Raw genomic sequence first — 1,006,682 nt, 5'->3', positions numbered from 1 at the left:
TAGCTATAGATCTATTAGTACTAACTTCTATTAAAAAAAAAGTATATAAGCTAATACCTTCTATATCTAAGATAAATAATAATATTAGTAATAGCTTAATTCTGCTACTATTACTATAAAATTATATTTTTACTTTTAGTAAGACTTAGAATATTCTAAAAAAAGCTATTTTAGACTAGAAGCTATAATGTTTTTATACTTAGAGAATACTCTAGCTAAAGCGTATTAAGCTAGCTAAGTTATAGAACTTTTATGCTAAAGTTACTATAAGTAATCTAACTACTCTTAAGAAGAATATAAAAGCGCTATTTATAACTTACTTAAAAAATACTTTCTTAACTAAAGGTTTTCTAAAATCTAAACCTTTATAGTTGTTCTTAAAGACTAACTAAGCGTAATATAATTACTAAAAGTAGAATTATAAGTTATACTTTTTTTATATACTATAAAGCTTTATAATAAAAATATAAAGAGTAGATTTTAGTACTATATATATCTTAGAGCTATTAAAAATGCTATAGTATACTTATTAGATATTAGAGAAGTACTAAAACTCTACCTAGACACTATTATAGGTAGACTTTAAGTATATTATATTAAACTTACTTAGTTCTTTATAAAAGTATAAGTAATATACTTATAATTACTTTAAGCGCACTATATAACGTAGTAATTAAAATTCTCTAAACTTTTTAAATTATATAAAGCTATTATAAAAGAAACTTAGATTAGACTAAATACTAGATATATAAGTACTAAAGTATACTATAGCCTTATAGAATAATATTAGAAAGAGCTTACTTTTACTTTTTATAACTAACGCTCTATACTTCTATAAGTAGAAAAATACACTAACTTTATTTTCTAATAAAAGTTTTATATTATAGAAAATAAGCTATAACTACTTAAAAAGAATAAGCCTTAACTTACCTAAGATTAATCTAATATTTAGAGTACTAGTAGACTTCTAAAAAACGCTAAGCGCGCTAGATTAGTTTAAAATAAATTAAAAAAAAGTAGTTTAAGTAATAATAATATATTAAAAAAGTAAATTATATACTATAGATATAGTAAAGTTAGTTATTATAAAAATAAATATTTAAAAGCTAATAAGTCTAATACTATAAGTAAGTTTACTAATAAGTCTAAGTTAGAAAAAAACTAGAGATAAAAGAATTAATCTTCTACTTTACTATTTATATCTTTCTAAATAAGAAAAATAAAAATATAGAAACGCTACGTAAGGCCTTATAGCCTACTCTATTTTAACTTTTAATAGTAAAGTTTACTCTTAAAATATCTAAGCCTAAAAAGGTAATAATTAATAGTAGTTTATAACTAAACCTTATTTCTACTATATTAGTAAAGAAGTAAGAATTAGTTATTAATTCTTTACCTAACTTTCTTATAAAAGAGGTTAATAGTAAAAAGCTTACTATTTATAAAATAACTAAAGTAGATATTACTATTACTAATTTATAGTACTACGTAAAGACGTAGCATATTCTATTTATAGTATCTAACTTAAATAAGTATACTATATATTTAGAATTACTATAGATTAATAACTATAACTCTAGATTAAACTACGCTTTATAGCGTATACTTTTTAAAAATAATAAAACTAAGAAAGTTAGCTCTTTTTAAAAAATTATAGTAGAAGATATCTAATTATTTAAAAAAAGTATATATAATTCTAGTATAAACGTATATATATATCTAGTAGATATAGTAGGTTAGAATAACCTATTCTTAGCTTAAATAAGTAATATACCTCTACTATATATAGAGTTTATTAATATTTACTCTAAGAAGAACTTTATAATTATTACTAAGTATAGTCTATAAAACCTAGCTCTACACCTAGAGCCTAGAACTAATCTACTATATATACTATTATATAATTTCTCTTAAACTAAGTTAGAGCTTTTTAAAAAGTACCTAAAAGAGTATATAGTATAAAAGTAAATAAAATACTTAAAGTTACTAGCTAGCGTACTTATTCTTTTTATTAAAAGAAAGAATAGCTCTATAAAGCTATATATTAACTATTATAGCTTAAATAAGATTATAATTAAAAATAAATACCTATTATCTCTAATTATAGAGTCTTTAGATTACTTAGCGTAAGCTAAGTACTATACTAAGCTAAATATATAAAAGACTTACTATAGAATTTATATCTAGAAAGAAAATAAGTAGAAAACTATATTTTATACTTAGTATAGTTATTTTAAGTATACTATAATATCTTTTAGCTTTATAAATATATCTACCTAGTTCTAAATATATATTAACTAGACTCTTATTAGTCTAATTAATATATTATATATTATCTACTTAGATAATATTCTTATCTTTTTAAATACTCTTAAAGAATATAAAGTATATATTAAGAAAGTCTTATAAAGACTACGTAAGGCTAAGCTTTACTTAAAGCTTAGTAAGTATAAGTAGTATATCTAATACACTAAGTACCTTAGTTATATTATTACACTTTATAGAATTAAGATTAACTAAAACTATATTAAAACTATCTAGAATTAGCCTAAACTACGCACTATTTATAATTTTTAGGTATTTATTAGCTTTATAAACTACTATTACTAATTTATTACTAAATTTTCTAAATTAGCTCTACTATTAACTATTTTAATCTAAAAAAGTCTAGGTATAGCTAAAAGTAGCTACGCTATATAAAGAGAGAAGAGCTAGTTTCTAGATATTAGTAAAGCTACTAGAAAAGCTTTTTATAAGCTTAAGATTTTTTTCTTAAAGAAACTAATCTTAGCTTACTTTAAAAGAAATTATAAGATAAAAGTTAAAGTTAATATATCTAGAGATATAATATTAGGTATTCTAAGCTAATATATTATAGAATTACCTAAGCTAGATAACTAGTACCTAGTTAACTTCTACTTACGTAAGCTTATTATAGTAAAGTATAATTATAATATATATAACTAAGAACTATTAGCTATTATTAAAAGTTTAAAATATTAGTAATATTACTTTAAGAGTATCTATTTTAAGATCTTTACTAATTATATAAACCTTAAGTAGTTTATAGAAACTAAAGCCTTTAACTATTATTAAGTTTAGTCTTACTTAGTACTTATATAATATAATTTTAACTTAATTTATTATTCTAGAAGTACTAATCTAGTAGATAGTCTATTATACTACTTTAATTATATAGCTAAGTTATAGAAGCTAGCCTAGAAGTATAATAAAGCCTTTATATAGCCTATAAAAGATATTATTCTTAATAAAAGTAAAAAGGCCTTTTTAGCTATAGCTACGCTAATAAAGTCTAGTTCTAGATTAGAACTACTAAATAAATTAAGTAAAGCGCTTAATAAGTTTAAGTAAGTTAATTAAACTAAACTAAAAAAGTAAAAGCCTATAGAAGATTAAAATACCTCTAATAAGACTAGCAACCTTTTCTTAGATAAATTAGACTTAGATATAGAATAAATAAACTTATTAAAACTTATTATAAGTTATAGTTACTACTAAGAGCTTACTAATATAGAAAGTAAGTTAAAGACACTTATAAAGTGCTATAATAACTTACTAGTAGAATATTTTAAAGTAAGATATATATTAGAAAAGCTCTAATATTAATATACCTAGAAGAGTATAAAAAAGAATATTACTAAGTATTACTATAATTACTTAGCTTACTATAAAATAACGCTAGCTTACTATAAACTATATAGTCTACTAGAACTTTTACTTTCTCTAGATTAACTTTAGAAAAAAGCTACTATAGATTTTATTATAGAGCTTTTCTTTAGTACTATATAAGGCTAAGTCTATAATATAATACTAGTTATTATATATAAACTTACTAAAATAGCCTATTATATTTTAGTAAGAGATAATTAAAATAGTTTAGATCTTACCTAAGTATAAATACGTAAGATTATCTACCTATATAGTATTCTAAAGTAGGTTATCTTAAATAAAGGCCTACTAATAAATATAAAGTATTAGAATACTTTTTAATACTATTTAAACTTTAGAAAAGTTCTTATATTTATATTCTACTTCTAGATAGATAGTTAAACTAAGTAGTAGAACTAAATACTAAAATAGTACTTTTAGTATTACTATATACTAAAATAGAATAACTAAACTTTATAAATATTTATTAAAGAGTTTATATATAATAATAGTATTTACGTAACTACTAGTATAACTTTTTTCTAAGCCTATTATAGTACTAATCTAAGAGAGGTAGACTAGCCTAGTATAGTCTAGAGTAAGAAAGAAAGCTTTATAGAGCTCTTTACTACTATAAAAGTACTTAGCTTATAAACTAAGTATAAGAAAAAAATTATTATAGCTAATATCTATTAGAAAGTATATACTAATAAAAAGAGAATACCTCTTCTATTTAAAGTAAAAGATTAAGTCTTAATCTTTAATTAGTATATATATTCTACTAAGCTAAAGAAGAAACTAAATTAGAAGTATATAGGCTCTAGGCGTATAATAGCCTAGATTAGCCTATCTACGTTTAAAATTAATATATCTAAATTAAAGATAGTTTATCTAGTTTTTTATATATTACTTCTAGAACTATATAAGCTAACTAGATAATTATTATATCTACTAATATAGAGTATTAATACTATATATAGATTTAGTAATAATATATATAATATTAACTAAATCTTAGATTAAAAGCGTAATAAGAATAATTAGTAGAAGTATCTTATTAAATAGTAAAGCTACTCTAATAAAAAAAACTCTTAGAAACTAGAACTAGAGATTAGTATAAAGACGCTACGTAAGTTTTAAAATAATAAAAGTATATAGCCTTAATATTAGTTTAAAAAAAAAAGCTTAAGTAGAGCTATAGATAGTTTTCTAAAATAAAAAGAAATAAGTTAAAATAATACTTAGAGAATAAAACTAAGTATACCTTTACTAGTTTTTTTCTAATTTAGATTTTTTAATATAGTGTTTAATAGTACTATAGCCTAATAGCTTATCTTAGCTATTTTTATAATAATTATATACTACTTATTATAAATTATTATAACCTAATCTATGTTATAAGGCTTTACTTCTACTAGTTTTTTATAGATCTTAGATTCTAAGATAAAATATTATATTTCTATAAGTTACTTAAAAGATATATTTTATAAGACTTTAGTAATTCTTACTAAGCTAAGTATATACTAAAAAATAAGCTATTAAAGCCTATTATAGGTTAAAATAATCTAAAATAAGCTAAGAGTTCTAAATATTATACTTAAAGACTACTTTTTTACTAGATTTACTACTAAATATTTAAACTAGTATCTAATACTCTAAAATTAAGCTATATACTACTAGAATAACCTAGAATAGCCTATTATAGAGTATTCTACCTATTCTTAGTATTATTATAGATTATATTAGCTACCTTAATCTTCTTAGTAAAAACGCTCTTTTAACTTTAGATAGTATTAACTCTACTATTCTTAAAAGTATAGATTTTAGTAGTTTTATCTAATATAATCTTCTTAAGTTAAACCTTTTTAGAGTTAATAACTATATACTATTATAGATTAGAATAGCCTATAATAGTCTAGTATAAGAAAAACTTATCTTCTTTAAACTATCTTCTATTATATTATTAAAAGTACGCTTTTACTTAGCTACGCAAACTTAATTAAAGGCTAAAACTAACTTTTTAGAGTAACTAGAAGTAGAGAGGTAAACTAAAGATATAGTAGACTAATAATAATAAGTTTTACTATTATAAAGAAAGAGCTTCTCTATATAAAGTTAATATTACTTATTATAAGTTAAAATAGTCTATAATAGTCTAGAATAGCTACTTACTTCTTAATAATCTTTTTAAAAGTTATAGCTATTTTTAGAAGTTTATTAGTAAAGCTCTAAATTTCTTAAGTAGTATAATTATAAATAGATTTAATCTACTAAGCTAGAGCTAGAACTTTAGTGCTATTAGTATTAGTAGAAAGTATAATTTAGTTACTTTAATTATTAACTTAATAAAGTAAGTTATAGTTATAAATAGTAATAGTACTTTAATTAATCTTCTATAGAAAATTACTAATAGTATAATTAAAGTAACTATTATCTAATTTAACTTAAGAAAACTATATAATAAGTTAGTATAGGTTATAATAGCTTATTATAAAGTATTATAACTTACTATATAGTAATTCTAGTTAAGAATTTAGTACCTAAGGTACTTAGACTAATAGTAGGTCTTACTATTTATAATATAAAACTAACTACTTAGAAGACTAATATACTTAGCGTATTTTAAGATTTTTTTCTTATCTAGTAAATAGATAAAGTAATAGCTAACTTTTCTAAAGTACTTAACACTACTAGTAAAGAAGAATATAATATAGTAGTAATAAGAGTTTATAGCCTACTTACTATATTTTATAAAGGTATTTAAAATATTAGTAAAGTCTATAGTAAGCTATTTTAGGCTATAATAGTTTTAGATAAGTTTTCTAGAGGCTAAATAAGATAGAGTTATTAAAAGTAAGCGCAAACGTAAGTAAAATAAATAGTATAATATAGATAGTTATCTACTAGTATTATATTAGCTTAGTTATGTTTTAGTAACTTATAATACTTTATAATAGCTTATAATAGGCTATTATAGGCTATTTAGACTACTAGTAGAAAATATTAAGATTAGAAGTACTTACCTAATTATTATTAGTTAGTATAAAAGTAATAGTTAAGAAATTTAAAAGATTTTAATATAATACTACTAAAACGCTAGCTACTAGCGTAGGTAGTAGTATTTACTATAATATTCTATTATTACTTATTTTAGTAGTAAGTAAAAAAATTACTAAGTAAAAGTAAAGGTAAGTCTAAAAAATAGCTTTCTTACTATATAGTATATTTTATATCTACTAATATATATTTTAGTTACTAGATAATAATAATTTATAAGATAGCTTATCTTAGTCTAGAATAACTTATTCTACTTAACTCTAGAGAATTAAAGCTAAAAAGAAAGATATTATTAAAAACCTATATTCTAAATAGTTAAATAATATTATATAACTTAACTTAGTATAAGTATAAGTAGATCTAAGAAATTATTACTTAGAAGGTAATAATTTATCTATTCTTACTAAATAATATACTATTACTCTACTATCTCTTACATCTTGTATTAATTAGTAGTTACTTATCTAATATATAAGTACTAAAGTAATTTATTTTAAAGCTTTATAGTTATAATATATATACTAGAATCTTAGTAAAAGTATACTTTTTTCTTTAAATACTTATATTACTTTATTAAATATACTAGTGCAGAAAATATAAGTATAACGTAGTTAAGTAATATAGTATATTATTATTATATAGGTATACTTTCTAAATACTTTATTTTATAGTATATAGTAGTATATATTCTTTTAAAAGTTCTAGAAATTAAAACTAAGCTATAAAGTTTAATACTCTTAAACTTTATATAAAAGTATAAAGGTAAGAAGCTAGAATTTAGCTTAAATTCTATAGAAAAAGAAAGTATATAAGTATCTACGCGCTCTATATACTTCTAGAAAGGTATTTAGAAATTTTATATATATTTTATTACTTTTTAAAAGCTTTATATAAAAGTATAAAGTAGTAAGAGCTATAACTATAAAGAAATAGCTATAAATATTTAAGAACTTAAACGTATTTAAAGCTATTTCTAAAATAAAGCTATAAGATAGAAATAAAGTAGTAAAGTAGTAAAGAAGTAAGGCGTAGTAGTTTATAACTCTAAATTCTATATATAATAATCTTAAATTTATTATATAATAGCTATTCTAATAAAGAGTTTTATAACTATAATTATACTAGACTTTTTAGTAGTTGTAGAAAAGCAAAAACCTCTACTCTTTTATCTTTCTCTCTTCTCTTATCTTCTATATTCTTAATATCTTCTATACCTTCTAAATCTTTCTTTATATTTAAATACTTATATAATAGTAATATCTAAAACTTTATAAATTTAATAAATAAGTAGCTTTTATTATATACTAAACACTATATTACTATATTATTTAATATAATTTATAAGTCTTTTTAGTAAGTATAAGTATAAAACTAATCTCTTACTAGTTATAATACTTTATTATCTTACTAAGAAGCTAGAGCTCTTAATCTAAGCTCTTTAGTCTAAGTTAGAATAATCTATCTATATATATCTACTTAACTTTTAAGAATACTAAGAATTTATATTAACTTAGGCGCCTACTACGTTAAATAGCTACTTAGCTAGCACTTTTATAATATATCTATATCTATACTTACTTACTATATATCTATTTTATTTATAACGTAATTACTCTATACTATATATATTTTATTATATTTTACGTATATATATACACTAATATAATAAATATAGCTTAACTTTAAGCTACTTTTATATAAATATAATTACTAGTAATATTATAATACTATTACTCTTAATATAGATAATTACTTTACTATATAAATATTAATACTAATATAATATCTAACTTATATATTATATAAGTTTTGTAAGTACGTATAAAATATATATATATAGCTTTAGCTTATTCTATACTTTTATTACTACTACTTAATTTTTATAAACTTTTTATTTCTTTTTTCTTTTTTTTTTAAACTTTTTATCTCTTTTATCTCTTCTTAGTACTATATAGTTTCTTAGATTCTTTAGTTTCTTAAGCTATATCTTTTAAAATATATTAGTACTTTTAATATAATATTAGCTATAAACTATTTTATATATATATATATACTTTATTTATTAAGATTTTTAATAAACTTATTAAATAACTTAATAATACTTTAATTTATTATTTTACGCAACTATCTTCTATAATTTATACTTATATTTCTTTACTTTTTTAAAGTTTTAGTATTTAGATTTATAAGATCTACTATCTATATAGATAAGTATTTTATTATAAACTCTATTAGAAACTATATATATATATATATATATACTTTAAATACTTACTAGCCTCTTAAAGTAGTATTATAGAAATTTTCTATATAGTATAGCTTAATAGTATTTATCTTACTTTATATAAAATATAATTAAATAATACTTTTTAAAAGTAAATAAAGTTTATTTAAAGTATATTTTCTACTACTATACTCTTATAACTATAATTTTATAACTATACTTTAAATAAGTATTTTTTTTCTTAGCTTTTTAGCTATAATAGTATATTATATAACTTAAATTAATCTAAATCTCTACTATATTTTAGCTACTTAACTTATACTTACTATTCTATTAATAACTTATAATTATACTTACTACCTCTTCTCTTAAGAAGATCTACTAGGTTACTTTATTATTACTATATTAATTACTTTTAATATAACTAAATTTCTATTATATAGATTTTTAAGATTTTATTTCTTTATTAAAAAAAAAACTATAGAAGAAACTATTTTAAAAGCTTCTCTTAAAACTATAGAATAAGATATAGTCTATATAATAAGAAATATAATCTAGATTTTAAACTTAAAATATATATATTTTAGAGCTATTAATATTTTAATTAATAATTCTACTAATATAGTTATATTTATTCTTATTATTTCTAATAGTTTATCTAGCTAAAGTAAAATTTTCTATTATTCTTTCTTTTATTTTTATCTTAAAGAAGCTTACTAAGAAGATATATAAGTTCTTTTTAGATACTATTAATATATTTATAAGAGCTAAGTAGAAAATAATCTAATTAGTAAGTAAGCTAAGATAAAGCTAATAATTATAATTACTATCTATATCTTAGACTTTATATATAAAGTAAAGTTAAAATTTAAGCTTTTAATCTCTTTATATTCTAAGTAAACTATACTTAAATAATATAGTACAATTTATAAAAATTACTTAGTATTTAAAAAAGAAAAAATTAACAATTTAGTATTTATAGCTTATCTCTTTTAACGTAATATAATTTCTTAAATAGAAATTTTAGTTATATCTTCTACTTACTTTAGATAAGACTTAATAGTAGTTATTATATAAATATTACTATCTTAAAATAGTAATAAGACTATAGATAATAGATATAAATATAAAAAGTTCTACTAGCTAATTTATATATCTAATATTATATCTTATCTTAGCTAGTAAAAGATATTTCTAGTTAGTTCTAGTTATAGTATAAACTAGAAGACTATTTAAGTAAGTATAAATTTAATTTTTATCTTAGATCTTTAGCTTTTTTATAAAGCTAAAATTAAAAATAACTATATTACTATAGTAATATCTACTAAAGTTCTATTAAAGGTATATAGTAACTATATAAGAGAGTAGCTTAAAGTCTTTAAGTATCTTTTAATATCTTTTATTATTTTTTTAAGACTATTTTACTATAAAAATAATATTAAATTATACTTAAGGTACTAATTAGCCTTCTCTAATATAGTTTTACCTAACTAAGATATTAACTTTAGCTACTTTGCGATTTACACTACTCTATGTCTACTTACTTATGCTTTAAGATCTTTCTATACTGTGTAGTAGAATAAGTACAAGCTGTTCACGACTGCTAAACTATCGCCTGAGTTGTTGCTACAACGCAGGTGCCTTGATTCTAACTCTCGTAGCTCTGTCTCTTTATCAAGCGGTTCGCTTAGCGTAGGCGACACTGTAAAATCATCCTCGACACGTTCCAGCCATGCCACAACTGAATCTGACATGGTAAAGCCCATAACAGACACCACGCTATCACGGCGATACAACGCCTCATCGTCTGCATCGTTGCCATCGTCTTCCATAGAACCACTAGTCTCTTCTTCTCCATCCTCACCCTCAGCGCTGTCTTTCTCGTCGTCTTCTTCGGTCGAAGCGACAGGTGGCACGAGCTCTTCCTCGACATCAACCTCAACAACATCCCAAACCCTACCATCATCTCTCGTCCACGCCTCAGTCCCATTCAACGGACTAAACGGCGTTTCGCCATATTCCTTCATGCAATCGATAGTAGCTAACTTCACCGACAGCTTCACGCCCGGTTCGCTATGTACGGGTGGCACGCTTGGTATCTCGCCGCTAGGCCATAGCTTTGGTAATGCTGCGGCGAAGGTCTGCCAGGCACGTTGTTTCCCATTTGCAGCCCACTTCTGTTTGTAGCGGGCGAGGGTTCCGGAAAGGCCGTCGCGGTAGATTTGGTGTTCGACCAGTGCGATGGTTTCGGTGATGGTTGTTGGATTCGAGAAAGGCGGAGATGGTGGAAGGTCAATCGATGACTTGCGGACGCGCACCAACTGCGTTCCAGCAGGCCGACTTCTTCTCGATCCTTCCCCTTTCTTCCCGTTCTCTTCCATGCCCATAGTGCCCTTCTCTTTCCACTGTTGAGCACTCCACTTCGGATTCACCACCGTAGGATCCCTCCACCCCCCCCTCCCTCGCCCAGAAGTAATAATGCGGTACATCGCACCCGGGAAACCTGACGAAGAACAAATTCTCCAGACTCTTCCTCCCCATCCCATCTCGAACCAGCTCACCATACTCCAGGTACGCAGGCACATAGCACATAGCCAACGGTCTGTACTGCGACGCCTCATACACCTCCGCCGTCATCTTCGCCTTATTCCTCTGCCGTTGCGCATGGCGTGCAGCGCGATCACTAGGATCGCCATTGCCTTTCCCTTTGACGCGCAGCAGCTTCCTGTTTTCGAGATACCACTTGTTGTATGTATCGGCTAGGATTTTCGTTTCGTTCCTGGAGCCGAGGTGGAAGTACATATGTCCATTGCAGCCCTGAATGAGCGTGCGTTGAGCCCAATCAGTCCCTCTTTCGATAATGGCTTTGCGGAGCGAGCCAAGAAGATGACCGTTACGCGCCCCGGATCGGACCAAGGGGTTGAGAATGGGAACGAAGTCTGGGGTGACGCTTGGTGGATACTTCGCTCCTGGCAACACGAGCTTTTGCTTGCTATACATCGTAGTGATCTTTAAAGGTGCATACGGTACAGGACAGGGCAGGGGCAGCGGACACCATCTTTTGTAATCCCAACCTCCAGGTTTGACGGACGGCATGGTTTGGTTTGGCCATTCAAAAAGGCGAAGTCTGCATCCAGGCTCGTAGATCTGGTTTACGGATGCAGCACTTGACTCTGAAGAGCTGCTGTCCCATGACTCCTCACTGAGCGCCTCTCCGAATCTCTCGCGATTATACTCGTCTCCTGCATTTTCACCGTCTTCAGTGTCGGGATCACTCACAGTGTCGTCACTGACGCTTTCGTCACGCTCTCTCCTCTCCTCTTTCTCTCTTCTTTTCTTTTGCTTAGCAATGAGCTGTGCCTTCTTCTCTGCAGCCTTTCTCTCCTCTTCCTTCTTCGCCTCCTCCAACTTCCTTTGCCGCGCAACACGTGCGTCCTGTTCAGCACGCTTTTTGTTCTCGTCGTCGTGCTTCAGGGCCCAAGCCATCTCAACCTTCTTCATATCCTTGCGGTAGATACTGCGCTCCTTTGCTGTTTCGACTAGCTCTTTGTAGTTCAAGTTGTCGTAGACGGAGTCAGTCTTGTTTTCATCGCGTACTTTGTGCGTACCGCCACGTCTGTGTGATGAGCCTTGGTGAGTCTCATACGGCTCTGCAGAGCCGTGGTACGGTCGTAGGTTACGCTTCTTGGCTTTGCCTTTTGGCATCGTGGTGGCGGTTGGGTAGTGTTCAGTGGAATGTTTCTAAATGGGTAAATGCTAGTATTCCAGAAAACGAGCATTGGTTACTAGAAGCGCATACAGCGTGAGATAAGTGCGGAAGTGATGCTCGAGACATTGCTACGAATACAACTTCAAGAGATCACGTGTATTGGCCGAAAAGTGTCTTTAACGAGTCACGGGTCAAAGACATGCGAAAGGTCTGCTTTGTGAACATGACTTGGCTTTGTCTCTGTAAGCATCACCAAGCGTGGTGTCGAGTCGTTCAAAAAGTGTCACAATGCGCTGCACAGCTCGATTATACATTCGAAACAATTCATTCGTAGGGTCTAGGGTGTCTCACTACGGTGCGTTAACTTACATGCAATACAATTGATGGGAAGATGCTTACAGTTCCGACTTCTCGCCATCCTGCTTCCGCTTCTCTGCCTTGAAGTCGAAAAAGCCCTCTAGCTCCATCCACTCTGCAGTGAAGGCCATGACCAGCTTCGTCCAGTCTTCGACTGTATCCATATCCAAGTGCTCTCCGTCGTCTTCAATCGTGTGCCATACATGCGGGAAGGGCGTAGGGATCATGTGTAAGATCTCAACGCCGCGCGCCATGAACGGAACGTGATCGTCCTGCACGAAGCCGCCCATGAACTGATCATTTCCTTTGTTCGCGTCGGGCAGGAAAGGACGCTCGTCGCGAGGCTTCTTGTTCTCGCGCTTTGCCATCTTCGACTCGTGGTTTGGGGACGACTTCATTAAGCCTAGCTTGCGCAGGCGTGCCTCGGCAGTCGCCATGTGCTTGTATGCCCAGTGGGTGGTCTTGAAGTATGAGGGGACCTTTGGACCCTTGGAGCCGAGGAGATCAAGTAGCAGGAATAGGTCGATCGAGTCGAGCGGGGTGCGGTATATCGATGATGCGACGTGGAAAGTCGACTCCCAGTCTTCAGCGAGGGCTCTGCTGTTCGTCAGTAACCGATCGCCAAGAAAGATGAGGTGAAGCATACCGCGCGCCGTAGAGACTGTCGCTGTCGGTCCAGCTCTTGAACGCCTCCTCGCCGTCCAGCAACAGTATCTGCACACCCTTGTGCTCCACGTCGAAGTCGTCGGGGTCGGCCGCCGTCCATTTCCTCGTCAGCGCCGCATCGATGCTGCGCGCTATATGCAGGATCATGGCGCAAGGGGCCGCGCTGTCGGTCGCCCCAATGAAGCCAGTCGGCGTGTACTTGCTGTCGTAGTGGGCCACGAGAGCCAATCTCGAGACATCCCCCTCGGAGCTACCCGGCGGATCGCGTGTCGCAATGATGTTCACGAAAGGGACCTCCTTGCCCTTGCTCACGGGCGTCGTCGACGTCGAGTTGTGCATTTCCAGCCTCCATTCTGGCAATTGCGACTTGAAGAAGTCTAGGAAATGTTGGCGCACGGCAACATTGCCTTCCGTCCCAGAGACTCTGGGAACCAAGATCGGCGCCAGCAAAGAGCCTTTCTTTATGTCGAAGTCATCGCCTGGTCCCGGCAGGTGCTTGAGTGTGTGGTCGCTGAGGCCCTGGTAGGCGTATCCGAGGGACAAGAAGGAAACGAGCGACAGCAGCGCGAATGCGAACAACATGCTCGCGACTGGTCACATGAAGAACTTCGACAAAGTTGAAACACTGCACAAGATAGCTCACGACCGAGAAAGGAGCATGACGGCGCCGGTCGTTGAGTGGGCCGCTTGCAGCTCGTCGAGGGAACCGTGGCATCTCTCCGCACATGAGCTTGACCCGCTTCGGCTAGAGTTGCCGCCGCAAGCCGATCATCGCACGTGACACCGTGACATTTCGACAAGCACCATTGCAGCCCATCCACGCCCCTACACGTCCGTACGGCTTCGTCGCTGAGTAAGCCTCCTGCTAAGTCAGACATCCCGCGGCCACACCTCGCGGTCGCGCAGCGAAGGGATCGAGCGCATCGAGGCCTGACGAAGCCCACACACGCGTGCAATTTTCTTCACGGCCGTTGGCTGCAGACAGCATGCAGCCACGGCTGCTCGCCTTTGCGGCCGCTTTTCGAAGCACAGCGCCCACACTTAGAGGCACACGATTCGTCGCTCAAGCTCGCCTCAATGGATTCATCTGCCGGAGTTGCCAACGAAAATTCACCACAATACGCAGAGATCCCACATTACCATTACAAAGGGGAAAGAAGCCTAAGTCGGCACCCGAACCAGTCGGAAAAGAGAATGAGAAGAGTATGTAACAGCTCTGTCGTAGTCGGACGACAAACAGGGAGCAACCATCGTTAACGAGAATGTCCAGTGTATGCGTCAAGACTGCTGATCTACGATGCGGGCGACGCCCGAACGACATGGATATCCTTCTGGAAAGCAATGGCTTTGTTGCAATTCGGCACAACTCTCGTCTTCGGTGTGCCTCCATTATGGAACAATGAGAATCAGCCTGATGAGAGAGTGAGGAAGATGCAGGCTATAACTGGTGAGTGGACTTTGTTAATGCCTGTTGAACTGTCATGACCCGAACCTCTTCATCTACACCACTTTTCTTACCAAATGCACCGAACCAATTCCCCTCTCTCGTCATATCGATGCGCTCTGGATCTGGCCTCATCATACGTGGGCATATATCTTCTACGTCCCTGATTTGTCCGACCCATCTTGCGCGGGTCCGAAACAGCACTCATCACGTGGTGGCGGCATTACATTTCCTCATCTACATCCTACCCCCTCACCCACACCCCCTTCCCAACACCCCAACACCCGAAACTCACACCCGACATCTAACACCCCCCAGTCGGCATCCTCGGCACCATCCCCACCCTAACCCTCGCCTACCTAACCGCCCCCTTCGTCCACCAAGTCTTCCTCCAAATCCCCACCACCGCCAAGTACGCCCGCCGCTCCCGGCCCGAACTCCTCCGTTTCGCCAGGAGCCTCCGTCAAAACACCGCCGCGACTGCAAACACAAAACTCGAATTTGTGACGCTGCGAATCTTCCCCTTCCGCAAACACACCACCGCTTTCCTGCACGAGCTCCGCGCTTTGCCGCCCAAAAAACTGCGTTTAGCGAACATCGAGTTACCGAAGAGCGAAGCGTGGGTTAAGAGGCAGAGGGAAAAGGGTATCTTCAAGCGCATGCTGGAAGTCATGAGTGAGCCGCGTTTCAAGTTCTACGTTAAAGAAGGGCGGTTGTACACGATGAAGACGGGTGTGCCGGGCGTGTGGGAAGAGGTCGCTATGAGAATCAAGGAGCAGACTGTTGAGGAAGCGGAGAGGGAGAGAGTAGAGCGGGAGAACGGGAAGCGGGGTGTTGGGGCGAGGAAGGAGGTGCCGAGGAAACCGGTGGTCACAACTGTTGCGAGGCGTGGTGGGGGTGAGGCCAAGGTCGCAAGGCAAACTACGAGGAGGAGAGATTTCATGTCAGAGTGAATATTAACCTTGAGGCTTGCGATCCAATATGTCAAGATAGAACGATTTGCTAAGCGAAAGAATATATACAAGTCGTCTGTTCTCGATAGCCCTCCACCCAACTAGTTTACTCGTTTCAACAGGTCTACAGAAGCATGAATCATGCCTGCTCGAGAACCTCGGGCTTCTCCTTCTCCATGCTGCTCTTGTGGAAGTCGGCGACGCCGTCATCATGCACGAGGCCAGAGCGCGCGAGGAGGTCGGTAAGTCCGACTTCGCGGTGAACCTCGGCCCAGCGCTCCTTCTCGCGCTCTGCGGTACCGGCGGAGCCAAAGAGGGTGTCCATTTCTTCCTGGGAGGGTCGTTAGCAAAAGCTTTGCATGCAAGAGGTGAAATGGGAACTTACGAGAGAAACACCCTTGGTCTCAGGGAAGAAGAAGAAGATGAACGCAGCGCCCATAGCGGTGAAGATACCGAAGAAGATGTAGGTGCCATAACGAAGATGCGTAAGCATATCCGGGGTAACCTGGCCGACTATGAAGTTGTTCATCCAGTTAGACGAAGCACCAAGCGCAATACCATACGGACGGTTGGACATGGGCCAAATCTCCGCAATGACGATCCAAGCACATGGACCCCATGAGTAGCCGAAGAAGATGACGAAGAGCCACACGAAGACACAGGCAGCCCAACCAGCACCCTGGTGGCTGGCCCAGCTGTCCTCGTAGCTGGCAGAGATACCGGCGATGATGAAGTGGCAGGCTGCCATGCCGATGGCACCGCTGACGAGTACGGGTTTACGACCCAGTTTGTCGACGTACATGACCGCAGGGACTGAGAACCCGTTAGCGCGAGGACGTCAAGTGGTTAGTTACGGTGAGAACTTACTTGTTGCGAGGAACATGACAATACCAACGACACCTGTGGCGAGGAGATTGATCGAGTTGCCCGATAGCCCAAGGTCTTGGAAGATGCTTGGAGCATAGTACAGGATGGCGTTGATACCCGTCTAAATGTTGATTCATCAGTCAGTTCATATGTTATATGAGGTTCGCAGGTAGCCACTTACCCATTGTTGGAAGAACATGGTGAGCGTGGAGATCAGGACACGCTTGAACATGCCCCTAGTAGTGAAGAGACTGCCAATAGCGACGAATTGCAGCTTGAAGACCGACAACGCGCTCATGTCCTGAAGATGGGGGAATCGCTCAGCCAGCGACTTCTTCTCGAACAGACTTTGTGCGCGGATCTCAGCGTACTCAAGCTCGATGAGTTCGTGCTCCTGGGGGAGGCTACGAAGATTGGCGAGTACACGGCGCGCCTCTGCCTCACGGCCGTGATGGACGAGCCAACGGGGAGAGAAAGGCATGAAGATCATACCAGCACCGAGAAGCACAGCGGGAGCCAGTTGCAGAGCGAGAGGAAGAAGCCAAGCAGCCTCCTTCTGTCCGTCTCTCCCGGTGCCACCGATGTAGTTGGTGCCGTAGTCGATCCAGAAACTGATCATGATACCCAGGGTAATGCTCAATTGCTGAAGACCCACAAGCGCACCTCGGACTTCGGGAGGTGCGATCTCGGCGTTGTACATGGGGACAATCATGGACAGGGCACCGACACCCATACCGGTAACGAAACGGCCACCGAGAATGGCATTGTGGCCTTGACCGGCGGAAGCAGTGCATTGAACGACGACACCGACCATGAAGACGGCGACGCTGACGAGAATGGCGTATTTACGAGAGAGGATCTCAGCGATGAATCCAGAGTACATTGTTCCGAACCAGGCACCGAGTTCGAGGATGGATACGAGCCAGCCCTGCTTGGAGGAGTTCCATTCAAGTGTTTCTTGATCCGCGATGTAGTCGCCCATGTCTGAGGATCTATAAGTAACCTGCGTGTAGCTGTAGTGATGGGATGTTACTCACGTTCCTTGAAGGAGGGCATGGTCAGAACACCGGAGAAGACACCCTGGTTGTAACCATACAACAGTCCACCCAGGCAGGCAAAGCATGCGATACCAAACACTCTGGCGTTTTTGACCAGGGCCATGGGTCCCGATGCACCTGCGAGCGCTTGACGGCGAGCCAGAGCGGCCACCTCAAAGTCACCGGCACCACCACCGACTGGAGCCATGATGACGATTCGAGTGCGTTCGTAAGTGAAAGATCGAAGTAAGGATCGTCAAAGAATGGGACGAAGCACGAAAGTGCAGGGTTAGTCAGTAAGCTCTTCGCGAAGCCCTTGACAGTTGAATCCCAAGATCAGGGAAGACATGGGGAATGCAGTCCTACATATGCATTTCCATTTCGCTCGGGCGGCCACCCAAGTCAGCATACCATTGTCTCGGGTAACGGGCCTACACGCTGAGTGGTTGATGTTGCGAAGCTTTCCCATGGCGGATAAAGAGACGGTTAAGCTCCATGGCACCAACGCTTATTTCGGGCTGCGGCAGCGATTCAAGCATTGGTGGCTGTCCTGGCATTGGCGCTCCATTGCTTGTAACGTCCCGCGAGGAAGCAGGCTAGAAGCCACTGACGGCCGGGCGCACTATTGACAAGAGTCGCGGAGGGTGGAGGCGACGCGGGGAGAACGCGTTTGGGCGCACAGATGCTGAGCAATCACGGCTGAATCGACGGTTTTGTGAGATCGTTACGTGTTGGAGCTGGCACGAGACCGACCGCCTTTTCAACCTGATGCCTCTATCTTGCGATGACCTGCTCAAGATGAATGCCATTCAGATCCGAATTTCTGGTAGAGTAACAAGCTTTGTTGTCAAGCTTGCATATCCAGAGGCATACCGAGCAGCCACCGCGCGTCGTATAAATTAACAGCGCGTATCTGCCGGTCCGCGGACGCCCATGCCGCCAGCCCCCGCCTCTTCGAGCTGGCAGCCCATGAGTGTGGAGACTCCACAGCGGGATGTTAGCGCATCGTTTGCATTTTGCCTAAATGCTCTTCCCTCGGCGTTCACATGGTGCGAAGGAGCACGGCGCTGCGGCGCTGCGGTAAGATCGGAGCCTTTGTCGCCAGGTCAGTCACGGGACGCGATCGATGAGTCGGTTCCGACTTTTATTTCCGTGACGATTGGATGAGCGAGATTTGGCCGTGGGGTAGAGCGGGCGTGTAGAGCTGACGGCGCGGAAATGGCCACATAGATTGTGGGTTGAAGCGTTCGGGCCCGTTGGCTGAGGATGCAGCCAATCACGATGAGGTCAGCAGCGACGTCATGCACTTGCCGACCTCCGATGCCATCGCCATCGTCGAGAGTGCACAGCTTCCCGTTCACATGCTCCAACGCCACCTCATCGCTAAGTTACATCCAGGATTATAACGACATTCTGGAACTGAGACACGCAAGACCGAGGACAGCACTGTCGTGCGATGCTGCAGATTGAGTGCAGCGGTACGCTAGCCCGAGTGCACGTCAGTGGCTCAGCAGTATGCATCCCAGCGCCTTCCTGCTTTCTCATACGCATCATCCTTTCCATCGCACAGGTTGGGGCTTTATGGTACGTTCAAGAGCCTTCGCCCCATCTTTCCGCGACTAAAGGCGAGGTTCTGTTGAGTAGCATATATAGTCACGTGCCAAATGTTGACCTGACATCGAAGAGTGACTCCGGGTCAGTGGGCTGGATGCTGGGGCTCCGTTGCCTTTGTTGCATTGTTGATATAGCCAGCCAATGAGCAGCTTCGAGGCTTCCAGGTTTGAAACAGTGCCCTCATCACCTGATATGCCGTAAAATACCCGTGGGGAACGCCAACAACGACCAACACTCACACCGAGCGACGCTGGTCCCAACGACTTCTTAAAGTACTTCGCGTTCCCCTTCAGCTTTGGCTAACTGATACTTCGAAGGTTCTACGTGTGCGATGACTTCACTCCGTATCTATTCCCCACCTCCAATTTACGTCTCCGTCCCGCATCTCCGTGCTGCGTTGCGCTTCCTGCGTCCTGCGTCTCCAATCTCCACCTCCGACCTGCGTCTACTTCGATAAAAGCGAACCATGAGCGTTGACTCATGCACCAGCGCCAACATCCGCTCAGAACGAGATTTGAAACACCTTTGCGAAGTCGAAGACATTGAGACGGGCGCATTCATACGATGCACCTTCGCGTACATCGATGATGACGAGAGAGCATGGTTCGGTCAGACAACGGAGATGAGAAAATACGATCTGACTGTTGAGGATCTGAATCGACTTTTGCAACAAGTCCCCGACGAAAAGATATATCCGCTGAAGACTACCAGTCTTTCCATAGTACCAGAAGAGACCCGGGTCAAGTCCTACATCAACATCAAGCCACCCAAGATATTGTGTCTGGATAACGAAGCGAAGACAAATCTTCTGTCTCAGCTGTTACTCGGAGAAGCAGAGGTCTTACAGTTCCTCGAACAGAATCCTCATCCGGACATAATCAGGTTCCATGGTTGCACTGTCAATCGCAGTCGTGTTACCGGTATTGCTCTGGATAAGTACAGTGTCATTTTGCAATACCGTCACGAGGATGTCCCACAGCCTCTCGATATAGAGGCTTGCATGTGCGGTATTCGTTCGGCTCTGAAACACCTTCATTCTCTTGGACTTGCGCACAACGATCTCAATCCCTCAAACATCGCTCTTGACACCAATGACAACCCAATTCTACTAGACTTTGGGTCTTGCAGAAGGTTCGGTGAAGTCCTTCTCACCGGAGGTACACCTGGCTGGATAGATGAGGATTATTCTACATTAGCTCAATGTCACGATGAACTTGCTGCAGAGAAGATAGAGACATGGCTTCTGAGTAAGGCACAAGAGCAAGTTTAGACGTATGAGGATTGGGGTGTACGTAAAACCTTCGTCGTCTGCAGACTGCTTCAACAAGCACCTTCGTTTTGTGTAAGACGTGATGTTAACCGCGCACCAGACACGTAGAGCAATGCGTAAGATCGCCCACTCATCCTTGGACCTTTGCCGTGTCCATATCCTGCCTCTGAATGTTGTCGAAATTTGCTTTATGGGCAGCCTGAGGTTTGTTGATTCCGTCGATCCAGATTGTTGTCAGACGTTGGGTAACGTCTGGAGATGCGATTCTTCTCTCTCTCTTCTAAGTAACTCCTTGCGTATGGGTAAGACAGGTGAAGGCATAGTGGATTTAAGCAGTGAGGCTGTGCTAACTCTGCAATACGTCATACTGCATATTGATCCCTGCCAACACGACCAATTGACTTGGGAGAAGCTGGAGGCGGCTGCAGCAATACGCACGGTGCTTGTTGGTACAAAGCTCCTTCCTCGAATCGCTGAACACACACCCCTACCCCTGGATTAGACGAAGTACATTGCCGCAGTTAGTGCGATCCAAAAGCCCTCTGCGTCTCGCACATCGCTCCCTGTCGCGACTCCCTCCTCTAGCACCGTTGAGCCCGAATGCTAGACAAGTTCGCCTCGACTTGCAGCGGGTAACCTTCACACTTCGACCCACACTCTATTTTATTTGTAAGTGCCGTGGTCTCTACTGCGTCCTATGTATCTTACCTTCTTTCGTAGCGTCTACTCTCTTACTCTTCAACCTTACTTGTGAAATGCTCACCACAAAACACCCGCTCTATCCGCATCTCTGGCATGCTAACCTTAACTGATATTGGGGCTTTAGCTTCGTTGTTTACCAAATCCGGGAGTTCAGTACGGTTAACCTGAAGAGCAACCTTGTTGAAAGGTTAATTGGGCAGCTTTAGCGAGCTTGAACAAGTGCCTTTCCAGGCTCTGCTTGCTCGATTTGCAAAGAGCTGAGACCTGTCTGTATCGGGTTGTATCGCCCCCAACGACGCCACAGGTCTGAGGTCGCGCCACTCTTGAAGTGTTGCGACTAAGCTCTAGCCTGACTCAGACAGCGCAACCTATTGGGACAGACAAGCCTACCGAAACAGCCTCGACGCAGAGTACAAAGGCAACTTCTACCGCACAGACCACCTCTCTGCAGTCGACCACAGACATGACCTCCACGACACAGAGCGCGAGTTCTACCGTTACTTCGAACCAGACATCGTCATCTAGTAGAGAGACGCCGACATCCGCAGCTGATCTCAAACGAGAGTACATGATTGCAACCAAACATGGCACGCCTTGGACAAGTTTCAAAACCTTCATTGACACCCTTGACGGAGGTGAGGGATTCTTAGCCAGATTCGACGCTATTGGCAGCTATATGTACGCCACCATGCTCAACAGTACGCAAGCAGCAGAGATAGCTGATACGCATGACTGGATTGAATGGATCGGTCTCAACACGGGCGGAGTGCCGGAAGAAGAGCTAGAGGAGTTCGCAGAGGAAAGACGAGATTCCAGTGTTGACGCTGTACAGTGGTATCATATCGCTAGCGAGCACCACACGCCTTGGGAGAAGTTTAAAGCGTTGATCGACACACTTGACGGGGTCGAGAACTCACTGGTTAGATGGGACTATATCGGAAGTTATATGTACGTTGCGAAAATGACAGCCACGCAAGCAAAAGAGGTTTCGGAAACCCACGACTTCATCAAGTGGATTGGTATCAACGACGGTGGGGTGCCAGAAGAAGAGCTAGAGAATTTTGCAGAGCAAAGACGAGCTGTCAGTGTAGCGCAGGCTGGACAAAGGTCGCTATCAGAAAAGCCAAAGCCGCCCAGAATACCTGCATCGACAATCGTGCATCCCGAAACCGCATCTGGAGATGACCACCATATTCCGCCGAATGACGTGGTTTCGTCGAGAACGACTGAACATCGTGGGAATCAACTACCAGCAAATATCGAACTTAGCAAGAGCTCTACTGCCACTTTGAATCGGACTTTGTCATCCAGTGGTGAGACACCGATCGCGACTGCAACAACCGAGCAAGAGTATGCGATACACAGCAAGAATGATACCCCTCCCGATGTGTTCAAGAGTTTTATCGACGAGCTCGACGGAGGAAAAGGACACCTATATATCTGGGAGGCTCTTGGTGGGCAGCTGTACATAACTTTGCTCAACGCTGCACAAGCGAAAGAGCTGCCCGAGAAACACGACTTCATCGAGTATGTCTTTCGAAACACGATTGCGGAGGCTTTTGAGGGTGACGAAGCATCTCAAGTGACGCAAGCTGTACAAGCCGGAAACGAGGCAAACCCAGTAAGTGGTCCCACCAATGTTATCTCGTTTGCTCATATGGTCAGGATGAACGCGCTGTCGCTCGTACAGTCGACACTGTGGCCACGCCGAACCTGCTGACATTGGGCGACTTCGACTTTGAGCAGCATAGAGACGAGAACTTCTGGATCGGAGAGCACGGAACGATGTAAAATGGCCATGTGTTGTTCATTGTCACTCTAGCTTCACTTTGATGGTTGCTTACCCACGAAATCGTTGATCAAAAATCAAAAGCGTCAAATTCTAGGGTATCGTGTCTCATCTAAACTAAGTGTTGTACAAGTGCGCAGTCTAATGCCTCCATCCAATCATTACGTTCATTTCCTGTTCTCAGCTACGCTCGCGTCATCACCGACCACGACGATTGCCGGCGCGGCGCCAGCCTCAGCCTCGCTCTCCTCACTCTTCTTCTTCCTGAAGGTGAACAAGGCCTTGATCTTGCTCATACCCGTGCAGCACCATCGGTACACGATGACGACAGGCTTGCCGACAACACGCGCGATGGCAGCGAACCACTCGTCGGGGAAGTACCTGATCAGCACTGCCCAAGGAATGCAGACGAAACCCACAACGATGCTGATAGCCCATTGTGTACCATCAATACCTCCGGGCTTGATCTGGAATGCGCGTCCACCGACAAAGACGATGAGAACCTGGAGGCCGATGATCATGACCACAATGCCAATGAAGAACCAGTTCCTGAATACACCCTCGAGAACATTCAGCTTGTTGTCCAGGCGCCTGTTGTTGAAGATGTTGAAGATTTGCATCCAGACGAAAGCGTTGAAGATGACGGTGTCGAGCTCGAGTTGCTTGTTGGGGTCGGATAGATCGTAGCCAAGGATGTCGCCGCCAGCGAAGTATAGCACGAAGATGACAGTGATCTTGTAGATGTTCTGGCCCATGATTTGCTTCCACATTGTTGTTGTGATGAGAGGACCTTTGCCCTGGGGTGGGCGGTCGAGGATCTTTTCGGTCGGTGGGTCGGTAGCGAGGGCGAGGGCGGCGAAGGTGTCCATGATGAGGTTGACCCAAAGAAGCTGTACGGCTCTGAGGGCTGGCTTCATCTCGTCATCGTAGACCGCGGTCACGAATGCGAGAACCACGGCGGTGATGTTGACAGTAATTTGGAACTACGCATGTTAGCTGGCTGGAATGAACTGGAAGATGGTGTATGGCTTACCTGGAGGAACTTCTGGACGGCGTCGTTAACAGCCCTACCCCACATCAACGCGGTGATGATGGAGGCAAAGTTGTCGTCCATGAGAATGATCGAAGAGGCCTCCTTGGCAACCTCAGTGCCAGAGACCATGGAGAAGCCGACGTTGGCTGCTTTCAGTGCTGGGGCATCGTTGGTACCGTCACCAGTCACAGCGACAATCTCGCCAAGGGTCTTGAGACGCTGAACGAGGATGCGCTTGTCTTCAGGCGATGAGCGGGCCAGCACCTGTAGTCGCGGCAGTACCTCATCGAGCTGCTCTTCAGTAAGGCGGCGGAAGTCTGGTCCCTCCATTACCAACCCGCCCTCGGTATAGATCAGGCACTCAGTCGCGATCGCTCGCGCAGTTTGCATGTTGTCACCGGTAACCATCCTGACCGTGACACCAGCCTTCTGTGCCTTGCGAACAGCCTCGGGCACACCAGGGCGAACGGGGTCCTGAATACCAACTAGCCCGAAGAATGTAAGATCGCGCAGCAGGGAGGCGAAGTCGACACTGCCACCCTCAGTGAGCGTAGCGTTGACCGGTGGCCATTGCTCGAAGTCGCGGTAGACTAGTCCGATAGTCCTGAGAGATCGGTTCGCGTATGAGTTGATCGCCTCGGTCAGTACTTGGCGGTGCTCTTGCGACAGCGGCTCTGTCTCCAGTGACTCGAAGTGCGCAAATGCAGAGGCAAAGCTGAGGAGGATCTCAGATGCACCCTTGACGACGAGGCGGTAGTGTCCGTTCGGGAGCTTCACAACGGCACCCATGCACTTCTTGGCCGAGTCGAAGGGGAACATGTGTACTACCTGCTCGCTGTCGCGGGTCTCTGACAGCGAGACGAGTCCGAGATGTTCCTTGGCGAGCTCAAGTAGCGCAGTCTCAGTCTTGGATCCGACGAAGACAGACTTGCCGTCCTCTTGGCCTTCGAAAGCTGTAGAGTTGATTGCGATGGATTGGATGAGAAGCTGCTTCGCAGCAGCCGAGACCTTAGATGCCCATGCCGAGATGGTTTGGTCCTTCTCCGAGGCGGTGTCCGCGTGAACGAAGCTGGTGGTGCCGAAAGTGCCGGCAACGACCGTCATTCGGTTGGTTGTCTGTGAGGTATTAGCATGTGTTCATGTCCAATCGAGAAAAAGTACTTACCAAAGTACCGGTCTTGTCTGAGCAAATGGCTGTAGCATTGCCCATAGTCTCACACGCGCGCAGGATCCTGACAAGGTTGTTCTCCTTCAGCATCTTGGTTGTCGCGAAAGCCAACGCCAACGTGACTGCTAGTGGAAGACCTTCTGGAACTGCTACCACGATAATGGTAACAGCAACGATAAGGATATCCATAAACGCTGAACCCTTCTGAGATGCAGATCGGGTATCACCAGATAGCCCACCAACAAAACGGAAGAGAAGGACAAAGAAGAGGAGACCAGCAGCCGCAGTTCCGAGGTAAGCGATAGCCATGGCAAGCTTAGCGAGCTTCGCCTGTAGTGGTGTCTCCTCGATCTCGACGCGGACAGACATCATGATACGGCCAAAGCTGCTGTTCTCTCCGACAGATGTCGCCATGAAGGTACCGACGCCCTCGAGAACCTTTGCACCGGAGATGACAAAGGGGTCAAGGCCCTTGGTAGACTGACCGGACTCAAGTGCCTTCATGACAGCGGCACCTGGTGTCTTGCGCATGGCATCTGATTCTCCCGTAGCAGAAGACTCGTCGCACTTGACGTCGGAGCCATCCACAAAGATTCCGTCGACTGGAATGACATCGCCAGGCTCCAGGTGAATGATGTCGCCGGCTAGGACGTCGTAGATGCTGATCATAGCGGTCTTTCCTGATCGTGTGACTTTGATGTCGCGTTGTTCCTTCTTCGCATTGAGCTTTGCGAATGCCGCTTCTTTCTGCCAGTCATTCACGGCGGTGACGAGTACAACGATGACGATGGCTACAACAATTGCGCAACCCTCGACCCAGTCCACAGGTGTAGGAGATCCCGGTGGATGTTCCGCACCAAAAGTTTCGTAGAGTCCGAGTGCGAGCGAGATGGCCGCTGCAACAGTAAGAACAATAAGTACAGTGTCATTGTAGGCGTTCCAGACAAGTCTCCATAGAGGGGTGACCTTCTTTGGTGGTAGTACGTTCCGTCCGTGTATGCGTATGCGATCCTCGAAGGGCTTTCCGTCACTTGGCGGCCGACTTGATTCTTTCTCCTTTGTAGGTGTTTGTGGATTTGTTGCTTCGTCGAAGGAAATGTGTCTCGCAACTGTCGATTCGTCGGCACTCAGACCGGAATGAATGCCTGATTGTAGTCCGGCTGCGATACCGTGGATGCCTCCCAATGCTTGATATACAGGAAGCGATTTGGGGTTCAACAGTTTGCTGAGCTGTGATGGTGTGAAGGCGAAGGGATTGTTGGTGTCGGCTTTAGCTTCAGCGCGCAACTCGTTTTGCAACGCTGCATCGTAGTCTCCTACTACCGTCGATGCACCACTTGTGGACGCATTGCTTGGTGATATTGGTGTCCGGAAGGGGTCTGATGTTTGTGATGTGACCGTGTCTGCCTGACTCAGAGCACGCTGTCGCGTGTTGATTTGGAGTGTCGGAGGGGCAAGTTTGCCGGACTCCATATTTGAAGTATGATAGTGTAAATGCAAATAGACCGCTAGAAAGATGCAGTTGATGATCGTAGTTCAAAGAAATAGAAACTATGTGATAACAGTATAAGAGCTGGATTGTAACAAGGCGGAGGACTGAAGCCTCTCAAGCTGCCATATACTCTTTCAAGGTTGAAGCGGGCTGTGTAAGTGTGGGCCACCCCCAAGACTGCCAGGCGCTTGGTGCGCGATATTGGTCTACCTGATGTGATACGTACTCCGCCAGAGCCTCGCTTGGCACCTAGTAGTCCCCTGAGGAACGATGATTCCGCGGCGTTTTTTTGCCTTCGCGGCCCAGGTGACATCTACACATCGAACACTTGGTAGAATGACCGAGAACTCAGCCTTCCTCCCACGTCGCATCGACGGTTGAGCTGTAGACTTGTCGCCAAGGAGGCGAGATTTGATGCTTTTGGCCACTAACGGCGTTCATAGCGAGATGAGCGGCTGTCAAGAAGTCCGGTGGTCTTGGAAGGGGGCAGTGCAAACCCCATCCGAGCGCAATGAAGCGCGGAGGCCCTCAGCGTCCGCTTCCATCGCATCGCTATGGACGACTGCACAAAGACTGTTGAAACATAAACAAGGTGAGAAGAAGGAACAAGCGAAAGTCTGAAGTCACGATTGAGTGTCGCTTCGATGTCCAACGTGCAGATCAGGGCGAGGCTAGCAGGGCTTAACCTGCGCCACGGTAGCGCCACTGAGGCTTTGCTCGTCGCTTAGCCATCTTTGGTTTAGCTTATTCGACTCTCAGCTGCTCCAGCCTACCTATATAACATCTCTGCCTGGGGCTGTCATCATGAGTTCAGGTATTCAGCCTTCTGCTCGTGTCGCTTCGAGGTAACAGGAACGTAGACGTATAGGACCTTGTCGATAGCCCTTGTAGAGACTCGCCACCCATGGGCACTTTGAACAAGACCCCCGAAGGCATGATCGATAAGGCCGATAGAACTCTGCATCGCACATCGCCGTCTGAATCTCTTGAACATGCTTTGGAAGGTCTCATCCGAGGGCATATGCCCGATACAAGTTCCATGTCTCCGTCGAGACATGCTTTGCCGCCTCAGGCTAACTTGACATGACGTCCAATCACAATTGACCAACTGCGCTCATCAGATTCTGCCTTGTCTTGGAAAGCGCCTGTTCGGTCTTATGTCGTGCGCATCTCGTCACACCCTCCGCTCAGTAATCTCAGCGGGGCAAGAATGACAGCGACGATGAGAAGCGTGTTCTGGGCGTGCGCATTAGGATGACAGTCATCGAAGCTAGAAGAGCATTATGGCTGAACCTGTGGCGCATTATCTTCGAACACGGGGCTGCCGAGGTTCGACTCATTGGGATCCGGCGACTGCTTTTCGCAAGGAAATTGTTAATCTAGATGGTCGGAGGCGAAGTAGAAAGGAGACGCAAGGATACACCCGAGGAGGTTGGGACATGTCATCAAAGGAGAGAGAGATGATGTCATATGTGGGCGCACAGACTATTCGCCGCTTGCGACCTGACAGCTGGAAGCTCGTCCTCGCGCATGCCTGATTTCAAGTTTGATTGCGGAAGCCTGGACGGCTATGCTTCGCACTGCGCCCATCTCGCCTTGTCAAGGCTGCAACTTGAACAAAAGACCTTCAGATTATACGACAAAGGGTTTTGGTTTTCGACCGCCCGGATCTCAAAGCACTGTCTCGACGGATGTCCATTTCACGCCTCCAGTAATCCCTTGTGAAGAATGAACTCGGGATCCACCGCAGGGGCCTTGATATACGGCATGTCTCTCGTCTGCTCGAGATGCACGCTGCCATATCGCAGTAGTCCTGCCAACGTACCAGGCGCAGCATCGATACCCTCATTCTCCGGAAGGTCCAGCAACGTGCCAATATGAATCGTTTCGCCCAGCCCTTTGCCATGTGTGATCTTCTGCATCACACTCTGCGTCAACATCCCCCACGTGGCCTTCTTCGCCTTCTCGTATACCGCGTCGGACTCGTCAGCATCCACGCTCATGGCCAAAAGCTTGAGAAAGTCTGCGCTAATATCGAAGCCAAGAGTGTTCTCAGCAGGAAAGTCTTCAGATAGCGCATGCCACAGCAAGACCTTCTCAGCCCAGTAGGTGACGCCATCGAAACCGCCGTTGGGTTCTTGCAGCCACGTCAAGCGTATCCAGGCGAGGCACTGCCCAATGTAACCGATGAGAGTCTGTTCGTCAACTTTCCACTCCCATTTAAATCCGGAGTCTTGAAGATCCTTGCTATTCATCTGCTTGATGAAGCTGATAAGAGGCGACTGCACCACGCCAGTAAAGTCGGTACGTCCCTTCCAGAGCTCCAGGAAGATCAGGTGCCTGTTTCACAGTCAGTCTGGTGAATCATGGCTGAGTGGGTATAACGCGCCAGTTCTTGATGAACTCGTCGCCTTTTCGGGAGGCAACGACATGATTCGCCATGAACTGCCCATACACCAGTGGCGCAGCGACTGTAAACGGGTTGTTGTCGTCCCCAAGCTGGTCCCAGCAGACTTTGTCGAGGTTGCGGAACACGATGCATCCGACGTCCATCCAGACGCCACCATACGTGTACAGTGCTGCGCCACGCAGGAAGTCGGCGCTATGAGGACCTACGTACGGCCCCGTCATCGTACCCTTCACGAAGGTCTCCGGGAGAAGGTCGGTCGATATCCAGGTTAACGCGTGATTTGGCGAGTCTGGTACCGTGTCGAGCACGCGAATCGTCCACTCAGGGCCGTGAAGTCGCACCCAGTTGATGATGTTGCGCTGTGTCCATGTTGGCATCTGCTGTACGCCGGCATGCCAGAACGTCCAAATGTTCTTCTCGGACGTCATGGGTGCATGCTTCGTCAAGGAATCCAGAATCTCGGCATCGGTACGGCTGTCTTTCGACTCCACATATTTCAGCTGTGACTGGTACTCTTCTGGGATCTGGTACGTGGATTCCGCCATGATGCACGTGGAAAGAGGGTCGATGATGCACGTGATGATGCAGTCACCTAGGTATCCAATGCAGCCAAAGGACACTGTATACTTTGTTACGCGACTAGTGGGAGCTAAGGCACGCTTTTATATGGCTCTGAGGGTAGCGATCGGTCAAATGAGCTGCACAGCTCATCCATGGGTTGTGATTCATTCACGGATTTAACCGCAAACACAGCATGATAGGAAGCAGGGTAAAGTGCTAACATGCATCTATCTCGCGCGCAACGTCGCTCCAAAGCATGACGAATCTGCCAATAGTTCCACAGAAGGGATTTTGGTCCGAGATAAGCGCCAAGAGTAATGTCGTGTAACGGGTTCGACGTTGGTTGTTCGCCATGATCGTCAGCTCGTCATACTGCTTCAGTGTATGACTGCGTTTCAGTGATCTTCACCCTGCAGCCTTCCTGGCCAGACAAGGGGTCATTGTCAGGGTACGTATGTACTATGGCCGTTGATCAGTCGTGATTGCTGGACATCAGCGGCTTCCTGACCTACATGCGACAAGGTACGAGCAAAGTCACACCACTTATGCGATTAATACTGCCAATCATGGGAGTCTACTCATGGTACCTACGATGATAATATACACACAACAGCTTTATCGTACACTCTAATCCTCCCTTTCCAACCTACTCCCTCAACTTCAAGTGATACGTCTCCAACTGCTCCTCCGTCATGCGATTCGGACTCTTGACCAATTGATCCTCCCCTCTCCCACTCTTCGGGAAGGCAATGACATCCCTCACGCTATCCCTGTTGCACATGACAGCCATCAACCGATCCCATCCCAGTGCGATACCCGCATGAGGCGGGCAGCCGCTCCTCAACACATCAAGCAGATGTCTGAAGTCCTCTACGCGTTCGGGCTTCATTTTGAGAATGTCCTTGAAGATAAACTCTTGCATCGCGGCGGAGTGGATACGGCGACTGCCGCCGCCGAGCTCAACGCCGTTGACCACAATGTCGTAGTGTGCTGCTACCGCAGATGAAGGCGAAGTGAGTAGCAAGTCGACGTCTTCGGGGGTCTTCGGTGCGGTGAACGGGTGGTGCGTTGATGAGAAGCCAGCTGAGCCACCTTGGCCCGGTTCGCTGTCGCTTGACGGGGTAAACAACGGGAAATCCGTGATCCAGACGAACTTGGTCATCTTAGGTGCTTCAATCAGTCCCTTTGCTATGGCTGCTTTGTGGAGAGCAAGACGCAGGTTTCCCAGCATGGTTGAGCCGCCCGAGAAGGGCGCATTGGGTCGTGCCTGGAGGACAAGAAGGTCGCCGTTTTCCACGGCCAGCGCTTCAGGGCCCTCCATCACGTATTGGTAGCCCAGTGGTCCGAGGCCTTGCATGGGCTGTGAAAGGTCACCGATGAAGATACCCGGTTGACCGTCAGGGTTGTCGAGGAAGACCTTTCCGTCCGGGCTGTCAAGGAAGTCGGCGACGAACTTGCGGGTTGTTTTAGGGTCATCAGATATCCGGATCTTGAGTGCATCAACGACTGGATCTTGTAAAGAAGTAATCTTGCCGATCAAGTCGGCTGTCAAGTGTTTCGTGATGGTGTGAATCTTCACTCATTAGCTTGAGAAGACAGCTAGGTAGCGTCAGCTACGCACCTTTGCCTTGAATCTTAGGTCTGGTTTATCAGATCCATATGCAGCCATTGCCTCCTGATAGGTCATTCGCGCAAACTTCTTCTCCTTCTTTATCCCAAGGACTTTATACCACAGATCTCTCAATAGAGCTTCTGTCTCGTGCATGACGTCTTCCTCGTTAGCGAAAGACATCTCCATATCAAGCTGTTCCAATTAGCGGGGTCTTCATTAGAGACACAGTAGTGCTGACCTGGGTGAATTCTGGCTGCCTGTCGGCCCTCAGGTCCTCATCTCGGAAACACCTAGCAAATTGGTAGTATTTGGTGATGCCCGACGCCATGAGTATCTGCTTGTATTGCTGTGGGCTTTGAGGCAGCGCGTATGCCAATCCTTTTTGCCGTGTCGGCACGAGAAACTCTCTTGCGCCTTCAGGAGTCGATTTGAACAGTATAGGCGTTTCGATCTCCTTCCAATTGTAATGGTTCAAGTGCAGTCTTGCTCTAGCCATGGCTTTCGACCGTTGGAAGAGATCGTCGCGCAATTTCGAGTCTGTGCGAAGCTGCAGATGCCTTTGGTCTGGGCCAAATACAGTGTCATCTTTTATGATGATATCATCCGATATGTTGTTCAATGGCTGGACGTGCTCCACAGCGATCTCCTGGGTACCGAGCAGGTTCATACCCGCGAATGTGTCGGTCTTGGCCCCTTTGCGCTCAACTAGCTTTCCTCGGACTATGACGGGAGTCCACTCTTTCAACAACCGCAGTGTCTTATGGGCGTCCGGTCCATCCGCTTCATTATCTAGAGGTTTAGAGACGAGTTGGACACATACTCCTTGGTTCTTGTGGCGAAGCATCGTGAAAGAGAGTTTGCTGCTAACATCTCGCCGTGCGCTGATATAACCGGAGACCTCAACTTCCGTGCCTGGAGGACTATGAGTGACTTTATTCCATTCATCATTTAGATCCTTCCATGAGGATGGTCGAACTACGACTTTGTGAGCAAATGCATTCGATACGTCGACGAAGTCATACTGGTGGCCTTGAAATCATCAAGAGTCTTTTGCAGATTTTCATCCTGATTGCGTGTCTGCGAAGTCGCGAAGCCTCGCGATGCATGCCCCCGACAAAGGCCTACACGACCCGGCGTGGTCCCGTGATGGGGTGTTCGACAAAACCGCGAAATCTCTGCGTAGGAGCTGCGCAAGCCGTTGTCCCGTTTCAGCACACCTCGTGAGGCACGTGCAAGACTCATAGTGTATTGAAGCGAGCGAGCGAGCTCTTGTAGGTACCAGCGCGATTATGGCATCTCCAACGAGCGCGCAGCCAAATCTCGAAAACACGCCAAGCCCCACCCGCCACTAGCCTCACAAAGGTTAGCGTCCGCCCAGACCAAGCTGCAGAAGCTTCAAAAGGTTTCCAGCGCCCACACCCAGTTCCTCTCGCTATCCCTCCAGTTTATAACACGTAAGTCACCCTGCTGTCGCGAATTTCCCTTGCGCCAATACTAACAAACCCGCCAGATGATGAAAGCCTAGCGTGTATCAGCTGAGCAGCTCTCCTCATCCGCCTTTGAACTCTTCCTTTCGGGGGCTCAAGTGGTTCATTGGTAGATTTGGATGTGGTTGCATGACTTCCGCGTCCGGCACACACACCTTGTTACATAACGGACGCTTTGACGGCATCTCTGATTCAATAAACTGGTCGGTGTCCCATACATACCGCGCACAGCGCACGCCACGCAACGACGACGGCCTCCGCGACGCAATGAACACCGCCTTCGCGATCGAGGCGCGCAACGGCGCAATCGCATACCCGGTGGAAAGGGCTGTGTATACTAAGGTGGATAGCAATACAATCAAGTTTTCCATGTTGCGCATGACATGTGAGTACCGGATACGTGATGTGGGAAGTGAGGATGAGCTCTTGAGGACCCGCGCTTAGCGCGAGGTACTCAACGACACCATCGCCGCAATTACTGCGAGTGGAGAAGTAGACCATCTTCTATCAACTCTCCTCAGTCGGCGAAAGAGTAACGCTTTGTCAATTACCCCTCCACCAATACTCCATGGGAAGAGGGGCGTAAAACACTTGCGACATACCCGTGCAGTTGTGAATCCGGTGGAAACCATCAGTAGAGGGGCCTTCAGCGTTGGCGTACCTTTAGACCGTGCAATGTCTGCTTCTTGACTGTTCGTAGGTCGATCGACCGCTCGTACCTGATCACTCCGTCCACCTTTACACGGCCTAGACCATGTGCGCATGCCTTCGGTCGAGCACACATCAAGGGCGTTTGAGTTCTATGTAGTGGCGTAGCGAAGCTTGTTGAGACTCATGTTTCGGATCCGAAAGGATGTGTTCCTTGGTCGGCGCAGTGCAAATGAGGTAATAGTCGAAAGCCGTCGATTATTAGTTTCGGATCCAAGTCACTCTTGTGGAGGTAATCCCTTCGCCATCACTTCGGATCCGGGCCAAAGCCAACTTGAAGATGTCTACGCAGTCCAAATCAGGCAGTTTATCAACAGCCATCGATCACCGCTTTCGGATCCGAATCACCCTCGCGGTGGCAATCCCTTGGCCATGACTTCGGATCCGAGACAACGCAAGCATATAAACGTTAGCCCAGTCCAAAGAAGGGAGTTTGTCTATAGCTGTCGATTGCTGCATTCGGATCCGAGCCAAACCAAGCTCAAAGATAGGCATCTACTCAATCTACATGGGGCGATCCGTCGAAAGCCGTCGATTGCTGGTCTCGGATCCGAGAACGATGGTTGCGGTACGACGAAGCCAAGGCTTACATTCGGCATGTGATTCGGATCCGAGCCAAAGCAAGCTCAGACGAAGACGTCTACGCAGTCCAAATGAGGCAGTTTGTCGAAAGCCGTTGAATTCGGCTTTCGGATCCGAGTCAAAGCAAGTCTAAGGGTAGGCGTCCACTCGGGCAATGTGTCGAATCGAAAGCCGTCGATGGTTGGTTTCGGATCCGAGCCAAAGCAAGCACCTTCGGATCCGGGCTAAAACAAGGTTAAATATAAACGTCTACGGAATCTAAATAAGGCAGTTTGTCAGTAACTGTCGAATGCTGCTTTCGGATCCGAGCCAAAGCAGGCTCCATATGAACGTCCGGATCCGAGCCAGAGCGGGCTCGGATATGAGCGTCCACTCGCAATGAGTGTAAGCCACTCACACTGATGAAAATTCACGGCTCGCTGCAATGCACACTCAGTAATGTCAAGTCTTGTGTCATTTTGTAAAGAAATAGAAGAGATCCCCTAGGTAGCGAACCATCACCATGCCCAGTCCCTTCTATCAAGCCCGCAACGCAGCGACACCAAGTTACAGCTTCTCACGTATGTGGACAGAAACACACTTGGAGTATGAAATGTGGTAGGAAACAGCATGGCCAATACAAGGCGCTACCGAATATACTCTTCGGCTGCTTGTCATCCTATGCGCTCGGCGAACGACGCGACCCTGAGCTCGAGCTAGTCGACGAGCCGGTCTATGACTCCGAGCTGCCCGACTCTGCACTCGGTCCATTGCGGTAGCTCGAGTCGGATGTCATCTCGTACGACGACGAGCCGCGGTTGTGGTGGGCGCGAGGCCGATCTTCGGGATGGTTGACCGTGTCGGATCGGTGGCCATCGAGCGTCTGCATATGTACCGGCAGCGGTGCCGCTGGCTTTTCAGTGTGGCCTGTGGAGGTAGAGAGGGTGCCGAAGGAAGGCATTGCCTGACGCTGGGTCATGGTGGGCTGTCTAGTGCCGGATCGCAGCTGCTTCGCAAAGTCATACTCGTCTGTTCCATCGGTCGCCTGCCGAGCTGCAGAGAAGTCAGTAGTGGATAACTATAGGATGCATGGGAGCATACCAGATGTGGCCTCGTAATGGGTAGAACTTCGACCAGCTCCATGCTCGTGGTAAACTTCGCGGCCATCGTGGTCTGCGCCGGGATTGGCAGTCTCGTATTCGAGCATCTTCATCAGACGGTAGAAGATGCATGCTAAAATAGCACCAAAGAGGGGTCCAACCCAGTAAATCCAGTGATGTCCAGGCCATACACCGGTCACGACAGCTGGTCCGAAGGAGCGAGCTGGGTTCAGTGAGCCTCCAGTGAAGTATACACCTGTGTTTGTTAGCATTGATGTATTGTAAACTTCGAAGTTGGTACAGACCGGCCAGCTCCGCGATGAAGAGAGCAAGGCCGATGCCGATTGGCGCAACGAACGTCGCCTTGTGCTTCTCTGCCGCCAACATAAAGATGGTCAACAGCAACATGAATGTCAAGAACATCTCAATGAAAAGGCCTCGTGTTACTGAAGTTTCCTTGCTGAGGGTCGTGTTCACGGACAGTGGTCCTGGGAAGAGACCAGATACGATTGCAGCGGCAGTGATGGCTCCAAGAAGTTGCGCAATGATTAGCAGTAGGGCCTTCATCCATCCGAGTGCTCCGATGATACCCATGGCGACCGTGACCTAAGCCTCATCAGCGTGTCAAATTTTGTCAAAGAGCTTGCGTGTACATACAGCAGGATTGAAGAGGCCGCCACTGATGCGAAAGAAGACCCAAACCGTAACTGCCAGCGAGAAGCCAAATGCCAACGAGATGTACAGCAGTGACCCAATGTCCATGGGCCTGGTACCGCGGAGATTGTTGGCCACCTGGGTAGCAGCGAAGGCGAAGAACAGAAAGAGGAAGGTGCCGACATATTCACCCGCGAAAGAGATGAAGAGATGGCGAGCTCTGTTCGGTAGCCACCCGAAACTAGCGAGGCGTGGCTCGCCCGGTCGATTGGGGTCCTCGGTGTATCTGGACTTCATGCCTGGCAGAACCATGACGCTTCCGAGGGGGCAGCTAGAGGTTACCAGTGTCAGTTGAGGACTGATGGATGCCACAAACGGGTTTCATACATGTGCGAGTGCGTAAAAGTAGGTCGTAGGTGATAGGCTCGTGAGCTGAGGTTGGTAGCCAAGCAGATGAGACTTAGGAATGATATGAGTAGGACAAGGGCTGCTGAGAGGTATGGAAGCTGGTAGTAGGGCTGGGTATAAGAGGAGTTGAGGGTATGAGAGGCGTGTAGGCTGGGAAGTCGAACGAGGCAAGATATGGGAGCAGCGTGACGACACGAAGGGCGAGGGGAGAGCACAGGCAGTCGTGAAGGTGATGTTGACGGAGTGCTTTCCGATCGAAACAGATCTCGTCGTAAAGCAGAAGCTGCGAGCAGACTCAGATGATTGACGAGGAAGGAGCGGCCCATGATCAGAGTCTAGGTGACCGCGACATCTCCAGCAATATTACCTGGGAGACATCAAAAATGCCATTTCTTCGGGCAGTCTCGCTCTGCACACTGTCCATCCATGTCTGCTTCACCTCCACTCTCGCCATTGCAGATGTGACGAGGAGAGCATGTCCGCCAAAGTCGGGTGGGTGACGGCCGTGTGTAACTTTGGGAAAGGGTGAGTGCATCTATTTGCGCAAAGCTTGAGCTTCTACCACGGAGCTTTGCCGTTTAAATCTTCTCCTCATGCCAATCTAGTCGATGAGTCCTTAGAGCTACAGGATGTTTGCAGACTGGTCGTTTCCTGTCGGCACGCTCTGGACGAAAGCGAGAGGAGGCGGTACGCGGACTCACACAAGGCGTCGCAAATCATCAGATACTGTATCTCGAAAGATAGATAGTGACCACGAACCATTACGACAAGGCGGACGTGGTGTTTGGTGTTTCCGACGGTTATAGCATGGTCGAGTGCGGGGAATGGCATGCTTGGCACTCATCGCGCGCACGCGCAGCTGGCCGTGGTGCCCGTGCCCCGATTGCACCAGGGTCTCGCATCACGACATCATCGGGCGCCCACCAGCCTTTCACTCTGGAGCACGCGCTTCCTTATCGCCTGCTTCCAACGCGTTTTCCGTGCTGTAATCGCTGCGCCAGCTCTTCCTGCACATGTGCGCCGTTCGTTGTCTCGCGCCACCCGAGTAGTGACGACCTTGACGTCCGTTTATTGCCGCATCATCCATCGCTTCCTGCCCTTCACTCGCCCGCGTGACCCTAGACAGGACCACATCCCGTCTGTCTCCTGATCTCAGTCGATGCCTCTACACTCCTAGCAATCCAGCACTACTTGCTGTTCTTCCCTTCTTCACCTCCTCCTGTCGCCGCCCGGCTGCTTCCGCAAGCATGCGCCCTCTCCGCCTACTGCTTTCGTTGTCTACGAGCCTGGTCGCCGTCACGCTCCTTCTATACATGGTCGTGGGAACATCGCAAAATGAAGAACAGGAACGCATCTCAGTTGCGTCGAGCCGAGGCAGTTTCAAAGCCATGTTCTCTTCACCATTTCCCAGCTCGTTGTTCCCGCCGTCCGCGATTATCAGTTTGACCGACGACAATTCGACCTTCTTCCTCGCCCGACCCGCTGCCTTCGGCCCCGCGCTACCCAAAGGAGGCTTGAGCGGCTCTCTATGGATCGGCAGCGGGTTTGGAGATGACTCCATGGGCGCCGGCGGCGAGCTGGGTTGCAGCGACGTTCCGGGCTGGGAAGATGGCAACGATGACCTCATGCGCGCTTCACGGCCATCGGGCCATTCCAAAGAAAAGGCAAAGGACACCACGCTGGACAGGAATATGCCTTCGAAAGAGGGAGTACCGGGCCTTAGCGAAGACAACACCAAGGACGCCGTTGCGGACGATGGAACGGACGATCACCTGCAACCAGGGCTTTCCAGCACGCACATACTGCCACGAAGCAAACACGCCGATATACAATCACTACAAGAGAGTGCTGAGATTGCTGGCAAGGTTGTACTCCTCAAGCGAGGGGGCTGTGGCTTCCTGGCCAAAGTTCAATGGGCACAATCGCGTGGGGGAGTCGCCGTTATCGTTGGTGACGACGTGCGTGGCGGCGCCCTCGTTCGTATGTACGCCAAAGGTGACACCTCTAATATCACGATTCCGTCCCTATTTACTTCGCACACAACCGCGCATCTCTTGTCTTCACTCTATCCAGGAGACGGCATGCTTTCGGACTCTGCGGCCTCTCATGCCAGCGTCAAGGACTCTGAAAGTCATGCGACTCTTTCAGAAGCGCCACAAGTTGTACAGACTTCGGCCCACGGGAAGCAGCACTCGCTGCCATCCAAAAAGAAGACTGCGGAGGGACAGCGCACTAGCTTTTGGCACTCCTTCCTCTCTGCATTCTTCGGTCATGGTTTAAGCAACAAGTCTCCCAAGGCTGGCAGCCGACGACTTCCTAGTAGCGGTGACCTGGAATGGGTCGAGGTCAGTGATTGGGAAGATGACCAAAACCCCATCAAGACAAAATCGGCGGTGCCTACGGCAATCCCCACCAAACTCGCTGACGGTTTCGTCATTGGCGAACACGACTGGCGCGATCCTGACCTTTTGCCACTCACTGCAACTACAAGCGCATTCACAAAAACGGCTAGCGCAACTCCAGTGAGTACCAAAGCAGGTAGCAATGCCTTGCCTGGCAGTGGTGAGTATACCCCAGCCAAGACAAAGACCGGTGTGAAGAGCCCTTGGAGCTGGTGGTCGGGCTCTAAACACAGCACTGCGTCTTCAGCGTCATCTAGTCGTGCGCGCACTAGGAGCATTACCTCGATCATCGATGTCCACTCCGCGTCTATCAAAACATCCTCGTCTGCGACTAGTGCTCACCAAGGCCTGTGGGTCACGCTTACGCCCACGAATGTTTCAAGTAGTCCTTTCTTCGACACTCTACTTGTACTCGTCGTCAGCCCATTGGTCACTCTGACAGTCGTGTACGCCCTTCTTCTTCTTAGATCTCGTATACGACGCCGCCGTTGGAGGGCACCCAAATCTGTTGTTGAGCGTTTGCCTGTCAGGACCTATCAGACAATAAGCGATTCTTCGTCCGCGGCAACATCTAGCGCTGCTTCACCTACTACTCCCTTACTTCAGCATTCTGCAACATGTTCTAGATCTCCCGAATCTCGATCGCGCTCGACTACTGTGTCAGAGACTCCCGCCACGTCGACATCGGTGCAGCATGCATCTCGTGACCGCGAAGAAGAAAAGCGAGAATCTGGGCTGGCGGCGTGGAGACGACGCTATGGAGGCCGTCAACGAGAATGCGTTGTTTGTTTGGAAGAGTACGTCGATGGTGTCAGTCAGGTCATGAGCTTACCGTGTGGCCATGAGTTCCACGCGGACTGCATGTAAGTTTTTCTTCCATCCTATCGACATAACCGATCTGACGTGAGTAGAACACCTTGGCTTGTCACGCGCCGGAGGACTTGCCCCATCTGCAAAGGCGATGTTGTACGTTCCTTGAGTCGAAGCTGGCACGATCGGCTACAGTCAGCATCACCAACGCGCTCGCCCCGACTATCTATCAGCGAAGAAGACGTACAGACCGAAGCTGCTGAGACTCGCAACATGTCACCTTCCGCGTCGCGACCTGTACCCATGTCCAGATCTGGGCCCGCCGATCCGTCTCCGCATGATGACGATGTTGAAGCCGGCTGGTCGGGGGACAATTCTCGGCGCACCTCTGGAGAGATCCCGCGAGGTTCCGAAGCGGGTCCTTCATTGCGTGAGCTAGCTTCGTCTGTTTCTACTGTAGTCTGGCGCGGCGTCGACGCGGTCCGAACGACGACCGGTCTCCAGCGACGGTCTCCGCCTGAAGACGTTGACAGAAATAGGTGATTTCGCTTTTAATGAGTTACGGTTTCATATGATGGTTCTTGGTTGCATTGAAGGCCTATACCCCTGGGAAGCACACCGGCGTTGCATCTGAGCTTGCATTGGTCATAGACATAATAACACGTCAGCGAGTGGCTCGCTTGAGAACGACTTGGCATAGCCTTAGACAACTTACGCACCCTACTCAATCGATAAGTCACTCCTTACAGTTGCTGAAGCTCCGCCTAGTGAAAGCTCAGTAGGGGTTGTATTGACTAGTCCTTCTTACACGAGAGCCTCAGCTTCGCATGTTTTTGCTGCACTGCGTAGTAGTACGACCAATGCGTGTGAAGATGAGCGTCGTCTGACGTAGTACGGAAATATAACCAGGCTCATGGCAAGAACGACGGCCTAGCGCCTTGGCGTCAGCGGCCCGCGTAAGTCATCCCTGAGCTCAAATCACCCGCGTTCTCTCGCATCCGTCCGTCACTTTTACCAGATTTGTTCACCCGCGGACCTCTCATCGTCGAGCTTCGAGGACAGCAGACCCGATTCGTCCTCCACCGCGACTTTCCTCACCATCAGCATAGCTTGGCCAATGGCCATGTGCTTCGCGGCCACACCACGTGAGATCACCCTGCGACAGGCAAGACGAATGGAAGGGCGTACGACGTCCCGGCTGAGAGATGGAACCCCGGGAACCCTCGACTGAATACCCGGCATGCATATACAGTACCTAATATACCCATACAGAGTTGTCGTATTTCAGCCGCAAAAGCCTCCGTTCAATCAATATGCCGTCCCACCCAACAGGAAGCAAATGAGAGCTGACTCCAATTGCAACGTGCGACGGTGCCTGGATCCGAAGGCGTCTTCTATCATGATCTGCACCCCGCAATCGATAACATTATTCATGCTACCCGGTTACGCGGAAAGTGAGTTAGTGCTAATTTTGGTCTCACGTCACGGTTTCGCGCTTGCTCCCTAGCATGAGCTTAAACATCCAAACATCATTGCGCAATTACCGGACTTTTGACCGAAATAAAACGTCGCCCCGTCTGACGACACTGTTGGTGTTGTCTTAGGTAGTGGCTGGAGGGTACTTCCTTATACGAAAAATGCAGCATCATCACATAGCGGAACGCGCATGCCTAGGACGAACCGCCAAGAGCTTGGATGGCAGCTGTGAACTCGTGTTCGCCAGAACACAAAGTTTGGTGGCTTCGGAAGGCGTCGTCTGGTCTCCTGAGGCCACTCTGCGACTCTGACATGTCTTATAGGCTTCCTTGGCGATGGGTGTAAGATGACTACGCTGGTAGGTGAGACCAAGTATGCTTTCAGGGCGTCCAACGTGCTTTCCGAATATATATCCGGTCCGATCTCTACCTTCTCAATGTTCAACCTCGAAGGCATCTTCCGGTACCACCGCATTCTTATTGCTTAGTGGTCTTCTTGTTGACAATGAAGCTTCTCTTCTTCCTTCTTCCTCTTTTCGGCAGCGCCCTTGGGCGTGCGCTGGAGTCGCCGCCAGACAGCTGTGTAGCGTCATGCCCACCACCTAACTGCCCCGGCGACAATGCATTGGTATACATCCTCTTGTTGTAACAGACGACGCCAATCACTGACGAGGGTTTTTACAGGAAGCTTGCGCGTGCCTCAACCAGCGAGAGTACGATTGTCAAGCGCGATGCCCCGAATACGAGCCCCGTATTCTAGTAAGCTAGGATCTCATCCAAGGACATCACAATGCTCATTACAGTTTTAGCACTGCCCTAGGTTGCCTGTCAGCACGCCAGAGCCCACACCCACCGAATGTGTATGCGAGGAAGTCTTCTGCATCCTGTCATTCCCTGAAGGTTGCTACTGCCAGAACGATGCGAAGAAGGCGTGCTTCGAGAAGTGCGGCGGCGAGGAGCCGACATACCAGGACTGCAGTATTCCAATTGACTCTGTCAAAGCTCGCGCCCCGGAGCCGGAGCCCGTCCCAGAGCCTGTACCTGCGCCATTCCCAGCACCTCAAGATGAGACCTGTGTCTGCGAAGATGTTATCTGCATTCTTTCTTTCCCTGAGGGCTGCTACTGTCGCAACGATGCGAAGAAAGCGTGTTTCGAGAAGTGCGGTGGTGAAGAGCCAACCTATGACGACTGCAGTGTCGACAGCGTGAACCCCCAGCCCGCACCAACACCAACGCCATTATTGCCAGAGCCTATTTGTGTATGCGAGGGATATGTATGCATTCAATCTTGGCCTGAGAGTTGTCTTTGCCGTAATGCCGCGGACAAGGCCTGCTTCGAGAAGTGTGGTGGGGAAGAGCCGACCTACCAGGACTGTGGCGTTGATCTCACACCTCGTGCCGCAGAGCCCGTACCGGAACCAGTACCAGAGCCACAAGATCAAGTCTGTATCTGGTGCCCGGAAGCCGATTGCACTCTAGCTTTCCCTGAGGGCTGCTACTGTCGCAACGACAACGCGAGAAAATGCTTCGAGGAATGCGGTGGTCCAGAGCCGATTTACGAGGACTGCAGTATCGATATCGCACCTCGTGCTCCAGAGCCCGTGCCGGAACCAGTACCCGAGGCACAGTCCGAGGATTGCACTTGTGAGCCCGTCTTCTGCCTTGGACCCGGGTCTTGTCGGTGCGCCTACGACGCAGCGGTAGCGTGTGCCCAGAAATGTGGTGGTCCCGCGCCGCCTGACTTCTGCCCTCCTCGCCCCGTCGAAGCTCGCGAAGCGAAGCCAGAGCCCGTGCCAGAAGCAAAGCCAGAGCCTGAGGCCGAGGTTTGCACTTGTGAGCCCGTCTTCTGCATTCAATCCTGGCCCGAATCTTGTTGGTGCGCCTACGATGCAGCGGCAGCATGTGCCGAGAAATGTGGTAACCCCGTGCCTGTCGACACCTGCCCTCCTCGCCCCATCGAGGCTCGCAAAGCAGAACCAGAGCCAGTCCCGGAACCCGTACCTGAGCCGCAAGAAGAGACATGCGAATGCGAGCCCGTAGTTTGCATCGCACAATGGCCCCAGTCTTGCTGGTGCTTCTACAATGCGGAAGTGAGGTGCGCCGCAAAGTGTGGCAAGCCCGCACCACCTCCCTCGACCTGCCCTCCAATCCCCGTCGAGGCTCGTGTAGCAGAGCCAGAGCCTGCTCCTGCGCCCATTCCTCCTCCCCCTCCTCCTCCAGAGTGCGAATGCCCTTTGGTCAACTGCATCTCGACACAGCCTGAGCTATGTGAATGCCTGAATGCTTCTGCACAGAGATGCTATGAGCTTTGTGGTGGAGAGAAGCCCGTACCCCAGGTAAGCCAACTTGTTACTGCAAAGTCTGAATCAATCTAACAATACAACAGATCTGTCTACCCGACGCCAGCACAACATTCTCAACCAGCATCATACCCCTTCCAACCCCCGTCAATCCTCGCCAAGCTACCCCCACCAACCAGATCTGTGGCGGTGGTCGCGCAAGTCCTCTTCAAGAATGTCCTGCAGGCCAGACCTGCATCACTGACCCTTTCACGCCTGGCTCTTGCGGTCCTGCTTGCGATATGCTGGGTATATGTGTCAGCGAGAAGCTGTGCGGTGGCTTTGCGGGCTTTGAGTGTGATATCCCAGGCCAGATCTGTGTTGATGATCCGAGGGACGACTGTGATCCGTTGAATGGCGGGTCCGACTGTGGTGGACTGTGTGCTTGGCCGCAGTGAGTTATTGAAATGGGTGGTTGGTGAGAAGGACTTTGGGGATGAAGAGCGTGTATGTCAGAGGTGGTAGATATGTTGTCATTCTTTACGACATTCCTTCATTGATATTAGCGACGAGTTGTTCCATTCTTTTACCAAAATTGCAATCGTTTGATCTCTCCAGACCTCTCCGCTAATCGTTCTCTGGGTTATTTTTCCCGTTCATCCCCGCTTTTAGTAGACCATGTATGCCGAACTGGAAACCCGCCTTACATCCCAAGACTCCTGTTCATCTTGTTTCCCGCCTTGACAAACATCGTCATTAACACCGCTACACTAGCAGCCCAAGTGCCACTGCGCAAATAACTCGTCTTGTTCTTCTCAACCTTGACATACAGGAAACTGTAGATGACGCGTAGACCGATATACGACGCTACCATAGTATTCATCGTTGCTGTTTAGTTTCGTCGTCAGCATGCATTTCCCATCCACTCAATAGTACACAAACGTCCATCCATGCCTCCCAAGCTCATCGATTACAAAGCCTCACCAACGACTCATTCATAGCATAAAAAAAGACTTACCAACATCCAACCCCACCGCATTCCCCGCCAACACCGCCCCAATGAAAAAAGGCGCATTCTCCATGCTGTTCTGATGGCAAGCTTCTGCGCGTTCGGCTTTCGTGTAGACGGCTTCTGGGGTGCATTTTCGGTAGTGTTCTAGTGTTGAGGCGCCGCGCGGGTTGTTGTTGTTGCGTTGGCCGTTTGTCGCGGCTTTGAAGAGACCTTGCTAGAGGCCAGATGGTCAGTGGAGATGCGGGATAGGGAAGGGGAAAGGAGCACGTACAGAGTACATATGTGGGTAGAGAGCCATGATCCAGTACACGGGGATGGCGTGGAGAGAGTAGTTCGCTGGCATGATTAGTGGGTTGTGTGAGGTTTCCCAATGACAAGTTTGTTTCCTGTGAAATCCAGTGGATTTCTCGTTCTTGATGCGCGGAAACAGTGAGTCTCTTATGCGTTCCAGATTCTCTTGATGTTTAGTCGTGTTGATAGGTTTGTTGAGTAGCCCGAGACGCGCATTGACGCGAGATGCTAGTACTACGATCAGTAATCACAGGAAAGCGCTGACATTCACTGACGTCCTCGCAAGACTAGCCACGATCAAGGTCGGATCGTCGCGATATATAGACGTCCTTTCGGCCGAAAACCTTGTTTCGTCGGATCGTTGATCCATTACACACAACTCGGCATGGAGAGATGGTTGCGAGTTCCGCGCCTATCGAATTCATGTTCAACAACTCTACACTTCTAGTACTGATACATCGACAACAAACACATGTACATCTTCTATCTACATTCAACCCCACAACGCCATCTACAACGCCATCTACAACACAATCTTATCCGCCATGCCCGCCCCACCCATCCACTCAATATAACTCTCAATACTCTTCTGCATCGCATCCGTCGCCTTCTCAATCAACCCCGTAATCGGTGTGAGGCCCGCCTGCTCCTTCATAACATCGATGAAATCATTATTAAACGCATCATTAATATTGACCTTCGCAACACCACACTCAATGCACTCTTTGAGCAGCTTCTCCTGAAACCACTCTTTACCCGCGCCGTGCAGCACGAGGGCAACGCGGTCCCCAACTTTGCTGTGTACGTTGCGCAGACGGGGGTAATCAAGTTGAGGGCCTTTAGGACCGTATTTGCCGTGTACGTTTCCGAAGGCGGGGGCGAGCCAGTTGATGCCTGTTGCGACGAATTCTTCTGCTTGTTCTGGGGTGGTGAGAATGGCTTCTAGACCCATTTCACTGAGGTCGCCGACACCGTCTTCGCCGCCATCGATACGGCCTGGTTCGGCTTCTGTAATAATACCGCGCTCATTGCAGTACTTGACCAACTCCGCCGTCTTTTCCAGGTTATCGTCAAAATGGCTCATGTCGACCATGATGCCGTCGAAGCCGTTCTTGAAGTTCGCTGCTTTCTTGACGATTTCTGGGGTTTGCGCGTGGTCCATGTGCAGGGCGACGGGGACGCTGGCGTTGTCGGCGGCTTCGCGGGCGGCGTGCAGGAGGATGCCGTCGGCGTAGTTGAGGGCCCAGGGGAAGAGTTGGATGATTAGTGGTGCGCGCTTTGCTTCTGCTGCGCGGACTGAGGCCAGGATGCCTTCAACGTTGTAGCAGCATGTTGCGCAGATGGCGTATTTGTTTGCGGCGGCGTGGGCGACGAGCTTGACGGCTTTGTTTTGGGAGAGGTCGGGGGCCATGGTGATGGTTGTGTAGATGTTTTCAAAGGTAGATTTGGTATGATGATTTCAAGTACAAGGTAGAAGAGGAAAGGAAGAGAAGCGTGATATGAGCGATGATGCAACTTCCCCTCGTCGTTCCGGTTGCATTTCCGACATTCCGATGTCTTCTCTTATGGTGGGGCTGTCGGCAACTGCTGGATAGCCTCAGCGGCGGAAACACCGACATTCGGGTCATCTGCCGGCTAATTGCAGCACTGGTCGTTGAAGATACGTACCCGCGGAATGCCTAGTCGGGCATTACTTGCCGCGGTCTTTGCGTTACCCCAGATTTACCCAATGGTTGTTACCTCAGAACTTCCACTCGATCCTCATCACCTAGATATCTATGGAATAGAAGGAGACATTCGAGATTTCGGAATCGTGAGAACAATCTACGCATGTTTGCCCAAAGTCGCGAAGTTCTAGCATCATAGAAGACCATATCGGGGACACTTCGGACAGAACCCCTCCTAGAGGATCGGGTACGAAACCGCATGACATTTTACGCACCGGCACTTCCATTAGAATTTACCTCGCTGACTATGAAGTTCGTCCAGCTGGCAGATCATGTTCTCGTCAGATGGGCATGTTTCCTCTCTACACTTGTTGGAGTTATTGTCTATCCTCCTTCACACCACGACTCCCTCGCACAGACTGCACGATGATGGAAAACCTTACTTGAAGTTTCACGCTTAATTTCCGTGATATCTGAGCTACTAATGTACAATCGTGATCATGAAAAGTCCAGCCCAAGCCAATTGATGGCCATGTACCCAAAAGGCTGTGATCCACAGAACCCTGAACTCCAGCTTCAGCCCTGAAATGGTCGTCGAAGCAAATGCAAAAGGACACTACTCAGTTGAGTGCCTAGATAGAAGAATATGGCATTCGCAATGGCCAGAAAGTGATAACCCTCAGGTGCACATCAGATAAACCACCCAAGCCCGAGACTATAGCATGTGCCTGGCTCTCTGAACCAACGCCGCCCATAATAAGATCCCATGGTATCGAGTCGCTTATAACGCCCAGAACGCCACACATGCTCATAAGGAAATACCCGAAGTTTTCATCATAACCGTACAAATGCCGCTGAAATCGTCGAAGAAAGGAAGTAGGTGGACTGTGTCTTTGCATGCCGCCAAGTGAAACGCAACGATAGCGCGCTGTGATGAACTACACAGACACGTTAGTGTCCCATCTGGTAAGTAGCACAAAAGCTATTCAGAGGTCCGCATGAGGTTCGGCGAGGTTCGACATCAGTCCTATAGTACACTATCAGTAGAAGAGCAAAGCAGATAGAATAGTTCAGCGAATGACGCCCCAACTATCCATGCTGCTAAGACCTCCAGTGCGCTCCTTCTTCTTGAACGCATTCCAGAAGCGAAGCGTCTCATCACCAGCACCAGTGACGATGACCTGACCATCCGGGCTCATGGCCAAGTAGAGTACGCGGTAGGTGTGGCCCGTTAACGAGACGACTTGCTGCATGCTGGGGTACTTCCAGACAATGATCTGGTTCTGACTGTAACCGTGCGTGGATACGATCTCGTTGCTGTTCTTTGACCATGCTAGGTTGCACACTTGGCTACCAGTATCAAGACTGTTGATGAGATTTGCTGGTGCCGTAGGCGATAGAGGGACGTTGGCAGTGGTTGCAGCTGACGCAGCCGCCGATGCGGAGGCGAGTGCTGAAGCTGACGGGCCGCTGGAGCTGACGAGGGTGTTCCAGAACTTGATAGTTCGGTCTGCTGTACCGCCGCCGCTAGCGAGAAGACCACGCTGATGTGGGCTCCAAGCAATGGCCTTGACAGCGGCTTGATGCTCACTCCACTTAAAGGTAGGCTCGGCGTTGAGCTTGTCCCAGACCATGAGCTTGTTGTCGTTGCCTCCGGATGCGAGTTGTTGATCTTCCTGGTTCCACTTGAGGCCGCAGACTTCTTGCTTATGGCCAACAAGCTTGCGCAACCATTGCTCTGGTTGGCGCACGTCTCGGTGGTAGATTGTACGGTCTCGCGAGCCTGAGGTGAGGATGTGTTCGTTCCATGCAAGGGCGCCGACCCTAGCTGTGTGACCTGTCATGGTGCGAAGACGGCGCTGAGTCTGCGCATCCCAGATCTGTACTTGGCCTCGATTGGTACCGACCGCAATGTGTGAGCCCTAATGGAGGTTAGCAGGAGCCTGAAATGTACAGAAATGGCGGAACCTACCCGCTGTATCCAGTTGACACTCGTGACTGAATCATCGCCAAGTTCACAGAGCTTGGTAACGCGACCGCTACTCGAGTTCCACATGTAAACACATGATCCAAGTCCTACTCCCAGTGTGTTTTGGCTGCCCCAGTCGACGAGATTGAGGTAGAAGTCGTCTGCAAGATCCGGTGCATCCAGAACCTTGTATGGTACCTTGGAGACGGCGCGGGCCTGACGTTGTGGACTAAGAAGCATGCGTTGACTGCTATACTTGATTGGTGATAGACTGTAGAGATCTGAACGAGCGTTGAGGTTGAGAATGCCATGTCGACTTGATGGCGTCCTTGACGGAGTTGGCTGGCCTGAGTAGGAGAACAGGTTCTTGTGCGGGGTTGATGGGGTTCCTGAAGGCGGCGGTAACGTGGCTGTGGTTCTAGCTGGAGGTGTGTGTGAGCGTCCTGCCCCTCGCATGTTGGCACTATCTGTCGGCGACAGACTCTGAGGGAAGGCTTGGGGCACTGAGCCCTCGAACATCTCTTGTCGGAGTACGGCGGAGTAGGTGCGGTTGGCTTCTTCGGCTATGGCGGGTTAGTGACTGTATAACAGAGGACTGGAAGTGCTTACTCTTCTGAAAGTGTAGCTCGTGATGCGGAGTGCGCCTTGCTTTGGACGGAGTTGCTGGTGAGGCTTCATCGTGGAGCAGGTTGAAGCTTGCCTGGAGGTCTTGACCTGCGCGATTTGGGATGAATCTGTGACGACGTCAGTACAGAGAGTCCAGTGCGACTAGACTGTTGCAATCTCACCTGTCACCATATATGCGCGGGCGCTTTCGGCTTGGGCTTGCTGTTGAAGTCCGCTCTCTAACTCGGCCAGCCTGTTCGATGTGTCCAAGGGCTTTCGTTAACGCCGCGGCATCTATTGGCTCTGAGCTCCGATCGAGCGGGTTGGAGGGAAAGATCTGGTTGCGCTTGTGCGAGGCGGTAGGTGGTGTCTTTGACTCGGGCGGCGATATCAGTGTCGGGGTTGCGACGCCCTCTTCGGTCTGCGCATGCGCCGCAGCGGTCTCCCCCGGGTCGTCTCGCGCCATCGAGGTGGATGCGCCTGGTTATGGGTTTGTTGTTGTGTAGATCGGTGCACTGTGCGAAGTGAAGTAACAGAGTCGTGGCGGGGTGAGGGTAATCGAAGATCGCGAGTGGCGGGTATACTGCAGCTGACAGGACAATGGTTGCCTGAAACGAAAGTGAAGGCGGGAACAATGAGGTGAGTCGCGCGGTGACGTGGAGTCGTGGTATTGTGATGATTGATAGCCCCTAAGTCGTTTGCCCTCCTCTTAACCAATGACAGGTCGTCGCGGCGCACAATAGTGCAGACAATAGGTATGCTTTTTTATTCAATTTGGCTGCGCATCGAATTACGGTAGACGTGGGTACTGTCGGCGTGGTGTTGGCGGTGGGCGCGCAACGGGCGGGGTGGGCGGCGGTGACCTTGTTGTGGTTGCGGGTCGGAGCTTGTATGCTAGACAGGCGCAGGGTGCTGGGGGAGCAACGAGAGACCCGGCGGGCGCTGTAAGGAGAGACAATAGTAATGGGCTAATTCTGGGCCAGCTAGGCTATGTAATGTGAAAGCGAAGATGGGGATGGAGATGTCGTCTGAACAGAGCAGCAGGCGAGGTGAGGGTGGCCGCTGCGATGCGCCAGGGCAAGAGCCGTCACGTCGTCGCTGCCATGTCCGCATGTTTTGATGTTCGTACCTTCCACCACGACGCGTTCCTTGGGGTCCTCTCATCCAATCAGCGTCGCGCAGGGCCGCCGAGTGGAGTCTAGCGCTAACCTCCGACGTGCCCTCCATCGCCTCTCAATCGATACCCCACACCGCCCGCGGCCAGCTTGTAGACGTCGTGTCCAATCCTTGATGCTGCCATCATCCAAGCTGCGCATTACACTACTGCACCTCGCACCGACAACACCCCTTGTTGTATCACATCCCAAGTTTATACTATCGCGTGTACGAACCATGGCGACCAAACCCTCCCTCAAAGCTGCCGAGGACTTCCTTTCTTTTGTCAATGCCTCGCCCACACGTACGTCGCGTGCTATCGTTACCTGAGTAGACACTGACTGTAGATAGCATTTCATGCCGTTAAGTCGGCAAAGGAAAGGTTAGAGAAGGCGGGCTTCAAGCAGATCAAGGTACGCAACTATGCAGTCTAAGTGTCAACAGTGGGGTATCATGATACCATTTATGTGTACCGTGGTAGAGGCAGATAGTAACAATACCCAGGAGCGCGACTCGTGGGCACCCACCCTGCATCCCGGAGGGAAATACTACCTCACCCGTAACACATCCTCCATCGTCGCATTCGCTATCGGCAACAAATGGAAGGCGGGCAATCCCATTGCCATGATCGGCGCCCACACCGACTCTCCCTGCCTGCGCATCAAGCCTGTATCCAAGCGAACGGGCGACGGCTTCATCCAAGTAGCCTGCGAGACATATGGTGGTGGACTATGGCATACCTGGTTTGACCGCGACCTCAGCATTGCAGGTCGCGCCATGGTGCGCACAAAGGACGGCAACATTGAGCAACGTCTGGTCAAGGTCGAGCGACCAATCCTGCGGATACCTACTTTGGCTATCCACCTGGATCGCCAGGAGAACTTCCAGTTCAACAAGGAGACCCAGTTGTTTCCCATTGCCGGTCTAGTCGCTGCAGAGCTAAACCGTCAAGGCAAGGGCGAAGAGTCCAAGGAGGAAAGCAACGATGCGGACACCGAAGGCCCCCTCGCTGCGCCGACTGCGAGACATCACCCATACATAATCGACATCATCGCCGAGGAGGCTGGTGCTGAGCCAAGTGACATCGTAGACTTCGAGATGGTCCTGTACGATACGCAGAAGTCGGTCATTGGCGGTCTGAACAACGAGCTGATCTTCTCTCCACGACTGGATAATCTTATGATGACGTATTGCAGCGTCGAGGGTCTTCTCAAGAGTCTGTCCAACTCGTCAGCACTGGAGAAGGATTCGACTATCCGATTGATCGCATGCTTCGATCACGAGGAGATTGGCTCCCAAACAGCACAGGGAGCGGACTCCAACCTGCTACCTGCTGTTATTCGCCGTCTCTCGGTATTGCCAGCGTCCGAGAGCAACTCCGATGCATCGTATGACAAGGTCGAGGCAGACACTGCTACCGCCTACGAGCAAACGCTCGCCACTTCCTTCTTGATCTCCGCCGATATGGCACACTCCGTACACCCCAACTACCCAGCCAAGTACGAGGCTCAGCACAGGCCTGAGATGAACAAGGGAACTGTCATCAAGATCAACGCCAACGCGCGTTACGCCACCAACTCACCAGGTATCGTTCTGCTCCAAGAAGCAGCCCGCCGTGCCAAAGCGGCTTCTTACAACCCGAAGTCAGGAAAGGAAGGTGTCCCGCTCCAGCTCTTCGTTGTTCGTAACGACTCGTCGTGTGGAAGCACCATCGGACCTATGCTGTCGGCGGCCATGGGCGCGCGTACTCTTGATCTGGGTAACCCTCAACTCAGCATGCACAGCATTCGTGAGACTGGTGGTGCGCATGATGTTGAGCACGCCGTAAACCTCTTCGACAGCTTCTTTGAGAACTTCGAGGAGCTTGAGAAGAAGATCATTGTGGACTGACTCGATCGATCGAAGCTATAATGAACATAGTGTCACAAGAAAACATAGCATGAATGAACGAATTGAAGCGTGAAATGCTGAGCAAATCAATGGGAGGTTGTGTGATGAGTACCTTGTGGACTTCGGAACCCGTCGGTATCGTTCCGCTGGATTTCAGGGTCCACGCCAAGCACCCCACCAGTGTCATCTTTCGTCCGTGTTTACTGATGCGGGAACCGTAACGAGACAATCGGCATTATGGCAAAACCTCAATTTCTGTCTGGCGACAAGAACGCCATAGACGAGTTCCTGGACAAGTTTGATGTATGCGCCTAGAATCTCCGGTTGCCAGACGCTTCACTGACGAGATGCTCAGGTCTTCCTCTTCGACTGCGATGGTATGCGCCAGCCTTGTTCATACAACCATGTCTCTTGCCTGCGATCGCTATAGTACCTGTGGCCATCTACTGATTGTGACGAAGGATAGGCGTCCTTTGGTCCGGCGATCACCTATACGAGAGGGTCCCAGAAACTCTCGAGATGCTGAGGAGTAAAGGTAGGCACACACCTGCTACGCGTTATTATTGCATTCCAACTGACTGAATCCAGGCAAACAACTCGTCTTTGTCACGAACAACAGCACCAAGTCGCGCGCAGACTACAAAAAGAAGTTCGAAAAACTGGGTATCCCCGCCCAGGTGGTATGTAAGCAGGAGCCCAGAGTATGAACACCGGCTGACACGATATCAGGAAGAAGTCTTCGGATCGTCCTACAGCGCCGCCGTATACATCGCTCGCATCCTCAAGCTCCCCGCGCCGAAGAACAAGGTGTTCGTACTAGGAGAGTCGGGCGTAGAACAGGAGCTCGAAGCTGAAGGTGTCCCATACATTGGTGGTACAGACCCTGCCTACCGGCGCGAGTTCCGGCAGCCAGAGGACTTCGAGGCTATTGCAAATGGCAGCCTGCTCGATCCAGATGTCGGCGTCGTGCTGAGTGGTCTGGACTTCCACTCCAACTACTTGAAGACGGCAATCGCGTTCCAGTACCTACAACGTGGCGCGGTATATCTCGCAACCAACATCGACAGCACGCTGCCGAACGCGCATTCTCTGTTCCCCGGTGCTGGCGCATCAGGTGCCGCGCTGGAGAGAGCTATCGGTAGGGCGCCATTGTCGCTGGGCAAGCCGAGTCAGGCCATGATGGACGCGATAGAAGGCAAGTTCAAGTTCGACCGAAGCAGAACATGCATGGTGGGCGACAGATTGAACACGGATATTCAATTCGGCATCGACGGAAAGCTGGGCGGGACTCTGGCTGTGCTTACCGGCGTTAGCAAGAAGGAGGACTTCCTGGCTGAGGGTGCGACGACTGTTCCGATGGCTTATGTGAACGCGCTGGGTGACCTCATGGGCTGAGCAATGATGTGATGAGAGCAGGGCTGCACCTAGAAGCAGGGTTGCAAGGGCATAGATAGGGTTCGGTATAGAATACAGGGAAACGATGCTGAGACTCGCATACCATTCTGAACCGCTGGGTCTGGGAACATGGCAAGTAATGGTGACCCAATCAGACACGCGGACAGCGCGTGCGCTACATGTGGCTAGCGTACTTTACGCGTGCACGCGAACGCGCCTGCCACTTTAACACCCCCATCAACTGTGGAGACGTGCAAGCCGCCGAACAACGCAAGAAAACCTCAACATCATGATCCGCCACGACTACTCCCGAGTTGACCCCAAGCGACGCGCGCAAATCGATCCTAAGAGGCAACAATTTAAGAAGGCAGAGTTCCAGCAGCAGAACTATGAACACCGACTCAACTTCTACACGCTGCCACCCACCGCAGAGATTACACTGGAAGAGTTTGAGACATGGGCAATCAACAGGCTGAAGGGTATGCACCTTTCATCACGGCTACCTGATCGTGCTAACCGTGTGCGCTGCAGTCCTTTCCGAACTCGAAGCCTGCAGTTTCCGCAACAAAGGCCCCGAAGAGACCGCCGAATACATGAAGAGCATACTGGAGAAATACCTACCGCTGCGATCGGACTCGTCACGAAGTCAGAAACTACAGGAAGAGCGGCGGAGAGACCACTATTCACACTTCATACTGCGCCTTGCGTTTTCGTCAACAGAGGACCTGCGACGGCGGTTCTCAAGGCTCGAGACCATGCTGTTTACGCTGCGGTTCAAGGATGATGATCTGCGAGAGCGGCAGCAATTCGTCAACAGCCTCAATCTCGATTGGACAGAGGTCAAGGAGGATGAGAAGCGGGAGCTGAGGGATGAGTTGCATGCGGCGAGTGGTATCAAGAAGACTGAGGACCAGGAGTGGTTCAAGGTTGATTGGGAGAGGGTACCTGAACTTGTTGCGCAAAGAAAGGTCCTACTGAAGAGGGGAATGGCATATGTTCCGCAACGAGAGCAGATGAGTCTGGTGGTTGCTGAGTTTACGAAGAAGCTGGACGAGGCACTAGAGGTATGGACTCCGCTACACACATATCTGAAGGTATCGCTAACAAACTCACAGCTAACAGCCCGCGCCCTCCCCCGCCTCGACGAAGACGACCGCCTCGCCCCCATCCTCGCCCACCTCTCCCAATCCTTCACAACCCCGGACGCCGCCTACTCCACTTCCGACGCCAACATCGACGGCCTCTCCACCATCACCGCAAACAGCATCGACACACTCTCCCAACACTTCCCCCTCTGCATGCGCAACCTGCACAACAGACTGCGCGACGACTCGCATCTCAAGCACTACGGGCGTCTGCAATACACCCTCTTCCTCAAAGGCATCGGCCTCAGCCTCGACGAATGCCTCGTCTTCTGGCGCCGCAGCTTCAAGCTCATCACCGACGAGAAATTCCAAAAAGAATACAAATACAACATCCGCCACGCCTACGGCGACGTGGGCGGGGACGCAAACCGTCGCGGCCGCGGCTACACGCCGTACTCCTGCCAGAAGCTCCTCACTGAGGCCCTGCCTGGGGCTGGTCAATCGCACGGCTGCCCCTACCGCACTTTCACGCCCGAAAACCTGCTCACCATGCTGCAGCGTGTTGGTGTTAATGATAGGGATGTGCTCAAGACGGTTAAAGAGGATGTGGGAAAACAGAGGTATCATGTTGCGTGTAATAGAGTGTTTGAGTGGAGTCACAAGAAGGAGATTAAGAAGGTTAAGGAGGAGGGGAGTAGGAGTAGTAATGATTTGGATACGATTGTGCATCCGAATACGTATTTTAAGAGGAGTTGGTTGTTGAAGCATTTGGGAGAGGGGAATGCGGGGGTGGTTGGTGGGGAGAAGATGGAGGAGTGATGGGTTGATTGGGTGTTTGTTAAGTTTAGGGTTGGTGATTATATGGTCATGATGGCATGGCATGGTTGCGGTTATGCTCTGCAGCATTTGTACTTGAATACCAGTCCATCTACTTTCCGCGACTTCTCATCTTGATTATTCGCGTTAGGCAGTAGCAGCTTCCCAACGCGTCATGGCATCTGTGCGTTTTTCGGCTACCCGGCTCCTTCGACACTCGCGCGGACTTCTGCCTGGAAACCGTCGACCTCTTCCATGGTACTTTGGATACAGCCTCTTACGTTTTCTTCTGCCATCACTTCCAGCATGAGTTGGGACGTAGCAAAGTCCATCGAGTTGCACAATCGCATTGTCGCCCATGCCCGCTCGCACCTTCCACCTGAACACCAACCCACCATCCAGCGCAATTGGTTCGCCGTACACTCACTAGATCCAGCTTCCCCAGGCTTCGAATTCGATCTTGACGAAGAACTTACAGAATTCCTATCTGGCATCGATCTCGTCGTACCCAACGAAGCCAGTAACCATCTAGCTTTCAACCCAGTCCTCGTTGGCATCGTGAACCCTCACGGTCGTTATGGTTTGCGAACCCAGTCATGGGAGGATTGGGATAATGACCACGCTGATCTCATCGTGCTGTACCAGAACACGGGGTATGATCCAGCTGGGTTAGTTTACAATCTCGAAACGCAGCAGGTTACCTACTTGGAAGACGCATTTACCTCACCCTATGAACCCGATGAGATGAAGCTTCCGTGGGCTGATCTTGATGAAGTTCTACAACTGTATTGGGACTGCGTCGAATCTGGGAAGTTTGTTATAGATGCGGAAAATCCTGGGTTTGGCGAACCTGATAATCTTGCGACGCAGGGGTGGAGAGTTGAGCTGTGTACGGAGAAAGAGATGGATCAGGTGTTGGATGTGTGGGGTAAATTGATTGATGTGATCGCGAAGAGGATGCCTGCATCTGACACGCGAGAGGAAAAGAAGGAGGATGAGGACCAGACGGAGCACGAAGGACCCCAGCGTAAGAAGAGGAGGAAGCACAAAGAACCCTTCATCTCTACCGAGGTCTTGAATAAGTACCCAGCGATTCCGCCATTCGTGCGCACCTTCCTCTCAAGAGCTAAAAGGCCTCCCTTCAAATCCATCGCACCGCAAATCGACGTACCTGATGAGGACTTCATCCATCGCGTAGGAGCGGAGATGCAAAACAGACACCCCGATGCTACTCTCGAAGAGCCGCAATACGGGATATCCGAGAGTTATCTGTTTCTACTTTTCCCGTGGCGCACATCAGGCATCGAGCTTATTTCCGAGCGCGACCAGGAGAATTGGAAGCCTCAACGTGGATCTAGCATTTTGGACAATCGCGGAGGACTATACATTCAGCCCGACGACTTCTACTCGTATTGTGGCACGTTACTGCTGCCATTTCCTCTCGGGGGTAACGGTCACGTCCTGCGAGGTGATGATACCAAAGTAAAAGCATATGAGTCGGGTCAGGATGTGTTGTATCATCGCGGCATAGGTAATCCCTTTGTACCTGGCTGGGGAACGCCGTTGACTGCCATACTGATCAACTGGTGGGAGCAAGTCGAAAATGACTCCTGGGGTGTTGATGAGAATGGAGTTGCTGGGGGAGATGAGCTGTGGCGGAAAGCGGATACCGAGGAGGGTGCCGAGGACTTCAAGATTTAGTGATGATGTTTCTGGAAGGACCCTGCGGTGACGCGAAGACGAGCGACTCACAGCTTCCGAAATCATATGTACCCATCCAATCAGGTCCTTTCGAAAAGAGAAGTATCGTCAACATAAGAGCTTCTGAAAGGTCCTACCTCGATTGTCGGGCATCGTCAGTTCCGCGATGACAAAGCTCGCGAGCAAGGAAGTTTGCGGAAACATGCACGATTATATGAGCCAAGACGGGACAGCGCAGTACCACGCGATGCGAGTTTGTCCACAGCAAACTCATAGCTGTTCGACTCATTAGAGGGCGATATGCCTAGCACCAGATGCCCAAGACACTACGAGTAGTCAAAGATGAGCGACAATGCTTCATCCACCTTCATTGGGGACAATACCCACGGGTCTACTCTGAACCAAGGGTCCATCATCACTGGGGACGGCTCACACGTCGGCAACATCAACCATTTTCACACGGCTACACCGGAGGATTCCGCGCGCAAATCATGTCTGAGAGACCTCCTGGCAGCTTTGGGGGACGATCCAGACGACTATCGGCAGATGCTCGAAGACCGCAAGGGACCGAAAACACTGGGCACTTGTGAGTGGGTTTCGGAAACCGACGCATACAAGAGCTGGATCGCCAAGTCTTCCAGCCTACTATGGATCTCCGGAGATGCCGGCAAGGGGAAGACTATGCTTTCTCTCCATCTCGTCAGCACACTGAAGGGCGACTCTTCAACTGCACATGTCGTTCACTTCTTCTGCAGTCGAGACCACAGAAGGAACAATGGTTCTTCTATCCTCCGCGGCCTTATCTATCAACTGCTCTCTCAACGTTCATCGCTGTTCGAGCATATTCTGGACGACTATGACAAGCACGGAGCTAGTCTATTCGATGACAGAAAGTTCCAAGCCCTTTGGGCCATCTTCGTTCGGATGATGCATGACCCAAACATCGCAGCCATTACATGCATTCTCGACGGCTTAGACGAATGCGACGAAGAGGGTCTCGAAGACTTCTGGGTGAAGATCAAAACCCTATATGAATCCGAACATCAACAGAACTCCGAACTCTCGTCTCACTCCTTGAAGCTTCTCGTCGTAAGCCGCAACCATCCTTACTCCATTCAGCAAGCAATGGATAAGTTCCCCAGACTGCGTCTTGAACCCGACAATGAACCACATGTCGGATCTGATATCTCCAAATTCGTCGACGATCGTACATCCAGTTTGCAATGCCCAACTGAAGCACGAGAGTACATCAAGAAAAGGCTATGCGATCGATCGGAAGGAACCTTCCTATGGGTCAGCTTCGCCATCAACGCTTTGAAGAAGGTGCGAGTTATCGATATGGAACGTACTGTCGAATCTTTCCCTCGTGGGCTCGATGCCATGTACCGTCGTATGTTGCTGGCAATCTCCGAGCACGAAAGAGACAAAGTTATGGAAATTCTCCGGTGGATCACGACCACATTTCGTCGACTGAGCCTCGTTGAGCTGGCTACCGCCGTCAACACCATCCCTGCGAGGGGCCAGACCCTGGAAGAGGCGGTCACTGATGAGGTCGCCTATGCGGGAGACCTGTTATTCATTGACACACAACGTGACACTGTCGCACTCGTGCATTCCTCGGCCCTAGACTTTCTCCATAACATTGCGCATGATGATATGGACATGGGTATCTTCCATTTCGAGCCTACCGTCATGCATGCCCATATCGCTCGGTTCCTCTTCGATCATACTAACATGGTATTCCAAACTATCAGTCCTGTTCAGAAATCCGTCTCTAGACTTGAAAAAGTTAATTTCTTCAAAAGCATTGGATCTACGTATCCACTGATGGTGTACGCCGGGGCCCATGCTTTGAGGCATCTGTTACTTATCAACAATCTTGGTAGCATTAGCGATTACCATCCGATACTGCATCCGGCTCATCAGTATCATACACCATGGTTACAATTACAATGCAGCCTATTTTGGAATCATATTCCCAACCACGGAGTTAAGTTGGAACACGTTGCTGCACTTCACGGCCTTGTAGAGGTTCTGGAACATACACAGGCTCAATTACATGACAACATCGATATTCGAGACGGCGTCGACAGGACTCCCTTATTCTACGCTACACTTGGAGGACACTTGCAAATGATAAGGTGGCTGCTGAGTAATGGAGCTGATCCCAATACTCAGGATGTGAATGGACATATACCTTTGCATACTGCTGTTCATCTTGTTCGTCCTGATGATGTCGAAATAATCGAAACTCTCTTACGTTATGGATCCAAAGTTCATTTGCAGTCGTCGAACCAGTACATGCACAGCATGTTCGATTGGGATGCTACGGACGACACTGATAATTGCCACATTCCCGAGGACATTGCTGAATGGAGCGGAACACCTGTCTACGTCGCTGCCTCATTCTGTGGGCCAAACGCACTGAAGATACTCCTTGGTCGCTTTCTACAAGGGGGTGGTTCCCTGGGTGGGAGTGACGCAAACGGCCGCACCTTTCTTCATGTCATTGCAACTCGCCAAGGTTCTGCTTGGCGAGCTTGTTGGCACTTTTTGCTAGATTGGCTGAAACCCCCTCATATCATTGATCTCAACACACTGGATAGCCGCGGTGAGGCCGCACTCCATGTTGCTGTACAAAATTGTAGTCCAGCAACTTGGATGCCTTTTCTGGACGACTTCAATGAGAATTTGAAGTCTATTAGGAGTTCTTGGTACCCTATCTTTGCACTCATCGAATCACTTGAGGCAACTGTCGACATCCGAACAATTACCGGAGCAACCCCACTACATCTTGCATGCCAAAAGGGATTTTTCGCTCTAGTCTACTGTCTTCTGCACAAAGGTGCCAATGCACGCTTGTATGATAAGCACGGTCAGAATGCATTGCATAGGCTTTGTAGCCGAAGGCAAAAACGCGATCAGAACAGACCTAGGATTTTGACTATACTCGTACGCAGCATGACTTTAGGGGATATCGAAGCTAGAAGAGCTGATGGCCAAACAGCTCGAGATCTAGCTGTCGAATCCGACGCGGAGTATCTAGAGAGAGAATGGCGTTTCGAGAACGGCCTGAACCTGAATCTTGACAAGCCTGCAGACCCAGTGTCGGGCTCAGACGCAGAGCCGGGCTCCGGAGAAGAGATTAATGACATAGAGTGGATGGATTATATGTATTGTCCGGCATTCGAAGAACTTCATACTCTGATCGATTGTAGCCTGGTCATCATCAAGGGCGAGGGTTCAAAGAAAGATTTGGAGTTTTTGCAGCGAATAGTGAGCAAGCACCCGCATTTACAGCATTGGCTAGATAAAAGACGCCAATATCAGGAGTCTAAGGCGACCAATCTGTGGCTGGTCGATCTTAGCAACCGCACATGACGAGCCTCGATTCGCATCAACCGCAATTAGGACATGCATGATGGGGTGTAGCATCGCCCTCTATTGTCCGGGTGTGGTTACGTGGTCGAGAGGGATACACGGGTGCTGTGCATGGGAAAGATGGAAGCGTGAGTGTTGGTTGCGAACAGGTCGTATTTCAATCTGGACTGCACTTCATCAACTAGATGATATTGAAATAACACCGAATCGAAGCTAAATATTGACCCTCATCCACCTTTACTTCGTGAAAATCTCAATGGGAAAAGCATCAGCAATCGCCTGGTACCCCGCAACACTCGGATGCAGCCCATCACCACTATCGTACCTCTTATCCAACTTCTCCGGATTCGTCTTATCCGCAACCATACTCGCGATATCAACCACATGATCATAGTTCCCGCTCTCCAGAATCCACTTATTCACCCTCTTCCTCGTCTTCTCCCTCTCAACACCCTCATACCCATTACCCGCGAAAGGCGCAATCGTACCGCCGATAGTCGTGTAGCCAGCTGTCTTCGCATCAGCAGCAATCTGCTTGAACGCGGCGATGAGGCGGTCGCCGACAGATGTCTGCGCAGCAGCCGTGTTGGCGTTACCACCGATGTCGTTGACACCTTCGAAGACCATGACCCATCTCACGCCGGGTTGCTCGATGGCGTCGCGCCTGTACCGGGTTAGGAGGGGTGGGCCGAGACCGCCGCTTAGAACGGTGTTGCCGCCGGCGGCCTGGTTGCAGACGGCGATGTTGGTATGGTTTGTGGATTGTAGACGGGCGAGTACGAGGTCGGGCCAGCTGCGGTGGTATTAGACGGGAAGTAGTTTTGCGGGGTTGAGTAGTGCTTACCGGTTGTTTTTGTTGTCGTCTGAACCTCTTCCGTCGGTGATGCTGTCACCGAGGACCATCAAAGAACGCGTGGTGGTTGGTACGTAGGCTTGTACTGCGCTGACGAAGTACCAGTGCACACTTTGTGTACCGGAGAAAGTCGTGGCATTGACTTTGTTGCCGCTCACGAACCAACTCGTCGTTCTGCTGCCGGGATGGCCAGTGATGCTGCTTCCACTCTGCCCTTGCTGGCTGTACAAGCTCACGGTGAGCATACTTTGAGGCTTCACTTCGAAAGCGATCTCATCGCTAGTAACGACTTGACCCTTGGGTACGGTGAAGCTGGACTTGCCACCAACAGTAATGGCTGCTAGGGGTGAGGTTTGCATACCACTGACGCCTGCTGCGCCACCTGCGGGAAGACCTACAGAGCCTGTAGTGATGGGAAGGTCTGAGCCGCCGAAGGTGTTGGAGATGGTGATCTTGATCTTCGGTGCGCCAACGGACATGTGGAGGGTTTGGCGGAGTGTCGCATCGCGCATGACGCTTCCGGAACTCTGTGATCAGGTTAGAATATCTGGGCTTCAGGTCTGAGTAGTGCAAAGATGGCATACAAAAGGCGCTGGCGGCATGTTGCTCGCTTCCACCAACTGCGGCATGCTCGTCCAGGTGTTAATCCAATGCTCGCCATCCTGTCTCTTCTCAACACTGTCAATCGCACGCCCATTCACGGTAGGCGAGATCAAAGAAAGCGTCGCAAATGCGACCGAAAGAAGTGATGTGTAAAACATCATGGCAAGAAATAAAGTTTTAACCGGCTGGGATGATGTTGTCGCAATGCGGCTGACAGCCGGTATTTGAACCGTTCATCTGGCACTTCGAATTAAGCATTTCGGTCGCATTGCGTACTGCAAATTAATTCCCAATCTCAGCAGAGGCGGCTGTTTTGTCAATGCGACGAGCGCAAATGATGTGGGGAGTCAGTCGTTCAGCGGGCGGACGTTTGGAAGTAATTAATCCGGCAGGGTATACGGTGGCCGTGCTATAGCCAGTGCCTTTTGTCCTTGGGAGAATAGCCGGAGGCTTGGTCGACATCGAGATTGGTCTGTGTAGTGCTCTCACAAACGACTGCCGAGGGCAAAGTGAGGTTGATGCTTGTGAGTGCATCGTCGCTCTTCTGAGAGTCGGGTGGTCATAAGCTGAGTGCACAGCATTGCAGCTCTATTGTGCAGACGAGAGATATGGCAATGGGCGTCATATACCCATGTTGATGAATTTACGGGCGCGCTCGCATCCAGCGTTGACGAAGGTGGCTCCAGAACGAAATGGTCGTTCATCGTGGAGGCACGAAAGTTGTGGGAGTAGCGACGCGCTCAGGTTCGTGTGTGAAGGAGAAGTCCGAGAGGACAAGTGGGTATGACGTCATGACTCTGCCCTTTCAACATGAGGCCTATCCAGAATTCATACACAGCACTACCGAGTGAAAGTGAGCTTGGGCGTGGCATCTAGTATCGCATTGGTCTTGGGCAGAGGGCAGCTCGATGTTTGTGGACAATCGTTGCACGTGACGCGACGGAGCTTCTCCGTGCACGGACCGCCGCGCTTTCAATCAGCTCCTCGCCTCGCGTCTTGTTTCATCTATCACGCCATCAGACGATGCCGAGGCGCAACCAACCCTTCATACTACAGATTATCATATCCGCACGTCCTTTCGAGTCGATATTGATCGAGTGACACACCGCGAACGCGTTGTGCGTACCGCAGGGCATGCCAGTCGGGATCATGATCGTGCAGCTGTTAACTGCACCACGACGCGTATGTACTTTCGGATCCATGGCTTTGTGATACTTCGATGAATGCGAACTAATTACATTTGCAGTATTTTATATGATTGTCTACGGCACCTGAGTGTTCATTGCGACCTCGACAATATCCGTCGCAATCCTGTCGTGTTCACAAACACCAGAGCGACTCGTATCCTCTTTGTTGTATCGCTCCACGGCCTTTAAAAACTTACGATGTAACTCTCCCAATCTCGGGAAGTGTGCATCGCTATCATGGGCCTGTCTCTTCTTCGCACAGCTGATGTTCATCAAGCGCACCAACTCTGCCCATGCGAGGAGTTTGAGGAAAGCGTCCTCATTTGAGAAAAAGCGGCTTCGCATAGCGGGGTTCCACCCTTGGAAGAGCTGGACAGCGGGACGCACAACGCCTCCAAACCAGTCAGGTTCTGCACGATTACCTTCCCATAGACGGAAGAGCTCTTCGGCGTGGACATCGACGTAGTCCTTGAGTAGACGAAGCTGTGTGACAGCAACGCCCTCCTCCGTACTACATATGATGCCCTTACTTCGCTGTGGGAACTCGAGGGTGACCTCCTCTCGTAATGGATTGACTTGCAAGTCAAAGATCTGTTCGATGTCATTGCCGATGCGCTCGGCTAGACTACGGTTGCACAAGTATACCTGGCATACTGGACACCTGCCGACTGTCTCATCAAGCGTACGCAGATTGTCCATGAGACATCGATCATGCATGGAGCAACCGCAGGGAGGTGCTATGACAGGATTCTTGTCTGCGTCATGGTAAGACTTGAAGCACAACTGGCAATTCCCAGTAGGTGTAGGGTCTTTCCAAGAATTCGGCACAGCACAACGCTCAAGGAAATCCACCTGATCAGGAAGTGAAGACGGGATGGTGTCGGAAGCCTTGTGGAAACGTGAGCTTAATCTTTCGGTGTCGGGTGCAGGAGTAGACGTACTAGGGGGTGCCTCTGTACACCGAACGCTGAAGCGTTTGGCCTTGGCCTCCAACTCCGACCTCGTATCCCAAGTTCGACCTTCAAGCTTCTTTAGCGTTGCAGTATGCCGTTGGTGTGCTGGCTTACCTGAAAGTTCGACAGGCGACCTGCGAGCGGGAAGCTCAATTGGCGATCTACGCGCAGGAAGTTCTGCCACTGGTCTATGAGTCGCTGACGCATCGAAGCCGAAAGAATTCGCCCTATCGCCGTCCACGTAGAAAGTCGACGGTAGTAGCTCTTCGCTGTCCTTCTCAATCACCCAGCGAGGTGGGTTACCCTGGTACCATTCGTCATAGGCAAACGGTGGCGACCTTTCGCTTTTAATGGTCCCAACACTGGACTGCCCGCTCACTACAGATAGGTTAGTGGATGTGGGAAGACTCGTCTTGTTCGTGTACAGACCAGTCACACCCAGCATATCCCTAGCCCTTGCTACACTTGCATCTGTCTGGATTCCGGGAAACATACCCATCGTGGCCTGGGCATCTGCATAGATGGAGGACGTATCGTGAACAGAATCGACTCGATGATGACGCGTGTGCGGCACTGCTGGTGAGGCTGAGCGCGTAGATGGGGGAGCCGAGCCTATGGGCGTGCTATCACGCGAAGAGGTACCGTGTTGAGATATTAATACCGATGGACGACCCTTCTGCCATACTTGAGGGGGCATCTCTGGCTCCCGTGCTGGAATCGAAGCACTGCGATGACGGCCTGGGATGATTGAAGATATACGCTCGGCAGTGTCACGTATTCTCGTCTCTAGCGAGGCTCGTGGCCTAGACTTCTCCCCAGCATGTCCGGACGAGCTTGGTCGCGAATGACGCACGGAACTGGATGTCATGGAACCGGATGTCATGGAACCGAATGTCATGGAACCGGATTCCACGGAACCGGATAACAAATCTACACTGGGTGTGTACGCCGGTGGCTCATCGCCATTCACGCCCTTCCACTGGTCTTTCGTAACAGTGTTCTTATCTTTGTTCATACAAAAGAACTCCGCACATTGCTCGACGATCTCAGGATGGCGCGGCGTCTGATAGCTATGCTTCCTTGGTTGTGAGCAGCGACATACGAAGTCTTTGTTCCGGCTGGTATAGTGAAAGTCTTCGACAAATACGCCTTCCATCGCCCATTTCGCTTCTCGGCTTGCGCGATACTTCCGGAAGTCAGCGAAGCTGCAGGATTCAAGGCCGTGGCGGTCCAGGTATAGCATTATGCTGGCGCTCAGATGCCTCGATTCGCATGCTACGGTGGACGTCTTCTCGCCATGTCGGCCCGCATCATGACAACGGCAGACGCGGGTGCGCTCACCGCCAACGTAATGTAAGATGCGTTCCTCGGATGATAAAGAGGATAGAGAGTGCCGGTGTAGATCGTCTGCGCGGCGGACCTCGACTGATCTTGTGCGCTTGCGGCGCACGTAGACGTAGTTACCTTTGTTGTGCGCGTAAGACTGCATCTTGTTATATGAGTAACAAGACTTCGTGGGTGGGCAGGTAGACGGCAGTCTCTACTGGTAAACGTGACCCAGCGGTCTGTATAAAAGTACTGGACTGACTATCTAGGTTCCAGGATCTGTGCATTCTTCCTAGAGTGAAGAGAACTACAACTAGGTTCGCCTTTCGTGACGTCGTGCACGCACCAGGTACAACGGCATCGTTCGTACTTGAGAACGTCATGAAGTTGATGGTAAGCACAGGCCTGCACAATGCGATTCACCACAAGGGCGTTTCAAGAGCGCTGTGAGAAAGATGTCGATACGATTAAGTCATACTTCAGCTACCACTTCACGATGCGAGAACATTGTTCTTCAGGCGAGCAATGACGGGCGACGTTGCATGCGCGTGGTGGCTTTCATTCTGTCATCTATGCGACACTGTCTTCGGCCACCAAGGCTGTCGCTGTGGCCTTACTAGACCTTGTGGTATCGACCCTTGACGTCGGCACTCTTGAGAGAGTTCCCTAGGATCCGGAAGTAGCCCCTACGACTCCGAGCCATCGTCCTCAAACAATTCATCCAATCTTGTATCATCTTGCTCGACATCTTCATCCGCATCCTCGAACAGATCATCCAAGCTAGAATCCTCCACGGGCTCCTGAACCGCCACCGGCACTGTCTCCTCAGCCTTCTTCTTCACAAACGCGGGGTTCTTGTCTGGCATCCCAGACGGTTCATCACCCTCCGAGATGATCCTCTGCTCCGGTGAAAGCTGGAAACCCTGAGCCTCAAGATGTTTGACCTCCCAATACTCATTGAAGCGTGGCCAATTAGGCCACTTCTTAATACCCTCAAGACGCTTACAGTACTTGAGTCTGCGCCCGTACTCCCTTAGCTTTTTTGCGACTTCCTCTTGAATTGCGGTCTCAGCGACGGCAGCCTGTTCTTCTGGAGAAAGCTCAGAATCACTTTCAGAGGCTGATGAGTAGTTCTGCTCGAGCGGATTTGGTGCCGCAATAGCTTCGGGCGCATCTTCCGCATCGATCGCATCGCGTGGTTGCTCGCGCCATTTTTTACTCCGTTCCTTTCTCGCTTCTTTTTTCGCATTGGTATCCGCCTTCTTTTCGTTCCGCAATCGCCCTTTCTCCACATTCCTCATGTTCTTGTCTTCCTTCTTATTGGATGACAGTTCCGTCTTCCATGTAATATGGCTCTTATACAAGTCGCCCTTCTGAACCAATTTTTCCACCTGTCGCTTCCACGCCGATTTATCCCGCGAGATTGAAGCTCTCTTTCTTTCCTTTGTGACTCCTTCTGTGCAGCAGGCCCCGGTCTCATATTGGTGGTTGCATTTGTACATTCCGGTGACTTCGTGCGGTGTGAAGTCCTCGATATCGCCAGGGTATGGAGGGACCGAGACTTTGTCCTGGGGATGTTTCACCTGGTCTGGTCTGATGGTCTCTACCGGTACTGACGAAATAACGGTAGGCGCAGAAGATATACAAGTCTGAGGCTTCGGTACCGGCTTTTGCCACGTATCTGGCTTCTGCTGTGCCAGCACTTGGCCAGGTGTGGATGGCTGAGACTTGACCGCCAGATCCTCAGCAGGCGTCACACATGCAGTGGCGCGATCGCGATAGTTCGTGTAGGCCACCCGCATTTCCCAATTGACTGGTGTCTCGACAGCCTGAAATGCCACGAGTTGGCTCCAACTTGCCCTGGTCTCGGTCGTGTTCTCCTTGAATTTGTTCGCCAACTCCACCTCTCCTTCCATCAAGCTCGTTTGGACGTTCACGATTCGATTCCAAATCTTGAGGTATTCTTCGCTAGCTTGCTCACACTGGCTCATCCGACGTCCTAGCTCTACCATATGGTGGTATGCGATATAACGTTCGAGTGGTGGCAGAGCTCGCAGACGCCACACGTCGCGCGGCACGAGCAATCCAATACGAGGACGGACAGCAGCCCCCACAGTGCCTTGATTCGCGGGGATAGCTGGTACCATCGTGACAGGCGTTCCTTGGAGATCTGGTTGCGCATCGATGAGCCACTGCTCTTGCTGAGTGCGCGGCCCTACTCGCGCGACCTGCACATTCACAGCGGGAACTTGGATACCGCGATGAAGTCTTTCTACACCCGTCTGGTGAGAAGCACACTGTGCGACTGCGCCTGGGCTGGCACTGTATCGGTGTGGTCCTTGTGTACCAGCGCTTGGCTGAATACACTGTTGCTGCAGTTGCTGGCGCGGGACATTTGCGGTCACTGTAGGTACCATGGGGCCAGTTATCCCATGACTACGCGTAGTCTGGGTTGTATGTAGTCTCGGCGCATACTCAGGCCGTGTCGTTGGTGCAGGCTGCTCGACCGCTGTAGGCCCCAGAGGGTGATTTGGCGCGGAGATACGCGCAGTCTGGGGTCCATGTAGCCCCCACGCATCGTTACGTTGTATCGCTGGACCAGGGTGTCGGTTCACGTGAGATCCATAGCTTTGGTATAGATTCCCAAACCCCATTTGTGGAGTTGTCAGAGGCCGTGACGGGGGGCTGGCACCATACTGCTGGTTGTTGCCGTGTATATACCCTAACGTGGGAGTATATAAACCGCCCTGGGAAGGCGTATATCCTGGGTTGGATCCCCGTGGGTTCAGTGGGACCGATGGGTAAGTATGCGGCGGGCTTAAGTAGGGAGGATGGACAAGAGGTGACGATTGTGGTCGCGGAATGTAAAGCGAGGGTGCTTGGGTGTAGCAATCGTGGACGTCGGTAGAATCTTCAGGCGGCGTCCAAAGTCCATGTTGACGTTGACGCTTCGCTGGCCCAAATGATTCTTCTTCATGCGCGCGCTTCGGTGGGCGCGGTAGCGTCGCAGGCGTGGATGGTAGCTGAGACATAGTAGTATACCTAGGTAACTACCAGCCGTAGGTATGGCGAGACGTTGTTGCTTGAAGACTTTTGGAAGCTCGCGAATTCGCGATCAAATTGTTGAGCGTGGCAGTGGATGGGTGGAGGTGGTTTCCAGAGGCTGCGGTATTGCTGGAATACCAGACCCAGCGCCAGGACCAGCTAGCACGTGATTCATTCCGTCACTATTGTTCTGAATTCGGAGCGATGCCGGCGAAACGCACTGACGGTCACTCGCAAGCGGCAAGTGCTGTGTTGCTTTCACTTTGACTTTGCTTATGCCACTATTTCGTGGGTGTGTGGTGGTCTATTGAGAAGCCTGTGTTCATTGGAATGCATGCTAGATCGATGATGAAGTAGGGGGTTTGGGTACTAACGTCTACATGGATAGGTTTCATGGTCGAAGAAGTTGTGTTGCTTGCCGCATACATCGACGCTTAGATTGAAGAAACTAAATTACATATTGGGACTTGAGGTATACATTATCCTCTGTACTACTCCACTGTGACTATAAAACTCTGTGTATGCAGCAAAGTGATACAGATCTTCCCTATTTGCGCGTTGACAAGTGGTGCAAGTAATCTATGGAGGTCTCCCACCAATCGTAATCGTCATCGTCCTCTAAATTGTCACTGTTGTAGAGTAGAGAACTTCGAGGCCGTATTTTCCATCGAAATCGAGGTGCACTTTCAGTCCGTCGGCACCATGTTGGTTAAGAATTGTTCCACGTTCAGAGTCGAAGAACATGTAGTTGCCTAGGATCTGGTTCACCTGAACTCCTGGTAACAGCTTCCTTGAATAGTCTTTTAGGGATTCATCCGGTCCTGCTTTAGGCCAGTAGTCGCCTTTAGCGGAGCTCATGCCACGGAAGGTCAAGGTCTTGAGATTTGGCCATGGTTCGGTGAAAGCTTGCTCCACCACCCGATGACGAAATCGGATATCAGGGGGGCATTTGACGTCTTCATCCGCTTTGATGTGCTCATCGACCTCGTCATGGCGGTCGACGAATATTTTCCGGTGTTCCAGCACGATCTCTACCGCGGTGAGACGAATAGATCGCAGCAGAGACGCCCATTGCTTCATTTGAGGGGCTTCGTAGTCAATATCATTGGGTCTCTTGCGGAATCCATTGAACCAAACAGGCTTACACAGTAGCAAATGAGTGAGCGAGGCGAATTCAGGCCATGCTGCATCATGCCATAGGCCACCTCGGGGACCAATGTAGACCGGACATATAGTCTCTCCGTACTTCGGTTGCCGCCGGTTTCCGGAGGAGGCCTAGAGCTGTGGGCGGCCCTCTCCGATCTTCGGAGTACTCGCCAATGACCTCAATCGTACGGAGATTAGGAAGTGACAGTATCATGTTCCAAATCTGGGGCGGACTCTCATGCGTTACCGTGAGGCAAAGGTGTCGTACGACCGGCTTGATCCTATCCCAAGCTTCAGATTTGCCATTGGACGCATACATCTCCCTGATGACAGCACGAAACTGCTCGTTTCTGGTATCGTATTCGGCATCCACCCCGTTGTAATCGCGGTAGCACCATGGATGTAGCAAGTCGTCGTCCAGGTAGGCTCTGGGAGGCTGCTTGTGGGAAAGAGTGAAGCAGTTATCGTGGGCGTCTTGGCGGTGGAGCTCGATGCTTGTCCAGAGCGCCGACTGCGCGAACCCGCGATACCGCTTCGAAGCGCGCGCCAGCTGAGTCAGATCGTGAGGTCGCAGGTAGCTCATGACGTCGATCGTCAGCTCGGCCGGCAGCTTGTCGATCATGGCCTCCGTTTTCGATGAAGACGCTACCATGGTGGCGGCTCAGTGTTGCAGGGCACTAGGTACAGATGTATGTGGCTGTGAGGGCATGAGAGGATGAAGATGGGCGTCACAGGCAACCGTGAGATGATAAGACGCTAGTGGAAGTGAGTGCGCATCAGAGGCAAGAGCGGAGGAGCGAAGCGCGTTATCACGTGCGCGACTCTGGAGTGAGATAGCACTGCAATACAAAATTTGGTTTGCCGCATACAATGTACTATATATCAACAACTGATCTATATTAAAGGCAATGTATACTCGAGGGGTAGACAAGTAGTCAACCACATCTCCATCACCATCCCGACCTATGCTCCGTAAATGCGGAGATCATCATAACCATTCCGCCAACCCCTAGCCTTTTTCTGCACGGCCTTCACCACCGAATGCGGCAACGGCGCCGTCCACCCCTTCTTCACCAGCAACTTCTTCTCCTCCTCGTAATACCCTTCTTTGCGCCACACCTCAAGTTTAACACCTAGCTTCTCAAGCTCATCTGCAGCGTACCGGAAGAAGGTGACATCCGTCGGATCCAATTCATACAAGCGAGGTGTATCTTCCCTCGGGTTATCCATCTCCATGATCACAACAAGAGCGAGGCGTTTGAGCGGAGAGAACATGGCGGCTAGAGAAGCGAGGCAGGTTTGGAGTTTTTCAGTTTCGCTCATCTCATCGCTTTCTTCAATGGTGTTGTGGAGAAGAGTGACGAGATGGTGGAGCTTGTCGATATCGACGCAGTCCAACGTCAGATCTTCCAGGCTCGCGGGGAAGACGGTGTGAGGATTGGAGAGACACTTCAAGTTGGTGGAGTTGGTGTCGCTTTTGGGGACGAGGAGGTCGAAGTCGATGTGTAACTGGCGGAGATTTGTGAGATCTTTGAACGTGTCGAAACGTGGGTGGCCTTCTTGTCGGTCGGACTTCTGATTTGACCACTGGAGTAGTTCTAGCAGTGGGGTGTGTTTCTCTAGGCTTCGTAGGAGTTCGGCTAGGTTGTCGCCACGCAAAGCGAGAGGCAGATTGCGTCTGCTGCGTCCGCAGTCATCGACTACGAGTTCTCGGAGGTTGGCCATTGCTGGGTTGCTGACCATGTTCTGGATTATAGCAGGAGTGATATTTCTGGTTGTCGTAAATCGAATTCGGCGGAGGACGGGTTGCGCAGGCATAGGGGATGGATAAGCGAACATGGATGAAGTCGCTCGTGCTTCGACGTCGAAATACCCGACGTTGTACTCTAATGTTCGTAGGGTTGACAATACCACGATGGAAGGCATCAGAGAAAGACCGGCGTTGTGGACGAGATGTTGAACGTTCTGAAAGGGGCCTTTGCCGTCACTCCAAGGTGCCCAAAGAAGGCGTAACACATGTGTAGGTGGTTCTTTGGAACCAAGTTCTAGATACTGGACCTTCTGCGCCATAAACAGAATGAGCGTGAAAATCTGATTGCTGGCTGTATAGTGATTCATGGGAGCCGTCAGAATATCACAATACAAGGTCAGTTTTGCTGAGAGGAATTCCGAGAACCCGCATCCTGGAGAGAGAACTTCATCCAGCACCTCTTGTATCGCGTGCGTGTAATTCCATACATCATATTGGAGCTTCTTCCTCGTCGGCGGCTTTATGTCGGCGTCGTGAGAGGACCAATGCTGGGCTGGTATGTAGCTCAAGCTCTTGATGTGAAGGGCGAGTTCCTTGCGGTCTAACAACGTGAAGAGCAGTCGCAGTGGTCTTTCAAGGTCAGATTCATACACTTCGATATTCGTATAGAGATATGGCTCAGCAATGCCTCGGTAGTATTTGTTCGTCTTGGAGAAAGCGCTGAGAGCTTTAGTGTCGCCGACGAGGCAGCTGGCGATTTGGCCATCAAGCTCCGTCGATAGCTTCTGGAGGGACATGTTGTATGCTGTTGAGCCGGCTTCGTTGAGGTGATGAAACGATAGTGATGTACGCAGGGCGGAGTTTAGGCTCGTGGTCGCTTGGGGTAGTTGATTGCTGTGACACTCGTAGCAGCGTCGAGACTGGCGGTTAATACCAGTTATCGGGAGGACTGGATCGATATTGACGGAAGAGCGGTGGTGTAGAGAAAATCCGGGGTCGTATATAGAACCAGAAGAAACGCAATCGAATACACCGCTCGGGCCCCCTCTCCCAATGCGAACACCGCCCGTAGTGTAAGGCCCATGAAATCCTTTCTATGGGCACGTAAGCTTTCCACTTTCACTCTCACCACCAAGTCAAATGCCGCACTCGCCCTCTCCAGCCAAGTCATGACGGTCGCCCACCGGTAGTGAAGGACCCATCTTTTCCCATCTGCGTGCATCAGGGTATTCACTTCCCCATGACCGAAATAATTAGCGACCGCTCACCGCACCCACATGTGATGTAATACGATTAAACATTGACCAGCCCGAGCACACCACCTATCTATGTATACATATGCTCCTTTCCTTTCCCTTTAACGCCACTTCATAACCTTCGTTGAACGGATGAAGAATGAAACGCTGATTCCGAAGAAATTGTTCAAATGCGAGAAAAATTGCGGTCTTTCATTACCTCAACGGCGAGCCCACCCTGTCCTCCACCGGCGTCTCACCCGTCGTAACGCGTATACTAGGCAAGCGCTCTAAATTCAGATTCAACGCCGGTAACTGTGGCGCTCTTGTATTAATCGGGCTCTCGTAATTCGGGGGGTCTTCATACGCAGGCGCGTCTTCCCCTGGTACCATCGCACCACCTCCACTCCCGCCAACTCCACTTCCACTCCCACTCCCACTATAACTCCTCTGCGGATTCAAACTCACAACCTCAAACCCCTCGGTATTTGGACTGGGACCAGGACTAGGCCCAGCAGTAGAATGTGAATTCGAGCGCGACGCATCCGCAAAGTCGTAATCGTCGGACCCGCGGGACTCAACGGATTGTGTGAGAGAAGTGACGGAGAGGCCGCGGGCGTGGGCGTCACGGCCGCGGGATTGACCGGAGAAGGAGGCGGCGGAGTCGAGGAGGGGTCTGTTGTCGCTTTCTGAGGAGTTGGCTCGGAGGCGTGTGCCGTCGTGGCGCGCGACGCCTAGATCGCCATACGCAACAGCGCTCACGCGTCTGTCTCTCGACCGGGTCCGGGCTTGGTGCTCTGCGATGAGCATTTGTGAAACGGAGAGGTCGGCGGCTTCTTCTGCGCGGCGCCGTATATCAGCCAGGGCCTGGACGTCGCCGCGAGCGCGGGCTTCTCGTCGGGCTTGACGCCGGGCTTCGCGGTCGGTGGCTTCGATGCGGCGGGCGAGCCGGATTTGGTAGAGGGATTCCATTTCTTCTTCCCGTTGGCGCTCTTCTTCGTCGATGGTTTCCGGGAGCTCGAGGACTGTGTCTACGCCGCCGCGTTCGCCTTCGCGGGCTAGGACGCGCTCGTTCTCTCGTGCGGCAGACGAGTAGGCGGGGAGTGTCATGACGCTGCGGACGGATGTGTTTCGGTCGACACCGGCACCGGTTGTGCTGTTTATTTGCCTCTCCGGATCTCCTGCTGCTGCTCCACTCATCTCACCACTCGCCCTGCTTGTGCTCCCCCGGTACTCGGTATCCTGCAGACTGGTCGAGTAGTCATTTCGGCGCGGGCGCTTGCGGAACGCTTTCCACGAGAATAACGAGGGGAGTTTGTCGGCGGAGGATTGTTGTGCTTTCTTTGCGGCGCGGTACGGGGCGCGGAACTTGAGGGTTGAGAAGTATGTGATTATGAGGATGGCGAAGATGGCGACGGCGATGATTCCGACCTGGGGAATGCAGGGTTAGCCAGTGCGTGGCAGAGTGTGGTAGAGCGATGGCGTAAACTTACTACGACAAAGGTCCTGCCCTGCTTGGAGACTTCTCTCCTCTCGAGGGCGCCGTCCCTTGCATGCCGCGCGGGTAACAACATGGCACCCAAACAACCATGCACGGGGCCCGTCCAGACGTCAAATGCGTCAACCAGAGCCTGTCACCGGAGTCTTGTTTTCACAATGAGATCACTTGTTTGGAGAAAGTGTGGATCGCCCAGGCTGCCAAAGGCCCGCCTTCTTGGTTCTGTTTGGCACTAGGGAGCTGTCGAACCGTTGTGTCGTGCGAAGGTCAAGGCAAAACGTTAAGAACAAGCGGCGGGAAGCGATGTCGTGGATGCGGTTAGGATATTGGGGGTTAATGGGTGTATAGTTTGGCGACTACGGAACGACCGAACAACAATGGGGGAGAGCCGCGAGTAATGGTCTGGCTAGGTCTGCGCCCGGAAGTTGGTCTTGGCAAGCTGGCTGAGTGTTGATGCGGTTGCCGGGATGATGGAGCTGTGACCAGGGGCTGTGGCACGACGAAAGAGGAAGATGGAAGGATTTCAGCAGGATGCAGGACACTGTAGCATGGAAGTCTTCTCGCATTTCAGTTCTTACACATTCAATCGCATCCTCAACAGTTATGCATTATGCAAGATGACAATCAGCCAGCGGCAGACGCCAAAAGCAAGCCTCATGTCATCTCCAAAACCTGCTGCTATTCTTAGGGCGCCATCTCCCAGATTCAAGGTCCCCACTAGCGCCGGCTCCTGATTGGCGCATCCTACTGCAGGATGATCGCATTCACATGTTTGATCTACAGCGCCGTGGCACAGAGCCACAGACAGACAAACGGCGGTCGCAATAACGGTCGTGAACAAAATTTCGAAAATGGTTATACAGTATATTTTTGAGTAAATGATTTTGAATGAAGTCGACGCTGGCTAATTCAACACCATGATAATAACAATAGATACAAGAACTGGCAAGACAGAGAGGTATGATAGACTAAAACTTCTTATCCAACTTTTTCAAGAAACTGCCAATCCCCTTCTCCACTTTATCTACCCGCTTTCCGATGTTGGAGTTGCGTTGTGGTGCGTTGGGGTTCTCGTGGTCTTGCACTGCGGCTTCGTTCTCCGTCGGCCGGTACAGCTGCTGATGCAGGTTTTGTCCCTGTGGTGGGGTTCCCGTGCTACCGTACTGGTATTGCACAAAGCCGGGAGAAGCCATTGGCTGGTATTGCTGGGGAGGGAATCCAGGTGATGGTAATGCAGAATGCGCGGGAGGAGATTGGGGGGCAGGAGGGAAGCCGGGCGAGGATGGGTAGTTGGCGTATTGGTGGACTGGTGCTGTGGATGTTCGCTTCATGGCTGGGGGTGGCGGGGTGCCGTTGTATTGGCCTGGTGGAGGGGCAGACGGAGGGGGTGCGAAGGATGGCGGACTTTGCGATGCACTTGGTGGGCCTGTGAAACCCTGGCCGGGCGCTGGTGGTCCTGGGAAGTATGCCCCTGATGTCGGTTGAGGCGCGAACGAAGCTTGTAGCGGGTTGCCATATTGCGCTGCATGCTGATCGTGAACTGCAGCAGATCCAAGTCCCGTACCATCGTTGGCGTCTGGTGGAGGTGGTGTCTTCTCGCGATGAGCAATTGGCTCGGGCGCGGCTGGAGCAGCCGGGTTGTATGCCATTGGAGCGTAGTTGGGCGGCTGCTCGCTGGGAGGAGGTGATGTAGGGGCAGGTGCTGTGGGAGGGCCGGGGAACGACTGTGTTGTGCTAACACTCGGAGTGCGGCTTGTGTGTGATATGGCTGCGCTCTCCAGCCTTGCGATGACTGGGCTCAGGGCATCGTTCTTGTGTTCCGAATGTGTTGGCGTGGCATTGGGGTTGCGCACAATCTGCATTTGGTGTGGTTGCAGCACTCTCCTGATAGAGTCGAGGAACAGGCTCGCGTCTTCCGGCGTCCAGAAGTACAAGTCTACCGTGTGCAGCCTGTACATGTATTTGCCCTGGTTCGAGGGATCGGGTGTGGGGAGATGCCATTGCGACGTGTCTTGGTGGGGGCTCGCGCTGCCATTGTGACTCCGGAATGCGTCGACGGTGAGGGTGAACAGACATGGGTGTTTGTACGTGTGCTCGATCTTGACTGTGTCCAGCTCTATACAGCATGTCAGCTCGTGTGTCATGGGGAAATGTGTCAGCACTCACGGCCTGAAAAGGCATCCTGGTTGGGAGTGCCCGCATGGTTCGCGACTTCTATGCGCCCACTCTGGCGCATAGGGTTGTGGTAGAGGTAGACATAGGAGCTCTTGTCGAAGCGGTGGTGCGGGGGAACCTGGGTAGGTGGGGAGATGTAGTAGTGGACGTCTGCGAAGCTATTCACAGTCAGTATGGGTTCAAGATGACCCAAGCTACCATCACTCACAGCGTCAAGAGAGATACCTCTCCCTGCTGCGGAGGCATGATGTTTAGTGTAAGATGGCAGTGTATCAGGCGTCCAAGATATCTCCAGGCCAAGATGTGGGTTATGAGGTCAGCTGTAGATAGTGAAGTAAGACGGAAGTTAGCACTCTCACATCAACACAAAGAGAACAAAGACATATATAGGGTCGCAAGGCTGTCATCTCAGCTCCCCACGGGTGCAGCCAACAGCTGCGCGCTCTTCTATTTGCGTCGTGCTCGAAGCGCCCGTTTTAGTGTCTTGTTTAGTAGGCGCCGGCCCAAGCTCTGCCGAATGGCCAGCGGGCAGCTCTGCTCCACCCGTGACTTGCGGACCTCCGAGCCAATCCAGAAATTTGCTGCATCGAGCATCGTCGAGCACGAGCATCCGCCGCCGACGACGCGCAATTGAGCCAGCACCCTGCATCGAGCCTCGCCGTCAACTCGAATTCATACACTGGACATACCGTCGCCCACACCCATCGCGCTCGCCCACCGCCGCAGCCCAGCGAGGGCAAATTCCCACGTCCACACCCGCCAACATGTCTCTCGTCAACCTCGCCCACGTCTGCTCGCACATGCAGAATGCGTCCAAAGCCCGCCTCGGACTGACATCAATACCCGTCTCCAAGATGCACGTCAACATCGCACTCGGCCTCCAGCGCGAAGGCTTCCTCTCCTCCGTGACCCTCGGCGGGCCCACACCACCCAAGCCCTTCCTGCTACAAACGCAGCAAGACCCCGAGCAACACGAGCAAATGGCCCAGAAGCTCGCAGAAGAGCCCTGGCTCGCCTACCCCGTCGACGCCCCCGCCGGCACAAGACAAAAGTCACCACTCGGCGCCGAACAAGTCCACGACATACACGTACCCCAGAACCCCGCGCGGAGACGGTTATGGCTCGGCCTGAAGTACTGGCAGAACGAGCCTGTCCTGAAGAATATGAAGCTGATATCCAAGCCCACACGGAGGATATGGCTGACGAGCGAGGATCTGGCTAAGATTACGCGGACAAGAGAGTCGAGCTATGTGAAGGGCTTGACGAGGCCGGGAGAGTGCATGTTTGTCACGACGGATCGGGGGATACTGGAGGCGAGGGAATGTGTGGAGCGGCAGTTGGGTGGCATGGCGCTGTGCAGGGTGTGGTAGAGAGACGGGGTGGTTATGGACTGTAAGACTGTATTGTACCAGGATCATGATGGGGTGGGATTGCATATATGAGGGCTTGCATGGAGTAACGCGCGACGCATCTGTAGAAATATCAAACCCAATTACCATGTATTTCGAGTGTGACGGACAGGAAGTGGTCGAATGCGTTAGTGCGCTGACACGAGGGTTGGACTGGAGGGGTGCAAGAACCAAGGCGATGCGAGTCAACGTCACCAATAGTGAACAACGAACATCCTGGCTCAAGAGACTTCGCAACATGGTCAGCCTGCTTGTCATCGCACATTGGGCAGCAAAATTGTTGTTGTGGACTAGATATTGTTGTTGGAAGTGTTTGTTGACATTTCATTTCGCTGTAGTTCAGAGCATGGATTCGCTCGCGACCAAAAGGCCAAAATGAAGCAATTATCTACAAAATTCGTGCTAATCTACATGACATCCCAGGATATATCCTCGTAACAAACTTCGTGACCACGTTGCTTGCATCCCAGCGTCCCAGTTACCAAAAATCAAAGGGGGAATATGTCCAAAGAAATTCGTAAAGATCTGACCATGGCCTTTTGCCAGATGTTCCCAAACCCCAACTCCAGTACCTGTGATAATCCTCATCATACATCTCTCGTATTCTTCTTAGACGTAGCTGCGGCGGCTCCGGCTGTGGCTCGCGCGGGGGCTGCGGGAGTGGTGGCCGTGACGCGATCGGTGGACTTCGCGCTTAACGACGACACGGTCGTTGCGGTGGTGGCGGTGCACAAGGAGGGCCAGGATGGATGTGATGAAGAAGAAGATGATGTTCCTGCGCAGACGTTAGCTTTGGGATGGCTTTCGATTTCGAAAAGTAGAACTTACATGATACCGAACGCCCACGAGGCCTTGAGCATGGCGCATTGGCGGTTGGTGTCGACGCCGAATCCAGTACCACTGACGGTGAAAAGACCCAAGTCGGTGCTGTAAGAACCACTTCGACGCCAGTTGGTGCAGTCAGCATCGGCAATGCCGCGCAGAGCGTAGACGGCTCCGATGAAGGCGCCCATGAAGAGAAGGTCGATAAAGGCAACGAATTTGGCCGAGTGCTTTGCGCGCGTGTAGAGGAAGAGGGTGCCTAGAGCCCATACTGCGCCGAGGACGGATACAATGAAGAGAACGAGGATGGACGTGGGTGTGAGCAGGTTGCGGCTGTTGTACCAATCGACGAACCACGCCAGCATACCCAGCGCAGGTATGAGGGTGATGATCTGGAAGATGCGCCAAAAGATGAAGGATAGTCCGGAGAACGACATGATGGCAGTTGACAGGTACCGCAGATGCTTCGTGGGAAGACGAGTTTGCTTTGGTCGGGGCTGTCAGCTGAACCACGGTTGGTTGATGCCGTGTAACGGAGCAGGTGCGATGCGACCAAGTGAGAGATGCAAGACGACGACAAGGCGCTGAGGAAATGCAGGGCAGCGCGCTTTTAAGATCCTGCAGCGTCAACAGACCAGGATGCGTCTTGCTTTGCGATCGGGTTGCAGAACGGTCACGGTGTTGCGGAGTGACGTATAGTCGACGGAAACCGGGATGTATACTTTAAAGTGGGATGTCTGCTCGGGTGGTGGGTATTGGTGAAGGCGGGGGAGGCTGGTACTGTGTGGCTGGATCGTGCCTTCCTCATTTCGAGCCAACCACAACACCAAAACACCGCATCCTACGACGACACCTCAAACACGCCATGCGCCGGCGGTAGAACACGCTTTCAAACTACGCCGGAGTACTAGAATGTGTTCGCATCCTGCCATGCTTTGATTTTCGCTGCTCGCTGCTCGATGCGCATTAGTTCCTTCGCGTGGAACCACAACAACACACGCCGCAGCTGAGAGTGGGCCTAGACAGCTGTCGGCGCCCAACCCGCTTCCCTCAGCCTAGACGGCACATGGGCGTCGACGTTATTCGTGGATGCTGGGCAGAACCGCCGAGCAAGCGGCCGTTGACAGCCAGCAATCACCTGAGATTCGACCCGACCAAACGTCTTTGCGCTCATCACCCAGCGCCGTGGGCCGAGCGCCCCAAACACAAGGGATACCTTGCGTGAATCCGGACGTTATGGAGCAGCACCGCGGACCACCTAGACGTTCAAATCTCACGCCGCTCGCCTGTGCCGCTCTTCCTTTGCATCCTCGCCTGCGCCTAAGGATTGTTTTTCATTTCCTGCTGCATGGTGATGGGATGTGCTGACCGCCCAGAAGCACAAGAATCAGCCGGACTTATCACAGACTGCCATTGTCTGCCATCCAAGCCATTACACTGGGGTCGCTATTGGCCTCTCCACACGCACGATGCACCTCGTCCGCAATAGGGACTGCCATTGTGCTGGGCTGTTCGCTTCGCGGATTAACCTGCAGCAACTCGGTAGGATGCGTTCCTTATCAGCAGCCAGACCGCTTTCGATCACTGCTTACTGCCCTGTGCTCCACATCCTGTACGGCGGGACGAGCGGACATGGGTTTTCGAGAATAGGTTCAATATATACAACTCCGTACCGCATAGCTGTCACCCTTTTTACCCCTCGCGTTTTTCTACGCGCGTGTGGAATTTCTTGCCAATTCGATTCCGTACATTTTGATGCCATTGCACACTCTTTCAGCCGTCATTTTCTAATCAAGTACGACCACATTCTCAGCCGGCGCATCTCGTTCTTTCCGTGTCTGGATTCACGCGGCAAAAATAGCATTCATCCGAATATACGAGGGAGCGAACCCCAGCATACTCCAAGCCAATTTCCACTGCCTCCCGACGTATCTCTTAATCTTTCGAAGCCCATTCCAGGAATTGATAGAACCTTGGGTGTATTAGAAATATCCAACGACATTGTCTGAACAAGTCATCCAGCCTGTCGCCGATCGAAGTTTTGCTATCGACTCCAAGAGGACATGTCAGCACGAGGCGCTCGTAGTCGCAAGGTACAACAGAAAGAAGTTGAGAAAAAGGAAAAGAAAATTGCTGTAAAAGGAAAGGTGCCAGAAGCCGCACAGGAAAGCCGAGATGGATTTGCTGAATGGCGTCCATCACCAAACCCCAGCAATCCGAGAAGTGGCATAACACGCTCCTTCACAGTATCCAGCAACAACAGCCATACGACATCTCGGAGTAGTTCTACGCACGATGGCGGAAATGGTAACAGGCCGCGACTAGCCACCCTTCCGTCTGACGTCTCCTCTGGATCCCGACCTCCGCCAACGAAGTCATCGAAGGCAGAGTCAGTCTCAGACACGTCTTCGAAAGGCAAAGAGAAGATAAAATATCAGGCAAAGGGCAAAGACACAAAGGCGCCTCGTGGTAGAGGTGGAGGAGTGCCGATCAAGAAGATCGTCGCGCCGTCACCTGGCCCTCCCGTCTTCAGATCTGAGTCGTCAGCGGGTTCCTACGCTCTTCCGCCTGACCAGAAAACATGGTTGAACTTCAAGATATGGACCGATGGAAGAGAAGAAATGCGCCCATACGCCGGGTTTAGCTATGACGAAGATATGCAACACGGCAGTGTACTCATATACTTCAAGGAGGAGGTAGACGAGGACCACCCAATCCCCTCAATTCGGGCAGATTTAGATGTCCTCCAAAACTCGGGATCCACTTGGCTGAGCAATGCCCTGCTGTATAGTCTCATCGATGATAACGACGTGGATGACTGGGCTCTCTCGGAGAGTGCAAGTTCACCATCTCAACCTTTCTCGCCGAATTTCCCACAGCCAGCACAACGACGAATGCTAGGGCCCACATCACCCGGTGGACGGTCTCCGCCGCCCTTCGACATCGATCAGTCACATACCAGCATAGATTCTCGGGCTACTTCTAGGGCTTATCATCCATCCGAGGCCTCTCATGGGCGCCAACCTAACTCACCGCCTCCTTTCCAGCAGGGCTTCCAACGCAATCCAACCCATGAGATATGGTTTACTGCGCCTGACAACGTGAAGACACCACAGGCGCAAAGACTGCACCATGTCGCTATACGAAATTTTCTGGCCATGTTGCATGGCAAGCCCATTGTTGGATCAGACGTGTACGATATGCTGAGTACGTTGCAACCTCAGATACACGTCATGTACGATCTCGACACGGACACACGATCTGGAATGACAGCCAGGGAACGCAGCGTGCAGATGATTGTGGAATATCTCGGCCGGTATGGAATTGACGACCTGCGCAACAACATCCGACGAGCTCTAGGGCTTCTGGCTTGGGCAGAACAGGATAGCGTCAAGTGGCGGCAGGGCTACCTGGAAAGCTTTGTTCACCTGGCTGGTGTCATGACGCAGGAAATTGAGGATCATCCAGATTTCAAGCGACTGTCAGTAGTCACAAGGCGGAACCTTGGATTGGCTGCCAAGACACTGCAGTTGCGCGTCATGGAAGCCGAGGAGAAGCTGTCCACATTTGATTTTGGTGATCTTTGGGAGGACAGATTGAAGACTGCGAACAGCCCAGTCTATCAAAGCTATCAATCGTTTCGCCAGTTCCTTATCGGGCATTTCACACGCATCTACGGTAACTGGCCGCCGACTCCTGACAAGACATGGCTTAATCGCAAGGTTGTAAACGCCATGCAAGAAGACTTTGGTTCGCTGTATGATTACTTCGTCGATAGGGAGGTGATATGGAATCCTCGAGAGGAGCGCGCCTCCCGTAAGTGGGAAATGGCCCATAGGAAGAACGACAGCTTCAGGGCAGACCTGCCAGAGCTGGGTATGACAGATATGCTGGTCACCTATGATGCGAAGAATGGGTATGCGCATATCCCGCATCCGTACCCGTTACTTCCAAGAGAAGTGCCAAAGACGAGTAAAGACAAGGAGAAGAAAAGTTTCTTTTCGTCGTTGAAGAAGGACAAACCCAAGGATGCTACGAAAGACGCGAAGGCACAGCTGCAGCTCTCCATCATCTTCAGCGATGCAACGAACATTGAGAAGCTAGATGTCAACTTCAACGGTAATTGATACACGACTGCCATATTGATGACACGTACTGACATTCGATAGGATCCACACTGATCGACAAGTTTGAACAGTTTGAGCTCACCACCGACCTGAAACACATGTCACCACGCGAAGCCCGTCTCGGACGCTGGGTCCTCCTCTACGGCATCCTTCAAGTCCTCTCAACCCTATCCGTCGACGTCCAGGGTCTCAGACACACCGACGGCGTCCGCTCCTTCCTCAACACCGATCTAAAGCGCATGCCCGAGTGGGTAAGCAACGGCCAGATCGAGCACCTAGAAGCCCGTCAACAACGATCCTGGTGCTGGCAGCGCGCCTGGGACCCCATGCCCGCGCAGTCCGCACCCGTAGAACTCGAAGCCACATCAACCCATGCCAACGAACGCACCAACCATCACAATCGCGAAGAAGTTCGCCACGCCGAGATATCCGCGCATAACTTCCCTAGTCCACCGCCTCAACATGCTCTTCCGCCTCCTCCTCCGACTGCGGTTTCGCATAATCTCGACGGCGCAACATTGATGCAGAACGACATCCGTCGTCTCGGCGAGAAAATCAACAACCTGTCTCTCTCGCACAATGCAGGCGTGCATTTCAGGCAAGAATTCGAACGGCGCCGCGAGAACGAAAAGGTTATCCAGGACGAATTCCATGACCGCAAACCGCGATTACAAGGCGAGACGTTCGGACCAAGAGCAGCTCGGGATCAAGTCAACAACAACCACATCACCAACATCAACAGGAACGACACCTACTCCCCACCCCGCCTAGACTCCCTCGCCCTCCCCCCTCTCCCAAACTCCCACGCCAACACCCGCCCCCGTTCCCGCGACCGCGACCGCACCCACCCCTCCCAACGAAGCACCTCCCGCCTAGACGCCACCTTCCTCCTCACAGACTCCGACTACTCAACCCCCAGCCACCACACCAACGACTTCATAGACCGGCAACAAGCGTCTCTCCTCCCACCGCCCTTATCCCTGCACGCCAACTCGCGTAGTCATACAGCTAGTTTGACAACAGACATAGGCCACTATCCGTTTGGTTCGGGGGAGAACGAGGGAGACGTGGAGGGGGAGATGCAGTGGCCGGTTCCGCCGGGGTATAATGAGAGTAATAGGGATAGACGGATGCATGGGGATGGGGGGATGGGGACGTGGAGGGAAGGGAGGGAGAGTACGGTGTTGGGGGATGGGTATCGGGTTTTGAATTTTGAAGACGAGGAGTATGGGGGCAGAGATGGTGGGAGGGGTGCGGGTGCGGGTGCGAATGCGGGTGTGAGGAGGGATGCGAGACGCGTGAGGGAGAGGGGGACGTGGGACACGTGAGATTGGGATTAGGTCGGAGTGGCGGAAAGGAAAATTTGGCATGCATTGGATTCGGAAATGTCTCGGCCTGGATATACCCTTGTTTTCGTTTGTCTTGTTTCTTTCATGGACTGGAGTATAGTATCAAAAGCAAAAGATTGCATGTAGGGAAAAGGCTCCATAATGATAGGGTACACTAGTCTTTTCGCATCGTGGATTAAACGTGGTGAAGGTGCATCCTTGTTGTATTCGTATAAGCTCTACTTACATCAGTCGAGCAGGTGGGCGATAGTGTACATATAGTTGTGAGTATTCGTCACAACTTCACCAGCACAAACTTCATCGTTAAACAGTCCATAAAACCACAAAAATAGAAAGCCGAGAAGCATATTCCCATAGAACAGGTCCGTTTAGGTAAAACTACCTACAACCAGCGCACACCAGAAACAAACACATCACTCTACTTCTCCATCAAACTCTCAACCCACCCCGGCACAGCCGGTCTCTTCTCCCAGCCCTCCTTCCAACTCTCCCTCCACCCCTCTTTACTAGCCGGCATAGCAAACACCGCCGTAACAAACCACACCGTCTCCCCCTTTTTCACATCCTTCTGCAGAACCGGCAACACCGTCCTACTCTCCTGCAGATTACTATTCGCATCAGCCAGAATAACACTTCCCTCGCGGTTCGTCTGGTAAACATCCGCGATACCCACAGCGCCCGTACGAGGCGAAGCCGCAAACGCGGACGTGGAGTCTGAAGCGCCGCCCTCGGGGATGGAGGTGTCTAGTGTACGCAGTGTGCCGTTCCATTCGGTGAGAAGACGGCCGTCTGATTCGCGAGCTCCGTACACAGCCCACGCACCCTCTGCGCTCTTGATATCGCGACCAGAAGTCACACGATGGACGCGGAGATGCCAGTTCGGCGTCTCTTCCGTCGGCGGCACAAGATACGACGTAATCTCCACATCACCCCAAGGCTTCATACTCGACACCAGCACGGGCACGCCATCGAAGTTCTCAATCGACGAGTCCCCGTTCAGCGCTCTTCGCATCTTCCACAGCTCGCCTCCGTCGTCGGAGAAGGCGAGTTGCGACTCTGGCACGAATTGCTCGAGTTCTTGGTAGCCGGTGGAGACGGAGTAGGCGAAGGCGGCGCTGTAGGCGAATTTTCCGTATTTTGCGTTGCTGTTCTTGATGGCGTAGTGGCAGGATTGGCCAGAGGAAAGCATGAAGCTGTGGCCGCCTGAGCGGCACACGATTTGACGGGGGTGAGGGAGGGGGCGTACGACACGCGTGTTGGCATATGGATGCGGTTCCTCTTTCGCGGACCAAAAGGGGTGGGATTCGGGTACTGCAAGACAAGCGAAAGCGAGCATGCACCAGTACGGGCTTTGAGGCGAATTGTAGTTCTCCGCGAGGTAGTAGTTGGGGTACGAGTAGCCTACCGTGAGCATGCCGTTGGATTGGAAAATGTCGTGTTGAGTTGTCCACCACCGGAGGTTGCGCATCCAGATTCCTTTTACTACGCCCCAGGAGAGGGGGGCGGGCAGCTCGAGGTCTGCGTATGCGATTGCGCCCCAGAATGCGACCATGGCCCAGCGGTATGTTAGTGAGCGGCCGAAGGTGATGGCGCGGCCTTCGGGGTCGAAGAAGTGGACGAAGTCTTGGGCGTACATGCGTGCGCGCTCTTTGTACTCTGCAGCTTGCTCTGGGTCGATGTCTGCGGCGAGTTTGGAATAGAGGAGTTGTAGGTATTGGATTGCAAAGGAGCCGGAGTAGTAGTCCATCTGACGGTACGTATCAGGTCCGTCGTTGGACCAACCGTCACCGCGGTAGTATGTGTTCAGCTGTTTGATGTCCTTCTCCAGCTGCTCTTTCGACCACTTCGCACCATTCCTCTCGAGTCCCAGGTTGGCGAAGACGCGGAACCAAAGCCTGACAGAACGTTAATATCACGTCTCATGACACACGACAAGGGGACGTGAAGGAATAAGAGGGCCATCATACCAATTCGTATCCGGCATCTTCTTATCATTCATACTCCCCAACCACGTCTCTACATTCTTCTTCTGCCTCTCCGTCAACGGATCCCAAAACTCTTTATTCGCAACCGCAAGCGTGAACCCAATCGGACACGCCTCCACCATCCTCTGATCCGTATCCTCCATATACCCCCAAAACTCCGGACTCTCAGGATCCGTCCCAGAAATGAGGCCTTGGACAAACTTGTCTGTTGCAGCATACTTGTTACCCCCAGCTAGCAGAGGCGCAAGACCCCATAATGGGCGAGCGAAGCCTTCGACCTGCGCACCTGTCTCATCGAAGCGTGTGCCTGTGCTACCTACTTTGATCAAAGCATTGTTGGGTGAGAAACCCGGAATGAGGGGATCCAGCAGTGAGCCCACAGCGGCAACGACATCGTCGCGCGACTTGAGCGGATTCGTGGAGAAAGGATGGAGGTTGAACGCCCGATTGGCGTTTGCCGTCTTCGCCGCCATGCTTCGTGTGACCTAACGGTATTTGCTTCTGCGAGTGGCTTGACAACAATACGTGACGATCACTGACTTGACGGTGGATATCGCAACGCCAACTTCCGTGTTCCGCTATCTCCGCTGCGCGGACGATTCTGTTCAGGCTTCCTTGGCGATGAGTTTGGCCTGGAAGAATCTTGATGTAAGATGCGGGTGGATGCGTATTGGTGGTGTTAAGCGCAGCCGATTAATGCCCAGGAGCCCAGAACCCCAAGACGGTAGAACAAGATGCAGGCAGCGGATTGGGCGTACTGAGGCGAAAGGCTTGACTCCAATTCGGTATTCGATTTCGCCGTCGTCGAGCACAATCACAGACACACAGTCTTTCCAATGTTTGACGCTGTTGCTCTCGTTCGTGGGGTTGTGTGAGTTTAAGTGACGGATGCAAAGTGTTGATGATGCGCAACCTCGGTGCAAGATCGTACCAACACAATCCCGAAGCCTCTCTCATCAGCCTGAACACAATACAAAGTAGACAAGTAGACCAGCACCCCACGACCAAATTCGACAGGCCACACACGTCCATAACCGTTCCACTCCACAAGTCATCCACAACGCCTCGTGCTCGACCCATCACGCGTCGGCGCGGCCGTGGGGCATCCCTCGCCCCGACCCCATCGCAGGTCTAATACGCGGATAAATAGCCACAACAACCGTAGCGCCTTCCTCAGCGGGGAGAAGACATATGTCGGATTACTCACCTTGCCCAACACGGAAAGGTCGCAGGGCCGTTGCTTCCCATTCCACGCCCCCGCAAGAAAACGGAAGGACAGCGGGGGGAGACCCCAGACCGTGATCGAACCTGGAGATATTACTCTTGGCAACCCTTTGATATGCAATCCAACTCGCAACGCCACCCAGCCGTCAATTGGACGGAAAAAGAGCAGGACTTGGCACTTCCAAGACGGCCTTTCATAGCTCCCACTAATCCCACCGCGTGCTTTCCGCCGAGCCAAGCCTATCTCACTACCAAGCATGCTTCGACAGAGTGCGGCGCTCGTCCTGCATGTGCCCCATTGGCCGGAGCCACAAAGGGACGTTCATCTGATGCTCTCGGTACCCTGTCTGTGTGGCTAGCGGCAGCAGCTCTCGCTGTGTGTGGAAAGAAAGAGCAGTGTGGAAACGTGGAGTCTGGGGTCTTGAGTCCGGGGTTGATGGAGGATCACGATAGCTTGCAGGCCAGCCATGGGGCAAAGACCGCGGTGACGGACCAGGCGAGTTACCCCGTCTTGAGCAAGGAGCTAGTGCTGCGAGGATAGCGCATGGGCCGCTGTACCGTCTGGCTGTTTATATATCATGGCCATGCACATCCCACTGGGGAGCTTTTTTAGACCAGCAATCTGCGGAGATCTTCACTCTTCTCTCGCTATTCTCTTCGAACGACACCTGGTGTGCTATACACCAGCGTCTGGTCTAGGGTCAAGCTTGTGGTTTGATCGTTCTGTCTGTCGGTATGTATTCGGTCCTTGTGTCCCACAACAGCTTCTCCTTGCGTCATGCATACTGATGAGAAGATAGATCTATTCTCCCACCGACACGGTAGCATCACCCGATCTACCCGACATCATGGCAGCTCCATCCACCGGCGCGAAGTTTATTCGCATGATCGTCAAGAACGACTCCATCAAATCCGACCCTCACGAGATCTACGGATGGCGCGCCTTCGCCATGGCGGGTTCCGCCTGTTTTGGTGGCATGTTGTTTGGTTTTGATATCGGAACCATTGGAGGTGTGCTCGAGTTGAAGGAGTTCCAGGAGTGAGTATCTCTACTTATTTTCTTATCATCTCACGACACTGACAATCCACGCAGCAAATACAACATCACCAACCTGGACAAAGTCGGCAAAGCCAACTTGAACGCCAACATCGCTTCCACCCTCCAAGCCGGATGTTTCGCCGGTTGCTTCATCGCCTCGTGGGTAGCCGACCGCTGGGGCCGCAAGACCGCCCTCCAAATCGCCGGTCTCGTCACCATCGTCGGCTGCATCATCCAAGCCGTAGCCATGGGCGCCCTCGCAGCCATGTACGTCGGCCGCTTCATCGCTGGACTAGGTGTAGGAGGCGCCTCCATGGTCGTTCCTCTGTACATTTCCGAAAACGCACCCCGTGGCATCCGCGGTGGACTCACCGGTCTCTACCAACTCTTCATCGCCACAGGAACCTGCCTCGCCTTCTGGGTCAACTACGGCTCCCTCATGCACCTCTCCGGTGGCGCTCAAGTCTACATCGTTCCTCTTGCTCTCCAGGCTCTCCCCGCCGTTCTCCTCGTCGGCTGCATGGCGCTGAACAAGGAATCCCCTCGTTTCCTCGCTAAGCAGGATAAGTGGGAGGAGGCTACCACAGTGCTTGCTCGCATGCGCAACCTACCGCACTCGCACGCCTACGTCCAGGACGAAATCAAGGATATCGCCGACCAGCTTGAACACGAGCGTATGCTCGTTGCGGGTGCAAGCGTCAAGGACCTTCTCAAAGAGATGTTTACTATCCCCGGTAACCGGAAGCGCGCCCTTATTTCCATCGGTCTCATGATTTGCCAGCAGATGACCGGAACAAACGCCATCAACTACTACGCGCCCCAGATCTTCGCCGCCCTCGGTCTCAAGGGCAATTCCGTCAAGCTCTTCGCCACAGGTATCTACGGCATCGTCAAGATGGTCGGCTGCTTCGCTTTCCTCATCTTCGCCGCTGATTCGCTCGGTCGCCGCCGTTCGCTCCTCTGGACATCGATTGCACAGGGAATGGCCATGTTCTACATTGGCATCTACATGCGCGTCGACCCGCCAATTATGGGCGAGCCAGTACCAGGAGCCGGATACTTCGCTCTCGTCTGCGTGTTCCTCTTCGCCCTGTTCTTCCAGTTCGGTTGGGGCCCCGTATGCTGGATCTACGTCTCTGAAATCCCCGCCGCTCGTCTCCGCTCCCTCAACGTTGCCATCGCCGCTGCTACTCAGGTACGTCCTAACTCTAACCCCAAACCTTCTCTCTCTCTGCGAATACACATACTAACAAACACCCACAGTGGCTCTTCAACTTCGTCGTCGCGCGCGCAACCCCCAACATGATGGCCACCATGGGCCAAGGCGGCTACGGCACCTTCTTCACCTACGGCGCCTTCTGCTTCTCCATGTTCATCTTCGTCTGGTTCCTCATTCCCGAGACCAAGGGCCTGTCGCTCGAGAAGATGGACGACCTCTTCGGTATTACCGAGTTGGTCAAGAACATGGAGGCGGACCGTGAGAACCACGCTGATGACATGGATGCTAAGAATGCGACTGTGGTCAGGGAGGAGAAGGTCGGTCATTAGATCGACGGGTCTCGGGATGATTGATGTTCGCTGGTTTATTTACTGTTTGGGGTTAGCTAGGCGGCTGGAGCTTAGTAGCCTAGACATGTTGTAATGAAGTCATGGGCTTCGTGCCGCTCTTTGCAGAGATTCTTGGGTTTTGTGACTTGGATATGGTGATGTCGAGAGTGTGTGAGATGCGAACGCTACTAACTGACTGTATGAGCAAAAAACATTCCATGATTCGTGATATATATACTATGCAGGTATTCAATGCCGAAGCAAACCCCGTACATTTCCCATCTCATCTCCATACCAACGCCGAACGCATTTTCGTATCGTTGTGCACATCCCCCACCCATCTCACCCCACCCATCTCACCCTCCCCTCCCCCCTCCTCTATCCCCCTCCCTCCCTCCACCTACTCCCTACCAATCTCCCCCTCATCCAAAATGCCCTTCTTAACCAGCTCCTCCGGGCTCGGCCTGGCCTGCAACCCCTTCTCGAGATTATCCGCGCGGATATGCATATCGAGTTCTTTCTGGTGTCCTTGCAGGGCAGGCGCGGCGTTGGAGGCAGGCAGGATGTTGCGCTCGATGAGGTCGGCGCGTTCGGGGCGGGCGTTGAGGCCTTTTTTGAGTTGGTCGGTTGCGCGTTGGCGCTCGAGTTCGAGGGCTTTGGCTTGGAGGGCACTAGGAAGGGGAGGGGGTGTTAGTGGGGGGTTTGGTGGGAAGTGGGAAGAGGGGGATGGGGTGGGAGAAGGGAGATAGGAGGAGGTGGGAGGGTGGAGGGGACGTACGGAGCGGTGGTGGTATCTAGTAGGATATGTCTGTTCTTCAGATCCTGCGGCTCAGGCCTATGCTGCAAATGTTTCTCCAAACTGTTCCGGCGGTCCAGAGAGCGAACGGGCGAGATGGGTGTCTCGTCGACGATGACCTCAGCCGCGCTTTCGTTCTTGATATCCTCAGTCGCCATGTTGGAAGTAATTCGTCAGTTCGCTCGTCGATATCGAGGTTGAGTGGGTAAGTAAGTCGAGCAAGTGGTAAGTAGTTCAAGCAGGTGTGGGTGTGATCAAAAGGGAACTTGTGAAGCTGCAGGTATGGGCTAGCTCCAGGTACTTGTATTTGAAGCAAAGCAAGCTGGTTTGTCGGGTGCCTGCCTGAGCTTCCAAGCTCCGTCCCCATCACGTTGCACCGCACCACCCCGACCGCGGCTTGGTTGCGGGGCAGCCGCACATCCCTGCATGAGCAAACCTTGGAAGCGCGTCAGGTGCCTGACGGGCGTCACCTACCTACGCCAGACGAGCGACAAACAAGACATCTTGTCTCCCCGAGGTTTTCATCTGACATCCTGCCATGGCAACAGCTGTCATCTATCCTTCCTTCGTACCCTTAATTGTGTTCGTGGGGTCATCCAGGTACACAGCCACTGCCTTGATTTCGCTTTCGCGTCAGCCGGAAGTCTCGTACCTGACCGCCAGAGAGTCCATGCACCCCAGCCGTCTGATGTCACGATGCGGCGAATGAGTCTTTTTACGTTTTTTCTCGTTCAAGGCGCCGAAAGGTGCAGCGTCGCAGTCGTGAGGCTGCAGTACAGATGGGGGGACCCATAGCTTGGGCAGCTACCTGCGGTCGGTCGATCATCTGGGGCGCAAGTGCATGAGTGGGTAATTACGGCGTTGGCCGGCTTTACTCAGCTAGTTAAACGACAAACACGCTAAGCTGAATCTACACGAGAACGGCCTGTACGACAACGTCAATGCTAACTATAGTTAAACTTCTGTCATCTGTTTGGAAGTATGGAGGAGTGTTTGGATGGGCAGAGCAGTCACAGATGGCTCTGGAGGAGAGGAATGGATGAGTATAGGCATATTCTTTGTATACAATATCCTACAAACCATACTAAACATCAACACCAAAGAGAGCTACAAGAAAAAGACCGACCATCATCTACCACCACCTCACAGCTACACTCATCTCAACCTAAGCCGACTGACAAGCCGTAACAGTCTCAGTCTTCGTCCCCGGAACCGTCGTAACAGCGGCGCACGCCTACACATATCACCACCACAGTCAGCTTACTAGATCCACCAATAGCCAGAATAGTATAAAGAGGTACGTACCGGTCCAAGACCACCAAGGTTAATCGTCTCAAGCGCACATCCGGCACAGTCGGTGAAAACAGTAGACGTCGTTGTTGTGGCGTTAAAGGTACAGGTTCCAACTTGGATATCAGGGAATGTGAAGACAGTCTTGGTGCAAGGTGTAGGCGATGGGGTAGGCGAGAGAGAAGGAGGTGGTGTCGTGAGAGGCGATGAGGATGCTGATTGCATCAGGAGAGTTGCGACAACGACGGAGAAGAGTGATGAGAACATGGTTGGTCTTGGTGATGCTGGAAGGTATCGATGTTGGGTGACTTCAACAATGAGCCAAGCACGCCAACTATATAGACATCTGAACAAGACATCTCACTAAGTGAGATGAGATGAGGTCAAAGGGTTAAAGGGCCAAATTACATCACTCGTATTGTTCATTGTACTGGTGCGGCAGCTTAGAAGAGCTCGGCGGTAAGCCGGCACGGATTCATATGGAAGAGAGTTCGAGATCAATATCATTATCGCATTAACTATGAAACGTCCATATTATGGGCGTCCAATCCCGTGACTATTGACAAGCCTCCAACTCCGGTAATGAGAAAGTTACATCATTGAGGAGAGATACTGCCTAAAGGACAGTCAGAAGCTGAACATGCCGCGTACGCTTTTTCCATCTTGGTCACTGGTTCCGGCCCTCTTAGTCAAGGTGAACCACGCTTGTCGAATCAATCTGTACTCGTGCTATGACACAGCTGACATGCTCACGAGAGTAAGACAATTGTGCTGATGAGGTACATTTAAGCACCGTCATCCTCACCAATGCGGATGGCACCTTCGCGGCTGAGACCGTTGGCCCAGAAGCCGTTAAGCTCAACATCGCTCTCGCGCATGTTGGCATGGGCAACCAAGAGCCAGGCACCGAAGACAGCCTTGGCGAGGACATCGAGGACAGCGTAGGCAATGATCTCAGTGTCGACGCTAGCCTTGCGAGCACCATCGGCAATACCCCAGACACTGGAACGGATTAGCATGAGATCGGGAGGCGTGGGAATTGATGAGACTTGCATGGGGTAGGCAGTCCAGAGGACAGCGGTGTAGGCAGCGATGGAGATGAAGAAACCGCGGAGCTTGTCACCCTTGGCGCGGGCGTTGGCACCACCGTTAAGACCAAGGTGCCAGAAGACGAAAAGGAAGGCAATGCACGAGATGGTGTACCAGCCCCACTTCTGAGCGGTATCCTCAGTACCGAAGGCAGCGAAGAGACCAGTGAGAACCATGATGATGTCGGCAACAACCATCATGATCATGTGTCCACCGGACATACCAGCAAGGAGACCGAGGTCGAGGAGCAGAAGAGGGGTGGTGATGGTCCAGTCGACGTAACGGGCCCAGTAGACCTGGCGGTAGACGACGTTGTAGGTGTCGGGGACGTGGTCGTGCTGCTCGCGCTCGACCTCCTTCTTGAGGGAGACACCAGCGCCGGAGGCCATGGCGAAGTAAGAGAGGGCAGCGGTGAGGGTGATGATGGTGGTGATGACATGGTAGAGGCGCTTGTTCTAGGGGGTGTTAGAATCTGCTGTCTGGAGTAGCTCCAGATGGTACTCACCAAAGGCACCTTCCAGGACATGACGGTGAAACCGGCAGAGGCGATCAGCATGAGAACAAAGACGACCCAGAGGGTCTTCATTCCAGCATCGCCGGCAACCTCGTAGGTGGGCTCAGGTCCGGGGGCGACGGTTGGGATGGGAGCAACCGAAGGCAGCGACGAGGCCGTCGCGGTGGGCAGCGGGAACATCTCCGAGGTCTTCTTCAAGACTTCCTCAATCATGATGGCGGTTTGGTGTTGTGATGGGACTCCGGGACCTGTACAGCAACAATTGGTGCTGAGGGATCTATGGGAGAGTTGACAATGAGAAGCAGGAAGAGGGTGAGACGAGGCGGAGTTATAAAGAGGAGAAGCTAGGCAGCTATGCGGTCACCTGTTGGAGCTGCGGCAGGAGCTATACGAAACAGGAATCGAGACGTCATAGCCCCTCACGGCATGCACTATTGATTGGTTCCCGCTACGGCCTGCGTGAGAAGCAAGGATGCGCCAACGCCAGCTCTGCGCCTGGAGCTTCAGAATAAGGGTCTCCGCCGGCTGCGCGAACATGTTGTAATCATGGCAGCGCTGTCAAGCTGGCTGTCAATTCACGCACTCTGCCCATGTGGTTGCGACATTGGGCGCTCTCGTGGGGTGGGGCGGGCTGGCAGGCGCGAGGTACTTTGGTACATCATCAGTGCTTCATCACGCCAAGCCGTCCAGGATGTTCCCCACAGCAACGCGCTGTGCACGCCCCCAGCAGCTCCCACTGCTCCCATTCTAGCCCTGGCAAACCGGTTTCAGTACCACCGATTGTATTAACTTTTCGATCTCCTCCTCCGTGCGCCGGCATGTGTCTCATGGATGGGTCCCACGATCGCCTCGATTCTATCGAGTTTGCTGACATCGCCATGCCCATCGAGCTGTACTCCGAGTATATGCGACGCGACCCCGCCCGCTGTACATTGGCGCGCGTTTTACATTCCGTCAGTCCACAGCCCCTCACGGTGGTGTGATGTGGACCAACCATCCAGAGCTACTCGACAGCCGAACGGCCCGAAGTGCATAGCTTTGCACTTTATAGCCAGCATCCCAGACGACTCTTCATTGTAGACGCGCATCGCTGTCCATCACCTCATGTGTTGAGACGATACCTAGGTACTTGTCACCGGATCACGCGGCAGTGCGGAGAAGGCGGAGTGCATACGCCTGTACACCCTCACATCAGCGCGGCCGGTCAAACCTAGATGCAGTTACTTGTTACAAGTGGTTCTGCGACTTGCGTAGATCGACAGCCTTGTACGTTGTATCTGGCAATGCGCCAAGTAGGTACATCGCGACAGCCTCATCAGCTGAACAGCAGATTTCCACCGCTTCACCAATATGTACAGATCTTCGCGCATGCCTGTCAGGCCTTGTCGGCTACCTGCTCGGTACTTGATGGCTTTGCAAGTGTCACCACCGCGTAGCCCGCCTCCTCTTTTTGGCTGTCGTCAAAGTAATCTTCTTTGTCAAGGTTCCGGCACGGCTCGGAAGTGTCCTTCAAGATCTTTCAGCAATTTCGAAGCGCCAGCTTGATCGTACCTTCTGATCTGGGCGCCTGCATCGTAAGGAACTGTCATTCGGAATTCGGAAGAGTCGGAATGATTGCGCCGTTGCACTCGAAGTTCAGCATCGAATGCGCGCAAGCCCGCGACCTCATTTTGCATTCTAGCCAGGAACGCGTCCAGTATTTTCCATCCGTGTCTGTAGTAGATGCACCGCATCCTGCAGTACCGCGCGACGCCGGTGAGCAGACACTCTCGTCTTTGAACCACTGCGTCTATTCCAGCCCGTCTCGTATTTGAACGAGGGCCCAGGTCGTGTAATACGGGCATCGCGCTGTCGCCTTCATGTCCCTCGGTCGAGGCATGCGGCAATGCGGCTTCAGAGATTGATGTAGACGTGGGCCTGTTGAGGTTTCGGCAGGTCCTAGCTCAAGTAAGTGGAATCGGGCCTAGGATTGCGGCTGACTGCTACTGAACGCACGTTCGCCGCATCGTAACAACCGCGGCGTCGCACATGCCACACCAACACCATGATTGAAAAAGTCCCACGTTCAGCGCGCTCTCGAAGGCACTTTACATACGCCTCCCCCCACGGGTGACAGCTATACTGGACCCCATAGGCTCTGCAAGCTATGCACCAGTGGAATATTCGCCCTTAGCGTGCCATCAGGGTACTCTGAGTAAGACCCTTCTGGTATATCGCCCGCCTTCACACGTCCAACCAGTTCCGTACTCCGTGAATCCTTCCTGAAGACCCATCAAAGCACCGTCAAGCATTTCCTTCTGTCCATCAAGGTGCTTGATTGCGTCCAAAGGATCCAATATATAGTGCTTGTTGTTACCCAAGACTGCACAAGACACGCCCAGCCGAACCAAGCTTCTCCCAAGGGTTGCTTCTCCACTGAACCATTACCAAACATCTGGGTCACTCGGGTCCACGCCAACCAGAGATCGACAATATTGAAGTACATCTTGTCTAAATTTGTATCAAGCGAATCTTCAATACTATCACTATTCTTCACTCAGTTGCCAGTGTTCTACCCAACAACATGGCTTCTACCGCCCTCGATATTGCACGCCTTGTGCTCCGTCAAGATGACGGCGCAGAGTCGCAACCTGAGGAGGTCATCACCTGCGGCGGCGACAACGAGTACGATGGCCGCATGGGCACCCGTATCTCGTCCATCTTTGTCATCCTGGTAGCATCCAGCTTCGGTATGTACAAGAAACCCCGCCGATCTTCGCATGCTAACATCGCACAGGTGCCATGTTCCCCGTCCTAGCAAGACGTTCCCGTAGCAAGCTGGTCCCCAACTGGGTCTTCTTCGCCGCCAAGTACTTCGGTTCAGGCGTCATCATCACAACGGCATTCATCCATCTCCTGGCCCCAGCAAACGAAGCTCTCGGTAACGAATGTCTGACTGGTGTCATCGCCAAGTACCCTTGGCCCGAGGGCATCGCCCTGATGACGCTCTTCCTCATGTTCTTCCTCGAGCTCATGACAATGCGTTACGCCAAGTTCGGCAGCGACCACGACCACAGCCACAGCCACGAACCCACTGGCATCTCCCCAGCCGCCCACGCTGACGACAAAGCCCACGACCTCGAGGGTAGCACCGGAGGCAGCAGCGGCAACCACAACATCCGCGGCGACGACCACCTTGGCCACCAACGCGACCATGAAGCCGAGCTGAAGTCCGACATGGCACCCCGGCCCCTCGTCCCAGACGGCTACGCCTCGCAACTAACCGCCGTCTTCATCCTCGAGTTCGGTGTCATCTTCCACTCCATCTTCATCGGCCTCACCCTTGCCGTAGCCGGCGAGGAATTCATCACCCTCTACATCGTCCTCGTCTTCCACCAAATGTTCGAAGGCCTCGGTCTGGGTACCCGTCTCGCTGAAGTCCCCTGGCCCGCGTCCAAGCGCTGGACCCCTTACTTCCTTGGTCTCGGCTACGGTATCTCGACCCCCATTGCCATTGCGATTGGTCTGGGCGTGCGCCAGTCTTTTGCGCCTGAGAGCAGGACTACGCTGTTGACGAATGGTGTTTTCGATTCCATCTCCGCTGGTATTCTGATTTACACGGGTCTTGTGGAGCTTATGGCGCATGAGTTTATGTTTAGCCCGTATATGCAGAAGGGACCTGTTAGTAGGACGCTTAAGGCGTTTGGGCTTATGGTTCTTGGTGCTGGTAAGTCTTTGCCTTTTCCTCGTACTACTGAATTTATACTAACGTAATGCCAGGTTTGATGGCTCTGCTCGGCTACTGGGCTTAGATCTTCGTCACTTCTCATATCTTGCACCTTCCAGGATTCTTACAGTTCTCTTTTCACTGCATCTTTCTTTGTTCGGATACCCGTAGATCAAGGCTGGCTAATGTGCTGACGTATTTCTCACCTCGATAGAGGGACGTATCATGGATTAATGGAATTTACTAGAGAGGTTCATACATAGACCGGGTTCTTACCATGCCTTAATGGAAGCACACATTTTTCATTCTTCACCCTTCCTTTTATTGACACTTGACTCATGTTGTTCTCATCCTGCGCACGCTGAGATAATCTATTTCGTGATTCACACGAGAGACGGTCATGTGATGAAGCAAAGTGTCGTACTCGCGTGGGTGCTAAACCTAAAGCTGAGCAACGTAGCTCGTTGAAACGACCTCATCCCGATAACCTTCAAGCGCATACACACTAAATCCCAACAAGGTTCTTCAAAAGTGTAAAGCGACGTATATTGGCTATGTAAAGATTTCTTATATAAAAACTCTCTCTCTCGCAACTGAGTAGTAGTAGTAGTTGTGGGGGGTATCATAAAAACCGAACTGACTTTGTGCACACAACACGCGTAGACACGAGCCCAAGTAAAGCAGCCAAATCTTGCTCCCAAGATTTTTGGCCGTAGATTCAAAAACATTATTGAAGTTGAACGAGAGTGGTATGTATATATAGCGGCCGTCATGGAAGTAGAATGAAAAACAAAGGAAACGGTCGTGGGGGGCGTCGAAATCGCATTCGACGCATTGTGCCGTTGTGCGCCGGTTTGGAAGTAAGGTGGAAAATGCAAAATGTCCTTTATGGTATAACGCCGTTGTGCCCTATGCATGCAAGATGAAGCGAGAAAAAAAGGTGGGTATGTGCAAAGTTGAGCAAAGCAAGAGAGAGATAAGTGTGAGCTGTGCGTGCGTGCGTGCGTGCGTATGTATGTGTGTGTGTGGTTATGAAGATGCTTCCAGGGCGTCAATGGACGCGTGGAGGTATCTGATTCGCTCTTCGAATGGGGAACCAAGGGGACTCAGGGTCTCGTGTTTCTTTAGGTCGGACTCGCGGGTTGTTGCGTAGGAGATCCATGTACCGGGTAGTTTGGGACGGAATTCTTTGACAGGACTTCTAGACTGATCTTGTCCGTCGTCCGTGGGTGATGCTGCACGAGAATGGTCGCTGTGATGATCCATGTGTTCGAGGCCTTCGAGGTCTATACCGCTGTCCCGGTCGATGATGCGATCGGATTGAGGGAAGAACGGCGAGTCCAGAGCGTCAATGGCATTGTGTATTGGACTCCAGGGGCTGAGAAGACCCCTGGATTCCTGTGGTTCGGCGGCATCGTTGTCGTCGTCTTCCGCAACGAGTACGCGACCACCGATCTTGACATCGCTGACGTGCACCTTGTACTCCAACGCCTTCTGGCCGTCTTTGATCAGCTGTTCTGTCCATCCGAGACACTTCTTAAGGCTCTGGTTCATCTTCTGGCTGTCGTTCAACATCTCGCGATGTTTGGAAAGGTCGAGCTGGAGGCGCTTCTCGTCGCGTGAGCGGTGTGCTTCGTCTCGCTCTAGCTGAGCGCTCGGGCTCAGAGCACCCTCATCGAATGAAGACTCGCTATCCTCTGGATCCTCCTCTTCCTCCTCAGGTGTTTCGTCCTCCTCTTCTGCTTCAGACATGTCCGACAGGTCCCCTATATTTCCAGAGCCAATGGCAGAAGTTTCAGGAGGCGAGCTAGCCATATCAGCAGAGAAGTGCCCAGCTCGGCTCATGCGACGGAAGCGTCTAAGCTCCGCCTTTTGCTTTCGGACCTCCTTCTCCAATGACCGGTTGATGGCGAGGAGCGAAGAGTTGCTGATTTCGAGGTCAAGCACTTTACGCTCCCTTCGTGCATTGGCAGCAAGTTCGTTCATCATCTCGAGTGCGCTCTTGCTATCACTGTTCCTCTTGCTGTCTCTCGTTGGACTTGCTGATACCGGAGAGCCAACAGGGGAGAATGCGGTGTAGCGACGAGCGGGCGTAGGTGCTGCATCATCGGGGAGGGAGGCACGATTCTCAGTCTGAAGTGGGCTTGGCTGCATGGCGGATGGTTCATTAGTCGGTGCCTTCTTCGCACTCGTCACAGAGTCAATGGACGACAGACTGGAGCTCTTGACATGCCCTCGCTTTATAGTGGAGGCGACGCTGGATCTTCGTCTGGGGCCATCAGACACATCTGGCGTGTTCGATCCAGTCAACATGGCGAGAGCGGAGTTTCCTGAACTGCCTCTACTGAGGGCTGGCCTGACCTGAGAGGCTCCCTTACGATATGAGAGATGTGCAAAGTCCTTTGTAGGCGAAGGCGGGCGAAGCGACCCCCCTTGTCCGCCTTCCAAGGGCGGAAGCAGATCTGGAGATGTAGGAGGCGGCGGAGTGAGAATCGGCTGGCGGTCTTTTCTCTCGGAAAGGGAGTCGGCGTGGAAGAATTTGCTTTCGGGCTGGGAGTCGGCATGGAAGAACTTGCTCTCGGGCTGGGATCTGCCCAGGGACGACAGCGGTGGCGATGGTACGGTGGGCTTCGCAGGGGGCTCGTCTTGTCTTCCGTCGGCGTAGAAGAATGCGGGCGCCTTCTTCGTGGGTGCCAGTACCGGTGCTGGTTGTTCGTGCGGACGTGCGTCGTTGGCGTGGAAGAACAGGGATGAAGCGTCTTTCCTGCCAGCGTCGGACGGAGCGGTGTTGTACATGGAGAGCGAGGGCCTCGGGGTCGGCGTGACATGGCTGCTGCTTGGTCCTGGTGTACTGCGCGGTCGCCCGCCTACCGCTGACGAACCGCTCCTTCCAACAGCGCTGTGCCCACTGAATCCGCCAGTCTGGTCCCTGGCGTGGTGGTCTACCGTGGAGCCTGGCCGCGAGCTGCTCGGGGTAACAGAGGGGGTGCCGCTGGGCGTCGACGAAGCGCTGTCTACGCCGACCCGTGACTTCCTCGTGGAGGAGCGAGGCGTGACATTGCTGCTCAGGAAGGGCTTGATGGGCGTCACCTCGTTGTGCGAGGGCGCCGGGGCCGCAACCTTGGGCGTGGTGCCATTGCTGGTGCGGGCGGTGCGGGTGCTCGAGGAGCTGACGGTGGAGGAGGCGGTGGGCGCAACGGCAAGTCTCGGGGTCAAGGGCGTCTTCGCGGCGGTTCGGGTGCTGGCGAGCGTCGGCTTCAGCGGCCGTGGGTTATTTCGGTCGGTTCGTTCGATGGGCATCCTCTGGTGAGTGCGGCTATAGTTGTGGTGTTATACTGCGGATGCGGAGGGAGATCATGGCCTTGCCGGGGGGCAATGGGCGCGGCTCGGGGGGTAATGGCGGTGTTGACGATGGTGTGTTGATGGACGCTAGTAGCGTGTCGGATGTCTGCAGGTCATACAGCACGGCGCTCTACGTGTATTGCCCCACTTCTACAATGCCAGCGGTGGAGGAGTGCAGATGGTTGGCGTCCAGTCCATGGTCGGGGGCCAGACAGGAGCAGGAGAAGGGTTCAGGTGGGGAGGCGTCTGTGTTGGTGCGAGATGAAGTAACTTTGGTGGCCCTGAGTGATCCTGGAGCCTTTCAAACGCCGCCAGCCCCAATCGGGCGTAGACGTGAAAGCGCGTCATGACCTCTCCAGGGCCTCATCTCGCGTTTTTATGGGGCCTCCTGTCGCCCTCTCACGAAATGACCCCCCACCTAACATGAGCGATGCAGGGTCCGCCCATTCACCACCATCATGCGCGCAGCCCCGTCGCGCACACGTGCCCCGGCATGCACCGAGTCACCGTAATCACGACGCGTCCGACCTGCCTCGAGTGGCCACCGCAACCACCATGACCACCGCCAAAGGAAATGACACCTCCCGAGATATACCAGAGCGGCCGCAGCCTGTCCGAACCACGTACACTGAGCACGACTCCCTGAAGTACCACCTCCTCGGCCCATCGCTCACCAAAGCTGGCCAAGACAGTGTAGACCAATCGAAGGTCTCTGAGGTCATCTACAACGCGTCCAAGGGCTCCAAGTTCTTCAACAATGAGGAGGTCAAGGACAAGAACCTCACAGAGAAGATCAACAAGATCCTGGAAAAGAGACGCCAGCTGGAGAAGATCGACTTGACATCCGACCAGCGCAGAGCCGACGACTACATCGCTGAGCTGGAGCTGAGCAGGGACCTGAGCCAGGTCATCGTACACCTCGACTGCGATGCTTTCTACGCGGCAGTCGAAGAGCTAGATCGCCCGGAACTGAAAGACGTTCCGTTCGCAGTCGGCAAGGGCGTGCTGACTACCTGCAACTACCATGCACGCAAGTTTGGGTGCCGCTCCGGTATGGCTGGGTTTGTCGCCATGAAGCTCTGCCCACAGCTCATCTGCGTTCCTATGAATTTTGCGAAATACATGGCCAAGGCAGAAGAGGTTCGCGAGGTACTGGCGCTATACGATCCTGACTACCAAAGTGCGAGTTGCGACGAGGCATACCTCAATCTGACAGAATACTGCCAGGAGCACCACATGACACCCGAGGAAGCTGTGAGCCAGCTGCGCGCAGACGTCTTTGCAAGAGCCAAGATCACCGTCTCCGCTGGCATCGCCGCCAATGCTAAACTCGCCAAGATTTGCTCAAATCAGAACAAGCCAAACGGGCAGTTCCTGCTTGCCAGCGACAGACAGACGATCATGGAGTTCATGAAGACCCTACCTACACGGAAGGTCAACGGTATCGGTCGCGTCTTCGAACGAGAGCTGGATGCCATAGGCGTCAAGACATGCGGAGACATATACGCACATCGAGCATATATGGCAAAGCTATTTGGGCAGAAAGCATTTCAATTCTTGATGCAGTGCTATCTAGGCCTAGGGCGTACCGTCATCAAGCCAGCGGAAGACCATGAACGCAAGAGCGTCGGCACTGAAACCACCTTCAGAGAGCTACAGGGCCGCGATGCCCTGCGCGACAAACTTCGGCATATCGCCGAGGAATTAGAAGGGGATCTCAAACGCACCGAGTACAAAGGAAGAACTCTCTGCATCAAGATCAAGCTTCACACCTACGAAGTACATACGCGACAGACGACGCCACCTTTTGCTATACACAAAGCAGACGACCTCTTCAAGTACAGTCTACCGATGCTAGAGAAGCTCATGAAGGAAATACCAAACATGAAACTACGCTTAATGGGTTTACGAGCTACGCACATCATCAGCACGAAGAAGCCTGGAATCGACTTCTTCGGCCGCGCAGCCAAGACATCTTCGACCACCACCACCACTAAGACTCCCGCCTCGAAAGACGAAGGCACATGGGAGACATGGCCTGAGGAAGAGTTCGAAGAAGCCGCACGACAAGAACGAAATAACGAAATGAACGAATTAGAGAAGCTGTCTCAGGAACAGGAGCAACAGCAAGGTGAACAGCCGCCAGCCGAACCACAGTGGCAATGTCCTATCTGCTCTATTCCACAGGCGCCAGATGATGCAAGCTTCAACGCGCATATAGACTTTTGCCTTTCGAAACAGACTATCAAGGAGGTTGTCAAGTCTACAACACCGCTGCCGCCCCCGCTGCCAGCTTTCGAGAAGCAGTCTAGTGTTTCCAAGACAGTATCCAAGAAGGGCAAGCGCGGAAGACCGAAGAATGAGGGGACATCATCTGAGCAGGAGGCTAGGGAGAAGAGACGAGCGTTCTTCACGCTTGGAAACGGATGATCTGGGATAACACATAGGTAATGCAGAAGTTATTCGACTACTCGTCATGCCGTCGTCGGCTGTTTGCGTTCGCAATGTGATCTAGAGATGAGATCTCCCTCGAATTCCAAAGCCGACTAACTAAACAGATACACTTGAGAAGGTAGATCCATAATCCACCACAACCCTTTCACTTTCCTCAGCACACGCAAGTCCAGATCCCGTCTGTCCAGAAGCTTCCTGGCCTTTGCATCATCAGTTTCCATGTCAGGTTCAGTTTCGGGTGAGTTATCCGCTGCTCTTTCCTTGCCCTTCCCTCCGGCTTCCGTTCCATCCGCAGCGTCAGAATCCATTACACCAGGAGCGTCGTCCTCCACCCCAGCACACATCCCTGCAGCACCGCCACCATCTTCCTTGACTTCAACAACCCAGCACGTACTCGTGCTCCTAAGCTTCGGCCTTGGCAACACCTCGCGTTCTGGATCATACGGCGTAGCCACCAGACACGGCCCATCCACATCAAAAGCCGCCAACAGCGTCCTCTCTCTCAACCTCTCCTTCCGATCCGACCAAAGATCTCTCCGCAGGATCTCCGGGTACGTAACCATAATGTGGCGTGTACCCCCCATTTTGCCATTCTTCGCAAGATCGCTCTCGATGGCTACGGTGAGGAACTGGCGGGCAAGTTGACGGCTTACAACGGACCGCATGGATGATGGGATTGCGGATAGTTGGTCGTTGTGTGCTTGGAGGTCTTCTTCGAAGGTGGTGCTGGTGTGTGAGTCTGGGGGTGAGGTAAGACGGGCTGGTCGTTTGGGTGGCGTGTAGGCTCCGCACCAGAGGCGGCCGTGCTGCATTATGTGGTCGATGAACCATAACTGCGCGAGACTCGCTTCGAGCGTCTCGTCGAGCTGTAAGGTGGCAAAAGGGCGGTTTGCAACATCCGGGTGGGCGAAGAGCGTGTCGTCGACTTCATCTGGGAGTTGGTGCTGTGAGTCTGGGACTTGATCCGTTCGGACGGAGTGCCATATGCTGTTGGCCAGTCCCTTCATTAATTCTCCTTCTTCCTCGGGTGCGGCCAGCGTGTACCTGATGTAGCGGAGAATGCTAAAGACAATCTGAGCGATGGTGTTACGCATTTCGGGGACTTGCTGGACGCGCTTCGCATCGAGTTTTCGCTTTACTTGTATACCAGCGTGATCGAGGTTTCCCCACACAGACGATTCATTTGGGATATGACCCCAACGGCGGAAATCCTGACGAGCCTGCGTGGCTACATTCGGTTGGTTGAAACGCTGGAGGAACGCCACTTGACGCGCACGAGCTTGTTCCACGGTCTCGTCTTTCTGGCGATCAAACAGTATGACCCAGCATTTGTAGGATTCCCATGTATCGGCCCACTCTGCTTGGATGGGTGTGAAGTCGATCTCGCGATCTACTGACCACAAATAGGAATGGAGAAGCATCCCTTCGGCAGTGAATCGACCTTGTCTGCTTGTTTGGAGTCGTATATTGATGTAGTCGCGAACTTCACAGTATTCGATCCGATGAGCCTCCAGGAAGATGTTCTGGAACAAGTTCGAGCTCGATACACTTCCAGCGTAGATATCTCCTTGGCTCTCGTGGCCCTCAGGTAGATATGCCTCTGGTACTAGCAAGGACAGGTCGCCATTGCTCAACGCCAATGCCAATATAGCTAGACGCAGTGAGTGGCAATTGGCGTTGACTTTCCTTGTGTCAGTCGGAAGTCGTAATCGCACATGTTCGCTATGATAGCAAGTCTATCAGCGTTGAAGTAACATTCGCGATGCTTCAGCAGTGTCAGAGCTCCCGCGGCGTTGATCGTAGGACGCTTTCCGTAGAACCCCTCGGTGTGAGCCTGTACGATCTGATTGATTGTGTTTGCTTTCTCAGTTCTTGGATGGAGGCGGTCTGCTACTTCAAGCACGGATCGAGCTCCCGGGTATACTTCTGGTCCAAGCCCAGATCGGGCAAGATAGTTTCCCATATGAACAAAGTCGCGTGTAAGCAGAGATCGCATCTGGTCTAGAATACGCCAGAATCCACGCAAGTGTATGCAGACAAGCTTTGACTCCCAGCTTCCACGATGATCGTCGAGTGAGTGGTAAGGACGGAGATCTTCTCCCTCCGCTCGCCCAAACCGAAAGCTGGATTGGAAAGTAATCCCTGGGCCGCGTCGGAAAGCCAGCATCAGTCCATTCCCAGCACAAATCGACTCTTGAACAACCCACGCACGGGTGTACCACCGGTCTTGACTGGTTCGGTGAAGGAAATCGAGGATCTGTTCGCAGAAGCGGCGATCTATTACGCTTCGCTTCCCTGTTCGGCCAGGATACAGTAAAGACTCGATGGCTGTAAGTTGCTCCTGCGATGTGATCTCGACGTCGAGTAGACCCGCCGTGACGACGGCTCTGTTATACACAATGTCCATCGACTGTATACCGAGCTCTTGCTCCTCCCAGTCTTCTTTGGAACTGGTTTCAGTCGGCTGAGGGAGACACTCTTGATCGATCCATATCATGCGAAAGCCGTATGAAGTGGCAAAGTCCACAGCACGATCTAGAACATCGTCGAGAGCGCGACTGGCGCGGACGCGTCCGTCGAGATCACGGACCGTGTAGGTTCTCGGGGTCGGGTTCTCTCCACGAGGAGGCCAGCAGTATGACACCGCTACATAATGTATGCATATGTCGCGCGAGCTGACGCCGTTCCCACTGAACCATTCCGGATGATCAACCACCGGATTGACCAGACGGAATTTTCTAGGCTTCCACCTGTGCGGAAACTCGGGATATGATGCGCAAACGCGGCATTTAGTTTGTGTGGATTTGTTGGCTTGTTCTGAGTGTTCAGCGACACTGCCTCCCTTTGCATTTGGAACCTCGCCACCTCCTTCTGGGTCTTGGGCTTTGTGATTTCCAAGACTCATATTTATAGCGTACTCCTCCTTTCCCTCTTCGTCGTCGCTGTCAAAATCGTCGAGTTTGACATCTGAGTCGTCATAAACCAAGAAGCGAATGCGCCTTGACGCCCAATGTCGAGCATCCGCTCGCTCGAAGGCATGTTCGGAAATTTTCGCCATGTCTCCGAAGAACCCTGGTCCTATAGATGTCGAAGTGTTCATAAGATCATTTTCCATGTTCGCTGTTCCGTTCTGACGATCAGATTTGCGGATGTCGATCTTCTTCTCTTGCTGTCAACCGTATTATTTGTCTGCTCGAGCGCCGTCTTGGACTGACATGCACGTGATCTGCTGCTGGTTCAGTAAGGTGCCTAAGATCGTACTGAGGAGCTCCTCATGTCCCGAGAATCTAGAGCATTAAATACCCTTACCGGTGAGAAGGCTACAGTTGCAAGGCTGGCCACGCCCCATTCATTCCAAGTAGCTTGCGCGTACGGTATCACCAACCATTCAGGAGTCTTTGGCTATATTGAAAATAAGCACCAACATTTGCGTGCACACAATCTGTCACCCATTGCGGCATGCTGTGCGATGTGCAATTGAGTCGTCTTACAAGAGGCTGTGTGATAAGGATAAGTGGAAAGCATGCGTAGAGACGGATTCTCTGCGTTCTTCCAGAAGTGTTGGCCGGTCGCACGCGTGTATGACATAATACTCGGCATGTCATGCGTGTGTTACAGCGATATGATGGAAGCTGTAATCAATAAAGTGTGTGTCGTAGTTCATCGTTCAAAATCCAGTTGTAATGTGAAGTTTCGTGTGCGTGATGCAAGCGGCATCAGTCATATCTCTGGTCTCTGCATTCCTGTAGCAGCCGATGTCGTGATTTTAGCCATTCCAGGCTTGAGGCTCTCGTGTCCAGTAAGAGTGCTCTAAAGCAATACGTTTAATGACTGCATCCATAAATAGCAGGTTGTTTGATGAAGAACAAAGCTCGTGGCTGAAGGCAGAAGTTGGATGGGCGTAGCGCAGAGGCAGGCGGCTACTCTCGCCCCACCAAACCCACTCACATCCCACCCGCGGACTCGTGCAACAATCATTCTCCACCCAAGCGCCGACGAAGATCCCCTGCCTTGCTGTTCTCGCGACTGGACCCTTTTATTTAATCATCACCCCCCTCGCTCACCACGACGGCGTCACCAGCCCCAGCCCCCGACAAGCCGCCAAAGCCGCCCTCGCCGCTGCGCATCGCCAGCCAGCTCACGACCGCCTCGGCCATCCTCTGGGACCCCAAGTTCACCTCGCGAGCGCCCCCGGGCAGCCTCCAGCCCGTCCACGCCGGCACGCTTGTCGCCCCGCACCGCACCGACTCGTCCATCAGCGTCCGCAACCTCGGCGACGGCTACACACAGCCCATCGTGCCTACCATGGACAACCGCCGTCACCCCAGCTCCTTCCAGCAGCTCGAGAAGCTCGGCGAGGGCACCTATGCCACGGTAGGCAGGAGCGCCATGTCGGCTATACTGTGTGCTAACGTGCCCAGGTCTTCAAAGGTAGAAACCGCCAGACGGGCGAGCTCGTAGCCCTCAAGGAGATCCACCTCGACTCGGAGGAAGGCACGCCCTCGACGGCTATCCGCGAGATTTCCCTCATGAAGGAACTACGCCACGAGAACATCGTCCTGCTGCACGACGTCATACATACCGAGAACAAGCTCATGCTCGTCTTTGAGTTCATGGACAAGGACCTCAAGCGATACATGGACTCGCGCGGCGACCGCGGTGCTCTGGACCCGGCCACCATCAAGTCCTTCATGTACCAGCTGCTCAAGGGAATCGCCTTCTGCCACGAAGCCCGCGTCCTCCACCGCGACCTGAAGCCCCAGAACCTCCTGATCAACAACCGTGGCCAGTTGAAGCTGGCCGATTTCGGTCTCGCTCGCGCCTTCGGCATCCCAGTCAACACCTTCTCCAACGAAGTCGTAACCCTGTGGTACCGCGCCCCCGATGTGCTGCTCGGCAGCCGGACCTACAACACCAGCATCGATATATGGTCAGCAGGCTGCATCATGGCTGAGATGTACACCGGGCGGCCGCTGTTCCCCGGAACCACCAACGAAGACCAAGTCCAGAAGATATTTAGGCTGATGGGCACACCGTCTGAACGATCATGGCCAGGCATCTCGCAGCTGCCAGAGTACAAGAACAACTTCCCCGTATACCACACCCAGGATCTGCGCCTTATATTGCCGCAAGTCGACCAGGTGGGGCTTAGTCTACTCAACTGCATGCTGCAGTTGCGGCCAGAGATGCGCATTAGTGCTGCGAACGCCCTTTCACATCCGTGGTTTAATGACCTGCCTCAACGGCAGCAGGAGATGCAGATGCAGGCCCAAGCACAGGCACACGCGCAGGCCCAACAAGCGCAGATGGGCGGCTACCAGGTGCCTCAAAACGCATACTAGACGTATGTCCCCGTTAATCAAGAAACGCAAATTCGAATGAATCTCATAACGGCGCAACTGGAGGCTGCCTATACTGCACGCGAGTATGACAAGTACGCGCCCGGGACGAGTCGAGATTCGTATTGCTATAATGGAATATAGTTTATCTGGAATGGGCAAACGTACATTCCCGGTTTCCCCGGTTCGACATGGCCCGGAGGGTCAGTTTAGTGTGAAGGCAAGCGCCTCAAAGTGGCGACGACGATTGGTGTGACCGGCGGATTACGACCGGCGGATTGTCAGTTGCCACCGCGCCCGTACGTGTCGATGGGGAGGCTTGGTGTGTGGAATGGGGAAACTTTTGTCATGGTTGGAATGGGGCCGCTTGATAAGGGTGACTCGTTCAGACGATTCATAGACATGCGGCATGTTCTTGAGATTGTTTTTTGGTTGGCATCTTTAGATGGCTGTGGAACGTATATTTATTCCATGAAGCCCTTTCTTATTGGGTAGCTACTCCCAAACAACGACGCATTATTACGAAGGTTTACACTGCTTTGACAAAGATACCATATATTCCTTTGTTCAATGTTTCCAGTGACGGGTACAACGCGTACGGACGTGCTTCTTCGTACGTACAGTTCATAATCGAGGTACTTCAATCTCTCTCTGACGAGTGGACGAGAGTATTATTTTGGCCATCGTCACCAAGGTATTCACCCCGGACCCTCAAGCCTGTCTACTACCTCGTACGTTAGTCCTGCCAGACTTAACCAGACCAGTATGTTAAGAACTGGCAATCAATACCCGCCAGAATCTATTTCCTCCCTCTCACGCCAGTTCCACGACTAGACCTGAGTGCATTTCAAGTCATATACACCAACAATGTTCGGGAAGGCAACTACTGGAGAGCAGCTTCTAGTGTGTTCACTGTCGGAGCGGCGTGATCTATCTTACCTTTCTCCTGTGATAGTCCTACCGTCTTTATTACCCGGCATAGAATAGTCACGATTTTCGTTTTGCTCGTGGACGTGCCGTGCCGGCTCTAGCATCCGTCTTCTTCTACGTCCGCGTGCAATCTCAGAACTACCTGCGTAGCATATACAATATCTCTAGCCGAACTTTGCGTTGCAGGAAACATCCCACACAAAGTTAAAAAGCCACGAAGTGCAGCTCGCGCTGTAACACCAAGCTATTCAACAGTCTTCCGCTGCTAGAACTACACCGTCTTCTCGCGCACGGATAAGAGAGAATGACAATGCTGATGCTACGGCAATATATAGTACGAAGACGCCCCTCCTAGCACAACCCCTAATATCTTACACTCTAATATATTATACTTGCGACTTCTCCTATCTACGAGAGTGTGCCGTCTCTCCGTCTAGATCTTCGATGCTAGGGAAGTCGTGAGTGACTTGTTTCGCTCTGCGTTGTCGTAATACTGTTGGGTGAAGTAGAAGTTTAATCCCTAACATTTTACTTCGAAAGGTAGAGGATAAAGCACTATCTTCTTATCTTTGCTCTTGAAGCAATACTGGCGGCTTGGAGAAGTTGGGGTGCGCGATAGCTACTAGATTGCGTGCGCTTGTATAGTGTCTTGAGTGTAGATAAGGTAGTAGGTTGACTGGTTAGGGGATGTGTGTTGAGAGGATTAGATTAGATTAGAGAAGAAGAAGAAGAATGTAGAGTAGAAAGAAGAGATTAAGAGAGCAGTGAAGAGCTTAGAGAGAAGCAGAGAAATTAAGAGCTCGTTGTAATAGCTGATGCAGTGAAGGAATAGGGATATTGGAATACATGGCGAGATTAGGGCAGATTGTGAGGGACGAGAGATGTGTTTACCGTGTTGGAACGTTAGAGGATAACGTGTATAGTAGGAGGGGGAGAATAGGTTGGGAGAAAAGGAGGGAGAAGAGTGGGAAGTCTTGCGGTGCTGCTGGATTTGGACAAGGTATTGTTTGCGCTTTTGATGAACGGATAGAGAGATTGGGGGCTGTATACTGCGATATTAGGCTCCGGCCTGCCGTACTATAGTTATTAGCACTCTTGCCTATCCTCTCTCTCTCTTGCGGACAGTGCAATATTGCATTTACTTCGCTATAACATCTCTCTAGACATTACGTAGTTTCTGCAAGAGAGCAACGCGCATTCTTTTGCTTAACTATCTCGGTCTCTCTATATCTTCCTTGCCCTACCCGAACATGCTTGATTGTAGCTAGGAACAGACTACCTAGGCAAGACATATTCTCGCTTTATAATCTTAACGAAAAGCTCTATATGTTACTAGGAAGATGCTCGCGCATCTGATTGCTTAAATATCTCTCTATGCCTTCTTACAGCACTTTGTTAGGCTACCTTGTACTAAAGCAGCTGCGCCTCGCTTCCTTGTATTGCTCTACATGCTGCGGACGCAGGAGTGTAACTAGAGTTATGCGCGACTCACTCTGAAACGCGGCAAGTTCTCCTTAGTTTGGTTTATGGCCGTGTGCAATCTTAGTCTCTTCCGAAGATACGAGGGCTGAGTCTCGCGACTTACGCCCTTGCTTTACTTCTGATTAAGCACTACGACTTTGCTGTCTATGCTACTTTGTGGCTTCTCCTCCGTCTTGTCTTCGCTATTAGGGCGTAGTTCTAGTTTGGTCTGGTCATTGAGATGGTTCTTTGGTATACAGTGTGATCGTGATAGCTTTGCTGTGATTCTCAGCCAGTCACTGAGAAGGGAGCGTAACGAAGACAGGAACTGCGAGCGTAGATGCGCAATTCCATCCTCACATTCTTTCTTTAGACACCAGCAGCAGCACATCATCGTTGTATACTCTGGTCGTTGAGAAGGAACTCTACCGAGAACCATGATACGTCTTAGCACTGGCACATTCGTGACAGCAATCGATTAGATAGGATGCGAAGGTAGTGCCAGTCTATTCAACATCAATTGGCCGTATCGACTCGTGAGAATGGGTCGTCTTTGAAAGGATGAGTAGTGTTTGAGAATTGACGATCTCAATCTTCATTCCATATTTACTTTCGAACAAAAGCTTGTACGGGTAGACGGATCTAGGCGAGATGTCAGAAAGATTAGGTTGGTACTTCGCTTACTTGTTTCAGATTTCGGGAGTGAATGCCGTGATTGTGGTGAAAGATACTTTGTGTGTTTGGGAGAAGTTGGAGAAGACGGGTACTCTTCCGTTCGGCCAACGCGGACTCCAAGTGATGCGTCCACCGCGCGAATAGAAATGAATGTCAACTTTTCTACGCAGGATACTTACCCCGTTCCAGTTACTAGTAATGAGACGGCTGTTATTCCCTTGACGAATAGACTTATGATGTGGTGGCGGGCGTGATTGCTGCATAGCTACCTTGGTAGTCTCGAAGCTCTATCGGTAACTGTGAGCATGCTCTCGCAGTCTTCTTGCGATCGCAGTCGTCTCGGGATAACTCGATTGTAGCGGTTGTAAGCGGTACATTGGGTGGTTGGGTATGTAACCTTGGAAGGGCGCCGATTTGCCGACAGAGTCTGAACTGGTACGTCTCCGTTTGCATCCACGGTACTGCTATGTGCTGTCCTAGTCATGTTACTTGTCAACAAATCTCTCCATCGCACAACAGGGCGTCTTGGGGATACCATGGTGCTTTTCTCGATTCATTGCACTAAGGGAAGACTCAGTTTTAGCAAAGCAAGTTGGTAGATGGACTCCGTACTGTGCGTACCTGACTGGCGATACAGTCGTCGAATAGTCGGTAACATCTGACGTTCAAACAAGATATGCAAAGGCCATGATGATCGTTCCATGTACAAACAATCCGTCTGACGATGTACGCTGAAGCTTACCTGAGATGTGCAGCCTGAGCTCAGGGCACTGACTCTTCCCGCGTTGTACCTCGTACGAACCTCACAGTGATGTGCCGGAGGTATTGCCGTATCTAGTTTTTGATCTGCCTTTCCACGATCCATGACTCAATCAGCATAGACGGATGGCCTTACATTGTTTCGACAAATCGGACGGGCAGTTGTGCCTTCTGTATTGGGGGATACCTAGGTAGAGTTCTTTCCACACCATGCATGAAGCTGCATGATGTCATCGCAGGAAACCGCTTCCTCTTGACCCAACATCCATCTCAATGAAGCCATATCGCATGTTCGAGACACCAAAACGCCATGTTCATGCTAACGAGTGACGTTGGCTTCAGTCCTCCGCGGAGCTCATGCCAAGCATCACGAATCTTACCAATGGCGCAGCCGCTAGCGGAGCATAGACATGGGAAGGTACATACATAGCATTGCCAACGCCCCGGATCTACAACAAGCCTCAACACCATCGCTTATTCACCCATTACCAAGACTGCATCTCACGAACTTTTGAGTTTCTTCGTGGGCAATCTTGCTGCCTTCCGAGCCATGACGTGTGGCGTACCTATGATACGACTGGTGGCAAACCTACTTCTGGAGGCGGGTCCAGCGTGTCTCATTCGCGGTCTCGACGCCGTTGAACCAATTTTGATCGCTGCCGGCAGCATCTCGGAACCTTGACTGTCTCGATCCGACGGTGGAGACCGCAAAAGGCCCTTTAGGAAAGAGGATATAAGCCATGAGGGAGTCGCTACTGTCCCCAGTACAGAAACTCAGAGTTTGCTATCTCGTGCGGAGAAGCACAATGGTCGACGACGCCTCGTGGCGAATGCGGCATCCCATGCAGCCCTCACTCGCTACGCTTACCAGGGGTATTTCCGCGAACCTTACCAACGCATCGCCAGCTGCGCCTCGCTGAAACTACCCATCGAATACGGATTCGGATTATGGCTACAGTCTACCTTACCTCCCGACCAGATGCATGACCTCTGTCGTACCTGTTGGGTGGCATGACGACGACTGCGGCGGCAAACACCGGCCCATACCGCCAATTAGGTGTACATGAAATCTCTCGAGTATGGAGCAACTGTCGGCGCCATTGCTCCGTTTCATGACCATCCCGTGGGACATGGCCAGTCAGTACCAGTTTTGATGTTCGGGAAGCGGTCAGTCCGGAGTTGAGGCCTTGTCGCCAGTTGGAGCAATGTTCAGATGCCTAACATCCCGTCATGGAGACCATTCAGCCTCACGGACGGAACCCCTCGTCCTTGCCCATGCCAGATTTTGCGTGCACAGTTCCCTTTATCATACCAGAGCCGCATCAGCACTTGGAAAATATATCGCAAAAACCCCGGGACATCCATTACGGAATACCTGCCCATAACAGCCCAACGGGGGAATCTCGGCTAGTTACAGTCACCCTAGTAAGGCACTAACGAAGCTCCCGTCGCTTTGCAAGAACCGCCCGTGCCAACGCTGCAGGATGCCCAGCGGTCAGGCTAGGATGTTTCTCCAAGCAAGGTCCAGCCCACCAGACCGCCTAAGCCCCATGGCTTGCGACCGTGTGGTAGGCGTTTGACCGGCGTCCGACGCGCTGCCCTGCAGACTCTTTCCCCAGCCGTGGAACCAGGGACGCAGGCCGCTTCTCCATGCTGGATCATTGGACTCGCAAACCATCACCCCCATGTCAACTCGCGCAGTGATGCTAACTAGTTGAGTCTAATATGCACTTTGGACGCTTGGGCTTTTCAATCGTCCAGGTTACCTAGGTGCGAATGAGCATTCATTCAAGCACAATGACACAAGGAACCTTCGATGATATCTCCCCGAGTGTAGGCGCAACATGTCTGTTGTACTAATAGGAACCAGCGGATCCGCTCGGCGACTGCATTCCTCATCAAGTAGATGACGAGACGTTCCCACACTAGCTTGTCCTCCAACATGGCTTCCACTCCTACCACCACTGCTCCGGTCAAGCGGGCTTGCGACAGGTACGTCGCCGTCGGTACACATTTCACATGCCACACCACTAACATCATCAACTTCTAGCTGTCACCGAAGAAAAGTAAAGTGCATTGGCGAAGGCACGGCCCCTTGCAAAAACTGCGTCTCTGCTGGCCTTGCATGCACATACAATGCCATCCCACAGAAGAAAGGACCTAAAGGCAGTCGTGCCAAAGTCCTGTCCGAACTTCGCGAAACACAACGCAATGCCCAACTTGCTGCCGGATTCCCAACTGACCTTGGCTTCGATGGCCGGTCACTATCCTCGACATTCGCTCGCACGCCGGGCCTCATGCCCCCCGCTCTCGTTGAGAGTTGCATAGAATACTTCTTCGCCCATGTCTACCCCTCAGAACCCGTCCTGCACCGCCAAAGAGCGCAAGAAGCCGCCGTTGGTATGGACCGCTCCACCGAGGCGTATTGCATGGTAGTCGCACTATGCGCATACGTCATGATCCAGGCCAACCACAAACCACCCGTCAACGTCCTACCACGACCAGAGATGGCCCACATGTCAAACGTCGGCATCGGCCATGTCCTGCTGGAAGAGTCTGTCCGTGTGCGACAAGGCTACGACCACCGTGAGAACCCCTCCCAGATGAGCGTGCTCACATCGTGGTTCTACTCTGGTTGCTACTTTGGACTTGCGCGCGAGAACACAGCATGGGCATACCTCCGGGAAGCCACCACACAAGCGCAACTGCTAGGCATGCACGACGAGGAAACTTACAAACACGACCCTCTGGATATATCGCGCAAGCGCGTCCTATACTGGCTCCTCTTTATCGCTGAGAGGTACGACTTCACACCCACGCGTCTTGCTAGACCCTTTGCTAATTGCCTGCAGGACTTATGCCCTACACAAACACCGCCCAATCACATTATACCCCACCATCCACCCTCCTTCGCTGGACGAGGTCCCCTCCGATCGGCCCATTGCCGTTGGCCTGGAACTTATGATCAACATGTTCAAGATTATCGACGACACATACATCAACCTCTGGAACCGAGTGCACAACACACATGCAAGCGCTGCATGGATTACGCAGATTCAAACCCAGCTCTCCGAGGCGGTACCAGCATACTTCGAGTGCACAGAGGTCCAGGAAGTCCAGATTCGCATAACTCAACAATGGTTACGATCGCAGACATGGCAGCTAAGTGTCTGCCAGGGTCTTGTGAGCAGCGTCTCCAACGACATCCCCCTCACATTCAAATACCCAATCGAAATCGCAAGGGACCTCCTCACAATCTCGCATCAATTCTCGCAACAAGCCATGGAGATGCACGGCGTCGGACTGGTGAGTATTTTCCCGTTAATTTTCCGCATCATCATCCCCCAATTTTTGGAGATTGTCACCGCTAGAGCCCCTCCATCTCCAGCTGCAACAATCCCTGTTGTATTCGATCGCGCTAGTGCCGCACTAGGCAACGTCTATCTCTGACGTCCATGCCCTGACTAGCCAAACTGGCAGCACTGTCCCTTCCACCTATACCCCTGCCACGTTTTACCCTATCTGTCACGCCAAACGTTAGCTAACAGCTCTGCAGATCGAGAAGCTATTCGACATTGCGTGTTGTCTAGCAGATGTCGTTGCATGCACCTCGTTTTCGCCTGACGCATTCGCTTTGGGCCCTCGCGACTATGTATCGCGATTCCTCACCCTCATTTCGACTCTCCGTGGAGGACAGACTCGATACCTCCCTCTATTGCTCACCAAGCTCTCTGAAGTCCTCCCGAACCTTCCGCTTCCCCGGTCTCTGAACCTCCCCCAGACGGTTCCCGCTTCGACGCTCGGCTTAAATTCTACTGGCTCGGGGACACTTCCCTCCAATGTCGCCGACGACTACTCGGCAAACCCGAACGCAACGTCGCCCTCGTATCCTAACAACGATCTGATTCGTCGACTGGCCGCGCAGACTGGAGCCCAACTCCCTTTCAATACGACCCAGCATTCCATGGTCAATGTACCTACTACGCACGTAGGCGACATGTCCCTGTACGACTCCTCCCACAGCGCAGCGCATTCCCACTCTTCTAGCTCAGCTCCTAGGAGCACTTCCACGACACCGGGCCCCTACGAGACTCCAATGGCACAACGGGGGTCGCAACTCGTAGGTCATCCGACCATGCAATTACCCACTTCGCACGGCCACATGCAGAGTCATCACATGGGCGTTAATGCCACAGCATACGACCCACGGTTTTCTATTCAGAGTTACCCTGTCGACCCTATGATGTACAAGCAATAGTTTTTTTCTTTGAAGAGTAGGAATATCAACAACGGCGCGGTGGAGTTTCTGGTCCCGACAATGGGCCAATTTTAGATTCGGTAGCATGGTATAGCTTTTGACCATTCAAGTAACGTTCAGCTTTTACAACGGCAACCGCCCTACAATCTTCGAGTGATCAAAGCTTCGAAAAGGAGCACGTGGAACACGGACGACGTTGAACCGCCATGTCACAAGATCCAAAAGCGTCATGTTGCCAGGGCTCAGCACACGAATACCGCGATTCCCGGTCATTAGCGATCTAATGAGCTACGAATGTCAATCCTCCGGTAGTTCTTCCGACGGGAAGGAGCTCATGGTGTCAGAAGCACACGTGCGGGAGGATGAGCTTGCATGCAGGACTAAGACCACCGTGGATATTTTAAGCGATTTGACATGTGTACCATGGGTTAATCGAAGCACCGGCTTGCCTCTTCAAGATGAAGTGTCAAGGGCTATCCATGTGCTGGATTACCGCAGCCATGGCCCGGACGCCCTTCTCGATCGCGAGGATTACGAAAGCGTAGCCAAGAGACGAGCACTGGCACTCGGAATCCTTGGAGGTGGACAATGATTGACTGCGGAACGAGGCGGTTAGGTCTGGGAAAGCCGGTTTTGACATGACATGGTGGCACACTATTGCGGCTGTGTAGCTTCGACGGGACCCGCAACCAGGGAAGGGTATGGCAATCCCGGCCTGTCGTTATTACAACACGAGTTCGGAATCTACCGACGCGTGCAGAATGAAGATCATGAAGCTCAAGGAGCAAGGTATGCGAACCCGGATAAATGGTTCACAAGGAAGAATAGGGTGAAGTGAGCCCTAGTCAGCCTAGCATCATGTACACGCGTTCAACTTGCTTGTAGTAAAGTCAATCGCTTATGCATAAAACAATTCCAAAATAGCGAAACATGATAGGTGTGGTGAAGCAACTTGGGCAGCCTTAGCTACACAAGACAAGTCGAATACGTTAAAACCTCGCGAAACACGTCGTCATGCCACATGCCATATCCCACGCGACTTTGCCATATGCAACAAGGTAGCGACTCATGTCCATTGGGCTGCAACAGGGCTTTCATTTTACCATCTGGGCACCAATCACACGATTCGCGTTGAGAGTGTCTCAAGCTTTATCTCTGGGGTCGGCCCGTCTAACGTCGGAGCGTTTGCTTAGGCACTTTTCGCAAAAGTTTCCTCCGAGTGCTGGCTGAGTGACAGCCGGCCGGGGACGGGGGTGGACCATGTCGCGGTTCTGGCGCTGGAGGCGTTGATGGGACCCTGGGGATCAGGGACGGGTCAGCCTCGTGGGAAGGAAGAAAAAGGCTTGGTCTTTTCGAGAAGAAAGTCGATTGCGCGTTCCTGTCTTGGTAACAAAGGCCATGTCCCTCCAACGGCGACGGAAAGGCTTGGCGCAACGTGATCAGATGGACCGTGAACCCATGGGAAGGGTACGGCTTAGTCTCATGGTGAGAAATGCATCGCCGTCTACGAATGCAATCGCCGTCTTAGAGTTCTGTTATCATCCGGTGGCCTTTGCCCGCCCTGGCGACGGAGGAACAGAGGGATTGCGCGATTAGTCGTACGTTGCTGTCGCGTACGACACGTTAGTATTGCGAGGTTTGGGGCATAGTTTGGTACAGCGCACGCACTGGGTCTGAGACTGGCGGTTTGAGCATTAGCATTGTTGAGATTTGCTGCAATTACAGCTGGCCCAATTGCCCAACGTGGTCTATGTACGACGTCGTGACGCTCGACCATGGGGGTCCATCGTTTGCAAAAAACTCTAATCCCCTACTCCTGTTGTAGCAAAGTGGCGACTATACCAACTCACTCCATGCTCCTCCCATGCACCGGTATCTTCCACCCTTCTTGCATTCCTTCGTCCATGCTTTCTTTCCGGTCGGACCGAATTCCACAGCGCTACGTTTCGCACTCCGCTGCCATCCCAGTGATGACCACGCCGAGTGATCAGGAACCGATCGCCGGGCTCTTCGAAATGGGGCACACTTCCCCTCCCTGGGCGCTTGGAGATGCAAAGGGTCTCGGCTTACGGGTTAGTCATGTGAGCATGGCAATCGTTCAGCGGACTTGCAGGTCGTCGCATCAACTATCGCGCTACTTCGCATGTGGTTGGTCCAGCTGACTAAGATGCATGCAGACTCTGATTGGCGGGTAAAGAGGCCGCTGACTCGTACTCGGCTGGCTTGTGCGGCACATGAAATCCCAGGCGGTGGTAGTTGTGCATCCCCGGATGCTCCCATTCGCGCCCTGGTTAGCTGCACAAATTATTATTGTTCAATATTGTACAGATATGGAATGGAACGCACGGCATGCAGCGGCAAGATGCGATGCGACATTTCTGCTGCGCAGCGACAACGGAACGGATACTCCTTTCGCAATCTACCCAGACATCATCTGATCCATAGCGACATCGGGACGGAGTCTAATTGCTTCACTTCACTCCCATTGGCGCGGAGTCTTCCTTGAACCGCTGATTCAGCGGAACTGCCCGGGCAGTGGGCAGAAAAAACCGCAGTATGTCCTTGCAACCACACTACGAGTTGCTTTTCCTGCACGCCATTGTGCGTCTTGCAGCGGCATACCTCAGCACGGCTTGAATTTCGGGACGTCGTGTGGCTGGCATGTGCATGCACCGTTACACCGGACGCGCGCGCCGTCGCTGCGCAAGGCTGCAAACGTCCAGCGTTGCACTTGAAAAAGGACTCGTGATCCTAGTCTTTGACGGTTCGCGGTATCAATCGTGACGACGCCTTTTGCTTTTGAGCCTTGCGTTGTCGAAGAACGCCTGGCCCAATCATATCCGGCATGGCCAACTCGATCCTCGCGTACTTCAAAAGCCGCGGCTGGGGATGCACATCGCGACGCGCGATCGCAAAGGCTGCAGTTGGGAAAGGGAATCGTATGCCGAGGCCAATAATTGCAGCCACAAACCAACCTTGCCGTCCAATCGCCTCGCCTATGTATGTAAAAAAAAAAAAAAGCAGAGATACATCGTAATCGTTCTTTGCGCTCGAATGCGAGTGGTGATCTACTGCAATCGGTGTGCCACAAGCGCAGCTCCGTTCCCTAGGATCCGGATGCGCGGATCGCCTTCTCCCGTTCAGGGTCCTATCGATACACGCCAGTAAAGCCTCTGGATCCTTCACCTTCCTGCGTGTTATGCGCTGAGCCGAATCTTGTCCAAGCGATGGAGGTGCGGAAACGTTATGTTGTTCTGATCGGTGTACTCCGAATAAGAATTATTCCTGCATCTGGATTATCACTTCTGCGTTGGTGGCTGCGAGTCACCATCCGAGTGATGTGGCTGATTACCGGGTCATGTAATCTACCCGTGGACGCTGCATATCCAGAGGCAAACGCGACTTCACTCCTACACATACTCTCGGGAATACACTGCCGTGTATGGATACTATCGGAATTGTTTTTGGCGACCCTATTCCCGTTGGGTATTCCTTTGACAATGGTAGCATACGAGCCCAGGACAGTTATTGAGCCAGCGGCAAGATCGCCCATCGAGTTCATGCACATATGGTAGCATTTGCTCTCTGGTATAGTAATTTTTTTTTCAAGACTCACATAGGATAGAGCAATAATCCGTTGAGTCCGAATTGTCGCAAGTTTACAACCATTCCAGAAAATTCGCAGAACGACGACACATTCTAGATTCCAATTTTCCAGCTTCAAGTCCGACTATGAATTCGCTATCAAATTCCGAAGCCAATCAAAGCAAACCCACGAGAGGCGTCGCATTTACATACCGATTAAATCACTTTACCGTTCAAGTTCGAAAGCCAAGCTGCCAACAGCTCTCTTATGCAAGTCGCTGTCGTCATAGCGGTCTCGCCTATTCCATGCATCTCAATATCTCACTTTAACCACCCCGGACCACCACCTACACCAGATGTTTATTTCCTTACCCGGCCCTGCATCACCATTACATATCCTCGGGCTCGATGCCGTCTCCCCGCTTACACACGTCCGCGGAGACTACATCTGCGTAGCTGCATACGGGACGAAGCTTGAACGTGGCAGAATCTAGCGTTATGCAAGTACGGTTGATGCAAGGTTCAAAGAGGATGAGGGTGGCAAGAGACATGAAAACGAAGTACCTTCGATGCCCCGCTGTCCTCCAGTACCTCGCCAACTCCGTTCAGCCTCATCTCACACCAAACAAGAACATAGCCACATACGTCTTACTCAGCAACTAACTCTTCAGCCTTCTGAGCGACTTCGGTAAACTCACTTTAGATGGACAGCTTTCCACCCATCTCCACTTGCCAAAGTCGCTTTTACCCGTTTTACCAGGACTGGCGAAGGCTGCGTTCCGACTTCCCTTTCTGATCATCAGACAATCCCGCATCGTTCTTTCTCTCTATAAAAATTGAAGCAAGGAACCCGCTCTAACCGCGCCCCGCGGAGAGCTTGATGGATTGGACATATGATGACCAAAGTACGTCACGGAGATCAGCGCCATTGGGCGTAGCATTTCTCCGTAGATGCGTAGTGATGACTTGCAGATATGTTGCGCGTCGCTTACCCACGCGAGGATATATAGCAATAACCACGACATCTCCTTCGGCATCTTCGGCATCTTCGGCAAAACCACTCTACACATCCCCCCTTCCCGTCCATCTCCACTTACCACATTCGCCCTCATCCGATGCACTAGGACCTGCAGTCACTACATCCTTTTTCCCCCTTTCCGTCGAAGATTCTACGTCAATTCCACCTGAATGCAGGAGACTTCCGCCAGCCGAGCCCCGGAAATAACTTTTAGACACTGGGTATAACGCCTCGCGGGCACGAACTGCTCAATGAGGCGTTTTTTTCTTCTTCTTTTGCCTGCTTGACCACGTCGCTGGTGAGCATGCGGGCCAAGAGCGAGCGCATGGCGCGTAGATAGGGCATAGACACGGGCGGACTCGGGACAGGGGGGGAGATTCCTTGTAGAGGCTTTCACACGCAGCGTGGCTTGTCGAGCGAGTACAGACGGGACGCCGTACGGAGATTGAGTAGGGCTGTGGTGATGACTTGCAGATGTGCTCCGCGGCGTCTCTTAGCAAGCGAAGGTAGATGTGTGTTGCCGATTTGTACTGTCGCGTGCGTTTTGGATACATGCCTGGTCTTTAATGAGCTCGGTGTGGGGGTTGGGAACTTTGCCGCGGAGCGCCCGTGAGCTGGGAATGTTGGGCTTGAGGAAAGGAAGTACGACAGTGTTTGGTGGATGGATTGGTAGAAATGTACATGCAGAAGATGTCTGTACGACGGTTTGCAGTATCTTGTTGTCGCTCTTAGCTATATGTATAGGGATTGAGACTACAAGAGAGTTTCCAATCTACTCCTTCACGCCACGGTCTCTACGTTCTTTTGACATCATACTATCTAGTGTGTTTACAAAAAAAAAAAAACTATTCGTGTTCTTAGAGCTTCTACAAGTCGTATAGTCTGCTGCTCGTAGAGCTTGAGACCTGTATTTTAAGTAAAGAATTTCCTCGAAAGGGAGATCCACGGTTCCAAAAGAAGGAAAAGGTCTTGAGCCTTTTTGCAATTGCTCTTAACATTTTCATTCCACTACATATCCACACTTGTATACACATCCACATACGTACGCCTAATTGACGCACTATCTACGATATCAATCCCCAAGTCTGGGTCAAAAGGCGCACTCTATCGTTGTTGATTGATAACCAGTCAGTGTGGTTCAGCCCAGCAGCGGAGAGCTGCACCCATTCTAATATTCGTAGTATACTGTTGCAAAAACGACAGACTCGATGAGTTTGGAAGAAGCCGGTCTAGTGTAAAAGACGAGATAAGTTGCCCATGGATTCATTGGACATTATCTTGTCGCTGTAACGCGCCTCTTTATCTCCTATACTATTGTGAGACGTAAAAGAGAAACATCAACGACTTCTCATAGCTTACCTCAGCCCACTTATCAACACCACAACCCCAGGAAGAGATCATTTGGTGACAACACCTACATCATGACCTTCATACCAAGACTCCCTCCACGACACCATACCATACCACAACAACTGCCACTCACCAAACTACAACATCACATTAAACGTCTTGACCTCACCCTGACGACAATAACCACAAAGATTGAAGCTTACACAACGCCGAAGCGCGTATCTATCCATTTATACAAAAGCCACACAAACTATGCTCAATCTATTTACTACCATTCATCATCCATTTCGTTTCCATTCTCGCAACGTAAACAAGGCATGACGCTGGAAATCTGCCAGAAGGCCAGATCGATGTCAAACACAACGGTAAACAGACTCAATAATGACAACCCACAAACGCCAGAGAAATGCAACTCGCTACTGACAACCATGCCTTCGACCCTTTTCTTTTCTACTCCAATACCACCTTCAAATACGCGGAGTCAGTCAATCACCATCACGAAAACTCAACGCGACTCCCCCCCAACCTCGCCTGTTTAGCCTGCGCCCTTTCCGCTCTCCGTCTCCTCCTATTGGAATCATAATTACTAAGATCCGTCTCAGTCCCATACACCGGACTACTCAGCACCGTATCCGCCGCCGCAGGAATCGGAGGCGGAGGAGGGAAATTCGCTTGATCAGGCGCTAGATGCTGCTGTTGGCCATTACCAAACATCGGAGGAGGACCAGGAGGCGGCGGAGGAATACTAGCTTCAGGCATGCGCAAGGTGCTCGAACTGGGCATGGGCATAGGAGGAGGAGGAGCACCACCACCAGACTGTTGAGCCATTTCCGCGGCTTGAGCAGCTTCCATGGCTTCGGTTCTGCGCCAGCGGTCGCCGCCGACGCCGCTCATGGAACTTACGCTGCCGGCGCGGTTTTTGCGTTGGCGTTCGCGGCGGCGGGCTTCGCGTTCTGCGGCGGCTTCTTCTTCGTTGAGGCGGCGGAGGGTTACGTGGCGGCCGTCGTTGTGCATCTTGACTTTGACGGATACGGGAGGCGAGGCTACGTCGTCTCTGCTGCCGCGGCGTTCTCGCTTGGTGGGTGAGCCGGCGGAAGTGACTGTAGCTGCCGCTGCTGCTCCAGCAGGTATTATTGGTGCGTCTCCCGTGCGGCGTCGGCTGTGGTGACGGCCTCCAGGTGAGTCGTAAGCTTCGGAACCGGAGTCTGATAGGACACTGTAGACACCTGCGCGAGGGGGGCGACTGGGGTTGGGCGTGACGGTAGAATCCATGGGTCGAGATGGGCGCTGCGCTACTGAGGGTGTGATGCCGGTCATGTCACTCTCAGACAGAATGGTGGACGGCGGTCTATGGCCTCTCCTTGGAGGTGCTCCATCACCCGTGTACTTCTTGCGGCGTTGGCTGTTCATGCGGGCGACCCGTTCCTCTTCCAGATCTTGTTGTCTCATCTCTTCCACGCGGTCGTCTTCCTTCTTCTTGCTGCGTTTGCTGAGAGAATGCTTCAGGAAACCGACGACTCCCATCGTAGCGACACCCTCCTTTAGTCCATACTGTCGATCCCTAGGCCTCATCTCGGTTTCTTCGCTGAGGCTTGTCCGGCTATCGAAAGAGTCAATGGAGGTAACACTTCCAGTTGGGCGGTGACCAGGTCGCATAGCACTTCCAGACAAAGCCGATGCTTGTGGGTTGTCTCGACGCCAGTCGTTTCGACGGTTTGCTGGAGATTCGGGTGCCCTTCCTTCTTCGAGCCTGGAGATATCGGTCTGAGTGACTTCGGACGGTCCCAATGGGCGGCTGTAACTGAAGTCGCTCCCTGTCTCGGTCGGAGGATGTTTTGGTTTGCGATTGAATAGTTTCTTGACGGCGAAAATACCACCAGCTGCAGCCCCAACTCCTAGGAGCTTGTCCTTCCAAGTGGAACCTTTGTTGCCATCGGCGCGGTATTTCTCATCACTCAAGTACGATTCGGTGAACTCAGAGTCGGCGACACGAGAGCGGGAATCACGGCGGGACCGAGAGTCGGGTCGGGAACTCAGAACTGTGCCACCGTGCCTGCTGCGGGTGCGGCTTCGAGATCTTCTTGACCCCAGCGCGGCTAATCCTGCACCAGCTGCTCCCGCTGCGGCGAGCTTTCCAGCGCCAGGGCCTCTGCTCGTGCGTCGACTTATCCTGGTACTGTATGAGCGGTCGGTGATGTAGGTGCTACGGTCATCAAAGTCCATCTCGGGCTGGGTCCTGTAGGAGAGGACGAAGTAGAGGATCACTAGGATAAAAGTCCACACTGCGAAGAGAATGAACAAGGCCAGTGGTGACCCGTATAGTGTCAGGCCAAGTGGGATCTGAGCAAGTCCAAGCAGTGCAATAGTGCGGCCTAGCCATTGATGAACCTATAGAGTTAGTCTTCGCCATACTCGCGTATGTTGTTCACTCACCATAAGCTTAAGAGGGATCTTGAATCGCTCCTTGCCCTTTTCAAGTTTATGAATGAGAGCACCTCCAAGGAACTGAACCATAACAAGAGTGTATAGCGCAACGCCGATGCCGTGGTGAGGGTTGGTCAGAGACCTCTCGAGGCCAACGGCTTGGAAGCTGCAGACGATGGCAGCAGTCGAAAGTAGGACTGCTGCTACCTGCAACCAGATGTGGACTCGCAGGGCGGTTCGAGGGTTGCGATGGTAGAAGCGAGCCATGAAGATAGCTGCGGGTATTACGAATAGGAAAGCAATGACTGCTAGTACGCCGTGGGCTATGATGAGAGCCTTGTAGCTGGCCATGCTGCGGAAGCGATTGCCCATACCTGAGTAGTCAGTCTCTGTCGTCTTTTTAACAACGAAAATTCTTACCATTCAATCGCATCGTCTCAAAATTGGGGGCTTGCAAGTTGGGCAGCAGAAAAGTGTTGCGCTGCGAGTCCCATGTGCCATCTCCCACATGCATCGTGGCCGAGTCGTAGACGCTCGACCCGGGGTCCGAGAGTTGGTTCGACATTATCGCAATAATGTTTCGTTTCGCGCTCAATGGCCAATTCCTTCAGAACAGTCGTAAAGTAGGTGCGTAAGTCGTTAAACACACCAGGCTGACGGACGAGGTAACGACAGAAAACCGGATTCTCGCTAACAACGCAGGCAAGCAACAATACGTGGAAACAGAGAGTCGTAACGTCGTGACAGGCGTAAGAATGGCGAAAGTAGGCCGGAACGAGGCGGTATAGTCGTGTAGTCGTGTAGAGCGTGTCCGGTTGGACAGCTCGCGGTGGTGGGGGAACGTCAGCTCCTGGCGCCGTGCAATGGACGTCGATGGGAAGAAGCGGTTTCCGTGACTGCAGGGAGCGAAAGACTTCTCTTGGGTGCTGCAGCTGCAGATGTCACGAAAGGATGGAATCGGTAGCCAGCTCAATTAGCTCGTCGAGGGCTCCACCAGCCGCATGTTTATGGGTGGAATGGCCTGGCAACGTAATCGATAGGTTGAAGGGCGGTGAGTGGCTGGGGCCGGCCAACCACAGCCCGCCGCACCCCTGCACCCAGCCGCCCAGATTCTGAGACGACTCGAATTTCTGGTTTCCGAGGCCGATTGATTAGCTCGGCACGCTGCTCTTGGGCGCGCATGCGCTGGCAGTGAGGCGAACCGTCACTAGGCCTTAGGGGACATGCTCAAGCACCGTGTTCGCAGGTGCAGTGCCACGAATTAGAACACGGATTAACACGAGTCGAATGCGCAGAGAAAAAGTCGTTTCAAGCAGTGGTATCTCGAGTCCAAACGCCGTAACAAGCCCAACACACGCTCACCGCAAGGACGTCATCCCTCAACATCCAACATGTCCCTTAGCGCCTTTTCAGACGCTCGGAGCCATCTGCCTCTCTCTTCTAGTTCATCTCCGATGCCACCGCCCTCTTCCTTCCGTCTCCGGGCCTCTCTAGCTGCCGCGACGGTTCCCTGTTTCTGAGTCTCCAGCGGCCTCAGCTCGCGCTCCAGCTTCTCCAAATCTCTGGTTCGGTTCGGGATGGTAGCCTGCAGACTTGCGATCTGCGCATTCAGGGCTGCGAGCTCCGCCTCCCGTTCGCTGAGCACTCGCTGAGTTTCTGGAAGTGGGAGAGACAGCTCAGGGTTCGTCGAGACTGGTGTTTGCTCGTGCTTCAGCTGCTCAATGGTCGCTTCCAGGCCTGCGATTTCAGCCGGAAGTGACTCGAGCTGTTGCGTGCGTAGTTGGAGACCCTCATAGCGCAGTGCGAGCTCCTTTCCCTTGTCTTCCAGCTGCTTCAGGATCTCGGCTACCTCCAACTTGCGCTCCTTGAGCTCTGCCTTGAGACCCAGTATCTCCTTTTCCTTCTCGTCGTTCTCGTGAGCGTCGACCAGGCGGGGTGGGTTCTCCGTTATGCTGCGCAGGAACTTCTCCTTGGTGACCTGCTCGACGTAGCTGAAGCGTAGCTTGCTGAAGAGTTCCTGCAACCGTGTCAGGCCTGTATCTCTCTCATGACATTCCGAAGACGCGTACTTTGTAATGTAACAGATCAGCCTCGAGGGCAGCTGGATGAGTGTCGCCGTTCTGCTCGCTGTCCTCCGACGCTGCCGAGTTGCGCTTCTTCGCGGCCTGTGGGAGATCCTTTGGCGACAGTGTTTCTGCAATAGCCAGGAGCTTGAGTGACTTTGACTGCTGCAACTGTTCCAACACTGCGGCTGGTGTTGGCGCTGCTGATTTCCGCTTGGGTCCCATTGTGTTTGTCGTGTATGAATTGGAGGATTGAATGTTTGTTTGGGATCGCGAATGCCCGCGTAGGGCTGAGTTCCCCGCGGCGACTACCGCATGCAGCTAGCACGGCCCGCCGCGTGGAATGATTTCACATGGCCGCCCGGGATCTCTCAAGGTCACACTTCTGCGACACTTCCTCTCCACCCCAACAACAGTCGCCCACCATGGCCAGGGACCTGAACGACGACGCGTACATTGCAGAGCTGCTGAAAGAAGATGCGAAGAATGCGACGAAGAAATACGAACTCGTTGGCATCGATGCCTTCAACCCGAGGTGCGTCATGAGCCTCCGTACACGCTGTGCAATCGCATGAGCGTTGAAAGTACATGAGCACTCCATTATGAGACTGCTCGTGCTAATGCACTGTAGAATGAAGTCTCGCGCACCTAGACCGAACAAGGGCTTCCTGCAACATCTCATCCGACAGACTGACAGCCACAACTCTGCGCTCCTTGCCAAAGAGGCCGCCGAGTCTCGCGCCCGACTCAGGATGATGGATTGGGAGAAACGACAGGCGGCAGGACAAGGGGATGCATGGGCGCCAGGCCGACGCGATGTCGAAAGCGCAGGCAACCAGGAACGGTTGGCGCCATCAGGAAGCGACGTCGACCGATGCGAAGCAGAGTCAAGCAGACGACAAGATCGCGGCAAGGATGAGGATAGGCGTAAGAGGAGGCGCGGTGAAACAGAGGCAGAAGGTTCGACGACCCCGATATCTCGCCGGCATCGAGACCGAAGCAGAGATGGACACCGGCACAAGAGGAGACACGATAGTGAAGACGAAGACCACTCCAAGCGGAAACGGAGACGATCAAAGTCGCCCCGAGACAGATCGCGTAAAGACAAATACACCAAAGAGCAAGAACGCTACAAGCCCCGGGGAAGAGACCACAAGGACCGCGAGCACGCAGGGCGCACATCGCACCGCCGAACATCTTCACGGTCACGATCACGATTACGCTCACCTCATTCTTCAAAGCACAGAACACACAGCCGACACCGAGACCGGACTCGCTCCCTCAGCCCAAAACGCAAATCCACCACCTCCAGACCACCCAAACCCAGCCGGCATACCACCAAACGCACGCCCTCCCCAGCATCTTCCTCCTCCGACCCCCTCGAAGCCATCGTCGGACCCCTCCCTCCCCCGCGCTCACCGCCCGTCCGCTCCAAAGGCCGCAACGCGTACAAACCGCAAAACGGCGGCATCGAATCGCGCTTCTCCTCCACGTACGATCCCACCACAGACGTGCGCCCGGCATCCGACGTAGAAGACGACTGGGGCGACGCCCTAGAAGCACTGCGTGACCGAGCGCGCTGGCAGCAACAAGGCGCTGATCGACTGAAACAAGCTGGGTTTACGGATGATCAGGTGAGGAAGTGGGAGAGGGGGGATGTGCAGGGGGAGGAGGATGTGGTGTGGAGGAAGAAGGGGGAGGGGAGGGAGTGGGATAGAGGGAAGGTTGTTGATGAGGAGGGGGATGTGGATGTTAGGGCGGACTTTGGGAGACTGAAATAAAGGACGTTCTGGATTGGATTCAGAGTTGCGTTCTTATGAGATAATCGGTATTCTGAGATGAGATACATTGTCTTGCACATTCCTGTTCCCTCTCCTACTCCAAGTATTACTACCGTCACACCTTCCTCCCCCTCCTCCTCCTCCTCCTCCTCCCCCACCCAATCCACTCGATCCACCCTACTCATTCTTCCCATCCTACTCACTCCCAATGCCTACCCACCAACCCCATCTTCCTCCCATCCACTCCCTCCTCATAACTCGCACTATCCGAACCCCTATCCGAATCCGTATCCGGAAAACTCAAATCACTCCGCAGAGTCTCGACATCCGCTTTATCGCCTACGACGGTCGTGTCGTCGTCGCCGAAGGAGTAGCGTGGGTTGCGGGGGGCGGGGCGTAGGGGAGGGGGACGTGAACTTTCGCCGTTATGGTCTCTGTTGTTGGTGGTGGTGTAGTTGGTGGTGTGGATGTTGGGGTTGGGGCCGTGTTGGGGTATTGGAATGGGGACTTTGGGAGGTGGCGGTGGTGGTGGTATAGGACGACCAGCGTACGAATCTGGATAACGGTGATGGATGCCCTGAGGTGAGCGAGGGAGAACGTCCAACTCAACAGGATATGGCGGGTATGCTAGTGTAGTGTTGTGCGACGTATCTGGCATGCGAGCCGGTGTATTGGCGAGTTCAACCACCCTCCTCCTCTCCCCTTCCTCCCTTTCTCTTTCTCTTTCCCCCCTACCCCCCTGCCCAAACCGTTCAATCTCCTCATTCGAGCTCGAAAACCCAGACCACAACCTCGGTATCGGGTGCCCCATCCCATCATTTCCATTCCGCCGCAGCACAGCATCCAGGGGGCTGCTGATGCTGAGGTGCTTTTCTGCTTGCTCCTCCGACGGCGTTCCGCTTGTACTGTCCAGGAAGTTGCCGCTGGGATTCTTGATAAGGAATATGGCTATGAAGACGAGGGCGAGAGAGCCGAGGAGGGCGCTGATGGCGAGGGATGCGGGTTCGATTTTGGGGGTGTGTGGGGAGGGGAGGAGGGCGGGAGGGGGTAACAGATAGAGAGTGGGGAGGGGGGTGGGTGGTGTGGAGGACATGGGGGAGATTGTGATACTACGAATATATTAGGGCGGTAGAAGGTTATGTATCAAAGCTGCCGAAATTATATGTACGGAAGAGGAAGTAGAAAATGTATGTATACCCCTCAGCGATAACTACTTGCAAACGCCGTGCCATGCACTTCACATAAACGTCCCCAGACATCCCCCTTCACAGCATCAACCACTTTTGACATCACGCTGACCAACCGCCGTAGCCTCGACATCCTCCTGCAACGTCCCTGTCTGCGTTTCTTCAGACGCCTTCCCACTACCTTTGCGCTTTCTCAATTCTGCCATGGAGATGGGTGGTTTCGCCTTCCTCACCTTCTGGTCAGACGAACTCATTTTGCGCATCTCGGATTCCAACTTCATCGCTAAACGCTGCAGTAGCCATTGGGGTTCGGACTGATTGCCCATGAGCGGACTCCTTATCCCCAGCCAACTCCAAGCACGCTTCTTCCCATCGTCCGCAGAGCCGATATCAGGAGCTTCGCCATCATCGTGCTTGTGTGGAGTGTTGGCTTTGGGCTGGCGGTGGTGCGAAGGATCGTTTTCGTCCTGGCCGATTAGACGCAGGTAGTACTGCCATTCGTGGTACTCGTATTGTTTTGACGATGAGCTTTCGACGTCTTTCATCAGTTTGCGGACTTCTTTTGCGAGGACGAAGTGGTAGAAGCGGATGTCGCGTTCGAGATAGTCGCCGTGTTCGCCGACCTCTTCCGTTTTGCCTAGCTCTTCTTCTTCTATGTATGCTGCCAGCCGGTCCTCAATGCGGTGTTCGGTAGGACTGGCGGAGCTTGTCTTTTCTTCTTCGCCTATCTTGCCGGATCTGATGCGCGTCCATCCCACTTTGAGCGCGGCGCTGAGCCCTTCCTCATCTGGTAGGACGGTGAGGGAGCCGAGCCAGATGGTGAAGTCTTTGAAGGCTTTGATGACTGTGTCGCCCATGTTGGAGATAAGAATGGTTAGTGTGGGGACGGCCAGTAGACTCCAGAAGACCATGAAGGCTTTTCCGGCATTGCTTTCGACGACGTAGTCTCCGTAACCAATCGTTAGGAGCGAGACGTAGGCGTAGTAGAGGGCGACGAAATAGCTGAATCCTTGCGGCTTTTCGGAGTACATGAATACTAGAGCGCCTAGGAACCATAGAAGCATCGCTGCTGTGGTTGATAGAGCTAACGCGGTGTATCGCCTCTTGCGCTCGGATAGTGTTTGCACGCGGCGCATGATGTGGAACTCTTGCTCTCGTCTCTGTGCTTCTGTCAAACCTTTCGAGGAGAACTCGACCTTTTCCCACAGTGAGATGCGTATCGTCTGCGTGTCGCCATCGATAGACTTGAGAACCTTTTGTCTTTTGACTTCCATAAAGCGAGCAGCCATCTTTTGCTTTCCATGCTCTAGAATAAGAGATCGAATAGAACCAATGACCAAACCAACTGTGACTAGGCCACCAATTGCATATGGAATGAGGAGTGAGCGACCAGTATGCGTTTTAGGCACAAACTCCCCGCCGAAACCTATTGTGAGAAGGGTAAAGTTGGCCCAGAACACGGCATCCAGGAACATCCAGCCTTCGACGTATGAGAATATCAGAGCGCCGATAAGCAGGTAGACCATAAAGGCGATTGTCTGCAGCATCAGCGTCCTCTGACTGGCCGTCAGCCGGAAGTCTCTAGCGTAATGTCCCTTCCACGCTCCGAAAGCAGTAAAAGCCATAAGCGAAGCAATGATGAAGTAGATACCCGCAGCGATGATAGCGTAGTAATACGCTTGGCTGAGAGCATGTTCTTCCATAGGCTGAATCCGGAACACAGATGACGAAGCGACCCCCACGAGCGCCATCAAAAGGAAACCAGCAAGATAGAAGCCGATGATAGTGATAGGTTGCGCAATCTCAAACGTCAGTCTCCTTGACATGTTGAGCAGCAAACTGATGTTGGCGCTCAAGGCGAAGACGAGCGAAACTGAATTGACCGCGATAAGCCATTTCGGATCCGTAATCTTCGAGCCGTGTCCCTCGTCGCTTCCCGGCGGGATGTATACTCTCCACTTTTCAACGAGGGCGCAGATGGAGAAGCCGTTGGCGATGGGGCCGAATGTTCCTGCTATGAGGGGACTCGCCGTGGAGGCAAACCACCATTGACTGGGTTTGTCAGCGTACGTAGAGAGACGTCGAAGTACTGAGCGACATAACTTGGATCGAGATATTCCCGCTCTTCCTGCTCAGCTTGTTCGTCCTCGTCGTGGACTGTGTCATTAACATCTTGCGCTGCTGCGCCTGCTGGCTCGTCGAGGCCGGGGTCGTTCATTGTCAGTCAATTGGTAGTGTGGTGAAGACTGCAGTAGACAACAACGAGTCTGGGTGCATGTTGTGTAAAGGAAGAAAATCAAATCTGGAGATCTGGAGATCTCCTGCAGGTATGTGCACGAGGGGCGTGCATGTGAGATAACCAAGATGCGCGGGTTGTCGCGTGGACAACGCCAGGGAAGTCAGGGAGTGATGACGTAGGTCTCGCTAACTTTAACAAGCCACCAATTTCGGGTGGCTTCAGGCACAACATCAGCGAAAACCAAACGTAGAATTGTTTACGATAGACGGTGGAATGCATTGGTATGATGTACTGTTAGAATACCAAGTCGGCCCGAAATTCATAGGGTAACGACTTTGTAGAAGCTTCGCCTAAACTACATGCGTGACAGCCTCGCGTTTAGCGGCTGACTCGGCTACATGTTTAGCTCTCTGGGCATTCGTATGTGTGTGATGCCCAACGTCGTTTTGTGGAACTATGCTGCAGATCTTATGCAGCAATTCACAAGCGTTAGATAATGAGCTCGCCTTCGAGCTTGACGTTGCTCGCCAGCCCATTGCACGCTACACAAGTAGAAGCTTACTGTGCCGACGGGACACATGTCAAAAGGAGATGCAGAAGGCATAGCCCCTAGGAATGTTGGAAGAATATATCAAAGGTACGGTGGATGTAGACTTGAGCAAGTGACAACACAGGGGACTGTATGCCTACATATCTATGCGGGCACTCTGACTTGGCCTAGCATATCAGAAGATCGAGGGGCGTGCTTTACAGCGATACTTCTTGCAGGCTTTACTAAGGACAGTCTGTCGAGCTTGAGGACATTTTAACTTCTCCGATTGCCCTAAGACTCGGGCAGCTAATGAACGGGCTGGCTATTTGCTGTATCTCCGCCTTGACATCTCAATTGTTTGTTCAAGTCCATGCTCGTTGGATGATCGACTGTCTCGAGAGACAACAGGTGAGCATGACTCGGCCTGCTGCTATCTTCCTTCGCGACCTCGTTGAAAAGCGGTTCCGTCTGAGGCGTGTCGCAAGCTGGGGACATCGATCGGTATCCGAGGACTGCCTTCGGAGAGGCGAACTGGCTCAATGAGCAAGAGGGATCTCGGAGGCGCCAGCGGCTAGCGGCGTCGCATGCACTGCTCCCAAGAGGTGGCAAAGTACAAGGTGATGGGGGTGAGTGCGGAGGTGCAAACAGATCGTCCGAGCATTCCCAGGCAAATCTGCCTGTTGCTTCGTGCTCCTAACACAATCACCGCACCACTCTCAACGCCACCTTTATAATAAGGACCCCAGCTACCGACACACAAGTACCCGTAAGTCTCTCGATGCCCTTCAACTGTCTCGCAGTCGCCTCGAGGTATCCGATCAGACCACGGTCGCGCCATCGCGAGCATACACAAGCATGACAGCGGGGTAGCAGTCTACCTATGTCTACAATGCTACCTGATTTAGGGAGAAGCTCAACGAAGACCTAATAGCATACTAATTCATAATAACAGATATATCTGCATCGCACGTCTCCGCCGCGGTAAGCTTTAACCCCCGCGACTGTTAAGTAACGCCAACGTAACATCAGATGGACAACTCGAGATCTTCCGCGCATCACGGCGCTATGTTTCTCGGTGGTAACCGTCTCGTCGACGGCAAGACCAAGCGCTTCGACCTAGGCGGCTTCGAGCCTACCAAGGTCACTCTCGCAAAGAGGGAGGAACGACAGAAGGCGGAACAAGAGAAGGCGGAGCGAAAGAAGGCAGCGGCGAAAGAGGCAGAGAAGGTGGCGGTAAAAAAGGCGGCCCCTACCGTCCCCAAGGTCAACGAGCGATACCCGCCGTTTGGTCTTGCAGAGGTGGAGAGGAAGAAGCCGGTTCCCGACGGCCCCAGGGGCGACGAGCAGTACATGCCGCTCCGTCCTGGAGAGTCGCTGTGGGATCCGAATATGGATCCACGTCGTTACAGCAACCTCTTGGGAGGCTGGGGCAAACCGCCTGCAAAATGGAAGCGCAACAAGTAAGCCCAATCCACATCGACTTGGAAGAAGTCAATGCTTTTTCATTGGTGGATAGGCAACATCCTCTTGGAACACGCATGAGATACAAAGCTGACAAACTTCTAGTTGAAAGAAACATACTATGGGGGGTTTCTAGGCCTAAGACTGTGACTCCCGGAACGTCTTGTATCCTTCATTATCTGAAAGGGTTGTTGATGACCACTTGGACTTCGCGGCTCACATTGCAGTGGCCGAATTCCGACATGACAGATGCGACAGGTGGCCTTGTGTATAGAGAGGGAGCGCGCGCCATCATGGCTGCGTGTCCATGATCGTTTCCGTCTCTTCAAGGGTATAGCTTCGATGTCGGGCTAAGGGCCTACGCCTGAGGGACGACTTTGGTGTGGGTTCCTCAACGAGAAGTTTCGGTCGCTCGTGAGGTGGCGTGTGTCCTAATGGCGAAGAGGTTTTTGTATCCCGCAGTACAATAATCTGATACTTCGTCGCTCTGGTCGCTGGAGCCTATGCAGCTACGTGATGTCACCGACACTTTAGAGTGCTCCTGGGTATCGTGTGCGTTCTCAGCGCTACATCTATGCGCCACAGCCCTGTTTGTCAGCCGAAGTCGCATGATCCTACGAAACTGTCTAGGTGTCTATGACCGACGAGAAGGCACCGTCGATGCATGTGGGTAAGCGTGTCTGAGCCAGCGCTGTGGCTGCTGTCGAAGCTGCTGTCGGTAGTGTCGAGATCGCGCAAATAGCAGCATAGTAGTGAGGGCATCATAGTGTTCTATCATGGCACACGCGGCCGATATGTGTTGCTGTCGTAGAGGCGGTCGTGCGGTCGCGGTCGCGGTCGTGAGAGCGATCGAGGGGCTCAGGAAGCTGCGGAGAAGTCTGTCAGTAGCGCCTTCCCCTGTGTACCGCAGAACGTATAGCCGACAATGACCATTCTGTCGTCGCGATCCCGGAAGTCATGGTCAAGAAGACGAGCATTGCGGCTGTGAGCGAAGTTGGAGTCGGCATGCATGGCGCGTCATCGCGTGTCTGGTTCAGTCGGCCCGCCATCCATGATTCAGGCACGGTACGCCAGCTCGGTTCAGGCATAGTGTCCTCCTTGGGTCACGTCTTAACGACGACTGCTGCAGACGTCTTCTGCATCTCTTTACATATTTACGACTTCTTGCGGCCGCAATTCCGTACTATCTTACACGTCACAGGTAACATACAGTACAGAGTCGTGCTATGTGCAGACAGGCCCGTCTGGGCTGTGTGTATTGCATCTACCTCACAAGGGGTTGGAAATGTAAGTTGGTCCTACACAACGACTTGTGAGATGAAGCGGAGTCTTGACAACACTGGCCTTGTTGCGAATCTGAATCATGCGATAATACCTAGGTAGGTTCAGTACGTGTGTACATGTAAGAAGATCTCCCATTGCAACGTTTCTATTCTTATCGACATCTCCCAATTCATTGTCAAGTCACTTCTCAGTCCTCATATTCGCAAAGCGCCCTGACTGTCACATATCCGAGAGGCAGAAAAGTACATCTTCGTTCAAAGTAAGAGGAAAGGAAGCCAATAGCTATTTGCTGCACTCCGCAACGATTGTTCCGTGCTCATCCTGTTGTGTGAGAAAGCGGCAACGAGCATGTCAGATGTGTACTGTTGTAAATCGATTTGCATGCCCAACAACACATCACTTTCAGTCTGATACAATTTCTCATGCGGGCCTCGCCATCTCCATAAATCTCACCATTCATCTCACCATGGGACTATCGCCTCGAGCGTCACTTCACCGCTGTACCTTCATACTAGATATAAGAGCTCGGGTTGTATATGGCCAGCTGCTTCTTCAATTTGAGTCGAGTCGTTCATGCTTGATCCGGGATGACAGTCCACTCGTCACTGCTGCCAGAAACTGCTGCGTCATCGTACAGTGCGTCGATGTCATCTCGATACCGCAGGACAGATACCGGCAGTCCCTTCACTATCTCCTTCACCTATCCTCACTCACCTCAATTGTGGAAGCTTCTCGTCTCTCGCTTATCGTCGTGGTCACCCAGGCACCAGTATCTCCTTGGGAAAGCGCGCTAAGGGACGCTACTGCGCACAGCTCCTACCCTTTCTGTCCATATAAACAACGCAAGCTTTTCTCCCCACCACCTCCAACTCCCATACCCCACATCCCCAACTCTCACCCACTCTGCAATTAGCAGTCTCGTTCAAGCAATAGCTACACTTTCTACACTTACTACCTTCTCCCCTCATCGTCATGTCTGACGCAGGAGCTCCCGAGGCGACTGCGACCGACGCCGGCGCTGCCCGCAAGGAGCAGCAGGCTCAAGATCTTGCGCGCGCCCAGGAAGCCGGATGGAACAACCCAGTTCCCTTCCAGTATGAGACAGTCGTTGGTGGCACTCCTGCCGAGGACGATACTCGCGACACTGCTGTCTGGCTCTCGGACGCTGCTATTTACCAGTGGGACGACGAGTTCGGCGATGTTGGAGAGCCCAACCCTGAGCTCGAGAAGATGCTCTTCACCGACCAGTATCTCCAGCGCGCCGGTGGTGCAATCAAGGCGCTCTCGTTCGACGTGACTCTCTCGGGTCCCACCAAGATCAGCCCCGTCCGCAACGTAAGTCACTGAAACTTGGGCCTGCAGGTCTTCGCGTGCTTCTTTGCTAACCTTTGTCAGTTCGAAGATGCCGGTCTCCACCCGATCATGCTTGACAACGTCAAGTTGTGCCAGTACAATGCCCCGACCCCGATTCAGTCCTACTGCATCCCTGCTATCTTAACTGGACACGACGTGGTCGCCGTTGCACAGACTGGTAAGTCGCCTCGTCTGTACTCACTCTACTTCCTACTAACACTATTCAGGTTCCGGCAAGACTGCTGCGTTTCTCCTCCCGATTCTGTCCAAGCTCATGGGCAAGGCCCGTCAACTCGCTGCGCCGCGCCCCAACCCGGTCCGCTACAACCCTCTCACCGACAAAGTCCGTGCGGAGCCTCTCGTCCTGGTCGTCTGCCCTACGCGTGAGCTTGCTTGTCAGGTAAGTTTCCATGATATGAAGTACATGCTGAACGTACACTGACCTGGTTTCGTGATAGATCTTTGACGAGGCGCGTCGTCGTAGGTACCCCGGTACGAAATTCATGTGAGACACATGCTGACTTCATACCCTCCGTTTAGTGTGCTACCGTACTATGCTGCGTCCTTGCGTCATCTACGGTGGCGCCCCCAGCAGGAATCAGCGGGAACAGCTCGAGATGGGCTGTGATATTCTCATCGCGACTCCGGGTCGCCTCATGGACTTCATGTCTAACATCAACCTGCTGTCCTTCAACCGCCTGAAGTAAGTCAAGCAATTTTGTAAGGTACTTTATAACTGACTAACACGAACAGGTTCACCGTAATTGACGAGGCCGACGAGCTTCTCTCCACTGGTTGGGAAGAGGCTATGGAGAAGTTGTTCGCTGGTTCAGGTATGTCGACACACTCTTCCCAATATGGACTTCCAAGAACTACTTGCTGGATCATCTTTTGTATCACATACTGACAACCGCTTAGACCAGAACGACGACGCCGACCACACGTATCTCATGTTCTCCGCCACGTTCCCCAAGTCAGCTCGTCGCCTGACTCGGGAATACATGGACGAGGATTGCGTCCGGATCAGTATGTTTCCACTTCCTCAATTTAACCAACAACCCACTCACAATATACAGAGGTCGGTAGGGTTGGCAGCACCCATCAAAACATCACCCAGCAGGTCATCTTCGCAGAGGAGAGTGCCAAGAGCCAGGCACTGTTTGACTTGATCTTCAGTGAAGGCCCTCAGCGGTACGTACAATCCCCTCTGACATCTACGACGAGCGCAAGATGCTAACTCTGTCACTGCAGTACCCTCGTCTTCACCAACTCCAAGGTGAAGTGCGACATGGTCGATGACTTCCTTTACAACAAGGGCATGCCTGTCACCTCGATCCACTCAGACCGCACACAGCGTGAGCGCGAAGATGCTCTTCGCTCATTCCGTACCGGCCGCTGCCCCATTCTCGTCGCTACCGGAGTCACTGCGCGTGGTCTGGACGTCGCCAACGTCAAGCATGTAATCAACTACGATCTTCCTTCCACTATGCATGACGGCATTACTGAGTATATCCACCGCATTGGCCGTACCGCGCGTATCGGTAATGAGGGCAAGGCGACGTCTTTCTTCAACGACCGCAATGAAGATATTGGCGAAGACCTCTGCAAGATTCTGTGCGAGAGCAAGCAGACAATTCCAGAGTTTCTCCAAGAGCACATGCCCGAGGATCCCAACACTATCGAGTGGCACGACGGCACTGACGATGAGTCTGATGACGATCTTGGTGGTGGCTTTGGCGGTGGTGACGCGGGAGGTTTCGACGCTGAGGCTACTGGCTTCGGTGGAGAGGCTGCCGCTGATACTGGATTCGGTGGCGATGACGGCGGATTCGGTGGAGGTGGAGGAGGCTTCTCTGCTGATGCCGATGCCGACGACAAGGCCGCTGCCTGGTAAGCTGCTTTGGTTCTCCACAGTCCTTCACCGTCTTCCAAAAGTGCTTAGCTAGCCTGCTTCATGCGGCTTGCTTTCGTCGCCTGCGCCTCCACGGCTTCAGGCTGAGTGCTTGCGCCAACGATTCACGCTTCACGACATGACGCGAAAACGACTTCTCCTTCGCGGTGGTCCAGGGCCTTGCATATAAGTTGCAGGGTGCAGTACCGCTGATATGTGGCATGATGTTCATGGTCAGCTAGTCTACATATATCAAATCTCAGAGTAAATCTGTAATTCATGTGCTTCCCAATGCTTTCGTGATGTGACGTTCGTTACTCTTGACATTTCCAGGTGTAGTAACAAGCGCGCTCACTTGAACGGGTCCTTTCGCATAGCCGTATGCCCCGGAGTTGTCAAAATCAGGACCAGAAGGCATCTACATTGGGCATGAACTGACACAAGACAGTGCTAATGGGAAGTGCCTAGGTGTGGTGGATGACCCCTGCGATGCTTCGCGCAATCAAGCTTTGGCCTAGCCGGGGCCGGCTTGAAACACCATCAACAATTTCGGCAACGCACGATCTCCCTGTAACGCATCGCAGCGCGGAAAACATCTGACGTCACACCCGACCATGGCTTCCGTGCCTTCCAGCTGGGCACACAGTCCGCGTCCCCCTTAGTCCTTTTGAACGCGCAACGCACATTGCTCACTCAGCATTCAATGCGTGACGCAGCCGCATACAACGAGTCCTCCGCGTCATGAACGCCGTCGCCCTGTCCACCTCCATGTCATAATCACGATGAGCAGCTATTTTCATTCGATTGCCTATTTTTTCCGCCTCCCCTTCCACATACAATGGCGGTAGGATATTCCGTAATGATTAATGCGCGAGGCCGACACTGACTGCATCCAGCACTGCGCTTGTCCAAATACCGCGATTCGTTCCTCTCTCCATCCTACACGTCACGTCGCCTAAGGGGCCGCATCCTTTCCTCATATCGCTGCCGAGTCGGAAGGACAACCTCATCTACTGCTACGTCTTTGTTCCGCCGAAACCGGTCGATCTTGAGGGCAATGGCGACCAGGAGAGGAAAGAGACTGGGGAATGGCGTGTGCCTGTGGTGCTGGATTTTCATGGTAGGGAAGCCGGAATGTTTCCGAGGACGCTCATGACTAACAAAACCAGGCGGAGGCTTCATAATGGGATCGCCCTTGGAGCAAGCCCCGTATGCGTCGATGATGTCGCGCGAGCTCGGAGCCGTAGTCATCAGCGTGTCCTATCGCATCGGACCCTTCCACCAATTCCCCGCCGCTATTCACGACGCGGAAGACGTGCTGTCCGCGATCCTAGACACGAGTGGAGTTTCGAAAGCCGGCAAGGTCCTTAGAGAGGAAATTCAGCGATACTACTCCATAGTACGGGATGGCGCACTGGAAAAGAAGAAGAAGGAACCTCTTGCAACACATCTCGAGCACGTCAAGACCATCACCCTCGACCCTACACGTCTCGCGATCTCAGGCTTTTCGGCAGGAGGAAATATTGCCTTGAACATGGCTATATCAGTACCGCCCTGTCCTGAGCTCGGCATGTCGACTACATTCGGTCCTCGCTCGCGCACGAATGAGCCTGCGCATGCAGACACCATGTCGCCCATCATGCCCGAAAACCGCCGAGCCACGATCCTAGACGATCCCTTCGAGTCGTGGCCCTCTCTCCTTCCTCCCCCTCAAGCACAGCCCCGCATGCTGCCGCTCCTCCTATTCTACCCTTCGCTCGACGCACGGCTACTCCCACACGAGCGTCCCATGAAGCCACTACCCAATGCGCTGCGACCAGACGACCACCACAAACAGAAGCCGAAAGCACCTGGCCTATTCTCCATCATGGGCCCGACCTACCTCCCGCGCAAACTACGACCGCACCCGCGAGCCAGCCCCGGCCTGAACGACCCAATGCACATCCAGAAGAACGCCGCCATCCTCCTCGTCCTACCCGAAAAAGACACCCTAGCCGTGCAAAGCGACGTCTGGGTCGACAAGATGAACAACAACGACTGGAACGGGCCTGTACGCTTCGGCGACGGGCGCTCAGGCGACTGGGACGGACGCCAAGGTGGACAAGCGGGATCGGACAATGTGCCCAGTAGCCAGAACGGAGGCATGGAAGTGTGGCACGCGCCTGGGTGCAGACATGGTTGGACGCAGTTCCCGGATACTTTTGTGCCTCAGCATGAGCGCAGTGAGAGGGACCTGGTGTTTGCACGGACGCTGGATTTTGTCAGGGATAATTGGAAGAAGGAGTTGCAGGTTGAGAAGCGGCAGCTGGGGAATCAGATTCAGGAGTTGAGGAGGCTGAGTATACCTGGTGAGGATGTGTGAGGGGGGTAGTGGATGGGTGTTGTCAGTATTCTCTAGGTGGTATTATTGACGTGCATGCAGCGTCAGTATAGAGAGTTGTACGTTTTGTAATAAAGTCATTAGTACAAAAGCGAGACCTTTGCACACAGACTGGTTCAGGTACGAGACAAGCGTCTATACATCTATATTTGACAGTGAGCATCTATTCCAATAAATACATACCGCACAACACACCAGACACTTCACGCTCCTACTTCCCACACAAGACAAGCACATAAACACAACCTCCCAAACCCAAACCCAGACCCCAGACACTCCCTATACGCCTACCGTACCCCGTAATCCTCACACCCTCACACCTTCACAACCAATCCCCAGAACCACCCCAGCTTCCCACATATATGCCCTTCAGTCTCCTGTATTCGGTCTTACTCCCACTCGATCAGCGGGTCGTGAAACAAGCAGATGACTAGGAGAAATGCCGAGGCGCTTGGCTGAAGTAAGGAGTGTCTTGGGGGGAAGGTTGTGTGTTGCTTAGGCGGCTTGGCTTGACAGCGCAAGTGGTGCGGGATGAACGGGACGGGGACGTTGTTGTGTGACGGTGGGTGATGGGTGAGATGGGATTGGTGCGGTAGAGAAGGGGGGGAAGGAGGGATAGAGTGTCTGGTGATGTGGAATGATAGTACGATGTGAACGGCCAGGTCTAGAGGTGTGCAGACATACTGTAGTGCTGTTGATATACTTCTTCACCCATTACGGATCAAAGGGTCTTGTTCGCAGCAAAGCAACATCCCAGTCTGTCACTGCTAGCTCTTCGCATGTCGCGACGAGTAACTCGGCTTCTAACGTTTTAGCCAGTTTGAAACCACACTGCACACTTCAGGCAAGTATGGCGCAAGCAAGCAACATTAGTACGCGCGCCGCTGCGGAGTCAAACTAGCAAATGAGGGGTAAGAGCAACCTTGAACGCTGAACGCCCGTCTCTCCACATTCCAACACGTGGTCGTGGTGGAGGAGAGCGTCGATGTATGTGTGTTTACGACGCTGCTGATATCACGCGCATGTGAGGATCGGTTGTTCGGGAATGAAGGGAGGAACTACGTCATATCGCGATGCAGAGACAAGGATTAGATGTAAGAGGACGGCAGACAGCTGTTCAGGCCTGACCGCAAGTAGCAAGCCGTGCCGGATACCGGGTAATACCCAAGCTGTCGTACTGTACACTGCGTAAGTTGTGTGGGGTACCTTTTCCTCCTACACAGCCGTAGCAGATACGTATGTATGGAGAAGTACGAAGCAACAGGACGCTGGTATTGATTGGCGCGAAAACCACGCGTGGGGGTTGTTAAGCAGGAGCGTCACGCGTCATGGGGTACGGGTGCCTTCCCCGCGAATACAATGTCGGCGATTGGGACAGGCTCGTTTGGAGCCGGCTGAGGCGCTTGCTGGCGAAATGTTATACTGCGTCTCAGCGAACGGAACCCCAGACGTGAGATGGACCCTCTTGCTGGGCACTGCACGACAAGTATCGTGCAGCTGCAGATTGGCGGCAGAGCACGGTGGTTTAAACCGGTATCCCGTTCTTGAGGCTTGAATGGAGTCAGATGATGGACTACTTTCTACAGGTAGACGCGTCCTTCTTGGACTAAGGTGAGGCGCGGGTGTAGGAGAAGCGGTCAAGTAGCGGTGTGGAGGTGGTAGCAAGAGATGAAGCTGCCATGTGGAGCTGAGAGAAGGGAGAAGGAGGTATGGAGACATGGCGAGGAATGAGGCATTTGAGGAAAATGGCATCAAGCCGCTGTGCTTGGGGTTGAGCAGAGGGCGTGCATGTGGTCGTGTTGATGCATGCGACGTCGGACAGATGGTACAAAAGAAGGTGTGAGGGCTGGCTAGCGGGGCGTTGTCGGCGGCGTCGCGTTGATCAGGGTCCTGCTTCCGAAGCTTGCGGAATTCAACATTGCATGGGCTGCGCTGCTCGATTGCGTCTTGCATCGGCTGTGCTGGAGGGATGAAACCTGCTTTGGCATACTCCTAGGTGCTGGAGTATTCTAGTCGCAGATGTCATCTCCGCACTGACAAGGGGAGGAAGTCAATAATCAACAACAAAGGCGATAACAAAGCAATACAACGGTCGCAACAAAGTTCATTGATTGTTGATGAGTGAGGGTGACTGCGCGCAGAGATTGCCGAATCTGACGGCCAGAGGGCTCGTGTCACGGAAGGGCAGGTGTGGCAGCGTGAGCAGGTGCATTGCTAGACCAGTGCACAATTGACAAAGGCCGGGCGTGGCATTGGCTGCGCGGGCGTGGGCGCGAATTAAAATGCCGGCTACCCACTGTTTGTGCTTTGCAGACCTTCTGGTGCCGAGCCGCCAGAGCGCATATCAAATTCCTCGCTCCCTCTCTCCTACGACCAGTCCCACCTGTGTTGCGCCACTACTGTTGCAGTCTGAAGTCGCCTGACAGCACAGCTTGGCCTTCGATCTGCACCCTCCCTAGCACCGCTCACTCGCGCACTTGTCAACGGGCCCTCTGCTAGCCTGCGGCCCGTCGCCACACGTCGCTGTCGCTGTGGGAACTCGACCTCATCCTCTCCAGGTACCCCTTCCCACTCGACACTGCCCGACGCTTGTCGCTTCTGACACGTCTTCGAGCCCGCTTCTAGTTCCACCCAAGGCTCCTCACACACTGCTCCACCATGTTTCTGTCCATATTATAACACTTCGCCTCACTGGGGCCCCACTCTCCCACACACCCATCCATACCGCCCAGCAGTAATCCGCCGAACCGCCTCTAATTGCATTGCACTCGACACGATCGACACAGCACGCCGCCTGCTCTAACGAGGGTCCAGGAACGCTGCCGCAGGTGCATTGCGCCAAAAAGAAATCGTGAAACGCCTCACCCGCTTGCATCACGACCACACAACTTCACTATTACGGCATCACTTCGAAATATTGTTCGCACTCAGCAATTGAATCTGATACACGACCTTGCACCGACCCCACGCACGTTCCTCGATCGATACACCACCGACTACAGAACACATGGCGAACGAGCAGGATTACTTTGCTAGACAGGGCGCGTTGCAAGTAAACACACAGCAGAACATGTCGAACACATGTCCGCCAGATATGACGGCAGAGGAGGAGGCGGTCGGCGACCTAGACGAACCCCCTGAACCTCGCGCGCAACGCCCTGCGCCCCTGGTGCTCCAGCATTCCTCCTCCACATCCTTCACTAAATCGAAACCCGTAATCGATCGCAAAGCATCGCTCCTCACCTCCGCGCTCAAGTCGGGCTCGAATGCGAGCTCGCCTGTTGAGGAACACTCGGATGCGAGCCCCGTCCGCGGCATGTCGTGCGTCTCGACATGGAGTAACAACAGTGGCACCGCAGATCTCACTAGCGATGGAGGCTTCACGAGCCCTGGCACACGGCCCTGCACGCCGAGCCCGCCACTTCCTTCGGCAGCGTTCCACAGCATGCTGCCCACGTTCAACAACAAGCCGTTGGAGCTACCCATCTCCGTGGTCTCACACGACGACGAGAACATCACCCCAGTACCCAAGACCGCGCCTGCTCAGAGCACCGAGCAGAGCATCGAGGCTGTTCTGGGAAGGAAGAGGCGCATCATGTTTGCGTGCGGGCCCAAGGAGGACAAGAAGCCAGCAGAGGTACCTGCAAAGCCAGCGCCTGTGCCTGCTCCACAGACCGAGGAACCTCCCAAGCGCGTCTGCACCATCAAGTTCGCGTGCCCGTCCAAGCCATCTACAGAAGCAGCGCCGAAACCCCGCCGCATGGCCAGCCCCGCACCGCCACCACGCCGGATACCCTCGTCTCCCAAGCCAACCACCAAAGTCCATCGCGACTCCGATTCTACAGTCCGCAACAACTCCCCCGTGAGCGTGCGTAAAGTCCGCCCGGTTGATCACACGCGGCGCTTGAGTTCCAACTCCGACCTTGCCCGCTGTGAAGCATACCGGTTCCACGAGTTTGCTAGCTCAGAAGAGGAGGTCGAAGAGTGGACTCAAGAAGTTACCTGCCATAGAAGCCGGCTTACGGTTCAGGATACGCTCAAGATTGAGAACAACCTGCGAAAGCTGGGCGAGGAGGTTGCAGAAGAGGAAGCCATCGATGAAGAGGACGAGGACGACGATGAGGACAACGTCGAAATGGATGACGACGATGACGATCTGCTAGACGAGGATGAAGACGCCGCGTACAGCGATGCGACTGATGAGGGTTTCCAGACTGATGATGAGAACGGATTTGCCGTCTCAGACGATGATAGCGATGCCGGGTCTGACTACGACTGGTGGGCGCCTGGAGCATCAACTGCAGCGACATCTGTAGAGCATCTGGAACAGCTTCGACTGAAGACTCACCGAACCGTCTCTGAATCATCGATTGGGTCTTTGGAGAGCCGCGAGGGTCTCAAGATCATGGACAAGCCTTCCAAGCGCAGAAAGTCATCGAAGCCGGTCAACATCCGCGTTCCCACCCCTGAGCTGCCAGACAGCACAGACTTTGTTTGCGGTACACTTGATGAGGACAGGCCGGCTGAAGCGGCGTACATGTCGACACTCGAACGTCGACGTGCGGCCAAGCACAAGCCTACTCCACAGGACATCGACCCTACGTTCCCGACATCGGATCCGGAGCTTCCTGACGATGATGAGGATGAGGTCTCTGAAGATGAGAAAGCTTCCGAGACTGATCATCTCATGATTCATGGCCGCATGGACCCCGTCAACATCGATGGACGAGGTCGCCGCAAAGAGGTTTCAAAGAAGCGTTCTCCTCTGCCATCACCGAAGCGCTTACGATCTCCTCCACCCGCAAAGCGCGCTGTGCACCGGTCTCCGCCACCACGCAAGCTGTTTGGAAACTCCCCCAAGCGTCACCATTCTCCTCCGCCTCCAATGCGCCTCAGGTCTCCACCACCTACACGTCGCGGCTCCGTCAACCCTGTGAACATGACCACGCGTCAACGCAGCGAGACATCCATCCGCTTCGCCGGCATTGCCGAGCGCCCTGCACCCACAGTCTCAGCCTCCGTCCCACGCACCCCCATCACCATGCGCAACCCATTCGACCTCGACGAGGACGAAGACGCCGACGGCTCCGACATGCCCATCCGCCGCGCCATCGACATCAAAGTCGGGCTCGAGAAGAAGAGGCAACGACGCAAGGAGAAGCTGTACCGCAAGCAACACCGCAAAGGTGCCAAAGAAAAGCGTCCTGCTCCCGGTCGCGGTGCAGAACGCATGCGCGAAATGGGACTCGCGGTACACGCTCACAAAGGCAAGACAAATGCCTTTCAACCGTTTGGTATCCGCAAAGATGCGGATGAGGAGGATATGCATGTTCTGTCGGCGTAGACGACAGACGTCTTGTACAGGTGAGGATCAGCGCCGCCGTATACATTCGGCATTTTTACATGTTCCCTGCAGTCTGTTGTAGGGCTTGTTGGTCGCTGATCCCACTTTTCTCGTTGGGTTGCTATGGAAGCACCCAGCGATTTCAACTTCTTAGGCTCTTGTTTCTCCCTTCTTTGCCTACTTACCTTCTTTTTCGAGCTTCTTTCACTACTTATGGGCTTCTCATGTACATAGCCTTTTTATCCATATTTTTGCCCAATCGTCTTCAGTGTGGCTTCTTCACGTTACATGGTTTTAGTGTCTCTTTTGTTGGTCTCGACTATTGCATCTAGGTGTTTCGCGTAGCATTGATGGCCTCCTCGTAGGGTACAACGGGTTGAGCGCCGGTTTTGGGGAGTTTGTGAATGCATTGTATGGGATTCGAGGATCCTGTGATTGACTACTGTTCCGTGGATGTGGGTGAAATCTTTATCTGCCACGTTCGACTGCATGTCCATCAAAATCATAAAGCCAACGTCCTCACATCTGCCATGACTCTCGTATGCTCCACCCATCACACACAACATGGTACGATGATGTAAGGGTACTCCACAACCGGCACTTGCGCAGATGCAGACATGCAACGGGTGACCCACTTACCCACGAGTGTGACAACCATGGAACTGGCTCACGACCCACAAACGCAGAAGAATTTAATGCCCGATGGATCAACACTTGCTTTGACGTCGGTTACATTTCAACTGCCGCGGGACGCTACCAACCAAGTATGTGTATATGCGCTATGAGAAGACGTACGCGTCCTACTGTACCTACTCGTATGGAGCTAAATGTAAATGCATGAGCTCGCAGTCCGGTATAATGATGATACCTACACTATTGCCATGGTCAATAGTCTCGACAATAGTTGAGACACGTTGAAGCAGGTGGCTTGAATGACATATCAAGGAAATGCAGGTGGGTCGCGTGCGCCACCTTACTGGATTGGGCTGGCAGGTGCTAGAGGCCGCGCGTGCTTCAACAGTTCCAAGGTAAGCGCGCGCAGGGTCGCATCTCACGACGGATGCAGTCACGCAATGCAGGATTGAGGTTGTACATGTAGGAGGGTAGTGGCACGGGGGGCCTGAAGTTGATAGACGAGGATCCTATGCTCGTATTCGCATCGTGCAGCGGGTGCAGCCGAATGCTTGATATGCGAGGGACAGCGCGTGGGGAAGGCGGGGCGTGTGTGGTTGAGGTCGTTTGTGCAGTATTGTATGCAGATGTAGTCTATACTCTTCTAGCTTTTGCACTCGAGGTTAGAGTATCTGCTTGCGAACAATCTGGAGACATAGTGTTGAGGTAACGACGAGGAGGCGTCGGTACCTTCTCGCCCCTGTCATACGTACTACTGTAATGTACTAAGCGTTGACCGATCTAAATATCCCGCCGCGCACTGCACTCCGCAACGCCCTCACCGTATCTCCCATTGGGGGCAACCCGTCTTGTCCATCACCATGCCAACTCCACCGTGAAGCGTCTATCGTCATTCCTCCCGCCGGCTGTCCCCATCGCCGCCCCTCTTCTTTTTTCACAACCGTCTTGGGAACCCTTCACCTCTGCCAGTCGCGTGCCGACCCTCGTTCCTCGTCGACGCCGTCATAGCGCTTCGCTTCCCTTTCACTTGTACATATTCATATTGGTAGTGTCGCCATCCATGTCGCCTCCAGCCACGCTCCGAAGCTCCCCAATTTCGATAATATAGACACGCGCGACCGATTTCGCTCGCGTGTCCACGCTACCCGCACCCCCAATCGTCGCTCCGGTTCACGTCGCCCGGATCCCGCTAGCACCCATGCTCATGAAGAAGATGTGGATAGTGGAGGAGCGGAAGGACAAGACTGTATACCGTCGCCGCTGTCCGACTGGCGGAGAAGTCCTCTCCTTCTTCTTCGTCTCGGCATGCGCCCTCCTCTTCCTCATCATCTGCACTATTCTCTACGGCACGCGCACACAGAACCCGTCCTTGCCCCCGCTGGTCAAGGAGTACATGCCCGCCGGCCGCTGCTTATGCGAGTTCAGTACGACTTTTTCCTGCGACACTTGTCTCGATTGCGCCGCAAACCAGGCTATTCTCACAACTAATGCGACTGAGTTGGAGGAACATGGACTGTGGACTTTTACGTATCCAAGGGATAAGAATAATTATGGGCTAGATGAGGCGCAGTGCGATAGCGCTTTTCCGGGGCAATATGAGGATATTGAGCGTGCGGTCAAGGTGCGGAGTCGCTGGGGTAAGGTGACGCAGGCGGATCTCAATAGCTTCGAGCTTACGAAGGGAATGGTCAGGGCTATGGTTTATGATAGAGAGGTTTGTTGAGTCCTGGACAATTGGAAAGTGCTGAGCGCATGCTAACATATACCAGCTCTACATCCTCGAGACTCACATGGTCGATAACGTCAACCGCCAAAAAGCCATTGCAACTCTCAGCGCCATGTACCGCGCCGTTCTCGCTGCCCCCTCAACCGCCGACATCCCAAACATCGAATTCGTCTTCTCCGTAGAGGACCTCCCTGCGCAACCCCACAAACCGATATGGTCCCTCACCCGCCGCGTCCAAGACCACAACCTCTGGTTAATACCCGACTTTGGCTTCTGGAGCTGGGACATGCCCGCGCTGGGAACACTAGACGAAGTCGCTCAAGAAGCAGTACAACGGGAAGCCGTCGAGTCGTGGGACCAAAAGATCGAGAAGCTAGTCTGGAGAGGCAAAATCACTTTCGCGCCTAAGCTGCGGAGAGCGCTCCTCGATGCAGCAAAAGGCAAGCCATGGAGCGACGTTGGTCAACTCAAATGGACGGATCCAAATTTCAAAGAGCAGTTTCTCGGGCCGGTGGATCAGTGTAATTACATGTTCATTGCGCACGCTGAAGGTATTATACCCCCAACCACTAACAGAGTTGTGCATACTAACAACCCCATTCAGGACGTTCCTACTCCGGCTCCCTCAAATACCGCCAACTCTGCCGCTCCGTAATCGTCTCGCACAAACTCCAATGGATACAACACCACCACTACCTCTTCCGCTCCAACGGCTCCAACCAGAATTTCGTCGAAGTCGAACGCGACTTTTCCGATCTAGCATCCGCTATGGAAGATCTGCTCGACCACCCTGAAAAGGCGAAGCGCATAGCAGATAACTCGGTGCAGGTATTCAGGGAAAGATATCTGACGCAAGCGGCGGAAGCGTGTTATTGGCGGAAGCTCATGAAGAGGTGGAGGGATGTGGTTGATTGGGAACCGGTGTTGTTTGCTGGGAGTGGGGAGGATGGGATGGCGAAAGAGAGGAATAGGGTGAGGAGGAGGGGTGTGCGGTATGAGACGTTCATGTAAGTTGCTTCGATCTCAAGTACAGAGTGAAGATTATGAGTACTAACAAAATCTGGCAGGCTTTACGAACCCAAAATCCAACTTTCGTACCCGGAATCGGCGCATTGAGCTTGATGTCTCGGACTCGCTCGCATACTTTACATGTATACCAACCGGTCGATCTTCGTCCGTCATTCAACAATCTTCTGGAGTATAGGCGGGAGAAAGCTTTTGAAAGCGTTTATACCCCATTTTGCGTGCATGTTTTTGGAGTTTTCGTTGTCTAGCAGATAAGGGGTTTCTAGAGGAGCGAAGTGAGATTAAAACCAGACCGATCAGGATACTATGTAGAGTCAAGTATAAAATGACTTTGGTTCTAAATGTACAATCTCTAAACCTATGAAACTTGCATGCATCGGTGTATTTTGTTTTGCGTCACTCTGCGACGTGACATGCATGGTTTGTGGCATTGCTGTATTCCCAACATAGCAGACTAGCCACGTGATGGTTGAAGTAGGTGCAAACACATGAAAGAAAAGGATGGATATATGTGAACATTTCGCTATTGCTACAAAATCTCGTAGACTCGTCTAACTTCCAAAGCAAATCCCAGACCACCCTCACGCCTTCCTGTCCCTGGCTATTGTCACGGCACTGGCTCTCCTTCTGCAAGTCCAATGTCTGACAATGCTGGTGCCTTCATACCAATCCGTTGTCAGGACACCAAGCGAGGGGTATGCACTGAACAGAGTGCGAAAGCGTATGTGTAGAAGCAGTGGTCTGCGCAGCCACGCGGGGTGCCGTGCGAGAGACATCGCGCCATGTGTGTCTCTGAGAAGACACGAAGCGGGGTGTCCATTGAAGGCAGTGTGAACTGGTTCATTTTCCAGGATATAGCAATAATAGGGTATCATGACTAGTAGTGGGTGGGTAGGTAGGAAGTAGGTCGTGCGAGCGTTTCTCTGTCGTGGTCCTTGTTTCCGGTAGGGGAGGGGGTGTGAGTGCCATGAGGCCGCCGCTTCGATGGGAATCCCGTAATGAACATGTTGACATAGTCTTGTAGTTCGACCAGATAGCCGATCATGTCGAATTTGCTCAAGAGTAGTCTGTAGGCATCCTCCTCGTCTCGGCCTTGACTTCTGCGGTCAGAGCCTTGACCTCAGCTGTCAGAGCGTCGAACTCGGCTCTTAGAGCCTTCTCGTCGCCCTCCAGCATGATAGCTCCAGTCCTCGAGAAGAACCTGTACCAGATATTAGCATGTAAGTCTCTTTCTCGGAAGCCGTCAGCAACCCACCTCATCCACGCCCACTCCCCCGCAACCCAAACCATCGTAGCCAACATAAACAGCCCCAGCACCGTCCCCACATAATGCACCTCCTGCTCGACGCCTCCCCTCCCCCTCCCACTCACCCCGTCAACCTCTTGTCCGAACCCACAGACAACCCTATTCTCACTTGTGACCCCGCTGCTCGGATCCAGAGGACTAACCTCCCCTCCCTCATGCATACTCTGCAGCAGGTCAAGCGGGAGCGGCTTTGGGATAGAGAGTAAGGTGTCCATGGTAGTTTGGCTGGCGAATTGGATGGGGAGCGCGTTGGTGATGGAGAGGGAGAAGGCGGCTTCCCAGTCTAGAGTGAGCAGCTCTTGGTAGGAACATGGGGTTGGGGTGCGGCTGGTGGAGAAGGTGAGGCAGCGGCATTGGAGGTCTTCTAGTTGGGGTGTAGGGTGAGGTTGTGTGGGGGCGGCAAGAGATGCGCTGGTGAGGGCCATGATGGTGAGGAGGAGGGGGGTTCGTCGGTTGGACGGCATGGTTGTTGTAGTCGTGTGTTTGGCAGGTTGGTTCGTTGTTGCGGTTGAAATCGCGGGCGTTGAATTTGGGCGAAACGAGGAAACCCAACGGACTCTAGATTCGCAGCGGCGGAGCGGAGAAACCTCACGATATAGAGTCAACCTGCTGCTTTGGGTTGGAGGTAATATGGTCCAAGAGCTATGCGCAGCAATCTAGACCCTCGTTAGCGCAGCCCTCACTCTCGTACATCTGCTCCTCTTGATTAAGCGAAACAGACAACACCCCCAATCCTCAACTCACCAATGAATAATATCTGCGTACCTTGAAGTAACAATCGTCGTGAGCCACATGTACAGTCGAGGGGGCGACAGAAGTGGCTTATGAACCCGTTCGAAACAAGCGTGGGTATGAGCGTTGGAACCAGGGCATGTATGCGCAAGCTTGCATTCACCCTCGCGTGGCGCTAAACCTCGGTAACTTAACTGGGGGGGCCCAGATGTGAGTGAATTCCACACACGAGAGCTCAGGACCCTTGCAGCGATCCTGACTTTCCCAGGCACATAATCAAGTCTCACACGACAGATATTCACGCTGCTGCATGAGCGGCCGCCCGGAAACGGTGGTCATCCTATACGCCGGCTCCGGCGAGCCAATAGTTCCGATAGTCACATTTCCAGCTTCAAGACCGTCGCCAGAAGGAACACCGGTACGGTGTCGTCGCACGCGCTATTGTTCCACACGTTTCGTGAAGGGAGGATAGTGCCGGTGATAATTGCCTAGCTCAGCCACACGTTTCCGTGCACGTTGCGAGGGATGTAGGCGGATTGGTCCCTGATCGACTGGTTTGCGGCTGGGATGGGGTTAGTGCGTAAGCTCTCCGTGTCTGTGCTTGTGGCTTGAGTCGACGCGCTGGCGTCAAAAAGGGCTGATGATGCGCGAAACAAATCTGGAAGGTTACGAGAGTGGTTTGGGGGGATCCTGGGGATCGTGCTGCAGTGTTAAAGCCGGGAATAGCTGGCTGAGTGTGCCGTGTCGTGAGATGTTGCCTGATGTCTTCCTCAGGGGAAATTGTTTGCTGCGTGCAACTGATGCCACGAAAGCAAAGTGGTGCAGGTATGCCCATGTATGCAAGCTAAGCAGCAAATCGCCTGATCAAAAAGTCCCATCTCCAAGCTGATAGGAGCAACGACTCCCCGATCGTCACCAGCCATGATACCAAGCTTTCCTAGACACCTGTCAAAACGATACCAAGCATTCTCAAAAAGCTTATCCCTCCACAAACCCTGACGCGCAAGCCACGATATTCCCGGCTCTCAGACCATGCAGCCCTTCAAAATCCCTCACACCCCTCCCTGTCCGGACGCAACGTGCCTCCCGAAAGCCTAATCAAGTTTCGAAACCGACCCTACCCTACCTATCACAGCCCCCGCAGCGTATATCGGACATTTAGACCTGCGTCCATAACACCGCGGACCGGCGTAGACTCCGAAAGTCCAGTTCGCGAATAATTACAATTCTGGGTGAGTGCGTTTGGGAACACGAGATGGTTAGCGGGGCAAGCGCCGACGTGGTGCTGGGTTAGTGGCTGAGGTGACGACGCAAAAAGAGGCGCAGGTTTGTGGTTCAATTTCTTGACCAAAGCCGGTGTGTTAGGCGTGCTGGAAAGGGCCGTTGGGTAACCAGATGGGGAGCTTGGTAATTCGTTGGGTTTGGGGTGAGATAGCGTGGATGATTAAGTACCACCGACCTTTTTCACATACGGTGCATACGACTTGAACATGGCAACGTGGAAAAGACTTGCAAGTCTACCGCAAAATGCCTCACACAGCATTTCACTAGTCTTTACGTCCACGGGCTGCCCTCCTCCCATACCACAAGCAGCATCATCACTACCACCCCTTCCCCCAACCTCTCATCCCATCACCTCATTCTCAAGACCCAACTACACCCCCTCCATCAAAACCCATCAAAACAAGACCAACCCCCGAACTCAGGCCCCAAACCCAGTCCCGCAATACCGTATACCGCGTATAATATATCCACCGCAGAAGGAGCGGATTCGGCGTTATTTCTCCAAAGTGATCAGCGCGAGGTTTCGTGCCAGTTGTGGCTTGTTTCCAAGCGAGGAGGGCGGATGAGCGTTAGTTAGGCTGTGCAACACAGCGCCGTTTCTGCCGGTGGGTTTGGAATATGGCGTTGGGTTCTATTGTGAGATAGGGGGACATGCCGCCCGCATACCTTGCCGCTCTCTCTCTCTCTTCGTTTCGAGCATTAGAAAGCTTTGGGAAGACGTAGAGGAGATGTTGGTAAGCTAACAGTAATGATGAATAACAGTTTACATAGACGTACATGCGATAATATCAGGTTTCCTTACTATCCCCCTCCGCCATGCACGGAATCTGCTTTCAACCCCTCCTCCTCAACAACATCGGCCTTCACATTCGCTTCTCTTTCTCCTCCTTCTACGCGCACACCATCGCCCTCTCTTGCGTCTTCTTCTTTATTTTTCTCTTCCTGTCCCTCCTCCAACTCTTCCACTCCCTCATCACCCTCCTCAACCCCCGCCAACCACCTCTCAACCTTGCACCTTCATTTCTCCTTATCCTCTCCATACCCCGTGATACCGCCCAACAGGCCACCCACACCCTTTCCCACACCACCCAGGGTACTGCCCACACCACCAATCACATCGCCCTTGCCCAGCTTACTAACACCGTCGCCGACGCCGCTGGTGATGCCGCCAACAGCGTTGTTAGCACCTTTGCCTACGTTGCCGACGACGCCGCCGACAGGGCCGCCGACAGTGTTGCCCAGGCCAGCGAGACCGTCGCCGACGGTGTTGCCGACGCCTTTGCCTACGCCTGTTACTGTGTTGCCTGTGGAGGGTGTTAGAAGGGCGTTCAGACATACATGACAAGCGCATATCGACGTAGCGAAGTAAGAGTAAGAGATAGGAAAAAAGGGGAACATACCAACACCACTGCTCGCCCCAGCAACAGTCCCCTTCGCATCACCCCTACCAATCGCCCCCGTCGTCTTACTAACCGTGCCCTGCAGCCCCTTGGTCGCAGACCCAACAGTGTAATACGCGTTATCCACCGCGCCCGTCGCCGTCTTACCCACATTATCAGTTACATGCTTGACCGGCTTGCCCACACCACCGGGCAATTTATCAAGTCCTTTGCCCGCATACCCCGTCACGCCACCAACCGTGTTATTCACACCCGTAGTCACAGAATCGGTAACGGTATTCAAACCACCCGTCGTCGTCCCAACAGTCTTATTCAGCGTGCCCGTAGCGGTGTTAACACTTTTACCCACGATACCCGGCTGTTTCTTCGCGGTAGCAATGGTAGACTGAGGAGTAGGTTGGCCTGGAGCGGGATGAGCTAGTATTACGTCAAGAGGGGTTGGGTAGGTACCGTCGATGTTTACTTTGGTGGGCGCTGTGCCGTCGGGGTTTACCTTGGTGGGTGTGCGCTTGACGGGGCTTGCTTTCGCTGCTGGGGTGGTCTTTGCAACGGGAGAAGACGCTGCTGCGGTGGTGGCTGTCTTCTTCACGGGCGCCTTGCTGACTGCGCTTGCGGGCTGCGATTGCGCGGCACCGGTTGTGGGGTTCTTGCGTATGGGCAGCGGCTTCGTGGTGCCGAGGGGGGTGCGTTGGCGGGCGGGCTTGGAGGCTTCGCTGACTGGTGTTTTGCCTGCTGTGACGGGCGTCTTCTTTACGAGTGTGGTGGTGGAGGCGGGCTTGCTTGCTGAAGCAGCGGTTACGGGCTTCTTTACTGGTGTTGAGGATGCTGCTGGGGTCGCTTTCACGGGCGTGGTCTTCACTGGCGTTGAAGCCGACGCGCCCGCTGCATTGAGCTTCCTCGGTACTCTCTTCGCTGGCGCAGCAGCTGATCCTGCGGTATCCGTAGCTGTCGCAACGGGCTTCTTCACAGGGGTAGCTTTGGTAGCTGACGTCGCTGTCTTTGCCGGAGTCGCAGAAGCCGGCTTCGTCGCGGTCGATCCAGCGACTTTGGAAATGTTTCCAACACTTGCTGAGCGCGCATTAGCCCCCGTCCTTTACATCATCTACCAACATACATTGCAGCGCAGCATTCTGCTGCTTGAGTTGGTCCACGGCCGACATATCGAAATAACAACAACGTAAGCTTCAGGAAGTTGGTGCTGGAACGTCAAAGTATCGTAATGACAGCGAAAAGGGAGGACAGAATCTGGTAGTCTATGGTCCTGTACCAAGAAACCGCGTTCTAGACATCTTGAACGCGGCTCCGTCATACGTCATGCATGCTCCTCATCCCTGCTGTTGTGGAGGTACGAAACGGCCCAGGCTTGTGGAGATTCCTGTTTTTCGGACACGGGACGATCGCCGTTGCATGGGTTGGACCCTGACGTTGTGAGATCCGTCGCAACACCAAACTGGCATCTGTCAAATCTGACATCTTCCAAAGAAAACGCAAAGTTAGTGAGAGATGACGGAAGAACGTGAGTAATCTTGGAAGGGTCGATGGCTAGCTGGTGTGGTGAACTATGCTCAGCCGCGTCGACCATCAAGGCCATGCATCAACACCCTAAAAGCAAAAGCAACAACAAAAGCACAGTCAAGACAAAGATTGTTTGAACAATTCATCATTCATGAAAACTACCCAGAGGCAAGTCTACGTAAGATACATTTCGGGATATCCATTACTCGTGATGCATAAAGTACCACCACTCTAAGACGCCATCGAAGATTAAGCTTCGTGTTACCATGCAAGTGAGGTGTAGAAAGTGAAAGAAAGCCATGACACATGAAAGGGATATCAGAGCGCCGACCAAACTTTTCAAAACCAGTCAAGACGGGCGATGCGCTTAGTCGACCTCCTCCATGGCGCTCTCGCCAGCCGCTGCGGGTGCCTCGGCGGCTTCGGTCTTCTCTTGCTCGGTCTCGACCTCTTCGTCGACGTTCAGGCCGAGGGAGACAAGCTTGTGGATGCGCTCAGCGTACTGGACGGGCTCGTCAATGGTGAAGCCAGAGACAAGGAGCGAGGTCTCGAAGAGAAGCAGGGTGATGGATTTGACGGTGCGGTCGTCCTCACCATCGGCCTCGACCTTGCGCTTCAGCTCCTTGATGATGGCGGACTTGGGCGAGATCTCGAAAGTCTTCTTGGAAGACATGTACGAGCTCATGGAGGTGTCACGGAGAGCCTGGGCCTTCATGATACGCTCCATGTTGGCTGACCAACCGAACTGGCCGGTACGGATAGCGCAAGGTGAGCCGACAAGCTTGTGGGAGACGACAACCTTCTCGACCTTGTCACCGAGGACAGTCTTGAGGCTCTTGGCGAGACCCTCAAACTCCTTCTCCTCGGCCTCACGCTCCTTCTTCTCCTCCTCGGACTCCTCAAGCTCGAAGTCCTTGGTGATGTCGACGAGCTTCTTGCCGTCGAACTCCTTGAGCTGAGTCATGGCGTACTCGTCAATGGGGTCAACAAGGAAGAGAACCTCGAAGCCCTTGTCCTTGAGGGTGTCGAGGAAGGGCGACTTCTGGACAGCCTTGAGCGACTCGCCAGTGATGTAGTACATCTGCTTCTGGTGCTCAGGCATGCGGGTGACGTAGTCGGTAAGCGAGGTCTGCTCCTCACCAGACTTGGTGGAGTTGAAGCGGAGCAGCTTGGCGAGGGAAGCGCGGTTCTGCGAGTCCTCGTGGATACCGAGCTTGATGTTCTTGCCGAAGGCAGAGTAGAACTTGTCGAACTGCTCACGGTCCTCGGCGATCTCGTTGAAGAGCTCGAGGGTCTTCTTGACGATGTTCTTGCGGATGACCTTCATGATCTTGTTCTGCTGAAGGGTCTCACGGGACAGATTGAGGGGAAGGTCCTCAGAGTCGACGACACCCTTGACGAAGCTGAGCCACTCGGGGATCAGGTCGGTGGCGTCGTCAGTGATGAAGACACGGCGGACGTAGAGCTTGATGTTGTTCTTGGTCTTCTTGGTCTCGAACAGGTCGAAGGGAGCGCGCTTGGGAACGAAGAGGATGGCGCGGAACTCGAGCTGACCCTCAACGGAGAAGTGCTTGACGGCAAGGTGGTCCTCCCAGTCGTTGGAGAGGGACTTGTAGAATGAGGCGTACTCCTCGGTGGTGATGTCCTGAGGGTTGCGAGTCCAGATGGGCTTCTGCTTGTTGAGCTCCTCCTCCTCGATCTTGGACTCCTTGACCTTCTTGGTCTTCTTCTCCTTCTTCTCCTCGTCGTCGTCGACCTCCTCGACCTTGGGCTTGTTGTCGTCGCCCTCGGTGGTCTCCTCGGCGGCGTCCTCATCCTCGACCTCCTTCTCGGTCTCCTTCAGGACGTGAAGGTAGATGGGGTATGAGATGAACTCGGAGTGCTTCTTGACGACCTCCTTGATCTTGGACTCGTTGAGGTAGTCCATCTGCTCATCCTTGAGGTGGAGGATGATCTTGGTGCCGCGGCCGATCTGCTCGCCCTCGGTGTCCTCGGTGATCTTGAAGGTGCCACCGGCGCTGGACTCCCAGACGTACTGCTCGTCGTCGTTGTTCTTGGAGACGACGGTGACGCGGTCGGCGACGAGGTATGCGGAGTAGAAACCAACACCGAATTGACCAATCATGGAGATGTCGGCACCGGCTGACAGCGCCTCCATGAACTGCTTTGTGCCTGAGCGGGCGATCGTACCCAGGTTGTTGATGAGGTCGGCCTTGGTCATACCGATACCGCTATCTTGGATGGTGAGGGTCTTGGCCTCCTTGTTGGGGATGATGTCGATGCGGAGATCCTTGCCGCTGTCGAGCTTGCTTGGGTCTGAGAGGGCTTCATATCGGATCTTGTCGAGGGCGTCGGAGGCGTTGGAGATGAGTTCTCGCAGGAAGATCTCCTTGTTTGAGTAGACGGTGTTGATGATGAGGCCGAGCAGCTGAGAGATCTCAGCCTGGAACTCGAAGGTCTCCCCAGACATGGTGGCGGTTGTGTGGGTGTTGAGCTGCGAGAAGAGTCAGCCGGGGCTCAATGGTACTAGGCTGAAGTGACAGGCGAGTGGGCGAGTGTGGGGAAGACGTACAGTTAGGCGGGGTAGTTCGGTTGCTGAGCTCTTCTAATGCGCGTGGGTAAGAGCAAGCAGAGCGACGTCGATGTCTGTGTAGTGGCAGTGGGAGAGAGCAATTCGATGAAGAAAAAGTAGTGGGAGGAGTCGAGTTTGGGGCTGATATAGTCTTTGGTGGAGCTCGAGAATCTTCTAGACAGAGCGGCAGAAACGCAGAGAAGGCCGCGGCTAAGCCAATCACGGTGGGGCGCGCCTTCCAATTGCGCCTCACCGCCAAACGCGCCTTCCCCGGCAACGCCTAGTAGCGAGGGGCAGAACAATCGCGACGTTGGCGATGCACTCACACGTTGCTTGTCCCGCCGGCGACACCGCGTAATTTACTTCTAGAAACCTCGCTTCTATAATTGTCACCGTCTCGATGGAGAGCACGAGCTTCCCCGGCGGCCGTCGCAGCTTCCCCTCACGAGCGCGCGCAGAAGCTTAGAGCAACAGCCTCGCCTGGACAGTCTCAAGCACCTGGGCAGCCTTGTCCAGCCTTGCGCATTGCTAAACTTGTATAGCTGCCTACATACTCGCTCCGCCACAGCAATCGCTACTGCTGCCTACTCGCAGTGCAGCAAACTACAGCTCGGTCTACAAATCATCGCTGGTGCTTTCGCCCGGCTTCCCAGCAAGCTCCGCGCGCTCACCTTCACCACCCGATACCGCCGCCTTTCACCACGCTCGGATAACAACGCTGGATGCGAGGTGTCGGCTGGATGAAGGTATGGTGTAGGAATAACCAGGAGCGCCAAACCTGGCTGGGATATAACCTCAAGAGTGGTATAATGTAAAGGTAGGTGTGGAGTCTATTGTCCTTTCGGAGCCCAAGACCCTCAAGTGCATCGGAGAACAAGATGGGAGGGGTTTCCCCCTAAATTACGAATACATACCGCCCATCAAAAAGGCTCCGTCTGCCAGAAATCCAGGTTCGTAGGCGCAACCTGACCCAAGAACGTCTCGTCGAACCCAAACCCATAAGAACCAATCAAATCATACATGTTATACTCATTCCCCGCCGTCACATCCACACCCTCATCATTGCGCGCCGTAGCCGCTTTGACAGGATCAAACACAGTCGTGGCAGCAGGCGAAGCAGCCGGAAAGCCTCCCTGGGTCACAGACCCCGACGGCGTACCCGCAACATCCAGCCGTTTCAACAGATCATTGATGCCCTCGACGATATGCGTAGTGATATGTTTCTCGTTCAGATTCTCCGCCACTTTCGCTAGGAAAGAAGATGAGCGCCGCGATAAGGATAGGACTTGGTTGATGTTGAAGTTGAGACCTAGGCCAACAGGTTCGGTTGCCCACTCTGGCGATTGCACTTGTGCCATGCCGCCCCAGGTCTTTGCCATTTTCAACAGAAACGTAGCGCAGAAAGCGACCATGGTGTGCGTGAAGATGGGTACTGCTGTCATGGCCTTGCGCAGATCAGGCTCCTCGAAGATTAGGGTGAGGGTGCTGGTTGCGGCGGTGATGGCGATATTGGCTGCTTCGCGGCGGTCGTAGGAGAGTGACTCGGATGTGGCGGCGCTGGGTGGAGGCAGAGCACGTAGCGCTAGGGAATTCAGTTGGAATCTGGCGAAGTGGTAGTATAATACCACGCCTTTCGATGGGTAGGATCCGATGGATGGACTGTCGGCGGATCGGGCTTGCCATGCGAGCCGCCACTGTTCGATGGCGAAGTTGAAGAGGCGGAGTTGTTGGAAGTCGGGTTCCGTAAGTGGTTGCTCTGGATCGCTGCCGTAGGCAATGTATGCTTCTGTCAGGATCTTGAACAAAGTGACTTGCGCCCCCAGTCTGATATCTCCTGGGGTCGTTTTGGGACTGTCGAGGAAATTCTCAATGTTCTTGATGGCAATGTCTTCATGGACGATAGATGGTCGTCCATATGCGATGCTGAACTGCTTGTCGCAGACATATAACGCGTACCATAGACGCACGTTATCGCGCTGGTCCTCGTGCCCTCGCATCAGCTTCTGGTACGACATATGCAGATTCATCTCCACGGCGTTCCTTACAGCCAGGCCGGCCAACTTCCAGCTCAGATTCGAGAGATAGAAAGCGGCAAGAGCCAGCGCGCGGATGTCATCCAGATTCTGAGGCCGAGCGAGAAAGGCACTGTAGACTAATGAAACGAAGATGTTGTAACATTTCTGCAATGCTTCGTCTCGACCAGGCGTGTGTAGTGCGGAGATGGTAAGTACAGCAGCAGTGAGAAGAGTGGACTGGCGACGGACTGCATCCAGAGAGTCATACGGGAAAAGTACACCAGCCCAGAGATAAAGCCGAATGTCCTGCATATATCGTCTGAACAGGTCCTCAGCTTCGGGCAAAGACACAATGCCTTGAGCTATGAAGTCCTCCTCCACGGAGTTGGAATTGGGCTTCCATCGCACGCTACTCCGAAGGTTCCGGATCCGGGTGAGGTCGTATAAACTCTTCATGGGCGCTGTCACCAAGCCAGACTCTTCTCCAGACTCGCGTTCGACAGAGGTATCTCTCGTCATATCCATGGGCGGCGGAACAACGAACGTTGCATGTCCACTCTCAGACATGACGTTTGTCGGGCTGATGGTCATGGTGCGTCCTGCTGAATGCGGCGGCGTATCTTGACTAACTGGACTATCCAAACCAGGTAGTTTGTTGTGCTGCAGCAGACGCTGCACCGCAGAGCGCAGCTGCGACAACTCGGCTGTCGCATTTGATTTCCAACTGAAGTACTTAGCGACGGTGAAGAGAGCACGTGTGATATGAACCTACGCCGCATCTTCATCCAAAAGCCGTTGATTCAAATTATAAGGAACGCATTCCGTTCCGCTGCGCAGACACTTTGCGCATTTCGCTTCATTGTCGACAGGCTCACATTTGATCTTGTGTCTTTTACACTCCGCACCTACAACAACACATTATAAGAAAAAGAGAAGCAATAATGAAGTGGGGCGCGGTCCATGGACTTACAAGCTCTAATCCTCGGCGTTCGTGGTGCAGGTCGGCGCCCGTCCTCATGCTCCGCATCTTCACTCGGACGCTTCAGTGGAGACATATCCAAGGGGCCATGGCCATCGGAGCTGCAAGAGATGGAAATAGTCGGAGATCTTTGCGATTTCACTTGCAGGCTTGGAACACCGTGCTTCCGTTGCTTTCGTGCTCGTGACGTGCTGAGATTATTTGGGAGGCTAGCCAGCCATCCTGAGCGGGATCTGGCGCTTTGCCGCATGCGGTGGCGGGGTGGGGTTGTCAGCTCGAGTCGAGCCGTGTGTGAACTGCGTGTGTTCCCCACCGGCTTGCCTTGTTGCTATTAACCTCCCTTTCTACCTGGTATAAAAGCCGATGGATAAATCCGGAAAATTTCAGGGGTACGGTGGCTAGTATATGTGGCAAGGCGCACGCTTGTAGAAAGCGACGAAGACGTTGGGGTGTCTCGAAGGATTTCACAGTTTGACTCAGCTTCACCTAGACGATACACGTATGGCGCATGAATACTCTTTTTGCCATTGCCTATCTACGGTAATCTCAAGGGTGAAGTTCGAAGAAGCTGGCAATGATGGTATCACCAGGCTCGTTAACAGAATCCTAACCCATGTTACCCCCACCAGAATCATCTTGGTCATCGTCGAAGAAGCCAACCATATGAGTCATACTATCAAGGTAATGCTGTGGCCCTTCCATTTGTAGCTGGAGGCGTACAGTCCTGTAAACCATAGAACCGTTGTGGCCGGGTTGATAAGGTTGGGAGTGATGAAAATCGGCATCGTCGGCTCCAGTTCTTACCGTTTGCCCAAACATGTCGTCAGAAATATGTGGACCGGCAGTGGAAGGAGCCTGCACACCTTCCCTCGCTTCAACCGATACAATGCTACGGTTCACAGCCGTGATCATTATATTCTCGGCGATGCTGTTGGCCAAATCTATATCTTCGCGCGTGATGTAACCTGCGGCCAGCCCTTCCGCAAGGTCGCGAGCATCCAGGTAGCAGTCGATCGTAACTTCGTTAGCAAGCTCCGATGTATGTCTCTGCACAGTCTCGATCGCACTTTCAAGCAGATTGCCCACGAGTGGACCGATTGTAACGACCTGATGCGGAGTGAGCATTGAGATGAATGCCTGGTTTCGTGCGGCGGTAATGAAATTTATGTCATCAGCTGAAAGAGGTCCTAGGTGAACGGTACCGTGTGCATGCGGGTCATGACCTGGGAATGTAGTATACGTAGGAAGGTTGACAGGCTCTTGGGGTACACGGACGTCGCCGTAGCAAAGTGTACGATCGATAGGGCAAGTGTTTAGATGAGGGTTGCCGGACTTCCACCACGATTCGATGCAAGTTCGGTGGAAGAAGTGTTTGTCGCCACAGACCTTTGTAACGACTGCTTCCATGTCAGCCTGGCTATCTGTATCGGATATGTGTTCATCTGCTGGATCATAGACAGGAGGCGCGTCCTCTAATGACTCCTGGCAGATAGCACACTTCTCGCCAGAGGGCGAATAGCGAGCTTCGAGAGCGGTGGAAAGCGTGAGAGTGTGTGGGTCGATCGTCATTGTTAGGCGTTGGGGCTGTGTGACGGGCTGCGCTGATCAGGAGAAGAAACAAGATATTGTTCACATGCAGCCGGGAAGGTCGTATTGTGAACGAAATAACATGAGCCGCGATCCGCCACATGGTATTCACCTACCGCCTCCTGTTATTGCACACTGTCTAGCCGGTCCTTAGTGGAGGTCATCTCGTCCGATCATCGAGCAGTTCGGATTGGGCGAATATGGAGGTGGTATAGATGTGACGCCTGACAATTATCGCTTCAATAGGTCAACTGATTGCTGTATGTAAAAGGCGCCGAGAAAAGAAGGTATATGCTCCTTCTCCGGTGCACCACAGTGTAAAAGGAGATGATGTGATTCAGTACGAGTTTGAGGACTGTGCCGCTTGCTCAGGTTCTGGAGGTGAAAGAAAAGGAGGCTGTTTGCTTCAAAATTTTCTAAGAAATAATATGTTGAAAGAAGGTGGTGTAAACCTAGCGCAGCTGACCATGAGCGAGACCTCGGGACAGCCTCTGGAAGCTATCGCGCTAGCGTGCTTAGTCATGGGCGCGTCTCTCGTTCGGCAGGCGTCATCCGGCACCAGCCCTCCTTCATCGAACGCAATCTGGGTGCAACTCATGAACATGCTCCTCCCTACCCAGCTCTGGTACTGTCACAATCTCCTCTAGTTCGCTATCGCCGTGTTTGGCTGGCAACTCGTGAAAGGTCACACCTGTCAGCTCCGGAGCTGGATCTAGCGCGTCGTGAGCTCCCTTCTCTTCTACCAGCACTGTGCTTTGCTTCCGCATTCGCCTAGGTTTCCATAGAAAGAACCATGCGCACAGGATACAGAGTACGATCGCTGCTACGCAGCCCACGACGATCCCAGCTATCGCACCACCAGAGATGCCCTGCCCGCGGGCTACCTCGGAATCACGGTCAGCAGCTGGGATAGTTACTATATCAGCTTCCCCATCATCCCATCTCGCCGCGCTGACGTTGAATATGCCATTCTCGAAGTCAACGCCGATATAAGCTTCTTGTAGGAACGCCCTACCAATGGCGTACTGGCTCTCGTTATCAGCTCTTCGAATCGGGAAATAGTTCGTCGCATTCGCAAAGATTGGATACCCTGCCTGCAGATCGAAAGCCGCATATGGGATTTGGATCAAAGTAGTGTTGCCACCCGTGACGGCGTTGGTACCAATAGTGAACGTCAAGGTGGGATTGAGTCCCCGAAGTCGATCCCTGGCCGAATCCGTGAGGACGTATCTGTCTGACCTCTCATGATACTCCAGACCGAATACGGACTCAAAACGATCGCAGACAGACTTCGGAAGCCATATCTCTAGGATGGACGAATCGATCGGAGCAAGGATTCGCTCATTGTCAACCAGCGAAAGTGTTCCGTTCAATGAGTCGGTCACTATGATATCCTGGAGTCCGACTGTAAGAGCTCTGGACACGTCGGTATTGATGTCAATCGTTAAGGGCTCTGATGAACGTGCAAGATCATAGCCTCCAAGAACGAGGCTGGCGGCTATCTTCGTCTTGCGATACGGGGCGCCAGCCTGATATCCATACGTCAGACTGGGTATATGACCATCATCTTTGAGAGCTGAGATCAAAGATGGCGAGCTTATTGTCTCCGAGAAGTTTAGTGGCACCGGTGACAGTCCCATCTGTCCGATCCAGAAGCCGGGCGAGGCATACGCGGTGACCGCCAGATGTTCCAATGTGAAGTTATACAGCGCAACACTATCAAACCCATGGAGGCCGTTCCCGGTGATTCCGTGGATCCTTCCCATTCCGAGTTCATAAAGACCGATGGCTTCCCAGGTCGACGACATGTTCGCTTGGAACCCAGGACTTGGACTTTGTTGGAACGGAGCTGCACCGCGAGAGCTGCCGCACGAGGCTGATCCGCCTTGCAGTCTGACACACTCGTCGGCAATCGGAAGCCAGATGTTCTGAGCCTGAGTCGCCGGTAGCACATTAAATGTTTGCGGTGGCGTTCCTACTTGAACCAGGAACCTATTATTGTCAGCTCAGGCCTGGATACATGTAAAACAAAATGCGAAAGACGTACGTTGACCAGCTTCCGTCGTTACCAAACCAGCCCCCTGACGCAGCGAGCGATAGTGCTTCCGCCATCTTTTCAAAGTCCCCAGGCTGTAAAGGATAATGGTATTTTGCAGGTGGCGGCGATTGAGGATAACAACAGAACTGCGATTCTCCGCATGCGTCGATGCGCCTATACTTGATTACTACCGGAGTTCTGCGGCTGGTCTCGCCCTTCTCCACAACCAGACATTCCATGATATGGTTGGTGGGCTATGTAAAACCTTACACCATGTAGCCTGCAGAGAAAATCAAAGTTTATCGTATTTCGCCGGATTAAGGCATTGGAGTACACTCTAGCCAACCACGACGGTCGTGCCCAGACCATGGTTGGGGGCCGGTCGCAAGGCTGAAAAATGTTGGCTGGTCGCCCACCGATCAGCTCACGCCATAGAAGATATCGTATCTAGCCGCCTCCCTTCGACCACTCGTCCTCGTTCTGTCTAAGGCGTTGCTTGTAGGTTGATACATACATCGACAATCCCCAAGATCTCGTATTTTTCAACATGTGGTGGTCCATCGCGAACACAGAGTTACGGTGCCGGATGAGAGTGGTTGCACTTGCTGTTTTGCTCTTTCCAGGTAGCTTTCTGGCTAGAATCACATGATATAGACTTATGAGATACAGGTCCTGGCGTCGCGGTAAACTTCGCTCGTTCTTTGACACCAACATCGGAATGTCCCGCGTTCATTACTAGTCTCACCTACGTGTCGACTGTCACCTCAACCCCGACCGAATTTGCTACCCCTTCCCCTCCCCCAAACGTAGTTACTGTAACCGCTTCCATAATTGTCCACATTACCCCTTTCAAAAACGGCACAACATCGACCAGAACCGAGGTAGTGGGAGTTACATCCGATCAGGCAGTGCCAATTACATCCGACGAGGAAACGAGACTTACATCTGGTTCAGCCCTTGAGAAAAGGGCGGCGAAGGCCGCTGCGACGACTTTCATGTAGGTTCATCATGCTTGGACTAGCAGCGTGCTTATCTTTCGCAGGACAAATCGTTATCTGAATAGCTCTATCGCGATGATGACAACTCGAACAGAGCCACGGACTGACTGCCCAAATACTACCCAGACGACAATATTCACCAGCGTCGTGACGATAGTGCTGCCGGGAGCACCGCAATCGAGTGCTGCACCTCCATTCACCGAGACCGTTATAACTGCTTCGACACTGTTTGATTATGGTCAACTTGATCCAGCCATCTTGGAGCCTACCATTTCAGAATCCAGGTAAGCAACAAGTTCATGTTAGTAATACTGCCAGCTGACCAGATCGAAGTACGTCTACAGTAGGATTGGCTCCCCGGCCCTCAATCATCAGAACTACAACCCCGGCAAATGTCCAGACCAGTACGACTGACCAACCAACTATTCCTGCGTTGCCTCAAAATACTCTTCCAGGCCGTCCGACAGCAACAAGTCCTGTGCCACCTCTGGTTGTACTTCCTTCGTTACCCATTGACCCTCCGGCTTCCACAGTAATCTCTCGTCCAGACGAAGTGCAGACTACAGTCTTACCTGGTGTTGGCCCCATCATAATTGACCCATCGCGCTCGGCTATCATGGTTGGCGGTGCTACGAGCATGGTCACTGCTGGACAACAAACCACCATCAACGACGTTGCAATCTCATTCGATACTTCCGCTTCGTTCGTTGTTATAGGCGGCACTACGACTTTTGCGCTCCCTCCACCGAGTTTGGCAACTCGATCAGATCCTGCGGTAGTCGGTGGAACGACAGTTGACATTGATCAAGTCGCCACACAACTTGACCCAGGAGAAGTGACTACCATCAACGACGTTGCGATTTCCCGAGACGCTTCAGCTTCTTTTCTTGTCATCGGCGGTACCCAAACCATTCCGCTACTGGAAGCTACTCAGACACCAGGTCCATCTACAGTAATCATAGATGGAACGACCGTCAATGTCAGCGAGCTTGCGTCGGAACTGGATCCAGGCGAGGTGACCATTATCGGCACCATGACCATCTCACGCGACTCTTCCGCTTTGGTTGCTGGTACAACAACGATAGCGATAGGTGCAGCAGCAAGCAGCGTGGTCCTTGGGGGCACAACGATCTTTCCGGGTGCTCTTCCTTCTGGGTTCTCCTTCATTCCGGCGACTGATGGCGGAGGCTTGCTACTGCCGAATGGTCAAACCTTGATGCCTGGTGCCATGACAACGGTTAATGGTATCGAGGTTTCACTTACTCCGGGAGAAACACCTGTCGTTGTGGTTGAGGGATCAATGTCCATCACCGCATCTGTTACCGCGGATGGCAACGATGGCAACTCTATCAACAGCGGTAGCGGAGGGCTCGGACAGCCGACGAGCACCACCACAGGTGTACTAGCGGATTTCACTGGTGGTGCGGTTGCGAGCGTACATGGTGTTTGGGACGCGCTGTGCACGTTGGCTATGACAAGCTTGTTTTTCGGCATCGTGCAAGGTCTGTTTTAATGTTGGACATTAATGTCTTGGTATGCACTCAAGCTGGAAATCTGGAACACGCACGCTTCTCCTAATGAATACACACTCATGGCGTGAGTACCGCACCTGTGGTTCGTACGTGTCTATGGAGGCTGGTGATGATGATGACGTAATTAAGGGGTCCAACTTCCCGTGTTCAGCTCGCAAGGTCTGCCTAATTGGTCCTGCCTCAGCCTCTCGCGAACGCAGGCGCATCCTTCGCAGGCGCAAAGCTTACCACTAATGTGACTTTAGCATCGTTGACGACTGGTATACACGAATGCACTCATGCGATGCCTCCACCAGGGCGTAAGCCGCTCTTCGACGATGAAGTACTTACTGATGCCGTACCTACCAGGGACGGCCAGAACTGTGCACACTGCTTTCTCAGCTTGATACCATGGCCACAAATTCTCCTTTAGAAGATGAACATCTTGTTCCGCCGACCGATGCGCAGCATGCAATGCTTCAACAAGCACAAGCAGCTGCTTCTGCCGTCCAGACTGAAACCGCAGGATCAACGGGACATGACGCTCCCTTGCAAACGACCGACCTCGTCACTCCAGATGCGACCGACGAAGAAGTTCCGCCTCCCCCATATGGCGACATCTATGGCGAGATCCGCAACGAAAAAGATGGCCTAGGTACCAGCGCAAGCGTCACCGAAGACGGCCGTGTCAACATCCGCATCAACCAGCTCAACCGACGTTTATCCCAAGTCTTTACACCAGCTTTACGTGAGCACGTTCAAAGCGTTCAAGACAGCAGCCCGCCTCCTCCTGCATACATCCCACCTTCATTAGGAGGTAAAGAAGGAGTTACACCTCCAGCCCTAAATGTGGTTATCCAGGTGGTCGGCTCGCGCGGAGACGTGCAACCTTTTGTTGCTCTCGGAAAAGTCTTGAAAGAAACCTATGGCCATCGTGTACGTCTGGCAACTCATCCTACTTTCAAGAAGTTTGTAGAAGAGAACGGCTTGGAGTTTTTCAGCATCGGTGGCGACCCTTCTCAGCTGATGGCTTTCATGGTCAAGAATCCTGGGTTGATGCCAGGTTTCCGCAGTCTGGCCAGCGGGGATGTCGGTCGCCGAAGAAGAGATGTCGCGGAATACATTCAAGGCTGCTGGCGATCGTGCTACGAAACAGGTGACGGCATTACCGACAATAACAGTTCAGATCGCTCCGCAAACGACGCCGATTCTTTCCCTTTCGTCGCGGATTGTATCATTGCCAACCCACCAAGCTTTGCGCATATTCATTGCGCAGAGAAGCTGGGAATACCCCTTCATATTATGTTCACCATGCCATATTCTCCTACCCAGGCCTTTCCCCACCCTCTGGCGAACATTCAATCTTCTAATGCTGATACTCAACTCACCAACTACATCAGTTACGCTATGATCGAAGCCCTCTCATGGCAAGGTTTGGGCGACATCATAAACCGCTTTCGAGCGAAATGTCTCGGTTTAGAGCCAGTAAGTATGATCTGGGCCCCAGGAATGCTCCAGCGCCTCAAAGTTCCTCACACATACTGCTGGTCTCCAGCTCTTATTCCGAAACCGAAGGACTGGGGCTCCCACATATCCATCTCTGGCTTCTACTTCTTGAATCTGGCCTCTAATTACACTCCTACGCCTGAGCTACAGAAATTCCTTGATGATGGACCACCGCCGGTGTACATTGGATTCGGAAGTATCGTTTTGGACGATCCGAACGCCATGACGGAACTCATCTTCGAGGCCACGAAAAGGATTGCAGGCGGAAGACGTGTGCTGCTTTCCAAAGGCTGGGGTGGCATGGGTGCGGACGAACTTCGCGTTCCTGAGAACGTCTTCATGTTAGGGAATGTGCCGCATGACTGGCTTTTCAAGCACGTCGAATGTGTCATTCATCATGGTGGCGCTGGGACTACAGCGACAGGCATCGCGGCAGGTAAGTTCTTCGCCTATAGAACTTAGATCGACCGAAAGCTAGCTAACTTATACCTCTACTCCAGGCCGACCTACGTTGGTGATACCCTTCTTCGGCGACCAACCTTTCTGGGGCGCAATGATCGCACGAGCTGGTGCTGGCCCCGATCCAATTCCCTACCGGCAACTCACATCGGACAAATTAGCGGATGCTATCAATTTCTGCTTAAAGCCCGAAAGTCTTGAACGTGCCAAAGACCTTGCAAGTAAGATCGCCACGGAGCGCGGCAGCGATATGGGCGCTCAGTCATTCCACCAGTATCTCGATCCCGACCGACTTCGTTGCACCCTTGCACCATCTCGAGTAGCCGTGTGGCGCATTAAACGCACTCAAATCAGACTTAGCGCTTTTGCCGCCTGCACATTGGCCAATGCCGGTCTTTTGGATTTCCATGACCTCAAGCTCTTTAGGGCACAGGAGTATGAGACCGATGAAGGCCCTCTGGAGCCTATATCTGGATTCGGTATGGGGATACTTAGGACGTTGGGCAGCATGAGTATGGGCATAGCTGAAATGCCTTCAGAGACGGCGAAGGCAGTTCAAGCTCCTTTTGGACCTAGCAGACAGCAGTCTGACATATCAGTACGGAACGCCGCAAAGAGGAGCGAGCCGTCGCTATTAGGAGAGAGCTCCACTTCATCAAGCTCACAACAACACCCCCATTCCAGTGCAATGGAGCGGAAACCGCTCGCCCGCTCTCAGACCACCCCCAACCTCCCCACTCCGACATCTCGGACTCCCAGCGTAGCATCCAGCTCTAGCAAAGACAATGACATGCTACGCCCCACTGGCCTACGCACAAGCAAAGGCTTCGGACGCATCGTAAAAGCCGGCGTCCAATCCCCCATGGAACTCTCCGTCGGCATAACAAAAGGCTTCCACAACGCGCCCAAGCTCTGGAACGACACCACCGTGCGCCCCCAAGAAAAAGTCTCCGACCTAAAATCCGGCATGGTAGCTATAGGCCGCGAATTCGGTTTCGGCTGGTACGACGGCGTCACCGGTCTCTTCACGCAGCCCTGGAAGGGTGCTCAGAAAGAAGGTGCTAGTGGTTTCTTCAAGGGCGTAGGAAAGGGGATTGGGGGGTTTATAGCTAAGCCGGGGGCGGCGCTGTTTGGGATACCGAGTCATATGATGAAAGGAGTGCATAAGGAGGTGCAGAAGAGGTTTGGGAGTAGTGTGCAGACGTATATTGTTACGAGTAGGACGGCGCAGGGGTATCAGGAGTGGGTGCAGAGTGGGGAGGAGGAGAAGGAGGATGTTGTTGAGAGGTGGGGGTTGATTCAGAAGTATCTAAAGAGGAAGGATGGGCTTGATGAGATGATGAAGGATGTTTTGGATGCACAGCGGAAGGGCAAGGCGGTTGATGAGTCTACCGCGGATTCAGTCCGGTCTGCGGATGCTTCGATCCAAGATCTTGAAAGTGGGACACTCACCTCGGAGTACAATTCGTGTACTACGGGTACCGAACCTGAAGTACCGCTCGGAGCGGCGGAGACCAGCGGGTCTATCCATCAGCCAGTACAAGATACGCCGCGCGCAGGCGCTGAAGCAGAATCCAGTGAGGAACTACTCCAGGCGATGGCGTCCAGCGAAGTCGAAGCGCAGCAACACTCAACAGAAGCCCTGGAATACGAAGAACAGCTGAAACAAGCCATGGCGCAAAGTCTCCAGGAACAGCGTCAGATGAACGAAGACAATGGACGGGAAGATCTCGATAGGGAGCGAGCAGGAACATCAGAGCAAATGGAAGCTACAACGAGTGATGGATCACCAGGCGCCCATCGACCCCCTTCATATGATCCTGGTCATGTCGCAGGCACAACGCAAGGTGAGTTCCAGGCGCAGCACCGAGGGGAGAAGACGATGGAAGAAAAGACGGAAGAAGAGATTGTGATGGAGTATGTCAAGAAGCAAAGTCTTTTGGAGGCGCATCATCAGAGTAAGAGCAAAGGGCGGGCTTCGACTGCGGAGAGTAGGGATAAGGAATATTAAATAGAATAAATTAAAGATTAATTAAAGACTAAAACATAAGTAAAGACGCCTCTATATACTCTAGAGGTAGCTAGTACTAGCTACTCTAAATATTATAAACTTTAATACTTTTTTTTAGACTTTAGCTTAATTACTTATACTATATAAGTTTATAGGCTTTAAGCTAGCTAGTTTTATTAAACTTCTCTAAACCTCTTAGAATAAAAAAGAAAAAGAGTACTATACTATTACTTAAATTTAAGCTTCTCTATACTAACTCTCTTATTTTTCTAGTCTAATAGCTATTTAAAATTACTAGAAAGTATTCTTAAGTAGTAGCTTAGTAAGCTTATTAGTAATCTACTTATTAGTAGATATATACTAAAAGTTTATACTACTTACTTCTTACGCCTTTCTAATAAAGTACTACTAAATATTAATATACTTAGTACGTATATAGTTATATAAGTTACTAGCTAGCGCTATTATACTTTAGTTATTAGCTAAAATAAGTATTACTAGTAGCTTATTCTTCTTTATAGCTTAAAGTTTAACTAGTAAGTACTTTAGCTAGATAGCTTTTTTAGTTACTTAGGTTTAGCTTATATATTTAGCTTTATAGAAGAAAAAGGCTATAATAAACTAGTATTTTAATAACTAGCTAATTACGCTACTACTAAAGTTAAAGATATAGCTAGATATTAAGCGTTTTATAGCTATATTACTACTTTAGTTAGTATTAGTATAGTTTAATAAGAACTTTAAGTTACTTTTATATACTAATACTTAGTTAAGTATATCTTAAAGGTATCTAAGTAAGTACTTAACTATAGCTATATAGTAAGAAGCTAAATTAGCTATATAGTAGCTAAGTAAGAAAACTATAAAAATAATATCTAGGTAAGTTTCTAGTATAAAGTATATAAAAGAACTAATAGCTTTAGTATATTACTTAGTATCTTCTTTAGTTACCTTAAAGCTTTCTAGTTCTAGTTCTAATTTACTAGTTATAAATACTAAATTTAGCTTATAGTTAGATAGACTAGCATCTACTAGAACTTTAGTAAGATAGCTTTTTTATAATAGGTAAAAAATCTAATTTAAATAGTTATAAATAATCTCTATACCTAAGTAGAAGTAGTACTTACTAAAGTTACTTATTTTAAAATACTTTAAAAAAGCTATCTTTAGTTCTAAAATCTTATTTAAGTCTAAGCTAGTAATAAAAAGATTATTTATATAAATAGTAATATAGAAGTACTTTTTAGTAAATATTTTTATATCTAAAGTAAGTAGTATAAAGCTTTAGTTCTTTAGAAAAGTAGTTAAAGTTTTATACTAAATTTTAGAGCTTTACTTTAAGCTATATAGTACTTTATATAGTTTATAAAGCTTACTCTTACTACTTTTTAAACTTTTTAGTAGCTTTATAAAAATTTTAGTATTAATATTATTATAGAAAAAAGTAGTCTTAATATTTATTTAGTAAATTTCTAAGTCTAGCGCTACTATAATAGTAAATATAGCTTTATAGCTTATAAACTTAACTATAGAAGTAAAGATTTCTTAGTAGTTTATACTTTTCTACTATTTAAAGCTTTTAATAATCTAGTAAGCTTTATACCTAAGAACTTTACTCTTTAGTTCTCTTTTAAGCTTAAATACCTATTTACTATCTAAGGTATACTAGTAAACTTTTAAAATAAGCTTTTATATACTATTAGCTTCTAGAGATTTAATTTTATTATTAATTACTATTAACTATAGTAACTATTATAGTATTTACTAGGCCTTTTTATAGATACGTAGTTTAGTAGCTTTAGTTACTAGAAAAGTAGTACTAAAGTAAATAAAAAGTAGGCTATAAACTCTACTAGATCTAGTAGCTAGATAGCTAGTAATACGTAAGTTAGAATAGTAATTTAGTATACTAGCTAGTACTACTTAGTCTAGTAAGTAGTTACTATCTAGGCTACTTAGAGGCGTCTTAATATTAGAAAAGTCTAAATTTTACTAAATTTTATTAGAGAGTAGCTTTACTATTACTATTAAATTTAGAGTAGTTTTAGGCCTTAGTTAGTCTAAAAGAGCTATTTTTATAGATACTTCTTTAGAAACTAAGCTATCTTCTAGTAGTAGTATATTTACTTTAAGTAGCTTAAAAAATAAATTACTAGTTATCTTTTTTTTTAGAGCGCGTAAAGTCTATTCTATTATAAAGAAGCTACGTCTATTTTAGTATACTTCTAGTTTATCTAGAAGTTTATAAAGTAAAATCTATTCTCTAGATAGATAAGATTATAAGTAGTAGTAACTACGCTATTATAGTATAGTATTCTATATATTAAAGTACTTTTATAGTCTAAAAGGTAGTAGTTAACTTTCTTATTCTTTTTAATTTTATTTCTTAGCTCTATTTTATAGCTAAGATAGTAGCTATTTAGTAGCTAGAGATAAGTAATATTAGATATTTTACTATACTAAGTTTAGTATAAAGTTATATTTAAATAAATATAAAGAGTTAAGGTTCTTAGATAAGTAATAAAGTCTAAAAAGTTAAGCTAGTATTTTATACTTAGACTACTATTAAGAAAAGATAGTAAGCGTAATTATAGTAGCTATAAATAGAATAAAAAGTGTAATTATAGTAAGTATAAGTTAAGTAGCTAGAACGTAGTAAGTATTCTAAATTAATTTAAGTTATATATTAGAGCGTAGTAGCTAAAGAGCTAAAGAGAGAAAAAAGACTAAGAAAGTAGTCTAGGTACAAGAGATTAGATATAAAAGATTAGATATAAGAAAGTAGTAGTAAAGAAGCGTATAGTGTATAAGAACTTTAAAGTAAGAAAGTATTCTATATCTAATATTCTCTAAATTTCTAAATATTTAAAAGTATTAAATAAACTATAAAAAAGTAATAAGATAATACCTTCTCTTATTCTAAAACTAGTTATAACTAGTAAGTAACTCTATAGTATATATATATATATATAGTAGCTAATTATATATATATAGATTTAGAAAGCTATCTAAAATAGATTATAAATAAAGTAGACTTTAAGTTTCTAAGTATAGAAATAGTTACGTATAAAAAGGTAGCTAAGGTTAATAAAAATAATAAGAAGTAAGTAACTAGCGCGTTAAAGCTAGATTTTAAGAAATAACTTAGTCTATTTAGATAGTTCTTTAAAAATATATAGAACTAAGTAGATATATAGTAAGTATAAATATATAGATATAGTAAGTATATATATAGCTACGCAGCGTAGACTAATAGTAAATAGATAAGCTAGAAGATATTAAGAACGCGTTTATAAAGTAGTAAAATAATCTACTAAAAGCGTTAATTAAGAAAGTTAGTAAAAGTAATATAAAAAGTTCTAACTTAGACTTTATAAAGAAGCTAAAGATATAGAATAGTCTAAAGAGGTATTTTCTTCTTACTTAAGTAGCGCTAAGATGCGTAGTATAATATATTAGTTAAGTCTTATATTAGTATAAGTATTTATATAGTAGAGTAGTAGGTAGTAATAGTAATAGTATTATAATATTACTAGTAATAGTATTTTTATAAAAGTAGCTAAATATAAAGCTATATTTAGTATATTAATATATATATATACGTATAATATAATATAATATATATAGTATAGAGTAATTATGTATTATATAGTACGTAAAGTAGTATATAAAGTAGATATATAGTAGGCGTATAGTAGATAGATATAGATATAAGTATATTATAAAGGTACTAGCTAAATAGCTACTTAAAGTAGTAGGCGTCTAAGGTACTACGTAGTTTTAGTAGACTTAAGAGCTATATTAAGTAAGCGTATATAGATAGATTATTCTAACTTAGACTAGAAAGTCTAGGTTAAGAGCTAGACTACTATTAATAAGAATAGTATAAAAGCGTTTCTCTAAAATCTAGTTAGTAACTTTTATAACTTTATTAGACTAATACTAGTTTATAGTAGTAAATTTAAGTAAAATACTCTTATCTATATAATAAACTACTATCTTATAGCTTATAAATTTACTTACTTTATTAAAATAAATATACTTATAGCGCTACTTAAAGTACTTCTAGTAGTTTAAAAACTACTTAAGTATATATAAAGCTTTACTATACTAGTAAAGAAGTATAGCTATAGTAAATTTAGTAGTATTATTAATAATAGTAAGCTAATACTACTTTCTTTATTTACTAGTAGAAAGTAGCTTAATAATATTTATATATATAAAGTTTAGAGAGTATTTACTTCTTTTAAAAGGCTTTTTATAAAAAGTCTAAATAAATTTAGCTTTAGTATAGATTTTATAGATATAAGTAGATAGTAAAAACCTTATATCTATAACTATAGCCTATACCTTTTCTAGGCTTATCTAGCTAAGATAGATATACTACTTATACTAAAGTAATAGTTAATTCTAATTTAGAGAGTAAGTAGTAAGTTTAGTAACTAGCTACTAAAGGTTAAATAGGTAAACTCTATTTTACTTCTTATAGTAAATTATTAAACCTATAGTAGTAGAAATAGATATATTTATATCTATAAAGATAAGCTTTATACTCTTATACTAGAGCTAAAAGATAGAAATAAAGTTATATACTATATCTAGGTAGTAGAAAGTATTACTAAGCTTTATACGCTAAAGTTAGCTATTAATATATAAGTTTAAAATTACTATACTAATCTAGAATAGCTTAGTTTAACTATCTCTAAAGCTAATTATTAGTAAGTCTATATATAAACGTAGTATTTCTAGTAGAAAAACCTTCTTAGAGTAAAAGATATAGTAACTATAGCTAGTATTAAGTATCTAGTAGTAGAAGAAGTAGATAGTATTTTAGCTAGCTAATAGCTCTAATATAGCTATAGTAATAAAGCTAAAACTAGCTTTTTTTTTAAATTCTAGAAGCTACTACTAGTACGCTAGACCTTCTATAGAGAAAAGAGGTATCTTATTTATATTAACTTTTAACTTCTTATACTTTAGATTCTACTTTTTTTTATTAGTTTTATAAAACTCTTTCTTTAAATAAAAGTACTTCTACTAGTACTTATTTATAGTATAGTATACTTTACTATAAACTATATAGAAAGTGCTAGGCTTAAAACTTTCTAACTATCTTACTACTAAACTAATCTCTCTTAGATAGTTAAAAGATTAAAGCTCTTATTTAAATCTTTTAGTAGTAGTAACTACTTAGTTAAAAGTAATAGTAGCCTTTATAGTACTACTATTTCTATTCTTTTTAGTAATAAAGCTATATATTTAGTAAAAAGTAGTAAGAAAAGTAGAGTATTTAAAGATAAAGCTACTAAGAAAGTAGTTAATAAAAAAGAGCTCTATAATAGCTACTAAGAAGTCTAGAGATTTAAGCTTTATCTTTATAGTATATAGTTACTTTATAAATACTAAGATTCTTCTCTTATAGTTAGCTAGCGTTAGTATATAGTAGGCTTAGTATAGATTTTAAAATACTATACTACTTATTAGATAGAAGTGTTTATATAAAGTAGCTATACTAGAGACTATAGTAGTTTTACCTACTAGTAGCTTCTTTATATTTACTTTATATCTAGTTTTTATATACTAAAGAGCCTTATCTTAGTTATTCTTCTAGATTTTCTAGTAAAGTATTTTTTTTTTATTAGTCTTATTTTTAATAGCTATAATACTATTATAGTTACTATTTTTTTCTAAGTAGCACCTATAGCCTAAAAAGCTAAGAAGCTTAGTAACTTATTTTTTTTAGTAAATCTAGTTATTTAAGCTATCTAGTATTAAAATTAGCTTAAAGTTAGCTATAATTTTATTTATAGCGCTACTTTACTAGTAAAGAGTTAGGTTCTAGCGCTAGTTTTTTTATTTTTATCTACTAAATTATAGCTTTCTTTATCTAATATTTAACTCTACTTTAAACTTATTATTAGTAAGTAGCTTAGATAAAGTTAAGACTATTATAGTATAGACGCTTTTCTTTAAAAATAAAAAAACTAAATATATATAGTAATATAGTAATAGCTTTAAGTCTAAAAAAGTTATAAAAGCTAGCTTTACTAAGTTAGCTTTTAGTAGCGCTTATACTAGTATAGCTCTTACTACTAAAATTTAAAAAAGTAGAAATATAAAAAAAGTTATTAGTATTAAGAGACTATAAATTAATATTAGCTATTAAGTAGATAAATAGCTAGGTATTAAAGTATCTTTAGCGTATTAGAGGCTATAGTAAATAAGATTAAAGTAAATATTATAATAGTTATAAGTTTATTATACTTATAAAGCCTAGTTATACTAGTAGTATTAGTAAAAAAGTAGTAGCTAGTAAGTAGTATATCTTTCTCTAGTAGCTAGTTATAAAATAAAAGAGCTAGAAGTATAAGCTACTTTTAAAATAGAGCGCTATACTACTTAGTCTTATAAGCTAGCTAGCTTTCTAAGATACTACTACTAGCTTCTATTATAAATTTTACTTAGCTACTTACTACTAGCTTTTTATAAAGCTACTAAGTTAAGCTACTAAAGCTAGTTTTCTTCTTTCTAGCGCCTAAAAATACTAGAAAGCTACTTCTTTTAGTACTTCTATATTCTAGCGCCTAGAAACACTAGAAAGCTACTTTTTATAGTACTTTTACACTCTAGCATCTAAAAATACTAAAATAGTATTTTTTAAAAGTTAAAAAGTCTAAAAGTAAGTTTAAAAGCTTAGTAGTAGTAGTAAAGTCTAGCGCTATTACTAGGTATTAGCCTTACTATATTAGCTTCTTAGGTAGCCTTATACTATCTATTTTACCTATAGTAGCTTACTACTACTCTAGTATATCTACTAAAAATAGCTTTAATACTATCTACTTAGATTTAGCTACTACTATTCTATAGTAGTTTTCTACTTACTAGTATTTTTTATAGTAGTTTTAGATTACACTATTTCTACTAACTTTTTAATTTTTATTCTACTAAGAATTTAAACTAAAACTACTATATAGTTTATAGTTTATATAGCTATAAGTATATCTATACTATTTTCTATATAAAAACTAGTATCTCTAAGATAATTACTACTACTTAAACTTTATACTATAAAAATTAAGCTAAATAATATTTCTATATATTATAGAGATAAAAAGCTATTACTATAGAAGTAGACTTACTAGTATACGTAGGTAAAAAGTATAAAGTCTAGTTTTAGAGTAATTTAGTTCTAGATCTAAAGAATTCTACTAAGTTTTAAAAAAATAGTATTACTAGCTAGCTAAAGATAAGCTTACTTTTAGAAGTTAGTTATAAAAATAGCGCTTTTAAAATAGTAAATAAGTAAGTATTAAGAAAAGTAATAAGCTAGTTATAGATAAGTTATTATTTTAGTAGCTATATTACTTAAGTTATTCTCTACCTAAGTAGCTCTTTAAGAAAAAAAGTAAATAAAGTATAGCTTAATAAGCTAATAAAGTTATACTAAGAAGTATAGTTACTAATAATTTAGCTTTAGATAGAGAAAGCTTACTTTACTACTTAGCTAGAATTACTACTAGAAGTCTTTTATTAACTAATTTTTATTAGCGTTTTTCTTAATATTAAGTAAAATAAGCGTAGAGTTAAAAGTTTCTCTCTTTTTTTCTAAATAATATAAAGTATTATAAAAGGTTTTAAACTTACTAGTATAAAAATCTAAAGCTACTCTATTAAAAAGATTTGCTTATAAGTTTTTTAAAAGAGTAAAAAAAGAGTAAATATAAGTATCTTTAAAGTAAATTTTAGTAGCGTAAGTTTAAGCTTATAACTTATTAAATAGAATAAATTAAAAATTAATTAAAGACTAAAATATAGGTAAAGACGCTCTTATATACTCTAGAGGTAGCTAGTACTAGCTGCTCTAAATATTATAAACTTTAACAAGGAAGAGTTGCAGAAGGCGCTGAGCTTAAGTATGCAGGCGCATGGGTGAGATGTGAAAGAACGTAAACAGGCTTATTTCCATATCACATCTCTCATAAGATATATACACATTGTTGATACATGGCTCTTCTCTTACATCCCATTCATACCGTTCGTTCCTCATGCCTTCGAAGTCTCAGCCGCCATCATCCTACTCGGCGCCTTAACAACAGCCGCCTCGTCTCCGGGACTACCACGGAACGTCCACGTCCCATCCGCCACCTGATCATCCGTAGCACTATCCAGCCTCTTGAGCTCTCTCCTCATATACCCCACAATCTGTGCCAGCTTCTCAAAGTCAACATCTTCCTTTGCGCCGAGCAGATTACGCCAGATAGCCGCCGCAAGCATAGCGTCGCCCTTCATCAGCCCCTCGTCGTACGACAGCAGCACCGCCCGCCACTGCGAGAACATATCCTTGAGGTGCTTCTGACGCAGCGAATTGGCGTTGAACTTGTGCCATATGACCAGTCTGTCCTCGGCGGCGTAGAAGGCTTGGTTGGTGAGGTGCTGGATCCAGACTGGTGCGTGCGACTGGGGGAACATGCGGAAGCGGACTTGTAGCATGTACATATGGATGAAGGTGATTTGGGCCCAATTCGAAAAGGTTGGCTTGAGTCCGAGGGCTGTGCAGAAATGTGTCAGCGAAAGGCCTGGGTATCCTCATTGTGAGTACTTACTGTCATACCACCACCCTTCGGCCTCGCCTAGGTGCACACCGTTCTCGTCGACGGGTATCTCGCCCCGCTTTAACAGCGCCTGGGGTATCTTGTATTCACCGGGCTTCGTGCATTCCTTGATGAGGTCCCGTGTTGCGCCATATGCGACGTACGTCTCGGTCATGAGTGGTGCCTTTTCGCGCAGCTTCTGGGCGAGGCCAGTCACGCCGGATGCAACAGCGGGATGCGGCTTCTTGATCGCTTCGGGCCTGACATCTGCTGACAGCGTTTGCGAGGCATGGTAGGCGGTGGGCGAGGTGGTGGAGATTGTTCGACGTGCTTGGCGCAGAGACGCTCGATTCGTTCGCTACGAGAGTCAATTATCCGCTTTGGGGAGGGGGTCGTGGCTGTGTACCTGGAGCAGCGAGGTAGAGGACCTCAATAGGGCCTTGGAGCAGGCTGTGCAGGTGTAGCTGGACGACATGGCTGGCCGTGTTGGTTGGGACGGGCGTGGGCTGCTCGAGGGTCAAAAAGTCGAGAAGTCGCGAGTCGCGCCCTCCATCGATGACGGCACGACCCCGGCGCCGCCAACACCACCAATGAGCATCACCACAAAGCGCCTCGTCATCGCGCAACACACCTGCAACACCACGGCGGGCCTGATAGACGGAGATTTGACGGCGATCTCGCGAGTATTGCTTGTCGAAGCATCGAGGCTGAGCCACCGGTGCTGATACGCGGGTCTTTAGGCCCATAGGGCGTCCAGGACAATCAAACCCGGGTTTGAATACCAAGATGGAACTTCGGCTCTAACTCGTGACACCCTAGGGCTTGGTATGGCAGGTCCCGAGGAACAGGGGCGGCACCGAAGCGACATCGCCGTCGATACTTGACCCCGTGGGCAGCCTTGTACAATGCCATTGTTTTCCATAACCGCAATTATTCTCATATCCTTATCATACATTCTTCCATCATCCATCAGCTGATCATGGTACTGGCAATTGCTGCGACCGGCAGCCGAACTAATCGCAGAGACAATCCCGTCTACATCGAAGTGCTCAATCCGCCACCGACCTACACAAGCGGGGACTGCGTGCAAGGCCAGCTAATCGTGGTGCCCACATCACAACCTAAACGCATAAGCATAAGTCTAAAAGGCTTCTCTGCCGTTGAAGATGCCCATGGAAGAAGCGTGCATCTTGAGTTCTATGGACTTTCGCAATTCCTCTACATACACGAAATTGCAGCCGATGACTTCCACCTCCGTGCCAACAACGTGAGGGATCCCGCCAGAGTCGAGCTGCCTTTCTCCTTTACATTCGGAAACCATGCTACGATACCGCCTCCCGCTGGTAAGAAATATCGCTGTACAAACTGCACGTGAGACATGTACTGACTTCGTAAACCTACGTTTAGGTAGAGTATGGCTTCACCCAGGAGACCAATGGAACCACCCCCGATTCCAGCATTCTCCAGGATTCCCTTTACCTCCCACACTCAACGGTCCCACACCCACAAGTCCACGGGTCGTATACCACCTAGAAGCGTACATGGAGTCCGATCTACCCGGCACACCACCAGTGCGAGTCCGACAAGAAATCACCTACATGCCACCAGCACCCCCCTACGACCGCTCCCTCCTGCAACCCGACCTAAACTTCGGCACCAAACTACCCAAACACTGCAGCGCAGCAAAGCTAATCCGGACACGCAAACTCCTCCCCAACTACGGCGAAAACTCCAGTAAACTCGGCCGCTTCAAAGACAAACTAGCCGACAAAGAACTCCTCTTCGGCATCGAATCCTTTGCAGAAATCCCTTACGCCCAATTCAACGTCTTCGCCACTCCACCCAGCATCCTAGTCATTGGATCCCCCCTCCCAGCCATCGTAACAGTGCAACACACCAAACGCTCAGAATCGCTGCCTTCCCCACCGGATCTCTTCATCCGGCGCCTAAAAGTCCAGTTAAACGCGAAGATCAACGTCTTCCTCCCCAACGAAGCGTTCTTCAAACACCCCAGCAGAGTAACCAACCACACCGACCGCCGCACCATCGTCCTCTGCGACCACAAATACGAAACAGGCGACGGCGAACCCCTCTACGACGGCCTCAACCTCCTCGACGTGGCGAATATTGATATCGCAAAGGATGGTACCATAGCACCCAGCTTCACTAGCTACGGCCTGAATCTAGAATACGAACTCCAGATCGAGATCACAGGGCGATGTGCGGATAGAGAATGGTCTGGTATTGCGTGTACGCAGCCTGTGCAGGTGGTTACGGAGTGGCAGGCTGCACCATCGATTGAAAGTGCGAATTTGTTGGAGGCTGGGCCGGGGCCGCTGGCGTATCATGAGCTGGATGCTGCGCCGAGGATGTATGAGATGGCTGTTCATACGGAGGAACCGCCGCCGTATCATGATGAGCCGCCGCCGTATAATAGGATGCTTGGTAGAACTGATGTGGGGGGTCCGGTGGGGGCTGTTTGAGCGGATTCATGTATTTGTTTTGCGTGTTCTGGGGTTTGATGGACTTGGAGTGGGGTAAGGCATGTGGGGAGGAAGTTTTGTTGATGGAGTTGTGTAAGATGGTGGAATGTTACGCCCAGATCTGTTTGAAGGATGGGAAACAAAGATATCAAGGAGGAATTGGTGACTTCGCTAGGGTTATTGCGCTGTAAGACGAGGGCTTCGGTATAACTTATAGGTCAACTGTACCGTCTTTTGTCCTAGATGCGGCAGAGAACAATTGCAGAGCATGAGTATGGCGGACATCCCTTCGAAGCCGTGGTTCGATTAAGCCGTGGTCACATTAAACATCTGTACTAGACGCTTTGCGCAACCCGTGCCACATACCCACCTCCACTCCGCCTCACCATTCTACTTCTCCCCCCTCGCCTTATTCCTCTCTCTCCTGCGTTCCCGCTCCACCTTCCTCGCCTGATTAAAACTAGGCGTAAGCCCCTTCTCATCAATCTTCGCCTTAACCAAACTCTTCTCATCCACCTCGTCCAACAGAAAGCGTCCCATATTGCCTTGCCTCCACTTCTGAATCATCCACAACGACGTCGCTTCCGTATCTATGACCCCGCCCTTGCCCAATCTACCAGTCTTCTTCGCGATCTCAGTAAGGAGCTCGATGATGTCGTTGGTAGGCGACGCGTATTCGGAGTATAGCGACGGCGATTGGAGGTTCAGGTGGTAGAGCAGGTAATCAGCGAGCATAACAGGCGCGATGATGGTATCCTTAACGGAGCCGCAGAGCGCTAGTTTCATCATAGCCTCTGCGTCGGGGACGTATGGGATGAAGACACCGGGTGTGTCGAGTAAATATACACCTCCGCCCACGCCTTGCAGCTTCTTCTTCGCCGCTGCCTCCGCTGCTTCCATGTCGTCTTCGCTCGGTATGATCTTCACGCCGCTGCTGCTCACTTTGCGCGTTACACCCGGTTGTGCGCCCGTGGCTGCGACTTTTCCTCGACCGATTCCTTGTGCGCGAAGGGCGTTGAGGAGCGTGGATTTACCCACGTTGGGCATGCCTACTACCATGACGCGGTGGCCGACTAGCTTCCACCTCTTCTGCGCGTGTTCACGCAGGATATCCAAGAGCTTGATCACGCTCTTCCGTCCGCTAATCTCGCCCTCGGCCTCTTTCCCGTTCCGCACAAACATCGTCGTAGTAGGGTGATGCCATTTCGCAATGACATCTTCGTTCCGGTTATCGCGCGATCCACCGCCCAAATCCCTCTTCGTGTACACAATGACTCGTTCTTTTCCTTCCAGTGCATCTTCGAATAGAGGGTTGCGCGAGGTGAGCGGGACACGGTAGTCGCGGCATTCGATTACTAGGTCGATGGAGGAGAGGAGGGATTTCATCTTCGCCAGGCCGGCTTTGTGGTGGCCCAGGAAGTAGGACCGGGGCAGCGATGGGATTTGCGGGAAGGCATGGCGGGGGATGAATGACATCGGTTACATTGGTGTTGTGGTGGAGGGGAAGATGTGGTGCAAGTGGAGGATGGAATTATTTTGAGAACGAGTCAGATGGTAGCTGCGCCTTGGCGAGCATGACTGGTGCAAATGTCGGCGTCTGGTCTCGCTATTGCCATTGGCATTGCTCGCCCACCGTCGCATCGCACCTCTGAATCCATCTATCTGCATCTGTCCTATCACCACATGGATTTCAACAGCGTCGCATCTACTACCGGTACCTCTTGCAGCTCCAGGTCGGCTCATTCATGTCTCAGAGCGAAGGATAGCAGGCCCGTACGATGGATATCCTAAAGCGCCACCCTTCCGAAGCACTGGAAAGTGCGCTCCTATGAAAAGCTTGCCGTCTGTAGGGTCAATTCGTTTCAGGTCTACCTCCTCTTGGATCCTTCGCGCGTACAATCGACACTGTAACCATGTGGCGTATGACCCCAGTTAGAAATATGCTGTCAGCATCGCTTCCCCGTCACGGGTATTCCGCGGAATACCCGCGAAATGCTTGGCACTCACCTGTAGACATACCTCATGCGACCAACCATCTTCCTCCCCAGTCTAGAGAATACGGTTCTTGATTTCTTGCCACTATTCTCTCATTGCGATTGTCTACCAAGATCTAGAGAACCATCATGCCAGCTTCGGGCGAGCGAGAGCGTTCCAATCGCAAAGGACAATACTCCTGTAACTTCTGTCGGTCGCGCAAGATTCGCTGCGATCGACCGCTGCCATGCACAAGTTGCAGGTCGCGGGGAAAGACGTGTCAATTTGATCCTACGCCAGCGGCACGCGAAGTTCAAGGCCCTCAGACACCAGTCTCGATCGGGGCTTCGCTCACACAGCAACAGCCATATGAGAGCATCCAGACACCTTTCTCTTCAACCGGAAAACCTGATATGCAGGATGAGATAGCTGCGCTAAAGACTCGTGTGCAGGAGCTAGAAGAACGTATCGCACAAGAAACTACCTTTCCTCTGCAGGCCGGCAATGACGACAGCGAAAGCGTTCGAACGACCTTCGTTTATGAAACCACTCGAGACGAAATCGAGACTAACCAACCTTCTGATATTCAAGAAACGAAAGACATGGTAGAGCACCTCGAAGGCGTCTCCATGAGTCAGAGCTCTTTCGAACTGTCTACCACAAACCATGCTACCTTCAAGATCGGTCAGATCCGCACAATACCGCCAAAACCGACTTACACAACGCAACTCGGTAGACTAACACCATGTATCTGGCTCCCACTAAAGGAAGAAGCCACCATACTCCTCGACATCTACATCACCAAGCTCAACTACATTCAACACGTAACGCACACCCCCTCGTTACCAGCCGTCCTCGACGAAATTTACCGTCGAATCGAAAGTGGTGAGCCTGTTCATCCCAGCAAAGTCGTTCTACTGCTAAGTATCATCGCTCATACAACGCATGTATGGAGTATGCCGGACGGACTGAACAGAGAACGTCCCCTATTCTTGTCCTCGACCCAAGCCCGCTCTCAGACATCCACTTGGATCAAGGCCACATATACTGTGCTTGATACTTTGCAAGAGGGGCCCTCACTGGCTCTGGAGGCTATACAAGGCATCATAATCTTGTCATACGTCTTATGCAACATAGAAGGTGTATCGCTACGATACCGCTCCTTGATATCAACTGGCTTGTTGCTATGTCGGGAAATGGGTCTTCACCGGATCGACCACGGATCCAATGCCGATGCGGCCCAGACGCTCAAAGCAGAGGTTGGCCGTCGTGTGTGGTGGTATCTAATCGCAACGGATTGGTACGTCTCTTCTCGAGAAATCGATGCATGAAAGCTACAAAGCAGACTGACCGCTCCACCCAGGCTCCTCGCAGCGCGCTACGGCGGACCCAGCGGCGGCATCTACCAAACCAACCCCCTCCACTTCCACGTAAACAAGCCCCTAAACATCAACGACATCGACCTCCTCGCCACCGGACCCCAACCCTCCCTCCCCCTCTCCCAACAAACAGACATGTCCTACTTCCTGCAGCGCATCCGGCTCGCAGAAATCTCCCGCACCCTCGTCGACCAACTCACCTCCGACCCTTTCCAACGCTCCGCCTACCTCATGGCCATGGACAACCAACTCGTACAACTAATACACGAAACACCCGCTTTCTTCCTGCTAGACTACTGCGACACTACATTCTTATCGGAAAAGCCAAACCACGTCTTCATCCAAGCCTACTTCCTCAACACGCTCATCCACACTCAGCGCTGTAAATTGCATCTTACTACGCTGACACGTCCGTCTGCGTCGATGGATACCCCAACAACGCCTTCGTCGCGCACTGCGTGTCTGTACTCCGCCCGGCAGCTTATATACCTCGAGACAAAATTACTGCAGTCGCGGCACCCGTTTGCGAGACGGCCGCAACGGCCTCCGGCGGGGCTGTATAGTATTTTTATTGCTACTATCGCTTTGCTTATGGATGCTTGTGTCAATAGGTCGGGTGAAGTACATGCTGAGCTGCAAGAAGATGGCGATTTAGCGAGAGGGTTGCGTATGATAGCTGATGCGAGGGATGATTCGCTTGCGGCGGCGAAGTTGTATGAGTCGCTCATGCAGATTGTGGCGCGGTATCGGGATGCTGGGGATATGGGAGAGAAGTATGGAAGCAGAGTGGGTGGCCAGAGTGCCGTGGAGTCTTTGCAAGATTTGCCCCCGGATGGATTGGGGGAGCAACAGCATTCTTTCCATGTGAATGATGCGATACAGTTGGATCTAGTGGACTGGGATGATTTGTTCTCGAGTGTTTCTTCCTCGCCGTTCTTTTAGTCTGGGGTGGTATGCCGTGGAAAAAGTCTGGCGGGAATATCACCAATGTGTTATATATGCATTCAAGAAATAATTCGAAGGCAACAGCAAAGAGCCAGAGCAATATTTCGCATGTACTACACCGTAAGCTACCAGTAGTTGAAACGCAAAATAAAGGTGGACGCACATCAGGTGGCGTTGAACATGGACAGGGAACAGATATCGCACGAGAAAGAAACAAGAGCAGTTTGGTGGCCTTGGGCCCAACAATCATACTTCAACTAACGAAACAACACTAAACAATACAAACAGAATCATGCTTTGACAACATCATCAACCAAGCGCAGTCCTCCTCCTTTACTCCGACAACTCAGAGACAACTCAGAGATCGCGCAGCTGCTGGCGCTTTGAGTAGAAGGTGGTGTAGGGCGTGGGCGCAGATCTTCCGACGACAGTGACCGTGTCGCAGGGTGGCTCGGGGGCGACGGTGACCGTATCGCAAGGTGGCTCGGGGTCGACGAAGACGGTTGTGGTTGTGATGGAAACAGGTGCGGGGGTGGTGGTGCAGGGTGGCTCAGGGTCGACGTAGACGGTTTTGATGGAGTAGGGTTCGGTGGTGCAAGGCGGCTCGGGGGCGGCGATTATGGTTGTGGTGACGTACGATGGTGCAGGAGGGAACTTATGAGTGACGGTGACCATGGCAGGAGCCGAGATGGTGGTGATAGTAACCACGGGTTGAGAGCCAATGACCGTGACGACGGACGGAGGAGCGACGGTGACGATAGACGGAGGAGCGACGGTGACGACAGCCGGAGGATAAACCGTGGAGGTGCTGAAGATCACAGAGACAGTAGAGTAAGGGAGTACGACAGTCTTCGTCTCTGGAGTGGCGTCGATGTACTGCACTTGCTGCTTCGGAGTGCACTTCTTCATGTCTTCCTTGGGTTTTTGGATTCGGACTTCTGACCCCTTCGATCCACGCTCCTCCCATTCAGCATCTGCGCACATCTCTGTGCCGGGATACCACGGGTGGGTGAATCTGACGGCCCTGTGGAATGAGCGGCGTTCTAGATCGGCTTCCTTCTGGCCGAGCGTAATGGTCTGCATTGGCTGAATTGGGTTGCCGCCGATGACCGTTGTAATCGCATGCCCAGCGGTTACTGTAACGACTGACACGCTGGTGATCGCTGCACCCTGGGTTACCGTGACATCTGGAGTATGTGTGACGGTGACGGTTTCGTTGGGATCAGGTGCCGGGCCCTCGCATGAGACGGGGTTGTTCGGTCCAGAGCGGCACTCGAACTTCCACAGATTGTCATGAGCCTTGGCGTAGCATTCGTAGCAAATGACCGCCTGAGACCAAGGGTGCTTCATCCATACACCAATCCGAGGGCCCTTCCACTTGCTCCTGCGGCGTGGCTCCAGAGCATGGGCCTCGGACTGAGGGTCGGAGCGACGCTCGCGCGGGTAGTGGCTGTCTTCGACATAGGCGGTTACGGTATGGGGCCGAGAGCTAGGAAGCACGGTTCCGTAATGCATCGGGGTGATAGTCTCTATGGAGGTCGGCATGATGAAGGGTCTTAGCGGGATGATCTCCGTGGGGTTCGGGATGATAGTCTCGGTGGAAGTGGGGACAGTCCTCTTCGTAGAGTACAAAGTCTTGGTGGAAGTCGTCAAGATAGTAGAGACGTAGTTGGTAAAGGAGCTGCCGGCGTGCATCCATGTCGTGAGATAGCCCACAATCCCAACCTCGGTGACCACGGTGGAAGTTGTGATCGGCTGCTGATAGACGGTAATGGTATTGTTCGGCTTCTGATAGACGGTAACGGTATTCTTCGCTTGCTCAATTACCGTAATGGTGGTTGTGGCCGGTTTTTCAATTACCGTAATGGTGGTTGAGGCCGGTTGTTCAACTACCGTAATGTAGGAAGTTGCGATCGGCTGCGGAGCCACGGTAACGATGTTGGGTGGTGCCACCACAACGGTAGTCGTCGTAACGTTCTCTGACTTCACGTCTCGACATCCAAACATCATGGAGAGAAACTGTTCGTCTGGTGACAAGCACTGATCGATGGCCCCGGGGAGTTCTTCGACAATTGATGGGTAGCCTGAGCAGCCGTGATGCTTGTATGTGGCGAGCCAGCACTCTTGCTGTCCGAGGTTGATCTGGTTGAGCCACTCCTGGTGCTTGTTCGTCGAAGGCCTCATGCTGTTGGCGCCGCTGACAATGTCGTGACACTTGTTGGGCTTGAGGTCCTCGTTGCCGCCGATAGTTGGTCCATTGCAGTCGTCGCTGGTGAAGAGGTACGTGCGTATTTCGCTCTTGATCTTGGCCTGGGCGAGGGGAGATAGGAGTGCGAGGACTGCACTCGCGACGACGAGGGTGGAGCGAGGCATGGTCGAGGAGCTCTGCTTTGCGTCAGTGAGGGTTCATACTGTGTTGGAGAAGAGAGGGAGGAGGAGGGTAAGAATACATACTGGCAGTGGAGTTCAACCGCAGCTCAGTTCGACGATGACGGCTCAGATCGGTAAGAAGGATCGACTATGTGCGTCAGCACTTGTTGATGAAGAGCAAGACGAGGCGACCTACTCAACCAGTAGGCAGGATAGGAGTTCGATTGAAGCTGTAGTCCAAAGGTATGATGTGACCCTGAGATGTGTCAGTATATGCTCTGAGCAGCATCAGATGGGAGAGGAAGTCGAGGGGGTTCGAGTGCTGGCATGGTGCAGACCAAGGGTCAGGACGAGAAGCGATAGAGAGACGTACCAACTGAGTAGAGAAACGGTACAAAAGAAGCAACTGTCCAACGGTACTGTTGCTGTTGAGTGGTTGGGTGAAGAAGAAACGGAGAGACGGGAGAGGAAGCGGGATTATAAGGGTCTCGGAGACGCGCTAAAGCCAGATCTCGGGCTTCGTCACCGACGTGCAGTTGAAGAAGGTAGCTTCCGTGGTTTGCGGAAGGAAGATGATCCATCTCGTGTGGTCGCTGCGCTTTGCGTGGTGGGATGACGAAGTCGTGGCGTTTGCGAACGGTTGAGCTGGGCAGGAAGTTAGTGAGGAAGGCAGTCGCGCCAAACGCTACAGCAAAACAGGCCACAATATTAGACTAATAGGGAAGGACTCTTTGGCCAGTGTAGCAGCGACAGGTTTGAAGAGCTCATCACACTCTAGGAATCTGCCCAGAAGTCTTTGTCTCCGAATTCCAGAGATAGGAAAATGAACAGGATCGATTGTCTCCCAGGTGAGATGAGATCGCGACGCAGGAAGGCATGAAAGTGGTGAGAGTGGCTGTTGGGAAGGTACGGTTTCCACGGCGATCATAGGAAGGAGCGAACCAAATACGCTTGACACGATCCCTAGAGATGGTAAGCGTGATTGAATCAGATGGGAAACGAGTATAGCGCAAAAGCGTACCTGAGACCTATGATGTTTACCATGTTGGAATCCATCGATACAGGTGAAGCCACATGCAAAGAATGAAGATGAAGCACTCTTCACAAACCGATAGCAATACTTCCCATTCTTTGTCTAACACCAACCATACCAACCCAACCCACACCCGCGTATCCAACGCCCAAACGCCTCACCCCTCCCTCAAACCCTCTCTCACCACTCCCCCCACTCATCATCCTTCTTCGCCCCTCCACCTCCACCCATCCCCCCACCAGCACCCCCCTTCTTCATAGCACTCGTCCCAATCCCACTCGGCTTCTTCCCTGCCATACCAGCACCACCCGCCCTAGCTTCCCCCGCACTCCCAAACTCATCCCAAAAGTCCTGTTTATCCTTCGCCGGCCCCGCTGGCGCCGCACCAAAGCTCTCCCAAAAGTCCTTGCGCTCAGGTTCGCGCTGACCCGACAACGGGGCCCGGGAAGAGGAAGAAGAAGAAGGGTGTGCAGAGTCGCCTCCTTCGACGAAGCGCGTGAACTGTGTGTTTGCGTTTGCGACGCCGGATTGGAGGGTTTGGCCGAGGGTGCCGGCTGTGGTGCGGGCTTGGGTTGCGAGGTCTGCTTCTGCGAGCTGGAGCATGATGTGTTAGTCGTTTGTTTGTAGTTTCTGGGGTTCTTGGGAGGAGGGTAGATGTACCTTTGCCATGCCAGGCTTCACCCAGCCTTCATACCCCGTCTTGCCTACTTTACTCACGCTTGCGCCTAGCCAGCCAAAGCCCTTGGTAAGCGCCGCGACAGGATCTTTCTGGAAGTCGTCCAGCGCAGGAGGCGCACCAGGCTCGTCATCCTTCTTCCAGGCATCTGGCTCGCTGCCGAAGCCGCCGTATTTTCCGCCTTGGTTCGGCGCAACGCCGTCTGGTCTGTTGGCGTTCTCTTGGCCCATCTTAGCGAAGTAGGCTTCGTTCTTCACTTTCTGACTAGACATGGCGTTGGTGCCGAGAGCGGGGGAGCCCGAGCGCTGGAAGCCTGCGTCGTTGCTTCGTGTCTTTCCTAGGGGTGTTTGGCTTCGGCTTCCGGCTGCGCTGGCGCGTCCGCTCAAGGGCGCGCCCATGCCGGCTGTAGATGCATTGTCTTTTTTGGGTAACCGCTTGGGTAGGTTTGCCTTGTCAAATTCCCTGTCCTCGACCTTGCAGCTGAGTCTCTCCTTCCACTCGTCGCCCGCTTCCGAGTCGTATCGCTCTGATATGGACGAGGCCTCGAATGTACGTCCGTCTTTCGTATTCGAAGGATGTGTGTTGAAGAAGTCTTGGAAGGGCTTGTTGCCGCCGGCAGCCATGCGCACGAGTTCCGAGCCCTTGAAGGCGTCCATGGTGATACTGCGGATGAAGGAGATGTGCACACCCAGACCGCGGTGCACACCCGAGCAGGAGAGGCACATGAAGATACCGAGCTTGGGCGAAGCCTAGGACAGTTCATCTTAGTAGGTGTAGGCGGTGATCGCGTGCGCAGGTGGAGGAAGGGCGGTTGCATACCCATTGCGGACTCGGCGCATTGCAGTCGACGCACTTGTTGTTGTCGTTGGTCTTTTGTATCTCGAGCAACTGCGTACGGAATTGATTAGCCTCTGTCGTATGCGCATGCTCGACTCATCACCTGTGCTGCCTTCACGCCGCAATTGACCCCTAACGTCCCCCTCCTTCAGCTGTAGAAGGCGCAACGTACCTTACTCCGCGTCTCCGGATCCACCTCCCACATTTTACTCATGATGGGCAACCGAGAAACTGTGCGATTGTAGTGGAATAGAAGGTGAGGTCTGGTCCCAGGCTGAGGGAACGTGGACGGGGTCGGTGTTGCGGTCGAGATTCAGGGTACGTGGGCCTAAGAACGCGTGGCGCGTGTGCAGTTGAGCCTCACAGGGATCTGCGTGATTTGGGTATCCACGCAGTCAAGTGCACCACGTCCGATACTGTCGCTTTTGTCGCGACATCGTTTCTACGTTTTTTCGTCTGCCTCAACGGACAAAATATCATGGATATGTTGAAAATAATGGCACCGTGAAATCGTGGAATAGGCTAATTCGGTAGTATTCTTGTAACACATGCTAAGCAGCATGTACGCAGAAAGAGAATCAGCAGTCTGTATAAAAGAAGCAAAAACAACGGTATTTTAGCAGTAGGGACGGGTGGGATAAGCCTGCATTCAACTGCACTTCCTGACCTCAAACAACTCCGCGTTGCCGACTACATACGTCCTCGCATGCTACCTAACATCCTACCTGCACCTACAAGAAAAAAAAGCGATATATCCTTCCAGTCCCCAGAACCCCACATCCCTCCCTCAACCTTCCAATCCACCGATCCATCAATCCATCATCGCCATCACATCAACCCACACCCCTCTTGGCGGCCCCCTCGCTGCAAGATGCTAATCTCATCCTCGATATCCTGCCTCGTCAAGGGGCGACCTCCGCTAGGTCGAGGACGCAAGGCTGGCGGCGCATCGTCATCATTGTCGTGATCGTTATCAGACTGTCCATCTGAAGTTGAATCCGTCATCGTCATCGTCATCCTCCTCCTCACTGTCATACTGATCTTCTGGGTTGAAATGAGGCATACCAGGCAACTTGAACATGCGCTCCTGAGCCATCATTGTTCTCATCTTTTCCTCGATTTCTTGTAGGGTCAGGTTGCTAGTGTTGAGTGGAGGTTCCAGGGCTGGCGGCGGATCGTTGTCGTTGTCCTTGTTCGAATCGTCTTCATCTTGCTCGACATCGCTATCGTTCGACCCTTCTTCTTCTTCCTCTTCATCATCACTATTCTCCTCATCCCCACCCTCCGGTCTATAACCAGGCATACCAGGTAAATTCAAGATCAGTCCCTGACCCATCATGATCCTCATCTCATTCTCGATATCCTGCATGGTAAGCGGGCGGCCGGGGCCAAATTGAGTGTTTGAGCCTTCTTCTCCATCATCTCCATCCTCTTCATTATCGTCGTTTGTTGGCTGCATACCAGGCATACCCGGCATTCGTCCCTGAGCCGCAAGAATGCCCATTTCCTCCATGATATCTTGCATGTTCAGCGGTCGGCCACCAGCACTGGGATTAGGAGTCTCGTCATTGTCATCTTCATCTTCCCACTCGTCCCCATTACTGTCTTCGTCATCCTCATCACCGTCTACCTCTTCCTCATCATCATCTCCCCCTTCCTCTTCCTCATCACTATCCCATACCTGGCCATTCAGCTCATCCCCCCTATACGGGTTCCCAAATCGTGCCACCCACGGGTTCTCCCCCTCACCCTCATCCTCACCCAGAAACTGCACCCAGACATAGTCTTCTTCAATCTTGCTCGAAGCACCCACGCGCGTTTTGGTATACCACCGTTCAGAATCGCCTATGGTATCATGTTCCGACACAATCTCTACCCCTACCTGCGCAAACGCAGACTGGAGGGCAGCGATGCGGGTCTGGCACGGGAAGGTACCTAGTTGCGGGTGCCAGCCAAAGAACGTAATGGTTCCGAGATTAGGGAGGAGAAGTTTTATAGCAGGGCCCAGTGTGAGCAAGACATCGAAGCAGGTTTCCGTCACGTCGTGATAACCCGTCTTGGTTGAGATGCGCAAGGTTTTGAGATGCTTGGGCAGGTTCCCGAGGTTTCGTTGTAGCGACTCGGCGAGGAATTCCTTGGTAACGGAACGACAATGAACTTTTTCGTAGAAGATGGACGTGGTCATTTGGAAAGTCTCCACGTTCTCCAAGCCGCGCAGTTGTTCAAGCGCGCCTGGGTTCATCACTAGACGGTCGTCGTCGATGGCCATGTTGTTGAGGGACGCACAGTGGTTTCCGATGGCTTCGAAGAGCGTTTGTACGTCTCTGTTGTGCTTCTTGATCGAACCCCCGCCGCCGCTGAACTCGTAGTCGAGTAATTTGAGGTTTTTGAGGCTTTTCAGCAAGCGGGCGAGATCGAATATGTCGGTGGTAGTATGAGAGATTTCCAAATGCTCCAGATTCGATCCTTCTTTTTCCAGTCGTGCCCAAACGAGGTTGATGGCTTCCAATTCGGCGTCCTCGTGTAGAGTGGGTGCCAGTAGATCGGACATGATCAGCGTTTTCATCTTCGGCAGCAGAAAAAGCGGAAGGAGGTTTACAACGTTCGCTCCGCCGTCGAGTATCACCTTCTGTAGGTTTGTGCCAATCTTACCGACCAGCGATTGCACGAACCACATGCTTTCAGATCCCCACCGCTTCGTGGAGATGCAAAGCTCCTTGACGTTCGGCGTAAACAACATGAACGTACTGAGATACAGATCGCGTTCTGTACGAAGACGCATCCAGTTATTCACCTCCACCAGTTTCCCGGTGAGGAAGGTACTATGTCGTGGCCAGGCTGCGGGGAAGGGAAATCCCACTTTCTCCTTGATTTGATCGAACTCGGCTTCTGTGATCAGACGGGGGAACTTGAAGGCACCTTCATCATGGATGGGACTGTTCCACTTGACGCGTTGAACGCATCGCTGGAGATTGGGATTCGATGCAAGCGCTCGGATGAACAACGACGCGTCCTGACGGTCAAGTACGTAACAGGAGTATATGATATCGTTGGCAATCGCATGCAGCTTTTTGTTTGTGTAACTGATGCTCCAGAGATCCTTGCGGTCGCGGAGCAACTCGACGATCTCGGCGAGGACTTCCGTTGGAAGTTTATCCATCCCGAGGTTTGAGAGGGCAATGGTGAGAAGTAGTGGGTTGATGAGATTGACTTTAAGTCGAACGTGTAAGATGCGACAGGTCGTGCTGAGTATCTCCTTTCTTAGCGCCTTGGCGGGACGCAATATGGCCAGGGTTGATGATTCGGATCGCCGTTGACAAATGAACAGCAGGAACGAAAGTCCCAAAACACAAATTGACAAGTAATTTCTAAATTCAAGTATCGAGTGGTGATGCAGCTACTCGCATTCACGTACGCGTAGCAGTCCCATCTCTTCCAACTAAACTAATCTACCAGCAAATCCCTATTGCGACTCCGCCATCCCCATACACCATGACGGTGTGACCCATTAGGTGTGGCAAGGTGTGTCCCTTTTCTGCCGAGTGCCGTGAGGCCTTTCTGATGTTGTTCTTCTCCCACACCCCCTAAATAAGTATATACATTGCCGCATAACAGAGATCCAGCGAAGAAGGAGAAATAGTGTACACAGATGCTGGCGCCCATTAATGATGTGATCGAACCGGACAGGAGTGTCTCGAGTAGACGTGTGGCGTGGAGGCCCCAAAGACAGTAATGAAACAAACTAGACGGCCGTGCGTCGGTGCTATGGATTACGCCTGGTTATTTTGGATATGATGTTGTAGGTTCGTCAGTCGTAGCGCGGTGGTGACATCCAACTTTTCTGATGGTAGGTGTGCTCTGTGAATGTACGGAGTTTCTACGGGTCGTGATGTAGTCGCACCCGTTATCGAGTCCGCAGATGGTAGTTCAAGCTCTTCCCCTAGTTGACGTTCGGATCCGGGTTTCGCACGTTCAATTGTCGTCCGTAGTCTCGGCTGTCGTCGATGCTTCCAAGACTTTCCCGGCTGGCGTTCGCGCCGTGGAAGGTCAAAACAGCGGTTGGGTTGAGTCGCGAGTCGACTAGGATGGGTTGACTTAATCGGCGACTCGACGGTGTAACGGGCGTGATCGATTCCTCGTCGTGGCGGCTCCGTTGCGAACCGAAGTTTGTGACAAGCTGGGTTGGTGACTTTTCGCTACGTCCTCCCAGCAGACCGGCTCTGCTCATGGTGCTCACATTGCGCGAGATCCCAGCGGAACCACCGTCATGTCCGCCGTTTTGCTCGTCTTGCTGCCTCTTCTTCCGCCAGAGGACGAACAGTACACCACCTACGATGGCTAACAGAGCGATGACACCACCAGCAACACCACCGGCAATGGCGCCCACGTTCGGGCCGCTGTCATGACTAGTTTCCTCTGAGGCAGCCGCGGTCGGAGTGAAGACGACTGTTCTGGTAACGACACGACCGCTTTCAGTTAGGACGGTTGGCGTTGTGACAGGTGCCATGGCTGAGGTCGGTTCATCGTCGGCTTCGGATTGAGTCGCAGATGGCTTTTCGGTCTGCTTGATGTGTTAGCTATGTGCTACAGACAGGATTGAGAGCAAATACAGTAGAAGAAGAAGTAGAAGACGGCGCCGTGGTGACCAGAGAGATGACAGTCTCCGGGTCAGGCGTCACAGTGACTGGTGGCGGAGCCGGAGCAGACTACCACGAAGTCAAACACCGGTCGCACAATATAGTACGCATAGAAATCAAGAAAGCCAAAAGAGATGAAAGACAAGAAAGACGCGCGCGAGAGAGGAGGGGGAATACTAACAGTCGGGGCTTCTGTAGGTTTATCTTTGGTCTTCGAAGGCTCAGCGGAGGACGTGGGTTCCGAGCCTCCGATGGTACCGGATACCTTGCCGTCCATTTGGATGTACATGAACAGGTTGTTGTCCTTGTCGCCGCACTTTTCGGCCGGGAAGCCAGGGCAGTCCTTCTGGCAGTCGCTGATGTCGGCCGTCTCCCCGGGGGCGTAGTTTGAACACCAGCAGTCGGTGTATTTTAGAACAGCAAAGGCATAGGTACCTTCCTCCTTGCAGTGGTTGGTGCAGTTGCCGTTGGATTGATATGGCCATGTGTCTAAGGATGTTAGTTGTGGAGCGTGGAAGACAGGGAAGACATGTCACTTACAGACGTCGTCATCGCTACCCGTGTTTAGACTGGAGCAATATGATTGCGTGAAGCCCTGTGCACTTGCGCGCTGGATGGACGATAGCAGAACAAAAAAGGCGAGGAAGCCCAGCAGCGTCGAGGCGAATCTATGCTCCATGGTGATGGATGTGTGAGGTTGTGGGTGGGGTGGTCGAGGTCGCTTGTATAGGCGCGGTCTTTGTGCGAAGGTCTTGACAATGCTGTTTGTCCCTCGGTAGTGAATGGGCGCTTGCGGCGATGGGGACTTGGAACAGCGATTGAACGCCTCCGACGTCGTGAACGGGCGATGAAGCTGGTGATGGAGGTTGGGAGGGCCTCGAGAGGATTCCAAGTGGGGTCGATGGGTGGAAGTGGTGTGAGGTGGTACGGGCCAGTCGCTGGCAGAAAAGCGCCGGCTCGGTGGGATAGGCTACTGGGGGTGGGCGCGAGGTGTTGCTGGTATGCTTCACACTATCGTCAGCATCGCTGCCCGTGATGGATTGTCGGACGGGTGTCGCCGGTAGCACTGCTGGGTGTGGAGAGGGAAGAGGTTGATGGCGATGCGGCTGTTGAGGATGGGAGCTGGTGGAGCTGCAGGACTTACCAGCGCTAAGTGAGGTCTGTGCTGGTGAATGGAGCACTTTCTGGCTAACTGATCTCTCCCGCTTTGGCCGTTAGTTCAAGAGTAGCCTCTTCCGCCTCTTCCGCACTGGCACTAGGTCTGACTCGAACCGCGGTACTCCCTGCACTGCCAACTCTGGGTTTTTGGTTGGCGCCCTGGGTGCTCCGCCGGCGTCGTGGGATGGCTGTGGGTGCTAAAACTCGACGAGGGAGTCGTGTGGTCAAACGTGAAGCACTCGGCCTATCTCGTGGGCATGACGTGCTCTACCTCGGACACCTCGCAGATCACGACTCTTTCGATCGCGATAACGCAGCGGACACGACACACAAGCCGTCGGTGATTCGCAAAGCCGTCTTGGTGCTGTCGCTGTGCTCCCGTGTCCAGTGCTACTAACGCGGACCCTTTCCCGGAACTGATATGTCTCGCGATAATCGATAAAGCGACCGTCCTGGGCAGTCCAACTACTTCTGATCTGGTACCAAACACCACACAAACGAATGTATAAGCGCACTTTCGATAACGAGTGTATGAAGTGAAAAGGGAGAGAATGTAATGGTTGGGTGCACAGCGCGGGACTTGCTGCATGTTTTGTCTTTTGATGCATGCTGATCCTCTGGCACGGGGCATACTAAACACCTCGGTGGCGTCGTATCGGACGCCTCCCTGTCGCTTACACCCAACCCAACCTGCAGCGACATCATCGCTACCTGCAGCCTGCAGTAAACAACATAAGCAGGTGTCCGCGCTATGTACCTGTTGTACCTGCAGCCCTGCTTACTGGCCGCTCTGCTATAGTCCAGGGTACAAGAAAGGTCATCCCCTCCGCGTACCTCCCACCCGCACCCTGAGTACAACCTGCAGAATTCATGCCTCTACCTGTGCGACCTTCCAAAACCAAGCTGAGGCTTGCCATCCCATGAAATGCGCAAGGCGCTTGGGCGCGCATGACAAAAAGCGCCGGCGCCCTCACGCCGTCGTCTAGCAACGGCGTTAAGCCTCATCGCTCCCTCACCACTCAAGCGGCGCGCGAAGAGCACGGCGACGCGCCCGCGAATCGAAACGTGTCAGTCAACGGCACCTCTACGACCCGACAACCAGTCTGCACGCCTGCATCTTCAATCAACATGAAGTCGCTTCCCCCTCGGAAGCTCACTCACCCTATCTCTCCTCATCTCTTTTACGAACCCTCCACTTCAGCCTAAACCCTCCGAGAATTGCCCAACACCACAGTAACCACACAAACACGCGCGCCGACCTTTAGCCAAACACAACGACGGCCCTACCCACCGCAGCGAAGATGCCGGCCAAGCACCCGCAAGCCACCGCTTGACCACGCGTCTTAGCCCACGCCAGTCCCAAAACACGCCAAACCTAAACGCTCAATTTCGCTAACCGGGCACCGCGCGCTCGCGTCTGTCTCCTGAAAAAGGGCTATGACGCATGCATGGCCAGCCACCACCAGCCCAGTCCAGAAGGAGCACCCCTGGGTATCGATAGTGCGATCGACAGGGGAGCAGGGTAAGCCGTTGCTGCGCATTTTGTATTAAAACTGGAGCGCAGGCCTGGCATGTGCGGCTCGTCAAGGGGCGCAGATGAAGATGTTCACTCGCTCCAAACCTGGTGCTGCAATCCATTTCGTCATTCCGCGGGGACAAAGTTGGTAACGAGTGGGTTTTATTCGTGGATGCCTTGATGTGCGGCTGGCATCACTGGGTAGGATCGATGTGCTGGCATGTTGATCCGTGGGGAAGTGTGAGATTTTCTCTGATGTGCTGACGACGAGATGAGTTCCCGCTCAGGGTCGATGATCTCACACTCAAAATACACCTAGTCGACGATCTGATGCTTGGATGTTGGGGCGCGATGCTTACTGAGAGATTGACTGCTATATTCGTCCGTCCGCCTTTACGCCCAAGGCTCGAGGCGGAGGTAAGTCCTTGGACAAGTCTCTCAACGTTTGGTGAGATTGCAGCACTGATACTTGATGATCTCTCTCGATGATACTTTTTGCTTTTGCTCAGCCACTACAGCCTTGATACAAGGTTCATTCCGTTTTGAGCTATCGAACCTGGTCCAAAAGTCGTTGAGATTCGATTTCGATTCCCGGTGCTATAGTCCTCCGAGGTATGGAGTGGGCCGCGCGCTATACAACAGCTGGGATACCTAGTGCTGCCCGAGCGTGCCTGCACACCTCAGTGTCAGCGTGGTCCAGCATCACAAGGACTGTGACCAGGTGTGGTATACATGTTTGTTTTCAGGAAAATGTTGAAAAGGCTGAAGCTCTAGGTAGGAATGCAACTGTTTGGTATCAGACGCTGACAGAGAGGCTTGCCTATGTACGTGATATCTTACATGCAACATAGATGTATACATTGTGCCACGTCCTCTCTGAATCATACTCAGCACTCCTCGGAACAGAAATATACATCATCTTCTATCATGCATATATTGCATCATACATTATGCTCAGACGCATACATACCCTTCTATTGCGTCAGTCTACGAACCCGCGGAAACCAAGTACATCCTCATCATCAGATACGCTGCTGTTGAGCGGGGCTCTCATCCAAGCTTCTGTTACTAGTCCGAGAGCTTGATTGTACATGAAATCGGTATAGATGGCTTCGTGGAATGACAGGCGCTGCGAATACATCTAGGGTCGCTTTACCAAGTTACTCACGGTGCGAATCTCGTCGTTGTAGACGTAAACAGTCGTACATGAACGAAAAGAATTGAGGGGACGTAATGCAATACATGGCCGGGTCACATAAGCTTGAACCGCAACTTAGTGTGAGATGTGCCAATCTCACTAATCCGTTATGACGAAGACGCTCGTTCGGGAAGGGTTGTTCGCGTTACCAGAAGACGCTCTGACGAATACATTGCCATCAGATGAAGGCGAATAAGACCAAAAGATTTATCGAAAACCGCCCCGGTAGTGTTAGAAAATACAACTTGTAAGATTAAGGTCACGCGTAGCACGCAAACTGGTCTTCAATTTCCACGTCTACCAGTCTCTACAACTCCTCTCTACAACTTACTCTTCTTCCCGCCCTTAACCCCCGTAACACTCTCCCCACTAAGCATGAAATCAGGATACTCGAACCCACCCGCAAAGCCCGCGGTATGCCACGCGCCACCATCCACAACAAGCGTCTCGCCATTAACAAAGTTACCCGCATCCGAGAACAGATAGATAGTCGCATCAGCAATCTCCTTGACAGCTCCGAAGCGACCAGACGGCACGGCCTTAGCAACCTTACTCTTAGCATCCGACTTGGACAGCCTCGCCATACCCTCAGTCTCAGCAATAGGTCCAGGAGCAATGATATTGGATGTGATACCCCGTGGACCTTGCTCAATAGCAACAGACATGGCCATGGCGTCTACACCTGCTTTCGCGACCGAGACGTGTGATTGCATCGGTGTGCCTGTGTAATGCAGTGTAGCGCTCACAAAGATGATACGCCCACCCGTCCCCTTAGCCGGCAGCGTCGTCCCATCCGTCCTATACCTCCCCGCCGATTCCTTAAGATACGGCAGCGTCGCTTTAACCGTATTATAACTCCCCAGCACATCGATATCGATAACGCTCTTCATCGCATTCGGACTGATCTGGTCGATGGTCGCGAGGAAATTGCCGGCTGCGCCTGCGATGACAAAGTCTAGGCTGCCGAGCTCGCGGGCGCACCGGTCGGCGGCTTCTTGCAAAAGTTCGGGTTTGCGCACGTCGATGGCGCCGATGCCGAGGACGCGGGCGCCGGGGCGCGCGGTTGCGATGTCTTTGGCCATGTTTTCGGTTTTTTCCACGTTGCGCCCGATTATGCAGGCGTTGGCGCCCAGGGCGACCATGGCGCGGACTTGGGCGGAGCAGATTGTACCGGCGCCGCCGGTGCAGAAGACGACTTTGTTGTCTGGGGTGGTTGTTAGCTTTGATGGAGAGGTTGGGCTGTTTGAGCTGGGGTTATAGGCCAACTCGGCCTATCCACGCCTACGTAAGACATACCAAAGATGCCATCCCTCCAGACATTGCTCATAAATTGGTACTTCTCCATAGGCATGGTGCGCGGTGTTTTCCAGGCGGGTTCTGTGCTATCGGGGTCTTTGGACTGGAAGCGTGCAGGACTGGCGGTGGTGAGTGAGCAGGTGATGACGTTGGGAGTTTCCGTCGAGTGGATGCACAAATATGGAGTGGAGTATAAGTAGCTGAGGTTGCTCACGTCGTGTGAAAGTTACGGCCGCAAGCCCCGGCTGATGCGTGCAGGATACGCGTTGGTGTTGTAAGCCGAGGTACGACTGGCAAGATTACTCTCTTGATGCTTGCGATCCGCCCTGGGCGATACATTGCGCGCATCGAATGCATTTTATAGGTTTGGAAGACTGTGGAGAGTATGTACGGTAAGGAGCGTCCTGACAGTGAATCAACATCTTTCTTTCTATAGGGCGTATGGCCTATGATTACTGATTGACATGTGCTCTTCTCCGCATTCTGGGAAGGGGAAGCTTGGGCCATTCAGATTTCTCCGAAAGATGACAGCCTGCTCCGGATGATGCCCGCAGCATCTCCGCAATCTTCCAAGCGCTGCATGCACGTCAACCTGCATTGCCAACAGATAACTCCACGACAAAGAACCCTCGCGATAGATAGAGCAATCCGTTCTCGCACAACCTCTCGGTACCATCACAATGGCCGCCCAAACAGTCTCAATATGTAAATTCGTCGGAACAATCACCCTGGGAATCGCAACTGTAAGTCACCACCCGCCACTTCCCTTCTCCAAGCTCCCCGCTTGAAAGCTATCAGAGCTCCAACCCACGCCTCCCTATACCAAACTCCCCCAGCACAAACCCCAGAAGACACTGTCCAGATAACTAACACCCCCATAGGGCGTCTCAGCAACCGTCTCGACCATCGCCCTCCCCTCCCTCCTCGCCCTCCCCACCGCCATAAACGCCCGCACCTCCCTAATCTACCTCACCACCAAATCCACAAACCTATCCTCCTACCTCCGCCACATAACAACCTTCACCCTCTTCTCCGCATACTGTCTCTCGCCCGCCCGCTTCCGCCACCCGTACCTACTTTACACATCTATCTTCTCGTTTGTGTCGGGACCCGGTGTCGACTATGCCGTTGGTCTGACCGAGGGCGGGAACGAGAAGAGGCAGGTTATGGAGTTGGAGGCGCAGGGCGATGAGGTGAATGGCGAGCAGGTGCGCTTGGCGGTGGAGCGGAAGCAGGTGGTTGAGTGGGTTAAGACGGGGTTGGCGGGTTGCGCGTTTGCGATGCAGGTTGTTGGGCTTTGGGGGGATGGCGCATAGATGGCGTTCGCTTCATGACGGCGAATGGAAGAGCGTAGGGGTTTGCGTGGAGGATCATGGTGGCTGTAGGAGATGGGTGGTGGATATACGATACTGGTGTTCTCTGAGTTTGGAGTAGGAGATGCGGATTGCTGTTGGCGTACTGTATGGTTTTGACTCTTCTTTCATCTTTCACGTGCTGGATACATACACATTTTTGTTAGCGACTATTATTATATCCCTCTCAATTCCTCTTAACAGACAAAGATCTGGGTGCACATTGGAAGAGCGTGAATGTCTAGAGCGTGTAAGAAACATCGAGCTAGAGCTATCGAGTGCAAGACCGGGTTGATCACGTAAACCATAGACTGGAGGCAAAGGTATGCTGGTATCTTGAATATGATTCATGTTGCTATGACTGAGTATGTAAGAAAGATGGCTCGATGATGAGAAACTTTTGCGCAGGATAGACCGAACCCAGAGAGTGAGTTCAAAGTCGCCTGCTGAATAGAACGAAAGAAGTAGCTAAACTCGTTGCTGCTGTCGCTGAGAGAAGAAATCGTGAACGCTGGAAGGAAAGCAAGAAGCACACGCTCTAACCAATGTTGTGCATACGCCTGTACAGCGATGGCGGCATGATTCCAATGTCAAAGGCTACCGCGCAGCATGGCTCCGACTTTTGTCAAACAGAACATCTGAAGTAGAGAAAGGATGATATGTAGCCACGACCATCCCGTTTTCGCGTAGACACATTGCCGAATTCGTGAGAACCTTGGTCGACGAGTAGGTGATCGAGGGTTGGTCCTGGAGGTACACGCCAGATCCTATGTTGTCGAGATAGCCTCAGGCAGGCTCTGTCTTGATCCTCTTCACCATAGCCTTTGAGTTATCAGGAGCCTTGCGCTTGGATTTGGATACCTGCTCGATGAAGTATCCGAGGTCGCGAATACCATCACCAGCGTCATCGAGGAACTCTGCATTGGCGGCCGCTTCATCGCCATCTTCAGAGCCTTTGGGGAGATGGCCAAGCAAAGCCTCAGCTTGCCTCTCAATATATGGGAGGTGCTTCTCAAGCTGCTCTCGGACTTGCTCGCCCAGAGGATTGATGGTATAGTCGACTGGAGCGTGCTCGCGGAGGTTCGTGCTATACTCATCGAACATGGCGTTCAAGCGCTCGAAGTGTTTGTTGATCAGAGCGCCCATCTTGTCATCGAGTTGAGTCCGGAACGTGGTGATGGCTCTGTCAACGAAATGGTTCTCGGCTTTGAGGAAGCGCGCTTCCAGCTGAGATTTCTTGAACTTCAAGACTGGCATGTGGTACCGCTTTTTTCCTTTGACAATGGATTTGATCTCAGGAGTGGCGGCGAAGACGTAGTCGTAGATTTCATCCGTGATAGTCGCAATCATGTTGTTCTCGCGTTCATCTTCCAGGGTGGCCCGGTGCAGTAGGCGCTTCTCCTCAGCGATCATCTCATCCATCATAGCCAGAATCTTACTCTTCATTCGATGTTGCATTGGAAGAAATTTGAGCTTGGCTTTCTCGACAGTGATGAGGTTTGCCGCGGAATCCTTCATCAAAGCCATTGTCTTGTTGAACAAGTCGTCCATGATAAGCGGTAACGCAGCTCTCAGTTTCTTCAAGTGCTCCGAATGTACAGCGTACCACTTGTAGAAGCCGGGCCTCAGTAAGGTAGCGAGCTCCAAATTCCAGTTCACTGTGTTCTCTAGACCCTTGGCCTTGGATGTCCCTTGCGGAACGTAACCCCTGTTCTTGAGAATGCGGTTCCAAGCGGCGTTCTTTAGGTCCAACCACTTCTTCAGTATACGTTTGTCCAGGGCCCCTTTGTAGACATTGATGTCTTTCTCGATCTTCGAAACGCTACTCTTTGAATAGCCAAGACAGTGCCAGTGTAGCATCTTGGCCAGATCACCCAAAAACCTGCGGCGGAGGTCGTCGAATTCGTCAGCAATCGTCACGAATCCAGCGTCTCGATCTGACTGCGTGACAACACGTTTCAACTTCTCGACGAAGGCGGGGACCGTTACTTTTCCGTGCAATATATAGGAGCGCAGGTTTTGAGGAGCTCCTAGGTTGTACAAGAACCTGCGGATCGCCGGTACTCCAGTATGCTCTGCGGAGAGTGCAGGTTGCTGGTCGTACTGAATCTTTCCAGACTTGATCCAGCTCATGTAGTTTGCTGTGGATGTATGGAAGATTTCCACGGTATCGTCGTGAGAGAGCTCTTGGAGGGTCGATCCGAGTATCCTGGAGATGGATTCTGCACGCTCTCTGATCATATACGCCTTCCTGTAGCGCTGAAGATACGACTTGTAGCGTGAAATCAACAATATCTTGGTGTCATCATCTTCTTCTTCCGCGGTGGTAGCGTCTTCGTCAGCCTGTTGCATATGAGTGTTGATTTCGTCATATACTGCTCCGGAACACTGTGCGAGTTGATCTTCCGAAAGTGACTTTGGAAGAAGTTAGTACGGTTCCAAGTGAAACTCAAGATACATACGTCAATTTTGGTTGCCACAACTTTCACGTTCGATGCACCATGGTTGAGCACACCAGCTCTTGCATTGCTTATCACCATTTCGTCGGTCCCGATGCGTACCGTGTCACCCAGGATGATCTCGACGTCGACAGTGTCTTTGACCTCATCGGCGTGTCGCGCTCGTGACATATTCGTATCACCAGACCCTAGAACTTGTTAGCTGTGATACGCTTCCATTGTCTCAATACTAACCTGGCAGATCGATAAACTCCAGATTCTGTTGAAGAAGAGGATGATTGAATCGAATGGTGACGCAATCGACAATAGGCCAAAGACAAACCTCGCCCTCGACGTTGGACAGAAAAGGTTTGATGACGTCCAAGAGTTCCTTGGGGGTGTTCTTGCTGAACATTGCAATCCCTTGGGAGTTCATGTCTTGATCTTGCATTGCTTCTTTGCATTTGAGCTGACATAAGCTTTTGAACTCTGGGGTATTGACGGGGCTTGAACTCCAAGCATCGAGGAACTCTTCTCTGGATCCAAAGATAGTATCGAAGAAGTCTTCTGCTGTTTTCTTGCGTTTTCGGTCGAGTTCATCCTGCTTGAAGGATCGAGTTCGCGGGCCATCTTCGTCTTCTGAGTCGTCCAGATCGTTATGATAGTCCATGTAAGAGCGAATATGTTCATCTACCATGGCTTCACGCTTCTCTGCATTGAGAAACTTGACTTCCGCAGAGAACTTGTCGCCCGGACCGTATGCGTATTTGACGATGGCGCTGGTACAAGCAAAGCCTTTTGCACCTGTCAGTGACAAACCGGTACAATCAAACAGAGCGTTGATCAGAAGGCTTTTTCCAGCTCCTTGGGCTCCAATGAGGGCGATCTTGATGGTGGATGCGCGTTCGACCTGGTCTAGCATCACTGCGGTCTTTACGACGTGCTCAAGTTCTCTGTCGAGTCCCGTCTTGCCCTTGGTGCATGAAGCGACTTTCTCTGAGATGTCTTTGAGTATGGCGTGGATCGTGTTTCGGTCCAGATCCCACCAATCATGTGGAGTTTTCGACTCAGCACTTGCATCGTACTTGAGGACAGTCTTGAAGAGATGGGCATGATCCTGGAACCCTCCAAAGTTGAGGAGCGGCTCCATTGCCATGCTTCGTAGCTGATACTGGACCTTTTGCTCTGGGCAAGGTATAGAAGAAGAGGGAAGTTGTTGCAAAGCAAGTGGATTGATGGAAGACTGGAGAAGAAAAGAAAAGGAAGGATGGTGTAGGAGTAACGGTTACCAGCAGAGCAGCAGATTAAATAGTAGGGCAGTGACGCTAAACCGCCGGCCGGCGAAGGTGAGGGGGACAAAAACCCGATTGCGTTGATAGTGAGTCTGGACGGTTGCTGATTATACTCCAAGGTGAGAGTCTGACGATGGACGGGCAGGGAATTCTGTGCCTTATCGGAGGCAAAGGAAGCGGTGGGATAAGCAGGTATTGTGCATTGAGGTAATTGACTGCAGATTGGACGAGGGTAAGTTTGGGAGATCGATATTCCAGATGCGGATGTCCAAAGTCCACCGCAACAGATTCTGGCGATCAAGATATATACCATTGATCTCCTCGGCCAGGCGGTCAGGTTCAGAAGTACATATTCCCAGCAAAGGCGTACAGATAGCGTATAGCAGATGTCCAAGCCCATATTGCTCTTCATGATCATCCAGACCTTGTGTCCCAAAGTAAGGACTTGGAAGGTTTTGCGGTACAATAGAGCATAATTTGTAGATGCGAACATTCTAAAGACCACGTAGGGTCCACTGAGTCTGCGGCTGGAGAACTAGAAGCGCGTGCCAGGCGCGTGCATCTCGCGACGCGTCCGACCGGGGGGTAAATGATACCTAACAGCGACGGGAAGATGCCAGAGATAATCGCTGCGGCGGTTGTGTGTTGGGCTCGGTAGCGGCATATGTTCGCACGATAGCATATTGCGAACAGGAGTGTAGGTTCAGCGTCGGGGAGGAGCGGAGTTCCAGCGTCCGCGCGAGATGCCTTAGCGCGATCATGTGATAGGCTAGTTCACTTGTGGAAACCACCCACGGGCCGCCTGCAGCAAACACTCTGGACACCCTCGTGCACTTCTGTACTATGACATTTCTTCGCCATCTGAAATCTTCGTACATCGCCAATATACGGTATCCTGGAGGTGTTCGTAGGTTTCCTGTCAGTACCCAGAATTTAGCGCGAACTATCCACCAGCGCGACGTCCACATCGGCCCCACACTTCATATTTCGCGAGCTTCAACACCCATGTATACTTCTGGGTAACGACGCGCACCGCATGACACTGTTAATTTTCGCGTTCGGTGCACGTCTTGGAGCATGCCAGATGCGGTCATAACGACTGTATACCACCTGGGCAGTGTCTGCACCAGCTGAAGCTTCGAAGAGTTCGTTCGATCATCGGTCTCGGTGTAAGCCGGATGCATTTATACTTCCATGCGCGTTCATTCCATGTCAGCTAAACTATCTCAAGCCTAGTCGACAGATCATCTTCTGAAACGCGACGCGACGCGCCTGTGATGTGGTTGGTATGTCTTCCCTCGTGCTTACCCTTCGAACACAACGCGTCCTCTGCAAAGATATTCGTCCATGCGCAAGCATGGCACATATGGTACCCAGTTCTTATTTCGCGAGCACTCTTGATTCAGAGGTTATCAGAGCCCGCGAACACTCTCACGCGGCACACGACAACATCATGAGCTCGCCTCCACGCTCACCTTCTTCAAGCCCAGGCTTGAACGACTACGCCGGCGATGTTATTCTTGGAAGCGGCCGATGCCTCAAATGTAACGCCCAGGGACATTGGGTCAAGGATTGTCCGTTGGCAACTTGCTTCCATTGTCGAAAGAAAGGTCACATCATGGATGACTGCCCTGACAAGGTCAATATACAGTGCTACGGCTGCAGCAAGTTTGGACATCTTCGCAAAGACTGCCTGAAAAACGAAGATGACGCCAGTGGCATCGCAGCGCAAGAAGAATTGCGTAAGACGCGTCAAACACTACAAGACACGCAGGAACAGCTGCGGCGCGCGCAGCAGGAGATTGGTCTGCTACACGAAGACTTGAAGGAAGCGAACGACAAACATGAACGTTGGCGCGCCTTCACACAGAGCACTACCGGGAATATCTGTGCAGCACCGAAAATGCAGTGTCTGCACAAAGGTAGCTTACTCATCGAGATCCTGAGTGTTGCCCTACGGTACTGACGAGAATGATTAGATCTACGATACACCCAACTACGTAGGGTTGACCCGAGTGCTGCGAAAGCACAACTGCAAAACTATGCGCAATACGTAGATAAACTCTTCGATCAAGATTCATACCACCTGTACCTCACTATCAACATGCTCGTATACGAAATCGACTATTTCAAGGTCAAGGAAAGCGATGGTGGCCTCATATGGCGATATGACGCAGCCCTCACTCTTGCGGCGCTGCTTGAAGGAGCCCTAGAAAAGTACGGGTATAGAGAAGCATGGGATCGGAACATTCTCGGGGCACTCAATGCCGCAGATGTACAGTTGAGTCGCATCATCATCAACATACATGACATTTTTGGGAACGAGTTCAATTTAAAATCAGCTCAGATCCAACTCGTAGACGGCGATTGTGAACTTGCAGCTGTTCACGGCTTCGATGAATACTACCCGAAGAGTAGAAGCTCATTGGAAAGGTTTATTGGGTTCTTCGGACATGTCTTTTAATGAGTGGGCCAAAGCTTTCGTCGAGAAAATGCGCGACGGTAATATCGCAACGCATTAGGTACATTTCCTTTGTATTACTAGTCTTGGAGAAACTGTTCATGTAAGCTTCCCTAGCATCTTAAATACCAGTAATTCTCAGCCACAGTGCGCTTGACTGTACCTCACACAGGGAAGAAAATGAACAGGACTGCAGCCTACAATAAGATGAAGACATGCAAAGCAGATAACCTAAAGTCAATGCAGGCTTTAGGATGTTCATTCTTTCTCTCGAATGGGATGACTTTACACCGATGTCTTGGTTCTAGAGCTATCCAGGCCTGGTCTCCGTCAAGGCTGAGTCGTCTCATCATCGCGCATTATCACAGCGATGAGAATGACTTAGGACACGGTGGAAGAAAGCCTCTACAGATTTCCTAAATACAGACGTAATTGAAGCGACCCTTTCCATACGCGCGGCACTGGATTGGTTGCTGTGGTGGGTCTGTTGGTGGCGGATTCATGGTACGTTCTTCGCTAATGGTTCCCAACATCGCCAAAAAGTTCTTGTCTGATAACTCAGCTCACTCATACTTTCTCCCTAATTTCATCGGCTGTTCTTGATCAGCCTAATTCTTCACGGCTCCTCCCTCAACGCCAAAGATCCACGCCAAAATTCGACATGCCTGCTCCTTGTTTCGACACCACTTGCACGAAACCAGCTCATCTTTGCTTGAGCTGTGGGGACCACGGCCATTATCGAGAGACATGCAAAAAGTTCCCACCCAAATGCCTCCACTGCGAACTACCAGGACATGTCATCGACGATTGCCCCCGGGCGGAAACTATTCTCTGCTTCAATTGTCAGAAGTGTGGGCATACGCAGAATAAATGCCCGAATCTACAAAAGAAGCGCAAGTCGGACACGATCGTGGAGTTCGTCAGCGCAGACATGTTGGCAGAGGCGAACAAGAGGACGAAGATTGCGCACAACAGTTGGCTGGCGAAGTATGGAGAGTTAGAGACGAAGTTTGGTATCTCGGAGGGAATAATTAAGGAATTGAGGAGTGAGAATGAAGACTTGAAGAGTGAGAAAGAAGACTGGAAAAGTGAGAAAAAATACTTGCAGGGGATGAACGATAGCTGGAGAGAGTATCTTCGCGAGGAACAAGCGTGGAATAAGACGCAAGCGACAAAAATTGATGATTTGGAGGGGGACAAGGCTGGACTATGGTTGAAGGCTGAGGATCAAAGAAAGGAGAATGAGAGCTTAAAGAAGCAGATGAGGGCGTTGAAATCGTCAGTCAGGAAACCGCTGTGGGAGATAGCATCTCTGCTCGATGCTTGATCGGTGAGTTTGTTCTTACCTGCTGTCAACACACAAAACTTACAGAGTCAACAGGTCCGGCATACAGTATCTTCAACACCCCCGTTCCACACCCAGACCAACCACGACTCCGCTATCCGAGTTTCAATACGCGGGTAGAAGCGGCAGCCGTTTCGGCTTATACAACAAGACGAAAACAAATCCCACGCATGAGACTTCGCGATGTAGGAGCCTTCCGCATAGCTTAGCAAACGTGCGACGATTCCAGTCGGAGAGGCTTCCACAAGCCCATCAAAATGGCAAAGAGCAAAGCGAAGAGACCCGGTGTGACGAAGAAAACCAGGACTCTCATGTTCACTAAATCGGTCCCGTATCACGAGCAATACCATTCTTACAAACCACCTTTTTAACCCATAAATTGTCCGACACGTCGTTTGATCTAAACGCATACCTAGATACTCGCGTAGAGAAAGCAGTAGAAGCAAGCAGAGAGACCATCAGTACTGACAAGCGCTACATATTGCACAGGTGAAGCCGACCCGCCACCACTCCACTCCACTCAGTCTCCTTCTCTTTCACTATCATTATATCTCATTCAATCCTAAGATTAGTCATCGAAAACATTCCAGGGGCATGTGGTCTAGACTCAAAAAGCGAGTATGGCAAGGCGCCCGTACGCGGTTGTACTGGCTTAAATGCGAGCGAGCTTGCAGGGAGACGCGGATTCGAGTTTCGCCATGTCCAACTCATTATCTTTCTTTTTGCCGCTCTTTCTGCTCTGGCAACAGTGCTGTTTGTATACTTGCTTAAGAAGATATGTTTCTGCCAAAGTAGTGGTGACGCAGAAGTCTACTTCACCTCAGCGTGCAATGGTGGAGTCGCTATCTTGGGACTAGGAGACGACAAGATCTTTTCGCGTTAGATGTTTCATGATTATAGCGTAGGTTGAAGTATACGTTACCTTCGTCAACACTTGTTCGATAGCATCTGATAGTGTGTATTTAGAAAAGGGCGGCCTAGCTTCGGTCATCCCCTAGTAACGTTCACTGTCTTCGTTCCAAGCCAACCCACCAGCCCAGCTTTTGTCCGCATCTCCGCCATCGATACCTTGACCCTTTGTTACTGCAACACCTTATCTCACTTCTCCAGCGCGCCCATATAAACGAAGGCCATTTTCTCAGTAACAGGTACCTTACGTGACCCAGCAATTTCCTTGCTAGACTCACTCCTTTCGTTCGCGTAGAGACTATGGAACAACTCAATCAGCCTGAGCTCCTCTCCATGGACCAATGCGAGTGAAACATTGTGTTTTATACGCCATGCGTGAGGCGCGAAGCAGTTCTGGCAGAGACGTGCGAGAGTCTTCATATTTATATACTGTGTGATATTGGTGTCACAGCCCTGAGTATCACAGATCCGGCGGTGGAGGGCGGTATGAAGGTCAGCGAGACTGAACGTGGCCTGTGAGTGAATTCCAATGGCCATTCTTAGGGTGCTTGGAGCGAGTGCGATGATCTACGATTACAGCGTTAGTCCGAAAGCTGTTACTCTGAGCATCTCTCACTTACCTCTTTCCACTCAAACATTTGAGATACCAAGTCCATTGCCATTCTGTTGACTCCTCTCCACGTCAATACAGTAGCAACATCCATGTGCAAGACAACTTGCTGTTGCAACTCTACCGGAAGCCGAGAAAGTAAACCTAGATTAGGTGCGGTGGTGTAGTCTGGTCCAATAGCGTGACGGGCATCGTCGAGGAGACAATGACGAGCAAGGAGATCGTGATGGATCACGCCGTGAATAGTGTTGGCATTACGTACATGAACACGTATGTTGTTGGCCGCCGACATGACAGTTTACTTGGCTGGAAATGATGGTTGTGGTGAGGTGTAGGCGTCCGGGTGTTAAGAACAACAAATGTAGAATACTGAGCGGACCTTTGACCAAAACTAGCGCAAGTGTAATGCGATTATCATGTGACAAAAGAAGTGGAACAGGCACTGTCGTGCGCTGGCGCTGGCTCAAGTAGACGGTTCATTGTAGTGATTATCGTTGATGCTTATGACGCTTGGAACACTGCAAGATCATTAGTCGCAAGAACCTATGTTGTGAATACGTATCCAATGAACAAGCAAAGATGTACACAGATGTCAGGACTGACACCTGCTGTGCCTGCTGTGGAGATTTCGAACAATCGAGTTGTATTCCCATAGCTTGTAAAATCCATGGATGCGTTAGAATCGCGGTTTACGTCGGATTAGAGCCAGCAATAAATGACCTGGAGCCTTCTGTGCCTGGATAAATCTTGTCACGGAGTGCATAACATCTAGGCAGCATCTTAATTCCTGCGCGTGGAATTGATGCAAAAAGAATGTCGATAAAAGGAAGATAGCACCTGGGCATGTATGCATGGTGCGCAGGGGAAAACGGGGCATGTGTAAGAAATTGGCAAAAAAGAAGAAATCAAGCTAGCTGCTCTCGGTTTCGATCCGAGGTCCTCCGGGTTATGAGCCCGGCGCGCTTCCGCTGCGCCAAGCAGCTTTTGTGGTTGATTGGTTGATGGAAGATTTGCAAACCCAATGCAATATGTTTACAGTCCAACAGCAGATGAGTCTGAGGTACAGAGCATTATAAGAGCAAGTCACAAAACTTTCGTGTGGGAATTCAAGCGAACTGTGGGACGTAGCGTGAAGATTCTGCTCTGACTCACAAAGAAGCGACTGGTTGTGGAGATCCCTTGCTAAACTTCGCAACACCCCAACACCCCAACTAAACCCTACCTAGGTACCAACAAAATCACAAAGCCCAACCCACCGGACGCCGCGCTAATCTACATAACCGAGCCTTACACCAAAAGCCTGACACAAAAATACACTCATAATCGCGATCGTGACCATAATCACACAACCTTCTCACCTCGAGAACGCCCCCTCAGCATCATCCCCCAGCCCCCTAAACGCAATCCTTCCATTACTCCTCAACACCTCACAAACCGTCTCAGCACTCAACTCATACCCACTCTTCCGCCAGCGCGCATTAAGCCAATCCGCCAACGCATCCGCACTACAGCTAAAGCGCCTCGTATCCCACTCATGCAGGATCAAATCAACAATAGGCTGATCAGGCAACGGTTCCGGATGCGGATCCTGCAGCGGCACCGAACTCAACGGCATGGGTAGTGCGCGGGGCGGAAAGATGTTTTCGTAGGCGGTCAGGAAGTGGAGGAGCGTGTGTTCGGTGTGGGGGCGCGAGGCGAGGGTTATGCCGAAGGGTTGGCCGTTTAGTTTTAGGGCGGAGAGAGGGCAGGCGGCGGTGGGGTAGCCGGCTGCGGCTGCGAGGGCGGAGAGGGGGGCGTCGCCGGGGGCGACGATGAGGTCGAGGGATAGGGTTGTGAAGAGGTAGTCGAGGCCTTCGGGTCCGCCGGCGGTTTGGAGGTGTTGGCGTGCCGCGTTTACTTCTTCGCGTTTGGTTGTGGATTGGAGGGCTGCCATTAGGTCGTTTTGGTCGGGGCAGGCTGGAGGGTGTTAGTAAGAGGAGGGAGTTTGGTGGGTTGGAGGGCACGTACTTGGTGGGAGGCAGAGTTCGGGGTGGTCGAGGTTGAAGTTGATGATTTCAGCCAACGAGTGCATCTTTGTGACTTTGAAGTCGCGGATGAACTCTGCTAGACAATCTTTGAACTCGGAGTCTGCGTCGTATCAGTATCAGGATACACCTGGCGCAATAGAGGAAGATACTAACAAACAACAGGCTCAAAGCAATTCTTGCCATCGATGGTCAAACTGGATTGGTTCGGCAACTCCACCGGATACACGACATCAACGCCCATCTCGATCATGCTCTGAACAATCATATCGTATTTCTGCGTCTGCAACATGTCAGCACTGCATAACCCCAACACAACACCAACCCCTGCACCAAAACGTGCGTTCTATACTTCCATATGTACGCAGAGGTAAGCACTAACTCACCATGAATCGCTCGGCGTCAGCATTGATCCGCCCGCTTTTACGCCACGCCTTCCAAATACTCGGCTCGCAGATACCGATGCGGAGCGTCCCGAAATCCGGCTTGATCTTGAATGATCTGTGTGGACTACTTGCGTGTTCTTCGCGGTTGGTGGGAACCATCATGGCGTCCATTAGCGCTACGAGGTCTTTTGCTGATTTGGCCTATGGTACCGTCAGTGCGTGGAGTACGAGCTGACACATGCGTGTATGCTTACCATGCCTCCGACGGCGTCGAATGTCTTGCTTAGGTTGAAGATGCCGTCCATTGGTATTTGTCCAGCTGTGGGTTTCAGAGCGTAGAGCGCGGCTCGGTTTGCGGGTGTGATTAACGATCCGATGGTGTCTGTTCCGATCGCAAGGGTGCTGAAACCTGAGGCTACTGCGACTGCGGATCCAGTTGATGATCCTCCCGGTGCGGAAAGCTCCCAGTGTAGCTTCCTTTTCGCGATGTGTCTTGAGACATACGGTGACTGACACTGTCCGCCGACTGCTGACCACCCAGGAGGCATAGAAGGGTTCTTGAGACCGCAGAATTCAGTCAGGTTCGATTTTCCGATGATGATCATGCCGCGTTTGACCAATCGTTCGACAATCGTTGCGCTTTTCTTGGGTATGCATCCTACGAAAGCGTACGATCCTGCACAGCAGTAAGTCACTGGCCTGGATCCAAGTTATCTATCCACATACCAACTGTGGTATCCATGCCTAGCTTCTCATCGGTCATGATGTTATCTTTCAACACTATCGGGATACCATGTAGTGGGCCTCTTATCTTGCCTCTTGCCCGCTCATCGTCCAGCTTCCTAGCCATCTTGATCACTTCATGCTTTGGCGCAACCGAGATCAATGCACGTAATTGTCTTCCTCTTCTGTTGTGCTGTTCAATTTCCTTCAAATACAACCGCACAATCTGCACACTCGTGAGGGCTTGTGCATTCATGAGTTCGGAAAGCTCAAAGGCCGAAATCGTAAGCGGATCAAAGTCTGGCAGCCATGCATCGTCGGCCGAAGATGTGAAGGATGCTTTGCGCGACGCATTACTGTTGTCGACAGACTCCCGTGGTTGTGCGTTTCCGATGTTTGGCGCAAGCGCCGTTTTCAGATATCTGAATACCTTCGGCATGGCTGTGTTGGGTTTGCGACCGTCGGCTGTGTCCAATGTGGGGTGCGGGCGCGTGGGGACGGAGATGCCGGGATGTGTGTCGATCCGGGGTGATGAAAGCGGAGCGTGAACGTTGTTTGGAGTGAGAATACGTGCGATCGCAAGACTGAACAAGCAGATCGTCAATGTAGGGAGATGGGACAGCCAAAAGCGTCTGCAGGGGACGTGGGCTCCGCTAGATTATGAGTGCTTGCCATGGCTGCGTCCGAGGCTCTAGACATCGCCAGTGGCTGCGGGTATGATCACTCCTTCGAGGCCTGACCGAACTGGACGTTCGCCTTCTGACATCCCGGTTCATGGCGTCCATAGACTGTGTGGAGTAATAGGGTTGGTGGTTCCAGGGAAGCCAATCGAGGACAAGTATTTCCGGTAATTCGTACTTTATGTTCTTCCTATTCGCAGATGCAAAAGCCCCGTAAGAACCACATGATGCGTGATCAGGTTGAAGTTGCACAACACTTTACCCGGAACGCAGGGCCGCACGGACCTGTTAGCGGTTGACGTCTCGCTTACGGTCAGATGGTGGCTGCTCACCCTGCTCCCATCCCGCCGGCTGGATATTGGCACTCTTGGGTTCTGCGGAGTCGTGGTCTATTCGGTGTTTTTACCTCAAGAGTGTACCTGCTGCCTGGTGTCGGATGAGCTGGCTGATCTTTACTACAACTACTTCACATGACCCTGCGGATTAATTCCAGTCGCTTCATCAATACCACCGAGGTTCATTGTTCATCATGAAGGATTTCCCTTCGTGATCTTCACCAAGGTCTGTCCCAGTGAAACTTAGCCGTTGCTCGAGATCTCTGCGCCCTGGTGGCACAGCGAATATACATCGTCATGAAACGATAAGAAGACTTGCCCTCCTAAACTTAAGCAACCATGGCGTCCTTCGTGTATACCGGACTGGGTAATGTTTGGGGAACCCGAACCCTTGTCTCGCTTCCAGACATAAGTTTGCCGTGTTATGCGGGGTACCGACTCCTACAGCTTTGGTGGTCTGATACGAGTTAAACATGGTTGCTGCAGTCACAACACGTGGAATATCAAAGCGCTACGACGAATCGCTCTTCGATCGAGGCTGACTGCTCGGCCAGGCCCGCAGCACGCAACGCAGGAGCAGCTGTCACTGTCACGACGAAGGACCGATCACAACGGCTGGCGCCGTGGCACAGTTCTCGAAGAGTGTTCAGGCGGCGCGGCTAGTCAAGCCTAGAATAGCGTCAGCGCTTCAACCTGCCGCCGTGCGTCCAGATGCTGAAGACGCAATATGCAGCCCCATACTTTGCAATATACGACGCCACGCTGTATAAATTACCTCCAGGTCAACTGATGCCACTGGGTAGTGTGTGCGTAGTTGCCACTTCCGCCAATCTGGACTGGGGATCCCTCACTGCCGTAGGTGGATGTCAGAAGCCGAGGCAGGTCCCGGTACTGCTTGCTGGGAATTAATCAAGAGTGAATGTAGTGCCAACCTGATGCGTATCTAGCGGATGCGGAGGAAGATGTCTAGTCACTGGACAGGTTGGGCATGCGAGAGCCTGACACGTAGAAAAGTTGATCGCGTTCATGGAGATGAAAGAATGATCGTTTACTACCGCTAATTCGACGCCAGCTTAAAGCATCTTCTGCGGAGAATGCGACCTCTGCTGTCGAGTCGCAGACGCGATAGTGGATACCATGCGAAACTGACAAGTGATTAGAGGTAGGCACGTGTAGACTGCCATACAAGGGTCGAGTGATGCTTGCACAGTACCCTTCGACTACCACAAACGAGCATGTCCCTAGAACGTCGTCGTAGCCAGTCTGCTTGCCGCATTCTTCGCATCAATGCGATCATCATCCTCTTCAATCCCCTTCTGGCTACCTGCCTTGCTAGTCGCACGTTTCCTCCCATTCACAGACTCTTCCTCATTCTCATCGGCCTCGGGTAAAGGCGCCACGATACTGCCGCTCATGCTACGATTGAGGCCGTCCCCTGGGCGCCGGGGTACACCGGACCATGCATCACCCTTGGGACCTTGTGAACTGGCCATGGGAGTACGGCGCTGAGTGGGATGTGCTTCACGACCCAGCCGGGAAAGGCCACCACTACCGTCGATAGCGCGGATGTCTGGTCGTACCGATTCTAGTGTCGCAAGTGTACGGCGCTCTGCTTCGATTTCTCGCACGACGTATTCGCGGATCGCTTGCCTCATATCTTGTGTGGTCCTGTTGAACCATTTGCGTTGCTCCTGTAGGAGGTTGGCTGTGACGCGCTGGGCTTTGGTCGTGAGGTATTGTTCGTGGCTTCTCGCTTCGTCTAGGGCTGCGATAGCTTCGTCGACCTTGTCCCGCTTGACGCTCGAGCTGGCCTTGAGCCTATCGGCCGCGGACAGCTTGGACTTTGTCGCGGATTGTGCTTGCAGGAGCTCGCGAAGGAGGATGTGTCGGTTTGTGAGGGTTTCTTTCGCAATAAAAGCGTCGCTGCTGTGGTATTGGAGAGGGTCGCCGAGAGTCGTAGCTTCGGCGGTTCCCTGTGCTGCGTGGAAGTCGCCCGTGGCCTGGATGACCTTCCCGAGCTTCTTGTATGCGTGTGAAAGACCGACGTGTGTTTCTTGGACATGCAGCGCTGCGAACTTGGCACCGAGGTCAGATTCTGCGACACCCAGATCTAGATTATGTTAGCCATGGACTGAAAGGTGTGCCTAGGAAGCGCCTACTTCTCCTGTGCTTCACGACCTTCTCTAGCTTCTGCTCCGCCTCCATTGTGCCCAGGTAGAAGGCCTTGACGACTGGCCGTGCCGCAGCAAGTTCCGGTGTGTCGTCTGGCGGCGGCGCAAACTGCTTGATCATCTTGCGGCGCACACCAGTCGCAGGTTGCTTCCTCCGCACCACAGGGCTGTATCCAAAGTCGCTCTCCACGAAGAAGACCATCTCTTCGTCGCGTATCAGAATGTCATTGCTGCATACAATGTTCAGCCACCGTTGCAGCGAAGTCTTCAGGCGTGCCTCGTCTTCGTCGGTGCCTGCGCCTGCCGAAGTAGTCGCTGGCGGTACTGCAGGCACAATAGCCTCGGGGCATGCTGAGATGAGATGCTCGCCGAGCTTGACAAACTCGGAGTGCAGGCGTCGGACATCGCGGAATTGGGTGGTTCGGAACTTGGGAAGGTTCGTCTGGAGACACGTCAGTAGGGGCTGGAAATGGGGGCCAAGCGTGCGCGGTATGAGCAGGAGTAGTGCAGCTATGCAGTCCGACTGAGATGCCGGAGAAGCACATGTCTACCTTGCACCACGCCTCAATGTCCGCTATGTCGCGCGCCTCTAGCCCGGTCGTGTCGATGTTGTGGAGACGTACGTAGACATCGAATCGCAGTATCGGGTCCTTCTTGCTATTCCGCTCGAGTCCCGTGACCTTGGCCTGGAGCTTGTAGTGTTGCTGTTGTCGCTGCGGCCTGTTCCCGTGATATCGCTGCGGCTGCTGCTGGCCCTGCTGCGCATTGGGTGACCGCGGCGCATCTTGGCCCGGCATCTGTGGTTGCTGCAGATGGTCGCCGTTCTCTGGCGCCGTGCCGGGCCGGCTTTGCGCATCTTGGTCGCCCATGTAGCCGTACTGCTCACCACCTTCGTGGTACGGGGAAGCCTGCGGAGGCAGCGGGGATGAGGGGATGTCGTTGGTCGGCGGCTGCCCAAACGACGTTCGGTTGGCCTGGGGCGACGATGCCCATGGGTCGCGGCCGCCGGGATGGTCCGGGTCGTGGGCGCTGTAGTCCATGGTGTGTGGTGGGGAATTGGAGCTCTGGACAGCTGCACCGAGCTGTCGAGTGATGCGATCATGTCGCTCGAATGCCCTGACCTGCCCTGGAATTAGCCGAGCTAGGCAAGGCGCGAACGTCGACATCCTTCACATCACGTGCGACTGCCAAACAGCCAGACGCTGTCAGTTCGCCCATCTATCGCACTGAGCAGTACTGGGCATGAGGGTCGGATGGGTTACGTCTACCCGTCGAGTCTTGCGGCACCATGTGAAGACTCCACGCCGCTTGCTGTCGACGCAACCACACCATGATCTGCTTTCCAAGGCCACCCGCAACATTGGCATCATCGCTCATATCGATGCGGTACGTGTCTTTTGTTGTTAGTCGAACTCGATCTAATAGTTAAGTAGGGGAAGACAACGACGACTGAGCGCATGCTCTACTACAGCGGGGTGACAAGGCGAATAGGAAGTACGTACCCGTTACGACACTTTAAATGTCATGCTTTGTTTTCATCTTCAATTGCTTTTAGTTGAGAGACATGCACTATCCCTTATCTGTCTCTATTTCGATTCCCTTTCTAAAGGTTTTGGAATGCTGACCAAGTGCTTCACCTGCGTCGACCACTCACTTGTTCAAGCCTTGCCTTTATCATTTCAATTTGATCATACACAAGAAGAGGCATGGCGTATGAAGTGTTGCTAACATCCCACAGATGTCGACGAAGGATCGACAGTAACCGACTTTCTCCCTGCTGAACGGGCACGCGGCATCACCATCCAGTCTGCAGCCATCACATTCCACTGGCCTCCCCTACCACCAACTACCCAGACTCCGCCCCCACCACCACAGCTACCAGCCTCATTCGACAATGTTCTAAGATCTTCAACATCCCACAACATCAATCTCATCGACACGCCCGGTCACGCAGACTTTACTTTCGAAGTGCTGCGCTCGCTTCGTGTACTAGATGGGGCAGTATGTATTCTCGATGGAGTTGCCGGTGTTGAAGCCCAGACGGAGAAAGTATGGACGCAAGCTGGACATTACCATATCCCTAGGATCATTTTTGTCAACAAGCTGGACCGTGTGGGCGCTGCGTTCTCACGAACCGTCAAAGAGATAGGCGTTAGATTGCACGGATGGCCAGCCGTCTGTCAAATTCCGTGGTGGAAGAATGGCAACGGCGATTTCGTTGGAGTTGGTGATGCTATCAACTTACGCGGTATGCTCTGGCAAGCCGGTGGCGATGGCAGAGATATTCAAGCTTTTGGGCTGCAAGATCTGGGTAAAACCGACGAGAAGTTTGCAGAAGAGATCAAAAAGGCCAGAATAGCCCTCGTTGAGATCTTGAGTGAGCATGACGACGTCATGGTTGAGCACTTCTTGGAACACGACGAAGACCACCTTGCTATCTCTGGACTCCAGATCATGCAATCATTACGCCGAGTAGCACTGCAGGCACCGCAGAAAGTCATCCCAGTCTTCGCCGGCGCCTCTTTCCGCAACATCGGTGTTCAGCCCCTCCTTGACTCGGTCGTTGATCTCCTCCCCTCACCACTCGAACGACCAGATCCTGAGATCAGCATCTCCAACCAGAGCAGCACACTATCAACCCTTCTAAGTGCAGCAGCGGCAGCACCGACGAAGGCCACCAAGCCATCCAAGAAACAGCAGCAAAACAACAGCGAACTAGCCATCGCAGAAGTCAAAAATCTCAGCGCCTGCGCCCTCGCCTTCAAAGTAGTCAACGACGCCAAACGCGGCGTCCTCGTCTACGTCCGCGTCTACTCCGGCTCCATCGACCGCGGCGCCACCCTCTACAACACCAACCTCTCCCTCGCGGAGCGCGCACCCCGCCTGCTCAAAATGTACGCCAACGACGCCGTAGAAGTCGACAGCATCTCCGCCGGCCAAATCGGCGTGATAACCGGTCTTAAGCACGCAAGAACCGGAGACACGTTGATCGTCTACCGCGGCCTCCAAATGAAAGGCACACCGCCCGGCGGTCTTCACACCCTCCAACTGCGCCCCATCGCCGTCCCTCCCCCCGTCTTCTTCACCAGCATCGAACCGAATAGTCTCAGCGAACAGAAACACGTCCAAGAAAGTCTGGCCATTCTCCTCCGCGAAGATCCCAGTCTGCACCTTTCCATCGACGAAGAATCCGGGCAGACTCATTTGGCCGGCATGGGCGATTTACATTTAGAAATCGCGCGAGACAGGTTACTCAACGATTTCAAAGCCAAAGCACGCATCGGAAAGATAGAAATCGGATACAGGGAGACTATCACCACGATGACGCCAACGGAACCATACACATATACACTGGATAAACTCGTTGCGGGAAAACAAACGAAAGCAGCCATAACCGCTTCTGTGGAAAGCGTAGAAGACAGCAACTCCATCCCGCTTACGCCAGTCCAGCACGAAGTCAACGAACAACACGCACGCGAAAACCAATTCGAAACCATATACCCCCTCCCCGACAACAACCACCTCCACATCCACCACCCCCCGCTCTCTTCCCTCGACTCTTCGGCTCATAAACAGCACATCCCCCCACACCTCTCCCTCCCCGGTATCCTGCACGCCCTTCAAGCCGGTACATCCGCGGCCCTCGCCCGGGGCCCCTTCAACGGGTTTCCCGTTGCAAACACACGCGTTACGCTCACGCTGGATGCGGGTGCGCATCTCTTCCCTGAAACAACGCCGACGGCGATATCGATGGCGGCGCGCGCTGCTGTATCGCATAGCCTGCGTACGGCAAGTGATGCCGCGCCAGCCACACTCATGGAACCAGTCATGAACGTAACAATCTTCGTCAATGAGGGGAGTATGGGCGCCGTAGTCCAAGATATTACCTCCTCGCGAGGCGGTCAAATCCTGTCACTCGACGGCTCGGAGTCTTCCTCCACTTCCTCCGACTCCGACTCCGACGACGCCCTCCCCCGCATCGACCCCCACCTCATCTACACGCCCCCTGACCCCTTTGCGTCGGGGACAGGTGATGTGGGCAGCGGCTTGAGCGATAGCCAAAGACAAATTGTAGCTAGGGTGCCGCTGAAGGAGATGGTGGGGTATTTGAATCAGTTGAGGGCGCTGACGGGGGGCAGGGGCACGTTTGTGATGAGTGTAGATGGGTTTGAGAAGATGGGAAGCCAGAGGCAGAGGGACGTTCTGGATGCTTTGAGGGAGTTTTAGAGATCTAGAGGGAGGAATGGAGGAACCGAGGGATGGAGAGGGGAGTGTATGAGTAGATGATGTAGTATAGAAAGTTGTGTATATGTATTCCAAACCATCTCAATGCAATATGCGCAATATGCTTTAAATCTATCCAGCATCACCACCGCCATATTTCCCCTGTACATGATAAGATATGCTCACGCCGTAAGCGCACTACTCAACCCCAGTATTCCCATTCCCGCAAACGCACTAACAAAGCACAAGCGCCTCGAATTCGTCAAATCCAGACTCTCCCCGAGCAGCTGCAAGCTCACCATCGCCATAATACCCGCAGTGACGGCAAACATGCAACCGTAAATCGTGTCCATGCCCTCATCAGCGCCGTGCTCTCGGCCCCTGCCTTGGATCTTGAACCACAGCGCTGCGACACCAGCACCGAGGGGCTGACTGACACCACCCAGGACCGCAGAGATGAGCATGGCTTTCCAGCGGGAGCCAATGGCGAGGTATAGGGGGAGGGCGAGAGCAAAGCCTTCGGTGATGTTGTGGATGAAGAGGGCGAGGAAGATGGAGAAGCCGAGGGTGGGGTTGGCGTGGTTGGTGGCGTAGGTAATGAAGCCTTCGGGGATTTTGTGCAGGGCGATTGCTGTGCTTGTTTGAAGGCCGAGGGAGAGGAAGGCGTTTGTTGGGACGTGGTGGTGGTGTTGTTGGGCCTCCTGGTCGTGTTCGTCGTGGCTGTGGCCATGATGGTGGTGGTGGTCAGTGTGCGATGAGGTAGTCGAGGATGAGCGGCTGTGCTTTTGGAGAGGTTGGATCTCGTGTGCTGCGTGGCCGTTGGTAGACGGTAAACTTGCAAAAGAGCTTTCCATGGTGGCTGGTCCGGACTTTGTAGGTACTAGAGGTGTTGTTTCGTTCACATCCTCCAACGCTGTTCGCCGATCATGCGGTCCCTGCGAAGTTTGGCTTCTGCTCATCCCAGATGGTCGTGTAACACTCAAACTGCCTAGAGACTTCCGTGACTGCAAGCGTGAAGGCCGGACTTCACACAGATCACCATAACATTGCCCGTTGTCAGTGTCGTCACATGCTTTCTCGGCACCGACAATTAGTTGCGAGACTTTGGATGACAGCGTCTTGTGAAGCGATGGCCTCTGAGGTAGGGCGGCTTTCGAGTTCACGCTACTTGTTCCGTACGAAGTATGCTCGTCATGTCCGTGGGCGTGCGGAAGACTGAGCGGCTGCTCTTGCATCGGTTGGTGAGAGTGCGATTCCTCTTCTTGAAACTTCCCCTGTTCTTCATCATCGTGTTTGCTTTCGCAGTCGACAACTGAGTGTGGAATGTACTGGTGCAGTATTCCAGAAAGGACTGAGATGCCAAGAGCACCAACAAGGAAGCACCCGATCAAAGTTAGTATCGCATTTCGCGGTGACATGCCTCCCTTTTTCAGATAGTTCTTCGCGGAAGGAAGCATGCTGTATAGTGATGAGAAGATCTTAAATCTAGGTCAGCAAGAGTCAAACGAAGCTCAGCAGCTCCACTCACCATAACACCAAAAGAAAGACTCAACCCCGTCGACAAGAACGCATTACTCTCTTCAATCTTAAAGTTCCTCTTGCCAGGAAAATATCGCACAATGAGGTCGACGCATATTATCGAAGCTAGCCATCTTTAGCATCTCCCCTGGATGAAGTACGCGGAATCCCGGTCGATGGGATCAACCGCGGGAATAAATCTCACCTCCAAATGTACATGCTGTTTACGCGTTAGCTCATGTGCTCCCCGTGAAATCCATGCAGCTTCCCGCGCAATCGTCAATCACATACCTATGCCGCTGACCGCAGTCATGATCCACCCACGCGTATCGTTATCGAGAACCATGGTGCCTGCCTGCAGGTACACACTTTGGGAAATGACGTCGTTATGCCAAGCTCCTTGTCGCTTTCACGGGTAGGGGATAGTACGCGGAAATGCAAAGGCGATCAGATTGTTCTAGAGAGCGGGCGGCAGGCGGATAAGAGATGATGAAGTTTGTATGTACAAGAGGGTCCTGGTCAGATGAGGCGTCTTCTTCGCACCGTGTTGGCCTCCTAGCGCGTCGAAGACAGTCAAGGAAAAATCGGGTTTAGCGGCTTGGCGATCGTGTGATACTCGCGCGTCGTCATTGGCTGGAGCGAACGAGGCCGGGGTGTCGCGTTTCGCCTCACGTTGGATGACAGCTACAAACGGACGTACAGAGGGAGTGCCAGTACTCGAGGTTACTATTCGAGGGTCTCAGAAGGACTTCCGAAGGACCAGAAGAGGGCCCTGGATATAGGAGGAAGAGTGCATGAGAGGCAGACACACTAGTGCCCAACAAGGAGGCGGTGTATGAGATCAGACACGTGAAGTATGACATCTGACTTTGTGTGGCTGACAATCATGAGGCTACTGTGACTGTGACTTTGAAATTACGACTAGATGAGAGAAGAGAACAAGCCTCCACCTTGTCGATGAACACGAATTAAAGTGTTAGACCCAAAGTACTCCTAAGCATCCTTGACCAGCCCGCGCTGTGCGGTCAAGGACGTTGCTCCCTATCCGAAGCATGTTGGTGACCGTAAAGGTAAAATTCTAGAAAGCTCGGTGAGCTGCCAACGCCGTGTTTCCCATCCATCCCGCTATGCATAACAAAGGAAAATTTTGAAGTACTAAATGAAGGCCGTGAGAAAGAAGTCGTCGTCGATGGTCGTGTCTCGAGCGATCAAGACTGGGGAGGCCTCGGAATTTGGATCTTGCTCCACGAACCAGGGCCGTGTTCGGGCTTCTCGTTGATAACAAGGAGATTAGGCGATGAGCAATAACCACCAGGCTCTGCTCTCCGCTCCTGCTCAATGTAGTGGCCTGCACGATCGGCCTCTGTCGCATTTTGTGCAAAAGCCGCAGCTGGGTGGTCGTAGATCCAGACTTTGTCCGTCACGAGCTGCCCGGGCTCCTCAGCGAAGCGGGCTTTCTTATCAGGGAAGCCGACGAAGTAGTTGAGGATGTCGTGAATCGGAGCGTAGAGGCGTTCCGGGCGACGAATGAAAGAGAGCCAGCTCAGCGTCTTCTCGTCGTACGCTACTCGAACGAATGGGTTCATGTATATCCTAGATTCCGCAGGTCGGCCTCTTCCAGACATGCGATACTGCAGATCCGCGTGGATCAAACAGCACTCGGAAGCCTCCCAGAAAGTTTCGTTGTCGTGGCGGAAGCGGAGCGGGAAGATGCTGTGGTTAGGCGTCCCATTCTGCGGGTTGGCGGGTTCGGGCTGGACTCCGGTCTCTGACTGGAACCATTTGGCATCAAAGGCCACCATGCCACCCCAGCAACTCCGTACCCGTACCGCATCTTTCCCTGCGAGCACATCACTTCTGCTAGTCCCTGTTCCTGCGCTGGTGAACCACGGGAAGAAGGGCAGCCCGGTGATCATGCCGTCGAAATCGCGCGTCGCGAAGCGGTCGTAGAACTTGAAGGGCATGATGTGGTCGACAGCGCATGCTGCAGCGTAGTCTGCCCGTCCGGTCGAGTCGATGTTGGTCGCAAAAAGAAGCTGCGCAGCTTCAACGGGGTCAAAGTTGACATCGTTCAGGTACAGGACCTTGTCGAATCTGACCCCAGGCTGGTCGATGGGCGCAAGGGCTCGGTTGCGCACCTCAGCAAGGAAGGCAATACGCTTGAGGCGTTTCTCGCCGTTGGGTAGCGTAATGTGGGGGAGGGAAGCGAGGTCGAGATCTTCGGATACAATAGTCGAGTTGCCTGGGGGTTGTTAGCGATCTTTGCACGGCGGCACGAGGCGAAGCGTCTCACATTTGACCTGGTCGCGGAACGAATCCAACGACTGCTTCGTCACCAAATCTGGATTGTCCTCATATATGCTCAGATGGACATTCTCGGGTCCCAGTAATTCCACCAGCTGCAGCACCTCTCTACCCCACGCGCCAGACGTTAAATCGCCCTTCTTTTCGGCGAGCGAGGCGGCGATGAAGACCTTCTCGTTGTAGGGGTTCGCGCGCCCAGTGTCGGTGGCTCGCTTGCGTAGCTCGTCGTAGTGCGGAGGCCTGACTGTGTAACTCGGGAAGAAGATGCCGGCAACTAGCACTAGGACGATCAAGAGGTACGGTACGGAGAATAACGTCCAGTACAGGATGCGTAGAATGGAGCGCTTTCGGCGGCGCGGGGTGACGTAGTGGGCGTATACGGCGCGATCCGAGAGCTTGTTGACTGCATTAAAGCGACTGCTCAGCCGGTTGAGCCAGGAGCGCCGTGGATTTGAAGCCTCTACATCTTGACCGACAACAGCTTCCTCGCCATCAACATCGAGGGATTCGCGCGGAACCAGCTCATACTCGTGTATGGGCCGGCGGGAGGGTTTAAGCATCGGAGAGTCTTGGGGGTCGAAAGGGGCCTAGTTAACTCAGGTCCGCGGGCGCCATCAAGCGATGATCGGGCGCAGGGCTGCAGTGGAGGCGTTTTATAGCGTTGACTACAACCACAGCGTGAGTGAGTGTTTGTATATCGGAATAGGAAGCGGCGGGAAGTAGTGAGTGACAGCAGTTGGCACAACGCAGCGAGGTTCCGCTTCTTGGGGACGCGCAATTCACACGGACTCGCGACTGTTTGGTTGGGGTCACCCATCGCACAGGGTCCAGCTCCCTGACGACAGCCCTGGAGTGGAGCTTGCCTTTTCCAGCCGCCAGCACCAACTCTAATCACGACTCAGGCCTGGATAGCCGTTTCGAGCGCCCGACCCTCGCTGATCGGACCAGAGGCTAACCCTCCGCGCTGCGAACTGCCCACATCACAGTCGCACCACGCCCCCAGAGCAGAGCATGTCGCGAACCCTCTCACTGGCAACCCTCCTCGGCCACCGAGACTGCTGCATCATCATCAACATCATCAACAAACCTTAGCCCGTCCTGGCGGCTGGGCCTTCTCTCGGTGATTAGTACCGTCATCAGAATCTGCACATGGGTGGCTTGGCCAGATGCTCGGCCTCTTGGTCTTCGGTCATTTGGACGTCGATGCCACAAGCGAAGATCCATCTCCCGGAATCGCGCGGAGCTTTCCGTCGTACGACGCTTGTAGCAGGCGCGTACCTGGCAGCGTATCGATATACGAACGCGTGTATACATTTGCACTGCCTTACACTACTCCACAGACCTCAAACAACTGGCGCATGCCGTTGCGCAGACGCATTATGCTTCACAATCCATACTACGGTGATTGCTAAAGCTTACACAGCATACTCGTCACATCGCTTGATGCCCGTGTCTTACGACGTACGTGATGATATCTGATCCAACTATTGGTCGTCCCCTCATGCAGAAGAGCATCTGCCACGCTAGCGATGCAGCAACCCTGGCTTTGATCCTCCACGCTCGCAACACTATCCCCAGTCCCATCCCACCACTACTCGCCTTTGTGCAGACTCGACACAGCTGACCTAGGCGAGCTGAGTGGACTTCGTAATTGCGAAATAGGAGACAGTGGCGCAGACCCAGTACTAGCCTTCGGACGACCAACACTGCCGGGAGCCGACGGTATCTTCGGCGCACTCAGCTGCCCCTCAGATGTTGGAGTACATGGTTCCTCAACTACCGGTACCGGCATGGGGGAGTAGCGGGGCACGTCTTGTGTTGTTGGCGAACGTTCTTGCCGTGGTTTCTGCTCGGACGGTCGATCGTTCCATCCGCCGAGTTTCGGTTCTTCGTCTCGGGCACTAGCAACGACCCGTTCCCTTTCTTTCCTCGGACAGTCGTTTAGCTTCGTATTGGTCTCTTTCGCTTCATGTCCTTCTTCTCGCGGCTCGTCCTGCCTTCGTCCCTGGTTCCTCGGGCTCGTCGTCCGCTGTCTCCACCGCTCGTACGTCCGAGACCGAGGTACGCTAGAGCCTATTACAATAATTGTCAGCATATACTCCGTGGAACAAACGAGACTTCAATCTACAAACGAGCAGCGGGATCAGGGTAGCATTACTCGGTGCGGGTCGCGTTCTGCTCGTGTGCAAACCCCATGGCCTCGCTCTATACCCGCTCATCGGCGTGAAAGGGGCGTACCTGGCTTGATTATCTAGTCCATCCGCTCCCGTTGTGTCGCGCATCCATTGCCGAGGATACGATCGAGGCGTATTCCACGCTCTCGTCGCCGAATATGGGTGCGGTGGGTACTCAAAGGGTAACGTATCTGCGAACCCAGGCGTTGCTCGCGGTATTGACTCTCTTGGGACTTCTTGCGTGGCGCCAGATGGGTCGCTAGAGCATGACGACGACGATGACGACGATGGAGGCGCTGCTTTCTTAGGTGCTGCTTCCTTGAGCGCTTCCAACACGATGGGTGGGTATTCATCGCAAATGTGGATGAAGTCGACTTTCTCGTGTCGACGTGCGCGTTTAGCCGGGGATTTTGGCTTCACTGGAGGAGTTCTGTGATAGTTGGTCTTCGGCACATCGGTACTCATCGTCTCTGCGTAGGGCTGTCGATGTGGATATCGATCTCGAGGCTGGTACTGAGGCGGATACTGAATGGGCTCAGGCATCGTTGCGGCAGTTTGCTGAAATGGCTGTTGCGGCGCGCTTGTCGGCATAGCAAAAGGTGGCATCTGAGCCGCCACTTGGTTCTGCCACGATACTGGCATCCGTTGCGTTATACCCGGATGGTGGCACACAAAATTAATGCCGGGGCATTCTTCTTGCCAATCACCCGGAGGATAATATGACTGTCCGTACGGTTGCTGTTGTTGTGGTCCGCCAATCTGCATCACTGGCCTAGCTCTCTCTCCATCTCTTTGTCCCGCCCAATTTCCTCCACCATTCCCATTCCCATACCCCACTCTCTGGCTCTCCACATCCCTCCCTTCATAATACTTCCTCGTCTGCGATCTCTCGCTCCTCCCTCTTTCCCTATCCCTCTTCGCAGACCTTGACTGGTGTTTCGACGGCTCTCGGTATCTCTCCGACTCCCGCTGCTCCACTTTCTCAACATAGATGACTGGGGGCTGTCGCGTTCTGTTCGGAAAGAAACAATGGAACCAATGCTCGAGTTCGTAGCAGCGCTGATGGATGTAGCAATGGACGTACCAGAGCCCGAGATAGACGAGTGCCGTGCCGAAGATACCGGCGAAGACGAGGGCGATTATGAGGTTAGTCGTTGCCATGGTTCGGGGCTACCTATCAGTTGCAAAGCGAAAAGCCAGCCAACACCTTCTCAACAGGGAAACAGCGCAGGTAAAGCAAAGCAAAGAAGAACTCAGACACGACTTTGCATTTTACCGTCATCCCAAATACAGTCGTACAGAACTAAGCTCTAGTACGTTTGTCATAGACCAACACCACTAACGACGAAGCAAACAATTCAGCATGCCGTGCAACAACCCCAGTTCTTGAACATACATATGCCAACGCAGTAGCCGCCACCGATGAGGATTGCCCTTGGCTCTGTAAGCTCGTGTTTTCCCATGGTTCATGTCCGGCAACGCTTATACAGGCGCCTAGCTGCAAATGAAGGATGGAGCCGTGAATGCTGGATGTTGGGGTGTGGTACATGCGAGAGGGACAAACTCGTGTGACGGGGCGTACGCGCTTGTGCGAGCATGGTATGTTGTACGGAGAAGGCGAGGGAGAGGGTTGGGCGCGTGGTTTGTGTTATGGTGGGTTGGAAGTTGTTGAGTGGAATGATGGCTGTGTTTGTGGTTAGTATACTTCTCGGTATCGACATCGTGATCGTTGACATACCTGATATCGTTCAGACCTTTCCTACCAGTTCCCCTTGACTTCGTTACCACCTCCAGCATCCCACGCTGCTCCGCCTCCGCTCGTGTCCCATCCTCCTCCTGCTGCTGCTCCTCCACCTGCTCCGGTGTCGTCCCAAGCGGGAGCATCTCCATTTCCACCGCTATTACTCTTCGCAGCTCCTCCGCTCTTCGCGCTGGCACTCTTGGCTTTACTTCCTCCAGCGTTACCATTTCTATTTCCATTCCCGTTTCCACCCTTACTTCCTCCACCTCCACTCTTGCTCTTCACCTTGTTGCTCTTCGCCTTACTCTCCCCACCTCCACCAGCACTCTCCCCTCCCCTGATCTCTCTACCCACACTCTTACCACTTCCCCCTCCTCCTCTTATCCCTGCCTCAACATCCCTCTGATACCCTAGTTCGTGAACTTCCAGATCGATAGCCCGCCGACAGCTCTTCATGAGGTAGTATCCAAACAAACAGCAGAAGAATGTGATGAGGACGAGGGTGAGGATTATGGCGTGGACGTAGTACATCGTGTAGAGGTGTGTGGGTGCGTGGGTGCGTTCGTAATTGCGAGTGTAGTGACAGCGTATGGATATGATGAGATATGAGAGCGCGATAATCAGACCGAGCGACCAGCGCGCCCAGATACCGCGTTGGTATCGGAGAGCTGAAGAGGGTTTTCGAAGGCGCTGGGCGTATCGCTGGTAGTTCTGGTGTGGATAATGTGTTTGGTGAGATCAAGGCAGCAGCAGGACGAGAGTCGCGTGGAAAAGCGCAGTTATGGTGGTGAGAGTATGATTGCGATATCGCGAGCTAGAGCACAAGTCGAATTCACCTTCACCTTCACTTTGCTGATGGCGATCGAAGAGCACATGGTCGCGTCTATACTATATTTTATCAAGCGTTCAGCGCGATGAGAGTGTCGAGGTAATGGTATTAATAGTTCATAGGCATTATATATGCTATTATATAATGATGTATGTTTTACAGTCACGACATTCACTCCGTAGCAGCAGTCCCCGCCTCGACAGGCTTGGGACCCCCTTGCCGATCTTCACTCGGTGTAGTGAGAGTAATACTGTCTTTTGCTTCTACCTCCTTCCCCCCGTCCTTCCCACCTTCCTCACCCTTCACCTCGTTTTGCACCGGCGTCTGCACCTTCGCAGCCGGCGTAGGTGTTGGCGGCGGCGGCGGCGGCGGCGCGACGACCTTCCTACTCGGACTACTCATCTCCCAAAACCGTCTCGGCACGTTCTTCGCCGGCGGCATACCCAGAAAGCCTTTGCCGCCCATACTCTCCAGTGGTTTAGCTCTGCCTCCCACATAACATCCCAAATCGCCGCTCCAGACGAAACCGCCTCCTACTACACCTCTCAATACGCCGAAAGCGCGGGCGTCGCGGTATGCGATACCCGTTTCCGGATCACGGTACCGGGCTATGGTGTTGGTGATAGGACAGAGCTTTTGGCCTGGTTTGAGGACAATCTCCGGCTCGGCTTTGGGCGCGGCGTTCTTCCGGGGTGGTTTTGGGGGCGCGATGAGGGTTTGTTGGATGTAGTTTGCGGCTTCGGCTGGGGTCCAGTTGAAGAGTGCTGTGTACAGCTGTACCAGAGCTGACTTGTCCTTTTCTTTGAGGAGCGAGGCTGCTGTTCTGGCTCGTGAGGAGGATGTTGGTGGAGCTTCGAGGTTGGGGAAGTTAGAGAGAATGAGGAGGTTGCGCAGGGCTCGACGTATGACTTTGCGTCGTGGTGGCTGAGGGGGTAAGGCGGGTTTTTGAAATTGTGCAAGGAGGGCTTGGGGGCCGATTGCTGAGTCGCCGTTTTGCTGGGGTAGAGAGGGATGGAGTTGGTTGAAGAGGGCTGTTTGTGCGTCTGAAGGTTGATGCTGTTGATTCTGGAAGGTAGAGGCTTCCGTAAAAGGGAAGGGAGGAAGTTCGTTGCCATGCATAGGCTGGGATTGCTGATCTTGGGCGTACTGGTCGATGCCATAAAGGAACGAGTCTTGGCTGGGTGGTGCGAACATTACAGTGCTTGGGTGTTGCATGCCGAACGAGCCCATGAACACATCGCCGCCTTGTGAAGCTGCTGCTGTCCATGGTTGTTGTGAGTTATCTTGTTGTGGGGGCATGGTTGCGGGTATTGACGGCATGTGTGTTGGGCTACTGAACTGATCCAGAGACGGAAAAGAAGGCTGTGCATTATCTGCGTGGTTATCTGGAGCTTGTACTGGAAGCTGTGTAGACTCTGACTGCGTCGACGTCTCCGCTGCCGTGACCTCCTTGTTGAGCTTTTCCTCGAGATGCTCCAGACTCGGTGCGTCCTTGCCTGTGTACTTGAGCTTATCATCGACCCAGATGCCCGGCCCGCTGTAGTACCGGTAAAAGGGCCCATCGATCTGTCGATTCTTCAGGGCGTCAATCTTGGCCTGCCTTTCTGCTGCCCGGGCTTCCTCTGCCTCTTCCCATCTGTGCAGGGTTTTCTTGTTGATGCGCTCATTCCGAGCAGCCTCAGCAAGCCTCTCAGCCTGGGTCAAAGGCTTCTCCTTGGACTTCATCTTCCGCGCCTCTGCAGCCTTCATCATAGCCAGGGTGTCGTCGCGCCTCCGGTCCTTCTCCTTCAGCTTGGCCAGCGTGGCATCTTTGTTTGCCACTGTCTGTTTGCGCATCGACATTCGAACCGGGCCATCCTCTTCGGTGGGTAGCCATGATGCCCTCTCGGACTTCTTCTTGGGTCGCGGCGGCGCAAGTGTGGGCGACTGTGTGCGGGGGACGTCAAGCTTGACCTTCTTGCGTGCTTGGGCGGCGACTCGTGCAGTGAAGGGATTCGTCGTGGCTTTGCGCTTCTTATTGCGCTCTTGTCGCTCGGCCTTGCGCAGCTCCTTCTCGCCCGCCTCGTCCTCGTCGGCATCGTCATCGCCCTCTTCTGAAGATGATGAATCCATGTTGTAGTCCTCCTGCTCATTGATATCGCCGCCTTGAAACTCCTCCTCGTTTGGCGCTTCCTCCCACTCCTCGCCCCATTCCTCCTCCTCGGCCGATTTGGCGAGCAGGATGGACATGCGATTGCCCGCATTGGATCGCTTGGCCCTGGACGTGACCATGAGCTCCGCAGGCGCTTCCTCCTCGCTCTCATCCTCGGATGCCTCCGACTCGTCATCGCGATGTGACGGCGGGGCATCCTCCATGGCTGCCTGGGGTGACTCTTCGGACATGGTGAATTAGAAGTCCGGCGGCAGGCGCGAAGTAGGCGGGGAAGGTGCAGGCGAGGGGACTGGAGCCTGAGGCAAAGCGAGTCGGACGGCAGCGATCAAGGTTTGGGCGAGGCTTTCCAGAAGGATTCCATGCGACAGCGACACGGATTATGCGCTCCAGGTGTGGGGTGAACGGTTGGCAGCATGGACTGCAGGGCGGCGGATTCGTCTGAAGTGCGGTATTATGCGGATTGTTTCAAGCGGCGTGATGGCAGCATGTCGTGAATTGCGCGGAGTGTGGAATCGAGAGCACGCGCCAGCATGACGCGACGGGCCATGGAAAGTCGCCAAGTCAGCAGAAAAGGCTTGGCGCGGCCCGTCTGCATCTGAAACGTAGTGCGCCTATGATAGAATCAGATAGATAAACGTCGTTCCAAGGTACCGCACCATCGGCTGTCAACGCCTCACTAAAGCTCTTTGGGTCTGCGTGGCCTGTCAGCCTGTCTACTTCAGGACGTGCAGCACAAGGCATATCCGCCGTGGTCTGACATATATGTTTTCCAGAAGGGTTGTTTCGACTGTGTGGATGCTGCGTCGATGCATTGCAGGGTCGTAGTCTGTTGTCTTGATTGCGTGCCACATTGTATGCTAGATGATAGCAGAGACTCAGTAATGGCGTACGCTTCGGGCTCAGAAAGTCTAATAGGCCGTTGGTATGCATGCAGGACCCCAACGCACCTCCATCCATGTTTAGCAGCAGCAGGCCAATCACATCTCATGGCCGGGCAGAGGCACACAGTGTCCACGTCAGATTCTGGAGTAACGGACTTTCTCGACGCGCCTCTGTGTTTCAGACGCTGGCGGGCATGCGCTGCTCTGTCCCGCGGCCACCCACTAAGGACACAATTGCAGGACGCAGCCCTGGAGCCACCCGGGCGCCCTTTGTGTGCCCCTGAATTGTACAAAAGCAAAGCACCGCAGCCGTGCCATCGCAACCTCACTCGCCGTTGCACTTAACAGCCCACCTACAACCGTAGCCGACCGCGCAGATCGTGCCGTAACCTGTAACGTGCTTGTTCTGGCAGCCCGCCCAATTGAGCTAGTTCCCTCGTGTTCCTGGTGGCTCCCCATTTCTATCAAGCGAACCTCACCATTCATTCCCTCGCAAGCATCGCTCCATCGCTCATCGCTCTCTTGCTCCCGCCGCGACAACTAGCTGTATCCGCCTCCGCACGAGCTCGCATGCGTAATCGGCCCTCGTCCGCTTAATCCTATTACTTCTGTTCTCCAGGCACTCCGGTGATCTGTCTATTCCGCCCGCCTGCTGCTGTACAGCACCCGTACCATAATCGACACCCGCCCAGTCTCCGTCACTCCTTCGCGGCCTCCCTCGCCGTCGAGCTGCACCACCTCCGGACTGGATCCAACCCGTGTCGTCGTCTTCACTGTACACCAGGCTGCGCTGTGCTGAGCCCGGTCTTGCTGGCAATAATCCCTCGCCTCACATTCCTTTGGCCGGCACCAACCCTCCTTCGATCCCTTACCCTGGCTTTGGTAACCGAGTCACGACGACTATTCTTCCCTATTAGACTACCACGGTCACCGCAGGGTCTGTAATCCATAATGGCTCCCACCACCAACCGCCCCGAACACCACATCAACCTCAACTACATCCCCCAGCTGCCCCAGCCGCCGCACTCGGGCTCCTCGACGGGCAACACCTCGCCCGTTGAGCCTCCCAACAGCGGCTCTCTGCGCTTCGCTGGCAATGCCCCGAACCCGCTCGGCAACGCGAGGCTCGGGAACGGGTCTCCGTCGCATGACTATGGCGGCCGCCTATTTTCCAAACGGTATGTCGCACCCTGAAACAAGTTCCGACTCGTGCTAACACCCTGACAGTGCACGCGAGATTCAGGCACAGGAGGGCTTAACTCCGCAAATGTGGGGACCTCCTACCAGCGGGAATTCCACGCCGCTGCGCGAGACCATCCCCGAGTCCCCCAACAGCGAGAACTTGAGCTTCCCCGACTTCAACAACGCCGTGCCAGACACCATGTCAGCAGCACCTGCTCCCAACCGCCGCGCCCGCGCTGGCACCCTGCCCTCGCGCTTCTCCCCCTCCGCTGCCCCTCCCGGCCTCATGTCCGGCAGCTCGCTGCTCCCCAAGAGCTCCCGGCCAACACCCTCGACGAGCCCCTTCAAGCCTGGGCCAGGCACACCAACCGACAACTCGAGCTTCAACGCGCTTGGGTCTACAAACGCTGCGGCCAAGTCTGCACTGCTCTCACGTCTGCGTGCTGGCTCAATGCCTCAGCGACCGGGTGGCTACCTCCCTCCCTCCAACTCGCCGTTCGGCAACTCCATCTTCTCGGGCGGCTGGTCAAACCAGCGTGACCGCAGCAGCACACTCCAGAGCATTGCTTCTGTGCCGTCAAACGGACAGGGCTCGCCAAGGTCTTCATTCTCCCGCGACTCGCTTGCCGACACCGATGTCAAGACCCTGGACTACCTTGGTCTGGTCGACACCCCGCAGCCTGCACGAGCTACCCTGGCTCCGTCCGACATCGAGCTCCTCCTCGAGAGCCAGAGGAACGCCAACAACCAGAACTCCGGCGGTGCAAACCGCTTCCGCTCCTACTCCGTCAATGCCAAGGAGAAGTACGCCGAAGAGGAGGAGGATCAATATGGCGCATACAGCGGCACCATCACTCCTGCCGAAGCCAACGCCCTTCTCATCCACGAGGCTGTTCGCCAACACAACCTCGAAGTTCAGGCCTTTGCGAACCTTGCCTCAAACGCGCGCCCACGTGCTCGCACCGCCGGCGTGCTAGATGCTCCTTCGCGGGGCATGATGCGGCCCTACTTGCCCGCCATGGGCCGGTTTGACAATGGCATGGGAACCGGTGACTTGACTGAGGATGCAGAGTACAATCTTACTGAGGCTGTCAAGAAGCTACACTTGCCTGGCTCCAACCTCGGCGACGATGGAACTCTGGAAGGACCCACTCGCTCGCTGTGGCTCGGCAACATTCCATCTTCGACCACTGTTTCGTCGCTCCAAGTCATCTTCGCCCAGTACGGTGGAATTGAGTCTACCCGTGTCCTCACACACAAGAACTGCGGTTTCGTCAACTACGAGAATCTTGAGAGTGCCGTCCAGGCTAAGTCAACTTTGAACGGAAAGGAGATCTTTCCTGGTGCTGGCCCCGTCCGCATCGGTTACGCCAAGATTCCAAGCGCAGCGGCCACCCCCGGCCACAATGGTCTGTTCCCTTCACCAAGCCCTGATCCACTGTCAAAGGCTCAGGCTGAGGGCACAGCTGGCTCTGCCGCCACTACCAAGGTGGCCAACATCCCCGCGAATGTGCCTTTGACCACCCCAGAGCTCAGCGACATCCGCACCGACATTATCCAGATTGTGAAGGAGTTGGGCGCCACGGACGACGAGCAGACGAGGATCACCACCAAGGTCGAGAAGGCTGTTCAGTTCAATAACTACGTCGACGAGATCCCATCTGTCGAAGAGCCAAGCCACACTCGTATTCACGACGCCCCCAGACTGCGAGAGATCCGCAAGCGCATCGACAACGGATCCTGCTCCAAGGAGGACATTGAGAACATCGCCATGGCCATGCTCCCAGAAATCGCTGAGCTGTCTTCTGACTATCTTGGAAACACTGTCGTGCAGAAGCTGTTCGAGTTCTGCGAGGAGCCTACCAAGGAAGCCATGCTTCGCGAGATCGCCCCGCATCTGGCCAAGATTGGTGTGCACAAGAACGGAACATGGGCTGCGCAGAAGATCATCGATGTGTCCAAGTCGGAGACTATGCAGAAGATGGTCGTGGATGCTGTCCAACCTTATGCTATGGCTCTCTTCCTCGACCAATTCGGTAACTATGTCATGCAAGGCTGCCTCAAGTATCAGAAGTTCAACGACTTCATCTTTGAGGTCATGCTGGGTAGACTCTGGGATCTCGCCCAAGGTCGATTCGGTGCCCGTGCCATGCGAGCTTGCTTGGAGAGCCACTATGCCACCAAGGACCAGCAGCGCATGGTAGCTGCTGCAATCGCTCTTCACAGCGTGCAGCTCGCAACCAACGCGAACGGTGCCTTGCTCCTGACCTGGTTCCTCGATACCTGCACCTTCCCAAGGAGGCGTACGGTCTTGGCTCCCCGCCTAGTTCCGCACATTGTCCACCTCTGCACACACAAGGTTGCATACCTCACCGTCCTGAAGATCATCAACCAGCGCAACGAGCCAGAAGCTCGTGACACTATCCTACAGGCACTCTTCTTCTCTCCCAACGACCAGGTACTGGAAAGCATCTTGGCCGACCAGAACTGCGGTGCCACCTTGATCTTCAAGGTACTCACCACTCCATTCTTCGATGAGCAGATCCGTGCGGATGTAGTAACAAACGTTCGCAACGTTCTTCTTCGCATCAAGGCGCAGCCCCAACAGGGCTACAAGCGACTCATGGATGAGGTAGGTCTTTCCACTCGTGGCGGACCTGGTCATCGTGAGCACTCCGCAACCCGCCCAGCGTCGAAGGACAGCATTGCGTCTGGACCGCCAAACCCTGGGCAATTCTATCAGGGAGCGGCAGCTGGCTTCGACCCTGTCGCACTCCAGCGCACAGCAAGCATGGACTCCAATGGCTTCGAGCAATACCCAATGGGTGGTGGACCCATGTACATGCCAAACATGCAGGCCATGAACAACCAGCAGCAGATGCAGTACCAGCAGCTCCTGGCCCGACAGGGTCAGTTCTACCCTCAGATGAACGGCTTCCAGGGCCCCGTTCCGGGCATGGATGCCTACCGCAACGCGTCGCCTGTTGCAGGCCCCGGCAGCTTCAACGGATCACCGATGATGCAGCCCGCCAATCTCGCCGGTCAGGGCATGCCCGGCATGTACCCTCCCTATGGCATGTACATGCCACCCCAGCACCAGCAGGCGGCTGGGGGCAACCAGCGACGTGGCAGAGTAAGCAGAAATGCGTCCCCTGCTAACAGCGTTCGCCGTTAACGTCTCTTCAGAGATAAAAATCGCCTCGCCCGAGGGTTTAGATTCTCATCTCCTCTTAGAATTTATTGTGTTGCCAGGAAAAGCAGCACTATCTTCCTGTATATGATTCGGATCTTCACCTACAACGCATCTGCTAGCGAGCATTTTTTTGCAAAGCGGCATACCACCATACTTGCCATGTCTTCTCCTTTGCTGTCTTCGGACTCTTACGATTTTCATATCTTTTCTTCGCTCAATCGGCACATGGCTATCTGTCGGCCGACGATCGTCCTGTCTCGTCACTCGCTTAGCCACCTTGCTTGGGTGTTTCGGGGCGTACTCTTTTGGACCTTGTATGTCGTTTCGAAATGAAGAGGAGCTTACCTTTGTGGGCTCTTGTCGATCGATCGGATGATCACTGTATCGATATGAATGCGCATATGAGAGTCTGGTTGGAATGATATATGCGACTGGTGACGCCGCAAAAGTACCGTTACAATGGCATGATGTTTTGGATTTGGGAATCTTTGCACACCGATCTTCCTGTCTTCGTGGACTGCATGGTGGATGGAGGTGCGGGACCGGGCTCGAGCCTGCGAGCTAGATAGAATCGAGGCCTCTTTTAGTCTACCATCGCATCGTCGTCTTTGTGTGTTATGACAGTCGATGTGTGTTGTCATGTACCACCTAAAAGTGAGTCAATCAACGGTATCGTGACTCTTGCTTGCGCACGTACAACGTTCTGAGCAAGGTACCTATATGACTATATCGCTGGCTCATGCTTTATCGTGACATCGTTACAGTCACCTGGTAGTATTTAATCGCATACACGCCTTAACCTTTTCTCTATATCTTCAGGACATTCTATCCCACTACTACAAGTCACTCACACTCCCAATGGATCCTCCCGAAAGCAACAAGAATCTGCCTGCTGCAGAAACGGTGAAGGTCTGGCGTCTAAAACATCACTGGGAAGGGGGAATAGCATTCGGCTATACAAACTGCAAGGAGATGAGAGAACTTCACCAAAAGCTATTCCCGAAGTTCTACGAAGACGAGAACAAACTCGAGGACGATGACGAGTGGGACCCCATGGAGGTTGAAGATAAACCTAAACCTATGTTCAAATGGAAACGTCGCGACGGGACGGCCCAGGATCTTAAAAAACATTTCCCTGAGTATAAGTGGCCTGATGGAGACTTGTGGGGGACTCTGAGGTGTGAGTTTAGTCAGGAAGAATTGCTTCGGATAGGTGTGCTAAACTTCTTTTCAGTGCTCAAGAAGGTGAGGGAAGTGTACCTTCTATCCAAAGAGGGAGCAGCAGGAGCAGCAGATGCAGTATCGAAAGTGAGGGAAAAAAGTGAGGGAAAGAGGGAGGAGAACGAGAAGCTGGAGGATGACGCTGAGAGTGGTTCTCTACATGAACCTGATCATCTCTACTATGGCATTACTCGCTCTCTGACTCAGACGTCGACTCAGCGCAGTGAATAAGAGTCACTGTACTTACTTAAGATCTTGTAGTATCGAAGGATACCTCAAATCACCCTCGAACCTTTGTATACAACTTCACTCCACTCTGATAGTCCAATAGAGAATCTAGTTATACCAACCATGGAAGAACTCCTCGTCATAACATATCCCGCAACGCTTCCCAAGGAAGGCAACATTCCTGATGAGAAGAAAATTAAGGGCCTCACAAATCTATCAGCCCTTGAGGATTGGGTCAAGAAAGTGATGAAGGACGCGGGTATACCAGGATGGGAAGTTGAAAATATTGGCATGACTACCGTCGGCGCGGCTATCAAAGAGTACAATATCGAGGACGGAGGGCCTCTCGAATTTGTCGCAATTCCAGAGGGTCCAGAATGGTGCTCGGACGGGAATGGGCGATGGGCTACGGCTGGACGTACGTTGAGTTATGCAAAACCACACAAAAACCGTAGACTAACATACTGTTTAGTTATGGCAAGACTAAGTGGTTGCAGGGTCTATAGCGTATACTACGGTATCAAAACGAAAAATTCCGCCACCAGCGTCAAGACCACTACAGGCTACACCAATATATTTCACATCGCTCACATGTTCGATCGGGGGTTGTCGTCACCGCCCTTTTTATTTGCGGCATGCAAACACTATATCGCCCAAAACGAGAAAGAGCTCCAAGAAGCCAAAGACAGTGATGGAGGGGGTGTGCCTCTCCACACGGATCTTGCGAACGGGGATAGCGGAGACGGTAAATGGATTACCACAGGCTGTAAGTCATTGTTGCGAAATCTCAGAAGCATGCCAGGCTAATCACAATCTAGTTCAAGATGCATACCTCCGGTTCCTGGCCGAAAAGAAGACTGGAGACGAGAAGGAGAAATTGAAAATGGAAGTCAAAGCCAGATCTGTCGGGTTGGGCCCCGGATGGCTATCCATCAGAAAGTGGCCACGAATATGGGGGTTTGGAGCGTGATCTCGAGCCTAGACATCTGCCAATGGAGCAACGTCTTCCAGCTCGTGCAAATAGTTGTGCGATGAAATAAAAATACCGAGATCTGTCCCATCAGCTTTACGAACTTGCTGAAGTTTCTGTGACTGTTCAACCCCTGACTCCCGATAGATTGTGTCGTTACATTGCAAGTAAGAGTCATGAAGAAGAGTGTGACATGCCTACTCATCAATGCAAAGTTACTCCCCGTTTAGATATCGTACATTATTGTTATAGTCACCATCGCACCTGGGCAGTCACCACGCTGAAATTTGTCTTGACTCACCTGCTGAATCATATCCATAGATAGTCACTACTATAGACTCATACCTCATGCTGTCATTGTCGCAGTCAGCGTGCGAGCGCTTATATCTTGATGTATCTGCGCTCACAATTCAACACACTCTTCACAACACCATTACTTCGACCAAATCTGTTCGTATACATCCATGGATACCTCGATACCTGACTCGGTTATCGACTTGACGATAGAGCCAGAGCTCTATCTTGTCGTCTTTCCCACGGAGCTTCCTCCAGAGGGAGAATGCGATGAAGAGAACATCGACATCGGCTTCACTAATTCTCCCGCTATAGGGGAACTCATGGAGAGATCGACCAGAGACCCCAACCTACCAAGATGGGAATTTGTGGACCTGAGTCACCTGAGCAAAATCGCCAAGGAGCTGATATTGATCAAGCATAATATCAAAAAAGAAGACTGCGTGAAGGTGAAGGGGTGGGATAAGAAAAACTACGGCTTATGGATCACTCCTGGACGTACGTACAATTCTGAAGTATCATGCAGGAGTGACTGGGCTGATGCAGTGTTTAGTACTCTCCGCACTGGAACTCGCCAAAGTATACACCATACAATACGAATGGAATTCCAGCGAAAAATGCTTTGCAAAGACCGGCCACACAAACAAGCACGCTATTGCGGGCAAGATCAAAGCTGCCGAGCGCCTGGGTTGGAGTTGGAAAATAAATGCGACGGTTATCCTAGTGAAGAACCAGGAAGATCTTAGGAAGCTGCGGCATGAGGATGGGGGGCCTAAGCTGTTTGCGCCATGGGAATACGAGGGTGAGGAAGTCATAGGTTGGATCACAAATGGCGGTAAGTTCTATTTGCAACGTTACAAAGAGTGGCATGAATCGATGCTAAGCATTGATACAGTAAATCGTTCACGCCTCGCATGTCTTGAGCATGAGAGAAAGCGGCGGGAGGCACTGGAATCTTCGCGTCATAATCCTCCAATGTTTCCGTTGCGATAAGTGAAGGTACAGCTCGAGCTCCAGATCTCTACCGATGGACTTGTGATTTCTGGTTTCTACTTCCGGCCGTACGAGTCCAAATGGCATTTTATCTGGCTCTTTCAACTATGTATATCATAGAAATATCTTATCATATGCTTTAACCTCAGGCTCAGATGTGATTCACTGCAGCTAACGGTCACAGCCCGATATATCACTCCTACTCATTCTTCGACTCACCATGTTGGTACGGCGGCTCAAGAGTCATTGGCATGTGCAAGACTTCGTTGTATTCAAGAGTAACCTATACCATCACCAAACCTCGACGCAACGCTTCACTGCACCACACTGCATCTATTAGGTTACCATCACCTAAAACGACGATGCCGCACATCTGTTCAATGTTCTTTCCCGAATATCTTTCCATAGCAGGCGTCATCCTTAGCAACGGAAGGAGTGAGGGCATCACGAACCACGCATTCCTGAAAACACTTGTTGACGAACTCGTCGAAAAATCGGGCTTCCAGGGATTGAAAGCCGAAGACCTACGTAAAGTCACGAGAAAAGCGATTAAAAGGAAGAAAGAGGAATACGAAGACGAAGGCCCAGTAGAGATCCTCGACGAAGAGTGGAAGGCTGATAATAATGGTCGGTGGGCTACTCCTGGATGTGTGTAAAGTGACGCAAACCCAGAATGCACCTAGTGTATTAACGTGTCTAGTGATGAAAGTACTTCGTAGCTGCAGATACTACGAAATAACGTATCGGTTCCAACCTCGCACTGGCATGCCAGACGTTTACAAGACGGGCTACACGAGTAGTTATTCCATCGTCAAAGGAATTGAGCGCATGTTGAAGTTGCCCGGGCGGCCGTATTCGCGATTCGACAAATGCGACGTAAAGCTAGTTGCTAGCAAGCAGGATTTCAAGAAATATCAAGACAGTGATGGTAGATGCGAGCGCCTCTTCAAAAAGGGGGTAGATGGGGAGATAATTGACGACGGATGGATCACGAAAGGCTGTAAGTTATTCTTGGGTTGGTGAAGATTGTGCCGCAGAAGTTGTGCTAAATAACAGTCTAGTGTTTGCCGTATGTAAAGTGGCTGCGGAACTGATTCGCAAAAGAAAGGAGAAGAAGAAAGCACGCAAGTTGAGGCTACATCAAGGCCATTTGGTCAAGTGACTCAGCGGCGGATAGGGGACATCAGTGCGGTGAGCTCGAGTGTGAACTTCTACTAGTATGTACATATCATCTCAGCTGTATCCTTAGCTATGCAGTAGAGAGTGACACTAGACTTAATTCTAATATCTTGTGAAGCTCATCAGCTCTTACCGTGACTCCTTACCATTCGACTCATTGATCATATCACGGCTGGTAGTCACAGCTCAGGCTATGATAGATATATCCATAGTCACAGAGCTACTCATTATTCTGGTGTTGAGAGTCATCATCACATCATCCATCTGCAGTCACCGCGGTGACATTGGTCTTTTGGAACCTAGGTATTTAAACTCCTTCGAAAGGTCTACTGAACTCTTCACAACACCCAATATTTCGCTACCTATCTAGACGAGCTTCTATTCACCCACGATGGCTAGACCTATCTACAAGATAACCTATACGATAGGTTATACGGAGTCCTTTTACCTCCAAGACCGCATCGAAGATCTGGCAAAAACCCCGATCTGCAAAGGATGGGAAGTAGAAGACATTAGCGACAATAAAAGAGAACGGAAGAAGCTAGACCAGAACCCACACGACTTAACTAGATATATCGATAAAGCGTGGGGCTTGACGAAGAAGCGATGGGCCACTCCCGGACGTGAGTATCATTCTGCGCATCAATACAAGGCTTAGTGACATAACAATTCATGCAGTAATGTCAAAACTTGACGGACTCTGGCTATTGATCGACATGCACAACGTCCATAAGATCACCTTTTGGGACATGAGTACCAAAACGTCAAAGGATGGCTACACAAACAGCGACGATCATATCAAAATGGCCAAACTCATCATTAAGAAGCTATCCCCGAAATCATGGACATGCGTTCCATGGCCCGTCAGAGACGAGGAGCATCTGAAGGAACTCCGAGAAGATATCGACGGCGGATATGAACGTCATATTCGAATAGATAGACGCTGGCCCGATGACAACGGCAAGACTGCGTGGCGAAAAAATCCGGATGACAGCAGTGATGATGACGAAGACTATGAAGGTGGGGACGACGGATGGTGTACGACAGAGCGTAAGTGTTATGCAAGTGTCAAGGGAATTAAAGAAGATACTAATAACGTCTATAGTACATCTTGCCTACAAACCGTTTGCGCTTGAAGCTATAAAGGCCTTCAATCCAGATGAGGACGAGGACGAGGATGGGAGGTCTCTGGTATATTAGTTGAAGTTATGAGAGGGTGGCAGAGCAAGGACTAGCTTATAGTGAAGTTGTTTCTAATGCTAGTCTTCTGCATGAACATCCCGGTTACCCATTAGTCTTTGCGCCTAGCCCCAGATTTACTCGTCGTGCGGCCACTACACCTGGGCATCTAGTCATGTGGCACGAAGAGTGGTAACGACATCTTTCTTCATTCTTATCGGAGACACAAGGACTCTGAGCCCTGATGGGAGACGTCCATGCCATTATTGCTGGAGGTGTGCGCGCTCGCGATATAGCCAACCTTGGAAGTCAGAGGCTTCCTAAGAAATGGTAACTGTGGCAAGAGCATTCATCTACTCAACATTTATGCGTAATGAGCAACCAGTCACTTCTTGACTCATTTGCTCTGAGCCACAAGGTGACACTGCGCAGAGTTATAAAGCCAGAAGCCTTGCAGTCTCTCCAATCGTTGTTCCCTCTTACATACCACACGCATATCTAGTACATCATCCTCTTTCTACGCCTCTTTCGAAGCAGCACTCTCACTCGCAGAAATGAGCAAAAAGTACACCGTACACTATCCCGACACAACAGACCCTGATAATAAGCTCGGGAAGTTCTCAATAGGCCATACGAACAATAAAGAAGTTGTCGACGAAATCCCGAATATCTGCGCAAAGCTAGGAGACCAACGCTGGCGTTATTGTACCAACCCCGATCCCAACGGTCCAAGTGAGGCGGACATCAAGGCTGACGGAGGCCTTATATACCATACCAATAAGGTCAAGGTAGACTACAAGAAGTATATAAGGAGGAGGAGGAAACTTGGGTTCCGCAAATACGGCCGCGGAATTCTTAACAACCACGAAGGAAACGACGACGAAGTATGGACCACAAACAACTGTGAGTTGCCCTTGCAGTGTTAAAGATCCGCTCGTTTTACTAATAGTCAACGCAGTATACGCTGCCTGGGTACACAGTATGGAAAGAGCCCACAAAATCCACATGAAAGAAGTGGAAGAAGAAGTAGCGCGAAAGGGTCATTATTGGAACAGAGGGATCAAGGTGCTCTATGAACCGAGCAGGCAGCTTGGTGAGGCAAGCGAAAGTCCAGCAAAGACAGAACTGCCTTAACTAAATCTTCTTTCTACATACCAGAACTTTGAATGACTGCATACGTTATTAATACATCTTCACACCCGACCATAAGGTTGACTCTTTGTGTAACCATCATGACTTCGTATGGAGTCATAACAACACGACTTCGAATGACTGACACCAACATGTATCTAACTTTGGAAGTATGTACTGTTTCTAACCACTGCCCGAATACAACACCCAAACTTCTACAATGACATACCTGACAAGCTATCTCCGACTAAATACTTTCTACGTTTATGAACCTTGACAGCACTTCCCCATCTTCCCATCAAAAGATGACAATCACCACCACCGCGATTTTCCAAGTCATACATCCCCTTGGCATAGACTTTACATCTTCCTCGGAAGTCGCCCATAGCATTGGCAAAGCAACAAAGTACAACTGGCTCATCACACGATACGAATATCCCGACAACGAAGAGGGCAAGACGTTCATCAAATATCTGACAGCGAATCGAGGCAACAATCTGAAAAAGGTCCTGAAGGACTGGCAAAGAAGATTGCTGCAATCAGAAGTGACAAGGGGCGCTGGAGTGCACTAGGGTAGAGAGTGGATGACCCGTAACTATACGTATATTCAGTAGGCTCGATGATGTACTTAGGTTGCTGATGGAAAGGATAGTGTATGTGATCTTCAAAGGGGCCAGGGAGAGTAAGGAGGGTAGCGATGAGTGTTTGAAGCATATGCTGGATGTGTTTATGGGCAAGCAAAAATAAAAGATGGAGGTGATTACACGTAGTGGGGCGAGACATCATGATATCGAATACCTTTTCAGAAAGCCTGAAGTCAGACTATAGCAAAAGACACTGTACTGGGAACAACAAAACTTCAATTTTGGCCGCCCCATATAGACGGAGCGTGGGTATCATGAACTTCCTGAACGCGCTGTAACTCCCTGACAAATACAATTACATCTTAAACGTTGAAAAACATTGCTGATAACAAATCCCGGAGGTCTTCATCGCGTGAAAACCCAACCACTCAGTGACCGTTAAGACCGTCGCTGAATTTCCGCTTTTTAGCCTCGCGCTCACCATCTTGAGGCGGGCGATATTGGTCCAGCTTGCCCTGCAAACGATACGTTTCGCGTTTAATGTTCTCCGCGTTGGCCAAAAGGTCCATCTCAGTAACCGGAGCTTCAATACTAGCCAGCACGCTCCTAACAGTGCTGATATGATTGGCATCCTTCTTATCGTCGCGCCAGCGCGGCGTACCGTCCGCCTCAGCCTTGTATTTCCACTGTCCACCTTCTGTGCGGTAACATTCTATGATACGGCCGTCGAGGCGTTGGTTCAGGGATTTGAGCGTCTCCCATTCGGATGGGGTGACGGAGAGGGTGGCGAAGACCTCGTAGTGGTTCTGGTTGTGCTGCACGAGCAGCTGTAGGGGGGTGGGCATGGCGTCGTAGTCGGGGATGAGGCCGTCTTCGCCGTCTTGCGGGTCTATGAGCGGGAAGTCGCCGAGGCGGAGCTTGAAGTCAATGGTGTTCTCGTGCGGTGGCTTCCACTTGAGGATGTGTCTATCGGTACCGAATTGGTAGGGTGTGGATACGCAGGTGAAGATCAGGCCGTCGTTGCCGTGTCGGAGGTTGGGGAGGATGCTGCTGAACATGTCCTCGAGCTTGTATGCAGGGTAGGTCTTCTTTCCTTTGAGAGCAAACGGCTTCAGGTCGTCTGGTGTAATGTTCTTGCCAAATGTCCTGGTCAAGCCGGCTTCGTACGGCTTGATGACCCATTCATGCAGCCGGCCCAACCGCTTGTCCAGTGTCCTTTGCGTCACATTTGTATTATCCACCGCCAAGCAATCGAAGACATAAAAGTTGAGACGTGGCGCAGGCTCGTTTGGATATTGGTCATGGACCAGCTCGCCGTCCAGAAGGGTTCCGAATAAGAATGGCTCGGCTTCGTTCAGGTGCTGGTAGTGACGTATGCGAAATGGAGGCTGGACGTTGTAGTAGTTGTTCTTCCTGTCGATCAGGAAAGTCACAGGCTCGAAAGCTCCGGTCGGTCCCTCTTGCCAGTGCAGGTAGAGCAGGCAGCGCAAGCCGTCCGTCTTCTCGCACATGTAGTATTCATTGCGTTGGAGCTCGGTGACGTGTTCGCGCGAAAAGGATACGGGTTGCGCGCCGGGAAAGCGCGGATTGTCGCGTTCGAGGAGTTCGGCGACAGATTGCTTGAGTGAATGCGCCTCGTCATTTGGGATCTGGAAGCCTGGAATCTGCGGCGGCGCGTGCGATGGTAGCGTGGCGGCCGGCATATTGGGAAGATACTGGAGGTATTCGAGGCTCCGTAAGAGTTGGGACGTCGAGCGCGATCAATTTCGTATGCGGGAGCGGCTGCAGGAGGGTTGGTTCTCGTCCGCAGTCGCAACAGTAGTTGTACAAGCGATGGATCGACCGGGCGAGCTTACGCGCTAGTGAAGGGTCTGCTTATGTAATCGCTGGCTACGGCTGCCTAGGCACGGCTGTGGCATGGCCCATCATGCTTCTGACCTCGCCTAAGATTCAGGGAAGCCTTGATGTATCCGCACTACAGTTCCCACCATGCCGATTGTCTTTTGTCGCATCAATTCCGTTAAACGTCATTCTACCAGCGTACCGACTGCCCGATATAATCTATTGCAACCATGGTACTACGACCACGCACAACGCCGCGCCTATAAGCCATTACCAAGCATATGACACCAACATAGAAACTGAAAACTCAGAGGCATAAATTCCTTTGCTCTTGCCGAGACTTCTCTCCCTGTTCAACAGAATCATCACCACAATTCTCACATCCAGTTACTGCCAGACTCCATACATACGATGAGCGACTTACCCACTGAGATATGGGCCATGGTTTTCGCATATTCCGACGATACCGAACACCTCTGGCTTGCCTGCCGTCATGTCTCCAGCAATCTGAAGGCTGCCGTCGAAATTTACATCAGCACCATCTTCCTCCCAAATTTCCTCACGGTATCCCTCGAATATCAGAGAAAAAACAAATCGACCATATCCTGCAGTCGCGGTCTTTTCAAAGGATACTCCCCAGACAAAACCCTTGCTTACTTCGATATGAGCCGTAACGACCGGCCATTCATTCAGTACATTGACACGCAGCGAATGTGTCTCTACGTCGACAAACTACAAAGGGGATGGACAAACAAGGGGTTTGAAGTGCTGGCGAAATTGAAAGGGCCAGATCACGACCGTGCGATCTTTGTCAGACTTTTGGATGGCGTCACTGCTAGCCCTGCGGATAGTAACGAGGGAGTTCTCACCTTTGGGCTCGACTTGGAAGATAGGATCTTGTCCTTTGACTGGCGAGAGGTCATGACCAAGAGCTTCATGGATAGTACTGATTGCGGGGGATATCTTATCGACCACCTGGCGTGGCGCGGTCGTGATAACAGGTTTCCCTGGTGGTGTTAGTGGTGGTTTTGGGCTGCTCTTTCGAAAATGAACTTGGGAATATCTGAGGGATGAAAAGGAAGAAACACATCAGATGTGTTGCTAAGGATAGGCTCTACCGCGATTGCACATATCGATCGGAGAGTATTTCAGAGTTGTATAAGAGGTTTTGTTGGCACTGAACACCAATCAAAGGGTATGTGGTCTAATGGTCAAGGCGCCCACTCTTTCGAGGGTGTCGTCGGGCTAATGAGCTCGACGGTTCATGGAGATACGGGTTCGAGTCTCGTCATATCCAGCTACGTTTTGCTACTTGAATCGTTCTTTGTCTGGTCTATTGGAGATGGACTTAGAGATGTCTCGCGAGGGACAACAAAGAACAGTCATGACGGATGCGACAAAGAAGCACTACGAGGACTGTACATCGCGATTCAGGACATCTTCACGGTATTTAATAGGTATTATCCGTGTTGAATGTTAGTCAAAGGGTACATGGTCTAATGGCAAAGGCGCCCACTCTTACGCAAGTGAGAGTGACGCTGGACCTAGCAGGTAACTGTTAGCATCCTAGCGGAGAGGAGATGCGGGTTCGAGTCTCGCTGTATCCACTTACATTTTGCTGCTTGTATTATTTTTGTTTTTATAGTTTTCTGACGACTAGAGACTGCTGTACTTTAGCTATCTTACCAAACAGAACAAAGGGTTACACAGACTACTTTAAGCTCCTGCAGCTATATGTGCTGGGGTGGGCTGAGTTTTATCAGGAGGTAGACGTTGGTGGACGCGACCATACCGAGCTCGCTTTTCACTAGAACGCCAGGCCTCATGTTTGGAAAGAGCGCCTTGGTATCCAAGCTTTCACTCGATTTAACGCCACTTTCTCGTAACATGGAAGGTCTGCGCTTTTTTCGAAAGGGCAGATTGCGTGTTCTAGTACAGGCTTTCAAGTTTTCGAAGAGCGACCCATGCATAACTCCACCGAAACCGCCATGTTGTTGCCAACCCTTTTTCTCTTTCTGGCATTCGTCACCGCTTGTCCACCGCCTCTTAACAACTTCAAATATGTAGCCAATGATACCCACACAACATCACAGATGATCTCAAGTCTACTCCTATCCAGAGACGAATCTTCTTCACTAAGTCGCAGATGGACTGAGATCGTAACTATGGTATGCTCATCCGTACGCTCCAACGCATGACGTCCAACTGACCGTTCAGCTAGACCGGACAACCTCGTACGGTGTGGCCCGACGGACTGGTCCGATACTGTTTCGAAGACGAGAGCGCCCGTAACAACTTCAAGAACGACATCGACGCAGCCTGGAAACTTTGGGTAGACAAGATTGGGGAACCTGGTTGCCCAAGCGGTCACATACTTCAGTTCAGGGAGTACAGAGTCAAGGAAGGCGTGTGGCCATACTGCTACAACAAACGCGAAAAGGATGATGACCCCTGGGTCTGGAACAAGCACGTCAAAGACGACATTGCCGTTATCGCGGAATCTAAAGACACCGAGACGCAGGCTTCTTCGGTCACAGGCTACATACCAAAAGACTGGAGCGACGAGCAAGGTCGGCACGGCATCCATCTCGGTCTCGCCTTCAAGCAAAAGTATCCACTCGATTACTGGATCACAACTGTGGCCCACGAACTAGGCCACCTATTCGGATTCTGGCACGAGCACCAGCGCGAAGACCGCAGCGACTACGTTCACTTCGACTGCTCCAAACTGCGGGGTTATGCGGCTGCGAAAGCGAAAGTTGATGCGGCGAAAGAACATACCATGGAACAAGTCTGCGCCGACTACCGTCTAGCTCTCCAATACGACTTCCCCGCTGTCCAAGACTACGACACCATTGACCATATCGCGCCTCTCCGCGAGGGAGGGATTGAGTTACCATTGTACATCAACAGTGACATAGAGTTTGACGATGAGTCTATCATGTTGTATACCTCTTCGGAGTTCGCCAACGATGGCGCGAATACAGACGACGTCCTACAAGTCCCATTAACCTTCTGGAAACACCGCGGTATAGGTTTCGATCCACCAAACCCAATCACAAAAGAAGACCTAGAAATCATCGACGTGCGATGGAAAGTCAGTGACGGAGATGCAGACGGCGTTCGTCATCTCTATCCCTACGTGGATTCGGACGAAGAAATGGAGAAGAGAAAGAGAGATCAGCCTGGCCGCCGTACCTGGATAGAGTGGACGTCTGAGGTTAATAGCATGGTATAACTGATCTGATACCAAGGTAGAAGTATTATGTATTACAAACATATGTAAACGGCGATACGTTCGTTCGGTCAACGAACAGCGCCGTATCCGTGAGATAGAGGAAGAGCAAGATCTTGAGTGGGGTATATAGCGAACCAAATGAATCCAACCGGCCCAGTACGTCGCCGCGCAAGATCGTCCAGTCCATCGTCGTGTGCCGTTAACGCCAGAGATCCAAGATCCAAGATCCAAAAAAGGCGCGTAGTCCTACATATCGTACATAATGTTACAGCGTATTACAACAAGCTTACGAGCCAGAGGGGGCTCGTAACTGGATCCAAAAAAGAACGCCTCGCTGGAAAGAATGGTCCCGGATCCCGTAGTAGTAGTGGTGGTGTTGTTACATATATTACAAATGACATGTTCTCGTAAAACACGTCTCAGTCGCGTCGGTCGGTGAGGTCAACGCGTGCAGCTCCTCTCTTCGTCGCACATCTAGAAGAAGCCCTTGCTCTTTCCAGATCCAAGTTTCGGACTCATCGGTCCAAAGAGCTTCATATCGGTATTCATCTTCTTAACAAACACCAGATATGCCTCTAGCGCCTCATCTTGCGTCTTGAACGTCTTATCCCGATTCATCCACATTTTCAGGTATTTGTCCGCACCAACATCTTTCAGCGCTGCGTACCAGCCGCCAGAAGAGCGCTGGCGCAGCGATATCGCTAGGTTCTTGCCTTTGAGACCCGTCACGTTTGACGCTTCGCGGAGGCAGGCGGCGCGTAAATCGCTGTATTCGTCGTCTTCGAGAGATGAGGATGAGGACGTTCGCTCCATCTTTGGTCGCGACGAGGAGGTGCGAGCATCGAGCTTAGGGCGCGAGGGTTCTTTAGGTTTGGGCGCAGGTTTCGATTCGGTCTTCTTGCGTGACGGGGTAGAAATCTTGGGTTCTGGGGCTTTCTTTGGTGGCGCGGCGGCTTTGGGTGTTGGGGGAGTTTTCGGTCGCGAACTTGACTTCTTCTCCGATTTGGACGACTTCTCGGCCTTTTCAGATTTCGACTTTTCTGACTTTTCGGCCTTTGAAGACTTCTCGGGCTTTGAGGCTGAAGGTGTGCTGGTTTTTGACGGCGCGGAGGGTTTCGATGCGGTAGCTGTCTTGGAGGACTTCGACTTCGATGGCGTTGGCGGTGTGGGCTTTTCTGGTGGCGATGTTCTCGCCTTGAACGAATCGAAAGGACTTGGCCATGCGCCTATGGCTTTGGGTGTTTCTTCGACCACTGGCGCATCTTTCTTTGACCTGGAGGCTTTCGCGGGCGTCTTTGGTTCTGGGGCCGCCTTAGTCGCAGCAGAAGCCTTGAGTGGCGCGCCTCTCCTTCCCGTCGCGACCGGAGGCGGAGGAGCAGCGTCAGGAACCGCAGCCTCTCCAAAAAGCTGCCGTGCTCTATCCTTCACACTGGGAAACATCGCGTGTCCGGATCTGGGGTGGTATAACTCGGGCCGACTATACTGCTGATAGAATACAAAGTGCTAAACGCGCGATTACGATTAAGAGGTACTACAAATACACAATGACAGCGCGCGTCAAGACTATGCGAAAGGGGAGAAGTAAACAAGATGCGTAAAGAGATGGAAACATTACTGGGGACCTCGGGATGGGGATACGGATTATTCTGGTGCCTAGTTGTGCAACCATGACACGCCCCCATGCCGCATCGGCCAGCATGCGAACAGGCGTTCACATCCAAATTCTGCGTAAATGAGCTAGCGGCCGCTTCTAGAACGCCTGAGAGCATCTCGGAATGCGGGTGGCAAGCGGGTCCCGCGGTTGTTGTTTTGAACGTTATCGATTGAGCATGCTGGACGCGACTCCTGCCATGCGCGCCCAACGTGACCTCAGCATTGTGTCTCGACTTGATCAGCTTGGAAGCCCGTCTGACAACTGAAAACAAAATCGTTTCATGGTGAAATGGTGTACATTGCGATGACCGTTAGGGGCAGTAACGTTACGAGCCACAGTGGCCCCTTTTCCGGAGAACCGGGCTGTGCGGGAAATTGGAACGGGGACGAAGGACGGCGCGGCAAACACCTTCCGGATGAGAACAATGGCCACAAACACCGCGCAAATGGTGTTGGAGGAAACAGTTGCATCGCTGTCTGACGTTCGTGATGGAGATGAGATGAGTTGCGATAAGGTGAGTTATCTTGGGCTGCATTGTGCATGCTGCACGTCAGTCAACGTGCAGCGAAACGGGTTCGGGATGTGGTATAGCGGGCTCCACCCCTTTAGCGCACCCTATTTTGAGCCACGTCTCTCATCTCATCCCAGATACCCCATATCTGTCCTTCGCTTACCCAGCCGTTCGCGCTCACTAGGGATGCCTTGACATCCTGCTGAACCAGTCACTTGGGTTCTCAAACTCTGGAATTCCTGTAGCACAATGATAGCTCCAAGGTTGTCTATTGTTTGTCTGTGATTATTCCAACGCTTCCATGACACCCGGATCACTCGCGGCTCCCCGTGAACCTTACCAGTCCCAACCATTCTGCTTTTCAGCCGTTACTATGGCGTCCCCTCAAGAATCCATCGGTATGGCTCTCCCCAGGTACTGGCCAACGACCCGATCAGCACCTCCAATAGACCGAAGCGAGAAAACCGTACGTAAAACACATAAAAAGGCTAGGCATATGGCCCAACAATTTCCTGTGTTTTGGCCCAAACCTTGTCCTGGGCGCCGCTCGCCCTCAATCTCGCCAGCGGCTTCTCATTCAGCGTCGTCTCACAAGTATGCCATATCAGGAACAAGCCTCCGTCTTTCTGTCCTACTGTGTTCTTCCCTTTCACAACACCTTCCCTCAACGGCACACCCTTCCCTCCAAAAGCTGCACTGGTAATCTGGTACAAATACCTCTCACCGGCCTCCTCTTCTCTATACGTCATTATCCTGATAACCGGATCCATGAACATCCAAGCCGCCCACGAGCCCCAAGACCCTTCCTTGAATCCGCGGAACAGATTTCCCGTCCGCACACTCCCTGGAGCCGCGTGTATGAAGACGATATTCTTGTTCTCTGGCATTGCCGCGAGGCGTTCGAGTGATAGCGTGGCCATGTTGATCATGTGTATCATTGTAGTCATGCCTCCGAAGGCGCCTGGCGCTTCGAGTAGTAAATCATCTGGTTTGAAGAACCAGTCAGTCTCCATTCCGCCCGCACGTACGCTTATTACGCGTGCGCGATCCGAAGCGCGGAGGAGGGGAAGGAGGTTTTGTGTGAAGCAGAATCGCGCGTAAAACTCTAGTACTTGGCTAATGTCTAGGCCTTCGGATGTAGCTGGGCATGTAAGTTTTTGATGAAGCGCAGTTTGACAGAATTAAGGTAGAAATGGACTTACTCTCTCGTCCGAAAAATGGTACGTATCCGGTTGTCAAGAAGAGCAGATCGATGCTGGTTTCGAGCTTCTTGATGTAGTCGCATATCCGCTTTACTTCAGACAGCAGCGTGACCTGGCCTTCTACCCATATGATACTCGCATTCGGGTTCGCCGTGTGCAGCTCTTCGATGAAAGGTTGGAACGCCGCCTTGCTCTCTTTTCTTCCGACGACGTAGGCTTTGAAGTTTGTTCCAAGTTTCGCTACCGCTCTCAGCGTGATCTTTCCTATTCCTGACGTCCCGCCGACAAACACCGCGATACGGGGTGCTGTCTTTTCGTCGATTTGCGCATTACTTTCCTTGATCTTGGTAAGGTGCACCATGTTGCCGTCTGCGATGGTTGTTTGTGAGGACCGTGGATCTGGATTGCGTGGGTAAATCTGGTGGATGCGCACTGTGCAAGGGTTGAGAGTACTTGAATACGCAGGCGCAGTTACCTGGCTGCGCCTCATGGACGAAATGCGCACGGCAACAACGACCGGATGTTTTCGAAAACCCCCGCGCAGCATTTTGTGGCAGTGACTGCATATGCGCCAAGTGTTTGTGATACCTTCCGAGGTCATTTGTGGTCGACAGCTTCTCAAAATCATTCGATTTCGCCGCCATCTGCTGCATTTCACAACATATCCAAATACGAGCGCTAGGTAACATGAAAGGACGTTACGTGAAATGCTAATCTGATTGTATAAAAATGCACGTTTCCTGTCATGCTCCTATACCTATAACGCCTGCAGACTCTTGTCCATCTAGATTCACGCCTGCGCGCTGACAGGCTTGATGCCCACCTCAGTCATCTTCGTCTTCTCCACTTCCTCCACCGGGCTATCCGCCCTCTCTACAACATCAGTCAGACCCATGTACTTCAAGCTCGCCGACCAACCGAGGTCATCGCCAAAGTAATTCTTCATGACCTCAACACCATACTTGATGCCGTTCTTCGGGTCGTATGTCAGACATTGCTTGCCAACTGCTAGACCAATGACTGCATCCCATGCTGGCAGCTCTGTTTGGGTGTACTGCTCGGTTGAAGGAGCAAGTTCTGAGTTTAGGATGGCGGAGTAGATGTTTTGTGCAGCGGCTTGACCCATGACTGTCGCGCTGCCGGCGCGCTTGATACCGGTCCAGGCGATTACATCGCCGACGCCGAAGTGCGATGATGCGTTTGGAATATTGTCCTTAAACATCAGAGATTGGTGGACCATGATCTCCTTGTCCTCGTTCAAGCACTCAGTAGGCAAGACGCCAGTGGTCGGTGTGCCCTTCTTTGTCGAGTCAATGACGAAGTCGGCCGTGATTGTGTCATTGTTTGCGAGTGTGACAGTGAACTGACCATTCGGTTGTTCCGTGATGGATGCGCGGCTACCCAAGACCAGCTTGACGCCTTCTTCTTCGAGCAGGATCTTTGCACGCTCCTTAACGTCTGCTGGTAGTGGCTCTGACGACAGTACTTCACTCCGTGAGTGCACGAGTGTGACATCGATCTCAGGGTAGTAGCTCTTGATCTCAGCAGCGAATTCGACACCGACAGCACCAGCGCCAATGACTACAACTTTTCTTCCTTCACACTGCGATGGGTCGCCACCAGTGATCTTCTCGATGAAAGCCTTTGAATCTCTCTGGTACTCTTCGAAGCTTCCGGATTTTGGCACAGCAGGGAACGGTCGCTTCAGGCCAGTCGCCATGACTAGGTAGTCGTATGATTGGTGTTGCGTCTTGCCATTGCGATCGCACCACTCTGCAACCTTGGCTTCAGGGTTGATGTTCTTCACACTTCCATGCTTGAAGTGCAGATTTGGGTGCTTCAGCTCATTTAGGTGGCTATATCTCTTCCACATATGGGTGGTGTACTTTGGTGTAACATGGGCGAGCGGTGCGCCAACCGAGTGGACTGCAAGACACAAGCATTAGCTAAACTTCCTCTAACGCAGGGTGACAAGGTGGGGCAGTGAAGATGCTGAGCCTCGGCTAGTGGGGTAGAATGACGCACAATAACCATCGCGCTCATCGATGACAGTAATTTCAACCCCTCTGTTACTCCGTGCACCCTTGAAGTCGGGACCTGGGTAGACACTCTGTCGGGCCTTCCCTTGTGAGAGTTCCAGGAGGTTGACGACAGTAGAGATGCCTCCATACGCGCAGCCGACAACGAGTACGCGGTTGGGATTTGATAGGCTGAGGTTGCCCAGTGTGTCCGTAACGCCTTGGAGCCTCATTGTGAATATTTGATCTGATAAAGGAGGGGTCGTGGGGGTGTAGGAGTGTTGGCAGGGCGGGATGGGAGGAAGATGATCTGATTAGATTAGAAGTGCAGGTGGCAGAACGCCCACTTCTATATGCCGCCAGCGCACCAAACATACACCACACCGACATCGGAAATCAGCTAACTATCGTCGCACCAGCAACTAAGCTATTCGCAAGTACACGAGCGATCCACCATCGTGGCGGATGTGGTGGTCGGTTTGCGATTGGTGGATGGCAGAGCATCTTATCAGATCCGAGCATTATCCGGTGCAAATTTTATCTGATGCCCCACTCTAACTGCATCTGCCCATCCTTCGTGTCTTGCCAAGGTGGGCAGTCAAGGACCTGACTACTCAACGGTATTCAATGACAGCCTGGTGTCGGTTACAGCTACCGGAAAGTCGCGTGTTTGACCGCTTCTCGACTATATCCCCACATAAGGCCTCCGCTGGTGGGCACATGTGGGCGGAGACCAAGGCCGCTGGTGACAGTCACGGTTCACAACGTTACAATGAGTTCGTATCAACGAAGAATGGAGTACGCGTTTGACCCAGATCAGAGCCTACTCTTGGCTCAGGTTGCCCAGGTGGTCATTGTATGCCACTATAGTATACGATCTGATTGCGATGGCTTTGCTGCATAAGGTCGTATTACGGATGCCCGCGGGCACGATCGTTCGCGGCACGTACCAATTAGATCAAGTTAAGCGGAGAAAAAGTCTATATTCAATCTTCGTCTTCATCGTCAGATCTATTAACATCAAACCCAAGTAGCTCATCGCCTTCTCCCTCTTCATCCTCACCCCTAACCTCTAAATCACGTATCTGTCATTCGCCCTTGAACCCATCTACAAGCACAACGGGACCCTTGTACTGCTTGCGTCCTCGAATAGCATAATCGATACCACTCAGAACAGCCACACCAACAAACATAACAACAGCCCAGTTGAAGTACGCCAAAGGTACAGGCGTAGACTCAGGCCAGAAGCACCAGAAGAAGGCGTGGGAAGAGTAGAGAACGCCGCCGATGTTGATGGGTACGCCCCATTTGCCGAGGGACCAGCGGCAGTTGGGGAGGAGTTCGGGGTGGCGGATGCGGCGGTAGAGGACGGCGCCGATGGAGAACATGTATGTTATCATGAGAGCTACGACGTTCAGGGAGATGACTGTAGTGCGTTAGCTGATATTGTACAAATGTGCGGATGGAAAGGAAGAAACATACTAGCGTTGAAAGCAGTATCCGAGCCGATGTTAATCAAACTCAGCGCAACGGTGATAAGACAAGTCACCGTCACAGCATTTTTCGGAATTTCCAACTTTGGATCGACATGGCCGATCCAGTTGCTGAAGGGAAGACCCTTGTCTCTAGCGAACGCCCAGGTCTGGCGCGAAGTCGATAAGTTGAAGGTCAATGTGCCGGCGAAGATGAGTACAGTGGGGATGGCGTTTAGGGCTACGACACCACCGGAGTTGACGGCTTGGGCAAATACCCACATATGCGGGTAGTCCTCAGCGAGTGCGGCGTCGACGTCAGTGATCATGAACATGTAGCTGATTAGGAAGACTATTCCGAGAGAGCCGTTCATGAGGTACGCGCCAATCATGGCGCGGGGGACGGTTTTGCCGGCATCTTTGATCTCCTCGGCCATGTGGGCTGCGGAGTCGGAGCCTGTGATCGGGAGTTAGCTTATGTTCCAACGACGAAGCTTGGTAGAGATATAGACTTACAGATACAGGCGTAGATGGCTGACACTTGACCCACCATAAGAGCCAAACCAGTTGAACTCCAGTTTCCGCCGTTCTTGAACTGGGTGAAAGTCACTTCAGCAGTAGCCCGTGGCGACAGAACCCAGAAGACGATGATGATGGCCAAGAAACCGAATACGTGAACGACCAACATGACGTTCTGGAAAATAGGCATAGCCTTTGAGCCCCAGATATTCAGGACCCAGACCAAGAAGGTCACGGCAATGACCATGAGCGTTCCGTGCCAGCTGGTGGGCTCGTATTCTGGGTACATGACGATGACGGAAGCTTGGATTAGGGTGCCGACGAGGAAAGGTCCGGAAGCTGTACCGGCTTGCCATGATAGTGTTGACATCCAGCCGATGAAGTAGCTGAATGGCTTCTGGACGCTTGGAGGCGAGAATTCGGAAACCCAGTGGTACTGGCCACCAGCGGTCGGTGCCATCGATGCCATCTCTGCTAGCGACAGCATAACAGTGCTGAAGCCGAACCATGTCCAGACGAAACTCCAGATAAGACCTGCTGGACCTCCATCGAGGAGGCCTTGGTATGTTGCACTACGACGCTGTCAGTTCCTATCCCCCATCCATCATATCGAGGTTACCTACGTCAAAAGCACTTCCCAGGTCCCCTGCAAGATAACGGTGAACGCCAACGCAGACAACGGCCGATAATTCCTTTTCAGCTCTTGCACCTTGCCCATGCGCTCCATATCCGCGCGATCAGCCCTCGTGAAACCCCTCAGAGACTGGTGATACTCCTGACTCTCATCCCCATCCAACGACCGCGACGCATTCGCGCGCGACTCCAACGTCGCCTGCTTATCCATACTGCCAAGCGGCTGAGCCTCGTAAGCAGCCATAACCAGATGCGCGCCTTAAGATATGCAGGAACGCAGCGCCTCAATAAAAATGAGACCCAAGAAACAGGAACAGCAAACGCAAACGAACAAGCGAAAACGGTGCGATGGTAAGTAAGAAGAAGGGATTGCCCACACGGACACACGAAATGGCGTGCACATGCATGCTGGCGAGATGGGCTCGTCCAGCCGCTGCGAAATGCCTTGTCTGCCGCTTCCACGAAGAAGTGGGGTGCACTAGACCCAAACCCCCTTCACATACCCGGCATCTCTTCTTCTTGAGCGGAGCCAGGGTCCAATGGTGCAGATACGCTCCGGTGCACATGTCAACCAACAAGATCGTCGCGGTACACAGTGCGTGGCCCTCCGACTTGCCATGAATGGTTTGACGTCCTGTCCGCCCAAATGCCACCATCCCTGCCGCTAGCGCGACACCACGCGGCCCGCTTCCTTATATGGGGGTTTGCTGCGGCTGGGCCGTAGGCTATCGCTGCAGGAGTCGTACATTGATTACATGTAGTTGCATCTGCCGCAGGCTTGTGTAGGAAAAGATAATCCGCCGAGATGACACGTTCGTGAGAGGTGGAATGGTCTCTCTAGGGGAAGCGGAAGAATTCGTTCTGGACCTTCTCCAGCCTTACGAGGTTGAAGGGAGCCAGGGTGAACATCAGATTAGCGAATGTTGATCATGGTATGATTCGTAATTCATGGTATGATTTGTAGCGTTCTGTAACCGTATCGCTGTTCGAACGGATATTACCTAGGAAATCTCAAATCAGTCATGCTGGTAGCCGAGCTCATCAAACCCGAGGGAACGGTAAACTTTCACAAGAATTTCTTGTCCCACCGTTCAGTAAACCGCTTTCTTCGCGCTAGCTACCTGAGTGTCATTTCAACGTATGGCAGCATGCGGCTGTCATTCCGCCGGGCGCCGAGCCTTGTTGGCGTCAGCCACTGTAGCACATACAAGGACGAAGAGACCCTTATGCGTTAGGAGTACTTGGTCATGGCTCGCTTAGCATCAGACGCCATCTTCAACAAGATCTCCCGTGAACCCGTGTACATGGGTCGGATTCGGTCCTGATCAATAAGCGATGAGCGTGAGGGAGGACGACGTGAAGGGAGTGACATGGGCGGTATAACGTCCGCGCGAGCTCTCATTGGGCTGGCTGTGTGCAAACCACAGGCGGTATAGGTACATGTCAGACGCAGGAGCAGCGGTACAGAACCCAAAGGGTCGCCCTCTGACAACTGCCGTGGAATCTGTCTGCCTGTCATCTTATGGCCGCCACTCTGTTGTACCTTTGTTCTTCAATTTTTCCCTTGATGCTCGATGGCTGGAGAGGTGATTCCTCCGCCGTATGTTATATCTGCGGATGACAAGCGCGGGCTCATTGTCGTGACCGGTGCAGCTGTCTTGGCCTTTGTCTGGTCATGTTTTCTGATACGGGTTTGGTTGCGCCTGCAATCGAGAGAGTGGCGATCTGATGGTAAGTGCCCTAGAGTCGGTCGGTACTCAGAGTTGAGACATTGTGCTGATGGCGTGTGTGCAGATTGGTGGCTCGCAATAGCGACATTGCTCGACACGGTACAATCAGGAATCATATTCCATCTCGTCAACCTAGGCCTAGGGGCCTCACAGGTCGGAGTACCGTTGTCGCAACTCCAGCAACTTGGTAATGTACGTAGTGTTTAGGTTTTGGCGATCCAGCGACCCTCTGGATCCGCGCGTGGGTGTCGGCTCCTTGCTTCCTTCTGGCGTTCGCGCAGGCCCGCAGGGCAGCCGCGACCGAGTGAACCGCCGAACATCTGGGGAAACCGCGTCTAACAAACAACAGGAAGGTTTCGCGTCGCAGATCATTTATATCTTTGTTATACTCGCCTCGAAACTATCGGTACTTTCTCTGTACCTACGGCTATCGCCAGGCGGATCTCATCGCATAGCATCATGGTCACTCGTGGCACTGTCCTGTCTATGGGCACTGGTATCCGTCATCCTGATTGCTATACCATGCAATCCTGCGCAAACATATATAGACGCGGGAAACTGTACGAACAGGGTAAGTCGACTATCCTAGGCGACTAGGCGCATTCTCTTCCTCGATGAAATACATCCACATACTAACGCACCACCACAGTGGCCAAAATGGCTCAGCATAGGCACCTTCGACATCCTAACTGAACTCCTAATGTTCCTCGCCGCAGTCCACCTCATCTATTCCCTGCAGATGCGCCTTCTCGCCAAACTCCTCGTAATCTTGGCCTTCAGCGCGCGCCTCCCCGTCATCGCAATCGCCGGCATACGCCTCTACTACCTGGACTTACGACTTCGCGGGTCAAACTTCACTTTCGACTATGTCATCGCTACGCAATGGCAGATGGGGTATGCGATCATGTCGAGTACGATAACGGGTATGGGTCCGTTCTTGAAGCCGTTTGATAAGGAGTACGTGAGTAGTACGTATAAGCAGTATGGAGAGGGACATAGTGGGAGTGGGAGTGGGGGGAGGTCGAGGATGGAAAGTGCGTTGACGACGCGTTCGAGTGGGATGTTACCGCCTTCGAGGAGACAGATGATGGGTCACCACCACCATCATCATGGCCATCATAGGCGGTCGGCGGATAACATCTCGGAATCGTATCTCATGGATACGTTGCCCAGTCGGCGGGCGAGCAAGCAGTCCCTTGGAGATCAAGACGGCTCCCATGGTCTTGAATTGATGCAATCCAGTAGTCCGACAAGAGCGTCGCCGCCGGGGCATACTCACGGGTTTATGACGGCGGATGAGCATTTTCGTCCTACGCATATGTATCGTGGGCATGAAGCGGAAGTTTGGGTTGGAGAGAGGAGTTTGAGCATTACAAGGGAGGAGTTGGATAAGGCTGCGGAGTCTGGGGGGAGTGGTTCCAAGTCTGGGACTAGGCTGGTTATTGGGAAAAAGAAAGAGTTCAAGATCGAGGTTGATCGTGCGAGCCGTCTTGTGTAGGCTCTGTGCTGCATTGTTTGGGTGGATGTTTTGCTTCAAAATGAGTTTAGAATACCCCTTTGTAGTTTGCGTTGGTTTGATGGAGAATTTGGACCAGAGAGGCGGAAGTATACAGATACGACATTATGACATAGAAAGCCTTGTGGATTGAAGAATCTTACTAGTAACATGTCCGAAATTCTTGAAGTGTTGAAGATTGCCTGTATGTGCTATGATAGTGAGAAAGAAGGACAAAAGCGCGCATCCCAGCTGCATTGACGGTCCTCCTGTTAGATCCCCAGACTTCAGCTATTGCCGGTTCCATCACGGTGAATTGATTCAACAGACTTCAATAAGAACACATTGTCAAAACTCCTGATTCCAATGGGGACCTATAATACAGCAAGCAAAACTAGCAGTCCCTGGCCATACGAGCTTTCCATCGTCCTGCCAAGTCAACGGTCAAGATGATATCCTGATACAATGCTTTTACGGTTCGTCCCATGCTTTCTATGCTTGTGCCCAACGATCGGGAATAGATGATAAGGAAATGAACACGGGTAATCGCAAATAGAGGTTGTGAGAAATGTTGTTGTCGCCGCAGTCAAGGGCCAACCTCAACGTAGGGGGAATCGGTCGAATATTGTAAAGGGTGCGTCTGGGAAGATATGTTTATGCGGAGAATCGGCGCATGACCTTGGCGATGACTGAGAGCTGTTAGATTGATACTGAACCAGGATGTTCCGGTGTACATACCGTGAAGAGCGACAACGCTGAAGATGAAGACAACGGACAAGGTCATGACCACGACGGGGTCGACCTTCAGACCGGGGGACTCATCGGTGTATAGCCCTGGAAAATGATGTTAGCCAAAGTCCCACAACTGCATCTCTGACAACCGCCGCAGCCCAAATCCGCTGCTATTATGGCTGAGTAGCTCATTCCACTACACGTCCTCCTCCTCTCGTTCTCTACCCATGTCGGGGTGCACTTACTCAGCATAGTGCTTGAGCTACCGCCAGCGCCGGCCGCCCTTGTGCTGCTTGGTCGCAGGTTCGCGGTCTTCTCGGCGCGGTCAGCCGCAGCTTTCCTGCGCATAACGGTCGCGGGGCCACCTGGGGGCTTTGGTGACGCAGGACGCGCGGTTGTTGAGCCGGTAGAGCCCGTGGCGGGGGAGGTAGCGCGTGCAGCAGACTATCGGCCATGTTAGCAATGATCTTGGTGTTCTGAGGTTTGGCTTGTGCGTGAGGGTATTGTCGCGGGGCTTCTTGGATGGATCGAGAAACCCTGACGTCTGAACGGATAGCAGACAGCTCGAGGAGTGACAGCACGCGACACCAGTCCAATAGTCTCTGTGACATGTCCTCATGCTCTTGCTCTCCTGTCGCATGCTCCGGAACAACAGACAGGTGTCCTCGTGCGTCCAATGGCCGTCTCTAGCGCCACAGAAGGTGTTACTGACCATGATGTGTGTTTTTGACGGTGACCGGTGCGAGATGGACGGAGTGGTTGTGATGGAAGATGTTGTGGAAGCAGTTGGTGATAGTCGCTCGGCGGCTCTCAAAGGCCACGATTCTGGAGCTGGGGTTGCCGCGCCGCGCTAACCCTGACCTCGACTGCCTCGCTTAGAACGCCGCTAGCAAGGGTCACGTGTTAGCTCCTTCACCACAGCAGCGGTTTTCCCGAACAGGCAGGTACATAAACACATCGCTGGTATGAAGCTATTCACTGGAGACATCGCGCAAAGCATGTTCACCAAAAAGATGGTTCGTCCCAAGCCACTTTTCCCATTAGACCGTTTGATATACCAGGCCAGATAGCGTCCCAATATCATCAGCGTAGGACCTAGCCCACTTTCGATGATGTAGATGCCCTCGACCAGATCCGAAAGCTAGCAACCGGTAATAGCAAGTCATCCTTAAGCAAACTCCCGCAAGCCCCGTAAACCGATGCCGACCCTTAACCTTGCCTAGCAAACACCCATGTAACCGCCCGTAAGAGGTATATTATCTTCAGCAGACCCAGAGATGTGGAACGTAGGCGAGCATGCTGCAAGTGCGCCGCCAAACCCACAGGAAATATTCGCCGACCACCAATTGACCGGCTCCACCCATGGTTGTATCTGAAAGACCGACACAGTATGCCCGAGACACCTGAAATGCAGTAACTCCGGAGGTGCATCCTATCTCCCTAATCAAAACTCCGTTTTCTAACCCCAAACAGACGCCTGGACTCCCTGGGTGGGGGTGTTGCTCCAGGGTCCGTTGTTCCAAATACCAACGCCCTTGTCAGTGACAGTAGAAGAAGGGTTCATAGAAGCAGATGTCGTCATGTTGTTCTGCTCGCTCGCGTTGTACGAGTTGTAGCCGAGAGGCGACGGCAGCGGTGAGTTTGCGCGCTTGCCCAGGGCGGCACCACCTGGCTGCTGCAGGTTCTGGTTCTGGGGACGAGTGCCAATGGGGGCGACACCAGAGCCGTTGGCCTTCTGACCGGGCACGGGAGGAGAGCCTCCGGGCGACGAGTTGGAAGTGCGGTTCGCCTGCTGCGCATCGAAGAGGTTGAACGCGGGGTTCTGAGTACCGGACGGCGAAGAGGTGCTGTTGGCACGAGCATCCTGAGCACCACCAGTAACGTCCTTGTCGCGGGGAGGCATCTGGACGGAGCCCTCGCCGGACTGGGCCTGCATGCCGAAGGGGTCAAAGGCGAGCGGAGAGGGGCCACGGCCGGCAGCAGAAGTCTGAACGCGGACATCCTGGCTCGAGGTGGGGTTGCTGTTGTACAGGGTGGAGGTCTCGCCATACAAAGCACGGTGCTGGCGAGCGATGAGTTCGCGGCGCTCATCTTCATTCATGGCATTGGGGCTCATGGAGCGGTCCGACTTGGAGCCTGAGCCTGAAACGTCTGTATTACCCTAGTCAACCAACTGTCCTGCCTATTGTTGCCCAGATTCCGAGTCCTTACTTCTGTGGTATTGCTGCTCCTGATGATAGTTGCGCAGCTCACGCTCACGCTGAGCCGCCATCCGTCGCTTCGCCTGTGCCATCTGGTCTGCGTCGTTGGGTCGGGGCGCATAGCCGCGCTGGTTCTGGTAGAAGCCCTGGACGTTGGTCGCCGAGTGGGAGCGGGAGCCGTCGTACTCGCTGACCGAGTGGTGGCGCTGGGGGCCGCCCATGCGCTGCTGCTCTGTGTCACATGTCAGTGGTGTGGAGGGGCATGCGTGGGCAGAAGTGTGTACCGAAGTCGGGGTATGGGCGGGGCGCGCCTCCCATCATGGGCATCGACTCGCGGCGGTTGGCGCCCATGGGGGTGGGAGGGAAGCCGGGGCCGAGGGGCTTGCCGCTCTTGCTGAGGTTCTCAATGGCGCGGTCGACCTCTGTGGTAACTGGTCAGCACTCGCCTCGCCAATGGTTGCGACGGGGCCTGTCACTGCCATGTCGGGTCGCATTGGCTCTGACAGACCCCACCGCCGGAACTACGTACCCTCAAACTGCGAAGCAAAGGCATTGGCGACCTCGCTGTTGACCGTGGAGCTTGTGCCTACATCCATGTGAATCGCTGCACCTGCGCCGTTGAATCCCATGTGGCCGGTACCTGAGCGCGAGGGCGGTTGGGGCTGCTCCCATGACTGCTGGCGGCCGGGAGCGGGTGTGTTCCACGACGCGTCGTTGTAGTAGGACATGGCGGGCAAGAGGCAGTCCGGTGGCTTCGTGGGAGTCGGGGTAGTTGCGCAACGCCAAAGGGCTCGTGGGCGGGACTAGTCTAGATATTCTGAGTACACTGGTCAGTACGGTTGTTCTGGTCCAGCAATGGCACGCAGCAATTGGCGACTGAGGTTCGGCAACAAGAGGTTCGGCGGTCGGCGGCAGCCCGTGTTGACGATATGGGGGCGGGAAATGAGGTCGAGGCGGGCAGCGGAAAATTTTGGTGGAGAGCGGAGATGTTTTGGACGACAGGGTCGTGCCGCGTACCGAAGAAAGTGAACCGTGAACTCACCTTCACCGCGAAAAAGGAGCGACAGCTGTTCACCGGGCAGGCAGCAAGTGAGGCACCAGGAAAAGCACAACTGAGAGCGGGTAGGGGTCAGGGAGGGACTTCGGGAGATATCGCGGGAATGTGAGGACATGGCGAAAGGGGATGCTGGATTCCTCGCGCTAAGCAGGCCGAGCAACGACCTATCCACTTAATTCATCTCCGCTTCGACGACACGGGCCTCACCAGCTGCATGCAATTAGTTCGACATGCCTTCCATCCCGTCCTGGTCCAACCGCGTACTTCGTATGACGGACGCCGCAGCCTCGCGTTGGTGGCTGCCGTTGTCCTGGAAGCCCAACTCTACGGCTCTTCAGCAGTCGGCGAAGTGGAAGAGCTGGCGGATGACGTCCGAGAGGGGCAGCTGCATGTCGTCGTCGAGGACTGCGGGATATGCAGTGCGAGCAGCGGGCGCGTTTAGCGAACCTGCAACCGTCGTTCGGGCTCTCACCACCCTATCTGTCGTCGGCTATTCGCAACAAAGCCCCGCGCGTCTCCTTTACACGTGGACCCTACCGGTCTGGCTTTGTCACGGCCCTGACATACACCGACTCAGGGTCTGCGTCCTCCCATAGACATCTACAGCTGCGTTGTAGCCGTCATCTGCGAACCTCGCGTTCGCAGTGCCCCGCCAGTGCGCCCGCGAGTGCAGCAATCCATGGCTGCCAGGCCGACGCATGCCACGCCGTGCTGCCAGCATGATCACTGCCCTCCACCATCACGCACCATGTGGAAGCGCTTGGGCTGTGATGCGGGGCAATCGGACGAGCAATGTGGGCTGCCTCCAATAAGCACCCACCAAAGACAGACAATCGTGAAAATATCGACTTGTGGCTTGCTTCTCCATCAGAGCACATGCACATCCACCAGAGAGATGATACTCCTACCATCGGTGTGGTTGTCGCCTGAGTCCGTTTGGCTCAGAGAAGACCAAGATGGCCAGCGTCGGTGCCGGCCTTGTTTCCAGATGAGGTTTAACAAAGTCAAGATAGCAACGCCATGCACGCCGAGCTTCGCATGCTGATATGCGACGTCAGTAGCCATCCACAATGTGGGGGGTCGGAATGCGCTGCCGAGTCTCCAGATACACAGGTCTTTATACAAAGCCCGGCGATGCTCGAAAACACCTCACTGTATGCGCAATAACAAAATGGCACGTGCGTGAACCGACCAACACAGACAAGGGTACAACCCATTCGGCTAGGCCTGCGCTCCCGCATACCCCAGCTTCTGTAGTTCGCCAACTTCGCCTACACTCCGCCGTTGCGCTATAGCCTCCAAAAGTAAGCCTTGCACACGTCATCCTGAGGAATGTATTCTCCTTTCGCCTATCCGCTCAGTCACCCTGTCCATTCCATTCCATCGTCATCACACATTTCGAGTCATCAGCATCCAACGCTCTTTCCCCTTTCATTTCTTGACATCACGCGCCTGCCACCGATCATGAGTCTAGGCATCACTCAAGCCATCAGCCACACCTCCGACATGACCACTCATCTTCCCTTGCAACATATACGCCCGATAAGCCCGTCACACATGATGAAGCGCAACGCCCACCTCACGCATGAATATGAGACACCGCCCTTGGAAAGGAGGCGAATTCATGGATCCCTTATTAGCAGCGAATTCACCCTTCGATGGACGGGCGCTGTTTGCCTTTACAGTCGGACGTGAAATGTCACAACGGTGGCTCTACAGTGTGAATGACTCCATCGATATGGCTACGAAAATGGGCCTCGCCTTGTGCGCGAGCGTACTGCATCGATCTCCTCCTACGACTGTTTCCAATCCTCAGATCACGAAGACCCACGAAGTATCAACAGGCACCTCTCCCGAACGTACAAGAAGACATGCCCGCGACACCAGCACAGCTCATCAACCTCCCGACTGAGCTTATCCTCGATATCGCAGACATTCTTCCGCATGATGCGAGAGTCGCCCTCGGGCTCACACAACGACGACTGAACAGCATAGTACGGCTTAATCTGCAACGATGGCAGGCTCCACGCCCAGGATGTGTACAGCGCGCCATTCAACGTCATCTAGCTCCACCGTCTTCGAAACCCACCCATCGATACTGTATCTTTTGTAGGGTTACATGCCCTATCGGTAGTTTTAAGTCATCGCTCAGTCCAGCCTGTCTGCCCATGACGAGAGTCAACGTACCGCACGACGTTGTCGAACTACCACCAAACGTCTGCTTCTGCCATGTTGCAAGGTTGACAAGGCATATCGAAACCGGGGGTGATACCGGACTTCCGGCAAAAAATGAATGGGTCAGTCGTAGGGTCAAGATATGCCTGCACTGTGGAGGGACTGGTCGGGATTCCAATTGCAATTTCGATTGCCAAACCTGTCTGACTGGGGAGGCAACGACGTACACTCGATATCATACGAAGTTCGCGAGGATTCCAACCTTCGTCTTCTGGAGAGAGGCTCCCAGACCAGGGGAGCAGGGAGTTGGTCAACTTTGGGTTCGGGAAACTCACAAGGATGCGATCGACACTGTGTCAGTCATCAACTTTCCCGTACTGCCGGAGTCAGTCCAGAAGATGAAGGACTAGGCTTGGCGTTGAGCTTCAATCGCAATCCAACCAGTCTTGAAAGCTACACTTCGTATGCGAGCTGGTCTCGCGGTTCGCGCCGGTTTTATTCATACTCTTTAATTCATAAGTCATTTAGAACCCCGTCTTCTCATCAAACATATAATCGTCCCTTCGCCCAAGGTCAGCCTTTTCCACATCCCCCTCACCACTCCTGTCGTCCGTCCCCAACTCCTGCCCCCAACTTCTCACACTGCACAGCGCCCACCACTGCGCACCCATCAGACTCAATCCCAGCCCCGCAATCGCAAACTTGACCACAATAAAAGTCATCGAGCATTTCTCCAACCACTCGTCGTCCCAACCGAACCCCGCATCGATATCGCGACACAACAACGACCCATCAACGGCATAGCTCGGAATGACCGGATTGAGTAACCGGAAGTCGAAGGGTAGAATCAGGTTTACGAGCGCGATGGTGACGAAGGAGAGGGTGATGGCGTGGACGATGGTGTAAGCTGACACTAGGCGCGGTGACAACTGGAAACAGGGCGTTAGCACATTCCCGCCTTGTCTTACTAATTGTCTTGCACATGTCTTGGATGTTGCTTTCCTCCGCACGAACCCGGACCCATCCAAGACCCGGCAGTCGCACGAATCGCGGGGATGAAGAAAGTGGCTTGCGTGCTTACCCGTATAGCGCCCACGAGGCCTAATATGCTTGCGCTGCCGGCGATGGCATTGTATGTGATGGAGAAGACGGCGCGGTTGGGATCTGAGCCCGGTAGGAGGAAGGAGAGGGCGAGGAGCGTGTGGGTGCAGAGTGTGAGGGAGGGGAGCACGACGGCTAGGAATCTGTGGGAGCGAAGTCAGTATTTGCTGCATGGCGCATGCTTCGCGCGTGAGCGAACATACCTCATCTGCTTTTGCTCGACCGATAGTGCCATGTTTCCCGTTCGGTCCAGGCCAGGGAAGTGAGGATGGGATTCAGGTATGACGATGTGGATGTAGACGTCGATGCGGATGCGCCTTCGCTCAAGACCCCAAGTAACAATGCGCTGCGCAGCGTTGCGTTTCGTTTCGTTCCGGCGTGATGCGCGTTAAACCTCCGTATAAAAAGCAGATTCAAATCAAATACGTCAGACAGACTCCGGGGGGTGGGTATCAAACAGCAGATCAGTACCGGCGCGTCGGAATTCAGGATCAGGAAGGAGGCAGAAGCAAAAGCGAAGGATCCGGCACAAAGCTTTCTTGTATGTATCTCGTAGTCTTGTCGCGGGGAACTAGCTAGCAGGTAGCTAGTAAGTAGTACAATCGTAATCGCAATAATCGCAAGCCGGTTGCCGGAAGAGTAGTCAAAGTCAAGAGGAGAAAACGTGGTGGTCGCGTGCAGTAGTTCAAGTAAAGTAAATAGCCAACGACCCTCGGAAGCTTGATGTCAGTTTTGCCTGAGTTGGCCGATAGAAAGAGCCCTCTGGATTGTTAATCGGTCCTGCGTTTCGGTGTTCCGATGTGACAGATTTAACTTTGTCGTGACCTGGTACATAGGGTAGGAGCTTTTTTTTCGGACTAGCTCCGGGATCCGCGGATGCAGGATGCAGGATGAGGTGCTGCCCTGCGATGTGCGGCGGACGACTCGGAGTGATGTCACGGGTTGAGGATCTTTCTGGTCTGGGTCGCTATAATGCGCACGCGCGTTTTAATTACTTCGTGAAACTGATGCGCACGCTGAGTAGCTTTCACGCAACCTTCTACTTCACGTCCACGCGCAGATTTCACCTCTGAAGTTCAGATACGCCATCAACAACACGCATCACGCAAACAGGTCTAGCCCTAGTCCCCCCAGCGCTTGCCATGTGTGGTGTATGTGCCAATGCCAATGCGGATCATGCGGCAAGCGGTTGTTCCAGTGGAGCACCTTCCGGAGCTTAGCGGAAACAAGAACCTCGAAGACCTAGAATCGCAAGCGCGTCATTCCGTGCCTCCAGGTCCAAACGTTATCTATGTTCTTTCTTGGATATGCCGCGCTTGTACGGCTGTCGGCAGGTGTCTTTTGCCTAGGTATGCGATGCCCCGCAACTGAGGGCGTAGTGCATATTTCATGGCTGATGGAGTTTTCAGGATGGGATTGTTGCATGCCCATTCTCGCATGCCCATCACACATCTCCCGAGTCTCATTCTCGATAGAAAGACCCGGATGCCGACGCTTCCTTATTCCGTGACCAATCACCCCCATCCCCATCTCTCACCCTGGTCGCTCAGACAGAAGATCTTGATAAATGTGAAAACTAACGATGCCCTATCCCATGCACATCCAGCACAGCAAAGCCCATCACGATTCCACGCGCCTGCAGGGCTGGTACAACAGAACGGGTTCTAGACGTGGCTTGTACCGTGGTTAGGTGCATGATGTGCTTGGCGCGATGATGCAGTAGGGGCTAGAGCGAGTGTGACAGCTATGACAACAACCTGGCGTGCGGTGTGGTGGTATCGGATAGTCCGGCGTGGTTAGGTGTGCTTTGGTTTTGCCTGAAAGACGGCGAGGAGGGGGTGTGACGGTGCATTGACGTGTGTGTTGGAAGGACTGAGACCACCCGTTCGGAGCTTTGGTCAAGGGTCGCGACTCGGTTTTCGTTCATTGTCCCTCCTCGTCACGATAATCGACAGTGTGGTCTGGACTGTGGACGAGTGTTTTGACAGTATATTCATTTTCGCCACCTGGCGTTGCTATCTGGCTATCGGTGCAGTGCAACGCGCCGTGCCGTTTATCTATTTATTCATATCGTCATCCTCGTTCATCCACCACTCTCTCCAAGCACCATCCATCTATGCGAAGACGTAGCAAGGGATACCGTACTGCAACACACCATTAGCACTCATCCTACACCACAAAGATACACATTTAAACTTACGTTGGTAGGAGCGTTGAACTTCAAGTTCTTGTCCAGGCCCGAAATCTCCGCAATCTCGTTGTCCTTGAGATCGAAGCTGGTAACATCCAAGTTCTGCTGCAGACGGTTCGCGGAGTTCGACTTGGGGATAACGCTAAGACCGCGTTGTGTCGACCAGCGGAGGAGGACCTGCGCGGGAGTCTTGCCATGCGCATCAGCAATCTTCTTGATGACGGGGTGGTCAAAGAGGAGGGGTGTGTCAGCCGCGATCTTCATGTCGCACTCGATGAAGCTCTGGGGGCCAAAAGAAGAGTATGCGGTGACCTTGATGTCGTGCTGCTTGGCGAGCTCGATGAGGTAGGGCTGGACGTAGTAGGGGTGGTGCTCGATCTGGAGGGTGGCGGGCTTGGTCTTGCAGTAGGTGAACATGTCGAGGAGGAGGGCGCCCGAGTAGTTGCTCACACCGATGCTCTTGGCCAGGCCCTTGTTCTTGAGCTCCTCAAAGGCTTCCCATGTGCTTTGTAGGCTGGCATTGCTGTGCTCGATCTTGCTCTCGCCGTCGACGAACCAGCCCGGTGGGTAGCGCACCTTGGGGTCGACGTACTTGAGCGCGACGGGGAAGTGGATGATGTACAGGTCGAAGTAGTCGACGCCCCAGTCGGCCAGTTGCTTCTTGCAGATGGGCTCCACTTGCTCGCGCTCGTGGAATGTTTGCCACAGCTTGCTGACGATGAAGAGGTCTTCGCGCTTTACGAGGCCGTCCTTGATGGCGCGGGCTACACCTTGACCGCACTCGACTTCGTTGCCGTAGTCTGTAGATTGGATTGTCAGCTGTGATCATGCGCGGCGCGGTTCCGAGGGAGGGCGCTAGCATTCCGACGCAATGTAACCTTGCAGAGGATGCAGAAGCCACCGGTAAATCGGAGGGAAAACCCCGTTTGCGATTGCCGATAGATCTCTGCTCTTTACGGTTTACGGGCCGATGGAGCGTTTCGTAGTGATTGAGATTGCTTCCCCAGACCTCCGCCAACTGCGGCTCTGGGGATGAGGAGAGGGGATGAACGTACCGCAGGCACCGTCGAACAATCTGTATCCAGCCTTGATGGCGTTGTAAACAGTGTCGGCGCAGGTAGCATTGTCGACCTTCCACAGTCCAAAGCCAACCTGGGGCATCTTGTTGCCATCGTTGAGCGTAACGTAGGGAGTGTTGACAGCCATGGTAGCGAAGAAGTTGCGATGCGCAAAGCTATTCTTTTGTAGTAACGTAGGAGGTGAACGTCCAAAGCAAGGTCTTGTCGAACGAGTAAAAGAGGAAGAAGCAAGAGGTATGCAAGTAGTAGCAACGGCAGAAGAACAGGCGGCACGCAGCGTATTAATACTGCTAGCACGGCAATTGAAGCGCCCAGCAATCATGTCCCTGGGGGTAGTATATACGTGTATTTTGCAGACGGAATAACAGATTTTGGCGCCAGGTACAACAGCCTGCCGTCTATATACGCCGTGTCAGAGGCTAGCACCACCATATGACCCTGCGTCTTCAACCGGACGACTGGGCTGCCATGGCCGTGTCTGCGCCTTTACCCTGATGGGTTATAGTTCCGCCTGCCTATTTATCCTTGTTGCGCCGCATGCCTGTGGCGGATGCTGAGCGTGTTGGTCGGCCTTGGTGTTTGGCGTCGCCTGCAAAATACTACTGCAATGTCACTTCCTTCCTTCCTCCTGTCCGGCAATTCTCAATACATGGGTAAATAGCGGCTCGTCTCAACAATGCTCAATCAGAAACTTCTGCGTCCTGAAACTGCATGCGAGCGCTGTAACGCTGGCAAAAGAGCGCAGCTGCAATCACGATCACCACAGTGACGATAGTGGGGTACCATGTGCCCCTCCCTACCCACAATTTGGCCTGCCACCACGCGGTCGACGGGTAAAGTAGCTATTAGTCTCGACAGCTCGAGGCACCGGATAATTAGTACGCGCCATGGTCGTGATTTACCGTTCGTCCATGGCATTGGATAAGCGATGAGCCGGCGTGGGATTTCTTTTTGTGCTGTTCGCATGCCGTGGTGGGGCGATGAAACGTTTGAGGCTCTTCGGACATGCGATATGACGGCGTGATTGTTGCAATAGCCGGGAGTGAAGCGGCATTACAGCACGTCAGCGACAAAACACAAACTGAATGGAGAATAAGTCATTAAGAAACTACGAGCAAAAGCTTCGTTGATTGACGCTAACATCAATAACACTATGCAGTACCCATATCAAAGACATCATGCCCATTGGGAGCGCAGTCGTACACGAATATCATTCCACCCATTCCCAAGCGCCAAGCCATCACCGATGAGTGAAGTTCATTCCCGCGATCATCCCCAGACCCCGGCTTACTTCCGCGAACTCGCCATCTCTCCGAACCGACCTCGTTGCTGTGTGGTGTCATAGGCTTGCAGCACCCTAGCTTGCGATTCGTCCGTTTGAGAGAACGCATAACCACGCTGTTTGCGCATGCGCTGCACTTGTCGGACTTTTCGGATTGCTTTTTGGAATTGCTCCATGCTATTAGAGAGTCAGTCAGCTGTTCCTAGCAAGGGTAAGGATAGGTAACATACCGTGGCCGATAATCCTGGATGTTGTACTTCTGAATTTCCTGGACGTGATGGTAGCTCTGCGGGAAGTACATCCTCTTGGCATACTTCCATGCAAAGTCTCGGATGAGACAGAGTGGCGGCAATACCAAGACCATTGCCCAGAACCGCGGGTCGGGGAATAAGCGCTCGATGACACCAACGTACTCGGTGGAGATGTTAACCTTGGGAGCTACAACGGCGTAGATGGGCATCAAGATGAACCATAGCAGCATGGAGCCTGGGATGGCTATTACTGTGTACTTCGTCCAGATGTTGGTAATGAGAGAGGCTTTGAGAAGAACAGTCGCAAGGTTGGCTGTGTAGGAGGCAGTTCCCCAGACCCAATGGCCTGCGTTTCGGCCATCCCATTGCGGCCAGTCCCACAGAATGAATGCTTGAGCGCCGAAGTAGAGGATTAGCGAGTGGTAGAAACCGTTTCCGACCCATGACCAGAAAGAGTGCATCCTAAAGAACACGCCAGACTGACTGAGTCGGTAGAGTTGCGGATACCTGTCCAAAAGCCTTGCGCTTACGAACTGATCGAAAATACCCAGGACGAAAGGCGGTGCGGCCGTGAAGAACACGTTGTACATGGTCAGTGTCCACGATTCATAGATAATCTGGCCGGAGAAACCGTTCTGGAAAGCGTACCAAAACTGCGTCATGAACATGGCAATGTTCTTGTAGAAGGAGTACAGGATGACCTTGCTAACACGCTGGTAGCTCCACGCTCCATGGACAAGAAGAAGCTTACGCAGGTAGCGGAACTGGCCAATCGCGATATCCGCGCTGCGAGCTGCCTGCAATCCCTCCATACCGCTGATACCAACACCAACGTGAGCAGCTTGGATCATGGAGACATCGTTCGCACCGTCGCCGATGGCTAAGAGGATAGCCTTGAGATGGCGTTTGACAAGCTTGACAACAAGGGCCTTCTGGAGAGGGGAGACACGGCAACAGATGACAGCCTTGCACCTGACAGCGAGATCCAGGAACTCCTTCTCAAGGTCGCGTTCAAGAGCGTAAGTGAGCGACTTGCCGTCGATGACTAGAGCGAGGACGTCCATTTCTGCACCGCCTTGGCTCTGGCTTGTGACTGCTTGGTACTTCTTGCGAATGTTGTCTCGTGTGTCTTCCTTGTTTTCCTCGTTGATGATGAGCAGACTCATGTCTTCACTAATCAGCTTGCAGCTCATGCCAATGTTGATAGCGGTTTCTTGACGATCTCCAGTGAGAACCCAGACCTTGATACCGGCTGATTGCAGAGTAGCGATAGTGTCTGGCACGCCCTCCTGCAGCTTGTCTTCGATAGCAGTCGCGCCAAGTAGAGTCATGTCACGCTCAATAAGCTCAGCGGCCTTGTCTAGCTCTTCGGCACGGTTTCCGCTGACTGTGGTTTGCGCAGTGTTGAAGATCGTCCACCATTCCTGGAACTCGTTCTCTGGAATTTCTCGCATAGCAAGACACAGCGTGCGCAGTCCCTCGGAAGCGTATTCCTCAAGATGCGTCAACGTCGTTTCCACATGGGGGTTGTCCTTGCTAAGTCTCTCCAGAATGACGGTGTCGGCACCCTTGGTATAACATACGATCTTGCCTTCGGGAGTGCGGAAGATAGTCGACATCCTCTTCCGGGTGGAGTTGAATTCGCAAACGGCCAAGAGCTCGTATTCCAGCTCGCGACCGTCGACTTCGATAATGACGGCGCGCGGCTTTCGTGCGATGAATTTGTAACCAAGAGTCACCGCACCTTCAACCAAAGCACCCTCATCAGGAGACGCAGCTTGGTATTTGATAGCCGCCTTTTCACCCTTTCGCTCGGGAATGACTGTGTGGCAAGTTGAAAGTAGAGTGAGGAACTGGTCAATGATATACTTGTTGTGGTGCGTTTTGCGATTTTGCTCGAGCTGCTTGAAGTCGTGAATACCAACCTCAACGCCGTCCTCGATCGTAGCACGTCTGTCCTCTGGAACCTCATCGGCATACTGAATACCAGCAATTGTGGACTGCTTGAACTCCATCACATTGCAGGTCAGAGTACCCGTCTTATCTGAAAAGATGTATTCAATCTGACCCAGTTCCTCGACCAGTGACGAAGTTCGACATTTCGCAGGTGTATCCGTTGGTTCGTAGTAAATGTCCAGGTCGGAATCGATCAGACTGCCAGTATAGTACTTGACGATCTCGATTGTCACGAAAAGTGAGATGGGTACCAGGTTGGAGTATAACACCCAATATGTCAGAAGGTCTCGGAAGAACTGCTTGGCGCCGTTGAAAGTCTCAAGCCTAAGGTACTCGAGGCTGTCTCTTTGCGTGGATTGGATAATGACGTCGCCTATTGAGCTGATAATACTTAGGATTATGAGAATGACGACAAGCATGAGAATCTGCTTGTTGACCATCCTCTCCACTGCAGTAGTCTTGATAGGTGTAGCGGTCGCATTCCTCATCAGCTTGGTTTCGTGTCCAGTGAAGACAACAACGCCGTGTATCCAAGGGGTGTTTCGCAATGTAGCTCCACGTAACAATAGCTGATCGGGTTGAAGTGGTAGTTCCTTCTCTCCGCCACCTGCTGCGATAGTCAAGGTTGCTTCATACGTGTATAGACTACTGTTCGGCTGTTCCGATCGAATACGGCCTCCCAGTCGCGCTAGCTCAGCAGGACTGACGTAGTCAGCTGTCTCCGGAATAGCTTGCTTGATCTTGAGATTCGTCTCTCCGTCCAAGTTGGCCGTTTCGATGTAGCACAGACCCTCCGGCTCGGAAGAAGCGAGGAGGACCAGATCAGTTGGGAAAGGTGATTCAGATTCGACGCGCACAATGTCGCCTACTGCCACGTTGACCCATTTTGTGTCCACGAATGAGGAGCCTTTGAGAACTTGCGCCTTCGAGTTGTTGAGGTCCGAATCGGACTGTTTTCGCCGGTAGTCCTCAATGTATTCCTTGACCGCCGAGACCAATAGAACTATGCCGAGCGGGACAATTGTAGTGAATCGCGACGTGGGTGAGATACCGGGGATCTGTTGTAGGATGGCAGTGAACAAGAAGAAGAGGTTGGCGTATTTGGAGAACTGCTCGTAGAGGAATTTCGGGAGGAAAGTGACGACGTTGTATTTCGAGGTGGAGATGTGGTTGTCGACGTATTTGTTCGCGGCGTTGGCAGGCGGGTTGTTCAGGTGGATGATTCGGGGCCCCAGTGTGGATGGGTCTGGCGCACCCCGACCGAAGCCGAACTTGAACGTCCCCAGTCCCTTCTTTGTCTTTGACGACTGGCCATCGTCGCGTGCGCTTGCGGTCGCGCTGGGCTGCCGTTGGTGTGCTGCGTTCTCAGTCAATGGAAGGTCCATCTCAGAGTACTCGTTCCCCTGCCCGAACATGTTCTTGACTCTCCCCGTCAGACCACCTCCGAGACTCAGGATACTATTCCTGTTGTGCGCCTTCTTGGATGCCCCGCGCTGTATACCTGGTGAAGCCTGATCATACGCCCCTCCTGCAGCGTAGTAGCCCTGTGTCGAGGCATCGTCGTCGTGTGGTATATCTGCGTCCGAGTACCGTTGGTAGTTGTTCAGATCCGACGTTTGCGAGTAGGCCCTGTTATTGTTTGCTCCCCCCAGATAGGGCGAGGTACCCGTTGGTGCGCCAGGCCCGCCCGGCAGGCCTGCCGTCGCCCTCCCACCCCCAACAAAGTCATCGTAGGACACCGAGGGCCGGCCCTGGGGCGCCGCGTCGGAGCTGTCTATGTCGTACCGGTGGAGGAGGTCATGGTCGTTTGCGGGCGGTGGTGCGCCCGAGTAATATGTGGGTTGGTGGTCGTCAAAGTCGATCAGGTTCTCGCTGTGAGACGGTCCCCCCGGCGGCCGGCTGGCCATAGCGGCCGAATGTTGTGCTGGGCGTCTGTCTCCGAAGAGCGCGGCTTCTCTACCACTTCATGTACGGATCGCCGGTGTGTCGTCTGCGCTGCAGTGTGTGGGCGCGTCGCGGAGGTATACGGAGTACGGAGGTCTTGCGGAGCTTCCTCGTAAGCCGCCCTGGTAATAGTAGGTCACACAGCTTGGCCGGCGTTTCGGAGTTGAGTTTGTACGGGTTGCGCGCAATGTGTCGTGATCGCGTGTCTATCGTGGAAAAGCGAACGTCAACCTTTCACCGGCGCTGGCAATGGTCGCGGATTTGTTTGCAAGGTTTCGCTGCTTGCCTGTCGTCGAAAGATGGAGGCACGGACCCAAGTGCTGAGGCAGTGCCTACCCCGATCCTGGACAATCTGCTGCAACCGCGCCCCTGGGGTCTCGATATATCGACGAATGATATCGGATTCCCTTGGCCGTATGTCTCAAATTGCACCACGCTGCACGCACGCGCGAATGCTGCAAACTACCCTACTTGCAGCGACATTACGCGGCGCCACGTTGTGGGGAGAGATTCGGTGGAGACCCTGACGTTGCGCCAAGTCTGCATGCTGATACTCTCAACAACGTTCTTTATTCCTTTTCCCGAGAACTTGTTCTAGAATGTACAAGTCCATCCATCAGTATGTCTGAAATCCGATGCGCAATACGGTTAAGCTCCTATTAGAGCCAAAATACCATTCGGCTGGCCGGACTGCGCCAAGTACCGATACGGCTTGTAAGGCGGGCACACTACAATTTCTCTCAGCCCGGTTCGTGCTGCGGCATGTTGAACTCATCGAACATGATCAGATCTAACCGACAGAACGCTTCTAGAATTTTGCTCATATATCAAAGTGCCGAGCTCATCAAACTGTGCATCTCCTTTGAAGTTGAGAGAGTACAATTTGCGGGTGCATTATTATGCTTCTTCCAACTATTTGATGTTATCTTCAACGGTTGAGACTATTCATTCGGATTGTCGGTAGAGTGAGGCTGTGGCTCGTAAACTCGCACCGAAGGCGCAGCCGATAAGCCCAAAATAGCATTGCGCATTCGTGGCCTGGGAATCGTTGCATATCCGTCCAAGGGCAGTGTAACGTGCTAATCATTGTAATCTCGTATAGTGATCGCAGTTTGAAGACCAGATAGTAAGTGATTCCGGTCAAGTGATCTCACTGTCGCAACCAGCCGTATTTCGAAAAGTGACTTATCTTGCAACCTTTTCCATGGTGATATGAATAAACCTATAGCCAATAGCCAGCAGGTTACGGTGGTGTTTTACCGAGCATGCAGATGGTTGGTGTTCCACTAATGAAATTTTCCAAGCGTCCCGCGGACATCCTCCCCGCCCCGCCCACCATACTTCCAGTCATGGCAAAGTTCATCCTGAAAAGCTGTGCAACCTTGCTCTTGAGCTCATGGTGGTATTGCTTGGATTATAACTGTTGTTTGAAGTCTGCTTTCCATCGAACAACATTACTAGCCCGGCTAGCTCAATCGGTAGAGCGTGAGACTCTTAGTCTTTCACGGTCTAACAGACACGATTACTCAGTACATCTCAAGGTTGTGGGTTCGACCCCCACGTCGGGCTTGTGCGTTCTAGCTTTTTGTTTCGCGTTCATTTGGCCGCTTCAGCTCTTTTTTTTGATGTTGAAGATGTTGGTTTATAGCATTTTCATCACCACAATCTTTTTACCCCACCACCACACCATACGAAGCTGTATCAAGGTACTAGAACAGTCGCAGCTCTGCTTCAAGATGTCGTCACATCTCTTGTATTTTTATCTGGTCTGTCCCGGGCTGAGACGTACAGTCCGTTACTCGCCCGTCGCGCTCCCGCTGCGCCAAGCAGCTTTTGAACACCCAAGCATAGTCGAAGATGCAGACATAGGTGGCTGCTGAAACCCTTGCGGATGAACATCCTCTCGCCATGTATGTACTCCTTCCAAGAAGGGAAAGGCGTCGACTTGCCCTAAGGACGTTTAACAAGAAAGGCGAGTTCAGACGACATCTAACATCCCTTCGCCAGCAAGCTTCAAGCATGGAAAGCGGGAAGGGAAGCACATTTATCGCCAGCCGATTTCGCAACATGGCATATATTGCTGATGTGAACGTGGATGTCACGCTCATCCATTGCCCTGCCCGGACTTTCTCGCGCAACCCATCTTCAATTGTCGCGGCCTTTACCCGATCTTGTGGCAGGCCACCCGCCTAAAGTATCTGAGTAGCTCTGGCATTCTTGGAAGAGCGCAAAGAAACTGTTGTGCGAAGAAATGGCCTTTCTAAACGCTGTGCGCAAAATCAAGACCTATGCTGTAGGTATTTGCTGCATTGAGACGCAAGACTGAACGGAGCCGGGAGGTGTTCGCTGACTTCTGCGCCTTTCGATGTTCTTGCGATCAGTGGTGTATATATCCACGGTGACTCTTGGTCATTTGTACAACCAATAAAAAGTCCATGTATGCTGCAAATGTATGATGTCTAGATACCTTACAGTGCCAATCAAAGACCCTATATAACTGTGATGCTTCTTATCTCTAAGTTCGAGATGAAGGTCCGCATTACCTCTTCAATATGAAAGACACCCACCATAAAACCGATGCGGCGGTATGTTGAGGGTCTATCCTCTACTGGTACTAGGACGATGCCACGAAAGTAATTATTAGTCCCCTGGACCGACGTTGTGTACATAGGCATGCAGAATGCTTGCTCCATGATATCGTCCATGGCGTCGTAGAACACCAGAAGACTCACCTCAATACCTTGGGATCTGTCGGGCACTGAGTCCGGGTCGTAGTGTTGGAAGTACGCTAGGCGGCGAACGTTGGGCTCGTCATCTCCATATCTTGCTGTATTGGTTTGTATGGCCATCCAAGGGCCTCTTAACTTGAGCTGTCCGCCAGTGACTTCGCCCGTATCCAAATCATTGATACAAAGCGTTACCGCCGTACAATCTGCATCGGCGACGTGCCATGTGAATTCACCTCCTTCTGGCGATCCATCCCAGTGTATCGATCCATCGAGTGACATTGGAGACCAAGAGGGAGCTCGGTAAACTTCTGGTCTTCTACCCAACCCTTTCAACAACCAGCACAGGCCAAAGCGAAGGTCTTCCGCCCACAAGCCAGCGACATATTTATGATGTGTATGAGGTCGGCGAATGTTCAACGCTGACCTCATATCGTCGGCCAAGCCAGATATAGCCACGAGCTTGTCGGATGCATGAGTGAGTTGGCAGTTATTATAGATGGATAGCGTAGCATACCACTCGAGGAATAGGTTCTTATAAGGATTTTCCGGGTCAGAAGAGGTTTCCTCGCCGATTAGAAATTTCCACAGTCTTTTCCTAGGAACACCACGATCCCGGTGACCGTAATACATAGACCATGGCATTGTCTCAGACGCGTGTTGTTCTTGACACTCCCAGAAGACTTGCTGCGACCCGAAGTGCAATACACGAGATGGCAAAAGACGTTCTTGAAGACACCAGCCACGCTTCGTCGTGATGTTACCAAGTCCGAAAGACGCTATCGCCGCTCCATCCTCACTTGTATGAAAAAAAGGCTCAGGCTTATCGCATGATGCGTATGCGATATTGACGAGGGTGGGCTGGACTTTAGCGGGGTCTCGTGAATAGAATAGACCTGAGTCATCGTGATCCCCCGCGACGGCCGAGATAGTAAGGTATGAGTTGCGGTAAACAGCTTGCATCGCAGCAGCTTCAGAACGCCAATCCTTTGGAGAATCCTGTATTATACAGAGCGCATCAATCCAAATGTATCGAATGCCTAGTCGTGCGGTGACGTGGATGGCATCGACATACGTCTTTGGAAGGGACCCGAGAGGCAGTCCATTGCGCATAGTATCGAATGTGGACTGCAAAAGACAAAGTTTTCCTGGTTTCCCTGCAGTACCCCAACGATAAGACAATGCAGTGTATTTTGAGTTGGAGTGTATCTCTTCTCGCAAGACCAGCCTACATCTGGTAGGGTTACCGCCATCTTCGAACTCAAGTATTCTCGTAGGCAGAAAGGCAGAGTCACCAGTCTGTGCGCATCGTGAATGTTTGGCGAGGCAATTTTTGTCCCATTCGTCGATCAGCTTCCGAGAGCGCTGGCCATCTGTGTTGTCGTCCAGCTCAAGGATCAAATCTGCTTGCTCCTGCATGCCTTCGAGGGGCAGCAGGAGTGACAATCCAGATTGCAATCCCCTCCACATAAGATTTATGAATATCTGTTCTTTAGAGGCAGATACACTGAAACTCGTGAGGAAGTCATCGTCGGTACGTGTAAGTTTATGCTCATAGGTTTTAAACTTAACGCAGATAAGGCAACGGTGTTCGATTGATTGTACCAGAGATTCACGTGTACGGTGATGCCCAAACACGTGTTTTTCGATGTCTAACAGCGTGCGACGAGATCTGTGTTCCCCTCGTTCTGTGGCTCGAAGGCGCGGTGTAAGAGTGGGGTCGTGCATCCCCTCCAAACATCGCTTGCAAACATCGCAAAGCATCCTGGAAACGGTTGTCGCGAGCGCGGGTTGAGTCCTGAAAGGGGGTATCGATGTAGGGCGTTCGAGGGACTTTCGTTGTGCTCCAGGCTCGCCGTGAAGTGGGTGCGAGCTTAAGAATCATGGGCACAACTTCGCCGGGAACGTAGATGCACGGCATAGTTAATGCGTTACAGGGTGATGGTGACGTGGCGGTACATGTAGGTGTGCGGCACAGTAAAGGTTCAAGAGAAGTGCGCAATAGTTTGGGGCACATGTGCGGGGTCGTAGATGCCTGCACCCTCAGCCCCTCCCATGCGACTTCCTTGTACGACCTGACCAGTCGTTTTAGCACGGATCTAGTACTGTTTTCTATCCGAATAGTACAGTTGCCCTAGGCCGAGATGTTTCCTCGTAGATACAGTCTGGGATCATATAATTTTTAGGTGCGCGAAACCTTTCCTCAATTATCACCATCATAAAAACGCATAGTCATCAAGCACGTAACAGTGTTAATTTGCAGATCAAACGTTTATTATCATGATATATACACATCATCAAAGATGAAAAGAGACCAACCCCTACTTGTTAAGCCTCTTAGCCCTCTCCGGGTCTCTCCACCAAGCACATTGCTCCATCCTAATAGCAGTACCCTCATCCTCCATCATCGAGCCACCCTCTGTTGGAGGGTTGATCACCAGCTGCCTACCGCCGGTACCCTCATACTGCTCCCACTTGGGACTGTATCCCAAGGCGTATGTGTTTGGGTCTCCACTGACAACGAAGCTGGCCCAGTAGGCACTGTACATGTCTGCAATCTCAGGGTACTGTGTGTTTGCCTGTCCGTTGAAATACGAGGAGTCACTTGCGTGCGGTACACCCAGGTATGTCGGCGCCCAATTTGGTGTGTTGAAGCGCGCTTTGTACACGGGAGCGGAGGTAGAGGCCATGACGGAGGCGGTGTCTTGAACTGGGCAGATGTAGGAGTAGTCGCCGTAAGCTGCGGATACGCGGGCAAATTGGTCTGAGACGTAACCTAGTGTGCCCTGCTGGGGCTTGACATCTGGGTACAAGGTCTCGAGATCGGCGAGATCTTCCGGTGTGAGGCCGGGTGTGAGGGTCTTCCAGAAGTTGAGGAACTCGGCGTTGGTACGGAGGTCTTGGGGCGCGAAGCCTGTGCCTTCGTCGGTCACGGATGAGATGAGCATCGGGATGTTGAAGAAAGTGCCGTCTTCGCCGGAAGTTGAACCGCGCTTCTCAAGGAGGGGACCGGGAGAGACGGGTTGCCATGGCCATGTGATGTTGTAGTTGTGAGCGTTATATAGCGAGGAAGACATGAACTGGATGTCATCGGCCTCTGCGGCGCGGAGACAGTCAAGAGCGGCTGAGCTGGGCGACTCTGGGCAGTTTAGGTAGTCCATGATGTCTGCGACTTGCTTTTGGTAGAGAGGGTAGTCGACACCTGGGAAGGCGCGAGCGGTTGGTGAACCTGAAGACAAGATGGCCTTGCTGAACAAAGGCTTTCCGGCATCCTCTGCGTAGTTGTGGAAAAGGTGGATACCGACCGAGTGGCCGCCAGCACTTTGACCGGCGAGCGTGATTTGGTCTTTGTCGCCTCCAAAGTCGCCGATGTACTTTTGCAAGAACTCCAATGACATCTTCTGATCGCGGATACCGAGGTTGAGAAGACCCTCATCTTGCATGAACTTGGCTGGCAAGCTGCCGAGCGCACCCAGTCGGTACTGAACGGTGACAACCATAACAGGCTCGGGGCTTTGCTCAACGAATAGCGGACCGTCGAAGCTGCGGTGAGAACCCGAGACGAACGAGCCACCGTGCAAAAAGACCATGGACGGGAGCTTCTGGTCCATAGGGATACCCGAGGGTCGGTATACGTTGATGGTAAGGCAAGCTTCCGACTGCCCGAGGGAGCCGTACATGTTCTGGAAGCAAGCCGGTCCAATTGATGTCGCATCCTTTGTACCATCGAATGGTTCGGGCCATGTTACTGGCATAAACCTTCCGTGACCAACAGGCTGCGTAGAGTACTCAACATTCATCCACGCATCCACTGGCCGACTCAAAGTCTCCGTCTTCTTCAGGTTCATAAGAAGCTGTGTGCCCTGGAAAGATCCATACTCCGGCAGGGTGACGAGAAGAGAACCGTCTGGTGTCTCATAACTCGGAGGATCCGGGCGTTGGGGTGTACCAGGCTGGTATGGCCTGGCCTGGCTGAAAGCGCCAAAGTACCAGAATAGCAAAGCAGTGCTACCGGAGAAAATCATGATGATGGCTAGCCTTCGCTTCCACCATCGTGGGGAGAAATGGGTTGCTTTCATAGTATTTTCCTGCTCCCGTACTTCTGCCGATGGCGGTGCAGGGAGTCGGTCCGCCATGGGTGCCGACTGGCGCTATCGGCAACGGATAGCGGAGAGACTGCGGGGATGCAGGCGATGTGACTATTGCTACGGATAATCTCGCATGCGCTTATTCGCGTTGGCGCTAGCTTGCGGTCGTGATGGGTACAACGTTGGTGTTGAAGGGTGAGAACGGCACGTGGCTGGCGAATAATGACGTTGCCGAGCCACGATAGGGCACTACCGAGTCAAGATATCGGTTGTGCAAGGGTGTCCGGAGCCATGTTGTGAACTTGCATCTTCACTTGCCTCCGAAGCTTACCCCCATAAAGATTACTTTCCCTCTCCAAGGCGCTTGAGTAAAGGTCCGTGGAGGCAATTTTCTCTCGTCGCCCGCTCACCGGACGCAGCTGGGCATCCATGATGATTACGTGCCTGTATTAGTACGGCACGGCTGCAGAACAGAGCTGCAGAACAGAACTGCATCGCGCAGGAAGATCGCACATAGACCCTATCCTCCCAGTCTGCTTTTGGGATGATCAGCTCATTTCTATTGGGAAAAAGCTTTTTGAGTTCACAGCGAAGCAATAGATTGTGGCGTCCGGAGGAGGAGAAAGCATCTGCACCCCGCAAGCTAACGCAGACTAATCACAGTGTTGGCGGCCTCGCGCGGCAAATGTTCTGGGTCCGAAAAGTAACTGGCGCCAAGGCTGCGCTTTGCATTGATATCTTCCTTGTTGAATCCAGAACAAAAGTTGGAGTACTTCTAGCGTCCCCCACCTCCAGTGTCAATGCACACAACCACACAATCTCCCATCTCTGCCTACTTTCCCTGCTCTGCGGCCTCCTTTTCCACGGCATCCGCCATGTCGGCCAACGTGTCGAACTTCCAGTTATATACAGGATCATCGCGGTTTCCCATGACCGCACCCGGCCTGTAAATCCATGAACTCTTGATTCCCATGTCCTTTGCTGGGTGGTGGTCGTGATATTGAGATTGCGCCGTTTGCAGCACCTCGTGCTTCTCGACTCCGAATTGCTCCTTCACTTTGGCCAGCATGTATTCGAAATTCCTTAGGTCGGGCTTGTAAGATCCGATGTCTTGGGCGGTGTAGACGGCGTCGAACTTGTATCCCTTGAGCCCGTTCGCATTTCCGATCTTGAATGAATCATGGTCGACGTTGGAAAGAACGACAAGCTTGAAGTACTTGGACAACCTCTCCAAAGCAGATGGTATATCAGCGAATCCAGGCCAGTGTCCGATACTCGCTCCAAATGCTTTGTTCTCTTGTTCACTGGGCTTCTCCAGACCAAGTTTCTCACACAACTCAGGAAGCACCATGGCGAGTACCTCTGAGTACTTGAGATGGCCGTGTTCGCTCTCAACTCTGGCCTCGATCTTGTGCATGACTTGCATAATGTGCTTGCGATCCATGTTCTCTTGACCAGACTTCTTAAGATGGGGCTGGAGGGCGGTCAAAGCGCCCGCCTCCCAGTCTATCAGGGTGCCATACACATCGAAAGAGAGGAGCTTGAAGTCGGTAAGCTTGGACATGATGGTGTTTGGTGTGTTGTGGAAAGATAAAATTGTGTTTGGGTTTGAGACACTTGAGACAACTGAGATTTGTAATGATGGTTTTGGAAGCGATGTTGGCGATTATATACCGCATCATGACTGTACAGTTGAAGTTGCCCAGAGCCTCTTGGAACCCCACTTGGTACTATGACGTTAGCGGGGCACCACAACACGCCCTTCAAACTACATGCTGGGGTTGCGACGATCAAGACTGTGATAGCAGCTTATAGGTCTTGATCTAGACGCTGCATACGCTTTGTAGTGGGATATGACCTTGCTTTGGGGTTGAATTTCGGGTTATGTAACGCGTCATACACATAGCTGGCGCGTGAGTCGCGTTTAGTTCGTCTCCCTTCCATGGAACTTGAGTATGCGGCATCGTTCATTAGACGCAAGTGTGATAAACTGTGGAGCGTATCTAACAAGCACCTGAGTCATAATCGGACATTATCCATCCAGAATCGGACCGCTATTTACCCTCGGTCTACGCAGTGTTGACAACTTCAGTTTTCATCTCGTATGGCAAGCTATCAATCTTCGACTCCAGGACTTCCTTGGTTAGCCTCCACAAGTTTCTCTGCAACTTCTCATCCCTGGCCTGCTTGGACGCTTCTTGGACCTTCTTATCAGGAACGATGTAGGAGTTCTGTTGGCAATTAGCTTGAGTTTCTGATGAAGAGGACTTCCAGAGTCGACTTACTTGAATCTGCTCCTTCGGAACATCGGGCGACGCTGCGGCAAACAAGGCTGGGCGACACCCCTCCGCTACTGGGTCTTTCATGAACGGTCGCACGGCTTTGACCCCAATCTTTCCAGCAGTGCCATAGGCCTCGATTGCTTGATCTTGCTGATCCGTTATCACGCCACCAGGGTGCGTCGCGTTGATCCACGGTAAGCCCGTGCTCTCTGTGACTTGACCGAACTCTCCAGCCTTGATACGGAGGTACAGCTCGCGAAGAAAGAGGATCTGCGCTAGCTTGGTGCGGTTATAGAGCTTCATTGCACCGATGTCTTGGTTGATCTCTTGGATGGACTCAAACTTCATGCTCGAGTCGGCTCCCCTGTGTAGGTCGGAAGATTGGTGTACAATGCGCGAGTCGGGTGTCTTCTGCAGTATAGGCAATAGCATGAGCGTGAGGTGGGCCTGCGAGAAGATGTTGACCTGCATGTGGCTATCCAGACCATCCCGAGTCTCGTTGTATACGCCAACGCCCAAACCCGCATTGCAGACCAAAGCATCAAGCCTGTCCAGCTCTTTTGCCAGCGACTTGGCTACTTCGTCGACTTGTTTGAAGTCTTCGAGATTGCACTTGCGCCATTCCACTTTGCTTATGTCACCCCATTCCTTGAGCGCTTCTTGAGCTTCGTCGGCGTGTTGCTCTTTGTTCGAAAGGAGGTAGATTTTCGCGGGGTTGTGCTGGAGGAGGTGCGCGACGATACCGTATCCGATTCCAGCGGAGCCGCCTGTTACGACATAGATCTGAAAGATGCATTAGAAACCTGCACATGTAGAGGGAGGGATAAGCTTACCTTTCCGCTGAGGTCGGGGATGTCTGTGTTGGGATCGAAGGCGCTGCCGATGGCTTTCTTGATGGTGTCCATGATGCTTCAGGTTCAGCTGGTTGCTCAATACCTTACTTGTTCTTCTTATTTGTATGGTAGACGGTTGTTCCAATCCAGGCGAGACCTAAGGATATATCACGTTGCCCCAGAACGCGTCGCGCATCGTGTCGTCATAATGAAATGGGGTAGGCTGCACCTCTCAGCCAGTAGCTACGGCGTGTGCATGTCGCGTCAGTAGACTCAAATATGAAATCAGTCGGTCGAGCCAAGAGTGATCAATGACCGCTCTTCACATGTGGCTGCGTGGACATGGAGGGCGAAGAAGTGTTGGTAAGAGACATCAGCCCTGGAGGGTTGAGACGCGCTCCGCGGTCGATACGGATCCTAGTGGCACTGACATAAAGTGCCACAAGGTCTTTCTCACATATTACACCAACATCAAGATAGCTGCTGCTCTGAACAGGATCAATGCGATATGCATTTATATTCGCCGAAATAGTTGAGGACGTAGTGGTGATGTTAATACTGAGAGAAGACTTTGTGTGAGGAGGCGGAGATGGCAGGCGCGTTGTGAGCCTGATGGCTGGCAGCCCCGCACAGCTACCCGCATCATCGCGCGTTTCTCCTCTTCCTTCGCTATACCCTCCAACCAGACTTGTCAATGCACCATCCTTCGCATACCGTCTATATGATGCGTATACACTCTCCAAGGAACTTTATCCAGTCTTTGTGGCAAATCCACCACAAGGCTGAAGCAGAAGAAGAGCACCTCGGATCCACCACTACATCTTTTCTTTCGCAACTGATTGCGCAAGACCATATTCGACGCTGAACTACGGCTTTGACCAGTCATCTTTCATGGCTTTTCTCAAGCTTAGTTGGAGCAGTATGTTGAATTGAAGCCAGCTAATTGCTAACACTACACAGTATCTTTGGCCCTAGCTCAAGCTTATTCGCAGCTTCCCAGCTATCCCAAGGGCCTTCTCGCCGCCGAGATTGGCGTAAAAGAGTGATGATGCGCTGAACCAAGATAGGGTCCTCGCAGAATGTCGCTGTAAAAAACAGCGAAGGAATCGTGTCGCTATCCAGCGTGAACATTGGCCGTCCCAACCACGATGCCTCCATACTATACAAATGCCCCGCCATGTCCAGGAGCTCATAGTTGAGCCTCGATAACTCTTCGTCGTTGTCTTCAGTCTCTGGAAGTAAAATTATTTCCAGTGCGCATCTGCGAAGCATGAGGACAAGTAGTTCGCGCTGAACTTCCTTCGGTAAACTCCGTGAGTCGGCCAAAGCTGAGACGAGGAGGTCGAACTTCTTCTTCCAACGCTCGAAAGATGCGGTGAGCTCTATCGTTTCGTTATCTAGACCACGATCTATCGTAGTCTCTTCATCTCCATCACAACCAGGATCGGTATTGAACAGCCTGATTTCTAGGTCCCATAAGGCCTCTTTGCATTCTGGGACGCTTGAAAATGGTGTACGCTCTTCGTCAATTTCGATCAATGGCGTGGCGTATGGTGTCATGTCGGAGATGACGTCTTCGTCGTCGACGAGCATGGCTGCGTCCACACCGAAGCGAAGTAACACGGTCCCGATCTCCTGCATCAGCTGTTTTGAGTCGTTTGAAGCGGCCGACAGGTTGCATGTTTCCAACAGACGTGCGCCGGCCCGCATGTGACGAATGCCCTCGTCAAAGCGACCGAGCAAGTTCTCCAAGCACACAAAGAGTAAACAGCAGGTCAGAATCGTGACCTCAGCATTAACGGTTGTTGACGTCTGAGAATCCTTGATGCTCACTAAGTCTCCAATGGCTTTGTTATAATGCTGTGTGGCGATGACTTCCAGACGGGCCATCGACTCGTTTGTATCATCCAGAAGAGGCGCTGAAAGCTTTTGGAGGTAGAGCTGATGGGCTGCACCGAGCGCAACCACTGCATGTCGTACCGCAGGCTCGTTATGGCTCATTGGAAGCACTCTTCGGGACCAGAAGTCTTTCGGAGTGGCGAGACGGACGAAATCGACGATGGTGATGGAGCAGAAATGGTAGAAGAAGAGCCGTTCGCGCGCGCTACCGAAAAGGCCAAAGCCAGATCCGACGTCTGGGGATATGCTACGCGTCTGACGACGAGCGACGGTACACTTGCTTGCTGCAGAGGCTTGGATGGCTTTCTCTCCAGTAGGTGATTGCTTCTTTTGAGGTGGCAGTGGCGCATACCCATCACACTTCACTTGGCCCTCTCTACATCGACGGCAGGTTGGTTTCTCTTCGTCACATTTCTTTCGGCGTATTCTGTAGATCAACACGCGGCATGTCAGTATGTTGAGCCTGATATGTTGGGCGATCGTGGATACCACGCTGTTTCCAAACACAGTTGCGGAACACAAAATCCTGGTATGAAGAAAGAGGTGGTGCACTGGGGAGATAACGCCCAAACACACTTACTTGCTGCGAAAGCACATTAGCAAAAGCTCCGTTGTGTCGACCACCCAAATTGTCGCGCGCAGAAAGGTCATCTTCGGTGTATAACACGGTGTTTCTTAAGGATCGCAGGTACAGAGGCGATAGAGTGGGAAGAGGGAACGAAAGAAGATGAGGCAGCTGCACTTCACCACGATTCTGGAGAACGTACCATGTATTACATCCTGTGCGAACTTTGGGAGAGAAGGTGCGCACTCGAGGGCCCTTTGTCAATACCGGCAGATCCATGATCATGTTATTGGCTGTGGCGTATGTCGGGTACTTCACCTTATAAATACGAGTTCACCCACAAACTCAAAATGGTTGAGGCGGTGCTATTTTTCAAAGAAGCCACAGTCGAAGTAAGGGCTGAGGACGCGCAATTGTTAGGAAGAAGAACAAGGAGATGGGAGTCCCGATCATGCGTTCTAGTTCATCTTATCGGCCCGACACGACGACCGTGATTGGCTCCAGCGTATAATCCGCCGGTCGGAAACGCCAATTTGACTGTCATCACCTCCGTCTCCACTGCGACAACACCTGGGCATCCACAACATCCACTGATCTCGTTAACAAGCTACTGGAGTCGACTCATTTCGGGTAACGTTGTGCAAGCTATACGCCGGCTGTATGATGCCTATCTACAGAGAACACAGCCTCCCGAGGTCTTGTCGACGGAACGCCCTTTTCGGAAACGTCATGGCAACAAGATTGGCATCGGCTGGTGACGTCCTCGCTATCGGGAAGCTGTATATAGAGGCAACGTTTAACTGAGTGGAAGATCATCTCGTTCTATATCTAAGATTCGCTCCAGAACGGCCATCCTATAAACACCCGGTGAAGCGTCGGGAACAGTTTACATCCATCGTTCCGAGCAAGCTTCAAGATGCGTTCTCAAGCGCTTCTTGCTCTCTCAGGCCTCTGTAAGTATCAGACCAAGCTTACCCATTACTCAATCGTTTTTCAGATGGACAAAAGCTAATTCAAATCAGGCCTTGCGTGTCCCGCCTTTGCCGGAGTCGTCTCGCGTGGATCAGACGCATCAATCGATCTAACACCAACCAATGCATCTACAACCAGCAAGGTCAAGGCCGATATCCGAGCTGATACCAATCGAGACGGCACGGTCGACATCACAGACGTGGAAGACTGCGAGGACTGCGACGGCAAGACCGAGTGGACTGCCGACTATGGCGCCATCTTTCTCCCCAACATTGGAGACACGAACAAGCGTTGCTCTAACGCCCTCCTCAATGGTCCTTCGGTCAGCAACGAGCGAATTGATGCTTGCAACGATGCTTCTGACAATGTCATGCGCTCCGAGCAATATCTCGCTCCGCTCCGCACAGTTCCACTGCCTGAGCTTCCCGATGACGCTCATGGTCGCATCTACATCAAAGATCCCGTGCAGCGCAAGTATGTCCGCATCTTCCACAAGGCGAGCGAAAACAGCACCTGGAGCTATGTCGACGGCAATTCCACTTTCAGCGCAGCCGCTCTGCGTGAGGGTCTTGTCCTCGGTGTTGACGGACGCGACACCCGTCGACCCAATGGCTGGGACGGCCGCGTTACTATTAGCTTCGATGTCGAGAGCTCGATAGGTGCCTCTTCTGATGATGTCATGCTTCGCGCTGCACCTGTCCTCACCCATACTCATCTCGACCCTGTGCAGCAGGTCATTGCTGTCAAAGGTAATGAGACCGGCAATCCATGGATCCTTCGCTTCACCGAAGCCCTTCAAACAGCCGTCAACGAGTCTGGCCTCGAAGAGGAACTTTACCTCTTCTCCGGAAGCGATGATATCTGGGCGCAGGACTTCATGGAGCCTGGCTTCGCTTCGATGCCCGGTCCCGACGGACCCATCACCCTGCGTATCATGATCCGTTCTCCCCAGGACGAGCGTGTTGCCGGCAGACAGCTCTTCGAATACTACCGCGACACTGGTATCGGCGCTGTTCAGCAGCTCGGTGGTGCCCGCGATGAGATTAACTCCGGTGGTAATATCGAGACTATTCCTCCCTACGAGTTTAATGGCACTGCTTGGCCTGCCGGTCGTCTGATTCTTGGCAACCATGGCGAGCAGAAACACTTCATGCTTCCCTTCTTCCAAGCTCAAGAGACACAAGATCCCCTTCTTCTCGATACAGACTGGCTGGTCATCGGCCACGTTGACGAATTTATCCAGTTCATCCCTGTCGATTCACCTCGTGGTTGGGCCGTTATGGTCACCGATCCCATGATGGGCGTCGAAATGCTCCAGCAGCTAAAGGACAGCGGACACGGCTCAGAGCACGCCTTTTCGCGCAAGAACGATAGCCAATCATTCGACAACTGCACTTCCGATTTCGCCTGTGCTGCTATTCCCGTTCCGCCAATCACTATCAATGAGTTGCTTGCCAATGAGAACCTCATGTCTGTGCAGAAGCGCTGCGCCGAGCGTATCGAGGGTAATCTACAGATCCTCAAGGAAGCAACAGGAGTTACTGACGACGAGATTATTCGCCTCCCTGAGATGTTCAACGGAAATCCTTTCGGCGACCTTTCCGCAATCCTTTCCGGTAATGCGACAAGTGGCTCGACATTTGGCGGAAACTCTTCCGATAACGCGACAAATGAGCTGAAGGTCGGTGCGCTCTTCCCCGGTGTTATCAACGGCATTGTCTTGACCGACTTTGACACATACATTGCCCCCAACCCCTGGGGCCCCGTTGTGGACGGAACGGATGTTCTTGCCGAGAAGCTCAAGTCGCTGTACGCCAGTGTGGGTATGGATGTCATCTACATCGACGACTGGAACACACATCACAACTTCGGCGGCGAGGTTCACTGCGGTACCAATACTGTACGCGATATGGATAACGAGTGGTACTCGTCATGGGCGTCGGATGATTGTGATGATGAAGGTGGAGATGACGATGACGATGACGATGACGATGACGAGGAAGGCGATGGCGAGAATTACTAGGCTTAACTATGTCGTGCAGATACCGGCCATGACCTATGTTGCATTCATCTGCTCGTAACCAAATCAGCAACTCCTTTCACCATCTTTGTCTACGTTTCTACTTAAAAACTATCTCGAAGGCTGCAACGACATCTCGTCTACCCAGAGAGATCCATTCGCACATGCACGTGTATCTAGGTAGCATTCGTCTTTGGGGTACTCGGATCAAAAACGCCGGTTGAGGAAGTAAATCCACACGGTGTGAGATATAGTGACTCTCGGTAGCTACAACGTTTCATTTCGTTCGTGTATCAAATTTCCGACAGGGAATAAAAAAGCTTCTGCTCTTTCGCACTGGTCGACCTTTCATTGCTACCAACGCAAAAAGCCCGGACCTGTGTGGCCTTTACGCGCCAGCTACTTAAATATGTACCCAGGGAGCTCCACTCTGGAAACGATTTAACTCTCGCAAATACCTCCACCAGGGTTAGATTCTACCCTGATGAACTCGAAGCTCTTGGCGCTCGGTGCTTTCTTTCTCGCCTTTGCCACCGCTAACGTCTTCGACTCGTCTTACTCCAATGTCTCCAGCGCTGCTATCGACGAAGACAGGATCGAAACCGCCGTATTAGTTGACACCGAGACGACAGAACCCGCCGATGACGTTCTATGGAATGCTGCCTTAACCAAAGGCCGGATGTTGATACTAGCCACGAGCTTGAACCTTCCAGAGGCTATTAAACTCTATTTACCAATGGAAACTCCCTGGGATGGAACCCTCAAACGCGAACTAGCACTTTGGGGCTACTCGGAACCTGACTACCCGGAAGTTGAAGACTCTGACGAAAACTGTGTCATGGGGCAAGAAAACCACGGCCTCCAAGATATGCTCAAAGAGCTACATGCAGATGATAGAGATTCACGTGATGGAGGGGACAACATCTGTCACACAATCCAACATCAAGACGGGCCTACCTTGGAGAAAGATGAGAACGGTGAAGTCCCAGAAGATCCTAGGGAACAATACTACAAAGTTGAGGGGCGCAGATACAGGGTACGTGAGCACGTAGAATATGATATGGCTAAAACTTGACGCAATGCAGCTGACATTGCTCTAGGTTACCGGCGCGGATTCCACCATTGGAATAAATCCAAAGGCTGGTATTATCTTCTTCCTGACCCTTGAGAGCCCCACGTACGCGGCGAGAACGCTATGGAACGTACCCTCCGTCAAGCCGGACGAGATGCCTAAACTCCAAAGAACCTCGGATCTTACCTGGGGTCTCTGGAATAGGCATAGCAAAGAAAGCCTGTCCAACATCAACTACTTCTTCACGGTGGCAGTTGTGAACCCGGAAACGCGCAAGATCATCAGTAGAGCCATGGGACAGAATGCTGTACCGAAGGCGCCAGGATACACCTTTAGAGCTGATAATGAGAACTTCATTGCTCTGCTGGGTATGTATACGATTGCAGCTTTCTTCGATATGTTCACCAGAAGCTCTCAAGTTCTCAACAGTCACTGGATATGCACTAACTACCAGTCTCTAGGATCGCCGAACCTTGTAATGGTGATGTTTTTCCTCCTCCAACACAAGACTCAGTTTGGCCACAATCGATGGGTCACTGAGATCCGTGTTTTCATACCGAATGGGGATTTGAATACGGTTTCGATGCTTGTAAAGGTTGAGCGAGCGCCCCCGACAGAACCTCCCGAGCCTATTGAAGATCCAGATTGCGCGGAGAAAAGGTCGTTGAAAAGTGCGGCAGTCTCACCGCTGGATATCAATAGTTGGAAGGGTGGCGAACGTGCAAATTCGACCTTCGAGGAGGTGAATCTGGTTAGAAGACATATCATATGGGCTTAGACTCGGTCACAAACGATGGATATAGGCTTTGCATGGTGAGTTCAGATTAGATGCTTTGGCTACTCCACTGAAGGAGCATCTCATACAGGAAAAGAACTAAACACCTATGTCCTGGAAGTCCACACTACCTCATGATTTTGTCTATTTATCTTGTACACTAATGTAGTCGGCAGAACACGTTTCCACATCTCAATTCTTGTACTTTCACAACATAGCCATTGCGCATTGTTGGCACACGAGCTCCTACTCTGGACAGTTAAGTGATTATCCACTTCCTGTTCACCCATCACACCACTTTCTCGATCGCGCGTCGCCAGACCAGGATGCCTACAGAATACGGCGACGAAACCGTCGCTGAGCTCGAATGGCTCCCGCCGAAACAAGAATATATTGCCAACCTACGCTCAGTCGCACCTCCAGCGGACGAGCCAACGTGTGCTATATGTCGTGGTGAGTGGGAGTATCCGGCCCAGGAAGTCGTTGAGCCAAGCCCTCACTGCTCTCGACATCCTCTTCACAAAGACTGTCTTCTCATAACCTTTGCAACGGAAGACGGAGAGGAGGTCAGCAATCTGTGTCCATTTTGCCGTCGTGAGCTCTTCGAGAAGATCCCACAGCCGCCTACGAAGCCCCCGAATAACCCGGCCAGTGTCTACCAGCAAACTACGCAACTCTATGACAGCATTGTGGCACTTCATATCCATATTGAATACAACGACGACAAGACCGAAGATCCACAGCTGCTGTATCCTTCTGGCCCGACTATCGAGGACGCCTTGCAGAAAGACGGTTTCTGGTCTGCTCTTCCGCGTTTCTTGGACGAATGGTACTACCGCAATGCATCTCAGATTATCGAGCAGTCAAAAAGCTATAAGAAACCACTGTCGATCGTAGATGCGGGTCGCGCAGTGTTTACTGAGCTTTTTGGTTATGCCGAACCACCGTCTCGCAAGATTACAGGTCTCACAGACGAAGGTCGCGCAGCTATCACTGCGCTCTTTGCGCACGAACCTGACAACTCAGAGCTGTGTATAAAGGCTACAGAGCTACTAGATCACCAACAAGGCGAAATTGTCATGCAATGTATCCGCGCCGCCCTCATGTACTACGACCAGTCTGCCTTCCCCCAACACGTCGAGGATTTGCAGGGCAAAACTCGTTGGCTCATTGCCTACCATGTCCTGACTTCTCTATTAACAGCACGCAGACGCCCCGATGAGGACGTGTGGTATCGAGGAACAAACATCCCCCGCTGGCTCCAGCTGGTCCGTTTCCGTAAGATGCTTTACCGAGGAATCAACCATTGGGCCTCACCGACCTTCTTCGCCAGCCAACGCCCACTCGAGATAAATTTCCCTTACGGTCACCTTATGGGTGTTACCGAGGGATTCGGTGAACATGACTTATTGGAAATACAGTATTTCCGGCCCACCGATGCAGAGCCGTATCAAACTCGTATTGGACCTATCGATCGTGGTCATAAGATGATCATAAAGGAGGACACCTCGGTATGTCCTTTAGATCCCAATCTCCCGAGTGGCACTATCTTTCAATTTCTGAAGGACGGAACCTTGACAGCTCGGGAACTCTGTCCTGCCTTCCTCCATGATATTTCCTGCAACCGTGAGGAAGGTTTTTTCGATCTCGTTCATGAGAATGGGAGTATGCTGAGGATCATACGTAGGTTCATGCCGTAGGGGCACTATGGGTGGCTAGGACTCGGATTGCACGTTGCTACATACATACTATTAATTGTTAACAACTAGATAGCTTCCGAGGCAATGTATACTTGCCTGGGTACTATCTTTAGCAACGTTTTGCACTATGGGCTTACTAGTTCCCATGCGTATCCGCGATCTCCTTCTGGCCCTTCCTCACCCACGCTTTAAACGGATCCTGCACATCAGGATTCCTCCTCAACTTCTCAATTTGATCTTCGCCCGACGGCACCAAAAGCCCTCTCTTGACCGCATCTCTCTCCTCAATCTCCTCGCACCACTTCTTTAGCTTCGGAAACTTGGTCATCTCAATTCCCGCCCATGGTGCCCACCGAACCCATGTAAAGGTCGTGATATCCGCAATACTGTACTTGCCGCGGCCTTTGCCTGCAAGATAGTCTCTATCCTGGAGTCGCGCTTCTAGTACCGAGTAGAGGCGCTTTGTCTCATTCTTGTATCTCTTTGTGCCATAGTCAATCTTCTCGGGCGCGTAGCGCACAAAATGGTTCGCTTGTCCTTGCATTGGGCCCACGCCGGCGTTCTGGAAGAAGAGCCACTGTATCATATCCATCCGCTCGTCGCTATCCTGGAAGCTGAAGTTGAAGTCTTTGTCATAGTGTTCGGCGAGATACAGGAAGATGGCTCCAGATTCAAAGACGGGGTATGAGTCGCGGCTGTGGTCTACAATCGCGGGTATGCGACCGTTGGGGTTGACTTTGAGAAATGAGGCGGACTTCTGCTCATCTTTGGATAGATCGATGGCGGTGGTCTTGTAGGGGATGCCGAGTTCTTCGAGGAAAATTGAGATCTTTTGGCCGTTGGGTGTGGCCGCTGTGAGGAGCTCGATGTTGGGGGTCGTCATTTTGTGTTTTTGCTTTCACTTTGCAGCGCCTCTCGTATGTGAGATTTCTTGAACAGGAGGCATCGATGCTGCAGTATCACTGCTTACATAGATGCGCTATACCCGCACTACCGATGGTCCCGTGGACTCGTATCATGATGACGTATGGTTGAAGTAGCTGAAGAGGACGTCATTAGGGTCTGCTGTTTGACTGCCAGGATTCCGAAGGTAATTGGATATTTCTATCAAAAGAATGCATTCGAAATGAAAGAGCAGTTGTTCAGCTTGCAATGTAGCAAAGATGTGGAGAGCTCTTCCCACTTCCAGGGCGCGTTGGCATCCGGGTTAGCGCGGCGCTAGTACACGCTCAGGGTGTCGCGTGCCTCCCGCAACCATCATCACCACGACGCACCACCAAACTGGATCTCTTGTGACACATGAACTCCTTCCTTCTCTTCTATGCTGCAGGTTCAAACAAAGAAGATAGCTCTCGATCGCCGATAATGTACCAGTACGCCGATGCATAGCCATGCCGTTCGTTTCGCGCGGTGGTCTGATTTTCTTTCGGCTTTAGTCCCATTTGGCCCAAAACAGCAACCATCATGCCACTTTTCAAGACAAAGTTCCAATTGGAGTGTAAGGTGGTATTGCATGTGACTTGATGCTGAGCGAATTTTGGGTCGTAAAGTGCAACTTGTACGCGCAGCTGGCGGTCTCCTTCCTTTTACCGCGTATTCCTCCCATTTCATACTCTTTGTTCTTTGCTCGACATTACTTCCGAGGCCTTCGCGATCGAGGAGTCCATCACCACCCGGGTCCACTGGCGCAGGAAGTGTACCACACAAATCAAACACCAAAGAACGTCTCCTCCTTACGATACCTATCCTGGGAATCTGCACCTCTACACATTAACAGACGCTCCTCTTTATTGAACCCTTCCATTAGAACAGTTCGACAAGCGCCGAGCTCAACCGGTTTCGCCATGATGATAACCCGCACCTTCTCGCTCACAAACTTCCTCATCGGATCTTCAGCGCTCTGCTTCCAAATCTTCGTGCTCTACCCATGGCATGAGAAGTTAGAAGAGGAGTTCGTGGAATTGAAGAAAGAGCACGCGAGGTTACTGGAGGAGACACACGAAAGGCACAGAGGAGAGTTGAGGGGGATCAGAGAACAATTGGAGTTGGCCAACGAGCGGAGGAAGACTGGGAAATTTTGGTAGAGTGGTAGGATCGGAGGAATTGATAGAAGGGAGAGTTTTGCTGAGGAAGGGGGAGGAGGAGCGGAAATGGAGAATGCAATGGGTTGTGGGATATCTAGACGGACGGGACATGTTACAAAGCTAAGCAAAAACATACGAACGATGTTGGAAGTAGCTGTACACAACACCTGTCCAAATCCCAACTCCATCCTGTTGTCGCTACTCGGAGGATGGCATCGGATTTGGATGGAAAACGGAGCAACGCGCGCCTAACGTGACTAGATATGCCCAATACTCTAGGATGGGGCACCACCATGCGAAACCCGTATGCGTATCTGAAAATAAACAGGCAGACGCAGCCAATAGTACATGTAGCGAACAACAAAGTTCACGAAAGCGAATGCATCTATCGAAAAACACCAACTCCGTTCCCTCCGCGAAAACCTTCCTTAGCCCATACAACAACTCAGAAAAGAAAAAAACTTCACACACAATAAACTACTCCATCACATCGATAACTCTACCCTTCCAATAGCACCAACGGCTTACCCTCCCTCCCTCCTGTCAAGTCTGTCAAACGCGGACCCAACTCCGCCACTCGGGGTCCATCCAATCCGTCCTAAACCCACCAAACCCACCAACCCAAAAACAGCCCTTCCGAGCGCCGATCTTAGGGGGGCAGCAAACCAGCGGACCAGCAAAACCCCTTACCCATCCTCCTTCTCCACAATGACGCCAGCAAGGCGCGGAAACAGTAATGCAGGTTATGGTGATCAGCACGGCGCCAAACAAACAAAGCGCGTGCAAAAGGGATCAACACGCATGCAGCGTGTGCCGAGCCGCGTGGGTTGACAACTGACGTTTGACGTGCCGCGTGCAGGTGATTAATGATTAATTGGCGGCAGGGCTGGCATGATGATGATGATGATGATTATGTGTGGTGCGGGACGGGTTGGCGTGGGATTGATTGCGAGACGCGCGTTTTGCGATTCAGACTGTACAATGAGGCGATTTTCACGTGCAGAGATACTGATACTGATAGGCAAAGGGGAGTTTCGTAGTCATTCGCATTTCAGTAGATAAATGTGAAAGGAGGCAGGCGCTAGGAGACGTAGAAAAGCCCGTGAAGAGTACAACATGCAGCATTGGAACGGGAAAATGGAATTAGTAGTAGGAAATGTAACGCCTTGGTATAGTAGTGTCGAAGAAAGCTCTCAATCCGAAGCCGTCATGTCTCGGAGAGTGATGAATGGTCCTCCTTAGCAGCAACTCGCAGCCTTTGTGTCCTGCTGCGGATCCGGCTGTCGCCCAGGCCTAGCAACACGCCGCCTGGCCCCTCGATTGTACCTGCGTGTGGCTCCCTCTCGCGCGAGAACAGATATCTCGCATGCTAAACCCCCCAAAATCCGTGCCCCATAAGGAATGTGACCGTGTTGCATGGCCGGCTGTGGCTGCGAGCAGCTGTCGAATCGCGGCTTCCCTGAACGAAAAAGATGAAAAGTGGTGTTTGCGACAATCCTCATGCTTTATGTCTGAATCTCCTTCTTCTCTGCACCCTTTGGCCGGAAGACGGCGTCTTGACCTGACATGCGACGTGCGAGTGCGCGGTCCAGCTTTGCTCCCAGCGCCAGCTTGCTCATGTCGTCTGTCTTGCGCTCGTTGAGGGCGTACCGTTGTTGGACCAGGCGCTTGTCTTCGAGGCGGTCAAATCCCGCGTTCCATGTCTTGATGTCGTGTGACTTGGGGTCGCCGGCTGTTGACGAGGCTTGCGACAGGTGCGAGGGCGCGATGGAGGGTGTGAGGGTGGGTGTGGCGCTGTAGGTGGACATGCGGGTGGATGCGCGGTTGGCGGCCGACTTCTTCTCGTTAGACTGTGACTGTGCTTGTTCCGACATGGTCGCCGAGGGGTGTGCGTGTTTGTGTTGGGGCGGGCGTGTTGGAGCGCAAAGGCAGGTGTTTGTGTGGTGAGTGTGAAGGGAGGGGAAGGCGCAAAGGAGTGAATGTCAAGCACGCAGTGCAGGTGCTCCTCGGCGAGCATCGACCACACGCAGGGGACGTCTGAAACGGGCAGTGGATACGGGAGAATGACTTACGTTGGCAAGCATGGGCCGCGAGGACTCAAGAGAGTTTGTCATGATGCGCGCCACGGCGAGTCCGGTGGTTAGTAGGTGGGCGGGGATAGCGTGCTGCTTGCTAGGTCGCCGGAAATTCAATCGTACGACGGCGATTGAAGGGTATAAGAGAGGGCGCACGCAAACAGAGCAGTCAGAGGCCGGTGTCCGTGCTGGGTCTGTAGAGAAAAGCGAGGAGATGGGTGTTGTAGTCGGTAGAAGTCCTGTGCTCAGCCTGCCTTACTCCTGCGCGTTTCAAAGGGCCCAGATCGGCAAGGGGCGTCGTGAGTAGCAAGATGCACGCGCAGGGGCACCACGGTTAGCGAGTCGCAACGGGCGGCGGTGATGTTTGGTAGGATTCTAAGACGTCAGCCTTGCAGACAAGCAGCGGCATGTGCGTGGTCAAGACGCGTAGCAGAAGGCCCGCCGCCGACGAACACGACGCGGTTATGTAGGCAGCGGCGGCTGTAAGCAAGGAAAGAGCGACCCCTCTACCACTACCACCACCGGCATCATGGCAACCACCAGACGGCTCTGAAACGGCCGCACGTAAGGATACTGCATCTAGGGATACTTGCATTTCGATAAAGTGCTGAGTGAGTTGCATGCAGTCAGCCTCCACTCAAGCCATTCACGCCGACCGCGACACCCGACCAATCCCCTTGACCACCGCCCACGCTTGCATCGCCTATGCCACGTTTTTCTGCGGGAACCCAGAACCCACGTTGGCCGCTACAGGGCCCCGTGTTGCTTAGGTTTAGCTTCGTCTCCACCGGTGCCCGCGCATTGCCGCTCCTGGTTTGGTCCTGCCATGAGCCATGCACTTGTTCCCTGACTGAAGAACTCCTTGCATTATCTATGAGACATCCATTCCTCGCGAAACGGGAGCAGTGAATATCGACAGTATCGCATCCCCAGTCATCCGTCAGCCCGAAGTCCTTGGGTTAATCAATGCAGCGTCGGCTTCTTTGAAGTGACTGCAGCTGATCCCTCGCACTAGTTAACCAGCTCGCCCAGGCGTTTGGGCACCAGAGGACGCTGCAGTCTGGCAATGAGCAGCTAAACGTCAAGGCACAGAGTGCCGCCCCCTTTCCATTCCAGTTAATCTCGACCACCGCATCTGGCATTTGGCGAGCGCATGTGAAGAAATGCACGTCAAAATGATCTTGCAGATGCGTCGCCGATAAGGTTTGCCCACCCACCAGTAGCCAAAGCGACCCCAAGCTTCAACCCCGTCCCCCATTGCCCACCAACCCATACGCCTTCCAACCACATCCTCACATGCGCAATCGCCTGCCCAACCCCACATGCTCCCCAAAGCGGCAGCACGACAGAACCTTTCATCCAACGTCCGAGCGCCTGCATGAAAATGCATGCTCACCACGTGGCCGCAACGTGGTTTCCGTGGACGCACGGCCCGCCGCTGTCTGACAATTGCGGGTTCCTGGCACATGGTATCGCGGTGGAGCCAGCGCGAAGGTCGGGCTGCATCGGAGCACCATCCTGGTGGTGAAACCGCTGAGCTATGCATATCACTGAACGGTGTCGCGCGCATGATCTAGTGCGTAAGCTGTGTCTATATCTGAGGCTCACGATGGAGGAGGCGAGCACTGCATGGTATGTATGTCTGGATGGGCTGGAATGTGGCGTTTGAGGGTCTGGATGAGAGAAAAAGCATGTACGATGGCTTGCGGGTTCGCTTGCCGAAAAGTCTAGACTGTGATGCGGGACAGTCTTCATCAACATCGTTTCTAGAGACAAAGACATCTCCGAGGACATGGCACACGTGACGAAAAGGCGCGACTCAGAAACGACTGAATTTGTGTAGATACGAAGTCCGAAGATGAAGTAGATCACAATTTGGTATCGCCGAAAGTACGAGCCTTGACTCGTGCTGCTCCTTACCGCTCATCTACATCGCCATACCGGGCATATGGTCAAGCCCTGATAAGGGTTGTCAGCACGAAAACGTCACAGCGTGACTGAAAGAACAACTTACAGCCATCGATATTCTCCTTGATAGCGCTCTTAACTTGGCATTGGTTCATGGCCTGAACATTCTGACTCTACAACTCCTTGTTAGCAGCCACAACATGCTTCATGAACCCACACTGCATCACATACCTTCAAAGGTCTTCCATTCTCGCAAGCTTGAAACATGCAGTTGTTGTCCATCGCCTTCTGTAGACTGTCGTCTTTCCAACCAAAGAGGTAATCCGCATGGGTACCATAGCCCTTGTTGTCGTTGTAAGAAAGGAAGAAGGGGTTGGAGCCATCCTTGGGCCACATGTTGCTGAACTGGGTAGTATCCCAGAGTGTCTCATAGGCAACCTGTGGCATGCGCACTGGATGTGAAGACGGACATGCGCCGGCAACCGCGAATGCTTCCTTGGCTGTGTTGTACATGTGATCCTGGTGGTTGGGCGAGTCGACGTTCTTGCCGTCCCAGCAACTGAGTGTTAATATCCATGTCAGTACCCTCTCACTTGAACTGTTCACGAGGCAGACACTTACGAGGGGAAGTGGTGCACAGTCATGATGCCACCTTTGCAGGCCTTGGGTGGGAAGTCTGGGCTCTCGGGGAAGCGGGTGTTCTTGTCTTGCAGACACACGAAGCGAAGACCTGGGTGTTTCTTCGCGTCTTCTACCGTGTTGGTTGTAGGCGAACCTACAGTCATTCGGAAGCCCTGAGTGGGTTAGTAGTGTGTTACATGTGCCGCAGTATGACTAACCTTGGGAAAAGCAGTAATCTTCTGGTTACCATTCCCGTTGAAGTCTTGCTGTGTGTAGTAGATGGCTGCGAAGAGGTAGACAACCAGTCAGTGTATGTCTCGCCTGCGTGTAGTAAGTTAGAACTCACTCATGCCACCGTTGATTCCGTTCGGCAAGGCGCTGTTCTGCATGATAGGCACTCGCTTGTACGAGCCGTTGGTGTGTTTGAAGAACATCGCGGCGGTCCAGTAATTGCTATATCTATCAGCCTCGGTTGAAAGACATGAACAGTCTGCCAAACCTGAAGTCCTCTGAGAACGTGCACGTTGTGCAGGTAGCCAAGGTAGATGGGTCTTCCTGCATAGTCGCATTGAATGCATTGCCACCAACAATTTGATGAACATGAGCTGAAGGAAGTTTACCTGGCTCAACGAGCGGGTCAAGCCGTTGGATGCTCAAGGTTGAGCATCCGAAGCGTAGTGCGGCCTGAGTAGGCACTGCGAGAGCGGCGATCTGGTACCACTTCATCGTCGTGTATCTTTGTATGGTTCTTGTAGGTGTGTTGTTGCTGGAAGATGCGTGAAGGACCGCCCACGATCTTAAGCTGGGGGATTGTCAATAGTTTCGACTCTCGGTATCTTGGTGTCAACCCTGCTCCATTGCATCGATGGTATCTGGTGTGGAAATGCTCTATCCGTTGATTAAAGACATCTGCATGCGACCAATAACGGCTATGACTTTGAGAAATCCCCGCGTTAATGTTCAAGACCTAGTCATAGTGCTATACCATTGCAATCAATTCCAGATTTCGGCACTTGTTTCCCGCGTAAACCTCCGAGAGGCACGGCACTTCACGTTTGGAACGGATAGGGAGATTGTCCTCATTCGCATTGTAGAGAGGTGAGATTCGCGCACAATGTCGTCAATGAGCGTACGTCTAGATAGACGGAGGAGGAAGACATGTGTAACAATACCGCGCGCACCGACAATCGCTCTCTTCGAGTGCCCTCAATAGCTACTCTAGCTTCCTGCTACGCAGATTCGCGCGTGACAAGTCATGAAGAGCTGGAGTCGCAGAGGTGCTATACGGCAGATTTCACCCCCGGATTAGTAGCCTTGGTACCTCAAATAGAGACTTCTCCCGCCGATCACCCGAGCATTGTAGGAGCTTCCATGGGATTATGAGCATCCAGTTTCTACGGTTCGTGGCACCCTGCCAAGATCGGTGTCATGTCAGCGAGACTGTAGAGGCCGTTGGATATCCATGCAAGGAACTGATTGGTAGTGGCTGCCATGGTACGGGTGTCGCGTATAGTGCTAACCCAGCGAGGATTGACGAGCAGTGCGGTAACGCCATTCTGAGAAGCTGTCAAAGGAGATGAGTGACAGGAGGAGCGAACCGGAAGAAGACGACGTCATGTGTGCCATGATCGCGGGTAGCGTCGGTGCGCTCGAAATCTGATTGTAGCCCAGATGGATGCATGCGCAGACCAAACCCCGAAAACAGTGCCTCCCTCAGACCAAAGTCATCAACAGAACCACGCCGCCATGCCCCAACTTCAAACCTCAGGCCATGTCCCCACATCTCGCGCTCCGCAGTCCAGAACACCGGGGCACGCTTGACGTAACCGGCGACGTTGAAAAGGGTGCAGGTGCGCGCGCTACCATGTTCCGAAAGCTTATTGTGTGCCTGACAAGGAGGGGTAAAATTGGGCGAACGACGTTCGCTACAATCCATGGCTTGGCGTGCACGACTGCCTATCACGGACAGCGCACGTCGCCTGGTATGGGATACACACCTTATCGCAGTTTTGGGAACGGGGTGACATGAGATGGAAGGGACGTGCGTGGGAGTGAGGTATTAGGGTCTGTCGTCACTCTTACGGTCTTTCCCGGTAGTCAGACAACTGGTGACTGGTGAAGGTGCCCTTTGATCAACCTGCATACATGCTGATCCGGCTGCTAGACACCCGTATACTTTGTGAAGGGAGAGCGTGGAGCGATGCAGCGCAACGCCATATACACAGCAGTCAAAAGAATGCGCTTTTCGACACAGACGAGACCCGACGATGATTCATGTGTCTCATCCCCAGAAGACAGTATTCACCTTGTCGCTACTACCACTTCCTTCCATGCAACTCAAACACCATTGCTCCAAATATGCGAAGATGATAGAATAACGTCAGAAACACTAGACACCACCTGAACTGTCTCATGAACCCAAGCAAACAAAGTCATGCCTTCATGCTTTATCACAAGATCTCCATCACGCTCATATATATCTCGTTCTTCTGACTATCATCATCAGTAAGGTATCACTCCCATCAGTTCCCGTCCGGTCTATAAGAAAAGGCCGCCAGCGCCCTCATCGAAACCCACTATCGCAACCCACTCTCCTCCGAGACAATGGCGACTTCATTCAAGCAACAAGTTTCCCATCAAAAGAAGCCAAAAGCATCTACCAATGCCAGCACGCGTAAGCTACGTAGCACGCTGAAGCCTGTATACGAACACAACCATTCCATACAGGAGCCATCCGGCAAGCCTGGAAGAAACGAAGATCCTCTTTCTCACCCCACCGCACCCAAGCAAGACCTTCACCCCACTCAGTCTCCCCGTAACGGCGTTCGCGGAGGCATACTTCCGTCCAACCTCAACCACATCAACCATCGCCGTCACGTCCACTTCGAAAAGACCGATAACGGCTATCCCCTCCGAAAAGGCTACAGCGCCGCAGACCCGCGCCGCAAATGGGGAAAGGCCAAGAAGCCCGCTGTCAAACCAGATGTTGTACGTCCATATAAGAAGACTGCCCCTTTGCGGCTGCAGAAGTGCTTTAGTAAGAGCTACGAATGCTGTCAATGCAACAATGGCACGGTGATCAAGCGAACGGCACACAATCCTGATCGGGCCTACCAATGTGAAGCTAGACGTGCGGTTGGACAATGTGGTCATAGATGGTGTCCGAAGTGTCCTGTTATTCGGGAGGAGTGGGTGGAGGATGTGCTTGAGAAGGGGGACAAGGGTGGGAAAAGGAGCCATGATCGGGTCCAAGTACGTGATGCCCGCAGCTACTGAGTGAAGTGCTCGGAGGAAGATGGTTATCAGATCATGTAAACGAAACTCCAAAGTAATGAACTTAGGTAACCGATAGTTTTCATAGAATACATACTCCACAACACCCAGTTCCACATCCAGACCTACCCCACCACCCCAGCAAAGTCCACAAGCTCAACAAGCACATTACACACGCCATCAGCCCAAACAGCAAACGCCTTCTCCCTCAGCACACTATACCAATCATCCGCATTGCGAATATCGCGCCATCCCTGCGGACCAATAGACTTGATAGCGTAACGGGGAAGACCCTTGGTTTCCGCATGACTGTCGACAGGAAAGACGGGGTGAGTGCCCACTGCCGAAGTGGGTGTGGGAAGGATAGCGGCGTTGTCATCTTCGGATGATTGAGGGAGACTGTTGGGTGGAAACGATGTTCCGTGGAGAGCATGCTCCGTTTGCAGTGCATTGGCGGCAGCAGCGAGCCCACGAAGATTGTCTGTGCCGGGTTCAACGTCTCGAAATCCGACAGCAGCGCTGAGTTCGGGGTATCTGTCCTTGGCGGCTTTGAGGAGGAGGATGACCTCTCTCATGAAGTCGTTGTAGTCGTACCATGCCAGGTGTGCTTGTGGCTCGGCTGTGATGCGCTTCTCGTCCAGCTTGATGCCAGGTCTGCCGCTCGATGAGGCAAGTACGAGGAAGATGTTGATGTGCGAGAGATTGGGTTGGGTAGGGCTGGTCGTGGGTAACTGTTTGATGGGTTAGCAGCGTCAATCATACTAAGAGCATGAAGGAATCGACCCTACCTTCAAACTCGGCTGTGTGGTTGCGTTGGACTCTACCGCTTCTCTGGAATCCGACTTTTCATCCCTGCCTTGGAAGGAAACCTGCGGCGTCACGGTTGTGAGTCGTGTCGATGAAGCTGTCTGCTGTGACGGCGTCGGATGTTGTTCCAAACTGTGATCGAAAAGCGGCTGTGGATGCTGCTCGACTCCACGTCCTGCATCATCATCGCCTTGCTGGAGCACAGCTTCGGCACTACCTTCTTTGTCTTTCTTCTTCGCGCCGCCCTTCCTAGTCTCGATCGCATACTGTCGCTGCCGCTCGTTCGTGACCATTCGTCGCATCAACGGAGTAACGAGGCTAATAATCTTGTTCCCGTCCCTTGGCCATGTCAGTCTTTCTCCAGCATCAGGACTCTTGTCTTCTCCTAGTGCGCGTGCAGCTTCAATCGCGTCCTTCTCGCCCGGCTTCTCCACATCTTCGCCAAAGAATTGCTCGCCAACGCCTTCGTTCAGGAAGTCCCGGACGCAGTTGAAGAGCCGCAACTTGACCATGTCGGTATCACCTTTACCACGGTTTCCAACGCAGCTCTGCCGCTCAGGATGTGATGTGTCGAGCATGTAGCCTTTTGCTAAAGCCTGTAGTTGAAGGAAGTTCTCTGGGCTTAGCTGGAGGGACATGAACAGCTTCGACATTGGCGGTCGTGTGTACTTGCGAGACGTTCTTTCGGAGGAGCGGCGGAAGAGAGCGGCGGCTGAGTGTACACCTGCAGCACGGGCATCGTTCAATAGAGACTCACTGGAAGGCGGTACAGTGTCGTCGACAGAGACCCCATGCATGTTATGGCCATGGTCCTGAAGCCGAGGATCGGTAGATCCGCCAGTTTTACGTCGCTTAGAGTTGACAAGCCTATCGGCATGATGCGATGCGTCCTCGGCCGGGGAGCTGGTACCTCTTCTTCTCTTGCCTCTATCCTGTAGTGGGATGGTCACCGTCCCAGTATCTCCAGTATCCATCGCATATGCCACCTGACCTGCAGCTGTCGCAGCCTCCAGCAACTCAACAAGGTTATGGTTCTCCTCCAGTGTGTGATCGTCTGACGCCTGACGGGCAGAGTGTTCGGCGTACAGGTGTGGGTTGAGATGATGTTGGGGCGGCGATGCGAGGGGAGCGGGACCAGACAAGTCATATTCATCGTCGTCGGACACGAATGGGGGCGGTGCACCGTTTGTACTGTTGGGCGTGGTGACGAACTGGCCGGGGCGCATCTGGTAGTATGGCGCGTCGACGTTTGCCCGCATCGTGGTTCGTATCCCCCGAGATCAGACGGGCCAGACGGTAGGAGCCAAACAGGGCTGGGAGGGATCGGTCGTATGAGCTGTCAATGCACAGATGGTAAGTCTTGGGGTCAAATGTTGAGATGGAGACAGCAACTGAATTCATGCAACTTGGACTGCGAGTGGAAAGCGACTCGATACGTCTACAGGGCGAGCGCGACACCGAATCTCTTTTGTATGCAAGCGCCCATGAGGTTTGGTTTGACACCGAAGCAGCGACATGTTTTGGTTTGAGCGCAAGAGAGCAGCATTTGCGGTTCGATGGAGAGGGCAAAGCATGGTTTGACCCGACAAGAGGAGAGGGTGGAGTGCAGTTTGATCCGTCTCGGCGACGTAAGCTGGCATCGAGGTGCGGAGATTAGGATCGTGGTTTGGTTTGACGCGAGATGGTAGGAATCAGATCAGCAGACACACCTGATTGCTGTCGTGTGAGAACGACAAGCGGGCGGGCCAGCGGGCCAAATCAACTCGGGATGGGGTTGAGTTTGCTTTGTTTGCACGATGACGCGCGCGCATGTGACTGAGCTCGGACGATTAGATAAGCCACCTTCTCAACGCGCCCATCTGAACATTGAGGAAAGAGGGCGACCTTAACTCTTCGCATAATGAAATGGTAACATTGAAGGACTTGAGTATGCTGTGAACGTAGTATATGATATTTGATCCACCTTCTTACAACAGTATCCCACCCCTAGATAGCATGCTAGAACGCCCTTCTAAGACCATAGAAATCAACGCCATACAGCACGACAAGATACGCCGGCTTAAAACCCAGGGTATCAAGAAGAATATCTAAAAACCATCCCCTTCATGCCACTCCCTCCCCAGCTCCTCAGCTCTCATCCTCGGATCCTGCCCCCTCACCTCAGCATCATGTTTCAAGCCGTCGACAATGGGTCTCAGCCGATCGATCTCCCGCCTATATTCCGCGTCCTTCCCTACCTCTGGTATTTCCAGATCTTGCAGCTTTGTCTGATCACCATCTCGAGCTGCTTCTTCTATCGCCTTTCGCATCTCTTCCCACTTCCTAAGATCCCCTTCCCGGTCTCCGAGTTCGTTCTTGAGCGCAATGAAGTTCGCGTATTGCTCTTCGCCGCCGAAACAAGAGCCGTACTGGTCGCAGAAACAGATGTGTTCCTTGGGGCAGACGACGTTCTGGCCAGTGAAGACGAATTGCCATACGTACTCCCAGATGCGTCCGCTGAGACGGTCTTCCAGACGTGTGTTGAATAGCCAGTCTCTGTACCAGACGTATTGCGCGTAGGGCTTTGCTTGTATGCGTTCTCGTGAGAGGGCGAATTGTGCGCAGCAAGGTTGTGCGAGAACGGTGGGTACTTCGTCGAGGGGGAAGAGCTCGCTCCACGACTTAGCTAGGAGGACCTCTTCCTGCTTCTGGGGGTCCAGCTCGGTTGCTGCCGGGTGCATCCAATCGGGACAGCCGGGATGCCAGCTGCACCTCATGTTCACGAAGCCTTCTCTCCAAACGCGGGCTCGGTTGAGTCGGCTTATAAGCAGATGCGCGTTGTTGCCGAGGATCTCGTCGTTGTGCCAGGACAACTGGTGCGCGTGCATGAAGATGGCGACATCGGGGAGGTTGTCGTAGTTGTCAATGATCCATGAGAGATATATCATGACCTCGTGGCCTTTGTTCTTGGGTGGATGTAGCGGTGCGGAGGGGTCGTCGGCTACGTAGACGGCTGTCTGCTGCTCCGGCATCTTGTCTAGGATCCAGTCAACACTCTCATGCTTCGTCTTGGCAATCACCAGTGTCGAGGTATAGTTGTGTTCTGCAGGCATTGATGAGCCTGGCTTGAATATGGGGGTCGGGTTCCAGTTCGCATAATCTGGGTCTTTGATCGCATCTTTCGAGGGCTCGACGTCGCCGGTACTCAGAGGTGGCCGCTCGTCACTGCCAATGTGGTCTCCTAGACCGACATGTTGTGGTAGACCCCGCCATGCCTGGCTGGAGTCTATGTCAGAATAGAAGAATGCGACTACGAATAGTGTGAGGATTAGCGCGAGGACTGGTATGACGTTTCGTCGGGTCATCCTGCGTGAGTTGAAAGCGAACGACTGGCAGGGGGCGAAAGGCGTGGATCGCCAAGGTCAGCGTGAGGTCCGGATGGTCTTATACTGTCGCATTGTTAGCCGGGCATACTTGGGATCGGACTTGTCAAGCTCACGGTGCTGGTGGAGTCGCCGCGCGGCAGCTGGGGTTGGTCGAAGGAAAGCTCCGCAGTGACGAACGTGGAACGACGAATGAATGACATAGGCCACCGGAGCGCGTATGAGCAAAGAGGCGTGGCATCGCGAAAAGACCAGATATACAAGACCATGGACTTTAACGCTACACCCAAGTCACAGCGCACAAGACACAGGCGTTGCACCTGTGGCCCGCTACGGACGCCGCAGCGATGGCGACGGATGACTTTGGGCTGAGGTTCGGTCGTGCTAGAAGCCAGAGACGGCCCGCTACCTGCTGCAGGCTGCATCCAACCCTGCATCGGCCTTTCAGTCGGGGCACCCCGCGGCTCCACGCCTGCCGTGGATCTCCAAGAACAGCTTAATTCTTTAGCCAGGCACAAGCGTCGAAGTGTATCTCACTTTGGCATTCTGCATGATCAAAGATGGACTTGGCATGATTGGCATTCTACATGGCTCTACGGAAACTGCAAATGTTGCAGGGGCTGAGGAGAATTAGCCGCGCATTAGGTTTGACGTTGGCTATCTGATTCATCAAGCGACTGTGGACGCCTCAAAGTCCTATAGTGGTGATAACATGTGTGCGACAGAGATGACTAAATCTCTTTGGTCGCGGGAGCATGAAGTGTGATGTTGCGGCGTAGCCGTTGCGCAACGTCTTGCACTGTGTGCTTATTGCAGCACACACATCTACAAGTTGGTGACGATGCCAACATTCCGCTCTACTGTCGCCAAGATCAAGTAAGTGTCGCGTTCACCAGTTTACCTTGTTTTGCAGTCGATGTTTGCATGACTCCGACTCAGCTTATGAGTGGCATGGTGAGGAAAGCACGAGTGACGAAAAAGGAAGTGACACAAACGAGATTGGAGGGCACGCACCTTCGAATGTACCCCCGGAGCATAGACTTGCACACACCGCCTCGTTTGCATGGAGCAATCGCGACGCGTCTGCAAGCTATCATCACGGGCTCTGGCGTCGACTTTGGACCTCAGGCAAGGTGCCCAACTATGCTGTTCGAGTTGCGCGACACCGACACGCAACTGGAATGCTGTGTGGATACATCTCAAGCATCCGTTACGTATCGGAGCGAGTTTACATTGCGAGATGCTGTGATGGTCGGGGGTCGAGCCGGGCAAGCCCATTAATGTTACTGGGTCGGGGCTGCGTTGACATGGATGCGGTCATGGTGGATGATAGGAAGAGTATTTAGACAGTGCTGGTCATGCGGAAGGTGGTGTGGACGGGTTACTGGACGTCCAGGTTGCATCGTGAGGCAGTAGATAGAAGTACAATTTGGTGTCGATCAAGATGACTGGTGCTCCCAAGGGCTATAGACGTTGCCCCGAAAGCATTTACCGAAGTGCTGAACCGTTTCTCCAAGGAAATACCGAGCCGACGAAGGGCTAAGACGATGTCGAGCTGCAAGACGCCAGATCATGGTTTGATCCCACCTTGCTACGATCCATATCGAAGAACTTTTGTCGACCACATTTCCTTTGTGTGCGTGTGAAAGCCGTATTAAACTGAACCCAGTGAAGTAGCCATGGGATTACAGGAATGAAGTGCTGAGAGAGGCGACAAACCGAGGAAGCCATACGAACCCTAACTTAGTACCGCTTGGGTTCTGCCTGTGTCAGCTGAGAGCTAGCGGTATGAGCGATCGTAATCACCCTCGTACGAGCGTCCTCCACCGCCGTACGCCTCGCGCGGAGGAGGGGCGTCGTAGGCGCCAGCAGCTGGGGGAGGGGGCCTGTCGTAGTAGCCACCTCCACCACCCCGGCGGTCATCGCGTCCGCCATCGCGTCCTCCATCGCGGCCACCGTCCCTGCCACCGTAGCTGCGGTCAGAAGCATAGCGGTCGACGCCACGAGGACCGTAGTCGTCGCGACGGCCGCCACCGTAGCCGCGATCGTCGTATCTTGAGCTGCGGGAACCGTAGTCGTCGCGTCGGCCGTAACCGCCGCGGCGGTCATCAGTGTAGCGATCGTTGTAGCGAGGGCCACCGCCCCGGCCGCCACGTCCACCGAACTCTGAAATGTAATTAGCACGACATGTACGCTGCAGACAGCGAGCAGACTTACCACGCTTGGGCGGTCCGTAGTACTTGCCCGGGGTGGGAGTACGAGGACGCGCACGGCGAGCCTTCTCAATGCTGAGTGTCCGGCCCTGGTGAACCTCTCCTTGTAGACCCTCCTTTGCTGCGTCAGCCTGCTCGGAGGTGACCATCTTGACGAAGCCAAAGCCGCGAGACTCCTTAGTGTGAGGATCGCGCATGATGTTACACTGCTCTACCTCGCCATACTTCTCGAAGAGACGGGTGACCTCCTCTTCGCTGAGAGTAGGATGGATGCCGGTGACGAAGAGGTTGGAGCCTGAGTTGCGGCTCTCATCGTCATCGTCCCTGCGCTCTGGCGGCGGGCCACTGGGCATTCGTTAGCGACAATTCCATCTAGATGAGCAAGCAAGCAGATACATACCGGCTGTCGCGGCCGCCAGGTGAGGCACTGCGGGCGCGCGCGCCATCGTCGCGACGGTCACCACGCGGAGACCTGCTGCGGTCGCGTTCATAGCCGCGAGGCTCGTCTGCAAACCAGTCAGTAAGGGCGCTGGCATCACACAGGGCGGGAGACAAACCATCGTAGCCGCGCTGTTCGTTTTCGTACTCCATGGTGATGATGTTGTGGTGGGTCGGGGGAGTTGGTAGTTGGTTGGTTGAGGAGAGGTGTTTGCTGAAGCTGCGAGTTTGGCCAGTTTTTTGGCAGGGCTGATCGACGGTAGCCGCGTCCCTGTTTAGTAAGCGTCGCGCTAAGACAGCTGCGCTGCAAGTGAGTGGAGTAAAAGTGGAAAAGGTGATGAGAGAGCGGAGGCCAGATGCTATTTGTAGCTAAATGCGATGTTCGCTCTGTCAAAGGACTGTCCTGACTGTCCTGACGGCAGCTGCGCAGGCTCGAGTGAGGCAACTGCTAGGGGCCGGAGCAGCGCCCTGGTCGCCCTGTCTAAGCCGTCAACGTCAACGTGCGTCAATATTACTAGTGCACCGCCGTTTCTTTAGGAGTGAGGCTCTGCGCTCCCGCAGAGGACCTTCACGAACGGAGTGAAACATTCGGTCAAGTGAGAATCGATGATGCGCATTACCACCAAGTATATTCATAATCAAGCCAATCGCAATGGGCGCTTCGTTGACCGAACCCCGCTAGACGCCATGCAGAGTCGACCAGCCTTCCTCCAATTACTCCTGCCAGAATGCTCTGCCGAAACAATACATCGAAGTGCGGTATCATGTGCCAACTCCGAATGTGAACGCCTTGCGCCAGTAGCACCTCATCTACCCATCAAGGTAGCTATGCTGCAAATGCCAATGATAATACAAGACATGGCTCAGGGAGCGCATGCCAAAGAAAAGGATAAAACAAACGTGAACCCAATCATCTACCATCCCCTCGATCTCTTCTGCCTCTTGCGTGCCACCGCTTTCTTGATTGCGGCGACATTCGACTCGGGCGTGTCTGTGGGCCGAACTGGATCAGAGTCGGCCAGGCCGTCGAGTTCGTCGTCGTCTAGCTCGCTAAGCTCCTCGCTCATGTCTCGGAGTACCTCACGACCGGTGTACCGTTCTTCGTATACGGTTGTGCCATGTACATCGAAGTGCTCAAAGTACCAGGGAACACCGCCATTGCCCAGAGGGTTGAGTAAGTTCTTCTCGGATCTTGGGGGCGTGAGAGGCTCGGGTCGGCCATTGGTCTCCACACGGGCTTCCACCACTGCGTTCTCGGGCTGGTTGCTGGACACGCGAAGAGCATCTTGGCCAAGTTGAATGGCGATGGCCGCCTCGTCTGCCGCCTCGTCATGTGCATGGTGTGTGTGATGTGCGTCTGCGGCGTTCTCGTCCGGTGTGGGCGCAAGCTGCATCTCCTCTGGTTTCTGAGTGAGCACAGCAGCTTCTTCGCCATCAACTGCAATTTCCTGAGCTTCCTCAACAGTTGTCGGGTCGCTTTCCGTCGTTTGTCGCACAGTCTCGTCGTGAGACAGGACGCTCGGCCTGCGTTGCAGCTTCTGGTTGAGGAGTGTCTCCAGGTCCGGTAGTTTTTCGTAAGGCCGACCAGCCAGCTCAGACTCCTTGCGGATCGCGTCTTCAAAGTAAGGTTGTAGGCTTTTCGTGATTCGCTTAACGACCTTCTTCAATTCCTTCTGCTCAGAGCTCAGACTGCTGTGCGCACTCCTGTTCAGCTGATCTTCAGCATCGCCAACGTTGGGGACAGCGGCAGATCCAAGCTCAGCACTCAAGACCGCGGCCACATCGTCGTTGAATGTCTGCACCGAAGTATAGTATTTCTCATCAAGCTTGGTCTGCAGCTTGTTGAATCCGTCGCTGAAGTAGCCTCTGCTATCAAGTCTAACGCGAAGTTAGTAGGGATTCAAGATCTAGAGGTGGATTGCTTACGTTTGTGCTCGGACCAGGATAGGCTGCAGTAGCTGAGGTATTGGGAAGTAGATGCAATCGACGATCTGCTGCAGTATCAAGACGTCCTTGAGCTTCTCAGCTTCTCGCTGTTTGACCATCTCGCAGAGGACACGTATCTGCTCCATGTCATCTTCGAGACGTTCTGCAAACTCAATGCGTCGTTGGAGTCGGGGTCTGCCAGCTGCTCCCATGCCTGCAAAGTTGCGGCGAGTGATCTCCATAGAAGAGAAAGCCTCCATTTGAAGCTGGAGACGCTTGAGAAGGGCCGCACCTCGTCGTGCCTCGCGCTTGAGCGTCCAGTACTTGCAGGCTTCTTGCACAAATTCCTTACGCTTTCGTACATTAAACTTGATCAGCGTGTTTTCAACGTTGTGGTAGACAGCCTGGGGCACAACCGGAGCTCCAGATGGCAGTCTCCAAGACTTGGTAGATTGTCCACGTTTTCGCTTGTTGGATCCAGGGGTGTCATCATCCGGTCCTTCGATGGAAGGCATCGCGTGCGAAGATCCAATAGAAAGCGCGTAGGCTTGGCTGTCCGGCCAGCGAATGTGACGCATGGTGTGACGGTAGAAGGCCTTCGCATCTGCGATTGCACTCTCCACATCAAATTCACGCTTCCAGTCGGACGGAGTGTGTCGATCGCAATAGGCCTTGAGCACAGTCGTATCTTGCGGGTTCGACGATTGCGAGGACTTCATGCGCAGGCATAGTCTAGCCCTCCGTGCACATGTGACGTGGAAAGCTTCGAAACAGGACTTGTGGCCGCATTGTATACAGGCCCCCATCTTCTGTTTGCAGATATAGCAAGACTATTAGGCGATTAGTGCGCTACTCGAACAATGAGGAATCTTGATCACTTACCAGTTTCCACCTAGTCTTGGGTACTTTCTCAACGTCTTGCACTGGCTCTTGAAATGTCGCATTGCCCAGTGATACCTCTGGTATCCACATGGCGCACAGCAGATGTGCCCACTTCATTGTGGTTGTCTGTTTGAATGCACCGTCTATATTCGGACAGAATATGCAACCCTGTGAGTGTCAGCATGCATTTGGTAAAGCAGCAAGGAACAGGTCATACCGGAAGCTCGCTGACAGGGGTGCCGCGCCCGACCAGTTGACACCGTCTGCACAGCCATTGTCCCTCTGGGATGAAAGGCACGCCATAACACTCCTGGTGGACGGCTAAGTCGCAACCATCGCAGAATACTATTGCATTTGTGTTCTCGCAGTCGCCGTCGTCGCAGATGGCGCACTTCGTATCTTGCTCTTCGCCTTGGCCAGCAGGCTCTCCGTTGACAGCAGCTGCACTGCTCGAGCGTGGGCGATGTGTCTGAGGTGGCTTCGGGTTGGGTTTGGGTATGCCTTTCACATGTCAGCCATTACGTTCGCTTCGTTTTCGCACCACAAAACTTACGCTTTTCCAGCGCGTGCCACTCCTTCTCGATCTGGGTGATGGTTACTTCGAATATCGCAGGCTTGATACCTTCGACACCCTCTTCTTTTCGCTGCACATTGAGTGCTTCCAGCCACCGGTCGTCTTGCTCATCCATGTCGTACTCGACGCGACCTACAGCAACTGCGCCTGCGGTACCTTCGGCCTCTGTCTGCAGAGTAAGATCCAGATCTTCTTCGATAGAGCCTTCTGGTAGTCTAATGAGGCTATTTTCCGATGGCCTTGTGAAGATCTCGCTCTCTTGGTATCCGATGTTCGCCATGGTCTTGTCGACATAGTTGACCTTGACGCCCTCGCTTTCTTCGTGTTCTTTGAACGGGTCGACTTGACGCACTGATGGCTTGGGCAGATTCAGCTTTTCCCTCGGATTCATAGTCGGAAGGGGGTTGACTCGTGGTCGAGGCGGCGATCCGAGCCCAGCTAGCATAGAGTCTCGGTTGCGAGGCGGTCGACCTGGGCGTCGCTTTGGTGTGACGAAGGCGCCTGAGCCGTTGACGGCTAAGCTTGCGTCCTCCTGCTCTTGCGCGACATCCTCTGCTTGTTGCGTCCGTAGGCCGTCAAGAACCGCGGAGAGACCGCTGTCGACGGCGTACTGGCCCGTCGATGAGCCATTGAGCGGAGTCCCCGGGGCGCTGTCTGCAGGGCTGATGCCATCTATCTGGTCTGCGCTGAAGACGGGGAACTCGGCGTCGATGTCCAGTTCCGGATGAAATTCGTCCCAGCTCCGCTCCTCGCGCGGCTTGTATCCATCGTTTTGAGCCACGGCGGCGGCGACTGCGGCGGCCGAACTGGAACGCGGTCCAGCTGGCGGCCTTTCGCGTCGGGGTCTGGTGTATGAGGGTGAAGGCGCTGATATGGGCAGGCCCTGCCGCTCGGCGTTGATGCGTCCTACACGGCCACGGGGACCAGTATACGCGTATCCTCCAGGTCCAGTTCCTCCTACGGGCGTCTCCAGCCCCTCGTCATCCACGTATCGTCCCCCGCCTCCTGGTCCGCCTGGAACGTACTTGCGCCGCTTGCTGGCTGGCGCTGAGTCAGATATGTGTCGCCGGGGCGGTCGTGTGCTTCTCACGCGTGGTAGTGGTGTGTCAGGAACAGGCGCCATGTAGAAAGTGCGGATGTGTCCAGAGACCCGCAAGGGTGAGGTTGGGCGATCGCGAAATGACGCGCCGGCGCCGGTCCTGTCAGGTGCAAGCTACGGCAAGCGCGTATTCACCCGGCAAATCGAGTGCACCGTGTTCATCGATTCGGGAGCCTGCGGTGGGCGATGGGTGGAGGGGCGTTGGCTGCGAGACAGGCGCGATACCGTGATGCGCCTGCTTGGAGGTGCGAGCTGGGGTCGATCAATGCGGCTAGTGTGCCAAGAAACATGTGGGCTACCTAGGCAGTTCGTCGCAGCTCCCGTTCACTGCACCCTACCGCGTCGTTTTAAGGCCGATCCGTCACTACCAAGCTCGGCAATCCAGTCGTCTCTGCCGACGTTAGTGACTATCTCAACAGGTGTTTCCTGAGTTCGATTTGCCCTCACGTGCTACCGGAGTTCTTCCCATTTCACTCAGCCATCTAGAAGGTTTACTGAGCCGCCTTCTGCACAAGGAAATGTAAACCGATTCACACACATCACTAGATTAGGTTCGCATTCAACTTCAATTCATGAGTCGCGCAGCCGGGAACATCTGAGTTCCACACGACATCTTGTGTCGGGCCAGGGCTGCAGATCCCACTACCCCAGGTTTTCGACGTCACAAGCGAGCTGGTTCCTGCATGGACACAGTCATTGCGGCCTTGTTCGGCAACTTCATCACCTAGGTGTCAGCAGTGCTACCAATCCACCAAACCACCCTTGGCTACGATGTTAACAACAAGTTCCGAAGTATTCATTTGCCGATCTTTCCACGTCTACTCACAATGCGCATCGTACTACAATCGGAAAGGAGTACAAATCTTTTGCAACTGTCGTTCGGACGGGGTATATGGTTTTCTTCCACTGCAGCAAGCTCGATGCTCATCGCGCATCTCTCGCGTAGGGCTGCTTCCATATTGACCATGTAGGCGCGACGCTGTACAAACAGTATCCTCACTTCCACACCACCAGATAGACAGCGCCTGGATCAACTCCGACTGATCTGACTGTACTGCATTCAAGACACGGAATACATTGCGCAAGCCCTATGACATGGCTTGCCTACAAAGTAAGAAGACGCCCGAGGCGCTCGTGTCAGCATCATCGAAACTGAGATAAGGCACCAACATTGGAAGCCTCCCTTGTGGCACCACCCGATACTTGCAAATCATAACCATTTGGATCAATACAACACGGCTCATACAGTAGCAGGCTAAATTAAATGGCCCAACAGGCGTCATCCAAGAACAATAGTAAAGCCGGCACTGATTCGAGTCACGACCATCCCTTGCTCTAGGCCTCGGACCTAAGACCCAGTGTTTCCCAGCGCAACCCTTGCATCAGCATCGGAGAATTCATTATGGCAGACGAAAATTCCACATCCCCAAAGCCATTTCGGGTCATTGTTATTGGCGCCGGTATTGTCGGCTTGTCGCTCTCACACGCTCTACAACTAGCCAATATCGAACATGTCGTCCTCGAAAAGCACGACAAGATTGTTTCATTAAAAGGCGCAGCGCTGATTATCTGGCCCGCTGTCGCACGCATCTTCGACCAATTTGGTATTCTCGATAGAATCACCAAAACCACGTCGCCCGTCGATGCCTCTTACAAACGATGGCCAGATGGAAGTTTGATCTGCCGCGATGATACTATGCAGGCTGTGAGCAAACTGTATGTTTCCATACTCTCGAGATATGTGTTAAGTGGGTGCATCATGCGCTGACTTCACGAAAGCTTCAAAATACCGAGCATCCTGTTCGATCGTCAGACTTGTGTGTCGCATCTATACGAGGGACTACCGGACAAGTCCAAAATTCACACCAGCAGGCGCCTTGAACGTATCGAGCAAACTGACACGGGTGTTCGCGTCCACCTAGCCGATGGCTCTACCGAAGAAGGAGACATGGTCATCGGCGCAGACGGTGTGCACAGTCATGTTCGAAAGCTTATGTGGGATCACGCCGACAAGTTCGAACCAGGCAGCATCCCCGAAACCGACAAAGAGGTCATGTCGTTTGGAGAATACAGAGGTTTATTCGGCGTCAGCACTGTTCCAGACAATGCTCAACTCGGCACCTCCAATACAAATATGATACTTGGTCAGGACGTTACCATGCTTCTGTTCTCGCAGATGGGCAGGGCTATGTGGGGTATTACCTTCAAAGACGAATTTCAAAAGGCAGAGCAGAAAGGTAAAGCTACTGAAGCAGAGATTGAGGCGGTGGCTGAGAGATTCGCCGATCTTCCTATGACAAAAAGCATCACACTGGGCGATGTATGGAAGACAAACGAGCGACACGGTCTTCTCTATGTCGAAGAAGGCGTCCTGAGTAAATGGCATGCCGGGCGCATAGTTCTCGTAGGAGATTCAGCACACAAAGTACCCCTCCCGGACTCATCACCAGCAAAACGCGTCACTAACACAAGACCAGATGACAGCCGACCTCGGCATGGGCGCCAACATAGCCGTCGAGTCCGCCGTCCACCTCTGCAACATCCTGCACCGCGAATTCGCCTCCAACCCCACTCGTCGCATCTCCACCCCCGATCTCGCCGCCCTGTTCGCCGAATACCAAGCCGGTCGCCACGCACGAGCAAAGGAATACGTCGAAACCAGCGGCAAGCTCACGCGTATGAACAGCTATCAGTCACGCTTTAATTACTTCTTTGCTGGGTATTTGCACAAGTACATTGTGCCGTCTCAGAAAGCAGGACTCATCGAATCGTTGAGTGTGGCGCCTAAACTGGACTATGCACCGACGAGGACGATTGACGAGAGTGCAGAGGGCTGGCACTGGATGGAGAAGCAAGAGATGCAGAAAGCGAAGAAGGGTGGTTGGTTCAAGTACATGGTCTTGACATCGGTTGTGGGGGTGACTGCTGCGTATATGGCGCGTGCGGGGGTACCAGCTCTGCTGATGAAGTTGACTGTGTAAAACGTGTGCGAATTGAGTGTAATAGTTTTCTTTCCCTGTTGTCGGCTTCGCAAACACTGTCTTTCCAGTCCGCCGCGTATATAGCAAATCAGCCCTCATTAAGTCCTCCATGACAAACACAGTGGCTTCCCGTGTTCCGAGCAAGTGTGCTCGACGCATAATACGGCTTCAAACACTTCCAGCAAAAGTGGACATGGCATTTCGCACCTGTTATGTCGATCAGCTTTACCGTCACATTTAACGAAGATCCTACCTCTTCTCCTGGTACGGGAAATATATACGTACATTCCATATGATCACACCCCTTATTCTTCTCAATCGGCCTCTTACACCCCGGACACGCCTTTGTCGTCTTCTCCACCACCTTCCTACTCGCTTCCTCCTCTTCCTTCTTCAGCTTCCCGTTTGTTCTGTAGTCGTACTCTGTGCATGTCTCTCCTTTATGCCAGGCTACGTTGTGAACGACACAAGACGTCTTTTCGCAGGTGTTGCACCGGAATTTGGGGGTGTTGGGTAAGTGGACTTGGCCTGCTTTGCAGCCTTTGAGGGGGCACCAGTGGAAGCCCAGCCGGGCTTCTTGCTTGGCGCGGGAGGAGAGGGTGCTGTAGCTAAGGGTCATGTTAGTGTGTCGGTAGAAAGGGTGGGGATGTGCGGGGTGTGGAAAGGGAGTAGGGAAAGGGAATCGTACCGTTTAAAAATGTCTTTCGGTGCAAACTCTCTCATATCAGCCGATCGCAGTTGCGTTTTACATATAGGGCATGTTATGTCGTTCCACAGTTTTGCGCTGGACTCAGATGCAATCCATGTGCGAAGACACTTTCGGCATACGTCGACCTCGTGCTTGCAGTTATTGGTAGGCGGCCGGTCGGGGAAGTGGTGCAGCGAGAGCGTATTTGTGCATACTGTACAGTCTTTCTTTTCTTTCTTGGGTTGATGCGAATCGTTTTGGTGGTGATGGCTGTCTACTCGGTTGAGCGACTTGTGCCTTGTACTGTCGCTCTCGGCTCTTTTACTGTGGGGGTTGCTGGACTTTGGCTTGTGTGGAGCTTCTTTCTTGGTTCGATGCCTGTCGGATGTTGATGTATGCTCTTTTTTGGCTTTGCCTATGGGTATTACTCGGGTAGGATGTGATGCATGTGAAGAGGCCGACCTGCGGTCTCCGCGTCCAGGTCTGGCTGTCACGTTGTTGGAAGCTGCCTGGCCATACCGATGTCGTCCGGTTGAGTCTACGTCAGAAGAGGAACTATGGCCTCTGTCGTAACTCTTATTAGATCTTGACTGTCTCGACTTCAAGGCGACTACCTTTCCCCGCCGCTCATAAGCTGCTTGGATCGTTCGCTGACCGCTCCACGACTGGCCCATGGTTATATTTGACGTACGAAGAAGCCGTAAGAGACGGGATAAGGATGTTGAGAGAGTTTCAAAGTAATTCGATGCTGCTCGATAACCAGTATCGGTAGAACAAAGTGCTTGGGATGAGATTAGGAAGCCTTTGCGTGGCGGTGCATCCAGACCGGGTAAAGGTCTGCGGTCACGTCGTGGCGGGCGGTGCTCTGGCACCCATAAACAGCATAAATAAATAAGGACTCGAGAGCAGTTGCACAAGTGGGCAGATGCGTGTCGATGTGGGTGTCATTGTGCGCGGGGTCAGCCCACTGCAACCCTTGGAACCGGTCACCAAACCGGTGAGTAAGCTTGTCGGTAATTGGTTATCCACCCTGAAGGACTGGATACTTCCAAGAAGGCTGCAAAACAGTCTCTAATACACTCAGACATGTGCCATGATAGCCGATCAGCCTACTAAGTGACTTCGGAATGTAAAAGCGTTATCCTGTTCTAGTGCTGCGCCATGCTGTCGCGTTCAACGGTAGAACCAACCCAACTCATACCGATTGCCGTAACAGTCGAGTTCCCCAGCTTCTGAATTTGCCGGCTTCCTTAGGACCGTAATATTCCCAGGCCAGTACCCCTCTACATCGGGTTCAGCCTTGCCCATCTCCACTAAATTATTGTATGCGGCCTTCCTTTCTCGCCGAAACTTGCCAATCTCACCCACCACATCGATGAGCGGAATTGCATCATGAACATCTTTACTGGGGTCCACTGGTGAGACGGGATTGCTAGGTGCAAGCTCCAATCCGCTCATAGCTGCCAAGGGCAGACTGCGGCCTGGCTCACGACCAGGCTGTCCACACTCTTCATCGTCGAAGAAGGAGAAGTCATGCGTTGCTGCCTCCCAAAATGCTTCAGAGTCCGCATCTTCAGTAGTTGACTTTGTTGGATAAGCCCGCCAACTGGTAGAGATTTTCTTAGGCGCTGACTGTGGGGCCGCCATCTCAAGTACTACTCTCCGAAGGGCAAACTGGTTTCGTGCATACTCTTCTTCTGCTATGGCACGCCTACGTCCTGGCGGTAGCACATAAGTGTGCCTGGCCCGTTGCTTGGCGATTGAAGCCTCCTCGGCTGCATCCTTGATGAACTGTATAATCCGATGAACGATTTTCCTATCGCTGGTCATGGTCGGCACATCTGTTAGAACGAGAGTGTGAAGCTTCGGAAGCATCCCAGGATTTAGTCGAGGTTCACTTGCTTGGCGAAAGTCCAGTCGGACTTTTCTGTCCTCGATGTAGTAGAACGAATTGCCTCGTGACCTCGTCGTAGTCTTGGGGGTCGGTTGATCCAGTGCACTGCTGCCGTGGGTCGGCGTAGACGATGAAAGACGTTCTCCAGGATCCTGTCTGTTTGCAGCTGCGTGAGGCTGGTAGATCCCGTTTCCCAGTGGGCTAAGAGGGCTCAATGGCGAGTCTACAGGTATGACTTCCGGAGCGCAGGCAGGATCCCGGTTGATTTGTAGTGATTGTGGAGTAACGCATATTTTAGGAACGTTTTTGGCGTCTCGTCTTTCACCATCGGGAAATTCTGATTCTGGCCTGTCGTTTTCAGCGAGTTGAGGCGTTACAGGTGAGCCGGGAAGCTCAACCGGATATGATGAGTCCCCTGAAACCTCGTGTACAGCTAATGGGATGGAGTCGAGTTCGGGTGTCGGTGGCTCTACAGCTTCGAGCTCATGCGCATTTGGAGGTTTGTAGATAGCGAGGTCCCCAGTGAGTTCCGCGCGCGGCGAATTGGGCGTTTCCAAAGGGGCGTCTTCTGTTACCAACTCGTAGTTGATCCGCAAGTATCGCAGTCTAGATGAAGCATACTCTGCAAGTATTGGAGTAAGTTTTGATACGCTAGGTAGTTCCAAGTCATCATTCGGTGTTTCGAGCGTGAGGTTAGACGGGTGCGTCACTACAGCGGGTAGTATACCCACATCTAGGACTTGCAAGCGTCTTGATCGCAGCAAAGCCGATATACCTTCAACAGTTATTGCATTACTGGAGAGATACAAGTGCGAAACTCCGACATCGCTCGACTCCTCAATGCTTAGACTGCCGATGAAGCCGCCTGTAAGCTTTTTGCGAAGATGGCCAACGAGGTTTTCAGATTCAAAGGTCTCTGGTCCATCGGTTGGGTTGGCGTTCTCGACAGGCGCCAGTGGTCCACGAGAAGAATGCGTCACAACAACCCTCTCTTTCAAGCACAGTTCAAGAAGGAGTCGCACGCTAGTGTCGGTCAAAAGGTTGTTGCTGATATCAAGGCTTCTGACGCGGCTGCTGATTGCATGCGCAACTACTGAGAACTCCTCATCCCTGATGCCAATTCCGCGAAGATTCAGCACGCGCAGATTTCGGAGGTACTTGAAGGTGGAAAGAACCGCCTTGTCTCTCGCGGCTGCAGTCTTTGATAGATCCAGCGAGACAAGATCTGGAAAGTGCGGTAAAGCTTCTGCAAGGCCCATCGATGTAGCATTTGTACAGCTGGAAGCATCTAGTAGGCGTAGGCTGAACACCGGATATGCGTTGGGGCGAGTCAACCTCCATTGTAGGCTTGAGTGTCGCAGGCTCAGAAGACATGCGTGATCGAAGAAGGGCAGGCCGTCCACAATCAGGCACTGCAGACGAGGTAGGTGTTCCAAACAGTCTCGAAGCCATTCTGCGTGAGGTCCATCATACAGCTCTGCATGAGCCGGCGGGAATCGGAGAGTATGTGTGAGCTCTCTTACAGAAGCTCGCGCATAAGGTAATGTACGCTTGAACCGTGTGAGTGCCACTATTGGATATCAGTATGTATCACTGTCTCCGCGCCTTGATAACCCACCATATACAGTATCATTCTGGACCCCAAAGTGTGAAGCCGGGCTGCCCCATAGGTTCGGTGTGAAGGTCTGGTGCCATTGCCGGTTGACCAAAGCTGCTGAGCAAAGGTCTTGAGAGGGCAGATAGGGAGCGATGAGCACCCAAGGATCGCGTCGCATTACACTTTCGTAAGATGGAAGGAGATCGTCCATGGTTATGAGCGAGTGGAAAGAGCACTTGTTGTTATGGCAAGTTCCATTAGTCGCCACTTAAGGTTGTGGTGGAGACCGGAAGGAAAGGCGCATGCATCTCTGTGGATTGCGACGAAGGTGAGGTGTGCGTGCGCATCTTTCCGTCGATGCTGGCAGCTGGCAGGGCTGACTGGTGAGGCTGTGCAAGTGTTGCAGTTTGCCGGGTCACAGCTGCGATGATGCAACACCTGGCCTGACTAGCCCGATTCGGCTACCAAGGCTTACATGCATCTGGCGACAGCAGTCACGTCTAAATTTCGCCGTTTATTGAACAATGAATTGCTATGCGATAAATCTATCAAACACCATCTTGCCTCTCAAGAGGTGACATCCATAATCTCACTTGCGAACTTACTCCTTGCTCTAATTCTAGGTCCGTAGAACACCAGAATCCACGGCACAATGGTCAACAACGCGCCAATCCCGCCAAGCAGACTGCTCGCAGGACCATACCCAAGCTTATTATACATTTGGGTCGTGATGAGTGGGAATATGCCACCTAAGATGATATCAGTATGCATCCAGTCGTGATGAGATGGAGATGACTTACCAAGCATATTCCGGCAGAAAGACTGCGCCGCCAGTGCCGAACTCGCATAACGATGATACGTGTCTGCGAGGAAATTGAAGGTCGCCAGGTAGATACTGAAGATGCCAACGGTAGCGATACCGATCGCAATTGCGGGTACAACCCAATGTATGTCGGGGAAGCTCGTCCATCCGAACATGAAGAGGCCGATGGGCATGCAAGCGCTTTCTATGCAAGCGAAGTAAAGGCGACCTTCTGGTGTGCCGGTCAGCTTCCCGCTCTTCTTCGCAATCTTCTCTTGGTAGATGGATAATATGGTCGACAGGATGCTGGCTATACCCATCGATGCAAAGACTGCGTTGGCCTGTTGTAGCGAGAAGCCGTGATTGCTCTGAAACACTAGCGGAATTGCCGCCAATGTGAGGTAGAGTACGGCCCAGGAGAAGGCTACCCAGAGGGAGAACCAGAACACGACAGGTTCAGTGAAGAGGAGATGAAATGGACGGTAGAGGGAAACGCCTATCATCTTGCCAAGCGATGCTCGTTCTTCATCTGATCGCACCTTCCACCTCAAACGCAGCGACTCCATGGATCCTGGCTTTTCGGTGTTGTTGACATTAAAGCCGTAATATCCGGACTGCTCGCGTGCCTCATACCACTTGTTCAAAACTTTGGCTTTCCTGGACAGGAGAACCGAGCCGCGGGTCTCCTTGAATACGACACAGATCAGTACCACCACCGCACCGCATGAGATAGCCTGTACGTAGAAGATCCACCTCCAAGTCGTGTTCTGCGCGATGAAGCCACAAACTAGAGGGCCCCATGATGTACCAAAGAGTGCAGCACCTGAGAAGAGAGCCATGGGGGTGTTCCGATCCTCAGCATGGTAGATGTCTGAGACCACGCCACCAACCATAGTGGAGAAGGTAGATCCGCCCACGCCCAAGAAGAAGCGTGCGACGAGCATTCCAGCATATGATTGCGTGAGGCCAGAGCAGAGCTGGCAGATGACGAATAATATGCCTGAAGCGAGGAAGACTGGCCGGCGACCGTTGATCTCCGAAAACGGGGCAAGAACCATCGGCGCGATAGCGAATCCTGTGGTGAAGGTCGTGATGCCGACCAGCGCTGCAACACTGCTGACGCCCCATTCCTGCGTCATCTGCTCAACACCGGGGCTGTAAGCGCCAGCCGAGAACGCTGTGAGAGCGGTGATGATGCATGAGACACATATCGTGAATCTCTTTCTTGTCTCTGACCAGTCGAAAGGGTTTGTGTATTTGACGAGGTTCGGAGGTTCAGGTGGCGCTTCTTGGTCGGTTTGAGTCGGATATATCGTGGTCGCGTGTGGGAGTTCTGTGTCGAATGTGAGATAACGCCAAACGATTTCTGAGTCCTGCACGTTCTCTTGCGGTATGAACTCGCTACTGGTGCTTTGTTTTCCATAGTGGGAGTCTGTCTCTGGGTCGTTATCTGGTTCTGCTGTGGAATTTCGATCCCTCGGTTCCTCTGCGGAAGGCGTGCGCATATCCGGCAATATGCTTATTCCCGCTTGGCTTCTTGAATCTGCGCACTCTCCGAGCTCAGAGTCTCTCGGGAGGTTGATCTCCGGATTTGCACTCATGCTGCCATAAGGTCCTTCTCTTCTGTTGAAATGTCGAAGAGCTACACCGAGGATTTCGCAATGAACGCGTCAGAGTCTAAAAGCAAGCGTGAACCCGGTGACGCTGAAAAGCGCGACCTTCATAGCTTAAGCGGCGGTTAGGTCTGGTCCGCTAACCCACAGGCGTAGCCGATATGCATCCCAACGAACAACTGGACGGTGTGGGACGCCCGGTTCTCTCCCGACGGGATTCGTAGAAATCGTTTGCATTGGTCGGGAATAGGACTCCTTCTCCATCTTCCAGGCCCACATGCATGGGGGCGTCCCGCTTCGGGGTAAACTTGGGAATTTATCGTGTACACCGACATGCCAAGGCCGCCTCGAAATCTCTGGCTGCTGGAGCGCGTGCAGAATAGGGTAGATCCGGTGCGTCATGCGGGAAGGAGTCTGGCGCGCCTCAAGCAAAGGCATCTCGACTCGGACAAGCAAATGGCTCCCCGACATCATCGGCGGGAAGTATCGGCACCTGGGCAAAAGCAAGCAGCCTCATCGTCACTCAATCCTGTGATAACCAGCACAGATATGCATCGTGTCCTTGATGAGTCGCCGCAAGGGTTCCAGCTCGGAAGTTCGGCCCAAGTTCACTTTGGGGTTTCAGGCGAGAAGAAAGAGGACCCTGCCGAGGTTGCCGATGTGAAGCTGTCCTAGGAGGGAGTAGCGACGTTGGAGCGCGTATGTAACGTATGGAGGTGTAGTCAGGTGGCTACCTAGGTACTCGCTGTGTATGCTACAAGCGTGACCCCGCGACATTAGAGTTCGCGCGACGCGTGGGAACGGCGTGTGTGTTCAGGCGGGCAGTCACGAAATTCTTGCCGCCATGAAGCTACCCATCTCAGAAGAGTTTCGCGTAACCTCCGCACTGCCAGCTGCTGCTAATGTTTGTGAAAGCGCACTTGTTGGAAGAGCGCGACTTCCCCAATCGTTCGGTTGAGCGACACGGCCAAACATCCCGCCTCGATATCCATGGAGGCTGCTGTATCCCAATGTCGCAATTGCATACTGATCACCCAGTCTCACACGGCAAACGACAATGCGCGCAGTTGATGCACAAAGCTACCGAGAGATTGGATCAAGCAAACGCCATATCAGTCGTTGGAACGTCTGCAAACGCTCTGACATGGTTCGGAGCCTATTCGAAGTCTGATAAGTAGGGATATCGCTGAGAAATCACCAACAACAACATCATTGGCTTCTACCTGCTTCCAGTTGCGACGAATGCTCGGCAGGAGGGGCAACAATTGGCAAGCGATACCGCCGGAGATGTCGAGTCTGTGATTCGTCCACTGCCCAAACGACGTGGGCAAATTCAATGGCAGAAAAAGCTCTGGTGGAGTTCACGTGAGATACGTGACGATTGCGCAATATACGCTAGCTGGAAGTGTTGGTCGTTCAATGTTGTGTATGGCCTTACAAGAGGACAAAAAGGCATCATCGACCCCTCAACTTCTTCTCTCCCTCATAATACCGCTCCAACATCCCAAATTACAACTAGGAGATACCTCGATATCTACCACAGTCCCACTCAGACACTAAATCACACAACCAGGTACGTTGGCTGCTTGCGACCTACCCCGCCACCCCGCATGTTTGCGCAAATCGCTGGGACCTGAGCTAACATGGGCGCAAAAGACACAATGAGCGACCGACCAGAGCCTCTCCGTCTGGGCAGCAAGGCCCCCAACTTCAAGGCCGAGACGACCCAGGGCCCCATCGACTTCCACGAGTTCATCGGCGACAACTGGGTCATCCTGTTCTCGCATCCCGAGGACTACACCCCCGTATGCACAACTGAGCTCGGCGCTTTCGCAAAGCTCGAGCCTGAGTTCAGCCGTCGCGGTGCTAAGCTCATCGGTCTCTCTGCCAACACCGTCGACTCGCACGATGGCTGGATCAAGGACATTGACGAGATCTCCGGCAGCAAGCTCAAGTTCCCCATCATTGGCGACAAGGACCGCCAGATCGCGTTGGCATACGACATGTAGGTAGAGATTCGTTGCGACCTACGACTCGCGACATGGCTAACGACATGAACAGGATCGACCACCAGGACGCGACCAACGTCGACAGCAAGGGCATTGCCTTCACCATCCGCTCCGTCTTCATCATCGACCCCAAGAAGACCATCCGCCTCATCCTCTCATACCCCGCCAGCACCGGCCGCAACACAGCTGAGGTTCTCCGCGTTCTCGACAGCCTGCAGACCGGCGACAAGCACAAGATTACCACCCCAATTGTAAGTTTTGACTGTACGAAGTGCATGTGCGACATATACTGATTTCGTACCAGAACTGGATCCCTGGTGACGACGTTATTGTCCACCCAGCCGTCAAGACCGAGGATGCTAAGACTATGTTTCCCGATATCAGAATTGTGAAGCCTTACTTGCGCTTCACTCCTCTCCCGTATGCTGAAGCCCCAAGATCTACATGAGACATGCGCTGACTTGTACTAGTAAGGAGAAGACCACCGCTGCTTAGAGGGCCCGATACCGACGACGCGACACCACGAAACGAGATAGCCTTAGGGCTCATACCCGTCTTGTAGCGGTGGACGCTGGGCGAGATTGGATAATGAGAAGGCACAGTAGATAGGCCAGTCTACGATTAGATGCGAAAAATGAAATGGCATGATCACGACAGAAGTCTATTCATGTGCTCGTCCTTTTCAGGTCGCTTCTGGAGATTGTGGTGTCGTAGAGCGGTCTGCGCCGGACTATTAGTCCCTGTGGTAATGATACCGCATGAGCAACACTCGCATCTTGAAAGCGTGCCGCTGTTGTATGACATGCCGCGAGCTTACCTAGTTGGGTAGGCACGATGGACAAGCATCTGCGATGTCTACGAGGATACTGACTTAGGCTTCCTGTGATTTTAGACACCCAGATGATAGTTTCATGTATGCGCAGCTTGAAGAACGAGAGACTCGGAACACATGAACGGCAGTATTGATGATTCCACGTCGCGTTCAATTGGTGCTGCTGATTGCGGCCCCCAACGCGCCGCCACGTCCTTGGGCGTACGCCGCATGCCTGCTGATGAGCAGCCCACCTTCGTTTCTCTGCCTCGCATGTACAGTTTCATCGTATAACCAACAAGATGCCAGAGATTACGTTCGTGTTTGGTCCGCGCAATAGCTTTTTCTTCGACTGTCGCCAAACATGGAAGTTGTGAGTTGCGCATGCTGGTGAGGAAGGCGCGGCTAACATGGTGCAGCCACGAGATACCGCAGACGCTTCGCCAGTTGTTCAAGAGCTCCATGAGCAATCCATGGAGAGTCGCTAGCCCCTACTGTCTCGCGCTTGCGCCTCAGGGAGATTCTCCAGAGCCGATTTGGTATATCGGGTGTAAGACGTTAGATGGGGAGGACAAGCTCTGTAAGTAGCACCCCGGCCCAAATTCCGCGACCATGAAACGCATGGCGATGACGGCGCGGGCCAGCCCCATCGCACCTACCAAGCTAATCAGAACCAGTCCACTCACGGACCTACTTCGATCTCAACTATCCCGATCTCGCGCAGTGGCTAAAGTCGTTCCCGAATGCAGCCAGCTTGTGCTTCGTCACCTTCGGCCACAAGTTCAGCTACTTCGCGTGCGCACCCGGACAGGGCTCGATATGGGCTGCTATACCTTCAGGTCTAGAGGATAGAGTGAAGAAGTCGCTGGTAACGCCGACTTGTGTTGGCCTTGGGATGAAAGATGCCTGGTTCGTCCTGTTTGCGGATGGGCATCTGGCATGGAACTTCAACGGCTATTACACCGGATTGAACAAGATTTTGATGGAATCTGCGCCGGGTGCCGTCAGTGTGAGTCCAGGAAACTAGCCTTCATGATGACATGAGTACAGCGCTGATGCAACCCAGTATGTCGCCATATCGCCCTACAACAAACAGCACTACTTCATCGCCTTCACAGATCGCCGCGTCAACTACAATTTCCAGGGAGGCCCTTCGGAATGGACGCGACTTATGAATCAAGTCTTCGAGTTATGGGCCGCTGAAAGCAAACGATTGCAAACTGCAAACGCGCCACGTTGGCATCAGCCGCAGGTACAACCGTATGTGCATGCGCAACCATCGCCAGCGCAAACATATCTTCACCCGCAGTCGACGCATATCGTCAGTGCTTCTCGACTACCAATGGCCATGCCGGTGTCGCCAACCTCAGTGCCGAGTACGCCGGCGCCGATGTACGTCAGCCCTGTGCAACAGAACGCCGTGCCAAACATCGCGCCCGTGGAGAAGACGCCGGAGTATGGTGTTGTCGATGTACCAGTAGAGCTTCCTGGACAAGCAATGTTTTCCCCGGCATATACGATGGCGAGTGTACCAGAGAAAGAACCAGCGAAGAAGAGGAGAAGCTTCTTGTCCAAGCTGTTCTAGGCCAGCATCATGAACATTGCTGGACTCCGCCTCGCTTCTCACCATCTCCAGTATCTCATAATGCTGTATGATAGCGCTCAAGAGTCGCAGCTTACATGTGCCGGCATCCTCGTCGGTGCGACTACACATGCAGCTCCGTACTTACCTTCCTGATTGGCGCGCACAGCCGAACGTGCAGGTGCACCTCTGCCGATCACCACGGACATGCATATCCACCACAAGAGTGGGAGAGCCATCACGTCACGATGCAGGGTCCTTTCGGTGCTTCTTATAATACGCCCTATCATTGCTAGCTTTCAGAACACTGCCAGTTGCAATATACAAGTAGAGCTTCTCCCCGCTTTCGATTTCTTGCGCATTCATCCTGACGGGTAGTCACCAGCATCATGGCAGCTATTGCAAGAGCCTGGAAAGTGGGGGCGCTCACAACGTTCTTTCTGGCAACGATAGCGCATGCTACTGAACCCACGGTCACAGTGCTGAATGGAACATACGAAGGCGTACATCTCCCTTCGTTCAATCAAGACATCTTCTTAGGCATCCCATATGCGCAAGATACGGGAGGTCAGAATCGCTTTCGCATACCACAATCATTGAACACGACATGGAATGGCACGCGCCCTGCCAAATCGTACGGAGACAGCTGTCCGGATCCCTCGGCTGCCAACTTCAGCATGAGCGAAGACTGCTTGAGCATCAACATCGTTCGTCCAGCGGGTCTCTCACACAACGACTACGCAAAGCTGCCTGTTGCGCTATGGATCCATGGAGGAAGCTACCAAGTCGGCACCAGTGCGCTTGCGAACTACAACCTGACATACATTGTTCAAAGAAGCGTGGAAATCGGCCAGCCCATCATTGCAGCCAGCATCAACTACCGCAAAGGCGGATGGGGTATGTTATACTCGCGAGAGATCCAAGGTGCCGGCCAGACGAACCTTGCGCTTCGAGACATGCGCAAAGGACTTGCCTGGATTTCAGAGAACATTGAAGCATTTGGCGGCGACAAGGACAGCGTCACTATCTGGGGCGAGTCTGCTGGGAGCTTCGCAGTAGGCCAGCTACTCATGTCGTACGGCGGCCGAACAGACAACTTGTTCCACCGCAGCATCCAAGAGTCTGGGTCTGCAGCGACGGCATGGTACAACGGCACAGATTGGTACCAGCCCATCTACGACAACATCGTTGACAAAGCGAACTGCACAGATGAAGTCGACACGCTCGCCTGTTTGCGTACCCTACCATACGAAGCCATCTTCCCACTCCTCGCAGCCTCAAGCCAAGGCCCAGGCTGGTACCCCATCGTCGACGGCGACATCATCCCCGCCTACCCCACCGAGCTCCTCGCCTCAGGCCGTTTCGCACACATCCCGCATCTCTACGGCACCAACTCGGACGAAGGCACCGACAACGCACCAGCCGGCGGTGTCATCAACACCGACGAAGACCTATACGCCTTCCTCGCCAACAGCACAGGTTTCGACTTCCCCGACGCCGTCATCAAGCGCATCATGGAATTGTACCCCAACGACCCCACCATCGGTATCCCGCTCAACACCGGCGTCGAGCTCTTCGCCGAACAGGGCCTTCAGTATAAGCGCATCGCCGCCATCATGGGCGACGTCTTCTACCACGCGACCCGCCTGGCCGACGCCCGCGCTTACTCCAAGTACTCGCCTACGTACATATACCGGTTCAACACGCTCCCATGGCAAAACAGTAACACCGCCAGCGAAGGCGGCAATCCGCGCGCCTACAAGGGCGTCGCGCATTTCACTGAGGTGGCTTTTGTTTTTGCTAATCCTAACTTCTATGGCCCATGGGAGGAGTACAAGAAGCTGGCCGAGCAGGTGAGTGCGCAGTGGATTCGCTTTGTGGCGAAGGGTGATCCAAATGGTGAAGCTCTGCCCAGGTGGCCGCAGTATGACGAGGGTAAGAGTGGAAGGGGACTGGATCTTGTTCTTCAGGCGGAGGGGAGGGGGTATAATGGGAGTTATGTTGAGGAGGATGCTTGGAGGATTGAGGGGAGGGAGTTTCTTACTAAGTGGGCGAGAAGGAGACATGTTTAGAGTGGGGAGGTGGTGGGGAGAGAAGGTGTTGGGAAGATAGAGACTTGTTTGAGATGTGTAGTAGTGTGTACACTGCGAGCAGATACGTAGTTGCAAGGAGTCTAATCATTAAGTCTGTTTATTGCAAGTAACAAGTCTAAAAGAGAGGCAAGTGAAGTACGAGCTATATCAAGACATTAAGGCAGAGAAGAAGCAAGATGTTCGACCAAAGCAAGTCAAGAAAGAAGCCGAACATAGAAGGTAAGTAAGAACTCTGGTTAAGAAAGAAGCAGATGAAGCAAAGAAGAAGAAGAAGTCAAATGAAGTTAAAGAAGAAGTTGAGTGAGGTATATGATAGATTCATTGATGCTGAGGCGAAACCTTGAAGTATCCTTGAGAAGAAGTCCAACCCGATATCCAACCACTCCAACCAAAGTCCAACCAAGAAGCGACCACCAGATGAAGCCCATATCCACCAGCCATCAGCAAACCAATGTCCAAAACCTCAAAGCTAATCTAAAACCCAATGCAAACATCGACCACCGACTGCAGGCACTCTCACCTCAAGTCTCTCATACCTTTCGCATGCTGCATTTCTCGAATTGATCCAAACTCAAAAGAGCCGCCATCAAGAAGTGTGCAGGGGAATGATCTGGGCGAGCAAGCTCAAACTGGCGAAGAACTTCAAATCTCCAAGGTAGGCCCAGCTTAGTACCGAAGCACCATAGACTGTCTGTCCTCCAGCACCTTGATGTGAGAATGAAGTCTCCTCCAGATCATGTCCACCAGCCATGGGGCCTTGCCGAAGCAAGCCTTGTAGGCCCAAAGCGAGATCCCATCGAGATCTGTAATGTCCGTCTCTTACTGTCTTTGACCATTGTATCCTGCACTTCCCACCAGTATGTTTCCACCACCAAGTATCCAATCCATCCAAACAACTTGACTTTCGTGCGACCCGGGTTGGCGTGAACATGCGATGCTGGCCTGAAGAGGGCTTGAGGTGGATGCTGAAGAGCTCGATCGTGGCCTAGAGTGTAGGGCTTTGAGGAGGTTGGCGACGATGTTGAGCGAAGATTGGAGCGATCCGAAGCGAAGTGAATGTGGTAGAAGGCGACAGCAAGCTGAAAAAGGTTAGAAGACTGAATAAAGAAGAAGCCAGGAAGATACTTACCATGTTCAATGGCGAAGGAGGATGTTGGAAGAGTGACCATGGCTCATGGTGAAGGAAGGTTGATCATCGATGGATGTGATGTTGGACCAAGATTGGATAAAGTGTTGATGACCAAGTAAGGTGTGAAGATTGTTGAGCAGTGATGTTGATTGAGGAAGAGTGAAGCTCAGTAAGGTTGGAAGTAGTCGACATATATGAGTGAAGGTATGATGTCATGTGACAAAGTGGAAGTGATCCAAAGTAGTGATGAAGTATTGAGCCATGGTCGAAGTGAGTGAAGGAAGGATGTTTGTTGAAGAAATGAGTGACGAGAAGTTGGAATTCTTCGAGTTGGGGTAAAAGATTGTGGGGTTTGTGGTAAAAGAGTGTAGGTCGGAGGGGGGAAATGGGCTTTATATGTGGCTGCCAAGAGCCTGCGCACGGGCAGGCACTAGGAACCGGCGCTGTTGCTCCGGCCGGTGTTCTGCCGGCGACAGGAAGGTCGGAAACACCAGGTGAAGGCGGGTATAGAAGGGCTTCGTCGGCGGTGGAAGGCCGCGCGGGCGTTGCCAGGTGAGAGTGAGAAACCACCAAGTCAAAATATGCGAGGTGGAGTGGCCCGTGCGGCCTCATCAGATAGCGAGAACGCGAAATTTCAGCAGGTCAAGCAGAGACTGAGAGATGTGATGGGTTTGCTGACATTTATGAAGCCAGTGAGGGTGTGCTTGACGGGCAGTGCGATAGTACACAAGTATCGACTGACTGAGCGAACATGAAGATACGCGAGAACATCGAAGTTCGAGATTGAAAAGTGAGTATGCGCTGTTCTTGTAGCAAATCTTGAAGACAGCGTGCTCAGTGTGCAAGACGTGTCGATGCTGGCCTATTGATATAGCAATGGTGGAAGTACGTGGCGAGCTTTCGAGAGCCAAAGCTGTGGTATCCGCTTGGGTTATGCTTCTTAGATGCTTCTCGCTGTGTTATGTGAGCCATGAGCGCCTCGGAGCAAGCTCATCAAAGTTGTTGAAATTGCTTAGAAGGAGCTGAGCTTGCCGACCTCGATGGGCGAGTTTCTAATGACGACAGCAAGGCCAGACTGACGGCACGCGCCCGAGACGGCGAGTAAAACACTCTTTGAATGCGCAAGATCAATGCCGCTATACTCATGGCCCAGGAACTCCACTGAGTGCTTCCGCGACGCCGGTATTCACTTGCGGCGGACGAAATCAGTACGTATCCACGATCCGAGTCGAGAATGAGCAGCGACAAGATTGACCGCCGTAACCAGTCCCTAGAGGCGCAAGTACCAGTCTCTTTCGATGAGTCAAGTCCCATTCCAGCGCTGCATAGCTGCTACTCATTCGCGCCGACCAAGAGCATGTCGTCGAAGCTGTTTCGTGCAACATACGAACGCGACGGCTAGTTTCACCTTACATACGAAACAAGCAGCTGTAGTGATGCGGAATTGGTTCAGCAGACGGAGGCCGAGCATACGAGACGAGACACTGACCAGACGCAATCGGGCCTGCGCGGCAGGAAGACACCATATGTCACATCTGGGAAGACAAGCAAGCAATGAGGATAACGTGGGAACACGGATGCGAATTGAGACATATGTGATATTGGTAGCGGTAAAACATTGTGGGATGAACTGAACGCCATAGACAGTAAATGTGTTGACAGCGAGCATATAAGATTTTGTGGCCTGCGCTGTCCTTGTAGCAGAACCTGAGCGCCTGACTGGCACCGGCGGTCAGGTAGAAGCTGCTAGACAGAGCCTGTGTACTCCAGAGTGCCGCCCTAGAGTTGAAGGAGGCTTTGTGATGTGACACTCTGATGTGTTGGCATACTATCCCACGGCCTGAGGTACAGTTGCGCCTTCATCGCCGGGTGTGGGAACAAGGCGAGTGCGGGCACGAGGTATGCGGTCGCTGTAGGGAGGCGAAGGCGCGCTCATCTAAGAGCAGATCCAAGGGCATATAAAGGCACATCAAGGCGGCGTATCGTGTGGAGCAGAGCTTGCTCGACGGGAGCGGTGCGATTCATTTCGGCGACCCAGCTGAGGCGCCGGCTGTGTTCGCTGAATAAGTGGCGTCTGCGTTTGTTGAAATTGTTGCACTTCCGAGGCTTGCGGCATACGTTACGGTTGCGGTTTTTCATGTTGCTGTACCTGTGGAGCTTGCTGCATACGCTGCCATTGCTGCGCAAGCTGTCGCTGCCCGAGCTGAAGCGGCAATTTCTTGAACAATCGGAACATCCTCGGGTAGCTCGTATGCTTCAAGGGATCGTATGAGATATAATCGGAATGTCGACTTCAACCCGTATGCGTATGAATCCAAAAATCCCTCTCCTTCATCCTCCCCTCATCAATCCCATCCAAAACACCCCTCACCCACCTCGGCGGCCCCCTCATCCCCTCCTCTCTACCCATGTCCGTCCCCGTCAACGGACAAGTAACAAAGCCCCTCTCTTCCGCCAGTCTGCCCACCTCTTCAACGATCTTCAAACCCTCATTCCCAGTACCGGACGGAGCAGCATCTAGCCGATCACGACGTTCCTGCAGTTTGCGCTCTATGAAGGAGGACGCGGAGTCGAGGCCATGGGAGGCGAGGCGCTGGAAGGAGTGTATGAAGCGGTTTATGATGTCGATGAGGATGCGGTAGGCGAGTTCGGTTAGGATTGCTGTGCCGGTTTGTTGGGTGAAGAGGTGGGAGGAGATGAGGGAGCTGGAAAACGAGCGGGTTGTTAGGGAGGTGGACGGCCCTGGGCGGTAGAGTGTGAGGGATGATGAGACTGTCATGGTGATTTGTTGCTAGTAGGTATGGCTATGGAGGCAGTGCCGTTGCGAGTTCGTGAAGAAATGTATACTGGAGCTTGAGGCACAAGCAGCGGAACCTCTACATATGTACGCCTCATCTTCCTGTACGGCGTCCACGGCGTCCTACCTAATACTTCAACCCATTGCCTTACGCCGATAAACTCTGAAACTCCCTGCGCGATGCTGTCGCAAAGCTAACTACTCGGAGTTCCCTACCACCGACCGCGAGATGCAGATTACGGCAGCTGCCCGCCTCACCGGGGCCCGCGGACGCCGAGCTGCACCGCCGCTCCCTCATCACCGAGCTTCAACACGCGATACCCTTTTTCGCACGCCCAGGTGCGCTTACGTGAGATGCACTTCTTCACCGACGGCATCTCCCATTCCCATGTCTTTCTGCACGACGGGCAAATCTAACTCAACGAGCCAGGGTGGGTGTTCGAGAACGCCGGGCTCAGTTCCTTCCATCGCCGCGTTCACGCAGAGCGTCTGCTGTTTGTTCTCTCGGAACTTATGAGCGGGGCCTGGTGGCAGGCTTTTGTATCCCTTCCTATGCGCTGAGTTCGTTCCTACCCAGACTTTGGTTATCTTATCAGTGTCGACATCGCGGGCGCCATCTCGCTCCGCTTCCCCTCTGAAGTCCAGCACGTGTGCTTGGTAGAACCAGCGACGCGGCGTGTGGATGTGGCCGAAGCAATGCATTCGTGGTTGCGCCCTTGCGATGGCGCGGCGCAGGTGCTCGCAGCCTGCGCTTTCGTCGTCAGAGGTCGTGTCTAGGATGTATTTTGGGGGGCCGTGGGTCATGACGATGTCGACGTCGTTGGGGATGGTCGAGGTCGAGGTAGCGACGTTCTTCGCCCACGGCGGAGTGCCTGTGGAATTGAAACGGTCTTCGTTTGATGGGTACTGGAATGCTGATGCGCCGTAGAGGGGCGTGTATGGTGAGGCGTATATTTTGAATGTCGCGCCGCCTGCTAGCCTAAAGGTATGTGTGCCTTCTCTTAAGAAGGTGATGCCATTTATGCTTGCTTCGGAACTTGCCTCTGAGCTCACAAGCGCCTCTGCTCGTTCTGCATCGGCTTCAGTTCCGCCCTGGGAGAGCCAGTATGGTTTGTCAAGAGAGATGTCGTGGTTGCCAGCGATGACAAGCTTCAGCTTGGCTTCGACTTTGCCCAGCGTCTGGAGTGCCGCGGAAATACTGTCCGGTGTGCCATCTTCTGTCAAGTCGCCACAGTGCAGGAGTACATCGCATGGCGGGAGGTTTCCCGGTAGTTCAGCCCCATGCGTGTCTGATAGTATGAGGAAGCGGACGGGGGTCGAGAGAGTATGTGCGCCTTCAAGTCGAACACGTTTAGCAGGTCGCATGGATTTCATCGTAGAGTGCAGGAGTTTCAAGACGGTGAGATGTGTTAAGGAAGTGTCTAGAGGTGCTAGAGTATGAGCGTATGTGTAGATTCTTGCATTCTCTCATCCATGTAGACATCATGAAAATCTAATAAATTTGCATGTTTGCTGCGAACCAAGGTTGAGAAGTGAGCTAGCCAACGCTCACGATCGACACTGAGGCGACTCGTACAAGAGCAAAAATGAACAGGTCTGCAGACTACATCCAGACAAAAACGTGCAAAGTAGGTAAGCCAAAGTCATTGTAGGCTCCCGAGGTCTACGTTGTCCAGATTTTCCATAGGTCAATGTAGAGGCACGAAAGTATGCTTAGTCTTCACGGGCTTAACAAGGCTATCATCAAGACTGGCAAAATGTTCGATGAGTGCAGACAATGGCGTTTGATTATTGTCATCTACTAATACAAGTATCGAAGGTATCGTAAAGCAGCATGTAAGGAAAACATCGCCATTGACCGTTCAAGGGAGCGACCGCTCCATTATCAATTAACCCAAATGATCCACCACCACCGCTTGCGAACCTACAAGCTGGCCACAAGCGCCGGAAGCACACTCCTGCTAGTGTAAGCCCAGCTGCTGGAGCTATCATGCGCCCTCCACGCAGCACCAGTCCAGAAAGTGTTGCGCTTGCTCTGCAGAGCATACAAGTCCTTGTAGAAGCCGTTCTTAGTCGCCTCGCCTCCGACCATCATGTTGTAGGGGCTGTGGTTGCTGAAAGCGACGATTTCAGGCTCGGGACCGGTCATGTTGTTCATAGCGTGGAAGCGCTTGAGGTCCGCAAGGATGGCAGCCTGGGCCTCCTCGTCGCTGAGGTGCTGGCCGACCTTGGTGCCGTAGAAGACCTGGTTGAGTGTAGGGTTGACGGTGGGGAAGACGTTGTAGATGGCGGGCATGGGTGGCAGCGCGTATGGCTTGTCAAGTGCGAGGTTGTTGAGGGTGACGTTGGTAGGGGCGGCGTGCCTGATGATGGCGGTGTAGTAGCCGACGGATGTGAATTGGCTGAAGATCTTCATCTCATCGCCGCTGGGGTCGAAGGGGGTGAGGTTCTCGGGCGTGGGGGGGATGGCCATGAGGATCTTCTTGGCTTGGATGAGACGCTGGCCCTTGGGGGTATCGACGAGGACCTTGACTCCGCCATCGACCTTGCTCACGCGCGCGGTCTTTCGGACCCTGGAGGACAGGAGTACAGAGTTGGAGGCAAGGAGCTCGGCAGTGAGTGCCTCGAAGAGCATGCTGTTGTTCATCACCGAGCTGGTCTTGAAGCTCTGCATGGTCTTCAGGAGACCGAGAGACATGGTGCGGATCTGCTGGATGGCAGGAAGCTCAAGGATGTCACCAAAGGCGGAGGTGAGACCGAAGATGGTCTGTACTGCATCCGCGATATCGTACTTCTGGACGAACTGGCCGAACGGCATGTAGAGGTCCTCAGGAACGGGGTCGGGGAGGTAGAAGCCACCCTCAAGTTCAGGCCACTGTGCGATGACGGCGCCGTACTTCGCGAGAGCAACAGCCAAGGCGGTTTGGTTGGCAGGAGGGAGACCCTGCATCACCTGGCCAGTCCTGAAGTCAACCTGCTGGGTTGGGCCGGTAGGGAACGGGCTTGCTGGTCCCAGAGTGAGGTTGAAGCGTGCGAACCACTGGTGCACCAAAGGTTCGTCATGGTACAGCTTCACTCCCATGTCGATGGGGAATCCAGTCTCGAGGTCCATGTAGGTTTCGGTGTGGCCTCCAAGGCGGTGCGAACTCTCAACAACCACGACCCTCTTGCCCATGTCCTTGAGCTGAATGGCAGAGTAAGCACCCATACCTCCACCTCCGATGATGACAACATCAGTGTCAATAACCTGCTCCGGGTTGTAGTACCTAGCCTCCATCTTGGACGACCTGGGCGCTGCCATAGCGAAAGGAAGGGCGATCACCGCCGCGGCGGTGATTGAAACGAATGAACGCATGATTGAATTAGTCTTGCAAGATAATATGAAAGCTGAAAGAGCGACTGAGGTTGGTGATCGTCTGGCATACCAGACCTATTGTATTTATATTGCCACCAGCATGGCCGATGTATGTGCGGTGGCTCTTCCAGTTCGGTCCTACTGTGTGGATCGAGGTGTAATCAAAGTAGGACCGCGCATTCGGAAGAATCGACGACAAGCATCGCTACTAGCTTTGAATGGGGCGTCAAAAGTCCATTTACAAGGGGAGAGTCCAGGGTGTGTGCTGTAGCGCTGATGGGCGCTGTAGAGCTACTGCAATTTGAAGCACGACAAAGGAGTACTAGCATTTCGTATAGCCTACTAGTCGTCGGCTTGTCCCATAACCACGCGAGCTTGACGTTGAAGAAGAAGGAGGCGTTCAACGGCTACATGGCGTTACCCGTAAGGCGGTATGAGGTTCATGGTTTGTGGTGATAATCCTTAGTATCGATGCGCCAGCTTGGGCGTCCTGTCACGCCGTTGATCACCATGTGGTATTGGCTCAGGACCACTTCCCCGGATCGGAGTCGACACCATGATAAATTTCGCCGCTAGCTCACTGCTGGTGGAGATACTGTACTGATGTTAAGGCTGACGCTGACCACGCTCAAAGCGCCGCGTTCGGGGCGTTCGTCCGCGCTTAGGACGTGTTCATGGACCGTTGAGGCTCTCGGCACTACCTGGGTTCCCCTTGAAATTCTTGGAGCATCGACGATTGGTGGGGGAACAGAGAGAAGTACACTTCAGTCTTCGTGCAGCCATGCGGAAGTCGGCACCACTTTTACTCACGCCGTGTCTGTGAGAGAGTTCGTTCTCCATGTTTCGTACGCGATTGACGTTCTGCGAAGGCTCCTGACCCATGACGCATGAAGCCTCCGCAGAGATCCGATATAGAGCATTGATGAATTTCCTGGTTAGCACCCACCAATGATGATTTGCTGCAGGACATAGCTTGTTCTGATACGTAAGCGCAAAGCTTGATGTATACCGACCGATGGTCTCCTGAAAGTAGGACGCCCAAACCTCATTTTGGGACGCACCTAACGCGTGGCCAAGCCAAAGGTGGCAGTGAAAGTGGATTCGTGGTGTTGATGGGTCGTTGGAGGCTACGGCAAAAAAGAGGGTTAATAAGGTAGCCTCGCTGACGCGCACCTGGGCAGTTGCCAGCGATGGCACGTGCGTGAACAGATCACAAGTGTAATGCGCCGGTACATCACAGCGCGAAGATAAAGCCAAGCTACCGAGACGCCGTGTAAGATGACGATCGCTTCACGGTCGCTCTCTGTAGTCATCCGAGTGTGCCTAGATTCTGCTTTTCGTTTTCGAGGGTGTAAGACCTAACAAATGCCGGCACTAAGATGTCATTGCAGCGACCGCCTGAAGCAATTTCAACATGTAGATGAAAACATCAGAAACCAATGGGGAACTAGCAAGATGGCTTCAGATGAGAGATTGGTGGTATGATGCTGCCCAGATGGGTCGCAGATTGTGAACCAGGGATGATGGTAGCGGCAACGTGACGGCGCGTCTTTTTCGAGAACCTTGGAACCCCACCAAAATTAGAGCGCGCCTCTACACTCCCACAACTGCTGGATCCCATAACGCAGATGTTGACGCCACGACAGCCACAAGCCCGCTTCGATATTTACTGCAACGAAGATGTCGTTATTTGGTGGTAGCGCTCCGCCACCGCCCTCCTCCTACGAATCGACGACCTCATCGTCTTCATCGGCGCGCTCGTCGCCGTCAGTCGAGGAGATCCCGGACCCACGCAACGTGCAAGAAGCACAGACTCCCGCTATCCCGATTTCTTTAGACGTAAACGACGACCTGGATACCGATAGCGAGTCGGCACGCGACGGGTCTGAGGAAGAGGACAACGACGACGACGTACCGGCGCGCCCGAATCGCTTTGACGGACCGCCCCAAACATGGCAGAGCTACACAGAAGCGGATCGCCAGATAGCCGACTCCCTCGATCAGCTGCAAGAGACAGATCTCGCAGTACACCTGTATAACGCGCATGCGCTCAAGCGGCGGTTACGACGGGCCCCAGAAGACACGGCGAAGGTCAAGAACTGGCAGAGTAGGGACAACTGGCTCAAAACTGGAGAGGACCTTGAATACGTGGATGCGGCAGGATTTACGCAGACGGCGGTCGTGCCTCCCAAAGATTGGACGGCATGGCCAATCCCTCCAGACGAAGAGCCTCCGAACGACCATGTGGACGACTGGACTATTGGAAGTGCAAACACCGGAGATGCAGGAGATGAGCTGCGAGAAGAACTCCTAGCTGTTTTCTTGCGGCTGGCTAAAGAGAAGTGGAACTCACGCGAAACGCCCTCGTCTGACTCCGACGCTGGAGACCACATATCAGCTTCGCGAAGCAGATCTCGATCGCATAGCGCCAATGCTGCGAATTCGGGCAAAGCGCCCAGGCCTGAAGTCAGGACAGACGGTGATGACGACGGCAACGAAACCGAGCGCGATCATGCGACGGGGAAGAAACGCGGCAGGAAACCTCGGACAGAGAAGCTCATGGAGCCGGCTCTGTTAGCAGACGACGCAAGGGCACAGCGACTTCTCCAGCCGACAATACAGAACATGATGGGTAAGCTAGACGAGCTTGCCATGGCCATCCGCCGAACGCGCGTCAATCACTTTGGTCGTGGAGAGCCAGGCGATTCTTCCATGAGCGAATACACTTCAGGTGCCGAGTCGAGCGGTCCGAGATCAAGGTCTACATCAAGAGCCCGATCGAAGAGCGCGACAAGCCGCAGATCTAGCACCCGACCACCTTCGCGCGCAACGTCTAGAGAGGTCGATCGCACAGTACGACAAAAGACAAAAGCCGCCAGAAAGGCAACATATGGAAGAGAGCCCGCCAATGACGATGAAATCTCAAGCGGAGGATCTGACTGGGAAAAGTCCAACAAAATCCCTCACGAGAGGAAGCGTCGCAGGTCCTCCAGCACCATGGGAGATAGCGATAGTTCAGGAGACGAAGGCAAACTAAGAGAAGGGCTTTTGGATTGGAGTGAAGTGCTCGGTCTAGCAGCTGTACAAGGCTGGAACGAAGGAGCTATCGCACGCACTGCCCAGCGCTGCGCAACTCTATTCGGCGAGGGCATGTCTTTCATGCCCTTCCACGAAGCTCTCGCATCAAAAGCCGCCCCCGAACCCGTATCCTACACACCTTCGACCATACCCCCGCCGACCGTCCCCTCGATCTCACAGCCTCCGCCACCCAAACGACCCTTCTTCCAAATCGGCACACTGCGTTGCCCGCACGCAGATTGCTGGAGGCACGAGGAAGACGCTCCGTTCGCCTACCGCGTCGTCGAGCATTGCATGCGAGTTCATGGCTACGACCCTAGAACTAATGACTCGGACAATGAAGAGCGGACGGTTGGTGGTGTGCATATTGATGGTTTCTTGCGACCTATTACAGCGAAGCAGGGATGGTTGGGAAATGGGAGGGCGAAAGCTGGGAAGGTTAGTAAGAGGGCGAGGACGGGGCAGAGTAGTAGTCGGGGGGTTTCGGAGGCGGCGTTGAGTGCTGGGGAGGATTAAAATTGCTAGTTGTAGAGATATGTTCCCGCTGTGATAGCTCTGAAGGATACCTAGGTAGCTATGATGACAATGAACGTATCAATGTCACGATCGTTGGAGGACCAGGGCCTGGTAATCCCGAGATATCTTCTAGGTGACAGATGTGCAAAGCTTTAGTCATCGAGAAGATTGAACAGTTGATCATTTGCGAAGCTCGAACGCGAAGCCTAGAAGCAGTATTGCATATTCACCCCGCATGTTGCCAGACTGGTTGCGACGGGAGCTACACTAATGGGGGTTAGCGCGATGACCAGCCTCGCCGGGCGCGATTTGGCGCGTCGAACTCGGCTCGTGAGCGACCATTCGCTCTCATCGCGCTGCACCCCGCACCACAGCTACCTCCATCACACCCTTCGCTATTGGCTATCACTATCGCGAACATATCATCATTCTAGTCGCCTTCAGTTCTTTTGAGCCTCTTCAATGAGCCGTCCCTTACCGTGAGCCGGCGCAACGGCGCATACGATCATTCTTACCACCACGCCGCATACAATCCAGTCGCCTACTACGTCAAGTCCGGTATGTGGTTCCCCTCCTCCTCCTCCGTAGTGGTTCCATTATGAGCTTTGAGACTTACCTCTTGAACAGGTGGTCACGTACCGAACCGGTATCCGGATGATGCCCCTCTCGCTACCGTTCCTACGACACACCCACCGCAATCCTCACCATACACTCCCTTACGTTGCGCTCCTTCCTTCGACTTTCATCCTACATCATACAATACGAATAGTTCACCTCCGCCAATGGCAGACCAAGAGAACATCCCACCCATGGCTACGCCGCCAGGGACAAACGACAGGAAAAGAAAGCCAGACGGCTACCAATTCGACGCTTCCCCAAAGCGCCCACGACAGGATATATCTTCCGGGAGCCCCAGAACCCCGCTTGCGACGCAGAGCCAGTCTCGAAGCAATGCCGGCCGCCAGCACGGAACCCAGCACAACAACGTCGCATACCCAGCAACCCCAGAGGCAACCCCAGAGCAGACAAGAAAGACTCCGCAGACCGAAGAATTAGAACGATTTACATCGCTGCAAGATCTGCGCAAGGCCGGCCTGTACGTTCAGGAGCCCGATCCATCTGCACCAAACAGCAAATATCACGCAGTCGCGTTCGGGAAGTTCCCTGGCATTTACAGAAAATTCCAAGACGCTTTCCAGCAGAAAGGTAACGACATATATCAATACTTACGCGGAGACTTCTTCACAGCAGAAGAGGCATTGGCGTTCATGAATGCCAACAGATCCGCCATTGAAGAAGCGGAACGGCTCCGCGATCAGAGAAAACAAGAAAGGCTCAAGGAAGCAACAGCATTGTACGAGCGAGATGTTGCGCGCTTAGCACCGCGCCCAACACCCAACATCCTCGCAGACTACTACGTCCCCGGAACCAATATCAAACTGGAACCCGAACAAAAAGCTGTGGTGCAAAAGATCCAAGAGGGGAAAAATGTGTTCTACACTGGTCCTGCAGGGACTGGTAAATCAGCCATCCTCAAGACCTTTGTCCCAATGCTCAGAGAGCAAGGATGGAAGGTGCAAATTATAGCGCCAAGCAATCTCGCTGCGTACAACGTGGGTGGCCAAACAATTCACAATTTTGCAGCATGGAACATAAACAGCTCCGGGAAGAAGTTGGACGACCTAAAAAAAGCTGCTCGCGGGAAGAAACAATGGAAAAAACTCAACGACGTCGACGTGCTCGTCATCGATGAGATAAGCATGGTTCCGAACTCTGATCTCGAGCGATTGAGCGAGATTATGAAAGCTAGCAGATCTCCAAGACATAACTCCGATCTACCATTTGGTGGTGTTCAGGTCGTGGTTACCGGAGATGTGAGTCGCACCATAAAATACGTCACATCCACGCTAATCATCCCAGTTTTGTCAACTTGCACCCGTTGAACCTTTCAAGCATTGCATGGGATGTGGCACAAAGCTTAAATCCAAGGACGAAAAGGACCCGCTGGAGTGTGAAATTTCCTGTGAGACCAAGGGATGTGGCTACGGCCCCTGGCGAATGGCTGATAAGTGGGCTTTCTGCAGTGAAGTATGGCAGGTATGTTAGACGTCCCTTCTGTTCTTTACTCCTATTGTAGAAATGCACTAACGCAGACAGAATTGCAACTTCACACATATCAATCTTATCAAGATTCACCGACAAAGCGACAGGAAATTTCTTGCTATTCTTCAAAAGATACGCAGAGGTAATATTTTCTCATCCTCGAAATGCTGCTTCGACACTATTTTTATGCCTGGGGGCAGCAAACTGACGCGTATCAGATGGTCAAATTCTTGCGCCTCACGGACAGCTTCTACTCCATCATCCGAATGAGACAAAAGACGCTGTTCAACTACACTCGACACGTAAGAAAGTGAAAGAAGTTAACGATAAAGCTATCGAGGACATTACTGAACGGACAGCGCTTGAATACAAGTGCTTGGATCATTTTCAACAAAACGACCGTGATGACGAATCTTTGGTGGACTACAAAGAGGCAAGCACAAAGCATCCTGCCAACCTCGGCTGTTTAAAACGCTTGGTATGTTACTTCTGTTGTCTTTCCGGGTCTCACTAACAATCCCGACAGGATGGGTGCCGCTACGATCCATGTGTGCTTATCAAAGGAAGTATGCGTGTAATGTTGGTGGCCAATATTGACCCCGCGAAGGGTCTGGTGAACGGTTGTCAAGGCTCTGTTACCGGTTTTGAGTCATACGACCGCAGCAAGCTGCCATGCAAAGAAGGCCGTCATGGTTCTTATGTACAATCTCAGCTCGTATCCTTCGCCAAGAAGAATACGCCCAAACCATGGCCAATTGTCACATTCGACAATAAGGAAGTAAGGACGATCTACCCAGACTGCGCTGTCACCGAGGTCATAACCTATAAAGAGGGTGGGAAAGTCAAGATAACGAACCGCCTATCAAGGACGCAACTCCCACTTTTGGCAGGTTATGCCATCACAGTGCACAAGTCCCAAGGCATGACGTTAGATCGCGTTACTGTTAATCTCTCGAAGGCCTTTGAGGCAAGCCAGATCTACGTTGCTCGTAAGTTATACTACCTCTTTCGTTGCGGGACACAAGCTAACTCCCCGACCAGTCAGTAGAGCACGCTCGCTCAACGGGCTCAACGTTGTGGCGCTTCCGGAAAATACAACACTTCGTGCCGATCCAACAGTCCGAGAGTTCTTCGATACCTACCTGGACCCGACTTCGCCGCGTTATGCAGGGCAAAGACCGCAAGCGTCACAGGCGGCGCCTCAATCCTTGGAGATGGTCCAGTCTTCGCCGATGTCTTCGTCATCGCAGTTGCCCCAATCTTCGCCAACGCCGCAAGCGCCGCAAACCTCCGAGTCATCGACGTCGTTGATGGCACTACAGGACTACCTGGCGTTGGTAACTCCTCCTTTATCGCAAGAGCCCCCGGAGGCGGAAGCACCTCCTTCCTCCCAGTCATCGGAGTCATCGCAGGAGTGGTTGTAATCCTCAGCAGCAGCGTCACTTCAACATCACGTTACTCTGGTGCGTGTCGTTAACTCAATTCCCTTCTCTCAAAAGTCGTTCGCATGCCACCCAAAATTCCCCATACTCGGCATCGCAGACGCCGCAGTTATTGCAGTTGTCGCAAGCATCTACGGCGCTATAGTCATCTCAGATGTCGCAATTGTCGCAATCTCCGCTGGCACGAAAGTCATATCGGAGGTCGCAATCATGACAGCCCTGACGGGCGCAGTGGCTATATCGCGTCCTTTGATTCATTTGTATTTTCCGTTTGTGTACGTTTCATTGCAAATTTAAGGGACAGCTAGTTGCTTATAATGGCTTCTTTGGCGGCATGATCTCACTGTTTCTATACACCAATTGACCGCCGAAGTCAAAGATTGAGTAGTTGTCAACGTGATTCAATCAGTGGGTCGCGTTGACAACAACTCAACCATTGACCTTTGCGGTCAACCGGTAGATGGGAGCTGTTTATTATTGATTTGGATTTATATATCGAATACATAGATACCTTTGTCCACCCCAAAAGCTCATATACCAGTTTGCCTTCGGCGTTTGGAGACTACTTGTACGATACCAAAATAAGATATATACATCCAAACACCGGAACCTGTCTACGCGAGAGTAATCTCCCTGTAGCAATGACAAGACATCTTCAAAGACGCTTTCCTTCCATGCCCATTCCTCCATCCACATCCCCCACCCGATCCAAGCTCTCATTCTTCTTCGCACTTCCTTCCAACCCCGCCAAAATCGCCTTATCCTCTCCCGGTATCCGCATCTCAAACGTCTCCCTCACAACTGCATACTCATAGTACCCACACCTAGCAATCGGCTCCGTCTTCCTCACATCGATCTTGCCGTCCGTCAAAACGCGCTCATCGATGTGCACACCAACCACTTTTCCAATCACAACATCTGCCGAGCCCATCGGTGGACTACCGGGAAGGCGTAGGGTGGTGTAGTACTCGCACTCGAACTTTACTGGACTGCGCTTCACCATCGGTATCATCATCTCTGTCCTGCCTTCTTTGCCTTCCTTTCCCTCCGCATCCCCGCCATCTCCACTAATAACAACCCCACTAATCCTACTATCTTCCTTCTCCACGCCCGCCGTTTCGAACTCATCAACGCCGTACTCTTCCTGCACCGCACTCCTATTTACCTCTTCCCTCAGCTCATATGTCGCTAGATTCCAGACAAATTTCCCTGTAGCTTCGACGTTGCGGACTGTGTCTTTTTGGCTATTGCTGGGTGTTTGGTTGGCGCTGAACATGACGTAAGGTGGATCGAAGGTGAGATTGTTGAATTGAGAGTAGGGGGCTAGGTTTGCGGCGCCGGTGGGTGAGAGGGTGGATATCCAGCCTATGGGGCGGGGGAGGACGCATGCCTGGGTGGGAGTGTTAGGTGGATGAGATTTGTTTTTGGGCTTTATCAGATTTTCTTGATTGATTGAATAATAGGCTTACTTTGAATGGATCGTACGGCAGGCCATGATCTTCTTTCCCAGGTTGATAGAACATGGTGCGCTGTTTGATGATGGCAGTGGAGTAGCTGTGAGTGTGACAGGTTATTTTAGTGTCAGGGTTTTTGTAATGGTAAATAAATAAGAGGTAAACTGTGTCACTCAAGCATATCTAGATCCAGATAGCACGTTAAATCCTTGCCCGATGCCGAATCAGTCATGCTGGTCATTACCCGTCTGCCGCCAACGGGTAGACTGCGGGGAACCATCCTCACCTCCAGATCGGCAAACATAGGCGGGATGGACCCTGAGGCGCTTCACCCCCGCTACTGCCGACGCCATGACTTATCGCAGTATAGTATCCTTCAACAAAATTGCCACATTCAGATATGATCCGTACTACATCGACTGCGTGTACCTACCAAACTTTCCACAGTCGCCGCCGACACAACTCAACTTCCAACACACCAACGCACTAAACCTCAACACCACATCCCAAAATGCGAGCACCATACATCCTGATAACAGGCGCATCCTCCGGCCTCGGGCTCGCATTCATCGATCACTACATGCAGAAGTCGACCGAATGGGGACACTTCGTCATAGCTATAGACAACAAACCATTCCCAGTGGCACCTCAGGATTACCCTCGCGAATGTGGAAACCTCATCGTCTTCCACCAAGCCGACATAACCTCTCTTGAGGAAATTCAAGCATGGGTTCAAAAGCATTACAGCACCCCCATTGAACTCATCATCCACTGCGCCGGCGTCAGAGGTCTCGTTCCTGCGGTCGTCGCACGAGAAAAACAGAGTAGTAAAGTCGTCGCCGAAGCAGAGACACTGGAAAATATGGACCATACGACTATGATGCGGACGTTTGAAATAAATACCTGTGGCACGCTCAACGTTGTTAAAGCGTTCTTGCCACTCCTTCGATGCTTCGCCGCTGGAGTCTATGAAGACGCTAAAGTCACAAGGAAACCTAAAGTCCTCATCCTATCTTCCCGTATGGGTTCCATATCTGCCAACACAGCAGGTGGCGGGTACGCGTACCGCGCTAGTAAGGCGGCGTTGAACGCGGTAGTGAAGAGTCTCGCTATTGATATACCCGACGTGCAATTTTTGATGTTGCACCCGGGACGAGTGGAGACGGGGTTGGTGGAGTGGAAGGAGGAAGGGGCGATTTCGGTGCAGGAGAGTGTGAGGAACTGTATGAGGGTTTTGGACAAGACGGATAAGGAAGGGTGGGAGAGTGGGAGATTGGTTGATCGGTTTGGGGAGGTGATTCCTTGGTAAGAGGGCCGTGGAATGAGGCAAGGGAGGTGGAGGGGGGTGGAGGGGAATGCGAGAGAAGAGGTGAGGAAAGATGATATATTTTCGCACGTATATATCCGCGCCTATCTGGCATTGTATCTTGAAATGGAATCGCTGAACCTCTGATCTCCCGCCTTTGCTTATCTATCCGTACATTTTCTCCCGCCTCAGATATTCTTCTATAACGCCATAATATGCATGATTGAGATCGAACCACTCTTGTTCAACCAACGAGCTAAGAGATCAGCCGCGTGCTCGATTTGTGCTGATGGACACAACTCAAGACACAGCCGAAGCAGTGACGGTGGTGTAGTTAGTAACACCATCCATCGTTGTGCCTATAGGCTTCGTAGATGACGCCCGAGGAGTCTGTACGGTGGTGTAGTTGGTAATGCCTCCGATCCTTGTACCTGTAGGCTTGGCAGATGTAGATGTCGCTGACGGATCATAACCAATGTAGTTGTTGCCGCCAGTCCTTGTGCCCACGGGCTTGGTAGATGTCGCCGATGATGCTTCCAATGCTGGAGCCGCCTCGAAAGCCGTCAACAAGAGACGTTTGTTGTGGAAGGTGATGAGAGTCGTGGAGGATGCTGAAGGGTCATAGGGAGTCATGTTATTACCGCCAGTCAAAGTGGCAGGCAGTGTCATAACCTTCGTTGACGTAATGACCGTTGTTACGGTAACTACCGTGGGCGCTGCGCCGTAGAGAACCTCGAAAGTTGTTAGAGCTGTGGCGGATACCGAAGAACTGTACGGGACGTAGCCAGATCCGTGAGTCAACGTCGCTGGCAAAGTTATGATCTTCGTAGTGGTGATGATGGTAGTCGTGACAGCTGGAAGGGGAGATTGCTCTGCAGTCATCGCTGAGAGGCGCTCATCTTTGGATGAAGTCATGGACGTTCGGGGCAGAGAAGGTACGACGCTGTTGTCCTGGTAGCCAGCACCAGCGCCAGTTTGATAAACCCTCACCGAGTTGATGAGATAGTACACTTCGTTGAACTTGTCGGGGTTGGTCGCAACGAAGTGATTGCAAGATTCGTCGTGAGTCTCCGCTGCGCAGTGTGTGTAGCCAGACCAGGCATTGCCTCCAGCCATGGAGCCGCAAAAGGTAATGTTGACGATCTGTCCTATGTCAGTAGGCACTCCCATCCACGAGATTGAGTGCACTTACAATCTTCATCTTCTTGAACGTATTGCGAATATCGCAGCCATCCCCAACGAAGTTCATCACAGGCGTGCCCCATGTGTTGGGGTCAGGATTGGCGCTATCCCAACCCGATGGCTCGTGACCCCGAGGAAAGAACCATGCCTTGATGCCATCGTCCTCGACTTGGGCTGCCCAGACACCGCCTCGGTTATCGTTGAAGGCTTGGCCGAAGGAGCCCTCGGGACCATTGACGCCGCAGTCGCGATGTTCCATGCATTCGAGGTCTGGACGCGTCTCGCCTGATCCGCCATTGTCTCGCATCTTGCATGGCGTGTGACCGGTATGGAGGCTGAGCGAGTTCCGCGAATTCATGGAGATACCCTCGATGATGTCGAACTCGGAGTACCATTCCTCTTGATGACCTGTGTCGTGGAGAAGCCAGCTGCAAATGGTTAGCAGGTGTACATGTCTGATACGCCGCACAAACGATGATGAGCACAAGAGAGAGTGCTGGAGTAGGTACTGACTCGAAAGTCCGAGAAGATGAGGGGTAAGTAGGAAGTGAGACTCACAAAGCAGGCCACATGCCACATCCACTAGGTAGGTGCTCAAAGTCCGCAATGAAGAGTCCGTTGTCGAACGTCTGCACTCCTTCTAGTCGGACGCTCTTGCGGCCATAGCCTTCACCGGGCTCTTGCGGAGGGAGTACTTGAGTTGTATCGACTCCGAGATGAACCTTGCCGTCGTCGATGCGTGCAAGTCCAAGTGAAGTTGCTTCTTCCTTGGAGACGTAGAGAGCCATGCCTTGGGTGAACTGGTCCCAGCCGTTATAGAAACGGAAGGAGCCATCGTCGAAAAAGTTGCTCGCGTTGTATTCCGCCTTGAGCTCGTAGCCTGTGGTGAGGCAGAGCACTGAGGCAGCGACGAGGAGGGTGCGTAAGATAGCCATGATTGATACTTGACTGTAAAGCTAGGGAAATGATAAAAAGTGGAGGTAGGGAGTGATGAGGAAGCTTGACGCGGAGAGGTTTGAATCATATAGTGGGTGCCCGTGCCCATGCCGTCTCGCTTGTAGTGAGAGAAGGAGGTGGGAAGGAGCGACCGGCAACAACAGAGCGGTGAGCCAAGTGAGAGAAACCGTGCTGAAGCAGATAGCCTGTGTCTATTACATTGCAGCATGAAGCAGAAATAATACATGGTGCTTGAATGCTAAAGTAGCTCGCACTATGCAGCTCGCAGTCTGTGATGGGTATAAGTATACAGTAGGTGAGGAAAGACGGCATCGCGCCGTGGAGTCAAAGCCAGCATGTGGATGTCGCTCCTGAAATGACTGACTGGCTTCTACAGAGGCGTGTATGACTGTTAGATGTTACGGCATGGATGCTCGAGCTGAACAGCCAAGCACGCCACCAACTATAAGCCGTCTCTGAGTCAACACAGTGGTAGTAGCAAAGAAGCGCGCGCTCCATACAGATGCGCACTGAACGAAAAGTGTGACCCGAAGCCACTTGCGAAACGGCAGATCACACCAGCATCATGCTTCATCACCCACCGTCTTCTCTACGTCGCCCTCGCGAACATCAGTCAACGTGCCCTGGTCTTCCTCTCTTGACCGCGCGCCTGAGATCTTGCTAGCAGTCTCCAGTCCTCTTTCAACATCCTGCACTAGCCCATCCAACGCGTCGAAGATGTCGCCTTGCTGTTCCCTCGCCTCAGTCAGCCTGTCCTGACCAACTTCACCCTTGCCTTTGCCCTTGCTCTTCCTCGGTATGTCGATGCCTTGTATGCGCAGCATGTATCCTTGATCTGGTGAGTCCTCATCGAACGAGGGAGCTATCCGTACATCCGTATCGGTGATTTGCCACTCTGACGAGAGCGACTGCGCTTCTACGACTGTGCGCCCGTCTGTGCCGACATCGATTATGAGGTAATGCTCCTTGACACCCGGTATGGGCGGGGGCAGCGGTGACTCGACTGGTGAGTCTTGCTCGTCTCCTTCTTCGCTTCCTTGATTGCGTCGTCTCTCCCCTCCACCCGGCGCATCATGCGGGAGGTACTTTGTATCATCCAGCCCCAGGCCTCGCATCGATGCAGCAGTTATGATGGTCGGGTCGTCGTCGGCAAAGACATAGTGTGTATACGGGTGGTAGTGCTCACCCGACGTCGTGTCTTCGATCAGGGTGAAGAAGGGTCGAAAATTCGGCGGTGGTAGCAGCGGTTGCTCGTCACTAGGCTCGGGGTAGGGTATGTCGTCCTCATCCTCGTCTTCTGGCGCATCGCCAGGCTGATGTTGCTCGAGGAGCTCGTCGTCGGGAGGGTCTTCGGCACGCTCTATTGACTTTGATCGTGGAGAAATCGATGCGCGGCGATCTGAACGGTACTCTGTAGTGTTAGGGTTGCTAGACATGTTGTGGGAGTTGATGGAAGACTGGAGTTAACGGAGTTCGGGAGCTCTAGTAAGGTGCATGATCGATAAGGGACGTGGTCCATGCACACTACCTCATCAACCCCAAGGCAGCAAGTCAGGTACGGAATGCGGTGAAAGGCCCCTAGCTCAGAGGCTAAAGTATGTAATGCAGTCCTTAGGGTATCATCCAAATCCAAACGCCGATAGTAACATCTGTGTGCAAGCCAAGGTATTGAAGCGCCGCTTTCCCAGCATCCATCATATGCCTGCAGATCGAGGTGACGACAAGCTTCTCAACGAGTTCCGTATTCGATCGCGTGATCCGAAAGCTACAGCGGGCTTGTATCGGGTTCTTGGGTCGGTGCCGGGGTTTCGGTGGCTGTCGGCGCGTCTTGACTCTTCGACTTGAAAGCTGAATATACAAGTTAGCTGAAGATCTGGTAGGTCGCTTGCGTACATACGTTGTCGGCACATAGGACACTTCTCTAGAGAGCTCTCTTGCTTCAACCAGGAGAAGATGCAGTGCTGAGACGTGTTAGTCTTTGTCGCCCAGGGTGACTTCATGGGTATGGAGGCGTACCATGTGAAACGAGTGGTTGCACTCTCCCAGTACTATCTCACGTTAGTCTAGACCCAGCATCGTCATGGTCAGACATACATAGCGGACACTCATCGCCAGGAAACTTGCACTTGGAGCAAGTGCTATCGTAAGGGTTACGACAGATACCACAGACATCGTCGTCTGGCATATCCCAGCGCCAGGCAGCGACGGCGTTCCACTCGCGTATAGTGACTTTCATCGTGTCTTTCGTCGCTTGGAAGGTAGAATTCGAGGTTGGCGCGTAGATTGGATGGACAACAAGATCAACAGCACCAAAACATGCCGAGGCGGCAGTTTATCGGCGGTGAGGGGCGGCGATTGCGCGTTAATTCCGCAGGGGTCTGAGCTCAAGCTGGAGCTCCACGCTGCAGAGCGACTATCACGCATCACAAACACACAATCACGCAATTTCTGTTCTACAGACACGCCGTGCTATGGTGCATCTATCATGGCCGTCTGATAGAGGCTACGCCACCGATTGCTGTCATCAGTCAATACAGGGGGCAAGGAGATCAGACCCTCTTCAGGTTTGTTGCAGTTCCCCGCACTAACGCTGAAGCTCGATGCGGACCCTCTACGCTGCACGAGGATTGTAGATTAGGGAAGCTTCACCTCGCCGTCTAGCTCCACAAATCTCATTTCCTTCTTCCCTTCCTCGCCGACCAGAGACACTTTCTCCATTCACTGTAGCTATCATCAAATTCCAACATGTTCGTCTTACGCTTCCGCTGCTCTTTACGTCCGCTCTCTTCTATCCCCTCCATCCGCTTCCCCATAGCTGTAAGCAGCAGAAGGACAATGTCTTCTCAACCCGCTTTCTCCTCTTATCTCGTCACGCCATCTGAGCTCAACTCGGCATTGAAGCACAATGCCAGCAAACTTTCTACGGAACCCCGCATTGTCCCACTTTGCGCTTCTTGGTTCTTGCCCAACGACGGTCGCAATGGCTACGACACCTTTCTTGCACAGCGCATCCCGCGCGCACGCTTCTTCGATCTCGATGCTGTCAAAGACATCCATTCGCCGTACCCGCACATGTTACCCACTCCCGAAGACTTCGCAATCGCAATGAGACATCTTGGTATACGACGGGAAGATAGCGTCGTGGTCTACGATACAAAGGAATTGGGCATCTTTTCTGCGCCGAGAGTGGGCTGGACGTTGCAGGTCTTTGGTCATCCGAAGGTGCATGTGCTAAACAACTTCCGCAAGTGGGTTGAGGAGGGCTTTCCAACGGAGAGTGGAGAGCCAAAGGACGTTGAACCGACCGAATATCCGGTGCCGAAGTTAGAGGAGGAGAGAGTTGTCGCTTTCGAAGAGGTGAAGGATATCGCGAAAGAATTGGGCAAGGAAGGTGCAGACGAAGTGCAGATTCTGGATGCTCGTAGTCTTGGAAGATGGAAGGGCGTTGATCCAGAGCCCAGAGAAGGTATATTCGTCATTGCATGCGATCCATTACAGCCTGGCTAATCCAACCTATTAGGCCTCTCATCCGGACACATTCCCTACTCCACCTCCGTCCCCATCACGGACCTCCTCAACCCCGAAGACAAGACCCTTTTACCTGCCTCCGAACTCCAGGCCATCTTCAAGTCGAAGGGCGTCGATCCATCCAAGCCAATCATAAACAGCTGTGGTACTGGTGTTACGGCAGCGATCATTGACGCGGCATTGTCGGAAGCTGGTTTCCCCACGCAACAGAGACGGTTGTACGACGGCAGCTGGACAGAGTGGGCACAGCGCGTAAAGCCTGGCGAGGGTCTCATCCGGAAGACCGAGTAGACCGGTGCCTGGCAGGTGGTATTGTGGGTTTCCTTCCAAAGTTGATACCCCTTTTATGTTCGTGTTTGTAGTTTCTGTATTCGAATGTATGATGCATTTATTTCGTAGTGACCGCAAGGACCATGTCAGAAGTAAATGGTGTCGATTCATTAAGGGCTCTTTACTATACACGAGACGCAGTCTTTGTGAACGTATAAGATGCTATTTGCCTTTAGTACAGAGATGTCATCTGGACACCAGGAACAAACGAGGTATCTAGGAATACCTACATTCTTCCACCAAGATGCCACCCTATCCGCGTGGACAGTGCGGAAGGTAGCGAAAACTCGTGCCAAAGGAAATACATAAATGATAGTAATAATACAACAAAGAAAAGTCTGTTTGATTAGGACTGCCACCTTATACAAGGCGGAAACCGAACCCCCTAGAGCCTACGTCGAGATACAAACATGAAAAGTAGGGGCCCTAACGTCAACGTAGGCTCTAGGGTATTCAGCTTTTCCCTTGTATAAGGTGCTGCAACAACAGAGAAGCTTGTGAGCTCTGAAATGTCGAGTGCGGCGACTTCGGGTCGAGATACGTGTTCAAGAAGAAGCTGACCTGTGGCCTAGCACCCCTCAGCGCCACGACTTCCAGACTCTCGGTAACAAACAACGATGACGTATAGATGGTCACACCAGTACCGATATCTCCGATACCTAAGCAGGCCGGAAGCTCCGATAGAACCGCTGAACCTCCGGATTCGGCCCATCCTGCTCGTCCTCTGGAAGTGCGGTGACGGCGAGACGCTCGAGCGATCTCGCTCTGCTAACTATTTGTAACTATCAGCAACATTCTCCCGGATCTGAGCGGGTTGTAAGGAGTGACCTACGAGCGACATATACCTGTTCCTCTTCAAATGCCCTTGCCAAATTCACTTTGACACGATCAAGCGACATGCCCTATTAGACGTGTCAGAATGCACGCGCAAGTTTACAAACTGTTAGTAACATACCTGAGATTTGTGAATAGTCATAGCATAGCCGGCCATCAACGGGACCTGTGTGCGCGAGATGCGACTAGGTGGTTTGCCGACGCCATGTTCCGAGACCAGACAATCGGGGTATATGGTTCTGGTTTTGCCATTGTCGAACCTTACGATGGGCCATTCTGGATTACCATTTTCCTCGCAGAATCGTTCGATTTCGTCCTGAGCGTACCGCGCATGGGGACCGCTCAAGTCGACGTTCTTCTTGGGTAGCTTGTCGAAAGCGAACGGCTCGAAGCCAATTAGTTGGCCTTGTGATCCGTTGACGAGACCTTCCTCTGGGGAAATATTCTTGGTCAGTACGACGCGCATGTTTCTCTTGAGTGTCAGGGTTATCTCATAGCGATGAGATTCTTCGCCCTGTATAGACGTTAGCGTGTATCGGTCGGTAAGTTGATCCCACGTACAATAGGGCCTTGAGGCCGTCGCTTGAGATGGAGCAAGTATTTGTTGTTTCTATCGGCGTCTTTGAGAGACAGAAAATCTTTGCTTTCGTACACTCTGGGCCTACCCGGTAGCCTCGCAACCTCTCTTTCATTGACCTCCCTAACATGGTCGTTGTGGGTGGATAACTCCATAGCACCCTCCATTCCTGAACGGGCCACAAGTAAACGATTCTTGATCTCGCGTGGGGTCTCATCAATTCCGACTTCGTACTGTTAGTAATATTTCCAATACTTAAACAACATCCGTCGAGATGTCAGACTGATTTGGCAGGGACTTACGCTGTCGAATGGCTTGTAGAATTGACTGAAATTCTTCATCGCCTTGTCGATAGATTTTCGTCAGATGAAAGCATTCGAAATTACATTCCTGATCACGTAAGCGTCGTTTTCAAACTAACAGAACCGGAGATTGCTTACCCTCCATGCGTTGCTGAGGAAAGCCCACTTGTTGCGGTCGTAGAACATCGTTTCCTCGCAGTTGTTGTTTTTACACTCGTATGTGCTAGGCTTATAATTTCTGTCGGGGGTGAGCTGCTTTCCGCACCGGAAACAATTTTTGAAGGGTTTCACGGGTGGTAGTTGACAGAACTACGATGGTTAGGATGTGAGGTTGCTGAGTTTGGCGTGTCAACTTACATCTCCTGTGACGACCATCTGCACTCCACCGAAAGGTTTGTCATTCCCTCTAGCAACCTTCATCAAGTGATTGAGGCGCTCGAGGAAATTGCTCTCCGACATACTGATTTCATCGATGACGAGAACGTCAGTCTCTTGTATGTTGGCGATATCGGTCTGAAATTTATTGCTCCTGAGACCTATCCTGTTGGTGTTCACATGCCAGTTGGCGTAACTGTATGTCGTGATGCCTCCTACGTTGAGCGCAGCAAGGTTTGTGGGCGCAGTCACAAACACTCGCTTGCCCATCTTTTCCAGTCTCTTCTTAAAGGCTCGGAGTACGACGGACTTTCCACAGCCAGCAGAGCCCGTGTAAAAAACGTTGCGTCCTCGCATGATGCGTTGTACCACCCGTTCCTGCTCAAGACTCAACTCAACCTCAGGTTCAGCGATGTCTGTTTCTGACACGATATGCTCCTCATCAGAAGCGGGCTCTTCCGAAGCATCTTGAGAAACTCGTGAGCTTGAGCCTGAAGAAGATGCATGCTGATGCGGCAGTCCGTGAAGTCCAAGTGCTTGTTCGCGTTCTAGCAACCCTTGCATTAGTGCTTGTTGTTGCTGAGGGTTTAGTCCTCCTTGTGGTACTAGTACCATCATCTGTTGTATTAGTCTCAATCGGTGTTCTCGTGGTAGTTGCTGGAGCGAAAGCTGCTGCTGAGGAGCTTGCTGCTGCACATGAGGGATGTGCTGTTGTGGCGGATGAGCAACTTGTTGCTGCTGGTGAGCAATTAGTTGCTGCTGTTGAGGAATTGGTTGCTGCTGCTGAGGAACTTGTTGTTGCGGCTGAGACAGTGCAGGCTGCAGAGCCAACCAGGCGCGACCTTTTTCACGCTTGAGCGCATCGTCGACCTGAGTGCGCCTCGCGTGTAGCCATTGCCATGCTTGGGCAACAGAATTGACTTTCAGTTTGCCGTTGCCGCTGAAACCTTTGAGCACGTTCTTTTCGACATAGTTCCAATCAGTGTATATGCCGGGGACGTGACCCAGAATTGCGTACATCTTGGTGGTGCCGAGTACATCTTTGTCGACAAAGAGCCCCCATGCTTGGATTGGGCGACTCAGCCGAGGTCTCACCGCTTCTCGCTGCTCTAGTGCCGGATCGAGTCTCACATGGCGTCCACGCAGATAGGATAGAAGCTCGTTCGTTGGTATTCCCGTGTCTGTTCTCTGTTGGTTGTATCCGTTGTTTCGATATCCTCCCCCATGGTTTCCATGCCCTCCTTGATGTCCTCTATTTCTTCTGGCCATTGTCGCGGGTTCGAGGTTATGCGGCTACGAGCGATGGTATAGTCCAGGACGCTGGAGGAAGGAGCGAGGAGGAGGAGGCAGGAGCAGGTGTCGCAAAGACTCCTTGATTCGTATGATATCAGGAGCGATGATATAGTCGCAGTATGCGAAAGCTCTTTCGATGTGCGCGAATCTACCTGTGACGTATCAGCATCAGGAGTCCCAACATCTCACCCTCCGGAGCAAGCCGAGACGAGCAAAGCGGGCATTTCCAAGGTTGTACATACTTCGAGTAAAATATAAGGGTAACGATAAGAATATTCCGAGTGCGATGTACAGGCCGGCTGCAGATGGGTAGTACCAGCTAAGAAGATGCACCGTTCGTGGCACAGGCTCGCCGCGGAGCCGTGATCAGGGACGCGTCGCGTAGCTTTCCCGCTAGCACGGGTAGTGGGTCCGGCCTCGGAACGTGTGGGGATGGGTCGCTTTTCTTGTAGCCAGACTTCTCTGTCTTTTACGCTTAAGCCTAAGAGGTCTTTTTACAAGAGTACTTTAGTTATATATATTAGAAAAGAAGATATTTAGTAATAGTAGTTTACTAGGCTATTTATTTAAAGTAGTTATCTTTATATATACTTATAGTAGTAAAGAATAACTCTATAATAAATATATAATAAGTTATTATAATAAGTTTTATAATAGCTTATAAAGTAGAGATAGCTTATTTTATAAAACTAAATATAAAGCCTAACTAGCTTATATATAAAAGCTTCTCTACTATTACTTCTTTTACTTTTTTATTATAATTATAAGTATAATAATTTTCTTTAACTACTTTAACTACTATTTTCTTATTATTACTAATACTTAGGTAGCTTATTTTACTTTTTTAGTTCTTTCTCTACTTTTTAAATATAAGATTATTTATTATATAGCTTTATTTTTTAAGAAACTTTATAATTTATACTATTAAAAAAAAAAGTAAATAAAACGTATACTTAAGATAAAGATAGCTATCTTTCTATTTAAAAGACTTAATAATAGTATATATATTATAACTATTTAGCTATAGACTACTCTAGATCTCTCTAAACCTTTCTAGACTATACTAGCCTACGTAAGCGTAAGCTCTACTAGCGTAGAAATTTAAAGAAACCTCTTATAAGTAATAGCTCTACTTAGATTACTTAGTAAAGGTTTACGTTTATATAATTTTATATTAATCTATTTTACTTTTATAATATAAACCTCTACTTATAACTATTAGTAATACTATAAATATAGTTTTATTATAATTACGTAGTATAGTAGAAAACGTAGCTTTCTAAGTCTAGTCTAGGCTAGCTAATATACTATTAGCTCTAACTACTACTAAAGAAAAATTATAAGCTCTAATATCTACTATAGAAATACTACTAGTTAAAAAAAGAATATCTATTAATAAACTAATACTATTAACTCTTTAGTAAGAACTTAAATAGAAAGAATAGCTTTTATTAGAAGCTAAATAGTATATAAAGATTACTACTTTACGCGTCTAATATAAGGCTCTTAAGGCTATACTTACTAAAAGTAACTTTTAGACTCTACTACTACTTATACTAATACTAGCTCTAGCTACGCTTACTAAGAGTACTCTATACTAGACTAAATCTTTTAAGATTTTACTTTTAAAATCTAACTTTTTAACGCGTTTTAAAAGTAAAAATAGAGTATAACTTAATAGCTAGACTAAAGCTTATAAATACTTCTTTAAAAGTAACTCTACTTTAACTAACTTAACTATATAAGTTAACTTTATAATTAGATAGCTTAGAGACTACTAACTTAACTATTAGAAAAGAATAGCTAGAGCTATTATAGCTAACTTAGAAGCGCTAGTTCTAATTTAAGCTACTCTAAAGTTAGCTATACTAGAGTTTCTTAGCTTTCTTTTTAAATATAAGTAAATAGCTAAGAAAAAGATTAAGAATATAAGATAGTATTATTATATCTCTACTAAGCTTCTTAACTATCTTAAAATATAATAGAAAAAGCTTAACGCTTAAGCTACTCTTAATAATACTAATAAAAATTATATCTATAACTTCTACTCTACTCTTAATCTAAAGATACGTAAATAGCTAGATAATATTAAATAGAAGTAGTATAGCTTTATAGCACTAGAGGCTAAGGCTAATTAGTAGTATAGAGCTTTTAGATCTATACTTTAAGTTAGATAAACTTAGATAAGTATAGATAATACTAGAAGAGACTAGTTACTCTTTAAGTAGATATAGTATAACACTAACTAGTATAGCCTATCTAGCTAAGAGATAAAACTATATATACTACTTAAGAAGAAATCTATAACTACTCTAGTAGCCTAAATAAGTATAAAGAATATTAGTTAAGTTAAATACTATAACTACTACTATAAAAAGTACTATAAAAAGAAGTATTCTAACTCTACTAGTATCTAAAAGAGAAAAGTATACTTTTAGACTACTTAACTCTATAGTTTAAGAGACTTATTATATACTTTAAAAGTTTTATTACTACTATAAGTAGTAAGCGCAAGACTAGACTAGAAATAGTAAGCTTATTTCTAATTACTATAGAAGGTACTATTCTAGCTAAATCTAGGTCTATTTATATTTAGGCGCTTCTTAATAGTAGTGCTAAAACTAACTTTATTAGTTAAGCTATAGCTAGCAAAGCTAGATACGTACTATACTAAGATAGTATAACTTAGTTCTATAGTCTTAATAGCTAAAAACTAGCTATATTAGGCTAAGTAGATATAAAGTATACTATAACTAATAGCTATAATACTATCTAAAAAGAGTAGAAAGAGTTCTATCTAAAAAACTTTAAAGAATTTAATATAATTCTAAGTATACTATAGCTAGAGTAATAGTAACTTACTCTAAACTTTATTTTAAAATCTATAAAATTTATAAAGTAGACTAAATACTATAAGATTACTTTAGAGACCTCTAAATAATTTATAGCTATACTCTTTAATAAAGATAATAATAGCTTTTTACTAGTAGTAGGCTAGGCTAGCCTAGATAATAGTACTCTACTTTATTAGTACTATAGCTTCTAGATAAAAGTTTTTTCTAAAGAAGACGCTACTATTCTAGCTAAATATAAACTATATAAGATAGTAATTAATCTAAAGAAGAAGAAGAATCTACCTTATAAACTACTTTATAGTCTATTAGTAATAAAGATAGAGATACTATATAAATATATTAATAAGAACTTAGCTAGAAAATAGATTAGGTACTCTACCTTTAAGATAGAAGCGCTAATTCTATTTATAAAAAAGAAGAATAGCTCTCTCTAGTTATATATAGACTACTATAGCCTTAATATAATTACTATAAAAAACTATTATCTACTACTACTTATAGAAAAGTTTCTTAATTAACTTAGATCTATATTAATCTACACTAAACTAGACTTATAGAATACTTACTACTATATCTATATTAAGAAGAAAGATAAGTAGAAAATAGCTTTCTATACTAGATATAGCTATTTTAAATATACTATAATACTATTTAGTCTTACTAATACTTTTATAGTATTCTAGAATTATATTAACTTAATTCTATTAGACCTACTAGATATCTACTATATTATATACCTTAATAATATTCTTATCTACTCTTAGAATAAAAAGAAATACGTTAGCTAAGTCTAAAAAGTATTATCTAAACTTATCTAGTATAGGCTATATACTAAACTCTCTAAGTGTAACTTCTATACTTAAAAAGTAAACTACTTAGATTTTATAGTTACTCTATAGAGAGTAGAGATAGAGACTAACTATATTAATACTATTTAATCTTAGCTTATACTAGCCTTAGTTAAAGACGTTTAAATCTTTCTAAGCTTTACTAACTACTACTAGCGCTTTATAGAAAAGTTCTCTAAAATAGCTACTTTTTTTTACTAGATTATTTAAAAGCTATCTAAAGTAAGTAAGAGTAGCTACTAATAATAATAAAAAGAATTACGTCTAATTAAGCTAGAACTTAATACTATTAAAACTTTTAAGATTCTTAAAAAAAGATTTACTATAAGCTCTATTCTAGTTTATTTTAACTTTAGCCTACTTTATAAAGTAGAAACTAATACTTTAGACTTTATAATCTCTAGAATTCTAAACTAGTCTAGACTAGAATCTAATAGTAAGAATCTATAGTATCTAATTACGTACTATTTACGTAAGATAACTTCTACTAAGTGTAATTATAATATATATAATAAAGAACTTCTTATAGTAGTAAAGGCCTTTAAATACTAGAGATATTACTTTAAAAGTATAGCTTATAATATTACTTTTTATATAAACTACTATAACTTATAAAAGTTTATATCTACTAAGGTACTATTATATAAGTAGGCTAAATAGGTAAAATAGCTAGCTACTTTTTACTTTACTATAGTCTACTACTTTAGGTAGACTAACTCTACTAATAAACTATCTAGACGCCTAAATTATAAGTTAAATAAAAACGTAGTAAGTTTAGCTAGTAGTAATAAAAAGTTACTAGTAAAGCTTTAGTATAAGCTATAGTTAACTAATATAAATAGCTCTAAAGAGTGTATAGTTACTTTAGAAAAAGTAAGAGAACTTTAGATTAGAGTAGTTATAAGTATAACTAAAGCTATTACTCTAAGTTAACTAATATTACTTACTAACTAGACTAAACTACTATACTCTATACGTAATACTATTAGAGAAAGTATACTTAGTAATAAGCACGTAGATCTTACTAAAGAAGTACTATTAATATTAGATAATACTTAACTATAGTAAGTAAACTAATAGAGTATAAAATTAGATAATATACTTCTTTATAAAGAAAAACTTTATATTCTAGAAGTAGCCTATATTAAGGTTTTATAAGCTTACTATAATAACCTCTTAGTAAGTTACTTTAAGTTTATCTAAACTTTAGATTTTATATTAAAAGAATTCTAGTAGCTAAAGGTCTAATAAATAGTTAAAAACTACTATTAGTTTTATATAACCTACGTAAGAATAAAATCTACTAGATATACTAGATATAAAGAACTATAGTTACTACTTATACTAGCTAATATCTAGAAAAATATTACTATAAACTTTATTACTAAGTTACTTCTAAGTACTCTAGAAGAGTAAGAGTATAATAGTATACTTATAGTTATATACTACTTCTCTAAAATAGTATACTTTATACTATCTAGAGGTAACCTAAACGCGCTAGAACTAGCTAAAACTTTCTATTAGAAGATTATATACCTTTATAGTTTACTAAAGTTAGTAGTTACTAATAAAGAAGTGCTATTTATATTAGTATACTAGAGCACCTTTACTTAATACTTAAAGACTAGATAACTACTATTAATAGCCTTTTATCTCTAGACTAATAGCTAGATAAAGTGTATAAATTAGGTTCTAGAGTAATATTTTAGAGTTTATATAAACTATAAGTAAAATAACTAAGTAACTCTACTAGCTAATACTAAGTTTATATATAATAACTTTAAATATAACTTAACTAGTGTTACTCTATTTAAGCTAGTATATAGCTATATAATTCTATCTATACTAGAGTTAACTAGCCTAAATCTAACTAGACTATCTAAGCGCGCGCTCTAAGACTAGAAACTATATAAAAAAGTATATAAAATAGTATAATAGAACTTAGTAAGAGCTTAAAAGTACTAATAGAAAGTATATAATAAAAGCTATAAGTCTAAGAAGTTTAAGGTTAGTAATTAGATTATACTAGATATATATAATATCTATATAACTAGACCTAAAAAGAAACTAAACTATAAGTACTAGAGTCTACTTAAAGTAATAAAATAAATTAGTAAGTAAGTCTACTAACTAAACTTCTTAAAAGATAGTAGAATCTACCTAGTCTTTTATATTAGCTTACTAAAGAATACTTCTAATACTAGTCTAGTCTAGAAAAACTAAGATTTACTCTATTATATTACTTTATAAGTAGGTAATAATATATATAAAGTAGATAGAATACTTAAGAAGTAAAAAGTAGAAGATTCTTAAATATACTTAGTTAAATAGATAGGCTACCTAAACTCTAATAATTAATAGCTACTTTTAGAGAAGATCTTTCTTAGCGCTATAAGAATATTTAAGAAGTTCTAAGAATACTCTAACTAGAGATAATTATACTAAAGTAAGTTTAGAAAGAGCTAGATAGATTTAGATTAGCTTAGTCTAATATTCTAATAGAGTAGGCTAGAGAATATATTAGATTAAATAAATTAATAGATTTTCTAAGTATAATAGACTTTAAAATTACTTAAATCTTAATTATAAGTATAAAGAAATTAATAATTATATTTCTAGAGCTAAAGCTAATCTATACTAATCTAAACCTATCTAAACTAGATAGTAACTAATTACTATATAAAGAATAATAATAAGTAGATTAGAACTAAAAAAAACTCTAGAAAGCTAATCTAGACTAATCTATACTAAGATATCTTAGACGCTAAACTCTATAACTAGAAAACGCTAACTAGAATAAAACTATCTAAATTAACCTAAAGATAGCTCTAAATAGACTTAGGCTATACTAAGTTAATCTAAAGTAAAGTAAAGTAATTAGTTTAGAAGCTATCTCTAGTAGCTTTAAATAGCTTACTCTTAATTAAGAATAGTAAGTTAATAAGACTCTTAACCTTAGCCTCTAGAGCTAGAACTTTCTTTTTAAAAAAAATTATATTCTTTTTCTTCTAGACTAGATTAAATAGATCTAGATTAGAATAAAAAAAAGTATACTTACGCGCTTACTAGAAGTCTTAAAAGCTCTATTAGTGTTATTATAAGCTTTAGCCTTCTAAGTAACTCTAAGAATCTTAGTATTAAACTAGATATACTTACTAAAGTATAAAAGCGTATTTTTATTATTAATATATTAGATAGTATTTTTATCTAGATTAGTATAGATTAGTATAGATAACTCTAGATTACTTATATAGTAAAGGTAGTAGCTTAGATCTTAATATTTTACTTTAAAAATAACTTATCTATAGTAAAGGTATTTAAGATATTATAGACTAAAGCGTTTAAGAGTACCTAAAAGTATATTTTATAAATCTTTATCTATATTATAATAATACTAGAAATAGTATACTTAGGTAACTAAATTAGTCTAAATTAGTCTAAATTATACTAGAATAGTATTACTTACTTAAAAATAATCTTAACTAGATAAGTTATAGAAAATATAGTAAAAAAGAGTTAAAGCTTTCTTCTTACTAATAGTATAAAACGCTATTATAGTAGTTTTACTTTATAAGATCTAGGTTAGTATAAATTAGTATAGATAGCTCTAGAAAGAAGTACTAATCTATATCTTATAGTTCTTATTTAGTAGATAGTAGTAAAGTACTAGATTAGTCTACTAGTTATTTTTAATAGTAGTATATAAGATATTACTATAGCGTATATAACTATTTAGGTTATATTTAGTTTTAGTAGTTATATCTCTTAGTTACTAGGCTCTAAGCGCCTATATTATAACTATATTTATATAAATAGAACTAGATTAGAATTAAAGATAGCTAGTTATTACTAAAATACTCTAAGTAGTAAAAGATAGAAATAGATAGCGTAAGATTATACTAAATTATAGTTAATAGTATTAGTTAATAGGCTTCTACACTTATTAGTAAAAGAAAGAAAAAAGTAAAACTAGACTACGCTAGGCTAGCCTAGATCTACTCTAATCTAAAGTAGTCTAAACTAATTCTAATATATAAGAATTTTAGAAATACTTACTAAATAATAGATAGAAGTAAGAAGTCTAAGTAAGTAGCCTAAAAAGAGATTCTCTAATATTAATATATAAGCTATATTTTAGCCTAAGCTTAGCGCTTATATAATCTTCTAAATTTTTTTAATTTTCTATCTTATATAGAACGCACTTCTAGAAAAAAAAAAAACTTTATTATAACTACTTAGCTATAGACTACTCTAAATCTCTCTAAATCTTTCTAGACTATACTAGCCTATATAAGCGTAGTATAAGAGTTTTATAAAGATTAGATAATTAAAGTATATAGAGGTAATAAAGTTATTATAGTAAAGAGCTTTAGAAGAAGCTATTAGAGGTAAATATATATTATAGAGGTATTAGCCTAATATTAGGCTAATAGAGCTCTAGACTTAGAACTATTATATATCTCTCTCTAAAACTACTTAAAGTTCTATTCTAAGTAGACGTTAAGAAAGAGAAGTAAAGATAAAAGTACCTCTTAATAAGAATATCTAAAACTATTATAGATAGTAAGACTATTACTATTCTACTAAATAGAGAAGTATATCTACGTATAATCTCTTATATAAAGTATTATTAATTCTACTAACCTACTAGAGTACTATAGAGAATACTATTCTAGCTAAAGCTGCTAGGTAGTAAGTAGAGTAGTTAGCCTTATAACTAACTACCTTATAGCTACTAATAACTATAGAGGCTAAAGTTAGGTAGAAACGTGCGTTATAATTAACCTAGTAGGCTTTAATAGTATTATAGCTAGACAAGTCTTTAAATAACTAGCTAGTTTTTTCTAAGTATATAAAGTCTAATAGTTAGAGTAGAGTAATAGTAAGCTCTCTATTATTATTATAGTTATAGAATATAATATATAGTTCTAGATAGTTAGAATTATAATTATAGAAGTTCTATATAGAGTTCTTATAACTTTATAAGTTACTATATATCTACTAGAGCTTAGACTAGTTATTACCTACCTACTTAACCTTATACTATAATAGCCTACGCTATTCTATATAGAGGTTAACTATAGTATATTATATCTATAAGTTAAGAACCTAGAAGATAATATACTTAATAGCACTATTATTATTATATAAGTAGACCTTAGAAGAGACTATATTAGCTACTTAGAGTTGTTTAGATAGAGCGTTATCTTTATAGACTTATAGAAGCTATAAGTAGAAGGTAGAGAATATAGCTTTAAGCTATAGTAGTAAGTCTAGTTTATAAGCTATATTATTAATAACGTAAGTAATCTAATACAGCTCTATATTCTTATAATCTAATAATTTAATAGATTACTTAGTCTAAATATAACGTATATTTAATATAATCTAGTTACCTACTATAAAGTATAGCGCTAGATACCTATTTATATCTATAAACTTCTTTATTTTATTCTAAGTCTATAGTATCTATTCTTAAAGAAAGATATAGATTATATTAATATAGTAGGTAAAAGCGTTAGCGTTGCGCTATTATTAAGTAATAGTAAAGTAATTATAAAAAGGTTAAATTATATATATAGGCTCTAGCCTAGACTTTAGCTACTAACTCTTTATAGTAAGAAATAAAGATAAGCCTATTATAGTACTTATAGCTAAATTAGCTTTAAATTCTACTAATAGTAATAGCTACGCTTAGTCTATCTATAGATAGTTAATATATAACCTTAGATACTACTTAAGGTTAGCGTTTACGTTCTTAGTCTAACTATCTATCTTTAGGTAATAGGCTATTAATAGCTTTAGCTAGGTCTCTACCTATTTATATAAGTAGTTCTAGAAATAGAAGGTAAACTAGCGCCTATAGTTAGAAACTACTAACCTAGAATAGCTTTCTAGCTTTTAGATATACTTTATAAACTTATTAATAATAGTAGAAACCTCTAAGTTTTCTATAGTAATAAACTTCTTTATCTTAGATAGCCTATCTATAATAACTATAACGTAGTAATAGTTATAGCTATACTAGGTAGACTTAGATAGAGAAGTAATAAAGTTAATAGAGATATTCTTCTAGTACTAAGTTAGTATAGAGAGTAGATATAATAGCCTATACTTTATAGTATAATTAACTTTAGAGCGCTTATATATTATATAGTTATTTATAAACTATATAATTATATTAGTTATACTTTACTAATAGTACTACTAGCTAACTTATTAATATATAGTAGTATAGCTACTATATTCTCTAGAGAGGCTATTATATACGTAAGAGATAATATAAGTATAAAGCTTCTTACTAAAGAGAACTACTAAATATCTATTACTAATAAAAAGCTTTCTATTATTACTAGCTTCTAGGTCTATAAGCTCTATCTATATACTCTCTACTATAAAGTAGTATAAAATATAATATTTATTAGAATTAAGAGCTAGCTTAATATTATAGAGATAAGTATTACTTAGATAGAGCTCTACTATAATTTTCTCTAGTAGACACTTATCTACTTCTTTAATATTATTATATAGGTTGTAACTACTCTTAAGAGAAAAATAAGTAAAACTAATATAAAAGGTAGAGCTTAATAAGGTAAAGCTCTTATCTATCTTTTAGATAAGAGTAAGAATAGAGAATAGATTATAGAGGTTATTATCTAAGTAGAGACTAGCAAGTTGTATAGCTATATAGCTACTACTATTCTAATAGTAATCTTCTAAGAGAGTCTAACACTAATACTAAACGTAATTATTAGTAACTTTCTCTAGAAGGTTACTAGTACAGTAAGTAAGGCTATTAGGTTTAGTACTCTATTTTCTAAAGTAGTAGGTAATATTAAAGTTAAACTTCTCTAGAAACTTAGTCTACTAGACTTAATAGTAATTAAGAGTATACTTAGTATAGAAGTATTTAAAGCTATAATAGTCTATTAAGACGTTTATAGCTATAAGTATACTAGTAAGCTTAGAGTACTACTTCTTAAAGACTTATATAATAGTAAGAAGTTTTTTATTATATATTTTATAATTATATTTAGTTAGAGTTATCTTCTTAGAAAGATAAGTAACTAGACGTATAGTACTATTATACTAAACCTAGAAGAGTATAGCTATATAGACGTAGTTAGAAGTATTAGTCTTAAGAATATATTTAAGATCTAGGTTAAAGTGTACTAGAACTATATTACTATAAAACGCAACCTTTAAGGCTATAAATACTTATTTAGCTTCTAGAGTTATTTTAAACTATTTAGAGTTACTATAGATAAGATATATTAGTAGTTTAGTAATATCTAAGAACTTATATATAAAGTGTTAGTAGAAGTTTATAAAGCTTAGAAAAGCTTACACATTTTTAAAAGACTAGAGAAGTTTCTAGTTCTAGATAGCGCTAACTTTATTAGAGTCTATCTTAATTCTATTAGCTATAATAATAAGTCTAAGAAACTTTACCTCTATCTTTATAAACTTAGACTTAAGTATATCTATTAGTAGGCTAGCCTAGAACAGCTAGATAATAATACGTATAAGGTAATTCTTATACTACTACTATATCTTACTAAAGATAATTATATTATCTAGGTATACTATATAGAACTTATCTAGATACTTATATAAGACGTTATTAATATATATCTAGAAAGTTCTAGAGCTATTATACATTCTAAATAGTATAACTATATACTAGTATAGCTTATAGAGTATAATAAATATAAAAAAATACTTATATTTATTCTTAATTCTAATTTTATTAAACGTAGTAATAATATTAACTTTAGAAAAGAACTTAGCCTTAGAGAGTTTAGTTAGTATATTATAAATTAGAGGTAGAGTATTCTAGTTCTTAATAGTGTAGGCGTTTAGTCTCTAGTAATTAACGTATATATAGATACTACTACTAGGTTTTCTTATAACTAGTAAAGGCGCTGTCTAGGTAGAGATACTATATTTAATATATCTCTTCTTAACTATATTATTAATATATAGCTTTACTATCTATACTTTATTTTAAGATATAAGTTAAAGGCGCTATAAAGATAGTTATAGTAGCTAGTCTATATTATTAAGCTTAAGTATAATTTTATAATTTAAGTTATTATAGTAATTAGATATCTTATTAGCTTCTTTTAGGTTAAAGCTCTAGTATAAAGTATAAAGAATCTTAGAGAGGTAGTTAAGAATATTTTATTTAGATATATATAGCTATTCTATCTTATTATAAAACTTTTTATAATTTTTAAAAAGTACTTTAGCGCCTATAGCGTAGAGGTATTATATATTCTACTATTTCTTATTACTTATATTTACAAGGCAGCAAATCTTATTATAAAACGTAATACTAATATTCTAGTCTTAGTATACTATAGTAGCTATAACCTAACTTAATATATAAGTAATATTAATTAGAGAAGAAGCTTTTAAGTAGTAGGCTACCTTATAATAAGAATCTAGAAGCTAGAGAAGTAGATACTTCTAGTAGTAACTACTCTATATATAGCAGAGCTAATAGTTATAAATATACTAGAAAAGATAGTAGTTAGAGTAGAAGCTAAGAGTTATATCTTTCTAGTTAATATATAGCTTATAAGTCTAGAACTATAAAGTCTCTAGAATTATTTAAACTTTTAAAAGCTTAGTAATATAGATAAGAATATCTTCTAAGTAAGTACTAAAGGTTACTACTACCTAAGTTATATAAGTAACGCTAGTAATAGTAGATCTATCTACTAGCTTAAGAGTAGTAGACTAGTATAAAAGTATAAAGTTATATTTATACGCGTAAGTATAAGAGAAGTTAAGAAAGAAAAATATATAGCTAGTGTTATCTATAATTTCTATATATTATAAAGTATTATAATTAGAGATTATTTCTTTAAAGACTAATTACTAGCCTATAAGAGGCTAGTATATATTACTATATATAGTAGTAGCAGTAATAGTTAAGATAGTAATTCTAGACCTTATTAGGCTCTATTATTCTAAAGCCTTAACGTAATCTATAATTACTTTAAGTGTAGAGTCTAGCTTAAAGTTATTATTATTAATATTACTATCTTCTATAGAGAAATAGAAAAGCTTAGAAGAATTATTAATAAAGTAATTTAGATATAAGTTCTTTTTTTCTTTACTCTTCTTAACTAATAGAGTAGAAAGTAAAATTAATAGGCTAGCTAGTACTAGTATTAGATTCTTCTTATACTATAGAAGTTTCTAGAGATAACTATTACTAGAGATAGCTAGTTTTCTAAAAGATTAGAGAAGCTATTAATAGTGTTAACTTCTATAGTAGCACTAGAAGTCTTCTTAGAATAAACTAGCTTACTAACTAGAACTCTACTATTAGTAATAGCTTTATCTAGAGCGCCTTAAACCTTATTATAAGTATTAAATAAGATAGAGGCCTAACCTAAATAGTAACTATTCTTAGACTTATAGCTATAATTCTTCTTAAAGTAGTTATAGTAGTAATTTAAGTAGTATAAAACTTTAATCTAGATCTTAGTATAACTATAAGAGCTTAAGCTAGAACTACTAGTATTATTTCTACTATATCTACTACTAGTATTACTCTTATTATTATTACTACTACTCTAGCTACTACTATTTTAGCCTACGTTACTTATATTATAGTTAGAGGCGTTTATAAAAAGACGCTAGAGGTTAGACTACTTAAGAAGATAGAAAGTCTAGTAAAATTCTAGATAGGTAAGATTAGTTTTAAAAACTTTAAAAGTAGTTATATTTTTCTACTAAGAAGAAAGGTAGTTATATATAAACTAGATCTTAATATAGTTAGTCTAGTATAGAGTAGAGATGCTTATATTAAAGTAAGTAATATACTTACTTATAGATTTACTAGCCTTTATATATAACTTAGCACTCTTATACTACTATTAAGTAGTAACTATAGTATTTAGTAACTTATAAATAGTATTAAGAATAGCCTAAATCTTATTACTATAGATAAACTTAGCGCTAGAATTAATAAATCTAAGCTAAATATTACTAAAGGCCTAGTTTCTAGTCTTCTAATATAGATAGTTAAGCTTTTTAGTTTTTATAGTAAAGTTATATAGATACTTATTAAACTAATTAAGAATATCTATCTTCTAGATAATATAGTTAGTGTTACTAGTGTTAATATCTATAAAAATATTAGACTCTAGCTTCTTAGAATAGTAGTAGTAGAGTTCTAGATTAGTAATAATAGAACTATTAACTTTCTTACGCGTACCTATCTATATAGGTAAACTATCTATAGAGCTACTAATATAGAGTTCTCTATTATAGTTATTCTTATTATCTAAGTTAGAGTAGTCTAGAGAAAGAGCGCTAGCGTAGCTATAGTAAGTAGACTTATTCTTAGCCTAAGTAAGCTAGATCTCTAGGTTCTTTATAGTAGTGTTAGTAAGAGTAAGTATATTAAACTCTATATAATACTTAGACTTATAAGACTTCTTATTAAGTATTATACTCTTAAGGTTAGTAGAAACGCGCTAGAGGTTCTAGTTATTATAATATAGCGCACTACGCATATCTCTTAACTATTCTTATAGTTATATACTATAGTGTTTAGAGTTTACTAGTTACTAGTAGAGAAAAGTAATAAAAGTATTTATATTTTTAAGGTTACTCTTATACGCGTTAGCGCTATTCTAGAACTTATAGTTTTATTCTTATAAAGATTTTAAGAGCTTAGTATACTTAAAATAATATTTACTAAGAAAGTCTACGTAGCTATACTTATTATTAAGATTATACTTTATAGAGTATAGTTACTCTATAATATTAGTAATAAATATAATATAGGTGTTAGTGTTACTAACATCTTCTAGATTAGTAAGCTTAACTAGACCTTTCTTATAGATAGCCTAGCTATTAATATTAGTTTTCTAAATCTTAAAGGTAGTAAGATTATTATTATAAAAGATAATAAAAGACTTAGATAGCTATTACTTATAGTATAAGTAAGTAGAGAGGTTTAGCTTAGTAATAAAAGAGCTATTATAAGCGCCTAAGTAAAGCTTTAGACTTATCTAAGCGCCTTCTATATTAGAGTTAATATTAGTGTTAGTATTATTATTATTAATACGCGCTTAGTAAGAGAGATAGTAGTTAGCGCTTATTAAAGAATAGTAGAGGTTACTAAAGGCTACTAATTTCTTCTTATAGTAGATAATTATAGTAGTAGTCTTACTACTCTCTAAGTTATTAGAAGCTTTAATAACACGCTCTAGAATTTAGAAGCTATTACTATTACTATTATTATTACTATTACTATTACTAGCCTTACTATAGAATAGAAACTAGCTTAGTACGTGTTAATAAGGTACTTAAAGTAGGTTATTAGTGCCTAGTAACTACTAATAGACAATTTAGTAGTAGATAGGTATAGAGAATAGAATATTAGTTAATAGGCTAGATAACGCCTATATTAAGTTTAGCTAAGATAGTTATAATATAGAAGTAGTAGCGTAAGAGTATCTAATAGTGTAGAATAACTATATAGAGTCTTAGGTCTAGGTATTATAGCTACTATTACCTCTACTAATAGTAAAGCGCGCGTAGTTACTAGTAGTAGTAGTATTCTACTAATAGTAAGATATTATAGATAATAGAGTATATAGATTAGTTATCTAGAGAGCTAGAGTCTCTAGAGTATTATAGCGCTACGCGTAATTATAATTAGTATTCTTTTATATAAAGAAGCTAAAAAGTAAAGTATTTAAATATCTAGAAAGATTTATAATAGTTACTAGAGCTACTCTTATAAGTTACGCGCTAGTAAGTAGTATTTAGATTTAACTATAATAACGTATAAAAGTTTTATAGAGATTAGATAATTAAGATATATAAAGGTAATAAAGTTATTATAGTAGAGAGCTTTAGAAGAAGCTGTTAGAAGTAAATATATATTATAGAGGTGTTAGCCTAATATTAGACTAATAGAGCTCTAGGTCTAGAACTATTATATATAGGCTCTACTAGTGTAAAAACCTAGAGAAACCTCTTATAAGTAATAGCTCTATCTAGATTACTTAGTAGAGGTTTACGTTTATATAATTCTATATTAATCTATTCTACTTTTATAATATAATTTACTTAAATAATAGCGTAAAGTTACTAATATTTTTTTTAATCTTTAGTTTTTTTAAGTTTTATACTAATAAGCTTATAAAGCTTAAGGTACTACTTTAGAAGCTATTTTTAGTATAGCTATAGCTAATATATACTAAGTAGTACTTTTTTAAAATAGTAGAAGAAATTAAGTAGTAGCTAGTATTAGTAAATATAGTAATTAATTACTATAGTAAGTAATTCTAGTAGAAGTAGAAGTAGAGAGAAAGCGTTATAAGTTAATTTTATAGCTTTATAATATTTACTATTTACATAGGTAGCGTTATAGAAGGAAAAAATCTACTTCTAGACTAGCGCCTTAGCAAATAAAACTAGGATTACATTAATATTGTGGCTGGACTTATCTTATCATGATCCGATTGCGATTACTTTCGGGTACTGCACTTTGGCTAATTGGTATATCATAACGCTGATTCCTGAGAGAGGCAGAATTGGTACGTCTCCATTCCCATCCACGGGCGCGGGACGGAATGGTGTTAGCGACGTTTCCACAAGAAAAGCAAGTACTGGGCAGAGATTGCAACCCATCACCAGGACTAGAGAAACAAGAAGCAATGTAACATGATAAGTAAGTCGTAAAATAGCTCATGCGACGCACATTTCATAGCTCATACAACACTATCTCCACCACACATCCCCTCCTATCAGAACCCCCCTAGTAAACATACCTAAAGTTAGGGTTCTCCTTATCCGTCAAATCATCAAAGCCATGCGCATTGCTAATATCCTTTCCAAACTCCCTGTCCTTCTTCTTATTCCTGAGCGTGAGGTTGAACCTCAAAAACGCAATGACCACCAGCAGCGCGCTGTAGCACCCGAGATGAATAGCCAGGGACTTGAGATAGCGTGGGTCGCCATCGAAAAACACCTTGGGTCCAATCGCATTACCCGCGCACCACGCGAAGAAGTTCATGGTGATGCAGACGGATTTCTTGGTCTGCCCGCCGACGTTGCGGGTAAGCATGGACATGCCGAGACCCTGGGCGGCCCAGAAGGTGAAGACGATCCAGTAGGAGATGAGCAGACCGGCTTTGGTAGCGTTGTTTGTGTTTTTAACGGTCATGATGATGATTGTGCCGACGAAGGCGGGGATCATGAAGACGGCCATGGTAAGCAGGTTTTGCTTTGTTTTCTTGACCATCCAGGCGGAACCCATCAGTGTGGCGATGATGACGACACCGAGGACCATGGCGAGGAGCTGGACTTGCAGAGTGTCGAAACCGAGGTCTTTGATGATGATGTTGTAGAAGGCGCCGAGGCCTGACGTGGGTAAAGTGGTGAAGATCTGAATGCCCATGTAGCAGTAGGTTTGGGGGTCGAGGAGGGCTTCTTTGAATTGGTAGGCGCGGAACTTTTTGTTTTGGAGACCTGTTTGGTTGGAGCGTACACGCTCAACCATGAGCTTCTTGTCTTCCTCTGACCAGCATTTGGCGCGCATGGGGCTGTCGGGGAGGCGGAAGATGACCCATAATCCCCAGATGAAGGAGAAGCAACCGTATGTGATGAATATAGCTTGCCAGGATCGGATAGAAGCGTTACCGGGGTTCGCAGAGAAGCTAGGATGTCTGATGTTGGTGAAAGCGTATGCAAGGAGACCGCCGACAATTTGTTGCATGCCGTCTGTAGGTAAGGATTAGTTGGTGTTGCATGTCTTTGATCTTGTATAACTTACTCATCATGTACCAGTACGTAACGATCTGGGCCTGCTCCTCACGCTTGTACCAGAGAGAAGTCATGATGAGGAACGCGGGCTGGCAGACAGCCTCGAAGATACCAAGGAGTGTTCGGCAAACGACGAGCGCAGGGAAGCTGAAGCAGGCTGCATGGCAGGCAAGTACGGTACTCCATGCAAGAATGTTGAATCCGAGGTATTTGGCTACTGGTACTCGTTGGAGAATCCAGTTGGTTGGGTATTCGACGACCAGTACAGCGAGGTAGATACAGGTGGTGAGCCACCCAAACTGTCATGAGTCAGTGCATGATACTAGTGCCCACAGACTTTGCAACTCACAGTCTCTTTGGAAAGAAGTGCGGGAATATCCTCACGGATACCCATGATGGAGGTAGCGGACATTGTGCCCTTGTCCAGCGACTGCAGGAAGTACGTGATGACCATAATAGGCAGTACACGACGGTCGATCATCTTCTTTAACCGGGCGTTCTCCTCTTCCGAGATGAAAACCTCAGAAGCGTTTGCGTATTTGGCAACCTCCTTGTCGATACGGTTGTAGTCGGCATGGTCGCCCTTCTCGTCTCCTCCTTCGGAGAACACGCGCTCGACCTGGCTAATGTCCTGCTTATCGTCCGAATGGCGAACAGCCTCGGATGTGTGGTGCACGCCATCTGCACTGGCTCTGGTGGTAGCCATCTTGAAAAGAAACTTCCGAGAGCTTGACAGCGGAAGAAAGAATGAGGTTTGCAAAGAAGAAACCCCAGGACTCGCGAGTGAGCTGGCCAGGATGGAGGAGCGGTCGAGTTGATATTTCTACCCGATTTTAGATTGTTCCGTCCAAGCGTTCCCCGGCCTCAAGCTACCCCAGGCTGGCAGGCTACTCCGCAAATCCTGGGATCCAAGAACCTGCACGTTCAACGTCTAGCCGGGTATTGACCATTGGTGATCATCTCCTTGTTTCCGCACCCCAGTTCGAGGTAGGATTCTGGAAAGGCGTGCTGCAAGCGCGACCCTGTCGGCGCCAACGCTGCATCTTGAGTCGCTAGCCTCTGGGGTTCGCCAACCCCGCCACCATGCCGTCCATACAGATAGTGGAGTGCTTGGGAATGCGGAGTAGGATCAAGCAGTGTGGAGAGTGCCACCACTTGGCGGGGGTCCGTTTGTGGTAAAACATCGGCGTAGATGCTGCCGAAAGGCCACCCGCGTCACTCGTGAAGGCATGTGATGGGTCAAGCTCGCGCGAGTGTCATGCGAAGCTTCGTTGCTGGGCCCAAGGCGGCTGGTGGAAGATTTCGTCCGCCTGCAGCGAGTTGGCGGCGGCTGGCTTTCCCAGGATGAGTCGTGTCAGGCAGCCAAGCTCCTTCACGGCGGTCGCACTTCCCTCCACGGTGTCTTCCGGCCCTCCAAGAGGTAAGCGATTGGTGACCTTCACGCCGGTATTGTCAGTTTACTGATCAGCGAATCTCGGTGCAATGCAATGCGAGCGCGGCAGAAACCCTAGAGTGGGATGTCAGCAGCAGGCGTCCGTGGTCTCGGTGTTGATGTTTGACACGAGAAAAGAGCCGCGCCTTCCAGGAACCCATCTGCTGGAGCGACTCCACGTGTGCCCAGCGCCCAGTCGGGGTAGAGATGGACGAGTCGGTGCAACAGGACACGAAATCTGAGAGTGACATGCAGCATCGTTGCAATCTACGCGGTTGAGGACCCTGAGCGTTCCCCAGTTTTTGCTCCCCGCTCTGTTCCTGGGTTGAGCTCTACCGACGCGTGTGACCGACGGCCTGTATCTAATACCCACTTGCTAGACTACGCGTGTGACGATATCTGTTCTCTTTGCTGTCTCCTTCCAGTTCTTGACTTACGTTCCTCAATCCCTTGTTGCTGTAATCCTCATTCAATTGCGAGCACATCCCACCACACAATCGCTGCGAACGCGACGTAATCACGAAACGCGCCCACCATGTCCACACTCACAGTCCACGGCCTCACAAAAGGCCAAATAGACGAGAAGATCCTCCTCCTAACCCACAACCTGATCAACATCAACGACACAACCGGCGAGTTCCTGCTGAAACTCGACGATGGCCGCATCATCGACACCAAAGGCTGGGACGGCTGGGAGTGGACACACGGCATCGGTCTCTACGGCCTATGGCACTACTACACTCTGACAGGCAGCACAGCGACAATGGACATCATGCAAGGCTGGTTCACCAAGCAACTCAGCAAAGGCACAACGAAGAACATCAACACCATGAGCCCTTTCCTCACACTAGCATACCTATACGAAGAAACCGGAAACAAGACCTTCGTCCCTTGGCTAGATACATGGGCAGAATGGGTGATGCACGGTCTGCCCCGCACCAAATTCGGCGGCTTCCAACACGAGACATACAACTCGTTCAACAAAGACGAACTCTGGGACGATACCCTCATGATGAGCGCGCTGCCCCTCGCTAAGATTGGTCTGGTACTCAACCGACCGGAATACGTCGAGGAAGCAAAGCGCCAATTCATCCTGCATTGCCAGTACCTCTGCGACACATCCACAGGCCTCTTCTTCCACGGCTGGAAGTGGGAAGACAAGGGCGGCTTGGAAGTCGGACATAACTTTGCGCGCGCACGGTGGGCGCGTGGAAACTCGTGGTTGACGATTGCGATTCCGGATTTCATTGAACTGCTTGATCTCAAGGAGACGGATCCGCTACGCCAGTTCCTCATCGGTATCCTCGAGTCGCAATGCCAGGCGCTGCTTAAACTGCAGGGCAAGAACGGCATGTGGCGCACTCTTCTCGATATCCCCGTGTCGGAAGGTAGCTATGAGGAGGCGTCTGCTACGGCAGGCTTTGCGTATGGCATGCTCAAGGCGTGTCGGAAGAGGTATATTAGTGGGGATGTGTATCTGCAGAGCGCGGTTAAGGCTATCAAGGCTGTGATGGGCAAGATTAGTGCGGAGGGTGAGCTGACGGAGACGAGTTTTGGAACGGGTATGGGGCATGATTTGCAGCATTATAAGGATATCAAGATTACGAGTATGCCGTATGGGCAGGCTATGGCTATCATGGCATTGGGAGAGTTTATGAGGACGTTCATCTGAGGGATGATGTATAGATGGGAGTATTGAATGAGAAATGAAAAGAAGAATACAGTACTGTTACTTTAGCCAAAAACACAGTCATACGAGGTAGACAGAAGCACACACGCATTCCCACGGAATGATTACACAAATGGATTTGAACTTTCAATTGAAGACTAACAAGCCGTCTTGACGTATCCCGTACACATCTCAACGCTAATCCCAAACATAAAAGCGGTGATTTTCCTTCCATCCATACCCCTACACCCAAACGCCATAACGTGCAACAACCACTTTCCCCCATCTCACTCCTGATTCGCAACCTGTATCGGCATAACATTCCCCGAATCGACAATAATCTGCGTATCAAGCCTCTTCCCCGTATCCCCATATTCCAACCTCTTCCACGTCACAATGCGCGCCTGATTCGTATCGATCTCAAACACCCTTAACCTCCTGTGGAAGTGGTTGTAACCCCCGTAGCCACCAAAGCCACTACCACCTGCATAGCACATCCAGAGTTCTGGATCACCAGTCTCGGGTTCTTTGGAAAGGGCGCAGTAGTCGTTTACGTGGTCGTGGCCGCAGGAGACGGCTTTGATGTCGTATTCGACGAGGGCGTCTTTGAAGTGCGTGTTGAAAGCAGGTGCGGTGATGGGTTCGGTCCAGTTTCCCACGCGGTCGTTGTCTGGGTTGCCGTATTCAGGGAGGGGGATGTGGATGAAGGCCATGTTGAGGTGTTTGTGCGTGTAGTGGCTGTGTGCTTCTTTTAGGCCGCCGGCGGTGGCTTTGAACCAGTCGATTTGGTTGGGCTTGAGCCAGTCGTAGCCCCGGTAGTGGGTTTCGTCTGGCGAGTAGGCGTGTGTGTCGAGGAACCAGAGGGTTAGGGCGGAGTGCTTGCTGCTGTGGGCTTGGATCTCGACGAAGTAGTTTCCTACGCCGTCGATGGTGTTTGGACCGGGTTCGCTGACGGAGTAGGGGAGCGAGTCGTAGAGGTCCATTTGTGCGTGGCGGGAGAGGGTGCCTTCGTCGTCGTGGTTGCCGAAGATGGCTGCGTACGGTATCTTGCGCTCTGCGAGGGGTTCGACTATCTTGAACATGGCCTGTGAGATGGTTAGCTTTGTGTCATGTAAAGGATGGGAGGTGCCCTACGCTCTGCACATCGGGTGCTGTATCGCCGTTGACCTGATCGCCAGACAGAACTACAAAGTCTGGCTTTTCATCGTCTAGCACCCTCTCCACAAACTCTATAGTCCTGGGGTCGGCGTCACAGTGTCCGCCGTTGTGGCCTGGCGGCTCTGCGTCTCTGCAGTGGCCGAGACCAGTGCTGAGATGCAGGTCGGAGATCTGCATAATCTTGAATTTGCCGTCCTTTCTGATCTTGGGTACGGGCTTCTCGAGCTTGGCTGCTGGGCCTCTTCGTATGCTCAGGCGAGGATCTGTGCTTGCTTTGCCCGTCTCAAGATGCAGGGCTCCGTTCTTGACCAGCTCCCAGCCAGGGCGTGGCTCTACTGCATCGGCGCCGAAAAGTATATCAACGGCTGTCACTGCCTTCTTGTCGTCACTCGCGTGACGCTTCAGCGACCTCTTGATCCAGAGGCCAGCTGGGCGCGACTCCCACTTCTCCGACGCCTGGGCCTTCTCCCCCACAGAGGGATCAAGCTTGCCTGTGCGAACGTCGATGATAACTTTGTCCTCTGTCTTGAGCTCCTCCTCCCGCTTGCGCTTGATGTGGACGTATCCTTTGGTGACCCAGCCGGAGCCGAGGTACAGGTCCTTCTCTATACGATGCCACTTCTTCTGGTCCAGCATGCACTTGGAGAGGGGATTGATGGTCGAACATGTCTGTACGGTGATATCGGTGATAACGAGGCCATCGTGGTGCAGTGGCATGTGACTGTGGACGGATTGGGGGAGGACGCGGTAGCGGTTATCGAGGAAGAATATGGTTAGGGAGACGACGATGGTGAGGGCTATGAGCTGGATGCCCGTCCGTACCTGGGACTGTTAGTGCTGCCGGGAGAAGGGTTATGCTGTGCGTACTATGCGGCGCGTCATGGTGGAGGCTCCCGAAGGTGTGAGTAGTGGCGCATAGAGCCAGCGTCGGGTTTAGGATATGTGTCTTTCGCAGCAACGCGAGCTCATCTCCATGACATTGAATCGTTTGCTGAGGGTGTGAAGTCAAGCGTGTTGGGCGAGGCGCATGCGTTGGAAGTGTGCAGGTGCTCCATGTTGTTCTTGGCCGAACCCTGGAGTCTCGGATCGTCAATGGCGATGCAGGGATTAGAATCACCGCTGTGACGTTGTGCATTATGCAGTACAGTAGAGTAGATATACTGATATACTGATATACTGATATACGACGTAGCAGAGGCAGAAGCTACGTGAAAAGGACTCAGTTATCTATGTAAGATCTACTGCATTCCCACGCCTGCAGAGCATACTCGGTGCCCTCCTGCGGTCGCGGCTCGCTTGCTGCGGAGAAGGCGTCACCTCCGCATCTGACATCTTTCTTCTTACAAAGCCATGCGACCATCTTCTCTCCACCAGCTACGCCGTGCTGCACTCCGACCGCGTGCGCGACACTTCACCAGTAGCTCCTGCCTCCATCGCGCTTTCCAAGGCAAGACCTCCGCCTCCACCACTCCGACCCAGCTCACAGGCGCATAGAAGGCGATGTTGTGCTCTTGCGCGAGAGCAAAGAGACGCAAGATGGGCGCCTCGTGAAATTGCAGGCGTCCAAGACCATTGGCACACACCGAGGCGTCGTCAAGCATGCGGATGTTATTGGAAAGGAGCCACGGCAAATTGTCCGTTCCCACAAGGGCGACACCTTTCGCGTCTATGAGCCTACCTTGGCCGAATATGTCAGATTGACACCGCGCCTTGTTACTCCAGTGCGTATGCCATGCCACGACGAGACAGAAGACTCATGCTAACATAATACAGATCTACCCTTCAGATACCAACCTCATAGTGTCCCTACTCGACATCCACGTCGATACTCCGTCCGCTACCCCCAGCACCGAACCACCTCTTGAGATCCTCGAAGCCGGCACAGGCCATGGAGCGCTGACGCTGCATCTCTCTCGCGCTGTACATGCCGGCAACCCTCCAGTTCCAAGAACGCCGTCCTATGTCAATACCCAAGAAGAACCAGAAGACGCGGTATACCTCGGCGAGTCCATATCAGACCTACAGGAATCAGCACTGTCGTCATGGAAGCAGAACCGTCGCGCTATCATACATACTCTGGATATATCCAGCAAGCATTCAGTACATGCGAAGAAGATAGTCGAAGGGTTCCGACATGGCATGTACGCGGGCAACGTCGACTTCCACGTAGGAGACGTGTCTGAGTGGATCGCCAAACAGCGAGCTTCGAGAAAGACCGAGGAGCCATTCCTGACTCACGTGTTTCTGGATCTTCCCAATGCGACAAGCCACCTCGCCAATGTCGCTCCTGCGTTGCACGTCAATGGCATGCTCGCTGTCTTCAACCCAAGCATCACCCAGATCGCTGAATGTGTCGAAGCTATTCGGGAACATAAGATGCCCTACCTCCTTGACCAGGTCATTGAGCTAGGAGCAGGCACAATCCGCGAGTGGGATGTTCGCGCAGTCAGACCGAGAGCGCCCATGAAGAAGGCTCAGCCAGAGCAACCTTCCGAGCCTTCGAGCGATGAAAGCGCAGACTCGGAATCAGGCCAAGAAGGACGGGATAACGAGCTAAAAGAAGATCTGAGCAAACAGGAGGAGAAATGGGTCATGGTGTGCCGACCAAAAGCTGGCCAAATGGTTGTCGGAGGTGGCTTCCTGGGTTTATGGAGGCGTATGGAGAAGCCAGAGAAGAAGGAACCGGCGGAGAGGCCTGGCAATGAACCATTGACTGAGTAGCTATAAGAGGCCCAGAATCAACCCCGTCTCACCGTCTCCTGAGGCGGTCTGATGTTCGGTCTCTGCACATCCATCTCCTATCGCGCCCGCCCACCTACACTCTGACGTCAACACTGAACTTCCACCACGTTCCAGTGAAAGTGAAAGTGAAAACCAGCCCAATGCAAACGCGCAAACGCACTAACAAAAATCTCTACTCGCAGCCTAATATTACAACTCTTGCTCGCGCTCCTCCATCCTCGCAACACCTCACACAAGCCGAACCTCTTCTGCTGCCCTCTACTGTGATCCCCTGCCCACAATCCTAACACACTCCATCAGTACATGCCCAGCCGTCGTCGCACCCGCAGCGGCCTCACCCAAAACAAACTCAAGCAGTACATCAAGAAATCGCTACCCTACACCCGCAAACTCCGCTCCTCAGTACCAATGGAGTACGACCCCGATACCCAGCGCATCCGCGCCCGCCTCGACAACTACGCTTCTCCGCAGGAGATTGCCGAGGAAGCGTACCGTGTCTGCCGCAAGAATGCGGAGTTGAGGAAGGAGGTTTGTTGGCACTGTCTGGAACGGAATGGATGGGATATGTTTACTGACTACATGTCTTCGTTTGTAGTTGGAGAGCGTCAAGAAAAGTGTTGTAGTGCCTACACACTTCCCCGTTCCCGTCGTGACTACATCTACCACGCCATCGTCGTCCTCAAACACCACCATGGCCGACGCCGTCACCGCCACCGCCGGTACCGTCTCCGCCCCGCCCGACCCCACCGCCACCGCCGACGCCAAGGCCACGATCAAGGCCCTCAAGAACCGGGTGGCGGTCATGGAAGACGCCCTGAGCGAGATGAGACGGGAAGCACCCAAGATGCGGGAGTCCATGGCGTGGATGTGGGAGATCATCGGTGATGCCCGCGTTCACGTCCCGAGGGACTTGAGAGATATGTATCATGGCAGTATGACTGTTGATGCTGTGGATTGGATGGGGGGGAAGAAGGGGGGTGGCGGCCGGAAGGAGAAGGGATGGAAGGAGGGGGGTGGTGAGAAGAAGAGTGGTGGTGGTGGGGAGAAGAAGGGTGAGGGGGGCCTGAAGGCCGACAACGTCGTCGTGGGTCGTAAGCGCAAGGGCGCGAGTCCGCTTGCGGACTACAGTAAGAGGGCGAGGGTCGAGAGTGAGGATGAGGGGGAGCTGGACGGCTAAGTTGGGGGTTTGGGTGTGTGAGCGTCAGGCTCATATGTATGCCTGGGGACGACAAGGGCGTAGGACGGTGTGAGATATCACCATCACGATTGTATGTAGGCATCTCAGTGTCACCTAATGAACTTCACACAACACAAAACATCAACGTAGGCAACAAGTGATATCATGACAATTCTTTAATTTCTATAGGACATGCATCGCTAATTAATCAATAGCCATCCACCATAACACATGCACGAATGCGAAAATAAACCACTCAATTCAAGGATGATACAAGGAATATTATCGCAATCAGCTACATCTTTCGTCTCATCCAATTCTCATTCACAGACCCATTCTACGAAACGTGAACAAACTGTCCCATAGCGGGAACACCATCAACGACAACGTAGATGACGTAAGGACCGGCAGGGGCAACAGCCTTGTTAGGAGGCATGGTGACGGTCAAGCTCTGGGCGGTGGCGCCGGCCTTGAAGCCGGTGTTGTCGAGGAAGATCATGCGGTGACCCATGTGGACAGAGTGGGTAACGAATCCACCGTAGTAGAGCGAGATCTTGACGTTCTTAGCGTTAGCAGGAGCAGTGAACTTGATGTTGAACTGCTGCTGGACCTTGAGCTCCTTCTGGGAGATCTGGACAGCCGAAGGACGGGTGGGGTTGCCCTGGAGGTAGGGGGGAGTGTAGATCTCGTTGCGGAACTCGGTGACGAAGGGGTTCTTGGCGTCGGGCTTGAGGATGGGCTGCTCAACGGGGTTGGAGCCGGAGATCAGGAGAGTACCGTCGAGGAGGAGGAGAGCGACAGAGTGGTAGAGACGGGCGATGGTGGAAGCAGGGCCAGTGGTGAAGCGCTTGCCCTTGGGCTGGTTGGGGTCGTACAGAAGGACCTCGAGAGCAGGGTCCTGGGCGACACCGAAACCTTGAGCACCCTCTTGAGCACCGTTGACCCAGACGACGGTACCGTCGGGGAGGAGAGTTCCCTCAACCATACCACGGCCCTCGGGCATGGAGTCCATCTCCCACTCTGGGTCGGCATCGAGAGGCCTGATGCGGCCGCAGGATGGGTCAGCAGGGGCAGTGATGTCTTGGTAAGGGCCACCACCGCAGATGACGATGTCGGGGTTGTAGTCGTTGGCAGATGAGAGAGGGAGCATGACGGATCCACCGGTGTTGGGGTAGGTACGGTAGGAACCGGGGAGGTCGGGCAGCATGCGGACGACGCTTCCGGTCTCGACCTTGAAGATCTCGGCAGACTTGGAGACTTGGACGAACAGGTTACCGTCCTTCATCAGGTGCATGAAGGGGTACATGTAGTAGGGCTGGTTCTTGCTGAGAATCTCCATGTTCTTGCTCACTCCGCGAGGAGAACCGTCGGCGTTGAGCATCTCGTAGGTAGGGTTGTTGTTCTCGGGCTTTGAGGGGTCAAGACCGTTCTTGGATCCAGATGCGACAAAGATGGAGTCGTCGGGCATGATCTGGACGGAAGCGTACCAGCGGGGAGTGTCGAGCTGAGGACCGGGCTCGTTCCAGGCCTGTCCATCGAGAGAAGCATCAGAGGAAGAGCGCTTGAGGAGACGGATACCCCTGAAACCATCACCGACAGTGGGGTCAATGAAGTCGAGAGGAGCGTTACCACCGAGAGAAGCGAAGCGGCCGTCAGCAAGGAAGATACCACCGGAGCAGAAGGCGTTGGTCTTGTAGGCCAAGGGGGTGAGCTTGTCAGTGACGGGGTCCCACTCGGAAGAGTAGGCGTACTGGCCGTTGCCGAGCTTCAGTTCAGTGTAGTTCTCGACCTTGTCAAGGAAAACAACCTTGCCGTTGGGCATGAGACCAGCGTGCATAGCAGGGACACCGGAGCGGCCCTTGAGCTGAATGCTACCGGGCTTAGCGGCGCGAGGAGCAGGGCTGGCAGCAGGAGCAGGAACGGAGGGAGCGCGAAGGCAGGGACCGTTCTGGCAACCCTCACCGCAGTGAGAGGTGGTGTTACCACAGTAGCCGTACATGGAGCAGCAGCTACCTTGGGCCCAGTTGCCGCAGACAGTGTTACCGAACTTGGCACCGCAGCTGCCATCAGTAGTGGCGACGCCGGTGGGCTTGGAAGCGGGAGCAGTCGAGGGCTTACCAAGAACTGGCTCGCCGGATGTGGTGGTAGAGGGAGGACGGCTGCTGACAGGGGCTGGGTTGCCCTTGGCGGGTTGAGTAGCAGTGGCGCCCTTGCATCCGTTCTGGCATCCATTGGCAGCGAGACAGTGACCGTCGGTGGAACCGCAGTATCCGTAAGACGAGCAGCAGCCGCCGTAAGCACCGTTGGCATCGCATGTAGCGCCACCAAAGTCCTTTCCGCACCTGCCGTCGTCCCTGGGCTTAGCAGCACCTGAAGTGGTAGCCTTGCTAGGCTGGGGAGCGGGCGTGGAGGCACCGTTGTCACAGCCAGACAGGCAGCCCTGTGTGCAGTGAGCGGCGGTACTTCCACACCAGCCGTACTGCGAGCAACATGTGCCCTTGTAGACAGTGCTGTTGGGGTCGCAGAGGAGGTTGCCGTTCGCAGGGCCGCACTTTCCGTCCTGAGAGTACTTGGCAGCCTGTCTCTTGGCGGGAACAACGCGAAGAGATGAGCGCGATGAGCGCGAGACGAGCTTGGAGTACTCGCTCTTCAGGTCAGGTACGCAGCAGTCGGTTTCGTCGCAGTGCTGGCCAGTCAGGCAGAGGGTGTTGGGGTCTAGGTGGTCGCATGTGGGGTTGACCCAGAGGAAGTTGATGTTTGCGCTGGCCAGGCCGGCGAGGACGCCGAGGCCGAAGAGAGAAGCCTTCATTATGAGGGTTCACCTAGGCAGGGTGTTAGAAACGAGTGTGGTAGAAAGAGTGTGTAAGCCGACAGATGTGGCCGGGTAGTCATCCGCGATGTCGTTGTAGAATGAGGATAGCAGGGGTATAAGTAGGTAATGGATAGCATTGAAAGTCCAGGGGCGGCGGCACAACGGTTATGGAGTTGGTTTTTGGCGGGCGGGTAGGACGTCGTCGCATGGCGAGGTTGGTGTAGCGAAAAAGAAGGCTAACACCAGCATGCAGAACAACGTATTTTGGGAAGCGGCTGCGGAGCCCCGCGCGGTAGCGAAAACACAAGGAAAGTACGTACCTAGCGAAAACAAATTAAGTATTACTAGAGGTTTGCTGTATGGGGTCAAGGCAGCTGGAAACGAGTGACAGCGGCCGAGAGGTGGTAAAGAATGAAGTGCTGAAGGCAGGTACTTGAGATGCGCCTACAGCGATGGAGGTGAGGAGGATAGCAGCGGGCGCGCCCAGATTCAAGTACCTACGACGATGCCGCGTATACGAAGGACGTTCAGCCATGCTAGTCATCGCGTCGGCCTTTTGCGACTGGAAAAGGAAAATTCAGGCACACATTGGACGCATCGACCAATAACGGTATTGCTCAGGACAGCCCTAAGGGGCACGAGCGGCAATCTCCACCCTAGCGCAGCCAATGCCATCGCTGTGCGGTAAGATCATCGCGGGGATTGGCCTCGTCGAGCTTCTATTTCTGGGCGCAGGGATTGGTTCGCATTACACGACGAGAGGGGAGCACGGCAAGCGGCATGCGCTGGGCCTGATCCGATGATGTGGTGGGGATGGTGATGCTGAACGTCCACATGTGCCCTCGTAAAAGGTGGAACGCAACAGCGGCGCTATTGATAAGGCACGCAGAACTCAGGGCCTAACCCGCCAACGCAGGATCGTCCTGACAACGTTGTCGCGCTGTCACCAAGCAGACGGAAGAACTCAAGCCTTCGCTAACGCCAGATAAGCTTCAGGCGCTGGCCAGCTGGCGTCGAAGAGATTGCGCCCACGGCTCGCCTGGCAGCCATCTGGCCCGATGCGGTAACAAGCGACCCCACAGATTCGCCCGATCCGGCTAGTCTGACAGAACAACCTGCGTCAGGGGTAAGGTGCGACCAACACACTGGCAACACCAAGACACGCACCTGCGTGTTGCGTCAAAGGTCAAAGAAAACCCTGCGCCCAGCAGCGCTCAAGCAGTCAACAAACAAAAATCTCACGCTGCTGACGCCGCCCTCACAGACAACGCTTCCATGGTTTCCGGCGGGCCTTCTTAGACCCTGGCCGCTCCCGTATTCCCACACACACCGGCCATCCTTCTAGCCCACAAGGTGGGCCATCACTATCACCAGTGCCGCGTTCTCCGGACCCGACACGAAGCGACAAGCTTTGGTGACATCCGCGCGGTCGGTTACAAGCAACGACAGGCAACGATGATGCAAGACGATCAGTTCTATCTCTGGCCCGTCCGCGTATCGATTAATGAGCAGTTCGTAAGGAAATTACCTCGTGGCAGATCACGAGAGACGCTCACGCCACCGTGCCAATTCTATCGCATCCATCATGCTTCAGGCGTCGCGCCTTTTGCTGACTGCCAATGCCGGAACAACACCGACGTATTGAGATTTGACCGACCGCCTTAACTTTCACCAAGGCGTGCAGCCACCCCGCGCCAACCACCTCGTCCAGCACCGCCACTACCTCCATGCTCGTCGCCCACCCCTCTTTTCACAAATTCCCGATTGTGTGCCGACACCCGACTTGACTTCTGACATGTTTGCGCTCAGCGATTTCTTTTGTTCGTGATCTGTGACAACTCATCAAAACATACTGCAGGGCTAAGTCGGGCAGTTGTACCGATTTAGAACGTCTCAAACAGCTTCATGCTTCCTTGTCTTCACGCCTCGGGCTTTCATGGCACCGCGCCATTATTCCCGCAAGCCCTGTGGTGTTTGTCGGTAGTTCAGGTACCTTTCTACCCGCGGCAGAATCGGTCCAAGTAGTGAGAAGCCCGTCGTTGATGGGCCCCAAACTATTGAAAGGCTTGCTGCTAGTTTTGAGCTTGCATGAGCTTGCCAACACGACCGCAACTTTTGTCTCGTCGAAATTTCGGACCTCGTGGTTTCCGAATCGTATCGATTGTGGACTATGACGTCTTCTCATCTGGAAAGGAGTAACTATGTGCAGTACGTTGGGCCAAGTGACCGGATGCCGGCGTGGTAATTCAACCCAAAACCCAACGGTCAGCATCACATGGTCCTCGCATTCTCCTACTGCTAATGTCATGGTCATGACTAGGGGGTGCAGAACCGAAGACGATTTTGGTAACTGTTAATTGTTAGTCACATTCGGCCCGCCCGAGACCTCCAACGTTCACTCTACACGCTCGTGCGAAACTACACAATCTCAGTCGACTTACTCGCAACTTCCAACCCTCGCGTGTCGCCTGATGAGTTGACAACAGCATTGCATCACCTCCTTTCTCCCGCTGTCAACCTATCAAACCATATGGAGATTGAAGTGTGATCAAACTTTAACTTCGACATTTCGCACGCGGCCAAGAACGACATTTCAACCTCGAAACTCTACAGCGCTGATTTATCCGTCTTCGCACGCCAGGAGATGAAGAAAACGGAAACATGCAGCTGGCCCTTCCATCAACACTTGTAATTTGTCGTCGAAAGCACACCCTGCAGTGGGCTCAGTCAAGATTCCTAGAAGCCAAGGTCAAGGCGGTATATCCGAAACAACTGACATCTTCGCCCTGCTAACTGGCAGCTGACATGTGCACCGACAAGCTCAAAGCGATTGTAGGTGCGTCCGCCACTGTGCGACGAGTTGTTAGACGTGGCCAACGCCTATCGTGCCTCCACACCGCCACTTGTGATGCGAGAGCGCATACTACCATCTCGAAGTTGCGATATCGCAGCCTGTCCAGCTATCTACCGTCTTGCGCAAAACCATCATTTACCCCAGCGCCAACTTACAACTAACCATCCAAACACCGCGCACACTCTTAACCACATACACAGCACCCAGGTCTCAAACCTAGACAGTGCACGCACGCACAAACAACCCCAAACCTCAGAAGCCCAGACCGCCCACCCGCCCCCTTCGTGTAACGCTCGCCTACAACCGCTCAGCCCCGCAACACGTTACACAACGGAGCGTCTAATTCATTATGGTGACCTCACCGATGCTTTGCAGCACAAAGCGTAGCCACAACATCCGCATTTCACATACCACCAGCTTGATCAGATGTCCACGGCCTCGGTCGAGGCGGGCGATTGTGCGACGTTGATACATGGGTTTTACATTGCGCGGGAGGGTGGTAGGTGGTGTTAGGGAGTTGGTTGATGGGGTTTGATGATGATGATGGTGATGGTGATGGGTAGTGTGGATGAGGTTGTAGCAGAGCTATGATTATGTCTTGCACTGTCATACTCGCACTCAGTCGCATACCCTCGCAATCCACTCCACCGTCTGGTCCACCCCACCCACCTTCCACCATACGACCGGACTTCTAAACCCCCCACCCCACCTCAACACACCCGCCTCGTCAGTCGTACCCAGCCCACATCACCGCCTCCCACAGCATCCTCGCTTACCCCTACCACCCTACGCGGGCTTTTCGGCCAACGACCCTGTGAAGACTAGCGATGGGGTCACCGCTCGCCTACCCGCATTCTCACCTCTTACCGGGTGGAGTGCGCGGGAGCGCGCGGCTGGGTGTACGCGACTTCGGTAGCAGGGAGGGAGATAGGAAGGTAGGTATGTAGGTAAGTATGTGGATGCGGGTGCGGGAATGTGCAGGAGGGCGTTTAGCGGTGGAGGGTGTGTGTGTTGACTTCGAGTATGGGGTTGGAAATGTAGGAATGGGTTTGTTGGGATGAATGGGGTGGATGGGTTTGTGATGGTACTTCCTCACTGTTGTGGAGAAGTAGGAATGTATCGCTGGGTGAGATCGCGACAGCAACAACAATGCAAGTCACAACGAATGGACATGAACTTGTTCTGAATAATATATTATACGTTATGAGTTAAGATAGCTTAATCGCCTATATAGTCGTAAAACATGTATACCATAGAACCCAATACCTCAACACCAGTCCAACCTTTTTGCGTGGTATCATCCTTAAAAATATCGCCCATCATAAACACCTTGCTCAACCCAAAATGCAAGGAAAGCAGTAACCGCGTAATACAAACTTACCCATCAGTATCGCTCTTCCCACAGGTAATCGCCCTGATAAACCCACTCGGTTTCTTCTTCGCAAGCTTCTGTTCCGCGTCTCGCCGCCTTGCCCTCGCATTCTCAGCGGCTTCAATCCTAGCGCGCTCCAGCCCTTGATCTTCTTTACTAATGTTCATGCTCTTCTTTGCCTTCTTGGGTGTCTCTCTCAGACACAGACTGGGCCTCGTGGCGTCGTTGTCGCTCTCGGTGCTGTCCATACTGCCTTTGCCTTCCCTGGGCCCACTACCTCGACCCTTGGTTTTGCGCCGGCCCATCCAGCTCGCGAGACCCGCTCTATCCGCGTCATCGTTATCGCTGTCCCAGTCGTCCCAGGCGCTGGTTGTGTTTTCCAGTTTGGTTGTTAGTGTGGTTTGGATGGGGCAGAGGGTGCTGTATTCTGATAGAGCTACACTGTCGGTGCGCGCGTGGGGGTAGGCGGGCTTTGGCAGTATTGCCGCGTTTGCTAGACTGGAGCGTCGCGTGGAAGAGCGAGAATGGGTTGCCCATGGCGGTGGTGATGTAGGGGTTATGGGTGGTGAGTTCATTGTAGACCGGGGTAAAGGTGCTTGTTGCGCAATTTGTAAACGCAGGAATGGCTCGTTGGGGTCTGTGAGAGATGTCTTTCTTCTGTTTCGTATGGGGTCGTTGGAGAAAGCTTCCAGTTCGGGGGGTGGCTGTAGTGTGGACAGCCGGAATGAGGGGTCTGCAAGGTGCGCTGGTAGTGGACAGTACGACGTTCGTCGCGATGATGTTGTTGATGTTCGGATGTTGACATCTTCCCCATATGAGTTCTTGCGCAGTTTAATGAGGTCAGTAGAGGCGAAGTTCCGAGACGCTGGACTGATAGGCGGAGTGGTTTCGCCGCTGGTAGATGGCAAGATGATGGTTCTTGTACAGCTTTCGCAAACTCCAGAGACATAGGTGATGGGAAGTGTACAGGACTTGCAGGTAGCCAACGTAGTCGATACCGTTGTTGTATGGCCACGTCTTCTGAAGTCGAAGCTCGGTATTGTTGGTGAAACGTCGTTTGGTCTATGCCTCTTGTCCTTGATTGGAATCACTATGCGGTGGGGCTGTGGTGGCTGCATAGTCCTCTCTCTCGTTCTGGCCGTCTCCACAGCTTGCCTCTCGTACCTGTCCCACATCTCCGCAGTCGTCGCTGGATTTCCTGGTGGTGGTCGGGGATCCATGAAAGGTGATGGGTTTCTTGCTAGGGCTGGAGAGTTCTGGGGCGCGAGTCTGGCCACAGTCGATGTAGCCATATAGCGGCTATGTTTCAGTGTTGGAAATGGTGAGGAGTGATAGCGTGAGGAAAGGGAGGTGTTGGGCCTATGATGCGAAGAAACTTTGGTAAGAGTCTGGGTCCGTAGACGATATATACTGGTGCGAGTCCAGGGTACCGGGGCCAAGCGGTGAGACAGGGTGGTTATCAGGTTATAAGTCTAATCCAAACAAGTCACCATGCTTTGGCGGTGGCGGGGATACACTCCGATAGAGAGACTTTGGTGTAGGCTAGGATCAAGCGTCACGTTGCGCCGCATCCGCGGATTCGACAGCGCTGTACTCTATTGATCTTCGGTCGATGAACGTGCAGTAGCAGTAAGATCTCCGCGTCTCTTTGGCTGTTTAGCGGGAATGCGATATGTGCTTGGTCCAATAGGCGCCACGCCGTGCAACGCAAGGCGTCACCGTGGACCCGATGGGCAGGGTTCATGGGCGAAAAGCAAAGGTGCAAGGAAGCACTGTCTTGTCAGCATGCGATGGCGTCTGTCGAGAAACGCTCTAAAACGCTGCAAATATGCCTGCGCATGCGGTATGCTTTGCAGCGCGCGTTGATGGCTGTGCTGATCCTCTTGACGGACGCCATGGGGAATCGGAACAAATGCAGTATATCCACCCAATTCAGCTAGCAAAGAAGTCGTGTCACTCGGACTCATTTGTGCGGTCGTAGACATGGCCGTGGGGTATTGTATTGGATCTCGTTCTTGTCGTACGGCGTCATTGAAACGTAACTCCATGTTCATTCTGAGACCCTTCATTGTTCGAGGGAAGAAGAAAAGACCGCACATGATTCGTGTCGCAATCTGAAGAGGACGATATGACGAAGATACATTTACAGCTTCATGACGACTGGGCGCGCAATCCGAGACGTTGTGGCGTAAGGAAAAACGAGCTGTCGCGTCAGATAAAGCCATAGATGCGAACGTCAGCGTCATCAGAGAAGAAAACCTTTCATACTGAAATCGATCACTCGCGATATGATCCATCCAAACTGCCCCGCCGTGTCATGTTCTGCGATGTGTCCAACGTTGCATTCGGGAAGCATAGCTCGGCTTCCATCCGTATCGTCGAGCGTCTGAGCACTGGCCGCGCGACCACCAGCTTAGCAAGGTGATTTGATAACGTGAACGGTAGAAGCCGAGTCAATCCACCGTGGTGTGCTAGTCGGGAGACTTGGGTGGAGAGTTGAAGTTGTGGTTCCAAGGTCGAGTCCCCCGCGGCCTTCACGCTGGTAGGCTTGGCGCGACGATTAGCGAGACGGGACGGGATGGCGCCGCAACAACAAAGATGCACGGCTTCTTGAGCGTCACTAAAGTGATCGATAAGTCTCCGACATGACGCAAGCCTCCTCTCGTCGCGTGGTGGAGATGCCTTGGCTCAGACCTCGGGGAATCTCCATCCGCGGTAGGTAACATGGAGAATGTTTGACTCGTTCCAAGGTCGTCTCATGAGGGACAGGCGCAGCGACTGAGGGCGCTCACAGGTTGACAAAGCAAAGAGATGAACGCATGGCGACGCAATCTCACGAAGTCGTGATTACCACCGATCGTGTGTACGACAAGGACTGGCACGGCTGCCAAAGTTGGTTGTTGACACCATAATCGACATTCACATTACCATCGACTGATCCACGCAACGGGATCGTGGCAGTCGGCAGTCGAAGCACGAATATACACTACTGCCTTTCACTCCGGCATCTCCCATGGCACTTGAGCGTTTCTTTTGTAGAGAAGGGCCTTCAGAATCGAGTCTGGCCGTCGATCATGGTGGGCACGGGATCTCGACCGGCCCCGCATGTCCCGGGACTGCATGAACGTCCAGCATGTCAGCACCAGACAGACCCCATACCCATATTAGCCATCTCCATTCAGCCAACCAAACAAGCAAGCATGGAGACACGACCGCATGCGTATATCAACAAATCTGGCGCCTGCTGCGCGTGAGAACCTTGGAAAGTTTCCTGGTTGACTAGTCTGCACCTGTAATCTTCCCTTGCACGGAACTCCGTAAGCCCTACATAGCATGCGTCCGACCACATGTCAACAATGTTTACCTTCCGCTGGGTGCTCCCCATGTCGCCCATGAAAGACAAAACTAAAAGCGATAGCGACGCACCTGCTTGGTCCTGGTTCTGAGTGGCAGTTTCCTACCCGAAGTAAAGGATCCCAAGGTCGAGATTACTGCTGGTTCCAAGGCTCTTGACATCATGATGGGCTTCCATTTCACCAGCCTGAGGGCTTTGGATCGCACTGACGGTACGGTGGTGTTGCAACAAGGTACGGTGATGCTCGTCTTTGTCCGTTTGAACGCGGAGCTAATTCGGCGCTTGCAGCTGGGTATGGTGAAAGTGCACCAGTAGACATCGTCCTCTTCCCACAACCCTCGCCAACCGACCCGAACGACCCTCTCCGCTGGCCACGATGGAAGAAACATGTCGCATTCGCTTCGGTGTGCGCCTTTACTTTCCTGACAAACTATTCGATCGCAGGCTTAGCGCCAGCGTTCCATATTCTCTCGCTCGAGTTTGATAAGCCGATGGACGAGACTGCGCATCTACTTCTATACCCCGTCTTGGTCTTGGGCGTGTTCAATTTCTTCTGGGTACCAATGGCCAATCATTTCGGGAAACGCCCGGTTTTCGTGTTCGCCAGTGCCCTGCTGTGCGCATGCTGCGTCTGGGGCGCCATGGCGAATTCGTTCAAGAGCCTCTTGTGGAGTAACATTGTCGCCGCGTTCGCAGGGTCTTCTACAGAAGCTCTGGGTGCTGCAATAGTCAACGTGAGTAATCCTGTACTACTTGCTCATATCCAAACCCAATCCAAGGGCAATGGGCTGAGCGATCTTGACCGACGAGCTGACTAAGTTTTCTCAGGACCTGTTCTTCCTGCATGAACGAGGCAGCAAGATGGGTATCTATATGTGAGCACATGTCCTCTCCTCATGGGCTCTTTTCAGTACGCTGACCGTGCGCCAGGAACGCGATAGCAGGGGGTAATACGGTGGGACCATTGGTCTGCGGCTTCATCGCGACCAACCTCAGCTGGCGATGGCACAAGTGGATTGCTGCAATTCTGACCGCACTCAACTTCCTCACGATACTGCTCTTAGTCCCTGAGACTCGATACACCCGTGAGCATATCAAAGGCGCTGGTGTGGCCATCTGCCCTTCGAACGATAAGATTGTCATGGCAGACGAGAAACATCTCCGGCCAAAGTCGAGCAATCGTATTTTGCACCAGGAGGTAAAGAACACATGGAGGCAGGAGCTGAGCCTATGGAGTGGTGTCTCGGAGACGAGCTTGGTGAAGCTGTTTATACGGTATGTAATAGTCCAGCTGGGTGGGAACTTGATACTAACGTCTGGCAGACCGTGGCCGATGATTGTGTACCCCGCTGTTATATACGCGTTTCTCTGCTACTCCATATCCCTGGTCATCACTATCGCGGTCAACATTCTCAATCCGTTCGTGCTGCAAGCACCTCCGTACAACTGGAGCCCACAGATCAACGGCCTGATCAATATTCCAGGCCTCTTGGGCAATGTCATCGGGGCTTGGGCAGGAGGTAAGTCACAATTGAGCACCACGCGGCCAGGAAACGTGCTGACTGAATGCAGGTGACCTCGTGGACATGTGGTGTAGGTGGCGAACAAGGAAAATGCTCGGAATCTACGAGCCGGAAACCCGACTATACCTGGTGTGCATTCCGTTGGTGATCACAACAGCAGGCTGCCTTGTGTTCGGCTATGGTGTTCAAAACGCCTTGTCGTGGGTTTCGCTCTTTTTCGGATACGGCATGATCTCGATGGCGCTCACAGCCATGCCAACGATCACTATAGCGTATGTGAGCGACTGCGCATTCCCAGTCAACTCGGACGTACTGCTGCTTGTGAACGGGCTGAAGAACATCGTGGCATTTGGCTTCCTCTTCGGTGTAATCCCTTGGGCTGAAGAGGCGGGTTTTGTCCGAGCTTTCGGTACCCTGGCTGGGGTCTTCGCTGGCATAGTCGGCATCGGTGCTGTCTTGTTGGTTATTTGGGGCGCCAGCATACGCCACACTTCGGCACAGTGGAGGGTCATCCTAGAGTGAGCAATGCGGTAAAACCAATGTAATGTGTAGATTGAAAGCCTGATGAACACGTGTAAGATGCCGTGCGATCCAATGACCCGTATCGGAACACATGCCGTGGAAGGCAAAGTACAAACAACGCTTGCTCATCATGTCTGGGATTGCTATGCAGGGGTCTTGTCTATGAGCTTGGTGTGCATCTTCTCAATCTCGGGGATGATAAGAGATTCGATTTCCAGAGAAGGCTCGCCCTGCGGTACCCCTTTCTCTGTTGCAAGTGATTCGCTTGCTTGGACGTCGTTCTTGGTCAAGGGATCGGCCAACCCGACAAGTGATGGCATTCCTGACAAGCTCTTCGTTCTACGGCTGGTGGGTACGCGTATCCATTTTTCGTCATCGAAGACGGACACGAACACAACTTCCCATTTCCGAGTGGCTAGTAGATTCCCGATTACAAGATGGTGAGAGTATTTGTTCAGGGCGTATTTGGCTTTGGTAACCAGCAGGGCAGGGTCAGTCTCCAGCTTGAAGCTCACAATCATCGCATCGGGCGCCCAGCCATCAACGAGCTGCTTGAGGAACTTGGGTACGGGCTCGAGGTCGATGATCAGACTCTTTCCTTCAGTGCGCGCAGCCGGTGGCTTCACGTCGCCCCCACGGGCGCCATCTGGGCCCTGGTGGAACTCTTCGTTGGACTGTATCTTGTGTTCGACCATGCGGTCTTGGGGTACGAAGAAGTCAGACACGGCGGCGGCCAAGTAGAACATGGCTTTCGGTCCAAGTGGACGCATGAGTTGCGCAACCTCGCGCAGATTCCACAGGTACTCGGTGATGGTCACGTAGGACAGGATCAATAGCTTGTTCTCTCGCTTGACCTCCGTGTACTGGCGTAACACACGCAACATCTGGTCCTGGTGCTGTTCATCCACCACTACCTGTCCATTTTCCTCCTTCATGTAGTCCAGGAATGAGCGCGTGTTGTGCGAATAGTGTCGCGAGAAAGGCAACAGCGAAAACTGTCGGTGCAGGAAGATGACGGCATAGCCGTTTTGAAGGAAGTACTCGGCACTGGTGGCTCCCCGAGTACCGGCCGAGAAGTTGTCGATATAGCGGACTGTCTGCTGCTCTAGAGGCACTGTGGTGCCACCTGAAGTGACAAGCACGACGCGACGGCCCTCGTCGGCATGACGCGTGATGAATTCGCGCGCAAGGGTCGTGTTCGTTTTGAGATCTTTTGGTGGGGGCTCATTGGCAAAATAGTGGCTTTCAGCCTGTTGTGCGCTCGTATCCGTCATGGTGTCATGATGGGGGGTGTTCGGTCGTGTCGAAGGAGCTGAGCGAAGTACCGGCATGGCGGGGTAGCTCCGAGCTCACCTGGAGGGGCATGCTGAGTAAGACAGGCACCTAGATGGCGTCATAGGAAGCTTTCTGTTAGATGCTTCAATTAACATCATCGTAAATGTTTTCTTGCTCTGCATTGTTTTTCAGATGCTTTCAGCCGCCGTCCCATGGTACTGAGATGACCTGGAGGCAGACTAGAGACGACGAGTCAACCGCACCTTCCGCATTTCATACGACTCATACGCAAGGAGACGCTCTCGAATAAGAGGTATCGCAACTGCGAGGACTTATGTCATTGAATCTGAGGAAAGCGCCCGTTCCCTTAACGAAGCGTCCTGCAGCTGTTTAGTGCTCGCAATTCACCCAGCTCAATACGTACCTGGGTGCAAGCTCATAACAATTACACTGTTCCCGAGTGTCCGTCACTTTCGCACAGCAGATTCAAATCTATGACGAACATAGATCGCGATGACTTGTACGTTCCCCAAAACCTGCCCAGGCAGTGACCGATACGAGATGAGAAGCCTCGGTTCAAGATTCCTGAAAGTGACCAGAATTCGTTTCGAGGCGGAACATATAAAAGAGCATCCGGATGCAACTCCGAAAAGGTGGACTCATTTCACCTAGTAACCTAGCTAGAACTAGATATTTCGGCTACAGAACATGCGAGATTTTGAGTTCCCGTGCGACATTTACCATCTCCCGGAGTATACTCCTGCCATACGCTACTGTCGTTCGTCGACACCTTAATCTGGGGCAAATGCTCGGGCAAATGTTCATCACTTTGACCATAACAGCCGTGGGGGCTGGAAGAGCATTGTAGGTGATCCAAGGGTGTGTTGATCCGGTTAATCTCGTGCATTCTAGTGGCGTGCATGCACGCCCAGGAGTATTACAGTCAATGTATCCATCCACCAGAACCCAAGTCGCATCATTGAAACGACATATCTGTAACGTCTTGATGAATGCAACGAGTCAGACCTTGTTCTTCCAAAGGCCAGATAGGGATGGGTTGCTTCAGGTACAGCCGGACCGAGTTCAGCATGCGTCACTTACGAAGTCTTCAAACTTCAGTCTAGACAGGTCAGCTCAGGAGCTAGTGTACAGGGCGTTTAAGCGCTCCGGAGCCGAAGTGATGACATTGCATATTCACGCTGAAGCAAGTGATTGAAGGTACCAGCGCAATGGTCAGTTTAAACTTAATGACTGCGACCCTGAAAAATGGACACTGATGACCAGAGCGTACACCGGCAAGGCAGTATCCTTCCTTTCTAAAGTTAAACTCCTTGTGCGCGACGAAACAAGTGGAGTGTTGGCTGGATATGGATAAAGGTGATGTGACTAGAAACATGTGATGATATTAGCTTTGAGGCAAAATGAGCTGCGGTCCGTAAAGTACTGTAAGGGCACAGCCGCAACTGACGTGGCATATCGCCACAAGTAGTGAACAGTCCAGAACAGGTCGATCATTCAGTTCATGGTATGAAGCCTTGCTGCAAATGACTCAAACCTCATCAAACTGATAGGACAAACTGATTCGAAGAAGGGCATGGGCAGGGACTGGCTAAGATAGCTTCAGAGACAATTGCGATACGAGCTATGAAAGTATGAAGTGACACCATGGTGTCTTCAGGCTGAAGGAGACTGGTTTCTGTTGCAGAGCGGAGTCTGGTCCGTCAGAGCCATGCGCGACTCAATCTGATGGTCGTGATCGGTTACAGATGCTTGGTTAGATGACGGCATGCGCGAGGGACGAAAATCCTGGGTGCAGCTACTTGAGCAGAGGCTCAGAATGAATAGAGTGCGTCTTTGACTCAGACTGCGGTCTGGTCCCTCGGGCAGGTCATTGAGATGGTACTTTGGTATGCGGTATGATTGCGATAGCTTTGATGTGGATCCCTGGAGTGTCTGGTGCGTCGTTGAGGCGGTAGTAGTTCCTTGACGTTGGCCAGTCATCCGAGAAACTGTAGCGACTGGTAATGACTCTCTGTTGTTGGTGCCATCATCATGGAGATGGAGGCAGCAGGTGAAGTTGGTTGCAGAAGACGCGACGGAAATCGCGCTATCACGTGCGATCTGCCACTAGCGCATTTAGGTAAGCAAACAGCGCGTTTACGAAGTGAGAGCACCAACTTTCCGGTAACGACTTCCCACCGTCGCGCCTCCAACTCCCCATTACCGTTGTCGTCTTGCTTCACAAGTATCATAATATTCTGACGCGACCGCAAACATGTAAGAAATCAAAGTCCGCGACAGACCTGACAGGCGGAGCTAACACAGCGCAGGGAGGCGTTCAACGACATCTACCTCAACCTTTCGCGGAAGCCTGGCGCGACTCGATTCTCCGACTCCGGCTTTGGCTGGAAGCCCGCAAACGGCGAAACCTACACTTGCGACCAGTCACAGATCCAACAAGCGCAGTGGAGCCGAGCATCACGCGGATACGAAGTCAAGATTCTCTCGCGCAACGACGGCGTGATACAACTCGATGGCTTCAAGCAGGAGGATTTCGACCGCGTCTCCAAAGTCTTCAAGACTTGGTACGGCATCGGGCTGGACAACCGGGAGCATGCCCTGCGCGGCTGGAACTGGGGAAAGGCCGACTTTGGGAAGGCTGAACTCACCTTCAACGTAGCCAACCGCCCCGCCTTCGAAGTCCCCTACACCGAAGTGTCCAACACAAATTTGGCAGGCAAGAACGAAGTCGCCGTCGACTTCTCGTTGCCTGCCGATGGCGACGCTGGCGCAAACGGAAATCTGGGAGGCGCAAGGTTCAGAGGCAAGAAGTCGGCAGGCGCCCGCGACCAGCTTGTCGAGATGCGCTTCTACATACCCGGTACTGCGTCGAAGAAGGAGAAGACAGAGGATGGCGAAGACGCCTCCGGGGCCGAGGACGTTGAGGAGACCAACGCCGCCAACCTGTTCTACGAGACGCTGATGGAGAAGGCCGAGATTGGAGAGGTCGCCGGTGACACATTCGCCACTTTCTTGGACATTCTACATCTCACTCCCAGGTATGACGCTCGTATCTGCAGCCTCAGAAGAAATACTAACACAATGGCAGAGGTCGATTCGATATCGACATGTACGAGAGCTCCTTCCGGTTACGCGGTAAAACATACGACTACAAGATCCAGTTCGACTCGGTCAAGAAGTTTATGGTTTTGCCAAAACCCGACGACATGCACACTTTGATCACCGTCGGTCTCGATCCTCCACTTCGCCAGGGACAAACGCGGTACCCGTTCCTCGTGATGCAGTTCAAGCGCGACGAGGAAGTTAATCTCGACCTCAACATGAAGGGGGACCTCTTGGAGGACAAGTACAAGGACAAGCTTCAGTCGCACTACGAAGCCCCGATTGCTACAGTTGTGGCAGATATCTTCAGGGGACTCAGTGGGAAGCGCATCACCAGGCCGTCTCGCGACTTCATCAGCCACCACGAGCAGTCGGGTGTCAAGTGTTCCATCAAGGCCAACGAGGGTCATCTGTTCTGCCTCGATAAGGCCTTCATGTTCATCCCTAAGCCTGCGACATACATCAGCATGGACAACATTGCCTCTGTGACCATGTCGCGTGTTGGTGGAGCCATGGCCGCCAGCCGCACATTTGACATCACTTTCAGCATGAAGAACGGCATGGCTGAACATCAGTTTTCAAACATCAATCGGTGAGTTCACCCCCACAACCCGAAAAGCCGAGCTAACACCACGTAGTGAGGAGCAACAACCACTCGAGAACTTCTTCCGTGCAAAGGGCATCAAGACTAAGAACGAGATGGCGGACGACGTGAGTATCAATGTCGCTTTTGCTTGAGACGTGCTGACATAACGATATAGTCCGGAGCCATTCTGGCAGCTGCTCTCCAAGACGAGGACCTCGCGTCCAGTGACGATGGAGCTCCAGCGAACCGCGGTAGCGCCGACGAAGATGACGAAAGTGTCGACGAGGACTTCCAGGCCGATTCGGAGTCGGAGGTTGGCGAGGAATTTGACTCCGACCATCAGAGCAGCGGGTCCGACAGCGATGCTGAAATGGAAGATGCGGAGAGTGACGCCGGCGAGGCGGTACCAGAACGTCCCAAGAAGAAGCAGAAGGTGTCGCAATAGCGACAGCCCTTGCAATAACCGTAAGCGCGCACGGGTGGGCGGGTGGGCGGCGGTGAAGGCGGCCGCACCAGCATCCGATGCTTGCGTGCTCATCGAAGATTGGGAAATGCGATGATGAGAGAGGTTCATCGCGCTGCCGCTGTTAACGCTTCCAGCGCCTTATCGTCAAAGCTCGCTCAGGTCGTGGAGGTTATTCCGACATTTCCCATAGGTTATTATGCTTCTTGGCGGGGTTGTAGGAAGTGAAGTTCCGGCTGTGAAGACAGGGAAAACCGCCCCTAATGCGTTGGTAGTCCAGGTAGAAGGGCCGACCTGCATCCCTAGCCGAACGCGCAGCGACCAGGAGAAAAGTTTAAATTCAGTGGCAAGTTAGCGTCCATAATCCGGCTAGTCTTCCCCCAGCGCACGTCTGCAGCGTCTGCAAGTGGTGTATGCATAGCAACTCGGCCATGGCTCGGCTGACTGCGGCGCTTGACGCGACCTGGCGTGGGCGCGGCGGGCCCAGGTTAGTTCCTTACACTGAGGTCTGGCTTCTCACACACCAGCTAAATTGAGCAACGCGAGCGCGATTCAGATTACTGCACTAGCCCAGGAGCAAGCCTTTCGTCGATTTTCGTAACCTTGCTCATGGTGACGGTGGATCCGCAACTGGCGCGAACCCATGCTAGACCCCGCATCTAACCATCGAGTATCAAACGCTTTATCGCCCGCGACATACTGGTATAGATATAGGGCAGCTCTCTCCGACTCATGTGGATGCTTTTTCTTACCCACTTCCCTCGGCTCGAGGCTATGATATCTTAAGCTTTTCGCATCAAGACCCACACGATTGAACTACGTTGAAATGCGATCACGAACCGGATGGTATGTCGACCTGTCTTTCCACGTCGTCGCCCACTGACGCCTCCCGCAGTCTCACTTGCCGTCAGCGGAAGCTGAAGTGTGATGAGAAGAAGCCCGTGTGCGGACAATGCACCAAGGCCTCAAGAGAATGCATTCCATCCTCAGGCATCGTCTTTCGCCACCAACACAATGCCTCCATGAACGGCGAAGACTCAGGGGACGAGAACTCGCTGAAGGGCTTCTACGCCTACAAAAACACATTCGATGAGGACGCCATCTGGATGGATATCCCCAAGCATGGTAGGTCCTGTCTCACGTAACCCATGTAGCTTGGCTAACGCCTTACCCAGTCACCTTCATCAACACCACCAATCCGTACCTGGATCCCGGGACACCCGACTTTGACACAATGTCGACAGCTTCCATGGAGTCGCCTGGTCCATTCGAGGCTCGCTCTTTACCTTCATGGCGCACACACAGCAACTTCCATTCAGTTACCAGCACACCATCGAGCATGGGGCCCGAGATGCCTCCTACCAGCGTTCCTTTCTGTTATACCCCCGACCTTGAAAGCCTACCACCACTGATGCAGTCACCACCCGCATCTGTTGTAGGCACCCCACTCTCGCCTCCTCTATCATTATGCAACCGAAGAATACATCCCGTGATGGAGTTCCCAGCTTCCACAGCGTCGCCGCCCATAGATCCTCGCCTCAACTCACCGTACGACTCCGCCGACCACATGCACCGCTCAGTTTCGATATCAAGCTCACGGCGATCACCACCTCGCTCGGACGTCAGCATGTCCACTCAAGATGACCACGAAATCGCGTTCCTTCTCCGGTGGTTCTCAGAAGGCCCCGGTTATTGGATGGACCTATTCGATCTTGGCACTTACTTCGCGTCTTACGTCCCCGTACAGGCGCGTGACAACCCATTACTCAAGTACGCAGCTGTTGCCTGTGCGGCGAAGGCTCTTGCTCGTGTTCAGGGTCGTAAGCCTGTTATGGGAGGCAGTGTAACGCGTCAAGCTAGGATGGAGCAGTACCCCGAGGCACCACTGGTCGACTGGAAGCACAAGGCAGCGGTATACTATGATACTGCTGTATCACTACTGCTACACGCTCTCAAGATGGACGTCGCCTCCTCTCCCGACGAGTCAGAGTGCGAGCAAAGACATCAAAACTCCGCCTACGATGGGCCAGCACACAAGCGACGACGGACTTCCAGCAACACTTCATTCGTAGCGAACACCGACGAACTGCTGGCCGCATCTGCTATTCTTTGTGTCTATGAGTTCTTAGACACTTCCGTTTCGGATTGGGCGAAGCACCTGAATGGTGCAAAGTCCCTCCTTGTCCTTTCACAAGAGCATGTTATGCCATTACAACTACCAACACCCACATCATCGATGCCATCCGCAAACTTCAACTTCACATCAAAAGCTCGGCGAGCAACGTTCTGGAACATCGCCAGACAAGACATGCTCGCAGCCTTCATCAACAAGACAAACACAAGGCTAGACACCGATGACTTGACGCTGTGGAGAGAGGCTGGCCTCATGATCGACGAGCGAGGCTACATTATGCCTAGCAACACGACAGCAACCGGCTACCCCGACGAGGAGAAGGTGATGAGGGAAGACCTCATCTGCAACGCCCTGGTCTGGCTCATGGCCAAGCTAGTCAACTTCATGGCTGCGGGAGACGAAGTCTCAAACGAAGCCGGCATGAGTTGGGCTGGCGTTCCTCAGCGGACCCTTCTGGATTACTGGTTTAGTCTCCGCAAGCAGTTCCAGGTGTGGCACGACGGACTACCGGTGACTTTCAAACCTTCTGCCAGGGTGGCACCCGCCCAAACATCCGGACCGATGTTCAACAACGATAATGCCTCCATGTTTGCAGAGGTCTGGTACTCGATTCCCATGTGCGCCTCGACGATGCAGACATACCACATGTCGCAGATTCTCCTGTTCATGAACAAGCCACACGAGTCCACCCAGGGGCGCAGCACCGTCGTCGCACGCATGAACTCGTACCAGTCCGTTCTGGCCATGTGCCAGAAGCACAGCCGCGAAATTGTTGGCATTTCGCTCGCTCGGTCAGATGAAGCGGTCCGGATCCACTCTGTGCAGCCCCTGTTCACTGCTGGTCAGTGCCTCAGCGATGCTCGAGAGCGCCAAGTCGTATTACATCTCCTACGAGACATTGAGTCGGACATTGGTTGGGCGACCGACTACCGCGTGCGCCAGCTATTCGAGCAGTGGCAAGGCGAAGAATCAGAGGGCCTGGTACCATGAGCACTCCACTTGGAGGCATCCAACCAGCCACAAACTTTGTCCCCTGGGCCCTTAGCAAGCCCGCCGCCAGCCTGCTGTCAGCTTCAGCCATGAGTCTAGGTACCTCCCGACAGCTTAGTCTGGGATGCAGAGTACCTGCTACGAGGAGCCACTAGCGTGCGCCTGGCCCTTGTCCATGGTGCGGGAACTATCGGAAGACTAGAGCAACACGAACTGTCATTCCAAGCCGACACATGTTGCCAGGCCCCTTTGAGCGCAGCGCCGATGATCGGACGGTCTGCTGCAATGCGACCGCACGGGCTGCATGCTTCAGATTACTGAAGAGACGTGTAGAAAGAAGGTTAGATAGCTAGAAGAAATCAGGATTGCGGTATTAGCCCATTCCAATCTAGATAACACATATACAAAATCACCATAGAAGCTTATCAGGCTCTACACCAATTTACTTGCCCACGTATCTTGTCTGCACGTGTGACCTGCAAACTCGCTCAACCCTACCCTATAGCCACGATGCACCAAACAACATGACAACATGATTTCGAAGCTGAACCCTTTGACCGCTACCGCCTGTGCCGTTCTACCCGGGTAGCTTCATCCGTACCCCATACCCACTTTGCACGCCAGATTCTAGCTCCTCCACTCTCAACTCTACGCACGAAGTTTTCCTTCCAGAAGACAGACTTGTCGTTGTCTAGCAAATGCTGCTACACCGGTCGGTGTTTGACCACGAGCGCAAGTCTCATCTGAACCCCCACTTTTCCGCCTTCGCCGCCAGTGCGGATCCGGTTCGCGACCGGATGGCTACTTACGCGCGAGACACAATCGAGAGCCCTGCATATATTGGCCTGTACTTTCTTTGCAATCACGGCGGCCCAATTTGCTCGAGCATGGATTGGCGATGTATGACGCACGCCTGAATACATGCGTGCTATACCTTGGCAATGTCTGAGACACCCATGGTTGTTGTGCTCCAATTTGCTAGCCGGAGCCTTTGCCCGCGGTCCTATGTGGCGGTGCTTCGGCGCAACGAAGATCATTATATCACAGGTCACCTTATCCGTCACCTTGTTAGGCAATCCGTGATGCGGTTGCTGTCACAAGACACGTAATTGTGAGGTTGGTGGCAGGCGTCGCTGATCGCTTCGGACGCGTTCTCTGGTGATATTCTCTCGGCGAATAGAGAAACGTGGTTTAGAGTTTGGTCCCTAGAGGAAACGCCTGGGACGGGAACAGACGAGGTGCGTGCGTGCCTCGTAACGAGTCGGGGCTTTAGCATCAGGGTATCCCTGCTCGGTGTCTTGGCGGGGGGCTTTTGTGGAGGATGCTTGGTAGTCTGATGATGCACAATAACTCCACGCCTTGAATATGCACGCGTTTGCTGGCTGGCGAGCGGGAACTGCCTCCATGACATCACTCTCATGCACCTTGAATCCTTCGCTGTGTAAAGTATGGCCGACGAGCACTGTGGGCGTCCCACGGCGCGTTTACAGCGTGAAGATTATGCATCTTGTACACCGCAACGCTGTGACTACGCTAGCTGCTCGATGTTTGACCTGACCGGACGGTGGCTGCGTCTCCCAGGTCTCCTAATCTTAAAGCTGCAGCTACGGCACCTATGCACATGCAAGCAAGACACCGCTCCCACTATGCACGATGGCGTAGCCATGAAAACCATGGATAAGCGAAGGATAGGATACAAGGGCTTCTCGAAGATTTCCTGCTGCAGGTTAGTGAGGCTTAACGGCGCGTAGTGCACGCTACTGCAGGTTTTCATGCATTTCGTTAGTGCGCGGGCAGGCTGATGGTGTAGGGATCACCGGATTCCCCTTTTGGGGGCCAGCACCTGCGGCTCCGGGGTTTTGCCGTGAGTTGGGCGATGAAACGCAACACGCGTAAAGTAGGTGTGAGATTTGTGGTCTGATTATGACGTATGGATCTACTGCTTTGAGCTTTGAGATGATTGTTTGCGGACCTCTGTACAGCCGAAATAGCCATCGCATCCTAGTCCTGTGATATGTCTCGAATAATCTTGCGTAAACTTCGTTCCAAAGTGTGACAGAAGTTTCAATCCGCTAGTAATCTCTAGCTCGGCCAACGGAACAGTAGGTCAAGACGCTCGCGCAAGGTGTCTCAGTACCCTGTTAGGCCGTATGTGGAAGAATGCACGAGATAGTTTGATGCATGGCAACGTGCATACCTCGTGGTTGGGCTCGAGCTAAGACATTGTCCAAGCAATTGATAGTTGCACTTGCTCCAGAGTACTCACTATGCTTGCTGCCGATCCATCGCCGATACCAGCTTTTGCAATCCCCCACGGCATCTCGATGGCCCATGCAGGCATTTGCCGATAGTCGAATTCAAAATGCAGTCTGGAAACCGAATGGCCTTTGAGAACTAGACACGAGGCTGTGTACGCAGATCAAAGTATGCTGTTGAGCGCCTCGGTTCATGTCGCATCTTGCCTCAGCTCTCGCTTTCACCGACTGCCGCAACGCTGGGCGCTGTCGACAGCGTGCGATACGACGGCCACGGTAGCCGGTCTGAGCTTTACCAGCCACCCCTCCACATCCCGCTTGCCCTGGTGGTGTTGAGAAACACGTTGTCGCGCTAATGGCTACCTGCTTCCGATTTAGCCGACTGCCAATATCCATTACACCTTCGCGGGCAGGCTGAGGTCGTTTCGTATCAACCGCAAGCTGTTATCGCCGACCTTGTTGGCAGAGAGAGCGGCCAACCTCGGTCTGAGTCTGCGACTGGGGTGGCGATGTCATCGCAAATCGGTGATTTGATGAGGGGTGTTGATCTTGGGGTCGCGGTAAGTAAATTGGCGGGTCCCTGAATCCCAGTTAGCTGGTTGGAAAGATCTATCCGACGGAACGATGGAACCGGAGGACCGTGCGTGCGTCAGCCAAAAATGTTTTGTCCTGTTGACATGTGCTTGGAACCGGGCCGGGGTAGGGGAGTGGGTGGAATGTCGCGGGCTCATAGTGTTTTCGCCGTTGTCGCGGAATCAACCGTGGGCATGCATGACATACTCTAGTAAGACCGAACCTTGAGGGGGGCAATCTTCACCCTCGAGGGAAAAACATCCCCTCCCCCGGTATCTGAGACGTGGGATGTGGGTGCAAAGGTAAATCGCGCCGCTTGATACCTGGAAAGTATTGACGAGACAGTCACACGATAACCCTGTCGACGTTGGTGAGATCCATCCATGGATGCGAGGGGTCCCATGACGTCACCGCAAGGAATCCCGCAGCTCCCCACGTGCAGCTTTCGTTTTGCAATCCTCGGGCTGCAGTGCAGGCAGTTCCTGTCGCCATGATGAAGACGTTGAGCTGGTATAACGGTATATGCCGGTCTCAGGCCGACACCGAAAATATTGCGAGGCGGCAGCGGTCGAGCGGCTGGACGCTGCCGAAGTTCGACGAGCTCGTTCGGCGAAATGGTGATTTTTAAGGTGATCGGAGCTTCGCACCCATGAAGCAAGAGAAGTTCTCAAAGGGTTGAGGTTGGATTTGAAGGCGTTGGGTAGTGTCGTGTCCAGTATGAGTTGCCACACTTCGAGAAGATCTAGGTAGGGCAAGAGCGAGGCGGGCAAGGCTGAGAAGACGTATGCGAACCCGAATCCGAAAATTGCTATACCGAAACTCAAGAGGAGGCTCTATTCTTACTCCTACACTCAAATCTGTCGAACATAATTTAGGTACTTCGCAGCAGCTTCTAGCCTCGTACTATCTCTGTCTTTAAGTCCTCTCGCCAAGACTAGGCCTTCAACGTCACTTCGACGTAGGAGTTATCTGACCCAAAAAAAAAAGCAAGCAAGAGTAGGATGCAGAAGGTTTCAGAGCTCAAGCCGCAAGGACATGCAACAATGCGCATTCCCACGTCCCACTCTCGCTATCAATCTCAAGTCCCCACAAGAACTTCTATCATTTTCGCAATCTCGTACATCAACCCAGTCGCAAAACGTACAACCTCACCTCACCACATCGTGATAGCCCGCCCATGTACTACCCAAAAAGGCTAGTTGCCGCCTGAAATACCAAGCATTGATCAACACCATACCTTAGATCTAAGCCAACACCGGGTATCGGCAATCTCGCAGCATACACAAAGAAAGAAAAGTCGTACGTTTCACGGCTACGCACACCGGCAGAGCTGGAACGGCCCTTCCGCCGCAATCAATCCTTCTTCTTTGGGCCATGTCATCGCTCCACTTGCGCATTGATCGGTGAGGAAAATTGTTGTCGCCACAATACGAAAAGGCATAGCGTTATCCCGTACGCTGGGAGAAGGAGAATTGTTTTCTGGATGAGGATTGGGTCAGGTAGAGGTGCAGCTGAGGCCATAAGTGGTGGGTCTTCCTCGAATACATCATGTTCCTGAATGCGACATTCGAGACGAATGCGACGTAATGGTCCCACGGGAAGGGCACAGGACTTACTTGATGTTTTCTAGCTCAGCGCTCTAGCTGCATTCGAGAAGGAATAGAAGATGCGTTAGAAGCTGCGTTAGAGGAGCCATTCGATGGAGCGGAGTCATGATGATGATGCTCCTCCCCCTCACCTGTTCCATGGAAGTACAAGTGACAGTACCAGTATCGCTCTCGTGTGGTAAACGCACAGACACACATGGCATTTAGAGGACACCATCAGAAGAATCGCATAGGCATCGGCGTCTACAGACCGACAATTATTATTGCTATCATACACAAGAGGTGCGGCGCTTGCGGCACGGCATGTACGCCGAACTGTGGACCGGCGGCAAGTGTCCGCCACGGACTCGCCGCTAATCACGCTGTAGTACCCACATAAGGGCCCTGCTCAAACGAGGCCACCTCTGCCATCCCTACTCTGTTATTCTACGGCCACGAGAGAGGCTGGATCCTTCTGTGGGACGCATCTTTAACCTAGAAATTGACTCGCAGCGTCTCCAGCTTCGTCGATCATGCCCCCTGTGAGGATCTACGCTTCTTCTGTGGGCATTCTGGCTGCAGGAGGGCGATCAGGGTCTTGCGGTATCGTGGCGCTAATAATGTCCACATTGGAGTGACCCTGCACTTGGAGCTTGTTATCAGCTGATGTAGACGTGTTCAGCTCCGTGACGAGGTCTTCACGCTCCGCGGATGGCTGTTGCAGAGATGTTCCTGTCGCGATAGCCTTCTCTGCAGCAATAGGCGTGTTTTGAGTTGACACTCCAGGGTCTTCGCGCACAGCATCCTCCTTTCGCACTGGAACTTTCTCAGAAATGGGGCGAGCATCTGAGAGAAGGTCTAGGTCTCGCGTACTTGCGATGCCGGTATCCTCAAGGTTACCTGAGGTCGGTCGCAGAATCCGAGACCCAGACGACGCCTCAGGTATCTCAATTTCCGGTGCATCATGATCTGTGCACAAGGCATTCTTCCTTGGCTCGAGTTGCGATTGGTCGTATCCAGATACGACTGTTGGTTGAGACTCCACACTACTGGTGTTTGGCTGAGCTGCAATACTCTGGCACATTGCCTCGCTAGTCACTTGCATATCCTTGTGGGGCTCCTCGTGGGGTGTGGCTGGCTCTCGTACTTGATCGGCGCCCAGTGCCGCTGTGGTTTCTGTTCTGGGAACAGCGTCATGTCTTCGCTCCAGACCGTCGTCTCCAGATGCGATGATCTCCACCCGACCTAGATCTCCGTCCGAGTGATGATCATTTCCATGTGTTGTTGTTGTGGTATTCGAGACGAGGGTAGAGTCACACGCAGTCTCTGGGACATCATCCACTGCACTGACAAGCGATGGTTGTTTCCCTTTTCGCAAGGTGCCCCGGCCCCGTCTACTTGTCGTGTCCCGAGCTTGCACTGATTCCGCGCTTGTTCCCTTAGCTCTTCGCGCAAGTCTTGCTGCACGAGCATCTTGAGGAGCATCGTCATCATGCCTCACCTCTACTTCTGCATCGGCCTCCGGTGTATCAGCTTTTGGTTTCCCTGCAGTTGCAAGTTTCCGCAGCTGCGCCCAAGTCTTTGCTTTTTCGCTCTGCTTTGCAAGCTCTTCCTCGCTCAGCTCAACCCATTTGACGCCAACTTTCTTCATACCGGTGAATTTCAGGAAGGTCAGACCCGATCCACTAGTGTCCATGTACTCGGAACCCTCAGGCGGCGCATTTCTCCCTCGCGCGTACGTTTCGCTCGGTCGGTGATACTGCTCACTGGTCCTGTAATTCTCATGGAACTCGACTGAATCGGAAAATTTGAGCCGCTTGCGTGATATCGAAGCTGATGAGCTGTGCGATCGTTTAGGCGATGGCCTGAGAGACAGCGATATGCCTTGCTGTCCATGTGGTGCTGTATCGGATGATTCTCCAGACCGCTGGGTAGTAGGCGAGTAAGATCTTCGACGCTTGGGACCAGCTATATCTTGTTTGTCGTCGTTGATAAAGTCCTCTCCTCCACGGTCCTTATCCTCGGGGGGTTCATCTTGCGCGTCTCTTGCTGGTCCGGGTGCTTCGACAGTCATCAACCAGTTGTCGAACTCCATATGAGCCCTCTTGTGGTTGTCTCGCGCGAATGATTTACTGATTGAGTCGCGCTTGTTTTCGAGTACAGCCCATTCAGTATCGGCTTCTCTAATCGCGTCATACAGAGAGTCAAATCGCTGACATGTGCTGCATCCTGCATGGGAGGCATCCGGCGAGGTCGTAGGTACAAGCCCAGTGGCTGATACCACAGCGAGAACTCTAGTGCATGATTTGCACTTTACAGAGTCGTATTTGGTGGCCATCCGGGTCGTGTTTAGTTGCGAAAATGTTGAGTCGCTGGAGTAAGCGCGTTCGATTGACAAAGCGTCGACGTGAAGTTCGCGAAGTTGATGAGTAATGAATGCGTGCACAGTTATATTTGACTCATATATGTGGGAGCCACTGATTGTAGTTGTAGTAGGGTGAGTAAACAGAGGGTGATGAAGACAAAGACGCGACTGTGGAGATGTCACGTCTGCAACGAGCGCGCGTCGCCCTTTGACGCTTCTGCAAACAAGTGTCGTATTATGTGAGCAACAATCACAAGAGTCGCATTAAAAGAAAAGCAGTAAGATTGAAGGTAAGACTTTGTTGTTCCGAGCAATCGCATCGTTGTTGCCTCGCTATCGATAATCCCTGTCGGCAGTCCCCTTTTCGCACGTCCACAAACAGCAGTAGCGATGCTACATCTTCACTTCACTCCACACCGCCGACCGCCATCCTTTAGATTTTGTCGCGCACATGCATCGTCTCAGCATCTCATGTTGTGCTTGACTTGCGACAGTCCGCAAAAGTCACATTGACGCGATGAAGCATGGGACAAGCTCCGCCATCTAACGGCGGCAATTACGTCATGGAAAACCTACGCAATTTCAGCACTACTCCACCGCAGCGCCCGATCGCAAACTCCACTCCATCATGGCCATTGTTCCCGAATCAAGTCCGGGGTGCAAGATTTCCCGCCTTTCGTTCGCAAATGTTCTTCCACCATCTCGCACCGAGCCTGAAGAGCCACCGATTGTTTGGTCGACAACGCGTTACGTTGAGCTACCAGCTTCAATTTGAAAGCCCTAGCATCCTCCAATTGGTCTAGAGGAGTTTCGTACCATATCTCTTTCTCTCTCGTTTTTGCATTTCGAAAACCATACCTGATCTTACGCTCAAGTGCGTTAACCCGAGCACTGTAATGGAGTAGCGCCTTTACGCACCCGGACATAGCGAACTTTGCACATTCGTGAAGAAGAGTGCTGCCACTATCGGAACCGTCTTGTATGACCCTTCTCTTTTTCTCAGGCTCTGACGAATCGAAAACGTATCTCCTGAGGAGATCCAGCATGATCGTGTCACTGTCATCACGGAACGAAGCGAAGAAGGCGAATACACTCTTTCCCGGAGAAACAGTGCGGGGTGTTCTATCCCTTTCATCGATATGAGCGCCTTGAGAGAGGAAATAGTCGAAGATCTCGGGGCCCATGCCTTGTGCTGCCGCAAGCAGAGGAGTGTTGCCCGTCAACGAGCAATGATGAACATCAGCGCCATAGGCAAAAAGAGTCCGGAGACACTGCAGCAGCTGGGGTTGCTCTGCATTCGCTCTATGTGACAGATGGAACAGTGCAGTGGTCTGCGACGCGTTTCCGGTGTGGACGCTAGCACCGCATTCTAGCAGAGCTTGCACCAGACTGTGGTCCGCTTCCAACACGGCCAGCATCAGCGGCGTGTAGCTGGACTTATCAAGGTCGGTAGATCTCTGTTCCTTTTGGAATGCAGATTCTGCGCTACTTGTCGACCTCTCGATATCTCCGCCCAAGCGTTTGATAGCCTCGATCAACGCTCGCAATGGCGTAACTTCATCCATTTCGCGAAATGTGCGTGCATCGAATTTCACTCTTCTGCTTGTCCGGAATACCTGGCTCGTGGCTAGTCTATGAAGGACAGAGAAACCCTCTTCATCAGCGGAGTTGATATCTACGCGGTCTTCCCGCTCCGCCATCAATTCCAAGAGGAACGGATTTCTGTGGACTGCGGCCAAATCCACAGGAGACATACCGAGACACCCAGACTCTGCAAGAGTGCACCCTTCGGCATCTGGACCCCCAACGGCATATAAATGGCGGATTCTGTCATCGTACATGTACGGATCGCTGCCGTTCCGGACGAGGGGATCGGCCCCCGCTTCAATCAGAGCTCTGATCGCGTCGTGACTTGAAGTAGCGACTGCCCAATGAAGTGGAGACCCGGCAGGTAACACGAAAGGATAATGTGGGAAAGGCGTCTCGATGTTTGGCGGAATCAAGGCGTTGATGTCGGCTCCCGCTCTCAGCATTCGTCGAACAGCAATCCCACACCTTTCGTCGTCGAGAGCAAAGATCCAGTGGAGACAAGTGATATCGGAAGCAGTACACTTTATGGAAGGATCCGCACCTCTATCAAGCAGCAGCTCGATATGCTGCCAGGAGCCGCGGGCGCATGCGACGAACAATGCAGTCTCTCCTCTTGATGACAGTATATTTACCAGCAAGCCCCGACGCTCATCGATATATCTCCCCAGATCCTTGCAACTTCCGAAAGCAGCCAGCTCATGCAATCTACTTTGTTCAGGCACTTCATCAGTCTCCAGCGGGACAGGTGCGTCAGGATGGTATGCCATATCCCAGTAGAGCATGTTGTAGCCGCCGCGACTCCGAAAAGAGTCTAGCATCTTGTCCAATCGCTTGGGGCTCATTTCACGCAAATCAGCTCTTGCGCATATGGAGCCAGTGTCCATCGCCATCTCTAGCCATTGGAGACCCTCCTCATGATTAAGGGATTCACCGAGTAGCTTGTAGAGTCTTGATGCAAGAGCACAAGCGACAACGCTGTGGTAGACTTGTTCCTCAGTAATGGCGCTTTGGTCAATCTGTTGATCGGTAACGCGTCGATATTTTCTCGCCGAACTTTCGAGAAACTTTCGGACGATGTGCTGGTCATCTGTATCTTTAGCAGAGGCTTGCAATGTATATTGCAGAGTTATGACCAGTGCATCTTCCGAAGCCATTGACTCCATTGTCTCTGGACTTTTCATGGATTTACGATGCAGACTGTTCAGCAGCGTTGCTGATCGGGGTCGAATCTCCCATTTGTAGCGTTTCAAGATGAAGTTATACAGAGCATGGGCATCGCTCTTCTCCGCTGATTTCTGACTACAGAATGTTAGCCCGTTCTCGTACTAAGAGCGTATTTCCTTACTGGCCATCATAGACTGGTTCAGTGGCAAAATCGAAGATTTGATCCACTCGACGCGACCTTTGAGACGTCTCCTCCTCAAGAAGGCCTTTCAATGCATCCTTGATCATCTCTGTCACTTGCGAAGTATATCCATGGCGGCATGTCTCTAGGTGCGATACTGCGAGCTCCTTCCTTGTCTTATCTGGATAATTCGGAGGGGCCTCACCGCAGAGAAAGAGCACACTCCAGACGAGCAGACCGTACGTGAAACAGTCGCCTAGAGCGGAGGATTTGGCTTCTGGCGGTTGCCACTCAGTCGTGCCACCAGCAGCTTGGATATCCTCCTCGGTGGAAAAGCCGAAATCTGCTAACTTCGCAACGCACCTCCACTCTTCGCGAAAGATCAAGACATTCGCAGGCTTCAAATCGCCGTGCACAATATTTTCTGCGTGGATAGCCTCTAGTCCGTTCGCGATGTCGCTACAAAACCGCATTTTCAAGAGGTCAGACGGAGCGTCATTACCTTTCTTCTTCAAAGCATTCGCTAGGTCCTCGTATGCGAGTTCAAGCACAAGAACAAAAGGGCGATCCCATTCCTCCCCAAACGCCCAGGACAACAGTCTGACAATGTTTGGATTGCGTCGCAAGCTCTTATGTGTCAAAGCCTTTATCTCATGACGGATATGGCCCAGGCTTTCCTGCACTTTTGGATCAGCCAGGTCGATGGGTGCATCAGGAGTTTGATCACTCTTCTTGATAATCGGCCGTTTGACAGCCACGATCGAGCCGTTGCAGATGTTCCGATCGAGAAAGGCTACTTCTTGTTGGTAGACATAAAATTGCCCTCCTTCGCCAATCTTCTTTGGCAGACCAATCAGCGACACAGGGCCGGCCAAAGTTTCGGGTAGCAACTCTTTCAGAAGATCTTCCAGTTCAGTGCGTATGGCCGATGGACCGAGTGACTGGAGGTTGGTATAGCTTGAGCCAACGCCTTCGTAGCTAGCCCCAAAGTATTCTCGTGAGGCGATGTGCGAGACGCAGGGTCGGTCATCGCTTGGGGTCCCCGGACCGGATCGGCTTCGGCTTGCATGGTCGGGTTCTCCACGCCCAATCGAGTCTTCATCTGCCTCCCGTCGCACCGACCCACTTCCACCAAGCAAGTGCCTCGATCGTTCCTCTACCATCTTCACCGGAATATTTGGGGTCTGTCTATGGGAGAATGGCGTACGAGACAGTGACTTTTGCCGTAGATGAGAGTGCTGGAATCAATTCGTCTCACCTAAGACGAAATATTGAGGGCTGCGCTTGCATTTCATCCGAACACTCATGCACTTGCCTTGCATGGCTTTGCAAGTGGCAAAAGAGGGGTAGAGCGCCTATCTTCAGCCTTGTGCGAACCGCCCTCTATGGTATGCGTTATTCGCTTACCTCTGCCTTCATAGGTCCCCGGCTTCGATGCAAGTGTTATCACTCTCCAATCAACAATACACACACGCTTGGGTGGCGCCTGCAGATAAGACCAGAGTCTTCATCCGCATGACTTTACCAAGCTTTCTCTTTAATGGCTCTGGCGATTTGCCTTGTCACCTGCCAACAGCGTTCAACATCGAAGCACGTTTCTCCGAGGCAGACACGTATTTGGCAGCCTGCTCTTGGGTCACAGTACAGTATTTGCGCAATACAAAAGACTAACATGATGTTTTTGAGCGCGAAGTAACCTACCATAGCACACAGCAATAGGTTCTTCATTCACATCGACCGGGAACAGCTCCGCCTCCTTTTCGCTTCCTGTGTGCTCTCGCTCAACCTAGCACTTATTGTCGCCCTTGGTAGACATACTGCTAATGGAACCGATGCAAACTTTCGCCAATGATGAGAAGACCAGGGATTACCTAGCGCAGCATGTTGAGAAGCCAGTGTCTCCAGTGCGGTATGCTGCAGTCAAAGCGCTGATTCTCTACTGGGAGAATTCGGATAAGCCGAGCGAATATCATGAAGAAGCGAGGAACGTCGAATGCTTCTTCAGAAAAATGAAGTACGAGACAGAGCTGTACCCCATCCCGGACATCGGCAGTCAGTTAGCAGTGAACGCATTTATCGCCAAGCATGCGCACCAGCTTTCACTCGCAAACGGTATAAGCAGTCTCGGTGCTCCCTGTCTGCTGATAGTTCACTATGGTGGCCATGGCGACAAGAATGACGACCGCCACTTCACCGGGCCTGGAGGACCTCAAAAGCGACGGGCTGTATGGCGAGCGTAAGTGATGTATTACCTCCAAGACTTTCAACATCTGACAATGCGTAGTCAACGCACAGGTGGGCCTCACGTCAGATGGTACGAGGTACAAAAGCTTTTCCGTGATATCCCGTTCGATGTTCTTCTTCTGTTTGACTGCTGTTATGCCGCGCAAACAGGAAGAAGTGCAGGCCAGGATACGCCCGGTGAGCCACCTGGTCGTGTGGAGTTACTTGCGGCTGCAGGTGATAGGGTCGAAACACCACAGCCGGGAGATGGCTCCTTTACCACGATCATGATCAAGACCATGGAAAAGCTTATCGAAAAAGACCACAAGATCGACATACTTGAGCTTCATACAAGACTTGTCCGTCGGGACGCGAAGTTATATACCACCCCCTTCCATGTACAGATCCGTGCTGGTCCTACAAATCGCAGTGTCATACTTGAGCAGCTCAAATCACCAGGGGAGTATCAAGATAGTGCAGTTGCTTGGAAGGCAGCTGTAAGGATCACAATCGGCATGCGGGAACCTTTGAACGACGCTGTAATGGATGAGATCGGTAGGTGGCTACACGCAGACGCACCAGGAGCATTTGTCGCGGGGCTCAAAGTGGAAAGTGTTTTACAACAAACTGCCAGCATCAGCAACTTCATCCAAGATTCGCTCCCGAACAGGTCTAGTGCTATCGCGCAATCGCTGGATGTCCCGATATTGCAACAGATCGGAGAGGCTTGGGGCGAGCTCCACCATCTTGTATCCCGCTACAAGTCACGACAAAGTGTGCCAGGCTTCGCAGAACAGAAAGAGCACATGGAAAAACTGGCGAATGACTTTGTCAAAAGATTGAACGCCGGCAATACAGAAGTCATTGAACTCTTAGAGAAGGCGATTATGATGTCTGGAGCGTCTTCAACCACCAGCCAGATTAACAAAACACTCGAAGACCCAGCATCGGAGTCACTTGGAATCTCAAGTCAATTGGTTCTCCGACGAATCATCTGTCGTCAGCAATCACCCAACCACAAGGCAAACGTCACTGCAACTAGGTCCACCGTATCTATGTATCCTGATCGACTGTTGGAGGAATATAAGATATACGACGAACACCGAAGTCCTCAAGAGATCAAGGATATGAGAGCACGCATAGGACATCTCGCAGAGGTCTTAGAATCCCAGAAGCCTCAGTCGTTTCGCTGTCTCCAACTATACGAGTGGAAGCACGAACAACACAAACGTCACTTCGTGTATCACTTTCGTATCCCTGACAATTGCAGTAATCAGTACAAAACTCTGTATGAAGTGATTACTAAACTGAGGCGCCATTCGCGACCTACACTCGAAGAACGGCTGACTATGGCCTCCTCCATCGCAAAAGCAGTCGAGCAATGGCACCGAGTCGATTGGGTACATCAGTCCATCTCGTCTCACAACATCATCTTCCTCCAATCTCTCTCGGGAGGCTCAGACGCAAGATTACAGTTCCACGCCCCTTTGCTGCATGGGTTCGATTTCGCGCGACCAAATGCGAAGCCTTCGATCGGACGCTACGTGGAAGATATTAAGCATGACATATATCGGCATCCGGATAGGCAAGGAGAGGTGCGAGATGGCCACAAGAAAGAGCATGATCTGTACTCTCTAGGTGTTGTGCTACTAGAGATTGGGCTCTGGCGATCTACCCAAGATCTAGTTGAGGATCGCGCCAAAACCCCACAGAAGCCGCCAAAGCCTCCAAAATTGAAAAGCGAAGCTGTCCAAGTTGCAAAAAAAGACATGGTGAAGTGGTTAGCAGACGCAGCTCAAGATAGCCTGGCTCATTACGTTGGCTCAGAGTACCGAGATGCAGTACAGACTTGTCTCACATCAGAATTCGGCGTGACGCAAGATGATGAAAGGAAAAGCAGGCTTCTTGATGCGATGAACAAGATGGTCTTACAGAAGCTTAAACGACAGCCAGTCGCGTAGACGATACGCGCACAAGAAGTAGAGCTACATGGTGCTTCTCTAATTGGCATGTTCCAGTTCATTCTCATCAAATTTCTTCCCGTTGTCAACCAAACTTCCATCTGACTTCTCGAGGGTATATCTCGGGCCAGCAAAAGTTTCAGAAACAGTGTATGGGCCACGAAGTGCCTGGTTGCTGGTTGCGTTGATCCGAACATCGTCACCCACTCTGAACTTGAAACCCTGGCAGTGAGTCAGTATGGGAACCACTCGCTCACCGAAGCATACGGTAATATGTGGCAATTACACCAGTATAATTTGAGATGCTTGGTCTTCCTTCACCTTCCTTCAACGGCCCATCATATCGGGATGGCTGTACCATTAGTGTGTCTCAGCAGAATGGCGGCACATCACTCACATCTTGGTTGCTGGCGTCAGCCATAGCGCAGACTTAAGCTGTATTCGGGAACAAGTTTTTGACTAAAGATGTAGTGTAGGCGTTCTCGAGTAGATAGTGGATACTAGGGCCTAGGCGATCTTGATATAGTCCGGTGTAATCGCCCTCGTCGCACGGCAGACAGATCCTTCGCCTCCCGATTTCAGCCTTCAGCGCCATAATGTGTCGTGTAAATACCCAATTGGACGCCTCCGATGCAGATAAGTAGTGAAATCCAGCCTCGTACGCAAGAGGAAGGACGGCAGGACGAGGATCGGCATACGCGAGGCCTGGCATGATGGCAGAGCACCCATTGGATATCCGGGTAGCCGACTATACGCGTGGATGCGCTTAGTATGACCACCGAATCCTACACAGCTGCAGTTGATCCTATTTGGAATCTGCTATTAGGATTGGTGGCCGGACAACAATGCGTGCCACCATCTTCAGTCGTTATGTCCATACTTCCTACCCACAAAGGGCAGTTTTCACGTGCGTTCCAAGTACACCATGCAATTTCAAGAGTTATAAAGAAAATGAATTCCAAAAGAAAACAACTAACAAGAGAACACAGTCGATGACTTCCGGAAAGGCTATCCCAGATTCACCGCGCTTCTCGACGTTGACCCAGCGTTCCAAAACTTTCGTCGCTTTACAAGAGCACGGCTACGCTTATTATTACTCAAGCAAGATGAGATTTCGATATTGGAAACTTCGCTTGACTCAATTGACGCGAATGAACCTCGACAGCTTTTCTTGGGCGTTGCAAGACGAGATGAGAATCCACACCGACTTGGTATTTTGAAGAAACTGCAAGTATCTTTATCTGAATATGGTAAGAAAAGACACACAAACAAGATGGTCCAGCACTACGCCGGACGAGGCACTAATTAGACTAACAACCGTACCCAGACGCAATGCTACGCGACTACCACCACGCCATGCGCCTCCCAACAGCCTCCCCCCGAGACATCACCAGCATCCAAAACTGGCTCCACGGCACCGGCAGCATTGCCAGCCCAGAAACCGACTTCCTCTCGCACCCGCACGACCTCGCCAACCTAACCGGCACTCTCGACAGCGCCGTCCTCACAATCGAAACCTTCATCGAACGCCTCGCCTTCTTCCTCTCATCGCCCATCCGAAAAATCAAACGCCTCCCCGAGTCCCTCAAGCCCGGTCGACACGACCTAACATCCGACCCGCACATCTTCTTCGCGGGCCCGCGGCTCCGCAGTTTCAGCCGCGCAGTCACGAGTTGGATAGCCGCATCGATTCTGCTCGCGCCGGTCGTGGTGTTGTTTTGTGTGCAGGATGCTGTGGGGCGGCTGGTTACGATTACGGTGGCTGTGTTGTTCTTTTTGAGTGCGTTGAGTACGTGGACGAAGGCGAGGACTATTGAGGTTGTTACTGCGGGGGCCAGTTATGCGGCTGTGCTGGTGGTGTTTACTTCGGCGAGTAATGCGCTGAGGCCTGAGTATAGTGCTAGGCTTGGGGATTGAGCTGATGGTATGAGAATTGAGGAGTTGAAGGATTTCGGGTTTTGTGTGGAAGAGTTGAGGTGGTGACGGGAAGTAGAATCACAGACAGATTAAAGACGTATAAGATGCGGTGATATCCTGTTTTGATGTAGCTATACTAATGTCCATCGCTATCTCGCCTCTCCCACATACATCCCTTCACCCAATCATCGCAATTATACTTCCAGAAAAACAATACAACGCTACCAACCCATGCAATCTTTCTCCTAACCGAAGCATGTGACGCCAAATCCCCTGATCGCAAGTCCTCTCACTCATCAACCTGTCCCCAGAATCCACCCTACGAATCCCTCCGTCTCCTCGACGGCGGACTACTACCATCCCTCTTGACTCTCGGTGCCGGACTTCCACTATCGTCTCTCTTCATCCTCGGCGGCGGGCTAGCAGTAACCTCCCTCGCCTTGCCATTAGCCTTCTCCCGCGGCGGCGGCGGGGAACTAGTATCCCTCCTGCGACTGCGACGCGGAGGTGGACTACCACTATCCGCCCTCGCTTTCCCTTTACCCTTCGATGGCGGGGCACTGCTCGAGCCACGTCTACGCCTGGGCGGCGGGGTGCTAGAATCACGACCACGACGGCGCGGTGGTGGGGAGGGCGAACGCGAAGGAGAGGTTGTGTACTTCCTGCGGCGCGGAGGTGGAGAGCGGGATAGCGAGCCGGATGGGCTGCGTCCTCGTCGTGCGGTCTTGGATTTCGGGGGCGGAGAACGGGATCGGGAGGATGAAGGGCTGCGGCCGCGTCTCCTGGGCGCGGGGGAGCGTGATCGGGAAAGGGAGGTTGAGTAGGAGCGCTTGCTCTTGAGTTTGCGTGGTGCCGGGGAGCGGGATCGAGAGCGGGATGCGGAGCTGTAGGAGTCGCTTCTGCCACGGCCTCCACGTTTGCGGGCTGGCGTAGGGCTGCGTGTGTACGAGCGTCCTCTAGAGTCGGATCTGGACCTGGATCTTGAGTCGCGCCTTCTGCGAACCGGGCTTCGGGAGCGTGAGTAGCTGCTCGAACTGTAGCTTGATCTTGACGAAACGCTGCGGTCGTCGTCGGAGTCGCTCTCTGGTTCGGGTAGCGGTTTCGGCTTGGGCGCAGCGTTCTTGAGCCAGTCGCGCATACCTTCAGTAAGCACACCCATACCGATTGCAGTGAAGTAGTTGATCGAGAAGCGGGTCTTGCTCTGGTCGTCGGCATCGGTGGGGAAGAGTCCAGTGAGGCTGTCTTGTAGCATGGGGTCCTTGAAGCGCTCCACAACCACCTTCTGCCCGAGAGAAGCTAGGAGCTCTTCGAACAAGATCTTGACGAAGATACGCGAACTAGAGGTGGTGTCTTCTTCCGTCATCTTGACCACCTGGAAGACGTGCCAGCCGATACCGTCGGATGCTAGCAGATGCGCGAAGAACTGTGCGATGATACGAAGGCGGTTCGTTTCGAAGCGGTGGATAGTCTCGTAGTAGTGCGCGAAGGCTTCCTCGAAAAGGTCGGTCCACATCCTGTTCAGCTTGCAGAAGCGCTCTCCAATCATGCCGTAGAACTTCTCGTATGTGCGCTCTTGGCTGGCGCACTCGACGATCATCGTGGTGAGTTCGTTCTCCAAGCCATGCGGCAGGTTGATGCGCATGAGTTTGTGTACGCACTCCTCAAATCCACCACTACTCTTGATGGTCAAGTAGATCGTTCTTCGCAGGTTAACGAGATCCGCGTTAGTCTGGTCCTTGACGTCCATGGCCTTCACTTCCTCGTCCTCTTCATCCTCAGATGACGCATCTGTGTATCCATCATCGTCGCTACCCTCCTCTTCACCTAGAATCTCCGCCTTGATCTTCGTGTACTCTGCCTCGTGCGCTTCGTAGTCAGGATCGACCTTGAAGAGGTTGAGACCATCCTCAACCTTCAGATCACCCTCAAGCGTGTGGTTGTGGGTGATCTGATCCTCCTCCTCTACCAGGTCCAAGTCCTCCCTGATGACCGGATTGTCCTTGTACTTTGTGCGTCGGACCTCGAAAAGAACCTCAATCATGTATTGTGTGCGCTTGTCGATGTCGGCTTCGTGGAGGATGTTGCGCATCTGGTCGAAGATGGCGTTCGCGATCGCAGGCTTCATCTCGTCGAGGAAAGCGCCGACCTCTTTCATGATACCGACTGCGATCTCAACAGAGTCATCGGAGGGCTTGTTGAGCAGGAGGAGCAGAATCTCGGCGATCAAGATCTCATGGACGACTTGCGTGTTGACAAGGTGCGAAAGGAACATGGTACTCGATAGCGCCACGGCCTTGTCGTTCCTCCTGAAACCCTTCCTGAACTGCACAATCAGGCGCCGAACCAGCAGATCGCCAACTTGAGGCAGCTTCGTGTTGACAATGGAGACCATAGCCGCGTAGATGGGCGTGAAAGGCAAACTGGCCGCTTGCGCCTTCATAATAGCTCTGCAGAACAGCCCACGTCCGCGCACCAAGTTCTCCGAAAACAGCTCTGGTACAATCATCTTGATATTCGCCGTATTCGTCTTGTTGATCAAACCCTGGATCGACTTCTTGAGCGCCTCCCAAGCCATGCGCTGGAACTCGGGGCTGCTCTTATCCGTAATCGACTTCTGCATCTCGCGCAGGCGCGCCGGCGGGATATACGCGCCTCCAGCACGTGTCTTGGAGTCGTCAACGGGCAGCTTACGGTTCGCGCTGAAGGCATTCTGGAAAAGCTTCAAGCGGGAGTCGTCATCGGGAAGGTCGTTGGTCGTAGGCTTCGGCGGCGGGCGACGGCCAATACCGCCATTGCGACGGTCGTCCTCCTCTTCATCCCTCCTGCTTCGCTTTGATGGCCCAGCACTCGGTCCATCGTATGGGGAGCGCTCGCGTTTGCGCGGAACCTCTTTGGCGTCGAGCTCGGGCTCCGGTGAGGGCAAACGGACGGCAGATGCGACCTCCATCGTCGCGCAGTGAGTCGTGTTGGAGGTGGAGGATGGCGAGTGTTGAGGTGGAGAGTGACGCGCTTCGCAAAAGTTTAGCTTACAGGCGGTTGGGCGATCGAAGGTTGCGGCGAACGGGCCGCGGTTTCGCCGACAGGGGTCTTGGCTTGGCGCGACTTTGGGGGGAAGGGCCAGCGAGGTGATTGTAACCACCATTACTCCAAGCTAATACATTCGTTCACTCTTTCGCCAATCTTCACAATGGTATGCTCTCACCCGTGTAGCATTCAAGGCTGTGCACTGACCAACCATCACAGGCCGATCGTCTCGTAGGCCTCAGCATGCTCGTCGCAGCGACTGCCATCTTCGTCTACTACACCGTCTGGACTCTGTTCATGGTATGCTTTTGTGTGATCACTTCGTTCTGGTACATATACTGACTCTATATAGCCCTTTGTAGACGACGACCACATCCTCCACTCCCTCTTCCTCCCACGCGTCTGGGCCATCCGCATCCCCGTCATCCTCCTCATCCTGGGCACTACGGTCGTCGGCAGCTTCCTCTCAGTGGTCATGATCAGGAGCAATCGGAAGAAGGCACTCAAGGCCAAGCAGAAGAAGGCCTCATAAACGCTTACGGCATTGGGTGCGAGTAATAATCTTCCACAAAAGGGGTCAGCTTGGAACGGCGCAAGAACATTTAGTTGCGTCGATATAATTGGATTGGTAGCTGGAGAGCCGAGAGGTATAATGAAGTCGTTCAGATGTTCAGTCTCCCCTACATGACATTGCAGTTCTCTTCTGTGATGACGACCGGTCCACCACCCTCTCCTTCCTCATCACCTCCACCACCAGCACCCTGCCCACGGGCAATATGCCGAGCCAATTGCGCGAAGACCGCCTGACTGATGAAGTAATCGTCTCTTCCGCCTTTCCGGTCCATATCGTTCTGACTTGTAATCTGATAAGCTTGGTGCATCCTTCGTCGACTGCTGAGTCCACCGGGGGCAACCTCATCGTCACTGTCGCTGGGGGCATCGACGGCAGGCTCACTTTCAGCCTCGGGTTCGGCAGCGCGGTTGCGACGGCGACGACCGAAGTTCAGACTGGAGAAAGCAGCCGGATCGGACGAATGCACTCCGACACCTTTTCGTGCGTTACGCTGAAGCTGCGCATCCGGAGAGAAGATTTTAATAGTGTGGTCGATACCGGAAACCGCCATTGTAGGTTCGTAGGGGTGACCTGAATGTGTTAGAGCCTGTATCATCTTGGTTGTATATTCATTTCTCCTTACCTTGGATGACGTTGACCACCTCTCCGTCTCCCTCCAGGATGTTTACAAGTTCCGCAGTCTTGCGATCCCAGATGAACACGTGGCCAGAATCGCTACCACTGACCACATACTCATCCTGCAGTCCGAAGTAGTTGACGTCTTTGACTGTCCTGGCGTTGCAATGCCCAGTATAGACACGTGTATGAGGTACACAAGGTACATCGCGCTCCACCTTCCATCGCCCGTAGCGACTGCGGCCAAAATCTGATCGCCATAACATGTTTCCAGATCTTGTACGTGATAAGCCTTCTTCGTCTTCGTCGTCAGTATCGTCCTCTTCTTCTCCATCATCCGATTCTATATCACCATCACTGTCTTCATCGTCATCATCGTCGTCCTCTTCTTCTTCATCCCCGTCTTCATCCTCATCATCGGCGCTCTCAATGGCCACAGAACCCGACTCGTTCGCATTAGCAGAGCTGGAGGCAACCTTTTCCTGATCGCCTCCCTCTCGTGCCGATGTGCTGATGAGTTCTGCATCACGAACCGGACCCTCGTCTATCGAGGGATCGATATCCTCCTGATTCTCTCTCAAGGCCTTCTCTTCAGCTCTGATCGTCTTGTCAGATATGCCTTGGCCGCCGTAAGCGCGGTCTACAAAAGCGAATTTGATATCCTTGGCGGCATTGCGCAAAACACCCCTCCCAACATAGTACACCCATCTCCGTTTCGCCGTAGCTCGGGTTTGTGTGGGCTCGCTAGAAGATACTGACTCTGATGTGGACTCATTCTCGCCGGTGAGATCAGCAAAGGGTATCGTGATTGCATGGCCGAACGCATCAACGGCCTCAAACTCAGAGTCGTACAAGACTCGCGTGCTATCTGTTTCATATTTGGAGGCATCGACATTGATGATTTTGGTGTCGTCTGCCAATTCGATCAGGTATGGGATCAGTCGTTCTTGAATGGCATCCATATCCGAACCATGGGGGATGGGAAAGCGAGTACTACCACTTCGGCTCGAAAATCCTTCCACGACTGCTCCAGGGCCACTGTCGATCCATAACAGTATGGCTTTCAGGAAGTCGTATCCAAACTGCTCGTGTTGTGGTGGATCGCGCTCCCGAGGCGCTGGTTGTATTGAAGCGAAATACTGGGCGATCAAGGCATCAGAGCTGGATCCAGTCAAGAGTTGTCCACCTAGGACCCGTGCTAATGTCCCGGCTGCTTGCACGAACCGACGAGACGCTGCCCTGCTATAGCGAAGCTTGTTTTGTACTGCAACGTCCACAGGATCTGGATCGATTGGGTAGCCCCACGTCCTATCGATGTCGTCCATGTCGGCCAAGATCGAGTTCGCTAGACCTACAATGGACGTGCATGCGAGGTGAATTCCAGACTCTCCAAGCTCACCTAGCTCGAAAATTCGTTTCGCTATCTTGACAGTTGTACTTGCGATGCGGTAGTGGTCTGATGCTCGTAGATCGTTCAATTCCTCCTGGGTCATGCGGTTCTCAGCAGGAGGATGAATGCGTATGTCTTCGCTCTGGCCATTTCCATATGTCACTCGCAGTGCCAGGTCTTCATCGGCACTTTCGGTACGTTGTCTCGATTCGGCTCTTTCGACGCCTTCTTGCGACAAGGTACTAGACTTCGGTCGCTTACGTTTCCTGTTCGTGTCCTTGACGCGATGGCCAGATGCACTATTCGAGGTCTTAATGGGCGTCACGTTCTCTCTAGCATCTGGCGCCCGTAAAATATCGAAACTGTAGATGTGATCCTGAGACCAGCTCACAACGAGTTCGTTCGGCTCGGCGTCACTGATTTTACATGCTGTGATGTGACCGCCATCATTTCTCTTCATGCGCTGCTTTCCGTTTGGCGCAAACTTCTTCACACATTGCGTCGCCTTTCCTAGTAGCTCATCGTCATTATCGTTCCAATTCTCTGGACTCGATAGCCTAGATCCACGCTCGATATTCAAATCGCGGCCAAGCATCCGGCGGTCATGCAAGAAGCAATGGAGATGTGCCCCACCTAGCGCAATGTAATGTGGCTGACTAGGCGAGCATGACACGGTATTGAGATCCAGTCCATAGCGAGCATACGAGATGAGTGGCGGCGGGACGCTGTCTGAGGCGTCTTCATCTCTCGCCCATGCAGGAAGCATGGTGTCTCGTGGAGGTGGATATGCCTTAGAGGGTTGCCGTACATCCCATTGCCGTACCTCGCCATCGTTCGAGCACGTAAGGAAATAGAAGGGGTTGTCTTCAGTGACGATCCGCTTCACCGTGTCGGCGTGGCAACGGAATGCTTTCGCGTTGGTATCCCCTTCTGTGAGCGTCAGTCTACGGCGTGCTCTGCCTGTACTGCCCGCATTGCCTGTAGACCGGAGGGCTGAGTGGCCTGAATGCTCGATATCGAATATCCGTACATCGTCCGTCGCGCTGACAATTGTGCGATCGTTGGAGTAGGGCATGAACTTCACGGAGAAGATATTGGACTGATGTCCTGTCTGGATTGAGGTGGTAAGATTGAACTGCGACGTCGACGATTCGGGGTGGTACGAGTGGATGTTGATACGATGATCGTCGGAGCCAGACGCGAGGAGGCGGCCAGATGTTGACCAGCTGGTGGAGTCAGACGGTGCCACAGATGTACAAGGAGGATAATGACATACCTGAGAGCATTGACGCATCCATTATGGCCTTCTAGTTCGTTCACGATATCGAGGTCGTCCACCCATTTGCGGTCGCCATATATTGACCGAATGTCTGAGTATTTCCTAGGCTGTTGTCCGACTTCGCGCTTAAATAGGCGATCGTATACAGTGTACTTCATCGTGACACGTTGTGTAGTTTGCTAGAGTTTGGATGGATCTTGAAAGCGCAGCTCGAGGAAGTCGCGAGAGGCAAGAGGTACCGGAGGCGATGCTTCCAGAAACAGCTGAGCAAGTGCGATGTGAGGCTGTGCGGGTAAAGTCAGTCAGGGGGCACAATACGCAAGTGAAATCGCTTGTGTATGGGCATCGCGACAAAGAGGTTGTGGCGCTGGTGTAAGTTGCGCGTTCGCGTGTATTCAATGGCCGCGAGGGAATGACGAAAGGTGACTCCACCCACGTTTTGGAGCTCCAAGCTTCACCCCCGCGGCCTCCCGCAGCCGATCCCCAACACCCGTCTTCCCCCATGCATCATTAAAAGGCTGGGCCAGCCTTTGACATTATCAACAGTCACGACATTACCTCTGATATCGCACTATCTATTCATCACGACGAAAGACCTTGGGATTGACGCGCATGCTTTCATTGTCTAGACGAAGCGTGTGGACTTCTAGCATCTTCTAGGCTTGCATTGTTGTCAGATTGGCATGGTTGATAGCGACAAAGTATGAACAGGAAGAACAATCGCGCGTACTCGCATGGCATACAACTACATCTAGTGGTATCTAAAAAAACGTACGAAGTGACATGAGAAACGTAAACATCCAACTACAACACAACACTCTTCAATCATTCAACCTAGAGAAGTAGAACAGCGCCGACAACACCAACAAGCATCATGAACCCAGCTCCAACACGGCTAGCAGCGCCCTCGAACTCCGCAGGCGGCATGTACTGGGAAGGAACGGTAGGCTTACCAGTACCAGTTGGCATAGGCGCGTACATACTGGTACCGTTCATGGCAGGGCCGGCGGGAACGTAAGGAGCACCTCCAGCAGTTGGGTAAGGAGCGGGAGTGTAGGTAGACATTGCGACCTTGGTGAGAGTCATGTACATGGTGCTGGTGGCCTCCTGCTCGACGGGCTTCTTGGGGTACTCGGGCATGGCAGGGTATTCTGCGGCCTTGGAGGCCTCGGGCATAGATGGGTACTCAGCGCCCTTCGAAGCTTCAGGGACGGATGGGTACTCAGCAGCCTTGGAAGCCTCAGGAGCGACAGGGTATGCGGACATCGATGCCTCAGGAGCGACGGGGTATGCGGGCATCGATGCTTCAGGAACAGCCGAGTACTCAGCAGCCTTGGAAGCCTCAGGAGCAACAGGGTATGCGGGCATAGACGCCTCAGGGACGGCATGGTATTCAGGCTTGCCTGAGGACATGGGCTCAGCCGGGTAGTCTGCAGGGTATGCGACGGAAGGAGCAGAGGATGGGTATGCGGGCACGTGGGTGGCGGTAGCGATGGGCTTGGTGATGGTTACGGTAATAGTGCTGGCAGTGTAGACGCTGGTGGTCCAGCCCTCAGGTACGTCGGTCGAGCCGGTGGGCTTTGCGCACTTGGTGCAGACGGTCGCAACGTAGGTGGTGGTGACGGTGGTCAAGCCAGTAGGGCAGACATCGACGTAGGTAGCTAGGAAATGTTAGTGATGATCTTTGTATTGTTGGGTCTGTTGCAAACTTACTTGTGACGACTGAGGTGGTGGAGCCGGCGGGAACCTTGGAAGACTCGGGGTACTCAGGCTTCTTGGTCACCGATGGGACGCTCACGTGGCCAGTGCTGGATGCAACAGAGCCCTTGGAGCTCTCAGCAGGGTATGTAGCAGAGACAGTGTTGGTGGGGTACATCGGCGATGCGGTGGAGTATACACCGGATGAGTAGACAACAGACGAGTGGACTTCGGATGGGTAAACGGCAGAGAATGACATGCTGTACTCCATGGAAGGCACGTATGGGGTAGAAGACGCAGCCTCGGGGGTGGACGCAGAGACTGAACCAGTAGGGTACATGTCGCTGGAGCTTGAGGCCGACGAGGACACTTCGCTGGAAGCAGAGGTCTCGCTCGGGGAAGGAACGTAGACGGAGCTGCTGGCGGTCTCGGAAGCAGAGATCGTGGCGACAGATGACGGCTCAATGAGGGTGCTGGAGACGGTCTCGATGGTGCTGGAAGTCTCGTATACCGAGCTGGCGCTGACAGTAGCAGTGATCTCGGGAACGGAAGAGGACTCAACCATGCTGCTGCTGACAGACTCGACGGAGCTGGAGGTCTCGTACACCGAGCTGGCGCTGATAGTAGCCGTGATCTCAGGGACGGAAGACGACTCAATCATGCTGCTGCTGACAGACTCAACGGAGCTGGCAGTGATAGTCTCAGTCGGGAGCGGAACGTAGACCGACTCGCTGCTGGAGGCAGACGCAGAGATGGTAGCGATGGACGAAGGCTCGATCATGGTACTGCTGACGGTAGCAACGGAGCTGGCGCTCTCACTAGCAGTGGGCATCTCGCTGTAGACTGAGCTGCTCTCGTGGACAGCAGAGGAGCTGGAGGCTACGGAAGACGATTCCGCCACGGATGAGCTAGAAGAAACGTGGACGGAGCTGCTGCTGGAAGCTGAGCTGGAGGTGGCGTAGGCAGACGAAGATGAAGCACTGCTGCTGGTGATCATGGTGCTGGAAGTAGGAGTGCTTGAGGAGACCATGCTGCTGGGAGTAGGAGTGCTGGAGGAGACCATGCTGCTGGAGACAGGGGTGCTGGAAGTCATGGCGCTGCTGGAGATGGGAGTAGAAGACGAGGCCATCGTAGACGAGACAGGGGTGCTGGAGGATGAAAGCTTAGTCGAAGTCGGGGTAGCGGTCGACGAAGACAGAGTGCTGGAAGACACGACGGGGTGGAAATCCTTCATGAAGGTACCCTCAAGAGACTTCTTCATCCAAGTACCGTACGACTGGCCATATGTCGGGTTCCTGACGGACACAGTCGCCTCCCAGAGCATGACACCACCAAAGCTGGGGTCGTTCTTGTAGAATCGAAGCAAGAAGTCTGCGTCAAGGGGCTCGAGGTAGTGGTCCTTATGGTTCTCGACGCCGTCAGGACCGGCAGGCAATCCAATGTAGAACTTGGCGTCGGGGTTCGCGGAGGCCTTGATCTCGTCGATCCACTTCTGGAAGGTGAAAGTGCTGGGCTGCTTCTTCTTCTTGTCATCAACCTCCTTGGCAGCAGAGCATTCCCAGGTGTTGTAGAATTGGGTGAAGATCATGTCGAATTTCAACTTCTTCATGATAGGGGAGATCCTAGCATCAGGGACGACACACTGAGGAGCAGCGGAGAGAAGCATGTTTGAATGCGTCTTGACGTAGTTGCCGAAGTGTTCGTAATTGGCGTAGATGTATTTCTCGTCACCTCCAGGCATGTTGTAGAATTGCGCTTCGAGGTCGAAGTCGAAGCCGTCTACGAACGCGTTACCAAACGGACGCGGCATGTCGGCAGCCTTCCACTCAGGGGTGACTTTGCCGTAGGCGCCGAGCAGGAACTCAGCAGTCCATTCTGCGACGTCTTTGTCCTTGAGGTAGTAGTCCGTAGGCCAGCCGCCTCCAAGGGAGAGCATGACCTTCTTACCCCTCCTGTGGCAAGCATTGATAGCCTCCTCTATGCCAGGGCAGGAATTGAACAAAGTGCTGTCCTCTTTCAGGACTGGATCGTAATATACAGTACTGCCACATGCGTTCGCATGGTTGCTTCCGGGGTATGCGCCGACCACTGTAGGGAACTTGGTGATGACTTTTTGTTCCAGAACTGTTAGCATTGCTTCCTAGTCGATAGATGAAAGATAGAATGACTTACAGCCGATGTTGACAATGTCAACGTTCGGGTCAGTGCAGACATCAATCAGTGGGATCTGATCATATCCCTGTCCCCAGTACATAGCAATGTTCGTCTTAGCGGCAGCGTCGTAAGTCGCAACAGCGCCAGAGACAAGGAGTCCAGCTGCAAAAGCAGCGCGAGTGAAGGTTGATGGAGACATGATTATAGTATTAACGATATAAATAACGATATGCGATTTGAATGATAGGACGGCCGGGGCCAGTAAAGATCGTGATGAGCGGACTCAACGAAAGGACGCAAGCAAAAATGCTGCAATTAGGATGTAGACTCGAAAGAGTGACTTGACGACGGACTGGAAAGCAGTGCGACTGACGATGAGAAAAGAAGACATGGGAGATTGCACTATATCTAGTCTTGGCCCACAGGGCTGAACCTGCATGAGCGAGAAGGGTCGGACGCTGACTGCGCCGTTTGGTGGCATGAGGCCATCGTGCAGATTCAGACGGCAGACATCCTGTAGCTGCAGGAACAGAACGATGGCTTCCGTAGTTCCATGCCATTGGTAGAGGTGCCTGGATCCTAACTGCTTCGGGTCTGAAGTGTCGTCGGGCGTCCAGCAGTACCTGCGTCTAGGCGAGCGCTAACCATCAACATGGCTTTTGGAAACGCTTCCATGTGATGCCTCACCCTAGCTTCGAGACCGGTGAATGGGCCGTGTCTAAGTATCGATAGCATCAATCTCGGTTAAACCGTCGAAAGTGCTCCTTCGACCGTCAGCAAAAGGAAGGAGAGTTGCTGATGCATAATGGAACGGCTCAGGACGGCATTCGGTCCAGCTTCCCGGCGGCGTCGTTGTTGCATGCCTATAGTATGGACAGACACACAAAGCCAACAACCTCTGCTCGGGTTGGCATTACCTCTTGCGCTGGTTTGGCAATCCCGGGTGAGTTGGAAGAAGAAGATCCTGGTGCCAAAGCGACCTCCTGAATCTGCAGTCGGTACCCGTGGACAGTGTAAACACCGGGTCTCTCGGTGGCTGCCTGCAGGAATCTTCTCATGGCTGCATGGTTGCAGTGGTTTCATCCCAATGGGGGTACCGGTCCGAACAAATTGGTGAGTTGGTGTTGGGATGGCGTCGGCTACGGCTCAAGCGATGCTTAAGTCAGGGGCACCGAGCGTTAACCATTCCCTTTTGAGACAGACCCTTTCAGCCCTGTCAGAACCGCATCCTTCAAATAAGGGTGTCTATCTTCAGCCGTCTTGGCTTGTGTGACAGTAGCGATCAATACAAAGACATGGTCTGCTCGAGCACCTACGCCTTGTTCATCTGGCTGCGCCCTTCGTATACATATCATCCGCCTGACCGTTCTTCTGCCGCATCAGTCAGCCAAGATTTACGGCGCAGTATTCTTGGTGGAGAGGTGTGTGGGTCTAGCCTGAGACTAAGTTTTCCTGCGGGAGGTTCGCGACAGTGGCTACCCATTGGCATCGCGAAAATGACACGCCCAAGGGCTAGCAAACGCGCTGACGCGGGACCAATGGTTTGACCACGGCGGGAGCTATTGAAAGCTGCATCGCAGAATCGGCCGTAAGGATAGCTTCTCGTGCTTCTTGAGTCATCTGCAGTGCCGATGTTCCGTCATCGTGAGCATGTCGCAGGATCTTGGAATGTAACCCCGGAGCGCGCGCGTGCCGCAGATTGCTGGGCGAAGGAGTTGGGAAGGGCGCGCATGTATATGGCGCTGGAGCCTTCTTTGAGAGCTCGCGACAAAACTCTTCACGCTCGCGCATGAAAGCCAGAAGGACATGACATATACGCAGTGGTGCGTGGTATGACGGGTCCGGGGTGTGCAACGTGAACGGGTTGCGCAGTCGGTGCGAGGTGATGTGCAGACCCACGGCGGGTGGGTGCCCAGTGCAAATCATGGGCTTGCGTTCGCCGATCCCCATCCAATACGACCGCGCGGCACTCTTCTTTGCAAGCTTAAGCAGACCTCACATCGCCTAGGAGAACGACAGTGGTAAGTGAAGTTGTACAGAATTCGTGTCTATCTATTTAGTCTAAGCATGGATTATAAAAGTCGTAAGTTTCCTAATGTCCCTCCAAAGCATGCCCGTTAATGTCGTCTCATTTCCAGTTGGCGTTGACGTAACGCAGCTCACAAGCCTCCATTCATTACCTCGCCCTCATCAAGCGACAGCAAAGCGACTCCGCTCTCGCAATGTCTTGCCGTACCTGTATAGCGCAAAGATGCCAAACGAACACAGCACCATGCATCCCGCCAGCAAACTCACACCACCATCAATCCCAATACCCTGGAACATGGGTCTGGCGAACAGGATCGCCGCAAACGCAAACGCGCTTCTGCTAAGACTATTGGCACTAAAGATGCTGGCTGCGTATGTCGGATAGATGTTGGGGATGTACAACAGAACGCTTTGCGCGATGAAGTAGATCCCAAAACAAGTAAGACTGAGACCGATGGTAGGCACCATCCAGTGGACTGAGGGTCTTGATGCCCATGCGAACATGAACAGCCCTACGGCGATGACGGGACTAGCTACCATGCCCGGCCATAGATGGTTTTCGAGCTCGCCGAATGTCCCGTTCATCAGGCGGGGGAAGACGCGGTACTTGAGGTACAGCACGTGTGCGGCGAAGGCGCCAAGGCAGGCTGGGAGGATACAGAGGAAGACGAGGCCCGTCGACTCGGCGTTGAAGCCGTAGTATACAGGATATACGAGGGGTAGGGACTATGGTGGATGCGTCAGTAAGTGTCCTTGTGGTTTGAGCAAGGTGAGTGCTTACCTCGAAGAATGAGTAGTAGATGCCGTAGCACAAGCCCATGTACACCGTCGTGAACAAGATGGCGGGGTCGAGGGCATTGATCTCCCAAGGCTTGACCAGCGCGTCGAAGAGCAAGCTGCTAACCTTCATGTTCTTTTGCTTTCGCTCGGAGGCCGACATTAGCTCCTGGTTGCCTGTATCCTCTCGCATGCGCTTCGCTTTGTAGTACAGGATGGTGGGTCCGGAGCTTTCCGGCAGTACCAACAATATGGCGAGGTACACTGGACCTGCGATGATGAGAAGCTCCCAGCTTGAGAAGCGCCAGCCCAAGTCCTTGACGGCATACGAAGATAGTGTAGGTCCAAGTGCGGGACCGAGTGTCGCGACCGCCGCCCAGAGCGCAACCGCAAATGGGAATTCCGCCATCGTCCAGATGTCACCGAGCGATGCGCCAGCCGTGGCGAGACAGGGTGAGGCCATGACTGCGCGTCGAAGTCAGTATGTGTCGTACAAGTGATCCAAAGAACGTCACTTACATCCCAAGAGAAATCGCAGTACCATCAGACCAGCGAAGTTGTCCACCAGTGCAGTCGGTATGCACAGGATGATGAAGAAAAAACCAGATACCGCATACGGAGGGTTCCTGCCAATGGCCGGTACTTCAGATAGCGGCGAGAAGAGCAGACATCCGATACCATAGCCCAGAACGTAGAGCGCAATGCCGAGTGAGGCGGCGACATGGCTGACGTCGAACTTGTCCATGACCGCTTGTTGTGAGGATGTGTATATCGAAGAGCCGACGTACACGGCAAAGGTGTAGACGCATAGTAGCACAGTCACAAGTATCTTGTGGGACTGAGGCCAGTTCTGAGGGTTGCTTGGGTCGCTTGGTCCATCCCAGTCGACGAGGGTGGTCTGGTGCTGCTTAAGCTCTGTGCCAACAGCATCTCCAGCTCCAGGGACGGCTTCCTTTGGGAAAGGGAGATCGTCAGTCGACGACGATGTAGATATTGGCTTTGCTTTTGTACGCGCATAGTCGAATTTTCGATGCTTGATGTAATGGGCTAAGGTTCCGATGAAGGAGTGCTTGAAAAGGTATGACATGTTGGCGATGCTATCGTAAGGTTGTTGTTGATTGGGGGGAGAAGCTAGACAGAACCAAGAGGTAAGTAGAGGTAGCAGTAGCGGCCCTGGACTGCCAGATGTGAGGAAGATAGGAAGGTTGCCGAGGAAGGCGGGCTTGCAAGATAAGTATTGAAACGTGGTGATGTTGCACAACACTGAGAGTCTGTGCTACAGGCTTATATCCTCCATCGTGGCTGCTATCTTAACTCCACGTCTTACACGCCCAGCATCTGGGTTTGTCAGACTCTCGCGCAACGTGAAGGTACAGCTCTTGGCGTGAAAAATAAACAACAGGATATGGACGTTGTGTCAGCGAGTTGAGCCATGGCGATAGCGTGCTCTTCGCATATGTCCCCGATAGCTCCTGAAACGGCAACAATCTACGAGGATGAGTCTCACTCTCGACCACGTACCGATGCGCCATTGCAGGCTACAGTGAGTACTAGGCCGATCTAGAGATTTCCAGCGCTGCAACTCGTCGGACACTTTTCTGACGTTAGTTCAACGAAAAGCCTCTGGTGTTAGCGGAGTCAGCGGACATAAAACGTGATCGGACGTCAGATCTGATGATTCATCGACCAATACCTGCGGCATGTGTAGGGTGTGTACATATAATGTTGTCGCTTGGACGGACGAATGTACGGAGAGGTCGGAGATGCGAATGCTCGAGACACCAGATTGGCGGGATAGGAAGCGAGGTAAGCATGTCCTACCCGAAGAAGTAATCACCGATCAGCCTCAAGTCTCCGGTCGGAGTCATCCTATCAAGATAGACACGAGAAAGCCATGCGTACTCGAACATGATGAGATTACTGATAGCAGACTTACCAAATTGTCAGTATATAAGGTATCGATAGTCCTCCGGTGGAAACGTTCGACAATATTCGTCCGAAACCACAAACTCTCCGGAATTTGTAAGTCGATACTGTGTGTGCGAAAAAGCAGGGTCGGAGCTGCTGACAAAGGAAGGCTGCATTATCAGATGTGGCTGCTCGCAGCTTCTGCTATTCGTCGAGCCAAATCTCTTGTTGATGGCGTAAGCAGTAAGCACTATGATGTCTTATCGCAAACGCATACATGCCTCAATTTCGCAAAAGAAAGTAGTCGATTTGGAAAAATCCATTGTCGAAGTCAGGAAAGGTCCAAGGCCAAGTCGTCTTGTCTGGCCTCCAGAGCTAATGTTGGGTGGGGCAGCCACGTGATGCGGGGACACTGACGTAAACGCGTCCGTCGCGTCTGGCCCCTGACGCCGTCGCTGTCACCCAGAAGTCACCCGGCACACTACCACAAGATGGCCCACCAGCTGCACTTATACGTCGTATCACCCTCGCGCAATCACTTCTACACGGGTTCTACGGAACGGAAGGGAAATTGATTGGACTAAAAAAAGAGTGCCGAGTGAAATCCACGGTTCACCATCGTGCCCCCTCGATGAAACGGCCATCTCGGCTTTACTACAATACGACCCAAGTGCCGTTCCTAGCAGCACACTAAGTTTGTACCAAGGGCCCGGACGTTTGCTTCGCCCAAACGTCTAGGTCAGGAGCTTCAATTGGAGGCGCGAACGACTTTCGTGGTATGTTGCACCTGCTCCATTCTTTCACTCGCGCGCCTTCACTACACCCTTTGTCCTCGTTGCTTCGTCGCGATATCCATAACCTTCCCTTCTCAATGGCACTGTAGTTACGCAAGAACCTAGTCTCCTAATGCGCTGTCATAGATTCTACTCCTTCCGCCGCCATCCGCTATACTCAGCATTCCGGATACTGGTCCTTTTCTTTCTCGTCTGGGACTCGCTGCACTGCCTCTCCTTGTCCAAGTACCAGACATCTGCGACGACCGGCCCGCCTCCACCTCGTAATACGAAGCGCATATACATAGCCTCACAGCATTGGAACGATGCGCGACTACTTCGGGAACATTGGAACAACGCGCTGGTAGCATTGGTACAAGAGCTGGGTGTCGAGAACGTGTTCGTATCGATATACGAGAGCGGCAGCTATGATTACACCAAGGGCGTACTGGAAGAACTCGATGCTGCGCTGGAACCCCTGCAGGTGAAGAGGTCGATACAACTCTCCGACAGATCGCACGCGGACGAGATCGCGCAGCAGCCGACGGACCACGGATGGATCAAGGCATCGGACGGGGAGACATATTTGAGGCGTATGCCCTTTCTGGCGACCATACGGAACCACGTCTTTGAGCCTTTGGAACGCCTGGCTGCGGAGGGCGAGCAATTCGACACTATACTGTTTCTGAACGACGTGGTGTTTACCCCGGAGGACGTACTGCGATTGCTGGACACCAATGGCGGACAGTACGCGGCAGCTTGCTCCATCGACTTCAAGAAGCCACCGCAATTCTACGACACATTTGCGCTCCGCGACTCGAGCGGCCACGAAGCGCTGATGCAGACCTGGCCCTACCTCAGATCGTACGCCTCGAGGCACGCAGCCGAGAAGCTGTTGCCAGTGCCCGTTGCGTCATGCTGGAATGGGATTGGTAAGTCCGCCACTGTCTTACCTCCTTAGAACTTACTGATCAATGCGCAGTCGCTATGCCCATCGAGCCCTTCCTCGCCAGCCCACCCTTACGCTTCCGCGGTATACCCGACTCCCTCGCAACATCACATGTCGAAGCGTCTGAGTGCTGCCTGATACACGCCGATAACCCTCTCTCCGCGAGTAAGGGTGTGTTCCTCAACCCCAATGTCAGAGTCGGCTACAACGGTACCTCGCATGATGACGTACACTCGCCGGAAGTCATACTGTCTCCATTTCAGATCTTCCGATCGTTATGGAGGAGTCGCATCTTGAGATGGACTACAACCAGTCTGTTCAAGGAGCAGGGCGTACGTATGAAGTTGGGAAAGTGGACTGCGGAAACAAAGAAGTCGGAGCCCGGCGGCTTTTGCCTTGTCAACGAGATGCAAGTCATTATTGAGACTGGGTGGAAACACATGTAGCTGTGAAACCAAGATGCCCATCGTATTCGATGCAAATCCTGCTAAGATTTAATGTGTTGGCTGTGGTGAATCTTTCGCACTATGTGACTTCGATCCGTAAGAAGTTTGTTTAGACGCATCTTTGACGTGCGTCAGGAAAGGAAGCAGAACCAAGACGCACGTCTCAATCCGAGTTGATTCAGAAGCTGTATTCCTGACAAACTAGTCGTGGCTCAAAGGAGAGGATGGGCTTATTGCCTACGCTGATGAGAGCCATCAGCGACATAGCATAAGTCTTCTTCGCATTGCTTCTTGGAGTCCGCGGGAGTAGGATTTCGTGAGACTAAACCAAAGCTCGCCATCCAAACGCAGCTTAATAAGCGTTGCATTGCTCTGCTAGTAGCTTGACTTACTCGTTCCAACGCGCGCTTTTAAGTGTTGTGCTGCGATCTACTGCGTGTCTCGTGCTCCAGAACCATAAAGAGGAGTTACTCGCGGGCACAAGAGCATGCTGCGTCGCACAAAGTCTAAGGCAGATGCTCGCTCTGTCTTCGTCGTGCTAGACAAGGCCGCTAAAGCTGCTTGGTCATGCCGAAAGCGCGGGTGCAGCGATTGATCGCAAAAACATGTTCGCTCAAGGCTGTGATAACACCCTGGCGACTTGTTGCTCTCTAGACTTCTTACCTATGCTAATACAAACGTTATCCGTACGTTGTAAGCATACAGCATCTTCACCTAAAAGAATCGCGAGCACTCTTGCGTAGCAGAACAGCGTGTGCTCGCTTAGCGGCAAAAAGAGAGATAGAGGCAAAAAGAAGACAGGAGCAGGAAGTTATGTACATAGCAGAGCAAAAAGGAAAAGCAAAAAACAAAAACTTCGGATCCATGCAGAGAGCTAACTGTGAAGCTGCCTGCATGGATCCTACATGTTTATTTCACCTCTTAGCCGAAGCCGAACCTCTTTGTTGCCGAACCTCTGTGTTAGTGATAGGAAAAACAGGACGTACCTTAGCCCACCATATTTATATACCGCCTGATGGGTGGCGGTCAGGATCGAACCTGGGTGTGAACCACGGAAAGAGGTGAGGTGCCTTTTCCATTACGCTATGCGTCTTCACCGCGGAGGTGGGATGATGGAATATAGTACATTCCAGGCCTTTATATCTTGATAGGACCTGAGTTTGGGTATATCTGGTGTAGAAGTTGGTGAGACTTTGTGGGATCTTAGCGAGAGAGTTGTGCGGCGATGACGACGACGAGGCGGCAGCGTTGCGGGGATTGTATGCACACAGGGTCCAGTTTGTTTGGCTTTTGGCCCTGGCAACGGCAACAGCAATGGGGCGTGTCAGTAGGCGTATGTCTCCCTTGACAGCATGCCCTTTCTGCTCCCATGCCTCGACGAGCATCCAAGGGCTCATGAGCACTTCAGGTCCCATGGAATAGGAGGCCTTCAGCTCTCTGAGTCTAACACTGCAGTTGAGATGAACTCCACTGATGCTGAGACTCATTGCAAAGGCTTAATGCAATGTCTGATGTCCATTGGCAGCACTTAGGGGTTGGCCACCTGGAATCATAAGCTTCCAAAGGGTCGTGCAACATTGCAGCAAGCTTGCAGCGCCTCAATGCTTGTTGTGAAGCGATCCTGAAATCTCATGATGATCCTCGCAGACCACAACAACCCTTTGCCTCGACCAACAACAGACCGCAAGCTGCAATTCCTCAATGTCGATGAAGAATCACTGCGGCGCTGCTGCGGAGCTCCTATTGAGGGACAAGGCTTTCACAATGCGAGGTACTTCGAGATCATGTTCTTGTCCTTTGCCGCCTCTGTGGCCATGGTGTTGAGCCTGGCGCTGGCTTTGGTCTCCTCCGCGGCCTCAACACCATCTCCAGACCACCACGATCACCGCAACCAGCACCACCAAACCGACAACCGCAGAGCTACTGACCACCGCAGATAAGCTCTTGTGATGCTGGAACAGGTCTCAACAGCCTTGCTCTCGCTGACTTCGAGACTGGCCAGGCCGCTGGAAGCGCTCCCTTAACAGCGGACCTCTTGCGACAGCAGTACCCTCGCACGACGGGCGCGTCTAGACAGCAACACCATCGAGCAGCCTTTGCGCAACATGGCCTCCTTCCTCGCGAGCCGCACGACCCCCTGGAGCCTTGCCATCGAAGCGGAGGTGTCTGCTCGACGACTTTGTCGCATACCCGAAGGCATCCCCGCAGCGCCCGACAACTGTCTATACCGGCGGCGACGACAGGGTCACGCAATGAAGTGGCTTGACGGAGACCTTCAGGCAATTCGCAGAGATGAACGTGTGGGTATGAGGCGGCCACCTTTACCTCCCCTCGCGGGCTGCGCCTGGGAACATCCTGAGAGCAACGAGCGGGCATCAAGCGATGCAGGAACAGCGAGCTTGGGAACCATCTTCTCTGCTTCTGCGGTAGTGCTTGGAGACTCAGACGATTTTCCTTCTCCTCATATCGCAGCGCCTCTCCGAGCAAGAAACACCCGAAACCCGAGTCGCCAGTAGCGCCCCACCATCATGTCTGCACGGACAACGAAGCAGCGCCTTGAACAATGAATCATCAAAGACCTTGCAATACAATGGAGTTTCGCCTTTCGCAGCTCATCGAAGGGAGCCAGACTACACGACAGACCCTCGACCGATCGGCTCTGACGAAGCGACATGGCTACAACGACCACAATGTTGAGTCTTAACATTGAGACATAAACCGGTTGAGGAATACAGAGCGCTGAGATGGTCTCGAGGACATCGCCCATGAACGACTGGGACGAGGGTAGACGGCCAAGCCAAGCTCCCGAGGATACAGGCCATCTATCTGCTCTGACCTGGACGGAATACACAAGCGACGGCGACGGCGACGGCGGATGCTAAGCATGACTGGCGACGGACCGAATGATTCCGAGTACAAGATACCCTCAGCCCGCGGCGACACATCTCCACTTCGAGCTTGGGCAGCGTCGCGCTGCCTGCCTATGAACATCACCCAGGCGTACAAGGTTGAGCAAACCTGAGTGGACTCGACACAACCGGCTTCGATAAGAGGCAACACGATGGAGACTTCGCTGAAGTTTGTCGATGATGTTTGCTCTATTCTCCGGAGATGCGTTACAGCCGAACTTGGCGCAATTCCATACTGGGCTTGAAAATGGAGGCCGCTGTCGGTTGGCCTGTCTTGGAACATTTCGCTGTCGACCCCAACATCCCGTTGACGTTGATGACCCGTATTCATCCATCTCTTGCTTGACATGATATCTCTGGCGACAGATGAAAAGACATTACTTCACAATCATCTAACATCTATGACGAAGATTGTCAACTCCTGTGTGTCTCGGGGACCATCTCCTTGCATGGACGCACTAGACCTCGCAAGTACCCTCGCTGGCGCTTGAGAGTGGGAAGACCGTTGTCATGCATGGCTGTGGACCTTCATGACCGGGAAGGCACACATGCTTTATTGGCCATCTCGTCGACGACGAGATCCAGACACCAACTGTCATCGTCGGAAGGTTAAAAGGCCTATCATCGAGACCAAGAACGCGAACGATCCTCTCAGCTGATTAGTAGACGGGGCGATCCGACATTCCTGGATACCGGCGCTGAGAGAAATTTGCAACCTTGGCGGACGTGCCATGCTGCTGTTGTACATGGCCGGTCCGATCCGATCGACCAGAAGCCCGACACAACGCCAGACGTTGTTGCTAGCCTGGGCAGTCAAGCAGGTGGATGCTTGTTCTTGCAATGCCCGGGGTTGAAGACATCCTCCTGGTGTTCTTGCTGCTAGCCTCCTACTCTGACCTTGGTTCATCAACATCAAAACCCTGGGTCTACCGTAGCCCTCCGGAGGTATCTTGTTTGTCGTTATTCGCGGCAGTGCCGTTCGCGTGCGCTCTTGGCTGGCGGTCACAGCATTCGACCTCCGTTGCGGTACCAAGTAGAACAAGGGGACCTGTCGTATTGGGTGAGTGTCGATGCTCGATCCACTCAGTCTTGACGGCGGGCGCAGATCATAGATCGTACCGCCAGCTTCCCACTAAGGTACTGCGAGCTTCAGGTGTATCCCGGACTCCTTGTGGTAGTAATGGATGCCGTCTTTGCAAGGGGGTGGGAGTTGTCGCGGCGCATGCGGCAGGCCTGGCTGAAGACGCGGTACGTACATCGTGCTGAAGTCGCAAGTAAAAGCCGACCAGCGCTGAGTTTGCCCGCCTTGCCACCGTGTCGTGGTAAAGGTCAACCGTGATCCCAAGTGAGGGGTGTACGTCGGAAGTGGTCTTTTCGCCGTGTCGTCGGTCGTCTGCCCTGAAGGCAGACGCTCCGCTCGAGGGGCTGCGATTTGCCCGACCGTCGAGATCGATATCAGCGTCGTCATCTGCTGTCGATGCGGTGAAAATCCAGTCGCAAGCTGGCGTTGCGATCGATAGGCGGGGTGTGTAAGCTGTTCTGCTCGTCGTGGTAGCGGGGAGGTAGAGATGACGACGGTATCGCGGCTGCATGTCAGACTCACGAGGGCATTCTGGTCGCAAGTAAAGGAAAGCTGCCATCATGGGCGGTCGCCGGAAACTAGCTCTCTTGACCTTGATCGCTCTGGTGGTGTCGCTGGTGGTGTCATGGCTGCGGAGATGCCTTCGGAGCTCTGTCCGCCGCCGCCATCGATGTCGCGGCTTCCTGCTGGTGCTGCAAATGGACTGGGCAGTCTCTTCGATGTCCAGGTCGGCTTTCCAGGCCTCCTCTGCCTTGTATGATCGTCGTGGCGTTGGTGTGGAGAGTGTAGAGTCCTGTGTCTGCGGCGGGCATCCGAACGAAGCTGCGGCGGCCCAAGCAGGGGCGGGAAATTGCTACCTCGAGCATCAAATCGACGATGTGGCTAAGGCGTGTCAGCAGAGTGTCGACTGCTTGTAGACGATGCTGTCGTTGCCGTGAAAGCGGTGGTGTGGATGTCGTTGGTGGGGGAGAAGCTGCGGCGGCGATGAGGGAAGCCACGAAGCTGTCGTTTAGCGGCGCCGCGAACATCGATGCGAATGAGCGAGCACTGCAAGACAGCAGAACACACTGGCTGCATGCATAGCAGACGGCCGACGCGTGTCTCGTGAGAGCGCGATGAGCAAGACGGCGGCGGACGAGCGAGGAGGGAGCAGAGTCGCCCTTGCTCACCCCCGAGAAGGCCGTACTATGAGCACACGCTTGATGCATCTATGGTCATCAGCGGCCGAACGTGGGCACTTCGCTGGCTTGCATGCTGCTGCTGCTGCTATGGGCGAAAGAACTGCTTGCGTGCAGTCTCCGCGTCGCCGCAACACGTGGCAGCCTTGAATCTCCTCAGGAGGCGCGTGTGCATCTTCGGCGCGAGCTGCAACACCGCGACGAGCGATCTCAAGCCTCAAACAGATGGATATTAATGCGATGATGATGGAAATGCCATCTCTAAGGCATGCGACGACGTCGAAAATGCACTGACGTAAACCTCGCCCTTCCCCGTTGAGGCATGGCTTCCGACATGATTCGCGCGCCATTTCGAACTTCATCCCATCTTTCTTCCTCCATCCTCGTGGAATTCTATCAGCAGCAGCGGCACGACAAACCACCTCAGGGACTCAGCATCTTTTCTGAATTGCATCCTCTGGTCACCATGATTTTGCTCGTAAGGAGATTGCCACGCACGGTCCGCACACATGGGATTTTGACCTCCAGCCCACCAAGCCCTTCACCACAACAATGCCCTGGATACATAAGTCTACTATTTTCCAGTTACTTCGCCTTCGGGCATCTGGCATTTTGTAACGATACAGAGAAGCTTAGCATGGCCCCTGCACTAAGGATGACACGCTCAAAGCAAAGAGTAGAAACCATTTTTTTGCAGTTTTTTTAGGCTCAAGAGTTCGATACCAGCGACCGACCGTTACGATCGCCCGGCGTATTGCAAATTTCTCTTTTTGACAAGGTGGCGACGCAGGTGTATAGGGAGCGGTGCACTGCCGACTCCGTTTTTTGCCAAAGTCTGGACGATTCTCCAAGCACCTGAGGCCAACCCATTGGCATCGTAGAGCGGGCCACTTCTCGCTGATCTGGTACAGCTTGGATTCTACGATATAATATCGGCAGTCTTGCGTCAGAGCATATAGCAGTCTCACGTGCTTTATGCATGTACAAGAGGCTCAGTCCTGTGAGACTCAGGAGCTGAGGAGCTGACATGTGTCTTCGCACCCGGAGCCGACAGTCACAGTACGCGTCGTAGGTACTTGGAGAGACTAAGAAGACACTGGATCTACAATGCTGCTGCTACGTATGCGGCAAGCTGTCCCAGTCCTGTCGTCATGTTGTTGTTGCTGCCCGAGGATATATATGACGTGGTGGTCCCAGCGCGCACAAGGCCTTTGTTTGTATGCAATTTCTCGCCTTTCCCCAACGATAGCTTTGACCGCACACTCACATCCCCGCGCTCCCCAAAAAATCCAGATTGTACAGATCTGCCACCACATCTTCTCATCTTTTCATACCACACACAGCGTCTATCAGCAAGTCGCAAGTCATACACAATGTCACAAGCATCCTCCCTCCTTCCGCCCTGGGCAAGCCGCGAGTACCGGTTCCCGTCAGAGGGCGAGCGCGATCACTTCGCTTCGCAGTATGGAGAGTTCATCATCAAGATGCTGAAGAGCGAAAACTGGGACGAGTTTGACAGCAGGGACGCGGTCGTCCGCATGGCTAAAGCGTACATCAAGGAGATGTATGAGGATCCATACTACGACGTTCCCGCCCCCAGGGTATACGACCCCGCGACCTTGACCGAAGCCCATTTCGTCTTCTGGGCACATACCTCGTCAGGGAGACAGGAGGTCGAGGAGTGGAGAGACCTCCGAGGAATCATCTACAAGGCCTTCGCAGCTCCCCGCTTCCTCCGCGAAATCCTCACCAGAGGTACTCGACTACACTCCGAGTGGTCGAGTGGAGGAGTCCGACTCACCGCCGCCCAGGATCTGGCGACAATAATGCTGCGATCTGAGACGGTCGTTTTCACGGAGGAGGACATTTCTGACTGCATATGGTGGGGCGGCCGATTCCATGAAAGACAGGACAAGATCGATGAATATGTCTTCAAAGTACAAGACAATTTCGACCAGGACTTCCCTGTCACCGGGATGGATTTCCGTGGCAAAACCCAATTCACCATGCGGCCCGGACAGGAGAACAAGATCTTCGCCCCATGGTACGATCTTGGCCAGATCGGATACCACGACATCCCTGACTGGCCCGCAAATTCGAACATCGCTTCGCGATTGATGACCGACCTGCCCGCCGAGCTCATGCTCATCGTTCTTGAAAACCTCTTCAAGTTCGATCAAGACATCCACATTGTCTTCGACCACGACGAAGACGAATACATCTTCATTGTGGAGCGGGAGCAACACCTGAAGGAGTTCCCGCAAGGGCTCCAGGGTGTAGAGATGCCAATGGGCAATTTCTGGAAGCTGCCATACTGTCACGAATTCTTCGCCTTTGGGGCGACTGGAGAGGCGAACCGCGCGATGATGATGGGCGTGTTCCACAGGAACAAGTTCATCGTACATGATGACTAGCCCTAGTCCATGGGGACCTTCAAAGGTCAAACCGAAGACGAGGGAGACGGTATAGGTATGCCGGGCGGATACGTGGGCTGGGGAGGTAGAGTGGTGTCGCTGTGGTGAGGATGGACGACCTCCTGGGGGCTGTATGATAGTTTGAAATTTGACTGTTTGTGTACGCTTGACGTATACCACACCACTACTTCTACATGATGTTGCTTACACGGGGACCCTCTGAGATACACCAGCCCAGTACTTGCACCTCTCCTCTAGCAGGGCGATGCCACCTTGTCGTAGTCCACTCGCAGTGACCAAGAATTGCTTTCCCTCTTCCACATCTGGCACGCCGGGTATGCTCGAATTCGTCACCTTGTGCGCATTTGGATCACCAGTCTGGATAAATGAACCCATGGCGCCAGCATATCCTTGGTAAGTCAGAGCATCTGTTTGCTGGATTGAACCGATCGTGTTCCACTAATGAAGTCAGTACGCTGCATCGATGTGAAAGAGACGGTATGCATGGACTTACGTATTGCACATCACTCGCATGCTTAGCAGGCGAGATAGTATACTCAACCAACCACCCCTTCTCCGCCTTCTTCGAAAGCCAATACGATGGGCATGCCAGAACGAGGTCGCGGTACAACAAGCCAGCGCGGATATAGGTCGAGTTCCAGCTAATTTCCTCCGCGGCGCCCACCGCAGGATACATCCTCTTTACCTCCTCTCGATCTTCCTCCGTGAAATCCGGCAGAAAACCCCTCAACCACCCATCAAAAGACGCCTCCGACGCGTTAAACCCATCACTCCCCGTCTTTTGATTCGCAAACCCCGGCGGAATAAAGTTCTCCCCCTCATGCAAATTATAACTCGCCAACACCATCTCCGCATTAAGCCTCCCCTTCTCCACCACACCACTCAACCCCTCCTCCAGAAACCCATCATCAATCACCGGCCCGTACGTAAAAGAAGCAGTAGTATACTGCTGACTCGTACTCAACCTCAACGCACTATCCCTCAACGCCTGCACATCCACCTCTTTCAAACACCTAATCTCATCTGCCACACCCGCACAGCCAACATGGCTCAGCGTCTGACTATACAGATCCTCCGCCCACGCGCTGTCGTACCGGTACGTCTTAGGCCAGAACGGACTACTCGCCAGGGCTTTCGTAAACAATCCCTTCCCCCGATTCCCCGTCGCAATCGTCTGCGCAACTACACTACCGCCGCCGGCCGACTGACCCCATATCGTGACGTTTCGTTTGTCGCCACCGAAATGGTGGATGTACTTTTGTATCCACTTCAACGCAGCCTGCTGGTCCAGTAACCCGGGGTTAAGATCGACATCAGGATGTTCAGCTATTTTGGACCCCGGCAGGAAGCCGAAGACGTTGGTGCGGTAGTTGGAGTATACGACTATGTAGTCGTTGCTGCTGGAGACGTTTAGCACGGGGTAGCCTGAAGGCGGGATGCTGAAGCTGGCGCTGCCGCGGATGAAGCCGCCGCCGTAGAAGGTTAGGAGGACGGGTCGGAGGTCCTGCTTTTTTGTCCAGGGGCGCGAGTAGAGGCCGAGGTAGAGACAGTCTTCTGAACCGTTTACGGTGCGCTGTGGGCACATGTCGAAGGCTTCGTCCGTGTCGTATGTGCCATTGGTGATGTGGAGCGGTGGTTGGGGTGCGCGGAATCGGTTTTCGCCTGCTGTTGATGCTGCGAAGGGGATTTTCCGGTAGTATGTGAGATTGTATTGGGAAGATGATGCGCCGCGGAAGGTACCGTAATCGAGATGGACGATGGGGTTAGATGCATTTTGATGGAGATACTGGGTTGGTGATGCAGAAACGGATGTACCGCCTGCCACGAAGGTGAGGATCAAACACGCCGCAGAGAGTAACATCGCAATTAATGTTTTTTAGCGAAACTCACGATCTTAAAAGTGCGGTCGTATGTACATATACAGAATTGGAGGTATTAGTCTAATGCCATATTAGCCCCTTCTCCGCAAATTACAGCAACTCATTCCCGGCGCCCGGATTGCGGGGACGGCTAAAACCAGGATAGTATGGAATGAACGTCAACAACAGTCGTCCATGAGTCGCGACGTTCGGTGCATTTTGCGCCGAGCCTTTGCTGGGGAAATGGACTAGGCTCAACTTTGGAGATGTTCCGTATGACGTCGATCATGAGTTTCTCCGGCTGACGTGACTAGAGCGGATGTGGCATGGCGGAAGTCGCGACATCTAAACAACATCATGTCCAAGAAGCCATGATTGAAGAGTATTGAAGAATGCATTGCCCAGGTGACGCTCAAGTCGTCTACTATCAACGCCGTCGTAACCCATAAAGCTAAGTCGTAACATCATAATGCCAACCATACAAGGCACGCTTCACGTCTACTTCCTCTCGCCCTTCCTTCCGGTCTTTTTCAACCTTGCAGCAAGATCCATCATACCGTCCGCCCAGACAGACATTTCCCTCTCATCCTTGATCTCGTTACCGCAGAAGTCGCGCAAGAAAGCGCCCATCTTCTCCTCGCCGTATTTCTCGCCGTAGACAACCTCCGCTCGCATATTGACCTCGGTCTCGATGCCCTCCTTGCCGAGAGTAACACCGACTTCAAATGTAGCCTTGACCTTTGTTTGAAGGGTTGGCAACAGCATGTTCGCGGAGATTGCCATGCGCTCGTCCGAGAGGATGAACTCTTCGGTGATGTAGCTATGCTCAAGCCAGCGAACACCCTCTGCGACTGCAACAGCGGTGGCCCAGCCATTCTTGACAAGGGAAAGAAGCGAGGAAATTCGGGTCTGCGATTGAGGGATCCCATGAAGATGCGCGCGGATGAGCTGGAGGAAGAAGCGCTTGCTTGTCGTCAACGCACGAGGATGTGGCGTTGCTGAATCACCGATGTAGGCCAGCGAGATGGATCCGTTGGGTGTGTTGGAGCCGGTGGCAAAGGCAGAAGGTACGAAGTAAAGTTCAAGGTCGTTCATGTGTGTCATGGTGATGCTGTTCGAGGAAGCGGACGTTATGCTCCATCCGTGGGCTTGTTCAAGGGCAGTGAGTTTGGCTAGTGTGCTGTCAGTGGGGTTGTTGTGCAAAGAATGAGCATTACATACCTCTCAGACTGCTGACCTCGCTTGTAGACCAGCCGCGGCACTCTTCTCGTACACGTTCCGCTGCTTTGATCTCTTGGATGCATTCGACTTTGCGGTCCTTAGCTGCCTCGATGCTTGTTTCCTTGTCGGCAAGCTCTTGTTGCAGCTGGGCAAGAAGCAGCTTCTTCTCTTCCAACTCGGCATCAGTAGCAGTAAGCTTCTCTCTCGTCTGCTCAAGCTCTTCCCGGTCACAGCTGTTGAGTTCATCGTGGCGCTGCTGTAGCTGCTTACACTCAGTGGACAGACGATCCTTAATCTCGACCAGAGGAGGCAACGTTTCGTCAAGAAGGCGCTCCTGTTTGATGAGTGTGGATTCGTCGTGGTTGAAACCGTCCATGGTGTGGAGGAGACCAGCTTTGAGATCGTGCAGCAGCGTGCTTCGCCATGTGTACCACTCTCCACGAGCCTCGAGGCGCGCGTTGGTCTTGAGGTTCTTGAACTGGTTGTCCATGACAGCGCGCTGGTCCGGGGGTGCAGTGAGGTACTCGCTGAAGAGCAGTGGGTTCTCTTCTAGTACGTTGGCCTCCATAGTACGGACAAAGTGACGACCATCTGAGATGTACTTCTTCATCTCGTGGCACGCATGCTGGTACAGTTCGTACTCAGGCAAGGTGCACGCTCCAGCCACAACGTAGCGATCTAGAGATTCCTCCTTCTCCTCTACTTCCACATCGTGGAAAGCGGAAGGAGCAGCAGTATGGCGTCGCTTGGTCGTACTAAGATCCATGAAGCGAATCTTGGTCATGTCGAGGAAGTCTTGTAACGAGATTCGCTCAACATCCGACATATCTTCTGCCACACCACCCTCGTCGTTATTCTCCTCCTCTGGCTCTTCACCAAAAGCGACGCGCTTCATTGGGCTCATGCTTTGCCTGAGGTTCCCCTTCTTGGGTGTCGGTGTCGGCTGCTTCGGCGTTGGCTGCTTTTGAGGAGTCTGTGACTTCTTCGGCGTCATCCCTTTCTTTACTGGGGACATTAATGTCTGTTTTCGCGGGGTAGATAACAGCTTGATGCTATTGCTCAGAAGTGCAGTGCTCTTGAGAGTAGGCTCCTGACGTGGTGCATTCAGAGGACTGAATTGCACTGCAGACAAGGACGAACGACGTCGGTCAAGTATTGTAGCTGCAATTGGGTCTTCAGGAATCATCATGGGTGTCCTCTGCGGCGTGGGGTTTGAAGGAGTCGCAACGGCTTCTTTCTCTTTGGTCGCACTCAGCGGAGTCCGGCGCACAAACGGCGAAGGTTCGACCTCCTCGATGTCCTTCTGCCTGACGATCTCTGGCGTACCAGGGTCAAGGGTCGGATATGCCACATCGCCGGTCGTACTGGGAGTGATGTCTTGCAGGACCTGAGGCGCTGATTCGGCCTCGGCCCCCAGAATGGAGCTCCTTCTTCGCCCAGGCGACTTCTTCGGAGACTTTCGCGGTGTCGGTGTCTTGGATGCTGAAGCGGGTGTGTCGTCTACGGGTGTTTGTGGTGTTGTTGTTGAGCTGCCGGCACGCCTAATACCAGGTCCAACGATTTTTGTGAACTCCATGGAAAGGTCTTCATCTTCGACCTCATCCTCCTCATCCTCCTGATCTTCCTGTACCTGTTGTTTGCCATTCTTAATGCTGCCCACAGCCAGCGTGAAGTCCATCGTCGCATCATCAACGACGCTTCCAACACTAGCACGTCGAGCTGTCTCCGGCTGTGGCGCTTTCTTAATCGCTCCAATTGCCATCGTGAGGTCCATGGTCGCGTCTTCTTCTCCGTGCTCTTCGGATTGTCGACGCTGTCGCAAACTTGTACGCCGGCTTGCAGTGCGCTTTGCAGGGCTACCTTGGTTTTCATCGAGCAATGAGACCCTCCTCTTAAGACTCTTCCTCCTGTTTGCTGGTTTGTAAGATGCCGCCATCGCCTGTATGCTTCCTAGTGGCATAGTAAGGTCCATGGTCATGTCATCGTCGTCGACGTCTGAGCTCGCTGCGTCTGAGCGTTGCTGTTGCTGCTGCTCCGGCTGCTTTTGTTGCGGTGGCGGAGGTACAATGCGGCCTACTGCACGTGTGATGTCCATACTCATGTCGTCGTCCTCGCCGGCTACAGTGCGTGCTGGGGAGAAAAGAGGGCTTGCATTCTCCTTGTCGTATTGTGCGACGAAGCTCTTCTTTGCCCAGGGCTTGAAGGATGCAGTGACTTCGTCTTGTGCAATCTCCATGCTCATGTCTCCGTCATCATCGTCGAAATCCAGCTTCTGAGTGCCTGCCAAGTTTGCAGCCTCGCGCAGCGCAGCATCCAGTCGAGCGCTACTCTGCGATGAGTCCTCAACATCGGGTGAAGCTCCTAGACTTTCTGTGGCATCGTCGATATCCATATCCTCAGAGTCGCTGCTCCCGTCATCGTTTCCACCAGGCGAAGCATTGTCTCCGCTAAGTGGACTTGAGGAGTAAACATCGTCGGGGTTGTTGAAGTTCATCGGCGGTATGCCCGAACTCCGGCGGTTCTTCTTTTGGTGTTGCGCGCGCTGGCTTTCAGGCGACGAACTGGGCTCTGGTTGAGGCTCTTCGGCTTGTTCTGGTGGTGTAGACGGTGGCTCGGCGGGGTCCGATGGAGGGGCAGGCGATGCCGGTGTGGATGCTTGTGAGACGTTCGAGGCTCTGCGTGTGGCCTCCGATGAGGCGGACGAGGTGGTCGCATCGCGCATGTACTCGACTACGTCCCATGTGTGTAGAGTGGCTTCCGGGGCGAAAGACACGCGTCGCCTTGCTAAACAACTATTAGTCAAGCCTGCAGGTCGATTTCACGCCCGAAACACGTACCCAGCGACTTACGGCGCGCTTCGCGCCGCTTCTTCTCATCTTCATCGTTCGAGGCTAGAATGGACTTGACGGCAGGGATAAACGCAGACTATTTGGTCAGCATTCACTCCTACAACCCCGTATACGAAGCATACCTTTCTGCGGTTTCCAAAACTCTCCTTCAGCGGAGGCGCTTCCAATTCCCCCAGACCCCCAGGGCCGATACTCTTGCTACGCGTCTTTTTCTTTGGTGATAATGCTGCTTTCTTCAAAGGTTGCGTCGACGCCTTGAACGATCCATTCGCGATTAGGCCGTCGGCGATATTCTCTTTGCCTGCTTGCGCCATGGTGGAGTCGCGATTTGGAGTGTGGTGGTGGTGTTCGGGATGACAGCACTCATGTAAACATGGAAGGCGCCAACCCAAACAATGGGGTATGAGGGCCCGTGCGCATTCGCCTGGTCTTGTGACAGCGCTCCCCGCGTCGTGCATTGCATCAAGAGCTGCACGTTCGCGGCCGTTTTTAGTCTATTGTCTATTGCGAGTCTACCTAAACGCCTCGCTCTTGTGTAGAAATCAACGCTCTCAAGACCTCTGAATATGTCCGCCTTTCAACGTTAGAACGGCACATCCATATCCTCAACACGCTCCTCTTCCTTCTTTCCCCCACCCTGCTGTTCGTGCAAAACTTCCTTGATGAACCCAATCAACGCATTAACACTAGCTTTCTGCGTGCTTGGAAGGAAGTGTCCCCCGGGGTGATACACAACGTACTTCTCCTCGCTGTGCTCGCAAGCCTGGACCAATGCCAGACTGCGCGCCTCTTCAACCACGACGTCTTGCGTACCCAAGAAATGCAGCATCGGTGTCTTGATCTTAGGCTCATAGAACGCGTGATAAGGGTTCTTTCCACGCGCTGCGAAGCCGCTATAGCTGACCGCAAACTTGAGCGGCGGATGTATTGTGCCCTCCATGTACCCGGTGTCCTCTTCGAAAGACTCTGGGAACCTCATACCGCCCTCAGGATACAGCTTCTCGAATGCGGCGCGACGGCCTGGCTCGAGCAAACTCGCGACCATAGCTGCCGCTGCTCCACCTTGTGAGAATCCCACGACACCGTCAAAAGGACCTTGTTCTTTCAACACGCTTGCGATGCGCTCCAACCCTTGCTCCATGCCTTCATATGTGTATGGTTCTCCTGTACCTTTCCTCCTCCACCACGCCCATGCATCGATTTCTTGCTCCTCTCCGTCCTTTGCATCTTTGCCCTCGCCATCTTTACTTGTGTTTCCCGCTAGGAACGATTCGTCGGCGGGGGTTAAACGTAGCGGCGCAGTAGGGTATACAAGTTCGATGCCTTTGGGGAAGGCTTTTTGTAATGTCTTGCGCAGTGCGCCGGTCTTGGCTTGGAATAGTGATCCTGATTGCGTGTAGCCATGGAGCATCAGCAGCTTTATCGGGCGATCTGGGGGCGGGGCGGCGGCCATGGTGCGCCAATGGGAGCGGACGCGGAAGTTGGCGAGTGTGTAAAGACGTGGGTCTGAGAGGGCGAGGAAGTGTTTGAAGCGCATGTACAGGATGCGCAAAGGAACTAGAGTGCAGACGTGTCAAGGTGGCTTGTAGAAGGCGTGATGCTGCGACACGAAGTTTTGGGTGTTGCTTCGGAATGATACCGATTCTCGGGATGCCGATTGCGTCATGGGCTAGCGGAAGACCACCTGGGCAACTACTCACGGCGCGAACACATTCTACGAGGTACGCAGGATAGACGCGGATATCAGTGTTTGACTCTTTTTACACGATGGATTCACGATAATTGTGAATGCGTTAGAGCCAGAGGCTACAGAGCCACGAGAGCAGTGAGGCGCGCTCTTTTTGTATAGACAGTGGTACTCCTCTATACACTCCTTTGTGCGTCTAACTGAATATCTACACATACGCCCTCAATCGAAATGACTCGGAGAGCGCGAAGATCTGGACACGCTGTCGACCCCACTATCCTCCCCCGCATTCATGTACTTCCGATACGGATTCGTGGATTTCGAAGTTCGTGAAGCCACCGACGGCGCTACTGACCTTCTTGATGCTTCAGATCGAGGAACAAGGAATTTGCTGACATCGCCAATATCGGACTGATCGGCATCGGAGCCTGCCGAACTGGGGCTCTTCTTGCCTCGCGTCTCTGCATCTGTGTCGTCGCAGACAGTGGAGTTCTCGCCCGAGTACACGGACGGCGCAGAGTGCGCTGATGACGCATACGTGGCTGGATAGGCACTCAAAGGTACCTCGGGGTCCTTGTCGAAATGCCATTGTAGCTGACGGTGGAGGCGCCGATAGTTGTTTTCTCTCATGAGGAACGATCGTTCAATGACTGTCTCGATGTCGTTCTGCGACGCATTAGTTTCGGGTGCACAGTCGCAAGCTGCATAGGTTCTTACATATGTCAATCTACCGTCGAGAATATATAAGCCCATATCGTTGGTCTGAAATTGGAAGCCAAGCTCGATCAGCGCATACTCTTCCACAAGGGCTTTCTGAATAGTGATCGATTCTTTGCCTGATGCTGTCTCAGATGCGCAAAACTGCGGTTCGTAGTCAGGGTCAAAGAAGTAGGTATGTATCGGTTGACTCCCTAGATAGTGAGTCTGACCTTTGCCTAGACAGTGTTAGTACATGGTTACCGAACTTTTGGGACACATCATTACCTGATATACGAGTGTAGGGTGTCCTCCATCCGGCTTGCCTCATGGTCAGCAGAAGCTCGCTTCCTAGATTAAGCGCCGAGGACTCCCAAAAGATGGTACTCCTAACAATCTGGTCATCCGTGTTGTCGTAATTATATTGTATGAGTTGACTGGTGTGAAACGGATCGTCTTCAGCGTCTTCAAACACAGATTCGATTCCAAACCCAGCCAGCGACTTTTGCAGCCTGTCCATCCTTTGAGAGCGTCTGTCGGCTTTGACAGGGAAGACGATCATCTGCTGAGACGGTGAGTTACTTTCCAATGTGCCTGTGCTTCCCAATGAAGTACGCGAAGCATGCATTGAGCTGATGGAACTGCGAAAGCTGTCACGACGAGAATTCCTTTGGGGGCGATCGCGATAGTTCGGCCTCATGTCCAGGCGCGCGAAACTTTCCAAGAATGGGGTGGAAGAAGATGCCGTAAGCGGAGCTCGTCTGCTTGTCGCATATTCTGTTACATCCACGCTGCGATTACCTTCCGCTATGCGAGTCCGTCTTATGGTCTGATCGTTATCTTGCTCTGAGCTCAATTGCTGCTCTTGTATTCCACGGAGTAGCTCTTCGTAGCGTTCCACTTGCAATTTGTGGACTTCATCGCTTCGTTGTCTTTCCGCTATGACCATGGCGTCAGCTCTTTTCCGTGCTTTTTTCTCGGCTTCCAGCTTCTCGGTGTTGAGGGCTGCTTGGGCTGCTTCCTTAGCCAACTGTGCCGCTGAGATCTCTCTCGCTGCCAGATCCTTCACTTGTTGAGCTTGTTCAGCTGCTCTTGCTTCCATAGCCTTCCTTTCCTCATCCCACATAACCTCCATGCGCTTTTGTTCTGCCCTTTGAAGTGCTACGAGACTTTCGAGCTGGTTCATCTTCTCCTCATCTTTCTCGTGGACGTCCTGCATTTGCTTCATGTACACCTCAGTTGTTGCATTTGCCCGTTCTCTTTCGCTTTGTACTTCGCGCTCCTGTAAGATCTTCGCCAGTCTTGAGAACGGAGGGTCTTCATACCCGACTGAGGGTTCTGGGTTGCGCTTCTCGAGTAATTTCTCCAGCCGAGCGAGAAGCCCGTCCCCTCCAGCCTCATCCGATGGCGGTGGAGGGGGTGGAGGAGGAGGAGGAGGAGGCCCCATCATGAAAGGCATAGGTGGAGCTTGAGCTTGAGCTGGAGACGGCGGAGGGGATTCAAAGACTGGCTGATGGCCTGGAGGGTGTTGTAGGTATGGATTAGATGCATGTGCTTGTCTCGGCGGCTCGGAAGGTAGTGGCACGTGTGATGTCTCCCGCAACCCCGGATAGTATCCATAATCGACAGGGGGCTGAGTATGACCAGGCCTGAAGGGATTCGAATACCCTGATCTGGGTTCCTTCTGAGGATCGTGAACGTTGACCCAGGCATGGTTTGGTGCACTGAAAGCTACATCCGTTTGATCACTTCGAATCGTGCGAACTCTCGATGAAGGCCGTCTGGATCCAGCCTCTGCGCGTGGCAGCTTCACGCCAGGTTTTCTTTCTTTAGATCCACGTCGACGTGGACGAGTGGTTGATGTTTTCCCAAATTTCACGTGTTGATCACCAGCCTTTCGCCTAGGCGACGGGGGATCGTTGTAGATTGGCGACGATCCGTATGCATAATAATCCTCTGTATTGCGGTCAGAGGTTCTTGCGCTCCTCGTACGGGCTTGTTGGGTGTTGCGGCGGAAGTTGTACGGAGGTGCATTAGCATCGAACGTGCTGTCTTCCTCAGCACTCTGGAATGCTTCGTCGTCGGACCCGACAGGCTCATTCTCCTGTTCCCACTCGTCCAAAGATACGTCATCATCCTTCTTTGCTTCCTCCACTTTTCTCAGGATGTCTTCCCTCCAGGTATCATCCTCAACTACACCCTCAACACCGTGTTGACGAGTTGAGCTGAGACTGATTTGATTGGGCGAAAGCGTAGTCCATGAGGAGAGTAGTCTGTTTACTACTAGATCGGGTTCTGTCTGTCTGCTCCACAAGATCATAGCCTTCTCATCTGGACTCGAAGGTCGTCTCTCAGGTAATGTGACCGGCTCAGAAGACGATGTGTGGCTACTTCTCGTGGCCGTCTCAACGCTTTCATCCACGACGGACGCTTGATGGAGTTGACGTTGTTGTGGGTATGGGGGTGGAGGACTTGTGTCGCCAGAGCTGAACACCATCTGAAAGAGCCAGGGCGCAGTGTCAGAAGAGGCGCTCTTCCATAGGTCTAATTCAGCCGAGGAGTGTGGTTCCGTGCCTGCCTCGAGCTTTTCATCTTCTTCTTGTGCACTCTCTACAACGTGCCTGCCCGCCTGAACAGCGCTTTCTACAATCCTACGGAACCGATTGAAACCTGGTCGGCCATGGCTTTGACCGTTTGAGTCGAAGTTGGCAGATCTGGTATTGTGAGTGACCGCAAAACTACGAAGACAACATCAATCATGCTTACGGCCGATTAGCCTCTTCCCTGGCGAGGCGGATGACACTTAGCTCCAGGACCAGTAGCGTCTTGATTCCCTCGATCTTCTTCAGAAGACCTTTCACTTTAATCTTGTTCGACAACCACTTGAGCCTTACGAGGCTTCGTCGTCGACTAATTAGTAATCGAATCTCCGCAGCGACCCCTTCGTATCTCGATATGATGGCGCGAGTATTTGCGAAGAATGCTGGCTTGCATAGATTCTGATGAGTACCAAGAATCTCTCCCAGAGTCTGCAGACTTCCTGCGAGTAGAGATATTTCATCCGCTAGTTTAATTGAGTATGTTATACGCTGATACTAGAGCAATCTGCCTACCGATATCCGCTATCTCTTTAGGTGCATTCTTAAGTGTCCCGACTACGCTGGAGAGAGCAAGCGAGAGCTGGGCCGCGCTTGCACCAATGGTGATCGCTGACGCGATGATGCTAATAGGATCCATTTGAACGTAGACGATGCGAACGACAGTTCAGCGGACGCGGGGAGCGATGCGCTGGCAATAGAAATCAGAGCACGTAGCCTTGTGGCTTACACAGCCTCTTTCATGTTCGTCTCCAGGTATTACATAGCCTCGCCGCTTTGCTGCAGGCTGACGACCATCCATTGGTTGTCGGGCCCATGCGGGTTACACGGAATTGTGTTGACGGTTTCGAGCTGAACTTGTGGGGGCCATGCTGCATCTGCAAGCCGGGGGCAGCAATGCGGCTAGGACGGGTACGAGCGATGTCATACGGGTCTGGATCGAACAGTTGGACGTGCATGGCAAAATGGTGTGAAGCTCCGATCCGATTCCAGGATTACTCGAGAGTTGACTTGGTTATAGGGCTCTATGCTGAACGTTGCCTACATGTTTGCGGCGTAATCACATCATGGAGCATCCGACCCATCGCGTATTGTAGCTGTTGTGCTATCCGGCATCGCCTCCAGCTCGAAAGAGCTCCATGCCAGTCTGTTGATGCCTGGTCGGATGATTGCAAAAAAGCGACTTAATTCTTTGTTCCGTCTTGCAGTATCCGGTGAGGAGCGCATATTAGTGCTGACTGAGTATTGTCGCTTATCAAGACGTGGTGAGGCTGAGAAGGAGACGGGACGAGTGTGGAGTAGAAATGCGGGATGTCTGAGTGGCTAGCGCGCCTCGGCTCTTGGCAGGTGCAATCCAAAAGTTATCGCTCTCATGACGACTGCCCGCTGGAGCTCAACCCCATGCCGCCATGAGCTTTCGACCAATACTGCCGCGGCCAATTGCAGCGCGGGATGCGAACACACTATGTCTGCGGTGTTGGCGCAGACTCGCAAAAGCGCCGCTGCAGTCCCGGAGACCAATTTCTTTCAATCCGTCGTATAGAGACGACGCCATAGTAGCCGGACGAGGCGGTACTGCTTTCGGCAAGGACTACTTCCGGGCGAACCCACTACTAAAGGACACATTCTGGAGGTCGGGGCCAGAGTTACAGAGCTCTATTCTGTCCATCAAATCGGCGAATACAGGTGGGCAGCAAGCGGCGAAGGAGGATGGCACAACGAGCACAGAAGAAGTGTTACCACATAGGCGGCGGAAGAAGGCAAAAGAGCAGGCAGTAGAGAACTCGGAGGCGGCATATCCAATACCACACGATGCGTCGTCCAAGCTGGCACACATATCGTCGAGCCTCCCGCAGCAGTCGCTCAAGCGCATGATGACTACATACCTCTCGCTATCGAAACCGCGCCTCTCCTTCCTCGTCGTCCTCAGTGCAACGGCCGCATACTCGCTGTACCCCGTACCAGGTCTGCTTGCCCCCGCAGCAACCGCCACTCCGTCCCTCTCGACCCTCACACTCTTCTTCCTCACATCCGGCACGGCGCTGTGCTCGGCATCCGCAAACGCCTTCAATATGATAATGGAGCCCGCACACGATGCTAAGATGAGTCGTACGCGCAATCGGCCTCTCGTTCGGAAGCTTATCAGCCCTCGAGGCGCCATCATCTTCGCCGTCGCGTGCGGGGTGCTTGGTACCGGCGCCCTCTACTACGGCGTCAACCCCACGACAGCGTTCCTTGGCGCCGCCAACATCGCCCTTTATGCGGCCGTGTACACACCCATGAAGCGCATGCACATACTGAACACCTGGGTTGGCGCCATCGTGGGAGGCATTCCGCCGCTCATGGGCTGGACGGCTGCAGCGAGTCAGTACGCCCATGACGGAACTTGGGAAGAACTGCTGTTTGGTGAGGGTTCGGCTGGAGGATGGCTGTGCGCTGCGTTGTTGTACGCCTGGCAGTTCCCCCACTTCAACGCGTTGAGCTGGGCCATCCGCGACGAGTACAAGAACGCGGGCTACCGCATGACAGCCTGGGTGAACCCTGGAATGAATGGACGTGTCGCACTGCGATACTCAATTCTGATGTTTCCTGTCTGCATCGGTCTGTCATACTGCGGCGTAACCGACTGGAGCTACGTAGCCACGAGTAGCGTCGTCAACGGCTGGATGGCACTCAAAGCCTGGCAGTTCTGGAAGGCCGAGGGACAGAAAGGAACTGCTAGAGGTCTATTCTGGGCTAGCATCTGGCACCTTCCCATTGTCATGGTACTCGCCATGGCCCAGAAGAAGGGACTTGGAGAACGTATTTACCGCAGCATTTTCGGCTATGCTGACATTGACGAAGAGGATCTGTACTACGAAGCCGGCGAGTTCGAGGCAGAGGAGCAGAAGCAATTGGCCTTCGTCGAGAGCAGACGAAACGCCTGAGATTGGCGTACCTGGGAGACCCACATTGCATGCTCGCTGTCAGGCAAGCACATTCACCGTTCCCGCTCACCCGTTGACGATCGCTCGATCAACAGGTACATGTTTCCATACCCACTGTACTATATGTCATTATCACGCATCTAGAAGGTCGCGATCGGATTTAACGAAAACAAGCTTCATGTCCATAGTGTTTCGCATCTTCGTCCCGGGTTTTCTCCAAGTCCTTCCATGCCGCCACGATACTGCAGTCCACACGCTCAATATATTCTAGCAGCCATTGTGTATCGCTTCGAGTAGTCGCCTCCATCCAACGTACGCTTGTGGTGCAACTAGAGACGCCATTCAATCTACCAGGATGGCAAAGCTGCCTGTCGCAATATCGGAACCGGGTCATGTGTTTCGACTACCGGACAGGGGGACGCTGCCTGCCGACCAATGACTACATGCTAGCGCCACTAACCTCATCTAAACATCCATATGTTTCTCATGAATTAATTGTACTGGGTCTCGCGTTTCAACACCTCGGTTCGGCAACGCCCCATCGCCTACCATCTCTTTTACCCGCCGGAACATTATCGACCTACTCGTGGGCAAGGCGGCGAAAAAATGAAGTACCACACGCCTGAGTCTGGGGCGCATAGTACTGCAATATAGAAGAACCTGGATGTGTGACGGCTCCACTACCAAGCCAGCAGAATGGTTGTATATATAGAGGGGGCTTTGGTACTTCGTATAGACAACAAGATACCCATCATCACATCTTCTTCACAGTAACCAACCATGAAGTGCTCCGTCCTCACCACCCTTCTCGCTGTCGCCAGCACAGCCAGCGCCCACTACACCTTCCCCGAACTCGTCGTCAAGGGCCAAAAGACCGGTCTGTGGCAATACGTCCGCAAGACCGCCAACTACCAATCCAACGGTACGCCTCCCCATTAATACCCATCACTTCCCATCCAAACACCCATCTAACACCCATCTAGGTCCCACAACAGACGTAACCGCCGACGCCATCCGCTGCTACGAGCTCGCCCCGGGTACAGGTTCAAAGACCTACACCGTCAACGCCGGCGACTCCGTCGGCTTCACAGCCGCATCCAGCATCTCGCACCCGGGCCCCCTCCAATTCTACCTCGCCAAGGTTCCCGAGGGAAAGACAGCTGCGACCTGGGATGGAAGCGGCGATGTGTGGTTCAAGATCTTCAGCCAGGGCGCTACCTTTTCTGGTGGGCAGATGAACTGGCCGAGCAACGGTATGTCTTCCCCTGTTCTCTACCTCGCACTCGTACAGAATAAAAAGCTGACGTGATCGTGTGAATAGGCAAACAGGAAGTCGACGTCACACTCCCCAAATCCCTTCCTTCGGGCGAATACCTCATGCGCGTTGAGCACATTGCTGTGCACTCTGCGTCCACCATCGGTGGTGCGCAGTTCTATATCTCGTGTGCGCAGTTGAAGGTTGAGAACGGTGGCAGCGGTACTCCGGGACCCAAGGTTGCTTTCCCGGGTGCGTACAAGGCGGACGACAAGGGCATCCAGCTCAACATTTACTACCCGGTTCCTACTAGCTACACTCCTCCCGGCCCTGCTGTGTGGAGTGGTTAGATGGACTAAGGGTGAGGGACAAATGGGGAGGATTTGGTTTCGTGTATATATTTCAGAATGAAACTTTCATGTCACATACTCTCAGCTTTGTTGAGGAACTTAGATCGCATGTAAGCGTTGTGAAATTGTTCTTGTTATATATTCTTGTACATTCTTTGGCCTCGTAAACCATCTCAATACTGGGCTTCAGTCCTATTTCGCGCTAGAGCCAGCGTGTGAGCTTCCGTGCTTCCTCCGACTCGAGCTCTTCTTCTCCTTCTCCTTCTTGTCCTTCTTTTCTTTCTCAGCCTTCTCGGGTTTCTCGGGCTTCGGGTCCTTTTCAGGCACCTCAGGTGCTACTTCCTGTTGCTCCCTGACTTCCTCGGGCTTACTACCCACCCTTCTTACGGCCCTGACAACGTCATCTGCTCGCTCGATTGCAACTTCGTGGCCTACACCGTCGAGTACCTTGACCCTGACATTTTCCTCACCCAGGACTGCTCTTGCATCCTCGGTGACTTCGTCGGCGATGATGACGGGGTCTGTTTCGCCGAGGATGAGCCAGACTTCCTTCAGTGGGCCAGCGCGGTTCTCGATGTTTTCGCGGATAACGGCCCAGCGCTCTTGTTGATTCTGGATGGGCGCGTGACGGATGGTCGATATGAAGGCTGGCACAAACCCCTTGTGGTTTTGTATCTGCCAATCCACGACGGAAGAGACGGTAGAGTGCGGGTTGCCGGGCAAGAGCATTTGGTTGCTGCTCAGATATGTCTTGTCTCCTTCGCTTGCAGTCGTGGTAGTCTCCGCATTCTCTACTGCTTCAGGGTCGCTCTCAACTACTTTGCGTCCTGTCCATAGTTTGCTTGCGACAAACTTGCGTACCATCCATTCCGGCATCCAGGAGCTGTTGTAGAGCATTTTGCTGGAAATGGAAATGCGGTTTTTGCGGATGAGCCCACTAGGAGCGACGAGGACGAGCCCGCGGACCAGCGAGGGGAAGTACGATGTGAAGTCTGCAGCGATGGCGCCTCCCAGAGAGTAGCCGACTATGGTGAAAACTGACCAGTGGATGGGCGAAGATTGTAGAGCGAGCAAGATCTGGCTGGTGAAGAGGCTGGAGTCATAGTTGGTTGTGTCCGGGTTAGGGCCATCAGAGTAGCCGCGACCAAAGAGGTCTGTTGATGTTGTTAGTATGATTATTTTGTAGCATAGCACGGACTGTCCACGATGCAGTTCGGTAATCGCATCTGCAGTGCACGTGGTTCACCGTTGGTAGGGCTGGCGGGCCCCTTGCCCAAACGGGCAAAGCAAGGAACCCCATGACACAGTCCTGCGCCCGGTTCAACGTGGGGCATGCAGATGTGGCGATCATAGAAGCTGCACAGAAAAACCATCTTCTCCATGTTCAGGAAGACGGTGTTTGGTTTCACGGCTTTGAAACAGCGAAGAGGAAAGTGATGGGGCAAAGACTAGCAGTGACAGCAAGGAGGACCCACCAAAAAGCATGACACGTCGGCCCCTGCCAACCAGTTTGTGTGCCAGGTCAGTCAAGGCAATGCTCGGAGTCGAAATGCCATGGATGAGCAAAACTTTTTCTCCATCCCTGGGGCCAAACTCATACACGCGGATAGTTCCCCATGGCGAATCGACATCGCGGGCTCCGGGCAGTGCAGCTGGATGGTATGGAAGTTCTGCAGCGTCCTCGGGAGACAGATCCGGTAGCAGGGAATCCCTGGGAGACGGAATCGGAGGCCGTCTGGCAGACTTTGAAGATGAAGTCAGAGCCCATAGAATGGATAGTCCGCCAACAGAGGCAGCGCCTATGATGGCATAGCGCTGGACCTTGGGAAGGCGCTCGAAGCGGGACAGCTGGGTGGCGGTGATGTTGGAGACCCTCTGGATGGCAACCTCGGCGGCTTTGGGCTGGGGCTTCTCGCTGGCGAATAAGGAAAACATGGCGATACAGGAATAGATGTAGAGAGTCGGACCCTGAGGCGGTGGAAGAATAAGCTGATCGCCATGGCGCTAAGCGATCGCCGCTTCCGCTGGATGCGCCACATGGAACAGGCCCATTGTTGCCATACCGTATTTCTTTTACAGCTCGGTTCGGATGCCATCGCCTGCCGTGCATGCGGCCGGCCTTACTAGAGACGCTGCCGCATGCATATCACACGAACCTTATCGCGACGTAACGTGAAATAATGCTCCGCGTACCAAGGCCGAGTTGAATTGGCGCTGATCTCGAGGCGGCTAGCCCTGCTGCTGTGGAGTGAGCCAAGTCTGGGAGCGCGTCAGCTCAATCCTCACAGCCACAAGCTGAGCACGGAGACGCTGCGTAGTCGGCCCTGCACTTCTACACATCCTCCCTGCCCACGGCGTTGCTGACCCGGGGACAAACCACTGCATTCTGACGAACCCCACTGTCTTTTATCTTCTCGCTGACCTTGCATTTACATTTCCCTTTCCTTCTCCTCTCCGCCCCTGCGCCATCCCCCAGGAGGGTCGCATGTCTGGTGCCGTCGTTTGCGGACCCCCGAGAACATTCACGCCTACATTTTCGCATATAGCAATACTACGATACTAGAGCAGTCGACTGCCATTGAGTCTGAGACAGCAACGAAGCATCCGCGATTGGCTGGGTCCTGTAGCGCATCATGGACGACTGGACGTCGAAACAGCTCCCTGAGCGCCTTCCCTTCTCCAAGAAGCGCCTTCCCAAGAAGGTCATCTTCTCGTGCGTACAGCTATGCATGCATAAGAGTAGTAGAAACTGACCAGCACAGATATATTGGCGACTACCTCATCATACTGCAAGCCCACCCTCGCCGCGTCACACGACCTCCTTCCCAGCTCGATCCGGCTAACAAAGCCATAGTGTTCTCATGATAACCTTCACCATTGTCGACAAGATCCCGCCCTTCCACCAGCACTTCGCCCTCGAAAACTACACCCTGCACTACCCGTTCGCCGAACATGAGCGCGTACCCGTCCCGTGGCTATGCGTCTACGTTATCCTCGCTCCCGCTGCGGTTATCGCACTCTACACGATGGTTATCGATGGGCTCTTCTCACACCAGACGACAATGCCCGCAGGCAGGGCTGGCATCAAGCGCCTATCAGGGAGATATCGATTCAAGGATCGGTTGTGGGAATTGAACTGTGGCATCCTTGGCCTTGGCCTGAGCATTGGCGCCGCCTTCACCATCACAGGAGCCTTGAAGAACGCCATCGGCAAGCCACGGCCGGATCTGATCAGCCGCTGCATCGTCGATGAAACCAAGCTCAACCTTGAAAAATACGCATTACAAACCATCGACATCTGCAAGCAGACTGACAATTACATTCTACAAGATGGCTTCAAGAGCTTCCCCTCCGGGCACAGCAGCGGTATGCGACATAATTGCACAGATAAAGCATCTACTAACGCCGTCCAGTCTCCTTCGCCGGTCTCTTCTACCTCTCCATCTACCTCGCCGGAAAGCTACACGTTCTCGATGCAAAGGGCGAGGTCTGGAGATCATTCCTCGTCATGGTTCCAGCCCTCGGCGCTGCTCTGATTACCGGAACCCGTATCATGGATGCTCGTCACCACCCATTCGACGTCCTTTCGGGAGCCCTACTTGGCATACTCGTATCATGGGGCTCCTACCGCCAGTACTTCCCTCCTGTCTCCGAGACATGGCGCAAGGGACGCGCATACCCAATTCGAGCCTGGGGTCAGGCATCGCGCGCACCACCGCAGCCCACGATAATGGTGGATGAGGATGTACAACCGCTGCAGCGCATGGCCAAGCCAGCGGACGAGGAACGCGGAGAAGCGTCTGGTTACTCGTCTACAACAGCCGTGCCTGAAGGCAGCGGCGACCACACAGGCAACGTCTTCCGCCAACAGATCCACAATTCGCAACGCAGACGCCAGGAATCAGGATCGCAGTATGGCGTTGATCGCAGCGATACAGCAGCATCAAGCAACTACCGAACCGGCACGATGGGGTCCACTATGACGTCGAAAGTGCACACGTACCAGAATCAATTGCCAGCTACGAATCCCTTCGCAGTAGATGTTGCGCGTCAACGTCAAATGGACACTTACGACTATTCGTCTTCAGAAGATGACGACAACTACGAGTTGCAAGCAAGGACTGGCGTGTACAACCCAGTATCTGGGAGGTTGACAGACACTGGATACCACCCGCCAGTGGGTCTCTCCCCAGTACCCACACCACCGCCTCCAGTCAATACCATCATACCAGACCAGCAGAGGACAATGTCACCTACGGGAGATTTGGCGGATAGGAGAGGCGCTCCACCAATGCCACCGCCACATGCTATAAGTACGGCACCTCAGCAGATTTGATAGGAATACGAAAAGCCTTGTTTAGCAGAACGCCCGGAGTTGTTTTTCTAGACATGCGATCAAGCATATGTTAGCATGTTAGTGTATTGAATATACGTGTAATCTTCACCCAAGCATGGTCGAGACGTTGCGCAAGTGAAGTCTGTATTACAACTACTAATTGAACAGCCCATATCCCCAAGAAAGAAGCAACAGAGAGATAAGCCTATCCCCTGCGTCTTGTGCTTGGACTCTTGCCCGCGGCATTCGCATACGACGGCGTAGCACCGCTCGAGACGGCACGCGCCATTTCCTTCCTGTCAGCCGCGATGGGTTTTTCCAATTTCTTCGACTCCGTCTTCTTGGACGCGGGCGCGTTCCAGTAGTATACGACCTGGCAGAAGAGGATAGCGTTGAGGGCGAAGCCAGCGATGAAGCCGTAGAGGATGAGCGGGTCGTCGACTTCTTGGAGAGTTGTGAAGATTCGAGACAGGGAACCGAGGAGGTAGTTGACAACCTGATAGCCATGTTAGTAAACCATCTCCTGTAATGCAGGAAAATGAGAACTTACAGCAAAAGCGCTCAACTGGCCCGTCCCACCCTCACTCCACACCGTCAGAATCTGAGGCACCTTGCTCGCAACGCCCAACACACCAGCCGTCGCCTGAAACAAGCTCAACTTCTCATTATCAACCCACTGGTCATTAAACAGCGCCGCGCCCGCCGCCGCCAACCCCCCAATCCATCCCGCAACGCCCACACCCCGTCCACTGTATTTCAACACCAAACTCGCAATAGCAATATTCTGCACGAGAATAAGCGCCGTCTCGCCATACGTGCTAAACGGAAATCCATGGCGGACGTTGTACGCAAGGCTGATAAGGTAGCTGCTTGATTCGAGGAGGTAGGACAGGAACGAGAGGCCGTCGGCGGACTGCGAGTTGAGCAGTTTGAGGAGCTGTGGGATCTTGACGATGGAGGAGGCGCCGATGATGCCGATGCCGAGGCCCTTGGAGATGGCGAGTTTGACGCATTCCGTGGCCGTGATGTCGACGTTGTAGATGAGGGTTTTGTAGCATTTTGGGCCGAGGAGCGAGATGCCGACGTCGGCGATGGGTTGGGGCAGGTTGTGCGTTATGGGTTGGATGGCGGATTTGAGGGCGTCCATGGTGGGTGGTGATGCGCTGGGTGGGCGACTTGGGCGGGTTGTTGGGTTGGGCTGAGAGGGGAGGACACTTTGCGGATACGAGGCGTGAGGGTCTGAACTTTTGGCCCGCACGCACGCTGACGCAAGGCTTGGCACGCGTAGGGGTTCGCGTGTTTACAAAGATCTGTGGGAGGGCGCATCGTGTCACGTCATTTTTTGTGTGCTAATTGCTACATCATACATTACTACTGCCATTACTGCCATTACAACCATTACAATGCTATCGCGCCCTAGCCACGACCGTCGAAATGCGAGAAGAATGCTATGGTATACTACAAAATGGTCCCGTCAAGTAAAAGGTGTCCGAAGACTCGCGAGATGGTAAAAGATCAAAGCGACGGTCCGGTCTGTACTTAAAACACGTACTGCAGATATGTAAGCGACGATTCAGTCAAGACGCGATATGTTGGACTTACCGGAATGAACAAATAAGGCACCTGCCTCTCATACTCCTTCCATGCCTCGCCGTACTTCTCCCGGCACTTCTCAATGTCTCTCAGCGCCCTGTGGATGATCATACCCGCAAAGAACACCGAGTAGAACCATGGGAACGGGCTGCTGAAGCCGGTAATAAGACCCCAGCTGATTGCGAAGAACAGATCGCACGTGTAGTGAATCTTACGCGCCTTGCCATACCAGCCGTCAGCCAGAATCTTGTTGCCGTGCGATGTCTGGATGGTCTTGGGGTTGGCGATGCGTCCGTACTTGAAGTAGGGGAAGGTAGTGCGCTCATCAACAACACCACGCTCCTCTTGACGGAACTGGTTCTTTTGCGAGTTGGTCGTGTCCCAGATGTAGTAGACGCCAAGGTAGGCGAGGGTGAGGAGGGCGGTGAACCAGGTTGGGAGTTGGTATTCAGAAGGGTGGTGGTTGGCGATGAACAGGGTGCAGTGGCAGTACGACAGAGGTACACCAGCCATGTTCCAGAAGATGAGCATGAAGCCGAGCTTCTCGTAGTACATGTCCCAGGTTGTGATGATGAGGTGCTCTCCCTTTGCGCAGGCGCCGGCGTACAGGTAGTGGGCGAAGAGCAGAAAGATGGCTTCGATGGACACGTAGCCATACTGTTCGTACTGCTTCAGGCAGGTACCGAGCGAAAGGAAGAAGAGGATGAACCACGGAATGCGGACCTCGAGGAACATCTTGAAGTCCAGAATGCCGAACAGTCTGGGGTTGAGCTCCGCACCAAGGAAGAAGTCGACAATGGGGTTGTCAGTCATCCGAAGGTCAGCGCCGCGGACACGAGCTGAGACGTATGCGATTGTCGAGCAGAGGAAGCCTGAAAGGATGGCTACGCTCATGATGTGGCCGAACTCGTCGATGAGAGTGTACAGCTTGAAGACACCAGTGAAGTGGAGCGTCAACATGATGACAATGCTGGAGTAGAAAGACCACATGGCCGAGCAGTAGTAGTCCAACTGCTTTCCACCCAGATGAGGCAGAGCCTTGCCCTTGCGGTAGACACCCGGCATGAGCATGTAGAAGGCCATCTGCATGAGTCCGAAGAACCAGTAGATCTGCCACGCTTTGTTGTTCGGGAACGCCTCGGTCTTGACCAGATACCACATGTGTCCAAAGAAGTCGCCGTAGCTCTGGCCCGCGGTCGGTGTAGGGAATTTGCCGTCGTAGAAGGTCGCTCCAATCCACATGTAGTACATGAGCGCTGGGAAGCAGATCATCATGCTGCTCATACCAATGGCGCCTCCGAACTCGTGCAGGCCGGACTTGTCTTTTGGCGAGAAGAACTTTTCCGCCTCCATCTTGTAGTCCAGCTCGACGATCTCCTTTTCGCTCTTTGGGCGCCCGTTTGCGTTCCCGTTGGTGTGTCCATTCGTGTAGCCGTTGGCGTGTCCGTTTCCGTTGGCATGGCCATTGCTCTTTTCCTCGACTTCGTGCTTCACATCGCTGTCGCCAGATCGGAGAGGCTTCAAGAAGTTCTCTGGCTCGGGCGTTGATTCGTATCCGTCGTCGACATCGGACGCAAGCGATTTGCGTTGCGACTTTCTGCGCCCGGGGGTCTCGACAAAGCCAGGACGGTCAGGCTTTCTGCGTTATGCATGTCAGCAACTAATGCACATGTCTGCACAGTATGCACGCGCGACCTGGCATTCACTCACTGGGGCGTCTTGCCGGCCTGCGACCGCGTCACTCGCATTGACATGGCTACTGTAGGTGCGGGTGTGGCGACGCGCTCTTTCAAGGGGTTCAGACTCGAAAAAGATGAAGCCGAATTTTTGGCAAAGATGACAAGATATGAAGTAGAAGAACTGCCGCTGAAAAAGGTACAAATGCCGTCACAGCACGATCATAAAGGCTATGTACACGGCGCGAATCACCAATGGCACAAAAAGCGGCGGTGAAGTCTTTGTGTTTGTTGACAAGTAGTATGAATTCGGGGAGTTGCTCAGGGCTAGGGGTAATTTGCGCCAATCGGAGCGCGCAGGGCCCGAGTCCGTGACATCAACATGGGACGCTACTGGTAAATACGGTTTATACGGATGTAATTTTGCAGTGGAGTGCCTGACGTCGCGACGTGAAGTCTGAGAGAGTGACATGACGTCGTAATCTTTGTAAGCACCCCGAATGCTAAATGATGCTACAAGTTCCCAGACCTAGCATGCGCTTCGCGAAAGTATAAAGTTCGCTACAATGAAATCCTCTGCCATCCACCGCTACACCAGTCTTGCTGTGTGGTACTTGCATGTCGTCGTGTGGGCCGAGTTGCCCACTCGCCTGACGTTGTTGTAGTTGCAAAGACAGATCCAGCAAAACTCAAAGCGGCATTTCGAGCCTATGAAAGTCAGCAAGCGGTCATTGACGTCTAAAGCAACGCGAAACGTACATGTCATGTGGTCGCAGCCATCGTTCTTCTCAATATTCCACGTACATCCGGGACCGGGACACTTCTTGGTCAGCTTCCCGATCGCTTGAAGACTTGCTTCTTCTTGTGCTCTCTGGTCTCGCTCCTTGCGACCAGAAGATCGATATTCAAACTCCTCACAAGTTTCGCCTTCATGCCATGTGTTCTCGTGGATGATACAGACTTTGTGTCCACATGCTACACATGTGAAGATATTGCCTTCGACACCGCTCATGTGGATCTGACCGGAGTCACACGCTCGACACCATCGGAAGTTGGCTGTGCCATTGTCAGCTTTTGAAACCTAAAAGTGTTGTTGCTACGACTCACGATCTTCGCTGAAAGCTGCTCGGGCGATGAACGTGTCGTATTGCTGGAAGATCTCCGGTTGCGCGTATAGCCGGATCTCATGGTATGACAGCACTGTCTCGCATTTGCTCCCTGGACATTTGGCTTCGCGCCAGCTACTGCTTTGAAGCTGCGCGGTTATCCATCCTGAGTAACAGTCCGCACACGTCTCCGGTCGATGATCACATTCAGCAAGAGAGGGTAGGTCGACAACATGAACGCTATCGCCACAGACGACGCAATCACGACTCCGCAGATGCGTCCTCTCATCCATGTAGGTGCTCGTCGCCTGTGGCGTATCGACCGGCCTTGCGTTGTATTGATGGAAAGGCGATACACCATCAATATCCATTGGCTCTCCATACAGCGCCACATAGTCTTGGATTCGCGCCCTTTCGGGAACAACAACTTTGGCCTCGTCGGGTTCGGGGTCTAGATCGATAGGATGCTCTCGTGTGCCGATGTTGGTAATGGCCCGCCGCAAACTGGCTAACCGTCCACTCTTTTGAGACGGTACCCGAGGAGACGCAGCTCGAGGTGCAGATGATTCAGACCCTTCCGCAATGCGCGAAGCAGTCGTTCGATAAGTCGCATCCTCTTCCCGTTGCAGATGCTCAGCCAACAGACGGTCTTGCTCTTCTTGAGCTGCGTAATCTTTATCTCCCCGCGGAGACCTCAGCCCGTGTGTACTTCTTGTAGCTTGGATTGGGTTCTGATTTTCGATTTGCGCAATACGAGCTGCAAGGTCAAACTCCGAACCCTCTGAGCTGTCCGAGCTATCGGGTGTTAGCATATCTTCAGAGCTACTGCTCGATAAATCAGGACTTTGACATCGATGGTCAGGCCTCATTCGCAGAAACCTCGCCTTTCGAGTTCGTCGTCGATTCAGCGACTGTCGTGATAACCCGCCTGACTGGAAGAAGTTTGTGTTTTCGAAATTGCCTCCAGGGCGGTCCGAGCCTGCAGTCGCATCAAGTTCACTGTAATCGTCGATCATTATGGGTTCGCTATGTGTCTGGCCCTGACGAGGGCGGTTCACACCCGGCTGTGTCGTTTGTGAACGCGGCTCCTCTCGAAAGCTCGGCAAGATGGGATTCGAGACCGCCATCCTGTTCCATGCTGCTTTGGCGGCTATGGTCTTGGTTGATGTAGAAGATTGGAGGGGAAGTGAGAAGTTTGTTGCACTACTAGACGTTGACAAGTCGGCAGGTGCGAGTGGCACATTCGGCAGTCGCAGCTTCCCCCACTGCTCGGTGAGTGCGTCTCTCACTGTCAACTGTGGAGGTTCCTTCCTATGTATCCGGGGCACGTCGCCTTGTTCATCCGACTGTAAAGGATCGTACGAAGATGGTTGCGCGGAGATTGGGTATACAAGATGTGGCTCGGGAAGCACAAGCGAAGCGATGCTGAGACTTCTTCCAGGCTGGACAACTTCGCTTTGTTGTGTTTGTGGACGAGTCTTGAGAAGCGATCGTGGGGCGGGCTGTGACGTAATCCGGCGCGTGCGCACGTGGTCAGCCATATGTGGTTCTCGCGCGCAAGACACTGGCAGTGCAACTTGAGGATGACTGGCATTAGGCGTGACGGAAGAAGACTCGGTTATCGACTGCTTGGGTCTCCCTTTCTTTGGCTTGAACTTGTGAGAAAGACGTTTCCCGAACGCGAGCTTCGATGGTCGATCCGGCAGGTAAGCCTGAGAGAGTCTGGATGATATGTTAGGACTTGATTGTAAACATGCAACATTTCGAGCAAGGTTGTATCGCACTTACTCTGCCATGGTTGTGGTTGCTGTGTCTACGCAGAGTCTAAAGCTGGCTCAGCCCTGCAGACGGTTACCTGGGTAGGCTGTGCGCGAAGCACATGTGTAACAGTCTCTTCCGGTCTCCGTATGGTTGAGAAACTGCAATGGGTTGAGGAGAATTCACGCAGGGTTGAAGGTGCAATATCTGAGATTGTCAAGGAGTGTGATGAAAGCTGAAACTCAAGGGCTATGTGCGAGAAAGCTCACGAGGCTGGGCTTCGTGTGGCTAGAGATATTTAGGGTCCAATGTGCAAGGCCCAAAGGACCGAAGATTCATTGGAAGGCTTGAATTCAATGATCTCTCCGGTGATAGTATGCAGCCACTCGCATCTGTACCACGCTTGCCGACCAATTATTAACTAGGGCGCTACCCAACCACTGGTCAACTCACCCAGAAGATAGACCACGATTGCTCAGCCTACTTGCATCCGAAAGCTCTTAAACCTTCCGGGCGGGCTTCACTGTGCCAACACATACTCCAAACCCGACACCAGTGCTTCCATCTCCAACAACACCTGTGTAGCGCACCTCGTCCCCATCATTGAGGTAGCGTAGCTCAGATCCATCGCTCAGTTTGCTTGGAGCCTTGCCGTTCTTAGTCAGTTCGAGCAAACATCCATGTTCATGTTCTTGTTCGCCCGACACTGTCCCGCTAGCTACCAGATCTCCTGTGCGGAGTCCACAGCCGCCGATAGTGTGGTGCGCTAACATATGCCTGAAGGTCCAGTACATCGTCTCGAAACCAACCTTGCAGGTCGTAGTCTGAGTACCGTTTCGGAGGATCTGACCTTCAAGCTGGATGTTGTAGTTGATGCTGTTGGGATCGTCCATGAAGGAGGCTACAGGCTCCATACGAGGCGGGGCCGAGACCTCATGGGGCTTCAATGCTTCTAGCGTAACGACCCAAGGGGTGATCGAAGTCATAAAGTTCTTTCCGTTGAAAGGCCCAAGCGGATTCATCTCTAAGCCTTGGATATCTCTCGCGCTCCAATCGTTCAGCAGAACCAGTCCGAAGATATGGTCATCCGCGTCCTTTGCGTTCAGATACGTTCCAGCTTGAACGGGTTTGCCGATGACTGCCGCGATTTCCATCTCGTAGTCCAAGCCCCGTGACGGGCCAAACATGATCTTCTTCTCCGGAACGGTGTAGTCCTCGATGAATTGACCCAGAGGTCTTGTAACGGATGCCCCTGAGACTGTGATTGAACTTGACCGGCCTGCGTAGCCCACGGGGTATTTCATGAAAGCAGGTGGGTAGGCACGAACTCCTTGCACCGCTTCTCCCGCATTCAGAACATGGTTTGCTGAAGCGCTGTAGTCTGTGAAGTCTCCGACACTGACTGGCATATAGAGCGTAACATCGCTGATGTTCTCTGAACAATTGGCGTGTGACTTGCTCTTATATGCTTCTTGTATCGCAGAGCGTACGTGACTCTGTATGTCTTTTCCCAGCGCGGCGAATGTGTTCAACGTGGATTCGCGGAAGATGGAGGATAGCGGTGCTGAGATGGCTTTGAGGGAGTCATGCTCCGCGAGCTCCGCGAGGAAGATGACCTCGTCACCGATGCGTGTGGCACACTGTGGTGCAGAGCGCTTTGACGAGCTTGCGATACCGTATGGGATGTTGTTTACACCGAAGTGCGAAGCGTAATTGTCTGCCATTGTGTCATGAGTCTTAGGTATTCTGGTGTCAAGATTTCGGTCGACTTGTTAGCAAAGAGCAATACACGATATCCAACTCGCAATACTCAGATTCCAGACTACAGTTACCAACATTGACCCGAACCTAAGCTCGCGAGACATTGTGTAGGTGGGGATTACCATCTCGGATACAGCTCCTCCACATCCCATCAACTCCTGTAAGCTAATATGTCCGGAGCTGAACACGGCAATGCTCGAGAGTGGAGACTGAACGTTCCATGGTTATCCGGCTGAAGTTGACGCAGCTATTGATCGCGTCCAGTCCAAACTTCGCGGGACAACCTTCAACCCTTCGGCCGTACGCATTCGGTCTAGTACGGAAGTGGGCAAGCGCGTCCGTCAATCGATAAGCAGGACACGCGTCATCTTCACTCTCGAACAGTGGCAGTACTTGTCGCTTGCTCACATCTCACTCCAACCCGAAGACCTTCGTACAACCCCATCCGACAACTCTATTCAAAACAATTGGGGAAGCTTGTGTACTATGCAGGACCCCGCACGGGATATACCGAGCCTAGGCCGGCAGATGGCGGATGCAGGGTCTCTGCCCTCCACATCGGGATCCTGTATATGAGTTCACTAGACGGGTTCAGCGCGACGCGTTTGAGATGTTTATGATCATCAGGTCTTGAATCTTCTTCCAAATCACACGAAGCGTCTGTATTCATACATTACAATCAGATAATCTTGACGCTCAGTTACCTCTTCATACCCCCAGATCACCTCCAAAAATGGCCTCCAAACCCCAAATCGCCAATGACCTTCCCAAGGTTAACCGCTTCATCACAACCCACGATCCCACCACCAAGAAAGCCATATTCTCCGATGCGGTTCCAGAAGAAGCCAAAGTCGACCACATTCCCAATGCCGACTTCCGGCTCGGATACGTTACCAAGGGATTTCCCGTCGATCTGAACAAAGACGCCGACCTAGCGGTCTACAAGCCTTACCTCGAGTCATCTCCAGGTCTGGTCGTTGGAGGAGGAACAGTGCTACGCTTTGTAGACGTAGCACCTGGTCATCTTTCCCCTATGCATCGTACAGTCTCTCTTGACTACGGTGTCGTGCTGGAAGGTGAGATGGAGTTGGTGCTGGATTCGGGAGAGACAAGGTTGATGAAGAGGGGAGATGTTGCGATTCAGAGGGGCACAATGCATGCTTGGAGAAACACCAGCACCACATCTTGGGGACGCATGATGTATGTTCTACAAGAATGTAAACCAGTAGAGGTCGGTGGTGAGGCCCTAAAGGAGGACTACGGAAACATGCAGGGTGTTCCAGCATCGTCGTAGACGCAGTATTACTTGTAGATATATGAAGCCTCGCATCATCGCGCATATACATCATCTTGCTCTGAGCCGTGCTGTGCCATATGTAGCTTCAACCAAATTTCTTGACATCGTGAGTGCGGCATACAACTGCCCTTGATGGCCGAAGTTGAAATGGCATTGTTAGTACAGGGAGCGAAAGCTCGGCTGACGCCGGCTGATCAATTGTCCCGAGGCAACAAAAAGTGAAAAGCTCGTACGAGTGCAGACCAGGTGTCAAATGTTGGGTCTGTAAGAAGGCGTGTTCCACCTGTTCGCGTGTCTGTACCTAGGTAATCGTGGAAGGTCAACTTAGGCAACGCGCCAAGTGGAAGGTGGCACCTCCACATTCCGAAATGTGCCCCTCGAACACTGCCGCCGCACCTTACCAGCGGCGCGTTGTCGGCACGAGCATCCACTACGCGTCGCAATATGATGTATATATCCAAATGCTGGATGAAGTATGTTTCTTTCTTTCCAAGTACCAAATACGCAAAATGTCTGACCAGCTAGAAATCAAAGATGCTTACTCGATTGACGAGTCGTCGTTTCCCTACCTGTACGAGCAGAATGTCGCAGTGCCGCTGAAGACATCCTCAAAAGGCATCATTCGATGCAACGTGTACCGGCCGAAGTCTACGAAGGAGGGCACGAAGCTTCCTGTGCTGGTGACGTACGGACCGTATGGAAAGGACATCCACTACAAGGAGTAAGTCGAAACGGAGGTTCTCAGTCGTGCAGCAGCTAACATCTCCAGCTTTCACGGAAAGTCGTTCGCCGAAGTCAACCCCGAACATCACTCTGATCACTCAGCATGGGAGACGCCAGACCCAGGTTTCTGGACGAAGCATGACTACATCATCGTGCGCGCCGACGAACGTGGCTTGGGCCAGTCTCCAGGCTTCTTGGACACCATGTCGCGCGGAACAAGCGAGGCTTTCTTCGATGTCGTCGAGTGGGCCGCTGAGCAGCCGTGGTCTTCTGGAAAGGTCGGCCTGCTCGGTATCAGCTACTATGCTGGATCCCAGTGGCGTGTGGCAGCGCGCAAGCCCAAGGGGCTGGCTGCGGTTATTCCCTGGGAGGGCATGAGCGATTACTACCGTGATCGATGCCGCCATGGAGGTATCTTGAGCAACAAGTTCATCGATTTCTGGTGGTAAGTATTTCTCGCAATTTGTTATACTTCAGATACTAACTTGACCTTTATCAGGAATCGTCAGGTCATCACCAACCAATATGGTCGCCCAGGCCGTGCCGAGCGCAATTGGGGACCGGACACCGTCGATGGTAACCTCTCGGAAGAAGTGCGCGCAAAGAACCGACAAGACCAGACGATCGATACCGCCGCATTCAAGTACCGCGACGAATCATACTATGCAAGCAAAGAGTACGACATGAGCGACATCGAAGTACCGCTGCTCTCGGTCGGCAACTGGGGCGGCATTCTGCTCCATCTCCGCGGAAACATCGAAGGCTACGCACATGCAGGTTCTGAGTTCAAGTACCTACGAATGATCACAGGAAGGCACGACTTGCCATTCTACTACAAGGAGGAAGTGGAGATACAACGAAGCTTCCTCGATGCTTTCCTCAAGGGCGATGACAGAGTTGGGTGGTCTGTCAAGGGCAAGCTTCCTCCTGTTGACATGGTCCTGCGCAAAGGCGACATTGGCTTCAACGACGCCGAGAAAGAAAAGGTGTATGAACGACGAACGGAGAACGAGTGGCCCATTGCACGAACCCGCTATTCGAAGTTCTACCTTACGCCATCCCAGACTTTGACGCAAGTCCAGCCCATCACCAACAGGCCACAGAAGCTGTCGTACGAGGCGCTTGGCACCCTCGACAACCCCAAGCTTCTCCAGTTCACCACTGCGCCATTCGAGGAGGAGACTGAGATTACCGGCCACATCGTCGCACATCTGAACGTCTCCCTCTCAGCGCACTCCAACGGTGTAACGCCATCCGACATCGACCTCTTCCTCACACTACGTTACATCTCGCCCGAGGGCAAAGAAGTCTACTACACCGGCACAGCAGGCGATCCCATTCCCCTCGCCAAGGGCTGGCTGCGCGTCAGCTTCCGCAAGACCAACCCAGACCACCCAAAGCACCGCGAATACCTCCCATGGAGAGATTACTTCAGCACCGACGTCCAGCCTGTCATACCCGGCGACGTATACGCCGTGGATGTGGAGGTTTGGCCAACCAACGTCATCGTTGAAAAGGGTGGCAAGATCGTGTTTGAGATCAGTAGCGGTGACACACAAGGAAGTGGTATCTTCCAACACAACCATCCTGAGGACAGGAGCGAGGAGAAGTTTGCGGGATGGAATCATTTGCATTTTAGCGAGAAGGCTGTGAACTATGTCACTCTGCCGGTTGTGCCACCTAAATAGATCAGTAGATATATTGTTGCAACGGAAGTTCAGATGTTGTTACATCAACTTGTCTTCACCGTTTTCGCAGAATCATGTGTTTGACGTAAGTCGCATAAGCACAAACATACGATGCGGAACACTAACGATGAAGAACAGCGTTGATCCAAGTCTTCAAGTATGGCAGGACGTGAGATCGCAAACTCGTTGGGAGTAACAATGTAGTGATAGTCATAATGCGACAAGAAGTGAATTGGATATATATAGTACTCAAACTCTCTACTCCCATCTTCCGACAGTAAACTGGCTGTTGCACATATTGACCAACTCCCAATCCTCAGCACCAAGCACACATTCGTCGCCATCCCTCTTGCTCCCATCGACAACCCCAGCCACGAAGCATGCGGCCATATAGTGATCGTCGGTGGCATGCGCATCCCTGAACATGGGATGTTTCATCAACCTTGTAATACCACGAGTCAGACTACCCTTCTTCGCATCCTTCCTACAGCAGCGAACAAAGACGTCTTCGACACTCTGGCGGAACTCCAGCATTGGGGCCTCTGGTGGGTAGGGCTGGGCAAAGTTGTCCGAGTACCTCAACATCTGTGCCCAGTGATTTCTGTATAGGTTGTGTACCGCGCCACCTGTCCCGATGATCAGGTAGCCCTCGTCGCGGAACTTGGCCAAGATGTTACCCACACGCGCGTGCAGATGTGGGTCGAATCGCGAGTTCATACTGATGATCGTTGTTGGAGGGCATTTCTCAGGAAACATCCGAATGAGAATCAAGTACGTGTCGTGGATCCAGTCAAAGGTCTCATTCGGTCGCGCATCGATGCCCTTTTCTCTCAGCGCTGCTATGCACTTCTTTCCGCTCTCGAGATCGGGGACGAGCTCGTAGTCTTTGTATTTGCGGGGGTGGACGTATGCGACGGGGGATTTGATGGGCTTGGGGTTCATGGCTACGTCGATGCGGTTTACGCCGCGGGCGTCCCAATGCGCGCCCATCATAATCACGCCTTTAAAACCGTGGGAGAGGGCTTCGTCGCCGCAGGCTTTCCAATAGGTGGCGGATTGGGATTCCTCGCCCAGCATCATTGTTGAGCCATGGGAGAAGAAGTGTACGGGTGGCGCCATTGCGGTGTGTTGTTTCAGCCGTAGACTGAGTTGGAAGGGATGACCAAGATAGTAGATGATCAGGTTAGATGTCCGTGTCGCGAGGTTGTGGCGGACTTGTCGCGATATTGATATCACACGGCCAAATTGGCAAACGTCGTGTCCAACACGCGGCTTCACTGGAAGCTTTACCCATTATGATCAGCGCTGTATAGGCAGTCCCAGATGCTTACGGCGGCAAAAGTCGTGATGTGGGGAGTGTTGGAGGAGAGGCCGAGCGTCTAGCCGAGGGGAAGAAGGCACGCCCGTGTCCTGTCGATCTCCGCATTCCTCTCCACCCACAACCTTATCTCCAGCTTCCCTCCACTTTCCTCTGTCCCTCCGTCCCGATGCCATCGTTCTTCGAAGCCACCCGATAGCACCTCAGCATGCAGACTGCCCCGACATCAGCAAATGTCCAGCTAGCCAGTGCAGAAGCCGAACCACCACGCCTATTCCAGTGTAGCACCTGCAAACGGTCCTTCACGAGAGCGGATCACCTTACGAGGCACGTGAGGGCGCGTAAGTGCTTTTAGAATTAGTGAACAATGTGGTCCGTCAGCCGTGTGCCTGACTACTCGCAATTGAAGCTAGTTGGCCGTCATAATGGCGTCAGACGCGTTCGCGTCGTTGACTCGCGCCGAAAGAACTGCTTTTTCGCGTCTTGAGCATCTTGTTCGCTTTTGATGTTCATCATGTCCCATTCACCATGCTAATCCAGCACTGACAGATACGAAATCTAAGCCTTACATCTGCCCCGTGTGTTCTAAAGGCTTTGCGCGAATGTGAGTGCTTTATTGCATGCAAAAAGTTATACTCCGCTGATACGTTACAGAGATCTACTCAAAAGACACGTAACAAATCACGACACAGAGCCTGCAAGCAAGCGACAAAAGCGCGAGATCGCTCGCGACACCAGAGTCGTTCAGGCCTGCGAAGCTTGCTCCCAAAGCCATCTCCGCTGCGAAGACGAGAAGCCATGCAGTCGATGCAAGAAGAAGAAGATACCCTGCCGGGTACCTGAAGTCCCGGTTACAGACGAAAACGACATACATGAGATTGATGCAGTTCATGCGGCGCAGGATCTGCTCGATTTGTCGAATGGCTTCGATTACCCCTCATCGCTGCCGGCTCACGGCGGCAGCGTCAATACATCTGCATCTACGACCTCAGAGACTCCAGAACCTTTTCACAACCACGCGACCCTAGTCGTTACCGACGCGAATACAATGCACCGACACTCCGTAGCTTCTAGCGATCTCGAGACAAGGACAGCAGGTATGGGCGACATGCAGCCACCACCGCCCAACAACGGCGGCGGCCTTGTCGCGATGAATCAAAACTACGAAGACCCGAGCGCATCTATGCCTTTCTTCGATAATTCGATTGCGCACTTTGACAACACGCCAGGGCACAATCCCTTCTTGCCAGACTATTTCCGCAGCATGCCCCCATTTGAAGCGTTCCTTTCTGGCCAGGCAACTCCACGGGGTATTATGGACCTCAGTTTCGATCTAGATGTTGGCTTGACCGACCTTGATCTCGGTCTTCTTGATCAATACAACTTCCAGGTCCCGTTCGCTGCTGATACACCATCTACGGACGCCCATGGCGCTGAGCAACCCGTACCCGAGACTGATACGGCTCCTGTAAGGGCGGAAGCATTCAAGCAGAGCATCTGGCGTTATCTCCCCCAACGGTCCAGGAACCCCACTGCGGAACAAGTCAACTTGGCTGTACCGGATACAGAAAAGGACGGTTATAGACGTTCCAACTTCACACACCGCCGCGTCGTGGCAGAGAAGTATGTTTAGCTCCGCGATTATGGCGTACAATAGATCTATACTGACGTTCTTTCTAGACTACCACGTGCCAGCCGCGACCGGTTGATGGCTTTGGTTCTCGACACCTGTAGCCGAGAGAACGTCAAACGTATTGCATCGGCATTTCCTAGTATGGAACTACTGGACGGTCTGATCCAGTATTTCCTCTCATCGCCATCGATAGACGCGCCAACGTGGTTTCACCTTCCTACTTTTTCACCCTCGAAGTTGAACCCGGAGTTGCTTGCTTCTGTCGTGTCTGCTGGAGCGGCCACTCTTCCTGACATATCTTTGCGAAAGCTGGGCTACGCTCTGCATGAGGCTTCCAGATTAGGGCAGTCCAAATCATTCGAAGAGGACAACACAGCTATCAGGGATCTTCAACACTTGCAGACGTTCCTGCTGCAACTCAAAGTTGGCATGTGGAGTGGCATCAGCCGGAAGATGGAGATTGCAGAGAGCTTTCTCCAGCCGCTAATGACGATGCTTCGCCGTGGTGGTCGCTTTCGTCGTTCGACTTGGAAAGAGATCAGTCCGTCTCCTGACGACCAGGGCTCTGTTTTGGAAGACAAATGGCTGAGTTGGGTTAACCAAGAGTCCTTTCTTCGCTTGGTTCATCGCGCCTTCGAATTCGATCGACAGTCGTCGATGGCATTGCTTAAGCCACCACTGCTTTCCTACGCGGAGATGCAATTACCCTTGCCGAGTCCAAACTCATTATGGCAGGCCAAATCCGCTGCGAACTGGAAAATGGCGTACCTGAATGACGCATCGGCAACTGCGAAGCGACCATCAGCGACCGAATGCCTGCTTGATCTGGAGCACCTCACTCAACACGACTATGCCAGTTCGACTTATCTGTACCTGATGTGGGGTCCAATATGGGAATATCGTCAGATGTGCGCCTTGACTTCTAGGTCACAGTCGCTGTCAACCAACAGCCTCATTCTGTCATCGCGCTACCAAGAGCTCACAAAGCAGCTTGAAGATTTCAGGCTCAGCACACCTCCCATGACTAAGAGCGTTGAGATAACACTGGAGATGTTGCTAGTTCATCTCAACGCACCTCTCGATGACATTCAGCTCTTCGCGGGTATCGAAGGGCAAGAAGAAGCACGCAGTGCGTACCCCGGCCTTCGAGACTGGGCAAAGACTCCCTCAGCGCGTCAAGCGCTATGGCACGCTGGTCAGATCTTGCGCGCCGCTGAGGTGCTACCAAAAGCTCTGCTCAGTAACTTCAACGCCATTGCGGTGTATCATGCGGGGCTCATACTATGGGTTTACGGCTTTCTCAGACGATCCGTAACAACAGAACAGATCGACACGGCTGTTGTGCTCAACGGGGACGACTCGTTGAGCGCCCGCAAGTTCATCACTCTAGATCGTGGTATTCCAGCGATCAAAAATTCCGGATCACAACATCCCACCCATTTGAGCGATGTTTGTGGAGTCATGGACGGCTTGACACAACTGCTTCGAGCGCATCATGACGCATCAGAACCTTCTCCCCCGCTGGTCGGCAACTTGGTGCAATTGCTGGAAGGCCTGCGATCTGCCATCAAATAAACGAGTCAGCATGTATGATGGTAATTTGGACTCGCGCATGTACGACTATATGTAGGATTTCATGAAGCGCCAGCGCATTGCTATACTTCATCAGCATTTGGTAATAGTCATATCTCATCTATGAGATGTTCGTTTTAATTCAACGCCCGAGAGCCAGCCCATGCGGATGGATGACTCCCGCTTCAAGCCTGTGAATAGCGACCAAGACCCTCAATTCTTGGTGCCGACCTCGAGCCCAGCGCTCTGGATGGTTCTGACGCACGTAAATGCCCAATGCTTGCTCATCACGCCAAGGCAATACTGTCACAGTACACATGCAGCAAAGCCGCGCACGTTCCCCACCCGTTCTCCACATGCCAATGCATCTCGCTGCATCCTTCCACCGCACAGCCGGAAAAGGTCAGATCCAAGGATTCCAAACTCGATCTCGCGCCGTCATGTTAGCTTCTCACTTGCACAATCCGCTGCAACTAGCTTTCTCCAGATGCAAACCCCGCAAATCTTGGCCGTATCCAGATGGTCTTGGTCGCCTCCACATTCCGAGTTACCCCAGACTGGGGATGCGACGGAGTCCAAGCGTCCAATGAGAGTGTTGTGAGGCGCTATGAAGCCTGTCTGATTTGTCGACGGCGAGATGCCAGGCGTAACACACCGACGTGCCTTGCAAAGGCGTGTTGTTCAACGGTTCGACCGTGCGGTCTATTTAGATTGGAGTACCATGGCCGCAAACACCACTGTTGTTGGATATCGTTGGCATCGCATAATCATCTCCGCTGACTTTGTGCTCGCCCTGAATCATCAGATTCTTACTAGTTCATCGCGATGACTTCTCTGAAGCAGGCGTTCAGCATCTCGAAAGAGGAGGTGAAGAATGCCCGACCGCCAGGAACCGCAACGCTCGTTGGTACGATGTCACCAACTCCCCTGAACGTCCTTCTTGCTAACGAAGCTACCATCAGAACATCTCGAATGGACAGCGTCGCAAACAAATCACGATGAAATCCGCCTCGTGCCTCAGCCATCCGCCGACCCAGCGGATCCTCTCAATCTGCCCATGTGGCGCAAGCTCGCAGTCCTGGCTGTCATGTCGATACATCCATTCGTGGTAAATTTCACGAGTGCGTCCATTTCGAGTGCATTGCCCATTTACGCGTCTACGGGCGTGTTTGGCTTCCCACCGAAGACGTTCTCGCAATTGACGTACTTCATCGCGTGCAACATTCTCATGCTGGGCGCGTCGAACTTGTGGTGGGTTCCGCTAGCGAACACCTTTGGTCGTCGCCCAGTCGTTCTGGGCAGCTTGTTGCTCCTGATTTTCTCGAGTATGTGGGCTGGTCTTGCGACTAGCTTCAACAGCCTGGTGGCTGCGAGGATCTTCATGGGTATTGGGGGTGGGCCGGCTGATGCTGTGAGCCCGGATGTTGTTGGTGAGATATTCTTTGTCCACCAGCGTGGACGTGCTTTGGTAAGTATTCCCAAATTCCTGGAGTAAACCGGCACTAACAGAACGTCCACAGGCGATATATACGGTCATGTTGTCCTTCGGCTCCCTCGTAGGCGCCGTCGCTGGTGGATACATTGTCGCCGACATGGGCCTTTCCTGGCTCCACTGGATGAACGTGCTCCTCTCAGCCATCACATTCGTCCTGTGCCTCTTCTTCCAAGCCGAAACCCTCTACGACCGCAAATCCACTACCATCACCTTCTCCGACGATCCCGACAAGCAGACCGTTGAGACCAAAGAGCGAGTCGTCGTCGCAGATGCCGCTTCCCCGTCTTCTTACCCATCCTACTCTTACGCTAAGTCTCTTCGACTCTGGTCCTACCGCCCCGGTCTCGTGCAAAACTTCCTCGCTCCATACAAGACCCTCAGATTGCCAGGTGTGTGGCTAGTATCAGGGTGGTATGCCGGACTTGTCGGTCTCATCGTCACCATGTCGAGTGTAGGACCTCAACTCGTTGCCGCGCCGCCTTATCTATGGGGAAAGAACGTCGGACTCATCAACATCGGCGGTATATTTGGCGCTCTTCTCGGATGCGTAAGTCCCTACAACCCTACCATCAGGATCAGCGTTTACTAATGCATATTTCTAGGTCTACACCTACCTCATCGCCGACTTCGCCACCAAGCGCCTCGCAAAGAAAGACCTCCACGGCTTCTCGGAACCTGAATCCCGTCTCGTCACCGCACTGCCCGCTCTCGCTCTCGCTACAATCGGCGCTCTGATCTTCGGTTTCGTAGCGCAGAACCCCTCGCCTACAGGCTGGGTCGGTCTCCAATTCGGTTTCGGACTCGTCGCTCTGGGTCTTATGCAAGCGCCATCCGTTGGTTTCAACTACCTGATTGAATCCTACGGGGTGCTTGCTGGAGACTGCTTCGTTGCTGTTACATGTGTGCGAGCTATCATTAGCTTCGCGTGGACCTTCTTTGTGGGCGAGTGGGTTACGCATCAGGGTGCTGCGGAGCCGTTTGGCATCTTCGGTATGCTGATGGGTGTGTTTGGGTTGTTGACGATTCCCATGTTGATCTGGGGGAAGCGGTTGAGGATCTGGACTGCTAAGTGGGTTCCCGAGGGTGCGGGCTTGTAGTGAGATATGCGGACCTGGGGTAATTATTGCTGAGTAGCTCCGTTAGTGCTCACTGTATTCCGTAGCGTACAATCTCGGATCAACGTCTTCATTGAGCGTATCTTCTCTGATTTTCCTCGTGGTGTCCAAGTGCACCGTAATTCTAGCTCTTTCTCCTAAGTCTGCCGCCCGTGTTCTTGACGACCAGCGAGCATCCCGCTGCCATCTTCATAATTAGCGCATCACGACAATCACGCAACACGATAACCTAGCTCTCTGTAAGAATGCGCAATACCATTCAATCTATATTACACCCCACCCTCAAACAAAAGCCCACCTCCTCAAGCCCGCCCGCACACCAAAGAAAAGCGCCGAGCCAATACATGTCAAAATAGGAATACCGTACACACCCAACCCAATGAAGATACCCTGCTCAAAGTAACCAATCGCGATTGACTCAGCGCGCTTCTTCTCTTTAATCTCCTGTGTCGCTTTGCTAAGCAGCTCTGCCGCGGCCTTCTTCGAGTCCTTGCCCGAAAGAACCTTTGACATTGTCGCTTGCGAGGCAGGTGCTGCGATATATGCGGGCGAGATACGAGTGAAGTGCTGGGCTGTGTACCGCTTCTCTACATCCACGGGCTGGAAAGACGGAGCCGCCGGGCCGAGGAGCAGACGGAAGGGAATGTTATTCGTGAACGACGCGTCGGCGTTGACGAACTGTGAGAGGTACTTGCCCGTAGACGGAGTGCCGAAGTGGTATGCAGCCAGCAGACTTTGTTGGGGATCTAGGTCGTCCTCGACGAGGCTGATGGCATGTTCCAGAGATGTGATTGCTGAGACGCAGAAGACGGGCTGTGGGGACTTGGATGGTAGGGAGGAGAGGTTGGAGAGCTCGACGACGGCGCCGTTGTCGCCTTGTGTTATGGTGTTTAGCTTCCATGACTTGTTTTCTGTGAGTGCTTGGAAGGTTTCTGCTACGCGTGAAGACTTCTTGTGCTCTCTTGCGTTGGTTGAGCCGTTTGACACGCCACTGGATCCAGCCAGGAAGGGAAGAGCGTGTCGAAGAACGTGCTCTAGGAACTCTTTCTTGATGAACTCGTTGACGAGAACGACGTCGGGGGCGTATGGTGATGTTCCTCCGAATGCGAAGCGTGCTGTTACTAACTGCTCGGCTGCTGATGCGAGATCTGCTGTGCGGTCCACAACTGCGACGATTTTGTTTCGTGGTGATACGAGTTGTGTGTATGTTGGCGAGCTGACTTTTGTCTCTTGGAATACTTGTAGACAGGCTGATAGTGAGTCTGAAGGAGGGTCGGAGGAGATGACAGCAAAGGTATCTGATTCGAGAGCTTCGGTAAGCAGCTTTCGGAGTAGCGAAGGAAGTGCGCGAAGGTTGTTTTCGAGCTGCAATATCGTTAGATGACGTTCCGGATTGAAGTCTGCAGCAAACTGACCTTCAGTGCTATGCAGCTGCCGGTTGCGAGACCAGCGCTCAAAGGTGCAATGACCGAGAAGAATGGCGTATGACTTCTTTGAGGCTCGATATACGCAACACCCCAAGGTTCTCTCTTATCACCAGCATCTTTGCCATTGGTGATTCTGTACTCGGCTTCCAGCTCTTTGGCCGCATCAATCGAGCCATAATGCTCCTTGACCACATCCAGGGCAAGCGCTACCTCGGTAATAGCCTCTTCATCAGACACATGAGTATCTTGCTTCAGAGCATCTGCAATTGCATTGCTGTTGTTGCGCAGCGCATCGTGCAGCGATTTGAGTTGTTTGAGACGGAAGAGAGCGTTGTGGCAGCGGGCAGTAAGCGCAGTCGCCTGGAGATTGGCCAGCGCAACTTCGGGGGTGATGGGCGACGACATTACGAATGGCAGGAACAGACTGAACAACAGCAAAGATTTTCCAGAAGAAATGCCCTCCAGACTGCGATATGTAATGTAAGCTCTAGGAGGTGTACGGATATTCTGACACGGCAGTCAGCCCATTTGCGCCGGCAATGCTGCCGACAGTACGCGGGCGCGATGAATCCCCCCACATTCCGACGATGGCGACCCCTGCGCCAGCTTCTCCGCGTGTCGCCAACTTTCGGACCGCGAGGGACGCGTACTTCCATCTCACGTCGCTCGGGGTAGTAATATCGTTGATTGATACCATAGACGTCGTCGCCATCTTTGTCCCACCAAGTCCACTACTGCTGTCAACATGTCTGTAACAACCACCGCCAACCCGATCCACTACAACCTCGAGGCCACCCTCGCAGACTACGATCTCCATCACAGCGGGGAACAGACTGAGGGACTCGACACAAGCCTTAATGCGCATCCAGCACCGAATACGTCGTCAACGCAATCGCAGCAGAATCCTAGTGACTGGCCGACGGAACATCGCCGTGTGCCTGCGTACCGCCCGATCAACCATGAACTCGACCAGAGCGAGCGGAGAGTCTATCTGAACGGCATTGAACAAGCATTTGTCGGAGTCATGTTCACAGGCGTGTTTTTGGAATCCGTGAGTATTTGAGCTTAACTAGGAAGGCATGCATGCTGATAATCACGCAGACAATGTCCAAAGCGTGGCGGAATACCGTGGGGCGATTCTGGAATGTTGGATACAAGATTGGTGGGGAGTGGTGAGGGACTTGGTGTACATAGACCAACATTTTTACGGCGCTCGCAATGCTCAATTCTTTTCTCCAACCATCATACTGCTGACAGTCTGTTGTGAAACGTCTCGCAGTACTCTATGATTTATTCCAGAGCATATCTCCCAACGCGCATGTCGATCTCGTTCAGGCGTCCCTCATGACATACATGCAGCGAACACCACATACGCGCATCCTCGGCTCAGTCAGCATACGCCACCAACAACCACCCACATCGCATTTAGCCTGCGAACTGCGACGGTTCACTCCGCAGATAGTAATCACCTTCGGACTCCGAGAGGCGCCTTCACAGTGCCCTGCATCAGTCTACATCCAACCCACCCATACTAACCCGCATATCCACCCACAGCGCCGGGAAGTGGAGGAGCCCATCCCCCATCTTGAACCGATCATCAAGGCAAACACGATTTGTGAACCGGCAGAAGTAGAAGGGATCTAGTTGGCAGAGCTATCTAGACAAATTTCATCTAGGGCTTGAGACATACTCTTTGCTCTCTTCTCATACTGTGCTGTTGCGAACCTCAAGCATCTTGCAACGCTTCTCTCGTACACACCCATCATGGACTTCACAAACGGTACCAACGGTACCAACGGTATCAACGGGCACACACCCCCATCCTCACAGCCCCTCAAGATAACAATATGCGGCGCTGGCATCGGCGGCCTCAGCGCAGCCATCTTCCTGCGTCAACGCGGACACACAGTAACCCTCCTCGAAGCCTCCCGTTTCGCCAACGAACTCGGTGCAGCCGTGCACCTCGCACCCAACGCCAACGGTCTCCTCCGCCGCATGGGCATGATCCCAGAAGCCCAAGGCGCGGTAGCATGTCGTCTGATGACGCAGATGCTGCCAAATGGCAAGGAACTCTTTACCGTGCCGCTCGAGCACGATGCAGCGCGGTGGCAGCATCCCTGGCAGCTTGGGCATCGCGTGAGTCTGCACAGTGAGCTGAAGAGGTTGGCAACGTGTGAGGAGGGGGAGGGGAAGCCGGCTGTTTTGAGATTGAGGGCGAAGGTCGTGGATGTTGATGCTAAGGCTGGTGTTGTTGTACTTGAAGATGGGGAGAAGATCCAGAGCGACGTTGTTGTTGGCGCAGATGGTGTGCACTCCAAGACACGCCCGCGTATCCCTGGTGCGGAGAACATCAAGACTTTTGGGAGTGGGAAGAGCGCGTTTCGTTTCCTGATTCCCAGGCAGCGGGCGTTGGATGATGAGACGACGCGCAAGTTTGCGGAGAAGGAGGGTCATCTCATTATGATCTTTGCGCGGGATCGTAGAGTGGTTGTGTACCCGACGTCCAACAACACGCTGTTGAACTTTGTTTGTATTCATCCGACATCTGAAAGTCAGATTGATCCGAAAGAACCCGGGAGCAGTGACTGGCAGAACCAGGGTAACTTGAACAAGATGTTGGATGTGTACAAGGACTTCGAGCCTGCAGTGCTCAAGTTGCTGGGTATGGCGGACGAGGATACGCTGAAGGTGTGGGAGTTGCTGGACATGGACCAACTGCCGACCTGGACAGATGAGAAGCTGGTGCTTATTGGCGACGCTGCACATCCATTCACACCTCGTAAGTCCAGTCCTCGCTTCATCATCGTAACGAGAATCAAGCTGACCACATCCCAGACCAAGGACAAGGCGCAGGCCAAGCCATCGAAGACGCCGCCTCCCTCGCCGTCATGCTCCCCTTAGGCACTCCCCTCGACTCCATCCCTGCACGCCTCAAGCTCTACGAAAAATGCAGATACGAACGCGCCTCTACCATCCAAGAGTACTCCCGCGTAGCAGGCAAAGATCTCGGCAGCGGCCCCCCAGTCGACCCCCATAAGTTCACAAACTACAACTTCGGCCATGACGAATGGGACTACTCCAGCCAAATGCTCCGCAAATGGGAGTGGGAGAACAAGAAAGGTCTATTCTGGCGGATGCCTACAGCCTTTGGTCCGATGCCAGGCCCGAGACAAGACTTCGCTGGGCGGCCGAGAAATGGGTCGAAGGCTACGTTCAAGACTGCTAGTATCAAGTTCAAGACGAGCCGGACTGTGTTGGAGAACCTGTTGCCGACGGAGAAGTTGAAGTTTGCGGCTGCCGATACAGCTTGCTATGCGAGTTTCGCGGTGACGCAGCTAGACAATCTCGAGTGGCTTGGTGGTAGAGGATACAGTCATTTCGGACTGTACATCCACGGCATCCAGCACACGAAAGCGGATGGCGAGACGGTGACGGGCACATACCTGCCCGTCCTCTTCGAGAACCTGGCTGATCCCATACTGAGTGGAAGGGAGGAGCTAGGCTTCCCCAAGCTCTTCGCCGAGCTCGATGTGAAGAGTGATGGCGGCAAGTGGGCGCTCGACGCAGGCTGGATGTCATCCAAGTTCTGCAGCATGTCGCTGTCTGGTCTGCAGGAACATTCCGCAACGAACGGTGAGGCGCCAAGACTCTCTCCTCCTCTTCCGAAAGACGAGGGCCTCTTATTGCACAAGTATGTACCGGCTACCGGTAACATGGGTAGCAAGGAGCGCGGGCAGGCGGATGTGGAATACACCGCTTTTCTGCCGGGTGAGGAGGATGCGAAGACGGTGGAGAAGAAGGTCGAGCGGACGTTGAAGGCGAGCTCGGCTGACATATCTTTTGATGCTTTGGATTGGAAGGCGCTGCCAACGCTGCATCACATTGTCGAGAGACTCAAGGAGGTGCCTGTGTACGAGGTCATCGAGGCGAAGGTAGTCGAAGGTACCGGAGTAAGCGACGTGAGCTCGATCCGGAAGCTAGCATGAGCTGAATCGTCTGTAGCTGTTATCAAATCTCATAGTTAGCATAATCCCACAAACTACAACTCCAAAAGCGTCTCCCCACCTGCAATACTGTAATGCCTTTCATTCTTCATCTATCAAAAGGCCCCCAACTCCTACAAATGAGACAAGCGCTTGTCCTGAAGCTATAGATATAAATGGGGTATTACCAGGTTCTCCATCTATCAGTTGCCGCCGCCAAAAACACCTTACTGCCATGCCATATCAATGCAACAAATACAACATAGGAAAAAGAAGTGGTGATCAATGCATCTCATCCGAAGAGTTTGGAAACATCGAGTCTGTGCTGGTTTGTTGAGTCGGCTTCTTGGGCGCTGCCTTCACTGGAGTGCAGTCGGACCACTCAGACTCTGCCGGCGGTTCCGGCACTGTGCTGGCGGAGGAAGGATGCCAAGAAGGGCGAATATATGCGTCCTCGTCCGGGACATCCGCGCCTGTACTGGGTCAGTCGTGAGCCCTGCAAAAGACTCGCTGAGGTAGAACAGCCCAGAGAGACACGCAGGGAAGATCTACGCACTCGCGACGCCCAGACCCTCGCAGAGTCTCTTCCTCCACTGTCCACAGACGTCCTCAAACCCATCCAGCACGTTCGCACAAGCCCGTTTCGCCTCCCTCTCTTTGAGCCGTCGGTCCCAGTCCCCATGCTCAATGTATTCCTGTCCCTCTTGCGTCTTTTCGTTGTCGCGTTTCCAGTCCTGCAATTGCTCTTTGCTGACTTTGAGCCTTCTGGCCGCATTTGCGGTTGTTTGCCGTGACATGTGCAGGGTATCGCTGACGTTTGAGAGGTGTTGGATGAGTTCGCGGCTCGAGTGGGTAAGGTGGGAGATGGCAACGAGCGGATCGGCGGAAGGGTGGGGTAGCAGCTCCAGTGTGGTCTGTATGATGGGGAGAAGTTCGTCGATGTCTTCCGGGTCGGGGAGGATGGCGAATGGGCCTGAGAAGGATACGGCGATGGACGTGAGGGTACGCGATTGGTGTGTCAGATGCGTTGTCAGAGCCTCGTGAGCAGTCTTTAGTCTGGGATTTGTTAGCGATGACTGGACATGCCTGCGAGTTGGTACATACCTCGTCGCTCCATTCTCCATAGCAATCTGGCTGCCAAGATCTCGGAGTTGTTGTGTCACCCTCTTCACCACCTCGTCCGATGCGCTCCCATTCTCCTCCATGCCTCTCCGTGCCAGACTCTCGATAGCCGCCATCCGCGCGTCGAGCGCGGGCGAGATGCCCTCATTTTCCAGGTCAGAGTCATCGCCGTAGTCGGAGCCATCGTACAGCGACCGTTGCCTTGTGTGCTTTTTCGTCTTAACGGCCGACCCTGGACTGAGGCGCGCCGGAGACGAGTCCTGCATGGCAACCCCACTATCCCGTACACCGTTGAGACTAGCTGCGCTGTCGACTCCATAAGAGCCGTCGTGCTCTACAGCCGTGCCGATGTTCTCGTCTTGTGCTTCGTCCAGTTCCTCGCCGTATTCGCCCTCCATGCCTTCGTCATCATCGTCGTACATCTCGCCGAGCTCGTCGGCCAGGTTGCCCAAGCCATTGCCGTCTCCTCCGCCGTCGAATTGGTGCGCGGGGCTGTGTTCGAAATCTTGCGATGAGCGCGGCGTTATGGGCGAGTAGCCAGAGTTGCGGCGGGTGAAGGACTGCCGTCTCGATGCGGTGTTGTGTGACATGTCTAGGCTGGAGGGGTGTCGGCGGTGCGAAGATGCAGGCCGCTGGGTGGGAGTGCTGGGAGGGGACGACATGGTGTTGTCGTGGTATTGCGATAGTCGCCGGTGTTCCGAACACGTCGAAGGCTCGTGAAGTCGCGGAAATGAACAAAGGCGGACCGCATTAGGAGTCCCCAGTCGGAGATCTACGCGGGAGTGAACCGTGATCCAGGGCGCGCAATGCGCGTCAGCCTCGCAGCACCTGCACGACGCGGCTCTGCCCTAACAAGCCACCAAAAGTCTATGTAATTGCGCTGGGATAGGAGGTCCTGTGGCGGGGTATCGGCGTGTTGACGGCCTCAGACCTTCAGCGATGGTGCGGCCTTGGCTGTGGCTGCGGAGATGCGCCTCAGGTACCAAGTGCTATGCGTGATGATAAGTGGCTTGTGCCGCTTAGCGATAGAGCGCGTGCAGTCAAGGCGTGCGAAATAACAACGATGGAGCCTCGGTTGCTGTCCAGCCGTCGAGCCTGGTGTTTGTTGACGCTTGCCGTGTGTTTGGAATTAGTGGCTTGCGCAAAGGCTTGTGGACCCTTCTTTGCACGAGTGAAAGGGGTATGGGTATCCTAGTAGCAGGTGACCTTGATACGATGACGCTCGTATCTCACTCATACACTAGTATTGCAGCAGATGTGTATCGGTTCAGTAACGACCGTGGATTCTTCATAGCTGATAGCGCGTTTTGACTCAGACACATGTCAGACAATACGACCTTTTACATCCGAACGCTCTCCAATGCTGTGTAACCCCAACCCCAAACACTTTCAAGATGGGTATCGCATACGATCATCCTTAGCTGGGCCGAAACACGCTCACAAACTCCAAGACGCCTGAACATGACCTTACTCATGCCGCTATAGGTACTGCCATATAGCACCCATGCAATTCAATGCCCACAGAACTCCTGTAATGCCCTCATAATGCCGCTGAAATGGATATCGGGTGTGTATGCGATTATTGCGCGGGTTTGATCTGCTCGAGACTGGCGATCTGCTTCTTCAGCTGTGTGAAGAAGTCCTGGCCGGTCGGCATGAGGTGTGTCATGGTGCCTGGTCTCGGTCAGTATGCCAGCCTCGGTGGTGGTTCGCTGACGCCTTACCTCCTTTGCCCCATGCGCCAGTGCTTCGGGTCGGAACAGAGTCGCCGGGGACCTTGTGGTATACGGAGGGCTGGTCTGGATGCATGTTAGTCCTCTGGACATGCGCGCGAGTGTTGGAGAGGTTCATACTAGCTGTGCTCTCGAGGTATTCTGCAATCGGTTAGCTTATGCCATATCATGTGCCAGCAATGCCGTAGACGTACTCTTCTTGAGGAAGTCCCTGACCTCGTTCGCATTGAACTCCTTCACAGGTACGTGCTGGTCGGACTGCGCTTGAGCTGGTGCAGCCGCGGGGCCTGATCCTTTCCCCTGTTTGGCTCCCCATACGTTCCCTGTGGGCGCTGGCATGGCCTGCTGCCGGCCTGCATTGTCTTTGGTGGGGGTGTTTGCGCCCGAGTTGGAGTTGCGGTTGGCTTGACCCTGCCGCCGCCAGCTGTACCAGTCGTCAGTATACATGAGCTCCCACAGCTTCGCGTGCGCATTCTCTCAGACGTACCGATTTTCTCCCGGGCCACTCATGTTCGGTATGGAGCAACGGTGGGATGTGAGGAGGGGTCGGGTCAAGATATAAAATGGTGGAAGCTCTCCAATCGCTCATGCAGCGCGCGAACTGCGTCTGTGCTGCAACGTCTAAACCAATGGGCGCCCAATGACATATTATAGCTGCGACCTCTTTCGGCCAGCTCACCAGTGCTAGCCGCTTTCAGGCCTATTTCAACACTATTCACAGCCATTATCCAACGAGTGGATGGCATTTTTTGGAGCTTTCTAATCCGCGCCGATGTGTTGTACATCACGTGTGCTGCCCTCCAATGGCAGGAGCCACCGGACGTGTCCAGCCTACGCTAGCTACAGGGTTCTCAAGGCCTCCATCCATGCATGAACCACGGCAACGGCTCCTAATGGACCAACATGTTCTTTGTTTCCCATCTTTGCTCACCGTCATTGTTCATGGCCCGTCTCGGGATCGATTCGGTCGGCTTGGGAAAGGAAGAGGCTGGCATGTTGTGTCATCACCTGGGCAGCCCGAACATACATCGCCGAACCTAGCCCGGTTCAGGTTTGCAGAGTCAACGTAGGAAGTGACGACCGTGATTTCCATTTTACGAGTTCAGGTGGAGATAGGAATGTTTGTTCCTATCCAGAACTCATCTCAATCGCGAGATGGCTGACACAGCATCCTAGAGTAACATCATGTCCAGGCCGGTATCGTAGCCAATTCTTCGAGCACCTTCACCTCGCGCCCTAGTCATGAGTGAGGTGAACAGGTAAGAGACTGGTTCACGATGAGAGACGAATTTCGCCCTTCAGGTGAGAGAGATCTAAATGACAGCGGAGCCTCTGCCTCTTCTACTTATGTCTGAGTCTTCCTCTCGTCTTCTCACTTATTGACAACATAGTCGCTACTTTTGCAATTCGAGACAGACTCATCAAAGTTTCTGACCTGTCTATCCCCAAACTTCCAACAATCAAGCTTCCGCCATTGCATTCACAGATACGAGAAAACTACGAAGATGAGAGCCTTCCCTGTCAAGTTTGTTGGACTAGCGCTCTACATATATGACCTACAGTCAGGCACATTGACTTTTCTTCACGAACGCCCCAACAGGAAGCCAAAGGTATATGTACTGAATGAGGAAGATTTCGAAGATGGCGTGGACGAAATCGATGACGAGACCGTCGCAATACTGGAATCAGGTCCCCCCGAGACAAGCGCCGTAGGACTGAGTCTACGACTATTCAAGAACGATGGAGCTCTCAGGATAACCTTCGAAGGCGAGCATGGCGGAGTCGTAGACTGGACATTCCAAGGCTTAGAAAGCTCCAGAATGGGTAGCATGACTGCATGTGCCTTCACGCAGACAATGCCTGAGGCATCGACAGGCTGCAGAGTCGTGGAAGGTGTGCCACCCGAAATGTCGATCGGCAGAATCCAGACAGTGAGCACCGACCCCATGCCGAAACGCATCGTTCAGCCTCCAGCGTCTGGTCTTAGCATCATATCGACAACGGAAACCCGCCCCGTCAAGCCTCCAATCAAGCCTACGATCACGCTCAAGCTTCCAAAGGAGAACCCCGATCTCTTCTCGCCAACTGTCAACAAGGAGATTGGCCTCAAACGCAAAGCGACAGAGGAAGTCGAGCAGCCGAAGCCACACAAACTCGCAAAGAGCTCACACAACTCTTCACCATGGCCATCTCATCTGTACATGACATGTTTCCGTACAAATCCTTTCTCCAAATGCGATGTCGGAACATTGCATATCGACTTGGTTGAAGGTACGGTGTGGTTCGAGGGCTGGCATGGCAGAGCAAATGCACGAACTTTCGAAAGAAAACAGGTAAATCTCAGTGACACTTTGAGTAAGTTTTGACTGATGAGGACTTCTGGGTCTTAGATCCACTTGAAATACATACAAAGCAATGTCTAACATCTCAACCCAGCCTGCGTCGGTTATTATAACTATACCAATCTTGCCGGAACAGACGGCTCTACTCACTCCCTTGACATTTTCAAGCCAAACACGAGAAACCAAAAAAGTTACTTGTTTACCGCAGACTGCACCGCACCCGGATGGCAGACATGGGGTTCAGACATGGAAACAAGGCCACCTCCCCGCGATGTTCTCACAGCCAAGGAGATAAGAGAGCTCAAAGAGGCCGGCAACATACGCAAAATACCATCGTCTCTCCCCATCGGGATAACAACAAACATCTCACCTACCGTCATCGTCGATGCGATCATCCACTGCATTGACCGCACGTCAAAACGTCAACCTGTGCATGACCCAGACACTGATCATAAGCTGTCAGAAGACATAGAGCGCTACATCAAACTTCGAAGAGACAGGTGTCTAACTTCAAAAGGGCGGGTTGACCTGGAGTTCACGGAAAATGAAATCGAGACGAGAGAGACCCGCAGGTGTTTTTACAGGACTGTGGCGGGTGAGGAAGAAGTGGACAATAAGGCCAAAAGCGGTGGTTTCACGTAGAACGGAGTGGAGGAAATGGATTTCGATCTTCAAAAGATCTGAGCGTGGCTGCTGGGCCACAGCGAGAATTAAGCTCGTTCAAAAGCGATTGCTTTGTTTGCTGCCGCGGACCTTGGGAGAGGTCGATTGATAGAGTCCGCAGTCCGACTACTATGAGTCTTTGGGAGTTGAGCACCTGGTCTACATTTGAATCGAGGTCACCAGTAGCTGAGTAATAAACTCTTCTTTCATGAACATGCATTGAGCTCGAGAATACTACCGTTCTAGCAGAAGAGGTAATATAACCTCAAAGTGGACACAAATCGTAGACATATATATACTGAATAACATGCGCTGCTCGTGCATAAATCAAATAATCATTGGTATACATAAAACCGCACTTGACTGCGCATAAAGCCAAAATCCCAACTCAAAACCAGAACCCAATTGTACTTGCCTCCCATGGATATATCTACGCCGGCGCAGCAGCCCCCTCGCCATTCTCACCGCTATTGCCATTTCCACCCGTAAGACTAGACATAAACTCCTGCCATCTAAACACCTCGGTCCTATTACCCAAACTCTTCCCTCCCTTAGCGAAAGCCCTCCGTCCACTAAACCCCTCAATAGCCATATCAATCTCCCTCTCCGTCAACTTCCTCTCCCCGGCCTCAGGCGCAGTATGCAACAAAGCATCCTTCAACTCTGCCAAATCAATCTGCCCATCGTCATTATCATCGAAGGCTTCGAACGCAGCGGTCAGTTCGTTCTGGTGGGAGAGGTTGCCCAGGAGGTCGGATAGCGTTGTCAGGTAGGTGGCTAGGTTGATGGATTGCGCGCCGTTGAAGTAGGTGGAGAGTTGGGAGGGGGTGGCTGAGAGACCGAGTTGGGAGAGCATGTCTGCGACGTCGGCGGAGTTGACGTGGCCGTCGTCGTCGCGGTCCATGACGCTGAAGGATTCGCGCATGCTGTGGAGGAGGGGTGGGGGCAGTTTGGAGAGGGCGTCTGAAGAGGCCATTCGTTGCATGGGTGCTGGTCGTGCTGTGCGCTCTGCTGGCTTGTAGGTCTCGACGGGTTTGTAGGTTTCGACTGGCTTGAAGGTTTCGACTGGTTTGTAGGTTTCAACTGGCTTGTAGGTTTCGACTGGCTTGAAGATTTCGACTGGCTTGAAGGTTTCGACTGGTTTGTAGGTTTCGACTGGCTTAAACGTCTCGACTGGCTTGTATGTCTCGGCCGGCTTAGGCTCCTCAATTGAAGTATGAATCTCGGTTGGCTTGAGGCTCTCAATTGGCTCGGTATTCTCGACAGGTGGTGACTTCTTCCTGCTAAACAGAGGCGGTGGTGCGTCGTCCCTCCCGGCAGCCTCAAACTTGGCTGCGATGGATGAAGTACTCAGAGGTCGCACCGTCATCTGCGAAGACGAGGAAACATTCCGCGTTGGCGAAACATTGCGTCCAGGTGAAAGATTTCGAGAAGGCGAATTGGGCGCTTCTGGGGTGCCCGTCGTCCCCCGTGTGTTCAGCCAGGATGGCGGGTTTTGCGATGGGTTGCCCCCGATGGACAGACGGTTGGGGGTTTGCGCAGGGGATGTCGGAGTCTCTTTGGGCTTTAGAGGCGAACTGTTCGGCGTCGATGGTCGCAAGGTAGACGGTGAGCTCTCCCTGATGGAGCCTGGTCTGCGGAAGGGCGACTGGCGCGGGCTGTTGAAGGAGAGGGGCGAGGGCTTGTAGGGCGTTGGTGTTGTAGACTGCATGTCTTTGTTAGTCGCATTCGTATAGTCCACAAGGGTCCAGCATACCATGGTGCGTATATTCGTTTTGGTGATGTCGCTGGTCGTCGCGTTGTTTGGTGTTGTCAATGGGATGGCCTAGCAACGAGCCTATCGATAAGCTGACATGGATAATTGGCGTAGGCATGCAGGGTTCGTTCACTCTCTGCGGGCAGCATAGCGGGTCACACGCATAGTCACAGCTCCGGATACTATGCGGTAGCCATTCACGCCTCCAGATCCACGGCCTGCTGGATCAATCCCCCATCACCGCCTGCTACAGCGCGTCATGTTGTTTCGGGACGGTTACATTAGGCTCCCCTAGCGCCGTCGATCTATAATGTAGCATCCGAGTCGCCAGGTGCCCGTACAGAAGAAGATGGAGACACTCATGGCTGAAGTAATCGCACAGCGGCCAAGCGGGCCCAATGCCGCTCAGCCTGTGTCCCTGCAGCGCCAGCCCTCCTTCTCCTCGTTCCCTCCCTCGCGATCGCCCTCTACCCGCAATGGCCACCATCCGAAAGCTCGCTCCCCGCAACCCCCCATGCTCCGCGAGGGCGACGAAGACGACTCGATCCAGTCCTCGCACGACGAGTCGTATCAGTCCTCCATGGCCGCCATTCCCAGAGGAACCGCCAAGTTGCGCTCGCAGTATCCCGCCGATGCAGTTGAGAACCATGTCGAGTACATCCTGGTCGCCTCGTTCGACATTGACCGCGGCTCCATCATGGAGCACCAGTACCCGGCGGCTATCAGTGGAGACGAGACTATGCTAGCAGAGCTCATGTTGCCCGATCAGGCCCACGTGCGCAGTCAAGACTGGACCATCTTCTTCCTGCACAAGGACACCACAGCCGAAGAGGAGGAGCGCGAAGCACGGAGAGAGCGCAGGAGGAGGAGACGGCGGCGGAAAGAGGGCCTGGAAGACGACGGCGACGACGATGCGACTGCCGGCACTGAAGAGCAAGACGACGAATACGATGACGGAGACGACGACACCGAAAGCGAAGGGGAGCCAGACCCTGACGGGCCCCCGTTGGTCTATGTCTTGAACCTGGTCAACACCAAGCAGGACAATACAGTGAAGAGGTAGGAATGACATACCCATGAACTTGGCAAGACTAACACTATGTAGAGGTGCCATCGTCAAAGCCATGGCTATATGCACGCGCCATCCCTTTCTGCACATATACAAGCCCCTGTTACTGCTGGCTCTCGAGGAATACTTCAGGGCACCTGTCCTGGAAACCCTCGAATCTCTATACAACGCCCTCAATGCCATGGACCTCTCACTCCTCCCGAGGCTCTCACCCCTGGAGAACTTCGTGCTTGGCGCCAGTGATGCCAAAGACATGTTTGTGGAGAAGTTTGAGCTCATGGTCCGGCAGCGGAAGAAGCTCGACGCTGCGAGAGACTCCGTCGAAACCTCTTCAGACCCTCAGTCGCGCAAGAAGACGTACACTGTCCCACGAGACACGCACGAGTTCGAGTCCAAGATCAACTACAACGGCATACCCGTTCCTGTCAAGATACCCACCGCTTTGAGTCCAGAGACTGTGGGCGACTTCTCCTTGATCAAGCTCATACAAACCTTCTCCGCGCCTCATGCGGCGCAACCGCAGCCCTTCGCTTTACACCCACATCTGACTACGAGCGGCGCATTCACTCACCCCATCATCGTCCTCGTCAACGCCCTCCTCACACAGAAGCGCATCATCTTCATCGGACATAATCGCCCCTCAGGCGAAGTCGCCGAAGCTGTACTGGCAGCATGTGCTCTGGCCTCTGGTGGCATTCTCCGTGGCTTCGTTCGCCATGCGTTCCCATACACCGATCTTACTAAAGTAGATGATCTGCTGAAGGTACCTGGCTTCATTGCTGGGGTCACCAACCCTGCATTCTCGTACAAGCCAGAGTGGTGGGATCTGCTTTGCGATCTACCGACTGGTCGCATGAAGATCAGCAATCGCATTGAAACGGCGTCACCCACAGAGGGGTCAATGTTCTTCCAGCAACAGGGCCTACCACTAAATGGGCCAGGTGCACCACCCGCCTTTGACGGCAAGGGTGGCGGCGTTGACCCAACCGGCGACACCCAATTTATGGACAGACTTCTCGAGAGCATCGCCAACCGTCACGGCGAGAATGCTATCCGAGCGAAGTGGCGTTCGTGGGTACTCAAGTTCACTCGCATCGCGGCCGCTTTCGAAGAGACGGTCTATGGCGCTTCGGCATTGTACATTGGCTCCCATGAGACCGACGTTGGCGCATATGGTGTCTCTGGCCATGGCTACGTCTGGCCAGACGAGAACCACAAGCTACGCGAGCTCGCTGCAAATGTACACCGTATCGAGGGCTGGCGCAACACAAGAAGTTACTACAGTTGCGTCCAAGATCTCGCGAGACATTGGAAAAAGAGACCAGTGCGCGGTCTTGATATTGGCCACCAGCACGACAAGCTGCGATGCTTGAAACTTACACACGATCAATCCGCGGGTATATATCTTGCACTTGCGCGGTGTGTGGAAGAAGCGGGCTCACCACCTAATGAGAGCGCGAATGCCTCTTCGAGTGATTTGTCGTCCATGGCCCAGTCACTTTCCATCGCAAATGACTCTGAGCGCAAGGCGAATTCGCAGCTTCAGTACGACACCATTCTGCAGCTGCTCTGTGTGATCCCAGATGCTGGTCTCTTCTATCTTAGTCTAGGCTTGTTTCATCCTCGACAGGATGTCAGGATGGCGGTCGTGAGATTACTAGAGAGGATCATGGACCACTCTGCTGGTCGGCACTACTGGGGTCAATTAGGACGTTTCGCCAAGCTGGCCTTCTTCAGAGTGAAGAGGGAAGAAGCGCAGAAGTAGTTACGGTACGATAAGGCGTTACTGGTGTTGGATGGAATTGCCGGTACAATACGTGTCATGGAGTTTGTAAATGCTGTAACGTAGATATCTGAATGAATGAAATGAAGTACACATGGAGTGCCTGTCTACCCTCATGCAAACTAGTCGCCATGCAGCAAAGTCACGTCTGTCCCCCAGACACGCTACGAACCGTTGGATGCGCGCGCATCCCTGCATCGCATCTCATCTCCGTCCGCCTAAATCATACTCGCCCAAAATTTCCCGCTTCACCCCTCGAATTGCGCCCGCCCTAGTCGCTGTGTCGCAACGCCCATTTCGCCCTCCCTACGACCTCAGACACGTTGCGCATGCTGTCTGCACGCCAATTGAACAGCGACAATGGCATCACCACCACCAAGCGAAGCCCCAGCGGTTAAGAAACGCGGACGCCCGAAGAAAGTCGTAGCCGAGGATGCGGGGGCAATACCAGCGGTCGAAGCGAGCAAGGCGGCCGTAAAGAAGGTGGCTGCGAAGCCTGCTGGAAAGGCGAAACCCGTGGAAGTCAAGAAAGAGAAGAAGACGGTTGTGAAAAGCGCAAAGACGCTTGCTCCTGCTGCTACTCCTGCCGCGGCGCCTCAGTCGCCAATTGCGCCCGAACAACCCACGCCCGTCACGCCCTTCACAAGCAAGATATTAGAGGAAGTACAAGCGAAAGGGACGTTGAAGAAGGCTCAGGCTGCGAAGGTCGTGGAGAAACAAGCGTCGAGTACGGACAAGAAGACAGCGGCGCCACAACCCCAGACCCAAGAACCGACATCGAAACCAGCAGTATCAGCATCCACGAAGCCTCCTCCTCCAAAACCGACTACAGCTCCCACCACTCCACGCCCAACAACAATCCCCCTCCCCTCACACCCCACAAAAGCGCCATCGCCCGTCTCCCCACCACCTCCTCCAAACCCATACCCACGCTTCTCCAAACCCACAACCTCCACCCGCCACATACCGCCAAACCCCTACCCAACCACCATTCGTCCCTCCAACCAACAAGCACCTCCATCTCCACCGCACCGCCAACACCCCACACGCCTCATCGAGCCCACACCAGACATCAGGCTACCACCCAAATATAAACCCGCGTCGCGCCGGGTAACAGCGATAATAGTGAGTTTGCCGATTGTGTTGGTGTTTGGATATGAGTTATTTGAGCGGTGGAGGGGGAAGGAGGTTAAGCAGGTTTTTAGGGAGACAGAGGGGTCAACGAATGAATGAATGATTTGAGATGGGTGGGTAATGAATGGGTGAGGGATGGAGGTAATGATGATGACGACGAGTAATGTTGGATTTGTATTGTGTATTTATATCATCATCTATATGGTCTGGTCTCTGCTACTTCTTATGTATATTCATAGAGATACGGTACACGGAAGGGGTATCACTACTCTTGTGTGCTGTTGCTGTTGCTATTCCAGTCTACTCTCTCGAATCGTGTGGCGACCTATCTTGGTTCGCCTTCCATGCTGGTTGAACAAAAGAAAAGGTGTGTGAAGATGGCAAAAGGATGAACAGAATGTGAAAGACTATGTATAAGAAGGGTAATCGCGAAAAAGATATCAAGCTCAGCGATCCACGCTACATGTAACTCTTCTTCCTTAGCAGCATGCCCCTAGTCCCTGACGGGTCAATTGGCAGGCCCGATGCACTGCCGCGACGGCTACCAGGTCTGCTGGCAGACGGAGAACGTGTTGTGTTGATGGGCTCTACATCCAGTATCGGTGGGCCTACACTGACATCGGGCGTAGCGGGCCCTGGAGGATGAAATAGGCGCTTGTATCGCAGTTCTGGTGAGCTTGGTACGTTTGGATTGGAGGAGGATCTTGCGGCCGAGGTCATGGTGAGATTGAACAGCGTGTTGGTACGACGACTGAGCGGACTTTGAGTTGGCTGTGGCATGGGCTGTAGCGTGGGCTGTGGGGTAGCTTGCATCGTGGCTTGAGGAGTTGAAGGCCAGAGGGTGGGACCGGTGAAGGTGGGTGATGTAGAAGGCGAGGGTGAAGAGAGCCTGTCTGTAGTGTCTGACTCGGGGTCGGCAAAGTAGTCGTGGTCAGACGTGTCGTTCGTGGACGACATGGGATCGAGTTGGATGGTCTCGGTCCACTGGCGCCTTGCATTGTTTGCGCTGTGAGCTTGCTTCGCGACGGAAAGCGGTTGTGAGGACGCTCTCAAGGCTGCGCGGGACAAGAGAGGACTGGTGGGTGCAGACTTCCGCAGCACAGGGCTGGGGGGCTCCGTCCTGAGCTCGAAGCGCGTCATCTTATGCGTCGATTTCGCTCGCTTTCTTTGAGCGAGATCATTATCCTGAGAGCTGGTCCGCCTGATATTGACGTCTTGCTGTGGTGTAAAGACGAGCCGTCCCTTGAGCTTTTGGATCGTGTCGTCCAACGCGAGCTCGATAGCGACATGATTTTGTATCCGCGAGAGCTTTGGCCATGTAGCTCGCTGTCCAGTCAGCATGCATCCGACCATGAACTCGGGCGTGGGGTTGCTCAAGACTCTAGGGAAGTCCGCGTAGTTGATTTTGGGGAAGATGTTGATGTCGCCTGAGTATCGCTGGCTGAGCACCGAACGTCCTTTTGTGACAAGGTTTGGGAGGAATCCAGTGTCCGCTAGCTGTTGGAGGCGGTGCATTACCTCACCCTTGCAAAGACTAGCTGAGAGACTCATCCAACCGGGACCAGTGACGGCGTCTTGCGCTTCCGCAGCGACAATCTCCTCCTCTTTCGCGAGAAAGGGAACAACGTGCGGGTTGACCTGCGAGACAATGAAGTGATTCACGTTGAACATCTCGGCCAACCGAGTCATCGGTAGGTCGTTGTCTACTGAGCCATCGATCCATGTCGCGTCAGGATTTGGATCCCAAGGTACTTCCAGGCCGGTCTTCGGGTCCTTGGCCAGCAGAGATGCCTTCTTGTAGACGAGCGGAACTGAGCAAGAAGTGCATCTACGTAGCGTTAGCATAGCCATAATGGTTCCTTGGTTTCGTGAACTTACACTGCAGACCAGATCATCACGTTCGGCGCTGTGATGTAATTCAAGAGCCTGGGCAATTCGTAGAGCGACGAAGTCGAAACAGGAATGTTCAAGATACGTCGAGTCCGGTTGTATGCTTCTTGAAAGGTCAAATCGCCGAGCAGATCACGCATAACTCTCATGAGATGTGCAATGTCAAAGAGAGCTCCGGACTTCATCAAGCGCATTGCTTTGTTGATCATGCTTTCTGGGTGATCCGGGCTTTCAAATACGTTCAAGTCTCCAAAGCAAAATTGGTGCATAACCTCCGGGATCTCTGCATCAGTCTTTGCGCATAGAACAGCGCTGACGATGCTTCCTGCAGAGGCTCCCGATATGATGCGTGGAAGAAGACGAGCGTCCCAAAGACCCTTGACGACGCCGATGTGGTTCATGCCAAAGGTCCCACCGCCTGAGAGTAACAATGCGCTCCTACCGAATGATTGGCGTGTTTGAAGCAATTGGTCGACTAGTCGCCGCGGCTCGATAGGACACTGATCTCCCTGTTTCTCTGAGACGTCCAGCAAAGCGGCCATAGTTTGCTGGGCCGACTCGATGTACCTCTCGATCAGACGCTTGGTTCCAATGTGCGAGTGCTTGTACAGACGCAGGTCGCCCATGTCGCCCAGTCCGCGTGTGAGGGTGGTCCTGATCAGGAACAGCATCCTCTTCACGTCGCAGCTCATGCGAGCATCGTCCAGCTCTTTCAGCCGGGCAGCAACCAGATCCACATTGTATTCCGGAGTGTCATCCTCTTCTTTCCAGGCTTCGTTTCCTTCTAAGATATCGAGCTCGGTCGCGGCGGCTTTCCATTGGTCGTATGTCTCGGCCTGCGTGGCGATCTCGTCAGCATGTGAAAGGGCACGACCAATCTGAGGAACCCACGTCTTTCATGTGCAGGTACAGGACCTGCCTACGATTTGCTTCCGCAGCATCCACGGCTAATTCAGGAACATGGTAGTCGCCTGCTGGATCGCCCAGAGTCCCCAACGGATTCCTGGCCAGCTGCACCAGGGGTCCGAGGAAGCCGCCATGGCTTTTGCTCTTCCTTATGGATTTCTGCCCATCTTGTCCTCCTCTTACGTGCAGTCGCGTACTGCCGCCTGTAAAGATGGTGTCAGACAGCAATGACATCGAGCGCCGGTACACGCCATGCGCGAATCCTACGAAGCCTGGCTTAGCCGGTGGTAGGAGGATCGGTAGATCGAGTGGTCGTGAAGGCAGCTTGCGGTGGTGTCGAAGTAGGAAAGTCGGTTTCCAGAGAGTCTGTCGCGGTCGAGGGGGTCTGTAGCCTAGTAATAGTGCTTTTCGAGAAGACGCGGTGTAGGGTGGCCGGAGATGGTCAACTGCGGGTGGTCATGCGCCTCGGTCGCGCAAGTCGCGGAAGGTGCGTCACAGGCTTGCCGCTTCAATACTTGTGCAATGTTGTCGCCGGACGACGAAACGAGCGCGAGAAGGGTCGGCATTGACGCCTTTGAAGTATTCGATGCGTGCAGCGCATGCTAGGGAGCGTGGGGACATGCGCATGGTACATCGTCATCGGCAAGGATCAACTAAACAAAGCCGGCGAGGGTGTCGCGTCGGCAGTAGTCATCAACCGACGCTGATACGACACGCATCTTCTACCTGTACCTGCAGGTCCAGTGTTGGCAGACTACTGCACATGCAGCCATGGATCATGTGTCTTATATGTAGCTGGTAGCAAAGGCCGAGAGTCCTCTGACCTGTTGCTGTGCTCAACTCCCAAAAGCCCTTAGTTGTGAACTGTGGGCACGCAGCATTAGTTTAGAAAGGCCGTGTAGCGCCGCGAATAGTTGCTCGTCCGAAATCGCGATCCCGCGCTGCAGACGGCAGATCTGGAGAGAGCTGCAGACGTGGGGCAGCCATCCCTACCTGTTTTGACCGCCATCTTCGATCTTGTGAGTCCACGAGGCTCTATGCATAAGACAATGCACCCTCAAAAAGAATATGGGTGTGACACAGTCAGTCGTGGCCATTCGCACAGGGACCGACCGGCTTACAGCTGGCGCCTCTTTCACATGTCAGACTTACACCCTACTGACTCATACAAAAAAGGAAAGAAGCAACGCAATTGTCCATGTAGATAATCGCCTGTGTTATGGGAATCTATTTCAAGCTACCAGATAGATACTGGCCTTGCCCATGAAATGGTGGCGTGTAGCTGACTCATAACGTCGTTGCCATACCGGGTATCATGCAACTGATAAACAAAAATGCCATACAGTCGCGCCGAAACTCCTTTCAAGCCCACATTTGCACACTCATGCTGTCAAGCATGCCTTACACTACTTCACGACTCTTGCAAGTCTCGGCTCCTCGCTTTGAGTACGCACTACACGGTACCACCCCTTAGGTTTTTCCTCCTGTGTGACTCCTAGATACACCTTGCTGACGTTGCTCAAGCGGGCGAGTGCATTTGACCCGGGTAGCTGGTCCGATAGTAAAAGCTCGGTGAAGGCATCGAGATGCTCGCGACGCAGGCGGTCCTCCATGAACAAGAAGTTGAACATGATGCTATACGAGTCGAAGGCGATTAGGTTGAGCCTGTAAGGCAGGGTCGCTGTTTCCTGGTACATCTGACGACAGACACCGTTGAGCATGGTAAACACCGTGGGCCTCTTAACCCAGGGCTGAGATATCGTCTTAAAGGGATTCTGAGTACCATCGTATACTGTGCACTGATACTTGAAGATGGGTGTAACCCGCTTTACCTTCTTGGGCTTTGTAGGATCAAAGGTAAGGTGATAGGTCTGGTAGCCGATGTTGATAGTCTTACCACCAAGTGTGTACGTGTAGATGAGGTTCCTCACGTTTTCGGGGAGCTGCAGGAGAGGCGAGTCGGTCTGGTTCATTTTGAATCTGATACAGTCAGTTCTGTGCATAAGGTGAGTGTCGTCTGAGACATACTTGCGGGCTTGGTCTGAACTTCTAGACAGACGTTCCCCCATTATAGTTCGCCGTGGTGCTGCAATCTCCTCAGCTTTGTATGTCTTCGGCTGATATGGTGCTTTCGGCTGCTCGTTTTTAATGACCCGCTCGAAGAGCCGTGATGTCTGGTTTGGCGCCGTGGGTGACGACTTGAGTATCGCCGGCTCGCTCCTGTGAGTGATTCCCTTGTACCGCGCGAAATTCTCATCTCTCCGTGCTTGCTGGTGGGCTTTCTTCTGGGCCTCCGCTGGTGGCGTTGGCAGAGAGCCGTTCCTCGCCCAGCCATTTTGTTCTCTCGACTTGTGCCTCGTTTTCATAAGGCCTTTGAAATTCTCACGGTCACCCTGGGCACTGCGCTGATGCGGCTTTGGGGCTTGGTGCTTCTTGTTTTCGAGAACCTTATCGAAGATGGAGCGCGGAGGGTTCATGTCGTCATCAGGAATGGAGACGGGACCGTTGAACCAGGATTTCTTTCCTCGTCGGCTTGAGGGTGGTGTCGGTAGCCGCAATCCATTTGGTTCGGTATTTGTTCTAGGACGCTTGTGACGGTCGTCGTTCTCATCTGCTGGATCGCGGTCGTGAGGTGCGCGACGTTTGTTTGGGCGCCGTGAATAAGTGACTTTTCCCGCCATTTTGCGGAAGAAGTTGATGACTTTTGAGAGAAGTGCGAAAATGGCGAGTTCGGATTGGGGAGAGCAAGTTTCCCTCGCCGCAACCGAAGAAAGTGCGAGGCTGCTCTATTGTGGCAGGTGCAGTTTGATCCACCTATTACCAATTAAGGTAGCGACTCGTTAAATGAAAGAATAACGAAGAAAGGAAAGTGAGTGAAGCTGGTCGTGGAGACCCAGTGTGCGTGCTTTCGCAGACTTGAGCAGCTTACCACGCGCAACAGCCGCTGCAGGTGGTTAAGCAAGCAAACCCAGGGCGTGAGTACGGTGCGTAGGAGTGATTGCGTTCCCTGAACCGTCGAACGATGCCTACGCGAAATCCCAAAGCCCAACGAACCTGTGTGCACGACGATCGGATGTAGAAATAGATCTCCGCTTGTCGCGGTCTCACGTGGGATAGTAGTAGTCATCAACGATGAATTTGGTTAGCGGCCGGTTCTTAGTGGCACCGTTTCTGAGGCAGCACAAACCTCGCCGGGCACATCATCAAGAGAAGAGCTACCCGCGTGTCTGGATGCCAACGTAGCCGTAGATAAAGACTCATGTTCTTCTTCGTTTGTTAGGTCGCGGGAGCAGATTTTGAGCATTGCGACGTATCTCGTCGTCTTCAATCTTACCCCAGCCATGGCCTCCGCTCGGGTCGACAAGAAGAAGGTCTTTTCATTACTCTATGATCGCAACACTCTAGTAACTCGCAAGAGGACCTCTTTAATTGGAAATACTCTGCAAAGTCAAGCATGCGAAGTCCCTCTCGAGGTGAGAGACGCCGTTGCCCCGTGACGTGGCTTTGCTCTTCCCAGTCCTGCCTCCTCTTCCATTCTCGAGTCTTCAGATCATCTTGTCATCTCGCTTTTCCGAGCATAGTCTTTTCACGTACAGCAATATCCAAAGTTTCCATCGCATAGCTACAATTCCATTCCAGTAAGCCCCTTAGTTGAGTTGAGTCTCGCTCCTACCTGGTGGTCTTTCGATACTAGCAAGTCGACGTCATTTCGTGGTCACCCAGCAAACATTTGAGCTGCTGGTGCTCCAGGCTGCTGCTTCCGCTTCGGGAAGGCGTGCTCACCTCGACTCCAACCCGCGGCAAGAGCTAGTCGGCTGCCTCGTCAACAACGTTGGCCGCACTTCTTCTTCCAACCTTGTCTCAACATCTGCGAACTCAGTATCTCCTAGCGCTCGCGCTCGCAAAGTGAGCATGCCTTTCCTCACGCCCAAGAATACAGGTGAGCTTTCTCGATGACGCTGCAGGTCAATCTGCTGCTATGTTGGTATGGAAACGCTGACCGATGTATAGTGAGCGCGGCCCCGGCCTTTGTATGGGATGCCTTCCCTGCACCGCCCCCGGAGGCTGAGACGTGTATGTATGCCCATACTTGAGCACACATAAGACATCGCTGACTTAGTGAATAGGGACACCAGATCCTGATTGCATCGCCAGGCCCGGAGATCTTCCAGATCCTCGGTTCAACCGTGACCCGGAACATGACCGTCGTAGCAAGTCCTTTCGAAAGGAAGCGAAGATGCTTGCTGCAGCACAACAACACAGCCAGCTGCCGGAGTCAACATCTACAAACGGTAAATCTCTAGGTCTTGGGATCGGTGCATGGCCTGCTCCAGCTCCACGCAGTACAGGTTACCCTCGTGACCTGGTGCGAGGCTCTGGCTCTCCCTCACCTCCGGCGGACCCTGTCGGCGAAAACGTTCAAATCTCTAGGCCCAAGCTAGCTGCAACGAAGCCAGTCGCACGCGTCGCAGGTCCTCCCAAGGGCACAATGGAGCTCATGTCTGCGCCATACCATCGCCGTCCAGAGACGCCAGTCGCATCAAAGGCTTCCACACGCTCAGTTTCACCCGTAAAGAGGCAACTCTCGGCATGGGAGCTCACGATGGAGAAGGCACTTGCCGAAGCTGCTCCAGCGGCCACTGCAAATGTCTCGACTCGACCTGAGACTAGTCGCAAGAAGTCCATGCCTCCGCACCTGAGAGGCAAGCCAGACGAGACTATCAAAGCAGCTCATCAGAAGTCCGTCACAGTCAGCCTGAACCCGAATGCCAAGGTATATGAGGCTCCGGCCGAACAAGAGGAGGTGGTTGAGAAGGAGGTAGGCGAATTCGAAGATAAGATCTTAGCATGGCAAGTGGTTATGGAAGATCCCGGTATACAGGATCCTAGAGATGTAAGTCTTAGAAAAACTATACTTCCAACATGTACTAATATGCTTTAGGGCTTGCGCATGCAGCAAGAGCTGCTGAACCGATACATCGTCAACAACCAGCTTCCTCCTCCTCTTCCTCCTCCTACTACTACCGCCGCCACCGCAACCACCGTCAGCAATCGTGTACACGTTGATCATGCCACCAAGATCAAAGTGTTGCTCATACGCGCCATGGAACACGAGATGGATCTTGAGAAGGTTGCACCCGAGCGAGAGCTCATGGTTATGCAGCGCGCTGAGCTTGACAGTTACTGTAACAAAGTCAGCTCTGCCCACAAGCACTGGTGGCAGGCTATGGGACCGGCATGAACTGTATCACATCCCGAGTATGCATCGAAACGGCGGCTTATGTGGTATGCATATACTTCCTTTCCTGGAAGACCCACGCTAATCGCAGACACACACAGGCTCTCACTTCACGAGCGGACATTCGCCCGCCACCATCCAAAGTTCGGTGCTAGTTTAGGAGTCGGAGTTCCGGGGGAGAATTATCTTGATCATTAGTATGCCCATCTTCTTGACTATCATGGTCAAAGTGGAAGGACTCTGCTACTCGATGGGGAGGACGCATTGGTGAACACCTCTGCACAGCAGAAGCGACGTCTGCGACTGGTGCATGCGCATATCTAAGCCATCAGTGGAAACAATACATGACACGAATATCATTGCGCGTCTAGACAACTCGTGCACTGTGAAGTCTCGTGGCAAATCCTTTGACACCACTCATTGTTGGTGGTTTGCTGATCACCGAACAATGAGCGTTTGTCTCCGAACAGAGAGACATGCGACTGACTGCTTGCTTGTGACGTTTCAAAGTCGCGTTTGTAGTGCGTATAGAAGTGACACAACTCTTCATTTCATGCTGGTAATAGCTGAGTATCAGCGCCGCTATGTCAACGCAACGCCAAGATTCGCAGCACGAAGCCACACGGGGCGCTGTCAGTACCAAAGTGGTAAATAGCGACTCCTCGATGAACCTAGAGATGGCCTACGACTATGCAAAGCACATGAACTCAAGCGAGAGGAGTGCGCCCATGCCAGACACAAAGACGCTCGGGATGGAACAGGACGGCAAGCCATTCATCACACTCACATCCTATAACTGCGACTCCACTTCTCGTTCCCCAGTCGAATCCCGGCCACTGGTGCATCTCTTCAAACCCATCAGCGAAGATGAGATACGCAACCATACGACCCACATAACTTCGACATCCTGTGCCGAGGAAGAGATGGTGGCACGTACGCAGTTGAGGGCAGAGTTGGACGCGCATTTCCATGTTCTACAGCGCGAGTTTGAGTGCAAAAGGGGAATTAGCTGGACACCGTTGCGGCCGTGGGGTGACGAAGAGTGGGAGTGGAGCGATGATGGCAGCAATGAGGGGGACAATGTGTTCGAGTGGTCCTGAGAATCACATGCGCGGCTGGAGAGGCGGAGCATCGTGAGGTGGTGATGAGGTATTGTTCATGTGACTTGCGCACTTGCTCGGGCCAATGGAGAGCGATGTAGATAGAGTGTGGGGAGCATACGCGAGAGGGTGTTGCTCACGTGCCTCTCAAAATGGCTGGAAATGGTAAACTGGTACGCTACTTTTGAGCGAGGGGTTTCGGCCCATGATGTGCCTGCATCATTGTAGTGGTTTTAGTGGTAATAGTTCCCCGCGTTGTTCCGAACCAGACTTTCATTCCTGGGGAGGGGTTGGTGTGCATGAACTTACGTCTGTCGAGCAGAGGGTGTTGCGAGGTGTTTTTGAATGCCGTTCCAGGCTAGCAGCGTCTCTGCTTGAGTCCATTTATGAGCGGAAATATGGTCGCATTGAATCGAAGAAAATGATGCTGGTAATCGCGAGCAAATGTGCGCGGACGCATTCGAGGACCATGGTAGTAGGGGGCGGGCCGTCTCGCGCTTCCGTCAACGGGGTCCACTACATCGAGGTGTATTGCATATGTGCTGACCTTTGTCAGTACAGAGCTGGGGCTCTCGTCCCAAGTTCCATCGCCGTGCATGCCAGCCATAAGATCTGTCGCCTCCCCGCACTCTCCATCTTTCAACCTTCACATTCCCAGACTTACCACCGACTGCACTCTGCCTTATCTAGAGTTCAGTGTCTTACAGGCCGTTCAACTTCCACGACTGAACTTACTGATAACATCCAAATCATGACGACCCAAGTTAGGAACGACAGCGACGCCAGTTCTGGTGGCTCTGGCCCTCGCAACAAGCAAGCTGCGGATGCGATTGAGATGGTCGCGACACACAGCCGTCAAGCTCAACCCAGCGGCCCCCTGGAGCTCAATGAAGTGAACGCATATGAGAAGACCGGGTATGCGTTCTCAAACAAGAAGAAATGGGCGATTTTGACTGTCGTTGGACTCTGCCAAACCAGCATGAGTAAGTGGTCTTGCCAACCGTCTAGTCATACGAGGCTAACAAACGACAGACTATAACGCAGCGGTCTACTCCAACGCAATTGGGCCGCTCAACGAGCACTACCATCTCGGCAGCAACCATTTTACCAACGCAAGAGCGGGTATGGCTTGGTTTTTGATCCTGTACGGTATTGGGTGCGAACTATGGGCACCCTGGTCCGAGGAGTACGGACGTTGGCCAGTCATGCAGATATCCCTCTTCACTGTCAACATCTGGCAGATCATGGCCGGTGCCAGTACGTCCTGGGGCCATGTGCTGGCTGCGCGTCTGCTCGGCGGTATCTGCTCTGCCGGCGGCTCCGTCACACTCGGAATGGTTGCGGACATGTTCGATCCCGAAGATCAGCAGCTCCCTATCCTCTGGGTCAGCTTGTGGAGCTGTCTAGGTTCAGGTATGTAAAGCTCATGTCGTAGATGTCTGAGGAATGGAATGCTAATTGTCTCCAGTAATTGGCGGCATCTGTGGAGGGCCCATCGAGCAATTCCTTCACTGGCGATGGAACTTCTGGATCCAGCTTATCCTAGGCGCCACTGTTCAGTTCGTTCACTTCTGCTTCGTGCCGGAGACCAGGTCGACAATCATGCTTAACAAGGTAGCCAAGAAGCAACGCAAGCAGAACCCAGATGCCAATGTCGTCGGTCCGACCGAGACGGAGAAGCTGAACTTAAAGAAATGCGGCAAGATCATGGGTCGGCCATACAAGATGCTGGTCTGTGAACCGATCGTTGGCTTCCTGTCGCTGCTCAGTGGATTCAGCGACGCCCTCATCTTCAGTTTCCTCGAGTCATACGGCTACGTATTCGGTAAGGACGGATGGGGCTTCACTCCTAGTCAGCTAGGGCTCGCCTTGTTCGCTCTTTTCATCGGCTACTGGCTAGCAGCAGTGCTTTACGTACCCGTCATCCGAAAACACAATCAGCAGCGCAGCAACGGGAAAGTGCTGAGTCCCGAAAGCCGACTATCAGCCCTCCGCTGGATCGTCTTGCTCCTGCCGATTGGCCTATTCGGGTCAGCGTTTGTAGTAGCCGGCCCACCCCTTCCCTGGATTGCGCCCCTCATCTTCGCGGTCCTGATCGGATGCGCAAATCTCGCCATCTACTTCGCCACGATCGACTACATGGTTGCCGCGTACGGAGGCACGTATTCCGCTTCAGCCACCGGTGGTAATGGCTTCGCTCGAGACGTCCTTGCCGGTATTTGCTCCTTCTACACCGGTCCGATGTACAAGAAGCTCGGTGTTACAAATTCGACTTGGGTCTTGTTCGCGATCTCCGCTCTCGTTTGCGCCCCGGTCTTCTTCATCTATAAATGGGGCCCTACTATGAGAGCTAAGAGTCTGTATGCTGAGCGAATCCAGCAGGAGAGAGAAAAGAACGCCGCTGCCAAACAAGCAATGCGGGAAGCTTCAGAGACTGTGTCTGAGGTGCAGGCATGAAATGGGATGGAAGAAGATGTTGTGTTGTCGTTATTTTTAGGTCGATCGCTCGTCTGCTGTTCGTTTTGTGATACCCAAGAGGGTCACAGTTTTGGGTTGCGCGAGTTGCTGGTAGAATACTGTAGATATCCTAATGGACATTTTACCTTCATCGCGTCACAAGTGAATGGCTACTCGTTCACTGTGAAGAACATGTATCTGGGGATCTTCCGGGCACCCAGAAAAGTTTCGGCATGGGAGAATGAGTATAATAGGTGGTTGCGGGTTGGGGATCCTTGGACAGGTTGATAATTGTAGTCATGAAGCTCTAAAGTCGCAGTTTGGTCCATGCAAAGACGCCAAGCTTAGTGCAATATCATGGTGACCTTAGAAGAGTGACTTTGTAGTTTGTTGTGACGCTGGTATTAGTGATGGGTGATGCCTGATCGCGATTGCTGGAATCGTGAAGAGGAAGCAGGAGCGCTAGCGTCTCACCTGACACCGCGACATCGCGCATGGACTCGGCGCACTTCAGCCTAGAGTCGTGAACACAGCCAACGCCACAAGAGAACATTGCGCGCGCAGTCTCACCGCGAGCACGACAATGCGCATCCCACCCGCCGTCCCTCTACACACCTTGTAGCCCTCTTGTACCGACGCCCCCGCAATGTGGTTTCTGGAGCACGAGAGCCTCTTCGGAGGCAAGCGCGTGTGGCTCCGCCCCGGATCACAGCAACTATTCGGTCGCACCAAATCAGACGATAAAGATGGCCCACAAGGAAAAAATTGGAAAATCGACAACAAGGCGGTCTCGCGCAAGCATGTTATGCTGAAGGTGTATGACGCAGCACCAGAAGACGGCACAAAGCTTCACAAGAGGTCACAGATTGAGGTGACGGATCTGAGTTGCAGGCAGGGAGTCACAATCGACGAGAAAACTACATTGAAGAGCCAGAAGGCCTCCGATGGGTCGATAGAATACAGCCGCGAGACCCTGAAAGGCACCGAACATACCATCAGATTGGCTGCCAGCTATGCGCCGTTCAAGATTGTCTGGCGCCCAGTCGTCTTTACGTATGCTTCAAAGGAGTCAAAAGAGAACAAAGCCCGCAGCGCGGAACTACACACCCTAGATATCAAGACTACTACCGATTTCGTATTCGACAAGACCACCCACGTCGTATCCGCAAAACGGAACCTTCCCAAAGTCCTCTCGGGTCTGACTTCAGCCAAACACATCGTCACTACAGAGTTCCTCGATAAAGTCCTCGTTGTGGCTGCTCCATCGGTCGATGAAGAAAACAATTACTTGCCTTCGAAGCTAGAAGAGGATTTCGATGCATGGTGGCCAGCGGAGAAGGAATACATACCTGGAATTGACAAAGAGCCGGTTCACCAGCCACATGAGATGTTGCTACCTGATCCCTCGCGGTCAGAAGTCTTCTCTGGGCTGACCTTTATATTTCTGAGCGAAAGCCAACACAGTAGCTTGCTGGATCCCGTCACTGGTGGAGGCGGCAAGGCATTACTATACAATCTACAACTTGGCGAGACAACGGTAGACGAGTATGTCGATTACGTCCACAACGTGGCAGGAAAGAAGCGACGCGGCAAACCTGGCGACAAGCTTCCTGTCATAACGGTGCGCTTGAACGTACTAGTCGAGGACGAATGGCTCAAGAGCTTTCGGATCGGCGTCGATCAGGCACTTGGGCAGCGCTCAATCGAACAGAAGGAGTTTCTCGACACGATTCTCACAGGGGACCGTGCCTCAATACAAAGCCCGCCCGCAGACGTGATTGCTACTGCACCACCAGAGGTCGCAAGCAGTCGCCGGTCTATGCGTCAACCAACACCAATGTCTGAATTTAGAGCACCGTCGCAGGCCCCCGAGGAGAACCAACCTCCTGCGGAAGAGCCCGCAAAGATCAATCCACGAAAGCGGATCCACCGGCCAAAGACGAGCCGCTTCACGGGCTTTGATGATGACGAGCCCATCCCGAAGAAGAAGCTGAAGGTTGAAAATCCTCCAGTGGAAGACGTACAGCAGTCTGTACAACCACGAGGAGTATCGATGACAGCTTCGCAAGCACGCAACGCATCAGGTACACCAAGTCAACCTTCTCCGCCATCAAACGCCCGAAAGACGATCGAGAAAGAAGAGCAGATGGATACCCTGTTCCCGACGGCCGCCAAGATGAGGGCACAAAGAGCGGCTACGCGTGCCCCATCTGCTTCTGTGGAGCCCGAAGAAGGGGGCCCGGTGAAGAGAGCGTCCACTATAGCAGCTGCCCGGGAGCGACTCAACTTGGCAAAAGACAAGTCCGAAAAGGAAATCAATATCCGCGAGCATACCCGTAAGCGCATCAAAGAAGAAGAGGAGCGTCGCAAGGCAGACGAGGAGAGCTTGCGAGAAGCGCTGGAAGGTATCGACATCACTGAGCTGAAGAACCTGGCCCAAATAGAAGAGATGGACGTTCTACCTCGGCAGAACAGAGGCCCTTCGCGCAATCAAAGTCAACCCAATAACGAGCGCTGGAACGCTGAGTGGAACGGCCGCAAGAACTTTAAGAAGTTCCGTCGCCGTGGTGCCGAACAAGGCGTCCAAGCCCACAAAGTCATCGTCACGCTTGAAGAAGCACCAGCCAAGAAGGGCTTCGGCCTCACTGACGCCTTCTTCCTCGAAGACACCGAGCCCTCTTTCCGTTCACGCGATAGCCGGCGCGGTCGCAACGCAGCAGCGGACGATTCGTCAGAGCCAGAAGTCGGTGGCTTCACTCGTCGAAAACGGACCACGCAGTCTCAGGCGCAGCAAGAAGTGATTAATGTGGAAGATAGCGGACCGGACGACGAGGAGGTTCCGGAACAACGAACGCAGAAGAGTAGTGGACGGACGCAGAGGGTTGTAGAGACACAGCTTGAGGGTACGCAGACGCAGAGGGGGAAGAAGAGAGGATCTGACGCTGCGAGTGGGCAGCCTGCTAGTAAGAAGGGGAGGTTTGGCAGAAGGGACGACGATAGCGATGATGAGGAGACTGGATTTAGGTTCAAAAGGAGGACATGAGAGTAGGGTCATCAGTCTGTTTTCTTGATTCACACATACGCATATGATACCCTGCATCCAGTGGGTAGCGATAGCCAAACAGGCCTGAATTTATCGATAGCGAAGAGAGGGCATGTTGGAATAATTTTGATTCGTAATCTCATAGACAATGGTTTCGCCCCAACGCCGTCTGCCTGCTAATCGAGAGGGAAACTCGACGCCGTGCTCTTCATCCAACTTCCATGCCATTCAGGTATCGCCAAGCTGTGCCCGACGCACCACGACTCATCTAGCCAGCCCCAGCTGCCAGAGCTTCTAGTCGCCCGCCTCGTGTAGCGTTTCATCTTCCGCACATCCGCAGATCACATATTCGCCGTGACTTCGTCGCTGATTGTGGGTATACAACGCATCTATCGCTTGCGCTCAAAGTAGGAACTGGAACCGAAGAAGGCGACGCTTTGGTCCATGACGGTCTCGCCGACCCAGAGGTAGCTCTCGAACCATTTCTGGGCGCTGGGGTTTTCGCCGAAAGTATCTGGCTTCACACTGGGTCTGGGTTTAGCTTTAGCTCCGATCTTGTAGTTTTGCGCGGCTCGAAACGGGGGGTTGTGGAGGGGTGGGTTGGGTGGCGCTTAGGAGGGATGGATGGGAACATACGTGAGGCCAGTTGAGCGGCGGACGCCGGCGAGGAAGGCGGATACTGGGGTGCTGTTAGCGATGAATATGGTCGTGCGAAAGTGAGGGTGCGTACTTAATACCGCATCGAAGGCGTAATGTGCGACTTTGCCGAGCTGTTACTTGTGTGAGTTACGGAGCATGCGACTCGGTGGTCCACAAACGCAGTAGTAGAGTAGTAGACATACGACCATGATGGGCGACGTGGGAGGAGGCGGATGAATGTGAGGCTACGTGAGGCTGCTTGGGGAGAGCGTGGCGACTGGGGTTCAGGAGGTTCGGTGGGTGTGGGTGTTGTTGTTGAGTGCAGGATGCGGGATGCGGTGTAGAGTGGAGGTGTGGCTGGTGCCCTTCCTTAGTCACTTGTCTGCATGTGATTGCGCTGGCACACGACCTCAGGGTTCCCTAGTGTAGAGGGTCTAAAAGCCGATGTGACAGGTGCATCAATTCAATCGAGCTCAGGTGCTACCCGTAGATGGGCATGCCCGTCGCGGGACTATCTCTATCGACTACCTATGCGACTGTCCGCGATGTCCTACAGGCTCAGATGCGCAGAACGGTCCCCACTAATATGGAACTGGACCGTATTGTCGCATCAATGGGACCTTCCCTTTGACCTCGGGCAAGCATGCGGAGCAGCTGCGGGTGATTTAGGAGCGGACCCTACGACAGGTGCGCCTGCTATATAACAAGGGCCTGCCGCGACGATGTCTTGCTCTTGACCCCATGAAACCTCCAAGACACGACCATCTCCGCGCGGGTAACCCACTGAAAAATCCATTACACGCCAGCAGCCGGCCGCGCACCAGCACAACCGCCCACTAGCCGGATACGCCCAGAGCGAAGGCGCCGAGATTTTTCAATCGCTTTGCAAATGCGCGTCGGATGGCTGGCTTATCTGGGCGGGATGTTCAAGGGCAATGAGGCGACAACGTGGGCGGAGTGGAAGAAGCAAATGGGCGTCACGACAGTCAACCATGGGACGTGTCCAGCAGGCAGTCGGCCCAGGGTTCGGCGCATAACGAAAGACTCTTATTCAACCAAACCGTCTCCAGACCATTTTCTGACTGCAATCTGTTTCCAATTCTCATATCCAAACCGCCGCAGGGTGCAGCAGCCCCACGTACTAAGCAGCATACTAGCGCGCTACTAACTGCCCCTCCAAAACACGCTCAACAGCCAACAAAACTTCTAGCCCGTCGCAGCACAAGATAAACCCGTCGACCGCCGTTTTCCAGAGAGCAGCTTGTTCTTCTCTCTTCCTCTCATCCCCCAGCCGTCGCGCATTCAATTGGAGTCCCTCATACAGACTCTCTAACCGGCCCCGCACTCCGCGACAGCGACTCAGTCTTCCCCCTTCACAGCCCTCTTCTGAACACTATCAGCAGAAATGGCAAACGCGTACGTATAGATTATTCTCCTACAACAGAACGCCAGCAGTTCTTCATAGAAACTCTAGAAGTCAAGCTCGTATCTTCACGCGTTACAAGTTGCTTCTACATAGAAGCATCCAACTCCAACACCCACTGACAGCAATACAGTCTAGACCACCTCAACTCCGGCAGGACCAGGATCGAGTGGCTCAGCCAGCTCAACACTGAGTACACACCTGCCAAGGAGTACCGAAGAACCTCCATCATCTGTACCATCGGTCCCAAGACAAACTCCGCCGAGAAGATCAACTCCCTCCGCAAAGTTGGTCTCAATGTCGTTCGCATGAACTTCTCCCACGGCTCCTACGAGTACCACCAGTCCGTCATCGACCATGCGCGCGAGGCGGAGAGGACACAGCCCGGCCGGCCTCTGGCCATTGCCCTTGACACCAAGGGCCCAGAGATCCGAACTGGTAACACTGTGGGCGATGCCGACATCCCCATCAAGGCTGGCTCCATCATAAACATCACCACCGACGACCAATATGCCACGGCATGCGACGATAAGAACATGTACGTCGACTACAAGAACATCACCAAGGTCATCGCACCTGGTCGCATAATCTACGTCGATGACGGTGTTCTCTCATTCGAGGTCCTCGAGATTACAGACGACCAGACACTCAAGTGCAAGTGTGTCAACAACGGCAAGATCTCGTCGAGGAAGGGTGTCAACCTGCCCAAGACCGACATTGATCTTCCCCCGCTATCCGAGAAGGACAAGGCCGATCTCAAGTTCGGTGTCAAGAACAAGGTCGACATGGTCTTCGCCTCGTTCATCCGCCGTGGCAGCGACATCACTGCCATCCGTGAGGTGCTCGGCGAGGAGGGCAAGGACATCCAGATCATTGCCAAGGTCGAGAACCAGCAAGGTGTGAACAACTTCGACGAGATCCTGAGGGAGACCGACGGTGTCATGGTCGCTCGTGGTGACCTTGGTATCGAGATCCCGCCCAGCCAGGTCTTCATCGCCCAGAAGATGATGATCACTAAGTGCAACATTGCCGGAAAGCCCGTCATCTGCGCAACCCAGATGCTCGAGTCCATGACCTACAACCCGCGCCCGACTCGCGCTGAAGTCAGCGATGTCGGTAACGCTGTTCTCGACGGTGCCGACTGTGTCATGTTGTCTGGAGAGACCGCCAAGGGTGACTACCCCGTCGAGGCCGTCACCATGATGCACGAGACCTGCCTGCTCGCCGAGGTTGCTATCCCATACGTCAACGCGTTCGATGAGCTGAGGAAGCTGGCACCCGTCCCATGCCCTACTACCGAGACCTGTGCCATGGCTGCCGTCAGTGCCAGTCTCGAGCAGAACGCTGGCGCCATCTTGGTCCTGACCACGAGGTGAGTCTCCTAGCATGTTGTACATTTGTGATTCTAACGTGCATTAGTGGTACCACCGCCCGCCTCGTCTCCAAGTACCGCCCCGTCTGCCCTATCATCATGGTTACCCGCAACGAGATGGCTGCTAGGGTAAGTTTTGCTTTTTCCAGTGTACAGGGATTCCCTTGGCTAACTTGAGTAGTATTCACACCTGTACCGCGGCGTTTACCCATTCTACTTCCCCGAGAAGAAGCCCGACTTCAAGACGGAGCCATGGCAGGAGGATGTTGACCGCCGTTTGAAGTGGGGAATCATGAACGCCATCAAGCTCGGTGTTCTCAGCAAGGGAGATCCAGTTATCTGCGTACAGGGCTGGAGGGGAGGAATGGGACACACCAACACACTCCGCATTGTCCCAGCGCAGGAAGACCTTGGCCTTGACCAAGACGCGTGAAGGTAGCGTCGGAGCGGACGTTTGGTTGTTTAGATAGAAGGTGTGGAGTGCGCTGCACAGGAGGCGCATATACATGACTCGTTTGCGCAAATGACGGTCTGGCGCATAGGGACACAAGATTTGGTGTAAACACTAGCGGATCAAGCAAACTCTTTAATGATTACCTCTTCGCACAAGTTCCAAGTGATGGTCGCATGCTAGATAGGCAGTACCTAGGTAGCTACCCAGGTACCTGAGGCGGCACAACGTTGGAACAAAGGAGCCCAGAGTGGAATCGTCCGTGCGCCCAGCAACACTAGGCATCTGTACACGATGGTGAGTCCGACGCACAACCCTACCACAACCCACGATGGACATATCTGCGCTAGTAAATCACGATGGGGAAGCATCGGTGCTACCGCGCCGTTCACTCTCCCACCCCCATTCCCTTCCCGCATCCTCCCCTGTCACTCCCGCCGCAAAGATACCGACGCCTAAACCCAGCCAGCAGCAGATGTCGCTGAAACGGAAGCGCCATGACCCCAAGCCCATATGGGCGTATCGCGAAGGCGAACAGCTTCCACCTGAGCTCAGGCAGCTGCAAGAGCAACAACGTCAACAGTCGCGTCCCCCTCCGCCTGCTGTAGTCCCCCAGGCACACTCACGCGCGCAACCTGCGCTTCCATCGCACCCTCCTCCGCCGCGACCTCAACCGTCTCCGAACGCCGAACGAAACGGACACGCGCACAGCGATGCCGGCGCGCCTCCTCCTCCAGCAGCCACTGCATCTGGACTCTCTCGCTTCGCGCGGCCAATGTTCCACGATGCGCAACTCTACGACGTCGTCGCGCACGAAGTATGCGAATTCATCTGGGCCACAGCCGTTAACAACGAGGCGGTACGGAACGCGATCGCAGATCCAAAGGTGCAACTGGAAGTCGAAGCGCGCTGGGGTCAGATCCTAGAAAAGCAGACTGACCAGCGACTGCGCGGGGTCTGGAACACAGAGTGCGTTATCAAGTCTGAAGCCTTGGATGTCAAGTTCGAAAGCACTATGACTGCTCTTCAACACAAGCGCATGAACCACGCCCTCAACGCGCAGGTCCAGCAGTCGAAGATACCCGGTGCTCCGCGCCCGCCGATCGATTACCGACATACCTACGAGACGGACATGTTCTACGAACTCGACCAGGAAGGCTTTTCCACGCTGAATCCTATAGTTCAGCGTCTCATCAGCGCATCCGGTACCCGGCAGAAGGTCCGCGTAACCCGCGACAAGAACACGGGCGACTTCGTGCGAGCCATGATAAAACATCGGATAGGGAACCTCGAGATCAGCTCTCCTAAGACAGAGTGGGACTATCGCATCGGTATCAACCTCGAAATCGACTTCCCAGGCCCGGTTGACAGCCTCAAGGCCGCGCTAGAGCCAGGAAAGACACTGGAGAGTATGCAGCGACAAAAAGACCGCATGTCATATTCATGGCTGGGCGCATACCAAATTGATCTCACGCAGGTCACACAAGGGACTAGCAAGAACCATGAGCTGGAGTTGGAGTTGGATTCTGATATTCTCATCGCTGAGGCAGACAAGGTGAGGCTCAAGCAGCCTACCGAGTTTGAGGACATAATCAGCGGAATGATGAACAATCTGCGGGTTGCGTCACGCATCATCACGCATTCCGCTTAGGAAAAAGGGGGGGAATCGAATACCTTGGAGCCTACATTGATGCTAGATGTTCAATCATGCTCATTTTTGTCCCAATGTAGGCGCCAGGCCTGTCAGTTTCTGCCTTGTATGAGGTGCTTTGTATTATTATTATTTGATCTTTGCGGCGTTAAATATGCAGAGGCACAACGAAGATGGGACCAGCAGCATTATACGGAGTTAGTCTTTAGAATTAAGATACCCAGTTTCACCTACCTCTCATAAAGTATCACTCTCGACACAAGCCTAGGATGTTCACAAACTCCTTGTTTTATGCTGATGTAGACTTTAGAGTACCTGTTAATTCAGATGAGTTGTTTCATCCCTGTTCGTACCATGCAGACTGTCATCCAAGTGCATGCTCAAAGTGACGTGGAAGTCCGGAGCTCATCGTAGGAGTGATGCGCCGGTAGCGTATTATGTCATGCTCAAAGTGGACCAGGGTCGCCGCTTCCGAAACTCACGAGCTACTGTTTAGACCATCACGTACACGATTCCCCGAACACCACAAGGGCGCCACGCCATCCCCATCAACCACCCACCCTCCATCTTCCCGTCCCTCTTTCACTGCGACCGTCACCATAGAGTCCGCCGCAGCACCGCCTCAGATTATCCTTTGACCTCAGGCAAGCCGCAGGCGCCACAGCGCAGCTCCATACGCTTCTACCCACTTCCGCAACAACAGCTCCCTCTCTCACCACCCACGCGGACGGCCGTCCCACTACACGAAGCCATACATTGCTCCCGCAAGACACAATACAATGGTTGGCCTCACGTCCGCCGCCGGTGTCGTCGGCTTCCTCTCGGAACCCGACCCGGCCCTGCGCTCGTTCGCCCTCCAGCGGCTGAACGAGGAGATCGACCTGCTGTGGCCCGAGGTCGCGGGGTCTGTCAGTCAAATGTAAGGAACTCAGCTGAGCTATTACGCGCGCTCATCGCCACATCGCCATATCGCCATCAAAACAGCTGCTAACATGGGTGCGTCATAGTGAGGCGCTCTACGAAGACGACTCGTTCCCCGAGCGAGAGCTGGCCGCTCTGGTAGCCGCCAAGGTGTACTACCAGCTGCAAGAGTACAATGAGAGCATGGTCTTCGCCCTGGGCGCAGGCAAGCTCTTCGACATCCACAAGGCAGCCGAGTTCGAGGAGACAATACTGGGTAAGACACTGCGGACAACCGAGCCTCACTTTCAGCTCATGTTTACCTTCATCACGAGCTGAAACAGCGGGCTCATCAGACTTCGAGCACAGTTTGCTGACTTGCTTTTTCCAGCCAAATGCTTAGACACGTACATCGCGCTGTCCGTCATGCACAACCCCCCGACACCGGTCAGCAAGGCGAGCCAGGCTCCTCCTCAACTGAGCACATCCTTCTCCGGAAACGCGGCAGGAGGTGCCAGCACTGCAGCCAGTCTTGCTTCGCCGATAACGCCCTTCTCCCAGTCCGCGTTACCCTCCAAGTCGCTTCTCTCCAGGGAAGACTCGTCGACATTCGACCCTACACTCCCCGGAGGAGGCAATGCCGGTGTACCAGGTGCCCACCCGACCCCGATGGTATTGCAGCGGAACGTGCAGAAGAACCTCCACAGCACTGTACGGCGGATATTCGAGAGCTGCTACGAGAGCGGCAACTACAAGCAGGTCGTTGGAATCGCCATCGAGGCGCGGAATCTCGATGTCCTGCGCGAGTCGATTGTTCGCGCAAGCCAGGACGGAAAGAAGCAGGGCAAGAAGCCCGCACAGCCCTCCGCACAGAGCGAGGACTTGATGGAATACGTTCTCGACATCTGCATGAACGTGGTACAAGAGCGAGGCCTGAGGAACGAGATCCTCCGCCTGATTCTGGATCTCCTCAACGACGACCAAATCCCGAACCCCGATTACTTCTCCATCGCCAAGTGTGTCGTGTACCTCAACCAGCACTCGCTGGCTTCGAAGCTCATCCGGCAGCTGATCGAGCGAGGAGACGACAAGTCTCGCGCAGTCGCATACCAGATCTCCTTCGACCTCTACGAGAACGGCACACAAGAGTTCCTCACAAAGATCATGGAAGAGCTGCCGGAAGCTGAGAAGGAAGACGCGCAGAATCCCTCGGATGCAGGCGAGTCGGACTCTCTGCTCGCAGATGTGGACACTAGCAACTCAAAGGGTGACCAGGCGAGTGAAGATCAGATCAAGGTTTACAACAATGTCCGCTACATTCTCCGCGGAACTAAGAGCATCGAACTGAACCTCGAGTTCCTGTACAGAAACAACCGTACAGACAAGGCTGTGCTCAACAAGGTCCGCGACAGCTTGGAGGCTAGGAACTCCATCTTCCACTCCAGTGTTACCTTCGCCAACGCCTTCATGAATGCTGGCACTACCAATGACACATTCTTCCGCGAGAACCTGGAATGGCTGGGAAAGGCAGTCAACTGGTCCAAGTTCTCTGCGACCGCTGCTCTGGGTGTCATCCACCGCGGCAACATCACACAAGGGCAGAAGCTTCTTGAGCCTTACCTGCCCAAGGACAGTGTCTCATCGGGCTCTCATTACGAGCAGGGTGGATCACTGTACGCTCTTGGTTTGATCTACGCGAACCACGGATCCAATGTTCTCGATCTCCTCCTGAAGCAGTTCCAGAACGCATCTGAAGAGGTCATCCAGCATGGTGGTGCGCTCGGTCTTGGTGTTGCTGGCATGGGCACTGGCTCCGAGGAGATCTTCGAGGCGTTCAAGAACGTTCTGTACACAGACTCCGCCATCAACGGTGAGGCTGTCGGTCTCTCCATGGGTCTTGTCATGCTCGGCACTGGCAACATCAAGGCACTCGAAGACATGATCCAGTACGCGCACGACACACAGCACGAGAAGATTGTTCGTGGTCTAGCCATGGGCATGGCACTCATCATGTACGGCCGACAAGAGGCTGCCGACGAGCTCATCAATGGTCTCCTCGACGACCCAGACCCAACCCTGCGATACGGAGGTATCATGACCATCGCTCTGGCGTACTGTGGCACAGGCAGTAACAAGGCTGTCCGAAGGTTACTTCACGTTGCCGTCAGTGACGTCAGCGACGATGTACGAAGAGTTGCAGTCATGAGCTTGGGTTTCATCCTCTTCAGGAAGCCAGGCAGTGTTCCCCGCATGGTTGAGCTTCTCGCAGAGTCATACAACCCACATGTGCGATACGGAGCCACCATGGCTCTGGGCATTGCTTGCGCGGGAACTGGTCTCCCAGAGGCCATAGATCTGTTGGAGCCAATGATGAAGGACTCAACTGACTTCGTCCGACAAGGTGCTTTGATTGCGCTGTCCATGATCATGGTACAGCAAAACGAGGCAATGAACCCCAAAGTAGCATCTATCCGAAAGCAGCTCGCCAAGGTGGTGAGCGATCGCCACGAGGATGCTATGGCCAAGTTCGGTGCTGCTCTTGCCCTGGGTATCATTGATGCCGGAGGTAGGAATTGCACAATCGGTCTGCAGACGCCGACCGGCAACCTGAACATGGCGGCCATCGTCGGTATGGCCGTCTTCACCCAGTACTGGTACTGGTTCCCTCTGACTCACTTCCTCTCGTTGAGCTTCACGTCTACCGCCGTCATTGGTCTAGACCAGGAGTTGGAGATCCCGTCGTTCAAGTTTCACAGCAACACTAGGCCAAGCATGTTCGATTACCCGCCAGACGCAGAGGTCAAGGCAGAAGAGGCGCCCGAGAAGATCAAGACCGCAGTCCTATCCACCACCGCTCAAGATAAGCGACGACGGATGGTAAAGGAGCGCCAAAAGCGGAGGGAAAGCATGGATGTGGACCACACTCCTACCACACCCAAGCCTGCGGACGACGACAAGATGGACGTAGACGAGGACCCTAAGAAGGAAGATGGCGAGAAGGCTGACGGTGCCCAAAATGTGGAGTCTTCAAAGAAGAAGGTTGAGAAGGAGAAGGTTGGCTACGAGCTGGAGAACATGTCGCGTGTACTGCCGCCCCAAGTGAAGTACATCAGCTTCCCAAGCGAACGATATGTACCAGTGAAGAAGGTTAGTCATTTGCTCACCACGCCGAAGATCCTTAAGCTAACCCGTCACCAGCCAACACTCGGTGTCATTCTTCTCACAGACACGAAGCCTTCAGAACCGAAGACGCTCCTAGAGCTCAAGGTAAAGAAGGCCGTGCCTGCCCCTGCCCCTGGCGCGTCGGGCTCTTCAGGAGATCAAGGACCAGAAGGCATATCAGTAACAACTGCTGCAGCGCCGGTCAGTGATAACATGGTGGATGAGGGCGAGGCCGAGGCTTCCACTCCGGGTGAGTTTATCTACGAGTCCGACACGAACCCGGACGACGACGAGTAAACGACGTCGTCGGACTTGAGCGTGAGCAGTGTGTTTCTGTACTATCAGCCTATTGGCGGTTGGACGTCGCAGTGGAGGAGGTAGCTTTTGCATTCATCATAGGTTATAGGGAGGCTTGTAGAGCCACCTTTCCCCGTCGCCTTTTAGACTAGGATGCATGTATAATAGCCAGAGGGTTTATCTTTGATATTAATGACTCCAGCGTGCGCAAGTGGTGATGTAATGACAGCGACATGTATTGGCTTCCAGAACCCTGAAGAAGGTATGGCGGATCACACGACACGAAGATCCCTGGTCTTTCAGGAACCGCTGGCATACTATGTCGGTAGTGGAGGTGGAGCTCAATATGTGTATATTAAGAGGCCGAGTAGTGGCGAGCGGGGCTGGCATGCAGAATCAAAGACTGCAGGAAAGGTAGCTTGCTGAATGACAACTGCTAGCTGTAAATACTCTCCTCGTGAGCGTAAATTACTTCTCGGTGCAATTGTCGCGAAGAAAAGCTGAAGACGGCTCAAGTGTTCTGGACAGCGGGTCGCACCTCCCCTGCGTTCCCCGGATTGTTCGGTCCGCTAGCTCGGTTTGCGGGTGGAGGGCGGCAGGGCCGTCTTCTAGACTTCATCTTTCGCAAACATCAACATTAGCAACAATTCTTGAACAATAGCATCAAAAATGTACCGCAGACTGCCAAACGTCGCTCTCGCCGCCGATACTGCAGCTCAGCCCAGGTCTCACAAGGGCGTGCGATGACGCCTGCATCTGCCCTGTGTCAGAACGCCAGGCAGTCGCGAAGCGAAGGGATTGCGGCATGGTACGAATGGGCGGCCTCGGTGGCTTCCTCGATTCTTCCATTGCTTCCGTGAGGTCTCACTCTCTGAAACGGAATACTTCCATTCGGTACAAGGGCTTTTCCACCAACATGCAGGATGCGCCTCCACCAACACCAACTGACACACAGTCAGAAAGCTGTCGCATAAGCTACATGTCCTTGAGCAGCATGTGAAATGGCCACTCACAACCCCAAGCCTTCTCATCTTACCCTTCAAGCCAGACTCCAATCATTGCTTCCTCCCCAGACTTAAGCGAATCCGCAGGTCTGCAAATACCCGGTCATCATGCGGGACCCCCCTGCACTGTGCCACATGCATGCGAGGCTGCGCTTTAAGGACGGGGATGTATAGCCCACGCTGTTCTTACTGGCGAGGCGAATCTGGATTTCTTGGTCGCGTGGATGGGGACGGAATATATTACTGTGCCTTGCGTCCGCGCTCGCAGCTCCGCGGTGTTTCTGTCTGTCGAATGCTGATGCGTGGGCCATGCTGTTCATTACCTTGGGCTTGAGGAAGACTTCATTGTTCAATTCATTTCAACAATAGTATTATTTTTCCCGTGGCGGGACTTTGTCGACATGGATTACCGCCACAAGAGGGATGTGCACACTTCGCATACGGAGCGCAGCAGCTCGACGCAAATTCGCCAGGTGCAGAACGTTGCTTTTGCCGATGCAACGGCTAAGGCTAACGTTCGGCCATGGACAAAGGCCATGTTCAAGGTATTATGACAAAAACGTTGTTCCAGGATGGTGTTAACGGTGTGATAGCTATATCTCTGCCTTTTCATCGCCACACTCAACTCGTGCATCAACGGATACGATGGATCGCTCATGGGGGCAATCAACAGTTACCCTCAGTATCGTTCTTATTTCAATTTTAATGAGACCGAGGGAACTCCTACTACTGGAATCGTCTATGCCATTTACACCATTGGGAATCTAGTCGGATCCTTCGTTGCTGGCCCTGCAACAGACTTCAGAGGAAGAAAATGGGGGATGTGTATTGGTACCTCAATCATCATAACCGGCGCCTGTATCCAAGCATCGTGCTCCAACCTAGCTGGTTTCATGGGCGGTCGCTTCGTCCTCGGTTTTGGCGTTGCTATTACTTCGACCGCTGGTCCCGCTTATGTGTCTGAGATGGCACACCCATCCTACCGCGGCATTTGCACAGGAATCTTCAATACTTTCTGGTACGTTGGTGGAATCCCAGGCACTTTTGTTCCGTATGGGACCAGCAAAATCGACGGATCACAGTCCTGGCGTTTTCCAATATGGCTTCAGATGATATTCGCTGGTATTGTGTTTGTGAGCTCGCCGTTCCTGCCAGAAACGCCTAGATGGCTCATCGCAAATGACCGTCATGAGGAAGCCCTGGATACTATGGCACGCTTTCATGGCGAGGGTAACCGCGATTCGCCTATCGTCAAGCTGGAGTATAAGGAGATGGTCGAAGATATCAGCGTTACTGGATCAGATAAGAGATGGTGGGATTACCGAGAACTCTTCAACTCACGAGAAGCTCGATACAGAACTATGTTAGTAGTGTGCATGGCGTTCTTTGGACAGTGGTCAGGTAATGGCCCTGTATCCTACGTAAGTTTTGACTGTACGGAGTGCATGTGAGACATAGACTGACTTCGTACCTCTACCTCTGCAGTACTACCCAACTATACTTCAGGGCGCTGGCATAGCCAACAATCGCACACGCCTTCTCTATAACGGAATGCAGAACGTTGTTTCATTCGCCGGCGCGGTGTTTGGCGCCGTCTACACCGACTCCTGGGGCCGTCGACCCCAACTCCTCGTGTCCACCGGCCTACTCGTTGGCATCCTCACTATTGTCTGCGCCCTAGTTGCCACCAATCTCAAAAAGGGACCAGATGGAAAGCCAATCTACGATGCAAATCATACACCGCAAATCGAGAGGATCGGACAGGCAAGAGCAGTGATCGCGTTCTTCTTTATCTTCGGGTTTGTCTACTCGACAGGTTACACGCCGTTGCAGCAGCTATATCCGGTCGAGTGTCTACGATATGAATCTAGGGCCAAAGGGATGGCGTTTTACAACTTCTGGGTGAACATTGCAAACTTCTACAACACCTTTGTTACTGGAATTGCGTTTTCAGGCGCAGGATGGAAGGTATGTCTGATCACCTGGTCAGCTCATAACCCTTGCTAACCTTTTCCTCGCAGTACTACTTCCTATTCATCTTCTGGGACATATTCGAATTCATCGTCATCTACTTCTTCTTCGTCGAAACACGTCGCCGCACCCTCGAGGAAATCAGCGACATCTTCAACGCAAAACAGCCAGTCAAACACTCCCTGAATAAGACCCGTATCATTGTCCATGGGAACGGAAGAGGTGTAACAGCGATGCTTGACAAAGAGGAGATGGTCATGGAGAGGGATTTTGGCAACGATATGGATGGCGCCGGGGCAAGAGTTATGGCGAGGAGGGAGAGGGATTCAGCCGGGAGCGAAGGCAGGCTTGTGAGTCATGAGTCTGTGAGAGACTCTTTGAGGGACAGGGTTATGGATCCGGGGAGGGGGAGTGGAGAGAGCGAGGGTATGTCCGGTCGGTATGAGATGAGTAGTTGGATGGATAATGGGGCGAAGTATACAACCAATTAGACGACCATCTTTTTAGATATGCTTTCTTCTAATGTACATGATTTTACAATCCACGGTAGTTTTTGAACATCTAAGTGCGCAATCGCGTGAATATAGTGAATGCACATATATACAGCCCCTAGAAGCAGTCAGTATGCTTCCTAACAAGGATGAATGTTCACTTACACAAGACACCACATACGGAAACCCCAATCCCGCACCTCCCCATTCGATAGCCTTAACCCAGAGCACAGTCATCAACGGCGCGCCAACCAAAGACCCAAGTGTCTTAGTCAACATGACGATACTGAAGTCCTGCGCATCAGAATGTTCCAGCGCGACAAGCGACAACTTGACCAGCGACATGGTGAACACCGGCAGAGCAGAACCCAGGGCGTATATAATGAGTGCTAGACACATCAGCTCACATAATCCATGTAAACGAGAATGCAAGAGAAAACGTACCAGCAAGCAACATCCAGAACCGACTCGCCACAGCTATACAAAGCACACCCAGCACCGACACCGCAATACTCACCCTCGCGCCCATCACATTTAATTTAACATCATCGCCCCTCACAGCTTTGACCGAAATCGACGTGCGGATAAGTCGGGGGACGATTACGACCAGCAACGTGAGGTTCACGAGTGCTTTGGCTGAGAGGAGGTATCCCGCCTGTGCAAATGTCCAGTTGTAGCGTTTGGAAATGTATTGAACGAGCAGCTTTGTGTCGGAACTTGCTAGTGCAGTGAAGAAGAAAGTCACCAAGAGGACTTGAAAGTTATATCTCCCAATTATTAGATCGCGTAGTCGATAGAGGGTCTGAGTGATGGTTTGGTAGATGGTGGGTGGGGGGTTGAAAGCGGTGCTGTAGCGGGTTGGGCTGGTATCTGTGTTCTCGAGTAAGGGCCCGGCTTCCTCTATTTCCTCCACGGGTCTGGACGTAGGGTTTCTGGTAGTGTGTCGAGGGTTTGTGGTGTTGGGAAGTAAGATGATTGTTGGTATTGCGCAGAGTAGGAGGGCGATGTTGAGCCAGAAGGGCAGCCAGAGGTTGTTGCTCATGGTAAAGGCTGCTAGGGTTGGGCCCATGAAGGAGACGATGTATGATGTCGAGCTGATGTAAGAGAAGTATGATGCTCTGTATGTACTTAGCGTGTTCTTCTATACGGACGGATATTTACTCACCGCTGAACATACTCGCTTGTCAAAGCCGAAGTAAGCGTGAAGATTGTTGACTGGAAGACACACTCGCCTCCTAGGACATTGAAGATGGGACCTGCGAGGATGGATTCGGTTGGTAGAAGATGTGGAAGGTGTCCTAGCATACTTTAGAGAGTGCATGTCGTAATGTTGAAAACAATATATCTTGACGAAGCATCGCGATGAAGATTGTTCATATTGGGACGATACATACCGACAACGATAGCCCATACACTACTTACAATCCGTGGGACAAGATTGCACCACAATACAGTCCTGACACCCCACTTCTCCGCGACAAAGCTGAACGGTATAGTCACAACGAAGTCTGACATACACAGTATTAGCATAAACGACTTCTCTCTCCATACCAAACTCATCTATCACATACCAAATACAACACTCATCGTCTCCATACTACCCTGCAACCACGCCAGCTTCCTCTGAACATCCTTGATTTTACACAACAGCTCCGGTATCGAGCCATCAGGTTGAATGACAGATACATCATGTTTTTGATAATGTTCTTGGCATAATCGCAACTCTATCACTCGATTGAGAGGTAACGTGTATAGAACAGAAGATAGCTGGACCAAGAGGAGAAGAAGTACTAAGGGCCATATTGCACGCTTGCGGGAGGGAGAAGGCATTGGAGACGGGCTGCGAGATGACGGCAAGGACGGGGTCGCAACGCTCGTAAGCAGTGGCGCGCTGCTGTCGATGTTAGACATCGGTTTAGGGCTCAGTCAAAGTCATTGTGTAACATGGCGGAACATTTGGCCAAGTGTGAGATTATGGTGTGCTATTGGTGTGGCTTCTAACGTGTGGTATCGCGATGTTGCGATAAGATAGGCTTCACGTGAGCAGCGATAGTGAACCTCAGAAGGACGTCCACAGCACAACATCATTGAACAAATTCCATCGTATCTTAGACTGAACTCAGGTCCACTGATTTCACGAACCTATGCTCTGTATGCTCGTAGCCGCGTGACTCTGTTTCTAAATGCACTGCCGGACTTTATCCCGTGAACCTGTAGGGCTACCCCAGCCACTACATGCCGCCAACGCATCGCAATCTGCAACACACCAAATCGCGTCCCGGTGAGCTGATCCGCCTCAACACTAAGCGTACCGCGTTGATCCCTTGTCGTTCAACGACCCGTCTGACATACAGCGCACCTTCCTTTGTCGCCCAAAGACTGTTATTTGCCTCTTCCTGCGGAGACGTGGCTGGCTGTGTCAAGGGGCCTTCCTTGCACGGGATTTGCTGTCGGGTACTCCGGACAACGCCACATCCACTGATTTCCTGACAATGCGTATGCCGAAACGGCGAGGCTGGGAGATAATCGTCGATTTCCTGTTTTCGAGTATGAGTAAGGATTTTCCCATGTGCCGTCTTTCTGTATGCATGATCATGCAGCGTCTGTGCTGGATTTGCTTTTCCCATGCTTAATTGTCATGTATCCACCTAGCGCGCAACCAGCTACAAGCAAAGTGAGGAGGAAAAGTAGCACCATAGCGCGAACTTTGTTCCTCATCCATCGACTTCGTAGTGTATTGCCGCTTTGCCTTCCATGGTTGTCCAGGGATATGTAGCCTCTCCGCCAAGGTATGCTGTCCAATATTTCGAAGGACTCGACGGACGCAGGGGACGGCGGCGCAGACGTGGGGTCAGACTCGGCATAACGCGGACAGAGCGTATTGTGTGCGAATGTAGTATCATCGTCGGTATAGGGTGAGAGCAGTTTGTAGCCTGCTTTAGACGAGTTTGCGGTAGTAATAGAGATCTGGGGCGGTTAGTAGCTGGAGGTGCTGATAGGCCCCTACAGGCGCCGTGTAATACTTACTAGAGGCATACTCGCCAGTGTCTGCAGTTGAGTAAAGGAGGGTCTGCGTGCTTCGATGAGCAGAGCAAGGCAATCTTAAGCAATTGAGATGGCATTGCTTGCTGTGAAACATGCGTGTACCCTGCGGCGTGGACTGTGTAGCATCCACTCGCCCAACATATATCACCAAGAATATCGCATGATGAAACACAGAAACAACGGGATGCCAGGGCGAAAGCGAGCATGGAAGACCAATTCCTCAATTTTGGGCGACCGTTTCTATACTATTGATGCTCTTCGTAGCTCTTCCAGCCCGGCTGTCCAGTAACATTCTGATGAGCTTGCAACAACACGCCCACATCACTTCAACACTTTTTCACCGTTCCACCGCATATGCAAAAGGAAAGTAGACAACCGTGAACAAATGAGGTGTCCGAAAAAAGTTTTGGATTGAGAAAGGAAGGGTATCTCGGCTCGCGTAAGCAAACAACAGTTGCGAGTGAGCCTGGTTGTGCTGGCTTGTGTATTTCCAATTTCAGCCTGTAGCCGCTTATCCTCCCCACATGCTGCAGAACAGATCAAACAACCCGTATTAGATGGACTTTATATCCAAGAAGAAAGGGTGCTCGACCTGATCTGGGCTCCACTAGCCACCGCAGGCTAATGCCGTGCGCATGGCAGCAGACGACCGGTAAATTTTGGTCGGACCTAACAAAAGAAATGCTCGAAACAGAAAAGTGACGTCTTTGATATCGCAATATAACAGTAACAAGACGCTTGTAAATGCTGGAAGAAATGACCTGCTATGACGCTCATACGAGTATTTTTGGTACAACGGAGCGCGATGGATGTGATCATGACAGTCCATGGCAGTTGAGTTTTTCGACAGCGGTAAGAATGGCCACTGCCTGGCGCGGTGATCTTTTAAACATGGAGGTATTGGTTGTGGAAGTATTGACCCTGATGCTGCATCGTGGACTGCTGTTCCGGAGTAGGTGTCGTGGGATACATTGATTGAGGCTGTGACTTGACAATGTGACCATACGCAAAGTGCTCACCCTCAGGCGTAATCGGTGGGGTGGGGCATCCGTTCTGCATGACAGAGCTGTATGGGTTCTTGTTGGGCGTCTGCGGGTAAGCGTTGACATTGGGCACGGGCTTGGGCTCCTCGATGGTGACGGTCGGGGGTGGCGTAGGAGGGGCAGCCTGGCGGCGCGCGATCTGCGCTTGTCTTTGCAGGAATTCCTCGACGGTGGCGGACACAGTGGACAGATGCATGGATGCATACTTGCGGGAAAGTACCGGGGATGGCTGATACAGGTGGTTGGACAGACCGATGACTGTTTGAGGGTCGTAAGCACCAGACCAGTCGGTGTTGCGTGCTTGGGGTCGGGACAGGACGCATCTCGCGAGGGCAAGGGCGGATCGGGCGAGGACGGATGGTCGGGTGGAGACGAACTCCTTGTGGAAGAGGGCAATCTCGGCGATGTAGAGAGCCATGTGCTCAACCTCGGCATCGTATGGGGCTTCCGAGAGGGCGATCTGGAGGAATGCGTCGACTGTGGTGTGGCCGATCATCCAGTTCAGGGTTTGCAGAACGTGCCATTCCATCTGAGTGAACATCTCGTCATCGTAGAGAGAGCAGCACATCGACTTCAACTCCCGCACGGTGGGTACGCGGTCCTTCTTGTCACCGTACTTGGCGGCAATTAGCAGAGCTGCGCAGCCGACGAGCTGGTAGTGACGCTTGTAGACAACGCGGCGGGAGCAGTAGCGGTCGAGGAGGTTGACAGCCAGGAAGAGGGTCTCGGGCAACAACTGGAAGGCAGCGTGGGCTTCAACCAAGAAGTCGAGGAGGTAAGGGCGCATGAACCACTGGATCTCGGTCTGGATGTCAATGGAGTTGACGTCTGGCAGGGTTTGTCCTTCCATGTGGATCATGTGTTGCATGATGTCTTCTTGGTATTCATCAGCGGTCATCCTTGATAGCTCTTCGGCGATGGCTCGTTGTTGCATCTTGGAGACAGCTCGGTGGCGTTCTCTTGCCTCAGCTCGTATGGCATAGATGCCATCGTCGTGTGACTCTACAAAGTAGGAGTCGCACTGGCCGTAGCGGGATTGTTGTTGTTGGTGGTACGCCATGTTGATGTGTTCGGTATGTATCGGGTAGTATCGTCAGGTCTCCGGGATAGACGTGGTCGGGTGTAAGGGGTTTAGTGAGTGGACAGCTTCGAATGATGAGCCGGATTAGAGAGTGGCAGCCTGAAAGGCAACGGTACAAAGAGTGTGATTAGCTGGTATGTAAAAGAAGGTCTGTAGTGGGCGATCTTCTAGTGCTGAAGGTCGAATGTGTTGGTACAGAGCTGGGGATTTCGTTAGCGGGAGTTCCGGTCCAGAACCCAGTGGATATCCATACCTTTGCAGAATTAATACAATTAGTGTAGTGAGCGAATGGAGTGTACAAAAACACGAGCGGAAAAGGTCGAAGAAGGCGCAGATTTCATCCAGAAGACTGATTGACGCGGTCTCGTATATCCCTTAGTAAAAAGGGACGTCGTAGGGCAGAGCACGAGCTAACGAGTCCGCCGGGCTAGAGGTATATCGTCGAGGGTACTGGCGACTGGGATCTAGGCTGATGTGTGAGCCTTGGGTCGAGAGATGGCGATGACGATGGTGAGTACGAACAGTGCAAGTCCTTTTCGGCGCTGAGGAAGTAGGTACAGCTGGTAGTAGACAATCTATAAGAAAGACATGTTAGCAATTGATCGGAACGAAAAGTTATGCCCTGAGTAGTGGGTCAGACCCATTTCGGTAAGGGTCCTGGTCGCTAGTCGAATTGAGGCCATAGCGAGGACGGGACGAGGCGGTGAACGACGGTGAAGAACTGTGGAGATCTGGCAGGATGGTGTATAGCGACGTCTGAGCTGTCACGATAACGAAGCCCAGCTGCCAAGGAGCATACGACTGTTATATCGGCCACTGCTGCACTCCATATCCACATCCATTGTTCATCCACACGAGTGAAAGAGCAGACGTCACAGGACATCGGGATCCGAGATTGCGCGATACTGGGGTGAAGCGTGGCAGTTCCGACGAGACGGGTTCTTTACGAGGTTGCTGAGGCAGTGTTCCGATGGTTGGGTTCGTGGCTGAACGCCCTTTGTCCGACACCCTTCTTCGCCCACACAAACGCCCGACCCTCAATTCAATGCCGCCCATGCATGTCGTCCTGGTCTTCCTCTCCAGTCCCTGCCCTCAATGTTTCTAATCTCATCCCAATGTTCTTCGATGGTTGTCTCCTTTGTCGAGTCCATAGGGCCGGAAAATCTTCGGGTGAGTACAGCCAGCTTCGGTAGAATACCCCGGATTCAAAGGAACAAGAAATGAGTGACCTACCGAGATGATGGCTCAATCGTCACACACGAGGCTGATGGTACAGGTATCGGGTGGATAGCTGTGTAGAGAGCGAAGGACTAGAGTACAGCGAGTTCGTGTTCTCAGCTATCTCTACGTCCAGCGAGAGACGAGGGAGGAGGTCGGCGGAGGAATGAGGGCGGAAGGTACAGGGAGTCTGGACTCTTCACGATCCTATTCGAGGAGAGACGGCGGTCGGGTTTAGGGGACCGAGAGCAGGAGATGGGGAGTTTTATGGAAAGATAGGAGCCGAAACACTCAGCACCACATCAGATCCAAAGTTTCTCCGTGCTCGACCGTGGTGAAAGAGAGATATGAGGAGAGGGAGAGAGGGAGAGAGGAGAGCACGATACAGACGGACGTAGCTTGGAGAAAACGACTGGGCGAGCAAAGCCCTAGGAGGTTGCCGCTAACCGCATCTGACACACGGCAACTCGCACAGCATGGGAACAGGGAACTTGATACGCCCACAGCGCCCAGCCAGCCGATGCGTATTCCGCCGCCGTCGTGCCCCATTGTGGATCAACCATGGCGTTTTTGCGTCTGGGAAGCTTCGGCCAGGAACACGCTCGTTGAACGCGTCCTAGTCCCGTGTCTTCCGCAACCATCACCACCACGCCCAGCCCCGGTGCGGTGCTGCTCCCGTCGCGGTCGCGCGCACCCGCTGCTGTGCCCGCCGTGCTGCACACGGCGCCTGACTGCAGCGTAGGACTGACTTGAGTGCACTCGCACCAATACTCGCTGCTGCACTTGCTTTTCTCAACGCGGCACCGACGCTCTGAGCAGCGCCGTGGCTGTAATCTTCGCCTGGCCCCGCTCGAATTAGAGCCCTGCCAGGGCGCCGGTGAGGCCACTCATGCAGCTATACAAGGTTGCAGGATAGCCTACGATCGCTGTCCAATGTCGCCCTCGCCTGCGCACAGGAAACAACTTGCTTTGCACACGGCCAAGACCTGCATAGGGCGTTGTGGCCGCCGCTCTCGCTGCTTGCATCCCAAACATGCCTGCGCCAGAGTCGTGGTTCCCCTGGCATGCTATAGGAAGCTGAGGTCATGTCATAATTAGCCCATTAGGACACGCTGAGGGCTCCTCCTTTGTTGGAGCGCATCAACGCTGCAGACGACGCCTGTCGGCACGCTGCATCCTTGTCACGCGTCGCACCGCCATCACCGCCCAAGGTCGCCTCAGTCGCGTCCTCGACATGCGCATCACGGCTCCACATGGCAAATCTCAGAAACTCAGGAGTAAATTCTGGAGACTCGTGAGCCTTGGCCGACACCGCACTCTGCTCACCATATTCTGCATGGCAGATTACGCGATAGGGGACCCTGGCACGACATATCCTGTGCGACACAGACCCCATACCGAAGCCGCCAGCCTGACCGTTGGACTCATCGTTTCGTAATGCCCTTGGTGTTTCGACGATAGTAGTTGCTAGTGCTCTGCCCGATGATCCACGTGTTTAGTAGCATCAGCTAGCAACGCGTGTCGGAGCCTAAGTTAGCTGCTGAGATTGCCAATTCTCCTAACTCGCTGTGCGCAGGTCCGTGGGTTTGGCAAGCCTCCACCGCATAGTTTCTAGAAATCAGCCATAGCCCGGACTTGACCTTCCCTTGCTGACGAGCGGGATTATGGCGGGTTTTGCTTATAGGATTCGTCCTCCTATTACAGGTGCGGTCCCTATTACGAGGTGCGGTCGTGCCGCATGCAAACGAGTCACTTCTTGCAGCGCTTCGATGTTGCAAAAGCGCGTTGACGCAAACATATGCGCAGACGCGTTCATGCATGTACGATCTTGAGTAAGGAAGGTGCGCCTCAGACTTAGCGAGCCTCAGCTCTGCGCGGCCGCATCACAGAGTAACAACCGTCCCCACGTCGTGCAAGCATATACGGCCGAACTCCACAACTGACGTGAGGATCGCGAGAACGGCGAGGTCTATCGACATGATGATGCCGCTGATGGTTCACCTGCCAAACACATCTAGCCTCGCCGTCCAACTGCAGCATCACAATCCACGGCCGTTTCGCAACTCCCTTCGCACGCGTGCTGTGATTCGGCTTCGGCTATTGACAGGCGGCTGGGCCCATCATCTCGCGACGACGGATCTTAGCGTGATCTTTCGCGTTCATCATCTGAGTAAAAAAGGAAGATCCTAACCCGGCAACTCCGCATTGGAGCCTGCTCTAACATAGTGCTTCACGTCGCTGCTGCAGCTAGTGGCCCAGCCGACATCCGCAACTGTACCATCGCCAGCCACCAATGCACCTCAGCACGTCCGGGTCCAGGCATTATGTCACAGTCGCGAAGAAACGCGTCTTAAAGTACCTGAGCTGTGCGCACGCGACAAACCCAAGCTATTTTCTGATCCTCCTCCGTGCACACCTGCCTCGGTCGGACGCTCTCACGGCGCTGGACAGCCTTCAAGTGGGCCGATCCTCACATCCAGCTCATTGTCAGCAAATTTGCTCCGACTTTTCTTTCAAGAAGCGGACCTGGTGAGGAGAAAGATTGTCGGTATGACAAAATGTCAAGCGCTTTCCGCAGCAACGCTGCGCCGAGGCCCGCAGAACTGTAACCCGGTGCTGCGTGCAACTCGTCATGGAGGCATGCTAATCTGGAGCTTCATCGCTTAAAGGCGTTACCCGGACACCGCATGCACTTGTCAAAAGATCTGTGCATGCTTGCACGACGGCGACGAGCAAACTTTTCAACGTCTCTGGATGTGGCTGCGGGACCACACTGCATGTTTCAATACTCAACATCCGCTCTTCTGCATCAAGCACCGTGAGCAGTAACGGATCCAGCGGTTGCAACCAGTCTTTTTGCCCGGCGTCACTGACTTGCGTTCCACGGACGATGAGGCCCGCCGCAATAACGACATACCCCGCCGGACGGTCCAAGCTCTCGCCTTGAAATTTCCAAGGTTCGACTTCTGCTTCATCGCGAGATCATCCCGATGTTTGCTTCTGAACGCGTCTTAGGTCTTGCAAAGCCCCTTGGGCGTTCACGCGTCACACGTTTAACGCGTACCGCGTGCGCGCCGCCTTCCACATTGTCATGGACCTTGAAACCCTGGGAAAGACTAGACCTGAAGGTCGTCTTGACTCAGCCCAGTACTTGGGTCTAGGCGGAGTTGCCATCTCAAGCCAGCCCCTGGAGATCCTTATGTTACTATTATTGCGCAACGGATCTGACCAAGTCAAGCCATGTATCAAAGCTTCGCCAATAACTCAACCAAAAAGAAAAGTCAACGTCGTTGCGGCGCAACAATGCAGCCTCCGCCCGTACGAAGGGATGCATTTTCCCGATGAGCGTTAACGTGCCAACGCTTCTGCAAACGGTTTTTCGTGACGTGAGCATGAAGACATTGAGTTTGGTCCACACATGGCCCGGCAAAGCTAGTTTTGACTCGCGCAATATTGCCGGAGCAATCTCCAACATACGACTTGTCAGAAGACTTGAGGCGGTTTTGGACCACCGGAACATTGGACCAACGTTTTGTCAGCAGGCCACCCGCAACACCCGCGTCTTGAACATGAATTTACAATAGTCCGGTCTTTCGCAAGGTTGCACCGCACCGTATAGACTTGAAAATACATCACGTCAAAAGTTGGACATCTGCTTTTTGTAGGTCCTTCACCCCGCGTAAACGAAAAAGCTCGACCTATGGCAGTTGCATCCAACACATCATGCCTGCCTTCAATGTATGGGCTGTGTCTGATTTTTAAAACACGTCTGCGAAGCGTACCGTGTAGGTAACTTAAGGCAGGTCTTACTGACTGGAGTTACCATACATAGAATGAGCTCCTTCACGGCATGGTGCTACGACAAGTGTTCGTGTTCACCAAAATTCTATCTCCCGCGTGTTGTCCACTCATTACTGCGTTGTAGTCGTCCACTCTGTCATAGCAGCGACGAAAGCTCGTAGCAACATGTGTTGTGCTCCGTCTCCAAGCGAAAGTGGCCTCTTGGCCTAGCAGCCCCTGGAGGTACAGGCAGCCTGGTTTGCGGTTGGCAACCGCACGCAAGGTAGCCAGACCTATATATCCCCCGGTGTCTTCATCAACCGCCTGATTGTATGAAATGCACTCTTGCAGGCAGGAGGATTCGGTTCTGGCGTTGGACAAGGGCGGATCGGAGCGTGTGGTACGAGGACGCCGAGCGTCGGACTCGGCAGGGTTGTAGGGACCTAATCGCGATCAATCATCTCTTAGTATGTATGTGAACGACCAAACACTTTCTGGGAGAGACGTTGAGGCAACTGAAGCCGTTCGAGTTGAAAGCATCGTGAGGCAGGTGCGGAGTTGATGCGGAGGTCGTCGGCGTTAAGGAGGAATGTTTCTCCGTGCTCTGGACCCACCGAAAAGTCAAAGTCGGCTCGCCAAGAGTTCGAGAGAAGTTCGCGACTGAGCTCTTCCGTCACAATGAGTGTAGTATCGTAATGCCAGCGCTCATCCATAGACGTACGCGCAGCTTCACACACCCCACGGCTTGATCAGGCCCCCGAAATTCACCATGGATATCCATCGATCTCGCTTCGTGCCCTACCCGCCATCTGCGATCAACGCGCTCGCATTCTCGCACCCGGAAGCCGAACATGGACAGCAGGATCCTGTTTCTCTGAGATTGGCGATTGGACGCGCAAACGGAAACATCGAGATATGGAACCCTGCAAGAGGCTCCTGGCTCCAAGAGAAGGTCTTCTATGGCGGCAAAGACAGGAGCGTTGAAGGACTGGCATGGACCCAAGAGCCAGATACGCGCGATGCGCATGGCAAGGTGGTGCCTGGTCGTCTGCGACTCTTCAGCATCGGGTACTCCAGCAGTGTCACAGAGTGGGATCTCACTACAGGTCTTCCGGCGCGCCACTCGGACGGTAACCACAGCGAGGTCTGGTGCTTTGCTGCACAGCCAAGGAAGAGCGCGGCCAAAGGCGCTTCGAACGAACAGAGCGGCTCGTGCCAGAAGCTTGTTGCAGGCTGCGCTGACGGCACGATTGTTCTTCTATCTACCGACGACAACGATCTCACCTTCGAGCGCTTCGTCTCCCGCGCTACGAATAAGAAGGCGCGTGCCCTGAGCATCACATACAAGGACCAGCATACAGTACTCGCTGGTTTCGCCGATAGCATGATCCGGGTCTTCGACACAAGGAGTGGAAATGTGATTCGGAACATCTCTCTGGGAAGTGGCCCCCATGGTGGGCCAAAGGAAATCCTAGTATGGAAGGTCAAATGTCTGTCAAATGGCGACTTCGTATCGGGAGACTCTACTGGAGACATCCGAATCTACAGCGGCAAGAACTACAGTCAAACGCAGAGGATATCCGGACACGAGGCGGACGTGCTCGATCTCGCCGTGACCCGCGACGGAACCAGCATCTTCAGTGCGGGCATGGATCGCCGCACCTGTTTCTACACAAGCAAGAAGGGTCAAGCTCAAGGACAGAGCGGAAAATGGCGAAAGGTGTCACACCAGAGGCACCACGAGCACGACATCAAAGCTATGACAACTTACGAGGGTAACAAGCTGAGCGTGGTAGTCACAGGAGGTACGAAAACTCGCTCATTCTGCTCAGCCCACGACTAACATACATACCAGGTATCGACACTCAGCCCATCGTCGTTCCAATCCGGACATTTGGCAAGGAGCTTAGTCGAGGTCTCCCAGCATTGCCTCCTACGCCCCCGTTAACGAGCGCCCCGGATGCAAGATTGCTAGTCAGCTGGTGGAGCACCGAAGTACGGATATGGCGCGTCAAGCCTCAAGACGATGGTACCGAGAAGCCCAAGGTGGTTGCACGCCTTGCTCTGCAGGGTGAGGAGAACATCATATCCGTGTCTATCTCCAGAGATGGTGGACTTCTCGCTGTGGCAACAGCTAGCACGGTAAAGCTGTTCCACCTATTGCAGCACGCAGGAGCCGTGCGTGTACGTAGGCTAGAGATGCCTTCTGTCTCTGGCGCAAAGACTCTCAAGTTGTCATCCAACGGCAAATGGCTCGCGGCGGTCATGGCGACCGACGAAATCCAGCTGGTCCGAATTGTGCGAACAGACGATCCGGCAGATGCACCCCGCGCGCTTGAGAAAGTACAGCCCCTCTACCGACTTGAGCGCGACATGTCTACACAGAGTCCTCTCAGTGGGCCCTCGGGAGCTTACGAACGATCCATTGCGCATGCCGACTTCTCCAAGGACGGTAATGTCTTCGCTGTTGTTGACCTGGCTGGTTATGTCGATACATGGGTCGTGGAAGGGAATGAAGATACGACTGCACCAGAGATCGACATCGACGACACTACACCTGCTGCCAACGACGATGATGACTCCGATGAAGAGGAAGAATCACGGGAACAAATAACCTACTTGGGTCAGCATTGGATACGGAACCCATCTGGTCATTTGCTTCCCCGACTCGATTCAACGCCTGTCTTGCTCTCCTTCCAGCCCAGCTCCGACGCTTCCAACAGACCAGAGCCTAATGGCAATCCCGCGGTACACCCAACAAGACACAACCCTCATCCTCACTCGCACGAGCTGCCTACCACGGACTACCGACTTCTCCTGGTCTCTGCCGAGCACCAGCTCTACCTCTTTGATGTCATGTCCGGCCGCCTATCAGACTGGTCAAGACGGAACCCACCTTCCAGCTATCCCCACGAGTACAAACAAGTCGACCTCCCCGCAAAGGGCTGCATCTGGGACGTGACAGAATCCCAACAACGGATATGGCTGTATGGCGAGAAATGGCTGTTCATGTTCGACCTGACCAAAGACTTTACAATCTCAGACACCGACCACGCAGGCAAGAAGCGGAAACGCGACGCTCTCAAAAACAACAGCGGTGCCGGTGACGCAGTTCCTCAGAAGGAAGCACCCGTCACCAAGATGCGCAAGTTCCAGAGCGACGATGCAGACAAGGCTGGAAGACAGAAGTGGATGGACGTCAATGCTATACGCCGCAAGGCCGATGCCGAAGATGACGACGATGTGGAGAATACCAGCCAACCCCTCACCATCCTACGGAGAGCAAACACACAAGAAGGGGCTGAGCAAACAAACGGCGAAACAGGGGAGGAGCTGATTAACGGCGGCGGAGAAGTCGGAGCTGTCGAGCAAAGTAAGCGGAACGAGCCTTGGTGGCATACATTCAAGTACCGTCCTATACTCGGCATTGTGCCCATCAGCGGTGACGATAGTTTCCACGCGCCCGAGGTGGTGCTTGTGGAACGACCGAGTTGGGATTTGGATCTCCCGCCGCGCTTTGTGGGTACGCATGAGCAGTAAGAGACGTATGTGTTGGGATGGTTGGTAGATTTACATGAGGGGTAGATGTATAAAGAGATACCTAATCTGATGCGATGAATTGGCCATGTTGTTCTTGACATTTACGCTTCTCTATGCTTGCTTAGTTGTGTTCTTGATCACGTTGATGCTCGATTCCTATGGATGGCAATGCAGTTATGCTAACATACAGAGGTTCACATTCAGTACATTGTATTGCTGGAAGATATAGAGCTCACAGGAAAGGCAGGCAGCGAGAGTACAGTTTGAGAAACGAACTTACTTTGCCACTACTCCTTGCAAAGGAAACATAACGTCGAAGATCGATCTAAGATTGATGAAAATGGTATTTATGCTGTCCATTCCAAGATACCAAAGCTACCCAAACCCCAAAGCCACATCGGGCCAAATCACGATAATGCTATAGTAAACGCCATGGGGTATACAAGTAACCCAGAAAGATTCCCACAAAATGGTCGTACATGTCGTCAAAGCCCCAGCGTCCTCACTCCTACAACATTCCCTCAACCTACTTATTCAAGGCTTCCCACCACTTAGACGCGCGATCTAAACGGCTCATAAGCGGTAGGCTGACCCGTAGGCGGCGTCTGCTTCTGGCTGCTAGGCCACTGCTGCATCTGGTGACCCTGCTGGCCAAACGCCGGCGACGCAACCCTCTCGTATGTGTATGGGGTCTTCTCAACAACCATCTTCTTGTGGCTGCTCTTTCCGCTGCAGCAGCATACGCTGATGAGCCAGAAGAAGCCGGAGCCGATGGAGAAGGCGACTGCGAGCCAGAGGACGGAGAGCATCTGGCTGCCCATGGAAGCCTTGATGTTGTAGGGATCGAGGACCGTCTTGAAGACGCCGGTTATAGTGCCGTAGATGGCTGTTGCGGTTCCGGCGGCGGCGATGGCGAAGAGGGTTTGTGCCTGGGGTTGTTAGTATGGAGATTATGTGGGGAGTTGGGGTTGGGGGAGACGTACGGTAGACACGACAGTAGTAACAAGGCTGCCCCATCTCGAGAAGATGGCAAAGAAACCAATGACAAACTCGACAGCCGTGAGCACAATCGTGATAACAAAAGCCCAGTTCATCCAGCCAGCAGCCTTCTTGTACGCGTTCATGCCGCTGTCGTATTTATCGCCGAGCACCTCTTGGATGTTGGTGCCGTTCATCCCCCAGATGGCGAGGGGATCGAAGTGAAACTGGAACTTGCGCGCAGAGCAGTATGTGATAGTCTCCTTGCCAGATTCCGCGTCCTTCTCGCCCTCGCAGTAGGAGAAGAGGCCGACCTGGTAGAAGTCCTTGAGTTCTTTGGCGTCCATCTTGCCTCGGAGGGCGTCGAGGAATTTCTCTGCGGCGTCGGGTGTGATGCCGTCTGGTATCTTGTCCAGAAAGTTCTCGGGGTTCTCGACTAGTTTACTTGTGTCTGCCTGTTGTGGGGTTAGTTGTGTGGGTTCGCAAGGCTGGGAGAAGACGTACCTTGAAGAAGTAGAGATCGCGCCCCAAGGCTGTTGCTGGGGCGTTGTTGCCAGACCATGGCGTTTGCCCCAGCATGACGATGATGAAGCATATTAAAGATGCGAGGGTAAGGCACATAGGCGTGAGGATACACGCGAAGCGCCCGACTTTGCCCATATTTGCGGTTGCGGTTGCGGTGGTTGTTGTTGTTGGCTTGGTGTTTAGTGGTAACCGAGTAAGGCTGACTGATGTCACCCAAGAAACAGAGTCAAGAGGCTGGCAGTAGCGATCGTGAATCCGCGGTTGTGGTAGAGTCACCCGTGGATGTGATTATGGTGAACAAGGCTAAACGTCAAACGACAGAACGATGGGTGCGGCAATCCAGTGGGCCGCCACAAGCTTTTGTACAAACTACCTCAAACGCGGAGCTGAAATGCGCAAGGCAAAGTGCCCAGGCGAAGGGGGCTGAGCGGGCGCACAGCTTGGGGTCATAGGGTCTGTGCGCGGCGGGGCCAACAGTGGCTGATCCTGGGTTAGTCTTCACCAGCCTCAGTGGGCTTGCGACTGAAGTGGGTTGTGATGGCCAAGAGTGCTGACACAACTTTGCTGCGGAGGATAGTGCGTGTGCTGTTGGCATTTGCAAAGCACTGCCGGCGAGAGTGCGTGTTGCCAGGCCTGAGTACGGTGCTATATCGGTGCCGAGGGCCATGAAGGTGTCTTCTGATCAGTTGAAGCTTGAACGGATAGCAATGTGCCTCAATCACTGCGGGATGCATAGCATAGCTGTAATTCTAAAGTTGCATTCTTGACTTATCCAACACTCCAAACATACACTCGATTATTAAGGACAAAACCTGATATAGTCGTTTCAGCCCACCCCGCTACCGTCAGCTCGGCCAAACGCTACCCGACAAGACAGCAGTCGGAAGAACGACGGCAGTACCTCGCACAATTACCAACCACCACTGCCTTGGGTCCATGCCTAAACTGACCGAAGTCGACAAAACTTTGCTGAGGCACAGCGACAGAGCCTCAACACTCCTCGTCACTGAACTTCGGGAATCACTTGGCGTAGGGCCTGACGGTCATCACACACTTGGATTCCATCGTTATTTTTAGATATTTTCTCTGCACAGCATCGCGCTCTAGCCTCTCTAGGAAAGAGCTGAAGAAACGAACGGCCCGCCTGTCACGATGCTGATCGTGCATGATTCGTGCCATCGCTCGTTCTCGCTGGAGTGAGATGTTCGAGAGAATGGTTGCCATGAGACATGACGTTTGCTTTCTTGCATCATGGTTTCTTCCTCCGTTTGACGTGTGTGGAAGGCATGTTTCAATGTCGAAGGGTGGACCCTGGAGATCACTTGCCATGTTCCTGACCCAGCCTGCGTACTCTTAACGCGCGTCCCCGCAAATCTTTCGCATACCGACTTTGATCAGCTTCCGCCCTAGTCGCGCACAATGTCACAATCACGCAAGCTGTTGAGATGAAGTGTTCATGTGGTTTGCAGAAACATGGCCAATCTGGCTCTGATTTTCTATCTTGCATCCACCGCCCTAAGGCTGCAGTAAGCTCTGCATCTTGGGCGGGACGCGCGTCGACCCCTCGTACACCGTACACATCAGCTCTCTACCACGGATCCCCACCGCGCCCGTGTACAGCACCTCCAATTCTCAAAACTGTGCAGTGCGACGAATACCTAAACGTGAAGCTCATACGTCGTGCGTACAAGTGCCAAAATGCTCGTAAACATACAGAAAAGACATAGGAAATATCGCAAGTCGTAATCCAAAATGGCAAAATGGTATAAACAGTGCCGCAAAACCCCGCGTGCACACGGAAAGATGAAGTGAAGAATGCAGTAAAGCAGTGAAATCGGTCGCCAAAGTGATGCGGGAACAATAGAAAAGCCTCTGCCGAGGTGGGTGCAGACATTAAAGGATATCGCATGTCTCTTGCGTGCTGCTCCTGGAACGCCGGCGCAAATGAATCGAAATGACCAAGAATCAAAGACTCGATGTTATACAAGCGGGAGTGTCGTCCGCGTAACGAATGTTGCGGGGGTATGTCGGAAGGGTATCTCGTCGTCTATCGGGCTCTACATGCTCGAGAGCTAGGTGCAGCGCACCCTGCTGAATCGGCTTACGTTGTAGGCATGGCGCGATGGAAAGATGCCGGGAGTGGTGAATGGAAGGTGGGGTGGCGGATGCGTTCAGCGCGGGTGCTGGTTTCGAGGGTCTTGCTGGTTCTGTTGACCCTGTCCACCCTCGCCGCGCGCTCGTATCCATTGGGCGTTGCCGCTCATGCGGCCCTCCAATGCCTTCTGGGCATCGGGGTCTAGGCGGCGGGTGACTTGAGCGTTGATGATGTCTTCTGGCTTGAGTTTGCTGACAGCGTGTGCAATGGATGAGATGACGCTCTGGCGGAGCTCCTTGGCTTCGCGGATGTCTTCACCCTGTAGGCGGAACTTGTCCTGCTTGGACATGTTGGCGCGTCGTGTTGCTCGGATCTCGTCCATGATGTGGAGGAGGACGGCCTCCGGTGCGCGGTTGCGCTCAGCAGCGTGTTTAGCGTCGCGGACGTAGCGACGGGTGACGTCCATGGCGCCATCGGCTGAGAAGGCGATGCAGTAGGAGAGCTTCTTGCCCCAGCCTGAAAAGATGATTAGCAGATGAAAGGTGTGGGTGTGGAAGAAGCAACGTACCATCAGTGTATAACCGGGGCTTGTCCCATGCCTCTTCGCAGGCGTCTACGTGTACCCATCGCTTGCGGTGCACAGAGTAGACTTCGGTCCAGACGTGGTCCTCTGCGTTCCAGACCCAGCGTACTCTTGAGCCGACAGCGCGGCAGAGCATGCTGAAGCAATTGGCCCACTCGCCACATCGGCCTTTGCGTGTTTGCAGCAAGACGAATGCGTCGTTGTATCGTGGGAAGCGCTCGTAGTTTTTGCAGGCCTCGTGGGAGCATTGGTAAGCCTCTACCTGGTTGGCGCCACGGGCTTGCTCGTCGGGTAGTGGTGGAGTGATGCCAACGGCAACGGTTGGTGAGTAGCATCGCGAGCACGGCGGGTTGTTGACCCACGAGAAGAAGGATCGCTTGAACCATCGGAGGAGTGCGCGGACAACGCAGTCTTGGTAGCCCCAGGCGGCCTTCTTGCCGGCGGACATGCTCTCGGCCTCGGCCTGCAATATTTGGCTCTCCTCTTCGGCCTCGTTGTAGATCTGCTCAAGTGGAATGACGCGAAGAGCCTCGTCGAGGAGTCCAGGGTTCTCCCATCGCACGGGCATGTTGGAGAGTGAGTGCAGCATGTTCTTGAAGCGGAGGGAGCGCGCATCGCGAGGCGCCTCAGGGACGAGGGGGATGTTCCTGATGGAAGCGTACGTCGGCGGGGCAGACTGCGACGGCGGCGGCTGTGGAGTGCCGAAGTCCCTCGGTGCGGGCGATGAGGAGCGCGATTGAGATGAGCGTGATGTGAGTTCGTTCATGCGCTTGGTGCTGAGGACCTGACGAAACTGCTCCGTCATGTCGGCGGCCAGCCGGTCCGTGTCGACGTGCTGGGGCTGGTGAGCGCGGTGGGCGCTGTTGTTGTATTCCATCGTGGGCGGGTGCGAGCTGCAGTCGCAGTGTCGTTGTGCGCGGTGATGGCGGGTCAGGAAGGTCGTGGGCGGGTGACGGGTGTCGTGGGTGTATAGCGTGGTCGAGCGGCTGCGGATTGGCAGTGCACAGCCCGATGATGCGGCGGCGCAGCAACGAGACAGCCACAGGCAGATATTCTGGGAATTCTGCGGTTCGTGGGCGCGAAGAGAGCTGGCAGTCTCTTTCTCTCGTGCAGGCGGCTCGACAGCGCTGGGTGACGGGTGTGGGCGTCGATAGGTGGTGGAGTCGTGGGTTGGACAGGTGCGGACGAGGGTAATTGATTGAGGGATGGGGCAAGACGACGACGACTCGCGCTTACCGCTTTGGGCCGTGTTGACGCGGCCCTGTCGCGGCTTCCTCATGTCTAGAACCACAACACCCACCACCCGCACGCAGGCCCTGCGACCACGCAACCACCGTCAGATCAGCGTAGCATTGCGCCCGCTGGCCTGTCCAGGGTATCCTCCGCCCTATCTAACGTTCCGTTGCGCATGCCGCGTATCTACAACACATATCTCTCTCTCCTCCATTGCTTCTCACGTGCATCCACTTGTTCCACGCAGGGGCAGACGCTTCGCTAAGCGTGGCAGCGACGCACTACAGTTGCGCAATCTTTGGTGAACCACTTTACCCTCTAGAATCGCCGCTCTTGGCATCAGCGTCGCAATCACCACCCGTCGACTGCTTCTCCAGCTCCGACGCTCTGGTGGCTCGCGCCAAGCAGGCCCTGCCCGGTCTCGAAGCTACTCAAGCTTTGCTGGTTGTATTGCTCGTCGAGCTTCAACTGCACTACACCAGCGTGCGATGAAGCTGCTCGCTGAATTTGCCCTCACGTCGCCATGACGCGCCTTTTCCACATTACGTTATCGCTTGCAGTGGGCTCCAGCGCTGCCTCAGGCCCGCCCGTGACAAGACCTGCGTTGGCGCGACACGTCTCCCATATACAATGGGTACGCATTCATCTCGCAAGCTTTCTCAACTGCACGCGAACGCGACGACTCCATCTTCAATCTCCCCTGTCCCTCGTTGCTTCCTCTTGGGGTTACCTTTGCGGCGCGCCCTAGTGGACTGGTGGGGACGTTGATCTTCGCTAGCCACGCGTCCGTCTACACGACGACTCCACCCGAACATTGACCACGACCGTTGGACATGAATTTCTGCACCAATTCGCGGAGAATTGCCAGCAGCGCCTCGACCACTTCTACTAGCATCGTGAACTTTTCCATCCTTTTTCAAAATCCCCGTGTCCTGATCACATGGTTCGCCTTCTACAGCCCCCTGTGAGGCGCATGCGCGGCACGGGGCTTCTCGGTGGCGTATCTTTCGGGATCGACTGCAAGTCATAACCCGATTACGACGTGTGCGACAGAGCATTTTGCCCCTAGTGTCTAGCATCACGTTGCAGAGGTGTTAGGCATTAGAATTGCACTAATTATTTGTTTACTTTTAAAGTATCTTTACTACTATTATAAACTAATTATTCTTTATTATAAAAAAGTATTTTTTACTTTTATAGCTCTAGTTTATAATTCTAGTAAAATCTTCTTTATAGTATTATTATACTTCTTTTAGCTAAAGTTACTTAGTACTTTTAGTTAAAAGTAAATTAAGAGAATTATTATACTAGTATTAAAAGCGCTAATTATAAAGTTATAAAAGTAAGTAAAAGCTTTATATTTCTACTTTATAAAAATATAAACTTTTACTAGTATAGTTACTATAAAATATATAAAGAGAGACTTAGCTCTAGCTTACTTATAAATTAAAGCTTCTATTTTATATTAGTATTTTTTTTAGTTAGGCTTACTAGTATTATAATAAGTAGTAATATACTTAAGTATCTTATTTTACTACTAGACTAAGTTCTAAAATAAAGTAGCTAATTTATATTTTTTATATATAAAGTTAGTCTAATTACTAGTAAGTATAAAAATTAGCTATATTTTAATAAAAATAATATTTAAAGTATTATAAAGAAATTTTAAGCGCTACTTACGTAAAAATTTATACTCTAAAAATAGGTAACTATAGTATTATAAGATTTATACTTATAGTACAGCTGCCTTTGCTACTATACTAAACACATCGAATTACAAGTTAAACAACCCAAATCAGACACCTAGTGGACAGAGCATTGCCTGCCTCATCATTGGATTCCGTACGTGCATAGGATCTTCCAGAACTAACTGTTCCACATCTTCGCAATCCTACTCATGCGCAGGGCTGAGCAGTTGCACTCTGCAGTCATACAGCGTTCGTCTTGGCTCGTGCACACACAAGAGAAGCCTACCAGAACTTCTCGTACTCATTTACACTGGCATGCAAGTGCAGTGCAGGTACTCAAGTCTACGCGGCTGGGTTCGGGGGAACCTGAGGCACCATTTAGTCATCCTGGACACCCACAATATCCGTATGTACTGTGGAAAGCTGATAACAACTCGACCCACAGCTGCTTTTTCGTTCGATGGCTTTCTAGCCACCTGTCACCGCTTGTTCCTCATCAACTCCGAGCTTGTCCGTTGATCCAACGTACGGAAGTTTCTTCATCCTCACCTCCACATCACGACATCTCTGTCTTTACCACAGCCTATCATGAGTAAGAAAAACGTCACAGCAACGAATGATCCACGATCTCCCTCGAGGATCTTCCGCTGGTATGCTCATCAACGTCAAACTGTCGATGAATGATGAGTCACTGGGTTGCGACGGTTGAAGAACAGCCGCAGCACGACCGGGGAAGGTGACGTGGACCGTGGTTTAGATACACACCCCACGTAGCACCGAGTACGTACCACGGAGATTGGTAAGGGCACGTGTACCGTGAGCATACGCCCTGCATGCGACGGTCGTGCGGAAGCCCGTACTGTACGCGTACGCGGTCAGGCGTCAATGGTGAGTTGAGACCGGTCAGGACGTACAAGTCTACTCGTGGATTGCCACACGTTGCATGCGGAGCCGCATCACGACTATGATCTCAGGACAAGCCATGAACTCAACAAAAGAGCGCAGACATGCAGGAAAGAGCGAAAATCGGCGTGAGACATGGCTCCTTGTCGCTGATCACGGACAGTGCAACGGGTGGGACCGAGTTTCAGCGTTGGATTACGCAAGCATGAAGCAGCCTTCATTTAGCCAAGAGGTATCTCAGTATCGACGTCGTAACACATCCCAATCCAATGGTACCCTTCCATATCCATTTCCAAGCGCCTTGAACACCAGCTATACCATCATCACAATCCCGCCTTGACAACCAACACACTAGCTCCCAGTCTGCCCTCCCAGACCTTCTCAGCAAGCACACCCAGTGTTGCTGCTGCACTCGAGCTACTCCTTATCTCGTCTGCTGTGTTCTCCCTCTCCAACATACTGTTCCTTGCTACGTTCCTACCCAGCACGATGAGATCACCAGCGTTCCTCGGCGACTGCCCGACCTCAATGCTCGCGCGGGCAATGACATCCTGAATAGGCGCAGTGGAAGCCATAGTCTCGAAGACGACACGGCTTGCCAGATCGACAGGCAGTGAAGCGCGGAGCGAAGCGAAGAAGGCTGCATCCTGCTCGCGGGATGTGGTTGTTGTTGTGACTACTTCCCCGGCCTTTCCTAGAACCGTTGACGAAACAGGTGAAGCTTGGCCGATAACGGATTCCGGAACGTCAAAGTACACGACGGTGACAGTGACTTGAGGGTTCTCGGCTAACTGAAGAACCAGACGTAGAGCAGTCCGGTCGTCGTTGCCACCAAAGAAGGGGAAGAAGACGTGGTGGCTTCGATCCGCGATGGGTGCTGTGACCGCCTTGTCCCTGGCGCTAGATAAACTAACACTGCTGTATGTCCTCGTAAGCTTCAGCCGCTGCTTCTGCTCTTTGTTCTTGCTGCCGCCAAAGTTCTTGTTGATCAGGACTGCCACGGGTATACTGGCTTGTTCGAGTGTGTCGTGCACAAACGTGTTGTACGTTGAAGCGGCGAGCTTGTTCTTCGTTCCTTTGTCTTCGATAATGGCTTGCTCCGACATACCGCCTGTCTCGCTCCAAGGCAGGACTAGGAAGTTGGAGTCAGATGCACGGGTAGCGAGGGTCTCGGCGAAAGACGATTCCGGCACGACGAGCACTTCGCCGCTGACGGCAAGGTTGTGGAGACGGCCAAATGTGCGGAACGTGTTCACGACTGGGTCGTAGGCTGTGTAGGATTCTAGCTCCGAGACCTGCATGACGGAGGAGCCACGGTCGGTGAGGTTGAGTAGTCGGAGACCGTAGGCTTCCACTGGTCGTGATGGCGCTGTCTCGACGAGTGACGTCTCGCCTGTCTCTTTGCTTGTGCTGATATCTTTGGATGGATGTGTCTTGGGCGCTGGTTTGTCCGCGTTTCCACCAAAGAGCGAGGTGAAGGCCAACAGGTTGGGCATGCTGTCCAGACGGAGGTAGATGGTCATCCGTTGGATCTTCTCAGCGGCCATCTTCTCGTAATTGATCCCATCGGCACCTTCGTCTGAGCCGTCGAGAGGCTTGCCAGTATCCCAGTCAATCTCACCGCGACGCCATGCCTCAACCTTCTTCTGATACCAGGGAGGGTAGAAGTACATGGTCAATGGAGACGATGCAAAGGTAGTAACGAGGGCCATGACGACGAAGATGGTGAAGGTTCGAGTGCTGAGGATCTTGGCATTCAGTCCGATGTTCTGTGATTGTTAGTGCTGGCCTGATGCCGTGAATGATGCTTACTTACCAAGACGATAAGCTCCACCAATCCCTTACAACTCATCAAAGAGCCCACAGCGAAGCATTCTCGCCACAGCATCTTGCTTCCGCGAGCTGCAAGTGTTGCACTCAGAAACTTGGAGAAGAACGCGACAGCGCAGACGCCGATGACGTACGCCCACACAATACCAGAGTCCAGGAGACCGATGTTGGTGTTCAGTCCCGAGAGAGTGAAGTAGAGCGGGAGGAAGAGTGCTCCAATCAGATCCTCAATCTTCTCAGCGACTTTGATAGCAAAACCACCCTCATGGGGACAGATGAGTCCCGCCATGAACGCTCCGAAAATGGGGTGAACGCCGATGATACCAGTGAAGAAGGCAGAGCCCAGAGCGATGAGCAGGGTCAGACTGATGATGCCTTGACTGGGACCATCTTGGAGTGCGCGAGATCGGCGTAAAACGTAAACGAAGACTGGCCGGACGGCGTACACGAGGAATATCATATATCCAGCGCAAGTGAGGAGGACCCACAGTGCTGAGAGACCTGAGCCAGCGTTGACGAGGGCTACGCAGAGAGCGAGGAGGATCCATCCTGTATAACGTTAGTCAAGATACTAGCGGACAAGCTGTGCGACTTACCAACAACGTCATTCCCAACACCCGCTGAAAGAACAATAACACCAACCGGCGTCATGAGCAGTTTCAATTCCGTCAAGATACGACAAAGCACCGGAAAAGCCTAGACGTCCAATTAGCACGAGAACGAACCCCCTCGAATCCGCAGAACTCACAGTGATAGCCATAGCCACACCAATAAACAGCATAAAAATCGCAAAATCAATCTGCACCGTTCCCGGCTCATCCTTGAACTCATTATACAACCCCACCGCAATCGCACAACCCAGTCCAAACGGCACCGCCATACTCGCGAGTCCAACATTCAGCGCAGGCCGCCAATTGCTGAGTAGGAACCGCAGATCGACTTCCAATCCGATGATGAAGAGGAATAGCGTCAGCCCGAGGTTGGCGACTAGGTTCAGGTTGGTCATGGACTCGGTTGGGAAGATGGAGGTTTGAAAGCCGGGAATGCGGCCCATGACGGAGGGGCCTAGGATGATGCCGCCGATGATTTCGGATATCACGCGTGGTTGGCGGATCTTGGAGAGGGGCCAGTTGAGGGCGCGGCAGAAGATGATGATTATGCCTGCCTGTTGCGTACATTGTCAGTATGCTTCTCTTTGAAGATTTTGGTAGATATCCAGGAACGACTCTAACTGGAGTCCTGGCTTGCGGATGTAGAACCAGTGATATAGACTGAGGTTGCTCAGATATTGAGATGGTGATAGTACTAGATCGGTGAAGCGTCTCACCAAGCTAGAACCTCAAAACCCGATGCTTGGGGTAGTAAAGACAACATACCTGAACAATAAACAGAATAATCGGATGATTCTTGTCAAAATGCACAGGATTGACACCCTCAAGAATACCCGCTTGCGGCGGAGCCTTGATAGGCTCCGTGGGCGCCGCACTCGCAGATGCCATAACAGAAGACATGTCGAACGAGCTCGAACCGGTAGGTCTGGTATGGTCGTAGTAGCAAGCAAGGCTGAGAGACAAACGCAGAACACACTCCCCCACAAAAGGTTCACTACCCCAGAGTACTTAAAACGTGTGAAAAAGAAACAGCGAATACCCCAGGCTAACATATACCGTCGTTGATATTCCAGCGAACGGCCCCAGCCCAAAGCCCCGAACCTTCTAGGTCGCAAGCGGCATGGAGCGTCAGCCCAGGGTCTAGGCGTGTCTTCGCACGGCGTCTTGGACCTTTGAACTTTCTGTCCGCTGCGGCGCGGGCTGCGGAAGCTAAGCTGCAAGTTCCTTGAAATGCCACTTGTGGAGTGAATAACGTGCGGCTGTGATTTGCGTTACCTTGCCCATGTGATGGTGAAAGTGCGTCCTCGTGCTGGACATCGCGAGCTACCCATGCTGCATCGACATTGGCATCAAGACTTGGAAGTGCGCGCATGCCTCTTCACCGCCCACGCCCGTGTGTCTACATTGGTGGTGAGGCAGGGTGGCAGGGTTTGTGGCGTTGGCTTGGGGTTCGCCAAGCGGCGTTGTCGTCAGCCTATCTGCTACAATGCGCGATCAGGCGATACCGTCGCGATCGAGCAGGGTGCATTGCAGGTTGCGATGTGATTATCTCTCAGGCAAAGATGTTGCGCCAAGGGGTGCAGCCGGTCCTTTGGTGGAGTGGAATGTGTTCAGATGACATGTGGTGAGGGAATTTAGGAGATGGGGGAGTTTCCCCGCTGGGCTGGGGTTGGTTCGTGGCACCTACCTGGCGGCGGAGCGGGCGGAAGTCACAGGGGACTTGTGTCACGATGACTTTATCGTGGTTTCCTGGCACATGAAGAGGAAGGTTCTACGAGGCGCGGAAGCATGGTGTTTATGTGGAGAGACATCTGGTGTTCGTTGATGTACCTGGGTAGTTTCATCGTACTGACACGATGCAGACACTTCTACAACTTCTGAGGCTTCACATCCACAGCAAACGATACTCCCGCATACAGTAACTTGAGCTCATTATCTACAAGTCCTAGCTCCACTATATACAAGTCCCTATCCTGGAGCATCTCCATCACCCTTGGCACATCTAGCACCCAATCCTCTTCCCACTAACAACAACATCATCATACCAAATCGTATTCGTATCGCCCCCATAACTCTCCCACCCAAAGTACGCGCCCGTAATCTTCGGCTTGACTGAACTCCTCGTCCACTGCCCCGCATTCGCATTCGTCGCGCCGTTGCCCACCGTCAGTCCCGGAATCGTCGCATTGTTCAGCCACGTCTCTACGCTGCCATCGGTGCCGAGATGGTACTCGAAGCACGTCCAGGCGTTCGTGGGTAGTGCCTTTGAAGATGCGATGCCCTGTGGGCTGAGGTCGGGGAGAGTGGCGTCGTCGGTTTCGCGGTTGTACATGAGGATTTTGGACTGGCCGCCTATGCGGAGGTGTTTCTTCGCGCCTTGCGCGGAGTCGGGCATGGTGATGAAGGTTACGTGGGAGTCGGTTAGGGGCTTGGATGCTTTGCTGTAGGTATGTTAGTTCATCTTTCTTCTCTTATCAGTCAAGTGGAGGCCTACAGGTACGTCCGCACGTAAACATCTCCAGCGGGAATCTTAGTCGTGCCAACGAAGATGTGGCCGCAAAAACCTCCTGCGCCGTCAACACGGATGCTGTTCTTGCCTGTGTGCGCCGTCGTGCTGTCTAGGGTGACCTTTCCGCCTTGCGAACAGTCTGGGGCGTAGGTTGGCCACGCGGTTTGGTCCCAGCCGTTCTCGAAGCCTTCGGTGACTTGGGAGAGGGCTGGTGCCGCGAGGGCTAGAGCGAAGAGTGCTGTTTGGCCGAACATGTTTGCTGTGGGTTTGGCAGAGTATGAGGTGCTGGTTTCCAAGACGGCGGCCAAGTGCTATTCCTTTATACTCTTCATTTCACAGCCCAAGCTTTTCCCTCCGTAGCTCAAGAGGTATAGTGCCATGCTTGTTACGTGCTTGTTTCCAAAATATATGAGTTCGCGATTTAGTGGACGCCAGAGTGGTTAAAGTGTCGGTAGATCGTGCGCCTTGCCCCAGGTAAATGTTCGGCTTTTGTGCCACTTAGATTACTTCGAAATTTAGCGTGGTACATGTTTATATTACAACGTCACCTGAGAGAAGGTTTCGCCGCCATTTCTCACAAAGATTGATTGTGGTATGCTAATTCATATTGCGTCGGACCGGTGCGTGGGGCGTTGAAGTTGAAGACCGTGGCAATGCAGACACCATTGCGCATCGCGCCGAAAAGGGAATGTTTGACTCTTTCATTCGATAGCTCGTAAGCTAGCCTCTAAAACAGTTGTATATAAGTAACCCGCAATGCAGTTTCGGCCAGCGCTACAGAAACAGCTTCAAGACGCTGAGAATAGAGGACGCCATGAGGCGCCTACAAAAGAGACCAATTTTCCTAACCAATGGAAGAGATGACAGGAGAGATGGGGTATGTATATCCACCGTGGGGGTATTACATATTGTACGGACCAGCCTTTGGGAAAAGACTAATAGAGAAGAGACGGTGGATGTAATGGTGAAATGCGAGACGCGGCTGTATAGCAATCTCTTAATGCTGGAGGAATAGACTCGGCTGGTGTGTTGATTACGCAACGGTGTTGGCAGCGGCCTTGTTGACTTGTGTGACAACCACAGCAATGACAACGACGACGATGATGATGAGCAGGAGGACGAGTAGGCACCACCACTTCTTGCGGTTGCGGCTGCGGGCCTTGACAATGGCACCGTCGATCTCCACGTTGGCGGCCTTGACGTTGTCGTGGATCTCCTCACCCTTTTGCTCGATGTTGGCGACAAGCGGCTCTTGCTCCTGGACGATCTGGTCGAGGTCTTGAAATAGCTGGGCAAGCTCGACCATTTGACGTTCTATGTTCTGAATGGCTTCGTGGCGCTCCTTGACGTTGCGCAGGGTGGATGAGGCTTGGCCGCGGCGGTCTGAGTTAAGGAGCTGAAGGGTGTTAGAATAATGATGTGATGGACGAATTGAAGCTACTTACAGCCTGCTGGAAGATGGGCGCATCGGGGTCTGACACTGCATCGCGGACCTCCTGTTCTGTAGCGTCTGGGCGCACAATGCGGTATTGGCGCTCGGCAGCAGCTTGTGAGTCCCTTCGGAAATCCGACTCGAGTTGTTGGTACTTGTTGATGGTCGCCTTGAGTCTTCGGTCGACCTTGCCGACTTGTGGGGCGTTTCTTGGGTGACCAGAGTCGGGCTTCGACTTGATGGCCTTGACGCGGCCAACGAGGCCACGGTAGCCGGTCATGATCTGCGAGCTGAGGTTGTTGATCTCGCCCGAGGGCATGTCTGGGCGCGCCAATGACTGCTTGAAGACACGGTCGAGGTTGCTGAGCTGGGCATCGAGGTCGTCGAGGGCGCGGTCGACTTCGCGGCATTCGTCGAGGATGGCATTGGGGTTCGCGCTGGCGCCGCCGCCGGGGTAGTTTTGCATCTCTACATCGCCTGCACCGTGTTAGAGATAGTCGTTGAGGTGTGGCGCATCGAAGACGTACCATAGCCGCCCTGGTTGTAGTTGTTGTAGCCAGCCGGGCTGGCGTCGCGTGCGTCGTAGGGGTTACCGCCATACGATCCTATCTGGCCGTAGCCCTTGTTTCCGTACTGTTCGTCCGCAGCAGCCATGGTCAGCGTGTGTAAATGTGTAGTGTAGTGGAGTGGATGGTGTTGTAGGAGGGCACAGTCAAGCGGGTACGCTGACAGAGAGGGAACTTACGCTCATTCTGAAACAGGCCCTGTGTGGTCTGAGTGGACGTGAAGACTCCTGAGACAGCCGACTGCAAACGCGGGAAGCGGCACTAGAGTAGCGGTGGGCTCGTGACTAGGCGAAGGGTGAATTGAGGTCAAACGCGCTTGAGCTCGAATCAATGTTGTCAATGCTGTACAAAGGCTGGCGACAGAAGATAAATGTGTTTCAGCTCTGCGATGTTTCCTGGGGCTGAGTGGCAGAGTGGACCGCACATGCAGGAGGCGCTGGGCTAGCTCCATGGGGCTGGTAAGCAGCGGCGCGTCGTTGACCCGCAGCGGCGAAGAACCTCACTCTAATTTTGGCACACGCACATGCTTCGGCGTCTAGAAGGCACCTGGGCACTCTTTGGGCTGCAAACTTGCTATTCGCTTGCACTACTTTCGCATCTACTCTTCACTTTCGCCTCATCTCGTAAAGAGTCTCCGAGCCGGCCACCAAGCGCTGACGCAGCTTCACGGTCATCGCAGGAAGGTCTGCGCTAGACTCAGCCTTGCAGACCGCATCTCAGCTTATGAACGCCTCCACTTCTTGGTTGGACTCCACGTCTCTGCAGCTTGGGAGCTCAAGTCTAGCCAACATGTACGCCCCACCGGATGAGATGCACACCGCACATACTAAGTGGCTGGCGCGCCTGCAGTCCCCCAGCGCGTCTTCTCATCACCCCCAGCCCACGACTTCTCCTGGTAGCCTAGTCGCTGCTTGACTTCATCTACCGTCGCCTTGTCTCCTGTGTTCTTGCCAATGTTGTCGCTAATCTTAACGGCGTAACGCCCCGCAGCCGAGGCGATCTTGATCACAATGTTGAGGGGCACAGACTTGTTGCCTGTTGTTTGCTCGACAAAATCATCTGTCATGGTCAGCCATGTCTTGCACCATGTCCACTGCGCACTTACTTGTCAGGAATGTTCCAACACCGAAAGTGGGCTGGAACCCTGCTGCTTCCGCTGCAGCCTTGTATTTGAAGCACAGCTCAAGGTTCAAAGAGTCGGAGAACACGATGGTCTTTTTATCCTTGATGCCTTCCTGGTCGTAGAAGTCGCGCATCATCTTGATGAACTCCAACGGGTCTCCAGAGTCCTGTCGCACACCTGCGAACACCTCGGCATAAGTCTGCCTCGATCCTAGATTTCCGTCGTATGGTGCTTGGATCGGCGGGTTGGTTGACGCCATTGTCTCCACGGCATCGTTGTTGGTGGTTTGGCCAGCTGACGCCAGCGTTGTGCCACCGCCTGGGATAGCCGTGGTAACGCGAGGAATCTGCTTCTTGAAGGCTCTCAGGAAGGTCGGTGTGCCGAAGGTATCCGTGAGTGCGATGCTCAAGACGCCTGCGCCAAACGTCGCTGTCCAGTATTCCAGGGCAATCTCGTTTGCGCTCTCGTAGTTGTTGGTAATGGCAGCCACACCCATGAACCACTCATGCGCGACGGTGCCCACAGGAACGAGGCCGTGCTTCATAGCGAAGTGGACATTGCTCGTCCCTGAGAGTTTGCCTTTCCATCCTGCCTTGGCGCCCTCGTCAGCCGCCCGGCGCAAGCCCTGCAGCACTAGATCCTGAGTATGGTAGTCGCGACGTCTCCGCGAGCCAAACTCCGAGAAGATGCATCCTCCTTCCAGCAGACTGCGCCCCTTCTGGTATGCCTTCTCGACTTGGCCCTCATGGCTCCAGTCTGTCTCGACGAACTTGAAGTATGCCTCGCTGACCAGCGCGAGTAACGGAATCTCATACAGGATGGTATCTAGCCAAAGGCCCTCGGTGTGGATGTGGAAATCGCCGCTGTCGCTGTCTGAACCAGTGTCGTTCGCGGGTTGGAAAGATAATTTGAGCTGTGTGGAGGGCTTGAGGCGGAACGTGGAGAGGAAGTGGAGGTATTGCGCGTTCAGGTAGGGGCAGGTATTCTTGAGGAAGTCGATTTCGGCGTCGGACACGGTTATATTCTCGAGTTCTGGGGGGTTAGCAGCTATCGTGTAGGGGAGAAATAGGACATACTATCTACTTGGGCTTGTAACCACTTGAAGGCTGCGCGATTCAGCTTCTTGTCGGGCGTGCGATTCGTGAAGCCGTAGGTGACTGAGACATCTGGGAAGAACTTGAGTATGCAACATTGCATAGTCAGCTTGTAGAGATCGGTGTCTAAGAGGGAGATGATGCCCTCAGGCAGGTTGGCAGGTTCCGCGGCCATGGTTGTGTGTGGGTGTATTGCGCGATTGTGTGATTCAGCCTCAGGGTTGCACTTGCGATCGCGATAGATGGAGGGGTGGTGGGGCAGGCGCGAGGTTATAAGGGCGCGTAGAGTGGGTCGCGCGTAACTGTGGTAGAGAATGAGACCTCGTGTGATTGTAAATTGGTGGAACAATTCTCAATGCTAAACATGTGCATTCACCAGACAGATTATGTTCCGAGCAGTGACGGCATGCGGCGCGTGAAGTCATCGAAGGCTAGCGCCGATTGCCGTCAGCCCTACCGTCAAGAAACCCCGGAGGCGCATGAAGCCTGGACTCGTTCCGCTCTTCACACGCCTCAGGGTCCAGCAACCGTCGCTCCTTACCTCGCATAGACCCAAGAGATGCTCGTTGCCGTCTCGATTCTGGCACTCTCGCTGTCCTTCCTGGTCTACCAGCGCCCGCCCTCGACATGGCTCGCCTTCATTACTCGCTTCACACGCTCTGGCGCGTCGTCGATACCTGAGAAGTCGCAGCATGGCGAGACAGACCACCGCACCCCCGCGGCGGAGCAGCGCATAGAGCAGACTCCAACAAAGCATGAGGATACCAGAGTGACTGCAAAAAGTCCATCTCCCGAATCCACACCAAAAGCTGCGCCGGCCTCTGAAAAAGATGCGCCTGCAGTACCTACCTTTACGCTCAACGAGCACGAGAGCTCCGACGAGGATGAAGAAGACAACCTCCCACCGCCCTCATTCCCAGCCATGAACTCCGCCCAGCGAGCCTCGAAGCCGCCCTCGCTATCCGCCATGCCCCCTCCGTCCACCATGCCTCCACCCAGCAAGCCCTCGCTCATGGCCCCGCCACCAAAACCCACAACCTCTCTCATGCCGCCACCCCGAGTCGCAGCTTCAAACCTGCGCGCCCTCCCCAACACATCCACCCAGTCAATGCGCGTACCCACAACCGGGCCACTTCCAAACCGCGGCCCGCTACCCAATCGCGGCCCACCGACCTCAAACGGCAGCCTGGGGCTCCCACCCACCGCAGGCGCCTCACTCAAGACACCAAATGCGCGAGGCAAGGTACTCCTGTCGCCCGGCCACTCGCCACTTGACTGGGCCTATCTGCAGAAGTCAGGCAAGAACTTGTCGGGCGTGGACTCGATGATACGCGTTACACCCGCTATGCTCAAGGAGAAGAACGGGCGCAAGGGGAAGCCCGCGTGGTCGAGCTATCAGGGTAAGGTATATAATATCTCGCCCTATCTGCCGTTTCATCCCGGTGGAGAGGGCGAGCTGAAGAGAGCGGCGGGCAAGGACGGGACGAAGCTGTTTATGGAAGTTCATCCTTGGGTGAATTGGGAGAATATGCTCGGCGAGTGTATGGTGGGTATTATGGTTAGTGAAGAGCAGGCGCCGAGTGACGCTGGCGGATTAGAGGACATGGATTGAGGATTGAGGTATGATACCCTATAGACCAATGCATTAGACGGCGTTCAAATCGAAGTTGTTACCACAGCATACAGAACACAATCACGCGATAGCAAGAAGTTGAGGGCGCTGCGAGACGGATACATGCCGAGATGTGTTTGCTAATGTCAACACGGAGAACATGCCAGCTGTATGCATCGAGTTGGGGAGGCAGCGTTCACAGGTGTAGTAAGCTTTGAGTATCTCCAGGGTATATTGTAAGATGTTGAATTGCAAGGAGTACCGAACATGTAGGTCTAATCTGACCCTCCACCCACGACTACCACAGGGAAACCAACAGCGCAACACGTGTTCATACATGGCCAACGCTGCCGGAAGTCCCATGACGCCAGCCCTGTCTCACTGAGTGACCGAGTCCTCGACATGCTGCGCGCCATCGATCTCTCGGAGCAAGGAAAACACAGCATCAGCCGTGCCATCTTTCTCCGGAGACCTCATCTCATAATCCCGAAGCAAAGCAAGGATGTAATCAACCATCGCCGCCCTCTTCTTGACGCTCTCGTCGCCGTACTTCTTTGATAAGAAGCCAAAGCGTCGGTCTGCGCCACCTTCGTCCGGACACTGCCCGGCCCTAGTTCCTGAGCAAAGCAACCACATCATCAGCTGTCGCTGCCTCCCCCTTGGCGCTCTCGATGCCATGCCTTTGGGTAAAGAAGCCAAAGCTCTGACCTTCAGCCTTCATATCCAGCCCTTCCACACTGTGCCTCTTATGTAAGAGGTTACAGCGCCAGCCTGCGTCATCCGCCCGCTCAAGCAAAGAAGACACCGAGCCTGCCCGGGCCATCTTCCTTGAGGGCATCCGCACCAGCCTCGATCTCCGGTGAGACAAGCCACAGAATACTGTGGTACCTCAACCTCAAGGCTCCCCAACCCACCCGAACGCTCAAGCAAAAGAGGACACAGATTCTGTGTAGCCCTCTACTTGAGATCGTCCATGCCATCCTCGATCTTCGGTGAGACAGCCATAGACTCTGTGGTGCCTCGATATCGAGGAACTGCTCCCTAGCGCCATTGTCCCATCTCTTGATAGTGTCGTTAGACTGACTTGCTTCGCCATTCACTCCGGATGTGCTTGTTTTTGGCTGGAGTGGACCGACATCAGTAGTGTCTCGCTGGTGCAGTCACCGGCATGGTCAACACCATGGCGCTGACCGACCTGGTCGAGTTTCTTTTGATGGTTTCGTCGGTCTTGCGTTGCATGGCGGCTATGAGCGTGGCATCCTAAGACAGATGTTAGTTCGTGTGTGACTGAGTGTTCTGGATACATACCTTTTTCCTTGCCGCTTCGAGGCTTTCTGTTAGGCTTTCAAGGAGTTTAGCCAGGCCATTTTGACCATTTTGGCCAATTTTGTGGTGGGTGGGTGTGGTGGAAGGTGGCAGTGTTGCGAGCGGAGGAAAATTTTCAGTAGGTGAGTGCGCAGTGGAGGAAGGAGCGATGAAAGAGCGTGCGTCATCGCACGTGCACCAGGCCGAACACGATAGTGACTGTGATCAGTGATTCTATACTATCTAGGATAGCTATATATATCTCTTCACTGCACCACATGATCTGCTTTCCGAGTGTGTCTCAAGGCGTGGTTAGCAGCTTCGACTGCATCCATACTAACACATCACCGCGAAGCTCGTATTCCGAATCACCTGGGAGGTACTCGCTACGCTGAAAATTTTCAAATGAATCTGTTGAGAGCATTGTATACCTCGGAGTACACTATGACATGAGTTACACTGCCAGGGATGACGAGCTTGCACTGCCCGATCCTGGACAAGTCTCAATATTGAATAGCGGCCCTAAAAGAGGAGTGAGAGATCTCTCTGATTCAGTTTGTGCAAATGCAAATCAACCCTTGTTCTCCAACCGCGTGACGATAACAGGAAGCAGTACTGCGCAACATGCCACCATATACGCGCTGACGCCAAACGCTCCTTGAACGTCATACTGAAACCGCGACCAAAGAACACCAAAAAGCAGACTCGCGACGAGGAACACCACGAGGACAATCAGCGCAAGCGTATCGCGGTCCAAGCCCTCATCGTAGTAAATACCCCATCCCTCAGCAGGCTGCCCGACCTGACCTCGCAGCTCACCACACGTACGCTTCGGGAGTTGGTCTAGAATCCAGGTGTCTTTCTCGTGGACATCTGTGGGACATCTGAATAAGCTTGCAAGATAGACTGGTGGTATTGGTGGGTATGTGGTTGGCGGGCCGGGGATACAGCGATACTCTGCTCCTGGTGAAGACTGAAGCAATTGATGCTGCGTAAGACGATGGTCCTGATGGGCTATCGCCGTACTCCCATTCGAAATTCACACCGTTTTCATCAGCGATTCCCCCGTCCAACCAGGTGTCAATGGCGTCGTGATTATGAATTGATGTGGTTGATGGGTCATCCAATCCTGCAGCATCCGTCATATCCGCATTTGTCGCGATGTCTCCCGATGCATCTACTTTTGTACAACTCTCAAACGCAGACATCGCCTCCTCAACCGTTTTAATCTGAAAGTATGGATTGCTTGGTGTCGGCAATCCCAGAGGCGGCTCACCAAGCGGGTGCGGTTGTTTGATAAGTTCAGGGTTCGACTCAGGAATTGCTAAATCATGTCCAATCTGTTCCTCCGCCGGTTGCGCATAGCAACTGCACTCACGCAGTACTCGACAGGATCACATCGCTCTCATTTGCCTGTGCAACTGCAAGCAAGTGCCTGCCATCAACGTAGTATTGTCTAAGATTCGCGATGTAAACCAAGAGCTAAGGTATCACTGACAAAGAAAGGAAACATCGTTATACAATATGCCATCCATACGCCACTCCCATGAACAAGTCTCATCCTATTGACGTCATGTACAAGCAAGTGCTTCCATTCGGGTCACAAGGGTAAGGATCCAGACAATCGTTGAAGCTCGACTTGCTACAATTGTAGCCGGGACAACCCGATACATGCGGTGCGCAACAGAAAGTCGTTGTTAGTGTAATCGACTCTTCAGTATCTTTTCTGGTGTGACAGAGATACGGGCTCGTGCCGCAGTCGGAATCTTTTTCACACTTCGCCTTAGGGGCCAAGAATGTGGGCGCTGGCGTGGTGTCGGCGCCGGCGGGTTGGGATTTAGGTTGAGTCTGGGATGTTTGTGTGGGTGTGGACGCCGTTGCGGACGGACTTAGACTGGCGGGAATAGTGTCGAGGGCATCGCTACTTTTGGATGTAATAGTAAGCATCGTCGTGCCTGGGGTGGTGTTTGATGGTGATGACGGGCCGTCTGGAGGCGGTTGAGAGCTCGGTGATGACTGAGCATGTTAAATCATTATAACTACCGTATATGGATCTGATACACTTACGTCTGAGCCCTTTGCATGATTCTCATTGTTTGCTCTGACCTGTGTAGGTATAACACTACCCAGAATGGCGCAGATCGCAACAACCGCAACAACCGCAACAACGATCATTGCAATAGCCACGGGATGTCTGAGATGATGCCTGCCGTAGTGGAAGCTCCTCTTTTGCTGAGTTATTTCGCTATGACTTTGCGAGCTTACGCTGGCATTTTGGCGTGATGATCTACTGAGATTCCGTTGGGTTGATGCTGAATTTCGACTGTCTTCCTGTGAACCTGTTCTCGTATTCCGCTCGTGAACATGGACCGTTACTCTTTGATTGGACTGAGGTGCTGTGTTCCCCATAGAAGTCAAGCCATCGTCATTGTTGTTGCGAAGATCAAACTGCGCATTATTCGCCATGATAGGGCTGCACCATCGGAGAAGTTAGGCGAGAAATGGGAGTACGTGGACGAGCGAAAGTGCATATACGGGGTGCGAGTATACCCAAAGTTCCAGCGTTAAACGACGCCCTGGAGCACATGGTCAGAGCCTCTTGCCCCCGGTACACTGTCAGGGGCCGTTTCTCCCTTGAAGGACGCTCCGTAAATAACACAACTTCTGCCCCCAGTGCATACACACCCTATCGATAGGATGAAACAATCGAAGACGGAGCACATCTCCCTTGCCTAAGCTCTAGCCTTACATCCCTACCTATGTAGAGAGTATAAATCACCTTGGAGGCCGCCCCGAAGTCGGCCTCGACCCTAACTGGGTTCAAGACAGGTAGGGCTCCGGGGTTTGCCTTCTTTGGATGCCTACTAATCTTCATTGACCGGAACTCAGCAAATCGCTACTCTTAAACAGTTGGAAGGCCTGGTCGGAGGCGAATAAGTCAAGGTACCTAGGTAGTAAACGACTCATAGGCATGCATCTCTTCGACGTCGACACTTCTTTCACCAAGGAGCTCTCTTTCACATGATTGGGGTATGCACCCATAGATGATTGCTCATACATCTCGGCCATTGAGATCACTGTAAGGCTGTGTTGCAAGGTGCACTCGTAGCTTGGCACCGCAAGGCTGAGTATCGGTTCGAGGGCCAAAAGATCATTCGTGACACCTCCAGGGCTCTTGCTCCATCAGATCCCTAATCTGCAGGTCCGCCAATCTTTGGCGGGACAATCGAAACTCGTTGGGGCGATGTTCTGTTCCGAGGAGGAAATGTGTTTGGCTGTTAACTTGAGCTGTGTAACCATGTGAAGTTGGTGGCGCTACCTAGGTACTCCTCATCGAGATACCCAGATAGCGTACAAGTGATCTTCTTCAAAGAATCAAATCTGCATAGTGAACTTGGGCTGTTATGCATGCGATCGCGTTATTGCCAGAATAGAACAGACGAATCTCGGCGTTCTTCTGTCAGCATGCTTTCACCGGTCCGTGGCTACGAATCTAGCCTTGTACACCCGAATATGGCTTCATTTAGTGGCTACGGCATGACAAACCGACACTATTCTGAAACCTCACAAGTGGTCGCACCTGTGCTCTTTCACCGGAAGAATATATGGTGACCGCATCCTGCACCTCTTGGAACAAAATGCACACTCTTGCAACAGCCTTCCTTTTAGCCGTTTGGACTTGTGCGACGTATCCGCCTTTGGGGCAGATATGGTCATGGAGATTGTTGGGTGCGCGGCAAGTGTAAGCCAGCTGCTAGTCTATATAGCCTTGTCATCCGGCCGCCTGGAGAAACTATGCGCTGAATTGAAAGACGGCTATGCAACTTACCGCGAAGAAGAGTCGAACATCAGTCTTTTACTGAGGATAATCCAGCGTCTCTCGCGCCAGACTATTGCGAACGAAGAATCTATCCTTCCTGTACTGATAGCAATCTCTGGACTCGCGTGCCAGGCGCTACACCTTCTGCGGCCCAACAAAGTCCTTGGTATCAATTGGACCCCAATCACGGCCCACGAGAAGATCAAGTCAGCATTCCAGTCACTGGACAAAAAGAGATCGTTGCTTCATCTATACATTTCTCAGACACACCACGACGCCCTCGTAGATCTTCGAGAGACAATCGAGATCTCCAATATGTCTTCTCCAAGTACTCCCGTACAAGAGAGCGCGAGTGGTTATGGGAAGCAAAATTCACGAAGTGCAAATACCGCAGGCGGTGAAAAGAAATCGTCTCCACCAGACGCATCGGGAGAGGAACAGATAAAGGGGTTCAAGGTAATTCACTCTTCGCCTCTTTGAAGTAGAGGCTTGCTGAAAACGATGCAGTTTGAGATGACGAACTCTACGAACCATGGTTTGCACTCGATGTTCAATCGCCAGACCGGGCTTCCTGACGCACGCGTCAAGTTCGATAATTTTACTCAGAGTGCAGGTGGCATGAGTATCATGGGAAATGAGACTCAACCCACCGATGCTACCTTTGTCGAGTACGCTCGTATCCACGGTCCAATCCAAACAACCGCCAAAACTGTCCCTCCGACAGCTTACACCAACACGCCAGCCCCAAGACCTGCGACCACCGATTTCGGTCAGATAGCACGCGTTCGGCCCAGCATCGATGACGAGTCACCACGCAGTTCGTCCGATGTCTCAAACTCTGGGACTGCTTCGCAATACCATCCAGGTCAACCGATGGGTTTACCGGACAGCCAGGCGCATTCCACGTACTACGATCATGGTGATAGACATGTGAACGACAGCGGATACATGAGCGCAGGGCAACAACAAATGCCATGGCTAGCACAAGAGCAACCTACTGAGCGAACCGAGGAAAGGTCACCCAGACCCACCGCAGAATCTGGAGAAAGGGTACAAAAGAAGGGTCGGGAGCTTCGGAAAGTGAGATCAAAAAGGAAGTGAAGCTCACAGGCTGAGCGAAGCCACAGCGAGTCGAAACAACAGAGTGGGAGATAAAGAGACAAAGGCATGGCGCAGGCTGTTGCGTGTGTTTCCTTCCGCGGATATTGGTGTATCTGTTACCACGTTGGCTTCGGAGTCCAGATCTTTTATCCAGCGTACGTGCGGCTCCATTGGGCAAATTTATCGCAACTCGACGACCGTATTTGATTCACAATCGCCAGTGGTCGCGTTTCTATGGGTACCTTTCGTTTCGTTCCTTTGCAGCCAACATTGCCATGCCACATTTTACTTTATATTAGTTACGGTCGTAGAGTGTGCGGCTCCATCGCGAAGTGGAGGTTCCATGTCGCTTCTTTTAACACATCTCTTCATAGTTAGCAACTACACTACTGGTTTGCGCGGAAAATACTTTACTTTTTCTCCGAAGTCAGTACCCCTTTCCAACGCCTTGCGCCTTCTACATCCACTCAAGCGAGCTTAGTGCAGAACCGTGACGCGTATCTAGACGCATCTAAACTATAGCGGAAACCTTCTAGAAGGAAGATAATCGATGTCAGATCTGCAAAACCCAGGTGCGTGCCCAGAGATTCGGATGCGCCGGATGCGCATGTCAGCGACACGAAGCTGTTGTCCATGCAAGGAAGAAACCGAACAGGTGTGAATAGGTCTTCTCCTACGCTGCAGCCCACGGCGGCGCGAAATAAGCATCTTAGAACAGCAAGAAGCATTCTTGACTTCTAGGCTCTCTGCTTTCGTATACGATGCCCTGTGCTTCACATGGTAGTAGGCACACTTCAAATTTTTCCGTGCTCTAGGCGCTGACGGCCTCTCTCACATGCGCGCTTGCCTCCCAAAACCAGTTCGTACTGGCCCAGCAGGGCGGTAGCTTCTGTCGCGGTCGGTAGAAAGTCGTGGGAAGCGGGCCGAAGGCGAAAAAGGACGCAGATGCCGAAAGTTTGACGTGCAGCGAGCCATCGTATTGTCATACAAGGCTGAAGCTCCTGGAGCAACTTTCCACGAACGGAAGGTCAGGAGCGATATTACGCATGATCGGGCGTAGGCTCTTGGCTGGCTGAGAAGGATCGCGACTGTGCTCGGCCAAGTCATTTTTCCCGGGGTAAAAGAAAGGCTAACGGGCCGTGCGCGCATACTCATCAAAAGAAGGCCCTCCTCAAAGCATGAAGAGAAGAGCTCATTGGAGTAGCTGTTGTTCATTAATCAAGATCTTGTATCTTGTGTTCCGAGTCGCGTGTCGCATGGTTCGAATGCGTTTCGATGCCTGTGCACACCAGGGCTTCCATACCTCTTTTTCTAGAAAGATACCACGTCCATCTCCCGTGGATGCGTCGAAGGGTACCACATTTGTCGTCAACCTGCGCACGCCATGGTTTTGGTGTGCAGCCGTGCGCAGAACCCGCCGGCAGTCCGGCTGCTTTGGGGATAGGCGGGCCAGGCGGGCCATTGACACTACGCTCGGATAGCCCGATGTTTGAAGCTTGCGTGAGATTGAACGTACAGTGTTCAGAGCGTATCATGTTAGTGAGATTCAGTGCTTCGCTTCGTGACGGAGGTTTTGCACCCAGAGGGAACCTGGTTAGGAGAACCTGGTGTTGATGATCTTGTCCTGGGGGATAATCCGGAGCTAGCGCCGATCAGATTGTAGTGACCTTCATCACGACCGCAGTTGCGCCGCGACATGAGACCTGGACTCGATGTGTACACGATGTCGTTGAGAAGAACACGGCTCATTGCTTGCGAGTGTGTAATCATCCGGTGTTTCCACAAGCTCCCGCTGTCTATCCACCAACCACGATCTGAAGTTTGACCTTCACATTAACCGAAGGAAGAGCTCCTCGTGGCCCAGCCGAAGCCACTGACCCTCTTCAGTGGTGCCGAGACTTTTCGACACTCAAAATACAGTAATGCCGGCCGTGCCGCAGGTCGGTCTTTGGGTCGGTGGTATGCATGATCGCACGCCTGTCAGATGACGCTCTGTTCCCCTCATCCCAGGTGGGAGGTTCAGCTGTTGTTGACTTTCGGATGAGTTGCTTTACAGACCACCGTGTTGCGCAGAAACCACGAAGCAAAAGACGACATAACGGCGGGCGCAAGATTGGAGCCACTGCCTTCTAGAGCATCCCCACGCGCCGGGAATATCTCCTGCTACGTTTCGCATATAACCCGCTGCAACGCTTGTGGGCTAGCAAGCACCTTCCCACGCTGCGGCTAGGACCATGTGGATGCCACGAGCGACGCTAGCGTTGATGGGTGGGGACCGGGGTCATCGCGTCTCTTCTCCCCAGCTTATAGTGGATCTGTAGATTACGATACTCCTTGTCGTGGGTTCATGGCATCTCTCAGCAAGCTGGGGCCCTAAAGCCGACTGTACATCATCGCCGCTTGCCCCCAGGGTAGTGCTTCTCTGTGCCTGCGCTGGTGCTCGGTCAAACGCCATATTTTTACTTTACTTCGCCTACGATATATTTTTGACTTTAGGTTCGACATGTTAGTTTTGGACAGCCGGAGGCCTCTTTCTTTTTAGGTGTACCCTATATACTCTTCGAAACGTTGCAGGATCAATCGTTCGTCAATCGCAATGACCATTCGGGAACCCCTGGACGTCGAATCGGCCTCGTTCGTACTACCGGCGCATATCCATCCGTGGTTACGCTCAGTTGTCGCTCTGGGATTCATCAGCTTCTTCGCATCGGTAGCACTGCTTTTCTTACTCACCTATAAACTGGTATCCTGGCAACTACGGTCGAAACGAAGCAACCAGTTCGTCATTCTGATATTCAACCTTCTCTGGGCGGACATTCAACAAGCACTTGCCTTCTTACTGAACGTCGAATGGCTACGACTGGGGTCCGTCGAAGTCACCAATCCAATATGTTTTGCGCAGGGTTGGCTGGTCTCCACAGGTGACTTGGGAAGTGGAGTTTGGTGCTTCGTTATCGGATTGCACACATTTGCTTCCGTCATCTTGGACTTCCGCCTGAAACCACGGAGTTTCTACATCTGCATATTTCTCCTATGGGCCTTCATCTTGGGGGTATCTTCAATTGGCCTTGGTATGCATGGGCAAAGCATCTACGTACGATCCGGAGTATGGTGTTGGATCCATCACGACCTAGAAGACTTGCGGTTATGGACCCACTACATTTGGATTTTTGCGTTGTAAGTTTCTGAATCCCACAAAACGTGTTACTACTCTAACACTTGTTGCAGTGAATTCGGAAACGTTCTGATATACGCCATTATCTATGCGATGCTGTCGATCCGGATCCGCTCCGGCTACTACACGACCGAAGAAGCCAAGCGCGTACGTTCCATCGCAAACCTCATGGTCGTATACCCGCTCGTCTACGTCGTATGCACTATTCCCCTAGCCTCCGCCCGAATGGCTTCCATGTCCGGCAACCCACCCTCGCTGGCTCGTCTTTGCTTATCAGGAGCAATGATCACATCAAACGGTTGGCTAGATGTACTTCTATACGCATGCACCCGACGCATCATGATATTCTCCGATGAGCCACCCTCTGACGACGACGTCATGGACACCTTCGCTGCATTCTGGATTGAGAAGCCCAAGCGCTTTGGAGGCGAATGCACAATCGAAGCGACGAACGCACATACGAGGAGAGGACGATCGAAGAGTAGGATAACGCTACCCTCAGGAAGTGAAAGCTCAGACGATCTCTGTGGGTTCGGTACAAAGGACATCAAGCTGGTCACTACGACAAAGGTCATAAGCGAGCCGGCACAACCGGAGGACTTTGAAGAGATGGACGCCGAGGCACGTATCACACGACCTCGTACACCAACAGGAAGATGGAGCGAGGAGACGACAGATACAGACAGAAGTCGTAATCTGAGTTTGAAGGAACAAGCAATACCTCACATCGCACCTTGAGGCTGCCTACTTGGATACAGAACAACAAACTATCATTGCGACATGCATCGGCGGTCTACATGTATAAGCGAAGAATGGCAAAGACTAGGGACTTGCACCTCCTATGGTCGTCCCAGAGTCAGCACAAGAGGCCCACTGGAGTCATTCTGCGCGAACGCAGAACGACGTCCATGTATCGTTGCCGAGGAAACACAGTAGACAAGTGACCACCGCTACTAGAAGTGCCGTCGCCATAACAGCGTGACACGTGCATGGAGCGAGGGCTCCACCCAAACACATAGACAATAGAGACGAACATTACGACCACTCATCTCTCAAACGATGCACTGTCACCACTCTCACATGTTCTCATATATCATGCAACCTGTTCCCCACAAACAAACACCATCCCATCTCCCCTAAAGACCCGTCCCCGTCCCATTCGCCAACGCAGCAGTCAACCTCTTCCCATAATCCAGCGTATACGCCGAATCCACAAACTCATCAAAATACTTAACCTTCGTGCCATCCTCTGTAAACGTCAAGATAAGCGCATACTCATTCCCATACGGTCCAATCGCAGTCGTCGCCGTACTACGCGCGTGAATAATGCAGGTATGTGCCTCGGGGTCGTGCGTTTCTTGTAGGACTCTAGCCTGTAGTTATCTTAGTCAGTTTTCTGGCTGTGGTGGTGTGTTGTTGGGATATGAGGATGTGTACCGTGAAGTTCTTGTACAAAGGCTGGATTCTTTTGAAGAATACGCGGTATTCGTCGTTGGTCATGGCGGTGCGGTTCAAGCTGGCGGGTAGGATGTTTTGCTTGCAGTCTGGGGTTCGGTAGCCGAGGATACGCTCGATGTCCCAGGCGTTGTAGGCGGCGATGACTTCTTTGGCTACGACCTTTTGTGCTGCGAGACTGTGTGGTTGTTAGGCTGATGTATCGCAGGAGTGGAGGGCGTAGAAAAGACTATGGTAGTTGATAACGGCGACTTACTTGGCTTGGGGGATGACCTCAGCGTTGACGAGACATTTGTTCAAATTCAGGCCTATCCATATGTCGCTGGTAGCCAGTGTTTCAGGGCTAGGAAAGGATGAGGCAGCAGCAAGTGTGAAGATAGCTGAGTTGAAAAAGGCTAAGGGCTTCATGATGGCTGTATGGATTGACTACGAGTTCGGTGTCACGGCGTGTTGAACACTTGCGTGGGTAGAAGCACATCATGCGTGTTGATGGGAGACTTTATATACTCTTGAGGGATCACTACTGATGCATGCCGCTAGAGTACCTCGAACGCCAACGCTAGGCTTGAGAACATTGGCTTCGTGCCATAGGTTTGGAATATCCGGCTCGCTGAGTACATCTCCCGTTTCTGCAGCCTCGAAATAGGAAACAATGGCATCGCCTAAGAAGGGTACCCTAATCCACTCACTACCTTGACAGATTCCATTGGTCTTCTACAGCTGGAAGCTCATGAGCTAGAAAAAGGATCACCATTGGGGAAGTTTGGGTCGACGTCATCGCTAGGCTGTGGATCGGCTGATCGCTTGCTATCGTCACGGTAGAGACGGAACACTTCCAGTCCCGGATCGTGGCTTAACTGTGTATCGGGCTCAATGTGGAACTTGATATCCAGTGCTGCATGAGGCTTGGTGGGCGAGCTTGCATACAGCTGAGGTCGAAGACTAAAGTAAGCGAAGCGAATGAAACATGTCGGAGTAGCGGCCGGGACAAAACATCGGGACTGGTGTTGCATCCATTTGTAGACCTAAGGTCTGGGTATTTCGGGGGCCTAAATGGCTCTACTTCTAGAGCTACTGGCGCCTGCTTGTTCTTCTTTGTCTCCTCCTCACGTGGATATGTATATCCCTTGCCGTAGTGCCACCTTGACCAACCAGATTTGGCTCCAGACTAACACCTCAGTCGCAAGCCAAGCTGTGAAATCGTGATGAGAGACTCGTTAAATGTAGAAACTACACAAGCGATGTCAGTCAAATCCGAGAATCGCTAGTGCCTTGGGCTAGATGTAATCGTCAGCACAGTGATCTGCACGACAAGCCAAGGCGGGTCGGAACTGCAAGATTCCCTTTTAAGCATATGAAGTCTGAGTGAAGTGGACACAGCAGGACGCCCATCTTCATGCTCACGAGTTCACATGCTTACCCATTCCATCCAAGCCTCAAGGAACTTCAATCTGCCCTGCCTCATATGCTCCAAAAACTCCTCGAAGCTGACCAGCCCGCTTCCTTTTCGTTCGTCAATCTCCTGCTCAACAGCCTCAAGACTCGCTAGCATTATGAGATGTAAGTTGGACTTCGGGTTCATAGCGAGCTGTCGAATGGAGCGCTGCAACGGCTTAAGTTGATTCGCCTCCGGATCATGTGGACTCGCGGAATGATTGATCGGGTTATGAGCGCAAAGAAATGTGTCCACGCCCTCAGAGTCTTGAGCGAAGAGATGGTAGAACTCTGGATTGTCGGTGTACCATCGCCAATTGATCGTGTAAGGATCGTCTTCTTTGTTTTGCTGTCTCGCCGAAGAGTCAGGCGGAGGAGCCCCAACAGAAGAGTCCATACCATCAAGTATCAGGGGCTCAATTTCGCCAACGGATCTTTGCCCCGGATAACGTTCCAGGCCATCGTGGCCTGCCGCGATGAAGAAACAACGATTCATAATATCTTCGCCCGAGGTTATCGAGGATGTGTCAGTGTCGGAAGTGACACTACTATTTGAAGAGCTGTCCGAGGTAGTCTGCAAAGTCGCTGCAGGTGGAAGATTGGACGAGTTCGGCCGGAATTGAGGCATGGTAGGATCCCTGTGAATACTAGGCAGACTCTCATTCACGAGTGGTGGTATCAGCCAGCCTTTGTTGTCTATACACTCCATGGTAGCATCGACAACCTCTGATCGAAGCCGTGACCTGATCAACAAAGTGTTCCACGTCGTCATGTTGTCAACATTTGTGGGCCTGGAAACCTTCACGGATTGGAGCACTTTCGCTTCCACACTGTCGTAAAGTTCTTCGACCACTCGGCATGCTTCTTCTTGAGTGCATGGCGTATCCTCGGTACCGTTGCGGAATAAGCTTTTGATAGGGCGTACATGGTTAAGGGCCCGGCAGAATTTGTCGATTATACACTTGGAGTATCGAAAGGCGCCGACGTGAACAATGGCTTCGACAGCAGCCTTACTCTCTGTGAAGTGGTGCATAGTCAGCTCGTCGATAGCGGCCGCTTTTGCGCGACGCTCGCTGCGCATCTCATGTGCGTCCATGGCCATATCTTCTTTCTCAAGGAAAAGCGGGTTAAGCAATTCGTTAAAAGCCTGCTGCGTAACCTGATACAGTACCTCTTTGCCAAGATCTTGTTCGGGCTCAGGTATCTCATAGCCACCCCAACGCTCGCCGACAGGCCTGGATGATGAGGCGTTAGAGCGTGTGTCCATCTCCACGTCGTCCTGGAAGCGGACCCTTGAAGATGACCGCGAGCTCCTGTTGCGGGCCAAGTCTCCATTTGTGTCTGCGGCTTCAGTCGTTCCGTTCACCCCATCGGCAGTCTCTGGCTCATCAGGGTCTGATTCCTCAAACCCTTCGGGCCGCGTTAAACCTTCTTCTTCGTCGATGTAGTATTGCCTGCGGGCCCATCTCCGAGTGACGATGTCCGCCTGTTGTTCCCCTGGCGTTTGCGGTGTATAGGTGGGTGCGACGTGAAGGGTACCTGCGGTCCCTATCATCTCAGCTCGGTCTGCCACATCGCTATTGTGCTCAAGCAGCGGTGGAGTCGTAATCGCGTCTTCTTCTTGTTTATGTCGTAGGCGGGGGTTGTTTGCGTTCGAGGCAGCCATATTACGGGGCGTAAAAGCAGAGCCAAGTGGCTGACTAGAGCGTATTGTGTCCAAAGCTGTTCGCACAGTCACTTCGTCCTGCAGCTCTGAGATGTAGTTTCGTGTAGCCTCCTTCTCGATGGCGTAGTATGCCCTGAATATGCGCAGTACGTCCTTGCGCGATATGTAGCCATCTTCATCGATGTCGTATCCGTTGAAGACTATTCTGGCCTTGACATTCACATCAGAGTCGTGCATGCCGTCCAGACCCTTGACCCACTCATCAAACCCGATGAGGCCATTCTTTTCCGTGTCATAGTATGCGAAGATGCGATCGTAGACGAGGTTCGGTGCGGCGACGAAGCCGTTGTAGCGAGGGATGAAAGCGTGGTTGAAGTCGCGTCGATCGATGGCCCATCCTACCCCAGTTGCATCACCCGCCCACTCGGAGCCTGCGAGACAAGTGAATTGGTCCCACAATGCCTCAATCTCCTCTGCTTCCATCTTGGTTTCGGCTACGAGGCGTCTCTTGAGGGCTGGGTCGATCGAGGGGCTCATCATGTGAGGCTTGCCGGGGTAGAGCGGTTCCTGTTTCTGGAGGCTCAGATATGGCGCAGGTACGCGGACCTTGTAGAAGATGTGGTTCTTGTAATGTGAGTTGGTTGCTTCGCAGTTGGAGCACAGATCGAAGTCCGGGCAGTTGGCGCAGTGCCACCTGGTTCCGCGGATGGGCTTCTCGTCACATCCATTACATGTGATTCCGCGATGTATGACGCCCTCCAGTCTTGCGCGATCCTCCGCAATATGGTATAACGTGCGCTGGAGGGTTTGGCCTTCGGGATCGATAGCGTCATCCGCGTCCTCGTCGCTTCCCAACGACAGGTCGGTAGCTGCGACGCTCTCGGCGTCATCGACACCAAGATAATCGCCAGGAGGGAATATCTGCGCATGCCTTGCCGCAGCGCGGGCTACTGCAGCACGATGCACTCCTGCGTTATGGGGGTTGCGATGTTGCAGCCAGATACGGATATCATCTGCCTGCGACGGGGACAGAGCGCGGTCTGGGTAGAGTACGACTAGTAAGCGGTCGAGGAACTCGTTGTAGAAGCTCTCGGTGAGACGCTCTATCATCTCATTGTCGGCGTGTGGCTGCGCGCGCAGGATCGTGTCGCGTAATTCGCTCGGCGTGCCCAGATTGCGAGGGTCAAGCGGTACTTGGTAACCGAGAAGGTCGTATAGGCCTAGAAATGGTATGTCTCGTTCGTTTAGAGGGAGCGGGGGTGCCGATGGCTGGTCGCGTGGGCGCCGTCTACGGACCGCATTGCTGCGCTGGAGGCCATCGCCTGCGCCGGGGCTCTGGACGTTGGTGACAATGAGATATGTCGCGTATGCAGCGGATACGCCGGCGAGGAACAATATGGCGTTCCTAGAGCGGGATAGGGTAGAGGGCGTAGACGCCGTCATGCTCGTAACGATGCTTGGTCTTGGACGGGCGGTAGCTGGTTATGCCGCGGTGTAAATATGATGGAACAGGCGTTGAGTAGCACATGGCAGGTGTTCCCCTACCAGTCGTGCTGTTGTCACCCGTTTGAAGTCTTCATGGCGCAGAAAGAACGACCAACCGCGCTCTAGCGACAGCGAACGTCCCTGGCCCTCCTGCCCACATTGCGACAATCGCGGCCACTCGGCTTACTCAGCATCATCCCACGGACTTCCGAAGCTGCGTATTGGACAGAACACCTTCACATATCCCCAAAGTAACAGCGCCTTGAACATCGTACTTTGTATTAGCAATTAACTATCTACTCTACCACGCAGCATGACCTCCATCCATCCTCAGATCTGCTCCAGTCATAAATGAACTAGCATCGCTCAACAGGAAGACAGCTGCACCACGGTATTCCTCCGGCTTCGACAGACGACCCAGCATGTTCTGCGTTGGCCATGTGTCTCTTCGCTCTGGGTACTTCTTGAAGAGCTCCTCCACCATTGCCGTCACGATGTATCCTGGCGAGATTGTGTTGACGCGAATGTTGTGCTCGCCCCATTCCGATGCGAGGTTGCGAGCGAGTTGTATTACACCAGCTTTGGACGCGTTGTATGCTGAGCAGATGAGACCCTGTTGACGTTGTTAGTGTGAGAAACGGTAAGGACTAGGGACCGCCATACCCTGTTTGCGACTGTGCCGGACATGCTGGCGATGAGCACGATACTTCCTCCAGTTCCAAACTTGATCATCTGCTTCGCGGCTGCTTGCGCAGTCATCATGACACCGGTGATGTTGACTTCGAACATGCGGTTCGCGTCTTCAGCTGTGTACTCCAGCGCAGTTGTTTCTTGCTGAATACCGGCAGCAGCGATCAACCCATCCAGTCTGCCTTCCTTGTTGGCGATTTCCTCAACAATCTCGTGGAGCTTCTTCACATCTCGAACATCTATTTGGCGGTATTCGAGCGAGGTTCCGTATTCTTTCTTTGCTTTCTCGGCGATTGGCGCAAAGTCTGCTGAGGGTTCTTCGAGTCTGTCAAGTGCGTACACTGCAGGCGCATATCAGTTCAGGATCTTCTGGTCACTCTGGACATGTGGAGATGCATACCTCGTGCGCCAGCTTGCAGCAACGCTTCTGCTTGTGTCAAACCAAGTCCTCGAGCAGCACCCGACACCAGCACCACCTTTCCCGCCAGGCTAAACTCTGGAAGTCCTTGGGTAGCAGGCATGGTTTGGATCATTGAATATCAGGGATATACGAAAAGAGACGAAACAGAACTGAAGATCAAAGTATGCGTAAACAACGTCGCTCGCGGAAGGGTATTTATACAGAAGAAGAAATGCGAGATCGGTTCGTCGATTCCACGCAAGCCGGGGCCATTGTGGACTTTTAAACCGGCTCCAGGCGGAACTCTGGTCACCGGACTCTCTTGGTATAGGTCTGGCCTCGGACTGTCTTCCTCCACGGCATGCATGGACGATTGTGGAAGACCGCGATGCTCTGTTTGCGGGGAAGCCTCCCGGCATCTTCTGTGGATTGCCTAATCGGGGATACCGAAAGGTCCCCGCGGGGGATTCCAAGTGAACTTTTTGGAGCGTCACCCATGTCGACCAGCGTGGCGTGGACCCTGAGCCAGTTGGGTGCTCGGCCTCGAGGCGAGAGTCTCCAGTTCGGGTTCGGGACATAAAGGTCCATGGTGCGCGTGAAGTTTGACACACGCGTATGAGTGCACAGTCCAAGTCAGTCAACGCGGTTTCGGATAGCACCAGTTCGCTGAGGTAGCTATCGAGATCACGATGTCTGTTACTATATGAGCTCGTTATCTCATGGCTTTGGCTGCAGACGCAATCATGAAATATCTGCACATAGACTCTGAGAAGGCTGTGATGTGATGGCTTCCTCTAATAGTCCGAGAGAGCCTGAAGGCCATGTCCAACACGCGGTCGAGCAAGAGACAAACTGATGGTGAAAGCAAAAGAAGCACCGCTACGTGCTCTCATTGCAAATTGTTTGCGTTCACTTACCGTCCTGGTCATCTGCACGCCGAAAGCAACGTGTTGACTCAACGTGCGACAGCCTCGCCAACTGCGCCCTCCCTGCCCTGCCTTCTGTGATGAACCGCCCTGGGCCTGATCGCTCAGCAACCGCCTTGTAGGCCGCCTAGGCACAATTGCGCGATCACAAGATTACACGATGCCTAAAATCCAGACACATGTTGCGCGAAGAAGGCACAGCTAAGCCCCCCGCACGGCACAGTTCTGTGTCGCGAAGCGCCGCCCAACAACCTTCACAGTGCAGTTGAAACGTCCAAAGTTGAGAACGGAAGTTGATAAGCGACTGTGGAGTAGAGCAACGCCGCGGGCGGAAATATCAAAGAGATGTGCGCTCTGCGTGAAGGTCGCCAAAACGCCAGCCACTGTGCGTTCGAAAGGATGCTGTCGCGGGCTTCAGATAAGCCGGTCGCAGCTGCCTCCCGCAGTGCACCCAGTGCATTGTTCCAACAACGCCTTTTGTCCACCAAAATACCCCATTGTGCCCGCCCATCTCGACAACAATGTCGCTGAAAGCCCCCGCTGCGCGCATGCCTACCTACAGCGCCTCGCTCGCACACGCGCTAGAAACTGCCCGGTGAGGCTGCCTCCAAGGCCCAACGCCGCGGGGCAGTGCATGCAACCACCCTCTCCGCAAAGCCAGCAACCAACGAAAGAACGCCCATGCTGAAACCCCGTTTAGACGCCTGAGGCAAGGCACGGCGCAAAAATGTCTCTTCTCAGATTTATTGAGGCGCGGTACCAAATGTAAGCGGAAACCTGGCAGATTGACAAGTCGTGTGAGGCTGCTTGCTGCGCCTTGAGGCCGAGATGGTGGTTTGTTGTTAGTTGTGTATGTGGAGAGAGGTGATTGACCAGGAGAGGGGAGTGGGAAAAGGGATATGTAGGGTGTGGGTTCGCGCTTTGGGATGTTTTGTTCATACCAAGGACTTTTACGCACGAGAGATTCGATTATACCTACTGTGTGTATACGGCCTGCATCTGGTACATCCCTTATACTATACACATCTACATACTATCGACACCCACACAAATAATGGCACCCCATCTCCTCCACTCATCAGTTCTCAAACCCTCCTCCCACCAAAAACGCTCAGAATACTGCGAAACCACCTACGACTCCTCCTGCAACACCCACCGCACTGTCCTTCTCATCATCATCATCTTCGTTGGCGCCTTCGTCGGCGTCGTCCTCAGCCTAGTCTACGTGCGTAGCCGGAGTCGAAGACACGACCAAGAACGTGCTTTGCGCATGAACGGCGGACCGGGAAGCGGGCTAAGGGTGTTGAGGAGCGAAGATGGGATAGCGACAGTGCGGTTACCGTCTGGAAGGGTGATTGGCGGGAAGGCGGAGAGCTGGGATGGGAGATGTTCATCTGAAGCGCCACCGCCTTATATGCCGAGGGTACCTGAGGCTGCTAGGGTGGGCCATTGAGAGATTTGGAGAAACACGAAAGGGGACGTTCGTTGTGTTTGAGAAAACGACTGAGAGGCACTCTTTCAATGTCGCGGCTTGCCCAGCGCATCGCGTTGCTACTACTCAAATTGAGCAGAGTACAGTACACACTCTGCTCCTCGAAAATATCGAAGTTCACAAGGAATCTTCGAACCCAACGATATCGGCTGTTGGGACACGAAGATCTTTCTTCCCAACTAGGACCTTTCCAGGTATACCAGTACCAGGACGACAGCTTAAAAACCATCAGGGCAGAAAGACTGGGACCCATTCTTTAACAGTCCTTCCAAATGGCTACGGCTACGCATATGATTTATGAAAAGCCAGCGCGCCATCGAGCCGAGGAGAAGTCTTTAAGAACGACGTAATGGGGAACTGAAATGACGTTGGAACGGAAGCATAGATACCATAGTACTTATCATATTGATTCATCTCTATCACGATCCTAAATCACCCATATCATCATGAAAATTTCCCATCGAAGAAGCAACTAACGCCAGTCTCTACCAACCCCCTCTCGCGATGTAGATGACCATTCTTGCTTCCCCCTCTTCTCTCATCATATTGATCAAGCGCCTTGTAGGCCAAGGCCAACCCCATCACCATTGCCTATGGAACCACCATCGTCCCTGCTTCTATCTCTCCCTCTCCCCATTTCCCTGATTCTGCGACCCTCCATCAGGCCCCGCAGACCTCGCTTTTGGAGCCCAACCACTGCGCTCATTTCACCATTCCAGGTTTCTCTGTCTTCAATGCCACTTCCATCCCCAAAACCGCTATCGGAGGCCGAGGCCGACGTGGATTCAGACGCCGCTGAACTGACCTCATCGTCGTGATTTCGATCTACGTCTGTGTTGACGCGGAGTGCGCGCAGACCAGCATCCAGACTTCGTTCGACGTCCGCGACTGTGCTGTTGTTGCTCGAAACTGAGTTGGAGAAGCCATTTGTGGTCCCGTTCGTGCCTGATACACCGCTGACGCCCTTGAAAGCAATACCAGAGCCACCGCCAGCCGCCATGGCCGCAGCATTGAAGATGGCCGCAGTATTCCTGTTATCCAATAGGACGTGAAGTCGTTCGATAATCGCTTCCAACAGGCCATCGATATGGTACGGTCGCGCTAATTGAAGGAGAGAGCAGAGAATCTGCGGTGAGCATAAGGCGGAGTTATGTGGTGGTAGTGATGAAGTGTATAAGAAATGTATAAGCGCTTGAAGTGTGAGATGAGTGTGAGGTAGGAATAATGTTCGAGGCCGTTGTGATGGTGAGTGTGATGAAGGTTCTGGTGGGCTTAATGAGGAGTAGGAGTTCGCTGATACAGCTGTAGCCTCTGATGGTGTTATAGTGTTGGCGGTAAGTGTTGTGGCTGTTGAGTAGTTCGTTCGGATAGAAGGTGTAATAGTAATGCTTGAGTTCCTCGAGGGATGCATTGTGGCAGTGGGCCGTAAAGTCGCCGCCTCAGCGTTTTCTTTCTCTGCGCTTTGAGCACTCTCGCGGAGTAATTGGTTGAAATATGGACCCCAGCGTCGAGCAATGATGTGGGAATTAACGGGTATGCGCTCGCCATGTAAAGCGAGGAAATCCATATCAGCAAGTTCCTTCATACCCAACGCCATTTGACCTAGCTCGGTCGCTGCGGGTAGCAGTGTGCGGCCACCAGCAAGCATATCAAGTCTATCATGCTGTGGCGGTGCGCTGACAGAGTTGAACCCTGACGCAGGCGTCACCTTGCGTGGGTTGTCATAGAGCCCGAATGCTTCTAGCTCAACAACGCACATGTTCGAGAAATTGATGCGCCGATGATTATAGTCTTCGACCAAGCTCCTCTTGCGGTTGCCAAGAATGACGAAACAATTCCGACGGTTCCAGAGCACACCTCTGTTCCAGCTTCCCTGGCTGAAAATGTTGCCGCCGGCTTCGATTCGTCCCCAGCTCAGCGTTCGCAAATCAAGAGCCCAAAGCGCATATTCTTGTTTCGACGATGTCAGAAATGTGCCGCTCACTACAAAGTGGTTGTTGATAACACCACCGTTCGGGAAGCGGAGACCTGGCGGCGAGAAGTTGCCGTGCATTGGCTTCTCGGAAAGCGTACCATCGGGGTGCCGCACTTGTAGTTCGAGCTTGACGTCCAGGAAATTGTAGTTTGAGTAAATGAGCATCGATGACTCGCCAGTCTTGTTCGGACTCCGTTCCTCCGGTGTTCTTGCTTCACTGCCCTGTCGTGTTCCTCCACCAATATCGTTCGGGTCAATGCTAGTGAGGGGCGCGACTACGCTTCGGTATGCGCCACAACTTCTGCCTAATGTGCTCGTTTCCGTCCACTTCAGACTCCGGAGGTTGAATACGCTGATTTGTTCAATGTAGTGATTGGCGCTGTCCTGACCACCCACAACAAGCATTTCCGCACCGCCCTCGCCATCCAACTGCACTCCCAGGGAACCTTGGTTTGGATTCGATGAAGGTGGATTGTGTCGTATGGCTGTCACCGCAGCTCCGGTCGAACTGAAAACGGCCGAGCTAGGAAGTATGGTCGCGCAGTGAGCATAGCGACCCTGTGGAGATTCGCTTGTAGAAACGTGCATCCAAGTTTTTGTCGGCGCATCATAGATGTGAACATCTGACATGACCACCACCTCGGGTTGTGCATCGGCGGGAGCACCTTGTATCACGGAAGTTGCTTGATTAGAAGACGAGCTTACAGGTGACATGCCTCCATAACAAACCAGCTTCGTGTCGCCAAGCGGACAAACACTGTGGAAATACCGAGGAGGCGGGATGTCACCTTTGGCGTCGACTTTTGTCCAGTGGCGCTTGACAAGGTCAAGCTCGTACAGGTCCGAGGTAAGCTGCGGTCTTGTTCTGGAAAGTCGACGGCCGCCGAAAACATACAGCTTGTCGCCTAATATTGTGGTGGTGGCGCCTACGAGCGGGTGCGGTTCCCTGCCTGTTGTGCGATGTACATTGCAGACTAAGCCCGACAACCCCGCGGTTGAACTCGTTGGTGTCGCAAGGCCTGCAAGCATGGCTGGTGACTGAGAGATACCAGGCGTCCGGGTCGACGATGTTCCATCTTGGCCGTCTTCATGATGCAAGCTGGTCTGGCTGTTGTTTCGACTCGATAGATAGGGTGCCGATGTCTGAGAGTTCAGGGTGTTGGTCCGGCTAGCCATCCTGGTCGGGATATGTAGAGAAGTAGGTGCGCGCTGAAATCCACCAAGATCGAAAATGGGATCGATAGAAGACGGTGAGACTCTTTGTAGAAGTATAGCCCAATCTGGTATCACAATCTCCACATGACGAGGCGAAACGCTGGATTCTCTGGAGGGTTTGTCGCTTGGCAATGGAGAGCCAGCGAGGCTAGGACTGCCACTCGATCGCGAAGGGCTATAATCAATATTCGTACAAGGACTCTCGGGTGTTACAATCTGATCATAGACAATGGGCACGTGCGACAAGGCCGGAGGACCACCGGATTCGGATGTGTTTTCCGATTGGATCCTGCGATATGCGCTGGAAGCAAAGCCCGTGGAGTCGACAGGTCTTCTCTTCTTCGACAAGACTTGCTTGATATGTAATCTTCTAGACTTTTTCCAAAACGAAGAGGTGTCACCCAATGGTTCGGTACTAGAACCGATGGATGGGTAAGAAAGGCCTAAAGGTAATGCCATGTTAGCGTTCGGTCTGCAAGGTCCGAGAAAGCAATACTGAAAGAGAAGGAATCGCCAGATTTTTGAAATATTCCCATGTTACCAGCAGGGCCGAGCTACCAGCAAATCTCACTGACCCAGATGGGAAAGCCATGTTTACACATGAGGGATGAGGATGTTGCTGCAGGTAGTGCGACTTGCTACGGTGGTACGAATGCGCCTCATAGTAGGACAAGGAAAAAAATCCAGCTTTTGCAGGCAGAGGATTCGGATACATGTTGATATTGGCTGCACGCAGCAGTGGCTGGAAGTTGTCGAGACGAAAGAGAGTGAGGGGTGCAAGCTTATAAAAGGAAGACAGGTCTTACTTGAGGGTGAGCGCCACACCTAGGAGGCCACACTTAGGAGCGGGGAAGATGAGACCCAGGGGAAGGGTAGACGTATGCAGAGAAGGAAGACAACGCGTCGTCTTGCTGAACTTCAGGGCCCGCGCGATACAGAGATGACAGCAAGCCTGAGCGAGGTTCTGTGGAGCGCTCTATCCCGGATGCGGCCTAGAGGCTTGGCGTAAATCGTCAGTCTCAGGTGCCTGCAGGTCGCTAGCAAGGGAACAATGTTGGGCGTCTCTAACGTCGAGCGCCGTCGGTGCAGCTGCAGCACTCGAAAACTGGAGGCGTTCCTGTGGGTGAAACGGGTAGCAGCCCTGAAGGAGAAACCAGGCGACGGCTGGGTGCGGGGCGGGATCCGAAATGAGAAGATGGGCTGAAACTCGAGACGAAAAGCCGTTGGGCACCTCTGGAGTTTCGAGACCACAGGCAGCAACGACAAATAGCATAGGTCAACGTGCGACCAGCAATTCTCGGAAAGCAAGGGCGCCGTAACCTTTTCCTTGACGAGGCTTGCAGACGTATCTCATCAACGTTCAAGCACGGTCGCCAAAACAAATTAGCGCAGGGAATGCCGGTCGACAAATCAAGAGTCGTATGCTCAATATTAGAGGCGCTGTTAGCTTAGCAGGCCCGTCTAGGTGTCTTCATATCGGATGATCGGTGAGGCTGAACCCAAGGAATAATTTGGAAAGCGTGAATGTAGTAGTCGAAGACGTTCTGGTAGTGCATCGGACTGTGCCGAAAAGAACGGGCTGGAATAGACGCAGTAGTAGTAGACTGTGCCGAAACGTTGCTTCTCGGCCTCTAGCACCGTCGTCATTGTTTTCCAATCGGAGGCTAGACACCCTCAGCGCGCTCTTGAGTCGACACAATTATAATGCTAGCTCGATATGCGTCGTATTTACGACGCCGTGTGTTCAGCAGAAGTCTTGCGGACTGAGGGAGTTGTAGATGTTCAAGAAGACGGCCAGTCCGCTACGTTGGTGCACTAGACCCTGGGATTCTACGCTCGATTCTACGATAGAGAACTCGAAAATTTGACAGGTTGTATAACTTCTCAGTGCGATGTTATTACGATACTACTCCATAAAAAAACGATCCTTCCCAGACGACAGCGACTCACGGCTGGAAGGAACGACATGTGCATAGCCGCACAATGACTCGAGTACATTGAGCAAGGAGTCTAGATGGAAAAGTAAACCTTGTTACTAGTCAAAACCACGTCATCGCAGGGTAACACGACACTAGAGCATTTTAGAGTTGGTGTTGGCTGCCGCCTACACAGCATCCAAACCGTGTATATGAAGATTATACAAGAACATGTATACTTCAACTGAGAGTACATGGTAGGAATTCGTAACATGTCTCGTTCGTAGGCTCATAATGCGACACAAATTACGGCATGCCCAGGCTTCGTCAACATGACAGTTAGAGTATTGGAAGTGATGAAAGTACGAAAAGATTAGCAGTGATGTCCATCGCTTCCCGCTATGTCATCGCCATGCCAAGTTACTGGAAGGTATCCGAACCATCATTCTCCTCCGAGCGATGAGTTACCCCATGTGCCTTGTCGTAGATGTCGCGAGCCTCAGCAACCAGCTGCTCCCTCTTGACCCAAGACGCCAAGTGACGCTGCCCTACCCATTTGACAAGATATTCTATACGACCATCACTGCCAGTCTTGTGTGCCTGTATCCGCTTGTACGGCCACTCCCAACTTGCCTCATCATCTGCTTTCATCGACCAGACGCCCCAGCCCTCCTTTATCTCTCCGTTCTCCTTCTCATAGTCCAGCGCCCATTGCCTGAAAAACGCTGCAATCCAGGGTTCTTCGTCGGGTGGGTAATCGTCAGGATCGTGTTCGCGGGGTGGGAATTGGGTATGCTCGAGTTTGGGTGCGCTGAGCTCTGAGCCATAGTGCTTGCGCGCATCTGCGATGTTGATGGCGAGCAAGAAAGGATCCAGCAGCTCAGCAAGGTCGATACCCGTATGAAACTGCCATTCGTATCGCTTCAGAGTGGTGCGAACGTGAGCGAAGAGTCGTTTCTCTGCTTGCTTTGGTAGTGTATAGGCGTCGTCGTCTTGAGCGAGCTGTCGAAGGGCATCCTTGATACTACCGAGCATCTCTATAGCACGTACTGTCACTACAAGTGACCCAGCAGCCGCATTTTCTCTCGTCCATGCTGCGCATAACTCGCACGCATCTGGTCGTAAGGGAAGGTGCGCATCGCACCAAGGTAGTGGGCACTTCGTACTCGAGGAGAGGTGCGTCTCAATACATTCTCGGCAGAAGATATGAGAACACCCAATTTTGACTGGTATCACCTTTTCGCGGCCGTCGGGGGTGCTGAGGTAGTCTTCGAGACAGATTGAACATTGCGCCTTCTCTGCGGACAGTTGCCTGGTGGCTCGGACAATGGTCATGGAGTGAGGACATGATGCCGCGCTCGACTTGCGCTTCGATGGAGGCAATTCCAAAACCTCTTTCTCGGACGATGGGGCCTTTCGCTTTCGTGGGCTTGTCCATACACCGGTGAAGTCCGTGCTGATGTTGTCAAAGTAAGGAAAGGGCATCCTGAGAAGCTGCAGTTGCAGTGTCAAAACCCAAGGGAATTAATGAGGTCAATTCAAACGATTGGGAACAAAGTGACAGCGTGGGGGAAGTGGTAGAAGAAGTGGCTCAAGACGTGGGAGTTGGAGCACGCGAGGCTACCGCTGTCTTTAAAGATGGGAAGGTGCGCCTCACCGCGACTCCCCCATTTGCACGGAAATGGCATGAGGGCAGCACTGGTGGTAAGAGACCGGAATGTAAGGTAAGAGGCAGTGGGGACCGGTTGGCAATTCGTTCGAATTATCAGCCAGGTGACTCATTGCGGCGCGGTATCTTGTGTTACAGGCACTTTCTTCTCTCTTACAACGGGTATCTCCTCCTCATACAGTTCTTCCACACGCGCACCAGGGAACGCTTTCCTCAGCTCTTGGCCCAGAAATCGAATGCCCCAGTCTTCCCCTTGTCGATGTCCTACGCAGGCTACTGACATGCCCAGCGCTTTGGCTGCTTCCATGCCACTGACTCTGGGTTGACCGGTCAGGTAAAGCAGGTGTCCGCCGTCTTCACCCTCCGTCATCCACCCGCGCTCCTGAGCCATTGCCAACACGCGATGCACCTCGTCCTCGTTGAACGCGTTCATGATCGCAATGATGCGTATCTCGTCCGAGGATCCTTCGTGCGCGAGCTCCGATGCTCCAAACTCATTCTGTACTTGGCTCAGAATTGCATCCAGAGATTTAGAGACCTGGCCGATGATTCCAATCTTTCTCTCTGGATCTCCTTTGTAGCCTTGCACGCAGAGGCAGTCTGCCGTCACCATGCCCAGGCGCTCCGCCAGCACCGTGTTCCATCCAACAGTGAGGACTTCGTCGAAAGATGTATGGCTCGAAAGTACAAGTGTTCCTTTGCGCACGCTGCGCCTGTCGAGTTGGAAAGGCCGGTGCAGAAAGCATAGTGTTCGCGGCGGCCGGGGGTATATTCTTGGGAGGAGCGTCGTTGCGCCAATGGTGCTCTCGTCTAGTGGATAGCCAATCAATGAGTATACCCCTGGTGTAGGGGTAACACTCAATACAATCTGCTCAACCACGGCGGTCTCAGGGTCGTATCGAGGGTTTCGCGGCGTGTGGTAGAGTCGCTGGACATCGTTTTCCTTCGGCGGTAGGAACGTCTCGACGAATCGCGTTACGGCTGCATGCGTGGGCTTTTTCGGTCGCGACATGTTAAAGAGGGAGGTCAGCAGTCTGTTCATTAGTAGTGATCAAGAAAGCCTTTCGAAAGCTTCGCGACTTTTGGCTTCAAGTACGTCATCATCGCTTCTAAACCGTGAAGCGGTGGGTGTGCAGGCCCCGCCATCGTTCCCATCGCGTTTACTGTCGCCATGAATAGGCCAGGAAGTAGGGACCATGTTTCGAAGGCAGTGTTTGTCGCGCGACGCGATGATGTACAGTGCAGAGGGGTATCGTGGCGGGCACCTGGAAAGCCCTGGAGCGCGTTGATCGGACGGGAAGACACTAGTCCCATTGCAGTCTAGTCTCAATGCAGCCACTCTATCTCCATCCGCATCTTCTTAATCTGGATTGACGACGATGCAGTCAGAGGAGAGGTTCAAACATCTAACTTATATCTTGGCGGAACCCTACATAGTGGAAGCCCTTCAAGTAGTGACGCTCCATGTCTGTAGTCAATGCTCTGACTAAACGCACTATTTCCCTCGGCTTCTCTGTCTTTCGCTCCAGAGTGCTCTTGACGTCGAGTCATACTCCATCGTCCATCCAACGTTCTCAAACCACATATCGATCTTACAACTTTGTCACTATGGGCGTTACTGCAGCCCTTACTCCCGCCATTGTTGGCGCTTTGCAATGTCAAAAGGATTCTTATCTCCAAACACTCGAGACGGAGGTGGTATCCTGCGAAGAATACGTGCCACCAAAGTCCTCACAACAGAATGGCAAGTCGAAAACGAAGAAGTCCACAGACCCCACCAAAGGTCTTGAGAACGGAGATGCAGCATCCGGCAAGACATGGCTTATCGAGCTTGCGGACTCGGTGTTGTTTCCGGAAGGCGGTGGCCAGCATACCGACTACGGCGTCCTCACAACACTGAAAGACGAAAAGAAGGAGGAAGTACCGATAAGGAGTATACAACGTCACGGTCTCCGCTGCATCCACTTTTCTCCCACACCTCTCGAGCCTGGAACACCAGTCCGTCAAACCGTCGATTTTGCCCGCCGCTGGGACCTCATGCAACAGCACACTGGCCAACATCTCCTCTCAGCCGTCATGGACTCCATGGACCTGCCTACTCTGGGCTGGAGCATGGGTCAGCCCGGAGAAATGAACTACGTAGAACTACCACGGAAACCATCGGAAGAAGAACTCCAAACTATTCAGAAGAATTGCAATGCCAAGATTAGGGAGAGCATGCCAATCACTGTGGAAACACCAGAAGGCAAGGGGAGCGATAGCCTACCTGAAGACTACGATAAAGAGAGGGGTGTTGTCCGCTTCATCAAGATTGGGGATATGGACTACAACGCTTGCTGTGGAACACATTTGCAGAACTCGTCGCACATCAATGTCATAATGCTACACCACATGCAGTCGGTACGAGGCACCAACTGCAGGCTCTTCTTCACGGCTGGAGATCGCGCGATCAAGATGGCTACGGAGTCTATCAACGGTCTTCGCTCCATCGCTGTGTCTTTGTCATCCGGGTCGGGGCCTGCGGAAGTTGCGGCAAAAGTACAGAGAATGAGCGAGATTATCTCTGAAGGGCAGAAGAAGGAGAAGAAATTACTAGCTGAGATAGCAGCGTTCGAGGGTGATCGCATAAAGAACTACCTACAAAGCCACGATACGGCCTTTATGCATCGCGCAACAGATGGTCTTGACTTCATCAACCTTGTGCTCTTCGAAGTCAAGGAAATTGTCAAAGAGCGAGAGGCTGTCGTAGTCTTGTCTTCAGGCGAGGTCAAGAGCTCTGGATCCATCGTCGTGTTTGGCAAACCTGACTTGGTTGAGAAGATGGCGGCGAAGGTGAAGGAGGTTGTCAGCACGGCGAAAGGAGGCGGCAAGGGAGAAAAGTGGCAGGGCAAGGTCACCGAGTGGCAGAAAGGCGAAGTTGAAGCGTTGAAGCAAGCTATTGATGCGCAGTAAAAGCTATGGGATATCTGATAGAAGGTAGATATATACAAGTAGAAGAGTTGGGTATAGACGAAAGTGGTATAAAGCGATTGTCCAAGATGCGTGATCTTTCAAAGCAAGAAGAGTGAAAAGAGAAGGTATTTACTTTGAACGAATGGGGTTGCCATCTAGGCGAAGCTGGAGGATGAGAAAAGAAGGCGGATACGTGAATATCTAGACGCTGTAGACCTTCACGGAGTTGATGAGCCAGTACGTCTAGTCACTGTTAGTATATTCTCTCCCAACAACACCAGAGGAGGAAGACTTACATCACCAAAGGCCTGGGGCTGGTTCGCCACATAAGCATTGCAACTGGGGTTAAGTTGGGAGCAAGAGTTCGAGCCCCAAACACCGCCCGCCCAGTCTCCACAGAAGGTAATGTCGAACACGATGTTCAAGTCCCTGAACTTGGCATTGTAATCACATCCTCCACCGAAGTTCGCGATCGGGGTACCCCAAGTTCCGGGATCGGGGTTTCCGCTCCGGATGTTTGCGGGGATGTCGCGGGTGGCAAAGTACCATACCTTGATTCCACCGTCTGTCCATAGTGTGGCGTATACACCACCGCCGTTGGCGTTGAACTGTGAGCCGTATGTGACGGGGTTGTTGGCGGAGATGCCGCAGCCGTTGAAGCCGCCGCCGGCACCGCAGTCCCCCCCTCCGCGGCTTCCTGTCTCACCTCCTGAGCCAATCCCAGGGTTACAGCCAGGTGAGGTATGAAGGGTGACTTGGTTGGTGGGGGCCTTGTGAACACCTTCGTAGATGTCGATCTCGCCTTGGTTAGGCCAGTTGGGGCCGACCATCCAACTGCAAGTACATCATTAGTCTTGTGCAGTGTGGAAGACGAAAACGTGACCAGGCAAGGAACTTACAAAGCGGGCCACGAGCCACATGCGCTACCGGGCACATGAGCAAAGTCTGCAATCACAAGTGCGCGGTTGTAAGCTGTTTTGCTCTGCACGCGTACACTCTTTCGACCAGGACCGTTGGGGTCAAGGTGCGTTGTAGAGTCTACACCCATGTAAACTTGGCCGTTTTGCGTCTTGAGCAAGCCAAGCTGTTGAGCCTGCTGCCCATTGACGTAGTCCACGAAGCCATCTAGATGGTTGTTAGCCGCAAGTGACTTGGATGAACAGCCAGTGTACATACGTGTAGGATCACCGATATCCTGAACGTCAAACTTGTTTACCCAGTTACTGGCATCGTACGTGTCGATCAGGTTGTATGCAGCCGAGGCATGGATATCGTCTGAAGAGTAGACATAGGATGAGCCGTTGGCCCAAAAGCCAGGTCCGGCTGGTAGTGCAGTGGCACCGCGCCACAGGATGGGGAGAGATAGGAGAAGAGATTTGAGAGACATGGTATCGTATGTGTGATCAAGATATATTGTCGTACAGATAGATATCAAAACCAGGATTCCGTGATATACTTATAGCCATGCGCATCTTCTTCGCGACCAAGATGAGCATGCTGCCATACCCCTTGCTCACCGTCAAAGATGCATCTAGGTCGGCTGCACTTAGCAGAGGGGGATCCTCGTTGGAGATTGCATGACCTACTGGGCCGCTGTATACACATACCATTGGGCGCGATGATCAGATTAGGGACAAAAGCCTCGCGATGTTGCAGCACTTGTAGGGACGAAGGTGCAAGGTTCGAGCGGTTCGCGGGTAATTCGCCTAGTTGAGCAGTTCGAAATTGACCCCAGAAAACGTGGACGTGCCGCATGATGGGAGTCTAGACACTTGTAGCCTCGTGGTAGAGGTAGTGGCGGTTAGACTCGCTGGTCGTTGGGCGGTTTCAGTAGTTTTGCTGGTAAACGGCTTCTGGGGCTCGTGAGTGGTGGAGACCTCGGGAGCCATCGCCAGTTCATCAAACTGGTCTTGTTCCCGCGAAGCGACAGCAAAACGGGGGAAAAGTAACATGGAGATGTGAAATGTGACAAACAGAAACGCGTGTGAAAAGGAGTCGGGTGCGGCCAAGGTCACTGTTTCCCTTCTCCAGACGTTCACGTGGCGCGTCGACATACCTTCCCGAGGTTCTTTCGGGAATAGCGCTTTCACCCCGCGACTGCCTGTTTTGCCCGACCACATCTGCATTCCAGAACTAGAAACATTCCAGAGAGTCTCGGGACAAGAAAAGGTCGACCTGTGGACGGTAAGGACGAGATTTAGATGAGTTTTTGGTGTGTCGTGGTACAGACCCCGCAAGGTTTATCCCCATGGACGAGGCATCTGATGTTGGAGGTCACACTGGCTTGCTCCCACGCCACACAAGTGCTTTCTATGGCGGGTTCATCGGTGTCTGAGTCTCGACCCCGGATTATCATCAGCATGCGGGGAGCTCGCGTGGTTCGAGGTAGCACTGCTTGGGTCGACTAAAAGTGCGAAGCGCCTGGTCCTCTGGTGTCCTGCGACAGTCCTTCACCGCTCAACGGATCTGTTGACTACCTGCTCGTGAGTCAAGAACGATCAAATAGTTTTGAAGAGAAAGCTAGGTGCGCTGTGTGAGCAGGAGAAGCTGCTGAGTCCAGAGGTTGGTTGCAGCCGCGAGTGCGGGAGCGGCTTTCCCGTAAGCATAGATGCCGTCGTCAGGATCTGCACGGAGAGTGGATTCATCGTCAAAGCTGGAGCCATATTGCTATGTGAACGTTCCTCTTATCATTCAGGAGTCAGGTGTACTGAGCTCGTTGCTATTGGCGAGTATACACGGCAATGTGTTGGGACACGGCATGTATTTACGCACGGCTCGATGGGACAAAGAAATGATATTACCCTCCCGCTGTTAGATACATAGCCGTGCTTTCTATTGCATCCAATAGGATGTCTACCGATGAAGGCATGGACTCCAGTCATATCTATTGAAGTAGCTGGCAGTTGGTATCACTGATGGCTGAGATAATTATCCGTCCGTCCTTGCGCAAGTGACCAGTCACCATAACTAATGCGCTATGTGTATGAGGGATCTAGGGAGTGAGTCTTGCATCATGGTTACCGAGTATGGCGAGGGCTACATGATGCATGGATTCTACAAGTATATACATGTCAATGTGCGCACGAGGTATGGAAGAAAAAGAAGATGAGTCAACCTTCGTGAAGCATGTACACGTCAAAAGCCCTTAGCAGGGCTTGCGATTGGAATTGGAATGCTTTGATCTCTGTATTAGTATACTACAGCAGCCATGCGCGGTGAAGATACTCTCAAAGATGCGCCAAATCTTGACTATATTCGTGACATATATGCTCTAGTGTTCTTCCTCATACTTGGGGAACGTGCTGATGTAGTAGTTTGAGCGCTCGATGCCTAGGTGTTGGATGACTCGTGAGGATGGTCCGATTTATGTATACTTAGAAAGTCCTGCGGGAAATATAACAACCGCATCTTCCATGAATACTTAATCAGCGTCCACTTACAGCGGCTTGGAGCTTCGTATAAACATCTTGTCCGCCCAATATTCGCGTGGTGTATAACGAAAATGTAACCCGATGAACACTCTCGCTGACATACACATTAGATCAAATATCTCATAGAGTTATCGAGCCAACTTGACTGCGGCTCAAGGTACTCACTATTGTCTAAACGGGAGACATCCATTAACAACTATATACCAAAATGAACATATCGACACAATAGATCAGTCAAGATTGCGATAGACTCGATCTTACTCGAAGTCCCGACTGTTTCACTGCCAAATATCTGTGCAGTGTACACTCACATAGGCGCTTACCGATGCCAGTCACACCGTTATCAGCGTGGTGGCAGTTCACCCTCTTGTATTTGCGGAGAGAATCCATCATGACAGTCATTGAGGGCGCTGTGATGGACTCATCAAACACCATGGCCCGCGACTTTCACTCATTACTCCTGGTGGTACAATGACTCTGTTAAACTATATGAACGAACTTCTGCGGGAGTTTACTTCTCACACAACAGCAGAACGCAACAAGTGAGAAACTGCAACCAGAACTACAGCCACAATACAAGCAATATGGCTTCATCCGGCCCGCCCACGTCTACGGATGCGAACCATACGAGCGACACGCCTTCTCCCAGTCCACCCACGTCTCCCGATCCGAGCGTTACGGAGAACATGCACAAACTTGCCAAAATCTTCGGGGCCATATCTGCAGGTTGGGCTGCATGGCTGTGGATGCTAGAAGATAACCCTGATTTTGGTTCGAATACATCGTGGTGGCGTCCCTACAGCCTATTCAACCTCCTGATACTGGGAGTCTGGTCCTTTTGGATAGTCTACTACACAATGAGAGACGAGGAGTCGAATCGAAAGAACACGCCTGGAGAAAAACCCAATGTGTTATGGAACCTCCTCCATATCGTACCGATGTTAATCCTCCATGTTACGATCAATAAGAGCATGTCGGTCAAAGACAAGGGTCTCCTCTGGTTCTCGGCCTTGATAGTCTTTCGATACTGGCGCGCTATCGTTACCCGATTCTTCTATACTCAATACAAGGCAGCCGACGTGCCGTACGATAACTTGAAGTTCAAGCCAAAACATTGTACAGTAATTGTACCTACAGTCGGCCCCGTGAACAACCCGGTCTTCGCATTGATGGTTGAAGGAATCCTTCGGAACAAGCCTGGGCGGCTTATTTTTGTTGCAAACAATGAACAAGCGAGAGATCTTGTCAAACAGGAGGTCGAAGCCGTAAAAGAAGCTTTCACAAAAGGAGACAGCGGCTACGAAAAGATATGGGATACCGTGGTGCCAATATTCAATTGGAAAGATAAAACAAAGATTGGGTACGAAAACATCGTTGAATCCAACAAGCGCAAGCAGACTGATACAGCTATCGGGATGGTGAATACAGATATCACTATCATGGTCGATGACACTGCTGTATGGCATCCAAAATTCTTGGAAGCGACTCTACCAGCTTTTAACGATCCAAAAGTTGGTCTCGTTGGAACACGCAAGCGGGTGCAATACATACGCCCTTCTCACACCGAAGACGCACACAAGGGAAAAAGTCGCATGCGGTTTTGGTTAAGCTGGTATCGCTCTGGCTTTTGGAACACCGTTGGTGCGCAGTATCTTGATCGCCATAGTTATGAGATCAGGGCATCAAATGCTGGTGATGGCGCCGTATTTGCCATTTCCGGTCGTACGCTCGCCATCTTGACCGCTATAACAAAGGATCCCAAGTTCAGGGCAGAGTTCGTGGAGGAATACGTCCTTACGTGGGTCTCCGAGTGGTTGAGCTACCTCAAAAGCTGGCACATATCACCCGCTGGCTACCTCCTCAAGATTTTCGAAGGAAAAGGTCTAACCAACAAAGGTATCGGGCCCCTCCTTGCGGACGATGACAACTTCATTACGCGGTGGGTCATCAACCGTGGATGGAACATCAAGGTCCAATCTTCGCCAGAGGCCACTATGATGACGAGGTTGGGCAGCGTGGAGATTTTCAAGTACGTGGATCAATGTGAGCGCTGGAGTCGCACAACTTTCCGTCAGAATCCCATCGCGCTCTTTTCGGATCGAACCATCTGGTGGAAATGGCCTATCGGGGTGTGGACAGTGTACTTCCCGTGGATGTACAACTTCGCGGTCTTCTGGGATGGTCTGGCCATCTTCAACTTTTGGCGATCCGGACTGTATCAGAACTCCTCGAATGGCAACGCGCGACTTGTCTGCCTGATCCTGGCTATATGGGCGACGAAGCTCATCAAGACTTGGCGATGGTTTCGAGAGCATCCTCTGGACTTCCTCCTGTTCTTTGTCATCCCGGCTTACCCTTTGTTCGGATACTACCATTCCTGGCTCAAGCTGTACACAGCGATTAGCTGCTGGAAGAATGATTGGTCCGGGAGGGATGTGAAGAAGGCAGAAAAAGATGCAGGCGCCATCCTACGCGAGAAATATAAAGACATCATCATAAGCGGAAGTAAGAAACAGACCGATGGGTCTGGATGACCTCTTGCAAAACACTCGACAGCATGAACCACTTCGCCACATTGACGGCTACCGGTGCAACCCAACCCTTGCGCTTCGTTATTCGTCAATCAACGCCAGTACGGAGGTCAGTGCGATGGAATAGTCGAGCCAGGGTATCTTCGACGGTCAGACAATATCTCTTTCGTTTCCAATGGGCGCTTGTTGTTTTCGATACCCGGGCTTTGATGCGAAGTAATTCAGCGTTGATATCCACGATTAGAATGTGTATGCATTACCACGATAGAAATTTGCAACTTGTTTTCGTTAATAAGACGCTCATACCTTGACTCCATGCTGTGAACCAATGTACTCCACCTCAGATAATGTCGAAGTTTGGTGGATGATCATTCTAGTGCCGCGCTGTTAAGTGATTGCCGGGGAAGATCACAGCTCCCCGACAGGGCCTGGTAGCCCAAATGCGACGCAATCATTATCGCAATGCGATAACATTTAAGAAGTATTGGAAAGAAAGATCGGCGCGCATTCTTCTGAATGTATCATGCGACTTGTTGTTTAGACGTGTTGCTGACACTCCGTGGTTGCCAACTTTATTCGGAAGCGAAGATTCCGTGTGGGCCCATCGAATATGTACGTCATAGCCAGTGAGGTCAGTAGGTACCTCAGTTCCCACAGCAGAAACGCGCACAAAACATAACTCGACTACCATACTATACGAGCAATGTCGGCAGAGTAGTCTCCGTAGCCTCGATGAAAACGGCGTTGGAGCACTAGGCGCAATTGCCTCATTCGTACCTTCCTCCACCAGGGCTGAAGGCGACCCGACGTGTTGGGACCCTTCGCTCCACATCAACTCTACTTCAACTACATCCATGGATCTCTTCTATGTTCTTTACATTACATAAATCCTCACTTGCTCCGCATAGAACAATAACACACTGGTCGATATGTTGTGCCCTGGGAGGGCGGCGACACGCACAGCGCATCCTTCGATCCCGCTGATCCTGTCGATCCAAAGCCACGCTCAGAGGACAACCGCTCTCGAAATAGTACCTTCGTGAGCGAGGGTCTATAGAGTGGTCGGCGAGCAGACACTCTGATATCGTATGCCGGATCACCAAGGAGGACGACATCGGTCCATGTGCAGGCACCCTGGACCCTCACAGCCAAGACTCTTCATCACCTTATGGGCTCGCGCGCGCATGTGGAGTGAATGTCGCTTGGTTTGCAACTCTCCTGCAGGACTGGGGTTGGCGAAGAATGGGGGCCAGAACGTGTCAGCGTACTAAAGGAGGACTCCAAGGTTGGCGCCAATCAAGTCCTTCGCCGGCTCGTCCTCCAGCGACGTACCGTGTCAAAGAAGGACAGATTAGCTCTGCTATCTCGTGGTCCCACAAGTGCCCCTCGCAGCGCAGAATTGCTTTTGCTCAGATGCCAGGTGGTCTGATCACTTTTGGTCAGGGTCTGCTCGGCCTTAGCCCTCTCAACCCCCTCAAACCCACTGCGACGGCGGAAACTCGCCAGCCTAGGGCGCCCATGTGCACCATGAGGCAGCCGCTTCAGCCTGCAGATACGGAGCGGCGCCAGGCAAGCAAAACCTTCTGGTACCGTAGCCGTGCTCGCTGGATAGCAGTCACAGTCAAGCCCAGCGACACGTTTAGCAGGCTCCGTTGCGCAAGCCAACGATAGGGCGCACTCAAGAACAACAAACTGTATTGTGGGCGCTTCCATTGAAGAATGAAAATACGCGGTCAGCTCTCTTCCATTCCCGACTATCTTGAGAAATCCGGCAGTTACCACTTCTCCGCACTGCGTGGACATCTCCAGTATCTGTCCCGACACTCAGAGGCCTGAGAGATTGGGATCCAGCCATGCGCATGCTGCAGCAGGGTTGCGATGATCATGAGGCTCTGCTCGTGGAAGGTAATCTATCAGCCGAAGCCACGGTCTGGACACACGCATGGGTGACGAGAAAAGCATGCGCGGGCAGCGACAGCAGAACTCCTCGTACGTTTACTCCGCATCCTTGTTCGCTTTCGGGCCGTCATGTGTGTCGCGTCCCAACACAGCATGGCACGGCTCACGGTGCGCGGGAAGGATGATCAACCATCTGGCCGGTGTTTTCACCCTCCTAATTGGGTTCGTGGCTTGCTTGCGGGGTTGCGCGTGCATAGGCGAGACCGACGCCAACGAATTACCTTTCACGCCTCGCTACTCCCTCACGGTGAGCCCGGCCGACGGCGGTCCATAATCAACATGGCACTTAAGCCCTGTAACGGGCCATGCCGCCCACACTCGAAGTCTTCTCCTCGGAACTATGCATTCGCAATGCGAGGTGTACGATCGTAACGAGCCCAAATTTGGCTCCCGAGCTCGCACGACTTGGTGTACGATGGCGCACAGCGCTATCAGTCAAGCATGATTACAGCCCGCTGAGTATTCAAGGCTTGTCATACGTTGTAGCATCGTTCGCATGGCATGGAACCCTAAGATCGTGATATCTTAACTAGGGTTCCGAACTATTGGTACTCAGTAGCAAGTAATCCTGTGCTGATCACCCGTCGCAGTGGCTTTGGGCGTTCCAAGTGCTGCCCATGGCCTGTTGCTGTTGTGGTCGCACGTTTGTGTGGCCTTCCAGAAGCGGGTATACCGCTTAGTGAATCTAGCACTGCACCCCATTACAGGCGGAGGGTCGCTTCAATCTTCATCGAATCAGGGTTTGATGCAAGCGAAGAAAGTAAGACTACAGAGTAAACGCCCGAGTCTACATCGCGTGGCTAGTCAACGACGCAAGAGAACGTCGCGCCATCGCCGTCTCGGCTCCGGATCTGAACGGTGTGTTGACTATTCTAAACCCACTTCAACCCGTCGTGCCATTTGGGGATAATCGTATGTTTAGAAGCTGATGGTAGCGGTGGAAAGCCTCTCTGCGCTTATCCTTCGACGGGAATCGCTTGTCAATATTCCGGAGGTCGCCAAAGCCTCTGCAGACCTGTCCGCACACCAATAGGACATGTGCCTTCGAACACCATCAACAGAAAATGAAACACGTCTTGCATACAGGCGGGTACAATCACGACCTGGTCAATAATTGTTCGGAGTTGAATGTGCAGCACACAACAAGAGGTCGACTAGGATCTTCGCGAAACAGGCCCTTTACGCTATAGCTTGTCTAGTGTCGGCCCTTCTCATCGCTGTGTCCCGCATGCCCATACCCAAGCACACAAGACAAGCAGGGTCAATGCCTTGCGCTGGAGGTTCTGGCCATCGCAATAATTTGTGGCGGTGCGACTTCCCATACTTTTTTGCGTTTTGAACACGCTGTTCGGATGTTGCAGTATGCGTTCTTGTTGACTCGAGACCACGGAATCTCAACAGTCAGTGTGGACGATGTCGTTTACCCGCCTGAGTACGGATCTGCGGCAGTGCGCAATTCCAACCCCGAAATATACTGTCTGGCTGGCTCATGCATGGCTCAACTGTGGTTCTGGAGCGGGCGCATAGCTAAATCGATTGCGTACTCTGAATTCGAACATCCCGCGAGGCTCGGATCATAATCCTGCCGCAAAACCCAAATAGGTTCTGGCCTTGCATTTTGCAACCACGATCGTTCGCTGTACTGACGTGCGTCAGCCACATACTACTTTGGGGATTCATGCCCTGTCAAAATACACGGCTCCACTACCGCGTTGAGAGCGTGGGTCGAGGACTGCTTGACAAGAGTAGCTTCTGCGACTAAAGTAGTCTCAACTGGTCAAGTGGCACGGATTCCAAGGCTGTTCACCCCGCACATGCTATCACTAGCTTTCCAAAGCCACCATGGGCGGCCTCCGGTGTACACCAGGTGGAAAGATTAGTGATGCGCCCATGGCGACATGATGTACTGGAGCGTGGAATATTGCTGATGGCGTCAGACGAGTACCGAGTCGATGTTAGACAGCGGTGTTACATTCCATGGTCGACGTGCATCAGGGTGTTGTCACGCAGTCAATGAACAGGTGCCAGTTGCACTGCGGCCGGTATACTTGGCAAAAGCCAGGCGGCACTGCTGATAGGAGGGCTCGTACCAGCGAGGGTGCGGTTGACGCCTTCCACAACCTTATCCATTTCGTCGGGCCAGGAGGGTCCAGGGGCCACGCGAACAAGATGTCACGCTGATTACCAGAGGCTGCATTAGTATGGTGCGGAACATGAGGTCCGTGTATGACAACTAGTCCTCGGGAGCCTCTGGTCAAAGACACACGGCGTGTGCACATGGCGTGCCGTGGCAGCGCAAGGTCCCAGAGCGAGATTGCTCTGACTTGGCTCCCCACACCCGGTCCAAGGCTACGAAACGGTTACGGTTGTAGGGCAAGTGTGTTTGCTCGCGACCAGACAACGCCCGCGCCCACCACTTCGAAACGCAACCAAGATTATTCAGAGGACCATGTCACGCCATGCCACAGTAGCCTTGCGATGTGCTCATGTAGGCGGTCACAATGTGCCATGACGCACCACGACTTCAAAGGCTGGTTAGTCACGAAGAGTGGGTGGGCATGCTGGAGTCAGTCCCGCAGTGACGATGTGACGATGAGAAACACGGTGAGGTCAGCGCGATACAGGGCCTGCTGGAGAGGCAGTGCAGCGACGAGCCCCACGAGGACTCGCTTAACGACCCGATTGAGGGCAATGGTCTAAGATTAGCAGCGCCCCACGTCCAATGAGACGTCATACTGCCTGCACAGCCGCATGCTAGCGCCACCAGCCACAGCGGTCCGGGCAAAGCGAGAGGATCGCGTAGCAGATGCGCTAAGGGCCACCAGGCGTGCGGAATGGCAGGACAGCTTCCCAGTCCTCCCATGGCTCCCCGACCGAAGCGGTGATCAAGCGTGCGTCTTCTCCAGGGTCTATCCCTAATGCGCTTGTCTTGCCCAGATGCAGCGTGAAGGCTCCCACGCGCTGCTCGCCTACTCGCTGACGGCCCTCTACCCCTCGTCACTTTCGGCATGGCTTGCTCTGTTGGTGCGTCGACTTGCGTGGACAGGGGTCGGGCACACCGCGACTCCCAAGGGGTTAGTGCTACCACTGGGAGGCCGGAGCGCGCGATCGAGGCGGGGACGTGAATTGACGGCGGCCGGTAACTTCTGCCTTCTTTTTATTTTTCCTAGCGTGGCCTGACCGTTTCCTAATCTACCACCTCATGCCAGAGGCCCAAGCGCATAGGGCAGTCAAGCCTCCAGGACAGGGGCCTGGCCTGCCGTCGTATAGCTTCGTGCACTGTTTCCCGCTGGGGGCCATTGCGGTCTTGTCTTGGGCCTTATGTATAAACCAACTTCGCCCCCCAAGGCATCGTCCTCCATCCAGGCCTATGATCAACGCAAACACTACTTCATCCAGATCCTTTCCGACGCCGTGGATTACCCTTCAGGATCACAGTCCTTCCGGCTTCTGACTTGTCCTTCGCTTCAGCCAGCCGCCTCCAGGACTACTCAACGGAGAGGGACTACGCGCTGTCACTCCCGTACCCACATGCAGTAAAAGATCAGCAGAGTTTCGACGCCCTTTGACTATTCGCCGACTCATACGACAACCTTAGGATTTGATCGGCACTTCCTCCGGGAAGGTAAGCTTTCCCCTGTCGGTCCCTTATAATTTGCGCTAGCCCTACCAACCAAACACCATCGATCCGATCGCACCTACTCAGTGCTTATGCTGACTCCATTTACGGATATAGGCATCGGCTGCAGTTCAATTCCTATCTGTTGCAACCTGCATTGCTCCACCTACTACATTCCTCATCATGGTTGACTACGCCCAATATACACCCAACATGGCTCACGACTTCGAGCTCTACTCCAATCCTCAAGAGCAGCATCTAGAGTTTCACCACAACCAACCTTATGTACCTGCCTCAACATATGCCATGGAGCACGCCTTCAGCGCTCCCTTTGACCCGATGGCTACTCTTGCAGACCTCCAACGGCCACAAGATCTACAATACCACTACGATGCCATCGCACAAGGTGTCAAGCCATATCAGTATCAAACCCCAGCAGGCTCTCCACATTCCACTTCGCATTCTTTCCACGAAATCCCCCCTGTTCTTTCGGCATCTTCCGAATCTGGCGCTTCAGTGTCGTCTTCTGCCATGGGCTCCCCATCACTTGTTCCGCAATTCAACGAGTCGTGGCACACACTGGGACTTGGTGCTTCTTCTGGCTATGACTACTCAGGGATGGTAGCGGCTGATAAGTCGTATGTGGGTAAGTCGACTGTTCCTTTACCGAAAACCTCGCCTGCTTCTTTCATTACATCTTCTCCGTCGCAAAACTCCATGCGGCATGTATTCAAGACGCCTATGACTCCAGCTTCAGCCAAATGGTCTTCCAGATCAGATGGGCGGGGGAATTCTCTTTTATCGGACACGGTCAACACACCCAGTGTTACATCAGTCAATTCTCCTTCAGTCACTTCAGTTCCGCAGTCTTTTCATTCTTTTCAGTCTTGTTGGTTGCCTTCCAATGCTACATGCAACAGAAACTAACGCAACTCAAGCAGATCCTAATCTCATTCAGCCCTTCCCATTCGCACCTCAAAGCCCATACCCTGAGATTAGGGCTACTCCATCTCCCTACTTCCCCATTGTCGAGCAGCCGCCTTCCCCAGCTCTCTCTCAACTCTCATCGCGCACCCAGAGTCCCGGTTCGGCACACATTAAAGGGGGTAGCGCTAGCCCATACCTACACACTCAACGATATCAGCCTTACCCTCAACCTGGCGGACAACGGCGAGGCTCCGTCGTCTCTGTCCAATCACAAAACTCAGGCACCAGCCGCAAGAGTGGAAGCAGCTATGACAAGGATGAGACCCGCGAAAAGGGCATGTGCCCACTGCCCGAGTGTGGACGCGTCTTCAAAGACCTGAAGGCGCACATGCTCACACATCGTGCTGAACGACCAGAGAAATGCCCTATCGCGACCTGCGAATACTACTCGAAGGGTTTCGCAAGGAAGTATGACAAGAATCGCCACACACTCACACACTACAAGGGTACCATGGTCTGCGGCTTCTGTCCAGGTAGCGGTTCAGCGGCTGAGAAGTCGTTCAACCGCGCTGATGTCTTCAAGAGGCATCTTACATCTGTTCACGGTGTCGAGCAGAACCCTCCCAACAGCCGCAAGAAGAGCCCATCTGGCCGCAAGGCTTTCGGTGGCTCGCAGCCCAGTGTTGCTGGTACTTGCTCCACTTGCTCGGTCACCTTTGCCAACGCGCAAGAGTTCTACGAGCACTTGGACGACTGTGTGCTCCGCGTCGTTCAGCAAACCGATCCCAGCGAGGCCATCAACCAACGCCTGCTCACTTCGGTTGCAGAGGACCCAGACGTCACCGAGACACTTGACCGCAATGGTCTGTCTAAGAGCATCGAGTACACTGTCCCCAGCTACGATGAAGACGAAGAGGATGACTTTGAGGAAGACGAGGTCGACAATGACGACCACGAAGATGCCACTTACGGCTCTCGTCGCGCTCGCTCCGGCAAGGGCGCAATGAAGTCCTCCAAACAACATTGACAATTAACACATCCCCGAGGTGTCGGCGCAACGCAGCACGTCGGGGGTGGCAACCACCTACCAACCCACCAATCCTCCTCTCGCGTCCAGAAGTCGGGCCCTCGCGCCGGCCTTACCTTCTCCAAAGGAGGAGTAGCCATCACCGGCTCTGGACGCAAGAAGCGCAAGAACTACCCCGTATCCTGGGGTTGCGCAACCGACAAGATGAAGATGAAGAAGCGCGTCTTGTGCGTATACGACGGCCAGAGAAGGCTGTGGAAAGACGACATGATGCTTGATCAAGAGTTTGAAGTGCGCATGAAGCTGCCTGACGGCAAGTCTTACGTCACAGATCTGGACGTTCAGACTTTCAACCGCGCAGATGCCCTGCATTCCGCGACGAGGGAGGAGAGAGGACCGTGGGTGCCCGACAACATCGTCGGCGGCATCAACGGTGTGAGCATGGAGACAGCACCACTAGAGTGGGCTCTCTGAGTACGAATAGTGATACGACATTTGCTTTTGCTGCGAGCGTTTTGAGCGATACGGATGGAATCTACAAAAGGTTGCGAGACAGCCCGTACACAGACACGGCATGATGAACGAACGAACACCCCAACGAACTTCTTTGCTGTACTACCAAGCTTGTAGTTTTTGTATTCTTGTACTTTTCTCGATCGATACCACTGGGGCTTTTGGAGTTTGCGCTTGCGAGCGAGATGTAATGGACGTGCTGGACGCGAAGACATGGTATCTGAATCTATTGACTATTACCATCATGATACTTGCACGCACATCATCTGTGACTGCTTCAAACACTTTATTACTTGACTACACGTAACTTCTACATATTCATCCCGTCGAAACCGACTACCCACACACCTGAAGCTCCGAGGAGGTCCAACTACCCCAGGGCGTGGAAGGAGCTGACATCGACCACGCCCCGGACCTGCGTCGTAGATCTCCCCAAAGTATGGTCTCTGGGAATTTCGGCTCTCGTACCCGTTACTCAAAGTAAGCTGCCACAACTTTCCGATAACCAGTTTATCCAGGGCAACAGGCAGGGCGTTACCCGTTGCGTTGGCCTGGATTCAGCCTCAGCCACAGCTGACCATGTGTGTGTGGATAAAATATGGGACGGACGGCTGGTCTTTTTTCGATACCGGAATATCGGGTCCGCCTAAGCGTGGAGAATGCATTGACGCAAAGGATTGTTTTTCTATGGGGGTATGTTTGGTTATTGCTGTGGCGTGGAGGGTCTGCGGGTGCGTGCTCGTGGGGGACGCTGACGCTTTGGTGATGCAGGAGGGCATTGAACTGGATTTGTTTTCGTAGCTAGAGAGGTTATGCGAAGACGAAAGTCTAGAGGTTTGCAGGCCTAGGCAGCGTAGCCATAAGCAAGTATCGAGTGCCTGCATGGCCGTGTTTCAACAACGTGTACATCCATGGCCTCGTCCTGGCTATTGTCGAGTCTAGATGCATATGCGGTGTTGCCTCCAGAAACAACGCTTGAGACGTCTGGACAACTCCGCGGCCAGATCATCGCGCCAGGCTTGCTTCACTCAATCCATGCTGCAGGTGGGAGAAGGGAAAGGCCACAAGCGCCCCCGTGACTGCGCGTCGTGATGGAGCCTTGGGAAGTAGGCGGAGCGGCGGGTGAAGGTCCGTGCTCAGTTCCCCGCGGTGGGAAGGCAGCAGCGACCTAGACAGCTTGTACCTCCATCGACTCCAAGCAGTACGCCGCAACCACGCCCTCTCTCCCTCTCACAACACTGCCACCATGGCTTCGAATATCGAGCAATCGCCTTTCTTCCAGGACCAGAGGTCAAAGGGCGAAATCGTGGTTAAGGGTATGACATAATCCATACAAACAATCCGCATGTTCGCTAACTCCGATAGACCCTCCCAAGTTTGACCTAGAATCATACATTGCCAACTACACCGGTACGTCTCTTACAATGTCTTTTCAGATATCTGTATACTAATTCGTCTTGTAGGGTACACACGAATCGACCGCCTGCACCACATCGGCGCGCACTCGCCATACCTCGCCGCCGACGCATACCGCCTTGCCATCGCCGAGGCAAAGAAGGGCAAGAATGTTGCTCTATACCAGAGTCTAGTAGAGGAATACAGTCGCATATCACCACAAGATGGTGCTTCCGTGGTCGACACGACATGGGTTGAGAGGCAGACGAGGATGGTGCGCGAGGAGCACGACCGGCTAGAGCATGAGTTGAAGTCATACAAGAACAACCTGATCAAGGAGAGCATACGAGTAAGTGGAGACATCGGGGAAATAGGTGCCAATACACTTACACTTTGCAGATGGGCAATGAAGACCTCGGTCACTTCTACTACGACACCGGCGACTTCAGCAGCGCACACAAGGCCTACATGAAGATGCGCGAACACTGCACCTCCCCTAAGCACCTCGCCGATATGACCCTCCGCCTCGTATACGTTAGCATCGCACAGAAGTCATGGACAACTGTACTAGCCAACCTGGCCAAGTCGGAAGCCACTCAGCTCAAGGGCGATGAGAAGGCTAAGCTGGAGCCCATCATCTCTGCTTGCAGCGGTTTATGTCACATGGCTACCGGCAACTACCGTGAAGCTGCGACAGCTTTCCTCGGCACCTCAGCGGCATATCTGACTGCAGAGCCAGCAGCGAACATTACATGGCAGAAGGAGGTCATCTCAGGCAATGACATCGCCGTATATGGCGGTCTCTGCGCGCTTGCCTACATGGACCGTACCGACCTACAAAACAAGGTGTTAGCAAACAGCGAATTCCGCAACTTCCTTGAGCTCGAACCCCACATCCGCCGCGCCATCAACCTCTTCTGCAACTCCAAGTACAGCGCCTGTCTCGAAGTGCTCGAAGGCTACCGCAACGACTACCTCCTCGACCTCTACCTCTCCAAGATGCTCAACACAATCTACAGCCGGATCAGGAGGAAGAGCATTGTCCAGTACTTCATACCCTTCAGCTGCGTCACGCTCGACGAGATGGCCTCCAAGTTCCCGCCAGCACAGGGCCGAACCATCGACGAGGACTTGGAGGAGATGATCAACCAGCGCCTTCTCAATGCGCGGATAGATCTTGTCGACCGCCTACTCATCTGCCCACCCACCGACCCCCGCCACGACGTACACGCCGACGCTCTCAAAATGGCCGAAGCATACGACCATACCTTGCGCCTCCGGTTGACGCGTCTCAACATGCAAGCAGCGGGTATGGAGATCTCGTCTCAGAAGATGAACGATAAGTCGTCTGGCATGGGCAGTGGCATCAGTGACACGTTCCGCGGTCTAGGTCAAAAGATTGGGTTCTAGTAGATAATGTATGACAAGACCATTTCGGCGCATGCTACTGAAGGAAGATGGCGCGGCGGCTAGCATTTGCAAGGCGTTTTGGGAGCGGCATGGCGTACATACACAGGCTCTGGGAGAAAGGCCATTAAGCGGCATTCTGGCGTTGGAATCATGATGTAGCGCAGTTTGAAAGCTGAATCAACACGTTTATCAAGACACGTAGTCACTGTTCTACTTCTTCTGTACGTGTTGTATGCAGTGGGTGATCATTCCTTCATTCATATTCGTATATCCTGGGTATCTGGTATGTGTATATATCCTTTCTCAACGCCAAACTTGCTAGATCATGATAAACTCGCTAAGGTAACTGCAATATTTGTCTCGTAAAATGATAATCAGCCACTTCTTTAATGACAATCAGGCTGCGTGGTGCTTATCTGTACACCCCTGGCCCTCTTGTCGCGGCCCATTGGTCCTGCTGCTGCTGCTGTTGATTCTGCTGTTGGTTTTGTTGTTGCTGCTGCTGCGGTGCCGCGTTTTGGTACCCATAGTATCCATTCGGCGCCCATGCAAAGTCGCCGCGCCCAAACCCGTTATTCGTATCGATGGCGGGTGCGGGGGGCTGTTGAGGCTGCGTCTGCGGTAGGTGTGCGTTTGTCTGTCCCGCTATGCTGTTCTGCGCCACCATAGGCTGTGTGGCCATAGTGTTGACTGGCAGCGTATTCTGTGGCATGGTTCGGTGGAGGGTTCCGTACGGAGAGTGGTTGGAGTGATTGGCGGTGAAGTAGTTCGGGTGTGTCTGGAGCTGCGTGGTCTGCATTTGCTGCGCGGCTGCTGCTTGGAACTGTTGTTGCGGCGTGAGAGATTGTTGCGGGGGCCCAATCTGCTGAGGCTGTGTCTGTTGAGGTTGTTGCGGCGCGTTCGGTAGGCGTTGTTGAGGCGATTGACTACCAATCTTGTAGGCTAGTTGCTGTTGCGGGCTTCGTATGCCATGCGGGAGGCCCTGGTTGAGTTGCTGTAGTTGTTGGCGGTGGTTCGGTATCGACTGTTGACGCTGCAGCTGCTGAGAAGCATGAGGCAAGGCCTGCGCTTGAGCGACATGTGGCCGATGGCGGGACTGTGGTGGAACCTGCATGTGCTGTGGCTGTTGCTGCATATGTACTTGTTGTGGTTGTGGTGTGGGCTGCGGATGCGGTTGCGGCGGTTGCTGCTGGGCTTTAGATTGCTGCGATCGAGGCCGCGGTCCCATCTGCGGCGTCTGAACAGGAGTAGTCGACGCTCGCTTCTCCGACTCAAACTCTCGTATCTTGGCCTTTGCTTCCTCAAGCTGTTTCTTCAGCATCTCAAGCTCGGACATGCCATTGTTCGCAGATTGACGTGCGGGTTCGGGGGTATCGGTGGGTGGGCGCTGGTCCTCGCCGTTGGCGGGCTCCGAGTAGAAGCACACCCGTTTCTTGTCGCTACAGGTCGAACAGGCAGGTCTTATGCCATCGCACTGCGTATGTCAGCTCTCGTTACTTGGACATGCCATGGGCGATGTCTTACCTTGGTCTTCTTTGCCTTGCAGACGTCGCAACTATTCCTTGGACGTTTCCGCTGGGGTGCTGCTATGGCTTGCGTTTCAACGTGTAGTGTAGGGCGTGGTCCGGGGTGGGGTCTTTGCGGAGGCGGACGCTGCGGCGGAGGCGGAGGCGGCGGAGGAGGTGGTGGAGTTTCGATGATTGTATGCTGTGACTCGGCTGGTGGCTGGATCAGCTCCAACAACGAACGCAGACTCTGTTGCCTCAAATCGCTCTCGATTGTGTTGAAGGGCCTCGGGGGCTCTGGTGGAGGGTCGGATCGCTTCTTCTTCAGCACCCTAGGTGTGTCCGGGTCTTCGCTGCTCAGCTGCCTCGAGCGGCTTGCGAGCCTAGCCAGCGCCTCTGGGTCGTTCTCCTCAAGATACTTGCGCCGCTTCGAGTCCTTTCGTGGCGGCGGAGCGCGCTCTTCGTAAGTCTTGTGTATGGGCACATGCTTGTAGAAGACGTCAAGCGTCTGCTTGGTGGCCGAGAACTTGATGGACAAGACGCCTTTGCAGTCGTAGACGGGCTTCGTGGCGCGCTTTCCCTGCTTGGTGCCCTTGCCGTTGGCAGCGCGGTCCTTGTTGAGCAGCGAGTCGTTGCAGTAGTAGGAGAAGCGGTAGCTGTCGTCCTCCCTGCTGATCCAGCAGTTGTGGAAGCTGTAGCGGTATCCGTCGATCCTCTGTATCATGTCCACGCAGCACTTGGCAACCGCTCGCTGCTTGCGCATCCTCACCTTGGAGTCCTCCGGCGTCGGCTGCAGCGCCTCTCTGACGCTCAATGCGACTTTCTGTTCCCCCGTCTTGGACGCGCCATTATTGGGTTCAATGGACTCGGCATAGCTGTGCCCCAGCGCGGCAGTGGGGTCCGCGAGGGAGTGGTACTGCGCGGGGAAATGCGCAGACTGGTAGCCGGGTGGTGCATGGTTGTATTGATGTGCCAGGTGGGGTGGTGGGTGTTGTTGTTGCAGCGGCGGCGGCTGAGTTGCCTGCTGAGGCTGCTGGGACGGCGTCTGCTTAGTCGCCAGCGGGACTGCGAAGGACGTGTCGATATCGAAGGCGAATTGAGCCTCGGTGTGCTCAGGCTCCTTGGGGGGACTCCTCAGGTATTCGCGCAACGACGTCTCGAATTGGTCGAGAGAGCGCACCGGGCCAAAGGACACGATCTTGGCCTGCGAGTCCTTTGGCTGCCGCCCTCTTTGGAGCTGCACCGGGGCCTGAGGCCACAGCGCCTGGTCGTTGGCATCGTGTGCACTCGTGGGTTGAGCATGGACGGCGGCCATGAGTGGAGCCACCCGGGGTAGTGAATAAGGAGCTTTTGAGATAGCCGTCTCCCGGTACCGTGCAAGCCTTGGCGAGAGCCCTAGACGCGATCATCAACACTTCATGGCGAGACTGACGGGTGCCGGAGACGTGCTAGAGGCGCGTAGGCATGGCGGGAAGTATCAGAGTTCAGATGGTAGTAGTCTAGCAGCTTCACCGCGTCTAGATACTCTACGACGCCATCAAAGCACGGGTGTAGGCATCGGAGCGTGCCTAGTCCGATGACGCATCATACAACCCGAACCTGCATGATTCTCTAGGTTGACATCGCGTCGCTTGCCATAGTGCAGATACCCTCCGTGAGAACGCGTCAGAGAACTACTCATGTTTGTTTCTTTTGTTCAACGTGTGGGTGATGATTTCAGGTATATGCACACCTGCGCCATGTGGCGCTGTTCATTCCAAATCACAATCAGGTAGCTATATTTTAATATTGGGAAATTTTTGTAATGCTTCCATCCTACTGACTTTGCAGTGCCTTCTATCCTGCTACGGTCCTCAGACATCGAAACTATGAGATCAATGCCCGCGAACCCTGAACCGCGCTTCAGACCCCAGCACTCGCCAGCGTATAGTGATACCCAGAGAACTCGGTATCCTGCGATTTCACCTTGCACTCCGGAGCATGCAGGCCGTAGAAAGCGTCGTTGAGTTTGAAGATCCTGCCACAGTGCCCACAGCGTACGGCAAGATTCCAGAAAGCCCTGCAGACCCCCAAGTGATCGTAGAAGTCCTTCTCTGTGTAGGATTGAAGGCAATGGTAGCAGCTTCTGTGCTGATCGTCGGGGTTCTCTACTGGACGAGCTATTCCGATGTGATCGAACTTTGAGTCGAAACATGGGAGCTCCATCTCAAAGACTTCGTCGTTGCTATAGACTATTTTCGTTGCGACCTTGTACCAGGAATCGTACCAGTGTTTTCTCCTTTTTCGGCGGGAGACGTGCAACTTCTCGGACGATAGGGATGCTCTTGTAGTCGGCATAACTGGTTGTTTGCCCTTGAACGCCTTGCCAGTGGCAGCGTCAGCACTGGACTTTAACTTACCGGCGAAAGAACGGCTAGACTCATCGTTGTTGTGCTGTCCTCTTGGCCAGGGCTGTGTTTTCATCGCTATCTGCTTTTGAAGCTGAGCGATTCTCTCGTGAGCGATACGGAGGGCTGCGTCGTCGTCGCGCTTCTGCTTTCGCATGGCCTCAATCTCTTCATCCTTCCGCTGTAGCTCCCGGACGAAAGCAGCTATCAGTGCTTGTTCGATGTTGCTTTCCGCCATTGTTGTTTGGGTACCTGGTGTAGGAAAGGCGAATATTGGGGTAATACTAGGCAAAGGATCGATATTAGGTAGAATTAGGGCAGGGGGCTGATATTTTTATGGTTTCAATTGGGTCCAGATCGCATATTTCCAGAACTTTGTAAAGCAAACCGCTTGTAGGTAGACTTTGTCGCGGAGCTGGAGAAGAGGGTAGTTCTTTCTAGTGTTTTGCCGAGGCCAGCGTGAGTCGAAAAAGTGCAATTACTGCGGGTTCAGAAAGCGCAAAGTTGACGCTGGCTTCTTGCACTGTCATAGATTGATTCAACAGGGGAGTGGTAGCTGCGACTCTTGCTATTACCGATAGTGTGGGAGGGGAGCTAGACTCGATTTTCTTGGATTTGGTAAGAAAGCTGATGAACATGGTTGACCAGATTGAAGACATACTAGGATGCGTCGTTTTCCGGTGGATCTTTCCAGTCGATAGACGCCAATCGAATGTAAGATGCTCTGCAGAACTCCATGACATAAGTCCAAAGGTAGCCGTAGCCAGCTCCCCACGTCGAGCATTTCGCTTCCAGGGATTGTGACGGAGTCGAGAGAAGTTACTATCAAGCCGGTGCTCGATACCCACAATTCCTCTCCACAGACTTCTCCATGCTTCTCCAAGACATAGATTTTAACGTGATAGAGTCTTCATCCTCCTCTTCCAACCCCCGCCCATCTACCAATCATCATCACTATCCTCCCCCGCAATATCACCTCCCTTGATCCTATCCACCACCCTCTTAACCCCCCTCTCCACACTCTCCCCCTCAATCGCACACCCCTCATGCCAAACAATCGCATCCATTACACCATCCATGAACCACATCAGCGTCGGCACAAAGCTCACATCTAGCATATTGCCGAGATCAGGCAGTGAATACATGTCGAAGCAGTAAATGTCGACTACATCGTACTGTTCGTAGGATGTTGACGGAAGTAGCTTTTGCAGGGCCGTGGCTACCTCGTTAGTGGTTTCGTCTTCGGGCCAGTAGGCTAGCAGGACGGTTTTTCCGGCTGTGGCTTTGATGCAGGCGGCGTATTCGGCTAGGTTGGTGATTTGGGAGAAATGCGCCATTGTGGGGGATGTGTTGGTTTTGTGGTGGGTGGTTGGTTGGGGGAAGGTTGTATGTAGATGGGGCTGAGCTAAGCTTTTGTGATGTCGCTGGTGTCGCCCCTCATCCACGCGGGGATCCACGCTCTACCATGTACACGCCATACGATGATCATTTGGTCGATCTCTGGCGCGACAGACCACGAAGCCGAATTGGGAAATCAATGGATCCTTCATTGAGTTGCCGTTGCCGCAGCTAGGCTGCGATCGCGATGTGTGAAGCCGTTTGACGCGTTCTCGAGGTCCCGTTCGCGACGAAGCGCGACTTCTCTGAAAAGCGCGCTGGAACAATAAGAAGAGACATCGCCAAAGGCATGTTCTCGTTGAGTATCAGCTGCGACGCTAGCGATCTACACAGGGTATGTTATATAGACCGCCGCGTCTATACGTACAGTCGCTGACAAGCTACAGCTAAGAGCATGGTCTATTCGCTTTCGCCGAAGCCTTCCTCGGTTGCCAACCCTCTAATGTCGACCATGTTCTGCGCGCGATAGTTTCGATATGAACGGCCATTCCATGGTTCCATGGAAAGTCCCAGACATCTCCCGTAGCGGCACAACTACCACGTCGAGCGCGCCGACGCATACGACCCGAAGACCGCCGTGGTATGACATATGTAACGAAGCTGCTTTCAGCCAGCATGCAAAGGGCCATTGTCAGGAAGACGAGGGACACGCAGCATATTTGGAACAAGACCAATGGTTCGCAGATCATGATGTCCTGGACCATGCGATGTCCAGCCTGGCCATCAAGGTAGTTGATGCGCGGTCATACAGCTGCAGCACCGTCCGTGATATGGTAGCACGCATGCATCTCGTGGGCGGTGGAAAGGCCTTCAAGCCAGAGGCCCGTGGAGATATGTTGAGTCAGAGAGTACGTTGAATCTGACAATCTAAACAGGAAGGGGACACGCGATGAACAATGAAGTAAATATGCAACACTATCTCAGTCTTTTCGCCAACAGCCCGTCCCTCCTCCCCGTGGTCTAGTTCACTCAGCACCAGGGACTCTCGTTCTCGTGACAGTGCTGGTCACAGTGCTCGTCCTGACAACCGCGCTGGAAACTGTCCTTGTGACTGTCGTACTAGCTGGGCCCCTGGTAATGAAGCACGAGCATGCAGAGGATATCTCGCCGCTGCCGAGGCCAAGCGAGATGTGGATGCCCCCTGGCAAACCAAGCGAGATGTCCAGTTGACGCTTACGTACTGGTAGCTCTGCGGGGCATGCGGCATCGTAGAATGTGTACGGGCTCATGGGATTGTAGTTGGTGTTGTCGATACTACGAATACAGTCAGCAAGAGGTTGGGACTACGCAAAGGAGCTGGACTTACGCAGTAACGTCGAAAAGCATGCAGTTGGCTTCACCGTAGCCAAAACTCAGGCACTTGCTATCGGCCTTGCAGAGCGCGCTACAGGCTTGGAACGTGTTCTTCGTACCGCTGGACTCGAAGTAGTAAGCTGGCGTGGTCTTGACGTATGCTACAATGCCGCAGCTTGGTGTGCCTGTGGGCGTGCTGTGGAGATGTTAGCTATTTACAGTGTGCGAGATTGTGGGCTATAGGGACGTACGGAGATGGGCTCGAGACAAGTGTCGAGGACACAATCGTGGAAGAAGGCTGTATGGGAGTGGGCGAAGAGGATGGCTTGGGCGTCGAAGACGAAGACGGTATTGGGGTTGATGACGATGTAGGCCTCGGCGTAGACGATGGGGTTGGCTTAGGGGTGGCGCTGGGCGTCGGTGTAGAAGTAGGTGTCGGCCGGACGGTTACCGTGGTCTTCCGGGTGGTAGTAGTGGTGGTGGTGTAGCCACTGGTTATGGTAGAAGTTGCGGTTCCTGAGCGGAGGATGTTGCTACAGAAGAGTGCCGCTTCAGACGTATGCCCATCGAACGCATCTAATCCACAATCTTCCACTAATGACGGTGTTAGAAAGATTCGTCGACGTGTGAAACAAGTCCATACCATCAGGATATCCGAACTGCCTCTTTATGCGACTAGATGCTTCTACACTTGCAATGAGCGCTACCGCCAAACCTATGGAAAACTTCATAATGTCGTTTCTGGCCTTGGCTAAAAGTTGACTTTGGGGGGATGGGTTGGTACCGGGATTGATGCTGAACGTCCATGTCTTATAGATAATATCTATGCCTGCGACCGCAACATTTCCACACTAACGAAGCGGCTGAGCTGAGTATTGCATCTCGCATTTCATTTGGATAGATGAACGACAGACCCCTTGCCTGCCTCGGTGTTCTGGCTCGGTCAAGATGGGCTAGAACGTGTACATTCCTGCTACCGCTATAAATGAACACGAGAACGTGACCGTCGCCCGCCGGCAGATGTTGATCGACTGATGTTTACCGAGCAGAAGTTTGCACTTCTTCCTGCAGCCAGGCAGGTGGCTTTCCCGATGTTACGGTCCGAGAATGAATTGGCCAATCAGCAACCTTCTCGAAATTGGAGGCGAAATATCGAAAAGTATGGGGAATTAGGCTTAAAGTAAAAGTGCGGACAGGGCTGCCGTAGTTGGATCCTTTATCCCTACGCATCCCGGCAAAATTGGACTGCGTTGAGCGAATATGTTAGTGCTGCTGCGCAAAAATAGCGACAATGTCCACTTGGTGCGGATTGTTGCGTTAGACTTCTTCGCTAAGATGCATACAGATCTGATCTGACTTCCTGACTCCACGCTATTTGCACGGCTTTGCACCAGAAGATGCGGGCCAGACACTTCGAATGACTGAACGTCTATGCCTGTTCAGGTACGGACCGAGACGGACGTACTGACTGCGTTACACGGGAAGGCACAGGAAACTTCGGTTTGAGTGTTCTCGTGAACAGTTCAGAAGGCAATGGAATATGCGAGGAAGAGACTGAACAGGTGCGCTGTAATCTACATCAAGACAACGACGAAAGCTAGTGACATCCTAAGACAATGTAGACTTTTAGGTCATGTATTGATAATCGGGGTCTAACATTTTCCTTGAACGGTATGCAGAGATGAAGCGCGCTATCCACGGCGTACGACGAACCACAGCCGCCTTGTACTGTCGTCCAGATGGAATTTCTGATGGTCCCTACCCAGCGGCTTGAGCTTGGCATCCACGGTGAAGTTGATACCGAGATCATCTCCTATCTCGTTCCACATCTTTTGAAAGCTCTCCACATTATGTCGATACATCGTGCCTGTAGGACCTTCCTTCTCGAGGGGCTCGGTGGCTCCGACCTGTCGACCGAGTATCATCGAGCCTGGTCGCGGGCACAGCAACGCGACCACGGCTTTGGAGACATGGACTTGTTTCTCGTATCCCCACAGATGGAAGAATGACCCTGCATACACCATATCCATTTGTCCTTGGATATTCGTGAGCGCTGACTGAGGGTCGAAGATATCCGCTGTCATGAATCTCGTCTTGAGCTTCTCTCGATCCCGAAACAACTCATAGCCCAGGTCGATGAAGTCCGGCTGTAGGTCGCAACCGTACAGATTTTCGGTCGGTGCTCCATCGTTCGCAAGCAAACGAATGGTCTGGCCAACGCAGCAAGCCATGTCTAGCAGCTTTTGACCTTTGCGTAGGCGTTCCACAATCTCTTTGCGCTCATCCGGGAGCTCGGAAAAACTGGGGTCGAGAAACCGAAACTGGCCAATGCAAGGATATGGATGGACCTTCCAGGCTTTCTCACGAAGTCGGACAACATGATCAAGTACGTCATCTGGTGGGATTACACTCCACGTTTCGAGAAGCCGCTGGGTCTCGGGAGGAACATGTTCGTGTGAAGGGTTTTGTTCGAACCAAGCAGGCATCGTGGCCTGGGGCTCTTTGATGTCGGCCATCCTGATATGTCCCGTGCCGGCTTTCGTGAGATGCGATAGTGATGTCGGCACCTGGGCAGGCACGGCTGGTTTGCTGTACTTCCGTACTAGCGCCACGCTAGTTGTTATTTCCGTGCCCGACCCGTGAACCGCTCTCCGCATGTACAACGTCGACGACCTTTGGAGAGACCAAAATAACTACCCAAATTACTCGCAATCATACCTTTCGTCTTTGATACCATTCAACAGGCGGCCATTCTTGACGATTCAGAAGTCGCGTACTGTCTGCAGTGGTGGAAGCCCTGGAGGCTACGAGATCCTTGGGAACGCTGAAGCATGTCGACTCAGCAGAACTTGTTCTTCAGAGCCGTTATGGAAACACTCCACGATTCCGTTGAAACCTTTCTGCATACAAACAACCTGGCCGGATAACGATCAAAGTTTGGCTTGCGACAGAACAATAACCTCCCAATGTCCCAATCTGGCCGGGTTTTCTCATTGATAAACCTCGGCGAAAGAGACCGCTGATAAAAGTGTCGACCAATTTCTCACACTAAGGGGGATTTTACATCTGACCTTTTTGTGCAACTGAACGGAAGACACGGGTTTGGCGTGTTGCTCATGAACGACGTACAGGAATGGAACTTCGCGACCACCATGCCAGATGCATGATATCTTGACCTTGCCAGCTTACTTATTTGTCAGGAACAACCGGCTTTCTGGGCATCATCAGTCAATACACATGTGGAGCTGTGCCTCAGGTAGCCCAATAGCATTCCGTCACGTGTAGCACAAAACGGCTAGCATGTTCATTGGAGTCGTATTTGCCAGAGGCATACCGCAGCCGAAATGACATGTCTACTGTTGTCGAAGGCGTCATATCCAGTGGGTCTGAAGACACTCCGCACGTAACGTCTCAGGCTACATCCGAGCTGTACGTACCCACCAGTTCTCTTGCTACGTCGCCAACAGCCATGCTCAAATCGATCACCGACCCGTCGATAGTGACAGCGTTTGGCTTCATGACGATCATGCCAACCTTTTCATGAGTTCAAGGTTCACGAACCCACATTTCCGACACGATTTATGACGATCACGTACATACCAAGCCAACAGAAAGAGCGTATACTGGGGCTATGGGTAGAACGGCTAACGTAAACGGTACTTCCCTTCCGACGTACTCTAATGACCTGGCAAGCTCGGCTCCCAATAAACCTCGTTATGTTGATGAATTGTGTGGGAGGGTAACGAAGCCTATATATAGTGCTGGACGAAAGACCGGTGAAGAATGCAGATCAGCCTCTATCTTTACCTTGAGCCCGCCATTCTCAACGTCGACGCAATGACCGAAAAGACCATAGACCCCCTTGGACGTCACGACACCGAAAGCAGTACGGATACCGAATCGTGTAAGCTACAGGTGCGCGAGGGTGGGCGTGCGGCATGGCTCACGGTTTTCGGCTCCATATTGGTGTACTACGCCTCCTTTGGAGTTATGAACAGCTTTGGTTTCTTCCAGAACTACTATAGCAGCGACTTTCTGAAAGAGACGCCACCATCGACTATCGCATTCATTGGGACGGTCCAAATGGCGCTAATGAACTTACTGGCTGCTCTTTCCGGTGCTCTTTGTGATCGATATGGTGTTACGGTTAGTACTCGTCCCCGTCGCTCCTTGAAGAAGACTGACGCTTCAGTCAGAACCTCTACCTTGGCTCAGGTGCTGGCACTGTGCTGGCCCTCATCATACTGTCTTTCATACACCCTGGACAGTTTTGGTTGGTTCTGATGACGCAAGGCTTGCTGATGGGCTTTACCATTGCTTTCGGTGTACAGCCAGCAGTCACGGTAGTTGGCCAGCACTTCAAAGAGCGACGTGCTTTGGCCATGGGTTTGGTCTCCACGGGATCGGCGCTGGGCGGTATCGGCTTTCCGCTGATGTTCGATCAACTACTGCCGAGATTGGGCTTCCCGAACTCGTTACGTCTGGCCGCTGTCAAGATAGCGTAAGTAATAGCCAGCGCGTCAGTTTTTCCTCAGCTAACTGTCTAGTGTTTGCTACTTGATCGCCTTGTATATATCTACAAGCAAGCCCAGTGGCAAACCGAATCGCAAAGGGCTAACTTCGCTTATCGACTTCAAGGGATTCGTCGATACACGCTATGCCGTACTATGCGTTGGAACGTGGTTTGCTATACTGGGCCTTTGGATCCCCGCGTACTATCTCAAGCCATACGCCAACACGGTATACCCTGGCAACAAAGTTAGCGACTACTTCTTGTGCATGCTGAACGGCTCCAGCATTATCGGCGCAACTTTGGGAGGCTTCATCGGAGATCGAATCGGCAGACTGAACCTACTCTGGCCCATTACCCTCATCTCTGGCTGCCTTTGTCTCTTCCTATGGCTACTTGGCAATTCCATGGCTACTCTCATTTTCTTCGTCTGCGTATACGGCTTCTTGACTAGCAATGTCACTGCTCTTCCGCCCTCGATAATCGGCCACATCACACCTGACGACAAGTTGGGAGCGCGCATTGGAGCTTTCTACAGCGTTATCGCTGTCGCGAGTCTTGTTGGTACGCCTATTGGGGGCGCACTCATCACGGATCACGACACAAAGGATGGCTATCGATGGTTGATCGTGTTTTCGGTAAGCTACTTTCTACCTATGAGCACATGACCCATGCAAGCACTAATCATCAACAGGGTGCCGCGCTCCTCATCGGATCAGCTTTCATGTTTTTCAGCCGGCTGTTACATGATAAGGCTCTGAGCACGAAGTGGTAGGCTCGTAGCTGCCTCGTTCTCAGTCATAGCTCGAATGAATGACCTCTCGGCACAACCTCTCACAGCGACACTTAGGCGGCCAAAACTCATCGTAGATGACATCGCGAACCTCTTTGACAGCCTCTTTCTTCTCAACGCCAGGAACAACACTTTCTCCCAGCTCTATTCCCCCCATTCCTTCCTTGTATAGCTCTTCCAGCTCTTCAGTAGTAATCCTTAAACTCTTCTTAGCGACGTCGCGTAGCTTCAAGAATCGAACCTGCTCTTCCTCGTCCATGAACCCGTGAAACTTGACGACCTTGTACGGGGCCAAAACCTCAGCCGCGCTCTCGTAGATGAGTCGGTGCAGGGTACGGGGACAATTGAATGGTTCGCCATAAAAGATGCTGACTGGCTGCTGTCGGAAATCGTCTTCCAGATATCCAGTAGCATCTGGTAGCTTGAATATCAACTCATTCAAGTGTGGAATTGTCTCGAACACTTCGTAATTGAGTTGACGTGGCTTTAGGTGCTGCGCGAAAGACCCTGCAGCCACCTTGAAGAAATATAGGCCGTCGATGAAGGAGAGGTGGAGGTATATCTTTCGGATGCCATGGTAGAAGGTTGCGTATCGGTTCAGGTGTGGGTAAAGCTTCGGAAAAGACTTGTACGTCTGCTCGAGCTCCCAGTTCTTGTCGTCGTTCGGAAGACTGTTCACTTCCGTCAATTGACGATGCTTGTCTAGTCTGCGAATGCTGCGCTTGAAGCTGAACAAGCTTTCGGCCACGATGCACAGGCCGCTGCTGAACTCCAAGTCGCTGCTTCCCGCGAAGCACAGGCGAAGACTGATCGCGCGAACTTGGTGTGACACGGTGAGTAGGGAAGCCCATTTGCCCAACTGGCCAACGATCTCAGGTGCGCCTTGCTTGACATGGCGGACGCGGCCTCTGGACTTCTTCTGAACGGGTAGTGGCGGAGAGCGATGCATGCAGAACATGATGATTCGCTCTTTGACCTCAGTGGGCAGTGAGGTCCAATTGAAGGTATCGCCGTTGGCATGCCACCACTGGTACATGATTTCGTCCGGCACTGGCCCATCAAGCGGAGGAAACTCAGCTTCGAAGAAACGCATAAGCGGTACGAACTTGTTCCTGGACCATACCTGCACCGCTCCCTTGATGATCTTTCCCTTTTCGCGTCCACGCTTTGCGGTCTTCGGGCGACAGACGGCGAAGATGGGGTCGGTGCCGAAGTTGTAGAAGCCCACGCAGAGTTGGAAGTCTCCATCGATATTGGCGAATCGATCTGGGTTTGAGGTGTGAGTCGCCTGGCATACGTCGATGGGGACGTTGAAGTGTGCGGGGGACTGGAGGCGGTACTTCCACGCAGCTTCGCGGATGTTCTCGATGAATGGATGTTGGAGGAGGGGAGGGTCTTGCCAAGCGCTGGGCGAGAAGGTGATGCTGAAACTCATTTTGATGTGAACACGAGGCATCAGCGATTGGTGGTTGAGTGGGTGGAGTGGAAGTTGGTCGCAATGTGAGACGTGAGGTAGAAGATTAAATGTAGAAGGCTGAAGGTAGAGGGTTGAAGGTAGTAGGTTAAAGGTAGAAGGTTGAAGGTTGGAGGTAGAAGGATGGCAGCTGCTCCGACTCTGAGATCTTATATCTACCAGAGGCTCGGCGGTGTGGGTACGGGCGGGTTGTTTGTGGGAATAAGCATTGAGGTTGATTCAAAAGTAAGAGAAGTTCATGGGAACAACGCTAGGCACCAGGCATCTACTCGCGCCGCACAATAGGTATGAAGTGAGAGGGAAAAGATTGCTATTGTCTCAATGAGCCAGTAAATATTAGTGGCATACGACCGACTGTTTCGAATATGTATTGTGCTGAGACGAGTGCAAATAGTTCAATAGGCGCATACGTTGCGTGGCTTTTACTTTTCTATTGTGTGTTGGTGTAAAGTAGCCACCTAGGTACACGATTGCGGACTACAATAGCATTCAGGGCTCTTGTCGCGTTCATCTCTCTTTAGTGCTAGCCGCTGTAATGAACATATTCAACCCAGATTCATCCTTCATCTGATTACATCTAATATTGCGATGAGGAAGTGCCAAATTGTATGAAATGTTACTGTCACTAGAGATCTATTAATAGCCTTCATTCTCTCTCGACAACTCCCCACGACAAATACTCTTACTATAGCCCTCACTGCGCATCCCCATCGTCATCAGACGACCACTCCTACGATATGCTCGCTCACTCAGCACGGACCAACCAGTCCTTAGGTTGTACCTCCATCCAAGGTTACACATCCAAAAGTGTCTTGCGACGGGAACGTGCATCGCGAACCCAACACCGCACTGCCAGCAGCCCTGCAAACGCAATTTCCTTTTCGTTTTTCTCGTTGAACCCAAGACTCGTATTTGCGGGAACGGGAATTTCGTTTGACGCTGACGGTTGCATCCCGGCTGTCGAGATCCCGTATGACCGATGCGCTCCGCGGTTGTGGCACGTTACTTCGAGTGTGAGTTTTGGGATCGGATTGGCTGTTACGAGAGGGTGGGGCTGCGGCGGATGGAGGAGGTTAGTGAGGAGAGGTGGAGTCTGGGTTTGAGATTGGGAAGTTGAGGAGTTTGGCTGTGGTGGATTGGTGAGTGAGCGGGAAAGCATGTGAGTAGGCTTGCTGAAAGGGTATGTTGTAGGCTGTGGAGAGGATTACGTCGAGAGGGTTTTGATGGACAGGAGCGGAAGCTTCCCATTCCTACGCTAACAATTGATGTTATGCTTCGTTGAGACTATCCTCTCACGGTTGTTCGGACTGGGTTCTTGTCAGCAGCCGCAATTGATGTATGCCTGTCTCACTCACATCATGTGCCCCATAAGCCGTATGAATGCAACCGCCATGCGTCATCCGTCGTTCAATTCCACAGCACCGGGGTATATACATCCTCTTCCCTCCCGTCCCGCACCACCCTTCGCGCGCGCTTCAACAATATAGCCCATCATCTCCCACGCCCTCACCAAACGTCCTCAGCCCCCACCTCCCACTCCTCCCCATCCTTCCTAACACACTCCCCCTTCTCATCTCTACTACAACTCTTCCGCATATCCAACGCATCCTCGCCATCATTATAATAATCCTTGACAACCCGATAAACACTATACCCCATCTTGCGATACAGTTCCTTCGCAATCTCATTGCTGCGTCTGACAAACAAATCCACAAACCACGCGTTGGCCGCGTCGGACGATTGTTCGAGTGCAGACGACAGCGCGGTTGCGTAGCCGAGGCGGCGCGCGGAGGGGGCGACGGTGAGCGCGGTGATGTGGCCGTGGTAGGGGAGGTAGTTGGGGTATTGGACGCCGGTTGTGGAGGGCTTATAGGGTTTTATCGGGGGGTCGAAGGGCGAGGATTCGAGTTTGCCTAGGACTTGGGGGGTGTTAGCATCCACATTGTGTCTGCAATATGAGGCATGAAATATAAGGGCTGAATTGTCGTACTATAGCCTTCAATCTCGCCGTCCATGCCTTCTATTATCTGGCATAGCTCGGGCCATTTTGTCAGGTACTCGAGGTAGAAACCGATGTTGTATGTTTCTGTGAGGTGGTCGAGGTTGCATTGAGATACTCGAAGGAGGTCGGTTGGGCGCATTGGCCGTACTGTCGCCATGGTGGGAGATGGGGTGTGTTTTGGCACGCAGCGACACGTCGGGGGTGGTGGTGGGGTTGTTGCTGATGCGACGTGTTGGAGGGATGATGCATGGCGGCACTCCCGCGGCGAAGACTCGCTTACACTCGCTGGCCTGCTCTTGCGCAAATGCGCTCTACCACTTGCCTATCAATTTGATCTTGTTTGTGATGTATTTTAAGAATTATGGACATATGAAAATGAACGCCGCTATCGATGCTATGCTTAAGTTACGTTTACAGAATGGGTATAGAGCAGATGAACAACAGCGCAGTACAGCCCGACCACCCGGTCTATATATCCTTCGTTTTCTTTTTATATGCGACCATCTCGTTTTCAGTCTCAACAATCTTCATGACGTATTTCTCTCAGTATATTCTTGTTGCGCCATCTCTTATCTCCATGCGAACCGGTGTTGCCGTTCCTAACGCTGCCTCTTCCTCTTCCTGAAAGGGAATCAGCAGTGCTAGATGCGGAAAGAATCAACACTAGCCTGTGCCCCGTTGACATAGTCTTTGACCGACGACGCGCCTGATCGGATTCCACGCTGATCATAAGTCATTGGGCTTTGCGCTCGCGTCGGAGTCGAGGGGTTGCGCAAATTGTCGTAATGACGGGATACGCCATTGCCGTTCGCATAAGGAGACGCTCCGCGTGAGGGGGTACGCTGGCTACTGGTATCGTTGCCATACTCATCGAATCGAGGAGTCTGGTAGGGTCGCCTTTCTCCCGTTAAGCTGTTGCCGCGGATGTCGTTGGGGATGGGCGGTGCTTGGCGGAATCTGCGATGCGGTGCAGAGTGCTCCTTCTCGTCAACGAGCACCACCATCCAGACGCCCACAGATCCATTCTGTCCGAGCAGAGGAGTGCAGTGTATCCACCTGGGTCGGCCCTCTTCGTAAGATTCTTCGAGGTCTGATACGGCGTGCGGCAGCCAGCGAATCTTCGCTGTGACACCACGCGACCCATCTGCAAGCGCGTCGCTAAGGGAGTCTCGGACCCGATTACTTCCGCCGATGCGATCGAGGAAACGCGACTGGAGAATGCCGGGGACACGGAGAGATGGGGATGTGAAGAGGATGCGCAGGGAAGGCGCCGGACGCACAACAAGGTACTAATTATGTCAGTTTCCTCACATCGTTAGATAGAAACGGCATCCACTTACGTGTTTGTATGGGCCAGACAGCCTGCCGTCTGCCTTGTTGATCGCTGGCTTCTCCGCCCTGTCAACGTCAAAGGTAGACTGGTCCTGGATCAGCAGTCTGGGTTTGTGCTGCATGCTCGCATCGTCCTGCTCCTCCAGATGTTCTCTATGCATGTTGCCGCCGTACTTGCGCACGGTGTCCAGCTCGGTGTTATTGAACATCTCACTGAGCGCCTGAAATTCATCTTTCTGAGGCTCCTTCTCTTTCTGGCCCTCCTCTTCATCGAGCATGCGCCGGAAAGCCTCAAGATCGGTGCTGTCCTTTACGAGACCAGAAATGTCGATTTGCGCGCCAATAAAGTATCGTAGAGTTCCGCGCGAATCAAGAAGAGGCGCAATCATCAAAAGGTTCATAAATGGCGATCCATCACGGCGACTGTGTTGAAGTCAACGAATGCTCACCAATGAAATCGCAAGAGTGACCTCGACACTTACTAGTTCAGGAACACCTCGCTATGGTCTTTGCCTTCGCGGGCCGCTGTGCCAAAGCGCTCAACGCTGGCCCGATTCGTCTTCGGGCCTTGGAGAAAGCGACAGTTGCGACCGATGGCATACCCAACGCCGTACTGAGTCGTGCGGTGAAATTCTAGTTTCACGTTAACCAACGGTCAGTTTCAAGGCGCAACGGTAAACTAACCTTCCGACGCAAAGATGATCGGGTTATCAGTCCTAGATGGGTCTGTCAGGCAGAAGACTTCGGCCAGACCCTCGCTAGCCTCACGAAGCATCGGAGGTAAATTTCCTGTTACGCGTTTCGCAATGCTCACGCTAACCACTTGAATGAAGACGTGGGTGATGAAAGCCGGAAGATCGTCACGGACCAGGACGTCAAAGGCCCGATTGGCCTTTTCCTCCAACACTGCGTTCATGGTCGTCCGCGCTGGAGTCTCGGTGAAGTCCAAGCCCTGAATGGGTTCCAGGGCTTCTGCGACGGCGTTGGCATAGCTGATGGCTCGTAGCGCTTTCAGTGCGTCGAGGTAGTAGATTAGAGTAGGAAGCGAGTTGGGCCGGGCGATGCTCAGGAATGACGTAAATCGGAGTAGCGATGCAGTATCGGCGAAGATGGCCTTCAGGTGGTCTCTGGAGAAGAGTTGCTCGGACCTGGTCTCGAGAGAATATTGTGATCGTGAGTTCTCGATAGGTCCGCAGACAAGATCGAATGACTGGGGGTCATCTTCCAGTAATGGCGATAGCCGGTCTCCGTCCTCGATGATATCTGCTTTTTGCTGGAGAGGACCCAGTTGTCGCGTTGCGAAAGACGGGGCGGTGGACTCATATGATATGACTGAGTCGGCTGAGCTTCGTATCGTGGTCGGCTGTTCGTTCATGGGGATTCGTGAGGACAGTATGTTTTGTGGCACGGCACTAGATGTGCGTGACATACTTCGGGTACGCGTCTGTTGCATGTCTGGTGTTACACGTCCGTTGTTAGGCGAAGATGGCTCTGCACTCAGTCGCCGTTGCAATGATATGCGCTTCTTGTTGGCCTGAGGGGTGCTGGAACTATTTGGGGATGAGTAAAAGGAACGAACGAACGAAGGGGGAGAAGAGGGGAGTACCTGGTGCGGGAAGGGATATGGATATCCTTTCTTGTAAAGTCTATCTGTGGAGCGGGAGCAGTCTCGTCATCCGAAAGCCAACTTTCTCTTCGTTCGGGATCAGCCGGTCTAGTGACGGGTGAAAGAGGGGCACTCCTTGCATTTGAATCAGAAGCATCTTGCATGGTTGCAAAGTCCAGGACCAGTGGTTCATTAAACGCACCGCCACTGCCGTTGGTGACATTGGGGTGGGCATCCGTATCGGGTGCCATGACGCTATCGACATACGCTGGGGCCAACTCGGTTGAGCTCCCCATTTTGGCTGAATTGATAGTGGTATTAGACGTCCTGGCAGGATCAGTAGGCCGTTTAGAAGAGAACACTCCGTGAGCTGATCGCATCTTGTTCTTAAACAGGGCCATTGTATTCGTGGAACGCTACCACGTTGCGGCCGTCAAAAAAGCAAATGGGACAAGTGGGAAAGTTTGATAACTGGGGGCGGCACAGCGTGTTGGGGAAGGGGAGCTGTAGATCGATGACGAAGAGAGAATTTCTGTAGGGTAAACATACCGGAGAAGCCAAAAACCGCTGACACGTTATAGGTCCCTTGTCGCTGGATAGTTAGGTACTAGTCGGTCGCCTGGCGTGCCTGGCTGGTGGTGCTACGACGTCGACTCGCCGGCGTCCCCTTTGGGCACAACAAAGATCGCTTTAGTCTGGTAGGCTAATGTTCCGGCCGCAAGGATGCCGATTGCGCCGATAGTGTGGGCTAATGCAAGGCACAATGAGATGTCGGCGATCGTGAGATTTGCCTCCCGCGGCAGATGATCGAAGGATTGAGGCTTGACGAGCTCGAATAGGGATGCTTCCTAAGACAGGGGTTCCGGGTGCTATCGATAGTATGCCGGCTATCGGCGCTGTAAGCTGAGATCTACGATGGAATACTTCACGATGCTGACAGGTCCAACAATTCGATGTTGTCGCAGTCGAAACAAAGCTGGGGGTTGGGCGTCGCATAACCAACCCCCCGCATCAGCCACGAGTACATTTTTGTGCACCTTGCGGCATACCTTACATCAACGCCTGATCCCTGTGCAAATCTGCAGACCGCCATGGCTAAAGAGAAACTGCAATCGTGATGTGTTCCTGTGTGTGGTCGGTCTTCGCATCCGACACGTCGAATTGTCATAATCCTGGACACGTCCGTTGGAGGAACACCAGGGTTTGGATCTAGCTGTCTGCAGCCGTGATCTGTGCAGACAAAGGTTTGCAGCCGCCCGTGCTTCGTATACAACAACCTCGGGGTAGATAACCAGCCTAAGGGATGCTCTTCCGACTGCCCTGGTCTCCCTCTTCAGCTGTCAGTTGTCAACTTGACGCGCCTCCCGCAAACTTTGCGCTAGAGAGGACGGGACTGAATCCCCGGCTTACGACTATCTCCTAGACGAGGCCTCTCTCCAAATGCTCATAGCCGAACATGGACTCCACTTGAGTGGTGTGGTGTCGCGTTCGGATTGTGGAGTTTTCTGACTCGACGTGGCAGATGCTTGCTGTGCATTACTCGCAGTTGCAGATCTCCGTTTAAGGAAGTCAGTCGCATTCAGTGGGTTTCTTGGAACAAGGGTGCGAAACTCCACTCCAGCAAAGGTTGCTCTGGTGTTGAACACCACGGCGATTCAGCGGCGTAATAACCTTCTCTGTTATCCGCTACTGCAACCGAGCCGACAACGTTACAGCATGACGTGTATGGCAGTGGACCCACGGTAGCCATGGGTGGCCTCGACTCGACGTGTCGATGCAGGGTGTTAATGCCCGAAGGAGTCGGTTGCTTTTGGGATATTGTCCGAACAGCTTTTTGTTCCTTTTTGCGGGCAGTGGAGACGTGGTGCGGTGTCCAGACGGCACGTGTCGTGGGGCGACGCTGTCGCATGCAATCTGAAATGTGGGCTGGAGCTGTGCAGACACCTTCGCGCGGGCAAGCGTCATGCGCTCATGGTCGACAGTACATGCTAATGTTCACTAGATTCGCAATGAACCTTGGAAGCCGATGGTTTCTCCTGCACCACGTGAGCAGCCAATCAACGGCCAACCCCGCCGAAATGCAGGCCAACGTAGAGTTGCGCCTAGATCCGAAATCTAGATGCCCGCGCGTTTAGCTTTGTCGCGAAGAGAATCGATGAATTCCCCTGAATCTTGGGAAACTTGGGAAACCTTCGACAGCTCGGGTATACGGGGTGACGGGCTACCAACATTCGGCTGTGTCCTAGTCAGGTGTTGCGATTCCGTCATCTTAGTTCAGATCCCTAGATAGATGTCGGTAGCAGCCGATAAACCTTAGATCAAACCTTCTGTCCTCAACCCCAGGCCGCCACGTGCATTGGTCACTCTGTCACTCTGCCATTCCTACCAATCGTGACATTGATTCCTCGTCTTGTCAGTCACAGCGTCATTGTACGTTTGCGGTAATATAAGAGAAGTTTCCCACACCTGGGCATCGTTGCGGCGTACCATCTACGCCTCTTTGCTACATGTCCGATCCCGATTAGCGATCTTCATTTGGATCAGCCACACGGTTCTAGCTTTGATTGTCATCTGTCACTGCCAGGCAACGTTCACAGCATAGCCCAATGTTCCTCGGTTTCTTGTTCCCATGCATCCCGGTGAAGTGTCCGTCAACTTCAATTGGCGAACAAACCACCACTTCGGTCCTGCTATAAAGACAATATATTGCAAGACCCGAATATATTGTTAGGTTTATGTCGTTGTACATAAAACAATCTTGAGACCAAATATTAACTGGCGGTAGATTTGTGACTCTTTGCACTGATCTCCCACTTCATTTGTCGATGATACGTGTGACAACTTCGCGGTCTCGTGAAACATTATCTCTCCAGGCGCGCGCACATCCTGAAGGTCAAATGAAGGTGGAGCAAGCTGCAAGCTGCAAGCTTTGAGTGAACAGTACGTCGGCGAAGGCAAGAACACGGATTCGGCGACTTTGCGGAGGGCCAAGGTGACTGTGGCGGGTTGAGGCACCGCTCGATAGCACAGGAGATTTGCAAAAGGTCTTTCCATGTGAATCACATCCTCCTCTTTCCTCGGGCACGTCAATAACTCTCTAGTTATGAAATCAAGATACATGCAAGATTTGATAACCTACCCCAATTACCTCTGAAGCATCGCCGTCCATGGAAGCTAAATGTTTAATGTTTTCCCTGAAACAAGATGCTCAGATCACTGCCCTGACGTGGTTCACTCGCTGGTTCCCCTGCCATGCCGTTCGATCGCAAGGGATACCCTGACACGCCTGGTTCCTAGTCTGACGGCCCCGTTTGCATCCGAGCAGCGTTCTATCGTGCTTGGCGGACATAGTACGTAAAATGGACATGATGGTTCCCTGTTGGCGCGACAGTTTCCCGTTATGGTGCTGGAAAAAGCGTCATCGTATTTGGATGTGATGACGTCCACAGCGACGGTCAATAGTTCCTGGAAATTTTGGTCCCAAGACCCCGTACTCGGGGTATGAGAGATTGAGATAGACATGGTGGCCTACTGGATACCGTACCCGAACCGAAACCATCGTGCCATTCAAGTGTCGGACATTTAACAGGCACGGTATCATCCGTGACTTTATGGAAACGAGAAAGATTGCTAATCTTGAACGTGGTGCACTCCTGGTGCTTCTTGCATTCTGTCAGGGTGAGTATGACCCAGTACGCCGAAGAAGAGGTGAGAGTGAAGTATAATTCTAGCAAGTCTATCTATCGTTGGATCTATAGTCATTCGTACAGGGTATCATATGATGGCTGAATATGGTACATTGATGTAGCAATGTGCGTGCTCATCGTATGAGACTCGTTTCTTCGGTTACTGAGGTATTATGCTATTCGTTCGCGTTGCGATCACAGGCGGTGTCGTTTCGTAGTCGGGCTCATGAGAGTAAAGGACTGGTGCCCAAGAGAATTCATAGTCATTCACCGTGGCGTCCGATGTGATCGCATCGTCTGTCTCGTAGGAAGCTGAATACGGGATCTTAAGCTCTGAAGCGCTTCGGTCGGTGACGAATTGTCTAGATTGTGACCGTCTGCGGCGCCCTCGTCATTTTGCACATCCGATAAGGCATCTTGTTCGAGTGGAACTTCAGTAGAATATCGTGTGTCGTCGTAGTCTTGCGCTTCGTCATCGTACTGGCGAGCTGGGCGTCTACGTGGAGAACGTGGAGGACGTGCTGAAGCCTCCGCCAGCTTCTGTTCGAGAAGCCATGCCTTGCGCTTGTATCTTAGAAGCTCTTCCTCCTGTTCGAGTGCCTTTCTCCTTGCTTCGATCTCTGCGGCTGTGGAATCCGACTCCGTGTAAGTGCGTGATTCGGTCGATTCGCGTGTTCGATGCGTGTTTGTGTAGTTGTCGTCGCGGGGCTGAGATCGAGGATGGCGTTCTCGACGGGGCGGAGAGTTCTGGATGCGCATCTTCTGTCGTAGGAGCTGCTGTTGTAGATTGATGAGCTCGCGCTCCCTTAAGGCCAAATGGGCTTCTCGAAGCTCTAGATCGCGGTCTCGAGGCGGTGTTCGAGGGAAAGGCTTGCGCCTGTCTGAGCTCGTAGATAGAGGTCGGTCTCTCAAAGACCTCACATCCAGCCCATCAAGCAGCTTTGCGGGTGCCTTTGGAGGCAAGCCGACGCTTTCGCGAAGCCTAGCGGCCTCGTGATTTCGCGCCCGCCTCTTTGCGGTCAATTGAGGCTTCAGCATCTCCGGCTTGTTGGACAAGCGCAGACCATTCCCCAGGCGGACGTTTGGCTGTAGAACGCCATCGACCAATGTACCGCGGAACGTCTCCAGAGCCTCACTGTTCCGTAATCTGTGTTGAAATTTCAATTGGGGGGCGTCGTTGAAGCGTGCGGATATCGGGCGACTTTCGGTGGGGTCGAGGGTCAGTTCGACGTTTTCGAAGGGCGGGTCGGCGACAGACACTCTCTGCCCATCTTGGGCGTTACGAGCTAGAATGCGGAATGTGTTCTCGCGTAACTGTCTTGTGTCCTTACTGGTGTGGTTGTTAGCACATACATCCAGACTGCAAGCCGTGGTACTCACTTGATAATGATGAAGCGCTTCATGTGCGGATTCTCTCGCCGTATCTCCTGCATCTTCGGCGTCGGCCCACTTATGAACTGCGCAGCTATCTTCATGCGCGCTTCGAAGGTATCGTGAGGGAACCACGCAAAGGGAAGTATGAAAACAGACCCATCCTCAAAGTATGCCCATCCAGTCGGGAACTTAGACTTGCTGCGGGCGTAGAGGCTGCCCAGATTTACAGAATTATACTGCGGCCTAGTCAACCCAAACGAAGGCACAGCGCCCGGGGGCGGGATGCTGTATAAACTCCCCAGGTTACCGTATGCGCGGCGAAAGGCCATAGTCCGCCGATGTGGGTGATATACCCCAAGCCCTACCTTGTGTTCTACACTATGTTTCGCGAGTGGCACGCACTGTCTCTGCGGCGGTAACGAGTCGTGATACGTGAGCGTGTGCAGGCGACACAGCCATGACCAGATCTAAGACTCCGCGGGCAAGGCTAAGGCTATCGGAGAGCGAGGAAGCGCATAATAGGCGATGGCGTACGCACGGAGGAATATGCGGCTAGACAGGACAATCAGCCTCGTGTATAAAGTGGCATGGTAGACACGTCAGCGACATACCTCGTGGTGGCTGCAACGGTGGTGTGGTGGCTGCGAAGGATTCACGATGCAGCACTCAAATTGCTGCGCACGAGCCGTTTGAGTCGGGTGTACCGTTCCGCCACCCCTTCGTTGATCGGCATGTATCTTAATTGCACCTCACATCCTATTCGGACCTCCTTCACTCCTCTCTTCTCTTTACAACTAATCGTGTCGAAGAATTCTTACGTTTCCTAGACTTCATGTTCAAAGTCATTTGTTCATACTATGTATGTACTACAAGATCGTCACTATAAACGCAGCATCGAACAGCCCATAATGCGGGTCTACGAAGAATAGTCCACCCTCCCACATCCATCTGATTAATTGTGACGGCGCCGTCAGACTGAAACGTTGCCGCCGCCTAGAATCCAACCCAACTACTGTGCAGTTGCTGCACATCTACGACAGCCTGCCGCCATCCAACGTCAACCCCGTCAACGCCAAATCATTTTACCGCTCCGAGTCTCCTCCAAGATCAACCTTGCGCAATCAGTAATGATCGGCATTATTCGTAGACGACCGCTGTCCCGACTCCCGACTCTCCGAGCGCTGTCGGGCGAAACAGTTGGCGCATCCGCAGAAAGAGCAATGCCAGAGAATGCAGATTGATCGAGTCCGTTTGTCAGACTCGCGTCTGGTGAACCACGACTCAACATGCCTACATGAGAATGCGGATCGGCGTTTCCTTCCATACGCCATCTAATATGCGCCCGCGTTCATGCAGCGTTCTGCTTTTCAACTATGCTATCTATCGCCATCGACCGAGTGGAAGGTGTAGTTGGCGTCGGTGGTGCCTTTACTTCCGCCTTGTTTGGAGTAATCTGCGCCTGCAGCTGTGGCTGTATCTGCGGCGGCATAGTCTGAGTCGGCGATAAGGATGTAGATGCTGCGTCCTCCTCGGTAGGTTCGTTGTCGTCTCCAAGTATCTCGTCCACTTCCCGCAGCCAGTTGGCTTTGAGGACCTCCATTGGGGGATCCAAGTCGCCAGGCTTCCCGCCGCGTCGAGCCTCCGCTGCAGTCATCTTCCTTTCACCGCGTTTGTGGGGGTGAAAGTGCATGCGTCGAAGGTGACTTGCGGCGTTGTAGCATTCGTTGTACTTCTTTCCGGTCTGGCACGCCTTACAGTTGGCCAGGAACGACTTGTCGGGCGAAGTGTCGATGGTCACCCAGACTTTACGTGCCTTTTTGTGGACACGGTTGGTATGACGTCGGAGCTCATGCTCACTGCGGAAGCCATCGGGATAGTCCCCGCAGAGCGGACACTTTAGTCGCAATACTCTGCGAGATGGAGGCTTCGAATTTGCTTCAAAGGTGGGCGAAGTAGCAGGCGTCGTCTGAATGGTAGGTGCTGTCACAATGGTCTCCCTTGGTGCTGGAGCGGGCTCTATTGGTTCGCTAGCCTTGGTATCCGTGACGGTAGGGGTAGTGGTCGCCGCATCTTCTTTCATCCTGGCTCTGGTTCTTGTAGGAGGCATCAACTTGAGGGCGCCAGATGAAGTCCAGGTAGGTTCCGACCAGGCTGAAATCCAGTAGTGCTGTGCAAGTCCGTCACACGGTCCGATACAGCTGAGTGTTGGGGAGGCTCGCTTGGTGGGGCGCGTCCTGTCGCTCTAACGGCAGCTAAAACCGACAGGTTCAGAGAATGGCAGGTGTAGTCCTGGGGTACTAGGGACGTGTGATGTGTTTCCAAGTCGATCTAGAAAGGGCGGGGGGCCAGGCAGCAAGATATCCCGATTTTCGCTGGGCCCAGTGGAGTGCGCACGAGGCTGGAATGGCGCAGTCAGCCTCGTTTCCCAAGGTGAGTGGACGAGCCTTGAGCTGCAAGCCACGCTACAAACGGCAAGCTGGCGAGCTGAGTGCCTATTGGGTCTCCTGCCTCAGGCTGAACGACGTGTGCTGAGGCCATGGCGAATCAGGTGACGCAGCCTGTTGAGCTGGGCCGGTTTCTGGGCCAGCTGGGCCAGATAATCAAAAGGAACGAAGGATTGCCGTCCAAACCCTGCTCGGATCATTCCGTCTCGCAACGAACTGCACGCCCAAGAAAGCGGAGGGTTGCGGGCTGGCTAGGGCGAGCGAGCATTGTGGTTCATGGCTTGGTCATGCTTTTCCTAATTCGATGTTCCGGCTCGCGACCGACTCTCGCAGCCCGGGAGCAACCTGGACATTGACAATTCACATCGCATCATCACCCGACATCACGACACCCTCTAGATGCTTCTGGCAAGGCAGCATCAGCATTCGCTGCACTTGTCTCTCGTTATTTCCTTGTTCAGCCTTGCTCCGGGCCTGTACCGGAAGACGCCTTTGGGCTGGCCCAAGCGGAGCCGAGGCTTTGGACGAATCAGCGAGCGTGGGAATTTGCTTGCTTTACGAAGAGTCGCCGATCCAAGGAGCCAATTGGTGTCTCAGCAAGCCTCGAGTCCAGCTGCAGAGGCATGGCTTGCACCTAGGAAGCACGACGTCTCCGTCATTCGCGATCGGCTGCAGCCTTCTTCAGCCTGGCCGGCGTTGATCTTGCGCTCTCCATCTTGCGAGTCTGTCGGGTGGGGCGCAATCAGACTGTACGAAGACACGGAGTTTGGCCCTGATCCTTCGCCTTGCTGAAGTCAGACTAGGCCACCTCTCCGATATGCGGTATATGGGCACTAGATGTAAGATCGGTCGACAGATGGCCCGAGGCTGACGTCCAGCGGCCACGAAACCTTATCCACCGATTAGCATCAAAAGACCCTACCGCGGGCGTGGTACCCCTCTTGCCCTATTCGAGCAGTGGTCGCAAAACACCATGCATCCTGTGTTGCATGAATACCACATTCGATCTGCCTGACTTGAGGCATACCATCGCGATGATGCAGCTCTGACACCGCTCCAATGCTACCCTGATAGGCTCCAGCGCGCAACATGTCAGCCTTCCCGCCCAGCGCTGAAGCACGCGCCCTGCGGAGGGAAAGGGTGTGAGTAACGCTTATCGATTCGTAAGCCTCCTAGCCTTCATAGGGCTGGGCCGACGTTTCATGTCTCGAGATGCTCGTCATTTTTGCGAAGTACAGGAAAAACCACGTTTGCGAATCGATGAGCCATACATGCCCTGCCGATGGCCTTGTTGAGGAGACTGCTTCCAAGTTCACAGGTTCAACCACACAGCTCGCATGTTTTACCCTTACACTCATCATGCGCAGACGTGCTAGCCCGTCAGCTTCGGCTCTGCCCCTCTGTCCGGGTCAACTATGCTTTTTCCTCAGCCTCACGCTGCAGATGCGAGTGCAATGCCTCTAATACGACGGATGCGGACTGTACTCATCTCGGTCCATCGTTTGGAAGCAGTGCAACCGACTGTCAGTTATTCGGAGCAGAGCTGAACATGTAGTCAACCTCTTGAGATGGTTTCAGCTTACTCGAGCAATACGCGAACATGCTCGCATTGGACTCCAACAATGTATGCAGACGTCCACCAAAAACATATCTACGGATACATGACCATAGTCTGCAAAGCTGGCAACTTGCTTCCTTTGGAGCAGGCTCGCCGTCGATCTGTAGCATATCTCGGGTACATGCCGTGGCCGAGCGGTAATAACTCAGGAGGAGAGCCTATTAGCAGATTATTATTTGTGCTCTCCGCACAGAGCAGTGTGGTGTTCGGGGAAGGTACCCGCTGCCTATCGGTTCGCTATGGGTGAAGAGGTCCACCTTGGAGCCTACATTGACGCTAGATATCCTAATTTGCTTGTTGTACCCTGGTGTAGGCTGCAGGTCCGCTCAGTTTCTTCTTTGTATGAGGTGGACGGCTATGTCTGATCTTCTTTGCACATGCGAACTACCCGACGAACACATTAGCCTACCCTAGATTCTGCCGCTGATACTAAGACGGGAAAGACAAGTCGCTACCACAGTGCCGGTATTGCTGGACGCCTGAAGTTGTTCCATGTGATCAAGTGGACTAGAACGTCTGGCAAGGCCAGTCTATGTATCATATGGCTTGCATGCTGAGGAACGTGTTATTGAAGACCACCTTGGCATTTGGTGTTCGTGGCTGGCTTTTCTGACCATCCCCGGTAGTACGAACATTAACATTCCATACTCGTCAAGCAGCTCAAAACGACAGCCCGCATACGAAGTTTGATGTGTCTTATGAGAAATTCGGATGGCCTGGTGAGTGTGAAGACAGAATGGCATGTGAAGGAGCTGTTGCACACGGCCCACTCTTGACGTTTGGATGAGAAACAGGGGTGCAGACGATCATGCTTCTCCTACCGAGGCCATCGTCCAGACAGCATCGAGCCGCCCACCCCACATATGATTTCATACGCTGCTACGTAGGCCCTACACGTGAGCATCTCGTCGCAACATCGCCTGGTCGCGATACCCCGGACACGGCCGCACCTCTGCTCGCGCAGCCGTCGGCATCCGCCATGCGCCCCCCTGGCCCTTCGAGGTGACATAGGCGCCATCACCAGCAATGTCAGCAAGCTCCAGCCATGGCCGGCCGTCGGGAGACTCGGACCGCTGGACGACTTCCTCGCACACATACATCGCCAGCAACTCGGGCGCCTACACCGACCACGGCGAAGGCAGCTCTTCCCCGCGGCGGAGCCAAGATTTCAGACCCAGCACAGGCGCAACCAACGACGCAGGGAGCTCAGCATCGGGCAGCCTGCTGGCTAGGGACTCGGTGCACGAGGAAGACTTTGCGCGCCGGAAGCAGCGCGTTCGCAGATCTGGCGGCTTCCTGCTAGATTCAAATTTCCCCAGCGGGCCACGGCAGCGACATGGCAACCACGAGGCTCACCGGGACGAGGCAAAGGGCAAGCGCACCTCGCGACACCATGGCACACACGAGAAGGATGCAGCCAGCTCGCCTCTGTCGCGAGAGGTACAGCGAGATGGCCCAGGCCCTGCCCCCGGCGCAGCATCCCGCATCAACTTCACCGACTCCCAGGACCGACACGACGAGCGCATACGCATTGGCAAGACTAGGGGGAGCGCATACAACATGCAGCCTCCAGCCCGTGATCGAGACCCCTCGCCCAACACCGCGCAGCCACGGCAGGCCATTGACCCGAACCAGCTGGTACACATGGCGCTGAACCTGAGCGAGAGTCGAAGGCGACACATCAGCAGTGGTCAGCTCCTGGCATCCCAGTCACGAGTCCCCTCTGCTTCTCAGCGAGAGGGCAGCTTCTCCAACTATGGCGCTGGCGGCAGTCTCAAGCAGTATCTCAACGAGCAACGGCGCACTTCACGCAACATATCCCCAATGGGCGGCCAGAGCTCTCCGACCCGCCACATGTCCAGCTCCATGCAGAGAAGCGCATCCATCGCATTTCCAGGCTCGCAGAACATCAACCCGTCCCCTGCCACGATTGCTCGAGTCGAGAAAGCGCGCGCGTACATCGAGCTTCGCATGGAGTATCTGCGGCTTCTGGAATTCCTACCGCCTCTGAAGCCCGATGCTAACAACCCAGGCAACTTTGTCTTTTCCTCAAGCAGCGTCCCAGGCAGTCCCCAGGCACAGCTCACTCGCGTGCCGTCTCACGCCGGCAAACAGCACGAACTCGGCCGACCGTACAACCCTCTCCAATACATACGAAACCGCCGGAGCAGGGCTCGGGAGCGAGTGACGCTCGACCACTCTTCGGAAGAATTCGACGACGTTGAGCAGGTACGCGAGTGGGTGGACCGCGTTGAGCAGCATGCGAAGCGAGCCGGCTACCGTCGAGACGATGCAGTACAGCTGCCCAAGATACACCACGATCACGAAGTCCCACCTGCCCCGAGCAAGCCTGCGAGACCTCACAAAGGCTGGATCTTCAGCCCACAAGAGTTGCTTGCGGACGCGCACTGGCTGGAACAAGGCGAAAACAAGCTGCTTGTGGAGAATCGCTACGGCCGGAAGGTATATCCGCCTCCCAAGGAGGTGCAGCCAAAAGACTTCCTATCACCGCGCGCAAGCAAAGACTACCCTGACAACCGGAGGAAGAGTTGGATTGATGGCCTGCCCAGCATCGCAGTCGATCACACGACAGGTGACGAGAGCGACAAAGGCAGCGAACGTGGGCGCAAGCGAAGGTTGCTTCCAGCGCTGCGAACTGATAGCCCCAGAGGCGGCAAGCATTCTAGACGGGGCTCACGGCTGCGCAGCCATGACGATAGCGATAGCTCAGAGTCAGAATCAGATACTCGCAAACGAAAGACTCGTATAGTCACCGACCCAGATCACAACACCGGTCCTTTGGCTTTGCTTCTTGAGCAACAAGCTCGAGAGTCACAACCCAAGTCAACCCCTGACTTCACACCAGATACGCCGAACAAATGGGGGCGAAATGAAGAGGTCACATCAGACAGCAGGCCATCTAGAGACTCGCTGGAAGTACCCCGCCCCACGAACGGCTTCGCATACATGAAGGAGCGGCGCAACTTCAAGATGCCACCTAAGGCTCGTACAGCTCTTTCTCTTTCCATTGACGATAATGAACCTCGTTCGTCTTTCGACGACCAAGACAGCTCAGCTCCAAACACTCCACACGCCAAACGTTTCCCGCATATTGGAGGCGATCTCTCATCACCTCCAAGTCGATCAAACTCACAGACGAGGAAAGCGAAACGGGGCAAGTTCAACAGCATTTTCCATTCGCATGACCATAGTGATGATCACAAACACGAATTCCGCCCAGAATCTGCTGGAACAGACAGGAAGGCCAGATCTCGGCAGACCAGCGAGGAAACTCCAGACGACAAAGAGGACAAACACATCGGAACAGCCATCCTAGCAGCTCCTGGTGCTGTGATGAATCTACTCGGTCACCGCAAGAATGATAGTGTCAGTAGCTTGCCTAGTCCGGATAAGCTACGTCGCAGGGACACCCAGGAACCACATTCAGCTGTCACAAGATTCTTCAAGGGCGTGAAGAATGAGGGCACCAAAGTCGGTGATATCATCTTCAGAAGAGACCGGGCCGACGACTCGGATGCGGACACCGTGTCTGATCGCAACTCTGTCGATTTCGACGATTATGGCACTGTCAAAGCCAAGCACAACAAACGGCCACCGATGAGTCGGACCGTCACGGCAGGGACAGATGGTAGTGTTACCAACAACGACCGCAACCATCTTGATCTACCTTCGTTTCGGCCAATTCACACAATCCCCGATGAGGAATCGGATTTTGAGCATCACATCTCACGTCAGGCGCGAGAGCAGAAGAACAGTCGCTCTCCTAGAATTGATCGGCTTTTACCACCACGTATGGACCTTGGTACTATATCCGGGAACTCTTCCGCAGGAGATCTTACTCTTACCCAGAGCCATAGTCAGGAGCGCATCAATGAAGTCCTCGCTCGGCCTGGCGGTGACATGGTGGGCCTCCCTCCCACTGGACTCCGAAACGCACAGGGCTCGCATAGGCAGCGCAGTGCCTCTCGGCCCGGGCTTAACGGGAGACATTGGAGCATTGCCGACGGCGATGATAATGCTGCTGATCGTAACAAAAACGCGAATGGCGTTACCCAAGCGGACATCGCTCGAGTGCGCGCTCTATTCCTCTGCTCAGGCGTCAAAGCAAGGGAAATCGACCGGCGCGCGCACAGTATAAGAGATCCGCCTCCCGACTTCCTGAGTCGCGCTGCCGCTACATCAAAAATGCGACTCTACCCCGTTCCGCGCAAGGAAGAGCACGTTCTTGCTGCACGCATGTTGGTCAAAGATCTGGAGTCATCCACAAAGGCACTACAGTCCTCACTTGAGTGTTTCCGCGATAAAGCCATTCAGCAACTCACCAACCAGATCTCGGCTTTGCAATCTACGGTGGACTCGGACCTCATGCCGCGTATCCTAGAAAGCGGGGACCAAGCTGTGCGCATCACAAGTGAGGTTTCTGGACAAGGCCCCCTGCAGGTCAAGCAGATCACAGACGAGATTGACCGCATGATTCGCACGCGCAAACGCAGGATGCGCTGGATCCGAGGATTTGGGTGGATGCTCGTTGAATGGGCTCTCGTCGCGCTCATGTGGTGTCTTTGGCTCATCGTTGTGCTCGTCGGATCTGTCAAGAGAGTATTTGGTGTGGGAATTGGAGTGATCAGGTGGCTGCTGTGGCTCTAGGTGTGCCCAGTAGTGTTCAGTTTATTTTCTTGCATACGACGGCGTTAGATATTTTATCGGGATCTTTCCTTTGTGGGCGTTTTGGATAGTGGGTAACAGGCTTGCATACTGCGATACCACGCGTTATAGACTGTTGTACGAATATTGGATGGGGCTTTCTTGGCTACGTAGGCATACATATAAAATTGTAATAATGTCGACTGGGTTCATCATGCGCGCATTAATTGTACTGGACGCCTTAATATATCTAGTGCATGATTGGACAGACCCGGGTCTGTAATGTTGGTTTGCTGTCTTAAAGTGAGTCGCACGTGACCTGCATGAATCCGCGCCACTGACGCGTCTACGTCATCGGCGTCCTTGCTTGACAGGCTTCACCCATCGCTCTCCGCAACACTAGTCAACACAGGCAGAAGCGCGCAAAGCCTCCGTCACAACCTCTTCCGCTTTGCCAATCTGCAATTTCTCGTCCTGCATCGGCTATGAGGCATTGCTAATCAGTTCTTGCCCCACAACAGACACCCGGCATGGATCTTCAGACGGTGTTCGTCGCCAAAGACCATGGCACCAGCCATGTCCAGTCGGTACGTACCTGCGTCCACACCCCGACTTTACTCAAAACGCGTGTACTAACATCCCCTGTCACGAAGTCTAGCGGCCCTTCTTCGTTCGCGTCACTCGCTGCAGCTTTCGTGCCCACGGCCGTGATTGCGACTTTGTACATGGTCGCGTTTGTCCTCATCTGGCGCCGCTTCCCCAAGATCTACTCACCACGGACGTTTATTGGCACCGTACCAGAGAAGGATCGCACGCCATGTTCGAAATCGCCGGGCTACTTCGAATGGGTCCACACCATGAGGACCGTTCCGGACAAGTTTATGCTATACCACCAGTCGCTTGATTCGTACTTGTTCCTGCGATTCATGAGGACTCTTATCTTCATCTGCGTCGGCGGTGCAGTCATTACCTGGCCTATCCTTCTGCCTGCCAATTATACCGGTGGCGGCAATTCCAAGGAACTTAATCGCGTTGGTATCGGCAATGTGAAGCACAAGGACCATCTCTATGCGCATGCCGTTGTGGCATGGATATTTTTCAGTTTTGTCATGTTCACTGTTGCGCGGGAACGCCTATGGCTCATCGGACTGCGACAAGCATGGAACTTATCGAAGCCGAACGCGAAGAGGTTGTCTTCACGCACCGTACTCTACCTCTCAGCACCTACTGCAGCTCTCGACGAAGGCAACATGCAGCGGTTCTTCGGCGACGATGCAGTCAGGATCTGGCCAGTCACCAAAGGCGAGAAGCTTGTGTCGCTCGTTTCAGAGAGGAACTCGAAAGTCGAGGAGCTAGAGGGCGCTGAGATGTCCCTGATCCTGAACGTCAACAAGGAAGTTGGAAAGAGCCATAATCGAAACATCAAGTATGAGCAGCTACCCAAGCAGATGAAGAAATCCCTACGACCTACACACAAATCCAAGACACCAGTGGTTGGCAAGGAAGTTGACAGCATCAGCTATTTCCGAGACCAGATTAAGGAGAAAGAGAATGACATCGAGAAGGCTCGCGAATCGAACGAGACAGCTGAGAGTCTTGGTGGAGCTGCGGCGGTCTTCGTTGAGTTTCGCACCCAGCCCGCGGCTCAGAGAGCCTACCAACAGATCGCATCGTCTGACATTCTGTCTCTCACCCCTCGCTTTGTCGGTACTACGCCCAATGAAGTTATCTGGGCCAACCTGAACCTAGCACCTGCGCGTCGGATATCTCAGAGTGGAGTTGCCATCACCCTAGTCGTCGCTGTCATCATACTTTGGTCCATTCCAGTTGGAGTAGTCGGTGCATTGTCGAATGTTGAATATCTCGCCGAGAATTTTAAATGGCTCGCGTTCCTCAACAAGCTTCCATCCGGACTTATGAGCCTACTTAGTGGTCTCCTACCTTCTCTGGCCTTGAGCGCGTTGGCTAGCTACGTACCTAAAATCTTTAGGTGTAAGTGTCCTCCTTTGACCTATATTGCTACCTTCGGGCTGACATGATGCAGACATCTTTACAAAATTCGGAGAGCCGACTAAGACTGTCATTGAGCTGAAGGTGCTCAAGTGGTACTTTGTCTTCCAAGTACTGCAGGTCTTCCTTGTCACCACACTCGCTTCAGGTGCTGCAGCGGTAGTATCGCAAATCGTCAAAGACCCAAGCCGAATACCACAGCAACTCGCGGAGCGTTTGCCGAGAGCATCAAACACCTATCTGGCGTACTTCATTGTCCAGGCTTTGACCAATGCCCCAAGTAACATACTGAACTACACCGACGTGCTGTCGTATGTTTTCTATGACAGATTCTTCGATAAGACCCCCCGTCAGAAGTACAACAGCTTCATCACAATGAGGGGCATGGCTTGGGGCAAGCTATTCCCGAAGTACGGCAACTTTGTCGTCATCGGTAAGTCATCTCAGATATCACAGACGACCTGTTACTGATCTATCGCAGCGATTGTTTACTCCTGTATCGCGCCTCTCGTTCTTGGCGTCGCTGCTATCGGTCTTGTAATCTTCTACTGGTGCTACCAGTACCAGCTGTTGTATACCGCGACACCGAAAATCGACACTAAAGGACATGCGTACACGCTTTCTCTGCAGCATCTTCTCACTGGTGTCTACATAGCCGAGCTGTGCCTTATCGGTCTCTTCAGTTTACGCGAAGCGACTGGTCCTCTAATCATGCTTGTCGTTCTACTTTTCGCCACCGCCATCTTCAACTATATCACGAACCGTTACTTCGCTCCACTCGAACGATACCTACCCGCGGATCTCGCGCTCGACTCTGAAGACGGTGAGCAGGCACCACTACTGTCTTCGGCAGAGGAAGGCGAATCTGAAGCTCTTCAGCACGCAGAGTCGAGGATTGATCGCGTGAGCGAACGGACGCGTGTGCCGTCCAAGGTCGTCTCGCCTGTTGCCCGGTTCCTACAGCCACACGTCTTCGGTAGCTACACTGCCTTGAAGGCTTGGCTACGTGACGGCGAATTTGACGAAGATGAGGAACCTCAATACAGCGAAGAGGACCTGAAGAAGGCCTATCTGAACCCTGCTTTCACGAGTAAGACGCCGGTTGTTTGGTTGGCAAAGGACAGTATTGGCGCGAGTAAGCATGAAATTAGTGAGAACGAGAAGACGGGACTGAACGCTACCGATCAGGGTGCGTGGATCACGGGCGATGGGAAGTTGAAGTGGAGTGTGGATAACTTCGAAGAGGTTCCTGTGTTCAAGAAGGCTATCAAGTGGTGAGGGCATGAGGGATGGGTGAGACTGGAGTTAGGGCAGTAAAGACGAATACAAGTGAAAAGTCAGGAAGAGAATCTCGTAAATTCACGAATACTGTTGTTGCATGTCGCTGCAGACCACATGAGTCGTGGCCGCGTACCAAACAGCCCCTACTCTTCCTCATCCTCCTCCCCCTCTCGCTGCTCCTCAAAAGTCTTCCTCCCCTCCTTCGCCAACGCCCCTTCATCCTCACCATCGTCCTCCACTCCAGCTAGAACAGCAGTCTTCACGTACGCCAACTTCTTCACCTCGCTCTCTTCGAACAACTTCATGATCTTCCCGTACACGGGGTTCTTCTTGGGGAAGAAAGATAGACAAGCTAGGTCCTGGGGCGTGAGACTGTACTTGTTCTTGCACTCTGTTTGATTGATGACGTCGGATGGCTCTTCGGTGAGGTTCGAGTCGGCAGCGGGGGTGTGTGCGGATATGTATGCTGACCACTTTTGCTTGGGTGTTTTTTCTTTGGTGGGTTTGGCGGGTTTAGCTGGTGCTTCCTTCTTCGATTTTTCTGGTTTGGCCGAGGTTTCCTTCTTCTCTTTTGCCGGCGTGGACTTATCGGTCTTCTTCACCTTCGTCCGTTTCGCTTCGTCCTCAGACTCAGGATCGTCTTTATGTCTGGAATCTCCTGTTAGTATATCTCCTCCATCAGACGACACACACATGTCAACTTACTCTGCTTGCCAAATCTCCTCCCCCTTCCTCAAAACCTCCCCATCACCTCTTCCCACCCCTTCCAGCATTCCCATCTTCCTGAAGGATAACTCTCTCACGTTCTCCTCGAGGAACAACTTCATCGTGCCACCATACAACGGGTTCTTCTTCTCGTACCGCAGCAGGGACGTCAGTTCCTCTTTCTTGAGCCCGTACTTCTTCAGCGCGTCGGTTTGCGTGATACTTTCTTCCTTGTCGGGTTCTTCTTCTAGCATCTCGCCTTCGACGGTGTGGGAGGCGAGCCAATCCTGCCAGTGTTGTTTGTAAAGGGCTTTGTCGGCTTTGACCTGTTTATCATGGGCTTCTTGTGCGAGGGTCTCGGGGTCTTTCTTTTGGCGCTTGGGTTTGGGGGCGGTTTCGTTCGTGGAAGCATTGTCGTCGTCGGATTCAGCGGGGCGCTTGGCGTTCATGGGGGCCTTCTTTCCGGATACGGTGGTCGCGTCCGGTACTGCTTTTGTCCTTCTTGTAGGTCCTTTGGGGGTAGCTGTAGTTGTCTTTCTAGGCTTTCGCTTCTTATCCTCGAAATCCGAGCCTTCGGATGCGGACGTGTATTTTACCGCTTTGGTAGCGCGGCTGGATTTGCGTGTTGACATTTCGGCTTTTGGTGTGGTGTTTGTTGTTTGGATATGCTGAACTCGAGAGAACTGTGATACCCGGATGGGAAGGCTGTTAACGAATCTCGTCAAGGGTGAATGCTGAAGCGAATTCTCCAGACAGAAGAGGGAGACGGGGTCGTGATTGTTTATAGGTCGGAGACTTCCGTAATCTCTCGCGTCTTACGACAAGAAAAGGACAAAGCAGGTTTCACGTTGCAGTGTTCCTGCCGGATCGGATTGGGCAAGTTCGCGTTGAAAGGAACGCTTGGACTTACGCAGGAGCGATTGTAAGATTAGACGCTACGTCATTGCGGCGATCGTGCTGCGAAAACCATGTTTTGGTTGCCGTGTTGCGATTGTGTATATAATATTAGTGCAAGAGGCCAATATAATAATTCAGGCGGTTGTTGTTGTCAAGTTTTCTTGTGGAAGTGGTTTCTTTCCTACGAGTGCGTACTGGCGTTCATCAGCCCTGCACGTGCTAACATGGGCACTGTTTGCATTGAGCCTAGTTTAGGCGCGCATTAAGCTGAGTCAACTGGCATACCTCAGGTTGCTACTGCCTGCTTCTCATCATGAGAATCGATTGTATTTCCTCAAAACTGCAATGAACTTCCCCATTCAGTCAACGCGCAGACTATCTATCCTTTCCACAACATCCATGCCATCCACACCTTTGATCAAATCTGCCGCCTTCTCTGCAACAGCATACACTAAGCTGACAATGTTTCCTTGTACATGAGTTGGGAAGATACTAGCATCCACCACCCTCAGTCCCTCTACGCCGTGAACTTTGAGCTCCCCATCTACAACACCACCTTTCTCCTTTGGTAGCATGGCACAAGTACCAACGGGATGATATTCCGTCACCGTACTGTTCTGCACAAAGGTCTTCGCTTCTTCGAGTGTTTTGGGCACTGGACCGGCGGTTTTAGACGTGATGAGATTGCCATCAGAGTCTCTGCGGAGGGTTGACGCAAAGGGCTCTACGTCTGTGAAGGTGATGCAGTGAAGGACCGCTCGAGCCATCATGTCGAGGTCAAGAGGATGGGAGAAGTACGCTGGGTCGATGGTAGGATGCGCAGTTGGATCCGAACTGTTGATATGCACACTACCGCGAGACAGAGAACGTGTACTGCATGCGCCAATGGTGCACCACATACCCTCTTCTACAGACGGAAACAGTCCGCTAGCCGACTCTGGGTTCTGCATCTGTGCGCCCGTAGGCAGCATTACGATTTGACAAACTGCTTCTTTAGGATCGAGGAGTTGGCGCCCATAGAGGGTGTCGCGACCTGCAGGGTCGGCATCGGGATGTCTACTGCGGAAGTCTTCAAGGAGAGATTGGATGTGCGACTCTGCGTTTGGAAAGTCGGGTTCGATCTTTGCAAGTGAGGCGAAGCCTGTCGTTGTAGGCGCTCCTGCAAATGGGCCGGCTTTGTGGGTAATGTATGCTTCTAGGGCTTGCTGCATGACAGCTGGGTTCTGGACGAGAGCTTCGGCGGTTGGGTATTCATCCTTCACACCCTGGAGAAGGTCAGTGTATGAAAGTAACCAAAGCAATATATACACTTACCAGTACGAGACCAGTAGCTGTATGATCGGACAAGTTCTCCCCGACGCCTGGGAGATCAACGAGGACGTCAATTCCAGCCTTTCCAAGTACAGTAGATGACCCGATACCGGAGAGTTCTAGGATTTGGGGGGAGTTGACAACCCCGCCGCAGACTATGACCTCTTTGCTCGCCTTCATCATGTGCGTAGTGCCATCAACTGTGAATTGAACACCGGTGGCCTTGACACTCTCAGCGGCCTTCTCAAGCTCGATTTTAGAGACCAGCGCATGAGTGATAAGAGTCATGTTTGACCTGTCCGCGTTGGGCTCGTAGTAATCTCTCGCAGCGTAGCTTCGTCTGTTGTGCTTGGGGTCGATAGTGTTGAGCTGATTGAAGCCGCCAATCGCCGAGCCGGTACGAGGATCCTTTGCGGGCGAGTATCCGGCGTTTACTACAGTCTTGGGCCACACATCCTGACCCCAAGTTACATCGGTTTCGGGGAAGGATATCTAGTTCGATCAGCAAGATCCATGAGTTGCCAATGACGACTGACATGAACAGGACCAGAGGTGCCGCGAAGTGATTTGTCGAGGTATTTGTCGTCCATGCCCTTTCCGAAGGTATCTGATGCTGGGTGATATGTTTCGAACTTTTTGTAGTAGGCCTTCATATCGTCAAAGGACCAGCCTTTGTTGCCGAGCTCTGCCCAGTTGTCCAAGTCTTGCTTGGAAGCCATGCTGAACATGTTGTAATTGATAGCTGAGCTCCCACCGAGGACTTTGCCTCGGGCCCAGCCGTGCACTCGACCGACTGTGCCCTCCTGCTAGATTGTTAGATGAAGCCAATTGCAGCACATCATGTGCTTACCTGAGGGACAGTTTTGTAATCCCAATCATATTGTGGTTTGCCCCACAGCTGAGTGAACATGTTTGGTGCATCGATCAAGAGGTCATTCAGTCCATTGCCGCCAGCTTCAAGGATAGCTACAGAAACGTCGGGGTCCTCTGTTAGACGAGCTGCAATGACCAAGCCCGCGGTGCCACCTCCAACAACGATGTAGTCTGCAAGTATCGAAGAGTTAGCAAAGAAATGTACTGATGAATATGTACGTACCATACGACTTGCTTGTCAATTCCTCGAGAGACATATTGGGTCAACAGTTGTAATATCTTGAATGATCCGAGAGTGCGAAAATTAGACCAGACTATATATGATGGCGTACTGCAGTGATAAAGTAGTGTTTCTCAAAGATCTGGAGTGCGAGGTCAAGGCTATCAGGTGGGCGGGGCTGCGCACTACTGTGCCTTGGACCTGCAGGGCTGGCTTTTGGGCTGCCACGAGGCTTGTTCGAGAACCATGTCCGCAGAACCCCCAGACCATAGCCCCATACAGTTGCAATAGGCGAGAGTACACCGATGGACCTCGTGCCAGCTCGCTCCAGGCATCCGGTCAGTACTCATTGGGCAAAGAGCAATACCAAACGGATGAACCGAGCAGTCCATTAGCTCTCGTGGTAGTTCTTCGAGGCGTCCGTGTGGGGATCTAGATTGGCGATGGGTTCACGCGGGGCAGTTCTTTGTCGGCCTACCCGTGAATGTAGCTGGGTAGGCATTCAGCATTCGGTAGCCGTGATCATAGATATTCCCGCACCACATCACACATGTTACTAAAACTGTTGCCGGCGAGTTGAGCGTGTTTCAGTTCCGCACTAAAGTTCACCTTCCTCGATAAGTCGTGATGTTACGAGAAGGCGACGAGCTGACGCAGCAGAATCCACTTGGTACGCGGCTGAACAGCCCTATGTCAGCCCTTACCTGTGGCCAAGATGGCTAGGCTACTTGCATGCGGGGTAGCTTTACGAGCTTTCGTCAGGCCCCGGGCCATGTCTCGGCCTCGTGATAGCAGCAGCGAAACGGTCCCGCAGGCAAGACGCCGCTCTTTTCATTCAAAATCTGCGCGGCGACCTCGACTAATGCAAAAAGATGTGCCGAAGGATGCTGATTTGGAGCTCTGTGTGTCGTCGACGGGTGCTGTGTCTAGAGCTACTTCGGATGGGACCTCGAGTAGGTCCAGACGGCCGTGGTAATTATCTAGACACCCGCAATCGACGGCTTTGGACAAGTTGCCCGATTCGGACCATGCCGCGGCTAGGTGCACAGACCCCCAGTCTGCGAATGCTCCACCAAAAAGTTTCTAGAGCTTGCAACTTTCGACTTGCGACAACGAACTTCCGCAATCACGCCCGGCCATGCTCACCGAACAATTCGTCGCCGCCATATCGGTATCGACTAAGCCAAACACGGGCGTCACCAAAGATGCGGGTATCTTCGTCCACGAGTTCCAGCCGCTCGTCGCCCAAAGACAGGCGCTCAAGAAGAGCGCGGCTGCGCCAAATGGCATAGCTGTGAGCGCCTCACATATCTTCGCTGCGCAGTCGGAGAAGGCGATTGTCCATGTCTACAGCAGAGAGAAGGGCAACCAGGAGGCCCTCGTGCCCTTCCCGGAGAGGATACACAGCATCGCACTCGCGGCGCAGGACAGCGTGCTCTTGCTGGGGACTGAGAGCGGGCGCATACTAGCCTGGGAGGTCAGTCATAACTTTGGAATGATACATGTAGTGTGCGACTTCTCTAATACACATCTCAGGTCTGCTCAGGCCGTCTTGTCTCCACATCCACGTCCCATCTCCAGCCAGTCACGAGTATCGTGGTCGACCCGTCGTCCAACTTCTTCCTGTCAGGCTCCTCGGATGCCATGATTCATGTATGGGCGCTTCCCACGATACTGTCATTCTCTCCCGACGCCTCGCGTTCGCCCATGCAGACCCTCTCTACCCACCGCGGCCCCATATCGTCCATCGCTTGCGGGCACAGCTCGAGCACTGCCAACATCGCCGTGTCAATATCAGGGGACAAGTCTGCTATAGTATGGGACTACCACAATGGCCAAGCTCTGCGCACATATCTGCTGCCTGAGACACCGACTGCAGTCACTCTCGACCCTGCAGACCGGGCATTCTATGTGGCTTACGCTGACGGCAGCTTACAAACCATCGACTTCTACGATGACGTCCAGAAGACTACCTCAATAGACGTCCTTCGAGATAGTGCCTCGTCTCACCGGCCAATTCAGCCGCCGCCGAAGAGCCGGTTCAATGCAGAGTCGCAGAAGCTCGGCGGAGCCCTCTGTCTGAGCCTTAGCTGGGACGGCACAGCAATAATATCGGGCCACGCCAGCGGCAAGATAGCACTCTGGGATACTGCAAAGTCCAACTATCTTTCCACCCCTGCCAATCTTCCTGGTCCTGTCTCAAACCTTCGATTCCTCCCGCCGACTGGCTTTCCCAACGCACCGGAACCGACTTTCAAGATCCAGGCTATTGTCAAGCCGAAACAAGATGCAGGGCTGACGAGCAGCGTAAATGGCCTGATTCCGCCAAACTATACCTTGAACCTGCAGCTGACGGGTCGGCTGCGCAGCCCCCACGTTTCTGCCACTGAGAAGAGATCTGCGGGAAGAAGCGCCTTCGAGGAAGCTCTTACGCACTCCAGTTTCCCTGCCAGTATGCTGGAGGAGAGCTTAGCCGAGCTGGACTCCTGGGCTGCCCAGCCCAAGGGCGCTTCAGCCTCGACAGCCGACTTCATGGCGCTGGACGAAGGTAGTGCGAGTACATCCGATTCCTCAGGCAAAGCTCAGCAGGCCGAAGTAAAGGAGTTGAAGAAGCAGCTTGCAAGTCTCCAACGCATCCAAAAAGTTACATTCTCCCAACTTTCAGAATTGCGCGACGAGAACGACTACTTCAAGGGCCAAGAAAAGAAGAGGGCTGAACGCACCAAAACACGAGCGAAGAGAAGAACGGGTGCTAACGGCGCAACTCGCAAGCAGACCAACGGGGATGTGGAGATGAACGACGGCACAGACGCCACTTCCGGGTCTGAATCGGATGATACCGATGCAGCTGACGAGTCCTGAGCACCGACGATAGCGGGGCTGCGTACAAGGCCACGATACCGACAAAGGTTCTTCGCGATAAGGCGGCTCCAGCGGCATAGAATGGGAGAGATGCTGCACATGCTTGCGCCCGCAGTCTTGGTATAACCGCAGCACTAGACTTCGATATGTAGTACGTTTACGCGACTAGTGTCCTGATCGCCTAGCATGTACATCACGACATGGCAAGAGTCCGAAACACCACGTCGGAAAACCGCGGCATTGATATCCTTCGCCTACGTTTCCCAGCCGGTGAACTCCGAGACTTCTCATGTCAGACCCCCAAGACGAATATTCGTATTCACGAACTTTCTACTGTATCGCGAAAACCACAAAGACGCCCGGGTCAAAGTTCTTGAACACATAGCCAAGCCCTCTTCAAGCCGTCATCACACAAAGCGGGGTAGCCCGTGCAGGTTTCCTCTTCGCAATTGTGCTACTATTGACGAACATGATTGTACTGCGCAAGCACGACGCCGTGTCTTCAATGTCACGCTTGGATCAACGTCAGCTGCACCGCGGGACGAAAAGCCAAGTTCAGAGGCTGCGGCCGGTTTTCGATCACGCAGCTCTTCAACCCGTCCTGCTGTGCTACTGCTCGGCTTACGCCGCAGGTTCATGCTTCATTCCACGGACCTCTCTCTGTTAATGAGCCGCCTTTGGATGAAAGGTGGAGGCAATGTAGTTGGCTGCTGTGAGACACGACCTCATCATCCGGCCGGCAATTGCAAAACTTTGCCTTTCGCTGTGCGTGAGCCGCAAGCTTCACTTTTCTCCCCAGGACGAAACAGAGCAAGAGTCAAGGCATGTCTCGAGCGGTGTGAGTATACTCGCATAATGTGCGACCTCGCGCGGGCCCTATACCAGCCGTCCCGCTATAGTGTGGAGCGTGGTTCCTGCTGCACACCTGACTCGCAGGGGCCAAAACCAAGCGACTATCGAACTACTACCCACCCTCCCACCGATCCTGCGAACAGCCGTTCCAAGATGCCGCCAACGCAATCCTGTTTGTTTCAACGAACACACACACACCTTTTGCCCCGGTGGTGGGGAAAGGCGTACAGAAAAGACGGTGAACGAATAGCGTTTCGTGCTGCCCATATGCTCGCTGCCCCTGTACCGTAAAATGCCGTACACAACACACGCACACACACAATAGAACAAGTTCAATATTACAAAAACCCCTGCCTCAACTACTCGCTTCATTCAGCGAACCGCGTATCTTGCATTGAACCCCCGCCACTCGCTTCCGAGATCGTAAACATGACTCTTTTCTGCAACCTTTTTGTTAGCTTCACTCACGCATCCTTCCTCAGACATCCGCACTCCCTAGGCAGATTTTCTCTCTGCCTTGCTTTCCCCATCTCCCCGAAAAAGCAAAACTGTACTTGTATGAGTAATCAACGTTACACACACACCACACACAAGCTCTTATACCAGGCTAGTCGCGTATGGGGCAACGCGCGTTGCGCAATCCCTGCGAGCACATGCATAATGGTTCGATCTTGCTGCGATGGGCGGACGGAGACGGGTGTTTAGACCGTATATAACATGCAAATAATCAGAGTATTGCAGAGTGCAGGGCAGGGCGTGATCGTCCGATGAATGTGGGAGGAGAAAAGGGAGTGGAGATTATTTTTTAACCGCCGATCTTATGCGTTGCCGAGGTGTGAGAGATGTAACGTGGGGGCTGGATCTGTTGGGAATAATGATTCGGTATATTGTCTTGGGAATGAGGAATGGTTTGAGATTGTTCGCCGACGACTGGGTCGAGGTTGCAAAGAGCCAGACTTTCGGGATACACTATAGTGTGATGAGGTTGCATAGGCTCGGATCTTTCTCCTGCTCTGCAATTGCTTCTGCGGCACGCAGGGTGGGCTTCCTTGTTCAGGGTCCATGTCATAGTGGAGTCACATATACATCACGTCGTCATCTTCAGTAAGTGGGATACCTGGGTTTATATTGGTTTGTTTTTTACGGTCCTCCTTGTCCATTGTAATGCCATCGGCGACAAGGCCGCCTGCAAAGTGATAGAGATACCTTATCCTCGGTCATGGCTACTGTGTGTAGCTTCTGGGACATGGATCCTTGCAGCCTGGGCATGCCATGTCCTGATCGGACGCAGGCCGAGGTACATCTTGAAGATGTAGGATTCTCAACGAAGGTATTCGTGGGGGCTAGCAACAATTCGTTCGGGCCAAGGGATTGAAGAGCAGACGCAGACGGGTCCTGTGCCGCACTAATGGGTTTTCCAGTGTAGTGGGGCGCGGCAATCATAGTCATGGAAAGACCGTGCATACCGAATAGTGTTTGTATTAAACTGAGAGAAGGTGTATGGTTAAGATATGTCGAAGGTGATGAGTGATCGCTAATAATGCCATGGGAGAAGGGAACAGACAGAAACCAATAAAGATGTTCAACTCTAAAGTCGATCACCCTGAGGCAGATAGTCTTTGGTATTCGTCACGGTCGTAGATCCTTGCGGGTTTGGCTTGTAAGGAAGAAAGAAGGTACAGTACTCCGCCCTCGCTTGATGGAAATAGGTCGTGGATGGATGCTAGATTGGAAGCATCTGCGGGTGGCCAAATAGCCCGAACTTAGGCACTGTGAGTACAGTCGCTTTTGCGTGTGTAGAGGTGATTGGGCGATATTCCGAAAGAGGTTAAATATGGTATCGGTCGTCATTCGTCGTAAGTGTGCTGAGGCCGTGGAAGTATGATGCAGGATGCCGAGAAAGTAGAGCAAGCTCGATAAACGCCACGCTAGTAGTCGCTAAGATATCGGGAAAGGGCCACCAGTGAAGCGCGGGGTCGAGTTCGGGCATAGAAAAGTGTTCAAGATGAGTGTGACTTGTGGCGGCCTTTGTTCCCTATGGAGTACTCGCCGTCCGGACACCATTGCTCGGGTTCAAAGTCGGGATTCATGAAATGCGCAGTGTTGAAGTGAGAACTCGTATATGTCAGTTAAGGTCAACAGGCATTATCGGGCCGATACTCACTTGCGAAAGATGGACGTTTGAAACGGCTGGACTTGCATCGAAGAGCCAAAACCTGGTTCCAACTCGTACATTGAAGGCCGGAAAGGGCCGCCTCTCTCAACACCCATGGGAGCTGCTCGGTCGATGCTCACGGGTGGCGGTGGGGGGTGTATGGGGAGTGTCACAGGAGGTTGGTCGAGATGTATGCTGTGATGACTCGGCGGGTTGTACTGGCTTGCGTTGCTAGAATGGAGTGGTGTAACAAAGTCCAAGTGGGAAGTGCTAACCGGCGTTACAGGCGTCGGTGTCGGGGCGTATGGCTGGACAGGCGTAACCTGAGGATGAGAAGTGGGACTGGGGCTGAAGTCGTACGAAAGTGAAGGCCATCGCTGGCCTAGACCGACACCAGAGGGGTACATTCCCGGGATCATGTTCATGACGTCGCCGACGTTGGTAGCGGTCGGTATGAATTCGTCAGTGTAGTTGGCTAGGGCAACATGAAGTGGTTGCTGTTGGGGAACAGGCTGGTGCTGGACTTGTGGTATGTCTCCAGCCTTGTATAGGATGTCGTAGTGGCCACTGGGGAGAATTAGTAGGCGAAAGATAGTGCCATGCACGGTGTGTACTTACGGCCTATAAAGCAGTCGTAACATGGGCGCACCGGGGATGGGGCGATGATGGGCGTCTGTCGGTTCTGAGTAGAAGCTGCGGTTGATCTCTTCGCCTGGTGAGCGGTCCAGATACCATACTTCGAGACCAAACCCAGCAGGCTTGATCAGCGCTTCGGCAAGGGCGGCAATGCCAACGTTGTCGGCTTCACACTGAGTGGGTTCGATGAAGTTGGAGCAGTATGTTTTGACGTCGCCGTTGTCTACAAAGTGCATAAAATCATCTGCGTGCGTCTGCACCCATGCACTGGCTAGGAGCTGGAGGGGGAGTTAGCAATTCGAATAATGAAAGATGTGGAATGCAAACCTTGACGTAGGTGATGATTGCCATAGACTCGCCCGGGTCGTTGAAAGTACGCAGGAGAATGCTATCGGCTTGGCCATTCATGGCGCGCAGCGATTCGGCAAGCCTGGTCATGAGCTCGAACGCCTCTTCGGCAAAGTCAATCCAGATATCGCGCGAGTAGCCGATATTTGAGAGCAAGTTGCCCAGCGAGTTGAGGCGGCCTTTTTCATGGTCCAGCTTGCTCACGTCGCCCACATGCAGCAGGGCCTCAAGATAGGTGAAGGCGATTGCTGTTCTTATTAGCACGGGCAAGCAGCACGAGGAAAGCGATGGGCACTCACCCCGCCATCCACAGTGGCCATCGCCACGGCAGGTGCGGAAGTAGGCATATTTGGCGGGCAACGCAGCGGTCTTGACCTGGAAGACGGGATCTGCGGTGGCATATTGCGTCGTGATGGCCGCGCTGCTTTGGCGTTCGCCCACCAGTGGGCCCTTGGGCGGTCAGCGCGCTTGGGCGAATATTGTCGCAGTACAACTCACAGTGGCTTCGGGCTCGTACTCGCTCGACAGCTTCTGCAGGTGGGCATAGTCGTCGTCGGAGGGATACGCGGCCATGTTGAGGTGGGGGTTGCGATGCTGGTGGCCTGGGTGATGGTGGCCAGTGTGATGATTATAGCTCCCGGGAGCAAGGACCGGCGCGCGGATAGCAAACGCTAGGCCGCCTTGGTAGTGGTTCTGAGCCGGAACTCCATAGTGGCCCTGGTGTAGGTGTGCATGCGGGTGATGCTGGCTGTGAGGGTGGTAGCCCGTCAACACCGACTGTCTGCTCATCTCGTCCTGCTATTATGCGTGTTTTGGCGAGTGTGTGCGATTGTGTGTAGATTGCCGGCACCGTCCGTTCCCCGCTGTGTGCGCTCCGTTGGCTCCCTGATGGCCGTGGGCGTGACTGGCCTCAGTGGCTAGTAATTGGATGGAAGGATTCCACGACAGATCCGGCAATGCGCAAACGATCTCAGCAACAATTCGCCGGCGAGCTGCTGGCGAGGGCAGCAGCGTCTTTAGTAGGTGCAGAGGCCGGCGGCGGAGGGCTGGAGGCTGTGGTCGTTGCTGTGATACTCACGGGCGTCCAGGGGCACACGCCAATATATGGGAGAGACAGGAGGGGATCTTCGCGCGTGCCAGTGCAATTGAAGCTGCCAGGCACCAAAACAGTCTGCAACACTCTGGTCCAGCCGCTCTGAAACGGCCAATTTCAGTTGCACCGGATACCTGCGAGGGGAGACATGGCAGGGCGCGAGGGTGTACAAGAGGAATGCCACTCCACATAATCAGCGCCAGGGAGCATCGCGCAAAAGCAAGTACTATGAGATGCTCGACAGAGGCCTGCTACATGCTCCAAGACGACCCGGCTAGGCTTGCCCACCAACACCGGGGTGTGATATCGATTTCCGCTCCCACTAGTCTTCATGGGTTAGCATCTGGAGATTGAAGTGCACTCTTGATGCTCCGTCACATCAAACATGGAATCGCCGAGCAAAGAGCCGCGGAAGAATCAGAGTCACGAGACAGCGGGCATGACGACATGGGACCTCTCGCCAGGCGTAGCAAGCCCTCGAGCAGCGCCGCCAACCGGAACAATTGCAAGCCCAGGGCTGGCGTTGCATGCGTCGACGAGCAGAGGCTGTATCACGTCGTCGAGTGCACTCAACACAGCAGCATCGAGGCACCCATGGCGTCGAGCAACATGCCAAGACGACCCTCTGGCGTATTGTTGCAGTGGCCGCCTGCATGGCATGATTCGCTCTGCCGCTCCGTGGCTGGTGGCGCTTCTGCGACAGAAAAAACAAGTGCCCGCACACCCGAGATAAACTCTTGTCAAGTTACCGATCCCACGCCGCGTGCGAGTCAGGGCAGACACGGCGTGGGCGCTCCCATTAGCTGAGAGGCTCGCTTGCAACCCCCTCTTCGTCTGTGCCCGCTTCCCCGGCGCGCAGTGCCATGGCTGGGAAACCCGCCTGTGATGCGTATGTGTACGAGTGCAGTGAAGCTTCAGATCACCATGCGTCACATCGATAGTCGATTCACGGCTCATAGGCATCGAGATGGCGAGGCGTTAGTTGGCGGCAGGCTACCGCCATGACCGCGCGATCGGGACCTTGGCTGGTGGCCGTGAGAAAACGAGGCCATGTTACATACAGACGACTTCGCACCGCTGCTGACCTGTGGGTAATTGCACTCGATTGCGTGACCGAACATGTCCGTTGCCCGCCTACTATGTTGAGTCGCGTACCGCTCATGTGCACGGGAACTCTTGCCCGGTGCTACCCGACGAACCAACCCACATCTCCCTCTTGAGCAACCTGACCGCATGTCTCAATTATTTCAGGTCAGAAACGCCTCGGTGACGGTACTGTGCAACTCCCACTCTCCGTGCCCTGCCCGGAAACCCAGTTACAGGTCGTCTTGTGGACCGCGCGCGACCGATGCTGCAAGTCATCCTTTGCTCACTACCCCCGGGAGGCGTCCTGGACCCTTGCCTTTGCCTCGACCAGACTTGCCCCCCATCGAGCTTGAGTTCCAGCCGCTCATGCCTTGGGGCCCGCCACCACCAGGCGTGAACTGCGAACCGCTCTCGTCCGACTTGAAACCTTCGCCCTCGTTCAGCACCGTCTGCCATAAGGCTCCGATGGCGCTGCTCCACTCCTTCATCGCTTGCACCCTGTCCATGTCTGTGCTACTCTCAATCTCCACCGTTCCGTTCTGCTGGTTGATCTTGCCGCGCAACCGCTTGTCAACGATCAAGAAGCCTACGATTTCCTGCACTTCGGCAAGTGAGATCTTGAGCTGCTTCGAGATAAAAGCCAGTGTGAAGCGGGTGTAGGGTGCGACAAGCTTGACGACCGCCTTGGTGCGCACATTACGCGTAACTTCGTCAATGTTCTCGGCGATGAACGGATCTTGCAGCAAATCCTGGTTGTTCTGCAGGATCTTCTCATAGCCGTGAATGTCCTCTAGCTGATAGGCGTTGACTAGATCCGTCATAGTGGAGATGCGCGGGTCATTCTGGTAGGGCTTGGTCTCCTGCGAATCAAACGGATTGATGTCTGAACCCGATAGCATGGTCGCGAGAACCAGGTACTTCAGGACCTGTATCCGTTGGAGCGATCCCGCCTCGTCGTAGTTCTTGAAACTCTCGAAGAAGTCACTCTGCGCGCCTTTCCAGTTCTCTGCGATTGGTTAGTACTGAGTCCATGTCTTCGGCAGATACTGCTTGCCTTCGCTCATGTGCATCTTGCCACCACATTCACGGATGATGCCCATAATCTTGGGATGCGGAACTGCGGACTTAACCTTGAGCGCTCGCTGGTATAGTGCCTGTCTTAATGTTAGAGATAATGCAGGTAAATCTCAATGCAGATGGGCCTTACCTTTAGCCGCTTGTTGTTCCTGGTCTCGGCATACATGAGAATTTCCAACGAGTAGACTTCCAATGAATATGTGCCTTTGCTCGGGTCATCTGTTCCATCCTCCCTCTGACAGGCCTTGTGTAACTCTCGGAGCTTCTCCGTAAGCTGACGGTAGTCTTTCCTATCCAACCATAGCCTCGCCAGCTTGATGTTTGTCTTTAGCCAGAGCCGCTCGTTGTTGGTGCTCTGGAAGATGTCGAGGGTGAGGGCGTAAAAGTTCTCCATGCAGCGATATGCGTCGGCGTCTTCTGCGGCCTTTTCTATAAAGTCGAGCATGTTGTTAATGGACTTCTCCGAGTAATTACGCGTGACGGCCGACTTGACGTATGTAAGAAGCTCCTTGTAGTGTTCGACAGCCTGTACATGTCAGCTAGAGGTCTTGCTCGGGTATGACCATGGCTACCTTGTCGTAGCGGGCAAGCTTGAACTCGAGCTTGATTGCCTGCTTCAGCCCTTTGAAGCCCCTATGCGTTCGTCAGCATACATTCATTCCCCCAAATCTGCATATTTCCTACCAGTCCGACTTCTCTTCTTCTAGCGCGGGCATCCCCAGGAATTCGTCTATGGCTGCCTCGGGGTCGTCGGCCTTTAGCTGCTTCGCATTGTAGTATTTGTTCTCGATGTCGACGTCGCCGCTCTGCTCGTCATCGTCGTCCTCGTACTCGAAGTCGTACCTACAGCTTGTTAGAGGGGAAATTGCCTGCATGTCATGGCGACTTACTCCTCCTCGCCGGAGTCTTGCATGAAGTCGTCATCGTCAGACATGGTTGTGGCGTGGGTGATGGTTTGGTTGAACCACACTCGTATTCTCAAGTTGGAGTGATACGCGTGCGTTTTGCTATTAATCCGGTGGATAGAGGTATTTGCGGTGTGGAGTTGTCTGGAGCTCTCGCGACTTGTTTGCCTACGTGAGGCGGCGGTAGGTGCCTGCGGAAGAGCCCCACTTTCGCGGGGCTAAGCTCCCAGACGCAGCCAGCTGCAGTATCCTTGCCATGCATCGCAACATTCACTCCATTCTCTCTGAAGGAATGTATCAGGCGGTCTTGAGGCTGCGCGTTCGCCATCCCTATCAACATTGCACAAGTACGTCATTACAATTTGTGCCTGCGATCAATTTGGTTCCTACAGCAATCGGCTCCAGCTCCAAGCCATTTCCCGGCTCCTCCATCTCATCTCCCGGCGCACTGACGCAATGATGAATCTAACACTCCGACATTTGAGTAAATCTCCGGTTGTGAACATGAACAGTTATGAGGCCTCAAAGTCGCACAGAATCTGGATGAGGCTGTGCAATATTCGAGCATAGTGGCGTGCAGTAGGCCTGGGACTGAGGCATTAGACAGCATATGCTAAGTTCGCGACCTTCTTTTTTCGGTCCGGCTTCCAGCTGTGGAGAAGGCTCAGACCCCGGGCATTCTTATCCCAGAATCCCAGATCCCTTCTCAACCACTCGCCGTCACTAGCAGATCCCTTAACTCGGTTCACGGTCCTGGCCGTCATGTTAGTCTCATCGATCAATTCTTCCTTGCTGCCTGTGCACCGAGGTTCTGTCGCTGGCACTTGCTCGCGGCCGTTTCCCCAGGAACACTAACAAGTTTGACAGCTCTCTAAGATGACTTTGGGCGAATAATTGTTTGGCTCAGCCGGCAAACCCATCGCCCCGCGTCCGTGGTGCTTGCTAAATGGATAGCGTCAAAGCCGTGGAGTGGTCGCGGAGGTGAGCAGTGCCAATCGACCTTTCGGGCTTAGTCTTAGCGACGTGTGGATCTTCAACTCCATCCATCCATCGCTTGCATCTCCAGCCCAGCATCTGGATCCCCCCCGGCTTCCCTCTTACCTCACACATCCTTATCATCATCCGCTACCAGTCTCCGGTGCGACTCTCGCTCTCGTCCTCACCACATCCGCTGCCACGACCGCGACCGTCGTCCTTTGTTGCACCAACGCGCGCGCGCCTCTCGTCCCTGAGCCGACGACACGACCCAATCGCCGACTCTCCTTCCGACCTTCACGATGCCCATGTGCGGTGGAACAAAGTCTGTGCAGCGCAAGCTGGTGCTTCTGTACGTCTGCTAAATGCGGGGATGCCTCTTTGTTTGGGCGACCGAGGCGTGATGCGACGGAATAAGCTAACGTACTTCCAGCGGTGACGGTGCATGCGGCAAGACCTCATTACTTAATGTCTTCACAAGAGGGTATGTAACATCGCTATCGTGCTATCTCCGCAGCTTGCTGACTTTGTGGTAGCTACTTTCCAACAGTATAGTGAGTATTGTACCTGGTATTGAGATACGAATCAGGCTAATGAAGCCCTCTCAGCGAGCCAACAGTATTCGGTAAGGGCGCGCCTCACACTATCTATTCGTGTCGCTAACAACTACTACAGAGAACTATGTACACGGTTTGTGCGCCTATCTGCAAGTTCTACAAACACGATTGACACGGTGCGACAGACATCTACATCGACAACACACACGTTGAGCTCAGCTTATGGGACACCGCCGGGCAAGAAGAATTTGATAGGCTACGATCATTGAGCTACGATGACACGCACGCGATCATGCTCTGCTTTTCGGTACGGTCATCCGACATTATTCTGTTCAACTCGCAACTCACACGGCACAGGTCGACTCACCAGACTCGCTCGAGAACGTAGAAACGAAATGGGTCGGTGAAATAGCAGAGAACTGCCCCGGCGTTAAGCTCGTTCTAGTGGCACTCAAGTGTGACCTGCGGAAGAAGGAGGACGACGACGCCGACGACCAGCAGCCCGAGAAGCCATGCATCGACTACAACGAGGGTCTGCGCGTAGCGGAGAAGATCAAGGCACTGCGGTACCTGGGTAAGCCAAACCACGTCTCGGAACCATGGCAGATATCTAACGGGTGTAGAATGTTCCGCTATGAAGAATAGAGGTGTGAACGAAGCGTTTACCGAAGCCGCCCGCGTCGCCTTGCAAGTCAAGACCAGCAAAGACAAGAGCGGCGGTTGCACAATCCTCTAGGCCAATACAACACTCCCGCCATTGATTCCGACCGCATCCCACCCTAAACTACTCGGCCAAATCGAACGCTACTTCATCTCTGGATAGACGCGCACCATCCCACACTTCTCGTGATCGCACCACCGCCTTCATATTCGCATCGTTAACATCCTTCGTATCTTCATCCATTGCTAGTTCTATGCTTCTCAGGAAAAGGTGGCAAACTGTTTGGTGCTGGTCCAAGTCCGGTTGGAAAGGACGCATACTCAGGACGGGAGTGCGCATTGGCGAGTAGTGCTCCCTGCATAGACCTTCCCCTTGATCCCTTTTATACGCTTCAACGCTTTTATACTTTTATTGTACATGTTTGCTCCAGTCCAGCTTCGGCGCTGACTTTCTTCACTTCTTTCTTTGGTTTGGCGGGGTCTACATGCGTTTGCGCCCCCGGTAGCGAGAGCTTCTCGAACAGATGAGCTGAGTTGACTGCACTTTCAGGGCGAGTTGGATGTCACTTTGGATAGAACACAATCAACAGCTCATGCTCTTCACATCATGCTATCGTGGAACCTAAGTGATGCTGTGCCCGTTGAAAGATGTACTCCTTTTATCGAATCTTAAGCTCCTAAGAAGCCATAACATCGCCCTCCTCCGCTGGAATTTCCGCCACCTTCTTAACCACCTTCGCCGGCTGTCCCATGACGACACAGAAATCCGGAACATCCTTTGTCACCACGCTCATAGCCCCTACTGTGACTCCCCTGCCAATCGTAACTCCAGGTAGGATAACCACATTCCCCCCAATCCAGCAGTCATCACCAATCACAACCGGTTTTCCATACTCGATATTGTCCCGTCGCGACTGCACCTCGATCTCATGCGTCGCCGCAAAAATCGACACATTAGGCCCGAACATGCACCGGTTCCCTATGGTAACAAGCGAGCAATCCAGAATAGTCAGGTTGAAGTTTGCGTAGAAACGTTTGCCTAGGGAAATGTTGCAGCCATAGTCGATGTTGAAAGGGGGCTCAATGAATATCTCATCGTCAGCCACATGGCCGATGATCTGTTTGAGCATCTTCAGGCGCTCTGCGGCGAGGATGTCAAAACCCTTGCTTTCATCGGTTGTGGCGGGGTCGGGGAACCATGTGTTGTATTTGTGGGCGAAGGCGCGGGCTTTGAAGCGGGCGGCGTTTAGGGACGGGGTGAAGGCGTTGTAGCTGGGGTTGTGTCAGTATCCTACGGTATGAAAACATTTGCCTGCAGTCTACATGAAGATAATGCTAGATAGAGGAACATGTAGCGTTGATGTAGGCTTCACGATATCTGGGTTTCCCCTTCAATAGTGTGCATGTTTACTTCTTAAAGAGAAGGCAGTGATGTAGTTTGAACTCATTGCAGACAGTAGAATGTGTATACATACAGCATACCAGAGATCATCTTCTCGTACTCCTCGTCCCAGGGCACATGGTTGAGCTTCTTCGCCTTCTCTATCTCCTGCGTGTTCTTCTGCTGCGCGGCCATGTTGAGATACAAATCGCCGGTGAACTGGATGGATTGTTTATTCTTTCACTCTTTGTTGTTTCCTCCTCGTACTTATATGCAGCCGCAGTCTATACGACGTACGACGAGCTTGGAAATGACGCTAAGTGGGGTAAAAGGGAAGTCACCCCAGATGCAATGGGGCAATACCTCGCACTTTAGCGCTCAGTCGAGTCAACTTCAGCTAGACCAAATGACCACACAGAGAGTCTACGATTGCTGCTCTCACATTCCCGGTCAAAAGCAGAGTGCTCCACAGATTCGGCGGCACGACTTCTGACCAGTCAGAGCTCTCCCGAACTTTTGCCTTGGGAAGCTCACTCGTGTCGTGTGCTTGGATGCATCATACCTGCGAATCGGTCCGATTGGGACATGTTCGTTTACTTCTAGTTTTGAAGATGCACTTTGCTGTGCAATCAGAGGTGAAGCAATGAGTGTGGTGTAGCGGCATGCAGTCCAGTTGCAATTGTTCACTTGATTTCGACGTTGTAAATCGAAAAGGTCCCGAACAAAAGGCTTGTCAGCAATTAGCTGCTTCGCTATACTTCAGGACGAGCAGCCAAGAGTACACGGGTGGCTTGAGTATGTGTCGCAGTTTGCAGCATACACAGTATTAATCTTAACAAGTGGATAGCCTCGATGGAAATGTATACATCTACTCTTATACACTCTTTGTATAAAGCATCACGAAATGTAGCCACCCCTAGTGGCGGTCTGCTCATGTTTAGTTCACGTGGGCATCTTGCCGCTCTGGAGCGAGCTTTCGTCATAGACTGGACAACACGCAGCACAACAACACAAACGTTCCGTATTGCAGTCAAAGAACAACAGCGTTAGGAAAAAGACTAAAATGTTGCAAAGCATTGTGAAACTATGTTGATCCGGGGAAGAGATCCTGTGGAATTCGCAGCACGGGCCGCCAAGATCCACTAGCGCAGCTCGCTTGGTGCACAATGGTCGATTTTGTCAACCAGCAACCCCCCCTTCTACTACGTGACTTTCGCGCCCGAATCATCGACAAGCCATCAACGACAATCAACCAAACCAAAAGACTCTCCATAAATCGTCAGAATGGTGAGTTCGAGTTCCCGAGGGTCTGGACGGCCGCGCGAGAGGATTCTGAGCAGGCACACGAGACGCCCGGAGTTTGCCACAGCATCTTCAATTCGCAACCTCTCGCCGCCTCGCCCTGCGCAAAATTTATCTCAATGAGGACTTTGGACTAACAGCATCCTAGGTTCTCGCAGTTGACCTCCTCAACCCCTCCCCGGCCGCGTACGCATACATTCCCGCCCTTTCGCCCCCGACTTGCGACTAACAAGCGTGTAGTGAGGCCCGCAAGCACAAGCTCAAGACCCTCGTGCCCGCTCCCCGCTCCTTCTTCATGGACGTCAAGTGCCCCGGATGCTTCACCATCACCACCGTCTTCTCGCACGCCAACACAGTCGTCGTCTGCCAGGGCTGCTCGCAGGTCCTGTAAGTTTGGGACAAATGGATATGGGTACAGGGCATGGGCTAACGCATTCACAGGTGCCAGCCAACTGGTGGCAAGGCGCGGTTGACCGAGGGCTGCTCTTTCCGAAGGAAGTAGACGATTCGTCGATGTGATGACAGCGGGGATTGATGGGTTACGATGACGACTATCATGGCTTAGGGGTGTAGATCTCATTGGCGCCGATCGACTCGACCGCAGGATAGAAGAGGGATCTTTCGACTCGAGTCAATGCAAAAGTCACAAAAACGGGAGTTCCGGATATCTCAGCGCTGATGGACCACCCTTTTCCTCGAATCTATTTCCTTTTGTTCGGCATGGTCTTTCAGCTTTCATGTACATGCATGTGGGAGGAGAGATAGCATTTCAGAGCCTTTGGATCAGTCGTCCGAGGTGAGGACCGGCTTGCAATCGAGGATACCTACGCATGCTAGCGGTCCTTTGTAAATCAAGCGTCAATTCCTCACACTCGTTTCGCACACAAAGAAGTGATCCAACATTGTCTTGTGAATAACATGCATACGCCGGTTTTATGTTTATGTGGTGTACACTGACTTGATCAAGTTCCGTCTACACCGAACACCAGGTTGTATACGGGTACTGTACCACCCGCGTGGAATGGAAACGGTCACAACCTACTAGTATCGCAAAGAGATGTGCTTCTTACCTAGAAAAGAAGGACATCATTCTTGGCAGAATGATTCTGCTCTCCAAGTGGGGAAGCATGGCCGAGACCCCTACCCAGTTCATAGCACCTTCCCTACAAGCAGCCACATGACGAGCAAAACGCCGACCTCCGCCAACTTCAAGATTCCTACATAATAGGCGTCGATACAGCCACCTTTATCTCAAAGACCAGGAGGCAACGCCGCTGCAGAACCGTTCGCCTAAAGTGCTTATTTCAATTAACGATTGGACACGAGTCGAGAACAAGCCACCCCACGTCATCGTCAATACTTCCACTCGCCCTCTCGTTCGCTCGCGCATCCGCGGCTCACGGTTCGACAGCCACTAAAATAGATCAGTGGACAATCACAAGATCAATAAACAAACATTTGCAAGCGCGTCGTTCAAAATGTCCACCTCATCCACAGCAGGCGCGGGAGCTCCAACCAACCCCCACCCCATCCCTCTGACGGAATCCGAAGTTTTGATCCGCGGTTTCCTCGCCGCCAACCCGGATCTTTGCGACGACAAATCGAACCCCATCGAGATAATGACGGATCGCTTTACGAACCAGGAATGGAAAACGCAGATTGATCAGACAGTTAAAAATGTCATCAAAGAGGTGGAAAGTGGAGAGAGGGCGAGGAAGGTTTACGAAGGCCCGCGGATGAGGAATGGAGATGAGGCGCTGAAGGAGTTGGCTAAGACGGTGGATCACACGGTACTCAAGTTGGACGCGACGACAAAGACGATCGATGGGCTTTGCGCTGAGGCCAGGACGGAGAACTTCAAGGTATGTGCTTCTGCAGTTGTGGTGGTGTTTCTTCGGGATGAGGCACAGTCGCACCCTTAGCTGGGACACGTGCTACATCTCACCGCTCCCGAGAAAAACCCAAGCTGACAAGATTCTCAGTCTGTCTGTGTTCGCCTGAACTATGTCCAACGCTGTGTTTCCAACCTCAAAGGCACCGATGTGCTCGTAGCCTGCGTTGTAGGCTTCCACGAAGGAACCCAAGACACGTACTACAAGCTGCGAGAAGCACGTGCCGCAGTAGCAGCAGGCGCGAGGGAACTTGATGTCGTCCTCAACTATTCCCTCCTCACCAAGCACAACCGACCGGCTTCTCCACCGTTAGAGCGTGCTCGTGACTCAGCCATCGACAGCATCACCGCTGCCAACACGGCCAAGAATGCTGGAAGCAGCAACGCCAGCGACTTTAGTGAGGAAGACGCGGACGATATCCCAGACTACAGCGCCATTTACAGAGAACTTGCTAGCATAAGAAGCCTCTGCCCTGCTCCCACAACACTCAAACTCATCCTCGAAACTTCGCAACTAAACTCCGCGCAAATCCTTGCTGCATCTCATCTTGCCGCTGCTGCTAGCTTCGACTTCATCAAGACATCCACTGGCTTCAACGGACCGGGCGCTAACCTGCCCAACGTGCAGCTCATGGTCGCCGCGGCAGAATACCTCGCATCGGCCAAAATAGGCAAGAAGAAGATGGAGGTCAAGGCGAGTGGTGGAGTCAGGGACTTGGACACGGCAGTCAAGATGCTGGAGGCTGGCGCGACGAGGCTGGGAACTAGTTCTGGGTTGTGGATTATGCAGGAGGCGAGGGCCAAGGTGGGCGAGGAGAGGGTTGCGGCTGGGCTGTCGTTGGAGGGGAAGAGACCTAGCCCGCAGACGCGGTTGTATACCGATGACTCCGAGTACTAGGATTATGCAGTAGGGAAGAGCATATCGAGACATTGTGATCGAAAGCTGGTGTTGTGAGAACGTATTGATACCTGTCGATTGCTTGAGTTGTAACGTGTGCATGTGGTAGGGCCAAGATACGGGAGGTATTAGGCTCATCAATAGTTTGATGCAAAATGCAGCGAGCTGATCAAACGTTATGCAGCTTGGGTTCGTCAACGACTTAGCCACAGGGCAGCCATCGTTGCAAGAGCGTCAGTCAGACCACCTCATACAAGAAAATAACTAAACAGGTCGGGAGCCTACATTAACGTCAGGCCACCTACTTTGCATGTTTTTATCTTGATGTAGGCTCCACGGTGTCCGGATTTTGCCATGAATGAGGTGAGACTGTCACCTCATACAAGAAAGAACTGAGTAGGCCTGCAGCCTACAATAGGACAACAACAAGCAAATGACAAGACGTAGCATCGATGTAGGCAGCAGGGTGTTGTTGGTTCCTACAAACCGTACGTGGGCAAGCATCATTTACGTGTTTACGGGCATTGTAAGTGAACTAAGACAGACGATGGCAGTTGAAAATTTTTGGGCAGTGTCTACGTGAAGTATATGTAGATCATCCACCAGCCGAGACCCACAAGGGATATAGTGCTTTCCAGGACAGGATGACTATCAAAGAGATTCATCCCATCGTGCCTAACGCCTGTCGTCCATGAATCATTCCTTTTGGCGTCAAGTCTACTCCTCGTCCTCCTCGCCGGCGTCCTCGTCACCACCCTTCTCGGCGGCCTTGGCCTTCTTCCTCCTGACACGGCCAGGGCGGCCGCCACCGAATGGCGAGGTCAGAGCGAAGTCGATGTGCTTCTGGGAGTCGAGGCGGACCATGAAGGAGGGGACGTTGACGATCTGCTTGCCGACACTGTGATACTGTTAGTCGCGCGCTTCTTGAGCGAATGCGGGCGGATGCATACCGGATGTGGCGCTGGCGGATCAGGACACGAGCGTGGTGGATGGACTTGGCGAGGCCGAGCTTGTAGACGCAGGTCTGGAGACGGCGCTCCAAGAAGTCCTCAATCTTGAGGGCCAAGACGTAATCGAGCTTCATGCGGGACTCGTCAAGGACACCGACACGCACGAGACGGCGGATGAGAGCGTTACCCTCGAAGAGACGCTTGGGGTCCTTCTCGTCAAGAGTAAGAAGCGAACTGCGAGATGTTAGCGAATTCGCATCTCGCAGACTGCGCATCAATTGCGCGCAGACGGGAACAATGAGCACTCACCGAGCGGCACGACGGATCTTGGACAGAGTCAACTGGACACGCCAGACCTCGCGCTTGTTGCGGAGACCATACTCGCCGACGAGCTTGAGCTCAGTATCCCTAACCCAACATTAACTTGTGTCCCAGACATAAGCGGAGCACGCTCTCGCTCAGTGGCCATGGGGTTGCACATACAGACGAGCGGACTCGAAAGGACGACGGGGGACGCTGTACGTCTTGGAGTAGGATCGGGGAGGCGCCATTGTGGTTGTCGATGGTTGAGTCTGCGATAGAGAACGACAAAAAGATGGTCAATATTCGGTGTTTGCGTAGCGAGAGCGCATGTGGGTCTTTGCCAAGAGCACCCGATTGGTCGAATGCGCGGACCACCGCACACTGCCTCGTTTCTGCCAAATTCAAGCACTCCGCCATCAACAACAGCTCAGCTACTAACCACCAGCCCAACTTCAAACACACAATGGGTCACGCAGCCGGTCTCCGCGCGGGTACGCGCTATGCGTAAGTTGGAATGATTGCGACTCTCCCCATGCGACCGAAGGACCAGACCGCAGTACCAGACCGCAGTCTGAACCAAAGGCGCACTCTATTCATTCATTCGGACGATTGCTGACGCTGCGACAGTTTCTCTCGCGATTTCAAAAAGAAGGGAATGATCCCGCTCTCGACCTACCTCAAGCAGTACAAGGTCGGTGATATCGTCGATGTCGTAGCCAACGGTACGAAACCCCAGGTCCACAGCGAAAGCGGTTGAAGCGGAGGACTTATGCAAAACAGGTGCCGTCCAGAAGGGTATGCCCTACAAGGTCTACCACGGCAAGACCGGTATCGTCTACAACGTCACCAAGTCCGCCGTCGGTGTCATCCTCCAGAAGCAAGTCGGCAACCGATACATGGAGAAGCGCATCAACGTCCGCATCGAGCACGTCCGCCACTCCCGCTCACGAGAGGACTTCCTCAAGCGCGTCAAGCTCAACTTCGCCAAGCAACAAAAGGCCAAGGAGACTGGCGAGCCCCAACAGATGAAGCGCCAGCCCGCACAGCCCCGCGCCGAGCACATTGTCAGCCTCAAGGAGCAGAAGCCGGAGAACATCACACCCGTACCTTACGAGACCTACATCTAGACGTGGACAGGTGGCTCCGGGTGGATTGGCTGGCAAAATGGGATACGGATGGTCAACGGCGTGGTTTCTCGGACTTCTCGATTATTCTCCTTCTGCACTTTCTTACGCATGGAAACCGGCGATGTCATGGTGCAGATACAGTGGTGTGCCAAAATGGCTTTGAGTGACCCCTCACGCCAATAAACATCATCCTCCAATCCCAGTACATGCAGTGTCTTGTGTTGAAGTGTGAAGTCCTCCCGCAACCATCGCCCAAGACGCTCCACCAACTTCTACTATTCGCAGTCTACAGTCAACATCAAACCAATCACGGAATGACTTGGGCGTGGACCTATGCGCTCGGTAGGGGGTAACGTCAATTACGAATAATGAACAAGTCTACGTTGCCTTAGCAGTTGTTTGAACGTTCGTTTTAGTAGGAATGTAGACTGCGGTACATCCGATCAGTTTCTTACCATGTTCCCAAAATCGTCGCCATGAAAGCTTACACCTGCAGCCAACGCCTGCCATTGCAATTCCTACCGAGTGCCAAAAGCGCGCCATGACATACTCTTCCAGTCCGGCCTTCTCTACATGCGACATCTCATCAAGCAGCATACTGTTCAGAGTTCCAGCGATTGCGATCGCCACCATGAACCACGCGTACTACCATACCTTAACCCTGTACGTCTAAACGATGAATGGTTCGTGTTATGTAAGATAAGCGATGAGTATGTTTTCTCACGCTCGCTTGATGCAACCCTTTGTTTTGTCGGCTGCAGTACCCGGACCACTGCAAACACGTCCAAGGCATACTCTGCTCCACCCCACCCCGATCAAGGATGAAACTGAAAATAGGTCTGTAGAATACGTTAGTGCTGAGACGAAAATAGCAAATTCTGAATGCAATACAGACCTTCGGGTCATTCACTGCTAGTACTAGCTGTAGGTAAATGTGCATTTTTTCCCTTCGATGGAGTGGCTCTCGAAAGCTTCTCTACGAAGCCGGCTCCAGCACCCTTCAAGTCGGCGTTCATTTCATGCAACATAGGAAGCACGCCCGTAATACGAATGATATGAGCTAAATGCAATCAATCTGGACCTCGGGACTGCTTAGCGTAACGCTGTCTTGGAATTCGGTGAGCACTCCGTCGTTCGTCGGGATTACACTAGGCGTAAGGTTTCGCGAGGAGCCTCGCACCGCACTCCGAGTGTCTACTAAGAACTTCGCAAGGTTACTACTTTCGATAACGTGAAACGTGGAACGGATGTTGGATTGACCGGTCACATTTTTACTCCGAATGTATGCGTATGTACTTTCGCGTGAACACTAGGTGGTAGAACATGGGGGACGATATGTATTGTTCTATACAGTACTGCGCTTTTATATGATGCTAATACACTAACACATCGTGGTGTGGTAGACTAGAATCGGACAGTGTACGTTTGAAATTGTAGTTGTTTTGTATTCGGGTATCTCAATGCTACCTCTTGGTAGACAGTGTAGTGCAACATAGCTTGGAAACAAAGGAAACAGGAAGTCGCGCCAGTCCAACGCCTACGCTTTTCGTGCTGAACAAACGATAGTGTACAAGTAGTATCGAGTCAAGGTAGGGACAACGGGGTCGGTGTGTAGTGCAGTTGTTTCTGCGAGCAACGGGCGTGGTCACTTGGAGGAGGACCAGGCCAAGGGTGAAAGTATACCCGTCTCATGACGGCCTTCGACTGTATTCATCATTCCAGTCTTTCGACCGTGGCCTTCCTGCTTCGAACTCTTTGTCGTCAGTAGTCTCCACCTGCACACTTGTTTCGGTGACAATACTGATGCCGTGCCCTGTGGGCGTGTTTTTGATTATCGAATCTTGTGATCCTGCTCGTGTTGGACTATCGTCCTCGTGTAGCGTGTCTTCGAGTCGTGACCGCGTTGTGTAACTGCGCCCGCGGCGGTGGTCCACTATTCGTGACAGCCTGTTGCTGCCACCTACTATGGTGACGGTGCGGGCAGTGGATGTGAGGGGTTCTTTGTTGCTCATGGAATGTAGGCCGTAATGATTGTCGTCGCCTGGTCGTGCTGCGTTCGTGAGGGTCGCAGTGACAGTTCTGTTGTAGTGCCCTGTGCTCAAGTCTCCGGAGACTAGAACCCGCCGTGTCAAGGTGTACAAGAGCGCATCGATCCAGCCGCACGATGTGAGAAGCGAGCCAGCCACGACGTAGAAGAGTTCTGGCATTTGATGACCGGTCATCGCTACCATGCGACCCACCGCTATGGGCAATGTGAGGAGGACGTATACGAAAGGGTACATGACCATGAACTTGGTCGCGCGCGTGAGCTTGCTAGTATCGTTCGCGATGATGCTCCGGATGCGACCGCGGAGGTGGAAGAAGACATGGGCGTAGATGATGATTGTTCCGAACTCTACGATGAAGATCCACAAGTAGTGTAGCCAAAGCCTTTCTTCTTGGTAGTTGTGGGAAACCCAGCACTACTGATAGTCAGTCCAAATAGTTCCTGGGTACACGGAAGTCGGAGAGGGATAGGCTTACCCATCCTGCAGCACGAGCGAAGTATCGCTCCTGGTAGAGCGCCGGTCCAAGCACCGTGAGAAACAATGCAAAGGCCCAAATCGAGAGGATTGACACCACAAACCAAAAGTATGGCATTTTGTATCCCTTGACCACGCCCAACCAGGTGTGTATCGCGATTGCGAGGACGAAGAAACCGCTCGCGACATCTCTGAACACGGGTATACAGAGTCAGTGTCTATATCACAGACATATCGGATGGGGATAATGCTTACCCAATTTGCAGGAACCAGGCCTGCAGGAAACATGCGCCAGTGGGTGCCGCGATCTTGTTTAGTCGGAGCCAATGGAAGGATATCGAGAAGGCGATTGATTGTTGCAGATCTGCGATTAAGAGGTTGTAGATGAGGATAACGTATTGGTTGTATCCGACATATTGTCTGTAGTGTCTCCGCCACGATATCATTCGTTGAGTGATGAATCCGAGCAAGGCCGTAACTGATAATAAACTCATCATGGCGAATATGCCAAGGGGAATGAGCCCCGCCTTGTACACGGGCTTGAGCGGATCCATGCTGTCCAAGGTTGGGTCGTACGGCTTGTTGATAGAACGGCCTTCCAGGGCAGAGGTTATAATGGCCATGTCGTAGGGCGCCATGGTTGCAACAGATCGTCGTATGCGAGTTGAAGCGGCCCGATAAGATGATCGGACGTAGTTCTGTTCTCAGCTCATCAAGAGACCATGGCCGGCAAGCAACAAATCGTCGAATCGCGCCTGCAACGAAGCAATTTCGGTCTCGTGCTCTGTAAGATCCAGTGACCGCCCCAAGATTTGTCGAGCACCAATAAGCAGGCTACTGTGTGACAGGACGTTGTCGAACGGTCAGATAGGTTAAGTAGGTCAGGTGGGATGTGGCTTGGCTTTGTTGTATGCACAAAGGAGGAGTCAACACTAAAGGTATTCTCCGCGAGAAAGATCCACAGCCTAGGGCATGTGCGAAGGATATAGGAAATAATGTCAATAGATGCCAACAACTAGTCTGGGTGGAGCAGTGTGCCCTGATATGGACCGAACACATGAAAGGAAGGAGATCGTCCAACTGACTTCTTTACCGGGCCAAACGGAAATGCAGGTGCCCCAGACGCGGCATGTTGGACGGCGTGGACGGGTCCTAGACGATCGCTAAGCTTCTCAGCACGCTACAGTTGCAGGGTTGATGAGAGTAAGTTTGACATGGGCCATTGCGTCCAGGGAGCTTCCGTCCCCTGTCAATCAGCGAGTGTATTGCCAGCCGAGCGGACGCCCAATATTGGCTTCAGGTGCCCCTCTGATACAGGGAGACGACTCGAGAGACATGTCGTACTCGGGCCCGCCGGGCGACTCCACTGCTTGAGCGTAGACAGGCTGGGTGCTCCTTGTCAGAGACGAGTAAGCTTCGCTGTGCAGATACCAAAATGTTGTCGCGTGTGAGTTTCAAGCGGCAAAGGACGGAAAAGAACAACAACAATGCGCCGCCACCACGTGGAGCACGCCCCTGTTCTGCCTCCGAATGGTCTTCAGGGTCAGCGATGCCTGCGAAGAGGCCGAATGCGACAAAGATTTGCAGTGCCACAAAGCGGTGCCATCCGCGGTCTCGCCGCGCTGATGCGTATTCACATAGTTTTGCGCAATTTGTTGCGTGAACGCCATGGTTGGTCTTTGATGAGGCGTTTGCCTCTGCCAACTGCGCCGCAGCTTGTGCGGTCCGGATTCCTTTTCGACGAGTCGTCCAACCTCCGCTGAGTCGAATGTGACATTGGCGTCTGCTTTTGCCGTGCTCAGTTGCGGGGGAGGGTCTGGCTGGGCAATTAGGCGACTGTGGAGGATGCGATGCCAGGCACACTACCACTAACCGTTTGCGGTCTAGGCGGCTCTTAGCCAGGGGGTTGATTGTTGGAGAATTGTTCACCCCTTGGCATTCGTTGCGCGGCCCGAACTGGCATATCTCTTCGCGCTGCCGGTGGGTTCATTTGACACACCGTTATTCAAAATGCGTTCGCTGAGCCCACGAGTCGCGCGGATGCTGACTGCCGCCTCTAGATTACCACCGGGCAGCAACTACCGTGGTTCGTACCATCACGGACGACGGGAGACATGAGAACTGCTTGCGCCATCCCGAATACCAGGCTTGCAGGCCGAGGCGGTCGAAGCGCTGAGTTGCGTCCGCATGCATACTCGTCCGCAATCAAAACTTGCAGTTCTGACGCGCCAGAATGTACCGCCCTGTTGGTCAGAAAAGCAAGCGTGCTGTTACGTGGACCGTCTTGACGCGTTCCAGAAGTTTCCGGCGTTATGCTGCGCCACGGAACGATCATCTATTGTTGGAGGACGATAGACAGGTTCATACATGTCCTACTCGATCGCCACGTGCAATTGTTTTGCGGTAGTGAAACAGCGTTCCTGCAGGAAGCTCGTACGCATGAGAACCGCTACCCGGGTGCAGAGTAGCTCCGTCATCATCGTATGAGTGGCGTATGTAGTCTACAGCTGATGCATTCTACTTCCACTACCAAGGCGTCTAAATGTTGAGGACGGCAGGGCTCCATAGTTGGACGGGTTCTCGGGATGCTATGCAGCGTGTCTGGGTACTTACAACAGGGTCTGCAAAGGTACTAACAGTGTCAATTCATAGTACCCCAGACTTGGCTTCTCCGTACCAAGGAAACGCATGACGGTAGAGAGCGTACTTGGACACACGACCGAGTTCCACTCTCTACCCGCGCTCGATGCAGCCCTGGAGATGGCCCGTAGGACCGGTACCATTTAATATAAGCAGCGTCGAGACCACCTGGGCGAGGAGCCTTGAGGTAGACGGGACGTACCAGCAGGACTTGAGTTTACCCCGCAAGCCGAACAACGGCGGGGCCGTCTACCTCTTTGGACCTAGTACATCGTGGAACGATGAGCGATACCTGGAAATCTGCAACACATCCCGTCTGGCACACCAATCGCGCCGACATAAAGGCTATATCAATGGCAATTATAGTTTGTGAAGCGACTCCGCGCCCGTCGCCGAACAGGACCGCGGCTTCGATACGCGAACGGAAGAGCTGACTGCGTTGAACTGTCAGCAAATCTTGAAACCTTGGAACCTTGGAAGGGATGCGAAGAGCCTTCACACGACAATTTGAATCCTCCGTTTGATCATAGGTGTGGCCTGGTAGAGATTGGTGAGCCGAAGAAGTTCCAGCCTCCAACAGGTAGCACAACATTAGCCGGTCAGCCAATCTTTCCTTGAAGGATCTCTCGTATCTGCAAGCCACCTTGAAGACAGCAAGATACAACGGCCATGGCTCAAGATCTGGCATGGCGCCAAGTGGCCTGCTTATAGCCGTGATGCACCCAGATATGAGGACAGTGTAAGAAACCGTGTCGCTTAGGCGTCGTTTACTAATCGTTAACATTTACACATACTGCCGAGCAGCAGACCCGGTTGTCTGAATCCCCTAAATCTGAAAGTGTTAGACGGACGTCTGCTACCTGTCCGGACTCGTAGGAAACGAACACAAGAGGTGCGCAAGCCAAGTCGTTTTAGCGATGATCTATTTGTTCTCCGTTACCCCAGATCCGGTCAACCGTCTGTGATCGATGGCGCTACTACTCACTACTCGATACCCGATGGTCACAAGCACCGTTTAGCTACTTTCATGCAACGACGGAGTAGCGAGAAGCTAGGTTAGCTTAGAGGCCTCGGCCTCAAGACCAAGGACCAAGCCAAGGTCTCTTTAGGCACGATCCTACTACTACATAGCGCCGTGGCAGTCCGGAGCTGAGCGTGAGATACAGGTTCCTTCTTCGTATCAGCTGCATCATCCCTCCATCACCACCGACTCGCTTGCCTGGACCTTGGCTCTTTCTTCTCGCTGGGAGCATGCTCGTGTAGTGACTTCCCTTGCATACAACTCCCACGTAAGCCAGTGTAGAGCAAAGAAGACGCGGCCAAGGTTTCAACAAGAGTCTGCTCACCACTAGTTGTTACAACTACGCCTTGTTGCTACTAAAGCTTTGGCGCTGTTTCCAGATAGCGGAGTGCACAGGAGCTCGCTACGGAGGTACGTCTGAGTGAGAGTGTTCCAACGTTGCTAAGCACCAATTGAACAAACCATAGATGCCCCACCAACAAACGGCGAGAACCTATCCCCCACACTGTTACATTCTGCGCAACAGCTATATCAAACGTCGAGTGATATAGTTGGACTAAGGTTCAGTCAGGGAGACGTAGTTCAACGGCGCACAGTCTGCACTGCTGTGGCGTGATTCCGCTGGGGTGGAAATAAATATCCGTCTACGCGAAGTCGATCATGACCTCAATACGTATATCCCTATCTCATCCACGACCGACTGGTCGGATGTTCAATACAACACTACCGACAGACTGGAACTGTGCAAGCATCGGTGTGAAGATGTTGACATGTCACTATAGCCAATACATGCTGTTGGCAGTAGGTATCGAGACTTGTCTTCCAGTCTGTCGCAGTCTGTGCTCGTACAATCTCTGTCTAGAGCTCAAAGTGGGTTCCTGATCACCAATCCAACACTGAGGGTCATTCTGGCGACTTACCAATAGCGCATGCACGCCGCTGCCTGGAGGTCGTTGCTGGGAGTGTCATCGCCTAGATTCCTGCGACGGTCGCCCGACGTCAACATGCGCTGTGCGAAATGAGCCAATGTTCTGCTTGACGATTCGCATAATATTGGCTTTTGTCCATATGCGGGTGTGGTTCACGCCGCATCTTGCACGGGTTGCTCGGAAGCCAATGTCTGTCGAGTTAGCGATGGGTTTTTGCAACAAGATTGTACCTAGAAGATGAAGGTGGTGATGGAGAAACTTTGCGCACTGCGAGAGTTACACAAGCTCATGGATAGAATCACAAGGGGTCTTGCGGCTCAACGGTCGCGCCTTCTCAAGAATAGGGCTGAAGGGGCCCAACGCTAGCCAGATGCGGTAGCGTGTTTTCGAGTTGTTTGGCCGCGGTCTTTGGGTGACGTGCGCGACGACACTGAACGACACCATACCTACCAGCGCACCCGTCTTCTTAATAATGTATAATCTACGAGCCTTTTGAGATTTTGCGCCTGAGACCCATTCCGCCAAGCCATCCAAAATGGCAACCAAAAACGAGACGACGCGCACGCGCATCGACCGAATCAAGGCAGACTTACGGTCGACTACGACATGCACAAACACCACGGTGACGGCGCTCCAGGACTTACTGTCCGGTAAAGAGGAGGATGCACCGCAAAAGGAGAACGTCCGAGTAAAGGTGCAGGCTACGGCACGGCGGAGAGGCGCGACAGCAACGGCTACAGCGACGGCGGATATCACCAAGCAGAAGAACTCGACGCTTGCGCCAAAGGAGAAATACGTACTAGCGACTGAAGTTGCCAATACGACGCTCCAGACACTCGCCGATGCGCTGAAGAACCCGCTGCCCGCAGTCGCTGCTCGCCCCCCTACCAAATCGAAGCCAACGACCGCCGAAGATGCGCGCAAGCCGGCTAGACCGCGACTCGGTCATACCACGAGCTCTTCCGTATCCCAGAAGCCCCTTCGAGAGCGATCCGTCTCTCAGCTCAATAACTCGCCCCAAAAACGTGCCCCGCGTCGGTCGTCGTCGTATTCGTCCTTCCTCGCACCAGGCCCAGACCCTGGTCTTCTCGCAACAGCAGAGTGCGCAAGGACGGCATTTGCATACTTGGGTACAACAGAGGCACAGAGAGTGCTGGGCAAGGACTCACAAGAATTGCAGTACGAGAATGGCGTGCTCGTGCTTATTAGCAAGCTTGTCGCACTGGGCCTAGACAACATGGCAGTCAAAGAGCTCAGAGGACTGAAGAAGAAGCTGGATAAATATCTTGGCCAGGATCCGGCAAAAGAGGAGCCTAAGTCTGGCCTACCGCAGCCGGGGACTGCAGAGAAGGAGAGCATTGCGTTGCTTCTCGACTTTGCGACGATCGACCCGAAGAGCCCTGCTGTGCCATTGGTAGCGAACTTCCAGATATACACATTGCGCATTATTGCGAAGCTCAAGAGGCCCCGGACTATCGAAGCCACATGGGAATATCTGAAAATGACCAACTCCTCGTCACCTATAAATCTGCTCTGGCACACTGCAAAGACATCGAACAGCCAAGCGAAGGCGGCGAGACAGTTGGAGTCCCTAGCGCAGACAATTCTCTCCCTATGCCCGAGTATATCGAGCGCAGAAGACTCTAACAATCTACAACCATCTGCGGAGACCGTACTTCTTCTACAACATCTGGCCTTCAGCACCCGGAAAAAGTGGTGGGGCCTGGCCAAGCATCAAGGCAACGTTGATCGGGAACTCTTAGAACCGTTTACAAAATGCTTGGTTGCTTTCGCTCGCAGATCAAAACTCACACCCAGCAAGAAGTTTAAACTCGCGAAAACCTTGTACATCGACCTGGAAGGGCTCCCGACTGATTCCACTACACCGGCCGCTGCGAACAAGACTCTTTCCTCTCTCGCTCAAGCTGCGGGCTTGTCTGATCAGGCCCTCCGGTGGCTAGGGTCGTTAAAAGAGGCTTCGAGCCTTGATGCATCCGCAGCAAAGCAAACGACGAGAGCGATACGGGTCGCTATCATTAATCTTGAAGCGTTTGTGAAAGGCGAAAAGAAGTCGGACCTGGAGGAAACCATCGCCACTGCACTTGATGTTCTGCAAGGAGGCTTAGGTGGATCTGTGTCCGATCTGGAAACCTTATTTGCGGAAGTGAATTCTCTGCGACGCGCTGCCACACGATTAATCATTGCAAGTACGTCGAAAACCACAGAAAGTTCTGAAAGAAATTCGATCGAACATCATGCGGTACCAATTATTGCAGCAAGCGTGCATTTCTTTGCCAGATTTCTCGGTACTGCATCGTCGAGTGAATCAGATACGAAATCGCAAAACCGACACTCCGAAAGAATTTGCCTGGCCTGGAAATGTGCGAAGAGTACTGTTGACTCTCTAATGGCATGTTGCAAGCAGACGATAAAGACGCAAGACCAATGGCAAGAGCTTGATACCATTCTTCAGGAATGCTCACATATCGTACGCCGATTTGATGAAGAGATCGAGCGTGGTACTCTTCCGGCAGAGGAGAACACTTCTCTCGTTGGCGCGTACCTGATCAAACTGTCAAATGCATACTGGTCCCTATATTCACAACTGCGAAGAGCGCGGTGCAATTCCGAAGCCCTTGTTGTAGCCATGCAGCGCTCGATTGATCTTTTGCAATCCCGGTCGCCATCCGAGCGAGAAAGCGGGCTTCTTTCAATGAAATTAGAGCACCTGGGCGAAGCATTGCAGGATCTGAACCACATCGATCGTTCTCGCATCGCCTTCCAAGAGTGTATGCGAAATCACCTTACCGTCGAGGCGTTGCAGCAACTTTCGAAGGAGACATCTACAGCATCCCTGCACAAGGTTTTCAGCACTGATGGATCTTTCGACGCTCTCGTCCGGGTGTTGAAAACGCTCCATCACTCATTCATTCGATTTGGACCCCAAGAACCAGATGAGCTAGCCTTCTACGATCAGGAAGATTTGGAACCTGGAACGAGAGGAGCCATCTTGGAGTTACAGCTTGGTCTCTATCTGCGAACGTTGTCCAAGAATCGACAGTGGGACTCCAACCTCAACAAATCGATATGTATCCTTGTCGAACGACTGCAACAGCTTTACATACCAGGAACCTTTCCGATCCGACATCTGAGGCTCTCTGTCACACTTCTTCAACTTTCTCAACAGGACCCGCAGATCTTGCCCCAGCACCTGACTACACTTGATGCCACAGACGACGACAGCGTGCGGACAGCAAGTAGTGAAGACGTAGGACTCAAGCACTATGAAGCCCATCTAAAAGCGCATCGTGATCTCAAGACCTTGATGCAGCAGGCTTCTCCTCCCACAGAAACCTTCAAGCAGTGCTTTGCGGCGTGGGAGTCTCTCGTCAGCTCTACGTCCTCATGGGAAGCACTCACAGATCGGGTCGACAATACGGAGACCTGGTTGCAAGACCTCCAAGCATGTCTTGAATTCCTCAACGCGAAAGGAGAGGAGTACGCTGCTCTACCACTCCTGCATTTTTTGGTCAAGGTTTTAGAGCTACGGAACGACTCTGATGCATCCGAGCTAATCACCACGCTGTGTGCCCTCGGTCTGCAGTTTCTCCACCTTGGTTACACCGGCAAGGCGGGTTTATCCTTGGCCAAGGCTGAGGCGTTGATCGAACGCCATGGTCCCTCTGTAGAGGTCAGATTGCAATGGCATATGGCGTATGCCGAGTACCTTGTGGGTATCGGAAATGCCACCAAATGGTATGTGGAGCAGTGTCTTATCTTGACGGAACTATACTAACACTGGACAGTCTGACTACTATGACGAACGCACAATCTTTTGCGCTCAACGATCGACAATTCATGGATCTCGCACAGTCAACGACAACCCTCTCCGGTAGATTACGGTTCAACAAGATCGTGGCGGCTGCGTCCTATGTTCAGTCGCTTCTCGCCTCAGCTACTGGCTCATACAAGGCAGCGGCTCAGCATGCAAGGCAGTGCGTCACAGTCAATCGTCGCATTTGGGCAGCCCTCGAATCACGGGCCAATGCGAAGAAAATGACAACCGTGGACAGCAAGGAACCTATTGCGCCTCTTGTCATGTCTGTAACGCATGATGCTCTCAACGGGCCTGACTTCTGGTCCTTGGTTCCCGCGTTATACCGAGCCCTGATGCAACAGTCCCAGATCTTCGCCCATCAAGGTCTGTTACACGAAGCTATCCATGTCGCTGAACAGGCTGAAAAGGTCGCTTTGGCTACAGGATCCGCAACTCTCATCACGGACAACGCTAGTTGGCGCGCTGACTGTTGGGCCCAGAGCGGTAGACCCGACAAGGCTGAGACAATTCTCAATGCTCTGAGCCCCGATACATCCCGCAAATGCTTGTCTACTGCAGGTTACCATTCAGCTGTAGCCAGGATGCATCACTGGAACGGTCAATACGAGCAAGAAATCCAGTCTTATGACCTCATGGAGAAGCTTCTCCAGGAGCTGAGCTCACCCTCGTACATCAAGACGTTGGAGACTTCGTCACCCTCGGTCGATGCGCTTGCTGATCAGGTCTCTTCTATGACTCTAGAGACTACAGAGAGTGTCACGGCGAAGCCAGCCACCAGAGGCCGTAAACCCGCTGCCAAAGCTGCACCAAAATCGGCTGCGAGAACAAACGCCGGTGCTCGGACCAAGGCCACAGGGGCAACTGTAAAGGCCGTCACAACGACTAAGCGTCAGATAGGGAAGGCCGTAGTAGCCGAAGCTTTCAGTATCGCCGAACAGTGTTCTGCGTTGTGCGCTTTTCAGGCGAGCATGAGAGACCGAGCTGTCCTTGCTAGCCTTCTTCACGATGATCTCGATAAAGCCCTCAGCATTCTTGATGAGGCAGAGCAGCTTCAGGCCGGGCTGAGCCAAGAGGTGTCGCACATGTGGGCTATCTTCAAAGCAAAGCTTGCACAAAGTGCGAAGCAGATTGCTGAAGACTTCACAGTGAACACTCTGCCAGAATCGACCATCGCTTTTCCTGCGTTTGGTCTCAAGGAACGAAGACTCTCGGACGCAGCCACCACCAAGAAGGCAACTGTGGGATCTTTAGCAACTACTAAGACTGGTCGAGCGAAGAAGCAAGCCAAGGTGGACTTTATGGATACGCTTCGCGAAGCACGTGCACGACTCGTTGAAGCACACAGCCTGTGTGCTACCAATGGATCTAATCACCTGTTCCGCCAAACCTCCATGGCGCTAGGCCATGTCACCGTTTTGATGTCCGCCGTTTCTGGGACCGAGCTACCGGGCTCCCTCCACCCATTATACGCAGCCTACATGAGTGGTATGTGAGACACGGCACATGGCAAACATTATACTGACAACACTCAGAGCTCCCTAAAGTCAACGCCTTGCGCCTCGTGCAAGAATCAACAGAGGCAGAGAAGCAACAACTGTCGCGCGATGACTGCCTGCGATGGCCAGCCGCTGATTCATCGCATTTCGCCTTCAGCTCAGTGTCTAGCTTTCAGAAGGAGTATGTTGATATCATTCCGGAAACTTGGTCTGCTGTATCTCTGGCACTTAGTGAGGCCCGCGATGAGCTATTCATCACCCGGTTTGAGCGTGGCTTGTCTCCTTTCGTATTGCGCCTACCGTTGGCTCGCCACGCTTCGCGCGAGATGGACGAGGAAGAGTTCTCGTTTGAGGACGGCAAGAGGGATTTCGATGAGATCATTGAGCTCAGTGATTTCAGTACGCGATCTGCCAAGGACATGGCCTCGAGGGAAGCAAGACACCAGTGGTGGGCCGAACGCGAAGCTCTGGACACCCAACTTCGTGAGCTTCTTATCAACATGGAAAATATCTGGCTGGGTGGCTTCAAGGGCATCTTCTCTCAGCATGAGCGTCAGCCAGCTCTCCTAGCTAAATTCCGAAAGGCTTTGGAAGACATACTCAACGAGCACCTGCCTTCCCGTAAGAAGAAGAGCACTCAAAAGCGGCCAGTCTTGGATACACGGGTACTGGAGTTGTTCATTGGGCTGGGCGACGCTACCAATGAGGATCTTGACTTGGACGAAGCGCTCATGGATCTCATATACTTCGTTGTGGACATCCTCCAGTTCAACGGCGAGCGCAATGCCTATGACGAGCTCGATTTCGATGCCATGGTCGTGGAGACGTATGAAGCACTACGCGCCTATCACAGCGCGTCCCACAAGCTTGACGCTGGTTCTCGTCACACGATACTCATCTTAGACAACAACTTGCATGCGTTCCCCTGGGAGTCGCTGCCTTGCCTGGAGCCGCTTTCAATCTCGCGACTACCTTCCCTTGCTGCCCTTCGCGAAAGAATACTTTCCGCACGGTCCTCCACAACTCAGCAGGACGCTGCTCCGGGACATTACATAGCCACAAGTACGGGAGGTACAAGCATGCTGAATCCATCCGGAGACTTGTCCCATACTTCGAAAACCATCAAACCGCATCTAGACGAGCTTGCAGGCCCCTGGAACCATATCGCCAACCGCGCACCGTCCGAGAAGGAATTCGAAGATGCACTGCGTGAGAAGGATTTGGTATTGTATTTCGGTCACGGCAGCGGTGCACAGTACGTCAAGTCAAAATCAGTGCGACGTCTCTATCCCGGCGAGCAAGATGAAGGGGACAGAAAACCTGGCTGTGCGACCACTCTTCTCTTCGGTTGTTCGTCTGTACATCTCACTGAAAACGGCATTTTCGAGCCTTCGGGTATGCTTGCGGCATATCTTACTGCGGGCGCACCAGCAGTACTTGGCATGCTGTGGGATGTCACTGACAAGGATTGCGATCGTTTTGCCGTCAAAGCGGGCGAACTATGGGGACTATGGCCTGAGGCACAGGAAGATACGCCACCATCCAAAACGCCCGCGAAAACGCCCGCGAAGAAGGCGAAGGGCAAGGGTCGAGTTGCGCAATTGGCCGAGGAAGTAGAGATTGCAAGAAGCGTAGACAGTGCAAAGAAGGGAAAGAAGTCTGCCAAATTGGTGGATGATCGTTCGAACACGGGTCGGGTGCCGCAGAAAGGCGTTGGCTTAGACGAGGCAGTGCGAGATGCGAGAAAGGCCTGCTACCTGAAGTACCTGAACGGGGCTGCTGCAGTTGTATACGGGATTCCAGTGTATCTAGACTAGCGCAGTGAGGTCGGGCAAGACCACGGCATAAATAATGAGCGCATGAGGGGATAGTTCTAATAAGCACGAAAGAAGATCCTTCCAGTTGGGTCGCGCTCAGTAAACCTTATTGTGACGCGCGTTAACTTTGGTACGGAAGCAACTCCGATGGCCTGGTCGGCGGCATGAGGGCCACGGTCTGCTGTCAGCGGGCGCGACGACGTGATCATACGATCTTCGCATCTCGGAACTCCACAATCTCGAGCGCGTCAATACGCCCGCTACACTTTCCGATCTTGCTCACGACGAAGTCGACGCCATGGCCGAACGCCCGGCCAAATCAGGGTCATCACGAAAGCGAGCCCTCGTGAGCTGCGACCGCTGCAAAATCCGACGGGCACGGTGCATACGCGAAAATGCCGAGGTGCCATGTGCGGACTGCAAGGCAAATGGCGTGGTGTGTGAATCGAAGCTTCCACGTAAACAGAGGGTCTATGGCAGTGTGGAGACCCTCAGCTTACGCTACAGAGCCCTTGAGTCGCTAGTCAAAGGCCTCTTTCCGGATGAGAATGTTCAGGACACAGAGACCCTGTTCAAGATCGCCACGACCAGGAACATTGCTATGCCCGCGAGCGACGACTTTACTCCCGCAGACATCTTCAGCAGTAGCAGTAGCGATAGACAGACTTCTTCGCTGGAACAGCAACAACAACAGCAACACTCATTGCAGCCATCGCCAGTTGTCCCATCTGCATACTTGGGCTCGCAGACTACCACGTATCCCCTGCACTCTGCTCGGCGCACTACTGCCTTGTCCACAAGCAAAGAACGCCTTCGTCAGCCTATAACGCAACAAGTATCTTCCCAGACTGACGAGATCATTCGTACGAATCGTGGTGCCTCACATTATTTCGGGCCGTCGAGTAGTTTCCGACTTGCATCGACTATCCGCACCCTCGCGTCCCGATGGAAGGCCGTATCAGGCGCCGACTTTCCTGGCCTCCGATCATTCACCTCAAACCCCTCGAGCCGATCGGGCTCAGCTCTCAAACGCAGCAGCACGAACCCGTCTGAAGATGAATTCGCTCCACCATCCTACAGTCAGCGTCCAGGTTCTAGCCATGGCAGCCGCAAGAGATCTAGGACAGAGTGGGAGGCATCAAACGATCCGTCGCAACATCATGATCACTCATCACGTCTAGATACTATTGGTGATCTGATACCCGCAAAGCATATCACCGACGCTCTAGTAGCAGTCTACTTCGATCACATACATGTGTACTTTCCCCTTTTCAATAGTACCACGTTTCAGATCCGGCTGGAGGCTACGTACTCACGGAAGACGCAGTTGTTCGAAGAGTGCAAGGATATGGGGTGGCTAGTTTCGTTGGCCTTGGTGTTGTCGTTTGGCTGCCAGAAATCAAAAGCAAATGATGTCGACCAAATGAATGTACTTCGCCACAAGTTTCTCGCCTTCGCCAAAACCTACTTTCGGACGCTTCTGACATCGACTCGTCTGGACAATGTCCAAGCGCTCGTTCTTCTCAACATGCATCACCATAATATCGGGCAGAAGAGCAGCTCGTGGTTACTGATAGGTCTTGCTGCACGTATGGTACGTTATTTGCTTTACAGGACACCCATGCTCTGCTAACACATATCAGGCCATTACCATGGGAATGCATCGAGACAGCACGAACGTCCAATTCGAACCCATCGAATGCAATACGCGCCGACAAGTCTGGTGGTCGCTCTACATATTCGAAAAGACACTGTGCGGCATATTGGGCCGCCCAACAGTGATTGACGACCGAGAGATGTCGATGAAAGTCCCAGACGCACCAATGCTAGAGCAAACGCGCATCAACGCAGCGTTCATGAATCTCTGTTCCGACCTAGTGTCCACATCGTACCGCATTCGACAACGTGCCTATTTCGACAAAACTTCTGCCGAGGAACGGTCCCCGACCATCGCTGTCGCCATGGCCCTACTTCGGGAGTGCGACAACTTCTTCGCAAAAATACCTCAGCACATGTCAATAGAAGACATGCCAGGGCACCCGGATCTGAAAGCAATGACATTATTGCTACACGTCTACTATTACTACACGCGTTGTGTCATCTCCCGAGACTTTCTCATACAAAAGGTAGAGAGCAACGTCTGCTTCCTGGAGAACAAGGCGCCCCCAATTTCAGAAGACTGGTCTACAACCCTAATCCTGGCGGAGGACTGTGTTGAATCAGTACACAAAAGCCTCCAATGCATCACCATCGGCATCGAGCTGGGTATATTCGAGATCATCGGTTACTCCTGGCTTGACTTCTTCTTCGTATTCCACGCCGTTCTGATCGTATGCGCAGATTTTCTTGCACGACCCAAGGGCCAAACCGATTCACCGAGAGACGTCGAACGTAAAGCGACAGTGCGCACTGTGCTCGACCAGGTCCGCGGGATGCAGAAGCTCGCACCTACGTACAAGACTCTTGGCCGGATTGCGCTGCAATTCGCCACAATAACGGGTGTTACTCAGGACAACGATTCGCCAACAGTACCGGATGTGCCACAGGAGGGGCCTCTGGACTTGACGGTAGACATGGCGGCCGAGGAAAGAACGGATAATGCCGACATACTCGATATAGGGAATGATTGGTATACAGACGCGACGGCTGATTTGGGATTAGACTTCTTCGATCTGAGTCAGGCGACACATCCAGGGTCATTCCCCATCATGGATCCTCCGTCGCGTTCTGAAAACACGGGCGATCAGACAGGCGACGTGGTGGACGATTGGACAGACAGGGCACTAAAGGGGATGCACACGCTGTAGACACGAGATCACGCGTTGGGAACCAGGGAAATTGCACCAAGATACCTATATTGCCGTCATGAATTAATTCGCAAATTTGGATGACATCATCATCTAGCGTGGTGTTGAAGCTTGGTGAGCGCTTGGCGATGCACGATCGACCGATAGCCGCAGCCAGTCAAGATCGGACCATGCCGCTTTGAGATTTCATGACGCATTTGTTCGAGGTTGATGTCGTGACAGCTGCAGACAAATACAGGCCCGCAGTAGCTTGCGCTCCTGCAGCGCGTCGCATAAGTGCTGAGCCTTTTTCTTCGATGCCACATTCAAACGACAGAACGCCTATTCTGCCCACCACGAATATGGCAGGCGGTAACAAGGATGGAAAGAAGAAGGTGCTGGTTGTGGGTGCTGGAGCGGCTGGTATGTTGAACGCGTGTATTGAGATGCATCGTTGTTGATTTGAGGCAGGAATGTCGTGTGCTCATCATCTTTCCGAACACCCTGCCAAATTCGATGTGACCCTCATCGACGCAGTAGATTACTGTGGTGGCCAGGCTTTTTCCATTGGAGTCGACAAAGAGCGCCATGGCGCCGAATGGCTGAACCAAGGTGTTCAAGGTGGAAGCTACATCTTCCACCACACCATGACAATGTTCGCGAGACAAGGTCACCACGCCGATCCGGTCAACCTCCAAGTTTCCTTCGGCAAAGACGACATCTTCTGGACCAATGTCTTCCCCACAGAGCTTCTTGCACGCCATCAGAAGGAAATTCGCAGGTTCCATACCATGATCAAGATTGTCCGTTGGTTTGAGATCTTCTTCGCATTGATCCCCATCAAGATTCTCTTCAAAATGTTCTGGTTTTCCGAAGAGTTCACCAACACTGTCGCCATGCCCATGATTGCACTTTTCCTGGGAACTGGAAATGAGACGCCAAATGTACCCAGCATCATCCTAGAACGACTCTGCACTAGTCCAACGTACGGCATGTGGTATCCGGTAGACAAACGAAGCATTGCTAGCAATTTGCCGCCAATGGTCGTTTTCCCCAAGTTCAGCGAATTCTACGAGCGTTGGAGGCAGGATCTGCTAAAGAGAGGTGTCAATGTTAGGCTGTCGACGGAGATTACTCGGGTTGTGAAGCGAGACAAAACTGGTGTTACCGTTAGGTTGATCAAGCGTACGCCCATGCCTGATTCGCACAATCCCAACAGTGTTCATGTACCCTACGACGACGAGCACAACGCCGATGCGGACGCGCAAGAAAAGGAAGAGCACTATGACGAAATCATTCTTTGCGTACTTGCCGACACCGCAAAGCGTATCCTGGAACCCACCGCCTCCTTCCGCGAGAAGAAAGTCCTCGGCTCCGCGAAATTCTCCGACGACATCACCGTCACCCACTGGGACAGCGACTACATGCACAAGCACTACGAGAACTTCTACGACCCAGAAAAGTCCGCCAAAGAGCTCTCCGGCGCCGACCAAACCGCCCGCAACCAATACGCCGAGAAGAACTTCAAGCCCATGTACTACATCAAGATGTACCCGCAAGACCGATCAAAACTAGAAATGTGCTTCGACTGCACAAACTACCAAAGTCAATTCCCACCGGACGTCCCCTTCGACAAGCACATTTTCCAGACTATCTACCTCAACAAGGCGCGCGACGGCCATCTATGGAGCATTGACGAGATCAACAAGGACAAGATCATACGCAAGGATTGGTGGCACCAGCTCTGCCATTCCTGGACCCATTACGTCTTCGTAGTACCATGGATGTGGCTACTCCAAGGACGAAATCACACTCGCTTCGCAGCAGCATGGACACTCATCAACGCCCACGAAGTCGCTGTCATGAGCGGTATCGCTGCCGCTGTTGATCTCGGTGCGCAGTACCCTGCTGATCTCGAGCGCGACAAGTTTGCTTTCTTGAGCTTTAGGTTGTATTATCTGTTGGCGTATGGAAAGTGGTATAGCCGTAAGGCAACGAAGACAACGAAGGAGGGGCCTGGGAAGGACTGGGCGAGTGGGCTTTATGGGAGTGTTTATAGGGGACCTGGCGTCAGTGAGATTGATCGGCTACAGTGGAGGGAGGAGAATGATATCAAGGGTGAGCCGGTTACGTATCAGTATCCTACTAATGCTGGGACGCGGTAAGCCTCGGAACAAGCTTTGTAACGGGAGCGGTAGAGAGCGAAGAGTGGGCCGTGACTGGTGTCCTGATGGCTGGTGTAGCTTTACCAATAACACATCTAATATTCAAAAGTGAACAACTACCACAAGCCTAGCTCTTTTCCATCTCAACCTTTTGTCAGCATGTTCACGAAAATCTCCCTTTGACCTCAATGCGCGGTCGATCACCCGACATTAATTCCGTCCCAAAACGTCAAGTAAGTCCTACAGCCATGATAGTTGTTATCAAGTGTTGAACTTATCGTGCAAACAAGGCGTAGGATCGCCATCGTATAGTCTTACGTCCAGTCCCGAGTTGTAACCCGCGTTAACTCCGTCAAACTCCGCCAAGACCCTGCATATCATGACCACTTATCTCCACAGCTCCACATGGAAGATGTGTAATGATGTCGTTGCCAGAAGTATAAGTAACCCAAACATCCAAACTATCCATGTACCCAGAATCGAGATCGCCACAACTGGAATACTTGACCATCTTACCAACCATGTCATCCAAAACCCCCCTCGACATCGTCTTCGGCTGCATGACCTTCGGCCGCGAAGGCGAAGAACAAGTCCGCACCTCGGATATAAACGACTGCGCAGCTATCCTCGATACCTTCCAATCTTACGGCCACAACGAGGTCGACACGAGTCGTTTCTATGGCGTACGCACACCCATTCCCTCTCGCCCTCCTCTCCCCACCGAACTAACAAACCCAGGACGGCACATCCGAAGAATACCTTGCCAAACTTTCCTGGCAGAAGCGCGGTCTAGTGATGGATACGAAGTTCTTCCCCAACGTCCATGGGCTTTTCGGCCGTACGCCTACTCACTCTAGGAAGGAGGATATGGGCAAGAGTTTGGAGGAGAGTCTCACTGCGCTTGGAGCCGAAGGCGTGGATTTGTGGTATCTGCATGCGCCGGATCGGAGTGTGCCGCTTGAGGAGACGGCGAGGGCGGTGCATGAGCTGTTTGAGGAGGGGAGTGGGAATGGCAAGGAGGGGAGGAAGTTTAAGAGGTGGGGTGTTAGTAATTTTATGGCTTGGGAGGGTATGTCGATGCCATCTATCCCCTCGTCATCTAACCTCCCCCCCATTGTAATATATCAGATATCATGCTAACAGCCAACCACAGTCGCAGCCATCTGCGAGATTTGCAAAGCAAACGGATACCAGTTACCGAGCGTATACCAAGGCGTATACAACGCACTCCACCGCAGCATCGAACACGAACTTCTCCCTTGCCTGCGCAAATACAACATGTCGTTCTACGCGTTCAATCCGTTGGCGGGCGGGTGGTTGACCTCACGGTATAAGCGCGAGACGCAGAATGAAGCTCTGGAGGCTGGGAGCCGGTTTGATGCGAACCGTAAGTTGATAACCTACCTTCATTCTCGGAGAGAGTCAAGTGGAGTTTGAAGCTAATGTGTATGATTTCTAGGTATGCAAGGCAAAATGTACCGCGCGCGCTACTGGAACGACGAGTTCTTTACTGCGCTTGAGGGCCTGCGGTCTGAATTACCTGAAGGGCAGACGGAGAGTGAGACGGCGCTTCGGTGGATGATGCATCATAGTCAGCTCAAGAAAGAGTTTGGGGATAAGGTTATCATTGGGGCGAGTAGCAAGGAGCAGTTGGAGATGAATCTCAGAGACTTTGAGAAGGGGCCGTTGGATGAGAAGGTTGTGAAGGCGCTGGATCAGGGGTGGGCGGTAACGAGGGGAGTGACTTGGAAGTACTTTCACTAGGTTGGAGGTCGAGGTCGAGGTTGAGGAGGTGAAATGCGGTGGAATATGGGGGACAGCTCGGTGAGTCAGCGTTTCGCAGGCGGGAACGTGTGCTGTGAAAGAAAGCTCAGCCACTTCCGGAACGGCAGACTTCAAGTAGTGACCAGCATCTCCGACCCCTCGAGTAGATAAAATAATGGAAAATCCTTCCTGTGGCAGATGTTCTCGGACCGCAACCCTATAACATCCACCCACACAAAGCAAGATACCAGCACACCAAACATGCCATCACCATCCCGCCTCCAAACCTCCATCGAGGACGCCACCACCAACACCATCAACGCCACTATTGCGAAGAGACAGACACGAGAAGCCGAAGCCGAGGCCAACACCGCGACACATGCCCAAGCACAAGCTGCGCGGAACGCTCAAGCACAAGCTGCGATAGCGGCTCAAGCTCACGCTTATGCCCAAGCTCAATCCCAACTCGCAGACCAAGCAGCAGAACAGGCCGTAGCTGCAACTGCAGTCGCCATAGCAGCAGCCCAGCGGGCGCGAGAAATCCGAGAAGAATTCCAGTACACCATGCGAACCATGCGGCGGCACGCACTCGGATTGACCAGTGATGTAGAGAGAGAGATACGGGGACGAGAAGAGACCTGGAATGCGTTCCAAGCTCTAGTTCGGCGACTTGAAGACCAGCGTGGACACCGCGGTGAGACAAGGGGTGAAGAGCAAGAGCCTCGTCCTTCGCCTCCACCCGCTGCGGAAGAGTACCACCATTGCGACTTTGACCATTGCAATGGTCTTTGTACGTATCTTAAAGAATAAAGGCGCGTGTGGGGATCGAGCTTTCGAGTAAGGACATGACGGCTGGCGAGACGAAATTGATGCCTGGTCCGTCAAGAAGGAGAAAAGCTCTGATATAATAGGACAAGATACGGTAATCCTATATATATAAGCAAATGGATACTGTGTCGTTAGTATGTATTTCGGTACAACGTTTGTACAGCAATGGCGTATATAGATATGCTGAGAAAGACCGAGTTGTGAGAATGATATAGAAACTTGAGCATTAAGAGTAAGCTATAATCGAGAATGACAAGACTTAGCGAAGGAAAGGGGGTATATCAACCAACCAACCAGTCTAGGCAATGCAACAAATCAAACGCGTGCGGATGCAGCCCTCAAACGCAAGTACGGAAAGCAAACTACTTGAAGCAAATCAAACGCCTACATCGTCTCATTCTGGAATCGTGTAGACAGTACGTAAAACAGGATTTGCGCAGGTACATGGTCGTCGTGAATCTGTTAATGAAAAGGCTTGTTAGCAAGCTACTTTCTCTCTCTTGTCTCTCCATCTACAGGCTTGACGCTTGTGCTGCCTTCGAGAGGAGGGATGTAACCTAATTGCTTCTCGTTGCCCCCTTCCATTGGCGTAAAGGGCGTGAAACCGCCTTCGGGCGACGCCTGCCACTTTGCCATGTCCTTCTTCAGTTGTTCCAGCTCCTTCTGGAAGCGGTTGCCGAAGACGTCGATGTAAAAGGTTGCGCCGTTGTAGACACTCCAGATGAAGACAACGGTGAGGAACAAACCACTCGGCCAGCGGTACCAGAACCAGATGGGGCAGGGTAGCATGGTGACGACAGCATAGCTGTATTGGATGAACATGAAGGCAGGCTCTTGCATGAAGTCGGGCAGCGAGAGGACTATCTTGCCGATCCAGGTTTTGGCGTACGACTTGCGCAACCATGTGAAGCTAGTAGGTCGACCGGCGGCAATCTTATCGCGGCGACGTACTGTGATGAGCAGGTGGTAGGCGACCTGCCAGACAGCATATGGACAAGTGGCCCAAACCATCATTTGCAGTAGGTTGTAGTGGTGAGGCGAGGTTGGGTCGGAGTGGCGGATGTCGTAGATGGCGGGATATTTCGCTTGCTGGTATTCCGGGGGCAGCAGGTGAACGAGGCAGTGCAGCGTGACGCAGGGCATAATGTGGATGAAGAGACTAGGCAGATTAGTAGGTGGTTAATGTTAGAGGCATGCGCTCCTTACCTGACGACCTTGTCCATGCTGTGGAAGACTAGCGAGTTACGCCACATGACAATAGCGACGGCATTGTTTCCCATGCAGAGGCAGTATGTCGCGATGAACAGGCGCTTAGACTGCGGGAAAACCCACACACTCAGAACCAGTAGTATGTTGACGAAGTAGCACAGATCGGCCAGGAAGTAGTGGTAGCCCTTCTTGTGGTAGGTCATGAAGCGGATGGGCATGAAGTAGAGCAGCTGAGCCGTGTACCAGTGTGGGAACAGGTCAGGGTGGCAGCCCACCAGGTATCCAGAGACGAAGATGTTCATGACGGCGGCGATGAAGGAGGCCTTTTCGCGCGCAGTGACGGTGAGCGACTCGTTCCAGCGGCGGTTCAGGCGGTCGACCGAATGGCGCATGCGTCTCTTGTATTTCTCGAGTTGCTCTGCTTCCGACGGCACTCTGCGCCGCCATTCTTCCACGACGCGGTCTTTTGTGATGCCCCGGTTCTTGGCCTGGTTCTTGATCTTCTCTGTCTGGGAGGCGATGGAACTCTGAATCTTCTCGATACGCTGCGACAGGGCGAGGTTCTCGACAAAGTCGAACATGGTGAGCTTTTCGACGGGCGGGAAGAAGGCGGCATCTTCGACGTCGGAGTCATCGTGGTAGGAGCTGTTGGAGAAAGAGGCAGAGCGTGAGAGACCAGGTGTGGACAGTGGTTGGTTTGCGGAGGATACAGGCTCATCCAGCAGCGTAGAGTCGCCTGGAGTCGGACGGGCCGAAAGCTCAGAGACTCCCAGCTGCGGTTCCGACCTGGATTTGGGGATACCGCCTATATCTGCATCTTCGGGGGTCGCCATGGTGGGCAGTTCCTCTTGGACGATTTCGAGGCTAGAGGGGGTTCGGCGGTGGAGGGTTCTCTTGAAGGGACGCGGGAGTGAACCTGCAGCCGTCATGCCTGTTAGCTGCTGTATATCGCTGCGAGTGCCCCCGGTCCATGTTTAGGGCAGAGGCGGTATATCATAGAAGAGAGCGTACCGTGGGAAGGGGCGGCTTAGATCAGATCTAGTCAGACCCTATGCTCTCATGACAAGACGAGTGATGTGCGGGGGTCGAGAATCGTGCTCCTCTCAGAACTTGGGGGCTTCTGGGGGAGAGGTCGTGGGTGAATGCAAGCTGGTGATTGGCAAGCTTCACAACGTCATCGCTGGCACCCGTGGCATGCGAGGTTGAAGAGGTCACGAGAGGAGGCGAAGTGGACAGAGGGCTCAGAAAGACGGCGCAGGTTCCCCGAGACTGCAGCGAATATAGGAAAATGTAGGTAGACAAGCAGGGCCGGTGTCGAGCTCCCCTGCGTGCGGCCACGCTTTCGTCACTGCGGGCCACCATGCACGTCGAGCCACTAGCGCGCTTTGGCCGTCAACGCGACTACGCGCGACAACACGACGATTATCACGGGCAGCCCACCCCGCGACTCCCAACCCGCCCAACACGACCCTCCCACTGCGCACTCACCAGTTTAGGTGTCGCGCAACCCCACCGCCATCATGGGAAAGCTCGTGCGGCTCGAGATCTACAGTAGGCCCCCCGACGCGCAATTGCTCGCATCCACAGACTAAACATGCGCAGACTTCAAGTCGTACCGCGGACGCCACACGCTCCTCTTTGGCGACTCGTACTTCACCTCCATCATCGGTCCCAATGGCTCGGGCAAGTCGAACAGCATGGACGCCATCTCCTTCGTCCTGGGAGTCCGGTCGTCCCATCTGCGCTCCGAGAAGTTGAAGGACATGGTCTACCGCGGCAGGATCATCCAGGAAGCGAGAATCAACGCCGATGGCACCGTAACCGAAGCCGACGGCGATGCGAATGGCGACGCGAATGGCCAGTCCAATGGCGACACACAGGACAATGGCGACTCGCAAACCAGCGCACAGCGCAACGATCCCCAGAACGCCTGGGTCAAGGCCGTCTTCGAGGACGACGCTGAGCAGACGCACGAGTGGCAGCGCGCCATCACCAGCTCCGGCTCTAGCGAGTACCGAATCAACAACCGCATCGTCACCCAGAAGCAGTACGGCGAAGCGCTGGAGGAGCACAGCATCTTGGTCAAAGCGCGGAATTTCCTCGTCTTCCAAGGAGACGTGGAGAAGCTGGCGACGACCGCGCCCGAGCAGCTGACACTACAGGTCGAGCGCATCTCTGGCAGTCTCGAGCAAAAGGCCGAATACGACCGCCTGAAGGAGGAGTCCGAAAACGCCACCGAAGACAACGCGAAACATCTGCACGAGCGTCGCGGCATCAATGGAGAGCTCAAGACGTATCAGGAGCAAAAGGCCGAGGCCGACGAATACGAGAAGAAGCTTGCCGAGCGCGACGAAGCTGTTGTCACAAAGAACCTATGGAAGCTCTACCTGGACCAGCAGATTATGGAGAAGGCGCGGAACAAGATCGCCAGCCACCAGGAAGAACTCAAGGAACACAAGCGCAGCGTCGAGAAGTACCACCAGCGGCACGAGGCGGAGAGGCAAGCCGAGGCCAAGATCAGGCGAGATCTGACCAAGACTGACCGCAACACCAAGGCCAAGGAGAAAGAGATTGAGGACGCCTCCAACGAGCTCGCGCCTATCGAAGAGAAGATCCGTCTTTCCAACGAGACCCGCCGAAAATACGAGAGCAGACTCGAGGAGCTCCGGAAGAAGCGCGACGCTGAGAAGAAAGCTGTCGAGAAGTGCCAGAAGGACCTCGATCTGGTCCAAAAGGCCGAGAAGAAGTGGGAGGATGACTTCAAGGCGGCTGCCCAGAACCAGGGCCGCGAGCTTTCCGAGCAGGACCTACAGGAATACGGCCGACTACGCAGCGACGTTACGAAGCGGACCCACGGAGACCAAATGCAGATAGACAAGCTCAAGCGCGAAGTCGAGACCGACCGGGACCATGTCAAGAACCTCCAGCAGAGCGTCGACAACCACGAGAAGGCTGTCGAGAGGCTGAATGCAGACATCAGCCAGCTCGAGGAGCGCCTGAAGGCTTCCAAGACGCAAGTCAAGGATCTGAAAAGCGCAAGAGCCGCCAAACAGCAGGAGCTTGACAGACTCCGCGCCGACAGAAAGCAGATCGAAATGCAATACTACGAGAAGAACCAGTTGCTGCAGGAAGTTCTGAAGCAACTCAGCATCGTCGAAGGCAGCCGTCGAGAGTCAAGGAAGCAACAGGAGGCTCGCAGAACTATCGATCGCTTGAAGACTCGCTTTGGATCTGAGAAAGTGCACGGCCGATACAAGGATCTCATCACCCCCAAGATGCAGAAATACCGCAAGGCTATTGGACGAGTGCTCGGACACCAGATGGATACTGTCATTGTCGACACCGAAACCACCGCCAAGTCATGCATCGAATACCTGAAGGCAGAACGCATTGGTGTCATGTCTTTCAACCCACTAGACTCCATCCAGATTCAGGCGGTAGACCCCCAACTGAAGGGTATGCACGAGGGCATGCGACTTGCTATCGACTGTATCAACTATGAGCCCAAGCACGAGCGCGCTATGACTGCGGCATGTGGCAACACCATGATCTGTAACACAGAGAAGCTCGCGAAAGAGCTCAGGTACACAAGACGCATCGAAGTCAAGGCAGTCACCCTGGACGGTCGTGTAATCGGCAAAGGCGGTACACAGACGGGTGGTGAGCTTGACCGTGACGACGATTCAAGCGAGCAACAATGGGATGAGCGGTCCTACCAGGCACTTCTGGACAAGAAGAACAGATATGAAGAAGAGCTCCGCGCGCTTCCCAAGCAAGATCGTCAGTACACCCAGGAACAGGCTCTCGAAGTCGAGTTGCTAGACCTACAGGAGCAAATTGCTCGAGCTGAAGAGGAAGCCCGGGCACTTGGTCGCAACATTGAGAGTGTCAAGAAGGAGCTAGCACATCACAAGAGCGAGTTGAAGGGCGTTCGGCCCAACTACGAGAAGCAAGCGCAACGCCTGCAGGACCGGGAAGAAGAACTCCAAACCTATCAAGACACCGTCAATCAGGTCAATGACCAGGTCTTCGCCGCGTTCTGCCAACGGCTCGGCTACGAGTCCATTCGCGACTACGAAGCTCAACAGGGTACTGTTCAGCAAGAAGCAGCAGAAAAGCGTCTCGAGTTCAGCAAACAGCGCAGCAGACTTCAATATCTGATGAAGCAGGTCGATTCGTCGGCCCGAGGTGTTGAGGAACGTCTCAAGCAAGCCGAGGAGGAGATTAAGCGCAAGACTGCTGACATTACTGAGCTCGAAGTCAAGCGAGAAGAGCTGCAAAGCGCCCGGGACGTACTCCAAGCAGAGTTGGAAACGCTGCAGGATCAACGACAGCGGTTGGAAGAGAAACTCGCTGAACGTGTTGCAGCTGTGAAGGAAGCACGACGCACTCTAGACCAGCGTAACGAAAAGGTCAAGAATGTGCTGAAGGAGGTCGACCAGGAGGATGCAAAGATCAAGTCGAGCGCGACAAACCGTTACAATGTGCTCAAGGAGTGCCGTGTCAACGAGATCAAGATTCCACTCACGGAAGACTCTAAACCGCTGACGTCCCTACCCATGACTGATATGCCGCGGCCCGACGCGGACGCAGACGCTATGGACATTGACGAGGACCCTGATTCGACCCAGATACAGGCCGCGGAGGTGGACGACTATGGCATCGAAGTCGACTTTGAACAGCTCGACGACGAGCTGAAGACGGAGGTTGTTGAGATACTTGAGAGTGTAAGTTCCAGAGTTAACGTCTATATGCTTTGTACTAATACCGCGCAGGAGGATGACCCAGATGAGCGCGTGCAATCTCAAGCTAGCAATCTGCTCAAGGCTGCTGAAGCTAAGTTGAATGATGTGATCACGAACCTCGAAACCGAAATCAACAAGGCTACACCCAACATGCGCGCTGCTGAACGTCTCGTTGCAACAGAAGCGCGTCTCAAAGCCGTCGACGAAGCATTCGCCGAGACGCGCAAGCGCGCCGCTGCTGCAAAGAAGGCTTTCGAAGAAGTCAAGACCAAGCGCTACGATCTCTTCATGAAGGCTTTCAACCATATTTCCGAGAACATTGGTGGTACTTACAAGGACCTGACCAAGTCGCCACAGTTCCCGCTTGGAGGACAGGCGTATCTCGATATGGAAGACAGCTCGGAGCCGTACCTCGCAGGTCTCAAATACCATGCCATGCCACCGCTCAAGCGTTTCCGCGACATGGAGCATCTATCTGGTGGTGAAAAGACGATTGCCGCGCTTGCTCTGCTGTTTGCCATTCACAGCTACCAACCTTCGCCGTTCTTCGTCCTCGATGAGGTCGATGCAGCACTAGACAACGTCAATGTCAGCAGAGTGGCTAAGTACGTGCGCGAGCATGCCAGTCCCGGTATGCAGTTTATCGTCATCTCTTTGAAGGCAGGCTTCTTCCAGGAGAGTGAGACGTTGGTGGGTGTCATGCGGGACCAAGGCAAGATGACGAGCAAATACTTGAGTCTAGATGTAAGTTGCTCCTTCCTCCAAATGACTATGCACTGTTCACTAATCTCACCACAGCTGCGGAAATACCAACCCGCTTAATCTGTCAGTACACTGCAATGATATCGCTGCGATTAATGATAGTCGTTATGAAATGTGCATTCCATACCTCATCCCCGGTTTATGCATGGTCCGGTCTGTGCGGAAGTATCATAGTTACTGTAGTCTATTCTGTACATTAGCGACTCGACGATTTCTGCAGCTGCATCCTCGTTATCTGTGAACGCGTTCGTGCCCAGGTGGTATCGCGACTTCCCGTGATCCATCCAACGACCTGCCTATCTGATCCAGCCCCACTACGCCCTACGGACATAACGCGGCTTATGAAAATTGTCCCAGCAACAACGCGCTGAAGCTTACCGATCATCGCCATGACAACTCTGAAGAGTCATACTTGCGCATCAAAGAGCTATAGCTAAAGCTCGCTTTCGCACCCCTCCATGTCTTGAGCAGTATCCAGCGTCTCGCCGTTGCATGCAAGCCATCCCGACCCCGCCGCAATGACGCCGAATCTCCCACGCGACGAGCATGTCCCTGCGCATGAAACCACCCCACTCCTACCAAACCCCACGAACGACGCGCAGACAAATGTCGTAGAAACTGGCATCGCTCCAGAAGGACTGCACGCAGAAGATGGAGGAGATGTAGAACGACAAGTCAGCCATGGCGACGCGTTTAAGCACCAGGGCCTGCCTGAAGTCAGGAAGAGGATGAAATATATATTTCCTGCTATTGCTATTGGTGTACGTAACCTTTCTTACCGTCCCTTCATACTTTGTTGTTGCCCAAAAGTTATCGAAACTAATGAGTGAACTGACAGGTTTTCCTCTCCTCCGCCGACCAAACCCTCGTAATAACCACCTACGGCACCATCGGCACAGATCTACACGCCCTGTCCTCTACCTCCTGGATTGCGACGGGGTATTTTCTTACACTTTCCGCCTTCCAGCCTCTCTACGGTAAACTCTCGGATATTTTCGGTAGGAAACAATGTCTGTTGTCTGCGTATTTGATCTTTGGGGTTGGCAGTGTGGGGTGTGGGCTTGCGAGGACCATCGGTGAGGTAAGTCGTACCTGTACGAAACGCACATGATATATACACTGACTTCGTATCCTCACTTTTGAAGTTGGTTGCTGCGAGGGCTTTTGCGGGGATCGGGGGTGGCGGCATGAGTGTGTGCACGAGTATTTTGTTGAGTGATATCGTGGGCTTGAGGGAGAGGGGGCAGTGGCAGTAAGTCTTTCCGTACGAAGTGCGTGTGACGCATACACTGACTTCACACACCCAAATTTAGGGGCTATGTCAACTTGGTCTACGCTTTTGGTGCTTCGGCTGGTGCGCCTCTTGGTGGGTTACTCGCGGATAGCGTTGGATGGCGATGGTAAGTCCTGTCTGTACGAAATGCATGTGAGACGTGTACTGACTTCGTACCTCTACCTCTGCAGGGCATTCCTGGCGCAAGGTCCGATGTGCGCTGCGGCCTTCATTGCTGTGTCATTGGTGCTTGATCTCCCAGAGCAAGACCACTCGCACTGGAAAGAGAAGATCAAGAGGATAGACTTCCTAGGCGCGGTCATCCTGATCTTCGCCGTCTTCGGTTTACTTGTCGGTCTCGATCGCGGCTCCAACGTATCCTGGGGTAACCCCATCACCATCGTCGGTCTCGCATCTACGCCGCTGTTCGTCGTCTTCGTGCTAGTCGAGAAGTACGTCGCAAGTCATCCCTTCGCCCCAGGCCGGATCATCCTCAACAAGACGCTTTTCGCATGCTATCTTTGCAACTTCTTCTCTTTCGGGGGATGGTTGGCTGCCTTGTTCTTCATACCGCTTTATTGGCAGGTCATGGGCGACTACAGCGCTTCCAAAGCTGGACTGTTCCTTGTCCCTTCCATCATCTTTGGTGTTAGCGGCTCGCTTTTCAGCGGCTTTTACATGAGGCGTACAGCGAAGTACTACTGGATCACCGTCATGGCGTATACGAACCTCACGATCGGGCTCTCATTCATCCTCCTATTCGCTGGCCTATTAACCGAGAGCTTACCCGCGATGGTGGTGGCTACATGCATATGCTCTTTTAGCAATGGCACAGGAGTAACGACGACACTCATCGGCCTCATCGCGAATGCCTCCCACACCGACCAAGCCGTTGCCACCGCTTGTTCCTACCTTTTCCGCTCTCTCGGGTCAGTCTTCGGTGTTTCCATGTGCGCTACGGCGTTTAATCAGACACTCCGCAAAGCTCTCCAGGAAAAGCTGCAGGGTGACGATGCGGCTGAGATTGCGGAGCGTGTCAGGGCTGGATTGGCTTACTACAGGGGTCTGGATCCGGCACTCAAGAGCATCGTCCGGGAGTGTTACGGAAGGGCGACTAGGGCCGCATTGTGTGTAGGCATTGTGCTTGTTGCAGGGAGCGCCATCTTTGCGTGGTTTATCAAAGAGAAGAGCCTCGAAGATAGCAAGAGCAGGAGTGTTGAGCCGGAGGAACCTGCAGAGTGAGGCAAGGTTCTGGGAGTCGGAGGCTTCCGAGAGCGTCACTGGGATGGCAACAATCTGTCTCTGCTCGTCTTCGGGGGAGCTAGACGATGCAACTAAACGCAAATCCATACCGTCCCTGGCAGATTTTGAGGTGGTAGAAGAGGCATGTGGTACATTCTCGGTGTCTTTGAAGGTGTCGGGATCTGGCTGTCCTAGACTCACCGCTCGTGCTGGGCAAGCATGACTATGTATCGCAGTAGTGTGTCCATTACACGACAGTGTCTTAGAAATCAACAGACGGATATTCGAGGCTGACATGCTGGTCGTGTAAATATGATAGCTTAGTCGCACTCCTTGGCTGTGCTCTCTGGTGTATTAGCTGACTGTATCTGTACTAGGTGAACGTTTTACCAACGCCGACAGCGGGTGACCCTTAATTGCATACTAGATCTTCCAGTCACAAACTTAATGCTGTATTCATTCTGCATGTAAATTCGTATGGATATTACGACTTCCGGTGTCTGACCCCGATGTTGTGAGGCCGGCAGCACGAGCATCCAGCGCTAGTACCGCGCTAAGCCGGCGATGATCAAGAGCCTGCCACGATCCCAACCCCTAGTCACACTGTTACTCTCGCACCCGATCACACGATGGCGCCCAAAACAGAGCCGCGATCCAAAAAGGACCGTTCTCATCCATACCTGAGCAGCATCGTCGCGGGAGGCGCATACATAGCTTGATCGCGTTTTGCGCTTTTGCTCGCGCCCGATGACGTGTTCCGACACCGCATTCTCCAAGCGCAACCAGTGCGTCCCAATGCACGCTCTCGAGCGACATGCACGATACAGTCACTTCAATAGTTTGCGACTCCCCAGACCGCTCCCACCCTACATCATGTTGCATGTAGGTAAAAATTCAGAAACGTCGAGACCGTGGGCAAAACCCACCCGTACAATGGACCCGTTTGAGTATGACACAAGGCGTTATACCCGCATTTGGGTCTTATCATCTCCACCGCGACCCAGAGAAGTAATACGACGCATCCACCCCGCGCACTGGCACTAAAGTCACACCCACTATTCCCATCGGCGTGGCGCTACGTTTGGAGAATGACGTCAAGCTCCATGCGGGCACGTTCCTGGCGCGGCCCGTAGCGGTGGATGTTCCAATCAAAGGTGCGCTCAGCACCAATGGCGCCCTGCCAGCTGTCCAAGCCATCATCAAGCATGAGGCGATTCATAACAAAGTAGGGCTTGAGTGGGGAAGCAATCCGTTGCGGAGCTTATTCAAAGGGGTCTGTGGGTTGGAGAGCGTGGGACGTTTTGTATAGGTAACAGAGGACCCCTATGTGGTGGTGCCTAGAACGTGACTTCTTAGGCTTCAGCTCTTAGTTTTAAACTACTTTAGTTTCGCTACGCTCAGCTCCCCTTTCGACTGCGAGTCAGGTTTGTTTCTGTCTTATACATATCAGGGAAGTACGGTGCGGCAGGAAGCAGGAACCGGAACGACAACAAGTAAAAAACAGCAAAGTCTGATCATGAGCGTCGCTGTCATAGTAAGCACACCTCCTATTCGGCCCGTATATATGCAAGCAAGGCATGTTGTTCGATGAATGGGCGTACTGACGACCGACCCCAGAACCCTCCCGATGATCCGGCGAATGTCGTGCAGTCGCTTGTGAACACACTCTTGGATGTCTTTGATGCCACGAGGGATCTCTACGGGACGCTCACGGCTAAAGAGCAAAGAGACTATGAACAAAATCTGCGCAGCAAAGGATACCCTGCTTCGAGGCGCATCGAGTATGTGAAGGATGACCGACTAGGTAGCGATGAGGCTATCGTGACGGACAAAGCTGTGGTCATGAGGCAGATGGATATCGGATGTGAAACTCTGGGGGCCGAGTTCGCCATGGGCGATGGTATGCATGCTATTCCTCTTCTGAACCCTATGAGACCCATCAGCTAACAAGTCACTACCAGTAACCGCGCATACAGCCCTCCAGTCACAGATCATTACCCTCCAAAGCGTGCTGGTCACCACATTCCTATACGGGCCCACATCAGGCGACACCATCGCCCATCAGCTAGCCAACATCAATGCGGCATCCAGAGTAGCAGCTGCGACGTCGGTCGAGATATTGGCTGCGTTGCAGGAACGTCAACAGGATGAGAGGCCGCTTACACCGAGGTCGATGCACTCTTTTACGGCACGTTCGAGCCCGTCGCATGCGCCATCACAAGCAATGACCCTCCATACATCGCATGCGCCTTCACATGTATCGTCACATCATACCTCGCGCCCGCCTTCGCATGCGCCATCCCACCATACTTCTCATGCGCCGTCACACGTGTCATCTCACCATACCTCCCATGCGCCATCGCATGTACCGTCACACGTGACATCCCGTACGCGATCTCGTGCGAAGTCTTTGACAGGATCCCAGGCACCGCCGTATGCGCCATCCCACATCATGTCCCAGGCACCTTCGCATGCGCCTTCGCACATGCAATCACATGCACCATCGCGCGCGTTGACACTGCCTCAGTCTGGTGCTAGTATGAGTTCAGCATCCACAGCTCTGATGAAGTATCCGGAACCACGATCCCGGAGTTCACACGTGCGAAGTAGCAGCCCTGTCAACACAACAGTGCTCGCATGGCGAGACAATGTCGAGCCAGAACAATCCGTCACCGACGCCACCTCCGTAACCGGAACTACCATGATCTCAAGTTCCAACAACCTATATTGCGTATACGCATACGACCTCCAACGGAACCCAACCCAACAACTTGCCACCAGCATAACATCAGACCGGGACCCCTACTGCCCACACTGCAGAGGCGAACTCCACCTCTCACCAGGAAAAGCATGGGAAATATCCAAATGGGCCGACGACACAGAACGAACCTTCCAAGTCCAGAACCGCTTCGTCGTCAAGTGTCATCGTGACGGTCCCGACGGCCAATATTGCTGCGTCATTTGCTCCAAGTACGCGGACTCTGATACCATCTGTGGCGACGTCAAGGCTCTTATCAAGCATCTCTCGGATGATCACGATACCCGGCAGCTCAAGCATGAGGAGGATATCGTGGAGGTGATCGAGCAGCCGGGTAGTCGGAGGGACAGCGGCATTGGATATTCTACTTCGGTGAGAAGTAAGGGGAGTCGGAGGAGCGCAAGTTTAGCGGAGGGGGGTCGGAGACGAAAGAGTTTGTCTGGGTATGACCGAGAGGCTGATTCATTCGATGGCAGATTCTCGAGGAGGTAGTCGCATGTTTTGCGAGTCGGTGTTCTTTCTGTTGGATTGATGGGCGGTGCGGCATTGCTCGGGTCTTTCTTTGTTCTCCTTGTGGTTCGCTTGGGCTTGTATCACCACCATCACCTCTTTTAGTACGAAAAATACGTTCCTCATTTCTTATCATCATCCTTCCTCTTGCGATTAGCTTAGCATACGCATTACCATTTTGTACAATTGCCTCATCCCACAACCTTCGTCGCAAACAACCAAGATACAACTATACAGTTCTAATTAGCCTACCACTCTTCAATATGTATCCCCTGTCCCCTCGCTCCCCATTACCCTATCCGTCACCCCGCCCCATCAGCCATCCACCCCTCGCGCACCAGTCAAACCCCCTCCCGCGTATATGCTCACGCAGTCCTTACCACAAACCCACCAGTCCATATTCCATGCATGAACACATGCAGCGCTACTCAAAACATACATGCCGACCACATCCAAAACGGACAATGCACGTTTCCCGCAATCCACGGTTTGCGACAAGACCTACTCGATGCGGCAACTTCAGGATAAGATACTGGTTGCAGTGGGACCGAGTTGACCCGAGGGTGAGGTTATGCACAGAAGCAGGCGTACGGCAGTATGCGCGCGCGTGTGTAATGTGTGGGTAATATCTTGATTGTGAGGTTTGGGGAGGGTTTACCATTGTCTGTTTTGGGACTAGGGTGGTTGGTGTTTTGGTGGGTGGCTGGGGCGGCCAGGGTTACATGGTGTTAGATTGTACTGTAAGACTCATGCTGGGTACGCGTTGTGCCTTGTACACATTCTGGTAATGCGCGACTTGGCCTTTGAGATGTTGGAGTAGATGGTGGAGGTATGGAGGGGGCCGATCGAATGGGTGACTTAGCAATGGTACCGAGATGGCCGATGCTCGGACTTGGAGATGCCCTGGTGCCGCCTGTCAACCATCCCCTCTATTGTCACCCCATCCTGGCTCTCGAACGTGTATACGGAAAACCAGAGTGTTTTGACACCGATCTCGGAGTATGAAATACTTAAACACGTTATTTCCGACTGTACACGCGTTATGTCCAACTAACTCCGCGACTAACACAGGCTGCAGGAACGAGTGTTCGTATAACAACGCTCTGATTCTCCGTTACTTGAGTTGCACACTACACCTCAATTGACGACTACTACTCACTAGAGCTTGAACACGATTACCACGATTACCCCAATTAGCAACAATGTCAGGACCATACCTTCACGGCTATCACGCATCCGTCCTCCGCTCCCACAGCTGGCGTACTGTCGAGAACTCGTGTCCTCACCTCCTTCCTTACCTCAACAACCCTTCACTCAAGATCCTCGACGTGGGCTGCGGTCCAGGAACCATCAGCGTCGACCTTGCTGCGCGCGTCCCACAAGGCTTCGTCTATGCCATCGATCCCTCCACCGAAGTCATCGAGAAGGCGCGAAAACACGCGGAGGAAAAGGGCATCACAAACATACGATTCGAGGCTGGGGATATACATGAATGGAACAAGCTCGATGGCGTAGAAGAGGCAGGCTTCGATATTGTACATGCGCATCAAGTGCTGCAGCATCTACAAGATCCGCTGGGTGCGATGAAGGAAATGAAGCGCTTAACCAAGCCAGGCGGCATCGTCGCAGTCCGAGAATGCAACTACAGTGCTATGGACTGGTATCCCGAGCACCCAGGGATGCAGAAGTGGAAGGAACTATATATCAAGATTGCGTTCGGGCTCAAGGCACATCCAAACATGGGCAGGTACGTGCATGCGATAGCCTTGCAAGCGGGTTTCCCAAGAAGCGACATCGAGGCTAGCGTATCAGCCTGGACATTCAGCACACCGGAAGAGCGACAGTGGTGGTGTGGACTCTGGGCCGATAGAACGGTGCAAAGCGACTACAAACAGCGAGCTCTGGACAGCGGATATGCGACGGAGCAGGATCTGGAAGAGATCGCAGCGACGTGGAGGGAAATGGAGAAGAAGGAGGATGGCTGGTTCGCTGTTATCAACGGACAGGTCATCTGCCATGTTAGGTAGGGTCTATAGGTAATGATCATGAGCACGCCTAGAGTTTCTCCTCGGCCTTTCCTCCCATCAAATGATAGAGACGCGAACTATACCTCGAGGTCCTCGGTCTTTCTCAACATACAGCGTACTCCACTTACTTGCCTCCTATCGGGTGGAGCCGTCTTCCTTGCCGCCCGTACTGTATGGCGAAACAGCTATCCCACGCGTCTCACTCACCTCCAATCGCGAGGTCCACCGCATTTACCGCGTGCCAGTCATCTGACGGCATGTGCACTAGCCGCCTCGGCTTGAGGTAGCTGCCTGGCCCTGCAGAAGCTCTGTATATCAACCCCACTTTACCCCTCCAACTTCTATCATCTATCAGCAATCTACTACTCCACAACATCGCAACACTACATTTTACGACAAGTATCAACGAGAGAAACAGCAAACAGACAATATGCAGTCCACGATCGAACTCGTCAACTTCCACAGCGACTGCCCAAAGTGCGGCTCTACTATTAGCGGCGATGCCAAGACCTGTGGATCTTGCGGCAGCGTAAGCTGGAGCGACCTTTCGTAGGCAGAGTATAGCTAATTTGCGCTACAGTCTTGCCCAGTTTAAGCCTCGAACGATGTCTTTGTATGGGACGGCGTAGTTGGGGGTTGAGTGCAGCGGATACCCTAAGGCTCTATGTGCACGGCGTTGATGCAGTTACGGAGCAAGAGTATGGCAGTTTGAACGGCAGTGGGCCCGTTTAGTGAGTGATTGAATTGAAACATGACATTACATTACATGGAATTCTCTTCGCTGCCAAAACTACTCGGAGTACATGCGTTGATCCTCGTCTTTACACACTCTTTCCTCTTCCTTACTCTTCCCTGAATAGGTCTCACCACCTCTCATCTAGCCCGCTCAGCTTCGCTTCAATGCGTCCTCTTGATACGCAAGTAAGTCAAAGCCAGTACTACGAATAGCACCACGACCGTCAAGAACATGAAGACCGAGTCTGCTTGACTTTGCTGGCACCGAGTGTTCAGCTTGCTAGACTTGCTGTCCCAGTTTGTATACCAACACGCGCCTCCTCCGTCGTTTTTTGTTGTGCATCCACCGTTCAAGATATCAATACCGCCGAGACCACCGTCAAATGGGTAATCGCCATTGCCATATCTATTGTGTGAACTCTCATCGGAACAATTCTTTCCCTGTAGTCGCATGGCTATAAGCTGTGTGTCTGGTTAGCGTGGACCAAGTACATTGCTGTGGCCAGATCAGGCATGATATATACTCGAACCGAAAGGACTCACCACGCCGCCTACAAGATTAGCAAGTAGGATGACAATGTCGATGACCACTTCGAAGTAGCCTCGTAGGAATTCTGTCCACGACAACAAGAAACCAATGAGTGAACCAGCAAGAGTGATACCACCGATGCCTGCCGCAAGGGGCAGAAGTTTCGGTACGTCGGACATCGAAGGTATGGCATGTTTGGGATTGTGGCCTTTGATGAGAGTTATCGATAGGCCTAGGACTATGATTCCAAAGAGAGCTTGGAGGCCTCGAAGAATGGATAAGGGTATCAGTGTCTTGGTGAACGCCATTGAATGAGGTTATCAGAGATGGAGTAGAAGAAGGTTGATGCTGGAGGTGTTGGGTGAGTCTGAAAGAAGACTGAAGCGAGAGGGATGTGTATATGGTACTATGAAGCGCCTGCACAGCCTTGCGGGTAGCTGCGACATGTTCTGCGACGACAATGTCGTACAGTCACACCACTTTGGAGTACATCACATGTTCGTACCTTTGGAGTAGAGCTTTCCGTGCTATATTATCCTGTGCAACAATGATCCTCCACCAGACCTTAAAAACGCCTTGGCAACTTAAGGCAGATGTGCCCTGTGTGGGATAGCTACCATGGGTATTGCGTTGTGTGATTCTACAGGCTCATATGAACCTCGTACTCTTTCAACAGTCCATCCACCTACTCTCCATCCCTTCTCTGTCCTTACATAGACCAGGACCCAAATGACAAAGATCACGGGTACGGTTGAGAGCGTAAAGGCAATATTACATTGGTAGAGAATGCAGCGATTCCTCACACCACTGTACCCGTAAAAAGAATCGAAAAAGCATTGAATAAATTCAGGATGCTCCATGTCCCACTGTGCGCAGACGACCGTATTCTCGTACGCACCCTCATCACTGCACGAATAGCCTTTCACTTCAGAAGCCATCATCTAACACCGCGGATTAGTGAGATGACTCCGCAGCATGGGTATAGGGATGAGTCTTAAACTTACAGCGCCTACAGCCATGTTCAGCGATAGAATTCCGGTATCAATGGTGTTTCTAATCCAGGGATGCAGGTAGTTACGGAGAATGGCGGTTGAGAGTCCAGCAACCAACGTCGATAAGCCCACTCCAGCTGAAGACCCTAAGATAGGTGGGAATGGGCCAGTCTCACGGCTAGCGATCAGAAATACAGTGATGATGGACACAGTAGCGCTGAAGAGAACTTGGATACCGCGCGCAATCAAGACAGGAAATGACGGGGAGACGCGCATCGTGGCTGATCAGTTGCCTGTAACTTGAGATGACAAATATGTGGATTATCAAAGAAGAATAAACTGAATGGTGGTTCATTCTGTTACTATATCAAACCATAGGGACGGTTGCTCACACGTTGGGGAAGACCAAATCCTTCGAGGCTCTTCCGAATGGTGTTACCTTCCACCCGCCTCGGCGTCAGCAAAGCTTGACAGCACAGTTGCACAAAAGCGGGTAATAAGTACGTGCAACTTCGTCTTTCATTACTTCGTGTTCATAAACGGTGTGTGTCGCACATAGGCCACGACTAAACTGCGTCGACTACCATAAGGATTGTACCTTGCTTAGTGAGGAACTAAGGAGAGCGTCGAAACGCTTGTTCGTGTGACAAAATGCACAGATGATGAAATTGCTTGTAGTAGGGTATCGTGATACGAGAAAGAGACCGTCGTAAAATCCTCCAGAGACATGCGCAACACTACGTTAAGTGTGGATAAGTTAGATCACCGCTATACTGCTTTGTGTTCGCTGTTAGAATTAGCGAGGTGGAACTGAATAAGTCGATTCAGAAACACTCACCATCGTGCTTCTCCAAATCTAGTAGCCCTTCTTCATGCGCAAGAAAGCCAACAAGGCAGTCACGGCGAGGACAATGACGGTGAGGAACATGAAGACGCAGTCGGCTTGCGTAGACTTGCACCTCGATTTCATGGTGTTGGGGTCGTTTTCCGCGTAATAGTACCAGCACTCGTCTTCGGCTCTGCAGCCGCCATTGAAGATGTCGTTGAGAATGAGCTTGGTCGCGTTCTTTATAGTTGTGTCGCCATCGCAATCCACACCAGAGATCTTGAGAGCGAGAACCTTGACCTTTGTCAGCTGAAATATCCAATTGCAAAATTCTGAGAGGTCCTTCAGAACTCGGGCTAGCACTTACGATGCCACCTGCCGCGTTGATGACAGCAACAACGCCGTCGACTATCAATCCGATCATACCATCCAAGAAGCTGAAGAACAGTCCTGCGACTCCAATCGCAGCTCCTAGGATCGTGACGCCACCGACGAAGGCTGAGAAGCCTAGACTAGCGGGGAGACCACCCCAGTGGTGGCCGCGAATGAGTGAGACCGATATTCCGAGTACCACAATACCGAAAAGAGCCTGGAAGCCGCGAACGACAAAGTTGAGGAGTGGGTTCGCGATTGCCATGGTGTTGATTCGTATGTGTAGAGAGCCGTGTGCGGATCGTGTGAATGATGGGTCGCTGCGACAGCAGTGGTGGTATCGGTTTCGTTTGTAAGAGGAAAGATTTTCCCGGCGCGTAGTGATTGGAGTGAGAGGTGAAGAGGAGAAAGAGAAGTCGCGACGGGTACTACCTCACTATTTACGTGTTTGCGCCCGTTTGCACACCCACGTCATTTGCTATTGGCCTTACCCTCGTCTGTGCCACCTTCACAGGGCAAGAGCAGTTTCAAGTCGTCGCGCGGCGTCCAAGGCAGACACATTGGGGGGCGCAGCCCTATGGCTTTCAGGGTCGTACCACATGTATGGGTCCGTTTGGGGGCCAGCCCTACTGTGGTAAAGGGATCTACGGATACGGGTGGTTGCCTGGGGTTGAATCGGAGAGTTTGCTGCATCCGGCCTGACTGATGTTGATGGGGTTAGACCGATATTGTGTATACCTCGCCGATACAATTCAAGGTTTTTACTGTGACTCACAGTCACAGTCGTGATTGAAGCGATGTGTCGTTGCCCTACCTAGGTACCTACTTGCACCCGCCTATAGCGACATCAAAGCGTGAAGCCTGTCAAGCTGGGGACCATACAAGCTCTACCCCAACCATATCTCGCGCCACCAGCCATAAGCTGACTATTGGGGAGCATTGCAATGTGTCGATGTCGGCGAATGCCAAAGGCTGTGGTTGTCAATGCATCAGGCGCCCAGAGATTGGGGGCCGTATTCCGAAGTTTTCACCGGTCAGTCCATTTGTAGTCTGTCTCAGAGAACATCGCGCAAGGCGACAGCTCACACGAGGCTAGGTGCATACATACATTCTCATTACCCGGACCTATAGACTCGGTGGTGCAGTGTCAGAGATATGCATGCGAGTGTGCTCGTCACAATGCCCTTTGTGGCTGTGCTCGGCTCGACCAATGAGAACGCGTCGCAAACTGGGAGTCTATTTTGGCCTCCAGCCTCCCGCTTCGCTGACCGTCATCTGCATCTCGAATTGTATCAACTCGCACCACTCATCTGCAGGTTTACATGACAGTCGTCTCGATCTAATGCTGGCATGAAAACCTGACCACGGCCTCGTCTACTCCCAGCGAAGACGGAGACAAGCTGGCTAGCAAAAGGGCAGACGTCGCATCAACTGCAGTAAGCTTATCGCCATCTCCTCTCAAATACATTCTGACATGCTATATCTAACCTGCATCTACGGTGTGAGAATATCTGCAGCGGCCAAGATCGCCTTTGCCGTCTTCCCGACAAACTCCCCTGCTAGAGTGAGATCACCCGCAGCAACGGCTTCCGTCACTCCAGGATATGTAACAGGCGCATAGCCAGTATCGGCACCAGGAGCAAAGACAAGATGTCGATAGAACTCTCTGCCCGGAAGCCCGCCCTGGCTGACGAACCCGCGCCCAAAATCGCGCGCCTTGTGGTTAAGCTGTCTGATCAGAAGCGAACTGTTTGAAATCACGGCCATGTCCCGAGCAGCATTGAACTGCTGTGCCGAATTCTCAAATGTCGTAACTGCACTCTCAAGCTCTCCAATCTTTACTGAGGTTGTCGCATTAGCTGCCCCGATGACGCCCTTCAAGTCCTCGAGCCACGCCTGCATCTCGACCCCGTAATTTGCCGGTTCAAGCGGTGCAACCTCTTCATCGACCATTCGATACAACATCAAGGTCAAGAACTGACCGATTGCCTTGTGCATCACGAACCCCGGATCCGCAAATTTAGTCATCCAGTGGTAGGAATCGAAGTTCGAATGCGTATGATAAATCGGGTCGAGTGGCGCTCGTGTGGTGCCCATATCAATAGCAGAGATGCCGACGCCATGAACGAAAGCCGTGTAGTCACTCTGTGCACCTAGAGTATCAATCTCGCCAGTCTTTTCCTCCCATTCGTCCCATAGGGTGCGGTTTGAGCCATGCGGCCAAATGACCTTTCGCGCTGTGGATGTGGTGAGGGCGTGGAGATCAGGAGTGGCACCGAAATCTGGGATGGTGCCTGCTATGCCAACGTCGATGTTCAGGTAGGATACTGCGGAGGATTTCAACCAGGGTAGGTATTCTTCAACCCATTCGGTGCTGTGACTTCTTTTAGCTGGAGTGCTCATCTTCGTTCCGACTTGATGGCTCACCTCCCGACCAGACCGTATTCCTCAGCATCCCAGCTGCATAGCACGATGGTTCGCTTTGGCTTCCAACCCGTCTTCACCAAAGCACCGATTGCTTTAGCCAACTCAATGAGAATCTCAGAGCCCGAATGCGGATCCGCTGTGCACGTTAGTCCTGTCCAAAGTCCCGGCTTGCGTTCCTGACTTGCCTGCTCCGCCGATCATCCAAGAATCATGATGATTCCCAACGATAACAACCTCATCCTCGTTCGTACCGTTGATAATACCAATCGCGTTATGGATCCAATTGATCTCACCCCTCATGATGTTGCTCATCGATAGCACAGCTTTTGACGGCCCCGAGCTGTACTCAACGCCATCGATTCCACCCACCCAATTCGGGCGATCTAGAGTCTTCGCATCAAAACCATGACCATTCAACGCTATCAACAACGGTTTCGCTTCAATCCACGAAATCGGTAAACTCGGGATTGTAGGCACAGTCTTCTTTTCCTTCCTCTCTACGCCCTCTTTAGATGGGTATCCAGGTGTTGTCGGATCTCCGGGATACGTGCTCAAATCCATGACACTACCTTTTTGAATGCTCGTTGGATTTCTTGCCGGTCCCTCCGGGTACGTGGCGTAATTCTTAGCTGTCATGTTTCTGTCGTCCCCGGGATCTGTGAAGATTACAGCACCGATCATACCAAAGGCTTGTGCGTTCTTCACTTTGAGGCCCCGAAAGGGGCCGCCGTATTTCGCCAGGGCGATTTTGCCTTGGAGCGTGATGTTTAGGGCAAGGAGACGTTTGAAGTCTTCTTGGGAAGCTCGGCCTGGTACATTCAGTATCTGATGTCGGAGATTTCTTGAGACGCGGAGCACATACCGACGTAGACGTACTCGGCCGATGCGTTACCTGAGCCGGAATACCCATGGAATGCAGGAATTCTGTCAGCATCACCCGTAGTTTCGTCTTCATCAAGCACTTCTTCTTCGAGAGTTGCGTGGTACATGCTACCGTTGCCATAGTCTAGTGACAAAGCTCGGTGAACTGGGTAGTCAAGGTAGACGTCTTTCTCTTTAGTCAGTTTTCGTGACTAATTCGATACTTTGAATAACTTACGGTAACTGTCTAGTCTAGTTTCAAAGCCATGTTCAGCCCATCGTTCAGCAGTCCATCTTGGAACCGTGTCACTTTCTCCTGCGAGGTTTCGCTTATGCGCTATCGTAAGTAGTTAGTAATCACCTTCGAAACGAGGGATTGGGAGTAGGTTGTTACAGTAGTAGCTTGACCATGACGCTATAGACGTCTTCTCGAAGGACGAGACCAGAATCTCTTCGTTTGGCGTCAATATTGGAGGGATTATGGGAGAAGTATCACGCCGTTGTAGGTGGCGATCATGGTGTCGGTAGTGATGCTCTTTGTCGCACGCAAGAACACTTCTGGAATAAAGCAAAGCCAAAATGAACAACATCGTGGTTAATCCCATGAGCCATACGGAGGTGTTGATGATGAAGGGTTACCCAGGTCGAGGAATGTACATATAGTGCCAAGTGGCGGCAAATGTACCGGTTTAGCCAACATCCAGGTTAGTTCTAGTTCAATCCCAGTAAATACACTTTACATCCTCATTCTATTTTGTGGGGTATTGAGGACATGTTCATCTTTATGGCAGTAGCGCTGATTGGCAAACAAAGTATGATGTAACGCTACACATGATCCTCTTGTCACATGTGCAGTATCATACGTCAGTGGTCTGAGGTTGGTGGAAAACAAGGGTAGGAGGTTCATGAGTATTCTTACGCAGAACGTGTTGCTAGCTATGTACAATTTATTTGAAGCTATAGAGAAGACCCTTCAACAAGACATCCCATCGCCCAGAGGTTCTACTAAGCGCTGACTTCGACAGCACTCACTTCAACACCAGAGTTCTTCGCCGCATCAACAGCGACAGGCTTTGCCTGAGGAAGACCGTAAACATCGGTCTCATCTTCCTGCATGCCACCCAAGAGCAAAGAACTCGGAGCAGCCGCCTGATCCGCAGGCGACGCAAGGAAAGCGAGGAACTTCTCGTCATGCCACTGACGCGAGGTGACGTAGCGACCCTCGCTGTCCTGGAACATAGTCTCATCCTCAGCACGGAGGAAGTATGCAACCGAGTAGCGATGCTCGGTGTAGTCGTATGGCACAACACGGTGGATGCATGACTGGAAAGTGTGACCGCTGGCGAAGCGAAGAGAGTCGCCCACGTTGATGATGGCTTGGCCCTTCTTGGGCTCCACGAAGCCAAACTCCTTGCTGCCCGGTGGACGGATCTGGAGGCCCCACTGCTCGGTGAAGAGCACTGTCAATGAGCTGATGTCGGTGTGCTTCTGGTGGCCGACGTTGCCGTCTTTGACGGGGTGCGAAGGGATGTAGTGCATCATAGACAACGTGCTTGTGGAAGGGCGGTGGTTGCGGTGCAGGTTCTCGAAGCGCGCACCACCCGTGAGGCCGAACGCTGTTGACAGAGCTGCCAAGATGGCCTTACCCATGATGTTGTTTCCCGAGATGGCGTTCTCGATGACCTTGAGATCGGAGCTGTTCTTGATGTTGCGGGGAATGTGGGGTGACTCGCGTTGGATCTCATCGCGAGAGATCTTGACCATCTCGTAGCCGTCTCGCTTGCCTTCCAGCGAACCGTTGCGTGAGCCAACAGGTTCGTATCTGAGAAATTTTAGTACTTGCATGGATATTGAGGTATGCTGGGCTTTGGAACTCACCCAAGGTGAGGAGCGATAAGTCCATACTCGTTCTTGATCTCAATAGGGGACTCGAAGAAGCGATGCATGACCTTCAACAACTCCTGGTGGTCATCGATGAATCGACGTCCATCGACATTGTTCAGGTCCAGGTAAAAGAACCCCTCTTTCTTGCAGCACTCAAGAAGCTTTTCGAGCTCAGCGGGCTCTTGCGAGAGGATCGCGGAGAAGTCGATAGTCTCCATAGGGTAGACTGGGACCTGCTTTCCGTTCCACTCGACCCTTCGGGGTACTTCGGTTACCGGAGCCATGTTGATGATTGATGTGATCGTGGTTGTCGTGAAGATGGCGTGCTCTCTGATTGTGTTGGGGCTGTGTTATACCGTGCTGTGTATTCATCAACGTTGTTTTCATGCTTTATAGCAACCTCTTACCCGTTCATCAGACACAAATCGGGATACACTCCCTGTTGACATGTTAATTGACCTTCATCTCGATGATACATGATCTGTTGCCTTCCAAGATCTAGAGATGATCATAGATTGGGTTGGGTTTCTCTCAGTCCCGGATTTCAAGTGTATTGTTTCGTACCCCGCATCTTGTGCAGCGATGAGGACCGCTGCGAGGTCGGCATATGGAACCAGTTGGAGTGCTACAGCAAGGGGAGCCTGTTGTGCTGCGGCTGAACACCTGATCGGCTTGTCGATACATAGGATTACTGAGACCTCCGCATACACGTGTCGCTTCAGTAAGTGTAGAGTATACACGTGGGGTCGCTGCACCCTGCACATCTGCCATCTATCCTTTGTATGGATAAACCCTAATATCAGAACACTTGACTAGATCCCTAGGGATGGCGTAGTGGGATCCTTTGCCTCTGTGAGACCACCAGTAAGGTCATGGGTTGTAATCTTGATGCGGTCACAGGTTGTATCGAACATATTGTCGGCAGCTGGGCAGCAACTGCCGTAGATGAAGCTGTTACTGGTGGGGCTTCCGCGGGGGTAAACACGCTGAACTCGAAGCTGGCGATATGCCTCGAATGACCTGAATTGACCTGTGCGTGCAGTTTAAGTGGTCGGTACAGTATGTGATGGCCCCTGGATGGAGTCGCGAATGAGCTTTCTAGCTGCCCCGACGCGTCGTGGTTTCGTGATGAGAGAGCTGGGAAGTCAGGATCGGTTGTATTTCTCCGCCACGTGCACGTCACGCGCCCGGGCGGCTCTGCATTTCTCCAATCGCCAACATTAACATCGACGAGCCAGAACGGCCACAAGACTCATGACGGAAGATGATGTATGGTATTGATACAGATAAGTTGATTTAGCGCTAAAGCAGTTTACAGCTTCATACCCAGCACCTTGTGCACTCGCAGCGCCTGCCTGATACTCAGATCAAGCATGATCTCCTCCGATCCACCAGGGATAGCGTAAGCCCTGACATCCCTGTATAGCCTCTCGACCTTCGCGCCTTGTCCACCACGACTGTAACTCAGGCCGCCGAAGATTTGACTTGCCTCCCTAGCACAGAACTCGAAGGTTGTGGTACTTTGCGCCTTCAAACTGGCAATAGCGCCACCAAGCTTCAGCATAGCCTCCATCTCGTCCATCTTCTGGCACTGGTAGATGAGGTTCTCCATCCAGTTGTAACTTGCCTCGATCTGGCGTGCCATGTGCGCGAGCTTGAGGCGAATGACGGGGTGGTCGATGAGACGCTTGCCGAAAGTTCTGCGCTTGTGTGCGTACTTGACGCTCTCCTCGTAGCAGACACGGGCGAAGCGTAGACATTGGATAATGATGCCGATGCGTTCGTGATTGAAGTTTGTCATGACGACCTTGAAGCCCTGGTTCTCTTTGCCAATGAGGTTCTCCACGGGGACCTTGACGTCCTCGAATGTGACGTAGGTAGTGCCGCTGCTCCATACACCTTGGCAGTCCATCTTGCGAGTGGAGACACCACCAGCGCTGCGCTCAATCAGGAGCACTGACACACCGTTCATGCCCTCTCCGCCAGTGCGGACAGCGGTTGTGAAGTAGTCGGACCAGATACCGTTGGTGATCCACTTCTTCTCGCCGTTTACGATGTAGTGTTTGCCGTCTTCGGAGAGCTTGGCTTCGCAGGTCAGGTTCGCGACGTCGCTACCGGCATCTGTTGCAGTCAGTAATTGGTCGAAACATGTTGCGGGCAGGATGAGGTATTTTACCTGGCTCAGTGATGGCGAGGCAGATCCTCTTCTTTCCGCTCAATAGGTCTGGTCCAATGCGCTGGACGAGCTCCTTCTTGCCGAACTTGAACAGAGGAGGTCCGCCAATTCCGTATCCTCCGATTAGGCCCCAGACGAGACCACCACTGCCTGTCCTTGACAGCTCATCGGTGATGATCATCTCGTGGAAGTGATCCCACTTCTCTGTCGGGACACATTGGACCCGCTTGTCTGTGTATTCTGTAGGGAAGTGCATGCCGAGCATACCGGCGAGGTATCCGCGCTCGCCCATTTCCTGGAAGATTTCGTCGGGCACCTTCTTCGCTTCGTCCCATTCGGTGACGTTGGGCATGAGTTTCTCCTCGACCCATTGGCGGACTTCATCGCGCAGGGCTACGTGGGTATCGTTGTAGTAGGGAGAGTGGTACTGGATCTGGTGTTAGCGATGCCAATGCGTGATGTGTAGACCGACATACTGTTTGGTACCATGACGGGTCTGCGTATGGGATGAGGTCGCCGTAGGCATCGAAAGGCTCGGACTCCTCAGCGGCAGCCTCGGTTGGCTGTGGCGCAATAACACCAGAGTTGGCCTCTGGCTTGACCACATCCTTCTTTGGCGCCTTCTTCTGCTCGGGCGCAGCTGTAGCCGGAGGAGCTGGAGGCGCGGCTTTGCTGTCTAGCGATCCGACTTGTAGCTGCTTCTGGTACTTCTTAAGGATGCTGTCATTGTGGTACTTCCAGAACTGCTTCGAGGCGTCCTTTCCGGCGACGCGTTGGAGGACTTGCGACTGTCAGCTTCGCGAATCATGTTTGTGCATTGAGGTTGGACATACTCTTCTTGCCTCCTGGGTGCTCCTCCTGGAAGTTCGTGAGATCATAGACATCCTCATCTACGATGATCCACAGATCGCTCGCTGTCTTGTGCGACGCGACATCAGCGGTTGAGAAGCGTTTCGACATGTTGCTAAGTGTCAACACGTAAGAGGGGTAGATGTGAGTAAGGAGAGCAGAGTGATGAGGTGTCGCTAATCACAGGACAGCCCTTACTGACTTATAAGAGGCTTAGCAAGTTTCGGGACGTCTTCACATGCCAGGAACTACTCCACGCCAAGGCAATCCGGGGAACCCGCCAGCTGCTGAAAGTCGGCCGCACATAGCGCGTTCTGGAGTGCAGTAAGCCGCTGTCTGATGATCTCGTGCGTTGGAATGCGAGCGCTGCAATTGGTTGTTGCCGTCACGGACCGGGTGACTTGCTGTTTGGAGCTTCACGTCATACGCGCAAATGCCGAGGTATGCCGCATTGGGACGCTCACGTGTCGACATGTCAGTCTTCACATGCCGAACGGAAGAGGCTGACATTCAGATGCTCAGCGAGCCGTCGCATGGATTACTCTGACGCCTAGTCAAACGCAGGGCATGCCCCAGGTCGACGAGCGAGGAGTCCCGACGAAGCTATGGCGCGTCCTTCCAACGCGTTTCGTGGGGTCTCCGCATCACGACCGCGTCATTCTTCGCCGGGCGCCTTCAAGAACTCGATGCGCATTCAAGTTCAGCCATGAAGACAACTTCTCACCCCCTATTCATGACTCAAGGCATTTATATTACACGATGTCTCGACAAGTCCAGGTAAAGAAGGGGTCTGAGATCCAAGCCCCAGATGGCCCCCAAACTGATGGCATGATTCGCATGCCCGCGATCGTAGACATGTCGGACCAGATCTGTGGAACTGGTAGGGTTGACATTGTCACTAACATTTCGACTACTGACGATGACAGTAATGATCGCAAAACCTCATACAGCTTCGGCGATCCACCACCACGGCGATGAGGGTACGTCCTGCATTGCACCCGTGTTCTCCTTCCTCCGCGCTCGAGCGATTTTGTAATATTGTACGAGTGGTACCTGACATCTTGGCAGACACCATCGTGTACGCCGCGAGGGGTCATGGCGCCCTAGTCAGCGGAACGAACGGCAGCAAAAGACAAGAGCTAGCACCAGGGGATTTTGCACTTATACCAGCGTATGCAGAGCATCAAGAGGTCAACGACAGCGATGAGGATGTTGTTTGGATCATCACACGGGGTGGCAGAAACCCTGTTGTTCAGAACCTCGAGGCTTGGTCAAAAGACTGAGATGTTTGCCAGCGCTGCCCTGTCAAGAACCCCTCTTCGGGCACGAACACACAGATCCGTTACCGTTGCGGGACCGAAGTATATGTCCTGATGCATCCTGTCATCCCGTATGTTGATTAGTCGCATTCGGCCCATCTATGTCGAATGATAACGATGAAATTGACCATCTGCCACTCGATATCACAGCAGAACGGGAACTTTGCATCATCTACAAGGCTTTCAAGCGTACAACTACGTCAGACATGCCTGTTTGTCTAAGCGGTGCTGCAGGTGTCGATAACACATTTGCGACTTGTCGCTCACATGTCGGGATCATGGGCTCTCATTGGTCAGCAGGCCCTCTCGTTACAGCGCCCCAACATTCATGGTACAGCATACATTGCCTGGTAGATGGCAAGATGCATACCTTATATTCGAGTTTTAGCCGCCCTCAGTCCTGTTCTTTCACTACTCTCATCGTCTCAGCCCCCTATATTGCTTGACCCGTCCGGACCGCTCGGCACCCACGGCACCCACGGCACGTGTTAGCCACAGTTGAGCCACACTAAAGACTGCGCCATACGTCCACGCAAAGGCAGTAATAATTCATTGGAATTCAGACTCCCTATGATACGCGTCGTAGAGCACTGATTTGGCGGTACCGAGAACGTTGGTCTGGTGGTGACCCATACTTAGCAATACACCGAGCGCCACACTCTCGCGTACTGTTTACTTCTACGTTTGAAGCACCACCTTTACCTTTTGTTTTGGCATATTCTACTTTGCGACTGCAGAGATGTCGTCTCCTACGAGGTCGTCTTTCTTCACAGGCATTTGTACTTTTTCCATATTATTCTCAACCATGTCTGTGCAGGCACAACTGGATTACAGCAAACATGTCAATGTCTTGTAAGTAGCAAGTTTCATGCTATCTGTACTGCACTCACAGCTATCAGTCAAGGAACCCAGGGCGGAGGAAATAGATTTCCTGGGGTCGTGGCCGCACCCTTCGCAATGGTCAAGCTTGGACCAGACGTTCAATTTATGAATACCGACGCGTATTCTGGGTACCTCCCCGAGGGCAACATTTTCGGCTTCAGTATGATGCACGAGTCTGGCACAGGAGGAGCGCCAAAGTACGGCGTCGTAAGTCAGATGCCAGTGGTCGGTGAGGTGCCGGACCCCCTTGCAGATCTGTCTCAACCACGAGCATCACCAGATCAAGGGAGTCTTGGTTACTACAAGAGTTCGCTGGCAAATGGGATCACAGTAGAACTAGGTGCGACCGAACATGCCGGGCTTTACACTTACTCTTTTCCAAACGGCACAGCGTCGTCTATTGTAGTCGATGTCTCGCACGTACTTCCCAGTTTCAGGGGCCTTGGGTGGGAGCAACACTACTCGGGTGGTAGCTTCAGTATCGAAGAAGATGGGCACTATGAAGGATCTGGTATCTATAACAACGGCTGGAACCTATCACCAGATTGGACGATCTATTTCTGCGGCAAGTTCAACAAGCAACCCTTACGAGCGAGGGCTTTCAGAGCGGAGTCCAATGTATCAGACGCCTCGGTATCAGGAAGTGCCCGTCTTGGCGGTGTCTTCACATTCATCTCACCGAAAGTAACATCCCGTGTCGGCATCTCCTTTCTCTCTACCTCTCAGGCTTGTTCAAACCTAGAAGAAATCTCCCCAGACACCTCACTCACCACCCTCGTCTCCGCCGCAAAGAACAGATGGAACACCGAAATCCTCAGCAAAATCCAAACCTCCTCCTTCGACGCCTCCGATCTCTCCCTCATCTACAGCAGCCTCTACGGCGCCTTCCTCATCCCCTCGAACCGAACCGGCGAGAACCCATCTTGGAACTCCACCGAACCCTACTACGACGACATCTTCACCTTCTGGGACACGCACCGCTGCCACACCTCCCTATTCCACATCCTGCAACCCACCGCCTACGAAGAGTTCCTCCGCTCTCTAATCGACATCTGGCGCCACGACGGCTTCCTACCCGACGCACGCTCTTCAAACTACAACGGCCGCGTACAAGGCGGTTCAAACGCCGACAACGTGCTCGCAGATGCCTACATCAAAGGTGTCCGGGGCGCCATAAACTGGGACGATGGTTTGGCCGCTATGCGCACCGATGCTGAAGTCGTTCCACCCAACAACTTCGACCCTCAAGCCCCTGATTCCTCGACTAAAGAAGGACGGGGCGCACTTCCAGATTGGCTCGAGTACGGATACATAACACCGCGTTTCACCCGCGCCGTATCGCGTGCCGTGGAATACTCAACCAACGACTACGCAGTCCACGTCGTCGCCGCCGGCCTGGGTAAAACATCCGAAGCAGAAACCTATCTAAACCGCTCCCGTAACTGGCGTAACCAGTGGAACCCGAATGCTTCCTCCTACAACCACACCGGTTTCCTCGTCCCGCGCCTCGCAAACGGCGATTTCGTACGACAAGACCCCGCCGACTGTGGCGGCTGCTACTGGCCCGACGCGTACTATGAAGACAATAGTTGGATCTACAGTATGAACGCTATTCACGACGTCGCTGAGTTGATAAAGAAAGTAGGCGGCGATGGGAGGTTTGTAGATCGGTTGAACAAGATCTTCGATTTGGGCTTCTTTGACGCCGGGAACGAACCTAGTTTTACTACGCCGTATCTTTATAATTTCGTCAAGGGCGAGCAATGGAGGAGTGTAGAGCGGAGCAGGGGTGTTTCGGACTTGTACAATGCGGGGGTAATGGGATTGCCAGGGAATTCTGATGCCGGAGCTATGGAGGCGAATTTGCTCGTAAGTCATCTTCTCAGTCTTATTTTGATGATTTCTGGAAACGATGGCTAACAGTGCGTGTAGTGGCAGATGATCGGTCTCTATCCGGTGACGGGTCAGACTACTTTTCTCATTCTCTCCCCATGGTTCTCGGAGCTTACGCTTGATCTTGGGAACGGGAAGAGACTTACTGTTACGACTGCTTTCAGTGATGGCGGCGATCGGAATACCGCGCCATATGTGCAGAGTCTGAAGGTCAATGGCGAGACTTGGGACAAGGCATGGGTGGCTTGGGAAGATGTCTTTGAGAACGGAGGCACTATGGAGTATGTGATGGGAAGTAGTCCCAGTCACTGGGCGACAGGAGATCTACCACCTAGTCCAGCTTCGGAATAGAACAATGATATCAGTCATGTTTACGTCAGCAGCATGTGTGTAATTGCTGGTTTCACTGACAAAGAAGCTTGATGTTGTAGTGTTGAGAATAATATTACTCAAAAGACGGTGGTGGGCCATCAGTATGCTATCAACACCCGTCACTGTCGCAACCAGAGCATACAGAGAAAATTTACATTTCGATCCAAGCAGTCGTAATCTGGTAGTCCATAAGTCTGCAATGCAGCATGCCACGGTACGCCGACGCCTGTCAATGCGCAAACAAATAAAGTGAAGTAAAGTAAAGAGATGAGAATATCGAAAAAGCTGCGTGGTGTCTTTGAAAAGAAGCAAGTAGCGTTGTGGCGTGGGACTGGTCGATAAGATCTAGGTGACCAAGACGGATTTCCAAACGACAGCCGGACACAAATGTTGCTACGGCGGCGGTGGCGTCTCCTCAGGATGCACGTAATCGAGATGATGTCCAGTGGAGAAATAACCAACGTGATCGGACATGATCCGAGGAAGAGTTGATTCCCACAAGGCCCGCTGTTCTTCGAGTTTCTCTTTTCGTCTCTCTGCATCCGCGGTCCCCGCGTCAGTCTGTAGTCTACGTTGCGAAAGCAGTGGTGCGCTACGGCTCGTAGGTAGCGTTGGGGAGTGGCTCCACTCGTTTGCCCACGTATTCGCTCTTTTGTGCCCATGTTTCCGTGGGATTGTTGTGGCAGCACCATCGTCTTGGCTGCCCAGCTGTTCTAGTCCAGGCCTCCTCCGTACGCGTCGCAGTCTCTGGGATAGACCTCGTCTCATCGATTCGCCCGTTGTCTCCACAGCATCCGAGGGCTCCTGGACATCTTCCTCGTATTGTATCGTTGCCGTCTTCGCGATGATCGGAGATCCAGGGGAGGGAATGTCTTGGACATCCTACACCAAAGTACAAGATTAGTAACTTTGAGGTGCGTAGTGTGCGGGCTACAAGCCAAAGTTAGTCCTGCTATGAATGCAATAGATAGCCCTGAATTAAACAAGAATTCAGTAAGCTCAGTTGCGATACGTACTGGTGAGTTAAGCATGCTTTGACGCTTGTTCCTGCTCTTCTTGATGTGGCTCTTGAGCGCGCTCGAATCGAGTGGTTTGAGAAGTTCGAAACTGCAAAGCAGTTCTCCCGAAACCGACATAACGGCGCCCCAGTTGTCGAATTCGCCGCAGTACTGGGTAGTGTTAGCATGAGTGTGACTATGGGGTATATGACATTGCTTACGTTTGGAGCTGAAAACACAGTAACCAACACTCGATCAGTGAAGAACTCGTAGCCATCCTCCACCACCATGTGTGCTCTGCAAACAAGGTCGAAGTCATGCCTTGCGAGGAACTCCATGATGACCTTCTTTCCAAAACAATAACTAACGCCTCTTTCGTTAGACTCCCAGTCGTTCTCCATATCCGCAGGATCGCTCCACAAGAGGTCGTTCAGCAAGCCATAGTCGGGTACATCGGTAGGTCGCGCGATTTGCCTAATATCATCCATATGCGACAAGCTTGGAGACAGCCCACCGTGAACACAGAAAATCTTCTGCGCAACAATAGCTGCAATCGGGAGTGTGTTGAATGTATCCACGAAAGCCTTCCAGACTTTGATATTGCATCTCCTCTTGCATTCATCGTAGAAGCCGTATACACGTGTAACGTTGGCGCATTCGTGGTTGCCGCGGAGGAGGAAGAAGTTCTCGGGGAACTTGAGCTTGTAGCAGAGCAAGAGTAGGATAGTTTCCAGGCTCTGTTTGCCGCGGTCTACGTAGTCGCCGAGGAATAGGTAGTTCGAATTGGGAGGAAATCCGCACATCTCGAACATGCGGATCAAATCGGTATATTGGCCATGGATGTCGCCAACAATCTTGACAGGGGGAGCGAGCTCGAGCAGTGCGGGCTGACTTAGGAAGACTTCGCGGGCAGCAGAGCAGATGGCGAAGATTTCAGCGTTCTTCAAGCTGACCGTCTTGGTGACTTTTCCAGCATAAGCTGCATCCAAGAGTCGCTGGATCATGTCGTCAAGGTCCATGGTCTTGAGCGCGGTGAGCTCCATGGGGGAGCCTGAACCATCGGTGGGCGCGGGGGGCTCTGGAAGCCTGGGGATGGGCTGGTCTTTCTTCTGTAGAATTGACTCTCCCGGCTGAGCAGAGGCCAAGGGCTGTGCTGCTCCCGTCGGCGGAACGTCCGAGACGTGGTCGACTTCGCCGGTTTTCTGTGCCTTGCTCACTCCTTCATGTCCCGTTCCGAGTGTTGCGCCGTGAACAGGTGAGGGCGGCGCTTGCGGTTCGTCTTGGTCTGATTCAGCCTTATCAGCGGCTTCCGGAGTTACTTCTGCGGGAGCGGTCGCTGAAGCCGAAGCGACCGAGCCCCGTCGCGAGCCTTTTGATTTGGTGGAAGCTACATCTGACTTGTCAGCTTTTCCGTTGGGGTCGTTGAGGGCGGCAATAGAGTTCCGTGGGCTGTCGGATTTGCCAGTGCCGGGGATCTTGTTGCGCAATGAGTTGCGAAGGGAGCGGGTAGAGTCTTTGGTGTCGGATCGCTCGAAAGAGCGGTAGTACTCGCGACCGAGAGGTACGCCGTCGGCACCGCCCTTCTCGCCCTTCTTGTCCTTGCCGCTCGACTGCTGGTTACCCATGATGGGGGTTGCGGACTAAGCGAGCGTGTGGAGAGGAGTATGGGGTGTGTGTATGTCTGGTGAGAGCAGTGGTGTCCTGTCTCACAGCCTGGGGAAGCGGCGGCGGCGGGTTGGGTTGGAAAGTGAAAGCACGAGCCGATGGTAGCCCTGGCGGCTTCCCAGGATGTCTCGGAGCGATGACGCCACGTGCAAACACGCTCTCAGGTGATGTGTGAGGAAGTAGGTAGGCAGCGCGCAGAGACGGTGTTAGGGCGGCCGGTAGAGGCGGGCGAGAAAAGCAAGGAAGCGTGCCTCCGTCGGCGCTGTCGTTATCTGCCTCGGAGACTGGCAGGCGAGGCTGGGCGAGGCGACGGGGGAGCGATCGTCTTCCAGCGTGCGCGCCAGATCGATGGTATGCGGGCTGTGAGCGGGTCGGGCAGGCTCACGGTGTGCGGGCAGTGCTGATGCGTCTGCGTGCGGGCGTCGTCGTGGCAGCGGTGATATCAACTTCTACGCGAGCAGAGCGGGGATTTAGTTGCGATGTCAGCCGCAAACCTTAGTTGGACCAGGGCATGGGCAGTGACGCTGGTGGGCGAGCTGGCGTCCTTCGGGCTCTGCGGACCGGTGAATAGCAGCGTTGGAAGCACACTAGCGCAATCAATGAGGGCAGACTAGCAGAAGCCCAGACAACCCCGGCGTTGAGGCTGTACACGACCTAGACAACAAGAACACGGAGATCACAGCGATGCGCGACTGCTGGAACGGCTATCGTGAGAGGGGCAAAGGCTGCGGAGAGAGAGAGCGCCGCAGACGGTAGCGAAGTTGGAGACGAAAGGCTGCCAAGCCAAGGACAAGCCGACAAGGATGACGACTGGGCACACAAAGCGAACCGCCGCCTCTGCTCGGTATATCCGACCACGTCCTGGACCGACACATCAGACATCACGGATGCCGGCATGGCCAGTTGACACGCACCACGGCTGACCGTCAGGCGCCCACGATCCATGGGTGTCACTTGCAAATCACGCATCACGTTTTAGAAAACCACTCCCACTGACCCCACGAACGGCATCACCGTGGGCCCACTGCCAGCAGTTCGCCCAAGCTATGGGAATAAACGAAGCTGCTACAGTTACAACGCTCCTCGGACCCCACCGCTCCGCCACTCACGTTCGAGAGCTTACGCAAGCATTCTTGTTCCGCCGTGCGGCGCAGATACACAGTTGCCCATGCGCCCAAGGCCACTGCAGAAATCCCGCTGTTGCGACATTTATTCTCCTGCTGCCCAAGGGGTAATTGAGCGCGTGCTGCACGACGTCACACGTGTCATTCAAGTAAAAGCCTCATCCATGATGCTTTACACCGACATTTGCATTCTGAATTGAACATGAAGTAGTCTTCTCCACCTTCTCATCACGTCAACTGTCCAAGCCGTGGCGCCAAGAGCGGATATCTTGGGTGCACATGTGACCAGACTGGTGTATGCAAGACGCCACATGCATCGCCGCAGTCTCCAGTATTATCAATATCACCTTGACATCGCATCCATGCGAGTCCGCTACAGCTTGTTTCCTAGGTTGACATGGATAGCCTATTTATATGTTAGCTCGACCTGCATGAGAGTTAGCGTAACGTACCTTCTTGTTGGTGTATGCCTCGAGACCAGCCTCGCCCAGCTCTCTGCCAATACCAGACTGTTTCACACCCCCGAATGGAATACGGATATCGGAATCGTTGCTCGAGTTGATCCAGACCATGCCCGCTTCAATACGTCTGGCAACGCGATGAGCCTTGGTGATGTTCTCGGTGAAGACGGCTGCACCGAGACCGTATGTTGTGTCATTGGCACGGTTGATCGCCTCCTCCTCCTCCTTGAACGAGCTGATGACGACGAAAGGACCAAAGACTTCCTCGCGGTAAATCTTCATGTTGTCTTTGACGTTAGTGAAGATGGTAGGTGAGACGAAGAAGCCCTTGCCGCCAGCATTCTTGTACGCTTCTCCACCTGCGATGAGAGTGGCGCCCTCCGACTTGCCAGACTCGATGTACGACAAGACGCGGTCGAACTGCGTCTTGGTGACCTGCGGCCCCTGGAATGTGTCGTCTTTGAAGGGATCGCCAACCACAGAGGTGGTCTTCACGTGCTCCTTGAACGCCTCGACAAACTTGTCGTAGATGCCTTCTTGCACTAAAATTCTTGATGTCGCCGTGCAAACTTGACCCTGGTTATACCTACATGGTGTAAGCTCAGTCAGGAGAACAATGTAGATACGACTTACATGATGCCAACGTGACTCCATTTGACTGCTTGATCAAGGTCTGCGTCGTCAAAGACTACTAGAGGTGATTTACCACCTGTCTCAAGGGTGATATTCTTCATGTTGACAGCTGCCATCTTCATGATCTCCTTTCCTGTGGCTGTAGATCCAGTAAATGCAATCTTGTCGACGTCGAGATGTTGTGCCAGAGCTGCACCAGCTTTCCTTCCCTCGCCGTTGATGAAGTTGATGACACCAGGAGGGAAGCCAGCCTCCTTGACCAAGTTTCCGAGGTACAGGATAGAGAGGGGTGTTTGTTCAGCTGCCTTCAAGACTACTGTGTTACCAGTGCAAAGAGCAGGTCCTAGCTTCCACGCCGCCATTGCAAGAGGGAAGTTCCATGGAATAATCTGACCACAGACACCAAGAGGCTCACGGACTGTGTAAGCTAGCTTGAGGGGCGAGGTATCAATGACGGTGCCGTGGATCTTGTTGGCATATCCTGCATAGTACTTGATAGTGCCAACAACCTCACCTAAGTCGTCGTTCAGCGAGACAGAGTAAGGCTTGCCATTGTCCCATGTCTCGATGGTGGCTAGTGTTTCCTTGTGCTCTTCAATCAACTGGGCGAACTTGTAGAGAAGGTCAGCTCGGGCATTGGTGTCCATGTCTCGCCAGTCTGGGTTCTTGAACGCTTTCCGCGCTGCTGCTACGGCATCGTCCACATCCTCGGGTCCAGCGGCATAGACGGAGACGATCTCGCTCTCATCACTGTACCATGTTAGTCATAGCTACCAACCAAGACAGCAAGCGTACCTCGGGTTGATGGAAGTGATAGTCTCGCCCGACTTGGACTTGACGAATTCATTGTTGATGAAGAGACCTCTCGGCTGCTGGTACTTGCGGCCATTCGGCGCAGTAAGCTCAACGAAGAGGTCAGACATGTTGGTTTGAGTACTGTAGTGTCTCCACAAGGGACGGTAACAACTTCTAGGAGCTCTGCGTATGGAAGTTTGAAAGGGAACAGATGGTTTGGAGCGAAGTGAAGCGCGAGTGAGGGCGGAGTAGAGACAGGACATCTCCCTGACCGGCGAGGAGACAGCTAGCTATCTATAGGCTGCAGACATGTAGGACGCTGATGACGACCCGCGGGACAGCCGTAGCTTCCCTTGATAGTGTGGACCCCGCCATCGATGCCCGTACCTAGCTTATCCGCATGCAACTGCCCCTTTCAGACACCCGTCGTCCCAGTATCGGCCTCTCTCATCAACTTTATCAACCACGGCTATAGATGCGACACGTCCCCGAGGTCCACGGGCTGAATAGACGCGTGCCGTCATGTGAGTAGGCGAGGCGGGCTGGGCAGTCGTCGCGCGACGCGTCGGCGTCCAGAGTCGGCAACAGCCCTGTCGCTACCCCACCACCATCACGAGAAACTCGCGCGCGCATCCAACGACTTTCTTATTCCCGATCCTGCGCAAACCAACACTACCCACCGACTACACACCGGCCGCAATCCAACGTTTGTCACACAATGTCGCGAGGCAGCACCACAAAGATACAAACCCACTTACTCAGACTGCCGCAGACTCTCGCCGCGCTCCCTCTCGCCCTCGCAGACCCCACCGTAGACATGGTGGAAGAAGCGACGCTGCCCGTTACCCCCGAAGCCGAACGCCCGGATGCCTCGATAGACGTTGCCCACTCGCTCGAATACTGGAATAACGTCTCGCCAGACGTCAATGGCATGCTGGGCGGGTTTCCCCAAACTTCGCGCATCGATTTGCAGGGTTCTTCAAATTTCCTCACAAAATTGCGCCGGGGCAAGGCGCAAGGTTCTAAGGAGCCGCTGCCACCTCTGGAGCGTGTGGCAGACTGTGGCGCGGGCATCGGACGTATAACGAAAGGCTTGCTGTTGGGCGTCAGTAAACAAGTGGATATAGTAGAGCCAGTGAAGAAGTTCACAGATGAGCTGGTACAAAGCCTGGGGAACGGCGAGTACGCCGGAGACGGAGATGCAAAGTCTGGCAAGGGCCAGGTAGGAGAAGTCATAAACCTGGGGCTGCAGGACTGGATACCGGAGCCTGGCGCATACGATGTGATCTGGAACCAGTGGTGTGTCGGACACTTGACGGACGCCCAATTCGTCGTCTACATGCGGAGGTGTGGCGAAGGCTTAAAGAAGGCAGAGGGCGATGCGACAAGCCGGAGCTGGATTGTAGTCAAGGAGAACATGTCTACGGATATCCACCACAAGGACATCTACGACGATGAAGACTCGAGCGTTACGCGGTCAGATAAGACGTTCAGGGCTCTGTTCCAGGAAGCCGGACTGAAGATTGTGGCGACGGAGCAACAAAGAGGGATGCCGAGGGAGTTGTTCCCGGTCAGGATGTATGCGCTCAGACCTGAGTAGGCGTATGGACAGTCCTTCTGTTAGTGGGCTAGGGTGTCAGGCGCAGGAATCATGATACCCCAGGCGTCTTTATTAGAATGAACGCTATTACCATGCTTACACTCATCTCAATCCTTGGTATCAAAACTGCTGTACCCCTCATCGTGCCTCTACACCTCTCCAATCTCCGCAAACTTATGCGCAAACCCAAGCGAAAGCACCGGCACCCCGTCCACAGGTTCATGTACCGGCAACTTCCCCACCGTAACCTTCTTCCTCACTACCTTCGGTTTCGCAGCGTCCTTCTCTTCCGTTTCCGGTCCCCCAGACGTATCCATGACATCTTCAAACTCCTCTTCCTCCTCCTCTTCTTCCTCCTCATCGCCTTCCTCCCCTTCTTCTTCGCCGTCATCCGCACCCTGCGCGCCAGGATCCGGGTAACTAGCCGGATACTTCTGCCTGAGATACTTGATATCGAAAACCTCTTGATGCGCATGTTTCCAGAGATCCACAATCTCATCCGCGGAAAGCACGTTTTTTACGCGGGTAGTAGGGATAGCCTCAGAGTCTAGTCGTTCCGATTCAGGTACAGCGTCTTCGTCGTCTTCCTCTTCTGTGGCAGTGGTGGTGGGGTCTGGCTTGCGTGGTGCGATACCCCATTCTTCGGGTACAAAACACCATTCTGACGCTTTGCGGATTCGTTCTTCGACCCAGCCTTCCTCCATGGGCTCGAGCCTCTTTCGCAGTAACGTGCCTGCCATTCCTGCTGCCATACCGCCTCCGGCATTCATCGGGAAAGAGGGGTTGGGAAATGGATGGAGAGCTTCAAATTTCGCTGTGTTGGTTGGTAGAGCTTGTATGCTGGTCATTCTCCGTCGCACGTCGCGCTCAACGAGGACTGCATTGCCTGCGGCGTCGACCATAGGATTGCCGGCGGCATCTTTGGACGGGATATGGTGTTTTTGGGTGACGAGCTTAGATTGGTGGCGGTAGCCTCCGTTTATGAGCAGATGGATGGAGTTGAGGTAGGATGTTACTGTCCTGGTTGTTTGCTGGATTTGGGGCCTAGCATCTCGTCAGCACGTGTCTCGCTGGGTACGGTGATGGTCCTAGTTCCGCACTTCAAGGCTGGCTTGAGAAAGACATTATACACGGAGATATCTTATTGCGCGTAGCAAAGAAGTGAGACGCGAAGAGTTCAAACCAGACGACGCGTACGCGAGACCAAGCTGTATAACAAACACACCCGCATCCCAACGTGAACTCACTATCAGCCGCTCACTTACCAATCTACAACCTCGCCTCGACTCATCTTGTACTGCATCTCAGCCTGCAACCGTTCCATACCCTTGATCATCGGCATCAATTGACTGCGCAGCTGGTCCAACAGCCTGATGTCCTCCCGATCGGGCGCACCCTGGAAGTTTTGATTCATTTTGACCTGTGGTTCCCAGCTCTTGACTTTGACTTCCAACTCTTTTACACTGAGGATTGACCTAGGTTCGTGCGAATGCAGAGTGCTTGGAAGGGAACGAAAGCTGATGTGAAGATGTGGAGGTGCTTGAGGATGGTTGGAGTGATTGGTTGATGAATGCGGCTTTAGCACGTGGCGCTTGTAGGATTTGGGATTAGTGTGCTTGGCGTGCAAGGAAGCTTGGGCAAAGGACGACCTGTTTGCGTTCCTTCATCGGAGCATGTGCATTGGTACACACGCGGCTTCGCATCGTCTAGCTGAGTGCGGAATAAACAACATTGCATTACCGGTAATGACAGGCAAGTTTCTGGGAGCAAATCTGAATACATGGCAAAAGAAGCACCTGCCGCCCCGATGATCCCCTCCGTCCCTTCTCCACTCAGCTTCCAACCACCGCATTCACTCATCAAACCTTCTCTCCAATCACTGCAATGATGCTAGCGAAGCCTCCGTCGGGTGTAGGCTTGATAGAAAGCTTTCCCGAGGCGGAGTCCCAATCGGCCCTGTGTGTAGTGTCACTCTTATCCTTCGATCCATGCGCATTGATGCCAATGGGGATGCCGAAGAGACGAATACTTCCGCCACCGGATGCAGCGCTTGAGACCTGCTTGTCAAACTCCTTGATCGTGTTGCCGGAGAACTGAACTTCGAAGGCGAGGTTCGAGACGATGACGAACTGTACGACGCGAGCCAGGCCCTTGACTTCCTCCGGGGCGCCGCTCTTGAGCTTGTAGGCATCTTTGCCTCGGATGTCCCTGTATCTGGTAAGTAGCTGTCTAAGTAATGTGCTGAAAGGAAACGGAGGCAATGGGATACACGCACCATGAACCAGAGTTAACGTTGATCGCTCGGAACTGGTCGTCCCAAGACATAGTGAGGGTAGTCTTGAGTTGGTCCTCGTGAGTGAACATGGAGCTCTCTTTATTGTCCACGCTGGCGTTGACACCCAGTGAGATCCAGGGAACGTAGTCAACTGACACGCCACCGCCTCCACTGGTATGCGTGAAGCTCTTCTCGTCCACCTTGCTGCCTTTGTTGACGTCGATAGTTGCTTCACCGCGCGGCTTGTTCTCCTTCTTCGCCATGCTCAACCAATCTGCCACTTGCCCGGCGTACTCTGGGGCGGAGTACAGTGGGACGTAGTAGTCATGTTTGGGTGGTGCCACGACGCCGTCCTTCTCAAGTTGCCTCACAATGGCGTCGGCATCCTGAGCTCCAAGCGTCGTAACGGGCATGTTGGAGCTGAATGGGCTGTCAGGTCCTGAAGGTCTTACTGATACGTTATTCAACTCACCCTGGGGACGGTGTAACACCGTATATAGCGTCTCGAATTCGCTGCTTGTCCTGGATGTACGAGTTTGCCATGTCACCGAAGACATCTCGAGTAGCAGAGTCGAAAGCAGATACGGAGCTGTTGTACTTCGACTCTAGCGAGTTGAGCTGCTTTTGCTCACGGCTCTTCCAGGTGAACCATGTGTCACCCGGAACCATGAACTCTGGTTTCTCCTTGAGTTTGTCCCACGCTGCTTGTGCCTTCTCTGTTGCGGCATCAAATGCTTCTTTCGCTGACGTCTGGTTGAGCATTGCTGTGGCCAAGTTCAGCTTGTTAGTAGAAGTGGGTGCTTCGCCCTAATTCCTCATGTGAGTCTTCGTCTCTTTAATGCAGGCGATCTTAGTACTTACAAGGTCAACATGTTCCATGTATGCCAGGAGCGCACGAGAGTATGACTTCGACTTGGTAGGGGCGTAGAACAAGTTGTCGGTGTACAGTTGACTGTCGCCGATCTCGTAGATACCCATGTTGGCGTACATCGGATCGATCAGACTCGCCGGTCCAGCGGGTGGTCCACGCTGAGCTCTGGTGCTGAAGAAGTAGGATGTATGCTCGCCGGTCTTGTCTCCAAGTTGAGATTTGATGGCATCGCAGTATGCAAGCCAAAAAGACTTGTTGGCCTGGTCTTGAGCCATGATTGATAGAAAGATTTAGAGACTTGGAAAAGTGGGTGTATAGTAAGATATAAGGTACAGTGATGATTTGCTTTCGGTAATTTTGCTGTTTTCTTGTGATTACAATGGAACTATATATGTGATTGACGTTTGAGAGTTGGCCAAAGTAGACTAGTACCATTTTGTGCATACATTTTCAGGTCGCTGTAACGATGGTCTGTTCTGTCTACCTCCGCAGATTACGCAAAGGAGTCAAGAGGCTGGCTGAAGACGCAGCTCCTGTCTGATCTGTTGGCGCCACAATTACGAGAAGTCGCAGAGTCACACCGCGTAAGTACAGCGAGTATAGGACGTCGCATCGAGAGGCGCCGTTTCGACAGGCTGAGTTTGATTGCGTCGGTGGTGTATAGCTTCATGCAACCGGCCAGATCAAGAGCCTAAACTTCGAACATGTGACATATGTCCGAGTTTGATTAGCAATGGTGTGGGAGAGCTGGGCTTGAGCGAAGTCAGAAGGACGCGCTCTCTAGAAAAAGTTGCCACAAGTGCATTGACTTGAATCTGCAAATACTGTCAGAACCGGAATTGGCATGCGGTCCCAGCATTTGCATAGAACTTGTCTATTGCAAACATCCACGAGTCGGGAAAGAAAACATTGCGACTGGCTGCAAGCACCGATGAGACTGTCCAGTGTTCGCGCAATTGGCCCCCTCTTTTCTCGTGATGTGGACTTACAGTCCGGTGCTGTGACCTAGGTATGCTTCACAGCTTCGCGATCCATAGTTCCAAGGTTGTGGCGCATTTTGTTTTGATGGAATATAGCTGAGATCAGGTCTGTAGTGCTTTACATCGGTCCGCCCGAATGATACCCGCTATTCATTCCAATTAGCTATAAACCACTGGAAGATGCAGATTGAGAGATGGCCAGGAACGGTGCGTAATCTAATCAGCTTGGTCTGGCAAGATGGCTGAGCTGGGTAATGCGTGTGTGCTGCACGATGTCACCTTCGCACAGGACGGATACGCATTAGGCGATTCCTCGGCGGGTAAGGCTGAGCAAGCCTGCCTTGCGGATCATCGTCCGGACTGCAGGTGCGGATGTGATGAGCGGAGTGCAGGAACTAGCTTCCCCACTAGTGCATTAGTATCTCGAGAACCCCTCCAGCTTGAGGCCTCCTGCAAAATACACTACTACACGAGAATGACCAACGCAGGCTGTTGATTTCGAATTATTGCCATTTCAGCTGCGCCACATACTGCAGACGAGCATCACCCTCACCCCTCATCTGGTCTAGAACGGCGGCCGCGCTGCTAATGCTTCTCCTGTCGTTCGTGTCACTCAGCTGGCGATGTCCTCTGAATTCGTTCCACGCAGCGCTTTGCACGACTATGCATCACAGGCCGTATTCAGGCTCAGCTCGAAATGTGACCTCGAGATGTAGTCATGACTTGCATTGACTTGCATGCTCTACATAGATACTGCGTCAATATTTTCCTTCCTATCCCTTACTGAATGACCAGCGAATAGCTCAGCTTCAAGGCATGGACACTCAAGCTTTCGAGTTCCAAGATAACTTCTCCTTCTCACTTGTTGACGGCTTACCACGAAAACCTAGCGTGCAACCGTCGCGCTTTTGGAAGGCACTATCATACACCTTCCTACCCATCCTGGCCGGAGGGACTGGCAGCCTCGAAGATGAGGGGCAGGCAATGTTTGTGGCTGCGCAAGGCCAGCCTGGTATCCCGGAAGGAAGGACGCTACCTCAAGAAGTGACGAACTACCAAATCTTCATCAAGTCAGATGTAGTACAAACCATCAATCGCCCGTCATACTCCGCGTCTAATGGGCGATCGTACTTTGAGCTTGTCTACAGGTAACGCTTCACGTTCGCCTTCCATCTGTGCCGAGACTCACATCACGCAGGTACCTCCGTTATGCTACAGCTGTACGTCAGACTCGTCACTAAAGGCCGATACAACACCAGGGACAGCTACTGAAATGACTCAGGGTGCCGAGACCCCGGATATACGTAACGCTCGAGAGGCGTTATTTGACGCAGAAGCGAAGAAGGAAGTGGCGTGGAGAGCCGCCCTGCGCGACTATACGCCCACGGGCGCAACGTCTTTCGTGGATGCATTGAGTCACAACAAAGCGTATCTGGATGCATGGGAGATCGAGCAACAGCGGTATGACGAGTACAAATCTCTGCAAACACCGGAAATGGAAGACATGCTGAAGCAGCTCGATATCATGAAGTCTGCAAACGACCGACTGTTATACAAGAAGAGGTCTGTACTTGCCCTTCAAGTGTTTTCTATAAAACTTGGCTAACTTTTCGTTAGTAACACCATGCCTTGTATTGTTCTGAGCCAAGATCAAGTCGCATTACCAAAGCCCCTACAAGTAGATACCAAGGATATCTTTTACCGTCCCCAGCATTCCCTTAGCGACTATGAACGACAGTACACGGCGTGGCTCAGTCAATCCAAAAAGTTACATGGGCCTCACGATGTTCATTTGGCGGAGGTGGATACTCTAACGTGGGCAGGGCTTGGTCATCCAGACCTCGACCAAGCAAAGCCACTCGACATAAGCTCCAGTACAATGGGCCTATACAAGATAATCGGCATACAGCTGTGGTTCATAGGTGGTTCCACAGCTCCCGTAGCTCTCGATGTGGAAAGAGGACTGTGGAACCAAAGCTTTCGTGATCTGGGTAAGCTGTCTGAGGATGCGCCATCGTACTTGCGAGAACCAATTTGTAAAACGACAAAATTGCTTCTAGCTTGGGGTCTGCGCATGGAAATAACGTTTCCAGCTTTCGTGTCTGAGGCAGATCGCAGAAGTTTCATTGCGTCTTTGAGGTATTCATTCCAACAGGACGAGCAGAACAAGGACATGTACTTCAGTCAGACTGGCGCGGATACGTATCCAATATTGTTGGCTTCGCTCTCTGATATAGTTTAGTATGCGAAGTAGGCAATTTGAATAGTTCTTCTTTGAAACAGTCCTCCACTCTTTCAGATGCTGTGAATCAATCATCCATTCTACCGAAAAACTTCACTATTCAGTCACAATCCAATCCAGCTGATTAGCGCGCCATTGGAGTCGCCACCCATGTCAATGACAAGCAAGACATGTGATAAACCTACTCGATCGCCTAAATATGTGCCTTGGTCTAGACAAATGTCCATGTCGCACCAGAGCGGCATCATCCGCACTGTCGGCTGTCGTCACCAACATTGGTCTAGCGATACCATTCTTGCAATACTGTGGCTACCTGATGCCCGCACACCCTCAGGTTAGCACGAGGGTTGATGTCTGATCGCCGTAGTTCGATCAACCAGGAATGATGGCTGGCTGATACCTACAGAGGTCCAGCTGAAGGCTTCCGATTTGAAATTATCGTTGATACGGCCTTTTGCTGTTGGTGTGGGAGACGACGAGTCGCTAATACGGCCATGAGGAGCTATGTATCCGCCCGCTGGTGTAGACAGCCATTTGATCAACTAATACTATTTAATCGTCCAAATTCCCCAACTAGAATCCAACTCATCATTCCGAACATCTGTCTCCTCTAGCACTCACGGCACCCCACCACCCAACCCAACAAAATGAACGTCATCCACCAAACCAGACTCGAACACTACCACCGAATGGACTCAACACAGTACTGGCTCGAAACCCCCTGCCCGCCAATCGGCATCAACCAAAACCTCCGCGTCCGCATCTACAATCTCAGCGTACCCAACGGTATCCGAACGATAACGTACAGATGGTTCTCGCCCGCCATGGGTGCCGGAAAATCTGGATTCGGCTTACCCCTCCAGTGGTCAGCAGATGGCAGGGAGGTCATGGGCAACTGGCAACATGGAGGGGCGGTGGGATTCAATGGTAGAGGACCTTGGGAAGGTTTTGGCATTCGTGTAACTGCGACTACGGAAACTGGCGATCTTACGGCTGATGTGCAGATATTGGGACCCGAACAAGCAGGATGATAGGATAGGGTTGGAAGATGTGTATCGTCCTCTGGTGGAGGCCTTGCATCTAAATTGATACGTTTTTAGGCAGCGTTGACAGCGTCAGTGAGATATGAGATGTGATGCTTGGATGAGGTTCATTCTTCGTATTGATCAGCGACCGTGATTTCGTATCTACATAGCGCTTCATATCATATCGACATCCCTGGGTATTATTTCCACCAAACCACCCTTCACTTTCAATCCCTCCCGAATGTTGTCCAATGCCTGCATGTACCAACCCAGTCGAAGAAGATATTACATAGATGTGTGCGTGTCGTTGTCGTAATGATGCGTCCAGGCTTGCGCCGTTCTTTGTAGTTGTTGTTGTTGTAATGCTAAGCCGCCATTTTGCTATGCAAGCTGAGTGAAAGAAGAACAGAACGAGGGTATAAGGGAAAGTCAAACGCTTGAACGCAGCAGAACGCCAGTGAAACCCATAAATACAAGAAACTCATTATGAGTAGTAGTGAAGGAAATAGCCACCAGGGCTGTGAGAGCACAGCTCGGAAGAATTGAAGATGATGTTCAGACGCTGACGGTTCGTCGGACGCCTACCTCAGGCTTCTTCGCGTAGCCGATGAGGAGTTTGAAGCTAGTGCCGCGCTTCTCGCACTCGTTGATGAGGCTTGGGTCGCGCCAGATACTGGTCTCAAGGAGGTTACCGGAAGTAGCGGCACCAGGTTGGCCGGCCTCAGGTAGAACGAGCGACTCGTAACAACGTGAGTACCACCATCGACCTACGCGCGCCACCATATCGGTGATGCCATTGTCGTTTGACTCGGAGGATGAGGTGGCGTTGAGCAAATCGGAGAAGGATACTTCAGGCTTGGGTCCTTTTGGTGCAGGCATGTTGTTTGTCTTGCTAGAGGAGCTGGCTGTGCTGCCCTTCCTCTTCGTGATGTTCTGCTTGACGTCATCGAGGTTGGGTAGCTTGCCGGCAACCGGAACGCCGACAACGCAGCGATTGCACTCGACAAAACCCTTACGCCCGATGCCAGCCATGACTTCGTCGCTGATGTTGCGAAGCGAAATGCTTTCATCTGCTACTTGCATCCTCATCTTGAGCCCACGGACAGCGCGACGAGCACGGTTGCCCATGTTGACTAGGTCCATGTCAAGAACTGAAAACTCAAGGTAACCTCCAGGTCTAAGGACGCGCTTGGCTTCAGACAGGATGAAGCGGTGTTCGGATGAGGGAAGTGCAGTGGGGAAGCGAAGTACGACGCAGGCGAAGAAGTGCATGGGAAATGGGAAGGCCTTGCCGAGAGAGGGGTGGTAGATGTGACGGTGGTTGCTGAGTGTTGACAATGGCTCAGAAGCGCCCTCGGTTGATGCAGTGGGTGATGGATCGGGGCCCATATCGTAGACAGTCGCTTCAGGGTATGTGAGTGCGCAGTAGTAAGACCAGTCTTTGCCAAGACCATCGATGACAAGTACGCGATCCTCGCTCGGGTCTTTCAATTCAAAGTGCACGGGGCTGAACAAGACGCGTCCGAACGAGAGCCACTTGCTTGTCATAAGAGCGCCAAAGCGAAGGTTTGCCATCGACAAGAGCCCGTCCGCCTGGCTTTCTGCAATGTCCATCATACGCGTGTCGCGGTAATGGGTTGTACTGGCACTGTCGCGATCTTTGCTGGACCTTGAAGCAATGGTGGCTTTGGACTGTCGAGCACTCTGCGACAACGAGGCTGGGAGACTGGAGCGAGTTGAACGCTTTGTAGCAGTCCCAGCCGACAGCTGAGGACTGGAAGGTAAGCTCAGTCTGCCAGTAACAGGGTCAATGACGCTAATCTTGCGCTCGCCGTAGTCAGAGATGAACTCCGAAAAAGAGATCGACGAAGTAGGTGACTGTGTGGAGTGCAAAACAGCAAGTAGACGAGAGCGACGAAGATGAAGTGAGGGGTTCGCAACTTCATCGTTGTCTGATCCTGAAATGTTGCGCGGTGCTTTGGGTCTCAAAGGCATTGGCTCGAGAGAAGGGTGACTGCGAAGGCTGTTGTTGTCTTCCTTCGTGCGAGAGGTGACAGGCGAGAGCACCTGATCGATCAGGTCGTCATACTCGTTCCAAAGTTCATCGTCTGAGAGCGGCGCGCTAGGACTCGGTACGACAGCGGTACCAGCAGCAGGTGCAAAGCTCCAGATACCTGAGCTACTTGAGTAGGATACCTCAGAGTCTTTACGAGGTGGGAACTTGAAGAACTCGCTGCGACGGTTGGCCTCATCTTCCATAGGGCTAATAGTGGCGATAGCCGATCCGTGGGTCAGGGCAGTCAGGCCGTGGAGAATGGGATATGGCTCCACCGGACCAGCAGTTGCGACAACAGATCCAATGGAATCGAAAGACGTTCGTGGAGGAGCTGCTGGACGAGGTTGGTTCGACACAAAAGGACGAGAGAATGAACGTGAAGACGGGCGAGGTGCCTGACGACGACTAGAGACGACCTGAGGGATACGACCAACTTGCGCCAAGCGACTTGGTCGAGGGGGTGGGCTCGTAGGCGGCGGACCAGGCGATGGAAGATTCTGAGGAAGAACAAATTCTTCTTGTGCAGGTGCATCGTGAACTGACTCTTGCTCGGGCTCGGGCATGTGAGAGGGAACTGCTACATCCAGCGGCGGCGCAGAGCCTTCGTCGCGCATCGGCGAAGGTTCATGAAACGGTGATGAAGGTCGAGAGAGGTCCGTAACAGGAGTCAGGTCACCCAGCGAGTAACGCTCAGAGTTGCGAGAAACCGATCGAACATTCGTGTCGATACTCAATTTGCTTTGTTGCTGTTCTGGCTGTTGCTGTTGTGGTTCAGAGCGCAGAAAGACCTTGGGCGAAGCCGAGCGGGGTGCTGCCAGGGTAGATGGCAACACTGGTTTAGGCGGGAGCAGCATGGACTGCATTCGCTCTTTCCTTCCTGGTTCGTCGTCGGAGAGGGCGCTCTCAGTCCCTTCATCGACCTCCTGCATCAACTGCTCAATGTCGTCCAATTCAAGCCCGGACTGGTCCATCAACGCGTAGTGTGCGACGGAGCGAGAAACAGTTGCTTGGTTGGAAGGGCTGGCGGTAGGAGCAGCTGGTGTTGGGGCGCGTGGTCCGGCATGGGCACGTTGAAAGAAGTTCCATCTTTTTGAAGGCTTCGGCGCCTCCTTCTCGGCCTTGCCTTTCTTGGACGACTTCAACCAAGAGCCCTCTTTGATATCAGCGGCTGTCTCGCTTATCGAGTTCTTGCGGATCTTCCCAGTGATCCGGCTGTTCGATCCTGACGGTGTGCTAGGGCACTGTGCGCTTTGTAGAGCTCGTGACGTCCGTTTCGAGGCCATGGAGGGTAGGAAGGATCTCTTGGTATCGTCATCACTCTCGGAAGGTCTTCGCAATCCCATAGTCATCTTCTTCATCGGGGATCCATTGCGTGAACTGTCCGGCATAGCAGAAGGCAGCAATGTTGGTCGGTTCTTCTCAAGGGCTGATTGAGATGTGTTGCTCACTGTCTTGTTCAGTTCCAATCCATGACCAACTGAGACGTCTAGACTGCTAGTAGAGTGCATTGGTTCGGGGCTTCGAGACAGCTCCGAGCTGGTGCCGGTACCTCTGATGACGACAGGAGCGAGGCGATTGAGGAAGAAGTCATCCATCTCGCCGCTGGTCGTGCTAGTCATGCTGCTCTTGCGAGTTGAGGGGGTTTTGTCCAGGCTCTCAGAAGTAGTCCCGGCGCTGGCGGATCGGCCAATGCTGTTTGTACTGACTGAGCTTCCACTTCGACCTCTCACTGCGTATCTTCCATAGCCTTCGTGACCGGTGCCTGCAGCTGGCCCTCTTCTGTGAAGCTTGCTCTCAGATTTCGCTGTTGGGGTAGGCTCAGTCTTGGTACGACGCGTGAAGAACCCAAATCTAGAGGTTTTACTTGGGCTTGGAGCGGGCGCTGGTGCTGGTGCTGGTCCGGTGCTGGTCCGTCGTGGCTTTCGATCTTGCTGAACGTCGGGTGTCGGTCCACGAACTGGGGCTCTGGTAACTGCTGGCAATGTTGAAGAAGGATTGGGCGAGGGATTTCGGGAAGAAGGTTTGGCTGGAATGCTAATTTTAGATCTTCCAGCAGTAAGTCCATTCCTAGATTCCGATGAAGCGGTTCTTTTGTGCTGAGATGGGAAGTTGAGCATATTGCTCTGGATGATTGGGGATGGGCCACGGAGCCCCGATAATTCTGGTGTACCATCTCTGCTGGGTCTTGACGGTCGCCTTGATGTTGACATTGACGCGGGCGACTGATCGGCGAGATGAGCGAACTCCGGGGGCGCCTGCATGCGAGGTCGTTCTTCTGCTCTTGGAATCACATCAGACGTCCGAGGACTCTGTGGCAGAGTAGCGAGACCGTTAGGTGACTGGACGTCCTTGTGTTTCGCGCCATCAGTAACAACGGTGGATGCTGCTGATGATGATGAGGTGGAAGACTCTCTGACGGTGGAGAGTGTGTGGGGATGACGAGTGCTGACTTCGTCCGGAGTCTTGTGTCGGGTGACTGGCGGTCTGCTCTGCAGAGGGCTCGCCTGCCGTGTTCGATTCGAGGCTCTCGATAGCGTTGTACCGGGAGAGTAAGACGACATCGACGTAGGAGTTGATGAGACACTGAAAGGTCCAGGGGAATCCGTGTAGCGAGACGAAGGCGTCGCTGAGAGTGCATACTGCGGTGTTGGGAGAGGAAGTATGTCTGTAGGGCCGATCTCATAGTCGTAGAGTGGGTTACTGTAGGAATCGACCTGAGCCTCTGAACGAGCGAAGATGTTGGATGATGGCGGTATCGAAATTCCCAGAACTGTCTCAGAGAAAGGATCCTTGTATCCTCCGGGAATTCCCTCCATTAATTGCCTATCATCTTGGGATGAAATTGAGCCGTCTCTTATCCGCGTAACCTGCCTGCCAGTTGCAGACCCAACACTTGTTTGTTTCCTTCTGAGCACATTCGAACGAGGACTCTCGATGGTTGAGGCAGAAGAGCCTGAGGCGAGCGAGGGTGTGCGTATGCTTGGAGGAACTTCAAGCTTTGGTAACCGGGAAGTCGATGTTTGCTGTGAGGGTTTCGAGTTTGCGATACTCGGGTGTTGAGGGAACATAGGCGTAGACCGGCTGGTCTTCCTTTGACGCGAGCTAAGTGCTTGTGCGGGACCTTGTTGACTCGTCGAGACTTTGGCGTTCACTTCTTCGTCCTTTGAAGGCCTCCTCTTTTGCAGTTTAGATTGGCCTGGGGTGGGTAGTTGTGAGGTGGTTGTGGTAGGGGTGACAGATCGTTGAGGCAACCGAGTAGTTGGCGCCCGGTCCTCTGTCCTCTTTGGGGGAGGGTAGTGTGACTTATAGGAAGCCATTTCGGGTAACCTTGTGTAGCCCGGGTAGATGTGCAACGGAACCCTGTGTACGCCGAGAGATTCATGAAAGCATGTGCTTATCCACCTATGAGACCCTTGAAATCGAAGGCTTTGACGTGGGGTAACCTGACAGTCGAAGGTTTGGGACCGTCAGCAGTTTCAGCTCGGGAAGCCGTGATGTACGAGCGGCTGATGGCGGGAAGGCTAGAGTAACGGGACGGAGGTGGCGATTCGGAAATATTACAAAGACGTGAGTTTGCAAGTCCATGAATATAAGTCATCCAGCCACAAGGTACATGCAGTCCTACGTCCCCGTGCAGAGTTACGGTGAGTTGTTGCGACTCTTTCTCGTGTGCCACATCTATCGGCGGGACCGAGATCGTAGGGTGTGGCGCAGCGGCAAAGCCCGAGATGGGGCTGTGCAGGGATTCGCAGTTGGGACCAGGAAAATCGACAACGATGCGTACAAGGAGCAACGAGACGACGAGTGATATTATACTCGTGCTTTCAACGGCAACTCGCGCGTCCCGTCTATTCCTCCCTCAGGGTCGACTGTCCAAGCGCGGGGCTTGCACCCTAAGTCGCCTCAGTGGGGCTTTCGCGGGTGAGCCGTGTCGAGAACGGAGGACCAGTCCAGATGCTCAAACGAGGTAGGCCTGGCTGATGCGATAGTGTAGTGTTTCTGGCAGGCTCAACGTCGCAATCTGTTGGTTAGGAGCGATTCGACGCTTGTTGCGGTTGCGGGGTGCGTAGGCTTGCATATGTATAACGTCGCGACGGACGCATCACGACGCGTAGACTTGATCGCAAAGAACCGGCGCCGGCGGCCTTGCGAAGTTGGGCTTGTCCGGCACGGAGACATGGTGGGCTATTACGGGCGCTTGCGCTTGGATAGGCGGGTGGAGGCCTCTGGCTTGATGAAAGAAGGCAGCCAGTTGAGTTGCTGGATGGCCATGGTGGGTGACGATTCGTAGACAGACCTTGTGCGGCGCCAGCCAAGCGGAATGCCCAATTGGCTGTCAGGTTACCCCTACTCGTCGTTTACCCACCAACTTGATGCCGTTTCAGATACTCAGCAACCCTTACCAGAAGCCTCGTGTTTGCTATCAATTTTTCACGCTCGTCTCGTGACAGGGCTGGCATCATGAGAAGCTGAGGCTGCAAGCTTAGCGAGAGGCCTATATGTGCGCCCGTCAAGTCGCGACGATACTCGTTTGCAAAACTGCGCTTCCAGCTGCAATAGTATGCCTCCAACTATCCTCAGCTGTTCCAAAGCACGCGATGATCAGCCATCGAATACTCTATCGCACTCGAAAAGGACCGATACAGGCACTCGGAGCTCGCATGCACCTGTCTTGAACAGGACAGAGCGCACATTCGTTGAGAAGCCTTTTACCGTCGAGGGTTGTCTGACTGTTCAATCAGGACCCGCAGGGCAACAGGCGGCTTGCCCATGCAGAAGAGTCATATGCTGCTCTGAGCGATTTTCGCGAATGCACGTCCAACGGTTCCTGCAACTCTTGTTGCTATTCTCGTGACCACTTTCATGCATTGGCGAAAAATCCTGCAGATGCGCTTCTGGGGTTGTGGCATTATGCCGTCCAGCCGGAAGGCCCGTTTCTGGCAAGCTGAGATGTGGCTAAGTGCATCAACTCGGCTCTTAGTTTGAGGCTGAGCAGCCGATCGCCCTCGCCACTTTGACAACGCATCAAAAGCCTCGTAGGTCGCGAGCCATCAAGATCATTACAACTTGACCTTTCTCTACGATGGCGAAAATATCCTCTTCTGCTAATCGCAACGGTCTCATCCACGATTCGGGGGCAGGGCCGCTTTCTGTCGGCCATGTCCCACTGCCCAGGTCGCGCTTAATCCCACTACACCTGGTGATCCCTGTTCTGCACGCTCATTCGCACGCCATCAATGTGAGAAATGTGAGAAAAACGGGTAGCCACCGCACTTGACGGTCATGTGACGACGCCTTACTGAATAGAGAAGAGTCTGGTGAAGGACGACTGCCAATGAGAGATGGAATCCGGCTTTGAACGCTGTCACTTGCAGCGGCTACAAGCAGGGGGTTCATAGGCCTCATCCGCGCAAACCACCTACCCATCCATGATTGCAACACGAAGCTTGACCGATGTGATTTTCCGATGATCCTAATCAGCATAGATGCTGGTATCCTGTTCACTTCACCTGAAGGGTGGTCGTAGTGTTGTTGGTGGACCCAAAGGAGTATTGCACACCTCAACACATACGTCAGCATCGTCGAGTCTAGAACATCTGGCCAAAACTCATTCAGTGCCAGACATAGTTTGACGTTACTAGTTTCTGATGTCGCAATGCCTGACTTCTAGGTCCGTTCTAGTCACTTAGCCTGCTGGTTGCGATCCAAACACCAGCTCTTGATAGCCGCCGACTGATGAAAGATATGACATATTTCGGTGACAATCTGCGTTTGTAAGGCAGTTACCACTGCGGGCCCATCAGCCATGGTGACCCCGTCCAGGTTCATGCTCTGGCCGCACCCGTTAGTTGAATCGAGCAGAGAAGGTAAGGGAGGGCGGCACGGCGCGGTCACTTCAACCTCTGCGAATCATCTGGCGTAGGTACTGTATAGCCCTGTGAGCTGTGGTGGAGCTCGGCCCGCTGCGGTACCAATCTTAAGCAAGTCGTTGCGAAGTGACCGTGCGAGGGTGATGATGATTGTCTAGTGCGAAACTTAAAGATACTGGACTGGGCTGGTCGTTGAGCCGTTCGGAGACACTTGTGAGACCAAAAGGAAGTCGGCGAGTGTGGCTCTTAGTATTAACGCCTCGCAACGCTGCTAGTCGCCGTTCATCGGGCGTGTATCCTTTTGAAGTGTGTTGTGCGAAGTGAGGAGGCCGATCACACGGGTGAGTCCACACAGTTCGTTCGTATGCCCTATATCATCCTCAGAAAAGGCTCCGATGCCGGCGTTGACTCATTGCGTATCTTGTGTGTCTCTTGATCACGGAAGGTCTCTTGGAGAGCTGGAAGTCCGGGATGTGACGGGAACTTCCTTGGTCGTAATGTGAGCGATCGTAGGCACTGAGACAACGGCCAAGGATATGTCCTGTAGTACCATTCTCTGGTATGCGCGTGATGCGTCTCATGGGCTTTTTTTGTTTCCTTAGATCTCTTTTCTTTTTTCTAGAGTACGCTTCGACACACCTCCGCTCATTTTGCAGTGTTCACAAGAGCTTCCGGCGGAGCCTTCTGAGGCGAGGAGGTTTGCTGTGTTACAAGCTTGCTGCAATTGCCTCCTGCACTCGCCATCTCTTCTGCTTCAAAGATCTGTAGCACACATGATAAGGGTGGCTGACATGTCCTGACACTTGGTTGGTCAATTTGAGAGCACGTCACGTGATCGCGCGCAAATCAACCAAACATCGCTGGAGGACGCGTCGATGCAACTACATCTCAACTGTCAACATGTCGAAACAGCAGAAGGTTACTCAATACCAGGAGCGCGTTTATACAGCCCTTCAGATGATCCCAGAGGGTCGCGTCACGACGTATGCAGCCATCTCAAAGGCTTTAAACAGCTCTCCTCGCGCGGTGGGTGGTGCGCTGCGCGTCAACCCGTTCTGTCCAGAGGTACCATGCCATCGGTGTATCGCCAGTACTGGTGTACGTTTTTCATTATCTGTGTGTGAGTTCCAGTACTGATTGAACAGTTCGTTGGCGGATACAAGGGTGACTGGGAGAAAGCACCCAGCGGCCAGAACCAGGATTCGAAGCTGCAGCTGCTGAATGAAGAAGGGGTCTCGTTCGATGCAGATGGATTCTTGGTCGATAAGACATTGCTGTGGGATGATTTTGACGTGGAAAAGTTGAAGTAATTGTCATGGAAGCGTGGAGAGTCGCGTTCGCGAGGCTGAGGAAAGTGGGGGCGGGGCGATCAATCAGAAAGTTTTGGTGCAGCCAACACGTCGGGAAGGAATGCACTGGTAGCAGGTGCTGTTATATCAAGGCTTGCGCACAACCTTGGAAGTCGTCTTCTGCGCACTTCACTACAATTGCTTAGCAATCGTCAGACGCAATTGCGCAAATTTGCCACTTGAACATCGGTTACCTGCGCATACCTGAGTTCACAACAACACCACTTTCTAGATTACCGCTGCATCAACTTTTTCACTACTACATCCGATCATCAGTATGCCACCGAAGAAATTCTTGAAGCCGAAGCCAAAGGGCAAGGTGAAGCCGCCAGAGCCGGAGACTGAGAACGACTTCCTTGAGGCTGCGGACGAATTCGAACAGGCGGCAGGCAAATGGCGCGCAGGAGACGCCGCGAAGGCTGTTCGCTTCTCTAACCGAGCGATAGATGCGTATAATGAGGGCCTAAAGCGTCATCCTCAATCATTCGATCTTGCCTACAACAAGTGAGTCGTCGCGGTGCCTGCTTGTTCACTCAATGCTAATGGTACTAGAGCGAACCTACAATACACCATCTCAGAAGATGAGCGCATCATCTCACATTTCGGAAACAGAACTGCGCTGTTAGAGGAGACGTTGATGTCGCATCGCTACGCAATCTCACTAAACCCCACAAATACCGACATTCTTTTCAACGCTGCGCAAGTACTTACCTCATTAGCAGAGGCCGGTTTGGAAGCCAGCTCGCCCGCAGCCGGAAAGCAAGACGCGAGACCATTGCTTGAGGAGGCGTTTGATATCCTCACCAAATGCTTAGAAAGCCAACAGCAAGAGTACTCTCAGATGCAGGCCGAAATTGCCAAGATCGAGGCCTCGGGAGAGTACAAGGAGGCTTGGGAGGGTGAACGTCAACAGCCAGCGGAGTCTCAGGAACAAGACATGGAGACTGAATCAGGGGCTTCTGAAACTCCAGGAGACTGGGCAACTGTTGAAGAGCCGCTGACACCAACAAGCATCTTGGAAACGTGCACAGCTCAGCTCAGCACCTTAACGACATTACTAGGACTATACAACCCCGCTACAGATCTATCAAGTATAGAGAAGAAAGCACAGGACGGGATAGATACAGCTACAAACAAGATCCCAACACTCATAGACCTCGTCGAAAAGTCGCCCGCTCCGAAAGCCGTCGATGAGCCCAAAGCAGGTCCTACACTCTCCATATCCGCGCCAGAAGAAGCAACCACAACACCCAAAGACGATGCAATACTCGCGGCTGCCAATTTCCAAGCTAGCGTGGCGGAAATGCAATACCGCAGTGGCAGAACAACATCGACAGAGTACGCAGGAACTGTAGAGCGGATATTCAGCAGTTTAGTACAAAGCGCGACGCAGAACGCGAGTCCCGATCTCGCAGCCATCAACGTACAGTCCGCATATGCGGATGCGCTCATGGATCTCGCTTCAGCACTAGCAGATGGCGCCCAATATACACCATCAGAACCCACATTCAGCACAGACGTCGATATCCAGTGGACAGCTCTTACGCAGACCCAAAATTTGCTCACCAAACTATCCGGCGCACCCTACACCACTATTCTATCGCCGTCGCGACTGGCCGATGTCTTCATAGCAAGGGGTGACACCGACCTGTTCCGCTTCCGCATCTCGCTCTTCGAGGGTGCGAAGCCAGCTTGGGCGAAGAGCGGACCGACTCTGGTCTCCAATGCTGGTGTCTTCTACAGAGGAGGCAGGAGCTATGCGGAGAAAGCTGGTGCGGTTGGAGTGCGCAGCACGGCGGATGCCAAAGCGGTTGTGGCTGAGATACTGAAGGCGGTGGCGAGTGGTTCGGAGATGACGAAGGATACTTGGAAGGGGAGGACTGCGGATGTACCGAGGGTTTTGGAGCAGATGGTTGAAGAGGGAATTATAGGACGAGAGAATGCTGAGGGATTGCTGACCTGGATGTAGGGAAGAGATATCAGCGTGAGACGCAGTAAGTATGGATGCGTCTTAACAAAATCGTATGCAGTTGAGACCTCTCAATCCCCAGTATGGCTTATCTGACCAGCTTGCACGGCACCGCTCATGTTCCTACGGTGTTTGCGTCTCTCAGGAACGCGGAGAGACTCTTCTTTAGGTGTTTGACTGTCACTAGAAGCGTTACCCGCTTCAGTCCTGTTACTTTGGTTTGATAGTTTCTCTGTACTGAAACTGTGCATATCGTACGTGACGCGAATCTCTGGCACTCGGCGCCTTCGCCGCTTCTCAGGCACACCCAACATTACACGTGTCGGAGTATGATCCACATCATTATGGATACCAGCGATCGTTTCCACTTGGTTTAGGTCCTCCTTGAGTTCGCGCTGAAACTTCGGTATGTCTGGTATGGTGCCTCGTACATTTACTTCAGGGAGTGTTGTGTCATGGCTTGTCGGAAGGCGATCGGAAACTTCGGCTTGGTTGCCTAGCCATTCAGTCGCAAACCAATCCGCACCGCTGTCAGCCGTAGAAGCCGTTTTATCGTGCTCGTGAATAGAATACTGATTTATCAAATCGTTCCCGCTGGGCCCATCGTGATTTTTCTTAAGTGCTGTCTCGGCGGCATCCACAATTTCTACGTTCGGAATATGGTTTTCGGATTCGTTCGAATCTGTAAACGTTGCAATCTGCGCTCGTGCCTTATCAGCAATCGTTTCTTCTATCTCTCGACGTCGCTTTTGTTCTCCCAACAGTTGCGCCTCAACCTTGTGACGAAGAAGCATTTCATTTTCAAGCTCTTTCCGACATTGCATGAAATCAACTTCTTGGTTTGCTTGCAACTGCGCAAAATGGCTATGCCATGCACGCCTCAGGCGACCCTGCTCTTCTTTCTCTCTTTCCAGCTCCCTTTGATGTGATAAATGTAACGCTTCCAATGCTTTGTCTCTTCGCGGCTCATATCCAGTTTTGTTTTTCTTAGCCTCACCCAGCCGTCTTTCGAGCTCTCCTATCCGCTTTGCAGCTCTTGCAGCATCTATTACCATGTCATGATAAAGATTTCGTGCAACCAATGTCCTCTTACAACAGTGGCCAAAGACAGATGGCGTTGATCCTTCATTTCGGTACGAATCGTAGGCTACGATGCCATGCAGAAGCTCGATAGCTTTTGGTCGGCGTTTGGGTCTCGTTGAAAGCATGCGGCTGATCGCGTATTCCAAATAGTCTTCTCTGCGGGTACAATCTTCACTGTCAGTTTCCAGCCACGTTGACTTATGCTTTGTGTTTGCATGGAAGGCAGGGTCGACTCCTCGATGTGTTCTTAAGAGCTGTAGCGAGCCTCTTCTATGCACGGAGAGGATTTCGAGGAGAACACAACCCAAAGAGAACATGTCTGCTGCTCGTCCACTTGGCTTCCATGCAGCTACTCTAACGGTTTGATCAGTACTTGCTGGATAAGATGCGCTGTCAATAAGCTTACTCTGGAGCAAAATAACGGGGGGTTCCGCGTTCATTGTCCGTCGCGCTCTGAGAAAGTAGTGTAAAGTCTGTTGAACTACCGAAGTCTGTCAACCACAATCGACCTGCCGAAAGAAGTATGTTAGATGGTTTCAGATCCTTGTGTCTAATCTGCTTCTCGTGCAAATAGGCGATTGCGGACACAAGGCAGCCGATCCTGCAATAAACAATGGACGCCCAGCTACCTCCGCCACTTTCTGGGAAATCATAATGGAGAGCCTCTAATCGAGTTTTCACGTCGGAGTCGAGAGAGCCACGTCGCGTCCCGGATGATCCACTCTCATCCGCAGCTACAACCTTGGACCAAGCCTCGACATCTTCGAAGAAGGTGTGTAAGTCGCATGTAGCCACTGGGTACAGGAGAATACCCAAATGCTTTCGCTGGACGTATGTTCCGATGAGCTGTACGATGTGCACGTGAGACAATCGCTTCAGTATTTCGACCTCTTTTCTTTCTCGCTCTCCAATGCGACGTCTGAAGAGTGTTCTCTTGTGAGCAATTTTGTAGCCTTGTATAGTCGTCTCATAGACGTCACTCATTGCTCCTCGACCAAGGAATCGACCTGATGTTTGGGTCAGGTTCACTGGTACAGTCGATACCCCAGGTGTTGACTTACCTTGCACGATAGGCAGAGTTTCTTCATCGCCAAAGTCGATATGTGAGCCCCTGTCTAATTCAGACCAATCCTTGATATCGATCTGATCTCCGTTGGAAGAGAGTGTGTCCTCAACAAGAGTTTCGTCCGCGTATGGAGAGGTCGAAGTATTGTCCCAGCCTTGCGCCTCTTGTGCTCCTTTGTGTACATCATCAACAGTACCCATGGCCACTGGAACGCCGAAAGATGCGACTACAGGATGATGTATGCGGTGAACTCGGAAAAGCTGGCGGTAGGTAATATCGATGTGTTGTAGTGATGGGGGAAGCAGGTGCAGGTTGCGGCTGAGCGGAGCTGCGCCTTCTCCAAGCCGCTGCGAAAAGAAGGCTGCACATGGAAAACACGGCAGCCAATCGCACTAAGTGTATACATACGGCCCCCGAATTTGAGGCTATGATTTCAGCGAACCTATACGAGGTTAGGACACAATACGAGATTAGGTCAGCAATCACGCATAAATTTGCCAGTGTCGCAACGGCCACAGTCTATATTTTCTATGGCAGATGACTGCGCATGCATGTTATAGTCTTCTTTACACCACCGCGCATCCTTAGATCTTACAGTGATATTCTGCCCCTCTTGTGTTCCCTCATAGCCGCGAGGTTTTGTATTTGAAGTAAGTGAACATACCCAAAGTCTGCTCAGCTTATCTTTGTCCAGCCAATCTCCGCTCCTGGACCTCAGACAAAGCCCGGCTACCGCTCAGGAAAGCAACAACTCCTACGACAGCAGCCGCTGGCAGAGTCTGGAAGAGGTTCCAGGTGGTGTAGTAGAGAAAGAAAATACCCTCCATCGCCAGGATAGAGCCATAAAACAGCCCGTGCGACACGGGTGCGTTGCCCAGAGCCTTGCTCAGGTGGCTGGTGTTCGCGCCCAGTGTAGCCCATACACCGAGAAGAATGGGCAGCGCAGCAGCAACAGCAGCCGCGAACACAATTGTTATGATCTTAGGTGGAGACTTAGCATCCTCTTTGAAGATGTGGTGGATCTCAGATTCGGCGGCGTAGCGGACGGGCGGCTCGGGGACGCTGAGAGGGACGCTGGGGTCGCGGGTGACGGCGAGATCGAACGCTTTGCTCTTGTATGGCGCGGAAGATCCGAATGATCCAATGACGATTGATGCGACGATTGGTTTCTCCGATGTCAGGAATTGGTGGGGTAGGTCCTTGTGAGACTGGATGTGTTAGCTGTGCTGGCAGCCATTGCAACGCTTCACCTACCAAATCGACCTTTCCCTTGCCGCTGTCCTTTACATTGAACACAAAAGACTCTTCCAAACCTGTTGTTGGTTCGGTCAGAGTAAGGAATGCCTGATGAGGTCGCTTCGCGGTGCTTCCATCGAGGGTTGTAAGGACAAGCTTCAATGTATCCGTTGCGCCCAACGATACAGATTTGCCCAGCGGTGTCAAAGGACTCAATCTAAATGCTCATTAGTCCTGCAATAATTGCACATAACGCAAGCTCAAGCTCACTTGTCCTTTGAACCTCCGCCAACACCAGCACCTTTGCTGGTGACAGTCACGGTGGCATCCTCAAAGCTCCATGAGGAAGCTGCGGAGACAATAGCCGCGCCCGAAAGTAAAAGGGAAGAAACGAAGCCTTGAAGAACCCTCATCGTTGCTGATTCGGAAAGAGTGAACGCGGAGCTGTCAATGTTGCGCCGACACAGACGTAAGCGTGTCCTTTGCCAAGACTTCGACCGGCATTTTCCGGCGCTAGTTGCCCATGCCTTCCCTCGTCAACTCAACTCACACGCGCGGAGAGCGACGTCACTTGATTCACAACTGATTATTATGCATCAATCTCGAGGTCATATTGAGATGTTGTCAATAAGCATACTCACAATGATGAAAATCGTTTGATCGTTGCGTCTCTCTGCAAGACTCACACATACAGACAGCCATACTAACGGACCTTTCTCCTGCGCAACAGCACCCTCCACCTGCGCTTGGTCTTTGGAACCTCATCCTCTGGGCCCTCTGGGCCTTCTGGATCCTCTGGACCCTCTGCATCCTCTGAATCATCCAGATCTGCTATCCACAGCACATTAAGTATCAATCTAACCCATTGTCTTTCATCCTTCGGAAACATCTCCATCCACTCCTCTTCAACAGCCACCAAACATGCCACATCCCCATCCTTATGCTTTCCGCGCGTTGCGTCACGATACATCTCCAGAAACCGAAACCCCCGCGACGAAACCAGCGTCCTAAAGATAGCGAATCCCAAATCCGGTACTCGAAGGTGGTAGTTATTAAACGCAAACGGGTCCACCATCGTGTTACCCCTCAGAACCTTATACGGATCATAAGATAGCTCACCCAACCCAACAACAGACTCTTTCCTCAAATCCTGAATCCTCTTCTCAATCACATCTGTCGTAACCGCATCCCCAATCCTATTCTTAAAATCAAGTTTCTGCTGCAGCTCATCCAATCCACGTGGCGGATACACAGCAGCGTACTCCGGCTCCCCATAGATATGGTACCGAGCAGTGCTATAGTCGCTTTGCCAACACCTAGCTATGGCTTCTGAGATATCGTGCCTGTCACTCTCGCTGACGTTGTCGGAATAGTATTCCGGTTGTTGCCACCATTCTGTTCGGCAGAGTGGGCATCGTCGCGAAGAGCCGGATGAAGTGTCGAGGCTCATTTGGTGGACACAGGCTGAGCCGAGGATGTGGTTGCAACCGGGGAGATTTATGATGGCGAGGGGCTTGTCGAGCATTTGGAGGGCGAGGTTCTCGCTGCCATAGGGGAGCTGGCAGATGGCGCATGTGTCTTGTTCTGAGAATAGGTTCGGTTGCTTGGTGGAGGTGTGGTTTGCGACGAATTGTGAGTAGGTTCGGGGTGTGGAGCACTTCGTGCAGCAGGGGTCGTTCTCTGCTGGAGTAGTGGACATGGCTATGTAGATATTCAGCAGTCTTGGGGAAGATACTGGAGGTCGTGGTAGAAGGCAGATGAATAGATTGACGAACACTTCAAGCGCGTTGAATGAAGAGCAATCTTGAATTCCATGCTTTGCACGATCTGCCTCGTCAGGTAGAGTGATGAACAATTCATGACTAGTGCCTGCCACGCTTGATCTTGTGGAAGTGAAGTGTTGAATGTGATTTCGAAGTGGTGAATAACATAATACTAACTCCTGAAATATTCGATGGGTATGTTTCATCGTTTTATGTTACAAAAGGTTTGCATCTGTGGCTAATACCACAGCCCCGTAGCGCGTGAAGCGCAGGTGTTCGTGTAGTGACAGACGGAATGCTTCCAAATTCCCAGGTCATGCTCGTACAATATGTGGTGTATATACAACGAAGGTGTGTCGTCCGAATCGTGACAAGAAGCGCAGTGCATCTCTTCACAGTCCCTTCTCTTGATCGAGGGTTTCCTCATGATGGTCAAGTTCTCCGTGGCTTTGTGGGTTTATTTTCCGACAGTCTGATCTTTCAATTCCTTTGTCTTCTCAGCGACCATGTCAGTCACACCCTTGGCCTCCTCTCCCACTCCCCTCGCCTTCTTAGCCATCCTGTCCTTCCAGGCCTTGTCTTCCTCGTCTCGCATCTCCAACTCCCTCAGCCACCTGTCTCTCTTGTCCATGCGCTCCTTCTGCGCAACTTGCTTCTCGTACTCCTTGCGCTTCACGCGGTCCTTTTGCCAGTACATATTTCCTGCGACCAGTACGGCGATTGTGAAGGCTTGGGCGTATAGACGTCGGCGGAAGTACATGTTGGTCGCCTTGTGGTCACCTTTCCGCATCGAGCGGGTTGCGCCGATAATGGCCCAGACGGTCAGACCGCAGCCGAGGGGCACGAGCGGCTCTTCGCGGAAGCGGCGCCATATCTTGTCGAGGGTGTTTTCATTGTAGAAGTCGCTGGATGACGTAGTTAGTAGGTGTATCTTATGTAATCCTCAAGATTGGCTAGAAGGATGTCTGAGTCTACATACGCATTCTCGTCGAAAGAAGAGGGCAGCGGCGCGCTGTTTGGTGGTCCGAAAGACATGGTGGGTGGTATGCAGATGCAAATGCGGAGGCGGCGGAGGTGTCGCGTGGGTAGAAGTGTACAATGACAGGGACGTTACATGAACCCGCAGATCTAAAAGACTGCGCTAGCTCTGAATGCGCAAATTGAAGCTATACAGAAGCCCTGGAAGCGCTATTACAGGTATGGAGTGGGTTGTGTATGGCTTCAAGATGCGGAGCAATCGATTATCTCACCACTTCGGCCATCGGCCCTTCCTGATGTTCCAGGCCCGATGCGCGCGAGTGGTGCCTACAACTGCATCACCAGAGCTGCGCGAACCACGACAGCCCGGGTCAAGCATCTCTATCCACTCCAAACCACCACGTCGCCTTCAATGAGAGACGCGGCGACAGGCAAACTCCCCTCGCTGCGCCATGAACGATGAGGCCGAGTCGTCTCGAGCTACTCAGCGCCATGACAACACGGCCGCATCCCACCTGGCCGATCTAGAGGATGCGCTGGCCCGCTTTGAAGAGGCGGAAGAGCGAGAGAAGCAGAAGCAGGTCAAGCAGCGGAAATTGGATGCGAAGAGGAAGCGCATACAGATGCTGGGCGAGCTGTTGCGGGAATTGGACATGATCGTCTACCTGGAACTCATTACACTCTACCACCTGGAGTACGCTTACCATTCACATGCTGCTACCTTGCGCTAATCGTTTCTGTAGCTGCTCGTTCTTCTGGCTCCTGTTCAAGGCACTTACACATGCCTTCCTGCTGACGCCTATCCCCGACACCGCGACCGTCACCCGCCCACCAGACGAACCGAGGCCCTTCCTCCCGCTGCTCCTGATATCGTTTGGAGTAAATTTCCTCTTACATCTTACATATCCCGCGCCATCGGCTGGCGAAGATACCAGAGGCTATCTGCACGGCGGCTTGATGATAGACTTCATCGGGCAGCAGGGCCCCACGAGCAAGTGGAAGCTTGGGGCGCTCGACATATGCATCCTGTTCCTGCAGCTTGTCATGGTCTCGGTACACGTCAAGAGGCGGGAGCTGAAGAAGAAACTGGCCAAACTGTCAGCTGGTGGGGGTGCGCCAAACACCACTACCACCCGAGCCACGTCAGACTCGGCACCGACAGCGACGGCAGCGGCGACGAATGACAACACGAACCGAGATCAGGATGCCGATGATGAGGAGCGAGGTGTGTTACACCGAACCGATACGCTGTCAGACTTTGGCATGGATCCCGAAAACGAAGAAGACGCCCTGCTACCATCATCCTCCGAATCTGGCCATGCCGACGCTATGGAGCTTCTCAGTTCGGGTCAGTGTGTCATTGGCGACTTCACCCTCATCGACACCCTCCTGCAAGAGAACCGAGATTACGCGGCTTACCGATTGACGCGCACCGAGAGCGGCAATAACGACATGCCGGAAACGCTACGGCGGCTCAATACCTTGCGAACTCGTTTCGGCGTGGGTGGCGGGTGAACGCAAGTAAGACGTTATCTTATCATCGCCTTGCTCCGATGCACGTGTTCCAACCAGCTCCGCGGTGACACTGCTGTGACATGCCATGCACGTTGTCCCAATGAATCATTGCATGCAGCACACAAAGCCACCGCGTACGCCTAACTCATGCACGTTCGGCTCGGGTGCCCCCACGCGTTCGTTTCCCGTTGTAAGACGGCTAGGAGGGCTTGTTGCAAGCATTGGTGGCGCCGTGCTTGGACTACCCCAGTAACATTATGCGACGTGCAGTTGTGTGATCGCTTAGTTGTGGCGGTACATCGAGCAGATCACCATGATCTTTGTATGCGTGAACGGGCCTGGGGCACTTCGGTTAAGGGGCACATGCGGTGGAAATACCACTGCATTACGATCCCACACCATGTGCGCATGATGCCAATGTCGCTTGAGATTCCCGACAATTACTCTATGCCGTTCCTCATACTATGGGCGCTCTATCGGAGAGCGTTATCTACCTGGTCTTAAGCGATTGAAGAGAAGCGGGTTATAGCAAGGCGGGATTGTTGGTCAGAGCTAGACTGTTCCCAGATGTTTGCCAAAAGGCACCCATAATACTGCAAAGATTGCCAATACAGTCAGCACTGGCACTGCAGCGTTCTGCCAGTCACCGGGAAACTTGATCAGCCAATAGATCCAGAAGCCGAATGCGGCAAGTAATGGCACGAGGTGATAGACTGCCATGAAAGCGAAGGAGATTGCGTGATCGGCCTCCAGTCCCCAGGCGACCGCGATGGCGTCGGATCGTATATCGAACTCGCTTTTCTTTTTCGGTATACAATTTAGTCGGTATGGGCGGCATGGTAGACTCACACAGTCATGCCATGGGTTGACCAATGGCCATTTGCAGTTCATGTCGCAGGCTTTGAGACAGACTGCAAATGTCTTGGGGGATATCATGGGAACTGTACCTGGTTTCGGGGCATATTCGTAGTCATTTTCGAACTTCGGGTAGTCGGGTAGGCCGTCGCCTTGAGACAGGACGCGCCCAGCATCGAACTTTTCCAGCTTGACAAATCTGCAGAATCGAAAGCGAAATGGTGATATGAGCCGTTTGATCCAGTTTCGATGCTTCTTGTACCGTATTTTGAGCTCGCGGAAAAAAGCGGGATCATTCAGTGCAGCTGTAATGTCGATTTGTTCGATTTCAAGAGACCATCGCGAGCCTTGCACACCGAAGAGGACGCGCGATGATGGAGTTGGGACAGCAGTTGATGGATCCGTAGTTGGCTGACCCGATACCTGCGGTGCGGAATTGCCAGTGTTCATTGCCGAAGGGCTGGTGCTGGTTCCACCTGCAACTGGTGGGCTGGTCACCGGTGTCGAAGTTGTAGAAGAGGTCATAGGAGTATAGCGTTGGCCAGCTTTCGATGAATTGGAAGGATTTGATGCTCTCCCGACAGCCGCCTTGATCCATGTCACTGGAAGACCCCACCGCCGCTGGCCGATCCGTGGTGTCGCGATATGATTGAGAGACTGTGGAGCGGTAGGACTCGTGGTCTTTCCAGGGCGCTCGATGTGACAACAAAAGCACTGCTTCGGATGATCCGGCAGCGAAGACATGGCGTATTGAATAATGTAGGATTCGTCCGAAGACAAGATCTCATATAGCTGGTCTCCGCCAAACTGTATGGTTTAGAAGCCTTACTCAAATTATCAAAAGAATAAGAAACGTACCTTCCACTGGAGACGGGATTCTTTATACGCAACATCAGGTACACGAGGATTTAAAGGCCACCAGTCCCATTCTACCATCGTGTAATCCTCCAAGAAAGCCTTGGTTCTATTGAAGAACGACGTATCATTCCTGAATGAGAAGTCTATGGCGCATCTTGGTATATGTGACAAGAGCTGCCGTAATGGACCGCGTAAGGCCAAGAGCGCGAGGTCGGTAGTCAGATCATAATAAGGCGCAATTTCTTCTCTGGGCAACCTGTCTAGGACGGCGATTTTATCGGCATTCGCCCTAAACTTTTTGTTCCATTTATATGATGAGATAGTGTCGACGTCCTCCAGATATTGAGTAATAGCTGAGGCAATAGGCTGCCATGTGGTCATTAGCTGTTCGTCAATGCTACCGCCTTTACTACGGTCCACTTCGCTATCGGGAGGCGCGTGAGCATTGCTGTGGTGGTGACGTAGCAACTTAGAGTACTCGATAATAAACCGATCTTTTCCCAGTTCAGCCAAGGCGTGTTGGTATATATCAATCATCCACCGGTCCCATTCGAGTATTGTAGAGTAGTTTGATATGATGGTAGACTCTGTCGGTCCTGCGTGGGCATCTGTTTGGAAGCTCGGCCTGAGCGGTATGTTGCTTCGGTTTGTCCCTTCCTCTGAGTCTATCTCGTTCTCCGGCTCACTTGATGACTCTTTTGGCTGTCTTTTCGACGATATAAGGTTCTTCATGTCCTCTTTGAGCAGCTTGAATGCTGTACTTGTCATCAAGACCTCACGCATGTTCGTGAGCGTCTCCAAGCTACTTTCACCCTCATGTGTCTCTCCTTGCTCGTCTTCATCGAACGAGGATTCACCAGCACTAATATATCCGGAGTCATCTCTTTTGTCTAATCGCGCTTTTGCTGATTGAGATCTCTCCAGTACCTCTTCCGAGATCTCCCACGCCATCCATACCACCAAACGCGCAGCAAAAAAGCCCGAACGATCTTGCGTCTCGTCTTTTAGTCTTCTGGCAAACTCGATTAGTAACCGCCTAAAGGCGTTCACGAATGTTTGGCGTCCAATAGCACCATGGATTACAGTCGTGTAGAGTGGGCGGAGAATCTCGTGGTCTCGGAATATGGATCGCAACTCCCAAGTTGCTGCATCTATCTTCTCAGCAGAAGATCCACTACCTTTTAATACACCATTCGCAGCAGAGGCGAGAGATGGGATGGGTAATGTAGATATCTGATCTGCTGGAAAATTCGAGGAATCCAACTCAACTTGATCTGCACTCGACTCCTCAGGAGCAGGATGACCTTCTTTGGGGACAGTATAGTAAGAAGGATCCATAGAAACGAAGGGCATGAGATAGTGGTGGCGTATACTGCGCTCGATCGCTTTGAGGAGACTACAGACTTCCACATATCCAGTGGGGATTTCTATGCGGACCAGCTCATTGTCCTCTTCAACGGTGCTGTAAGTTGATCCATCGGACTCTCGGTACAAGCATCTGTGAATAACAAAGTCAACCCAGCTACATTCAGTCTGTATTGCGATTGACTTACCTAGCTACGCTTTGAGCTAGAGTATGACCCACTTCACATAGCTGTTCATGAATGCGATGGACTTCAAATGAATTGTGACAGTACACACACTTCCGAGCATGCACCTCAAAATGGTAACATGCCCAGCTTTCCTCCGTGTTGAGTGGGCGTGACAAGCTGTCTTTGGGGTCTTCATTGAAATCGACGGCTACGTCGCGACGACCTGGACTGTTGCGGACAGTATCCTGCATAGCCATTCGTATAGAAGAGATGCGTCACCACTGCGTCCCCAACTCTACTCCAGATATCCATTTGTCGCGAGATCTCTCTTGACACAACAACAACATGCGACGCTCAGAATCGCTGACTTTGCTAGTGACTTCGGTTGTACAGAGATGTTGGTAAATTTGGGCAGATAGGAACAGAGACGTATCCACAATGTTCCTCTACGCTGTTCTGCTAAGCGCTAGGCCGCATCGTATTCATCCACCTCATGCACGCCATCTACTCAAATCACTGGCTTTTACTAGCAGAATAGTAATCTTGGTAAGGCACCGATCGCTATGGGAGAGCCTGGACGATAGGTGCGCATGCGAGCCATACACCATACCGCGCGCCTGACTCACCTGCATGCATCAGATCATCTCCGCATTCACCCAAATCAACCCCATAGCAAATGTAACGTCAACATGCGCCCATCTCCCCAGCATCGCACACCGATGACGGCAGCGCCGGGCGCCAGTTTGCCAAACGCCCCATACCGCCCGACGTCAGCCGTCCTACCAGTGGCGACGAAGAGTCGTGTGTCTCGCCAATCTCCGTTTTGGGGGCGAGATTGGGGCCTCCATTCGACGCTCAGCGTTGTGTGCTGTCCAATATCGAGGTTCCGTCTTACGGCAGATTTAAGCGGTCGTGCCGACATGCACAGCATGCGAGATCTTACGGGTAGCCAGTGCCGCTCTGCTGCAGAACCAGGTGTCTGCTGCAAGACTTACATTGCTTGCGCAAACGTGGCGTGAGTGCTCTCCCGCGCAGGGGGGAGGGGCTGCGTGTGATGGTACGCTGTATACGGAGTGGTCTACTACCTTCACGAGATGGATGGATCTCGCTCGTGGGATGGCCATGCGAAACCTGATTGCGAAAGCGGGAATAGTCAGACTCGACACGTCGGGAGGTACAGTTATCGTCCACCAATACTTGCTGTCGCCTATCGCGCCTTCTATCTCAAGCAACTACACGTGCGTTGTGTCACCCACCTATACCCAGGTACCCACCCACCTTCATTTCCACATGGCGAACATGGAAGGTAGGAATAACAAATCATATTATGGAGCAGCTTTTGGAGGACCCTGCATGGCCAGTTCGTATCGGAGGCCCTTTTGCAGTGATTCGCGCGAGCCGCGTTTTGCTCGCATTCCTTCGATTCTCAAAGTCGTCTCGGAACGGGCAAAGCACGATCGTACTTCGGCTGCCGCGACGCGAAGCTGCGTGGGATGAATAGCATAATGTGCAAGGTAGTGAAACAGAGAAGGATGGCTGAGTCTTCAGTCGTGGCCAAACTCTGCGTTTGCGTCCTCGATGACACGAAAGGTCGTCGAACGTTACTCTCTCATCTCATTCGCAACCGCACCACATGCTCGCGGATGACGCGCGCCCGGTCAACGGGCGGGTTATAACGGAAGCACGGATCGGAACGTCGAACGACGCACCGAAACCCAAATCCCTCTCATGGTTTATTCGCCTCGACATGCACCCACACGGCGCCAAGAATAGCATGCCACCACATGGTCCCACCTCTTGATGATGCGTGTGGGGAGCTCAACGATTGGCCGAAGCTTAACCTGCCTTGTGAGCGAATACTAAACTTTGGCTTGAATTTTTCTGATTGGCGGGATTGGCTTGCCTTGCGAGGGTGCGAGTAAGCAAGCGATTTGACATCTTATGATATGCAGCGCGTGGGCCGACTGAGTTGCATCCCCGTTCCTTGTTGTGTGTTGCATGCTCGCAAAAGGAGTTAGTATGCTCACGTGACTGATCCAAGAGCTCGCTTGCTTGTCACTCCTTTACAGGGCTTTGTCATTGCTGACATGCATGGGCCACGGCGTGTTGCACCGCGTGGCTTGCATGGTTGGGCTCTGAGTTCAGCGTCCTGGGGAAGGCGATGCACATTTCTGACAAGGATAATGCTGGTGTGATGCATACGTGACCCGACAGGACGGTTCGGCGTTTGGGCTAGCTGCAGCATGGAGGGTGGGTACGTGCGGGATTATAGAACTGGCGAGCGTGCCATAGGCGATGCGCGACATGCGATGCAAGATGCGATGCTGAACTCGTTGCGACTTTACTATACCTAAGCACTTGACCCGCTCCGCCGGCTCTCGCTGGGGTGAGACACCTGAGTGGACGCATTTAGTTATGTCTGACACGACTCGCTGCATATTGCATGCCGCCGCTTGAGGTTATTGGCAATTGCGCCAGACTCCATACGTACGTTGACAACCGATCCTGATGTAATAGGATTCATATCGGTTGCAAGCTGCCTTCAATATGTGCTACCGAGGACGGTTGGGGAACTCGTGTCGAAGCGCAAGTGCTCACGATCATGCATGTAATGGAGTGGGGTGTGCAAGTCTTGCCCCACAGTTCTGCAGATTCCTGGGCGTATTCTAGTTGCGAAGATCAATTTTGCGCAGCAGGATCGCCATGTCTTCTCGAGTCAAAGAACGTGTAAGGGGTTTATCGCGAACACATTCGGCAGGTGCGAAGAATTCAGTTTGAAAAGAGCGCCGTGCGATATTTGCTTTGTCGTCCTGCAACGTAAGGCGAAAAGACCATGTAACCCTCATATGCGCCAGATATACAAGGTCATCGAGTCAGTCGTACGATCCGGTGAGAATTCCGCTCATGGCCCGCTGTATGGAACAGCATCGTCGTGCAGTAAAGCAAATATTACATGCAGGCGGAGGAGCGCGATGTCATCGCGTGACAAGATGAATCGATAGAGGTGCACAAATAAGTCCGAGAGAAACGACTTTGGCGCTGTGCAGATCCAGTCCCATGGAGACAGCCCCTATGGCGATGTATCGACATGGCAGGAATATGCGGTGTGAACTATAGGTACACGTGTCGAGAGTCGGTCATCTGGATGTGTGTGGAGTCCCTCTAAACCGCGGATGTACTGTGCTCCCACATGAATGGACCCGTTATGCAGGTCAAAAAGATACCAGCTGCAAGGGATGCAAAATGGGGAAGTTGATCCGGAAAGTGAATCCCAGATGCCCCCATAGACTCTGCAACCAGCAAAATGAGGTTTCTTGTGCCGTGATGCTGGAGCAGGAAAACGAAGGCACGCATCGACAGTTGCAAGCGACCGAAACGTGCTGACAAAACCCGAGGCATCTACACTCGCGGTCGGCCCGAGTAGCGAGAAGTATTCGGGTAAGCACAGCAAAAGAAGATCATGAGCCGGAACCGCTGCAACATGCGCAGTCTTACAGCCTTGTCACCCGCCGCAGAGGTAAACGGTGAGCAAGTGTTGATCCTAGACACAGAAGCCGGCGTGATTGGGTGGATCTTTGTCCCCGGTCGCGGCATGTCATCAATCAAGACCCTTGTACGACGGCGGCTCTGCCTAGGTAGTTCTTCCAGATGCGTAGGATCACGGGTCAAGCGGCTGGCTCGTGGGTAGGCTAGGTTGCATCCTTGCAACGCATGCTGCAGCTTGGAGAGATTTTTAGTGCTGCTCTTTGCACGTCCACCCGCATCATCATTGCGAGTCAGCTTTACACCGGATGCTGGTAGATATAGCGTTCGCGGATGTGATGGCATCGAAAGTGGAGAGATGGCGGTGAAGGTGTTGCGTGCGCGCTTCGGGGGCCCGGCAAATCTGAGATTAGGCCCGATGACGAGGGTGGTGATCAAGAGCCATGTCGTGCATACAGCGGCACAGCAGCTAGCCCCTAAGTATGTCATCGTGATGATTGGCCCAGACGCCCAAGTGAAGAGTCCAATGAGTAGCGCTCTGGACAATTCGATTGCGACATCTTTCCTGTTGTTGTGTGGGTGATCCTGGTGTAGGGCTAGTAATCAGTCGCGGTGTTTGCGACAGCCAACTTGATGTTGCTGCTCGTATGTCCTTACATGCTATGCAAGCACCGCGGCACAACAAGATTTTACTGCCTGGACAGACACTGTCAGCAGCATCTCAGTCTCTAGTGTCGGGGAGAACGCCGTCGATATTGTATTTCTCCGGAGACTTCCCCATCGAGGCAATCTATGGCAGGCCGTCTTCTGTCAGCTTGGAGCGGCTTCTGGAAAACGATGAGAACCACAATTTGGCCGAAGGCGGTATATTCGTCCCTTGATCGCTGTGCGTAAAGAAAGGCGTGCACAAGAGCAGGATAGTTGATGGCTGGACCGTGCGGAAGTGATGTTAACATTCGGACCGTTTTGAGGAAGGTTCAGACTACTGCGAGTTGGGAAATAATATGGTGTGGTATAATAGACCATCGGAGAGGTCCCAGGCAACGTTGTCGATATCGATCCTATGCCCAGTCTACCCAGAGTCTGCGGCCTAGTGTTTAAGTTGACAGAAACACGGGCGTCTGTTGGAGTTTGGACCTAGTGACCAACAGTGACGGGCTGTCAATAGACCACCCAGATGACGAGAAAAGAAATTCTCCAAAAGGCGCTATAATGCCGTACATAAAGTTCCGGGCAAGCTCAAAATATAGCGCCGAAGAAGCCAACGGACCGCGCCGGAGGCGTCTCCGTTAGCTGACAAGCGAAACACGGAACTTAAACTTTGGCCAGCTCACATCTTCCTGCTTTCCAGTACAATGGTCATGTGGCTACCAACCTGTCTGACGGGATTTTGGGGACTCTGTCTAAACTGATTCGTAAAGGTGTTGCGAGCACGAGGCTCTAGTCACACACGTGTCTGTGCGCCTCGTGGTAGTCTTTGCGGTGAGTATGCAGCACCAACGTGTCGCGTCTGGTGACACTGTTAGGTGCACTACTATCGCCGGACGCTTGTCAACAAGGTGGAGCCTTTCATGAAACCGTGAGAATTACAATGACACACTCGGGAACACTCATCTGGAGAGCCGGAGACCGGAGAAGACCGCCGACCTACTACTATGGTAGTCTCGAACTCAACATCCGCCACTTCGGATCGCTTACCTAGAGTGAGTTTTAAACTTTCGACGGGTGTCTTCACCAAGGTGCGACACGAGTGACGCATTTGGTATGATGTGATGGCGCCCGTCCGAAGACCCTTTAGTGGTCAGCGACGTCTGTGAAATTGAGGCTGCACTCGGTATGGCGTCGGCCTCGTTCGCTAAGGCGACAGCCGAATAAGGACTTTTAGACTCTGCTAGGTGTCTATTAGAGTTTTAAGTAGTAATGTTTAGTATATATTCTATAGAAGCAAAAGCAGCAGAACTATAAGTATAAATTCTATAATACTATAGTTACTTATTTATAAAGGTAGAAATTTTGCGTAAGTACTTAACTTCTTTTTATTACTATAAAATCTCTACTATTATTATTATATTTACTATTTACTATAGTATTTACTACTTTAATAAGTCTTTAGATCTCTAATTTTGCTATAAGCTATAGAATAAGAATAGAGGTAGAGGATAGAGAGTATATATGCAAAAGTACAATTTTGTAAGCTAAGATTTTAGCATTTTGTTACTTTGCAATCTATAGCTTAGTTAGTTATAAGCTATTAAGAATATATAATTATATTATAATTTTCTTTACTATAGTATAGGTAGACGTTAGTGTTTGTAAGATAGTTACCTTACTACTCTAAATTTTAAAAGCTTTAACTACGCTAGAGGCAGTAGCGCTAAGAACCTAAGCCTTAGCCTACCTAAAGCCTGCACCTCTATAGGATTTTAACTCTTTTAGAAATACATCTTTTTGTGTACTAGCAATAGACCTTACTCTTTTTAGACTAGCTTGTGCTGTAGGATTGTTAGTTTACTAATAAAATAGTATTTACTACTTTTACTAATTCTAATTACTCTAGTACTAATAAGTTTAAAACTATTACTATATAAGTATTAAACTCTAGCCTATACTTTAGGTAATAAGTCTAACTTATATACGCTAAGATTATTAGCTTAGTAGACGTATACATTTAATATAGAGACTTAATTATTATAATTAGTATTTATATTAGCTTTATATTTATTTTAAGTAAATTATAGTTAATATACTTAAGTAATATTAGATTACTTATACTTAAGAAGATTACTACGCTTAAAGCTCTCTATATAGATACTATTATTATACTTAATAATAAAGTTATACTTTCTATACTTAATACTAAGTTATAGTTACTTATAAGCCTAAGAAATAGAGTTTATAACTACTAAACTTACTAAGTACTTAGACTATAAGCTTAAAGAGAAAGCTAACTAGTAGATAGGTAAAAGAATAAGAGTATAGAATATATAGAGAATTTAGTAGATTATGCTGTAGAGACTAGACAAATTAATTAGTATATCCTAATGCCTAATACCTCTGAAATAATACTAGACACCTTTTAGACTCTGGAGGTGAACGTCGGCATTGCCCAGTTCGTCATGCCGTATCCGAAACTCAATTTTGATTATCGCCTGATTTCGGGGAACATAACAGTCGAGTTGCATCGATTAGTCGGTCTATGATACGTTGGGCGTAAACGTCGCATTAGGGTTCAGACGTGCCGGCTGTCTCGCCTGCGAGATCCCGAAGAGAACGGCGATTAAATGAATGTTACCACGGCTAGTACCATTCGCGTGGAAGCAGCTCCTAAGCGGCGGTTGATCCCGGCTTGTGACGGAACAACACTCGAGGGACCGTCATGATGGCAGATGTTGTAAATTTGTACGGGTATTTTGCAGCAAAGAGATGTAGTTCGATTGTCCTTGGTATCTGTGAGCAGGCACTCACAGCCACCATGTCGTTTGCTGAAAGGCGCACATGAGGTAGTACTGTACAGGATGAAAGCGACAAATATCAATCTTGATTCGATGACAGCGATGAGAATTATCCGTGAGGACAAGAGATTCTATATGCAATTTGGTGAAGACCGATGATGGACAAAGAACGAAAAGAGCTAGGGTATAACGCAGATATGTGCTCGCAAAATTGCAGAAGCTGGAAACAACCACCCAAGCGATATACATGCATCGTTGACACATGGTTGAGAAAGAATGTAAATAGAAATAAAGTGGTCGACGTGCGAGCGCAAGCCGGTTGACAATGTTATAGGCTGATCAAAGCATCAAAGCATCCTCTTCAAGGTATGGCCAATTGTCTAGGCACGGTGCTCGTATCGACGAGCCTCAGGTGGGAAAGAGTCGCGGTAAGCAGCTTGTTTAGGCGCAGGATGGTGAGGACCTGTGGTTTGCGCCTGTTGGTGCTGTGGATACTGATGAGGCTGGGTAGTATGCTGTGCAGAGTGATTTACAGGTGCAAAGGTGGATGCAGGATAGCCATGTGAGTCGTGGCTGGAAGGTGCCTCGGCGTGGTGAGGACCAACAGCTGGATGGTAGCTACTGGTTCTCCTTCGAACGTTGCGCTCTTCCTCGCGAAGTTCCTCTTCGTAGTCGTCATACGAAGCCTCTGAGCCATGTCCAGTTGTAGAAGATGGTGCGCGTGACGGTGCTACCGAAACACGCCTCAGCCGAGGCGACGGCGGTCGGGTGATGTGGCGTTCTGGATGAGCTTGCATGGCAATCGATCTCCAGTAGTCCCTCTCAGAACGGTAATACTCAGCATCCTCGTTCGAGTCGCGGACGCTCTGTTCCAATCTCGATATGCTCATGGAAGCCTCGCGCTCTTTTTCCTTCCTTCTGGCACGGAAACGTGCTGATGCGCCAGCGTTACGCCTCCTCTTCTCATCGGCGCCTTTGGATGCGGTTTGTGTTTCCACTTGGATGTTGTGCAAAGACCCGTCCTGGCTCTGGATTGTCATGAGCTGAACACTGCTCTGGTTGGATGGGGCCATGGCTATCATGCTATTGCGTTCACTCTCCATGGACACAGACCCCTGACGGGAATCGTGCACTGGGGTGTGTCTACGCATCTGGCCGTATGGTCCCTGAGTGCTGTGATTTTCGTACTGGCTCGACGCAACAGAGGCTGGCTGGCTGTAAGGTGAGTACTGTGCAATTGGACTGGCACTACCGGATTGAGGGAAGTTGACGCTTGGTCGACGGATCTCAGTACGCATCATGTTCGGCGGGGGAGTAGGAGCCGTAGGAGGGAAATAATGAGGGCGGCCGCCGGCAGGAGGTGTAGGTAAAGCCGGCTGGATTGTCATTGATTCCGTGGGACGTGTACTTGCCGTTAGAAAAGGCGATTGCTGGGCATCGATGGTGCCTGTGGGTGGATTTAACCTGCCGAGGTTGTGATTCCTGATCGACTTCTCGGGATATGGAGGTCGGATCGACGGCCGTCCCGGGGGTTGGAATGGCCTAGCATGCTGTTGTCCTTCCTGTGTGGATTGAGTGGAGTCCACACTATTGGGTCGACTGATGGAGGGCAGACTTTGCGAGTTCTGTGTATCAACGGGTGATGGCGAGTCCATCTGAGAGTTGCTACGCTTCAGACTTCGTTGCTGTTCCACCAACTCGGCTTGGGGATTCAGAATAGAGTGGACTCCGAAAGGGTTCCCATATCTTCGATCCGAGGGCGTGGGTGGGGTCCTGGAAAGATGGCGAAGAGGTGGCAGGGAAACGGGAGGGTTTGCCGGAGCTTCTCGCGGGCTCCTATAGGGTGGCTGCATTGGAGGATAAGACTGGATGGGCGACATCTGTGGGGTTGTTCGCGCTGAACGGGTTTCTCCTGCCGGTGGGTTTGACATGGAATAGATATCGTCAGAGCCCCCTTGGCCGCCCTGACCCGACCATGGGCCGTCGGGCTTTGGATCGTTGTGGTACGGCGGAGTTAACGAGTTCTGAAAACGTCGTGGATAATGAGGGAGAGGGGCCCTGATAGCGGGGAGAGTCTGAGTAGCCAGGGTGACAACGTTGGTTGGGTCGCCTAGAAGACAACCCAAGATGCGTGGAGGTAATGTAGTGTCGAGGGAGGCGAAAAGGATGGTGGATCAGACAATGTGGTGGCAGTCCCAACGGTGTAGTGGCAGCACGAGGCGTGGATGGGTTTCCTAGTAGGGCAGTTGAGGCAGTGTGGGGCTGACGGCCATGCTATACTGGGAGTAAGCGACCAAGGCTGCAGGAACGAGGACTGGAGATCGGTAGCAAAGTGAAGCGATGAGGAAATGAAGCTGCGAGGCAACGTCGGGGGAACTGGTAAAGAGTCTGGGGGTCGAGATCTGTCACGCCCGCAATCGGCACAGGTCGCGCCAGGACCGGGTGTGATATAAGAATTTGCGGTGTAATAGTCGGAGGATGGCTGGCCGGGCAGCAAACCATCGAGGGTGCATTGTGCCCCTGTCGCGCCTGGTCCATGTTGCGCGAGGAAGGGCAGCAAGTACATCATGCCTTGTCGGCGGCTTTGACGACGCGCTAGGCGGTGCCTTGGGCTTGCTGGGATACGCTGGCAAGCTACTTGCGCACGTCTTGCGCGCTACTGCATGTTCGACAGTGAAGATACGCGGAAGCGGAATACACACTAAGCCCCCCACCGCAACAACGCGCAGCTGGCGGCCAAGTAACGACGTCGAGGTGGCCTGCTGGCCCAAACTGACACAAGCGCACTTTGGCGGCCGCGCCCTGCAGCCCCCAGCACTGACCTGCGGGAGACTGTCCGGAAAGACGTCCTGTCATCTCATCTGCAGCTTGCCGGCGGCCCTCCTGCACCTCCATGGCGAGCCGTGGCTGGCTCGCACGCATGTCCTCGACCGCTGCTAGGGCCGGTCAGGCCAGCGGTTGCGGTAGCAGCGTGTGCGTGATGCGCACGACCGTGTCTCATCATGTGCCCCAGGCTATCCTTCCCTTGCCGCTCGCTGTGCAATGAATTGTGCACCTCATTTTGCTTTGTTGAGCCGCCTTATTGGCTGCCCGTCGCGCATTTAAAATCCCCGACGCTTGCCTCAGCGCTGCATATGCCTCGCGCGCTACGCACTGCACAAAAGGCGAGCCACAGCGTTGCATCATTGTGGCCCAAGACATCGATAGGAGCACTGGGCGCCTCGTTGCTTCAGTGGGTTGCTTCTTGTCCAGTACACCTGCATTTCCGCGGCCAGCACCACTAACGTCTCGGGACGGTCAGCGGCGGCAACGCCTCGTCTCGCTGCGGATGACAGAAGAAATTAGCATGCCCACGCCATGCAGCCACCGAGGAGCGATCGCTTCCGCCTTGGAAAACGTGCGTGTCGATAACGTGCATGTGGACGTGTTGCAGTGGCCATGTGGGGGTAGCAGCAGCTTGATGAGACGGCATGATAGAGATCTCGGTCGGTTGATTTGTATGACGAGCCTCTGAAACTCGATCGAATCAGTAACAAGGGAGGCCCTCGCCCTGCCGTCGCGATAATACTAATCGATATCGCCAGGGTTTGGGTGACAGTTCCCCGCGCTGTCGTGGGGGTGATTAGCTTGTGGAGCTGCAGATGTGTCCCAGCACGAGACTTGTGATCGGACAGATCGTCAGTGATCAGTTTCCATACACAAGTCAGTCCTGTATTGCGCAATTTGCGGCATCCTCTGTGCGAGTACTTTTGTGCAACGTAGCGTGGAGTTTGCGCCAGGCGAAACAGATCAGTAGGTTGGGCTTCAATTGCGTACCCCTGTCACATTGCCAATCACGTCAGGTGTCGGCCTTTTGATCCTTTTGATCCCACATGCGCACGCCGGTTAGAACAAGGCTAGCTCAAGTTTCGTTGCGACTGGTAGCTGGCGTTAATCCATGTACATTTCCTGCTTCTCGAACCTTTTCCATGACAATTCATTCCCAGAGGACCGGTAACGGCGTACACGTTGCAGGACCTGAGACGATCTCAATGCCGCGCATGTCATTCCTTCTGGAGGCGCATCGAGATGGACTGGACACTTGCGAGCAGCTGAAAAGTATATGTACCCCGAGTACGAGCGCATCAAACTCTGTGAAAGCCGTGTGCGGTTGCCGGCATGTTTGGGCAGTCTTTGAAGATCTGGAGCTTCTAGTGAGCCCTCGTGCGCGCTGACTTTGAGAGACAGGAGCAGTAGCTGGAGTCAGGGCAGCCTGCCTCGGCGCAAGCTGGACGCCCTCGTGAGGGCCTTGCTCAGGGATTTCCACCAAAAGCGTCATAGCTTGCGACCAACAGCGTGGTCCACACGGCGCCACTGATGGATCTCAGCCATCGGTTGGTTGATCCTCTCCACCAGTTTCCGGCTCCAGACTGTCGGTTGCGCAGCCAAGGCGATAGTTCAGGGGAGACCGCACCAGATTGTGAGGTCACGTCACACCTTCTGAGCTAATCACGGTCTATGTACACCGCACAGCCGCGAGAAGCGTTGGTTCCTGTTCCAAAATGCCGGACGGTATCGCCAGATCAACTTAGAGGATTGATTCAGACGAGATGGAGTGGTTGACTGACTCGTAGTCTCGGTGCAGTTCACGAGTTGGTACATCGCGTGTCCGGTGAAGCTGGGTACTCTCTGTGCCCACTTTTCAGTTTCCCAACCCCACTCACTGCCACATACAATAGCGGCGGCACAACTGCCGCTGCCCTCCGCGGGCGTGTCGACATCAAATTGCCTTGGTTGACGTGTTGTGAAGCTCCAGCATAGGGAAGTGGCGGCACGCGCGTGCTCGTCGCAGCGATGGATGCATCGGCACTTGGCCAATCCTCCACGAAGCTTCGCTTGGGCAGGCGTCCAGTTGTGTCGAAGTGGAAGGGAGACCCTGATGGAGGCATCGAACGAGTGAACAGTCCGCGGATGCATTTTGACATAGAACGCACGGCCCAAGCTTCTGCACGGGCGTTTGGGCCTCTCCAATGCGCCTGCCCAGCTCTGCTCAGCAATCACAACAAGACGAACGACGTTGCTATCATGTTACAGATCCTCACAGTATACATAAACCTCCGCCACAGATGAAGGCGGCATGTATGCAACATAAGCGAGATCCGTCCTGCAACCAACTGAACGGGCCTGCGGCACTCTTTTGTTTGGCCTTGCTACACAGCTTTCCTGCGCTTGCAACGCTTCGCAACCCCTTGTTGACGCCATGATCCGTAATTTAAGTTGCCCCGAGACAACGTCAAAATGAACAAACAATACCGGACATCTGTGGCAGATTCGTGTCGAAGCATGCATTGCGGGACTCGCTTCAGACGTTCTTTGTTACACGAGCAAACACCCACAACCGAGAACACTTTCAGCCGCCTGCACGAGGCCCAGTATCGCCAGTTCATTACTCGTATCGGCTTATATTATCAGTTGTATATCCCGGAAGCGGGAGATGACGTTTCTTACCCTGCAACGCATAACATATGAGGCGGGGGCTAATGTATACAGGTACCAAACGGGTTGCTTGATGCTCGATCGGAAATCCCTTTGTCTCTGCAATCTCGAACGGCCCTCTGGCTCGGTCTACATCGCCGCCAACCACTACAGTGAGCAAAACAATAGATGCCACCTCGAGACCTTGCCTGGGCAAACATGGGTTGGTGACTCGCTAAACTATCTTCTGCGTCAGGCTCACCACCCTGCACACCAACCCGCGCCTCCTGATTGTCCTTCTGATCACGATGTCTCTTTTCTTGCGCAAGCGCATATTCTTCGGATGCCTTTGCCAGCCAGTGTGCGGACCGGCTCAGATCGAGACATGACAGCGTCGACTACCAAGGCGTAGATCGGTAGATACAGTACGGCATTCAGGTGACAAAATGATGACCTTATCGTTGTCGAAGCAAGTCGCGGAGTATCGATCGCACACCACAGCTCCCTTTCGAAGGACGCGATACCAACACAAACAACCGTTTGCTCGTCCCAATCTCCTTTTGACTCATTATACACTAAGGCTGATGCAACACTCTTGGTAGCAAAAGATTGCATGCAGGTCAACTACAGTACACAGTAACGTTGTGATAAGGCCTACTTGGAGTCGACTCATGCATGCAAGATACTTGATCGACATTAGCAGATCAGTACTCCGAACTGCCCTGCACCCTGAACAAACGCTAGATGCTGCATAAAAGTTCCGGATAGCCGTGGTCGGCCTGACCGTGATGGCCGGTGCTTACTAGTCTCACGACCCTGTTCACGACGAATCGGTCAGCGATGATCTTTCGGCCCTATTCAACAATATTCGCGTCTCCGAGAGTACGGTAACAGCTCCCCCAGATCGAGCTGCTTGTTCTGTCGACCGACATGAACATGGGGATCGAACTTTGTCCTTTCTTGACTTTCGCATCTCGTTAGGATTTTCTTATCGAGATCAATACGAGATGCTTCAATGAGATCACACGTCAACAATTCCCTACACGAGAAAGATTCAGTAACGAGGACTCAGACCCTGCTTCTGAATTTTCATCGCTTCACGTCTCATAAAAACCCCTACCGTTTGTTTAAGCCACCGCTTAATGACCCCAACCGCACCTGAGTCAGCGCTTGGGTGGGACACCGACGGCGATGGCAAGAACCTAGCAATGAGTTCTCAACATTCACCAGCATCCAAGTTAGGTACACCTCCGTACTGAGAGGCTACTGAGAGGACGCGAATCCGACCACTAACTAGGTATCTTCCGTATCTCTCTCATTCGGTGGGGCATAATCTATTTGTCATGTCCGATCTCATGCAAAGCAAACAACCTCCATCCCAACTCAAGACCTGCAGCTGATCTGGCACGAGATAATTCACGCATGTACGCCAAATGTAGGTGTAACACCCGAAAGTGATGATCAAGGAGGGGGATATAGCACCAACACAACGGCTTCCTATCCATTTCGGGGTGGATGGACAAATTGCACTGGATGACTTTCCTTGGTCGAACATCCCATGTGAAAGTTCCACAGATCACACAGGTCTTCACAATCAAGGGCAGTCTGTCACGTTGGATAGGAACTCGCCGATGCAGTTGCACACCAGAGCGGCACAGCATCCCTCGTTCACTCCTCCTCAACCCGTATCCACAAAATTCGTCATCAGGGTCCTCGGAACGAATTCCTTCTCGTCAAACCGTTACGACATCCTCCACTCCACTCCACTACACAGACTCCTCGATCCTCAATCCTCAATCCTTGGATCTCTACTAGCCTGTATACGTTTGTCTCGCGTCACGTCAAGCCACACGTATAAGCGGCAGGTATACACGCTACATAAGCGAGAAGCGCGCAGGATGGGCTTCGGCGAAGACAATGCACATCACCCCAAACTGCCATGTCCCATCGTGACGAAGATTGCACATCTACCATGCTTCGAGACTGGAATCGCTAGAAATCGCTCACCCTCCAGCAAGCGATTGGAGGAAAGTCCCACCTTGACCGAATACGCGAACTGTGCCGCAAATCCCTTGAGCAAGGAGACCTCTCCATCGAGAAATTCGCTACCCAAGAACCGGTCTGTCCATACACACACACACATACAATGGCCTTATACAAACAGGCCCCTTCCAAAGGGCTGATATGACGACCGGGGGTTAGCGTTATGCATAGACGCGCGCTTCCTATCAGCATCTCGCGATCCCCGCGCTTCCTCCCATCCTTCCATCCTTCGAATCCTTCCAAGCCCTGTTTTCATGGTCTTGGGGGGTACGTACGTTGCCGCGTCAAGCGACGTGCAGCTCCTATTCCTCCGGTGAGGTGTATGCAGGTAACGCTCATATGCACGCGATATGTGTGGCCGCCACAGGCCTATCCTTTCCTTCGATCGGCTGTGGGTGCCGGAACGTGTCGAAGCCATGCTTTCAAACGTCCCGCTGTGCGGATCTCTTCATCGGGATGTGAGGCTTGCTCCTCGCCTACCCTAGGCGGTGGGATGGTCGTGGTCAGGCTGGTTGCTTCCGATGAGGACGCGAGAGATGGTCACGGTCAAAGGAGCGTGGAGACTACTGCGCCGCAGACATACGTGTCGGGCTGAGGACTGGGTTGGGTACTTCCTTGTTGTGGTAAGGACAGCGCAATGTAAATGTCACCTGCGAGCTGTCACGTCTGCGTTGGGAAATTCGCGCCGCATGACTAGTTCAAAAGAGATATATGGCACTGTCTGCTATGTGCATCAGAGCAAGGTTCGAGGGTGGTGGTCTGGGGGTAAAGCTCCTAGATCCCTTAGACCCGGGAGTCGGAAGATCGCATTCGTCCCAGTTGGGCGAGAAGCTGACTGAAAGGGTGACTATGTTATGATAAAATGCGAGATAATGCCTATTCGGTGAGTGTAGTTAACAGCATCCTATACCACAGTGAGCTTAACCCAAACGGTCTCGTTGGGCTCCACTGCTGCTCTCAGCTTGCTTCACTGTCGCAGCTACAGCTACCATAGGATGGCGTTAAGGCCGCAGGTTTTCGGATCGTCTATTGTTCGTCGTTCTCTCTGTTTCCAAGGCGATGTTATGGTGGTATTGCAAGGGTAAGCGATAACGTCTTGATCTCCACCGGTCGTTAACTCCTTCTTCGCCCAGACTTAGCTTAGCGTACTGCGATCGAGTGACCTCAGTTGCATCTTGAATCCTTTCGTATCTGCATATCTTCTATATCATGCAGGTATCATCATATCGGTCATGTTGCATCAAGGAGTGATTACTGATCGGTGATCTCGTATGTAGGCGATTTCGATCATCTAGGGCTTGGGAGTAGGCCATATTCCAGATACTTCCGATGGCGATCTACATCTGCTATGTCGGGAAAGAAGCATCGCTTCGAGATGTGTTGCTCACGCCCATCCATCTATGTAGCACTTCCACACCATCCTACTCTGCAACAACCTTCCCGCTCTCCTTTCCGCCCTCAACAGCCGCTCCACCCTTGAACTTGAACCTTTTCAACCCCCGCACACCAACATTGATCTTGAAACAACTGCCTGCATGCTCATCAACCGGTCCTCCATTCTCTCCGCTTGTACCGCCAGAGCTAGTAATGAATAGCTCTTCGCCAACAAAGCAAGGGCACGTAGGTTGGCTGGTAGGCACCTTGATCTCCGCCACAACCTCACCTTGCGGCGAGATTCTCAGTACATGCCATCCGCCGTGAAGAGCAGTCCACATGTAGCCCTCCTCATCAAGGCAGTGACCATCCGGCACAGCACCCTTTCCGTAGCGCTCATCCTCTGGCATGGTGAAGTACGGACGCTTGTTGCTAATCTCGCCTGTCTTGGGGTCAAAGTCGAACTGCCAGATAGTTTTCGTAGGGCTGTCGGCAAAGTACATGGTATCGTCCTTCTTGTTCCACGTCGTCCCGTTGGGGATCACGATGTTGCTCATTGGGCGATCGAGACTGCCATCGGGGTTTAACCGGAACACGGCGCCGTCCTCGCGCCACTCAGACACCATGGGGTCAAACATGAAGCCGCACCAGAAGCGGCCTGCAGAGTCGACAGCGCCGTCATTGCCGCGGAAGTTTTCATGCTTGTTAGCTGAGATTTCATCCTCAGACCAGACTTTCTTGACCCATCGGTATTCGCCGGTTTGCTTGTTGGCGATGCCGTAGCCGTATTTGCCGCCGAAGATGAACTCGGTGTCGTTGCCTTCAATGTCTGCGGTAGCGCATACACATATGTCGTAGTCCTTGACAGTAGTCAGGCTGGAGGGGCCTTTGGCCACGTCCACGCGGAGTAGCTTCTTCTTTTCAATGTCCATGAAGCGAATTGTGTTTGTTTCCTCTTCCCAGAATGGGCCTTCGCCTAGGGAGTAGTATGTCTTGAGCCATGGCTGGGCAATTGTTAGTGAGTGAATTCCTCTTGAAAATGGGAATGAGTGTCGCGCCGCTCTTATGCGTCCCAGGAGCGACAGGCCAAACATAAAGGGTAGTGTTGCGATGCTCAAGACGCGGCTGTATGACCTCAGCGGGGCTGGGCCACCCAAGTACCCCTCCTACGCCACCTCGAGGAAGGCACCCCAAGCAAACCAAATCCACGTACCTCTGTAATCTTATACTTCTTGATTCCAGACATTGCTGCAAAAGTCTCTGGGGCCTGGTTTGATGTAGGAGTGTCGCTCTCTTCGGCCTTTTGTTGGCTGCTGGCTTGTTGATGTTGTAGTGTATTGTTGTTCTTTCCCGAAGCGCCCGTCACGGCGGCCCTCATCGAGGACCACAATTTGGATAGCGTCGCTCCCATTTTCCGTTATGACGTCCCGATGAGCCGCCAATGAGGCTAGGAAGACCGTTGCTCTTGCTCCACTGTTTTTTTAGACAGCTCCCGCGTTGAGTACACCTTCCGCTTCAGCGCGATGATGCAACGTATGTCAATGTCTGTGAGTAGTAGGGAGAATTGAAGAGTCGCAGAGTATTAACGCTATTAGACGTGGAGCAAGCAAGAAATGTTTCCATTAATCACGGAGCTGAGGAGTACATATGTTGGGTACTGCACTGCACTGCACTGACATCTTGCACCACCTCAAAGGGTCGCTGCCGTTCGTGCGGTTGCCCTGAGGCGCGCCCTGACCTCCGTTGCGCATTTCAGCAGGAGCATTGTCTGGCAGAAACGGGTACAGAAGCAGTATAGTGAGCGGTATTGCTCAGTGTTGATGAAATGTAGCGTTTGATGAGGCGATGATAACGGTATTTCGCCGGCTCATCGGTCCGCCACCGCCTACAGGAAGAAGCTCGTTTGACGATGCTGCGGGAGTGTTGTATCTTTGTTCCGGCTGAACTGGGCTAATCTCGACACGGCTGCCGTTGTCACGCGTCTTCTGGAACTTCATGTGGAAGATTTCGATTGATTACTGAGGGGCGTATCGCTTGTAGGTGATCTGGCCTGTTTGTCTACCTCCAGCGTTTTGCACATGTCTACGGAATTGGGGGGTTGGAGGTGCCACGCGGGAGGACCTGCGGTACCTATCTGCCTCCAACGAAAAGTCTGTCAGCATCAATCTAAAGTCGGCCTTTTCTCCGTTTCGCTCGACATCCTGACACCAACAAGCCCAGGTTCGATGAGCATCATGTTGTCAATGCATTGGCGAGTGTTCTTAACGAATACCAACATCGGAAGTCCTCTTGCGCTCGACCGAGATTGCAGGTAACGGTTGAGACGCATGTACATCTATCCGAAGCAGCAGTGGACTGATCATACATCCGTGCTGCTTCAGCATGACGTCGAGACACCATGAGGGAGATCGCAAGACTGTAGCATGTGCTGCGGACGTGGAACTCGTCATCTGCACATGATCAATGTGTACTCTGCTGTCTGCTATCCAATAAAAAAAAAGGGTCCCAATGACCAAACGCCATATATGCAAGTCGAATTCTATGCGCCTTCCACCTATCCCCTAGATAAAAAGAAAAGAAAAAGGTTCAAACGGCACTTTCCAAGCCTACAACTACCTCTTCTCCACGAGCAACAAATGCATAGCCGCATACGCCAGCACCACAAACGCACCGGCAAACACACCCAGCCCAATACAATCCTTCCACAGCGCCTGCGTGTTGAAACCAAACGAGCTGAGGATAGCGGAGCCAGGGACTTCAATGTCGAGGCCGTATTTGTGGTCGATGAGGGAGAGGTATTTGACTTCGTTGACGATGAGGCCTTCGAAGGCGTAGTGGAAGATTGAGAGCTGGGAAGCATATGTTAGCAAGAAACGACTTATAGGTAGAATGGGAAAATTGGGCTTACCGATTGCAGCCACTTGGCTATAGCAGGAATACTCTCTTTGTTGAGAAAGAAGCCAGAGAAGAGAAGACTGAATAGCATGACTAGCACGCCGATCAGGTTGGCGACGCCTGAGTTGCGGAATACAATTCCGATGAACAGGAAGATGGCTGCGGCTGCGAGGTTGAACAGGACGAGGAAGAGGGTGAACTTGAGGAAGTTGGGCCATGCGGGGATAAGGCCAGTCATGGGGTACACGATGATACCGAGGATGATGGGTGGAAGTAGGCGCAGGGGAATGATGTCGAAGATGACCTTGGCGGCGAAGTAGGCGGGTGGGGAATAGTAGCCCTTGGCACGCTCGCGGGTGAAGAGGAGTCTTTCGGGAGCGAAGACGGTGAGGATGGTCAAGCTGCTGAAGCCGAAGAGCGACAAGACGAACAAGAATAGACCGAGACGGTTCTGGAAACCCTTGATGTCGTCTGTGAGACCGTAAAAGAGGAAACCGAGGAAAACGGCAAGGACAATGGCGATGGCGTAGTGGGTAAGCATGAGCATAGGGTTGCGGTAAAGGTTGCGCCAGGTTCGTCGGGACAAGATTCTGAACTGGCCAAAGAGACCAACCTTCCTGAAGCCCTTGAGCTTTCCTGCGGCAACGAAACCATTTGGTTGTTGTACTCCGTTGGTGCCGTTGGCTTGGTTTGCGCTGGCTACCGAGCTAGCGATGTCGTCGCGGATTCTAGCTGCAATGTCGGAGGATGCGTAGGCGTTGATCAGGAGGTCAAGGTTGGTTCCAGTGGCGCCGTTGGCAGGAGGCGGGAGCTCATCAGGGTCTTCGAGTATTTGAGGGGGCACGCCACCTTGTTGACGAGTGAGCTTCATCCATTGGGCCTTGATAGCGCCTCGGCGATCGTAGGGAGCTTCGTCATCAGTCTTGGGGGACATCGCACCGTCGTTAACAGAAGCAGTGTTCTTCTTCCTCGTGAAAAGCTCGCGTTCTTGCTGCTGCTTGATAGATGTCCTCCTCTTGCTCTTGGGTCGCAGTATGCTGGAATTGCTGGGACTACCAGCAATGTCTCGTTCAAGCTCCGACGTGTTGATGCTAGGAATGGACTTGACCGCGATTGCACTGCTTGCGCTTGTAGTGAGTCCGTCGCGGTTGAGATCACGGTTGAAGAGTGAGCTGTCTTCGTCGATGGGCTTCCGTGCTGTGCTCGCGTGCATGGTAAGATCCACGATGTAATCGGCAATGTTGAAACCAGGTGGGCAGGTGTAACCGAGCTCGTCGAAGTAGTTCTGGCAGTTCTCGAATGGTCCAGAGTAGACAGCTCTGCCCTTCGCAAGCAGTATCAGTTGGTCGAAAAGAGCGACAATGTTGGAGCGTGGCTGGTGAATAGTGAAGACGACAGTTCGGTTATAGTTCTTGACCAGGTTGACAAGGCACTCGACCACGTTGAAAGCATTATAGGCGTCCAGGCCACTTGTGGGCTCGTCCAAGAAGAGGATGCTGGGCGAGGTAACAAGTTCGCAGGCAATACCGACACGACGCTTCTCACCACCGGAAATTCCACGACCGCTTTCCTCAGAGCCAATCTTCTGGTTGCGAATGTGGTAGATACCGAGTTGACGTTCAACGTCTTCTACCTTTTGCTCCTTGGAAATGCGACTCATCTCTTTGGGCAGGCGCAACAATGCAGAGTCGAGAATCGTCTCGTGAACAGTCAAGGTAGGCAAAAGGGTGTCTTCCTGGTCGACGAAACCAATCACGCTTCTGAACTCGTCGTCGCGGACCTTTTCGCCATTGATGTAGAAATCGCCGCTATCGGTTCCAATCTTCTTCTTGCGGGCCAGAATATCAAGGAAGGTAGTCTTTCCAGCACCTGAGGCACCCATGATGGCCAAGAGCTCTCCGGGGTGGACAGCACCAGAGATGCCAGACAGAATCTGCTTTCCTTTCAGGTTGTAGGCGACGTTCTCGAAGAGGAAGGAGGCTGGCTTGTGGTCGGCGAGCAACTTCGCATCCTCGTCCTCCTCATCGTCCGACAGGTGGATGGGACCGTATCGATGGCTCTCAGCGCGGTGGGTGATGTACCAGATGGCCAAGATAGCCGCCACGATGAACAGTGCGATTCCTGCAATGACGCCAGCGATCAATGGAGTGTTGATCTTCTTGATGGGTCTCTCGTAACCTGGCACTTCAGTCTGGTACAGACACTCGCCGGTGTCACATTGTAGGAAGATGCTTTCGTCGCCGAAGATGCTCGAGATCAGGTCGTTCATGGCAGGCTCTGAAAAGATGCTTCCACTGTCTTTGCTGTTGATAGCTGAGATGCCTCTGAATTCAGCAGGACCCTTGATGGACTCCTTCAAGAAGTCGCCAATGTCAACAGAGCCATCCTCTCCACAGAGCATCCTGTCAGGGACACATTCGCACTTGATGTTCTCGCACCGGTATTTCGTGATGTTGCGGTCGGATTCGGCGGTGAAATGGGAGGAGCACGTGTCGAGGGCGCAGTAGAAGGATTCCCTTTGGTCGACCCAGACTGCGATGGTTAGCTCTGAATGAAGGGTGGAGCGTATGGAGCTTACATTGAAAGTTGCATTCCTCTGACTCGGCATTGCAAGAGAAGGTCGCCTGCGGTTTCTTCTCCTTCAACGTGTCGAGGATCTTTCTGTTGGTAATGTCGCAGATCTGGAAGTTCTCCTTGACCAGCTGGCCGTCCTTGTAGCAGACGCCGCCCTCTCCATCCGGCATCATGGCGTTGCAGGCATCGTTGGTCTGGCAGACGTTGCAGTTGATGCCAGACCAGCCCTCTGAGCATTCGCACTCCTTTGCGCCTCCGCGTGGTGAGCGGTTCTTGCCATCGGGCAGGGCGCCGCAGAGGGGCTCTGAGCAGTCCTCGCCTCCAAATCCGGGTCCACAGTTACATCTCCCGTTCGCTTTGCTGCAGTCGGCAAACTGCTTGCACTTGAAGTCTTCCAGGTTGCAGTTGAAGCATGGCGGACAGCCATCGGGTCGGTCGCCGTAGATGGAGAAGAGATCCTGTGGCGAATCGGCGAGGGTGTAGTTGGCGAACGTCTTGTGGGCCGTCGCTGTCGATGCCAGGCCCAGCAAGGCGGCCAGCGACGTCGCCCAGGTCGGTTGGCGCATCGCGTCTTGTTTGCGGCGCGGGACGAGCTATGCGATACCTAGGTAGCTATCTAGATTGTCGTGTGTCTGCTTCTTTCGAGAGTAACGTGACGAGACGGAAGGTGACTGTCAAAGTCAAAGGAACGACAGGAGCTGGGCAGCTCGCGATGGTGACGAGGGACAACAGGTAGCAACGGGTGGCCAGATGATGGCAGTGCTGCTATCATCGGCCTGCGGCGACGCTGATTCGTGGAGGCTGGCCTGTCTCCAGCCAAGCACCATGGCGGACCGCTAGACCGAGGCACACGCCAACAGGTGATGCAGGCAACATGGTCTTCGTCATCATCGATATCTCGCACAGCATGCAGAAGAGCATTCATGGATATACATCACGCGACTAGCAGCCTCGTCTCTAGCAACGCGACGATCAACGTGATCGCGCGACATCAGCGGCGACGCGCTCTTGCCAGCCCAACCTAGCCGTCGGAGCGCTCTAGCAACTAGCTCGCCCGCTTCAGCGGAACCTCGAGAGGCTATCATGTGCGCCCTATGTCAATCCCCAGAGCCCTGAGACATCCAAACTATTTCAACTAATTTTTCTTTGCGGTTTTCCACTCGTCACAAAACATACTCTGCATTGCAAGCCACAATGGTCAAAATCGAAGAATTCGCCGTCGAGTCCGTACGTCCATTCCCCGCATCTCACACTCCACGTGGGGAAATGACTAACTTGCCCAGTGGATGGATGCGTACGAGACGAAATGCAAGTACAACATCGCCGAGACGTGTTGCGCCTCAATTTCCGTCGATCAGCTACGCGAGCTGTCGGAGAACAAACATCAGCCTGTTTTCGACACCTCGCGTGTCCTGAACTACGGGGCCATCAGAGGAAGTGACGACCTGCGCAACAACTTGGCAAGACTATATTCTGCCAAGGTCACAAACCCCCTCTCTCCTGATAATATCCTCATCACTCCTGGCGCCATCCAAGCAAACTACCTGACTGCATACTCCCTCGTCGGACCGGGAGACCATGTCATCTGCCACTACCCCACCTACCAGTCTCTCTACGAAGTGCCCAAGCAACTGGGCGCCGAAGTCGACCTATGGAAAGCAACGCCAGAGAACAAATGGGTACCAACCATCGACGACTTGAAGTCGCTCATCAAGCCCAACACCAAGCTCATCATCATCAACAACCCCAACAATCCCACCGGAGCCATTCTGGGCAAGACTTTCCTCCAAGAACTCATCGACATCGCGACCGAAAAGGACATCACCATCATGAGCGACGAAGTCTACCGCCCTCTATTCCACTCCATCATACCCATAGACAAAGAATTCCCACCTTCCCTCCTATCCATGGGCTACAAGAACGTCATCGTCACAGGTTCCATGTCAAAAGCCTATTCCCTCGCCGGTATTCGCATCGGCTGGATAGCATCTCGCAGCTTTGAAATCATTGAAAAGATCGCTTCAGCACGGCACTACACCACAATTTCCGTGTCCTACTTCGACGAAGCCATCGCCGCCTACGCTCTCCACTCATCCACAGTACACAGTCTACTAGCTCGCAACATCCAACTCGCGAGAACCAACCTGGCTCTTCTGGAGAAGTTCCAACTCAAGAACGAGGATGAGTGCGAGTGGGTGAAGCCTGTGGCTGGTACTACGGCTTTCGTCAAGTTCCACCGAGAAGGCAAGGCAGTGGATTCTGTGGACTTTTGCAAAAAGTTGCTAGAGGCTACGGGCGTTATGTTTGTGCCTGGTAGTACTTGTTTCGGCGAGGAGTTCAAGGGGTACGTCAGGATTGGGTTTGTTAATCAGACGGACGTTATTAAAGAGGGGTTGGATGCAGTGACGAAGTTCATACGGAAGAATCTTGATGAGGTGGAGTTGGCAGAGTAGAGTAGTGTATGGTCAGTAGGAAATGTTTACATCAAGTACATCAAGTTCTCAGTTCGCAGGTCGGTCCGAAACAGCCACAGCCACAACGCCACACTACCCGCAACATTGGGGGCGGCTAGTGGACTCAGCCCTGTGGACGCCTTACGCCCGTCTCACAGACAGTAAGATTTCACAGCCACGACCAGTGATAAACAACTTATACCCTACCGATACTATATAGATAGTAAGCGCTGTGATACCATAAAACCTGTTCTCCTCTCATCCCACCATAAACCCTCCCCACTGTCCCCATCACTCCATCTCCGCACTTCTCCACCTCAACCACATACATATCATTCCCACAATGACAGACCCATCCAAACTTCAAGTCCCAGAAATGTCCACCGAGAAGGAGAGCAACAATTCCACAGCCCCTCTCGTAAACGTAACAAGCGCATCCACAACCTCCACCTCAACATCCACCTCCACATCCACATCCAGCCCAAAACCCCCTACATCAACACCAGAACGTCCCTCCTCCTCACATTCCTGGCGTTCAAAACTGCATATCCATTCCGGGTCCCGCCGTTCCAAATCCGTTGAACCAGGTAAAGAGCGCTGGCGGGATGCGACGCTGCCTGAGAAGGAGCGATGGAAGGATTGGCAGAAGGCTAAGGATAAGGAGCAGTTGCAAGGGTATGTGATTACGACTGGTGAAATTCGTGGCATTTGCTAACATAGAGGATGGTAGGTCGGCAGTAGGTGCGTTCACGCAGTTTTACAAGGGGAAGGGGAGTACGGGGTATTGGTTGGATGTCGGGTTTTGAGCGTAACATGTTGAGGTTGGAACCAGGATCAATGCATGATTGGAAGATAAAGGCCATTTGTTTCCAGTATCATGGTACACGAATTGTGTGGACGACATGCCCAGGTGGCGTGGAAATGAAAGAGGACTGTGGCACGTAAGAGAGAAATACACACTGCGATTAGACTGTCTAAGAATTCATAAACTGATATCGCACTCACTCAAAATCTCGAGAATCATTTTGCTAAACATTCATCGCTCGCTGAATAGTTCCTGTTTGCCTCCTTGACAACGACCACCGAGAAACAACGGGAAGAATGGAGAAGGGGGTATCATAATATGCAGCGATGCTCAAGACATCTACAAGGGGTATAATGTGAAGGGAAGGAAGTGTGACAGCAGGAATACAGCTTGCCGTAGCCGAAAACCGAAAACGCGAGCTTGTTGGACGCTATATGTGATCGCGATGTGACAGGGTGTTGAACGCTGTCATGGCAGTCGAAGACTTTACCAATGTGTGTTGAATCGATGAGCTTCAGGTGCTGTGTATCATGGCTGATCACGGTGTGAGACCATGTCGAACACCTCTTCCTCATTGTACGGGCTCGATTGCGAAACCTTGGCCCAGCCTGTTTTGTCCTTGGTATGCGACATGGCAGGCGCGACAGGCCTATGCCTGGTTTCTGGATCTGGAAGGCATGGGGGTTGTGATACCGGGTATGACCTCTATCGACAAAGAGATACTCCAGAAGCGACTACCACCTTGCCGGCTCATCCGGACATGGCGATGAGAACATGAATGTGGTATGCTCAGGAAAGTCTTGGTTGCTTCGATGAAGTCGACGTCCACTAAAGTGGCGTGATTGATTCCTACTCGATCGAGGACGGCGCCGGTATGGGTAGCTATGACTGTTCTCGGCATCTTGTCGAGAAAGATGGGACCTCCAGAGTTGCCTACCCCTTCTTGTTAGCATTTCTCCAAAGCCTAGATGTATCTCAGGGTTGGCACTTACCGCTTACGGTCGATAGCTTATACTCTAAAAGCTTTTCGGTCGCCTGCTTAGCCTCGCCCGCCACTTCGTACATGCATCCAGCTGTCTGACAACGTGGACATGAACCGCGGACTTGCTTTTTGTTTTCGCCAGGATAGCCTACGACGAGCACTCTTGTCTCTACCGGTAATGATGGCACCTGGTATACAGCTGGCGTGACCTGCGTGAACTTGTTTTCGAGCTTGATTAGAGCCATGTCGTTTTGCGAAGCGAATTCAGAGCGTTTCCATTCTTGAAGCACTATGGCGATTCTTCCGAAACGCTGTTGAACACCAGTTCCTTCGAATGAGGAGCCTTGACGGTGGTATCCAATGTACGCCTTGATAGATACTGCTCGAGAGACATTGTTGTCTCCACCACGATCTCGAACGTTATGTGCCGCGGTGAGAACTAGGTCGAGTCCTATGAGGACTCCCGAGGCATCGAACTCGTGATCGTCCTCATCCAGAACCTCAAGCTTAACGACGGCTATTATAATTCATCAGCGGTGTTACCACTTTGGCAGCTGTAGTCACTTACATCGGTAATCTCCGTTTGCAGCTTTGTACCGGGCTTCGTCCACATGAAATCGAAGACTTTTCTTGACTAATGCCTCAGTCCATGGCCCATACGAGGTGAGCTTCCAAGCCTCCAACTCCTTCCGGACTGTGGGCCTACTGTTATTCTTGTTTGGTTTTGGGCCTCCACCACGTACGGAGGAGGAGCGGGACTTTCGCATGCTTAGGGAGCGAGGGCGGTCGCGTATGACGTCAGTTGTGGGCGGACGAAGGAACAGTAAAGAGGGGGAGAGTGTATGCAAGGCCTTATATGCCAGGCTAGAGGGGCTTTCCGCTGGTATTCGGTAGCATCGTTTGTTGTTGACAGCCCGGATGGTCAATGTAGCGTTGGGCAGTTGCGAGAGCGGACGAGTTGACGGTTCGACTACCCGCTCAATTTTTGTTCAGTACTCCATGGACCATGGAACAACGACCTACGTCAGTCGGCATTGTGGCTGTGGTTTTGCGCAGGGGGCTGGCCCCAGTCCTAGATCTCCCATTCGTTCAAGGTTGTATGCAGTCACGCTGCAGGCAGGTCAGCTGGCTAGTTCTGGACGCAAGAATCTCTCTCAGCCCTATCAGCAAATCCAGGCCATAGCACAGCCACAAGTGCCTGCGTAGACAATGTTGACGAATAGACAGACAGCAAGTCGGAGAAGATCTGGAGAGTGGCGAAAAGATACATCTAGTTACTCATCATCGTCCTGCGTCTTGTGACAAATTGAACGCAACTGCCGAGCGGGCAACAAATAGCATTCGATTCTGCGTTTCAATGCGCAAGCCGTACATTGGAATCGTGTCGACAGACTTGTCCTTTGTAACTAGTGCTGGACTGGTATCTTACAGTAGTCTACAGTTGCTTGCCGTTATATATACATATCGTGTACATGGTGTACTACCTCGATTCATGAAAGATCGTGTGGGGCTCCGTCGTATCAACAACGGACGCATAGCAGTATTTGTCGCCACCCGTGATGCTACTAGCGCTTCTGTGATCTCAGCGAGCTCGTAGTTGTAAACTAGGCATGGCTTTCTCAACGCTTTGGGGTATAAACCTGAAGCGTATGCGAGCGGCCTTATTCTTCAGGAATGATTCGGTCCACAGCTACATCTTGGTTAGATTCTACCTCAGGAGTGTAATCGCATTGACATACCTTTGCCGTTCTCGAGCAAGTACCCGGAGCAGTCAATCTTCCATTCATCACCCCTCACCTTGACCTTCGCAATGCCAAATCTCAGCACGGCGAACTTGAACTTCAAAAAGAAGTTGGTCCACTTCTGATGTACCCAGCGCGCCGACCCCTCCCATACACGCGCCGCAATGTTCATGTGCCCCAAGTCATCCCAGAGTTTCTGCCGCTTGAACCGTTCTGCCTCGAGCAGCTCAGCTACCATGGGCTCTGTCTTCTCACTTATTGTCGCTTTGCCCAAATCCGTGTATATGACGCGCTCTTTGAGCCACGGCACCGGCTTGACTACCAGGCGCAATTGCATGGGCCCGCCCTGCAGACTAGGAAGGATTTCCAGTGCGCGCATTCGGTTGCTGGGTGCGGTGCAGATATAGCAGCCGATGATGATGAAGCCCACTCCTACTACGACGTAGGTTGGTCGGACGAAGAAGGATAGTCCATTGTCTTTGATGTCGTCATTGAACTTGATCGAGAAGGCACCGACACCGATCCATAATGCTCCCGTTCCGTACACCTTGAGATAGTACCACTTGTTCTTGGGAGCTTGGTAGAGGAGGACTGGCTGGCGGGTTTGGACGACTTGGCGGAGGACGGGGTCGCTGCTCACGAATGAGCTGGGTTTTGGTGCGACTACATTGGTCTTGGGATATTGGTAGCGTCGGAACACGGAGGATGTGAAGGAACGGTTCTGCCATATCGTCCGTATCGTGGTGGGTGTGAAGAATAATTCTCGTGTTCCGAAGAGGGCGGCGCGGAGGGATGAGGGGAGGCGGAGGGTGTGTTGGCGCAGGAAGGCGTCGAAGCCCCGGGAGAAGGCGGGCATTGTGAGTGCAGTGGTATGGGGATTTCGATGCAGCGCTATACACCGAGCATACTCCAGCAAGTCAATGCGGCAGTATGTGGGCGTGGATACCTGGATGCCGTCGCGATATGTCGGAAAAAGTCCAACTGGAAGCGGCCCAAGCGCGTCCCGCTCGACACCTCCGAAGCTTGTTCCGCCCAACATTTCGGCCAGCAGATCAGCACCGTCGCCAAACACCCTCCTGCTCCCACTGCCATTGACTCCGTCCGTCAATTGACCTCCCCATGGCTTCGCTCGCTGCGGTATGTAGGGTCTCGGCGCGGGCTGCCTCGCAGCAGTTGCGCAACCAAGGTGCTCGGAGAGGACTGCACTCAAGTCAGGCTTCGCTCGCTGCGCAAAGCTTCAACATGCCTGCCCTTTCACCGACCATGACCGAGGGCAACATTGCGAGCTGGAAGATCAAGGAGGGAGACTCTTTCTCCGCCGGCGACGTGCTGCTCGAGATCGAGACGGACAAGGCGCAGATGGACGTCGAAGCGCAGGATGACGGTATCCTGGCCAAGATCACTGTACGTGGAAAGATATGTTGGCTTCATGCCATGGCTAACACGAACTCCAGGTCCAAGACGGTTCCAAAGCAGTCCAGGTCGGCACACGGATAGCCGTCACAGCAGAGCCCGGCGACGACCTGTCCACCCTCGAGATACCCGCAGAAGAGAGCCCCGCGCCCAAGAAAGAGGCCGAAGCGCCCAAGGAGTCCAAGAAAGAGCCTGCGTCGGTACCAAAGGAGGAGCGAACTTCTGCCCCGCCTGCCAAATCCGATGCCTCGAAGAAAGCCTCCAGCGGCAAGGCCTCCAAGCAAACCTACCCGCTATACCCCTCCGTACAACACTTGCTCGAAGTCAACGGTCTGCCAAAGGAGGAGGCTGATAAGATCCCCGCGACTGGTCCTGGCGGCAGGCTGCTCAAGGGAGACGTACTCGCCTACGTTGGACAAATCGAGAACTCCTACCCTTCGGAGCTGGCGAGTCGCTTCACCAAGCTGTCGCACCTCGACCTCTCCAACATCAAGCCCATGCCCAAGAAAGAAGCATCAAAGAAGCCAGCAGCCAAAGCACCAGCGGTTGTCGAAGACTTCCCTATCGAGGTAGCACTACCCGTCTCCCTCACCGCAGTAATGGAGTGCCAGAAGCGCGTCAAGGACTCAATAGGCGTCTTCCTTCCTCTATCCACATTCGTCGCGCGCGCCGCCGAGCTCGCCAACGAAGACCTCCCCCGATCCAAGGTCGCAAAGCCAACCGCCGACGAGCTATTCAACGCTGTTCTGGGCCTCGACAAGGTATCATCGAAGTACTCGCGGGGCAACTTCGTCCCAGAAGTCACCGCGCTGCCACCTACCACCATCCCCAGCAAGCGCGCCCCAGCACCAAAGTCGGACATCCTCGACATGCTAGCCGGCAAGAAGACCTCCGCTAAGCCTGTTTCGGGCGCAGCAGGTGTCGCGGGTCCCCTCAATGTATTCAGTGTGAGCGTGCCCAAGGGCGACGAGAAGCGCGGTCGTGTTTTCCTCGAGCGCGTAAAGACGGTGCTTGAGGCCGAGCCAGGGCGATTGGTCGTTTAGGTGAAGATCGTTGCGCGATTTGTATCATATTGCATCTCTACCTACCTGTTTGGAGGGTAGAGGTACCGGCAGGTAGCCATTCCCACTTCATACCAGAAAAACCTGGATATGTCCAGAGCCTACATCGACGCCATGTCACCTATCTTGTAGGTTTTCAAGTTGATGTGGGCTGCAGGCCTGTTCAGTTTTTTTCCCGGTTGACGTGTTCCCACTACACTTCCATGACGAATACCAACTTTTTAGACAAATGCTTCATCTATTTTCCCTCTCATAGACCTTCTCCGTCTCCGTCGTTATATCACCCTTGTGCGGTACTTCCCAGCCAGAAGCTACCCATGCCCACGTGTACACCCTCCACGTTTTCATTCTATCCCGCGATTCGCTGCGCACATGGTGTTCTTGACGATCTCATCTTTTGCCGGCCTGGTGCGGAGGGTTGGGAGGTAATGTGTCGGGGTAAAGTAAAATGCCGCAAAGCTACCGCGTCGCACCAATGCAAAATACCGCAGTTTACTTCGGCGGCTGCGCCTCGCTCTAGTCGTATACATATGAAAGAATGCCCAGGAAAAAACAACTCTGAATGCACTCTCGATCTTTTGTACTTGCACATTCGTTCCTTCTGTACCTAGGTATCTGATGCGAACAGTCATGCCCGAAGCGGTTAGTGCGATGGGTCCCATCAAAGCCCGAGCGCCAGAAGGGAATTCCGTCGGTTGTACTTGCAGCGGTAACGAGGACGTCGCACACTGCAGTTCTCAGAAGATGGGAACGTAGAATGTATGATGTGGTAATCTTTTTTATTATATCTAAGGATCGTAATGCACGTTGTCGTGGTCATGTCTAAGCATTCTATATGACTAACTTTTGTGCCAGACAGGTATCATGCTCGCGAAGAGCAAGAAAACCTCCTCGCATACTCCTAGCAGGGCCTCCTCAGCCTGCAATACTTCTCTTTATACAGTTCCTCCATAGGTAAGGCTCTAAGCCTTCTCCTGCATGTTTTCGCTACCAGCGACAGAAGAGTCGCGGCTGTAGTAGCGACCAAAGGTACGGTCCTCGATGTCCATATTCTTGTCGACCTTTCCATTGCCGTGCTTAGCCGCCATACGACGGAAGTAGACGCGCTTGCACCACTTCCAGAGCTCGATACCGGCAAAGAAGATACCAGTCTCGACGAAGACGATGCCCCACTCCCAGTCGATGGGCGCGTGCTTGAACACAACCGTGTTGAGAACAGGGATGTAGATGAGCGGGAAGAGAAGGACGAAGCCGATCATAATGGCCCAGAAGAGGAACTGGTTCCTCCATACATCGATCATCCACTGGGTGAAGTAGCGCTTGCTGCCGGGCTGCATGCGGAAGAAAGAGCGACGCATGTCAATCATCTCCCAGGCGAGGAAGAGAGCGAACCATGTCAAACAGGCGAATGTGCAGGCGCGGGCACGGAAAACCAACTCGCACTGCTCGGAATAGGTCTCGTTGCAGCCCTGGCCGAGCTCTCCGTCACCGAATCCAAAGACAACGAGCACGAAACTGGCCAAGCACAGAAGCGTGATCCAGAGACCATAGACGACCATGTCGACGAGGAACTCCATGGTGAAGATACCCGTCTTGAGGGACTGGGGCGGGCGGTTCAGGATATCAGGGACGGCGCGTTCGAAACCGAGACCCATGTCTGGCAATCCAGATGTGGCCATGATAATCCACACAACCTGGACGGGCGCGAGGGGGAAAACGGAGAGACCAGTCCTGTCTTTGAAGGCAAGACCAACGAGAAGTGTACCAGCCTGAGCGACGTTCTCAGCCAAGACGTGCAGCACGAACTTCTGGATGTTGTCGAAGATACGGCGACCTTCTTCAATGGCAGCGAGAATGGATGCGAAGTTGTCGTCTGTGAGGACGATGTCGGAGGCTTCCTTGGCGACGTCGGAACCGGCTTGACCCATGGCAATACCAACGTCGGCACGCTTCAGCGAGGGAGAATCGTTGACACCGTCACCGGTCATGGCGCAGAATCGGCCGCGGCGGTGGAGAGCTTCGATCATGCGAACCTTTGTGCTAGGCGCACAACGGGCTACTACCAATGGCAGGACAGGGAGCTCATCGACTTGATCATCAGTGAGTTCATCAAATTCGGAAGCAGTCATAACCAGCGACTTGGCGATATCGGCAGAAATCCTCTTGTAGCGGTCGGCCGATGGCAGGATATGGACTTCAATGGCAATAGCCTTTGCTGTCTGCATAAAGGGTCAGTATGTTTCAAATGCTCTTTGTAGTCAAGACTTACCTCAGGATGGTCACCAGTCAACATGTGGACCTCAATACCAGCCTCGTGGCATTGGCGGACAGCGACAGCGGATTCAGGACGGGGAGGGTCGTAAAGACCGATGAGACCACGGAAGACAAGGTCGGATTCGACAGAGGTACGAGCAACTTCAGCACCCTTCTCAACTTCGCCAGGGTACTTCTTGCTGGCCAAAGCCAAGACACGGAGACCGAGACTGGCCAGAGCTTGCATGTGGGAAAGAATCTCCTCGCGGAACTCGTCGGTGATGGGCTGGGATTGCTCCTTGCCGTCAGCGAGGTAGGTGGTACAGCTCTGGATAACGCGCTCGACGGCACCCTTGGTGAAAGCGTAGTTGCCAGAGCTGTGCTTCATGATAACTGACATGCGCTTGACGTCGGAGTCGAATGGAAGCTCAACGAGATCCTCCCAGGTAGCAGAGTCGCCCTTGACGAGATGGCTGCGGTTCATGCCGAACCGGGATGCGAAAACCTGAATAGCGATTTCGGTGGGGTCACCATGAGCCTCCCAGGCGCCTTCATTGTTCTGCTTGACAGCAGCCAAGTTGGCCAAAGACGCGACCTTGAGGAATTCACCGAAGCCTTCGATGTTGTGGCCTTCAAGCTTCTCAACACCGAGACGCTCACCGCAAGCCTCGCCTCCGGACTTGAGGTCCATCTGGCTAGGAGCAGCGGAACCGAAACGCACGTGACCAGCGGTAGGGTCCTGAGGAGCGGTGGAATCTTCGATGGTGTAGGTTCCAACACCCGGGATCCAAGCACCACGGGCAATCATTTTACCCTGCGTAAGCGTTCCGGTCTTGTCAGAGCAGATGTCGGTAACACCACCGAGAGCCTCGAGGGACTTCAGGTTTCGGACGATGACATTGCGCTTAACCATGGACTTGGTACCAGCGGCCATGGTAATCGTGAGCACAACGACCAAACTAGCGGGTATCATGGACAGGCCGGTGGCGACAGCGTAAATGATGACTTCCTGGCGAGAACTGAACTCGTTGGCTGCAAGGACGATGATGGCACACACGACGGCAATGAAGAAGAGCAACACGGCTAGCTTGGAAAGCTTCTTCTGGAGAGGCGTTCCGACGTTGAGACCCAAAAAGCGACCGATAGCGTCGGTAGTGGTGAGTGTGTAAGCCTCGAGGTAACGGTGGGGCTTCGCCTTTCCGTTCTCCTTTCGCTTGACAGGTCGGACCTTGGACTTGGTCTCGCGGAGCTGAGCAGCGATGGCACCAATTTCGGTGTAGGCACCGGTCGCGAAGACAATTCCCTTGGCTCGGCCCTTGGTGACCGAGGAAGAGCTGTAGGCAACGTTGAGACGATCTCCGGGACCAGTCTTCTCTTCGAAAGTGGCGTCCTCTTGCTTGCGAACAGGCAGAGACTCTCCGGTAAGCAGAGCTTCGTCGGTCTCGAAGTTGACGGCGTCAAAGACACGCATATCGGCAGGGATCGTGTCTCCAACCTTGACCTCAATGACATCTCCAGGAACAACATCGGCGGAAGGGATGGTAACTTGCTGGCCACCGCGGATGAGACGGGCAGTAGGCGAACTGAGAGAGCGTAGGGAATCCATGGTCTTCTCAGCGGACCATTCCTGGAAGAAACCGACGACGATGTTGAGACCAATAACGAAGGCGACAACACCACCTTCGATCCAGGACTTGATACCGAAACTGACAGCCATGGCCATGATGAGGACTAGCGTCATAGCGTTGGCGACCTGCGCGATGAGAATCTTGACTGGGGAGACGCTCTCAGCTTCTCCAAGTTCGTTGGCGCCATAGTCGTCGACACGACGCTTGGCTTCGGAGTCATCAAGACCATGCCATTCATCGGTCTTCAGCTCGGTCTTGACTTGCTCCAGCGTAAGGCTGTGAGCGGGGGCGGACATTGGCTTGTTGCATTGTCCACTGACGTGACCCTCAAGGGTCGTTTCTTTCTTCCCCATGATGGTGGGTGTTTAGGGAATCAAAAGAGTTGGTTGTTGGATGTTTGGTGTTCGGGTTGTAAAATTGGGTTGATATGATACGGATATCGGCAAGTCAAGACAGCAATCAGCGCTCTAGTCTTCTGCGTGTTCTGGCCCCGCGGACTATAGCCACGTGGACAAATTTGTTGGATTGGGTGTTGAGTTTGGTATGCATAGAGGACCTCAGGAGGGGGCGGGGGTCAGACTCCTCCAGATTTACGCCGTGATTGGCGACTTGTGGGGTTTGTGAGGGTGGGGTTGAGGTTGAAAGATGACGAGGAAAGGAGCTGGCAAGTTTGGAGCAAACGTCAAACGAGAACGAGGTGGTACCGACAACAGGTGGTGAGGAAGAGAAGGAAAGGTCTCAGGCGTCGTGAAGATATATGTTGAGTGGTGGGGATGTCGGTGAAGGAAGTCGGCTCTCTCATGCCAAGGGTTCGCCAGTCCCGCCAAGTACACCATGTCGCGATTCTGGAGGCGAATGCCGGGCTAGCGACCAAAAAACTTCTCCACCCTTGGCAGTGCAGACAGCCATTGAGTGCTCATCACGTTACTGGGGTAGATCGGGTATACGGCATTCCTGGCTTGGCCTTGGCCTTGGCAGGCATCAGGATCTTCTTGAACCTGCCTGTTCGACTCGTCACCTGCAGAACTTTCCGTTTCAACACCGCGGTGGAGCAGACGATAGGCGTTTCGCAGACTCAAGCCTTGCCTAAGCCTTGTCTTGACGCGCTGTGAATGGTCGTATGCGGAGCATCGTGCAGCCTGGCGGAGTCGAGATCCAGCGGAGATTCCCCGGTGCACGGACCTCGTGGTGAAGAAAAGTGTGGAGCGACCTGCCGGAGCCGCGTGTAGATGCACTGCGAACTGGGCGAAATACTGGGCGAGATGTCTGCATGGGCCCTGCACGTGGGCTTGGCCGTTGAGGTGATTGATAGCGCCGTGGCTCGAAAGAGTTCTACGCCGTGATGCCCGCGGCTCTAACATGACGTCGTCATGGCACGCCAGGGTCTGCCGCTTGTGTTCTCGAGCCCAGCCTTCTCACGGGCTTAGCTATTGCTTGCTGCTCCCCCAGCCTCTCCAACAAGGACACTGTGACACCTGTCTGTGTAGCATGGCGTCCTCAAACCCCGACGCTGCCCCGTTCTTGCAGTATCACGAGCCCGAAAGTAAGCGTTCCTTGTCACAATCGTTCAGCACCTGCATACCCCGAAACGTCGATCTAGACTAACGCGAGCTTAAGTCGTCGAAATTCTTATCCTGGTATCTTTCTTCACCTTCTTATGGTTGTCGGAGTACGTTTCGGCCAAGGTTATCCGTGCCGGCATCATTGGTCCGATTGCGGTTGGTATCATATATGGCGAGCCGTTGGCGAATATCCTCGAACATGATTGGGCTGGTACGCGTCCCTGCTGCAGAAGAGGCCCCCTGTGCGACATTTACTGACTCTGTGCCCCGGTATTTAGAGACGTTTCTATATCTTGGCTACATTGGCTTGATCTTGATTATCTTCGAGGGCGGTTTGAGCACTCGCCTTGACCTGCTCAAGGCCAACTTCACGCTGTCGATCTGTGGGGCTGCCACAGGCGTACTGTGTCCAATAGGTTTCAGCTACCTGTTGCTGTATCTTGGGTTCGGCTATGGCGCTGTCGAGACCTTCATCATCGGCGCTGCTCTGAGCACGACAAGCCTGGGCACCACCTTTGCCGTTATCTCAAGCGCCTCCAAGGATGTCGATCTCAGCCAAACCAAGGTCGGCGCGGTGCTTGTCAGCGCTGCAGTCATTGACGATGTGACAGGTCTTGTCATGTCAAGTGTCATCCACGACCTGGGTGATGTCGCGTCCGGTGGAAACGTCAACTTGGGATGGCTGATCGGCCGGCCTATTCTCGCATCTGCGGCCATGGCAATTCTTACCCCAGTTCTCACCAAATGGGTCTTTGCGCCTCTGTTTCGAAGATACGTTGAGAGGCATTTTCACAAGTTCGACCACTTGTCAAACATTATGCTGATGATCCTGGTATTATCAGCCTTTATCTCAGTCGCAGCCTTCGCAGGGACCTCCATCCTGTTTGGAGCTTTCCTCGCTGGCGCCTTCTTGACGTATCTCCCTTCTACACACCCGGAAGGTCCCTTCGTGGTTATGAGCCGCGAAGAAGGCGAGCGCTCCAAAGACAAGTCTCCGACCTTTGTGCATACCTTTGAGGTATACTGTTTGGACGCGCAGCAGTATGTACTTGGACCTCTTTTCTTTGCTAGCATAGGATTCGCGATTCCGTTTTTGGATCTTTGGACTGGAGAAGCCATCTGGAAAGGCGTCGTATACACCCTACTCATGCTGGTTGGTAAGGCGCTCGTTGGAGTTTGGATCCCTATCTGGGGTGCCGCAACGCATGATCCCAAGAAAGCACAAGAAGCACAAAACGAAGCATCCGCGGCCGAGAATGGAAATAACCTCGAGAAGGTCACTTCATCGCCTTACTCTCCCACCCGCAAAGCTGCGGTACAGTCGGCCGTCTCGCCCATGCTTTTGCTGGGCATGGCCATGGTCGCCCGTGGAGAAATCGGTCTACTAATCGTGGAAATCGGCTACAACAACACGCCGTATGTATCTGCGGAGGGCTTCATAACAGCCATATGGGCTATTTTGCTGAATACAATCATTGGGCCCGTATGTGTTGGCTTGGCCGTCAAGTACAGAGGTGCTAAGATCGGCAAAGGACCTTGGGGCTTGGTACCAGGCCCAAACCAGGCTATCGAAGATGAGATGAACAGGAGGAGAGAGTCGCGTATGAATGACCAAATGCAAGAGGAGGGAGAAGCGAGAATGGAGGCGCATCGTAATAGTCGCATGGATTGATTCACGAGTTGCACCGTAGATGAGGATTTGCAAGACAAGCAAAAGTAGATTCATCGCGTCGATGCATGTTTTATAATGTTTATGTAATATACCGTACAGTAATACTTGAATGATACCTTGCTACTGCGAGTTTACCAGACACATTTTCTCAGCCACGCAATCATGTGATATAGAAGATAGCCTATCAATACATCGCTGAAGATAGCGATTGCCGTGCGACAATGATCCCGTAAGCCTGCATATCCAGATTCAACGCGGAAGAAAGACCCCGCCCATCTCTAAACGGAATTCCACACCAACATGAAGTTCTAACTCAAGGTCTCCTCATCTGTTTCTATCCATCAAAAATACCCCAGCGCAACTTCCGTCTAACACAAAAATCTCGCACCTCAACCAATCAGCAAAAAATGCAAATACTCCTGCTGCGAATCCTTTACCTGGTCTTCATGTCCACCCAGTTCTACGCATTAGCCTTCCACTTCAAATCTCCGCCCTCTGGACTCGTGTATCCGTATTCCATCCACCTACTCGCGCTCGTCTCATGTATAGCGGGAACACTATCAGCAGTACCGCTCCTTTTTGCCGCAGCATCCCCAATCTCTACTCCAACTACCACAACAATCTTGGGGACAACAATGGCATCCACCTTCCTCCTCAGCAGCATACTGTTATTCACATGGATGGCGCTAACAACGCGGCCTGGTACATTCGCCGTAATCTACGGTCGCGTGACACCACAACACGTCGTTGACACAGGTCCGTATAACTACATCCGGCATCCGACGTATGTGGCTTATGCGTTGGGGTGGGTGGGCGCTGTGGTGTATGTTTTGGTCGCGTGGCTGCCGGACTACTTGTTGCATGGACATGATGTTAGTGGCGCGTGGATATCCATGCCGGTCAGGAGTGTGGGGCTAGTGGGAGCGGTTCTGGTGCTTTTGTGGTTGTATAGAATTGGAGCGGTGTTGGAGGAAGAGCAGTTTTTGGGGTATGAGGGGACTGTTGGTGGGGAGAAGACGGAGGAGGAGGTTAGAGGGGAATATTTGGCTTATGTGAGGAGGGTGAGGTGGAGGTGGATTCCAGGGTTTGTGTGATTGAGTCTAGAGAGGACGGGATGGGTGAGTGTTGTTGGGGTGAGAGATGTCGTCTTGTTGGCATGTCATGCGTTTCCTAACATCTTGGGCAGCCACGCAGCACGAATCTCCGGGACATCCCAATGGAACAAGTGACATGGTATATAAGAACATACTTGCGGGAAACAAAAATTAATGATTGAACTAGCGGATGCTGTACGTCGGCGTAAATTCGCCTGCACCTTTGCAATTTAATACACAAGACTGTGCTCTCAAAAGAGACAAAACAGAAGAAGTCACCCCATCATGGAGTCGATTAGAAGCTAGGGGCGTTGAGCGCCATGACGCACAGAAGACCGGAGACGAGACCGGCGGCGGGTAGGGTCATGACCTGAGACCGTTAGAGATCAAGAACCAAAGCATTCGGGATACAACTTACCCAACCCATGAAGATGAAAGCGAGTTGGCGCCAGTTGACGGCACCAAGATCGTAGTTCATCAAAGCCACACCAACTGCTGAACCAGTCAGACACTGAGTGGTCGATACTGGGAGACCAAGTCGAGAAGCCAGCAAGACGGTAACAGCAGCGCCGAGTTCGACAGAGAAACCGCGGGTAGGTGACATCTGAGTAATCTTATTACCAAGGGCACGAACGATGTGATATCCGTAGAACCTATTGTTCTGTTAGTAAATGTTTCACATGTTGTTTGTACAAGGTCTTTACTTACCAGAAACCAAGACCGAGTAGGAGACCGGCTACGACCAAGAACCAAACGGGAGTAGGCGAGCGAGTAGCTACCTCTCCAGCAAGGTATGTCTGATAGACAGCGGCCCAGGGTCCGACAGCATTGGCTACATCGTTGGAGCCGTGAGCGATGGACATCATCATAGCTGATACAACCTGGCAGTACGTCCACAGATGCTCGACACGAACGTCGTAACGGATAGCCTTGGAGTGGATGGCGCGCAGAAGATCGTTGTCGTGTGTGATAACGTCGCAGGTGACACCCCTGAGGAAACCGAACTTGGCGTATGCCCACCACTTCTGAGGGTTAACCCATGAGAGATGCTGGACAGGAACGATCCAGCGCTCGTAGGGCTCCGGCGTCTTCAGTTTGCGGGTGGGTGCAGTGGTGCTTTCTTCTACGCGTGTCTTTTCGGGGTCGCTGGGAAGGACGCCACCGTCCTTGGTCGAACCGGAGGGCGATCCTGCATCCACTTTCTTGATCTCATCGTCGCTGGCGGGACCCGAAACAGCATGCTTTGCGTTGGTGCCAGCATGGACTTCGCCGTAGGCATCCTCGTAGTAATCGGTGACGTATTCGTTGCCTTTGCCTGGCCAGAATAGAGTAGTACTCTCTTTGAGGAGTAGAGGGCCCAAGATGACATGCCAGATCCTGACGCGGGGGTCCTTCATGATGAGCTTGCGCTTGAAGAACGGGATAAAGAAGATGTAGCAGATTGCCAAGCATCCAAAGAACACTCCCAAGATGATACCAGCAGCTTTGCCAGCTCCAAATTCTTCGAGGGAGGGCGCAGTAGGCGCTTCCACGACAATAAACAGAGCCAAGATAGCTCCTGTCATGGCGAAGTAGAAGGGGATGAGGCGCATGGCGTGCTTGAAAGGGTCTTTGCGTTCGAGAACCGAGTACTTGACGGTGCCGAAGATGATCGCGGAAAAGGCACCAGCAATCAGAGGTGCGATGCCCCAAGAAGCAGCAACCTGTGACACCGAGCCAGACTCCCACGCCCATTTGACGGGGGCCTGACTAGCAAACCCGACTCCAATAAGAGCGCCTACCACAGTCTGCGTAGTTGAGACTGGCATTCCCCAATGCGTGGCTAGCATCAACCAGAAAGCACTACCAACCTCTGTTGCATTTTAGCTCAGCCTCTTCACTTGAATCAGGAAACTCACCAGCACATCCCATGGCCAACATGAGCGCACCCGGGTTGCCCTCGAAGCGGTCGATCGAGATAATGCCGTTCTTGATGGTTGAGGTCACACGTGCTCCAAGTGCAACAGCGCCAATGAACTCTGTGACCACAGCAAGAGGTCCAACCTGGACCATAGTCAGGGTACGGGCGGCGACCGAAGTGGCATACGCGTTGGCGACATCGTTGGCGCCGTTTCCGAAGGCGGAGAACACAAAGGCAATAGTAGTGATTGCAAGAATCCAATCATACTTGGCTGTGACTGGAGACGCCATCTTGAATATGCAGTTGCAGAGCTGTGTTTGACAGAACCCTGGTTCCTGGGACCATGGCTAGTCTTATATGATCAGAGTACATGTAGCACATGGCAGTGCAGGGCGTCGGCTTGATGCCGAGCTTGGGGTGACCAGCGTTGCCCAGAAGACAAGATATGGAAAGGTGGGCGCCGAGTGTCTGGCGACGGCTGGCATCGCACATATATGAATTTCAGCCACTGGGGCGCGGTGTTACCACCATGTTCTTGCTGATGGTGAGGCTCCGCCAAGTGCATGAGACGTGCCCAGAGATTCCGCTGTCTTGTCTCCGCCTTGGAGCGGCCGCAAGCAGCAAGAGTTTTCGGCCAATAGGCTTGTATAACTCAGACACGCATTGAAGCAGTTGGCTATCAAGACCGCGCGTGCTCCGAGATGGCTACGGGGCCTTGTCTTGAGATGGCAGCTGTGGGATCAATCAGCGTGTTGGGAGCGGCCGTGCTCTGGCACGGCGGAAGGCGCTACCAGAGCCATGGTCCAGAATACAGAGAGCAGTGGCATCGAATCGCTGGTAAGAAGCGACATTGCGATATATACTGGTGGTTGCTGGTTGCGGTTGCGAGCTTGGAGGGAAGGTGGAGTCAGTGGAATGGCCCTTGCGCTGTCGTCACAGCTGACGCAGCTGCATAGCTGTCTTTGCGGAGAATTCCACTGCGATGGCTCGGGCGGTTTGGAACATCTCTGCGACATGCTCACCTGTTCTGAAGACATGCGCGATACAGCAGTCGTCTTTCACTCATCTTTTGACTCTTCTGGGCTATGATTCCCGGGTGTCCGCGCATCAGACTAGTGATCCGAGAGCCGAATGGAGGCAGGCACGCAGACGGTGCGAAAGCGATGTCGCACAGCAGGAGAAAGCGTCTGGATAGCCATGGTAACACTTGCGCCTGATCTGCAGATAGATGACAGCCGCCCTGCGCCGGTGCTTCAGGTACCATAAGAACTGGTCTTAAGGTCGCGTGTGCCTGGGCGATGGTAACGCTAAAGCTTGACAGCGCACCGATCCGGGGTAAAGGGCCATAGCCAGCGACACAGAGCCTCATGGGGACCGGCAGCTGCAGCGATTCCGACGATGTCCATGCGCCGCGTTGATTAACTATTCCCGGAGAGCGGTTCATGGATCGGTGCGCAACGGTACGCGACTGAGGCTCATTTCTAGAGTGTTCCAAGGTTCTCTATATAGAATCTGACAGGGGCTGCAGTGATGAGGCGAGCTCGGGAAGCAGACAACACGGAAACAGCGGTAAGAGCCTCTGCGCAGAGTAAGCCACAGGGTGAATGGAAGCAAGCAGGTTTTCAGAATCAGGAGTCAATTCATTAAACTCAAGATTCCCTTAGACCGTGAGTAGCTGCGCTCGGGGTGTTTGTTCGCAGCCGTGCCTTCCCCACGCTTTCTCCGACCCCCGCCAATGGCTCGCAATTAAAAATTAGCTTACCTCCGAGCTCGCTGCCAGCCGCGAGCTGTCGTCGACGGCGTAGAGGCCGACTCACCCCATCCGCGTCGCTACACCCTTTCTCACTAACACCTGGCCCCAACCCGGTCAATTGCAACCACCGTTTGCTTCCCGGGCTGCTGTCATCCCCTCACTATGGCGACCGTCACGGAAGAAGTACGCGAGGTGCTGCTGGGCACCACCGACGAGCCCCAGCTGTCGCAGCTCACGCGCGCCGCCTTTATGAAGCACGCCCGGAAGGACGAGTCAGGCGACTACTACCTCGACCAGGACCAGTTCATCACAGCTGTCGCGCCCGAGGGCGAGGACTTCGTAAGCAGGGCTGTCTGCAAAGTGTCGAGTCAAGCAAGCTAATGACGTGCCCGCCTCCAGCACAAGATCAAGCGGTTCCAGTATGGCATCCTCTTCCAGGTCGCCGATCGCGACCAGAAGGGCAAGGTCAGCATGCACGACTGGTCCGTCTTCCAGAACCTGCTCGCCAAACCCGACGCCGAGTACGAGGTCGTCTTCCGCTTCTTCGACAAGCAGCGCACCGGCTACATCAACTTTGACGACTTCTACGAGACATGGAAGGCGCACAAGACCGAGGACAGCCTGCCCTTCGACTGGGAGGGCGGCTGGGCCTCGCTGTACATTGGTTCCAAGAAGCACAGGCACACGATGACCTACCCCCAGTTCGCCCAGCTGCTGCGAGGGCTGCAGGGCGAGCGGGTACGTCAGGGCTTCACCTTCTTTGACAAGAACAAGGACGGCTTCATCGAGCCAGAGCATTTCCAGCGCATAATACGCGAGACTGCGAGCCACAAGCTTTCCGACTACCTCCTCGAGAACCTACCCACCCTGTGCAACATCTCGGTTGGCAGCAAGATCTCCTACGCCAACGTGCGCGCCTTCCAGAACGTCATCCAGCAGATGGACATGATAGAGCTTATCATCCGCAATGCCACACAGAAGAGCTCCGACGGCAAGATCACCCGCACAGATTTCCTCAACGAGGCCGCCCGGATAAGTCGCTTCAACCTCTACACACCCATGGAGGCAGACATCCTCTTCCACTTCGCCGGTCTCGACGAGGCGTCTGGGCGACTTGGTCTGCGAGACTTTGCCCGCGTGCTCGACCCGTCCTGGCACAGGGCAGGATCGTTGGCCGCTCAGGGTATCTCCGAGTCTGGGCAAAAGGTCTTTGCGACCACAAAATCGATATGGCACGACATCCTAGAGTCGGTCCACCACTTCGCCCTCGGTTCGTTGGCTGGTGCGTTCGGTGCCTTCATGGTCTACCCCATCGATCTGGTCAAGACAAGAATGCAGAACCAGAGGAGCTCAGGCGTCGGGCACGTCCTGTACAAAAACTCGCTCGACTGCGCAAAGAAGGTCATCAAGAACGAGGGATTCAAGGGTCTCTACTCTGGAGTCCTGCCCCAGCTTGTTGGTGTTGCGCCCGAGAAGGCTATCAAGCTCACGGTCAACGATCTTGTTCGTGGCAAGATGACCGACAAGTCAACAGGCCAAATCAAGTTCCCCCACGAGATGTTGGCGGGTGGAACTGCGGGTGCTTGCCAAGTTGTGAGTTACTACCTACTTGCACTTCCTCTATTGGCAGCAAGTACTAACACACTATTATAGGTTTTCACAAACCCTCTCGAGATTGTCAAGATTCGGTTACAAATTCAGGGTGAACTGTCCAAGAACGTCGAGGGTGTTCCCAGGCGGTCTGCCATGTGGATCGTCCGCAACTTGGGTCTCGTCGGTCTCTACAAGGGAGCTAGCGCATGTCTCCTGCGTGACGGTATGTTCTGCTCTCTCACACCCTCCGGATATCGCTGACCGCCTGCACAGTCCCCTTTTCTGCCATCTACTTCCCCACCTACAGCCATCTGAAGAGAGACGTCTTCGGCGAGAGCCCGCAAAAGTCGCTCGGTGTCCTGCAAATGCTGAGCGCTGGTGCCATCGCGGGTATGCCTGCAGCGTACCTGACCACACCGTGCGACGTGATCAAGACTAGGTTACAAGTAGAGGCGCGCAAGGGCGAAGTTGCATACACTGGCCTGCGCCACGCAGCGTCGACCATCTGGAAGGAGGAAGGCTTCAAGGCCTTCTTCAAGGGTGGTCCCGCCCGTATCATGCGCTCGTCACCACAATTCGGTTTCACACTGGCTGGCTATGAGGTTCTACAGCGAGGTAAGTCTTGCACCGCAATGTGATGCGCCAATGGGCCACTGACATGTCCGCAGCTCTCCCGATGCCGGGCTCTAGCCACGATTCGGCAAGCTTGGAGCCATCCGTCGGCCTTGAAGAGGCGACGGCACCGCTGCCGTACCTGCGCAGCCGCAACGCGCTCAAGGTGATTCTCGATCTCGACGAGAACTTTGGTCGACCCAAGCTCCCCGCTGGCACCAGGTTTAGTGGAATCCCTGGATTTGGCAAGAAGCCGGAAGCGTGATGGCGGCATGCACGTGCTTAGCCGATGTGCGTTATTGCGGGCGAGGATAAAACGGGATTGGACGATTTATGGGTGGGATACCGTTTCTGGCGCCAACAACAGCTTTATCAGCCACGATTTGTTTTTGGGCGTTGATCTACCGAGGAGCATGTTTTTACTCGCCGGTTGCCAGTGACTGTGGGGGTGGGCGTGTCTGTCACATTTCTGTTGGAGCATTTCTCAGCGGCACAGTAGTAGACAAGAGCGCATGCAGCATAAGACTGTACGATAGGCGGTCGGTGGCATTTGACAGCGGGCGGAGAGGGGAAGAGGGATGCAGTGCATGCTGTCGCTGGACACGCATGCACATGTAGTCGATAGAACAGGAGGATTACCCATGGCAGTTAATCTAAGCGTCGAGGTCCATCCAAGTGCGGCCGGGCAAGCGAAGGTGAAGCCGCAGCAGGGCAACGCACGACGCCGCACGCACGTCGTGCCGCGAGTATCCCACTGACAAATGCCACGCAGCGGAAGAATTAGCAGAGACGTCGGGAGGCTATTGAGTTCGTGTTAGGGCAGCTGCAGGTTCGCAATAGGGCCGATGGAGGCTTCTCGTTCTTGGGCGTGCAAAGAGGCGGGGCTGGGCTCGGTCCCCGTGGAGTAGCTCTGGAGCCCTGGAGGCCTGTGGGGTCCCAGAGCAGCTAGCGGCCCTCGGTGCGGGGATGGCAAACTTCGGTGGGAGCCTCATAAAAACTGGATTGGATTAGAGCCTCGCGCGCTGTAGGTAAGCTGGGGCTGCGCCTCGCAGGAGCTTGGGGGGAGGGCGACGGCGACTGGCGCGACGGCAGCACAATGACTTTGGCTGGATCTATTGACTTGCACACACAACCCTCATCTTCGCTGCCCAATTCCTGCCACCCCGTGCTGTCTCCCGCACGCTGACCTAGCACCCCGACTTCCGCCTGTTCCAGCGTCCGCATCAAGGCCGTCCAGCCAACAAGCCCCCGCAAGTCAGCCTCCTCATCCGCCGCAGTCCCTCCAAGGCCAGCCGTCCATCCTCCTCCTCGATGCTGTAAGGGCAGACGAGGCTCGCACACTGCTACCCACCCCTATGCTATTCGTGACCGCACGCCCGTCCCATCTGCGCCTGCGCGAGTTGATGTTTGCGATCGGCAGGCCCCTTCGACACCGCCTTGAGGCTGAAAAAGAGCCGTCGCACTGGCACCCTCGGGTATGTTTTCCACCGCGCAGAGCCGCTTCACCGTTGGCGTCGCTACTTTGCATCATATCTCCACATATAATTCGCGATTCATGCTTCTGCTCGCTGCATTCCCACCCCGATGACCAACAACCCGTCTTTTCCACACTGTTACCCCTGCTCTGCCCCAGTCGCTCGACCCGAGCGCCTCTAGCCCAACTCGCATCCGACGGCACCGCAGCTTTTCTCATTTCTGTCACCATCCCACAGACACGCAGCCCCAGCACTTTCCGCCTCCATCGTTGCGAGAAGAATGCAGCCCATGGTCATGCTGACTCTCCTCCAGACAGCGATTCAAGACTGGTCTTGCTGTGCCACCCGCTCTCTTCACCGCCGCCTGGGCCTATCTCTGGGAGCCTTTGCTGAACGATCGTTGGGATAATCGCCAGTTCATTCCACCTAATTAACAACCATCTTCCTATACCGCGGGATCTGTTGTCCAGATGCAGGTGCTCGACGCCATCCAATCCGTGGAACCAGTGGAATACTACCAGGACGACGACCATTTCTCCAAATCACCACTCTTGGAAGCTCGTGTTGTAAAGGCAACACCATCTCCGACGCCGCAGCCACACGTGACACCAGTCATCCGTCACCTACCCAACCGACAGAGTGTCAGTCCTCCTCAATCTCGAAATCGGAAAAGGCCTAACAAACATAAGCCCCGAACTCGCCCCACCCAAGGGGACTGGGTGCTCATTCGTGAGATGGACCCAAACCGGCCAGACATTGCACAAAAAGCAAGCGAGCAGGCCTTGAACTCCGACTCTGATTCGCACTGCTCTGAGGATGACGACATGCCTGATGCCGACTCTCCAGGCACGGCAACGGCACCATCCGTCTCCAACAATGGCCAGCCAGTGCCACCAAATGCTCGTCCTGCCAACTCAGCACCTACTCTGCAGGAAGTGCTTAGCTCAGCACCTGATTCAAAAGCGACAGCTACCCACAGAGACTCAGTGATCGAAGACGAAACTACTAGGCCTTTCGGATTTGCAGCAGATAGGCGCACATCTCAAGCATCAGCAGTTCATGTAGCACCAAACGGCGTGCATCCCAGTTCAAATGGAATCGATCGAACACTGTCTATATCGTCCGCCTTGTCGAACGCATCGTTGTACCCACCAAGCCAGCCACCTCGAGGCTTGCCCAATGGCCATCCCCAAGGCAATGATCCAGCACCATCTCTCGGTCTAACAATTCCGCAAAGGGGAGGACTTCCGGCAGACACACTGCCTGCGTTGCAAGCCCCATCTCCTGCGCGTGATGGAGCAGCTACTTCGCCTAGCCAGCAGCTACCTTCGTTCCGTCACATCGATGATATCGCGAGATCAGCAACAAATGACCACGAAGCAACGAGAGCAAACAGTATCAGCTTCCCCCATCGACAATCGGTCTCCTCAGTAGGAGCGTCACCAACATCCATGGTTCGCCAACTGTCCATGAGTTCTCATTCTCCAGCCACGCCGTTCCCTTCGCTAAGTGCGTCATCGCCAATGAGTGCCCACGATTTACCACATCGTGTCGATCTGTTCCTCCGGACCTCAGGAGGAGGCGCATTCGGCACGGACGCTCGGAGACCTTCGCACGCCGCGTCAGACAACAGTCCCTACACAGCGACATTGCACTCTGCATCGACGAGCGACAGCTACCAAAGCTCGGAAGGTATCAGCCCTGGTACACAGCAAACGCCTATTGAGCAAAGACCTCGACATATGAGTCTAGATGGCGCGCTTGCGTCGAGGGTCCTGCCACCTCCACTTGGCTCTGGTCTACAGCAAAATGTGACTCAGCATATCGTTGGATCCTTCAAGTGCGATTATCCAGGCTGCACCGCTCTTCCTTTCCAGACGCAGTACCTTCTTAAGTGAGTCCAGACTTGAGTATCCCCAGTATCGTAGGGTCGGACATGCTGACCTCTTCAGTTCACACACCAACGTTCATTCCTCAAATCGCCCGCACTACTGCCCTGTCAAAGATTGCCCTCGAGGCGAGGGTGGCAAAGGCTTCAAACGAAAGAACGAGATGATACGGCACGGGCTTGTGCATCAGTCGCCTGGCTACGTATGCCCGTTTTGTCCGGATCGCGAACACAAGTATCCAAGACCGGATAACCTGCAGAGGTACGCACTCACGGTGGAAATTCTGAGCAGTGCAGAGCTAACAAATTTTGTAGACATGTACGCGTACACCACACTGATAAAGATAAAGACGATCCGCAACTTCGTGATGTTCTTGCTCAGCGACCTGAAGGCGGTAGTCGAGGGCGGAGGAGACGCGTGAGCGACTCTGGTCACTGAAACCACCCTTTTACTTCGACCTTCACCTCTTCGACTTCCACTCGATCTTCTTTGAGTCACGCCGCAACGCCATCTAATTCGTGTCTCGCCTCGGTAACTCCCTTCACATCTTCGTCTTTCCCTCTTCTTCTGGCGCTTAGCGATGCTTTGGCGTTAACGGGGCGGTGTGTTGTGGCAAGGTACGATTGGAGAGGCACGATTTGAAGGCGCAGGCAAACCCGCCTTTTAGGGCGAAGGAACGGATACGAATTCTTGTAATCCTATTGAGCATCTTACCTTTCTTCGGCTTTCTATCCTTCGCTCGATCTGTTCTACTTTTAGCGACTTTATCTTTGGCTTACTATAATCCTTAGTATAGTAATCTTTTCAACATGTGTCTTCCACTCTTGCTGGTTCTTCGTGCGTGTGCAGAGATTGTTGTAGAATATGTCGGATAACAGCAGTTCAGAAGAGATGAGAGAGGGTCCTGGTGCACGGATCGTCTAACGGGTGCGCTTATCGCCTTGAACGATTATCCCGATGGCAACGCGCATGCAGTATAGTAAACAACTTACGAACTTCAACAACTGAACATCACCAGTATCAACACTGGACGCAGCGCACCATGGGTGACCTTATCCAGGACCGGCCGATACCCTCAGCACTAGAGCATAAGACAGCTCTAATGCTTGATGCCTTACGTACTCTCATCCCAGTATTGTTAGGTAAATCAGAACACTCTTCGCGTCTCGATCGACCAGGAGATGGGACGAAATTGTTTGTAAAGGAGGAGTTGACGGAAGAGATGAGGGAGTTGCAAGAAGAGGCCGGTGAGGGATGGGGTTGGACCAGAGTTGGAGACAGGGATGTTGAGCGCAGAGTTGAACTGCATTCCGGGGGGAGCCAGGATGGGATTCAAAGGGTCGACATGCATGACGCAAGTTTCATGCCTTTCATCAAAGAAGAGTCTTCAGATTTGTTATGCAGGACCGACATTGACTTGGAGAACACGTCCGTCCGCATACCCACCACGAAACACCACCAAACTGGCGACAACAATTCCAACCAACAACCAAATCTTGCCACTCGTCCACCGACCCCTGATATCTGGCTTTTCAAACTATGCGGCCCGCGAGACAGAAGATATACTCGAAAAGAAAGAGCGACGATATTCAAGACACAGAAAAGAGTCGACGCTGCACTATCTGGTTTTGGGCCTTGCATCAACATTGCGAGGAGCCTTCGCGCAAGCGAGCTGAACTTGACATCAGAACAAGAGACTGCGATTGCAGTAGCACAGGAGAAGCTTACGGCAGTTATGCAGTGGAGAAGACAGAACTGGGGAGATCAGGTCTCGGCTGTGAAGATCAAGGCGGAAATGTCGCCTGTGAAGCGGCGGGCTAAGGCTCAAGCTCGTAATCAACGACTTCGAGGGCAACGGTCTCAGATACATGCGCCAACTCAACCCCGTCCGCCAACTCAGAATATACAGCATACAAGCCGATCGACGCCAACAACATCTCTGCCTCAGCAACACCCCACCGAGTTTATCTTCGTGCCTAGAGTCCTTGTGCATGAGAGTGGGATAAATCGCGGCCAGCCAAGAAAGATGCTTGGTCTCGAGAAAATAAGGCATAGAATCATGGAACAGGATCGTCTGTTCAGCGAGTATAGGCAGTGGTATCAGGGATTAAGCCCAGAGATGAAAGAACGCAGGGATGCTTGGCTCGCAAAGATCGTGGCTGCACAGAATGAATAGAGTGCGCCTTTGACTCAGACTGCGGTCTGGTCCTGGTGTCGAGACAATACGTATTCCGTTTAGATGGGACGAGATAAAACTGATTTCTATGTTCTGTACGTTGTGTAGGGCAGCGCGCTGAATACAAATCATTATCGTACCTGCGCGGAAAAATCTCTTGGATGTGGAAGTAATGTACAAGGGTCTTACACACTTCGAGCTGCATTTCCGTGGTACCGAATGCTTCAGGCCCGCACATAACACATCCACTTTCTGGCTGTCATGGTATGTATGCGTAAAAGACTGCCTTGAGTACATCTTCCCTCTGATGGGTGACTCACAGTGTGTGTGTGTGTGCGAAAACCTCGAAATCTGGTTCTATCTCATCCCATGGTACTGCCATGACCCATAAACGACGAGTCACTCGCGACTTCCAAAAGACACACGCAATGCCTCAATCCCCCAATAAATAGCGACGTTCCCTCTGATAAGTGCCACGTCGTTTCTCACACAACAAAACCCCACAAATCCGAACCACCCGCGCAACACTATGAGCCCGATCTCGGCAGGCAGGAAGCGTAAGGCCCACCCGGGAGTGGGCGAGGTTTGCAACTACATAGCCGCAGTAAACGATCAGCACACGCGGAAGAAGATCAGAAGAGACGACGATGGAGGCTCACCGCACATGGCCACCATCTCAACAGGCACGAGACGTACTCGCGAATTACCCCTGACCAACATCCGAGCATTTTGCGAGCCTCACAACCGCCATCTGGAAACCAGTGAGATTGATAGGCTGCGCGGCCTACAAAACGCAATAGACAAAGCCATGGTCGGTACCGGCGAACCTTTGAATATTACGACCAACGTACCCAAATCCATCTATCTCAGCGCGCAACAAAGGAGAACACTCAGAATAGCGCAAGAAGTGATGGACAGAGCAAATTTCAAGATGAGAAAGGAGGAACATGGAAAGAGGGCAATGGCTATCAAGAATAATGCTTCATCTCCTCAGCGTATCGACGCTCGTCCCTCACGGAATGATGCTGGCTGGAGTGTTCTCACACTGCCGGTCTTGCACGCTGCGGACACTCTGGAGACGGCGCTTTTCGCAAAAGCTATGTTAAGAGAGGTCAACAGGGTACTTGCAGAAAAAGAGGGTTTGAAGGTCAGGATTTCGCTTGCGTGGAGTGATCGTGAGACGTCGGGTTGGAAGTTGAGGGATGAGGAACATGGGATATGATGGCACATGGACACGGATGGGTTGCAAGTCTGTTGTGGGACGTCTTTTATTGCTGCAAGCACGGGATCAAGCCTGGAAGGAACCACCTGAGCAGTCCACTATTAACTCGAAGCATGCGTTGCACCGGCACCTCATACAAGGGAAAGACTGAACACCCTATAGCCTTCATGATTAAAACATGCAAAGCAGGTGGCCTGACGTTAACGTAGGCTCCAGGTGTTTAGTCTCTCCCTTGTATGAGGTGCCGGTGGGAGCCACTGTTACCGAATATCTCTCCGCCAATATACACAACCAGAGTTCCCTCGCGAAAAGACCCCTCGGGCTCGAACGCGAAAGACAGAGAAGGTGCTGATAGGGATTTGATGCAGCAAGGGGTGGGACCGAACGTGCCGTAACTGAAAACGGCATCGCGCATCTCCTCACCAGCACCCACGGCACCTGAGCAAGGTTGCAAGAAGTCCGAACGAACACACAACATACGACTAATGCCATCAATTTCAATCGCAATCGAAGCTGGACCTGATGATCGAGGAGCGTGGAGATAACCTTGGGCTCAGCTGAGAAAAAGAAACGACGAGGAGACGCTTGTAGTTTCCAGGGTTGCTCACAGCGATATCTCGCGATGAGCTGCGCGGGGTTTCAATGCGCCAACGCGGCTCAGCGTATGTATTGATAAGCCTGCGTCCGCAGAGCCCGAGAGGAGATCTCGTTCATACATTCATAAAGAAGAATTCTCGCTTTTAGATTTCATATCGAACATCTGTTCAATTGCTCATTTCCCAGCCACCTCGTGCCCCTCGTTCCTTCTCGTCCTGACTCGCTAGCGTGTCTACCACGTGAACCTCTCAACGCGTATCCCCAGGGACAGCGCGTCGCCTCAAACACTGGATGAGATAGAAGGATTTCAGTCGACAGGAACTTACTGTCGATAAGAAAATTTGGGTGACTTACGGCAATTTTTCAAACGCCCCACTTCAACAACCTACTTTACCAAAACGACATGAAGGACGGCAACATTCTACACTGGCTGCGGCGAGAGCAACCCACGCGAAGTCAAACGAAGGCGATGCCTACTTCCCCACAGACAGCTCCGAATGGCCACGTCTCGAAGCCAAAGGCGGAAAAGATCCCACTCGCTGCAAGAATCACTCGAAGTGCAACTGCCGCACAGAAAGTACCAATTGCTGCAAGAGTCACCCGAAGTACAACTACCGCGCAGAAAGTACCAATCGCTGCAAGAGTCACCCGAAGTGCACCTACCGCACAGAAGAAGGCAGGCGGAAATGCGGCGCCATGTGGTCGAGGAAAGGACAAGAAACCAAGGAGGAGGCGGACGAAAGCGCAACTAAAATACGAAAGACTTCAACGCGCGAGGAACGATGCTGGTGCTGCTGAAGCAGTAGAATGCACCTACCCAGAGGAGAACGCCAACACACTGCCATTACCAGTTGGGATGGATGCCTCAGGAGCGCGCCTTCCTGCGGAAGTAGCATCGGAAAGCAGCATCAACAACTCACCACCTGCTCTTTTCACCGCATCACCACTCACCTCAGTGTCTCGCCCACATCTACTCGAAACCAGACTTCAACAACAGTTCTTAGAAGAAGACAAGCAGCAGCAGACCAGAGAAGTAAGAATACCCAAGCAACGGACTACGATGACAAGCAAGAGAGCAGCCAAGAGGCAGCGCAAAGCCCGGAAGGCCCGCGAAGAAGCCCGTGAAGAAGCCCTCGTCTTCATCAAGAGCGAGTCTATCGATGGTTCCCAAGACGCGCCGCGCAACTTCGCCTACGACACTTCAACCGGATCCCCGTCATACCAGTACTCAAGCTCTCCCGCGCGTCAGCCATGGGCCGCGCCGAAGCGAAACAGCATCATCGACCTGATCAGACTATGCACCTACCCCGGCCAAACAATCCACCCAAACTCCGTCAACCGACTCTTCATCCTCCAGCGAGACATCGACGCCGCTATGGACGGCCAGGGTCGTCACGTATGGATTCTACGAAGGCTCCCACGCGACATCACCTTGACGGTGGAACGAAAGGAAGCCATCTGGCTGGCACAAGGGCAGATCAACCGGGTCGTGGATGAACGAGGACGCTCACGCAGACGGCTGAAGCTCGATCGATACGTGCCAGCCGATCGCTGGGTCACAATCGATCGCTATATTCCCGGCATGCCGTACCCTCTCCCTCTGCGCCGCCACGCCATGCCGCGCATGAGGGTATTTTCGAGATCATATGCGTAGCTGTACGGACGTCGTTTTGTTGCTTTCTTTCTGGGCGGGCTATGTAAGAGGGACAACAACGTGCCGCAATATAGCGGATACGCACAGGACATCACAGGTCGGGTCTGTATGCCTTTTCAGAGTGGCGCATGAGAATCAGGCGGACTCCACGTCTCTTCAAGTCTTCTCTTTCGTCATCGCAGGAGGTTTATTAATTGGCTTGCCATCTCGAGGAGGACAGGTGTTCTTCTTTCGTTCTACTTCGATACCGCCACATGGACATCTACCCCCAGCTTCAAAAGTCCACACTTTTCCCAATCTCAGCAAAGCAAGTAATTTAATCAATCTTTCGGACTTTGTGATTCGTTTCCATATTGTGAATCATCACCTAGCTTGAGGGCTTGGTGTCAGTGATGATGTGTATTCTCCAAATGCATAACCTCGTCGCAGTGTCTTGTACGCAGCAGTTAGAAACGCATTAGACTATGACAAATGTGAACCAGCCGCGTCTACCGTAATTCAACAGGCATTTATTTTACGCGTCGTGCATGTTGCAGTCATGGTTTCTCTCATTCGACGAATTGCTTTCATTTGGTCCTCGTTCGATGTGGGACAACCGTGAGTGGCTCAACGCTACAAGTCATCACGAACCATGGTACAACAAGGTCCTGCACATGGAGAGCTTGTGCAAACTCTATATATCTTCATACAGAACGTAATATCCGAAAAGAATATTGGGTTGCATCCTACCGCCAGGTGAGAGTACGCAGGTACATTCTGCACGTACCTTCAGGACGACTCAGTGAAAGAACCACTGACTACCCTATTACCTGACTCACATCGATCGCGCCTAACTGAACAACTTTACCGACGCACTTGCTTCCCCACTTCACATGTCGTACATCCGAAACAAACATATCATATCATTATGGCGCCGATCCCGATCGCCACCGCCAGCGCCCTTCACTCCGCCAATGCGATAACCCGCCCGCTTACCGACAGCAGAGCCAGCGCTTTAATACTTGGACCGGGACTTTACCCTCATTTTGTCAACTGGCAAGCCAACATCGACGACCCCGAACAACAGGCGCTCTACCCGACCTGGCAAGCATGGAAAAAGACCGTATACGCAGTTCAGCAAGAAAGCATCGGCGGTATACCCAGTCCGCCAGTCTTCAAAGCGTTTATGAACACACCGCGCGTTAAAGAGCATTTCCACGGTCGTGACGAAGACCTGTCCCACATCTTCACGGACGTCGACGACGAAGAGGCAGAGAGAGGACCATCGGACCTCCTCGTCGCGCGCGTCTGCAAACACACCATCCACCCCGGTAACCCATGCGTCGAAATCGGAATTTGTCCAGTCTGCATCATGAAACAATGTCTCGCTTCTCTCGAACGCATCGCGCATGTCTGGCGCATCGTCGGTGGACCTTATAGGCCAGGTCGAAACGAAGCGGGGGTGCATATTATTGACCCTGAAGAGTATGCGATATATCTTGCGGCGAAGGGGTTGTGGATTGTGGAGAAAAAGAGGTGGGCGAATTTGGTTGATACGTATGAGGATTTCGCGATGGGAGAGAGGGCGTGGGAGGAGGACTCTAGACGGAATGGTCTTGCGATTCCGGTGGCGGTGACGGAGGCGAGTAGTTGTATTGAAGCGCTGGAGCTGGCGGGGCAGAGTCCATTTCTTGGGGAGGGGTGGAGTGATGTCTTCGTCCCGACGAGGCATTTGAGAAAACGCGGCGAGGGGAAGAAACTACGAGACGACTCTGTTAGCAGCGATGCACTGCCGTGTTCTCTGCCTGAGACGCCTGGGACGGAGTCAGAAACGTTACGGTACTCCAAGGGGTCTTCCGATAGGACAGAGGAGGCAGACGACAGTACCGCAGACTACTACCTCAGAGATCATTCAGACTCGCCGCCTGCCGACCGCGCAGCCGCCCGAGCGGACTCTCCGACCGCCTCTCCCCGAAGTAAGACTTCCGCCAATTCGACCGTCTACACATCTTCTCCCCCACCGCCATCCTCTCCACCCCAAAGTCGGTCCTCTTCCTTTGTACCATCCACTCCCATGATCGGCGTATACTTCCCGGACGACCTCCCCTCTCCCTCCACTCGACGATCCTTGTGCTATAATCGCACTTCCAAGTCCTACGAGAAAGGCAAACACGCAAGTCCATACGGTAGTATCAAGGTCGATACGAGCTTCGCGAACAACTCCGCATACGACGAGTTTGGAGTCGCCGAAGAAGAAGAGCTGAAAATATTGACAGCGGCTCAAGATGAAACCCCTCAAACGGATGAAGACATGAACAAAGGTCGTTTCGCGGGTTTCACAGACGTGGATCTAGACTCGGAAGATGACGGGACGGAAAGTGAGTGGAGCGATACTACTGATGAAGGAGATGGAGAGGAAGATCTCATGATGGTTGTGGGTAGGAGCACCGTGGGTGGAAAGCGGCTGCCGGGTCAAACAGGGGAGGTAAATTTCCAACGACCGGTGTTTACGTTTAGTTGGCCAGGCCGGGGAGAAGTGGACGAAGAGGGCGATACGGTCTCTGATACAGTCTCTGATACTAGTTCAGATGAGTTTGATGACGATGAGGTGGAAGAAGCGATGCGGGATATGGATGAAGTGGATGTGGTATCGCTGGCCGAACCGGATTTCCAAGTAACACCTCGTCGCCGGAGTCATGACGAATTGGTTGAATGCGAGGAGGTGGATGAAGAGGATCGCGTTAAGAGATCGCGCCTGTAGGAGAGGCTCCTTTGACCGCTGCAATCGTTGGGTACCGGGAGACCGACTGGAAAGCTATTTGTACACACGTATGCGGAAGAGCGTCGTTAGAAGTACTATTCATTTTCGAAAGTTCAACTTTTGCTTGGTTGGAGTGTGCAAAGTGCCCAGCCCACGATGTTGCAGTCACACAACAAAGTACTAGTGTTATTGAGCTCTTTAAGAGTTGGCTTCAGGAGAGTCAGATATCCTACAGGCCTTGATCAGTCTTTAAGCCATGGCTTCAAACGAAAGTCCTCTAGGAAACAGGTTACGGAGTTTCCAATTGGGACGCAGATTCTAGAAGGTTACATCTGTAAGTCGTACATGGGGTTGATGAAGTTCAGTAAGCTGTCGTTGTCATTATAAATAGCTGTTAGACTTCATGATCGAAAAGAGTGTGGCATGTTTCGCGCAGGGGCCGATGCAGGTGTGATGTAAGAGACGCGCCTGCTCCTAGATGAGGCTCGTCGGCGGATGTTTGGACCTAGCGCAAGGCGGTGGCCAAAGCGCCCCAGCTCGGAGTGTGGATCTCTACATCACTGACGAGCCGCAACACGACCAAACAACGTCGCCGCCCCATCCCACGCCTTCCCCTCTCGCATCTGATACTAGTACTCGCTGTCTCTACTTTACCTTGGAGATAGCAAATACCCCGACACCTGACAGATAAACCCCACGACCCCGCCACCATGTCTCGCGGAGAAGTGCTCAAGGCCGACAAGGACTTTACCAAGGAGGTCGATGCGGCTATCCCAGAGGCGGAGAAGCTAGCTTCTGTATGTCTGATGGCTATCAAAGTTGAAGCGAAGCTAATGTAGTTGACCAGAGCAACCCGCAAGCTGGAATCGACAAGCTGCTCACGCTCGAGAAGCAGACTCGTCAGGCACGCCTCCACGTATCCCTTGCGCACAATCATATTCTGACTGTTTCCAGGCCTCAGATCTCGCCTCGACTTCCCGCGTCATAATCGCCATCGTCACAATAGCAAAGAATGCGAAGGACTGGAACTTGATGAACGAGCAGGTCCTGCTCCTCTCCAAGAAGCATGGACAGCTGAAGCAGGCCACCACCAAGATGGTGCAGACAGTCATGGGATTCCTGGATGAGACTCCAAACCTAGAGACAAAGCTGTCCGTCATCGAGACGCTGCGGACAGTCACAGAAGGCAAGGTAGGCGAACCCAACGAACAACATACAGGCTGTTGCTGACACGATGGTAGATCTTCGTCGAAGTCGAGCGTGCCCGAGTAACCCGCATCTTGTCCAACATCAAGAAGGAGCAGGGCGATATCGATTCAGCGACGGATATCCTTTGTGAGCTGCAAGTCGAGACCTTTGGTTCCATGACCCGTCGCGAGAAGACCGAATTCATCCTACAACAAGTGGCGCTATGCATACAAAAGGGCGACTGGACACAGGCCGGTATTCTGAGCAGGAAGATTAGCACACGGTACTTTGCGCGGAGACCGAAGAAGACCCCCGAGCAGCTGGAGAAGGACCAGAAGGAGCGGGAAGAAAAGGAGAAGAACCGGAGCGCCGACGACCCGCCCATTGAGCCTGAGGACGATGTAACGGACCTGAAGCTCAAGTACTACGAGCAGCAGATTACCCTGGCCAAGCACGACAACAAGTACCTGGACGTCTGCAAGCACTACCGACAAGTACTGGATACCGAGGCTGTGGAGGAGGACCCCAACAAGCTTCGAGCAGTATGTTCAGAGGCCTGGTCACATTTGCAGCTCTTACTAACATAACTGCAGATCCTCCAGCGCGTCATCTACTTCATCATACTCGCACCGTACGACAACGAACAGTCCGATCTCATCCACCGCATCCAACGCGACTCGCGCAACTCTCAGATCCCACAAGACGCACAATTAGTTAAGCTCTTCACTGTGCCTGAGTTGATGAGGTGGCCGATGGTTGCGAAGCAGTTCGGGCCTCACCTCACGGAGACTGATGTATTCGACGCGGAGAAGGACGACTCGGATGACCCCAAGGCATTCCAGAGGTGGCAGGATCTCCGCAAGCGTGTCATCGAGCACAACGTTCGCGTCGTGGCCAAGTACTACACACGTATTCAGATCCCACGCTTGACAGAGCTGCTAGATCTGACCGAGGATGAGACGGAGAAGAACATTAGCGAGCTGGTGTCTGCAAAGACCATCTACGCCAAGATTGACCGACCCGCCCGCATCGTCACTTTCTCGAAGCCCAGGGACGCAGACGATGTGCTGAACGAATGGAGTGGAAACATGAAGAGTTTGTTGGGTCTGCTCGAGCGCGTTGACCATCTCATCACCAAGGAGGAGATGATGGCGCGAATTCAACCCACAAAGGTGGACAAGAGCAAGGCGGCCAAGGGCAAGGCGAAATAGGATTCGCGAAGACCCTCAGGTATCGGCAATCGATGCACGAAGTTTGGGCAGCAATTGGTAGTCTAACAGCCTTGCAAGGTACAGCACTCACGATGATGATGGATGAGAAGTGGCACGATAGTCTATGAATGAGTGCGTATGCAAGATGACCACGAAGTTCAAGTGTTGACCGATGCGCTGCATCGGTTTACGCTTGACAAGTCGGACTGCTGGTCTGAGCGCATGAAGGAAGAATCAGATAACCTAGGCATCTGCTGTAGGATAGTAAAACAAATGAAAGCAACCGCTAGAACAAGAATTCGTCATGAAATATGTGCATCGTATAACACTCTCCTTCGAGCGCTTCTATTGTTACTGATGGACAGCATCTGCGCGTTGCATCATCTGCCAAGCCACTTAAGTGCCGACGCGGACTAGCGCAACGCGTCCGACGCGTCCCTTCCTTCCCCGGGATTTGGCAGCGACAGCCGTTGAGAGCACTAGACTCTCAATACCTCACTTTGTGCATCCCCATACCACCGCAATCATGGTTCGTGGCGTGGAAGGCAATGAGATGTCGACACCTCGCGCTTCACAGAAGAAGCAGCCCGCCTCCGCGTCGCAATCGGCCAAGGGCCAAAAGTCCATCCTAGGGTTCTTCCAGAAGAAGTCTACCAACTCACCAAGCCCCGCGCCGTCCGATGCCACACCAGTCAACAAGACGCCTACATCGAAATTGGCGAAGAAGGCCTTCGACAAGCCGCCTGCCGCCATCACTCCCGTACCAAGCAGCGACGCTCCCGATTACTCGAGTCCCATCAAACAGGAGCATGAATTGACAGTGGGGAGGAACAAGGAGAACATACTGGCCAAGCATACAGATGCCATTCCCAGTAGCCCAACACGCAAGGTACGCGAGACGTGCCATTGCGTACCCAACTGCATTTACTGACATTCTATTTCAGGCACGAAAGCCCGTCAACTACGCCGAGTCAGATGACGACGACGAAGATGTGCTGGGTCCAATTGCAAACAATGCGAGAGGTAGAGCTACGAAACGCCAGCGAGTCACCATCGAAGACGATTCAGATGACGAGTTCGGATTAGACGCGGCCACACAGAAGGCAATGCTCGAGGAAGACGACGACGATGTTGATGACTTCGTTGTCCCAGACGATTCCGATGAGGAAGTCGTCTCAAAGAAGCGCAAACGTTCAGCAGCACCCAAGGCTCGTACTAAAGCATCCCCAGCATCGTCACCACCTATGATCGAGGCGAAGGATGAAGAGGACGATGGCGACGTCGTAATGAATAGCACGTCCACCGCACAGCAATGGATCTACGATCCGGAAAACCCAATGGTGTTCAAGCCTCGCACAGCTGTACAAGCAACGAGAAAAGACCCCAGCAAGAAGATCAAAGAACGACCGAGCGCTTCTGAACCCGAGACGAGATACCCATGGCTCGCACACCAGATGGACGCTGATCGGCATCCAGTCGATCATCCCGACTACGACCCCCGCACACTTTTCATCCCCCCAGGTGCTTGGGATAAGTTTTCTGCTTTTGAGAAGCAGTATTGGGAGATTAAGAGCAAGTGGTGGGACACCGTCGTCTTCTTCAAGAAGGGCAAGTTCTACGAGCTCTATGAGAAGGATGCTTCTATAGGCCACCAACTCTTCGATCTCAAATTGACTGATCGGGTCAATATGAGGATGGTCGGTGTACCAGAGGCTTCCTTGGACATGTGGGCTACCCAGTTTGTAGCAGCAGGCCACAAGGCTGCTAGAGTTGACCAAATGGAGTCGGCTCTAGGCAAGGAGATGCGTGAGCGTGACGACAAGGGCAAGACGCCAAAGAAGGGTGGCAAGGAAAATAAAGTGATCCGAAGAGAGCTGGCTACAGTACTCACTTCGGGTACACTTGTGGATACCGGCATGCTTCAGAGCGAGATGTCGACATACTGCATGGCCATTAAGGAGATCGACCGCGACAACCTGCCAGCCTTTGGAATTGCCTTTGTCGATACTGCTACTGCACAGTTCCAGCTTTGCGAGTTCACTGACGATGTCGATATGACCAAGTTCGAAACCCTCATTGCGCAGATGAGGCCCGGTGAGCTACTCCTGGAGAAATCATGTGTGTCTGCGAAAGCTCTGCGGATACTCAAGAACAACACGCCACCCACAACTATCTGGAACTATTTGAAGCCCAACAAGGAGTTCTGGCCAGCAGACATCACCATCCGAGAGATTGAAGCGAACAACTACTTTGAGTCACCCACAGAAGACAACATTGAGGCATGGCCACCGGTCCTCCGTGAAGCCCGAGAGCAGGAGCTGATCATGTCGTCATTTGGTGCTCTTCTTCAATACCTGCGGACGCTGATGATCGAGCGCGATCTGGTCACACTCGGAAACTTTCAGTGGTACGACCCCATCCGGAAAGCCACAAGTCTGGTCCTCGACGGCCAGAGCTTGATCAACCTGGAGATTTTCGCCAACACGTTCGATGGATCAACCGAGGGTACTCTGTTCGCTATGCTGAACCGCTGCATCACCCCATTCGGCAAGCGATTACTGCGACAATGGGTGTGTCATCCTCTCGCAGATGCAGCCAAGATCAACGCTCGCCTAGATGCTGTTGATGCACTGAATGCCGATTCTACCATCATGGACAATTTCAGTGCGTCCCTTAGCAAGTTGCCAGATCTCGAGCGTCTCATTTCTCGTGTGCATGCGGGCCGATGCAGAGCGCAAGACTTCCTCAAGGTGCTGGAGGGTTTCGAGCAGATTGAGTATACCATTAGCCTGTTGAAGCAGTTCAGCGAGGGTGAAGGTATCATTGGTCAACTTATCTCCTCTATGCCTGACCTGGCTGCGTCTCTATCCAAATGGAGTTCAGCTTTCGATCGAGACATCGCACGGAAAGAAGGACTACTCATTCCTGAGCCTGGCATCGAAGAAGACTTTGATAACAGCCAGGAGGAGATCGACACCTGCAAAGCAAATCTCGATGTATTGTTGAAGAAGGCCCGCAAAGAGCTCGGCTCTAATGCTGTTCAATACAACGACATTGGCAAGGAAATTTACCAACTAGAGGTACCCAAGAAGGTCAAAGTTCCCAACAACTGGGATCAAATGTCCGCCACTGCCAAGGTTACTCGCTACTACACTCCCGAACTGAGGAAGCTGGTGCGAGCACTACAAGAAGCGCAGGAGACGCATGGTCAGATTACACGCGAAGTTGCCACTCGCTTCTGCCAACGCTTCGATGAGGATTACAAGGTCTGGCTCGCGGCAGTCAAGATCATCGCTCAACTGGATTGCCTGATCAGTCTCGCAAAGGCGTCTGCTTCACTCGGAGAGCCCAGCTGTCGTCCAGTGTTCGAGGAGGGTAACCGAACTGTCGTTGAGCTAGAAGAGCTTCGTCACCCATGCATGCTCAACACAGTCGACGACTTCATTCCCAACGACATCAGACTAGGCGGCGACTCTGCCAACATCAGTTTACTGACTGGTGCCAACGCAGCCGGTAAATCGACTATCCTTCGTATGACTTGCATAGCGGTCATCCTCGCACAGGTCGGTTGTTATCTGCCTTGCACATCCGCCAGACTCACACCTGTCGACCGCATCATGTCCCGTCTCGGCGCCAATGACAACATCTTCGCAGCTCAATCCACCTTCTTTGTCGAGCTGTCAGAAACACAGAAGATACTTTCGGAAGCGACTCCTCGATCTCTTGTTATTCTCGACGAGCTCGGTCGCGGTACATCCTCTTACGACGGTGTGGCCGTTGCGCAAGCCGTTCTGCACGACATCAGCACACGCGTGGGCTGCGTCGGGTTCTTCGCCACTCACTACCGTTCTCTAGCTAAGGAATTCGAGTTCCACCCTGAAGTCGTGAATAAGCGTATGCGGATTCACGTGGATGATGCTTCCAAGTCCATCACCTTCCTCTACAAGCTTGAGGAGGGTGTCGCCGAAGGTAGTTTCGGCATGCACTGCGCGGCCATGTGCGGTATCCCAAGCAAAGTCATCGAAAACGCAGAGAAGGCGGCTAGAGAGTGGGAGCACACGAGTAGGCTGGGAGAGAGGATGGAAGTCAACAAGGACGAGGGAGGTGTTTACGTGCCGCTGGGTCTACAGAGTGACGTTGCTTGGACTCTCAGGGAGGGCTTGGAGGGAATCGGTGATCGGGCGCTGGATGTGCTGCTCGAAGCTATCTCCGCGCTCTGAGTGTCTGATATGTGAGAAAAGCATGTAAGATAGATGTATCGAAGGCGCAACATGGGCGATCGGGAATGGGATGTATTCATATGGGAAAGAGGGATCGGATCTAGGTCAGGCTAGCGTTCTGCTGTAATCATATCCCGTAGTTAGCGTATCGCAAGCCAGTTCACACATTCAGACCACATCAAATACATCCAGCCAGGCGATGACAATGCCGCAAAACTTGGAAGACGTCCTAGTTTCGTGGCAGCCTGGAGGTATTCAGTATATCTCACGACGTCACGTTTTCCCGGCAGACCACGCGAATTACACCAGGCATATATGAAATTTGAAGAAATGACTACAATCACTACGATGTAGTCGTCAGCCCACCCCATGAAAACGCCATACAAGCCCATACTTTTTCCGCATTCCAGTCGAATACGCATTCCTCTCTCCCCGTCATCACCTTCCTATCCCCACCCCTCCATACCCCTCACCTCCTACTCATCCTCCTCCAACTGTACCGTACGGTACCCGTTAGACGCATTCCGACCAGATCCCTTAGCAGCACCACCACCACCAAAGGTCTCAATGCCATCGAGGAAACCGTAGCTCATGCTGGCATCGCGACTGGGAACATCTTCCTCAACGAGATCGAAGCCGTCGTCAAAGGCAGGTTCTTCCTTCTTGACTTTGGGACCGTTGAGGCCGAAGTCGTCGTCATCGTCGTCGTCATTAGCGGAGGCCTCGTTAGAGGACGTCGGATGGCGGGCAGCACGGCGCTTGGAAGCAGAGCCGGGAGCGGCGGCGGTGGCGCCACGCTTCTTGGGTGTGGAGGTGGCAGTGGCGGTTCTGGGGCGGCCGGAGCGTGACTTTGCCGCGGGACTGTCCTCGGAGATGCCGGCGGTCTTGTTCTTGAGCTTGCGCTTGATCTTGCCCATGGTGAAGCCCGCGCTGCCGGGGGTGTAGCCTGTTAGGGCGGCGAGCTTGTTCATGTCGACCTGGGTGGGTTAGTTGCTTGCGCTGAGTGGGGGCGGTGATGGGAAGGTATACCTTGGGCTCTTGCTCGAAGCACTGCCATGCCAGGGCGAGGACCTCGTTCTCACGGGGAGTCAGATCGTCTTTGGCCATGGTGGATGTTGGTTGTGTTGATGTGTTTGTAGTTGTTGAAGTCCGAATTGGAGTACCGATGAGAGAGTGGTGGTGGAGTGAAGAAGGGAGAGAAAGACGAGGTGACACGAGCCTTATATGCTGGGCCAGAGCAGCAAGATGGCGGCTTTAAACAGCGAGGAAATTACTTTTCTGTAGCTACTAGTAGTCGCGGTGAGAGTGACAAGAAAAGGTGAAGGAGAGCTAGAAAAGCAGCTTCACCTCGCTTTTAGTGGCCCAGTAGATTACTGCGTGGCAGCATATGGTGCAGGTGAGTTTGGATTGACGAGGAGACCACGTGGCTAGGCAGCCACATCTATGGGTATGAGGCATTTTGCCCGCCATGGACGTCGAGTCGTATCGTTGAGTTCCCGAAAAGCTTGGCGTTGTTGACGACGAGACCTCTCTGGTTATGCTATCGAAAGTCACGCTCGATCACCACAGGACATTGCGAATATCTTCCGGCCTATTCTCGAGTCGACTAAAGATGACAGGGCATATGCCAGCGTACGAAGAAGCTATATCCTACGTACTTCTTTACCCAGCAATTCGGGTCTCTCCACGTCCAGCTCATCCCTCAAGGCTGCGTATAGCGAATCTCCTAGAATAATGGATAATCCCAAACTCCAGACCAGCGTGATGGCATAGAAGAAGTTGGCGTTTCCCGAACCGGCGTAAATCCACAGATGATAGAAGGCAGGGCCCAAGAACGATGTGTATAAGATAGCAGATGAAGCCAAGAACGTGTAGCGCATGACTAGGGTACTGTTAGTATTATTGACAAAGAGTCTGAAAAAGGGGCACACTTACGAGGGAACAGATGACGGAACATGGGTACCAAAGAAAGGTAGAGTGCAGCGTCCGCTATGCTCGGGTATGGTGTGAAAATGGCGAATACGCCAGTCAAGCTGCAAGCAACAAATAATGGCTGCTTGTGAAGGCGGATGGTAAGCCCTGGCATATACGACGCCGCGTGTAGCCAGAACACACCGAGGAAGAACTCGCGGAAAGAGTCAAACATCTCGATGAAGAAGTACCACCAAAGTCCAACGTTCGGCGTGAGATCAGGTAATAGGAGACGCACACCGTATGTCGCAGAAAGAAAGTCCCATGAGCCCATCAAGAACGCAGAGCCAGTGAGCAGGATGGCTATTGCGCCTGCGATGCCAAGAGTATGGGTTATGATGAAGGATGCGACATCCGGCACAGTGTTCTTCTTCAAAGTCTTCGCATCGTAGAGAAGGACCATGAGCGGAGGGAAGAGAAGGATCGGGTGCATGGCAAAGTAGGATGCGAAAGCTGTGGCTAGTATGAAGGTGAAGCTGGCTCCTTGGGACGCCTTGGCCATGGCCGTAAGGATGAAGAGGTTCGTCAGGGCCGAGGTCGAGCGCGCGACGCAGGTTAGGACTGTGAAGGGATTGAAGAGGAAGCTGGAAGATGTCAGCATGTGTTGTATATAGAGGCGTAGTATTCCTACCCTGCTGCAATAGCCACACTACTCCATCTCAAGTCCTTCCGCGGGGAAGCGAACAGTCGCGTGACTGACGCGAACCCGCTCTCTGCCACTTGAGCCAAGGCATTCGCGCTTAATAAATCCACGATGGTATAGAAGATGTTGGTCGCCAGCGGGGCATGGGCCGGGTTGGGGAAGAGGGAGAAGAGCGGCAGCAGGAGGGGCGCCTGGTGGTATACGCCGCCGTCGTAGGGAGAGACATTGTGGGTGTAGAGGAAGACGCCCTCTTGCACTGGTGGGTGTCAGTAATGCTATACACAGACCATGCCAGGCACATACATCTCTTGAAGCTCGTCACTGGTGTTGACACCTCGACACGTCCGGCGAGGAGGTCTGGCAGGGCGGGAAAGACGGTGAAGAGGAGCAGGCGCACGGCAGCGGCGGCTGCAAAGAGCAGCATCTTGTGCTGCGTGTCAATGGCCATGGTCACTCTGAGCTATGCACTCATTGGCTCCATGGCGGTTCTCGACACCTCGGCGCTGGAGTTCTGGCAAGATGCATGTCGGTGGACCCTGGTCGCGCTAACGCCGGATCCATGTCGGCTAGTTGGCCGCATCTCTAACTTTTTTGCGCCCGCCAAAAGTTCGACCGTCTGCACCGACAGAATCGCGATTTGATCCTCTCTCTACAATGGCTGGTCGCTCAAAAAAGAAGGGTACGCATCGCCGTCAATTATCGAGAGAGTTTCCTTGCTAATCCGTTTACAGGCACCTCCGGTGCGGCCAAGAACTACATCACCCGCACGCGCGCCGTGAAGAAGCTTCAGATCTCGCTCCCCGACTTCAGACGACTATGCATCTTCAAGGGAATCTACCCCCGTGAGCCGCGCAACAAGAAGAAGGTCTCGAGGGGCTCTACCGCCGGCACCACCTTTTACTACACCAAGGACATCCAGTACCTGCTCCACGAGCCGCTGCTGGCCAAGTTCCGCGAGCACAAGGCTGTCGCAAAGAAGATCGGTCGCGCCCTCGGTCGCGGCGAATCTGGCGATGCATCGCGCCTCGAGAAGAACCTTATGCCCAAGGTCAAGCTCGACCACATCATCAAGGAGCGCTACCCTACCTTCGTCGACGCCCTGCGCGACCTCGACGATGCCCTCTCCATGCTGTTCCTCTTCGCCAACCTCCCCTCCAGCGACCACGTCCCCGCTAAGACCATCGCCCTTTGCCAGCGACTGACCCGCGAGTTCGAGCACTACGTAATCACCTCCCACGCCCTCCGCAAGTCCTTCCTCTCCATCAAGGGTATCTACTACCAGGCGACGATCCAGGGTCAAGACATCCTTTGGCTGGTACCGTACAGGTTCGTCCAGCGAACAGGCGGCGATATCGATTTCAGGATCATGGGCACTTTCGTCGAGTTCTACACGACCCTCCTCGGCTTCGTCAACTACCGCCTCTACACTTCGGTCGGCCTGGTATACCCCCCCAAGTTCAACGCAAAGAGCGACGAGCAGGGAGGTGAGCTTGCTGCATTCCAGCTTGAGGGCAAGGCCACCGCTACGAACGACGCAAACGGCCACGATGAGAATGGTGCGGTCAACCCCGAGGCACAGGCGATTGCGGACAGGCTTGCAGCTATGCCCGATGCTGAAGAAGAGGAGAGCACCACTGCCGTGGCCAAGGTTGTCACCGAGGACGACGAAGAGGAGGCCAACGACGAGATTGACAAGTTCGAGCCTACTGCGCCCGACGCCGATATCCTGCCCCAGCCTCAAGCAAGCAGCGCCGAGATCGCTTCCTTGTTTGCGCCCTTCACCTTCTATCTGGCGCGAGAGACACCCAGAGCATCGCTCGAGTTCATACTAAAGGCATTCGGCTGCAAGAGAGTGGGTTGGGACGGAACGCTAGGCGATGGCGCCTTCACAACCAACGAGTCGGACCCGAACATCACACATCAGATCGTCGATCGACCCGCGCTTTCCAACGGTGCTCCTGCACAGGAGGACGGTGCTGCTGCTCCCAAGGCCCAATGGCCATACTCGATGATGCCTGGACGCACCTACGTTCAGCCACAGTGGGTATGGGACAGCATAAACCAGGGCAAGCTGTTGCGACCAGATCACTACGCTCCCGGCGCAGATCTGCCGCCCCATCTCAGCCCTTGGGTCAAGCCAAAGAAGGGCGAATACGACCCCAACCTGCCTCTTGCGGCACAACAACCAGAGGGCGAGGCTGAGGCTTTTGAGGACGATGACGAGGAGGCCACTTTCGACGTTGATGGAGACGAAGAGATGGACGCCATCGTTGACCGTGAAGGCTCAGTGGAAGTTGGCGAGGGCATGGATGTCGCTGACGACTCTGAAGACGACAGTGATGATGACGAATCGGATGAAGCTGGCGCGGGTGGTGAGGAGTTCGACGGTTTTGACTCCGATGCCGAGTCGGACATCTCAGAAGGAGAGGCTGCCCGTCTTCAGCACCAGCGCGAACTGGAAGCTGAGGCCACTGGCAAGAAGCTCGAGGTCAAGAAGCCGACCAAGAAAGAGGAGAACGCTGTCATCCGCAAGAAGGCAGAGAAGAAGAAGCGCGCTGAAGAGGAGGAGCGCGAGAGGCAAAAGATGATGTTGTCTAACAAGAAGCGCAAGCTGCTCAAGCGTATCGAATACGGAGAGAACAAGCGTGAAAACGAGTCTGAGAACCTGCGCAGAAAGCGTGCGAAGGTTGAGAAGGCCAAGGCTGCTGCTGAGGCCCTGTAGGTTCGAGTATGTGTATATGATGCATCAAAAGCTTAGGCCGGCGTTCTTTGGGCAGGAGTTTGGCGCGCTTAACGAACCTCTATATGCTGCATGTAGTAAATCGATACCTTTTCTGGCTCTACATCATGGCCGTAGCTGTTGAACTCTCTCCCCAACGGATCTGCTGTGATCGGGCGCACGGACTGGGGCTGTCAGATGCGTGGCGCAGCCATCTCTGACCCAAACAACATGATGTACACTCGATGACTCAACCAGAGGATATATGAACCATGGCTGCACCCATATTGCACTTGGTCTCTAACGTTCAACTGCAAGCCCATACGATCAATACATGCCCAATCCAACAGCATGTAGCCACGCCCACTAGTCCGCGAATATTGACAATGGTAGACCAGGGCCGCGATCCAAACTCGACCATAGTTGACATCGCAACAACGACAATGCTCAACCTGGACAACATGACATGAAATAACTCTGCTTTCCTGCGCGTCAGGTTAACTTTCATCACCGTATGTCGACACCACAATAACCCCCTCTTTCGGCTCTTCCCACAAAGACGTCGCAAGAGCACGCAACACGCCGCAGATCAACTCGAACACAAAGAACCAAGCCGAAAAGATGAATCGATAACAAGACCCGCCGTCGTTCTCGATCTGCTCCACGGAAAAAACCCAGATCCACCATCGTCGCCGCTACCTAAAAGCGCAAAGTGCCGAGCCGCTGCCGAACAGCACCACCTTCCGGAAAAATTGTGCATGTCCAAATTTTCTCACTTTAGAACTTTCAGTGGCATAGAAGTTTGAGAAGGTATAGAGACTCTTTCAAGCAGTATGGAAGCGAGGCTGACACAGAAAGACCAACTGGGGTCACTGCTTTCACCTGGGGCAACAGGCTGCGCTGTCACGTGATCGCGCGTTCACTCCGGCAAGAAGCTTGGTTGCTATTGTGGTATCGAGACAATAGGCTCGGTTGTGGTCACCCAGCTGCTGCTTGGAGTTGGTATCGATCGTGATCTTAGGACTTCATCTGCTCCTACTACCCATAGGTTTATTTTCCTGTACTCGACACAGCGAGCTGAAGTCGGCAATACCTCTGATCGGACTTCACATTAAACCTCTGGATATCGACGTATTCTGCAACAGGCCACAAGATCCCCCATTCTACAACCGGCCATGGCAACGTCACCACCAACCCCCCTCTTCCCCTCCCTCCCCCCAGAGCTCCGCAACGAAATATACGCCTACCTCTCCCAACCAACCTCCACCTCCACGCGTACAAACAACCACCTCCCCCTCGGCCTCAAAACCTTCACCTGCAAACACACGACCACAACCCTCCTCCCCATCCACCACAGCACCCCCGGCCTCCTCTCCCTAGATCCCACCCTCATCCCCGAAAGCCGCGAATACGCCTCCTACCTCCTCTCCAACAGCCTAACCCTCCTCTTCTCCATCCACTTCCGCGGCCGCATAAACACCTTCGTCCCCTCAGATTGGGACAAGAAAATCCAAGCCCATTTACGCAAACTGGCTAAATCCTTTCCGTGGTTGGGGAAAGTGGCGAGGTATGAAGTGCAGATACTGTGGGAGCCGGTTGATGGGGCGCTGAAGAGTAAAGGGGGGAAGAGGTGTGCGGGGGATGTTTGTGCGGGGTTGGTGAGGGGGGTTACGGGGTTGATGGATGGGGAGGTGGGGAGGAAGAAGGGGTGGTTGGGGTTGGGTGTCAATCTTGATCATGGGTTTGCGGTTGAGAATGCTTTTTCGGACACGAAATTTGGGTTGAACAGGTTTCTGCAGGAAGAGTTGGGGTTTAGGACGGTGGTGAGGGAGGTTAGGAAGACGGGGATTCCGCACCACAGGGGGCCTGAGCCTCTTCATCCGGCTTTTCGTGCGGTGGAGAAGGTGGGCACGCCGGAGGAGAAGAGGTTGATTGTGTTGGGCGAGGGGAGCGTGGGGTGGTCTGACTTAACGAAGGGGCCGCTGGTTGTGAGGAGGACTACGGGCGTGGGGCTGAAGGGGTCTACAACGGAGTTGGGTAAAGACGAGATGGACTTCCCCATGTGTCATCTCATGGCGGAATATGTCAAGATGTAGTGAAGACTACGATGCAACATCAAAATTCCCACGAATGGCTATTGCTCATCCCACTAGCTACCAATAAGTTTGTTCTGGCTGGCGCAGTAACGATGGAAGTCGGTTGCCACATACATAACTACAGACTTTCCAATTTACACTATCTTGCCATCCAACACCCCGTTCCCAGCTCCGAGTACAATTTCTTCCTATGCTCCCCTACTCCGACACTCCCATCTACCTGGCCATCTAACCCACCTCTCTTCTTCCCCTCTCCTCCAACTCCCCTCTCCTCCAACTCCCCTCTCCTCCAACTCCCCTCTCCCCCAACTCCCCATCCACCACTATCCCATCCGCCATATCCTCTCTTTACGCCCAAGCTCCCACCAAACTCATCAGAAAGGCCCCAAGGAACACAAGCAAACAAGCATACACCCTGCGCTTGCCCTTGAGCACCTTCCAACTCTCGTCACTCAAGAAGTCTTCTGACATGAGTTCCACAAGCGAGGCGAAGACGAGGAAACCAGCCGAGATAGCGTTCATGATACCGACGACAAGGAGCCCGACTTCAGAGTCGGGCGAGTACAGAGTATGTGTCGCTATGCCAATCGCCATGCCGCCGGGTGTGCTGGGTATTGTGTTAGCGGGACGAAATAAATGTAGATGGAGGGAGGACTTACGTGCAACCATACGCGAGAGCCATAAGCCAAGGCTGTGCAGCGCGTGGCTTCCATTTGATGTCGGCGATACGTACACCAAGGGCAAGCCCTTCGAAGGTTTCTATCAAAGTCAGTATACAGGTACTGTCGGGTTAGAGAGGTGACCTACGATGAAATACGATAGCGATCAGTAGCACGGTGAAGTCGTTACCAACTGAAACAGCGAGCGACATTCCAATGAAGATGCTGTGGAACAAGATACCCATTTCCAGTAGAAACACCTGCATTATGGCTTTCTTGTGGATTTGCTCAGGCGTAAGGATGTGATCGTGCTCCCCGGTCTCTTGGTCCTCCTCGATAGCATACTCGTCGTTTGCTTCTTTGCTACGAGCGCCCGGGGTTTCCGCTTCAGAGCCGCCCACGGATTCAATGGCATCGAGTCGCTGGCCATCTTCACGGTACCGGGAGAGCGTTCTACTAATGCTCCCGACTCTTCCACGCAAGACGCCTAGATCGCGGACTCGCATGCTGGTATCCGAGTAGGTTCTCTGCATTGCTGGTTGCGGTGGAGCAGGCGCTTCGTTCTCAGTCTTTGGTTCTTCCTTGCGGCGAGACACAGCCTCCGCACCCTCGTTACCACCGCAGACATGTTGGGCTGGAGAGAAGACCATTTCGATTAGGGTGACGAAGAAAACGCTAGCTAGCATAATCGCGCCAGGCATAGCCTGATAATCGGTTGTCCAAAAGCTTGACAGACATGGGTCGTTCAGTGAGCCAAACGCGGTAGGAAGTAAATGGACGAAGGCAGTCGCGACTAAGACACCGGTGCCGAAATGCTTCGCGCCGAAGAGGAAGGCAGGTGGGATGCGCAGGCGCGGAAACTTGAGGACGAGCATTGGGAAGGCACATCCAGTGCCTGAAACGAAAAGAATGATGAAAAGGCCGGCGACATGTAGGCCCAGATCGTAGTTGGGCTGGGCTTTGCCATCTTCGCAGGTACTACGCCTGGGAAGACGCTGGATTGTCGGGTCTGGGAATTTGATGTTAGTGTTGACGCTTTGACGCCATTGGGGCTGTTCCATCTCACCTTTTGGCAAGAAAAACTTGGGCGTGGACAGATTTCCGGTAGCATAGGAGATCAGCATCGAAGTGCAGATTACTGATACCAGCCACTTTGTCCAGCTGAAGATAGTGGCGGTGAGGCCAGCTTGGTGCTCGCTCACGTGCGCGATTGTTCGGGTGCAAGGTCCTGCAAAAGAGTCAGCATCTCAGCCCCCATTGTTGAGTCATCGCGAAGCTATCACGAACCTTTTGGGGACCCTTTGACACCCTCGCCAGTGTGGCTTGGCTTTCTCTTCTCCATCTCTTGGCCATTGGTTTCATCGAGTTCACACCGCCGCAAACTTCGCGTGCCGCTGCGCAGTCGATCTGCTTCTCCCAATTCTCTTGCGTTCGCGATGCCGTTCAGATCCTCGCAAGTCGTCAGATCAGCAGCGAAACGTGGCGGATTCTGGTTCCATCCTGGGTTCCAAAGCACGTCGTCATCGGTTCTGGAAGGGCAGTTCATTTTGGGACCTCGGTTGCCAAGCTCTCCTTTCCGGTCGTGGAGACGATCAAAGGTGCGTTCGGTGGTAGTGACAGCGGTCTAGTCCAGTGGAGCGCGAACGACGAGTTAATATGTTCGAAGGATGACGTGGAGATCACTGGTGATGGAAATAGTCGGGAACATATGACAATCCCAAAGAACTAGCAGTGGTCACTATGGTCGGTTAGCGGCTCTTCCGTCTTGTCGTTGCCCAAACAGAAGCCAGCGCCGAGTGCCAAGACGACCAACCCCAGGCCCGCCACGCGACAACGGCCGAACGGGTGCTCCTTCTTTTGATGGGTCTTGTGTACATCAGCTGTCACTGTTTCAAACTTCATCTTTTGGAGATAATGTATAGCTATGTTTGTTCTCATCATGTTGTCAACAGCTGCGACCACTGCGACCGGATGTTCGGCTTGCGCTTCGACACGTAATGATGCGCGGCCGGTGGAGATCACGAAGAAGATCGGATCCGATGTTGCCCGAAGTAGAGCGATGAGTACCCAGCCGTGCAGCCGATGCCGAAGCGGTAAAGTCTGGGGTAGTCTGGGCCATGTAGTACTCTCAATGTTGACTACAATATGCAAAATTATCTTTTGTTTGGATGATACATGTTGGCGTTGCTTCTAACCTTGGAAGAGACAAGATCCATACTGTGATCTCTCGAAAGGGGAATTTTCTTCAGCGGGCAAGTGAGCACGCGACCTGCGATCAGCCTAAGCCACGCCAATTCAAAGTCTGAGTAGGTGGTCCAAGACGTGTAATGTATAACATATGCAATTCTTTGAACGATTTTTAACGCGTGTTGAAGCGTTTTCTCATCTCTCTGGTGTCTATGGGTATCTCTCTTCACTGCGCTGTGGTCGTTTCCAACACTTCCAGCGCACCGCCAACCAGGTGCAAGCTTCCAGTCACCAGCACCATGACTTCTGCATCAGCCCCGGCTTCCTTGGCATAGTCTTGCGCCACCTTTCGTGCGGTTACGACTGCCTCTTCGATTGTGCGCAGCACATGCACTTCTGCAGTGCTGTCTATCTCAGACCATGTGTTCGCGAGCGCCTTCTGAACTGCCAGCGTGTCTACGTCCTGCTGATTGGTATTTATCGAAACGAGGTCAGGCTTGTACCCCTCGCTGAATGTTTGGTTGGTCGTAAAGATGACATGAGTGAAAGGAGACTGTGATCCCGAAGTGATGCCGTTCTGTAGGACTGTATACAAGGCTTTGGCCAGCGCATTCGCGTCTCGTGTCTGTTGGTTGAAGATCAATATCCGAGGGACCTTGGATTGAGAGGTAGCAGTGGAAGTCGCCAGTGTTATCTGCTCTGCGAACCATTTGCCAGTGACCTCTATGCTTTCCATAGTGTGGGCTCCGTCGATATGCCATGCGACGTTGGTTTCGCGTCTGATCTCGCATCTACCAGCCCATCGCACTTGTTCCAGACCGCGAATGAACTCAGAGGGGAGCTCAATATGCGGAACAATGGTTGGGTCGGGTACAGAAGTGTGCCCAAGTGCTCGCAGATGCGCCGCTGCGGCAGCTATCGCCACGGACGCGTTGATCTTCTGGAAGGCTGCACCTAGCCCAAGCTTGATCTCGTTGTTCGCTAAAGCTGGATGCACATCAATAGTGTGTAGCTTCGCGCCCTTCGCGGCTGCCCGCTCTTCCAAGACTGTCATAGCTTCCTCCTTTTGGCGCACTGTAAATGCGGTACTGCCTTCCTTAAAGATCCCGGCTTTATGCCACGCTATTTCTGGAAGCGTAGAACCAAGCATCGCTGTATGGTCTATTCCGAGCGTTGTGACGGCTGTGACGGTGGGTTTCGTGAGGATGTTTGTACTGTCGAACTCGCCGCCAATTCCACATTCGATGACAGCCGAGTCCACACCCTCCTTCAGGTATGCGTGTAGCGCCATGAGCGTCAGATAGCGGAAGTATACTGGCTTTGTAGGGACCTCTGCTGGCGCATTCTCCGCCTTTGCCGCTGCTTCCAGCTTGTCCCACACCTCGAAGAAGTATTTCGCGAACTTCTCCTCTGATATCGGTTCATTATCGATCTGTATGCGTTCGCGTACGAATCGTAGATGTGGGGAGGTATAGAGACCGATTTTCGAGGGTGGGGTCTGCGCGTCGCCGGGGTTCGTGTATTGTGACAGGATAGACGAGATGAAAGCGCTTGTAGAGCCTTTGCCTTTGGTGCCGGCGATGTGTATGGGTTTCAGCCGGTCGAATGCTGAGGACTGAACGGTTCGTCAGTCGCGGTCTTCCGGTGGGATCATTGGGAGCCGCACACCTCATATCCAGCTTTGCGACACCATTCAATCATCTCCGGTATCGCTTGCTGGTTCATACCTCGACCAGACTTGCGAATCGCATCCACTATGGAGAAGTTGGACTGAAGCGTGTTCAGTGCCGCAACCGCAGCCTGTGATTATCAGCTCAACCCACATGCGCACTGCTGCTGACGTACCGCATAGTCGCGCTTCTCCATTTTGACAGCGCTGTGGTAAAGACGAACGATTGGTGAACCGCGCAAGAAGCACGTGCGTGTCCGGGCTATGAACATGAGGGCATCTCGAGTGATGCTTGAGAGGCTGTCTGACACTTTTGTTCGTGAGAATACCGCCGATAGCCGATGACGCATCAGCTCGGACCCTCGTTCTGAGATGCCTCAATGGGGCCTGCGATCCCCTGCATATCTCTCTGTACCTTCCTTCACTACTAATTCGTCAATGTTGTCTGCTCAAAGACTGGAATAGACGCCATAAGTTCTGACGCGTCACTTGCGCCAGATTACGACTTTGTCGTGCTGCATGCCGGGCAGTTCTTAACGCGTCAAAATGCCACTTGACGAGCAGTGAACGAAACTCAGTTTTCCAATTGTATGCTTTTGCTCAGAGTCGCCCGCTGCCTTGGTCTCTGGACTTCATCTGCCTTCTGATTCGCAACAGGTAAACACGGTGAAACGCGTCTTGGAAAGCGTGGTTGTACTGTTGACATTAAAGTACATGGTAGCGTGCATCAATTGACCTATTGTAAAATCAGGAAACGATCCTATTGTTCGTCTCAAAGTTACTTCCGAGCACGCTCCACTGGATGCGATGTGATTGTCCGGTTGAAACACAATACCAGGGTTCAGCAAGAGCGATCCGGGCGCCGGAAGTAGTCTAGCTCCGGTGGTCAAAGCTCTCTCACTCGATCCATCCGTGGATCCTCGCCGACAGCCAATCCATTGTTTCGACCACAGTCAGCGCCTTTTATCAAACACTGCGCTTCTTCTTTCTCCTCCTCTTTTCCCATTATCGCGCGGTACGGGAAAACTCATTGATTGACTTCACTACTCGCGTAGCGCATCCGAACACGTTCGCAGCTTCCCAGATTACGCGCCCCTGTCCGTGTCGCGTCGCCCTCACCAACGTCGCTCACCTCCCCTACCACAACCACACGCGCAGCCATGTCGGACTACTCTAAGATGAAGAACGACGAGCTGTCGGCGCTGCTCAAGGAGCGCAAGCTACCTCACACCGGCAAGAAGGCAGAGATGGTCGAGCGCCTGCAAAAAGACGACGAGAAGTCTGGCGACAAGCCTGCCGCTGGCGCTGAAGATGAGATTGACTGGGACGACGAAGCTGATGATGCCGTTGCTGCACCAGCTGCTACCACAGCGACAGAAGAGACCGTCATTCCTAACGCAGAGATTGTCGCAAACGCTGGAGGCGAAGGCCAGCCACCGAACCCGCAAGCCGTACCTAACCAAGTCGCCGACATCGACCCTGCGCAAACCGACGACCTGACCATCGATCCGCCCGCGGAAGGTGCCACTGAAGCCAGCACAGAGCCCAAGCCAGAAGAGAAGAAGGAGCCCACTCCTGATTACACACGGGGTCTTGCTGCCACCAACCTCGACGAAGAGATTGAGAAGCGCAAGAAGCGCGCGTTGAAGTTTGGCACCAAGTTCGAGGACGATGAGGGTCTCAAGAAGCTGGAGCGCGCTAAGAAGTTCGGAGAGGTCGGTCCTCCCAAGGGTCTCGATGAGGCTCTCCCAGAGCGCCGCGAGAAGCGCCAACGAGAGGCAGGTGGTGACGAAGCTGGTAGCAACAAGCGCCGTGAGGGGCGCCGCGATGGCGGACGAGACGGAGGTCGTACTGGAGCTCGTGGAGGACGGAGAGACAACCGCCCTCGTAGCAGGGACAACCGTCCACGCGAGAACACACGCGAGAACAGGACTGGCGGCGGTCCTGGCGGAAGCTGGATGAGCGAGAAGGATAGGGCCGCTGCCGAGGCCAGGAAAGCCAAGTTCGCAAAGCCAACGGCTTGAGCTTGGAGACATGACATCGATTGTTTTCTGGATTTAACTTCCGAGCGGCCGACGAGCGACCTCGAAGACGAACCTTCGATACGGCGCCTAGACTCGGACTCGGTGGAAGAGCTTGGACAGCACCGGCGCACTCCTTGTATAACATATTTTGCGGGCTACATTCTACCAATTTGCCGGACCATCTGCGATTGTCGCTTTTTCAGACACATCATGGATACATCAATTCAAAGCTCATTAATCTTCACCGCCGCCTCACCGTCTTCGCGATCCACTCTTTGCATATACAGCTCCTTGGACTTACATGGCGAGTCTTTAGCACATCTGTCTGCTGCCAGAATCATGAAGTCGGCCGCAAACCTTGTCTACATGGCACAGCTCCTGCCTTCCCGATAGCACAGCTGGCTCAGTGGTCGATGTCGCACGGAAGCCGAGAATTGGTTACCACATATGACGGGTGTTTGGGACAGCTTCGCCCACACACCTGATCGCAAATTTGTGTTCGCAGCACGCCAAACACTTGAACGCTCGCGTTTCGCGTTCGCTGACAGCCACCCACGCATCTGCGGTCCAAGGGCATCTAGACTCACTTGTCCAGTGAACATACATTGCCGTCCCAGAAGAACCGCATATATAGATCAAGTAATTATCAAGCGACCAAGCGTTACTACAAGCTTCGGTTACGAACACACCGACATTGTGGTCCTCTTTGTGATTCTAGTGCCGCTCAACGCCACGAAACCTGCTGCATATTCCCGACCTCGGCATGGGACTTTTATCCCCGCACACCAGCTAACACCGCCAAAGAGGGAAGGAAACGCTTAGCAAGCGTCACCGTTAAATGGCTCCCAGACACTAAGGGTGTTTGTGGGGATATTTAGACGGTCGGGGTCCCCGCGCGTAAATTCCGCGTTTCTGATCTGCATTTGTTGTTTCGCCTCCTCGACTTTCGTTGATGTGTTGCTTGGTTCTCTTGACATCAGAATCAACAATCGGACCGCAGCCTACTCTGACTACTTGTTCTGGAACTTTGGACGTGCTGCATGACTCGGAACACAGAGACCGGAATCGGACAAAGAGTCGGAACAATCGTATGATCGGCATATACCCATGGGAAGAAAATCGGTGACTAAATATTGTGCATCGGCATAGCTAGCGGAGCTTATAAAGGGTCGCCCCGTAGTGTTGAGAATCAAGAGGCTTGACGACACATCTCTTCACTCAATGTCGCAGTCAGATGTTGAAGAGAAACATGTCGTTAGAGACAAAGCAGTCTCGCAAGAAGACATGAGCCGCCCGTCGTCTTCGATCCACAATGACATCCATCAACAAGAGGAAACAGCAAGCAACCACGAGGTAGCAGGAGACAAAGAAGCGCAAATAGACGCAAGATCGACATTCACTGCCGAATCCGCTATTCCTCCACCTCCAGATGGCGGACTCCATGCCTGGCTGAAGGTGTTTGGAGGATTTATGATATACATCAACATCTGGTACGTTAACGCTTGCATCATCTCTACATCTCAGATGAGATGAGCTAACACTACTACTCACCTAGGGGCTTCACCCTAACCTACGGCGCCTTCCAAACCTACTACCGCACCACGCTCCTCACCTCCTCTACCCCCAGCGCTATATCCTGGATTGGCACCGTACAAGCCTGGCTGCTTATTGTCATCGGCACGCTATCCGGGCCCTTATTTGATCTCGGTTATTTCCGCAGCATGCTGCTCGTTGGCAATTTTCTAGTCGTGCTAGGCATCATGATGCTTAGTCTGAGTACGCAGTACTGGCAGGTGTTTCTCAGTCAGGGCGTGTGTATGGGCATGGGAGCTGGCTTGTTATACATACCTAGTTTGGCCATGGTGGGAGTGTGGTTTAGCAAGAAGAGAGCGTTGGCTATGGGTATTGTTATGAGTGGGATTGCTGTTGGTATGTCTTCCTCAGCATCATCTCTTTCCAAATGCAATGCAACACGACTAACAGCACGACCCCAGGAGGCGTAATCTACATAATCATGTTCGACCGCCTTACCAAGACCGCTGGTTTCCCCTGGGCTATCCGCGCTATAGGTTTCGTCGCTTTAGCCGCTGCTCTCCTTTCCATTCCCGCTCTGCTCTCTGGCTCCGCGTGGTTGAAGCATAAGCGAAAGCGTCGTGCGCTCTTCGATAAGTCAGCGCTCCATGACCGTCTCTTCCTCGTCTTCACTGCGTGCTCTTTCAGCACTTTCCTCGGCTACATTGTGCCTTACTTCTACATCCCGACGTATGCGCGCGAACGTCTTGGCAGCTCGGAGAGCACGGCGTTGTATATGCTTGTGTTGGCTATAGCGGGCAGTTTCTTCGGGAGACTGGTCAGTGGCGTCGCAGCGCATTGGGTCGGGGCTATCGTCACATGGGGACTTTGCGCGTTTGCGAGTGGGTTGTTGGCACTGGTTTGGATCAGTATAGAGACTGAGAAGAGCTTTATTGCTTTCAGCATACTGTGGGGTACGTTGCTACTATTACCTCATGTGTCACATTGGACTGACTATGAACTTAGGTTTCTTCTCGGCGGCTCTGGTAACCGTACCGTCTGCGGCCTTTGCAAACATCACACCCGATCTTTCGCGGTTGGGGACCAGGCTAGGCATGAGTTGGAGTGTGTCTAGTATTGCTACGCTTATCGGTGCGCCGATTGCCGGGGCTCTACTCAAGAAGACGGACGGGCGCACCAATTTCATTGGGGTGCAGGTTTGGAGTGGCGCTTGTTTGATGGTGGGGACGGGTTGGTTGGTGGTGCTTTGGGTTGTTACTGTGAAGTCGCAGAAGAAGGGTTGGAGAGTTTAGCACATGGAGGGGATGAGCCTATGATGTCTTTCGAAACTCAAAGAACCCATGTGAAGAAACTTTTTCGACATCTCTATGAGCATTTCATCAATACGGCTCGGTGGTCACCATCTCCGATCATTGTGAATGGGATGGAAGCTGATATCGTAGCTCTCTAGTTCGACTTTGAACCCTCAAATTCGGTAGAGTGTGCTAGTTTTGCTGCTTCGCTCGACAAGCCGTGACGGAAGGAACCGGTGGCTTGCTTCCCAGCTGCTGCACAGGCAGGTTTTGGTTTCGGTACCTAGGTACCATACCGATGACGGCCCGCAATCGGCCCTATATCCTGGCTCGTATCAACGACGGAGTGAACGTCAGCGATGTCGTTGTGTGATGGTTTGCTGATACTATCATGAAGGTGGGACGCTGATGTCTCCCGATCGCGCTTGCATCTCTAACAAGTCCTCACACTCAGTAGGGCTTACTAAAAGCAAAAAGCATATGCGAAAGTGAAGCGTTTAGATCGTCTCCCATTGGGGGCCTGCTTCCTGCCACAAGAGCCCCTCGATCGCGGCTCCACATTTACAGCCCCTGTATCTTAGCCTCTTGGGGTACGACAGCCGGTAGCAGAGCATGATGTTCTCATTCATCATCGCTTCGGATCTAGATGATGTCGCTTAGCCATCCTAACGCTCGTGTTCTGCCGTACACGAGACGCGTGGGTGGCGCGACGCCGTGAAACCCAAGATCCTGCATCACTCCTGCACCGCTACTACTCATTATCCATGTAGCGTGATATCACACCGCTATAGCGTCGGTGCGGAACGGGTCGCTGACCACGATCCCCGCGGCGCGTCGTGCGTTAGTCTTCGTTTCGAGATCTCTTGGGTTCTTCTTCCTCTATCCCAGCCGCTGAAATGAGCTAGCGAGTATCCTTGTATCGCGTGGGGTTGTTGACGTCTCATTACCCTTCTATAGCTGTGCAACGACCCTAGCAAGCGCGTCATCGTGGGTATCACACGAACATGACCTACATGAATGCATGTAATACATCAATAATCATACGACATTTCTCTGGGCAATATCGTTGACCTCACAGCTACCAGGCTGAGGGCGCATCGCCGAGATTTCTCGGCATCGACCATGCTCAAGGAGAAAGTTAAAATCGAAGGTAAAAGCGGCAGTGCTATACCTACTAGATCTTCATTAATTCTTCCAGAACCCCCATATCGCACGTTGGGCACCGAGGAAGTCCGCCCCGCCGTGGCTCGTAACGAAGACGATCTAACGTTCAGCCTGCTTTATGACAGATAAGATTAGGCGACCCGGAGACCCGGACACCTGGTCAACATTACTTGGACGTCAGCCTTCGATACACGAGATCACTGCGGGTGTTCACTCTAAGAAGAGTGGCTTCACATGTGATTTCCCTTACACAGATCTTCTAGAATTCAACCAATCCATATGGACAACGAGCCGATAAAACTTGTCTGGAGTAGGACGGCGTCATGTTGCTTATTTGCGGCTGGTATAGCCCTAGCCAACGCTCGAGCTTGGTCCAGTTTACGTTTGCGGGAATATGTACGACGGCATTAGGATCTGAAACCGAAAGATCTAGCGCCCCTGTAACCCTGCGCCGCGGGGCTCAAGGCTGTCTTGGTACACAGTACTTGAGGCGATACAACCGGTAATGGACATTGCTCCGCTGTCATCCTCACTTCGATGACCCGTTCCCTATAACAAGACCGAACAGTGGGACACTCCACAACAACGCCCTCGCGTGCAAAGCTGTTGTGACAGCATCATATCACTACGCCACACGGCTGCTCCTCGTGGCATGAAGAAGCGCGGATGACCTCCTAAGAGACTATTTGTGTCGCAAAACTGAAGTCATGTTCCATTTCATAGCTATCAATGCTACACTATATTAGAAATTGATTCGTCATATTGACTTCATCAACGTACTCTGTACGACCCGTTCACAACCATGGGTTCAGTTCGTCCAACCACCGTGGTATCAGTATCCATGCGCACGTGCAGCACCATACCCATGTGCTCGCGCCCATTCAGCGTGTTTGCCGCGTGTTGCGCCAACTCCTTCGAGGCAAACTTGGCGGTTGCCACGCCTTTGAACACGCCGGTGCGGCTATCTCTCATGAGTTGGATTTCGATGGCGTATCCGACGGTTTGCAACAGCAGCGCATTGAGATCGTCGGATGTGCATTTGTAGCTGAGGTTACGAACGAAGATGCCGCGCGCTTCAGTCAAGACTGCTCCACCCCGGACATTGACTGGCATTCCGTTCGTGCTAGTCGAGTATACAGGTGGTTGCGGCAACGCATAAGCTGGGTAAACTGGGGCATGGGTATATGCGACTTGCTGGGGGGAATATGTTTGCATCTGCGGGTACATTGCGTACGGGTACCTGGCCTGTGTTGTCATATATGGCCCAGATGCTGCTGTCGTGCTCGCGCGGGCGCCGCCAAGTTGGTTTACTCTTCCGATGTCGATGCCACAACGCCCAGTGGAATGGCCTCCTTCGGGTACTTCAGGGAACAATGTGGAGCAGTTGCAACGCATTAATCGGTAACCGTCACCCTTGCGACTCGTTTCCCACACATGCACCAGCATGCCCTTTGAACGGTAGTAGACTTCTGCGGATGGAGTTAGCGTCGTGTTACCCAAGTTTAGCGACTTCGGTACGCACTGTATACTGCATCGGCATCCTCCCTGTCCTTGAGACGACACCACCCCTGCATCTCCCCTCGTCGTTGACCTTGGCTGGAATATACATCAGCCCATCCCGGCTGCTCTTTGACCACCTTGCGAAGGTGGTCCTTGAATTCTTGCCAGCCAGTCAAATAGGGAGCATAACGTGTTGTCCCAGAGACGACAAGAAGAAAGTCTTCATCTCCGTACTTCTGAGAATCTGTGTAGGACATTGTTGAAATGTGGGTGTTGCGACTGTATCTGGAGATATCCACCTCCAAGGACACGTCAATATGTAATTGAACTAGAATATGATTGATCAGGGCTCATTCAATAGCAAATCGAAGATGGGAGTTGGGATGAGAACGATCGGGGAACTTGAGATTTAGATCGCGTAGGACGAGATCCGTTCTTCTGCTTTTAAACTACCATCAGCCATGATCTCCCGTTCCGGCATCGTAAGAGTAGGGGTCGGATATCCTTGTGATAGTCGGCGAACTACCTATAGGAAGCCTCCCCGTCCCGGTCTGCAGTCAGATCTGGAGCAAGAGATTGATCCTTGAAGCTCAAGCCATGGCGTTGATGCGGCGTTTTGTCTCGTTTCCACCAGATCTCAAGCTAGCGAGATCGCGGTCCTTAAGGTGCAAGGGTGCATGGCACCGCCATCCCGTTAACGGCGCTAGGTGCCGCGTAAAAGCCGCCACTGGCTTGCTGATAGCGTCATCAACTTCATCTTGGAACATGCAACCGTACCTATTGCATTTCCTGGTTGCGTCGCTACGAGGGTCGTGAGGCAGCTGCTGAGGGATCGGATCGACGTGGGGTGTCGCATACTGCCTTTGCCGATCAAAAAGAATTAATACCATACTTCATTCAGTAAATGAGACATGTTAAAGACCCAGTAATCCTGCCAGTCCTGCTGCTGTCGATTATGATCGGTCTTTGCATGCATTTAGTGATAGAGGCGTTGCGGCACGCCTCGGACGTTGCCGCAGCTATGGCTACTTGCATGCTAGATAGCCGTTGCTGGATGAAGTATAGTAAAGGAACGGGTAAGTGATATCAACTAGGATTAACGTCCTTTGAGGCCTAACTGTTACATCGTTTGGGGACAATAAAGCGCCAACTGTGGGTCAAATCTAGTCGAGTCAGCAACATCCTTCCCAACGAAGGGTTAGCACCAGGAACGAGCTGCACGTTGCCATTCTTACTCTAGAAAGCCATGAAGTACGTATGCATGCCCCTGAGTATGCTATATAGCCTCCATCGAGATGGCATTGCATATGGAAGGATCAAGACGAACTCCAGACGATAAGCTTTTGATCGAACCCCCCACTTATCAAGAACTCGGCCTTCCCTTTGTCGTCTGAACCAGGGGAACTAGGCCCTACCATCTGGCCCGCCCAGAGACATCGTAGCTTTGACCCAGGCTCGTGTGCCTCCAATGATGAGATCAACTTTCCACTCTTGGTTTCAATGCCACGAACCACACCATCATCAGAGCTCACGTACACACCAGAGCCATCAGGTCGCCAGACGAGACGCGGCGTGGAGTAAGCGGTTTGTGGCGCAAGAGTGGAGACATTGACTAATATAGCCGCTTCTTCTTTATCTGCAACGAGCAGCTCAGCCCGGGCTTGCGACGCTTGTGTGACGGGTCCATCCGAGTCTAGACTAGTACCTGTATCCGTCACTGAAGAACGAGTAGGAGGAAGCAGAAGCTTCGCGACCAATAGCTTCATATGCGGCGTGCTGGATGTCGCGATCGCCACAAGATGTGGATTTGTAGGGCAGATCTGGATATCGGATGGCGTGAATGCAACCCAGGCATTGGAATGCGGAGCAAGATTCTGCTTGCCGATCAGGGTGAACGTCGGTGACTCTGGGCTAGGTACAGCGTAGAAATGCAGAAAGGTCGAGTCTCTTCGAGCAACTACCAGGACTGGTGTTCCGTCTCCAGGTAAGGTGACGAATAAGGTCGACTCTGGAATGCTGGGTAACGACAAGGTTGCTATTGGGTCTCCTAGTCGCGGCTGGTCGACATTGGGATCAAGCTGGTATAGGACTACTTTGGCATCCCATCCCGCGCTGGCAACTAGCATGGAACCGCCTTCGGAAGACCAGGTGGAAATTTTGACAACATACTTGGAGTGATCTTTACGTTCTTCCAGTATGGCGTTGGCGGCTGCATCGAACAGCGTCAGCTTGCCAGACATCGAAGCTATCAGCAGTCGTCTGGAGTCTACCGGAACAATGTCTAGAGTTGGAGAACCCTGGAAGCTGGAAATCGTCTGGATGCAGTCAAGCGACGATGTGCTCGGATCCATCAGGTGTAATTGACGATCAGCCGTGGTGACGGCAATATACTGTTGTGTTGCTGTCGTTGATGGTAGTAACAGGTCGAGAACGGAAATGCTAAGTATGTTGGATCGACTCGGTAAAGACTCTACAACTTTCGGCTTAGCAGGCGCCTGAACGGTCCATGCTTGCTTTGCATCATCAACCCCAAGCTTCTCAAAGTTGAGGCTTAGGTCGAATGTCTTCTTCTCTTGCAAGATAGACTCGATAGTGATCGGGCTGTCAGCAGCTGAGCCCGTATCCGAAGGCAGGTCGGCTTCCTGAACGAAGCTGTTCAAGGTCTAGGTCAGTGTTAGCACCTTCACATCACCTGGGTAGTGATGACGTAACCTGAGTGTACCCATTCGCTCTCAGATACCGCGCGACAAGTTCTGCTGCAGACGGAAGCATATCGTCAGATTTCTTGCTCACCTACGGCTCGTTTCAAGTGATCGCGCTTGATGGCGAAGCTGATATGTCACACGTAGACATTGTGGCGTATGGTTGTGTGTTGATGAAGGTCGAGCTAGCCTTATCGATAGCGCAGCCGCTAATTCCGCCCCCACACGATCGTGCAGAGGTTTCCGAAGTCTCGACGGGCATCATACATACATCAAGAAAGCACTAATTGATTTGACAAGAAACATGGAGGCAAGTGCTAATGAACGAAATTCCACGACAAGTCTGACTTTCATAGAAAAATACTACCCTTCGTGAGAGACTAACAAAGGAAGTCGTGTCGGCTCAGCAGGCTACAGTCGAAGAGCCGTACAGTATATCAAGCCGTCTTCGGCTTTCAAAAGCGTACCAAGCACTTGGTTATCCAGATCTCGCTGCGGGTGATGCATACAAAGCCCTCATCCTAGTGGATGAAGTACTCGATGAAGGCGAATACCACGACGAAGCCTTGGAGGCAGCACGAACAGACGTTATCTCTGAACGTATGACAGAATTGGACATGAAGGATGAGGAGAAGAATTCGTCTTTAGTAGATGATGACATTTTGACATGGGCGCAAACGCGCTGGTCTAGGAGCGCGTACGTAAATTGTCCTATGTTGGATGAACTTTCGAGTGGGAAGCTAATCTTCACAGTCATGATATACTAATCAGCTGCTTATTGGACTGTGGTTGTCTACGCAGTGCATCTGACTATATATCCCGCGCAAGAAAAGCCTTTCCGGAAGATCCGGTCTTCAAGGACTACGAGAAGTCTTTGTGGAACCATTTGCGGACTTACTTCGAGCATCAAGGGGAGTCTGCTGAGAACGTCGATGTACAAGACTATCCAGACAAGGGCTTCGTCCGCCGCGAACAGTATCCTTGGAACCATCATGAGCCGGACCGCTTCTCTGCAGAGTGCCTCGACTTCCTTAATGAGGAGCTTGCGGATATAGCACCAAAACTGGAGGTCAGAGTCTCTGAGTTGCCTATTCTCAGTACTACTTCGACAACTGACGGAACGAACCCGGGAACAAACTATACGAAGCAACTGGGCTTATTTGCTAAAGACGAAATAACACCTGGCGAGACCATTTTGGAGGAAAAGTCTTTACTTACCGCTATATCAAGGCTTCATGAGTCGTATTGCGATGCTTGCGTTATACCACTTTCGAATGGAGACGATACAGTGATATCCTGCGAAGAATGTGAAGAAGTATTCTTCTGCAGCGAAGAGTGCCACGACCTAGCTCAAGACCAGTATCATCCAGCGCTATGTGGTGTCAGCGTCGACCAGGGCAAGGTACCCGCACGTGAGGCGGCAGACTATCTCTATACCCTTCTCCTTGTCCGCGCACTAGCGTTAGCGGAGACCCTGGATCTCCATCCTTTGGAGTTGAAGGAAGTGCGATACATTTGGGGTGACTATCATGGCAAAGATCTCGAGACCGTGTGGCAAGCGGATGCTTCGGGTCGCCTGAGCGATGCTTTTGCACACGTACCGCAAACGCTTCCCTTCTCGTTCAAGAGCAACATACTCATGCCGTTGCATGTTCTAGAAAAGATGGACATCAACATTTTCACCCAAAGTCACCGCTATGATACCTGGGTCTTCAACACTCTGTATGCGAAGTTCCGCGGAACAGCGTCTGCGCAGCAGGGGCTCGACGGAAGGCCTGAGATTAGCGCTGTTCATCCTATGTGGTGTCTCGCGAATCATAGCTGTGATCCTAATGTCGCCTGGGAATGGCGTGGGTCGATGCGCTTTTGGACCCGCGAAGAGTTGGTTGATTGGAAGGGTAGAGACCCGAACAAGGGGCCTGGTCTCAAGAGAGATGAAGAGGTGTTTGGCCACTACTGCGACGTACGTCTGCCGGTAAAGGATAGACGGGAATGGGCTTCTGGAGCACTTGGCGGAGATTGTATGTGCGCTAGATGCGTCTGGGAAGAGGCGGAAGAACGGAGGCACAGTGCTTCGCAATAAGAAGCCGCCATGCAGTGTCGAAACTGGTGGAGACCAGATATACTGTACGGTCGACATGTGAAACCGGCGGCTTCGCATTATAGTATATTTGCAGGCCGGCCAGGTGGGCTTTTGTCGCAAGTCAAACGCCAGACAAACGAGCGCAGGATCGATGCAGCACAGAGTTGTAAGTTGTGGAGATCTGGTACAACGCTCGTATACGAATATGGCAGCAACTCGAGATATCGGCAATCGCGCCATGCGGGACTCATCTGCCGGCCAATCCCAGTATTCGTGGGGGCCGCTGTTCTAAGCACACCCGGCAGGACACATGATGCAGCGGCAAGAATCAGGCCATAACCCAACGCCATGGTGACACCATCACATCTCCGTCATGGTGCATCTCGGGGGCCCTGCATCATGGCGCACTTCGTGGGAGAGCTCCACCGTTTACGAGTAACCATAGTCGCCATGCGCTTGTCTCGCCCCTTGGGTTTTGCGAGCCTATCACAATCGGGTTCATGTGCCTTCACGGCATGACGGCATTACGAGATATTCAGACAAGCGTCATACCTGGGCATTCAGCCGAAATGTTTGTGTTGCATTATTTCGGCACTCTTCCTTGTCTTCCATCACTCGGTTGCCTTCTTACACCACACGATCGGTGTGCTCCCTGTACTGGCCTCATTTTTCCAGCGTCTAGTTCCTACTTTTGGGTCATCCACACCAATATCTTACGCGGCTTTTAAGCCAAATCCCCAAGATGGCGCACCTTGCCATGCTGTCGGGTTTCCATCCTTGGCATACACCACGATGCGTGCGTCCTTCCACAACCTTCTGACATCGAGCAACTCAAGACACGCGCTACTGTGAAGCTGACACGAAGTCAAACCCACCTCCGTGGGTCTTGCTTTTACGGATAGATTCCCGCGGCCCGCTGGCGTCATCATCTGCCGCCGACCCCTGGCAATCGAGCTTCACTGGATGGGCGGAGCCGCATCACGTGGAACCTAGGGACTGTGATTACTTTGACGGTGTAGTGATTCCAAATAGCTCAGCTTACTGCAAGAATATGGCGCTACATGAAATCAGGCTTCCTTGGATAGGCAGGAGGGTCATGAATCCCTGTTACCGAGCCACTGAAGGATTTGCGGTTACGAGCATCCGTACAGATACTGTCTGCGACTACTACCACCGGTATCATAGCACCCACCATAATGATCGCTGTTAGTATCTCATGTTGCACCGCCTATGCATTGCTCTTAACAATGTGCGGCGGATGAATATAACCTTGACGTTCAACAGGGCTCTGGGTCGACATTGTGTCCTATATCGTAGGCAGTATTTGTGTTCATTGTACTAGGAACCGTTCCACATACTTAACTACAGTATGGCGACGGCAATAATGAAGATTTTGCCACGTCAGCGTCATGATCACCATCTAGAAGGCAATCATCGCTCGGCATGTCCAAGACAGCACTTTTCAGTGCCGAATGCTCAACGGCAGCGGTTAGCACACACAATGTGATGCTGTGCTCATAATCTCATTGATCAATTACTGTAACCAAGAGTTGATGGAAAATACACTGCGAAGGGGCTCTGCGTGAGATGTCGATTTTGGTGAGTGGGGCTGCTCTTACCTAGGTACCAAATACTGTATGTACTCTGCTAGTGATGACATTCAGATTCATGCTAAGGTGACGTGACTGATCAGCAATGTAAGATTCAGACGACAAGTCATTCAACGCATAGCTTGAAAACTTGAAGAGCCGTCACGTTGCGGTCACTTCTCTTGAAGTGTTGAGATGCCGCATATCTGAGCCCAAACATGATCAGCTCTCAACCCTAATACAAGAACAATAGAACAGCCACCCCCAAATATAACACGACCGGATAAAATGCCTGCTAATGCCCTTTGCAATGTGTATAAATTTTGCTGCAACTTAATCTCGTGGATGTGCAGGTCAAAATAGACCACGTAGAGACAAACGTGAGTGAACGCCGCAGAACAACCATCTCCGATCCGCGCACAAGAGATCTCTGAGTCCCATAGCACACCCAGACGCTCGAATTGCATCAAAGGCCCATGCCCCCCGTCAGACTCACATCTGCGTCCCAACACCCTCATTTGGCCTATCACACCCTTTCGCGGGAGCTCAGATCAGTTCCCACGATCCAGCCCCAATAATCGTGACAAGCGGAAAATGTCATGACCTTACTAGCGGGACGCGATAGGCGGTAGTATGCTTATACTGACAGGGTTCCATACACCCCCTACGCAGAATCCGGATGGCAAGGCAGTACGCAGTGCCCATCTCCGTCTCTCGCTCCCCGCCACAGCACTCAACAAATACACGTATGATATCACGTCATGTATCTAATGAATAGCTCTTTCTCTTTCCGGCACGATGCACTGCAGACCAGCGCCCCGCTCCATACTTCTTTCACACCCATCCGGTGGCGGAGCTGCAGCATCGAAGGCACGCTGCGATCGAGCGGAGGGCACCAGATCAACTTGCATTATCCAAGAAAGGGCGAAATATGTGGCTATTGGATGGAGATGATATGACCGAGTCCCAACGGTCCAGGTGCATCTGCACACCTCAATAGGCATTCTAGCAACGAGCCAGGTCTGATTTGCACTCGCTGAAGCGCCAGCCCATTAAGGGCTCACGGACCATTCATGCTTACTAGACCACGGAGCTCTACTGGGCGTTGAATAGTTGATGCACATCGTCGACTTGGTACAACGTGCATGCTGTACAAATTCGTGCCGCTACTCAGCACCCACACTTGCTTCTTCACTGAGACGCCGCCAGTCAATGAATTCGACAGGCGTCACCCCCAACGCTCTCTAGAAGTATTGATTACACACCCAACACTAGCTGATGCGCCATGCCTTACTACATTACCCATGAGGCTGTCTTCGCTTAGTCGACTGATGGGATTAAGGCACTCCGTTTTATACTATCAGCAGCCCGTGTCAGTCTGGAGTGTGGCATGCTATCCCCGACCAATCTACCCAACCCACAGCGAATGACCCAATTTCTTACTTCTAAGCTATGTGTACGGCATTCCCGATTGCAATGACGAAGCATCACATCATGACCCACATCATCAAGCCGGCGTATTGAAAACACACTCTACCATCACTGCAACAATGTCACCGATATCAAACTCGAGCACACATTCCTCGTAGAGTATGATTCTATTCCCTAGACTCGAGATGTCCCGTCAAGCTACAATGTAGAAGAGTGTCTATAAGGTATCACATCATACATGATATAAAGCTCATGGAGAGACATACGTGCAGCGAGCAACAGTGGCCAATCACTCCGAGTTGGTAATCCACTCCCACCAGCCGAGCTGAGGCAGCCCAGTCTCAATGCCGCACGCCCTAACGACAGCCACGACGACAGCACCCAACACGCTCATGCCGCCTAGCACCTTCACGAGAACGAAGCTCTGTCGCCTTAATTCGTCGCCGAAATTGCACAGGCCAAGCGGATCTCGCGAGTCCAGCCCAACAGCTTTGGCATAGCGTTGACTGACCTTAACAGTCTTCTTCTCGTCGCTGTTGCGTCTGACTACCGCCCATTCAGCTCTCGGTAACTCGCCAGGCGATGCGACGATCGTGCCCTTCGATACCTCTTCGCCGACGCGCTCGAGCAGCCATTTAGCCCTGTCGTTGCTCTGGAGTTCCTCGAATCGTTCTCTTTCGTTTCGTCGGCTGCGCTGCAGATCTGTTGCCCATCTTGCTATCCGTACTTCGTTGAGGCGCTGCTCGCCTTGCGCAGTGTTGTTGTATCTTGCCAGTGAAAAGTTGCCAAGGGGCTCGAGAGACTCGGAGTTGGCTAGGGAGGGAGAGGAGGCGAGGAGAGGGGATTGTAGGTTCGATGGGTAGAATGGTGATCCTGATCCGGGTACCAGGACACCTGATGGCGATGCAGCGGAGAATACTGAGGATGCTGCGGATGCTGATAAAGAGGTTAGCTTGCACAATGTGGCAGGGAGATGATCTTACAATTCAGGTGGGCTCCGTTCAGTCCGACTGAAGCCGTTGTCGGACTACGTGGTTGAGCTAGACTCTGTAGCATTACAGAGTCGCCTGGTAGCTTAATCCTGCGCCGCCATGCCAAGAACTTCTTCGCTGCTGAATACCGAAGCCACGCAATGGAGTCAGGATCGAATACCTGGTTGACTAGTGGAGCGAGTTCAGAGGGAAGAAGAGGCTGCACGTAGTCGGGCGACATGAGCAAGGACGCATCCATGTTATCGTGGTCGGGACCAGACGTCGAGGAGACGGCGTAAGGATAGGTTGGTGTAGTGAAGGGGTATTCAGCTGCCTCACTTGGCGCTCCTGATCCCGAAGTCCTAGCGACCGGAAGGCCCTGTACGGCGAGTAAGGCATCGTCCATAGCCTTTCCGAAGAAGAAGGGTCTAAGAGCAGTGGTTTGCAGCCGTGCGAGTATGGACGTCTTTAGGGCTACCACTTCTTGCGCCGAAAGTGTGTCTGATTTGGCAATTACAGGCACGACGTTGGTAAAGTGCGATAGCCTTTGCATGTACTCAACATCTTTCGTGATGTCTCGATCTGGGTGAAGTCAGTAAGAATGAAAGTACGAACGATGGTTTGGCTTACTTGGTGGGAGCAAGTATATGACGACGTCAACTAGGACGCCCCCACTACCACTGACGACCCCAAGCACATCATTGTCTTCTAGCGTTGTTACTGATGAGGTCTGGTATAACAGCGACTCGACATAGTCTATCACCATGCTTATATCCTTCTCCGCAGAGCCTTGTGAGTACCCAGGCGTGTCTACGAAACATATGTTTCTCTCCAAGACAGTATCCATACTGCTCTTTCTTCTTCGCAGAATGCCGCTCTCTTCGGTATCAGTCCACCAATGAGGGTAAGGCTTCGTGCTCGCATGTATCTCAGTCACCCGGGTTGTGACCGCATGCTCGGCTTTCTTTGTGCGGAATTTCGACTTCGTTGGGCGTGAAGGCGCGCTCGGCTGGGAGGGCGATAGAGGATCTACGTGTACGATGTCTTCGCAGGCCTGAACGATGGACCGAATGAGGGACGATTTGCCGACACCTTCGTAGTACTTGTCAGTATAGCGCTTTCTACCGAGATGATATCGCATGTTTCGACTACAACGCACCTGTCTCGCCCGCCACCATAACTCTCAGCTTTCCCATAGCCTTGCCTCTGGTTGTGAAAGGCCTCCTGGTTGGCATCTGCATCTCAGGCATGACCAGCTGTGGAAAGCTCGCCATGTCCGGCTGCACCTCTACCTGCTCTTCCTCCTCTCCACTCGAAACAACGGCCTGGCTCGCAGCATCATCCATGGCAAACTCCTCATCGGACAGCTTGAGCGACGTTATCGAAGCGGACCTCGGTGTACTCCCCATAGCGGACGTGGGGAGTGGGGAAGGAACGTCGACGCTGGCGGCGGGAAGTTTAAAGTGTGTAATCGAGTCATTTTTCGTGTAGTTTCTCCTCAGTTTCCGTACCGAAGTTATCCTGGATCTGTCTGGCGGTGTGGCTGAATCTGTCGAAGAGCTATGCGACTCGGATCTTGAACTCTTTGCCCCATGATGCTGCGTCTTACTAGCCTTTTCTGGATCTGTACCTTCTGGGCCGAAAGCAGCCTCCAAAGTATCGGCAAGACTCTGGACTCCGAATGTACTATCCTGCTGCTTTGCTGCAGCAGTCGCGCTGTGAGGAGGAACCATGGTGTGCTCCAAATCCCCGACGCGCTTCATGACGAAGGTAGTGGGGACATTGCTCGAAGGGGCGGTAGGATGATCGACGCTTGATTTACGAGATCGCGGCCGAACAGTAGCAGGCAGGGCGTCGCCGCCCGGTAGCGGTCGCATCTTTGCAGAGCTCCTGGGGCATATGTTGCAGAGTAGGTGAGTACAGCGGGTTGAAAGCGAGAGACTTGGTCAGCTTCAGTAGATACCGAGTGGTGATGTGATGCACGTCGCGCGACGGCCCCGCTTAGCCCCGCGCGATCTACTGCGACCTTAGCCTCGTGATAATGCGCCAGCGTTAATTAAGTGGAGTGTGAGGAAGAGCAGTAGCTGGATTATCAGGGTCTCAGGGTACGAGTCTTTCGTATGCACGAAACGCAGGCTGGCGCGGCTTGAAGCTTATGGGCTGTTGCTGATGCAGGTGATTGCGCGTCTTCGAATCAACGGTCAGCGCAGCACTAGGCACATCTTGCGTCGCACTAGACCTATCAGGTGACGTTATCAGCAATCACCAGACAACCTCACTCTAGTACATCTACACCGTGTTGGAGCGTATATCATTTATTGTATTCGTACCAGATCATCTCACGATTTGACTGCCCTTCCCCGTCCGATCCTGTTGTCGCCGAAGCTATGCTGTACACCCATTACACCAGATGCTATGACATCCCTAGCCCGTACCCAGGAACCCCCAGATAGCCTTCCCTAAACATTACTTGACGAAGAATGCGACCGCGAAGAAGGGAATATGTTCGAAAACGGCTGAACGGATATACACGGATACAGAAAGGAAACATGCAGAAACGAAACCACTCGCTATGCAAGGGCTCAGAGCCCTAAGACGAACGCGTACGCCCAGACTTTTCCTCGAAATGAAATGACTTTTATACAAGCGCTGAAAGGGGGTCGGTACAGTACATGGCTAAAGCCGTCAGTCGTGAGGCCATCGAGTCAAACCGACTCAACAAGAGATAGAAGAAGAATGGCAAAAGGAACGAGGGAGTAAGCAGCGCGTGAAGCCTCCTATGATTCCTGAGGAGCAGCACCGCCGCGACCGCCACGCATGGGTCCACCGCGTCCCCGAGGTTGGAAGTTGCCACGGGGTGCTTGACCACCCATACCGCCACGGCCGCCGCGAGGAGCACCGCCACGAGGGAATCCTCCTCCCCTGTTGAACTGGCCGGGGTTCTGGCGGCGTTCCTCGACCTTGATCTCAATGCCGTTGATCGTGTGGGGGTTGGCTGCGACGGCAGCTTGGAAGCCAGCGGGTGTCTTGAAGTCGACGAAAGCACAGTTCTGCAGGGTGTTAGTTGAGGTACCATGTGGTGAAGCACATTTACTTACCTTGCCACGGCTGATGTCAAGGTACTCGATCTCGCCGTACTTGGTCAGGGCAGTCTTCAGAGCAGCGTCGTCGACCTGGCTGTAGACGTTCTTGATGTAAGCGCGCTTCTGGTCAGGGTCGGCGGCGGGTCCTGCGTTCTGTGCGCGGGACTGCTCCTTCTTGTGTCCAGTGGCTGTTTGCCAGCCAGCAGCCTCGCCCTGGCTTGTCGCGGGGGATTGGTCACGAGCAGGTGCTGAGGTCTGGCTGGGTGCAGCAGCAGCGGCTTGAGCAGGAGCGGCGGCAGCGGCCTTGGGCTGCGAAGGAGCTTGCTGAGCGGCGGGGGCGTTGACGACGGGAGTAGCGACCTTGTGTGCAGAGGCGGCGAGGCTGGCCCAAGTTCGGGGAGCGGCAGGCTTGGGGGGACCAGAGGGCATGGCAACGGGGGCAGCCTTTTGGGCGGAGGCCGGGGCGGCAGCGGCAGGCTTCTCGGGCTCGGCGGTCTCCTCAGCGGCGGGGGTTGGCTCTGCGGCCTTCTCCTCGACAGCAGCAGGTGCCTCCTCAGCAGCGGGCTGCTCAATCTCCTCTGGAACCTGTTGAGCCGGGGCAGCAGGCGCGACCTCCTCGACAGACGGCTCCTCTTGCGCGGCCTGGTGTAGCTTGTTGTCCACCTTGTTCAGGTCCTCCTCGCTGGTCGCGATCTCGTCGCTCTGGTTGAGGTCGGCATTCTCGGGGACGGCAGCGGTGGGAGCGGGCTCCGTGACACCGTTGGGGGGCGCGGCCTGCTCTTGCTGGTCCTCGTCCTCCTCGGGCTCGTCGGCAAGGTAGCGGAAGATGTCGTTGAGGACGAAGTAGCCGTTGGTCTGCTCGGCGAGGACAAAGGTCTGCACGAAGCGCTTGTGGGGCTGGCCTTGGTTGGAGATCTCGCCGATGACTTGGATGACGATGTTGGCATCGGAGCCCTGCGAGTCGACGTTGGTAACGCGGACCTTGGTGTCCTTGAACTCAAGCTCCTTGATGCGCTCGTTGATGGCCTAGACACGAGTCAGCATGCATCGACTGCAATTGAGCGTGCTTCACGTACCTTCTGGCCTAGGCAGACGTTGACCTTGTCCTCCTCGACACCGGAAACATACTGGGAGCGCTTGTTGTAGAAAAGCTGCAAATTGGGTCAGTCGCGTGGTCACCAAGAAAAGCCTTCCCGCAGTTGCGACTTACGTAGAGTCGGTCCGGGCTCTTGCTCAGGGTGGTGTAGTACTGCTCGACAAAGTACCAGCCGACCTCGTCCTTGGGGATCTCTGAGGCGGCGGCTTGCTGTGCGGGCTGGCTGGGCGTGGGCTGCTGCGAGGGTGTGAAGTTGGAGGCGCCGGTGGAGTAGCTGTTCTCGTACTGCTGCGGCGCGTAGTTGCCGTTGACGGGGCCGGATGACTCGGTGGATGCCATTTTCAATGTGCGGGTGACGGCGAGGTTGTGCGGCGGGATGGAGGGCGAATTGCGTCGAGTTTGCGCGGAGTGTGGTGGGGGATGAGATACGCGAAGCAGAGGACAGGCGCCTAGATGCTAAGACAGCAAGTCGACGTTAGCATAGTAAAAAGCTATCCTCGGGCTAGTTGCGCGTACCGGGCCGTGTGCACTGAAATGGGATGGAATCCGGTGGAGATGCAGGAATAGGCGGGCGATGAGATGGCGATGCGCGGGTGTAGATGGCCGAATATATTATGCGAAGCTCCCTAGCAGATGATCGGGATGGATTCAGGGTAGTCGGGGCTTGGGCGTGGGTTGGTCGTTGTGCGCGTTCAAGCAAGAGTGCTAGTGAGGACCACACTGATTCGGAAGGCAAAATGCGAAGGAACCAAGTCTGTGCGTCGTTGCCCGATCAAGCGAACCTGTCCTGCACCTCCAGATTTCACCTCCATCGCTGCCTCGACCCAACGACTCTCGACAGACTTCACCACGAGAAGTGGCTTACTCGCTATCTTGCTATATTCACACTCGTCCATCAACAATTGCAGTCACTCGCAAGATATACGTCATCGATGCCCTGCGCATCTTGTCAGGGCGCCAACGCATGGAAGCGATTGCTGATTAGAGCGCAGAAGGATGATCCACACGTACCCATCGTGAGAATTCATGTTTGGGTGGCCGCATGCACATATAGGATGCATCTTCAGTATGATTGTCCCATGTCGGACGCGGGTCGGAGATGCCATCATCTCCGACATCTCCTACGCGTCTCCGCTGCGCGCGCAAGAGCGAGATCCTTTCAACACCGAATTCGCCAGCAAATCTCTTCGAAACACCGAATTGACCGTCGGGAATGTGGGTCACTAACCCCCTTCCCGCAGCTGCCTTCGCTGTTGTGGTAATGCGAATGTTGTGAGATATCTCGCCATTGGCTCGGCACGTCGGTCTGCGTCAAAGGCGAGGCCGAGCGCGAACAGGCGTGCAGGCCTACATGCAAACCTACCCCAATAATAGCTTGATATCGAATGTGCGGATCACACGGATTCCATGGTAAGGAGCGAAGCACCGTTACGCCTCTCAATGTCAACCTCAATGATTGACTACTTAATCATGGCCTAGCCCAGCTCTCATCTTACCAACTCCTTCACGCTCAACTTCCAACCCCTAGTGCTACCGTCTACTACCATGTCGCAGACTACAAGCTCAGTGGCATCTTTGCACGAGGAGAAGCCACGACTTCCCCAATCCGATGTCGAACAACCGCCAGCACCAGTCGATGAAAAGCAACCCGATACGACCGCACCTACAGCGGCTGTGAGCCCATTCCATCCCAGTCAATTCCCTGATGGTGGAAGAGACGCCTATCTTTGTCTCCTCGGAGGCTTCTGCTGTCTCTTCTGCTCATTCGGATGGCTAAACTGCGTCGGAGTGTTCCAAAGTTACTACCAGCGGAATCAACTCAGCGCGTACTCGCCGTCTACCGTCGCCTGGATCGCTTCGCTCGAGATCTTCGTCATGTTTGCGCCTGGACCTATCGTCGGTTTTCTGTACGACAACTACGGCCCCAAGTACATATTACTGTTCGGTACCTTGTTCCACGTGCTTGGTCTAATGATGACTAGCCTATGCACTGAGTACTGGCAATTTATCCTCGCCCAAGGAATCTGCAGCCCTCTAGGTCTGAACTGTATCTTCCAGGCAGGAACCAGCACCATCCCTACATGGTTCCTGAAGAAGAGAGGCCTGGCATACGGAGTCATGGCAGCTGGCAGTGGACTAGGCGGCATCATCTTTCCCATCATGGCAACGCACCTCATCCCCGAAATCGGTTATGGTTGGACAATGAGAACATTTGGCTTCCTCATCCTCGGCATGATGACTATCGCTTTCCTCACTGTCAAATCTCGCCTACCGCCACAGCCCAGAACCTTCGAGTTCAAGGTGTTTGTGGAGCCTTTTGGGGACATTCGCTTCGTCTTACTGACGATTGCGTCATTTTTGTTCTTCATGGGACTGTGTAAGTTACCGCCCTGTACGAGCTGCCGACAAGACGCGTACTAATACCAGAGTTAGTTATACCCATCAACTTCATCGAGGTTCAAGCGATGGCCGCTGGAATGTCGACTACCTTGGCTGGATATCTTCTAGCTATTCTCAACGCCGCTAGTATCTTCGGTCGCATCATTCCCGGTGCCCTCGCGGACAAGGTTGGCAAGTTCAATATGCAGTCACTCTGGTGCCTCGTAGCTGGCATTCTGGTCCTTGCCCTGGCTATCCCCGCATCAGGTAACGCGGCATTCATTACATTCGCCGGCCTCTACGGATTCGCTTCCGGTGCTTTCGTGTCACTGTTGCCTGCCCAGATCGCTTATATTTCCAAGGTCGAACAGATTGGGATCCGTGTTGGTGTTGTCTTCGCCTGCATCTCAATCGCGGGTTTGATCGGTAATCCAATTGCAGGAGCTATCGTCGTCCAAAACAATGGAAAGTACTGGGGGCTGAACGTCTTCTCTGGTGTCATGATGATGGCGGGAGCAGGCATGTATATACTGACGAGGATGTATATTGCAGGATGGAAGGTGCTTGCACTAGTTTAGTTGCATGCGTAGTCAGAATCAAGCTTTGCCCACACTACGGGATGACGGATGTGCTTCATTACGAATGCGTAGTTATCTTGAAGAATACTTTAAGTAAAAATATAGACGATCTTGGATATTGTTACGTGTAAAGATTCAACAGCTCGTAAGCAGCAATGTGCGATACGACTCTTTGTTATGCCCTCGTGCCTTTCGAAACTCACTTCGTGTTCCACGTGTATGCGTGAGAAATCCTTAACTCCGAACTGAGTCCGTGGGTTGAGTGCACAGACCGTCGATTCATGACAACACCCAGCAGTTGTCGCAGCTTCCTACACTCTGTCACTACGTATTATTAACCATGTCGACGCGTCCAATGTTCTGGGCAAACGTTGATCATCAGCCTACCCATACTGAAGCGTGGTCTGAGCGTCTAGTCTGAGGAAGCACGGGCTGTTCGTTGTACGAAGGTTTGTACGACTCGCACATGGCCTCGTACATCAGCTTTCATGACCTTCCGCCGTTGTACGCACTGCGCGCTACTCACTCTAATCTGTATTCGCTTAAAAACGCCCATCGACCTTGAGACTCATTCCTTCGTACCTAAGTAGTCGTACAAACAAGTGCCACCAAACAAGCAAAAGACGAAGCCAAGGGTGTTGTACGACTGCATAGGCCTATCGCATACAGATTACTGAGCAGCCTATCATGCCCAAGCAGCGCCAAACCTGTACGCGGTGCTCTCAGAGACGGCAGAAATGCGATCGAAAGGCACCTTGTACAAGATGCGTGCAGAACAATGAAGGTCATCTTTGCACGACCAAATGGGTGAACGGATACAACCCAAATGTTCATCGCAAATATCCCCGGAAGCTTTCGACAGCCGGTTCAAGCGACACATCTACATCTGGCCCGTCTCCCGATGCAAATGCTCAGGTCGCGCTACCCCCAATCCATCCACAAACGGCAGGGTCTCAATCGGGTCGGAACGAGCCGCATGAGGAAGCAGTCTGGCGAACCGGTTTACCCGACATGACGATTAGCGCTATATTGGAAGAGAAAGATGCAGAAGCCAATCAAAGCCGTTTCGACAAGAGCTTCTCTTACGCCCGGTCGAAACGATCGCCACGAGATGGACCGAATGGGTCGACATCTATTGCGAGCTGCTACTCGGCTGCAGCGAGGATAGTGGAGACACAGTACCTGCAGTCGATTCTGCCGCCGAGAGAAAAGTTAATGCTTATTGTGGAGTACTACGAACAGTACATGATGTACTGGCACGGCGGCATCTACCATGGGCCAAGCTTTCGAAAGAAGCTGCTTCAAGCGTATGGTCAGTCGTGTGAGCTTGCTCTGCAAGACCTTGACTGGACATGGGTAGCCCTCTTGTGTAAGTTTACCTCCATTTCGAATGATTCAGGCCTACCTTACTCGATATGCCATCAATGCGAAGGTTACGGTGACCAGACTCAATCTTCTCGGTCGATACTAAAGTTACTAATTCCAATCTTGTAGTCGCAATTCTTTCATCCAGTATCATCGGCTCTTCAGAAATAGCTTCGACGTCCTGGGGCTTCTCGGTTGACGACAAAGTTCAGCTGGCACGCGTATGGGGCGGAGCATCGATCTCATGCCTGAACCTTGGGAATTATACATCGCAATACAGTATTCACTCGGTACAGACTATTCATATCATGCACGCGTATGAACATCTAGCTGGCTCAAGTAATCAATGGATCGCTCTCCGTAGCGTGGGGGTAGTCATTGCGAAAGGGCTTGGTTTGCACAAGTAGGTGGCATGGATTCCTGAGATACGGACTCTACTAACTGATCAAGCAGACTTGGGCCCCATCCAGACGACGATAGGATAACTGAACTGGACGCAAGACAGAAAGAAGCATTTATCGAGCGTGAAATTGGCCGCAGGGTCTGGTATGGGACTGTATGTCAGGAGTGGTACGTCTACAGCGCGGTTCAGGCGATTCATGAACAATTAACTCATCTATTCTTTAGGCTGTGTTGTACTTCATCCGCCTCTTACACGTTGACACTCCAATGGCGGCATTTCACGAGCACAAGGCCACGCGAATTAGACGAAGAAACCATGACGCCCGTCGCCGACACAGAAATTCCAACAATCGTAGGTGTCGCCAAGTGGACCTTTGACTGCGCTGCGTTACTTCTCGACGTTCACAACGCTATGGTGGAACTCGAGGACAAAGACGACGCTATCAAATATGCCACAATCCTCAGATTTGATGGCGAAATGCGTACTTTGTGTACGGAGAAGCTGCCAAAATATCTTCTTCCTCGGGTACCGCACGATCCCAGTTGGCCACAATGGGTCGTTTGGGCGAAGCGGCTGCACCACGCATCGACGCATCATAAGATCATTATGAGTAAGTATTCACCATCATAGATTGTGCAAAGATCTATACTAATTCTGCCACGTATCATCAGTCCATCAAAACTTCTTGAGCAAGAGCTTCAAGGACGTCCGCTACACATACAGCCGGTGGGCTTGTATGAGCGCAGCGCAGAGTCTCATCAGCTTGTACACCACTCGAGATGCGCAAGAGCCGCAGTGGTGGGTTGAACAAGCTTTCATCATCACCGCAGGTATTTGCCTCATTCTGGAGCTCTTTCATCGTGCTGAAGCAGACGCGGAGGCACAAGAGTGCCATCTGCATGTCACGCGAGCCATCAGGTGCTTGCAACTGTTTCACACGTCAAGTGTTGCAGTGCACGGCGTGCGTCTGCTCATGTCGCTTATGGCAGAGTATGAGAAGCTCAGAGATGGATCAAGCCAAAGGTCCACACTATCAGTGGACACAGCAACCACCCAAACCTGTCCCTATATTCCCGGCAACACGGCAGGTATTCCCATGCCGGACACTGACCGTGCGACTCAACAGCTGCCTCTAGATTCTGAGGTTCAACCAACATTCGCCGATCCGACCACGTGGAATTTCGATATCGACAGTCTGGGCTTCGAAGATCTGATGGACTATCTGCCCTCAGAAGGCTTGTTGAACAATAATGTCCTCAATGCCAGCATGTTGTCTGGTACTGGATGGCCGATGTGGTAGCTCTTTCCCCATTCATTAACAATCGATCTCACCGATCGCGCTGGTTCCTTCTGTCACGACAAGCAAGTGGTCTGACACCGAGGTGGCTCCTCCCTTGTCGTATCTTTTCAGAGCTCTGTTTAGTCTCCCCGAGTAGCCAACCTGACAACTGTATGCTCACGCATGATCGATTGCGTAGACACCACCTGATAAGGCAAGCTTATGACAGCTCATTACAAACACGCGCTAACAGGTGCAGTCACTCAGCGACGGCAGTATGTCTCAGGACCCTGAACTCGACAAGATGCTTGTGCTCGACGCACTGAGCAGCGGCCTCAACATATCCATGACAGAGCTCCTCAGCATCCTCGGTCGACAAGCCCCGATCTCAAACCTTCTTCTCGGACCCGTCATCAGACCACAGCAAATCCCCATGACGGCGGCATCTCATCCCGAACCGAGCACGCTTCTACAACAGAAGGCGCCGGCGGCGACGGGGGGACAGCACCTGTTGAAGGAGTTCCACATTGTATACTGGACCGCTTTGGGTCTCGTCACCCTCATCGCTATAGCGGCTATCTGGACGAAAGCTCACATGGCGGCGCAAAAGGGTCGGAAGTCGTTCGAGGCCAAGAAACCTATGTCGGACGTTGAGAAATGGCACATGCGGCGTCAGAAGGCCCGCGATGAGGCGTCCATGGCGCTGGGGCAGGTGGATGATCAAGCTCCGGGTACGTGAATGCGTGGCTAAAAACAGAAACGCGGAAATGGTTTCGCGATGCGGGAGGGCTCCACTGGGAGCTTCTGCGCTTCTTATTTTGTATTTGTATTTGTTCGTGGAGGATGGCAACCGCGTATGGCAGATTTTAGCGTATCAAGCGAGGCAAGAGAATCGAGTGCATGTATAATACCGGATCACTGGATAATCCCCTCTAATCACAACTGCTCATTGTCTCACAATCTTCGTTTCTGTTGCTGCCGCTTCATCAGAGTCGCGCATCCAGTCAAACCTCGGCAACTCGTTGTACCCCACACCCGTAGACGCGTCGATCTCCCGGCATGCATATGGTGCATGTACTACTCTCGTTGTTTACTGCAATGCTTCAACTTGTAATGTGTAAGGATACGTCGCTAAATTGGAATTGACGTTCCATGTGTTGATCTGCAACGATGAAGGCCATCCACATCGACAGATTCGTCTCTGTAAGCCACCTATCTAAGTATCTACATCATCTTCCCTAACCATGACAATCTACAGAACGTGACAGACCTCAAACCTTCCACCATCACAAATCTATTCTCAAAATCGTCGCAAGATATTCACATCAAAATCACCCACGCAGCCGTAACACACGTCGACCTCCTCTACGCCCAAGGCCTGCACCAAAACAACCGCAGACACGTCCAACCGCCCTTCATCCTAGGCACAGAATACGCCGGCATAATAACCCATAGCCCCCCTTCCTCTTCCTTCCCGCCCGGCACCCGCGTCTTCGGCGGCGGCCTAGGCGCCTACGCAGAGCAAATATGCGTCTCTGAACCCTCCATCCGCCGCGTCCCCTCGCAATGGACGAACGCTGAAGCCTGCGCCGTTGGCGCGAGCGGTGCTGTAAGTTACGGTGCTTTGATCTCAGTTGCGCAACTCAAAGCCGGAGAAACTGTTCTCGTGCTCGGTGCGAGTGGCGGGTTGGGTGTCATGGCTGTGCAGATTGCCAAGGCGGTTGGGGCGAGGGTTATTGCTGTTGTGGGGAGTGAGGAAAAGGCTGAGGTTGTGAAGAGTGTTGGGGCGGATGAGGTTGTTTATTATGGACAGGAGGGGTGGGAAGCAAGGGTTCGGGCGTTGGGGAATGGTGGGGAGGGGGTCGATGTCGTGTATGATGGGATTGGGGCCGTGGAAAGTGGCATTAGGTGTTTGAGGTATCGGGGGAGGTTGGTCGTTGTTGGGTTTGCGGCAAGAGGGGGAAAGATGGAGAACCTGAAGGTTAATAAGATTCTACTCAAGGGAGTTGCGGTGTTTGGTTATGTAAGTATGCCTTTCCTGGTCGTCCTGCACTTGGGATTTGGCGTGTTCGTTTCGTGTGCTGACTCACGATAGCGGTTTGGAGAAGATGGGAGAAGAGATCCGCAACGGACTCAAGATGTGTGGGACGGGTTCATGAAGTTGGTTGAGGATGGTAAGATTCGGCCTGTCATATACAAGGAGGATTACTGGGGGTTGGAGGCGGTTAGTAGAGCGCTGGAGGATGTGAGGGAGCGGAAAGCTTGGGGAAGGGCTGTGATAAGGGTATGCGAAGTAGAAGAGGATAAGACGGAGCAGAAGGCAAGGTTATGATATTGAGATATAGATGTTGCTACTCAAGATGTCGACTTGACGCGATCCTCTGTGGGCAGTAGGTCGCGATCTCCTATTTGATGGTGTGTCTCGTGATGGGCGTGTAAAGCATGTAAATTTGCAGCTTTCATCCAGAGACCATCGTAATTATACTGAATCTGTATTGCTTTAGAGGTGAACTCCACGCGTTGGTCATGCTTCACCCTGGAGGCGTGGCGTCGAGGCCATCAAAGGCGCACGGACCCTCGCGGCGCGCCGGCTTAGCGCGGTTTCTTTGGATGGGCCTTGTTCGACGTTCCCATGTTTAAAACATAACCCGTCAACTTCGACGCTCGCCGTCTGCTCTTACTTTCCTCCTTTTCCCTCTCCGACTGCGCGCCGCCCGTCCAAAACTAATCAGCGGATAGCATCACCCTCACGTCCGCTTGATTGCCGCGGTCACACCCCCGAGCTTCGCGACAGCTCTTAACAAGGACACGCTCCTCTATCACCACACGCATCGATAATCATGGCGTCCTACGGCAGCGACCCCGAAGAGGAAGAAGAAGACTTCAACCCCGCGCCTGAAATCGACGAGGATGACGTCGCGCCAACGACCAAGGCCTCGCGCAGGCCCGTAGACGAGGACGAAGAGGACGAAGTCGATGCGCCAAACAGGACAGGCAATGACGACGAAGATGAAGAGGGCGGCGGCATAGATCTCGACGATGACGATGACGAGGAAGATGACGAAGAAGATGAGGACGACGAGGATGTTGTCGTGGGTCTCATCATTCATTCGCGCTGTCTAAATACTGACCATCCTAGGCCCGACCTGCCAAGCGAAGAAAGAAGGCCAAGCGCAACATGTTCATTGATGTTGAAGCCGAAGTCGACGAGGATGAGGAAGAGGAGGAGGAGGGCGACGACGAGGGTGTTGATGAAGTCCACCCCGATGATCTCCTTGAGCCCACGGGCGCCGATCTCGACGACCGCCACCACCGCGAACTTGACATGCGCCGCGAAGTCAATGCACAAAAGGACGTTGAGGAGCTCGCCAAGGAGTTCGACGAGAAGTACAGGCGGCGTGAGATGCAGAGCACTCGCCGCGGTGGAGCCGGTGCCGTTCCCCTGGCCCTGCCCACAGTTGACGATCCGTCCATCTGGGGTTGCAAGTGCCGTCCTGGAAAAGAGCGCGAGATCATAATGTCTATTCAGAAGCGTATCGACGAGAAGATGCGCACAGGTCAGCCAGTCCAGGTCTACTCGGCCTTTGAGCGAGGCCCTACTGGACCCCAGTCTGGTTTCCTCTACGTTGAGGCCGACTCGAAGCAGGCTGTGGTGGAGTTGATCGAGGGCATACAGAACGTCTTCATGGGCTCTGGTCAGTTCTCGATTCCTCCAAAAGAGCGTCCAGATCTGCTCCGTAAGAAGAAGCGTGCGCCGTTGGAGGTTGGCAAATTCGTGCGCATGCTGCGTCCCCCCACATACAAAGGCGATCTCGCAAAGGTCGTTGAGGTCTCGACTAACGGTCTTGACTGTGTCGTACAACTTGTGCCACGTCTAGACTACGGTCTGAACGAGGACATCAACTCCGCCGCCGACAACAAGCGCAAGCGCGGCTTCTTCGGTCGACAGGTCGAGCGTCCACCTGCGAAGCTTTTCAACGAAGCCGAAGCGAAGAAGCGACACATGAAGCATCTCAGCATGACAGGATCTGGCAACCAAAGGGCATACACATACAAGGGCGAGGATTACCAGAACGGCTTCCTGATCAAGGAAGTCAAGGTCAACTGGGTCAGCACTGAAAAGGTCAACCCCAAGATGGAGGAATTGCAGTTCTTCGCAATCCAAAACGCGGATGGTACCGAGACCATGGATCTTTTGGCTGTCCAGGCCGCGCAGAAGGCCGCAGACTCTGGCTCCGCCTTCGCTGCAGGAGACAACGTCGAGATTTACACCGGTGAACAGAAGGGTATCCGCGGTACAACTGTCACTGTCATAGGCGACATCCTGACACTCCGTGTCAGCGAAGGCGATCTTCGCGGAAGAAGAATCGACGCACCCGTCAAGACGCTACGTAAACTGTTCCGCGACGGTGATCACGTCAAGGTCATCGGTGGCAGCAAGTATGTCGACGAAGTTGGTCTAGTCACCAGAATCAAGGATGATAAGATCACCTTGCTTTGCGACTCCACTCAGCAGGAAATCACGGTCTTTAGTAAAGACCTGAAGCGCGCTGCTGATTCGGCAAACGTCGGTGCTGACTCCAACTTTGACCTCTACGACTTTGTACAGATTGAGTAAGTTATCTCCTTCCGATGACCTGACAACGGACTAACATTCTACAGTGCCTCAACCATCGGTTGCGTCGTTCGTGTCGATCGCGAAGTCCTACGAATTGTCGATCAACAAGGCGATGTCCGCACACTCCTCCATACACAGGTCTCGCAAATCGTGGGAAGGAACAAACATGCTGTAGCGACCGACCGCGACGGATCCGAAATCCGACACGAGGACGACGTCAAGGAGTATGGAGGCGAAGGCCGTCAAGGCAAGGTTCTATACATCCACAGAGGCACACTTTTCGTACGGAATCGCGAGCTCGTCGAGAACCAGGGCATATTCGTGGTTCGAAGCAACAACGTTGTTACCATGGCAGCAAAGAGTGGTCGCGCTCAAGCACAGGGCCCAGATCTTAGTGGCATCAACCCTGCCCTGAATGCAGGCCCGAACGGCAACGCGACTGCTATGCCTCCACCCCGTGCCACTTTTGGCCGTGACAAGCTCATTGGCAAAACGGTTGTCATCCGAAAGGGTGCCTACAAGGGCCTGTTGGGCATTGTCAAAGATACCATGAACGACGAAGCCCGTATCGAGTTACACACAAAGAACAAGCAAGTCTCCGTGAAGAAGGAGCTCCTGACTATCAAAGATCCCATCACTGGCGCCAGTGTCGAGATGGGAGGCAAGTTCCCAAACCGCTCACGTGGAGGCTTCTCTGGTGGTCAGACAAGCTACGGCGGTGCAGCTGGCGGACGTACACCTGGCTGGGGCAACTCTGGTGGTGGTGGCCGTACGCCTGGCTGGGGAGGCGGCGGTGGTGGTCGCACACCCGGTTGGGGAGGTGGTGCCGCTGCTGGAGGTCGAACGCCTGGTTGGGGTGGAGATGGCGGACGCACTGCGTATGGCGGAGGAGACGGATCACGGACTGCTTATGGAGGCGGCGATGGCTCCCGAACTGCATATGGCGGCGCAACTGCATACGGAGGCGCCACATCATATGGCGGAGCGACAGCCTACGGCGGCAATGATGGAAACCGTACCCAGTACGGTGGCTTCAACTCTGGCGGCCGCACACCTGGTTGGGGTGGATCATCCGGAAACACCGCTTCAAAGTCTGGTGGTCTCTCTGCTCCTACGCCTGGTGCTTACAACGCCCCAACACCTGGCGCTTACGCTGCTCCTACTCCAGGTGGCTACGGTGCTTACTCTGCGCCTACGCCTGGTGGCCCACCCATGGATGCTCCTACTCCTGGCAACTACGCTGCGCCTACACCTGGTGACACGTCGCGTGGTGGATATGGTATTGCGGCGCCCACACCTGGCGGTTGGGATGCTGCGACGCCGGCACCTAGTGGCGATCCCGGCTACGATTAGGAACGTAGACGGTAGTCTGCAGTGTAAGATAGGCAGCTGTAGTATGGGTTTGCGCGAGACTGCCCAGCGAGTGGGATCTGCGCATGGCAGAGCACAGTGGGATCTTTTGGATTTGTTCATTGCATTGCTGGAGTTGGCAAAACAGGATAGCTTAAAGTCAGATTACAATTTTAACATCTTCTTCCTTGCATGCGTCGATACCGTCTTCTTGACTTCTCGTGCAATGAAACGCGCGTCCAATAATCTAGACTAAAATGTTCACATCTTATTCAAGGAAGAGACCGAGCAAGTGCATGATAGTTTAGATCAGGGTTGAAATGACTTTTAGTAAGATCATGACGCAACACAACCTTCTAGATTGTTAAGTCTAGCTAAGTGTTCATTTTCCCCCGGGGTGACTCTGTTTCACTCTTGCTGCAGGGTTCATCGCGGCCGTCCGTCATTCAATCACTACACGCTGCATTGAACAAAGCAATATCAATAACATCTTTGATAATGCTTATACAAATATCGTTCGATCGATCAAAGAAAGGACACTTAGCAAATGCGCAGAAATCGCCGAGAGGGAAGAATTTGCAGCAGAAAATGTTACATTGCTGTAATGATGAGTCTTATCTAAATCATGATCTAGTAGACTAAGAAAAAGGAAAGCTGGTATCATCCCACCACTCTCTGTGTAAATGCGAAATAATCAAAGACGAAATGAAATCTGAGTTGTCCACAACTCGCTACAACACTACTCACTCCGCAACCATGCAACAAAATCTTCTAACAAGAAAGGAATATTACATTTAGTACTTGCGTACACGCCTCTGGATAGGAGTACCAACGGTGACCTGAGCAACGAATTAGTATATGTGATCTGACAAAAGCATGGTAGGGAGGGAAGAGCATACCTTAGCATCAAGAAGGCCCAGATCAGCATTGATCTCAACGTTGGAACGAGGCGTAGAGTTCTGAGCAGGAGGCATCGAAGTGTTACCAGCAGCAGCACCAATCTCCAAGATGTTCTCTCCACCAAGGGTGTTCTGGATGAAGCGGGAGTTGAACTTGACAATCTTCTTGATAGCGTTGAAGTCCTCAACAGAGACGGGAAGAGGGTCCTTGACAATGAGGAAAGTAACGCCCTCAGCGCAAGGAGGGGTGGTAAGCGAACCGCTGTACGTCTGGATATCAGAGGTCTTGAGCGTCTCAACAACGTCGGTGAAGTCGATGCCGGAAGAGATGATGGTCTTGGTGCCCGGTGTGGCGATGTCGGCGAGCGAGGAGGACAGCGATTGGATCATGGATGCGGAGTCGCCGGAGGAGATCTCGAACATGAGTGCGATGACGGCGAGTTGACTTTCGTCGTCGACACCCTGGTGCACCATGTGGATCTCCAAGGGGAAGTATTCGTCGTTGATGTGGTGCTCCGAGGGGGTGTGCATGTGGAATTGGACGAGGCGGAAGTTGGTGCCCGCGTAGCTGGTTGTGCCGTTGACGACGACTTCGATGGTCGTTCCGAGGTTCTCGAAGATTACTTCCGCGTCGGGGATGTCGAGGACGGGGCGGCCTGAGGCGGCGGTGATGGTGGCATCTGGTGAGGGTATTAGTAGAAGATCTTTGGGCAATTGAGAACTAGAGAGACATACCAATGTTGATTGGAGACTGGTTCATGCCAGACTTGCATGCTTCGTTCTCAGGAGCAAGCGAAGCCCAGTTGAAGGGTCCGTTCATGGGTCCATAACCAAAGGTGTTAACCTCAACGGTGTCTGCGCGCTTGAACTTGGAGAGGCCGTGAAGGCAGGTCGCGGACGCGGTCGACGCAAGGAGGAGTGCGGAGAAAAGCATGATGAGCGATGTACTGGACTGGACTGTAAAGAGTGAAGGGTGCTGTAAAAAGAACACTGAAGGAATGTGAAAGGCTGCTGCTGATGTTTCCAAAACACACTGCGGGACGGGTCGTTCTTAAGCAAAAAGACAAGATCGTGTATGCCTCAGTACAAGAGATTAAACAAGAGTACGCGCAAGATGCCTTGGTAACGGATGCTGATGTCGACCGTGCAACACGAACGAATGTGGAGTATAAGAGCAAGACAGGATCAACCTAGTCGTATTACAAGAAAGGCAAGAGAAGGACAAGACCCGAATAAGCCCGAACACCTGGAGGCTGAGCCAAAGAGAAAGTAGGTACAAGGAGGAGTTCGGCGGCAAAAACGGACCGTATTAGAACGAACGAGATGGAAGAACGGAAAAGGCGGCTAGAATGTCAACTAGAAGGCTTGAGATGCAGAGCTAAGCACAAGATATACCTACAATCCATGAGCAATGCTGTACAAAAACGCTCCTCGCTCAAACTCGTTCCGGCCGGTCGCATGTCTCTACCTTGCAACGAAAATCCTCCGCAAACTAGACGCGCAGGCCAAGAAGACCAAGTCATACGTCAAGAGACCTCCAGAACGCCGTTTCTTGGCCAGTGTATACAAGACATGCGAGGAAGGAGCGGGAAATTTCCATTACAGGTAGGTGCCAAGTCGAGTATGTGGTTAAGGAGTCGCCCAGAACGATATTGAGGGGCTAAACAGGGGTCAAGACTTGTGACATTTGCTTGGTATGCTGAGACGATGACAGCCGTCCTGCCTGTCGGAAGCGAGCAAGGTCCTTGTTGGACCCTATGCTGACGGGTAAGTTGGACGTGCTCTGAGATGACAGATAGCAAAGCCACGAGATCTGTGCCAAAAAGAAGGTTCATCGGTACAGTGCCGAATGATGCTGATGCACCGTTGTCCCAATTGCGCAAGAAACCCTGAAATAATTAGTCGACATAACCACCTACTCCAATCCTTCGTCCAAGAACTTTCTCCACATTCTCGCGCGCCAAGTCCAAGAATCGTGTGATTTCTCCAAAATAACCCCAAGCACTGCAAAGCAAGGCAGCCGAAAAGCCGTCGACCTGGCTTCGCCACATGATGGTACTGAGTAGCAAATTACCCCGAAGGAGCTGAAACGCTTGACAGAAAGCGCGCTTTCTGGACACGTCGCTTGGCGAAGCCCTCCAGGCATATTCGAGGCTCTGCTTTACGACGTGCGACAGGGATGCGCAGCCTGGTGTATTTTATCCATGGTTTCCAAGTGGCCGAACCAAGAGCGAAAGTCGTCGTCGATGCGATAGGTCGCACACCGCTGCTACTGTATCAGGTTGTGATCAAACCGATCAAGCGTTCGCCCACATGCTCCTTTGCACTCGCGAGATCAGTCCACTTGTGAAACTGTGGGGTCATCGTGAGTGCGTGGCTAACTCGAAATGAGGCAATGAAGAAAGGGAGGCGAGTCTCCAATGCGTTTCTCGTTGCGCCTCCAGGCCGAAAACCAACATCTAGAAGCTGTCGTGAGGCATATCTTGAGGGGCTTGGCAGGCAAGAATACATAGTACACGGCGTACGCGGACGCGGACGCCAAGCCGTGATGATGGCGCGTATGGAGGTGATATTGCTTGATGGTGAACAGAATTGCTCGCCCATGGCACCGGATACGGATACGGTAGGTAACCGGCCGCGGTAAGCCTGCGCGCCACGTGAGCCTGAGCAGTAGCCACAACCACCATCATCATTCCATCACAGTCATACCACTTCCCACACACCCCAACTAACCGTCTTACTTTCCCGACTACCAAGATCACCACCATGTACACGTGCAAGGAGCAAAGATCGCCGCCGTTCACCCCACTCGACAATCGGCCGTTGACCCAAACGACGCGGTCCGACTCGCAACCTTGAAATCTCCGCATTCCAAGCACGCAAGCCTCCCCCTTCCCTGCCCTTAGCTGTAACGGCGAGCCGCGCGGAAACCCAGTGACCAGCCAACCCTATAGCGCTGCTGCTTGCAACACCACGCCCAGCATCACCATGCCGATCTTGGCACTATATTGAGTCTCGTCGACGAGGTACTGTACAAAATGACCTGACTATCGGTCTTATCGTCGGAACGTCGCGCTTTGTCGACTTCTTTCTCACAAGAACCCTGCCAAGTGATTCCACGTGGTCCGTCGCATTCGGGCTTATGCTTGCGAGGCGCCTTCTCCTCTCATGCGACGGTCTTGGTCGGTCTTGTTGTCGCATAGGCAGCGTCGTGGTGTCTTGTATACTTGTGTGCCCAGCTTTGGGTGGGCGGAGGCGGAGTATTATGTCGTACACTCGCCAATGTTCCTGCTCATCCCGTGTCCCCCTCGGGCTGCCTTCCCGCTCTTGGCGTGTCGGCCTTACTACTGTCGTGTTGTGTTCCACGGCGTGGGCTTAGACGCTCTTTGTCTGGATCTTGTGCTGACGAAGCTCTTTGTTTGGATAGTTATTGCTTCTCACGTGTACCAATCACATACTCAGCATTACTGTAACCGGTGGCTTTCTCGTTTCTCGATTTCTCGGAGAGGTAAACTCACTAGGTCTCACATCGGTCTTGTTGTCCACGTGGGAGCGATGGTGACGAAGTGACCGGTGACATACCATCGGATCCAGATTCAGTGCTTACCCACCACAGGGTGAGTGGATCGGGATAGGACGCAATTGGAAGCATCATGGAAGCCAATCTCTGCATGTTTCTCGGAAGAATAGACTGACATCACACTGCATTATATCTTGCAGCCATTCATATAGTTACACAAACATTATGATTAGATCTAGTGTTTTGTCTATCCTACCGAATATCATCCAACATGTCTAAAGCGCTCATAACTCGTATCCTCTTCTTGAGGTCCACGATTGAAATATTCCACGCCACCGTCCCTTTCGTCCGCACTGACAAGCGGCTGGCGGCTAGTCGTACCGTGCAGTACGGCGTCAGCATCAAACGGCGTCGCCGGAATGTCGACATCGATGCCAACTTCTTCGAAGCCTTCCTCAGGTCGCGGCGTCTTCTGGTATCCCTTAGCGTATGTTGTCCCCTGTTCTAGCTCCTCCTTATCTCCTAGTCTTGTTCGACTTGACGCCCTCGACCCTGACGGTGAGTCCCGGCGTCCATACGGACCCATTTCGGTGAGCGTTGTGAACGTAGATGGTGTGCCAGGCCTTGACATGTCCTCGGGTCGGCCGTATAGCTCCCCGTCACCTCCAAATTGCTCACGGAACTCCGCACGCTTCTTGAAGTTCTCAAAGTCGAGCTCTGACTCGGTGACCACTTCCATGTGCGGCATCTCCGTTCCACCAGTCGCATGCTTGCCTGGCTGGTGAGTGTCCATTTCGGTCATGAAGTAGTCGCCGAATCGATCGTAGCCTGGTGTGGATGGCATGGCACGGTCGGTCGAACGGCGGTGAGGTGCATCGAAGATGTCACGATCAGTATTTGAACGGTGTCCGTATACCTCTTTCAGGAGGTGCTGAGACTTTGCGTGGACCATTGGCGTAAGCAGCTTCTTGTAGAGCGCAGGATGACCATAGCGGGACGAGACCTTGGTGCTCTTCTTGGATTTCGGGTGATCCACGGAATGAGAGCCTTCGACATCGGAATAGGGGAGCGTTGAGTAATACAGCAGTTTGTCGTCGAAAGCTCGCCTGCAGTACCACTTGAAGCCAAATAGTAAGAACGGCAATGGGATCATTGCGTAGAGCATGTTACCAGTCCTCACTTGAACATTGTCGAAATCGATCGACCCGACACCGTTTGCTCCAACAACCAACGCGATGACTGCGTTTGCGAAACAAACCGCGAAAAGCATGCGGTTGACCAGGAGCTTCCAGAATCTACCGCCCGATTCGGTCTTGGTGATGAAAACGTACTGAAGCAGATACTTTTTGAAGACGGAATCCATGGCAATATAAAAGGCTGTCACTGGGAAGATGATAGGCTGTAGTGTGCCCATACAGAGACCAACCGTCGATACGAAGAGGTAGTTGTTGTAATAGTCGGCATACGGGAATGGTTGCGGTGCACTGAGTTCGATGAGCTGCCGCGGAGTTGGTGAGAAGAAGGTACGCTGAATCCAGGACCAAGCGAATATCCAAGCTTGCGAGAGATCGATAGCAGCACCGAGGTTGCGTTGCATTTGCCAGGTAAGCCAGAACGTAGACACATTACACAAGCCAGTCATAACCTTGGTGAACAGATGACCGTCCTGGATGGCCTCCCACACGCCTTGATCCTGGGCAGCAATGACCGCAGCCACGAACCGCCAGGCCGAACCGAACACGGAGAAGACAAGGAGATTGTTGAATACGAAGAAGGAGTAGAGGCGGGCAGTGACATGGCGTTCTCTGGATGTCTTCGATACATCTCCAGAGTGCGTGAACAATCGTCGAAACTAGAATTGGGATATCATGTCAGCTTACAGGTCAAGTAAGGTTCGCGGGTATACTAACCACCACGGGTACTCCCATATACATTAGAGTTTGTACCAAAGGAGCCAAGATACCCTGCGCAATCGCCCAGCCAGTGGGATGAGCTTGGAGATTCGTCATGAACGCTGGCCAAACGAGTCCCAAGTGGGAGAAGTCTGACAGGAAAACCGAAGTCAAGATGTTGGGCACGACGAAGGCGATGGTGAACAAGACGACCCAAAGACCGTCCCAGAAGGCGCGTATCCTGCGAGTTCTCCGTGTCATCGGAAGATTCTGCCAGAGCAGGTCGTGGGGTTTGGGCGCAAGGTAAACATCGCAGCCGGCGGGGCCCTTCTTCTTCGTCGCGTACGCAACTGCATGCGCATCCTCGATATGTGCGTAGGATGCGAATCCATATGGCATAGGGTTTCGCATATCGACACCCTCCCGCACTTCCTTGATGGTCGTCTCCAGCCTGGAGATTCGGTCCGTAAGGTAATCGATCGCATCTAGTTTTCCTTTGCCATGGACTGCCTGATCGTCCTTCATAGCCTTGCATTTCGGGCGCTTGGCGGGTAGCTTATTCGGGTTACTTAGGTACTCAGCCAAATGCTTCTCGAGCAGGCGGACAGCATCATCATGCGCCTCAATTAGCTTGGGCAAATCCTTGACATTGCGTCCAATAACTGTCCGGGGTATACTATCGATAGGCTTTGCCTGTTCGACAAGCTCGACAAGCCCAGCGTCGGTCCGCGATGATTCGGGAACGTGTGTTAGCTGTCTGATGTCAGCTTGATCCATGGAATGTATTAGTGATACTCACCAGTAGCGTTCGCGAATGCAAACTGGACTTGTATTCCTGGGTGTTGAAATACGCGCGCCTAAGCTTCAGAATAGCCCTGTAGTTCCACCAAAGGAAGAAGCAAACAGTCCCCTGGATGATATACGCCACCACAACGTACGCCCAAAACTTCCTTCCAAAGATATACTGCGGAGTGAACTTCATCAGTGTCGGTATCTCCTTCCACTGCTTGTACAGCGGCGAACCCCCCACAACATTGACCGGTATCAGAATGCCACAACCAACAGCCGTCAACACGATGAAGATGTTCCGGAGCATTCGAAGGAATCGTAGAAACACGACCGCATCCAGACCGATGGTATCCACCAACTCCTGCTCCTTCACATCCCTAACCGCGGACAACCAACTTAATGGCTTCTTGTCCAAGGGCTTCGGTCGGTGTTTCTCATCGGCATGTTTCGCTCGTGGCGCGTAAACTCGCGAGTTGCGGGGTCGAAGGAAGCAGAACACCACGACCAGCAGACCGGAAATAACGAAGGAATAGACAATAGCGGCGTAAATCGAGTTCTCTTGGATCTACGCAACAGTCAGTATGCGTATGCGCGACGGTAAACATATGGTATGTCGTCGATCTGTACTTACTTCACCTTGGAACGGATCCGCAATCAAATCGAGAAACTTATCAGTCCCACTCTCGCCATTCTGTCGCCTCCAGACATCCATACTGGAACTTCCCTCCTCTTCAAACGAATGTACTCAGTAGAAGTCGCTGTAATGTTCGGTCCCAAGAAACCGTAAATGCAGCGAATGAGAAAAAAGGTGGCGTGGTGTGGTTGGACAAGAGAAAAGAAAAGTCACCCAGGGAATAATGTTCACATGAGAAAGCCTAATTAGATCCACGCAGCAAGGACCAGACCCTCCCAATAAACTCCGGACGCGTAACGATCCCCCAGATGCTCTTTGTTGGGAAGGCGCATCAGGGTGCTAGAACACTCTTTCTTCCGCTCGCCGCCGCCGAAACGACGTCATTCCCGCCGCTAACTTGTGGGCCTCAAACACTGTCTGTGGCCGTCAAAGAAACAGTCCGCGTCAGAAGCTTTGAGGCGTGCTGGCATCATCGTGCGAGCGTGCAATACGATCTGGGCTTCTGTCTAAAGCCGAAGCCTAAAAATAGTTGTTTCGTGGGGTCACGCTAGTTTGCGTGGTCGAGACCTGGGACCGAAAATCTTTGGTGCACTATTACTGCATGTATCTTGTAGGGGACTTGGCAGGGTCCCCCCAAAGTAGCATTAATTGAATGTGCGATAACGCCTATCGCATTGATGGGACCCAGATGATGATCAACTCGAGTGCTGTGGTGGACTTCTGATGTGACCAAGTGGGACGAGATGGGTGGAGAGAGCGGATCGTGTCGCTACGTCATCGTTCCAGACAAATCTATTCCAGCGCAAAGGCTACGCACCTGGGCAGCAGGCGCATGTGCACGGGAAGTCGCACTAGAAAGATGCTATAGAGGCAGTGCAAACATTTCTAGTGTATGGGGTCTACCTCCACAGGGACGTGAATGTAGTTGTGAGCGGATGCAAGACAGGGAGCATAGCTGTTGATCGCATTTCAAATGAGTAACACACCAATACGTGGACAGAACAGCATCGTATACGTTCAAAACCCGACCTAAGCTTGCTGCCCACTCAAGCCAACCCTACTCTTATCTCCATTCATCCATCCATCCACGCGCACGCTAACCATCGCCAAACATGCTACACATGTCATCCCAAGCAGTCTCCATCGCGAATGTCAGTAGACACGCGATTCGCGCTTCTACCAACCCCCCCATTTCCACCCTAGAAAGAAAGGAATCTATGGATATCACGAACACCGAAAGAAAAAGAAGGAGAGGGTATGCAAAGTTGCGGGAAAAAAATGCAGAGGTGATTTTTTACTCTCATGCCTTCTCCTTCTTCTTCTCCTTCTCTTTCTTGTCGTGATGGTGGTGGTGCTTATCGGCTTTGGCGTCCTTCTTAGCGGCGGCTTCGGCCATAAGTTGTTCAAAGGCCATGAAGTCGCCTTCTTCTTCGGGGTCGCGCTCAGCCTGTATCTAGTTAGCACACATTTGTTTGAGGTGACAAGAGTTGGACATACCTTCTGGAACATCTCTCCGATGATCATCAGAGCGTGTGCTCGCTCCACTCGCTTCTCCAGCTTAATCTTCTTATCATTAAGGACGGTATCGCACACGTCTCGCAGTACGCTCTGAATCTCGAACTTGCTTCCCCTCCAGGCTGCGGCGAGAATCTTGCCAGTAACTCTCTTCTCATATTCAGCCTTCTTCTCGTCTGTCCATGCCTCGCCACCTTGCTCCTCTAGCTTAGCCATCTCCTCCATGGTAAGCTGTGCGTCTATGGCAGCAGACATAGTGGACCAGGTGTCCTTGACGAGCGTTCCCTTGTCCTTGATGCGTGAGAAGAAGCCAGAAATCCCGAGGAACTTTTGCGACTTAAGGAACGAGGAAGCCTTCATGATGTACGTGGCACCAATGGCGTGAAGGATTTCAAGACCAAACGACTCCATCTTGAGATTCTCGATCTCAAGGTGAATCTTCTCCTTGAAGGCAGCGGTGACATCGGTCGCCTTGTCGGTTTCAGTCCACACTGAGATACGGTCAACGAGCTTCTTGGCGAGGTTCGACACACGTTCGTCGCGAATCTTTTTACGCTCCATCTCATATGCCGCGAGCTCTTCCCGCTGCTCCTTGGTAAGACCAGCCTTCTTTTTCTGCTTCTCCCGTAGCTCCTTCTCAGCATCGGTCATGCCTTGTGCCTCCATACGTGCGTCTTCCTCTGACTTGTCCATAATAGCTGCGCGGATTGGTATGCCTTGTGTTTTCGGCGTGCTCGTTCGGGATGGGGGCGATGCCGCCCTGGGTGCGGTAGACGACTCGGCGGTGCTCTCAGCGTATACTGGAGGTGCTTCGGCATACACGGGCGGTGCATCTGCTGGCTGTGCTGCTGCGCGCTCTGCTGCCGCTTCGGCTTCCTTGGCCTGAGCGGCAGTACTTGGTGCAGCGGTCTCTGTGGTGCCAGTGGCTGGGGTAGTACCAGCTGCGGCAGCTGCTGGGTTCTTCTCGGCTTCGACCTTCTCAGCTTCTGCTTGAGCGGCTGCTTCCTCTTCCATCTCGCGTTGAGAGATTTCCATAGTCTTGGTCAGGTCCTTCATCAACGAGATCTCACCGATCCTGCGCGTGTCAGCACGATCCAGTATGAGTATCGCTAGTACGAGCCATAGGATATCACCTACCAGTCCACGAAGGCCTCTCCGCCAAAGATCATGGTGAAGAACTCGGAAGGGTCCTCTGTTGTGTTGTCAGCGGCGTGTCCTACAACCGTTACTCCAAGTATTGTGCATACCAAATCCGCTACTAGGCATCGCGCCCTCCTTGCCATATTTATCGTATGCTGCGCGCAGCTGGTCGTCGCTGAGTATTTGGTACGCCTCGCCAATCTGTATCGCCGTGAGCCCCGCAGTCCTCTTTTAACAACGAGTAGGCTCGCCAAACACTCTAGTCTGGTGATAAACGTACTTCTTGGAACTTCGCGTGTGCTGTCTCGTCACCGGGGTTCTTGTCTACGCCAGAATCAGTCCGCGGGCCTTTGAGCAGAGTCGTTGCGCAATGTACCGGGGTGAAGTTTAATAGCGAGCTTGCGGTATGCCTTCTTGATTTCGAGTTCCGTCGCGGTGGGCGGCACGCCTAAGGCGTCGTAGTATGCAGTCTCAACGACCATGGTTACGAATGTGGGTTACGAATGTGAGTGACCTTGGGTGCGTGGTGGGAGAGATCAAGAGCACATGCGTTGGTTGGGCGCGCGTCGGCGGGCTACACTTGCCCGCCGTGAAAATGCTGCACCGCCACAGCCGACGTCACCACGCTAAGACCATGCGAGCGCCTTGACAGGCAGTCACCTATGCGTGAGCATTGATTCTGCATTCGTCCTGTAGTAGATAAGACATGATTATGCCTGCAAATAATTGCTTTTCGAATATATGTTCACTCTCATTCGTAGATATGCTAGATAAGAGAGCTAGTCTATACAAGCTCAAAACCCCACCCGTTCGAGGCAGACCCGCCATGGCCGTATGATTCATGTGGAGAACCCAGTGTCACCCTTCGCCGCCCATGCAGACGCCATGCTAGAAATCCAGTCCGTGTATCATGAACCGTTAAGTGAGATACTTTTAGACCAAACAGGGAATAAATCGAGAAAATGCAGCCCAGGGGTGGAGTGCGCCGTGTGTCCGAGGACGTCGGAGGATGTTGCCAGTAGCAAGTATCGTGTGGCAGACTTGGATGTGCGGTGGAACCTTTTAGACGCTGAACTTGGCCTTCGCACGAGTGCTGCCCGCGTTGGCAGCCTCGGTGTGGCCAGAGAACTCGACAACGTCGTTCTCCTTCAGCTGGAGGGCCTGCTTGAACCGCTTTCCGATCTTCAGCAGAATCTCCTTACCCTTCTCCTGAGTCCTGGCCTTGCCGGCATCACCGGGGATGGCGCGGCCGACGGTGCGTGTCCACAGACCGATACGGTAGAAGCCTCGCCTCACGTTGACGACGACACCCATGACCTCGTTGTCGTCCTCATCCTCGAGGTTCTCGCCGATGGCAGCGAGCATGACATGGAGCCAGAGCGCATCGATGTTGACCGACTTCTTCTCCCTGAACTGGAAGGCCCATTTGCCGCCGTGCTTGTTCTGCGGGTCTTCCCACTCGGGCTTGATGCCCTTCTTGAAGAGGTGGTAGTCGGACTTGAGCGCGAGGTCGGATGTGGGGGTGATGTTGTTCTGCCCAGTGTTAGTCTTGCGGGTTGCGCTTGCTCTGCAGCGCAACTTACGTAGATGCCCCAGAACTCCTCGACCGAATCAAACGAGATGACTTCCTTCAGCAGCTCGGCCCAGTTGTCGCCCTGCACCTGTTAGCATGAAACTAGCCATAGGCGAGGCGAGACATTGTCGTACCTTGCCGCTCGGGGGCTTGGTGAACCACAGCGTCCATGTGTTCATAAGCGGGTGCTTGACGTTGAAGTTCTCGGGGTCGTGGAAGACGGTGCGGATCTCGCCCTCGCCGCCGGAGTTGGTGGTGGAGGATTGTTCCTGGCCCTCGCCCGAGTTCTCAGTAGGCGAGATGGGGATCGTGTCCAGCGGCACCTGCTGGTTGGCGTGCGATGCTGATGCAACTTCGGCCATTGTGGAGGTTGTGTTTGGGGGTTTTAGGGAGAGTATGTGGTAATGGGGCGGTAAAGAGGCTCCAAAAACGATGGCAGCGGGTCGTGTGGTAATTTAAGGCGATTGGTGGTGGGCGGGATGAGGTGAAGGTGGGGCTGTCGCAATCGCACCGGGCGATTATACGGGACGTGTCGCGGGCTTTTGCTGCCTGTCTTGCGGCGGGTGAGGGAAAGGTCGAGTGTGCGGTGGCTGTTTGTGGCGGGCGTGTCTGTCGGGCAGAATATGCAGTGCAGTCGCAATTCGTGTGAACCCTTTAGGCTTGCTTGGCACGGACCTCGCGCTACACTCCCGGGGCAGTTTCAGAGATGACACAGTGAAGGCATAAAGAAGCAACAGGTTGATGTCATAGCAGAACTAACTTCAGCGCATGTGAACTAGCTGACCTTTTCAGTCATGCACATTGTACGAGAGGGAGACGAAATAAGAGTTGCCAAGAATTTCTTTTTCACTGTTCGGCTGCAAACAACAATCTGCAAGAAGAGATCTTGAGGGTTTCTAGTATCCAAAAGTGTTCGATTTTTTCATACGATGTCCACGTTACTGCTTTGAAACAAAGTTCACGATGAACTTTCTCTCAAGCAGCCTCGTCGCCGAGCAAACGCGTTTCAATATAAGCACATCTACGGCCCAACCTCAGCTATGGAAGAGCAGGGTTGGAATTTGACATCCGTGCTATGGTATTACCTTCACCGTCAGTCGAGCTCAAACATGTCGCGAAAAGTATACATTAGTAAGTTATATATGCCCAGTTTCCCTAAATGGCAATATTGGTCGCCCGTATGATACATAGAATCGCGGGAGACGCTCATAGTTCGCTCTTGTTCAGCGTCTCGTGGACTTCTGTAACCGCTTGAGGCGTCTTGTCGAGGCCCATGACTCCCATCAGCTTGCCGAACTCCATCTTGAATTGTTCGTAAGCGATATCGAAGCGAGCACCACAGAGCCAGGCGACGAAGAGCTAAAAGCTGTTAGCAAGGTCAAAGCAGCATAGTCGGGATACGTACCATGAAAAATGTGATGACCAGAACTGTACCAATGACAGCGGCGACAATGTAGACCAAATCCCAGTTGGCCTCGGAGTCCTCCTTCCGTTTCCGCTCCGCCTCCTCGATGGTGGCAGGTGCCTTCTTGTCCACTGGTGGCTGTTGCGACGGGAATATCGACTCGATGAATTGCTCAATCTGGGATTTGTTAGTATGAGTACATTCAGCTGGACCAGTCTTGACTTGCCCTTCCGAGGGTGATGCTGATCTTGAGGAAGTTGGGGTCGTGGGGGTTGTTCTTCCTCGCAATCTTGCGAGCATATCGCCTGAAGACCTCGCAGACAAGCTGCAGGTTCTGTGTCGACTCAACCATCAACTGACACGCCTCGCCCTTGGTGATCTTGACGTTCTTCTGGAAAAGAGCATAGTTCTGGAAGCAGGTCTCGAGCGTCGCGATGGCCATGGACTGTGGGATAGCGCAGAAGTTGAACACACTCTGCTCTCGGAGACCTGCCAGGTAGTACAAGCAGTCGTCTGCCCGAGTGAGTGCAGTCAGGATCATCTCTGAGCTACAGTTCAGGGCCTGCTGCTTGTTCTCGGGCTTGAAGAGATCCTCAAACTTATCCACGTGTTTCGACCAGATCTCCCTAGGCCAGAATCGTCGTCCGTCGTCCAGATCCTCCTTGATGTCACGAGTGATGTTGACCTGCTGGAGGAATTGACCCATGGACTCCATCAGTTCCGGTCTCTTGAGCAGCGCAGCGTTCGCGAGACCAGCCTCAACGAAGAGGCGCGTGCAACCCTCACCAACCAGACCTGCGACGTAATGGCAGTACAGTTCGTAGTCCTTGATGGTGTTGACGCCGGCGTTGAACTCGGCGTTGTTCGCGTAGTCTGCCATGCCGTTGCCCATTTTCTTGGTAATGTCCTTGATGATGTCCTGGTAGACGGGCTTGATCTTCTTGAACTCCTCAATCACCACGTTGAACTCAACCAGAAGCTGCCTGTCCTTCTCGTTGGGGCCGTTCTCTGTGTAGTTCCACCCATCCTTCTCCAGAATCTCGTCGAAGTTGCGGAGGATCGGCTCCTTCTTCTCCAGAGGGATTGTCATGTCATCCTCGATTGTGTCCAAACCGCGCAGGACCAGGTAGAATAGCGCGACGGGCACCAGAAGGTCGGGGTGCAGTTCGAGGATAACGGCGGCAAAACTTCGGCTTGTCTTGTTGAGGAAGTGGAAGCATCGTTTGAGGGATTCGCATTCTTTCGATTCGTCGCGCTCGTGTACTGCGTTGTGCCATACCTTCCTAGAAAGTTGTTAGTAATGCTCAGGTTTGCGCAGATCTCCGGAGGCGAGCAGAGAAGTCGCGATGCGTCGTATCTTACCATTGAATGATAGACCGTAGCTCATTGGGGTGGACGACGTAGTAGAGCATGCTCAGAGGGCTCGGCATGATGGGCGGAAGGAAAGGAGTCGTGGATTGGGGGGTAGAGGCGGATGGGTCGACACGTGTTGTGTTGTCGCAATAGGTGGACCAATTCGGCGACAGGAGAAAGAATCCAAGAAGGAGAAATTATCACACCTTTACCCGCGAGTTGAAGTGTGTTTTGGGCGCGCGATGTGTGAAGTATGGGAGCGTCTCCGCAAATTACAACAATTGGACCCTGTAGCGCACGGCCTTAGCAACCCGCTGTCTGCACCTTCCCCTCGGATCAGGGATGAGAAACACCGAAAACACCGAACGATGCATCTGGATTTCCGGCGTCGAACAGCCCTGTAGAATTGGTGAGATTGGTGGGGTCGATGATGGTATTCAGTCAACATTGCAGCTCTTTTTCCATTTTTGTTGCGCTGCACATCGAGCTGGTCTCCTTCTCTATGGCCAAGTGAACAAACATCCAGGTCGGCAGACACAATGGCTTTGTGGCAGAGGGTATTCTTGCTCAACAAACATTCTAGTCTAGACATTCTATAAGTCTACCCTGAAATATGAATCGTACAGCACCAGACGAAGATGGGCGGGTATTCTGATCAACTTTTGCCCTCATCAGTAGCTTTTCAACCTTGGATGTGGGCGAGATTCCTCTCTGTCCTCCGTGAGGTCGCTGAGCCCACATGCATCTGAATACACACACTCCTTGGAAGTTGCATAACCCTGGTGATACCAAGATTCCACGCCACTCAGGTATGACGATTGACCTCGATGGCAATACTGACGCTCAAGATGAAATGTCCAGCTCGCTCTGCTCTTACCCGGCTGAATGTCCCCGCCACATCTATCATCAATGCGATGCCTCCCCAACCCACTGAATACGAATAATGCTCCAAATGCCCGCATTATATATACCGAAATTTTAGACTTTCCATACAGCATTAGCGCAACCTGTCAGTCTCCAGCCCTGTAGTCGTTCGCATGCCCGCCCTGCGATGACGCCACACCCAAATTATCGATAAGCGACACCCTTCCTTCCTTCCGCCCCAGAAACGGCAAGAGCAACCCAACCCTCATACACACTCAAAATTATTATGACATCTACACAATCCGCCCCAGTCGCTTTGCCGCGCGTCGCGATTACTTATTGCACGCAATGTCGGTGGATGTTGCGGGCTGCCTATGTATCTTCTCCCGTGATATCCGCTAGCGAAACATTCACTAATGCGCGACCAGTTTGGGCAGGAACTTCTATCGACATTTGGGTTGCAGATTGGCGAGATCGCGTTGATTCCTGCGACGGGAGGTCTGTTTACTGTTGAGTTGGTATGTAGGAAATGAGGTCTGTCGTAATGACCACTGACTTGCCAAGACATATATGCCGCCAACGGAAGAAGGTCAGAATGTTGAAGCCAAGAAAGTGCTTCTTTGGGATAGGAAGACTGAGGGGGGATTTCCCGGTTCGTGATCTCAGCGCAAGCTTGTTAGTGGTAGAGAGTGGCTGACGTGTCGCAGAAACGAAAGTATTGAAGCAATTGGTGCGAGATCACATCGATCCATCACGAGACTTGGGACATTCCGACAAGCATGGAAAGAAGAAGGAGGACAAGGCAGAAGACACGAAGCAAGAGACAGAGGTGAATCAAGAGCAGGGTCAAGCGAGCGAGAGCGGACAGGTCAAGAGAAATCCAGATGGCACTATTTGTGAAGACTGTAAATGAGTTTGACGGGGTTTTCATTTGCTACATAGTAGACCGAAGTTCGCAAAACAGCCCATTTCACCGTACATGTTCCAGCTATATGCAGGAGTACCATGTAACGACAACGGATGCGAGCGCTCAGATCCACCCCTGTACCGTATTGGTGCGCATGTAAAGAAGCAAAAAGACAGTGTGCCCCTGTGCACTATCTTTGGAGTCGTGGCTTACAGTAGCAACACCAGGGTCCACTACCGTGGCTCGAGCTCGCATTGCTCATGCTTACTACAGACCACGCTTGTCGACCTTGTCGAGGCGCTTCATGAGGCGAATGTCCATACGGTGCATGTTCTTGCGCATGTGCTCCAGCTCGCTACGCAGTTTCTCGGTCTGGCGGTTAGCGTCCGCCATGATCTCTGGAACGCAGGAGTGGTCGTTTCTCATCGTGCAACCCATTCCTGGCTTCGGCGTTGACGAAAAGTATGTACCCTCCTCGTTGGGGACGCCCAGTGCTTCTACAAGATTGTCGATTCGGAGACCGTGAGATTCAGAGGCGAGTTCGAGCTCCTTGTAGTGCTGAGCTAGCTCGTCAATTTTGATGGAGTAGAGCTCGCCGGTGAGGTTGGTCACAGCTTGCGCACGCTGGACGAGTGAAAGGACCTGATAGTGCGTGCCGTTGAAGTCGGCTGGGAGTGCGAGACTAAAGCCATTGGCGCCGTACTTGTGTGCGGCTGCGAGGGCTATCACGGCACTTGTCGCTGCTCCGAGCACTACTTTGGCAATATTCCACCAGGAGCTCTCGCGTGAGGCGCTCAAGCGAGCCTCGCTCTCTGCGATCAGCATTTCGATGATGGGTATATCGCGGCTATGACTGGACTCGTCGGTATGCAGCTTGTTGCGGAGCAAATCGAGAGCCGCATACACGCTATATGTTGCCTTGGATCCATGCTTGAGAAGCTTCCTGAGCTCTTCCGTAATCTTAGCCTCGGCGTCAATTGATACGTTGGTCTCCTCGATGTAGTGGGTAAATTGTTCGTTCATCGCACCCATGCAGAATACAGCGGCCTTGCTGACAGTAAGTGACATCTCGGTAGCCCGACTCAGATATGTCTTGACGAAGCTAGCAGGAAGATGCACATCCTCGAACTTGGCCCCTGCTTCGTCGAGATTGGCAACCGCACGATCAATGCTGCGATAGCCTTCGAATCTGGCCCACTGGTGGATCGGCTTGCGGTCTTGGTTCTCGGTCTTGACGTATTCATGAAGCTGAAGCATGGCCGTTTCCACTCCACTCATAGAGCCGAGGATGCTATCCGCAACCAGACAGAGTTGCTGAGGCTAATACAGGGTTAGTCAGATACCACGCATGCAGAACAATGGATAGTTACTGTAACTAACGAATCAGAACCCTCCAGGCTCACCTCATTCAGGCCGATCCTCTCGTTGTGGGATGCGATCGCATCATCGATCGTAGCGCTTGTTTCTTGCTCCTTGTCAGACGCATCCTCCTTGCGACCAGCCCCATCGACTATGGATTCATCGCCTTCCACTTGCTCCTTGTCATCTGTCGGTTCTGTGTCGGGAAGGTGCAACGAGCTGTCGCTTGTGTCGTCCTTGTCGGCACTCCGCGCTATGCTCGCCTCGCTGCTAATGCTGCCGGTGCTACTCATGTTGGTGATAGTTCGAACGACTGGGAGAGAATCGCGAGAGTAGTTGAGCTGAGGCTGATGTAAAATAGTGATTGTCAAAGTCTGAATTATTGATACAGGTGATGTGTCGACTGCTTGGGGAGATTAGAGTCGTGGTGAGCGTGATTTGCGGTCTGCGATGATTGGACAAGCGCGCTCACTTTACTAGCGTGGTTTCCTGTTTGAGTTGTATGGAGGAAAGCGCAAGGCAACCAACCGCCCTGGAAAGGACGAGTGAGGGTGAAACCATTGTAAAGAGCAAACAAAATGTTGAAATGGAGATATTAAGAAAGACGTTGCACTTAAACGAAGTGATCGAAGAAAATTCAGAGAGGAGGCTGTCGAGATGGAAGCTGGCAGTGAGAAGTGTGAGCCCGCAGCTCCGAGTGTGACGCCTGACACAGCAACTGGGCAAGACGTTGAGGATAACAAGCTTTACTGACTCAGAGCAGCCTACTCGTTGTAAAGTGAGGCACCACTGATACCTCCATGGTGCTGCGAAAGTCGAAGAAGCTGCTTGTCACCACAACATCCAGGCCTAGAGATGAGTGAGACAGTCTAACGAAGTAAACGACCAAATATTGTTCACATTAAGATGATAGCTCCGGATTCCTGTCAACAAAGCGTTCAAAGATATAATGCGGTGTGCTTCATGAAGATTGCATCGTGTCCGCAGAAGCGGGATGCTCACTGATGGGGGAAAAGGACGCGCGGTTGCGATTGTACATATGCAGTCAAGGGTCACCTGCATACTCCATCAGGTCGCATGGTAATCGATTGTCTGGTCGTACACCCATAACTTAGAGCCGGGGAATTAGCTGGTGGCCGCGATAGCATATGCAATGCAAAGTGCTTATTTGTAATGCATGAGTCCTGCGTATCAAAGCAAACATATTCTCTAGCTACAGCAATGCTGCACAATGTAATCTGCTGGCCCAAGACTTGTGGACCTCGAGATAATGTCCGAGCAGATTCGTGTGGTAGTATGCCTTGGACAAGACTGTATGGCGGGAAGACTGTCTCGGGTGACCTGGGTGTTGTTGCCGCATGCCGTGCGCTCGGGACGTTTTGAAGGCGTCAAGCAATGCGTACGTGCAGTGGTCAGAGCCTTAGGACTAAATTCTCATACATGGCGGTGGCACGACCGTCAGCGTGATGGGCCAAGATGAGCAAGCCTCCAGCGCAGATGCTGCTGCCGTGCTCAAGATCCTATGCTTCATCATCAGCAGCATACGAGCTATGATTACAAAACCTGCGGTGTGAATACTGCATGTGTTTGCTGTGCTTGATAGAGTTTCCGTGACCAGAAAAGAAATGTGGTTAAGCGGGGACAGGCCAGCGGCCATCGTCACCGAGCCACTCGAGCATCTTCAAGACGATGTCAATAGAAATAACGCGGGACGTCGATGGGCAGGCGGCTGGTGCGATCGGAGGCCTATAGCAGCGGATTGAGTTGTGATGCGTGGACGAAGGATGCCAGCTGCAAGCGCAGTGAGGAGAGCCGAGCACCCTTGGGCGACGATCATGGCGTACGCCACGACTTCCCCACCCAACCTCTCGACGCGACGTGTCATTCGTCGCGCTTCGCATGATAGCATGAACGACTCTGCTGTACGCGTCGAACGCGATATCTGATCCCCGCGAAGTCCGACATTACGCATCCATGTTGACCGATCGCTCCGACGATGGAGTCGACGATAGGTGAGGTTTCCTTGCGTTGCCACAAGAACGCCACCCCTCAGTTGGCGAGATCGTCAAATTGCCCAGTACCGCCCGGCACCGTGCCATCCGAGGACTCTTCCCAGATCCCCAGAAACGTCTAATTCCCCGCATATGCTCTACTGTACTGAGGCTTGTGAGATCTGGGCTGAACACGTCTCAGCTCCGTGCATTGGCATTTCGAGGCTGAGCGCACTGAATGCAAATGCGTCGGTCTCGAACACAACTGATCACGACGACTGCAGTGACTACATGATCTGGATCGAAAGACAAATGCTTGACAGCTAGATATCTGGCGCTAGGAAAGCAGCCCGCGCAAGCCACGAGCGGTCGATCCCCCATTTGGGCAAGATCGCCCCATCAAGACGCTCAATCGGGCTCGCAAGACGCAGCCTCGCCAACCAAAAGACGCCATCATGAGCCGGACGGCGACGCGTCCCAGCCGTCACGATAGCTGAGGGCGCGACAAGGGTTTGTCGACATACAATAGTTGCTTTGTCCCACGCCCGGCTGCGACAGACTTCTGCTTAGTTTCGACTCCATCACGGCAGACTAGGCATCCCTGCCGCCGCTCGTTGAGCAACTCAATCTGTGGTACTACACATGCACACTCCTATTTAGATCAGCATGGCTTCGGAAGCGATCCCGTCTTGTCAGGCTAGCATTGGGGAAGAGCCTCATGGATATCTAATCCCCGCCCGCACATCGTCGCTTTCTCGTACCCTTTGTTTCGATGACCCTAGGACCTTGAATCAGGTAGTCTCCGCGGCATCGACAAGTGGATCTACACTACCTCACCATACCAGCCCACCTACAGCCGCACGTCATAGCTTCGCGGTTGGCGATCGCGTTGCCTCTACATTAGTAGAAGATAGCACTGGCAAAGGACCTCTCAAGGCTACCAAAACGCGACCAAGGTCCGCCAGCTGCCTTGTTACACCGTCAAAGCCGATGCATCCAACCAAAGTACAACGCTGGTCAGGCTTGACCCGTACTGTGAGCGATTGGGATCATGGACTACGCAGGGTATGTACGAAGCTTTCATGTGGAAGCTAAGCTAATAAGCCGGAAGGATCCAGAGTTGTGGTATGAGGAAGGGGACTGCCTCGTACATCTACACGCGAAAGGGGTTTCGCGTCGTGGCCCGTCCTTCTGCATTCCGTTCAGACTCCTACGACAGAAGAAGTGCGAGGCGATGCTCCAGCTATGTGATGCGCAGATCGCGTCTGCTCCGGGATCCGCTTTCCAGCACCTGAGGCGAATGCCCAGCTCCCTTACCAACGCCAATGGGGAACAAAGCATCGTCGAGCTCTTCATCCCGGTTCCAGAGGAATTATCACGAGAGAATTCATTCAGACGGCACATTGCGACTCGCAACTTCTTCGCCTTCCTTCTGGGTAAACCACTGGTGGGCGATCATATGGGCCAAGCATTCGTAGACGTCCAGGAACGTTTACACCACTTCCGTCCAAGTCATCCAAACAACCATCAAGACTTCCTGGACTACGCTGAGAACCAAGGGTACCGGGATCTGGTGGAGTGCACGGACTACGCTCTTGCAAGCCTCTATTACGCAGAGCATTTCAAACTCAGAGACATCTGGGTCGATGCATTTGCCCACTGCGTCGGTATGAGCGACAGCTTAGTTCTCAGTCCGGAATACGTTGTATGAAACCCGTCAACTGCTCCAGGCTGCTGTGCTAACATGTTGTAGCTGACTTCGAAGCTCACTAAAGCATTAATCACCCGCGCACATCTCGAAGTTGACGGCCATCTCGGGCGCGTATCGACCGCACTGAGCAGGTTTCTACAGGAAGACCTCTCGCCGACTCACCTAGGATTGACGGACGGTGCCAGGAGCCATCTCGATCGATTCCGCCGCTTCTTGCATACCTTCTACGTGGACAAGTTTGGCTATTGGCCACCACCACGGGGCGCCGCTTTCCCGAAAGCTCTGTACAAGTCCATGTACTATGACTTCCAGAACCTGTACGACTACCTCGTAGACACCGACTCGACTGCCGATATCTCCTCCCAAAGACCAGCTAGCGGTGGTATCTGTGTCTTGCAGAACATTGCAACGTTCGATCAACGACATGGCTTCAAGTCTCAGCCGCACCCGTTACCTCTCCTACCAACATACACTTCGCCACTGAAGAGAACAAATTCCCAGAAAACGAACTCTCAAAAGGCCTTGAGACAGCTGGTTCTGGCCTCGCAGTATAACAAGACGCATGTACAGGATACCATGCATGGTGCTCTAGCAGCGGCAACGAACGTTTTAGAGCCCAGTGCGATGGAGTCCAACATAGTGCAGGCATATATCCATTTTGAGAAGGCGCATGCTACCAGCCCCAGTCAACGCCAGGGCAAGGTATCAGCAACAGATGCGCGTAAAGTCAGGTGGCTCTTGATCTATGGCACTCTCCAGTATCTTGTGTCCGCTCTGAGAGCGCCAAAAGAAGTTCGCGATACTGAAAGCCCGGAGTACGCTTTGTGCTACGTTGCGGAGCCCACCTCGACTACCAATAGCGTTGCTACGACTCCTTTGGCGTCACCTTCAGCTAAGACGCCAGTGGCCATCGACGAAGGTCCTGATGACTCTCAAAGCAGTCTATATTCGATAGAGCCAGACTGCCAAAGGGAAGATTACTTTACGCCGCAAAACATGAGTCGACGTGGATCCATGGAGGTTGCGCCCCTTAGGATATCCCAACTACCTCGTTCGTCCTCTGTGCGTTCTCTAGCGCGACGGTCACTTTCTACTCGAGGCTCGCGGAGCAATAGTCTCACAATGAAAAATACACAGAAGCCTGCTGGTGTTCTTCAGGAAACTAACGACAGGTCGAAAGACTCTGTCCCATCCTCGCAGGATCACGCTCGCCAAACCTCTTCTGTTTATTCCGAGCATTCCACGGCAATCACTGCAGAGAGCGGCGCTGAACTGAATACCTCCTGGCTCCGATCACGAACACCCTCAGTCACGCGTAGCAGGCAGGGTTCTACAGCAAGCACGGCCGCACGTCCCCGAACACCCCTACTCAATTCTGTTCAGCTTGAGCGTGCCACATATCCACTCTACCTGGCGCGCACTGGCGAGCCTCCTAGCCGTTCAGACAGTACTAGCTCTACAGCAAGCTCCCTATGGAGCGAAGGCGCGAGTGTGGTCTCATCTAAGTCCAGCGCATCTGCGGATAGCCCTACTCGTAAGGTCAGCGCCGCAGAAGAGAGTGGGCTTCTGGGTGGACTTGTCTCTTTTGAGTCACCTGGCACTATGTCACTCACAGCACAAAGCCATATACATCCTCTGCTACGACAACAGTCTCCTAAAGCCGAGTTTGAGTTTGGTTTCGAGAAAGACAAGTCAGAAGTAACTCATGATGTCCATGAGCTCTCCCAAGTCGACTCGACCATTGGCATGGCTGTCTCCACTCCGCCGTCGCCCACCCGACCCCGTATGAACCTCTTTCCCGACACACGACCCACGTTCACTGCCGAAGAGGCACGCGCTCTCATTGCCGACAAGAGACCCAATCTTCCGTATCGAAACAGATCCAAATCTACTTCGTCGGTCTTGGATAATGCCACATCGCCGGCGGAAGATTCAAGGTTCTCCACACCCGCGAGCGCGACACCCACCGGGTACTGGGAGCAATACAAAGCTACTCTCACACAACAAAAAGCACGAACCAATCCTGGATCACCGACAGGCCCTACTTCGCCATCCATGGCCAAGATTCCGACCGCTTTCAAAGCGCCCTTCTCGCGACTCAGACCCCGCAACGAGGAAGACCGCGGCGTCAAGACAGAGCGCCGATTGTCAACTCTTTGGCGACATTAAACACAGCACAACTTTTACGCTCTTCTCATTTTATGTGCTTTACTTCCTTTGCTATTAGCGAGCTTCATGCATGGTGTTCCGGCGTTCAAAAAGGTCGCAACAAGCATGTTATATACCCTCTCATTTGTTTGGTGTACTTCTCTCATTCTAGCAAAACAGTAGTCATACCATAACCAAACGATGCAACGATCTTCTACATATACGCCTCTTCGCTCTTGCCACTTCCACATAGCGTCTTTGTCTCCATTCTCTGAACACGCAATCATCGTTATGAGACGGGCCGCGCTTGCACAATAGCAGAGTCGACCTAACCATTCTCCTTCATCCTGTTCCACAACATCGCTTATGCCTGCAATCAACTCGGAATTTGCCTGAATGATATGCGACTGGACACGACTTGCGCGGTGAAGTGTACCGCCTTCTGAGAGCAAGTATCCCGTACAACTGTCGAGGAAGGTCGCTAATACTTGCGAGGTTGGGATGGTTATCGTACACGAGATTGCGATCATCAGTCGTTGATTCGGTGCGACTTCTCGAAGCCTGCTCCCCACAGCACTGTCAGGTGATACACCAGTGCTCGCGTCGATAACCTCGATGAGCGTCCTTTCGACTGCGCAGTAGCTGTGCAAGTTGTTTGGTAGCGATAACAACCTACGGTGCTAGGTCGCGTCTCAGCAAAACGCAGTTTCCTATTGCCGAGACGCTTGTTCTGGCGTGTTCAGAGCGACTACGAACCGTTCATCGTTACCTTGACGGATGTGCTATCTTAAGAGCAGCCAGCACGAAAAAAAAAAAGCATTCCACGCGTGCGTTTCCACGTTCAGTGTGTTGTTTATAGACATTTGACATCGAACTTTCGAGTCTTACACAGCGTGCCCAATGACATCATGCCATTTTTAGATTAGGGGCCCGCAAACTTGTCGCACTATCGAAAGCCTCAACAAACATGCGCTCCACAAACGCCTCCTAACACGAAACACACCACACGAGGTTGAGGTCTTTTTCCCATCATGCATACCGTCGCTAGGTGCAACGCAGGTGCCACTATTTTTGGAATTGGGCTTGCGCACTCACCACGACGGTCATGCCGACCGGATTCGCATTTGCGAACGAAATCTGATGTAATGTGGCGCTCGATTGAACAGCGAAGCCCACGTTACGTCAACTGCCAGCCTCGTAGGCCACGCTGCTTGTAGCGTCAGCGGGTGTGGCGTGCGGCTCCGGCACCCTGCATACCAAAGTTGAGGCTCAGCTTCGCGGACCCAAAAATGTCACCGCTCGCAGGTGGTTCCTGCATCACTAATGCCAAGGTGAATTCCACGTCGATGTGCTGGCTCTACACAGGAGCAGTTGCGGTGAACGAATTCACGATCACAGACGTCTCAGTCAATGCAGAATTCACCTGGGCAACGTGCCGACATGCGAAAACGAGAACAATGCATCAAGCCGCAATATCCATCACAGCATGCGCAACTGCAGTATACGAGGTACCTGCCTTGTTGTTCGACGATCAATGCCACTTACATCACAGAAGTTGTTAGCGGTCAAGGGGTCCACACGTTAGGCTCGGAGATTTGTGCCTACGCCGGTGCACGCCCGTCCGGGGGGCAACATCATTGCCCGAATGCAACCCACCACGGTGAGAAATACGAGGAGGTATGACCGAATCCATGAGCATTGTTGGTTGTTGCTCGAGCGCTCGACTAAGTGACGTTGAGATGGTAATGAAGATCTTCGCAGAGATATAAGTACGGCTCCAGCCACCACATCTTGTATCCATCATCCAAGCAGTCAATTTCCAAACACCTCACCTATCAACACCACCAAAACTCTCAAATCAATCAAAATGCAGTTCTTCACCCTCGCCGCTCTCTTCGGTGCCGCCGCCATGGCCGCACCCGCTGCCCAGACTCCCGACTGCCCTAACCCGGCCCACTGCCAGGGTCCACCAGACGTCAACAGCTACGAGAACGTCAACTTCAAGGACTACACCATCCGCAAGAACAACGGCACCCTCCAGTCCGTCTCATTCAAGATTGACGGCCGCAACGCCACCGACCTTTCCTGCGTCGGCGGACCCTACCCTACTCTCCCCGCTCCTATTGTCAACTGCGGCGACAGCAAGTACCGTTTCGCCATGACCAAGGACATCAACGGCGACTACCCCATCACTCTCTACCACGAGCTTGGCACTGCGTACGTACATCAAGTGACACAGACTTTGGACGATAGACTAACATATGCGAACAGTGTCGGCTTTTGGGGTCAGGGCGTTGTTCCCACCTACTGCCACGCCGGTGGCAACGGTCCTAACGACTTCGTCTGCTCGCAGGTTGCCCAGTACACCTTGGTCATTGCTGCCTCTGGTTAAACATCGAATCAAACGATGACCGGGGTTTCCTTGTACATACATACACTTCACAAGTAATATAATACCAATCTGTACATTCATCAAACACTACGGACTTGACTGTGCAAAGCCGAATTTGCATTTTTGTGCGTGATGTCGTGGTCGTGGATAAGGCGAACAGCTACCGCATACGGAAAACTTAATCATGGGAACATTTCTATGATATTGTGTGAAGGAGAGGCACAGCTTGTATCATTTATTTTGTGAGTCTCACCGCCATCACGAGTGAGGGTGAAGACTACTGCAACCGTTACAAGCTGCATTCATTGATGAACTCTTTCACAGGCCCAGCAGGTTGTCAATGTCTTGCGACCAGCGCGCAAAAGGACATAACCACAGTGACCGACTTGATTGACGGGTCCACAGCTTCAAGCGTACAGCATGTCGAGCATGTATCGCAACTCGACACTTCATCAGCGGCTTCCCTCCTCAAAAGCCATCTCTGACGCTCCTACTATCCACATATCCCTTCTCTACAAACGAGAAACAATAATTGTACGAACACAAAATGAACAGCAGCAATTTTATCATCCTCCTAACGGCCACCTTTCCCGCCCTAGCCATATCTTCCTTCCTCTTCTCCTTAGCGACGTACTTCCGGGCTCCTGAAGCACATCCGGAGACTCAAGATCGAGTGGACATCCTCGAAGATCTTGAGGATGTTGTACCATCGCTCGTTGAAGAAGTCAGGGCTTTGAGAAGAATGGTTGATCGAGATAGGCAGAGAACGAGGAGGCTGGAAAACGAAGTAAGAGATATGGGAAGGCGACAGCAAGGATACGAAGAGCTAGCAGATGAGGCTGGCGATGAAGCCGAAATGGATGATGATGGAGACGGAGAAGTGCAGAAGCGCCAAGAGGGGGAAACACCTGTACGAAAGCCGTTCGATGTCGACGAGTTTCTGGAAGAGCAGCGGGCCAGAGAGCTGGCTTGCCGTATGATACAGAGGTCGATGATAAACAGGACTCGTTGCTCCAGTGGTCGTCCCACTGACGGTATTCTCGATGAGCCGCACCATATGTCAACCGTGCACGGCATACGGGGCGGAGAAGTCACTATACTGGACGATGAGGAAGCACTGGAAGCAGCTGCGGCCAGTGCTTTACCACCCAGCCCTGAAGAAGGTTCAACGTCATCGAGAGATGAACTGCGCATACTTACACAAGCTGTACGCGCCGGTGGAAACGTAGAGACTCGCGCTAGAATGCTAGTCGAAGAAGACATGCCTACGCTCCTGACAAATGACGACAGCCATACTCCCACAACGCATGGACATCTTCGAATACCTCGTCTTGATTCCACCAACTACGACATCTTTACCATCACATCCTCCCCCATACGTCGGAGATTGAATAATCTCTACCCCTCCCCACGCGGCCCCCGTCCCACAAGGATAGTCATTCGAAATGATCCTGGAGGCTTGTGGCGCCGGACTACCTTAACGAATGTTCTGACTGATATAACGCCACAACTAGGACTGAGAACCATGCGCACTATCATCGAGGAATATGAAAGATCGTTATTGGATAATGCTTCGAGGCGTGAAGCAACGACGAATGGACATGCCGCACCCCGTGACGGTTGGTATGAAACTGAGCCGACTCGTTTAACGACCAACATGCCCAGTGGGGAAAGGCACGCTCATCAGCCCAACGGCTACACTAACGGCTATACTCATATTCCCTCGACCAATGGCAACATTCAGTACCCTTCACTCCCAAACGGTCATGTAAACAACCATCTTCCTTCCAATGACAATCGTTTCTATGGCTACATCTACGAACCTACAAATGGCGGCTCTCATGAAGAGGACTACGCCGACGCACGAGAGATCATCCGGCCACTCCTCGTCGTTCTGTACGGCTTGAGACCTTCCATCGGCTCCAGGGTCATCAGGGATATCATAGTTAGATACACCATAGCGATGGGTCTGGGTTACACTGACCCGAACAATCACCGTCGTACGTTGTTGACTACGGCGGCTGTTCACCTTGAGGGTGTAAACGGGTTTGTCGATCACGAGGGCGTGGAAGATCTGAGTGAAGATGTGTGGATCCGTGAGCCTAACAGCGAATATCAGAATGGCGATAGTCGCGGAAGCGGAAGAAGCACCAACTACAACAGAAACGGGACTACAAACACCTTCCACATCAACGCCGGCATCGTAACGCCAAACAACACCAGTCCCAACGGCGCCCCACACACAAATGGCCGAACCCACACCTCCAACGCCTACACTCAAACTCCATCCCCAGAGCGAGTTACCGCAGATCCAGAAGACATCCGTCCGCGCCCGCGCCTCTCCACCCCTGAACTCAACGAAGCGATTGGAGACTGGGGCTCCGTATCATACACTCTCGACGGCCCTATTCTACGCCTCCGCGCGATCCGCGCCGAAGGTGGAATAGACCAGGAAATCCCTCTCCGTCCGCATCCAGATGCGAACGATGGTAGACATGTTGCGACAGGTGCTAGGACGAATGGGTACGCAACAGCGATACAGATTATTCCCCCAAGTGTTTATGTTGGAAATGGTACGAGAAGTTCATCGGAGTCTTCAACGCGCTCTTCTCGGAGCGCATCCTTAAGCGGAACCACACTCGTCAACTCCGCCGTCGGAAGTACAAACGGCGACACTATTCCCACTTCCAACCCGCCTACGAACGGTGAGCTATCAGAGAGCGTAGAGCTCCACCGTAACGGCGCTTACGAAACCCCTACTGCAACACTTAGGCGGCGTCGCGATGCGAGGGACATGAGGAGAGCCGCTAGGGAAAATTTGCTAGTGGAGAGGGGAATTGTGGAACAGGAAAGCACAGGAAATAGTGAAGAGAGTAGTGAAGATAGTATGGATGCGGAGATTGCGGAAGTGGAGGAGATGTGGCGGGAGATTCGTAGACAGAGGGGGACTATGGAGGAGGAGATGATGAGGCATGTTGCGGCGAGGGATCGTGCGGCGCAGGCGGGGCAGACGAATGGGGCGGGAACGAATGGGGTTGAGAGTGAAGGGGGTGATGAGGCTTCTGAGGGTTCTGGGTCTGAGACGAGGGAAAGGAGGCTTGATAGCGAGTAAGCGTCTGAACGACGAGCTGCACTATTGTACGCTCAACGTTTCGGAAGGTATAGTTAAAGTCGCATGCCCTTGCATTCTGTAGTATGCTACCAACTATTCTACACTCCAATAAATCCATACACAACCTATGACATCTCTAACAAAGCTCAGACATCGTATGACATTAGCACTTCGCCGAACATTCTTGATAAATCATGCTGGTGGCTATTCCTCGTACTTTCCCATACTCTTGTAATCGTAAAAGAACTGTAAAACCTGAGACAAGCTATCTGCTGATAATATTGATCGTGCGCCGAGAGGTTGCTGAGACGTTCTTAGCCGCTCCGTCGTCGATGTACCACAGGTCGACGTCGAGTGTAGAACTCGATGGTGGCCTAAAAGTCGATGTATGGAGTCAGTAAATGCTTCACAATAGTCTGTACACGGATATTACTAACAGTGCCTTGCTGAACGCCTTCCTGAAAAGCGGTCTCAACATCAGGGTCCAGATGAGCTTGCGACACGAGAGACACGGCAAACGCTTTGGCCATCATCATAGACATGCGAGGTGTATCGTTTGTGACGTGCTTCAGCTGGAACGAATCCACCAACGATGAGACTAGTCCTTGAATGTGCGCAAGGCTGACGCCGACACGGTGCATCTTGAAGGCCCGGCATACTACAGCCATAGCTCGTGCCGTGCGGATGTTGATGAAGGTGTTCCTGTCGCGCAAGAGTGAGGAGACGTATTGTGTCTTTCGACCTGATTGTATGTCCCGCAAGTTGAGGATATCGTCGCAAGCTTGGTTGTGGCGTGACAAAACAGTAAGGTCGGAAAGCGGGAAGTGTGACAGCACAGCTGCAGCTGGCACGGAAGCCCAAACCATGCGCTCTGGTACATATTAGTATAGCCGCAGTATAGGACTTTTCGGAAGCTCACCTGCGAGGCCCTTGTATCTTGCCCACGGAGCCTGGCCTTCCGCTTTCAACATCCGCATCACGTCAGCAGCTGGCAGTGTTTTGTGTGGTTCTGCGAGCAGTGGATGATCGAGTGCAACTAAAGAACACCACCGTAGTTAGCATGAGACCAAGACGTTACTTTATGTGGGACTTCAACGTACTGACGGCGATTCTGGGCTCAAACATTGTTGAGGCCTTGACCAGTGCCTGCAAGAGACTCGTAGATACTGAAACAAAGGCCGATGCGCCGCCGCTCATTGACAAATGGAGATTCGTCAAGAGCATGATAGCCTGTTGACCTTGTCCATCTGGAGAGAAAGGCGGCAGGAACTCGCCCCTCCAAATTGAGAAGACTTGGCTCACGAAGCCTGTCTCGTCGTCGAACATGGTCCGGCTGTTGGCATCCCAAACGCGAAATCCAATCGTATTCCTGCCGGGTGGAGTCCGGAGTGTTGGCTGTGTAGGTGTGATGGGCGGTGTATGATAACCGTCAACGTCTGACCATGTTTCCTCATTATCTTGCTCAGCTAATGTCATCCCGCCGAGCTGTAGATCCTGCAGTGGTAAATCTTCCCGAGCTGGCGTGAAAATGGCGCGTGCTCTCTCCTTCTCCCTCTTCAGCGCACGTCTAACCAAGGATTTGTAATGTTTCCTCGTCTTGGGAGACTTTGCAGTTCTCGCCAAGCCAGACTCAATTTTCACCTCGTGTGTGCGTCTTGATAATTCGATGCCAGAATCCAAGGCAGTGTCCTCGATAATTGCGTGGATCTCGTCGTACTTGTCTTCCGGGTCGTGGAATGGGACTTTCATCACACGATCGAACTCGGGGTATGCGCGGCCACCATACAAGATTAGATGGCTCTCGAATTGGTATCGAATGACATTGAGCCTGAGGTTGAGGCCGGTGATAGCATTGAAGACCTTCGGAATGGTTGCCACATATGTGTCTTCGTACCATCGATAGAGGATGGTCAATAGTTCTCGTTCGTCTTCATGCCAGTGGTGGGGAGGGTCTCGTTCAAGTCTTCGCAGTGCTGCCAGCGAAGTGAAGTCGCTAGGCTCAGAGACTTGTTGTACAATGTCATTGGTGTGGCGAAAGGCTGGCATACCGAAGTCCAGAGTCCTTCGTACTTGTGGCGTGGGTACGGTATTGCCAACGTTGAAGTGGTGATTCGTCCTTGCAGGACTGCAAAGCATAACAGGAAGATCTCTTTCTTCGTCCGACGGGCAAGGCGTCGATAATGGTAGTGTAGCTTGAGAATCGTACGAAGAACAACGCTGCTTGGATATATTCGAAGCGGAGGTACCGACCGTTGACGACACAACTGCAGTGATGTCTTCGCCAGGCTCGCTACTGATATATGGCTCGAAAACATCTTCGATCGAAGGAAGCACCGAGTATTGCTCGTTACCATCGTAGCTGCTTGTTAAGCACGCTGTGGAGTTGTCAGTGCCTGCTTCATAAAGAAAGAACAGAAAGATGTCTGGTAACCACTTACCTTGAATGTCGGCTTCGGTTACTTCATGTAATTGCTGCGGCATCTGCGACTGGTGCGGAGCTGGAGGTGTCGCTGCCACCGCCGGTTCCCACAACATCACGCGGGCATCTGCTGCTCTCCAAACGTGTTTCGTCATTGCGATGTAGTATGTATCCGCTGCTTCGGATGCAATGAATGGTAGATGAAACAGCGAAGGTCGTAGTCGGCTGAAATTGGAAGAGAGAGGATGTTATGCGGTTTGAAGAGTTTTCAACCCACCAGGTATCCAGTTCGAGGCGCGTCGGACTCAAGTCGCGTCTACGCGCCACAGAAGCTTGTCGCTGCGCGTCCGACGTGTCATGAGCGCGGTTTCGCGTGGTGAGGTGAAAGAGGCGGCTCCGTGCGGCGGTCCCCAGGACAGTGAGCCAGCGCGCCCGCATACATCAAGGTAATAGTCGAGCGTACTGAAGAAGTTGTTCTTGAGTGTTTCAGAGCTCATTTAGTATGGCGGAGTGGGCGGGTAGAGCTCAGGTCGATGTAGTAGCTGAGTATGGGGTTTGGTCGTTTTGCTTCATCGTTAGCAGTGAGGCTTGCCGGCATACTCTTTATTATATCCTCGCTTGTCAGTACAGCGTTAGAGATTGCATGCGAGAATCAGAACTCGGTGAGTGTAGTCTGTTCAGAATGTATAAGAGAAAGACGGGTGAGTATCGACGCCTGCTGGGTGGTGGGAGCCAGACCAGTGATAGAATCTACCTCCCAACCATGCCCCACTTTTGCTATTCGATGGCATCGCCGCAACAGCAGGTGATAGACAAGAAGCAGAAAGCGAAGATGCCTATAATGATTCAATCAATTGAAAAGCAGATTCCTCCCACGCTACGTTACATTCGTTACTGGCGTCGAAGAGCTGATAAAAAAAGGATAGAAAAGCAGAATGCAAAGCGCACAACTTTTGGTGCAACAGAAGACTTTGGACGTGAACCATCCCTCTCGAACAAGTGGTATGCGAAAGTGTCGTTCGCTGCGCCGGCGCTATGCTTTGACAGTCAAAGTACGGATTCAAGACAGATAGCCGAAAAGATTGGAGTTCCTGGTCCTGTTGCCGCATGATTCGTCCGACCATTCCAAAGAAGCGAATGCGGGAAATGGCCTAGTCGGGTCCAGAAAATACCTGCAACGATACGGCACAGTTTGCGTTCGCACGAACTGACGAAGATGGGGTGGACGTGACCAGGTGACGGGTTGTTGGGTTGTCGCATAAGCGCCCGTCAATGGTGCTGTGGCTGCTGCTCCACATGCATATGCGGTCCGTAGACCGCATACGGGATCCAAAACGTGATCGCGCCTGCATATAATGATTCCAGGGCTGCAACACGGTTCGATGGATAATTGCTTTTCTTCTTACGCCCGCCTCACGCAACGCAACCCAACAGATGTTGTTGCGGCTTTATTACGCATAGCTTCGCTTCCTTCTCTGGTGGTTTCTTCGGCCGCTCATTTGTGGCCATGCTGCTCGGTGCAGATCTTCCTTACGACCCACTTTTCCCAGAACTTGCGCTGCTGATTGGTGACCATGATTCCGTTGTCTTCTAAGACGTCGACGCCATCCATGTGTCCGTTGCAGTTGCACCATGTAATCGAGGCTGGGGTATCGGGCATAGGCGGGAAGGAAAGGGTGCCTAGAGAGGTCAGTATATGTCCCACATGCACTTCGTACAGCCAGAACTTACCACCCTGTTCAGGCTCGTCGGTCTCTGCGTCAGATTCTGTGTCAGCTATTGAACTGCCATCAGCGTCATTCCCGCTAGATGGATCTTCGTGTTCGTGTTCGTAATCGTAATCGCTTTCGTCGCTACTGTCGCTTCCAAGAGGATCGTCTTCTGGTACTTCGGCTCCCATAACGAACTGCTCGTCGAAGTGCCTAAAGATTGATGTACAAAGTCAGTAAAAGTCTCACAACCGTTTGTACACGGATATTACTTGCTTCTCATATCCAATCCGCCTAAGAGAAATCCAGTCAAGCCTTGTGAGCTCATCGCGTAGACAGGGAAGCACGTCTTTCCACATGCTTCCCTCTTTCAAGAGTACATCACGCAGACGCAAACCACGTAATGTATCTCTGTGTCGCCGGGCAATCCCCAGAATTTCATCTGCGTTGAGACGCCAGGCTTGGATCCCAAAAGCTGCAAAGACGGAGATATCAGGTTAGTGTATGTCTCATGATGCAGAGACGTAAAACGTACCCTGCAGCTTTTCCCACTTCACGTTGTGGAAAAGCTCTTCTAGCCGCAATGTGAGTGGTCGGTATGAAGGAAAGCCAATATGCACGGCTTCAATATTCTTAGCCGCAGTAAACAATGCCTTGGACAGGGAGGTGAGATGTCGCATCCGAACGTCTAGGTCCGTGCTGTCATCGAAATGTAGCTCTAGACAGGTCAGGCGTTCGGCAAGGATTCCCAGGGTTGATGGCGGATTGCTAGCGGCACCTAGTACGCTCTGCGGGCTTAGCATGGGGGATGAGAATCGCGAACATGGCGATTCGGACTCAAGGAGGGCCTGAAGACCGAGGTCGAAGTTAGTAAATGTCTCCTATCAATCCGTACACGGATATTACTTGCTTGACCGATTGTTTTCGCGCTATGCAAGCATGCCGGTGGCCATGTCGGTACTAGACCGTTCAACTCGTTGTGACCCCGCATGTACGTGATTAACACGGCATCATCCTGGTCCTGCAGGCGTAGGATCTGGATATGCTGGAGTGAAGTGAATCGCTGGAGCGCGAAATGCAGGATATGTGCATCTTTCCTGCTGTTCACAAGGCTGGTCTGCTCATTCACCTTTTTCTGGAATTTTTCGATATCGAAGCTGAAACTCTCGGGCCGTGTGTGGAGGAGCTCCTGTATGCGCTCTCGTCCTTGATCGTAGAAAAATGGCACCATGTAACTGAACTTCTTCACACGGCCGGCAATGTGAGGTTGGCCAGCTATCCTCTCTAATCTTTCGAGTCCCTTTCGTGAGAAGCGTGTCGTAACGCGCGAGAACTGATGGATGACACCCTGCAGAGGCTCAGTACATGTCTGACGTGCACTCCGTGCAGCTGGACTTACCAAATTGCTGAATCTTCTGCAAGTCAATCTACAAAGGCGAGGACACGAAGTCAGTGTGTGTCTCACATGCATTCCGTACGGCTATACCACTTACCTAAAGCTCGCAATCGTCTCGGCATCGTCGGGCTCTGGTGGGAGGGGCAGCTTGAAAGATTCCTGCGACAGGTATGCGCGGCGCTCCAGACTTATTGGTTTTTCTGGTTCGCTCGCAACATATTCGAGGATGATGCGAAGAAGCTCGTCGGCGAGATCGAGGATACCCATTTTAAGTGGTCACATTCATGACGACCGCTCCGAAGAAGCTCTGCTCAGGAAGCTTCCCAGCGCGATTTAGGAGCGCACCGCACAGCGGATATACTCTCAATGCAGGGCAGCAGCGTTCGGGCCGGATCGGGAGGAGGGAATGGCAGGTGGTAGTGAGCGTAGCGACAGCGGGACAGTCGAGTCAACTGACAACGTGGTGTTATCCGACAGCCGGCACCGATCTATGGGATAGCAAGCGAAGGACAGCCAGAGGGGCGTGGTCGGAGAAAGAAATGCATGACCTCTCTGCCAGCAGTCAGCTAAGCGTAGAGTTGCGAAGACGACCTGGGACTGGACACGCCGCCTGCAACTTGCAGCGTGCACCCCGGTACGCCCTCGCCCAAACCGCGATGCATTAAACTGCAACCGGCATAACGTCTCACATGATCACTAGCGTCTGCATTTACATAAGCAGGACGGTAAACATGCATGGCTCCTCCCGCGAAGAAGAGTCGAATGGCCGCCGTGGACTACTGCACAAATTCGCTAGGGCTGGCTGTTACGCCTGCGCTGATTCGAGGCCCGAAGGCCTGCTCCCCACAGCCCACTACACGAATTTCCATCCATGGATGGTCTCGATGCGTTGCCAACGAAGCATGCATCTGGAGGTCGGCTGATTGGCGTCACAAGCGCTTCAGATGCGTCATCCGGCCGATTCCACTGCCGTGTACTTGGGATGGCGCAAACGCCATTGAAGCGATGGGCATCTCATGACGACACGGAGCTTTAGGAGCCTCATAGTGGGCTGAAACGGGTGTCTGTATGTCTCGCAATGTGCGTACGCTGTTGCAGTGCGTCATCTGTCCTGCTCGGCAGGAGATGATAGCATGCAAGTTCCATTACAGCACACCAAGTACGGCGTGCAATATGTAAATAGTATACAAGCATCTGTGTAGGCGCAAGCGACCCGGATTCGGTCATGGCACAAATTCGGGACGGAGAGGACATGGCCGCAATCCCGCTCGTACATGCGCCGATGACGATGCATGCGTGGAACTGCCGGTCAGATCGACGTGTTGCTTCACAAGCCTATACTCGCCCTGGTAACGTCATGCGGACCTGCGCGGTCGTGTAGCTATGGCGCACGCAGCTGTCGTAGATCGTCGCACAGAAAATGACACTAGATGCCCTCCTGCCTCGTCGACTTGTCGACCTCTCGTGCCGACGAAAACTCTACTCACATATCGCCCGGGCCTGTTCCAACATGGCAAACACTCAAAGACGTGTCTCGCCATCAATCCGCCCGGCCACGCCTATCGGGTCACGCTTTCGCTCTGGATTGAACACGTTCGCTTCGTTTTCGGCGAATCTCAGTGCTGCTCAGCTTACTCTGGAAGGTTTCATCGATGCTGTCTTCTTCGCTGGCATCGAGAACAGCGACCTCAAAAACTTCAAGGGGGTCCCATCCCTGCTCGCTGCGCTTGTTGTTCACTGCAGCACCTCCGCTCCTTGTCTCGAGCGACAGCACCAAGGCAGAGATGTCTTTGTCAGTGATGGTTGGGCCGAAAGGATCCCAAATCTCAACATATTTGACAGTGAGCCCGAAGGGATAGCTGACGAGGACGGCATGTCCGTTCGGTCCGGGTTCTTGGATCTCCTCAACACGGATGCGCTCGTCATCTGGTGGCCCAAAGTAGAGGAGAGAGGAGAGAAAGTCGTGTGCTGATTGCTGACGCTCTTTCCAACTTTCGAGATGCTCTGCAAACTTCTTGTTCACTAGTAGAGCGTCGCCGGTGATTCCGACTGTAAGTATGCTGGGCTTCGCATCGGAAGTGGATGGCTGTCTCCTTCCGAGCATAAAGGCAAACATGGTAAGCAGTAGCTTGTGGCCAATATGGAGGTGATCGAAAGTCCCTCCGACGGCAACAGAGAGGTGGTTGATTGCTTTGTCTGTCTGATCGGCAGACGATACTGGTTCTGGGGCCTCTACACTGACGATACCACCTCGAACTTTGGACACGGGCATCTGGGCTTCCGATAGAGAGAGGAAGCTCTTCAGTACGCGCTCCCCTTCTTCGCTTTCGACCGAGTAGACGGTATCCCACGATCGCGAACTCCGGGCTAGCGTATGGATGTCTATTGCCGGCCCTTGGAGTTCCTGCTCTGGAGTGGAATCTGGTAGAGGCTTGGTTAGTTGGCCGTCCCTGGGATACGCGACTAGTACGACGCGAGCATCAACGCCCTCAGAGTCTTCCGTATCGATAGCTTCCCTGCTCGCAGTGATGCAGATGAGTTTGTAGAGATCGGCTACTAGCTGCTGGGTGGTTGCGTAGTGTAGGCCCCTGGGCTCATCAAGATGGCCGTACAGATGCGGGCATGGTAATGCAATTTCTAGAAGTAGGGATTCATTGGATTTGCGCGGAGACCTGGCCAGCCTTTTCAAGACGGTGAACAAGGGCGAGTTGTAGGCGGCCTTGAGTGCTGCATAGGAAGGTGGTGAGGGCGCAGGCGGCAGCAGCAGCAGCGCACGGCGGACTGGTTTGTGTGCTGGCGGCATGGTTGCGAGTGTCAATGAACCTGGGGTTGGAGACCGTGGTATTGAAGATCATGAATCATAGCCATGGTGGAAGCGAGCCTGTGTCACATGGAGAGTAACCCGAAGTAGACGTGAAGGGAGCGGAGGGGTGGTGGGGAACTTTTGCCGAGAAACAGCCGCGGGCGCCCAGCAAGTCGAGGCCAACCGCAGCGGAGCTCTCGACGATTGACTACGCGCCGCAACAGTCCCGAGTCTCTCTTTCCTCCGCCCGAGCCAGCGTACTCTGTAGAGCAATTGCAGGCGCCATGCCTTTCGGAAACCACCACCAGAATGCGCACAACGACCCGGCGCAGGGCATCTTTGCAGCGGCGTCGGCGCTGGGGAGTATGTGATAGTGGCCTTGGGCACCGCCGTGAACGTGGGCTGATGTGTATCTCGCAATTGTAGGCATAGGAGCGCCTGGAGGCAATCTGCGAGGGGCCACGCAGGGCACCACGCGCGCCGGCACCGACGCCTTCCTGCCCCAGAGCAGCGCGAACCAGCCGGCCCAGGGCGACGCCTACCTGCCCTCGACCGCACCGCCCCAGGCCACCTCGAGCTTCGACGCCCCGCGACGGCGCACCAACGAGGAGCTGCACATATCCTCTGGCGGCGGTCAGGTGCCCGCATCAGCGTCGGCGCAGCCCCAGCAGCAGCACCTGTACAGCTCGCCCGACAATTACCGCTCGGCGCCCAACATCAACATCGACCATGGAACCCCTCAGAACTCGCAGTATGGCTCCCCGGCAGTCCCCGGCGCCCTCCAGCCCGCGCAGCAGCCACAACAACAGCCGCCGGGGCCGCAGCAGCAACAGCGACCCGCGCCCGCCAACGCCTACACGGCGCCCGTCGTGCCTACCCAGACGCAGATAGCCAGCAACGCCCAGCAGTACACGCTGCCCACGCGCTCCAACACCATCAGCCAGCCCCAGCATTCCCCTCACTCGGCCCATTCCTACTCGCGCTCGAGCCCAGCTGGCCTGGGCCCCGACCAGAAATACGTCCCCTTCTCCAACACCCCCGAGCAGTCCAAGTACCAAGCCGGCACGCCCGCCCAGAAGTACTACCCCACGACTCCCTCGGGCGCCGCATCGCAGTCGCCCCTGGGCCTCGCCGACATCAGGCCGCGCGCAAACTCGACCATGGACCACGAGGGCATGGGACACGGCAACACCATGGTCACCGACGGCAACAAGGTGCCCTCCAACAGCAACTACCTCGCCCCCTGGAGCATCTACGCCTACGACTGGTGCAAATGGAACGTCCCGGGCGGCAACAGCGCCGGCAGGATGGCCGTCGGCAGCTATCTCGAGGACAACCACAACTTCATCCGCATTCTCGACACGCAAATAGCGCCCCAAGACACCTCCACCCCTGGCGCGACACCCTACGGCCTCGAGTACAACGCAATCGCCGAAGCCACATGTTCCTTCCCCGTCACGCGCATACTATGGGAGCCGCCGTCGTCGCAGAAGCAGTCGACCGACCTCCTCGCAACGTCTGGCGACCATCTGCGGCTGTGGTCGCTGCCCCAAGCCTCCGGAAACAATATGAGCAACACCATCACGCGCTCGTCCTCCGTAAACACGCGAGAGCCCCAGCTTCCTAAGCTCACGCCGCTCGCGCTCCTCTCCAACTCCAAGACCCCTGAACACACCGCGCCGCTGACCTCCCTCGACTGGAATACCATGTCGCCCAAGCTCATCATCACCTCGAGCATAGACACGACCTGCACCATCTGGGATATACCCTCGCTTACTGCCAAGACCCAATTGATTGCCCACGACAAGGAGGTCTTCGATGTACGCTTCTGCGCGGGAAGTGTCGATGTCTTTGTCAGTTGTGGAGCCGACGGCAGTGTCCGCATGTTCGATCTCCGCAGTTTAGAGCACAGCACCATCATCTACGAGCCCTCAGACAAGGGCGGCGACAAAGACAAGGGTCAGTTTCTGTATTCACTTCCGACGCCAATTGCTAACAAGATCCAGGCTCGCCAACAGGCCGCATGTCGCCCACCAAAGCCCAGCAGACCATGTCGTACGCGCCCCCGCTCCTCCGTCTCGCCGCATCACCCCACGACTCCCACCTCCTCGCTACCTTCGCCGCCGACTCAAACCTCATCCGCATCCTCGACGTGCGGCAGCCAGGCCAAGCCCTACTCGAACTGCGCGGCCACTCTGCGTCCGTCAACAGCATAGAGTGGAACCCATCGCGGAGAGGCATGCTCGCCTCTGGTGGAGACGACTCCCTCGTCCTCATCTGGGACCTGCTACACGCAAACAACGGCGCGACAATCAGCGGAGAACACGCTTCAACACAGCCTCCTGTCGTACAGCCCGCGACCACACATCCCGCCAACGGAGCCGCAGGCGCGCAGAATGTGCCCGTGGGCCAGAAGGGACCCTATGCCAGCTGGCGGTGCGACTACGAAGTCGGCAACATTAGCTGGGCACCTCAGAGCGCTCTGACAGGGCAAGGCGGCGAGTGGGTCGGTGTTGCTGGCGGACGAGGTGTTTGGGGCGTCAAGTTATGATGAGTCTCGATTCCGTGTTGATGACCTCAGTTCAGACTTCGTACGACCGCCATGTTTTGCCTTGGAATGCCAGCTGTACGAATGACGCATTGTTTCCGATTAGGGCAACGGGCGGGATTGACAAAAGTGTACAGCTCTTGTTCCTTTGCTCTCTGAGCACAATAGCTTGGTGGTGGGGGCGTTAGTGGTGGGTTTTGCATGCATATAAGATACCTGGAAGTGAAAGACTTGTCTTTTCTACATGACGACTTTGGATGCGATGGTGTTTTGCCTTTGACTCTTTCCCCTCCTCATTCTTTTCAAAGTCTATGCTTATCGTATGACGACCTCCACAACAACCTCATTACTCCATCCAGCCTTCGAATCAGTCTCCTTCCACGCCCGCACCGTATCAATCTCAAGCACGTTCTCGCATGCCTTGCTGACACTGACGCAATGTGCTGGAACAGGGCGGCCGAACAACACGGCGAAGAAGTCATTCTCGATAGAGCGCTTTGGCAGGTCCGAGACATATAGTGCTGTGACACGTCAGTAAATATCCAAAAACAGCACCAAGGGAAGCAACACGGGGAACACGAAAAAGAAAAGAACATACCAAACCTCCCCAAAACCTTACAACTCGTCCAAACCCTCAGTCTACCCGAACTGCGATCCACATACGCATCCGCACTAACAATCGCGGCTGCCCCCGTCATCTTCCCCACAACCCCCAAGTTCGCAACACAAACTTTGCGCGGTCCGGCTGCCTCACTGCCCTCCCCTCTCTGCAGTTCAAACTCCATCAACGGGAACGCAGACAGAATCTCCCAGCCACGAACCGGAAGTTCGATATGCACAAACGCGTCGTTGGTTGCTACGCTCGTTGGAGCGGTGACCTGGCCGTCTGTGTGCGAGCGGATGATGTAGGTACCTTTTTCTGCGCCGGGGAAGGCGTCGAGGGCGATGAGTTCGGAGATGGGTTTGGGGGTGCAGTTGAAGACGCCGAGGATGGAGACGCCGGTGTGTGCCATGCCGACGTAGGTGGTTACTTTGAGGAGGACGGTGTCGTCGTATGCGTTGTAGGCTTGTGTTGTTTTGCCTACGGTGTGGGGACGTAGGATAACGGTGTCGCCCCGCGGTGTCTTACCTGTCATCTGGTTGATGAGGTCGATGTCGTGCTGCCCGGGGACGTCGGTGATGTAGATGGGGCCGCCGGAGACGCAGCGCGCGGCGGCGTGGAAAGCCGCGTAGTCGTGGCTTGTTTGGAACATGTCCCAGTCGGGGAGTATGTTGAGGTACTGCGTTATGATGGAGTTGTGTGCATTGCAGAAGATATGCCAAGGGTGGCTGGCGGGTACCTCGGGGAAGAAGTCGTCTGAGTTGCGGAGTAGCATGCGTGGTTTGTTCGAGGGTAGTTGCGAGTGGAAGATTAGGGGCGGGGCTTGTGACATGCAGGATATGGCGCGCGCGGAGAAGGAACGTAGCTGTGCGATGGACCAGGCGTCTTGGTAGGATTTGATTAGTTTGCGGCGGTCGTCAGAGTCATGGAGCTCGTCGAGGAAGAACTGGGCGTCGGTCTTTACGGAGTCGATGCCGCAGGAGGAGAGGAACTCGTAGAAGTCTTTGTAGAAGCGGGAGACGTCTTCTTCTGCTACAACGGTGATCTTGCCACCAGATACGCCGTCTTTGAGTTGGACGAGGCTAGTTTTGTAGTCTTTTGCTATGCGGCCTTCGGGTGCGATGCCTCCCCAGTAGCCAAACATGGCATGCCATACCGCAATATGTCGGATGTGGCTGTACTTTTCTCGTATGTCGCTGACTGTGGCTTTGAGACCACGAGGGAAGCCTTTCTTGGTTGCCTCGAACTCTGTCATGGCGTTGTCAAATTGATCGCCGCCTTCGGTGTTGAGCGACTGCCAGTTGTCGTCGATGATCAAGTTGCTGATGTTAATTTCGTTCTTGCGTAGTGACTCCAGTGCCTCGAAGATTTTGTCTTCATTGAGCTTCTGGCCTAGGCCGTTCCAGGTGCAGTATGTCAAGCCATCATACCAGTTCTCCAGCCACTGCGGTTTGAAGTCGTCAATCAAGGCCTTCTCTTCTTCGCTGACCAGTCCTGCCGATACTTGGTATGCCATTACGAGTTTGCGAGCATAGTACATTGAGGCTGCTACTGCGTCGTCCAGCTTCATGCCCACTGCAGCAACGATACGCACAGTACCATCCTTTTCGCTATCGTTCCTGGCGTTCATGACGACTCTGCCGTCGCCGTCATGATTGAGAGTTGTCAATACTTCGTCCAACCCACTCACGGCGAGCAGTGCCAGATGAGTACCATCGTGACGCTCGAATGCGGCCAACATGGCATCTTTGTCAGGCTGGAAACGGTCTTTGCCCTGTCTCGGAGCAAGCCATGGAGCCCATAGTCGTACCTCAGCGAACCAGCGGGAGAGATTCGTCGGCTTACCAAGCTTCTCTCCTGATAGACCAGGCTGCTTGCCTGACGCTGCACTGATGGGGTAGGTGAGGTCCCACAGAACGGTGTTGGGCGTATCGCTTTGTTCTTTGGATATATTGAGGAATGGCGGTAGGCCCTCGAGATAGTAAGTCAAATCTTCTTTCAACGCATCTGGTGACTGATAGATGAGCCGGCCGTCTGAGGTCGAGAATTGCTCGTTGGCCCATTTCCACGGTTCGTTCTGGGTATGTTAGCGACAACTTTCGATTGATCGCTTTACATGGTCAATCCAGCCAGCCCATTGTAGAGCGAATGTTACTCACTTCTGAAGCTCTGAAAGTGATGGTGTACGATAGGGAAGACCCGTGCTTGGGTCGTCCGGCTAAGTCAATTGTATAGTACTGGCGTTGTACATTTGAGTGACTGGGCTTGACTACCGTCTGTTTGCGATTAGCTTCTGACGAGCCTAGGTGGCACGTTGGTTTGCTCACAACGCATGCCTCGTCGTTTGGCTTTAAGCTAGTGCTTTTCCATAGATCAGGAGTATCAAAGTTGTGCCACAAAGCGACCTCCCATGCCTTGTCCGGCCCGGCTGAGCTCTCGATGACTACAGTAAACCTTACCTGAGTGTGTGATTAGATGAGACTCAGGTCTGGAGACAGATTGAACACACAGATTCTCGATCGGAGGGAATGGTAGTCGTCTGGCCCAGCGGGGGATGGCAGCTGAGTGCGGCGTACATGGTATCGAATGCAGAAAGTCAGGACAAGCTATGTAGTTAAGTAGGATAATGATAGAAAGCACACAGAAAGACACGATGGACGGGACGGATGATGAGGAGGATATTGAGTTTGCATTGACCAACAACTAAGGTATTCAGCAGGACAATGATGCATATGCAGGCACTAAGAGGCCGAGGAGGTGCAGGTGACGTGTGCGGAGGTCGGGGTAGCTGCGAGGTGCACTAGGGCTCCAGCCAATCGGGGTCATTGAATTCCCATCTTGGCATTTAGGAACATTTTTGGCATGGGCCCAAGTTTTGATGCCGCTCAATGGGCAGCCATGTCAGCCTTACGACGTCTACCACGGCCCCGACCATTTGTATGTCGGCAATGCATACGACATCAACATGTGCTTGCCCGTGGTGAGCGACCGGCAGCGAGATGGGCCGACGAGGAGCCCGACCCAGTAATACGCCAGGCGCAATGGGAGGAACATGCGGGACAAGTGCGGGCGGGAATGCACCAGAGCATGTTGAGTGTACTTGAAGAGCGTGGATTTGTAAAGGATGTCGCCGGGTGAGCACATGACGAACGGCTTCATTCAATTATCGCTAATCATTACAGTGGACGCCAGACGCTCGACTGGCTGCTCACCGAAAAGCGCATCGGCGCATATGTCGGCGTAGACCCTACAGCCCCCTCCCTACATGTCGGCCACCTCCTTCCGCTTATGGCGCTGTACTGGATGTACCTCCATGGCTACTACACCGTCAGCTTGGTGAGCCACCCGCGACTCGATGCATACAACGCGAGTTAATCATGGCTAGTTAGGAGGAGGCACCGTCCAGATTGGCGACCCTTCTGGCAGAACAACGGCTCGGTCTCGGCAAGGCGAAGATGTGCAGTCTATGAATGTGGAGAGCATACAGCGCCAACTGGACAAGCTGTGGACGAACGTCAAATGCCTGGGCATCAAGTACCAGTACTCCCCCCTGATCAGCCGAAAGCAGGATATCCTCAACAATAGGAGATGGCTGTCCCAGTTGAGTGCAGTTGAGCTGATGAGGGATCTGGGGTCTGGTATGCGCCTGGGTGCCATGCTCAGTCGCGACTCGTAAGTCCTTCATATCTCGAGTGCAGAATGCTGCTCACACGTCCAGGGTCAAGCTACGAATGGAAAGCGGCGAGGGTATGGCTATATCCGAGTTTAGCTACCCCCTCTTCCAAGCCTACGACTGGTGGAGCATGTACCGGAACCAGGGCGTTCAACTACAAATAGGCGGATCTGACCAGTACGGAAATATCATCGCCGGCATGGGCGCCGTCAGTCATATGCGCAAGATACATCGCATGGACAACGGAGCAGAAGGCGACGAAGACCCAAGCGTAGCAACTTACGGTCTCACCACACCACTGCTTACAACAGCGTCTGGCGAGAAGTTTGGCAAGAGCGCGGGCAATGCAGTCTGGCTTGACCGCCAGATGATGAGCTCGTTCGATCTTTACCAAGTACACTTTCCGCAATCTTTTACGATGCTATCACTGACAAATTAATCAGTACTTCCTCCGCACCGCAGACGCCGACGTCGAACGCTACCTCAAACTCTTCACCTTCCTCCCCCTTGACGAGATCGGCCTCCTAATGAACCGCCAAAACCAAGACCCATCCAAGCGCAACGCCCAACACATACTCGCCCGCGAAATCGTCGAGCTAGCACACGGTGCCGCAGACGCGAAGAAAGCCGAAGCCGCACACAAGGACGCGTTCGGCCAGGGAGCCCATACTTTCTCGCTATTCTCGCTGAGGAACGCGATTGCCAGGGACGAGGGCGACACCAACGAGCCAAAGGAACACATGAAGGAAGAAAAAGAGCTGTTCGAATACAAGAAAGCCTACGCCGCCTCCTCCACCGCACAGCCAACAACTACCACTCTACCCGAACGACCTCGGCACGACAAGTCAGATGTCGTTACACTCCCCCTCTCCATGCTCCAAGCCGGATCCTTTCCGCACGTCCTTCACGCCGCCGGTCTCGCGAGTTCGAAATCCGAAGCGAGCCGCTTGATCGCGAAGAAGGGCGCGTACGTCATCGTACCCAACTCTGGTCCGCCTGACAATCCGACCGCGTTGAAGTGGGCGACTATCGAGCCGGGCAAGGATTTCAATCCTTATCACTATCTTGTGGATTGGGAGGCGCTGGTGCTGAGGGCGGGAAAGAGTAAGATTCAGATTTGCAGGATTATTAAGGATGAGGTGGGTGAGGAGAAGACGGAGGAGGGACAATGAATATACAAGTATATATCACGTTCGTTGCGGACGAGTTGCCTGTACGAATGCAATGTCATATGCTCCACTCTATACTATCGATCTATCCAAGTCTTCTGCTGTGTTGATGGGTATTCCATGTTGAGATATAGCAGTGATACCCAATAATCAGCCCCCTTCTGACTCTTCTATTCAATTCTTTTCAACTGATTGAATCGTCCTACCAGCGACCCTTCACGTCCCCAAACATCGACCGAACCTTCCCACTCCCCTCACCCCATGCCTTGCATGCTGGAATCTCGTTCCGACACCGATCTTGCACGGCGCAAGCGGACTACCTTGTACCTCTGCATCATCCACCTCCTTGCCCTTCCCCTTTTGTAGTCCGACACCGCCATTTTCGTTTTCATTCTCACTCCCGTTCATAGTATACCGCAACGCTCGTCGTTCTTTATTCGGCGACGTACGCGTGGAATGATAACGAGACGGGCCACGTTCGATACAGACGTTGGGGCTGAGAGGGCTAAGTTGAATACCGCCCTCTTCGAGGATCGAGCGGTTTACTGCGGGTTGGTGAGGGCGGATGGTGACAGTCGTTGGAGAAGGCGTTTGTGTCTGGGTTGGAGTGTGTGGCTGATTGCGAGGGCGCCGTGGAGGGAGAGCTTTGAAGAGGGGGGAGATGTGCAGGGTAGAGTCGGGTTCGAGAAATGGGTCTGGGATAGTGGTTGTGCTGATATGATGGGGTGTCTGGGTGTTATCCTTGCTGAAGACATCTTTCCCAGATGAAGAGCGCAGTAAATGGCTAGTAGACTGGTAGTCGAGTACATCTTCTATACCGCATGTCTCCTGTTCGTGTAGAGATGTGCTTGCAAGCCAGTCGTTGATACGATCCCTAGGCGGACCAGTAAGACTGGCAGTGCGGTTTCGAGAGCCTGCGATGAAGTATCCAGAATCGTCCGACCACGCCTCTGAACTCTGCTCAGATGTGTGAGGACTGTTCGCCTGCGTCGCGTGTGATACCATCCTGAACGACGTTCTCGACATGCACGGGGACTCTAGACGTTGTACCGGAGAGATTGCGAGAATAGCATGTTGCTCGTTCCTACCATGCTCCACTGGTGGCGAGGCCTTTCTTGAGATGTTTGGCAGCTGGGGATATGAGATGCCTTGCTCAGGGTGAGAAGACTGGTGATCACGGCCGGCATCTTCGAAGATCTGCCTCATCCGCGCGGCATGTCCAGCGCGGGCTGGTGACTGCACCAGTGTTGAGCCATTGTTCGCGCGCCGGACCCGAATATTGGCTAGTCGAGAAGGCGAGGGTGGAACTGCACCTGGTCTCGAGAGCGTGGATGCTGTCACTGTTTGAGCATGGCCATGGTTAGTGAAGACGTCGTCCGTGGACAACTGGCTGTATGCGCCGTGTGATGGCCCGAGGGTTATACCTCCGTCTGGAGAAGCCTCAGTATGCGGCAGTAAATGCCCAGAGCTCTGGTCGGGTGTCACGGGTTTGCGGAATGCGCGGCTGCATCCAATGGCGATGCCCTACAATGGAGTTCAGTAACTTGTAGTAGCAATTCAGTCCTGCACCCTCCACGAACTTGCTGAGAGGCCATGTTGATCGGCTGCGCGATTTCTCTATCGTCGTCCGTAGCCATCCGCGTCATCTCGGACATGCTGAGCTTAGCTGTTCGCGTGGGTACTCGACGTTGCACGAGCGATGACTCGAGGACGGGTTCAGTTGTCGTACATGACTTTGTGGCTGGGAGGTCAATAGGGAGGCTGCAGCAGTTGCACCAACGCTCCTACATACTGCAGCTATCCGTCGTGCCTGCCAGTTGAGCCCGAGCAGTTACTTCCCCGCCATGTTTTGGTAGCACAGGCGCATACCAAGATTGCAGATATAGTCTTCCCACGAACAAGTCGCACATGTGTGGAGTGTAAACATTTTTCCGCAGGATTCAGTAGATTCAATAGTGTGGACATGAGTCTGGTGGTATAAGATCCATATATGACGTGTGCGGTACACGGGGATGCCCAGGTGGGGATCTTCGCTGATCTGGTAGCGACGACCGCAGCTTCCGTATGCACAGAGCACTTGCTCGGGTCGAGTCGATAGAGGCGTTGTCGGATGTTTCTTTTTTTGCCCATAATTTCCGCCACGCTGACATCACGTGGCAGACTGAGCCGGTGCCTGCCCAACGGCCACATCCAAGGTTCTGCGCGAACTCTACCGGTGATTGCGCGAGATAGTGTCAGCCTTGGGATATTTCAGAGACCTCACGTCAAGGTTTTGGCGCGGTAGGACGAGACGCGGGACGGTGTAATCGACGCACCAAGGCCGCTGGATCTCGCTTGTCGATCGCTATCTATGGGACGCCTCGAATTGATTACTCCCAGCTGTCCACCTTCGATCCCGCCATCACGGTCACCGTGGTTCGGCATCTAATATCAATCCCGTCTTCCACAGCCATTCGCTGAGCCTCGCAAAATCAACTTCGATCGCGACCCTGCGTCCAATCTCGCTGGCTCGGCCCTTTCCCCGATCACTAGGATCCCTAGTGACAGCGTTGAGACGTTGTTGCGCACACCGTCAACGGCGCCCTCAGGCAGAATGGTTCGCACTCCTGCAGGCACCCTTTGTGAGCGTCGCAGTAGGCGTATTGCCTGGCCCCAAAAAAGCGTCATGCATGCAGGAACAGCACGCGAGTGCTAAACTGGGCTGTCTTGGCCGGAACGACACTCGAGACCGAGTCGCGGGCCCGCCTCGTCTACGCAAGGTGATGCTATGTAAAACACACCATGGCCGCAAGCATCTGAAGCATCCTACAACATTACCGGATCGCTCAAGTGCTGACAACCACGAATAACCACGAATAGCTCCTCAGGCGCGCCTCGAGAAAACCTTACCCTCATCACAGTGAATGCAGCGGACGTTTTCAAAACGGCGCACGCTCTCGCACCAGCGCACGTTGGGCGCATCTCTGGGTCCCTCTCCTCACCTCGTGCTGAGGCGGGAGCGTGTGCGTTGCCCGCGACTGTCGCACCATGCTGATTTCGATAGACGGTGACCAGTACGAGGCCCCTGAGTCGCCCGCGCATGTCGTGGCGTCTTCGCTTCCTGCACTACACCTTCTAGTCCGTGCTTCTAACTCTGAACCATGCCAACCTTGCGTGTTCCACAATCTGCCCTGCCTGCCACTCCAAAGTTTCTGTATTTGCGTGACATGTCGTCGCTGTCTCTCGTGCCTTTTGCCTATCCTCACTCTTTCCATTCCATCTCGGCCTGAAGCCATTCGCGAGCTCGAAGCTCTTGCGCCACCACCATTCTGTCGCATCCTAACTATTATACTTTCTTTTTACTACTTTCGACACCTCCGCGTAGCTTAGTCCCCGCATTTACCCTTTGTACATATTCCTTATACTTGGCCCAACGGCCTGTCACTCTATTCAACCGCCTTCATTCATCGCGTGCTATCGATAGCCGTTTTTCCGACAACGCTCGTCTGACTTGGCTGCGAACCTCTTACTGTAAGTACATGGATTTTCTATGAAACCCCATTGGGATCAGCGCCACGGTGCTGCAACAGAGAACGTTACACCTTCCCTTCTTCCTCGCCTCTGCGTCCGCTCTCGTCGTATTTGGCATGTTATTGCTGGGCTGCATAGGCTCATGGGCTATAGTGGCTCGGTTATACTCTGCATCACGGTGTACTCTCCGTCCGCAGAGCCCTTGCTGTCCTTATTGAGTCCCTATTGAGCACCACCGATCATGCAAAGGACTCGTTCTGATCTGTGAGAGTAGGTTAGTCGATATCTGATACGGTGTATCAGTCACCTCCTGGTTCCTGAATCTCTGAAACCTCAGGCAACTGGCTGTCGCTCACGCAAGGAATCGCTGCTTTCCGCGTGTACCGACACGTATCAAATCACCGCGTCTGTTCCTGGAGTCTACCCTACTCTCACCTCTTTGCCTGTAATTTGGAGAAGGTACCTGGACCAGCATTCGGGAGCTCGAGTACCCCGGGGCCTGCGTGTCATACATGTCCGCATTGGCCATCAGCTGTCTTGCAACAAGTGCGTATGCGTCAACAGTCGCACAACAGTACCCACATTCAACACTCTTACAACCCTACGTTGCCTGGAGCAGACTCGACGACTCTACCAGTCACGCGCACCGAGGGTGTGAACCTCGCGTCGCACAACAACCTTTTACAGCCAGACTTGTGTCGAGTGGCACATTTACCGTCAACATTTCGACATCTAATTCATGAGTTACGATCCAAGACTGGGCGCCGCAGCATACGGTGCAACAGGCGCAAGCAGCGATGGAGACGCAAAGAAGGGCTCGGTACGGGCGGCGAGAGAGCGGATGCAGGCTGCGCAAAAGAGGACCCAACTCCCAGACACGTCGAAGATCATTGGCCTTCCTCGGCGACCAAACCAGCTCGTCATGCAGAACTCTCAGGAACGTGTAGAACAGTCACAGCAACCGGCGCCTTCGGGAAGCAGAGGTGACATTGATTCGGGATCGCCATCACCACAATGGCCACTGCCAAACATTACCAGGGACAAAGCCGATCCGACACCTGTCTTACCACCTCGCTCTCCAGAAAGACTGAGACCACCGCCACAGTTTGCACGCCCTGTATCCGACGAGTTTCCTATACAGCAGCTCTCGCCCGATCTTCCCTCGCCGACCTCCCCAACATCGATATATCTACATCCGAATGCCGACACCTTCTCACCCAACTCATTCCGATCTTCGCGCCCAATCACTACCTCGTCGATAGCCTCAGACTCCTCAATAGGCTCCATACCCGACTTTCCTGTACCCCAACCGCCTATGCCAAGTATCCAACAAGCGCGACGCTTTCCAAGTCTCGGTCCACCGCCCTCTTCGCGGAGAGGGCCTTCGTCGTACTACACGCAGATGTCGTATGTGTCACCCATCGTCGAGGAGTCGGAGAACAACTCTTCAAGGATACAGTCACAACGCGGATCCTTTGCTTCTAGCAACGTATTCCCGACTAACAAGGATGACTTCTACCCCGATGACGATCTCTACTCGGATGACGGCGAGACCATAAACAGTCGCGATACCATCTCACCGACCCCGACCGACTCCGACGACCGAAGCGGCCTCGTACAGCAATCGCCCGCCCTTCTGCGACAGGCGAGCTTGGGCAGGAGGACTAAGCCATCGCTGATGACTATCAAGTCAGTGGACAGCTTTGGGAACAAGAAGGGCGGACCTGAAGGGAAGAAGCCTGATGGCTCTAGGCTTGGCGCGGGGGCCATGGGCATCGGAGCCGCAACACTCGCAGCGAGGGATGGCAGTCCGTCGGGTATTTCAAGACATCCTCTCAGCAGGTCCGTCTCTATGGATTCCATGGACACGATAGAGGACTTCAAGAGCAAGGCCGGAAACGTTGGGACTGCATCACCACTCCAGCAGGAATTGCGACACCCCGGAATGTCCGAGCGCGCTGGTATGCGACGGCCCGCGAGGCTCGACATGGACGCGGTCCGGGACGCTGAAGCGCGCGGCAGCTTGACGAGCCTGCCAGATCTCATTCGAAGAGCCACGCGACTGGCAGCGAACCTTGATCGCGGACGTACAGCAAGTCGACTTGGGTTGGACTTTTGGGAAACTGGTGCTCCCGACAGGAACCAAGTTCGTCAGTCTGGATTGTCTGAGATGCTCGCCGCTTTCCCACCACCAGGTCAAGAAACTCCCAACCGCTCTGGCCGGGGTACCCCGAACTTCCGCAACGGCAGCATGACGAAGTGGCCGTCAGGTGGTAACGGACGCAACGGTGCTACCGACTCTGGGTTCAGCAACGAAAAGCAGAAGCCGCGTCGTAGGTGCTGTGGTATGCCCTTGTGGACATTTATCACGCTCCTCATCGTCTTGCTTTTCGTCATCGCTGCCGCGGTCGTCATTCCCGTGTTCCTAGTCGTCCTACCAAACCAGAACAAGGGCGCCAATACCTCTGCCGCTCAAGAGACTCAAGGAAGTAACAACGGAGGCAACAACGGGGGTAACAACAACATGAACAATCCCAACGCACCTGCTGCACCACTTCCCACGTCTGGGCCGGGTCAAGGGAACGACCAATGTAGCGGTATCATTACCTGCCAGAACGGCGGTGTCGCCATACTCAACGGTGACCGATCATGCAACTGTGTATGCATCAACGGCTTCACAGGAAAGACATGTACGAACGACGATGCTACTGGTTGCACCACAACCAGCATCGAGGGCACTGCCAACAACGCCACGATGGGCTCCGGTATTCCTCGCCTGATCGAGGTGACCGCCCCCAAGTTCAACGTTCCTTTGGATGCCACCCGTGTCTTGTCGTTGTTCTCTCAGCTCTCGCTCAGTTGCGCAGCCGAGAACGCCCTGATTACCTTCAATGGCCTTGCTTCTCGTTCAATCCCTCAGCGTCTTCATTCGATGGACTCAAGGACCGCACTTTACCCGTCGCGTACGCTCCCAGTACTCCATCATCCTCATCCTGCGCAGGTCCCTGGTCATCTAGCCAAGCGCCAAACGGTCGGCCAGGTCGACGAAGCCGAGGCTCCCAATGAACAAGCCAAAGCCCAGACGGAGGAGCTCGTAACACAGCCCATCTCGAGCAACATCAATGCTCTCGACTTTGCCCGTGTAGCGGTGCTCCTGGCGCTTCAGGAAAGCAAAGACCTAGACGTGGCCGCGAGCGCGCAGGAGTCCATACAATCCCTACTCACAGACGACCGCAACGGGAACTCCAACAGCGGCAGCATCGACGTCGGCCCCTTTGAACTAGATCTCGTCAACTTCACAATCGAGTTCCAGAACGGCACCACGATACGCGGACCACAGAGTACCTCATCCTGAGCTTGAGCATCTACACTTAGACCCAAGATTTTGCTTTTAACCTGCATAGCGATACCCTTTTTTGTCTTTTCGCCATCACACCATACATCATCTCTCTTTCCCATTCCATTTCCAATCTTTTCGCAAACTCGATGTACGATATCAAAAGGGCGGGCGTGTGCCCTTGGACGGCACAGCGCAGGGCGTATCACTTTTTCCTTGGTTTACTACTCCTTCATACAATGTGTTCTCTTTATATACCCGTCCTGTGGACGCTTTGTCATGACCGATGGACTGGATCTAATGTATTTTTGTTACGGTTGGTGGGAAATACCCCGAGGTGGAGTTTGATGTCAACGGCAGTCGCGATTCAGTACCAGAAGAAGAGGATAGTGAGTAGCATAGCGCAGAGACTGCATCAGTCGGGTTGATGTAGTGGAAATGATATAGTTCGTCAAAATTACTTCGTCGTTCCGTATGTGCAGTGAGCGTTGTTGGGTTGCTGATAAGCACAGGTAAGGACCACGCATCTGAACAACATACTAACGGTAATCTAGGCCACTTTGTCTATCTGCTATCCGTACGCACGTCCTAGACACGTTTCTGGTGTTCCTCTCGCTATCTCGCGTCACTGATGTTCCCGCGTCCCCACGGTTCCTTCCATCCACCCTTCGCAACTTCCCCTTTCACTCCAACACACAAACCTCCCAACCACCAAACACCACGACGTCTGCCACAACACAAATCAATGAAACAAACATTCCGCCACCCCGCTTATGGTCCCCCACCTCCACGACCTCCAAAAAAAGGGTCCAAAACAACACTCGTCGCTGACCTAATCGCACTAAAGCCTCGCTGCCTGGAGTGCATAAAAGCTCACTACCCCCGCCGCCGCTGCGAATTGTTGTTTACGCACTGGCGACTGACGGTACATTCCATCTTGATAACTTCTCGATCACACCTGTTTCTTGCCACTCCCCCCAGCTTGCTTGCGCTTAGCTCGCAGTGCGACACCGTTCACACTGACACCTCAACCCACGATACTTCAGTCATTCTGATAGTGCGCGACAACAACCGCCAACATCATGTGGTGGGCTGACGCCTTACTGTACTTGGTGGGTATCGCCGTCTGGAATCGTGCGAAATGGCCGTTACCGGCGTCCGAAGTCGAGATGGTCGTTAAGACTTATCTCGTGCTTGAACAACCTCTACCTACCATCACTGTCACCTTCACTGAAACCGTCGGAGGTAAGTTTCGACTGCTCGGTGCTCACTTCGATATATACGATGACTGACCTCCCCTCTAGTTGTTGCTACCGCCATCACCCACGACATTCCTGCCATTCCGTCCACCTCCTCCACCCCTGTTCCTGAGTCCGACCGTTCTACTATCGACGACTACGCCTACCCCTCCCCTGACTACACTCGGGCTGAGTCTCGCACCCGAGCTCGTTCCGATGAGCTTCATCAAGATCGTACGACTGCAATGCACGTAATGTGGACGCCTCAGTATTCCACGTTCGATGTCATCGCAATCTTCGCCGCCGTCTTTTCCGCCGCCGTCATGGCCTCATGGATCGCTATCATCGTCAAAGGCAAGGATCACGTTATGCAATCATTGGGTCAGATCCCTGAATACATCGACGCTTCCTTTCGACACACTGGCTGCCGCATCGGATATGCTTGTCTGATCCTGGCTTGGGTATGCTTGATCACCGACTACTGCATCGGATGGTCAGAAGGATACGTAGTATGGCCGAAGATAATCAAAGTCCTTTTCTCGTATCCACTTCTCCTCATCGCCCACTTCCAACTGCCGCCCATCGGGCACATCCTCTTCCTGTGTGGACGGTTTGCAAAGACGGTTGCAACCGCCCCAGGACAATGGATTGCTAGACAAGCGAGACGTTGGTACGAAGCCCGGACAAGCACGCGTCGCATCGACAGAGTATTCGATCGACCTATCACCAGGATTACCATCGGAGAGTGCCTTTTCCCAGACCTTGCCGCCGCCAGACCAAGACAACCGGAGACCAAGTTCTCTGTGATAATCAAGGCCGCTTTGAGCGACATCTTCTTTCTCGGCTGGAATCTCATCGTTCTTGTGATCAAGCTCCGTATCCGATCTTGGATGCAGATTTGGTCACACTCTCGCGATGTCAGCTTGGTCACGATGGAAGGTCTTTTCGGCGGGAGCGACGATGCGTACTTTTGGGACATCTGGCTAGGATGCTACCAGACCGGCCTGAAGGGCCTTCGGGAAATGCTCTCCGTATCCAATGGGCTGATCAAGACGGCTCTCGGTGGGGTTTGGGTTGGCCTCAAGCTGGTCAAAGCGGTCTACAATCGTGCCCTGATCCGTCTCTTGGAGAGGAAAGTACCTGACAATTTGGCGCCCCGCGAGATCAAGTCTTACGAAGACAACGTCCACAACGCTTACTGCGAGGCGTCCACATACAACCACAGCCAGATCGCGCTCCTTTTGCTGCGACAGTGGAAATCCCTCGAAGACATAGCTCGTTTGGAAGCTCAAATCAAGTACATGGAGCAACACTACGACTCCATTAACAGCCGCGAGATTGGCGAGAAGTGTGTTGGCTACCGTGCAACAATCATCGAGCTCGTTCACGACAACAATTACTTCCGTCTTCTGCTCTGCGCCATCTTGAACGCTCTATACAACGAACTCCATGGTCGAAGGCCCAACGATCTCAACGCCAAACATCCTTACCAGCCCAGCCAGCTTGAGTTCCGCGTTAAACCCGACCCGCGCACTGGCTTCTACATGGGTTACAGGGAATACACGGTCCGGGCGGTTAACAAATGGGATCTTGGCCGCGAATACTTGAAGCAGGTTGAAAACTTCGGCATGAAGTACGAGAAGGAGCCCTTCCGTATGTCGATGATTCTTGCCTGGAAGGCCAACGGCCCTGGTAACGTTCCCGACAACTTCGATCCGTTCGTCAAGGATCACTGGGTCTTCTCCGGCGCCATACCTGGTCTCAACATCCCCGTCTACAAGTCTGAGCACAACCCGTTCAACATCCACGAGAAGCGCTTCCCGGTCTACGTCAATCCTGAGGGTCTTTTTGGACCCCAGATCGAGGACTTTGCCGCCAAGGGCCAGCTTGCGCAGTGGGGCGATCCCAAGGCCATGAAGCCCAAGGTTGCTCCTTTCGACGCCGCCGAGCTCCGCAAGTTTACTGCCAAGATGGATTTCGGTACTGCGCCGCTTCGCAAACACAAGATGGCTTCACTGCCCAAGATGCCCGCCTACTCGAGTGATCCGTGCCCGACTGGTGAGCCCAGGACGACGGACTTCCCGCTCTACAGGAGGGACTTTGCCTAGACACGGACAAAGTTCTGACCGAAGATACCAACGAACATGAGAGAAACGATGTCAACGCCACGAATCCTCATCACACACCAGCGCCACTCGAACACCCTGGTAAACACCTACTGAAACTCCCCTCCACCTCGCCTCACCGATCCACTTCAATACCACCACCGCCTATCCTCCCTCTACACAAGACTCAACACTGACAAGGTAGCGGCCCTGTGCCACCTATAGGGTGAGTAGCGCATTCGTGTGCCTCACCGGGTGCCCCACCGCGCCGCTACTAACAAACCCTTCCCGCCCTCTATGGAGTCAAGACATCGAAGCCCAAGCACACACTATGTGTTGTTTGGATTGCCCGACTGTCTTGTTACACCAGCTCCTCACCCTTATCCGATGCAGCAGGTATAGCCCTCTACGGTGCCTGAGTGACTGAACCGGGGTTTACCCCGGGAAGGTCCCGTTCTGAAGGATGGTGGGGTGGGTAGGGTTTGTTTGTGTTGACATGCATGTGCTGGACGGATGGATAAGCGACTGATGGTTGTGATGTGGATGCTGAGATGGTATGGACGCGGGTTAAGTGAGTGTAGAAGGGGTGGATGAGTGATGTAGTGTGAGATGAGGAGGACGTGGTGGCGATGTTGTGGATCTTGGACGCGATGGCATCTTGAGAGTGTTTTCTTTTGTACGATACCCCTTGCTACTGTTGCTTTTGGGCGCCTTTCAGGGCCGGCGTTTGGCGGGTGTTTTGGAGTCTGGCTAGGAAGATACCCACCTGTTTGTATCTTGTACTGAGATTCGCGTTACCACCGCCTAATCAATGAAGTCATCTTACGAGTATCCAAGTTGTTTGTGATGATCGATGACCAGTCTCCATGTTCGTGTGTATGTGTGAATGAAGTTGTGGTGCTGACGGCAGGGCAGGTGCAGCCGCGACTCGAGGTGCCCCTCCATGCCCCACCCAAAGCAGCTCTCAGTGCTCAATTACCTGTTCCTGAGCTGCCAGGCAAGACTACAACAGCCACACCTCCCCGCTAGCCCGCCGACACACCCTACACCCCTCCAACATGCCTCAGGAAGCCTCCAAGATCTCCGACCCCGACGCGACGTCGCAGGCAGCGGCCGAAGCTGTCGCCGAATCGAGCAAGCAGGCAGAAGCCGAATCCGCAGACGAGAGCGGCGACGACGCGACCGAGACGGTGGAAGGCGCAGAGGGCGCGTCGGAAAAGAAGAAGAAGAGCAGGAAGCGCAAGATCAAGGATGCCATCAGCGGCAAAGGCAAGGCTGGCGAGACCACCGACCTGAATGCGCCCGCAGGAAACGTCCTACCCAAGGAAGCGATGAACATGCTGCTCGCGAACAACCCCGGCCTGGCGAATGAACTGCAGGGCAAGGCGAACAACAAGGAAGAACTCGCGCAATTGATCAAGAAGCTCAACATCAACGAGATGCTGACGGGGCTGGCGCCACAGGGCAGCCAAAAGGACATGGCCAGCCACGCTTTCTGGAAGACACAGCCCGTACCCAGCTTCGAGGAGATGGCGAACAAGGAGAAGATCAAGGACGGCCCTATCAAGGAGATCAAGATTGACGAGGTGGACAAGAACCCCAGCCCAATGTACCCTGGCTTTGAGTGGGTGACAATGGACCTGGAGGACGAGAAGCAGCTGGAGGAGGTATACGAGCTGCTCACAAACCACTACGTTGAAGACAAGGATGCGACCTTCCGCTTCAAGTACTCGCCGTCATTCTTGAACTGGTAGGTCATTGGAGAGGGATTGGAGGCTTAGCTAACACAAGCAGGGCCCTGAAAGCGCCAGGCTGGAAGAAGGAATGGCATGTCGGTGTCCGCGCAACCGCCTCAGGCAAGCTCGTCGCATTCATCTCAGGCATCCCGATACAAATGCGCGTTCGCGAGAAGGTCCTCAACTGCTCCGAAGTCAACTTCCTCTGCGTCCACAAGAAGCTCCGCTCCAAGCGTTTAGCACCCGTCCTCATCAAAGAGATTACCCGCCGCTGCTACGTCGAAGGCACATTCCAGGCCGTATACACTGTCGGCTCCCTTCTCCCCACACCTGTCTCAACAGCCCGCTACTTCCACCGCGCCATCGACTGGGAGAAGCTTTACGATGTCGGCTTCTCTCCTCTCCCCCACGGTAGCACCAAACAACGCCAGATCATACGGTACAAACTCCCAGACACCACCTCTACGCCCGGACTTCGCGAGATGGAGGCCAAGGACGTTGACGCAGCTGTTGATCTCCTGAGGCGATACCTGGAGCGCATGGACATGGCACAAGTCTTCAACAAGACCGAATTCGAGCACTGGATGGCGCCGAAGGAGAAGCCTAAGGAGCAAGTCGTGTGGAGCTACGTTGTTGAGGACCCCAACACCCACAAGATCACCGACTACTTCTCCTTCTACAACCTTGAGAGCACTGTCATCGGCAACAAGAAGCACAACACCATCAAGGCGGCATACCTCTTCTACTACGGTTCAGAAGTCGCATTCGACAAGGAAGACAAGGATAAGACAAAGCTCAAGCAGCGACTAAACTTGCTGATGAAGGACGCGTTGATTTTGTCAAAGAAGGTGAGCACCCTACCCTCCAATACATATCTTTACTAACATAACCAGGCCGACTTTGACGTCTTCAACGCGCTTACCCTTCTCGATAACCCGCTGTTCCTGGAGGAGCAACGCTTCGGCGCTGGAGACGGCTCCCTGCATTACTACCTCTACAACTACCGCGCTGCGCCGATATCGGGTGGCATTGATTCGCGGAACCAGTCGAGCAAGGACCACATGGGCGGTATCGGGTTGGTCATGTTGTAGGCGTCTGAGCGTGCATCTGCAGCGGTGTTTGAATAGGTTTGCTGCTCGTGTTGGGAAGGAGCTAGGGTCATTGGCATGGCCGTCGGCTCATACCCTTGACATGAATGAGACAGCGATCTGGAAAGATCCAGATGTATCGACACTTACCTACCCACGCTTTTAGCATAATTGTTGATTCTGATATTCATGCCCATGTGACTGCGCGGACGTAGCGTGTTTCCGCAAGCACGCAGATACTCCCAGGAATGTGGTTAGGCAACGACGTCACATGCTCAGCCCCAACTCCGCGGCTGAGACCCGCGGCGCCTGTGTAACAACAGTGAGTTCCCATTGGGCAGGCGCGGCTGACCACCTATCCCCCAGGCAAGTAAAGGTGACTGCGTCTATCCGTAGTTAGCCTTGTTTCCGTTTCCGTCGCTGCCTCTCGCTCTTACTGACCTTCTTTCCACACCTCATCGCAACATCAGAAGTGCCAGCGTTATTCTTCCGTCACTGCGCCGCTCGCTACACGGCAGCTTGCACATGAGCAGCGTTTGCGGTTTGCGGCACGTGCTGGGGTGAGCGTGGTCCAGCCTCGCATTCCGCGTATTTGTGCGAGCATTGTTTTACCCAATCGTTATCAACACTCAACTTGCTTGCAGCATACAGTGTCTCGTTTCGAACGTATCTGACGACGGGAAATCCGTGACGACCTCCCGGCCTAGTTTCCAGCCCGCTGCTGTCACCCAAGGATCTACGGAATACCTCCAGGCTCTTTGCTTATTGTGAGAGTTTAATACGATGGCGGAAGGAGACCCGATCGACGCAGACAGGGACGACTCCGATGACGGGTCCGCCATGCATACAACGAGCCCTGTCAATCCTATGGAAGAAGCAGACAAGGACGATACAAGGATCGCAGACTACCAGCCCGAGACGCCGTCGAACTATGTTACCCTAGACACCTTCGCGAAACTCACAAATCACCTCAGGACACGCAGATGCCGCGTATGCAACGACCTGTTCTTTTCATCGGAACTGGATGTTCGGAACCTGTTTCAAGACTGGGCGGACGGTACAGTGGATCAGTTATCCTGCAATCTCAGATGCAGTAAATGCAACACGCGCTCATGCATCGCATGCGAGCCAGTCGCCTTCACAAAGTCATCCAAGGTCGGGTTTGCCTCACAAAACGTGTCATGGTGTTGTGTGGGTGGGCGGTTATTCCTGATATGGGCACTCCTCTGTGGATTCGATCGGCGCATCTGGGAGTCCAGAAATCTCGGGAACATATCCAAGCAAGTCAAGCCGGAGCCTAAATCAAAGGCCATGAAGATCCAGAAGTCTACCCGCGGCGGAGGGTTAAATACAGGTCCCTTGGGCGGTCACAGATTTTCGAGAGAATCCATGCCTAGTGGTAAGGGCTACGGCGGGCATACCTCGGGCTCCAGTGGACATGATCACGATATGTACGACGACGACACCTCTGAAGACGATGGCGAAGCCGGATATGATATCAACGGTTTGCCTTTCAATGTTGAAGCACTGGAAGACATGTATGGGAAAGCACCAACCCCGAACGGCTTTGAACACATTATGAACTCGATGAAGCCCATACCCAACAAACCCAAACCCAAGAATGCGATGGGCAGAAAAGATGACTTCATGTCAAAGGCGCGGATTACACAGAAAAAAGAAGACATGTTCAGCATAACTGTCCTGTATTGCTTGACCGATCTGCTTCCGTCTCTCGAGCGGGAGGCCTGCTTCGATTTCGATCCTCCCGGTGCCATCTTGGAAATGCTCAACAACAGCAAGATCCTCCCATACTGCGCAGAGCTTCTACGCAACGACTCGTTGGTCGATGTTACCAACCGCAAATACCTCTATCAGGCGCTGTTCTCCTTCCTGACTATGGTTGGCTCGCATTCCAGTACGAAGGCAGCGCTCTTTGGCCCTCGATATGCGCGACCTGAGACAATAGACTTGCTCACACTCTCTTTCAATGACGGGGTACCCGACGCAAAGGAGAGGGTGACCACTCTAGCCGAATGTCTACGAAACCTCACTACTCAGAGCTCACTGATGCTACAGAGCTTCAATACGAACCCGAAAGCTTTCGAGGATGACGAGGACCTGACGATGCTTTACGTATGCGACCACATTGCCATCTTTACCAAATTCATTCAAACGCATATGATCACAGCGACCGATAGCGTAGGCGGCAAGGCGACCGTCGTGGTACCTGATGGCCTCGGTTTGAGGGATGTAGACTCCACGCTGATGTCAGAAACTCATTACTATTGGAACACAGCGAAGGGCTTCATGGACTCCCAGCCGGGAAGGTTCAAGCGGTTGATCACAGAGATTACGACGCTGCAAACGGGCCTGCCACCGGGCATCTTCGTACGCTATTGCGAGGATAGGCCCGATATCCTCAAGTGTGTCATTGTCGGACCTGCTGATACACCGTATGAAAATGGCCTCTTCGAATTCGACATCTTCTGCGGCCAGATGTTTCCGAACCTCCCTCCGGAGGTCAACTTTAAGGGAACAGCGGGCGGTCGTCTAAACATCAACCCAAATCTTTACGCAGACGGTAAAGTTTGCTTATCTTTACTTGGTACATGGTCTGGAGAGCCATGGAATTCTGGGGAGTCGACATTGCTACAAGTATTGATCTCCATACAAGCAATGATACTGTGCGAGGAGCCATGGTACAACGAACCAGGAAGGGAAGCGGGCTATACTCGCAGCCCCAACGGGCCTTCAGCGATGTACAACAGAAAGATCCGTGACCATACCGTACGCACTGCCATTCTAGCTTGGCTCGATGAACCGCCACCACTTTGGAAAGACGTTGTCGATTTCCACTTCAAACAGCAAGGCAATACCATTCTCAGTACAGTGGAAGAGTGGGCCAAAGAGAGGATGGGTGAATCTAATAAATCGGCTACTGAGCGAATGATCGAAGAGGAACTGTACGCCTACGACGAGGCTCTTGCTGACACCATGACTGCTCGTCGCCCGGTTCCAGAAGCAAGCGATTTGGGCTCCATGCTACCACAGCTGCAAACTGCATTGAGAACATATGGCGCTACATTCATAGTCAAATACGTCGCTCCTCCTGCCCCAAAACGGAAGTCCCTAAAGGCAAGCCATTTCGAGTCCAAGTTTTCGCCTTACCCACCTGGACCGGGGGGTCCCACAACGAGCTCATCGGAAGCACCGACGGGGTCTTCTATGGCAAGTTCGTCAGAAGCACCAACGTGGGCTTCAGTGGCAAAATCCTCGCCAGCCCAGACAGACACTCAATCCATGTGGGACTATCTGGATGATTTCGGTGAAGCCATGGACAATCAAAATCTGCAGAATGCTCCACGCGGAGACTTCCACCGCGGCCGTGGCCAACATCGTGGAGGCTTCGGTAGGGGCCAGACAACTGCCGATAGAAACGGACCTGCCGTGGAGGGTTCTGCTGAAGCTCCTCGCTATGAACTTAGGTCGTCTACACGTGGTCGCGGCAGCAGCGATGAACCTAGTACTCGTGGTGGACAGAGCAGTTCCAGTACCGTTCACCCACCTTACAACAGCAACACCATGAACTTTATACGCGGAAGGGGTGGAGCTTCTCATAGCGTCCAAGGCTTCGGTCGAGGGGGATTTGGCCGTGGGGGTCGTGGTAGTGGCTTGGATGGTTCCGCTCCTGTGTTCCCTCCTCCACCTCCCGCCGGCCCTCTTCCGCCCGTTGGGTTCTACAATGTCGGCCGCGGTCGAGGTGGACCTCCTCCAAGTGATAACTTCACCATGGGAGATGCGCCGACATGGGTTCGCGGGGGTGGACGCGGTCGTGGTAGAGGAGGCGGACGGGGTGATCGTGGAGATCGCGGTGGACGCGGACGGGGTAGGGGATGAACAGGTGCTCTGTAGACTACATCAGTATCAGGACGAAAGTTAGCAAAACCTTATCGCAATGTGAGCGTCTAGCTTGTTCGCTTCTATCGTCCTCTGTAGGTGATTGTTCATTGTGTCTTTGAATGGTGTGATGGTTGCGAAAGGTCCTTGCTCAACGCGTTGCTCCATCGCGAAGCAGATATGCATCGAAAGAGGCAGTATGTCAGCGAAGGCATTCATCGTGTCCTGAACAAGTACTTCAAAGGTCCACTTCGAAACTGTGGACGAGATGAAATGATACGCGGTAGATGCACCGCGATGTAAAACAGAAAAAACAATCTACGCGTCGAAACCCAGAATCTCGGTGTTATCGGAGATAAATCACATTCCGTCATCGCCCATCGAGCCACAGCATCGCGACGCGACGACCTAGGAACTTCCCCGCTCATGCTACCTCGCGCCGAAACCGCCTAGCTACCGCGATCATGGGTCAAGGAGCATCCCACGATACCCCGCAACTGACGCTGGGTAAGTACACGCAGTCCACTACTTCCCATTCTACACCCGCCGCTACCCAGTCGCCGCCTAAACACTCCAACTAACGAAACCCCAGAGCAACTCTCCCAAACCATCGCCCAACGCTTCGCGTCAAAAAGTTTCTCACCGCTCGAACTCTACTGCTTCAACTCCGTCTTCCGCTCCCTCGCCGACACCGAATCCGGCGTACAATACTGGAGCGAAAGCACACTATGTCGTTTCCTCGAACTGCCGGATGCGCTGGGCGTGGGCTCTGTTGTCTTTCAGATGGCTAGCTACCTTGGCGCGTTCCCGCTTCCGAGTCAGGCCCCGGCTATACTTACGCAAGAGGCGTTGCTGAAGGTTGTTACGATATTGACGGAGAGGTATGGCGCTGTGCTTAAGAAGAGGGGAAAGGAGATTTGGTTGAGAGAGGTTTATAGGAGTTTGGCGATTTATGATAAGGGGATTCGGTCGAGTTTAGAGGATAAGGAGAAAGAGGAGGTTGAAAATAAAGATAAGAAGGTGGAGGGCGGGAGCAGTAATGTGGGGTGGGCGATTGATGCGCCGGATGAGGGGGAAGAAGGAGAAGACGAGGATGATGATGAGTTGGTGCTGGCTGCGTTGGACTCTATGGATGCGATCGACGCGTTTAAGCATGGGGAACAGACGAACGTTCATCATTCGATTATACCGACGGACAACTTCCTCAAGCTGGTGGAGCTGCTGCTGCTCATTGCGCCGATCGACGCCCAGCAAAGTCTCTCGTCACTGGCACCGGATCTCTCAGATAAGCGGGTCGAGAATTTACGGCAGGCGGCGCATGTCATACTGTCGTCTTTCAATGTCGAGAACCATCCGGGTGTCACGTATCGCACATTCAACACTGTCGTCTCAACAACGATGCCCTACTTGTTCAACGGCCTCAACCCACTGTTCGAGCACTTCCTCTTCGCGAAGGACTTCGATCTATCCAAAAAGAAGGCAGGCCCTGGCTCTCCCACTCAAGAGAGCAAACCTGTGATACCTCCGCCGAAAGCAGAACTGGAGCCAGTCTTACGAGAGCCGGGGGAAATTTTGAACTTGACTACACTCAGCCAACTCTCGTTCTTCATCAAGGGCAGCAATCTCTTCCGCAGACTACGTCCACTATACAGCGGCAACACCCACGGCTTCAGCATGGGCTCCTTTGAAAAGCAAGTCTTCAACTGGCGCGCGCCTACTATCCTCCTCGTAAAAGGCCGTCTCCTCCCCACAACGCCCTCCAGCACACGCGAACGCGCCTTACAAGACATGCTCCCACCCAAGCGCCACCCCTCCAGCATAACCTCCAGCGCGCCCAACCAAACCCTCATCTACGGCGCCTACATCTCGTCGCAGTGGAAACACACAGGCAAAACCTGTTTCGGCGACTCGTCAACCCAGCTCTTCCAACTCTCCCCCACCCACGACATCTTCCCCGCCTCCGCCTTCAGCAAAGACTACACCTACTTCTCCAAATCGCCCACCCACCCCGCCGGCCTCGGCCTCGGCACCCCCATCCCCACGCAAACCGCCTCCTCCACACAGTTCTCGCACTCGCCCTTCCGGCCGGGCCCCGTCTCCCTGCACCTCGATGACGCGCTCGAATTCGGCATCTTCACGCATCTGTCGGAGGGCGGGGGCTCGTTTCATCCGAGCAAGCTGCCTGGCAGGAAGAAGAAGGATTGGCAGGATCGCTTTGAGATTGAGTGTCTGGAGGTGTGGGGGTGTGGTGGGGATGAGGTTGCGGAACAGCAGAGGAGGGAGTGGGCGTGGCAGGAGAGGGAGGCGGAGGCGAGAAGGAGGGTTAATCTGGGGACGGGGGATGCGGAGATGGATAGGGAGTTGTTGAAGATGGCGGGGATTATTTCGGGGGATAGGAGTGGGGGGAGTATGGGATGAGGTGAGTTGCGTGTGGAAATGGAGATGTAGATGGGTGGTTGTAGGGCGAGGGTGGGTTACGATGTAATGATATACACGAGTATTATGGCTTCGAGGTTATCCTGCAAGTGCAGTCGAGTTCCATTTGTTGCAATAGCTGAGTGTCCTATCCCAATCTCGTAGTGCCGTGTTAAACGCCTGTGATGCCTTGTTATGCATACATATGATACAGCTCCTCCTCTTTCTCACATCATTCTCCACAAACTCGGCGATCACCCCCAAAGATGCTCTCTCGTGTCTTCGTGTGTCCGAAAGCTCTCTATCCTTGCCTGCACAATATTAGCACCCGCCAAACCCGTCTCCATCCCCATCTCCAAGCCAAACTCACCTCTGCTTGTGCTTCGGATTCTTCGAGCAAATAATATACACATATCGTCCCTTCTTCCTCCTCACACTCTTACACCCATCACACAGCTTCTTGACTGAACTCCGCACTTTCATGCCGCGCGTTTGTATCCTTCCTCCCATGCTCAGGTTGTTGAAACTGGAAACGAGGTCGCGGATGCCCGTGTTGGGCGCAGAGCGAAAGGCGGATAGTGTGGGGCGTACACAGGAACATGTTGGTGTGTGGATGTGTTGGGTGCGTGTGCGGAGCGTGCTGCGCAGGGTGCGGAAGGTGGACGGCCGCCGGATGGGCAGGGTGAGGGCGCGGGATAGCATTGTGTGGTCTTGGGGGTGGGTTCGGGCCAGACGCGGCGGGGAGGGTATGCGATGGCGGGAGGTGGGCGGCGTGTAACTATGGGGATAGGTTGATGATGACGGTAGTGGTGTTGCGGCGGAAAATCTATGCCAAGACGCTAGTGGGGTCGGGGAAGTCGCGCTGCGATGGACGTGTCTTCTAACTAAACTTCACAACCTTTCTAATTTTCGCGCTCGAGCCTGAGGGGTCTTTTCACGAGCCCCGACCTTTTTCAATGGTAGTCATCGCTTATGACGCATACTCGAATTGCATCTAGGTCTTATCACGCGTCGGAGAAGATGCACATCATACCCAGATTGAGCGCACTCAAAGCCTACCTCTCTATCTGCGGACCAGCTACCCACTGGATCGTTCGATGATCTTCACTCATACTGTGGATCTAGGATAGGTGATACTGATGTTTCTGTGGAAAGAACCAAACTGTCGTACAATATGGTCGCATTTCTCGGTCCAGGGTCAGTTAGCTTCGTCAGGTGATGTGCTGCTGCCTCCAGGTTTGGCAACATAAAAGTCTGCCATACTCCCTTCCCTCATCTCCATCAGATCTTACGAAGCTTCCAAAATCTTCTCCTTTTATTTCATACTAATATTATGACAACTATATCACCCGCCCCCAGGATCGTGGAACCGGTCGGTCAGCAGCAAAGCCCCCTCTGCCGCCTGCCTCGCGAGCTGCGCGATGAGATCTACGACTACTACGCCTACGATGAGGATGGCTTAGCATACGACTACCCTTCCAAGACGCTGAAGTATGCCAGTGGCGCAGAGCTCAACTTGCCGCTTACTTGCAAGATGGTAGCTAATGAGATGAAGGGCACCCATCTACGTCTGAATACCATCACATTCATTCCTTGCTGCTTGGAGAGAGACGAGGACGCCTTTCGTGGATTACGCTCGCTGTCAGCTCGATTTGAGCATCTACTACATTGTGCTCGGCGTACTAAGCTTATCATGCTGCGCCACGCCGTCGAGTGTGTCACAGACGACATGATCGCTCAAGTCATTGAAGCTTGTCCAGGTATGAGCGGTGTTTTCCGGGCAGTCATTCACTCCTTAACAGGGAACCCTCGGATATGGGATCTGAACCGGACCATCAAACTTCCTCGGGATGAATTTACGGCGTCTTTCTGTGAAGCCGTACAGCTATGCCTCAATCTCATCTCCAGCGACCCCAGATTTGAGGATCTCGTGTCTCAGGCATTTGAACCATCGGATCGTCACCCTCGCCACTACCCTCACTTTGGAAAGGACTCGCACCAGCAGATTCTGGATTGGCAGCCTGACCCCTGGCTCATCCCGACGGCAGAGGAACTATCCCGGATTGAGCAACTGTTGATACCACAAAGCCAAGAAGAAGGGGATTGGGCAAGGCAGCACTCCCACGTAAAGCTCTATTTTTCCGCCACTGCCATTTGTGCTGCAACCCTTGGGAGACTTCCGTCAAACGTCCGCAAGCATGTAAGATCTATCTTCCTACGCGAAAGTTGCAGAGCCGTTAGTAATCCTGACGCACATGCTGAGGGGTTGATACCTTTTTGCAAGGAAAATCTGCGACTGCGCATCCTGTACATGGCGGGATTGGCGACTAATCTCGCCCCATCTTTCTGGGAGCACTTTCGACCAGCGGAATATACTTATGTCAATGCATTGGCATCAAGGTACTTTTACTGTCGAATTCTCGTGGATTGGTTAACACGTACGGCTGACCTCCACCGGCGTGGTATGCCAAACGAATCGTTCACAGCCACACTTGACGTGCGTTCCCAAGAGGCTTTTCGTCTATGGAGATACGTCGAGAGAGCAGCAGCAGTAGCCCTGCATCTAGTAGAGAGGCTTGGTCCCCAACACGAACTCACCAGTGAGTTCATCGACAGCCACGGCAACCCATCCGACGTCCTGATGAAAACACTTGCTCGCACCTGGCGCCTACCTGTCCACTTGTCAGCAGTGTTTAACGATGTCATGAACGGGCGGTCCATAGTTCGACTCGATCTTCCATCTAACGAGCTCTTGGAACCATTTGCGCCAACCATACCGTTCTGCCAGTGGACCTGGACCGACTTTGTGTTGTCCTATCATGTTTTCAAGAACCAAGACTTTCCCGGTGACAAGGAACTATATATAAGGACCTTCTTGGGGGATTCCAGCGATAGCACATCATGATGTGTGTTGCTTTCGACGTACAGTTTCGGAATGCGTACTACTCGTCGAGTAGGTTGCTTGCTATGCAGCGATTTCATGTTCTCTCAGTATCCACTGCGTTGATTTGGCTATCATTAACATGATATGTAGTTACTTGCCAATCAACAATAAGCAAGCCGTAGCTAAGATGATCTGCTTCCAGCTGGCGTACCAAATTGAACATGGCGCATATAAGATAAGACTGTGCATTTGTGCATCTTTGCGATAGGCTTGCAGACAATTAGCCTGAGAAGTAAGGTATATGGTTGGAGCAGACTTTCTGTAAGAATTGCGATAGTACCTCAGGCCTCCAAATGTTCCAAATGTGTTCATGTAGGTGGGCTACGTCATCTCAACGCTGACATTGTCGGGCAACAGCTTTTCCCTGAAATTTCGCGTATCTGCAGTACCATGGTACATCGACGATAGTGAGGCTCCACATCTGCGGCCCCTCTGGAACTTCCATGGACAGTCCCAAGGTATCGGCGAGAGGTCACATGACGAAGGCTGCCTGCCGTAGCGTCTGAGCGCGAGCTCTATTTGAAGCCCCGCATCCCTCAGCACCTAGACTCGCTTTACCCAGAACTACACAACAACTACCTTAACAATTCAAGTCATCCTCATCAACATGATCGATCAACGTAAATCGCTACTGTTTCGACTACCAAGGGAGCTTCGCGACGAGATATACGCCTACTATGCGCATGAAGACGACGGACTTCTTTACGACTATACGTCTCGCAGCCTACGCTTCGTGAACGGAAGAGAGCTGGACTTAAGTGTTACATGCAAAGCGATCGCGGAGGAGATGCGTGGAGTGTCACTTCAGGTCAACACTGTAACGTTCGTGCCCGGTTGCGAAGAAACTCAAGGACTGATTCCACACCAAGCGCCCCCAAGAGCGTACCGGTTCGAACATTTGTTGTACGCTACCCGCTGGACCAAATTGGTCATGCTCCATTACGCTGCGGAATGCGTCACTGAGCATGATCTCGCCATGGTCGTGGAAGCGCACCCTGCGGTTAGTAACGTCTTTCGCTCTTGTTTCCGCGCCATTCGACGTGGTTTCGATTTGCACCTGATCTCGTGGCACTCTCAGATACCACGAGATGTCTTCTCAGCATCCTTCTGCGATGCAGTGCAACACACTCTGGATCTTACCGCGAATCATCCTAAATTCGAAGAACTCATCTCTCAAGCGTGCGAATTGTCGGAGTACTATCCCTGGTCTCAACCACCCTTCATCCAGGGAACGCATCGACAGGTCCTCGGGTGGCGACCGAATCCATGGCTTATTCCCACTCATGAAGAACTTTGCCCTATAGAAAACTTGTTAACTACATTCGAAGGTCCGACCAAAGAAGGCGCCAAAACGTATCAAGAAACGAACGCCTATTTCTCGGCAACCGCGATTTGTATTGCCACACTTGGTAGGCTTGCACCCGGCGCGCGCAAAGATCTGCGCTCCATAAATCTCCAAGAAGACTGCAGAAGCGTCGCAAACCCCGAGGTTCACGCCGAAGGCCTTATCAGCTACTGTATGGAGAATCGTAAGCTACAATTTCGCATGCAAGCAAGCTTCTCTACTATGCTTGCTCCGTCTTTTTGGACGAAGCCCGCTCAGCTGTTATCCCGTCCGGCTACCGGAACCTTAGCGCAGGTGCACGATTATATGCGCATTCTGGTCGATTGGCTGATACGCACAGCTGCGTTGACCAAACTCGGGATGCCGAAGAATTCGTTCGCTGTTGTTCTTGACGCTCAATCACAACACGCTGCCTATCTGTGGCAGTACATCTCCAAAGCTGCATCTGTAAGAGTTCACATGCCAGAAGAAATTTCGACAGAGGACGAACGCGATGGTGCCGATGATCTGGTTTTGCCCGCCATCTACTCAACGTTGTGGCGTCTGCCCGCAGGTCTCTCATCTGTGGTTGAAGACATCATTAACGATGTGTCTATTATTCAACTGGAGACTCCCGCTAGCGAGCCTTTGCAGCAAAGAGAGCCAGTCAAACCATATGCGACATGGTCATTCAGGGATTGGTATATAGCTTACAAGCCGATAAACGATGACGTTATGTTCCCTGGCGATGCGGATGCATACTTCCAAAGATATTTCAAGCGACTTACATAACGCACGGTACAAGGTTGGCTACTTGCTCTTTGTTTCAGACCGAGCGGAGTCACTGAGATGTCGTCACTCAACTTCCAATCAAGTCTTGTTGCGACAAGCAGGGGCAGATATTAGGTCATGTATTGGTTTGGAGAGTGCTGAGTGAGGATGTGCAAGGGGCATTCATATCATGACAAGGTATATCAGCTTGGGGCTACTACGTCGAGTTGCCAGTAGCCCGAGCAGATGATTACTTCTAATCGGCATGCCGGTACAAGTGGAGAGTAACATAGTTCTCGTTGTGCACAGTACTACAAATAGGTTTTCACGTTCTTTAGATCGTAAGCGTAGCTTAACTGAGTAACAACTGCCAGGTATTCTCAAGTCGTTTTCCTCAAAGTCGCGAGCTTCGCTCTCACACGCGCGTTGTGCTCAGCGTTCTGCGTATCCGGAAACCATTCCAACTCCACACCCTCTCTGAAGATCACACAGTGCGTACTTCCACTATAGTGAAACATGCCAATCTCATCACCCTTCTTGACGTGCTGGCCCTCCTTGACAGTGGTCTCGCACGTCGAGACCTCAGTCATTCCGATGCCCATGAAACACACCAAGCCCAGATGCTTTTTATCAGCCTCAAAGAAATTAATGGCACGTGTAGCCGTAGCGGTAAGATAGCCTTGACATGTCTTTTCGCCGCCCTCATCGATATCTCCCCCAACTGAGAGGTCACCAAGACCTTCGGACAATGGCTCGGAGAAATAGGTACCTTCAATGAGGTACGACTTCACGACCTTACCACGCACAGGCGCGTGCCAGCGGTGGTAGCTCAGCGCAGAAGAAGGCCTGGTAGATAGTGCCACCGATGAACTGTTTATGCATTGGGTCCACAGCGAGCATGTCCATAAGCGAACAAGGTTGACCCGTCATCCAGAAGCGGTTGCGTCTGGAAACGTTGCGTCTGGAAACGTTGCGTCCTACCTTTTAGGACTTTTATTCACAATTATTCCCTATGACGCTATTACATTACAACAGGCTTCGTCTCGGAGCAGTGTTGTTGTCCAGCTGAGAGCGGCGTTGTCTGGACCTTTCCTATTCGAGGCCATCTATTCACGCAGGCTCTTCCACAAGGATGCGTCGTGGGAGAGAAGCCCGACGAGTTCCGTTCAGTGAGGGGCCAGTCTTCTGTATGCGAGTTTATAGCGAGTATATGACCTATCCGGCTGCCAATTCCTTCACATACGACCACAGGACAATGAGAATTAGGCTTCCCGTCCGCTCAGCCATATACAAGCATTGTACCGGCGCATTAGTACTCGGGTGGGTGACCACCGGGGAATACGCGCTGTTGTATGTTTTTGCTCTTTTTGACATGATGATTTTTTTTTGAACCCATGCCGAACAGGGGAAGGCGCCGACGAGGAGGTGGAGACACCGAGGTAGTTGGCCTCCAGTTGGATTGGCTTATCGAGTACGGGCGCGAGTGGGTGATCAGAAACGCATGTTACAGGCGGACAGTAAGTTGTATTTTGCAGCTAAAGCTGTCTTGATAAAGAAACACACAAGGCTACCATGCCCTAGAACAGAGAAGAAATCGATCTTGCGAACTTGTCAGCAATGCTACTAGGCAGAGAAAGTGGTAGAAGTACCATTGATAGATCGTTGAGGTATCTTTGAACGCCGTAACCCAGTTTGTCTACATCGCGGCGCTTGAGGATGCTGCCGCGACGCCCAAACTCCATGCTTCTTCCCATGCTATCCCATGTACACTCTCCCATATGACCGAGATCCATGTATTCCTGTGGATTCTGCCATTCTCCGAACGCATGTGACGGCGCCCAGAGCAGCAACTAAAACCACCTCAATGATTCCTGAAATTCTTCTTCTGGTAGAACAGATCCGTCCTACTACTACCCAGATTTATAATCTTCGGACATCCATCCCGGTCCTTCTCCAGGCGCGTACACTCGAAGCAGTAGAAGGCGTCTGAGATACCTTCGCCACCGCATACAACGCACTTGTTCTGGTAGTTGCCGAAGGAGCATTCGTCGCAGATGCGGGCGAGGGTGGTCGGGCGCACGTAGGAATCGCATACGGGGCATTTGCCGTCGCACTTGTCGCAGAGGCGGCCGATGGAGATGCCGGACTGCTTGCGGCACATGACGAGATCGCTGCGACCGGTGTTAGTATGCGCGACTCTTTGAGGTGAGAGGGTACTTACGGATGATGGCGAGACATGGCGGAAGGTTGTGAGGGTGGTGACGAATATGGACGTGTTCAATATCGCAGGTTTAATAGAGCTTGGTGTCTCGTCGTAACGGGGGCGTTGGTATGGTGGTGGCGCGTGACAGTGAGACAGAAAGTCGGTCGTGAAAGTCAGCTTCGGTGGTCCGCTGCTAGCGTGAACTGAACCCATGCTCCGTGCACGAAGCTTCCATCGCGAGATCCCTGGGCCACCTACACCAATGACACCCACGCGTGCTTCTCTGATATTGCTAAGCACATATTAGAAACGTCCAGAAAACCCATACACGACGCGCGACACTGTCATGGACGGACCCATTGCATCGGCTGTAGTCCTTCCGGATGAACTATCACTGCCAGCCTCACCCCCGGTAAACGGCCACAAGAGACGACAAGAATCACAATCAGAAGACACCTCAAAGCGACCGCGACTCGAGAATGATACTGCCACCCAAGAAAGACGTGATTCTACCACCAGAGACACAAAAGACGATAAGCCCGCCCCTGTGCGACGCGAAAGAGGACGAGAGCGCAGGTTATTCGGCGCCGCCTTGGGTGCACTCTCACAGAACTCTGCTACTACAGGACAGAAACGTCGCGCCGAGATCGAGAAGCGACAGCTAGCTCAGCGCAAACAGGACGACCAGGAGAGCGAACAGAGGAAGGCAGAGCGTGCAGCCAGGCGCAAAGAGCAACGATGGAAGGAGCACAAGCTTCTCGAGAGAGATATGGTATGTCTTGACGGCTTACACCTGACGCTTTGGCTGGGTGCTTACAATTCATAGATGCGGGCACGTCACGCAAATCTACTCGCCATGGCGCACTTCCTCCAGACCAAGTCAGAGCCACACCTCGTACGTCGCCTTCCATCTGATCATCCTGGTCCACAGCTGATCGTTTTCACAGTACTACAAACCCTGGGAAACTAGTCCCGACGAAGAAGACCGCATACGTGACCAAATAGCCGAAGCCGAAGAAACCGTCAAACGCGAGATAGAAGAGTACGAGGCTCGCCAACAACCGGATAATCTGCGGAGACGGCGTGCATCCGAGGAAACAAAGGGTGATGCAGAGGGTGCAGAAACCGGTAAGAACCATGATGCACATGCACCTCAAGAGACAACCACCACCAATGGCGAGACTAATGGTAGCGCCATCTCCCCCAAGGACCTGGACATGAAGGACCACCAGCCCGATACCCCTGACACCAATGCAAAAGTCGAGCGCGCCACTGAGGACATACAGAATAGCCACGGTGCAACTCACGAGACCGTAGCTGACACAACCATGAAGGAAGATGACGACGAGAACGGAGAGGATGTTGTCGAAGAAGCCGCCGAGGACACCGTCATCTATTGAGGATCACCCGGAAGCCCATACCTTCTTGCCTTTACCCAGGACCGGCCCGATAGATCGCTGTTGGCGTGTCTCGATTGAAGTCGTTCGCAATATCGCCCTTGGTCCTGTCGCAACTTCTGCCAACCGGCCGCGTTGACTTACGGGGTCTGGTTCTCCCACCTTGGATATGCGACCGTAGCATCATCAAAGTTCTAGCTGCGATAGTCACAAAGCTTCGCAAATTAATCAAAATATGGTCAATCGTGTCACGGCTCCTGCCATGTCACAAGTGCTGCATTATCCGTCGATTATACGTCCAGGGTATAGCTCATGTATGCGCTCCGGGCAGCACTGTACTCCTTCCGAAAATCTGGGTCACGCATATCTTTCTGCATATACCATTCCGGCACGGACGCCGGCAAACAACAGCTTACAGTACTCGCTTGCGGGTGTTCTCGCCTCGTTCTGCATGCACAACGACTTACCTAGAACTCGGGTTGATAGATTGGACCCCACGGCGCGTGGGATTATCCTAAAACCGCCCATCTCCGAGCATACTATAGTAATATACATGCAACACTATCTTCAACACAAGGAACACTTGACTTTGCGCTTCGCGTGCAGATCCTACGCGTTGTGTAAACAACGACGAGAACCATGAGAGTGATGTCAGGGCTGAGATGATTACATACCCCACAATTGGGGTACCTCGGCATACCCGAATCTAGCAACCATCATCATGAATCTACAGCTTCGTCGTCAAAGACGACTCGCTTGCTCACCGCCATCGACACCCAAGGCTATCCTGACTATCGCTGCTATAACCCGAAACTACAACCACCCTCGTCGCAATATATTTCCTTTTACCCTTCGTCGCACAGACATCACGTCATGCCTGTCCAACCAATTGACCCTGTGTCAGACCCTCGTGTCGAGCACAAGACTGCGAAGCTAAATGGACAAACATACCATTACCTATATGCGGTACCAAAGTCTGGCGAGTATACGCATACCGTATTCCTGGTGAGTGGTGTTTGACGGCTGTTATGCGATGCCGGCAAATTCCGCACCTTCTTCTGTTGGAAAGGGTACTTTGGAGTGAAGCAACATGATCGTACTGACTTTTTTGGAAGATTCATGGTTGGCCCGATCTATCGATGGGATGGAGGTATCAGATTCCTCTCTTGGTCGACATGGGGATGCGGGTCGTTGCGCCGGATATGATGGGATACGGTGGCACGGTAAGGCGAATTCAGAGGTCTTGCGACTCGGGGGAATATACCGAAGCTGAGATGTTCAGGATGCTCCCAAAGTTCCGCCAAATTCTATCAAGCTGTATGGACTCAAGAGAGCATCAGATGATATTGCTGCGCTGGCTAAAGAAGTCAATGCGCCGCAGATCATTCTTGGTGGTCATGACTGGTATGTGTCTACTGTGCGGATGCACTGAGACGTTCATCCACTGATGCCTCGCTTAGGGGAGGTTTTGTCGTCTGGCGGGCTGCTCAATGGTAAGTCCCGGGCATCTTGACTACCACATACGGTACCAACTCACTACCCCCACAGGTACCCCAAGCTCATTACACATGTCTTCTCAATTTGCACACCATACACTGCTCCTTCCGACAAGTACTTCTCCACCGAAGATCTGGTCAAAGGTCCATTACCCCAATTCGCCTACCAGGTCCATCTCGCTTCGGGCGAAGTGGAAAAGAGCGTCAACGATGAGCAGTCAATCAGACAATTTCTGAGTGGCATGTATGGGGCCAAGGGACCAAACGGCGAGGTCACGTTCGTTCCCGAGAAGGGAATACTGGTCGAAAACTTGCCAAAGATCGGTGAGAGCAAGATTCTGAATGGAAAGGTACGTGATGATCTTTTATGCTGGAACGCGTGTCGAGTGCGGGATCGAAGGGAGACAAGAGTGGATGAATGCCGTGAGAGACCAATGTGTTACCTTTTGAGGGGATGCTATGGGGTGGTTGCGTCGCTCGACAGAGGCATTACCACTTCCGACATGTCATGCATGAGGCGGGAAAGGGTTCCAAAAGATCGACTCGGCTCGACATCAAGATCGTCCCGCGCGAAGAACATGTCGAGATCGATCCATTGCATCATCTTGTTTCAGAAAGACTGCTGAAGGATTTGCCAACAAGCGATGGTGTACTAACAGCGAATCAGTACCTAGACTACTACGTCAAGCAGTATCTCAACCACGGGATTCACCCCACATGTGAGTCCTCTCTCCCCAACCTACCACTCATCGACCATACATCTACCCATATCTACACACCACTTCAAGCTCAACCACTAATCCCTCAACCCAGTAAACTGGTATCGCCAACGCCGCACGAACTGGGAAGAAGACCAAGCGCTGCTCGACAAGAAGATAATCAATCAACCCGTCCTCTTCATCCAAGCCAAGCATGACGGCGTGCTAAAGCCCGCAATGGCAAAGAGCATGGATAATTTCATTCCTAAGCTTACGAAGGGAGAAGTGGAGGCTGCGCATTGGGCGTTGATCCAGAAGCCAGAGGAGACGAATGCTATTATCCGCCAATGGCTTGAGGCGGAGGGGTTGGTGGGGAAGAAGAAGCGGGAGAGTAGTTTGTAGGAAGGGGCTAAGAGAGACGGAATGTTGAAGGTCTTGGGATAATAATTGACCCGTCTCTTGAGCCAGTTCGTCTAGCTTGGAGTACTCAAAATCTCACCATGCTGCCCCGCGAGCGGTGTACGCATGTCTGATTACTTTGTCCTGCCCGTCGACCGAGAACGGCATATCATAGTTTACCGGGTACAAACTGACAGGCGATGGAGATTGCGGCTCTATCCGTGCTGGTGGCCTGACATGTGCCTCATGGCTTCCTTGTCCACGCAGCGATATCGCATTGCGCTAGACAAGCACGCGGAATCCTTTGCACTTCTCCGATGTGGAGTCAAAGCTGACCGTTGAGTCTTGACTATAGCTTGTCCAAGATAGCGGACCTTGATACAAATTTGACGGTTGCTAGAGACGGCACTTGATCGGTAAACGCATGTGTGCGTCAGCGTACAGATGCGTTGTCTCGTTGAGACACGTCTTGACGCCGATACTCATCATCGACTACAAAGGATGCCGTGGCGGCACGTTGTGTGGACACATGATCTGCATCTCTTGCCTGATACACAGGTACCTGCGGGCCATCAGCACACCACCGACTCAGCTCTTCCTCTTCATTTCACATAGTTCTGCTTCGCTTACGATCAACGGCAATTGTCAAGTACCTGTAGCTCAAAAGTGAAGCGTGAGATGTGTGGTGGTATCTCGGTATCTCCGGAGGTTCTAACCATAAAAGTACCGGCAAAAGTAGTAGTAGATACGCCGCCTTGGAATTTTGGCACCGGGTTGTTCCTCTGGACTCTCGTCCCGCCTTGACTCAGGTCTGCGGATTAGCGCTTCATGCCATTCTTCCACGCGAACTTCATGGGCAAGAAGATGCTTTGGTATCGGAGTGCTCGAGAATTCCCTGGTAAACTGTTTGAAGATTATGGCGGATGCAGGTCCCCTCCGTCCGTGCGCGATCCGGAGTCCTGGTACCCACTGCGTAATGTAACCAGTCAGGAAGCGGCGTTGTGCATTGTGGCAACCTCGTGGTCCGGAGTAGGTTGCGACATGCAATGCCTTTTTTGCGACAACATGTCGATACGGAGAGGGGCTTCCGCACACTCCGCAGCTTGTTTTGGGCGGGGTGGTGCGATAGGGGAAACGGTACCTCTACATCCGACAGACCGCCTGTCTGAGGAATACGTATCCTTAAGCCCGGGGTCATGGTGGTTGGATGCTGTGGCGTAGGCAGCTTTGAAGGAAGCGAGTAAGGTGAAATTGCTCACCGCCGCGGCACCGTCGTGCAAGCGCTTGAGATATATTCGACGTAGATCGCGAAAACGTGCTCAGGTTGACAAAGTGTTACAGGAAACTCTCAAACTGGGTATGATGGTCTTCGCTCACCGCCTACTGCTTTCAGAGGGCCATGCATGAGGGTCGTGGAGTCGGTCGCTTGGTGGAGCGACATCCCGGTGTTCTTTTACGTTCATGGACAGGGTCTATAGTAGCGTTGAATATACCTGGGGCGTTAAGGTAGACGCATGCGCAGTGCGAACGAGAAGTACCTTGCTTATCAGTAGGGCCATTATTCTATTGCATCTCGTAGCTCGTCGCGCCGGAGCTGGGAGCGCACTGGCTGGATAGGTACATTAGGAATATTCGTTAGTCGAGTCCTGGGCGCATCCTGGTGTGCAAAGAAGTTAATCTCAACACTGCTGGGCATGCTCGGATCCACCATGGTGCTCTGCCGTGCGACCTTTGATGGAACAGAGATCGAGTGGCCGTCGACATTTGTTTTGCCGTCCCGCTGCTGCAGTATGCTCGGCAGCGTGCCAGACGACGGTGGTTGTCGAATGGGAGAGCAGGTCGGGCGGTCGGAGAGATACGTAAACGCTTGTTGCGGGTCGGCTTAGTAACGACATCTCATCTTGCTCGTGGCCGCTTCCCTGTCAAGTGCTGGGCCTGCCATGTACCCGCGATCACCGTTGTTCCTCCGAATCCTTCACGACCGACACTCGACCTCATTTCTCGGTCGAGATGGTAGATCTGGGACGGCATTGCAGCGCGCTACCGGTGCTTCTTCGCCATTGTCATGCAGATGCTGGCACATGTCAATTTCCATGGCTTCTTGGTGGCCACACCTCGGTCAAAGGTGCAGCTGTTGACTATTAGCTATCCCTTGGGCCAGTCGTTCGTGCAGTTGGCGTTGAGGTCGCTCCGATAAGAGGCCCTTGTACTTTCTTGTCCCGGCACTTCGGTCGCGCGTAGGACGAATTTCGTCAATGGGCTGCTCGGTAGCCAAACCATGACCCATGCCCACCCTCCAACCGACATTCAGCCAACGGGTCTGCTACCACACACACCACAGTTGCCCCAGGAGGATCCCGCTAAGGGGCCGCACTACGGGACTGATTCCATGCTCCCCAGAGTAGTCCAGTCTGGAGGCGCACCGTTGGGCGTGAGCCGTTTGCACATGGGCAATATATCCGGGATTTTATATTGCAAAAGTGACTTCGGTAAGTCTTCTGGAAAATCAGCCAGATACGCTAGCCAGTCAGCGGTCGAATTTTCCCGTCGGTATGCAGGCCCTAAGAATCCAAGATTGATGATGCACCGGGGGCAGAGGACGACTTATGGTTTGAGCTTTGGCTTAGCGGTAACGACATGCTAACGCCGAGACAGGACAGCCTGCATATCAGGCTGATGTTTCGCGCGTCCTGCCCAGGGATCTGTGGTTCTGCAGGGCCACTACAACCGACAGGTTCGCTGCCGTAAATCCCAACACAACCTTTGGCAGCGGGCTCCACAGCCGTGCAGTGTGCCTTATCGCTGTTTCACAACGCCGGCGGGTTTCTGATAGACGGCCACTACACAAGACAAGACGTGTTCAAGATACACACTGCGTTATGACATTGCTCCTATATCGCATCTTGCGTGTGCACGTCCCGGAGCTATACGGTGTTGATCCGGCAAAACGAGTCTAACAATGCTTGAGTCCCCAGATACTAGCTCGCTGGGCGAATAACAAGAGCTCCCGGTCGTGTACCCACAAGAAGATCTAGCCTCATATATACACACAGAGTAACGGGATAAAGAAAAGACTACGCGAGGCCTACCGTACCAAGTAGCTCTGGTCGCGCATCCCTATCCATGCTCGTCCCGCCAGTTTGATACGCCTAGCAAATGACGTGGAACCTTTGAATCTTCCCTCATGCGATGCCATTATCTCGCCGATGCACCAACCTGAGGCAAGCCCAGCTTGTGCCAGGCCACCGTTGATCGAAATGGGCCTTCTCAACAACTATATCAGCCTCCACGCTCCCGTGGGGTGGGCTTCTGTTAGCTATCTCTTCCTCACTTCTTCCCGCTCTCCATTGCCACCATCCCCCATACTACCAAAATTTTCTCGTAATGGCTCCCTCAGCTCTCGCAGATATCTATCCAATCCCAACAAGGCACTACTCCAAGTCCTCGACTGTCGTAGCTTCGGTCTTACATGGGCCAAGGGATTTGCGGCTCGTATGCCTTCCAATTTCGTTACACATCCCACGTCTACCCACTACTCGTGGGGGTTTTGGTGTATATTGAGCATCTAAACGTGAAGCTAACGAATCCAATTAGGAAACTCGTACCATTACGGATCCCGCCGCCAATGAACTCCAGATCGCTATCAAGGCCACTGGACTGTGCGGAAGCGATTGTTCCTACTACAGCAAGTTCTGCAACGGTGACCTGCAGGCTTGCGAGCCGCTGTCACTAGGCCATGAGTCTGCTGGGGTTGTGGTGGCCATCGGCGAGAGTGTTACTGGCTACCAGATTGGCGATCGTGTTGCTCTGGAGGTAGGTGTGCCGTGCGACAACTGCAGGTCATGCCAACGGGGACGCTACAATCTCTGCCCGAAGATGAGGTTTCGGAGTAGCGCCAAATCTGTGCCTCACTTCCAGGGGACGCTTCAGGAACGCATCAACCATCCCGCGAAATGGTGCCACAAGTATGTCGTGCATGATCGACCCGAAGCCGAACTTAGCTGACAACTTAAATCAGACTACCTTCGCATGTTTCCATGGAATCGGCTGCACTTCTGGAGCCTCTTTCTGTTGCGATACATGCAACAAGAAGAGCCCAGATTGAGCAGGGTGACACGGCCATTGTTTTTGGCGCAGGCACAGTCGGCCTTCTGACAGCTGCGATGGCCAAGGTGTCTGGCGCCACAACCGTTGTCATCGCAGACATCGACTATGGGCGAATCAACTACGCCTTGGCGAACGGCTTCGCCCACAAGGGCTACATCGTGACCCCGCAGAAACATGACAACGAGACTGCTGAGAAGTTCGCCATAGCCAAGGAGTTGGCTGCCGATGTTATGCAGATTGCATCCCAGAACGAGCCAGACTTTGAAGGTGCTGATGTCACCTTTGACTGCACTGGAAAGGAAATCTGCATGCAAGCTGGACTATACGTAAGTCTCTTCCGGAAACAATCGCAAACCTAATTCTAATTTCTCGTAGGCGACAAGGCCTGGCGGCAAGCTCATCATGGTCGGAATGGGCACGCCAGTTCAGACACTACCCATGTCAGCATCTCACCTGAAAGAGGTCGACATCATTGGCATCTTTCGCTACGCCAACACCTACCCCACCGGTATCAAGATCTTGTCTGCCGGTGTACTTCCGAGCCTTGACAATATGATCACTCACAGGTTCCATGGGTTGACGTCGACAAAGGAAGCTTTCGAGCTCGCGGGCAAGACGGTCGACAAAGACGGCAAGCTTGTTCTCAAAGTCCTCGTCGAGATGTAAAGAAGCGAACGGCCCAGGAAACCACTAATATGTACATTGAATTGTGTGGCCTTCATAACGACATGATAGAAACAACATAGAGAGATCGTCCGAAAGGCGGCGACCGCGGTCAGGCGTTTTGAAAGTCTGGAGCAAGACTAAGATACCATTCGCTTTTGGGTTGGGTTGGGTTGGATTTGGAGTTATGGAGTGTATTTGTCGATTGACGCAAAGATCTGGAGGCTAGGCCCGACCATGAATGATAATGCCATAATCGTACTCCGATGATAAACGCTCGCTCCGGTTCGTGATCCTTGACTTTGAAGTCTGAGAAAGAGGAGTGTAGTGAAACCTGGATGATGACGGATCTTTCCCAAGGAAAGCGCGTCGCGCTGCAGTCGCGTTGACACTAGCTCTGAACGGGTAGCGCCTTGGCACAACCCCACGAATTGTGGCAGCTGCAGCCTAAGCAAGCTCCCCACCAAGACCATATCATTGCAATTGCCTTGCTGCTCGAACACCACTCCGACCTCCTACCACTATCTCGACCATCGTGAATCTCCCAGACGCGACACCGAATTACACTGCAGCAAATATGGCCGAATCATCAGGAAATCCACTCGTTTCGACCACCCGCGCCTCTGACGCAAGTCCAACAGTACAACTTCACCCGCTGGTACTCCTCACAATCACAGACTGCGTAACACGGCACACACTACGACAGCAGACAGGACCAGTAGTCGGAGCCATACTAGGCGCGCAAGATGGTCAGAATATCACGATGGAGGTTGCTTTTCAAGCAAAGCTCCTACCAAACCAAGACGGAGAGACAGTACTAGACGACGAGTGGTTCAGCAAGCGTATCGAAGACTGTAAGTTCTCGTCTATACCTCATATCTCCACATCTGAACGAAGCTAACCTGAGTGTAGTCAAGGACGTACACAAGGAGCCACAATTAGACATTGTAGGCTGGTTTACCCTCGGTCCCGCCTCCGGCCCAGAACCCCACATCCTTCCTATTCATTCGCGCATATCAGAAGTCTACACCGAGTCTCCGTTGCTCGTACTCTTCCACCCAGAAAATGCCTTCTCCAAAGAAACCGCTGCCGGAAAGCTGCCTCTCACCGTCTACGAGTCCTTGTCCGTCAACACAAGGAGCGATCCGAATGATAAGGCTATGGACATCGACGGCGCTGTACAAGCAAAGTCGACCAAGTTCAGAGAACTTGTATACTCGATTGAGACTGGCGAGGCGGAAATGATCTCTGTCGATTTCGTCGCGCGGGGTGGTGGCAACGCTACTGCAGTGGAAGGCACAGCAAACGTGGCCGGTGCAGCGCCGGAGCTCTCAAGAACCGATGAGGTTACTGGGAAGCGGAATACACGAGGAAAGCAAAAGGAAAAGGAGAAGGAGAAAGAGAAGGATGCGCCCATCGACGAGTCGGTCATCTTGAATGCAGACGACGAAGAAGGTAAGTTCAGCGGCCCAAAGCTTTACTTGGTACAGACATACTAACCTTTATCCAGTTCTCTCTTCGCTTACAGCCAAAATGAACGCCATTCGCATGCTCAGTCGACGAATCATGCTCCTGCGCGCATACATCGACTCGCTCCCAGCATCGTACCTTTCCGACCCGTCCCTACCAGTCAACGCCGCGCCAGACGCGCAACATCCCCTACCTCTAGATCACTCGATTCTCCGCAGTGTATCTGCCATGCTCGCCCGCCTGAATATCCTCGGTCCGCCAGACTCAGCCGCTTTCTCGCTCGAGTCCCAGCAAGAAGCATCTGATGTGCAGCTAGTCAACCTGCTATCATCCATTACAAACTCCGTCTCTCTAGCGAAGGATCTCGGCCGCAAGAGCTCCATCGTTGAACACGCCAAGACCCAGGGCAAGAACCGCATGGGCGGGTATGGCGGAGGTGGCAACTACGGCGGCGACGCCAACTTCTTCAATACTGTCATGAGCGGAGATTCTGGTGGCGACAGGTGGTGATCCCTATCGATCCACCAGCATGAATGAACGGGTACGTTAGAGTCTATATTAGTCTAGAAACGAAGACCCTGAGCTGACGTAGACTTCTAGGTTATTCACGTTGCTGATGGTGCTCTAGATCGGCAAGGCAACGGAGCGTATGCGCGATGACTGACGGCCGTCATCCCCATGCGCTGTTCGATCCAGACGATATTCCCGACGAATTCGACTGGGACTTTGTCAACCAATGGTATCATGCCGTGTTCGCGATTCTCAGCATGGGGCCAGCTTATCTGCTCTTGTTTATAGTCAGCCCGATCATGTTCCCACTAATTATACTGGGGCTATGTTACTGGACAGGGTGGGGGACGTATCGGATCGTACGCAGATTGGGTCTGGCGACATTGCACATGCTGGGGGCTGTTTTACACGCTTTACGTGATCTGATGCGTTTAGCTCAGCGATGAGATTTATGCATAGCGTTCGGCGCATGAGTGGGATTTGATAGACATGGCTATGGATGGCAGTGCGTATTGGACCTGCCGGTATATGAGTAATGAAGAAAGGTACATCCATTCACTCCAGTATCCAGAGCTTTGTGGCGCCTTGGTCAAGGGATATTTTGACACACTGAAGCCTACATTGACGCTAGAGGTTTCTGATCTGCTTGTTTTGTCCTGATATTGGCTGCAGACCTGTGCGATATGAGGTGCCAATAAGACATAGCCCATCTCGTGCTGATTGTTGCACGCCCTCAACTTCCCATGCATCTGCCTTTGACTTTTGCACCCTTATTGAAACCACCCGTTCCTTCTTCCTCCTGTTCTCACCATCTGGGGATCAGCAATAAATCTCCCCTCTAGTCCCTCAAATGCTCTCGCCTCAAATCTCGAAACAAGGAGCAAGTCACTGTAATACTTGTCTCTGTTAGCATCTTCTTGCAGTCGCTTCTTGAGGAACTTGCGTTGTTTGTTGTAAGCTGTACGTGTTGAGTTGGGACTTGGTGGTGTTATGGATCGATCAGGCGTTGATGGTGGAGAAACGAAGGTTGACGAATTCGGCCGTGGTGTATCAGAAGCGTCCGAAGGACCATCTACCCACATGTGAGGTGGCCTGGTCGGTATGCAAGGGGTCGAGGCGGTTGGCGTATCGTGAGAGATGTTGAGGCTGCGAAGGATCACGTTCAAATCGTCTATCTCGGAGTCTGATTGTCTTTGTGACTCAGTAGGCTCGTTCACGACTATCCAGAACGCGTCGATGATGATTTTCCTCTGCTCCTCTGCATGTCTTTGTTCCATACTGAGACCATCCATGCTAATTTTCGAAAGCTTGGAGGACGCCGAGGCTTCCGGCCCCCATGCGATGAGATCGTTGTCGCCGATCTGTGACGTAGTGTTCTCTTCTTGAGATTTAGCAACGACGCGAATTCCGCCCTTCTCGCTGTCGCTGTCGTTGGCGTGGTCGCTATTGTCCCAGCTCCAACCATTCTGATCGAAGTCTAGATCTCCGGCCGTGGGTTCCATCTCTTCTGGTGAAAAGTGGTTGAAGATCCAGCTTCCATCGTCGTCATCGAGTGGGTGCGAGTAGTCGGTACTGACAGGGTGGATTGGATCGGTGCTCGCAATGTAGTCGCCATCGTAGTCGTTCGCATCCATTTCCGTCCAGTCCTTGTTGTGCTTCTTCGGATCGACAACGTCTTCTGGTCGTACTTCTTGGGTCAGGGGTGAGCGCGCTGTCTGGTGATCCGTAATGCTTACCCGCGCCACGCTTTTCTTAAAAGCGTGTGAGGATATCTGCATGTTTCTTGCATCCCAGGAAGCCACGTAATACTGCTCATCAAGTTCTCGAACTAGAGTCGATATTTCATCGACACCAGCCATCCGCTTCTCAATCAGCTTAGCTAGATATGATCTCGCTCGCCCTAACTTAGATTCCCACTGGCTCTCCCATAGCTCATGCTCGCAGGGACTGCAGTCAGTCTGAACGTATACAGTAAGGAAGGATTCGGCAGTACAAGCAGCTCGTATGCTTGTCCTCGTCATCTTGTGCTTGGTACCCTTGCAGCGCGATCTTCGTAGACGTAGTAGATGCTGGCATTTGAAGGAAAAGTGAATGACGTTGCACATGGTAGGCGAGTATTGTGACTAAAGACGGAGCGCTGACTTCGTATACGAACGAGTTGAGTTGGAGATCGTGTGGATGTATCGTTTAGAATGTCATAATGATATGGGCGTTCTGGCGAGGAGAATAGAACTGGCACAGCTCGGTGTTAGCTTCCTTGCACGATCATGTTGGAGGCATAGCTCTCACAGAGTCAGTCGTGATATGTCGTTAATTCCAATGGGAACTGCACAGAGACGGTGTATGTGGTGCGCCGCCGATCCCGAAGCAAGTAGTTTGCAGTGGCCACTCGATTGTGGCAGTTGCCTTCGGTATCGAGAGTAGGTACCGTCGGAACTTCCACACGAAAACTTATGTACTCAATCACCAGTCGGTGTGCGTCTCCAGTCGTGTGCTGTTGCTATGAGGCTGGCGGTCAGTAGTATAGTGTTGCCATAGCTACCACTCAGACACCTCACCCTACGTGTGTCTCGAGTCGACGTGGAAAAGCAGGGGCCTCCAGGTAAAGGTGAGGGCGTTGCTGATATGCAGTCAGTCGCTGTCGCGAAGTGACGCCAGCTTCCATACCCATGTTGACGGCCAGTAGGATGTAGTGCGCACATCCATGGATGAGGCTGGAGACGGACGCTTGCTTGCTTGTTCAACGCGGGTAGGTGTCCAGATTGTAGTCATGGAAGGAACACCCAGTCTGACATGACACATCATTGCGCAGTCACGTGTATGGCGCCAACCGACAACTTGGCCTCTTTTCATGCCCAATATGGAGCGCGGACGTCATGCAATTCTGACACTGCAAGCATCGGCATGATGCACTGATTGTGAAAAACACCAGAAATCTCATTCTATTACCACAATCATATACCATTATGCAAGAAGAAAAGAAAATGCATCGTACTGATGACGGCGCAGCCGCATATACAACTCCCTAAGAAACCCCCGAGAAGAAATGAAAAGTGGCGTTGCGTCGTTGCACATTACGCGTGAGCGTCATTACATGTATACAGATATCCCAATCGAGCATATGACCCATCCAAAACGGAAGGTACGACCCTGACTGAGACCCAGACGGCGGAGAAGAGAGATTAGTAGCGTACCACGGGTGACGCGCTCGTGCTGCCGTCCTGCACCATAACACCTTCTCTGACACCCTCCTTCTCCATCTTGTGCATCCAGTCCTCTTTCTTGTCCTTCTTGTGCATCCAGCCGCTAAAGATCTTCTTCAGTTTGGACTTTTGCTCTTCCCGGCCTGGGGTCTTGGGCTCATTGGAGAGGGTCTTCCGGGCCGTGGTATCCAGACTCATCTTACGAGAGAAGGTAGACGCCTCAGCACTCTGGTTGCTGGCAGAGTTGCTATCTCCGCTTCGTTGGCGAGTGTGGTTGCTGGAGCCTACTTCGAGGCGCTGGTCTAGATTACTAGTAGAGGACCAGCCAGTCATCGTGTTTCCGGGGTGTGTTGGGCTACCTGGATTGGTCCTTGTGGGCTGTGGGATGGCCTTGGTCTCCTGTTTGCGAGACGACTTCCGGGCAGGGAACGAATCGTTGAATTGCATGGCCAACGTGTCAGATCCGCTCTTCCTGTGTTTCTTCGCGGCGGGAGAGCGTTCCTGGTGCTGTTCTTGCGAGCGCATCATGCTTGCAATGTGTGTTGCGGCGGTTGGCGATGTGGGAGATTTCATCGATACTGTTATTTCCTCCTGAGGAGATTCTTGGTGGTCCTTCCATGTGTCCAGGCCTGGTAGTGGGGGTAGCTCTCTGTTCAAGTTGAGGCCGTTGGACTCTGACTTCCTGGGCTGAGCTTCCTCCGGTTTTCCTTTCGAGGTTCCTGGTCTGCTGTTGCTTCTTGAACTCAAGCGGCGGGGTATACCCCAGCTACGCCATCCTGAATTCGAGCCACTGCGTGAGAGACCCTGGTCGTCGTTGTCGGCTGCTGGACGAAGAGACTCTTTGGACTGAGCGCGGCTCAGAGCCCGGCTGCGAGAGCCTGGGAAGATGTATTCTTTGACGCTTTCCTTCACACTGGCAGCACGACTGGGTGGTCGGACTGAAGTCGATGAGCGGCCACGGTGGCCCTCTGATGCTTCTTGCTGCCGCTTCTTCTCCAGCTCTCGACGCATCCATTCTGCGGCTTGTGCGTCTGCAACTGCTGCTGGGTTATCGGATTGGTGGGATAGTCGGTTCATGCTCCTGCTGTAGGGTAGAGATGCTGAGGTGGGCACTGACGACGACATCTTGGCGTTGGCGAGAGTAGATGTGACTGCTACGGGAAGGGTCACGTCTTCGTCCGAGTCATTGTGGAAGACGTTCGATCGCGGTACGTCCATAGAAGTCTTGCCGTATGACCTCAGCTTCTCCTCCCTCTCTGCGTCCCGTTCGTCAAGCCATCCGAAGTCAGCTCGCTTGCGACTGCTATTCGCGCGTGCAGGCATGTCTCCGTAGGTCCTTGCTCTAATCTCCTGGTCCGCCTTCGTGCGCGAGCGCGTCTTGGTGCTGGGTTTGCGCATCATGAATGACGTCGAAGTCGCTGCCAGCTCTGGAGGCGCGCCAGTGGGCATGCGGACAGCGACCTCAGTGGCCTGTGGTTTAGTCTCCTTCCGTCGGCCGAGGCCACCAAAGTCGAGCTTGGGATCGGTGTTCTCCATGCCATGGTCGGACGGCTTGAAGTTCTGCAGGATTTCGCGACATGCTAGGCGCAGTTCCAGATCGGTATGTTCGTCGAGGACGCGGCGGTTGATGTAGGGCGATTGGTCGCATATGCTGTCTTTGGAGGTATGTCTCTTGTGTGACGAAGAGGGAGTCGGGTCCGGCGCGGGCTTGTCAGAGAGGTCTGGCTTGGAGGCAATCTTCTACATTGGCGGTGAGTTACTGTTGGGATGCGACTGCAGACAAAGGACTGGGGATGGAACGTACGACTGGCGCCAGATTGAAGGAGAACTTGCGTTGCTTCATGATTGATTAGAGTATGCTATATTAGGCCGAAGGCAGTGATTCGAGTAGAGTGCGGCTGCAGAGCGTGTATATGTGCTGCAAGTGCGCGACGAGGAAATGGGTGCGCGCGCGGGAAGCCGGTAGAGTATGGTCGGCTAGGAATGGCTAGACAAAGCTACTGGCGACTACTGCAAGCATGGGGGACCTGGGAGGATATGACGGAAGAATCGTGGTGATGCGCCGTGGGTTGGCCTGCATCGAATAGTGCAGTGCAGCGGGGCCAGGAGGGAAGAACTCCCAGGAAGTACGGGACAGGACGATAGGTATACTGCGCGTCGTGGTGTGCGCCGGCCCGACCAGGAGGTGTTGGAGTTTCAGAGTGGCAGCTAGCATTAGACAGGACGCAGCCGACCACCAGCCTGGAGTCTCGATGCCTCGTAGAATGATAAAGCAGCCAATCAGCCGAGTGGGCGCCTGAAGCCTCGACAGCGGCCAAATCTGCCACTCGTCAATCAAACCCTCTGTCGCCCACCCGCACGCGCCTCCTGAAGACGCCCAACAGCCACAGCCCGCCATGACCTGCCCTCGCAGTCCCTCCAGCCAGCCCTGGACATCGGCGGAAGGAGCGATCGTGTGCCCCTTCCCAGCAGAACCAGACTATCGAAACTTAGCGGCGCTGCGGCCCCACGAATAGCAGCCAAGAAGGGCCGCGGACATGAGCTCGATCCGGCGACCGCATTCCAGATCTCCATACACACGACCGCACTCCATTAAACACGAAGATGCTCCTTTTGCGCCCTGGCCTGCACTCAGCACGCCAATCGCGCTGCGTCCTTTGCTGACATTTTCTTGGCCCAGCGAACGACGGTTGGACATGCGGGGCGAGTTTCACATCGTAAAACATTCGCCATTCATCCACCACTGCTGCCATGTCCGCCGCTGCAATACTGTCCAACCTTTAATAGCAGGGGAGAGAGAAGCTTCCGCCGGCGAGAAGAAACTTCTGTCTGCCGACCCTGGCTGGAAACTTCCGTGAGGATATCCTGGGAATAACCCGACGGGCTATTGTTGTGCTGCCGTAGCGCACTGGCTTCAGGACAGGCCTCTAAACGGTCGCTACATCCCTCCATTCCTTCTGCGTGAGCCCCCTCATCGTCATGGCATGCGTCATCCAAGCATTTCGTTTTGCGTTTCAGTGCTCCGTTATCATCCACGCTCAACCAAGCTCCAAGTTGCTCAGCCGTCTGGTTTATGTGCGGGTCCCCTCCATGAAGTGCGTCGGCTAAAACTACCAATACTCGCCGCCCAAGCTACCACAAGATTCGCTCAACTCTCACAAACCCTCGCGGCCTTGTCACTCGCTAGGCGCGAAGATCGCAGATCGCAGGTCCACCTGTTATTGTCGCTAGGGACGGCATTGTGCGACCATGGTGCGAGATCAAAATAAGTCAACACTTAACCACTGCATCGGGTGGGTACATGAGCCTTCAATACCCTAGGCCGGCACCATGCAACGGCCTCACTACCAGTGGGTAAGCACTGCGCGGACACGAATTTCTTCAGCAAGGCTCATTTGATGCCTGGTGCGAGACGTCTAAGCATGCGACTACTGCTGCACGCTTTTCATCACGCACACAATCACGATGCGCGTCAACATTGCCTCAGAGTCTTGGTGTAAAACTTTCAATTCGACGAAATTGCGCGGTGATCCCAGTGATGTTGAAAGTTATTACTGCTGAATGCATGCTTGCCTTGCTGGTATCCAAGCGATCGAGATTGTTCGAAACAAAGAGCCGCCGCGAAACTTTGGAAGTCCGGCACTGCGACGCCTCCAGAGCATGATTGACCGGCATACGTAGTCGCTGACCAAATTCATCTCGCGCAGCCCCTATGCCTTAGTGAGCGGCCCCTCCCGTTGACATCAATCGCACACATTACAACCTTGGAATCTTGTAAAAGGTTCACGGAGGTCCCGGCAACGCCTCAACTTGTAACACTCATCTCAACAGTGATCTCACTGTAGCAAGCTTTCGAGCTTGGACTGTTGGCTTTTGGCGATGGTTATAGCTTCCACGTCAACTGACGAAGTCAGAGTCACCAAAAGCTATGGCGTCAACAGCGCATACTCACACGACTGCAATGAATCAATAATGCATCGCACTGATGAATTGATATCCATGGGGTTTACACGCCATCGGAAATGAAAAGCTCTAATTTGCACACATCGGGAGCATCAAACTCGAAAACACCAAGAAACCCAACGAGTACGGGAGCCACCGTCGTTCAGTACTCTGTCCTCCTGTACCTTGCACTCAAGCATATTCTACACGACGATCCGCGGCATCTTCAATACAGCGAGAAAGTCAAGCAAACTCGATACTTGGCTGCAAGCACCGAACACAGTCGAACACCTTCCGCCAAATCAAGACAGGAGCGCGAAGCACAACCTCAGAACGGTACCAAAAGCGAAGACACTTCTGGCGCAGGATATGACCTTTCGAAAGATGGGCAAGCGACGGCGCTCGACAAGCCCTCCTGCCGACGACATACACAGAGACGGCGCATTCCCCAAGCTGATCAGGCTTGCCTAATCGAGACTAAGCCTAGAGACCCAAGACTACATCTCTCCAAGACAGAAATGAGCGAGGCATGGGCTCGAATGCGCCCAGTTTCTAGGTCACCAGAAAGCTCTGTTGGCCCACACTCAAGAGGGGACAAAGGGAAGCAACGAGAAAGGAACGTACGATGGGGCGTGGTGCAGACCCACCAATTCGAGTCGAACGATGAAGCACACGGCAGAGAGCTTTCCTCACGGGAGAGTCTTGTAGAAGGGGTGTCAGAGAGAGACATGCAGGCCAGACGGGATCATCGAGCGTCTGGCGCGGCAAAAGCAAACCGCGGTCGCAGGAACCTGCAGAGGGAAGAAACGGATAGAATGAGCGATTCATACACCAACTAGTTCTTATACCAAATCAAAGTTCTCTTTTTTTTTGTCCACACCACACTACATCTTTTAGACATAGTAGCGGTCCGTGTGATAGCAATGTTGTAAATTAGTTAAGGCGGCCTTAAGCCCTAGTTTGTGTCACACTTTGTAGAGATAAAATTTTATTCTATCTAATTACTAATAATACTACTAAACTTAATAATTTTAATAAGTTAGCTAGCCTAATAACGCTAAATCTATAATATATAGCTTATTTATTTATAATAGTAAAGCTATAATTACTATCTTTAATAGCTATTTATAATACTTTTAGGCTTATATAACTATTCTTTTAACTACTATAGTAGTAGTATTAAACTATATAGTAATTATATCTAGTCTTTTTACTTTATAATAGTCTTATAAAGATTAGATAATTAAGATATATAAAGGTAATAAAGTTATTGTAGTAGAGAGCTTTAGAAGAAGCTATTAGAGGTAAATATATATTATAGAGGTATTAGCCTAATATTAAGCTAATAGAGCTCTAGGCCTAGAACTATTATATGTTCTCTCTCTAAAGTGCCTAAAGTTCTATCTAGGCGTAAATAAGAAAGAAAGTAAATAGTAGTACCTCTTAATAAGAAGACTATAATACTTATAGGTAGTAAGACTATTACTACTCTACTATAATTATATATAATAATATATATCTCTTACGCCTACTAAAGTACTATAGAGAATGCTATTCTAGCTAAGGCTAATAAGTAGTAAGTAGAGTAGCTATAGGCTACCTTAGAGCTACTAATAGCTATAAAGGCTAAAGTTAGGTAGAGACGTATATTATAATCTACTTAATAGGCTTTAGAAGTAACGCAGCTAAGTAAGTCTATAAATAACTAGCTAGTTCTTTCTAAGTATATAAAGTCTAGTAGCTAGAGTAGAGTAATAGTAAGCTCTCTATTATTATTATAGTTATAGAATATAATATATAGTTCTAGATAGCTAAGATTATAGTTATAGAAGTTCTAAACTAACTTTTTATAACCTCTTAAGTTATAGTAGACCTACTATGCCTCTAACTAATTATTACTAGCTTATTTTACCTTATATTATAATAAACTATACTTACTAGTATAAGAGTTAACTATATTCTATTAGATACAAGAGTTAAGAACTTAGAAGATAATAAACTTAGTAATACTATTATTATTAAGGTAGACTTTAGGTAGTATAATATTGCTAGCGTAGAGCTAATCTAGTAAAGTGTTATCTTTATAGGCTTAAAGTAGCTATAAGTAGAAAGTAGAAAAGATAGCTTTAAGCTATAGAAGTAAGTCTAATTTATAAGCTATATTATTAATAATATATATAATCTAATAAGAGCCTATATTCTTATAGTTTAGTAACTTAACTAGCCTTTTAGTATAGATATAGCGCGTGTTTAATATAACTTAGTTACTAATACTAAACTAGAGCGTAGAGTACTAGTTTATATCTATAAACTTCTTTATCTTATCTTATATCTATAGAATTTACTATTATAAGAAAGTACGTGTTATATTAATTTAGAGAGTAAGAGTGTTAGCGTTACGCTACTATTGCATAATAGTAGAGTAATTATAGTAAGAGTAAATTGCGTATATAGACTCTAGCCTAGATCTTAGCTACTAGCTCTTTATAGTAAGAAATAGAGATAAGCCTATTATAGAGCTTATTACTAAATTAGCTTTAAACTCTACTAATAGTAGTAACTACGCCTAGTTATTCTATAAGTAATTAATATATAACTATAAGTATTACTTAAAATTAGCGTTTACGTTCTTAGTCTAACTATCTATCTCTAAGTAGTAGGTAGTAGATAACTTAGAATACGTATCTATCTACTTATATAACTAGTTCTAGAAATAGAAGGTAAACTAGCGCCTATAATTAGATATAATTAACTTAAGGTAGCTCTTCTTCTTCTAAATATACTCTATAAACTTGTTAATAACTATAAAGACTTCTAGGTTCTCTATAGTAATAAACTTCTTTATCTTAAATAGCTAGTTAATAATAACTATAACATATTAGTAAGTATATCTACACTAGGCTAACTTAGGTAGAGAGGTAATAAAGTTAATAGAGATATTGTTCTAGTACTATATTAGTATAGGTAACAGGTGTAGTAAGCTATACTTTATAGTATAGTTAACCTTAGAGTATTTATAGGTCTAATAACTATTTATAAAATAAGTAATAGTGTTAGTTATATCTTACTAGTAATACTACTAACTAACCTATTAATAAGTAGTAGTATATCTACTATAGCCTCTAGAGAGGCTATTATATATCTAGAATATAATCTAGGTCTAGAGCCTCTTGCTAAAGAGAACTATAAGACGCCTATTATCTATAAATAGCTTACTTTTATTAGAGACTTTAAGGTCTATAAGCTCTATCTATATACCTTTAGTAATAAAGTAATAAAGAATATAATATTTATTAGCTATAAGAGTAAACTTAATATTCTATAGGTAAGAGTTACTAACGTAAAGCTCTAAGATAATCTTCTCTAGTAGATAAGTATTAGCTCTCTTAATATTATTATATAAGTTATAACTACCTTTAAGTAAGAACCTAGTAAGTCTAATATATAGAGTAGTAGCTAATAGTAAAAAGCCTTTACCTATCTCTTATAGAAGAGTAAGAATAGAGAGTAGATTATATAGATTATTATCTATATATAAACCTACTAGTTATATAGTAGCGTAGCTACCTCTATACTAGTTATTAAATAATAGAGTTAGTTAAATACTAGATATATAATATTAGACTATAATTAGGTATATTATTCTAAAAAGACTAAAGACAAATTGCTACTAAGCTATAATAGTAATTCTAAGGTATTTATAGCTAATACTAAGTTAGCCTAGACTCTTTAGAGCTAGAACCTAATATTATTCTCTCTCTTAGAGTAGATTACTCTTAATCTATTTCTAAAATTATTCTATAGACTAGATAAGGTAAATATAGCTTATAATAGGCTACTTTAGCTTATAATAGCTTATTCTAAGCTAGCGTAGATATATTATATCTATAGAAAGATAGAAATCTATTATAAAAAGTAGTAGTTTTAGAAAATTACGTATAGATACGTGTATAAGGCTACTATCTACGCTAGTAGAGCTAGCGTAGACCTATATACTCTAGATATTTCTAGCTAGTTAGATTTTTCTTTTCTATTCTCTACTCTCTAATTACTCTATAATAGTAAGTATTAGCTTTTTTTACTTATTATTTCTAGAATTCTAAGAAGGTCTAAAGTAACCTATTATAGCTTATTTTAAAGTATAATAGAGTAGTTTAGCCTAAATTAGAGGTTTTTAGCGTAAATTATACTAAATTACTACTAACTAGCTTCTAGTACTCTAACTAAGACTATTAACGCGCACTTTATACTAATTTACTTTCTTTCTATCTATATCTACCTTTTATACTTTATATTACTCTATTTTAAGCTTTAATAGCTTCTTTTACTTTAACTTAACTATAGTTAGTAATAATTAGATTACTATAAGCTACTTCTATATACCTAGGCTTCTTAAAATTAGTTATATACTATATACTAGTTACCTATAGTTATAGAAGCTTAATAAGCTTTATATATTTAACTACTATAGCTATACTTTTCTAGTTCTTAAGACTAAGAAAGAGCGTGCTATCTTTACTAGTATAATTAGAAAGGTTACTAGTGTACTATCTAGAGATACTATTACCTAAACTATTCTATATAGCTAGTGTTAGGCTATAAATAAGTAGTGCTTTACTATAAGTACCTATTTTACTCTCTTCTAGCTACTATTACCCTCTATTAGCTTCTATAAGGCTAATATATAGTAAATAGCTCTAGAATAGGTAGTTTTAGTCTATTTTAGCCTATTTTAGGTCTTTTTACGCTAATACTAACTAATATAGCCTCTAGAGAATCTTATTAACTTAGAAACTATATATAAGATTATCTACTAATTATTAGTTAACTAGAAGCTTATTAGTAAGAGGCCTATTATTCTACGTTTTTAAGCTTCTAATAATACCTTAACGCCTACTCTACTAGCTATAGAAGACTTTAAGCGTAGTAACTTACGCTACCTAAAGATAGACTTAGTAGAAGAGTATAAGAGCGTTTATAATAATATTATTAAGTAAGTTTTAACCTATATTAGTCTATTTTAGCCTAATCTAGTGTCTTATAGACCTTTCTATTCTTTCTAGAGTTAGTAAGGCCTTTATAAAGCTTAAAAGAGCTAGATTAGCCTATAATAGTTTATTCTAGACTATTTTAACTAACTTTAGTAGTAACTACTTCTTTAATTAGAAGTACTTATAATTTTATTCTAGTGTACTCTATAGCTATACTACTACTAAGTCTAGCGCGTACTCTAATAATAAGACTAAAGCTAAGGCTATAGTTACTAGCTTTACTAATAGTACTCTCTACGTATCTAAAAAAAAAGCTAATAAAGTTACTAGTACGCTTAACGCTAAATTACTATTTAAGTAATTAGTAAGTTCTAAAATACTCTCTTCTAGGCTTTTACAGCTCTAATTAGCTCTTTATAGATTACTAGTAGCTACTTTACCTCTATTTACTTTTTTTTAGCTTTTTATAGTTTATTTTAGTCTATACTAACTTTTTTTATAGTATTCTACCTTAAAGTCTACTAAGTAAGCTATTATTTTTATAGTTAAAGATTTATAGAATACTATTTAAGAACTTTAAGTAAAGCTTACTTTCTAGCTAAAGAGTAATAAAGCTACTACTAAAAAGAGCTAGCTTAAGAAGTAGATTAAGAGTAAGAAAGATAAGATTAAGCGCCTTAGAGCTAGTATTCTCTAAGTTACTCTTAGATAACCTCTAATAGTCTCTTATAGCCTATTTTAGTCTATTCTAAAGTAATATAGGCTCTACTAGTATATTTAGATAGAGTTTAATAGAGTTTATATAGAATTAGTTTAGACTAAGTAGTACTAGCCTACTTTAGGCTATTATAGGCTATTATAGTATAGTTAGAAGCTTTTAAGTAATATCTAGATTAGAATTTCTCTATAAATATAAAAGTTCTTTATAGTAGTTAAGATTATTTATCTATATAAATTTATCTAAAGTATAATATCTTATTCTTTAAAACTAATTATAAGGTCTAAAGAACTAATAACTCTACGCTAGAAAGAGTTAGAGTAAAATAGCCTATACTAGGCTCTTTTAGACTATTAGAGGCTATTCTAGTTTAAAGTACTATTAAATACTCTAAAAAACTCTATATAGAGAAAAAAGGTAAAGATATACTCTAGTTTATACTAGAATAGCCTATTATAGCTTAACTTAACTTATTCTCTCTTTTTATAAAGCTATTTATAGTATTACTTCTTAGGCTAGGCCTTTAAAGATTTTCTACGCTATTATATTTTCTTTTTATTTTAGAACTTCTATAGCGTATTAGCTAAGATATTTAGGTCTAGTTCTTATAAGTTTTCTTTCTCTAAGTACCTAATCTATTTAATTAGGTATTTCTATTAGTTATTCTTATTATACTATCTTTTAATAATATATTCTACTTTATATATATTATTACTAAATTCTCTTAAAGTATCTTACTTAGGCGCTTTAGAGTATAGAATAGTATCTTTTAGATTAAAAGACTCTAAAAGTAATATATAGAATACTAGATAGATACTATTAAGTTCTAGAAGGTTAACCTAGAAGGCTAAGAAGCTAATCTAGTCTATAATCTTTCTAGGTCTAAGAAACTTCTAATCTAGCTTTTTCTTTAGATAAGTACTTCTAATATATTAGTTAGAGACTAGAACTTAGTCTTCTACCTTAAAAAGTATTAGCGCGCAGTACTTATTAGTATACTCTTTCTAGTAAGTATTTACTACCTTAATCTTTCTATAGTACTTTTACTATAGTTTAATTACTTATTTAGTAAGGCTAGCCTCTATAGAGCTTTCTCTCTTACTAAGAGCTAAATTAAGCTAATCTACTCTATAAGAGTACCTTCTATAGTAGGTCTAGAAGAGAGTAACTTTAGTAGTAGAGTAGATACTATTATTATACGTAAACTCTTTAATAGATATCTAGCGCGCTTAATTATTCTATTCTAGAGAGTAATAGTAGTAAAGATACTACTCTAAGATCTAGTTTTACCTTTTAGTCTAGCTATTAGTCTAAGAATAAAAAGTAGAAGTAAGAACTCTTCTAGTATTAAGGTAGTAAAAAAAAAAATTCTAATACTTAGAGTTTATTAAAGAGCCTTAATCTAAGATAATACGCTTTAGTACGCTATAAAGTTAGATAACTTTACGTATCTAGGCCTATACTAGGTTAGTACTATTCTAATTAGCCTATACTAGTATGTAATAGGCTATTTTAGTTAATCTATCTATAATAACTAGTATAGCGTTATACTTTATACTAGAAACTATACTAGATAGTAGTTCTATAATAAAGTCTATTATTATCTTCTTCTAAGAGTAGTTAGGTATTAGAAGAGGCTATAGTAGACTATAAGACCTATACTTTATAGAAGTAGACTTTCTATATATAAAGTAATTCTTATAGTATTACTTTATATCTTTATATATACTCTTCTAAAAGTAGCGCCTTTATAGCTTCTCTAAAGTATATCTTACTCTAAAGTAGCTTACTAGAGAGTTATTATAATATTCTTAGAAAGCTTATAACTTCTCTTTAGTAGTTACTAGCGTTCTTACTATATAATAGTGCGTTTTAGCTTTATCTAGGCTAGACTAGTTAGCTTTAGACTTAGACTTATCTAAAGTATCTAAGAAGGCGTAATTTATCTTATTACGCTTCTCTAGAGTCTAGAGCTTTAGTATAGTATATCTACTAGCCTAGTTAAAGCTCTCTAAACTCTTAGTAAGGTTTTATTATTTTTTAGTACGCTTAGTAGAGCGCGTCTATACTATAGCTACTAAAAGAGAGATTCTATTACTATTAGTTATAAGATCTCTTATAGGCTAGATAAAAGCTTTATTATACTTCTAGATAGGTTTCTAGGCTTCTACTATATAGTTAGAGTAGTAAAAAAGTCTATCTATAGAGTTAGTAAACTCTACCTTATAGTAGATATTAAAATTAAACCTAGATAGTATAATATAAAATCTAATCTATTAATAGTTAAGAGTCTTAGTCTTTATAAACTATTTTAAGTTCTAATAGTTAGTTTAGAGGTTAAAGTATATACTCTTTAGATATTAGCGCTAATACTCTAGGCTCTTAACTATTATAAGTAGCTTTTAGTTATATATATTATAATTATACTCTACTATAATAAGCTTACACAAAAAGAAGTTAACTAAATACTATTAGTACTCTCTAGCTCTATTTAGTATATATTAGCTTAATATACCTATAATTACGCTACCTAAGGTATCTATCTTAGCCTTAGTCTTTCTATCTTACTTAAAGTAAGTTAAGATAAAAATACTTAGAAAAGAGTCTTTTAGCTTCTAAAAGGCCTTTTTAGCTTTCTTATTAAGATTAAGAACCTAACTCTTCTCTCTCTACTAGGCGTAGCTACTCTTAGCTACTTCTAGCCTCTTTTAAGTTAGTTTAGTTAATAGTAGAGTAAGTTAAAAGAATCTAGTAATAAACTACCTATAGTAGTTTATAAAGCTAATAAATACTTAAATCTTACATACTATACGTAGTTTAGACTATTTCTAGATTATCTTAATTCTATTCTTATTAATTTATATTCTCTTAGAGAAAACTATATACCTAAGGTACTTAGTATACTAAGTATACTACTTATACTTTAGAAGCTTTAAAAATAGCTTTATATTACGCAATCTATATAAAACTTTCTTAATATAGCTTTTATACTTCTCTTTAGTATTAGAGAAAATAAAAATATTATCTAAGTATATAATATAGGTTATATTAATTAGTTCTATAAGAACTTAATAGATATAGGTCTAAAACTATATAAAAGCGTTTATAAAGCTAAAAAGTATTATAGTATACTTAAAACTACTATATCTTATATAGAAAGTAGTTTTCTACTTATTACTCTTCTTAATATATACTCTATAGTAGGCCTCTTTTATATTAAGTTTAGTATAGAATTTAGCGCTAGCTAATCTTTCTAAAGACTCTATAATAAGTAGTAAGAAGTACTAATTCTTAATAGTAATCTTATTAAGGCCTCTATAGTTAACGTATAAGCGTATACTACTATCTTTTTTCTTAGTAAAGAGTATAGGCGCCTCTACTAGAGACTTACTATACCTAATCTACTTTTACACTAAGTACTTATCTAAATACTTACGTAAGAGCTCTAACTCTATCTTAGAGAGATTATATAATAGCTAATAGAGCGCTATAGTTCTAGGTAGTAGATTAATAGCTAAGTATTATAACTACTTAGTTATAGACTACTCTAGATTTCTCTAGATCTTTCTAGACTACGCTAGCCTACGTAAGTATAAGCTCTACTAGCGTAGAAACCTAGAGAAATCTCTTATAAGTAATAGCTCTATCTAAATTACTTAGTAGAGGTTTACGTTTATATAATTCTATATTAACCTATTCTACTTTTATAATACAAATCTCTACTTATAATTATTAGTAATACTATAAATATAGTTTTGTTATAATTACGTAGTATAGTAGAAAATATAGCTTTCTAGGCTTAGTCTAGACTAGCTAATACTCTATTAGCTCTAACTACTACTAAAAAGAAATTATAAGCTCTAATACCTACTACAGAAATACTACTAGTTAAGAAGAGAATACCTATTAACAAACTAATACTATTAACTCTCTAGTAAGAACTTAAATAGAAAGAATAGCTTCTATTAAAAGCTAAATAGTATATAAAGATTACTACTCTATATATCTAACGCAAGGCTTTTAAAGCTATACTTACTAGTAGTAACTTTTAGACTCTATTACTATCTATACTAATACTAGCTTTAGCTACGCCTACTAAGAGTACTCTACACTAGACTAGACCTTTTAAAATTCTACTCTTAAAATCTAACTCTCTAACACATTTTAAAGGTAAGAATAGAGTATAACTTAATAGCTAGGCTAGAGCTTATAAATACTTCTTTAAGAGTAACTTTACTTTAACTAATCTAACTACGTAAGTTAACTTTGTAATTAGATAGCTTAGAGACTACTAACTAAACTATTAGAAAAGAATAGCTAGAGCTATTATAACTAACCTAGAAGCGCTAGTTCTAACCTAGACTACTCTAAAGTTAGCTATACTAGAGTTACTTAGCTTTTTCTTTAAATATAAGTAGATAGCTAGAAAGAAGATTAAAAACGCAAGATAGCGCTATTATACCTCTACTAAGCTCTTTAACTACCTTAAAATATAATAGAAAAAGCTTAATACCTAAGCTACTCTTAATAATACTAATAAGAATTATATCTATAACTTCTACTCTACTCTTAACCTAAAGATACATAAATAACTAGATAATATTAAGTAGAAGTAGTATAGCCTTATAGTACTAAAGGCTAAGACTAACTAGTAGTATAGAGCTCTAGAATCTATACTTTAGATTAGATAGGCCTAGATAAGTATAGATAACACTAGAAGAAACTAGTTACTCTTTAAGTAGATATAGTACAACGCTAACTAGCGTAGCCTACCTAGCTAAGAGGTAAGACTATATATACTACTTAAAAGAGAATCTATAACTACTCTAGTAGCCTAAATAAGTATAAAGAATATTAGTTAGATTAAATACTATAACTACTACTATAAAGAGTACTATAAGAGAAAGTATTCTAACTCTACTAGTATCTAGAAGAGAAAAGCGTACTCTTAGATTACCTAACTCTATAGTCTAAGAGACTTATTATATACTTTAAGAGTCTTATTACTACTATAAGTAGTAAGCGTAAGACTAGATTAGAGATAGTAAGCTTATCTCTAATTACTATAGAAGGCACTATTCTAGCTAAGTCTAGGCTTATCTATATCTAGGCGCTCTTTAATAGTAGCGCTAAGGCTAACTTTATTAGTTAAGCTATAGCTAGCAAAGCTAGATACGTACTATACTAAGATAGTATAACCTAGTTCTATAGTCTTAATAGCTAAGAGCTAGCTATATTAGACTAGGTAGATATAAAGTATACTATAACTAATAGCTATAATACTATCTAAGAAAGGTAGAAAGAGTTCTATCTAAAAAACCTTAAAGAATTTAATATAATTCTAGGTATACTATAGCTAGAGTAATAGTAACCTACTTTAAACTTTATCTTAAAATCTATAAGATTTGTAAAGTAGGCTAGATACTACAAGATTACTCTAGAGACCTCTAAATAATTTATAGCTATACTTCTTAATAAAAATAATAATAGCTTTCTACTAGTAGTAGGCTAGGTAGGCCTAGATAATAGTACTCTACTCTATTAGTACTATAGCTTCTAGGTAAGAGCCTTTTCTAAAGAAGACGCTACTATTCTAGCTAAATATAGGCTATACAAGATAGTAATTAACCTAGAGAAGAGAAAGAATCTACTTTATAAACTACTCTATAGCCTATTAGTAATAGAAGCTAAGATACTACGTAAATATATTAATAAGAATCTAGCTAGAGAATAGATTAGACGCTCTACCTCTAAGGTAGAGACGCTAATTTTATTTATAAAAAAGAAGAATAGCTCTTTCTAGTTATATATAGATTACTATAGCTTTAACACAATTACTATAAAGAACTACTACCTACTACTACTTATAGAAGAGTCTCTTAATTAACTTAAATCTATATTAATCTACACTAAACTAGATCTATAGAATACTTACTATTATATCTATATTAAAAAGAGAAATAAGTAGAAAATAGCCTTCTACACTAGGTACAGCTATTTTAAATATATAGTAATACTATTTAGCCTTACTAATACCTCTATAGTATTCTAGAATTATATTAACTTAATTTTATTAGATCTACTAGATATCTACTATATTATATACCTTAATAATATTCTTATCTACTTCTAGAATAAGAAGAAACATATTAGCTAGGTCTAAGAGGTGTTATCTAGACTTATCTAGTATAGACTATACGCTAAACTCTCTAAGTGTAACTTCTATACCTAGAGAGTAGACTACTTAAGTTTTATAGTTACTCTATAAGAAGTAGAGATAAAGACTAATTATATTAATACTATTTAATTCTAGCCTATACCTACCTTAGTTAAAGACGTCTAGATCTTTCTAAGCTTTACTAACTACTACTAGCGCTTTATAAAAGAGTTCTCTAGAATAGCTACTTTTCTCTACTAGATTACCTAAAGGCTACCTAAGGTAAGTAAGAGTAGCTACTAGTAATAATAAGAAGAATTATACCTAATTAAGCTAGAACTTAATACTATTAAAGCCTTTAAGATTCTTAAAGAAAGATTTACTATAGGCTCTATTCTAGTCTACTTTAACTCTAGCCTACTCTATAGAGTAGAAACTAACGCCTTAGGCTTTATAATCTCTAGAATTCTAAACTAGTCTAGACTAGAACCTAATAGTAAGAACCTATAGTACCTAATTACGTACTATTTATATAAGATAACCTTTACTAAGCGTAATTATAATACGCATAATAGAGAACTCTTTATAGTAGTAGAGGCCTTTAAATACTAAAGGTATTACTTTAAAAGTATAGCTTATAATATTACTTTTTATATAAACTACTATAACTTATAAGAGTTTATATCTACTAAGGTACTATTATATAGGTAGGCTAGATAGGTAGAATAGCTAGTAGCCTTCTACTTTACTATAGTCTACTACTTTAAGTAGACTAACTCTACTAATAGACTATCTAGACGCCTAGATTATAAGTTAAATAAGAATATAGTAGGTTTAGCTAGTAGTAATAAGAAGTTACTAGTAGAGCTTTAGTATAAGCTATAGTTAACTAATATAGATAGCTCTAAAAAGCGCGTAGTTACTCTAGAAGAGGTAAGAGAACTCTAGATTAGAGTAGTTATAAGTATAACTAGAGCTATTACTCTAGACTAACTAATATTACCTACTAACTAGACTAGGCTACTATACTCTATACGCAACGCTATTAGAAAAGGTATACTTAGTAATAAGTACGCAGACCTTACTAGAGAAGTACTATTAATACTAGATAATACTTAACTATATTAAGTAGACTAATAGAGTATAAAATTAGATAATATACTTCTTTATAAAAGAAGACTTTATATTCTAGAAGTAGCCTACATTAAAGTTTTATAAGCTTACTATAATAACTTCTTAGTAGGTTACTTTAGATTTACCTAAACTCTAGATCTTATATTAAGAGAATTCTAGTAGCTAGAGGTCTAATAAATAGTTAAGAACTACTATTAGTTCTATATAACCTACGTAAGAATAAAACCTACTAAGTATACTAGGTATAGTAAACTATAGTTACTATCTATACTAGCTAATATCTAGAAGAATATTATAATAGACTTTATTACTAAGTTGTCTCTAAGTACTCTAGAAGAGTAAGAGTATAATAGTATACTTATAGTTATATACTACTTCTCTAAAATAGTATACTTTATACTATCTAAAGGTAATCTAAACGCGCTAGAACTAGCTAAAACCTTCTATTAGAAGATTATACGCCTTTATAGTCTACTAAAGTTAGTAGTTACTAATAAAAAAGTGCTATTTACGTTAGCGTACTAAAGCACTTTTACTTAATACCTAGAGACTAGATAACTACTATTAATAGCCTTTTACCTCTAGACTAATAGCTAGATAGAGTATATAAATTAGGTCTTAGAGTAATATCTTAGAGCCTATATAAACTATAAGCAAGATAACTAAGTAGCTCTACTAGCTAACACTAAGTTTGCGTATAATAACTCTAAATATAACTTAACTAGTATTACTCTATTTAAGCTAGTATATAGCTATATAATCTTATCTATACTAGAGTTAACTAGCTTAGATCTAACTAGACTATCTAAGCGTACGCTCTAAGACTAGAAACTATATAAAAAAGTATATAAAATAGTATAATAGAACTTAGTAAGAGCCTAAGAGTACTAATAGAAGGTATATAATAAAAGCTATAAGTCTAAGAAGTTTAAGGTTAGTAATTAGGTTATACTAAATATATATAATATCTACACAACTAGGCCTAAAAAGAAACTAAACTATAAGTACTAGAGCCTACTTAAAGTAATAGAATAAATTAGTAAGTAAGTCTACTAACTAGACCTTCTAGAAGATAGTAGAATCTATCTAGTCTTCTATATTAGCCTACTAAAGAACACTTCTAATACTAGTCTAGTCTAGAGAGACTAAAATCTACTCTATTATATTACTCTATAAGTAGGTAATAATATATATAAGGTAGATAGAATACTTAAGAAGTAAAGAGTAAAAGACTCTTAGATATACTTAGTTAAGTAGATAAGCTACCTAGACTCTAATAATTAATAGCTACCTTTAGAGAAGATCTTTTTTAGCGCTATAAGAGTGTTTAAGAAGTTCTAAGAGTACTCTAACTAGAGATAATTACGCTAAAGTAGGCCTAGAAAGAGCTAGATAGGTCTAGATTAGCCTAGTCTAATATTCTAATAGAGTAGGCTAGAGAATATATTAGATTAAATAAATTAATAAATTTTCTAAGTATAATAGACTTTAAAATTACTTAAATCTTAATTATAAGTATAAAGAAATTAATAATTATATTTCTAGAGCTAAAGCTAATCTATACTAATCTAGACCTATCTAGATTAGATAGTAACTAATTACTATATAAAGAATAATAATAGGTAGATTAGAACTAAAAAGAACTCTAGAGAGCCTAACCTAGACTAATCTATACTAGAGTATTTTAGATACTAAACTCTATAACTAGAAAACGCTAACTAGAATAAGACTACTTAAATTAACTTAGAGATAGCTCTAAACAAACCTAGGCTACACTAAGTTAACCTAGAGTAGAGTAGAGTAATTAGCCTAGAAGCTATCTCTAGTAGCCTTAGATAGCTTACTCTTAATTAAAAATAGTAAGTTAATAAGACCTTTAACTTTAGCCTCTAGAGCTAGAACCTTCTCTTTAAAAGAATCTATATTCTTTTTCTTCTAGACTAAGTTAAATAGGTCTAGATTAGAATAAGAGAGAGTATACTTATGCGCTTACTAGAAGTCTTAGAAGCTCTATTAGTATTACTATAAGACTTAGCCTTCTAGACAACTCTAAAAACCTTAGTATTAAACTAGATATACTTACTAAAGTATAAAGGTATATTCTTATTATTAATATATTAGATAGTATTTCTATCTAGATTAGTATAGATTAGTATAGATAACTCTAGATTACTTATATAGTAAAAGTAGTAGCTTAAGCCTTAATATTCTACTTTAGAGATAACTTATCTATAGTAGAGATATTTAAGATATTATAGACTAAAGCGTTTAAAAGCGCCTAAGAGTATATTTTATAAATCTTTACCTATATTATAATAATACTAAAGATAGTGTACTTAGATAGCTAGATTAGTCTAGATTAGCCTAGATTATACTAGAATAGTATTACTTACTTAAAAATAATCTTAACTAGATAAGTTATAGAGAATATAGTAAAGAAAAGTTAGAGCTTTCTTCTTACTAATAGTATAAAACGCTATTATAGTAGTTCTACTCTATAAAGTCTAGATTAGTATAAATTAGTATAGATAGCCTTAGAAAGAAGTACTAACCTATATCTTATAGTTCTTGTCTAGTAGATAGTAGTAGAGCACTAGATTAGTTTACTAGTTATTCTTAATAGTAGTATATAAGATATTACTATAGCGTATATAACTATTTAAGTTATATCTAGCCTTAGTAGTTATATTTCTTAGTTACTAGGCTCTAAGCGCCTATATTACAACTAGATTAGTATAGATAGAACTAGATTAGAATTAAAGATAGCTAGTTATTACTAGAATACTCTAGATAGTAGAAGATAAAGATAGATAGTGTAAAATTACACTAGATTATAGTTAATAGTATTAGTTAATAAACTTCTACACTTATTAGTAAAAGAAAAGAAAAGGTAAAGCTAGACTACGCTAGGCTAGCCTAGATCTACTCTAATCTAGAGTAGTCTAGACTAATTCTAATATATAAAGATTTTAGAAATACTTACTAAATAATAAATAGAAGTAAGAAGTCTAGGTAGGTAGCCTAAAAAGAGATTCTCTAATATTAATATATAAGCTATATTTTAGCCTAGACTTAGCGCTTATATAATTTTCTAAATTTTTTTAATTCTCTATCTTATATAGAACGTACTTCTAGAGAAAAGAAAGACTTTATTATAACTACTTAGTTATAGACTACTCTAGATTCTTCTAAACCTTTCTAAACTACGCTAGTCTACGTAAGTATAAGCTCTACTAGCGTAGAAACCTAGAGAAACCTCTTATAAGTAATAGCTCTACTTAGATTACTTAGTAGAAGTTTACGTTTATATAATTCTATATTAATCTATTCTACTTTTACACTAAGTTTTATAGACTATAGTTAGTAAGAACTCTTAAGTTATCTTCTAACCTAAGGTGCGTAAACTTAGTATATTATAGAAGTAAACTACTCTCTTTAGCCTCTTCTAGGCTAGACTAGAGTATTAAGGTAATAAGATAGCTATATATATCTACTATAGAATTATGTATAGTCTTCTTAAACTTCTTAGCCTTTTCTAGCGTAATCTTTTTATAAATAGTTCTATTCTTAGACTTAGTGCTCTAAAAGAGCAGCCTCTATATAGAGTAGCTAATTTTTAGGTAATACGCGTCTATCTAGAGTAGACCTAAGTATACCTAATACTTATAGACTTCTATAATAATATATAGAATATTCTAGGTCTTTTATTTTTTATAAGAATCTACTACTTTTATAGTTACTATAGTAGTACTATAAATTTTTAATTTTTTACTATTTACTCTATCTACTAATAGCTTAGATAGAGAGTAAACTAGTAAGTCTTACTCTATAGTAAGTAACGCTAAAATAAGGTTTAACTAGAAACCTCTATCTACTAGAGCCTTAATAGGCTCTAATTAGCTAAGTAATACCTTTACTATTAGTAGCTTTACTAGCTTAGAGTAAAGCGTGTTATAAAGAAGTTCTAAGTTCTAGAATACTAGGTCTAGAGCAATATAGATAGCTAAGAAGAACTCTAGCTTCTCTATCTACTACCTTTTTCTAATCTTTAACTAGATAAGCTCTTAGAGTTTTTCTTAAACTTTAGATAGTTTTTTTAGAAGTATCTAGTCTTATTATACCTCTAATAAGTTATATTAAAGTCTTTTAGACTATTTTAGTCTAATTTAGCTAGTTATAAGTTAGATTTTACTAAACTAGCTTTCTTAGTTTTTTTTTAGGTCTAAGAAGGCTCTAAAAAAAAGTTCTAGGTATAATAGCTATAGAATTTATTCTTATAAGCTAGATACTTAGAAAGTATAGTAGTACGCTTTATTTTACTCTAATAGTAGTAAGCTAAGGTATTAAGCTTAGAGACTATATTATAGTCTTCTAGATCTTATAGTAAGAGTTCTTTCTAAATATTAGAAAGAAAAGTGCTTATAAAGTCTATATAGTGCTACTCTTTAGTATAGTTATCTAGTTTACTCTAAAGCGTATTAAGGTAGACTAAAAGAAAGTTAGAATTTTAATCTAGCTTCTATTTAGTCTATTTAAGTCTATTATAAGCTATAAAGTATTATAATAACTTAGAACTAAGCGTATTAAGTATAACTATCTTAAGTTTCTTCTAGGTAGGTATCTAAGACGCCTTAAGTCTTATATAGTTCTAGAAGTAGATATTCTAAGTAGAGTAAGTAGTTTTGTCTAAAAACTTTATAGTAAAGTCTACCTTCTAGGTACTTATAGAGAAGGTAGAGAGCGCTTCTTTAAAAATAGCTTTATAATTACGTACCTAGTAGTTATACTATAAATAGTTACGCGTAGTAAATATCTCTAGATTCTTAAAGTATAAAGCTTCTAAGTTTAACTAGAGCTTACCTCTTAAAGCTAAGATATAGTAGATAATATTTTCTTTAAAAGCTAAGTAGTTACTTATAAGTACTTTACGCTTTAATTCTCTAAAATAGGCTATATTTTAATAAGTGTACTCTAATTATTTCTACTTATATAACTTCTTAAGTTTATAGATTAAGGTAGCTTATTTATTTTTACTTTTAGTAGTAGTAGCCTATAAGAGCCTAGTTAGCTTTAAAATAGGCTCTAATAGTATATTACTATTTCTAATAATTAAGGCTAAGTTAGTAATACCTAAAGAGGCTTCTAATAAGTCTATAAGTTTCTTAGTAGGTAGTATTACTGCCTCTAGAGATATAGAAGCTAATTTTCTCTAGTTATTATTTATTACGCGCAATAATAGTATAGCTTACTTACTACTATATTATATTACGCTAGAGAGACCTACTTTAGAGCTTATTATATCTAAATAGTGTATATAAGAGTATTATAGAGTAGAGTAATTTAAATATTAAATAATAAAGTTAGTTAAATACTAGATATATAATATTAGACTATAATTAGGTATATTATTCTAAAAAGACTAAAGATAAATTACTACTAAGCTATAATAGTAATTCTAAGGTATTTATAGCTAATACTAAGTTAGCCTAAGCTCTTTAGAGCTAGAACCTAACACTAGTAGTAATTACTAAGAATAGTTTAGCACTAATACTAAACCTAGTTATCTATAACTTTATTAGGTAGATTACCTATATAATAAGTAAGGCTATTAGGTTTAGTGCTTTGTTTACCTAGCCTATACGTAATATTAAAGTTAAACTTCTCTAGAAACTCTACCTATTAAGCTTAGTAGTAGTTTAATATTTGTTTAGAATAGAAATACTTAAGTTCTTAATAGTTAGTAAGTACCTCTACTATAGTAGAGACTTTTATAAGCTTAGAACACTATTCTTTAAATACTCTAATAATAGCTAGAAGTTTTTTATTATATATTTTATAGTTATACTCTATTAGTATTATCTTCTTAGATAGGTAAGTAATAAAGTATATAGAGCTATTAGTCTATACTTAAGATAGAATAGCTATATAGATATAGTTAGAAGTATTTATTTCTAAGATATACTTTAAATTAAGATTAAAGTAAGCTAAGATAACGTTGCTATAAAAAGCTGCTTTTAACGTAGTAAAAGACCTTTTAGCTTCTAAGTTTATCTTAAACTACTTAGAGTTACTATAGATAAAGTTTATTAAGAGTTTAGTAATATTAGAGAACTTATAGATAAAGTATTAATAGAAGTTTATAAATCTAAAAAAAGCCTATACGTTCTTAAAGAACTAAAAGAGCTTCTACTTCTAGATAGTACTAACCTTCTCTAGGTCTATTATAATACTATTAGTAGTAATAATAAGTTCTAGAAACCTTACCTTAGTTTTTATAAATTTAGACTTAAGAATGTCTATAGGTAACCTAGTATCTACTAGCTATATAACTACTTGTATAAGGTAATTCTTATATTACTAGAGTATTTTACTAAAGATAATAATATTATCTAGGTATACTATATAGAACTTATTAAGATATTTATAGAGAATATTATTAATATATACTTAAAAGGTTCTAGAGCTATTATATATACTAAAGAGTATAATAGTATATTAATAAAGCTTATAGAGAGTAATAAAAGTAGAAAGGTACTTATACTTATCTTTTATCTAGATCTTATTAAACGCAGTAATAATATCTACTTTAGAGAAGTACTTAGATCTTAATAGCTTAGTAAGTATATTATAGATTAAAGAAGAAGCGTTATAGTTCTTTACTATATAGGCGTTAAGACTATAATAGTTAATATAGATATAGATACTACCTTCTAGCTTATATATAACTAATAGAGAAGTAGCCTATATAAACGTACTATACTTAATATATCTCTTCTTAACTATATTATTAATATATAGCTTAACTACTTAGACTTTATTTCTAAATATAGGCCTTAGGCGTTATAAGAATAGTTAAGGTAGTTAACCTAACTTATTAGGCTTAAGCTTAATCTTATAGTTAAGATTATTATAGTGCGTAGGTATTTTATTAGCTTTCTTTAGGTTAAAGCTATAGTAGAGAGAGTATAGTACCTTAGAAAGGTAATTAAGTATATTCTATTTTAATATATAGAGTCTCTCTATCTTATTATAGAACTTCTTATAGTCTTTAGAAAGTACCTTAGCGCTAGTAGCGCAAAGGCGCTATATATTCTTCTACTTACTATTACTTATCTTAGTAAGCTAGTAGATTTTATTATAGAATATAATACTAATATCTTAATTATAGTAGACTATAGTAGTAGCTACCTAGCTAGAGATATAGGCAATATTAATAGAAGAAGAGGCTTTTAGATAGTAGGCTACCTTATAACAAAAGTCTAAGACCTATAGAAGAGGTTATTTATAGTAGTAACTACTTTATATATAGTAAGAGTAGTAATTATAAATATACTAAGAAAGATAATAATCTAACTAGAAGGTTAGAGTTATATCTTTTTAGTTAATAGTAGGTTTATAGTTTTAGAACTATAGAGTACCTAAGATTATCTAAATACCTAAGAGTTTTATAATATATATAAAAATATTCTTAGTATATAAACTAAATATTACTACTACCTAGGCTATATAAGTAACACTAGTAATAGTAGAACTATTAGCTAACTTAAGAGTAGTAGTTTACTATAAGAGAATAAAATTATATTTATATATATAAGTATAAGAAGAGTTAAGAAAGAGAGAAGCGTAGCTAGTGTTATCTATAATTTTAATATATTATAGAGTAGTATAATTAGACAAGATTAAACTTTTAAAGACTAATTACTAACTTACAAAGAGCTAATATATATTACTACGTATAGTAGTAGTAGTAATAGTTAAGATAGTAATTCTAGACCTTGCTAGGCTCTATTACTCTAGAGCCTTAACGTAATTAGTAATTACTTAAAGAGTAGAGTCTAGTTTAGAGTTATTATTAATATTACTATCTTCTATAGAGAAATAGGCAGGTATAGAAGAATTATTAATAAGAATACTAGAATATAAATTCTTATCTTTATTACTATTCTTAACTAATAGAGTAGAAGTTAAAATTAAAGAGCTAGCTAGTACTAGAGCTTTCTTATACTATAGAGGTCTCTAAGAGTAACTATTGCTAGAGACTAGGCGTTTTCTAAAGAGTTAATAGCGTTAACACTAATAGTAGTACTAGAAGTCTACTTAGAACAAACTAGGTTACTAACTAGAATACTATTATTAGTAATAGCCTTTTCTAGAGTATTCTAAACCTCTTGTTCTAAGCTAAAAGAGGTAGAAGCTTATTCTAAGTAATAGCTATTCTTAGTCTTATAGCTATAGTTCTTCTTAAGATAGTTATAGTAGTAATTTAAGTAATATAAGACCTTAATCTAGATCTTAGAGTAACTCTAAGAGTCTAAGCTAGAGGTACTACTACTACTACTACTATTACTAATATTGCCTCTACTACTATATTCTCTACTAGTGTTCTTATTTTGTCTACCTTAGCTACTATCTTAGTTACTACTACTATAAGTAGTAGTAGAAGAGCGCTAAGAGTTAGACTATTTAAGAAGATAGAGAGTATAGTAGAAACCTAGATAGGTAAAATTAGACTTAATAATCTTAAGAGTAGTTATATTCTTCTACTAAATAAGAAGATAATTACGTATAAACTAAAGCTTAAGGTAATTAGGCTATTATAGTATAAATACGCTAATATTAAAGTAGGTAATAAATTTACTTATTAACTTATCTTACTTTATATAAAAGTTAGAGCTCTTATACTACTATTATATAGTAATAATAGTATCTAGAGAATAATATATAGTATTAAGAATAGTCTAGACTTTATTACTATATATAAAGCTACTATTATTATTAAAGAAACTATTCTAGATATTACTAAAGGCCTTATTCTTAGTCTTCTAACGTAAGTAGCTTAGCTTCTTAGTCTTAGTAGCAAAGTTATACTAATACTTATTAAACTAGTCTATAATGTCTATCTTCTACTTAGTATAGTTAAACTTACTAGTATTAACGCCTAAAAAGATATTAGACTTAGACTTCTTAGAGTAGTAATAATAAGAGCCTTAGTTATAGTTAGTAGTATTATAAAGCTATTTATAGTAGCTATAGCCTAGAGAACTATTAGTAGAGCTACCTATAGAACTACTATAGAGAGAATTATTATTATTACTAGTATTATTATCTAAATTAAAGTAGTCTAGTAGAGTTAGACCTACGTAGGCTTAAGACGTTGTCTTAGTCTTCTACGTAGCCTAAGCCTTATAGAGTTATAGTTTAAGGTCTTAGACCTAAGTGTTAGAGAAAGTAAGAGCTTAGTTAATAGAGGTAACTATATTAAATTTCTTATAGTACTTAGCCTTATATACTTTCTTATTAAGAATTATCTACTTAAGCTTATATATAACCTACTAGAAGTTCTAGTTATTATAGTAGAGAGTACTATATATATTTTATAACTATTCTTAGAGTTATATAACCTTAAGGTTAGTAGCTTCTTATTACTAGTAATAGATAGTAACGCTAGCAAGAGCGTTCTATAAGTTATCTTAGTACACTATAGTGTTATTCTAAGACTTATATAATTACTTTTATAGAAACTTTACTAGCTTAGTGTACTCTAGGTAACACTTACTAAGAAAGTTAGCGTAATAGCGCTTATTATTAATATCTTAAGTTATAGAGCGTAACTACTCTATAATATTACTAATAAATGTAATATATTTATTAGTATTACTAATATTTTCTAAGTTAGTAAGCTTTACTAGACTCTTTTTAAGAGTAGCGTAACTATTAATATTAGTCTTCTAGACTTTAAAGGCTATAAGATTATTATTATAGAGGAGAATAAAGAACTTAGAGAGCTATTACTTATAGTATAGTTACTAAGGTAGCTTAGGCTCTAAGGTAGGTAATAGGTTATAGAACTTAGAGTAATATAGGCTAGTCTAGGCGCCTTTAAGATTAGAGTCTTTATTAATATAAGCCTAGTAAGAAAGTTAATAAGCAGCGCTTATAGAAGAATAGTAGAAGTTATAGAAGCTATTATAGAAGTTATCTCTAAAGATAATAAACTTCTTCTTATAATAGATAATTATAGTAGTAGACTTACTAAACTCTAAGTTAGAGAGCTTAAGAGAACGCTCTTTAATAAACTATAAGCTATTAGTGTTTATATTAATATTACTATATAATACATAATAGCTAGGTATATATTAGATAGACTCTTAGAGTAAATTATTAGTATCTAGTAATCTAAGAAGTACGCTAGAACGCTACGTAGACGTAGAGAGAGAAGTATTAAGTACTTATAATAGTTATAATATAGAGGTAGTAGTATATAAGTATTCTATAGTGTAGAAGAACTATCTAGAGTTCTAAGTCTAGGTATTTCTATCTATAACGCTGCTACTACTACTACTACTACTACTATAAATAGAAACGCGCGCGTAGTTAAGAGTAGTAGTAGTATTCTACTAGTAATAAAGTATTAGAGCGTATAAGTTAGTTAATAGAGCTAAGACTTACTCTAGAGTATTATAGCGCTGCGCGCTATTATAATTAGTATTCTATATAATAAAAAAGTTACTAAAGGTAGAGAAACTAGAAAGTAGAGTATTAGAACGCTAGAAAAAGTCTATAATAGTTACTAGAGCTGCTCTCTTAAGTCGCGCTAGTAGGTAGTATTTAGTATTAACTATAATAACGTATAATAGTCTTACAAAGATTAGATAATTAAGATATATAGAGGTAATAAAGTTATTATAGTAAAGAGCTTTAGAAGAAGCTATTAGAGGTAAATATATATTATAGAGGCGTTAGCCTAATATTAAGCTAATAGAGCTCTAGGCCTAGAACTATTATACTTATTACTATATATAAGTAATAATATCTACTTTATCTATAAAACGCTCTTTTTTTTCTAAAAGTAATTTCTTATATTCTCTTTTATAGTATTTAGTCTTTCTCTTATTTTTACTATTACTTATAATACTTTAATATTTTATATTACTAGCGCTCTTTCTTATTTATTAAGTTAACTATTACTTTAATATACTTCTAAAATAATTATATAAAGTATAAGAGTATTAACTATAGTAGTAAATATCTCTACTTTATTATCTTTATTTTTATAAAACTTAATCTTTTTAATATTTTAAAGGTATATATTAGTAGCGTAAAAGTAGATTTAGATCTTACTAAAGTTTATAAAGTACTTAAAGACTTAATTTAAAAAATATAAAGTAAAGATATTAAAAATCTAAGCTAAAAAACTAATATAAATACTTAGAGTAAAGTTAAAGAGAGTAAATTTTAATAAAAAGAGTAACTATAGTTTTTATAGTATAGAGTTAAAGTTTTTAAACTTATACTAGAACTAGCTTTTACTCTTAAGAGTTTTTTAGCTAGCTATCTTATAGAGACTTTTAAGATACTAAGGTAGATATTTATAAGAAGTTCTAATATTATATAAGTATAAGAAGAATAGTAGTAGTAAGAGAATATATACTAACTTATATATAAGAATATATAGTATTTTTACTTTATAACTTATTCTAATAGTTCTTTAACTAATAAGCTATAGTTATATTACTATTTTATTTAAATTTTAAAAAAAATAATAGAGTAATTATATTACTTATATAGTAATTTTTTTAAAATAAGCTACTTACTAAGGTATTAGCTACTAAGCTAGAAAAGCTTAGTGCGCTTTTGCGTACACTTTTATAGAGTACGTATTATACTTTAATTATAACTTTTAAGATACTTAGTAGAAGGCTATTACTTATTTAAGCCTAATTTTTTAATTCTAAAATACTCTATTACGCTGTAAACACAAAACGTAAATTAGTTAAAGTAAACAATCTAAAAGTAATAGCCAACGCGACTCGCTAGGCTTGCATCTCTATTACTTAGCTTTGAACGTTAAATCAAATGAGTCGATCTGGTCGACTCGACAGTGGCGTGGCTGCTGTCCCAAAAGCGTTAGAGCTGCCGGCTAGCCCTTTCCCCACACTCAGTCGTACCATCCTTCCAAGGTTGTCAACCGCCACCCATCTCCGCCCTGCGTTACGCCCGTAATGCTCCCTTATGGGCTGAACGAGGCTTACAGAGGCATCAAGTTATACGGCCGTAATGGTCTCATGAATTCACACTCACCCCGAGCAGTGTGACGACTGCACGCATGGATCAGGCCGATGTTGTACTACCTCGGGACAGGACGCTCGGGTATGTAGTCACTGAGGGGGAGGGGACGCGAACTACTTCGGACCCGGTAGCTATCGACGCGATCATTCGCTGGATGGCAATGATGGTACTACACCATGCCATATGATCGTCGGCAAGAAGCCCCTGCGGCGGGTTCTTGGGGTCCACTCGTCCGTTCGCCCTTCTCAAGTGTTTCTACATCCAATCCGTTTCTGCCATTAAACACTCCCTTCTAGCACAGACTCTTGAAAGAAGTCACCTCCAGCAAGATGGGAGGATCGCAGCCATGGCCACAGGTTCCGGTCGGAAACAAAGACCACACTGATGCTTCAGTTGTTATAATCGGAGCGGGCATCTCTGGTAAGTACTTCAATGACGATCTAACTTCTATCATGCTAACATCATCGAGGAATGTGTATGGCGATTGACCTCATCAAGCGAAACCAATGTCACAACTTCATCATCGTGGAGAAGAGCTCTAGTGTCGGCGGCACGTGGCACGACAACAAGTATCCGGGGTGCTGCTGCGATGTCTGGAGTATGCTATACAGTTATTCCTTCGAACAAAATCCAGATTGGACGAGAGAGTATCCGGGACAAGAGGAGATACTTGTACGTCTTCCTCTCATATCTACCTCATATTACAAACACTAACGTTTGCTGCAGGATTATCTCCGCAACGTAGCCCGCAAGTACAACCTGTACAAGTACATTCGTTTCAACACATCCGTCGAAGCCGCAACATGGGACGACTCGAAGAACCGCTGGAAGGTCGACGTGAACGTGACTGGGGGCAAAGATGCAGAGTTCAACCCCGCTTACAGCATTGAATGCGACTTCCTGGTCTCAGCTGTCGGTCAGCTCAACCAGCCACAATACCCCGATATCGAGGGTTTGGAGAACTTCAAGGGCAAGATCATGCATTCAGCGCGCTGGGACTGGAGCCACAGGCTTGAGGGCAGGAGTGTGGGCATCATCGGCAACGGTACGCGCAATAGCATTTGTTTGGAGGAACGAACACTGACAAAAGCACAGGTGCCACGGCTGCTCAGATCATCCCAGAGATCTTACCACAAACCTCTTCGCTGACCATCTACCAACGATCCCCGAACTGGGTCATCCCGCGTCTCGACGGCCCCGTCAGCGCCCTCAAACGTGCCGTATTGCGCTATCTACCTCCCGTTCGCTGGCGCATACGCAGTTCCATGATGGATTTCCGGGAGTCCTTCCACGACGCCGTCACGGATAGCAAGAGCGAGTTCGCAGAAGTGATTCGAAGCAGTTGCATGGACATGATGAAGACACAAATCTCCGATCAGCCTTCACTGTGGGAGAAACTCACACCAAACTACAGCCCAGGCTGCAAACGGGTCATCATATCCGACGACTACTACCCAGCCGTAGCCAACCCGAAGACTACACTCGAGACCAACAAGATCCGTCGCATCACAGAAACCGGCATCGAACTCGAAGACGGCACACATCACGAGCACGACACCATCGTCCTCGCAACCGGCTTCCGTACAGTCGAATTCCTCCACCCCATCAAAGTCACCGGAGCCAATTCGCGCCCCTTGGCAGAAATCTGGTCTTCCGGTGCTACAGCCCTCTACGGCACCACTATTCCCTCTCTCCCTAACTTCGGTCTTTTCTACGGCCCCAACACAAACCTAGGTCACAACTCCATCATCCTGATGATCGAAGCACAGTCTCGCTACCTTAACACCCTCGTTTCCGCCGTTCTCGATGCGCGAAACCGCGGTCAGAGAATGGGCATCATGCCCAAAGAAGACAGGACACATGAGTGGAATGAAGGTATTCAGCAGATTTTGAAGAACAGCAGTTTCGCCGACCCGAACTGCATGAGTTGGTACAAGAATAAAGAGGGGAGGATTACGAACAACTGGTCTGGGACGGTCGTCGAGTACCAGGAGCAGCTTGCCAAGATCGACTGGGAGGATTTCGAGACGACAGCTACTATTGATGAGGGAGAGAAGGAGGCGAGTGCGACTGCTACTGGCGGTGTTAGTGCGAGTAAAGTAGTTTTTGGGACGGGGAAGCAGGAGACCAAGATTGGCAGGGTGCGTGAGGAGACGCTGGTGAGTAACACTACGTTGGTGCTCGGGACGTTGAGTGCGGTTGCTGCGGGTGCGGCGTGGGTCTATCGGGGTAAGCTGCCTAAAAGACTTGGGCTACGGACCTGAAAGCGCGATCCGAAATGTATTTGCTATGTACAAGTAATATCAGAGAACATGCGCGACACACGATTGCCTTATTGATCCAATCTTAACTCGTCATCACCTCAAAACCCCTGCCTCTCCCTCCACTTCCTCTCCCATCCCTCAAACCAAGGGCTCTCATCTAGAGTCTGGGGTTCCCAATCCTCACTTACCAATCCCTTTTCAACCTGCTCCCTATGCCACTCCGCCAACTTGGGCTTGACAACATGCTCAACATGCCACGTCCCCTTATACTCCATCAACTCCTTTTTCCCCTCATTAAGCACCTTGAGCAGTAACCCCGGAACACATTTCTCCTCTTTGAACTCCTCGATCGGAGTGAACAGCGCTTTGAAGTTGAACACGACGGCACCTGACAGTGGGAGTCTGCGCAACGTCTGCCAGTCTACGCGGAGGTTGATGCGAGATGTAGGAAGCTCAGAGGCGGGAAGTTGTTGCTTGCGAACGGCTTCGTGGGGGTCACCGGGGGGCATGTAGAGAGGTGTGTCGATTTCCAGGCCCCAGGAGCCGCGTTGGATGGGTTTGTCTGTCGGCTTTTTGGCGAAGTATCTGTGGTGTTGGGGTTAGCATGAGATAGTGGGGAGTGTTGAAGGGACGTACCTGTCCATGGAGAACTGCATCTTCTCCTTGTAGTCTGGAATGGGTTTGTGTATGTCGGCGAGTTCGAGACCGATCTTCGAGCCTACATTCCAACCTAGTGCACTGCATATGATGCCTGCTCGAAATACGTATAGTCCTGTCTTCTCGTTTCGTAGCATGATGGCGAAGTCTTCGGGGATGTTGTTCAGGAGAACGTGCAAGGGCGGCGTGGTGGTGAGATCGGTATCTGTCTTTAATATGCCATTGTGAAATGTCTTGTTGTTCGCCGATAAGTGGAAGCAATGTGGGTACCTGGCGCACACAAATTGCAATACCATCTCCATGAGTTCTTTGCTGGCAAGCTCCGAGCCTGGTAGAGCTTGAAGGACTGCTTCGCCGTGCTTTGTGAATAGATATTGGCGTTGCTTGATTCGCTCTTCATATGTGTTCTCGAGCTCAATCCACCAGTCAGGTTGCATCTTGGTGATTGCTAGTTATGATCAGTATGGGACTGTGTGCAGCTATCAATACTACTCACACATTGTTTGATGATAAGACCACCTAAACGGTCTATATGGCCGGGGTAGTGCCTTTTTGATGTCGAATTCTGGGTACGGGTCCGGTAGAGGTACGCCGCTGAGTGCAGCGTAGTCTGGGAAATCACCGAGGGCTCTGATCTCGTTTACAGAAAAGCCACATGGGAGGTATGTAGAGTCATCGGCATCCAGATATGATGCTTCCATCGGTAAGACATTCTTCTGCCAGTCCGGCGACACTTCTTCGACCTTTTCTGTCTTCGCGTCTCCAGCCAAGGCGCATCGTCGTGATGGTGGGAAAGTGCTGGCGTGATCAATCGGGGAAACCGACGCTGCCCTCTTTTCTGGAGAAAAAGACCTTGGAGGAGTCTTTGCGCCTGATACCCTTCGTCCGCCGCTACGAAGCCGTTGTAGGATGATGTTGCGCCTTCCCCGCTTGATCAGCAGGAAGACTGAACTGAGCAGAAAAGCTGCTCCCAACAGCAATGAAAGGTTGGTAGCCATATTCAATAACCGTGAGATGCTTGACAGGATAAAGATACACAATGAACAGCGATTGACCTGGCGCTCTTCCTTTTCTCAATGCAAGCAGTGTCGGTGGAGATGGATGACGATGAACGCTGAGTCAACGACTGCAGCGATAGCTTAGCTTCGGAAATGCTGTGGTATTTGACAAGAGCGAAGCTTCACCCGAGACATTCTACAATCGGAAATGAGGTCTGATTGTCTTATCGTTACGATGCGGGGCGGGATGACTGCTGCATAGATGTGCGAAGCGACCTGTAAGACTACCCTAAACAGGTAATGACCGCGCCACGATTGGACGCAAGCGAACAGCACGATGATGTCTCTCATCAGAAGTATGGGCTGTAACGCCTAGGTTGGGATGGCTGTACGCATATCACTACTATGATTGTGGTGGGGCCTATCACCGTAGATCGCCCGCTGTGTAACCCAACGACCCTAACCTTGTATAGTATTGGAACCCCAAGCATCTTGGCTCAGGGCGTAAGGGCAGACATGACTCTCGTCCAGTGGTTTATCGTCCGCCTTGTTGCCAGTTCAAGCGTTGCGTATGGCGCATCTCGGGGCGGCTCTAGAATTTCCCCGCTGTCGGTAATGCGGTCGCTATCGATACCCCGGACGCGCTGATACCGCTTGTGGTGAAGAAGTCCCATAGCTTGCCTTTCTCTCGGGTACGGCTGTCTTAGTGCTTTGATGGCGTGATGCTGCCATGCAATTCGATTCGATGGACTATCTTGGGGTTGACGTCGGATCAGTTCGGTGGGTAGCCATGCAATGCGCGTGACTTTCCTTCAGTCCATGGATTGGCTTCGACAAGAGCGGTCGAAGCCTCCGACCTTACTGTCATGATAATTTATAATTGACTCAATTCTTAGAGTCCGTGATGTATTACGCCGCCATGCACTCGTCGAGCTCTGAGGTCTCCACGCAAACATCAAGAGTTGGTATCGAGGACATGACGTGGAAGGATCGAAGATGGCATACATCCCGGACGAATGAGCAGCCGTTATAAAAGCCAGATACCCTGGCTACTAGATCTTAGCGTGGGTGAAAGTGTCCATGGGTGTGGGAAGGTTGTAGGTAACGACTGGAGATTTGGCATTCTGCGCTAGTTGCACGGGCCATGGGCCCCACGAGATAACAATCCCAAGCGTTATCGCCAGGTCTCACGTAGCGACACAGGCCCATTGTTCCTCCACGACCAAGCGCTCCGTTGGGTGCTGTAATTATCGCTGGTGGATGCGCGAACTCACAAAACGATGCTGCAGTTCTCGCTCTTCAAGTACTCTTCCATGGACGTGTACTTCACGTCGATGCCCAGGTCCCACGGAAACACGACATCAGGAATGCCACCTTCGAAGCCAAACTTGTCGAAATACTCGTACATGTCGGCAATTTCGGGACCGTATACGGGTCCCATCGCTTCTTCAATGGCTTCTCGGGGTATCTGCTTGAAGACGCATTTCACGTTGTTCACCTTCCCGAAGATGTCGCACCATTCACCAAGCGATATGAACGATCCAGCGCCGCTCAAAAGTGTTCCTGGTGGCAAATCAACGAGTGCTTTCGTGAAACGCCCTGGGTTTATCAGCAGGTGACTACGTCAAAGGCGAATGAGACTGACCAGTGTCTGCAACCGGATCGACCATGGGGATCTTCCTGTCTCCACTCATGGGTAGACTAAGAACAAAGGAGCCGTCTTCCTGCTTCTCTGGTCTCCAGTTACTTGCATAGGAGCCCAAGTGCAGCAAGCTCGTCTTGGCGGAAAGCTCCGGGTATGTCTCTTTCAGGTAATTCTCGGTTTCAGCCTTTGCATCGAAGTGCAAGTTCCACTTGATGGTACCGTTGCTCCATTTCCTAGCTTCAGAAAGCGTGGACAACACGAGACGGTCCAGAGTACCGGCATGAGCCGCTGCTGCATCGATGATAGCCTTGGCTTGAGCAACTTCTCGGTCATATGCCACTTCGTTTGCTGTACGTTTCTGTTCGGCAGCAAGCTTATGTGTCGCAGGATCATTCAGGTGACCCCAGAAGTCAGTGTTGCCGAAGATGACATTTGCACCCTTGAATCCATTCTTCAGCGACTCTAGGTCATCAAGGTTGCCTGCTACGACTTCAACACCTTGGGATGACAACTCTGTGGCGGACGGTTTGGAAGTGTCGCGAGTGATGCCGCGAACTTTCCACTCGGGCTCGTTCAGGAACGCGCGAGCAACTGACCCACCCTATGCTTAGTTATTGTCGTGTTCATCTGGAGTGGTTGTCGATATATTGGCGCATACCTGATTTCCGGTGACCCCAATAACGGCAATTAACTTAGTCATGACTCTACGAAGCTATTCCTGGGTCTATACTAATAAGAAGTAACTTCCATTGAAAGATATGAATGCAGAGCTTTATAGCCTCTCAGGCCGCCATATGAAGCGTGAGGTTCACAGTCCTTGACCGGAAGATGACGAACGAGTCGCTCCTGTTCCAGGCGTCCATTCGAATTACAGACAACAGGCTGTCAGATCGGTACAACAGCTCTGCTAAAATGTTACACACGATGCGAACCAAGAGTAGTAAGCCAATCGCATCTTCAAGCATGAAGGAGAAGCGTTGGTTATTGGTCCTGGCTTACGACGTCATTGTACATTTGGGCTGTATGTTGCCGCCGGGCGTACGAAACCCCGCACTCCTTCAAGGCCTCCATCAGCAATCAATACAAATCTGCAGAGGTAGGTAAAGAGAGGAACGGACAAAATAATTACTCCTATAGGAAGTCAGTCACTGGCCCCAGGGCGTGGACCTCGGGAGGTGCATGGCCCACGCTAAGACCTATTAGGAAAGTCTCGGCATCCTTCAAACATGTAGTCGAATGCAGGGTTTCTTCTCACTATCGAAAGATATAGCAGTGAAAAGACCATTTCGCTTGCTAACTTTTACTCGAATAATGTCCTACAGCCACCCAAGCTGAATAGCTCATATACGCCACTCCTTGCGACAGAGCGGGCACAGCATTTCCCGTTCCATATGAAGCATGAGCTCCAGTAAGCAAGACTTACCGTACACGTGGCCAAATGGACACGGAGCGTGTACCGGACTGTCTCTTTTCCCATCCTCATCCTCCTCATCAAAGTTGCACCAACAGTGAGGGCATCGCATATCCTCTTTTGCAATTGAATCGACGTCAATCACCGCAAGCGAGCGAACGAAGTCGCGTTTGGACTGCGCAAGCGTCGGTCGTACGTGCGCAAACCATATCGGCTCGGATAATACTGGTACACGTACAAAGACATGGCATAATGGATGTTTCGCCGGGTCATCCACATGATTCCAGATAAGACCAAGGCAGTCCATCATATACTGAACGATCCAGCGATTGCGAAAGGCGATTTGTAACTCGGGTAGCCTGAGAGAAGTATCCATCTCCATACAAACCATGAATGGAGAGGTAGACGAGTAGTCAAGTAGCATGGACGTGTGCGCTACGTACTGATAGGGTGTTATACCCGCATTGTGCATCTCATCCAGCATTTCTGCTAGTTTGTACATGCCTACACACCAGGCTTGCGGCAGCGCGAACCGATCAGGAATTGGTCTGCCGACGGTAGGATGCGCGCTAGGGATAACTGAACGGAGCTCTATGTCCGCTTCATTCAACGTCTCTAGGAATGACCAATGCGAGAAACTCAAGCCCTTGTAATTGAGGTTGGGTTCTTCGTCTTCGATGGGGGCGACGCGGGTGATGAAGCTGTCTTTTAACATCAATTCTGGAAGGTTGGCTTGACACCATCGTAGTGGACTGATGCCGACCCCGATCATCTCGTCGTACATGTCTTCGGCTGTAGTGCCAACCCAGGGTGGATGGTAGACGGCATCCTCTAAAAATGGACGTCCGGTGTTGTGGAACATAGATTTGGTACGCACGCCTTGGAGGTAGGCGAATACGAATTCGTCAACAGTGAAAGACAAGACGGGAGCTTCCACAGCAGCGAGAGGGCCAGGCTTGCTAGAGGGAGTACTAGTAGGAACTACCGACTCCTGTTGCGTAGTGAATGTGTTTCCCATGGTTCGGTTTAACTTGGTTGTGAACTAATTGCCGCGCGCAGTTGTGGTAGGGATAATCGTTCAGGAAAGCAATTACTTTGACACTATTCAACGTCAAGTAGGCCGCAGGCCAAGAGCACATTCACCGGTGAATATCACCGTAAGGGCTTCGCCCTTGAGCCACACAGTGCTCCAAAATCACCTTCTTCACTTCTGCCTTCCTCTGCGGGCTCTATATCTACCTTCAGAAACACCTCGACCAGGTGTTCACCACACTCACTCCCAACCGAAATATCAAGATGTCATCAACCTCACCACAACCATTTTCTTCCGCTAATGAGTCTGGTGCCGTTGTCTCGAGCACACAAGACGACCTCACCGGAGACATGCCTCCGACTACGACAGATGCTAGCCCAGCGCCAACGACATCCAACGAAGAAGAAGAGCCATCCCTAGAATCGCTAGAGAGCGAGCTTGACCAGAGCATGACACTCGCCCCATACGGCTCACCAGAGTCCACGTCAAACGGAGCTCATCCAGATGGACAAGGGCACGTCTTACCCGGCCTAGGCGGCGTGATAAACCAACCCCTTGCAGCGTTGTTCGGAAATGCACCATTCTTCGTCTACGGCTTCGCGAACGCCACGGGCGCGGATCTCCCGACTCTAGGTAATCTAAATACGCACCAAGCTCTCGTTGTCCCCGCGACGACTTCTTCCCACCCTTTGCCGACATTGCCGACTTTTTCCCACCCTTTCCCGACATTCACGACTTCTTTTGCGCAAGTTCCCCATCATCATCATCATCATCATCATCACCATCATCATCAACCAGTTCAACTTGCCTTATCCGACTTATTTGCCGACCACATGACCGAGGAGCAATGGGAACAAGAACAGATCCAAGACGCTTTGCACTGGGAAATGGCAAACTCTGAAGCAATGTTTGGACCTATTCGCCATCAAACTCGAACAACACGCGTGGAAGTCGCCACGGCTTTCGTCGAGACACTGGACGAAGTCGACATTACTAGTATCGAACCAGAGGATATGAAATGTCCGCTGTGCTGGCTTCCATTCGGCAGCACCACAGACGAGGAGGGTCCATCAATTGCTACTTACCTCGACGATGAAGAGCGAGAAATCACGGAACGCTTGCATGCGAGCTATAATCTGCCCTTCTGCGAGAACCGGCCGGATAACGACCCTGTTAGAACTCCATGTGGGCATTTCTTCGGACGGCAGTGCCTAATCGATAGCTTGGGGACGAATATGATCTGTCCCATGTGCAGATGTCGGGTTGATGGGAACGAGGGCGTGACCTCCCCCTACCACTCCGGCTTCGGCAATATATTTTCGTGGAACACATTATCGTAGTATACGAATGGTGTAAATTTTGTTTCCTAGTTGATTTGTATATACGCTCGAGATAGGTGATGCCATATTTCTAATGCGGCCGGCGCAGGGGATGTGCTTCAGTATTGCTACAGACTTGTTAGCGCCATCTTCAACATCACAAGGGCCATACTCACAATACATATTCGTCCAAGCTGACAAGGCTTGGCTCGCTGAAGATCAGATAGAAATACTTCAGAGTTTCCGCCATCCAAAAGCTTTCACATTCATCCAACTTGAGTGTCTCTTGCCCTTGTGGTATTGTGACGTCGGCGATGGCAGAATGAGCGAACTCTGCATGAGTGGCGTTGTTGATGGATTCGAACATGCGCCAGGCAGTGTCTTGGAGGGTGGTGTCGCCGGTGATACGATAGAGGACGAAGACTGACTCGATGGCTTCCGGGCTGTGACAATCGTTAGCTATGCATAGTGGCGTGATGTAGCACACATACCGTAACAGAAATCGCGGGTCACCAATCTTAGAGAAGCCCGGCTGCAGCCCTACCTCCTTGATGACGTCTTGAACGTCATAGTGCTCCGCGTGGATGTTGTTGGAGTAGGAGTACCTGACAGAGGCATGCCATTTCTCCACATCCCACGCGCAGTCTTCTTCTCCAAAGCACGGCATCATCCGGAATGTTTCCGGCATGATACCAGTAGGCATCGTATCATAAGCCCAGGTGCACCCGTCCACTAGCTTGCGAGCGACGTCTAGCTCGTCCGTCCGATTGAAGATCTTGGCGCCCAAAGCTACCATGCCACCCGTAAAGCAAGCGAGGTGCTGGCCGTTGGGTTCGAGCTTGACAGTGCCTGAGGTGCTGATTCGCGCATCGCCAGAGACGAGGATGTTGTCACCCTGGGGTATCCTGGGCCGGAAGAACAAATGCTCTTTCGCTGGCTCGATGGCGCGCTCGTATAGCTTCCGGTATTGGTCTGTCAGACCCCCGAGGAGCAAGTGCTGCTTCGGCAAGTATTCGTACAGCGAATCAGTCATTCCACCCATTGTGAAGGATCCGTCGACGTCGTATTCCTCCCGACCTGGACTGACCAGTATTGGAAATAGCCCTGGTATCTTCGTCCGGTTCTGATGCTTTTCGAGCACGTCGGTGATCCTCGCTATCGCGTCGTAGTACTTCGCATCGCCAGTAAGCTGCGACAGGCGGGTGAATTCGAGTGATAGCGATCCTATCTCGGCGCTAAGAGCTTGCGTATCAGCCTCTTGGTGGCCATTTAGAGCAGCACTGATTTCTGTTAGTCTGTGTGGGTCGGTAGCATGGAGCAATCATACTTCTCCCAGTCCCATCGGGTGATGGGCATCCTGTTCGGGGTGTCAAAGGCGGCGTAGAGCATATCCCCCAACTCGGTCGCCTTGTGTAGTAGTGCATGGTGCTTCGCCTTGCTTAGATCGTATGCGCTTAGAAGACCCCCCAGGTAGCGGATCGTAGTCTCGAAGACGTTCAAACGCGCGACACCTGCAGTGGTGAAGTCAATCTTCTTGATGGCATGCACGGCCTCCTCAAATTCTTCTTCTAACCCTAGAATGATCAAAGTATCCAGGGTGTCAACTAGAGTTGCTCCCCGCTGCCCGAAGCCGTTCTTGAAGCCTCCTGTTACCGGAGTGACTTCATCCTGTAGCCACGCGTGGGTCTTATATCCTCCCCAGCTGTGTAAGAATGCCTTCTTTACAGCGGCTTGTCTATGCAATCTCTCCGCCTTGGTGTGTTCCGTCTCAATGCCAAATTCATGTTGGATTCTCGGGATGGCGACCGGGGCGCCAGTGGGGAGAGGAGCTAGCGATGATACCGGGTTTCGCACCGGTATGCTCTTCCATTGTACGGCGTGATCGATTCGGGTCGACGAGGTGAACGTCGGCAGGGGGAGTCCGTTTCGGGCGCTGAGTTGGCGAAAGGCAAGGATGACAAAGGTAGCGAATACAAATAGCACAGCAATGCGTCGGATAATGGGGCTCATAATGTCTATTGAGGGTATCTCAAACTAAAATGGAAGAAACGCGACTGCTGCGCCGCGGAACACAGGGCCAGCATCCGAGGATGCAAAAGAGCAATTGAATGGGACAAGAATGTATTGAAAATACAGGAAACAAAAAAGACAGACGATATGCAATAGACACAGCGGAATGCGACCAGATGGGATGAAAGAAGGAGCCCCGTGGTGATGCACATGCTAAAGATAGGCTGAAGTGCCGATCCTCCGACCCTGAGCTAGCGGCTCTGTGCGTCGTCATCGTCAACCCATTACCACAACCCGTGGACCACTATCAACCCCGCAATGTCAAGGAGATATCTCTGGGAGCAACAATTGACTGCTTGTCTGCTAGCGCGACTGCCGCCGACGGCTTTCTTGTCTCACGTGCAGTAGGCAGCAGTCATGGATGCTTACCTAGGTACTCAGGAGACCACGCGCGATGTGAGACTGCGAGACAGCCAGCCATTTCATCGGTGTATCATACAACGGCGCTTCATTCACCGTGTGTAATATGAAGTCTGCGTATCGCCATGTCAGCAAGGTTCCGGGAATTTTGCGTCGTTGAAAGCTATATGGGCCACGAGCTTCGCACCTTCTGCTTTCATCATCTCATCACTGCGCGCTAAGTTACCTCAAGAACAACAAACCTTACATTGACAGGATGTTTACACTCTTCGGAGATCGCGCCCCTTCATCGCCCCCAGATCCGGCCAAACTCCAGCTCCGACCCAACGAATGCCAAGTGCACAGCCTTTCTGACGGGCGCTCTCTTGGCTTCGCAACCTATGGATCTACGAACTCGTCGCACCCTGTCATCTTCCTTTTTCATGGCCTGCCAGGCTGTCGTTTGGTCGGAAGAAGCTGGGACAAGCTCTGCAGGGACATCGGCGCGCGTCTCATCGCCATGGATCGTCCAGGCTGTGGAGATTCGACGCTCGCGGACCGCAGTCTCGTTGACTGGCCTGCAGATGTTGTGAGCCTCGCAGACCATCTCAACATTGAGCGCTTCAGCGTGCTCGGTGCTAGCGGAGGCGGACCATACGCGTTGGCCTGCGCACGCTTCATTCCCCAAAAACGACTTCGGGCGGCGACTGTAGTGTGCGGTATTGGACCCATCGAGGCACTTCTAGACACTGTGCCCTATCTATCATGGCGGCTCATGGGTATAACTCCATGGCTGCTACGACAAGGGGCCCTCCGTGTCTTCCTACCTCACATCCTCATTCGTCCCTACCTCACTAGGGACCCTTCCCGCCTCAAGCGTGTCCTCGAAGACCAAGCCAAGACTCCAGAAGAGAAAGAGCAATTTCGCGACAACAGCGGAGAGACCGATCTTGACGACGTTGTCGCATCATTACTTGAGGCCTTCAAGCAAGGCGCTGGCGGATGCATGCAGGATGGTGCTGCGCTTACGAGAGAATGGGGCTTTGATCTGAAGGACGTAGACAGCGAACGGGTCTTGCTAGTACATGGTGATCAAGATGCGCAGGCGCCGTTGAAGGTTGCGCAGTGGATCGATGAGAGATTGGGGCGCGGAAGACTGCGGACGCTCGAGGGCAAGACACATTTTACGATCTGGAAGGAGCATTCGGAGGAGATATTCCGACAAAGCGCTGAGGCGTAAGTATATCGGTGGATGAATGAGTGTTCGCAAGTTCCGCTGCAAGCGCTCTTCTCCAAGGCTTGGTACGGCTGGGCGTAATGCGCAGCCGGCTCATCTTCAAATTTCGCCCATGTCCGATTTCGTTACTCGGAGATGCGGGCTTCCAGTCGGCTTTGTCAGGACAATATTCAACATCTCCTTCACCGTTAACATAGCCATGTAAGTCTTCCCTCAACTAGAGCGATGTCAAGAATATATAAACACTCAAGCATCTGACCTCTTAGCTGCAACATACTGCATTACCCACTTACCACAGCAACCATCCAAAACCCTACACAACGACCATGTATCTATCCATCTTCACCCCTATGTTATTAGCAATAGCCTGGCTTGTTACTTTTGCATCATCCATGCCTTCCAAGGGTCTCTCGCCCGTATGGGAATCACTCGCCCCTATCCCTCTTTTCTCTCGTCAGGAACACTCCACAGTATTCCTCCCACCATCTACTATCGCAATTCTTGGCGGTATTATCCCATCCAATACATCCTTCCCACCCATAGACACTACTCCTCTGATGCAATTCTACTCAATCACGAACAACACCTGGACCACGAAAGCGAGCATGCCACGAGGTCTCAACCACGCCAACGCAGCCGTTGTGGACGGGAAGATTTACGTTCTAGGTGGCCTGGCAGAGACGGACAAGGAGACAACAAGGGTATGGGGCGCAGTACCAGACTCATGGATGTACGACCCTCTCACAGATGCATGGGAATCGATTCCAGGCCTACCCACCGGCGAAGAAAGAGGTAGTGCGGCCGTAGGCACTTACCAGTCCAAGATCTATCTCGCGGCCGGCATGTCGGAGCTTGAGCTCGTCGAACATGGCCGCCAGCGCAGTGTCTCTGTTGTTTCCATCTTCGATTCAAAGACCAGGACATGGCTTGCCGTTCCAGAAGCTGCCAAATATATACCGGCATCCAGAGACCACGTTGGAGCTGCAGTTGTGGGCTCAAAGATGTACGTCCTCGGTGGACGGGACAGCGGACAGGAAAATGTTCGCGACACGGTCTTCATCCTCGATCTTTGTGATCTGGAAGCTGGTTGGAAGACTAGCTCGGCGCGCATGCCTACGGCTAGGGGTGGTGTCGCGGCTGGTGTTATCGGGAAGGACATCTACGTCTTCGGCGGTGAGGGCAATACGCTATCGGAGACCGGAGTCTTTGATCAGGTCGAGGTTTATGATACCGTGCGGGATCGATGGGCGAAGGCTGGAAAGATGAAGCTTCCTAGGCATGGCACGTATGCTGTCGGCGTGGAAGGGAAGGTGTACATACCTGGAGGCGGTGTACGTCAAAGCGGCGCGCCAGTGTCTGCCTTCGACGTCTTCATTCCTTAGGGTGTATCCATGGCGCGATCCGGGGTCGACCTGGAACGAAGCGGTCAGAGTTGTGGTAAGATTTCTCGAGTCAACGTCAGCATCATTTTACTCGTTTGCAAGAGTTAGATTGGATATATGTAATCAGTCATTCGTTCGTAGCAATATTTTCCGCAACAAATCTGTCATACCGCAATGATGAGAAAAGAATGCTACGTTGGTTGCCCTTGCTGTTCCCTCGCCCGTGCTTGCAAGCCTCATTCTGCCGAGCCCTTTCGGCGCTCCAAGTATAGTGTTGAGATGACACTCTCGGTCTTCGGTGTTGAAGTTGTAATAGTAATCGGATAGCAACAAAGCCAAGGGTTGATGGAGGTGAGTAAGAGCTATGCCCTTAGTATCGCCGTCTGACATCCATGGACTGCCCACTAGTTCTGTTTCGGGCGGTGAGCGGTGAGATCTTCCAGATTCGGTAGATCTATGTCGGCCCGCATGACCATAGAGAATCAACATTTGGGCGCTGTACACTCGCCATTGCGATAGAGTTCGATGGACGCCTTTGGCTTTGCGATGGATGCATGCGCGACGAAGATCTTTGCGGAGGGTGGTAGCCTGAAGAAGCAGGAGACAGATGGCCATAACGAGCTAGCGGCAGCTGATGTGGCGCTAGGAGAGAAGCCTCGGAACATTTCACCACCACGAACATGATGCCCTTACCACTTGCAACTCCCACAACATCCGCAGGTCGTTCCATTCAGCTCCCGACGTCTTGTCGAACCTTTTGAGGCTGTTGGAGCGAGGAGATCAGTTCTGGAACTGCTCGATATTATAGCGCGCCACAAATCCAGCCCTTGGACCCGGCATGTTTCACTCTGCCCGTGCCGTAACGTGCGGACAGCCACACGTGTGGGCGGATCAGGTATGGATGTGGCGCGTGTCAACACTTAACTAATTTCGACCCGGTCGCTATCCGACAAAGTGCAGGCCCCTCCCTTGAGCCTCTACACGTGGAGCGCTTTCTCGTACGATCCACCACTCAGGCATCGCGGCAGACCTGCAAAACGTGAAACACCATCTGCACCCCTCACATTAGATTGCCTGGACATGCAGGCCTAGACACTTTTTGACCAATTCTCCGTACCGGCTTCTTCATGCACATACCGAGAATGTCGTTTCCACCATTCAGAACGCAGGTCAGCGCCGGACTGGCAATCTCACCTCTCCACGTCTAGTCCATGCCAAAGGTTTCGGGATGGTCCTCATTGGGAATCTTCAAGAGGTCTAAAAGTACCACCGGTAATATATAGGATGATGACCAGGCACTGTCTGTTTGTTTCATTCATCTATTGCTTCTTGTTTCCTCTTCCATTCGCTACCAATCGCCAGGATGCGTTACTCTATCGTCGCCTCGTTGCTCTCGGCTGCTACCGCCGTCTACGGCTATGCTGACCCCATGGCCTGTTCCGGTATCTGCAACAACGCTCACGACCCGGCCCTTATCCGTCGCGCCGATGGCACTTACTACCGTTTCTCTACGGGTGGTAAGATTGCTATTCACACCGCGCCTTCGATCACCGGTCCGTGGTCCTACAAGGGTGCCGCGATCCCCGCTGGTTCCAAGATCAACCTGGCTGGCAAGGACGATCTCTGGGTACGTTCTGTCATGTATGCGCTTACTCGAAGACGAGCTAACGAACTCAGGCTCCTGACGTGACCCTGGTCGGCGACACATACTACCTGTACTACACTGTATCGTCTTTCGGAGTCCAGAACTCCGCCATTGGTGTTGCTACTAGCAAGGACATGAACACCTGGACCGACCTTGGTGCCACTGGTATTCAGTCGAGCGCGGGAAAGAACTACAACGCCATTGATGGTGCGCTATACTGGGATGGATCCAAGTTCGTCATGTCCTTCGGCTCCTTCTGGAACGACCTCTTCGTCCAGAACATGGCCAACCCACCCGTCAAGACCAGCTCTTCCACTGTGACCAACATCGCCTTCAAGCCCGAGGGAGAGCACGCTCAAGAAGCTCCGTTCATTGCTCTGAACGGCAACTACCACTACCTATTCTTCTCCGTTGGCAAGTGCTGCGGCTTCGATGCCAACAGGCCTGCCGCGGGCCAGGAGTACAAGATCCAAGTCTGCAGGTCCACCAGCGCCACTGGTGGCTTCAAGGACAAGAACGGTGTCGACTGCACCAAGGGTGGCGGTACCACTGTCTTGGAGTCCCACGGCTTTGTCTACGGACCCGGTGGTCAGGGTGTCTACTACGATCCTAAGGAGGGCCCTGTACTATACTACCACTACGTCGACACCCGCATTGGTTACGGCGATGGCCAGAAGAAGTTCGGTATCAACAAGATCAACTGGTCCAGTGGATGGCCTGTTGTATAAGCACTTTTCGGGAGTGTGGGCACATGCCAGGCTCAGTGTCGGCTGCTTGCTCGTCCGTTTGGACACCTTCATGTCTATACCTTTTTCTCTCTACACCTTTACATATACCTATACTGTATATATTTGCACAATACATACATATGTGCCAACAATATCGCGCTACTTGAAACGTTGTGCAGTTGCTTTTTTGGTTCAGATTGCGAGACAGCAGCTCACTATGGGAGGTTTTGGCAACGCCGAGCCATTAGCACCCTTACTCGAATGCCTTTTCTGACAGCAAGATCAAGAAGTAGATGAATTTATTGGCGTTTGTTGGTATTGTGCTTGCACATTAGTCCGACTGCGTCGAAGGCATGAGGCTTGCGTCATCAACAGCCCAGCCACAGCCGAGCAGCCACAGCCACGCGTCCACAGCAACCTCCTAAAGCACCGCACGCACACTCGGCGTCATGCCGCAAGTTATCCACTGTTCTCTCCTCGCAAACCCTGTGTATTTTTAGATCCCACGATATACATATATCCTGTGCACCGAGGTTTATCTGCCCGGCCTCGGCAAAACCTGTCGCGATGCGCTCCATTACCACAACTCGGCATATTGCCAACCCGATCTGCAGGATCGACATACGCGTACGCATGGACTGAATTTCTCTTCAGTCATACCAAGAACTCGCACGCGCTTTCCGAAGAGCGCGTCGCGATGCCACTCGATCAACCCACGCATTTCAACCAACCCCAAATTTTCCACAGCTTCCGATACCGGCCGCTGGACCCCTCCGAGGGTGAGGATATTCGCCTCTTGTGTCTCTACCCCGGCGAATTTCACGATCCCATCCGATGCGATCTCGTCCACACGAACCTGGATGATGACATCGAATACGAGGCCCTTTCCTACACGTGGGCGTCCGAAGATGGAGACGCTAGCTTGTCACAAAGGATTCATTGCGCTTACATCGGAGAGGAACAACCGTCGATTTTGCCAGTAACACTAAGCTGCGCGTCTGCGTTGCGCAGGCTAAGATCTACCTCACAGGAAAGAATGCTATGGGTCGATGCACTCGCTATTGATCAAAGCAACATGCAAGAGCGAAACCAGCAGGTCTCGATCATGGCCAGGATATACTCAGGCGCTTCGCAAGTTTTGGTCTACCTAGGAGAAGAAGATCTAGGATTCGGTAATCGCAATCTATGGCTAGATACCGAGAGACGACAAGTTGCGCTGAAGAAACTGTTTGCCAAGAGATGGGCCTCGCGGGTATGGGTGATTCAAGAAGCAGCGCTGGCGCAAAAATTAGTGATGGTTACGGGCAACACATCATGTCCTATGGATACTAATCTGATGAGCCGTATCCGTGGAAGAGCCAAAATATCTGGGTTGCAGATACCCGGTCCACTAGCCTGGGACCCACTAGTCAGTGCGCCAACAAGAGACCTACTCACAATGCTGCATATGACGCGCAATTGTTCGTCGACTGATCCTAGGGACAAGATATACGGCGTTTTAGGCTTGGTCGGCGAGCGTTTGCAGAGTTTGGTGCAGATCGACTACTCCCAAAGCGTCGACGAAGTTATGACACGCGCGGCGGCCGCAATCATCATCTGCAGGGAAGACTTCGAAATATTAGCATATGCATCGCATAGAGCAAGACCCGCGCGGCATGACTTGCCGACTTGGGTACCAGACTGGACTGAGTGCACAGGCGAGATCACGATACGTCCTCAATTCCAAAGCCCGAAGATAGGACCCTGGAAATCGTTGGAGAAGTTGATGTGGAGCCGGCCTACAGCTGCTCAGACTCGCGAGATAGACTGGGGATCAGTGGTTGATATACCCGCCAGCTGGCCGGCCAGTATCCACTCAAGACCGTCTATTGAAGTTCGTGCACACTGCCTTGCAACCATAGACAGCACCACAGAGCAAGGGGACAACGATACTCAACGATGGCAAGACGCTCAGGATTTTGGGTTTGCCTTGAAAAATCTCATGGATAGTGACGCTGCACCGCGCAGTTTTGACATGCAGTCGTGGCCTACACGATATAGATGGCTCTTCGATCCCCACTTTACTCGCCTCAACCAACCCCAATCTCGAACAACAAGCGCCGGGGATCTCCACCGGATTGGATTACAACAATTCTGCGCTGAGCTTCAAACGCTCAGCAAAGACAAACGCATCTTTCGGGCTGGCTATCTCCCCGCAGTAACGAGCCATGACTTCGAGGTGGGCGATACCGTATGGGCGATTGATGGCTGCACAGTTCCGCTTATCCTCAGAGCTGAGCACAATGTAAGGCCCAGGATGGCTGGTCGCCGAAGCTTTGTCATCGTGGGTGACTGCCACCTGTTTGCTTTGTCGCATCTCGATTGTTGGACGACAGCGGGGACAGGACTTGATCAACGATGGGATTTTGATCCTTTTCGCCATATGGACGCGATGGGTACGCAGATGATCAATATATATTGATGCGTACGCTACTGAACTCGCCGTGAGGTTCAGCCTCAGCCTGGTGTGGACGCGACGCTCACCGATTGGTTGAGCACAGCCGGTGTGATGCATGCACTATGCCACCACCACAATTCAGGCTCAGCCTACTGCCTTTCGTCATCCACTACTGACACCTCAAAGACGATCTCTTGATCTCTTGATCTCTTGATCTTTCCATCTTTACACGTATACGCGCAACTATAGGACAACAACTGTTTTGCACCATGTCGGAAAAAGCATGCAACCACCCGGACATACGAGAATTTGACGGCCTAAGTTGCTGCCTCGCCTGTGGTGAAACTGTGTTCGATGACTCAGTGTTGGTGCCTACCGACCAAATCGCGGATGTCGTAGATCATTACCGCTATACCAGTTTGAACTACAATCGCGGCCTCGAGATACGACTGATCGAGCTTCTACCAAGCGAGGAAGCTGATCCCATTCGATGCGAGATCGTACATGTCAATCTGGAGGACCAACCGGACTACGATGCAGTCTCGTATACGTGGGCTACGGAAAGTGGGGACGCTAGTTTGTGCAAGACTATTCAGGTTTTGCGCGGCGGCTCCATGCTGATTACTGCGAATTGTGATGTTGCGCTTCGACAGCTCCGGCGACGTGGGCTTCGACGGCGAGTTTGGATTGACGCAATATGTAAGTAATAGAAACCTTTGAAACTGTTTTCGTGTCACTGGCTTATGGGATTAGGTATCGATCAAACCAAGATCGAAGAGAGGAACCACCAAGTCAACCTGATGGATCGCATATACTCCCTCGCCACTAGTGTGCGAATTTGCGTTCAGGATCCCATAGCTCGATCTAGTGGCACGGATTATAGCGCTGTGTTCCGAAGGTTCGGGCAAACCCAGGCTAGCGACACTGAGGTTTCTACCAAGTCTCACGGCCCTGCAGCTGTTCATTATCGCCCACCGTCATACGATGACGATTTGCTGATTTTGCAACTTCTTACGTGTAGGTACTTTAAAAGGATATGGGTGATTCAAGAAGTCGTATTGGCAAGAGCTGCGTATCTGGCTTTGAACGACGAAGAGCTTCTCTTAACGCGGAAGGTCTTGGAAGGCTTCATATCCATTTGCAGTCAGTTCAGGGAGCCACCACCAAGCGTACTCAGCTGGCGTGCAACTCAGGACACAACATTAAGCATCCTATCCTGTCTCTATGCCAGCATACATTGCGAAGCGACTGATCCACGAGATGGTATATATGCGATTTTGAGTTTGATGGAGCCTCGGTCTAGGTCACTAATATCAGTGAACTATGCATCGACAGTCGAGTCCGTCTATGCGAACGCCATCGCGGCCAACATCTCGACCCACCAAAATCTTGCCATCTTGTCGTATGTCGGCGTTGGCACCCCAGCTTCCCCCAAAGAGCATATATCTTCATCTCCCGTGACATCCGCGGGAGGGTGGCAAACGGCCATGTGCCTTGATATGACACGTCTACGACTCTTCGTACTTGACAATTCTGGAAGCAAGTCATACGATCCTGTTCCGCGCGCTGCCCGCAAGCCCTTTCCTCCTCAATTCGGAGCGCATTCGATAGGAAAATGGCGGCCAACTGTGGACATCGAAGTAGCTTCACCGGCCGAAGACTACTTCCAAAAAAACACCTCCAGCGGAAGTCATTCATGCCTTGTAGAACTGCCGCGGCCAACCCATACAGATTTTCTACCAAGGATTCGTACTCAAGCACATTACATCGATAGCGTCGATCAAACGGTGTTCTCGTCCCGATGGGGCAGGCGCCTGGGGGACTTTGCATACTGGGTCTTGAGTGAGCCTAGGTGCTTGAAACTCGTAGAATTCTCCTGGCTAGCAACCTTGCTAGGAGTGTCCCCAGAGACTTCCTCGGGTGTTTTGGATGAGGACCGTTACCTGTACCCGGGTCGTTGTGATCGCTCTCTTGAGGGATGGCTCCGCATGGCTGAGGAAGCAAACTTGAGCATATCGAGAACGGACTTGGTTGAAATATGGACCTTCTTCAACCGGATGTTCACACTTAAAGGTCTATTCTTCTCAAGTCATTTCAGCGTTGGATGTGTCCAGGCGAGTATACAGACTGGCGACGAGATATTTGCCGTCGATGGCGTGAACTCACCCCTCGTTCTCCGCAAAACAGCGGCAAACCAGTACAGGATAGTAACTGAGTGTTGGTTATTAGCTGCGCTTGAGCTCGATTGTTGGAACCCAGGGACCAAGAAAGGAAGATGGGGTAAAGACGTTGAAAGACCTACGGAAACCCAGACGCGCATGATCGAGATATACTAAGTCGTCTGTTGCGTCATGTTTCAGAATTGGATGTTCATGTACTCTACTTCTCGTGTACTGGAACAGTCAAGCACAGTACATACCGTAGACTCACGAAGCCATAGCTTCTGGAAATGACACGTAAACGACGCCATCAAGATGATTCTCATCACATGGACCGAGTTCTCGCATCCCCGGCGTTAGCCCACGTGCTTAGTGAGGACAATTCGACTAGCTCAGCGATTACGGCACTCATGATCTCACATTGAAGGCAGATATTGGCCAAACATCTTACGCTTTCGAAGTGTTCTTGCACTGCGATCCTTCCAAGAAACACCATGTGTGCAAGTCTTGGGCTGAACCCCTCAGGCACCACTCCCACGAAGACAAGCGGCCCATTACCAGCTCTGACGACGACAGCTGACAAACTGATTAATGCTCTGTTGTACAACCACTATCCCCATAATAGCAGAAATCCTACAAAGTCTCGTCTTCCGGCTACCAGGCCGTCGTGCCAATACCCAGCCATGCTGAACAACGTTCGAGCACACTTCGGAAGGAGCGAAACCCGTCACTGCCTTGACAGCGGGTTCCGTTACGCGGAAGGGGCTGGCCCGAGGATAAGCCCTGTAAAGACGTCACCACCCGCAAGGAAGCAAGGTACGACAACGGCAGTGCAGTTCAGCTGGAGGTATCCAAGGCCGATAGTTCATGCAAAACCATTTTGCTTTTCCGGGACAATTGAGCGCAGGGCTCTGCTTCGGTTCCGCTATCCTGGGTCCGGCGAGAGCGACGTCCAGAATCATTCCGAGGTCCAGAACGTCAGGCTTCATGGTGTTGAAGAATGGGGTCCGCTTAGGTTTGCTATTTCCTGCGCTATACAGTCTGACCAGATCACGTAGCGGAAAACGGTAGTGCATACACTAGATCGTGCGGGGATGCAACTAGGGGGATGTGTGGCGTAAATGTCTAAGAGGGGAAAGACAGGATAGGGAGTGGGCGACGGTCTCGCTGCCCGAGGAAGACGGGCGAGGCATGGAAACGAGAAGGGTCGGTACGCTATCGACCCGACCCTTCTTTAGTCTCGCCACGCCTGTGACGTTTGTTCTCACTGCAGAGCTACACAACTCACGCATTTTACGGCCGCGAAGCGATGACAAGTGCCTGAGTACCTGGGTACACGTCTCCTGACACCACCGAAACACCGCCAGCCGATGCGCAGATACATCCACAATTCGACCCGTCCATCACAGTTGGAGACTAAATGTCCGTACCAATAAAAGCAATCACAGAGCAGTGACCCACGGTTTTTGCCAAGAACTCCAGGTCTCGGCCATACCTACCCCGTGGAGTTGTTATGATCCAAGAGAACGTGGAGCCCAAAAAGCAGCATATCAAAACTTGGATATAGCCGAGCAGTGTAGTTAGAGGGGTAGATACAGCTCTAGATGAGCGTCTACACTCCCGGACCTTGGTGAACGATGCCACTAAGGGTGTCTTTGGCACTGTATCGTCAGTGGCTCAATACACGCGTTGTAAGCGCGATAACACACGAGCTTAGAGCTAGATACTGTTGATCCTACACTAGTCTCCCCAGCCTCATGTATCTTGGTACCTTTCACTAACTCCCTTTTGCTTTTGCCCGGAGCGTACGATCCCCTGTTGTTCCGCGAACCTGCAGCCACAGGCCAGGAAAGTAACAGTACCCACCCAGATTAGGCGTAGGATCAAGATCAAGCGCCGGAGGATATCCAGAAACAGCAAGCGCACGTGATTATAGCAACTGTCACGTCCGAATGTGATTGTTGCCACAGGAGGTCTTGGTAGAAGTGGCTTCGAGTGACAGCGGATTTGCCGCTATGTTTGCGCTGATCGTAGACAGACGTGGATTAGTTCCGTCTCTCATGCAGACTACTGGAGACAGTGAGCTCTTCACGTAGGGGAGTTTGGTATCACAACTCCAGACCGTCACCCTAAGGTTCGCTTCGAACTGTGGCGTACTCTCTTATCATCGAGGACACCATAATCATGCGATGGACAAAGTGACATCTTGGAACGAGGCTTGCGCTTGAGACTCACGATGACCTCAACCGCCATCAGTGCCAAGTTTCGTACGTTTTACCGAGGGGCTTCTTGCATCCAGACGAGCTGGAGTGAGTTCAGCTATGCTTGGTGTAGCCTGGGCAGAAATGATCTCGATCGGGGGAGGGACAAGCCATGAGAGTAGAAGATAGAGGGAGCGCTTCACCTGAGCACGCTGAAATGTCTATATAAGACCTACCACCCTTCACCCATAGCCATCATCATCATCAGAACAACTCACAGCATCACAACTACTAAGCACCTTTCTTCTCACCATCCCATCATCTTTTACAACCCAAACCTCCTCTTCATCCCAACACCAAGATGAAGCCTTCCACCATTCTCTCCGTCTTCACTGTGGTTGCCACTGTCTCAGCAGTGCCTACCATGGAACTTGAACCGAGAGCAGCTCCAACATGCCCTGCTGGAAGCTTCAAGCAGATCTGCCTGCCCGGCGGACTGTTCAACATCATCAACACGCTTCTCGGCAACATCCTCGGCACTGTTCAGATTTTCGGTACCCCTTGCGGCGGCACGATCAAGTGCTGCACTACTTCTTCTGGAATCGGCTCCAAGATCAAGGTCAGCGGACTCAAATGTGTCGCTCCTACCACACCAACCACACCAACCATTCCGCCCGTGGTGTCTGCACTTCCACCTGTCATTCCACCCGTGGTGTCTGCTATCCCGCCTGTGGTGTCTGCCATCCCCCCAGTCGTCTCTGGAGTGGTTTCCGCTATCCCACCAGTCGTCTCCGCTGTTGTCCCACCCGTGGTTTCCATCGTAGCACCTGTGGTCTCCGGTGTGGCTTCAGTCGTAGCGCCTGTGGTGTCAGTAGTAGCGCCTGTGGTTTCCGGCGTGGCATCTGTCGTTCTACCAGTGGCAACACCCATCCTTGAGCCAGTACTCTCCGCCGTGGTACCAGTCGCGACACCCATCCTCTCCGTCGTAGTACCAGTCGCGACACCCATCCTGAACCCAGTACTCTCTGTCGTAGTGCCAGCGGCAACACCCATCCTGAACCCAGTCGTCTCCGTCGCTGCACCAGTCGCAACCCCCATCCTTGGACCAGTACTTTCCATCGCTGCACCGGTAGTAACACCGATCGTTCAACTTCCGGGCATTGGACTCTAGTTTCGATTTTGGAA

At 51.6% G+C, this 1,006,682-nt stretch overlaps 299 protein-coding genes and 4 non-coding genes across 303 annotated transcripts; 136 read left to right on the top strand and 167 right to left on the bottom strand.

Annotated features, from left to right (window-relative positions):
* Positions 1 to 10,603: 10,603 nt before the first annotated feature.
* On the bottom strand, positions 10,604 to 12,655 carry J4E87_003276 (uncharacterized protein; the record flags this gene model as incomplete). Its single annotated transcript, XM_049374905.1, has 2 exons — positions 10,604 to 11,355; positions 11,459 to 12,655. Coding segments are annotated over 2 exons (1,949 nt in total), but the record flags the coding sequence as incomplete, so codon positions are not given.
* A 399-nt stretch (positions 12,656 to 13,054) lies between these two features.
* Positions 13,055 to 14,264, bottom strand: J4E87_003275 (uncharacterized protein; the record flags this gene model as incomplete). The annotated part of the gene is made up of 2 exons (XM_049374904.1): positions 13,055 to 13,613; positions 13,663 to 14,264. 2 exons carry the CDS (start codon positions 14,262 to 14,264, stop codon positions 13,055 to 13,057), a joined length of 1,161 nt encoding a protein of 386 aa, XP_049235895.1.
* A 759-nt stretch (positions 14,265 to 15,023) lies between these two features.
* Positions 15,024 to 16,079, top strand: J4E87_003274 (uncharacterized protein; the record flags this gene model as incomplete). The annotated part of the gene is made up of 2 exons (XM_049374903.1): positions 15,024 to 15,129; positions 15,445 to 16,079. The coding sequence occupies 2 exons, from the start codon at positions 15,024 to 15,026 to the stop codon at positions 16,077 to 16,079; spliced, it is 741 nt and encodes a 246-aa protein (XP_049235894.1).
* A 139-nt stretch (positions 16,080 to 16,218) lies between these two features.
* On the bottom strand, positions 16,219 to 18,191 carry J4E87_003273 (uncharacterized protein; the record flags this gene model as incomplete). Its single annotated transcript, XM_049374902.1, has 5 exons — positions 16,219 to 16,410; positions 16,465 to 16,892; positions 16,947 to 17,067; positions 17,128 to 17,930; positions 17,984 to 18,191. The coding sequence occupies 5 exons, from the start codon at positions 18,189 to 18,191 to the stop codon at positions 16,219 to 16,221; spliced, it is 1,752 nt and encodes a 583-aa protein (XP_049235893.1).
* A 5,334-nt stretch (positions 18,192 to 23,525) lies between these two features.
* J4E87_003272 (uncharacterized protein) lies at positions 23,526 to 27,032 on the bottom strand (the record flags this gene model as incomplete). Its single annotated transcript, XM_049374901.1, has 3 exons — positions 23,526 to 24,341; positions 24,392 to 25,507; positions 25,557 to 27,032. 3 exons carry the CDS (start codon positions 27,030 to 27,032, stop codon positions 23,526 to 23,528), a joined length of 3,408 nt encoding a protein of 1,135 aa, XP_049235892.1.
* Positions 27,033 to 28,751: 1,719 nt separating this feature from the next.
* Positions 28,752 to 30,006, bottom strand: J4E87_003271 (uncharacterized protein; the record flags this gene model as incomplete). Its single annotated transcript, XM_049374900.1, has 2 exons — positions 28,752 to 29,372; positions 29,437 to 30,006. The coding sequence occupies 2 exons, from the start codon at positions 30,004 to 30,006 to the stop codon at positions 28,752 to 28,754; spliced, it is 1,191 nt and encodes a 396-aa protein (XP_049235891.1).
* A 662-nt stretch (positions 30,007 to 30,668) lies between these two features.
* Positions 30,669 to 32,452, bottom strand: J4E87_003270 (uncharacterized protein; the record flags this gene model as incomplete). Its single annotated transcript, XM_049374899.1, has 4 exons — positions 30,669 to 31,595; positions 31,644 to 31,826; positions 31,873 to 32,423; positions 32,449 to 32,452. The coding sequence occupies 4 exons, from the start codon at positions 32,450 to 32,452 to the stop codon at positions 30,669 to 30,671; spliced, it is 1,665 nt and encodes a 554-aa protein (XP_049235890.1).
* Positions 32,453 to 35,123: 2,671 nt separating this feature from the next.
* J4E87_003269 (uncharacterized protein) lies at positions 35,124 to 36,084 on the bottom strand (the record flags this gene model as incomplete). Its single annotated transcript, XM_049374898.1, has 3 exons — positions 35,124 to 35,443; positions 35,492 to 35,746; positions 35,796 to 36,084. The coding sequence occupies 3 exons, from the start codon at positions 36,082 to 36,084 to the stop codon at positions 35,124 to 35,126; spliced, it is 864 nt and encodes a 287-aa protein (XP_049235889.1).
* A 1,781-nt stretch (positions 36,085 to 37,865) lies between these two features.
* J4E87_003268 (uncharacterized protein) lies at positions 37,866 to 39,150 on the top strand (the record flags this gene model as incomplete). The annotated part of the gene is made up of 4 exons (XM_049374897.1): positions 37,866 to 37,871; positions 37,899 to 38,532; positions 38,626 to 39,074; positions 39,130 to 39,150. The coding sequence occupies 4 exons, from the start codon at positions 37,866 to 37,868 to the stop codon at positions 39,148 to 39,150; spliced, it is 1,110 nt and encodes a 369-aa protein (XP_049235888.1).
* Positions 39,151 to 41,859: 2,709 nt separating this feature from the next.
* On the top strand, positions 41,860 to 43,279 carry J4E87_003267 (uncharacterized protein; the record flags this gene model as incomplete). The annotated part of the gene is made up of 3 exons (XM_049374896.1): positions 41,860 to 41,867; positions 42,060 to 43,062; positions 43,139 to 43,279. The coding sequence occupies 3 exons, from the start codon at positions 41,860 to 41,862 to the stop codon at positions 43,277 to 43,279; spliced, it is 1,152 nt and encodes a 383-aa protein (XP_049235887.1).
* Positions 43,280 to 45,344: 2,065 nt separating this feature from the next.
* Positions 45,345 to 46,232, bottom strand: J4E87_003266 (uncharacterized protein; the record flags this gene model as incomplete). The annotated part of the gene is made up of 1 exon (XM_049374895.1): positions 45,345 to 46,232. One exon carries the CDS (start codon positions 46,230 to 46,232, stop codon positions 45,345 to 45,347), a length of 888 nt encoding a protein of 295 aa, XP_049235886.1.
* A 1,326-nt stretch (positions 46,233 to 47,558) lies between these two features.
* J4E87_003265 (uncharacterized protein) lies at positions 47,559 to 49,529 on the bottom strand (the record flags this gene model as incomplete). Its single annotated transcript, XM_049374894.1, has 4 exons — positions 47,559 to 48,410; positions 48,461 to 49,020; positions 49,067 to 49,191; positions 49,246 to 49,529. The coding sequence occupies 4 exons, from the start codon at positions 49,527 to 49,529 to the stop codon at positions 47,559 to 47,561; spliced, it is 1,821 nt and encodes a 606-aa protein (XP_049235885.1).
* A 926-nt stretch (positions 49,530 to 50,455) lies between these two features.
* On the top strand, positions 50,456 to 52,108 carry J4E87_003264 (uncharacterized protein; the record flags this gene model as incomplete). The annotated part of the gene is made up of 3 exons (XM_049374893.1): positions 50,456 to 50,522; positions 50,570 to 50,631; positions 50,723 to 52,108. 3 exons carry the CDS (start codon positions 50,456 to 50,458, stop codon positions 52,106 to 52,108), a joined length of 1,515 nt encoding a protein of 504 aa, XP_049235884.1.
* Positions 52,109 to 52,455: 347 nt separating this feature from the next.
* J4E87_003263 (uncharacterized protein) lies at positions 52,456 to 53,503 on the top strand (the record flags this gene model as incomplete). The annotated part of the gene is made up of 4 exons (XM_049374892.1): positions 52,456 to 52,463; positions 52,570 to 52,643; positions 52,697 to 52,788; positions 52,838 to 53,503. 4 exons carry the CDS (start codon positions 52,456 to 52,458, stop codon positions 53,501 to 53,503), a joined length of 840 nt encoding a protein of 279 aa, XP_049235883.1.
* Positions 53,504 to 53,792: 289 nt separating this feature from the next.
* Positions 53,793 to 55,407, top strand: J4E87_003262 (uncharacterized protein; the record flags this gene model as incomplete). Its single annotated transcript, XM_049374891.1, has 3 exons — positions 53,793 to 53,982; positions 54,035 to 54,567; positions 54,619 to 55,407. The coding sequence occupies 3 exons, from the start codon at positions 53,793 to 53,795 to the stop codon at positions 55,405 to 55,407; spliced, it is 1,512 nt and encodes a 503-aa protein (XP_049235882.1).
* Positions 55,408 to 55,710: 303 nt separating this feature from the next.
* Positions 55,711 to 57,105, top strand: J4E87_003261 (uncharacterized protein; the record flags this gene model as incomplete). Its single annotated transcript, XM_049374890.1, has 2 exons — positions 55,711 to 55,714; positions 55,850 to 57,105. The coding sequence occupies 2 exons, from the start codon at positions 55,711 to 55,713 to the stop codon at positions 57,103 to 57,105; spliced, it is 1,260 nt and encodes a 419-aa protein (XP_049235881.1).
* Positions 57,106 to 57,352: 247 nt separating this feature from the next.
* On the top strand, positions 57,353 to 58,889 carry J4E87_003260 (uncharacterized protein; the record flags this gene model as incomplete). The annotated part of the gene is made up of 3 exons (XM_049374889.1): positions 57,353 to 57,358; positions 57,442 to 58,842; positions 58,884 to 58,889. 3 exons carry the CDS (start codon positions 57,353 to 57,355, stop codon positions 58,887 to 58,889), a joined length of 1,413 nt encoding a protein of 470 aa, XP_049235880.1.
* Positions 58,890 to 60,723: 1,834 nt separating this feature from the next.
* J4E87_003259 (uncharacterized protein) lies at positions 60,724 to 61,818 on the bottom strand (the record flags this gene model as incomplete). Its single annotated transcript, XM_049374888.1, has 2 exons — positions 60,724 to 61,279; positions 61,331 to 61,818. The coding sequence occupies 2 exons, from the start codon at positions 61,816 to 61,818 to the stop codon at positions 60,724 to 60,726; spliced, it is 1,044 nt and encodes a 347-aa protein (XP_049235879.1).
* A 1,386-nt stretch (positions 61,819 to 63,204) lies between these two features.
* Positions 63,205 to 64,581, bottom strand: J4E87_003258 (uncharacterized protein; the record flags this gene model as incomplete). Its single annotated transcript, XM_049374887.1, has 2 exons — positions 63,205 to 64,541; positions 64,578 to 64,581. The coding sequence occupies 2 exons, from the start codon at positions 64,579 to 64,581 to the stop codon at positions 63,205 to 63,207; spliced, it is 1,341 nt and encodes a 446-aa protein (XP_049235878.1).
* Positions 64,582 to 66,094: 1,513 nt separating this feature from the next.
* J4E87_003257 (uncharacterized protein) lies at positions 66,095 to 67,825 on the bottom strand (the record flags this gene model as incomplete). The annotated part of the gene is made up of 1 exon (XM_049374886.1): positions 66,095 to 67,825. The coding sequence occupies one exon, from the start codon at positions 67,823 to 67,825 to the stop codon at positions 66,095 to 66,097; it is 1,731 nt and encodes a 576-aa protein (XP_049235877.1).
* A 1,246-nt stretch (positions 67,826 to 69,071) lies between these two features.
* On the bottom strand, positions 69,072 to 70,251 carry J4E87_003256 (uncharacterized protein; the record flags this gene model as incomplete). Its single annotated transcript, XM_049374885.1, has 2 exons — positions 69,072 to 69,593; positions 69,700 to 70,251. 2 exons carry the CDS (start codon positions 70,249 to 70,251, stop codon positions 69,072 to 69,074), a joined length of 1,074 nt encoding a protein of 357 aa, XP_049235876.1.
* A 311-nt stretch (positions 70,252 to 70,562) lies between these two features.
* Positions 70,563 to 72,146, bottom strand: J4E87_003255 (uncharacterized protein; the record flags this gene model as incomplete). The annotated part of the gene is made up of 1 exon (XM_049374884.1): positions 70,563 to 72,146. The coding sequence occupies one exon, from the start codon at positions 72,144 to 72,146 to the stop codon at positions 70,563 to 70,565; it is 1,584 nt and encodes a 527-aa protein (XP_049235875.1).
* Positions 72,147 to 72,800: 654 nt separating this feature from the next.
* On the bottom strand, positions 72,801 to 74,158 carry J4E87_003254 (uncharacterized protein; the record flags this gene model as incomplete). The annotated part of the gene is made up of 3 exons (XM_049374883.1): positions 72,801 to 72,899; positions 73,053 to 74,015; positions 74,078 to 74,158. The coding sequence occupies 3 exons, from the start codon at positions 74,156 to 74,158 to the stop codon at positions 72,801 to 72,803; spliced, it is 1,143 nt and encodes a 380-aa protein (XP_049235874.1).
* Positions 74,159 to 75,050: 892 nt separating this feature from the next.
* Positions 75,051 to 76,503, bottom strand: J4E87_003253 (uncharacterized protein; the record flags this gene model as incomplete). The annotated part of the gene is made up of 3 exons (XM_049374882.1): positions 75,051 to 76,198; positions 76,249 to 76,415; positions 76,466 to 76,503. 3 exons carry the CDS (start codon positions 76,501 to 76,503, stop codon positions 75,051 to 75,053), a joined length of 1,353 nt encoding a protein of 450 aa, XP_049235873.1.
* A 518-nt stretch (positions 76,504 to 77,021) lies between these two features.
* J4E87_003252 (uncharacterized protein) lies at positions 77,022 to 77,627 on the top strand (the record flags this gene model as incomplete). Its single annotated transcript, XM_049374881.1, has 1 exon — positions 77,022 to 77,627. The coding sequence occupies one exon, from the start codon at positions 77,022 to 77,024 to the stop codon at positions 77,625 to 77,627; it is 606 nt and encodes a 201-aa protein (XP_049235872.1).
* A 648-nt stretch (positions 77,628 to 78,275) lies between these two features.
* Positions 78,276 to 78,925, bottom strand: J4E87_003251 (uncharacterized protein; the record flags this gene model as incomplete). The annotated part of the gene is made up of 2 exons (XM_049374880.1): positions 78,276 to 78,441; positions 78,495 to 78,925. 2 exons carry the CDS (start codon positions 78,923 to 78,925, stop codon positions 78,276 to 78,278), a joined length of 597 nt encoding a protein of 198 aa, XP_049235871.1.
* A 2,763-nt stretch (positions 78,926 to 81,688) lies between these two features.
* J4E87_003250 (uncharacterized protein) lies at positions 81,689 to 83,943 on the top strand (the record flags this gene model as incomplete). Its single annotated transcript, XM_049374879.1, has 3 exons — positions 81,689 to 81,695; positions 81,762 to 82,607; positions 82,658 to 83,943. The coding sequence occupies 3 exons, from the start codon at positions 81,689 to 81,691 to the stop codon at positions 83,941 to 83,943; spliced, it is 2,139 nt and encodes a 712-aa protein (XP_049235870.1).
* A 439-nt stretch (positions 83,944 to 84,382) lies between these two features.
* On the bottom strand, positions 84,383 to 86,422 carry J4E87_003249 (uncharacterized protein; the record flags this gene model as incomplete). The annotated part of the gene is made up of 2 exons (XM_049374878.1): positions 84,383 to 85,859; positions 85,932 to 86,422. 2 exons carry the CDS (start codon positions 86,420 to 86,422, stop codon positions 84,383 to 84,385), a joined length of 1,968 nt encoding a protein of 655 aa, XP_049235869.1.
* Positions 86,423 to 88,021: 1,599 nt separating this feature from the next.
* On the top strand, positions 88,022 to 89,760 carry J4E87_003248 (uncharacterized protein; the record flags this gene model as incomplete). The annotated part of the gene is made up of 3 exons (XM_049374877.1): positions 88,022 to 88,212; positions 88,267 to 89,407; positions 89,476 to 89,760. The coding sequence occupies 3 exons, from the start codon at positions 88,022 to 88,024 to the stop codon at positions 89,758 to 89,760; spliced, it is 1,617 nt and encodes a 538-aa protein (XP_049235868.1).
* A 2,871-nt stretch (positions 89,761 to 92,631) lies between these two features.
* J4E87_003247 (uncharacterized protein) lies at positions 92,632 to 93,662 on the bottom strand (the record flags this gene model as incomplete). Its single annotated transcript, XM_049374876.1, has 2 exons — positions 92,632 to 93,390; positions 93,441 to 93,662. The coding sequence occupies 2 exons, from the start codon at positions 93,660 to 93,662 to the stop codon at positions 92,632 to 92,634; spliced, it is 981 nt and encodes a 326-aa protein (XP_049235867.1).
* Positions 93,663 to 96,012: 2,350 nt separating this feature from the next.
* J4E87_003246 (uncharacterized protein) lies at positions 96,013 to 97,240 on the top strand (the record flags this gene model as incomplete). Its single annotated transcript, XM_049374875.1, has 3 exons — positions 96,013 to 96,178; positions 96,226 to 97,155; positions 97,209 to 97,240. The coding sequence occupies 3 exons, from the start codon at positions 96,013 to 96,015 to the stop codon at positions 97,238 to 97,240; spliced, it is 1,128 nt and encodes a 375-aa protein (XP_049235866.1).
* A 3,812-nt stretch (positions 97,241 to 101,052) lies between these two features.
* On the top strand, positions 101,053 to 102,927 carry J4E87_003245 (uncharacterized protein; the record flags this gene model as incomplete). The annotated part of the gene is made up of 1 exon (XM_049374874.1): positions 101,053 to 102,927. The coding sequence occupies one exon, from the start codon at positions 101,053 to 101,055 to the stop codon at positions 102,925 to 102,927; it is 1,875 nt and encodes a 624-aa protein (XP_049235865.1).
* Positions 102,928 to 106,706: 3,779 nt separating this feature from the next.
* Positions 106,707 to 108,293, top strand: PHO85 (negative regulator of the PHO system; the record flags this gene model as incomplete). Its single annotated transcript, XM_049374873.1, is given in 4 exon segments — positions 106,707 to 106,711; positions 106,731 to 106,750; positions 107,039 to 107,325; positions 107,373 to 108,293. The coding sequence occupies 4 exon segments, from the start codon at positions 106,707 to 106,709 to the stop codon at positions 108,291 to 108,293; spliced, it is 1,233 nt and encodes a 410-aa protein (XP_049235864.1).
* A 5,764-nt stretch (positions 108,294 to 114,057) lies between these two features.
* J4E87_003243 (uncharacterized protein) lies at positions 114,058 to 116,373 on the top strand (the record flags this gene model as incomplete). The annotated part of the gene is made up of 4 exons (XM_049374872.1): positions 114,058 to 114,107; positions 114,166 to 114,915; positions 114,968 to 115,421; positions 115,672 to 116,373. 4 exons carry the CDS (start codon positions 114,058 to 114,060, stop codon positions 116,371 to 116,373), a joined length of 1,956 nt encoding a protein of 651 aa, XP_049235863.1.
* Positions 116,374 to 122,821: 6,448 nt separating this feature from the next.
* On the bottom strand, positions 122,822 to 125,101 carry J4E87_003242 (uncharacterized protein; the record flags this gene model as incomplete). Its single annotated transcript, XM_049374871.1, has 2 exons — positions 122,822 to 124,714; positions 124,760 to 125,101. 2 exons carry the CDS (start codon positions 125,099 to 125,101, stop codon positions 122,822 to 122,824), a joined length of 2,235 nt encoding a protein of 744 aa, XP_049235862.1.
* Positions 125,102 to 126,122: 1,021 nt separating this feature from the next.
* Positions 126,123 to 127,038, bottom strand: J4E87_003241 (uncharacterized protein; the record flags this gene model as incomplete). Its single annotated transcript, XM_049374870.1, has 2 exons — positions 126,123 to 126,767; positions 126,820 to 127,038. The coding sequence occupies 2 exons, from the start codon at positions 127,036 to 127,038 to the stop codon at positions 126,123 to 126,125; spliced, it is 864 nt and encodes a 287-aa protein (XP_049235861.1).
* A 2,829-nt stretch (positions 127,039 to 129,867) lies between these two features.
* Positions 129,868 to 131,947, bottom strand: J4E87_003240 (uncharacterized protein; the record flags this gene model as incomplete). Its single annotated transcript, XM_049374869.1, has 2 exons — positions 129,868 to 131,833; positions 131,940 to 131,947. 2 exons carry the CDS (start codon positions 131,945 to 131,947, stop codon positions 129,868 to 129,870), a joined length of 1,974 nt encoding a protein of 657 aa, XP_049235860.1.
* Positions 131,948 to 133,581: 1,634 nt separating this feature from the next.
* On the top strand, positions 133,582 to 134,016 carry J4E87_003239 (uncharacterized protein; the record flags this gene model as incomplete). The annotated part of the gene is made up of 1 exon (XM_049374868.1): positions 133,582 to 134,016. The coding sequence occupies one exon, from the start codon at positions 133,582 to 133,584 to the stop codon at positions 134,014 to 134,016; it is 435 nt and encodes a 144-aa protein (XP_049235859.1).
* Positions 134,017 to 136,269: 2,253 nt separating this feature from the next.
* On the top strand, positions 136,270 to 138,544 carry J4E87_003238 (uncharacterized protein; the record flags this gene model as incomplete). Its single annotated transcript, XM_049374867.1, has 9 exons — positions 136,270 to 136,632; positions 136,693 to 136,828; positions 136,878 to 137,050; positions 137,109 to 137,130; positions 137,191 to 137,353; positions 137,404 to 137,483; positions 137,569 to 137,676; positions 137,727 to 137,841; positions 137,902 to 138,544. 9 exons carry the CDS (start codon positions 136,270 to 136,272, stop codon positions 138,542 to 138,544), a joined length of 1,803 nt encoding a protein of 600 aa, XP_049235858.1.
* Positions 138,545 to 139,724: 1,180 nt separating this feature from the next.
* On the top strand, positions 139,725 to 140,903 carry J4E87_003237 (uncharacterized protein; the record flags this gene model as incomplete). Its single annotated transcript, XM_049374866.1, has 1 exon — positions 139,725 to 140,903. The coding sequence occupies one exon, from the start codon at positions 139,725 to 139,727 to the stop codon at positions 140,901 to 140,903; it is 1,179 nt and encodes a 392-aa protein (XP_049235857.1).
* A 3,025-nt stretch (positions 140,904 to 143,928) lies between these two features.
* J4E87_003236 (uncharacterized protein) lies at positions 143,929 to 146,265 on the top strand (the record flags this gene model as incomplete). Its single annotated transcript, XM_049374865.1, has 1 exon — positions 143,929 to 146,265. One exon carries the CDS (start codon positions 143,929 to 143,931, stop codon positions 146,263 to 146,265), a length of 2,337 nt encoding a protein of 778 aa, XP_049235856.1.
* Positions 146,266 to 148,096: 1,831 nt separating this feature from the next.
* J4E87_003235 (uncharacterized protein) lies at positions 148,097 to 149,740 on the top strand (the record flags this gene model as incomplete). Its single annotated transcript, XM_049374864.1, has 5 exons — positions 148,097 to 148,322; positions 148,458 to 148,612; positions 148,668 to 149,175; positions 149,229 to 149,631; positions 149,692 to 149,740. 5 exons carry the CDS (start codon positions 148,097 to 148,099, stop codon positions 149,738 to 149,740), a joined length of 1,341 nt encoding a protein of 446 aa, XP_049235855.1.
* Positions 149,741 to 153,989: 4,249 nt separating this feature from the next.
* J4E87_003234 (uncharacterized protein) lies at positions 153,990 to 155,532 on the bottom strand (the record flags this gene model as incomplete). Its single annotated transcript, XM_049374863.1, has 4 exons — positions 153,990 to 154,276; positions 154,373 to 154,774; positions 154,823 to 155,440; positions 155,487 to 155,532. 4 exons carry the CDS (start codon positions 155,530 to 155,532, stop codon positions 153,990 to 153,992), a joined length of 1,353 nt encoding a protein of 450 aa, XP_049235854.1.
* A 722-nt stretch (positions 155,533 to 156,254) lies between these two features.
* Positions 156,255 to 158,357, bottom strand: HSP90 (heat shock protein 90; the record flags this gene model as incomplete). The annotated part of the gene is made up of 1 exon (XM_049374862.1): positions 156,255 to 158,357. The coding sequence occupies one exon, from the start codon at positions 158,355 to 158,357 to the stop codon at positions 156,255 to 156,257; it is 2,103 nt and encodes a 700-aa protein (XP_049235853.1).
* A 1,022-nt stretch (positions 158,358 to 159,379) lies between these two features.
* On the bottom strand, positions 159,380 to 161,065 carry J4E87_003232 (uncharacterized protein; the record flags this gene model as incomplete). Its single annotated transcript, XM_049374861.1, has 1 exon — positions 159,380 to 161,065. One exon carries the CDS (start codon positions 161,063 to 161,065, stop codon positions 159,380 to 159,382), a length of 1,686 nt encoding a protein of 561 aa, XP_049235852.1.
* A 994-nt stretch (positions 161,066 to 162,059) lies between these two features.
* Positions 162,060 to 163,022, bottom strand: J4E87_003231 (uncharacterized protein; the record flags this gene model as incomplete). The annotated part of the gene is made up of 1 exon (XM_049374860.1): positions 162,060 to 163,022. One exon carries the CDS (start codon positions 163,020 to 163,022, stop codon positions 162,060 to 162,062), a length of 963 nt encoding a protein of 320 aa, XP_049235851.1.
* Positions 163,023 to 163,609: 587 nt separating this feature from the next.
* On the bottom strand, positions 163,610 to 164,848 carry J4E87_003230 (uncharacterized protein; the record flags this gene model as incomplete). Its single annotated transcript, XM_049374859.1, has 1 exon — positions 163,610 to 164,848. One exon carries the CDS (start codon positions 164,846 to 164,848, stop codon positions 163,610 to 163,612), a length of 1,239 nt encoding a protein of 412 aa, XP_049235850.1.
* A 1,620-nt stretch (positions 164,849 to 166,468) lies between these two features.
* On the top strand, positions 166,469 to 171,563 carry J4E87_003229 (uncharacterized protein; the record flags this gene model as incomplete). Its single annotated transcript, XM_049374858.1, has 5 exons — positions 166,469 to 166,480; positions 166,636 to 167,578; positions 167,967 to 169,072; positions 169,106 to 169,529; positions 169,594 to 171,563. The coding sequence occupies 5 exons, from the start codon at positions 166,469 to 166,471 to the stop codon at positions 171,561 to 171,563; spliced, it is 4,455 nt and encodes a 1,484-aa protein (XP_049235849.1).
* Positions 171,564 to 179,606: 8,043 nt separating this feature from the next.
* On the bottom strand, positions 179,607 to 180,629 carry J4E87_003228 (uncharacterized protein; the record flags this gene model as incomplete). Its single annotated transcript, XM_049374857.1, has 4 exons — positions 179,607 to 180,112; positions 180,167 to 180,484; positions 180,561 to 180,604; positions 180,625 to 180,629. The coding sequence occupies 4 exons, from the start codon at positions 180,627 to 180,629 to the stop codon at positions 179,607 to 179,609; spliced, it is 873 nt and encodes a 290-aa protein (XP_049235848.1).
* A 504-nt stretch (positions 180,630 to 181,133) lies between these two features.
* Positions 181,134 to 182,456, top strand: J4E87_003227 (uncharacterized protein; the record flags this gene model as incomplete). Its single annotated transcript, XM_049374856.1, is given in 3 exon segments — positions 181,134 to 181,497; positions 181,622 to 182,404; positions 182,422 to 182,456. 3 exon segments carry the CDS (start codon positions 181,134 to 181,136, stop codon positions 182,454 to 182,456), a joined length of 1,182 nt encoding a protein of 393 aa, XP_049235847.1.
* Positions 182,457 to 183,027: 571 nt separating this feature from the next.
* Positions 183,028 to 184,113, bottom strand: J4E87_003226 (uncharacterized protein; the record flags this gene model as incomplete). Its single annotated transcript, XM_049374855.1, has 1 exon — positions 183,028 to 184,113. The coding sequence occupies one exon, from the start codon at positions 184,111 to 184,113 to the stop codon at positions 183,028 to 183,030; it is 1,086 nt and encodes a 361-aa protein (XP_049235846.1).
* Positions 184,114 to 184,760: 647 nt separating this feature from the next.
* J4E87_003225 (uncharacterized protein) lies at positions 184,761 to 186,553 on the top strand (the record flags this gene model as incomplete). The annotated part of the gene is made up of 3 exons (XM_049374854.1): positions 184,761 to 185,911; positions 185,975 to 186,372; positions 186,501 to 186,553. 3 exons carry the CDS (start codon positions 184,761 to 184,763, stop codon positions 186,551 to 186,553), a joined length of 1,602 nt encoding a protein of 533 aa, XP_049235845.1.
* A 739-nt stretch (positions 186,554 to 187,292) lies between these two features.
* Positions 187,293 to 192,056, bottom strand: J4E87_003224 (uncharacterized protein; the record flags this gene model as incomplete). Its single annotated transcript, XM_049374853.1, has 6 exons — positions 187,293 to 189,320; positions 189,836 to 189,950; positions 190,523 to 190,932; positions 190,999 to 191,763; positions 191,834 to 191,902; positions 192,048 to 192,056. The coding sequence occupies 6 exons, from the start codon at positions 192,054 to 192,056 to the stop codon at positions 187,293 to 187,295; spliced, it is 3,396 nt and encodes a 1,131-aa protein (XP_049235844.1).
* Positions 192,057 to 192,824: 768 nt separating this feature from the next.
* J4E87_003223 (uncharacterized protein) lies at positions 192,825 to 195,011 on the bottom strand (the record flags this gene model as incomplete). The annotated part of the gene is made up of 1 exon (XM_049374852.1): positions 192,825 to 195,011. The coding sequence occupies one exon, from the start codon at positions 195,009 to 195,011 to the stop codon at positions 192,825 to 192,827; it is 2,187 nt and encodes a 728-aa protein (XP_049235843.1).
* Positions 195,012 to 195,791: 780 nt separating this feature from the next.
* Positions 195,792 to 197,167, bottom strand: J4E87_003222 (uncharacterized protein; the record flags this gene model as incomplete). Its single annotated transcript, XM_049374851.1, has 3 exons — positions 195,792 to 196,412; positions 196,670 to 196,977; positions 197,029 to 197,167. 3 exons carry the CDS (start codon positions 197,165 to 197,167, stop codon positions 195,792 to 195,794), a joined length of 1,068 nt encoding a protein of 355 aa, XP_049235842.1.
* Positions 197,168 to 200,680: 3,513 nt separating this feature from the next.
* J4E87_003221 (uncharacterized protein) lies at positions 200,681 to 201,711 on the bottom strand (the record flags this gene model as incomplete). Its single annotated transcript, XM_049374850.1, has 2 exons — positions 200,681 to 201,564; positions 201,657 to 201,711. 2 exons carry the CDS (start codon positions 201,709 to 201,711, stop codon positions 200,681 to 200,683), a joined length of 939 nt encoding a protein of 312 aa, XP_049235841.1.
* Positions 201,712 to 202,336: 625 nt separating this feature from the next.
* Positions 202,337 to 202,972, top strand: J4E87_003220 (uncharacterized protein; the record flags this gene model as incomplete). The annotated part of the gene is made up of 2 exons (XM_049374849.1): positions 202,337 to 202,399; positions 202,538 to 202,972. The coding sequence occupies 2 exons, from the start codon at positions 202,337 to 202,339 to the stop codon at positions 202,970 to 202,972; spliced, it is 498 nt and encodes a 165-aa protein (XP_049235840.1).
* Positions 202,973 to 203,794: 822 nt separating this feature from the next.
* On the bottom strand, positions 203,795 to 206,602 carry J4E87_003219 (uncharacterized protein; the record flags this gene model as incomplete). Its single annotated transcript, XM_049374848.1, has 3 exons — positions 203,795 to 205,423; positions 205,471 to 205,655; positions 205,702 to 206,602. The coding sequence occupies 3 exons, from the start codon at positions 206,600 to 206,602 to the stop codon at positions 203,795 to 203,797; spliced, it is 2,715 nt and encodes a 904-aa protein (XP_049235839.1).
* Positions 206,603 to 208,641: 2,039 nt separating this feature from the next.
* Positions 208,642 to 209,202, top strand: J4E87_003218 (uncharacterized protein; the record flags this gene model as incomplete). The annotated part of the gene is made up of 2 exons (XM_049374847.1): positions 208,642 to 208,646; positions 208,743 to 209,202. The coding sequence occupies 2 exons, from the start codon at positions 208,642 to 208,644 to the stop codon at positions 209,200 to 209,202; spliced, it is 465 nt and encodes a 154-aa protein (XP_049235838.1).
* Positions 209,203 to 212,974: 3,772 nt separating this feature from the next.
* J4E87_003217 lies at positions 212,975 to 213,046 on the bottom strand. Its single transcript has one exon. It is a non-coding gene; the product is annotated as a tRNA-Met (tRNA).
* Positions 213,047 to 213,417: 371 nt separating this feature from the next.
* J4E87_003216 (uncharacterized protein) lies at positions 213,418 to 215,635 on the bottom strand (the record flags this gene model as incomplete). Its single annotated transcript, XM_049374846.1, has 6 exons — positions 213,418 to 214,019; positions 214,071 to 214,190; positions 214,244 to 214,370; positions 214,474 to 214,674; positions 214,728 to 215,149; positions 215,200 to 215,635. 6 exons carry the CDS (start codon positions 215,633 to 215,635, stop codon positions 213,418 to 213,420), a joined length of 1,908 nt encoding a protein of 635 aa, XP_049235837.1.
* A 1,817-nt stretch (positions 215,636 to 217,452) lies between these two features.
* On the bottom strand, positions 217,453 to 219,422 carry J4E87_003215 (uncharacterized protein; the record flags this gene model as incomplete). Its single annotated transcript, XM_049374845.1, has 3 exons — positions 217,453 to 218,321; positions 218,371 to 218,824; positions 219,006 to 219,422. 3 exons carry the CDS (start codon positions 219,420 to 219,422, stop codon positions 217,453 to 217,455), a joined length of 1,740 nt encoding a protein of 579 aa, XP_049235836.1.
* Positions 219,423 to 219,839: 417 nt separating this feature from the next.
* Positions 219,840 to 222,609, top strand: J4E87_003214 (uncharacterized protein; the record flags this gene model as incomplete). Its single annotated transcript, XM_049374844.1, has 2 exons — positions 219,840 to 219,876; positions 220,121 to 222,609. 2 exons carry the CDS (start codon positions 219,840 to 219,842, stop codon positions 222,607 to 222,609), a joined length of 2,526 nt encoding a protein of 841 aa, XP_049235835.1.
* Positions 222,610 to 222,738: 129 nt separating this feature from the next.
* On the bottom strand, positions 222,739 to 223,460 carry J4E87_003213 (uncharacterized protein; the record flags this gene model as incomplete). Its single annotated transcript, XM_049374843.1, has 2 exons — positions 222,739 to 222,768; positions 222,906 to 223,460. The coding sequence occupies 2 exons, from the start codon at positions 223,458 to 223,460 to the stop codon at positions 222,739 to 222,741; spliced, it is 585 nt and encodes a 194-aa protein (XP_049235834.1).
* A 1,872-nt stretch (positions 223,461 to 225,332) lies between these two features.
* Positions 225,333 to 226,988, bottom strand: J4E87_003212 (uncharacterized protein; the record flags this gene model as incomplete). The annotated part of the gene is made up of 2 exons (XM_049374842.1): positions 225,333 to 226,366; positions 226,418 to 226,988. The coding sequence occupies 2 exons, from the start codon at positions 226,986 to 226,988 to the stop codon at positions 225,333 to 225,335; spliced, it is 1,605 nt and encodes a 534-aa protein (XP_049235833.1).
* Positions 226,989 to 231,343: 4,355 nt separating this feature from the next.
* On the bottom strand, positions 231,344 to 233,554 carry J4E87_003211 (uncharacterized protein; the record flags this gene model as incomplete). The annotated part of the gene is made up of 1 exon (XM_049374841.1): positions 231,344 to 233,554. The coding sequence occupies one exon, from the start codon at positions 233,552 to 233,554 to the stop codon at positions 231,344 to 231,346; it is 2,211 nt and encodes a 736-aa protein (XP_049235832.1).
* A 1,602-nt stretch (positions 233,555 to 235,156) lies between these two features.
* J4E87_003210 (uncharacterized protein) lies at positions 235,157 to 238,562 on the top strand (the record flags this gene model as incomplete). The annotated part of the gene is made up of 2 exons (XM_049374840.1): positions 235,157 to 235,383; positions 235,433 to 238,562. The coding sequence occupies 2 exons, from the start codon at positions 235,157 to 235,159 to the stop codon at positions 238,560 to 238,562; spliced, it is 3,357 nt and encodes a 1,118-aa protein (XP_049235831.1).
* A 635-nt stretch (positions 238,563 to 239,197) lies between these two features.
* J4E87_003209 (uncharacterized protein) lies at positions 239,198 to 242,942 on the top strand (the record flags this gene model as incomplete). Its single annotated transcript, XM_049374839.1, has 9 exons — positions 239,198 to 239,203; positions 239,400 to 239,949; positions 240,142 to 240,447; positions 240,502 to 240,795; positions 240,848 to 240,938; positions 241,147 to 241,166; positions 241,609 to 241,791; positions 241,847 to 242,128; positions 242,695 to 242,942. 9 exons carry the CDS (start codon positions 239,198 to 239,200, stop codon positions 242,940 to 242,942), a joined length of 1,980 nt encoding a protein of 659 aa, XP_049235830.1.
* A 109-nt stretch (positions 242,943 to 243,051) lies between these two features.
* On the top strand, positions 243,052 to 243,448 carry J4E87_003208 (uncharacterized protein; the record flags this gene model as incomplete). Its single annotated transcript, XM_049374838.1, has 2 exons — positions 243,052 to 243,286; positions 243,348 to 243,448. 2 exons carry the CDS (start codon positions 243,052 to 243,054, stop codon positions 243,446 to 243,448), a joined length of 336 nt encoding a protein of 111 aa, XP_049235829.1.
* A 408-nt stretch (positions 243,449 to 243,856) lies between these two features.
* On the top strand, positions 243,857 to 244,665 carry J4E87_003207 (uncharacterized protein; the record flags this gene model as incomplete). The annotated part of the gene is made up of 3 exons (XM_049374837.1): positions 243,857 to 244,088; positions 244,144 to 244,515; positions 244,571 to 244,665. The coding sequence occupies 3 exons, from the start codon at positions 243,857 to 243,859 to the stop codon at positions 244,663 to 244,665; spliced, it is 699 nt and encodes a 232-aa protein (XP_049235828.1).
* Positions 244,666 to 245,876: 1,211 nt separating this feature from the next.
* J4E87_003206 (uncharacterized protein) lies at positions 245,877 to 246,347 on the top strand (the record flags this gene model as incomplete). The annotated part of the gene is made up of 2 exons (XM_049374836.1): positions 245,877 to 245,884; positions 246,164 to 246,347. 2 exons carry the CDS (start codon positions 245,877 to 245,879, stop codon positions 246,345 to 246,347), a joined length of 192 nt encoding a protein of 63 aa, XP_049235827.1.
* A 440-nt stretch (positions 246,348 to 246,787) lies between these two features.
* Positions 246,788 to 248,062, bottom strand: J4E87_003205 (uncharacterized protein; the record flags this gene model as incomplete). The annotated part of the gene is made up of 1 exon (XM_049374835.1): positions 246,788 to 248,062. One exon carries the CDS (start codon positions 248,060 to 248,062, stop codon positions 246,788 to 246,790), a length of 1,275 nt encoding a protein of 424 aa, XP_049235826.1.
* Positions 248,063 to 249,394: 1,332 nt separating this feature from the next.
* On the top strand, positions 249,395 to 249,498 carry J4E87_003204. The gene has a single exon. It is a non-coding gene; the product is annotated as a tRNA-Glu (tRNA).
* Positions 249,499 to 249,686: 188 nt separating this feature from the next.
* On the top strand, positions 249,687 to 249,808 carry J4E87_003203. Its single transcript has one exon. It is a non-coding gene; the product is annotated as a tRNA-Lys (tRNA).
* Positions 249,809 to 250,294: 486 nt separating this feature from the next.
* On the top strand, positions 250,295 to 251,439 carry J4E87_003202 (uncharacterized protein; the record flags this gene model as incomplete). Its single annotated transcript, XM_049374834.1, has 2 exons — positions 250,295 to 250,369; positions 250,423 to 251,439. The coding sequence occupies 2 exons, from the start codon at positions 250,295 to 250,297 to the stop codon at positions 251,437 to 251,439; spliced, it is 1,092 nt and encodes a 363-aa protein (XP_049235825.1).
* Positions 251,440 to 251,913: 474 nt separating this feature from the next.
* Positions 251,914 to 252,879, bottom strand: J4E87_003201 (uncharacterized protein; the record flags this gene model as incomplete). Its single annotated transcript, XM_049374833.1, has 1 exon — positions 251,914 to 252,879. One exon carries the CDS (start codon positions 252,877 to 252,879, stop codon positions 251,914 to 251,916), a length of 966 nt encoding a protein of 321 aa, XP_049235824.1.
* Positions 252,880 to 254,092: 1,213 nt separating this feature from the next.
* Positions 254,093 to 255,167, bottom strand: J4E87_003200 (uncharacterized protein; the record flags this gene model as incomplete). The annotated part of the gene is made up of 2 exons (XM_049374832.1): positions 254,093 to 254,745; positions 254,807 to 255,167. 2 exons carry the CDS (start codon positions 255,165 to 255,167, stop codon positions 254,093 to 254,095), a joined length of 1,014 nt encoding a protein of 337 aa, XP_049235823.1.
* Positions 255,168 to 255,596: 429 nt separating this feature from the next.
* Positions 255,597 to 257,057, bottom strand: J4E87_003199 (uncharacterized protein; the record flags this gene model as incomplete). The annotated part of the gene is made up of 2 exons (XM_049374831.1): positions 255,597 to 256,732; positions 256,832 to 257,057. The coding sequence occupies 2 exons, from the start codon at positions 257,055 to 257,057 to the stop codon at positions 255,597 to 255,599; spliced, it is 1,362 nt and encodes a 453-aa protein (XP_049235822.1).
* An 855-nt stretch (positions 257,058 to 257,912) lies between these two features.
* On the bottom strand, positions 257,913 to 259,692 carry J4E87_003198 (uncharacterized protein; the record flags this gene model as incomplete). The annotated part of the gene is made up of 4 exons (XM_049374830.1): positions 257,913 to 258,250; positions 258,307 to 258,753; positions 258,813 to 259,387; positions 259,439 to 259,692. 4 exons carry the CDS (start codon positions 259,690 to 259,692, stop codon positions 257,913 to 257,915), a joined length of 1,614 nt encoding a protein of 537 aa, XP_049235821.1.
* A 1,945-nt stretch (positions 259,693 to 261,637) lies between these two features.
* J4E87_003197 (uncharacterized protein) lies at positions 261,638 to 262,676 on the top strand (the record flags this gene model as incomplete). Its single annotated transcript, XM_049374829.1, has 2 exons — positions 261,638 to 261,680; positions 261,850 to 262,676. 2 exons carry the CDS (start codon positions 261,638 to 261,640, stop codon positions 262,674 to 262,676), a joined length of 870 nt encoding a protein of 289 aa, XP_049235820.1.
* A 651-nt stretch (positions 262,677 to 263,327) lies between these two features.
* SBH1 (Arf guanine nucleotide exchange factor sbh1) lies at positions 263,328 to 263,753 on the bottom strand (the record flags this gene model as incomplete). The annotated part of the gene is made up of 3 exons (XM_049374828.1): positions 263,328 to 263,362; positions 263,412 to 263,507; positions 263,651 to 263,753. 3 exons carry the CDS (start codon positions 263,751 to 263,753, stop codon positions 263,328 to 263,330), a joined length of 234 nt encoding a protein of 77 aa, XP_049235819.1.
* Positions 263,754 to 264,864: 1,111 nt separating this feature from the next.
* On the bottom strand, positions 264,865 to 266,334 carry J4E87_003195 (uncharacterized protein; the record flags this gene model as incomplete). Its single annotated transcript, XM_049374827.1, has 4 exons — positions 264,865 to 265,547; positions 265,617 to 265,838; positions 265,891 to 266,028; positions 266,136 to 266,334. The coding sequence occupies 4 exons, from the start codon at positions 266,332 to 266,334 to the stop codon at positions 264,865 to 264,867; spliced, it is 1,242 nt and encodes a 413-aa protein (XP_049235818.1).
* Positions 266,335 to 269,362: 3,028 nt separating this feature from the next.
* Positions 269,363 to 270,174, bottom strand: J4E87_003194 (uncharacterized protein; the record flags this gene model as incomplete). The annotated part of the gene is made up of 3 exons (XM_049374826.1): positions 269,363 to 269,767; positions 269,920 to 270,082; positions 270,143 to 270,174. The coding sequence occupies 3 exons, from the start codon at positions 270,172 to 270,174 to the stop codon at positions 269,363 to 269,365; spliced, it is 600 nt and encodes a 199-aa protein (XP_049235817.1).
* A 1,879-nt stretch (positions 270,175 to 272,053) lies between these two features.
* Positions 272,054 to 273,336, bottom strand: XYL1_1 (NAD(P)H-dependent D-xylose reductase (XR); the record flags this gene model as incomplete). The annotated part of the gene is made up of 3 exons (XM_049374825.1): positions 272,054 to 272,083; positions 272,140 to 272,930; positions 273,186 to 273,336. The coding sequence occupies 3 exons, from the start codon at positions 273,334 to 273,336 to the stop codon at positions 272,054 to 272,056; spliced, it is 972 nt and encodes a 323-aa protein (XP_049235816.1).
* Positions 273,337 to 274,496: 1,160 nt separating this feature from the next.
* On the bottom strand, positions 274,497 to 278,605 carry J4E87_003192 (uncharacterized protein; the record flags this gene model as incomplete). The annotated part of the gene is made up of 2 exons (XM_049374824.1): positions 274,497 to 274,668; positions 274,722 to 278,605. The coding sequence occupies 2 exons, from the start codon at positions 278,603 to 278,605 to the stop codon at positions 274,497 to 274,499; spliced, it is 4,056 nt and encodes a 1,351-aa protein (XP_049235815.1).
* Positions 278,606 to 280,102: 1,497 nt separating this feature from the next.
* On the top strand, positions 280,103 to 280,211 carry J4E87_003191. The gene has a single exon. It is a non-coding gene; the product is annotated as a tRNA-Lys (tRNA).
* A 3,478-nt stretch (positions 280,212 to 283,689) lies between these two features.
* On the bottom strand, positions 283,690 to 285,504 carry J4E87_003190 (uncharacterized protein; the record flags this gene model as incomplete). The annotated part of the gene is made up of 1 exon (XM_049374823.1): positions 283,690 to 285,504. The coding sequence occupies one exon, from the start codon at positions 285,502 to 285,504 to the stop codon at positions 283,690 to 283,692; it is 1,815 nt and encodes a 604-aa protein (XP_049235814.1).
* A 784-nt stretch (positions 285,505 to 286,288) lies between these two features.
* Positions 286,289 to 287,020, bottom strand: J4E87_003189 (uncharacterized protein; the record flags this gene model as incomplete). Its single annotated transcript, XM_049374822.1, has 1 exon — positions 286,289 to 287,020. The coding sequence occupies one exon, from the start codon at positions 287,018 to 287,020 to the stop codon at positions 286,289 to 286,291; it is 732 nt and encodes a 243-aa protein (XP_049235813.1).
* Positions 287,021 to 287,525: 505 nt separating this feature from the next.
* On the bottom strand, positions 287,526 to 288,643 carry J4E87_003188 (uncharacterized protein; the record flags this gene model as incomplete). The annotated part of the gene is made up of 3 exons (XM_049374821.1): positions 287,526 to 287,687; positions 287,742 to 288,521; positions 288,572 to 288,643. The coding sequence occupies 3 exons, from the start codon at positions 288,641 to 288,643 to the stop codon at positions 287,526 to 287,528; spliced, it is 1,014 nt and encodes a 337-aa protein (XP_049235812.1).
* An 867-nt stretch (positions 288,644 to 289,510) lies between these two features.
* On the bottom strand, positions 289,511 to 290,826 carry J4E87_003187 (uncharacterized protein; the record flags this gene model as incomplete). Its single annotated transcript, XM_049374820.1, has 2 exons — positions 289,511 to 290,754; positions 290,823 to 290,826. The coding sequence occupies 2 exons, from the start codon at positions 290,824 to 290,826 to the stop codon at positions 289,511 to 289,513; spliced, it is 1,248 nt and encodes a 415-aa protein (XP_049235811.1).
* Positions 290,827 to 291,951: 1,125 nt separating this feature from the next.
* J4E87_003186 (uncharacterized protein) lies at positions 291,952 to 294,030 on the top strand (the record flags this gene model as incomplete). The annotated part of the gene is made up of 2 exons (XM_049374819.1): positions 291,952 to 291,988; positions 292,058 to 294,030. The coding sequence occupies 2 exons, from the start codon at positions 291,952 to 291,954 to the stop codon at positions 294,028 to 294,030; spliced, it is 2,010 nt and encodes a 669-aa protein (XP_049235810.1).
* Positions 294,031 to 294,511: 481 nt separating this feature from the next.
* Positions 294,512 to 297,437, top strand: J4E87_003185 (uncharacterized protein; the record flags this gene model as incomplete). Its single annotated transcript, XM_049374818.1, is given in 5 exon segments — positions 294,512 to 295,063; positions 295,128 to 295,467; positions 295,561 to 295,770; positions 296,211 to 297,385; positions 297,399 to 297,437. 5 exon segments carry the CDS (start codon positions 294,512 to 294,514, stop codon positions 297,435 to 297,437), a joined length of 2,316 nt encoding a protein of 771 aa, XP_049235809.1.
* A 273-nt stretch (positions 297,438 to 297,710) lies between these two features.
* Positions 297,711 to 298,457, bottom strand: J4E87_003184 (uncharacterized protein; the record flags this gene model as incomplete). Its single annotated transcript, XM_049374817.1, has 1 exon — positions 297,711 to 298,457. One exon carries the CDS (start codon positions 298,455 to 298,457, stop codon positions 297,711 to 297,713), a length of 747 nt encoding a protein of 248 aa, XP_049235808.1.
* A 961-nt stretch (positions 298,458 to 299,418) lies between these two features.
* On the top strand, positions 299,419 to 299,658 carry J4E87_003183 (uncharacterized protein; the record flags this gene model as incomplete). The annotated part of the gene is made up of 1 exon (XM_049374816.1): positions 299,419 to 299,658. The coding sequence occupies one exon, from the start codon at positions 299,419 to 299,421 to the stop codon at positions 299,656 to 299,658; it is 240 nt and encodes a 79-aa protein (XP_049235807.1).
* A 1,505-nt stretch (positions 299,659 to 301,163) lies between these two features.
* Positions 301,164 to 301,772, bottom strand: J4E87_003182 (uncharacterized protein; the record flags this gene model as incomplete). The annotated part of the gene is made up of 2 exons (XM_049374815.1): positions 301,164 to 301,493; positions 301,731 to 301,772. The coding sequence occupies 2 exons, from the start codon at positions 301,770 to 301,772 to the stop codon at positions 301,164 to 301,166; spliced, it is 372 nt and encodes a 123-aa protein (XP_049235806.1).
* A 1,888-nt stretch (positions 301,773 to 303,660) lies between these two features.
* J4E87_003181 (uncharacterized protein) lies at positions 303,661 to 304,988 on the bottom strand (the record flags this gene model as incomplete). Its single annotated transcript, XM_049374814.1, has 7 exons — positions 303,661 to 303,692; positions 303,748 to 303,814; positions 303,873 to 304,200; positions 304,263 to 304,435; positions 304,481 to 304,545; positions 304,609 to 304,715; positions 304,762 to 304,988. 7 exons carry the CDS (start codon positions 304,986 to 304,988, stop codon positions 303,661 to 303,663), a joined length of 999 nt encoding a protein of 332 aa, XP_049235805.1.
* Positions 304,989 to 306,866: 1,878 nt separating this feature from the next.
* Positions 306,867 to 307,303, top strand: J4E87_003180 (uncharacterized protein; the record flags this gene model as incomplete). The annotated part of the gene is made up of 2 exons (XM_049374813.1): positions 306,867 to 307,250; positions 307,301 to 307,303. The coding sequence occupies 2 exons, from the start codon at positions 306,867 to 306,869 to the stop codon at positions 307,301 to 307,303; spliced, it is 387 nt and encodes a 128-aa protein (XP_049235804.1).
* A 357-nt stretch (positions 307,304 to 307,660) lies between these two features.
* J4E87_003179 (uncharacterized protein) lies at positions 307,661 to 309,601 on the bottom strand (the record flags this gene model as incomplete). Its single annotated transcript, XM_049374812.1, has 2 exons — positions 307,661 to 308,266; positions 308,324 to 309,601. The coding sequence occupies 2 exons, from the start codon at positions 309,599 to 309,601 to the stop codon at positions 307,661 to 307,663; spliced, it is 1,884 nt and encodes a 627-aa protein (XP_049235803.1).
* Positions 309,602 to 310,429: 828 nt separating this feature from the next.
* On the bottom strand, positions 310,430 to 311,686 carry J4E87_003178 (uncharacterized protein; the record flags this gene model as incomplete). The annotated part of the gene is made up of 1 exon (XM_049374811.1): positions 310,430 to 311,686. The coding sequence occupies one exon, from the start codon at positions 311,684 to 311,686 to the stop codon at positions 310,430 to 310,432; it is 1,257 nt and encodes a 418-aa protein (XP_049235802.1).
* A 1,798-nt stretch (positions 311,687 to 313,484) lies between these two features.
* On the bottom strand, positions 313,485 to 314,508 carry J4E87_003177 (uncharacterized protein; the record flags this gene model as incomplete). Its single annotated transcript, XM_049374810.1, has 4 exons — positions 313,485 to 313,870; positions 313,922 to 314,262; positions 314,318 to 314,423; positions 314,475 to 314,508. 4 exons carry the CDS (start codon positions 314,506 to 314,508, stop codon positions 313,485 to 313,487), a joined length of 867 nt encoding a protein of 288 aa, XP_049235801.1.
* A 761-nt stretch (positions 314,509 to 315,269) lies between these two features.
* Positions 315,270 to 318,860, bottom strand: J4E87_003176 (uncharacterized protein; the record flags this gene model as incomplete). The annotated part of the gene is made up of 5 exons (XM_049374809.1): positions 315,270 to 316,233; positions 316,282 to 317,111; positions 317,164 to 317,331; positions 317,381 to 317,664; positions 317,717 to 318,860. 5 exons carry the CDS (start codon positions 318,858 to 318,860, stop codon positions 315,270 to 315,272), a joined length of 3,390 nt encoding a protein of 1,129 aa, XP_049235800.1.
* Positions 318,861 to 320,238: 1,378 nt separating this feature from the next.
* On the top strand, positions 320,239 to 321,817 carry J4E87_003175 (uncharacterized protein; the record flags this gene model as incomplete). The annotated part of the gene is made up of 3 exons (XM_049374808.1): positions 320,239 to 320,552; positions 320,616 to 321,240; positions 321,314 to 321,817. 3 exons carry the CDS (start codon positions 320,239 to 320,241, stop codon positions 321,815 to 321,817), a joined length of 1,443 nt encoding a protein of 480 aa, XP_049235799.1.
* A 4,746-nt stretch (positions 321,818 to 326,563) lies between these two features.
* On the bottom strand, positions 326,564 to 328,399 carry J4E87_003174 (uncharacterized protein; the record flags this gene model as incomplete). The annotated part of the gene is made up of 2 exons (XM_049374807.1): positions 326,564 to 326,745; positions 326,797 to 328,399. The coding sequence occupies 2 exons, from the start codon at positions 328,397 to 328,399 to the stop codon at positions 326,564 to 326,566; spliced, it is 1,785 nt and encodes a 594-aa protein (XP_049235798.1).
* A 1,673-nt stretch (positions 328,400 to 330,072) lies between these two features.
* On the top strand, positions 330,073 to 330,915 carry J4E87_003173 (uncharacterized protein; the record flags this gene model as incomplete). The annotated part of the gene is made up of 4 exons (XM_049374806.1): positions 330,073 to 330,416; positions 330,473 to 330,671; positions 330,725 to 330,840; positions 330,891 to 330,915. 4 exons carry the CDS (start codon positions 330,073 to 330,075, stop codon positions 330,913 to 330,915), a joined length of 684 nt encoding a protein of 227 aa, XP_049235797.1.
* Positions 330,916 to 331,595: 680 nt separating this feature from the next.
* Positions 331,596 to 332,816, top strand: J4E87_003172 (uncharacterized protein; the record flags this gene model as incomplete). Its single annotated transcript, XM_049374805.1, has 4 exons — positions 331,596 to 331,604; positions 331,679 to 331,781; positions 331,909 to 332,240; positions 332,298 to 332,816. The coding sequence occupies 4 exons, from the start codon at positions 331,596 to 331,598 to the stop codon at positions 332,814 to 332,816; spliced, it is 963 nt and encodes a 320-aa protein (XP_049235796.1).
* A 386-nt stretch (positions 332,817 to 333,202) lies between these two features.
* On the top strand, positions 333,203 to 334,885 carry J4E87_003171 (uncharacterized protein; the record flags this gene model as incomplete). The annotated part of the gene is made up of 1 exon (XM_049374804.1): positions 333,203 to 334,885. One exon carries the CDS (start codon positions 333,203 to 333,205, stop codon positions 334,883 to 334,885), a length of 1,683 nt encoding a protein of 560 aa, XP_049235795.1.
* Positions 334,886 to 339,177: 4,292 nt separating this feature from the next.
* Positions 339,178 to 340,197, bottom strand: J4E87_003170 (uncharacterized protein; the record flags this gene model as incomplete). The annotated part of the gene is made up of 1 exon (XM_049374803.1): positions 339,178 to 340,197. One exon carries the CDS (start codon positions 340,195 to 340,197, stop codon positions 339,178 to 339,180), a length of 1,020 nt encoding a protein of 339 aa, XP_049235794.1.
* A 559-nt stretch (positions 340,198 to 340,756) lies between these two features.
* On the bottom strand, positions 340,757 to 342,187 carry J4E87_003169 (uncharacterized protein; the record flags this gene model as incomplete). Its single annotated transcript, XM_049374802.1, has 1 exon — positions 340,757 to 342,187. The coding sequence occupies one exon, from the start codon at positions 342,185 to 342,187 to the stop codon at positions 340,757 to 340,759; it is 1,431 nt and encodes a 476-aa protein (XP_049235793.1).
* Positions 342,188 to 343,867: 1,680 nt separating this feature from the next.
* Positions 343,868 to 345,781, top strand: J4E87_003168 (uncharacterized protein; the record flags this gene model as incomplete). Its single annotated transcript, XM_049374801.1, is given in 2 exon segments — positions 343,868 to 343,872; positions 343,888 to 345,781. The coding sequence occupies 2 exon segments, from the start codon at positions 343,868 to 343,870 to the stop codon at positions 345,779 to 345,781; spliced, it is 1,899 nt and encodes a 632-aa protein (XP_049235792.1).
* A 4,200-nt stretch (positions 345,782 to 349,981) lies between these two features.
* Positions 349,982 to 351,133, bottom strand: J4E87_003167 (uncharacterized protein; the record flags this gene model as incomplete). Its single annotated transcript, XM_049374800.1, has 3 exons — positions 349,982 to 350,716; positions 350,796 to 350,880; positions 351,129 to 351,133. The coding sequence occupies 3 exons, from the start codon at positions 351,131 to 351,133 to the stop codon at positions 349,982 to 349,984; spliced, it is 825 nt and encodes a 274-aa protein (XP_049235791.1).
* A 1,253-nt stretch (positions 351,134 to 352,386) lies between these two features.
* On the bottom strand, positions 352,387 to 354,203 carry J4E87_003166 (uncharacterized protein; the record flags this gene model as incomplete). The annotated part of the gene is made up of 3 exons (XM_049374799.1): positions 352,387 to 353,229; positions 353,279 to 353,696; positions 353,827 to 354,203. The coding sequence occupies 3 exons, from the start codon at positions 354,201 to 354,203 to the stop codon at positions 352,387 to 352,389; spliced, it is 1,638 nt and encodes a 545-aa protein (XP_049235790.1).
* A 585-nt stretch (positions 354,204 to 354,788) lies between these two features.
* J4E87_003165 (uncharacterized protein) lies at positions 354,789 to 355,661 on the bottom strand (the record flags this gene model as incomplete). Its single annotated transcript, XM_049374798.1, has 1 exon — positions 354,789 to 355,661. The coding sequence occupies one exon, from the start codon at positions 355,659 to 355,661 to the stop codon at positions 354,789 to 354,791; it is 873 nt and encodes a 290-aa protein (XP_049235789.1).
* Positions 355,662 to 355,990: 329 nt separating this feature from the next.
* J4E87_003164 (uncharacterized protein) lies at positions 355,991 to 356,461 on the bottom strand (the record flags this gene model as incomplete). Its single annotated transcript, XM_049374797.1, has 4 exons — positions 355,991 to 356,073; positions 356,123 to 356,186; positions 356,242 to 356,273; positions 356,320 to 356,461. The coding sequence occupies 4 exons, from the start codon at positions 356,459 to 356,461 to the stop codon at positions 355,991 to 355,993; spliced, it is 321 nt and encodes a 106-aa protein (XP_049235788.1).
* A 509-nt stretch (positions 356,462 to 356,970) lies between these two features.
* Positions 356,971 to 358,044, top strand: J4E87_003163 (uncharacterized protein; the record flags this gene model as incomplete). Its single annotated transcript, XM_049374796.1, has 2 exons — positions 356,971 to 357,691; positions 357,746 to 358,044. The coding sequence occupies 2 exons, from the start codon at positions 356,971 to 356,973 to the stop codon at positions 358,042 to 358,044; spliced, it is 1,020 nt and encodes a 339-aa protein (XP_049235787.1).
* Positions 358,045 to 377,960: 19,916 nt separating this feature from the next.
* J4E87_003162 (uncharacterized protein) lies at positions 377,961 to 379,673 on the bottom strand (the record flags this gene model as incomplete). Its single annotated transcript, XM_049374795.1, has 3 exons — positions 377,961 to 378,925; positions 378,978 to 379,266; positions 379,317 to 379,673. 3 exons carry the CDS (start codon positions 379,671 to 379,673, stop codon positions 377,961 to 377,963), a joined length of 1,611 nt encoding a protein of 536 aa, XP_049235786.1.
* Positions 379,674 to 380,934: 1,261 nt separating this feature from the next.
* On the top strand, positions 380,935 to 382,071 carry J4E87_003161 (uncharacterized protein; the record flags this gene model as incomplete). The annotated part of the gene is made up of 1 exon (XM_049374794.1): positions 380,935 to 382,071. The coding sequence occupies one exon, from the start codon at positions 380,935 to 380,937 to the stop codon at positions 382,069 to 382,071; it is 1,137 nt and encodes a 378-aa protein (XP_049235785.1).
* A 284-nt stretch (positions 382,072 to 382,355) lies between these two features.
* J4E87_003160 (uncharacterized protein) lies at positions 382,356 to 384,108 on the bottom strand (the record flags this gene model as incomplete). The annotated part of the gene is made up of 3 exons (XM_049374793.1): positions 382,356 to 383,153; positions 383,203 to 384,048; positions 384,094 to 384,108. The coding sequence occupies 3 exons, from the start codon at positions 384,106 to 384,108 to the stop codon at positions 382,356 to 382,358; spliced, it is 1,659 nt and encodes a 552-aa protein (XP_049235784.1).
* A 468-nt stretch (positions 384,109 to 384,576) lies between these two features.
* On the top strand, positions 384,577 to 385,947 carry J4E87_003159 (uncharacterized protein; the record flags this gene model as incomplete). The annotated part of the gene is made up of 3 exons (XM_049374792.1): positions 384,577 to 384,643; positions 384,721 to 384,947; positions 385,000 to 385,947. The coding sequence occupies 3 exons, from the start codon at positions 384,577 to 384,579 to the stop codon at positions 385,945 to 385,947; spliced, it is 1,242 nt and encodes a 413-aa protein (XP_049235783.1).
* Positions 385,948 to 386,271: 324 nt separating this feature from the next.
* On the top strand, positions 386,272 to 387,145 carry J4E87_003158 (uncharacterized protein; the record flags this gene model as incomplete). The annotated part of the gene is made up of 2 exons (XM_049374791.1): positions 386,272 to 386,496; positions 386,564 to 387,145. 2 exons carry the CDS (start codon positions 386,272 to 386,274, stop codon positions 387,143 to 387,145), a joined length of 807 nt encoding a protein of 268 aa, XP_049235782.1.
* Positions 387,146 to 387,482: 337 nt separating this feature from the next.
* On the bottom strand, positions 387,483 to 389,954 carry J4E87_003157 (uncharacterized protein; the record flags this gene model as incomplete). Its single annotated transcript, XM_049374790.1, has 1 exon — positions 387,483 to 389,954. One exon carries the CDS (start codon positions 389,952 to 389,954, stop codon positions 387,483 to 387,485), a length of 2,472 nt encoding a protein of 823 aa, XP_049235781.1.
* A 4,234-nt stretch (positions 389,955 to 394,188) lies between these two features.
* J4E87_003156 (uncharacterized protein) lies at positions 394,189 to 394,720 on the bottom strand (the record flags this gene model as incomplete). Its single annotated transcript, XM_049374789.1, has 2 exons — positions 394,189 to 394,549; positions 394,683 to 394,720. 2 exons carry the CDS (start codon positions 394,718 to 394,720, stop codon positions 394,189 to 394,191), a joined length of 399 nt encoding a protein of 132 aa, XP_049235780.1.
* Positions 394,721 to 398,399: 3,679 nt separating this feature from the next.
* On the top strand, positions 398,400 to 399,583 carry J4E87_003155 (uncharacterized protein; the record flags this gene model as incomplete). The annotated part of the gene is made up of 4 exons (XM_049374788.1): positions 398,400 to 398,403; positions 398,483 to 398,813; positions 398,862 to 399,058; positions 399,111 to 399,583. The coding sequence occupies 4 exons, from the start codon at positions 398,400 to 398,402 to the stop codon at positions 399,581 to 399,583; spliced, it is 1,005 nt and encodes a 334-aa protein (XP_049235779.1).
* A 143-nt stretch (positions 399,584 to 399,726) lies between these two features.
* J4E87_003154 (uncharacterized protein) lies at positions 399,727 to 400,857 on the bottom strand (the record flags this gene model as incomplete). Its single annotated transcript, XM_049374787.1, has 1 exon — positions 399,727 to 400,857. One exon carries the CDS (start codon positions 400,855 to 400,857, stop codon positions 399,727 to 399,729), a length of 1,131 nt encoding a protein of 376 aa, XP_049235778.1.
* Positions 400,858 to 402,754: 1,897 nt separating this feature from the next.
* On the top strand, positions 402,755 to 405,012 carry POB3 (FACT complex subunit; the record flags this gene model as incomplete). Its single annotated transcript, XM_049374786.1, has 5 exons — positions 402,755 to 402,765; positions 403,189 to 403,917; positions 403,968 to 404,573; positions 404,620 to 404,692; positions 404,743 to 405,012. 5 exons carry the CDS (start codon positions 402,755 to 402,757, stop codon positions 405,010 to 405,012), a joined length of 1,689 nt encoding a protein of 562 aa, XP_049235777.1.
* Positions 405,013 to 405,856: 844 nt separating this feature from the next.
* On the top strand, positions 405,857 to 408,154 carry AMTR1 (Transcription activator amtr1; the record flags this gene model as incomplete). Its single annotated transcript, XM_049374785.1, has 3 exons — positions 405,857 to 405,876; positions 405,926 to 406,155; positions 406,206 to 408,154. The coding sequence occupies 3 exons, from the start codon at positions 405,857 to 405,859 to the stop codon at positions 408,152 to 408,154; spliced, it is 2,199 nt and encodes a 732-aa protein (XP_049235776.1).
* Positions 408,155 to 413,118: 4,964 nt separating this feature from the next.
* On the bottom strand, positions 413,119 to 419,031 carry J4E87_003151 (uncharacterized protein; the record flags this gene model as incomplete). The annotated part of the gene is made up of 4 exons (XM_049374784.1): positions 413,119 to 414,751; positions 415,852 to 416,488; positions 417,065 to 417,822; positions 417,869 to 419,031. 4 exons carry the CDS (start codon positions 419,029 to 419,031, stop codon positions 413,119 to 413,121), a joined length of 4,191 nt encoding a protein of 1,396 aa, XP_049235775.1.
* A 660-nt stretch (positions 419,032 to 419,691) lies between these two features.
* On the top strand, positions 419,692 to 422,052 carry J4E87_003150 (uncharacterized protein; the record flags this gene model as incomplete). The annotated part of the gene is made up of 2 exons (XM_049374783.1): positions 419,692 to 420,104; positions 420,153 to 422,052. The coding sequence occupies 2 exons, from the start codon at positions 419,692 to 419,694 to the stop codon at positions 422,050 to 422,052; spliced, it is 2,313 nt and encodes a 770-aa protein (XP_049235774.1).
* A 1,356-nt stretch (positions 422,053 to 423,408) lies between these two features.
* J4E87_003149 (uncharacterized protein) lies at positions 423,409 to 423,969 on the top strand (the record flags this gene model as incomplete). The annotated part of the gene is made up of 1 exon (XM_049374782.1): positions 423,409 to 423,969. One exon carries the CDS (start codon positions 423,409 to 423,411, stop codon positions 423,967 to 423,969), a length of 561 nt encoding a protein of 186 aa, XP_049235773.1.
* A 602-nt stretch (positions 423,970 to 424,571) lies between these two features.
* CWC22 (pre-mRNA-splicing factor cwc22) lies at positions 424,572 to 426,916 on the bottom strand (the record flags this gene model as incomplete). Its single annotated transcript, XM_049374781.1, has 2 exons — positions 424,572 to 424,904; positions 425,027 to 426,916. The coding sequence occupies 2 exons, from the start codon at positions 426,914 to 426,916 to the stop codon at positions 424,572 to 424,574; spliced, it is 2,223 nt and encodes a 740-aa protein (XP_049235772.1).
* Positions 426,917 to 427,156: 240 nt separating this feature from the next.
* On the top strand, positions 427,157 to 427,525 carry J4E87_003147 (uncharacterized protein; the record flags this gene model as incomplete). The annotated part of the gene is made up of 3 exons (XM_049374780.1): positions 427,157 to 427,159; positions 427,213 to 427,293; positions 427,346 to 427,525. 3 exons carry the CDS (start codon positions 427,157 to 427,159, stop codon positions 427,523 to 427,525), a joined length of 264 nt encoding a protein of 87 aa, XP_049235771.1.
* Positions 427,526 to 427,673: 148 nt separating this feature from the next.
* J4E87_003146 (uncharacterized protein) lies at positions 427,674 to 431,009 on the bottom strand (the record flags this gene model as incomplete). The annotated part of the gene is made up of 3 exons (XM_049374779.1): positions 427,674 to 428,137; positions 428,190 to 430,798; positions 430,849 to 431,009. 3 exons carry the CDS (start codon positions 431,007 to 431,009, stop codon positions 427,674 to 427,676), a joined length of 3,234 nt encoding a protein of 1,077 aa, XP_049235770.1.
* A 676-nt stretch (positions 431,010 to 431,685) lies between these two features.
* J4E87_003145 (uncharacterized protein) lies at positions 431,686 to 434,902 on the bottom strand (the record flags this gene model as incomplete). Its single annotated transcript, XM_049374778.1, has 3 exons — positions 431,686 to 432,512; positions 432,565 to 434,673; positions 434,722 to 434,902. 3 exons carry the CDS (start codon positions 434,900 to 434,902, stop codon positions 431,686 to 431,688), a joined length of 3,117 nt encoding a protein of 1,038 aa, XP_049235769.1.
* Positions 434,903 to 436,893: 1,991 nt separating this feature from the next.
* J4E87_003144 (uncharacterized protein) lies at positions 436,894 to 438,595 on the bottom strand (the record flags this gene model as incomplete). The annotated part of the gene is made up of 3 exons (XM_049374777.1): positions 436,894 to 437,457; positions 437,513 to 437,973; positions 438,028 to 438,595. 3 exons carry the CDS (start codon positions 438,593 to 438,595, stop codon positions 436,894 to 436,896), a joined length of 1,593 nt encoding a protein of 530 aa, XP_049235768.1.
* A 1,727-nt stretch (positions 438,596 to 440,322) lies between these two features.
* J4E87_003143 (uncharacterized protein) lies at positions 440,323 to 441,584 on the top strand (the record flags this gene model as incomplete). The annotated part of the gene is made up of 2 exons (XM_049374776.1): positions 440,323 to 441,121; positions 441,172 to 441,584. The coding sequence occupies 2 exons, from the start codon at positions 440,323 to 440,325 to the stop codon at positions 441,582 to 441,584; spliced, it is 1,212 nt and encodes a 403-aa protein (XP_049235767.1).
* A 6,541-nt stretch (positions 441,585 to 448,125) lies between these two features.
* On the top strand, positions 448,126 to 449,166 carry J4E87_003142 (uncharacterized protein; the record flags this gene model as incomplete). Its single annotated transcript, XM_049374775.1, has 1 exon — positions 448,126 to 449,166. The coding sequence occupies one exon, from the start codon at positions 448,126 to 448,128 to the stop codon at positions 449,164 to 449,166; it is 1,041 nt and encodes a 346-aa protein (XP_049235766.1).
* A 204-nt stretch (positions 449,167 to 449,370) lies between these two features.
* Positions 449,371 to 451,048, bottom strand: J4E87_003141 (uncharacterized protein; the record flags this gene model as incomplete). The annotated part of the gene is made up of 2 exons (XM_049374774.1): positions 449,371 to 449,625; positions 449,681 to 451,048. 2 exons carry the CDS (start codon positions 451,046 to 451,048, stop codon positions 449,371 to 449,373), a joined length of 1,623 nt encoding a protein of 540 aa, XP_049235765.1.
* A 496-nt stretch (positions 451,049 to 451,544) lies between these two features.
* Positions 451,545 to 455,430, bottom strand: J4E87_003140 (uncharacterized protein; the record flags this gene model as incomplete). The annotated part of the gene is made up of 4 exons (XM_049374773.1): positions 451,545 to 452,218; positions 452,268 to 455,051; positions 455,105 to 455,192; positions 455,239 to 455,430. 4 exons carry the CDS (start codon positions 455,428 to 455,430, stop codon positions 451,545 to 451,547), a joined length of 3,738 nt encoding a protein of 1,245 aa, XP_049235764.1.
* A 269-nt stretch (positions 455,431 to 455,699) lies between these two features.
* J4E87_003139 (uncharacterized protein) lies at positions 455,700 to 460,736 on the bottom strand (the record flags this gene model as incomplete). The annotated part of the gene is made up of 6 exons (XM_049374772.1): positions 455,700 to 456,673; positions 457,079 to 457,469; positions 457,521 to 457,738; positions 457,788 to 460,213; positions 460,266 to 460,563; positions 460,613 to 460,736. The coding sequence occupies 6 exons, from the start codon at positions 460,734 to 460,736 to the stop codon at positions 455,700 to 455,702; spliced, it is 4,431 nt and encodes a 1,476-aa protein (XP_049235763.1).
* Positions 460,737 to 461,505: 769 nt separating this feature from the next.
* On the top strand, positions 461,506 to 463,023 carry PFT1 (Protoheme IX farnesyltransferase, mitochondrial; the record flags this gene model as incomplete). The annotated part of the gene is made up of 1 exon (XM_049374771.1): positions 461,506 to 463,023. The coding sequence occupies one exon, from the start codon at positions 461,506 to 461,508 to the stop codon at positions 463,021 to 463,023; it is 1,518 nt and encodes a 505-aa protein (XP_049235762.1).
* A 780-nt stretch (positions 463,024 to 463,803) lies between these two features.
* Positions 463,804 to 464,628, top strand: J4E87_003137 (uncharacterized protein; the record flags this gene model as incomplete). The annotated part of the gene is made up of 3 exons (XM_049374770.1): positions 463,804 to 463,945; positions 464,007 to 464,276; positions 464,345 to 464,628. The coding sequence occupies 3 exons, from the start codon at positions 463,804 to 463,806 to the stop codon at positions 464,626 to 464,628; spliced, it is 696 nt and encodes a 231-aa protein (XP_049235761.1).
* Positions 464,629 to 464,820: 192 nt separating this feature from the next.
* J4E87_003136 (uncharacterized protein) lies at positions 464,821 to 466,563 on the bottom strand (the record flags this gene model as incomplete). The annotated part of the gene is made up of 2 exons (XM_049374769.1): positions 464,821 to 465,782; positions 466,104 to 466,563. The coding sequence occupies 2 exons, from the start codon at positions 466,561 to 466,563 to the stop codon at positions 464,821 to 464,823; spliced, it is 1,422 nt and encodes a 473-aa protein (XP_049235760.1).
* Positions 466,564 to 467,261: 698 nt separating this feature from the next.
* On the top strand, positions 467,262 to 468,964 carry J4E87_003135 (uncharacterized protein; the record flags this gene model as incomplete). The annotated part of the gene is made up of 4 exons (XM_049374768.1): positions 467,262 to 467,341; positions 467,391 to 467,417; positions 467,483 to 467,994; positions 468,042 to 468,964. The coding sequence occupies 4 exons, from the start codon at positions 467,262 to 467,264 to the stop codon at positions 468,962 to 468,964; spliced, it is 1,542 nt and encodes a 513-aa protein (XP_049235759.1).
* A 205-nt stretch (positions 468,965 to 469,169) lies between these two features.
* Positions 469,170 to 470,111, bottom strand: J4E87_003134 (uncharacterized protein; the record flags this gene model as incomplete). Its single annotated transcript, XM_049374767.1, has 2 exons — positions 469,170 to 469,460; positions 469,515 to 470,111. The coding sequence occupies 2 exons, from the start codon at positions 470,109 to 470,111 to the stop codon at positions 469,170 to 469,172; spliced, it is 888 nt and encodes a 295-aa protein (XP_049235758.1).
* Positions 470,112 to 470,503: 392 nt separating this feature from the next.
* J4E87_003133 (uncharacterized protein) lies at positions 470,504 to 472,311 on the bottom strand (the record flags this gene model as incomplete). The annotated part of the gene is made up of 3 exons (XM_049374766.1): positions 470,504 to 470,515; positions 470,567 to 472,196; positions 472,268 to 472,311. The coding sequence occupies 3 exons, from the start codon at positions 472,309 to 472,311 to the stop codon at positions 470,504 to 470,506; spliced, it is 1,686 nt and encodes a 561-aa protein (XP_049235757.1).
* Positions 472,312 to 472,822: 511 nt separating this feature from the next.
* On the bottom strand, positions 472,823 to 475,135 carry J4E87_003132 (uncharacterized protein; the record flags this gene model as incomplete). Its single annotated transcript, XM_049374765.1, has 5 exons — positions 472,823 to 472,941; positions 472,993 to 473,289; positions 473,341 to 473,416; positions 473,570 to 474,134; positions 475,128 to 475,135. 5 exons carry the CDS (start codon positions 475,133 to 475,135, stop codon positions 472,823 to 472,825), a joined length of 1,065 nt encoding a protein of 354 aa, XP_049235756.1.
* Positions 475,136 to 475,597: 462 nt separating this feature from the next.
* On the bottom strand, positions 475,598 to 476,821 carry J4E87_003131 (uncharacterized protein; the record flags this gene model as incomplete). The annotated part of the gene is made up of 1 exon (XM_049374764.1): positions 475,598 to 476,821. The coding sequence occupies one exon, from the start codon at positions 476,819 to 476,821 to the stop codon at positions 475,598 to 475,600; it is 1,224 nt and encodes a 407-aa protein (XP_049235755.1).
* A 770-nt stretch (positions 476,822 to 477,591) lies between these two features.
* On the top strand, positions 477,592 to 478,152 carry J4E87_003130 (uncharacterized protein; the record flags this gene model as incomplete). The annotated part of the gene is made up of 1 exon (XM_049374763.1): positions 477,592 to 478,152. The coding sequence occupies one exon, from the start codon at positions 477,592 to 477,594 to the stop codon at positions 478,150 to 478,152; it is 561 nt and encodes a 186-aa protein (XP_049235754.1).
* Positions 478,153 to 478,664: 512 nt separating this feature from the next.
* Positions 478,665 to 480,566, top strand: J4E87_003129 (uncharacterized protein; the record flags this gene model as incomplete). The annotated part of the gene is made up of 3 exons (XM_049374762.1): positions 478,665 to 478,876; positions 478,925 to 479,323; positions 479,378 to 480,566. The coding sequence occupies 3 exons, from the start codon at positions 478,665 to 478,667 to the stop codon at positions 480,564 to 480,566; spliced, it is 1,800 nt and encodes a 599-aa protein (XP_049235753.1).
* A 258-nt stretch (positions 480,567 to 480,824) lies between these two features.
* J4E87_003128 (uncharacterized protein) lies at positions 480,825 to 481,685 on the bottom strand (the record flags this gene model as incomplete). Its single annotated transcript, XM_049374761.1, has 1 exon — positions 480,825 to 481,685. One exon carries the CDS (start codon positions 481,683 to 481,685, stop codon positions 480,825 to 480,827), a length of 861 nt encoding a protein of 286 aa, XP_049235752.1.
* Positions 481,686 to 482,309: 624 nt separating this feature from the next.
* On the top strand, positions 482,310 to 485,092 carry J4E87_003127 (uncharacterized protein; the record flags this gene model as incomplete). The annotated part of the gene is made up of 3 exons (XM_049374760.1): positions 482,310 to 482,314; positions 482,539 to 483,507; positions 483,619 to 485,092. 3 exons carry the CDS (start codon positions 482,310 to 482,312, stop codon positions 485,090 to 485,092), a joined length of 2,448 nt encoding a protein of 815 aa, XP_049235751.1.
* An 822-nt stretch (positions 485,093 to 485,914) lies between these two features.
* J4E87_003126 (uncharacterized protein) lies at positions 485,915 to 487,681 on the top strand (the record flags this gene model as incomplete). The annotated part of the gene is made up of 4 exons (XM_049374759.1): positions 485,915 to 485,996; positions 486,052 to 486,557; positions 486,610 to 487,131; positions 487,187 to 487,681. The coding sequence occupies 4 exons, from the start codon at positions 485,915 to 485,917 to the stop codon at positions 487,679 to 487,681; spliced, it is 1,605 nt and encodes a 534-aa protein (XP_049235750.1).
* Positions 487,682 to 487,981: 300 nt separating this feature from the next.
* Positions 487,982 to 489,531, bottom strand: J4E87_003125 (uncharacterized protein; the record flags this gene model as incomplete). Its single annotated transcript, XM_049374758.1, has 2 exons — positions 487,982 to 489,064; positions 489,115 to 489,531. 2 exons carry the CDS (start codon positions 489,529 to 489,531, stop codon positions 487,982 to 487,984), a joined length of 1,500 nt encoding a protein of 499 aa, XP_049235749.1.
* Positions 489,532 to 489,871: 340 nt separating this feature from the next.
* On the top strand, positions 489,872 to 493,112 carry J4E87_003124 (uncharacterized protein; the record flags this gene model as incomplete). The annotated part of the gene is made up of 3 exons (XM_049374757.1): positions 489,872 to 490,177; positions 490,957 to 491,905; positions 491,962 to 493,112. The coding sequence occupies 3 exons, from the start codon at positions 489,872 to 489,874 to the stop codon at positions 493,110 to 493,112; spliced, it is 2,406 nt and encodes an 801-aa protein (XP_049235748.1).
* A 545-nt stretch (positions 493,113 to 493,657) lies between these two features.
* Positions 493,658 to 494,893, bottom strand: J4E87_003123 (uncharacterized protein; the record flags this gene model as incomplete). The annotated part of the gene is made up of 2 exons (XM_049374756.1): positions 493,658 to 494,165; positions 494,214 to 494,893. 2 exons carry the CDS (start codon positions 494,891 to 494,893, stop codon positions 493,658 to 493,660), a joined length of 1,188 nt encoding a protein of 395 aa, XP_049235747.1.
* A 917-nt stretch (positions 494,894 to 495,810) lies between these two features.
* On the bottom strand, positions 495,811 to 496,474 carry J4E87_003122 (uncharacterized protein; the record flags this gene model as incomplete). Its single annotated transcript, XM_049374755.1, has 4 exons — positions 495,811 to 495,905; positions 495,956 to 496,105; positions 496,159 to 496,317; positions 496,471 to 496,474. 4 exons carry the CDS (start codon positions 496,472 to 496,474, stop codon positions 495,811 to 495,813), a joined length of 408 nt encoding a protein of 135 aa, XP_049235746.1.
* Positions 496,475 to 497,206: 732 nt separating this feature from the next.
* On the top strand, positions 497,207 to 498,948 carry J4E87_003121 (uncharacterized protein; the record flags this gene model as incomplete). Its single annotated transcript, XM_049374754.1, has 3 exons — positions 497,207 to 497,210; positions 497,381 to 498,235; positions 498,401 to 498,948. 3 exons carry the CDS (start codon positions 497,207 to 497,209, stop codon positions 498,946 to 498,948), a joined length of 1,407 nt encoding a protein of 468 aa, XP_049235745.1.
* Positions 498,949 to 499,399: 451 nt separating this feature from the next.
* J4E87_003120 (uncharacterized protein) lies at positions 499,400 to 500,728 on the bottom strand (the record flags this gene model as incomplete). Its single annotated transcript, XM_049374753.1, has 1 exon — positions 499,400 to 500,728. One exon carries the CDS (start codon positions 500,726 to 500,728, stop codon positions 499,400 to 499,402), a length of 1,329 nt encoding a protein of 442 aa, XP_049235744.1.
* A 346-nt stretch (positions 500,729 to 501,074) lies between these two features.
* On the top strand, positions 501,075 to 503,559 carry J4E87_003119 (uncharacterized protein; the record flags this gene model as incomplete). Its single annotated transcript, XM_049374752.1, has 2 exons — positions 501,075 to 501,784; positions 501,831 to 503,559. 2 exons carry the CDS (start codon positions 501,075 to 501,077, stop codon positions 503,557 to 503,559), a joined length of 2,439 nt encoding a protein of 812 aa, XP_049235743.1.
* Positions 503,560 to 503,937: 378 nt separating this feature from the next.
* On the top strand, positions 503,938 to 504,810 carry J4E87_003118 (uncharacterized protein; the record flags this gene model as incomplete). The annotated part of the gene is made up of 1 exon (XM_049374751.1): positions 503,938 to 504,810. The coding sequence occupies one exon, from the start codon at positions 503,938 to 503,940 to the stop codon at positions 504,808 to 504,810; it is 873 nt and encodes a 290-aa protein (XP_049235742.1).
* A 360-nt stretch (positions 504,811 to 505,170) lies between these two features.
* Positions 505,171 to 507,501, bottom strand: J4E87_003117 (uncharacterized protein; the record flags this gene model as incomplete). Its single annotated transcript, XM_049374750.1, is given in 3 exon segments — positions 505,171 to 506,539; positions 506,590 to 507,479; positions 507,493 to 507,501. The coding sequence occupies 3 exon segments, from the start codon at positions 507,499 to 507,501 to the stop codon at positions 505,171 to 505,173; spliced, it is 2,268 nt and encodes a 755-aa protein (XP_049235741.1).
* A 1,412-nt stretch (positions 507,502 to 508,913) lies between these two features.
* J4E87_003116 (uncharacterized protein) lies at positions 508,914 to 510,188 on the bottom strand (the record flags this gene model as incomplete). The annotated part of the gene is made up of 1 exon (XM_049374749.1): positions 508,914 to 510,188. The coding sequence occupies one exon, from the start codon at positions 510,186 to 510,188 to the stop codon at positions 508,914 to 508,916; it is 1,275 nt and encodes a 424-aa protein (XP_049235740.1).
* A 1,231-nt stretch (positions 510,189 to 511,419) lies between these two features.
* J4E87_003115 (uncharacterized protein) lies at positions 511,420 to 512,749 on the top strand (the record flags this gene model as incomplete). Its single annotated transcript, XM_049374748.1, has 4 exons — positions 511,420 to 511,447; positions 511,519 to 511,581; positions 511,635 to 512,401; positions 512,450 to 512,749. 4 exons carry the CDS (start codon positions 511,420 to 511,422, stop codon positions 512,747 to 512,749), a joined length of 1,158 nt encoding a protein of 385 aa, XP_049235739.1.
* A 1,848-nt stretch (positions 512,750 to 514,597) lies between these two features.
* Positions 514,598 to 516,303, top strand: J4E87_003114 (uncharacterized protein; the record flags this gene model as incomplete). The annotated part of the gene is made up of 3 exons (XM_049374747.1): positions 514,598 to 514,829; positions 514,879 to 515,259; positions 515,315 to 516,303. The coding sequence occupies 3 exons, from the start codon at positions 514,598 to 514,600 to the stop codon at positions 516,301 to 516,303; spliced, it is 1,602 nt and encodes a 533-aa protein (XP_049235738.1).
* A 646-nt stretch (positions 516,304 to 516,949) lies between these two features.
* Positions 516,950 to 519,346, top strand: J4E87_003113 (uncharacterized protein; the record flags this gene model as incomplete). The annotated part of the gene is made up of 1 exon (XM_049374746.1): positions 516,950 to 519,346. One exon carries the CDS (start codon positions 516,950 to 516,952, stop codon positions 519,344 to 519,346), a length of 2,397 nt encoding a protein of 798 aa, XP_049235737.1.
* A 389-nt stretch (positions 519,347 to 519,735) lies between these two features.
* J4E87_003112 (uncharacterized protein) lies at positions 519,736 to 520,194 on the bottom strand (the record flags this gene model as incomplete). The annotated part of the gene is made up of 4 exons (XM_049374745.1): positions 519,736 to 519,871; positions 519,983 to 520,025; positions 520,077 to 520,116; positions 520,189 to 520,194. The coding sequence occupies 4 exons, from the start codon at positions 520,192 to 520,194 to the stop codon at positions 519,736 to 519,738; spliced, it is 225 nt and encodes a 74-aa protein (XP_049235736.1).
* A 1,196-nt stretch (positions 520,195 to 521,390) lies between these two features.
* Positions 521,391 to 523,213, top strand: J4E87_003111 (uncharacterized protein; the record flags this gene model as incomplete). Its single annotated transcript, XM_049374744.1, has 4 exons — positions 521,391 to 521,401; positions 521,542 to 522,780; positions 522,828 to 522,909; positions 522,962 to 523,213. The coding sequence occupies 4 exons, from the start codon at positions 521,391 to 521,393 to the stop codon at positions 523,211 to 523,213; spliced, it is 1,584 nt and encodes a 527-aa protein (XP_049235735.1).
* Positions 523,214 to 523,562: 349 nt separating this feature from the next.
* Positions 523,563 to 524,882, top strand: J4E87_003110 (uncharacterized protein; the record flags this gene model as incomplete). The annotated part of the gene is made up of 1 exon (XM_049374743.1): positions 523,563 to 524,882. The coding sequence occupies one exon, from the start codon at positions 523,563 to 523,565 to the stop codon at positions 524,880 to 524,882; it is 1,320 nt and encodes a 439-aa protein (XP_049235734.1).
* Positions 524,883 to 525,661: 779 nt separating this feature from the next.
* On the top strand, positions 525,662 to 529,241 carry J4E87_003109 (uncharacterized protein; the record flags this gene model as incomplete). The annotated part of the gene is made up of 4 exons (XM_049374742.1): positions 525,662 to 525,801; positions 525,890 to 526,059; positions 526,174 to 528,929; positions 528,981 to 529,241. The coding sequence occupies 4 exons, from the start codon at positions 525,662 to 525,664 to the stop codon at positions 529,239 to 529,241; spliced, it is 3,327 nt and encodes a 1,108-aa protein (XP_049235733.1).
* Positions 529,242 to 530,646: 1,405 nt separating this feature from the next.
* Positions 530,647 to 532,707, top strand: J4E87_003108 (uncharacterized protein; the record flags this gene model as incomplete). Its single annotated transcript, XM_049374741.1, has 4 exons — positions 530,647 to 530,790; positions 530,839 to 531,666; positions 531,731 to 532,213; positions 532,267 to 532,707. 4 exons carry the CDS (start codon positions 530,647 to 530,649, stop codon positions 532,705 to 532,707), a joined length of 1,896 nt encoding a protein of 631 aa, XP_049235732.1.
* A 3,930-nt stretch (positions 532,708 to 536,637) lies between these two features.
* On the bottom strand, positions 536,638 to 537,855 carry J4E87_003107 (uncharacterized protein; the record flags this gene model as incomplete). The annotated part of the gene is made up of 1 exon (XM_049374740.1): positions 536,638 to 537,855. The coding sequence occupies one exon, from the start codon at positions 537,853 to 537,855 to the stop codon at positions 536,638 to 536,640; it is 1,218 nt and encodes a 405-aa protein (XP_049235731.1).
* Positions 537,856 to 543,643: 5,788 nt separating this feature from the next.
* Positions 543,644 to 546,414, top strand: J4E87_003106 (uncharacterized protein; the record flags this gene model as incomplete). Its single annotated transcript, XM_049374739.1, has 2 exons — positions 543,644 to 544,679; positions 544,730 to 546,414. 2 exons carry the CDS (start codon positions 543,644 to 543,646, stop codon positions 546,412 to 546,414), a joined length of 2,721 nt encoding a protein of 906 aa, XP_049235730.1.
* Positions 546,415 to 546,965: 551 nt separating this feature from the next.
* On the bottom strand, positions 546,966 to 548,052 carry J4E87_003105 (uncharacterized protein; the record flags this gene model as incomplete). Its single annotated transcript, XM_049374738.1, has 3 exons — positions 546,966 to 547,343; positions 547,398 to 547,847; positions 547,897 to 548,052. 3 exons carry the CDS (start codon positions 548,050 to 548,052, stop codon positions 546,966 to 546,968), a joined length of 984 nt encoding a protein of 327 aa, XP_049235729.1.
* Positions 548,053 to 550,088: 2,036 nt separating this feature from the next.
* On the bottom strand, positions 550,089 to 551,472 carry J4E87_003104 (uncharacterized protein; the record flags this gene model as incomplete). The annotated part of the gene is made up of 2 exons (XM_049374737.1): positions 550,089 to 550,528; positions 550,581 to 551,472. The coding sequence occupies 2 exons, from the start codon at positions 551,470 to 551,472 to the stop codon at positions 550,089 to 550,091; spliced, it is 1,332 nt and encodes a 443-aa protein (XP_049235728.1).
* A 3,270-nt stretch (positions 551,473 to 554,742) lies between these two features.
* J4E87_003103 (uncharacterized protein) lies at positions 554,743 to 557,760 on the bottom strand (the record flags this gene model as incomplete). The annotated part of the gene is made up of 5 exons (XM_049374736.1): positions 554,743 to 556,188; positions 556,236 to 556,798; positions 556,846 to 556,945; positions 556,998 to 557,414; positions 557,626 to 557,760. The coding sequence occupies 5 exons, from the start codon at positions 557,758 to 557,760 to the stop codon at positions 554,743 to 554,745; spliced, it is 2,661 nt and encodes an 886-aa protein (XP_049235727.1).
* A 1,102-nt stretch (positions 557,761 to 558,862) lies between these two features.
* Positions 558,863 to 559,623, bottom strand: J4E87_003102 (uncharacterized protein; the record flags this gene model as incomplete). Its single annotated transcript, XM_049374735.1, has 2 exons — positions 558,863 to 559,301; positions 559,355 to 559,623. 2 exons carry the CDS (start codon positions 559,621 to 559,623, stop codon positions 558,863 to 558,865), a joined length of 708 nt encoding a protein of 235 aa, XP_049235726.1.
* Positions 559,624 to 560,402: 779 nt separating this feature from the next.
* J4E87_003101 (uncharacterized protein) lies at positions 560,403 to 561,455 on the bottom strand (the record flags this gene model as incomplete). Its single annotated transcript, XM_049374734.1, has 3 exons — positions 560,403 to 560,765; positions 560,815 to 561,278; positions 561,329 to 561,455. The coding sequence occupies 3 exons, from the start codon at positions 561,453 to 561,455 to the stop codon at positions 560,403 to 560,405; spliced, it is 954 nt and encodes a 317-aa protein (XP_049235725.1).
* A 738-nt stretch (positions 561,456 to 562,193) lies between these two features.
* Positions 562,194 to 563,759, bottom strand: J4E87_003100 (uncharacterized protein; the record flags this gene model as incomplete). The annotated part of the gene is made up of 3 exons (XM_049374733.1): positions 562,194 to 562,426; positions 562,473 to 563,522; positions 563,567 to 563,759. 3 exons carry the CDS (start codon positions 563,757 to 563,759, stop codon positions 562,194 to 562,196), a joined length of 1,476 nt encoding a protein of 491 aa, XP_049235724.1.
* A 384-nt stretch (positions 563,760 to 564,143) lies between these two features.
* Positions 564,144 to 565,196, top strand: J4E87_003099 (uncharacterized protein; the record flags this gene model as incomplete). The annotated part of the gene is made up of 1 exon (XM_049374732.1): positions 564,144 to 565,196. The coding sequence occupies one exon, from the start codon at positions 564,144 to 564,146 to the stop codon at positions 565,194 to 565,196; it is 1,053 nt and encodes a 350-aa protein (XP_049235723.1).
* An 8,822-nt stretch (positions 565,197 to 574,018) lies between these two features.
* J4E87_003098 (uncharacterized protein) lies at positions 574,019 to 575,335 on the top strand (the record flags this gene model as incomplete). Its single annotated transcript, XM_049374731.1, has 2 exons — positions 574,019 to 574,599; positions 574,651 to 575,335. 2 exons carry the CDS (start codon positions 574,019 to 574,021, stop codon positions 575,333 to 575,335), a joined length of 1,266 nt encoding a protein of 421 aa, XP_049235722.1.
* A 398-nt stretch (positions 575,336 to 575,733) lies between these two features.
* On the bottom strand, positions 575,734 to 576,460 carry J4E87_003097 (uncharacterized protein; the record flags this gene model as incomplete). The annotated part of the gene is made up of 3 exons (XM_049374730.1): positions 575,734 to 575,970; positions 576,035 to 576,230; positions 576,309 to 576,460. 3 exons carry the CDS (start codon positions 576,458 to 576,460, stop codon positions 575,734 to 575,736), a joined length of 585 nt encoding a protein of 194 aa, XP_049235721.1.
* Positions 576,461 to 577,460: 1,000 nt separating this feature from the next.
* On the bottom strand, positions 577,461 to 580,595 carry J4E87_003096 (uncharacterized protein; the record flags this gene model as incomplete). Its single annotated transcript, XM_049374729.1, has 1 exon — positions 577,461 to 580,595. One exon carries the CDS (start codon positions 580,593 to 580,595, stop codon positions 577,461 to 577,463), a length of 3,135 nt encoding a protein of 1,044 aa, XP_049235720.1.
* A 343-nt stretch (positions 580,596 to 580,938) lies between these two features.
* Positions 580,939 to 581,848, bottom strand: J4E87_003095 (uncharacterized protein; the record flags this gene model as incomplete). Its single annotated transcript, XM_049374728.1, has 3 exons — positions 580,939 to 581,250; positions 581,301 to 581,668; positions 581,728 to 581,848. The coding sequence occupies 3 exons, from the start codon at positions 581,846 to 581,848 to the stop codon at positions 580,939 to 580,941; spliced, it is 801 nt and encodes a 266-aa protein (XP_049235719.1).
* Positions 581,849 to 584,695: 2,847 nt separating this feature from the next.
* Positions 584,696 to 586,285, bottom strand: J4E87_003094 (uncharacterized protein; the record flags this gene model as incomplete). Its single annotated transcript, XM_049374727.1, has 1 exon — positions 584,696 to 586,285. The coding sequence occupies one exon, from the start codon at positions 586,283 to 586,285 to the stop codon at positions 584,696 to 584,698; it is 1,590 nt and encodes a 529-aa protein (XP_049235718.1).
* A 3,386-nt stretch (positions 586,286 to 589,671) lies between these two features.
* J4E87_003093 (uncharacterized protein) lies at positions 589,672 to 590,286 on the bottom strand (the record flags this gene model as incomplete). The annotated part of the gene is made up of 1 exon (XM_049374726.1): positions 589,672 to 590,286. The coding sequence occupies one exon, from the start codon at positions 590,284 to 590,286 to the stop codon at positions 589,672 to 589,674; it is 615 nt and encodes a 204-aa protein (XP_049235717.1).
* A 743-nt stretch (positions 590,287 to 591,029) lies between these two features.
* Positions 591,030 to 591,962, bottom strand: J4E87_003092 (uncharacterized protein; the record flags this gene model as incomplete). Its single annotated transcript, XM_049374725.1, has 1 exon — positions 591,030 to 591,962. One exon carries the CDS (start codon positions 591,960 to 591,962, stop codon positions 591,030 to 591,032), a length of 933 nt encoding a protein of 310 aa, XP_049235716.1.
* A 566-nt stretch (positions 591,963 to 592,528) lies between these two features.
* On the top strand, positions 592,529 to 593,872 carry J4E87_003091 (uncharacterized protein; the record flags this gene model as incomplete). The annotated part of the gene is made up of 1 exon (XM_049374724.1): positions 592,529 to 593,872. The coding sequence occupies one exon, from the start codon at positions 592,529 to 592,531 to the stop codon at positions 593,870 to 593,872; it is 1,344 nt and encodes a 447-aa protein (XP_049235715.1).
* Positions 593,873 to 594,073: 201 nt separating this feature from the next.
* On the bottom strand, positions 594,074 to 595,259 carry J4E87_003090 (uncharacterized protein; the record flags this gene model as incomplete). The annotated part of the gene is made up of 4 exons (XM_049374723.1): positions 594,074 to 594,115; positions 594,169 to 594,706; positions 594,772 to 594,997; positions 595,049 to 595,259. The coding sequence occupies 4 exons, from the start codon at positions 595,257 to 595,259 to the stop codon at positions 594,074 to 594,076; spliced, it is 1,017 nt and encodes a 338-aa protein (XP_049235714.1).
* A 2,901-nt stretch (positions 595,260 to 598,160) lies between these two features.
* Positions 598,161 to 599,837, top strand: J4E87_003089 (uncharacterized protein; the record flags this gene model as incomplete). Its single annotated transcript, XM_049374722.1, has 1 exon — positions 598,161 to 599,837. One exon carries the CDS (start codon positions 598,161 to 598,163, stop codon positions 599,835 to 599,837), a length of 1,677 nt encoding a protein of 558 aa, XP_049235713.1.
* A 5,758-nt stretch (positions 599,838 to 605,595) lies between these two features.
* J4E87_003088 (uncharacterized protein) lies at positions 605,596 to 607,840 on the top strand (the record flags this gene model as incomplete). The annotated part of the gene is made up of 3 exons (XM_049374721.1): positions 605,596 to 606,058; positions 606,354 to 607,316; positions 607,386 to 607,840. The coding sequence occupies 3 exons, from the start codon at positions 605,596 to 605,598 to the stop codon at positions 607,838 to 607,840; spliced, it is 1,881 nt and encodes a 626-aa protein (XP_049235712.1).
* Positions 607,841 to 609,125: 1,285 nt separating this feature from the next.
* Positions 609,126 to 610,684, top strand: J4E87_003087 (uncharacterized protein; the record flags this gene model as incomplete). Its single annotated transcript, XM_049374720.1, has 4 exons — positions 609,126 to 609,195; positions 609,245 to 609,289; positions 609,343 to 609,623; positions 609,674 to 610,684. 4 exons carry the CDS (start codon positions 609,126 to 609,128, stop codon positions 610,682 to 610,684), a joined length of 1,407 nt encoding a protein of 468 aa, XP_049235711.1.
* A 412-nt stretch (positions 610,685 to 611,096) lies between these two features.
* Positions 611,097 to 613,504, bottom strand: J4E87_003086 (uncharacterized protein; the record flags this gene model as incomplete). The annotated part of the gene is made up of 2 exons (XM_049374719.1): positions 611,097 to 612,158; positions 612,209 to 613,504. 2 exons carry the CDS (start codon positions 613,502 to 613,504, stop codon positions 611,097 to 611,099), a joined length of 2,358 nt encoding a protein of 785 aa, XP_049235710.1.
* A 587-nt stretch (positions 613,505 to 614,091) lies between these two features.
* J4E87_003085 (uncharacterized protein) lies at positions 614,092 to 614,814 on the bottom strand (the record flags this gene model as incomplete). The annotated part of the gene is made up of 1 exon (XM_049374718.1): positions 614,092 to 614,814. One exon carries the CDS (start codon positions 614,812 to 614,814, stop codon positions 614,092 to 614,094), a length of 723 nt encoding a protein of 240 aa, XP_049235709.1.
* Positions 614,815 to 618,958: 4,144 nt separating this feature from the next.
* J4E87_003084 (uncharacterized protein) lies at positions 618,959 to 619,783 on the bottom strand (the record flags this gene model as incomplete). The annotated part of the gene is made up of 1 exon (XM_049374717.1): positions 618,959 to 619,783. One exon carries the CDS (start codon positions 619,781 to 619,783, stop codon positions 618,959 to 618,961), a length of 825 nt encoding a protein of 274 aa, XP_049235708.1.
* Positions 619,784 to 621,050: 1,267 nt separating this feature from the next.
* On the top strand, positions 621,051 to 622,552 carry J4E87_003083 (uncharacterized protein; the record flags this gene model as incomplete). The annotated part of the gene is made up of 4 exons (XM_049374716.1): positions 621,051 to 621,413; positions 621,464 to 621,768; positions 621,860 to 622,415; positions 622,472 to 622,552. 4 exons carry the CDS (start codon positions 621,051 to 621,053, stop codon positions 622,550 to 622,552), a joined length of 1,305 nt encoding a protein of 434 aa, XP_049235707.1.
* Positions 622,553 to 622,571: 19 nt separating this feature from the next.
* Positions 622,572 to 624,005, bottom strand: J4E87_003082 (uncharacterized protein; the record flags this gene model as incomplete). The annotated part of the gene is made up of 1 exon (XM_049374715.1): positions 622,572 to 624,005. The coding sequence occupies one exon, from the start codon at positions 624,003 to 624,005 to the stop codon at positions 622,572 to 622,574; it is 1,434 nt and encodes a 477-aa protein (XP_049235706.1).
* Positions 624,006 to 625,550: 1,545 nt separating this feature from the next.
* On the bottom strand, positions 625,551 to 626,203 carry J4E87_003081 (uncharacterized protein; the record flags this gene model as incomplete). The annotated part of the gene is made up of 2 exons (XM_049374714.1): positions 625,551 to 625,963; positions 626,035 to 626,203. 2 exons carry the CDS (start codon positions 626,201 to 626,203, stop codon positions 625,551 to 625,553), a joined length of 582 nt encoding a protein of 193 aa, XP_049235705.1.
* Positions 626,204 to 626,687: 484 nt separating this feature from the next.
* On the bottom strand, positions 626,688 to 629,280 carry J4E87_003080 (uncharacterized protein; the record flags this gene model as incomplete). The annotated part of the gene is made up of 5 exons (XM_049374713.1): positions 626,688 to 627,335; positions 627,387 to 627,801; positions 627,861 to 628,011; positions 628,063 to 628,928; positions 628,985 to 629,280. 5 exons carry the CDS (start codon positions 629,278 to 629,280, stop codon positions 626,688 to 626,690), a joined length of 2,376 nt encoding a protein of 791 aa, XP_049235704.1.
* Positions 629,281 to 632,937: 3,657 nt separating this feature from the next.
* J4E87_003079 (uncharacterized protein) lies at positions 632,938 to 634,373 on the bottom strand (the record flags this gene model as incomplete). Its single annotated transcript, XM_049374712.1, has 2 exons — positions 632,938 to 634,000; positions 634,051 to 634,373. 2 exons carry the CDS (start codon positions 634,371 to 634,373, stop codon positions 632,938 to 632,940), a joined length of 1,386 nt encoding a protein of 461 aa, XP_049235703.1.
* Positions 634,374 to 635,392: 1,019 nt separating this feature from the next.
* On the bottom strand, positions 635,393 to 636,124 carry J4E87_003078 (uncharacterized protein; the record flags this gene model as incomplete). Its single annotated transcript, XM_049374711.1, has 1 exon — positions 635,393 to 636,124. The coding sequence occupies one exon, from the start codon at positions 636,122 to 636,124 to the stop codon at positions 635,393 to 635,395; it is 732 nt and encodes a 243-aa protein (XP_049235702.1).
* Positions 636,125 to 639,132: 3,008 nt separating this feature from the next.
* On the top strand, positions 639,133 to 642,774 carry J4E87_003077 (uncharacterized protein; the record flags this gene model as incomplete). The annotated part of the gene is made up of 1 exon (XM_049374710.1): positions 639,133 to 642,774. One exon carries the CDS (start codon positions 639,133 to 639,135, stop codon positions 642,772 to 642,774), a length of 3,642 nt encoding a protein of 1,213 aa, XP_049235701.1.
* Positions 642,775 to 643,347: 573 nt separating this feature from the next.
* On the top strand, positions 643,348 to 646,059 carry J4E87_003076 (uncharacterized protein; the record flags this gene model as incomplete). The annotated part of the gene is made up of 4 exons (XM_049374709.1): positions 643,348 to 643,358; positions 643,430 to 644,763; positions 644,816 to 645,214; positions 645,263 to 646,059. The coding sequence occupies 4 exons, from the start codon at positions 643,348 to 643,350 to the stop codon at positions 646,057 to 646,059; spliced, it is 2,541 nt and encodes an 846-aa protein (XP_049235700.1).
* Positions 646,060 to 646,205: 146 nt separating this feature from the next.
* On the bottom strand, positions 646,206 to 647,399 carry J4E87_003075 (uncharacterized protein; the record flags this gene model as incomplete). Its single annotated transcript, XM_049374708.1, has 2 exons — positions 646,206 to 646,710; positions 646,768 to 647,399. The coding sequence occupies 2 exons, from the start codon at positions 647,397 to 647,399 to the stop codon at positions 646,206 to 646,208; spliced, it is 1,137 nt and encodes a 378-aa protein (XP_049235699.1).
* A 624-nt stretch (positions 647,400 to 648,023) lies between these two features.
* Positions 648,024 to 650,105, bottom strand: J4E87_003074 (uncharacterized protein; the record flags this gene model as incomplete). Its single annotated transcript, XM_049374707.1, has 5 exons — positions 648,024 to 648,929; positions 648,979 to 649,467; positions 649,512 to 649,778; positions 649,826 to 650,019; positions 650,072 to 650,105. The coding sequence occupies 5 exons, from the start codon at positions 650,103 to 650,105 to the stop codon at positions 648,024 to 648,026; spliced, it is 1,890 nt and encodes a 629-aa protein (XP_049235698.1).
* Positions 650,106 to 651,206: 1,101 nt separating this feature from the next.
* On the top strand, positions 651,207 to 652,930 carry J4E87_003073 (uncharacterized protein; the record flags this gene model as incomplete). The annotated part of the gene is made up of 2 exons (XM_049374706.1): positions 651,207 to 651,545; positions 651,605 to 652,930. The coding sequence occupies 2 exons, from the start codon at positions 651,207 to 651,209 to the stop codon at positions 652,928 to 652,930; spliced, it is 1,665 nt and encodes a 554-aa protein (XP_049235697.1).
* Positions 652,931 to 655,782: 2,852 nt separating this feature from the next.
* On the bottom strand, positions 655,783 to 657,494 carry J4E87_003072 (uncharacterized protein; the record flags this gene model as incomplete). The annotated part of the gene is made up of 6 exons (XM_049374705.1): positions 655,783 to 655,897; positions 655,947 to 656,504; positions 656,556 to 656,851; positions 656,901 to 657,169; positions 657,221 to 657,371; positions 657,420 to 657,494. 6 exons carry the CDS (start codon positions 657,492 to 657,494, stop codon positions 655,783 to 655,785), a joined length of 1,464 nt encoding a protein of 487 aa, XP_049235696.1.
* A 1,878-nt stretch (positions 657,495 to 659,372) lies between these two features.
* Positions 659,373 to 661,111, bottom strand: J4E87_003071 (uncharacterized protein; the record flags this gene model as incomplete). Its single annotated transcript, XM_049374704.1, has 6 exons — positions 659,373 to 660,106; positions 660,155 to 660,254; positions 660,308 to 660,703; positions 660,750 to 660,810; positions 660,862 to 661,020; positions 661,068 to 661,111. The coding sequence occupies 6 exons, from the start codon at positions 661,109 to 661,111 to the stop codon at positions 659,373 to 659,375; spliced, it is 1,494 nt and encodes a 497-aa protein (XP_049235695.1).
* Positions 661,112 to 662,359: 1,248 nt separating this feature from the next.
* J4E87_003070 (uncharacterized protein) lies at positions 662,360 to 663,350 on the top strand (the record flags this gene model as incomplete). The annotated part of the gene is made up of 8 exons (XM_049374703.1): positions 662,360 to 662,409; positions 662,491 to 662,541; positions 662,594 to 662,611; positions 662,666 to 662,682; positions 662,733 to 662,747; positions 662,800 to 662,921; positions 662,972 to 663,188; positions 663,238 to 663,350. The coding sequence occupies 8 exons, from the start codon at positions 662,360 to 662,362 to the stop codon at positions 663,348 to 663,350; spliced, it is 603 nt and encodes a 200-aa protein (XP_049235694.1).
* A 601-nt stretch (positions 663,351 to 663,951) lies between these two features.
* On the bottom strand, positions 663,952 to 664,850 carry J4E87_003069 (uncharacterized protein; the record flags this gene model as incomplete). Its single annotated transcript, XM_049374702.1, has 2 exons — positions 663,952 to 664,546; positions 664,750 to 664,850. 2 exons carry the CDS (start codon positions 664,848 to 664,850, stop codon positions 663,952 to 663,954), a joined length of 696 nt encoding a protein of 231 aa, XP_049235693.1.
* Positions 664,851 to 665,939: 1,089 nt separating this feature from the next.
* On the top strand, positions 665,940 to 666,459 carry CRP6 (40S ribosomal protein S27; the record flags this gene model as incomplete). Its single annotated transcript, XM_049374701.1, has 4 exons — positions 665,940 to 665,942; positions 666,106 to 666,143; positions 666,198 to 666,344; positions 666,399 to 666,459. The coding sequence occupies 4 exons, from the start codon at positions 665,940 to 665,942 to the stop codon at positions 666,457 to 666,459; spliced, it is 249 nt and encodes an 82-aa protein (XP_049235692.1).
* Positions 666,460 to 666,978: 519 nt separating this feature from the next.
* On the top strand, positions 666,979 to 668,746 carry J4E87_003067 (uncharacterized protein; the record flags this gene model as incomplete). The annotated part of the gene is made up of 4 exons (XM_049374700.1): positions 666,979 to 666,987; positions 667,220 to 667,359; positions 667,381 to 667,819; positions 667,940 to 668,746. 4 exons carry the CDS (start codon positions 666,979 to 666,981, stop codon positions 668,744 to 668,746), a joined length of 1,395 nt encoding a protein of 464 aa, XP_049235691.1.
* Positions 668,747 to 669,463: 717 nt separating this feature from the next.
* On the bottom strand, positions 669,464 to 670,247 carry RPS9 (40S ribosomal protein S9; the record flags this gene model as incomplete). The annotated part of the gene is made up of 4 exons (XM_049374699.1): positions 669,464 to 669,644; positions 669,697 to 669,930; positions 670,006 to 670,104; positions 670,180 to 670,247. The coding sequence occupies 4 exons, from the start codon at positions 670,245 to 670,247 to the stop codon at positions 669,464 to 669,466; spliced, it is 582 nt and encodes a 193-aa protein (XP_049235690.1).
* Positions 670,248 to 670,462: 215 nt separating this feature from the next.
* Positions 670,463 to 671,126, top strand: RPL21A (60S ribosomal protein L21A; the record flags this gene model as incomplete). The annotated part of the gene is made up of 3 exons (XM_049374698.1): positions 670,463 to 670,503; positions 670,627 to 670,721; positions 670,780 to 671,126. The coding sequence occupies 3 exons, from the start codon at positions 670,463 to 670,465 to the stop codon at positions 671,124 to 671,126; spliced, it is 483 nt and encodes a 160-aa protein (XP_049235689.1).
* Positions 671,127 to 672,814: 1,688 nt separating this feature from the next.
* J4E87_003064 (uncharacterized protein) lies at positions 672,815 to 674,271 on the bottom strand (the record flags this gene model as incomplete). Its single annotated transcript, XM_049374697.1, has 3 exons — positions 672,815 to 673,588; positions 673,650 to 673,839; positions 673,904 to 674,271. 3 exons carry the CDS (start codon positions 674,269 to 674,271, stop codon positions 672,815 to 672,817), a joined length of 1,332 nt encoding a protein of 443 aa, XP_049235688.1.
* A 4,502-nt stretch (positions 674,272 to 678,773) lies between these two features.
* On the top strand, positions 678,774 to 685,389 carry J4E87_003063 (uncharacterized protein; the record flags this gene model as incomplete). The annotated part of the gene is made up of 3 exons (XM_049374696.1): positions 678,774 to 681,994; positions 682,045 to 683,561; positions 683,609 to 685,389. The coding sequence occupies 3 exons, from the start codon at positions 678,774 to 678,776 to the stop codon at positions 685,387 to 685,389; spliced, it is 6,519 nt and encodes a 2,172-aa protein (XP_049235687.1).
* A 298-nt stretch (positions 685,390 to 685,687) lies between these two features.
* J4E87_003062 (uncharacterized protein) lies at positions 685,688 to 688,196 on the top strand (the record flags this gene model as incomplete). The annotated part of the gene is made up of 2 exons (XM_049374695.1): positions 685,688 to 686,983; positions 687,033 to 688,196. 2 exons carry the CDS (start codon positions 685,688 to 685,690, stop codon positions 688,194 to 688,196), a joined length of 2,460 nt encoding a protein of 819 aa, XP_049235686.1.
* Positions 688,197 to 688,537: 341 nt separating this feature from the next.
* J4E87_003061 (uncharacterized protein) lies at positions 688,538 to 690,340 on the top strand (the record flags this gene model as incomplete). The annotated part of the gene is made up of 2 exons (XM_049374694.1): positions 688,538 to 688,598; positions 688,647 to 690,340. The coding sequence occupies 2 exons, from the start codon at positions 688,538 to 688,540 to the stop codon at positions 690,338 to 690,340; spliced, it is 1,755 nt and encodes a 584-aa protein (XP_049235685.1).
* A 467-nt stretch (positions 690,341 to 690,807) lies between these two features.
* Positions 690,808 to 692,914, top strand: J4E87_003060 (uncharacterized protein; the record flags this gene model as incomplete). Its single annotated transcript, XM_049374693.1, has 6 exons — positions 690,808 to 691,023; positions 691,079 to 691,409; positions 691,494 to 691,727; positions 691,800 to 692,061; positions 692,105 to 692,164; positions 692,356 to 692,914. 6 exons carry the CDS (start codon positions 690,808 to 690,810, stop codon positions 692,912 to 692,914), a joined length of 1,662 nt encoding a protein of 553 aa, XP_049235684.1.
* A 504-nt stretch (positions 692,915 to 693,418) lies between these two features.
* Positions 693,419 to 694,974, bottom strand: J4E87_003059 (uncharacterized protein; the record flags this gene model as incomplete). Its single annotated transcript, XM_049374692.1, has 2 exons — positions 693,419 to 694,091; positions 694,139 to 694,974. 2 exons carry the CDS (start codon positions 694,972 to 694,974, stop codon positions 693,419 to 693,421), a joined length of 1,509 nt encoding a protein of 502 aa, XP_049235683.1.
* Positions 694,975 to 695,661: 687 nt separating this feature from the next.
* On the top strand, positions 695,662 to 699,708 carry J4E87_003058 (uncharacterized protein; the record flags this gene model as incomplete). Its single annotated transcript, XM_049374691.1, has 4 exons — positions 695,662 to 695,692; positions 695,744 to 698,868; positions 698,917 to 699,630; positions 699,685 to 699,708. The coding sequence occupies 4 exons, from the start codon at positions 695,662 to 695,664 to the stop codon at positions 699,706 to 699,708; spliced, it is 3,894 nt and encodes a 1,297-aa protein (XP_049235682.1).
* Positions 699,709 to 700,166: 458 nt separating this feature from the next.
* J4E87_003057 (uncharacterized protein) lies at positions 700,167 to 702,163 on the top strand (the record flags this gene model as incomplete). The annotated part of the gene is made up of 5 exons (XM_049374690.1): positions 700,167 to 700,409; positions 700,487 to 700,729; positions 700,794 to 700,900; positions 700,962 to 701,048; positions 701,113 to 702,163. The coding sequence occupies 5 exons, from the start codon at positions 700,167 to 700,169 to the stop codon at positions 702,161 to 702,163; spliced, it is 1,731 nt and encodes a 576-aa protein (XP_049235681.1).
* A 1,516-nt stretch (positions 702,164 to 703,679) lies between these two features.
* On the top strand, positions 703,680 to 705,413 carry J4E87_003056 (uncharacterized protein; the record flags this gene model as incomplete). Its single annotated transcript, XM_049374689.1, has 4 exons — positions 703,680 to 703,685; positions 703,781 to 704,063; positions 704,140 to 704,355; positions 704,794 to 705,413. 4 exons carry the CDS (start codon positions 703,680 to 703,682, stop codon positions 705,411 to 705,413), a joined length of 1,125 nt encoding a protein of 374 aa, XP_049235680.1.
* A 1,220-nt stretch (positions 705,414 to 706,633) lies between these two features.
* Positions 706,634 to 707,458, top strand: J4E87_003055 (uncharacterized protein; the record flags this gene model as incomplete). The annotated part of the gene is made up of 1 exon (XM_049374688.1): positions 706,634 to 707,458. One exon carries the CDS (start codon positions 706,634 to 706,636, stop codon positions 707,456 to 707,458), a length of 825 nt encoding a protein of 274 aa, XP_049235679.1.
* A 3,112-nt stretch (positions 707,459 to 710,570) lies between these two features.
* Positions 710,571 to 711,177, bottom strand: J4E87_003054 (uncharacterized protein; the record flags this gene model as incomplete). Its single annotated transcript, XM_049374687.1, has 2 exons — positions 710,571 to 710,849; positions 710,908 to 711,177. 2 exons carry the CDS (start codon positions 711,175 to 711,177, stop codon positions 710,571 to 710,573), a joined length of 549 nt encoding a protein of 182 aa, XP_049235678.1.
* Positions 711,178 to 712,406: 1,229 nt separating this feature from the next.
* J4E87_003053 (uncharacterized protein) lies at positions 712,407 to 714,717 on the bottom strand (the record flags this gene model as incomplete). Its single annotated transcript, XM_049374686.1, has 5 exons — positions 712,407 to 713,286; positions 713,340 to 713,475; positions 713,525 to 714,148; positions 714,202 to 714,391; positions 714,697 to 714,717. 5 exons carry the CDS (start codon positions 714,715 to 714,717, stop codon positions 712,407 to 712,409), a joined length of 1,851 nt encoding a protein of 616 aa, XP_049235677.1.
* A 488-nt stretch (positions 714,718 to 715,205) lies between these two features.
* On the bottom strand, positions 715,206 to 716,368 carry J4E87_003052 (uncharacterized protein; the record flags this gene model as incomplete). Its single annotated transcript, XM_049374685.1, has 2 exons — positions 715,206 to 716,022; positions 716,079 to 716,368. 2 exons carry the CDS (start codon positions 716,366 to 716,368, stop codon positions 715,206 to 715,208), a joined length of 1,107 nt encoding a protein of 368 aa, XP_049235676.1.
* Positions 716,369 to 717,396: 1,028 nt separating this feature from the next.
* J4E87_003051 (uncharacterized protein) lies at positions 717,397 to 719,220 on the bottom strand (the record flags this gene model as incomplete). The annotated part of the gene is made up of 4 exons (XM_049374684.1): positions 717,397 to 718,205; positions 718,261 to 718,687; positions 718,737 to 719,041; positions 719,094 to 719,220. 4 exons carry the CDS (start codon positions 719,218 to 719,220, stop codon positions 717,397 to 717,399), a joined length of 1,668 nt encoding a protein of 555 aa, XP_049235675.1.
* A 1,947-nt stretch (positions 719,221 to 721,167) lies between these two features.
* J4E87_003050 (uncharacterized protein) lies at positions 721,168 to 723,554 on the top strand (the record flags this gene model as incomplete). The annotated part of the gene is made up of 3 exons (XM_049374683.1): positions 721,168 to 721,280; positions 721,328 to 723,179; positions 723,243 to 723,554. The coding sequence occupies 3 exons, from the start codon at positions 721,168 to 721,170 to the stop codon at positions 723,552 to 723,554; spliced, it is 2,277 nt and encodes a 758-aa protein (XP_049235674.1).
* Positions 723,555 to 723,968: 414 nt separating this feature from the next.
* Positions 723,969 to 726,198, bottom strand: J4E87_003049 (uncharacterized protein; the record flags this gene model as incomplete). The annotated part of the gene is made up of 3 exons (XM_049374682.1): positions 723,969 to 724,457; positions 724,592 to 724,744; positions 724,795 to 726,198. The coding sequence occupies 3 exons, from the start codon at positions 726,196 to 726,198 to the stop codon at positions 723,969 to 723,971; spliced, it is 2,046 nt and encodes a 681-aa protein (XP_049235673.1).
* Positions 726,199 to 727,735: 1,537 nt separating this feature from the next.
* J4E87_003048 (uncharacterized protein) lies at positions 727,736 to 729,379 on the bottom strand (the record flags this gene model as incomplete). Its single annotated transcript, XM_049374681.1, has 4 exons — positions 727,736 to 727,768; positions 727,815 to 728,409; positions 728,457 to 729,206; positions 729,252 to 729,379. The coding sequence occupies 4 exons, from the start codon at positions 729,377 to 729,379 to the stop codon at positions 727,736 to 727,738; spliced, it is 1,506 nt and encodes a 501-aa protein (XP_049235672.1).
* Positions 729,380 to 729,969: 590 nt separating this feature from the next.
* J4E87_003047 (uncharacterized protein) lies at positions 729,970 to 730,851 on the top strand (the record flags this gene model as incomplete). The annotated part of the gene is made up of 1 exon (XM_049374680.1): positions 729,970 to 730,851. The coding sequence occupies one exon, from the start codon at positions 729,970 to 729,972 to the stop codon at positions 730,849 to 730,851; it is 882 nt and encodes a 293-aa protein (XP_049235671.1).
* Positions 730,852 to 731,000: 149 nt separating this feature from the next.
* J4E87_003046 (uncharacterized protein) lies at positions 731,001 to 732,583 on the bottom strand (the record flags this gene model as incomplete). The annotated part of the gene is made up of 3 exons (XM_049374679.1): positions 731,001 to 731,895; positions 732,117 to 732,326; positions 732,579 to 732,583. The coding sequence occupies 3 exons, from the start codon at positions 732,581 to 732,583 to the stop codon at positions 731,001 to 731,003; spliced, it is 1,110 nt and encodes a 369-aa protein (XP_049235670.1).
* Positions 732,584 to 732,710: 127 nt separating this feature from the next.
* On the bottom strand, positions 732,711 to 734,272 carry J4E87_003045 (uncharacterized protein; the record flags this gene model as incomplete). The annotated part of the gene is made up of 4 exons (XM_049374678.1): positions 732,711 to 733,059; positions 733,127 to 733,555; positions 733,599 to 733,933; positions 733,988 to 734,272. 4 exons carry the CDS (start codon positions 734,270 to 734,272, stop codon positions 732,711 to 732,713), a joined length of 1,398 nt encoding a protein of 465 aa, XP_049235669.1.
* Positions 734,273 to 735,793: 1,521 nt separating this feature from the next.
* Positions 735,794 to 736,583, top strand: J4E87_003044 (uncharacterized protein; the record flags this gene model as incomplete). The annotated part of the gene is made up of 2 exons (XM_049374677.1): positions 735,794 to 736,054; positions 736,260 to 736,583. The coding sequence occupies 2 exons, from the start codon at positions 735,794 to 735,796 to the stop codon at positions 736,581 to 736,583; spliced, it is 585 nt and encodes a 194-aa protein (XP_049235668.1).
* A 2,216-nt stretch (positions 736,584 to 738,799) lies between these two features.
* On the bottom strand, positions 738,800 to 741,808 carry J4E87_003043 (uncharacterized protein; the record flags this gene model as incomplete). Its single annotated transcript, XM_049374676.1, has 1 exon — positions 738,800 to 741,808. One exon carries the CDS (start codon positions 741,806 to 741,808, stop codon positions 738,800 to 738,802), a length of 3,009 nt encoding a protein of 1,002 aa, XP_049235667.1.
* Positions 741,809 to 747,070: 5,262 nt separating this feature from the next.
* Positions 747,071 to 749,488, top strand: J4E87_003042 (uncharacterized protein; the record flags this gene model as incomplete). The annotated part of the gene is made up of 4 exons (XM_049374675.1): positions 747,071 to 747,268; positions 747,316 to 747,476; positions 747,796 to 748,023; positions 748,072 to 749,488. The coding sequence occupies 4 exons, from the start codon at positions 747,071 to 747,073 to the stop codon at positions 749,486 to 749,488; spliced, it is 2,004 nt and encodes a 667-aa protein (XP_049235666.1).
* Positions 749,489 to 752,317: 2,829 nt separating this feature from the next.
* J4E87_003041 (uncharacterized protein) lies at positions 752,318 to 753,286 on the bottom strand (the record flags this gene model as incomplete). The annotated part of the gene is made up of 3 exons (XM_049374674.1): positions 752,318 to 752,845; positions 752,892 to 753,090; positions 753,144 to 753,286. 3 exons carry the CDS (start codon positions 753,284 to 753,286, stop codon positions 752,318 to 752,320), a joined length of 870 nt encoding a protein of 289 aa, XP_049235665.1.
* Positions 753,287 to 753,576: 290 nt separating this feature from the next.
* J4E87_003040 (uncharacterized protein) lies at positions 753,577 to 754,572 on the bottom strand (the record flags this gene model as incomplete). Its single annotated transcript, XM_049374673.1, has 1 exon — positions 753,577 to 754,572. One exon carries the CDS (start codon positions 754,570 to 754,572, stop codon positions 753,577 to 753,579), a length of 996 nt encoding a protein of 331 aa, XP_049235664.1.
* Positions 754,573 to 755,093: 521 nt separating this feature from the next.
* On the bottom strand, positions 755,094 to 755,671 carry RCF1 (Respiratory supercomplex factor 1, mitochondrial; the record flags this gene model as incomplete). The annotated part of the gene is made up of 2 exons (XM_049374672.1): positions 755,094 to 755,541; positions 755,616 to 755,671. The coding sequence occupies 2 exons, from the start codon at positions 755,669 to 755,671 to the stop codon at positions 755,094 to 755,096; spliced, it is 504 nt and encodes a 167-aa protein (XP_049235663.1).
* A 395-nt stretch (positions 755,672 to 756,066) lies between these two features.
* Positions 756,067 to 757,129, top strand: J4E87_003038 (uncharacterized protein; the record flags this gene model as incomplete). Its single annotated transcript, XM_049374671.1, has 2 exons — positions 756,067 to 756,308; positions 756,358 to 757,129. The coding sequence occupies 2 exons, from the start codon at positions 756,067 to 756,069 to the stop codon at positions 757,127 to 757,129; spliced, it is 1,014 nt and encodes a 337-aa protein (XP_049235662.1).
* Positions 757,130 to 757,681: 552 nt separating this feature from the next.
* On the bottom strand, positions 757,682 to 758,434 carry J4E87_003037 (uncharacterized protein; the record flags this gene model as incomplete). Its single annotated transcript, XM_049374670.1, has 2 exons — positions 757,682 to 757,930; positions 757,979 to 758,434. 2 exons carry the CDS (start codon positions 758,432 to 758,434, stop codon positions 757,682 to 757,684), a joined length of 705 nt encoding a protein of 234 aa, XP_049235661.1.
* Positions 758,435 to 767,689: 9,255 nt separating this feature from the next.
* Positions 767,690 to 768,382, bottom strand: J4E87_003036 (uncharacterized protein; the record flags this gene model as incomplete). Its single annotated transcript, XM_049374669.1, has 1 exon — positions 767,690 to 768,382. One exon carries the CDS (start codon positions 768,380 to 768,382, stop codon positions 767,690 to 767,692), a length of 693 nt encoding a protein of 230 aa, XP_049235660.1.
* Positions 768,383 to 776,227: 7,845 nt separating this feature from the next.
* On the bottom strand, positions 776,228 to 777,859 carry J4E87_003035 (uncharacterized protein; the record flags this gene model as incomplete). Its single annotated transcript, XM_049374668.1, has 3 exons — positions 776,228 to 777,184; positions 777,394 to 777,447; positions 777,854 to 777,859. 3 exons carry the CDS (start codon positions 777,857 to 777,859, stop codon positions 776,228 to 776,230), a joined length of 1,017 nt encoding a protein of 338 aa, XP_049235659.1.
* A 933-nt stretch (positions 777,860 to 778,792) lies between these two features.
* On the bottom strand, positions 778,793 to 782,215 carry J4E87_003034 (uncharacterized protein; the record flags this gene model as incomplete). Its single annotated transcript, XM_049374667.1, has 3 exons — positions 778,793 to 779,029; positions 779,089 to 781,607; positions 781,654 to 782,215. 3 exons carry the CDS (start codon positions 782,213 to 782,215, stop codon positions 778,793 to 778,795), a joined length of 3,318 nt encoding a protein of 1,105 aa, XP_049235658.1.
* A 628-nt stretch (positions 782,216 to 782,843) lies between these two features.
* Positions 782,844 to 784,102, top strand: J4E87_003033 (uncharacterized protein; the record flags this gene model as incomplete). Its single annotated transcript, XM_049374666.1, has 2 exons — positions 782,844 to 782,876; positions 782,933 to 784,102. The coding sequence occupies 2 exons, from the start codon at positions 782,844 to 782,846 to the stop codon at positions 784,100 to 784,102; spliced, it is 1,203 nt and encodes a 400-aa protein (XP_049235657.1).
* Positions 784,103 to 785,556: 1,454 nt separating this feature from the next.
* On the bottom strand, positions 785,557 to 786,656 carry J4E87_003032 (uncharacterized protein; the record flags this gene model as incomplete). The annotated part of the gene is made up of 4 exons (XM_049374665.1): positions 785,557 to 785,840; positions 785,900 to 786,406; positions 786,458 to 786,591; positions 786,649 to 786,656. 4 exons carry the CDS (start codon positions 786,654 to 786,656, stop codon positions 785,557 to 785,559), a joined length of 933 nt encoding a protein of 310 aa, XP_049235656.1.
* Positions 786,657 to 787,550: 894 nt separating this feature from the next.
* On the bottom strand, positions 787,551 to 788,487 carry J4E87_003031 (uncharacterized protein; the record flags this gene model as incomplete). The annotated part of the gene is made up of 2 exons (XM_049374664.1): positions 787,551 to 787,579; positions 787,629 to 788,487. 2 exons carry the CDS (start codon positions 788,485 to 788,487, stop codon positions 787,551 to 787,553), a joined length of 888 nt encoding a protein of 295 aa, XP_049235655.1.
* A 386-nt stretch (positions 788,488 to 788,873) lies between these two features.
* Positions 788,874 to 790,087, top strand: J4E87_003030 (uncharacterized protein; the record flags this gene model as incomplete). The annotated part of the gene is made up of 2 exons (XM_049374663.1): positions 788,874 to 789,035; positions 789,086 to 790,087. The coding sequence occupies 2 exons, from the start codon at positions 788,874 to 788,876 to the stop codon at positions 790,085 to 790,087; spliced, it is 1,164 nt and encodes a 387-aa protein (XP_049235654.1).
* Positions 790,088 to 791,067: 980 nt separating this feature from the next.
* On the bottom strand, positions 791,068 to 794,339 carry J4E87_003029 (uncharacterized protein; the record flags this gene model as incomplete). Its single annotated transcript, XM_049374662.1, has 2 exons — positions 791,068 to 792,324; positions 792,375 to 794,339. 2 exons carry the CDS (start codon positions 794,337 to 794,339, stop codon positions 791,068 to 791,070), a joined length of 3,222 nt encoding a protein of 1,073 aa, XP_049235653.1.
* Positions 794,340 to 795,474: 1,135 nt separating this feature from the next.
* J4E87_003028 (uncharacterized protein) lies at positions 795,475 to 797,220 on the top strand (the record flags this gene model as incomplete). The annotated part of the gene is made up of 3 exons (XM_049374661.1): positions 795,475 to 795,529; positions 795,604 to 795,759; positions 795,827 to 797,220. The coding sequence occupies 3 exons, from the start codon at positions 795,475 to 795,477 to the stop codon at positions 797,218 to 797,220; spliced, it is 1,605 nt and encodes a 534-aa protein (XP_049235652.1).
* Positions 797,221 to 798,609: 1,389 nt separating this feature from the next.
* J4E87_003027 (uncharacterized protein) lies at positions 798,610 to 800,504 on the bottom strand (the record flags this gene model as incomplete). Its single annotated transcript, XM_049374660.1, has 4 exons — positions 798,610 to 798,684; positions 798,733 to 798,967; positions 799,023 to 800,166; positions 800,213 to 800,504. 4 exons carry the CDS (start codon positions 800,502 to 800,504, stop codon positions 798,610 to 798,612), a joined length of 1,746 nt encoding a protein of 581 aa, XP_049235651.1.
* Positions 800,505 to 802,129: 1,625 nt separating this feature from the next.
* J4E87_003026 (uncharacterized protein) lies at positions 802,130 to 804,437 on the top strand (the record flags this gene model as incomplete). Its single annotated transcript, XM_049374659.1, has 5 exons — positions 802,130 to 802,306; positions 802,367 to 803,560; positions 803,621 to 803,783; positions 803,834 to 804,175; positions 804,229 to 804,437. 5 exons carry the CDS (start codon positions 802,130 to 802,132, stop codon positions 804,435 to 804,437), a joined length of 2,085 nt encoding a protein of 694 aa, XP_049235650.1.
* Positions 804,438 to 812,028: 7,591 nt separating this feature from the next.
* On the top strand, positions 812,029 to 813,185 carry J4E87_003025 (uncharacterized protein; the record flags this gene model as incomplete). Its single annotated transcript, XM_049374658.1, has 2 exons — positions 812,029 to 812,036; positions 812,090 to 813,185. 2 exons carry the CDS (start codon positions 812,029 to 812,031, stop codon positions 813,183 to 813,185), a joined length of 1,104 nt encoding a protein of 367 aa, XP_049235649.1.
* Positions 813,186 to 814,092: 907 nt separating this feature from the next.
* Positions 814,093 to 815,925, top strand: J4E87_003024 (uncharacterized protein; the record flags this gene model as incomplete). The annotated part of the gene is made up of 1 exon (XM_049374657.1): positions 814,093 to 815,925. One exon carries the CDS (start codon positions 814,093 to 814,095, stop codon positions 815,923 to 815,925), a length of 1,833 nt encoding a protein of 610 aa, XP_049235648.1.
* Positions 815,926 to 816,635: 710 nt separating this feature from the next.
* On the top strand, positions 816,636 to 818,324 carry J4E87_003023 (uncharacterized protein; the record flags this gene model as incomplete). Its single annotated transcript, XM_049374656.1, has 5 exons — positions 816,636 to 816,722; positions 816,773 to 816,829; positions 816,880 to 817,116; positions 817,167 to 817,655; positions 817,707 to 818,324. The coding sequence occupies 5 exons, from the start codon at positions 816,636 to 816,638 to the stop codon at positions 818,322 to 818,324; spliced, it is 1,488 nt and encodes a 495-aa protein (XP_049235647.1).
* A 526-nt stretch (positions 818,325 to 818,850) lies between these two features.
* Positions 818,851 to 822,544, top strand: J4E87_003022 (uncharacterized protein; the record flags this gene model as incomplete). Its single annotated transcript, XM_049374655.1, has 2 exons — positions 818,851 to 819,213; positions 819,269 to 822,544. The coding sequence occupies 2 exons, from the start codon at positions 818,851 to 818,853 to the stop codon at positions 822,542 to 822,544; spliced, it is 3,639 nt and encodes a 1,212-aa protein (XP_049235646.1).
* Positions 822,545 to 823,020: 476 nt separating this feature from the next.
* On the bottom strand, positions 823,021 to 823,651 carry J4E87_003021 (uncharacterized protein; the record flags this gene model as incomplete). Its single annotated transcript, XM_049374654.1, has 2 exons — positions 823,021 to 823,521; positions 823,574 to 823,651. The coding sequence occupies 2 exons, from the start codon at positions 823,649 to 823,651 to the stop codon at positions 823,021 to 823,023; spliced, it is 579 nt and encodes a 192-aa protein (XP_049235645.1).
* Positions 823,652 to 824,187: 536 nt separating this feature from the next.
* Positions 824,188 to 825,606, bottom strand: J4E87_003020 (uncharacterized protein; the record flags this gene model as incomplete). The annotated part of the gene is made up of 4 exons (XM_049374653.1): positions 824,188 to 824,426; positions 824,480 to 825,099; positions 825,147 to 825,414; positions 825,462 to 825,606. 4 exons carry the CDS (start codon positions 825,604 to 825,606, stop codon positions 824,188 to 824,190), a joined length of 1,272 nt encoding a protein of 423 aa, XP_049235644.1.
* A 206-nt stretch (positions 825,607 to 825,812) lies between these two features.
* Positions 825,813 to 827,880, top strand: NOP7 (mRNA-binding ribosome synthesis protein nop7; the record flags this gene model as incomplete). Its single annotated transcript, XM_049374652.1, has 2 exons — positions 825,813 to 825,837; positions 825,890 to 827,880. 2 exons carry the CDS (start codon positions 825,813 to 825,815, stop codon positions 827,878 to 827,880), a joined length of 2,016 nt encoding a protein of 671 aa, XP_049235643.1.
* A 2,441-nt stretch (positions 827,881 to 830,321) lies between these two features.
* Positions 830,322 to 832,178, bottom strand: J4E87_003018 (uncharacterized protein; the record flags this gene model as incomplete). The annotated part of the gene is made up of 5 exons (XM_049374651.1): positions 830,322 to 830,580; positions 830,633 to 830,732; positions 830,781 to 831,641; positions 831,699 to 831,860; positions 831,920 to 832,178. The coding sequence occupies 5 exons, from the start codon at positions 832,176 to 832,178 to the stop codon at positions 830,322 to 830,324; spliced, it is 1,641 nt and encodes a 546-aa protein (XP_049235642.1).
* An 867-nt stretch (positions 832,179 to 833,045) lies between these two features.
* Positions 833,046 to 834,685, bottom strand: J4E87_003017 (uncharacterized protein; the record flags this gene model as incomplete). Its single annotated transcript, XM_049374650.1, has 3 exons — positions 833,046 to 834,434; positions 834,488 to 834,619; positions 834,665 to 834,685. 3 exons carry the CDS (start codon positions 834,683 to 834,685, stop codon positions 833,046 to 833,048), a joined length of 1,542 nt encoding a protein of 513 aa, XP_049235641.1.
* A 963-nt stretch (positions 834,686 to 835,648) lies between these two features.
* On the top strand, positions 835,649 to 836,512 carry J4E87_003016 (uncharacterized protein; the record flags this gene model as incomplete). The annotated part of the gene is made up of 1 exon (XM_049374649.1): positions 835,649 to 836,512. One exon carries the CDS (start codon positions 835,649 to 835,651, stop codon positions 836,510 to 836,512), a length of 864 nt encoding a protein of 287 aa, XP_049235640.1.
* A 1,221-nt stretch (positions 836,513 to 837,733) lies between these two features.
* Positions 837,734 to 839,337, top strand: J4E87_003015 (uncharacterized protein; the record flags this gene model as incomplete). Its single annotated transcript, XM_049374648.1, has 4 exons — positions 837,734 to 838,002; positions 838,068 to 838,441; positions 838,507 to 838,998; positions 839,051 to 839,337. The coding sequence occupies 4 exons, from the start codon at positions 837,734 to 837,736 to the stop codon at positions 839,335 to 839,337; spliced, it is 1,422 nt and encodes a 473-aa protein (XP_049235639.1).
* A 1,890-nt stretch (positions 839,338 to 841,227) lies between these two features.
* J4E87_003014 (uncharacterized protein) lies at positions 841,228 to 842,258 on the bottom strand (the record flags this gene model as incomplete). Its single annotated transcript, XM_049374647.1, has 3 exons — positions 841,228 to 841,233; positions 841,282 to 841,970; positions 842,024 to 842,258. The coding sequence occupies 3 exons, from the start codon at positions 842,256 to 842,258 to the stop codon at positions 841,228 to 841,230; spliced, it is 930 nt and encodes a 309-aa protein (XP_049235638.1).
* Positions 842,259 to 843,317: 1,059 nt separating this feature from the next.
* Positions 843,318 to 844,854, bottom strand: J4E87_003013 (uncharacterized protein; the record flags this gene model as incomplete). Its single annotated transcript, XM_049374646.1, has 2 exons — positions 843,318 to 844,653; positions 844,847 to 844,854. 2 exons carry the CDS (start codon positions 844,852 to 844,854, stop codon positions 843,318 to 843,320), a joined length of 1,344 nt encoding a protein of 447 aa, XP_049235637.1.
* Positions 844,855 to 845,320: 466 nt separating this feature from the next.
* J4E87_003012 (uncharacterized protein) lies at positions 845,321 to 846,786 on the top strand (the record flags this gene model as incomplete). Its single annotated transcript, XM_049374645.1, has 2 exons — positions 845,321 to 845,400; positions 845,457 to 846,786. The coding sequence occupies 2 exons, from the start codon at positions 845,321 to 845,323 to the stop codon at positions 846,784 to 846,786; spliced, it is 1,410 nt and encodes a 469-aa protein (XP_049235636.1).
* A 3,309-nt stretch (positions 846,787 to 850,095) lies between these two features.
* Positions 850,096 to 852,654, bottom strand: J4E87_003011 (uncharacterized protein; the record flags this gene model as incomplete). Its single annotated transcript, XM_049374644.1, has 4 exons — positions 850,096 to 850,733; positions 850,790 to 851,359; positions 851,408 to 851,869; positions 851,937 to 852,654. The coding sequence occupies 4 exons, from the start codon at positions 852,652 to 852,654 to the stop codon at positions 850,096 to 850,098; spliced, it is 2,388 nt and encodes a 795-aa protein (XP_049235635.1).
* A 900-nt stretch (positions 852,655 to 853,554) lies between these two features.
* Positions 853,555 to 855,295, bottom strand: J4E87_003010 (uncharacterized protein; the record flags this gene model as incomplete). Its single annotated transcript, XM_049374643.1, has 4 exons — positions 853,555 to 853,827; positions 853,876 to 854,886; positions 854,937 to 855,011; positions 855,071 to 855,295. 4 exons carry the CDS (start codon positions 855,293 to 855,295, stop codon positions 853,555 to 853,557), a joined length of 1,584 nt encoding a protein of 527 aa, XP_049235634.1.
* Positions 855,296 to 856,169: 874 nt separating this feature from the next.
* Positions 856,170 to 857,913, top strand: J4E87_003009 (uncharacterized protein; the record flags this gene model as incomplete). The annotated part of the gene is made up of 3 exons (XM_049374642.1): positions 856,170 to 856,175; positions 856,436 to 857,333; positions 857,390 to 857,913. 3 exons carry the CDS (start codon positions 856,170 to 856,172, stop codon positions 857,911 to 857,913), a joined length of 1,428 nt encoding a protein of 475 aa, XP_049235633.1.
* A 1,011-nt stretch (positions 857,914 to 858,924) lies between these two features.
* J4E87_003008 (uncharacterized protein) lies at positions 858,925 to 863,292 on the top strand (the record flags this gene model as incomplete). Its single annotated transcript, XM_049374641.1, has 7 exons — positions 858,925 to 859,282; positions 859,986 to 860,291; positions 860,353 to 860,933; positions 861,220 to 861,695; positions 862,154 to 862,163; positions 862,219 to 862,983; positions 863,056 to 863,292. 7 exons carry the CDS (start codon positions 858,925 to 858,927, stop codon positions 863,290 to 863,292), a joined length of 2,733 nt encoding a protein of 910 aa, XP_049235632.1.
* A 508-nt stretch (positions 863,293 to 863,800) lies between these two features.
* Positions 863,801 to 866,931, top strand: J4E87_003007 (uncharacterized protein; the record flags this gene model as incomplete). The annotated part of the gene is made up of 3 exons (XM_049374640.1): positions 863,801 to 864,052; positions 864,100 to 865,574; positions 865,623 to 866,931. The coding sequence occupies 3 exons, from the start codon at positions 863,801 to 863,803 to the stop codon at positions 866,929 to 866,931; spliced, it is 3,036 nt and encodes a 1,011-aa protein (XP_049235631.1).
* Positions 866,932 to 867,722: 791 nt separating this feature from the next.
* On the bottom strand, positions 867,723 to 868,761 carry J4E87_003006 (uncharacterized protein; the record flags this gene model as incomplete). Its single annotated transcript, XM_049374639.1, has 3 exons — positions 867,723 to 867,767; positions 867,828 to 868,507; positions 868,563 to 868,761. The coding sequence occupies 3 exons, from the start codon at positions 868,759 to 868,761 to the stop codon at positions 867,723 to 867,725; spliced, it is 924 nt and encodes a 307-aa protein (XP_049235630.1).
* A 2,848-nt stretch (positions 868,762 to 871,609) lies between these two features.
* J4E87_003005 (uncharacterized protein) lies at positions 871,610 to 874,740 on the bottom strand (the record flags this gene model as incomplete). The annotated part of the gene is made up of 4 exons (XM_049374638.1): positions 871,610 to 873,199; positions 873,258 to 873,992; positions 874,039 to 874,593; positions 874,660 to 874,740. 4 exons carry the CDS (start codon positions 874,738 to 874,740, stop codon positions 871,610 to 871,612), a joined length of 2,961 nt encoding a protein of 986 aa, XP_049235629.1.
* A 1,222-nt stretch (positions 874,741 to 875,962) lies between these two features.
* J4E87_003004 (uncharacterized protein) lies at positions 875,963 to 877,799 on the bottom strand (the record flags this gene model as incomplete). Its single annotated transcript, XM_049374637.1, has 6 exons — positions 875,963 to 876,109; positions 876,160 to 877,252; positions 877,315 to 877,369; positions 877,425 to 877,518; positions 877,598 to 877,641; positions 877,694 to 877,799. 6 exons carry the CDS (start codon positions 877,797 to 877,799, stop codon positions 875,963 to 875,965), a joined length of 1,539 nt encoding a protein of 512 aa, XP_049235628.1.
* Positions 877,800 to 878,379: 580 nt separating this feature from the next.
* On the bottom strand, positions 878,380 to 879,252 carry J4E87_003003 (uncharacterized protein; the record flags this gene model as incomplete). The annotated part of the gene is made up of 3 exons (XM_049374636.1): positions 878,380 to 878,850; positions 878,901 to 878,972; positions 879,025 to 879,252. The coding sequence occupies 3 exons, from the start codon at positions 879,250 to 879,252 to the stop codon at positions 878,380 to 878,382; spliced, it is 771 nt and encodes a 256-aa protein (XP_049235627.1).
* Positions 879,253 to 880,096: 844 nt separating this feature from the next.
* Positions 880,097 to 881,725, bottom strand: ERG6_1 (Delta(24)-sterol C-methyltransferase; the record flags this gene model as incomplete). Its single annotated transcript, XM_049374635.1, has 4 exons — positions 880,097 to 880,249; positions 880,296 to 880,472; positions 880,522 to 881,578; positions 881,658 to 881,725. 4 exons carry the CDS (start codon positions 881,723 to 881,725, stop codon positions 880,097 to 880,099), a joined length of 1,455 nt encoding a protein of 484 aa, XP_049235626.1.
* A 1,961-nt stretch (positions 881,726 to 883,686) lies between these two features.
* J4E87_003001 (uncharacterized protein) lies at positions 883,687 to 885,071 on the bottom strand (the record flags this gene model as incomplete). The annotated part of the gene is made up of 2 exons (XM_049374634.1): positions 883,687 to 884,739; positions 884,823 to 885,071. The coding sequence occupies 2 exons, from the start codon at positions 885,069 to 885,071 to the stop codon at positions 883,687 to 883,689; spliced, it is 1,302 nt and encodes a 433-aa protein (XP_049235625.1).
* Positions 885,072 to 888,069: 2,998 nt separating this feature from the next.
* Positions 888,070 to 890,649, top strand: J4E87_003000 (uncharacterized protein; the record flags this gene model as incomplete). The annotated part of the gene is made up of 2 exons (XM_049374633.1): positions 888,070 to 888,474; positions 888,523 to 890,649. The coding sequence occupies 2 exons, from the start codon at positions 888,070 to 888,072 to the stop codon at positions 890,647 to 890,649; spliced, it is 2,532 nt and encodes an 843-aa protein (XP_049235624.1).
* A 1,846-nt stretch (positions 890,650 to 892,495) lies between these two features.
* J4E87_002999 (uncharacterized protein) lies at positions 892,496 to 893,020 on the top strand (the record flags this gene model as incomplete). Its single annotated transcript, XM_049374632.1, has 2 exons — positions 892,496 to 892,845; positions 892,900 to 893,020. 2 exons carry the CDS (start codon positions 892,496 to 892,498, stop codon positions 893,018 to 893,020), a joined length of 471 nt encoding a protein of 156 aa, XP_049235623.1.
* A 547-nt stretch (positions 893,021 to 893,567) lies between these two features.
* J4E87_002998 (uncharacterized protein) lies at positions 893,568 to 895,729 on the top strand (the record flags this gene model as incomplete). The annotated part of the gene is made up of 2 exons (XM_049374631.1): positions 893,568 to 895,509; positions 895,563 to 895,729. 2 exons carry the CDS (start codon positions 893,568 to 893,570, stop codon positions 895,727 to 895,729), a joined length of 2,109 nt encoding a protein of 702 aa, XP_049235622.1.
* Positions 895,730 to 896,506: 777 nt separating this feature from the next.
* On the bottom strand, positions 896,507 to 898,613 carry J4E87_002997 (uncharacterized protein; the record flags this gene model as incomplete). Its single annotated transcript, XM_049374630.1, has 4 exons — positions 896,507 to 897,003; positions 897,052 to 897,120; positions 897,233 to 898,507; positions 898,571 to 898,613. The coding sequence occupies 4 exons, from the start codon at positions 898,611 to 898,613 to the stop codon at positions 896,507 to 896,509; spliced, it is 1,884 nt and encodes a 627-aa protein (XP_049235621.1).
* Positions 898,614 to 900,046: 1,433 nt separating this feature from the next.
* Positions 900,047 to 901,923, bottom strand: J4E87_002996 (uncharacterized protein; the record flags this gene model as incomplete). Its single annotated transcript, XM_049374629.1, has 7 exons — positions 900,047 to 900,231; positions 900,283 to 900,473; positions 900,537 to 900,735; positions 900,796 to 901,108; positions 901,171 to 901,608; positions 901,660 to 901,687; positions 901,754 to 901,923. 7 exons carry the CDS (start codon positions 901,921 to 901,923, stop codon positions 900,047 to 900,049), a joined length of 1,524 nt encoding a protein of 507 aa, XP_049235620.1.
* Positions 901,924 to 903,223: 1,300 nt separating this feature from the next.
* Positions 903,224 to 904,459, bottom strand: J4E87_002995 (uncharacterized protein; the record flags this gene model as incomplete). The annotated part of the gene is made up of 1 exon (XM_049374628.1): positions 903,224 to 904,459. The coding sequence occupies one exon, from the start codon at positions 904,457 to 904,459 to the stop codon at positions 903,224 to 903,226; it is 1,236 nt and encodes a 411-aa protein (XP_049235619.1).
* A 284-nt stretch (positions 904,460 to 904,743) lies between these two features.
* J4E87_002994 (uncharacterized protein) lies at positions 904,744 to 907,010 on the top strand (the record flags this gene model as incomplete). Its single annotated transcript, XM_049374627.1, has 3 exons — positions 904,744 to 904,822; positions 904,886 to 906,418; positions 906,466 to 907,010. The coding sequence occupies 3 exons, from the start codon at positions 904,744 to 904,746 to the stop codon at positions 907,008 to 907,010; spliced, it is 2,157 nt and encodes a 718-aa protein (XP_049235618.1).
* A 3,496-nt stretch (positions 907,011 to 910,506) lies between these two features.
* J4E87_002993 (uncharacterized protein) lies at positions 910,507 to 912,453 on the top strand (the record flags this gene model as incomplete). Its single annotated transcript, XM_049374626.1, has 5 exons — positions 910,507 to 910,742; positions 910,791 to 910,944; positions 910,994 to 911,280; positions 911,327 to 911,675; positions 911,725 to 912,453. The coding sequence occupies 5 exons, from the start codon at positions 910,507 to 910,509 to the stop codon at positions 912,451 to 912,453; spliced, it is 1,755 nt and encodes a 584-aa protein (XP_049235617.1).
* A 4,246-nt stretch (positions 912,454 to 916,699) lies between these two features.
* On the top strand, positions 916,700 to 919,315 carry J4E87_002992 (uncharacterized protein; the record flags this gene model as incomplete). Its single annotated transcript, XM_049374625.1, has 1 exon — positions 916,700 to 919,315. One exon carries the CDS (start codon positions 916,700 to 916,702, stop codon positions 919,313 to 919,315), a length of 2,616 nt encoding a protein of 871 aa, XP_049235616.1.
* Positions 919,316 to 920,379: 1,064 nt separating this feature from the next.
* Positions 920,380 to 922,643, top strand: J4E87_002991 (uncharacterized protein; the record flags this gene model as incomplete). The annotated part of the gene is made up of 2 exons (XM_049374624.1): positions 920,380 to 920,542; positions 920,602 to 922,643. 2 exons carry the CDS (start codon positions 920,380 to 920,382, stop codon positions 922,641 to 922,643), a joined length of 2,205 nt encoding a protein of 734 aa, XP_049235615.1.
* Positions 922,644 to 923,698: 1,055 nt separating this feature from the next.
* J4E87_002990 (uncharacterized protein) lies at positions 923,699 to 925,467 on the top strand (the record flags this gene model as incomplete). The annotated part of the gene is made up of 3 exons (XM_049374623.1): positions 923,699 to 924,390; positions 924,435 to 925,224; positions 925,270 to 925,467. The coding sequence occupies 3 exons, from the start codon at positions 923,699 to 923,701 to the stop codon at positions 925,465 to 925,467; spliced, it is 1,680 nt and encodes a 559-aa protein (XP_049235614.1).
* A 780-nt stretch (positions 925,468 to 926,247) lies between these two features.
* Positions 926,248 to 929,361, top strand: J4E87_002989 (uncharacterized protein; the record flags this gene model as incomplete). Its single annotated transcript, XM_049374622.1, has 1 exon — positions 926,248 to 929,361. The coding sequence occupies one exon, from the start codon at positions 926,248 to 926,250 to the stop codon at positions 929,359 to 929,361; it is 3,114 nt and encodes a 1,037-aa protein (XP_049235613.1).
* Positions 929,362 to 929,825: 464 nt separating this feature from the next.
* On the top strand, positions 929,826 to 931,779 carry RTC5 (Restriction of telomere capping protein 5; the record flags this gene model as incomplete). Its single annotated transcript, XM_049374621.1, has 2 exons — positions 929,826 to 929,868; positions 929,954 to 931,779. The coding sequence occupies 2 exons, from the start codon at positions 929,826 to 929,828 to the stop codon at positions 931,777 to 931,779; spliced, it is 1,869 nt and encodes a 622-aa protein (XP_049235612.1).
* Positions 931,780 to 938,676: 6,897 nt separating this feature from the next.
* Positions 938,677 to 939,053, bottom strand: J4E87_002987 (uncharacterized protein; the record flags this gene model as incomplete). The annotated part of the gene is made up of 2 exons (XM_049374620.1): positions 938,677 to 938,986; positions 939,037 to 939,053. The coding sequence occupies 2 exons, from the start codon at positions 939,051 to 939,053 to the stop codon at positions 938,677 to 938,679; spliced, it is 327 nt and encodes a 108-aa protein (XP_049235611.1).
* Positions 939,054 to 939,364: 311 nt separating this feature from the next.
* Positions 939,365 to 940,418, top strand: J4E87_002986 (uncharacterized protein; the record flags this gene model as incomplete). The annotated part of the gene is made up of 3 exons (XM_049374619.1): positions 939,365 to 939,790; positions 939,845 to 939,913; positions 939,966 to 940,418. 3 exons carry the CDS (start codon positions 939,365 to 939,367, stop codon positions 940,416 to 940,418), a joined length of 948 nt encoding a protein of 315 aa, XP_049235610.1.
* An 870-nt stretch (positions 940,419 to 941,288) lies between these two features.
* J4E87_002985 (uncharacterized protein) lies at positions 941,289 to 943,011 on the top strand (the record flags this gene model as incomplete). The annotated part of the gene is made up of 7 exons (XM_049374618.1): positions 941,289 to 941,420; positions 941,531 to 941,638; positions 941,698 to 941,819; positions 941,876 to 941,908; positions 941,964 to 942,261; positions 942,579 to 942,630; positions 942,725 to 943,011. The coding sequence occupies 7 exons, from the start codon at positions 941,289 to 941,291 to the stop codon at positions 943,009 to 943,011; spliced, it is 1,032 nt and encodes a 343-aa protein (XP_049235609.1).
* A 3,381-nt stretch (positions 943,012 to 946,392) lies between these two features.
* On the top strand, positions 946,393 to 947,781 carry J4E87_002984 (uncharacterized protein; the record flags this gene model as incomplete). Its single annotated transcript, XM_049374617.1, has 4 exons — positions 946,393 to 946,500; positions 946,603 to 946,973; positions 947,027 to 947,441; positions 947,491 to 947,781. 4 exons carry the CDS (start codon positions 946,393 to 946,395, stop codon positions 947,779 to 947,781), a joined length of 1,185 nt encoding a protein of 394 aa, XP_049235608.1.
* Positions 947,782 to 948,355: 574 nt separating this feature from the next.
* On the top strand, positions 948,356 to 949,758 carry J4E87_002983 (uncharacterized protein; the record flags this gene model as incomplete). The annotated part of the gene is made up of 3 exons (XM_049374616.1): positions 948,356 to 948,632; positions 948,691 to 949,233; positions 949,289 to 949,758. 3 exons carry the CDS (start codon positions 948,356 to 948,358, stop codon positions 949,756 to 949,758), a joined length of 1,290 nt encoding a protein of 429 aa, XP_049235607.1.
* Positions 949,759 to 950,528: 770 nt separating this feature from the next.
* On the bottom strand, positions 950,529 to 952,429 carry J4E87_002982 (uncharacterized protein; the record flags this gene model as incomplete). The annotated part of the gene is made up of 3 exons (XM_049374615.1): positions 950,529 to 951,473; positions 951,495 to 951,637; positions 952,426 to 952,429. 3 exons carry the CDS (start codon positions 952,427 to 952,429, stop codon positions 950,529 to 950,531), a joined length of 1,092 nt encoding a protein of 363 aa, XP_049235606.1.
* A 511-nt stretch (positions 952,430 to 952,940) lies between these two features.
* Positions 952,941 to 954,804, bottom strand: J4E87_002981 (uncharacterized protein; the record flags this gene model as incomplete). The annotated part of the gene is made up of 2 exons (XM_049374614.1): positions 952,941 to 954,701; positions 954,766 to 954,804. The coding sequence occupies 2 exons, from the start codon at positions 954,802 to 954,804 to the stop codon at positions 952,941 to 952,943; spliced, it is 1,800 nt and encodes a 599-aa protein (XP_049235605.1).
* Positions 954,805 to 982,301: 27,497 nt separating this feature from the next.
* J4E87_002980 (uncharacterized protein) lies at positions 982,302 to 984,236 on the top strand (the record flags this gene model as incomplete). The annotated part of the gene is made up of 4 exons (XM_049374613.1): positions 982,302 to 982,392; positions 982,442 to 982,644; positions 982,699 to 983,017; positions 983,068 to 984,236. The coding sequence occupies 4 exons, from the start codon at positions 982,302 to 982,304 to the stop codon at positions 984,234 to 984,236; spliced, it is 1,782 nt and encodes a 593-aa protein (XP_049235604.1).
* Positions 984,237 to 984,334: 98 nt separating this feature from the next.
* On the bottom strand, positions 984,335 to 985,393 carry J4E87_002979 (uncharacterized protein; the record flags this gene model as incomplete). Its single annotated transcript, XM_049374612.1, has 3 exons — positions 984,335 to 984,821; positions 984,873 to 985,341; positions 985,390 to 985,393. 3 exons carry the CDS (start codon positions 985,391 to 985,393, stop codon positions 984,335 to 984,337), a joined length of 960 nt encoding a protein of 319 aa, XP_049235603.1.
* A 1,768-nt stretch (positions 985,394 to 987,161) lies between these two features.
* On the bottom strand, positions 987,162 to 989,965 carry J4E87_002978 (uncharacterized protein; the record flags this gene model as incomplete). Its single annotated transcript, XM_049374611.1, has 4 exons — positions 987,162 to 987,490; positions 987,537 to 988,137; positions 988,195 to 988,240; positions 989,391 to 989,965. 4 exons carry the CDS (start codon positions 989,963 to 989,965, stop codon positions 987,162 to 987,164), a joined length of 1,551 nt encoding a protein of 516 aa, XP_049235602.1.
* A 1,425-nt stretch (positions 989,966 to 991,390) lies between these two features.
* Positions 991,391 to 993,309, bottom strand: J4E87_002977 (uncharacterized protein; the record flags this gene model as incomplete). The annotated part of the gene is made up of 4 exons (XM_049374610.1): positions 991,391 to 991,427; positions 991,476 to 991,742; positions 991,791 to 992,579; positions 992,627 to 993,309. The coding sequence occupies 4 exons, from the start codon at positions 993,307 to 993,309 to the stop codon at positions 991,391 to 991,393; spliced, it is 1,776 nt and encodes a 591-aa protein (XP_049235601.1).
* Positions 993,310 to 993,985: 676 nt separating this feature from the next.
* On the top strand, positions 993,986 to 994,948 carry J4E87_002976 (uncharacterized protein; the record flags this gene model as incomplete). The annotated part of the gene is made up of 1 exon (XM_049374609.1): positions 993,986 to 994,948. One exon carries the CDS (start codon positions 993,986 to 993,988, stop codon positions 994,946 to 994,948), a length of 963 nt encoding a protein of 320 aa, XP_049235600.1.
* Positions 994,949 to 995,337: 389 nt separating this feature from the next.
* J4E87_002975 (uncharacterized protein) lies at positions 995,338 to 996,327 on the top strand (the record flags this gene model as incomplete). Its single annotated transcript, XM_049374608.1, has 1 exon — positions 995,338 to 996,327. The coding sequence occupies one exon, from the start codon at positions 995,338 to 995,340 to the stop codon at positions 996,325 to 996,327; it is 990 nt and encodes a 329-aa protein (XP_049235599.1).
* A 1,363-nt stretch (positions 996,328 to 997,690) lies between these two features.
* J4E87_002974 (uncharacterized protein) lies at positions 997,691 to 998,700 on the top strand (the record flags this gene model as incomplete). The annotated part of the gene is made up of 2 exons (XM_049374607.1): positions 997,691 to 997,954; positions 998,005 to 998,700. 2 exons carry the CDS (start codon positions 997,691 to 997,693, stop codon positions 998,698 to 998,700), a joined length of 960 nt encoding a protein of 319 aa, XP_049235598.1.
* Positions 998,701 to 1,006,682: the final 7,982 nt, after the last annotated feature.

The sequence above is a fragment of the Alternaria ethzedia genome (genome assembly GCF_023757985.1).
Source record: "Alternaria ethzedia strain BMP 0044 chromosome Unknown scaffold_5, whole genome shotgun sequence".
NCBI lineage: Eukaryota > Fungi > Ascomycota > Dothideomycetes > Pleosporales > Pleosporaceae > Alternaria > Alternaria ethzedia.
This window is presented reverse-complemented; position numbering and strand designations above follow the sequence as displayed.